Source organism: Budorcas taxicolor, chromosome 17 (assembly GCF_023091745.1).
Source record: "Budorcas taxicolor isolate Tak-1 chromosome 17, Takin1.1, whole genome shotgun sequence".
In the NCBI taxonomy this organism is placed as follows: domain Eukaryota; kingdom Metazoa; phylum Chordata; class Mammalia; order Artiodactyla; family Bovidae; genus Budorcas; species Budorcas taxicolor.
The window spans coordinates 67,465,537-68,610,581 of record NC_068926.1 but is presented as its reverse complement, the minus strand read 5'-3'; the positions used below and the strand labels follow the sequence as shown (position 1 = coordinate 68,610,581).

General features: G+C 44.5%; 14 protein-coding genes and 3 non-coding genes across 27 annotated transcripts; 9 read left to right on the top strand and 8 right to left on the bottom strand.

The window, feature by feature from the left end:
- The first annotated feature begins 7,439 nt into the window (after positions 1-7,439).
- On the top strand, positions 7,440-9,416 carry RASL10A (RAS like family 10 member A). Its single transcript, XM_052655016.1, has 3 exons — positions 7,440-7,658; positions 8,723-8,847; positions 9,149-9,416. Exons 1-3 carry the CDS (start codon positions 7,440-7,442, stop codon positions 9,414-9,416), a joined length of 612 nt encoding a protein of 203 aa, XP_052510976.1.
- Positions 9,417-10,098: 682 nt separating this feature from the next.
- GAS2L1 (growth arrest specific 2 like 1) lies at positions 10,099-15,514 on the bottom strand. The gene is made up of 6 exons (XM_052654794.1): positions 15,380-15,514; positions 13,820-14,471; positions 12,371-12,478; positions 12,186-12,282; positions 11,930-12,101; positions 10,099-11,415 (listed from the first exon to the last, which is right to left on the bottom strand). The coding sequence occupies exons 2-6, from the start codon at positions 14,450-14,452 to the stop codon at positions 10,386-10,388; spliced, it is 2,040 nt and encodes a 679-aa protein (XP_052510754.1). The 5' UTR covers positions 14,453-14,471; positions 15,380-15,514; the 3' UTR covers positions 10,099-10,385.
- A 4,073-nt stretch (positions 15,515-19,587) lies between these two features.
- On the bottom strand, positions 19,588-46,221 carry EWSR1 (EWS RNA binding protein 1). Of its 4 annotated transcripts, none has more exons than XM_052654555.1 (17): positions 45,979-46,221; positions 41,628-41,664; positions 41,437-41,488; positions 40,056-40,182; positions 35,283-35,469; positions 33,273-33,440; positions 30,945-31,156; positions 29,873-30,053; positions 27,093-27,130; positions 26,520-26,552; positions 26,106-26,224; positions 22,713-22,842; positions 21,827-21,949; positions 21,317-21,479; positions 20,851-20,948; positions 20,128-20,380; positions 19,588-19,978 (listed from the first exon to the last, which is right to left on the bottom strand). In XM_052654555.1, the coding sequence occupies exons 1-17, from the start codon at positions 45,989-45,991 to the stop codon at positions 19,939-19,941; spliced, it is 1,974 nt and encodes a 657-aa protein (XP_052510515.1). In that variant the 5' UTR covers positions 45,992-46,221; the 3' UTR covers positions 19,588-19,938. The 4 variants fall into 4 exon arrangements, with proteins under 4 accessions (XP_052510515.1, XP_052510517.1, XP_052510516.1 ...); XM_052654557.1 differs by having other exon boundaries at positions 27,093-27,127; positions 45,979-46,220; XM_052654556.1 differs by having other exon boundaries at positions 40,056-40,179; positions 45,979-46,216.
- A 207-nt stretch (positions 46,222-46,428) lies between these two features.
- Positions 46,429-51,576, top strand: RHBDD3 (rhomboid domain containing 3). 5 transcript variants are annotated; one of them, XM_052654706.1, is made up of 8 exons: positions 46,429-46,525; positions 46,774-46,928; positions 47,884-47,974; positions 48,553-48,732; positions 49,366-49,749; positions 50,621-50,783; positions 50,872-51,159; positions 51,250-51,576. In XM_052654706.1, exons 4-8 carry the CDS (start codon positions 48,585-48,587, stop codon positions 51,425-51,427), a joined length of 1,161 nt encoding a protein of 386 aa, XP_052510666.1. In that variant the 5' UTR covers positions 46,429-46,525; positions 46,774-46,928; positions 47,884-47,974; positions 48,553-48,584; the 3' UTR covers positions 51,428-51,576. The 5 variants fall into 5 exon arrangements, with proteins under 5 accessions (XP_052510666.1, XP_052510667.1, XP_052510665.1 ...); XM_052654707.1 differs by having other exon boundaries at positions 46,435-46,585; positions 47,884-47,968; XM_052654705.1 differs by having other exon boundaries at positions 46,435-46,585.
- A 915-nt stretch (positions 51,577-52,491) lies between these two features.
- Positions 52,492-92,583, bottom strand: EMID1 (EMI domain containing 1). The gene is made up of 17 exons (XM_052654890.1): positions 92,483-92,583; positions 86,368-86,481; positions 85,807-85,910; positions 78,337-78,420; positions 77,264-77,325; positions 75,577-75,697; positions 75,290-75,340; positions 75,121-75,210; positions 74,195-74,341; positions 72,998-73,087; positions 72,813-72,865; positions 72,253-72,315; positions 72,107-72,151; positions 61,804-61,848; positions 60,192-60,269; positions 56,674-56,758; positions 52,492-52,613 (listed from the first exon to the last, which is right to left on the bottom strand). Exons 1-17 carry the CDS (start codon positions 92,581-92,583, stop codon positions 52,492-52,494), a joined length of 1,455 nt encoding a protein of 484 aa, XP_052510850.1.
- A 37,365-nt stretch (positions 92,584-129,948) lies between these two features.
- On the bottom strand, positions 129,949-184,347 carry KREMEN1 (kringle containing transmembrane protein 1). Its single transcript, XM_052654633.1, has 9 exons — positions 184,251-184,347; positions 166,424-166,586; positions 161,981-162,072; positions 145,998-146,122; positions 139,557-139,710; positions 137,702-138,034; positions 136,767-136,925; positions 135,562-135,646; positions 129,949-133,707 (listed from the first exon to the last, which is right to left on the bottom strand). Exons 1-9 carry the CDS (start codon positions 184,345-184,347, stop codon positions 133,539-133,541), a joined length of 1,377 nt encoding a protein of 458 aa, XP_052510593.1. The 3' UTR covers positions 129,949-133,538.
- Positions 184,348-192,091: 7,744 nt separating this feature from the next.
- C17H22orf31 (chromosome 17 C22orf31 homolog) lies at positions 192,092-195,325 on the top strand. The gene is made up of 3 exons (XM_052654473.1): positions 192,092-192,160; positions 193,127-193,576; positions 194,897-195,325. Exons 1-3 carry the CDS (start codon positions 192,092-192,094, stop codon positions 195,323-195,325), a joined length of 948 nt encoding a protein of 315 aa, XP_052510433.1.
- A 3,888-nt stretch (positions 195,326-199,213) lies between these two features.
- ZNRF3 (zinc and ring finger 3) lies at positions 199,214-341,070 on the bottom strand. 2 transcript variants are annotated; one of them, XM_052654892.1, is made up of 9 exons: positions 340,771-341,070; positions 256,294-256,419; positions 208,174-208,248; positions 207,641-207,772; positions 206,188-206,298; positions 205,077-205,244; positions 202,888-202,990; positions 200,483-202,252; positions 199,214-199,449 (listed from the first exon to the last, which is right to left on the bottom strand). In XM_052654892.1, the coding sequence occupies exons 1-9, from the start codon at positions 341,068-341,070 to the stop codon at positions 199,406-199,408; spliced, it is 2,829 nt and encodes a 942-aa protein (XP_052510852.1). In that variant the 3' UTR covers positions 199,214-199,405. The 2 variants fall into 2 exon arrangements, with proteins under 2 accessions (XP_052510852.1, XP_052510853.1); XM_052654893.1 differs by lacking the exon at positions 340,771-341,070 and adding an exon at positions 280,360-280,466.
- Positions 341,071-382,408: 41,338 nt separating this feature from the next.
- XBP1 (X-box binding protein 1) lies at positions 382,409-387,417 on the top strand. The gene is given in 6 exon segments (XM_052654628.1): positions 382,409-382,642; positions 383,704-383,800; positions 384,588-384,716; positions 385,832-385,891; positions 385,894-385,977; positions 386,280-387,417. Coding segments are annotated over 6 exon segments (1,155 nt in total). The 5' UTR covers positions 382,409-382,415; the 3' UTR covers positions 386,838-387,417.
- Positions 387,418-390,017: 2,600 nt separating this feature from the next.
- On the bottom strand, positions 390,018-400,682 carry CCDC117 (coiled-coil domain containing 117). Its single transcript, XM_052654591.1, has 5 exons — positions 400,501-400,682; positions 399,747-399,803; positions 395,674-395,898; positions 395,091-395,228; positions 390,018-392,874 (listed from the first exon to the last, which is right to left on the bottom strand). The coding sequence occupies exons 1-5, from the start codon at positions 400,680-400,682 to the stop codon at positions 392,637-392,639; spliced, it is 840 nt and encodes a 279-aa protein (XP_052510551.1). The 3' UTR covers positions 390,018-392,636.
- A 1,403-nt stretch (positions 400,683-402,085) lies between these two features.
- On the top strand, positions 402,086-402,157 carry TRNAC-GCA (transfer RNA cysteine (anticodon GCA)). Its single transcript has one exon. It is a non-coding gene; the product is annotated as a tRNA-Cys (tRNA).
- Positions 402,158-415,208: 13,051 nt separating this feature from the next.
- Positions 415,209-424,651, bottom strand: HSCB (HscB mitochondrial iron-sulfur cluster cochaperone). Its single transcript, XM_052654906.1, has 6 exons — positions 424,397-424,651; positions 422,262-422,358; positions 421,664-421,753; positions 420,949-421,093; positions 416,749-416,796; positions 415,209-415,347 (listed from the first exon to the last, which is right to left on the bottom strand). The coding sequence occupies exons 1-6, from the start codon at positions 424,630-424,632 to the stop codon at positions 415,256-415,258; spliced, it is 708 nt and encodes a 235-aa protein (XP_052510866.1). The 5' UTR covers positions 424,633-424,651; the 3' UTR covers positions 415,209-415,255.
- Positions 424,652-426,059: 1,408 nt separating this feature from the next.
- CHEK2 (checkpoint kinase 2) lies at positions 426,060-458,977 on the top strand. Its single transcript, XM_052654845.1, has 15 exons — positions 426,060-426,185; positions 427,288-427,585; positions 432,146-432,270; positions 432,389-432,536; positions 434,957-435,047; positions 438,925-439,033; positions 440,819-440,872; positions 446,224-446,285; positions 448,182-448,281; positions 450,645-450,731; positions 451,652-451,815; positions 452,041-452,156; positions 453,480-453,565; positions 457,699-457,779; positions 458,868-458,977. The coding sequence occupies exons 2-15, from the start codon at positions 427,294-427,296 to the stop codon at positions 458,955-458,957; spliced, it is 1,605 nt and encodes a 534-aa protein (XP_052510805.1). The 5' UTR covers positions 426,060-426,185; positions 427,288-427,293; the 3' UTR covers positions 458,958-458,977.
- Positions 458,978-463,094: 4,117 nt separating this feature from the next.
- Positions 463,095-1,020,438, top strand: TTC28 (tetratricopeptide repeat domain 28). Of its 3 annotated transcripts, XM_052654608.1 has the most exons (23): positions 463,095-463,201; positions 483,827-484,105; positions 745,492-745,639; positions 753,997-754,269; positions 755,173-755,303; positions 866,445-866,952; positions 924,587-925,928; positions 927,184-927,707; positions 931,182-931,291; positions 932,959-933,088; positions 935,126-935,344; positions 937,293-937,458; positions 989,407-989,547; positions 1,000,084-1,000,228; positions 1,005,316-1,005,495; positions 1,007,066-1,007,786; positions 1,009,299-1,009,423; positions 1,011,928-1,012,159; positions 1,012,640-1,012,716; positions 1,013,956-1,013,979; positions 1,014,387-1,014,516; positions 1,016,926-1,017,033; positions 1,017,989-1,020,438. In XM_052654608.1, exons 1-23 carry the CDS (start codon positions 463,100-463,102, stop codon positions 1,019,602-1,019,604), a joined length of 7,431 nt encoding a protein of 2,476 aa, XP_052510568.1. In that variant the 5' UTR covers positions 463,095-463,099; the 3' UTR covers positions 1,019,605-1,020,438. The 3 variants fall into 3 exon arrangements, with proteins under 3 accessions (XP_052510568.1, XP_052510569.1, XP_052510571.1); XM_052654609.1 differs by lacking the exon at positions 1,013,956-1,013,979; XM_052654611.1 differs by lacking the exons at positions 463,095-463,201; positions 483,827-484,105 and adding an exon at positions 610,671-610,749.
- Positions 595,536-595,607, bottom strand: TRNAY-GUA (transfer RNA tyrosine (anticodon GUA)). The gene has a single exon. It is a non-coding gene; the product is annotated as a tRNA-Tyr (tRNA).
- Positions 784,292-784,363, top strand: TRNAC-ACA (transfer RNA cysteine (anticodon ACA)). The gene has a single exon. It is a non-coding gene; the product is annotated as a tRNA-Cys (tRNA).
- A 58,527-nt stretch (positions 1,020,439-1,078,965) lies between the features above and the next one.
- On the top strand, positions 1,078,966-1,140,871 carry PITPNB (phosphatidylinositol transfer protein beta). The gene is made up of 12 exons (XM_052654746.1): positions 1,078,966-1,079,046; positions 1,083,882-1,083,912; positions 1,086,682-1,086,827; positions 1,097,673-1,097,764; positions 1,098,674-1,098,681; positions 1,099,196-1,099,270; positions 1,100,866-1,100,949; positions 1,120,942-1,121,019; positions 1,133,990-1,134,100; positions 1,135,789-1,135,911; positions 1,139,200-1,139,285; positions 1,140,453-1,140,871. Exons 1-11 carry the CDS (start codon positions 1,079,027-1,079,029, stop codon positions 1,139,245-1,139,247), a joined length of 816 nt encoding a protein of 271 aa, XP_052510706.1. The 5' UTR covers positions 1,078,966-1,079,026; the 3' UTR covers positions 1,139,248-1,139,285; positions 1,140,453-1,140,871.
- Positions 1,140,872-1,145,045: the final 4,174 nt, after the last annotated feature.

The window sequence follows — 1,145,045 nt, the reverse complement described above, 5'->3', positions numbered from 1 at the left end:
CGGCTGCCCCAGCCACCCCCAGGGATACCCCACATGTCCCCTGTCCTGGCAGTGGCCTGGCTACCGAGGGTGCTGGGGGGGACCCTGGGTAGGACTCCCTGGGCAGAGCCCCCAGTGGGTTCTCAGTGCCGTGTGGCTGCTGGGCCTTCGGCTCTCAGCAGCTCCCTGCCCACGCCAGACACACTGCTGTCCCAGCTGCCGGGGCATTAGCAGGGGTGCCTGGCCCTCCACTGCCCCACCTCTGACCCCTGGGGTGTCACCATCATGCCCGGGGACCCCAGAGTCTAGAACCAGCCACAACCCTTGACTGGACAACCCCAGTTCTCTCACCCAAAAGTCCCCGGCTCAATAGGCGCCACACGCACCCCGTCCTGCCCTGTCACCCACCACCCCTGACCCGCTGAGGCCCAGCTCCCACCAAGCTTGGGAGCACACCGCTGTCCCCGGGGCGGGCAAAGATGAGGCCCAGGACCCAGACCGAGGTGAGAAGTGCTGCTGAGACCTGGCTGGCCTGGCCAGACAGAGGCCCGTGGACCATCATCGAACACCTGAGGCTTGTGTGCTCGGGCCTCGGGCGGTTATGGGAGGAAACTCCCCGTGATCTCGGCCCCCTCCTCCTTCCCTGTCCCTCCCTCACCCCAGTGACACCCCTCACATGCACCCCTGGTCTGCATGTGCTAAGGCCTCCGTATTCCCAGGTCTCGATGTTCCTCGGGGCTGAGGGAGAGGGGAATGTGGCATCTTGCAGAAGACTCTCCAGGGCGCTGAGCCTTCGTGACCAGCTGGGGAATTCAGCACAGCAACCAGTTATTCAGGAGGGTCTAGCAAGCACCCCGGGGGCTGACAGGTTCTCTGAGTGCCTGACACCCTGTGCAGGCATGCGACGTGACCTCATGTACTTTTTTTTTTTTAATCTTCACAAGTGTTTTGTTTCATAGAGAGTGATTCTGAACCAAGGTAAGTTCAGTCACACAGAGGATAAAGTTCTCCCTTCCACACTGCCTCTGTTCTTTTCCTCCCTAGAGGCAAAGTTCATTGCCACATTTTGGTCTTCCAGGAATAATTCTGTGCCTTTATAAAGCAAATCCTGGGAGGTATTGACTAAGTAAATAGCACACCCTGGACACTACCACCACTTGGCTCTATTTACCTGTCAGTACAAACACAGCCACCTTGGAATTCCTTGTGCAGAGGAGGGCTGTTCTCTGGCTGTTTCCATCTTCTGCGAGGCCAAGCAAAGGTGCAGTGAATATCTTCCTACAGACATCCTTGCCCCTAGACCCAAGTGCAGCTGTTGGATCTAGCCCCAGAATGGCTGGACCAGAGGGTATAAATATTTCACATCTTAAATTTTAGTTCTTGTTTTGAAAAGGTAATGTATTCACATGGTTCAAAATCCAAAAGGCAGACAGATACGAGTGATACAGTATATATATCAGGTATAGTCCTCCTCCTCATACCCCTCCCTGAAAGGACTAGTGTTACCCTCCAGAGAGACTCAGTGACACATAATACGATTTTCCCCCTTTTTATATGTGAAGGGTAGCGTGGAGTACACACATCCGACCTGTACCGTACTTGTATCTTGCAGACTTCTCCATTATTAGTTCCATTGTAGAGAGCAGCCTTGTGCCTTTTTATAGCAGCTGTGTGGTTTTGCATTGAACGGAGGCACCGTGATGAACCAGTCCTTGCTGTGAAGTCATCTGAGTTGTGTCTTTGGTGGTGGTAGCGCAAGTGATAACTGCAAAGAACATTCACTTTCATGTTGGTAAATTCCTCAGACAGAAATTGCTGGGTTGAAGGTAGGTGTGTTCATCATTTTGTTGGCTATTGCTAAAAGCGCTCTAGTTCACACCCCCACCAACCAGGAAGGAGCCGCCCGTCCCCCAGGCCCTCACACGCTGGGCATACGGCGGTGTGTTCAGGTGTCAGGTGAGAAATGGCGTCTTACTGTCTTAAACAGGCCTCCATGCCTGTGTTTTTGAGCCTTTGCATGTCCTTTTCTATGAGCTGTTCCGTCGTCTTTGCCCTCTTTGGTCCGGTTATTGGTGCGTTTCCTCCTGGTCTGCCATTACCCCTCCCCGTTCTGCTTCTGGTTTTGCTGCTGTCTTGACTTCTCCATGCTGGAATTGCTTTGCGGCGTCATCCTCCTTGCGTCTTTTTTCCGGTCCCTGTCTCGTCTTAGCTTTTGCATTCTGAGCCTGTTCCTTCTGGGCTTTATGTGAGGAATGAGGTAGGGATCCAACTTTCTCTTTTCCCAGATGGTTACCTAGTTTTTTCCACACCATTTCCTGAATAATTTGTCTTTTCCACACAGATCTGAAATGCCATTTCTGTCATGCACTAAATTTCCACATGTATATGAGTGCTTTTCTGGGCCCTGTTCCGTACCAGAGAATTTGTCTGTATGTTGGCCATTGTGGGTGTCTGTGTTTGTTTTGGGGTTTTTTGGGCCATGTTGTATGGCTTGTGGGATCTTCCCTGACCAGGGATTGAACCCAAGTCATGGCAATGAAAGCCCAGAATCCTAACCACTTGGCCACCAAGGAACTCTTGCCATTGTATTTTTTTTAATATATTGTTCCTTTATATTTTTATAATTTATAGCACCCTCTTATTCACCCTTTGGGGCCCATTTGATCTTTAGAACGAATCTTTTAAAAATTTTAATGATGTATTATTTTTATTTGGATCATATCAAATGTTTATATTAACTTACGGAGAACTGACGTCTATAATGATGTCAATAATATTAATCTTTATATTCAAATGTAGGAATAGATGCCTTTCCATTGGTTCATGCTTTCTTTTCATCTCCATAACATTTTAAGTTTTCTTCATTTAAATGCTCTTGCATGGCGAGTTCCATGGTGGTCCAGTGGTTGGGACTCAGCACTTTCACTGGCAGAGCCCAGGTCTGATCCCTGGCTGGGGAACTAAGATCCTGCAAACCACACAGCATGCAAAAAAAAAAAAAAAGTTCTTGCATGTACATTATCCTTGCATAGATTCATGAGTACTTTCTATTTTTGGTTCCTTTTGTGAATGGGATCTTTTCCATATGTATGTTTATGATGTAAATATATATTTGTTAATATATAAAACAGAATATCTATAGTGTAAATTACAGATTATGGAACATATACTTTAAAAACTGAACCCAGCCTTTATTCCGCTTTCTCTAGTTCTCCTACTCACGTCCTGGCTCTGTCCCTGGGCCCCACATTCCACGTGGTCGTCGCAGTCTCCGTGGGTCTGCGAGAGCTCCTCAGACTTTCTCTGTCATGACTTTAACTGTCCGAGGAGTGCTGGTCACCTATTTCATCGACTGTCCCTCAACTTGGGTTTGTCTGACGTTTTCCCCACGGTTAGCCTGGGGTCCTAGGCTTTCCAGACAAAGAGCAGGGAGGTGCCCTTCTGATCACATCATGTCAGGGGAGCTCGCCATCATCACAGCTTAGCGCCGCACGTCACCCTGCGTCACTTGGCCGAGGCAGTGTTTACAGCCATCTCCTCCATGAAGCTGCTTCCTCCCCTTTCCACACTCTGTTGGGAAGCAAGTCACGAAGGCAGCCTACACTGCATGGGGGCAGGGGACAGCTACAGAAAATACTTGGAATTCTTCTGTAGGAAAATGTGTTTCTTCTCCTGGATTTATGTATTCACTCAGTCATTTATACCAGTTTGGATTCATGGATATTTATTTCATAATTTGGGTTTAATCCAAAAGTGCATCATTTATTTTCTCACTTAAATTTTTTAAGCTGTGGCTATTGGGAGCCCTTTCAATTAGGCTCTGCGTCCCTTTGACGGCCCTATCCCTCGGTTTCTTCCTTTCTTTGGTTTTTAGCTTGTGGGATCTTAGTCCCCTGACCAGGGATCAAGCCCATGTCCCCTGCAGTGGACGCTCAGAGTCTAACTGCTAGACTGCCAGGGAGTTCCATCCTTTGGTCTCTTTCGGGCACGTCCTTCCTTTCTGACAGACGCTCCACCTCATCTTTTACTTGTCCTGCTCCAGCCCTAGCACCATGTCTCCAGGGAGCCTGGAGAACAGAATCAGAAACCAAGATCTGGGTGCTGGGTGTGCTTGTTGCTCGTAGGGTCACACGTCAAGGCCCTTAGAGCAGAGCTAGGAAACACCTGTCTACATACTTCGCTGTGCGTGCACACACACGCCTTTGTTAGCCAGTGGGTGTGTGGGTGCATGCTAAGTCACTTCAGTCATGTCTGACTGTTTGCGACCCTATGGACTGTAGCCTGCCCATCTCCTCTGTCCATGGGATTCTCTAGGCAAGAACAATGAGTGGGTTTCCGTTTCTTTCTCTATAACCAGTGGTTATTTGCATATAAACTGAGATCACTTTATATGTACAAACTTAGTCCCGCTAGCCTTCCTAGATTGTCTTGTTTTCCTCTTTGTATCATCTCATTTCATCCCACAACTACATGAGCTCAAGACCATTATTGAAGCCCTGTGCTGCCTCCTTGTGTCCTGGTGGTTGTAAAGCCCCAGGGCCTTCAGGCGGTTGACTGAATCAATGTGTGAGGTCTTACAATGGCCACCAAGGACCCAGGATGCATGAGGCATCAAGGGATAAGTGTTTCCCCAACTCAGGACTTGGGGAGGTGAGTTAAGCCGGAACAAGTGACAGACGGTGGGCAGGACAGACTGTGATTAATGGTCAGTGCACTGACCCAGATGGCTGGGCCGGAAGAGTCCACAGCAGACACCCTTGGAGCTGGACATGGTCCGTGGGGCTCAACCCCAGGGAGGGGCTGGAATCAGGCAGAATGGGGAGAAGCTGGGGTCAGGCAGCAGCTGACACGCAGCCCAAGCTCTCTGGCTTGCTAGTCTTTGGGGAGCCTGGCCCTGGGCTGCCCGCTCCTGTCTTAGCTCAGCTTTGCTCCCACAGGGCCGCAGGCACTGACTCACCTCCTCCTGAGGTGCTTCTGGGCCCTAACGAAGAAGGGCCTCTCAGAAGGTCAGCTTCAGTGGCTCAGGGTCCTGGGTTCCAGTCCTTGTACCACTGCTTTCCTGCCGGATCATTCTGAGCAAATCGTTTCATCCCTCTGGGCCTCAGCGAGCACACAGCACAGGGCTGGGCATATCACAGGTCGTCTTATTTATTTAGGCCACACTGCAGAGCTTGTGGGATCTTAGTTCCCTATCCAGGGATCGAACCTGGGCCCCCCTGAAGTGGAAGCGTGGAGTCCCAACCACTGGATGGCCAGGGAAGTGCCCACAGCTCCTTGATAAGTGGGAATGTGTCGCCCCTGTGGAGTCTGCACGACTTTGTGGGGACTTTTCCATACCATGTTTAGAGTTCCCCGGAAGAGGGCGCCCTGTAGGAGGTGAAGGGAAGAAGGTTTCTGAGGAAGGCCATCAGAGTGGGCTCCCATGTGTGGGCGAGAGGGTGCTCGAGGCAGGTGTGGTCCCTGAGGGAGACTGTCCTCAGGTCAGCGCCACACCCTGCTGGCGATCGGCTGGGCAGACGGGGCCTAGTTTATTTATTCCAAGCAACTGAGGCAGCTCACAAAACCCAGAGGCCTAAAAAGCGTCAGAGGGGGAGTCAGGTGAAGGGAAAAAACCCACAGTTGGAAAGGAAGATAAAGCCACTCACTGGGCCCGAAGAGCTGGCACACTGGGCAGATGTAGCCACAGCCCTGGCTCTGAGCTCCCTTAGTGGCCGAGAAGAGTGAGAGCTGACCCAGGCCCCTGAACCAGGTGCCATCGCCTGCTCCCCAGGGTGAACCCCCTTCCCCACTTCAAGACCCAGCTTCTCGGCCCTTCCCCACGTCCCCCAGGCTGAGGTGAGCAAGTTGTCTGTGCTCTTTTTCTTTAAAAAAACCTGTCTCAGCATCTTGGGAAGCAGTTGAGATTGGGGCTGTTTGTTGCAGAGACAGACAAACGAAATGCTTGGTCAGTGCAGAAACAGTGATGTCTGTGCATGTCACGCAGTACCTGGGCATCAGGGATGGTCAGAGATGTGGGAGACCCACCCCCACCACCACTGCAGGGGCGGGATGGGCAAGCAGAGGACCGGGCTGGTAAACCCAGACTTCTCAAGCCCTGATGGGGAAGGAAGGAGCGTCCTGCCGGCTCCAGGAGTGGGGATTTGGGCTCTGGGAACCTAACGTGGAGGTTATGGGGTGTGAGGGAAAGCTACAGGTGGAGACTTGAGCAGAAAACTTGGCCTTAACAGTGAGGGAGGTGGTATGGACCAATTTCTGCCTCTTTCAGCCTTGTTGGGACAGGGATCTGGGGCTGAGCTGCTGGGACCTGGTGCACACCAGGTTCAGCACCCTCTGTCCCATGCCCCCCTCGCTGATACCCTTATTTAGTGTTGGCCCCTGTGGGCAGGAGGGACAGGGGAGGGCTCCTCACAGGAGACCACAGGGGAAGGTTTGGGGACCACCTGCTGACCTGCAACCCTGGACAGCAGCCCCCAGGGAAATCTGGGGACCCTGCCACCGGACCAGCCCTCACCGATGAGGGCGGTCAGGGAAAATGACAGCCCTCCGGCCTCAGTTTTCTTCTCTCAGAGACACCAAGTTGAGGCTTCAAGGATCGTGTAGGTGATAGCTTAGTGTGGGGCCTGGCGCGTAGTAGGCGCTCAAGAAACGGTGTGTGCGGAGCAGAGCCGGCGCAGTGCAGCGACTCGCCCAAGGTCACACAGCCGGGCCGCAGCCGACCCGGGCGGCCTGACTCCAGCGGGCGGGTTTGCGAGGAGCCAGCTTGGGGGAGCGGTGTTTGGAGGAGCGGGCGCGGACGTGGGCGGGAAGGGAGTTCTATTTCGGAGCGGGTGACAACGCGGAACGCAGCGGGGGCTGGGTCCCTCCCTGGGCTCCCCGAGTCCCAGTCACCTTCCCGCGACCCTTCCCGGGAGGGGCGTCCCGGGCGGGTAGGAGGGAGCGGGAGGGGCGGGCAGGCGGTTACCTCATCGCCGCCTCCGGGAGGCTCCACTCGCTGCTCGCTGCTCGCTCGCGCGGCCGGCTTGGGCGGCGACTCCGGGCGCCGGAGCGAGAAAAGGACGGAGGGACCGAGGCGCCGAGGCAGCGCCGCCCCCTGCATCCTGCTCTGCCGTGGGGCCCGTGAGGCGAGGAGGTCCGACCTCGGTGCCCCGTGCTGTCGCCGGCGCCTCCAGTGGCGCTGCGGGGCCGAGGCCGTGTCTGCGCGCGGCGCGCTCGGTCAGTTCTCTCCTGAGCTTGGCACTCACCCGAGCTGCTCGTGCGTCCGCCGTCCGCCTGCTCGGCTGTCTGTCTGCCCTCTACCACCAGCTCCGACCTCCAGCCTGGCCTCCCCGGGCCCCCGGTGCTCCAAGGGGCGATGAGGAGCGCGGCGGGGCTGGGGCGCACAGTGCAGGGCGCGCCGGGCGCACAGAGCGGCGCCGGCCCATGAGGCTTCCCAGAGCGGGGCGCAGCAGCACGCGCGGGCCATGGGGGGCAGCCTGCGGGTGGCGGTGCTGGGTGCTCCGGGCGTGGGCAAGACGGCCATCATCCGCCAGTTCCTGTTCGGTGACTACCCCGAGCGCCACAGGCCCACGGACGGGCCGCGCCTCTACCGGCCCGCGGTGCTGCTCGACGGCGCCGTCTACGACCTGAGCATTCGCGATGGCGACGGTGCTGGCCCCGGTCAGAGCCCCGGGCGGCAAGAGGTAGTGGACTGAGGGGTGGGTAGGGGCGTGTGGCAGGCAGCATGTGGGTGGATGCTCGGTACACACGTGCGTGTCCGCGTGGACGGCCCAGGGGTACCCGACTGTGTTCATGGACTGAAGGATTGATGTGTGTCCTGGCATTTGTGCTTTTCACCTCTTCTGCCGGCATGCAGTTGCCCCAACTTAGGCCTAAGACCGGGCGACTTTGCAGAGTGGCTTTTTCTCTCTTGCTTAAATTGCTATTTCTCTGCCTTCGCTGGTGGGTGGGGATTAGTGCACGGGGGAGCATGGTTCTGCCTCCCTAAGAGTGAGTGTTCCGTGTCTGAAGCCACGAGCAGAGCCGCAGTGGGAGAGGTTGAAGCCAGACAACGGGGCGTCCGTTCTGAGGGCATCATTCTCTGCTCCCTCATTCCTGTGACCTGCAGCCAAGACTTGTTTAATAATTTTGCAAAGTCCAGGGCAGACTTTGAATCCTTGGGAGTTGATGCCTTCAAGAAGCGAAGAGGAAAGAGCAAGCAAGATTAAGGAGCGCTTCCTGGTGAGGGTGGCATTTGGGCTGAACCGGGACGGATGAGTGAAATTCTGATTAGAGAAAGCGGCGGAAGCATTTCCAGGTGGAAGGAGCAGCGTGTGCTGCGGCCGGAAGCCTAAGTATGTAGAGCTGCCGTTAATCGGTGGTCTCCGCAGGCTCAGGAACACGCGCCCAGGCTGGGAGGTAGGAAGTGCTCCTGAGGGCGCCCGGGGAGGGGGCGGGGCCTGGCCTGAAAGAAGGGAACCATGGGAAACAGAGGAAGGGGCGAGGAAGGAGACAGGCCTCAGGGGAGAGGAGACCCAGAGAGAAGGGCTGGACGCTGGCTGGCTTCAGGCACGGTTTTAAAAGGTATACCCCAGTGGTCATAAGGACTGTAAGGCCCGGGAGCTTGCGGGAGAGGGCCACAGACTAGGAGGAGAAGGGCCGAAGCCTGAGCGTGAACTGTGTGGGTTTCGCGTCAAGGCTCATTGCAGAAGGTCTGGATGCGACAGAGCAAGACGGCTTCGGCAAACTCTGGCCTCCCGCCCCCCAGGAGTGGCCGGACTCTAAAGACTGGAGCTTGCAGGACACGGACGCCTTCGTGCTTGTCTACGATATCTGCAGCCCGGACAGCTTCGACTATGTGAAGGCGCTGCGGCAGCGCATCGCGGAGACCAGGTAAGGTGCCCCGCCCGGGTTGCGTGTCAGACAGCGGGGAGTGTTTGTGGGTCTGGCTGGGCCTTTTTTCCCCCGAGGTGAGTGGGTGGGCTCTTCCGCCGTCCTGGGCCAGGTCTCAGGCCTTTTCGGGCCTGGCCTCTAGCCCTAAGCGGTCTTTGGTCCTGGTTCTTTGTGGGTCTGGTGTTTGCTGGGGGTCCTCTGGCTGCAGGAAAGTATGCTTCGTGTGTATATACTCACTGGAGGGATTCTCCGGCCATGGGGGTCCCAGGCACTGCGACCTTCATCCTCCTTTGGCCTCCAGGCCGGCGGGCGCACCTGAAGCACCCATTCTCGTGGTGGGCAACAAGCGGGACCGGCAGCGGCTGCGGTTCGGGCCTCGGCGTGCACTGGCTGCCCTAGTGCGCAGGGGCTGGCGCTGCGGATACCTCGAGTGCTCTGCCAAGTACAATTGGCACGTGCTGCGACTCTTCCGCGAGCTGCTGCGCTGTGCGCTCGTGCGCGCACGCCCTGCGCATCCGGCTCTGCGCCTGCAGGGGGCGCTGCACCCGGCGCGCTGCAGTCTCATGTGATCGAATTGGAAAAACGCCGTTTACGGGGGGAGGGGCCTTCTAGTTAACTGGAACAACTAGGGACCCGGATTGGACGAGATTGCCCAGCTTCTCTCGGATTGGACAGGACAGTCTCCTCCCTGATTGGCTGAGGAACGCTCCCGCCCAGTGTCCTGGGCGACAAGCTTTTCTTTGAACCTCATTAGGCCCACCAGGCCCCATTGGACAAATTAGTCCTTTCTGGGACCTCATTGGGTCACGGTCCCATTGGATGAAAAGGACTTGGCTATGAATATGATTGGACACGCTCAGGTTGCTCTTGGAGTTTCATTGGACCAACTGTTAAGTCACGCCTCTTGGGAGGAAACGGGAAGCAAGGTGCACCTGGCATTTCTGGGATAGCAAGATAATCTTGGGGAATGCCAAGCTTCCACTGCAGAGGGCATGAGTTCGATCCCTGGTTGGGGAACTAACATCTCTCATGCCTCACAAAGTGGTTAAAAAATAAATTTTGTGCTTCCCAGGTGGCGCTAGTGGTAAAGAACCTGTCTGCCCATGCAGAAGACATACACCTAAAGGTCAGGGCTGACAGGCATTGCCCCCTCGCAGTTGACTCCAGAATCCCAACCTGTAATGAGGGTTCTCAAATGGATGTGACGGCCCCAAGGCTGGGTCTCCAAGACGCAGACACAAGTAGCTGGAAGAAAACTTTACTGTCAGGCTCTGCGGGGCCGCGGGACCTCAGGAAGGGTCCTTACTGGGCTGGCCCAGCCTCCTCTAAGGCATTCAATAATATTAGTAATTAAATAGCAATGCTCATCCCCCAAGCGGAATGTACACCAGAAGTCCCATTGTGCCATGTGGTCCCGAGGGGTCTGGTCCCGTGAGGTCTGGTCCCCAAGAGGCAGGGGCATTCCCTGATGCAGAGGGGTTAAGGCCACAAAGGAAAAGGAGAAGGAACAGAGGACTGGGGGCAGCTGGGCTGGTCCATCACATCCAGGAATCCGGCTCGGTCTTCGGGCTGACTGAGCGCAGGGCATGCCAGGTCCCGGACCCCGTGGGTCCAGGTGGGCGGCGGGGGCCCCTTGGTGTGGGTATGCGTGAGGGTTTCCGGTCTGGCTGTGTGTCCATCCGGCCTCGTGCCCAGGTCCTCAGGGGCTCTGGGCCGGCCAGAGGACTCCCGGGTACATCTGGTGGGCCCCCTACACCGGGGCAGGGGCTGCCCTCATCGGAAGAGCTGGACAGGGCTGGGCCTCGGGGCCCGGGCAGCCCGTTGGCCATCCTGCCAGAGTCCCCGGGTTGGCCACACTTGCTACCCAGGACGCTGAGGGACGAAGAGGAGGAGCTGGACGAACAATAGGCTGAGTCAGGAGCTGGAGGGTCTGGGGCCCGAATTGGGTCAGGGGCTAGTCCACTGGGGGTCCCACCAGCAGCAGCAGCCTCAAGGGCTCGGGCGTTGGCTAGGAACTCCTCTTCCAGGCGCTGAAACAGTTGCTGTTCCTGCTTTGGGTCAAGCTGCAGGGGTGTGCGGAAGACACTGGCCGGGATTGTGCTCAACTCAGGACTGGGGCTGGGGACCCTGGGAGCTGCAGGGCTGTGGGCGCGGGGAGTGTGGGGGCTGCTTCTGCCCGAACCCCCACTGCCCCTGCCCCGCGGCACCCAGGAATGTTGCCCGTCTCGGCCCCGACGCACCAGCAGCACTGCCTGCTCTTCACGGCTCTGACTCCGGGCCCGCCGGACAGGGCTGGGCGCCGACAGCTGGCCTCCCCTGCCTCCTGGAGCCCCACGCGGCCGCCCCCGATCCAGCCGGTCCCGGGACTGGCTGCGCGGGGCGGGAGGCCGTCTCGGGGAGGCCGGGGTGCCCGTGGTCACCCGCCGGCTGGGACGCTCCCGCCGGGGGCCAGTGCCTGATTCTTCACTGCGGGCACCAAGGGGGCCGCTCTGGGCCGAGGAGGCTGAGGAATCGCTGTCCCCAGAGTAACGGCGGGAGCGGGGATGGGGGGGCAGCTGGTCCCGGGCCCTGGGGCAGGGGAACAAGAGAGAGAGGTGGGCCAAGGCAGAGAGACCCGGTGCACAGAAAGGGTGGGGAGGGGAAGGAACAGGCAGACTCATGGCTGCGGGCGAGACACCTGTGGTGGTGGCGGGGGTGCCAAGGGTTTCTGTCCCTTCTGGGGACTTCCAGGGAGAAGTGAGAGATTCTGCCACAGCTTCCTGCAGCCAGGGCCACCCTCCACCACCCCACCCCAAGGCAGCGGAAGAAGCAAGGCCCCAAACTCCCCGCTTCTCAAGCCTCCAGCTTCCTGGGCAGGCCAGAGGGAAGCTGGGTTGGATTGGCGGCCACCCAGCCCCCAGGGCCCGCCCAGCTGTGTTGTTCGTTTGCTTGAGTTGCCATGGAGATGGGAAGCCAGGCCCACCCCCACCCACGGGAACTTTTCCCAGGGTGTGAGTCACTGGAAGCAGCGTCATCCAGGCCAGGGCGGGCGCCCCCCACCCCCACCCCCTGGACCCCGGTCCCATGTCCTCTCTCCTCTCACCTGAGTGGGGTCTCAGGCCCCTCCTTCGAGCTGCGTAGGCCAATGGGTGTCACCTCTGGGCGGGAGCCTCGGCGCTCCCCCCCTGGGGCTGGGCTACCAGCTCGGGGACTGGGGCTGGGTGACACTCGCTGCGGGGAGAAGGTGCGGGTCCTGGGCTGGGGCGGGCGGTGGGCTGCAGGGAGAGGGCCGGGGCCGCGTGAGGGGCGGGGCCGCAGAGGTGCGCGCCCCCGCGCCCCCGCCCCGCCCGGACACTGACCCGCGGAGGAGCAGCGGCAGGGGTCGTGCTTGTCCAGGTAGTGCTCCAGCGTGTCCCAGCCGCCTCCCACACGTACCATCACGTGGCTCCTCAGCACCTGTGGGAGCCCGGCGAGCGCAGGTCACCCGCCGCGCGTCTCCCCCGCCTCCCGGGCTCTGCCTGCTCGGGGAGCCCCTCGCTCTCACCCGCACGAAGATGAGCAGACTGGAGTCTCCCACGCGGTACTTCCCCTCCGAGACCTTGATCATGGGAAACTGGTCTGGGCAGGTGCAGCGCCCTAAGATCTCCCTCACCTGAGAGGAGAGGCTGGAGGTCAGGGGTCAGGTCCCTCCTCCCTGGGCCTGATGTCAGCAGCTCCAGGGTCAGAAGGAAGTAAATCCTTCTGTATAGCAGAGGTTCCGATTGTGTTGCCCTGGACTTGAGTGCCGCCTCTGTACTTGACCTTTCACCAGAGCTCCTTCCCTTCTGACCACCGAGGAGGCAGGGAGCCGACCAGGACGAGGTGAGGGACTGCTTCAAGTCCCTGAGCCCTTGGAGTCCTCACTCACCCCCCCTCACCCGTTTCAGAGACGTGAATGTTGAGGCCCACAGAGAGGCAGGTTCGGGGAGGAGGCAGGTCTGAGTACAGAGGAGCAACGCCATACGGAGGCAGCAATGCCACAGACACGCAGGGCACACGCAGACGCCGCCATGCACACCAGGCCACCAGCCCGGCCAGCACACGTCTGCCCACACGCTCCCAGGCCAGGAGCTGCCAGGCTGGCTATGCGGGCGGCCCCACCCGCCTCCTCACCCACAGCAGAGCTGCTGAGAAAATGAGCAGGTGGAGCCTCGGGTGACCCTGGCCCGGGGTGGGGTGGCAGCCTCTGCCCACAGCCATCCGGCTGCCCGCCTCCAGGATGGGCACATCCCGTCCTAACCTCCTGATAAGAAGGAAACTCTTGGCCAGGCTGTGGGGGTGTCAGGGACACCTAGGTCGCGGGAAGAGGAGGAGGGAGCTGGAGTCATGGTCTAGCACCTTCTATATGCTCAGCATAGAGCTCATCCCACAGCTCTTGACAGGATGTCAGCTCCCATTAGCATGGCTACTCTGGGCTGGGCTTCCCAGATAAGTCCCGGGGAAGGAACAGGGACCCGAAGAGCCTCTGGGAGCTTTCCTGGGCACTCACATAGCGCCTACTGTGTGCCAGGCACCTTGCCCTGGACCGTGGGCCCCCTTCAACCTCGATCTCAGTGACAGCGTGAATGCGGCAGTCTAGCAGCCGAGTGCAGGGAGGTGTGCCAGAGGGGCTTAAGTCCCCAGAATGTAGAACACCCAGCGCTTACCTGGGGCACGGTTAGCACTGGGAGGAAGCAGGGGCATCATCGTGCCATGGGGCAGTGGAGGCCGAGTTTTCTCCCAGGCCACGCCAGGCCCTGTGACCTCACCCAGCACTCAGCCCTCTCTGCGCCTGCCTAACTCTTTGGGGCTGGGTATCCACTTGGTGCTCAACATATGCACCCTTTCCCCGGGGCAGGCTGTCCTGCAGCCATGAGGACAGGCCGCAGAAGGTTGCCGGCACCACCCTGCCTGCTGGTGCCTGGGTTGTGCTAGAATAAGCCCGGCCAGCGGGCATGCGCCCTCGCAGACTCACCAGCTCATCGAGGTTGCGCAGGTCGCTGGGCGTCATGCGCGGGCCACGGGCTGGAGCTCCCGAGGCGGCGGGGGTCTCGGTGGTGTCCTCCCCGGCACTGGGGGCGTTGGAGGCCGAGGGCGCGGCGCGCAGCTCGCGCTCAATCTCCTGTTCGAACTGCACGAGGCGAGGGGCCAGCAGGCCGAGGCGGGCCCCGCGCCGCGCCACCTCCAGCAGGCACAGCACCACGCTCTTCTCGTTCTTGCGCAGCACCAAGTCCTCCGTCTCGAACATGAGCACTTCGGGTACACCCAGCTCCGCGCGGCACCAGCCAATGAAGGTGGCCACGTTGTCTCGGGCCATGAAGGAGCCGGGCACCACGCTGTGGGCCTGGAAGGCCACCCCGCGGGCCGGCCGCGCGGCGGCCATGGCACGGGCGGCGTCAGTGACGGCGTTGGCATGCTGGCACAGGGTGGTGCCCGTGGCCAGCCCCGTCAGGAAGCCATCGCCACCGCTGGGCAGACCCAGGCCGTACAAGGCGTTGAGCCACTCAGCCAGGTCCTCCTTCATGGCCTCCACGTAGGCCTCGCTCGAGCGGAACGGCCGCACACTCTTGGCCGCGGAGCCGGCAATGCCCGCCACGGGGTCTGCCATGCCCGGGCCAGCAGAGTCACTGTGGGCAGGGACACGGGTCAGGATGGTTGTGGACCCAGCAAGTGCTCAGCACAGGCTAAGCCGCTGACCACCTGCACCTGCTTGTCGGTTCAGGCCAAATGCCTCAGTTTACCCGTCTGTGAAATGGATACAATAATAGAACCTTCCTCATAGGAACTAATGGGATGGATTTTTATAAATGACTTCAGTGTCCATAAGTGTTGGCTGCTCTGTTCTTTGGGGAAGAGGGATTGAGAAGACTTGGCTGAGTCCTCCTTACTGCCCAGGCAGAGAGGCCCCCATCGTTACTGCCCCTGTGAGAGGCGAAGAGCTATGCCCGAGAGAGAGTAATCTGCAGCCCTGGACTCAAGAGTAGGGACCCTGGACCCGACCTCAGAGAAGAGTTAGATCCGCTGCTCAGGCCTGGTGGCGATCCCACTTACTCCAGAAAGATCCCAGGTCCTCCCTCAACCCGTTTACCCTAAAGCCTGTGTCACTGTAACACCGACAGGACGGCAGCAGCAGTAAAGCAATGTGACCGTGGCCAGGGCTAAGCGCGCAATGATATTATCTCCATTTTACAGATGAGGAAACTGAGGCGCAGAGCTCGCTCAAGGTCGCGCAGCAGTGGGTAGCGGAGCTCGGCCCTCCAGCCCCGCGTGGCGGCTCCGGCGGCCGGCCCGGGCCAGGCCCCTCCTCCAGGGAGCCTCCCTAGCCCCAGACTGGTGCCTGTGAGCCGGGAGTCGGAATGGCTGTCGCCAGTCCTGGCCGTCGCCAGCCCTGGCCGTCCTCTGGGCTCCGGCCCAGAGAGGGTGCGGGGCTGCCCAAGGTCACACAGCCCCGGGAGACAGAGGCCCGCGGCTGCCGCCACTGGGCCTGCTTCCCTGAGTGCCGGGCAGGGGGTGCTGGGGGGGTCCCTGCGCTCACCTGGCTCATCCCGCGGCCTCGGGGAGCATCGCCCCGGCTGGGCTGGAGCCGGGCGGGCCGCCGAAGGGAGGCGCCGCCCGAGCCACAGCCGATCCCGGTCCCACCGCCGCGTCCTCCGCGCCCGCCGTCTCCGCCCCGCCTCCCTGGAATTCGGATCCGGCCCGGAGGGGGTGGGCGGGGCCGCGCGCCCTTAAAGGGGACGCGCTGTTCCTGGGCGGGGACGGGGCGGGCCCGGGACCCGGCCCAGCCCTGAGCAGAGGTGGGACCGGGGACCCCGGCGACCCTGCCGGGCCGGAGGTCCCATCCCCAGACCGGGTCCCTTCCCCCTCCTTGGTCTCCCGGGAAGGGGTTTGGGCGTTTTTGGCGGCACCCCCTCCGCAGATGGTGGCCTCCCCTGGTGAGCCGCATGGCCTATTCCCGAAAGGAACTCAGGAAGAGATAGGGGCCCGGGGCTGCGGAGTCACCTCCGGCCGGCGGGAGTGGACCTCCTTAGGTCCGATAAGTGAGGCTGTCCGGCCTTGGGTGGCGGCTTCCTGCCAGCCTCGCTGGCCTCGGGGATGGAGAGAATGGCTCTGTTTTACCCCCATTCAACCACTGGCCAGAGGAGCCTGGTAGGCTGCAGTCCATGGGGTCGCGAAGAGTCGGACACGACTGAGCGACTTCCCTTTCACTTTTCACTTTCATGCATTGGAGAAGGAAATGGCAACCCACCCCAGTGTTCTTGCCTGGAGATCCCAGGGACAGGGGAGCGTGCTGGGCTGCCGTCTATGGAGTCACACAGAGTCGGACACGACTGAAGTGACTTAGCAGCAGCAGCAACCACTGGCTCCTTATCAAATATTCTTTGTTAAACCCTGAAGTTTCTCAGATAAGAACCCTGAGGGGAGGGCAGGGAGGGGACTGGCTGAAGCCCCTGTGTCTGAGGCTTCGGCCCCTGCCCTGCCCTGGACCACCTCTGGCCGCCCTGGTTGGGCACAGAATAAAGGCTGAAGGAAGGTAGGCGGCAGCCTGGCTCCTGAGGGTTAAGCCTGGCTGGTTTCTTTTCAAACTGCAGAGGAGAGACCTGCCCCCCGGACCAACGGGAAAAATCCTGCCCCCTGCTGCGGCTGGGTGGGGACGCCAGGCCTGGCTGGGCAGTAGCCTTGTTGGCCAGGCGGGGCTGCTGGGGGGAAGCACCACCAACAGCAGCCAGTGCTCAGAGCTTTATTTAATAAAACCCCCACTGTGTGCCAGGCCTGCTGTGCTCTGTGGGGGACGCTCTTATGCCCAAACTTGGGCTCAAGTCTGGAGAGGCTGGTGGCACTGGGATTTGACTGATGGGATACCTTTTACAGGAATACCTTCTTTCAAGGATGGGGCATCCGTCGGGTACATACAGTGTGCTGGACCTCCCGGGGCCAGACTGCTCACGGGCACCACCTCACCGCGTCCTCGCGACCTTTCAGAAAGGGGGGCTCTCACCTCAACACCCAGATGGTGCAGGTCCCACGCCACCTTCCCAGCACCCCTTCCTCCCCACCGCCTAGTGAGGAAGGCCCGTGCCTAGACGTGATAAAGGCTGACACTTGCTGAGTGCCTACTGAGTGTCTTAACGGCGCTGCAAACCAGGAGCAAAAGGCAGAGAACGAAACAGCCAGCTGTGAGGCTTACAGTCTGGAGAGGTGGCCCTTGGGCTGCGGTAGGGACAAGGAGCCAGGGAGAAGGGGGCCGAGGGCCGGCAGAGGTGGGACGGGCTTGTCCTTTTGGATCAGGGAACTGGAAAGGTGAGGGAGGGGGCTGTGTGTGTGTCTGGAAGGGCCAGGGTGAAGGTCTAGGTGGGCCTGTGCCTGGTGGGTTGGAGAAAGGGGGAGGGGGCCTGTGAGACTGGAGAGGAGCGAGGTTGGGGCGGGGCCTGGGATACGGCTGTGTGGGCCAGGCAGCTTTGAAGAGAGGAGGGAGCAGGGGAGGGGTGTGGCCTGACTTCTCCCTGTGGCTACCGTGGTGGGCAGGGCAGGGGCCCAGGAGGGAACCAGGTGGTGCCAGTTGGTGAGAGGAGTTGAATTTTGAGGCTATATTTTGAGGGGAAAGCGGATAGAATGTGCTAGTGAATGAGGTATGGGGGTGAAGGCAGAGTCCCAGGTTTGGGGCCGCTGATACCTGGGGAGGACAGGATCTCTACAGACAGGGCCAGGTAAGATTAGGGTGTGGAAACGAATTCCCAAAGTATCCTGTGAGGTGTGACGCTGTTTGGTATTCTGCTTCTACAGTCTGGGGAGACAGAGGCGCAGAGAGCAGGGATGTGTGTGGTGAGCAGCTGTGCAGGATTTTGACCCCTGCTTCTATCTGCCTCATGACCTGCAGGGCCCTGGACGCGGGTGAGTTCAGACTGGACCCAGGCCCTGCTGTAGGTCACTGGGTGGAATGGTTAAGCTCCCCGAGCGGTGTTTGCACGGTCTGTAAAATGGGACAACAGCCATCACATCACGGAGTTGTGAGAATACCGTCACTCAGCCCAGTGCCCTCAGGGGATTCATCCACTGCTCGGCTGAGGACCAGGGCCCACTGCAGCCCCCCGACTCCAGTGTTCTGACTCTGGACACATGGCAGGTGTGGTGCCCACTGGTGTGGCCAGACCCACGGCCCGGGCCGTGGAGGGCTTTGGCTTTGACCCCCCTCTGTCCTAAGGTGACTTCTCCTCCAAGGGATGCATGGACGCTGCTGGAGGGAGGAGAGGTTTGGGCTGAGGTTGTCCAGAGCCCATCCCTGCAGACTCCACAGGCCACCTCCAAGTACAGAGTGCTGCGCTCCCACGCAGCTTGGGGAGAGGGCATGTGGCTGGATCTCCGGTCTGGGCTGCTGGGTGCTAGGGCGCAGCCTGCTGGCCTTGGTTGCAGCTAGAGGTTGGATGACTGCCTCGAGGCCCCACCCACCCACCCTTGGCGCTGGGGAGCTGGGGTCCTGGCAGGCTCTACCCGATACCTTCTGGGTTAGGCTGATGTGGGAGCACGGTCTGGGGTGAGTGGGTGTGACCCACCAGGGGCTCGAGGCTGCCCTGTCCACATGGGTCCAGCCGTGACAACTGCTCCTGCCCTGGCTGCGGGGTGAGTGACCCCAGCTCTCCTGAGCGGCCACCCTACGCCCGTGAGAGCAGCAGGCCCGCAAAGCCCGCTCTCGCCCCAGCCTCCCTGTGCTCACGGTCGTCCTGAGCCCGGCCTGGGCAGCTCCAGGGCCTGAGCTGGCCCTGGTGGGGCGGTGTCCAGCCGTCCCTGCCTTGGAGGTGAGCCCCTCCCTGTGAGCCTTTGTTCTCAACAACATTCGTCTCAACTGACCTTTCAACCTTCACCTGGACCTGCGGGGTGTGGCCGTGCGGGGCCACAAGCCTGCGCTGGAAGATTTGTTGTGTGTGTGACTGACGGGAGCTCCTGAGAGCAGGGAGTGGGGCCGCAGCCACGGGCTCCTGTGCGCAGCCTTGGGGTCAGGGCTGGGAAAGGGCGTCTGAGGGCAGTGCCACCCGAGGCCGAGGTGCGGCGGGCACCCAGGGCAGCTTCAGCCCCAAGACGGGTCACACTTGGTGGCTGTCCTGCAGCAGAGCTGGCTGCGGGCTGGGGAGGCGACGGGCACCGGCGTTTAGCTCCAGGATGTGTGTGCGTGAGCACAGGCTCTGAGGCCCAGGATGCGTGTGTGTGTGAGAGCACAGGCTCTGAGGCACCCCCTCAGCCCCGCAGGGCGCTGACCCACGGAGCTGGACGTGCTGGGGCAGCGCCTGGCAGAGTGCAGGAGCCCGGCGGCATCTTGGGTGTTTGGGCCTCGGGGGGGCATCCTGGCCTCTGGCAGGGACACGCTGGCCCACGTGGTGGGACCGCAGGGAGGCAGGCTGAGGGGGCAGCTCAGGTCCCAGGGGCCTCTCGGGGGGTCTCCGAGAACAGCCAAGGTGGCCTCGCTGGGTGAGGGGGGCAGCGAGAAGCCGGGACTGGGTCTTGGTGGAGATAGTCTGGGCTGAGGTCTGCGGGAAAGGAGTCCATGAGGACAGGGGGACGCTTCCCCTCTGAGAATGGGGTGGGGGAGGGAGCCGGGTGAGACCCCCAGGGAGGGGCTGGCACCTAGGGAGGGGGCTGGCACCTGGGGAGGGAGGTCAGGACACCTGAACAAGCAGAGACCCGGGCATCCCGAGTGTCGGGGGTCACGTCCAAGTAGGCATGTGGTGGATGTAGAACAGAGGCGGAGAAGGGTGACTGTTTATAAACATTTGTAATTTTATTTAAAAAAAAAAAATCACAACCATGAACATTGTTACAGTTAGAGGCCCTCTTGGTTCTCCACAATGATACTGAGCATGCTCACAAGGGGTTCCCATTGTTTAGTCTTAAACAACCATCTTTAAAATAAGAAAAAAAAACTCAGCACACTACCATTTAACTTGTTTTAATGTTTCTTCACAAATGGTGAAAAATACTAAAGTACAGACAAGGAATAATCATAATGTTGTGGCCAACATTATAAATATGGAATTATAAATTTAAAACATTTTCTGGCTTAAAAAATAAATCTGGTAGTCAATGCAGCTCTGCGGGTCTCTGCGTCTAGTAGGGCCGGTCTCTGCGCTCCTGACGGTGCTCGCCTCTGCCCAGCAGAAGGGAAGGTGGGTTAGGATGGGGTGGGAGAGGGGAAGGGGCGGCCACCCACCCTCGCCCGGGGCTGGGGCTGGTAAGACCTGTTCCGGAGGAAGGGGCTGACGGCCCAGGCCCCCCAGCGGGTTCACCCCCACGTACTTATCCATCTTTCCAGGTCCTCCTCGCCCGCCTCGTCGTCCTCCCATCTGTTCCATCAGTGGTCCAGGGGGTCCCCCAGGGCCACCTCGTCTTCCACCACCAAAGCCACCGCGGTCCATGCCCCGGCCGCCACGGAAGCCACCTCTGTCTCCACCACGGCCGCCTCTGAACATTCCACCGGGACCCCCGCGGTCCATGAGGCCACCTCTTCCTCCCCGCATGCCTCCAGGGCCACCTCTGCCGCGGTCACCGCCTGAGGGGACAGCGCAGGAGAGGACACTCAGTGCCAGGACAGAACGCTGAGCGCAGAGGCCTCGCTCGGAGAGCCGGGCCAGCGCTTCCCTTGCTGCACACCAGGTCACAGTTCAGAACTGACGCTGGGACCACAGGTGACCCTTTGACAAAGGTTTGAAATGCTCGGGGGCCCACTTACACACTGATTTTCCCCCACCGCAAAATATGAAGTACAGTACTACCCAACCTGCAGTCTGTAGCATCTGAGGATGTGGAACCACAAACACGGCAGTGGAGGGCGGATGGTGAAATTTAAGGGGACCTTTTTTAACTGCACAGAGGGTCAGTGCCCCTGTGTTGTTCAAAGGTCAAGTGCAGAACTGACAGCGCCCCAGGTCAGGGCTGCGCCTGCTGAAACCAACCTGACCCTGGTTACCAAGCCCATGGAGCTAATTAGCGGTTCAGTGCCAAGAAGCTGTGGGTACCTACCCGGGGGCGGGAAAGGTGGTGGGAGGAAGCCTTCAGGCTTTGGGGCCTTACACTGGTTGCACTCTGTTCTCCAGGCGAAGTTCTGGTTTCCACAGCCCCTGCATAAATAAAATTATATCACAACGGAATCACTTACCAAACAAGCCAGGCCTGAGCAGAAACCACCACAAACACCGAGTCCAGGTCCAACTCCACTCAGAGGATCTGACTACAGAAAACGGCTTTGCAGCCGCAGCCTCAGGCAGCACAGCACAGGACCAGGGTCTGATCCGGCCGAGTGTCTGGACAAGCACGTGCAGGTGGGCCTGAGTCCCATGGACTGTGTGGCCGTCTCCCGAAGGCACCAGGGCAGCTGGTAAGACTGATGGGGCCGCCCACCCCACAGCAGGGCCAGGGTCAGGCTGCTCTGGACAAAGGAAGCCCACAGGCAGGCCTCTCCAGGATGGGAGCAGGGGTGAGTACATACGGGTTGGGGCACTGCCAGTCTCCAGCTCGGTGCTGGACGTTTCCTCCTCCAGACGGGTTCCCCCGGGAACCGCGGGGCCCTCTTGGTGGGAAGCCGCCTCTGTCTCCTCCACGGCCTCCCATGCGCCCCATGGGTCCTCCAGGACCTCCTGGGCCCCCTGGACCTGTAGTAAAGAAACAGCAAACCACCTCTTTGGGCACAGCTCTGTGTCTCTGTGGTCTGTCCTTATAGCTGGAGGACAGGCCTCCTCACATGTGAAGGACCAAAGCAGGAGAAACAAAAGGCAGCCCAAGGGCCGACCCGCAGCAGCCTGGCTCCCAGGGCTCCCAGCCTCCGCCCCATCAGCCCCTCCCCCTCTGCTGTCAGTGCTCAATGCTAGCGTTGAGTCTACACGCCTTGTCCGTACTCCTAAGGGGTCTGCTCTCACTCTAGAGACCAAGCTCCTCACAGACAAGGGCACCGAGAACATTCAGAGTGGCAGAGCGGAGCCCAGAGCGCGCCAGTAAATACCTCCTCGGAGCGGCGGCGGCATCCCCCTGCCCTCGCGCGGCGGCATCCCGCCCCGCATGCTGTTCATGGGCGGCTTCTTCCGAGCAAGAGACACTTTAAGTTTGCTCCCTTGGAAATCTTTGCCTAGAAAAAGAGATGAGAACACTCCTCACTCCCAGCATCCAACTCCTGCTCCCCTTGAGGGGATCAGGTAAGGTTACACAACTCCTTTTTCACCAACTGCACCCCGTTATCTAACTCAACCATTCCCACTGCATCAGTGTCTTCCCACAATCTTCCCTGAGATTTTTACAGGCGAGGCCAGAAAAGCCTTAATAGGATGAGAAGGAGAGCAGGAAGTGGCTGAGAGGAGATAGAACTTGCTGACACTTTCAAGTTGGTTTTGTGAGAACTGAAATTCCAGGATCAACATCAAAGTCATTATATATATATACACACACACACACATAATAGCTGCAAATGTGCACAGCTGAGAGGTCTGTGGGGCTTTCTGCACCTCTCAACATCTGTTCTTAGAGAAGCAAGTGGATCTGAATGAGAATGACTGAAAATAAGGGATCTCTTAACCCCAGGTCAGCGCCTGGCCCTCGTGTGGCTGAGGGGAGCAGGCAAGCCGCCTCCTGGACACCCCCAGTGCTCCTCCAGAAGCAGAGAGGGCCTCCTTGCTCCTCCGACTCTTGAGTCCTCCTTCCTGCACACCCTGTGGCTGCACAGAGGGACAGCCTATCTGCCCCTGGCCCCTAGAGCCACATTAAGAGAAAATCATTCTAACACAAGGACATACTCGAGCACAAGGCCTTTACCTACAAGGTGACCCTCGCCACACTCGCTCCCAGAGCCTCCGTGTGCCCCGAGGAGGCAGAGCCAGGAGGGCCGGGGCTCCTACCATCAAACCACTCGACGGCAGTTTTGGCAGTTGGTGGGTCTTCATAAGACACTGTAGCATCGCCTTTGGGCTTTCCTGTTTCCTTGTCCAAGTAAATATGGATCATGGGTTGTCCAGTCCTCTTGTTCATCTAGGCATAAAAGAGCATAATTAAGCTATGACCAGAAATACTAGTTTTCAGAGGAATGGTGGGACTATCGGTGGTTCTTTCCAAAGTAGCTACCACAACTATGTACACTTAAATGACTTTAACATAAAACCAAAATAGGCCCACAGTTTTAAATCGTGTCCCATTTGTTCCCCAGCCTCCTCTTCCTATGGCCTGTACCTGCCCCAACACCCTAAGGGCCGTATCACGGGCGCCCAGTTAGCAGCCACCTCTTAGGGTGCAGTCAGGCCACCCGTGAGACACACCACACACACAGCAGGACTGTCCTTCAATCGTTAAACACAACACACAGGACTGTGAGTGTGCAGAGAGGACTCGACCACCTCAAGCTCAACCACAGCCGGTGTTCCCTCCAGAAACACAACAGAACTAGCTTCCCAGTTCAACACCAGATGCAGACAGGCTGAGTTCAGGAGCCACACTACACAAGAATATGGCTTCATGTATTTTTTCATTACATGTGCATATGCCCAAACTCTTTAGGATATACACATTTTGTATCTAGTGATACATGAAAATATATATAGAGCTTAAAAGAAGTAACTTATAATAATACAGGTACTGATACCTATGTTTTTATAAAGGGCATATAAAGACAGGAAATGTGACAAAATAGTGGTATGAATGATGGGTTATATAATTTTAAAATCTTTAATTTTACAAACTTGATAGTAAACACTACTTTCTTAACTAGGAATAAATCCTACATACCCAAATAGACAATATACTATATAATCCACAAGTAGGAAGTTTATGATTTACCAACTTTTTATATAGATGGATCACAAAATCCATTCCAAAACAGCCCATTAATGAAAAAAATTAATAAAAACCTGCAAAACTTTTAAGGAGCTAGGCTTCACCAAAGGCCTAATAGACAAATAGAGGGTTAATGGGGGATGGGAGGAAAGCCCTCAGTGTCTGTCATAAATATGTCAATTCTCCAATTCTTATAGATCCAGGAAACACCGTGTGTGTGTGTGTGGTCGCCGGCTGCACCACAAAGCACGCAGGATCTCAGTTCCTCGACCAGGGACCGTACCACTTTTGCCTCTGCAGAGAGCATGGAGTCCCTAACCACCCCAACTACCAGGGAAGGCCCCCAACTGGGGTTTTTAAGAAACTTCATAAATTGGTTCGAAAATGTATGGATAGGAGTGCAAGAAGTAAAAAGAATGAAACAAGAGTCTGCCTTACTAGAGATCAAGATTTAGCAAAGAGTAATTAGCAGAGCTGCTAGCACTGGATCACACAGATCAACAGAAAGTATATATGGAGCCAAGAAACAGAGCCAGGTAGGGGCCTCCTGAGTGACAGCACTATATGCCACCAGGGAAAAGGCAGGCCTTTCACAAAGATGTGGTGGAATGAAAGGCCTTGCAGGTAAAAAACATAAAGACACAACCCAGTAAGGTAATGACTGAAGACATTAAGAATTCCTATTCATCAAAAGAAAATGAGTAAAAAAGGTTGAGCCTCAGGAACTCCCTGGTGGTCCAGAGGTTAGGACTCTGCTTTCACTGCCAAGGGCGTAGGTTCAGCCCCTGGCCGGGGAACGAAGACCCTGCAAGCAGAGTGGTACGATCTCCCAGTCCGCCCTTTCAAAACTGAGCCACAGAGCAGAAGACTTGTATTCGCAACAAAGACAGAGATTAGCATTCAGACAATATAAAGAACCACATATAAACCAACAAGTGAGAGACAGCCCAGTGAAAAGTGCGTGTGAGACACAGACGGGCATTTCAAAGAAGACAGGATGCCATTGTAACATCATCAACCATCAAGGGAAAACAAACGGCATTTCCATCTTCCTCTACCAGATTACTAAAAGTTTAAAAAACCAAACACGTGCTTCCTGGTGAGGCTGTGGTGGATGTGCAGTGAAGAGTCTACACTGGTCGGCCAGATGGTACTTTGAGGTGAACCACCACACACACCTTAAGAACCAGCAGGTCTACACCTGGGTATAGTCAGTTCTCATTATTCGTGGATTCAAGTATTTGTCACTCCAAAATCAATACTCGTGGCACTTTCTTTGGTTATTTGTGGCAACGAACAGAAAGTGAAAAATGTGTGGCCAGATGCACATGTTCCCAGCAGAGGAAGACAATGCCCTTCCCTCCCGTTCCTGCTCGCCTAGAAGCGACCGGAGGCCGGACGCTGGGAGGTCGGGGGCGGCATTCTGTACAAGTTCTAGCTCTGGGACTAGTGGGACAAATCTGAACACCAACTCAGGCAAGTCACACTTCTGAACCTTTTTCTTTGTAAAACGAGTAGGATTTATCAGGATGAACTGTGAATTTGTGATTACAATCTACGTGAGATGTGTGTACACCTCTGGGGCGGTGGCTCGGCATTCACTAATCCAGTTGTCTGTAGCAACTTTATAGAACTTACCACCACAAACAAATACAGGACGCCCAAACTTTGAGATTCTGACCTAGGGACCCTCCTCAAAATTCCAGTTTCTCTTAGTTTTCCTCATCTAATTGGTAACCATCACAGTAGCTCAGACCAAACTTTCTAGCCACTCCAGCTTCTTCAAGCTTGCCAGGCAAGTTCCTGTCTCACTATTCCTGCTGTTATTCTGAAATTATTCCGCACTTGGACTGGCTCTGTTCCTCATTTTATCCCTTTCCTATCTTGCTGTATTTATTTTCATCCTTAAGAATTATGATCACTGAACACAGAACAACTATATTCTACTTTACAACATGTTCCACACTATACATAAACTTTAAGGGTTTGTATCTATTTATTCTTCAAAATTATGTGAAACAAAATATTATTGAGGTACATCTATAGAGAAAGGGAATGATAAAATTCAGCATTCAAGTGAGAAGGGAGAAAACTAGGAAAGGAAGACATATACCAGGCACCTCAAAGGTACTCATAGAGCCCTACTGCGGGATATGGACACACGTTATTTTAAAAACATTACAGTCTGTATTTCCTCCCCCCAAAAAGTTCATGTAAATATTCTTACAATTAACTTTATAAAAGTGACCCTGAGTTATCAAATATGCTTAAACCGTGTTTAGGATTTCTTTTCTACAGAACAGCATTTTTCACTTTCTGCTTTTTGTATTTTAAGGAGTAAACCATGTATGGACAGTCCAGAAGGAAAAAAATCAAGCCACTTCAGAAACTCTCCAAGTCAGTTCTCTCCAAAACGCCCTGTGGTTACAAGCTCTGCCAGTCCACGAGGTCGTGCTCTCACTCACCTTAACGACTCCACACTGCTTAAAGAAGTCGACCAGATCATCGAGAGTCACACTGTCACTCAGTCCTTGCACGTAAATGGCACTGTTGTCAGAGTCTTCATCTGGATCTACAGGTGGGCCTTCCGGAGAAAAGGAGAGGCAGTTACTGTCATGTATTCATAGGGGCTGATTGACCAACGCTCACTACTGCCTGCTAGCGTTCATCACAAAGCCAAGAGAACTACCAGCCTTACTAACAAGAGTGAGACGGAACTTTTGGTTTATTTTTGTTTACTCAAGATAAAGGAAGCCCCAAACTGCTCTTGACAGCGAGAGTATTCCACTCATCTACCTGGCTGCTGAACTCCAACACACACTTGCTTCTGGGCTATTCAATTACAAAGTACAACATAAACTCCAGGAATTCAAAATTACCTAAATCAAGATCTGGTCCTTCATCCATGGGTCCTGCCAACCAGGAAAGATCATACAAAATATTATTAGTGCACGTCTTGCAAGCTACAAACCTTACAAACACACATAGCTATCTACTATACCACCATTTGATGGGGCTTCATTAAATTCAAAATGACCCGCACTGCTAAAATGGAGCAGTGCCCCTTTAACGTCTGTGGCAGGTTTGCTAGGGTTTGCTTCTCCTTTGCTCGAGTTTGCTTTTAAACCATTAACCAAATACACTCTCAGTGCTTACGTGCCAAATTAGTGTTAAATTTAAGTCAATTTTTTTTTCCTCCAAATAAACCAAATTTTAAAAATGTACTCTCCCCCATATTACAGAAGCAGTTGCTCAATACTCCAAGTCACCCTTTGTTTTGTAACCGTAGGTTAACCTTATTACCCCTAAGACAGTGCCGGCAGTACCCATTAGTCTCTTTTGTAGAGATCATTTTTAAACCGCTTATCAAACTAATAAAAAATTATAGTTTTCTAAAAACTGACTGTATTTTTTTTTTTAAACACTATCCATGGTAATACTCAAAAACTTACCACCAGGCTTATTGAAGCCACCTCGCTCTCCAGCGCTGCTGGGGGGATAAACGAAGAAATGAAGGCCTTTCCCTTTAAAAGCCAGTACCGCTCTGAGCCTTGGGGGGGCTCGTGGGGAAGAAGGGCACTGGCTAAACACATCTCCAAACAATGCATCTCTCTCATCTTGTCACTATGCCTTTCTTCAGGGCAGCTTGCTCAAACTTCCTTTATATACAACCTTGCTTGTCTGATTGTACACACCAGTGTGGTTGATTCCTTTCATTTCAGGGGCTGGTATTAATAGTGCAATACTTGGCAAACTGGGGGAAAAATACATCCCAAACACCCACCCCATCAGGTGAAAAACAGGGAGAGCTTGTGTGGAGAGGAGCAGCAGGCCAGGTAACTGCTGTGATGAACCTTTTCATGTTCATAAAGGTGCACCCTCAACCTCTCCCAGGGGAGAGCCAAGTGAGGCCCTGGGCTTCTTAACAATCACAGTTTATAAAAAGCAGGAGACACCACAGTGGAGGCCTGTGACATACACCAGAGGACGCATCCAGCCGATCTTCAGCGTAAAGCCACACGCTTCAGGGCACTAGGGGGTTTAACAATCGCTGTGAAAGGAGAATTTACAACAAACACCAAGGCTCCACAGACTGGGGGTGCAACTTTATAAACGTATTAGTTGAGATCAATGACAACGGCAGCATAAATCACTGCCTTATGTATTCTGAAAGGGGAAGAGTAAGAATTGGGCCTTTTAGGTTTTTCTCTTAAATAAAAGGCAGCTCCTCAGTGGGAGGCCCTGAGCTTTTCTAACCAGTATTGCACCTTTAATACCTGAATACACAATTTCAAGCTGTTGCATGCAGCTTTGCTTCCTTTTTAAAAGTACACACCATAAAATGTTCTCTCTCTTTAAACACAAAAGTTTACACTTTAATGTTACACAATTCTAGAGTATTGTACCTCCTCTGGTTCATTACCAAACAACAAGTATGCAGTTACCAAAGTTACAGAAGGATTCCATTTATACAATGAATACATTTTGTTAAAAATATTCTATGTATATTTTTCCTCTCCATATGGACACCGTGTCTAGTCCCACTTTTCATTATGCTGCCGGCTGAGTACTGAGTACGGGTACTTTTTAAGTATTGAAGTGTATACAAGGCTCTCACTTTGTAACCTGTAGCATATAAATGCGACAAAGCATGTTAAAAAGTTTCCACGTTTAACAGCCAATGAAAATATCAAAATACTGAGGCAATGAGAAAGGGCATGTTAACAACATTGAGTGCCTTACCTGCAGAAGACACTGAAAACCATCACCACACCACAATAAAAAAAAAGAGGGGGGGCTCTTGTGTTGTCCCCACAGGGTCCCACGGACCGCGTCACAGTCTGCTGAGAAGCCTGTGGGGAGAGCCACGGTGTTTCCTATGGCTTCAGCAGAGACTTCTCAGAGAAAGAGGGAACACCCTCTACTAGCAAAATCTAGCAAAATTAGTAGAATGATTACTTCTGGAGAATTGAAATGAGTAAACTTAAAATTGGTTTTGCAATTGAAAAATACTAAGGAGTCTAAATGATTGGAGATGTGATGATAGTGATTTCAAGTGTCTACATCTATTTAAAACATCTGTAAAGAAGTGAAACCTTTATAATGGAATGATATTCTCCAAATCAGAAGATTGATTCTACTTTATACAAAATTACTCATAAATTTTTGCATCTTATAAAATGACTTTCTTCCAATAAAGATTTCACTAAAGACTTAAGTTATGCAGAATATGCAAAACAGTATTTTAAACCAGTATTTCAGCAGTAAACAGATTTGTTAATATAAAATTTAAAAATCAATTATATATTTAATCTTGAAGTACACTTCCAAAGAAATTATATTCAGTTTTTCCTTGAACCAACAGTGGCACCAAATCCAATTTATACTTATACCAACATTCTGCATAACTTTTTTTCACTAGTTTATACAGGGACAGAACACACACAGAACTAAGCCTTCTGGATTATGTTAACCAACATTTCACCTCACCTTCATCAAAGTAGAGACACCAGAAAGGGAAAAGGATGTGGGAGGAGGGAGGGGAAGGGCGGGGTAGCAGGTTCATGTTACTCTAGACAAAGTTTTCTAAACCAGGTCGTTCCATCCATCAAAATGGTCAAACCGATTTAGACTTCTCAAAATCTCCACTGGGGAGAGTGATTCCACAATTATATACATTACTCTGCACAAAGCTACTAGACTTCTCTGTACACCAGGTGCACCTCAGGCCATAGTTCAAGGGTTATGGGACCAAGATCTTCATCATTATGTTCAACAGTTCCAAGTATAAACAGAAGTTGGGGACAAACATTGTGGAAAACAGCTGCATTCCTTTTCTGCAGTATATACACCACGTATTTCAAGACAATCATTCAGAAGCAATTAGTCAAACACCTAGGGTTGTTAGAAGGGTTGTGTGTGTTCCATCCCAAATCTATTACCCAGGAGGCTTTTGACCTCTGGAAACCAGGAAGGGGACTGAAAGCTCTAGTTTCAAAACCATTCTTTGTTCTCCCCAACCCAACCAAGTCAACTGGCATTGAAAAAAGCAAACTGCCTCTATAGATATGCCACAGAGATGACATTTCCATGTTTGCAAGATGGCTTGGGCTCATCAGACTATCCATGGAAATGCAGAAATAAATTTCCTATGTCTTTCAGTCCCTTCTTTCCACTGAAAATCCTATGGATGAAACAAAATTAGGTAAAAGGAGAAAAGGTTTGCTCTTACCCCATTCCACCGCGTCCTCCTCCCCGCCCACCTCTGCTCATGCCTCCACGATCAAATCCCCCTCTTCCCCTGCCCCGGTTATCAGGGCCACTCATGCTCCGGTTCTCTCCTGGTCCGGAAAATCCTCCAGACTCCTGCCCATAAACACCCATGCTACTGGGGTGGTCCTGTCGGAATGAACCTGAGGAAAGAGTCACATCTGTAAGCCATGGATCAGCATTTACACCACTGCTGTTGTACTTTCTCCTGGAATCATAGAATTCTCAAGTGCAAGGCACTAACCGAGGTATCATCTTCTTTACATCTGATTAAGTCCCCCATCAGTAAGCTTTTCATAAAGTTCAACAAAAAAGGCTGAAGTAATCTCATATAGTTTGCCTAGGAAAAAACCACTCTCAAACAAAAACAGGACTCTGACCAACAGTTCACAGGGTTCTGTATCCCAAGATGCCTTAAAAAACTGGTCTTTAAGCCACACTCAAACAAAAATGGAGTCAGGTTTCTTGGGGGTTGCTAAGGGGTCGTCTCCATCAAGAAGCACGACTCACTGTCATAATGAGACATACTCATGGGTGCATTTTAAAGACAACAATCCAGGCAAAGACTAAATTGTGAAGACAACTTTTTGAATTTTTGGTTACTTTTCCACATAAATTAACTGTAAGCATTCCACAAAAATTTCTGTCTTATGAATGTGAACAAAAAAAATCAAAATACAGTATCTTTTAAACTATCAAAACTGCAAGAGTCTTCAATAGCTACCTGCTCACACTCTCTTAATGAGCTGGGGTGGGCAGGCCATAAGAAAAGCTGGCTTCACTCACTGCATATAACCTCCCCAGAGAGCAGGGCTGGCAGTCTGAAACTTTTTCTCTGGTCAGTTACAAACTCTCTTTTCTCCTAAGGCATACTAACAACAATTAAACTGGAGAAAAGCCCGGATTATTAGCCAGGATATGATACCCTCAAGATGCATCCTGGAGTTCAAAAGCACACAGCGGTGGAGTGTTTCCCCGTTTCAGAAACTCCAAACACAACCATTCTTATTTGGTTTTCTCTCTTAGCAACTCACTCTGCTGCCCGTAGCTGCTGCTCTGTTGACTATATTGACTTGGAGCCTGGCTGTAGGATCCAGTCTGGGGGGGGTAACTAGTGGGTGGCTGCTGCCCATAGCTGCTTTGCTGGCCATAGCTACTCTGCTGCCCGTAGCTGCTCGGCTGCCCGTAGGTGTTCTGCTGGGAGTAACTGCTCTGATCGTAACTAGTCGGCTGCGTAGAGGAGTAGCTGAGAAAAAACAAAACAAAACAGTTTGTTAGGAGAGGCTTGTTATTTTAGGTCCCCTAAATGTAGGAGACATTCCCAGCATGTGCCATAGAAACTCTTAAAACTCTGGTTACTTTTTACATATTAACACACTGAACTTAAAATGAGCAAAGTATTTTTGTATTTAGAGTCAAGTTCTGAATAGGAGAGGGTATTATACAACACACACACACACACACAAAACGAACCCGTCTATAAAATGTACAACCTTAATTAAGAGTCTCCCCCTTTACCACCCCCACCTTTACTGAAACAGGGCTTCCCAGGTGGCGTGGCAGTGGAGGGTTGGGAGGCTCCACCTGCCAATGCAGGAGACACAGGTTCGATCCCTGGGTCAGGAGGGTCCCCTGCAGAAGAGACGGCAAGCCGCTCTCGCACTCTTGCCTGGGAAATCCTACGGACAGAGGAGCCTGGCAGGGCCATGGGGTCGCAAAGAGTGGGACATGACTGAGCACACACACACACAGGCACACGCGCTCATCAGAACAATAGTTATTCTCAACCAAACTCAAGGCACGTTTGGGAGCCTAGATGCTTCCTGTATTAAGGGAAGACTGTGCTCCCAGGGAGGCTGACCCAGGAAACGGCACCGAGAGAAGTGAGGCAGCCCGGTATGGTGCTCAGTCCCCAGGCTGCCTGCCCACATCATCCCCTGGAGTGACGGCTCGTTTTCTGAAGGTACAAGGCCACCTGATGTGTGTTTGGGTGGCCACTTTTTTCCTGAGCGTAAGTTTCAAGTTGCTTTGGTGTGTATATAGTTCCTGACTTCCAGACATGCCTGATCGTCTATGAATCTGGGCATTAATAAGGAGAAGATGGACAAGGAAACATCAGACTCAAGGTACTGTATGAAAAATGAGTATCAGACTGATATTCACCTTCATATATGTCAACTAAAGGGAAGGGAAACTAACCAAAGATACTCTTACACAGAAATAAAGCTTGAAATATTAAACTTTAGATGAACCATGACAGTGAAAAACAACACAACGCATAATACAATTTTAATTCTAACTACAATGATTTTAAGTATCTGTACCTCCCTTACAACAGCCGTAAAACGTTATTTGCGCAAACGCGTCCAGCTCTCTGCAACCCCATGGACTGTAGCCCACCAGGCTTCTCTGTCCATGGGATTCTCCAGGCAAGAATACTGAAGTAGGCTGCCATTCCCTTCTTCAGGGGGATCTTCCAGACCCAGAGATCAAACCCGGGTCTCCTGCATTGCAGGCATATTCTTCACTGTTTGAGCCACCAGAGAAGCCCCTGGGAAGCTTTAAGGACTCAAAAGCCTCTCTTCACACCAAGTGCACCTATTCAACTTGCCAGATTCAGTGCTCTCAACGTGACAGGTGTGGGTGGGCCCTTGGGAGGAACTGCTCGAACCCTGCCCCCTTCTGCTCCAAGCTGTACAGAGACACTTACCAGTCAGCTGTGCTTGCTTATACATAAGCCAATGAAATGAATACAAAAAGGGGCAATGTTAATTCTATCAAAACCAAGTTAACACTAGAGGACACAATTCAGACAGTTCATTTGAAAATGCAACAAAAAAATAAATCTGAGACAACCTGTTTTTCCTCTACTTTAAAGAAACCAAAACTGGACACTGTAGTTGCTGGTGTGGCTAATTAAGACAAAAGGCAGAACAATAAACTCTTTAAGTCAAAAAGAAAGGCCTTGGCTTAGCCATAAAGACTGGTGTAAAAATGGATCTTTAAGTTAAACATAAAATGATTAAGGTAAACTTTCTTTTTGAAAAAATAATGCCCTGCAACTTGACCCATCTCAACTGCACCTGGAAAATGTGACTTCCATGTTCTCTTTATCTGCTTTCATGCCACTGTTTCTCATCTGAAGAAATTAAAAAAAAAAAAAAGTGGCAAAAATGTACTGATATTTAGAAGTGTTTTTGACTGAGGTTTTAATGTAGATTATGTGGTCAGGTTTATCCCTGGGAGTGAGGTAACACAGTTCACCTGAGGAAGCAAAAGCAAGCTGGTCAACAGCCTGAAAAAAATCTGCTCTCTTATTCCACTAGCTCACTGGCCACAAGAGCAAGCAAGAGAAGACTGACCTGGTAGGAGGATAGGATGGTGGTGCCGAGACTGGCTGCATGGGGTAGCTCCCAGGTACCTGGGGATAACTGTAGTTACTCTGTCCGTATCCTAGGCTGGGCTGGTTGTAACCCCCTGTGCTAGATTGAGGTTGACTAGTCTCAGCGGGTTTGTTACCATCCTGCGGTCTAAAAGGAGAAATAAAAAAGTGAGACTTTTCTCTTAACACCAAACTCTTGAGTAAGAACTCTATAATCTATGAGCAATAAACAATGTCAGGATTGAGCTTGGAAATAAATACAGTTGTAAAGTGAACTCCATCAAAACCCAATGCTGGTCCAACGGTCCCTGCTGGAAGAGAACACTAAGGATGGAAGAGTCTTAATCACATCCAAGGGAGAGACATCAGCACGCTCCTTTCGTCTCACTTCAGCAGCTACAGAAGCAATTACAATACTCTGTGGTGCCCATTTAACTGATCTGGGATGGGAGGTGGTTTGTTCAGGAAGAAAATGCCTTTTCTCAATAAGGACTATTAAAGACAAACAAGAAACTTTAACAATAATGCAAATTCTGGGTTAAACAACATTTACGTAAGTCTATGGCATCCTCTCATGCTCCAGATGAACTGGGAAATATCCTTGTGAAGTGATGAAAACCAATCTTAATCCCAAGGGGAAAAAAACCAAAGAGGTTTCTATTCTCCCTTAACCCCACAGTCTGTAACAGGGTTGTAGCAGAGTGGAGTGCCTGCTATTTTAGCAAAGCCCAAGAAGCAGCAGGCAGACCAGGGGGGATGTGCAAGTACTGCTTTCTCCAAAGAGCTGCGACAGTTCACAAGCCCTCTCTCTGAGGGAAAAGTGAGTAGCTATCACTGATCAGGAAACAGATTACTGTTATAAAGTGTGAGGGATTGAAAAATTAAGAAACCAAAAACGATGACTTATTCAAAGACTAACATATACCTGCCCACCCCACCCCCCACCCCACCCCACCATGGATTAGATACACTGTTGCCATGGAGCATCAAATGGGACCTCAAACACCTGAGAACATTCTAAGTCAACTGAATTGGGCCCCTAGGGGAACCGCTTAACACTAACCACTGAAGACTGTCTAAAAGATGTCAACTACTCAGTAGCTCTGATTACTCACTGTGCGTTTTAGAAGTACTCTCATGAGTGTTTGCCAGAGCTAATTTCTTACCTCTACAGCAGACAAAAAGTCTAGGTTACAAGTTGATCTCGTGTTTACTCCCTAAAGTCTTCTTTCAAACCAGAATTCAATGTTCCTTCAAGACTGTATGCAGAAGCCACCTAAGTGCACTGTCTAAAGCAAAGACCTGAAATCTTCTGTTAATAATTAATATTGTTTACTTATCAGTCATGGAGTACGAACTGTTTGCCCAAATATTCACCCTATAGCAGGGCGCCCAGTTAAGAATTCATACTTGCCTGTGGTACTTAGATTACCAAGCCAGTACACAATACAGAAATCCACGTCACCAGTGTCTGACTCTGGACATAGATACAGCCTTAACTGACAACTGGATCATGTGGCTGTTTCTTGAAATACATGATTCTACAACCAACCCACCCCCAACTGAGAACTACAGTCTTTTTCCCAAAGAGAAAGCTATGACCCATTTACAGGGTCAATAAAACCAAAGGTAAAAGCATCAGACTTTAAGTCTATCAGTTGTTCTGTTGTGAGGAAACTACCTTCTATTTTCATCTGGGTTTAGCAAAGTAAATACAATACCTCCCCATATCAAAATGCCCATTCTACTGAAACCAAACAACCCACTCAGTGACATTCCGTATTCTGGCCCCAGGATGGCACCACTCATCTACTTAAAGATGAGTAACATTTCTGGTGTGACTGTGCTGGGTGAAGAACAGCTGACACCCGAGCAGATCTGAGTGAGCTTTGCAAAGGAACCAAGTCAAGGGTGCTCTCAAAGGGGCGGGTGTGCTCTCATTTCTGAACGCCCAAGGCCCCAGCGCTAGAAGCAGGCGAGGGGGCCTTACCTTGCGGGCGCGGTGGCTGCTGGCTGCTGTCCATAAGCTGGGTAGGCAGGCTGAGTACCATATGCAGGCTGAGCTGCATAGGAGGCCTGGGTGGTCGTAACCGTGGCAGTGGTGGTGTCGTAAGCGCCAGTGCCGTACCCTTGGACAGGCTGACTGTATGCCTGGGGGGCAGCTGGAGTTGAATATCCTGGAACAAAGGAGAGCTACGTCAGATTTCTGGCTCCTCAGGGATCTGCCTGGACACTCATTAATAGAACAAATTATAAATCACTTTCAAATATTATGATATTTGGCCCCTTTAAATATCTCCCCTTCAGTAAAAGTAGCAACAAACCAATATTTAAAGCCTACGTTCTTTGATAACACTCAGTTTTCAGCAAAGCACTGTCTCTTTTGCTCTAAACCACACCAAACAGAAAGGAAGAGAGAGCAGGCCACAGAAAATGCTGATAAAGAAAAAAGGGCTCCCTTTGCCCCCACCTTTAAGGGATTCAATAGGGGACACCAATTCTATACTGGCTTTGCAAGCAGGCCTTCTTAAACAAGTTTTTCAACTAACTACTTGAGTATACCCCAAATCTCTACAAACAGGAATAAAATGCCCCAGGAAGGAAGGTAAAAGACATAAAGTAGCTGCAAAATAAGGATCCAGATACAAGTTTAGCATTAAAACCTATCATTTGGAATTATTTGCTTTCAGCTCCAAGCATCACGGGCAGTTCAAGTTTAAGGAAACTGGAAATTGTGGAGAAGATGTGTTTAATTTTCAGTGAGATGCTAACAACTGATTAAACACTCTTTAAGAAACACTAATTGTTTCAGGTAATAAACTACTAAGAAAATGCCAGTTACCAGCATTACATTAGTAATAAAGACATACTACAAACTATATTTGCTTACGTACGTATGACCAATAAAGGTTTTCCTCTTTCACTTTTTGATAAATTACCTTAATACTCCCAAAATACACACTGAAAATTAATGTTACATTTCACATAAACCATTTGAGATGCTAGTAGTCATCAAGTTATCCACACCATTTCTCTCTTATTTACCTACCATGAGCAAATGAGTGTTTTTCCTGCTAAGCAATACTGGAGGTGGACTTTGTAGCCTCCCTGCTATTTCCCTAACCAAGTGTTACACACCTGTCCTTGGAGGTGTGCAGAGACCAAGCTAGGGTCTCTCTCTAGTTCCTGCCTTTGCCACACCAGGTGGGGTCCTCATCCTTCCTCTTCCTTTTTGCTGCACTTTGCAGGCTGCAGGGTCCTTAGTTCCCCAACCAGGGAGTGAACCCAAGCCCCGGGAGTGAGAGCCCCAAGTCCTAACCACTGGACCACCAGGGAATTCCTGAGGTCCATGCCCTTCCGTCTGCAATTTGGGCTTGGAACATGACTACCCCCGAACCTGCAGTTTCTAACTTGAGTCCCTTTCCTAGAAGAGGTGTCATAATCTTTCCTGATGCTTGGCAATCCTTATTCCTATTCAACAAGCAGTCAGCCATGCAAAAGAGTCAAGTCTAGTACTCAGCATTTATGTCCATCGAAGAAAAATCCAAATCTCAATAAAGCAAAAAAGTTTCAGTACTCATAACAAACTTCAGTTATAACAGTGTCCTCACCCTACACAGAACTTACTAGCCAAAAAAAAAAAAAAAGAAAAAATCAATTTCCCTCTGTGCAATCTACAATGTCACCAATCTGTAGCACAGAATACTTTCTTCTCCACTTCAAACATTTCAGGGCAATTCTGAAATTAATTATATACAAAGACAGATACTGCCTTCTCAAATATGTTGGGTTGAAACATACATGAAAGCATATTTCACAAAACAGGAGTCCCAAGCACTAGAAGTTTTTTGAGTTGGCATGTTACTCATTTGAACTGTTTGTTTAATTTAAAATTTCTTTGCAGAATCCTAATGTCAACCATATAAAGCACTCCTTTATTTAAAATTTAACTGGAATCTAATTCCACCTACCCTATTACTCCTACACAGATTTTTCCCCTCTCCATGACAAGCAATTTTTAAGATTTATAAGGACAACAATTAAAAAACAACAAAAACCGTTAAGGGCAATAACTCATGTCACAAAAACATCCAGCAACAGACCCTTGTAGTGCTGAAAATTACAGTAATAGACACGAGATTAATAATCTAATTAACTTGTAATACCCACACAAGCAGCCAAGCAAAACGAGCAAAAATTAATAGAAAATGACAATAAAAATGACCAATATCAAAAAGACAACATATCTACCACGTGGTGATGAATTTAAGAAAAAAGAGAGTAAGAAACATCACACAAACCACCAGAATTTTTGTTCAACTTCAATACAATCTGAAGTCTAGTATTTCCACTTCAATTAATAAGCTGAGATTTATATAGCTCCTCCTCATGAAGTTTTCTTTTAAAATATTCTAGAAAAGAGTCTTTTTATATATTTCTTCCAGTAATTATCCAGTTTTTTGTGCTTTTATGTGCAAAGGCAGAATGAGGTGAGTGAAAGAGTGCCCAGCTTGCGTGAACATACCTACTACTGTTGGGATCCTATTTGGTTTGGTTCAGCCTCAATTTGCTCACCAGGTTTAATTTTAGTTCCTACACTCCAAAAGTTGATGGGTGAATTAGGGGAGATATGAAAGGTCTTCCATAAACTACGAAGTGAATACATAGCTCTACAGAACCTAGAAACTGTATTTCCTACAAATGACTTGATCATGTTCTTATAAAATGATTCAGAGACTCCAAAGGCTGTACTATTTAACTTCAAATGACACTTGCTTTTAAAATGAGTTAAAGGTAGCTAAAAACATCTAGTTGTAAAAAATCCGTCATGGGGAAGTAAAGTGCAGTATAGTGACCATAGCTGACAATACTGTATTATATACTTAGAAGCTGTGGAGAGAAGATCTTAAAAGTTCTCCTCAAAAGGATGGTGTGTGTGTGTGTTGCGGGGGGGTGGCGCTGGCGGGGAAGGATGACGTGTGGTGATTCATGCTAACTAGATTGCTACTGCTGCTACTGCTAAGTCGCTTCAGTCATGTCCGACTTTGTGCAACCCCATAGACGGCAGCCCACCAGGCTCCCCCTGTCCCTGGGATTCTCCAGGCAAGAACACTGGAGTGGGTTGCCATATCTTTCTCCAACGCGTGAAAGTGAAGTCGCTCAGTCAGGTCCGACTGTTAGCGACCCCATGGACTGCAGCCCACCAGGCTCCTCCATCCATGGGATTTTCCAGGCAAGAGTACTCGAGTGGGGTGCCATTGCCTTCTCCGGCTAACTAGACTGGTGGCGATCAATTCACAATACTCACAATGAGTCATTTTGTTGTACACTTGAAACTAATGTCATATATGTCAATTACATCTCATTAAAAATGTAATAGCTTGAATATGTAAAGTTCATCTCACAATTTCAAAATTCTGTGTTAAAAATACAAACTGCAAAATTTCAGTTCCAGGTTTTTCTATAGTTGCCAACACCCACGGAAAGTTTAAACACTTCCCATCCTATTCAATGATATGCATTAGGTAGACTAGGAAATACTTCCCATCAAATCCATAACACAGCCACACAATGAAATAAATCATAGGCGAGTTTCTCCCTATCAACTCTGGTAGACCATATATAACTTGGGGACTGAAGATAGTTTGAAAAGTAATATTCTCTTACAATAGTAATGACAGGAGTGGGTGGGTGGGGAAAAGGTAGGGCTCCTGAAATGTTACACAGTGTTAGACATTAAAAAGTTATTGTGCAGTTTTCACACACTCCACTTTCAACCCCAGTATTAGGATATAATTTATTCTAACTCTTAAAATAGTTCATTTTTTATTTTTTGCTCCCTGAAATGCTGTTACATATATATTTAAAACATACTATGGATTAAAATAATATCATTAATACTTAAAAGGAGAATAAAACATGTCTGGACTGGAAACCAACCAACAGACAAACATAATACATGCAGGATGGCAATCTGTTCCTCTAAATAAATCTAATCATGCAACCTATCCTTGAGGGAACAGGGGAAAATCAGCTGGGAAGTAGTCATCTGAAGTACCTCTGAGAAGGTGAACAACTATTATTAAGGCTTGACACAAAATAATGTAAAATAAAACAAAGCAAAATCTTTCCCAAAATCACATAAAGAAAAAGGACATGGATCTGCAAATGGGACCTGAAGCAATTTTCCATTAGCAACCTTGTTGTGTGTGATGTTAAAAAGTTTGAGGGTTAAACAAATGAAAACACCTAAAGGGTTAACATTACAGGGTTAGACAAGATGGAAAGCATTTCCCATGCAAGAATGAGCAGGATAGTCAAACCTGTACTGGTCCCTTCTACTGTGGAAAGCACAAAACAAAAAGTAGAGGGCACACTATCAGATGAAGCAAACAGATCTGAAAATCAGTGCGATTTTTAAGCAGCTCGGTTTAAGAAGGCTCATTCTTACCCAGTATTAGCATTAACACAATCTTTTATATATTCTCCATTTTGTTGTGAGATTATTTAATACACTGTACAAGATACATTCAAAAAAAAATTCTTTTTTCCTTTGGAATTTACCCCACCCACATTCTATTAGAGATCCTTCAAGGAGAATGTAAGGAAAAGGAAAAACAAAACAAAAAACCCAGCTCCTCCTAAGAATAAAGGATTCCCAGATGCCAAGGTATCAACTAGAATATATACCCAAGAGCACAACTAACAAGTTCCTTAGCAAACACCCTAGGTAACGTGGCCCCAAAGTCTCCTAGGGTCTTACCAGTGGGAGGCTGTCCATAAGAAGTTGCATAGGCGGTCTGCCCATAGGTTGCAGTGGTCTGAGCCTGGGTATAGCTGACATCAGTGGGCTGTCCATAGGTTCCATAACTTTGCTGCCCATATGCCTGCTCCAAGAAAAAGAATTCAAGAACTTCATATATGAATCTAGCATTTTAGCAATAAAATGGACTAACTTACTTCTAAGTTCCTAAATTGGAAAATCAAAATTTAAAAAATGCTTTTTAATAAAAAGATTTAAAAAAAAAAGACAAGAGATCACAATATCATGAATGCTTGTTTCCCCTTATCTAATCCACTTGTATTTTCCTAAACTATAAAAAAGTTCCTGAGTCAAACAGGTAAAAATCTCAATTTAATGATACAAGAAATTAACAAGATGCCCTCAAATGATGCATAATGAGGGAAAAGATGTATAATTGCTAGCACCCAGTGTAGCAGTTTTAACAAATAGAAACAAATGCTAGAAAAACAAAATGAAAAGAGAAAAAAAATGAAAATGGGGCTAAAACCTGTCAGACAATTTTGAAAACTGGATTTTCAGCATCGGACAAAGATTTACAAATTGTCACACCACTTCAAAGAAAATGAGGAATACTACATGTCTCCTTTAGATTAGTAAAGCATGAGTACTGAATTTTGAACTTGGACATCAGTAATACTTAAAACCTGGCAAGGTATGAGCTGTTCCTTCAGATATCAGTTAAGATCACATTCTAGATTTGAACGGCCAGTTATGTAAGATCTGCTAGAGACATCACATTCTGCCTGTCCTAGAATCTTTCCACAACAAAGCTATTAGTATTCTTTTATGCCACAGACCATTTCAGAATTTGAGGTGATCTTGAGAACACTAGGTGGCTAATTTCTAGTATCTTTTGGCCTAGATTTTAAAACAGGCTCATGTACTAGAAAGAGCCCAGAAGCTCTATAGTTAGGGAGCCATATAGAGCTGACCCATCATTTACTGAGCAACCACTGGCTAATGGTGTAACATCTATGCAATGCAATTTTTTATCTGCAAAATGCCATATTATCACCTTCCTCTGCAAAACTGCTGTACAATTAAGTTAAATAAACAAACACAAAATATGCAGAAGGAACAAGCATGGAGCAAAACACCGAACTTGAGAAATAATACTAGAAAGGAAAGGAGAACTAGCAACTCCCAGTTTGAGGATGGTTTCATTACAAAAGCACTCCCACTGTGAAAGTTTAAATATCTGTGCACTTTATGATTTCAAACACATTATACTTTTCCATTACTTAATTTTTGAAAAAGATTCATGCTAGCTATTGTTTTAATGGCTGATGGAAATAGTTTACTTGGGGATGCAGCCACATATAAATATCTTAAAAATTACCTGGGTAGTCTGTGCATATCCTTGAGTGGGCTGGGCGGTATAAGCGCTGTAGCTATAAGAGAAATTAAATGCAAGAACTGAATACAGAACATCCAAATTCCATTACTAAATTCTCTACAATTAGAGGAGGCTCTGTACTCTAAAAAAGCAACCAATCACACCCAAAGTACACTTGTAAAAATCTGACTTACCCCTGCTGGGCTGCAGCTTGGCTGTATGTACTATAATCTAGAGAAAACAAGAAGAGAAAATAGTGTGAAACCAGAATTTACAAAGAGGAAAGAAAAAGGAGGGAAGGAATTCAGGCAGCAGGAAGATGAATTTTTAAATACCGTACTGAGAAGACCTACAGGACAACACAGGTCCAAATGAGTATCTCTTCTCTCTCAACACCAAACCAAAAAATAAGTCTAAGCCAGTTAAATTCAGAAAATTTGAACAAAGTGCTAGCTAATGAGGTCAAGATCAGCTGATTTGGCAGATACTTTGCATGTTCCCATGACTACAAAGCCTCCCTTAACCCATTGGCTGTCATTTCAAATATATGATCATCATCCTAAAACCAACAGGAGACGAGATAAATGTAATAGGGCCCAAAATTTTACCTCAGGAGGCACACAACAATGTAACAATACTGGAAGACAACAGCAATTGCAATACTGGAATATAACACTACAATACTGGAATGGCTGTATCAGTAGCTACATCTCCTCAAAACCTAGTTAAAAAAAAAAATCACTCCCTCACTTGAACAAGTTAGACCGCCCACCCATAATTCCCTAGGAAGGCTGAACAGAAATGGCAGAAAATGATACATGTTATCCTGCAAACCAGGGTTCTAAAGGGTTTGCTGACCCTATGAGGGGTTATAGCTATAATTTAAAAACTACCCGCGTTACAAATCCCACTGAAGACCTATAACTGGCAGAGGAGAAAGCATTTAATCTTTTGGTTGAATAGCTTGGTTTTAGGTAAAACCATCTTTTAAAACTTGAGTGATTTCACCTTAAAAACACACTATTTTTCTACCCCTGTCCTAAGTAAACCTTCCTACAATTTTTCTTTTCATGAGAAATTTGTCCAGTGGTTAGGAATCTGCCTTTGGGAACATAGGACATGGGTTCGGTCCCTGGTCTGGGAACTAAGATCCCACATGCACAGGGTGGCTAAGCCTGTGCACCACAACCACAGAGAAGTTTGCATGCCATTATGAAGATTCAATGTGCCGCAACTAAGACCCAGCACAGCCAAATAAATATTCTTTTTTTGAAAAAAATTTACAAATGAACAAAAAGGGGACTTAAAAGAAAAAACCCCTCTGGTCCACTAAAGTGTCTAAAAATAGTGAAAATAGAAAATGAAATTGTTAAGAAGCTTTCATGGCACTACTGAAGTGAACATTCATATACTTTAAAAAAACCCTTCCCAATTCTCTGCTCCCCCTAAGAACTACTGTCTTATTCTATTAATACGTCAGAAGACAATACCGCCATTTAGGCAGACCAAAGGGCCCTTCCTTTCCAATCAGAAAGCAGTGCCTTATCTGAAAGCAAAAGCTGACAGCTCTTCACAGAGGGGGTTTCTAACCTCACTCCAACAGAAGCCTGCTTCACAGTTCACCTGGCCTGCCCCTAGAGCATTCTGCTGAATCCATCTCTTTAACTTGGCTCATTTTTCACCTCTACACATAACTTGACCACTTTCCTTCCTCTACACCCTTAACTCAGAACCCTGAATCATCAACATTATCAATCAACCACCAAAGGCTATGTATAATGAGTAAATCGATTTGTTCAAGACAGTCTCAGCTCTGTATGTGACATATAAAAATTCAAATCACCTCTTTCACGTTTTAGTTAAAAAATAAACATACCAATGAAACACCAAAAATCAAATATTTCAACCTATATTGTACTGAGGCTTCTGTGTGAGGAATGGTTCCATATCACTGACATGTAAGTTCGATGTTTGCAGGAGAACTTTTACACAACAACAGTTATGTAAAACATAAAATTGCCAAAGCTGACAAGGAACAACCAATGATCTCACATCAATGGGAAACCAGCTGATTTATTTAGCCCCACACTGTTGGGCTAGGGGAGGTAGTAAATGTGCTTCACGAGAACTTTTTTTTCTTCCTACAGCGTAAAAACCTTTATATGGCCTCAAAAATCTATAGTTACACACTGGTCAGATTATTTAGCAGTTATTTTTTGTTATAACTCCCAAACGTGTAGCTGAAGACTACACTAAAACACAGGACAAGTTGAGGAGAAAGGGGGCTATGGGTGGGGGCCTCCAGAGTGCTCTGCCAAGTCGCTTCAGTCGTGTTAGACTCTTTGCGCCCCTTTGGACTGTAGCCCACCAGGCTCCTCTGTCCATGGGATTCTCCAGGCAAGATTACTGCAGTGGGTTGCCATGTTCTCCTCTTGGGGATATTCCCAACCCAGAGTGCTAGCAATATTCTATTTCTTGGTCTGCATGGTGGTTACTTGGCAGTTTCTTTGCTAAAGTGGACATATACTTTAGGTACTTTTCTAAATATGCCAAATAAGGAGGAAGAAAAGCTAAGAATATTGCCCAATGTGATGGCTTTTAGAAACTTCAGGCAGTCACGATTGGAACTGTTGAGAGTTAGAGCTTCAGACTACATCATAAGTTAAAGAAAGTCACTTCAGGACAACGCCGTGAGAGCTGTAACATCAGAAACTAAGGGTTCAAAAAGCTCTTCAAACGTCTAGCCTAAGCCGGTCATCTTGAACGACAGGACACTGAAGCCCAGGTAAGTTAAGGATTCCCTCAGAGGACCCCCGTCAGACCTGCTGCACGTCTACATAAACCACAACTGCAATTCTAATACAGTATGCGGCGGTCACCAGTACACAGAGCTTGAGCAAAGGAGAACGAAAAACTGGCATGTCCACACACACACACACACACACACTCTAATACACACACGTGTACTCCCCAAACTTTCACGGCGAAGGGAGAGCAGCACTTCCCCTTGCAAATTCCTAACACTGCAGGGAAGAGGGAGGAGGAAAGGGCTCTGAGGAAACCATTCCCCACCAGAAGGTGTCTTGGACTGTGGTTGTTTCAGAGTCCTTTCCTCCAGGGGCACTCTGTACCCTGGCACTAACAGCCAGCATCTACCACCTGCTTGTGTACAGACCACAAAGCTGTCTTGCCCTTGCTTGATTCTGGACCCTTTTCGGATTAAAACTCGGAAGGACCCAAAGCTTTTCCCATCTTCCCTCTCCTCTAATTGCCTCCAAGGCCTGGAGTCAGGCTGCCTAAGAAGAACCCCAGAGGCAAAAATCTCCCCACCCGATCCACAACCGCAGTTAGTGCACGGACTGCAAACTGCAGCTCGCGTTTAGGCTACTCTCTCACACACCCCGGGGCGGTAAGGACCACCCTACCCACCAAATTCCAGATCCCACCCCGGGCTTTCTTTCAAAGTCCAGTCCGCGCCTCCTTCCGCTCTCTTCTGTCAGACCACGAAATAAACAAGCCTCTCGGCTTAACCTAAGCGAATAAACGTGCGAGACGATTACTTAAGCATAATTCAAACGCCGACCGAGGCCTTTTGTTTCTCCTAAATCAAAATGGCCAAGAAATATCTGTCGGTGGTGGATTCCTGGCCTTGCGAACCGGGTTGGCCTCATTATACAACAGGCCTCCCTCCGCGTTTGATGAAAAATGGCCCTGGGAAGCCGCTTAATTGCTTTTTGTGGCGGAAAGAAGGCCTAATAATGGTTTAAAAACACAACTTTAAGCAGCAGCTGACTGGGTAGTTGTAAAGCGGAGCGTGGGGCGGGGGCGCTCCGTTTAAAGCCCAGTCGGGCAGAAGTTCGGCGTGGGGGCTGGAACCCGCCGAGAGAAGCAATTCGGCTGCCCTGGACGACGTGCCAGCCGACCCGGCTTTAAGGACGACGGGGCTCCGGCTCACAGGTCGGCGCCCCTAGGCTCACAAGTCCGCGAAGCCTTTTTTTGTTTATTTGCTCCTCCCCCCCACCCCGGGCTTCCCGGAGAGGCAGAGTCGGCCTCGGGCCCAGGCTGCGGGCCTGGAAATGGAGTTGTGGTGAGCAGAGTCAGAAAGACGCGGGCCTGCCGCTTCTCGAGCCGCCGCCCGCCCCACCTCCAGTTTCGGGGTGCCGGGCCCGAGGCCTGGCCGAACTCTCCCCCCCACCCCACGCGGGGCCCCGAAGCCTCAGGCCCCGCCCACGTGGCGAGCGGCCCGGATCTCGGGGCCCGACCGCCGCCACACAATGGAGGCCAAGGCAGGCCCCGCGCGCCCCCGCCGCCTCCAGCCCCCCGCGCGCCGGGGGCGCCGGAAGGTTCCAGAGCCGGCCTGCCCGGTGGGGGGAGGGGAAGGAGCGGAGGGAGACGCCGGCCGTCGAGCTTCTCAGACCGCGGCGGGTACCTCACACCCTTCTCGGGAAAGCCCACTCAGTCGTCCCTGCCATCCCCAAGGACGAGCGGCCCCCAATCTGGGCGTCCCTGCCGTCGCCGGCGCGACCGCAGTCCCACCACACTCACCCGTGGACGCCATTTTCTCTCCTTCCTTCTCGTTCTCTCAACGTCCGTCTCCCTCTCGCTGGTCCTCTAGACGCCGCACTGCGCAGGCGCGGGACCCGCAACCTCAGGCGCTACCATCGGGCCCCGCCACGGGGGAGGGGGAAGGCGGAATGACCCGCCGCTTCCCGTCCTTCGCGCCCGCCTCGCTAGTCCTAATTCTCTCTAAAGAGCCCCGGATGTGCTGAGCGGCCCAAAAAACCACCGCGGGGGCGGGCGCGGCGGGTGAGCGGATCTCGGGGACGAGTCGGAGTGATTCTCCGGTCGACGCCGGGTCGTTTGGGGAATGGTTACGCCCGCTGGTTCTAGGGACCGTCTCTGAAGAGACTACCTTGGAGGAAAACGGAGGCCGGCGGGAACACTAGGGGGGAGGGACCCGGGCCTTAAACAACTGCTGACTAATCGGCGGGCGGCGGAGGAGGGGGTGGCGTGCCGACCGGTCGCCCGCGGTCACGCGCCGGAGGGCGAGCAGAATGAGCTCGGGGCGCTCGGGCCTCGGCGGGAAGCTAGGGTACCGACTGCCAGCCGAGGGCCCCACTCGGCCTTCGGGGGGCGGGGGGCGCGCTCCGCAGTGAGTACCCCGGACACGTGGCCCGGCCCGCGGGGGAGGGAGCCGAGACCGGTGGGCTGGATGGGAGGCCCTGAACCTAGCGCCCAGCCCGACAGGCCCGCCCCCGCCCCCGCCCCACCCCCGAGTAACGGTCGAGGTTGCGAAGACTCTTTTAATCAGCCCTCATCCAACACTCTTTGTTTTTACAGAAGGGGAAACTGAGGCCCAAGGAATTTGGGTACATCTCCTAAAGTCACAAAGCTGAGTCTCACCCTCACCCGGGACCCCCACCCAACTGTCCATGACCCGGAAGAATCATTCCCGTCCCTATCTTTCCATTCTGTCCTTCCGGTTTCCCGGAGAGGTAGGCGGGGTCTGAGGGTGCCCAGCTCCATTTTATAGAAAGAGATTGAGCTCTGCAGCATTCAGATCCCAGTTCAGTTTGTCCAAGGGCAAGCCTCTTACTCTTGTTAAAGTACCCCGGGGGGAGGGGGGTGATGGTGAGGGTGCAGGAGGATAGCAGTGCCGCAAGGCTGACACCAGCCTGACTTCTTGGACTCCACCCGATCTCCCCAGCCGGATGCCCAGGTCCAGCAAAGGGCAGGACTCATTCAAATCCTTGAGCGGGACCTGGAACAAAGCTAGTGTCTTTCTTTTCAACGAACACATAGAAAGCACGAGCTGTGTGCTAGGAGCACCCTGAGAAACGGCCGTGAGTGAGAGGAGCATCCCTCCTCCCCCAGTTCAGACCACCTGCCTAGAAAACTGGCCAAGCGCTACTCATTAGATAGGGTAGGCTCCATAATGATGGGGGCGAGGGGCGCTTTGAGCTGGGCTTCAAAGGATGAGTAGGAGTTTGCTGTTGGAGAGATGGAGCGAAAGACATTGCAGGCAGAGCAGTTTTCTATATTTTTTCTGCAAGAGAGTGGCAGGTGGGTTTTGATGCCAAGGATGCCCCTGACAAGGGAGCAGATGAGGCAGCCCTCTTATCTCTGGGATTTCCCTTCCTCTCCTGTGACATCGGCTCAGTTGGAGTCCTGAGACATGCTAGGGTACCAGAGTGGGGATTCCAGCAGGGCTTAGAAGACACGCTGGATGTGAGGAGGGAGAACATGGGAGGGAAAGCCTTGCTTCGTGGGCAGGGGATTGGCACGATTGAGGGCAGCTGGGCTGGAGCGACTGGTTCCGTGTTGAGGCCTCTCCCTTGGTGGGGACGGCCAGGGTGGCTGCCATTTATCCAGCAGGAACTGTGGGCCTGCCTAGTCTATTCCTTTTTCTTATCCTACAAGGAGTAAATTTGCTTAATCCCCAATTTACAGATGAGGAAGGAGAGGCTCTAAACTTGCTCAGAGAGGAGGAGACAACAGGAAGAAGCGGAGTGGATCCTGGAATCTTCCTGTGGAAGTGAGGGTAGGGCCAGAGGGGCTGCGATCAGGGCTCGAGGAGGGGGATGTCTCTGTCCGGTGTCACGGTGTGGACTCCAGCTGCACCTCCTCCAGCCCTCCAGCTCCACCTGCTCCCTAATCTGCCTGCCCTTTGGCTGGCCTCGCCCCCTCGGTCAAGGGCAGCTGAGGCCACCTGGAGCTCTTAAGTCAGTGGAGGGGAGCGGGAGGAAGGTGGCTGGTCTGTAGCCAGAGGGAATAGGGAGGCAGAAGATGGCCTTCAATTTGCCCTGGTGGGGCTGCACAAATCCCCCCCAAACTGGGGAGCCTGGCGTCCCCGTTCAACTTCCTGCTCCCCGTGCTCCGCAGTCTGGGCACCTTTTCAGGGCCCATCGGGGCCTGGCCTCTTCGCTCTGACACATAGACGGGACAGCGGTGGCTGAGCACAGGGCCAGGCTCTGAGCTCTAATGTGGCCAAGTTGCTGCATCGACCTCTCCAGCCTCGGTTTCTACTTCTGAAAAATGGTGCTGTTGCTATGGTAGCTGAAAGGAGGTCAGATAAAAGCTGCAATAGTAACTGTTGTCACTGTTTTCCTTTACCCCTAGCACACAGTCCCACGGCCACCTTCAGCCAAGTTATGCATGCCAGAGGCCCCCCTGGCCTACCGACCCCGGCACTGCCTCTCGCTTCCTCTGTCCTGATGCTGCTAATGAGCACCCTGTGGCTGCTGGGGGCCGGCCCCAGCCTCGTCCTGGCCCCAGAGCTGCTGCTGGACCCTAGGCAGGGTGAGGGCCGGCCGCATGAGCCTTGGAGGCAGGAGATTTGCTGTAGGGCCTGAGACCAGTTGGCAGGAGCACGTGCGTCCTGCAGCGGTCAGGCAGGCGTCGGACCCAGCGCCCCGGGGAAGGTCTGCCTTGGCCAGGAGCGTGCCCAGCTCAACCACAGCCGAGGAGGGAAGGCAGAGGGGCCAGCACAGGGGTGGGAGCCTGTGAGGAGGAGTTCTTTTCGGATGGCTCCCCTGTCTGGTGGCTTTCCCTTAAACTAAGGCTTTTAGCTAAGCCCAAAAATAGGGAGGAGGAGCTAGGGGTTTGAGGACTGGCGGGAGCTGGGCACCTGTTTCCCAAGAATTGGAGGAGCTCAAATGATGTTCACAGAAATGAAGTGAGTTTCCTATGGCTGGGTGCTCTAAGAAGACTGATGGTTGGGTCTGGCTTGTTCTACTTAAAGTAGCAGCGGGGAGGGTAGCCATAGTGTTTGGAAGCCCTTGATCCCCTCGACCAGGGGTGAAAGTGCTGGCCGTGGGCAGGCTCTGGCTCCCCGGGAGGGGAGACTGGCTTGGTGGACGGCCCCAGCACACCTGGGCCAGACTCGGGGGACACAGCCCCTAACCTGGCACATAAGCCCCTTCTCTCCCCCAGCACACCGGCTGCTCACACATGCTCTGGGCCACACGGCCCTCCCCAGCCTGCTGCTCAGCCTGCTGCTGCTGCCCACATCGGGCTGGCAGCAGGAGCGCCACCTGGGCACGCTGCGGTTCCTGCATGCCTCCAGCCTGCTCGCGCTGGCCTCCGGGCTGCTGGCCGTGCTGCTGGCTGGCCTCGGGGTGTCCGGTGCAGCCGGGGGCTGCGGGTACATGCCCGTCCACCTGGCCATGCTGGCGGGGCAGGGTTCTCGCCCTCGACGGCCCCGGGGGGCCCTGCCACCCTGGCTCCTGCCGTGGCTGCTGCTCGCCCTGACACCACTGCTCAGCTCCGAGCCACCCTTCCTGCAGCTCTTCTGCGGCCTCCTCGCTGGCCTGGCCTGTATCCTTTGCCGGGGCCCAGGGCTGCTGTGGATGTGTGGGCTCCGTGGCTGGGCCCCCCTGGGTGCCAGGGAAGGAACTGGCACGAGGAGTCAGGCCCCCCTCATTCACACGCATCCCACGGGGCATCTCTGAGTGTTCTCTCTCCGGCTCTGGGCTGGGGACTGGGGGCTCATGGCCACACAGAGGTGCCAATTACAGTTTAAAGGAGAGCCTGGGAGCTGAGGGGCCCTGGGAGGCGCCTAGCCTGGACATCCCAGTGGAGATGGCAGCTACACCGGGGCCGTGCAGGATGAGATGGTGGAAGAGGAGAGCACGGGCCTGCAGTCAGCGTAGAGGACGAAGGGCCAGGGTGAAAGTGAGCCTGGGGCTCTCCTGGCCCCAGAAGGGGGCCTGGTGCGGGTGTGTTAAACACAGGCTTAATGCCTTTCAGGGCGACACTGCAGTCAGAGGGAACGGTGGGCACAGGCTGGCCCCGGGGGTTGCTTAGGACTGAGGATGCCCGGCCGGATCCTGGAGAGGAGCGTGTTGCCCTCGCTGTGACAGTGCCCAGGGGTGGGCCTGGTGTCACAGACCTGAGCGGGCCCACAGGGCTCGGGGGATGGCAAGTGGGGGGCAGCCGAATTGGGGTGAGATGGGTTTAGGGATGAGGCACACCACTACCTCTTGCTGGCTGGGTAGCTGCAGGCGGGTCCCTTTTCCTCTCTGAGCCTCCGCCCTGATGAGGGTGATAACACCGCTCTGGCAGGGCCATGGTGAGGAGACAGGAGGGAATGCCTGTCACACAGCGGGCACGGGGCCTGGCATGTGGCCTGGGCTCCCCCGGCTGCATGTGGTTTTCCTTGACCAGCCGCCCTGCCCCGGGCAGACAGACGCTGCCGGGGCCTTCCGGTGGCTGGAGCTCTCAGAGCGGCGGCTGCAGGCGCTGCAGGAGGGTGTCCTGTGCCGGGCCCTGGCGGGGTGCTGGCCGCTCCGGCTCCTCCCCGCCCCAGGTGGCCCAGCTGAGCTGCCCGTCGCCCATCCTCCCGGAGCGAGGTGAGGGTGATGCCGAGGACACCGGCCCCGGTGGCGACAGCCGTGCCGGTGGCTGGCAGTCAGCCTTCTTCTGCTTCTGCCCCTCCAGGTCCCCCACCCCTGGACCTCCCCGCATGGCCTCCCCTAGCCTCTGGCCCCTCAGTGAAGGCTCAGCCTCTATCCCACCAGGCCTGAAGCCCGTGCAGCCTCTCTGGGAGGGCTCCTCAGAGGCTGGACTGGCCTGGTCTGGGCCTGGCTTCCCCCCGGGGACCCCGCTGTGGGCAGCCCTGGACCAGCAGATGCTGCAAGAGGGGATCGAGGCCTCGCTGCTTGAAGGCCCAGCCCAGGGCCCCGAGAGCCCACTCTGGTTGCCTAAGTCCTCCGTCTCCTCTCTGCGGTAAGGTGGGGTGGGTGGGGGGGGGAGTGCCCTGTTGTGGGGGCTGGAGGCAGCCCTGACCCTCCCTCCCCACCCCCTCCCCCGCCGCAGGCTGCAGCAGCTGGAGCGCATGGGCTTCCCCACGGAGCAGGCAGTGGTGGCTCTGGCAGCCACGGGCCGAGTGGAGGGGGCCGTTGCACTGCTGGTCGGTGGGGAGGTGGGCACCGAAGCGCTGGTGACTCAGGGGAGAGAAGGGCCCACCCACCCTGAGGGTCCTGGGCCCCCATAGCATAGACAGGCCCTCAGGTGAGAAGAAGCCCGGCCTGTGAGGGGGACGTTGGAGCCCCAGCCCTGTCTGCTAGAGTCAGGAGGGGGTCCAGGGTGGCCCCCCAGCACCCTGCCCCAGTACTGTTGAGAATAAAACCCAGTTTACTTTTCAGCCTGGATCTCGTGGGGCAGTGCTTGTCTGACTCTTACGTTGGCATCAGGGGGTTGAATGAATGAACGAGCAGTGAACAAATGGCCGGCTGCAGGAGGGCAGTGCTCTTGCTGGACGCCTGGCTGGGGGTGGGGATAGCCTGAGCCTCTGCTCTGCCCCCTACCCCGTCCCCCAGCTACCCAGGTGATGGCCAGGGAGCCCCGGCTCCACGGCCCTCGGGGACAGTGAAGGCCACTGAGGAGAGCTGCTGGCCTGCCGGCCGCTCCATCTAAGTGCACACAGACCAGGCCAGCGGGCAGTCAGGCGGGGCCTTTATTGGCTGATACGCATCTACCTGCTGGGGCTGTCACAAGCGGCTGTGGAAGCAGGCAGCCCCCCTCCCCCGGACCATGGAAGGGGCTGAGGGTACTGAGGGTCAGAACTGACACAAAGAGCCCCGAACATCCAGTCAGATCAGGTAGCTCGACCTCAGGGTCAGGAAGCCAGCACCAGAAAACGAGGAGGGGTACAGGTGGGCCCCCCAGGTTTAGCTGGGGAGCCGGGAGGCGAGACTGCCTGCCCTCGTCATGCGTGTGGAGGGCTGGGCAGTTGATGAGACAAGCTCCAAACCTGCTGCCTCCTGCAGACCTGCATCACCCCATTTCACAGAGGGAAACTGAGGCCCAGGGCCCTGAGCAAGGCCTCACCTCTCACCTGGGCCGCGCCTCCCTCTCAGGCCCCAGTCCCTGCTGAGCCTCATAGGAAGCAGACGTGCGCGGGGTGCCAGGACCAAGACCCCCACCCAAAGGCCTCGGTGGTGGAAGGGACCCTGAGGATATTAATAAATACAGGCAGGCAGACCCCAGAGGCAGCTGGCCCAGGCGAGGCTGGCAAGGGAAGCCTGGCTGGCCCTCCCCCAGGGGCCACCACAGCCCTCAGTCTCTCTCGTCTCGGCTCCTGGGGGCCACGATCCGGTAGCTGGCCGCATGTCCTCTCTTGCCCCGCAGGAGGCTGGGGGTGCCCGTGCCGGCGAGGCTTGCCCCCGACCCCTCTGGTTCTGCCGGAGGGAAGAGGAGAGGGAGGGACGGAGAGAGGCCAGGTTAGTGAGGTCTGTGTGAGGCACCCACCTGCCCTTGGCCTTCCAGGGGTGGGGCTCTGTCATCTGGAAGCAGAGCTGTGGGAAAGAAGGGGGTCTGCAAAGCTGCTTAGTGCCCGTCCCCCTGGGATTTACTAGCCCCTAACCCAACTAGAGCACTCAGGGCCTCTGCTTGATTTTCTGTGACAGGTGGGGATAAACCCACCATGTTTCTGAAATGCTTTGTATGTAGCGGATGCGCCATGAAAAAGTACTTTTTCATTAACATATTTTGGATGTGGAGGTGTGCCCTGAGTCATTCCCATTTCATAGCTGGGTAAACTATGGCCAGGCATCAGTCTTTCTCTCTCGTTGGGTTATACAACCCAAGTGGGGAAGGGTTTAGGAAGGCTAGGCTCTTGCCACTGACCTACTGTGTAGCTTCGGACCTCTGTCAGGGTCTCAGTTGTCTGATTGCTAAAACCTGGGGGATAGTCCAGATACAGAGGCCCTGGGCAACTCCAGTAATTGTTGAAGTCAGTTCTGATTTGGCTATGGTGAATTAGCTGGCCTCCAAAAGTAAAACTGAATAATTGGTGTTTTTCCCACCTGGAAAACTCCTACTCATCCTTCAGAACCCAGATCAGTACCTACCTCCTCCAGGAAGCCTTCTGTCACTATCACCTCAGTCCTTCTCAAATGAGGGGATAGGCAAGTTGGAAGGATGGACTGTTTTTCCAGAGGGAGAGTCCCAGGATGGAGGACTTGGCTGAGCCTCTAAAACCCTGTTCACAGAACCAACACTTGGACTCTGGTTGTGCATCAGCTGTGCACTGAAGGCCAAGCGGCTGTACCCTCATAGTCATAACTGTCCAGTGTCCTGGCCCTGTGTCCCGTGAACCTCTGGACTGAGATTTGGGGCAGACAGGTATCTGCAGTCACAGTCAAGGGACAGTTCATGCCCCAAACCAGGGAGCACGGGGGGAGGGAAGCCCAGAGCTCAGGTCCCAGCATCAGCTCAGGCCAAGTCCTGGCCCCACCGTATTCCAGTCATGCGGCCTTGAGCAAGTCCCAGAGGAACGTGGGGCTGACACTGCTGGAGTCACACTCCTGTGAAGTATTTAAGGTGACCAGGAGTGGAAAGTGATTTCACAGTAAATACTGGGTCTTGAGAGTCACAAGGCTGGGGTGTTTTCAACTCCTGCAGGTCTGGTCACTGTGAGTCAGTCCTGAGATGCTGTGCTGATATGACCAAATTCAGGGCCTTGGTTTTCCCTGGGCCCCCCTCAGTGCCTAGCAGAGCAGAGGGATCGGGGAACCTCTGCTGATGGAGCCCGAAGAGCTGGAGCTTTTGGCTAGACCTAGGGGACGCCGGGGGCTCACAACTCTCCGTGTCATTGTGGGAGTCACACGAGCCCTCTGAGCCTGTGTTTCTTCCTCTGTGAGGTGGGCATGGTACTGCCCACCTAGAACGCATGTTACAAGGACTGGGGATGCGGAATAGAAGTTCCCCGGCCCAGGTGGCCCAGGTGTGTGACAGCTGTTACTATTACCGTTCTCGATCACAGTCTAAGCGCGAGCCCATCTGTGCATGATGGATCAGTGGGGACGGCTCCATCCCCTCTGCTCCCCTGCTCCCCCAGCCCCCTTCCCGGCCACACTGAGTGGACAAGGGCCCTGCCAGGTGCCTGGCACTTCCTCTGTGGGCTGCTGAAGGAGGGCCAGGGCACAGAGTCAAGGCCACAGTGTGTCCCTTCTGGCTCCTGTCCCAGTCCTCCTCCTGAGAGGGGGTGTGGGGGCACCTGACAGAGAGCTGAGAGCCTGGGATTTGGTCCTTGGTCCTTCCTCTGGGAGAAGAGAAGGTCTGGGAGATGGTTGGATAAGTTTCTAGAAGTTGGGGAAGCCATGTGGCTCAGCAGCTCTGGAAGCAGACCCCGCACACCTTCCCACCCCCGGAGGGCGGGGCTCTGTGGGGGCTGCCCTCTCCCCTCCTCCTGGCACTCGGAGCCTTCCATGACTAATGCGAGAGTCCCATCTCGCAGGAAGGCTTCCCCTCACACACATCCTTTGGCGCACCTGTTCCCCGCGCCCCTCATCTCTACAGATGCTGAAGACCCCCTGCCACCAAGGCAGGTACCCTGAGATTGGCCTCTGCACCTGCCCAGACCCAGCACGCAGCTGGTGTGCCCTACACTTTTGCCAAATGAAGGAGACGGCTCTGACCTCAGCTCTCCTTCCTGCTGGGGGCCTCAGTTTCCCCATCTGTAGAACAGATATGAGGTTACGTGTGATGTCTTAGGCCATGTGCACTGAAGCGTTGAGAGATGGGGCGTCTGGGAGGAGAGTGGCTGTTGGGGCCTCTTTGCAGGTAGGAGAGGGTTAGCCCCAAGGGCAGTCAATCCCTGCCTCTCTCCAGGGCCGCCACAGACTCCAGTTTAACTCGGGGAGACCTCCTTAGCCCCACTGTGTCAGCCAGGTGGGGCTAACCTCTTTTCATGCCTGCATTCAAGGACCTTCTCCAACGGGGCCCTGCCAGATCGTCTACCCTCGGCTCTCACCCCTCAGCAAGCTCACGGAACGATCCTTCTGGGTTCTCCGGTCTCTTGGCTTTTAGCCATGCTATTCCTTTTGCCTGTTCACTTGCCCCCTATCCTTGCCTTTCAAGGCTCCACCTAGATGCCTCCTCCAGGAAGCCCTCCCGAGATGCCCTCTGCCATGCCCCAGCCTGCATCAGGAGCACTTCCGTGCTTTCCTGGTTGCCAGTACTCACCCCACTGTGGTATTCCTCATCCTGGGTTTAACACCCAGGTCCAGGGCTCCCCTCCCCACCCGCCGGCAGCAGCTCCCTAAGCTCCACGAGAGCAGGACTGTGTCTGTCTTATCTGTTGGAACCTGTCCGGCGAGGTACCTGGCACAGAGCAGGTGCTCGATCACTCAGGAACTAGTAACCAGAACCTTCTCTGTGCCAGACACCGTCTGCTGGCCGGATGGAAGGGCTGAAGAGGGGGTGGTGGCTGCTAGTCTGGATCCAGTGCTGGGAGGTGCCGTCTGTGTCCCCAGGCCCTTCCCAGGCCCTTCCTGGCAGGGGCTGCCCCTGCCTGCCCGCCCTGCCATTACCTGGCCAGATGATGGCTTCCAGCAGGGTGACCCGTCTGGCCAGGAGCTCCAGCTGAGCCTGCTGCTGCAGGAAGCTCTGTAAGCTAGGAGCCTGATGGGAGATTGAGAAGAGCAGACGGTGCGAGTCTGACCTCCGGGGGCAGGCTGGGCCGGGGAGTTGAGGGGAGGGGCAGGAACCTCTGTCAGGATCTAGGTCTCTCCTCAGGGGACGGGGCTCACCTGGCTCCTCCAGTGACCAGATGGGTGGAGAACTGGTGGCTGACTGCCTGGGGGAGGGTCTCTCAGCCCACTCATGGGGCACCCTGGGGCCAGGAGGGCCTGCTTAGTGAGCGCCTCTGGGGTCAGCGCTGGAGGGTGGTACATAGCCCAGAATCCCCTGGGACTCGAGCCTGGCTGCGTCACCCACAGTCCCCTGCCGTGCTGGAGTCTGGCCCTGTGACCTGCTGGCCCATGGACTTGCACACTGGCTCTGCCTAGAGTCTGGATCCGCTGCCCATAATCCTCCTGGTGGCCTGGGTTCTGATGTTATTACCCACAATCCCCTGTACTGTTGCAGTCTGGCTCTGTTACCCACAATCCTCTGCTGCCCTGGAGCTTGGCTCTGTTGCCCATCATTCCCTTCAGACTCAAAATCTGTCAGCCGTGGCATCCCTGCAGGCCTGGAAGCCACATTACCCACAGTTTCCGGAGCCCCAGGTCTGACCACAGGGGTGGGGGCCCGGGTTTCTGGGGCTCCTCTCTTCCCCTGTGGACTCATGGGACCAGTCATCGAGGGATGGGTGGTCTTGACCTTTCACGTCCCCACCTGGAGAAGGTCAGGTACCTTCTCCGGCCTCTTGACTGAGCCCAGGCAGCTCCACCCTGGAGGGCCTGGGGAAGGCTGGCGGGCGGGGGCTGGGCTGTCTGTCCGTCTGTCTCTACTCACCATAGAGCCCAATCATTGTTTCCAAGATTAAAACCCTCTCAGCTAAAATCTTCAAAGCCTCGCGCAGTTGGTGCAACCCCTCCCCCTGTGGAGGAAAGAGACAGATGCAGCCGCGAAGGGGGCAGGGGAGGGGGGCCCTGCAAAGCTTGTTGGAGGCCCATGCCCCACCCTGGACATGCACCCGCAGCCCCTCACCACCTGCCACAGCCCAGGGCCCACGGACAGCCGGAACAAGACTCGGAGAAGGCAGGAGGGGGTCAAGGCAGGCAGAAGCAACCCCCTTGGAAGGATCCCACCCAGCTGTCTGCTCTCTGCCCACAGCCTTGCACATCTTTGCTGCACTGGGGGCAGGGGGAGGCCAGTCTGCAGGGGCAGCCCTGCTGTCCCAGGGCCTGCCCTGAGGCTGCCCCAGAGCCCCAGCCGCTCTTCCATCTCTGCTGCCTGAAACCAGCTGCTATCACATCCGCAGGATTCCTGCCACATCCCTGGGCCACTTGCACTCTTGTTTACTTAGCAGTCTTTGAACTGACTCAGTTTTGCCTTCAATACTGTTTGTCTCAGCTAATTAACTCCACCAGTGGGATCAGGCTACTTTCCAATCGTCTTCCCACTCATGTCCAAATGAACATATCAGAGTAAAATCAGAAGATGTCTGAGTGGCATCACTGTTGGGAAGCTAGGCTTAAAATGCTGGCAAGGCTGAAGTCCAGGCCCAGGTGCCCGCTTCCCTAGTCCTTTTGGGCCCCTTCCTCACAAGGGCTCTGACGGCTCCAGGTCCATATGCTGCACACGTGGGAGGCAAGCCCTCGGCCCCGCCCTTTCGTCTCAGCTAAGTCTCCAGCACCCCTCAAACCCCTCCCCTGGACCTCCCTGCTCCGGGGTCTCCTGTCTCAAGTAGTGCTGACGCTGCCCAAGGCTCTGGTCAGGGACCGCCAGCTAGCCCTCACCTTCACTTCTTCCCAGTGTCTGTCTGTCTGTCCTTTCCTCCCCCTAGATAAGGCCCAGGGTCTTGTGAGAACTCCACACTCCCTCACTCCTTCCTTCCTCTTTCCTAGTCCAGACTAAAGACACTTCCGAGATGTAGAGATCTTAATTCTGACCGAGCGCCAGAACGGCGCGAACTATTCCAGCCCTGACACGTCTGGGAGCCTCTCTCAAGTCCTTTACTTAGTGCGGATTAAATGAAGGGATGAGGTATAATACGCATCTTGGTACAATTGCTACCTTCAAGGTAGCTCTTCCCACAAAAAACATCTAACCAGAGTCCTCGCGATGTGGCTGTTCTGAATGAGCCCCTGGCCATGCTAGGACTGCCCCTTATGATCTGGCTGTCCTGTCCACATCACATGGATGGGACTACTCTCAGGCCACTGCCTGGCCATGGAGCCAGGGGGTCACCCTGAAGTGACCCCTCTTCAAGTATTACATCCATCTAAAAGTAGATGACCTTCAGAAACCACATTAAGCCGCTGGAGCAGGGACAGTGGAGAAGCTGATGAGATGCAGGAAGAGGGCAGCACCTCCCCAGCTGGTGGAGGGCAGTTCACCCGCATCTCCCCCTGAGGGAACTATCAGGCAAATCCAGACGGAGGGGCAGTCTCCAAAAGACAAGCTCGAGAGAAGGAAGAGAAGGGCAGGGGGCCTGTTCGGGATTAGAAGAAACTAGCCACCTGACAACCAAATGCGATACACGAATCTTGATTTGATTTTGGATTTGTTTGAGTTTTTTTCTAAACCAGCTACAAAATGCATTTTGGAGATGACTGGTAAAATTTATAGTAGTGAAGCGAATTCGCTCCGTCGTGTCCGACTCTTTGTGACCCCATGGACTGTAGCCTACCAGGCTTCTCTGTCGATGGGATTCTCCAAGGCAAGGGTACTGGAGTGGGTTGCCATTTGCTTTATAGGTAAGCTGTATATTAAGTGGCTGAATTCATGTCAGCCTTTTTAGGGGTGAATGTGGTACTGTGGCGCTTTGGGAGAACGTCCATGCTCTTGCAAGACACACACTGATGTATTGGGGGAGATGTAGATGAGGTCTGCAACTTACTTTCCAATGGATTAGGAAAAAAAGGTCTGTAAGTATATAAAGAGCGAAAGAACAGACATGGCAAAATAGTAATAACTGGTCAGTCCAGAGGAAGGGCATAAGGATAGTCACTGAGCCAACTTTTCTCTATATTTGAACATTTTCAAAGTAAAAACCTGGGGGAAAAATGTAAAAAAAACCCAATATTCTGTGTAAGTGGCCTGCTATTTGCACCGATGATGCCCCAGTGCCCCCAAGCCTGGCCTGAGTGTCCAGAGCCTGCTGGACAGCCCCTTAGCTGTCACACAGACATTCCCCATGGAGAAAGCTTCCCCAGAAGAAAGCCAGCTGCTCCTGGCTGTCTTCTGTCCTTCTCTATTGTAAACATCTCCCTTAATTTCTCGCCCCCTCACCCCACAGCCAGACTGGCACCCACGTGTCTCTCAGCTCCACCGACATCTGTCCATCTTCACCGGCCCCCTCCCAATTCCGGCCCCCACAGCCTCTTGCCAGGATGACGAGGACAGCCTCCTGTCTAGTCTCTCTGCTCCCATGTTGCTCCCTTTTCCCATCCATTCTCCACATGGTAATCAGAGGGATCTTTTGCTAACAAAAATCTGACCACATCACTCCCCTACTTAACATTTCAATGCACTGCTCCCCACTGCCTACAGCACAAACTTCACATTCCTCAACATGGCCTCTTAAGTCCCCAAAGCCTCTTTGACTTGTGTCTCACTCCCTGCCTGTCAGCCTCTGTCGCTCCAAGTATTTGCAGCTCCTCAGACACCCCAAGCTTGCCCGTGCCCCAGGGCCTTTGCACATGATGTTTCCTCTCTGCCTGAATGCCCTTTGCCAGGCCTCAGCCTGAGTCTCCTCATCCAAGAAGATGCTGAATTGCCCCCCGTCACAGCTGAGCTCCCCTGTCCTGTCACTGCTAGTTACTGGTCTGTCCCCCCACCCCCACCCCTGCCGTGACCACTCTGAGGGTGGGGACTGTGTCCAGCTCACATCTGTGTCCACAGTGCCCAGTCTGTGGCCTGGCACCACCAAGGAGCTGCTTGGGGAAAGTTAGCTGGCTCCCCAAGCCCTGGGAAAAGCCTGGGCTTCAGTTCCAGCTCTGCCAACAATTCACTCTGTGGAGTTGGGCCTCAGTTTTTCCTATCTGAATAAGGGGTATGGGCTTTGGTCTGGACGGGCCAGTGCCTGCAGTGCATCCTCATGACCACTGGGTGTCACTGCTGAGCCACAGACAGGTCTATGGCTGCAAGCGCTTCACCAAGTGGGGACTAGCAGGTGGAGTGTGGGTACAGGAGCCCTTCCCCATGCGTACCTCATCCCCACCTGCCCCCAACACAGCTGGCCCCCCAGCCCCCAGAGCCTCATGCAGCCCCCAGCCCAGCAGGTTCCCTCCCAGGCAGGCGGCAAGCAGGGACAGGAGAGCAGGTGGGTGAGGGGAAGGCAGGTGGAAGGGCAGGGGCCCTGCTACCTCATGGCGGTGGGAGTCCCTCCCAAAGGTGGTTCTGAGCTTGAGGTCTGTTCTGAGAGAGCTCAGGCATCTGTTTTCCTGTTGGGCCCCCCATATAGGGATGGGGCTGCCCAGCCTAATTCAGCCTTCACCCCACCTCTCCCACCTCCCCCAGGCCTCTGAAGAAGCCAGTGAAGGAGCCAGAGGGCTGGGGTCTCCTGGGTCTAGCTGACCCCCAGCCCAGCTCATGCCCATGCTGACAGTGTGCTTAAGAGACTGGAGCCGCTAGCGGGTGGAAGGTGGGGAAGCGAGTAGGGTGGCAGTGAGGGGCTGGAAGAGGCTTGCTAGAGAGGTAGCAGGGCCCCACGAGTCATGGGAAGACACAGGGGACGGCTCGTGCATGGTGGGGGGCTCCCACGGCTGTATCCATCACTGACCCACAATCAGGAGCAGAGAGGGCAGGGCAGGAGCTGGGTGCTCCCCATGTCTTCATTAACTAGTGCCTGCCAGGAAGTAGGGCGTCCCAGCCAGACTGCACCAGGAGGAGGGTGGGGGAGGGAGGCGGGCACAATGCCAGCCTCCAGAAGAACACCCCAGTGGCCTCTCCTGTCTGCCCCCATCCCGTCCATTTTCCAAATGCCTCCTCTGGCGGTGGTGATTTCCGGGTCCCTGCATTGTGGGGCTTCTGGTGCTTCCTCCATGTTTCCTGGTGGGGGGGCGCGGATTTCTAGGCCCTGAAATTCATTCACTGCAACTCCCTCTTGTGACGGTGAAGGCTTCTGGGTCCCCGTTCCCATTTATTCTATGTCTTCTGTGCATGTCACAGTTTCTAGGCTTCCTTTGTGTACAGTGGTTTCTAGACCTTCTTATTTCATTTTCCGTGGTTCTCTGGTGCGTATGACAGTTTCTAGGCCTCTCCTTCCCCTCCTCGTGGGTCTCCTGTGTATGTGATGGTGTTGAGGATCTTATGTTAATTGTACGTCTTCTGGGTACAATGGATCTAGGTCCCTTGACTTCATTCACCATGTACACTGGGTCCATGATGGGTTTCCAGGCCTCCCTGCCTATGATTCACCATTTCCGACGTGTACCATTTGTACCACCATTTCCGGTGGTGTCCAGTGCCCCATCCCTTTTACCAAAGGGCTCCTGTGTGCTTCGGTGTTTCTGCACCTCCCTTCCTGTGCTTCATGGCTTTCCTAAGGCCAGTGGGCCAGGAGTGGCCCCCTCTTCTGTGTGGATATTGTTTTCCTGCTTCCCTTTCTTTTGCAGACAGGGGAGCAGAAGCCAAAGCCCTTGCTGGGAAGGGCTATGGGGGCAGGGCATGCAGTCTGGACTGGGTCAGCCCAAACCACCCAGGAGGAAGCGGCAGGGTCACCCTGGCCTGCAAAGGCCGCAGAGAGAAGACAGAGACAGTGACGAAGACAGAGTGTGTAGGTCTGCTTATAAGGCTGGCCCTGCCCACTGGGGAGGGACAGGGTGCTGGGAGTGGGCAGGGGCTGAGACCTGGCAAGGCTCTCCCCGGGGAGCTAGGTTGCAAACGGGATTTGGATGGGCTGCCCCACCCCCATATAATCTCCTGAGTGTCCAGGGCAGGGGGGCAGCGGGAGGTCAGTGCTGGGCTAGAGCTTACCCAGTGGCTCTTCTCACCAGGGTCTCCTTTGGGGCCAGGTTCTCCCTGCAAGGAGAGAGAGAGGTAGGAGCAGTGAGAGGGAAGGAGAGAGGGCTTGGGGGCTGTGGGGAGAGAGAGAGAGAGGCTGAGCGAGGCTGAGACAGAGAAAGAGTAGCTTGTTGGGACTAACACTAGATAAAAATGCAAAAAAAAAAAACACAAAAACTGTTTGAAGGCAACGGAAAGTGATAAAGAGTAGCCAGTAACTGAAGGATATCTGACCTTAGAAAGAAGGGAACCGCACTGGGTAACACCCATACTTTCCTGGCTTTTCCTCTGAGGGCTCATCCCAGCCCTCTCCGCCTGGCAAATGGCTCAAGCGGGAAGCTTTGGTCTTCCTGGGCTGAGGAGTCAGAGGTTGGGGTTGAGACCGCCCGAGGAGGAGGAAACTGAGGGGAAGATGCTGGAAAGCAGGGAGCCACAGTAGGGAAGCAAAGTCAGTAGAGGCACTCTTCTCTAATCCTTGGATGTTCTGCGAACTGCCCATCCTAAAGTCACAAAGCTGAGGGCTTGCCCTCAGCTAGAGCAAAAGTCAACGCTCATCAGAGGGCGATTATCTTCACTATGACATCTATATTGTCCCATATGCAATACAAAATTATTAGACATGTGAAGAAACTGGAAAATGTGACCCATCCTCAACAGAAAAATCAGTCCATAGAAACAGATCCATGGGCAACCCAGATATTTGAATTACTAGACATGGAGTTGGAAATATCTGTGACACAAACTGTTGGGTGTAAAACAGGCTTAAGAATGTATTGTAAAACACAGGGAATATAGCCAATATTTTGTAGTAACTATAAATGGAAAGTAACCTTTAAAAATGGTATTAAGTTTAAAATTTTTTGATAAAATAGAGTAAAATCATTTTTAAATTAAAAAAAACCCATGACAAATATGTTAAAGAATCTAGTGGAATGATATAATGGGTGATAAGATGGCAAATTTCTGAAGGGATGTGAAAATTATAAGAAAGAATCAAATGGAAATCCTGGAAATGAAAATAATATTAGAAATAATTCATTAGCTGGGATTAACTGAAGATGGGCCATAACAGAAAGAATCAATTAACTTGACAACGGGTCCATGCAATAATTCTAACTGAAGCACAAAGAGAGGAAAGATTTTTTTTTAAAAATTGACAGAACCTCAGTGACTCATGGGAGCCTCACTTAAGTGTAACTGGAGTCCCAGAGGAAAGAAGAGAGGGCTGAAACAGAAAAAACATTTGAAGGCACATCAACCAGTTGTTTTTTTTTTTTTTCCAAGTGTGATTGAAAATCAAAACAGATTTCTGGCTTCTGGTCCAGCATATAAAGACCTTAGAAGTCACCATTCTGTCCTCACAATAAGTAAGAAGTTGAACAAACTGAAAAATCAACAATTCTTTGAGCCATCAAAGATGTAAGGTCACTAGGCAAGCCATTGCCTCCAGCACCCCCCTGCCCCCACCGTCCCAAACTGCAGAGACAGACAGGTGGGTCACAAGTGAGTGCCGCAGGAGCCTTCCCGGGACCCCAGTGCCAGGGTGGTGAAGCCTAAAAGTAATTGCCGAAATGCTGGAGGCTCAGTGTGGACAAGTCCCAGAGCTGAAAATTCCCGGGGACCCAGTCTCTGGGTGGGGCTGATGGTGGAGTTGGGGGGCATGGCAGATCACTTCCATGAGTTTTACCTCCAGGAGTTCTAGCTGGCCCTAAAGTGAACCCTGAAGAAAAATCCCCTCCTGTTTTTTTTCCCGGGAAGAGGGGAGAAGAACCATCTTGAAACACCCCAGAGCATTCTGGTCTTCTTAACAAGGCCTTCCCACAGGAGAAACTACTTTGTCAGAGCCTGACTTGCTGGGGTCTTATCTGTGCCTAATTAACACGGGAGTTGGGAAATACCCAACTTTAGCTAATTTTAGCCTGTGACGTGGAAGAAGGGAAATACCCCAATTCCAGCCCCCTCTGACCATCTTGTTCCACTTAAAGGGGAGAAACCAAAATAAAATTGAGAAGCACTGGTGAGGTTCACCATCCAGGGGCACAGGCTCAACAAAACCCTGAGACCTAATGATCCAACTACAGAGCACTTGCTCCCAACGCCTCGCCACTGCCTTACTAAAGGCCTGCTCACTGCAGAGGCTTGCTGCTGCTGCTGTTTACTCGGTAAATTGTGTCTGACTCTTTTGTGACCCTATGGGCTATAGACCGCCAGGATCCTGTGTCCTGGAATTTCACGAGCAAGAGTACCGGAGTGGGTGGCCATTTCCCTTCTCCAGGGGATCCACCCGACCCAGGATCAAACCATGTCTCCTGCATTGCAGGTGGATTCTTTACCACTGAGCCACCTGGGAAAGTAAAAGTGAAGTCACTCAGTCGTGTCTGACTCTTTGCGACCCCGTGGACTGTAGCCCACCAGGCTCCTCCATCCATGGGATTCTCCAGGCAAGAATACTGGAGTGGGTTGCCATTTCCTTCTCCAGGGGATCTTCCTGACCCAGGGATCGAACCCAGGTCTCCTTCATTGCAGGCAGACGCTTTAAGCTCTAAGCCACCTGGGAAGCCCATATCACATCTACCTTTCAACAAAAAAATTACAAGACGTACTACAAGGCAAAAAACAGTTTTAAGAGGCTGAATAAATATCAGAACTGGAGTCAGATAGGCTATGTATATCGGAATTATCAGATAGTCTTTTTAAAAAAACACACAAATACACAGAAAGAAAACTGCTATGATTAATACCAAGGGCTTTCATGGGAAAAATAGACAACATTTAAGAACAGATGGCTAATATAAGCAGAGAGATGGAAATTCTAAAAGTCAAAGAGAAACACTAGAATTCAGCTGAAGGCCCTCTTTATAAGGTCAGTTAGCTCAGGACAATCACATTCTTCCCAGGCCTCTTAATAAATACCCCTACCCCAGCAAAGGCCCTTCTTCCTGGTATCAGAGACCAAGGTCCAGAAACACAAATCCAACAGAATTTCAGCCTTTAGTCTCCCAGATCACACCTTCCCTGAAGTCCTACCCAGAACAGGAAGAAAATCATGAGAACGCTGCCTCCAGTCACAGGCTCCTCGGTCTGCTGGCCAGGATTTCACGCTCCCTTAAAGGCTCTTTAAGGGAAGGAGAGAGTGACAGGGGAGGAGCACCAGGAAGAGTCAAAGGTGCTGACCAGTTCTGTTCCTTAAGCTTTTTGTGTTGGACACATGGCCTAAGATTTAATGTTAGTTAGATTTTTCATGTTGCAAATATTTTGGTACCGTGGATAAGAATCCGCCTGCCAATGCAGGTGACGCGTTCAGTCCCTTGTCCGGGAAGATCCCACATACCGTGGAGCAACTAAGTCCATGTAGTACAGCTGTTGAAACCAGTGTGTTCTAGAGACCAAGAACCACAGCCGCCGACGCCCGTGTGCCTGCAGCCTGTGCTGCACGGTGGGAGACGCCACTGCAGCGGGAAGCCACGCACTGCAGGGGAGAGCAGCCCCGCTCGCCGCAGCTAGAGAAAGCTCGCGCCCCCACGAAGGCCTAGCACAACCAAAAGCAAAATCAATTAATTGAAATATTTTTCATTCTTCTCAAGCTCACATGGAACATTCACCAAGGCAAACCACATTCTGGTCCATAAAATGTATCTCAACAAATTAAAAAGAGTAAACACCATACATCGGGCTTCCCTGATAGCCCAGTTGGTAAAGAATCCACCTATAATGCAGGAGACCCCAGTTTGATTCCTAGGTTGGGAAGATCCGCTGGAGAAGAGATAGGCTACCCACTCCAGTATTCTTAGGCTTCCCTGGTGGCTCAGCTGGTAAAGAATCCAGCCACAATGCGGGAGACCTGGGTTCAATCCTTGGGTTGGGAAGACCCCCTGGAAAAGGGAAAGGCTACCCACTCCAGTATTCTGGCCTGGAGAATTCCATGGACTGTATAGTCCATGGGGTTGCAAAGAGTCAGACACGACTGAGTGACTTTCACTTTCACACATCATACAATGTATGCCCAGAGACCATGCTGGAGTTAAACTGGAAATCCCTGACAAAAGATCACCGGAGGGACTCCCCTGGCACCTGGTGGTTAGGGGCTACAGAAGGCATGGGCTCCATCCCTGGTGAAACAAGACCCCACAGGCCACATGGCACAGCCAAAAAAAGAAAAAGATGATCAGAAACTCCCCAATACTTGGGGATTAAACAGATTTCTAGATGATACACAGGCCAAAGAATAAACCCCAAGAGAAATTTTAACATACTCTAAACTACATGAAAATAAAAATGCTACTTAGTAAAATTTGTGAGAGACTGTAAACAGTGCTCAAAAGGAAACTTAACTATAAAAGTACAGTAGGCAAGACAGTGTGGTATTGGCTACCGAACAGTTAAATAGGTCAATGGAACAGCATAAAATGGGCCAGAAACTGGACCCATATAAATACTGTCAACAGAGCTTTGACAAAGGAGCAAAGGCAACGCAATGGAACAAAGATAGGAACGTCCCTGGTGGTCCAGTGGCTACGACTCTGTACTCCCAATGCAGGGCCCAGCTTCAATCCCTGCTCAGGGAGCCAGATCTCACATGCTGTGACTCAGGGTCTGCATGCTGCAACTAAAGATCCTGCATGCTGCCACGAAGGTGGAAGAGCCATGGACCACAATTAAGACCAGTGTAATTAATTAACTAATTCTAAAAAACTGGCTGAAAAGTGCAAACACGTGGATCTAGACACAGATCTCACAGTCTTCACAAAAATCAACTCAAAATGTATCACAGACCTAAATGTAAAATGCAAAACTGTAAACTATAAAATTCCTAGAAGATAACATAAGAGAAAACCTAGTGACCCTGAGTTTGATGACGGCTTTTAAGTGCAATGCCAGAAGCACAATCTATGAAAGAAATCATCGATAAGCTGGACTTTGTTAAAATTACAAACTTCTATTCTGCAAAAGCGAGTGTCAAGGTAATTAGAAGACAAGTTACAGACTTGGAGAAAATACTTGCAAAAGATATACCTGATAAGGGCTTCCCAGGTGGTGCTAGTGGTAAAGAACCCGCCTGCCAATGCAAGAGACGAAAGAGATGTTGGTTTGCTTCCTGGGTAGGGAAGATCCTCCGGAGGAGGGCATGGCAACCCAATCCAGTATTCTTAACTGGAGAATCCCCAAGGACAGAGGAGCCTGGTCGGCTACAGTCCATGGGGTTGCAAAGAGTTGGACACGACTGAAGTGACTGAACACACAGGCATACCAGATAAAGGCATATAACGGTATATCTTTGTATATCCAAAAAATACAAAGAACTCTTAAAAATTCAACAGGAAGAAGACAACCTAATTTAAAAAGTTCTTGCACAGCAAAGGAAACCATCAACAAGATGAAAAGACAACCTATGAAATCAGAGAAAATACGTGCAAACGACATATCCAATAAGGAGTTAATATCTGAAACATATAAGGAACTTATACAACTCAATAGCAAAACCCCACATAAGCCAATTTAAAAATGGGCAAAGGACATGGATAGACAGTTTTGCAAAGAAGACATATAAATGGCCAACGGGTGAAAAGATGGTCAGCATCATTAGTCATCAGGAAATGCACCTGCTGGGACATCTGTTATCAAGAAGATGAGAGATAATGAATGCTGGTGAGGATGCGGAAAAGGGGGAGCCTTTGAATACTGCTAGTGGAAATGTAAACCGCTTCAACCATTATGGAAAACAGTATGGAGGTTCCTCAAGAAATTAACAATAGGGAGTCCACCCAAAGGAAGGGAAACCGCTGTCTTGAAGAGGGACATTCACTGCAGTATTATTCATGATGGCCAGGATACGGAAAGAGCCTGCATCCACTGATGGGTGGATGGATAAATGCAATGTGCAATATTTACACACACAATGGAAGATTATTCAGCCTTTAAAAGGGCGGGGGGGGGGGGGGGGGCGGATCCTGCTGTTTGTGACAACATGGATGAATGTGGAGGGCATTATGCTAAGCAAAATAAGCCAGACAGAGGAAGACAAATACCGTATGGTGTCACTTACATGTGGAATCTGAAAAACAACCAAAAATGGTGAAGCCAGACACACAGTGAACAGTGGTTGCCAGGGACTGGGTTTGGGGGAGGGAAGGAATGGAAAAAGGTTGGTAAAAGGATACAAACGTTCAGTTATAAGATGACTAAACTGCTTTTTTTTTTTCTTTTGGCTGAGCCATGGGGATTGAGGGCTCTTCTTCCCTCAGCTAGAGACCGAACCTGGGACATGGCAGTGATAGTGCTGAATCCTAATCGCTGGACTGCCAGGGAGCCCCCAGATGACTACATTCTAACCTAAGGATCTACTATATGGTATGCTGACCAGAATGAATTGAAATTTACTAGGAGTCTATCTCAAGTATTCTCAACACACACACATGGAGTGTTTCTTACACAAAACATTTCTCATAAAACTAAACTTACTTTTACCATATGATCCAGCAGTTGCATTCATTGATATTTAACCAAAGTAACTGAAAACTTACACCCACACAAAGACCTACACCTAAATGTTTCAGTTCAGTCAGTTCAGTCGCTCAGTCGTGTCTGACTCTTTGCGACCCCATGAATTGCAGCACGCCAGGCCTCCCTGTCCATCACCATCTCCCAGAGTTCATTCAGACTCACGTCCATCGAGTCCGTGATGCCATCCAGCCATCTCAGCCTCTGTTGTCCATCCCCTTCTCCTCCTGCCCCCAATCCCTCCCAGCATCAGAGTCTTTTCCAATGAGTCAAGTCTTCGCATGAGGTGGCCAAAGTACTGGAGTTTCAGCTTTAGCATCATTCCTTCCAAAGAAATCCCAGGGCTGATCTCCTTCAGAACGGACTGGTTGGATCTCCTTGCAGTCCAAGGGACTCTCAAGAGTCTTCTCCAACACCACAGTTCAAAAGCATCAATTCTTCTGTGCTCAGCTTTCTTCACAGTCCAACTCTCACATCCATACATGACCACAGGAAAAACCATAGTCTTGACTAGACAGACCTTAGTCGGCAAAGTAATGTCTCTGCTTTGGAATATGCTATCTAGGTTGGTCATAACTTTTCTTCCAAGGAGTAAGCGTCTTTTAATTTCATGGCTGCAGTCACCATCTGCAGTGATTTTGGAGTGCAAAAAAATAAAGTCTGCCACTGTTTCCACTGTTTCCCCATCTATTTCCCGTAAGTGATGGGACCAGATGCCATGATCTTCGTTTTCTGAATGTTGAGCTTTAAGCCAACTTTTTCACTCTCCTCTTTCACTTTCATCAAGAGGCTTTTTAGTTCCTCTTCACTTTCTGCCATAAGGGTGGTGTCATCTGCATATCTGAGGTTATTGATATTTCTCCCGGCAATCTTGATTCCAGCTTGTGTTTCTTCCAGTCCAGCGTTGCTCATGATGTACTCTGCATAGAAGTTCAATAAGCAGGGTGACAATATACAGCCTTGACGTACTCCTTTTCCTATTTGGAACCAGTCTGTTGTTCCATGTCCAGTTCTAACTGTTGCTTCCTGACCTGAATACAGATTTCTCAAGAGGTAGGTCACAGCAGCTTTATTCACTATTGCCAAAACTTGGAAGCAACCAAGATGTCCTTCGTAGGTGAATGGATAAATGAACTGCGGCACATACAATGTAATATTATTCAGATCAAAAGAATTAAAAAGAGCTAGCAATCCATGAAAAGACAAGCTAGAACCTGTAATGTGTATTACTAAGTGAAAGAGGCCAATCTGAAAAGGTTACATACTGCATGATTCCAGCTATATAACATTTTAGAAAAAGCAAAAACATACGAGACGGGTAAAGATTCGTGGTTTCCAGGTGTTATAGGGGAAAGGAGGGATAAATTTTAAGGGAGTAAAATATTCTATATGATACTACTATGGTGTATACACATCATGATACATCTAACAATATCTGTAGACTGTACCACACCAAGAATGAACCCTAATGTAAACTATGGGCTTTGGGTGATAGTGACATGCCAATCTGGGTTCATCAGCTGCATCGACTGACATGTGGGGACAGGGAGAATATGGGAACTCTCTGTACTTTCTACTCTCTTTTGCTGTGAACTCAAAAAATGCTGTGAAAAAGAATTGTATTCACTAAACAAAATAACCAACAAAAGCAAGGCCCAGAAACCTTACAGATCCAGGAATTTCAGCCAACCCAAAGCAGAATAAACAGACAAAAAAATCACACCCAACCACACCATGATCAATCTGATGAAAACTGAGGGTAAAGAGAAAAATCTTAAATGCCAAAGGAAAAAAAAAAAAAGACATATTATGCACTGGGGGAAAACAGTAAGAACAACAGCCAGTTTCTCATGAGAAATTATAATCGTCTATGTAAACCAGAAGACCATGGAACAATATCTTTGCAGTACTAAAGGGGGAGGAAACTGCCAACCTATTATTTTATAGCCAGTGAAAATAACTTTCAAAAGTTTAGGTTAAATAGAGACAGTTTTAGATAAACAAAAGCAGTGAGGATTTGTTGGCAGCAGACACACATTATAAGAAAGGCTAAAGGATATCCTTTAGGCTGAAGAGAGACGATACTGTATGAAAATCCAAATCTAAAGGAAGGTATGGAGAGCATCAGAGATGACCAACACATCATTAGATGTAAAAGAATTTTTTTTTCATTTTTTAAACTTTAAAAGTCAACCGGTTGTTTAAAGCAATAACGACAGTGAATTGAGGGTCTAAAACTAATACAGAAGTAAAATTCGTGACAGCAACGGCACAAGGACAGCAGGGGGTGAATTATACATTTGTAATCTTCTTACTTATGCACGAAAAGGTATAATAATTCAAGTAAATGGTGCTAAGTCAAGGATACATCTTGTTATCCTTAGACCAACCACAGAAGAGTAACACAAAGAGGTATAATAAGAAATATCATTGGTGGAGATAACACAGAATTGTAAACAATTCTCAATCCAAAAGAAGACAGGAAAAGAAGGGGAAAAAAAGAAGTCAAGGAGAGACTGGAGTAAACAGAACACAGACAGCAAGATGGCTGACTTATACCAAACTGTATCAGTAGTGATGAGGTGTGTGCTTAGCCACTCAGTCGTGTCCGACCCTTTGTGACCCCGTGGACTCTAGCCCACCAGGCTCCTCTGTCCATGGGGGTTCTCCAGGCAAGAGTACTGGAGTGGGCTGCCATGCCCTCCTCCAGGGGATCTTCCCGACCCAGGGACTGAACCCAGGTCTCCCGCATATCAGTAGGGATACATATCATTAAATGTATTGAACTCAATAGTCAGACTGTTTCAAAAAGTAAGACCCAAGCATATGTCTTTTTTATAAGATGTACTTTAAATAGAACACAAATAGGTTGAAAGTAAAAGGATTGGAAAACATATACCAGGCAAACAGCAGGCATAAAAAAAGCTTGAGTGGCTATTTTAATACTAAACAAACTAGAATTCAAGACAAGAAGTATTATCAGGGAGAAAGATATTCATTTCATAAAGATAAAACAACCGAGAAGACATTAAAATTTGACTGTGTATGCATCTAATAACAAAGCTTCAAAATACATGAAGCAAGGACTTCCCTGGTGGTCCGATGGCTAAGACTCCATGCTCCCAATGCAGGGGGCCTGGGTTCGATCCCAGGCAGGGGACTAGATCCCACGTGCCGCAACCGAGTCCAGGCACCGCCAAATAAATAAATTAAAAACAAAAACAAAACATGAAGCATAAATTGACCAGATTAAAGAGAGTGAAGTTGCTCAGTCCTGTCTGACTCTTTGCGACCCCGTGGATGGTAGCCTGCCAGGCTCCTTCGTCCATGGAATTTTCCAGGCAAGAATACTGGAGTGGGCTGCCATTTCCTTCTCCAGGGGATCTTCCCAACCCAGGGATCGAACTCGGGTCTTCTGCACTGCAGGCAGACTTTTTACCATATGAGCCACCAGGGAAGATAAACTGAAGGGAGAAATAGACAAACCCACAACCAGAGTTGGAGAGACAGAGAAAGAGAGAAATAGAGAGTCAGAGAGAAGGAGACACAAAGGGAAGACAGAGAAGGAGGTCCAGAGGCACAGAGCGAGGGAGATGGAGGTAGCCTGATCCTAAGGGGCTGATGGGACCCTGAGATGGGGGCAAGAATGGAGTGGAGCTCACCCTGGACCCTCCAGCCCAGGACGGTCAGGGGCTCGGCCCCAGGGGATGGAGCCATGGCAAGGGTCTGGGCCTGTGGGCACCTGGAGGGGTGCTGCTGGGTGACCAGAGTCACTTACCCGCTGCCCCATGGAGCCTTGGGGGCCGGGCTCCCCTCGCAGTCCCTGCAGGAGGGAGAAGAGGAATGGAGTGAGCTGTCAGAGGGTCTGATCCGGGGCTCCCAGGACTCCCCAGAATCCTCCACCCAGGCTGCCTCAATACTCACTCTCTCGCCCTTCTCTCCAGGGTGGCCGGAGATTCCTTTGGGTCCAGTGGGGCCTGGGGGTCCCTGAGCAACAAGACAGGGCCTCAGCCTTGTGCCAGGGCAGGGCAGAGTGGGCAGGAACTTGGGGTGCAGAGGGGCAGGGGAGGGTGCCCAGCTTGGCCTGGGCCTCTGGGCCCTTCACCACCCAGCCAATGGTCTGCCCAGAGTGGGAAGTTGACACCACTCAGTGTTCAGAGCTACGATGGAGTCAGGAAGTCCCCACTTTGATCTGGAAGCTGCCACGTGCTGGCCACAGCCCTAGGGCAAGCATCTCCACCTCCTTTCTTGTCCTTGGGCGATAACAACACTTGTTCCTTGCCATGTGGACTGAATAAGATTCATGGGAAGTAGTTTGCACATTAAGTGCTCCATAGATGCTCAAATGAATGAATGAAAGATGGAGAAATGGATGGTGGATGGATGGATGGCTGAGTGGGTGGGTGGATAGGTGAGTGAATGGGTGGGTTGGGTCATGGGTCATGGGACAGACAGATGAGTGGAGAACTTGGAGAAATACTGACCATATGTCCAGGACTCCCAGGAATCCCCATGGGACCAGGAAGTCCAGGAGGACCTGGAATCAGACAGCAAGTCCTCAGGTTCGAGACAGTACAGCGCCAGGAAGTTCCACCCTCAGCTCCCTCTGCACGGCCAGCCCTGCCAGCCCTCAACCCTGCCCCTAACCCCAGGCCTGGACTCAACTTACCCATGGGGCCTGGGGGCCCTGGGGGCCCAGCCGGTCCCTGGGGCCAGTGGCTGCTCGTCTCAGTGAAGGTGTTGGACAGAAACGGGTCCCCTGGGGAAGAAAGGATGTTGAGAAAGCAGGGCGGAGCTGCATGGGGCAGTATGAGGCAGACAGTTTCAACCTGTCTCTTCTGCCAAGCCAGCTTTGACTGCTGTGTCCCCTGTATGACAGCCCGTAGTTGTGGCTGGGGCCACCGGGCACCTGTGCCAAGGCGGGCTGGGGGGGAAGCGTCGGTTACACCAGACCAGGCTGCAGGGAGACCTGGGCTCTAACTCAGCCACAGTCTAGCTGATGACATCCAGCAAGACTCTACCTCGCTGAACCTAGACTGTCACAGGTCTGATGGGAACAATAACGAAAGCTACCATTAAAAAAAATTTTATTTGGCTGCACTGGGTCTTTGTTGCCATGTGTGAACTCTTAGCTGTGGTGGGATCTAGTTCCCTGACCAGGGATTGAAGCTGGGCCTCTGCACTCTGGGGGTGCAGAGTCTCAGCCACCTGGACCTCCAGGAGAGTCGAGGAAGCTACCATCTTTGACGCCGGCCTTGTACCCACCTTCTGTGCGTGGGTGTCATAGAGCCCTGGGACACCAGCACCATCACTGTCCTCACGGTACAGATGAGGAAACCGAGGCTCAGAGGGGGAGGACAAATGAGTGGCCTCGCAGCACGGGTATGACGCAGATGGGGTTGAACCTGGCACTCTAAACGCCGACCCCAGGAGCAGGCATGCCGGTCAGGCTTCGAAGGAGAAGGAGGCACAGCAGGGCCCAGCTGGGCGGAGGGGGCCGGGCCTCTCTGAGCACTGGGGCAGGGCTGTGGCCTTGGGAGTTCAGGGCTCACGTCCTGCTGCCAGGCCTTGAGCTTCCCGGAGCTCTGCGGGCTGGATCCTGGCCAGCTCCGAGGCTTGGTGGGAGGGCCTGACGCTGGTGGTTCCCAGCACAGGCTATGGAGGCTGCAAGGATCTGAAGCCAGCCTCTCGGGCCCTGGCTGTGTGATCTCCCCACTCTGGCCCTCGGTCTTCCTCCTCAGTGACAATGGTGCCCATTGGAGGAGTGGCCCAAGGGCAAGCCTGGTATATAGAAGGTGCCTAGCAGATGGTCATACCAGCCTCACCCCACCGCCAGATGGACCTGCTGTGACCCCGAGCGACTCACCATGCTGGGAGATCCGGGCGTAGGGTGGGCCAACAGGGGCTGGGGGCCCAGGAGGGCCAGGAGGGCCTGGGGGCCCCGGAGGTCCCCTCTCTCCAGGGATGCCCACAGCTCCGGCCTGGCCAGGGCTCCCTGGGGGGCCCTGCAGACCTGCAATGGAACCAGGGTTTGGTGGGTGTGCTGGAAGCAGGGAGGGTCGGGATGGCTGCAAGAGGGCGGGAGGGGGCCTCCTGGGGCAGTGGGTACAGAGGGTGCCGGGGCCACAAGCAGGGAGGCTCCTGTCTCTGACTCCCTGGCTGCCATGAGAACAGTGGACACTTGGCTCACAGTAGGTGCTGAGCAGATGCTGATTTCCAGAATGTCCTCTCTCTTCCAGGCTTTTGCAGGAACTGCTCCCTCTCTCAGTCCTCCCTTTGGGCTGCCTGGCGTGCATTTCAGGTCATCCTAGGCCTCACCTAAGGTGTCGCTCCCACTGGGAAGCCCTTCCCATCTCCCACCCCACCCATGAGGGTCTGGGCTTCCTTCCCTGGGGCTCCCCTATGAGCCATGGCCCCCACAAGAACCCTGGTCACGTGGAGGGGGGCACTGCTGTTCCTCCTCTGCCCAGGCCCACCCTCCCTGGCCTCCCTTGCCTGGGAGCCCCAGGAGGGCAGGGTCTGGTCCGACCCACCCCCACGCACCCGACGGGCTTCGAGCTCAGAGTAGGAGAGCAGGGAGATGGGCCGAGTGAATGCAAAAGTAGGCTGTAGGGGGCCCAGGCGTGAGGCAGGGGGCACCCCTGGAGCGGGTATAAGTCCTCTTACATACGGAGATGGGTGGGCAGAAGGGGCCCAGGCCACCTCTGCTACAGCAGGGTCGGGAAGCAGGCCCCAGTCCAGGCCCTCCTGCGAGGGGGCGCTGCTGGAAGGGGCAGCGCTGTGTGCACTCACCTGGTGGGCCTCTCATCCCCATTGGGCCCCGGCTGCCAGGGTCTCCCTTGGGGCCAGCAGGCCCAGGAAGCCCCCGGGCACCCGCTCGATCTGTGGGGAGAAAGCGCATCAGCTGGACAGCTCCGGCCTTGCTCAGCCCCGCCCCGGCCCCGCCCACACCAGCACCTACCATCTCGAGGGAGCAGAGGGGGCCTCTGGTTTTCTCTGGTTCCCGGCAGCCCTGGTTGGGGGGGCGGTTAGGCGGGGGTCAGTGTTACCCAGAGTTTCTGCCCCAGCTCCACCGGCTGCCGGGCCTCCCTGGACGCCAGTGCAGGGGCCCTTGGAGACCCACTGGCGAGCTGGGAAGACTGAGGCCCGCGTGGGGGTCAAGCTGGGAGCCAGGGGCAGCGCGGGCTGGAATCTCGCTCCCCCCAGCTCATTCCCACACCGGAGCGTGTTCCCCACCGACCCACTCACCTCGGAGGCCTCCATCCCCGGGGCTGCCCTGGACAGCTGGGGAACCCCAGAGCGGGGCGGGGTCCTCAGGGGCAGCTGGGGTCGGGGGCACTGCCCGCTCGGTGACAGTCAGCACCTCCACCTGTGGAGGAAGAGGACGATGGGGTGGGTACCAGCGTCTCACCGGGGGCAGGCCAGCTCGCCCCGTGGAGGCGGGGCCGGGAGGCCAGGCGGCCAGCAGAACCCCGGCTCGAGTGGAGACCAGACTCACAGGGGCCCAGAACTTCATCAGAAGTGCCTGCGGTTTTCCAGCTGCACAGTTCATCGCATTCATTGTAGGAAAGTCATCACACACTATCACAGCCACCCACGTTGGATTCTGAGACTGTCCCTGAGTTTGCTGGGCCGTGGGGTTTTTCCTGTGCTTACCTGCATGTGAGTATGTATATTTATATACATTTACATGCATATATAACATGACACTTCTCTTGGTCTCTTAAAACACCACAGGTTGGAAGGATTTTTACTAAATTTGAAGGGAAATTTGGGAGGGTCTGACATGAAGCAGAAATGCCAAGGTGTGTACAAAACCACTTTGGGGGACTTCCCTGGGGGTCCAGTGGTTAAGACTCTGTGCTTCCCCTGCAGGGGGTGCGGGTTCCAACCCAGGCTGGGGAGCTAAGATCCTACATGCTTCTTGGTGTGACCAGAAAGTAAAAAACAGAAACAAACAAAAACCCACTTTTTGGACTCAGTGCGGGAGGAGAGCCTGAAAGGTCAACAGTGTCCCCTGAGCCACTAACTGGGGGTTAAGAAAGGCCAGGATGCCTGCTGAGCAGAAGGTGCGGGGCCGTGTGCGCCTACCCAGAGGGAGGCTAACCTGGAACTGAGCTGTGCTGCCCCTTAAGCCAGCTTTCCCTGGGAGGGAGCTTGGGGAGCAGGGTGAGGTTCCTAGGGTGCTCATACCTCGTAACAGGGGTTCTAACCCATGTTGTTTAGAAACGTGGGCTTTCCACTTGATATTAATGCATCAGGGGCATCTCTCCATGTGAGAAAGTGTAGGCGCTGTTAGCGGCTGCCTAACGTTCCACTGAGCCATGTCTGCTCAGCCACCCCTTCTGTCATTTGGTTTGCAAATCTCCCTCTGAATAGTTAACACTTAGGTGAACATCTCCAAATCTAATCTCAAGATAAATTCCAGGAGGAGGCGATGGATACACAGACCAAGTTTAAAAGTCTCTACGAGTCTTTAGAAAATCTGGAAGAAAAGATGCTTCGATGTTGGCAGTCGCTCTCTTTGGGGGGCACAGGCAACCGAGGCCGATGGTTTTCTGGTGGGTTTATCGTGGTTCTGAGTTTTTCGTGTTTCTAAATTTAGGATGTCTTACTTTTTAATTGTTAAAACCTTTTTATCTTGAGATAACTTGAGACATGCAGTACATGTTGTTGCTTTTCGGAACTGGGAAGATAGCACTGTGGTGAGGGTAGGGGGTAAAGGATGAAGGTGTTGGGGCAATTACATTGGCAAAAAAGAGAGAGGGACATTTACAAGCTCTGGGGGGCGTCTAGGAGTCTCTGGGAGGGGCTAGGGCTGGGTGAGCTTCATGGGCCTCCTAGAGGGAGAGCAGCCAGGCTGTCTGAGCAGGCTTCCCAGGGCAGGCACTGGGGGGAGGGTGGTGCCTGCCTGGCAGGCAAGGTGCTCACCCACCTTGGCCTCTAGCACCTTCAGCCGCTCCGTCAGCTCCAACATTTTGCTGCAGTTGAGACAACCTGCGGAGAGGAAGCAGGCTGGGTTGGGGCTCCCAGGTTCCTGGGGGCAGGATGGAGGGAGGAGACAGATACCTGATGACTCCGATCCATAAGACAGCTCAGGGCAGGGACGGGGCTACGGAGTCACAGCCTGTCCAGAGTGGACCATGCTCTGTGGGTTTCCTTTGGCTCCCGAGCCTCCAAGGGGACTGTTTCTACCAGGGCAGGACCAGGGACCCAACTCCTCATCCAAAACAGGGTGGGATGGGGAGGGAAATGCCTGCTGCTCCCCACCCGGGCGGGGCTAGCTGTGGTGTGCTGGCTTTGGGGACCCCACATAGTCCAGACGGGGCTGGACTCCCATGCCACCCTTTGAGCCTTCCCCTAGAACCACCATCCAGCTCCCTGGCCTCCTCAGCGATACCCTGACGTTATTCACAACAGTGTTGGCAGCAGCGGAGCACGCTACACACGCGTCTCTCATCTTCACCTCGATCTCGTGTGCGAGGACAGGTATCACCCTGTGCACAGCTGGGGACACTGAGCTCAGAGCAAAGGGACCTGGGGTCTCCCCAAGCACAAAGCCTGGGGTCGAAGCCCAGAGCTGCCCCGCCCTGGCTGTGGGGTCCTGGGCAGGGCACATCCCCTCTCTGACCCCTCAGTGATGGTGATGCCGTCCTCGGGGGAGGTGTATACAAGGCGACCATGGAAAGCTCCTGGCATGGTGCCTCACACCCTGCAGTCGCTCAGACAAATGTTCTTTCAATGAAAAAAAGGAAACTGGGGGCTTGGACCCCTGTCTGCAAGACTCTGGGGGTCCTGGGTCTCAGGTGCCCGAGCCCAGGGCAGACTCCCCTTGGGGAGCCGCTCCTCACCCACCCCCAGTTTTCTCTCCAGCCTGCGGTGGACGGGAGCAGGGTGCTGTGCCTGACCCTCCACTGCCGGGCCGAGCTGGCTTGTAGGACAGTCACCACCAGCCCCTCCAGCCTCCCCTGGCCCAGGGGGACCCCAAGAAGCTGCCCCGGGACCCACCTGAGAAGCCTGTGGGCCGAAGTGCCATCCGCCGTGGGGTGCTGCCCGACCACCCGGGCTCCACGAAGCCAGGGGAGCCTGCAACTGAGGACAGCAAGGGTGAGGGCCTGCTGGCTGTGACGTTCTGTTCTGTCATCCGTCCCCCCCCCGCCACCGCCAACTACTGTTGCCACAGCGGGGATCCCTATTCCCCTTGGTGCAGAGCAAGATAGAGGCCCAGAGAGGCGGGACCAGAGTCACACAGCGTGAAGTGGGCGGAGCTGGGACAAGGCTGTCAACCTGATGGGGCTGGGGAGGGGCTGGTGATGGGTGAGGGGAAGGCCAGGCACTTCTCCAGCAAGCCCAGCAAGCTGCCTGGGCTCAGAGCTTGAGCCAAAAGACTCGAGCTCGGCTCCCAGCCCTGCCGCTCTCGGGCCTGTGTGGCTGGTCCTCCCTGGACCTGCCGATGTTCCCATCTGTAAAATGGGGTCATCAGGCCCTCTGTACACCTCCTGGACTGGCACGAGGCCTGAGGCCGGCCATGCATGCAAAGGGCCCACTGAGCACACACAGGGGCCTGGCATGCAGTAGGCAGTAAATAAACACAGCAACGTCACCATCCACCCTCTCCCTGCCCCACTTGGTAAGGAGACACCAAAGTGGATCCAGCTCCGGTTTTAAATGAAAACCAGAGGGCAGCTGGCTGCCTGGGAGGGCACAGGGGGCCCACTCCAGGAGCCCACCCCTGTGAGGGGCAGCCCATTCGGGCTGATCTGGCTCTGGGGGCCTGGTTTTCTCCACAGCTGGAGGGTTGGGCAGGCCAAGCCAGGGGAGCAGGGCGCAGCTGGAGGGGCTTTGGAGCCAGCAGTGGCAACTGCCCCCTCTCCCCACTACCCCCGGGCCTGCCTTTTAAGGCCACGCAGTGTCGCCTGGGGGGAGCTGAGACCCAAATAAGGCACGGGCCTGGCAGCTCAGAGCCAGGCTGCGGGTTGGTGCAGTGAGCGAGAGGCGCCGGGAATTCAAACCAGACGGGTCCCCCTGGCCACCCCCCAGCGGGGAGGCTGCCAGGCCCTCTCTGGGTCCCACCACGGGGCCCTCGTTCAGGCTGGGCCCAAATCCCCCACATACTCTCCCCAGGGCCTGCGATGTGCCCTCTCGCAGAGGGTAAATCTCACATGGGATGGAGGGCAGTGGGTTGGCAGCCCACATCTGGGGCAGCGCTTGGGGGCTTGTGGGGAATTAAGGGGGGTTACCACTGTGAGCCACGCCCACGGCTAAGAGCTTCACATAGCCCAGCTGGATCCTACAAGGTAGGAAATAATAGCAGCTAATGCTTGTTTAGCACTTAAGCTGGGCCCGGCATATCCTGAGCGCCTCTCATAGACCGTCCTAACTCGCTGTCCTCATGAAGCCCTGTGAGTGGACGCCAGTATCCTCTCCGCTTTACACATGGGAAAACTGAGGCACAGGACAGCTTGGTGTTACTACTCCTCGGTCCCCCAGGCTCCGATAAATGGATGAGCGAAAATGAATCTCTCCCTTTGCGGGGCAACAAGGCAGAGGCGGAAGTGACTGATCACCCGGCTGAGGGCTGAAGCCTGGACTGGAACCTGGGTTAGTGTGACTCCGGGACCCAGCCTCCTTTCTCCTGGGCCACCTGGCACCATGAGTCCAGGTGGGGAGAGGCGGGAGGCCCAGCGCCCATTAAGGAGGCTGGCTTCTGAGAAGAATGGCCTTGATCAAGCCCTCGTCATCCTCTTTGCTCCCAGGTGAAGCTGTAAAAGGCCACTGGCTGACTCTTCGCAGGATGTCAACCAAAAGAATTGGCTGTCCCCCCGACCCCAAGGAAGTGTGGGTTTTCTCTGGGATGAAGTTTGGCAGAGCATCTGCCCTGCCCGCCCTCCCCACCACCCTGCTATCGTCTTCCCTTTCTTCCACGGCACTTTCCACCTCAAAAATGTCATCTGCTTGCCAGCTCCCAGTCTGATCTCCTGCTGCCCCCCCGCCCCCCGGCCAGAATGTGAGCCCCACCAGGCAAGGACCTCATCCGTCTTGCGTGTGGCCGGGGAAAGTACCCAGCACGCAGTAGGGCCTCAGAAGCTTCACCAAACCTCTTACGGAGGAATGCATGAGTCACTGGCTGAAAATGGATGTAAAACAAGCAAACAAAAGGCAAAACAATGTGGACGGCAGACACAACTGTCTTGGAAACGAACGTAAGTGAACATCATGCTAGGGTATCCCTGAGTTATTAATCTATAAACGTGTGGTTGGAAATTCTTTTTCAATCTACTTGCTTTGGGCCATTTCACCAGGAGTCAGAGAGAACTAGAAAACCTGATGAAAATGTGGCCTGACCAGCAGTGGAGACGTAACTGGCTCAAAGAAACTGAGCTAAAATTTTAAAAAAAGAAAGAAAGTTTAAATAAACAACAAGAGCTGTGAAAGACACCAGAAGATACTGGCTCTGGTTTCAAGATTCACAAAAGATGATCCCCTAAACTCCCCCAAATTCTAATAAATGGACAGAAATACTTTAAGAGTTGAGCCAGGTTGTAAATGGTACTATGGTTTAGCTGCTACGTCGTGTCCGACTCTTTGCGACCCCATGGACTGTAGCCCGCCAGGCTCCTCTGTCCATGGAATTCTCCAGGGAAAAATACTGGAGAAGGAATACATTTCTTTCTCCAAGGGATCTCCCTGACCCAGGGATCGAACCCGAGTGTCCTTCATCGGCAGGCAAGTTCTTTACCACGAGCCTCCAGGGAAGCCCAAATCGCCCTACACCACACAGAATTCCAGTAGGGAAGAATCCTTGGGCTGGAAAGGTCTCCTGTCGGGCAGAAATGTCACATCCCTCCCACTGGTGTTGAGCCAGGACCCCTGGAGCGGGCCCCAGTGGGTTGAGAACCCCCTCACCCCAGCCTGGTGGTCCATCCTGAAGGGCCCCTCCCCAGCCCCAACTTTGCCCTCCAAAGAGCTCCAGGCTAGTTTCAGGACCGCATGCTCTGGCTCCACTCTGGGATCCTGACTGGACCACTTCCCTGGGACCACATCCGCCACCTGGGAGATGCTGGCCAGCCCTGCACGCGCACGCACACACGCACACACACGCACGCACACACTGCCTCCGCATTCCCACAGCTGCTGCTCCCATGTCTCCTCCTCCAGAAAGTCTTCCTGGACAGACCGGGGAACCCCCTAAAGCCCACTGCACCAAAGCTCTCATCTCTCCACGGGCGCCTCCACAGGGCCCGCGCCATCTGCGGGTTCTAGCCTTGCGGCCCCCCAGCAGCCGGCCCTCCACTGCCCAGTGTCTCGTGCTTGGTCTCAGTGGCTCCCCGTGAGAGCGCTGCGGCCCAGGGAGCAGAGGCTGCCTGGAGGGCAGGAGGGAGAAGGGGCCAGGGTGCCGGGTTTAAATCCCCCCCTCAGCGGGGATGGTATGAGAAGTTGGGGGTGTCCCTGAGCTCCACCTCTGACTTTCTGTCTGAGGGGCTTCTTCCTCCAGAACCCTCCCCCCAGGTCTGCTGCGTCCAGTGACCACAGACCTCCCCTGCCCAGCCCAGCTCCCCTCCTGGGAATTTACTCTGCAAATGTAAATATTTGCTACTATTGGCCTGAGCCAGGGTCCAGGGTCAGGGCTGGGGCTGGGAGCTCCAAGAACCCTCTGGGAGGCCCTGGTCTGTGTCAGTCCTGGGCCCCCCTGGGGGAACACGAGGTCCCCACTCACTTCCCGTGCACCCACTTAACACCAGACTTATGCTGGGAACTGGAGAGAGAGGATTAGTGATGGAAGGGTGGGGACTAACGGAGACAGGCGGGAGCGCCAAGGAGGTCGCAGGCAGAGAGGACAGCCACTGCCCAGGCTCTGGGGTGGGAGGAAGGCCGCAGTGGGCCCCGGGGTGAAAAGGAGGGAGGGTGAGGCTGGGGCGCCTGGCTGAGGCAGCTAGGAGGGCGGAGGGGGAGCCTCCCAACGGGGGGTGGAGGAGGTGCCCGCGGGAGTTGGAAGTGGGGGCCTTCGAGCCCCCCAGATGGGAGTGGAATGGACGGGCAGGAGTGGAGTGGAAGGCAGATCCGGGCAAATTCCAACAGCGTTTAACATGCGGGATTCTGAATCTGCGGAGTAAGACACAGGCTCCGCTCTGCACCCGGCATCTGGTCAGAGCGTGAAAGCTGTGCTCTGCAAGGGCCCAGCCCTGGGCAGGCAGAGGCCAAGCGGCCCAGAAGGTGCTTTCCTACCACATGACCTTGAGCAAACTTCTTCCCTTGCTGTTCCCCCACTGCGGGAGACAAGGGCTGCGGGGGTCCACGGACAGGGAAGGGGCAGGTGTGGGGGATAGGTGCAGTCAGCGAGGGGGCCAGTGGAGGCTCTGGGGGAGCCCACAAGGAGGGGCAGATGAGAAGCCTGGATTTTCTGTCTTTCTGTCTGGGAGGGGCTGAGGCTGGCTGCCTCACTCCCAGGTGTCTGAACGCGCCGAGTGAAGTCCCCAGCCAGCATCCCTGCAGAGGGAAGACCCAGCTCCGGTGGGACTGAAGGGCTTTGAATCCTGCTCTGACCACTCTCTCAGCCTCAGTTTCCACATCTGGACCTCCGGTGCCCTGACAAGAGGACACGACGCAGGTGAGGACCAGCCCTGGTGCCCGGCACAGGGGACAGTGGCAGCTCTCCTCCCGTTGCCGTGGTGACTGCAGGAGGGTCTGAAGCAGGGGCATGCTGCAGGCCTCAGGTCTGAGCCCTCGGGAGAATCCCGGCCACGGTGCTCACTTGCTGTGTAATACCCACAGTGATACCCACACCATCTCTGAGCCTCAGTTTCTCCATCTGTAAAAAGAGGCCTGTCCTAGCCCCTTCCTCCTCATTGTCAAGAACATCAAAGAGACCATCCTCAACCAAGACGGGAAACCCAGGGCTAAGAGCCAGGAAGTCTGCTGGCCTCACGAATATCAGAGACCAGAGGCCTGTTTGCCGAGCAGCTGTCTGAGAAGGGGGTGTGTCTCAGAGCTGGGAGGCAGCGCAGACCCCCCAGCACAGGGGCCAAGGGGGAAAGAAGACATGTATTAAGCAGCCAAGTTGGAGATGCGAGTCTCTGGCCCTCTCAATAAGGCACGAGACGGGCACCTCTCGATCCCGAGTGACTTCCAAACAGAGATGGGGTTCAGAGGGGTGAAATGACTTGCCCAAGGTCACACAGCAGAGCACAGCCAATCCAAGGCTGGACTCTGGAGTGATAGGTGTTTCCGTTCCCGCTGTGACGCACTCTGGGCCCCACTGCCCCTGGGGATGCAGCTCTTTGGCCTCAGGTCACGTCACAGCACTGGACAGACCACAGGGGCAGTTGTCAGCAGGGGAAACAGCTGGGGGCCCAGCCTGAAGCTGGCTGTCACAGGAAGGTCAGGGCCCACTGTGGGTCAGCAATGTCCTCATGCTTCCCCAACCCCCCCATCCCCAGAGCAGTTTTCTAGAACATGCAGGCCTGGGCCTCCCTTTACTCGGTCTGGTCTTGTGGGTGGGGAGAGGCCCTTCCCGACCCATTGGGTATTCCATGCTGCCCCCTCCATGGGCTGCCGCACCACCTTCACGTCCTTCCAACATCCTCGAGAGGCAGACTGCGTGATTTTGTCCATTTCACAGGTGAGGACACTGAGGCCCAGCGTAGGAGAGTGCCAGGTAAGAGCACAAGGTGGCCGATGCCCTTCAGAGAAGGTGCGCCACCCTCACCCCCTGCCCCCGAGTGGGCACAAGTGCCATCTCCCCCTCCCCCAGCTGGCCTAATGCCCTTGCACAACCACTTGCACATCGCAAGGGAGTCCCCAGCCCAAGGCCACACAGCTGGAGTGTGGCTGAGCGGGCCTGGCCCAGGAGGCCCTCTTCCGCAGGCTGGAACTCCAAGGTCCCGCAGAGGGAGGTGTCAGGGCCGACCCCACCACAGGCCTTGTCTCCTCCCCGCTCACCCTCCGCAGAGCCCCAGCCCTCAGCCGGGTCCTGGACGCATGGCCTCTGGCAGCTGGACTCGAGGACATGGGCGCTTGAGCCATGGGCGCTCCACACCTGCCTTTCAGCCCCACCTGCTCCGCGATGGCCCGACAGACCTGGGAGGGTCCGCCCTTGGGAGGGGAGCCGAGGACAGGGTAACCTGTGTCTGGGGAGGCCCTGCCTGGGCACAGGCACTCTGCACCCGGGGGGCCCCCCACACCCTGGGGGTTCGCCCTCTCCTCACCACCAGCGTCTCTGCGGCCTCCTTGGCAGCAGCCCCTCCTGGCTGGATGCCCTCCCGGCCCCGGGCCCTTCTGCCGTCCCCCCTCACCCCCAGCAGGTGGGGGAGGGCTCAGTTCCTGGCTCCCCTCCCTCCGCGCCCCTCCCACACCTGCCTGGGTGGCCACCCCTCCATACCAGTCCTGGGTCGCCCCCTCCCTCTGGCTGCCTGACTCCCCACTGCTGTGTTGGGGGATCTCCCACCCTACACGGAAACTGCCAGGCCCCTCCTGCTCTGCTCTGTGGGGAGTCTGGCCCCCACCCGTGTGACTTCACATTTCTGGGTCTCCATCGCCCCGTCTGTGAGCTGGGGCTGCCATGGGCCCCTGGGAGGTGAAGGGGGTATGTCTCTGAGCAGCACCTATGACAGTAGCGTCATGGTCCCTTGATTCTGGAACCAGGATGTGCTTTTGACTGATACGCACGTGAACGTGCTCCTGGGGGTCCCAGCGCCCCCTTCCATTAAGGGGCCTTAAGACCTAGTTCTCAGGCTGGCTCTGGGCCCATCCATCCTCCTTATGTCCATTCTTTGGAGCACAGCTCTGGGGGCCCCCAAATCTTCCACTCCCTGGGTTCAGCCAGACCATGAGGGTGGATGCAGTCTGGACTGCTCAGCATATGCAGACCGCCTGGAGGAGACAGTGCTCCCCAGTTCCCAGCTCTGGGGAGGTGCAGGCTGTCTCTTCTGCACCCCTGCTGGGTGTTCCATCCAGCCCCTGAGCTGCATGCAGGGAAGGGACTGTGGTAAGGGGGTGCCTCTGCCTGGGGCATGTTCCTCCCCAGGCTGCCCTGCTGGGTCCTCCCATCACTGAGGGCCTGGGGGAAGCCAGGGAGAATCCCACCACTGAGGACCTGCGTGCCTGTCACATATCCCAAGCTTTGGTCTCTGAACCTGCAGGATGGGGTGTAGCCATCCCCATCTTGCTGGCCCTCCCCTGCGTCGTCACCACCTCCCGTGGAAATGTCCCCAAGTTTGGAGGAAAGGCTTGGGATGTGCGACTTCAGATTATGAGCCACACATCACGCAGGAAACTCCTCCAGGGGTCCTGACAGGGTCTCATCAACACCTGTGGGACAGCAGATGCCCACTGTGGCTGAGCGACTGGCAGGCAGCTCTGTGCAGCAGCCCCCGATACGCGTGGTGCTCCAACCCTCAGCGCCTACCACCTGAAGGACGGCTTACGGCTCCTCCCTCGCACCTGAGGGGAGGCACCTGGCCTGGCCCCGGGCAGTCTTACCTTCCTCGCAGCTCGGCCCCGAGTGCCCGGGGCAGCACCTCCACTCGCGGGCTGTCACCATCTTGTACATCACCTTGTACGTGGGTCTCACCACCGTCCTGTAGCTGGAAGAGCGCCCGGGTAGCCCGGCTCAGACAGGTCCTCCCGCTCCCTCTCCCGCCCTCCGTGAGGACAAGCCCAGGGTCCTGGGATCCTCTGCCACTTCCAGGCTTCTCTGGAGCATCCCTCCTCTTGAATTCTGGGCCTCAGACCTTCCAGTCCCTCCCCAGCCCCTGGCCAGGGGTGGGAAATCAAGAAACTAACTAGACAGGAAGACGCTGTGAGCTGGGTTGGCCTGTCCTCCAGCTGTGAACGCTCACTGAGTGAAGGTATGTGGGTGAATGGGGGAACCCTCCCCCTGGAAGCTCTCCAGGGTGGCGCAAGAGCCAAAGGCGGGTGCCGGGAAATGGGCAGCAGGCCCTCTGTCCACCCACCCTTGGGGTCCCGGGCTTTCCCCCCAGCCCCAGCCCTTCGACTACAGCAGGAACGCCAGCAGCTCCTGCTCCACACGGTCTCGCTCACCTGTTCCCAGGGCAGCTCATCGGCCAGGGGCAATTCTGCAGCACCCTCTGCAGGTAGGTGCCATTCTGCACGTGGCACGAGACGGTGCGGGTCACCACGTAGGAGCACCAGTTCCTGAAACAGACCGGCAGACAGGAAGCTCAGGCTCGCCCCAGCATTCTCTCTCTCTCTCTCTCTCTCTCTCTCTCTCTCTCTCTCTCTCTCTCAGGGAGCCTCGAGGCTCCAGGCAGGGAGATCCCTGAGCCATCTGAGCCCTTGGGCCCTGGTGGGAGTCTCCCTGCTGCTGCGGTTGAGGAGTGCATTCTGGAGCCCTGGGTGGGGGCGGGGGTGGGTCAGACAATGGAAACTTGGCCACAGTGTCTCCACCCCCAGCCTGCCGCGTGCCCCTTACCTCCAGGCCTTTGCTGGGTCCGCTCCTGGAGCGCCCTCCCCCCGGTTCTCTCCTTGCACCTCCCACCCTCTGTGCCATCACCTCTCCCCAAGTCCTCGCCCACCTCCGCCCCTGTCTGAGCAGAGCGGTGGTTCTCCTGCTCTGTATTGCTGTCGCACTGAATTCAGCTGGGGAGTCATGTCCGCCCCTCCCTCTCCGAGGCATGTGGGAGACAGGCCCTGCCTCACTTATCCTCAGGTCCCCTCTGTGTGACAGCCGGGAGCAAGGTCACCATCCCAAGTGTGGAGGACTGGCTCCTTCAAATGCCACTGAATAATTATCCTGAGCTGCACATATTGAGTGCCGACTGTATACCAAAGGTATTTACATCAACTTTCCTGATGGTTTAGTGACTAAGACTCTGAGCTCCCAATGCAGGGGGCCCAGGTCCCACCTCTGATCAGGGAACAAGATCCCTCACACTGCAACTAAGACCTCAGTCAGTAAGTTCAGTCGCTCAGTTGTGTCTGACTCTTCGCGACCCCATGAACCACAGCACGCCAGGCCTCCCTGTCCATCACCAACTCCCGGAGTTCACCCAAACCCATGTCCATCGAGTCGGTGATGCCATCCAACCATCTCATCCTCTGTCATCCCCTTCTCCTCCTGCCCTCAATCTTTCCCAGCAGCAACTAAGACGTAGCAGAGTCAAATAAATAAATATTCAAAAAATAAATATGTTTACATCATCTTCCCACAGCCTGAACACCACCCCCCTCATTTAATAGAGGGGTAAACTGAAGCAAGATTGAGGGCAGGAGAAGGGGGCCATAGAGGATGAGATGGTTGGATGGCATCACCAACTCAATGGACATGAGTTTGAGCAAACCCCAGGAGATAGTGAAGGACAGGGGAGCCTGGCGTGCTAAAGTCCATGGGATTGCAAAGAGTCGGACATGGCTGAGCAACTGAACAATAACAAACTGAGGCTCAGTGAGGGGGAGATAACTGTTGATGTTACTGAGCTGGTGCGTGGAGGGTCTGGATTTGAACCCAGGAATATGGATGCTCAGCCCTCCCCCTGCCTCCCTCCCAGGGGCCTGGGCTCCGGTCTCCTCCCCATCTCCTGGGCCACGGACTGTGGCTCTGTGAAGCCCTCCACCTGGGAACGTGCTGACCCCGGGTCCAGTCCACAAAGGAAAGTCTGGAGGGGTGGGGGCTCGAGCTGAGAGGGTCACCTGAAGCGGTCATTCCTTTCCCAGCCCCAGGCCCATGACCCTGAGCAGGGCTGAGGGCCAGTGAGCACCTGGAATGTCCCGCCACCGCGGAGGTGTCCCCCGCCCTGGAAACCTAGCCCTGTGCCTGCCACCCCCACCCGGCCCACCTGGAGGAGGAAGTCTCTGGAGGGAACCAGTGGACAAACTCCCCATGGGACTCTGGGGACATCCCTTCACTGTTCTGAGTCCCTTGGAAATCAGTCCCAGAGGAGGAAACAGTCCTCTAAAGGCACAGGGGCGGGCGAGCCAGAGAAGGGGGCCTCTGAGCCACCCACCCCAATCCAGACGTCACCGGAGCTCTGCAGAGCCTGCAGCTGGTAACCCCTAGGGAGAGGTGCCCATTTTTTTCTTCCTCCTTAGTTGAAATCTCCCCTGTGTGACTTGCTGTCTGATTCCCTGGTTTACTGTTCATCAGTCCAATTCCCCTGCGTAGGGAACACCGAGCTGGTGACCGGCCAGCAGAGATTTTAGACAGGAGAGGACAGTCAGACCAGGTGGCATTCAAGGTCAGCTCCTTGTCCCCTTTATCTGGTATGGGGGGAGGTCACCAAAAACTTTCCCACCCCTCTCTGGCCTTGAAGACCCAGCTCTGCTGTGGCCAGGATAAAACCCGAGCTCCTCAGCAGGGTCCCAGCCTGGCCCCTCCGCCCACTTTCCAGGGGCGTTACCGGCCTGAAGTCCACATTCCCCCACACGGCCCATCACCCTGACCACTGGGATCCGCACACTTGAGCTGGCGCTCTTTCTCCTTCCTGCCCTCCCTCCTTCCTGCCCTCCCTCCATGAGTGCCCCTTCCCCACCCCCGATCCTTGCAGATGAGATTCCCTCTGCCTGCAAAGCCCTCTCCCTGCTTGGCAAACTCCTATCACCTTTTGAGCTTCCTGAGTCTCTGGGCACAGCTGGGCATCTGCAAGGTGCCCCTCCCCCATCCCAGCCACTCACAGCAGCTTTGAGCTTTTTCTCCCCAACGAAGGTGCTGGGGGAGGGTGCTGGCAGGGACCGAGCCAGGATGGGGCTCAGCTTTAAAGGTGCCCAGGGAGGTTTGCTGAATGACTGGAATGACTGAGGACAGACAATGGCCCTGGGTAGGGGAGCCTGGACCCGGGGGTTTCCCAGAAGTGGGCGTGGCCCCTGGAAGCCCCGCCTCCAGCCCCTGGGCGCTTCTTCCCTCCTCCCCGCACCTTCCGGCAAGCTTGGTGAGAAGCCACCTGAGACCCTGCCGCTGAGGCTGGGTTACGTCCTGTGGGACTGGGCGATAGCTGGGGCTGGGAGGAGACAGCACCCCTCTGCTGGGCCTGCCACTCCTGCCCACTCAGCACCTCCGCAGCCCCACAGGCTGCCGGGAGGAGAGAAAACAGGCCAGACCAGCTCGGCCTGGCACCAGCTGCCCCCACAAGGGCCGCCCCCCCCACCTGCCCTCCACCCCCTGCCACGAGGGGCCCAGGGGACTTTGTCTTCACAGGACCCAGGGCTGTGATCCGGAACAGTGATAGGGGCTAATTGCAGGAGGCAGCCAAGCGGGCTGGGGGCCAAGGGCCCTTATGAAAAGGAGAGGAAAGAAAGAAGACCCATGGGTGGGGGTGGGGTGGACGGATCCCGAACCCCACACCGGAGGCCAAGCTCCAACTCTGGCCCTGCTGCTCCCTAACCTGGTGACCTCCGATGAGCCCTGACCCGCTATGGGCCTCACTCTGTCCATCTGCACGTGGGGACGGCAGGACCTCCTCCAGCAGGGGGTGATTCACGCTAAGCCCCGAGCGCAGTGCTGACGTGCGTTTTGGTCCTTCTTGTTCCTGGACTGTGACATGGGGCCCACGCCAGGAGGCTGGGGTCCAGGGGCTTCCCTGAGGGACACAGGGTCGCCCCCCCGCCCCGCCCTGACTTTGAGATCGTGACTGTCAGGCTCTGCATTTTACAGAGGGGAAACTGAGGCTCCAAGAGAAGTCACCTACCCAGGTCACTCCTATGGGTGCAGCACTGGGATCTGAGCTCCCCGGGGAGAGGATGAGGAAGAAAGTTCTCCACTCTCCTTGACTCTGGGATTTGCCCAAAGGAAGCCAGAACTGTGCAAGGGAGGAGGATGGGCCAGGACGCCGGTGATGGCGTCAACTCCAGAGCCACAGTGCTGAGACACAGACGGGTCATTACAGGCTGGAAGTGTCCTCAGAGGGTCAGGAAGCTGCCCCAGCAGGGACTGGAGGGGCAGATGGGGCAAGACGAGCACAGGCAGCTCTGTGCAGACCGCAGGCACCCTGGTTCCAGGGGTCTCGAAGTCTCGCCACATTCTTGGGCCTGGGGGCGGCCCCTTGGACGCTGTCCCGGGCCTCCCCCTCCCCAGGCACAAAGCCTCTTTTCTGCCTCTGGTCCCTTGGCTGCCAAGGGGCGCCTGGGGCGCGGGGCTGGAAAGAAGGGTGATGGGCGCGACATCCCCATGCTGTCTCCAGCCAGGCCCAGCGAGGCTGGGCTGGGGCCACAAGGGGAGGTCCTGGCAGCCCAGAACCACAGATTCCTCTGGCGAGGGTCCCTCCCCGAACGTTGGTGTTAGCAGGTTGGGACCGTCCTCAGAACGGGCCTGTGAGCAGGGGCTGAGGGGAGAGGAGAGGGGAAGAGGGAGGAAACAGAGGGGAACTGAGCCCTGGAGCCACGAAGAGACCTGCCCGAGGTCACACACTGAGTGGGTGACAGAGCGGGAAGGAGCCCGTCATTGCTGACTGCGACTGCAAACCCTTCCCGGCTCCCCAGGCTGACACCCGTGCTCCCTCCTCCAGAGAGCTGCCACGGTGAAGAGAACACTGGATCTGGGGACTGACTGACTTAGACTGAGGTGCCGTTTCTTCTCTCGGCCTCAGTCTTTCTATCTGTAGAATGGGGGCAACAGCATGGCCTACAGGGCTTTTGTGATGCTCAGGCCACTCTGAGTCTTCTCTTACCGGGTGACAGCCCCCAGTGACCCCCAGACACCTGCCCGCAGCCACAGTCCTGCTCCCGCATAGGGAGCCCTACGGGGAAAAGAGCCCAGGCTGGGAGGCAGTAGACTGGCCAAAGGGCAGCACAGGCCTTACTCCCTCTCAACCGTCATCCTGAGCTTGACACTGGATATTCCATTCAGAGTCTTGGTCATTCTGGCACCTGGGACCCTGGGGGTTCACGTCCCTGCCCTCAGCAGGTCATATCCCCTCATCCCCTCTCTGAGCCTCAGCTTTGTCTTCTATGAAATGAGGACCATACAGATGTGTGCCTTCCTGGCAGTCGGAGAGGTTCTGGAGGGGGACAGGTGCAGGTGAAATGCAAGCCCAGGTCAGCATGCACGGTGGTGGCTGCGACAGCGGCCAGCATCAGTCCCCGTTTCAGACAACTGCACCTCTGGCCTCTGAAATCACAGCCACCTCTGCCCTCCAGCCCTGCCTGTGTCACCTGCTCTTGCTAGCCCAGTGGGGACATGCTGGCCCCTGACCACTGGGAAAGCGGAATTTCTGAAAAGAATTAAAGAATTGAGGCCATAGGGGGTGGGGGCCCGGCAGGCCTTTGAATGGGATGAAAAGGCCCGGAGAGGCCTGGCTACTCTGTATTGTTTGCCTCAGACAACAGCAGTGGCTGGCCCTTGAGAGGGGATCCCAGCTGGGGCATGGGGCTACCGTCAGGACCAGGGCCTGGGCAGGTTCAAGCAGTGTCACCAAGGCCAGAAAGACACAGATTTGAATCCCAGTTCTTCTGTCAATGCTCAGAGAGCCTAGAAGATTTTGTCAGTTCTCCAGGGCCTCGATTTGCTCACCTGCTAAATGGGGACAAGTCTTCCCTAACTCATTCAATCCTTGAACACTGCATGTAAAGGGGCCCCTGGCTGGTACTAGGGGATGCTCCATAAACACCACCAGATAGAATGTTCCCTGCTCTTGAGTGACGGGCAGGAAGACAGAGCACTCCCACAGCACTCGGTCTAAAATGCCAGGTCCCTGGGGGCCGACACTGACCCTAGGTCTGTGAAACTCCACCCCAGCCTTCTTCCTTCGAGGGAAATAAATAGCTGGGATACTAAAAAAAGCCAGGAGCAGAGTAAAGGGGGGGAGGGTCCCCCAAGTGTCAGCTAGAGGGTGATCTGGGCTTCTCCTACGTGCAGGGAGGGGGCTCTGCGGAGGGGACGGGGAATCTTGGGGTTTCCTCCGTCGTGTCCCTTCCCCCTCCCCTGGGGTCCGGAGTTGAAGTGATGGGGGCTGGAGAACGCTGTCGGGGGCTGCTGGCTCCGGATACGTGAAGCAGGGGAACCCTGCACGGCCCGGAGCTCCTGCCAGCTAATGAGGCCCACGGTCCCTGCCCCCACCGGGGCTGGCAATGAGGTGGGGAACCGGGTCCCTTTCCCAATCCTGGGCTTGCACGGAGGTTGGGGGCCGGGGTGTCCGGAGTCCCGATCCCCAACCCCGGGCTGGAAGAACAGTGAGGTGGTGCAGGGTGTTGGGGGGGCAGCCCTTACCTGCGCGCAGAGAACGGAGCTCCCCCGACGCTCCATGCGGCGCTCCCTCCTGGGAGCAGGAGCCCGAGGCAGAGCAGCGCCCAGGCCCGCGGGCCGCCCATGCTGCGCCCGGAGCCCTCCGCGCGCGGCCCCTCGCAATCGCCCCCAGCCTGGCGTGCCCGCTCGCCCGCCCGCCCGCGCCGCCAGCCGCCCCGGACGCGCGGATCCCAGTTCCCAGCGCAGCGGCGGGAGGGCGGGCGGGAGGCGGGCGCGGGGCGGGGGCGCGCGTTCCCGGCCTCGCCCGGCCCGTCCGCGCGGCCCCCCGCCCCTTGCGCCGCCGCTGCCAACCCGGAAGGAGCCCCAGGGGGCCGGGCGACCCCGCCAGGAAGCCCGCCAGGTGCCCACCTGAGCCTGGTGCCCTGCGCCGTGTGTCCCTTATGGGAGCGGGGTGCCAGTTCCTAGGTGCCCAACCACGTGTTGCAAACTGAGGCCGGGCCACGGTCTCTGACACAGCCAGGACCCAAAATCACCAAACCTGGGCTAATGATGCCAGGGGCCGCATCCCCTCTGGATATTTTTGAGGGACCCAGTCATCAAGGCAAGAGGGGCGGTCCACCTACACAACGAGAGCTGCCCAAGCGGTGCGCTCCACTGTGCGCGGGGCACCTCACCTGCGCTTCACGTTCCCTCTCAGTTTAATCTTAAGACCACTGTGGGCGAGGTGGGCACTGTGATCCCTATTTTAGAGAGAAAAAGAGGGAGGCCCAGGCACTGTAGTCCCCCCTGGGAGAAGAAGACCTGGGTTGACCCTGTAAGTCAGTGTCCACTTTTCTTGCTGTTTTACAGATGGAGAAACTGAGGCCAAGAGATGTCGTCTACCTGAAGCACTCCAGGAGCGGTCAGATCCAGGCCTCCTGACTTCAGAGAGGGTGTCAGCTCTTTAGCACAATCCAGGAAGAGTGCAGACAGCATTTGGTCTGGGCCTGGGTCTCCCCATCTGTGACACTGGACGGACAGGCTTAGGGTGGAGTTGCTTCATCTGGGGTGTATGGATGGGCTTCTGGGCAGAGGGCTGTGAAGTCCTCCAAAGTGTGTGCCAGGGTGGTATGTGTATATGACACATGTGTGTGCAAGTGTGATGGGGTGTGTGAAATGTGTGATGTCTGTGTGCATGTGTGTGATGTATGTGTCTGTGACAGGAGTGTGTGTTTATGTGGAGGGGCCATAGCTCTCATCAGAGGGCACCTGGAACCTTCCCAAACTCCAGAATAGTCTCTGACCTCCCCACTTCTGCCGCCGGGACTGACAGGTTCAATCTCTGGTGAGGGAGCTAGACCCCACATGCCTCAGCTAAGAGTCCGCAGGCCGCAAACTAGAGATCTTGCGTGCCTCAACGAAGATCGAAGGTCTGGCTCAGCCAAATAAATACACACATATATATTTCAAAAGCCAAACACCCCGGAGAGCACTTTGAAGGGCACGCAGCTCATCAGGAAGGGAAAGTGCTAGGCAGTGGCTTCTGTCCTGGGAGGGGCCTGGGAGGACCACGGAGGGAGGAGTACCTCCACACCTGTTAGCGATGTGTCTGCGGTGCTCCGTGATGAAGACATGGGCTCAGTGGCTCAGCCATGTCCCAGTCTTGGCAACCCCGTGGACTGTAGCCTGCCAGGCTCCTCTGTCCATGGAATTCTCCAGGCAAGAATACTGGAGCAGGTTGCCATTTCCTACTCCAGGCGGAGAAATATCAATAACCTCAGATAACGTAGATGACACCACCCCAGTGGCAGAAAGTGAAGAGGAACTAAAGAGCCTCTTGATGAAGGTAAAAGAGGGGAGTGAAAAATACCTGGTTTAAAACTCAACATTAAAAAAACTAAGAGCATGGGATCCGGTGCCATCATTTCATGGCAAATAGATGGGGAAACAATGGAAACAGTGGTGGACTTTACTTTCTTGGGCTCCAAAATCACTGAAGATGGTGACTGCAGCCATGGAATTAAGACATTTCCTCCTTGGAAGAAAAGCTATGAAAAACCTAGACAGCCCATTAAAAAGCATAGGCATCACTTTGAGAAAAAGGTCCATACACTTAAAGTTAACGGTTTTTCCAGTAGCCATGTGCAGATGTGAGAGTTAGACCATAAAGAAGGCTGAGCGCCAAATAATTCATGCTTTCGAACTATGGTTCTGAAGAAGACTTGGGAATCCCTTAGACAGCAAGGAGATCAAACCAGTCAGTCCTAAAGGAAATCAACCCTGAATATTTATTGGAAGGACTGATACTGAAACTGAAGCTCCAATACTTTGGCCACCTGATGCAAAGAACTGACTCACTGGAAAAGACCTTGATGCTGGAAAAGACTGAAGGCAGGAGGAGAAGGGAACAACAGAGGATGAGATGGTTGGATGGCATCATTGATTCAATGGACATCTCCTCCAGGAGATAGTGAAGGACAGGGAACCCTGGTGTGCTGCAGTCCGTGGGGTCACAAAGAGTCGGACACAGCTAAACACCAAAAAAACAGCTCCAGGGGGTCTTCCCAACTCAGGGACCAAACGCAAGTCTTCTGCACTGGCAGACGGGTTCTTTACCACTGAGCCACCAGGGAGGCCCAATGGACTGCATACATGCTCCTTTAGCACCAAACTTGTGGGAGCTCTGAGCCACTGTGGAATTTCTCCAGCAGTGGATACTCCAAGAAAAAGCTGTTATCAACACTGTGACATCAGAGGCTGGGGTCCCTTGGTCCAGGGTATTTATTTGAAACTATAGCTATGACTTAAAACTCAATATTCAGAAAACTAAGATCATGACATCTGGTCCCATCATTTCATGGCAAATAGATGGGGCAACAGTGGAAACAGGGACAGACTTTATTTTTGGGGGGCTCCAAAATCACTGCAGATGATGACTGCAGCCATGATATTAAATGATGCTTGCTCCTTGGAAGAAAAGCTATGACCAACATAGACAGCATATTAAAAAGCAGAGACATTACTTTGCCAACAAAGGCCCATCTCAGTCAAAGCTATGGTTTTTCCAGTAGTCACGTATGGATGTGAGAGTTGGATTATAAAGAAAGCTGAGGGCCGAAGAATGGATGCTTTTGAACTGTGGTGTTGGAGAAGACTCTTGAGAGTCCCTTGGATGGCAAGGAGATCCAACCAGTCAATCCTAAAGGAAATCAGTCCTGAATATTCATTGGAAGGACTGATGCTGAAGCTGAAACTCCAATACTTTGGCCATCTGATGGGAAGAACTGACTCATTTGAAAAGACCCTGATGCTGGGAAAGATTGAAGGCAGGAGGAGAAGGGGGCCACAGAGGATGAGATGGTTGGATGGCATTACTGACTCAGTGGACATGAGTTTAAGTAAGCTCTGGGAGTTGGTGATGGACAGGGAAGCCTGGCATGTTGCAGTTCATAGGGTCGCAAAGAGTCAGACATGACTGAGCGACTGAACTGAGGACTTCCCTGGTGAAACAGTGGCTAAGACTTCATGCCCCCAGTGCAGGGGACCTGGGTCTGATACCTGGCTGGGGAACTAGAGCCTGCATGTTGCAGCTAGAAGATCTTGTGTGCCTCAAATAAGACCCCATGCAGCCAAATAAAAATACATATTAAAAAAAAAAAAACAGATTTCCCTGGTGGCGCAGTGAATAAGAATCTGCCTACCAATTCAGGGGACACAGGTTCAATCCCTGCTCTGAGAAGACTCCACATGCCGCAGAGCAACTAAGCCTGTGCCCCACAGCTACCAAGCGTCCGTGCTCTAGAGCTCGCGTACCGCAACTGCTGAGCCTGTGTGCTGAAATTACTGAAGCCGGAGAACGTGGAGCCCGTGCTCCTTGACAAGAGAAGCCGCCACAGTGAGAAGCCCGAGCCGCAGCTAGAGAAAGCCCGCGCGAAGCGACGAAAGACCCAGCACAGCCGAGAAAACACCCTCTACAGCTAGAGCCCATGGCAGTGCGGTCCAGTGGTTAATGCAGGCTCAGTGCCCCTTTGGCCTAGATGTCAGTGAGCAACCACTTGGCACTGTGTGACCTGGGACAAGTCACCTCCCCTCTCCGAGCCTCGTTTCCTTACCTGGGGAAACAAGGCAGGTGTGTTTTTTTTCTCTTTACACGTTCATACATATTTGTAGAGCACTGTTAAGTGCTGGCTTTGCTTTGTCTCTAAGATGGCGTGAGCGTTTCTTCACGCCCTTCAATGTCCTTCTGAGATGTAGTGTTTTCATGTTATTAGTTATGCTGTATTTCCTGCTCCTTGTTGTGTAGATCTTAGTTCACCGACCAGGGCTTGAATCCATGCCCCCTGCATTGAGACTGCACAGGCTTAACAACCAGACTGCTAGGGAGGTCCCAAAGTGAGGCAGTTAAAGACAGGGAGGCAACCTGAGTGTCCCTCAACAGGTGAATGGGTCAGGAGAATGTGGTGTATATATATATACCTATATACACGATGATATCTCATGGTGCATATAGTGGAATATTACTCAGCCATAAAAAAGAAGGACATATTGCCATTTGCAGCAACGTGGATGGACCCAGAGATGATCATTCTAAGTGAAGGAAGTCAGAGAAAATCAAGTACCATATGATGCTGCTTATATGTAGAACCTTAAAAAATGATACAAATGAACTTATTTCCAAAACAGAAATAGAATCAGACAGAGAAAACACACTTACGGTTACCAAAGGGGAAAGGTGCGGGAGGGATAAATTAGGTATTTGGGATTAACAGATACACACTACTTTATATAAAATAGATAAACAAGGGGAACTATATTTAATATCTTGTAATAACCTATAATAGAAAATAATATGAAAAACTGAATGTATATAAATATATAAATGTGTTACTTTGCCATGTACCAGAAACTAACACAGCAGTGTAAATCAACTATGCTTCAATTAAACAAGCAAAAGACAAGGCAGTTGTAAAGCTTCGGGTCTCTGGGCAGTGGTCCTGGGCCACAATATGAGGCGCCCTTTCGAGCACACCCTCCTGGTGCATATCAGCCTAGTTTCTGGTCCTCTGTGCTCCCTGAGCAGGAAGGGCAGGAAATGCTGCGGGGACCTGGGTTTGGTCATTTGAGGTTTCAGTGTTTGCTGAGATGGGGAGGAGAGGGGCCTCCTCCCTGGGGGCCTGATCTTCTCGCTGCCAAGACTAGACCACAACCGCCAGTAATGACAGCAGCTTCCGGTCTGGTCTGAGCGCTGAGCGTGCGCCAGGTGCTGTGCTAAGCATTTTACTTGCGTTGTTGCCTGCTCTCTTCTCCCACACCTGGGAGGCCGCCAGATTACCCCCAGGTGTGGGGCTCAAGGCTGGTGAGTGATGGATGCCGGCCTGGGTGCTTACCCACCAGGCCACACTGCCACCCTCTGGCCCAGCTCTGCATGGGGGGCTTCTCTGGGTGAAAAGAGAGATCAGCTCAGATTTAGACTCCCATCCGGAGCTGAGGAGGTGAGAGGCAGCACACACACACACATACACACACACACACACACACACACACAAGTGTGTGAGCCACATGGGGACATGGACTCAGACACCGCCCGCCCCCACCCCAACCCCGAAGCAGGCCACGGGTCTGGGAAACACAACCCTGCTGGTGTGGATTCACTGACACATCCAGCAGCCTAGTCCAAACAGGAAATGCTGTTCTCTTAACAGCAAACAAACCTGGGTCACAGCCTTCCTTCCTGTTATCTCCCCCTGGAGCCTGCACTAAGGGACTCTCCTCTCCGCCTATGTCCCAAGGGTAGCCTCCCCGGCTGGGGGTGCCTATAAGATCAGCCCTGTCCACACACCAGCCCGGGTGCCCCTGGTGATCTTCACCCATATCCTGCCCATTCTGCAGGGCCAGGAGCAGCCCAAGAGGGCTGGGGGTACCCGAGTCCACGGCAGCAGTCTCCAGGGGCCCAGGCAGCACCAGAGGCCTTCAGAACCTCTGCTTAGACAAAGGGTAGGGCCAGAGGGCCGGCCTTCCAGGTTAGGGAACAATGCTTGCGTTCTGTGCCTTTGATCTGCAGGCCCGGGGCTGCGGCCCCTCGCTGGGCCAGGGCAGGGATGCTGGGGGACCCGAGGGCCTGTAGCTGCCCAGCCAAGTTAGTTATGCTCCATGGAGCTGCCCTTCTCAGCCAGTTCTTTCCTTCTGCGTGGGGCTGAAACTGGGGCTGGAAGGAAATGGTAGCAGGAAGGAAGCTGTCGGAAAATCATAAAGCAGGGGCCCAAGAAGGCCTTCCTGCCCTCCTCAGAAATCCTAGGAGAGGCTGGCACCTCTGGGGTTGCGGGGAGGATGACAGAATGGCTGGCAGGGCACTTGTGTTTGGAGTTAGGAGACCTGGATGTTTGCGTGATCCACAGTGAGACCCTTCTCTCTGGGTCTCGGTGTTCCCATCTGGACACCAGAGGAGGGAGGGATACAAGGCTTGGGGACTTTCCTGTGGCTGTGCTGTGTCGGCTGTGAAGAACTAGACAAATAAGTGGCTGCTTCTTAACAATGTTTGCCCCCATTGCCTTTCTCCGGGTTTCCCCCCAAATCCCCTCCTTTCTGCCCCCTGCTTCTGCCTTACCTCCCTTCTTTGGGGGTCCCTTTGCTTCTCTCTCCACAGCTCTCCTCTTGCAAAAACAAACTAGTGAAGTCTCCTTAAGGCAGCATCCCCCTAGCTAGAGGGGAGGGGCCGGGTAGAATAGGAAAAATCATTGGCCCATTTATGCTAGAGTGTTAATGACTGATATGTTGAACATTGTTAAATGTTGGGGCCCATTTAACAGGGATTCTTCCTCATTTAAACTCTAAATCACTGGTAGTGGAATTTGTCTGCTTAGTCACCAAGGGTCTAGGAAAAAGATATGCCAGGTGAAAAGGCCTTCTGTGTGGGGTAAGTGTCCATCTCCCCATCCCCTGCTGGATGCATCTGGAGTGGTAGCCACGAATCCATGCAGGTTAGTTGGATCTGGCAGGTGCAAAGGACAGGTGAGAGAAGTCACTCAGAGCAGAGAGCCCAGAGCTGCCTGCCAGCCCCGCCAGCCCCAGGAGGTGCCTGCCCGGCCAGCAGCATGTGGGCCTGCCCCACCTGACACCCACAGGGTGAATGGGTTCCACTCTGAGGAGGAAGAGGAGAGAGAAACTGAAAGAGCCAGCGAGAGACAGAGAGAGGCATTTGGAAAGACAGAGAGATGGACAAAGAGGCAGACGCAGAGAGAAGAGCTCCTGGGGAAAAGGATCCCAGGTCGTTGGTCTCCGCTCCAGCCGAGCGGAGGGGGTGGGACCAGGGTGCCAGCTCAGCAACGCCGTCTGCACCCACAGGCTCTGCCTCGCTCAGAGGCACGCCGCGCAGCCCTGAGAGTTGGGAGCTGGGCCTTCCTGCGTCTGCTGCCCATGCCTGGGCCTGGCCGACCAGTGAGCTCTGGTCTGCCTGTGCTGCTGGCGTGAGTTGTGCCACGGCAGCCCCGTCAGGCAGACGGATCCGCTGGCCTGGGAAGAAATGGGTTTCTAGCCTGCGGCTTGGCCTGGGAAGTCATAAATGGATGGGCAGCATATGGGTGTGCGCAGCCCTGGGGCACCTGGACTCCAGGCTCTCCCTGCCTCGCCCTCCGGTCCAGCCCTCTGGGGCCAAGCCTGGATCTTCTCCACCTGCCTGCTCTTCGGCTCTCGTCCCTTCCCGCCTTTCCACTCCCCATGGGATGTGGCCTCGCACGCGCCTCCTCGCTGACCCTTCCAGTCCTTCGGAACCTTCCCTAAGGCGAATGGAGGCATTTCTCCATGGGGGGATCCTGCAGTGTCTCTGCTGCCCTGAGGCAGGAATGGACTGTGGCCTGGCCTGCTCACCTTCCCACTGCCCCAGACCCTGAGATACCAGCGAGTCTCCGTTTCCCAGACGACCCTGTGCTCTCCAGCTGGACTACGGGGCTTCCCCTTTGCACCCCTTCTGCCTGCCAAAGCCTACACCCCTTCTGTCTCAGCTCAGACATGACTCCCTCCCTGCCTCCAGGAAGGTGTCCCACACACCAACCCTAGGTCTCTTGTCCACTGGGCTTCCCCACTCATAGAATTCTATGTAAGAGCCACCTTGATGGGTCATAGATAGTTGCTGGCCCCTTTCTATAATCTTCCTAACAGTACTAGGGAAGCTACATACCCCGGAAGCCATAAAGGATGCATTGGGTACTTAAAATTTTCTGCATAGAGAAAGAATAATATGATTAACCGTGGAAAAAAATGGCAACTTATCAGAAAAAAGACAACTAATTTCCTCCATATATAAAGAGCTCTTACAATCAGTAACATCAATGACCCAGTAGAGAAACAAACAAAAGTTATGAACAACTCAGAATGACAAGGCATTCAGCTTCACTCAAAGGAGAAAAACTGGAGATGAAAACCATAGTGAGAGCACCTTCGAAAACTGATGGCTAAGATTTTTGATAAAATGCTTTGGCAAGTCTGTGGGGGAAAACGTCACTTCATATATTCCCTCTTTGGAGCACAGTTGGTCATATGTAATAAAAGATAAAACTTGTACTACCTTGACCTGGTAATTCCACAATGAGGCAATTTCTTACACATACATTTGCAAAGAACAGAAGGAAATGAACTGCAGCACTATATGTAGTATCAAAAAACTGGAAACAACTTAATACCATTGCAGATTAGTATACTAAGGCACACCCGTCAGAGGAACGCTGCAGCGTCAATGGGGTATGTGAAATGTGGCACTGCCAGAGTGGAATATGAGCCATCACAAGGAGCACAGCACGGATCCACGCTACAGAACCTTGACAACATTATACTGAGTGAAAGAAGCCAGACACCAAAGGCTACATATTGTATTTATACGAAATGAACAGGCAAGTCCCGAGAGACAAAAAAGCAGGTTAGCGATTGCCAGGGACTGGGGACTGGGACGTGAATGCTACTGGGTCTGGGGTTTCTTTTCAGGGTGATGAAAATGTTCTAAAATTAGTGGCGATGATTACACGACTCTGAATATACTAGAAATCACTCAATTGTTCATACTAAAGGATGGGTTTTGCGGCATGGGAATTATATATACCAGTGAAGTGAAGTGAAGTCACTCAGTTGTGTCCGACTCTTTGCGACCCCAGGGACTGTAGCCTACCAGGCTCTTCCCTCCATGGGATTCTCCAGGCAAGAGTACTGGAGTGGGTTGTCATTTCCTTCTCCAATATATACCAATACATATTCCTAAAGATGAGGCTTATATATACATTTACCTATATAAAGATGGGGTAGATAATGGAACTTCTAAGATCAGTTAAGTGAAAAGAGTAACGGCAGCTTTGTGTAAAGGATGCTGCCACGTGTGGGAAATTGCACAAAAAGCCCCCCATAAGTACTCAGGTTACACACTCACTTTCTCTAGAAGAATTCACCAGAAACCGCTAACTGGCTGCCTTTGGGAAGATGGAATGAGGGACCGAAGGTGTTAGTTTTTACTGTGAATCGTTTTGCATGGTTCAGAGAAAAAAATTAATGTCAGAAAGTATACATACTATAGTCACCCTTTGCCCTAAGGATTAAGTACATGTGTGTGTGTGTGTGTGTGCACATATGAACCGGCGGCTCTTAGATTCCCAGCCCAGAAGCTGGAGGGCACCTGCAGCCTGGGAGGGCCCCTGAGTGCTGGGGTGAGGTTTCAAGACAGACCTCCACCTCTGGGCAGGCTGAGGCTCCACAGGGCTGGATTGGGAGCTGTGCCTCGGAACCAGCTGGACCCTGGGAGGCGGCCCCTCCCTTCCCTCCCGGGAAGGATCCCGAGCCGCTGTCCTCACCAGGCCTGGCCCGGGGCTTCCAGTCACTCATGACGCACCTGAGTGGAGGCTGTTTGGGGAGGCGGGCTCCCTGGCCAGAGGGAAGTCCTGGCAGAGAGCCGGGGCGGCCCTCATGCCCACACTGACCCATGAGAAACTGAAGTGTGCGGTGTTCTTCCCTGATCCCAGGGAGGGAAGAAGAGGAAGACGGGGGAGGGAAGACAGAGAAGAACAGGAGGAGAGGGCGCGGATGATAGAGACAGAGCCCGGGCGTCAGCAGGGAGGAGCTCGGCCTGAGGAGGACAGCGGGGCTGCCACGGGGCGGACAGGGATGTGCAGAGAGCAGGGAGACTGTGGGAGGACAGGGCGGTGGCGAGGGGCAGGCGGCGGCCAGAGGCGGGGGCGGCGAGGACCTGCCCCTCCCGAGCCAGCCCCGAGCATTCATCTGTGTGCCTGCAGACGGCACGCATTACCGTAGCCGCCCATGCAGAGGTATGTTGCCCAGGAAAGGGAGGCCAGGAGGCTAATAAGCTGCACAGCTAGTGACAGCAGAATGCCACTCAGCGTCTGGCTTGGAGCCCTGGAGCGGTGGTCAGGACAGTCCAGGCCCAGACTTGACCCTGGGACCCCGCACTGCGCCCAGCTCCCTCCAACGGGGACCCGGTGGCCCATCTGGGCTCCTTCTGTCCTGACGTGGTGCGACATTCCCAGGAGCAGAGCAGACCTGTCTGGACTCCAGCCTGCTGTCAGGAAGGGGCTGACACTGTAGCGCCAGCTTGGCCGGCAGGACGACGTTTCAATCCTGCCTGTATCCTCCTCACTGTGTGGCCCTGGCCAAGCTGCTTCCCCTCTCGGAGCCTCAGTGTGTTTGCCTGGAAAGTGGGGATAGCAGCGCTTGTCTCAGGGTAGGCTGCTTAACCGTGCAAACTAAGTTGCTTCAGTCGTGTACAACTCTCTGCTGCCTGCCAGGCTCCTCCGCCCATGGGATTTCCCAAGCAAGAATACTGGAGTGGATTTCCTTCTCCAGGGGATCTTGCCAAACCAGGGATCCAACCCATGTCTCTTATGTCACCGGCACCGGCAGGTGGGTTCTTTACCCCTGAGCCATAAGCTTAAGAGGAGCATTCAAATTCAAAAGAGGGGCTCCTTACACAGGGCTGCCACATTCTGCTCAGGAAAAAGTACCCACGTGAATCTGAGGCATCGGCTGTGCAGTCTGAAGAATGAGACATCTGGGCATCCGGGGAAACCTGACAGATGAAGAGCCAGTCTTCGGCAAAGAGAATATTGGGGGAGAATCGGGTTTTCTAAAGGTCCCTCGTTATGACATGCTTCTGTTGGCCAATCTCTCTGGCTAAAGCAAGGAAAATCCCTGTTGCAATTAAAAATTTTTGTTTATGTATTTACTCAAGACTAGACCGAATAGTTTAATTACTATCATCGTGGCTGGCTTTCTTTGCTGGCCCAGGGAACCAACCGGTTCTTCCCAGTTTCAGTCGTACTCTGCCTGCAATTAGGAAGCTCTGCCACTAGGTGGCGTCTTGGGTTTGCACCTGCAGGGAAGTGAGGTTTTTCTGGGGGGGGGTTTGGTCCCTCTGTTCCACTCCAAGAAGCTGCCTTTGGAGAACAGACAGGAATACAGAGACAGTCTCTAGACTGATGGAAAAGAGTGCTGTGATCACTTAACAATGCCTGCCCTGGATGAAGGAATAGAAAGCAGGGGCTTCTGTGCCCTCAGCCCTCTAGACTGTGCCTCTGAGTATGTGTTTCTATTTAATGCTACTTTTTTAGACGAAGTGGGAATCTGTGAAACACTTGAATGTAAATATTAGGGTTACTAATCATTGTTTAAGAAGGGATGCTTATACAAATAATTTTTGTAATAAAGAATATATAGTTTGGGGAAACATTTGCAGCAAAATATTAAAAAAAAAAAAAAAAAGCAAACATGATGGTTCAGCCTTTCTTACTGGACGGTTAAGAATTTCCATTTTTTCCCCCACAGTCATTTATGTTTTCTGTTGTGCCTCGAGGCATGTGGGATTTTAGTTCCCTGACCAGGGATGGAAGCTGTGCCCCATGCAGCAGAAGCATGGAGTCTTGACCACTGGATCCCCAGGAAGTCTCTCGCCACAGTCCTTTTAAAGAGAGACACCTCGAATGCCTTTTCTTACCTGCTCCTTCCTCAGTGCTCACAGGCAACTCTCATTCCTGGAGGTGGGATGTTCACAGCTTCCCTCAGGTCTGCGGCTATCGGCTCTCTCGGTCTCAGCCTCAGTGAGCCTGTTCTTGGAAGAAACTATAAAAGAACAGGAAAGGCCTTTTTGGCTGCCCTCTCCTTAAGAATTGCTGGGTTTTATGAAATCATTCTTTTTCATCAGTAATCCCTCAAAGCCTTCTTAGACTCTTTTTAGTGGTAAAACATTATGATAATATAATATCATTAAAGTTGTTTTTTCTTTTTAAGAAAATAAATCATTTGTAATCCATCCACCTTGATGTAGCGATTCCCCAGATCTTTGTTTGGGGTTTGGGCTTCCCTTCTTTTTCTAGTGCTTTTCTTTTTTTTTTTTTGCCAAAGAAGGAGAACTTCCAGTCCCATTGAAAATCTTTTCCCCACCTCCAGACAGCTGAAAATCCTCCTTCTTTCTTAGCTAAACTCTTGACTGCTTGTCCTTTGAAGTTAAAGCTGGTTTCTTTCTAATCTGCGCTGAATTGTTCTTTATCGATAGTCACACAGGAGATCAGAGGAAGCTGAATGCAAAGGCCAGGAGTTGTCACAGTTTCCACGTACACGGCCACCCATTCGGGATCCATATAAGTAAAAAGAGCAAAGGGATGTTTGAAGGGTTGGACACCAGATATTTTGTTCATGGGGATTACGGGTGTGCTTGCATTTTCTTGTTTCTAACTAGTTGGCGTGGTGCTGTCTCATGTTTCACATTTGTAATTTAAAATATAAATTGTTTTTAAGACTAATTGGTTATTCTTGGTTGCACTGGGCCTTCACTGCTGCGCACAGGCTTCCTCTAGTTGTGGGGAGCAGGGGCTACTCTTTGGCACGGCGCACAGGCTGCTCAGGTGGGGGCTTCTCTTGTGAAGCACGGGCTCTAGGCGCACGGGCCTCAGGAGCTGCAGCACATGGGCTCCACAGTTGTAAATCGAGGGCTCCCGAGCACAGGCTCAGTAGCTGTGGCTCACGGGCTTAGCTGCCCTGAGGCCTGTGGGATCTTCCCGGACCAGGGATTGAACCCATGCCGTCTGCACTGGCGGGAAGATTCTTAACCACTTGGCCCCCAGGTGGTTACATCTTCTGCAGATGTAATTAACTTAATGACTTTGAGATGAGATCATCCTGGATTACCCAGATGGGCCCTAAATCCAAGGGCAAATGTCCTGATAAAGGACTCTGGAGGGGAGACAGGAAGAAGGCCCTGTGAAGGCAGAGGCAGAGCTTCACGAGGGATGCAGTCACCAGCCAAGGAGCTTCTGGAGCCACCGGAAGCTGCTCAAGGCAGGGGAGGACCCCCCTCTAGACGCTCCAGAGGGAGCCCTGCTGACATCCTGACTTCATTTCGGCAGCTTTAAGCCGAGTTTGTGCTCCTTTGTTATGTCAGCCCCAGGACACTGGTATAGGAGGGCATGTGGGGATGATCTGGAGATGTTTGCATGCTAAGTCACTTCAGCCGTGTCTGACTCTTTGCGACCCCATGGACTGTAGCCTGCCAGGCTCTTCTGTCCATGGGATTCTGCAGACAAGAATACTGGAGTGGGTTGCCATGCCCTCCTCCAGGGGATCTTCCTGACCCAGGGACCAAACCCCCATCTCTTCAGTCTCCTACATTGGCAGGTGGGTTCTTTACCACTAGCGCCACCTGGGAAGGAGATATTTAGGAGGTAGAAAAAACCTTCCCCACACACTTCCTCTCCTGTCCGAATTCCCAGGCATTGCCTTTTACTCCAACTGTGATGATCTGAGTCTCATTCCTTTCACTGGGGGCTGCGAAATGGGTGATAGTCATCCTTAGAGGGTGCCTGGCACACGGTGAGCATTCAGTACAGGGCAACAACGGTTATAAATTCATAAAATCTTAACGAGTATGCAAAATGTCCTTTCACTTTGCAAACATCCCCAAACCTCAGAACCTTCCCCACTGGCCTCATGGAGGCCAAAGGCAGTAACTGTCGTGGGACAGAGCTGTCGTGGGTTAGATGGTGTCCCTCTAAAACATGCTGAAGTCCTAACCTTTGGGATGTGATGTTAGAAAGAGAGTCTTTGAAGATGCTCAAGTTGGGCTTTCCCAGTGGCTCAGTGGGAAAGAATATGCCTGCAATGCAGGAGATGCAGGTTCGATTCCTGGGTCAGGAAGATCCCCTGGAGGAGGACATGGCAACCCACTCCGGTATTCTTGCCTGGAGAGTCCCATGGACAGAGCAGCCTGGTGGGCTGCAGTCCATAGGATTGCTAAGAGTCAAACATGACTGCAGCGAATGAGCATGCAAATTAAGGTGAGGTCATTGAGGTGGACCCTCATCTGACATGGCTGTGTCCTTACGAAAGGGGAAATGAGGACACGTGGACAGATGGAGGGAAAATGGTGTGAAGACAGGGAGAGGGCTGCCACTGATACAAGGAGTGCCCGAGGCCACCAGAAGGTGCAGAGAGCGGTGGTATAGACGCCCCTTCAGGCCCCTGAAGGCACCTGCAGAGCCCTCAACCTCAGACTCCTGCCTTCTGAGCTGCGAGACCAGACGTGTGCTGTTCACGCCTCCTGTTTGTGGTACATGGTTACTAAAGCCCCAGGACTCTATACAGGTAGGAATGGGTGTCATGGTCTGGGGAAACTGGTCATTCCAGGGCCTGTGGGGGGGCCTTGGGCTGTTCCAAAACCCTGTCCCCCCAGCGGTCATTGTCTAGGCCTGCGGTAGGGCCCGGCTACTTCTCTCCCCGGCCCCACCAGCAGAAGTGCACGGGCACTTCCAGGGCAGAGGTCTGGGCTGCACTTGGAAGCCCTGGCAGGGGGTTTCCAATCTGGCCCCTTCCTGGTCAGCAGGGACCCATCATCTGGATGGCCTCTTGGCCGCTGCTGGCAGGGGAAGCGGGGCTGAGCTGTGGCAAGCGGTCAAGGAGGGGTGGCTCCCGTTATGGCCAGGGCCCCCGGCAGGAGACAGCAGGTCCCGCAGTAGGCCCTGGGCCAAGCCTTGGCCCTGCGCTTACTTTCTGGGTGACCTCAAGCCACTCATATCACCTTACTCACCTTGGTTTCCTTACCTATTAAATGAGGGGCAGAAGTAGAAATTACCTCCAAATACAGCTGCCAGGATTTGGTGGGAGAATGGGAATACCAGGATGCTTGATGAAGGAAAATTTTAGATACTTTTTTAACTTAAAAAAAATCAGGGTGGACTTCCCTGGTGGTGCAGCAGATAAGAACTGACAGGTTCGATCGCTGGTCCGGGGAGATTCCACATGCCTCAGAGCACCTTAGCCTGTAAACCACAACTACAGACGCCCTCTTGCTCAAGGGCCCTCAAGCTACAACTGCTGAAAGCCTCGAGCCTAGAGACTGTGCCCCACAACAAGAGACACCCCACACCACAACAAAGAATAGGCCCTGCTCGCCACAACTAGAGAAAGCCCACAGGCAGCAACAAAGACCCAGTGAAGCCAAAAATAAATTAATTAATTAAAAACCATTAGCAGCTCATCGATACAAAACAGATTATAAAAAATGGTGGTAAAACGCATATCACTTAAATTTACTATTTTAACCATTTTTGAAGTTCGGCGGTATTACGTCCATATTGTGCAACCACCATCTGTCTCCAGGACTCTTATCTCGCAAAACTGAAACCCTGTCCCCATTAAACACAATCTCTGCACCCCTTCCTTCCTACATCCCTGGCAACCACCATTCTGCTTTCTGCCTCTATGAATTTGGCAGCTCTAGCATGTCAAAAAGCAGAGACACTACTTTGCCAAACAAGGTTCGTCTAGTCAAGGCTATGGTTTTTCCAGTGGTCATGTTTGGATGTGAGAGTTGGACTCTGAAGAAAGTAGGGTGCTGAAGAATGGATGCTTTTGAGCTGTGGTGTTGGAGAAGACTCTTGAGAGTCCCTTGGACTGCAAGGAGATCCAACCAGTCCATCCTAAAGGAGATCAGTCCTGAATGTTCATTGGAAAGACTGATGTTGAAGCTGAAACTCCAATACTTTGGCCATCTGATGTGAAGAGCTGACTCATTTGAAAAGACCCTGATGCTGGGAAAGATTGAAAGTGGGAGGAGAAGGGGACGACAGAGATGAGATGGTTGGATGGCATCACCGACTCAATGGACAGGAGTTTGAGTGAACTCTGGGAGTTGGTGATGGACAGGGAGGCCTGGCGTGCTGTGGTCCACGGGGTTGCGAAGAGTTGGACACGACTGAGTGACTGAACTGAACTGAACTGAGGGACCTCATATGATGGATTCACACAGTGTGTGTCTTTTTGTGACTGGGAGGTTTCACTCAGGATCATGTCCTCAAGCTTCATCCATGTTGCCGCATACATCAGCATTTCCTTTATTTTATTTTAGTATTTATTTATTCAGCTGCACCAGGTCTTGGTTGCGGCATGTGAACTCGTATCTGCTGCATGTGGGATCTAGTTCCCTGACCAGGGATCAAACCCGGGCCCCCATGCATTGGGAGCACACAGTCTTAGCCACTGGACCACCAGGGAAGTCCCAGCATTTCCTTTAGGTTTTATTTTCCAAGAGAAGAATGTTGTGAAGGCTCCGTGTGGAGGTGAGCTCCAGCTGCCCTGGGAGGAGGCACTGAGCAGCCCCTCTGCCCTAGGTGGGCTCCAGGGGCCCCGAGGAAGGAGGCCTTGGGACTACAGCTGCTCTCAGGGGCCTGCCTGCCTCCCAACCTCTCACCTGGGGAGCTGGAAGAGGGCATTTTCTTAGAGAAGCTCCTGACCCACTCCCTTTTGAGTTTCTGAAGTTTCTAGAAGGAGATCATGGGTTCCAGGAACCTGCACTGGACTGTAGGGGTAGAGGGGCAGGCGGCGGGGCTGGGGTGCAGCGAGAAAGTGGCTGTGTGCACACAAGCTGTGCATATAAAAGGATTGGCTAAAATACTAGGGGTGGGGAGACCCAGGCTCACGCGTGGTGGCCCAGCCAGTGTCCGACCAGGTCTTGGAAAGCTCCCCCCAAAGGGTTACTTCTGAATTCAGCTTCTGCTGTGAGTGCAGCCACACTGGATGCTGAGAAGAGAACCCTGAGAGGACCCTGAGGTACCCAGACAGAGGATGGCACCCCTGGCCTCTGGGTCACCCTCAGCCTCACATGCTGTTGTGTCTCCATGGCTCCCGGTGGCCTCTGGGCTCCCCGGGGCCCAGTGGAGCCTCGCTCCCAGCATGTATGTGACCTCGGGTACCATGCTGAGATGGAATGGCTGTTGAATGGATGGTGGACTCAGAAGGCCTTGAGGTTATCCTTCTGCACAGCCATCTCCACTGTCTGGGGAGCAGAGCTGCAGTAGAAAACAGGACAGGTGTGGGATCTGGAGGTGAGACAGACTTGGCCCACCATGGGCTTGGGCCGGGGGCCCTCACCTCCCTTCGCCAGCCGCCGTTTCCTTGCCTGCCAGCTGCAGATGATAGCAGCTGTGGACACCTGACAGGGTGGGTGAGGGCTGGTGGGCTGAGGCCCAGTGTCCAGCCTGGGCCTGCTGCCCTGTGAGGACACGGCCCTGTTGCCACTGGCATAGAGGACAGCTGCTCACGCTGAATGTGTGTCAGGATGCCCCCCGAGTCGGTGTTTTTCCTTTCTGGATGTGTCAGCTTACTTTCCAGCCGCCAGCCTCCTCTAGAAGTTGCACACAGATAAAAGGTCCCCGTTAATGAGGATTCTAGCTAAAGTTTTAAAATTCACAGCAAGCCCGCTCTGCATAATAATGTATTAGAAACACAACAATCCTTTAATCTAGAAGGAATTAATTGCTGGGCCCAGAAATTCAGGGCACGTTGACAGAATCCTTAATTTCTTGAGTGGATGGTTTCAGAAAAGCGACTGATTTTAGACTGCTTCTCTCTCCGCCTAAGACTCCCACCACAGTTCCGACAAAGGGTGAGATTGTCTCAATGTCTCACTGGGTAAGAATCATGTATATGGGGTCTGAATTGACGTCAGCTCTGAGTTTTCCCTGCTGGGTGGAACATGGCCGACTTGAATCCCCAGGAGATTCAATGCCAGCTCTGTGGCCCGAGTGTCTTGGGCCCTGAATGGCTTCATTCGTCCCACTCACACACGTTTGCTGAGCGCCCTCTGGGAGCCTGAGCTCATGGTCAGTGCTGGACATGCAGAAGCAGATAAATTTTAAAAGCCTTGAGACTTCCCTGGTGGTCCAGTTGTTAAGAATCTGTCTTCTGGATGCAGGAGGTGTGGGTTTGATCCCTGGTCAGAGAACTAAGATCCCATGTGCCTTGCAGTACAGCAATAAATAAAAATAACAAATAAATCTTGGCCTAACCCAGGGTTGCAAAGGTTTTCTTTTCTTCTAGAAGTTTTAGTTTTACATATCAATTTTATGATCTGTTTATTTGTTTATTTATGCACTTATATTTTGGTCGAGCTGGGTCTTCATTGCCATGCGGGTCCTTCTCCAATGGCTGAGAGCGGGGCTGCTCCCTAGTTATGGTGAGCGGGCTTCCCGTTGCAGCAGCTTCTCTTGCCGCAGAGCACGGGTTCCCGAGCGTGCAGGTTGCAGGGGCCGCAGCACGTGGGCTCAGCAGCCATGGCGCGCGGGCTTAGTCGCTCCGGGTATGTGAGGTCTTCCTGGATCGGGGACTGAACCTGTGTCTCCTGCATTAGCACGAGGATTCTTCACCACTGAGCCACCAGGTTAGCCCCATGACCTGTTTTTGAGTGAATTTTCATGTACACTAAGGTGTGGGCCAAAATTCTTTTTTTTAAAAAATTGCATATGCATTTCTACACTAGTTTCTCGAGGATGCCACAACAAATTACCACATATTCGGTGGCTTAAAACAACAGAAGTTTATCCTCTAACCGTTCTGGAGGTCAGAAGACTGAAAGCAAGGTGCTGGCAGGGCCATGCTCCCTCAGGGGCCTGTATGAGAAAATCCCTTCTTCATATCTTGTAGCTGCTGGTGGCCACCTGGCATTCCTTGGTTACACCACTCCCATCTCTGTTTCTGACTTCGTAACACCTTTTCCTCATGTGTCTCTTATAAAAATACTCGTTATTGGATTTAGGGTTCACCCAGATAATCCAGGATGATCTTCTCACCTCACAACTCTTAATTATATCTGCAAAGACCACTTTGTTGTTGTTCCATTGCTAAGCTGTGTCCGACCCTTTGCAGCCCCGTGTACTGAAGCATACCAGGCTCCCCTGTCCTCCTCTATCTTCTGGAGTTTGCTCAAATTCATGTCCATTGCTCAAATTCATAACCATCTCATCCTCTGATGCCCCCTTCTCCTTTTGCTTTCAATCTTTTCCAGTATCCAGTATCAAGGTCTTTTCCAGTGAGTTAGCTGTTCACATCAGGTAGCCAAAATATTGGAGCTTCAGCATCAGTCCTTCCAATGAATATTCAGGGTTGATTTCCTTTCGGATTGACTGGTTTGATCTCCTTGCAGTCCAAGAGACTCTCAAGAATCTTCTCTAGCAGTACAGTTCAGGAGCATCAATTCGTCGGTTCTCAGCCTTCTCACATCCATACATGACTACTAGAAAAACCTTAGCTTTGACTGTATTGACCCTTGTGGGCAAAGCAATGTTTCTGCTTTCTAATATGTTGTCTAGCTTTGCATAGCTTTCCTTCATTTATCATAGCCTTGTCGTGGCAAAGGAACTTGCATAACTCAATGAAGCTCTGAGCCATGCCGAGCCACCCAAGACAGATGGGTCATAGTGAGGAGTTCTGACCAAATGTGGTCCACTGGAGGAGGGAACGGCAAACCACTCCACTATTCTTGCCTCGAGAACCCCATGAACAGTATGAAAAGGCAGAAAGATATGACACCGAAAGATGAACCCTCCCCAGGTTGGAAGGTGTCCAATATGCTACTAGGGAAGAGCGGGGCAATTTACTAATAGCTCCAGAAAGAATGAAGCTGCTGGGCCAAAATGGAAATTACACTCAGTTGTGGATATGTCTGGTGGTAAAAGTATAGTCCAAAGCTGAAAAGAACAGTATTGTATAGAAACCTGGAATGTTAGGTCCACGAATCAAGGTAAATTGGACATGGTCAAGCAGGAGATAGCAAGAGTAAATATCAACATCTTGGGAATCAGTGAACTAAATTGTATGGGAATGGGTGAATTTAACTCAGATGGCCATTATATCTACTATTGTAGGCAAGAATCCCTTAGAAGAAATGGAGTAACCCTCATAGACAACAAAAAGTCTGAAATGCAGTACTTGGGTGCAGCCTCAAAGACAACAGAATGATCCTGGCTCATTTCCAAGGCAAATCATTCAACATCACGGTAATCCAAGTCTATGCCCCAACCACTAATGCTGAAGAAGCTGAAGTTGACTGTTTCTTTGAAGACCTACAAGACCTTCTAGAACTAATACCGAAAAAAGATGTCCTTCTCAAGAGGGGATTGGAATGCAAAAGTAGGAAGTCAAGAGATGCCTGGAATAAAAGGCAATGAAGCAGGGCAAAGGCTGATAGAATTTTGTCAAGAGAACACACTGGTCATAGCAAACACCCTTTTCTAACAACACAAGAGACGACTCTACATATGTACATCACCAAATGGTCAATACTGAAATAAGATTGATCATATTCTTTGCAGACCAAGATGGAGCTCTACCCACTCAGCAAAGACCACTCCCCTCCTTTTCCTTCTCCTGCTCCTCTTGTTTTTGGCCGTTCTGGGTCTTCATTACAGTACATAGATTTAGTTGCCCCAAAGCATGCAGGATCTTAGTTCCCCAACCAGGAATCAAACCCACACCCTCTCATTGGAAGGCAGATTCTTGACCATCCGGCCAACCAGGAAGTCCCTCACCTTCTTCTTTTTCTTCATCTCTTTTAATTTCTGAAGGCAGAAGCTTATTCAAATCCTTTAAAATTCACTGAGGTCTGTTTTATAGCCCAGAATATGGTCTATCTTGGTAAATGTTTTGTGTACATCTGAAAAGAATGTGGATTCTGCAATTTGGGGGTAGGAAGCTGTATAAATGTCAATTAAGTTGAAAAGAATGTGGAGAAAGCCTGAGCCAGTCCAGACAGTGAAAGGAAGGTCAGGGGTTGCTGCGGAAACTGCAGGAGTATTTCTCAGTCATGGTGAAGGCTGAGGCTGTGCAGAGACGATCTGTCCAGGGCCTGTGGGCGAACACCCAGCTCTGGCAAGGAGAGGCCCAGGAGGGAGGTGCATGTTCAACGTCATCTTCGCCCTGGGCCCTGTGGCCCTCACGGCTGCCTCCCTAGCTATCTCCTTCCCAGGCCCCCTCTGCTGGGCTGGGCTGACGCCCAAGTTCCAATTTCTACTTTCCGGAAGGCCTCAGGCCTTGACGTGGCAATGGGCCTACCAGTGAAGCTCCGGCCAGACAGAGACCGCCCACTGGATTCTGTGCCACTTAGCTGGAGTACAGACACGGTATGTACTCCTGGCCCCTCGGCTTCCCAGAAAGATCTCTGTGGCAGGTGTGGAGTCCCATCCCAAGGCCACAGATGCCGGAACCAAGGTCACCCCAGGAGCTGACTGAGCCCCTTTGTGTTAGAAAGTGTTAGTCGCTCAGCCGTGTGACCCCATAGCTCCTCTGTGCATGGGATTCTCTGAGCCCCTTTGAAACCGTTGCCAAAAGCCCCCTTGATCATCACCCGCAAGCTTCTTGACCCTGTATTAGGCAAAAATGCCCACCTCAGTGCTCACCCTTAGCGCCCTAATCACCTAATGCCACCCTTCCAGCAGGAATTCTCTTTGTCTTGAAGCTATAAAAATGGCTTCTAAAATGGAGATGGAAATGGCAACCCACTCCAATACTCTTGCCTGGAAAATTTCATGGACCGAGGAGCCTGGTGGGCTACAGTCCATGGGGTCGCAAAGAGTCGGACACAACTGAGCGACTTCACTTAACCTGTGAAAGTGTTGGCTTTCCCTTAAGCTGGGCCACTGTTCTAACAGCAGCCTGTCAGATTTCTCTGGTCTGTCACAAAGTCAGCCTACTGAGCTCAGAGAGCCCACGCTATCTCTGCTCTTTTTTAATAAACTTCCTCCCTTCTGCAACACTCTGTCTGGAAATCCTTTTACAACCTGCGTTCGGATGGCCACGACAGCAGGCAGCCTCCCTCTCCTCCTCTGATCATGGGGCCTGTTCCCACACCCAGCTCCCTTGTGCTTCCCCCCGCTGCCTGCAGCCCCTTGGCTCAGAAAAAAACTAAGCTCTCAGGACCTGTGTAGGGCCGAATTGTGCCCACTCCCAAATTCATATGTGGATGTCCTAACCCCTGGTGTCTCAGGAAGTAACAACGTGTGGAAAGAGGAGATTAAGTTAAACCAAGGTCATTCGGGTGGACCCTCCTCTGATATGCCTGGAGAAGAGCAAATCTGGACACGCAGTGAGATACCAGGAGTGCACGTGCCCACGGGGAAGACCACGTGCAGAGTGGCGAGAGGGGGCCGTCTGCGAGCCGAGGACGGGCCTCAGGAGGAGCCATATCTGCTGGCACCCTGATCTTGGACTTCCAGCCTTCAGACTGTAAGAAAATAAGTTTCTGTTGCTTATGCCACCTAGTCTGTGTTCTACTTTAAAATATTTATTATTTTAAAGCAAAATGGTAAATATTTATTCAATTTTGTGGGACAAGTGTGTTGCCTTCCTGACCTGTGTCCCACCTCCCCACCCCAGCCTCCCCAAGCCCATCCTTCTGGAAGCAGCCGCAGAGGCTCTGAGCTCTGTGGGAAGAGGAGATGCAGGGGTTGCTCGTGTTTGAGACACTTCCTTGTATTCCTCTGATAAAAGAAAGGTCCAATGTATTGGGGTCCGGGGGAGTCATTCTGGCTTATACATGAGTTGACTTAAATTTTATGCTAACTAGTGTGGCCCATTTGTGACTTATTAAACATACATTGCATGTCTGCTTCGATTTAAAATAAAAAGGGATATTTGACCACATGTAAAGAATGACCATGATAAAAACACAGACTAAATGCCTCCCTTCCTGGGATGCCAATGCTTGCTTGTTCTCCCCTAGGAGTCTTGCTAAGACTCCCTTCCCAGGTGCCAAGGCCACGCTGACTCGCTGTGTCCAAGCTGATCTGTTCTTTTTTTAAAGTTGGAGGAACGTATCCCCGATGCATTTGATGTTCTTTGTTCTGACAAGACCTAAAACTGTGCTGAAAACCATGCTTCTACAGAGCAGTTTCTCAGAGTTGTCTGAGAACCTGTCTTCCTGGCTATTGTCCTCTTTTTGGCTCAAAGAAAACTCTTTGCTATTCCTGTTATAGATTGTTTGTGGATTATTTTCATCGACTGCTCCCTCCCCAGCCCTGCGGCTTCCAGGGAAACCCCGAGTTATGGAGCTGAGGGGAGAGTGGACAGTTCGGCCGACCTTGCCAAGTCCTGGGCCCTGGCTGAAAGATCTGGGCTGCAGGAGCCAGCTGGAGGCCCCTGGAAGGTCATTTGCATTCCTGCAATAATCACAGCAAACTTGAACGTGCACACGCCAGGCACCGTGCCTCACAAGCCTCCTCTCAGGACCCTCACAGCCCTGGGGGACAGGTGTTAGGAGGCCTGCTGTACTGAGGGGCCACAGGCCTGGTGCATGGCAGGACCTGCGTTCACACTCAGCTTGTTTGAACTCCAGGACCAGGGAGATGAGCGGAGGCGGTTCTGACAAACTTGGTCAGAATCTGGCTAGAAGGTAGCAGAAGGTCTAAAGAGAGAAGCTTTTAATTCCAGTGTGCACGAAGGTTTGTGTCTTAGGGTTAGTTTTGTTGGAGCTGTAATTGTCTATGGGGAGGGGATGGGCAGTGTCATATTGTCACCAGCGGCCTCTACAGGTCTCAGCTGGTGGAATCCAATGCCACTGTCCCGAACTGCTTCGCTGCCCCCACCCCACTGTCACCTCTGTCCTTCCCCCGACCCACCTCCTGCTAGGGCTGGGTTACCTCCAGCACCTTCCATGGCCCCCCAGCAAGGGGACTGCCAGCTTCTCTGGGCGGCAAAGGGGCATCAAGTCCAGAATCACTCAAAGGCCATCGTAACAAAGACCATTGAAATGGTTTCAAACTCCACACTGCAAGTAACCTTTGAGAAACTGCCACTTTTGCATTTTAGTTTATATCGAAGAAAAATAGCCATTGTTATCTGAAAACGCTTTGAAAAGGCTCCTCCTTTTTTTCCACCTTCCTATCTGTTGAGGCTGAATTTTCTTCATATTTTCAACCCAAACACTACGTCACAACAGACAGAATGCAGGCGCAGACATGGGAATCCAGCCATCATTCTGTGGAGCCAGACATAAAGACATTTGCAAAAGTATTTTTTTAAAGCCATCTTCACACTAATATTTTTTTAAAACATAGTTACTTTAAAATAAAAATATTCTTAGTATAACAAGAAATATACTCATTGTTATTTTTAAGCAAATTAATAGATCTTTTTAAAGTTCTCAATTTAAATTTCGAACAGGATGTATTCATTTCCTATGGCTGTTGTAACAGACTGCCACAAGCGTAGTGGCTTCAAACAACACAGATTCATTCTCTTATCATTCTAAAGGTCGGAAGTCAGAAATGGGTCTCACTGGCTCAAAATCAAGGTGTCAGCAGGGCAGTTTGGGGCATTTAAACAGTGCTTGGATCTTGGTGGGTGCTGTAAAGTGCTGGCAATCACCACTATCATCTTCTTTAAGTTAGTAAAGTTTGTTTTCAACTTTCTATTATTCAGTTAGGCTGCACTGGGTCTTCATTGCGGTGTGCGGGCCACCCTCTAGCTGAGGCTCTTGGGTTCTGGAGCACCGGCTCAGTAGTTGCGGCGCATGGGCCTAGCTGCTCCACGGCACGTGGGATTTTTCCAGACCAGGAATGGAACTCAAGCACCCTGCAAGGCATGCAGATTCTTAACCACTGACCCCCAGGGAAGTCCTTCTTGTCCTTCTCCTCCTCCTGCTTTTTTTGATAGACAAGAAAAGGATCTATTTAGAGAGAAACAGACTCCACAGACTGTGGGCCATCATGAGGCCGAGTGCCTCTCCTTCTTAATGAGGTTGGAGAGGTCAGCTGGGGACAGCTCATACAAGCCCTGTTATCCTAAAAGCACTGGGGTTCTCGGGGCTGGCGTCTGGCTGTGGAAAGGTCTAGGCAGGAAGAAGCTGGTCAGCTTTGGGTTCAGGAGGCCCCCCTGTGGGAGGGTGGAGAATGGACAGGAGTGGGGAGACCTCCAGGGAGACTACTGCTGTCTCCCAGCAAGGGCTGGTCATGGCTTGACCTCAGCATGGCAGGGAGATAAAGGGCCGTGGATGGGACTGAGAGAAAGGCTGGGACAAGGCCCACGTTTCTGGGCCAGCAAGAGTACCGGGGCTGGACAGGCGAGAGCTGTGTTGTCAAGCGCTGGAGCAGCTGCCCGCAGAGGCAGGGGCTTCTGGCCACAGGAAGGTGTGTGCAGGGGTGGAGGGCCACCTGCTGGGGATGCTGGAGGGGTGCGTGCCTCCACTGGGAGGGGGCCCGACAGGCAGACACTCTGGATTGTACCCTAAATCACTTGGTCCTGGCCTTTAGGAGGGTGTCTGTAACCAGAGGTAAATTAGGCAGGTCTGGTCCAAAGACGGGGTGGCCAGCCTCCCACAAAGTCTCGGCGTGCTGTCCGAGGGCCCCTGGGCTCTCTCACGTGTGCGTGTGGGCCCTCCCCGAGGGCGCACGCTTCACCTGTCTCACTCACTAACCTTGTTTTCTGCTGGGGGCCCAGGCCACCCACTGATGCTCGAAGTCGGTGGTTAAAGTCATGGTGGGACTATGGTCCTTGGGGCTGGTGTCCGGCTGGGAGATCCAGGGATGCCCAAATCCTCCTTCCCGTGAGGTTCCCCAGTGAAATATGTACACCAGGATGTTGACCAACAGGAAAACGATATGCAACTTGGTTCTGGGACATTCTCAGAGAAGCCTGCCCTGGGCCTGGAGACCATTGATGTCACTGAGTGACAAGGCCACCTCTGCCATTAAGCGACTGTAACCACTGACCCTGAGCAAGCCACACCTTTATGTGCTTGTACAGATCATAAAACATATTGCGACTTGAGCTGGAGTCCTTTGGGGTGTTCCTCCTTTCATCCTCCCCGGCTATTGTTGTTGTTTAGTCGCTTCCGTCACGTCTGACTCTTTTGTGACCCCATGGACTGTAGCCTGCCAGGCTCCTCTGTTCGTGGGCTTTTCCAGGCAAGAATGTTGGAATGGTTTGACATTTCCTCCTCCAGGGGATCTTCCTGACCCAGGGATCGAACCCAAGACTCCTGCATTGGCAGGTGGGTTCTTTACTGCTGAGCCACAGTGGAAAGCTGCTCCCTGGCTGACATCTTGACTATAACCTCGTGGGAGACCCTAAACCAAAGCCACTCAACTCAGCTGCTCCTGAATCCTGACCCAGGAAAACTGCTGATAATACATTTTCATTGTTATAAACTTCTCAATTACGGGATATGTCACACAGCCAAGTATAACTCACACAGGTGTGTAGTGCAGTGCCTGGTACTGTGTGTACTCAGCAAGTTATTAGTCATTCCCTTCTTTGGAGTCAAGCTCTGTATCGAGGTCGAGCTCACTGCACTAGATTCCTCTTCGCTTAAGGCTGTGGCCTGTTCTAGGTAACGCAGTAGAGGGCTGGTCCCATCAATTTGCCAGCTATGTCTGAAACTCTCTTTGACTTGACAGAGGATCCCCACCACCACCATCCACAGCCATTTCCCTTTTGGATTAGTTAACCTATTTCCTGCTTTTGCAATGTCACCAACATCAGCACTGGTTTTAAAAAACTGTACGGGTAGGCCTCCTTGAATGTCTCTTGTTATATGAAGGTGGAGACTCCTAAGATTGGGATGAACCTTGCTCTAATCCAATGCCCACATTTCCCCATTTGGGCACCTGGACTTCATCCATCGCCTGTCATCTTCAACATCACATTTCAGGACTTTTCTGGCAGTTCAGTGGTTAAGACTCTGTGCTTCTAATGTATGTGTGTGTGGGGTGGGGGCAGGTTCCATTCCTGGGTGGGGAACTAAGATCCTACGTGCCGTGTAGCCAAAATGAATAAATAAAATAAAATATGAGGATCTCCTTATTTAAACAAAAAAATCACATCTCTTACAGAGCTCATCGCTCTCAATTAAAAAAAATCTCTCACTGGCTAACATCTTTTCTTCCCAATCGGTAGAATCTGAAACCAGTCCCTCCTAAATGTTTATATCTCAGAATGTTAAGGAACAAGACACACCTGAGCTGATCACACCCCGCCCCCCTCCCCCCGAGCTGTCTCCAGTTCCATTTCTTGTTGCCTTGCTGTAGGATCAGGCTGGAAAGTAGCCTCTGTCAGCAGCACCTCGGCCCTGGAGGCAGGGTCATCACGCCCATACTGCTGGACATAGGGCTGGCTACACAATTTTGTGGGGCCCAATGCACAGTGAAACTGTGGGGCTCCTTTGAAAATTATTAGGAATTTCAGGATGGTGACAGCAGAGCGGAGCATAGGGCCCTTCTGAACGGATGGCCCTGTGTCCCTGCAGTGAGCCTTCATCGGAAGCGGGCCCTGCTGGCACCAGTCGCCATCGTCTCAGAACTCCCTCCCTGGCGCCCTGTGCTTGCTTCTCTCCTTTCCTCTCTTCCAGCTCCCCCTTGCATCCTCTTCTTTTCTGGAAAGCCGGCCAGGACTCTTGGCTGGTGGCGCCTCCTCTGAACATCTTCAGGGCTCTTGGGTTTCCCTTAACATTCATCTGGAAGATTCTGCCTCTCGCTCTGGCACCATCCTGTCCCTCTCCTGCTGTGGCTGGACTGATGTCAGGGACTTGAGCCACAAGGGCCTGATTGCAAATCAGGGTCCTCTCTCCTTCCTACTTTTCCGCTGGTGTTTCTCACGCTGGGCCTGCCCACTTCTCCAGTCTCACCCTCTGTTGTTCCTCCTACATGCTGAGCAGCACTCACTCTGGACCTCCCTCAGATCTTGAGGCATTTCAGGCCCTGATACGACTGTGGGATTTTTGAATAGTTGTGGCAGAAACAGTGCCTTTGACAGACCTATTTCATGTCCCACACTGCCTCTCCTGCAGGACTACATTTCCCAGAAGACCTTGCATCCAGCTGAGCCCATGTGACTAGTGATGGCCAATAGGATGTGGGAGGAAATGAAGTACAGTAAAGGACTACTTTCCTGGGTCTCACCCATAAAAAATTCTGGAGACCCTCTACCCACACTGGCTCCCAAACTGTTTGCTGACACCAAGGGTGCCTTGAATGCACATGATGCTGGAGCTAAAGATGGCAGCAGTCCATGGCCAACTCTGCATCAAGAAGGAAACACCCTTAGACTGGGTGACGCCCTCCACCTAGACCGATTGCTAAGTCGTTTCAGTCGTGTCCGAGTCTGTGCGACTCCATAGATGGCAGCCCACCAGGCTCCCCTGTCCCTGGGATTCTCCAGGCAAGAACACTGGAGTGGGTTGCCATTTCCTTCTCCAGTGCATGAGAGAGAAAAGTGAAAGTGAAGTCGCTCAGTCGTGTCTGACTCTCAGTGACCCCATGGACTGCAGCCTTCTAGGCTCCTCCATCCATGGGATTTTCCAGGCAAGAGTACTGGAGTGGGGTGCCATTGCCTTCTCCGACCCAGGCAATTTGGAAGATCAGCTTTTGCCCCATTTTCCCGTCCAGTGCTTGCCACCAGCTTCAGTCTTTTCAAGAAGCCCTATGGAGTTGTGTGAAGGGCATGGATTGTGGAGGCAAGGTCCTGGGGGCAACATGGGGGCATGAATTCTGCCCTCTGGGCTCCAGTTTCCCCAGTGGAGAGATGGAGGAGGCTGATCCTTTGAGATTCCCCCAGCCTCTCCTGAGAGGCTTCAGGACATGGGGGCTGACAGCTGGCCCTCCCACTCTCTCTGGGTACCTACCCCACAGGTGGCTTTTTGAGTTCAGTGTTGTTTGTAGGGATCTGAAAGGCGATACTGTCCTTTGTGTTAGTAAATCACAACCGCACAGGGATGGCCGGAGGTGACTTTGAAGTTGCAAAGCCCTGGGTTTCAATCCCAGCTCTGCCCTCCAGTCACCAGGTCTATGACCTCGGGCAAGACCTACCTTCTGTCTGAAGAGGAGGACCTAACTAGCTGGGATTAAATGAGACTGGGGAAAAAAAAGAAAAAAGCAGACTTGATTTCTCTGAGATTCAGTTTCCTCATCTGTGAAATGTGAATATAACCATATTCACCCTAGTGGGTGGCTGGGAGGCTCAAATGAAATAATACAAAGTGTGTTGAGTTTAGCAGGGAGCCTGGTCCTTGGACGTTTAATCAATGTCCACTGTTGACAGGACAAAGTACGTTATCTTCAGCAAATGTTAGCCTTGCTCCCCTGCCTCTGTGTACACACCCAACATCAGGGGTCTCGCCCCCAAGTGATTTGAGTGCTGTAGCTGCTCACAGCCGTTCACCTGGAGTGGGTGCTGCTGTGTTGGGTGCTTTCTCTCGGGGTGAGTCCCTAGTGCCTAATTCAGAGTTTTAAAGATGTAGCCAGCGTCCTTTCCAGGGAGTGTTCCAAGGCCTCAAAAGCCCATCAAAAGCAAATTTATAGCAGAGGCCCCCATCAGCCACCACCCCCCAACCTGCTACAGACTCATTGGCGGAAGATCAGACACCCCAACTGCTGAGGGTTAATTACAAACTTGGCGCCCATCTGCTTGGGAGAACTTGCAAGAGTCTTTTTTCTCTTTCCAAAGGCATAAACATTTGTACTGCAAGTAGCCCAGGGGGCCTGGAGATGTTTATTTTGTAGTTAACAAAGAGAAGGAACTTTTGGCTTGCAAGCCGAGTGTTCTGCTGGCCCCAGGGAGAAAGAGGCTTTGGGGAGGCCCCCTACAGGAGCAGGCGGCTCTGGGGGTGGCTCAGGTCAGGGTGGGGAAGGCTAGCAGCTGTCAGCCCAGCCTGGGGACCCCAGGTGACCTCCCCAGGTAGGAGATGTGCTGCTTCTCAGGGCTAACTCTGTCCCAGCATTTTCACTCTTCGACAGAAGAAAGAAGTACTTTCTTCCGAGTGGTGTGCCAGTGAGAGGCAAATGTTGCTCTTTGTGTTTTTTTTATACTTGCCATTTAAAAAACAATGTGTTTTTCCCCAAAAAAATTGCACATGTAATTCAAGAATATAAAAGATTCAAGATACATATAAATGCATCAAATAAAAATGTGTTGAATGCTGACGCAGCATTTCATAGTATGGAAGTAGAATAACTCATCTGCTCTCTTACCTGCTGATGTAACGTGTTCTTTGTATAAGAAGACAAAGAGGATGTTCTTAAGTAAAGATCTTTCTGTTGTTGGGTCCCGTGGGGTCAGGACTCAGAGGACTCGCCTTCTGGGTAGACAGTTTGAGAATCCAAGAGCTCCTAGGTGTCAGTGGTGAGACAGAGTGTCCTGGATTAGTCTTCAGGGTTAGGGCCCAGAGCTCTGTACGGAGGCTTTGGTTCAGCTGCAGCTCTCTAATCATACCACTTGGGGGCACTGCTGAGCAAGTCTGAACAGGGGCGGCTCTAGTCAAGAGAGCCAATGCGGAGGAGGCAGGGTCCGGACAGTGGGGAATGGGGAGCTGGGCTTCCGGGCTGGCCTGTCCGCTTGCCCTCATGGCAAGGGGCCATGAGGGAAATAAAAGGACATCCAAGTTCTGCATTTGTTCCTGACCTGAACATGGTGGTTTAGGAACTAAATTGTGTCCAACTCTTGTGACCCCATGGACGGTAGCCTGCCAGGCTCTTCTGTCCAGGCAAGGGATTTTCCAGGCAAGAATACTGGAGTGGGTTACCATTTCCTTCTCCAGGGGATCTTCTCAACCCAGGGATCGAACCCAGGGCTCCTGTGTTGCATGTGGATTCTTTACTGAATGAGCCACCAGGGAAGCTTCCTGACCTGAAGCAACAGATTAAGAAAAAAAAAATCCACTGCAGGCAGGAGGCCAGCAGAGAAGGGTATTTTCACCCAATAGATAATGTTGCTGAAAAGGTGATGGTCAGCTGATAGTTTTACAAAATAGGGCCACATATTGAACATTTTGGGGGGAAATTAGCTACTTAAAAGGAACTGAGTCAGGAGTTATTTTCTAAGGAGCGAACTACCCTTTCTTGGAGCATTGTGTGCTTGGAGTTTGATAAACAGGGTTTCAGTCCCAGAGGCAGGGCGCACCTGAGGTCCCCCTGCTCTCGGTGGTCCCTGGGAGGTCAGGCTGCAGAACCGTGTGAGTCGGCTCCCGTTTGCAGAGTCAGGACTGTGAACCAGGCCTTTGACATGCTGACTGTCTCGAGACCTGTGTGGTTAGAGTGTTGCCACCTTAGTTTACTGCCAGAGCTGAATACTTTACCTTTATTACGGTATATAACCTTCACAGCAACTCTCTGAGAAACTACTGTTAGACCTGTTTTACAAATGAGTCAACTGAGGTTAGAAAGGTAATTTGCCTGAGGTCTGGGAGCAGGTTCCATAGCAGACCCCGCATGGAACCTGGCCCCCAAAAGTCCAGAGCTCATGGTCTCCATGCTCCTCTGATGAGGAGTCACAGCCTCCCCCGTGAAGCCCCGTGGTTTGGCTAAGGTTACCTACATAGGTGTGGCAGCAAGCCCGTCTCTTCCCTGCACCCCTCAGGGGCTGCCTTCCTCAGGTTCAGCTTCCGGTCCCTGTCACCCCAAACAAGACAGAGGCCCCGAGTGTGTTTCTGGGGTGGAGGGCTCCCAACCCTTGGGCCCAAGTTGCAAATGACTCAGTGGGGACGGAGAAGTGGCGAAGGGCCAAGGGCCACCTGTGAAGTAAGTTTCCTGCCCTGAGAGCCAGCTGGGGAGGCATGGAGTTGGAGAAAGGGAAACAGATTCTTTGCTGAGACCCTTTGCTAAGAGATTTGATGGCTGAGCTCAGTCAAGCAAGGCCGCGTGCAAAAGGGCGGCCCTGGCTGCCTCGTGGGACTGAGAAGGCCAGTTTCTAAGAGACTGAGGCTCCCCATGTGTGAAAGAGAAGTGATTTTAGCCCAGCGGTTGGCCAGGAGTCTGGCTCATGGTTCCAACTGGTGGGTATTAGCAGAGGAGAACAAGGCCTTGCTGAGGGTGGCAAATTGGTTATAATTAAGAGAACCTGGGAGGGCAAAACAATGCAAGGGCCACCAGCTGTCCTGGATCTGGGAATTCTTTCTCTGGAGGAAACCAGTCGCTCCCCACCCACCCTGCAGGGTAGTCCATTCGAGCAAAGCGCCTCCCCCATCACCACCTTATGCTCCCAGGGACCTCTTTCTGCTCCCCACCAGCACCTTTTCCTTCCTGGACAATTTAAACTCACCCAGCTGGCTTGTCCTTCAGGAAAGCAAACAGGCTTGGGGATGGGTTCAAGTCCCGAGGCCTGTGCTTCCTGAGTGCGTTACATAAACTCTCCGAGCCTCAGTGTTCTCATCTGACAGATGCGGATGGCAAGAAGGCCTAACCCGTCCAGCCGTTTTATGTGTTCAACAGGATGGGTGAGAAGCGGCTGGCCTGGCACCTGGGGCTGGCCTGCGGAGCTGCTGCCTGCTCTCCTCTGGCCGACAAGCTAAGAACATGTTAATTGTTGGGGGAGAATCAAAAGGCGTGTGACAGTTATATAAAATCCAGGTTTCAGAGTCCATAAATGAAGTTGTATTGGCACATAACCTGCCATTTGTTTATACAGTGAGTCCCCTACTTATACGAATGAGTTTCGTTCTGAGACTGCGTTCGCACGTCCAACTAAGTTAGCCTAGGTACCCGGCTAAGACAACTGCTTATATAGTACTGTATGGTAATCGGTTTATAATACTTTCCACATAAATAATACATACATAAAAAACTCACAAAATAAAACATTAGAAAAAATGTGTTTTTTTGCTTATTTATGTTTGGCTGGGTCTTCACTGCTATGCAGGCTTTCGTTTAGTTGCAGAGTGGGGGCTTCTCACTGTGGCGGCTTCTCTTGTTGCAGGGCATGGGGTCTAGCGTGAGCGGGCTTCAGTAGCTGTGGCTCCCCAGTTCTAGAGCACAGACACAGTAGCTGTGGCTCACGGCCTTAGCTGCCCTGCGGCATGTGGGATCTTTCCGACCCAGGGATGGAACCCGTGTCTCCTGCATTGGCAGGCAAATTCTTTACCACTGAGCCACCAGGGAAGCTCAAGAAGACATTTTTTTATCTTACAGGACAGTACCTTGAAAATTGTCGTAGTATAAGTACCATAGTTGGCATACAGGGGCTGGCATGTACGTTTGCATCTTTGAAAGCTTGCAACTTGAAGGTTTGTGTGTAGGGGACTTTCTGTTTATTGTCTGTGGCTGTGAGGGGTGGGCCTTGGTGCCCGCCTCCCACTGCCAATTCCCCACCCCCTCACGGAGTCACCCAAGGCTTGAAGACTTGCAGTGCTGGGGGTCCTTGGGGTTCCCTGGGGATGGGGCCGTGGTCCTAGCCCGTGGGGGATGCTGCCCTCAACCACTGCAGGTAGAGGTGAGATGTGACAGAGATCAGAGACTGTAGGAGCCAGGAAAGGTAAAATAGTTACTATTTAGCAATGCGGGAGACCTGGTTTGATCTCTGGGTTGAGACGATCCCCTGGAGAAGGGAATGCCTACCCACTCCAGTATTCTTGCCTGGAGAACTTCACAGACAGAGGAGCCTGGCAGGCCCCAGTCATGGGGTCGCAAAGAATCAGACATGACTAAGCAACTTTCATTTAGCCCTTTGCAGAAAAACTTGGTCAACTCCTGGCATGAGCACCCAACACTGGATGAGTGATCAGTAAGATGTATCCATGGTTACCATTATTATTATTCTCCTGGTCTAGTTTTAACTTTCAGGTACCCCTTGCTTTTGGCTTCACAGACAGACTATGAACCTGAAGTCCTTGGAAGGGTTTTGGGGGTATCTCTGAATCTCCAGAGAATCTCTATTTTTCTGTAGGTGAGGTCTTTTGGGGAGGGGCTTCATGACATTCATCTGATTCCTGAAGGAGTCTGTGTTCTCAAACAGGTAAAGAAGCATAGGTTTGATGCCTTCCTTATTGCAGGCACTGATCTGTATTTTCTGGGCTGTTTGGAGGCAACATGGATGATATTTGGGGCAGATTTCGGAAGGCCGCAGGGCCTCCCTCAGATACCCATGCCCCTGCCCAGGTGGGAGGGGCTTGCAGAGCACCAGGAACCAAAAGCCTTGGCTTTGCAGCCAGCAGACAGGGGTTCAATCCTGGCCTTGCCCTCCACTGGCCCGTCTGTTTCTCCGAGCCTCGGTTCCCAGGCTGGGTTGGCCCCAGGAGGACTTGGAGGGCTGACCACAGTGTCTGGTGCACAGGGTACCACGAAAAGGGTACCTGCTCTTACTGTTATCACCATCAGCATCCCTGGACATTCAGAAGCTTCCCTCAGCTCACCTGGAGCCCAAGAAAAGCTGCCCCATGTCTGGCTAACAGGAGGTTTGAATTCCCTCTGCTCTTGATTTGACTTTATCTTTGGTACCAGCAACTAAAGTGAGTTCATGAGACATATTCATACCGTCAGTCTGCTAAATAGCAGGCCCCCAATTCTGCTTTTTTAGAAGTTCAGTGGCTTCATTTGAACAGGGACAATAATAGACATTTCCTGAGAGTGAAATAAGAGATTGGAAGTGTCTCTGTTGCAAGAAGCTTGGCTGTTTCAGATTCTCCTGTTTTTGTTTTTTTTCCCACCTGAGGAGTTACTCTGGACCTCGAGCTTGGATCTGTTTTCCCTCTAAAATGCTTCTCTCTGCAGCCTGGTTCCCTGGCCCAGTCATCCACAGCAGGCAGGTTCATTCCAGGGCCGGTGACCACCTCTGAGAAGGCTGAGGGAATCTTCGGCGACAGGCCTGTCCTGGAGACAGGCCTCCGCACACAGGCTGGTCCACGGCCAGGCCGGCCCGGTGCAGTCTGCAGCCAGTTGCCGGGCGTGGTCCCATTCAGCAGGGGCCCAGTGGCTCCAGACAACAGCTGGAGACCAGGAAGGGAGACTTGCAGCTACAAGCAAATGTTGCTGCTTCTTGAGGTTGAAATGTTCTATCCCCAAAGTGCCCCTTTCAGCCAAGCAAAAACAATCCCCCACGGGGACCCGACCCTGCCACAGAGGAACAAAGGCGCCCCAGTTCTCTGTGTTCCAGAGACCGTCTGCAGTTTCAGGCACGCACAGCCCAGTGGGGAGAGGGGATGGTCATGTGATCTTCAAGCTTGAAGACAAGGTTGTCCTTGTCCAGGCCTTTTGTCTCTGGAGGAAGGCCCTTGGTTGCCTGACAGAGGATGAGGCTGACGCTGCCCTGGCGCCAGCTCCCAGGCGGGCAGGTTTTAGTGTCCCATCCTGCAGGTTCAGAACAAGGAGACGAGGTCAAGGTCAGGGGTCCCCGGAGTCCATCCGGACGGGCCGGGAGGAGGGCGCCTCCTGGCCCTGCTTCAGGCCAGGTGCCTGCCTTCTGGCTGCATGTGTTCACTTTTCTGTTGCAGGCGGATCCGTCTCTAAGAAGTTCACCAGCAAGGCCGCTCCATCTGTTCTCCAACAGCCATTAAAAATATTAGTATTTTCTTCAGGGGCAGGCGAGAGCTTCTGGGGAAGAGAGAAGGAGAACTCAGAGAAGACCAATGCTCAAGTGACACCGGCCTCTGAGGTGCCAGCTGAGATTGGGGTGGGCGTGGTGGTGGTGAAACCACCACGTCAAGGCGGCACCTTCCGGAGAAGCGTCTGGAATGACTGCTGTGCCCTGCCCTCTCTGTCCCTCGATGAATCTCTGGAGCGATATGGCCTCTAAGTCGAGGAACCAGTACTCTGTGGACGGTGGAAGAAGTGGCCAGTGGAACTTAAGGCCGTTGTCTGTGAGTGGACAATTCATTTCAGAGGAGAAGGTGACTACTGACCAAACTTCTCAAACGAGGTAAAAGGGTGTTCAGATTTCAGTGAGCGCCAGCATCAGTCAGGGGCTTCCCGGGGATTCTAGGGGGTCTGCGGTGGGGCCCAGGAACCTGCATTTCGAACAAGCACACGAGGGGTCCTCAGGCCAGTGGTCCAGGCGGCAGTCCGAGAAGCACATCTGCATCTAAGGCGGCGGTGCCGGTGGCCTTGCCCGGCCAATCGCTTCCTGAGAATTTGGACCTGGGGGCTTACAGAGAGCCAGCGGCAGCCTGATCCAGGTGGGTCGGAAGCCTGGCTTCTGGGGCTGCCTGCTCTCCTGCCCGCTGGCCAGCCCCACTCCCAGCCCTGCCCCGGCTCCCCTCCACCTGCCTGAGTGTGTCCGTGACACTGTCCTCAGCTGCTCCTGCCCAGACACACCCTGGGATATCCGCTGTGCCTCTGCTTCCACGGGCGAAGCCCCCAGGCCTGACCCTCCCTGGGCCTCAGGCTGCCTGTCCAGGGTCTAACAGTGTGGCCTCCACGTCCCATGGGGACCTCCCTTGACTCAGCCCAACAGAGCTCAGCACGTTTCCTCTTTTCATGTCCTTTACCGCAGAGACTGGCCTCTCTCTCCTCAGCAGCCAGGTCAGGACACTTGGGCAGCACCATGTTCTTCACCTACCAGCTGGATTCCAGAACAAAAAGGAGCAGCTACCGCTTATTGAAAACATACCACAGGTAACAACTCACCACAGCCAGGTGGCCTGAGTACTGTAACTGCCCTCACCTGGCAGGTGAGGAAATAGGCACCGGAGGGGCCGCTCACCCAAGGTCATGTGGCAAGTGCGGGGACGGGGTGAGCCCTGTGGAGGCGGCCGGCTCTCTCAGCCCTCCCCTCCCACCACAGCGCCGCTCTGGGGGCCCGGATAGGCTCTCGGCCTCTCTGACTGCACCCTTGGTTTAACCTCACTCTGACCTGTTTCCCGAATGCAAGTGGGAAATGCTTCTCAACTGGGAACCTGACACCGCTCCTCCACGGAAATCCTTCACAGGCTCCCTGCTGTATACCCTCAGCTTCGCAGCTGGGTCCCACAGGCTGACGCTCGGCTCCCTCAGGACCTGCTGAAAGGGGCTTTGGGGCGCACAGCCCTCACAGGAGAGGGCAACTCACACCCACGCTTCTTCCCTGTTATTAAAAAGGAAGGGGTGGGTGGGGGGAAGGGGAGAGGAAGTGCCGGCTACTCGGAATGGCAGGAGGAACCGTGTGGATGAGAGTCAAGCAGATCGCCAGCCTCCTCCACCTCCTGAGCCGGGGGTGCTGTGCATCTTACGGGAGCAGGCACTGGACTGACCAGCCTGAGGCCGCCTCAGACCCGGGGTCTGGTGCCCTCGCCTGTGGCCGCCCTGTGGGTGTGGGATCCCAACTCTTCAGAGCTCACCAGTCGGAGATCGGCTGCGGGTCAGAGGCACAAACGAGAGCTGAGCAACTGGGAGGCAGTGACCAGGGATGAGCCCGCGGTCCCCTAGCACAGCAACGTCCCAGCCCACGGGCTTGGGAGCCTCCCATAAACACAACAACCCTGGGCCTGTCGCAGTTTCTACAACAATGAGAATATTTATTTTCTCCAGAGGGTAAAAATAACATTTTTCTCTCTTTTGTAAAAGTTAAGTACCATTACATTCCATTTTCTTAAATAACAAAATCCTAAAAATATATATTAAATTGTATACAGTGCATCACACTTCATCTTATATTTTAAAATACATGATGTTTCTATTTTATTCTCAAAGTTGCATATTAAGAGCATATTTACAGGTAAAGCCTTGTCATCCAGAGTCAGGAGCCCCTTGGGAAGGTGAGTCTGGGTGTGGGTGGTCCTGACACCGTGAGGACCCCGTGGCAGCAGCCCCCACCCCCACCTGTGCTCCTGGCGACACGTCCTTTCCAAAGCAGCGGACTGACCTGGACTTTCCCCTACACCCCACTGCTGCCTCACTGAGTGTGTTCAACTCGGCAAGACGGGAACCTAGGAGATGGGCCCCCGGGGTCTGCAGGCTGAGGGTGAGGCCCCGTCCCCCTGAGCTGGCCAGCCTGAGGGGAGGCAGCTGCTGCGGCTGGAAGAGAAACACCCCACACCAGGGCGGCTAAGCTGAGAGCCCCAGCCAGGAGGTAGAACAGTGAGGAAGGTAAACGAGACACCAGAGGAAACAATCAGAAGGTTAAACATTCCCAAGACGGCAGCAAAAGCAGACGTCAAACAGCAAGGGAGACTGGGAGCCAAGAGGCTGCGGGCCGGCCCGGCTCTATGGGAGGCCGGGTGCGGCCAGACCAGGGACTGACCTCAGAGGCCGCCCACCGGCAAGTGCTCGGGAAGATGAAGTGCCAGGACTCACAGGGGTGTGGCGACACTGGGGTCAGGACGACCTGGCTGGATACAGAGCAGGTCCGACCACTCCTGCCAGGGGCTGACAATGGGCAGGGCGGCGGGAGGCTGGGGGGGGCGCCCCCTCCCCCCGGGGTTTGGCAGAAGGGCCAGGACAGCTGCGCCTGCAAGTGCTCTGATCTCTGTGGGTTTCTGGCTGACTGGAGTCTTGAGCCAGAGCCCACACTTCAGAAGTTACAGCAACCTGGTTACCTCACGCCCAGAAAGGGGGGGCCTCAACCCTGTTCTGATGTGTGGGCACCTGGGTTTATTCCTCTTTCCTTCTCTGTTCTGTGTGCCCGTGGCCACTTGGGGAAGAACATGAGCCCCGTGAGCCTTCTCCAGGGGCCAAGAGGCCAGGCTCCCCAGCTGGCTGGAGTGGGGTGTGGGCTGAGGGGGGGCCTGGGTCCCAGCAGCACCCCATCACCCCAGGACAGGGATGCTTTGCTCCACCGGGGTCCTCGGAGCCTCTAAGCTTCCTCTTACCTAAGCCCATGTGATCTGTCGTGTGCTCTGCTCAGGGTAACCCTTTCCAGTCCCCTCCAACCCCTACTTTCTCGCCTCTGAAGGGGTTTCTTAGCAGATCAAGTGCTGCCCCTTGGGTGTTCCTAGGTGCAGACGCCTCCCCTCTTCTGGGACAACTTGTGTCTCAAGTGTTTACTTAGGTGCAGGGGGCCCCTCTGGGCAGGTGGCTGACAGGTTCCAGCCAAGGTCATGGCCAGGTCAGGCTTAGAGACTTTGGCCTGGGACAATTTATGGCCCTCTCCCCCTGTGCCACCCTAAGGCTAGTGTGGGTTTTCAGGGCTGCTCCTGGGATGGTAAGTGGATCCTGGGTCACTGGGCTGCACCTGGGGTGGCAGGATGGATAGCACTGGGGATCCAGCACCTTGGGGATCTCTGAGAAAGGGCTCCTCTGGCTGCTCAGATACACGGTGACCTGAAGTCACCAAGTGTGACGACAGCAGGTGGGCCCACGGGACGCACCAGGGCCAGTGATCAGAGGGAGCCCGCAGCTTTGAGCAACTGCTCCTGGTCGGGCAGAGCCCTCCCAGCCACGATCCCACATTCCCTCTGCGTTGCTCAGGGACCTAGTGACCACACACACCTGACACTTGTGTTTGAGAGGAGATTCCACAAAGGCCGGGAATAGCTTAGAGGGGAGACTGCACATGCCATACATCCCAGTGGTCCTTGCACGTGGCAGGCCTGTCTCCAGATCCCGGGGGCCGGCAGACAGCTGCTCCGGGGAACTGCCTTTCCAGATCAAAGCCTCCCCCAGGGCCTGGGGCAGTGCCCCCGCCCTCCTGTGAGCTTGCTGCGTCTCCCACTCTGACTCTCCCCCCATGCCAGCTCCCAGCGTCTCTCTGGCCACTGGGGTCACCTCCCTGCAGCCCCACGTGGCCTTCTGTCTTTCTGGGAGCCGGGTGCAGATGGCTGCCAGTGTGGCAGACCCCCAGGGAAGGCCAAACAAGGAGTAGCCCAGGGGCTGGGGGAGGGGGGCAAAGTGCCTAAACAGGGAGCGGTGAGGCCCAAGGCCTACGTGCCCATAGGACAGCCTCACTCTGAGAAAAGCCAGGCCCACCCGCGGGGGCTGGGCCCTCCTCCCAGCTGCTGTGAGGGATGGCACCAACTCTACCACCCACGGCCACTGCAGCTGCAGCTCTCCATCTCCGGAGGCCTCTCCTGGAGGGTCTCCGGTTCCCACGCCCTCCCTCCTCACTCTGCACACCACTCTCTGCGGCTCCCCTCTGGGTCGGGGCAGGGGGGTGGTGGGACCAGAGACAAGAGCCCTCTTCTTCCCCGCCAAGCCATTCCAAAGCCCACCCTCTCCCCATAAGAAGGGGCATGGAGACCACCGAATGCCTAGGCCATAGGGAATTTCTCGTCCTCTTTTAAAAGGAGGGATAATTAAAGGAGGGACTGCTGGCACCCGGGGTCACAAGATGCTGCCTGGATGCTCCGCCATATACACTGTTCTGAACAGAGAGGCAGCCTAGGAGTCACCAGACGGGGCTTGGCTTGGGCTCCACGGGACCTCAAGCTGCTCAGGGACGAGGCCAGCAAACCCAGTGAGGAGTTACTGAGCACCTAGAAAAGCTTTCGGTGAAGTCTGCTGCGTGAATAGACGGCTGGACATTTCTTATGACCATCCCTCAAACCTATCTGCTGGTCACCAAGCTGCACAAAGAAGCCATAGAAAGTAGCCGCGGGTGAAGGTGTCAGGTTTGACCTGACGGCCTTCCAGGCTGGAGGAGAACCATCCTTGCCCAGAGCCCAGAGCTAGCACAGAGCATGGGCCTACATCATGGGCAGGGCAGCTAACGCCCAGGAGTACCGGACCAGGCCACCCCTCGGAAGAGCCTCAGAACTCTCTCTGCCTGGCCTGTTCCAAAGCAGCAAGACCAGGAGAAAGCCATCTGTGCATGGACAAAACTGGGAAGAAGCACTACCTACCCACTACCTGACAGTCGTCTAGAATGTACCTGAGCCCCACGCCCGACGCAATCATCCCGTCACCTCAGGCCCCATTGTTCCAATCCCCCACTCCTAGATCAGAGTGAGACGCAGGGGGCACAGACCGGGGACCTTGAGTCTCTCTCCTGAGTGTGGTGATGAAGCAGGTTGAATCCAGGCCAAGCAGCCCACGTGTCAGGTGCCTGCCCAGTCGGAAGACTGCTGCCCCGGAGGAGGCCAAAGGCAAGGCAGGGAAGAGTCGGTGGAAGGAAACCATGGGAGAGGCAGTCCCCAGGGGCGTCGAGTACAGAGGGATGTCGTGTCCTGGGCATGGAGGGGGAGCTTTTAGTCACTCACAAGAGGATTACGGTCATCTGGTTGACTCTGACACTTGAGCTTCTTCTTAAAGATGGAAATCGAAGTAGAAGGCTCATAAAAAATGCTCCAAATTTCCCCCGACGTCCCTGGTTGATGACAATCCCTAAGGTCCCCCGAGGCAGGAACGCGATGGGATCTGTCCAACAAAAATATCTTAATTTTTCAAGTAGAACAGAACTAAGTATCCAAAGCAACCTACCATTTCATGAGATACCTGCACCTATAAAATGGGATACTCGGTGAGGAGGCCTGGGGAAACCTAATAGCTGCCTTTAGAGACTAGAGGGATCGCCAGGCTGACCCAAATCCCATGGCATGGCAGTGCAGTGGGGCAGGTCCCAGCTCAGAGTAACGAAGAACCTTCTAGCTGGTAGGATTATTCCAATCTGGAAAGGGCTGGCCTGAGAGATCATGAGTTTTCAAAAATCTCTTTTTAAGCAGATGAACTTTTTTCGAATGACACTTATTCACAAGCTCATCTACCTAAACAGGATGAAGGCAAACCTGCTCTGCTGAGAGTGGGCCCTGCTTTTCTCCCCACCTGCCCTCCCTGTGTCAGCCCCTCGGGCTGCTGGGTGGGGAAAGTGCAGAGGGACTGGGTGTCAGATGGAAGATGCACACGAGCTTTGGGGTCTCGGTGCATGGTGAGGTGCTGGGCCCCAGAGACCACCCCGTCCCCTCCCTGCCATCGGGGACACACAGATGGGACTACGCCTGAGAGGCTTCCCTGGAGTATGTGAACTGTGACTCAAAAAAAAGAAAGAAAAACATATATATATATATGCATCCAAAGCAACCTACCATTTCATGAGATACCTGCACCTATAAAATGGGATACTCGGTGAGGAGGCCTGGGGAAACCTAATAGAGCCTTTAGAGACTGGAGGGATCAGTAAACAATAATAAGGACATTGTTTTCCCTGAAAAATGTACAGTGCAGGGTGGCAAGGCCTATGAGTAGTGCCAAAGTGGCCAAGGGCAGCCTTTACAGGGCAATAGAGGAGCCAGCATTTAATGTATGAAAGTCTGTGGCAGCCTCAGGGCAACTAAGCCCACGCATCGCAACCACCGAGCCTGTGGGCTGGAGCCCTCGAGCTGCACAGCTGAGCCCACGTGCTGCAGGTACTGAAGCCCGCACACCTAGACCCTGTGCTCCGCAACGAGAGAAGCCACCGCAGTGAGAAGCCTGCACACTGCAGCAAAGAGTAGCCCCCACTCAAAAACGCAGGACAACTGAGTCAGAGCACAAGCCAGAAAGTTGGGAAAAAGGTAGCTTTTACACCAACGCTCCTCCTTGAAATGGAGGAGACTTTATGTCAATTATCTCAATAAAACTGGGGGGAAAAGAGAAACGGAGAGAGCCTGGACTGGGAACCACAGGAAAGACAGAGCAGAGGTCCCGGAAGACGAGCAAGCCCTTCTATAGGTGCACAGGCTCCCGTGCAGAACAACCGCCCCTTTCCTGAAAGGCAGAGCAGTTAAACCTGAAAAAGTGGAAGCAAGAGAAGGAATTTTTTTCCCAAATTGGTCAGAATTGAAGGGTGAAGCTATTATAAGCTTCCTAAATAACTGCTTTAAAATAATTATTAAACAATAGTTAATAAAATTTCTCTTCCTAAGACTGTCTCACAGATTCTAGACGGCATCAGTAAATATACCTGGTATTATCCTAGGAATCTTTGCTGTTACGTAAATCACAAATCAGCACAAATCAGAACAATGGAAATTGTCCTGTTTTATGCCTGGACAATTTCAGTCCTCGTGAAATGATATCCTCTAGACTGGGGAGCAAACACAATCCCTCAAACCTTAGTGAGATTTGTTCAGGTGGACAATTCACTCTACAGAGAATGAGGGATGTCTACGGCTGTACACTGCCCAGTGTTGAGCACTTTGGAATTGTGTTCTGATGTTACAAGTGTTTTCAGACAACTGAAACGAAGTAGGAAATTATCTTCCCTTCCTGGGGCCGGGCAGCTCCCGTACTCACCTGAACGTGATGTGCAGAAGTATCTTTGCTACAATGGCTGTGACCGTGAGGATGAGGAGTGTTGCCAGGCCATACACTGTCCATCCTGCAAGTGTAAAACACCGGGGTGAGTGTGCACAAGGGGTGAATTTCGGACTGCGTGTGAGTTCAGTTTTCAGGAGGAGGTCTGTGTGGAGCCCTGAGGGAGCCCTGGCAGCTTGGGGTCGGGGGGCAGGCTGGCTGAGGGGTTCCCGGCAGGTGGGCATGGCCACAGGATGCAGCTGGAGCAGGGCTGGCATGGAGACCCAGTCCTCTGAGCACCTCGCCTGGTTCCTGACTCCCCTGTGGAGAGAGGCAGGCAGTGTGGTTCAAAGCACACTCAACTCAGAGTCAAAAGGGGTGGTACACATTCCATCTCCACCGCTGGGACCACTGTGTGACTGCAGATGAGTTACATAACCTCTCTGGGCCTCGGTTTCCTCATCTGAGGAATGGGATGAGTCAACTGTGGAATGCTACAGATACGCAAAGGACAGGACACACAGGGAGGGGCTCTCCTGCCTGACTCCCTGATGCGAGTCCTGCAGGGGAAAACCTTTAGAGCGGGGAATCACTAATGGTATCTGCAGCTCTACCAGCTCCTAAAGACTGCAGTTTCCTCGGCAGAAGAGGGAGCGACAGTCTGTGTCCAATCAAGTCACCAAGCTTAGACCACAAGACTACTGCTCCCTCTCTACCCTGCTCCTGTGGGGGCTGCCTTCACAGCTCAGGTCACTATCTGACTTCTCATTTTGCTTCTTGTCTTTCTCCTCCCACTTACAAGTGGCAGGAGGGCAGGGATTTTGTGTGGTTCTCTGTACAGTCCAGCACCTACAACAGAGCCTAGCATCATTAAAGCATTTACAGATCTGTCCAATGACTGAGGAAAGAGCTCTGGCAACTGCCAATGCATTTAGCGAACTATAAGTTGGGGCTGTGGAAAACACTGGATAAGCTTATTACATATCGTGTCCTAAAGGAGGTGAGCACTTTGCCTAAGGACTAAGGAATCAAGCCAGAGAGAAGATGTCCCTCCAAGGCCAGGACAAAGAGAGTCATGGAGCCAGGACCCCCAAGCCGCCTCGGAAAGGGAAACACCCAAGAGCACCCTGTTTCTGTAACTGCCTAGGGTGCTGCTGCCAAGCTCTGTGGCTCCCACCCCTTTGATGGTGTCTGGGAACGGCTACCTGGCACAGTCTGGCGTGGGTGGCTGGGGCTGGTGGTGATGACGTAGAGGACTTTGGAGGACCGGGCAGCGCTCACACTGAAGTTGGCCTGCTCCGTGATCACCTCGGCCAGCATCTGGTTGTCAGTGGGCTTTTCCTGTGGTGGGTCTTCCTTGATGGCTGGAAGATCAAAAGGAATTAGCTGGGGGAAAGCAGGTGGAGATGCCAAAAAGGAGGTGGCACTGGTTACAAAGAGGGGGCCATTTTCTCTGGTTCAGTCCTGGGGGCAATTCTCTGCCCTGGCCCCAAAGCAGAACCTGCCAGGCTCTGGCTCTGAAGGAGCCATCTGATGTCTCTGTGTGGACTCCGGGACATGCTTTAGGGTGGTCCTTCCCTTGTGCCTCTGCAGCTACGGTCCCTCAGTGTGAAAGGCCCTCTTGTTTCCTATCTGTCTGCCCCAATCCTACATGTCCTTCCAGCCTGTCCCACCTGTACACGGGAGCCACACACTGACTGAACTCTTCTCTAGGCTCCTGACATCCAGGGCAGAGACTAGGTCACGGATGCCTTCTGTGTACCCAGCACACGTATCCACAGTACAGGAGCATAGCTCCATGTTAGGATGGTCTGAGGACAGTGAACCAGGCTTTGGTGATTGGCAAGGGTATTCAGAGACAGGAGGATGAACCAAATGACCTCTTTGGAACCTTCTGATTCTACCAATCTCAGCTCTTTTAGTTATTTTAGCCTTTCCATAAAAACTGTCACGAGAATGACTAAAACAGCAAAACTCACAGGTGGCATCTCTTCCCTGTATCATGCAGCATGTACAAGTTATAAAACAGGAAGTGGGAAAACCCGCAGGTTGATTGGGCAGCTCCTGACACGCAAGAACCACCTGAAGTCTGCACATCATAACGAGGTGCAAGGGGGGCCCGAGGAGGCCGGGGCCTTACCTTGGTATAAGACGGCAAATCCCTGGGCTTGATTGATGCGATCAGAGAAGAAATACAAAATGATGAAATCCAGAGAGATGTTAAAGGACGAAGGCGGGCGGTTTCTCCCATTGAAACGGACCAGGACGCGGTGGGTGTAGCCATCCAGCAGCTCCACCATGTCTGCAGAATCCCGGATGTCAAACAAGGTGAAGTTGAAGTGGATGTGCGCGGCTCCTGGGACCCGGATGGTCCAGTAGCAGACCCTCCCCGCGGCATAGGCATCAGGAAAGTCAGGGGAATACACCACAGAGGTCATGGCCGAGTAATTCCCACCACAGGCGCCAACCAGAGCTGCAGGAGACAAAAGGACACTAGCCCTCAATCGGGGGCTTGGCCATGGGGTTTGCTTTCCAAAGTGTTACAAACGAAACTTCTGAGCGGATGGGATCCAGTCTAGTATGTTGCTTTTTGTCTGCAAAACCAGACCATCTTATGTTTCAGGATCAAATCACAGAATGGGTAGCTTAAACCCTGAACAAATGACTGGAAGCTTTTTTTTCTCCCAGGAGACCTCAGAGTGAGCACACAGCGTGGCAGTACAGCCAGGCGGGGGCCGGGCTGGAGTCAGAGAGTCTGGGTTCGGGACCAGCTGGGCCGTGTGATCCCAGGGGCTCACTTCACATCCAGACCTCTCACTTCTCTCGGCTTTGAGGGTGGAGAGACCACCACCTGCTCCTGTATTATATGAATGTGTGAGGACAGATGAGACAAAGCACATGAAAACACAGGCCTCTCTGCAGGGGGCACTAAGTGAAGTGAGGGCCTCCCGGGTACCTTAGGGGTGCAAGGCTCATGGGAGGGGCCACACTTGTTTTTGAAGTGGGACACTGTGGCACAAGAAATGACCTGAAAACAGGAAGTTCCCTCATTACTCTGCACCAGCACATCTAATGTCTGGACCCCCGGTTCTGAGCGGCAGGTTCAGGGAAGGGGACACACCACTTCACAGTCTTATGTGGTGAGGTGAAGACAAGAGCCTAGAAATCAAAGTCCTCAAGAGGAAGGGCAGGCCCAGGATTTACAAAGCAGGCCAGGTTGTGGGGGGCACCCACTTCCCTTTAGGATGTAGAAAGCTGCTTCCATCCTAACACTGAGAAGAAGCTCAGAACTTTTTCTTCAACCCATCAGAAAGCTGAGGTCTCAAGACAACCAAGGGATTTTAATTCTAAAAAGAAGCTCCTCTGAGGAGAGTCAGGCCACACAAAGTGCTTCATCCTTGACAGAGCACAAGAAGGAGAGTGGGCCACCATGAAAGCAAGGAAGAAGAAAGCAGCTAAAATTTTAACTAATGTCTAAAGGCTGAATATGGACCAGCCTCTCAGTCCAGGATGCCCGGAAGCCCCGGACACAACAGTCTGCACTCACTTGTACGCACTTCTGTGCAGGCCTCCATCCAGTGCCCATGAGAAGGACCGGGGTGGGGCAGGAGACCAAAGGGTCCCCATTGGTGAGACCAGTGGGCAGGAGGTGTTGAGCTGCTGCTGGGGGACTGATACCCTGCTCTCTTCCAGAACCCTCCTGGAGCAAAAGCCTGAAGTTGAGAGGAAGGGGCCACACACCCTTCTGCTCCCAGGCCCCTGTCTGTCCCTGGGAGCTGCTGTTACTCTTGTCAGAGTAACCAGGAGAAGACTCATTGCCTTTGGAGGAATAGCAGAGGCAAAAGGCACCTGCCCCTGGCCTGCAGCAGGTGCTTAGTAAATACTGCAGGTGAATGACTGCACAGCAGGGAGGCGGGGGCAGACAATGGGCGGGCGAGCTTCCCTGGCCCAGGGTCCCCAAGCCTTGGACAGCGCAGGGCCCGGGGCATACTCACTGTCGAAGATGATGACCCTGCCATCACCCCCACAGGGCTGGGTGTGGTCCCCAAAGCAGACGCTGCTGCACTCAGTACTGGCTGCCTCCCCGTCCTTCCAGTAATCAGGGTCGTTTCCACAGAAGCAAGCGTAGCCCGACTCTATCCCGGCAAACTGCCATGACAGAGAAGCAGCACTTGGTAAGTGTCAGTTGGGGTGTCAGGCGGCCTGGCCGGGTCAGCCCCTCGGCAAGCAAGCACCTTGTCCTCCCAGCCCACCTTCCCTGGATCCTCTACCTTGGTCCTGCCCCACTCTCACCGCACTTCACTACATGCTGTCTTGTAACTGTAATTGTGTACCACCACGGGTGCTTCCCCTCCTGAGCATCTCTTACTTATGTTTGCAATTCTACTGTATTTAACTCAGTTAAAGGCAGGGATCCCATTAACTTGAAACATTAATAACAGCTAAACATTTTATTGAATGTTTACTATGTGACAGGTGGTAAATGCTTTGAAGTTAGTGCTTATTGCAAACTTATTGTAGGCCCTATGAAATACATTTTAAAATTAACTGATTTATTTATGGCTACCCCAGATCTTTGTTCCTGTGCACAGGTCTCTCTAGTTGCAGTAAGCAGACTTCTCATTGCAGTGGCTTTGGAACGCAGCCTCTAAAGTGCACGGGCTTAGTTGCCCTGTGGCATGTGTAACCTTCCCGGACTAGAGATCAAACCTCTGTTCCCTGCATTGGCAGGTGGATTTTTTCTTTTGTTTTTTTTTGTTTGTTTGTTTTTTACTTTTCTTTTGGCAGGTAGATTTTTAAACCACTGGACCACCAGGGAAATCCCCTATTTAACATTTTTATTTTTATATTACCATACAATACAACCATTTGTATGGTGTACAGGCCTAAGGATTTTAACCCATGAATAAATTCGTACAACTGCCACTACAAGCAGGACACGGAGCATGAGCAGTAATCTTTCTCGTACTGTTGCTCTATAGTTCTCTGTGAGCCCTCAGTTCAGTTGCTCAGTCGTGTCTGACTCCTTGTGACCCATGGACTGCAGCACACCAGGCTTCCCTGTCCATCACCAACTCCCAGAACTTGCTTATTAAACTCATGTACATTGAGCCAGTGATGCCATCAAACCATCTTATCCCCTGTCATCCCCTTCTCCTTCGGCCTTCAATCTTTCCCAGCATCAGGGTCTTTTCCAATGAGTCAGCTCTTCCCATCAGGTGGCCAAAGTCCTGGAGTTTCAGCTTTAGCATCAGTCCTTCCAATAAATATTTAGAACTGATTTCCTTTAGGATTGACTGGTTTGATATTCCTGCTGTCCAAGGGACCCTCAAGAGTCTTCTCCAATACCATAGTTCAAAAGCATCAATTCCTCGGTGCTCAGCTTTCTTTATGGTCCAACTCTCACATCTATACAGGACTACCGGAAAAAACCATAGCTTTAACTAGATGGACATTTGTCAGCAAAGTAATGTCTCTGCTTTTTCATATGCTGTCTAGGTTTGGCATAGTTTTTCTTCCACGGAGCAAGCATCTTTTAATTTCATGGCTGCAGTCACCATCTGCAGTGATTTTGGAGCCCAAGAAAATAAAGTCTCTTACTGTTTCGATTTTTTTCCCCATCTATTTGCCATGCAGTGATGGGAATGGATGCCATGATCTTCATTTTTTGAATGTTGAGTTTTAAGACAGCTTTTTCACTCTCCTCTCTCATTTTCATCAAGAGGTTCTTCAGTTCTTCTTCACTTTCTGCCATAAGGGCGGTGTCATCTGCATATCTGAGGTTGTTGCTATTTCACCCGGCAATCTTGATTCCAGGTTGTGCTTTATCCAGCCCTGCATTTCGCATGATGTACTCTGCACATAAGTTAAATAAACAGGGTGACAATATACAGCCTTGACTTACTCCTTTCCCAATGTGGAAGCAGTCCGTTGCTCCATGTACAGTTCTAACTGTTGCTTCTTGACCTGCATACAGATTTCTCAGGGGACAGGTAAGGTGGTCTGGTATTCCCATCTCTTTAAGAATTTTCCACAGTTTGTTGTGATCAACAGTTTAAAGGCTTTGGCATAGTCAATAAAGCACAAGTAGATGTTTTTCTGGAACTCTCTTACTTTCTCTAGGATCCAGTGATATTGGCAATTTGATCTCTGCTTCCTCTGCCTTTTCTAAATCCACCTTGAACATCTGAAAGTTCTTGGTTCCCATACTGTTGAAGGCTGGCTTGGAGAATTTTGAGCATTACTTTACTAGTGTGTGAGATGAGTGCAATTGTGCAGTAGTTTGAATTCTTTGGCATTGCCTTTCTTTGGGATTGGAATGAACACTGACCTTTTCCAGTCCTGTGGCCACTGCTGAGGTTTTCAAATTTGCTGGCATATTGAGTGCAGCACTTTCACAGCATCATCTCTCAGGATTTGAAATAGCTCTACTGGAATTCCATCACCTCCACTGGCTTTGTTCATAGTGATGCTTCCTAAGGCCCACTAGACTTTGCACTCCAGGATGTCTGGCTCTAGGTGAGTGATCATGCCATCGCGGGTATTCGGGTCATTAAGATCTTTTTGTATAGCTCTTCTGTGTATTCTTGGCACCTCTTGTTAACACCTCTGCTTCTGTTAGGGCCATACTGTCTCTGTCCTTTATTGTGCCCATCTTTGCATGACATGTTTCCTTGGCATATCCAATTTTCTGGACGAGGTCTCTAGTCTTTCCCATTCTATTGTTCTCTGCTATTTCTTTGCACTGGTCACTTAGGAAGGCTATCTTCTCTCTCCTTGGTGTTCTTTGGAACTCTGCATTCAGATGGGTATATCTTTCCTTTTCTCCTTTGCTTTTCGCTTGTCTTCTTTCCTCAGCTACTTGTAAGGCCTCCTCAGATAACCATTTTGCCATTTTGCATTTCTTTTTCTTGGGGATGATTTTGATCATAGCCTCCTGTACAATGTTACAAACCTCCATCCATAGTTCTTCAGGCACTCTGTCAGATCAAATCCCTTGAATCTATTTGTCACTTCCACTGTATAATCGTAAGGGATCTGATTGAGGTCATACACTAATTAGTTTTCATACTATAGTTTTAACTTTTTAAGACTGTCATATGCTAGAGACCAAATGTCCATGTCTGCCCCTCCCCTGCAAATTTATATGTTGAAAGCTAATTCCCAATGTGATGGTACCTAGTGGTGGAATCTTTGGGAAGTGATTCATGAGGGCATGTGCTCATGAATGGGATTAGAGCCTTTATAAAAGAGACCCCCTTTCCCCTTCTGCCATGTGAGGACACAGTGAGGAGACAGCCATCTATGAAGCAGGAAACAAGCCATCACCAGACACCAAATCTGCCAAAGCCTTGATCTTGGACTTCGCAGCCTTCAGGACTTTGAGAAATGAATTCTTGTTGTCTTTTATTTAATTGGAATATAGTTGGTTTACAATGTTGCGTTAGTGAATGCTTGGTTTAGACCAAGTACTTTGCATACCATTCAGAATAGACTCAGACACACTATACGCAGAATCGTATTCTGAGGCTGGCTCCTTTCCCTCAGCATAGTCTCTCTGAGGCTCCTCTGAACTGACCTAGAGTTTGCTGAGTGGCAGTTTATTGCATGAGTGTACCACAGGTTGCTAATCCATTGAGTTGTTTTGTTTTTCATGATTATAAAACAGAGCTGCTATAAACATTTGTGTATATTTCTGTGTGAACATAGGCTTTCCTTTCTCTAGGGTAAATATCTAGAAATAGGATTTCTGGGTTGTAATTTCTCTACCTTATTAACATTTGCTTTTGTCCTTAAAAAAAAAAAATCAGAGCCATCCTAGATTAATTATTGTATGAAATGGTATCTCATTGATTTTGATTTGCATTTCCCTAAGACTAGTAATACTGAGCATCTTTACTGCACGAAGTGTAAAAAAATTTTTTTGATTGACCAACCTAGATAGAATATTGAAAAGCAGACATTACTTTGCCAACAAAGGTCCATCTAGTCAAGGCTATGGTTTTTCCAGTGGTCAGGTATGGAAGTAGAGTTGGACTGTGAAGAAAGCTGAGTGCCGAAGAATTGATGCTTTTGAACTGTGGTGCTGGAGAAGACTCTTGAGAGTCCCTTGGACTGCAAGGAGATCCAACCAGTCCATCCTAAAGGAGATCAGTCCTGGGTGTTCATTGGAAGAACTGATGTTGAAGCTGAAAGCCCAATACTTTGGCCACCTGATGCGAAGAGCTGACTCATTGGAAAAGACTCTGATGCTGGGAGGGATTGGGGGCAGGAAGAGAAGGGGACGACAGAGGATGAGATGGCTGGATGGCATCTCCAACTCGACGGACATGAGTCTGAGTGAACTCCGCGAGATGGTGATGAACAGGGAGGCCTGGCGTGCTGCGATTCATGGGGTCGCAAAGAGTCGGATACGACTGAGCGACTGAACTGAACATAGGTAGAATGTTGAGCACATTTTCATGTGCTTATTGACCATTTGTACATCTTCTATGAAGAAACATGTATTCAATCCTTTGCTCATTTTTTAATTGGGCTGTTTATCTTTCTATTGTCACACTGTTAGAGTTCTTTATATATTTTGGGCATTAGATCTTTATTCAGATATGTGTTTTGCAAATATTTGCTCTATTCTGTGAGTTGCTGTTTCATTTTCTTAATAGTGTCCTTGATACACAGAGATTTTAAATTTTGATGAAGTCCAATTTATTTTTTCTTTGATTGTCTGTGCTTTTGGTATCCTAACTGAAAAAATCATTGCCTCATCCAAGGTCATGTAGATCTGTACTCATATTTCTTCCTAAACCTTTATAGTTTTAGCTGCTACATGTAGGTCTGTGATCCATTTTAAATTAATTTGCATATATGAGGTAGGGGTCCAGTTTCATTTTTTTCCATGTGGATATCCAGTTGTCCCAGCATTGTTTGCTGAAAACACTGTTTTTTTCCCTTTGAATGATATGGCACCCTTGACAAATATCAATCAGCCGTAAATAATACTATCAGTCAAGCGATTGGTTGCTTGCAAAAGATTGAGCATGTAAGTAAATCTATGGAGGATAATGGGAACCAGGTTTCTCACTATTAGAGAAGGGGCCCAGAGAAAACGGGAATGAAGCCTGCAGCGTTGGGCAGGGATTGACGTTACTAGTACAGTGCGTGGTTTCTGACATGTATAATAAATAACACATATTTATTATATACTATGTATACTACTACTATATATTTATATATAAAGATATATAATTATTGATTAATATAAATAATAATATGGCCATAAATAATGATGTCTGGACTCTAAATTCTATTTCCTTCAGCTTCTATGTCCATCTTTATGCCAGTACTGTAGCTCTTTTTTCAGTATGTCACTGTTCCCAGGCCCTCTTAGTGGAAAGAGCTGGGAAATCCATATGTATATACAAACACACATACACACACTTTCATATTTATGTTTCTTTCCTTTTTGTTTTCTTTTGCCGCATCATGTGGCATGTGGGATATTATGTCCCCAACCAGGGATGAAACCTGTGCCTCCTGCAGCGGAGGTGTGGAGTCTTAATCACTGGGAACTACCACAAGGCCTATATATTATTTCTGTATCTCTCTCTCTACATATATGTCAGGAACCATGCACTGTACTAATAATGTCAATCCCTGCCCAACTCTGCAGGCTTCACTCCCGTTTTCTCTGGGCCCCTTCTCTAATAGTGAGAAACCTGGTTCCCATTATCCTCCACAGATTTACCTAACATGCCCAATCTTTTGCAAGCAACCAATCACTTGCTCATGTTGGGCCAACTGCCTTGCTCAGCCCCTGCCTCAGACAGGCCTTGAGCACTGCCAGTCTATTCTCCTTGCTTGGGCCTGATTAATGGCCTTTTGATGAAATTATTAAGGAAGGAATGAAGGATGGAAGCAAAGGAGGGAGGAAAAGACTTCTTTTTTTGATAAAACAAACAAAAGCATTATTGAACCTTAATGACTGACGAATGACTTTAAGATAGAAGAATGGACAGAAAGGAAAGAAAATATTTTGGACTGGTATCCAGGCAAGGGCCCCTTAATGTATCAAAGTAGTAACCACTACCTTGGCTTATTCTCAGATCCACCCCCCTGGAGCCAGAGACGTCTCTGCTCATAACACACAGGGGTTGGAGGAAACACATGACTCTGCTGGAGGTCAAGCTGGATGCAGGTACTGGGGCGTTTCCTTTTTGCTCTCAGTCTGTGGACAGAGCGCTGCCTCACGCCGCAGAATCCCAAGCTCCACTCTTCCCCCAACTTCTCTTCGGCAGAAAAGTACAGTTGTAATGGCTTCACAGGTTGTTGTTGTGTTTAACAATTCAAATAATTTAAATACATTTTAAATGATATCTCAGCAGAATGCATTTAGACCTTCATCTTTTTCCATAGATATAAAGCCACAGAACCATTACCTTGAACCTTTGACTCCGACAAAAACTGATGCAGTTTTGTATGGTGAGTTTGTTAGACGTTTTACTGGTGCCAGTTAGAGGAGGTGGGTTTCCATGATCCTTGTAGCAGCCAAGGTTTCCAGGCACTGGAGAAAAAAGAAAAACAAAAGAATTTCACAACATCTGGCTGTGAAACACCAAGAAAGAAAAGCGTGTTGTGCCAGGTACTTTCATCTCAGCCCATATTTCCATTCCTAAAGTGCAAATAAATAGCAAGCAGCAAGTGTTAAAAATGGAAGTCTTGGTGCCCTCTGCTAACTGCTACATCTTTGTTTTATTTGGACAAGTATGTGAAGCCCATAAAACCGACCCTAAGATTTTTTTTACTTGTTGATAAATATTGATAGAATTTAGTATTGACAAGAACTAGGCATAGATTCTTAAAAACAGAGAAACTATAATATATAAATTATGTCTCAGAGTCACTGGAGGACAAAAAAAAAAAGCTCTTGGAAGCTACCATCCTATGCCTTGTGTCTCCCTTGTCCCCTCAAAAAGCCTCACAAGTTGGTTTTACCAGGTCATTTCGTGAATTTAATAGTTTCCTATTGCTACTGCAATAAATGACCACAAACCTAGTGGCTTAAAGTAGCATAAATTCATCATCTTACAGTTGCGGAGGTCAGACGTACTAAATGGGTCTAAGGGGACTAAAATCAAGGTGTCAGCAGAACTCTGGCTCCTCCTGAGGCTCCAGGGCACAGCCTGCCCCTTGCTGTCTCCTGAAGAAGCTGCCCCCCTTCCTCAGCTGTGGCTGCACCACTCCAGCCTCTGCATTCCCCCTCTGCTTCTGTCATCACAGCACCTTCTCTGCCTCTCATCCCCCTGCCTCTCTGTTACACGCCCTGTGTGATGACACTGGACCACCAGGTACTTCAGGATAATCTCCCCATGTCAAAATTCTCATCTGCATCACGTGTGCCACGTAAGGTAACATGTTTGAAGATTCTGGGGGTTACAACGTAGACTTTTGGGGGAGGGGGATTATTCTGTTTACCACAGTGGACATATTAGCGTTTCACAACTACAAAAGTCAGATGGTCTGGTCTAGTAGAAAAAGCTGCAACTGAGAATAAAGAAACCTAAATATATGTGACCCCACCTCCTGGTGTTTGTGCCCCTGTGTGATTCCCTCCCCTGGAGTGTGGGCTGGACAAGAGATTTGTTTTTGCCCAACAGAATGTGGTAGAGTTGAGGCGAGTTACTTCTGTGACTGGACTACAAGAGCTCTGACTTTGGTCTTGCCAGTAGACTCTCTACTGCCTTCTTGGCTTATATATTCTAATAGAGCAATGTATCACATCAGAGGTCATAAGAATGGCCTTCAGCCAATAGCCAGCAAGAAGCTGAGACTTCCAGTTTCTGCAGAGACTGAATCCCACCAAAAGCTATGCGTGCTTGAAGGAGATCCTCCCCAGCAGAACCTTCAGATGAGACCCTGGCCCTGGCAGATGCCTCACCGGAGACCTTGAGGCAGAGGACCCGGTCAACCACGTCCAGATCTCCTGACCTACACAAAGTGTGAGTGACAAATGTGTGTGCTCACTGAATTTTAGAGTGATCTGTTACAGCAGTAGATGACTAACACACCTATATAACATGCATCTAAATATATGCTCACTGAGTAAAGGAATGTATTTTGAGCCACAGACAATTATGGCTTCCTAGGTGGCTCAGCTATGCTCACTAAAGAATCAGCCTGCCAATGCAGGACACACAGTGTCAATCCCTGGGTCGGGAAGATCCCCTGGAGAAGGAAATGGCAATCCACTCCAGTATTCTCTCCTGGGAAATCCCATGGAGAGAGAAGCCTGGTGGGCTACACTCCATGGGGTCACAAAAAGTTGGACACGACTTAGCGACTAAACGACAATGGACAAACGGACCTCTCTGCCCCTTAGTTTTTCATCTGTGTTATTAATTTATGGAATCACTCCACCATCAGATGAAGCCCTTTCCCTATAGTCTCTATTTGGCTCCTTACAGTTCACATCACTCAAGATAAAAGACACGAATGAGGTCTGGTCCTAGAAGCACTTCTAAGCCAGTCAGAGTTACATATTATCCAATTCCAAAGTGAGACATATAGATTCTTAGAAAGCACTTTTTGTTTAAGACTGGAAAGCAGCATGGTCCAATTGAGTAAACTTTACACCCATACTAGTTTTTGGCACATAAGAATACACACACGTGCACACACACACATACACTTTTCAATTTCTGCCACCATCTACATCTAACCAGCTCGTTTTAAACTGGCAGGAAGCTAACCCAAAGAGTCACCCTCCCCACCTCTAAGCAAAGTGGTTACCCTTCTCCCTTGCGTCACACATGGGTCAAATATAACAAATGTGGCTCACCACACAAATGTTAAAATGCATCTTTCGGAAACAAACCAAATCTCTATAGTAGCAAATGTAAACAGAAAAGATCTAGGCAGTAGGAGTTCAGCATTCAGTGGGGGCCTGGCTTGGGAATGGCTGGGCTTTAGAGTTTAAACAAATGCAGTGAGCTAAGCATCTCTAGTTAGGGGTGTATCGGATAAGCTTGTTAAAGGGGCCTTACACATGGAAACCTGAAGCATGCGTTTAATGGTTTTTAATAAGAGCTACTTGATTGTGATCATCTTGGTCATTTACTCTGATTTCTGTCTCATTTATTCCATTCCATGCTCACAAATAGGCATGTTATTATGTATTTATTTATAGACAGCCCAAGGCACAGAATCATAAATGTTAACATTAGACATAAACAAGGTCATGGTTTGCGTGGATGCAGCTGGAACCTATCAGGTTTATTCACAACAATTCGGTAAGCAAATTCAGGGAGCTCATGTTCAGTTCCAGGAGGGCAGTGAGGCTCCAGAACACCCCAGGGAGACAGAACCTGGAAACCAGCCCACACCATGCTGCTGCTCCCTCCGTCTGGACAACAGTGGCCTTAGTATCGTCCTTGACAACATGTCAACTGCCTGCCAGACACTGTCCGTTCTATCTCCTAAAATACTTCAGACACCTGTCCACCTCTCTATCCAGGCTGCTATTTCCCTGGTTTAGGCCACTGTCCCCTCCCATCCGGGGCTTCCCAGGTGGTGCTAGTGGTTAAGAATCTGCCTGCCAATACAGGAGACACAAGAGATGTGGGTTCAATCCTAGGGCCAGGAAGATCCCCTAAATAGGAAGTGGCAACCTATTCCAGTATTCTTGCCTGGAAAATTCAATGGACAGAGGAACCTGGTGGGCTACAATCCTTGGGGTTGCAAAGAGTCAGACATGACTGAGAACATACACCTCTCCCACTCAGACTATTCTATCAGCCTCCTGTTCCATCTCCCTGTTTCTAGGCTCACCCTACTCTAATCTAGTTAGTACACTGCAACCAGAATAACCTTTACAGTACATTCCAGGCAGAAAGAAGGCCAAGGGCAAAGGCCTAAGGCAAGAATGACCCTGGTTTTTTTAGGAACACAAAGAAGTGAGTGTGACCAGTGAAAGAGAGACGGGAAGGCACCAGGAGCTAGGGAGGTATGCAGGGGCCCTGCCTGAAACCCTCAGAGCTCCCGGGTCGTCCTCTAGGATCAAGTCCAAACTCACACGTGGGACCCAAGGCCCTACCTGATCTATGCTGCTCCTCTATCCCACCCCCTCAGCATGACCCCTCTCTGTCCCTCGGCTCACGTTCTATATGAAACCCAAGATACATTATAGTGTATCTGCAAGTTGCCCACATGCACATGGCTCTCTGGCCTCTGGCCTTTCTTACAAGCTGTTCCTTCTGCTTTGAACACTCTTCTCTGCCTAGGATGGCAGCCTGAGCATCATTCCCCTCGGGAAGCCCCAAAGGCCTCCCGTCATCCTCCCATTCCACAGAGAAGGTTGCACGCCCCTGTGGTGTGCTCCTGTAGCAGCCTGCGCGAAACCTGATTCTAAACACCTGTTTACGTCTCATTCGTCGATTAACCATGAACTTAAGGGCCAGACTGTATCTTCTGCACACCATTGTATTCCCAGGGCCTGGTATGGTCCCAGTCATACAGTGGGTGCCCCGAATCTGGGTGCTCAATGAACAGATGTGTCCCACGTTGCCAGCTAAACTCATGGAGAGTGTGGGTTAAGGTACCTGTCAGGCAGCAGGGAGTCAAGAGTGCAGAGCAGAGTGAGAGGAGAGCTGACCTGCATCTTGACGTCCACTTAGGTTTTGACTTCTCACTGTCTTCTTTGGCTAGCTAGAAACACCTAACCAGGTTCTCCACTAGAGGTTAACTTTAAAAGGTAAAATTCTATCTTCATCATTTTGGATGAAACTTCTAAAATGCATTAGATAATTTAAAAAAACACAAACAACTTAGTTTAACCTACATACTTGGTTTCTGGGTGGCTTGAGGTCACCAGATGTATGTCACCAAATGGCCCCAGACTGTGTGCTTTCCTGTGTTCTTGTGTCTGACTGTAACAGTTAATCAGTCTCCATGGTTACAGCTGGGGCTGCTGAACCTTCAGAATATTAGCACTGGAAGGAGTCTTAGTGCCTACTTGCTACTGTCAGTGCCTGTGGTCTTGACTTAGCTTCTTAATTTGCTGCTTCTTAGGCTTAGGCTTATGAACTTCACTGGTGGCTCAGAAGGCAAAGGATCTGCCTGCAGTGCAGGAGACCCAGGTTTGATCCTGGGGTTCGATCCTCGGGAAGATCCCCTGGAGAAGGAAATGGCAACCCATTCCAGTATTCTTGTCTGGAGAGTTCTATGGACAGCAGAGCCTGGCAGGCTACAGTCCATGGGGTCGCAAAGAGTTGGACACAACTGAGCAATTAACACTAAAAACTAAGTAGACTTACAACAAAACTATCGAGCTTATTAGAACTGTGTGGAAAATAAGAATAGTTTCTGAAAGAGGGGAGGCCTCTACGTTTCCTTCTCGATTTCAGCTGTCCATACAGTAGCTCAGAGCTTTTGTTTGTTTGCCTACTTCCCAGTTCTTGGCAATGTTCTGAAGGGCGCTGGTGCTACCATCACCCGTCCAGAAGCAACCAGCGTTTTGCAACAATCACAGATGTGGGCTTTTGACAGACGGACCCCAGGGTGAACTTGGGTCCCTCTGCCATGGCCCTTCTAAGCTCGGGTTCATCCACAGTGGATGGTATGGGCCTCAAACGGTTCTTGTGAGAATTAAAATTAGATAATGTAAATAAAGTAAACACCACAAGGCCTGGCAATATAGTATGTGCTGAATAAACACTGTTTGCTATCATTACATACAAAAAGGCTTTCACCATTTCCCACACAAACCAGAATAACCTGCTGGGTTGACAGAAGAGTAAAGCAGCACTGAATTAAAAGATAAGATCAAAGGCAGTTACCTTGGAAAACTGGATTTGATTCCAGATATTAAAATGTTTACCTCTACATCTAGGTAGATCCAGTGCACTGCCAGGCAAGCCTTTCCCATGAAACCCAGAGCCCTTTCAGGAAGGCAGACAGGAGATGAGTTTCCTAGGTGACCGAGAAGAAGCCAGGCTAAGGGCCCTGAGTGGGGGATACATGAGAGGCTGTTCTCCCTGGAGAGCAGAGGTCAGCTCCAGAGTGCTCACGCCACGGCTTTTCCCTTGGCGTTCCTCTCCTGATAAGGCCAGTCTGGGAGCTAAACGAAAGTGACTCCTTAAGATGAAGGGCTAAGTCTGCAGACACGTTAGTCCCTTGGTGCTCTGTGCACCGCAAGGCCAGCCTTTGAGGGCTGTCGCTGCTGCTGACTATCACTGGAAAGTGTGGCTCCAAGTCTCGCCAGAGAAGACACGTCATTGTCGTCTTCAAAAGCATGACTGGTCAGCTGAGTGGATTTCCAGACCGTGTCCCACCCTGAGTTCTTCCCAGAAGCAGGGAGGGAAAGTCAATTTGTAAAAGGATATTTGTTCTCAAATTCCTTTTTTACTTTCAAGACCACTTTAAAGTCCTGTGGCTTGGTCATGCATTTTTTTTCTCTTACCAAAGAGGCTTCCACATTTTCAATTTTTAAAAATCATCTGAAAATATAAATGGACCCCTTGTTTACCACATTTGGTGCTTTAAAATGTGACAGTTAATTACCAACAACCTTTTCAGAGATTCAGGGTTCTTGACAGAGGTAAAAGTTTTAGAGGTAGCTGAGGGAAGATGGTTCTCTCTTCAGATTAACCCAGGAACTACTGTCTTCTCACTGCCACAAGCATGTTGGGAACCAACCATGCAGACTTGCTAAACAGCCTTTACAACTGGATATAACTGTGGTCTCACTTTGAAGGTGCACCTCACACCCCCACAGGGCCTCCATGGCCAACAGCCCGTCTCTGAGAACCATCGTCTTGGAGGACCTGCTGTTGGCTGGGGGCAGGCCTACGAGCCCCATCCTTGGCCACTGCTGATCCCCACTGGGGTCACCAGACTCCCTCTCCCAGGAAGTTGGAATTAGGATTCTAGGTATTGAACTGCAGGCACAGGACTTGTGGGATTCGGTCAAGCCTGTATTAAGGCAACAAGCCACGTCTGGGCCACGTGAGTGGATAAGTGAGCTGATTCTGTTGGTCCACAAAGAGGAAGAAGAATGGCCTCTATACTGAGAGAGAGGTGCAGAGAGTGAGACCGTGTGGCCCCACAGACAGACGGTAAGTGTGGGCACCTCCTTCCCAGGTTCTGGGACACAGGGATTGGATTCTGTGATATTCTCCCAACACCCTTCCAATAAATCTCTTGCGCTCAAGTTAGCTTGAGTGAGTTCTATTTCTTGCAGACAATTCCTGACAAAGAAGAAAGCCTGCCCTTTATTGTAAAAGTTCAATCTGAATAAAAATCTTCAGCTGGTAATTTGCATAAGAAGTCCTGATCCATCATTGTGTTGTCTACTGCCAAATCTGAGAGATCCGTTTAAGAAAGTGGAAGCAAAGTTTCTCTCTTGCATTTTAGAAAACTCTGCCCTGGCTCTGGGGAACATCTTTTACATTTTCTTACAAATAAAATCTGGCCCTTAGGAAACTATGCAGCGATTGCTTGTTTTACTTTTTTATACTAAAAAATAAAGATTTTTTATTAAGCACTGTAAGTTGCATTCAATAGCCTTCAGATACACCACACCACAACCCATCTACAATCAATCAAACCCAACAGCAGTTCATTCTCGCACAATCCATGAGTTAGGGTGAATCTTCCTTCAACTCACAGTCAGGTCCTACTCAGGTCTTGTGGGCAGGGACTGGGAAATTATATATCATTTCTGATCACTAATGTGTGATGAAATGCATCAGGAGAATTTTATGAAAATGAATAAATGATTCTGTTTTCAATGTACACTGTTTGAAAGTATTAACAAAACACCAAAATGATATATGTATACTGGCTTCTACTAACTCCTCGACGGGAAAGTTCCAAGAACAAGCAACAAGTTTCCTGCTACAGAAGGTGGGGTGGGGCGGGGCGGGGGGTGGGGCAGGTGAAGCTGATTATTATAAACATCATAATGTCATTCACTACCTTCTGCCTTCACACTGGTGTCTCAGGAGCTGAATTCTCTCTTCTGGAGGAGAAGGGAATAAGGAACTAAGCATACATGAGATGATGCCATTGATAGTCCTATCAGATGACCAGTCATTTCAAAGACTTCCCTCAGAGCATCAATAGGTTAGGTGTGGATTATTCCATACTCACAGCCCATGACCATGAGCACCCTGTATTCCATCCTGTCCAACTACAACTTCCTTTAAAAACCTGAGAGTTGCCAGCTTGGTCCAAGTCCTACCATAACATGGCCCCATTCTAACTCTGCAACTTTTCTTTTTTTGGCCATGCCATGCAACCTGCAGGATCTTAGTTCTCTGACCAGGGATCCAAACCAAGCCCCATGCAAGTGACAGCACGGAGTCATAACCACTGGAGCTCAAGGGAAGTCCCTCTACCTCTGTAACTTTATTTCTAAATATCAGTTCTCATTTTCAGTCACTCTGATTCTTCTACTCATGTCTGAGTCTCATAGCGACTCACCCAAATAAGTAAGTAAACAAGGCCTTGTCCTCCCCTATGAAATTTTACCATTGGGGAAGGCAGGAAAAGTTCCTAAGGGTTCTGACCCCCATAACGACCCTGATGTATCACAGAGACAGTTCTCCTCTGGCAGGAGTTCCTTCTTTGAAAGTGAATTTCTGGGGACAGAACATGGTAGACCATCTCCAAAGGAGGCTCTAATAATTTCCTCCCTTCTCATACGTGTGTGCGACTCCCCACTTTCAACTTGGAACCAATTTCCTCTCCTCTTGAATCAGTACTGACCTTGTGACTTCCTTTGTAGAATATGGTGGACTTCTGAGTTCATCTTCCTGAATGAGGAGGGCTTTCCCTGTATGTGAGCCTCAATCTAATCAGCCCTGGGTTTCAAGGTTCCCACTCAGTTCCTCTCTGTCCACTCCTTTCCTTGGGCACTGTAACTCCCACCGACATGCAAAGCAGTCCCGTGTCCCTCCTCTAGGTATCTGTCTGTTTGTTCCCTGACCTGTGAGGCCCTGACCCCTCCAGCCCCTCTGGCCTTTCTCCCTAAAGCCTCCAGCTCCCCAGCACTCACTGAGCCCTCTCAACTTCAAAAACTCACAGCTCTCTACCACATAACTCAATCTTATTTATATAATTGGTGGCTGGTCTCCAATTTTCTCCTGTGTTTATAGCTCAGATTCCTAATTATATCATAAGATTGAGGGTGGGACTATTCCTTATGTTCATGTGTATTTTTTACAGGCCAGTGCTGGTATAAAGATTATCAGTAAAATTGTCCTTACTGATCTGAATGATTTTCCCTTTTTAACCTACTAACATGCTTTAGAACATTTTTTAAATGCAACATATATAACTGTCGCTGAGGAAAATGTCCACTTGGTTCAGAAAGTCTCAATTTTTTAATGAGAAATTAAATAACATCCACTGCCAAAAACAATGAGTAATCAAGATATGCTTGTTCTGAAACCATAAAACTGTACTGTCAGAGGAATGCAGGGCATCCGGTGTTCCCTGAGCACAGGGTCACACTAGGCCCCAGGGGAACAGCCTCCAGGCAAGCAGTTGAGGCACACTCCAGGGCCCTGGGGCCAATCAGATAATACAGGACTGGACAGCAATAAAACAAAGGTTGGGAAGAACCTGTTTAGGAATTGGATATTAGGAACATGCCAGTGGTAGTCCACACCTTGGAGGCAGCACAGGCCACCACAGTCCCTGCCCATACTTTTCTGCCTACCTTCTGCTAGGTCCCTGGACTCAGAGACATGTGTATTTTACTCATTTAATCTTCAAAATGACCCTGGAAGGTAGAGATGAGGAGACCAAGGCTAACAGAGGAGTCATTTTGCCGCGAGCTATAAGCAAGTGATGATTCCAACCTGAGGTGAAGGACTTTGGAGGCCGAGTTCTTTCCACTGGATTGTGTTGTCTCTTCCTGGGAGAGATATGACAACCACATCAGCAAGCATATTTGGTGAGCATCTATTACAGCCTGCATCCAGTCCCATCACTTAATGGCAAACAGATGGGGAAACAATGGAAACAGTAATAGACTTTATTTTGGGGGGCTCCAAAATCACTGTAGATGGTGACTGCAGCCATGAAATTAAAAGATGCTTGCTCCTTAGAAGAAAAGCTATGACCAACCTAGAGAGCATATTCAAAAGCAGAGACATTACTTTGCCAACAGAGGTCTGCCTAATCAAAACTATGGTTTTTCTAGTAGTTATGTATGGATGTGAGAGTTGGACTACAAGGAAAGCTGAGCACCGAAGAACGGATGCTTTTGAACTGTGATATTACAGAAGACTCTTGAGAGTCCCTTGGTCAATCTTAAAGGAAATCAGTCCTGAATATTCATTGGAAGGACTGATACTTTGGCCACCTGATGTGAAGAACTGACTCATTGGAAAAGACCCTGATGCTAGGAAAGATTGAAGGCAGGAGGAGAAGGCAACGACAGAGGATGAGATGGTTGGATGGCATCACCAATTTGATGGACATGAGTTTGAGCAAGCTCCAGGAATTGGTGTTGGACAGAGAAGCCTGGTGTGCTGCAGTCTGTGGGGTCACAAAGAGTTGGATACGACTGAGCGACTGAACTATTAAAGCCTGCACTGTGCAAGGGGCTGTGGAAGACTGTTAAAATATATGGTTTGAGGCGGGAAAGCCCCCATAAATTCTATTAGCACCCCTCCATAAACAGACATACAGTCCAAATAAAATGAGAGCCCCACTGAGCAAATACAGGTTTCAAAGAAACCTCGGATCCCCACCACTTTAAGGTCTGTCCCTCACAGAGATTCTAGAACCTGTGCCTGTATTTGAACAGTTTAGTCCAGTTGGGAAAACAAACATAAAAAATAAATCATCAAAAAAGGATTCTGACCGCTAATTCTGGTAACCTAAAAGGGTTCATTCATTTAAAAGGTGAAAAATGAGACTGCATAAAGTACAGTATTAATGTTCATTTCAATTTCAATATTGCTTTGGCTATGGGCTACAGTTTGAGGTTTCATTATTTAGCTATAAAGTGTTAGTGACGTGCAGAGATGTGTCTTTTTCAAGGTGAAGTTCAGAGCAACAGGAACATGGTGTTGGGAGAGACCCTGAGGCTGGGACAAGGCCGCTGACGAATGGTTTCATGCCAAGGGTCCACCTGTGGGGAGCCCCTTCCCAGCTGAGAACAGCTGGGCCGAGAACACCCGTGGAGACGGGCCCAACGTGTCCAGAGTGGCTCTGCCTGCAGTGAATGCTTCCTGGATACTAACGCAGCCTGCTTACTCCTGGGGCCTGGGATTTCCCAAACTCAGAGGAGAAAGGAGATGGCTTGGGGCTAACAGCTTGAACTGCAGACCCTCTGTCGCCACTGAGTTAATCCTTTGGTTTCCCCAGTGTTGAAAAGCAATCCTAATAATTCAGCATACTATCAGAATTTCAAACACAAATTCCCAAACAATCCCCAAAGAAAAACTCTTAAGAATGACCTCAACTCTAGCCTGATTCCATCCCAAGCCCCCCACTTTTAAGGAAATAAAGGAAATGGGGCTGTTCACAAGTCCTGGGAGGGAAAGGGCACTGGTTGGTCTTGCCATGAAGAGTCCTAGACTCAAATCCTATTTGGCTCAGAGGGTAATCCTCATCAAATCACTTAACCACTCCAGCTTCATTTTCTCATCTGACCAAGGAGGGCAGGAGGGAGGGAACATACCACCTGCTTCACAGAATTGTTGAAAAGGTAATGTGAATATAAGTGCTTTACATATGAGGTACTCAATAATAATTGAAAAAAGCTAAAACATTAAAAAATTACTTCTGACATTAAAATGCAAAAAGTGCTGACAGAAGCAAAACATTTTCTGTAGTTGAGGGCCTGCCTTGACCATCACTGCCAAAGTGCCCTTGGCTTTTTACTCAAAGTCTGAAGTTTAGAAACTCTAGTGCTCGCTTTGGCAGCACATACACTAATATTGAACTTTAAAAACTCTTATTAGGGATCACAATTAGAAGCTTTCAAACGCTGCTCTTTTGGGTTGCATTTCTATAAGGAACAACAAATCTGTTTGAACAAAGTCAGGGTGTCATTTAATTAAAAGGAACTTAAGCCAGTGAGGTCACTGACCAAAGGTCCCAAGTGGCAGAGGTGCTGTTGCTGGCGTCCTCCTAGGGCAAGTCTGGGAGAATGATGCCACCAGGAGAGAACTTCTCCCGGATTAGGAGGGAGGAACAATGCCCCGAATCCCTGACACAGAGGCTTAGGAAGTAATGGAGAAGGGCTTCCTTCTGACCCTGGCACTCCCCCAGGCCTCATCACTGTCTTTCTGGGTCAGGTTTTGTACCCAGACCATGATCTGGCCCCGTCTAATTTTTCTCAGACCTCATTTCCTGACCTTTTTTTCTTAAAACCGATGTCTTAGCAACACTGATGTGCATGAGAATTCCAGTGTGTGTGTGTGCACGCATGCAAACTTTTCCCTCTGCCCCACCCTACCCTGGCTGCTTAAAGTGCAGTTCTGCAGTGCCAGTATCCCAGGGGCCTGTTAGAAACACAGAATCCCAGGTCTGTCCCAGAGCTACTGAATGAGAACCTGCATGTTAATAAGCAATAGTGATGGTAGGTACCGTAAAGTGGGAGAAGCCCTGCACTAAGGCCCTGCTTCTTCCAGAAGCCCTCTGGCAAAGCAGCCCTGCCACCCGCCTGTGCAGAGCAGACCCCCCCTCTTCAGTGCTCCTGTCCTTCTGTTCATCTCACGTATGCAGAGCATCTCACGTATGCTCATCTGTTTATGTACTGCCTTCAGTTCTAAACTAGGGGTTCCCCACTGGCTGCAGACCATCCCACCCCTGTGTCCCCTACTATATGGTTAGAGCTTAAATAATGTCATTTGTCACAGCTAATCACTTCTAAGGTCCTTGTGATTTTAAACTTTAATAACTAATTTTAAATAAATTTAATAACTAACAGTATTAAACTTATTAAAAGTTTAATAACTAACCCAAATACCTATGAACTATGTTTAAAAAGTACAGTTTAGGTGAGTCATGTTATACACTTGAATCTGGATACTTTGAATGTGTTTACACATTCAGTTTAAAATTCTTTAAACATTACAGATTTTTTCAGTATTACAAAAACTATTTTTTGTAATTGAAACTTTCAAGCATACACAAAATGTAGGAAAGAATATGAGCCCTTACCCAGCATCAACAAATAGCTGCTTTAGAAAAAATATTCTTATTTTATCTGTTTCCCTTGTACCCGTCCCACCCACTCACTCTTTGGAAGGCTAGATCACTTAAAACAAATCTCAGATATACTATAACTTCAGTGTGTATCTGTAATTTAAAAGGGCTCTCTCTATATGCATGCCATCACTGTAGCTATTACAGTTAACAGTGATTCCTTAATATAATCTAACACTGTCAGGAGTCAAATTTCCCTAATTCGAAGGGGAATTTTTATAGTTGAGTGTGTAGAAATCAGGTGAAAATTTTACTGCAAACCAAAAATAGCTCTTGGAGCCGACATGATAAATTTCTCATGCCTGTGGCCTCAGGCTCTAATCAGGGATGTGAAGAAAATCGTATTTGTCTTTAAATACCATTTGCAGGTTCTGTTCTCCCCCAACTAGACTACTTAGTTTCAAAAACTGTATGAAACTTTTATAAAGAATTTGCAGATAAGAGAGAACAAAACAAAAGCCATGCAGGGTATTATAGTGCCTGTCCCTCAAACGCAATGAAATAAACAGGAATAGGACTGGTGAGGCTGACTATTTAACAAGAGACAGACACGCAAAGGCTGGACATTAAGCCAAACGATTTCCTGTTCAGTAGTCAACAGGACTTAAGAGATTCAGGAGGCGGGACAAACAGGGATGGTAAACTTGATGTTGGGATTTCCTTTTAAAAATCTGTATTTCTTCTCTCTGTGACAAGAATGGGTTTTCTGAGAAACATATTGGCAGAAGCAGTTTGAAGAGCAAATCCAGTTTCCTGGGGGTTGTTCTCCTTTTAACAGTAAGTTCTGATCCGGGCTCCATAGGTCAAGAGCGTAGTTCAGATCTCTCTTTGCTCCCTTTTGAATCAGACTTGGTCTCTGCCTGCCTACTCGTTTTAGCTCTTTGCGTTAACAGAGATTCCGGTCTCCACACAATGGCCCACCATTCAACCACACTCGGCTTTGTCCCTAAACATTCATTCCCCCTGGCTCCTGCTGGGTCTGTTATATTCAGATATGAACTTTCCAGGAATCTGATCATGTCACAGGCCTTTTCCTGTATGACAAGTTCAACGCTGATCATGAATAGCAGGCTTCACACAGAGGGTTAGTATTATTCATGAAAATTATGACTCCACATCCAGAAATAGGGCAAAACTGGCCTAAAATAGGCAGGCTGGATCTCAGTTGAGTCTGTCAGGCAATTACCAAGGTCTCCTGCTGCAAACAGCTTAGGAGGTTTTCTCAACTCTGTTAATCTGACAAATTAAAAGCACAATGTCCTTGCAGACTCAAGGTCTGAGGCCCAGCTCGTGGGGACCCTGGTGAACAGAAGGGTTTTCCAAAGGACCAAAGCCAGATACGGCTCCCTCTTCCCACTGCCCTAAACCAAGGGCTCCCAGTTCTCATTCCCAACTTCTGTGTGTCTTCCCACCTTGACCATTTTAAGGCCAGCTTTAGAAGCTCTGAGAAGGTTATGAAAGTGCCTTTAAGAAAAATAATATTTAGTTTTTCTTTTCTGGAACAGTGAGACACATCTGACAAATTCGAGGGGACCTAGGTGGTTCGTACTATTTTGCTGGAATTCTCTACTCTGGAACTCGGTCTCAGTGACCACGTGAGTCTGCTTCCATTGGCCCAAATTATATTTTATAAATGAGAGTTGAGGATTATCTTTCCAAATAAAAGCACTCGGACTGAAACCCCCTCTTTGCCATTCCTAAGAGAATGACATAGGCTGGTACTAAAAGACCATCATTGTGCAAAACAAATGGACCGAGGAAAATCTGCTTTCCTCTCCCCCTGCCCCTTCCTTCTTCACAAAACTAGAGCCAAAAGAGATGTTTTTCATTTTAAAAATTTGATAAAGCAGCCTGGGCAAAAGCCTATTGTTCTGGTCTTTACAGTTTTCTCAATTTGGTGGAGCTGAATCAAGGTATACCAGGCTGGAAGGACAGGTAAGTGAGGGCCTAACTGCTGGGCAGTAGTGAGACATGCGAAAGTTTAGCTCACGAAAGTGAGCACTGGTCCCCCTGAGGCAGCACTGGTCCCCTTGAGGCAGCAGAATTCAGACTGCTGAGGTGGGCATGGGGAGAGAGGCCTGGGTCCCACTTGGACCTCCATACCCCTTCCTGACCTGAGGAGTGGGAGAGAAGGCAGGACAAACGGTAGATTTAAATCATGAGAGAAAAAGTCTGGGTAGGATTATTATGAAAGAGCAGTCCTTTCCTTCAGCTCTAAGAACTGAGAAACTCTATTCCTCTGGCATATTTAACAAGATATTATAAACACAGATTAGTAAACGCCTTATGGGTACCATGTTTAGTTTTGATTTCCATATGTTAAATCTTCCCACAACATTTTCAACCTTATTTTCAAGTATCTTTCTAAGTTCCCCTGACATATCACATATGCCCTGAGGATCAAGATACCTTTCTGCCTTTACATACATATAATAAACACTGAACAGGGAATGAAGGAATGAACAGATTAGAAGACAGATCTTGTACTAAAAGGCTGAAGAAAGTGGGTTTTCCAGTAGTAGGGAGTGACAAATTGTGAGCTATTGTAATATAACAATAGAACATCTTTATGCTAATGTGAGCAAAGGAGCAATTTGGTTTTGAAGGTATCTAATTAGACATTTACTGAACACCAGCTTTCAGGGGACACAGTACATCAAATCTAAACAGTAAGTAGAGTCACAACTTAGTTTTACTGTTGATAAAAGGCTCTTTGTTCATTCTTAAAAAAAAAAAAATTGGCCACACCCTGTGGGATCTTAGTTTCCCAACTAGGGATTGAACTCAGGCCCCAGCAGTGAGAGTGCTGAGTCCTAACCACTGGACTACCAGGGAATTCCCTCATTTTTGAAAATTAACTCCCCAAAGTGCAAGGTACTGTTTCTTTTTCTGGACTGCTACCAAGCTGGTGCATCTCTACCCATGAAAGAATCAGCGTGAGGAACGCCAGTGGAAGGTGAAGTTCTGGGCTTATCCATGGAGGGAAGGGGGTCCTGAGAGAACCTGAAGGTCTCCTTCCCAAAAAGCCTCCATGAGAGAAGTGAAAATCTTCAGCCCAGGTGGCTTTTCCTCCCATCTGCTCCAGGAAGCCCACCTGCCTGCCTGCACTATCTGCCCTCCCCCTGACCCCACGCTGGGGTACTGGCCTCCACTAGAAAGCCTAGTGCTCGGGGCCAAGGGGGAGTCAGGGCCTTACTCTGGCAGGTGGGGATCTCGCAGTACTTCCAGTAGACACCGTCCTCGTGCTCTGCCACGTAGCACCAGGGGCTCACGTCACCGTCTGGGTTTCTGGGGAGGGAAAAGGACACACCCGGTAACATTCCCTTTGTTTTAAGTCAACTGGCTCATTGCTTTTCAGTTTTACCAACCCCCACCCCCGACCAAAACCAAACCAAACAGACAAAAAATCTTCAGCTTCTGTGTTGTTTCTAATAATTCATATGTATCTTAATGGCACCTCTCATAAAGAAGAAAAAAGTGGTAATTACTACAAGAACAATGCAGTCCACTGCCACAGAAACTTCAGAGCTTGAGGGGGGGGGGGGGTGGGGGGTGAGCACAGGTGAAGTGTGTCTACACAAATTCACTGCAGTGTGACCGGGACAACTGACCACTGAATAGATGATTCCAAACAGCCCTGGCACCTTAACTGTGAACATGCGGATGCCATGACTGGGCCAGCACAGGTGCACATAGAACTGTGCATAAACAACGAATGGAGCAAACGGCCAAGATGGAGACTTGGAGGCTCAGAGTCAAAGGTTCTGCTGCTGCTGCTGCTAAGTCGCTTCAGTTGTGTTCGACTCTGTGCGACCCCATAGACGGCAGCCCAAGATACGCAAAACCCTCTTTACTGCACAATTTCTCTTTCAATGTTATATTTTAGGGAAATCTTTACTTGCAAAGATGTTCACCACAGCATTTTCACAATGCAAAAAAGTTAGAAACAACAATTAAAGGTTGGTTAAATAAATATGTCCATATAAGGGAAAGCTAGACAGCTGGTAAAAATGTGGTATAGAGACACATTTATTAACATGGAAAGATATTCACACGTCTTGTTAGGTTTTTTTTTTAAAGGCAGTTCTAAAACACAATGTATGACTGCTGCTGCTGCTAAGTCGCTTCAGTCGTGTCCGACTCTGTGCGACCCCATAGACGGGCGGCCCACGAGGCTCCCCTGTCCCTGGGATTCTCCAGGCAAGAACACTGGAGTGGGTTGCCATTTCCTTCTCCAATGCATGAAAGTGAAAAGTGAAAGTGAAGTCGCTCAGTCGTGTCCGACTCTTAGCAACCCCATGCACTGCGGCCCACCAGGCTCCTCCATCCATGGGATTTTTCCAGGCAAGAGTGCTGGAGTGGGACAATGTAAGACAACAATCCCATTTTTGAAAAGATATATTTAGGGACGGATATACAACAGATCCTTGAAAGTTTATCTCTAGATGATGGAACTATAGGTATTAATAATTCTAATGTTTTTCTTTTCTGATTCCCTTTATTTTCCTATGTCTTCTAGAGTGAGCACTGTGTGACTTTGAAACAATCAAATAAAATTCACATGTTCCAGACTCCACTGACAAGTTTTCAACAGGATCAGGCCAGTCAACTCACGTGTGATAGAAATGGGTCCTATTTTCACGTCAAAATACTAACTTCTCAGAAACTTCTAAAGAAAACTACACCAAAGAGTTTCAGTCAGAACATAGAGTCCTGTTACCCTGGTACCAACTTCTGACATGGCAGTAATAATCGCAAAAGACTTATTTCACATTTCTAAACAAGTAGCTTGGAATAAATGCCTTTAAGGTCTTTTCAATTCTGGGAGGCCACGACAATAATGGGCAGTGCTGCTGAAACACAGCAAAAGATGGCCGGGGTTACTGGACACAGAAAAGCCTTGCCTCTCTCCGTTTCTTTTCAAGCTCCCTTTATTGGACTCAGAAGGCTGGAAACCTGACACTCTGGTTAGGCCGGAAATGGGCATAAAGACCCTGCGGCCTAAGCTTTTGGAGCAGCCCCTATCAGGCCTGGGAGGGATCAGCCTATTGTGCGGCCCAGAAGATAAGCCACCCTGAAGCACAAAGGGTCCTTTTATTTTTTGTGCCCAAAGGCAGGTGCCAGCACCAGCCCTGCTGTCCTGGCCTCTCTGTCCTCCCACCCCCAACCCAGATACGCAGAGCCCAGAGAAGCTCATTCCCATCACTCGCCATCTCTCAGACATCGAGACTGGGATGGCATTGGAAACATCACGTAAGACAAACATGGTGTCGGGTGTCAGCTGAGAAATCAAAGTTGGAGAACTTGTACAAAGCCCTTCTTTAGACAGTATTTCACTGTCATTTTCCTCCCTCTATTCAGGGTTTGGCTTTGATGTAGGATTTGGTAAAGTCTTTCGAAAACAATTGTCTGTTATCAAAGTCAAAACCATTCTGAAAAGCATCAGAATAGGTTAAGAAAAAACAAGTAAATTCATCTTTGACTCTGCTTCAGTGCTAAAACAAAAGGTCCCGGGGCTCTCTAATGTGATAATAATCGACAATTTCAGTGTCCCTTTTTTGAAGCATAAACTGTTAGGTCAGGTCTGGTACATTTCACCAAATCAAAGGAGAGGCCTGCTGCCAGCCAAGGCTCGGGAGGAAGGTGGTGCTCCTGGCACTTAGTGTTTCCTTAATGGATATTTACTGGTGCATGTGGTGGCTCAGAGGGTAAAGCGTCAGTCTACAATGCAGGAGACCCGGGTTTGACCCCTGGGTCAGGAAGATCCCCTGGAGAAGGAAATGGCAATCCACTCCAGTACTATTGCCTGAAAAATCCCATGGACAGAGGAGCCTGGTAGGCTCCAGTCCATAGGGTTGCAGAGAGTCAGACACAACTGACATATGGAGTCTTTGGTGTGAGAGCCTAGTGGTGGAACTGGGTGCTAATCTATAAGAAAAACATTTTTTTTTCATGTAAATTAAACCTCATGGGAAATTTAAAATCGGATTTAAAAACAGGAGCACATCTGAGAAGACTTGCCTGATAAAAGGCAACAGAAGAATAGAATAAACCAACAGCCTAATACCAAGAGATAGTTTAGAACAAGAAGATAAAACAAAAAACAAACACTGGTTTCTCTTTCTAAGTACTCTTCTTAACCCAAGCCAACTATTCCCAATAGAAAAGCTAGGGGAAGGAAATAGCCAGAAGTAGAGTGGGGTTCATTTCTTTTAAATATGAAAGGAAAAAATTAATGATCATGTACAACTTTGAAAATAAAATGTAAAAGGATTATTTAATAAGCATGTGTAACATTAATGCTAAAATGCCAAAGACAGCAAACTGTGTAGTAGATAAACAAACTGTTACCTCTGGGAAGAAGGCCTTGCTGGAGAGGATTTGGGAGGGAAGAGGTAAAATGAGGACTTTATTTAAACTATATATATATATATATATATATATATATATATATATATATATCTGTGGTGTTTGAGAAATTTTTTAATAAACTTTTAATACTTCTATTACAAACAAAAAATAAAATGTAACATATAAAAAACAGCAATCAAATAGCAAACTAAAAACAGTGCCCTAGTGGCTCTGAGGGAGTGGCCAGTTGGCGTCCATTAGAATAGAGGTGAAGTAAAGAGATGAAGACAACATGGACTACAGGCCTGGAGACTCCAGACAAGCCCAAGGGTCCTAGATGTGGGCAAAGGCACCTGGGCGGGGTGGGGGTGGGGGGCGCGGAGAGGGTGGTGGGCAGCAGGTAAACACTGGGGCCTGTGCAGTATAGCTATATGTTGTCTCAGCTGGGTCAACAGTGCAAAGATCCCAACATTCTGCTAGAACTGGGGCCAGAGTGTGTGGCTCAGAGAGTAGCTCAGTGATTGTTTTCCCTGCCCCAGCGGCTCAAGAGGCTGCCTTTGTACCTGTCCTAATAATAATTAAATTCAGCACATGGCTGAACTATGAGTCACGTAACCAGGACCCTGGGTATAAATACCTAAGACGTAGCTATAACCAAAGGTGCTCTGGTCCCTACTGACCAATGTTTCTCAACCTGATTTGGATCACTGACAACTTTGAGAATCTGATCAAAGCCATAGATCATCTCCCCTGACAATCACAAGAACACACCTGAAGCACCATGGAGTTCAGCCCCATGAGGGTCAGACAGCAGGTGAAAGAGCAAAGAAACACCCGAGTATACTGAAAGGCAAGAAACGGCACAAATCTGCTGGCTACAGCTGCTCCCAGAGCAAGGTGTTCCTGGGCTGGCAGGATGTGGGACAACACAGGGCATCTTCCTTAGCTCAGAGGGAGGTTCAGGCTGCAGACAGTGCTCCGCTTGCCCATGACATCCACGGGCAAGAAGCCGAGTCTTCTGGTGGCAGCGCCAACAAAGGAAACCCTCCCAAAGAGACATGGAAGTGATCAGACAGGAAAGCAGAGCTCTGAAAACCAACATCAAAGAGCCCCGAGTTGAAAAGAGATTATGTGTTTGTGTGTGTGTGTTTGTGTGCACACGCGCACGCAGTTTTGTGAGAAACGTTTCTAAAATAGTAGCAAGAAAGGCTTTCTGAGTTGGCCAAAAGGAAGACAAAGCTTTGCCTAGTTGTGAGCAAGGCGGGAAGAGACTGGAGGAGGGTCTTACCTGCAGTAGTTATGCTCGCCCACGCCCCCCTCCCCGTTGGGGTACTTCAGAGTGTTGTAAGGATGCTGGAAAGTCTCGTTCCAGAACAGACATGGCTTCCCACCTTGCAGTGCCGTCCAGTTCTGCGTTCCCCTGTAATCTGCACCGTTGGCTGTGAAACATTCTAGGAAAAAGAAAAGACAGAGCAAACTAAATTTCTGGCAACGTCTACAGCTTCCTCCCTCTGAGCTTGATGTCTTGTTTTGTTTGGATAGAGCTGGAAATGGGTAGCGTCTTGCTGGATCCAAGACACAGCGGGCTGAACATTGGTAGGGCTGGGTACCCTCCAAAGGCCAGGCTCCTCTTGGCGCTTGCTTGTCTGCAGACACGAGGACATTTTCCCCGAAAGTATACAGATCCCAGCAAGGATATAAACAGGGAGCTGAAATGTATAGAAGCCCATGAAGTGAACCGGGAAAACCCCCAAATCTGGGAGCCGTCCGTGAGGAACTCTGGGTGCTCAGAGGGGGTCACTGCGCTGCCAGCGTCTCTGTGTGGTAACTGGAACCAGGGCACCAGCTCTAACTGAGCTCTCCTCTACGGTCTGAAAGGCTGCACTGACACTTGGATTTAATAAGACCATCGGATACAGCAACACTTTGGAATCCCAATCACACGGGTCTGGGAATGACTCACATTCCCTGGTAATGAAGAACAGTCCTCCCCATGCTGCTTGAGACGGAGGTGCCACAAAACAGACAGTCAACAGGAGGGAGCGGGTGCTGAGCTGGCATTTTCTTTCACCTCCTTCTGAAATTCCTTCCTACAGGACATGTTCAACATGGTCTGAGGTCCCTTTAATAAGAAGACAAAACCCTTGCAGGTGCAACAGCTGTGCTTCTAAAATCTGCCTTTCAGACTTTGTGGGGGGAGGGGGATGGGGGTTGGATGGGAACCTCGGCTGAGAGGATTTTCCCCCCACATATTGCATGCATTACATTCGCAGAGGTTCACGAGAAAGGCACAGTACAAAGAGCGATTTCCAAAAATTAGCTTAGTTGAAACTGACAGATAGAAGCACTTCAAACACTTCTTTAAGATGTATCCCTAGGAACCTGACAATCTGGGGGAGTTACGGTAACATTCTTGGCTCGCTTCCTTTCCCTCTGCCGGCATGTGCTGACCCACGACTTCCGGCATGAAGGACTCACACCTCCGGCTCCCAGTTGTGGGGCATGCTCCTCCTCCAGCCTCAGCATGTGCATAACACGGGCAGGTCTATACTCTGAAACGTATCTAAAATCTACCCGCAGATCATCTCTCTTCTGTACCCGCTTCCTCTCCCAATCTGGGCCCTGTGTTTTGCCCAGAATGGCACAGTTTTATGGACATCCAAAATAACCAGGAACCCCAGGCTGCACAGGACACCTCGCACTTCACCTACACGTTGTGAGAAGGGTGACTCGTCATGTTCTGAGTCAACCGAACCCTCCACCAAGAGTGTGCACGAATTTAAAAAGTTCAAAGGTAACTGAAGGAGGCAGCTCAGTATAGCTGAAAATCCACTGGTCCCAGACCTGATGCCAAACAGCTGTGTGACCTTGGATAAATCACTGCCATCCACAACACTGCTGACGTTTACACGGGGTTCTACTGAGTGCCAGGCTCTGCTCTAAGTGCTTTACATCAGCTCATCACCAGCCCGCACTCCCACTGTACAGATGAGGCAACTGAGGCTCACACCCTACGCTGCCTCTGACAGATCCCCTTGGCCTCGTCCGCGCTTTCCCACGCGCTCCCTCTCCCTGTTCCTCTCACAGGTGGGTTCTGTTGCCTTCTGTCAAACGAGTTCCCTGAAACTACCCTCTCCTCTCCGTCGGGTGCCGCCACCCTTGTCCCCTTCACCATGGGAGGACAATATGGTCTGATTCGGGTCCCACAGCATCCACTTTCGTGCTCCCAACAACCCATTCTCCACACAGGGCTCAAAACTCCCAGAGAGATGTGGGCACTGGGAACAAAACCCAGAGCCTTCATCCCTGTCTGCGAAGCCCACGAGACATGGCCCCAGGCCCTCTCTCCACCAACCGAGCTCTCCTCTGGTCATTTGCTGTGCTCCAGCCACATTCTTCTGCTTTTAACTCTATAAACACACCACGCTATTTCCTGCCTGAAAAGTTCTTCCCCTAATACTTCCCATCACAGACTAAACATTATCTCCTCAGAAAGCCCTTCCCCACCATCTCCACTCCTGTTTCTCTGCCCTTCATTTGTTTGCTTCGTAGCACTTACCATCACTAGGAATATATATGATCTGCTGGAGAGAGAGAGAGAGAGACTGTGTGTGTATGTGTGGGCTCATCACACCAGAGCCCTACCCAGTCTCAGGGTTAGAGCAGGACCTGGGAACCTATATTCCTAAAAATCTGCCCTGGTGATGATTCTAAGAACATCATGCCAATCTCTGCCAGTTACTAGAATCTTATTTCTATGTGTTAATACATCTTTTTCCCCTATCGAAAGTGACTGAGGAGGGGCTTGGGAGCCACAAATGTGGGCTGACCAACGGAAAGCCTTAGCAGTAGACAGCAATCTGCAGGGCAGTGGGTCAGCGTTCCCTGATGACTTGATCTGAAGAAGAACGTGGTGGCCATCCATACAAGGGCCAGCCCTCTGGAATGGGATGAAGTGGCATCTGAGAGATGGGATGGGTACGAGCAAGCCTGTTGGCTTTAGTCTGCTCCTCCCAGACCTAGTCTTGTTCTTAATTACACTAGGGAAACTGAGGCAGTGTTACCAGATTTGACAATTATTTTTTGAGCAGACTTGCCCAGTGCATGTCAATTGTGTGTGTGTGTTGGGGGCGGGGGATTAAGTTATATGTGCATCTTGATTTCATCAGAGTACCAGGGTGGGCACTAGGCAATGGGGACCCTGGCAACCTTGTTTCTTACCGCTGGGAAACTGACCCAAGCCTTGGCTAGACAAGCAAGGAGAGGCTTAAACCAATAAAAAATAAACTATCACATGGCTGGTTGTAATATTTATGCATTCAGTGAAAGAGAATGAGCAAAAGCAATAAATCTAATGTCCAGGATATTATTCATTAATTCATTCAACAAATATTTATTCAACACTTACTATGCGTCTGGCACTGTTCACAGCTCTGGGACCGTGTGGTGAACACTCTGCATTCACATGCTAACAGGGCTTCACGCTCGTAATACACCAGTCAAAGTCAACGCTAGCCAGTGCAGCGTGCAACAAGAGAAAATGGAGTAAGGAGATGAAGGTGGAACGGTGGGAGTTCTCTTTTAGGAAGGGCCTGGAAAGGAGATGTTTGTACAAAGATGTGGACAAGAAGAGGAAGCAAACAGTATATGACACAAGAAGGACTTTCTGGGTAGAGGGCATGGCAGGCACAAACCCGGAAAACTGCATAAACTCTTCAGGAAAGTGCGAGGCCGCTCCTCTGACCCAGCCAGAGTAGGGCGAGTATGCTGGGAAGGGTGGGTGGGACATGAAGAGGAAGGGCCAGGCAAGACCAGGATGTGTAAGGTCTTGAAGGCCATATAAGTTAGATTTTGGCTTTTGTTCTAAGAATGAGAGGAAGTCATTGGAGGGCTTTGAGCAGAGAAGTGATGTGATCAGATTTATCCTTTAGCGGAACTGTAGCCGCCGGGAAGAGGAGGCGCTGTGAAGAGCGTGCCAAGCACGTGGCAAGGGGACCCTAGGTGGCTGGTGCAGATGATGGGCTGGAAAGAAGGGTGACCTGGGCCAGGCTGGCAGCTGAAGGGTAGGAAGAAGTGGCTGGACTCTGGATGTATTTTGAAGGTAGAACCAAAGTATTTGCTGGGGAGCAGGGGTTTGATGAATATAGGGTCCCAAAGAAAGAGCATTTGGTGACAACACCGAGGAGGTAGGCCTGGGCAGCTGGGTGAATGGTGCTGCCATGTACTACGATGGAGTGGACCCAAGAGGCACAGTATCTTGTGGGTGGAATCAAGGCTTTGGTTTTGGACCGAAAAACTGGATGGAGAGAAGAGAGTAAGTAGATGGGCTAGATGAGCCCAGGGTTGAGGAAAGAAGCCAAGGCCAGATCCAGAAGCGTGGAGGTAACGGCGCCCGTGTGGAGAGAGAGGACATCTGGGCCGTGCCCTGGGGCCCTGCTGCATTTCAGGCCTGGAAGAAGGGCCCAGCCGTGATGGCTGACAGAGCGCAGTCTGGGAGGTGGGATCTTGGAGAGAGAAGGAGTTTTGAGAAGCAAGGGATGATAAGCTGTGAAAAGCACTGCTTTATTTCCTGCCTGTCTTCTCTAGCTGGAGCCCATTCCATTCATCTCTGTTGGACCTTTCCTCTCTATCAGAGAACCCCAAGTCTTTTGTTTTGGGGGACTGAGGAAAACAGCCCTTAAATCAGACACAAGCCTGAAGCACTTGGGATTAATTCTGCCTTTCTAAGTTAGCGACGCCTTATCTTTTTCTCCATCACCAAAATCCTTCAAAGTATGGCTTGTGGCATTTATTTTTTAAAAACTGGAGATGCACTTGTGGTCAGAGGAGGATGCTGACGGGCACGGGCCCGTCCTGCTCTGGCTCTGACCTGGTGGCTGTACCGCCTTCACAGCACATCCCTTCTGCAACTCAAGTTTCTTTATCTCTGAAACGAGGGCAGTCAGCAAGATCAGGAGTCCTAATCCTTTTACATACACAGAGACCTCTTGGAGAACAGGCTGAAAGACAGGGATCTGATTCCCCAGACAACCATCACATACACAACAGTTTAGTTTCAGAAGTGCTCATGGAGCCCCTGAAGCCCTTCTATGCAGCCCTGACCATCTGAACAAGTGACACCTAGAGAATAGATGTGCATGCACATGTAAACTTCCAGGACTGAATGTTTAGTCTCCAGGGTTATGAAACAGTTTAAGTCAAATACTTTTCTCACTTACTTTCTAGCAAGAAAAACTTCTAGCACGGAAAGAGCATGGTACCGGCTGGAGTTAGAGCTCAGCTCTGTGGTTTACAAGCTGCAGGCATGCAGGTGAACTCTGAGCCTCAGTTTCTTCACTGGTACAAAGGGGGATTTGATTATTAATAGCTTGGGACAACTGGAAGAATCAGAGGAGCTGCAAGTAAAGGGCCTAGTACACAATAGGTGCCCCATAAATCATTATTATGTAAATAAAGTGTATTACTATGTAACTAAACAGTGTGAAAAAATTAAACGTTATTATAACTTTGAAAGTACTGTAACAATCACGATCATGTAGTTTACCCCATAAAAATACATAGCTATAAAAGGCAATATGCCATGGATGGACAGGCACACCATTCTGCTATTTACAATTCTGTTGACAGTTGCCAGGCTACCATGCAGAGAGAAAAAAATATGTAACGCTGGAAAAGGAGGGGATATATGTACACGTATAGCTGATTCACTTTGCTGTAGAGCAGAAACTTTTCAACACTGTAAAGCAACTATACTCCAATAAAAATTAATTAAAAATAGATAAATAAAAGGAAAAAATATATATGATTTGAACCCTATGTTGAATCCCAGCATTCAGTGGATAAAAGGTAAGGCGAAAAACGTATATGCTTTTCTTAAAATTCCAACTGTGTGATGAAACATGTCTGTCTATATATGCTACTGAAATCACATAATTCAATATTTGTACTTATTATAAGTGAGGAAAATGCCAAGTTAAGAGTCTCAGGCAATTTAACCCTTGATGGGTTGTATATACACTGAATTTTTAAAGTTCATGTTTAAAACTGTAATGAGGTATTCTGTTAAAATAATTAAAACTTGACATATATGAGATAGTGGTGGGAAAGCAAAAGACATTCTACTCCTCAACAATATTTAATAAAGTTGAAGAGCAAGCTCTCAATGAAGCTCCAAGTCATTCCTAACGACACTATTTCCCTGAACCATTCCTAACCACACTATTGAGAAACAGAAATTTTTTCTCATACTGAGTCTTGAATTTTCCTAGTTTTCTGGTAGCTAATTACTAGTTAGATCTCTGTTTATGTGGTGTTTGTGAGAGTCACTGTTTTTAATCCATCAAAGTCGAGTTTCTGTTCCACATAGAACCATTCAGCATCTCTATCAATCCCATGTTGGAAGAATCTGGCTGGTTTTAGCCTAGTTTGAAATCAACAAATCAACAAGCATTAAACTGAATTATGGCATCTTAAAATAAGGCAGAAAATATTTTTCAGCAGGAATATCTTCTGTTCTTTTAAAAGATATCTATTAAGTTTGGCAGACAGGTAGATTATAGAAATACAAGGCTGAAGTGGAAAAAGCTCCTTTTAATACTTAGATGGTGACATAAGAGTGTCGTTAGATGTTTGCACAACACACCTGGTGCGTTTCCAATACAGACTGGTGTCTGGTGGGATCTTGTGTGTAGGTCCTCAATGCCTGCAGTCCCTGACAAAATCATCTTTTGCCCTCAGACACTCAAAGGCACTTCAGGAATGCTTATTTCAGTTACATGGAACCTGGCGGTCAAGAAGTGTGTGGCCCTGGGAAGGCAGCGGTTCTCAGCTTTTCTCACCCTAATGGGGCTTTAACACCGATGGCTCCCCAAGGGCAGGGACTCCCATGATTACAAGGAGGCAAGTGATGGTGATCTAGAGCTAGATCCCCAGAGAGAGGCTAGTCTGTGGGGAAGGAGGAGGCCTTCTATACACATGGTGCATAAAGAATCACTTGCAGAAAGAGGAAGCGGCGCTAGGTAAGTAGCTGACACTGCGAGGTTTAAAGAAATCACCTGGATTTGGGTCTCCACTTCCTCACTTGTGAAATGAGGGGACTGGAGCCAACGTCCCCTCACTCTAAACCCTAATCTCAGGATTCTAACAAAATAGGACAGAGATGCAAAAGTCCGAGGTAATGTGACAGGAAAGGTTTAATGACTAAAAATCTCTTCCAAGGTTACAATGCTGTAATTCTGTTTCTCTAATGGAAGCGACGATTCTTCAGGAAAAAAAAAAACAAAACAAAACTCGCCTCCCATGTGGGCCCTGCATCTGGAGAGGCTCTTAAGCACTCTTTTTTGCTTAGAAGAAGCTACATCTTCAACATATATATGTCAAAGAAAAAAGAAAAAAAGGGGAAACTTCTAGGTGAATAGAGACTTAGGTTAAGAGAGTCAGATCACCTAAATGCACCTCGTTTAGATCCTTGTTTGAACTATCAAAAACACCCATGAGACAATCAGGAATATGTAAATACTGATTAATGGACTGGCTATTTGACAATACTAAGAAATTATTGTTAAATTTTTTAGATGTGACAATGGTAGTGGTATTATGTTTTTGAAAAGGGTTCTTATTCTTTATAGATACATACTGAAATATTTACAGATGAGATGAGATGATATCTGAGATTTGTTACAAAATAATCCAGTTGTAGGAATCAAAGGGATACAAATGAAATAATACTGGCCTTGGTGGATAATCATGGAAGCTGGGAGATAGATACATAATGACTTCCTTACACTCTTCTATTTTTGTATATGTTCTAAATTTCCCATATTAAAATTTTTTGAAAGGACACCTTGAAAATACTAACATGTTGTTTTACAATTAATCTACCTTAGTTTCTTTTTCAAGAACTATGATCAAACTCAATCAACCATAAATTCACTCATCTAAAATCAAGACATTCACGTACCATGTTCTTGGACTATGTATTCACAGTCCAAATGACCACAGGAAAAAGGAGTTCTGTACTTTGCCCAAAGTAGAACTGCCACAAAATAATCACTGTAATTATTTAACTTATCAGTAGCGTTTCTATTAAAATATCTTTCAGATGCTCCTTTTCATTCATAGGAACAGTGTGCTTAAAAACAGCATCCCGTACCTCTCAAAGTTATTTTAACTAAAGAATGCATACTTTTAGAAGAGGACCTGAGGTCTTCTATTTGAATCTCCAGGTTATTCATACCAGATGAATAAGTTGCTCAGTTGCTCAGTCTTTGCAACCCCGTGGACTCTAGCCCACTAGGCTCCTCTGTCCATGAAAATTTCCAGGCAAGAATACTGGAGCAGGTTACCATTTCGCACTCCAGGGGATCTTCCCAACTCATTAACAGATAAAATACTTGATTAAAAGACTGTTCTAAGAAACACTGAACCTATACTAAGCAATGGACCACAGATTTAAATTCAGAAGACCCATGAAAAAACTTCAGAGAGGGGTCCTTATTACTTGTTATATAATAATCTGAAAAACAGATAACTGTCAAAGCAGAGCAGGCCCTGAATGCGGGGCTGCTCGGGCTCCAGCCCCCAGTCTGGGTCTCATCTGGAACATGCTCTCCTCTTACCCAGGGAGGACCCACTGGACAGCATGCGTGGCTGCCACGGTGAAGCATGTGTTTCTGCCAGGAAGAGTCGCCATGAACATGCGGCAGCGCTTGAGGAACTGACAGTCATTCTGTAGGATATTATAAACAAGTACGCTCACCAAATTGAAGACCAGTGGATAGCTTTTCAGAAAGAATGAGGGACTTCCCTGGTGGTCCACTGGTTAAGAATCTGCCTTGCAATACATGGAACTGGGATTTGGTCTCTGGTCAGGGAAGTAAGATCCCATATGCCTCTGGGCAATGTAACTTGCGTGCCACAACTAAGACCTGATGCAGCCCAAAAAAAAAAAAAAAAAAAAAAAAGAATGATCATTCACCCACCAACATATACAGAAAGATTAGGCCAAGCTTCAGTGAAAGCATGAACTCTCTCAGAAGTCACTAGCTCAGCAGAACTCTAAGGAAAACTTTTCATTAATTAACTGTGGACTTTTCTGCCAGTACCAGCAGGACATATTCTATCACAACATGGTGATGGCACCTCTCTCAGTAATGCCTGAGCATCAGTGGGTCTACTTAAATATTTACTTATGAATATCCTCTTCAATCTTGAAATAAAATTTCACACTAGAGTTTTCACGTAAGGAAATGGGAAGCATAATAAGATCTTTTCAAGCTCAAAGTCCACTTCTCTGATGGACAATAACTTAGTGCATCATAAGTCAACTCTCAAGGATCAGAACATAAGACAAATGCTGGAGAACTATTTGAAAGCTCAGGGTCCAGAGGAGACAGCCCTACACTCCTATGGAAACCACAGGCTCTAAAACAAGTCCCACAGCGCCTGTTGTCCCAACTCTTCTAAGACTTGATCATCTTGAACTGTAATTGCTCCAGAAGCACCTGGCCCTGCTTCCACTAGCCCGTAAGCTTCCTGAGTGGTTCACTCATCTCTGTACTCTCAGCAACTACAGACCACACAGAACGTGCCTGGCAAACATCTGCGGAGTGAGGGAAGCAGGTGTATGGAGGGCTGGGGGGGAACCCAAGATGGACATATTGAGAGAGCCCAGGTTTCCTTACCAGTTTGGGCCTCCACCCTGGCTGTCAGTGCCATACTGTGAAATGACCCGGGAGAAGTTCCAGGAAAGTTTATGTAAATCAAAGTATCTGAAAATCAAATGCCTGCTATTTAAACCAAGGGAATCTGCTGTTTAAATGGAATCCATGGTAGAATTGTTTGTAACAGGGAATGAGCAGCCCTCTTTGCAATGAATACACCTGTTTCTATTCTGAGTTTGCTTGCAACAGGAGACACCTGGATCGAATCTACACCTCGGCTAACCATCACAAGAGCAACACTTTCACACCTTCTGAAGTTCTCGATCAGACTGAAAAGGAGAACTGATGCAATCCAGCTTCTGGACAAGTTTCATGAGTATTGCCTGTGCCCGATTTTTAATTTCAGACAGTGAGAAAGTTCCCCAATAATGGAATCCTGGAGGGCAGCCAATGCTCCATGGAAGCCAGGCTCTGGGCTATTCAGCTTCCCTTGGTTGATATGGGGTGGGCAAATAAATACAACAGCCCTTGAATGAGGAACTAGCTGACTGCCAGGTAGACAGTGTATTTTAGGGGAGTGCGTGATCAGTCGTGTCCGACTCTTTGCGACCCCATGGACTGTAGCCCGCCAGGCTCAGTATTCCAGGCAAAAACACTGGAGTGGGTTGCCATTTCCTACTCCAGGGGATCTTTCTGACCCAGGATCGAACCCGCATCTCTTGAGTTTCCTGCACTGGCAGGCAGATTCTTTTACCACTGAGCCACCTGGGAAGCCCCAGTGTATTTTTAGAGCACATCTTTAAATTAAACCCAAAGCAACAAAGTTATCCTTTATGATTTGGCACAGGGACAAGTCCTAGTCAGAGATGCGGGGCATACAGTAGACATTTGATAACATTTGTTAGTCAGTTCCAAGATAAAGATATGACTCAAGAGACAAGTTTCAGAAATCCTGGCCATGGAGACAGCTTGAGGCAGAAGGAAAGTCTCAGTTCAGCGCTGACTACAAACAAGAACAGGCATCGTTGTCACCTCCAGTCGCTCAGAACAATGAGGACAGATGGTGGCCAACAGACTGATTTGTTGGTCAAAGGTTTAAAGTTTCAGGCAATGTTTCATGGATCAAGAATTTGGTCGCCAGATTTAGCAAATGGAAGTACAGAATGCCCAGTTAAACTGGAATTTCAGATAAACAACTAATGATTTTTTAAGATAAGTATTCCCAAATATTGCATGAGACAAACACATAAAAAATTACTGTTTATCTGAAATTCAAATTTAATTGACTGTCCTGTATTTAATCTGGCACTCTTACTCTAGAGAAACTGGAAAGATACGGTGACCCACAGACCTCCTTACTCCACTGAGATTTCTGAAGCCCTGTTCACAGAAATGCTTAAGGAGTTTAGATATGGATGAAGAATCTATTTTCTTAAGAGTGAAAAAAGATATTGATCAGAGTCGCCTACTCTGAGGCCACAGAGAAGGGCAAAAGAATTACATGATTAGGACAGAGTTTCTCAATCTCAGCATGAATGACATTTCAGGTTGGATAATCCTGTAGAGGGGAGCTGTCCTGTGCATTCCAGGATTGTCAGCAGCATCCCTGGCCTTTACCTGCTAGATGCCAGTAGTGCACCCCTCCCCACCGCAAAAATGTCTCCAGATATTGTCAAATGTCCCTTGGGGGCACAAATCTCCAGTTGAAACCACTGAATTAGAAGAAATGGTCAGATAATCAGAGAGTGTCATACCCATTAACCAGTGGTCACAGAACAAAAGATTCTTCTCAAGGGAGAAATTTTCAGCTCAGCCCGGGGGCCCTCTCAGGCCTGTAAGAAGGATGAGAGGACTAGTTATTTCAGCTAAGACAATCAGAAACCCTTCACTGGCCAGAAGCTTGGTGAGCCAAGCCGATGAAGTTGTGCATGGCAGTGCACACATCACAAAGCAGGGAGACGCACCCAGCCTTTGAAGATGCTCCTTTTAAGTTAACCTCCCTTCCAACTAAACTTTTTCCAAATCTCTTCCTGCCATTTGGAAGTTGAGTGATTCTCAGCTGAAAAGGCCTGTATATACGAGGTGCAGATGGCAGCAGTTATGGCCCTCACCAGATGCTGCAGTCTCTAATTTGATTGAAAGGATATAATTAGACAACAGAAACACTTTAATGAAAGAGCAAAACATGGAGGGAGGGAAGGATTGAAGGCCCTTAACTGATGCCAAAACACCCACCAGTAATAGAGGCTTTGAGTCTGGGGAAAAGGAAGGGGAAAGCCCCTTAAAAGGACAGTCCCCATCCTGTTTATTTCCCCATAGACATACGAATAGGGATTTTATTACTGTAGATTTCCACTGTATTTTATGTGGGAACAATCTGATTAAAACCAGAAGTCGTCTTCGGAAGAACATCAAAGAAAAACAAATATGGCTTCTGTGGTCATTATTAAAAATATTTTTACCAGTCCAATAATTTTCTTTGAAGATGAATTTTTATAGATTGAACAGCAGCAAGTAATTTACATACTATGATGACACTGGTTAACAATCCCTACTGTTCTAGAATAGAACTATTTGGCCGCCATATTTTCATCCAACGTCAGGACACCAAAGAACATGGACAGCCACTTAACATTTGTTTGGAAGATATCAAGAAACTGGGGAGAGTTAGTCCTGTAAGTCAACGCCACAATTGTTCTGAATCATCTTTAAAAGTTGCCTCTGCTGTTTTTATTATTTCCTAGCTTTCAAACTTTGAGTGTAAGTACACTGCTCTGGTTCTAACCAAGAATCTAACCAAACTGAAAGAAGTCCAGCCCTCAAAGTCTGAAGTTGCTAATGTGGTGTGACACTCTGGTTTGGAAACCTCCTTAGCCCACTAGCAGTGGGACCCCCGCCCTCGTGGAAAATTGAACAATAAAAGTTTAATGCTCTGGCTACTTGCCAGGGATTAAATCAGTGGTGAGAGAAACTAGAAGCTGGGCCCAGCAAAGGGGCAGCTCCGAGAGGGTACTGTTGTAAGTAGGAGGGAGATGCAGCCTTGTGTAGGAGGTGGCCTGAAATCTTTTGTCTATAAAGTTCTTCCTAGTCCCCAACCTCATTCCTCTTCAAACTGGTGCAAGTCCAGGCGAGGGAGGTGTTTACCTAGAAAGTGGTTTAAAGGCAGGTGGGGAGTGGGAAGATTTCCATAGAGAAGGAAAAGGTAGGTTTCTGTGGAGTGGCCATTTCTGAAGAGGGACAACCTTCTGACATTTCTACAAGGGCTTCTTTGCTTTCTCTGTTCAATCTCAATCCAGGATAAGGTCCCAGAGGTGAGGTCTGGGGAAGAAGCACTGCTATCTTGAGAGGAAGACACTGAAGACAACAGAGAAAGGGGTAAAAATACAGTGACCGTGGGCTCCTCTCCTAGACTCACGCTTCTGGGTTCCAGCTGGATTCTCAAGATCAAAATAACGTGGGAGAACGTCAGTCAGAGTTTTCACCCATTCACCAGGAGTCAGCCAGCAGCTAACCTGCCAGGTGACGACAGGGGGCTTGAGGAGACCTCACCTCAAACCCTGCACAGGTAGCTTGCTAAGAAACACATTCACTTCCTCCTCTGTTGTCCTTATTCAGGAGGCAAAAACCCAGACAAAAGCTGCAGATCCAAACTTCCGGCCTCTCACAAGTGTTTTGCATTAACTGTTCCACAGTACAAATACAATCAACTTGGTATGTTTGTTTCATTTTGTTTTTTTCAAAAATGTTTTAAAATAATCAGTCATGCTAAACACATTGTTGTTTTTCTAAAGGCCACTTTATAAAAATGACGATAGAACCATGGAAATAAAACTCAACTGTTTAGGAAAATGCTAGAAGTTTGTTTTCTCTTTTTTTTTTCCTGGCTTTTTTTTTTTATATATCTCAGGGCTGGTGCCACCTGCTGCCTGGGCTTTCCTCTGAGAAACAGATCTCTCAACAGTTTGATCCAAGCAACATCTGCATAGCTGAACAAACCCTGGACTGGTTCTGAGGCAGGCTCTATTTTCTTTATGTACTGCACACTGAACCACACTGAATTTCTTTTTAAAGCTTTTTTTTTTTTTTAAGTCTTAGTAAAGATCCAAATGTATGTTCCCTCCTGGACACATTATTTTTAATCGTGGTAAAATATACATAAAATTTACCTTTTCAACCATTTCTCAAAAGTCTTTTAAAGTCAGCTACCAGTAAAAGGTAAAAGGTTCTTTCATTCACCAAAATCATTTGCCTCCTTGTCACCTGTTCAGACCAGTGAACAGTGGGAAAAAACCATCAATACATATGGACCTAGAGCAGGACTTGGTCAAGTACAGCCTGTAAGCCAACTCTGGCCCACTGCCTGTTTTTGTATGTCCTATGAGCTAAAATATGCTTTTTAAACTTTTAAATGGTTGAAAAAACTAAAACTTGTGACACATAAAAATTACACGAAATTCGAATGTGGGTGTCCATGTGAGTTTTATTGGAAGACAGCCACTCTCATTCATTCACACTTTGTCTATGGCCTCTTTTGCCCTACAAAGCCAGAGTTGAGTAATTGCAGCAGACAGTACATGGCCCACAAAACCCCAATTATTTACTGTCTAGCCCTTTATAAAAAATGACTGCCGACACCTGATCTAGACCTCAGATGGCATTACAGGCTTGAAAATTCTACACTAAAGACGATATATTGCCCATCACACCAAATTCCTAATCTGTACACTGTGAAGCAATTGAAAGCAATATATTTTACCTTCATCACTGATTGCCTTTGATCCTAATAACCTAAATCATAAGTAAGCATATCAAGAATATCTCTATTAAATGTACCGACTTGCTGTTTCTTAGCAGTAAGCTTAAACTGAACTTCTTTTTGCTGTAAGATTTATAAAAGGTCTCATTACATATCTAAAACACTTAAATAGCTTTGTTGAGGAGTGAGAAGTTTTCACAAAAAGATGAGAGTTCTTTGATGCCCGGTCAGTTTTGACCGTTTCCCTGTCTCTTAAAATACTAAAAGCATAAAAGAAACTGGCATGCACATTGGTCCCCTTCATTCCTCTCAGCCCTTCTGTTCGTTCATGCTAAGTCCCTTCAATCATGTTCGATTCTTTGCCGCCCCATGTAGCCCGCCAAGCTCCTCTGTCCATGGGATTCTCCAGGCAAGAATACTGCAGTGGGGTGCCATCTCCTCTTCCAGGGGATCTTCCCGACCCAGGGATTGAACTCCTGTCTCCAGAATTGGGAGGCAGGTTTTTTGCAGGTAATCCTATTAACATTAATGGAGTCCCCACAAGGGGCAAAGCTCTGTACAGTATGAAGTTCTTACTGTTAACTGAACTCACAGGTTTTAGGGCAAGACACATTACTGTCTAATGGGGCAAATTCTAGATGAGGAGCTGAAGGAGAATGAGTATGAACTATAAAATTATGTTCACAGCAAACGTTACCAGAGTTGAGACACTGCTGACGCACACCCAGCAGGCCCTAAATGTGGAGAAACACTGATGGTGAAGGTGAAACACTGAAGGTATTTGCCTTCAGCGGAAAACTCAGAGCTAAAGTCCACCCAGCCTTCTCTTCCTACCTCTGGCTGTCCCCTGCAGGTTAGTAAATTCCAGATGGGAGTCCACGTCGGAGAGTCCATGGCCCTGGCTGCCTTTCTCCTTGAAGAGGGAGTCTAGATTCCACCACTAACTTCTACATCCTTCCTTATCAGTTATGAGGGAAAGGAGAGGATCTCAAAGGATGAAGAGAAGGGAGATTATTTGGGGTTGGCTATACATTGTAATTAGAAGTATCACTGATAGGGAATGAGCTAACTGTTTTCATAAAGTCAGCATTCAAAAATGCAAACCACCAGTAATTTAAATATTACAAAATTATGCAGAATGTAAGTACTGAAATAATTTTTTCCATCCACAAAATTTTAGAGAAAATTACAGTATCAAAAATATGAAATGGCAAGCCTGACATATCTTCAGAGTAAAACATGTTTTTTATTGGAAAGGATTTTTAAAAACTAGTGGGTAGGCTCTAGACAGGATGTGATGGTGAAGAAAGACCATGTGGTATGTCCCCCAAATTGCACTGGAACTAAAGAGGAAAAGTCACAAAGGCACTGATGTATTATATCAAGATGGTAGAGAGAAAAGCTGATAAGGCTCACTGAATTGGGAAGATGGGCGTTATCAGAAATCATTTCATAATGGTTATTTATTTGTCCCTACCCCAGACCCATTCTTCCCAGGTGGCTCAATGTAAAGAATCCACCTGCCAATGCAGGAGACTTAGGAGATTTGAGTTTGATCCCTGGGTCAGGAAGATCCCCTGGAGGAGGAAATGGCAACCCACTCCAGTATTCTTGTCTGAAAAATCCCATGGACAGAGAAGCCTGGTGGGCTATAGTCCATAGGGTTGCAGGACTTAAGGACTAAGCGAGCACACAGGCACACACAAACCCCATACCCTCCAGTAAAAGCATACCGAGGTCTGAGGTTCATGTGACATAAGGGCTGCTGCACTTGATCCTTTCTACTGAAGCAAAGGTGCCTGAGAAGGGTGCCACTTTCCAACGAGCATAAGCACGCAGCAGGCTCCCTGAACACTTTTCAGAGCTATGACTTTGCCCTTTCCAGGAGAGGAACCAGTTTATTTCCACTAGTACCTCTCTCCATAGAGGACATTAAATCCTGACCACAGAGATGGCAAAGTGGAGCTAAGGGGTTACTAGGTTACAGTTATGTTGACATATCCTGGCTCTCAGAAAGTTCCTCCGTCATTCCTCACATACGGTAAACAGTAAAAGTGATCAAACTTTTGCAGAAGTTTTTGTAGACATCCCCTTAAGAGGCCACTGATCACTCAGAAACCCCTTCCTGAGCCTAAGCTTTACAGCACTTGGAGAGCCCCCTTCTACCTCTCTCTCTAAAGCCAAGCTTTGCCTTTTACGGGGTTTAATCAGATTGGGAGCTCAGAGCATTCCCAGCGCAAAGGAGGTGTCCAGCACTTGGCAAACTGTGAAGCACTATAAAAAGAATTCTTAAATGTGTTCAGTGACTGCCTGCTGTATGTGGGTGTGTTACCTGTAGTATATCCTTTAATCTTCACACACCCAGCAAGGGAATTACCATCATCCCTCCTTTACAGATGAGGAAACTGAGGCTCAGAGAGGCACAGCCCAAAGTCACCCAGTAAGTGACAACATTAAACTTGATCTTTATCAGGAAACCAAGCTGGCAAGTAAACAAAGCAACCCAGAGTTTTCTTTCAGCAGCAAAATCCTGTCTCTCAAACATCACAGTCTGTGACTTTGGGTGGAGAACCCAGAGGCTTGAGTTTTCCCACTCAGGCAAATCTGTAATGGACTTTTCCCACCCCTTTCCCTCATGTCCAATTCTCCACACTTGAACAACCTGCTGAGGAAGGTCCCTGGGCCAGACAACGCCCTCTTGCCTGCTCTTCAACTTGGGAGAGTTCTGCTGCAAGGAAGGGTGTGAGGACAAGCTAAGCAAGTTCCAGCTTCCATCCTGGTCTAGGGCGCTATGTGGGGAAAACCTGGCCTTGACCTTGGCCTGGGGAGCGGGTGACCCTGTTTAAAGTGTGGAGATACCCACAGGAAACGGGGGCTCTGCCTTGCACTCGCACGACGAGCACACTAAACTCTCTAAGGGAGACGTTTGCCATCACCCCCTTCCTTTCTTCCTCTCCCCACGCTGGACCTGCACCTGAGTCCCCGGGAAGTTCAAAGCGGGCCCCGGGGGGCGGGGGGGGGGGTGGGGGGACGTGCAGGCAGGGCAGAGCCGGTCGTCTCGGGACCCAGATCCGCCTCTACTAGTAGGACAGGCAGCTCACCTCGACTCCTCACGAGGAGCAGATTAGAGCTGGGCTAGCGGGGCGCAGACCCGGGCAGAGGAGCCAGGCGCCCGCTCTCGTCGCCTCTCGGCACCCGCTCAGGAGCCGGGAGGCGCTGGGCCCGCGGACGTGGGAGGGAAAGGGACCGGGGGGCGTCGTTGTGGGGCTTGCGGAGGGCGTCCTGGCCCGGGGTGTCGCTGAGGGGCTTGGGGTGGGGGTGGGGCAGCGTCCCGAAGCGGGGCGAGTCGCCCCAAGGGACTTGAACTGGGCTGGGGGTGCGAGGCCCTGAGAGGGGAGACCTCCCGGCCGGGGCGGGCGTCGCTGAGGAGCCTGAGGCCGTCTCGGGTCCTGAGAGAGACCTCCCGGCCCGGGGGCGGGGGGGCGTCGCTGAGGAGCCTGAGGAAAGGGTCTGAGGTACTGAGGCAGAGAGGGCGCCGGCCAGGGGCGTCGCGGAGGGGCCTGAGGAGAAGGGCCGCCTAGTCCGAGGGGCGTCGCTGAGGGGCTGGAAAAGGAGCCCCACCAAGCAGGGGCGAGGAAGTTGGGGCCCTGGGCGGGCTCCGCGAGGGACAGGCGGCGGAGGGGGGCTCGTTCACTCACCGGGTCCGGGGCCAAGGCCGGGGCCGGGCGCGGGCCGGGCGGCCAGCGTGAGCGCGGCGGCGGAGAGCAGGGCGAGGCGGGCGGCGGGCGGCGCCATGGGCCGTCAGTGCGGGGCCCCGGGGCGCGGCCCGGGGGAGAGGGGGCAGCGCAGGGAGCCGGGGGCGGCCATGGGAGCGGGACGCCGGGCTTGAGCGTGGCCCCGCCCCGGCCGCCCGGCCGCCCCGCCCCGGCCCGCCCTCCCCAGCGCCGCCGCCGCCCCGGCCGCCCGGGGCCCGCCCGGCTCAGCCGCGAGGCCCGAGGGGCGGAGCCGACAGCGCCCGCTCGCGCCTGCCACTCACGCGCCAGGACCCGCCCACATCCCCCCGACTGCACCTGGCCCCGCCCACCGGCGGAGCACTCAGTTGGAAGATTCGAGGGGCGGGACCTACAGGTAAGAGGCGGGGCCTGAGGCACCGCCTCCGAGTCCCCGAGTGGAGGTGTGACCTGGCTGGACCGGGCCGGGCGCCCAATGACCCCTGCTCCACCCTCGCTCGGGTCGCGACCCACACGCGGGCTCAACCGCAGCCGTAAAAATCAAAACAGCACTTTGCAAACCAATTTTCTCTGCTTGGCTCATCGCAGCGGTTTTAAAAAGGTTGCTCTGGAGTCAGCCGGACCGGATTCATATCCCACTTGATCACCTGTAAGATCTTGAGAGTGAAAGTCTCAGTCGTGTCCGACTCTTTGCAACCCCATAGACAATACAGTCCATGGTATTCTCCAGGCCAGAATACTGGAAGTGGGTAGCCGTTCCCTTCTCCAGGGGATCTTCCCAACGCAAGGGATCGAACCCAGGTCTCCCGCATTGCAGGCGGATTCTTTACCAGCTGAGCTACCCGGGACAGGAGAAACAGCTCTCTTATTTCAACTTCTTCATCGGTTAAACGGGGGCGTTGATTACAATTACTCCCAAAGCGGTGGTACTAACGAGAAAATGCGTGGAAACTTTTACACACACATAGTAGGAGGTTAGAAAATGTTGAGTTCCTTTCACCATGCCGATTCTTGCAGGCACAAAAGAGGCAGCATACTGAGCCCTGGTTCCGAATCCTAAAACACATCTTTTGTCAGCTAGGGCAAGTTCCCTGCTCTTAGTCATCTGCAAAATAGAAATAATAAAAGGCCCTCACAAAATTAGGTTAGATTACATAGAAACAAGTGAAGCTCCTGACCCAGAAGTGGGTGAGGCGACGGTGCTTTCTCGGACACTTGGATCCGCGGGCGCAGAGAGAGCGTGGCGGCTCTCGGCCCCCGTGTGGCCGGCCCATTGCTCCTCACTCCCCAGCAAGGTCTTCCCCGCTCGCCCCAGGGTCTGTGGTAGGCCCTTCTCCTACCCTGCACTCCCCTAGGCAGAAATTTTCCTCCGGCTCCCGCCGAAAGCGCCGCGGCAACGCCCCGAAGGGCAGGTCCAGGCGATGCGCCGGGAGTTTTTAAGTCCCTGGTACCAGACTTGCAAGTGCAGGCCTGCGCCCGGCGCGGCGGCGGAAACCTCCGCCCTCTCATGCAGATTCGCAGCGCCCTGAGCGGAGCTGGGCTCTCGCCGGCCCGCAGGCTCCCCGGCCGGCTTTAGGGACACCGTCCTCTGCGCCCCCTAACCCCCCGGGGGCCGTCCCCTCGCCTGCCACTTCGCCCCCAACCATCCCCCCGACCCCGTCCCAGCTGCTTCCAGAGGCGCCCCAAAGGCGCACCTACCTCCCACGAGGCCTCTGGGCTCCCTCCTTCTCCACCCACACGACCCAGCGCCCTGGCAAGAGTCATCTTGTTCAGTCATTGTTTTCCTTGTGTCATTCCCGAGGTGGAGACTCCTCTGGGCTCCTTGGAGCAGGGGGCCGCCCCTCTCCCAGATTCCCGGAGACACTCCCTCCACATCCCAGCTGGTGTCTTGCACTTAACTTACCCTCTGCCTTCTGCACCATTTCCAGTCCTTCCCCACCTGCGAAATTGCCTCCTGTAACACAACCTGGGAATTCTTCACCTCTAAATGTGCACCCTCCCAAGCAGGAGTCGCTTGAAGGAGAATAAAATGGGGGAGATTCAGGTAGAATGATCAGCACAAAGTGAGTACTTAGAGAAGGGGATCCTTCCTCCCATCAACAAATGCTAAGTGAGGAGTCTGTCAAAAGCACCAAGATAAGAACTTACAGTCTGAACTGACACTCATACAGAGGGGAGAGGCTGGGAGAGAACCAACAGGAAAATAATGTGATTTTCAGAGAGCACCAAGTAGGACAAAGACAAGAAAATGATGATATTGACAGAGGATGCTCTGTGGACTGTTAAACAGTCCACTAGGGAACGGTTTTAGCAAAGCAGGACACAGCTGTCTATAGTTTATGAGGTCCTTTCACATCTCATCTAGTTTCAGAAGAGGAAATAAGAAGGGCAGACAGGGGTTTCAAAATCAGGTTTATTTGGCCAAATCTGGGGATTTGTGCCTCATGGTAGTAGCTCCCATCTGTCTTACTGTCCTGCAGAAAGGCACCCCTGCTGACTGGGTGTGCCAGTCTGCTCTCTTGGCCTTGTGTAACCAGAATGGGCTACAGTGAGAGATGAAAATGTGGGGTCCCTTTCTTCAAAATGAAGAACTTCCAGACAGCAACAATAGAACATTAAACCAAGCCTGGGGTCCTCCTAAGCTTGAAGGCCCGGTGTCACCAGCTACACACAGCCCTGGAACGTCACAAGCCCCAGAAAGCTGGCTGGTACAACAGAACTGAGAAATAACGTGCAAGCCCCTGCCCCCACTGGCTGCCATGAGAAACGTCCCTCTAGCTGTCCCCAGGCCTCCCTCCCCTCCTTTCCAGCGTAAAGCCCAGCACAGGTGATGGAAACAGCACACAGAGACTAAAAATACAGCCAAGCAGGTCTAGGTCAGGTCACGTAAGGGCTCAAGGTCTTTGCTCAATTATGTGGTCCGGGACCTGGCAAGGAGCTGCCTGAGATATTCATTTCAGTGCTTCACATGCCTCAGTCCTTAAGCAGCTTTATTTCATGGAAAGTGTGAGGACACTGATCGTAGCCCCTGGGCCTCCAGGAAGAGGCTGGTGTCTGTCTGTCTGCTGGCTCTGCAGTCAGGCCCTTGGATTCCTCCTGAGGGCAGCAGGATTTGCCAAAATCTGAGTGATCTCAGCTGGTGGAGTTTGGGGGATCCTGGTATCTTTGAAACTCCAGCTGGGATGATTTCTGCTCAAAGGGCAGTCATGCTGTGGAAAGAGCAGGAGATGAGAAGTCTGGTTATAATAACAAGAATAGCAGGCATTCACTGAGGATTTTACTGAGCTCTCGGCAGGGTGCAGGTTTTGTCATCATATTGCATGTATGGCAGTCACCTTACAAGGGAGGCACCCTTACCAGCCCCCTCATACACAGATGGCTAATGGCTAGCCCAAAGGTTGCCTAGTGGCGGAGCTGGGCTTTGACCCCAGTGGGGCTTCAAGACCACACACCTCATCACCCACCATGGTGAACTGCCTTCTTGTCTTTGTGGGGTTCTAGCAACCAATGCTCCCTGAGTGGTCCAGGGCTAGGATTAGGGTGAGGTGAATGAGGCATTGGCTTTAAGCACAAGATTTAAGGGGGCCCCCAAACCCAGGTGGTGCTATTGGTGAAGAACCTGCCTGCCAGTGCAGGAGACGTAAGAGACGCGGGTTCAGTCCCTGGGTCAGGAAGATCCCCTGGAGAAGGGCATGGCAATCCACTCCAGTATTCTTGCCTGGAGAATCCCATGGACAGAGAAGCCTGGTGGGCTACAATCTACTGGGTCACAAACAGACACAATTGAAGTGATTCAGCCCCAAACTCAGTAATCAAGATAAATATTTAATCAAGTTTAAAATATATTAAATATATTTAATGGACTGTGTTTTTGAAAATTATTTTATCTTTGGCCTTGCTGCATCTTTGTTGCTGCATAGACTTTCCTCTAGTTGTGGAGACTGCATAGACTTTCCTCTAGCTACTCTAACGGCGGTGTGTGGGCTGCTCATCGCTGAGGCTCCTCTTCTTGTGGAGGACGGGCTCTCGGGCTCTTGGGCTTCAGCTGTTGCAGTTCCTAGGCTCTAGAGCAAGGACTCAGTAGTTGCAGCACACAGGCTTTATTGCTCCTAGGCATGTGGGATCTTCCCAGATTAGGGAGTGAACACTTGTCTCCTGCTCTGGCAGGAGATTCTTTACCACTAAGCCACCAGGGAAGCCCTGGACTGTGTTTTTATGTACTTTTTAAATTAAAAAAAAAAATTTCTTGGCTGTGCCGTGTTGCATGTGGGATCCCCAACCAGGGATTGAACCTGTATCCCCTACATTGAAAGCACAGTCTTAACCAGTAGACTGCCAGGGAAGTCCCAGTGCATTACATTTAAATGCAATATTTTTTAAAACTCTCAATGAATGCCAAAAAACTCATGAACAGAATCTTAAATTTTTAAATAAAATCAGGATCTAGATTCCTGATTTTCCTTTAGTCTCGGGCTCATCTCAGCACAGTACTGTTACTGACCCTGTCTCCCAGGTTCTGAGTCAGGCGACTAGTGATGGAGAAGAGAAGCAGTAGTTTGTCTTTTCTGATGGAGGTGAAGGGAGAAAAAAAATTTGGTTTTGAACATAAGGAGTTAGAGATGTCTGTGGGGCATCGGGTGGCCACGTATGAGAACCCAGAGCCAGGTGAGAAGGGGTTGGCAGGACACCCTCATCTCACATACTTGGCCATGAGAGGTGTGTGTTCGGCACATGTGGTCTAAATCACTGGTCCTCTGAGTTTGCATCACGGCTCAGGAATCTACAAATTCTCTCATCCAGAGTTTCTCTCTTCTTTCCTAAAACTTCTGCATCACGAACCTCAGATGTGTTCCCATATGGGTGTGGAAGTTTACTTGCTTGGGTGTTAAAAAACATCTTTTGTGGAAATTAAAAACAACTAAATTCCATTAGAATTTGAGGATGGGGCATGAAGGAGGAAGAAGAGAATTCATATGAATTGGCTCAATTTCCTCTTTATTCACCAACCCTCCAGAAAGAGAATAGGAGCTAAGAAAAATGACAGAGAAGAAGAGGGGTAGTAAAGGAGAAAAAGAAAGAAGAAAGATTAATAGAGCTAAAGATACAGTGAGGAGAGCCTGGCTAAACATCAGAGAAGGGCAGATGTGTTTGCAAACAGAAGCGATGATTTAGATATGTCAGGAAGAAGAGCTCCAAAGGATGGATGGAAAGTAAAAGTTATGTAGACTCAGCTCAGCACAGTAAAAAAGGTTCATTGGCCAATCAAACTGAGGGACAGATCTTTCCGCAACACGGAAGCCCTACGGCCTCAACCCCAGGTTCTCTGGACCAAGTGTTGGCACCAACGATGGAAACTCTTGCCATGGTTTCAGGACCCTGGACCAAATGGAAATGGAGTCTTTCCATCCTGATTTCATACTTCTGAACAACCTTCAAGGGAACAACCTCTGTTAAAGACTAGTTACTTTGTTTAAAGTATCCTCATATACCCACTTCCCTGTCCACCTAACACAGCAGGGGACATTGGAGACAACTTCTAAAACCAGTGGGAGAGACTTCCCTGGTGGTCCAGTGGCTAAGACTCCCTGCTCCCAATGCAGGGGGCCTGGGTTCAATCCCTGGTCAGAGAACTAGATCCAACATGGTGCAACTAAAGACTGCATATGCCACAACGCAGACTGAAGATCCTGCGTGCAGCAACGAAGACCTTGGGCAGCCAAATAAATAAGTTTGTTGTTTTTTTTTTTAAAGAAGACTGTTGGTAGCGTTTTGTGAGATGATGTTGGTAAAGAGTCTAGAACCATGCTTTGGACTACAGTGAACATTCAATCAACACAGGTTTTACAGAAATAGGAGCAATCAGTTCAGTTCAGTTCAGTTCAGTCGCTCAGTCGTGTCCGACTCTTTGCAACCCCATGAGTCGCAGCACGCCGGGCCTCCCTGTCCATCACAAATTCCCGGAGTTCACCCAAACTCATGTCCATCAAGTCGGTGATGCCATCCAACCATCTCATCCTCTGTCGGCCCCTTCTCCTCCTGCCCCCAATCCCTCCCAGCATCAGGGTCTTTTCCAATGAGTCAGTTCTTCCCATCAGATGGCCAAAGTATTGGAGTTTCAGCTTCAACATCCGTCCTTCCAATGAACACCCAGGACTGATCTCCTTTAGAATGGACTGGTTGGATCTCCTTGCAGTCCAAGGGACTCTCAAGAGTCTTCTCCAACACCACAGTTCAAAAGCATCAATTCTTTGGCACTCAGCTTTCTTCACAGTCCAACTCTCACATCCATACATGACCACTGGAAAAACCATAGCCTTGACTAGACGGACCTTTGTTGGCAAAGTAATGTCTCTGCTTTTCAATATGCTATCTAGGTTGGTCATAACTTTCCTTCCAAAGAGTAAGCATCTTTTAATTTCATGGCTGCAGTCACCATCTGCAGTGATTTTGGAGCCCCAAAAATAAAGTCTGCCACTGTTTCCACTGTTTCCCCATGTATTTCCCATGAAGTGATGGGAACAGATGCCATGATCTTAGTTTTCTGAATGTTGAGCTTTAGGCTTTTTAGTTCTATAGCACACATCAAATTACTCTGAATTATTGGTAAAGAACATGAGGATTACTCCTGGGGCAGTGTCAACTGAAGAGAGTTACACGGAAGGGAGAGAAGACAGAATTTAAAGGAGCTTGAAGAGTATGTATCAGCTGCCATCTGTGTGAAGAGCTCTGTGCTAGAGATTCTGACTGCTCCGAGAGGCAGAGCAGTGTTGCTCAGTGATTGAGTCAAAGGCCCAGGAAAGTAAACACATTTGAGTGTTTGGAACGAGGGGGTAAGGAAAAGTCAACCGCAAGACAGGGAAGGAGCCGGAACGAGGTGGTAAGGAAAAGTCAACCGCAAGACGGGGAAGGAGCGAAGGGAAACAGAGGCGTGGTTCCCTGTGTCTTGCCCTTCTGTTCTAACAATGTGGAATAAAGGCAGACCATAGCCCCAGAGCAGGGGCGCACTTCTCCGGGGCTCACCAACTTTGAAAGGATGCCTGCCTGACCAACCTCCAGACGTTTGCAAACGCTTCCCAGAGACAAACCCTTTCCGATGCCCTGCTCTAAAACTGACCCACCTCTCGGGAGGTGAGGCCAAGGCTCTGCCACTGAGTGGGCCCCATTGTCCTCCTGAGCGTCTGTGGGTCCAGATGCTGGCAGCCTGGAGGCGGTTCCACGGCGACCTGCGGTGCGGTCTGCCTGCGACTTTGATTCACTCCAGGCACAAAAACAAAAACAAACAAACAAAAAAAATCAAACAGGCAACACATGTGATTCCAGGAACTCCTGCCAGACTCATGCTGTTTTTCCATCATTTCGCTCTCCTCCTCCCCTGGGGAGGGAGCCTCCTTTGGCATTCTGCACATGAAATGTCAAAACCACCAACGGGGCGAGCACCTGATAAGGAGCTCAGCATTGCCCAAGAGTTCCCAGGAAGAGGCGTCTTTGTTCTCGTTTCAAGCCCTTGACACTGCTAACAGCTCTAATTACTGCATTTGCCATGGGATGTAAAATAAAACCACATTCCAGAAACCATGTAGTCTCCCCGGGAGAGACACGCGGGCAGAGGTAGGTGCCCAGGACTGCAGGAACGTGTTCTTTCATTTCTGGTCCCTAACTTTGGCAGCCGTTCTGAGAACGTAACAGTACCTTCTTTATGTGCACGGAAAAGGGCCCTTGTGCACAGGTAAAGATACATCTCACTACCTGTACCCACAAACCTGGTCTGCATATTTGAGTATGCTGCGTGCAGAGGGTGCTTCTTAAGAATGTCAGGACCTTCAAAATTCACCCGAGCCATTTTTGGGAAGAAGAGGGCTAGAGAAGTTCCTGAGGCTGTAAGCACAAGAAAATAGAACTTCTTCCAACATAAATCAACTATAAAAATCTGATGATGTAACACCCACCCACACCCACATCACAAACCAAAGTGACATCACAAATACTAGAGATAATGGTTCAAAACTGCCTGCATGACAGCCAAAATCTAAACAAACAGCAGTTTGCCCATGCATGACTGAGGCAGAGAAAGACAGGTGATAGAAATATTAAAACAAAGCAAAACAAAACAGAAAAAGGGAAAAGAAAATACATATTTCTTCCCCCTACTAAGCTAGCTAAAATAAAGTTTAAGGCAACTGAAATATGGTAAGGTGATTTTATTTTATTATAGATGACATTTCTTAGAAAGCCAGGTCTCTTTTAAGTGTGTGATTCTAATCTCTCCAAATTGTTCTCTTGTTCTTGGCTGGTCCTGGGAAATGGGGGCCAGCATCATTTACCTTGTACTTTTGCCTTTATAGACCCCAGAGTATATTTCCCTGCTTAGCAGCTTTTCTTGGCTCATGGCAGTCTGGTTAGAAGCGATTTCAGGACTTGGCGAGATTTTTACCTGCTGTCATTTCTGGGTTGTAGCAGAGAACTGGCTACAGCTCTGTAGGCAGCTCAAGTGATCCTGTCTCCCGTTCCTCTCCCACTGTGGTTTCCCTTAGCTTTCCAGGAGACAGAAATTGCTTTCAATTCCTTATAAATGCTCCCCAACCCTCCCTCCACTTCCAGTGCAAGCATGCTATGCTCTTTGAGAACCTGACCATCACTGTGACGTTGTGACGTTACTATTGCTTTCCTACTTGGTACAAAATGCTTTGGTGAGCAGGAGAGAGGATATGTAGAAAGGTTTCTAAGAGTTTTTGCGGAAGGAATGATCTTTAAAAAGATGTTAGTACATGACCTCCAAAATAGACCTTCTAGTGTCAGCTTGAGAATTGGTCCCTTTTATTCCTCTCTCCCCCTTATGATTCTAGCATCCAATCTATGTGAGACGAGAGGCCAGCATCGCTGCCTATGGACTCCGACAGTCTATCTTACTGAACACCAGGCTCCAGGGCTGCTATGTGGACAGTCCCGCTCTCACCAACATCTGGACAACGAGAACGTGTACTGAGCCGAACACCACCGCCCCCACACCAGGTCCCACCTCTTCTTGGGAAGTTGTAAAGGACCCAGTCATTGCCAGTTCCTTCTCCCTGGTGAAATTGGTGCTCAGGCGACAGCTGAAGGAGACATGCTGCCCAGTGCCACTCAAGTTTGGAGACGCAAAACCCTCCAAGAGATTAAAGCCCAGGGACGATGCAACAGGGAAAACCACCCAGCGGGGCGGAACAAGAAACTCCATCAGTTCCAAGAGCAAGCAGCCAGCAGGGCAGCGGCCAGGCTCGCCCAGGCACAGGGGGCCTGCAGGAGGCGTCAGTGAGGTAGGAGAGGGCTGGTGGCGGAGGAAATGTGACAGAGGGGGAAGAGGGAAAGGTAAGCTAGGGATTCCCATGAAGAAGAGGAAATCCTGAAGTTAAAGATGGCATGAGGGGGTGGGAGGGAGTTAGGATGGGGGTGGGGGATGTGATATAGCAGAGAGAATACGAGATCTGGGGCATGCCTAGGTATCCTCTGCCCAGCTCAAGAGGAGGACAAAGTGGTTTTCAGAAGCAGAGACAAAAGGAGCTTGATGTGAAGGGAAAATGAAGATGAGAAAGGCTCAGAGACACACGCCTGAACCCCAGAGCTGAGCCTCAGATCTAGCAATAAATCTGAACGTGGAGAGCTTGGCGTCCAGAGGCCTGATCTGCGTCCAGCTGTTTCTCCTGGTGGCCAGCAGAGCTCAGGAAGCGCCACGTGGGAACCTGCTGCACAGCACAGGGGGCTCAGCTTGGTGTTCCATGATGACCTAGAGGGGTGGGACGGCAGCGGGGCGGGGGGGGCGGGGCGTGAGGTGAGAGGGAGGTCCAAGAGGGAGGGGACAAATGCATGCATATGTATCTCATCGACTTCATTGTACAGCAGAGACCAATACAACGTTGTAAAGCGATTATGAAGAAAGTGAAAGTGTAGTCACTCACTCATATCGGACCCTTTGCAACCCCTTGGACTGTAGCCCACCAGGCTCCCTGTCCTTGGGATTCTCCAGGCAAGAATACTGGAGTGGGTTGCCATTCCCTTCTCCAGGGTGTCTTCCTGACCCAGGGATCAAACCTGGGTCTCCTGCATTGCAGGCAGATTCTTCTACTGAGCCACCAGGAAAACGGGGTAATTATATTCCAATTAAAAAAAGAAAAAAAGAATGCCTCCTGGAGCTAGTCACTCAGGGTTCTGATCCCAACTTTGTAATTGGCCTTTGTCATCCATAAAACGGGGAGTGACAGCCCTTCCTTCATAGGGTTTCATGAGAATGAAAGGAGTTAGTACACACAAACGGTTTTCAAGCCGAGGCTGGCGCAGAGTAGATGCTTGGGGTCCTGTGTGGCACTCTGTAGGTGATAGCCATGGCCCACCCAATGGCTGTGTGGCCTTGGGCAAACCCATTCCCAGCTCCTTGCCTTTAGAGCCATCTCCCGCTGACCTTCCAGTGTTGTGGCAAATCGCTCACAGAGGCGTCCCTAAAGGAATTCAGTAAACTAGAACATGCTAGACAAATGTTGGTTGTGGCTGTAACCAAGACTCAGGGACACAAATCCCAGATAATTATTCTGAGCTCCCTTCTCAAGTTTTAGCTTTGACTTCTCTGCTTTCTTCCTGGCTAGAGTAAAGAGAGTTCAAAGGAGAAAAAAGCGACGGTCTGCCAAGATCTTGAGAGCAGATATGCTGAACATGTGGCTGCCACCCAAGCGCTATCCCGGGACATGGGGACAGCGTCCTGGAAGGGCCGAGCCTCACTTCCTGAAATCAGGAAGAGGCAGCAGTTGTCCGAGGATGCGTTAGTCATCCACGGCCTCCCCACTGAGAGCTACCAGGCTCTGTACCACGCTGTGGTAGAGCCCATGCTGTGGAATCCTTCCGGGACCCCCAAGAGGTACAGCCTGGAGCTGGGCAAGGCCATCAAACAAAAGCTCTGGGAGGCTCTGTGCAGACAGGCTGCCGCCCCTGAAGATGCTCAGAAGGACCCGCGGCCAGGCAGGAAGCGGCTGGAAGTCCACAAGGAGCCTGTTGAGGAGGCTGTGCCCAAGAAATAGCTCAAGAGGGAGAAATAGGAACTGGAGTTCACAGGATTAGGATGTTCTCTGCTGGATGTCTGAAAAATAAACACTGCTTTGCACCTTCCATGCTATCTCAGAGCGCTTTACAAATCAGTGACTACCTTCCCCAGGGCAGGGGGGAAGCAAGCACGGATGGGTAGGAGATTCACTTAAGATGCAGGGCCCCCTCTCCACCTTCAGGGTTTGGTCATTTCCAGGCTGGACACTTAAGCCTTTTCCCTACAAGTCCCTTTCCCTTAAAGAGGGGCTGGAGGCCCTCAGTCTTCCAAATAGGAAAAGGCCTGGCAGGTGAAATTGATGGTTACATCCAGCCTATGGTCCCTATTTTTAAAAAGTAGGCTCCTGGGATTCCCCCCTCCCCTGCCACACACACACATAGGGCTGAGCAGAAAACTTGCCACCACCACCAGGGACATAATCACAAATGCTCACCCGGGACGTCACCCGGATCCCCAGTTACCTGAATGCTGTTTACACAGAAGCCACCGTGGGTGACAGGCACTGCTTCACACACAGCTCTCCTCTGTGGCATCTGTAAGACCTTTACCAAACAGAGCAACGACAACATATAACACATACTTGATAAAATTGTATTTTTTTTTTACAGTCATTTGTACAGTTTGTTACAAAACCATAGAAGACTACAACTTGTTTTAAATCATTTTTGGTCGGCAAACATGTAAAATCTGTGTGCAATTATCATGTATTTACAGGGCTTCATGTTAGTCATTTTCAATGATTATTCCAACAATGTCACACTCTCAACATAAGACATGGCTTAAGATAAATATATTAGTAAATAAATATTCTGAGAACATATTTCCATAAATGAAATGTGCTGCTATACATATACAGAATATACATAAGTTGTTTTCTAGCCTTTAAAACATTTTTTTAAAATGGTAATGTTGGAGGAGGAGCCCTTAGACAACTTTATTACAAAATCTTTACAGCAAAAGTCTTTACAAAATATCTTTTAAGTGCTATGGGAGAAATATTTTTTTAAAAAAACATTTTAAAATAGTGCCTTGTTAGACCAATACAATAGAGTTTATATAAAGAATAGAAAAAGGCAGTTCTGTGTAAAAAATAATACTCTTGATTAGTAATTATTTTTTAGACCTCATTTTAAAAGCATTAGTCCTGCATGAGCTTTGAGTAGGGGCTAGCAGCACATTAGGGAGGGTGTGGGCAGTGGGCAGCAGAAGGAGCTTTATAAAACGGCGTGGGTTAGGGTCAGGGTCAAGGAAAGGGAGAGGCGAAGAGACGGAGAGTTAAGGCCAGCATCCCAGGGCTGTGGCCACAAAGAGGTACCTGGTGGACCAGAACTCCCCAACCCCCATTTTCCACTGGTTCCAGCACTTTTCAATCTACATGGCTGCCCTACACCCAAGGCTGGGCCATTGGACCATGCCCAACAGTCACATTCCTGCTCATGGGTGTGTGTGTGTGTAGGGGGTGGTTCTCAATGGAAGATTCGAGGCTTCCAGTTTCCACGTCTACATAACCCCCACACGCCACGGAGAGGCCACGGAGAGGCCACTGAGAAAAGATACTCATCATTATTGGAGTCTTACGACTTCAAAGAAGACAGTTCTTTTGACTTGAACAGTGAGGCAATATAGTTGGGTCATTATGCTTTGTGACCCAACACAGATTTAAGACAATGGTTAGAGATTTCAAAGTCTGAAAAATTCATTCTTCTGTTTCTACCACCCTATAAAACATGAAAATTAAATGCGTTTCTTTTGCCATCTGTAGTTACTGTTCTTTTCAAATGAAAATTGGACACATTTATTCTAATAAGCCCAGTTGAAGCCACATGTTCTCCTCGTCCATTTATTGCTTAAGGCTGTTGAGGAGCGGTTTTTTTCCCCAGTTGGGACTAAAGCAAGCCACTTTGGGGGGTCGGGTTTCAGACAAAGAGGAGAATATGCACTCGAAGGCATTAAAAACAAACAAAAAACACAAAACCACAAACAAACAGAATCTCAACAATGAGAAGCTGCTTTTTGTAGTCCGTGTTAGAAGCCCCCATCCGTTCCCTATGCAAGTTGCTGTCCTCTGCAGCTGCTACTTTCAGCCCCAGGAATAAAGGCGGCCCAGATTACACGTCACCCGCTCAGGCGCTGCCCACACCCTCACCAACAGGTGTGCCAGGCACAGGTGGGGCTGGGGGTGGGGGTGGCCTCAGAGGGATGTCCCACGGCAGAGACTAGGGGACAAATCTCACCACAGTGAGCCCCTTAATGGGCAGATGGCTCAATCGTTTGATGCTGAGATTTCTTTCTGACAAATCCTGGCCAGAAGTAAGTAGATGTCCTCACCACAGGCTGGGCTTTTTAAGAAAGGGATTCAATAAGATTCTCATTCAAAATGTTCTGGTGCAGAGCCTGGGCTGACCTCCCCTGGGGCAGACTGGAGAAGAGTCTTACAGTCCCCTGGCAGAGGTCTCCACTTCCCCACCTATGGGGGGCCAGGACTCAAGGTTCTATTCGGCAAATGAGCATTTCAGATGACAACAAACACCTGCTGAATAAATGAATAAGCAGAAATAACCAGAAGAGTTAGCAGACACAAGGGCTAAGGTGATTAGTTTCCTTTAAAAAAAAAAACAAACACTTCTCTTTTTTAAGGACAAGAAATACGTTGGACAAACAGGCTAATGATCCCTGATCTGAAACAGCTTTAAATAGATTCTCCCTTTTAAAATGGAAACATCTTTTTAAAAATGGTTTGGGTTTTTAAACTCTCCCTCCCTCTTAAAACGACAACAACAAAAGAAAACAACGAAAGGCTGGAACAATATACAAAAACCTACCCTTTGGGGCTAAACTATCTGATAGTCTCTTTCTGTCTCACGGAGAATCAATACATAATAGTGCATTAGGTAGAAAGGATAGTAGACATTTGCAGGCGAGATGAGCAATTTCAGCCATGAGGCAGAGGGCTGAACAACCCTGAAGCGATGGGATGGGAAACTTTCATACGGAGCTCAGACCCTATGGGGTCCCTGCCACTCGCCCCTAGGAAGATATCCCAAAGTCGGAACAGTCCGGGGGCGTGGCCGCGCCCGCTGGGACGCATGCGCACAAGCCCACTCTGCTCCAGGGTGCCCTCCATCCCTCCCCTCCCCCAACTTGGGTCAGACACCGAGGCTGCAAAACCATGTACATTCATTCCTCCTGGGTGTCTGTCCCCACACCCCACATCGAACCATCTCTGCAGCCAGTGGCGGGAAGCCCAAGATCAGGGCTCTGTCCTATCTAGGACGCAGACCAGAGGGGACAGGGGCGACAAGGGGACCGAAAGCCCCAGTCACCCCAGGGCTTACGTAGCAATGGCTTGTCCCGGCTCCCCAGTGCGGCAGGCCTTCCGCCCGACCCCCGGCTGTTGCCATCAACGGCCTGCAGGTGCGGGCTGGACAGGCCTGGCTTCCGAGGAGGCCTGACGCTTTGTACGTTGGGATTTGCCACGAGAAAGAAAGAGGCAGCATTGCATTGTTCCTCAGAGTTTGTACCCATATCAACTAGCTTTACTTCAAGTTTCTGGTTCATTTTCTAAGGCAGGTGTAGCCCTGAGCTTTTCAAAGGCCTGAGCTCCCTCCAGGGAGACAACAGTATCTACACATGATGTGGTTAATGCAGCAGTGATTTTCTTTTTCAGCAAAAGTTGGCAGTTAGGGTTCTTTAAAATATATATTTAAATAACTTTTTACATTTACATATAATATCTTAAAAAAAAATAAAAGCAGAGAAGTCAATCCCACACACCTCGGAACCCCAAGCACACACACTTTACAAAACAGAAGAGTAACATGTTATCAAAGAGGCTAAAGACTCAGAATTTTGTCTGTTGGTTTGTTAATGGTTGGGGGGGGGGCGGTTTGCCACAGGTGGCTCACATTTTGGGTTGAGAAGGAGGGCTCTCTTTATTACCACTTTTGTGTTTGTCAAAGCTAAAAAAAATTTTTTTTTTGTTTTCTTTTTTCTGTAGGAAGTCAGAGTTTGGAGTCTCCATACAGTTCCCATTTCCAAGGAAGAGTTCCTTCGGAGCTCAGGCTCCAGGGCTGCCGCTGTCCACCGGGCGAGATATCAGTCCTGGGAGAGAGAGAACCACCGTCAGGGGAGGGGGCCAGGCCCGCAGCCTTTGGGCACCACGTGCAGGGACCAGGCAAGGGACCCAGGGGCCCATCCCCTGGGGGAGCTTAAGCCGAGATCTGCAGGAGAGAAGCGGCAGAGGCACCTGGGGGCTGGGACCACCTGGCATGTTAGGGGAACAGGATGGGGGCACGGGGTGGATGACATCATGAACAAGGAGGGAAGCGGGAGGTGGTCAGAGGGGTTGGCAGGGCCTGATACAGCTGGGAGAGGGGTCTACATTTCTAAAATTCAGAGGGTAATGGCAAGTCAGTGAGGGGTTTTCTGGTGTAAAGACAGACTTAATGTTTAAAAAAAGACAACTGTGGCGCTGATGTGGAACAGAGGACAAGATCAGCCAGAGGAGACTAGTCAGAAGGCTACAACCCTCACCCTGGAGAGAGGGAATGGGCCTGGCTGCGTGGGGAGCAGCGGAGACCCTTGTGGGGTTTACTGTGGAGATGGAATGGTCCTGGAGCTACTCAAAGGTGCTAGGCTGCCCACCATTCACTCCTGAGACAACATGTTTGGAAACGTTATCGCAGTTTGACCATGTCTGCTCAACCTCATAATAAAAGATCTGGACTGGAATTCTGCCTGTCTTTAGCTAAGTTTCATTTTTCTGGGGATTCCTCTTTCTGGATGCGGGGCAAACCAGCACACAGGGTTCTCACAGACAGACCGTGGAGCCCAGGACCCTGAAGCAGAAGGGGCAGGGCAGGCTCAGGGCTGGGGCCTGGACATCCGGGTGGGGAGCCCTGGAGGAGAGGTTGCGGAGGGTCAGGTGATCTGCGTCCAGGGCATCTGGGGGAGAGGTGAGGGATAAACAAGGCCCACAGGTCTGGAGCACAGACAAAGGGGTAGGTGGGGGAGTACTACCTGGAAATCACCAAGTACTGGGGTTTAAAGCCAAGAGCACCAAGAAAGTCAACCAGGAAGTGACCATGGGGAGAGAAGACCCCAACCCGGGCCTGCTGTCACCGTCCACTCTCACCTGCAGCCTCGGGGGCTGTGGCGCTGGATTCCCGAGTGTCCCGGAGGGCTCTGGGGGAGCTGGCCCTGGGGGCCCCCACATCCTCCGGAGGGCAGCCAGGTGGCCGTGGTGTCCTGGCTGGGCAGCACAGAACTCGCTCTTCTTCTTGGGCTGCTCCCAGGCCCCTGTGGGGCCACAGGGCATCTGGACCGGGCAGTGCCCCACTCCAGGGGCTGAGGCCACGGGTCCCCTGGCAGTCAGAAGGCAAGCCCAAGTCGCCGTCCACATCCTCTGGAATGATGGGGACGCGCTGACTCAGGTCCCGGGCCCCGGGGTGACAGCCGGGCGGGGGCTCCTGGGCCAGCGTGTACTGCACGCGTACCGAGCAGTCCTCGGTGTAGCAGCCGCCGCCCCCGCGGCCGCGGGCCACCTGCTTCTCTTCATAGAAGCAGCAGGGCAGGCCCTCGTACTTCACCCCGTCCGTCCTGGGCAGATGGTCCGGGTGAAGGCCGTACAGGCCCTGGGAGCTTGCGGGCTGTGGCTCCCTGCCCGGGGGGCCGCACCCCTCACAGGGCGGGGGGCCCAGGTACAAGGCGCCGCCCCCGGCCGCCCCCGCGCCGGGCTCTGGGGCGGGGGCTGGGGGCTCGCAGCAGCAGGCGCACGACGGCCCCTCCCGGGCCCCCTTCCAGGTCCTCCTGAGGTCCGGGGCGGTGCCGGGAGAGGCCTCGAGCCCCCCTTGTGAGGTAGAGCTGTGGGACCCCCGGGGCTCCAGGGAGGAGCTGCTGCTGTAGTTCATCTCCAGGCTGCAGGTGGACAGCTGGTCCCCCGAGGCGGAGGCCGAGACTGAGACGGGCCCGGGCCAGGGCTCCCCTCGCGCGGCGCCGGGGCCCCGGCCTGAGGCCGGGAGCTCTTCGGGGGCCGGGGAGCCATCGAGGCGCACCACGGGGCCCCGGCCCGAGCCCCCCACATCGCCAGTGCGACAGGGGCTGCGGCTGCGGTAGACGAAGGGGTCGTAGTCGCTGCTGAGCGAGCTGCGGAAGGTGGAGCAGCTGCCGTACACGCCCTGGTTGCTGACCTCCGTGCAGTCCACCACCGAGTCGCTGGACGAGCAGCGGCACTGGCCCGAGCTGCCGCTGCTGCTGCTGCTGCTGCTGTCGCTGCCCGGGCCGTCGGCCAGGTAGCCGCTGCACACCGAGCGGTGGCCGTGGTAGCAGCTGAAGCTGGACGCGCTGCCGCTCTCCAGGGGCGAGGCCGGGGCCGCGGGCGCGAAGAGCAGGCTGCCGCCGCCGCCGCCGCCGCCACCCGGGGGGAAGGCTCGCGCCGGGCTCCTGGGGCCCAGGCTGGCAGGCGGCTGCCCCTCGGGCTCGGGGTAGCTGAGGCCCCGGAAGTAGTAGTGCTGGTACATGGTCTCGTACTGCGAGAAGCAAGCTGCCTTGGAGAAGCTGCGGCCGCTGAACTTGGGCCTGCGGAAGGGGGGCGCGGGCGAGTAGGGCCGGTGCTCCAGGCCACAGCGGTGTGCGGCCAGGCCGTGGTCCAGGTGGAGGGGCGGGTAGCCGCGGATGTAGGCGGGGGTCTGTGGCGGGAAGAGGCCTTGCTCCGCGCGCCGGTCCACGGTCAGCAGCGTGACCGGATTCCCGTGGGCATCCATGCTGGTCCTCGTGGGGTAGGCAGGCACGGCGCCGGCCCTGTGCACGCGGCCCGGGTAGTGCACCGGCAGGATCACCCTCTGCTGCCGCCCACGCGCCAGGCTGCTGGTCTCCACGCACACGGCGCTCGGGTTTCCCTTTTGTTCTGGGGAGAAGCGCAGGAAACAGGTCAGCGGGCGGAGCTAGCTAGAGGGGCAGACACTGGCAGACTGAAGCGGTTGGCACTGAGGGGTTTTGGCCCATTCTAAGCTCCCACCAAACCCGGTCACGCAGGCAGAGGCCTCCTGCTTCTCCACTCTCGGGGTGGTCACTCCTATTAGGGTCCATCTCCCACCTCCCAGCTGCTCTGAGTGACAAGAGCCTCCAGAGAGGAACCAAGAGAAGAGAGAAAAGGCCCTGACTCTCCTGGAAAAGCGGCTCCGGGGAGGGCGCCCTGCCTTCTGGGCCCTCAGCACCCCCACAGTGACACAGCATCACGACCCCGAGGTAGCAGGCAGGGCGCATGTCACCACTCTTGTCCCGCTTAAGAGACTGTGGGCCCAAGGCCTGGAGAGGCCGGGGGCCTGGTTCTAAGGCCAGGAACCCAGTTGTGTCAAAGCCAGAGCTCAGACCCAGGCTGACCCTCCAGCAGACCTCTGCAGGCCCCCCGGCGCCTCCAGGTCCTGGTGGCAGTGCCTCGGTGGTCTGCCGGCTCACCAGCCTGTGGTGCCCGTCCTGCTCCCACTAGGCACCCGGGAAAGACAGTGCCTCTTGGCAGGGACAGAGGCAGCGGAGCGTTACCTATGATGTTGTGTCGACAGTGGGGGCAGGTGTGGTGCTGCAGCAGCCAGGGGTCCACGCACTTTCTGTGAAAGCGGTGAGTGCAGGGGATGACCCGCAGTTCCTGGGGCAGGAGAGAGGACACAGAGCCTGAGCGTGGGCCAGGGCAGAGAGCGGTCCCCACATGCTTCTTTCTTCCCGCGGGGCCGGAGTGTGGACCAAGGAGCCCAGTGCACCGAGGCGGTGCCCAGAGGCTCCCCCACCCCCACCTTTGGCTCCAACCACAGTGCTTGGTGTCAAGGGAGGAAGTAGGCTCCCTTCTTGCCTCTGGAGGAGAGCACTCACATTCGGGCCACTCACACAGGCCTGCCAGAGCTGTGTGCTCGAACAGGGTGCTCAGCCCGGGGTGTGAGGGACAGCTAGGTGCGCTCCAAAACCTTTTGCATTTCTGGGATGGTGGCTGGCTCTGGATACCCAAAATGAGGTAGGTAGAAAGGACGATGCCTGGGATTCATGACTGACGGGTGGGACAGCAAAGGGGCAAAGTTGTCCCACCTTTCCCTTCACTGGACCCTCAACATTCACCTGAGGGCACATGGTCTGTAACAAAACTCCCAACATGGAGAGGAGGTGATGGGGTTCTGAGGCAGGCAGAAATGCCTCTAAAGTTCCTGCGCCCAGAGCACCCTCTGGACTTGCCACTTCTGATTTTCCATTCTGACCAGCTAAACGTAGTCACATTCCAACTAACCCCTAAGGCTGTGCCTGACCGTGCCAAGAGTCCTACCTAGATTTTCTCATGTGACCTTGGTGATTACTTGGAGTTCAGGCCAGTCTTGGGCTTGTGTCATAAGCAGAGGCACAGAGACTCACCCAAGATCACAGAGCTGGAACCCTCCTGGGCCCAGATGAGAGCTCAAGCAGTCTGCAGGTAGAGACTGTGTGAGACTGTTCATTTGAAGGCCTCTGTAAAACCTTGTTTTTCATCCAACAGTCTACACAGTGGCAGGACACTTTCATCAAAGGGGTGTCAAATGCCTGCAACTAACTCTGAAGTGGTCTGCCCCCTATTCCCTCAAATGTGTGTTTATGTGTGCCTCTGCCCGGAAGGAAATGAAGCAGATACAGGAAGTGACTCTCAGTGAATGATAACAGTATTCACTGTATGATTCTTGCAACTTTTCTGAAAGTTTGAAATTTTCAGAAAAAAAAGCTAGAAGGACAAAGGAGACATCACATCCTTTGTCCTTACTTTCTTTTTTTTTTTTTCTGTACCAACCTGGCTTGTGAGATCTTAAATCCCCAACCAGGGATCGAACCTGAGCCCCTGGCAGAAAAAGCGTGGAGTCGTAACCACTGGACCACCAGGGCAGTCCCCTCCTTTGTCTCTTTGTAAGTAAAAATGGGTGCAAGTGTTCCACACAGCGTTTGGGAGAGGACTGTATGAAGCTGAGTTCCAGAGTTTTCAGATGAGCAATGCGAAAATTAAGTGTTGCTGTGGTTCTGTTACTAAGTCATGTCTGACTCTTTCCTGTCTCTCAGAGTTTGCTCAAACTCATGTCCATTGAGTCGGTGATGCTGTCCAACCCTCTCCTGTGTCGCTCCCTTCTCCTCCTGCCCTCAATTTAATAAGTGTAAATTAATTAATTGAAATTTAATTAATTTAAGAAGCTCCCCGCTCCCCCCCCCCCCAACCTTGTGGCTCAGCAGTAAAGAATCTGCCTGCCAATGCAGGAGACCGGGGTTTGATCCCTAGGTCAGGAAGATCCCCCAGAGAAGGAAATGGCAACCCACTCTAATATTCTTGCCCGGGAAATCCCATGGACAGCAGAGGAGCCTGGTAGGCTACAGTCCATGGGATCACAAAGAGTCAGACACGACTGAGTGACTAACACTTTCACTTTCTTCAAATGTAAATTAACTGTAAATATTCCTAAAACCAGAGTTACATACATTACTGATCAACTTGTGTTCAGCCAGGTCTCCAGGTGAGAGTGTCTATGCATGTGGCCACCCCCTTCCGGGGGGGGGACAGCAGTTGGAAGGCCTCAGGATGCCCCCAGGCCACCTGGCAGGCTCAGCCCTCATCCCACAAGGCTGTGGGGAAGGCCCGCGGGGCCTGTCCTTCTGGGTCCCATGTGCCCTCTGCGGGCCAGTCCACCTCATCCTCGGATCGTCCCCACGCAGCTGGGCCCCGCCCCCGCCATTACCTCCCCGTCGATGTACTTCTCCAGGCAGATGGCACAGTCAGACGTGGAGCTGCTGCTGAGCGTGTCCAGGGCCCCGCAGCTCCCCTCCCGGCGCCCCTTGCTCTTGGAGTTGAACTTCCTGGTTTCCATCTTCTCCAGGGCCTGCACGGCCAGCCTGTTCATGGAATTCTGCGCAGCAGAATGTGGCCCGTGTGAGGGTCTGGGTTGTGTTAACAGCGGCGGTCATCCCCCGGGGGGCCACGGTCAGCCTAACGCTAGTCTCCATCCGGCCAGGACAGACTGCTGAGGAGTCACTAAACATGGAGAGACCACGGCCCTAGAGCACAGGTCTTCCAGACTCCCGAGAGTCCACCGCACTGGCCTAAGCAGCGGAGCCGGCAGAGGTCTGCTTGAGTTATTTGGCCAAGTCTGCTCTGGGCTAAGGGCTCCTCCCTTCACTGAAGAACGTCCCAAGGGCCAATGAATAACGCATGGGGGTGCTCAGCACTTGGCAGACTGGACATGCTCGACAGACACCAGCTGCTGCCCTGTCGCTGACAGCCCACCCGACCCTCGGCACTGTCTCTCTGGGGACATCACACTGCTACACCCCTGAGAGTCTGGACTCCTGAGTGTCCCTCCATTGCCCTCTGCCCCCAAACCCTTCCTTCCTGTAAGCACGCAGTGCTGTGTCAGCCGGGGCACTAGGGTGGCTCCTCTGTTCACTGGGAATCGCCTGGAGAGCCTGGTAGATGCAGATTCGGACGCAACAGGTCTGGGGTGGGGCCTGAGACTCTGTGCGTCTCCCACGCTCCCAGGTGATGCTGAGCCTGCCAGTCCCCTGATCATATCTGGGGAGCAGGACTCTCGGGCTCCATGTTAACATTCAAACATTTTTTTGGAAACACCCGTGGCTGGAAATGGCACCAGTGCTCGGCCCTTGTATTGAGAGGACTGGCCCTTCTGGAACAGAAACAACTCAGTGCTCTTGGCTCTGCTCTGCTTTTCTCCATCTTTGCTGGCTCTGGGCCAGCAGGGAAGAGGCTGCAGTATGGGGGCAGGACCCTGCCCTGGCCTGCACCGGCAGTGGGGCCTCAGGGATGAAGCTGACGGGCCATTCTGGGGCCATTACCTGACTGCGTCGCTGCTTCAGCTTGATTTTGACAAGGAGGATGAGGCAGACCAAGGAGACCACGACGAAGAAAGCCAGGAAAATCCCCATATCGAAGTACTCAGTGGGTTGCTGGAACAGAACAGACATAGTGAGTCACGGCGCTCTTCGGCCTGGGGATGAGCACACGCGCTGGGTCGGCTCTGGGCAGCGGAGGGATGGAGCCACTGGGCTGCGTTTCCCCTCCTTTGCGGGACACGCCAGGGCTTCTGCTAACAGGCGCCCGGTGCATTCTCTGGGCCCAGGGAGTGCCTGTGGTGCGGCTTGGGGAGGCCTGCCGGGGTCTTAGCCAGGCCTCCTAACAGCTGGGAGAACTCTGCTCACTGAGTCCGGCTCCCTGCGGAATAGCGCAGAGTCCGCCGAACCCGGTGGGAGAGGCCCTTCCAAATAAACACAAATATCACATTTATGGGACAAAGGAGTGACTGTCATGTTTTGAGGGAACAGTGATTACTAACCATATAATTAATGGTTTACGACAACTCAGAAAATTGTACGCTGCTTCCACAAATATCAGCTTCCACTATTGTGAGTCATATTTACCAAAGCACTCTTTTTTCCCTTTAAAAAGCAGCCAGCAAGTCAGTTCTTCTGCAGACTACCTCTAGTTTTAGTCCTTACCTTTCCCTCATGGCATACAGCCTCCTAAAACCTTACAACCACCTGATCTGGGACGTGCATTTGGCCCGTCAGAGTGGAGTTTTGCTCACTGAATGCTACGAGCATCTGGGTATTTTTTGCGAAAGGATCCTCCTTTATGTGAATATTCCAATATTTGGGAAGAGGAAATAAAGCATCTATGGAGCACCTGTCTCAGGTTCCTAGAGTCTTGAGCCTGAGGTTGTGCAGAGGATGCCAACAGCGTGGCTTTAACACAACTAAGAGAAGCCTAGAAGACAAAGCTGTTCATTAACCACCTGGAGGTTGTGAGCTCTGACCCCAGTTGAAAGCTTACATTTCCAGATTCTAGTACAGGTCAGGGAGTTTCGGTAAATACACTTGCCCCACAGGAAGGAGGAAGCACAGGCTTTATCCTCTTAGTGAAGACCCACAGGAGGAGGGAGACCCAGGAAAAGCAGCTGAGGGTAGGGCGCCCTTCCCTTCAGTCCTGAGTCAGCCTTTCACGGGAAGATGGGACAGAAAAGAAAAAAAGACAGGAAGTCACCCAGAGGGGACGCTGGGTGGAAGAGACACCTGGTCACAAGTCATCTATATCTGGAAACGCTTTTCAGATGCCCTCAAGTAAAACTGGTAATCTCTCCCTGGCCTCTGGGCTTACATCTGCTATAAACCTGCAGGTCCCTGGGGCGCATCAGCGTTTAGATGGGGAAAAAGCCGGAAGCAAAAAAAAAAAAAAAAAAGGCCGAAGCCAGAAGGGGCAGGTGGCGGGGTGGGGCAGGTGGCGGAGGCTCACTCGAGGGGGACGGTGTTGGATCCGCGCGCGCGCCACTTTCTGCTTGTTGACGATGTTCATCAGCTTGATCGCGTCTGCACCCTTCACATACACCACCGGCCTCTTGAGCGGGTCTTCTGAGCCCTGGTTCAGCTAAGCAAGGAGAGAAGGTGCTACTTAGAAGACGAAATTACTTTCAAGAAGCCAGAGAGAGAGAAAGAAAAGCTGGAGGAAAAGACCACGAAATTCCCTTTTGAAAATCCCCAAACACCAGCATCATAGGCTGGGGGCTCCCAGGCAGATGAAGCTGAGGATGCCCCCTGTTTTAGGATGAAAGGTCTTTGACAATGCCTCCCAGCCCCCAGCTCCCTGGCTCTTAACCCCTCTCAACACACTCGCTTTGGAGGACGACGTGCAAACATGGATCACTAATGAGGGCAGACAAGCACAAGGGCCCCGAAGACCCAGGTGACACGACCGTGAGAAGCCAGGCTGTGTAAGGGAGGTGCTTCTCTCAGGGGCCCTGCAGCCTTGGCCTGGCCCCAGGAGCCTACCTGGTCAATAGCTTCCGGGTTTTCAGACACATCGAAGATGACAGCAGTGGCTCCCCGCTGCACAGCTCGCTTGGCCTAGAAGAGTGAGAAAGAGCCTGTATGGACGTTCCCAAAAAGCTAGCTTTGGAAATCTGACCTGTATTCAAATGCAGAATGTGATGGTCATGAACTTACGTGACCGGGAGAGTTACCAACTTTCCTACGCCTCAACTTAAGTGAAAGTCGCTCAGTCGCATGCCACTCTTGGCGACCCCATAGGCTATACGGTCCATGGAATTCTCCAGGCCAGAATACTGGAGTGAGTAGCCTTTCCCTTTCCTTTACCAGTGGATCTTCCCGACCCAGGAATCAAACTGGGGTCTCCTGCCTTGCAGCGGATTTTTTACCAACTGAGCTATCAGGGAAGCCCAAGCCTCAACTTGCCTGTTTTTGTTTTTTTTTTTAAAGAAGGGTGTGGGGAGTGGGGTGGGGATGGAGGTGGGTAGGCAACAGCGCCTTGTTCAGTTGAACCTGAGAACTAGATGAGTTAGAAATGGTGAAAATAAATAACTGGGTACTCAATTAACCTCGGTCTCCCTCTTCAGCCTAAGCCTTAATGTCAGACTACAAACTGACAACCTGCCCCGTCAGCATAAAGGTACTGGTTTCAGTAATTTCTGCTGTGAACGCAGGGCCACTGGCAACAAAAGCACATGCCTTTGGTCCTTGTCTTGTGGTCCTCCTTCTTCCCCATGTCGTCCAGCCCTGCAGTTAGAAGAGCCTGTGACTATGTCCAAGGTAATCTCAAAATGGTCCGTTTTAATAATGGACATGAGCTGAAGACCTTTGGAGATGCTGTCGGGTTGGGGGAAAGGCTACGAGAAATAATTGTAAATGGGGATTTAGAGCTGTTGGCTGCCAAACCTGGCCGCACATCAAAAACCACTTGGGGAAGTTTGTCAAGCAGATTTCCTGGCTCAGACCACAGAGCCTGATTCAGCAGGGCTGGAGTGAGGCCCAGGAAACTGAGTTCTGAAAGTTTTCTGAGGATTCAACCATTTGGGGGAACTACTGATCAGACATGAAATGTTTTAGGAACAAATGAGAAGCGGTGGAATTCTGTTTTGGGGGGTGGAAAGGATTCCTTTCCATCCTGGTGAACCTTCTAGTTTCATGTCCAGCTAAGGGAACAACAGGGTAAAGCTGAGGAAGAATCAGACGTAATCCTTGCTTTTAAGAACCTGAATCTTGTTAGGGAAGCAAGACTCCTCCAAAGGTGAGGGGTGGGAGAAGGGACCAAAATGAAAACCCAGCCTTCTATAAGATGGATAAATGATGGCCAATACTCAGAGGTCAAGAAAGCCTCTATGGGCCAGACTGCTTGAGAAAGAACTAAAGCGGAATTCCTTCCGTAGAAATAATCACTACATGGATACAGCATGGGAAAACCACACTGAGCCTTAGGCTGGAATGTGGCTAGGGCAATGCTACATCAGCCCACCAGAGGGCAGGCTTGCCCCACAGCTGCTACAATAAGGCAGCTCCCTGTACTTGGTACAAGCAGGACAGTGAACCCTTCGGGATACAGTGAAGCCCTCCGCATGTTAATGAGCTCAGGCACCTGAGTGCTGTCCTTGTTCTGCTGAGGACCCCTTCCCGTTGGACTGAGATTCACTGTACTTGGTCTGCTCTGCTGCTTGCCGGTCTCAGCCTGGTTCCCCACTGGGCACGCCCCCATCAGGAGGAGCTCCTGGGTGCTGTCCCTGGCTCTTCCAGACAAGCTGCTGATGGGGGTTGGGTCACTAAGTCTCTTTCAGTCCCCAGCCTCAGTTTCCCCACCGGTGAAGGAGGACAGGACTGTGTCGTGAGGACTAGTCTCGGCCACGCAGAGGCGGCGGGCTGTCCAGAGGGCTGCAGAAAGAGCTGTGATGTCTGTCACCTGCCTCCGGCGAGAGGATGTGATGTCCCTGTGAGAAAGTTTGGAGCCAGATGGTGTCACTTTCCTCCATAAAGCTGTTTAGGGGCACAGACCCCTTTGCCCGAGGTCAGTAGGTCCTCGGGGGCCCCAGTAAGTGGGTGCCAGTCTTCTGCTCAGGGGGTGTGTGAGTCACCCAGTTGTGTCCACCTCTTTGCGACCCCATGGACTGTAGCCCACCAGGCTTCTCTGTCCATGGAATTCTCCAGGCAAGAATACTGGAGTGGGTTGCCATTCCCTTCTCCAGGGAGTCTTCCTGACCCAGGGATCAAACCCAGGTCTCCTGCATGGCAGGCAGATTCTTTAACAAGGAAAATCCTCCTGGCCTTGTTCATAAACTGGCTGCCAATGAGGAAATAAACAGGATCTCTCATTCCTTTACTGGCTTTCAGTCCCTGCACATCAGACAGCACCGGAGGGGACTGGGTATGCAGCTCTGTCTTGCTTGGGAACTTCAGTGGAGGGCGGGCCAGTCTCCTGGTTTCTCTCATGAAAACAGCAGGTCAAGAACATGGAGCTTAAATCCTGTTTATAGCTCGACTGCAGACACAACCAGGTTAATACACAGGGTCCAGGGCACCAATATTTTGTTTGAGAAAACAATCATTCTCACAGTTGGCTTACTTTAAAAATTAGGTTTAATGTAAGCTGCTGTTGAAGTAAGGCTGTATTTCCTGCACACAGGACTGGACACGAGGGGGGTCAGGATTACGTTCAGAACTCACTTGTCAGGAGCAGGCTTGGGATTTAAAATGTTGTTGTTGTTGGGTCTGACTCTTTGTGACCCCATGGACTGTAGCCCATCAGGCTCCTCTGTCCATGGGATTTCCCAGGCAATAGTACTGGAGTGGGTTGCCATTTCCTCCCCCAGGGATTGAACCTGTTTCTCCAGCTTCACAGGCCAATTCTTTACCACTGAGCCACCTGAAAAGCCTGGGTTTAAAAATAGGCCATGAATGATCCACATTTTGAAAATGACACATTGATCATACTATTCCCAAAGCAAATGAAAAAACGTACTTGGTCACACAGTTCCCCCTCCCCCCACATTTTCAGTTTAAACATGGCTGCGGCGTCCTTGAATGCTAGATCTTTCGTGTCTTCTGTAGTCAAACTTGGGCCGGAGAGTTATTTCAAAACCTCATCTTTATAAAGTCACACACCCAGTGTCCAAATTTCTCAAATTGAGGCTGTTTCAATGGATGTCTAGGGAAGACGCCTTCTGGTGGACGCTTCTAGTCAGTCATTGTAGCTGAGCTTAGCTGGAGAGGGCAGTTGCCCCTGATCTGTGCACAGACTAGATTAAGAAGAGCTTGAGAAGGGTGCGGGCAGCAGAAAGCAGGTGGGACCACCAGGCCAGGCCTCCCAGAAGCAGCCGGAGGCCTGGCTTACTGATCTCTGCGCACCCTTCCCTGTGCCCCACTCACACGGGTACGTTCCCACCCTCCGGCACGTTCCCACCCTCCATCACCGCCGCTGCTTCCACCAGGCCGGGACAGGTCGGCCCCAGCCAGCAGGTGACCACAAGCCCCACAGCAGGATGTGGACTAAAAGGTTGTCACGGTTCCTTATTTACCTTTCCAGGCCTGCTAGACCCGAGGCGACAACGTCTACAGCCACTGAGACATGTCACGAAAGCGCCAACATCTGCAGACTTTCGTCTTGCAGAGTACAAAACGTCAAGCTCTAGAAGACGGGACCTTACGTGACTGGCACTTACTGCAACACAGGACCCCTGTGGTTATTCAATAAACACTTATTCTGAATGAGAGCAAGTTTGCCTGGGACTGTGCTCTCGGGGGCCTGCTCCCTGAACGTGGACTGTCTTCCCCCCCAAGGAACTGCTTCTATCGATAGAGTCTTGAATTTCTGGATGCGTATTGTGCATTCTGCTAATAGTCCCACTACCACCTTGGAGGTGGAGAGACCCACAGCCTAGAGTCTGCTTGGGTTTCGATTAAATTCAGGAATTCCAACCAGGGATGGACCTGGCACTGATCCAAAGTGTGCAGTTACACCCAGACTGGGTTTGGGGCCTGGTCCTACACCACACCGGGGCTTCCCAGGTGGCTCAGTGGTAAGAATCCGCCTGCCAATGCAGGAGCCCCCGAAGATGTGGGTTTGATCCCCTGGATCAGGAAGATCCCCTGGAGGAGGGCATGGCAACCCACTCCAGTGCTCTTGCCTGGGACCATGCCATGGACAGAGGAACCTGGTGGGCTACAGTCCATGGGGTCAAAAAGAGTCAGACATGACTGAGCGCACACACAGATTCCCACCCCGTAGCTCCCCTGCAGAGCCCCTGGGAACAGACCGTTTCTTCTGTGGATGTGGGGTCCCCAGTGCTTAAACTTTATTGTATGAAAACTTTCGGTGGAATACCACCTGAATTGGACATAACCCAAAAGATGGCCCACAATCTCTCCTTTGTCCCTCACGCCTGGCCAGAGCATAAGCCAGGAAGCTGGACTGTTAGCATTGATACAAAGACTTGTGTCTTCAACCTCTTACGGGAAGTTCTGACATACGGGGGCTTCAAGCAGACTTTTTCTTTATTTGTCTCTATTGAATATAAGTCTGTGTTCTGGGTTTTTTTTTTTTTTTTTTTTGCACTTATCATAATCTTCCAACAAGTCATTTAAAATTTTTGTTAATATCTTTAAGGCTGTGATAGATCCCTTCAGATACCCTGCTCACTCATATCTTTTTGATATTTGGGCTATTTCAGTTTTTTTATTCTTATAGTTAATGCCATGTTGAATGAATCTTGGCTTACAGGTCCAATCCTCCTAGGATGGAGGCCTAGGGCCAAAGAAAATGAAGATTATTAAGAATCTTTATACAATCCACATAAGATTTTAATGCTCCTCCTTATAAACCCACTAACTCTTAATTTATCTGCAGCAAGGACAAGATAGGATGACAAGGACAATAAAAGACAAATTTGGGTCAACAGATTTAACTTCTGGATAAAGTAGCACATTGGGGAGCTGGCTAGGAAGAAGGCTGGTCTGAGAGATACTTCGCACGTGTAAAGACCTCCAGAGTGAACTATAATGAGTATTGAATCTTACCTAGCCTACTGATGCTTCAAGGTCAAGTTCATGTGCAAAGCCTCCCACGTAAGACTGGTAAATGCTTCTCTTCAGTCAGAAGTAGCTCTTACCCCTGAGTTCTAATACCTGTAAAGATTTCTCCTCTGCCACTTACCACTTTCTATGATGCATTTTCCTCTGCAAAGGTGACCATCTTTACTATTTTTGCAATTAATAAAAGTAACATGCTTGACATGAAAATTCAAACATAACTCAGAAGTTGAAAGCAAAAAATAACCGACTTAGTACCTCCTCAAATCCCAGCTTTATAACATAACAACAGTGTGGTTTATATCCTTCCATGTGTTTTTTTTTTTTTAATTCATGTATCAGCAGGCATAAAATACATACGTATATATACACTCACATATGAAAATATACTTAAAAATAAATTGGATGTATATAATCTGTTCTCAACTGTTTTCCCCCTTATCGCAACAATTTACTCAGCAACGTTATGTGCAGTGATGCAAAAAAGCGTTTTTCTTCTTACCAGCTACATATAGCCTTCCATTACTGGGTGGACCGCCTCTCTGCCGGGCATTCAGGGGCCCTCTGCATCTTCTCCATCAGGATCAGTGCTGTATGTACAGGCTTGTACTCACATTCTGGTGGCATCCATTCCTTACATCGCTACACGTGGTCCTGTGGAGTCAGATGGCGCTAACATCTCACATGTAATTGTCTTGGCTGGCTGCTAGGCTCACCCGCCCTGGGGTCTGTGGAGCCAGGACATACATCTGACCCGTGTCGCTGCCCAGAAAAGCCTAACAGAGCAGACCGCCCTGGGTGGGTGCAGCCCACACTCGACAAATTCACATAGTAGGCGGTGGCAGAGTTTAATTCTGTTTGTGGTGCCATTTATGACTTTATTCGTTCGATGGCAGTAATTAACCAGTTACTGTGGGTGCTAGGCCGGGAGGATGAACACAGTGAGCAGGACGGTGGCCGCCCCGTCCTCACGGAGCGTCCGTTTCACCAGCAGTGCTGGGGCAGGCCTCGCTGAAGAGCCTTGGGGGAGTTGTAACGAAAGGTCTGAGTGTTCTGTTCCGAGGGCCAATGAATTAGAAATAACCCACCTGGAGCCACCGATCCCACGTTCCTATAGTAGGTCTCAGGGGATGAGACACCGTCCTGATCAGCGTCCTTTGAGAAATATCACGTGTGCTAAGGCTCTCAGCTACCCAGCAGCCCCAGTTTTTTCGACACAGGACCCTTTCTGCAGCAACTTCTGTCCATACCTCTCCTTCCACGGGAGAAGCTTTGGGACCTAAGGCTCTGTGCAAACGGCTGGCTCAGGGGACAGGAGTCTCACTGCCTAACTACTCCCTGGCTCTTAACGCATGGTCGGAGGGGAGGGATGAGCCAGAATCTACATTTTGATCTGGAAGACAATGTCTAAGGAATATACCCACTGCAGCTTAAAGGAGGTGGTCCCTGGTGTGAAAACACTCAATTAACAGTTGACCCTCGAATAATGCGGGGGTCAGGGCGCTGACCCTCTGCACAACCGAAGGGAAATCACCATGGATCTTAGAGTCACCCTCTGTATACTTGGCTCCTCAATCTCCAAGGTTCCTCCACGCCCATGGTTCCGTGTTCACAGATTCAACCCCCTGGGTTATGCAGCGCTGTAGTATTGACCACTGAAAAAACCCATGTCTAAGTGGACCCATGTTCAAACCTGTGTTGCTCGAGGGTCAGCTGTATACAGTGCAATGTGACAACTACTTAAGAAAGCCAACTGTGTGCCAGGCACCCCAGGAAGGATCCAAGCCAGGACCTTCTAGAGGTGTCTGTCTCCACACACCTGCTGTTGTCCCAGGACGGGGAAGAGATCTCGGTTGGCAAGCAGCAGGGTAAGGGCACTGAGGTCTCTCCCTTTCTTACTCAAGAGTGTTCACGTGCAGCCCTCCTCCAACATGCACAGCAGTGTGACCCACAGTGGCAGAAACCACAGTCGTGGGGAATCAAGATGGCACCAGAGGCCCAGGGCTTAGTGCCCACGACCTGGCATTAGCTTCCTGCTTCAGCGGGGCCGAGTTCCTTCTGCAGCTGTTCCTGGGGCAGAGCTCACTGTTCCAGCTCAGGCTGATAGAGGTGTGTGTGCCTACCCTTTGCACGGTCCTGGCCTTCCTATAGCCAGGGCTCTCTCTGGAGAGAGGTGCCCCACGAGCGCCGTCCAGGGGCCAGGCTGAACCACACCCCTTTGCCCTCACCCCACTGCTCAGCTGCTCACCAAGTTTTGCTGAGTCCATCTTCCACATCCATTCGTTTTCCCAGCCCCACTGCTGCCACCCTGTACCGGACACTAGAGTTCTCACCTAAGTCACAACCATCACCCCCCAAGGGCTCCGTAGCCCACCCTGCCTGCCCCCACTGCCCCCCACCCCCCACAGGGTCTCCATGCAGCACAAGAGGGCATTCTCTGAATTGCAGACCTGCCCTGCCCCACTCTCCCGAATGACTCTGCGATGCTCTTCGTATAAGACGTGAGCTCTGTTTAAAAAATGGGTAACCACCAAGGTCCTACAGTACACCCAGGGAACTCTGTTCAATGTCACGCAGCAGCCTGGCTGGGAAGGGAGTTTGGGGGAGAACGGATACGCGTGTGTGTATGGCTGAGCTCCTCTGCTGCCCGCCTGGAAGTAGCACGACACCGCTAATCGGCTATCCTCCAAAAAACAGAATAGGATGTGACCACTCTGGCTTTCTGCGGGCTCAACCCACCAGCCCCAGAGCCTGATGAGGCGGGGCTTCTACAGTTCCTTGCCCACCTGCTGGGGAAACACTGCCTCTCGCCCACAGCCAGCCGGGCCTCCTCCAACTCTCACAGCCTCAGGTGTTCCTCTCCACACCCTGGCCCGCCTGCTCCCACTGGAACAGCTCTTGTGACATCACACTGTCACTGTTTACTTAAAGTGCCTCCCTCACTAGAGGGCAGCCAAGGCCTCAGACTTCTTTCCCGCTCCATTCCCAGAATCCAGCAAAGAGCCTGGCACAGGGTAAAATGGCCTAGAAACGTCTGTTGATTGACCTAAAAAGGATGAGCTTTCGCCCCAGGGGTTAGCATCAAACACGCCGATCCCTGCTGTTCCAAGCACGGGCTGCGGCTCGCTCCAGGCCACCTGGTCTCCTGTTTCCTCTGACTGTTTCTGAGTGGCGGAAGGTTCATTCTCTACCAGATCTTCTCGGAAGTCAGGATCCTCCGCTGGGCAGATGCTGGCGATTTGGTTTCTTATGAGCTGCGGCCGGCTCTTCTGCTGCAGCGCTTGCGTACGGGCCTTCCATTGGTGGTTGGTTCTAACTCAGGAATTATTCTCTCTGGGGAACCTCCATCCCAGTCCCTGAGAGTGGCTCTGTCTCACTGGGGATCTTCATGGGGTCGCAGGCCTCTTGTGAGCAGGTCTCTGATGTTAGGGCACTCGTCACATCTGCCCCTTCTACTCCCGGGAGGAACGTAAGCCTCCCTGACAACTCTCAGCAGAGGAGAGCTGAGCAAACCACCGCCTCCAGGTATATGCGCGGGCACAGACGGCAGGAGATGGACATTTTCACTGTCCTCGCATTGCTTAGGAAAACCTGCCCACCCACGCCCACCCACCCTGCTACCAAGATCCCAGAAATGGTGGCAGATTCCGAACCCCCAGACTCAAACGTGCCCTTGGGCAGAGCCACGAGAGACCAAAAGTGCAGGCTTGCGAGGCTCATCCACCTGAGGTCTGAACCTCCAGGCACAGTCCCTGCCAGGAACGCGGGGCCCCTAACAAGCCCTGCTCAGGCTGCCACTGGGACAGGGGCCTGTCCACACACAGAGACCACCAGCCAGACGCGGAGACACCCTGCCTGACGCTCACCAGTCTCTCTCGGCTGGTCCCACCCCAGCACAAACAAGCCAGAGCTCCCCAGGTCCCTGCGTGCCCCTCCCTCTAGACACCGCTAAGTGGATTCTAAAGCTGCCCTCCTCACTTTTTCCTTTCCTCCTCCTCCCCTGTGTTCTCGGCTGAGTGACCACCCAGGCACGGGGCTCTTGGGCTTTCTGGTCCGCCGCTGCGCCCTGAAGCATGAGTCACCGCACGACAGGGGACACTCTTTGCCAGCCGAGGGGGCTTGCAAGGCCTGTCTCACCAAGTGCCCTGTTTTCCTACAGAAACCTTTCATTCCATAGGAAATGAGGTCACACACCGGCGCCCATGGGTAACCGGTGAGAAAAGCCTGGTGCCAAGAAGGGGGTGGGCGTCAGAAGAAGTGGCCAGGAAAAAAAAAAAACGACCGTAACACTCTAACCGGGCAGGGGGCAGGGGAATCACCTGCTCTGGGGCGGCGGGTTCTGCAGGGGAGGGTTAGGAGGGAAAGAAGGTGGGGAGGGGCACAGAGCTTGAAAAAACAACCTGGTTTCGTTTACAGTATGCAGGACAGACAGGGTAGTTACTAAACAAAATTTGCAGGGCCATGTGTCTGGTTTACTGCCACGACTTAGAGCCCCTAATCCACTGCCTAAAGGGAAACCAACGCAAAACAGCTCCAACCCAGTGAGGGGGTGGGTGTAGGGAAGTGGGGGTGTCGGGCGGCCTGGCGGGCTCACCTTCCCGGGCGGGAGGAGGCAGATCGGGGAGGCGGGTGGGTGGCGCGGCCCGGCCCGCTCCACTGGCTCCTGGCTCCGGGGCTTGGCTGCAGCCCGGCCTGACCTTCCAGGTTTCCCTGGCCGGAGATCAAAGCGCCGAAGCCACAAACACCGCTCAGAACTCCGAGGCCCTGCGGCTTCCCCCTCCCCCCACGCCGCGGGGCCGTCTTCGGGGGGGGCGGGGGTTGTGGGGGGGCCCCCGGGCTCCCATCCGGCCTCCTCTGACCCCACCCCGCCGGCCGCGCCCCTCCCGCCGGGAGAAGGTATTTCTCGCCATAATTAAAGTCATTAAGCCCTCCCGGGGCTCGCGTCGGCTGCGGGTTCCGAGCTCCGGAACGAAGGTGATGCATTTTAAGTCCTAGTAAAGATTATGCCGATCTACTTAGGAGACATGTAGCAGCGAGAACTCAGCGGTTAAGTTAGTGGTTAAGGCTGCCTGCGTTTAGTGTTATTTATTCTCAAAATATGTAGCAGCCCCAGTTAATTTCTCCTAATTAAAGGAACCGGCAGGATAGGCTGGGGGCCGCGGCCGTGTCACGGCGCCATCACCGGGTTGGTACCCTTCACGAGCAGAAAAAGAACGGAAATGCGTTTCCCTAGATCTTAATCTTTCAGAGACATTTAGACCAGTTCCAAGAAACACAACGATCCTCTTTGTTTTAACACCTTGACGAGGAGCACCCAAACCGGGGAAGCTGTCCACGCCCTCCCGCGCCACTACGCTGCCTGGTCAAGAGGTGTTGCGGGGGTGGTGGTGGGGGCAACCTCCGAAGGTTGGGTTGTTCCTCGGGAGATGGCCGTGCCTGCGACAGAAACTTCTCGAAGGACTTGTTAGCTGCTGTGTTGGGTTGATAAGTTTCCAGAAGCCCCACTTCAGGCCAGATCTTATAAAGTCAGCAACTAGAAACTTCAAAAAGGACCACCCCCTTCTCTGCATACGGCTGCTAACGCTTGTTTAATATAAACAAGTGTTAATTAGGTGGCAGGATCAGGCTTAACAACAACAGTGCCTGCACAGTCTGAAGACCCGACAGGCTCCCTTCCACTAGGAGAGCAAAGGCCGGGCTCCTCGCAGAGAGAACTACCAAGTCTGGCTGACTTGCTTCTCAACCTTGGCAAGTCGTGGGGTGCAGGGCAGCCTGCAGGCCTGGGCCCCTGCCCTGGAGATGCCTGTTTCATCTGTTCAGAAGGGAGCCCCCCACTGCAGGATTTTTCTGATTTTCTCAGTCAGTTTTAAAATTCAGACAGGGCCAAGGTATCACTGAGTCATGAGCTGCACGAAGCCTCTGGGGTGCCTGTCAGAGGCATATTCCGAGGCCTCTCCTGGTTCAACTGGACTCAGATAGGTCCAGAAGCTAGGTAACCAGCATCCCAGGCAAAACTGCTGATGAGGCAGAGGAATTCCTAAATCAGGTGGCAAAATGAAAACAACAACAACAAAAAAAAACAACCCTAGGATAGTCTGATTATATGTTTTCTTATTTTTCTTAAGAGGAAGGGAATCTGGATGAAAGAATTTCTGCCTGCCCCAGGCAGGCTTGCTCTTCCCATCTGTGGGGCTTGGGGGGAAACTAACCTTTAAATAAAATAAATGCTACCATCTTGAGGGCCTCCCATGTGGCTCAGTGGTAAAGAAATCTGCCTGCCAATGCAGGAGACTTGGGTTCGATCCCTGGGTGGAAGACCCCTTGGAGGAGTAAGTGGCAACCCACTCCAGTATTCTTGTCTGGAGAACTCCATGGACAGAGGAGCCTGGCGGGCTGCAGTCCATGCAGAGCGTTCGAGGCGACTGAGCACACTCGCATCCATATCTTAACATATACACCTTCACAGAGACTTGAAAGGCCAGGTTCTGACTGAAATTTCTCCAACTCCTCGGAGTTCATTGTCGGAATGTTTTGGTGTGGAGAAAGCTGACCCCAGGCCCACCCTGCCTTTGGGGCGGGGGGTGTGTGTGGGGGGGGGCGAGCTTGTGCACATGCGAGGGGTCATCCCAGCCTCGAGGCCAAACTCCACCCACCCTCCTTGGGAAGAGGGCTGTGCTGCCAGGGTACCCTGCCCCAGGAGGAGGGTCCTGGAGGAGAGGACTGCAAGGTCCTGGAAGCCAGCACAGGGCCATCTTGGGAGAGATCTGGGATACTGGAAACAATTTAGAAGGGGGCTTCCTCTTGGATTGTCTTCGAGTGGCCAGAAGCTGTAGAAGCTGGGCCTCCCCCACCTGGTCTTGGGACATGACTGCCCCAGAGCATCAGAGAGGGAAAGTAACGTGTTATGTAAGGGCGAGGCAACGAGTGCTTTCAAACAGCACTCACCCTGCAACAGCATGTCAGCAGGTGAGGTGGGGCTCGCTCCTGGTTTAGAGCTGGATGGGCAGTGGTTACATGATACAGCCGTGGTATCGTGGGGAGCTGAGAACGTGACATCAGCCTCTCTCCGTAATCTGAGGCTAGAGAAATACTCATGACATCCTGCTGCTGCTGCTAAGTCACTTCAGTTGTGTCTGACTCTGTGCGACCCCATAGACGGCAGCCCACCAGACTCCTCCGTCCCTGGGATTCTCCACGCAAGAACACTGAAGTGGGTTGCCACTGCCTCCTCCAGGGGATCTTCCCAACCCAGGGATCAAACCTGCATCTCTTTGTGTCTCCTGCGTTGGTAGGCATGAGCTGTTGGGGAAGCCCCACCCACTAACACCTTATGTAAGTATTCTATTTCCCAACCCCACAATGAAGTTCCAGCTATCTCTTATCCTAACCCAGCTGGATTCCCCCCTCTTTAAAACTCCCTTTACAAACGCCATGTAGCTCACACAGTCGACATGAAGTGGGGTGGCAGGGTGGAACGTCCTGCTTATGTACAGGTTAGCTGCTTTGAAAGCTCATGACTGTCTCAGTCAGAAGCCGTTCATGCAGGAGGCAGGCCCACTGCTCTTTAGGCAGTGCAGGCTCACAAACGGTACACCCTCACTGTGTCGTTCTTAAGGCTCTTCGAGCTTGTTTCACATCGGTCCTCCCCTGTGTACCCTACTGTCGTGATTCCTTGTATCTGTGACTTGTATTAGAATATCGTTTCATCATCTCTTAACTTTACACTAAAGTCATTTACAGCAGCAACAGAACCACACCTCTCCCCCCACCCACCTTGGGTAGAGTTGCCAGGTGCCCCTCAGCCCAGAGAGGGGTTTCATGACACCCCCCCAACCACGGTGGCCCTGAGGAAGAACAGTAGCTAGAAGGTGACTTGGGAGTGGGTGGCTGACCTGGGTTCTTTTTAGCCCTGCTGGTGTCTTAAAAAAAAAAATCCAGCTCACCTCCCCATCTCTGACTGTGAGCACCTGCACAACGGGGATGATGCTAACAGATGAGACGAGAACGCGCCTGGCATGCGGTAAGCACTTCGGCACTCTCTCCATATCGATGCAGTAGGTATGCGAGGAGTGTCTCCTTGGGGCCCTTGGCCCTCCCCGTGACCGCCTGTGTGCAGGCTTCCTCTCCTCTCCAGGTCCCTCCTGCAGGTCCAGTTCCCACACAGAGCAGCAGGCACTCTGCTGGACTCACAGGGACTGTACCTGTGGAAGGTTCTGGAAGTCAGCGTGACTGTGCTGCACAGCGTGGACACACAGGCACAGAACCAGGAGAAGGTGGTCAGTAACCCATCTGAATGTTCTGGGAGCCTCTTAAAAACACAGGGTGGGGGCAGGCCCTCCCTGCAGACCGGGGGCCCAGGGTGGGAGGTAGACCCCCCCTCTGTAGGGCTGAAGGCTCCCTGGGTTGATCCTTGGGCACAGCTGAGAGCTGGACCACCAGACTGAGACCCTGAGGAGGTCAGAGGATGGGGCGGTGGGAGGGTGCTTCTCAGCCCTAGCTCACCCATCCCTTGTCCACAGCCAGCCCCCGAGCCCAGCCCCAGTCCCAGGACAGCCTGATTCCTCTCTTAGTTGGGCTGTTTGGTTTCTAGAAGCCCACTTAAGCTGCTGTAACTCAGACCTAAGGAAAGCGCTCAGAAAAATGTGCTTCAAGGCAATTGAGCTTCTTTCGATGTCTGGATGAGGAAATGATACGTGCTCCACTCCTCCACCAAGCGGGAGGCTGAGAGTCCAAGGTCAAAGGTCTGGGGGGCAGTCACTATCCCAGGCATCCTCCGGCAGGGTACCTGGGGCCCCGCAGGGAGCAAATGTGCCAAGGCCCTCATGCAGGGCCAGGGAAGGGGCTGTGAGCACAGAGCAACTCCCTACCCTGTAAGGGGCAAACTTTAGGGTTCACCGCAGAGGATCTCCAGGGGCCCAGGGGCCTGCACACCCTGACTGGACAGAGCAACAGAATGAGAATTCCAGAAGAGCCTTCTGTGATAAAAGGATGATGAAAATTCAAGATGAGAATCTCAAGGATTCCATTTCCGAAGTCCTGTTCTTCTTCACAAGACCCATGCTTTCTTGAACAAAGTCTTCAAGCACAACCTGAGCCTAGTTAGCCGAGTCACAGAACTGGGATCCCACCTGCCCACCTCAGATCCACTTCCTGCGGAAAGTCAGGACAGCTGTGCTGTTGGGAGCCCTGGTGGGAATGGGGACTGGGGGTGTGGAGGGGGACACTGGCGAGAGCAGCTGAGATAGTGGAGGCAAGCTAGAAAACATCATGGGAGCTCGTTCAGCCCAGAAAGGCCATATTCTAGTGTCTAATTCAAAGAACAAGCCTTATAAGCCCGTCTCTATAGACCAGCAAGCTGAAGGCCATGTGGAAAGTACATCTGTGTTTTTCCCCTCAATGCATTCCAGATCTGGCACTCAATAAACAGCCACCACAATGGTGGTGGTGATGGAAGGGGAGGGAGACAAGCTGAGCAGGCACTGAGCAGGCCTTCCTCAGGCTGAGAACAGACCCGAGCTAGAGGAGAAAGAGGTTCCTGTGCATCCCTACCCAGCATCAGGGTGGCAGCAGCAGTTACTTCCTGGGTCCACGGTCCCGCCCTGCCCACCGCCTGGGCTGCAAGGCAGTCGGGGGTGGTCACTCGCCTGTGCAGAGCTTGCAGTATCCTGACTAGAGAGAGGGAGCCGGACCAACAGGGGAAACAAGTGGATCGAGAGCCCAACCCTGTGGGACCACCACCTTGAGGGATGCTCCAAACAGATGCTCCACAGAGGAGCTGGCATGGGGGGTGGTATGTGCTGTGGGCTCGAGTGGCTGGGAAGGGCTTTGGCAGCCAAGCTGCCCAAATGAAAAGGAAGGGAAGGCTGGCTGGGAGCTGGACACGTGAGGTGCTGGCTGAGGCCGAAGACCTTGCAGACACCATCAAGTCATATGAAGGGAAGAGGCGATGCTCTGTAATGCGATGGTGGTTACACATCACGGTCCCCTCCCAAGGCCACCGTGGAAATACTGACTACTTCTTTGTCGCTGTCGTTTAGTCGCTCAGTCATGCCTGACTCTACAACCCCATGGACTGTAGCCGTCAGGCTCGTCTGTCCTTGGGATTTCCTAGGCAAGAATACTGGAGTGGGTTGCCATTTCCTCCTCCAGGGGATCTTCCCTACCCAGGGATCCAACCTGCATCTCCTGCACTGGCAGGTGGAGTCTTTCCCAGTGAGCACTGGGGAAGCTTGACTACTGCTGCTGCTGCTGCTGCTGCTAAGTCACTTCAGTTGTGTCCGACTCTGTGCGACCCCATGGACTGCAGCCTACCAGGCTCCTCCGTCCCTGGGATTTTCCAGGCAAGAGTCCTGGAGTGGGTTGCCATTGCCTTCTGCAGCTTGACTACTACTTACCAACTAACTCTCTTTTTCTCTCAGTAGCAGGCAGCAGGCCCACAGGTTAGTTTCCAGCACACAGCGTCCAAGAGCCTCGATGGTTTACTGACATTTCTGGATCACTAACTAAAATTGCACTTTTTTCTGGGAGGCGTGCCCTGACCCCTACACAAGGCTCAGTTTGCTTGCTTTGTGCTTACAGGCAAATGTGTAATTCTGACGGTCTTCCCCAGGAGTTATTTACAAAACACGTATTTCTCGAGTGCCTACCATGATGGTACAGTCATATGCTGAGCAGGACCAGTCCTAAAAGATTTAATCCCTTTTAGCTTGGAGGTGCAGCAGTCACACTGGGGGCCCTGTATGCACAGCAAGAAATACTCCTTGAATGAAGGAAAAACAGGAAAGAGGGGAAATAGGGGGAAGAAAGGTGCCTGCTGACAGGGCCCACGTGTCTCCACTTTACGTCAGACCTCAACTCATCATCCCGTGCAGGGCATACTGCCTCGGAACCCTCACTCAGCAAATACTAAAATATCTCTTCGGTGTGAACTCTCATAGCCAACAACAAATACACAGGCAATTATTGCTTCAAGAAGGCAGATTTTAAAGTGTAGTTTGATGGCCTTTCACTGTGCCAAAAATTGAAAAAAAAAAACCAAAACAGTTAATGACTTGAAAGTCGTTTATAATGAAAGAGACCAACGGGACTGTGAACCACAGAAAGGTGGGGTTGGGCTGGATCGCTTCCTTTGGTCAATAATGGGTCGATGACTGTGTCATTAAGCAGAGGACTTCTTGCAAAGGAACAGCTTAATCCCAGGAAAAGGAAAGAGTAAAAAGGTTACATTAAGGGAATCAGGGATAATCTCTATCAATTACCCAGAGCCTTTCCTGTTGGGGAAGTCTCAAAAGAAGAACAGGAAAAGAGCTGGGTCACGATCCAGGTGCTTACGCTTTGTTTCATGATCCGAGAGCTTGGCGGGCTGGCTTGTGGTAGGTAAGTGGAGAGGGCTGAAACAACCAGTGGGCGTGGGTGGGGGGTGCGGTGGGTGTATGTTCAGTCATGTCCCACTCTGCGACCCCATGGGCTCTTCTGATGGGATCCTCCGGGCAAGAACACTGGAGCGGGTTGCCATGCTCCCCTCCAGGGGATCTTCCCCACCAGGGATCGGGAACCTTTGTCTCCTACACTGGCAGGTGCTTTCTTTACCAGTGTGCCATCTGGGAAGCCCGTGTAACGCACCCACCCCCACCCCCAAGAAACAAGCAGGTGTCTGTAGAATATGCCAGGGCTGGCCAGGAGGCAGCCCACCATCAGGCAGGCAGTGGGGGGCTGGCTGGCCTCGTTTTGAAGCTAAACAAGTCAAACTGCGTTCCCCCACGGGAGGCTGGCTGTTTGGAAGGACCAGTGAGCCAGATCCAGAAGAGAAGGTGAGGCTGCTTCTCCCAGGCACCAACATGGCCCAGGTGAGGAGCTGCCACAGTCCTCACACAGAGGGACCAAGGGGGCCTCTGAGGCAACGCTGACCTCCTCGACTACGGTCCATCTGAATCGATCAAGTACCCCTCGGTCCTGGAACGGGATTAAAGAGCACCTAGCCCCACGTCCCAGACTTGCAGAGGATGCGGTGACTTCCCGAGGTCAGGGCACGCTGGCAGCGGGGGAGGGCGTTCAACTCACATCCTGTCGGCCCTGCCCCCTACTTCTCTGCAGTCCATTATGTCATGTCATGTCTGAGCTTTCCTTTTGGGAGACAATCAAAACTCAGGGGCATCCAATGGTAGTTTTCCAAAAATAGCTGAAAGATATATTTAACCGGTACCTATGCGTTAGAACATAAGTATTTTGCATATTATTTTAAGCAGTCGTTTACTAGAACATTCCTACACTAAGAGGTCTGAAACCAAACATTTAAGGAAAGAGCTGTTAAACTGATCTGTGAAAGGAAGACGGTGAACTGTAATGAACTCGACAGCAGACAGGTGGATGTTAGCTTTAAAGGAGATGGAGTCTTGAAAAGAAGTGTCAATTCAAATAATTTCAAGTGAATTGAGTTCATTATTTTAAAAAAAAATCCTAAAGTGAGTACTTTTGAAACAACACAGGGGTCCCCTCATTTCCGCCCCATATACTGAATTTGCTTCTACTGGGCATTTGCATAGCTCAAACTTAAAAATATAAAAGAGAGCTGACTGAAGTCCAAGCTTCTCTCAGAGCACCCAAAGCCTGCTCTTCTGCCAGCCACACCATCACAAAGCCCAGAGCCCCCTGTCATGAGAACACGAAGATGGGCTATGTTCAGATTCAACCGTGGGCAGGGATGAAGCAAGACTCACAAGTACTGGGTTCCCCAAGCCCCACAGCCTGACTTCAGTTTGAGCCCCCAAGGGAAAGGGTGCCCAGGATCAGGGTCTGACTGACAGTCAGGAGGAGCTTAGGTTTGGGGGTCGCGTTAACCGCTAACAGATGAGGTTATAGATTAACTCATTGCTGGCATTAGTTGGTTAATGTACAATTTGGTAGGTAACTTCAATAGTCCTGGGCCAAGTTCAGAGGGAAAAAAAAAAAGAGCAGTGTTCCCTTTTCTCATTTAAAATTTTAAAAAGAATAAGCTGCTGATACAATCAACATGGATGAATCTCAAAGTATGCTAATTATGCTGAGTGAAAGAAGTCAGATTAAAGAGTACATATTATATGATTTTATTCATATAAAGTCAAATTAATCTACAGAGGAGAAAGCAAATATTGGTTGTCTGGGGACTGGCAAGGGACAGAGAGAGAAGGGGCAGGGAAGGGTTTCAAAGAGGCAAAAGGGAACTTTTTGGAGCAATAGGAAGTCCATATCTTGACTCTGGTCCTAGTTTCACGGATGTGTAGGGTGGGGGGGCGGTGGTAAAACTTATCAAATTGTACACTTCAAATATGTACTGTCTATTATGTCTATTATACATCAACAGAGAACTTAGAAGTGGGGGGGGAGGGGAGAATCCGGAAACATTCCCCATTATTGGTCTCAACTGCTTAAAAGCAAAAATTTTATGACACAGATAGCTTTCATCATGTGAATGCTGTTAGCATTAGCTGATATAGGAAAATTCTAAAGCTGGTTTTAAAAATTATCCAGACTGAGGAAGATTAAGACCTCCTTCTGATACATCACATCTCAACATTCTAAAACCAATCCACTCTTGGTGAATCTGGATGAATGGGAAAGCTGGGCCAGCAGTCCCGAGCCCCCAGGACTCCTGGGTCAGTAGGCGGGAGAGAAGATCACATGTAGGGGGGATGATCAGGACTGGAGGGGATGGGGGGTGGCGAGTGTCCCTGCGCACTTGCTCCAGCTGCCCACAGTCCTGGGAGTCTAGTGGCCTGAATGATTCTTTAAAAATTGATAAGGCGGATAAGAATCCACTTGCCAGTGTAGGGGACAAAAGGTTCCCCAATGAGAAGCCCCCGCAGTGAGAAGCCCGACCACCACAGCGAAGAGTAGCCCCTGCTCACCGCAACTAGAGAATGCCTGCTCGGAGCAACAAGGACCCAAGCACAGCCGAAAATAAATTGTTATTTGTTTAAATTCCAGACTCTCTGACTTCCTAAATAGGTGCCCGTGAGTTCGTTGTTTCTATCTGACTCGCAGGCTTCCCGCTCGGGCAGCAGTGAGCCAGCGACAGGACTCTGTAAGGTTGTTCAGGGGATCAGACAGTTCATGGGTGCAGGGTGCGTGGCACGGTGTGGCACCCTGAAGGCACCAAGGAACAGCAGCTAGGATCTAGTCTCAAATGAGTCATGGTGCTAACAAGTGTTGATTGCTGCGAATCAGACAATGCTGCTTTGAGAGAAAGGAGTTTGAGTTTTGAACCGGGTATGTCCATGCGTTTAGGAGTCGCTTTAGCTTGCTGTCACGAAGACAAGTGGCACCGGCTTTGCCCTGTGCCACCTTTAGCCTTCGTCTGGAGCAGAACCGAAACAGTCTCCTCCACAGTTAGGTGAGTTGTCAGAATTTAAAGTGCTCCACCATGATTTCCCATCCTTCCTGGGTCGATTACGAGTTACACGGTTGACCCAAAACATCAAATAGCTCCTCTGATCAAGTGTTAACAAGAAATTCACACCTGTCAAGGGAGACAGAAAAGAAAATCTGGCCACAATACTTTGCGGCTCCTGCCATCAGGAGGTAAAGAGTTTAATTCTACAGCCCTTGGACTTGAGCTTGGTCCTATCGTTGTCTTTGGCCAATGGTTGGTTAGCACATATGATGCCTGCAGAGGCTTGCTAAGTACCTGTGCATTGGGCTCACTCTCTTCTGCTGCTGGGAACCCTGAGATGACCACGTGAAGGAACCTAGGCCAGCGTTCTGGCTGATGAAGACCACTTGTGGGGCAAAGCACGGCTCTCCTGGTTTACCTAGAATACAGGGACCAGACCGTCTTCTCTAGGCAACATTTCTCTCCCATTTCAAGTCTCTTGGATGAAAAAGGGTTGCAGAGGCAGCTTTGTGCACCACTGGGCATGCTCCTTAGAACAAGGGGAGCTTTGCCCAGAGGGACATTTCTCCAGCTGAAGTCACGTTGCTTGAGATACTGTACCCTGCCCACCCCCCATCCCACCCCTCACTGCTCCCCAACATAAGCCGCCTTCAGCCAGGTCAAGTTCTTTAAATCAGAATATGAAGAGTTTTATTTGAAACTCCTTGGTTAATCAGTAATCACTTAAATGCTAAGAGGTCACTCGCATAAAAGGAACAAATACACTTCTGTTTCCACCACCTCTAACAGGTAATTTGCAAAAATCCCTAAATTCAAGCTTTATCTCAAGTCTCATTAAATTAACCCTTGAATTTAAGTCCCTTAAATTAACCTTCATTGAACAAGTGAAAGGATGGCTTCGTTCAGGCTTTTCCTACTATAATTATTCAGTGTTAGCAAGACTTTACTTAATAGAACAAAGGAAGTGGGTTCTAGTGTAACCTTTTATTTGCTACAGCGCTCATCCCTTGCTCTGGCAAAGCCTTGCTTCTCATTCACTTTTTTTCTAAAGAGAAAGTTCTCTAGCTCATTACAGCCTGTGTCCACACTTTTATCTACCTTGGGTGGTCAGACACCACATCACCTTCACAAATGCACATCATCATGGGCTGAGGGGACGCAGGGTTGGTCTGGTTTCTGGATTTTCAGGCGACCGCGAGGTCAGTGCACCGGAAGCTCTGCCGTGAACTGTGGCCATGACTTTTGCCAGGATCACAGACATCATCTAGGGATGACCGGCTGACCTCTTGCAACATTATTTAATTCAGAGTAAAAGACACAGCTTTCACCAGCCAAGCCGGTTTTCACTGCAATAGCTTGGGGATGTTTTTTTCTTCTCCCCTTTCTTTCCTTCCCTCCCTTCTTCAAGCCACTGGGAGAAGGAAAGAAAAAGTCTGGAAGGAAGGATATTAACCCAAAGCAATACACTGAAACCTAAGCTTCAATTAAAGTTTTCGCTTGTTTTAATATTTATTTATTTAGCTGTGCTGGGTCTTAGTTGCAGCACGCGGTATCTAGTCCCCTGACCAGAGATCGAACCCAGGTCCCCTGCATTGGGAGCGCAGAGTCTTAGCCACTGGACCACCAGGGAAGTCCCTCCATTCAAGGTTTGGTTAAACTTTGGGTTTCTTAGGCTACAACTAGCCATTAAGGAAAAAAAAACCCACACAGTAAGTTTTAGGCAATTATTAGAATAAAGGTTTTACATACAGCACATCCTTTTACAGCACATCCTTTAACAGCACCCAACACATTTGATAACTTTTAGAGGATCTGAAAGAAGTTGTCACCAAATAATCAAGTATTAATAGATAATATTTAACAGGATACCTCAAATAAGTTGTTAACTTTCTGCAAGACTCAAGTGCTCTTGCTCTATTACTTGGCAGATGAACATATATGGAAGTGAAGTTACATTTGATGGTTAGAAAGTGACAGGAATCACAGGAATCAAGAGTGCAGCCCCCCCCCACAGCAGATGTTTCAAAGAGCAGGTGCTGGGTTGGGCCGGTGCAGAGGCGGGCGCGTGGGACATGGTGAGAGGTGTGGGAACCTTGACTCTGGCAGGCTCTCCGCTCAAGGCAGCCTATATGCAGAGACGCCCCAGCCAGCCTCCCACCCGTTTATTGGTCTCAAGATGCACATAACAGCTTGTTGTGTGTGTGTGTGTGTGTGTGTGTGTGTGTGTGTGTGTGTGTGTGTGTGTACTTGCCAGGGGTCTCTGCGCCCCTTCACTGCCCACCAGCCCCCTGTGGGCAGGGGACCTATCTATCCAAGTTACCACTGTATCGGCAGCGTTGAGCACAAGACTTGGGACATGGAATCTTCCCAATGGCTCAAGCAGGTAAAGAATCCGCTTGCCAGTGCAGGAGACACAGGAGATGTGGGTTAGACCCCTGGGTCCGGAAGATCCCCTGGAGGCGGAAATGGCACACTCCAGTATTCTTGCCTGGAGAATCCAACAGATGGAGGAGCCTGGCCGGCTACATACAGTCCGTAGGGTCGCAAAGGGTCAGACACGACTGAGCAACTAAGCATGCACGCACGCATGGGGGACACAGGAGCTACTTCATGAACAGAGGAATGAAATCCAAAGATGTAGTCGGTTCTTCTACACAAAAGGGAGCTGCTGTGGGTCGAGCTCGTTGCATCCTTTCCCCACTGCTGGGAGCCCTGGTACATCTTTGCCTCTGGTCAAATGCAGGGGTTGCAGTGAGATGGCCTGCAAGCTCTCGTCCCCACCCTGGCTTCTATGCAGTGAGCCGAACTGCCGGGGCTCGGGGATCCCACGGACACGAGATATCACATCGCCCAAGCCTGGCTGCCACACAGCTCAGGCAGCTCACAGGGTGACTGCTCTGGGGGAACTGGCTGAGGGCATGCAGAGCATTAACAAATGACTTCAGACGACGGAGGGCCATCAAAGATGCCACCACTATTAACTGCCTTGTTTAAAAAATTTAAAAAGCTGGGCGGGGGGGACATCAACCCTGAATATTCATTGGAAGGACTGATGCTGAAGTTGAAACTCCAATAATTTGGTCACCTGATATGAAGAGCTGACTCATTGGAAAAGACCTTGATGCTGGGAAAGCTTGAGGGCAGGAAAAGCAGCAGGTGACAGAGGATGAGATGATTGGATGGCATCACTAACTCAATGGACATGAGTGAGCAAACTCTGGGAGACAGAGATGGACAGGGAAGCCTGGAGTGCTGCAGTCCATGGGGGTTGCAAAGAGTCGGATATGACTGGGTAACTGAACAACAATAACACAAAGCAAGAAAAACAACAGGGGTAATTCCAGTGACATTTCTCATCTCTTCCTAGGGGCAAGATTTTGGCGAGGATCCTCAGGGTCAGCCCTTGGATGTCTGTGTGATTTCCCAGCAGCAACATGGAAATAACCAGGGCAAGAGGAAAAGTACAGGGGAAAGATATTTAGGGAACAATATTAAGACTATGAAGACTTCAGCACTGTTTGTTTTTTTTTTTTTCCCTTCAGAGCATGGAGATATTTTACCGTTATTAGCAATGCTAGGCTGGTCTGGAAAAAGACCGCCACCAGTATCTGTGACATCTGTGGTTGCTTATGTCAGAGGATGGTGCCGAACCCTGCCCCCAGTTCCTCACGCTAATGGAGTACAGCATCGCCGTTCTCTGTGTCACCGTGCTTACAGTCACACTGGCAATCAAAAATCTGTGATCGAATTTGGTTCTTAACACTTGGGCCCTCTTCCAAGCCCACTGTCATAACAAGTTTAGCAGGCAATGGTTTAAGCTGTTTATTAGGTACAAAAATAGTCACTTGGTCATGTCTGACTCTTTGCAACCTCATGGACTGTAGCCCACAAGCTTCCTCCATTTATGGAATTCTCCAGGTAAGAATATTGGAGTGGGTAGCAATTCCCTTCTCTGGGGGATCTTCCGACCCAGGGATCAAACCCAGGTCTCCTGCATTGCAGGTGGATTCATTACCATCTGAGCCATCGGGGACGCCCAGTTACAAGCCATTAGGTACAAGCTGACATGCAGATGACTGTATTCCCTCTTTTCAGTCTGATACAGCTTTCTTTAAGTTAGCCGTGAGTGTGTCACATGGTGAAGATTTTTTACAACAAGGGTCAAGTTGCTACCATGTTCTGTCACTTACGCACAACACTTATGAAAAGTGAAAACATAAATTGAGTGCACTGTGGGAAGGTTTCCTTTTGTCTTATCTTTTTATATATTTTTAAAGTTTTTTTTCCCAAAAATATTTATGTATTTATTGGCTGCCTCACATTGGAAGATCCCTCAGAGAAGCGATCAAACCCATGTCTCTCTAGTTGTAGCTCTCTCAGTTGTATGCTGATCCGAGGCCTGTGGGACTTTAGTTCCCTTAGTTCCAGACCAGGGATCAAATCCATGTCCCCCGCGTTGCAAGGTGGATTCTTAACCACTGGACCACCAGGCCAGTCTCTGTCTTATCTTTTTAAAAGGATCAACGGGACCTCTAGAAAGTTGGTTGTCTTTTCTGGGCTTCCCTGGTGGCTTAGCTGGTAAAGAATCCACCTGCAATGCAGGAGACCTGAGTTCAATCCTTGGGCTGGGAAGATCCTCTGGAGAAAGGAACGGCTACGCACTCCAGTATTCTAGCCTGGAGTCCATGGGGTCACAGAGAGTCAGACCCGACTGAGCGACATTCACTTCACTTTCATTTCGATCTGCCTGTTTCCCTGGGACTTCGAGTAGTTTCTAGAAGTCCTGTTGAAAATTAAAGCATGGATGCGAGGCTGGAACCAGGCCAGTAGCTGGTGCTGACGGGAAGCTCCTCACAGGCATGACCCGACCAGGTGGTAGACAAGCTGCATCGGCCTGACCACAGGCACCGCGTGAACAGACAGGCTCCCTGGGGCTCCCTGAAGCAGCACTTCAGACAGTCTGAGCGGGTTGAGGGCTTCTGGGAAACAGGCGCAGTGGACATGGCCCTCGGGCTCATGACAAGAGGAGTGGGTGGCAGCGGTGGGCTCCTCCCCAGTGGGGATGCAGACTGTTGGTTAGGGATCCATCTGCCCTGTTCAGTTCAGTCACTCAGTCGCGTCCGACTCTTTGCAACCCCATGGACTGCAACACGCCAGGCTTCCTTGTCCATCACCAACTCCTGGAGCTTACTCAAATTCATGTCCATTGAGTTAGTCATCCCACCATCTCATCCCCTTTTGTCTCCTCCTCCCACCTTCAATCTTGCCCAGCATCAGGGTCTTTTCTAGTGAGTCAGTTATTCGCATCAGGTGGCCAATGTATTGGAGTTTCAGGTTCAGCATCAGTCCTTCCAATGAATATTCTGGGCTGATTTCCTTTAGGATGGACTGGTTGGATCTCCTTGCAGTACAAGAGACTCTCAAGCATCTTTTCCAATACCACAGTTCAAAAGCATCAATTCTTCAGTGCCCAGCTTTCTTCATAGTCCAACTTTCACATCCATACCTGACCACTGGAAAAACCATAGCTTTGACTAGACCTTTGTTGGCAAAGTAATGTCTCTGCTTTTTAACATGCTGTCTAGGTTGGTCATCGGAGAAAGCAATGGCATCCCACTCCAGTACTCTTGCCTGGAAAATCCCATGGATGGAGGAGCCTGGTGGGCTGCAGTCCATGGGGCCGCTAAGAGTCGGACACGACTGAGCGACTTCACTTCACTTTCACTTCACTAGGTTGGTCATAACTTTTCTTTCAAGGAGCAAGTGTCTTTTAATTTCATGGCTGCAGTCACCATCTGCAGTGATTTTGGAGCCGCCCAAAATAAAGTTTGTCATTGTTTCCATTGTTTCCCCATCTATTTGCCACGAAGTGATGGGACCAGATGCCACGATCTTCGTTTCCTGAATGTTGGGTTTTGAGCCAACTTTTTCACTCTCCTCTTTCACTTTTATCAAGAGGTTTTTTATTTCTTTGCTTTCTGCCATAAGTGTGGTGTCATCTGCATATCTTAGGTTACTGACATTTCTCCTGGCAATCTTGATTCCAGCTTGTGCTTCATCCAGTCCAGCATTTCTCATGATATACTCTGCATATAGGTTAAATAAGCAGGGTGACAATATAGAGCCTTGATGTACTACTTTTCTGACTTGGAACCAGTCTGTTGTTCCATGTCTGGTTCTAACTGTTGTTTCTTGACCTGCATACAGATTTCTCAGGAGGCAGGTCAGGTGATCTGGTATTTCCATCTCTTGAATTTTCCACAGCTTGTTGTGATCCACACAGTCAAAGGCTTTGGCATAATCAATAAAACAGAAGTAGATGTTTTTCTGGAACTCTCTTGCTTTTTCAATGATCCAAAGGATGTTAGCAATTGGATCTCTGGTTCCTCTCCCTTTTCTAAATCCAGCTTGAGCATCTGAAAGTTCACGGTTCACATACTGTTGAAGCCTGACTTGGAGAATTTTGAGCATTACTTTGCTAGCGTGTGAAATGAGTGCAACTGCACAGTAGTTTGAGCATTCTTTGGCATTGCCTTTCTTTGGGATTGGAATGAAAACTGATCTTTTCCAGTCCTGTGGCTGGACTGTTACACATACACAAGTGGAAGAACCACCATCTGTAGGCTCAACTTCTAATGCAAAGGACAGAACTGATGGGCAAAGAGGAGTTGGGTGGCCTACGGCAGATCTGGAGTTACTTGGGGGCCTGGACAGAGCCAGGAGGTGGCTGCGGGCAACTGTCCTCCCCGAGACTCGGCATATTGATCTTAAAGGAGGTTGGGAGTTGTGACCATCAGAGGAGACTCTCCGGACCTAGTGTGGCCCAGGGCTCCGTGCACAGGGAACGGCAGCTCAGAAGAGGTGTCCTTCCTATATGCGACTCCAAAATGTGCCATTTTCCCTTAGGAACTTTTGAAGGCACTCATCGGGCACAAGCATCCAGTGACCCATCAGCCCTCAATTGTGCATAAAATGCTCAGGCACGTGGCTTCTTACGTGTCCCTCCCACGCCTCCCAACATGAGACGATGGACTCCTCAAAGAGCATCGAGGAAAGGTGCATCGCTCGTGCTCATCTTCAGCATCTAGAATCGTCCACAGTTTGTTCTGTCCTCTACCCACAGCCCGGTACTTTGGGCGCAGAGAACACTGCTCATTCGCCTTTTTTAGGACAAGAGAGATAAAAATGAGTGAGACCATCTGTGCTAGCCCCTGAGGGTCCTTGGGCAGATCGCCGATGTACACGAAACAGAACGAAACTGGTGTGGGAAGATTCTCCACACCTGCGATACTTCGGGATATTCAAGAACTAAGAGGTGAAAGTGTTAGCTGCTCAGCCATGTCCGACTCTTTGAGACCCATGGACTGTAGCCCACCAAGCTCCTCTCTCCATGGAATTCTCCTGGTAAAGATACCAAGAGGTGATGAGTCTGAAAAGGAGCACAGCCCCTCAGCCTCAGTGCGAGGCTGAAGACATCAGAGCGCCACGCCACCCGGTTCCAACTCCACCTTGGCCTCGGCACCTCAGAGGTGCAGCTCCCCTCCACTGGTTTGCATTTTGTTCGCGCTGTTCTCCTTCGGGACTTGAGGAACTGCTTGCAGTCTAAGCATGGATTTGAGCGGCTCAAGGGGTGAGGGGCGAGGGGGCTGGGGGCGGTGGTGGTGGCCTGGGATCCAACTTAGCCATCAGCTTCAAACGACCTGGTCAGTCCAGGTGACCCCGCTCTCGGCCCAGCCCGAGCTCTTTGTTTGGGGGTGAGGCCGGTGGCGGGCTGCCCCCCCCGGCTGCGGTGGTGGGCCCGCATTGTCAGCTTGTTGCTTCTTTCCCCAAAGAGGATCTGGTTACAAAGAGGAGCTGGAAATGTCTTTGCACACAAGCAGAGGCATGGCGGCCCTGCAAAGGCCCCAGGGTAAGGATTAAAGAAAAACAAAATAGAAACCCTTCCATCTCTAATTAGGGTCTTCATTTGCCAAAGTGCCATTCCCCAGCAGGAGAATTTACATTCAGGCCGTTGCTTGGAGTTACTTGGAAAACGTCTCCCAGCAGGTTGGTTCCTCGGCTCGGGCGCCTTTGAGCCAACAGTTTCTGGTTACTTGGAGGGGAGCTGCCTGCATATTGTTTTAACTGGCCTGGCTTCAGCAGCCAGCTTAGCTGTGTGAACAATCTCCCATTCAGAATCCAAAGATAAAAGCACAGTTTGGTTGAAAAATCTTTTCCCCTCCCGCTTTTTTTTTTTTTTTTTAACTTGGGAATTATAGGTTTTGGAACTGGCACTATTTCTCTCATACACAAGCGTGTTTTCCCCTCCGCCTTGGTTCCCCGCCAGCAGAGGCTACATCCTGGAGTGCTGCCAGCCGCCAGCCCCCACTTCCTCGCCATTCACACCGTGGGGCCGGTGGCAGCTGGCCACGGAGGCCAACAGGAGCTCCCCGTTTGCGAGAGGTCGACCGCAGAATAGTGCGGCCAGCCTGCTGGACCCCTGCGGCCGGCCTCTGAACGGCCTCGGAACTTTCTGTGTGGTTCCATATCATTCTTTGCATCCACAACAGCGCATCTTCCAACACAGGGAGTCGAGAGCCCGGCCTGGGAAGCAAAACGTTCTCTTCCTTTCTGGAACTCTCAGGACAACAGTGAATTCTAAACTGAGACCAAGGAGTAGGATGTGTTTGCATAACTTTTTAGGTGTAAGAAAAAATGTTCGCGGGCGATGAATTAAGGAGCAAGTGCAAAAGAGAGAAGAGACATCAAAAGCCCAAGGCCACAAACAGAAAAAGAAAAGAGAGAATCTGGATCTCAACTCAGTTAAAAAATGGGCAAAGGACTTGAACAGTCCTTATCCAAAGCAGATATACAAATAGCCAGTAAGTACAAGAAAAGGTGCGCGACATCACTAATCACCATGTTGTGTGCGTGAGTGCTAGGTCATTTGGGTTGTGTCCAACTCTGTGCGACTCCATGGACTGTCGCCCACCAGGCTCCTCTGTCCATGGCATTCCCCAGGCAAGAATACTGGAGTGGGTTGCCATGCATTCCTCTAGGAGATCTTCCTGAGCCAGGGATCAAACTTGTGTCTCCTACATCTCCCGCATTGGCATGCAGGTTCTTTACCACTTGGGGAGCCCTCACTAATCATTAGGAAAATGCAAATCAAAAGCACAATGAAAAAAATCACCTCACACCCCTAAAGATGACTATGAGAAAACAAAACACAAGAAGCGTTGACAGGATGTGGAGAAAACTTGAACCCCTGTTCATTACTGGTGGGAATGCTAAATGGGGCAACTGTTGGGGAGAATGGTGTGGTGATCCCTCAAAGAGTTAGGCACAGAATTACCACGTGGTCCAGCATTTCTGTTTTTGGGTATAGACCCAAAAGAACTGAAAGTAGGGTCTCGCAGAGACATTTGTATATCTGTGTTCATAGTAACATTATTCACAGCAGCTGAAAGATGGAAACACCCCAGTCATCCATTGAGCGATGAATGCGTAAACAAACGTGTACACACAAAGATACTACTCAACCGTAAAAAGGAAAGAAATTCTGATACGTGCTCCAACATGGATGCACCTTGAAGACTTTATGCTGAGTAAAAAGCATATGAAAGGACAAACATTACTTGACCCAACTGACATGAGGCACCTGGAGTCATCAAATTCACAGAGACAGAAAGGAGAGTGGTAGCTGCCAGGGAGGGGCTAGGGAGAGGGGTGGATGGGGAGCTGGTGTTTAAAGGGTCCAGAGTCTCAGCTGGAGAAAAGGAGAAAGTTCTGAGATGGACGGTGGGGATGGTGGCACAAACCATGAAAATACTTCATGCCACAGAACTGTACACTTGAAAATGCTTAAAACGGTAACAGTGTTAGTCGCTCAGCCGTGTCCGACCCTCTGTGACCATAAGGACTGTAGGCCACCAGGCTTCTCTGTCCACGGCATTCTCCAGGGAAGAATACCAGAGTGGGTAGCCTTTCCCTTCTCCAGGGGATCGTCCCAAATCAGGGATTGAACCGGGGTCACCTGCATTGCAGGCAGATTGTTTACCGTCTGAGCCACCAGGGAAACTCCATATATACATACAGAACCACAAAGTAGAGAAAAGATTCAGGGTAAAAAGAATAAACGCCACAGGGGAAGGGAAATTAGAGCCCCTGTTTGTGTTCGTGTTGGCCGGGCAGGTTCTACCAAGTACCACTTTAGTTCAGTCATGTAAAAATCCTCTTGGAGTCTACATTTTAAGACCTCTTTGAGTTTATTCCTCTGTTTTACTTAAAGTGCCTCAGAACAGCAATTTACAGCAACATCTTAGAAATGTCCAAACTGGGATTCTGTGTCTAGGCCTGAGCACTCCCAGTTCCCTCCACCGTGTGTTCCTCTTCTGCACACCTCTTGACGTGCTCCCTGGAAATGCCCTCCCTACCAAAGGCCTCTTCTGTCCACTAAAACCACGAGGTCCAGTCCAGTCACTCTTTCTGGCCACCCCGTCCCGGGACACAGCAAGGGCTTTGCTATTCCTGCCAGCCCCACTCCTGGAGTTTCCCTCCCTCCTGGACTTTCTTACCCCAAACCCAACCATCCTTGAGAGTTCAGTGTCCCCTCTTCTGAAAGCCTTTGCTTGCTAACACACCACCAGTCCAGAAAGACTTTTAAGAGAAAGTGATGTATGAGCAAAGACCTGAAGGAGTCAGTCCTGAGGCTCTCTGTGTGCTGGCCTCGCAGGGCCCAGAGGGTGGCTGGAGCCTTGAGGACATCCTGAAAGCTGCCTGTTAAAGGTTGAGGGACCAGGGCAACCAAGGCAAAGGAGTGGGTGGGAAGCTGTAGTTCTGAGACTTCAGGTAAAATTTACATCCCTGTACACATCCACACCTTCAGTCACAAATCCTGGCCCAATAACTGAACAGACCTCCTTGGTAACAAAAAAGATTAACTGGCTCTCTAGATTATTGCAGCCACAGAATGCAGACAAACCACAGAACTGGAACTGGAGAATCAGTTTCGAGTGGTGAGAGACATTTAAGTTTCCCAGTCCTTCTATGAAAGCTGCCAAGAAGGATAGTCACTGGCATTTTTTGTCGTGTCCGATTCTTTGTGACCCCATGGACTGTAGCACGTCAGGCTTCCCTGTCCTTCACCATCTCCCAGAGCTTGCTCAAACTCATGTTCAACAAGTCAGTGATGCCACCCAATGACTTCATCCTCTGTCACCCCAAGGGGTGAAAACCCAATCACATTCTTCTGAAGAATGTCTAAATTCAAGGCAAGAGCCATCGCCTGTGTGGTCTCCACCCACCACCCCACGCCCGTCTCACTGAGTTCTGTCCTGAGAACACAGAGAAAGAAAACAGTCCTCATTCGTTCAGCCCTGTAGTGCTACGTCCAAGTCAGACAGGCCAGGCTCTGGGGAGGAAGGTGAGGCAGAAAACCCAACAGGTTCAAGTGAATCAAGACTCCTCTCTTTCCTAGTTTCTTCAAATCACGAGACCGACAACCTGCTGCTGCTGCTGCTGCTGCTGCTAAGTCGCTTCAGTCGTGTCCGACTCCGTGCAACCCCATAGACGGCAGCCCACTAGGCTCCTCTGTCCCTGGGATTCTCCAGGCAAGAATACTGGAGTGGGTTGCCATTTCCTTCTCCAATGCATGAAAGTGAAAAGTGAAAGTGAAGTTGCTCAGTCGTGCCCGACTCTTGGCGAGCCCATGGACTGCAGCCTATCAGGCTCCTCCATCCACGGGATTTTCCAGGCAAGAGTACTGGAGTGGGGTGCCATTGCCTTCACGACCTAACAGGGCCAAAGTAAATCATCACACCACACTAACTTCTGCATGTTGAGGTGGATCAAGACTCGAGAGAGAAAGTCAGCTGAGACCCTGGATCACCCCGCAGCACACGTGGGTGATCCGCAACCCCCAGACCCCACAGCCAGACCCTGAACAGCTCATGATCTCCTGCTCCTACTGGTAAGAATACGGTTTGGAGCACGTATTCTGCCCCCCAGACAGGATGTGGTGAGGATGACATTCTTGAATATAGAGAGCTTGTGCCACCATCGTATGTTCCAGACTCATCATCTGAGCATGCAAATGAGAGAGTGACTGTTTCGGGTAGCTTTGTAAAAAGGAACAAAATTGAGTTTTCATAGAAAGGGCAAACGAGCAAGAGAAAAAAGAGGAAGTGTGATCAAAATGTTATAAAAGGCAGGTGACTTAGTGGTAAAGAATCTGCCTGCCAATGCAGGAGACACAGGAGATGCAGGTTGGATCTCTGGGTCGGGAAGATCCCCTGGAAGAGGAAATGGCAACCCATTCCAGTGTTCTTGCCTGGAGAATCCCGTAGACAGAGGTGCCTGGTGGGCAACAGTCATGGGGTCACAAAGAGTCGGACACGACAGTGTGACTAAGCACCCATGCATGCAGAGCTAGGTAGCAAATTAACAGCTGGAGAAACATCCAGTTTCCCACAAGCCTCTAGTTCAGGAAGCCCAAGGCAGAAATTAACACTTGGGCTCCGAGGGAAGGGGGCAGGCTTGATATCTGAAAGGTGAGTTCTCAGGGGACATTTCATCTTTTAGTTCTGGCAACACCGTCCAGCAGCCCTCCCAGATCACTGACACTGCCTCTGTCTCTAAAAATCATGTGAGAGGCTCCATTCCTCTGCGTTATTCAACAAAGAGCGAAGACAAAAGTCAAGCTGGGAGGCGGGGTGGGATGACTGCTCCGCCATCTGTGGTCCTGGAGGAGTGAACAGGTACCACCCGGGCCACCCTGGCTCCTGGGACACGAAGCAGGGCCATCTACACTGATTCCATTCTCTGCTGACCCTAAAGACACAGTCTAGCAGAGGAAGTCACCCCCGACCTGCCAGGCCCACGACCTTCCTCAAAGCAGCCTCCTCTCCCTTGCCCTCTCCTGCCACTCTTTTCCAATTGTAAGGGGCTCGGGCTTGGTTCTTTCCTTCAGTTTCAGAAAGGCTCCCAAACTCTCACCAACCTGTGATCTCTACATCCCATCCAAGCCCACCGGGGCATGCGAGACCGGCGCACGCTTACATACACCCAGGCGGCAGAGCCGCACTGGGCGGAGGGGAGGCTTCCCTCCGGGCAGGCAGTGAGGGTCAGAGGCCTGGCTCGGAGGAGCCACTCATTGTGTGGCCGCCTGGGGCAGGCAGCGCGAGCGCCCGGAGGGGAAAGGTTCCCTTTGAAGCACATGGCGCTGAGCGCTTCCCAGTGACCATGGAAACAGGCGCAGTGGGTTCCCAGCCTGAGAACCAGCGAGAGCAGCCTCGATTCAAACGTCAAACACGCACCGGGGTCTGAAAGGCGGAGGCGGGAGGGGCAGGCGGCCCGCGGGGGCTGGCAGGAACTGAGCGGCTCCCTGGTAGGAGAATCTGGCCAGTGAAGCCCAGCAGGTTCACAGGGTTTCCTTTTCATTCCCGAGGCTTTCTTCTCGCTCCCGTCACTGCCCCTCGGGTCCCATTCAGCACCTCATCAGATCAGTAGAGCCGGCCCTTTGGCTGGCCTGCTGGCGGCGGGGCCTGCAACCCGAGGGAGATGATCAAAGGACCCGCCCCGTGCTCCCACCTCCCTCCTGCCGCCCTCCTCCTCGGATGAGGCCCTGCCAAGGTGATCCAGTGGAAGCCGCCGGGGTGGGGGGTGCGGGGCAAGGAAGAGAGGCAGCTTTCACGTCTGCTGTTCTCTTCTCAGAAGAGACACAGGCATGGTTTGAACGGAGAAGACACACCACTGGCAGGTCAGAGTTACCTCCTTCAAGGATGTCTCTGCTCTTAAACCAGGAGACCCAGAATCCACCTAGAGTGATGTGCTCTGGGTGCACCTGGATGCCACCCCCGGATCCTCGCCCCCCTGAGACTTGCTGCTTCCGGGTCCTCTCATAGTTGTCCACCTCCCAACCCTCGAGATAGAGGAAGTTACACTGAACAAGTTATCTGCGATGCTATGCCCCATCTCTTCAGGGTTCCAATTTAAATGGGGGGTCGGGGAGGTGGGGGCAGGGGAGGGGGAAAATCTATCTGTGATTTTTTTTTTCCCAGCATGGAAGAGGAAGTGATGTGATTAGAGTCTGTTGAAGAGGAAAGATCTTGCCCTGACTGATGAGAATCTTTTCTCTCGGGTGGGACTGAATCAAAGTTCAACAGCATCCTGCTGGGCACAGGGCCAGGGCCAGTGAGAGAAGTGAGCCCACTTCTCAGCCTGGCCTCATGGCTGCCACTGAGCAGGGCAGGCTTTGGCCCTGACCAGCAGCTCCTGGGGAAGGTGGTGTTTGGACAGGCCTGTAATTTGAAAGGCCCATTAGGTACCTTCTCCCTTTCTTACCTTTGTTGGGCTGCCAAAACATTTACTTGACTTCTTAACTCTAAATCTCTGAAACACACCTGCATTGCCTAAAACAGGCAATTTTCTTAGTTTCTCTCATTCGGAGAAGAAAGCCCAAGCTAAGCAGAGATGACAATAGCACAGAGGGATAAAGAGGGTGGGGGCCTGGGAAGAGATGAGGCTTTATATAACACCGGCTTCCTGATAGAATGTGGTGCTTCAGAGACGGGTGCCTACTGCATTTGTTATTTATTTATTTATTTATTTTTGGTGGGGGTGGGTTAGTTTGCAGGGCAGTGAGCATAGCTGAAAACAATCCTACAAAACGTAATCCTTTTGCAAAACAAACTGATTCTATTTTGACCTTTAGGGGAAGAGTCCATTTCCATGTCAGGTAAACATTCTGTGTGGTAGCCTACTGCATCCAGTCATCCGTCCAGCCATCTAACATACTTGTGATAGAAAAGTCAACTGCACTGTAATACAAGCAGAGGAACTGGAGGCTGTGTAACAGGAAAAAGGGGTGCATAAACGACAAATAGCATTTTCAGGGTCTTAGGTGAATTTCAGATGCCATAAACGACGCGTGCATGTGTGCTCAGTGAGGTCCAACTCATGGACCGTCGTTCACCAGGCTCCTCTGTCCATGGGGCTTCTCCAGGCAAGAATACTGGAGTGGGCTGCCATTTCCTTCTCCAGGGGATCTTTCCAACCCAGGGATTGAACCCTTGTCTCCTACATTGGCAAGCAGGTTCTTTACCACTGGGAGCCACCAGGCAAGCCCTGTAAATGACACAAATTACTGCAAAGAGTTTTTTTCCCCCCCTTTTCTCAGTGCTTCCGACCTCATGAAAAGAACCTCACATCTAGCAAGTGAGACGCCTCTGCACCACTGGCTCCCACTGCCACCTGGGTCTGTCTATCAGCCCTGGTTTCGGCCGGGGACTTTCTGAAGCACATGCTTGCCGAGGCTGAGTGGTGTGAGGTGAGGCCTTGCAGGCCGGCGGTGGTTACAGCCAGAACTCAGAGGAAGGCCCCCCGCACTGCCCGTGCTCTTGAGAGGACATCATCCCGGTCAGTGACTCTCGACCCCAAAGACACCTACACCCTCTCCGTAGAACAAGTGTGCAGCCAACAGTTAGGGAGTTCTTTTCACAGAGCCGGTGCTCATCGGCAAAACCTTTTAAGAGAAAAATTATTTTGGAAAGATTTTTCAAGATCCTGAATGTTCTAAAATGGCTCTTGTGAGCTGCTGTCTTCTCCAAGGCACTAACAGCACAATGGAGGTGGGCGCCTTGCTGACAGCTGTCACTCGCCTACATCCTTCCTGTAGCACTTCAAAACTGGCTCTTCCTTTCCCTTTGTTTTGGTAGACTGTCTTGTCTTCTCTACTTAAGCCTGACAGAATATAACCTTAAGCCTGAGAAATCAGGTCCCTGAGCCTGGTCACCAGGGGCACCCACATTCATAGGCATCTGCTGGGATTCTGGGAAGTGGCGGGCCAGTGTTTCCTGGCCCTCTGTTAGCTTTAAGCTTCTTGAGGGGGAAAGAGGGTAAATTCTTAATTACAAACCCCAGAAGGGCCTTAAATATATGACCAATAAGGACAACTAGTGGGTCTCAGTGAAAGAGAGAGCTTTCCTTCTAGTGATAAACTATAATGGAAAAGAATGTGAAGAGGAATATATAAGTGTGTAACTCATCACTTGGCTATACAGCAGAAATGAACACAACATTGTAAATCAACTATACTCGATAAAATTTAAAAGAAAAAAATGAGCTTTCCAATGATTTCTTTGGCATAATATTAAAAGAAAAAATCAACTGGACTCTGCTGAAATTTAAGCTTTTCTGCTCCAAAGGACACTATCAACAAAGTGAAAGAAAACCCCCAGTATAGGAGAAACTATTTGCAAATCGTATATCTGATAAGGGACAGGTATCAAGGATATACGAAGAACTCTTAGGATCTGAATAGCCATTCATATTTCTTCATAGAAGATATGCAAACTTTCAATAAGCACATAGAAAAGATGCTCAATATCATTATCCAACAGGAAAATGCAAAGCAAAACCACAGTGAGATACCACTTCATACCCAGTAGGACGGCTGTAATCAAAAAGACAGATAATAACAAGTGCTGGCTAGGATTTGGAGGAATCTTACACTGTGTGCAGCCCCTTGGGAAAACAGTTTGGTAGTTCCTCAAAAGCTAAACAGTTATCATATGACCCAGCAATTCCGCTCTTAGTTGCCTACCCAAGATAGATGAAAACCGATAGCTACACCAGGTCATGCACACAAATGTTCATAGGAGCATCACTCTAGTAATCCAAAAGCAGAAACAATCTAAATGTTTTTATCCGTGCATCGATGGATAAACAAGCAATAAACACACAATGAACTATCATTTGGCAATAAAGAGAAATGATGTGCTGACAGCTTACTCCCACGTGGAGGAAGCTTGAAGACATCACGCTAAGCAAAAAAGAAACAGATACAGAAGTTCATGTTCTGCATGATTCCATGTGTACGGAATGCCTGGGATGGAGGGCAGATGATGGCTCAGTGGTACATGGTTTCTTTCTGGGTTGATGAAAACACTCAGACATCTGATAAGGGACTTCTATCCATAATATATAAAGAATATGAAAATACTAAGATTGATAGTGGGTGATGGTGGCCCAATTCTGTGAAGATACTGAAGTCCACTGTGTGTACACGTGTGTGCTCAGTCGTGTCCGACTCTTTGTGGCCCCATGGACTGCAGCCTGCCAGGCTCCTCTGTCCATGGGATTTCCCAGGTGAGAATACTGGAGTGGGCTACCATTTCCTTCTTCAGGGGATCTGCCTGACCCAGAGATTGAACCCATGTCTCTTGCATCTCCTGCACTGGCAGGTGGACACTTTACCACTGAGCCACCTGAGAAGCCCCCCAAAACCACTCTATACTTAGATAAAAAGAAGCCTTTGTGTGGGAACAACCTGATCAGTCATTTCTTTTCTATTTCTGTGTAGATTCCAATCATCTGAAAACTTATTTCTTGAACAGAAATGGGTAGAAAGTTTTTGATAGGGAAAAGATCTTGGGCATTTCAAAGCTGAAATAGGCTTGACTGGCAGTTGGTTTTAACCACAGTATACATCTCCTAGTAAAACTTATGTGTGTGTGCTGAAATGGAGTGAAACTTGGATATGATGATGAATAGATTCTGAAAGCAGCTCCCCATGCTGACAGAGTTGGGGCAGGGCTATGATATACTTAAGGGTTTCCTGGTGGCTCAGATGGTAAAGAATCTGCCTGCAACGCAGGAGACCTGCGTTCAGTCCCAGGGTCAGGAAGATCCCCTGGAGGAGGGAATGGCAACCCACTCCGCACTGACTGGAGAATTCCATGGACAGAGGAGCCTGGCGGGCTTACAGTTCAAAGGGTTGCAAAGAGTCGGTTACGACTGAGTGACTGACACTTTCATACTTTCATGATATACTTACTGAGTGGGAGAGAATGAGGTTTAATTAGAATTCCCTGGTCTAAAGAATAGCAACAGCAGGCATTTGCTTTGTTGATCTACCAATGGATTAATCCTGTTAAATGTGTTTGTAAGCAGGACTCCCCAGCAGTCCAGTGGTTAGTACTCTGCACTTCCCCTAAAGAGGGAGTGAGTTCAATCCCTGCTTCACTAATTCCATAAGCTGCACAGCGTGGCCGAAATTAAGTAACTAAATTTGCCGTTAAAAAAAAAAGTGTTTGCAAACAAGCATATTTTACTTAACTCGAGGACTATGTTCTGAAACAACAAAAATTAAAACAGTGTGTTACTGGCCTTAAAAGGGATACAGAATCTGACAGTAGATAATACTGTCTGCTATAGGTTTCAGTAGCTCAGAATATGTTATCTTTTTAAAGGAGGAGGATACATAAAACGAAGGAAATGACAACTTTGAGAAAGGCAGAGACTCTAATTAGCCATTCCCTGATGTTACACATCAAAATAAATTGGAGTGATTTAGAGATGTAATATATTAAAAGAAAAACAATGATAACAGAAACAGTAAAAAAGGCAAAATGATTCTAAGCTTGCAAGGGAGGGGAGAAAATAATTAACTTTAAAAGCAATAGGAGAAATCATGAAGGAGTGATGCCTATGTAAAAACTTTAAACTTCTGCATGCCGAGAAAGCTAAAACAACAGACAGAATTAGTAAACACAAGGGCCAGTTTAAAACATTCCAAACAAGGAATTCATATGTTGCTATTAAAAAAAAAAAAAAAAAACACTACATTAAGATCTACCCATAAATGAGCAAGGGGCCAGAATAGACAATTCACAAGAGAGGAAATCTAATTAGTAGATGGAAAGATGCTTGGCGCTTAATGCTTGCTGATAATCAAAGAAATGCAAAGGAAACAATGAAGTACTATTTTTATCTTTCTAATCAGTAAAGAAACATAGTAACTGTGACAGTCAATGTTAGCTGTTTGCTTCTGTGGGAAATGGTTCACGCTTACTTCACTAGTGGCAAGGTAAACTGAGGGAACTTTCCTGAAAAGCAATTTGCAACTGTTTGCAGCAAGAGTCATTAAAAAATGTTTATGTCCTTTGATCTATAATCTGCTCCGGGAATATTACCATGAGAGAATAGTTCAAAGAGATAAAACAAAAACCAAAAAACCTGAAAGTCCATCTTACATGAAGAAAGCTTTCAGTGTGGCTTCTTTGTAAGGATTAAAAATAAAACAGAAGCCGCCTAATTCCTGAACCCTGGGGGTCAGCTACATCATCGCATGCTCTGCTGTCATGTCATGCAGCCAATGAAAGGGCAGGTTACAAAAATAAGAGCAAACTGGTCAGATGACTAGCATGTGTTATTAAGTTTAAAAAGGCAGAACAGAGATGCATACCTTCATAATAATTACATTAAAAATCAGACTTGGGTTCCCTGGAAGACTGGAAGGGAATAAAGCAAGACTGACAGTACTTGAATTAAAGGAGTAAAATTAAAGTTGGATTTTCCCCTTTGGCTTTTAAATAATCCATAATTAATTGTTTCATGCAGCAAATATCTACCAAGTGCCCAATATAGGTACTAGGCACTGTTCTTGGCACTAGGAATATAGGACTGTGTAAAATTATTATATTGCTTTAAAAAAAAAAAAAGGAAAGGGACCAGAAAATTATTAGTTATAGAAAGAGTAAAATAAGTTAATGCTATAAATTTTGGGTATATCTTTAAAATTAGGGATTATAAAATGTTAAGATTCTATTAATTGAAACTCTAAGAAAAGGGAAAACATTACAAAAAAAACTCATCTGAAAAAAAGAAAATCTAGGGACTTCGCTGGTGGCCCAGTGGTTAAGACTCAGAGCTTCGACTGCAAGGGCAGGGCACACGGGACCCCTTCACCCAACCCCTTAATCCAACTTTATGGCCAAAAGCAAACCAAAAACAAACAATTTACAAACAGATTAAAGAAAAAAAAAAAAAGATTTTGAAGCTAACTGCTTTAAAATCTGATTTCTAAAGACTGAGCCAAAATAACAAAGGTTCCAAGCAAATATCATATTCTTTCCTCTGAGGTTCATTTAAGAGTTGATACTTGTGAAATGGGCTTCCCAGGTGGCACTAGTGGGTAAAGAACCTGCCTGCCAATGCAGGAGATGTAAGAGACGCGGGTTCGGTCCCTGGGTTGGGAAGATCCCCCTGGAGAAGGGCATGGCAATCCACTCCAGTATTCTTGCCTGGAGAATCCCTTGGACAGAGGAGCTTGGTGGGCTACAGTCTGTAGGGTCACACAGAGTCGGACACGACTAAAAAGCGACTTAGCATGCAGCACGCTTGTGAAAATCCATCAGCAATGGGGTAAAGTGTAATAGGGACAGCTGTGTGCTTTATGAGCTTCCCTGGTGGCTCGGACAGTAAAGAATCTGCCTGCAGTGCGGGAGACCCAGGTTCATATCCCTGGGTCGAGAAAGGGATGGCTACTCACTCTAGTATTCTTGTCTGGAGAATTCCATGGGCAGAGGAGGAAATATAGCCCAAGATCATCAGGCAGACTAGAAATTTAGTTTATCCAGCAGTGCTTAGAACTACTGGAACGTGTTGGTACTCTTTAGTATTTTTATAACTAGCAAAAATGAGGCAGGATTTAAAGGGTTTCAGTATCCCAATTGTTAAGACTGTCTCAAACTTAAAACAGCACAGAACGTATTAGACTACAGGGCCTGAAGTCTGATTTGGAAAGTAAGATCACCAAAGCAGAATGCTACCTTTTATCAGATGAAATACGGTGCTTTCTGTACGGGGAACAAACTCGAAAGACAATGAGGTGGAGAAATGGCTTCTGTCCACAGTTAGCAGACAAATCTGGCCAGCATCCCTGCTCCTCTGCGTCTGCACCCAGTGGGACTCTGGGTGCCCAGCTTGGGCAGAGAGGAGATGAGAACGGAGAGTAAGTGGATGGAGCCTTGGGGCTGATCTCCAGGTATGAGAGATGCAGGTCACCTGACTTGGGACTGTTTCTACACACATTACCACGACTTACTCTGCTAGGTTCTAACTTCATTTATAATTCAGAATGGCCTCTCAAAAGTAGACAAGGTCATCAGCTACTTAAAATTTTATTTGTTTATTTATTTTTGGCAGCACTGGGTCTTCACTGCTGCGTGAGGGCTCTAGACCTTGGGCTCAGTGGTTGCCCCAAGACAGGTGGGATCTTCCCGGACCAGGCATCGAACCAGTGTCCCCTGCATTGGCAGGCGGATTCTTTACCGCTGGACCACCGGGGAAGCCCCATTAGTTACTTCTGATGGTCTTTTCTGCTGGCCTGTCACACCAGCCCCAGTTTCCTAGGACAGTCTCGTTTGTGGCTTCTGCTCTATTGAGAGCCTGGTTCACTTGGAGCGGACAGTGGCTAGAGGAGTGGTGTGAGCCGGGCTTCCCCCGGTCCAGGGAGGTGGCCAGCAGCCTCAGACTGCCAGAAACATTATTTTGCTTTATTCACTCGCTCTACTGTCAAAACTGCCTAAAGCCTTTCAGGGGATTTCAAAGAAAAGTTTCGGTTAGCCTTTTATAGCTGAAAATGTCTCAGATCTAGCTTAAAAAAAAAAAACAACTCTTGTGCTTAATATAGCCTGTTAACCAAGAGGTTCCTGGAAGATTTAGGTGAAGAAGAAAAGCATCCCATTAAAAGTTTGTGACTTTCAAACCAGACACAGGACGTGAGAAGCAAAGTGGTATTCCCTGAGATTTTCCTTTTTCCATTCATATCATGCCAATCTTTTCTTCCTGATCTGATTTCTTTTACTAAGTTCCTTTCTTGCTTTCCTTTTTAACCAAATATGGGAGGTATGTACCCAAGTGCTCCTTAAAATAAATCTGAGGAGTCTTCCAAACTTCCTCTCCAGCCAGAAACCCACCTCATCTCAGGAGTATGTTTAGAGTGGGGAGGAAACTGATATTTGCCAAGCATTCACACCCTCTGAGACTGACGGACGTCATTTTTTAAAATCATCACAATGCTCTTTACAGTGTGGAGAAATGAAGACAGAGGGAGGTGGACCGGCCCAGGGTGAGGCGCACAGAGGAGTGCAGGGGGCCTGGGTGGTGACAGCACAGCGCATCCGCGCAAATCCTGCTCCCCGCACTCCTCACGTGGAAACAAACGTGCCCTGACACAGATCACGCACTTCAGCCAACACGCCACCAGACACCACGGACCTGCCTTCGTACCAGAGGCCAGTGGGCACAGAAGCAAAGGAAGAAGTGGGAGTTAAGGGTCTGCTCAGGGAGACAGCACAGGTCCCAGAGAGACGGGACTTCTCACCGGTGACACTAGTTAACGTCTGGGCCGGAGTGTGCTTTGCTGCTAGGGAGGCCTGGCCTGTGCACTGAGGGGTGCTGAGCAGCAAAGCCGCATCCCTGACTTCCACTTGCTTGATGCCAGCAGCAGCCCCACCCCACCCCCACCCTGTCCTGGATATTTCAGTCTGAAAACCAAACAGGTCTCCTGATACCGCCAGATGACCTTAGGGAGGGGTGTGTATGCACAGGCGTTTTCGCGCCCCCCACCCCCAACACCCCAGCTGAGAATCGCTGCAATAAGAGGACCCAGTGGACGTGCTCTGGGAAGGTGTGGCACAAGTAAGCGTCCCAAACACAGGTGCTCCTGGGGATACCATGGCAAACTGCTCAGTCACAGTGCCCTGAGCTCAGGTATGTGGCAAACTTCACACTTACTTCCCAGCAGTGCCTGTGATGGGGGGCAGCTGCTCTGAGACCCTGCTCCAGTCAGCCAGTACATCCCTTTGGCTCTTGAGACGCAGCCGGGGATCTCATTCCCAGGGGCGCTAGGCTGGGCTTGGCCTAGGAGTCAGGGTCCCCAGGGTTGCAGAGGATACCCACCTGTGACCGAACCCTGGATGAGGAGAGCACGATGACCCCCACTCCCGTCCACCACCCACCATTCATCTCCCCAACTCTTCCACCTCCTCTCTGAAACCCTGGCCCCGTTAAACACTAATTCCTCATCCTCTCCTCCCTGCAGCCCTGGCAACCAGCACTCTACTTCTGTCTCTAAGGATTTGACTACTTAAGTAAGGGCACTGTGAGTGCTGAAAGCAACCAGAGGATAATAAGGGAAGAGGGGAGGGAGAAAGGAAGGGAACTTGGGCACCAAGAGCCGCTGGTTGATTTGTGTCTCTGGCCGTGCATGAACCTGACATACACTCGCCCCCTGAGGTCCCTCCTGTCTCCGGAAGGTGGAATCGGGCAGAGGGGTTTGGTGACCATCCCAGGCCACATGGATCTGGGGGCTGGAACTGGGCTTTAAATTCAGGTTAGTTTGGTGACTAAACCCAAATCTTAACTGTTAGGTGTTCCCGCTCCCCCCAACCATCTTGAAAACAGTGAATTCCTTTGATCCTGTTTTCTGTCTTGCAGTCACTTTGGGCACCAAGGGATTTGTTCTCTAGAACAAGTTAACAAGAAACACTCCAAGGGCTGGACGTGGGGTTCCATTCTGCACCGACCCCTCACCCCTGGGTTTCCCGCAGCTCAGTCTCACAGGACGGTGGTTCCCAGCAGTCTCTGCCCGCTGTGCTCGGCCAGGAGGCCGCCACAGGTGGAAGCAGAAGAGGCTGGGTGGAGAGCCGGGAGATCTGAGAGCGAACGCGAGGTCAACATCGTCGGCTAGAGCCCCATCAGAGCTCCCAAAGCCTTGGTGACTGGGCCCGTTCAGCTCCAGAAACACCCGCCAGCACGGTAACCTGACTGACCCTCTCCCTAGACCTAGACACCACTGCCAAGCAAACTCCCCAGCAAACTTTCAGTGGCTCCCAGCTTCCCGGGGTATGGAGATGAAACCCTGTCATCTCAAAGCCTCTTCCTGCCCCAGCAGCTTTCAATACCCGCCGAGGAACCTGCTCCCGCTCTCCCCGCCTGCCTCACCCCCTCGCACAGCCCCTCCAGCCACTCGCTCCCAGGGACGGGCCCTTGGTTCAGGACAAGAGGAAGCAGCTCCTCCGGGCACAGGAACCAGAGCAGGGGCGGCTTGTGACCGTACATGTGACCTAGTGCCGGCAGGGGCTGCTGAGGCACAGTAGCCCAGAGCTGGCCCTCACCAGCTTCCTTCTGGAAAGTGCATCTTCCACCCCACCTTCCCTGCAAGACACACACACAGAGCTGGGCAGTTCCAGCATGTTCCCAGACCCAGATCACAGCTGACAGACCAAAGGGAGCACCTGATCCAAGATGCATTGGATCAAGGGATATTGGGGTGCTGTTTCCCCCCAGGAGATAGTGAGCGGGGGTGAAATGAAGCAGACACCCAGAAGACTCGAGGAGGGGCCCCGGCACTGAGCCCCGTGGTCGGCAGCTGCAGAGGGGCACAGCACCCCCACCCCGGGCTCCCTGACGACACTCGGAACCTCAGGAGCGGATCCCCCTCTGGGCTCAACACAGCTCAAGCGGGGTTTCTACTCAATAGAACCAACACTGCTCACGCGGCCAGTAAGCACTGACACGCACCCAATTCTTAAATCCACAGAAACCGGCAAAGACGACAGAAGGCAAGAGGAAGAGGCGGCGGGACAGGCCTCACCTCAGGTTTTGGCTCAGCCCCTGGGGAGCCGTCTGACCTCAGGAGACGTTGAGATGTCCTCAGCACAGGATGGGGACCTAGACATGGCAGCAGGGTTGGCTTGACGATGGGAGGAGACGCTGCGCGGGGCGCTCTCGGCGAGTGCCCAGCACACGAGGGCTGCTGTCACACCCTCTCAGGGCGTCCACCGAGGGCAGGGCGCTGTGCTCGGGGCTCCCCGCAGAACTCCCGCCACAATGACTGGGGCGGCACGAGCCCTGGTGAGAACAGGCCCCAGAAACTGAAGGGACCTTTCCAAGGCCACTCAGCCAAAGCTGGGTTCTCTTTGACTTAAGCCGCCTGCTTTTCTTGTCTTTCTGCTAACTTCCTGCTGTCCTCCTGAGGACTGGTGAGAACCAAGTTCAAGTCTGTTGACCATCCTGTGCTTCAGAACCCTAAGAGCCCCCTCCAGCGTGGGCTGTGGGGTACGGAGCTCTGCCCTGCTTCCATGTTTGGTGACTCCGGGCCAAGCAGGCTGTGTTGGATCTGAGCAAGTCTGATGTGCTCCCTGCCACGAGGCTGTCCATGCGGTCGCCGGACGATGTCTTACCTATCCCATGGGATGTTTATCCAATAAATACTGCTTGAATTGAAGGGCTGAAATGCCTGGGGCCTAAACACAGACTCTTACAACTTTGGAGATGGTTGAAGACCCTTGCTTTCAAAAGCAAGCTGCTCAGAAATGTCTACTTTATTCTGTTTTAATTTCTGAGGACTTAGATCGTGGCGGGAAACACAGCCAATCTTTTAGTGTTGCAACTAGAAGTCTCTGAAAGGTAGAACCTCAAGGGAAGCTTTTTAATATGACACAGAAGTTCCACGTATCAGACGAGCAAGGAACCCAGGACAGCCTCGTCACATGATGTGGAAGGGAGAGGCCCAGGAAGTGGAAGCGACTTGCCCGGGGTCTGGCCTGGAACCCTGGCCTGCTTCATTCTGCGGGGCAGGGGTGGGGTGGGGGCGGCTTACCCCCATCCCAACTCTGCAACCCCCCCAGTCCCTGAGCTGATCCAACTGTCTGCCTTTACCTCCTCCAGAATCAGAAAGATTATAAAGAGGGGATCGTAAATCACTTTTCTCTCTTGAGTTTACAGTGTTACCTTTTCTTGAGGAGTTCAAAAGCACTCAGTAATAAACCCAGGTGATGAGTTTATGTCTTTCACTCTTAAAATGAAACTTTATTTGAACTCCTGGAGAGGCGTTTAAGGTTGTTTTAATTTAGGACGTTCCTCTGGTATTTCAGCGTTTTGCCCCATGGCATTTTCTGTGGGCGGGTAGGTGAAGGGCGTGGGTGATGGGGCAGGGAGAGGGGTCTGTGTCTCCCTCTCCCCGAACAGGCCCTTCCAGATGCTGGCGGACCCTCCCTTCTATGGTTTTCAACAAGTCTCAACATCCACGGGAGGAGGAGGGGGCCCACCCGCACCCCCACGGGGACTTGGCTGCCCACCTCCTTCTTGCCCTCGCCGCTGAGAGCAGGGGGAAACACGCCTGAGTACAGAAAACTACGCTGAGCGTCCGCGGTGGGGTGGACCACCCTGCTCATCCAGCGATACCCTCTTGCCACTGTGCTTGCTTGGGGGCTCGGGAAGAAAGAAAGGGCAGCCGGCAAAGTAAATAAAACTGAAGCCGGAAAAAAAAAAAACGACACTGAAGAAGAAGGTGAGAGGGCAGAAGAGAGGGAGGGAGGGAGCAAGGTGAGGAAGGAGACAGGGAGAAAGGCCTGACTCCGGGTACCTCCTCAATCAACCCAGGTTTTAGGCAAATGTGAAACTGCCCTGCTGTGTCTGGCCCTGGCGGTTTTGCTCAAGATTTTATGCGGGTGTTAAGCCAAATTTCAGTCACTAACCACGTGTGAATACTGCCTGGCCACCACACAGCCCCTCCAAACAGAACCATGGCGGCGGGAACAAGGGGTCAGGGGCGGCCTGTTGCTTGCAAGCAGGCGGAATCTTGTGCTGAGGTCCTGCATTCAATAAATACTTGCTAAAGGAATGAACATGACGGATACTCAACGGTGCAGTATACGTCAAGGGTTTCTATTCCTCCTGGCTTCACGGGCGGGCAGGCCAAGCCATACACAGCGCAAGTCACACCCACTCCATGGCTGTCCCAGGTAGAGGAGCAGCAGCTGGGTTCTTGGAGTGACTTCAACGCCACTCGGGCCCCAGGGGACCATGGTGGGCGGGGCCTGGGGGGGGGGTCCCTGTTCCAGCCCATTTACAGACGCACGGGTGGAGGCCCACCAGACTGCAGCCGAGCCGCTGAGCCCTGCGGAGCAGCAGCTTCAGTACAAAGGAAAATATCCTATTGGGGAGTGTTAGCTACAAGGAGAGCACTGTGCCCAAGCTTTGGATGTGGCTGGCATTCCTCCTAGGAAAACACTAACGTTTTCTCGAGGGGGTTGCTGCTCTCTGAGCGTCATTAGGCAGCACGGCCACCTATTTAAATGATGAAGGATGGAGCCTGGGCCACCTGAAACACATCGAATCGACTACATGAACTGGAAACCAAACAGGCAATAGTCCCTGTGGGTTTTTTTTTCTGTTTTTCCTTCTTCTTCTATAAAAGGGTGGTTGAGGGGGTGGGGCGAGGGGAGGGTGTTGCCTGGTGGCTCAGTGGTAAACAATCCCCCTGCCAATGCAGGAGACACGGGTCCAATCCCTGATCTGGGAGGAGCCCACAGGTCTCAGGGCAACGAAGCCCACACACCCTAGGGCTCGCGCTTCCAAACAGGAGAAGCTACCGTAATGAGAAGCCCGCGACTGCAACTAGAGAAGAGCCCTTGCAGCAATGAAGACTCAGCACAGCCAAAGTCAAATAATTGAAGAAGAAGGCAGGGGAGCTTGACAAGTGGTCGGAAGCTACCCAGGAGACAGGTGGGACAGAAACATCACAGGTCCATAAGGGCTTTCTGGGCCAAAAGTCTGCAAGGAGACACTCACCGGGACATTTTCTTTCTCTCTTTCTTTTTCGTATTTAGCTATTTATTTGGCTGTGCCGGGTCTTGAGTTCCGGCATGCGGGATCTTTAGCGGCACCATGCAAACTCTTAGTTGTGGCATGTGGGATCTAGTTTCCTGACCAGGGATTGAACCCAGGCCTGCTGCATTGGGAGCATGGGGTCTTAGCCACTGGACCACCAGGCAAGTCCCCTGGGACATTTTCAAGTGTTGGACAAGGCTCTCTCTCAAGTGCCCTGTATCAGAACCACTTTGCTCTGGACTGAATCTCCTCAGGAGGTCAGAACCAGGACTGTTTTCCCCCACCCCCTCCAGTTCTCTCCCCATGATGCCTAGAACAGCTGTTTCTGAGAAGATTAAAAAAAAAAAATCCAAGCGATAACACTTTTCCTTAGGCTGTACTACCGTTCCTCCAACCAAAATCCTAGTAGCTTTCTCCAAATCTTTCTCTTTACCAAAACGATCCAGTTTAAAACAAGATGTCATCTGTTATATTTTAACATTACTGACATATGGTTTTCCAAAATAAATGGACCTCTATCTTTTATCTCATACCACAACCAGAGGTAATGCTGACGCTAAAAGAGTTGTTTTTGAAGAACGAAACAGTCAATGGCAGCAGACATTTCTGGAACACTCTCTGCTACACGTTCTGTCTCTCATCTCACCTCCTGACCGTCCTGTGAGGTAAGTTCTAAGACAGGACCATAATTGCTGTCTGCCATTCTGAAACCAAAAAAGCTCCACAACCCCCAGGTTTTTCCATAACTCAGCTGGCAGCAAAACATCAGGGCCCTGAACTAACGCCAGGCTATTTAGATTCCAGTTGTTCCACTAGATGTGAATATCCATGCAGGCGGCTACCCAGCTCTGCGTGTGTTTGGTTACTGAGGGCAAACCCATGTCTCCTTAATACAAAATATGTGTATCTGAGCACCTTTCTAACCCCCCAAAATCTCAGAATTCTGAAATATCTGGCCCCAGGGGTGTAAGATAAGGACTGTGAATCTCTATGATCAATCCAGTTTACAGATAAGGAACTGGGAATCCCTGAGGGCGAGAGACCTGCCCGAGGCCACATGGAGGACAAGGGTGGAGGCCACTCTGAGGCTGCAGCTGCCAGCAGTGTCCAAGCCGCTGACCACCCTGGGGCAGGGGTGCTGCCCCAACACACGACTTCAGCCAGGAAAGAGCGCTGTGCCAACGGGGGCTCTTCTCCGTACCTGGCTGTTTGAGGACGTGGATGACACCAGTCAGAACCGGGGCGGGTGGTGGGGAGGGCCTGGGGCTCACCTTTCCGAGGACAGTGAGGCATGGCTTCGGGTCCAGCTCCGGCTGTTCCAGTTTCACCACTCCGACCCAGCCGTATTCATACAGGTCCTCTTCATCATTGTTGTTACACAGGCCCAGTGGGTGCATCTGGGAAACAAGTGGGGAGAAAGCTTCAGTGGGCAGGCTACAGGCCTGCAGAGCTCCTGCGGTGCCTGTCTCAGGCGCCGCCACCGTCAAGAGCAACCTCGAAACCAAAAAGCATATGGGGTGGGGGGGAATGCGGTTTTCAACCCTCGGGGGATTCTATTTCAGCATAATGAGCCGAACCCTGGGGAGAACACGGTAGGACCACTACAAATAGACTGAATGGACGCTGTCTCACTGCTCTGTAGGAAGCAGGCACCCAAGGCGGAGGCACCCAAACCTTCCTGATGGGAAGCAGGAAAAGAGAAACAGCTTAACTCCCACGTAAGGGCCAATCTAAATCACTGTGAAATGCCATGATGTTCAGCGGCAGCATCACAGACTATTTGGCTTCCAGACCTGAACAACACATCTACTTCAGCTGATGCAAGAGGACCTGGAAAAGTGAGGAATTTATGGAGAGACCACTAGCCATGGGGCGACATTGGCGGTAAAATGAACAAGCCGTTTAAAGGCCACTCCTGGTTACTGAGAGACAGGCGACATTCTTTTGAAGTTTTTTTTCCAAATTTGGCAAAGCACAGAATCAGAGATAGGTAGAAGAGCTGGTCAAATTTTTACCAGGAAAAGTGACATCGGTGACATCACAAAATGATGCTGCCGTTTGCACTCACAGTTCTCAGTGTTGAGTCTGGTATCAGAGGGAAGAATCCCTGATAACCATCCAAGAGGAGGAGGTCCTCGAAGATAAACCTAACCTACCACGACGGTGCTAAGCTCTTTAAATAACCAGAAGGAATATGTCTTTAGGTTCGTGGAGTGTTAAGAGATGCAAGAGACCGAGGAACGCACTCTGTAGCCAGAAGAGATCAATGTCCTAATCTACAGAGCCTGGGAATACGTTATCTTAAAAGACACAAGAGACTTAGAGATGTGATGAACTTTGATGTCCTGGATTGCCTGGGTAAGCCCAATGTAATCACAAGGGTCCTCACAAGGAAAAGGGGAAATCGTGGAAATAGGGGAGACATGACCGGGGAAGCAGAGGTTGGAGTGATTTGCTTTGAAGATGGAGGTGGGAGCCAGGAGCCAAGGAAAGCAGGTGGTCGGCTCCCAGAAGCTAGAAAAGGCAAGGAAAAGGATTCTCTCGCAAGCCTCCAGAGCGAATGCAGCCCTGCCAACCCATTTTTTTCACTTCTGACCTCTAGAAATTTGTGAGAGTGAGTCTGTGTTGCTTTAACCCATTCGGTTTGATGTTACTTGTTACAGCAGCAAATAGGAAACAAAAACATTCTCCTAACCCCCCCACTCATTTTATGGATAAAAATGTTTTGGCATCAGACGATAGTAATGGATATGCGAACACTGTGAATGGACGAAACACCTCTGAACTGTATACTTCATACTTTTTTAAAGAGGATTCATAAGTTGTGCTTTATTCAGATTTTGAATCTTACACAGCAGTTTAAAGAAATGAGGCTGATCTATAGACCAGTACAGACACATCAAATCACAATGACATACAAAATGAAAAGTATATACAGTTTGACACAAACAAAATTTTAAATGTCTCTTTTACCGATATATTTATGAGTATAAATTCTCAAAAAAGATTCAGAAAGGCTACATGCCAAATTCCTATCTAATTTTCTTCTTGGGGAAGGAATTTTGGTATTTATGAGCATTCAGAGGGGCTTTGAATTGTATACTTTAAAATGGCTTAAGTGGTAAATTTGATGTCAATTATACTGAAATAAAAAAGCTTTTGGGGGGGACTTCCCTGGTGGTCCAGTGGCTAAGACTCTGAGCTCCCGGTGCGGGGGCCCAGGGTTCAATCCCTGGTCAGGGTACTAGATCCTGCATGCCACAACTAAGACTTGGTGCAGTCAAATAATGAAATAAATGATTTTTTTTTTAATGTCCCAAGAGTTTACTCAGAAACTACTGTCCTCAGTCAACACGGAGATCCACAGCGTAAGACAACAGTGATTTCCACTCCTCCAGAGTCTAAGCCAGCCCGGTGTCCCTCAGGAGACCCTGTCCTCACAGTCCTAGCCCCGCCCCATGACGGACAGTTCCGCGCAAGCAAGAAGGCGGAGCAACGGGGCTTGCGAATTCAGGATCTACATCTGGAGATGAAAGCTCTGCAGGGGCCTGAGGTTTAAAGAAGACTCTTTAACCTTTGCTGAAACCAGCACTCCCTACCCTTTGACAGTCACCCATGCTGTGCTTACGATGCTCATGGGGCACATCCTGAGAGATGCTGGGTCAGGGACAGCACAGGTACACGTGTGAAGAAGAAACGAACCTAAAGTAGACGTGACTCAAGCCTGACGCTGACACGCCTGATGCCAACAGCAAGGGCTTTGACGCGGAGGAGATGGGGGAGGAGATGGAGGGACAGCGGGAGGAAGAGGGGGCCTGGGAGGGCGGTACCAGGAAACCAGAGCAGCAGCAGCGGGAGGAAAAACCGGGGCCCTTTGGCAGACGGGGCAGAGGCCCGAGCTATGGAGCGGGACACGCAGGCATGGGAGGGGCAGCAAGGGGGTACCCTGAGCTCACAGAAACCCCCACTGCACACGCCTCACACACACTGAGGTCCCCCTGGAGCCCTGGCCTGCGTCCCCCCGGCGGGCCCTCCCCTTCTCGGCGGCCACGCCCTCCCACTCCCCGCCCCCAACCCCCAGACTCCCTTTCAGACCATCACCGGGGTGACTGTGAGCAGCTCCAAGTGTCAGCCCTGTCAAGGGTGTTGACTTCTGAACAGGGATCAAAGACTTAAAAACAAAAAGGAATTTCTGTAAAGCGCCGGCGGGTGTCATAGGTTGGTGTGGGTGGTTTGTTTTCCCCGGGGAGGGTGAAAGGGCCCCCAAGATCACATCTCAGCGCATCCAAAACCGACCTCGCGGTCTCCACTGACTTCCCAGTTCCTCTCCGGAGTTCCTTCTCTGCCGAGTTCCTTAGAGTTCCTTACTCTAGTTCGTATCTCCAGAGGCCTGAACTGGCCAGCCTGAGAACGCAATTTCAGCCACGTCTCAGGTGTAACTGGTCTCTTCCATCCCCCTGCCAGATACTGTTCAGTTGGGTCTTTCTCAACTCAGCCCTGATGACATCAGCTTCCAGAAGTGCCTGCCGCCCTAGGTCTCCAAACATTCACATCCTGGGGTCCTCTTTTTCCAAGGGCTCCACTCTATGGCCTCTGTAACATCTTATGGAAAACCCAAACCAACTTTCTGGCCAACCCAAAGCTAACGAAAGCATAAAGGAAAAAAAAAAAAAGATAGACTCAGCAACCTAGAACAGAGCTTGACAAAAATTCACTGGAGACAGAATACTTAAAGAGGGGAACAGCAGCCTGAAATGATAAGATCAGGAAAACTCCTGGGCGGGTCCACAGAAGAACAACGCCAATAATTCACAAGCTACCCTAAATTGTGAGGATTTAACAGAAGATCTGTCTTGTGTTGTAACTCTGGTCTTGCACTCTCAGAATAACTTTGTGATGTCAACATTCTTGCTTAAGTTAACTGAAGGCAAATTCCCAGCTGGTCCTCTATAGTGAGGCTTGACATTAAGAAGCTGTGTCTAGAGACTTTCCAGGTGGTCCAGTGGCTAAGACTCTGCACTCCCAACAGAGGGGGCCTAGGCTGAATCCCTGGTCAGGGAACTAGATCCCACAGGCCACAACAAAGATTGAAGATCCCGAGTGCCACAACTAAGACCCGGTACAGATGAATAATAGAATTTTTTTTAAAAAAAGAAGTTGTGCCTCTTGCTAGTTTCCTCCTGATTTTGTTCTGAGGGGTGTTTGGGGGTTGGAGAGGATGAGAGCTTTGGAATCATGTAGCCATGTTTTAAAACCTGCCTCTTACGAGGCACATCTCCTTGGGCAGACGACTCAATTTCTATAAATCTCTACTTTCTCATCTGTAAAATGGGAACAGCAGCATCTGCCTCAACAGGGTGCTGTGAGGATTCAATGAGATAGAACACATCATCATAGTTGCGCAGCAGACGCTCCATCAGTGGGAAAGTCCTCTCCTTCTTCACTTTCTCTAGACATGTCACGCTTGCTTGCAAGTCACACTTCTGCCTAGAATCCTCTGTCCTTCAAGACCAGTTTCAAGGTCAGCCCTTCCATGGAGCTTTCTTAAATGCACCAGTACAGCTAGCGGCTTGCACCCCTGTGTTTCCAAACACTTTACATGGTCCTTGCCACAGTTCCTTCACCGTCTCCTCAGGGACAGGCAGCTGCTTCTAGAAGTCTTCTCAGAGGTCCCCTTTCACCCCACCCACAGCCTTGCACCCAAAAGGTGCTCAGTAAATGACCACTGCTACCACACCTCAGCTCTGCTTGGAAATCATTTGGGCCTCTGTTTGCCTAGGGCTTCCCTGGTGGCTCAGAGGTTAAAGCGTTTGCCTGCAATGTGGGAGACCTGGGTTCAATCCCTGGGTTGGGAAGATTCCCTGGAGAAGGCAATGGCAACCCACTCCAACATTCTTGCCTGGAGAATCCCATGGATGGAGAAACCTGGTAGGCTGCAGTCCATGGGGTCACAGAGAGTTGGACACGACTGAGCGACTTCACTCACTTGCCTAGGTGAGGGGCCAGGACAAAACAGGTCAGAATTTCAGCAAACCACTGCATGAACTTTAGTAGAGGTGGCTCTTAACAGCCATTGATCCCCAAGTCACTAACACATTCCTAGGACTTTACTGGCGACCTCAGGACTTCCCGGCCACAGCACAGGAGCAAAGGCTGCTCCTTCTTGGTCACCACAGCCGGGCTGGCAGGGGTGGACAGCGCTCTCGGAAGTGCAGGGAACACCATGCCGCCTCCCTTCCCTGGGGCAGGCCCAGGACAGGGCTTTATCACGGTGGTGGAGGGGGACGAGGAATAGAGGATAAATTTCAAATTCTCCCACCCCAGTCTGACCTCAGAAGTTGCTGTCACCTCCGATAAGACGAAGGAATAAAGCGAGGAAGAGGCAGGCATTGGATCGAGAGCACAGGGAACCCAACAGAGAAGAAAAATAGAGGGAAATCCCAGGATGACAGCTATGCCACCGGCCGGCCGGGCGAGCAGCCCAGATGGGGCCAGAAGGACGAGCACTGCAGAGAGCAGCAGATAATAAGCAAACAGCAGCAGCAGCCTGGGTCATCACCCGGGGGTCTGGCAGTACTGGGCAGAGTGTCATAGTTCTGAGCAGGAGAACGAAATGTGATAATTATACAGCAAACTAAGGCAATGGAGGCAAAGGGGACAGTTATTAACTCCGGAAAAAAAACAAAACGTCAACGCCAGAATTGTAAACCACAGCAGGGCATGGCACGCAGGACCTGCTTGGGAATAGTGACGGCCATAAAATGTAAATCCCGACCTAGGCATTAATTATCATGTGACTACACTGGGAAAATGCAGAGATGGGAAATGTGGGGGGCGAGGTGCGGGGGGCGGGGAGGCAGAAAGGTTGGGGCCAGGGAAGGGATGAGGCGGGTAAGAGAACAAAATGTCCCCCTTCCATAGGAGGAAGTCAAAAAACCTATAAATGGGCTAAAATATGAGGCAGTATAAGCACACTATTTAGAAATTATTGCCAGAAACTTAGAAATATTTCTAGAGGTGAACAGTAGAAGAAACCACTAAATAACTGAAAATAGTTCCCTCTGAGAAGAGCAATTGGGAATGGCCACGGGTGCCCCAGAGGAAGCCTCTTTTTATTAAAAGCCATGAAGTGCCCTTTGCCTGTTATAAACGTACATGTGCTTCAGACTGGCTAAGATCTTTGCAGGCACTGCTGGACAGAACACCTTCCTCCAGGTGTTCCAGCAGATTCTCTGGGTGCTGCAGGGAAGTGTTCCATCGGGTCAAAGAGAGACCCCACAGGCAACCTGCACAGGACCGTGGCCTTGGAGGAGGGCCGTCTGGGACGGCTCTAGGGGCCCCCAGGCCCAGGGCTGGCGATGGCGGGAAGACGGCACACAGGACTCAAGGAGAACGGTGCAGAGAGGACCCCCAGCCCATGCCACCCCCACAGCCCAAAATAACTTCCGGGTGGCACCAGGGTGTGACGAGGACTTGAGTGTTGCAGGGGTGGCAGACACAACAAGCCGGTCGGTTGTTCTAAGGTTTTCTCCCAGACACAGACAGATCCTATAACCTCCAGGAGGGGCGCTGAACGACTGACCTGCACTTCCCCACAAGGAGCTGCTCGGGGCCAAATGGCTAACAATGAGCAGACCAGAGTCCTGGCCACCGGTGGTGCCGGGAATCGAGCGTCTGGCTTCATGCTGAAATATGAAGATGGACCTTCTTCAAATTTCTTGGAGCCTGATGGGGTTGGCTATCAGGGTTTCACTGTTTTCTTAATGGACAAAGACTAGAGGGAACTTGAAAGCCAAAAGGCTATGTCAGACAAGGTTAAATAACTGGAGAAAACAGAACCATGCTCCCTTGGGGACAGGACATCAAGCCAGGCTTTGAAACCAAGTCCCGCTCTTTAAGAAGCTCTCAGTACAAAATCCTTCAGATATACCGGGGCACTTTCCACACGTCTGAAAGGGCAAAACTGAAACCGGGGCTGGTGGAGCTCTTATCCAAGGTTACAATATCTCCACACTCTGCTGCAAGTTTAAAATAACTTCAAAAGGGCCGCCTGCTTCTAAGTGGGTTACTGTTACACTGGAGCCAAACACGGAACGAATAGGAGGAGAGACATTTCGGTCTGTAATATTATCTCATCAAAAAATTCCTGGGGATTTAAAAGGGAAACTTCCTTCCTTTTGTCCTTTCGCCGCCCGTCGACTAGGGTAGGGTGTCAGTGTGGTACAGGGTTTCACAGCCCTGGACCTTTTCCTAAAAGGTGTGGTGGCTGCAGTCAAGACTTATAATTCATGTGAAAGAGTGGAAAAGGACCGCTCCACCCGCTTCTCTCTTGAATCATAAGGATTTTTTTTTTTTCTCTTCTATGTACAAAGAAACAGCTCTCTTTTGCTCTTTGAACAAACATCCTGAACCTCCTTCTGGAGCTAGAATCCAGAGGGCCCCGAACACAGTTTTTCTCCCCCGGTTGTCATAGCAATGGGAACAGAAAGTACCACAGACAGACACAGAAAAGGAGCTGGCTATTGCTGCTGTTTGCTGGAAACTTCGAAGTGGGAATTGTCTGAGGATTAAAACCAGTGTTTCTTTTGCCGAGAACTCTGGTTTTCTGAACACGGTCTTCTGCCATGGGCATCACTTTTTAGAGAAAAACCAAGAACCGCGTCTACCCTGTTTGCTTCCTCTTGGTACCAGAGAACCACTGAGAAGCTGCCTGTCGGAAGCTGTGCAAAGCAGCAAGCATTTCAAATCCACCTTTTCACCTGAACATCTCCAGGCACTGAATTTGGTCGGATGATTATGTTGAAACTTAGATATAGCCCTGTGTCTATCCCAGGTCTGACTTTAAAAACCTTCACTTAGAACTTCCAATTCTGACTCCAAGTGGGTGAGGATATATTTCATAAGTTAAATTTTATTTTCTAAAAAAGAAAAAAGTATCCAACAGCCTATAGAAAACCACCTGAAAATGTTCTGTTCTAAAAATGACTCAAAGTGACTCATACCACTACCTGATGACAAGAACTGAGCTCCACACAGAAATCCACAGACACAGTTTTATTTTAAATTGCAAGATGTAATAAAGGACACTTGATTGTTCCCACTACAAAAAAGGTAAGGGTTTGGTGCCTGTACACAGCACAGAGTTACTAAATCAAGAAGAAACATGTTGGAGGGGAAAGCATAAAGTGCGCTTCTCATTCTCCCAGTTTTACAAACAACACTATAAAACCACAAAATCAACAAAACTACGTGGTGCCAGTCTTAAACTGGAAAAATGGAACAAGTGGAAAAGGAATTCCAAAAACACATTTAAGTTGTTATAAGGTCTTAATATGACGTAAACCAGAGCAATGTAAGAATGGAGAAAGGACTCACTCGATACACTGTTGGAACAGGTGTATAGCAATGCATAGAAAAGCTCAGTCTGGCTGTCCGTAAGCTATTCTGAGAATCGATGAGGCAACTTGAGTTAAGGGAAGCCCTGTAGGGAAGCTCGAGAACAACAAAAGGAGGCAGAAAGAACAAGATATTCTTAAAACGTCTCCATGTTATATCAGTAGCAGAAAGGAATGAAATGATGGTTATAGGACAGACATCAATAGGTTATAGTAGGAAAACTGAAAGACCATCAGCCTTACCGTGGATTAATGCACAGTAAAATCCCCGATGAAAACCAATGCTAACCACAGGGGAGGGCTGCTGGGTACATGTGGACTTGGGTGGAATCTGTCTAGCAACAGGCAACAAACCTGAGATCCTATGACTTCCTTTCCCCCATAATTCCATTTTTAGAGAAGATCCTGAGGAATTAATCTAAAACAAATAAGTCAAAAACAAACTAAATAAACAAAAGAAGAAACACAATCCTAAAGGAAATCAACCCTGAATATTCACTGGAAGGACTGATGCTGAAGCTGAAGCTCCAATAGTTTGGTCACCTGATGCAAAGAGGCAACTCACTGGAAAAGACCTTGATGCTGGGCAAGAGGAGAAGAGGGCAGCAGAGGATGAGACGGTTGGATGGCATCACTGACTCAATGGACACAATTTGAGCAAACTCTGAGAGATAGTGAAGGACAAGGAAGCCTGGTGTGCTGCAGTTTATGGGGTCACAAAGGGTCAGACATGACTTAGTGACTGAACAGTAACAACTTTACATGATAAAATCTTCAAGCAGTCCCCCTCCAAACTATGAAAATGTAGAAAGAAAAAAGATTTCCCCAAGAGTATATAATCAAACAAAACAATGTACCTAATTTATGGGATATTGTACAACCCTAGGAAGATAATGATGAAGATAACAGGGTATAAAAAGCACCATGTATGAAATCGTAAGAAAAGTGTATTCATAAGGCAACACCTATTCAAAAATACCATCTGCAGATGGGCAAAGAATGCAAGGAGACAATGAATTTTAAAAGTTGACGGGTTTAGGGTGTAACAGTAGCTGGAAGCTTCCCTGTCGTGGATTTTAGTATTCACCCAAACCAATGTTTGCTGAGCGCTGACCCGGTGCTGGACACTGCACAAGAGAAGGTAATTAAGACCTACTGTTGGGACTTCCCTGGTGGTCCAATGGTAAGACTTCGCTTGCCAATGCAGAGGGTGTGGGTTTGATCCCTGGTCCAGGAGCTAAGACCCCACATGCAGCCTGGCACTGGGAACAAGTGCTGGTCAAACAGCACAGGCTGCGTGCAAGGGCTCAGCAAAGAAAACACAGGAGGAAATTATTATACACCAGCACCCAGTGAGGAATCAACCATGAACACTATCCTAACCAATGATGACAGCAGCTCAGCTCCAGCCATTCTGACATGACGAACTTGCTCGCCGGGCCACCTGATCACAGAAACACTTTACCAAGTTACACAGCGATTTGACTTTCTTCCTCTGAAACACACAAGACAGATGGACAAAAACACCTGAAACAAAAATAAAGCTAAAAATTCTTTCACCTAGAAAATACACTGTGTGCACGCTAAGTTGCTCAGTCGTGTCTGACTCTTTGCGACCCCTTTGTGGACTGTAGCCTGCCAGGCTCCTCTGTCCATGGGATTCTCCAAGCAAGAATACTGGAGTGGGTTGCCCTGCTCTCCTCCAGGGGAACTTCTCGACTCAGGGATCAGAGCCCCATCTCTTATGTCTCCTGCATTGGCAGGTGGGTTCTTTACCACTATCGCCACCTAGAAAGCCCCAGAAAATACACTTCTTCACCCCAAATATGACAATAAAGGGCAAGTCAGGGGTTCCTTATAAAATAAAGACAACTCCTGAGATTTGAGGAGTTTCTTACAAGGAATACCCAGTGAGAGAATGCAGGCTTGCTGTAACTTTGAGTCATTTTCTGAATGCAAAGAAAGTCTGGCCTTGGGGAGGTAGATTCATTACATTACCTCCCAGTCATGATTCTAATTCATTTTCAATCAGAATGTCTCCTTAATTAGTAAAATGTAGAAAGTAAGAGGAATGAGCCAACAGTTGCCAAGTGACCATTCTGGACGCGGAGGGACTCAGCACCATGTTGGGAGCGGGCACTCTGGTGTCCAGCCTGGGGGCAGAGCCTGTCCTTTCCGCTGACCCCGTGGCGCTGCCCTGACGTGTTGGATGTGGCTGTGAGCCGCTGGCCAGGGTGGCTCCCGGCACCGCCGCTTAACTTCTGGCCGCCTGGGAAGAGCCATGCAACCTCAGAGCTTGCTTCCCGTCTGAGGGAGGTGCTGATCCTGACTACGTGCATCTATTCCTGAGGTTAGACCTGCAGTGGGCCCGTGTCCCGGCAGGTGGCCAGTGGGGCAACACACCTGATACCAGAAGCACAAGCAACCAGAGGAAAAAACAGATCAGCTGGACTAGTGACAAATGGAAAGGACACCCTCCAGAGTGTGCAGAGACGACCCAGAGGATGGAAGAAAATGCAGACCCGTCATGTATCTGATAATGGACTAAAATGTGGGGAAATCCTTACCACTCAGCAACAAAAGGACAAATTATCTAATTAAATAATGGGCAAGGGATCGAAATAGACATTTCTCCAAAAAAAAAAAAAGAAAAAGCAAATGCAAATAAGCACATGAAAAGTTGCTCAACGTCATTAGCCATCAAGGAAATGCAAATCAAAACCACAACGAGCTACCACTTCATACCCTTGGTGCTGTGCTGTGCTTAGCCACTCGGTCCCGTCTGACTCTTTGCCACCCCATGGACTGTAGCCCACCAGGCTCCTCTGTCCATGGGGACTCTCCAGGCAAGAATACTGGAGTGGGGAGCCGTTCCCTCCTCCAGCGGATCTTCCCAACCCATGGATCAAACCCCGGTATCCTGCATTACAGGTGGATTCTTTACTGTCTGAGCCACTAGGGAAGCCCCCATACCCTCTAAGACACCTGTACTCAGAAAGAAAATAACAAGTGTTGCCTACCAGGTGGAAAAATTAGAACCTCCATTCACTGCTCTGGGAACTGCGGAGACAGCACAATAATTTTGCAAACAAAGAGAGTTCCCATCTGACCTGGCAATTCCACTCCTAGCTATATAACCAGCAGATATGAAAACATATATCCACACAAACACTTGCACCTGAAAGTTTATGGTAACATTATTCGTTATTCCACCAAAAAGGTGCAAACAACCCAAATGCCCATCAGTAGGTGAATGGGTAAACAAAGCATGGCACATTCACACAAGGGCACATCATTTGGCTATACAAAGGAACAGAATCCTGATACATGCTACAACACGGGGGAACCTTGAAAACATTAAGCTGAGTCAACAGAAACCAGTCACAAGAGTCCACATCTTATATTGCTCTATTCATACGAAAGTCCGGCACAGGGAATTCTATAAATACAGAAAAGAGATTTGTGGCTGCGTAAGGCTGGAGGGTTGAGGAATGAGAGGCTGGGGAAGTAGGACCTAAAAGGTACAAGGTTTCTTTTTTGATATGATTTGAATGTTCTAATATGGGTTGTGGTGACACTCCACAGCTCTGCGAATATGCTAAAAACCACTGAACCCTATACTTTAAACAGTGCACTGTATGGTGTGTAAATTATATCTCGACAAAGCTGTTATGAAAGAGCTATGCAAATAAAGGGAAAGTTAAAAGAGAAAAAAAATAGGGCAGGACTCTAATTAAGAGCAATTGTATGGCGTGTTGAAGAGAATGCAGTCCTGGAGGTCCATTTCCTCGGGTGTGAAGTAGGGACAGGGCCTGCATCTCCTGAGCACTCGGTAAATGAGGATCTCGGGGCTGCGGGTGAGGGGTGTGTATTGAGGCACAGAGTCTAAGAGGGTGGGGTCTCTAGGAAGAGGGACAACAGGAGAGTGGGGCGGAAGTACAACCACCCCCGTTCGCCATGCCCAAGACCACGGACCCAAGCGAGAAACTTGTCACAGGAAAGCAGGACCCCAGGGGTGGATCCAGAACAGGGGTGGGGGGTGTGGGCGGGGGGCAAGAGCCTGCAGGGAGGGGAAGGGTGCCTCGGGGCCCTCAAGGACTCACTAGCTCCACGCACAGGCCCCGGGTTCACCCCATCCCGTCCTGCCTCTCTGGAATTGCACTGGTGAGTTTCCAGACTAGAGCCTTCAGAAAGGGACACTGGATGAAAACCGCCTGATTAAAACTGTTCTGTGTTAGTCTGTTAATAACAGGGGCGGGAGGATAGGGAGGAGAGCAGACCACAACAATAAAGGCAATAAATTATACGCTGCGCTTTCCCACCCTGGACAACCCTGGGCGAGTGGCATAAGGGCTCCGTTCGCTCCCGAGAGCGAGAGGAACACCTGCCCCCTGCTCACCCCACAGGGGTTTGGGGAGGATTAATGAGATGATGTCTGAGCTCTGCTCCAGGCCCCCTGCAGACACCACTAGGTCTCAGGCATTATTAGCACAAGCTAGGACAGCCCTCTGCCCTTTCCTCACCTCATTATGACACCTAAGCTTTATTACATCTGCTATTAAAGTTCTCACTCTAAGAGTGCACCATGGAGATCACAACCCAGGCTGGGTCAGCACTGCCTGGCCAGCCTTGTTAACGCCAGGCCTTAAACCCTGCTCTTCAACAACAGGGCACCTTGAACCTTCACACACAGCGCGCCCAGCATTTGATGCCAGAGACAGATGGTTTAAAAGGCCCTCTAGGATCTCCCTAGTGGCTCAGTGGAAAAGAATCCACCTGCCAATGCAGGAGACACAGGTTCGATCCCCGCTCTGGGAAGAGTCCACGTGCCAGTGGAGCAGCTAAGCCCGTGGGCCACAACTACGGAGCTGGCGTACCTAGAGCCTGTGCTCGGCAACGAGAGAAGCCACCTCACTGAGAAGCCCGTGCACCACGACAAAGAGTAGCCCCCGCTCGCTGCAGCCAGAGGAAGCCCGAGTGCAGTAAAGAAGACCCAGCATAGCCAAAAATAAATAAAACCGACAAATAATTAAATAAAGGGCCCCTGCATTTGGGGGTTTTGAGATCCCTTGCTTCATGTTACCACCCTTACCCCTCAACATTTAGGACCTGAGGGAAGTGACCGCCAGGCTGGGGAGGGGCGTGGGGACAAGCTCCTGGAGTCTTCAAGGACTCTCTTCCTGGGTATCGGACTCATGGACCGGTTTTTGCAGGGTTTAACTTCAAGGCTACCAAACCCAGGAGACCAGTATTTCAAAGCAAAGGCAAAGCCACGTTGTGTGTGTGTAAAACCGATGCAAAAGTCTGTATGTGGGTCTCTATCTTCAAGGGTCTTTATTCAGCTGGGTGAACTAACATTATTAGTTTGTTGTGAAGATCAGAGATAACACACGTTAAACTTCCAGAGTGGTGGATTATAACAGCTGCCAACACTTATCATGGGCTTGCTGTGTTCTAGGCACTGGTTTTCCAGTTTTCCAGGTAATAATTCACTTGATCCTAACAACCTTGAGTTAGGTATTCTTAGTATTCCTGTTTTTTAGATAAGGAAATCGAGACAGAGGGGTTCAGTGATTCGTTCAAGGTCACACCCAAGTCAGTGGTAGAGCTGAGATTTAAACCCAGGTAGCCTTTACTCCCCTGCCACAGTAGACAGAAAATACAACCCCATTCATATTACCTTCTTGGTGCTGAAAAGAAAATGAACATATTTTCTCCAACCCAAGTGCTAAGAATGGTTCCTATCCTGATACTGTCTTAATTATTTGGTTGACCTTGAATTTAAACAAACAGAGAAAGGAGAGGGTCGACAGGGGTGTGGATGACAAGGGACTCTAGAAGTGAGGCATCATCCACTCTAAGGGGTGGCGGCGGAGAAGCAAATAGGATCCCCAGTGAAGAAGGCTTCATGACCCTCTGCCTCCACAAACCAAAGTTCCAAATCTGGGAATATGCAATCATCCAGCTGAACACCAGACCCATTTAAGACAGAAGCAGCCACGGAAATAAAAATGCCAAATTCATGATGGGGGCCACATTATCCAATATACTGTTTTACATCTCAATCCCTTTATTTCTTGAGAAAGTGTAAGTGGGTGAGGTTGGAGGGAGGTCCAAGAGGGAGGGGATATATGTATACATATATAGCTGATTCATTTCACTGTACAGTAGAAACCAACAATTATACGCCAATTGAAAAAAAAAAAAAAGAAAGCATAAACTGGATGACTTTGTTACATAAATCTACTCACCGCACCCCCATATCAAGCACAGTCGACTCACTCCATAAATCAGTAATCTTCCTAGTATGTCTCCTGTCTACTTTCAGATACTTTTCCCAATGTTCTGACTGGCAAAAACCTAATTCCTACCTCTGCAAAGCTGTCCTTGTCTAAACGACGGGGGGAAATGTAAAAATAAATTAAACCTCTGAAATTCAACCGGTACCAAAAAATACCTAGGCAGGAAGACAACTACCAATCTATACCAATTTTTCTAACCTGAAGAAAAAAGTAACACACAATAGCAAATCATAAATGTACCAGCTAGGTCCAGAAACATGTTAATAAAGAAACAAGTCATTTTTTAAATTGGGAGGTGGCCAAAGAAGCAGGAACGCAGCAGGACTTCAGCCTGTGTGTTAGCACAGGAGGAGAACCAGCCCGTCTTCCCATCACCTTCCCCAGGATGCAGCTGACCCAGAGCCAGAAGCTGGAGGACCACTCTCAGCGCTGGCGAGAAAGACCACCCACCATGATAGAGCCCATTGAGAGAACCTGGCTTGGTTCTAGCACCAAACAACTCCAGATCACCCGGAAAGCCTGTTTATCTGACTTCCCACCCTGAGGAGAGGTGGACAGAGCACAGACTCCGGGCAGCAGCCTCACCTCGCTCTCCTCAGCCGTGGCCTTGAACAGGTCATTGTCATTCAGCCCCTCAGGTCTTCGAGATTCTGCGTCTATAAAACATGGCAAGAAACACCCTGGCTCGTACATCTTCGGATGTGGTGGGTAGCAGGGGGCGGCCTGCAGACGGTGATTGCAGCCAGCCATGAAATTAAAAGATGCTTGCTCCTTGGAAGAAAAGCTGTGACAAACTAGACAGCGTATTAAAAAGCAGAGATGTTACTTTGCCAACAAATGTCCATCTAGTCAAAGCTATAGCTTTTTTTCCAGTTGTCATGTATGGATATGAGAGTTGGACCATAAACAAGGCTGAGCGCTGAAGAATTGATGCTTTCGAACTGTGGTGTTGGAGAAGATACTTGAGAGTCCCTGGGACTGCAGGGAGATCAAATCAGTCCATTCTAAAGGAAATCAGTCCTGAATATTCATTGCAAGGACTGATGCTGAAGCTGAAACTCCAATACTTTGGCCACCTGACGTGAGGAGCTGAGTCACTGAAAAAGACCCTGATGCTGGAAAAGATTGAAAGCAGGAGAAGAAGGGGATGACAGAGGACGAGATGGTTGGATGGCATCACCGACTCAATGGACATGAGTTTGAGTAAGCTCCGGGAGATGGTGAACGACAGGGAAGCCTGGTGGGCTGCAGTCCACGGGGTCCCAAAGAGTCGGACACGACTGAGCGACTGAACAAAAACAAGGTGGCTACTCAGATGCAGGTCCCCTTAACGCTCAGCGAGACAAAATCTTTGGCTGCCTAAGGACTTAAGCAGTAACCTCCTGCGTTAGCACTTAGGATCAAGGCTTGAGATGGAGTAGAATGTCTGCAGAAAAAGCACCACCTTAAAACTGCCACTCCTGGGACTGGATTTCCCTGGAGGGCCAGTGGTTAAGATTCCAAGCTTCCAATCAGGGGACGTGAGTTCGATCCCTGCTTGGCTTGAGGAACTAATATCCCATATGCCACACTGCGCAGCCAAATAAATAAATAAAGTAAAATAAAAACGTAGTTTTTAAAACAAAAACCAATCAAACAAACAAAAACTGCCACTCCTTCATAGGTTAGCAGTCTTCTCTCTTTTGGTAGTTTGGGAGATTGTTGCTTTATGCCTACATTGGGCTATTGTACTGCAGCATGTCCAGGTGTGGACTTGTGGGTTTATTTTAATTCACCTGGTTAAAGCAAAGCACTGGGTGTGTTTCATGCTGAAAACCTGTATCTTGTTTTGCCTCTGGAAAATTCTCAGGCTTTGTCTCTGAATAGTGCTTGTCGGCCACTGGTCTGTCTCTCTGCCTCAAGGGCATCTATCAGATCTGGCTGAGGCTCAGGTCTTCCCTACATGTGACCCAACTACTCTATCGAAACATTTTCACTCCTCCTCTTCGGCATTCTGTGTATTTTCCAATTCACTAATCCTATCTGTATGTTTGTCCAGTATGGGGCTTCATCCATTAAGATTTAAATTTCGTTCTCCTTTTTCATTCCTGGCATTTGCACCTCTTTTTTCATACCTACCTATTAATACTTCCTTTCTGCCTATTGTGTTTCCTGTTTGCTTATAGCTGTGATTTCTTCCGTCTCTGATAATTCTAAACATGCATTTTACAGCCAGTATTGGACTGCTCTATTTTCATGTGTAACCCTGAACAAATTAATCTCTCAGTGCTGGCTATCTTTAGTACTTCAGATGTTCTGGAACTTTGGTTTGCAAGTCCACAGGGTCAGAGTTAGTCAGCAGGAGGTGGAGTGGAGCAAGGTGGGAGTGGGTCTCTTCTGCACCACCCCTCTCCCACAGTTTTGTGGTCACTTCTCCCAGGATCCCCCTCCTGCTGACAGGTCAGGACCCCTAGCACACAGTCAGGCAGGCAAACTTCAGTCACGCCTCCAGGTGATGCTGGCCCACGAGTGGGCCGCAGGCTTGAGTCTGCTTCTTCCCGGTGCCCTAGACTTCACCCTGAGTAGTAATTGTCTTGGATGTTTTTAGCTTCCTTCCACAGCCAGAGCGGCCAGCCCAGACCTTGTTTTCAGCAGTGAGTCTGGCTCATGGGCTACTTTTAGTTCCCTCTGCCCCAGCAGAGCAGGGCTCCCAGCTACACAGCCTACTTCCAGACTCCCAGTGGAGTGGGGCTGTGGCTTCAGCATAAAAAGTCTCATGCTTTTTATTTGGTTGTATGTTTTTCAGATATGTCTGTCTTGTTTTTGAGCATAACTGCATCTTTAATTTTCTTTTTATATTTGGTGTTTGGAACTAGGGGCGGGGCGGGGGAGGGGGGAGGAAAGCGACTCCAAATTAAACAAACACTGACCAGAAGGTGAATATTTAAACAAAGACTTCAAGGAGGTAAGGGTGAGAGTCATGCCTGGAGGAAGAAAATTATCCCAGAAAAGAGGGAACGACTGCAAGTGCAAGAAGCCTGAGGCAGGTCTGCAGTGTCTGAAGAACAGAGTGAGCGAGGGCGATGGGAAATTCTCAGCAGAGCAGCAAGAGGCTGGGCTTGGGTTTGGACAGGGTTGCTCTGGCTGCCACCTTTGGGGAAAGATGGGTGGGGAGAGTGGCAGCAAGTGGGAGCGTAGATGAAGGGACACCAGCTAGGAGGCTCCTCTGAGAACCCAGAGGAGAAATGACGGTGGGCGAGAACAGGGCAGACGTGGTGAAAGCAGTTGGGTTCTGAATATAATTTGAAGGTAGAGCAGCAGAAATCGTCGATGGATTGGACGTGGGTGGGGGAGAGAGACAGTAGTCAAGAAGGGCCCCAAGGATAGAAACACGATTGCCTGAGATGAAAAAGAATGACGGAACAGGTTTGTTTTGGAAGTTCAGTTCTGAACACTAAAATGAAAGCTGGGCCTTGTCTTACTACAAAGGTACAAAAATGACTGTAAGACTCAAAAGAAGACTGAGGACTATTATCCGGAATATATAAAGAACTCTTAAAACTCCATAATAGAAACACAAACAATCCAATTAAAAACGGGGAGAGGATTTGAATAAAGACTCCACAAAGGAAGAGACAAGGGTGTCAAATAAGCGCACGAAAAGATGCTCAGCATCGGTAGCCATCAGAGAAATGTAACATCAACACAAGATACGCTGCTACACACCCAGCAGAAGGGCTGAAATGAAAAGACTGATAACATGAAGGGATGGTGATGATGTAGAGCAATGGGAACTCTCATGCACTGCTTTCCGGAAGGCAAAGTGGCACAGTCACTGTGGAAAAGCAGTTTGGCAGCTTCTTATAAAGTGAGACACAGACCTACCAGGTGACCCAGCCATTCTACTCCTGGGTATTTACACAAGAGAAATAAAAACATTTGTTCACACAAATCTTGTACTCAAATAGTCATAGCAGCTTTGCTTGCAAAAGCCAGAAAGTGGAAACAACCCAGTGTCCATCAACAAAGTAAATGAATAAATAAGATCTGGTATATCCACACAATGGAATATTACCCAGCCATAAAGAGCTACAAAACACGGATGCATGCTACAAGACAGATGAACTTCAAAATCAACACACCGAAAAAAGCAACCCAGCCTTCCTCCCCTCCCCCGAGAAAGGGCACACCATGCTTGTTTCCATTAATGCAAAATTCTAGAAAATAGAAGCTTATCTGTAGTGACAGAAAGCAGACCAGGGATTCTCTGGGGCTGGGCCAGAGGAAGGGATGGGCGGCCAAGGGACAAGAAATTTTCAGGGGTAATGAAAACATTGGTTGTGGTGTTGGTTTCACAATGTCTACCATCTATCAAAACTTCCTACATTTTACCTTTAAATGGTTACTTTATGGTATATAAATACTTTAATTAAAAGTTTGTTTGCTTGTTTGTTTTTAAGGAAATTGCTGAATTCAGGGCAAAAAACAAAGACAACATTCTAAAAAGAGTCAGCAACTCCACCATGGAGCTCTCCACCCCAACCAAACGTCACGAGCCTCTCAGTGCTGACACTCAGTTATGTAAATAGGCTGTTCATTCATAAACATGTGATGACCTGGGAGAAGGGGAAGAAAACTTTCCTTCTCTGATTCAGCTCTAGCTTAGAACCGGACCAGGAAAACCAATACGAAACGATGTCTTTTTTAGATCACGAGTGTGGATTTGGCACTTTGGGCTTTGTAAACCCTAATCTTGGTGGAACAGAGCCTGAAGCCGAGAGCGGGGCCCTTTGGGTGTCTTTTTTTAGATCACGAGTGTGGATTTGGCGCTTCGGGCTTTGTAAACCCTAATCTTGGTGGAATAGAGCCTAAAGCCGAGAGCGGGGGCCTTTGGGTGTCTCACCATCCCATCAGAGGCAGTGTACACCCTGAGCCACACGAGCCCTCTCTGCTTCGCTCTTCCGAAAGGACATTCCCGCTACCAGCCAGTGTGCATAGAATAACTTTACATCTGACGCCCAGGAACTAAGAGCAGTCCCTTACCTGTAACTCTGCATTCAGGCTTTTATTCTTGCAAACCCAAACAATGCACAAACCAAATTCCAGTCAGAGACCGGTAACACTGAAATTCTTAAGGGTAGGGGGGCAGCAATGTGGCAGCTCGTTCACCCCACCACACCTCTCCCAACACAGGCTATGCCTTCACACGTATGCGTTCGTCCATGCACACACAACTGTGTCATTACGCACCAGTAACAGCACATGTAGTGTGACCACGTGTAAACACGGGGCAGAAGAGAATACAGTCGTCCATCAGTATCCACGGCAACTGGTTCCAGAATGCTACCCCCCACCCGCTATTCTCCTGCATACCAAAATCCAAGGACGCTCAAGTCCCTTATACAAAATGGTGCCTATTTGCATATCATCTACACTGGCGGCACTAGTGGTAAAGAACCCGCCTGCCCATGCCGGAGATGAAAGAGACATGGGTGTGATCGCTAGGTCGGGAAGATCGTCTGGAGGAGAGCATGGGAACCCACACCAGTATTCTTGCCTGGGAAATCTCGTGGACAGAGGAGCCTGGAGGGCTGCAGTCCAAAGGGGTACAAAGAGTCAGACACGACTGAAGTGAGTGAGCACAGCACATACACTCATCCTCTGTTCACTTTGTATCATTTCTAGATTACTTATACTATTCAACACAATGCCAACAGTTGTAAACACAATGTAAATGCTAAAAAGTCACCGGCATGAGGCAAATCCAGTGTCTGCCTTTGGGGACTTTCTGGAATTTTACTCCCCTACCGAACACTTTCCATCTGCGGCTGGCTGGATCCAAGGCCGACGGATGCTGGTTCTGGATTCTGTTGTGGGAGGCTGCCGGACTGGAGGAGCACTGGTAACATTTCAGTACAATGACTAGAGACAGAGGTCGTCCCTCTCTGGGAAAAACGAGCGACCGCTTGTGTCTTTAGGGAGCTGAACCAGAGACTGTTCGAAGGTGGCCTGAACATGTGTCAGTGACACAACTACATCACACCCTCTGCATCCTGAGCCTTCTGTGTAAGGTCAGAGGTCACGGAAGTCCCTCAGAGGAGGCTGCGGCTTTAGGCCAGGGCCGTCTGGCAGTGCCTTCCGCGGTGATGGGGACGCTCTGTTTCTGCACGGACACTGCGGGAGCCATGAGTCGCATGAGGCCGTGGAAACTGGGAGCTGCACTTTACATTTTACTTAATCTTAACGAATTCAAATTTAAGGAGCCACACCTGGCTAGTGACTGTCATGTTAACTTTAGACTCTGAAATTTAATATTTCCCTATGATCTCAAGAGAGCAGGAAAAAAACGTCTAGAGATACTCTTTACCCTGTCCTCCTCAAATTATCTTAAAAGTTAGGATTGGCTCAAATCTAGAAGATAAAGAAATGAGTTGGATGCCGCAGGCTTACAGGGGAAGTGCTGCGGTTAAGAGATTTTGTTTGGGCAGCACCATGCAGTGCAGAATAACACAAAACGCCACAGGAAACCAGCAGCAAAGGTGTTCTGGGGTCAGAGACCAGTGGGAGGTCAGGTGACACAGGAAACGGGAGCAAAAGGCAGCGCTCAGGCTGCCAGTGATCTCCCTGGGTAGTCTCGGGCAAAAAAATCATTTTTTTCTTTCTGGACCTCAATTTCTCAACAATACATAGGATTTAACCACCTGCCCCATCTAATTCACTGAGCTGTAAGAAAGGTAAAGTAATGAGCACCTAAGAGTACCAGGGGCTTCCCTGGGGGCTCAGATGGTAAAGAATCTGCCTGAATGCAGGAGACCCGGGTTTAATCTCTGGATCAGGAAGATCGTCTAGAGAAGGAGATGGCAACCCACTCCAGTATTCTTGCCTGGAGGATTCCACGGATAGAGAAGCCTGGCAGGCTACAGTCCTTGGGGTCACAAAGAGTTGGATACAACTGAGCCATGAAGGGGCTGGAGCCCACAAGAGCCTGGCAGGCGAGGGGCACTGCTGTGGTCTGAATGCTTGTGTCCCCGCAGAATTCCTCTGTTGCAGTCTTAGCCCCCAAAGGTGATGGTATTAAGTGGGTGGGGCCTCTAGGGGGTGCCAACGTCAGGTATGGCATCAGTGTCTTGTGAACAAGGCTCCACGGAACTCTCTGGCCTCTTCTGCCATGTGAGGATGCAGTGAGAAGTCTGAAGCCCAGGAGAGGTCCCTTACCAACTATGCTGGCACCCAGATCTCAGAATTGCAGTCTCCAGAAAAGTGAGAAATAAATTTCTGCTCCTTATAAGCTGCCCCGTCCATGGTATTTTGTTGAAACAGGCCCAGAGATCTAAAAGTCTGAACAACAATGGAGACTCCACATCTGGAACTGAAAACACCCTGATTTCAGAAGGGAGCAGCAAGGCAGACCCACAGGCAGCTTGTAATTCCTAAGAAAGTTGCCCAAAACAGGTCTTTTAAAAATACAGTCCCTGTCAGACTTCCCTGGTGGTCTAGTGGTTGAGAATCTGCCTGCCGATACAGGGGACGTGGGTTCAGTCCCGGGTCAGGGAAGATCCCAAACGCTGCAGAGCAATTAAACCCACGCGCCGCATCTGCCAGAGCCCGTGCTCCGCAACAAGAGAAGCCACCCGACGAAATGCCTGCGCACTGCAGCGAAACACAGCACCTGCTGAGCCCTGCAGCCAGGGAGCACCCGCACAGCAGGGAAGACACAGCAGAGCCGCACACACATACACACACACACACACACACAAGATACACACACACACAGACACACACACAAACACACCCACACACAGACAGACACAAACACACCCACACACAGACAGACACAGACACACACACACACATACACACACAGACACACAGACACACACACACACAGACACAGACACACACAGACGCGCACAGACACAGACACACAGACACACACACACGCACAGACACGCACAGACACACACAGAGACACAGACACACACAGAGACACAGACACACACACAGACACAGACACACACAGACGCACACAGACGCGCACAGACACACACAGACACACACACAGACACACAGACAGACACACACAGAGACACAGACACACACAGACACACACAGACACAGACACACACAGACACACACAGACACAGAGACACAGACACACACAGACACACACACACACAGACTCGCACAGACAGACACACAGAGACACAGACACACACACACACAGACACACACACACAGAGACACACAGACACACACAGACACAGAGACACACACACAGACACACAGACACAGACACACACAGACACACACACACAGACACACACACAGACACAGACACAGACAGACACACACACACACACACACAGACGTGCACAGACACACAGACACACACACACACAGACACACACAGACACAGACAGACACACACACAGACAGACAGACACAGACACACACAGACACACACAGACACACACAGACACACACAGAGACACACAGACACACACACACACAGAGACACACAGACACACAGACACAGACACACAGACACAGACACACACACACACAGACACACACACAGACACAGACACACACAGACACGCACAGACACACACAGAGACACACACACAGACACAGACACACACAGACACACACAGACACAGGCACACACACACAGACGCGCACAGACACACAGACACACACACACACACAGACGCGCACAGATGCAGACACACACACACACACATAGACACGCACAGACACAGACACACACACACACACATAGACACGCAGACACACACAGACAGAGACACACACACACACAGACACAGACACACACAGACACAGAGACACACAGATGCACACAGACGCGCACAGACACACACAGACACACACACACACAGACACACACACAGACACACACACATACTTAAGATTTATACATCTCATTCCATGCAGATTTTAACCACAAAGAAGGGACTGTAAACACACAAAAAATGCAAAGTCCAACCATACACATAACCCCAATCAGAATCTCCAGGACTGGGACACAGACTTAGGGATTTTAACATGCTGATGGAGGTGAACTTCTGAGTCAGCTTTGACAATTACTTGCCTACGCCAAAGAAAACAGGTCAAGGGTAGACAAGTAGGATAATTCGACTTAGGCTTCTCACTTTCTATCTGAAACTGACTACATGACAGGAATCATAACTCGATGCTCCCAAGAAGTAGTGGGAAGAACAATATAACAATGGCCACTATTTGACAATTATTGTTATTTACAAAAGTCGCAATTGTATATGGTAATAGGATGCCATTACTTCTAGATGCAAACCTGTGCCCTGGCGAATGGGCACCTTTTTATCCATAGAAGAGCATAACCTTAATTTACAAGAAGTCCATTGGGAACGGAGGTTTATCTCCATCGTGAACTGTGCTGCTCCCCTGGGTGGGGTGGCAGCCAGGGGGTGTGGCAGTCCAATGGCGAGTGCCCACCAAGATGCTTGGTTCCGAGGCTTGGGGGTCACTTTCCATGTGGGAGTCAGAGAGCTGCTGGGCCAGAGGCTTGTGTAAACTGAGCCTGCTTCTTCCTCCAGGAAGACCAGCCTGTATTTTCTTGTTTCTGAGGTCTAACTATTTTCAACAAAACTGGGATTCTCACCCCTGTGGTCTTAAGACGAGCTTCAGAAGCAACTCAGCTTCCCTTGGGAAGGATGGAACGGTGAGGTCCAAAAGGTAACCTTCTGGAGCGCTTGTGACGGTGAGGACTTCTGGACCAGAAAGGGCACCCTCCTCCAGGGCCTGGCCTTCCCACAAGGCTGTGTGCTTCCCTGCTGATGACCCCGGTTCTGTTTAGTCCTTGCTATAAGATGCGAGGACAAAATGTACCAGATGCAAGTCATTCGGTTTTGAACAGAGTCAACTTGTTTACCTAGAGCTGAGAGAGAAGCCAAACTGGGAAACGGGCCAAATGAAGGAAACTGGAGGAGTCAGCACCCACGGAGGGCAGGAGGACCAAATACAGCTGGTCCCCAGCCTGAGGCTCCTGGAGTCTCTGGGGCCACCAGGGCCACTCTCTCATCCTCTGCCCCTGTGGGTAGCAGCCACTACCGGGTACACGGTCTTTATACACTTTAGTGCAGGTCATATCCGCTCCTTCACTGTTGATTTACGGTCCTATGCAAGAGGAGGGGCCTGTGCTTAGGAGGTGATATGTCCAAAGAGACAGAGGGGCTGCTGGACCCATGGGCAAACCAGCCACTCTGAGCCCCCTCCACCAACAAGGCCCCTGAGTCCCTGGGTCATATACCTTCCCCAACAGGAAAAAATACATGACTTTTCAGTTGTTTTCTGGATCTGAGGGAGACAAAGGTAAAATCGACTTTTATCCATCTCCAAATCAATCAATGACTGATCTACTGGCCTGCCTAGTAAGCACTCAGACAGTTGCTGGTAGGTGACTAGTAACCTCAGCTCTTATTAATAACTGGACAGAAGCATCACTTGCTTTTTGAAGCATCCTTCTTCTCCCTCAAAGTTCTCCACATTTCCATATGGAGAACAAACTTGTTCCCACCTCTTGAATGGGTGCAATCTCAGGTAGGTAGTATATTGATAATGTTACTAGATGCAACGCAATGAACAAGGTCTCAGAAACACTGAGCTAGTTGTTATCCCATCAGAAAGCAATTTGTAAGTTTATAAACCTGGTCAATAAATTTACTGAGCATCCTCTGGGGTCAGACACTGTGACAGGTGCTGGGAGTGGTACGGTGAAGAGTCACATCAAGGAGGGGCTCTGGATGACGATCCTCGGCTTGCAGTCCTGTGACTGAGCCTTATCCGGTGCCACCAGACAGGATCCCGGCTCTGCAAAGCCCCTCAACAGAGATGGAATTTGGAAAGCACTCCTCTGGCTCCAAACCACAGTGATGTCGTACACCAAGTGTCCTAAACCAAAGACACTGGGCTTTCCCAGTGGTCCAGTGGTTAAGAATCCGCCTTGCAAGGCAAGGGACACTGGTCGATCCGTGGTCCAGGAAGATCCCACATGCCTCAGAGCAACTAAGCCTGTGTGGCACAACTACTGAAGCCTGAGCGCCTAGAGCCGGTGCTCCACATCAAGAGAAGCCGCCGCAGTGGGAAATCCACGCACCGCGACTGGACAGCAGTCCCCGATCGCCACGACTAGCGAAAGCCTGAGTGCAGCAACAAAGACCCAGCACAGCCAAAAAATGATAAATCTTAAAAAAAGAAAAGACACTAACATAAATCTACACTCCTCTACAATTCTCTTCCAAATGCAGACAGCCTTGAACAAAATGCCTTGTGGTCTGTCCAGTATTACCTTTCTCGATCTGATTCAAATTTTCCTTCTTAACAAATCAAGATGTGCTGGGAGCGGGAGGTGCCCCTCAGGACTCTCTGTGCCGCTGGACCCCACTTAGCGGCTGAGCCCTCTGAGGGCTAAAGACATTTTGGAGTGAAATGCAGTAGTGGCTCTTAGGCCCAATTTTTCCTCCAGAACTGCCCCGGCCTGATTCCAAAGCCCTCTGGGGACTATTTATCCCCCAGCTCTGAAGGGATGGAGACCGCCCTTCCCTCCACACCACTACATGAGGCCTTCAACGCCCAGGGGTCTAAGAAGCAGGCATGCCCCTAAGAAGGCATGACTCTAAGAAAAGGCTTTCTCAGCTCTCTGGCAGATAAAGTTAAGGCAGGAATGCGTGAAGCCCTCCACACGCACCTCACGTACTGCTTTGGGCAATTAAGTGATTTTTTTTTTTTCTTTTTGCTCAGCTCGAGGCTCAAAGCTAGTGGGGAAACTGTCTCAGCAGAGCGGGTGACTTCAAAGGACTGAGAGGCAGGCCCTGGCTCTGCAGACACGCCTCTCTTCATGAAGGAGAAAAGACAGAACCGGCTTCCCCAAATTCCCCAAGCTCCTGCTCCTTGCTTGCCAGCCCCAGAGAAGGGAAGGAACGAAGAGTCGGGAGATCCCTTTGTTTCTAGGAAGCTCGGGATTTCTTCCCGTGAAAGACACTGCTGCTAAAAAAAGAAAGAAAATCAAGGAAACAGAAATGAAAGGCTGCTGAGAAAATCGAAAATATGTCATCAGACACTTCGCATAATAGGAAGACCAACAGGTGCTGGCAGGAACAACCCATCACCCCGCCCTACCTTACCTGTTCTACACACCTGACTGGTCCCTTGTATTTCAGGGCAGGCCTCGCACAGCACTTGACCAGCCCACTTCCGTCCCAGGAAGCAGCCTGTGAAGAACACGCCCACTACTTGAAGGCACTGCTTGGCAAGCCAGACATCCCTGCCTCTGACCATCTCTGTGGTATTCGATGTGCTCCAATGACGGGCAGAGCCACCGACCATCACCCAGGTGGGCCAACTGGTCCACCAGGTGGGCGTCCCTGTCTCAGAGACAGAGAGACCCCTTCGCACCCCACCCTGCCCAGCGGATAGGACCTCGGTGGGCCATCGGGGGGCCAAACGGGAGAATGGCTTGCTGTCGGTTTCCCAGCCATGTTTAGTACTGGGAGTCCTATCAATAGGCCCTAAAGTAAAGCCACAGAGGATTCAAGGCGGTACACAGGCGGACTTCTGAAAACAATGCACATATGTTCATTTCAGCATGAGTTAGATAAGCTAATTAGCACAAATTCTTGATATAAATCTCCTTTCAAAAATATTGTTTTTCACCAAAGCTCAGATACCGTCAACCAAATGTGGCAAGGAAAAAATTAAGCTAGGACACACCATGGGTTCTGAGACATTCCAATGTCAGAGATGATATGATACCAAAAAGGAAAGCCTCTAAAAATCAACAAGGTAAGTTATTTCAGTTTTTAGAATTACAGTCACTTTAAAGAAAATTTTCAAATAAATAACCGTGGCTTGCAGGTATGGGAGGAACTGTGAAGGTGTTATGAGAAGAACCACGTCATACAAGGGTGCACAGAGCAAGCCACGAGCCACGCCTGCTCCAGGGGCTTTACAGAACTGAACATATTTCATCTAGAAAACAACTTCACGGGCTTCCCTGGTGGTCCAGTGGTTGAGAATCCATGCACCAATACAGGGGACATGGGTTTGATTCCTAGTCTAAGAAGATACCACCTGAGCAACCAAGCCCGTGAGCCATGACTCCTGAGCCCACAACGCTCTAGAGTCTGCTCCTCAGCATGAGAAGCCACCACAATGAGAAGCCCGAAAACCACAACTGGAGAGTAGTCCCTGCTCAACACAACTAGAGCAAAAGCCCATGTGGCAATGAAGACCCAACACAGCCAAAAATAAATAAATCTTTCAAAAAAAAATTTTTTTAATAGTTTAAAAAAACCACGACAAGGTATCACATCATGCCTGTTAGAGCAGTGAACTGCAGTACGAGAGGGCTGGTGATCTGCCCAATGTCACTCTCTCTCTCACACACACACACACACACACACACACACACACACACACACACACACACAGTGCAGAGTCCAGCCCAGCACAAGGCATGTGGATCCCAGCTCCCTGCTCTTCTGAGCCTCCCCAGAGAACGCTGGGTAGGACCATGGGAAATCGTGGATATGCAACCATTTCTGACTTACAAAAATGGCAAGTTCAAAGGATTCAACCTAAGAGCTGCACGAGCCATTTGTTAAATGTCTGATTAACAGCTGGCACGTGACTGACTGGAGCCAATTCCTTTCAGGACAGAGTGGAACCTCAGTCTTGGGCAGCGCGTCCCTAACCTCAATCCAAAACCCTGAAACTTTTGAAATATTCTAGAATGTTTACCTAAAGCCCTCTTTGTCTTCTTCAAACTCCGTCTTGAGACTCGGATTTCAGTCTCCAGAATCCACTGGAGCACATGAAGGGATATTGGAGGAGAAACGTATAAAAAGGAGAAATGCAAGTACGTTCCTTTCCTCAACTGCAGGACTGGCCCGCAAGCAGGTTCAAAGCAACCTGGAGAGACGACTGATGATTCTCCAGGTTGATCTTTCACGGGCTGTGGCCTCACCCCCGTCAAGCTGTGGCTAAGCTCATGGCAGGAGGGCAAGAGCCATAAGTCAGGGTTGGCCAAATATTTCTCCAGATGAATGATTTGGCTCATCAAGGGCACAGAGTATCAGGGTTTATGCCCGTTTCTAAATGTGATTATGTAATACATGACCCCCAGAGCAGGGACCCCCACCCGCCCTGCCTTTCCTGTCGGCACCTGCACACGCGGCCCGGCTCCAGCCAGCACCCTTCACACGCTGGTCTCATCTGCTCTCAGATGAATGGGGCCCCTGGGGTTGTGCAACATGCTGGCCCTTCCTGCATGTATAGAGAGAAGGGAGCTCGGGTTTCTAATAACTCTGGGCAGATGCCCAGAGAAGATCTGAAGTGAAGCAGAAACCTGACACACAAAACTGTGATCATCACGGAGGAAGGCAAGGGGAAACCTGGATCTTATTTTAGGAAAATGCTTTATTCTGACATTTAACTCAAAATACCTTAATGGTCAGGGATTCTGAGCAGGTTAAAGACTCCTCATTCTAAGAACAGCATGGTCCCCTGACATTAGGAACCTCTTTTATTTTTATTTCTTTGTAACTTGCAGAGCTCATTCTCATTATTGATATACCTCCACGGACTCCTAATCCCAGAGAAGTTTTAAATACGCACGTTCTCAAATATGTTCTTTTTTTTTTTCCTAAATCGTCAACAGCACCAGAAAAAATTAACTCGAGCCCCAGAAGATTATCTTCATAAACATTATATTCTTAATAGAAGTAAACTGCTCTTTTCCCTTAAGCATAATAGGACATTATGCAGCGCCTTTTGTGCTCAGCTTTCAAAAACGTGAATGGGAACACTTTCCCAAAGTCACGAATATACAAAAGGACCAAACAAAAATAGCAAAAAAAAAAAAAAAAAAGAAAACACATGGAAATAAAAAACTTCTCTCTGCTGAAAGGAACTGCTCTTTGTTGATAAAAGGGAGGTTCAAACATATTTTAAATATTTTTAAACAAAGGCCTAGCTGATGGCCCTTAATCCATCCATCCAGTTCAACTTTCGGAGCAGGCAGCTGCTGCAGAGGAGTGCCCTTCCAGAAGGGAGGGCCCGGAGGCATTTCCTCAGCGTCCCACATTCCTGGGGGACACGGGACTTAGCCAACTTAACAGCGATTTGCAACCTCCAATGCGAGCACGACAACATCTTCATAAAAGTTTTACAAGGACATCCTGCCAAGAACCAAGCCACCACGAAAGGGCAGAGTTGCGGGCCTGGAGCACCCCCAGCAGCTTGCTCTTCTTGGCCACCGCTCCTCCCAGTGTGGCGCACACAGGCGGCCAGCGGCTGGGAACCCACGGGAAGGTCCCGGGGAGGAAGCACTTGGAGCAAAGACGATACCCACTCCAGCTCGGCAAGACAGGCAGCAAGAGGAGGCCGGGCAGGGGAAGGGATGAAGGCGGACGCCTGGAGTTGCCTGCCTCGGCGTGCAGTCCCGGCCCCCTCCATCCTTCTGGGGGACCTCACCAGCGGGAGCGCTCAGGGAGCCTTGGCTCTGAGCATGACCCTCACGTGGGGGCGACACAGAGAGACTGCCCGTGGTGTGACCTGTGGCGCAAAGGCCCAAGGTGAACAACAGAACCACGGGGCCGTGAGACAGCACGGTCAGCCTCGCAGCCAGTCTTGGGGTCCTGGGGCTGCCCCGACAAACGCCGCGACCCAGCGGCCTCAACACCCACGCACTGTCCCGCTGTCCCGGAGGGCAGCGGTCAGAGAGTGAGGTGTCTGAGGGTGAACTGTCCCCGCCTCTCCCCTGGCTTGCGGGGGCGCTGCTGGCGGCCTCTGGCACTCTGTGGTTTGCAGGGTCACCGGCCGGCACGGCTTCCCATCCCCGTGTTCTCCCTCTGTTTGCGTCTGTGTCCAGATCTCTCCGTATTATAAGGATACCAGTCATATTTGATCAGGGCCCACCCGAACAATCTCCTTTTAACTTGATTACCCCTGTAAGGAATCCATCTCCCCAGAAGGTCACAGTCTGAGGTACTGGGGGTTAAAAGCTGGACATGTGATTTTTGGGGTGGGGGAACGTAATTCCACCCATAAGAAGACCCATGGAGAACCACGGGTACGTGAGAAAGAAAGGGCCCTATAAGAAATAAGCATTTTCTTTTCTTTAGCATCTCTTTCACAATAAGTAACTACAGAACCCACAAGTCTGTATCACAGTGCAGGACTAAATTAAATGGATAACTTTTTTTTTTAAGTGGGTGGAAAGATGTGGGAGAGAAACACAGGCAAGGTGCCATCACAGGGGGAAACAGGAAAAAATGAGGTGTAAAATGATACATTCACAGACTGTTTTGGCAGAGGCCTGTTGCCAGTAGCTATACAGTAGACTCTCCAAGTTTGGCAAGATATAAAAGAGGACAAGGCCCAAAATACATTAATGGCCTAGCTATGGCTTTAGATCGAGTCATAATTGGCTGGGAAATGGGGCTCACCTTACAATTCCGTGAACTGCTAAGTTTGAGCCTCCTGCCATTCAGGGAGGATTTACGTGGCGAGGATCAGGTCACTGCCAGCCACTGGCCCGGGCTTGAGCTAGACACCCACCTGGGGTCTTCAGAGGAAGGAGTGTCCTGAGAAACAAGCCACATGGAAGGAGGCCCTAAGGGGACCCTGCTTTCTCAAACTCAGAGCATGAAATGAGGAAACACTACATTTGGCAAAGACAGGCACTGAAGAGGGTCGTTTACTTGGAAGAAAGAATAAAGGTGGAAGGCATATTATTTTTAAAGGGCCCTCAGCGGTAACGGCTTTGTGACTGAATATTGCTGATGACTGGGAAGAATGTCCAGCTACAAGGTGCATGATACACGCGCAAACACACAGTCACCATCATCGGCAAGTGTGTGCTAACCTGTGACGCCAGAGAGGCACAACCATCAGAGAAGAAAGCAGCAACAGACACTCACACTCTGTCGTGTCCGACTGTGACCTCATGGACTGTAGCTCACCAGGCTCCTCTGTCCATGGAATTTTCCAGGCAAGAATACTAGAGTGGGTTGCCATTTCCTCCTCCAGGGGATACCTTCCCAACCCAGGGATCAAACCTGTGTCTCCTGCATCTTCTGCATTGGCAGGCAGATTCTTTACCAGTGAGCTGCCTGGGAAGCCTCACCAGAGAGCCAAGTGCCTTCAAAACAATTTAATCCCAATTTCCATTAAATGCCATCTAGCCCATGAGTTCTGAAAGTCCAGTCTACAAGCTTCTGGCGGGGGTAGTAGAGGGGCAGGGTTTATGTTGGTTGCTTGGTATTGTCCAACTCTTTCCAACCCTGTCGACTGTAGTTCGCCAGGCTCTTCTTTCCATGGAATGCTCCAGGCAAGAATACTGGAGTGGATTGTCATTGCCTTCTCCAGAGAATCTCCCCAACCCAGGGATGGAACCTGGGTCTCCTGCGTTGGCACACAGATTCTTTACCATCTGAGCCACCAGGGAAGCCCAAAAGGGGTGATGGTTGCAGGAGTAACGGGTTCTTAAACCTTTTCAGAGAGCCTGTGAGTGCAAAACTATTTCTGTAATGACACTAAGGCAACACTTGCCTTTTACACTGTGCAGCACACGCACTGATGGTGTGAATCCAACAGCGGGAAAAGGCTGTCATGGGAATCAAGGCAGTGGTGCCAGCCTGCGCTCCTGATTACTATGCACTTGCAGTTGGAAAAAAAAAAAAGTTTCCTTAAGAATGTTGATGAAGCAGGAATTCCCGGGCAGTGCAGTGGTTAGGACTCTGCATTTCCAATGCAGGGGCAGAGGTTTGATCCCTGGTTTGGGAACTAAGATCCCTCATGCCACGTGGCACAACCAAAATTTAAAAACAAAGAAATAAAGAAGAACGTTAATGAAGCAATACTGATTAAAAACACTGATGAATAAAAGCTGGTTTTATTTAACTTAAAAAATTTTTTATTAGTGTTCAACTCCCAGTGAAGTGAAAGTTGCTCGGTCATGTCCGACTCTTTGCGACCCCACGAACTATGGAATTCTCCAAGCAAGAATACTGGAGTGGGTTGCTATTTCCTCCTCCAGGGGAATCTTCCCAAGCCAGGGATTGAGCCCAGGTCTTCTGCACTGCAGGATTCTTTACCAGCTGAGCCACCAGGGAAGCCCTCAACTCCTAAGTACATACTTTTTAATATTCTACGTGAAAAAATGAGAAGTTTGCACAAAGCACGTCTGTTGCATACCAAAGCACATGGTTGCCTCATGATAAAGTCATATAATACCATGTGACTGTGACTTGCAAGCTGAACTAGCCACTTCTTAATGGGACAGCATTTTTACTTAAAACATACAGTTATACAGACAGGTATAGGGCAGACATTTTCTCAGAAATGAATGAAATGAGCCTGCCATTTCAAGAAAAACAACTGATAGTATTTGTTGCCAATGATAAAATTTGAGCTTCCAAGCAAAATCAGAAGTTGGGGAAATTTGTATCTACCACCATGAGCTTGACAGAATCCCAGAACTACTTAAAGGCTGTCCTACTGAGAAGAAGGAGGACAGTAACAAATGTGATTTTCTAAATACTGTATGATGAAATGTGTCCGCATTTGAAAGAGCTGCGTGACTCAGTGAATCAGTATTTTCTAAATGACAGTGCATGAAAATACAAAATCATTCATTAGTAACAGATCCCTTCAAAGAACAAGCGAGACCAATGGATTTCAACAGAGCAGAGCAGTAAGAGTTCATCGATATGGTTTCAGGTTCCACTTTATACCTAACCTGCAAGAAACTATCTCTTCCTTTGATGCTGTATCAATATACAGTATCAAAGAATATCCACAATTACCTTGAGAAGCTAAGAAAATACTCCTCTGTTTTCCAACTACATATCTGAGTAAGGCCAGATTTTCTTCATATACTTCAATCAAAGCATATCGAAACAGACTGGGTACAGAAGTAGGTGTGAGAATCCAACTATCAGATAGTATGAAGCCAAACACTAAAGAGATTCACGAAAATACAAAACCAGACCATTCTTCTCACTGTACCTCCAAAATATAATAACTGCTTCATAAAAAATGTTAGTTACGTTAACATGTAATGGGCTTGTTACTATTTTAAAGTATATTTTTAGAGTTTCTGTTTTAATTTCTTATCTGGCAAATATCAGTAGGTTTAAAAAATGCTCAGAGGAAGACATGACAAAACTAGGCAGTGTGCTAAACAGCAGAGACATCACTTCACTGACAAAGGTCTGTCTAGTCAAAGCTATGGCTTTTTTTCCAGTAGTCATGTACGGATATGTGAGTTGGACCGTAAAGAAGGCTGAGCACCAAAGAATTGATGCTTTCAAACTGTAGCATCATAGAACTTTCGATGCTAAAGAAGATTCTTGAGAGTCCCTTGGACAGCAAGGAGATCAAACCAGTCAATCCTAAAGAAAATCAACCCTCAATATTCACTGGAAGGACTGATGCTGAAGCTGAAGCTCCAGTACTTTGGCCACCTGATGCGAGGAGCCAACTCACAGGAGAAGACCCTGATGCTGGGAAAGACTGAGGGCAAAAGAAGGGGCAGCAGAGGATGAGATGGTTAGACGGCATCACCGACTCAATAGTCAAAAATTTGAGCAAACCCTGGGAGACAGTGGAAGACAGAGGAGCCTGGCATGCTAGAGACCATGGGGTCACAAAAAGTTGGACATAACTAAGCGACTGAACAACAGCAATACAACTCTCATAAAGAGAATCTCTTTGTGTTCCTTAATACTTAGCATTAAGGAGTCTTAAAATAAGAACATACCTACTAGGAAGACTATAACCAAAAGAACAAAACAGACAATAACTGTTGATGAGGACAGAGAAATTGGAACCCTCGTGCACTGCTGATAAGAATGTAAACGGTACAACCATTTGGAAAATAGTCTGGGAGTTCCTGAAAACATGAAACAGAGTTACCACATGACCTAGCGATACCACTGCCAGGCTTACACCCAAGAGAAGAGCAAACAGGTTCACACAGAGACTTGGACATGTTCACAGCAGCATTGTTTATGATAACCAGAGAGTGGAAACCCAAATGATCACCAACTGATGAATGGATAAACAAAATGTGGTGTTCATACAATGCAACATGACTCAGTAATATACGGTTAAAAACAGGATACTAATTAAAACTCCGTCTAGACACCTGTAGATTCCACATGTACCTATTTAAAGGATGCAAAATAGAAGGGAGTGTTAAAAAACTAAGCCCTTTTAGGAGAGCCAACCCTCGCACAAATGAACCCAACAGAAGCCAGTTTTATTCATATTCCAGCATTCTAGCCTTGACTCTCAATGCCTTCTCAAAAAATGACTGTCCTCTTTCTCTTCCTCCCAGCTTTATGAGTTTCCCAAGTAACTGGTGACAGTGACGGCTGAAGAAGTATAAGGCTCGTAGCATAGCTATGATGAGTAAACCAACCTCATAGTCAAGTTCACCTCAATAGACCGAACAGACCTTGCTACCTTCAGCCACCATCATCTGCTACTGCCAAACACAAATGAAACTCACCTTAAAGTCCTCAAACCCTCTCCCGCCACTCTGATTTCCCTAAATAACCTGCTCATAAAACCATCACCTGCGAACACTTCTCCTTCCTCCCTCCAAATCACAAACATTTTCTAATAAAGGTAGAGTCTGTAACTAGTGCTTTCAACCACTAACAGAAAAGGCCCCCAAAGCACACTGTCATTCATACACCTCTAGCAAATGGACAGTCTACCTGGACTCTGCCAAAAAAAACCATTCCAAACACCAATGCCCATAAATTAGCAAGTCACTTTGAAGTCAGGCGTCGTTGCATGATTACAAAAGATGATATATTACCTTATTGAATTCCTGCTAAGGGACAGAACTTCCTTTTGGGTAAAACTGCAACTTCTTAAAGCTGCAAAGCCATTTCTCTCACACAGAGAATGATGGTGATGTTAATTAAAAGAAAAAAAAACTCACAAGCACATTCTAATGACAACAACAACAAAAGAACAGATGCATTATCCTGGCTTATGTATTTGAAAAATACTTAGCTTTAGAAAGTATGTGAAAGTGTGTGTTAGTTGCTCAGTGGTGTCCAACTCTGAGATCCCATGGACTGTAGGCCGCCAGGCTCCACTGTCCATGGGATTTCCCAGGCAAGAATACTGGAGTGGGTTGCCGTTTCCTCCTCCAGGGGATCTTCCCGACCCAGGGATCGAACTCGTGTCTCCTGCATTGGCAGGTGGATTCTTTACTACTGAGCCACCTGGGAAGCCCACTGTGTTATTATATTCTGCTGTTTTTCACTTATGAGCATTTTCCCTCAACATTAAATACTCTCAAGCAACTTTAAGGTATGCATGGAACTCGACTGTATGAACAAAAGTACTATCACTGACCTAGCTCTTAACTGTTACATATTCTCGTTATTGGCAGTTTTTATCCTAAGTAACATACTAGTGAACATCCTCACACCAAAATCTGGTTAGGCACCTCTGATTTTTCTTTTTAGGATAAATTCCTAGAATAAAAACTGCTGAGTCAAGGAGTCAGAATATTTGTAAGCCTCTAGATACACGTGCTGCTGCTACAAACCACCCTCCTACCAGCAGAGCATAAAAACAGCTATTTTCTTATACCTTTTACTAAAACGGGTTCTACTATTATATTGGTCTTTGCCATTCAGGTACATTAAAAATAAATAAATAAATAAGGCCAGTTTTTGGTTTAATCCAGGGTTCTTTTGGAATCCTTGCTGTTCCACAACGGCCTTGTTCCCTCCACGGCGCGGCCACAGGGCTCAACGGACACATGCACAGCATGTCAGGGGCTGTCCACGCCGGGCAAGGGCCACGTGTGAGGGGATTCTAAGCCTTTAAAGAAAGAGGAGACTTGACGCTTCGGGGGGAAAACACGAGTGTTCAAGCGTGTGGAGATGCAGGCACTCTGGTGATGCCCAGAGCTCAGATTGTATCAGGAGGCAGGTTTAGTGCCAATACACAAACACTGACGGGAAGCGGGGTGGGAGGAGAATGAGCGCCCTCCCCTCCCACGCGGGCTAATCTCACTATGATAAAAATGAAAAGGAAACCCAATAACTTCAGTAAGGAACTGTTGCGGTGTCTATTTCCAAATTATCTCACCACCAGGGCAATCCCACACACTCGAAAGTGTGTTCGGTTCAGCACCAATGTCCCCTCCCCTCCCCAGCCCACCCCCAGACCTCATATTCTGGAAAGAGAAAGCACAGGCTGAGGGACGCTGGGAGCCCTGAAAGAAATGTGCTAACAACAGGCCCCTACCCCCAGCCTGGTAAATCTCTCATCTATAATCCAACACAAGAGACAACAGGCAAACAGCAAGAGGTCATCTTCAAAGAGCCGGTTGCTACGGGAAGCGGGTATAGAGGCACCAAGCATGTCCCCATCAAAGTCCGGCAGCTGCGGAAGAACCACAAAGGTACGGCGCGCCCCTCGGAGCAGAGCACGGGTGGGGGAGGGGCGTCCGGGGGAGGGGGCACAGGAGGAGGAGGAAGGAGAGAGAAAACATCAGACCAGTAGCAGGTGCCCAGTGGAACATAAAACCTGGCAGTTCTGTGTGGCTCAACAAGGGGGAAAGGAGGGAAAGAAGAAACACGGCAAACAGCACTTCCTGAACTTGCCTTTTTAAGCGCTAGTCAGAGCTGTGGGCCTACTGGAGAGACGGCCAGAGAAAACCCACGGCTGTGGAAAGAAAAACACAGCCGTGAGTGATAAAATGGCAAGGACCGGCCTAAGGGGCTTCCCTGATGGCTCAGTGGTAAAGAACCCGCCTGCCAGTGCAGCAGATGCAGCTTCAGTCCCTGGGTCGGGAAGATCTCCTGGAGAAGGAAATGGCAACTCACTCCAGTATTCTTTCCTGGGAAACCCCATGGATAGAGGAGCCTGGTGGGCTGCAGTCCATGGGGTTGCAAAAGTCGGACACGACTTAGGGACTAAACAACAACAACCAGCTTTAAGCAACATCTCAGTACAAAAGTGATCACCTCCTGGTAGAAAGATCTCTAAAACCCTAGTCCCAAACGCCTCTTTCCCAGCAGAGCAACTCCAGCCACAAAGAAGAGTGGACCTATCTGTTGTTTACAGAATCTAATCTAAACAGGGGAATCTGAGTGTGCCCCTTAATTTGGGTAGAAGCTGTAAGAGGCACGGGAGTCAGCAGGCTCCACAGGCTCTAAGAGGACATCTCAGAGAGTCCCTTTCACACCTGCGCTCTCCAGCCCCAGAAATCACATGGAACTTGGGGGAAGAGACAGTAGGAGATCAAGCCCCATTCCTGCAGGCTGAAGGAAGACAGGCTTTGGGACGGGCCCCTGGCTCATCTGGAGGCCGGTCTCCCAGCCCCCAGGCTGAAGGCCTTTCCACTCACAGGTGAAGTGAAGGTCTGGGGACAAGGAGGGGGTGAGAGGCTTGGTCCTCGTCGCCGGCAGCTATTGAATGGCTTGATGTGCTCTACAGAAGTTCTGAGAAAAAACGCTGGTTTCAGTGGGTATTCACGGACATCAGGCCCCCAGGCAGGTGGACACGTGTGTGTGCTCGGCCCGCTCCCCATGTCTGTCTCATGTGATTTCGCTGAGAAAGTGCTCAGACCCTCAGAGAAGGTATCGTTCCGCTCAAAGTGATTTCCTGAAACAGGTGAGAGGTTTGTGGGGCTAGACGTACAAACACAAGAGGGGTCAGGTCCAAAAGTTTATCAGGGAACCCTATCCTGCGAAACTCTGTCTCGGAACCATATCCTATGTGAAAGGGCAAAGTTGAAGAGGCACGGGTGATCTCTTCCAGGGTAAACACTCGCAAGTCAAAGACTTTCGCAATCTGCTTTTATCAATGGCTCTGTCTTCACCACGTTTTGCGGATATAAAATGTGCTGTGCTAAAAAACAAAAGGACAAGATTTAAATGGCCTTTTCAATAGGCCAAGACTTTTATCTGGGTTTGTCCTCAGCCAAGTGGAAAAGAGTCAACACGAAATGAAAAGAAAAAAAATAAAAATTTCAAAAACTCCTCTGAATTCAAATCAACAGACATAAATCTGCAATTCTCCAGACACCTTCTGTGGCCACCCAGCTGGTGAGCAAGCGACCGCTCCTAATCGGCGTGCCAGGGCCTTGCCACTTTGTTCCTCCGCCACCAACACTGCCGCCATCGCAGCACTTCTGACAACCCTGCTTCTATTCTTGCGGGCTTTTTTCATTCTCAAGAAAATGAGAGAAGTATGAGGAGAGATGCAGGCACTAATTTACACGAAGAAAGACTTCTCAAGGCCCTTCCACTGTCACTGAACACATCAGAGAACTGAAGACAGAAAAAGATAAGGGGGGAAAAAAAAAGAAGGAATTCGTGAGGGTGATTCAAGTGCCTGAAAAGGAACAACTGTCCATAAAATGAACAACCCCAGTTAAACACATTTCTGTTATGTTGGATCATTTTCATATATATATATATATATATATATATATTTGGCTGAAGCCATTAGAAGCTTCTGGCTGCAGTGGTAATGATAAAGGAGAGTTGGTCTCTGATGCCGCCTCTCCCTTAGAGTTCACGACTGGAGATTAAGAGGCAAAACCCAACCCCCTAAGCCAGAGAATCAGACTTGCTCCTGGCCTCTCAGCCTTCCGAAGGCCCAGAGGAAGACCTCCGTGGCCCCAGGTCAGGCGCTGGCAGCCTCTGAAGGGGAGGGCGAGGGCCTCTGAATGACCAGATTAAGTCTGAATGGAAGAAGAACCTGTGATTAAGTTTCCTGAATAGTTGGCTCTCTTAGGAGGAGCAAACTTCTTTTAAAAAAAAGGGGGGGCCAGAAATGTAGCATGGCTGTCGCTGCCTGTCAGAAATGGGAATCCCGCTCTTTGAATCCAGAAAAGTGGATTTTCACATACTCATGTCAAGCCCACTTTCCAACCAATATGTGGGGGTTTGGCCGATTTTCCAGGGAAAGGAGGAAAAACAAAAACAAAAATAACACTGCCTTGTTTCTTCTCAAGATGACTGTTTGGGTGGTTCAGGTCGACATGGAATGTGTTTTAACCACCAGTCCCCCAGGAGAACTCAGAACGTTCTCCAAGCTATTACACAGCAAAGAAGCTAGTCTTTCCTTTAGCTCACTTCACTGCAGCTTCAACCAAAATTTTACGATATTATTCCAGCTTGACTGGTCCAGAATCTTGGCTAGAGGCTTCTCTACCCCAGGCACACATAGGAAAGGAAAAGGGCAAACTGCGTTTTATCTACCCTGTGGTGGCCTGGTCAGAACTGTCCTGGCTATGCGAGATGCCTGAGGTTCTGTCCAGCTTTCCTAAGGGGGTGGGGTATCAACATAAATCTTTCTTCCCGGTGAAAGAGCCAAGGATTAAGTTAACTCATGACAAAGACTACTCATATATCAAGATAAGAGTTCATTAAAAAACTCTTGCTGAGGGACTTCTCTGGAGACCAGTCAAGTGGTCAAGCCTCCACCCTTCCAATGCAGGGGGTGTGCGTTCTATCCCTGGTCAGGAAACTAAGATCCCACGTGTTGCACAGTGCAGCCAAAAACATTTAAAAAAATAAAATGAAATGAAAAATCTTGCTGAACAAAATGTGCAGTAAACCATCCTTGTTAAAAATTCAAGTTTGGGTGTAAAAGGCTAACGTCTGGGAAACTCTTCCAAGACCATCCATCGTGTGTAAGCTTGACCACCTTGGCGACGAGAGCACGCGCCCCTCCTTTATAGCACCTGGTTCTGCGACTGGTATTCAGTGTGTTTCCATTTAACCGCAGGGGACGCAAGAATGAAAGGCAGAGAGTCTGCAATCGCATGGGGCAGAGAAGGCACGCATGGGATAACAGCACACGTGGGAGTGAGGTGTCAGTGCCAACAGCGAGGACCATTGTGAGAAGGCAGAACTTGGACTCCTCCGGTGGCCTAGTGGTTAAGACCCAGCCTTCCAAGGCAGGGTTCAACTCCTGGTTGGGGAACTAAGAGCCCACGTGCCGGGGGATGACTAAGCCCGAGCACCTCAACTAAACAGCCTGCATGCCGCAACTGGACAGAAGGCCGTGCGCCACAACAAAGGCCTGATGCAGCCAAAAGTAAACAAATAACAATATTTTTTTTTTTTTTTAAAGAAGGCAAAATTGGGCATGAGGCATCCCGGGAGACCTTCAGGATTTGGTCTTAAGAGATAAAAGAAGACTGTGAGATGTGGTTCCTCCCTTATTTCCTGTCTGGAACGTTCCAAGGATTTTTCAGTGCAAGTTTCCACTCAGCAACTGATGTGGCAGAGATTACACGCTTATATTTATGAGGCCCACTATGTACAGAAAAAAATACTTAATACGTATTTATGTATTTATTGAGCATAACAACAGCGAGCTCTTACCATGCATCTATTTAATCTTACAACAACCATAAGAAGGTACGCATGGCAAAGACTCAGAGAGGTCAAGTGCCTCGCCTTGGGTCACTCAGCTGATTGTCACTTGTCTGATTGCCAAGCCTGAAGCTCCACTCGCCTCTGCACCTCTGTCCTGCAACAGTTCCAGGCACACGTCCCCTCCTCTGGTGGAATTTTTGTTAAGGCGTCAAAACCCCATCAGTAACTTAAAACTTCTGATGTAGTTCTTTGTTTATCTGCACGGCTTCCCAAATAGCCCGAGTCCCTAAAGGACATCCTTCACCTTCATATTCGAGCACTGGGTGTGGCCCACAGGGGAGCTGAACAAACACATCATGGTCACACTAAGCGGAGAGGCTCGTGGCACTCAAAACGCCAGGGAGACTTCCCTGGTGGTCCAGTGGTTAAGAAGCAGCCTGCCGATGAAGGGGACATGGGTTCGATTCCTGGACCACGTGCCACAGAGCAACTAAGCCCTTGCACCAGAACTGTACTGAGCCCTCTCTCCAGAGCTCCTGAGCTGCAACTACTGAAGCCAGCACGCCTAGAACCTGCGCTCTGCAACAAGAGACGCCACCACGAGAAGCCCACGCACCACAACTAGAGAAAACCCGCAGCAGCAACGAAGCCCAACGCAAGCAAAAATGAACGAACCTTTAAAAAGGGCGGGGGGGGGGGGGGGGGCATTTAAAGAAAAGAAAGGGCAGAGAGCATGCTGCAACTAGAAACTCATCAAAGGGTTTTGCTCACTTCACCTTCCTGACCCTCAGTCTCCTCATCTGTTAATAAGGATAATAATGATACCTGTTTCGTAAGGTTGTTTTGATAAGTGCGTGAGATAATGTATGCTAAAGGTGAAGGCCTGGCAGTGACTGGAACCTGCTAAGTACTCCACAGAGGCGGGCAAATAATGTCTCACCTCCAGTGTAAGATAAAAGGGAGGCGTGCCAAACCTCACCTTTTATCCACTAGATTTAGAATCTGGAAACTGATGAGATATTATTAGGTTTAAAAAGAGGACCAAACAATGTGTGCTATCCATCAAAACACAATGGGACAGATCTAGATACAGCGACAGACAGAAAAATGCTCAAGACACATTAGATGAAAAGAGCATGTCCGAAACTAAGGGGTGTGTATGTGTGTCTATGTCTGTGTGCGAGTGATAACATGAGTACATAAGTGCACAGAAAAATACTCTGACATATACAGGTAATGAGATGGGGGAGTGAAGAGGCCTTTTAACTTCTGTCACTATACAGTTTTCTGATATTTGAATCTTAAGGGGAAAAAAATATTAAGAGGAATATCTTCATTAAAAGCAAAAACAGTGTGGAGTTTATTTACGTAACTGCAGTGTACCGGTGTTGGTCTCTTAGTTGTGACCATAAGAAGATAAGTTATTAACAATAAGAGATACTGGGTGCAGAATACGGGAACTATCTATTCCATCTTTGCAGCTTATCTGCAAGTCTGAAACTATTCTAAAATTAGAAGCTGGCTTCTTTCAAAAGCGATAACCTCTACAGCCCAGAAGCATCTTTGCTTTTAAAAATCTGTCCATGTAAATACGCCTGCGCATATTCACTACATCTCAGAAGTTAACAGCGGTTCTGAGTGGTCAGATTGAAGACGGTGCTCATCTCCTTGTCCCTGTGAGATCCGTGGTTCTCAAAGGGGAGTTGTCAGATCAGTAGCAGCAGCATCTGGAAACTTGTTATAAATGCAGTTCTCAGCTTCCCCCAGGGCCACTGATTCAGACTCTGAGGTGGGGCCAGGTGATTTTGATGCACACAGAAGTTCAAGAACGCCGTTCTAGATGACGGAAACTGGCTTTGTCACGAGTGTCACTGTTATAGTCAAAACAACAGAACAGGCAGACTTGAAAAGGAGCTTGGAAGTGCACCCAAAGCAAAGAACCTGGAATAGACAGGTGAACCCACCGCCCTGGTGGGGCACCCAAAACCCAGGCCACAGGAGAGCCGTGCCAAGGTTGGGGCTGAGTGACTTGAAACCTGAAGACGGTGGGGCTTTTTCGCCCGTGACACCAAAGTGGGCTGCCTCTGAGGGCCCCTGCAGAGCTGCCTCTGGGGACAAAGGACGGGAACAGGGACAGGTCTGTGTGCTTGTGTCTGAGGTCAGAGGAATTGAGATATCCCGAAATTTCACCCTGGAAACGCCACAGCAGGAGAACGACACTGAGAGGATCAAGAATCGTGACAGGGGCTTCCCTGGTAGTCCAGTGGCTAAGAGTCCACTTTGCCATGCAGGGGATGTGGGTTCGATCCCTGACTGGGGAACTAGGATCCCACAGGCCGTGAAGCAACTAAGCCTGCACGAGCCACCAACTACTGACCCAGAGGGCTGCAACTAGAGAAACTGTGCGCGGAAATGAGGGGTCCTACATGACACAACGAGGATCCAACGCGACGCGATTGAGACCCCGGCGCAGCCAAATAAATAAAGACTTTAAAAAAAATAATAAAGAATCGTAAAAGCCATACTCAGAAAGGGGGGCAACATCTGAAGCATACAGAGATGTGACACCCCAGAGCTTCAGGTCAGCACCGCTGCCCCACAAACGCCTGCGAGCACATCCTGCTTCACCCGACCTGCGTCACACTCCATGCTAGGGCTTGGCTGCGGTGCCCCGGTACCCCCATTCTACTCAGAGGAGCCCTGGGTCAGCACGTCTAGCAACAGAGCTAGCAGATAACAGACAAACCGCAGGAGAGAAAAACTAGCCACCCAGCTAGTGACGGCAGCATTTGCAGGAAGAAGAAGGGGGGTACGAAGGCTACTCCTTTCTTAATCTGTATACTTTTTCACTGATGAGACTGTAATGTTTGCTTGAATTACAGGAGCTATGCCTTAAAGCAATTTATGGGGGTCTTTTTTTTTTTTTGGCCACACCGGGTGGCATGTGGGATCTTGGTTCCCAGACCAGGGGTTGAACCCACACCCCCTGCATTGACAGCATGGAGTCTTAACCACTGGACTGCCAGGGAAGCCCAAAAGCAATTTTTAAAAACAGAATTTAAGGCCAAAAAATCCAGGAGCACTGGGCGATGGTGATCAATGAACGGCCTTTGATGCCAACTCTCAATGCACCTCATCAGCTCTTTTTCCAGCAGGGTATTTGAGAATAAATGAGAGGCGGAGAGAAATGGCCACTCCAGACCACTCTATATAGAAACAGGCTGAAATTTTATGGGGCCCTCTGGGCTGAGAAGCTATTAGACGCCACGGCTCCAAAGCAGCGAGGTGGCAGGGAAAGCACTCCACAGGGGCTATTCAGGAGCCTCCAGCATCTTCCCATTTGTGAGTTTGAAAGTACTTTTGTTCTTCTCCGGGTTTAAGTTTCTGGGTCACCCGGCCTTTTGTTCATAACGCAGGGAATGCATCCTCAGTAGGGCAGGACCCCCAGATACAAGCGGCCTCAGGGCATCAGTGCCTCACCAGAGCACTCGCTGCGTTTACCTGCACCTTGCCGTCACTGTCTCCACGAAGCAGTTTGAATGGGTGGCCCTAAAGGGGGCTTCCCAGGTGGCTCAGTGGTAAAGAATCTACCTGCCAGTGCAAGAGATGTGGGTTTGATCCCTGGGCCAGGAAGATCCCCTGGAGAAGGAAATGGCAACCCTACTCCAGTATTCTTGCCTGGAAAAGTCCATGGACAGAGGAGCTTGGCGGGCTACAGTCCATGGGGTCGCAAGAAGAGCCTTCAGACACCACTCAGTGACCAAACAATGAAACCGAAACAGGAAAAGAGGTACTGTTCATCTTCATACAGTGAAATACTTACTATAGACCTCTCCCCCGGATCCAGATAACTCTGTGTGTGTATTAGGGGAGCAGGAGGTGTTGACAGGAGATCACAGAATGTTAAGACGGCAAACTCTATGTACCCACAACGCCAGTGTTTGGCTGGATATAATCAAGAATCTTCCTTTGTTGCAGCCTAATGTCTAGTCTCATCCTGTTTTAGCATCTCCTCGGAGGAAAAACAAAGCTCCCACTGCCAGAAAATGTTCCCGAGTAATTGTTGATAACAGATAACGGCAGAGGAAGCCCTCTGGTTAATGTTTAAACACGGGCAGGGGTAACATTTAACTCCTTAGCAGTTAGGACGCCCACCAGAAGACTCCAACGTGTGCTTCCGGGGCCCCTGGCTCATGAGGAACGCTGACTGCTCCGTTCAAGTTCAGGAATGTCCCATCAAAAAAAGAAAATCAGAATAACGCCTGAAACGCCTTCTAATTACCACACTCCTCAGACTTGAACTGATCCGTTTTTTGAACAACTGTAATGTGCAATCCCCCAGTTTTAACAAGTAGATTCCAATAATTTCTAGAGACATTAAGCAGAAGAAAGGGAAGATCGTGGTGGAATCAGGGTATAATTGAGAAGAATGCATTTGTTCTTGAGTTGAGATGATATTTTAAAAACCACAGCTATTAAAATACGGCTTTGCCATGAAAAGAAAGTCTCTATTCTAAAATGTCAGATGACGTGCTGTGGAAGATTTGGCTGTTATTATAGGTGGACTACACACACACACACACAGACACACAACACTTCTAATGAACTTTGGCAGTCTTTGTCTCCATATAATTAGAAGTTTGGCTTTCTGTCTTTCAGGCAGAGGGAGGGAGAGGCAGGGGGGTGGGGGAGAGGGAAGGGCCCGGCTCAGAGAGGACCCACACCAAAGATCTGCAGCTGGTAAAAAGAAGGCAGACATGGGGTAAACCTTCTGGGGCGGGGGATAGGGAGGAGGAGGAAGGCTACTGGGGAGGCGGGTGGCTGACCACAGCCAGCAACACCCAAGACAAGGCCTAAAGGAACGGGGGTCAGCCCTGCCCCCAGGCTTCAGGGCTCCAGTTGCAGAAGGCACCACTCTGCGGGGTCTTGCCTCTCAGCTCAGCTCACTGTGGAGCGCAGTGGCCTGGGGGCAGTCGGTGAGGACCCCCTGCTGCCGCACAGCTCCCACAGCCTCACACCACCCAAGCTTCTGACCGACAGCAGGCCCCTGGTCTTCCACAGACAGACAGTTTGCATTCACGCCAAAGGTAGCGGGAGCCAGGAAAAGCCAGGTTCCCTCCACTCAAGCGGATCCCTGATCAAAGATCAAAGAGGCAAGTGGTTACATTCTTACTCAACAATGTTGAGCTGCTGCAGGGTTGTTGTTTGTTTTTTTTTTTTGTAAATTCAAAGCAGTAGAGACCTTTGAGATGCAGGCTTCGTTTTACAGGTGAGGAAACCAAGCCCAGGAGAGGGCCAGGCCTCCCCCAGCTCAGATAAGCATCAGCTCCACCACCTCCCATTGCCCCAGGCACACCTCCCTTTGCTAGGCTTTCATCTTTGATTTCAAATAGGCGCTCCGGGATGCGCAGGGGCGGGTGGGGCTGAGCTGGTCCTCTCTGCGCTGGAGCAGGGTAAGGCCATCACCTGAGCCCCAGTTACAAGGAGCCACACACAACCCGGCCCTTCCACAGCCTCTGCTTCAAACGGGCCCTGGGCCTGGCGTGCAGCCTGCACTTGTCACCAAGTTTGGGTCCCCCAGGCTCTCCATGGCGAAGCCTCACCACACTCAGTGCGTCCCCATCACACCTTGGAAACCTCACCTATGTTTTGCCAGGTGACCAAAGCTTAGCTGTTTCTGGATCACACATTCACTGCACGTCCAGCCCCGGGGAACTGGGCAGGAGGGGGGGCCCTCTGTTTTCAGCATGACTGCAGTGGTATGACAGTTCCCCGGTATGATTTTGGGTCCGAGTCTTTTCCACTGAGGTGTTCCTAGAGCCTGGCATGGATGGATGGGCTTCCTTAACCAAGTGCAGCCTCCTGGATGTTTCCCCTTCTGTCAATTCGCATGTCAGAAGACCAGTGCTAGCTTCAGGGCAGAATCTGTGCTGCACTAATAACAATTTGCATTAATAACTCCAGGGGTTCCCTAATGCTAATTGCAACACAATTGTGCTATTCTTCAAGCTACAAATGTGCTCACAAAACAACCTCTTCACTTACTGGGGAGATTCTAGCTTCCCAAGGTGGGAGGAGGAGGAGGAGGAGGAAGGTTACAAAAAGAGTGACTGGATGGACTCAGTTTTTCTGATTGGTGACATTCCACAACAAAAGGTCCTGCAACGTCTGAACATCAGCATGGGATTTATCTAACCATTCAAGAAGCAGCACAAGACTCTGCTGACAGCTCTAACACTGGTCAGCCCGGTGATGAAAGAAGGAAAGCGGCATCCTGGCAAAAATACATGTACTTTCTTACTGTCCAGAATACCCTAGAATGTTGCACTGAAATGATGACTTCTTTTCCTCCAGGACGGTGCAGGCTGACTCTGCAGGCATGTCAAACCACAGGTGCAGGACCAGGGATGAGGACCCAGACCCTCCAGCCAAGCCCCCATGTCCCCGACTCCTGCCCCCTCACCCCACCTGCAGCCTGCACTCATCACTGAGAAGCCAGTATCTCCACTCAAGCAAGACCTATGGCAACAACAGAGCCACGCCACCTGGGTTTGCCAATAGGAGTCGAGAGCGGTTTCCCCAGTTATGGGTACGGACGTGCTAGAGAACAGTCTCGAGAGTCCCTTGGACAGCAAAGAGATCAAACCAGTCAATCCTAAAGGAAATCAACACTGAATAGTCATTGGAAGGACCGATGCTGAAGCTGAAGCGCCAATACTTTGGCCACTTAACGCCAAGAGCGACTCACTGGAAAAGACCCTGACACTGGGAAAGATTGACGGCAGGAGGAAAAGGGGGCGACAGAGGATGAGATGGTTGGATGGCATCACTGATTCAATGGACTTGAGTTTGAGCAAACTCTGGGAGATAATGAAAGACAGGTAAGCCTGGCGTGTTGCCATTCATGGGGTCACAAACAGTTGGACATGACTTGGCAACTGAACAACACTAACGAACAATGGGTATGAACACTGACTGAACAGTCATTTCTGCTCCCTATTCTGGCCCAAAGCGCTCAGTGTGATGGTTCTGGTGTCCTGCGGTCAGAGAGCAAGAAGCAACCAACACACCCTCAGAAGAGCAATCCATTCGCAGACTCGGCAAGAGCTGACTCACTAATAACACACCAGGGGCCCCAGGGCACATTTGCAAAGGTCTGTCCGGCGTGTCCCTTAGGTGACCTGCCTGGAACCTACAGGATGACCGGCATGGTGGTTAAGACCAGGGTTACCAATCACTCCAACCTGGCAGATGAGCAACCAGAAGGTTGCAGTCCCTAAGGTAAGCTTGGGGTCTCTTGCTCCCAGGTTTTCCAACTCCTGAGGCGGCCCACACTTAGGAAAGGGCGCTGCCTTCATCTGGAGTCACTCCACTACTTTGGAAAAGAGCAGGAGCCATCCACAGGATTGCCCAATACGCCACTGGCTGGTACCCACTGCAGACGCCTGGCCAGGAAACCATCCCCCATTAGCAAGATTGTATGTGTTTACAGATCTGTTTGTCCTTACTCTGTCTGATACAAGTTTATAACAAAACTAAATCTTAAATGTTACCAAAACATTGAGTTTTAGTCTAGGAAAACTAAGTCAAAAACTGTGGAAAGAAAGATTGAATGAAGGCAAGTAACTTTAAAAATGGTTGAGAACTACGTGCAACTTTTGAAGACTAGATGAAAAGTGGTAGGGGGGAAGGCCATTTCTAGAAGCTTTGTATCAGAATTTCTGATAGCTTTGCATGTGTTTGTAAGTTTTCCCTTTGCTTAGAAAAAAAGCCCAGAACTGTGAATTTTAACTGCTAGATCAAGAGGAAGGCTAAAATAAGGCTTTGAGGAATACAAATCAGTGGTCCCATTCACAAAAGCCTGAGTCTGAATGTCTGCTTTTAAACTTTTTAAATCATTCCCTGCTTCAAGTGAACTGACCTTGTTCAATCACCCAGCCATCTACAGGTCCCAACAGTATCAGCTTATCACAAAAGGCATACAATCTGTTGTCATCTGCCAACTGATTTCGGTCCCCGGCCGGTGACATCTTAGGAATTTCTGGGCTCTCACACAGGGAGAGGGCTTAACATAGTTTAATTCTCATGGCTATAGGAAATATCCCTCCACAGAAATTCATCAGTAGCCCGGTCAACCTCAACTCAATAATTAACCCTAAAATGTTTCTAAAACAATGGTTCTTAGCTACAAGCAGTTTTGTGCTATTCTCCCTGCTCCCCACACATACACACACATCTGGAGACATTTCTAATTGTCTTAACTGAGAGGAAAGCTTGTTACTAGCATCCAGAGGGTGGGGAGGGGTAGCTGAGATGCTGCTCAATGTCGTTTGATGCATGGGACAGCCCCCCGCCACCCCCGGCCGACTAAGAATGATCCAGCTTGAAATGCCCACGGTGCCGGGATTTAAGAAGTCACCTTGGAGAAAGGAGTTCCCAGACCTGTGGATTCTGTTTACATCCTCAGAAAAGCCAGCCTCTGGACAAACCAAAGGAAGAGGCGATTTCTTCCCTCTTGACTCAAACAGGACTCAAAGGCCACCGGCTTCCTGGTATTCCTGATAAAACTCCCAATCTCTTGGCAGGAATTTTCAAAGACCACAATTTTCGTGTACGTGGTGAAACAGCACAAGAATGCTGGTCAGTTCTCTTTTTTCTTTCACATTCCATGATACCTCCAATTATCTCGTGGATGGTGATGAAAATGAACTGAAAAGTTTGTCCAGAGCTTCGTTTTGAAAGACTATAAGCAGATGGGAAGGTGAAATTGGTTTGGCTTATTGTGACAGTAGGCCTGTGGAAGAAGCTTTCCTTTTATATCACTTTCCCATTAGCATTCTAGTATCTGAGCATCTACAAAATATAACCACTTGAAGGTTGGCTACTACAGTACGAAAGAAGCCTGAGTGCATCCTGTATTTTTTAAAGCCAGTTATTACAGCCATGTTGAGACACTTAGAGAAATTTAAATGTGTCAAGTTCATGGGTGTGATGATGACACAGTGGTTGGCAGCACGTCCTTAGTCTTCACTGGATGTATGCCGGAGTACTGAGGGGGGAAAAGTCAAGGCACTGGCGTCTTTTGAAAGGCCGAAGCAGAAAAAAACGTTCACACACCACAATGTGTTAGAGTATAAAGTAACCAACTATTAACATTTTGCCACACTCAACTATTCATTCAACTTTTCCATGTGTTTAAATACTTTAAAATAAGAGTTGGGCAAAAGAAAATTAAAGACCAAGATAGGGATTAGGGAGACAATCAAATCACAAGTATTGCTGGATCATGGGTCCAGACCAAAGAAAGGTCTCCAAATAGAATCAAACTGGAGATGGTGCGCTTGGCATCATTATTAAAAAGACTGCATAGCTGCCTTCTACCATTACAGCAAAATTTAACAGGTATAACCCTGGAGCAAAAGGCACATTCTGCAGATTCACAACACAACTCATGTCACAGACCTCTCAGCATCCTGGAGGCACCATAGAGACCACGGCAAAGTCAGGTCATCTGGACACACACACATACCTAAAACTGAAATCTCTCTGAGCCCAACCCCAGGGAAACCAAGACTGAAATGAAAATTTGTTCCCCACACACAAAGGGAAGAGCCTACCCATTCTCTGAAGAAGAATCAGGTAAGCCTGAAGACCTGGTCCATTTCCTGTTTATAACAGTGAAAGCAAGCACTTCACCTCTAAAAGACTTTGCACACACCGGAAATCCCATTGGCTTGTTCTGGAGGAGACTCAAAGCCAAGCGAAGCAAAGAGAAAGCAGGAGGCCGGTTTAAGTGCAGCAATCCATGGTTCACTTCAACTTTGCAAAGCTTTTTACATGTAGGTTTTTACACAGAAGTCAAAATAGCTTAGGTTTCCAGGATCCTTCAAGCAGGTTTATAAGCAAGAGCGAAGGAAGGCCTTTCAACTGAAAGGGTTATACAATAAGCTGACTTGGTCAATTCCTGTGAGATTTCCTTCCAAAGCACAGGTTCATACTAATATTCCAAGAAGCATGACTTGTTTTACTTACTTAAAAACAAACAATAAATAAAAAGACAATACTGTTCAAACTAGAGAGCCTTAAAACCAATTTCTTTAAAACCTACCAGACATTCCACCCAGCTGGCTAACTGTACACTCTACAGAGGCGTCCTTTGTGGTAGGAAAATGTATCGTCTCTGAGCCTTGCAGCACCCCCAGGCCACATCAGCAGGCAGCAAAGGTCAGGACAAGACTGAGGAAGAGCAAAGGGCTCTGGAAGCAGGAGGGAACAAGTCATTCAAACACAACAGGTCCCCAAAGCAGACTCTACCGCCCAGGTGCAACCTTCTGGGTTCTCCTTTGAGTGACTAAATAAACAAGCAAGATCCCTGGGTCTGCTCCAGCTTGAGAGAGAGACACAGACAGATACCTGGATCTGAAAGTTGTGAAAACAGAATAAAAAGGGAACCTCAAAAAACCCTGTCACATCCATTAAAACATCTGAGCACCTACCAAATACATGTGCACAGGTTTCAAATATTTAACACACATCACATGAACAGATGGACAGATATGTGATACAGCAAGCATAGTAAAACGTTAACAGTAGATTGTGGGTATACAGTCATTCATTAAACAATGCTTTTTCTTTTCCTCTATGTCTGAAATTTTTCGCAATAAAATATTGGGGGGGGCTTTCGTAGAAGATGGGAGAAATCGGATTTATAGTTTAAAAAAAGGATAAAAACCTCCCAGTCGTGCTGTCAAAGAGCTTACAATTTGACTTGCATGGACGGAGGCCTCTTTGGGGCCAGAAGAGAAAAGACAGACTAGAAAGATGGCAGGATTTGAGCTTGAGTTACAAGCAAGGACACAAGGGAAATGGATTTGGGAACAGAAGAGAAATCTGCTTTTTACATGTGCTGGCTTAAAGTGCCTGTAAGATGCCAAGGTGGGTGTCGGTCACCATGAACTCGGCCTGGCTGAGCGCCTCAGACCCCAGTGATCCCAACCTCTGATGCGGGAGAGATCCCGGGAAGGAGCTCAAGGTCCAGCAAGCTGGCCCACTGTGGAGGGCTGCTTTATGTGTGCGGCTCTGTCTGTAAGACGATGGAGCACAGCTATGACTCCACGCATGGAGGTACGCGTGGCACAGGCTTTTGCCAATGTGTGTGCTGAACAAACTGCTACAGGCAGACACACCGGCTTAAGCTGGGAACATTCAGATCAGCCACATGTCTGTGGTTCTTATAAAGACTTGGGGGGCATTCAGGCTGGGGGTGCTGGGGATCCTGGCATTCTACCACATTGTTGGGGGACCACCTCCCCAGCAGAAAGCCCTGTCCACCAGCCTCAGGCAAACCTCTCACATCCACGGCGGAGGGGACAGGTGAGCAGGAACAAGCGGAGAAAGGGCCCCAGACCCTCCTGCCTACTTCTGGTTTATCTCCCACCTGGTTCACCAGGTGCGCTCCCAAGGCTGACTCACCCACCAGAGGATGCTGCTTTCAAAATCTCAGGAAGGCCACTTGGGAACAAACCCGACCCCCCTCAAGAAAGGGACAGAATATCAGCTGCTCCTAACAGAAACAGTTTGTCTTCTCCGGAAAACTCCGGCAAGTCCAGTTAAGAAAACTCTCCATGCTTGGCGCATTCCTGCCCTACCCGCTCCCCACCGCCCCTCCACCAGGCTTGGAGCCCTCCAGATGCTGGGTGCCCTCCGCGGCACACGCTTCACCTCTCTAAACAAACAAGGGGTGTCTTTGTTTAAATTAAAAAAAAAAAAAAAGAACCTGTCTCACAGGCTGCGATTACATCAGCAGAGTCTCTTTCTCTGCATCAATCCCGGCTGCTGGGCGGCTTTGAAGCGCCGAGCGCGCGGCGCCCTTTGATCTTGAGGTTCCCGCCCCGGGGCCAAGCCGATACCGTCGCGCGCCCACGCGGGGAACCGAGGTCCACACGGGGACCGCCGATCACAACCCAGCCCGAAGACTCGGCTGCCAGGGTCGGGACGCTGGAGATGGCTTACCAAGAGGAGCGGGGAGGGGCACTGTCCCTGTCGGGGAGGGGAGGACACACCACTGATTCTGAGATAACCTCTTGTGGGAATAGCACTGAGGTTATGTTTTCACAAACCCACTATCTTTTAGGGAATATTTACAGATTTTTCAATATTTCCAGATTAAAGAACGATACGGGCTGGCTCTGCTTGAAAAGAACGGGAGGAGTGGGGGGGGGCACGTGGAAACAGGAGGGGCGGGGAGCTGACGGCTTCTAAAGCAGCTCATGGCGGGTGGCTGGGCCAGGGGGGACAGCGAAGGCACATGGCGTACAGGACACCTTCTGTCTACTTGCGAACACAAGTAGAAGATTGTCTACGATAAGAACTTGAAAAAGAAACGATCCTCTTGACGCTTTGCTATTTTAAAAGGTTATTCCTCATAGACTTTTTATTTTAGGAAAGAGAACAGAGGTCTGACACGGGGATGGGGTGAGGGTGGAACGCATCAGACTTTCCAACTCTGCCCCCAGGGCAGTCGCTGGAGCGACCAGGGCACACGTGGCTCGGGGGGCCAGCTTCCCCAGTGCCATCCCTGCAGCAAGAGGTGTGCAAGGGCACCCCTGCCAGGAGCTCCCCATCAGTTTAAGGGCCTCAGCCTTCTTTAAGAGAAAGATGAGAACCCATCTCTCCCCCCAAAAAAACACACCCACAAATGCAGGACAACCTGGAGGAAATACCGACCGCCCCCCCTCCAAATCCATTACTTACAGAAATCGGATCAAAAGCAGCCCTTGGAGTGAGTACTCCAGGTTGCTCTGTTTGGACCACTCCCTCCCTCAAAGGGCTACGGGTTCGTGTCTAGTCACTGGCCTCCCAACACCACCATGGGGGTCAGGGGTGCACGGCACATCTCTGGGTTGCCTTGCAAGGCCAACCCTGCTCTATTCTAGTGCTGCAGCCTTGGGTAAGCTGCCTAGCCTCTCCTAGCCAGTCCCTGCATTCTGTCTATGGAGAGTTATTAATGACGACCCTCTTCTATTATAGGCTTAACTGGGGTGTAACAAATGGGGGGGGGGCAAAATGCCAAGAAGGAAAATGTTATGTGGGGACGCAAACATGATTCTACTGGCTACTGCAGCTGAACGAGCCACACGCAGACTGGGCATGGAAGAGTTAACTTGGAAACACAGGGTCCAGGACTGTTAGGTGTGTTCAAGGCCAGAATTTCATACACAAACAGGCCAGAAGGCAGAGGAAAGGGCTGGGAAGGAGTGGACACGGGGAAATAAACCCTCTCCATACAGGTGGATCCACCTTTGGGAGTTCAGACCGGAAACTCCAGTGAAGACCATCAACCCACCTGCACCCCCCAGAATCCAGGGCACAACAACCAAAAACTTCAGAAGGGGTCAAGGAAACAAGATATAGTATCATAATAGTTGAGAAGATTAGGGATATTTTTAAGAGAAGAATACAACTGGAACAGTGTGAGCAGAGATCCAAGAAGTGAGTTCGGGGGGAGAAGTTATCAGAATCCTGAAGTCAGAGACTGAAAATAAAAGGGCAACCAACCAGGGGGAGCAAAACTTCAACAGCAGATTAAAACTGCACACACTTGTTAGCTTTCATCCTGAAGGGGCCTAACTCCAAAAACCCCACTCTAGACAGGTTCCCAGTAAAATCACACACATTTTAAAATGTGCAAAAATTCCCCCACTCACTCAAGAGTTTCTGATTTAAAAGCATATTGATTCTGGCATAGCAAGATCTCAAGATCTCTCTGGCACAAAAATCTCTCTGTTAATTATTTTGGAAACTCATTGATCAAGTCTTTCACTCCTATTGACAGAAAAAATGTTAAGACTGCAGTCCCAGATCCTATGTGGCATCCAACTAAGACCCTGCAGAGTGCTGGTACAACTCAGAAGGCCTGCCTCTGACCTCAGTCGGCTTGCAATCTAGTGAAGAGGCAGACACCCCTCCACCCCTACACACACACACACAAAACCTATTATGAAGTGACAGATGCATGACCAGACCAAGCTTTTTCAAGTTCAGGGGTAGCAGAGATGGTTGGGTGCAGCCATGATCCAGGAGAGCTTTCTGGAGGTGGCAGGCTTGAAAGATGGGCAGAAAATAAGCAAAGAGGCAAAGTCTGATTGGAGGAGGTGAGTGATTCTACAGTAGGGTATCAAACTGCAAAGACAGATGGGGAGCAAAATGCCAAGGGCCTTAGAATATTAGGTGACACAGGGTTTAGACTCCATCCTACAGAGAGTAAAAAAGCTCCTAAAGACTCGTGAAGAGGAACATGACATCTGGCAGGCGAGTAGCAGAGTTGAGGAGGGGATACAGGGCCCTAGCTGAAGCAGGCCACTGGAGGGTGGCGGGGCTTCCTGCTAAAAGAGAAGTGACTGTCCCTCAATGAACCAAAGAGAACCATGTGTTCAGGCTGCCAGTGTGGCTTTGCTGGGGTGGGGGGGCTGGTGTTTAAACAAAGGGGTGAAGATCAAAAGAAACTGTTTGCAAATGAGAGCCCTCCTACCCCTCTGACTTGTCATTTCTAGTCCTTTCATCTACTCTCCTGTTTGAAATTCGGGTGAAAAGGAAAAGCATGTGGCCAGTGGCCTGCTGGCCTGGACCTGGGTCTGGCCCCACATGCAACTGGGGGTAAATCACTCAAGTTTTCCCAACCGTCTCCCTCCTTCACTGAGGAAGGTCAAGGATGGGATCTCAGGCCTTGAAGTAAGTGCCAAGTCTGGATCTAGGCTGGGGTAAGACCAAAAGTTTACAGCGAAGATTCCTAGAGGTTCATCAATGCCCAACACCAAGACCTTCAGCTGCAGGATAAGCCACCATTACACATCCCTGCAAGCATCTTCCTTCCTTCCCAATGATAGAGAAAACAGCATTTATGTCATGAACACAACACAAAGAACTAGAAAAGTTCCTTTTCAAAAACCACAAGTGGGGGAAAAAAACATTTAACTCAAATACAACCGATGAGCAAGAATCAACAGATGAGCGTAACCATCAGGAGGAATGAAGTTCACTGTTCTGCGTCTTTCCCTAAAAGCAGTTTCGGACCAGGCTTGGGGCACTGCATTAAATTTCAACCTTTGTCACTTAGTGTAACTTAGAGCAATGAAGAGAAAAGGGTTTAAAATCATCTCGGCTGGGTCTGCATTTCCATATTTGTATCAGGAGGGACTAAGACCTTGGACGAGTCATTTCACTTCTTTAAAGCCTGTTTCCTCATCTATAAAATGGGAACAAGGGCACTTAACAGCACAGAGCTATTATGTGAAATAAATACGGTCATCTGTGTTGGGTGCTTAACGTCATACGGGCATATTGTGATCACATCCCAAGGCAGTGATAAATGTTAGCCCTGTGATATTTTAAATCTGTGGCCCTCACCCCTTGTCTAAAGGAGACAGGAAGTAGTGTCATGAGAAGTAAGGAATCCATATGATAAGGACACCTCCCAGCAAAAAAATGGACTGCAAACCCCACTTCAGAAAGAACTTGTGTGGCCCCATTTGTGGGGAGAAACAGGTTGGCATTCTTCCCCTAGAATCTAACAGCTGCCTCTCCTCTCATCTCACCCCGACCCCTCCTCGGCTGCAAATACTCAAGGATTAAGAAGACATTCAAGCTTTGTTCCGTCTCATTTCTGCTCTGGCATTCTCTTTTGCCCTAAATGCCGTTTCTGCTTCACAGCAGCGGGCCCTGCACTTCAGAAGGGTCTTGCACTTTCAGGATGCCCTCGAACCTTGATTTCCACAGATGCTTACAACACTGACATCCTCGTGGCAGGAGCCGCCAGCCCCACTTTTCGGACAGGGACCCCCAAGGTTAAGAGGGGCAGGGCATCATGCTGGCTCTCAGCAAGAAGTCCCAAGTGTCGGAATCAGAACCTCCCGCCCTGAGCCCGAGGGTCTTCCGGGCTGCACTGCTGGGATCTGAATCACAGGCGGGATCTGTGATGGCTGTCCCACCCCCGCGGCGGGGCAAGGAGCTGGGCTCTCCTAGAGGACTCGGTGGAAACACCCAGGTTTCCCAGAAACCCGGACGCCACCCCCACTGGAGCAGCCCCCGGGAGCTGTGTGGTCAGAGGGGCTCCTGCCTGCGCCAGGAGCTGCAGTATAGCCATCTCTCTTGGGGACAAACTCTTTTTGCAGAAACTTTAAACACAAACACACGCGTGCGCGCGCGCGCGCGCACACACACACACACGGAGGAAAGCCAGCCGCATCCCCCGCAAGCTGTGAAATGTGTGAGGAGGCTCGACCCGCCGGTGGGTCACCAGGAAGGCTGGGGGCTCGGTCTCTCCCCCGCAGACTCCCCGGGAGAGACGTGCGGGCAACAGGCCCCGCTCCGGGTTCGGTTCTCCACCAGGTTTTACCCTCCGCCGCTTCTCCCCACACTTCAAAGGAAGTATTTTTGTACAGCCCGGGGAGGAGTGTAAACTAGCCAGCTGCTTCCAAAGCAGAGCCGTTAACCCTGAGAGGGCCGTGGGGGCCTGGCGGAGTCGCGGGGAGCCGTCTCAGCCCGCACCCAGGCCGGCTCCCCACCCCTCCAGCAAGGCGGCGTGCCTTCCAGAGGCAGGGCTAAATGGAAACTCCCGCTAACAGACCAGGCCTCTCTCTCAGTCCCTCCCTGAGCTACACGAGGGGCTCAAGGGCTCAAAAGCTAGCGCCAAGTCTGACCCCTTGAGGCCTGGAGGCCTGGGGAGAGCCCGCCCACCCTTGGCGGCATCCCAGCGGCTGAGCCCCTTCTAAGCACGTGGGGCAGGGCCCTGAGGGGGCCGCCCCTTCCCCAGGACTCCCAAGGGCCGCCTGGAAGGCCTTCCAAAGGGGCAGGGGAGGGAAGATTAAGACCCCAGACCCAGTCAGCTCTCCATTCTCTCCGGATTCTTCACCCTCCAGAGACTGTGTGGACCCAGGGCCAGAACCAGCGTCCTCAGTGCCCGCGTTGGAATCCGAGGCTTCCTTCCAGGAAAGAAGACCTGGGCAGTGCGCTGGGCATGCTCCTGCTCACCAGGGGCCTAGCCAAGCGGGCCTCTCGGCACAGACCACCCGAGACACAATTACCTGGGGGCTGCAGGTAGAGCAGCGAGGGCTTCTCTTGTCTACATACCTCGGCCTCGCTCCTGTTTTCACCCCCACCCACACTATCTCCAAGGATTTACTAGAAACCCCAGGGTGTCCCTGGAGGCCCCAACCGCACCCAGGTGGGCCTCCGCTCCTGCCACCTGGCTACCAGCTTCTGGGCAGCCCTAGAGTGGCGGGCAGGTGGGTGTTTGTCCCGACCCACTGGCAAGAGCATCCTGTAATTTCCTGACACTGAAAAGGATGCTATAAATAGTTGGTGTTTTTAATGTCATCGGGCCTCCAGAACAGAGGGGGCCCAACAGCTGTGTGGGGCCAAGGTTCTGGGCATCTCAGAGCCGCAATTTGGAAACCCTGGGTGGTGCAGTCAAAGGGTCTTCAAAGAAAGGAACTCCAAGAGTGTTGAGCTCCATCTGAAGAGGCTACAGTGGAGGGAGAAGGTCAGAACCATCCCTCAGGATTTACAAACCACTGCTGAGCAGAAGAGTGAATGGCCTCTTGGTGGAAAGATGCATAGTGCAGTGGCCAAAGAGGAAGCAGCCGGAATAACCTCCGAACTCCAAGCTGCCATTTCTGCTACATTTGGGCCTCTGAGACACACCAGGACACTCCCGATCAAATAAGCACAAGATGATTCAGAGGCTTCGTTTAGTCATTCAACAAACTTTAAACTTCGCTCTGCCACATGCTGAAGATACAAAGAACAAAACAGATAGGCTTTTTGACACTTAACTTCTGGTGGAGAAGGTGTGGACAGTAAGAAGCAAAACAGTCTCCACAAGTGAAGAGGATACCTTATAATCTTAACTCTAATTACACTAGAACTCGGCATAAGAGCATGTACCTAAAAGGAGTTATAGTCAAGTAACTGAGTTACTTCGAGGCTCTCCAGACAGCAATTACACTTCAAAAGAATAAACACATCTCTCCATTTATTTGCTCCTTTGAAATAACTATCCCCACTGGTTTTCCTAAAACTGAAGTATAACGAAGGACAAGAGTGGAGAATAAGATTGGACCCTGAGTACTGAACTCTCAACATCGATGCCTGAGTCAGAAGGAGACTTATGGTCAGCACTGCTGTCGTGAGGCAGTGTGTGTGTGCGCGTGTGTGTACATTTGTCAACGGCCAGACCAATTCAGGCAAGATTAAAGATAAATATAGTAAAGTTGCTACTGAAACTTAGATCTAATTTTAGCCTTTAAATTTCTCCCAAAAAAATAATCAAAAACTATTTGCTGGAGGAGATATTAGAATTAATTCCATCTAGAATATAGCAAGCAGTCCAGGGTACTTGACGTTGTATCTTCCTAACTGAAGCAAGTCTAGAAGACTCCCAAGATGGTCAAGGATCTCAAAACCATCTCATGTGAAGAATAATGGAAAGAACTGGGGTGCTCAGCAAGGAGAAAACCAGTGTTATCGGTTCCATCGGCAGTGGCGCATGGCAGGTGGCAGGATGACCACCTTCAAAGATCGGAAGGGCCATCATGTCTTAGTGGCTCTGGGTGTTACGGTTGAATTGTATCTCCCCCAAATCTCCATACTGAAGTCCAAACCCCCAGGACCTCAGAGTGTGACCTTGAAAGGGGTGATAGGTTAAAGGTGAGCTCTAATCCAGTACGACTGGTGTCATTTTAAGAAGGGAAAATCTGGACAGAGCTGATCACAGAGGGAAGGCCATGTGAGCACGCAGGAAGAAGGCAGTGGGCTGTCTGTGAGGCAAAGAGAAAGGCCTCTGAAGAAATCAGCCCTGCCGCCACCTTGATCTTGGACATGGAGCCTCCAGAACCATGAGAAGACAGATTTCTGCCGCATGAGCCACCTAGTCTGTGGTGCTTCGTTCCGGGAGGCCGAGGACACTAACATACTCTAGAAACCAGAACCAAGGCATGGAGTCTGGGTCCGTATAAGGAAGAACCTTCTGACTTCAGCACCCCTGCAAAAGGACACTGCTTCCTTGAGGGGCATGTGTGTGTTGGGGGCAGGGAGCTGAAGAGAGGCTGAGTCCCACCCTCAGGGCCATAGCAGAGGCTGGGACCTCATCAGAAGCCACTGAGGCAAAGGGAGGGATGCCCCTGGCTAGGGAGAGCTCAACTGCTGACAGTCTCCATCAGGAGGGTCAACTCCACTTGAAAAAGTTAAAAAAAGAGAGAAAAAAAAAGCCCTAAGTCAACACTGTGAAATGTGACACACTGTTGGAGAAGAGTTTAAACTCATCGGGAGTCTCCTCTTCACACTCACGGGGAGAGCGGCTCGGCCCTGCTCACGTTACATTCTTCCTACAGGCAACCAGAGCCAGGAGAGCGTATGTAATCTTCCCGTGCATTAACCAAGGTAGACAGCCCTGAAAGATGCACGTCCATCCTGCTCAGCCCAGCGCCTCCGAGGAGGCTGGGCCCCAAAACCCAGCCACCAGACTCACAACCCGAGGGTCAGGAGTTGGGGAGGGTGGCCAACCCCAAATCCAGGATGTGAACCCAGCCCAGGAGCCGAGAGAGTGCTCCTTCCAGAGGCTCCTTCCAACGCGCATTGCATCCAACTCTGACACGCCAACCACAGGCCAGTCGAGGGGCTGCTCCATGTGAACGTGGGTCAAATGCAGGGCAGAGTCCAGCAGCGAGTCATTCAGGACGTCTCAGTTGCCAGGCCGCTCCACTGTCTTATCTCCCACAGCTCACTCGGTTGCAACACTCTCGCTCCTTCCTGCCCCTGACAAACGCCCAGAGGACAGGCTGTCTGGACCTGGTGCTGGGCTTGATCTGGTATCGCCTCCTATCCGCTTGGAAGGTATCACTGCTTAACTCTCTCACGCGTCTTCCCATGCTGGTAGCAATTAAAAGTCTTCAAAGACAGGTGCTGTCTCTTGGTTCTTTATACACTCTGACCCCAAACCCATCCATCACCCAAGTCCAGAGAAGACCGCAAACCTGCTAAGGCCGGATGGAAGAAAAGGGCCCATCACAGCTGAGAGGCGTTCGGACCGCTCTTGGGGGGATGACTGTCCCAGGGCCCTGCGGGAAGTTGGAAACCAACACAGTCTCGGCCTCCCATGCTCGTAATCTGACAGGAGACTGACAGGATGAACGTGGTCCCTGAACAAACCTAATGCCAGCCAGCTGGAGTGGAGTTTCCCCAGCACCTGGGGGCCTTTGAAAAAAGAGAGCTGTAGGATCAAGGACACTCATGAAATGCCAGCTTGAACAGAGCTCACTCCCTCTGCAGGGGGGTTTTGCTGGGCCATGAACTCACTACTGAGCAGTCTAGGTCTCCAAGATGGAGCGGTGATAAGCGGCATTCTCAAAGTGAGCTCACCGTGGGATCCTTTCCAGAGCATTCTGTAGGACTGAGTATCTTTCGGAAGGTGCCTTGAGAAAGGCTCATATTTGAGGCCTAATCCAGAGAAATCTGCGCTGGACTTTAGAAAGGGTACCTCTGCTTTTTAATACAGGCCCTAAACTCTCACAACATTCCCAAACCAAAATAAACCACGTCAGCCAGTAAAGACCCAGATCAACAAACACAAGACAGCCTCAGTCTTCCTCCCCAGGAGCGTGTGCTCTGCACCTGCCATCTTTCCTAGGGACAGAGAAGCAGTAATTGAGTGCTTTGGTGAGGAGGAGGGCTCCCTGATCCCCAGATGTGCTCCAGCATAGCTGAGAGATAAGGATCAAGCTTTTTTTAAGTGACTTAACCAGAAAGGAATAAAGGTCACAAAAGAGCTGAAACTATGAGAGGCAGGGAAAGATGAAAACAGAAAATTAAACATTCTAGAGAGAATGCCGCCCGGACTGGCCCCGGTTCATTCGGCACCTCTTGCCCTAAATTAAAAAGCTGACACGTGCTTTGGTCCTGGCTAGAGCAAGCAACAGCTCCTGGAACAGGCTTCACCTTGGTTACACATTTCTACTTTAAACATTCCAGAGCCACCGACGGCCTCCCAGGAACAGATGCTCCTGCTTCTCAGGAGGGAGTTAGTTCCTGTGGAAAGTGTTTGTTTAGTTTGATTACAACTTTGAAGAGGGGCTAGGAATTCTGGCCCAAAAGAATTTAATGGTCAGGCCCTCCGCTTACATAATTTGTAAACAAACAGAGTTTATACTAGTGTGGCTCATTTGGCTCAGTGGCTGGATTTAGAAAAATATATTCCTCATTCATGTGGGAGAAGCCACAGTCAGGCCTGTCAATAACCAGAAATATGTCCAAACCCAGCCTGTCTGTCACTTGATTGCCTAATCCTAACGGACGTTGGAGTTGCTCTTCGGAAACCCAGGACTGTCAACAGATGGAGCCCCAGCTGAAGGGTTATGGGCAGAACCTGAGAGGCCTCTGATGAATCGCTCCCCAAGAAGTTTCTATGCACTCGTGGTATATTAAAAAAAGAAAGAAAGAAAGAAAGCTCTCAGAAAAAAAGGGCCACAACAGCAAATTTCCCAAGGGTGTCATGAATGGTTGAGAGTATGGGTGGAGAGCAATTTGTTACTAATAACAGTTAAAGGCCAAAGTTGGCATGTAATTTATTTATCTTTAATAAAATGAATTCAAGGTTTTCACTCGAATGTCACTTACTCCCTTACATTCCAGGCTGTTCTCCTAGGGAGAGGAGAGCACAGCCCCCAACTGAGCCTCTGGGCGGCTGTGATTACAAACCCTACTGCTGGCTAGGGAGCCTGGAACGGGGGGAGGTCATGTTATCAAAAATCCAGCCATGCACAAGGACCTCCCAACCACATGGACCTGTGACGCACATCAGCAAAAAGAGTCAAACACCTTCGCTGGCATTCAAACCACCAGCCCCCACCCCACCCTCTCCAGCCCCGATCCATCCCTTGCTTGCCCTCTAAAATTCATTTCCTCTCTGGTTCTCCAGCTTGGGTGGCTCTCCCCTTTCCTGTTCCCGTCCCACCCCTCGGCACACAGATCTGAGCCCCCGAGAATCTCACCTGGCCCCCATGCCCAGTTCACGGATGTGGGCGCTGAGGCTCAGAGGGGCTGGCTCCCCTGGGGTCTCACTCATGTGACAGGTGGGGAGGAGGTCAGGAGTCTTGTCACCAAGCAGTGCCTCAACTTGCTACCAGCACGCTCCACATGCCACAGGGCTTCCTGGTCTACTTGTGACTCCCACAAGCTTGGAAAACCCTTGTCGGAGGCCAACCTGGCCCTGGGTCTCAGCAAGGAATGCCCCCCACCCAACCCCTGAGATCTAAGCGCTGGCCTTCTTTAAGAACCCAGCTGGAGGCGAGCCCCCAGGAGCTTCGCAGCAATGCTGGGCACTTTCCCCCAGCCCTGGGCATGCAGTACTCAGTCCAGCCCTGTCACCATCTTGGGGGCACAGTCTGGCTTTCCCACTGGCCCAGAAGCACCCCCTCACCCCTGCCCCGGTCACTCAGGAGGAGGCCTGCAGTGGTTCTGTGCACACTACCTGGAAGACGTCAGGCCCACATCCATCAGACCGCTCCAGGAAAGAGGGCACAAGCACGGCGGGACACACCCTTAAACACCCGAGGCTTCCTCACACGCCATGCCCAAGAACACAGAACACAGCCTGCGGTGAAGAGACTGGGGCCGCCCGAACCCAGAGAAGACAGCGCTGTGTCACCTCACCTCTCTTCTCACTCCATTTCAGACCCGGGGTCTAACAGAGAAACTGAGGCTCCCGGGCACAAACCAGATTTCATCAAACTCGTTGCGTAAATGAGGAAGAGACATGGGCCAGAAGGAGTCCCTTTCTTCTTTGCACTGAACATTTCCAGGAACACGAGCCTATGGACCTGATTTGCAGAACCGTCCCCTACCAGCAAGAGCAAATTTTAGTTTATTTTCTAAGAAAATCAGTACAAGTGAACACCGTCCTGGACAGGAGGCAGAGTCCACAGCAGGGCGGTGAGCGAAGCCAACAGGAAGCCCCTAGGACGGCTGGGCCACGCTAGAGGCTGCCAGCTCCTAGGGGTTGCCCATCCCCAGGGTGCAAGAGACTTAAGACCGGGCAGGGCTCTGGAGTTCTGGAAAGTGGTTTGAAACCAAAAGAGCTCCTGTAGGCAAGTAGGCCTGACAAGCCCAACGGAGACGCTAGGCCTGGCCTGAGAACCCGCAGTCCCTGCTGGGCCATCACCTTCCTCTCTGCTCCCCACCCAGACAGCTCTAATCCCCAATTACACACACCCAGACTGCAAGCACAGGCCCTGTCACTGTGTTATCAGTGTGGACTTTCCCTTCAGAGCGAAACCACACAGCATTTTACTGACCACACAGTCAGGCCAGCTGAGCCAGAGGAAGGGGTGCAACGCGCAGTGGGTTTTGGTCCTCGTTTCAACAGCCAGAGTGGGGGCAAGACACGCCCCACAGGGCAGGGGGCAAGTGGATGGTCCATGAGTATCACTAGAAAACATCAACACGGCCACGTTCAGGCCGCAGGGGCACTAATTCAACCTCCCTGCACTTCCTTCTGTCCAGGTTTGCCAGTGATGCCCACTTCTCTCCAGAATAACCTTGCACGCTCCCCAATGCTACTGGGAGGCGTGCTTTCAGACACTGCTGCTTCATCCTTGTCTGTTGCTGACGAGCACCCGGGCCCAAGGACAGAAGGACGCCACCGAGATGCCAGAGGGAAGGTAAGGGAGCAGGGGTTCTTTGGAGAGAACCTGGGCTTCGCTCAATTCTCATGGACCAGCAGCACTTTTCAGTCGGATGCCGCCTCCTCTCACTCACCCTTCTTCCAAACTCTCCTTTCAACCGGTTGCTGACTTAGCTGCGTGGAAGCTACTTTGATGGGAAGCTCGTCTACTATTTAAAGAAAGCAGGGCCCCCTGCCATGCTGAGCAGAGTGACCCACCCTGGTGGGTATCTTCAAATGGAGCCAAGTAGAAAATTAATACTATTTTCATGGTCTGCCGGTATATTTACAAAACACCCGCCTCCCACTGAAAGCTTGCTAACTCAACGAAAAAGGCACCAAAATGACCCGAAATCTGTTTTAGGAAAGAGGCTTAATTTGGGTTCTTCAAGTATACAGAAGAGAATAGCAAACCTCCTTTCAGCTGTATCATTTGTTCGATTATGCTTTTTTTGTTAAAAATATGTAACATATCTTATTAAACATGTTATCAATCAACTCAAAAAATGAAAGCTATGAACCACCCACTCTGGACCACGCAAAAGTTCTCCCGCTCCACCATCCTTGCTGCTGGCAGAAGGGCGGGGAGGTGAAGAATGGGACTTGTGTTTACAGAGACAATGACATGGAGCAGAGAAAAGAGTTACAGAGTGCCAGTAATCAAATCTGAATATGGCGCTGGGTTGGAAAACCAAATCAAAGCAAACCCTTATCAACAAATCCCCACGGAACCAGACCATGAGAAGGCACGGCTACCATCTGGGCCTCCGTGAGGAACAAAAGGATCACCACCTGCTCCCTCGGCGAGTCACCGGTACATTCTCAAGGACGGTGCAGTTCTCGTGTGTGAGAGACCAGGAAAATTAGGGAGAGAATTAGATGAGGTTAAAATGACAGCTGACGGATAACACAGAGCCATAGGAGATAAACTGTCAAATGGCCCCGTTTGGCACTTTGGGGTTTCATGTGAAAATGACTTCAGGAAACCTTTCTCCAGGTGGCAATTAACATTTTAACTCAAGCTCCCCCAAGGGAAAGGGAAATTTCAGGAAGGGGAGGGGATGCTTCCCTAGCACAGGGCACTCAATCCGCAGGTGCTGAGTGAGAGAAGGCAGAAACCCACGCCCACGACTCCATCCTGAGTGCCTCCTGAGCCACTAGGACATCTCTGCTGCGTCCACCACAGTCACCTGCTTTGCCCGACTGTCTTTCCAGCAGGACTGTGGACTCCAGCAGCAAAGCCAGGGTGCTGACGTGTATTAAGCACTTACTGTATGCTTTACATGAATTAGCTCACAATCCTCTGCAGGTACGAGCTATCCTGTCCCGGGTGAGAGACGGGGAGGGAGAAGTTCAGGGAGGCTGATGACCTGGCCAAGGTCACGGCCTGGCAGTGGCAGAGCCGGGATGCACATGCCGGCCCGACTCCTGGGCCGTGCTTGGCACCACAGCGCCCCTTCTGCGGCAAGAGCCTGGTCAGCTCTAAACTCTTGGCATGCAGCTGGCGGCCATCGTTACCTGTAAGAGGCGAGCAGACCACCGTAGGGTTTGCTGGCCTCAAACCACTTTACGGCGAGGCTGGAAACACAGTCCTGCACTGCGGGCCAGCTTTTCCAGTCACCAGTTGCGTTAAACCTCCCTGCGCCTTGGTGTCACCCGGGGACACAGGGATGGAACCTCTTACCGCTCGGAAGCATCCTGAGGATCCAGTGGGACCAACAGTGTAAAGCCCCAAGGGCAGTCTCTAATGTGGTATTCTTTCATTCATTCAAATATTTCACCAACCACCTATGTGACCTTCAGCCCCCAAAGCCTCCTATGCAGGAGAGGGCAGAGCCAGGGGTGGTGGAGCCAGCCACGCAAGGTTCCAGGCCAGGTTAAGTGACAGCGGCCGAGAGGTAATCACTTGGGTAGTTTCACAAGCAGAATGTTTACCCAGAGTCCAGCCTGGGAGAAACCACTGTCCTCTGTCTTGTCATTGGATTTGACTGGTACCAAGTTTCCTTTTCCTTTTCCTTAATGGTTTAACAAATCTCCATCGCAGCTCTGTTTTTCCCATTCCTGAGCCTGAGGTCTAAAGGTTCTCTATTACTTTCGGCCAGGAAGTCCAGCAAAGCCAAATGGAGCAGGCCTGCAGAGATCAGGACAGGGTTCTGTCTCTCTGTGTTTCCTGCCCCAGCTACGATGGTCCTTGCCAGAGTTACATCATAAATCAGAACGTGCTGGGGCCCAGTCAAGATGCACAGGCGGAGCCTGGTCATCCATAAAGAGACACCTCCACACACATTGCCCAGGTCTCCGCGCGGATCTGAAAGCCCTCAGGTCAGCCAGAGAGCAGATTCCTGAGCCAAATCAAGGTTAAAAAAAAAAAAAAATCTCAGCTTCTAGAAAGTCCAGGGACAGCAGAAAAGTGCCCTAGGCAATGTCAAGCGGGCACGATGATACAGAGAGGTGGTCTTTACCAAAGAAGCAAAAGGAAGGGTCAAGCCCGTGTGTGTGTGTGAATGCACCCAGAGAGCCTTCGCTAAAGCTGCAAAGGAAACAAAAATAAACCAACAGGATAAAAGGAAGGCTGTTGCATGAGGGAGAACTTTTGCTCCAGTTTTTTTTTTTTTTTTTTTAAAAGAGAGAGAGAGAAGAAAAGAAAAAGAAAGCACACACTGAAATGATCTAAAGCTGCCTATAAATATTTGGAAACATCAAAGGCGGTCCTGTTAAATTAAAAATGCTGTCACACAGATAGGAACTAGCCTCCAGCGCTCTGCCAGCTTCAACATGTGAGCCTGTGATCTGAGGAGCGAGGGCTCAGCTCCTCGAGAAATCTGATTCACTAAAGAAAAAAGTGAACGAGCAGTTGAGTTTTAATAAGGGCATTAAATACCTTAGGAATGAGCTAATTAGAGTTTAACTCTTTCAAGATTGTCCGAGCTCTTAAGAATGCTGTAAAGTGAGCTCCCTCCAGAATCTAGTTAAATCGGTCTCGAAACCTGCAGTGTAAAAGAAAAGTATTAAAATAGCACCTTAGGACTTCAAAGCTGGTAAATCCCACCAGGTCCCCAGCAGAGGCCGAGGGAAAGGAAGGGAGGAGGCTGGCTCAGAATGGTTTTCAAGGTGAGGTTAGGTTGCTTGCTTATTTAGAGCCTGTTTTCCCCCACCCTACCCCCCGACCCCTGACCAGGTAAGGACGAGTTCACCTCCTAATACCAAATGCGTTCTTCCTGCCCTGTGAGCGGGCCCTTCACCTAAGTCCTTCTTCGTGTCCTGACCCCACTCTCATGCCTTGCGAGAAATGACGGCCGAGCCCCCCAGTCACCCAGCAATTTCCCAACACACATTCAGAGTCAGGATCCTAAAGAATTCCCCATTAGTGAAGTCCCCATCAGGACAGCAGGTCCTTTCAGGAGCAAGATTCTCTGGACTTGAAGTAGAAAGAAGCAGTACCTCTTGGAGAATGCAGAGAGAAAACACACCTGCACGGAAGAGAAAGGGGCATCTTTCCATCACCCTGTCTCAGGAATGTGGGAGAAGGGGGCAGGCTGAGGTGGAGACTACCGTCTCCATTCAAGGAGAGGAATGCACTGCCCGGTCTTGGCAAAGGGGATGGGGGGAGTTATTTTAAAAAAAAACAAAAACCCACAATGCACTCTGGTCATTCCCATTTTTAGAAAAAAGTCCAAGTGCCTAACTTGGGGGCTTAAGATTAGTAAAGTATTTGCTTTGGCATAATCGCACACCGGACCAAAACAAGCGTGGAAGTCACTTGTGCCTGCCGCAGGTCCCACGTAATAGGCCTCGAGAGCATGGCCTGAGCGCATCACAACATCCCACGGGCCCTGGCTGGATCCAGAGCAGCCACCACCCCGCTTCCCTGCGGAGCAGCCGTGCCTGCAGGCATGTCAAGTGGCCTCAGGGACAAGGGGCAGGCTGGTCTAGAAGCCTCGCTTCCTGTGCACTGGACTTGAAATTCACATGTACGCAGGCCTGTGGGTGTGTGTGTGTGAACACAGGCCCAAGTGACTGAGCTCGGAGCCTGGATGGTGACCGAGCTGTGGGGCCGAGCCTTGAGCAGATGGAACTGCAGCAGAGCTTCCCCATCCCCCAGGACACAGCGCTGAAAGAGGGCCCCGGGTATCCTCGAGGCATTGAACACCCCGGCCCCTCGCAGACTCTCCCAGGACAGAAGAGCCACCGGTGCAAGCGGTCAGGCACTGAGTGTGTTGGGAAATTATTCCTATGGTATGGTCGCATCTCCGGTCGATGACTAGCATCTCTGGATTCTTTAACCTTGATCAACGATGACTTCAAAGTAAAAAGTTTCAACCACTTGGGGAAGACACCGTGAGTGTTAGTATATGTGAGGAGCATTATGCAAGTATGCACATTACTTTCTTCATCGTCGTTCTTTCATCACTAGAGCAAAGCGCATGTTGTAACTCAACTCCATTTTACAGGTGAGGAAGCTGAGACCCAGAGAGGCACGGTCACCTTTCTACAGCAGGTAACTGGCAGGGTCGGGTGCCAAGCCTGGGCAGTCTGCTCTGCTGCCTCTCATATCAGCAAAGGAAATCCAGAACCACCAACATCTGCATACGTTTTAAGGAAGCCGCTAAGTCCTGCGTAGCAAAGGTGCAGACTAAGGCTAACAGTCACACCAATGCCCCAAGACCCAGAGGAGCCGTCCCAACTCCTGAAATATGGCTGGCTCAAGGTTATAACACAGAACCGAAGAGAACTCATACCCAAATCAGGTGATAGGCCGAAAGGTAATTTTTAAGTTGGTTCCTAGGAAAGCATGTGTATCTTATCCCATAAAATGGGGTGCCATTTCTGCTCCACGGAAGGCCTCTCCGTTTAACTGGAACACACCCAAGGCCTGAGGACCCCACTCCAGGCAGCCCAAAGCAAAACAGCAGACAAAGCAGATGTTAAAAATCCCTGTACTAAACTCCTGACTCACTTTGGGATCTTGTTTCCTAACTTTACACTCAATTCTGACAAACATGGCTCCCTGGTTTTCTAGGAATGGACTTCAGAAAGCAGGGGGGCGCAAATCGCATTTGCTGAGAGAGAAGCCTTGTGGGGGAGGAGGGCGCGAATTTACAGACAGGGGCCTCACGACTGCACAACTCCAGGGGGCGCTGTCCACTCCTGGAGTCATGCTGGATCCACGTTAGGGCAAAGAGATGCCAGGTATCTTGAGGAAGGGGCAGCTTTCCCTCATTCATACAAAGGGACACTGTGAATCAGAGTGGGTAAATGTCAAAAGGTCAAGCCCCCAGCCCTGCCCTGAAGACAAGAGCAATCCACTGGAGAGTCATACCGGCGACCCTGAGTCAGCAAGCGACGATGACACATGTGGTCACATCCCCTTTTGCAGCAGTACGTCTCCATTCAGAGGGGTGGGGGCGGGCCCTCTAACCACGAGGCCACCTGAGCTGTTGACGCTGCCGCAGCCCAGCCTCCAGGGACTCGGGTCTCCTTCTGCAGAGCGGCGCTAGTTCCGAGGACGCTGCCCTGGCGTCCCATCCCATCCTAACCATCGGGACCTCCCATCGAGCTTACTGGGCCTGATCAATCCCCTTCCCAATGTTTCACTGAACAACACCAAGCACCACAGAATTAATTCCACATCATTTGCAAAGGGGCAGACAGCATCCCAGGGCTGGGTGGCAGAGACCACTCCTCTCCCTGGCCCAGCTCTGAACGCCCAACCTTGAGAGCTGGACATCCTGAGATCCCACTTCTGGGCAGGGGGGTGGCACCTGCCACCATGGTCTCTGCTGAATATACAGGATCAGAGAAGGGAGAGGATAAGCCTTCCTGAAATGGGGAGCAGGGAGGAATGAGGATGAGGAGCTCGGGGACGGGGAGTCCCTTATCCATCCCGCCTCATGTTCTTTCCCTTTCCCTCCCCCCATCACCCCCATTGGATCAGAGATACCAGAGGGCAAAGGATGTTGGCAGGAGGTGGGAGGGAGGGATCTGTAAATTTTAAGAGACTGAAGAGTCCCTATTTACCCTGCAGCAAGTAGGGGAGACGGGCTTCCCAGGTGGCTCAGACAGTAAAGAATCTGCTTGCCACAGCAGGAGAAACGGGTTCGATCCCTGGGTCGAGAAGATCCCCTGGAGAAGGGAATGGCAACCCACTCCAGTATTCTTGCCTGGAGAATCCCACAGGCAGAGGAGCCTGGTGGGCTACAGTCCATGGAGTCACCAAGAGTCGGACACGACTGAGCATACAAATACACATGTGTGCGCACACACATACACAAGTAGGGAAGACACATACCTGAACTTTGACAAGTTTGCAAGAGGGCAATTAAAACAGCCTTGCATAATTAAGAAAATTAACTACTGTTACCTGAGCATGTAGTAAGAACTCTAGGGTTTTCTACATCTTCTCGTAGGAGCACATAACAGGGAATCATTTCACTTGGAATATTCGAAACTATTCTTACCCCCCATCCCATTGCTGTTTCAGAGCCTCCCCCTTCCAAAAACAAGGTTGGCATGGCAACCAGAGCACCAGTCACTGTGGTCCCTAACCACATCCGCCAGGGCCTGGCGTGCTGAGGCGTGTGCCAGCTCTGTTGTCTGAAGGGCACTCCTGGCCACAGCACGCAGCGAGCTATAATCAAGTCAGAAACCGCCGCATTCGTATAGAACTCGGCTCCACATAAATATTCATTAAATGTGAAAACCTATGGTGATGCAATGTTGAGACTGCAAATTTAAACACAAGAGTCAGGAAATGCAAAAATTACCACTGCCACTGGAACCTGAATCACCCAGACGGCACATTTAATGCCAAGCAAGTTTGTGTGTGTCCTAGAGATTTAAACCCAGTAACACCAAAGCTTCAGAACTACACGTTGGCCGCTCACTTAACTCCCTGGGTGAGGCTGACGCTTACCTGAGGGGCCTCGGAACATTTCTGGAGTGGACATGCCATGAAAAGGCGTGACTAGCCTCCAGTACAAGTGAAAGATAACATATCACAGATAGACTCTGAACTATTTCTGAAGGTCCCAGCACCCATATAATAGCCACTGTTCCACAAAAAAACAATAACCGAAAAACCTCAACATGCCAACGTGTACACAACAAGCAATAACTTAATAATTCCCAAATGTGTACAGTGGGCTGCTTAAAGACTAGAAAATCATGTTCTTTGAACTGAAACTCTAATTCCTTCCACTCGTAGTCTGCTGGCCTCTCTGACATTTATTATTTGGCTGTGCTGGGTCTTGGTTGCAGCACTCAGGACCTTTGATCTTCACTGCGGCATGTGAACTCTTAATTGCAGCATGTGGGATCCAGCTCCCTGACCAGGGATTGAACCCGGGCCCCCTGCACTGGGAGCATGCAGTCTTAGCCAGGGGACCACCAGGGGAAGCAGTCCCTGCCGGTCTCTTTAGAGCACTACTGTCGTCCTCTAAAGCTGCTTCCCGGACTTCCCTGCTGGGGCAGTGGATTAGAGTCCCCCTGCCAATGCAGGGGCCATGGGTTCGATCCCTGGTCTGGGAAGAGTCCACAAGCCACAGAGCAACTAAGCCTGTGGGCCACCACCACTGAGCCTGCATTCCAGAGCCCAGGCTCCGCAACGACAGAAGCCAGAGCAGGGGTCTCCCTGGTGGCTCAGCGGTAAAGAGCCCGCCTGCCAATGCAAGAGACACAGGTTTGAGCCCTGGTCCAGAAAGATCCCACGTGGCTCAGAGCAGCTGAGCCCATGGGCCACGGCTACTGAGTCTGTGCTCTAGCGCCCGGGAGCTGCCACTACTGCAGCCTCCATGCTCTAGAGTCTGTGCTCCACAGCAAGAGAGGCCGCCGCAAGGAGAAGCCCAAGCACTGAGACTGGAGAGGAGGCCCCACTCCCCGCAACCAGGGAAAGGCCCATGCAGTGATGAGACCCAGCACAGCCCAAGTGGATCAATAAATAAAGAAAATATTTTTTAAGAAAAGAAGCCACAGCGATGAGAAGTGTGCACACCGCAAGTAGAGAGTAGGCCCCGCTCACCCCAACTGGAGAAAGCCCGTGTACAGCGACAAAGACACAGTGCAAACAAAAATTAATAAATAAATTTTGAAAAGTGAAATAAAGCTGCTTTCCATCCAGCATCTAAACACAGCCTCAGCCAGAACTTCCAAGGCCAGAGGGGGGGCAGTGCGCGGGGAGCAGGGAGTTGACAACACAGAGCAAATGTGAGTTAAGAACGGGTCCTTCTGGGGCTACATGTAACTTTCACTATCTCCCCAAACACGAGCTTTCTAAGTGACACCAAAATATTGCACGTTTTTTAAAAGAAACATACTCCCTAAAAGTCTAGGCTGAGCTGTCTCTTGTTCAGCATGCTCCGAACACTGCACCCAGGCAGCCTCGCCAGCCGGGAAGGAGCTAGATGGTGCTACGGCCTTACCCCTCATCCTTTTTCCAGGCCCAGAGAACAGAAGCAAGGGGAAATTACTTTGAGAATCTGGTCCACCCCAACTACTTGGAATAGCCCTAGGACACACCCACGTCTTGTGAACGGTTTCTCCAATCACAGAAAGCTCTCCCTCAAAAAGCCAAGTCTTGTTTTTGGTGGTGGGGGGGCGGGGGCTCCACTAACATCTCCACCTCTACCATATCCCTAAGTATCATGATCTAGAATTTCAGTTCAGTAAATATTTAAGAGCTTTACTGCAGGGCAACAGGGGGGGGATGAGGAAGTCACAAGCCTTCTCTGCTGGGAGCCGTGACTTTGTGGGGGAAAAAGAAATAGTACGGTATGGAAGATCAGCTGAGGAGTGAAAAATGGAATGCTCGGGTAGAAGGAACCCACCAGCAGAATTTTGGAATGCCTGATGGGAATGGCTGGAAGTCTGACCACATGTGAAAGCAGTGGGGAGAAGGGAAAGTGGAGTAGGGGGCAAAGGTGGGGGTTGGGAATGTACAAGCCGCAGGTCACAGAGTGCCAGAAGCCCAGGACCTATTCGGGAAATAAAAGCAGGAACACCCAGGACACAGGCCCGCATCCCAGGCCAGCTCTGCGCTCAGCAAACAAAGGGATAGTGCTGAAAGATTCTGATGGAGGCAAGGACAAGCTCAGCGGTTACTTGGGAAAGATGAGGCGGAGGGGAAGAGCTGCTGGGGGAGGCAGACCAAGGCAGGGAGATGCTGAGGCGGCATCTGATGACGCGAAGGGGCAAGGTCAGCAGGGAGGGAGCAAGGGCACCATTTCCTCTGACTTGGCTACAAGCTACCTCGATTTACATTTTGCAAACAGCTTTGCAAGTCACGCTTGCAACATTCTTTACATGCCATCAGCCACCTGCCTACCACCTACTCCAAGACTGAGGCACTTTCTGAAATGATGCCAAGCCTCCGGGTACCTAGTGGTGGTTCCAAAAATCGCATAAAGGTGCTGAACACACCAATGTCGAAGGCACTTAAGTAAAATTAGGTATAAAGAAATGCCTTCGACATCAAGTGTGGGACAAGCCTTGGCAGCTGGGACAACCTGAATGGCAGATGGCCCTCTGAGGAGAATCCAGGGAAGGCGCTCTGAGCTGGGAGGACAAAACCAGGAATACGGGCGAAAGTTCAAGGTGGGGGGCGTACCCTAAAAGCGCGTGGAAAGTTTGCTGGAACCCGAGCATCAGAGAAGGATGCTGCTCCAGGGAGACCAGCAGCTGGATCAATGAGACTTGAGTTCTAACCCCAGCTCCTCCTGCCACCAAAGGCTCGAGGCCCTTGCCCACAGCACCCTCGTTGTAAAAGATCGGGGCCATGGCATTCCAGGGTGCCCTCTGGTTCAAACAGGAGCTCTCATAGTCAAAAGAAACCAAGGAGCAGAAAGAGAGAAAGGACAAAGATGGTGATGAAGGTGTGCGCCAAAGGCTCCAGGGAACAGAAGCACCTTGTCAACGGAGAACACCACTCTGGTCAGGGGGGGACATCCCTCGTGGTCCAGTGGCCAAGACTCTGTGCTCCAATGCAGGGGGTGCAGGTTCAACCCCTGGTCAGGGAACTAAGATCCCTCATGCCACGTGGGGCAGCCAAAAAGAGCAGCAACAAACAAGAACGCTCTGGTCACGCCAGGGCCACCACGGCCCTCCCCGGGAGCACAACCTGAGGCTCACAGGGTGCAGTGAAGTGTCATAAGTCACTAACGGCCCGGCTGTCTGACACACAGATGGCAGGGGAAAGACAACGGAGACTTGCCAAGCGTAGCTTAAAAGCTTTCAGCTCCAGAACTTCCAGCGAGAGAAAGGATGGCAAACACCACTGCCCACGGGGGCCCCGGGCGCTGGTAGGCGCGGGATCATTACCCGTGAGCACGGCAAGCCGCCGCAATGCCTGGGAAGCTTGTAAACCGGGGCCTGAACCCCATCTGAAGAAGGCAGCTGCTGTCTCACTGGAGCAGGCTGTCGCCACGTGGGAATGTGGACCCGACACTGCCAGATCTTTTCGTTTTTCGAGAAGAGCCAAAGCTCCAGATTTTTATGTACAACCTCTAGATTTTTAACAGGGATCAAACGAAACAGCAGGAAGCCGTTTTCCGCCCGTGGGCCTGCTGTTTAGGGGCGCCCTGACAGTCTGGAGCTCGGCTCTAACGCACCTCTGCCTACCACACACTGACAGCAGCGCAGCTCTGAATGAGGGGACAGAGAGGGGGCGGGGCAGAGTGCATCCCAGGCATCAGCACCCTCCTGGGCCGCAACCTGCTGCCACCAGGTGTGCCCACCACGAGGCAGTCCCTTCCGTGAGGTCTTCTCTCGGCCTGCGCGTGGCCATCTGCCCGGCCAGACGCTGCGTCCCTGCCCAGAGCCCTAGGGCGCCTGCTCCCAGATCGGGCTCAGACACACCCGCCGGGGAGGGACCCACATACCACGCCAGGCACCTTCCCTTCGATGCTGACAGTCGCATCTCAGATCCTCCTGGCAGAGGGGGATAGCCAGTATTTTACTACTTACTAAGTGACAGGAATACACAGGGCTTCCCTGGGGCTCACGTGGTAAAGAATCTGCCTGCAATGCAGGAGAACTGGGTTCGATTCCTGGGTGGGGAAGATCCCCTGGAGAAGGAAATGGCAACCCACTCCAGTATTCTTGCCTGGAGAATCCCATGGACAGAGGAGCCTGGTGGGCTACACTCCACGGGATCGCAGAGTCTGACACAACTGAGTGACCAACACACATACAGGAACACACAGGCTTTCACTTTTGTGAAGTTGTTTTCCAATGGGTTGTTGTTCAGTTGCTCAGTCATGTCCGACTCTTCACGACCCCATGGACTGCAACATGCCAGGCTTCCCTGTCCTTCGCCATCTCCCGGAGCTTGCTCAAACTCACGTCCATTGAGTTGGTGATGCCATCCAACCATCCCATCCTCTGTAGTCCCCTTCTCCCCCTGCCTTCAGTGGGTATGTTTGTTTTTAAGAAACTACCCGCTGTGAGCAGGGGTGCGTGGAAACATGAATGCCAATCTGGCTGGGGAATATAAACTAGCCCCGCTCTTTTGCAGGGGGAACTGGCCACACACGACAGGATCAGGGGAAGTGTTGATACCTCTCCACACAGGGGTCCCAATCCTAGAACTTGAGTCTGCGAAGATGACCAAAGGATTGAGAAAAAAAGCTCCCCATAGCATCACTTATAATAACGGAAAACAGACACTAGAAGTGTTTTGGAATATTTATTAGTAACAGGGAAATACTTAAGGTACACAGGTCATTAACACTATATAGTGTTTTTTCCAATTTTCTTAAAAATCTAAGTGCATGGGGGGAAAAAAAAGGAAAGGAAAGCTATCCCAAATCACAAAAGGTTAACAGAGTTTACGTGGAGGCAGTGGGACTGATTTTCTTTTTCATACTTTTCTTTATTTTCCAAGTATTCTACAATAAACATGTATGATTTTTATACTTAAAAAATAAATTACAGATGATCTGGTTTTTTAAAGGGAAATGCTGGCCCTGACGAGAGGTAATGTAAAATGAATCTATCCTAGCCTTTTTGCTGAAACCGTATCTAAGTACACCCAGGCCCTCAAGCAAGCGGGTCTCGAGGTTTGTCTTCAAGTGACCCAAGTTCAGGCCCAGCTCTGTGGCCCTGAGAAGCTTACTTACACTCTCAGCCCCGCTCTCCTCTGTGAAGTGCAGATAACTCAACGGCCCACTGTGCATGGAGAGATCACGAGAATGGCGTACGGCGGGCGCACAGAGCTGCTGCCTCTCTAGGCTGCGTCCACAGCAGGAACTCAAGAAACATCTGCTGACAAGCTAGTGCACTCGGTTTAAGTAAAAAAAAAAAAAAATCAAGTTTAAACTCTTACAGCACTGAAGGGTTACATGCACCTGATCGAGCACCACTCTTAACTCTCTCACTTTAAAAACGCAGCAGCTTCTGCACCAGGAGACCAGAAGCTCCCATTCCAACATACATTTCCCTGTGAAACTTCTAGAATCATCAGAGTCTGTCTTCACCAAATCGACTCTACACACTGAATTTCTAAACAATCATATCACACTGGCTGCTGGGGCGAGAAGGGGGTTAATGTCAAGTCTTACCACACATCTGAAGGGTAATAAAAATAAAATGCTCTCCCTTGAACCACAACAGGCCGGCTGATCTCATTCTCTTCACACTATCGTGAGTCAACAGAGCCGCTCAAAGTCAGAATTTCAAACATCTCATTCAAGCGGCAGATGGAACAAAGACCCTCTACTCTTTACAGCCTCCCCGTCCTGTTTGGCAGGTATAAAGGCACCTCTCTGCAGAGGGGTTATCAGCTTTTAAACTCAAAGGTAAGTAAAAACAAAACAAACAAAAAACTGAGCAGGAAAGGGCCAAAAGGCACAAATCCACATACTGTGTCATTACGCAGACGTGCGTCTTCAGAATGGGCTGCCCAGGCCTACTTGTCACCCCTGGGCCAGGTGCACCACTGGTTTTGCACAGCTGGGTCCCACCGGAGAGGGCCTGTGGTCAGCACGCCGGCCGCCTGCGGGCAGGGCCCGTGCCTCCCTCGTGCCCACCTGCTGCCTCGCCCCGCACAGGGTCAGGGGCACAAAGCAGCGGTGAACGCCGGCCCACTGCAGGAATGCAGACCCACGGGAGGTTTTAACCGCCAGGAGGACGGGATGAGCGGAGGGAAGCCACAGCTTCAGGTTCTGACCATCTTTGAAATCAAATTTCAGATCACAGGGAATGCGCAGACTGTGTAAATAAAGGAAGAAAGGGGATGAACACGGGACAGGGCCTCTTTGGGGAAAGCCACACAGGCTGTGAAAGGGCTCTGAAAAGCCAGCTACAGGAAGGAGGTGTGTCTCACTTCAGAGATCTCTTTAAATGCCAGAGCGCCACAGCCATTCCAACTTCCCCGAAGCCAGAAAACAGCGGACATGCCATCAAGCGACAGCGGCGCACTTCAAGCCACTGGTCCCTCTTCCCAAGCTTGGCGGATCAGCTCTTCATGGAAACAAACAAGGTGGAATGAGACTGTGTGATTGAAAAAAGAAAGAGAAAAGGGGAAGGAAGGAAGAAGGAGAGAAATCTCTAAGGTCAGAGGGTTTTCTCACTTGAAGTTACCGGCTCCTCTCTTGGTCCATCAGTCTGGGTTTATACTGACTCTAAATTCCACCATCAGTTCCCATAATCTCATCCCAAGCAGAAGCAAGTGCCAAGTGAAGCAGGCTTGTGAAAACAGAAATGGCTGGGAATCACACAGAGCTGGGTTTTCATCTGAGCCCTGCAACTGACCTGCTCAGCATCTTCCACGTGTGACCTTAGCTCCCTGGGCTTAGTTTCCTCATCTGAAAACCTGGGCCACCCCATTTCCCTCGTCCACTGAGTCTACGCTCAGGTGCTGTACCCAGTGTCTGGCATGCAAGAAACACAGGACCACAACCACCTATTTTTAAGAGCTCTGACAGAGGAAGACTGAGTGAAAACTTTAAATTAACGGAGAAAAGCAGCCACTTACACCCAGGGCGCAGCTTTACGAGATCTGGCTTTCCCCCGTCAGACGCCTGATCACTAAGGTCGCTTCCGAGTCGGCTCTCCCTGGCACACTCGGCCGAGGTACAGCTGAGGACGACAGAAAGGCCCAAACCCGGGAGCCAGGAGACCCAAAAAGTTCTCCAGGGTTATCCCAACCTCACCATGTGGTGCTGGCCCTTCACTTCTCTGGACCTCGGCCTCCTCATCTAACACATTAAAGGGCTGAGTCTGGGTTTTCAGATTATTGAAATGGATTTAAACGTCCTTTTTGTCATGAACTGCGAATCCGCATTCTCCAGACTTGTGCAACGCCATCAAAAAGCAAAGTTTTCATATGACATAATATTCAGGGTAATGATAATCCTGAATACCAAACTTTTACAGTTAAGCCCAGGGACACTGGGGCCTGGCCATGAACTGTTCCTCATGTGTCTGTCCATCCCTAACAGCTGTCCACATTAGGCCTCGCTCAATAATCGTGTTTTATCATGAAAAGAATGTCTTCAGACCTTCATGACGCCAGATGCCCTACCCCTGAACACACACGCACACACACGTGTGTCACGTCACACAGCCTGGGACGGCAACAGCAGTGGTTCCAACCAGAACCATCCTTCCCATCTAATCGAGCAAGTTTCTGTAAACAACCACCAACAAGGAAAGCTGATCCCAGAATGTATTAGCCAAAGCATATGAAGTGGTTCTCATCAATTCTCATAAAGATCCACCGCCTGCCTGGCGTCCACCCTGAATCCATCATTCATTCACTGAATACTGAGTGTCTGATAAGCAGCAGGTACTGGGGACCAGGGATGAACAAAAACAAACAGGCCTGTGCCCAGGTCCACGGAGAAGCAAGCAGTGAGGGGCTGCTTTCAAGGCGTTTCAACATTGACGGGTGCTCCATTTCATTTCCTAGTGAATACTGAAAAGACACACACACCAGCAGTCCACACTCCCACACTCTGCATTCAGAGCCTCATCTTCCTGCCTTTCACCATCTAAAGGCAGAAAATTCTTTTTTTAATTGAAGTATAATTGACCAAAAACATTATGTTAGTTCCAGGTATACAACATACTGATTTGATATTAAATGCAGAAAATTCTTGGAGTAACTATCTTTTCATTTCTCCCAAGGATAATGCATTTCACTACTACAGATAGATGAACTGGAGAGAAATTAATCCATTAGAGATAAAGGATGCCTTCAGAACTAAGGGCTCCACTGTGTGCGGAGACCCAGTCAGGAAGAATTATCATTTATCCACACAGATCTAAAGGAACAGCAATACAGTATCTGGTACAGAACAGGGCTTGAGTAGAAATCCATCAAGTGAACACGCTCGACAGAGACACATAAACCTGTAGACTTCTCAACGACTCTTGCTAGCCTGAGCCGCACATCACTGCCTTCAAATCCCCAGGGATGGATGACTTGACGAGTACTGGAGGACTGCTTCCCTTTTTCCTCTTGGAGAGGAGGGGCATCAGAGAACCCACCTTGGGGAAAAATTACACATCTTCTCAGGAAAATAAAAGTGCACATGCACGGGATTGTATGCATAATTTCAGGGGTTCACAGGCCATCTCTGGAAGTCTGTGACCCTCAGGTTAAGAACCCCTATTCTAGACTGTTAAAAATTAGACTTGAACAAACGTCAGTACCTAACCATCCAACTCCTATTTATTTAATGGTAATAGGAACAAAGGGGCCAGAGAGACCTGGGTTTCAACCCAAGTTTTATCATTTGCTAGCTATGTGAGGTTGCAGAAGTCAAATAGTCTTTCTCAGCCTCAGTTTCCTCATCTGTCAAATGGGTCAACAACAGTTGTTGATTCCATGTTAAAGACGTAGATGAGCAAACACATGACGAGCTTGGCATAGTGCCCTATACAAAATAAATGCTCCTAAAGAGAAGCCAGCATCACCCTCTCCAGTCCACAGGCTGCACACTTATCCTCACTCCCATCTTCATCTCCATTCAGAACTGTATTAGTAACTCCCATGGCATCTCAGGGAACGAGATAGAAAGTAAGAGCCCTAAAGAATTCACGAGGTCACAAAACACAGCCCTGATGTCTTCCCCTAAATCAAATGCTTGGTTTTAACCTATGAAGGCCCTTCTGACAAGACAGTCAGCAATCCCTTTTTGTGTAAATCCAGGTCAGCTGTCAGCACGCAATTGTTCTATTAGGTCAAGTCAATTTTTAGAGAGGCAGGCCTGTTAAGTTAACTTAAAATGGAGATGAAAAGAAAGTGTTTGATCAAATGCTAAACTGCAGAAACACACTGACAGGGAGACAAGGCAGAGGAATTAGTTTCCTAAAATTATTCTCTCTGATACCCTTAGTTAACATTGGCTATTTAAGGACCTCACTCAAGCCTTTCTGACCCACCACTCAGCTCTCCTCCCAGCCCTCGTGGCTAAAGGCACTGGCTTAGTTCTTAAATGTTCTCAGCAAGCTCTGTTTTCAAGACCATTCAACACTTAATCCAGGATACAGAGGCCGATTTTAAAGTTACACAAAACCTACCATTCAGATTTCTCCTACAAATGAATTTCTCAAGTGTTTCTAAATATTTGACTTCAAGGGTTGGGGGGAGAATACATTTCCATTTAAAACAATCTTTCACCTCTAGCTATGCAAATTTTCTTTGTTTGCTTAACCAATTCACATACCACTAGCCAGCGTTTAATTGGGTCTTTATTTAACATCACTAACCATGTGAGCTGAACAACCAAAGTCTGAAAGTTTCAGATAATGATCTCATTAATAGCAACAAATTGGTTCAAAGATGAAATATGTATCAATACATCTAAGAACCCTTTAAAGTTCCACACTTCAGAACTAAAGGAGAAGTGTAATTACTTCCTCCAGCGTTCACACTGTATGCTTGACACTTACAAACAGACGGGCTGTAATGCTGCATGAATAAATAAGATACTAAAAGTAGTGAACAACACTTCACAGCCACATATTGTTTCCACAACTTTCACAGACGAAGATGTCAAAAAAAAAAAAGAAAAAGGATCTCTCTTCTTTCAGTGCACAGTGATGACCTTGGGAAAGTTATTTAAGCCTAAAATGCACAAAGAGAGAATCAACACTCTTAGTGACTAATCCCAAGATTGTGGGTCTTTCTCACACTCCTCTCTCTTCCGCGCACACACACACTCACTCTCCTCTCTCTTTTACACACACACACACACACACACACACACACACACACACACACACACCCCTTCTTTACCAGGCCTCCTCCTACCCCAACCCATGCAGATGAATGAACAGGTATTCTAATTAGAGGTATCTGGGCAAACCAGACTGTGATAAGGTATCTACTCTATAAACAGACACAGACACATACTTTCATTGGATACAATACAGAGGGGGAAAAAAAATCAGTGATATAAACCAATTTCCTATCTTAGAATTCTTAAAGGAAAGAGTCTCTCAGACAGGTTCTTTTCTCCCCTAAAGCATGAAAAACAGTGCTACAGAATCCCCCGGCAACAAAACTAGTGCTGTAAGTGCTATGATTTAGGTTTAGTTAAAGGAAAATAAACTCCACTCCGAAGACCATAAAATATTAAATAGCAAATTATGCAAGAGTTTTTTTTTAAGACAGTAAATAGAAGGAGGCTTGAAAAGTTCAACAAGGGCACTTAGAAAATCTGATTAATCTGAAGCTGAAGAAACAACCAAGTTGTTTCTTCTACATTCTCATTTCTCACGCAAGATGTGACATTCTCTCTCTCGGCAGTCCTAAAACATCAGCGTCCCTTACAAAAACCTTCTTCGGGGCTGACAGGGGCCACATTAGTTCCTCCACTCAGGAGTATTCCAAGAACTAATAAAAGCATGCCAGCCTCTGTACACACACAGCCCTGGAAGCCACGCTGAGCTCCTTCTGGGCACACAGGTTCAGCAAGTAGGCCTCACAATAAAGTTATCAAAGATGTGGAGAACACTAAGAAATGACTACTCAGACAGCTCAGACAAACTCACCAGTGTTAATGCAGTTATAAGGGAATTAGGATACTTATTAGTGATTGCTTAACAGGTAAACTTATTAAATACCATTTAAGTCATTTTTCTTTACTTAGCAGTTGTTGACTTTTTTTTTGGCAAGGCTAATGGACTACAAAGGAGTTTGATAAGCACTTCAAAAACTTTCAAAAGAGAATAGATTCCTTCTGCCAAATTCACACAGTATCTCCCCACTCGCAAGGATAAAATAGTTACAAATGGTGTGTTTAAACTGCTAATTTTGTATTAAATGGCGAACCCAAGATTATCTCCAAAGCACTGCACTACTCATAATGGACAGCTTGCCAGACAACCTACCAGGGAGAAAGAGTACAAGTTAAAACACTGCAGATAAAAATCGCAAACTTCAAAAGTCTCCTTCAAAAAGTGAAGTGCCACGATTAAAACATCTTTTCTCTTAGAAAGCTGTAAATCAAACATTTTCTACAGGCATCAGGCCACAGTGAAAGCCTCAAAGAGAAACAAGAAGTCACAAGGAGCAGGCATTAAGATTCAAACTGTGCTTGAAGGCTGCAACTGAAAGAAAGGCTGCAGGAATCTTCAGCAGACCTTGGTCTCTAAAGCTTATAAATTAAAGACTATAATTATAACATTATCCCCCTAAAAAGTCCAAAAGCTTTTAACATATGTGTAGTCACAGAACTCAGACAACCTGTATTCCCCCCTTCTATCTGCCCTGCAGAAGTCTGAGACGGCGACCTAAGGAGGGACACACCTCTAAGGGCCAAGCCGCACCGCCCCCTGCCCTAACCCTGCAGAGTTTTCAGTCTGCACCAGGGGAGGGGAAATGAAAGGCTGCTTGCAGTTAATTCCATTCAGTCCCCCGCTCCTCATTCATAACTCATCCAAGAGTAAAGCGCACAAGGCCTCAAAGCTTGGAGCCCCTGCAGCCATCCCCTCACCCGCAAAAGGTTCAAAGACAAGCCAACCACTTCAAATCACTCCCATCCCAAGCACGCATATTCACCGCGTAAGTGCGCTGGCTGTCTACTAAGTCGATAAAATCACAGCCAAGGAAGCAGAAAGGCATCTACCCAGCTCACCATCTGCAGAGGCTTGGGCTCAGAGTCCCTCCTCCACAGAGCGGGGGTCTGCTGAAAGCTCGCTCTCCACCTCCCCTCCCCGCCGCCCCACTCCGCCAGCTTCCTTTGGAATGCACACCCCTTTCATTCGTAGCAAGGTGGAGGCCCTGTCAGCGAGCGACCCTTCTCCCGAGGTGCAGGCCCTCTGCACCAGTCCTTGGCCGAGGAGCGGGCAGGCTGCCTCCCTCCCACCCTCTCTGTAATCTGAGGCACGCAGCGAGGGCTGCTGCTCCGGCCACTCCGGGGCACCCGCGATCCCCACTCCGCCAGCTCCCGCTGCCTCTCCTCCTGCGGCTGCTGGTCCCGCGCCCCCGCGGGAGGGTGGGCGCCCAGGTGAGGCTGGCGGCAGGTTCCGGGGGAGCCCCTCGAACAAGCCTGGCTGCTCCCTCAAAGAACCTGCACGGGTGGGAAAGCACAGCCTGCGACCTGGAACCAGCCACCTCATCCTTCATCACTTGTCTCGCCGAAGTTGGCATTCAACAGGTAGTTCCCGGGACTTCCACCTGAGGTAAAAGCGAGCGCCCCGACAGCCTGAGGGGGCTGCCTCAGCGGGGGCGCCCGGACCCGGGGTCTCCCCTCCCGCGACCCACGGGAGGCCGAGCCCCCACGTGCGCTCGACCCCCACCCACGGCGGCGCCCTGGAGGCCGGCGTCCCGCCCGCCCGCCCGCCCGCCCGAGAGGGATGCCGCCGGCCTCCTCACCGCCCCTCCCGCCCGCCCGCCCGCCAGCCCGCGGCGGGGTCGGCGGGCGCAGCCCCCGGAGCCATCTTGTGGCGGCGGCGGCGCGGGGCCCGGGCGGCGGGCAGCTACCTGCACGATTTCGCCCTCCGCGCTGAGCGTGGCCCCGGCCCGCGAGAAGCGGCCCGTGAGGCCGGTGGTGTAGGTGGTGTAGTCGCCGCTCGGGCTCGACTCGAACAGCACCACCTCCACGAACGCCGTCTCCTTGGCCCGCGCCGTGCCGGGCCCCGCGGCCGCGAGCAACAGCCCGAGCAGCAGCGGCAGCGGCGGCGGCGGCGGCAGGCGGCGGCCGCGGGGGCCGCGGGGGCGGCGGCGGAGGCGGCGGCGGCGGCGGCCCGGGGCCCCTGGGCGCCCGCCCGAGCGCGGCCTCATGGTCCTGCGGCGGGAGGGCGCGGAGGGCGGGCGCGGCCGGGCATAGTCGCGGGCCGGTGGAGGACCGAGCGCGGGGGACGCCTCACAGCCCCATCGCGGCGGCGGCGGCGGCTTTGTGGGTCGCAGGCTCCGCTGGGCTCCCACGGCCGTCGCGCCGCGGCCCTTTCATCTGCTCCACGTGAGGGGTTATCCCCGCCCCGGCAACGTCGTGACCCGCTCTCCCCTCCCTCCCCGCGCTCGACCGCCGCGGCTGCCGCGGGGGCGGGGGAGCGGGTAGGCGGGACGGGCGCGCCTGCGGCGGGGGTGGAGCCGGACGGTGGGCTACGCCCCCACGATCGCCCCGCCCCTGTGTCCGCCCCGCCCCCTCGCCCGCTGTCTGCGCTCCTCCCCTTGCTGTCGCTCCGCCCATCGCCTACCGTCTTGCCCCGCCCCTTCGTTCTCGCTCCGCCCCCAGGCTCTAGCTCCGCCCCTTCTGTCGCGCTCCGCCCCCGCCGCGCCCCTCCCTCGGCGGCAGACATTTCTCCTCGCGGTTCCTTAAGTTCGGCGGGAGTGGAGACCGCATCCTGCTCCAGGGCAATGCGCGTTCTCTCTGGAGGCCCCGCGCCTGCTGGTCTCATGCAGAAGTCAGGTTCCTGTCCTTCCTTCCCGGCTCCCCGCGTCAATTCACAGTTCCTGGGAGCGGAGCCCCCGCACCCGGCTCTCAACCCGCACCCCCACCTCCAGGATCGAAAGGGAAAGGCTCTGGCGGTCTGGGGCAGTTTGCTGCTGGGCCATTCCGGGGCGTGTCGGGTTCTTGCACTGGTGTCGCTTAGACAGTTGTGTGTGTAAGGGAGGGAGGGGGCGGGGGTGAGAAAGCCATTAAGTCATTTGGACTCTGATGGAGATAATCTTTCTACAGCCCCCGAGGCTGTAACTGAAACATCCCCCTCGATGGAAGTTCTGAAACTTCGATTCTTTCCTGAGCAGAAGTCCAGAAGATTCCAACGCCATCACACTTTGTGCGCGGAGGATAGCTACCATATTAACGTACCTAAGACATGAGCTCCAGGACTCAGGGGTTCTCAGTCACCCAGAAAAGAAACTTTGGATTTTCTTTGGAACATGCCTTTTTCTTCCTCATCTATTCCTCTGAGAATCGAACCTTCCTTCGAAATCCAGATTCAATTCCCACTTCCTCCGTGGGAAGTTATTTTCTATCTCCCCTCACTGCCCAGCAGATTTTGGTGAAGTTTCATTACTCACTGAACACTTCATTTCTAGACAGGTTTACTGCTGAGAGGTGAATCTTCTTCCTCTCTGACCAGAATGGCTTTGTTCAGATAGTGGCAAATATTTGATTGGGATGAGCTGCTGCTTCTACTTGCTACCACACCCAAAATATTAAAAAGGAAACTCATTGAGAATTGTCTTGGATAAATAATTTACCAAGTTTACAATTTAAAGTAGGGGAAAAAAGAAACCCTTCAAAACATGGAGTAGCAAATACACTTGAAAAAAAACCCCACAGGTCTGTGTTGCTGAATTTGGACCACCCAGAGCCACTGCTCAGGAGAGGGACAGGTGGGAAAGCAGGGTTCTGAAAATGGTGGCATTTTAGTTTCTTCAGAACCAAGCTTCACCGGTGCTTACTGGACTGGGCAACATCAGGCCTGACAGTGGTCTCCCTCCAGTCCTTAACGGGGTGGTCAGTCACTGCAGCCCATCAGTTGATGAATGGATGAACAAATGTGATATATCTATACAGTGGCATATTAGCCTTCAAGGGATGAAGTACTGATGCGTGCTACAAGACAGATGAACCTTGGAAATAAGGTTTTCAGCTCTAAGGGAAAGAAGCCGGACACAAAGGACTGGATGAACCTTGGAAACAAGGTTTTCAGCCCTGAGTGAAAGAAGCCGGACACAAAGGACCACATGGTACGTGATCCTGTTTATGTGAAATGTCCAGAATTGGCAAAATCTACAGAGACAGAAAGTAGCTTAGTGGTTTCCAGGAACTAGAGGGTAGATGGAAATGGGTAGCAATGGCTAATGGGTTTATTTTGGGGGTGATGAAAATGTTCTGGGATTAGATACTTTTGTGATGGTTGCACAACTCTGTAAATGTATTGAAAGCTACTGAATTGCACACTTTTTTTTTAATTGCATGCTTTAAAAGGGTGAATTTAATGGTATGTGCAGTATATCTCAGTACAGTTGTAAAATAAATATTACAAAATCATCAGTGGGTTTTTTTTTTTCAGGCAAACATACATATAACACACAGGATACTGTGTAAGACTATTTTGTGTTCTTTGAAGTCTAAGTTCAAATCTCACACCCTCAGCAACACTTACTCAGGACACTGTTTAAAACAGCAGAGTGCTCCCGTCCCCCTCTCCCAATCTCCTTTGGTCTGCCCACCCCACCCCCACCCTTAGCACTTATCACCTCCTAACATACTAAATAATTTGCTGATTTATTTTTGTCTCTCCTTCATGCCCCATAAACACACATGCCAGAGAGCAAACTCTATAATGGCTAGGATCTTGTCTTATTCACTGACTTAGGCTGAGGCTGCCTGGCCCAGAGTCGGCACTCAATATAAATATTTCTTGCATGAATTAATGACTAAATGAATGAGTGATAAGCTCACTGTTGTGTATCCCTCTCAGTTTGCAGATATGTGGGGCAGCTTGTTAACAGCTGTTTAGGAGCACTGGGCTTCATGGGACCAAAATAAATTCTGAACATGGAAAAGAGTAACAGTCGTTCCCTCAGGGACTGTGATTAAGATCCTGTCAAGGGTCAAAAAAGAAACCAGTTTAGATTTTATTTTAAATCTTCTTTTTAAAAGGTGTGGTTAATAAGACACAGGTCAGCAACACAAAGGGGTGTGTGTGTGAGCGTGCGCGTGCCAACTCACTTCAGTAGCGTCCAGCCCTGCAGCCCTATGGACTGTAGCCTGCCAGGCTCCTCTGTCCATGGGATTCTCCAGGCAAGAATACAGGAGTGGGTTGCCATTTCCTTCTCCAGGGCATCTTCCCGACCCAGAGATCGAACCCGCATCTCTCGTGTCTCCTGCATTGCCAATTGAGTTCTTTACCACTAGCACCATCTGGGAAGTAACATGATTCACCTCTCAGCAGTAAACCTGTCTAGAAATGAAGTGTTCAGTGAGTAATGAAACTTCACCAAAATCTGCTGGGCAGTGAGGGGAGATAGAAAATAACTTCAAATAAGAAGGAAGACTTAAAGGCCAGGAACAAGGGCTGATAGGAGGGAAATGAAGCAATGCACATTCACTATCCAAGACTCTCAGTCACCCCGAGCTTAACTCATCTTGGTCGTCTCTTTCAGACACAGCTCAGACGAAAGCAGGGGAGCACGGGAGTGTCAGCATCAGCTAGAGCTCCCAGACCCTGAGCGAACCTCACTAACTCAGGCCAGAAACCACACAAAGCTTCAGGAAGCTTTCTGCCATCCGTGTTCTATTCACATGATCAAATAGTGGAGTTCACCGATGTGAGACCAGTAAAACCTATGCTTTAGTACCTAAAGGCACTGTTATCTGTGCTAAATCAAAATAGACATGGATATTCACAGCCATATTGTTCTTGGTAACAAAAGACAGCAAAGAGTCTATATGCCTAAAAGGGGATTCATTAAACATTATTTTATGATACCTCTATATAATATATAATGGAACACATAGAAATAGTCATTAAAAAGAATGCAATAAAGACTTCCCTGGTGGTCCAGTGGTCAAGAATCTGCCTTGCAGTGCAGGGGATGTGGGTTTGATCCCTGGTCAGGGAAGTAAGATCCCACATACCAGCGGAACAACTAAGCCTGCGCCCCACAACTACCGAAGCCTGCAAGCTCCAGAGCCCACGAGCCACAACCAGGGGGCCTGCGCACCTCAGCATAAGGTCCTGCATGACACAACAAGGACCCCACGTCCACAACTAAGACCCACGGCAGCCAAAAGAATAAATAAGGCCTCAAGCAAAGGAGTGGAAAAGGAAAAAAAAAAAAAAAAGAATGAAGCAGCACTCTATGAACTTATGAACTTACACAGAATGATCTCCAACGCACACCAGTCAGTGAGAAAGATGTACAGATGGCATTCTACAATGGAGGGGAGTGACGAGGAGGGGACAGATCTGTGAAGGCTTGCAGACATGAACAGTGTGTGGAAGGAGCTACAAGAGATGAATGGTGGCCTCTGGGTGACTGGGAGGCAGGGAAAGGAGGGAGGTGTACCCTTACCTGTATACCTTTTGTGTGTATTGAATTTGTTCCTGAGTGACTGATATTATTATTATCTGACCTGTTAAAGGTGCTTCCTAGGTGGCGCTAGTGGTAAAGAACCCACCTGCCAATGCAGGAGAGCTAAGAGACATGGGTTCAATCCCTGGGTCCTGAAGATCCCCTGGAGGAGGAGGGCAGGGCAACCCACTCCAGCGTTCTTGCTTGGAGAATCCCACGGACAGAGGAGCCTGGCGGGCTACAGTCCATGGGGTAGCAAAGAGTTGGACACGACTGAAGCAACTTAGCACAACAACACAAGCACGACGAAGGGATAGTTGTGGAGCAGGAAACAGCACCCACTCCAGTGTTCTTGCCTGGAGAATGCAGGGAAGGGAGCCTGGTGGGCTGCCGCCTATGGGGTCGCACAGAGTCGGATACGACTGATGTAACTTAGCAGCAGCAGCATGCAAGAATTATTTCCTTTTAGTAACCTGTGCGGCAATCATAGTATTATTTAAGTTGCTAAAAGTATCTCTGGTAGTTCCTAGCACCCTTCTGAATGAATAGATGAAACTCCGTAAGTGACCATTCAGCAATACAGGTTAATATTTGGAAACTTATATTATGAAACACTTTCACAAGAAAATTTTAAGTGGCATCCAAAAATCGACAACAAACTGGCACTCGTGATGGACTTGAGACACGGCCACTGACAGTAGAACTGTTTTCTTCTCCTTTTGTTGTATGCCTGCTTTAGGACAGAGTTTGAGCGCAATAAGTTCACAGGTTAAATCTTCCATTACTTGGGCTCTAATTCAAAGTACAATAAATTTTTCCTAAAATGTCAAAAAAAAAAAGGGGGGGGAGAGTTAGAGAAGTCTCACAAGATTACAATCAAGTCTACTTTCCTTCACCAGGTAAACTTAAGAGTTTGAATTTCATCTTGTTTCTTTAAGGAGATTCAAACTGAAGACGTGCTAGCGTTCTTCCACAGCCTTTATGTCTATTTCTGGAAACTTTTAATTTATTGTATTTAAAGATCATATAATTCTCTTGAAAGGTACAATAGATGTTACACAGACAAGTAGCGGCAGTTCTTTCAAAACTCTTAGAAGTGTCTCTTCTGCCTTTGAAGTGCACCATCAATCTCCATCTACTTTGAGCCTCGAGGCGGAAGGCCAGGCTGGCCCCGATTCATCAGTGGTTGAAACCCTGCTTCAACCCGTCCCTGATGTGCAGTGGCCACCCAACCAGGAGTCACAAACTCAAACAACGCTCCAGGGGCCAGGGAGGGAATGTCACTGAGTGAGGTGGGCCAGGTGTGAGCAAAAATAACCAGCAAGTAAGAAGGTAAATGGGCTTCCCTGGTGGCTCAGACAGTAAAGAATCTGCCTGCAATGCGGGAGACATAGGTTCAATCCCTGGGTGAGGAAGATCCCCTAGAGGAGGGCATGGCAACCCACTCCAGTATTCTTGCCCGGAGAATCCCCACGGACAGAGGAGCCTTGGTGGGCTGCAGTCCATCGGGTTGCAAAGAGTCAGACACGACTGAGTGGCTAAGCACACAAGAATGTAAATGGCAGAGGGGCCTCAAACAGGAACACCCTTGGGAGCGGTGGCCTAGGAACACACGGTAGGTCCGGGCCACTCCCGAGCATCATCGCTCTGGGGTACGTGGGCCCAGGGTTCACAGATCTTCTGAGTTGTAAGAAAGAAACAAAATTCCAAATGTGTCTGTAGTGTCTGTTGGTTTTAAAATGTTTACAATAGATTTAAAATATTTATATTGCTGTGTGAGGCCAAATAAATACACCTCCAGGTCCCAAAATAAATACATTTTGGGCCCAAAAGACAACGGAGAGAAGAGTGACAAAGCAAATGTTGATTGGACCAGGTTGTAAAACTCTTGCTTCTCTCTATTGAGATAGAGAAAGAAGAAGAAACGCAGAATCTGAGAAGTGTAGATGCTGCACTGTATAGTGATAGCTGAGCTTCCCTGGTGGCTCAGACAGTAAAGAGTCTGCCTGCAACACAGGAAGCCGGGTTTTGATCCCTGGGTTGAGAAGATTCTCTGGAGGCAGGCATGGCAACTCACCCCAGTATTCTTGCCTGGAGAATCCCATGCACAGAGGAGCCTGGCAGCTACAGTCCATACAGTCGCAAAGAGCCAGACACAACTAAGTCACTATCATACACACACATACACACACACAGATAGCTGTATGTGTGGGCTGCACCTTGGACCACAAGAGGAACCTCTTTTCAGGATGCCATATCTCATTGAGGTGGAGATGTAATCATATACCTACTTGACCAAGAAAGACTGATAATGGATAAGGGGGTCATTAGAGCATCGAAAGACAGACGAGTGGACTTATGGTCAGATAGTCCTTTTTTTTTTTGTAAAACAAACATATATACTCCAGGAATGTACAGAAGAAACTGTTATCCAGATTCGTTTGAATAAAGGAAAAAATTTTAAGCCTGAGATGGGAGACAGGCATATTGAATCCTTTTTCTTATGATACCAGAAATCCAACTCAAACTGCCTTAAGATTAAACAAAAAGTTGGGGGGTGGGGTAGGGGTTAATGATTCACACAATCGCAAGGACCAGAAATAACTTTGATTTCAGACCCAGCTGGGTCCAGCGGCTCAAAGGATGTTATCAGGTGCCTTCTCTCTCCTGCTCTCAGCTCTGCTTTCTTCTATGACATCATTTTCCCTGGTTTCTCCAGGCTCACATCACCCACTTTGCCAACACTCCAAGTGGAGACAGAGCTTCTTTAGTCTAGGTTCCAACACTAATCATGGGTTGACTCTCATTGGCCAGAGCTAGTTTACATGCACCTCAGTGAACCAATCACTATGCCCAGGGGGATGGACTACACGGATTGACTAGGTCTGGTTCAAGGTGTTCTTCTCTGGACCTGGAGATGAGGGTCAGTCCCTTCCAACCACATAGACTGAGATTGGTTGACGACTGGAAGAGGAAGGAATGCTGGGCAGACAAGACTCACAAAAGCAAAACTAGATGCTATAGTCACCTCCTCCTTCCCCTGCTCCCTACATTGTGTGGACAGGTGTTTTCCTGGTACTTAAAGCAGAATGAAGGACAGAAATGGTACGGACCTAACAGAAGCAGAAGATATTAAGAAGAGGTGGCAAGAATACACAGAAGAACTGTACAAAAAAGATCTTCACAACCAAGATAATCCCGACATGTGATCACTCATTTAGAGCCAGACATCCTGGAATGTGAAGTCAAGTGGGCCTTAGGAAGCATCACTATGAACAAAGCTAGTGGAGGTGATGGAATTCCAGTTGAGCTATTTCAAATCCTGGAAGATGATGCTGTCAAAGTGCTGCACTCAATATGCCAGCAAATTTGGAAAACTCAGCAGTGGCCACAGGACTGGAAAAGGTCAGTTTTCATTCCAATCTCAAAGAAAGGCAATGCCAAAGAATCCTCAAACTACCGCACAATTGCACTCATCTCACACACTAGTAAAGTAATGCTCAAAATCCTCCAAGCCAGGCTTCAGCAATATGTGAACCATGAACTTCCAAATGTTCAAGCTAGTTTTAGAAAAGGCAGAGGAACCAGAGATCAAATTGCCAACATCCGCTGGATCGTCCAAAAAGCAAGAGTTCCAGAAAAACATCTATTTCTGCTTCATTGACTATGCCAAAGCCTTTGACTGTGTGGATCACAATAAACTGTGGAAAATTCTGAATGAGATGGAATACCAGACCACCCGACCTGCCTCTTGAGAAACCTGTGTGCAGGTAAGGAAGCAACAGTTAGAACTGGACATGGAACAAGACTGGTTCCACATAGGAAAAGAAGTACGTCAAGGCTGTATATTGTCACCCTGCTTATTTAACTTCTATGCAGAGTACATCATGAGAAACACTGGGCTGGAGGAAGCACAAGCTGGAGTCAAGATTGCCGGAAGAAACATCAATAACCTCAGATATGCAGATGACACCACTCTTATGGCAGAAAGTGAAGAGGAACTAAAGAGCCTCTTGATGAAGGTGAAAGTGGAGAGTGAAAAAGTTGGCTTAAAGCTCAACATTCAGAAAATGAAGATCATGGCATCTGGTCCCATCACTTCATGGGAAATAGATGGGGAAACAGTGTCAGACTTTATTTTTTGGGGCTCCAAAATCACTGCAGATGGTGACTGCAGCCATGAAATTAAAAAACGCTTACTCCTTGGAAGGAAAGTTATGACCAACTTAGACAGCATATTAAAAAGCAGAGATATTACTTTGTCAACAAAGGTCTGTCTAGTCAAGGCTATGGTTTTTTCAGTGGTCATGTATGGATGTGAGAGTTGGATTATAAAGAAAGCTGAGTGCCGAAGAATTGATGCTTTTGAACTGTGGTTGGAGAAGACGATTGAGAGTCCCTTGGACTGCAAGGCGATCCAACCAGTCCATTCTGAAGGAGATCAACCCTGGGTGTTCACTGGAAGGTCTGATGTTGAAGCTGAAACTCCAATACTTTGGCCAACTGATGTGAAGAGCTGACTTATTTGAAAAGACCCTGATGCTGGGAAAGATTGAGGGCAGGAGGAGAAGGGGATGACAGAGGATGAGATGGCTGGATGGCATCACCGACTCAATGGACATGAGTTTGGCTAAACTCCAGGAGTTGGTGATGGATGGGGAGGCCTGGCGTGCTGCAGTCCATGGGGTCGCAAAGAGTTGGACACGACTGAGCGACCGAACTGAACTGAAAGCAGATCCCTTTAGAGTTTCCATCACATTGACAACATTCGTCCATTTCCTCCTACTGTTCCCTTCTACTGGACCGTTTGACTCCTTGAGGACAACGACTACACCTTTCACTTAGCCGGTGATTCCTGCCAAAATGCTTTATGTACAGTTGACGCATGATAAAGATTTGCTAAAATGAATGAATGGCTCTTCATTCTATGCCAATATTAAGTCTTGACATTCAGATCATCCTTCCTGCCTCTCCTGCACGTTCCACAGCCTATCGGTCAGCATCCACCTGTAAGCTACTGGCATCCAGCCAGCCAGCTACTCTCTTGTGCAGGTTGGCCTCCATCTACACTCAAAGCATTCATCATGGAAGAGTCTGGAAAGGTTGATCACCCAGTTTTCTGATCACAAGACCTTTCAGTTGAAATGTCTGTCACAGAAACCTTGTGCCTAGGCTGCTCAGCTTCTCATCTCCGCTCACTTGAGACTGTGTTTGAACAAAACCACCCTCTCTTGTGGGCTTCCCTGGTGACTCACTCAGTGAAGAATCCACCTGCAATGCAGGAGACCACCTGCAGTGCAGGAGACCCAAGTTCAATGCCTGGGTTGGGAAGATCCCCTGGAGGAGGGCATGGCAACCCATTCCAGTATTCTTGCCTGGAGAATTCCATCTACATAGGACTGGCAGGCTACAGTCCATGGGGTCACAAAAGACCTGGACACGACTTGGTGACTAAACCATCATCACCACCCTCCCTTGTAATAGTTGGTTCCCTGGCTGAAGTCAGGACAAGGTGTTAGTGAGCTCACGGGCAGTGTTGGATCTGGGAGGGCTGGGGAGACTGCTTCCTACCATGTGAGATGGTAACAACATCTTCTGTTTGCTAAGCATTTGTTACGTGCCAGGCTTTGTGCCAAGGACTTTGCACGTGTTATCACCTTTGATCGCTCCGTGGGAACCACAGCATCCCCACTTAGCGGCGAGGGAGTGGCGTGCCTGCCTGAGGTCGCAGAGGTAATAAACGGTGAAACCAGGACTGGACCCAACTCTGATGCCCTCACTCTTGCTCTTAACCCCCAAATAGAGGGAGGAATAACATTAATACTCAATTAGAAATACAGTTGGGAGATTATGTAATCTCGGAAAAAGAGAGAGAAGAGGACAGTGGCTTCCTAAAGGCTTTGCTGGTCACGGCTCCTGTCTGTTAAGAGGCCCAGCTCTGCTTACTGTTCTTAGGCTCCTAAACATACCCTGAACCTGAATTCATTCCCCTTTTGGCTAGAGCCAGCTGTTTCCCCATCACTGACAAGCTGTGTGGCCAGGCCAAGTTCTCTCCCTCTCTGGACTTGGGTCTCCTGGTCTGCGGGATGTGGGTGGGCTCACTGCCTCAGAGAGTCGGCGTGAGCGTTAGATGAGAACATGATGACTCGCGGAGGGCCCTGTGGTGGCGCGTGGGCACACGCCTGTGGTGGCTGTGCGCGGAGGGCCCTGTGGTGGCGCGTGGGCGCCCGTGGTGGCCGTGAGCAGAGGGCCCCGTGGTGGGCCATGGGCGCCCGTGGTGGCCGTGAGCGGAGGGCCCCGTGGTGGGCCATGGGTGCCCTCGGTGGCCGTGAGCGGAGGGCCCTGTGATGCGCGTGCCCGCAGTGGCCGTGAGCTCTGGCGCCCCAGCTCTGAGCCGACGGCCAGCTGACTGTCCGTGCCTCAGTCCACACAGCACCCGCTCTGGGTCTCCTTGGTGGAGAAGATGCTCAGCCAACGCTCGCAACAGGCTGTGGGACCCTTGAGTGGCAGACTCCCCTGATAAGCGGGACGTCTTCATGTCCAGGCGACTCTAGGGTGGCTGACACCCCTGTTTGTTTCTTCAGTGAGTTAATGATTTACCTCCAGTGTTTAGTTCTGTTTAAACAGACATGACCCTGTCGGTGCCCTAGGCTCTGTTTCCACCCAAGTGGCCCAGGGATCAAAGAAGCTCAGAGACACAGGAAGCCACCCACTGTCCCCGTCCTGGAACTGCCCTTTAGCCTGCGGGCATGCACCCCTGCACCGCTGCAGGGCTGGGGTTACACCTTACCCATCCTGCTGTTGGCCACACACTGCTTAGCCCTTAGTCTCTCTTTGAGACCCGTCTGAGGCTCTCCAGCTGCTGCCGTGGCTCAGATATCCACTGCCTCACTGCTCGGGGCTCCCTGGGCCTCCCAGGGATCCCTGCTGCCTCTCTCCTTTGTAGATGAGGTATCGCAAGGGGTCTGGAGTGGATTCATCCATTTTATTGGGAGTCAAGGGTCCTTTCACCGTGGCCCTGTCGCTTACGCCCTCTCTATGGTCATCATCCCCCTTCCTAGACATGAGGGAGTGGACTTGCCTCCTGGTTGGGAGTTTCAGACAGGCTGCATCCCACTGCCCACCTCTCCAGTCCCCCAGTCTGGGCTCCCCGTCCATCAGCTTCTCTGGTTCTCCCTAAGTCCAGCTTCCCATCCGTATGAATCTCCTAGGGCTGCCTGAACAAATTTCCACATACTCAGGGGGCTCATCACAAAAGAAATATAGTCTCTCCTGGTTCTGGAGGTCAGACGTCTGAAACTGACGTGTTCCCAGGACCACGTGCCCTCCAAAGACTCTCGGGGAAGTATGCTTCCCCAGCTCACCAGGCTCTGGTGTCTGCCCAAGTTCCCTGGCTTGTGGCCGCTTCACTCCGGCCCTGTTTCCGTTTTCACATCGCCTTCCTCTCTGTCTTTTCATCTTCTGTCTCTTAGAAGGAATCTGCCATTAGATTTAGGGTCCCGCAGGTAATCCTGGTGGCTCAGACAGCAAAGAATCTACCTGAAATGCAGGAGACCCAGGTTCAATCCCTGGATCAGGAAAATCCCCTGAAGAAGGGAATGGCTTACCCATTCCAGTATTCTTACCTGGAAAATTCCAGGGACAGCAGAGCCTGTGGGCTACAGTCCATGGAGGTGAAAAGAGTTGGACACAATTGAGCGACTGATACTTCACTTCAGATAATTCAGAATGACCTCATCTTGAGATCTTTAATTATACTCCCAAAGACCCTTTTTCCAAACAAGACCATACTTACAGATCCTGGGTAGATGTACTTTTTGGGGGAGAGTACCATCCAACCTACTACAACTAGTATTAACTGAGACCAGAAGAATATGGACTTGCTGGGTAGTAAGAACAAAACCAGTGAATGTCCAAAGTAATCCAGAGCCTGCTCCATGTCCTGGAGCACAGAATGCTGAGAGGCAAGGGCAGGAACTTTGAGGCAGAGCTCATGAATGACCTTGCAGACTCAAACAAGGAATCTGGGGCCTCTTCTCGTGGCGTGGACAGTTATGGAGGGTTTTAAGTAGGGGAATGACATTAGCTGATTGTCATTGATTATTGAACATCTGGTGAACAGACAACCTGTTATCCAGAGAGAAAAGAGGGGAGGAAATCCCTGTACCACCATGTCCCCCCAAATCCATCTCAAGGAGATTAAATTGCTCAACTTGAAAAGCAAAACTTCAAAAGGCAAACATTGTTTTGACTTTGGAGTAGGGAAAGATATCTTAAACAAGTCACACCATAAAGGAAAAGAGAGACAAATTAAACTTTAATCTTCTGTTCAACAAAAGACACTATTAAAAAAGGAAGACACGAACCACAGATGGGAAGATTTTCACAACATGTCATCAATAAAGATCAGCATCGGGAAGACCTAAAGAGCATCTATGAACAAACAGGATAAAGATAAGCATCCAATAAGGGCTTTCCTGGTGGTCCAGTGGTAAGACTGTGTGCTTCCGCCACAGGGGGCTCAGGTAGGTCAGGGACCCTCAATCACATGCCTACATGTATATATTTGCAAAAAAAGTCTTGCTTATGCATACAAGGAGGTGAGTCCAAATGTTCAGAGAGCAATTGTTTGTAATAGCAAAAAAAAAAAAAATTGGGGAGAAAATGACTATGATGAGAAGAATGGATAGATATTGTTCATTTACCATGAAACAGCATAGAGCAGGGGAAGTGAATGAACTAAGCTACATGCCTCAACTTGGTTGTTTTATAAATGCTAAGTAAAAAGGTAACGACACACTGCATGATTTCTTTTAAATAAGTTGTACAAACATGCAGAACAGTACTACTTTTTGGTAGGGCATACATATAGATGCAATGTAAAGAAATCCAGAGGAAGAATAGACATCAGGTTTGGGATAGGGTTCATGTGTGGGAGAGCTCACAGAGGGGATATTGTGTTTGGGGGAGATTTTATTTCTGGAGCCACTAACGTGTGGAATCTAAAAACTACAACAAACTAGTGAATATGAAAAAAAAAAAGCAGACTCACAGATACAGGGAAAAAAAGCTAGAGAGGGGAGGGAAGCAGAGAGGGGCAGTATATGGGTGGGGGAGGGGGAGACAGATACAAACTACTGGATGGAAGACAGATTATAAGGTGGTATTGTACAACAGAAGGAATATAGTCAAAATTTTATAATAAATGTAAATGGAAAGTAACCTTTAAATACTGTATACAAATTTTTTAAATGTTGTTAAAGTACAAAGAAGAACATAAAATAAATATGTTCTCAGAAGGTCCCTGCAAAAATCCGTATCATGTTCCCTTGGAGTTGTATGGAGTATTTGCCCTTTGCAATGTATTTTTAGGTATGTGACCTGTCTGGTATGACCTTCATAATAGGTAAAGCAGGTCTAATAATCCCCATTGTACTGGGGGGAGACTGAGGTTCTGAGATGTTTAGTCACTCGGTTAACAAAGGGTAGGGCCAGGAACAGAACTCAGGTCTCCTGACTTCTAGTCCAGTAACACTAACAGGACACGCTGACTTGAGCCCATTTTTAAATGGATGGTGGCTACATCACACAATGGACCTATCTTTCAGGAATGAAGCCCGAATTCATCCCAGATTCCCTTAGAGGAACCTTATCTCTGTGCCTAAATGTAGTCACACTGTGTGCATGCGTGCGTGCTCAGTCGTTTCAGTCATGTCTGACTCTTTGCCACCCTATGGGCCGTAGTCCGCCAGGGTGCTCTGTCCACAGTATTCTCCAGGCAAGAACACTGGAGTGGGTTGCCTCCTCTAGGGGATTTTCCAGACCCAAGGATCAAACCTGCAGCTCCTGCATTGCAGGCAGATTCTTTACCACTGAGCCACAGGGGAAGCCCTACATTGTGTACCTGGATGTGAAAATTCCAAGCAAAGTTCTGAAAGTCAAGGGCAAAGTTGAGTACACACTTTCCTACCTCTGAATGGCTTTGGAGCATGCTGACCATTGGAAGAGCTGGGCCTTCATCGTGGGTCTCCTTGCATTCAGGCCCTGGCTCTCCTTCTGTATGCATGGCCCCCATGGACCTTCCCATCACATGCTGGTCTCATTGTGATATCACAGCGAGACGGTGCTGCCAAACTGTTTTCTCTTCCAAACGAAATCTCAGTCTACATCTCAGTGCTCCTTCTTCTGGTGGTCCGTTAGTCATTGACAGGGCCTTTATCACCCACCTGCCTTCCCTCCAACCACATGCAGGATTCACGAGAGAGAGAACAGTGATGGATCCAAGATTCACGGGCAGTTTTGCCCTGTTCCCCTTCACGGAGGTCTGAGTCTCTAGCCAGCCTGGTAGAAGATTCGGGTTTGGGGGTTTAAGGTTTCAGAAGAGGTGGGGGAACTAAAGCAGAAAACGATCATCTTTCTGCATCAACCCCTACATCTAACAGCCGGAATTATGATAGCAAAATGCGTTCCAATGTTCTGATCGCCCCCTAGTGCTAGAAACAAGAACAGCACACTACGGGGTCGTTGATTCAATCAAAACCCTTCACGTTCTAATAAAGACCCTAAATCCTATTGGATTAGAGAGGAAGTTGAGGAAGCGAAGGTCTACGGAGGGAAAGGGAATCGTCAGGACATACGGCAACTTCATGGTGAAGGCAGGACTAGAGCCAGGTCCTAAACGTGGACCCCTGTATTCAGCACACATACCACGAACCGATAATCTAAGAAATAACTTTTCTCAAAAAAAACAATGACCCAATATAGTACATGCTACAAAACATAGACAAATTCATACAAGTTTTTTTCTTTTTTTTAGAATGCAAATTATATGAAGGCAGAGACTTGGCTGACGTACCCCAAGCGTTAATTAAGGGTGATGACAACGATGGTAACCTTACTACCTACTGCGCTATGCGCCAGACGCTGAGCTTAGTAGCACTAGGCTGGTGACCACAGCCTTACCTTCCTTCTTTCGTTCACACAATGTAGATGAGGAGCTGGGTTGACATACAGTAGAAAGATGTGGAGAGCTTTCTGCGGGCCTTCAGAGGAGGAAGCAATTTCTGGGCGGAAGGAAAATCAGAGTGGAACCTTGTAGGAGACAGGAGGTTGAAGAGGGGAACGTGGGGAGGGCATCAGAGTCTGATGGAACAAGATTTCTTTACCTGCTTCTGGGACAGAAAGCTTGAAGTTGGCCTCTTGACTCTCTGTCAGCCTTCTCAAAATTGATCTACAGCTTCTGAAACCAAGAGCTAATGATGTATTCTTGGGGCTCCCGGAGCGGTCTCTGATGATTTTCCTTCTAAATCTCAAGTCACAGAAAAGTGTCAAGAAGCGTCTACACAGCTTTCATTTAGAATTGAAATTGTTAACCTTCGGCTCTATCATTGTTTCACTTTTGCTGAACTATTTGAAAATACGTTGTAGATGTGAAAACATTTTACTCCTCTACACTTCAAAATATATCTCCTAAGGACAAGGACATTTTCTTACATAATCACAATATTTTGTTTATGGCCTTTTTTCCCCCCACACTTAGCCATGGCTATTTTCTTTTTTTTGGCCACATAGCAAGCGGCATCTTAGTTCCCTAGTCAGGGATCGAAACTGTGCCCCCTGCATTGGAAGCGTGGAGTCTTAACCAGTGCATTGCCAGGGAAGTCCATGTTTATGTCCACTTTACTATTCTGTTATAATAATATAAACTTAAAATAAACAACTGAAGCGACTTAGCAGCAAAATAAACATATTCTGTATCATCCAGATGATCTCTTTCCATTACAGTAATACCAATAGGTTACATTATGCTACAGTAACAAACAGCCCCTAAACCTCAGTGTCTTATAACAGAGTTATCTTGATTACTGTTTTGCTACATACTCATTACATATTGGCTGGTGCTTTGCTCCATGTCACCTCCCTTCAAAAGTGAAGCATAATACCAAAGTAGCCCCAGATTTGAATATTGCTGGTTGTCATTACAGAGTGGAATAGAGCTCTGAAAACTCTAGAATCAACAATGAAATATTCTAGCCCAGTTTGCCACTCACGGCTCCATAGGTGGCAGAAGTCAAAGAGGCAGAACTGAGCCACTGCAGCCAGCACCATCTCTTTGTTTTGAGTGGTAATATAGTTCCAGCAAAACGACATCATCTGCAACTTTCCCTGGCCGTCCGATGGTTAAGACTGCACACTTCAAGAGGGCATGGGTTCAATCCCTGGTTGGGTAACTAAGATCCTGCATACCCTGTGGCCATTAAAAAAAAAAAAAGAAAGAAAAACAACATCATCTGTCACATTAGATTGTTGACAACTGTAATTTTTATTTGCAAATGTGGTTTTATAGTTCTATAAGGTGCTTATACCTAATGTTATATCTCTACATTATAATAAAGGCACTTAGTGACTACTGTGGCAAGGAGAGGGTCAGGAAGAAGTGTTTTCCTTTTTTAAAAAAAGTCCATTTATACATTATCCAGGTTTAAGGAACAAAAGCCTCCAGGATAAAGCCCAAATCCCTAGGCAAGACTTCAAAGGCCCTTTGTGATCCCGTCCCTGAACATGTCTCCAGCCTCGTCATCTCTACAGCCCCCCTTTCTTGAGTCCCCCGAACCACTTGGAGCTCCCCAGCTTAACATATCTTGCTCTCTCAGGCCTTGAATAAACTAGGAATCAGTTTGGCTCCATATAACAGAAAGCTCAGCTTACAATGGCTTAGCCAAATAGAGGTCTTATTCTTCTCGCGTAACTGGAAGTCCGGAGCTGGGCAGCCGTGTACTTGTCTCACGGCTCCACCATGCCAACGGAAACCTCCTTTACTGAAGGACGGTTGGTTTACAATGTTGTGTTAATTTCAGGTGTACAGCAAAGCGATACCTACATTCCTTCACAGATTCTTTTTAAAACTTTGTACGGATGTTTATTTCTGGCTGTGCTAGGTTTTCGTTGCTTCTTGGGCTTTTCTCCAGTTGTGGCAAGTGGGGTCTAGCCTCTAGTTGTGATGTGCAGGCTTATCATTGCTGTGAATTTTCTTGTTGTAGAGCAGGGCTCTGGGGCCCATGGGCTCCAGTCGCTGTGGTTCCCCAGGGCACAGGCTCAGTAACTGCGGCACCTGGGCTTAGTGGCTCCACGGTGTGTGGAATCTTCCCAGATCAGGGATAAAACCTATGTCTCCTATATTGGCAGGCAGATTCTTTACCACTGAGCCATCAGGGAAGCCCTTCTTTTTCAGATTCTTTTTTGTAATAGATTATTACGAGATATTGAATATAGTTCCTTGTGCCATACAGCAGGTCCTTGTTGTTTACCGTAGTGAGTTTCTGTTAATCCCAAACTCCTAATTTATCCCTCTCCCCTTTCCCCTTTGTAATTGTAAGTTTGTTTCCTATGTCTGTGAGTCTGTTTCTGTTTTGTAAATAAATTCATTTGTATTTAATTTTTAAGATTCCACACATAATTGATATCATGTGATATTTGTCTTTCTCTGACTTATTTTACGTAGTATGATAATCTCTAGGTGCGTTCCTGCAGCTGCAAATGGCAATATATCGTTCTTTTTTTACAGCTGAGTAATATTCCATTGTGTATATGGAACACATCTTCTTTACCCATTCATCTGTCCATGGATACTTCAATTGTTTCCATGTCTTGGCTATTGTAAACAGTGCTGCACTGAACGTTGGGGTGCATGTGTCCTTTTGAATTAGAGTTTTCACCTTTTCCAGATAGATGCCCAGGAGTGGGATTTCTGGATTTTATGGTAACTCTATTTATAGTTTTCTGAGGAAACTTCATATTGGTTTTCATAGTGGCTGCACCAACTTACATTCCCACCAACAGTATAGGAGGGTTCCCTTTTCTCACACCCTCTCCAGCATTTAATTAATCAGTTACTTTCAGCTGCACTGGGTCTTTGTTGCAGCACAAAGCTGTAGATCAATTTCGGGAAGGCTGACAGAGTCAAGAGGGCAACTTCAAGCTTTCTGTTTGGGAAGCAAGGAAAGAAGTTCTGTTCCATCAGACTCTGATGCCCTCCCCACATTGCCCGCCTCACCCTCCCATCACCTGCAAGCTTCCACTAATGTTACTTTTGCCCAGAAATTGTTTCCTCCTCTGAATGCCCTCTGAAAGCCAACGGGCTTCCTCTAGTTGCGGCCGACAGAGGCTACTCTCCTGTTGCGGAGCATAGGCTCTAGATGGGGTTTCTCCGCATTTCTGACTCCCCAGTAGTAAGTCAGAAACGGTCACAGTCATTTTTCCCTTTATCATGGGATTTGTCACGCAGATGCTTTTAATCTTGATACAGTCAGACTTAACCATCTTTTCCTTAATGGTCTGCAGTTTTTGCATCTTCTTTAAGAGATCCATTTCCGTTCTGATGTCCCAAATATGTTTGTTAAAATTCCTGCTAAAATTGTAAGGTTTCACGTTCCACAGTGGGAGCTTTGATGCATCTGAAATTCGTTCATGGTCTGATGGGACAGAATGAGCTGATCCTGTTTCCTTTCCATACAAAGAGTCTGTTGTCCCAACACCATCTCTTCCCTGCCGACCTGCTGGTCTGGTTTCCGGGCTGAGTCAAAGTGGGCCAGTTCCTCAGCCGCAGGGCAGCCCTGGAGGGGCAGTGCCCTCTTGGGCATACAACTTGCAGCCAATGCTTTAGAAGCTGCATCGATGAAGGAGACCCCCCCTTTAGGGTTTGTAGAAAAGTTGCTGTTCAAAACTTTAGAAAGTATGGGCAGAGAGTGAAGAGGAGTCCAAGGTCATAGTTACAAATCCAGGCTTTAGAGTCAGACAGACCTAACCTAAGATTCCACTTCCCCTCTCAGGTGTGTTATCTCCTCCTTCTTTATGGCTGCCCCTCCCGGGGACCCCCTGATCCAACCACAACATCACCCCCCAGCTCTTCCCTGGCTGCCTAACTCTGCACCCCGCTCCACCCACCAATCACAGACAGCTCAGGTGGGTGCTGGACAAAGAGAGCCCACTCAGAGACTGGGATAGCCAGAGATTCTAGCGCAAGAGATTTATTGAGGAAGGACCCTAGGGAGGAACACTGGGAGGAACTGAAAGAAGCAGGACAGAGCCAGAGAGGAAACTAAGCAGAGGCGTGCTTTCAGGAGAGGTCTAACCGCAGCCCCATCCCATAGGGAGCTGGGGGGTATTTATTACACTGCAGAGTCTGTCCTGCCCTGAGGCCAGGGAGCCGGACTTTAAACCCCACCCTGTTAGTCAGCCATTGGCCAAGGGCCACCCGGGCCGTGTGTGTAACCTCCCAGGCATCTCCTGGCAGGGCAGCTCCCGTTAGCTAAGAGAATCCTCCAGAGAAGGATGGAGCCATGAGCTTTTAGCAGCCAACACCCAGAACAGCTGGGAAGTGGGTGTACCAGTGGGCAGGGCACCAATAGTGTCCAGCCAAGAGACCAAATCTCCCTACTTGCTGCAGTTCATCGTAAATTAGAAAGAAATAGTTGAAACAGAGTCTGAGGATGTGATGATGGGAAAGGTCTAGAGAAAAATATGTTCTTGGACATGTCTTCACAAAGCTTCGTCAAAGAACGATCTATTTCACTATTTGATGACTGTTATGTAATGTTAGTTTAAATTGCTCTCTGGCTTTATTTTCTTTCTAGTGACAAAATAAATCTAGGTTCATGGTAAATTATTCCTATGCTAAAGTAATTTTATCTTAGCAAGTAATGTCAGATGGAGAAGGAAATGGCAATCCACTCCAGTATTCTTGCCTGGACAGAGGAGCCTGGCGGGCTGCAGTCTATGGGGTCACAACGAGTCTAATGTGACTTATCGACTAAACAACAAGTAATGTCATACATCCTAAAGGAATCAACCTTGAATATTCATTGAAAGCACTGATGCTAAAGCTCCAATACTTTGGCCACCTGATGCAAAGAGCTGACTCATTGGAAAACACCTTGATGCTGGAAAAGATTGAAGGCAGGAGGAGAAGGCACTAAAGAAAATGAGATGGTTGGATGGCATCACTGACTCAGTGGACGTGAGTTTGAGCAAACTCTGGGAGATGGTGGAGGACGGGGAAGCCTGGTGTGCTGCAGTCCGCGGGGTCACAAAGAGTTGGACAACGACTTAGTGACTGAACAAGAACAATGTCATACAACCTCTCCCCACACACCCATCCTGAGAGAACCACGGGTAAGAGAAGTATATTATCTCAGCTCGTATCTATATGAGTCATCTTCTGGAAAGGTCTAGAAAGCAGAAGACGTCTCATTAAATCTGGCGCACTGGAAACCTTTAGCAGATATACTTAACGGTAACTTTGAAAGCTTTCTTTCTGAGATGGAGAATGAGATGACAGTGTCTGCTCTCATCACAAATATTTACCGCAGTTCTTTAGGCCATTCGAGAGGCAATATTTAAACCATATGGTATGGATACACTGAAGTAAAACTACCAGTATGCAGTAGTCCCCTGATTGTGCGTGCAGAAAGCCCAAATGAATGAAACATTCCAAACTGTAAAATAAAGAAGTTAGCAAGTTTGCTAGATACAAGGTTGATATAATAGCTGGATTTCTACACAAAAACAGTTTTAAAGTGAAATGTGAAAAAACACCATGTATAATGGCATCAAAATTAAAATATGTAGCTCAGTTCAGTTCAGTCGCTCCGTCATGTCTGACTCTTTGTGACCCCATGGACTGCAGCACACCAGGCTTCCCTGTCCATCACCAGTTCCCAGAGCTTGCTCAAACTCATGTCCCTCAAGTCGGTGATGCCATCCAACCATCTCATCCTCTGTTGTCCCTTCTCCTCCTGCCTTCAATCTTTCCTAGAACTGGGGTCTTTTCCAATGAGTCAGTTCTTCACATCAGGTTCTACACAGTGCCTTTACAAAGACAAAGAATTAACATATATGCACTACTATATATAAGATAATGGAGAAGGCAATGGCACCCCACTCCAGTACTCTTGCCTGGAAAATCCTATGGATGGAGGAGCCTGGTGGGCTGCTGTCTATGGGGTCGCACAGAGTCAGGCACGACTGAAGCGACTTAGTAGTAGTAGTAGTATATATAAGATAAACAAGAGGCTACTATATAGCTAGGGATGTCTACTCAATACTCTGTAATAACCTATATGGGAAAAAGAATCTGCAAAAAGAATGGACATATGTATATGTATAACTGAATCACTCCACTGTATACCTGAAACTAATACACTGTAAATCAACTACACCCCAATATAATTTTTTTTTTTAAATTTAAGTTAAACACACACACACAGGGCTTCCTTGGTGGCTCAGTGGTAAAGAATCCACCCTGATCCGGGAAGATCTCACATGCCACAGAGCAACTCAGCCCACGTGCCACGACTATGGAGCCTGTGCTCCAGAGCCAGGAGGCGCAACTGCTGAGTGCGTGCGCCAAAACCACGGAAGCCTGCGCCCCCCAGAGCCTGTGCTCCGCAGCAAGAGAAGCCGCCGCAGTGAGCCCACACACCACAACTAGAGTAGCCCCTGCTCGCCGAGAAAAGCCTGAGCAGCAGTGAAGGCCCAGCACAGCCAAATACATATAGATACAAGAGAAAAAATGTTTATATATAGGAAAAACAGAAAAACAACCCACACCACTATGAAACATTACTGAGAGAAAGTGAAGGATTTCTGAGACAATGCTTGAGTTCCTCATAGTGAACCTTTTCCTTGAGCCTGTTGGGTGGGTTTGTGGCCCACCTGGGTGATGCTGTCTTTCTATAAGCACTGAACAAATTAATAGCAAAGGCTTACTTGTCAGAAACAGTGGCAAAGACGTGACATGCACACTTTCCTGGGTCTTGAGAACAGTCCTGTCCACTGTTATCTCCACTGTGCAAGAGGGCACTGAGAGTCAGAGAGTTCCAGTAACTTGCTCAACGTCACAGACAGCAAACTCTCACCCAAGCCTGTCTGACCTGAGTAACAGTGCTCCGAATCGCCACTGAAATGCTAGAAACTCAGTCTTAAGATTTGTACCGAGGCAATAATTTTATGTGCAAGGTTGTAGGAACATTTGTAACGTGAGATTTCAGAAATTCCACAAAATGACCAAGATTGATTTTTATGCCAGAAACCCTGGGTGGGAGTCAACCATTGGAATAGTTGTCACTTGCACATGCAGTACTGACAAATGGCCACTAGATGGCCCTCCAGCTCGTTACGGTGTCCGTGCCCTTTACCTCAGCCTCTTTGTTCCTGGTGGCCAAACCACAGAAAAAGCAGAGAAATGAGAAAACTATGCAGAATGTGGGGGCATTTTTTTTCAAAAAGCTCAGTGTACTAAATTTAAAAGGCCATCCTCTACTCTGAGATCATGCCCTTCTTACTTTGGGGAATGGTAATAGATGGTTACCCTTTCCTTAGCAAATATTCTTTCTTGGGAAAATTGACCTATCATGGGATAACTTTAAAAAAAAAATTTGACACTTCCCTGGTGAACTAGTGGTTAGGACTCCTCGCATCCACCACAGGGGCCTCGGGTTTGATCCCCGGTCAGGGAACTAAGATCCCACATGCTGCACAGCAAATCCATTACGACCAGCTGACCTAAAAAAAAAAAACAAACTTACTAAATTGTGCATTCAGAAAGTGTGGGATCAGTAAAGTACTAGCTTCTCAGGAAAAATGGATCCAGGTCAAACGTCCTAATGTCGTATTAAGGTTATCAGCCCTCCAGGCAGCGGCCTTTGAAAAAAGCTACAGTATCTAAGAAAGTTACAGACACAAACACCACACTTAGAAGCTTTTTTAAAAATAGTGAAATGAAAAGTTGGTAAAAGAATCATCAAGTCAAGAAAGTGCAGAGTCAGTAAGAATTTCCCAAGGGAAATAGTGACTCAGTTGTTAAAACAGCTGGAGTATCAGGAAGGTAGAAAGATGTGAGGAGATGGCCCGGGAGAGAGATAGTAAGGCAAGAAATCTTTTTTTTTTTTAAGTTTATTTACTTGGCTGTGCAAGGTTTTAGTGCAGCATATGGGATCTATTAATAGTTCCCCAATCAGGAACTGAACCCGTGCCCCGGGCTTTGGGAGCACAGAGTCTTAACCACTGAACCACCAGGGACGTCCCCAAAGGAAGTCTTGTATAGAGTTGCAGGTCAAGGCCCAACTAAGGGATCAACAAGAACCTGCCTAGGCCTGGGCATGTTCTGCAACGGGAGGAGAGGGAACTGGGCAGGCTTTTGCTTTGCACTTAAAGATGATGAGTCTCAGGGTGTGGCCAAAAGGCATCAGAGCCACAGGGATGAGTGTGGAGGCCCATCCAGTTATGGACACAGCTGTCGTTCTCTACGTTTTTCCCTTTTTTCATAAGAACTGTTAAAATGTGAGCCCCTCACTCAGCCTGGCCTTGCTTCCAGATGTCTGAACTGCCTCCTGCTGCCCACCCTCGCCAAGTCAGTCTGCTGCTGTCTTTTGGCATTTTCTTCAGGGTTTCTTTGGCCAATAATTTCTGGTGGGAGGGAGGCTCAAGAGAGAAGGAGATATATGCGTACTCACAGCTGATTCATGTTGTTGTACAGTAGAAACCAAAACAACACTGTAAAGCAATCATCCTCCAATTAAGAATAAAAATCAGTTATTTTCATAGGCCCACTCTGTGTGGTCACGGTTCTAATCACTGTAGACCCTGAATCTTCACCACACGCATAATCCCTTCCTAGCTACCGGTGAGGAATCTGAGGCTACAGACAGCTGTTGGGGATTATCCCAAGGTGGCCTTCCCTCTTGGTCATGCAGGCAGATCCTAGGTTCCTCCTGGGCGAGTCCTGTGGGGCGGGGCCGGGCGCAGGTAATCTGAAGCTTTGGGGTGTGTGGAGGAATTGGAGTCTGAGCTCCACATGGAGAGAAACAGGGAAAGTCCCCAGGTGTCATGTTTAGGGAAGCAGGAGTTGAGTAAGGTTCAGCTGGGAAGCCAAGAGGAGCATCTGAGCACAAGCCAGCCGGACCAGTGAGTCTGGGAAGCCGTGCTGCGAAGAGCCCCACAGACCAGGGCAGTGACGGCTAAGAACGTTCTAGGGTTGTGGGGAGGAGGACTGTACAACACCTGGAATCTATAACCACAGAGGGCGAAGGGCAGCAAGAAAAGAGGCTGGTCCCAGGAGTTAGACACAGCTGGAGGTGGAGGAGACTGTCCCTGCCTAGGACCCAATCTCCTGTCTTGGTGTTCTGAGCTCTTTTTTCCTTCTAATTAAAAAAACAATTGGGGGGGAGGGGCAGGCATGCTCCACGGCATGAGGGATCCTAGTTTCCCAACTAGCGATTAAACCTGTGTCCCCTGCATTGCAAGGCGGACTCCCAACCACTGGATCCCCAGGGAAGTAAGTCTCTGGCTGATTCATTTTTTCGTGAGAGTTATCTTCCTGGCTTGCCAATGGCTGCCTTCTCACTGTGTCTTTACAGGGCAAGGAGAGAAGAGAGAGGAGCTTGCTGGTGTCTCTTCTTATAAGGACACTAACTGTATTGGATCAGGGCTCCACTCACCTGACCTCGGTCAGTCAGGTCAGTCGCTCAGTCGTGTCCGACTCTTTGTGACCCCATGGACTGCAGTACACCAGGCTTCCCCGTCCATCACCAACTCCAGGAGCTTGCTCAAACTCATGTCCCTTGAGTCAGTGATGCCATCCAACCATCTCATCCTCTGTGGTCCCCTTCTCCTCCTGCCTTCAATCTTTCCCAGAACTGGGGTCTTTTCCAGTGAGTCAGTTCTTCAAATCAGGCAGCCAATGTACTGGAGCTTCAGCATCAATCCTTCCAAAGAATATTCAGGACTGATTTCCTTTAGGATGGACTGGTTTGATCTCCTTGCTGTCCAAGGGACTCTCAAGAGTCTTCTCCAACAATTCAAAAACATCAGTTCTTTTGTGTTAAGCTTTCTTTATGGTCCAACTCTCACATCTATACATGACTACTGGGAAAACCATAGCCTTGACTAGATGGACGTTTGTTGGCAAAATAATGTCTCTGCTTTTTAATATGCTGTGTAAGTTGATCATAGCCTTTCTTCTTCTCTTCCTCCTTTTAATTTTATGGCTGCAGTCACCATCTGCAGTGATTTTGGAGCCCAAGAAAATAAAGTCTGTCACTGTTTCCATTGTTTCCCCATCTATTTGCCAAGAAGTGATGGAATTGGATGCCATGATCTTCATTTTATGAATGTTGAGCTTTAAGCCAGTTTTTTCACTCCCCTCTTTCACTTTCATTAAGAGGCTGTTTAGTTCCTCTTCGCTTTCTGCCATAAGGGTAGTGTCATCTGCATATCTGAGGTTATTGCTATTTCTCTCAGCAATCTTGATTCCAGCTTGTGCTTTATCAAGCCTGGTACTTCCCATGATGCGCTCTGCACATAAGTTAAATAAGCAGGGTGACAATACACAGCCTTGACATACTCCTTTCCCAATTTGGAAACAGTCCGTTGTTCCATGTCCGGTTGTAACTGTTGCTTCTTGACCTGCATACAGATTTCTCAGGAGGCAGGCAAGTAAGGTAGTCTGGTAGTCCCATCTCTTTAAGAATCTTCCACAATTTGTTGTGATCCACACAGTCAAATACTTTAGCATAGACAATGAAGCAGATATTTTTCTGGAATTCTCATCTGACCTCATTTAACCTTAATTACTTCTTCCAAATACAGGTTAGGGCTTCAGTGTGTGAATTTGGGGGATGGAGGGGTAAATACATTTGATGCATAACAATGATATACTAAAAATCATTTGCTCTTTATTCGAAATTCAAATGTAACTGCATGTCCTACACTGTATCTGATGATCCGACTCACACAGCTGTGGTTGCCGATGCCCTTCCGTGTCCGGGGCTCTGGGATCAGCCAGCTCAGTACTTGCGACAGTGCTGCTGGGGGTGGGGTGGGGCGGTTATCATCCCTGCTTTCACCCTAGGAGGAAATCATGCCTCAAGAAGTTAAGCAACTTGCCCAGCGTCACACAGCTACCAACTGGCCCGGGCAGATAGATGAGGCAAGAGTCAATCCCGCTGAGGCAGGGTCCAACCCAGAGCACCTGACTGCAAAGCGAGGCTGGTGACCACCTTGTCAAAGCTCCTCTCCAGAGAGGGCTACTGTGGTGCTCAGGACCAGGCTCCATTAGCTCAAAGCACATAAAGTTCTCCAAAGTGAAACTGTGTATGCGTACAAGCCACATGCCCCAAACTGAGTAAGAATGCAGCCTCCTCCCCTCCAAAAACTGTATTCATAAAACAAGCAGTGGAGCACCAGCAAGCAGCTCTTCCAGGCAACACCTTTAAAAACGGATGACCTGACTCCAGGAAAGAGTGTCAAATCTGTCAAAGCAAATAATGCTGGAGTCGGGGCAGGGTTACTTCCGTGGTGTTCCAGTGGCTAAGACACTGCACTCCCAATGCAAGGGGCCTGGGGTTCGATCCCTGATCAGGGAACTAGATCTCATATGCTGCAACTAAGACCTGATGCAGCCAGATAAATAAATAGATAGATATTAAAAAAAAAAAAATACTGCTGTGTCCTCTGCTTTTTTTTTTTTTTTTGGCCCCATCACTAAGCTTTCACAATCTTAGTTCCTCGACCAGAGATTGAACTCTTGGACCCTCACCAGTGAAAGTTCGGAGTCCTAACCACTAGACAACCTGGGAATTCTCCACCTTTCCTTTTTTTAATTAACTTTTTTTGAAATTTTAAATGAGATATATTAACATCATTAAGTGCACAGATCTTAGTGTACAATTCATTACTTTTGGACAGTTGTATATTTTCTGTAACAACTGCCCCAAAACAAGATGTAGACAATTTCCATCATTCCAGAAAGTTCCCTTGTGCGTCTTTCCAAACTTTTCCTCCCCGCACATGACCCGTGTTCTGATTCCTGTCACCACAGATGAGCCGGTACCTGAGCATCAGATGAACTGATTCATACAGATCATGTGCCTTTTTATCTGGCTTTTTAACCTTTTGTCTCATTTTTGAGTGGGGTGAAGTTCACATAACATAAAAAGCATCATTTTAAAGTGTGAGATTCGATGGCATGTAGGACGTTCACCGCCTCTCTCAAGTTCTAAACCATTTTCATTACCCCACCCCCAAAGCAGGGGGCTGCACCCTCCGGGATCTAATGCCTGATAATCTGAGGTGGAGCTGATGTAATACTGATAGAAATAAAGTGCACAATAAATGTCATGCACTTAAAATCCTGAAACCATCCCCTGCCCAGACTGTGGAAAAATGGTCTTCCACGAAACTGGTCCCTGGTGCCGAAAAGGTCAGGAACCGCCGCGCCCCCAAGGAGACCCCGCCCCCAACAAGCTCGCACTCTCCAGGCCTTTGCCACCCCAGCACCTGGCAACTGATCACCTGCTGTCTGTCTGACCTTTATTTTTTATGGCTCATCAATCCTCAACCATCTTGTAAAAATCCCACAAGTAGAGAGGGATTACTAAAAAGAGCGTCAAGGAAGAGAAAGCAGAAGGACAGAAGATCAAGCCAGACAATCTACTCATGAAGAAGGGCGGCATTCCAGATGGTCAAGCCTTGAAGAGGGACAACATTCCTAACCGGGAAGAGAAAGACTATTCTTCCTCTTGAGGGAAGGCTTCTGCTCCAACCAGTCTCAAAGTCTGCTCCAGCGCTATCTTGGCAAGCGGTGATTTATATTCTTATCAACAAAGCACAGTCCAGGGGCAATGTTGAAACACGAAAAGCTCCACAGCTGGCTCTCTGTACAAAAGGCATTGACATAAAAACCAAAGTAAATGTTAGCATCCTGGAAACAGCAGCAGGTGTTTTAAATACGAGAATAGCAGCCGGTTTGGGAGAATTGTGACCACCTGCTAAGCAGTATCTACTCAGAATTCATCTAAAATGGTCATCATGGGGATGGTTTCTGACTTCTGGGAGTGCTCTGCCGTTGATCTTCTTGCTCAGTCTTTCTTTGCAGGGGATTTCTGGATAATTTCCATGTTTTCTAACCAGATTCTTGTTCACCATCATGTGCTTAGCACCTAAAGCCTAAGATGGTGCTTGTCACAGTGTTAGTTGCTCAGTCGTGTCCAGCGGTACGTGGGCTCTTCCCGGACCAGGGATCTAACCTGCATCCCCTGCACTGGCAGGCTGATTCTTAACCACTAGACTGCTGTTACTTCTGTGTCATAGACATTTGTGTGTGTCTCCTCTTGGACAGAAAAGGTCCACGTGTTAATATCCATGTATCATCCAGAGAACTAGTAAAGCGCCTTTTCAGGTTCCAAGCATTCACTGAATATTTGCAGAATTAAGGAATCACTAATAATTCCCAACTAGATACCAGCACTGAATTAAGCTTGAACTCTAAGAGGTTAACTCTCTTGTAAGTTTGTTAACTTTTCCTTCAATTGAATCTCAATGTCCCTAACAACAGCAACAAAAAGTCAAAGGAAAGGACTCTCATGGCCATGGTGGAATATTCTAGAATCCTACTGTGCCTTCTGACTGTGATTCCTTGAAGACCCTTGTGAGATGGGTCCTATAATTATTCTCGGATGAGTAATGGGAAAACAGAGGCTCTGAAAAGTTAAAGACTTGTCTGGGGGTCACAGAGTGTGTGAGTGGTGAAGTTCACACTTGAACCCAGGCAGCTCGATTTGACCCTCTGCAGGTCTGCCCCCAGCAAACTGACCCCTGCAGCCAGACCCCCGTGTCACGTGTTGATCTCCTCCACTTCCAGGTGAGGAGCAGAGACGTACACGAGTCAGCACTAGGACCAGTGCTCCGGGCTCCCGGCTCCCAGCCCGCAGGCACCTTCTCCTGTTTGCCTCTCAAAGGGAGGCCTCACCAGGGACCTTGGGTGCCCTGCCTCAAGGCCTCCAGGTGCTATTTACTCAGCTAGGTGTGGGCTCTGCCTGGCTCCCAGGCTGCTGTTTGCACAGTAAATGTCACCCAATCTGTACCCCCACCAGTGGACGGGAACAGCGACTGAAAGAAACCTTCTTTTGCTGGTTTCGGACACCTTGACTTGAGTTTTCAGTTTCTGTGTCATGCCATGCAAATTACTGAAGGCGGGGGTCGCCTCAGAGGCATCTTGTCCTAAAAGCAGTGGGCCTGGCCTGGGTCCTCTCTACGCCTGTGCAACCTCCAGAAAGCTGGACAACCTCTGAAGTCACAGGGATGCAGGTTTGAATCCCAGGTCAACCTCATGACCTTCGGCTTACCCTCTCAGAGCCTGATCGTCCTCCTCTGAGAAACAGAGCTGATTCCTACCTTGCAAAGAGACCAGAGGCTAGGGAGTTATGCACCATGCCTGGCTCACATCCTGTGACTGTTCGCTCATGTTCTAGTAGTGACTTATTTCACACATCCTCATGCTGGTTTCTTTGAAAATAAAGGGAGCTTTGCGACTTAGGAGGGCCCAAACGAGGTTTCTTGTTCTTTGTGACCCTGATTTCCCACTACCTGGCTTCTTCTGGGAAGAGGGTTCCAAGAAAACTTTCAGAAGTAGAGAGCAAACAAACAGGGAAGATTTTAACCAGTTAAAAGAGACAGCAGATTCTGCCTTTCTGGGGAAGGCCGCTGCCTACGGCTCACTCAGCCACTCATTCAGTAACTTTACCTCCCTGATCGATTTCCAGCCAGCGGTTCCTGTTTTCCAACCAGGATATGCAAACAAGAGCACTTACTGGAAGGGAGGTCTCGGGGCCTCTGGATTTCATCAGCTGCCCACTCTCCCAGGAGAGCAGGTGGGACCAGTCGAGCCAGAGGCCAAGGCCAGGAGGCAGGTTGAACATTTCAAGGTCTGTGGGGCCTCTTCCTCTTGAGTTTTTAATTTCAATGGGATGCACATAAGAAATGCCAAGGAGGAAGCAGGTGATTTGTGGTTGCCAAGCCAAGGAGGGTATAGAGGGAAACCAAGATGAAATGGAAAAGGTCAACGACCTCATTGTGCAAAGTGAGGAAAGCTGGGGGGTTGGGGGAGGGCGGTGGGAGGGGGCACAGACACAGATTCCAGAACGCCAGGCTCCCACCTGGCTCCTGACCCCAAGGGAAAACTCCTCCAAGGGACTCAGGAGAGGGACAGCACCCCCTGAACTCAGATACCCCAAAGTCCCTCCTGTCTCCTTTAAGGAGAGAAGCACGCTAAGGAACTGGGGAGGGAGCGAGTGAGCAGAATTGAAAGCCAAACAAGGGAAGGGTGGGGAGGATGGGAAAGTATCTTGTCTCTCTCTCTTTCTTTCCTGTCTCCATTTCTAAAGAAAAGTTGTTGGTTAAAACAAAAATATCAAGGAAATCTTGAAGGAGGCTAAGGATGAGGGTAAGAAAGGGACAAAGGATGTCTCAGGAGAGTTGGAATAAAGTATACCGAAATCCGGAAGGGTCTTCTTATCCACTCAGCCTCAGGAACGGTAGCAGGTGTCAAAGGTTGAATATATGTTGTGGTAGTTTCAGGTCTTTTTTAGCCCCGAGTGAACAATTACTGCTTTCTTGAGATTCTAGCTCAGGGGCCAGGTGGCATCTAGCTTCTCTAGCAGGGAGAAGGAGCAAGGGGAAAAGTAAAGCTAAATCCTACACAAGCTCCTGCTCATCCTTCAAGGCCTCATGAATATTACCTCCTCTTGGAAGCCTTCCGTGATGGCCCTGCAGAGTTAGGCCTTTGCTTCTCAGTCCTGCTCCTAAGGGTTGCTTACAGTTATACAACGTTAGTCACTTATTATCTCTCTCCTTTTCTAGATTCTGCTCCCACTGAGAAGATAAAGGCAGCACAGCGCTCAGGATGAATGACTGACTCCAAGTCAACTGTTTTCTGGCTGTGGTTCTAATCATAGTGTTGGAAATATCAGTTCATTGCACATGGAACAGAAATTAAAAAAAAGAAAACTATTGAATGCAAATAGTTGAGCACAGGTGAAGGATGGAAATTTTCAGGAGAACCTTAAGTCAGTACAAACTGTTCTCCTCCTTGTCCTGGTCCCTGGAGGAGTAGGGGTACATTTGCTGATCAAGATTAGGAGTGTCCCTTTAGAAAACTGTTTTCAATTTCTGCCCCCCAAATGTTTAAAGTTACATGTAGACAACACACTTCCTGCAAGCCTGAACAAAGTTGATTTTTCAAGACACTGATGAAACACATCAATTGAGAAATTTTATTTTCCTCCAAAGCTGTGCCCAGGGTGGCTATCTTCTCTATCCCTTTCTCTGTTCTGGAAAATAAAGTCAGATTCAGAGGCCCTTTGACTTGTAAAGTCACCTGGTCACCTGGAAGGTGAATCTAAAGGATCCCTGGCATGTGGCTTTGGGATGTCCGAGAACCTGCATTCATTCCTTCTGTGGCAGTGCCTGTTCCTGGTCAGCACTGCCCTGGGTGGGAGTCTGAGGCTGGCGGGTGGACACTCGAGTCACCAGCGTCCTGTTATCTAGTGCCGAGGAGGCTGTTTGTGGGCGTGAAGAGCTCAAACGGGGTTATCTCTGCTGATGTCAGTTTCCTTCAGATTCCAAGACAGGGCCGCCCCGGTGAAGTGAAGGGGCTCAGGCTGGACTGCCTTTGCTTCAGAGTCTGGACCTGAATACAACAAGCTCCTTCCTGACTGCCTTTGCTTCGGAGCCTGGACCTGAATGCAACAAGCTCCTTCCTGTGTTCCAGGCACTCAGGCACTGTTAGGTTGCTTTCATGCACATGCCTGCCTGTCTTTTCTAGTAAAAACAGACAACAACAGGGCTTCCCAGGGGGCCCAGTGGTAAAGAGTTCACCTGCCAATGCAGGAGATGCAAGTTGGGATCCCTGATCTGAAAAGATCCCACGTGCTGCGGAGCTCATAAGCCCGGGTGTCACAGCTGCTGAGCCTGTGCTCCAGAGCCCGGAGCTGCAACTGCCGAGTCCACGTGCCACAATGGGAAGCCCGTACACCACCACTAGAGAATATAGCCCCTGAGATCATTCTGAAACTAGAGGAAAGCCCGCACAACAATGAAGACTCAGGACAGCCAAAAATAAACAAATAATTTAAAACAGAAACAGACAACAACAATGAAAAAAAGGCTCTTGAAGAGATCCATGGTGTATTCCTGGTCCCCCAGCAGAGCCAAGCACTGACCCCCACCCTGTGCTGTTCAAGTTTAGCGGTGGGTCCCCCACCTCTGGCTCCCATGCAGGCAAGACCGTGACAAGGGCTTTTAGGAAACATGTTGTGGGTCCTAAAGATTGTAATAAACTGTATAATTCTGGAACTCTAGGTTGGAAAACACAACTCATTTTCAAACACAAAATGATTCTTTTTAGTACAAAACAACAGGGTCCCCCACTTTTTTTTCTGGCTGCGCCTTGTGACCTGTGAGATCCTAGTTCTCCGACCAGGGATTGAACCCAGGCCCTCCGCAGTAAAAGCTCGGAGCTAACCACTGGACCGCCAGGAAGGTGCCAACAGGGTCCCTTTTTAAAAAACTGGAGATCCCAACCTCTTCCTCCCCAGATCCTGCAGCCTTGCTCAGCTGTTCTGTGCAGAGCAACTCCCACGAGCCCCCCAGGCCCAGGTATGGCATCATCCAGGCTCCACCCCGGAATCTCACTGGAGGTCACAGGTCTGTGTACCGAGGCAATGTTGGCAGTTCTCTGCTGGGAATGTTGACATAGGTCACACAGACAGAACCGGTTGTCGGCAGCCTGTGGCCAGGTCCAGCCCACCCCAGGGAAACGTGGGCCTTTTGTCCTCTTGTTGGGGGAGGGCAAAGCTGGGGAAAAGTCACCCAGTGTCCATCCCAATGACGCCTCTCCTACATGTCATCCATCACTATGGTCCACCTTCATGGGCACTTTTCTGCATGTAATCAGTGATCAAATTTTATATTCAGACATTTTAAAGACTTGGACCCACCATTGCTCTACTTGGCCTTCTGGGACCTGTCAAAACTCCTGGCTACCAGATATGAAAAGATAGAAGGAAGGATGAGAATTGTGTGAAGCTAGAAAGAGTGTGGAATGACACATGGTATGAAGGTGGATGACCCTGGGTGAGAGTAATACCTAACATAAATTGTGATGCTTTCTCTGCGTCACGAGCTGTGTTTAACATATTATCTTGGTTGACGCTTAATTCTCATTTCCCTAACAGGGAAATTGAAGCTCAGAGAGGTCAAGTAACTTGTCCAATGTTACCTAACTAGTATGTGTTAGAGCTGAAAACCTGCCCGATGTCCATTTGTCTATGTTGCTAGCCCAGGCCTCCAGCCCGCAGGTTGCAAGGACTGTCCTTACAGGGTCTGGAAATGGAAGATGTATGGTCTCTGTTCTAATATTCTTGAAGGCAATCGTAATTCTCGTCCTCCGCTTCCAAAGCTTTTCTCTTTTCGTATTTCCTTTATTCACCAAACCAGAGTTTGGTCTATATTCTACCCAGCTGATTCTTGGAGCTGCATAAATCCTGGATGTTTTCATGAAAAAAAGTTTATGAGAAAACAGAAAATGTACAGCTCGCTGTCTTTCCCCACAGGAATATTAGATGTACAAAGTCAGCTATAAATAAAAGACAGGAGGATTTTTTTTTTTTAATATTGAAAGTCCCTGGGCCATTCTCAAGAAATCTTGTCTCCTTTGAGCTGGGTCAGGATAAAACTCACAGCATCACCTAAAGGCAAGGCCATCTCACCAAAGACGGAGGGATTCAGTTGCTATTATTTTAGAGTCAGAGCCTCATGGTATGTATGTGTCTGGGAAGGCTGAGTTTGGTTGAATCCAGCACTGCAGATAAATATCACTAACTGAAATTACTCATGAAACATTTTACAAAAACAGATATACCATATGAAAGCTAAGCAATCAAAACCAAGGCAGGATCCTAGAACAGAAAACAGAAAGTAAGGGAGAAACTGTTGAAATCCAAATAAGGTCTAGAGTTTAGTTAATAGCACCGTGTCAGTACTGGTTTCTGAATTTTGACAAATGTAACAATGGTAGTGTAGGCTCAACACATTGTATGTGTGCGCTCAGTAGTGTCCAGCTGTTTGTAACCCCATGGACTGTAGCCTGCCAGACTCCTTTGTCCATAGAATTTTTCAGGCAAGAATACAGGAGTGGGTTGCCATTTCCTACTCCAGGGGCTCTTCCCAACCCAGGGACTGAACCCGCATCTCTTGTGTCTCCTGTTTTGGAGGAGGATTCTTTTTCACTCTGCCACCTAAAAAGGCTGATAACATTACGGGAAACTAGAACTGTTTGTGTAGGGGAGTAGGGTGGGAGGGTGGCATAAGCGAATTCTATTGGCCTTGTAACTTTTCTGTCGATCTAAAATTATACCCAAAAAAAGTCTATTAAAAAAAAAATTTCACAACCAGCACATTGATATTTATTTTCTTAGGACTAATGAAGGGCACCTGCCCCACTGAAACTTCTTTCAAGTAAGATAAAACTTGCTCCTCCTACTGCCTTTGAACCTTGGTGGCAATAAAGGTACTGACAATGGAGAGTCTGTACTTTCTTCAAAAAATACAAAAACAAACGTTGAGCCATTTACTGCTCTGGGTCAATGCCAACTGTAAAAGAGAGCCATGTAATATCTTTTCCCTTTTCAAACAAAACTTTTCCTTTTGTTACTGTCTGCGCCCTTTCAGGCTCTGTTTAATTTACTGAGCAAATGAACGGCAGGGTTTTGCAGAAGCCGAAGGAGTATTGAATTTCTTAGAGGCCTAATACACACAAATGAACTTCAGGAAGTGTTGCAACTCTTCTCCAGAAAGGGGTGGGCAGCCTGCAGGATTGAAGGAAGCATCCGCCAGCACCACCAGGAGGACTTCCTGCCCACATGTTGGTGTCCTGTTACTCAAATGGTTCAAAAATGTCTGCCTTTAAACACATACTCATGAAATTAAAAGCATTAGAATCACTAGTCCTAGCAAACCAAACGACTTCATCCATTTCTCATGAGTAATGAATCCCTGCGCTTTCAGGTCAGTTTCTTAGCTGTGACAAATGGACCACAGTCATGTAAAAGGACAATTTTAGGGGGAAGGGGAACTGGAAGAGGGGTGTACATAGCACTTTCTGACTAAAATACAAGTTTGATTCCATTAAGGAAACAAAAATAGTATATATAGACTTTGGCTTTTCACTCTTTCCCTTATCATTTAAGAATTTTTCATTTCTCTTTGTGAGACCATAAAAAGTTGTCTTACAATTTTTTGCTCTCCTTTACCATCCAATTGGTGTTTATAACAATAAGCCATGTAGCACTTTTCTGCTAGAATCTGTCTCTTGACTACAGCATGAGTGCCTATAAAGTAAGATATGAAGCAAAGGCATAGGACACAGGCATCTTTAACAGTGAGTGTCAAAATCATGGTATCAAGGAGCCAGGATTCCTGAAATCTATTACCATTATTGTCCTGGACCATTTTAATATCTGTTTTGTCAATGAACAGGGAGATTACAAAGATGAGTCAGATGTAGTCCCCGCCTTCAGGGAGCTTACAGTTTAACATGGAGATCTAGGTAGGTAGGCAGTACTGCCGATGATCGTAGGCAGTGTTGCTGGAAGTCTATGCAGGTGCACAGTGGGGTGATTTTTGACACAAGTTTAGAGCAGTGGATCTTAACGGTGGGCAGGGGGGAGGTCTCAGCTCCCAGGGGCACTGATCACATCCAGAGACAATTTTGGTTGTCCTAATGGGCAAGAGTGGGGGTGGGGTGCTACTGGCCTCTAGTGAATAGAGACCCGGAATGCTGGTAAGATTTCACAATGCACAGGATAGCGCGTCACCCACAGCAAAGGGTTGTTCAGCCCCAAATTAATTAATGATGAGGCTGGGAAAACATGGTTTAAACAGAGAGAGGAAAGGGACATTCCAGAAGAATGATGGGACTGAAGTATGGGACAGACAGATAAGCTGGAAAAGTGTAGCTTTAAGATGATTATTTTGCCCCTTAGAACTTACAGGGTTTTTTCTTTTTTTTTTTTTTCTGGCCACAAAATAGTGATGCTATAATGCTAAGTGACTCATCTCTTTTCCTGGTATTGGAAGGAAACGGATAAAAACTTTGTCTCAGGGATCCACCTACTTCCTGTCACTCTACTTCAGCATGCTTCTTCCTCAGCAGTACTAGCAGCCCATTCACAAGCACAACAAAGACAGTGTTTGGAAAATCTGACTTAGGGCAGCGTGTAAGTAAGTGCCTGTAAAAGCGAGGATTGTGTTGTATGGCAGATAATAAAAACCCAGCCACCATGATAATTCTACTTGTCACATGTAACTTGGGATCTGTAAGCGGGCAGTCTAGAACTAGGTCAGGGCTAGATGACCACTCTGACGGCATCAGGAACCCAGACTCCTTCTGTCTTTACTCTCTGACATCCTTAGTTTGTGGCTTCTTCCCTCATGTTTGCAGGGTGGCTGATGAACTGTCTCAATCTTTCCACTGCTATCAGCATCGCAGACAAGCAGCATTGCCTGGGGGAAAGGGGCAACAGTCAAAAGGTGTAAGGCCTCCCAGCAGAGTCTTCATTTAACAAGCTTTCCCGGAATCCTCTCTGCCTACTACTTCCACTTATACACTGGCCTGAACTTCATTCCACATCTACTCAGAGTTTCCAGGGAATTGGGAAGCTAAATGTTTTCAGTTAGGCAACCTGTGCAAAACTAGTTATTATTAGTTTTAATAAGGAAGAAAAACAGAATAGATGCTGCGTAAATAACTAGGAATATTGCCTTAGTGCCTTAAAAGGAGCACATTCTAGGCTTTAGTAATGAGTCCAAGACAGACCAGCTTTGTCTTGAATTCTGCTTTCAAGAAAATGGTATTATGTAGCAATCTGCCAGAGTAATTTAAAAGATGTTCTGTCTTTTAAAGCATATTGCAGACAACCTAACAGTATAATAACCATTTAAAAATATATTTATTGAATGTCTAATGTGTACTCAGCACTATACTAAACACAAAGAAGTGTAACACATGCTTCTGTTTCTAATGAGCTTTTTGAAATCCGGTTGGAAAAACATAACAATGTGTACACAAATGGAAAGCCAGGTAACAATGAAAGAGTTAAATAACAGTCTGTACTAGCAGTCTAAGAAAGCCTTGTGGGACTTCCCTGGTGGTTAGGGTTAGTCAGTTGAAGAATCCACCTAGGAATGCAGGGGACACGGGTTTAATCCCTGGCCCAAAAAGACCCCACATGCCACTGGGGCAACTAAGCTTAGGCACCACAACTACTGAGCCCATCTGCCCTAACGCTCGTGTTCCAACACAAGAGGAGCCACCACAATGAGAGGCCCAGACACTGAGACCAGCACACAGCCAACGAAGGCCCAGCGCAGTCAGGAATAAAGCTTTTTTTAAAAAAAAAAGAAAGGAAATCACTGTGGTAACAATTAATTTAAGGAAGAATGATATATGGATCCTAGAACTGTGAGTGAAAATCTAATGAGGAACAGGATAGCTAGAAATCTTAAAATATCTTTCTATAAGTATCCTTCTTATTAAGTACCAGGACTAATTAACTTCAGGGGGTACTATGGTAACCAATTGGTAAGAATTAACATCACTAGTTATGGGACAAATGGTCATCTTGTGCCTCCTGATAAGATGCACTGAGAACACAGCATCACTCTGTGTATTCCTGCCCATTCTACTTTCCTTACAGGATTTATCTCAACGCAACATAGTTTTATGCTTAAAAGTCTATTGTTGATTACCTAATAAGGCTACCTTGGACAAAAAATACATATAAGTATTTAAAAGCTTTTTTCAAACCATAAAAAATTATTCTGCATGGAGCTATTGTAACAATTTAAATCCTGACAAATTTTATAAACCTTATCAAAACAACATACTCCAAATTTTGGTAATTATTAAACACAGAATAAAATACATTGGAAATGTATCTTTCCATCATGTATCAGTGGATTAATAGTACTTATTGCTAGAGTGAGGTAGGATTCAGCATTAACTTTATTCTTTTTTTTTTTTCATTAAAAAGAGTGCCCCCACACTTTGTATACCTAAATGGATAGGTAAGGAAGGCATATTTAGTTATAACAATGCCCTTCAATTGTCTGAACATCTTTCGAGTTAGAAGCCAATGATAATGATTTATCATTAAAAATTATGGTATTGAAGTCTCTGCTGACAACTCACTTTTGTCTATAACAAAGGAGTAGAACCAATGGAATTGGAAAGGGATTTGATACTCAGTGATGAAAGTCATTTCCTTTTCCAGCCTCATCACTAGTAGCTTGATAGGTCTGTTTGTTCCGAGCCCCAGAGATTTTTCTACCTCAGGGCAGTACACCTTGGGAAGCTTAAGCATGAGTGTAGAGTGTTACAATGGAGACCGTGAAAAAGAGAGGTGGGAAAAAGAATAAATAGGCAGGAACTTCCCTGGTGGTCCAGTGGCTAAGACTCAGTGCTCCTAATTCAGGGGGCCTGGGTTTGTTCCCTGGTTAGGAAACTAGATCCTACATGATGCAACTAAGAGTTTGCATGCCACAACTATGACTCTAGGATTAGGCTTAAGACCTGGTGCAGCCAAATAAATAAAGATTAAAAAAAAAAGAATCGATTGCCACCTGTGGTCAGTGGTTCCCGTAGTAGATAGAGCAGTTCTTGAATTTTAGCTTCAGATTGCTTCTGAGTTGTTTTGGTGTAGTTTTTTTTTTTTTTTACATGGACATTTATTTAGACTTAACGTTCTAAATTAAGAGGAGAAAGGGATGAAGGAAGATGAGATGGTTGGACAGCATCACCGACTCGATGGACGTAAGTTTGAGCAAGCTCCGGGAGTTGGTGATGGACAGGGAAGCCTGGCGTGCTGCAGTCCATGGGGTTACAAAGAGTCAGACACGACTGAGCTACTGAACTGAATGTTCTACTCTTTCTTGCATTTCACAAAGACTAAGAACTTTGTATTTTGTAAATTTTAGAGCTCTTAAAACAAGTGCCTTGTTTTAAAATATTAATGGCATCTGATGCAAGAATTATTAATCTTACAGAAAGGATATAAAACTGTTCAAAGGTTTGGACAAGAGTGTTCATGATTCCATGGACTGCAATCAGCACTGGGTCCAGTGACTGGTTTTGAGTATGATTTAATGTGTTTATCAAAAAGATTTTTTTAAAAGGGCCTTGAAAACAAAGCTGGGAGAGTTAGTTTCAACATTCTATTTCTACCTCATTCTATTTCTACCCCATTGACCAAGACTAAAATGCAATCCTCCTTTCCTCCTCTGCCCCAGCTCTTGTACCTTTTCCATATGGTTACTTATTTACACCATGCTGGACTAATAAAATCCTTATGCATTTTAAGTCTAAATGATTTAAATTTCTTTTAGTTGCCTTGAGATTTCTTACACAGTGCCAGACATTCTTTTGGTCTTCACAAATATTAAAAGTCTTCATGACATTTACATGGCTTTTCTCAGAACCTCTTATGGCTTTTCAAGGTCCTTTAACAGGAACATGTATGTCTCCACCAGAAAGCATTGCAAAGAATTTTCCCCAAATGTTCCAGGGCCAGGAGTGAGTCCTACCCCTGCATGCACTTTAGGACCCAGTTAGCTCAAGGCTGATGAGTTTAAAAGGGAGGCTGGCTGCTTTGTCCTATTCTCTGATGAGCTCCCATCTCCTTTCCACTCAAAGGAAGCAGCCTGTGCTCAGGACACTCTGAGGTGGGCCGACTCAGTTTAAATAAAGTCACTGATTTTACTCCTCCGGTTTGGAGGAAGAAAATACTAGGAGACTCACAGTCCAGCCCTGGGGATAACCGAAACCATGCCTTAAAGGGGCCTGTATACTGAGAGATTGAATTTTCATTCATTCCTTCTTCCCAACTTGTTTTCTCACCACCAAAAGATAACTGAAAAGCTAGTCTGACTTAATAACACCGAAGAATTACCTGGAAGCATTCTTTCCCTCTTTGCCTATCTTCCAACCACCAGAGATTCACTCACTTCTGGGTCCCTTAAGGGCTTTCTCTGGTGGCTCAGTGGTAAGGAATCCACCTGCCAATGCAGGATATCTAGGTTCCACCCTTAGGTTGGGAAGATCTCCTGAAGGAAATGCCGACCCACTCCAATTATTCTTGCCTGGGAAATCCCATGGACAGAGGAGCCTGGCAGATTACAGTCCATGGGGTCACGAAAGAGTGGACCAACATCCCTAAGAACCTAAAACAGTGCTAAGCACAGAGGAAGCAACAATGTAAAGAAAGGGTTGCTTCGTGATTCCAGGGAACTTAACATTTTATAATTTTCTTCAAAAACGTGAAAATGCCTGTGAGGGTGTTTCCTCAGGTTTCTCCATTTTAATATTCCTGTGTCTAAACTGGTCCCCAGCTACAATTCAGAGGCCCCTCTTTCACAAGTACCCCACCCCCACTCCCTTTGCGCCATAACAGGCAGGCAGGAGCCCTGAATCTCATCTTTTATACACATTTTTTTTTCTTTTCTTAAATAAATACACGCTCATAGCTTAAAGTTTAGAGAGGCAAAGAGAAACGAAATTACAGGCACTCCTGCCATTCTGAGAGAGCATCACCTATGGTTTATTAAACCTTCTCTATGAGGTAAATCTAGTTTTAAAAAGGGGGACTCACTTCCTAAGGACTTATTTCGCGGAATTTCTCTGCAGGCTATTTTTTCCTAACCCAAGGCCCGATTCGCGCTACCCTTTGGATTTTCCACTCAGCTCCGGGCCCGAAGTGGCGCACAAGATACAATTCTCTCAGGCGGGGATAAAAATCTCAGTCAAAATTCCTCATTCTGGAAACCTCACGGTTTCGAATTAAACCTCCGTCAGCATAGGGGGGGAAACCCATTTATTGAGGAAACTCTGCCTGGTTCTGGACCTTTCCTCAAGAGCCCGGGCCCCACCCACCACCCTGCTCTCAGGGGCCCCGCACCTGTTCTGAGACTTCTGCCTGTGGCCCCGGCGCAAAAGGCTCGGGCGCCCCCTGCGCACGACCGCGGTGGCCAAGCTGGACGCCCTGGCCCCGCCCCCTCCGGATCCGCAGGGCCAATGGGCGCAGAGGTAGGCTTGCGTCACGAGGCCCTGGCCAATCGAGAAGGGCCACGATCGTAGAAAGGCTGGGCCCGGCGGGGCCGGCCCACTGGGCAGCGGCGGCGCGCACGGGCGTAGAGACGCTCCGGCCATGGTGGTGGTTGCACCCGCGCAGAGCCCGGCCGCTGGGGCCCCTAAAGTACTGCTGCTGTCCGGCCAGCCCGCTGCTGCCGCCGGAGCCCCGGCTGGCCGGGCTCTGCCGGTCATGGTGCCGGGCCAGCAAGGAGCCAGCCCGGAGGGGGCGAGCGGGGGTCCGCCTCAGGCGCGCAAGCGACAGCGCCTCACGCACCTGAGCCCCGAAGAGAAGGCGCTGCGGAGGTGGGCGAGGGTCGGGGCTTTGGGGGCCGAAATCGAAGGCGGGACAGGGGCCTGGGGCCGCGCTGACCGCCTGCAGCGTTCGGGCGCCGGTGTCTGGCCGGTCCGGTGCCAGCGTGGCGCGGCGCAGGGCGGGGCGGGGCAGGGCAGGAAGTCTGGACAGGCCGATCCATTGCGCTAGGTGGAGTCCAGGGCAGCGCAGGCCTTTTTTTTTTTTTTCGTTTCTGTCTCGTTAGAGATGACCAGAGCAGGGTACGCTGGCACCTGGGTTCCAGGCCCTCTAGCTGTGTGACCACAGACAGACCCCTGGGTTCAGCTTTTCTGAACTTCGGCTGTGACGTGGAGCCATGGGTTTACCTGCCTTTTTGGAGGCTCACGGAGCTGAAATGCCAGCTGTTGAAGGGGCTGTAAGCACTATGAGGCTCCTCAGTCAGTCTCTGCGTCCCTAAAAGTGGTTTATCTACTTCCCGAGGTCGCTGGGGCGGTGGAGAAATGCCTAGTACTTAGTCCTTCGTAAATGTTAATTCTTTTATGATCAGTGTACTTTTTGTGATTTATGAAGTGCCCCCTGGAGCAGACATGGGCCTAGGCTTTCAGCACCAGGAGGAAAGTCGCATCAGCCTCTCTCTCTTTGGAGTTAGGTGGTTGTTACGTTATCTGCAGCAGTAGCGCGATTGCAGGCTTCGCTAGGTTTAATCAGTCCTGGTTGTATCCTTTTTGAGGGGACTGTAATCAGGAAGCAACGGGAAACAGAAAGGGGAGGAGAAAATATCTTATGATGCAAAATGAATAATATTTGTGTCCAGCCTGTGCTGTGGCGGGGATGAGGCTGAGGTGGGTGACGCAATACCGGGGGAGGATGAGTAGGTCTGCTAGCTAGATCCACAGAAGGCTGATTTTTTTTTTTTTTTTTTTTGGTTTTGTTTTATTGAGGGGAGGAGCCTGAAGTGTATTTTACCCTTACTCTATACTGTAAATTAAAGTGAAAGTACCAGCTGGCCAAGTTTTCAAATATAAATAAGGTTTGAGATGATTTAGTGTGGTATGTCTCTTTGTGTTCTCAGGAAACTGAAAAACAGGGTAGCGGCTCAGACTGCCAGAGACCGAAAGAAAGCTCGAATGAGTGAGCTGGAGCAGCAAGTGGTAGATTTGGAAGAAGAGGTAAACATACTCAAGGCCAAACACTTTATCTTACATCCATTGTGTAGCTTTCCCTGGTGAATGGTTGTCTCATCTCCTTTAGAATACAATTGGATGTATTGGTAAAAGTTAAGCGAATCTAAGTTAGGGTAGATAGGTAGTTAAGTGGTGAAGCTTGATGAGAACAGAAGTGATTGACCCTCTGGTGTTTGGTGCTAGATCAATCTAAATCGATTGTTGGTGAATTGCAGCATTAGAACAATGTTTTATCAGTTAGTACTAAGAAATTAGTAAAAGCTGATAGGAAATCATTGCTTAAATTTTCCTGATTTAGTCCACCAACGGTTCCCTTCCCTTTCTTGGGCCCACTTGTTACCTAAACTTAAATTGTTGCTGGTTATACATCTTGAATACATAAAGAGTATTTGTGTTGTTCTTTTTTTTAAAACGTGTTAATTTTACAGCTCACCACTACCACTTTTATTATTACCTGCCAGTTCAAGATAGGATTTTTTTAAACCATCACATCTAAATTAAAGCCACTAGTCACTCTTTGCTGAGGTCTCTATTAACAGTTGGGGGCATTTTGTTATATGTGACCCTCATGTAATGGCACTTCTTAAATAACTTATTTTTTATATTTATGACCTTGCCTTCTAATACGTATTATGAACAACTGTGTGAGCATAGAGTTTTCCAAAAGATCCAGGAGAAGGAAAGAAAACCTGCTGTAGTGAAACTCTGTCAGGTGTGTTCTTAAAGTGAAAGAATGAGATGTTTTAATAGCCTCTTCTGAACTTTCTTCCAGAACCAAAAACTTTTGTTAGAAAATCAGCTTTTACGAGAGAAAACTCATGGCCTTGTAGTTGAGAATCAGGAGTTAAGACAGCGGTTGGGGATGGATGCCCTAGTGACTGAAGAGGAAGCAGAGACCAAGGTGAGTTATGTCCTTTATTTGGTGCCATATGTAAGAACTGGTTTTAAGTGACATGACCTCTATCTTTAAGGATATTCATTTTTCAAGGGTGTAGTGAATAGTCCTAAGTCCTAATAACTGGAATAAGTTACACGACTCTCTAAGAGCAAGTACTAACAAATGCTGGTAGCTGACGCGTCTGCAATGCCAGCATTGAGGAGAACCAGGATAAGAGTGGCAGTCAAACCTGACTTTGAATGCTACTAAAATTAAAATAGCTCTTTGATGAATATGAATAAGAGAAGGGATTCGTTGTGATAGACACACCTTTCTGATGGAAGTGTGATATGTGGGTTTTAATTTATGAATCATAGCAAATCCAGTGATAACAGATAAGTGGTCTAAGGTTGACTGGCAGTTCTGCTCTAAAAGTAATGTTCAGAACAAACTTTAAAAATAATAACATGGGTTCGACCCCTGGGTTGGGAAGATTCCCTGGAGCAGGAAATGGCTTTCCACTCCAGTATTCTTGCCTGGAAAATTTCATGGATAGAAGAGCCTGCTGGCTACAGTCCATGCGGTTGTAAAAGGTTGGACACGACTGAGTGTCTGAGTACAGTACTATCCAAAAAGATTCTGGGCCTCAATTCACTACAGAACTTTATTACTAGGGACGTTACTCTTATTGAGAATATAAATAAGATAATAATAAATTAAGAATAACAGTCCTCCCTGAATCTTAGTTTGGGGAAGAAAAACATTTCATTGTACAGAAAATAAAAAAGAAGTTAGCCTTACCTCCCTTTTCTTTTCCTCAAGGAAGACTCAAAAAAATGGAAACAACAGATGTGTAAGGGAAAGATTTCAGCTCTAAAAAATACTTTTCTAGGGACTTCCCTGGTGGTCCAGTGGCCAAGACTCTGTGCTCCCAATGCAGGGGCCCAGGTTTGATCCTGGTCAAGGAACTGGATCCCACATGCTTTCAACTCAGACCTGGCACAGCCAAAATAAATGAATTTTTTTAAAAAAAGGTTTTTTAGCTTTCTTAAAAGTTGAGAATCAGAGCCTCCTGGCAAGCATTTCCCTGGGGGGCACCCAGCTGTTGGAGCTGTTCACTGACTGACCTTTCCTTCCAGGGGAATGGAGTGGGGCCGGTGGCCGGGTCTGCTGAGTCCGCAGCACTCAGACTACGTGCACCTCTGCAGCAGGTGCAGGCCCAGTTGTCACCCCTCCAGAACATCTCCCCATGGACTCTGATGGTGTTGACTCTTCAGACTCTGAGGTAGGGCTTACTCAGATTTTACTAAAGAGCTGTTTACTCGGTTCCGTCTGTGTGATGCCTGACACCCCTAATCAGACAGATGAGGGCAGTGCAGTTTTGGTTGCGTTGGGGCTGAACACTGACTACCTTCCTGTTTCCAGGTGGTCTAGGACAATGCAGTGAAGGGTACATGAGTGGGTCTGGTGGGTCCCAGAGATCATCCTATAGCGTAAGGATTAGTTTACATTATGGAACCTAGCACTAAGGTCAGTTCTTAGTGTACTCTTTAACAGCTGAATGCCATTTAATTTTTCCTTTTCTAGTCTGATATCCTGTTGGGCATTCTGTTCAACTTGGACCCAGTCATGTTCCTCAGATGTCCTTCCCCAGAGTCTGCCAGCCTGGAGCAGCTCCCAGAAGTGGACCCAGAAGGACCCAGTTCCTTACCGGCCTCCGCTTCTCCATCCCTGGGGACGTCATCAGCCAAGCTGGAAGCCATTAATGAACTGATTCGTTTTGACCACGTATATACAAAGCCCCTAGTCTTAGAGATGCCCTCTGAGACAGAGAGCGAAGCCAGTGTGGTAGTGAAAATTGAGGAAGCACCTTTCAGCCCCTCAGAGAAAGATCACCCTGCATTCACTGTCTCAGTGAAAGAAGAACTTGTAGAAGATGACTTCATTCCAGAGCTGGGTATCTCAGATCTGCTTTCAACCAGCAACTGCCTGAAGCCATCTTCCTGCCTGCTGGATGCTTACAGTGACTGTAGCTATGAGGGTTCTCCTTCTCCCTTGAGCGACATGTCCTCCCTGCTTGATGCAGACCATTCTTGGGAGGACCCTTTTGCCAGTGAACTCTTTCCCCAGCTGATTAGTGTCTAAGGAGTGATCCAGTACTGATGCTCTTTTCTTGACTGTGACACTGCCTGGAGGACAGCACAAAGGCCTGTGCTTCATCCAAAAAGCCAAAGTAGAGGGGTGTGGTCCTAGAGAATTCCTCTAAAGTATTTGTTCAAGCCTCCTAGGTCACCCCAAGTATTATCTTTTGACCTTTATGGTCCAGGGTACGTAGATACATGACTATGATCCAGAATTACAGCTTCTGAGGGTGTACCTTTATCTTAAGGACGGTGGTTTGCCCTGAGGTACTTACACAAGGGTCACGCGATAAGTGTTTCAGACATGGAGGTAACGAATGGTCCTTTATCAATTTCTCTTTTCCCTTCTCAGCATCCCAGGCTTGCCTCTGATTTTAGGTCCTTTAGTTTGCTTCTGCAAGCAGAACACCTACCTGAGGGGGCTCCTTTTCCCTCATGTACAGTTCAAGTAAAGATCAGGAATCTTTTGTAAAATTACAGAAAACTACTGTGTAAATGCTTGATGAAATCTTTCCGTGCTGGTGTAACTTTTGGAAGGTGCTTTCTCCATTTATTTAAAACTACCTGTGCAATTAAAAAGTACAATGCAGTGTCTTTGTTCTTGGAATGTTTCTTGAACTTTTCAGGTCTTATTGTTCTTTCCGGGTGTTTCACTGCCATGGTTGTGATTTATCCAACTTCACTGAGCCACTTTTTACAGTAAAGGAAGGCCTTTCCCCCTTAATTACCGCTTCAGTTCCTGGCTGCCCTAAGTAATACACTCTGACCAGTAACTACTTGAGACAGTTTCTTCAGCCTAACTGACCAATATTACAGCTAATAAATGGTAGAGCTAGAACACTTAACAACTGTTTTGCCATAACATCTTGTTACAGAAGGACATGCTATTAAGTATCAATACGGCTACTGACAGTACAGAGATTAAGAGCATTTTTTAAGACTCAGACTCCCTGAGTTCAACTCTGCCACCCATTTAGCTGGGTGATCTTGGGCATAAAATACCACTTATTTCCTCATCTCAAAATACCTTATTTGCCCACCTCAAAGGGGTATGATAGTATCTCTAAAGGCTACTAGAGGATTCAAATAAATGATGCATTATAAGCACCTAGTACAAAGCCAGGCACCATCCCAAAAGTTGATGGTTATCTCCTATTCCACTTTGGAAGGGTTTTAATCTTGTAAAGAGTTATATACACTATAGGACGTTTCACAAAAGAATGAACCTGTTCAAGAAAATATCCTAGAGAAAATATGACCTTCAAATTACAGACTTAATAACCTCATCATGCTGCCTCTTTTCCTCGGGAAACCACTTTAGATGAGTTCCCTAGTTCATAAAAATTATTTCACCCATGCCAGCATTCTATGCTAGTATTTACTGACTGACTACCTCTGGGGAGGTCAGTGAAAGCAGACCAAATGAGATGGGGTTCAAAGAATCCCAAGTGGCAAGGCACAGCAGGCTATGGTTTCAACCAAGTAGAATACAAGGGAATGCCTTTGGTGTGACTGGGAGCATGCCCAGAAGCACACTAGTAGGCAAGACAATCGATGGTCACTGAAGCCAGAGTTCAGTCCTAGTGCCTAGCAGTGCAAAGTTTAAACTCTGAGTTTCTGTTTTGTAAATATAAGAAAGCGTGCTTCCAGCTGCCCCCACAATTAAAAACCTGATCACCTGATTTTCTAGAACTGAAAACTTAAGTGCTAAGAATCTATTTAGGGATTGTTTAAGTAAATGTGGGTTTCCCAGGTGTGTCTGTAGTAAAGAATCTGCCTGCCAAGCAGGAAATGTGGGTTTGATCCTGGCTTGGGAAGACCCCCTGGAGAAGGAAATAGGAATCCATTCCAGTATTCTTGCCTGGGAAATCCCATGGACAGAGGGGCCTGGCAGGCTACAGTCCATGGGGTCATAAAGAGTTGGACACAACTGAGTGACTCAACAACAACATAGGCAAAGGTACAGATATGTTTTAGCTTTCAAAATTATAGAACAAGCATCTGAAGATTGGGGTTCAGGTAATTTACATTCAGTGACATCACATGAAAGAAACAGCTGTATTAACAGGAATAACACACAAGAGTATAGATTACTTGTTTTCATTTCCTGCACAGATGGGTGAAAATGACTAAACACTGTGCTCAGACCTGAGAAAACACCTGATACTCAAGGGTATCTTCATATTGAAACACTAAATTGAATAGTTAAAAAATGAAAATCAGGATCTTTCTCCACAAAACCAAAGCAAGATTCCTATTAAAAGCAAAAGGTTGTACATAGTTCTGATTATAAAAGAAATAGGTGACAGATGGCTAGACACCAATTCCTGGAACCTTCAAACACCAATGTGTGCCTGCCTTCCCGCTTTTCTAGCAGGTGTGCTGCAGGTACAGGCAACGTAGGAACAGACATGTAGGCAGAGGCAATTCCTACACCAGGAATACTTTATGGCATCAAATTCTCATCTTCAAAGACATTCAGTCGATCCCGTGACTTCTAAAGTTAACGAAGGGACAGGAAGACTGGCTTGTTTACCTGCTAACCGGTTTTTAAAGACAACATCCTGTCTTCTGGAGCTGTACCCTAACACCATATTCTACCTGCATGAAGTTCATCTTTCAGATGCCACTGGTAAGAGTATTTGAACCAAACAGATTCATGTACAACTATGTTCCCTCAAGGTGTTTAAAGTTACATTGCCTGAACTACACCTGACTGTAGTTTATTTCAATGAAATCTAAACATGTTGGGTATTGCTGTCAAGAAACTGTATGTAAAACCACTGGTCAAGAAGAGCCCTGGACCTGGTGAACTGATTATACTAAATTGTCACTATCTTCTTAGGCTGAGTTTTCAAATCTATAAAAATAAATTAGGTAACTTTTAGCTGTGATTTTCAATTCCGGTAAAAAAAGTAACTGCATCAAAAACTCTGCCCACCCACAAATAGGGATCCACGTTTATCCAATAATGGTTGTAAACATGCAGGCAATACTGCCACCCAGTGACCTGTCAACTCAAGAAAGGAACGACCATGTTGCTGAACATTAAGGACTTTTCCTACTTCCTGGACTTTCGCAAACTTGCTGATTTCAATTTACTTAAATGCAGAAATACAAATACCTCAAAAAGTCCAAAACACTTAAGTTTTATTGAAAACAATAAAATACAGAAACACCAGATTCTCATTTTAAAGTAAAACTGACAGCATCTTCCAGAACTTTCCTAGTATTCCACCATTCTTATCATTATTTAAAAAACAAAGCCAAGTTCCAGATCCAAAATAATCAATGAACCTGCTGGTAAACATTCTTCTCATGGTTAGAGCTACCACCCTTTTTTTTTTTTAATTGGACATTTGCACCTTTTCAAGAATGAGTAGCAATTTTTGATTAATATCTGTGAGAACTGGACTTACTTTCTTCATATTAATTAAAAACAAAACCACACACACCCTAATCAAACTCAGAGGAAATATACATTTGTTCATTAAAGCTCACCTGCTTTAGATAACCTTTTCTCATCACACATTAGCACAGTAAGCCAATGTTTGATCCATGCTGTAAAAGTTTTACAAAATTAAAAGACCTGTTAATTCCCGAGGGAAACCTTAAGGCAAAAACAAAAGCCTTACCCTACAAAAAGGGAAACAAAGCAAGCCATGGGGCCTGTGGAGACGGCTCAGATGAGTAAGCACCACAAGGATGAAGAAAATTTTTGTACAAACGAATGCGGGTTTAAAAAGGTGCACTGAACATCCATGTTTCCCGCAGAAATGATGATCGTGTCAGATAAAGTAACTCCTGAAACAAGTTCTGCCTGGATCTCAATTAATAGAATCCTGCTAGTTCTCTCCTACGTAAAGCCTTGGTATCAGAGCCTTGTTCAGAGAGCTCTTTCCTACTGTTCACTGTACAGACCTGGACCCCAGGCCTGTCCAACCCCCCTACAGAGGACAGTGTGTGTGTGTCCTTTGGAAAACTGTCATCTCTTCTTCACCTCAACACTGGGACTAACTCCAAATTCCAGGCAGTCACTTCCTCTTTATGAGCTGTAGCAGAACTAACTTTTTATCTGGAGACTTCAAGGCTACAAATGTTACAAGTTGGTCCCATTAAACAATGACCTAGAGGCAGCTGACATGGCGTGAATCAAACACGTGCACGTTTCAACAGAACACAGTTTACATTCATCTCTGTATCTGAGATTAAGAAACTAGTAGCTGGTTTCCAACTGGTTTCAATACTGGTTTGAAGTCTGAATAATTTTACTGTGTAGACATTAAATATTTTGTTTAAATATTAAACATTATATCTCTTCCTGACTATCCAGACAGAAATAGAAAAAGCAGGAACTACAGGCAGAAGAAACAGTCCAGTTAACAGACTTGTGACTTCTACGCCATCTGTAACAAGGGGAGGGACTTCGGCATGGGTTTCAAAATTGCCTGGGAGCTGCCTCCTAAAGTCACCTCTACTTGGCATAAACCATTTTTTCTATACAAGGTATGTGATTCCTACTAAAGAAAAGAAACCCAGAAAACAAAAAGAACTGGGGTGGTCTGCTGTCTGATAAAAAGGGCCAGTATTACACTCATTTAATAAGTTATAGTGGGTATTCTGTAGCACTAAAGGGACGGTCACTTTACTTTGTACTACTGAGTCCTTGCCAACGCAGAAGAGCTGTTCCTGAGAAAAAAAATACTTCAATCCTGGTTACTCTCAAGAGGACACCTTGAGCCTGGGTAGGGTCCTCCGGATGATTTCTGGCAGGCAGGAAGCTATTCTCTAGTTAACTTCTAGGCTTACTGCACAAAGAGTTGAAGCACCAGGCAAACTGGCTATTTCAGTAAATCTCAATGTCACTTGCATGTGCTCAGTTAATTATTCAGTCAACGTTTCCTAAATTAACATTAAAAAAACCCAAAAAACAACTTGCTTCTACAGGCACATTTCTATAACTACTGAAATAATATGCTGGGCTGAGCTGATACGGCACTTCCTCAGGATTATCTAAGGATGCTTCTCCCAGAGCCAGTTCACACACTGGTTACCTCGCAATCTTCTAAACTATCAAAGTTAATTAGGCTGTAAACATCGCTGAAGAGCTGGGTTTACTGATTATGCGGGGGAAACTGAGGAGCCACAGCAGCACAGGGTAAAAAGCCTCGGAAGAAAACATTTTGTTTTGTTTCCCACTGCACTGCCACAGGCGAGGAGGGGAGCCACAGCACTACTGGCTACTGGCTATTTAATCAATAAAGCTACACTGAACTGACAACTAATACACAAGTTTCAGAGCCTCTTAAATTCCCCAGCAATAGGCCTAAGCTACTGTCACCTTCCTCCTCCCCAGTAATATCTAGTCACCATTATAAACAGAGCTCATTTATCTGAAGTTGTGGCTCAACTGTCAGGGCACAGTTGTAGCAGGGAGAGCACTCTTTTTTTTTTTAAATGCATCTTTTTCAACTCAAGTGTCTGAATATTCTCCAAGTATCTGAATGACTTAGACAATGTGACAGATGACTTAAAAGTCACATACGGCTTCTACACTTGACTCTGCAGAATGTACTCTCACATTCCTTTAATAAGCCCCCTAGAAAACTGCTTTTCCCTTGAGACAAGTTTCCTTGGCAAGAAGTTGAAGAAATGGCTACCCAAAATCAGAGTCCCACCCCAAATCACAGGTGGAGATATTACACCCGTTTCCAAACTTTGAAATCCCTATATTGTACAAGCAGGCTCATGACTGAACACATAAGCCTCTGCAACGTGACAACTTTAGTGTAGAAACTGGTTTCTAGAGTTCCATCTCCTCTTCTGTGCAAGCAGCTGTCTCCAAACTATTGTAAACAGGCAACCCTGTTGGCCGAGGTTCCAAGAACAGTTCAGTTCTTTGAGGAAAGGCAGTGCCAGCAGCTGCATGCTTAGTTTGGCTCTCTCCTGTGTAGTTTTTAGCATTAGATGACGGCTTTGGCTTATCAGAAAGGAGTTCAGGGAGAGGTTTCCAGAGCACAAGCTCCATGGAAGGACGGCTCCTAAGACAGGAAATATATATTTGTATCAACAACTTTACAAAGCAGAAATAAAAGACATAGGGTGAAAAATTAATGTTTGCTACCTAGTATATAAAAATTGATGGGAGGACTTCCCTGGTGGGCCAGAGGCTCCACATTGGGAAGACACTCCCAATGCAGGGGCCCAGGTTCCACTCCTGTTCACCGAATTAGATCCTACATGCTGCAACTAAGAGTTCACATGCTGCAACTAAAAGATGCTGCGTGCCGCAACTAAGATCTGGGCAGCCAAAAAAATAAAATAAGAAACAAAACCGGATGCGATGTGATAAAAATAGGAGAATTATGACAATCCAAACTTATCTTTACAAAGGCCACTCAAGTACATAAAATTTTAGAGTTCTACACGCATTGTAAGCAAAGCAACTGGCTGCACTGAATGCTGTGATTAGAATATAAATGTTCAATATGAAAAACAGAGGCCCTTGATTTAACATTATAGTTCTTCTTAAATTGTGGTTAGTATTAGCAGATGTCAGTTATTATCTTGTACTAAACCATTATAAATAAAAACAAACACTGGCTAAACACACTAAAAATACCTCAGCAAGCCTTTTGCTTATTAGTACAGCTATGAAGTATATAATGCTTTGTGCAATAAGCCACTATCTGTGTCTACCACACCCCAACCTATTTCATCTAGTGGTGGTTTGATGGTTTCTGGGACCCAAGTGCAAGGCAAAATAAAACACAATGAAGAACACCCCACAAAGGTTAGCTTCTGGAAAACTACCAAGAGCAGCAAGTGCCAATGCTTTACACTGGAGGGCAATGTGACCTGCTTACTCGTGGCTAAACTATTTACCCACCCTCAGGGCTGGGTAGTTAATTATAAGCTCAAGCTAGGAGGCTAATGCAAAACCCCCATGAGCTAACATCCAGCAGTAGGAGAAACCACAGTGTCTAAAGACAATCATCTACCTAGTACCAGTAGGACTGGTAGCCTAAGAGAAGTTTTCAGATATCTGACACTTACTCTCACAGTACCAAGTCTATTGAAAGTCTTTTCTAGGAAAACACCTACAGGGCACTTTATATCTTGCCTACTACAGTTGGCCCTCCATATCTACGGAGTTTTGATTTGGACCATTTTATATAAGAGACGCAAGCATCCCAGGATTTTAGTATCTGTAGGGGTCCTAGAAGCAATCCCCCATGGATATTGAGAGACAACTGTATTTTACAGAGTAAGGGCCACTTGAGCCCACCGAAGTCATTCTCATTAATTACAGGCTACCGTCACTTTTATGTTGATGGGCCCAGGCTGCGTTGCTTTCAGGGTCTCATGCTCGCTTCCACTTCCCCTACTGTCCTTACACTGTGCAGTCACTGCTCACCAGCCATGAGTTTATTCTGCTCTCACTTGCTGTCTGTTTTCTACTCTGATGGCAGAGGAAACCAGGTAAGTGAGCTCATCAAATGGTCTAAATGAAGAGCAAAATGGCTCTTAGAGCTAAAGGCCTGAGGGGCCACACACTGTGAGATACAAGTATGAGCTCTAGACTGTGGCCTTTGTGATAACTTTTTTGACTGCTGGTAAACTTTTCAGTTTTTTCCAAGGTCTTACTGGTGGTCCAAGATAACAGAGAGCCACGTAAACAGGCAGTTTTCAAGTGTGGTTCCTACAACCTATCACAGTAATCTGAGAGAATGGGTTCTTTCTTGCTAATCCTCCCATCCCCAAGTATTAGACTATAAGTGAATTTCCAGACTTCAAAACAACCCAGGGGTAAATAGCAAGGCAGCCACTCCTGTGAACTTCAATTCCCACTTGCACAGCATTCCACTCACCCCAATGAACTAAGAAAAGGTCTCCAACCTGGGCTAAACATAAAACCTACTGAGCTTTCACTCGGTTGGTGATCAGGAAGTGTTTAGAGACAATGAGTCTTCCTTTTAAGATCATACTGGGGACTTCCCTAGTGGTCCGGGGTAAAAAATCTGACTGGAGCAGTATTTCACAAGCTGAGGGTCAAGCCATGCAACACAGCCACTGAAGCCTGTGCACCCTAGAGCCCGTGCTCTGCAACAAGAAAGCATCACAGCTGGAGAGCAGCCCCAGCTGCTGCAACTAGAGAAAGCTTGTGCACAACGAAAACCTAGCACAGCCAAAAAGAAATTTAAAAGAACTTTTAAAAAAGATCAGAGTTGAATGGAAACCAGAAACCAAAACTTACATGGACTCAATCATTTTTTTTGTAAATATTTCATCAAATTCCCTCTTCAAACCTGTTTTCATGGTATCAGAAAGGACAAGGCTGGGGAGACGGTTAATATTTCTGTCAGCTTCAACTTCTTCATCTTCGTCAATTATTCTAAACAAAGGCAGACACAAAGAAAAAAATTATTTGGTTAAACTTATATATTCTATTAACTGGACAAAATTTTTAAAATAAAAAGGATAAACTCAACAGGTGCTACAGCAGAAGGTCAAGTAAAGTATTAAACTCTACTTTGGAGAGAAGTAAGTATATACACAAGAGCTGGTCAACATTTGACAAAAAAGATATCAAATTTGAAGGCTAAAACCCTCATAAACCAAAAAATTAATATTCAGACATAGTAAATGAAAATATTTAGTACAATTCTATGAAAAATGCTTACTTTAACATTTAAAGTGCATACTTTAAGCTTCTTGATTTTTATAGTTTGACAGGCTGAGGATTAAGGAATCACCAAATGATGAATTAGACCAACTTGAAAGAGAGGAGATGTTACATAGGAACAACAAGAAGCCAGCCGGATATGCGGCCCATTTACCTGTCCTCAATTTCCTGAAGCCTCCTTCGGACAACTTCACACTGTGGTTCCCCCGTTGTCTGATCCATCTCTTCACAAATAACATCTAACATGCCAGGTGCAGAAAGGCCACTAGTGCACGGATTTACTCCATGACCCTCTATATCCTGATGTGCACAAAGAATCCAGTCATTAGGACCAGCACAGAGCCCTGCTTCAGTTAGCCTTTTCTTTCTTACTGGACAACTGAAAAAAAAAAAAAAAAAAATCAATGAAAATCCTGACTAATACAAATGAAACATATATCACCGCCATTGCTAATAAAATTCTGCTATGAAAAACCTCTTCTGACAGTATGTGATTACAAGATGAAAATCACACATTTTCTTTTCTGTCACTCTCACAGCCACCCTGAGATGTTTCCCTTAACATCTGTCAAATTAGGTTGCACCTGCCAAGATTTTGCCTTTCCAGATTAGAAGTGTTTGATATGGGAACTTAAAGTCATTCTTACTTACTCAGCTCTGGAAAGGTCAAGTGGGAAGTAAAGAAACCAAGAATCACAAAGTAGCAATTCAGGGCCAGCCGTACTTTTTCATACTGCTGCAGCTCCATTACACTGGGCATATGAGAAGGTGGTCTGCAGGCATCCTATATTCCCTTAGGGCAAAAATACATGCTTCATCAGGTCTGCAGCAAGTACTACAGGTGGAGATGACATTGCTAATTTCTTGGTTCTCACCAAAAATGGTAGAGGCTGTCATTTGCTGTATGGGTCCCTGCCTAATGGGGTGCACTTTTCTCCCAGCTTGCAACATAAACTATCTTCACTTTCTAGAAAATTTTACATTTCACTGAGACCATAGGAGTTCAATTCAGATTGCTTTACACATGTGGAAACAAGAATGGAGAAAACTAAAGTGCCCCCTCTAAAGTGTTACATAAGGTGAGTTGTATTTTGGGTATCAAATCCCAGAGACAGATGCTGTATCCTCTATGCTTTTCATAGAGGATTCTCACTAAAACCTCCTGCCTGTTAGGGAAGTTCAACTGCTCAAGCTCTTAACACAAACTAGTATTTGTAAGCACTACAACATGCCCAACATTTAGTTGTTGTTTAGTCACTAAGTCATGTCCAACTCTTTTGCGACCTTATGGACTGTAGCCCGCCAGGCTCCTTTGCCCATGGGCTTTTCCAGGCAAATAACTGAAGTGGGTTGCCATTTCCCTCTCTGGGGAGCTTCCTGACCCAGGGATCGAACCTGTCTCCTGCACTGCAGGCCAATTCTTTACTACTGAGGGGTGTCCTGAACAGACAACCAGCCCTGCTCTGAGTATTTAGACCAAAAGTATGTTATTGCCTGGGTATTACCAAGCACAATCTCAATCATATGTTTAGCTTATAATTAGTTTTAACTCATAAGTAAGTATTAAGAATGTCTCTCCATAAATTAAACACTTCTGTAATATTTGGATAGTTCTAAGGTATGCGATGTTTTGGAAAACAGAAGAAAAAGTTATACACATAGGAAATCATCTAAGAAGGAGCAGAACAACTTTATAGAGATCAATGATGATTAAGTCCCAGAGAAAATGGGACATAAAAGACTTTAAAGTTCTGATGAGAGAGAACCAGTAAAGTGGCAAGCAGGCAACAAACTTCTGGGCATTCGACATCCAACTCTCCAGTCCCTTATCCTCCCAGGGCCTCAATCTCTCCATCTGCAAATTAAAGATGGTTAACTTTTAAAGTCAATGGTTTTTACACTTCAAATTTTTTATTTATGACATTAGAATTATTTAATAATCTCCTGGGAAACATCCCTGGTGGCTCAGACAGTAAAGAATCTGCCTGCGATTCAGGAGACTTCAGTTTCATCCCTAGGTCAGGAAGATCTTCTGGAGAAGGGAATGGCCCACTCCAATATTCTTGCCTGGAGAATTCCGTGGACAGAGGAGAGTCTTGGGCTACAGTCCGTGGGGTCGCAGAGTTGGACGTGACTAAACAACAAACACTTCCACACTTTCAAAAGATAAAAGCAAAGAGGTCCTTGTGCATCCACAGCAATCCTAAAGCTATAAAGAACGTAAATATTGTCTGGTCTAGAGGATTTTTATTTTAAATTTTTTGGCCATGCCACGTGACATCCAGGATTTTAGTTCCCCAATCAGGAATCAAACCCCCGCCCCCTACAGTGGAAGCATGGAGTCCTAACCACAGGACCACCAGAGAAGTCTCAGATGTTTTTTTAAACTGAGGCAACTTTCAAATCTACTGTCTTGTAGGTCTATGTATCAACCTGGTGAGAAAATTAAAAGTTTCTGTTGGCAAAAAAAAAATAATAAATCACACAAAAGCTGAAAGACAACAAATCTGGGGAAAACACAACATACATAAAAAAGACCAATAAGTCAATAAAAGATCTGTAGAAACATGAAGAATTCACCCAAAATGAAACACAAATGGCTTAAAGGAAAAGATGGCTTAATGAAAAAGATGTTCAAAATCGCATATAATTTACAAAACATAAATTAAAAGTGATCTAATTTCTTTAATTATAAAAGGCTCGTACTCATAAAAATACATGTAATAATTATAAAACAAAAATCCATGAAAGTAATATTCAAGATACAGAATGCCATCAGCATCCCTAAATGGTACTCTATTCCCTCCTCCCTGTAGGTACACACTGTCTTTTACAACCATTTCATTTAAAAAAAATACACATTATCATGCATATAAATATGCAATATTAAAAGCTTTTAGTTCTGCCTGGTTTTGACCCTTATATAAGGAATTATACTGAATATGTATACATTCGTGCTATGTTTCTTTTGTTCCTACTACGCTTATAAGACATATCTGGGTTGGTACGTGTGGTTCAGTGTTTCTTTTTTGCTGAACTAAACTCAGCAAAAATTTATTATGTCCAGATACTGCTAATTTTGACCCATCATGAACAAGGATGCCATAAACTTTCTTGTACATGTCTTCTGATGAGCATGCATAGTCAAAAAAAGAACTGCTGGGTAAATGGGTATGTGTGCCTTCAACTCATTCAAAACTGTTTCCCAAAGTGTTGTAGCAATTTACATTCTTATCCAGTAGTGTCTGTGAGTTCCTGGTGTTACAGAACCCTCCAATATCTGGTAGTGGAGTAGTTTCTCACTGTGCTTTTAATATGCATTTCCCTAAAGACTGATGAGGTCGAGGTCGAATATCTTTTCATTTGTTTGGTCATTTTGATACCCTCTTTGGGGAAGTCTTTTACTCATTTTCTTTTTTAGACTGCCTGCCTATAACATGCAGTATTTTCCCTATCAGTTAAGAGGTGATCAAAAAGTTTGAAAATACAATTCTGATGAGAAGATGGAGAAACACACATTCCCTAAGTTTAAAGGAGTATAAACTGCCAACAACTCTTGTTTAAAATTCAAAATGCATACATTTAAAGATTGAGCAATTTCCCATCTAGGAATCTATTTATCTAATTACAAACACAAAGAACTTAAGAACAGTCACTTTAGATTTGTTAGTATTAAACTCCATCACCGGGAGACTGGTTAATTACCTATTCCTAGCCTTACAACAGAATTCCACTCAACTGTTGAAAAACAAATGAGATAGAACTCTATGTGTCCATATGTAACAAGCTACAGGAGAGTAAAATGAAAACACCAGTGTTGCAGTGTTAACAGTATGTTACTATTAAATGTAAAACCCCATAATTATACAGTTATAAACTTGCACATTTTTACATTATCTTCCTTAAAGGGAAACAGGCAATAAGGATAACCCTCTGGGGAAAACTGGGAGCATAAGATTTTGCCTTCTGGGAATTTTTTTAAATTTTGTGCATGTAATAATACTCGTATGCCTCAAAGTTCAAACATGACAATCGCTTATGCAGTAACAAGCTTCCCTCTGACCTGCCCAGCTCACTTCTCTAAAAGGCAACGCGTGTTGTCAGTTCCTTGGGCCTCCTTTCAGAGACACCTCATGTTCCACCTTTTCACTCAAAAACAAAGTTACGCATATAAAATAGGTTAAATTAAGTGACCATTAAGTGACTAAAAAAGCACTTGAAACTTACTCATCCTCCTCCTCCTCCTCCTCTCGCTTGTGTTTCTTTCTACAGTGAGTTGAAATACTGTTAAAACAAACAAACAAACAAACTCAGTCAGTTGAGAAATTTACTGAGCTGGTACATTCAGCATCCACTTTCAGGCTCCGATAATCTTGCCCACCCCACTATCAGCTCTCCCCTCCCTTGCCCTGTGGGATGGATTTACAGGTCACACGGTCAGTCAGGTAAAAGTGTTGGCTGGTCCTGACAAAAATCACACTGAAAGCTAAATTCATTCGGTCAAGGCCGGGGGAGATAAACTGGGGCGACCAGCGTCGGGAAAACGTATGGGGCAGGCACCATGCTGAGCACTTCAGTTTATGATCCCACTAGAAGGACCCATTTCTCTCCCAAGTTGCGGATGAGGAAACTCAAGAGTCCGAGAGTCGCTGAAAGTTACCAACAACAGCTGCCGGGCCGCGGTCTGGAGGGAGCGAGGCGTGTGCGCGCCCAGGGCAGCTCCAGGCCCGGGTCGGTCCGGCTCCCATCCCCGCACGCCCCGGGTGAGCAGACCTCTCCTCACTTCTCCCGGCGCAAGCGCGCCGAGGTCGGAACTGGACCCCCGCGCTGTGCGACCTCCGCGATTTACGGCAACCGCCTGTGGGGTTCAGTCTCCTCATCCGCAACTTGAGGCTCAAGAGCCCCCATCAGGGTCGCGAAAAGGGTCAACCAGCCCGCGCCGGAGCCTACACCCGCCCCCGCCGTCCGCCGGTCTCCTCACCGTCCGCGCGCCGCGCTCCCGCCGGAGCTGCTCGGGGTGGCGCGAAGTCCCGGCCGCGGGGCCAGCTCGGCGCCCTCCGTCCCCGGCGGGAAGGCCCGACCGGCGAAGGCCGGCGGCGGCTGCAGGAAGTCCGAGCCACCGCTCAGGGGAAGGCCGCTAAACGGCCGGCCGAGCGCCGCCATGGCCGGGGAGACGAGGAGGCTGCGCCCACGGCCCCGGCCGTCCGCGTCCCCGGGCCCGGCAGCAGCGGCCACAGCGATTGCCGAGAGGTACCCGCCTCTGAGCCCGCTTCCCGACCCCACGTCACGCCTTCTAGAACCCTCCACCCCAAGCCGCCCGGAGCACGCCGGGATTTGTTGTGTGTGGCGAACTGCTGGCGCGAGGGCTGCCGGGAGCTGAAGTCCTTGAGGACCACAAACAAGATGGCTGCCCGGCCGAGTCTTCGGGGCGGGAGGATGGCCCTACCTACCAGAGGTCTTAGGTCCAAATCCTCACTCGTCAAGTAACCTCTGTACCTCAGTTTTCTCAGTAGTAAAACCTGAAAACAGTAGTACGTATGTTCTTATGATTGATAGGAGAAGTAAATGAATTAAAACCTCTAGAGCCCTTAGAAGTTCTAAGTTAAAACACTTCTTGGCACATAGTGTTAGTCGCTCAGTCGTGCCCGACTCCTTGCGACCTCATGGACTGCAGCCCGCCAGGCTCCTCTGTTCATGGACTTTTCCAGGCAAGAATAATACTGGAGTGGGTTGCCATTTCCTTCTCCAGTCTTCGGTGTTTTAATGTAAATGAAGTTGGTGACACTTTAGAGGAAACAGCATGGAAGATCAGGAAAAGCCTCAAAGTTCTGAGCGGTACTGGCAAGCCTTCCAGCCTCCCTCTGGGAGCATCCAGAGACAACTGCTTGCTAAAGGGCTAGCAGAGTTGGCCAGCCCAACCACTGATCACGACCATATTTCCCGTCTCGGGAAATGGCACCGTCGTCTAGTCTGAGTTGCTTATACCAAAGTCAATGCCCTTCAGTCAAAGACCACCAAGAACTCATACTTGTGTTGCATGTGGACACATAGAGTTCTACTTCATTTCCTTTTCAAGTGTTGAGTGGAATTCTGTTGTAAGGTTGTGTGTGCTTAGTAGCTCAGTCGTGTCCTATTCTTTGTGACCCCATGGAACTATAGTCTGCCAGGCCTCTGTGTTCATGGTGATTCTCCAGACAGGAATATTGGAGTGGGTTGCCATGCCCTCCTCCTGGAGATCTTCCCAATCTAGGGATCAAACCCAGTCTCCTGCATTGTAGGTGGATACATACCGTCTGAGCCACCCGGAAAGCCCCATTGTAAGGCTGAGTGTAGACAAATATAAGTTTTTTGTATATATTTGGAAGTAGGTAAATGGATTCCTAGGTGGAAAATTGCTGACAGTGTTTTTAAAATAAACATGTTCAATACAATGAGATGGAATACACTGAATGTTTGTGTCCATTGCACCTCATTGTATATTAACCCAGATAGAGTAGAACATGAGGTTAAAAACAAGAAGTTGAAAGAAGCAAACATCAGCAACGAGCATTTATTGAGCACTTACTTCCCTGGTGGCTCAGACGGTAAAGCGTCTGCCTGCAGTGCAGGAGACCCAGGTTCAATCCCTGGGTTGGGAAGATCCCCTGGAGAAGGAAATGGCAACCCACTCCAGTACTCTTGCCTGGAAAATTCCATGGACTGAGGAGCCTGGTAAGCTACAGTCCCATGGGGTGGCAAAGAGTCAGACACAACTGAACGACTGCACTTTCACTTTCTTTCACTATGCTAGGCACTGCTTCTCATTAACTCCACCGCAACTCTGTACTTCCCTGGTGGTTCAGACAGTAAAGAATCTGCCCATAATGCAGGAGACCCAGGTTTGATCCTTGGGTCGGGAAGATCCTCTGGAGGAGGAAATGGCAACCCACTCCAGTATTCTTGCCTAGAGAATCCCACGGACAGAGGAACTCGGTGGTCTATAGTCCACGGGGTCACGAAGAATCTGACGAAACTGAGCAACTAACATACACGTGTGCTAGGGTACTGCTTCTCATCATCACCACTTTGCAGAATAAGAGGCTAAGATTCAGAGAGGTGAAGGACCAATCTCAAGGTCTCACAATTATAATGGTGGTTCTGGAAATGTTTGATTGCTTCTGAAACTAGTTATATCATCACCACTTTCTACAAGGAAATAGAAACTTTTTTTCCCCTGCTGAGCATCCTCCAAATGCATATTCGAGGAAAGATCCTTGCATTAGTCAGGGTTCTGCAGAGAAATAGAAACTACAGGATGTGTGTATATATATATATAAAAGAGGAGATCTATTATTGGAACTGACTCACTTGGTTACGGAAGCCAAGAAGTCCCACCATCTGCCCTCTATAACTAGAGAACCAGAAAGCCAATGATGTAATTTAGTCTGAGTCTGAAGGCCTGCCAATCAGGGCGCTGCAAATGTGAGTCCATATCTGAGTGTGAAAGCCTGAGCGCAAGGGCAGAAAATGGATGTCTCAGCTCAAGCAGAAGGAGGGAGCCGGTTTGCCCTTTCTCCTTCTTTTTGTTCTATTAGAGCCCCCATGGCTCAGTCGGTAAAGAATCAGCCTGCAATGCAGGAGACTGCCTGCCATTCGATCCCTGGGTCAGGAAGATCCACTGGAGGAGAAAATGGCAACCCACTCCAGTATTCTTGCCTGGGAAATCCCATGGACAGAAAAGCCTGGCGGACTACAGTCCCTGGGGTTGCAAGAGTCCGACATGACTTAGCCACTAAACCACCGCCACAACCCCCAGTGGATTGGAGGATGCTCCCCACATCAAAGAGCCATTTGTATTACTCAGTTTGCCAATTCAAATTCCAATCTCTTCCAGAAACATCCTTAGAGGCACACCCAGAAATAATATTTCACCAGCTATCAGAAAATCACTTAGCCTAGTCAAGCTGACACATAAAATTAACCATCATAATCCCTAAAAAAATTGATGTTCCTGCTTTAACAAAAATACAACAACTTCTATAGGACAGAGAAAAACCTATATGTTCAGGGCTTGCCAATGACATTCCAAATGGAGGACCCCCTTCTCAAAAGCAGCATCTGGGGGCCTCCCTGATGGCTAAGTGGTAAAGAGTCCATCTCTCAGTGCAGGAGACACAGATTCAGTCCCTACTCCAGGAAGATCCCAAATGCTGTGGAGCAACTAAGCCCGTGAGCCACAACTAGCACAGCCAGAAACGAATAAATAAAGTTATTAAAAAAAAAAAGAAGGAAGAGTAAACAAAATACAAAGCAAGCAGAAGGGAGGAAGTGATAAAGATTAAAGCTGAAATAAATAAAAAATAGAAAAGGGACTTCCCTGGCAGTTCAGTGGTTAAGACTCCACAGTTCCAAGGCAGAGGGCATGGGTTTCATCCCTGGTTGGGGAACTAAGATCCTACATGCTGCAACTGAGACCTGGTGCAGCCAAATAAATAGTTTTTTAAAAATCAAGAGAAATGAATGAAACGGAAACTTGATTCTTTGAAAAAGCTAATGCAATGTGACAAACATTTAGCTGGACAGATCAAGAAACAGAAAGCAAAGACTCAAATTATTAAAATCAGGAATGAACAAGGTAATTATAAGGGAAAACCACAAATAACTATATGCCAACAAATGAGACAATTTAGATGAAATGGATAAATTCATGAACAAATTAATAAAACTGATTCAAGAAGAAACAGAAACTTTGAATAGGCCTATGATAAGAGACTGAATTAGTAATAAACAATCTTCCTACAAAGAAAAGACCAGGTCCACATGGCTTCACCAGTGAAGTCTACTGAATATTTAAAGAAAAATGGACACCAATCCTTCACAAATCCTTCCAGAAAATAGAAGAGGATGGAAAAATTCCCAATCCATTATACAAGGCCAGTATTACTTTGATGATTAAATTAGATGCTAACTAAAGAATGTCACTCATCATCTGGCTTTAAAAGGATTAGGTCATTAGCCACTGCACTAGCTGACTTTCTGCCCTGAAAGGACGTCAGGGCAGAGATTAGGGATGAGGCATTCTGCTCCGAGAAATCTGGCAGAACAGGTCTGCAGATAGATAGTTTCAGGAAAGAATTTTATGAACCCAAACTCTTGCATCAAAGCACTAAAATCATTAACTAAGATATCTGTTTCTACTTTAAAATAGTACAATATTTAAATTTAAAAATCAACTGTATTTCTATACACTAGCATAAATCAGAGAAGGCAATGGCAACCCACACCAGTACTCTTGCCTGGCAAATCCCATGGACGGAGGAGCCTGGTGGGCTGCAGTCCGTGGGGTCATTAAGAGTTGGACAAGACTGAGCAACTTCACTTTCACTTTTCACTTTCATGCATTGGAGAAGGAAATGGCAACCCACTCCATGTTCTTGCCTGGAGAATCCCAGGGACTGGGGAGCCTGGTGGGCTGCCATCTCTGGGGTCACACAGAGTTGGACACAACTGAAGTGACTTAGCAGCAGCAGCAATAAACAATCTTGAAAATGGAATTAAGAAAATAATTTTGTTTACAGGAGCATCAGAAAGAGTAAAATACTTAGGAATAACTCTTAACAAAATAGCATGTGACTTTTACACTGAAATTATAAAACATTTGAAAGAAATTAAAGACAATCTAAATAAATAGGCAGACAATCTGCCTATGTTCATGGATCAAAACACTTAATATTGTTTAATAGTGTTTAAATTGAAAAATTTTTTTTCTTGCTGCACCTGAGACATGTGGGATGTTAGTTCTCTGATCAGGGATTGAACACGCCTCCTGCATTGGTAGGTAGAGCCCTAACCACTGAACCGCTGGGGAAGTCCAATATTGTTTTAATACTGAATACTCCCCACATTGATCTGCAGATTCGATGCAATCCTTATAAAAATTTTAGCTTTTTTTTTGCAGATATTGACAAAATGATTTTAAAACTCGTACAGAAATGCAACTGTTGTGTAACAAAGATTTTGGCCTTTATCTCTGGTTCTGGAGGGTGTTTCTGTATCCTGAGAATTACCTGACTGATAGGTGTGTGTGTATTATGAGCTCTATGGGTTATTCCTGAGTTTATGCTAATGAATGAGGTGATCCCAGATGGGGGCTGGTCATCAAAAAGACCAGCTATGTGATTAGAGGGTTAGGGCTTTGAGCCAGCCCAGCACCCAGGGAGAAAAAAAGAGACTGAAGATTGAATCCAACCACATGGCCAATGATTCAGTCAGCAATATTTACACAGTAGTTCAGTCAGTCAAGTCTGACTCTTTGCGACCCCATGGACTGCAGCATACCAGGCTTCCCTGTCCACCACCAACTCTCGGAATATACTCAAACTCATGTCCATCGAGTCAGTGATGCCATCCAACCATCTCACCCTTTGTTGTGCCCTTCTCCTCCTGCCTTCAATCTTTCCCAGCATTAGGATCTTTTCCAATGAGTCATTTCTTCACATCAGGTGGCCAAAGTATTGGAGTTTCAGCTTCAACCTCAGTCGTTCCAATGAATATTCAGGGCTGATTTCCTTTAGGATGGACTGGTTGGATCTCCTTGCAGTCCAAGGGACTCCCAAGAGTCTTCTCCAGCACCACAGTTCAAAAGCATTAATTCTTCGGCGCTCAGCTTTCTTTATAGTCCAACTCTCACATCCGTACATGACTACTGGAAAAACCATAGCTTTAACTAGACGGACCTCTGTTGGCAAAGTAATATCTCTGCTTTTTAATATGCTGTCTAGGCTGGTTTTACACAGTAAAACCCCAGTAAAAACTGGATGCCAGAGCTCATTGGAGGTTTCTGATGATGAACACATAGATATGCTGGAGGATGAAGCACTCTGAACACATGGGGAGAGGGCATGGAAACTCTGCACTCAGGAACACCCCTCCTCCCCACTACATCTTATACTAGACATAAGATGTATCCTTTCGTTTGTACCCCTACAACGCAGCTGTAATCAAAATGTAACTTCCCCTCAATTCTGGGAATCATTTGTTGAACCTAAGAGGTGTCATGGGAACCTCCTGGATTTGTAGCTGGTCTGTCATAAGCATAGGTGACCCACTTGACGCTGGCATCTGAAATAAGGGAAATCTTGTTTGACCCAGTCCTGTGCCCTTAAACCTGGTGAGTCTGATGTAGATGGTTAGTGTCAGAATTACACTGCAGTACTGTGCTCCTGTCAGAACAGCAAGGGACCCGGAAAGCCAAACAATCTTATAAAAGAACAGTTAGTGAACTCGGCCTCTCTTCTATGATGAGAAAAACACACGGAGTTCTGAGTTGCTGCCCAGACATTTTACAGGGTGATAACCCTGCTCACACCCAGAGTCTGAACATCTAGATAAGGACATGAGTTTGGGGTGCTTGCTGCTCAGTTCCCACTTTGCTTTTCCCAGGGCACCTTTTAAAGTAACCACTTAAGAGTTAAGCGGTTAAGTAAAAAATTAGTGATCTCCACCCCAATTACCTTATAAGTAATAAGTGCTTGCTTCCCTGCTCTCTGAGGCTTCCAAGGTGGCTCAGTGGTAAAGAATCTGCCTCCAATTAGGAGACACGGGTTCTATTCCTGGGTCAGGAAGATCCCCTGGAGGAGGACATGGCAGTCCACTCCAGTGTTCTTGCCTGGAGAATCCCATGGACAGAGGAGCCTGGCGGGCTACAGTTCATGGGGTCACAAAGAGTCGGACATGACTGAGCAACTGAGCGCACACCCTGCTCTCTATCTCCAGCTCACGCCTGAGGTGAGACTGAGGGCTGCCCTTCCCCCACTCATTATAAACCACCCCAACCCCCATCTGGGATCTATAAGTAAAAATTCTTGTAACTTACTTCCTTTGTGTGGGCATATTGAAACTTTGCCTTCAATCAAAATCACCCCATGGGTTTCACTTCCCCAAAGTGGGAACTCAGATGCTGAGGGAACTACCTTGGTACCCCACGTGGTGTTCTGCGTCCCGTTATTCAGCAGGTCATAATCTGCATATTCTTAATTCAATACACCATCTCCTCAGCACACGTTCCAATTTCAAAACAGCTACTCTGCTCTTCAAAGCCTTAATTTCTCCGTCCATGAAATGGGGATGACAGTTCCTGCCTGAAAGGGCCCATTGGAGGATTCAGGGAGAAGGGGAGTATAACGTGCTTATTAAATGTCTGTCCACCAGATCTCTTTGCCCTGCCCAGACATTCTTCCTCAGCTGCTGGCGTCCTCCAGTTGCCTACTGAACATCTACAGGAAGTTCCAAGGACACAAACCCAACCTGTCCAAACGGAGCTCAGTCCCTCCCTCAGCCCCTACCCCAAGCTGCAGCTCCTCTTCCTGGGTCAAGGCTTCTCCATCCCCCCAGTGCTCACACCAGGCACTTGAGGTCCCCTTATTCAGCCCTCACCATAGCCAATTACCTGCCAAGTCCTAATGGTCCCACTTCCTAGAATGCTCTTGGATCTACTTACTGTCCCCTCACCACCATGTTGCCTTCAATCAGAAACCAAGAGCTGTCAGCTCTACCCAAGTCTCCGGATGTGTCTCTTTCTCTAGTTGTCTATGCCCTCCTGATCTGGCTGCCTCCTTCTCAACAGCATCCCTACCCCTTCCTTGCTCCTGCTGTCACCTCCTTGCAGTAAGAGTCTTCTTCACTTGCGTGCATGCCATTTCTCCTGCTAATCTACCAGAAAATGCAAATGCCTTCTAACCTTCAAGATTCAGCTTACCATGAGGCACCACCTCCAGGAAGCCTCTGTTATTCCACCTCTAACCCTTGCTCAAAGTTAGGGGCTGCTCCTCTCTGCTCCCACGTCATTCTGTGCTTCCCATGAATATTTGCTGAGTGCATCGCCAGGCCTTGTGCTGAGCACTTCGTATGCATTATTTTATATCCTCTTCACTCTTGATGTCATATCTGTACTTGGTCATGATTAAGGCTGGTGCTATGGTTTTGCTTGTCTTACAGATGAAAAAAATGTACTTAACTGCTCGAGGTTACATGGTACGTAAGAGGAACTTTCAGATGCAAAACCCAGTTCTGTCTGAATCTCTGAAATCTGCTGTATCACATGTATAATTTGTAACCTAACTTCCTTCCTCAGTCCACCGGATAAGCTGTCTCATTTTGTAAAAAACCATTGAACTTTATAATTTTTTTACTTAAAAATTGTTTTGGCCATACCACTTGGTATGTGGGATCTTAGTTCCCTGATCAGGGACTGAACTCATGACGTCCTGCGTTGGCAGCACAGTCTTAACCACTGGATCACCAGGAAGTCCCTGAACTGTCTTATTTTTTACCTTACTGCTCTCACATCACCCTCCTCTGCAAAAGCCTTTCTCACTTCTCTCCTTTGGCCAGCTGACTTAGCTCTTACTGCTTGTCTGTTTCCATGGGCAGCCCCAGGGAAATTTCCTGTTAAAACCCAGTTTCAGCTTCTCTTAAAAACAATCCAGAGATGGTCAACACAGCTTCTGAATCTCAGCATGGCAGCAAGGACCAGGGTCAAGTAGCATCTCCCCTTTCACCCCGCAGCTTTGGGATGGTTCATGTTCTAATTCCTCCAAGATCTCACCCCTCTCTGATGGCAGCCCCTTCCACTGCCAACGTTCGGTGTGTTTTCTGCCTGGAGCCCTCACCCCTCTCAACTCTCCTGACTTTCTCTTGCCTTCCGACTGCAGACCTTAGAAAGGAAAAGATGGTGTCGTCTCTTTCTTTTTTCATCTGGCCCCATCTGATATAACCAACATGTTATAAAATGTGACAGAACCGAAAGAATTCTTTGCCAAAGCAAAGCTTTAGTCTGCTGCAGCTGTTTGTCACTTGTCATTGAACACACTAGGTGGTCACTCAGCAGCATCGTTCTTTTTGCCTGCTGCCGCTGCTGCTGCTACGTCGCTTCAGTCGTGTCTGACTCTGTGTGACCCCATAGATGGCAGCCCACCAGGCTCCCCAGTCCCTGGGATTCTCCAGGCAAGAACACTGGAGTGGATTGCCATTTCCTTCGCCAGTGCATGAAAGTGAAACGTGAAAGTGAAGTCGTTCAGTCATGTGCGACTCTTCGCGACCCCATGGGCTGCAGCCTACCAGGCTCCTCCATCCATGGGATTTTCTAGGCAAGAGTACTGGAGTGGGATGCCATCACCTTCTCCGTTCTTTTTGTCTGATGGTGGTCAAATAGGAAAAAGCCCTTTAGCAATTATAGATTACTGGTCATATAACTCCCTCAACTGTGACAGGACTGCCCCGTGGCTTCTGTGGAGAAGACAGTTAACTCAGCTGCCCTGAGATTGAGTGAAGCTATAGTGAAGCTGCTCAGTCATGTCCGACTCTTTGCAACCCCATGGACTGTAACCTGCCAGGCTCCTCAATCCATGGGATTTTCTAGGCATAAGTACTGGAGTGGGTTGCCATTTCCTTCTCTAGGGGAATCTTCCTGACCCAGGGATTGAACCCAGGTCTCCCACATTGCAGGCAGATGCTTTACCATCTGAGCCACCAGGGAATCCTGAGATCGAACATCCTTAGAAAGTCCTGCTCACAAGGCTGGCCCTTGGTTGGTGCCTGGGAACTTGGATTTGGGGAGTTTCCCTGGTGACTCAGATGGTAAAGAATCTGCTTGCAATGCAGAAGACCCGGGTTTGATCCCTGAGTCAGGAAGATCCTCCCGCAGGAGGAAATGGCAACCCACTCCAGTATGCTTGCCTGGAGAATTGTATGGACAGAGGAGCCTGGAGGGCTACAGTCAAAAAGAGTCGGACATGACTGAACAACTCTTTCCCTATTTCCAGAACTGATAAGAGTGGCTCACTCTTCCTAAGTTATTTGTACAACAATGTTGTTGTTGTTCAGTCGCTCAGTTGTGTCCTACTCTTTGTGACCCCATGGACTGCAGCACGCCAGCCTTCCTTGTCCTTCACTGACTCCTAGGGTTTGCTCAAACTCATGTCCTTTGAGTCAATGATGCCATCCAACCATCTTGTCCTCTGTTGTCCCCTTCTCCTCCTGCCTTCAATCTTTCCCAGCATCAGGGTCTTTTCCAATGAGTCGGCTCTTTGCATCGGGTGGCCAAAGTATTGGAGCTTCAGGTTCATCATCAGTATTTCCAATGAGTATTCAAGAGTTGATTTCCTTTAGGGTTGACTGGTTTGATCTTGCAGTCCAAGGGGCTCTCAAGAGTCTTCTACAGCATCACAGTTTGAAAGCATCAATTCTTCAGTGCTAAGCCTTCTTTATGGTCCAGTTCTCACATCTGTACATGACTACTGGACCTCTGACTATATGGATCTTTGTTGGCAAAGTAACGTCTCCGCTTTTTAATATGCTGTCTAGGTTTGTCATAACTTTCCTTCCAAGGAACAAACTTCTTTTAATTTCATTGCTGCAATCACCATCTGCAGTGATTTTGGAGCCCAAGAAAATAAAGTCTGTCACTATTTCCATTTTCTCCCCCCATCTATTTGCCATGAAAAGATGGGACTGGATGCCATGATCTTAATTTATGCTGTTCATGCAAACCATGTAGTTTATGCTGAATACCTGTTTTCTTTCTGGAAGTTGAATTTTGGCACATGCTAAACAAAGAGTGCTTACATAATCAGCACTCACGAAAAACTCTAGGTACTGCGTCTCTAACAAGCCTCCCCTGCAGACAGCAGTTTCACACTTCCATGGTCACAGCTTGTTGCTGGGGGAAGTTAGTGTGTTTTCTGTGACTTCCCTAGGAGAGGAACCTTGGATGCCTGTGCCTTGTTCTGGTGGGACTTCATCCCATGTGCTTTTTCTCTGTGTTGACTTTAGCTTTGTATCCTTTAGCTGTGATAAACTGTAGCCATGAACAGGACTATATACCAAGTCCCGTAGGTTCTCCCACTGAGTCCGTGAAGCTGAGGGTGGTCTCGGGGACACCCGACACAGGTTTTCTCTGCTTGTCTGGACCCCACTTCCCTGAAGCCTTCTTCCCTGGTTCCCACAATGGGGAGGATCATCCTCTAGGTTCAGTGAAGCTGTATGAGCAGACTTTGGAAACGGGGCCTTGGATCAAATCCTGCCTCGGCTGGCATGGTACAGGCCCTGGTACATGGCCCCTCTTGTAAATATTGGTCAGTACCCATGGCTGGTACTTAATCATGGCTGGTTCAACCTCCCTAAGAGCACAGGCTTTGCAGGCAGACCTGGGTTTGAATCCCTGCTCTTAATTCTCTTAACTTTCTGTGATCTTGTTTCTTCATCTGTAAAATGGGTGGAATTGGGTTTAATTTGATGGAATCATGCAAAGTACTGCCCATAGTGCCTGGCACACAGTCACTGCACAGTAAATGGGAACTTTTATCATTGTTTTGGTTGTCGGTGTTGAAAGTCCTCTCCCCAAATAGACAGAAAGCATCTCACTGTTTTTTGTTACTTTCTCAGGTTCCAGCATTCTCTTACACAAACTAGGTGCTTGAAACTCTGTTGAAAGGATAATATTTTACTCTGTAGCGAAAAGCATGAGTTTGTTGCAAAATAAAAACCAAGGAAGTCATTATCATTTAAAAAATCACATTTGAGTGATTATGTGCGGTGCGCTGTCCTAAACAGTTTGCATAGACAATTTATTCCATTTACTCTTTACAACAACCGTGTGACTGTGGTGCTAATATCTTTATCACCTTTATTGTTTTGGCCGTTGCACTAGGCATTAGAAGAAAGCCAATAGGAAGGCCAGCCACTCATACTCTTGTGGGCTTTCACATCTACCGGGAGTTCTAAAGGAACGTACTGAATTACTGTGTAGGTGTGATTTTGTTCGTTTTTTGGCCACACCGTGGCATGTGGGATCCTGGTTCCTCGACCAGGGATCAAAACCGCACCCCCCACCCCTGCATTGAAAGCACAGTCTCAACCACTGGACCACCAGGGAAGCCCCTATCATCACTGTTTTGAAGATGAGGAAATGAAGCTTAGCACAACTGTGGACTCATGCAAATTAGTGGCAGAGCTGGAATTCAAAACCAGGCATATTATTAATAATCTACTCAGGCTGCTGTAACGAAATACCACAGACTGGGTGTCTTAAGCAACAGAAGTTAATTTTCTCACGGTCTGGAGGCTGGAAGCCCAAGATCAAGGTTGCCATCAGGGCCAGTTTCAGTAGGTTTATAGACAGTGGGCGTCTCCCTGGCTTTCTGTCGGGGCCTTTCCCTGGGCATGACTGTGAAAAGACTGAGCAAGGGAGCTCTCTGGTGTCTTTTCTTGTAAGAACACTCATCCTGTCAGATCAGGGCTTCACCTTTACAACCTCATCTATCCTTAATTACTTCCCTAGAGGCACCATCTCCAAATACAGCCACAGGGCAAGTAGGGCTTCAACATACAGCTTTTGGGGAGCCACGTTCTGTCCATAACACCAGGTTCATCTGACACCAGGGCAAACGGTCACAAATTACTCAACCCCTTGGCTTGTTCTATCATTATATTAGGAGCCATGTGGGGCTGGGTGGTAGGTGCTTGATTTCCTTCCCTCGGTCAGAAACGTTAACCCAAGTAGGACTGCTAAGCTTTCAGAGGTCTAGAAGGATCCCTCTAGAGGGCTTTGTCAGGGAACACTTGAACGGGCTTCTGGATTGAGAAGTTTGGCTATACTTGGAGTTTAGACTAAAAGGGAAAGAATTTGGAAGAGAGGGGAAACCATGTCTCAGAAATAAAGTCTTTTCTTTTTTAAAAAATTGCTTGCCTGGCTGCACCCAGGTCTTAGTTGCAGCATGCAGAATATTTGGTTGTGCTATGCAAACTTGTGGTTTCGGCATGCGGGATGGTTTCCTAACTGGAAACCGAGCTCGGGCCGCCTGCATTGGAGGCACAGAGTCTTGGCCCCTGGACCACCAAGGAAATCCCAGAAATATTCTTTTCTATCTATTCCCCTGATCAGAAATGGTTTGCTGGGAGGCCTTTCTAGCCAATGGCAATAGGTAAGGGGAAGTTTCTTTGAAGTGCTGCCAAAAATATCATTCGAAGCAAATTCGTTGATCTGATTTCTTTTTGTGGTCGGATAGTTTCAGTCTTGATCTTTGTTCTGAGGAAGGACGGAAAATTGTCTACAGGCATATTTCGAATATTCCTTTCATTTCCTTCTTAGCAGAAGCACCCAATCTAATCAGGACTTTGCTTGCTTTGTAATTATTTACTTAAAGGACTTCCTGTGTATGTTCAGACAAGTAACCCATTCTTCTTGTAAATTATGGGGGCTTGGAGATTGTACTGATATTCCTAAATACCATTAAGCCAGACAGCTGCTGTGGTTCATTTGCCTTTAGAAAGATCCATAAATCCTGAAACGTTAACTGAGTATAACTGGATTCACAAGATATAAATTCTTAAGACAGTGATGAGGGAAGATGCAAAAGAATGCGTTTTTCTTAAAAAAATATTTTTTAAAAATTTATTTATTTGGCTGTGCCAAATAGTACCCTGCAGGATCTTTAGTTGCAGCATATGGGATCAGTTCCCCGACTGGGGCTTGATCCCGTGACTCCTGCCTTGGGAGTGCAGAGTCTTAGCCACTGGACCACTAGGAAACGCCTAGGAGCTGCAGTTTTAAGCTCTAGGAGTAATATTTAAACCTTGGTTCAGAACCCTGAATTTTTTTCATTTATAAACAAGCAGTTCTAAGAGTTTGAATGCTGTTTCTCAGAATTTTCTATTTTAATCTTCCTTGATCCAGAGACTTAAAAAAAATTTTTTTTTCTTCTGGAAATGAATCAAGAACTTTAAACTGAATTTCCAAAGATCGAAAAGGGGAAAGAAGCTGCTTCGGGTGACAGGAGAGCAACTGTCCAGGAATAGATTAAAAACGCTCTGCTCCACCAAGGTGGAACTGAAAATGTGCTTGGTGTTTCATACCAGACTAATTCTTGGTAAAATTATCTATATTTCACGTAGATAAAATACATTTATTTAAGTGTGGACCAAAGAGACCCTTAGGCAGTTTGCATGGTTCCAAAATGGAATTCCCTGAAAGACATACTAACAAGACTATTTGTGAAGGTCATGCCTTGGGAAGGAAGATGTGGTTCTAGAGCAGAGGGTAGTAAACCCCTTTCCAATCTAACCCACTGCCTGCTTAGTAAATAATATGCTGTAAGGGCTTCCCAGGTGGCGCTGGTGGTTAAGAACCCGCCTGCCAATACAGGAGATGTAAGAGACGTGGGTTCGATCCCTGGGTCGGGAAGATCCTCTGGAGGAGGGCATGGCAACCCACTTCACTATTCTTGCCTGGAGAATCCCCATGGACAGAGGAGCCTGGCGGGCTACAGCCCATAGGGTCGCAAAGAGTCGGACACGCCTGAAGTAGCTTAGTACGCGTGTAGCATGCACATGCCAGAAGGGCAGAGTCGAGTAGCTGCAACAGAGGAGGCGGCCCACAAAATCGAAAATATTTACTACTGGTCTTTTCAGGAAAAAGTCCCGTCCTCTCAAGGACCTCAAGTTGGCCCTGTTTCCATCTCTTCATCCACCAGCCTAGCTGGGGCACATGGTATATCAAGTACCCCATGAAGAGCCAACCACTCAAACCCTGGCTAGGCTGTGCTTCCGCTGACACGACAAACTCTGCCGCCCGCTAGTGCCTGAGCCACAGGTTAGTTAAGAAGGTCAAAGTGGTTGAAGCACCTCTGTTCTCAGTCAGCAGAGGCCAGAAGAGAAATCAGTAAGAACTTTATTTTTTAAAACTTTAAAACTAGCAACCATTAAAGGGGAATCTTCTTTAACTTAATCTTTTCTTCAACGTTTGAAAAGTATCTCATCTTTGTTAAGAGTTCCTTGGCTTTTTCAAAATTGTCTGAAATAAAGAGAAAGATTAATGTGAGAGGCTTCATTTCAAGCACGAATAAAATCACTCTACCACCCAAGGCAGCTGGATCAAAGCTGAGGGCTGGGCTCTGGAAGGTTGGTCAGTTACTCAGTAGATCTGAGAAAGGGAGATGTTTTAACACCTGGATTGCTCTTGGGGACAGAGGACTTACAACCCAAGGGAGCAAAAGCATTCTTGTTCACAGGACTCAGACTTTAAATAAGAAGCTGATTCTTTTTCAGGATGATACCCAGTATAACTAAGTTGGTTTTTTTTTTTAAATTAAATTTTGGCTGTGCTGGTCTTTGTTGCTGCATGGGCCTTACTTTAGTTGTGGCGAGTGGGGGCTACTCTCTAGCTGTGTTGCTTGGCCATTTCATTGCTGTGGCTCCTCCTGTTGCGGAGCAGGGGCTCTAGGGCATAGGCTCAGTAGCTGTGGTGCATGGATGCTCCGTGGGCTGTGGGATCTTCCTGGACCAGGGATCGAACCTGTGTCCCCTGCGTTGGCAGGCAGATTCTTTGCCACTGGGCCACCAGGGAAGTTCCTAAGTTGTGTTTCAAGAGTCCTCCCCCCGTCATATATGGTGGTCGAAGCCTGATAAGGAATGTGGAAGCACCCGGTGCAGGGAGAGAAGGAGGAGTGGACCGCCAGGCCGCCACATTCAGGACCGCAGTCTTGGTTCCAGACTGCTTCTACTTTCCAGGTCCTGCTCTACAACAGCTCTCATCATACTGGACAGACTCATCTCTGGGACTTTGGATTCTGAGAGGTGGCCCTTATTCCTTAGAATAACCTCCTTTTATCTGGGTTAGTATGAGATGCTTTCTCCTTCCTGCAGTAGAATGATCCCTAGGCCAAGGGCTATTATTGTCTTATTTAAGGGGTGGCACAAGACAGGGATGGAGGGAATGGGCTGTTCTTGCTTAAAAATAGCTAGAAACAGATCTAGTCTCTTCAGCCTGAGAGCCAGGAGCAGTGAGGACTCCATATTTACAATTTAGCACAGTTGGGCCATGCGCTTCTCCTTCTGGGCTCTGCAGAAGATGGGGCTTTGCCAAATGTTGACTGTGCAGCCTTGCCCTCAGGTCAGTCTGGGTTGGCTTCAGCCCACATTCCTCACCTTATCTTCTCCTACGTGCCAAAGGGGAATGGGAGCATTTTCTCTCATCTAATCTTCAGTGGACATTTACTGGCTTGGCACACACCTGGATTCTCTAGCAAGACTGTGAATCCTTGAAGGCAGAAATGTAGGCTCATCTCTATTCTATTGCTCCCCACATACCTGTCATAGGATGGGCATATAATAGCTACTTATTGAACGAATGGTTACACCTCAGTGCTTAGAATTTCTTTCCATATTTAAGAAAGTCATGAAATGAAGGGAGTACCTCTTTCAAAAGCTCTGCTCACATCGTCAGTCAGTTCTTTCTGTTTAGCTGAAAAAGAAAACCAAGATATTAATTTTTCTAGAAGACAACCCTCTGTCATCTTGTGAATACAGCACAGCAGGGAGCTTGGATTCAAGGGTGAGGCCTCATGACCTCTGTCTCTACATGTTCACAGTGGCAGCTCCTGTTTCGTGCAGCTCTGGCTGACCCTAATCACACTGTTTTCCTACCCATGCAAGGTCTGAGGGGCAATCACCAAAGTTCATAAAATGGCTACAGAAGAATGAAAAAAGAAGAAAGGACAAGGAAATATCTTATCTCCACCAAGCACTCTGAGTTTTCCAGGTTTCAGCTAGGAGAAAAATCAACAAGCTGGGGCAAGGTGTTATAGAATCAGGCAACCACTAGCAAATCATACAGCCTCTCCTTCCCAGGTAGCGCTAGTGGTAACTCTCCCGCCAGTGCAGGAGATGTAAGAGACACGGGTTCAATTCCTGGGTCGGGAAGATCCCCTGGAGAGGGAAATGGTAACCCATGCCAGTATTCTTGCCTGGAGAATCCCATGGACAGAGGAGCCTTGTGGGCAATGGTTCATGGGGTCGCAGACAGTTGGACACTGAAGTGACTTAGCACTTAGAACGTACCTGAAGAGAGAAGATGCCAGATGAAGTAAAGGAGCAGCTCTCTCACGCTTGCATTGTTTCCTCATTAGGAAATGAGGAATTTCATAAGTGCATTTCCCAGATACAGACAGTATTAATCATTTATGGGGGTACTTGCTTTCAAAGCACTTTTAAATATATTATATCCCCATCATAGGCAATGACAGGTATTGAGAAAATGTATTGTGGTTACAGAACTGGAGAGTTGAAGAACTCAGAACAGACCCCAAGTCACCTGACTCCTAGTTCAGTGGCTAGAAACTCACGTTTCTGGTAGCAACGTGGTGTCGACAAAAAAGAACACTGGATTAGGAGTCTGGAGGCTCTGAAGTCCTGACCCGCAAACCATCTAGCTCATGCCCTTGAACGTTCACTTTAACTGGGCCTTAGCAGGTAAGGGAGGAAATTTAGGAATTACTTTAAATGAAGGTCAGTGATCTGCTTAAAGCCAGACATTAACTATAGAGCTAAAATAACCCCCACCACTGAGTAAGCACTTATCATGAGCCAGGCTCTCTATCAAGTGTTTTACACACTTTGTTGTCCAGTTGCTAAGCTGTGTCTGACTCTGCGACCTTATGGACTGCAGCATGCCAAGCTTCCCTGTCCTTCACTATCTCTTGGAGTTTGCTCAAATTCATGTCCAATGAGTCGGTGATGCCATCAAACCATCTTATCCTCTGTTGCCCCGTTCTCCTCCTGCCCTCAATCATTCCCAGCATCAGGGTGTTTTTAACTACTTATTTAATCCTTGCAACAATGGGTACTAATATTGTCTCCATTTTACAGATGAGGAAACTGAGGCTCAGAGGGGGTGAAGGCACTTTGCTCAAGGTCACATGAAAAGTCAGTGGCAGTGTTGGGACTGAACCCAAGTCCACCTCACCCAGAGCTTCATGATCTGCCAGCCAAAGCTATGCAGCTGGGCCTTCTGACTACAAATGCCGAGATTCTCTTTCTCCAACACCACACAGCTCTAGTGCTGATATACCCCCACTGGACTGCTCCCCCACCAGAACTTCTATTTTACTGCTTTTAACTTGTTATTTATTCACTCACTTGATAAATATTTATTGAGTCCTCATTACACTCCAAGTACTGTTACGTGTGCTGAGGATGTGAGTGAAGCAAAAAGCAGACACAATTTCTGCTTCCGCAGAACTTCTGGTCTAATGGGGGAGGCTGATGTGGGGCCAATAATCTCACATAGAACAATAAGGTTTTAACTATTATTAGTCCGACAAAATAGGGGTACTCTTGGCTAAAAGACATAGACAGAGGACCTCTGAGGACTTCCTGAGGAAGTGGGGACTGCCCCCCGATCTGAAGGAGGAAGAGTTAATAGATGGGGTGGAAGAGAAGGGGATTTTGGGCAGGAGCAACAGTACCTACAAATGCCCTGGGCAGGAAGGTGCAAAGTACAGATGAAGAACTGGAAGCAGCCTGCATGGCTGGAATGGAAGGAGCAAACAGGAGGAAGCAGAGGCCCAGTTATCCAGGTCTCTTTAACCTGAAAGTGATGGGGAACCAAGGGAGCCACTTCCAAGTTTTTAAGCAAGGCCAAGGGTGCTATGATTAGATTTGGGTTTCAGAAAGATAACACACGTGATAGTGTAGGAATATATCAGATTGAAGGTAGAGATGGACTGGTCTGTAGATACTCCAGTCGTCCAGGTGGGAGAGAATGGCAGCTTGGGACAGGGTGGTGGCAGTGAAAATGGATGGATGGATTTGAGACACAGTAAGAAAGTCAGTTTTTCAAGACTTGGTGATCGACTGTCTATGGCGGGGAGGGGGAGTAAGTTGTCAAGAATGCCTACTCAGTGTTTTGGACTTGAGCAACTGCAGAGCGTCATCCACTTAGAAAGGGAATATCTTCAGAGGAATAGGTTGGTTTTGGGGGATGGAGGATGGACACTCATGGCTTCCGTGTGGGACACACTGAATTGGAATATAAAATCTCCTTGAAGGCCCAGGTCATGTCCTTCTGTTCACTGCTGGGTTCTCAGTGTCCTGCACAGTGCCTGATACATAGTAGGCACACCATAAACATTTGTGAAAGTTTGTACATGCATACAATCTGAGTGAGGAACCTGGAGCCTTTTCTACTTGGCATGGTTAATTTTATGTGCCAACTTGTTTAGGCTGCAGTGACCAGTTGTCTGGTCAAACACTAGCCTAGATGCTGCTGTGGAGGTTTTCTGTAGACGTGATTAACATTTACAGTCAGCTGACCTTAAGGAGACTATCTTTTATAACACAGGTGGGCCTCATCTTATCAGTCGGAGACAGTAAGCAAAAACTGAGTTTTCCTGAAGAGGGAATTTTCCCTCATGACTAGCATAGAAGTTCTGCCTGAGTTTCCAGCCTGCTGGTCTATCTGACATAGTTTGCATTTGCTAGCTCCTACAATCACATGAGCCGTTCCTTAAAATAAGTTTCTCTCTCCACACACACACACACACACACACACACTATTGATTCTGTTTCTCTGGAGAACCCTGACTGACACTCTATGGAATAAAGTGAAAGTAAAGCAATATGGGATCATAAGAGCAAGGTTTCATTCCTTGCTCTGCTATATCTGCTGAGTGACTTTGGGTATTCCCATGGACTTCTGAGGCCTGTTTTTCTTGGCAGAGATAAGAATATCATCCAAATGATGTCATGGGTGGGAAAGAGCACTGTGGTCTACAAAGCACTATCACATTCTTAGTTTAAGCCGGCTTTCCAGAGAATTAGGGATTTTGCAGGTCTAACAAAATGGGTTTCAGTATGATCAAGAAAAAAAAAATTCCCTGAATCACTATGAAGACCAATGTGTCCTCTTTATATCCATTTTCCACTTAATGTCTACATATACAGGGTTTTCCCTGGTGGTCCAGTGGTTAAGAATCTGCCTTTGGGCTTCCCTGGTGGCTCAGATGGTAAAATATATGCCTGTAATGTGGGAGACCTGGGTTCTATCCCTGAATAGGGAAGCTCCCCTGGAGGAGGAAATGGTATTAGTATTTCCTGGTATTCTTGCCTGGAAAATCCCGTGGATGGAGGAGCCTGGTGGGCTATACAGTCCATCGGGTCGCAAAGAGTTGGACACAACTGAGTGACTTAGACTCTGCTGCTGCTACTGCTAAGTCGCTTCAGTCGTGTCCAACTCTGTGCGACCCCAGAGACGGCAGCCCACTAGGCTCCCCTGTCCCTGGGATTCTCCAGGCAAGAACACTGGAGTGGGTTGCCATTGCCTTCTCCAATGCGTGCAAGTGAAGTCACTCAGTCGTGTCCGACTGTTAGCGACCCCATGGACTGCAACCCACCAGGCTCCCCCGTCCCTGGGATTCTCCAGGCAAGAACACTGGAGTGGGTTGCCATTGCCTTCTCCAATGCATGAAAGTGAAAAGTGAAAGTGAAGTTGCTCAGTCGTGTCTGACTCCTAGCGACCCCATGGACTGCAGCCTACCAGGCTACTCTGTCCGTGGGATTTTCTTACGTGTACTCAAAATAGCAATATAATATATTTGGTACTATTTTCATCTTTTACCTCTGACAATAGATTCAATCTCTTTCATGGCAGTTTCATCTTGAGCTTCTGCAAGTTTTTCATTGATTTCCATTATTTCTGTGAGGAATTGACTATCCATCTCATAGTCTGTCCCTTCAGGAATCTCTATTCCACGGAGCTTTAGCTATTGGGGCATAAAGCAGGGAAAATTAAGTTTAATTCAAGAAATTATAGCTAGAGTCATAAATCCTACTCACCATAAATCCTTCTCACCCTTTAGAACAAAATGTCACTCACACAGAAAACTTTAAGCATCCCAGTGATGAAACTGGGACTGAGACAGGAGTATTGGAACTCTCCTAACTGGAACTATGTGACCCTAGGGGAATCATTCTTCCACTGGGGAGGTTGAACCATGTATCTGTAAAGATTCTATTAAATCCTAAAACTCTAAGATGCTCACTTCTCTACTAGCAACAAAACAAAACAAAAATTACTCTTTCCTAAAAGCCAGTAGTACCGTCTAATTCTTTAAATTTATAGCAAATGGTTAAAAAAAAAAAAAGGCAACTGGGCAAGTAAAGTTTATAGAGATACTCAGAAAACTACATGCATGAAGCATTTTTGAGGTTAATTATGGGTCCCTAGACTAGCTAAGATCTTAAGCACTCTTCTGTTGAATACAGGGGAACAGCTGTCCCCCAGAGCAATGGGATCAGGCAGTCATGATAGAAGGGTTGGAAAATCACCTTACAAGGTATAGTCCCCTGCTCAGGGGGGCCAGAAGGGTCTTATAGGCCTCATTGACAAGGGTCGAATGCTTCTCTGAGAAGTCCTTTTCATTCTGTAAGTGGAAATGAAGATAGTCATATTGCCATGCAAATCAGCCATCTTACATTCACAAACTGTTTCATAAAACACTGATGGGCAGGCACATAAGGAAGGAGAACTGGTGTGGGATAAGCTGTTTTAATTTTCAGACGATGGGTTTTAATTCTGCTAGGAAGTAAGGTAAAAGCTCTGAGTGTGGGACTGATCCAGGGCCTGGTTGGTTGTAATCAGGCTGCCCCAGGGCAAAGCTGGTTGTCCAGTTTTGTCCCTGGTAATCGGTAATCTCATAAACACAGGCCACTGCACCCAGGGTGCATATGTGTTTGGATATGATTGTGCTATGTCTGTTGTGCTAAGTCGCTTCAGTCATGTCCAACTCTTTACGACCCTATGGACTGTTGCTCACCAGGCTCCTCTGTCCCTGGGATTTTCTAGGGAAGAATACTGGACTGGGTTGCCATGGCCTCCTAGAGGGGAGCTTCCTCATCCAGGGAATGATTAGGGATGGCCAATAGGCTTACCTGAGACCTCTGGCTGAAGAAATCTGGGTGGACAAGGCGCTGTAGTTGCTGGTATCTATGCTGGAGCTTCACAGTGTCAACTCTGAAGGAGCGGTTGCTGGAAGGAAATCAGGAGATGAAACTCATGCATCAGATATTTATAGATCTGTATACCACGGGCCTGGTTCCTCTTTTTAGGGGGGACACAACAAACACGTAGACAAGAGCTATTCCAGAAAGTGGTAGGTACTGTAAAGGAAAACAGAATAGGGTCAGAGAACGGTAGATGTAGTGGACAAAGAGATGACATTTGAGCTAAGACCTAAATGATGATGAGGAGTAATCAGAGATCAGAGCAAAGACACATTCAGGCACAGGGAACACGCAGAGACCTTGAAGTTAGAAAAAGATTGGCATGCTTGAACAACTTACAGGGTAGTGTTACTGCGACCCTTCATACGTGCTCAGTGACTGGTGGGGCCAGAGCCCAGAGTTAAGGGGCATTCCAGAATCACACTCTATTTTTCTAAGGCCCAGGTCCCTTCATGTCTGCCTCTTACTTTATTTTAAACAAATCCCCTTCGCTTTTTATTCCCAGAGCCTGCACTATCTCTTTAGCTTTGCCCAAATTTGTCACCTCTCCAAACTCCTCGACCTTCCTCGGTAAACAGGAAAAACACTTATTTCTCAGACCCTCCAGTTCTCACTTTTCCCTTAGATTCTGCCCACAGCCTTAAGTTTTTCCATGCTCTTACTCTTGTATTTTGGATACCACTTCTGTACTTCTTTCTTAAAAATCTCAAGCCAACTTTAAACATTCTGAACGTCAAGCTTCTATGCTCCAAAGTGAAAGTGAAAGTTGCTCTGCTGCTGCTGCTGCTAAGTCTCTACATTCGTGTCCGACTCTGTGCGACCCCATACGACGGCAGCCCACCAGGCTCCCCCCTTCCTTGGGATTCTCCAGACAAGAACACTGGAGTGGGCTGCCACTGCTTTCTCCAATGCATGAAAGTGAAAAGTGAAAGTGAAGTCGCTCAGTCGTGTCCGACTCTTAGCGACCCCAAGGACTGCAGCCCACCAGGCTCCTCCGTCTATGGGATTTTCCAGGCAAGAGTGCTGGAGTGGGGTGGGGTGCCATTGCCTTCTCCGGAAAGTTGCTCAGTCGTGTCCAACTATTGCGACCCCATGGACTACACAGTCTATGGCATTCTCTAGGCCAGAATACTGGAGTGAGTAGCTTTTCCCTTCCCCAGCGGATCTTCCTAGCCCAGGGATCCAACTCAGGTCTCCCGCATTGCAGGATTCTTTACTAGCTGAGCCACAAGGGAAGCCTGTAATTAATGGATCTTCCCAAACCAGGGGTAGAACCTAGGTCTTCTGTATTGCAGGCGGATTCTTTACCAGCTGAGCCACCAGGGAAACCCAAGTATACCGGAGTGGGTAGCTTATCCCATCTCCAGCAGATCTTTTCGACCCAGGAATCGAACCGGAGTCTCCTGAATTGCAGGCAGATTCTTTACCCTGAGCTATCGCTATCAGGGAAGCCCTGAAGTGAAATGAAGTGAAGTGAACTCGCTCAGTCGTGTCCGACTCTTTGCGACCCTGTGGACTGTAGCCCACCAGGCTCCTCTGTCCATGGGATTTTCCAGGCAAGAGTGCTGGAGTGGATTCTCCAGGCAAGAATACTGGAGTGGGTTGCCATTTCCTTCTCCAGGGGATCTTCCTGACCCAGGGATCGAACCCAGGTCTCCTGCATTGCAGGCAGACGCTTTACCCTCTGAGCCACCAGGGAAGCCCCAGGGAAGCCCTAGGGCCGCGCAAGTACCCTCCCCTCAAAGCCCCGCCTCTCAACTTGGCCTTCTCTCAGAACCCGCCCCTCCATGGCTGCCTTCAAACTTCAGTTTCCCCTAACCACTCCCCGCCTATCTACTCCAAGACTCTCGTCTTCACCCCCTTAAAGCGTCCTCGCTCAGGCCAGCCCCTTAATTTCCTCCCCAGCCACATCCCACGCACCCTTCTCGACCAGGCTCCACCCCCAGCCCGGTCCTCCAGGGCTCCGCCAACCAGTGTGACTGGTCCAGCCTTCCTCCTTCCCTAGCCCGACCCGCCCTCCACTCTCGCACGTCCCGACTCGTTTCAGGAAACGGCCTCCATACCAGTCCATGAGGCTGAAGTAATCTCGAGTCGGGTCAGGTGGCTGCAGCGCGCGGCACTGAGGACAGAAGAACCGGTCCCCCCGCGGTGGGCCCCCTGCGCCGCCGCAGTTCCAACATCGTGGGGAGCTGCTTCCTGCCAGGGACGCAGCATTGTAGTTTAGCAGTCTTCTCCCGAGCACCCCTGTCGGCCACCACCCCGACGGCCGGAGGAAGGTCCCGGTCCTTCCGCCCCACATCGGGCCGGCAGCCTGCCTTGTCGAGGTCACCTGAAACTGACCAGACTCGTGCTAGTGATTGGCTGGGGAACTGGGCGGGGGCGGGACGACCCGGGGGAAACCTGGGTTCTGAGTCCCACTCTGCAGCTTAAACTACAACTCCCAGAAAGCATTGAAGCTGCGGGGCGGCCACATCCGCTGCTTCTCATTGGTCCAGCGGGAGCGGAGGGGTGTTTTGATTGGTGGAGGGTGGAGTTTGTATCTGCAGGTTTAGCGCCACTCCGCTGGCTGCGGCTGCTCTGGGTTGTACTCTTCCAGAGGGGCTCACGCGGTGAGTCATAGTGGGGAGCTTCTTTTGGGTATTTAGGGGTTCGAATCCTGTCCTCAGGGTCTTATTGCGAGCTGAATCTCCCGAGCCTTCATCTTGTCCTGTGTATGAGCTCGGGAAGGCGCGAGGGAGAGGAATGCGTGGGCGACTCTCTTCCTCCTTTGTAGACAAACCTCGAGGTGAATTTCACTTCCCTTGTTACTTACAAGCAGAAACTGGCCCAGAAGTACGGGATAAGAAAGAACAAAGTTGTGCTCTTCAGAATCAGAGCCAAGCTGCTCTGCAGAAAGTTTTAAAGGTGTTAGTAATTATTATCATGAAAGCGAAAGTGAAGTCGCTCAGTCGTGTCCGACTCTTTGCGACCCCATTGTAGCCTATCAGGCTCCTCCGTCCATGGGATTTTCCAGGCAAGAGTGCTGGAGTGGATTGCCATATCTTTCTCCAGGGGATCTTCCCGACCCAGGGATCGAACCCGGGTCTTCCTCATTGCAGGCAGACGCTTTACCGTCTGAGCCACCAGGGAAGCCCAATTATTGTCATAGTTTGGTTCAATCTGAAAAATGCCTGTTGAGCTCAATAGGCTCTGCTGGAACTGGCAGCAGCACACTGACTTGTGTAAGAAGATGCTTCGCGAGTGTCCGTAAGGAAGTGTGGGGGATTGGGTGGCAAAGGGAGGGGAGGGGAGGGGGGCCACCAGTTTTCCTTGGGACTCAGTTTCTCTATTTGAGGACAAATAAATTGTGTTGCACTTGTAAGGCCTTTCCCTGCTTTCAGATTCTTTGGGCCTGAAAGTCCGATTATAAAGCTTTACTGAGGGGGTGAGGTTGAAAGAACGTTGCTGCAGCATCTCATTTGATTTTCTGTCTACTTTTTGGGTTCAGAGTGGTTGTGATCTACCTAAAGGTCATGCGGAGGACTGACTTAGCTGACTCCAAATGTGTTTGCTTATAAGCTCTCCACTGTACGTGGGGGAGGCCCATGTAGTCCTGGTGTGGTGGACCCTTCTTATCAGGTGTGATGATAGCAGCTAGCTCTTGACACACTGTCTTTTGCCACTTTTCAGGGCGGAGAAGTTTTGCTCCAAAGACACAGGAGGTCACACCTCAGCTGAGGTGGTATCAGAGCATCAGGTCCTAAAGTCGAAGCTCTGGCAGCACCTCCCTGGTGCACTTTCAGGAAACCTCATCGGACTTTTGCATCTGGAAGGACGTTTGTGTCTGGAAGGCCTGTGTAAATGCAATAATCTGTGTCAGTCATGTTTACTATATTTTCCTTGAGGGGTAGCCTGAGTGTGGAATTCTGGAGAGAAAGCACTTAAAAATAAATCAGATTAGGGATTTAAAGTTAGGGTTTGAAAGTTACTTTGACTTTACTGTAGGTTCTGTTATTGGGGTTTAACTGTGAAATCTACAACAAGGGTGGGAACCTCTGTGTCTGAATAGTTCCTTCTGTCGTGCTGGGAGGTCATTTGGGATGCTGAAAAGATAAGCCACATGGCTAATTAGCATCACAAAGGGCTAGGTGGGATTGTTTAGAGCTGTCTTAGTGTTTTGCTTCATTAAGTGGCCCAGCTCTTAGTTTGGAGTCTAGAAATCTAGAATGAACTTGGGTCCTATCCTCCAGGAGCTGGTTTGGGTAAGGGGCATCAGTGACATTTTATGTAAATATCACCCCCTGGGGTGATGCAGCCAATTTCTGTAGAGTTTTTCTTTGCCCATCATCTATGCCAAACTACCCAACCTTTCTCCTTCTTTGCTTTCCGAAAATACATATGAAGTTTAAGTGCAGTGTTGATTGTATTAATGAATACATTTTAGGTTCCATTTCTTTTTTCTTAAAAAATATTTATTTATTTATTTGGCTGCGCTGGGTCTTAGTGACAGCCTGTGGAATCTTTTTAGTTGTGGCATGAGGGATCTAATTCCCTGACCAGGGATTGAACCCAAGCCCTCTGCATTGGAAGCACAGAGTCTTAGCCACTGGACCACCAGGGACCGCCATTTCTAATTTTTTGAATGAGTGTAAGCTGTTACGATTCTCTCCCCCTCCCCAATTCAGTATCTTGTTTTTTTCACTTGTTTATAGCCTTCAAATTATTTCTTTGTTTCTTTCCCCTGTGGTATGTGGCTGTCACACAAAAAACTTATCAGGTGAAAATGATCTGAAGAAAAACTGAGCTCAGAAGAGTAATGGCTGTAGACTGTTGGAATTTTAATTTTTGCAGAGCATGCTTGTCCTGGATCTTCTTTTTTGTGTTGTTTGGCTGTTGTAATGTGCCCATCCTTCATCGTTGACCTGTAAGTCTTGTTCCTTGAAACTCATCTGGTTGTGGGACACTTATTTTTGAGGTGGTGATGTCTCGGGAGACGAATGTGGAGTCTCAGCAGCCCCGCGGCAGCGCCTCCCCGCAGTTCCAAGGCGGCTTCTCGCAGTCCCAAGGTCCCTCCTCGCAGCTACACAGCTCTTCTTCACAGTCCCAGGGCACATCCAGCCAGTCCTCTCACTCCAGCTCTGGCACGCTGAGCTCCTTAGACACAGTGTCCACGCAGGAACTCTATTCTATTCCGGAGGACCAAGAACCGGAGGAGCCTGTCCCTGCCCCTTGGGCTCGATTATGGGCCCTTCAGGATGGATTCTCCAATCTTGGTAAGATCTTTTGTTGTGCAGTGCAATATTTTGCTCAGAAAAACAGTTAGAGATAGTTGTTGCAACAGATAACCCACGACACTCCTGGAATGATTTTGGAGTTTGGAGGTGGTGAAAGACAGAACCAAGAAAGCAGTTTTGGGTAGTGTACTGGCTCTTACTTGCTGTGGATCCCCTTCATTTATTCTTTCTCCAGAATTTGATTTGGCCTCTGCCATGTGTTGTCCATCTGAGGAGGGTTGTGGATCTTTTCCCTAGAAAAATGCTGATTCATGCAAACTTGCAAACATTTGTTGTCTAATCACAGAAATGTCATCACTTCACTCCTGCTCTGGTGCAGCAGTTTTAGAGCATCCGTGTTACAGTCTCAGGATGGGGAAGGTTATTTGTTGACTGCCTGTTATTTGTTTTTATCTCAAAATAGCCAACCTTGCTGTTTAAATGTACTCATCTACTCTGACAGCTGATTCCAACAGTGAGACTTTGCTTTCAGTATGTTTTATGTAGTATTTTTCCTCTGTCTTGAATTAAAATGACCTCTTCATTAAAAAGATGGCTCAGCTGGTAAAGAATCAGCCTGCCAATGGGGAGACACAGGAAACGTGTGTTCTATCCCTGGGGCAGAAAGATCCCCTGGAGAAAGAAGAGGCAACCCACTCCAGTATTCTTGCCTGAAAAATCCCATGGACAGAGGAGCCTGGAGGGCTACAGTCCAATAGGTTACAAAGTCAGACACAACTGAACGACTGAAATACGCACAATACACTTCATTTAAAAAAATGAACTTGATGTTAATGGAATAAAAAATAATAATATAAGGAAATGAATGACTAATATACCTTGTCAGTCATCTTTCCTTTTATATCATGTGCAACTTGGTGACTTGAAAAAACAGTAAAAAGTGGAGAAATAATATAACAATATTCATATGTATAATTTTAAATTTAGAAGTAAACATTTGAAGCTATTTTTTACTCATTTAAGCCATATTTTTAAGATAGGCTTAAGGCTGATGTATGGTGAATGGGACACAGAAGTGTTAAGAGTGAAGTGGGATGTATCTCCTTTTAAAATTAAAAAAAATTAATTTGTTTATTTTAATTGGAGGCTAGTTACTTTACAGTATTGTAGTGGGTTTTGCCATACATTGACACGAATCAGCCATGGGTGTACATGTGTTCCCCATCCTGAACCCCCCTACCCCCTCCCTCCCCATCCCATCCCTCAGGGTTATCCCAGTGCACCAGCCCTGAGCACCCTGTCTCATGCATCGAACCTGGACTGGTGATCTGTTTCACATATGATAATACACATGTTTCAGTGCTATTCTCTCAAATCATCCCACCCTCGCCTTCTCCCACAGAGTCCAAAAGACTGTTCTTTACTTACATCTGTGTCTGGATGTATCTCCTTTAAAAGGGAGAGCTTGATATATAAGATTTGAGAGTCCCTTGGACTACAAGGAAAGCAAACTGTCAACCTTAAAGAAAATCAATTCTGAATACTCATTGGAAGCACTGATGAAGCTGAAGCTCCAATACTTTGACCATATGATGCCAAGAGCCAACTCATTGGAAAAGACCCTGATGCTGGGAAAGATTGAAGGCAATAGGAGAAGGGGGTGACAGAGGATCAGATGGTTAGGTAGCATCACCAACTCAGTGGACATGAATTTGCGCAAACTCCAGGAGATACTGGAGGACAGAGGATCCTGGCGTGCTACAGTCCATGGGGTCACACAGAGTTGGACATGACTTAACAACTGAATAACAATAAAGTAATTGCTGAATAAAGACAAGCAACTTTATTGTTATTGATTCAAACCCTATCTTCTAAATACTTTACAGTTTTCGCTCTTACACTGATCCCTGAGTGATTTTTGTACTTGGTATGAGGGATTGTCCAAGTTCATCCTTTGTCATGGCAATGCCCAGTTGTCCAAGAGCTATTTCTTTGAAGAGACTTTTTGAATGTTCTTGATACCTTCATCAGAGATCATTTTGAAGCCATTTGGTGGCCTTTTGAGGGGGAGGGAGGCTCCAAAGAGCTCCTGGTGCCATAGTCCTTTATGTCTCAGCACAGAAAGAATTCAGTGAGAGGCAAAGTGATAGATAAAGTGACTTATTAGAATAGGGCACTTCTTAGGTTTACCAGTGGGGTGGGTGAGAGATGCTGCACTGAGAACTTACTAGTCTGTAGCTTTATGTTAGAAAAAAAAGGTGGGCGAGGGGAGAAGACCGTGTTTGTTTTTCTTGAGCAGATGTCATGCTTCCATCATCGGCGGCTCCTGCAGGTTTAGCAGGGGAGTTTTCTTGTCCCTTCATGGTCAAGCTAGGTCCACAAATTATTTTTATGTGAGCAGAGAGCATGTCCCAGGGATCATTAACTTACTGAGCTGACTGGCCAGGATGTGGGGCTCACACCACCATTGTTTTATTGTTTAGGGGCATGTCTCGTGGTTTTGTTACATGGTTTTGTTGCTAAGCAAGCTTGCTTGGTTTTGTGGTTGAGCAAACCTGCTTTCTTGAGTAATCATTAACTTATAGGGGTCTCCCATATTTTTTCTACTTATCCTCTAGCATGACTATTTAATCACCTACTTTATCCCTTTACTTTGTCCTTATCAGTTTGAGCATAAATGTCAGGGTTTAATTCTGGACTTCCAGTCCACTGATCTATGTGGACATCCTTAGGCCAGCACCACAAAGTCTCAATTACTGTAGCTTTGTAGTAAGTTTTGAAATCCAGAGTGAGTTCTGATTTGTTCTCTTTCAAGATTGTTTTGACTACTATGGTTCTTTACTTTTTCATAGGAATTTTAGGATACGTTTGTCACTTCCAGCAAAGAAGGCCTCTGGGGTTATATCTGTAGATCAGTTTGGATACTGTTCCCATTGTAACTGTATTAAGTCTTCCAGTCTGTGAACACGAGATATCCTTCATTTATTTAGGTCTCTTTTCTTTCAACAATGTTTTGTAGTTTTCAGGATACAAATTTTACACTTTAAAAACTATATACTTTAGTATTTCTTTTTCTTTTTTTTAATTCATTTATTTTTGGTTGTGCTGGGTCTTCATTGCTGCATGCAGGCTTTCTCTGGTTGTGACTAGAGGGGCTTATTCTTGGTTGGGGTGCGTGGACTTCTCACGGCGGTGGCTTCCCTTGTTGCAGAACAGAGGCTGTAGGCACACAGGCTTCAGTAGTTGCAACTCAGGGGCTCAGTAACTGTGGCTCATGGGCTTTAGAACACTGGTTCAGTAGTTGTGACACTCAGTGCTTAGTTGATCTACAGCATTTGAGAAGCTCCCAGACCAGGGATTGAACCCTTGACCCCCTGCATTGGCAAGCAGATTCTCAACCTCTAAAAAAATTTTTTTTAATGTTTTCTTCTTTTCATTGTGATAAAATATATATAACATAAAAATTTGCCATTTTAACCATTAAGTATGCAGTTCATTGGGCTTCCTTGGTGTCTCAGTGGTATAGAATCTGATGCTTGCTAATTCAGGAGACAGGGGTTTAATTTCTGGGTTGGAAATAACCCCTGGAGAAGGAAATGGCAACCCACTCCAGTATGCTTGCCTGGGAAATCCCACGGACATAGGAGCCTGAGGGTCGGACTTGACTTAGCAATTAAACAACAGTAACAAATACAGCTCATTGGCATCAGTACTTCCACAGTGTCCTGCAACCATCACCATTATCTAGTTCCAAAATTTTTTCCTTTGGTAATTTCTCCTTTCCTGTTCCTAGCTTTACTGAAACATATGTAACTAACATATGTAACATTGAATAAATTTAAGATGTACAATTTGATACGTGATATATATTGCAAAATGATCCTCACCATGGCCTTAGTTAACACCTTCATCACATCACATAATGACCATTTGTTTTCTTGTAGCTTTACACTTTCATTTCTATTTAAGTCCTTAATCTATTTCAAGTTAATTTTTTGTGAGTGGTGTAAGATAGGGGTCCAGTTTCATTCTTCTGCATGTGATTATTCAGTTTTCCTAGCACCATTCATTGAAGAGATTGTCTATTCCCCATTGAGTTTTTCTGTTAATTTTTAACCTATTTTCTGTGTCTTTTGAGTTTACCTATTCTAGATATTTCATATAAGTGAAATCATAATTGTCCTTCTGTGTCTGGCTTCTTTCACTTAGCATAATGTTTTCAAAGTTCATTCATGTTGTGTCATGATTTTCTGAGCAGTCTTTTTTTAACTGGAGGATAATTGCTTTACAATGTTGTATTGGTTTCTACCATACAACAATGTGAATCAGCCATAAGTATATGGCTGAAGTATATTCATAAGTATATGAATCAGCCATAGGTATTCCCTCCTTCTTGAACCTCCCTCATACCCACTGCCCCATCCCACCCCTCTAGATTGTCCCAGAGCGCCTGTTGAGCTCCCTGCGCTAAGCAGCACTTTCCCACTAGCTATCTTATTTTACTCATGGTAATGTGTGTTTCAATGTTTATAAGCAGTTTTAAAAGGTGTTTGAGACATGAAATTCAACAGCCCTCTGATGTGTGCTTTTGTGTTGCAGATTGTATTAATGACAGCTACTGGTTTGGGAGGGATAGAAACTGTGAATACTGCTTCGATGAACCCCTGCTGAAAAGCACCGATAAATACCGGACGTACAGCAAGAAACACTTTCGGATCTTCAGAGTAGGTGTCAAATACCCATACATTTGGGAAAACTGGTCATCTAGACATCACGCTCAGCTGTCTCCCGACTCTAACACCCCACCATTAAAACTTTGAAATAAAATGTTCTCTATTTTAGGAAATGGGTCCTAAAAACTCTTACATCGCATACATAGAAGATCACAGTGGGAATGGAACCTTTGTAAATAGAGAGCTTGTAGGGAAAGGAAGACGCCTTCCTTTGAGTAACAATTCTGAAATTGCACTTTCAGTATGGAGTAATAAAGGTAATATTATTATCTTCTGGTTACTGGCACTTTCTCCTCCCGTGTAAAAGGAAAGATGACACTGTGTCCTTTGCAGAGTATGGTTTAGGTAAATAAAGTAAGTAGGTTAGCATTCGAGATTCATCTCAATCTTGGCTGCATTTTTTTTAATTGTGAAAAGTTCTTTCAAGACAGATTTTCTAAGGTTGGATTGGTTTGATTAATTTTGTTTAAAGCCATGTGCTTTAAATAATCATATTGCTTAATTTATCATTCATTAATTGATCCATTTTATCACGTCAACCTTAGATATCAATAAATTATTTTAGGCCGTTAGCTCATTTCCCTCCCCACCCTTTTCTCTCCCTCATTCTTCCTTTTCTTTGTTCCTTTTAGACATTTATTTCTGTATATATTTATTGAGCTATTATGTATAGCCCGGCATTAGGCTATGGGTTTCCCTGTAAGAGTCTCAGTTTAGACCTTCCACCTTAAATATAACATGGTTATCCTCTGAAAGTGGAGATGTTCATCATCACCATCGGGTAGCATTTTATACACAGCTGTTTCTAAAACTTCATGACTATCACATCTGAAATGAACAGTTGTCATTCAGTGGGGATGAAAAAAACAACCTACAGAATTAAACATAGCTCACAGTGATTGTAAAACCTTGGACAAGAGCAATACTCTTGTTTCTTTGAAAAAAACCTCACAGATCTTCCCAAAACTTGAGGGTTGAGTGATGTGAAATAGTATCTGTTTGTGTGGGTGACACCTTAAAAATACAGATTCCCAGAGGCACTGTCCCACAGAGCCTGATCCACTAGTTCCAGGCGTGTTAAGAATCCTTCCCAGGTGGTTCTCCTGTAGCCAGTCTTCAGACCAATATCTTGGGATTATGGCTATTCTTGCCAGCCTGGTGTACATTTTATGATTGCCTTAGTTTTCTCTGTTCTTTCTACTTTGTTTCCTATCTGATAATTACAGTCGGGGCAGCTGCACAGGTTTTTGCTGTTTTGAAAGCGCCCAGTCGAGAGGGCAAGTGGGCACTGAAATGTGGCCTGTCCTCTACTTGACAAGTGGTGTGCCATCCTTTCATAATTGTTCTACCTAAAGGGCACCTTTTTAAATTTGAACCGAGGTGTCTTGTAGTCTGAAGCTGGCCACGATTGAAATGATCAAACTGATACTCTGCAGACTGCATTTGGCCTATTGATATTTTATGAGGCCTTGGTTGATGTGTGTGCTTTAATGTGAAAATCCAGATGTCTTTGAAAAGATGGGATATCTGGCCACACTTGAGCCTATCGTCCATTAATTCGAGGATCTGCAGGTGCTAAGTAGAGGCTGTCTCCTTTAGAAGGGTGATGTGTTTTTCTGTTCAAGTCCCCACTCACTGCTCTACATCCTACACTCACCTCAGCCTTACCTATTTCCATGACCTTCTGGCTTCTGTAGGCAACTGAGTTTGCAGCCTTTGAAGCAGACCTCCCAAGTAGACATGGGAAAAATACATCTCAGAGCCCCTCAGATCCAATGATCTCAGGTGTCATTATAACATCTAGGTTCATAAATATCCACAGAGAGGAATGGTTGTATCCTCGGTGGCCAGCAGGTCTCATTCATTAGGCAGGTGTCTGCCTCCTGGGACCAGCCTGGATTGAAACGTACTGAGCTGGTTCAGATTTCTGCCTGACACTGGTTCTCTAGGTTACTCCAGAGTGGTTAAGACCTGTCAGTTGAAATCTGAGAAACTCAAGGGTCTTCACAAATTTCAGTCTTTTCCTGATATTATAGGCTGTTGCAAATGTACCATTTTGTAGAACTGAAGTGTTTAATAACTGACTGCAGGTTTGGACCAATGGATGGTTAAATTATGAAATGAGCAGTTTTTTTGGTATTCTTTCTCAGATATAGGCCGAATAGTAAATAAATAAAGGAGGTTTGGGGGAAAAGTGTTATTTACTTTTACAAGTAAGTTCAGGATGGTTTGCGCTATAAAATACCAGCTAGGTAAAGGTAGAAATGACTGAGAGATGATAATATTAGTGATGGTGACCTCTGGCTTTATTTTTATCTGGATATTTACTTGCCTTGAATATATTTTCTAGATTTAAACTATTTGGCATTTGGTTCTGGGCCCAGCTGATAACTCTTCTGAGGTCAGTGAATAAGCACAGTATTTACATATGAGTTTCTTGCCGTGTAGTGAGAATGATACTGTGTGTTTCCATCGTGGGAATGAAACTTGCTGCCATCACTTTTCAAGGGTTTCATGGTATCTGTTAGCCTAGCTAATGATTTCTTTGGGGTTAGATGTTAAATGGAACTAAGCATGATTGTCTTATATTCCATATGTTTACTAAGTTATAGGACCATTTATCTTCTCTCTATCAAATGGATTAATGAGACCTGTCTCTGCCATTTTTCCCCCTTAGTTTTTGTATTTTTTGATCTGACTGTAGATGATCAGTCAGTGTATCCTAAGGAATTAAGAGACGAATACATCATGTCAAAAACTCTTGGAAGGTAACTTTTTTGTTTTCTTATGGAATTTGCACTTAATTTCTTTCTAGACATTTGTCACTGGTTAGCTTTTTGTTCCTGATTTTATAGCATTTGTTATGTATAGAAAATATTTTAGGGTACCTGTTTGTGATAGGTATGTTACTGATTTATTTGATCATTTTCAGTTGAACAGTTTTTCTTTTTAAAAGCAATTTTATTAAGATAATTTTTATATCATATAATTCACCCATTTAAAAGTGTACAATTCAATGGTTTTTCGTATATTCACAGTACTGTGAAGCCTTTACTACAGTCAATTTTAGAACATTTTCATTACCTTCCATAAACAAACATTTATTGCATTTCTGCATTCTTCAGAATTGTGACATCTTGGAAAGAGAAATGAAGCTGACCATTCAATAGGGCAAAGTTCTCAAAAACCTTTTGGTCTCAGGACCCCTTACACTCCTAAAAATTACTGAAGACATCAAAGAGCTTTTGTTCGTGTGACTTAGGTCTTGAAATTTACTGTGTTAGAAATTGAAATTGTTGCTGTCGTTTAGTCATGTCTGACTCTTTGCAACCCCACAGACCGTAGCCCAACAGGTTCCTCTGTCCGTGAGATTTCCCAGGGAAGAATACTGGAGTGGGTTGCCATTTCCTTCTCCAGGGGATCTTCCCAACCCAGGCATGTCTCCTGCATTGGCAGGCGGATTCTTTACCACTGAGCCACCAGTGAAGTCCAGAAATTAAAATGGAGACACGTTACTAATATTTGTTAATTCATTAAAAAATAGTCACTTATGTTAAGATAAATAACATTTTTTTAAAATGAAAAATAATTATTTTAGAAAAGATTAGTGAGAAGAGAGGGAAAGCTTCACATTTTTACAGATCTGTTTCATACCTGGCTTACTAGATAGTGGCTGGAGCCTGATATTTGCTTTTTCACTTGTTTTTCTTTTTTGTGATACTGCATACCATGTAGCCTCTGGAAAACTGTACACTGGTGAGAAAATGAGAGAGAAAAAGGCAAATAATGTCTTCGTGTCATTCCCTAGCTAGTACTGACTTTGTGGGCATTCTGAATGGATCTTAGGGCCCTTTGGGGGTTGCCCATCAAGAACCACTTCCTTAGGGAAGGTGTTCAGGACACCTTTACCATGGCATCCAATGTCCTTCACCCTCCCAGTCCTCCCCTGCCCCCAACAGACTTTCTATTTATTGATATTTTCAGAAACATGAAAGTAGAAAATAGGAGAAGGTGATAATCACTCACGTTCCTGCCACAGAGAATTAAGCACAGTGTACTCTTTATGATCATCTGCGAGAGATATTTTAGTTTATGAACATTAAATTCAGTAGCTCATTGTGTTTCCATATTTGGCATTGGCTGCTTGGAAGCTTGCAGCCAAATTTGTGTCAACCCTAAAGAAATGTCTGGGACTCTTGTTTTTTCCTAAGGGAGGATTCAACACAAATTCTCTAGCTTTTAGCAAGGGACAGAAATGAGCCAGGTAACAAAAGAAATTTACTGGCTCTTATAACTGGGGAATACAGGGGCACAGTTGACTTCTGGTATGACTGGACCAGGAGGCCTTTAGGGCTTTATTTCACTCTTGAGTTTTAATTATCTATTTGGCTTTATGTGGGTTCCTGAAGTGTTACCAGGGCTTTTTCTCCATCTCTTGATTCCCCTATTCTATGTTGTTCTCCCATAGAATTACTTTCTCTGGGTGTCAGGAAAAATGCCTTCCAAAAGTCTCATATTCATATTTTCTTTCTTCTAGAAACTACAGCATAGAGAATTGTTTCTCTCCCAACATCAGTATTTGATTCCAAAGAAATCCCTAATTGGCTCAATTTTGTGTGTACATCCACCCCATAGTCCCCGGAGTGGGTGTTGTACTACTATAGGTGCTCTGCTAGACTCAACAAAGACTTCTCAGGCAAAAGGTGACTGTTATCATAGCAGAAGGGGAATTAGAAAGTGTTTTGAGTAGATTTTAAAAAATCACAGTTACATGGAACTTTATCTCATACCATATACGAAAGTTAACTCAAAATGAAACAAAAACTAAATGTAAGAGGTTTACCTATACGACTGTAAAAGGAAAACATGGAGACAACTCTTTATGATCATCGAGTTGGCAGTGGTTTCTCAAATGGCACCAAAAATGCAAGCAGCAAGAGGAAAAATAGAAAAAACAGACTTTGTCAAATTTTAAAACTTTTGCATGTCAGAAGACACTGTCAGGAGAGTGAAACCCATATGAAATGAGAAAAAATTTCCAAATGATATATCTGATAAGGAGCTAATATCCAGAATAGGTAAAGAACTCTTACAATTCAACAACAAAAAGAGAAGCCAATTTAAAATGGGCAAGATATATAAATAGGCATTTCTCCAAAAGAATATATAGAAGTGACCAAAAATCACTTGAGAAGATAGCATCATTAGGCAAGTGTAAATCAAAAGCACAGTGAGATGCTACTTCAAACCCACTAGGATGACCATAGTAAAGAAACAGAAAATGACAAGCATTTGTGAGGATGCAGAGAAATTAGAACCCTTATGCACTGCTGTTGGGAATGTACAATGGTACAGCCACTGTGGGAAATAGTTTGATGTTGTCTCAAAAACTTAAACATAGAATTACCGTATGACCCAGCAGTTCCCCTTGTAGGTATATACCCCCCAGATTGGAAACAGATGTTCAACAAAAACTCATGCATGAATGTTCCATTGCAGCTCTGTTCACAGTAGCGAAAAGGTGGAAATGACCTAAGTGTCCATCAACAAGAGAATGGATAAACAAAGGGTGATGTATCCATAGAACAGGCTACTATTTAGCTATAAAAAGGAATGAAATACTAATACATGCACGGATGAACATGCTGATGAGCAGACTGATATTGCATGGATGAACTTTCAAAACATTCTAAGTAAAAGAAGCCGGAAAAAAGACCACATACTGTATGAATCTACTGGTGGGAGATATTCTGAGCAGGCAAATCTTTACAGAGAGAAATAGAAGTTGCCAGGGGCTAGGGGCAGGAAAAATGGAGAGGGAACACTGAGTGGGTATGGGGTTTCCATTTGTGCTGCTGAGAAAGTTCTGGAACTTGATAGAGATGATGGTTGTACAACATTGGATGTACTTAATGCCACTGAATTGTACACTTTAAAATGATTACAATGGCAAATTTTGCCCCCTTACCCCATCCCCAAACCCACAATGGTTATAAAAATCTACTTCAGGTAGGTAATGAGGGCTTGATACTTGAATAACTAACTGTACTGAGTGCCATCCTGAGTAGCAGTCCTGCCTTTTAGCATCAGTATCCCAGTTAATTGCGAATCTTCAGGAGCTTGCTGCAAGCAGTTTCCCGGTATACTGTTGGTTTCTTAGTGATTTTATTTACAGTGCAATTCATGGCATCAACTGCTTATGCATTTCCTTTGAAGACAGAGAATAAGAAAGAGAAATGGATGAGTGGAAGTAATTTATTTGCAGATGCTGTTTAATATTCCTTGTTGCAGGCATTCATTTTAAACTAGGACTTGGTTATATATTTGATCTTTCTCTGGCCTCTGGGAGAAGTCATTTCTCTCTGATTTATTTTTAGTGTCTTTTTGAGCATTTCACAATCTAGAGGGACAGTAAGATTTAAGTCTATGTCGCTAGGCTCAAAAAGTGGAATTTGGAGCTGACTCAGTGTTGCTGGATGGTCCCTGTTCCTTTATGCCCTTAACATCTTACCATGGTGGGGTTTCTGAAAACAGAGACAATGGACTGTCTTTAACTTGAAATAGCCCAGGCCAGTTCAAGAGTGGTGGGTCTCAGGATTTAAAACACTGTGACAGTCAATCACTTTTTACATTTTTCCCTATTAGCGGTGCCTGTGGTGAGGTGAAGCTAGCTTTCGAGAGGAAGACATGTAAGAAAGTGGCCATAAAGATCATTAGCAAGAGGAAGTTTGCTATCGGCTCTGAGAGAGAGGCAGTAAGTACCTGTGTTGGTGGCTGCTTGGCCCCATCATAAAGAATTTACTGCTCAGAAGAACTTTGGAAAATTTTGGGTATACTGAACTAACCTAAACACAGATAATTTGTTTCCAAAAATATTTGGTTGTACATAATAATACACATAGCAGGAACTTTTTTTTTTTCCTTCCAAGTTGTTACAAGACTGTTTTTACAATAAATGAAAGGAAATTAGGGGAAAAAAAAATCCCGCTGTATCCCCGCCGCTGGAACCCCACAGCTGTTTTCAGTTTTCCCTTTCCTTCTAGTCTTTGTTCCTGTGAATTCATGTTTCTAGATGGCTGAGATCGTATTGTATACAGTTTTGTATTCTGCTTTTTCATATAAGCATTAATGCGTAAACTTTTCCCTACTATATCCTTTTGGATGACTGAGTCTCTGTTTCATCAACTTTATCACTTTATCCATTTCTCTGCTTGATCATTTAGGTCATTTAGATAATTTCTAATTCTTTATTCTTCCTGATAATGTGGCAATGAATACCTCCATGTTTATAGATTTTTAAAAGATCTTAATTAAATTATATGGTCTGTTTATATGGTAACCATTCACTTTTTACATTTCCTGTAATACATACTTACTGCATTGGTGGAGTGGCCAAATGTATTGGTTTTTCAACGTATGACCCTACAAAGTAATATAAAATGTGTCCTCTAGTCACGTTTTCCTTTGTGGCCAGCTGTTTCTGGCTATTATGCTTTACATTCCTTAAAGATCGATTTTTTTTCTTTTTGTCCCTAGACAATGCCATTCTCGCATAGCAAGAGGAATTTCCTTTCAGTGTTCACTTTGTTATAGATCTTTCCCCTGTGATTCTGGGTTTGTTTTCCATTTGGGGGGGAAGAAAATAACCTACCAGATTCTTAATGACTTGGAACACAACTTTATGTTTTAATTTCATCTTTCAAATCCTATCATATTCTTTAGAGCTCTCTATCATCAGAGTATACCCGGCCTTGGTAATGAGTTTACCGGCTTACAGGAAGAGGCTGGCTTTTAAAATTAAACATCTGGCTTTCTTCGCTGAAGTCCATTTTACATAAATATGTAATTCTATATCCTCTTTGCTTGTAGAGGGTGTAGCCCATGAGGTTGAGTAACTCGAGTCATTCTTCTGGAATTGTAACGGAGAGCAACTTTTCTACCCTGAAGCTTCCTCTTCCCTTTAGAGTCTCAGTAAATATCTCAGCTTGCATTTGAAATTGGACCCTGGCTCTGCTAAATTATGAGAAATGTGACTCTATGTTTTCTTTACACAGTTTAATTGAATACCTTTTCGTTTATGGTTTTTGCTTGTTGTATTATTTTTACAAATGTAAACAGTTCCTCAGTTTGATGAGACAAGCAGAGCTTACCAGGTCAATGTAAGAACAGTGGGAACACATTTGTTTCTGGCTGTGGGAACTGCAGCAAGTGGCTTCCTTTCTCTGAGCTTTGTTCCATCTGTAAAATGGGAATACTTTTAGAGCCCAGTTCACTTGGATTATGGGGCTTACATGAGATGACCCTTTTAGATAAAGAGCTTGGCATAGAGCCTAGTCACTTACTGAATGGCTTATTGTTTACCAACTATTTTGCAAAGTGATTTTAGGTGAGTTTTTGTGTAATTCATCCTTGATTTCTCTGTAAGAACAGTGCTGAGTCTGGAACTCAGGCAGCTTTTACTCAACTAAGTTTTAACTGTAAACATTTTCTGCATACTGGCTATTATTATCATTAATAAACTAATGTTATTTTATTAAAGGATCCGGCACTCAATGTTGAAACAGAAATAGAAATTTTGAAGAAACTAAATCATGTAAGTACTACTGTAAAAAAATGACCCATACTTAAATTCTTTTATCTCAAAAAATGGGGAGAGTGCAAAGCACTTCAGTGTAATAAAACTAGTATTAACCTGGGTTCCTTAATTGTGTGTGTATACGTGTGTGTATGCATACATGCATGGTTTTAGCTGTTAAGCTGGGAAGAGCTTTACCCTAAAATTTTGAAAGGAAAATATTGTGAAAAGATTTTATTATTAATTATGTTATTTTTCCGCTGAGTTAGTTCTGGACCAAAAGCCATAGTAAATCTGCTAAATACTATTGTAGGGGTTTGATCAACTGATTATATTTGGGGAGACAGTGCTCTTTTGGTACATTAATTATACCTGAATCTTATACCTCTTAAGTACCTTTAGGAGGTGCTGATTTCCATTCACCTTGGTTGGAATAAATCAGATATATCCAAGAATACCCAATAAGTATGACAACATCCTGGGTGTTTGAATGGTGTCTCTGGCCCCACTGAGTATCAGAGGTCCTATCTTTTTTGTGCAATCATGACCTTGTCTCAGTGGAAAGAGTCTAAAGATGTGAGAAGAGAAAGTTAGACCAGTGGGACTCCTCCCATCTTCCTTTTCCTTCTTTCTGTTTTTCTTCATTAATTCGTGGGCCCCCATGTAGTCGTGAGCTACATGAGTTAAACTTGAAATAAGACCTCCAGTCTTCCAGCTGAGAATTATCCCAGTGGTTCTCAGCCTTTTTGGCGCCAGGAACTAGTCTCACGAAAGACGATTTTTCCTCGGACCCGGGGTGAGTGGAGGGTGGTTTCAGGATGATTCAAGTGCATTGCATTTACTGTGTACTTTATATTTCTATTATTATTACACTGTGATATATAATGAAATCATGATACAGTTCACCATAATACAGAACCAGTGGGCGGTCATTCGATTGATGGGGAGCAGCTGTAAGTACAAGTGAAACTGCTCCTTTGCCCACTACTCAGCTCTTGCTGTGTGGCCCAGTTCCCATGGGTTGGGGACCCCTGGATCGTCTGATTCTGGTTCTTAACCTCTGAACTACAAAAGGTTTATTCTCCCTTCTCTGACCTGGTCAGATCCTCCTAACAACAAATAGAAACTAAGAACATCATATGGACACAATAATTCAGTAGGTTCCTTTAGAATCTGTGGTGGATCTGAAGACCCATGAGAATGTGAGTGGCCGAACTTCCTGCTTGGCTTTCTTCTAATGCCTTGCAACTTCTATCTCTTCTTTGCCTTTGCCTCTTTTTTCCATGGGATCTGGAATCTCGTTAAAGAGAGGAGCCCTCTAATTTTTCAGGGTGGGGTTGCTTCAAACATCCCCCAAAGATAAACACTTAGAATCCTCAGAGAATTTTCTCTGATGTCAGAAGATCCCCAAGCATAACATTTATACAAATCCGATGTCTGCTGCACAGGAGAGGAATTGAAAACTCTAAAAAAGATCCTTGGAGATTTTTGTTGGCAATTTACAAGGGCACTTGGGAGTCCTTGGGAAGTAGAGATGGGCACATGAGAGCATTTGGATGTTTGGGGACAGTGAGTAGAGCCTGGTATAAAGTCCAGTAGACCCTGGCCTTTAGAGTCAGGCACTGATTTATCAATTGTCGAATGTTTACAGTGCCAACCTGTTTTCTAGGCCCCAGGCAGTCAGCACAGATAGACCTGGCCACCTCTCGTCTTACATGGCTTTAGTCTAGTGGGGAGGCAGACCTGGGTTCCCATCCCTTGTTCTGAGCAGGTCGTTTCACTTTGCCTAGCTTCTGCTCCCTTGTCTGTTTCTAGAGACTGTAGGATACTTGCCTCAAAGGTCAATGAGACTTGAATATGTGCTTCTAAAGCTTTCAGGGCTTCCCAGGTGGCTCAGTGGTGAAGAATCTGCCTGCAGTGCAGGACACGCTGGAGAGCCAGGTTTAACCCGTGGGTCGGGAAGATCCCCTGGAGAAGGGAAATGGCCACCCACTCCAGTATTCTTGCCTGGAGAATCCCGTGGACAGAGGAGTCTGGTGAGCTAGAGTCCATAGAGATGCAAAGAGTCGGACACGACTGAGCAACCGAGCATGCACACAAAGCTCTCCGCACAGGAAACACGCCTGGGGCATGACAGTGATCTGCAGTTCCCTACCCTTTGCCCTGTAGGACCTGAGTGGAGGGCCTGGGTTGGTGGCCTCTGGCTTCTGAGATGCTTCAGCTGTGGCAACTGCAGCCTGTGGCTCTAGAGCTGGTGGGGCCTGGAGACAGTCCATGCCGGCTTCGTCTAGTGGTGGCTTTGCGTGCTCTGTCAGTGGCTGGCCGCCCCCACCCCGTTCCCAGAGTGGCACTGGCCAAACAGACCGAGCAGTTCCCAGTCCTTCCTCTCATTCCTTTTCCATGTGTGTGTCTTTTCTTCTGCCTTCCCTTTCATTTTATTTTATTATTATTATTTTTTTAAATTTTATTTTTACTTTATTTTACTTTACAATACTGTATTGGTTTTGCCATACATTGACGTGAATCCACCACGGGTGTATACGAGCTCCCAATCCTGAATCCCCCTTCCACCTCCCATCCCATATCATCTCTCTGCTTCCCTTTCATTTTATTACGGATTTCCCTGGTGGTACAGTGGTTAAGACACTGCACTTCCACTGCAGGGGATGAGGGTTCCATCTCTGGTCAGGGAACTGAGATCCCGTGTGCCTCGTGGCCAAAAGAAAAAGATGTCACAGGTGTATATTCTAGAGTCAGATGGTGCTAAAAGGTTTATAAACAGCAGCTTTACTTCTTTCCTAATCGCCTTCCCTGCATTTAAAGTTTTTTCAGCTTTTTTAAAGAATTTACCTCCATTATTTCTACGTGATTTATTAATGCATAAACTGCTGTCTCTTGGCTTATCAATAATAATAGCTTGTTGTCTTTCTGTTATAAGAGAATTTTAGCTCTCCTGTTTCTTTTTATTTATTTTTTATCAGTGGCATGTAAGATCTTAGTTCCCTAGCCAAGGATCAAACCCTCACCCCTGAAGCATGAACTCTTAACCACTGGACCGCCAGGAAAGTCCCTCAGCTCTCTTTTCTGTTCCTCTTAATGTAATACTACAGTGCATATTTAGTGTTTCCATTATCGTGACAATAACAGGTTGCCCTGCAGAGCCAAGTATACAGTGATCACAGGTAAGGAGAGGTGGAAATGGTTTGCTGTCAGCCTGACCCCATGGCTGTAGAATCCATGACCAAAATGTGGCCAGCAGGACCCACCCTCAGTGGGTGGGTGTGTCTGTTATTGGTGTTGATGGTATTAAACTGGACAGCGTATGAGTGTCCCCCATGTGCCAGCTGCTCTGTTGAATGTTGGTCCTAGGAAGATAAAAATAAGACTGGCTCATTGACTTAGCCCATGCAGTACCTGGTGAGAGACTTTTGTCGGGCGTCAGTTTCTTTGTGGGGCCACACAGATTAGTACGACTGCAGGAAGTGTGGATCCAAACTCTGGAAGTGGGGGGACTTCCCTGGTGGTCCCGTGTTTAAGAATCTGCCATCCAGCGGACACAGGTTTGGTTTCTGGTTGGGGAACTAAGACCCACATGCTACAGAATGTGGTGTGCAAAAAACAAAAAAAAATTTAAAGGGGCTTGATACCTGAGGCCCAAGTGTGGCCAGAAGGCTGGATCACCAGGCTGGAGGGTAGTGTGAGCAAAGATGTGACATGGGGAGAGAAAAGGGAGTTTTGTGGCCTGGAGAGGAGGAGAGGAGGATATTTGGGATGGGCAGAAGGAGGTGAGGCTGGGTCTGGAAGGGCTTGGTAACCCCTGCTGAGAAGTTGAATTGCAGCCTGTCAGCTGCAAGGTGCTGAAGGATTTTTATTTTCTTCCTTCCTTCCCTCCTCTCACTCTTCTCCCTTTCTGCCTTAAAATAATTTAAGATTATATAATATTTGACACATGTAAAGTAAAATGTAAGTGGTAAAGCGAACTGGTAGGATGAACACCTTTGAACTTGCCATGAGTTTAAGAACGAAGAAATCTGATCATACTGTCGAATCTACCTCATACTCAAAAGTGTTTCAAGACTTGCCCTTTCCACTTGGCATTGTGTTTCCAAGATCCACTGTGCTGGGGGAGGTGGTGGGGTGTCCATTCACCGCTAACAGTTCATTGTGGGGAGGTATCACTTGGAGGATTTTAATCAGCAATGGAAGGGATGAAATGTGCTTTGCAGGAAAATCACTTTGGTGGGTGTTTGCTTTTTTTAATTGAAAATTGAAAAATCTAAAGTGAATAGATATACCAATAAAAATCGAGGTTTTGATGAAAAAATAAATACAGTCTAAAAATCATACCACTCTCTTCCTTTTAATTGACACAGCCAGAATCCTTTTCCCTGGTGGGTAGGAGTGTATGTCCTTGATACTCACCACTTCTTGTATCTACCCTGACCACTAGCTTTAGCGTCGATCCTTTGTACTAGAAAAAACAATAGGGGTGTTATATGCATTGAATGTACTATACGATTCTCCCTGGTTCTTTAGCAAATGCACCCAGCATTGATCAGAGGTCACAGACCATCAGGCACAGGTGTGTGTGTGTGTGTCTCTCCTCTACCACACATACGTGCTTTTGAGTTCTTCTGAAACTGGAATTGCCCTCTTCCTTAGAAAATGCCCTCTTGTCTCATGGGTTGCCCTGTGGTGCCAGTTGCCTCAGTTGAATAGCCCTGCTGTGTGGCAGCATGGCTGGGCCTCCCACCTGGGCTTCCTTTCCTTGCGCTCCTTGTCAGGGTCCTAGGTGTCTTAGATGTCCTTGAGTCCCTGCGCTCTGGGACAGGGAGGAGGAAGGCTGGGAAGAGACTGGCCTTCCACCCTTGGTGCCAGCGTTAAATGTGAAGCATGAGCTGCTCCCTTGTCAGTTTGGTGGGGTAGAGAGTTTATTGTGTGTACTCATGAAGGAGCCAGCTAAGTTAGGGTTCTGTCTCCTCCCCTGTGGGCTTCTCAGGTGGCGCTAGTGTTAAAGAACCCACCTGCCAATGCAGGAGACTTTAGAGACGCAGCTTCGATCCCTGGATCAGGAAGATCCCCTGGAGGAGGGCATGGCAACCCACTCCAGTGTTCTTGCCTGGAGAGTCCCATGGACAGAGGAGCCTGGTGGGCTATAGTCCATGGGGTTGGAGAGAGTCAGACTCGACTGAAGTGGCTGAGCACACATGCATGCTCCTCCCCTGCATGAACTGCAGAGAGTCCTGAGGCAAGGACTGGATGCCTGGTCTTGGCCTCCTTGACACCTTGGGTGGGTGTCCTGAGTTCTGCTCTTGTACTTTTCCTCTTGGAGAGCTTCTTAACTATTTTTTCTCTTTTCCCCCTTTTAGCCTTGTATCATCAAGATTAAAGACTTTTTTGATGCCGAAGATTATTATATTGTTTTGGAATTGTAAGTAGCAAACTTTTTTGTTTCCATTTAAATGCTTATAAAGCACCAAAGGGTCTAATGCTGGCCTGCATTTCTCATCCTGGGGACCCTCAGCGTATGTATGTGGGGGGTGGCCCGTAAAACGAGCACATGGGGTTAGTATAAATTTTAAAAATGATTCTAGTGTTTCCAAAGGCAGATGGATCTGAGGCCTGGGTTTGAAGCCCACTTTGCTGGTGACTAGCTGTCTACCCATGGGTTAGTTGACTTCACCTGTCTGAGTCTCATATTCCTAGTGTTAAGTAATAATGATAGCTCCCTGCGCAGTCATAAGGATCAAATGCTCTGAGGGCTGGAAGGCCTCCAGCAGAGCATGTGGCCTGCGTGTTGCTCCAGCACAGGTGCATGTCATTACTCTGAAATATCCTGGGTGGCCATTGTTGCTCAGGATCATTGCACCAGGGTGACACCTGAGTATCTTTCATGGGCTGGTGTACTTGCAGCTTTACTTGGTATGATTAAAATCATTTACTGTCTCATTCCTGAAAGAGGCCTGCCTTGGTGTCCATTCTGCAGAAGTGTGCAGTGTTTCTGGGACTGGCCATCATGGCAGACAGGCTGGGCCTTACTCCTGAGTGGCCAACAGTGGCCGTGCTGGCTGACCATAAAGATTATAGAGTAAACAGCAGGCCAGTCATAGCCCTAGGAGAGACTGGACGGCCCCTGGAGTGCTTAAGAGAATATCTGTTGCTATGAAATAGGAGATTTATTATTTGACTGGATCTCAAAACAGTTTGGGACTTCCCCGGTAGTCCAGATTCCACATGTTGCAATGAAGATTGAAGATCCTGTGTGCTGCAACTACGACCTGGCTCAGTCAGATAAATTTAAAGAAATTGTTTAATAATAGTAGTAATAATACAATAGCAGTAACTGATACTAATGAAACACTTAATATGAGCCAAATCCTGCTGTAAGCACTTCACTGGGATTGACTCATGTAACCTGCATAACTGTTATCCAGGTTATATACAAGTTAGTGGTGAGTTGTAGTAGTGAAGTTGCTCAGTCGTGTCCGACTCTTTGCGACCCCATGGACTGGGGCCTACCAGTCTCCTCTGTCCTTGGGGTTTTCCAGGCAAGAATACTGGAATGGGTTGCCGTTTCCTTCCTGGAAGATCTTCCTGGAAGATCCCAGGGGATCTTCCCGACCCAGGGATCAAACCTGAGTCTCCCACATTGTAGGCAGACACTTTTACCATCTGAGCCACCAGGGCAGTCACATAAGTGAAGTGGTGAGTTAGTTATTGTCTTGAGCTCCACTTTACAGAAATGGGAACTGAATTGCAGAGGGATTGAATAATCTGGCCAAGCATCTCCACTGTGCCGGGTGCTTTACCTATAGCAGTTAATCTCTTAATTTTTACAGCAGCCATCAGGGTAGGTGGGGTTTTATCCCCATTTGTTGAAGGGGTTTAGAAACAAGCTCAGAGAGGTTGCATAAGTCGCCCCAAGTCCCACAGCTGGGAGGTGGTGGAGCTGAAATTCAGACCCAGTTGTCAGGTCCTAGGCTCCTGCTTTCTCCCCTACACCAGTCTCAGAACCACCTGGGTGCACAGTAAAAATGCAGACCCCTGGGGTCTGCTTCCGATCTACTGCATCAGATTTTCTGAAAGCTCCCCAAGCGTGTCCAATGCCCACCACTCTCTTTCTCTATCTTTCCTTGCTCCTCAGTTTCCAACGGACACGTCTTTATTGTGTATGTGGCTAATCACCTCATTGCCTTGACAGATGGGAGCCGAGAGTAGATAAACCACTTTGCTTGTCTTGATGAGTTTGTTCTGTTTGTGTTGTTATCTTCCCTCCAAGTGAGTTTCCCTCTAGGAATGAACCCCCTGCTTCGCCTGTGTGTTTCAGGATGGAAGGAGGAGAGCTGTTCGACAGGGTGGTGGGGCATAAACGCCTGAAAGAAGCCACATGCAAGCTCTATTTTTACCAGATGCTCCTGGCCGTGCAGGTAAGAGAAGCCCTCGGTGCTTTTGACAACTTTCTTTTAGGTGAGTTACTCTCTGAGTTGGCAGAAAATGAGGGACCAGGGATAAAAACCCAGAGAGCAGAGTCTGTGTTTGGGTTGTTCTGTTCTTGGCAAAAACACCCCACCCCTTTGACTCAGATGAGAAAGTTCTTGCTGTGAAGTTTAAGAGGAAAAAAAGAAATAAGGAAGTTAAAGAAATAAACACACGGTCCCACATGGCTTCTCTTTAGCTAGGGGGTTTTTATGGGGGGCAGGGATCTCTGTTGTGCCTGGTCCTTGTAGAAATCCCCCTTACCTCTGGGGCAGGGGTGAGGAGGCAACTGGGCAGGTGTGAGGATGGATCACTCCCCCGTGGCACAGTGCTAGGAGTTTCCTTCTTCTGTAGCATCTTGGTTTTTTTTTTTTCCTCCCATTTATTTATTTTTAATTGGAGGATAATTGCTTTACAATGTTGTATTGGTTTATTATACATCAACATGAATTAGCCATAGGTATACACATGTCCCCTCCCTCTTGAATCTCCCTCCCACCTGATATAGGTTGTCCCAGAGCACCAGGCTGACCCCCGCTATGCTATACAGCAACTTTCCATTAGCTATCTGTATCCAACCAGTCCATCCTAAAGGAAATCAGTCCTGAATATTCATTGAAAGGTCTGATGCTGAAGCTGAAACTCCAATACTTTGGCCACCTGATGCAAAGTGCTGACTCATTTGAAAAGACCCTGGTGCTGGGAAAGATTGAAGGCTGGAGGGGCAGGGGACAACAGAGGATGAGATGGTTGGATGGCATCACCGACTTGATGGACTTGAGTTTGAGTAAACTCCAGGAGTTGGTGATGGACAGGGAGGCCTGGTGTGCAGTCCATGGGGTCGCAAAGAGTTGGACACAACTGAGCGACTGAACTGAGTTGAACGTACACATGGTGATGTGTGTATTTCAGTGCTGCAGCAGGCACACGGGCAGGCACGTGTACTGCCTCCTCTTCAGTGTTCGGGGCAGGTGTTGGGGTGAATGGCTGGTGGCACCCTGCATGCTTCAAAGAACATCACCCTTTCTCAACCCAGATGTTGTGGGGATTCCCGCCAAGGTCTCTTCCCTTGAGAATGTTCCTCTGTGCAAGAAACACAGGGATTGGGAGCAGCTGTTGCACTGAAGCTGGAAGGAGATTTTCCAGGGGCTGATCTACCTGGGCGCCCAGCCTGGGGGCTTCACCAGGTCACTTTCCCAGTGAAAGTGTTTTGGAGGTATTTTGCTGTAGGCCAGAGGGATATCCAGAGAAACCTAAAGCCCATAAACACCTAACCAGTGATTTTTATGTTTTTAATTTTTTTAAATTTAGTTTTTAATTGAAGGATAATTGCTTTATAGAATTGTGTTGGTTTCGGCCAAACATCACTTCTCGGCCTTTTGGTTAAGATCACATGTAACCTGTAGTATCTGCTCTTATCAGTCTAACCACTGTTTCACTCTCTTCATGGTTTGTGGTGGTGGTTTAGTTGCTAAGTTGTGTCCAACTTCTGCGGCCCCATGGACTGTAGCCCGTCAGGGTCCTCTGTCTATGGAATTTCCCAGGCAAGAATACTGAAGTGGGGTGCCATTTCCTTCTCCAGGGGATCTTCCTGACCCAGGGATTGAACCCGGGTCTCCTGCATTGCAGGCAGGTTCTTTACCAACTGAGTCACCAGAGAAGGCCCTTAAAGTTGGGTTTGCTCCCAACTTTATGCCAAGAATATTAAGGTGAATTGAGTACTCAGTGGACGTGGGAAATTCTTTTTTTCCTAAAGAAATATGACTTGGTATATAAAAATGAGTACACAGAGAAACATCATTCTATTTATGATGTTTAGAAACCATTCTATTTCAGTCATCAAGTTTTCAAAGACTGATCTTGCATCAAGGAATATGTTAACTCTAGGTGTTCAGATAATTTACACATGTGTACTTTATAGAGTCCCTTTAAAAATATTCTCAGAAGTGGAATCAACAAATACACTATTTTGGTAGAATTTTTAGAGTTTAAATAGTCCCCAAATGTTTTATGTCACCTGTTGCATTTTTATTATTGAAACTGATACCTTCTATTTCTGCTAACATGAAGGAATAGTTATTGTCTTGAAGAGTGAAATAAAATACTGTTATAAGTGGCCTCTTTCATTTTTCTATTTTTTAAAGATTTTCTTGCAAGAAAATTTGTAAATAGTAGTGCACTTATCCAGTGGTTTTCTGATTTGGGAGAGAATGTGGCCGTAACATGAGTTATACTTTCATCCAGCTGTAAGATGTGTGTGTGTCTGTCTCACGCGCCTGCTCCATAAATCTAAGGGTCAGTCCTCTCTGTGTAGTACCTTCATGAAAATGGCATTATACATCGGGACTTAAAGCCAGAGAATGTTCTACTGTCATCTCCAAAGGAGGACTGCCTTATAAAGGTAAGAAATTTATGCTCTGTATGGGGCCACTCCAGTAGATTTCTGTTCAGAAACTGTTTTCGAATTCATCAAGTAAAAAGTGGGAGCATAAAAAGGGAGGGGATTTGACCTTTCCATTCTTAGCAGTTCTTTTAGCGGCCAGGTAGTATTGCTCCAGTGAAGATGCAAATGAGCACTTATTCAGCTCCATGTGTACAAGCCACTTTCATCTTCAGAGAGAGGAAGGAAGAGTCTAGATGGGAGAAACACATCCCCTGCCTTCCTCTGTTTAAGATAGTACTCCCCAAGCCTGGCTTCATTTGAGAATCCGCTGTTGATTTAGAAAAAAGAAAAAAAAAAACAACCACGACAGCAAGCCTGCACCTTAGAATTGCTGTAGGTGGCACCCAGGTGATGTATTTTTCCCCAGCTCCTCAGTATTTCCGTTTACAGCCAACATTGAAAAACTGGGGTCTAAGAAAAATCAGGAATAACTAGATTTCTAGAGTCTCTGTTAAGGGTTATAAGCCTTTTGTAAGGTTACAGAGAATACAGATCTAAGTTGGGAGAAAACCTGAGCCTTAAAATTCCTTGGCTCGGGAATTTTTATTTAAGCAAAATTTAATAACTTGGAGGATTTAAAATTACCTTACAGGGCTTTCCTGGGGTCCAGTGGCTAAGACTCTTCTCCCAATGCAGGGGGCCCGGGGTTTGATCCCTGGTCAGGGAACTAGACGCCACAGCTAAAACTCAGAACAGCCAAATAAATAAAAATATTTTTAAAAAATTACCTTACAAAGACAAGAATGTGTAGACTCCTGATTAACAGTGGCATGAATCAGGCTAGGAACTATTGTAACCTTCATGTCTTTTTTGAATTGGCAGACTATGTTACTTTTTATTTCATGACATTAAAAGATGCCCTTTTGTCCTTACTTTAGATTACTGATTTTGGGCAGTCCAAGATTTTGGGGGAGACGTCTCTGATGAGAACCTTATGTGGTACCCCCACCTATCTGGCTCCGGAGGTTCTCAATTCCTTTGGAACTGCTGGATATAACCGTGCTGTGGACTGCTGGAGTTTAGGAGTTATTCTTTTCATTTGGTAAGAAAAAGTTTTTATCGCTTCAGACTGTGGTTGGTGGTATTAAGGTGAAATAAAAAATGTGTCCAGTTAGAGAGTTTGTGTTTAATTTAGGTCACCTTTTTTTGGACCATTGATTTAAAGCAATACCTGATTTTTCATTATGCTGAAAAAAAATTGATACATCTGAATGCCACTGACAATGCCACTTGATTTCTTTTCCTTTCTGTCTCTACCAATATGAAGCCTTAGTGGGTATCCACCTTTCTCTGAGCATAAGACTCAAGTGTCATTGAAGGATCAGATCACCAGTGGAAAATACAACTTCATTCCTGAAGTCTGGGCAGAGGTCTCAGAGAAGGGTATGGATATGAAAGAGTTCAGAATTTGTGGTTTGCTAAATGTATGTGTGCTGCAATGGGAGTTTATTTTCAAATTCTGTGATGTTTTCTCCTGTCAATCCTGTTCTTATTTTCTGTTAGTTTTTGTACCATTTTAGAGGCAAAGGAAGTTATTGGGAACTTGGGCTCTAGAGCCAGGCTGATGTAGGCTTGTGTCCTGGGGCTGGTACTTCTTACCTTGTGACCTTAGGCAAGTTACTTAACCTCTCTGGGTCTTCTTTTTGTTTATTCGTAAAAGAGGGCACAATACACCTCTATTTTAAGGAGGTTTTGTGAGGGTTAAGTGTAATATCGGAGAAGGCAATGGCACCCCACTCCAGTACTCTTGCCTGGCAAATCCCATGGACGGAGGAGCCTGGTGGGCTGCAGTCCACGGGGTCGTGAAGAATCGGACACGACTGTGCGACTTCACTTTTCACTTTCCTGCATTGGAGAAGGACATGGCAACCCACTCCATGTTCTTGCCTGGAGAATCCCAGGGACGGGGGAGCCTGGTGGGCTGCCGTCTATGGGGTCGCACAGAGTCGGACACGACTGAGGCGACTTACCAGCAGCAGCAGCAAGTGTAATATACTCACTGTGCCTGGTATCTATTTAAATGTGCAAAATAATGGGTAACTTTTTAGTCACAAGGTCTCCTTTGAAGTAGTAAGCACAGCAAAAGCTAAATGTAACTTGTTATTCTGTGTTTTAGAATTTAAAAGGGTAACTTTGTAATTCTCAAAAGGAAAAGTAGAAAGCCGAAACTAACTGTCAAACAATGTAACGCAGATGGTTGTGCTAAGTGTCAACATCTGATGAATAATACTGTTGCAATATCCAGCCAGCCTCCACTTGTTGCTGGCCAGTCCAGCTTTGTTTCTGCCAAGCCTGCGATTCCTAGGAGAGAGCTCTCCCTGGCTGAGGAACTCTCTCCATCACTCCATGGGTCTCAGAGAGAGTTGGCTGAACATCCTGAGTGTTTTAGAACTGGGGAAGTTCAGCTTTAATTAGTTTGAACTTGAGTCCAGTAAGGGGAGCAGGAAAAGAGAGTTAAGTTGTGATATCTGAGCAGGGAGCCATGGGGACCATCATGGCATTCCTGGTGTTCTAAAGTCTTCGGACAAACACCGAGAGTGGGGAGGCCTAGGGGGCCCTGCCCGCTCTGTCTGCTGACTCACTGTGACCTCAGCCCCTCTCTTCTCTTTCTGGATGTTGGCCTGTGATTCTGGCACACTCTCATTTTGTTGATTTAATGTTTTTATCCTTCTCACTGTGATTTGCCAAATTATCTTACTGCTTTAGCTCTGGATCTTGTCAAGAAGTTGTTGATAGTGGATCCAAAGGCGCGTTTTACGACAGAAGAGGCTTTAAGACACCCGTGGCTTCAGGTGTGTATGGGGCAGTGGCTGTCCGCCTGAAATACCCAGGCAACCCTGAACTGTGTCCCTGAGATGGGGAAGAGGATGAAAACATACGTTTGCTTGGTTGGGTCTAATGCCATTTTTCAAGACTGAGCTTTAGGTGGGTGGAGGTGCATATTTATGTCTGTGGGTGTGAGTGTGGGCATGTCTTGCATTTGTGTGCAGCCTTTACAGCTTGACTTGGATGAACAAGCTCTCCTTATGGCCTGTCCTGGTTCCGTGTGGCTTCTCCGAGTCTGCAGTTCAGTTGTGTTCCTTTGAGAGGTGGTTGTAGCTCCAAACCTCCACCCCAGCTGCGTCTTTCTCTTCTCTCAAACCCCTTACTCAGACATATGGGATGAGCTGCGTTCTTGCCATCTTCAACCTTAGATCAGGGAAACGGGTGGGAGGAGGGGAGCAGCCTCCCGTGGGGAGAACCTGGCTATTTCTTAAGCCCAAGTGATTGGGTATGAGGGGGTCCTACTTCCTGTTCATGGTGAGCAAGCATGCTCTTAGCAGATTGTCACCTGCGCCTTTCAAGTCTGCATTACCTCTGTGTCCCTGCTAGGGGTTGTGGCTCCCATTAGATTATGCATTGACTTCATTCAAGCTACTGGAGTTGGAAGTCCTTTGTGCCTTTGCTGGGCTAGTCTTTGGTTTTAGAATTCACTACAACCTTGGGCAGGCTCTCTGATGGATGCCAGGTCTGCGAAGTGGAGTTCCTTTCAGCACAGCCAGCCATACTCCTTTCTGTTAACTTGCAGTTGGTCTCTGTTACTTGCGGGGATGGATGGGGGACTTAACCAGGTTGCTTAAGCTGGATGCTCAGATACTCTGGGAATTTCTAGTCCAGGAACTCCTGGGGCCATCCAGTCTCAGCACTGTGCTTTTGGGGCTCTGGGAAGACTGTCCTTATTTTTTCTGTCTTCCAACCCTCAGCTCAGGCCAGCTCAGGTTGAGAACAAGAAATCCCTACCAAAAAAAAAAAAAGTAGATGTATATGTTTGGGATGTTGCCCTGGAAACAGCAGTCCCCCCTGACCCCCCACCCTGCCTCCCCCACCCAGCAAAAAAAAAAAAACAAAAAAAAACCTGTCAGATGATTTAGCACTTAATAGACCACACAGATTTGAAACTGCAGGACCCTGGAGAAAAGGAATTTGGGAACAAAGGGGGCCTTTGCATGTGGGGACTTAATTTTGATGAAAAAGAAAAACATTCCTCTTGGCTCTTTTCATATGCCTTAATAGGGAAACTCCTGGGGGCCAGATATGGAGGCGGAGGAGCTGTTAGTCTTGAAAAAAACAGAGCTTGCCAGTCAGGCCTGGGAATAGGATTTACATCCACCCAAAATGTACAAACAAGTGTAGCCCATTTTTCTTTAACTTTCTGTCTCAAAAGAAAATTGTTGTTAATGGCCAAGGAAAAGGTGAAGTTCAGCCCTGCCACAGGGGTCTCACTTGAATACTCTTTTGTCCATGTTTTATTTTTCCAGCAAAAGGTGGAGTGAACGTTCAGTGATGACAAGGATGCCGACTGCCCACATAAATCACCTGTTAGTGACAGTTAAGGTTTTATTTTGGGAAATTCAACATTTTTGAAGAAACTAAATGGTTTTGTGGATCTGGCACTGGACTGTTTGTCCAAAGAATATGACTCTTGTCATTCTTTCTTGTCATCAACAGTGTCCAATTTAGGGATGCCTGTAGCTTTTTGAATTACATGTGTGTGCACAGTCACTCAGTTGTGTCCGACTGTTTGTGGCCCCATGGACTACAGCCTGCCAGACTCCTCTGCCCATGGAATTTCCCAGGCAAGAATACTGGAGCCGGTTGCGATTTCCTACTCCAGGGAAACTTCCCGACCCAGGGATCGAACCCAAGTCTCTTACGTCTCCCACATTGGCAGGCGGATTCTTGAATTCTACAGATATATGCCCAGGAGTGGGAATGTTGCAGCATATAGCAACTATTTTTAGTTTTCTGAGGAACTTGCACACTATTTTCCATAGTGGCTGCTCCAGTTTATATTCCTGCCAACAATTTTGGAGGGTTCCCTTTTCTGCACACCCTCTCCAGCATTTCTTATTTATAGACTTTTTAATGATGGGTATTCTAACCTGTGTGAGGTGGTACCACATTGTAGTTTTGATTTGCATTTCTCTAATAATTAGCCATATGGAGCATCTTTTGATGTGCCTGTTGGCCATCTGTATGTCTTCTTTGGAATATATATATGTGTTTTGCTCATTTTTTGACTGAGTTTTTTTTTTTGTTGTTGTTGTTGTTGTTATTGAATTGTATGAGCTGTTCGTATGTGTTGGAAATTAAGCCCTTGTCGCATCATTTGCAAATATTTTCTCCCAGTTCATAGGTTGTCCTTCAATTCTGTTCATGGTTTCCTTTGCTGTACAGAAGCTTGTAAGTTTGATAAGGTCACGTTCATTTATTTTTGCTTTAATTTCTATTGCTTTGGGAGACTGACCTAAGAAAACATCAGTACGATTTATGTCAGAGAGTGTTTTGCCCATATTCTCTTCTAGGAGTTGTATGGTGTCATGTCTTATATTTAAGCTAAAACCCATTTTAACTTAATTATCTGTGCAAAGGCCCTATCTCCAAATAGTCACAATACTGGGGGTTGGGCTTCAACATGTAAGTGGGGAAAGGGGGAGGGGACACAATTCAGCCATAACAATCACAATTCAGTTGCCATAACGACAGGCGAATAGCATTTTCGACATTGATTGAGCCCCTCTGATACAGAGGCCCCTGTGCTTATTACGGTGCCTGGCACCCAAGGGTCCTCGTAACTGTTCACTGGGTGAAAGAGGGAGGTGGGTGAGGTGGGTGGGCAGGAAGGCACAGAGGGCATTCCCGGTGGAGGCTGTGAGCAGGTATAGGAGGAAATAAGGGGTGGACCTTTGAGGGTGGCCTTGCCTGAGAAGTGAGATCCTAGAGGAGAGTGTGGATGAACTTGGTGCTTGGACAGTGGGGAGCTACACTGAGTAGCTCAATAAACACAGTGATGGAAGCAGGTGATTCTAGCTGCTAAATGTAGAGGATGAGATGATTGGATGGCGTCACCGACTCAATGGACATGAGTTTGAGTAAACTCCTGGAGTTGGTGATGGACAGGGAGGCCTGGCCTGCTGCAGTCCATGGGGTCCCAAAGAGTTGGACACGACTGACCGACTAAACTGAACTGACATGTAGAACAGGTAAACTGATCCTTGTGCACTAAGTTTTCTGCAGTCAAATTACTGAATGTTGAAGGCCTTCCCTCCTTGGTTCTTCCTCGCCCCCATCCCCCATGGTGCACTGTGTATGCCAATACATAGTGGGAGAGGTGGGGGCGGGCTGGGATGGGAAGGTACATGGGGATTTGGAAACGAGCTGCTCTGGGACTCTATTCTGCACGTGCTACTTGCAGTGGCTGAGCTCAGCTTCCAGCTGGCCCCAGAGTCCACATTCCTAATCATGTGGCATTTCACCTTTCTGAAGGGGGAAGCTACACCAGGCCACCTCTCCTGGTTGGCAAATCCTTAAGTCCTGCAGAAGTGAGCATCTTGGGAGGTGGGCAGGGGAGTCTACATGCCCTGCCCCACCCCTCATTTCCATCTCTAGCAGCAGGAAGCACCTGTTCACCTTTTCCTCTCATTAACTCTGGGGTATTGTGGGTTTGCCGTCAGAGTTAATTCGTACAGTGCTTGCTTGCTGAATTTTCTAGGGTGCAGGGTTGCTTTGTTAGGGTGGCCCTGGTAACAGGCTTCATTGTTGGCAGTGGGAGGGGGCACCTATTGGAAAGATGTGTGGAGCAGCATGGAGCCAACCCCAGTATCTGGCTTTCTGATTGCCATCTCTCAGGATCTGGGATGCTCGTTCTAAAAGTATTTGACCACTGGGGTCTGTGGTTCTCTCTGACCCACCTGGAGCGCTTAGGGTGTGTGGATTTGGTTGAGCCCATGTTGACTGAGTGTTGACTGCTGATTAGACTGTTCCTTTTTCTCCTCTTCACCCCATCTTAGCCCACTTCTCTGTTTCTGGGAGCATCCTGGCCCTGCCTTTCAGGAGCTTTCTTTCCCACATTCACAGCCTACTTAGGTTTTCCATTTCTTCACAGGACGAGGACATGAAGAGAAAATTTAACAACTTGCTTTCTGAAGAAGATAAGTTGATGGCTCTGCCCCAGGTCTCTGCCCAGGTATTCTGGATGATGGTCATTAAATGTAGGCTAAGTTTAAGGAGCCCATGAGTAGAGGATGAAGAGCTTGAATAGTCTTTTCAGCTCCAATTGCTTAACATTTTTTTGTAAGGAGTAATGTCGTAGATACTTTGTTTCAGCTTGATCTGCTCTGATACATTTAGAAGATTTACTAATGAAGAATATGTTTTATGAATTAGAGAAGCAGAGATGGGGGTCATTATTCAAAAAGTCTCTTGTAAGGCAAGATTGTGTGTGTGCTCAGTTGCTAAGTCTCGTCCGACTCTTTGTGATCCTGTGGACTGTAGCCCACCAGACTCCTCTGCCCATGGGATATTTTCAGCAAGAATACTGGAGTGGGTTGCCATTTCCCCCTCCAGTTGATCATCCCGACCCAGGGATCCAACCAGTGTTCCCTGTGTTGCTGGTGGATTCTTTACCACTGAGCCACATTGGAAGACTGTATTAGAGGCTCAGATTTACATTTGTTGAAAATTTAAAAATTTGGAGGAGTGATTGATGACTTACTGATTATAATCTTATTCCTCTGAAGTTCTTTGTATATATGTTAATATCTGTTCATTTTCTGTCCTACCTTCTTTCGGTAACATTCATTTTCCCGTCGGTCCCTCACAATTCTGTAAATGGGAAAACACACGAAAGGGTCAGGAGAAGACAACCAAGAGGAGGCTGGTTATGCTGCTTGTTTCCTTGTTTTCTTTTTTTCACTGCACCACATGGCATGTAGGATCTTAGTTCTCCAACCAGGGATTGAACCTGTGCCCTCTGCAGTGGAAGCACGGATGCTTAACCACTGGACCCCCAGGGGAAGTCCCTGCAGCTTACTTTCAATACGCATCGTTGAGTGGTTGGAGGCCCCAAGGGAGAGAAATGTCAGTCCGGTAAACCTGTGTGAGTCGGGGAGGGGTGTGGTAGGGGTTCAGAGCCGATGAGGACAACCAGTATTCTTGGTCCTAGAAGGTTCACATGAAGTGCTCCAAGATTACTGGAAGCATATTGGGAAACTGATAATTGTGACGAAGCCGGAGGTTTTCTTTGAACATCTCTTCCCTTTCCTTTACTTGCAGCCTTCCACAAGTCGAAAGAGGCTTCTTGAAGGGGAAGCAGAGAATGCCGACCCCACGAAGCGCCTGGCTGTGTGCGCGGCTGTCTCGTGAACACTGGTGGACCACGAAAGAAGTGTACCTTCTTGAACCCCTCTGCTGCCATTTTCTTTAAATATGTTTTGTACAGTTTGTATTTCATTATGGGAACAGCTGCTTTTCCACAACCACTGATACACAATTCAAAATGTGATGGAACCTGGGCTTTGTGCTTCTGCGTGTTGGTCAGCTCTTAGCTACATGCCTTTAGTGTGTATGTATTTGATACGTATACTTCTGGTGCTTCTACTTTGGCTGTAACTAGACGTGTTTCTGAGGATACGTCCCTGGGTGAGCTGCGTACAAGTTCTAAAGACCCCTTAGAAAGTTACAGGGGGAGGGGCACAGCAAATCAGGGTGGGGTTTGTTGAAAATGGCTGGTTGCCAGAGTCTTTACCAGACAGTTGGTACTTTGGTGCCCATAGCATGGCCCACTTTTGTGATTTTTATTTTAATTTTTTTAATTCAATTTTTATTTTTTTGGCTGCACAGCTTTCGGGATCTTAGTTCCATGAACAGCGATCAAACCTGTGCCCCTCTGCAGTTGAATCATGACATCCTAACCTCCGGACCACCAGGGAATTCCCCCATGGTTTTAGAGTCCCATTCTCACCCTCATGGTCCCTAAAACCACAGACCCAGATAAGTTGTGAAAATCAAAAACTTCCTGATTATAGGAAAAAGACCAGAAACACTGACTGTGTTTGAAATGTAAAAAAGGCATGTGTGCTTGTCGTATTGACCCAATGATGACCAAGAAGACCCTAGGTAAAGTGCCTGCCTTGGTTGGTCTTGTCTAGTGATTCAATGTGCTAGGTCCTCTGATTACCATCATGTTATAAGTGGGGAACCCAGACCGAAGAAGTGAGGTGACTTACTCAGTGTCACACAGCTAGGAAGTGGCAGAACTGGGACCCAGCCCAGGGCTTCCTGACTCAAATCTTGTTCCCTATCTCCTCTGTCCCTTGTTGGATGTAGACTCACAGACAAAACTCATGTGAGGCTGGTGTCTAAATCTTGAATACTGGTATGTTCAGTCATGATGGATGGATACAACCCCATAATCTGTGGAAGTTGAGACATCTTGGGGACAAGGAACAGAAGCCCATTCAAATTACTTCATGGAAAAGGAGATTTGTATCAGCCCTACAGAGGGCTGGGCCTGGGAGGCCATCAGGAGCCTGGGCAGTTCTAATGGCTGGCTCCTCTTTGTCTCTTTCCGACCCACTGAATTTGCCTCTCTGGTCACTTTGGCTGACTGATGCTAGGCCACATTGTAGTTTGCTGACCATGCCATGAGTTGAGTGCCTTGGTTCGGATGCTGCTGTTGAGCCAGCCAGGGGAGGGTGAGGGGCACACAGCTGTTGCCCCAGGCAGTGAGGGTGATGGTTGGCAATGGAAATTAAAAGGGTGTGTAGGCATTCTGAGGATTGGCTGGCCTGTTGCTGAGGGCTAGATGGGGATTTAGGTGGTTTGTGTATTTAAAGGAATGAGGCAGAGATTGCCAAGTTAGATGGGTTTCAGCTCATTTGAATACTTAATGTGAAGGCTGTGGTTTCTTAGGGCATCTTTCCCTCTTGGGGTAGTCAACCAGCCCGTCTCTGTTTTCAGTGCACTCTCTGATTACACCTACCATGGGTAATGGCCTCCAAAGATGTTCTTATCCTAATCCGCAGAATTTATGAATATGTTCCTTTTTCATGGCAAAAGAGATTTTGCAGGTGTGATTAAGTGAAGGATCTTGAGATGGGAAGGTTATCCTGTTTTATCAAACTGGGCCCGTGTTGTCACAGTGTTCCTTTTAAGAGGGACACGGAGAGTCAAGAGTCAGAAGAGAGGGAGTGGTATTCTTTGAAAACAGGAAGAGGCCACAAGCCATGGACTACAGGCAGTCACTAGCAGCTGACCAAAAGCAATGGATTCTCTCCTCAGAACCCCCTGAAGGAACCACTGCTTTTACTTTACACCTTGACTTTAGTCACATGAAACTGATTTTAGACTTCTGACTTCCACACTTAACAGAATAAATATGTACTGTTTTAAACCACCGAGATTGTGGTAGTTTGCTACAGCAGCCAGAGGAAACATATACTCACTAATGAGACATCAGCTGCTGATCTGGGGATACCAAGCATCCACTTCCACTTCTTGACCTCATACTCCACTTTTCTTTAGGGGGGGATTCTTTTCCCCTATCCCATGAGTTCATAGCGGGAGGGGGAGATGGTACCTAAGAAGCCAAAGGGGTCCCTAGAGGCCTCTCCCCTGGTAGAGTTCCTCCCACTGACCACCCAGCTGGAGGTGGGCACAGGACTGAAACATGAGCAAATGGAGCTGGGATGGCAGCATTAGTAGGAGCAATCAGAAGGGAGAGGGGGGGTCCCTTTTTCCACCTGCCCCACCCCCCCATGTCCTGGCAGGGCTGACCCCACTCCCTTCCTAGAGGGGCTCCATATGGTCCATTCTGGCCAGTCTTGCTGTGATAGGCTCAGGCAGATACATGTGACTCAAAGGGGCCCTAAAGAAAGAAAACCCAAGCCTTTGGCTGGAACTTCTGGGAAACAGTTCCTGCTGTGAATAGGTAAAGTCACATTCATAAATTATGGGAAGTTAGGATGAGAACACCTTTGGAGGCCATTATTCACCCTACCCTGGTAGAGGTGTGAGCTGGGAAGTGCCTGGGACACTGGGGAGAACTGTATGAGAATGAAGTCATCACAGACAGAAGCAGAGCTGAGATGTAGAATGACTGAGCTTATTGTATGAGTACCTGAATCCAACTATCCCTTTAGTGAGGTACCAACCAGGAATTTGATTTGTTCCCATAGTTGATTTACTTCAGGTTGAGTTTTTTAAATTAAAAAAAACAAATTATTTTAATTTTTTTCATTGTTTGGTCACTTGTGTCTGGAAAAGGCCAGACTAATAAATCCAACCATTTGCAAACTCTAAGAGACCCTTGGACACTCTTTTTAAATAGGGAAAACTAAACAACTACTGTTGTTTTTGTGCCAACTTCAGGGTTTTTGGAGAGGTTTGGGGCAAAGAATGGAAAGTGAAGATGTGGGAACTAAGAATCCCTCCAGCCTCAAGGTTGAGAGAACCCCCTCCCAGCTAATTATACCACAGGGTTTGGGAGCAGAGCCCCCTTCATTAAACTTTTAGGAATCTTGAAAGGACAGGGCTGGAATTATACCACTGAAGCTTGGAGAGCTTGCTGTGTGCCAGGCATTGTGCTCAGACACACGTGTGCCTCCTCAGAAAGCTCACCTCAGACCTGTGAGGCGTTAGTGCCCCTCCTCCCTTTACGGGTTTAGAGATTTCCCAGTTGGCAAGAAGTGGAGGCAAGACTTGAACGGAAATTTCCCTTTTGAAGAGACCTTGGGTTTTGATCATAAAATTACTTGAGGTTTTTGTCACCAGTTTACCACTTGGTAAAAGTACTAGGCGCGGTATTGATATTTTATCTGGATTACTTCAAGTCCTCTGACTCACCTTAGTTGTTAGACCTTCCCCGTTAAGGAAAAACAGGCATCTGGAGACCTGACCTTAATCAGGCAAAGGTTAGTGGGGATGCGAGACTCGAACTCAAGTTTCTCCACTGAGTGTGGCTTTTCCAGTGACACAGACATCCAGTTGTGCCGCTTAGGCTCACGCGCGTGCTCACCGACCGCCGCGATGGGGATCTCGATCACCTTAGCGGTGTCCTTCCCCTCACACTTCTTGGGGGTAATTCCCTCTTGGGGTAGACCACCGCTTCAAGTCCAAGCAGGTGAAGCTTTTAAAAGGGGTAATGCTACAAGGGGTCTGGTCTGGCGTCGTCCGCAGTGCGGCAGGCGGCTGAGCCCAGCCCAGAACAGCGAGCGCTTGGGCCTGGCCGGACGGGTGCGGAGGGGGTGGGCGCAAGGCTGGGAAGAGCGGGGCCGGGGCCGGAGGGCGTCAGGCTTCGGGGGGCGGGGGCGCGGCGAGTGCGCGCGTGCGCGGTCGGGGGCACGCGCGGAGGCGCGCGGGGAGCGTGCGCGGCGCGTGCGCGGCGGGGGGTAGTGAGACGCCGCGGCGGCGCGCGGCACGGCGGGAACATGGCGCGCGGGGCCGGCGCGCGCGCCTAGCTGGCGGGACCGTTAGCTCGAGGCGGACGCGGCCCGTGCCCCGCGGGGATGGAGCAGTCGCCGCTGCCCGCTCCTGAGCCCACCCCGGGGTCGACCCCAGCACGGAGTCGTAGACGGCGGGAGCCCGAGTCGCCGCCGGCGCCGGCTCCGGTGAGTGCTTGAGGGGCGCGGGCCGGGAGACTTTCTTTGTGAAACTCCGTCGGTGCGAGCCGGGCCGGGCCTCTGAGGCTGACGAGCGCCCGCGAGGCGGAACCCGCCCGGCCGTCCAGGTTCGAGCCCGGCCTCGCCTCGCTCGGCGTCGGGGCCGGGTCTGTCGCCTGCCCACCTCAGTTTCCGCGGGAGTGTTTGTGTGTGCGCGCCATCGGGGAGGGGAGCGGTATACAGTCGGCGCCTAATGCGCGCGGTGCCACTACTTGCCTCCGGCCCCTCGAGGCGGCGACTGCCCGCGGTTCGGGCCCACGGGAGAGGGAGACCGCAGCCTCTGGGAGACAGGTGTCGGTGCAGCTCCGGGGTGCTCAGGTGCAGACAGCCCCAGGTGGAATCTGAGGGAGTGAGCTGTCCGTCCTCGGAAGGAAGCAAGTCTGTCAGAGTGTCAGCACGGAGGGTGTTTTGGAATGCTTTACATTTATCTCAGCTGGTTGTGTGGTTGGGGTATTTATTCGTTTGAGTGCCGGAAGCTGAGTGAAATGGACTGAAACCGAGTGAAATGGAGGTGTGGCTCCCACTGGGAGGGATGGGATGCCCCAGAGCACCCTGCCCCCAGACAAGCCAGGGTTTGGGAATAAACTGGAGCGCTTGATAAAAATACAGGCATCACGACTCACCCCAGGCCCAGGCACTGCAAGGCAGAGGAGCACATTTGAATTTTTAACAAACTCAAGTTACTATGTTCAGAGCTCACCATGGCATCCTGGTATCACTCGCGGTGCTTGGCTCATGGTAGATGGTCAGTAAATATTTGTAGGAAGACTGACTTAGGGAGCTTCCAAAATAGGAGTTCTTGAGGTATTTTCAGGAGCTTTTTGATGTTAAGATCTCTGTCAGATATACTGTATGTGATTTTCCTCAGGTCCCAACTTAACTTTTATGACTTTATAAATTCCTTGTTTTCAGTATGTTTTAGGCAAAAGCAGGGTATATACATTGCTTAGTATAAGCCATCAACTATGTATACCCTAGCTAGATAGAAATTAATTTCTGAAACTGAATTCTGAATTTAAAAATGCATATTTTTTTCTCTTCATCACATGGGAACGCTAGGCTTATAGGATTTTGTTCTTTTGAGGCAGGTAAATATTTACATTTTCAACAAAGCAAATCTGAATTAGTTTATTCAGAAAGTTGGCAATTTGCTTAAACCTCTGAGTGTTTGTTAATCTTTATGTGATATTTTGAAATTGAGATTTATGTTTAGTTCAGAATCAATGCTGAGTAGAATTGTTTGAAAGTTATTTGAAATTTCAGGGGCTGTTTTTTTCATGTGTTTTGAATTTCAGTAGTTGATCTAATTTTAGTAGTTCTTGTTGATGGAATACGAATGTATAGGAAGACAAAATTGTAGGAATTGAGATTGCATCTGAAGAAGAAAAGTTGAAAATCAGGTGCTCTTTTTCTCCCACTGTTTCATTTTTGTAGTTCATGCAGTGTCTTTTAAGGAATTCCTTCTTTTGAGATATAATTGACATATAATATTAGTTACAGGTGTACAATATAATGGCTTGATTAGTTACAGGTGTATAACATGATTTGAAATTTATATATTGCAAAATGATCACAATAAGTTATATTGTTACAGTTTTTTCTTGTGATAAGAGGTTTAAAGATCTGCTCTTTTAACAACTGTCAATTATGCAATACATTGTTATTAACTATAGTCACCATGCTGTACATTATATTCCCATGACTTTTTTTTTAAGTATCTTAAAGAAACAACCCAGCTTTTTAGAGATAGAATTATCTTACAATACAAAGTCTTTTGTGACTGGTTTCTTTCGCTTACCACAGTGTTTTTGAGGTTTATCCATGTTGCATGTGTATCATTTATTTATTGCTGAGTAATATTGAACAGATATACCACATTTTATCTTTTGATGCATTGATAGACATGAGTTCCCCCCCTCCCCCACATTTTGGTTATAATAAATAATACTGCTATGGACATTTGTATACAGTTTCAGTGTGGATGTAATGTTTTGATTTTTCTTGGGCATACCCCATTTGCTGGGTTATATGATAACTCTGTATTAATGTTTTGAAGAGTTGAAAATCTGTTTCCTAAGGCATTGCATCCTTTTTCATTCCCACCAGCAGTGTATGAGAGTTTTACAATCTTGCCAGTACTTGTTATGGTTTGTCTTTTTAACTTAGCCATCTTAGTCGGTGTTAAGTGGTATCTCATTGCAATTTTGATTTGGATTTCCTTGATGACTAATGATATTGAGTGTGTGTGTCTGTGTGTGCACGCGTGCGTGGCCTTACTGCCCATTTGTATATATTTGGAGAAATGTCTGTTCAAATCCTTTGTCCATTTCAGGTGTCCAGTTTTTCATTGGCTTATTTGTCTTTTTATTATTGAGTTGCAAGAGTTTAAAATTTTTTGGTAAGTCACATATATGATTTGCAAATGTTTTCTCCCACTCTGTAGGTTTTGTTTTCAGTTTTTTGACAATGTCCCTTTTTGCAAAGTGATGAAGTGATGAAGTCCAAATTATCTGTTTTTGCTTTTGTTGCTCATGCTTTTGTTGCTGTATCTAAGAATTCATTGCCAAATTCAAGGTTTACCCCTATGCTTTCTTCTAAGAGTTTTATGTTTTTAGTCCTTATATTTAGGTTGTCAATCAATTCTAAATTGATTTTTGTGTATGGTGTAAAGCAGTGGCCCAAATTCATTCTTTTGCATATGGTGATCCAGTTGTCTCAGCACTATGTATTGAAACATACATATTCTTGTTCCATTGAATGTTCTTTGTACCCTTATTGAAAATCAGCTGACTGTTGGATTTTATTTCTGGATTCTCAATTTTATTCTATTGTCTGTCCTTATGCCAGTACTATACTATTTGGTTACAGTAGATTTGCATTGATAATAAGCTTGTAATAGGTTTTGAAAGTAAGTGTAAGTCTTATAACTTCATTCTTTTTCAAGACTTTTTTGACTTTTCTGGGTCCCTTGCACATGGATTTTGGGATCAGCTTGTCAATTTCTGCCCAAGAGTAGCTGGAATTTTTATAAAGATTGTGTTTAATCTGTTCTCTCAATAATGTTTTGTAGTTTTTAGGCCCAGGTCTTAAACTTCTTCCAAAAATTTATTCCTTAGTGTTTATTTTGTTGTATTGGTTGCTGTTGTACCTGGAACTGTTATCAACATTTCATTTCACGTCATTGTTCATCACTAGTTCATTGTTAGTGTATAGTAGAAATACAGTTGCGTTTTGGATATATCTTTTTAAATATTTATTTTTAATTGGAGGATAATTGTTTTACAATGTTGTGTTAGTTTCTGCTGTACAACATGAGTCAGCTGTTTCTGGTGTACAGCACTGTGAATTAGCTGTAAGCACACATATATCCCCTCCCTTTTGAGCCTCTCTCTCACCCCACCTCTTAGATGTTATCTTTCGACCTCATCATTTAATGGTAGTCTCTTAAAGTTTTCTGTTTCAGATCTTTCCTTGAAAATGGTAAGGAAGAAAGGTCTTTGAAAGCTCAAGTATGGATGCAGATGTAGGTTCATATCTCCAGATTTTGGCTCTGCTACCTACTAGTTGAGTTTTTGACAAATCTTAACTGTTACTACATCTCAGTGTTCTTATATACTCAATGGGACAGTGATATCCACCTCAAAGAATTACTAAGAGAGAGTGTAGGTAGATATTTAGAACAATGCCTTGTGTGTGTTGGGGATTTGGTACTTGTTGTTTATCTTCTTTTGCTAATTAACTATTTAAAAGCAAGCCCCAAAGCAAACAAAACTGCCAAACCAAAAAAACAAAACAAAACAAAACAAAACCCCTCTTTCCCCCAAAATAAACAAACACAACCCCCCACAAATAAACAAACCTAAAACACAGACAAGACAAGAAAAACAAAAAAACGGAACAACCAAACCACAAAAACCCACAAAGAAAAAACCACAGACAAAAACCTCAAACCTCTTCCTGTCTCCATCACTTTTCTGTGACCCAAGAAATCCCTGTGAGTGCTTGAGGAACAGTGAAGGACAAAGTCTCCCACACCACACAGTTGTATTATAGAAGGCTGCTAAAGCTGGGCTGTGTGTATGATACTTGATAGTGTATTTGTATGTATTATTAAAAATAAAAGTGTAACTGAAAGCTGATTTTATTCCACAGTTCTTATTAATGTGCTGTTGTTTTACTACTAATTTTTCCTAAAATCAGAAGCAGTGCTTTTTCATTAAGTTTGATGGTTACAATAGTTACTTCTTTAGAGTGGTTGCTATTTTAGAAAAACTCAACCTGATGTTTAAACTTAAATTTAATAGTACTTTTATTTTGAGGTTTCTTTAGTAGCTAGAGTAGATTGCTATTTTCTGTAGGAGGAAATCAGAAGTAACAATATTAAGGCAGATATGGTGCTTGGAACAAATCATGTTCACTGAATGTGTATTCACTATGAACCAAAGAAAATAATTGTTTATATTGTAAGTATTATTTAAACAAAAGCTTATCTTCAAGATCACAATTAAATTTATAGCCCCCACATCCTCAGACTGATAACTCATAGATATTTCTATAAAAAATTTAAATCATAGTGTCTTTATTTAAAAAAAAAACTTTGGACTTTCCTAGGGATCAGTGGCTGAGTCTGCACTTACACTGCAGGGGACAGAGGTTCAACCCCTGGTCAGGGAAGATCCTGCATGTGCTGTGGTACAACCAAAACAAAATTAAACCCTTTTATTATTACAAAAACTATGTTTGCATTGTATGAAATTAGAAAATATAAGACAAGCAAAAATACCACCCTCATAACGTTGCCAATATAGTGATTACTATGAATACTTTAATGCATAACTTTCTGGAATTTTTTCTGTACATCTTTTTTTTTTTTTTTTTGACTGCGAGACTTATGGGATATTGAAATTAGAGACTAGTCCATTTTATTGGAAATCAAAGTAGTACTGGCAGATTGGAGCTTCCCTAGTGGCTCAGATGATAAAGAATCTGCCTGCAATGTGGGAGACCTGAGTTCAGTCCTTGTGTTAGGAAGATCCCTTGGAGGAGGGCATGGCAACCCACTCCAGTATTCTTGCCTGGAGAATCCCCATGGACAGAAGAGCCTGGTGGGCTACAGTCCACAGGGTCGCAAAGAGTTGGACACAACTGAGCGACTAAGCGTGTGCAGATACAGACATACACACACACAGACACAGACACACACACACAGACTGAGAAAGCAGTAAGAGTAACCAGAGAGTAGAACCGTAAAAGTGGGGAGGCAGGCATAAGGTGCCCTTACTGCGACCACTACCAAAAACTTTTCATCTCCAGACTATATTACGTCTAGGAGAGGAAATTTCAGTCTGGAGAATATGCAGTATTTAATAATAGTGTGACGTTAACTTGCAGTATTCTGAAATGTGAGTTGTTGAGATTCTAGTTGACAAATAATGATTCGTAATGGGGATGTGGTACTATGCTGTGGGTAAAGAACAGATTGCTAAGAAATAGCAGGTGGTCTCCATAACACAGGAAACCTGACTCTGTTGTGGTTTTGCAAGAGTAAAAAAAAGTTTAGCTGTGACTGTTAGATATGGGAAGGAATCTTACTGTATACAGTTTCCCTTTTCATGATTATATATATGACATTTCCATGCTCTGACTGCATAAGTTTGCCATAGTGGAAGTTAAAAAATTGCCATAGTAGTGTTTCTATTAATGTGGACTGAATTTCAGAAAATGTTAGGAAATTTTAAATATCAGTATTCTTTTCACTTGCAGAAATGGATAAAAAATGTCACTTTGATGAAGGTGTAACTTCCTAAGATGATTATTTCCCTCTGTCATCATAAAAGGAAAATCAGAAAACTTGATGCTTATATTTTGCAAAATCATGCATTGGTATCCATTTTTAGATAATAGGCACAAGAAAAAGTTTTTGAAGATGAGAAGAAAGTAAGAATAGGTTAGAAGAGAAGATATATTGGAAAAGAATCAACCAAATAAACAAAGTAGAAGCAAGCAGAGGTGAGAGAAGAGGGTAATTATTAGATTTAAAGGACAATATTCTAAAAATTGTGAAAGTCGCTCAGTTGTGTCCAACTCTTTGTGACCCCATGAATATACAGTCCATGGAATTCTCCAGGCCAGAATACTGGAGTTGGGTAGCCGTTCCCTTCTCCAAAGGACCTTCCCACCCAGGGATCGAACCTAGGTCTCCCACATTGCAGGGGGTTTCTTTACCAGCTAAGCCACCAGGGAAGCCCAAGAGTACTGGAGTGGGTAGCCTTTCCCTTCTCTAGTGAATCTTCGCTACCCAGGAATCAAACTAGGATCTCCTGCATTGCAGGCAGATTCTTTACCAGCTGAGCTAAAAAAAAAAAAAAAAAAAAAAATTGATATCCCTGGTGGCTTAGTTGGTAAAGAATCTGCCTGCAATGTGGGAGACCTGGGTTCGATCCCTGGGTCCGGAAGATCCCCCGGAGAGGGAAATGGCAACCCATTCTAGTATTCTTGCCTGAAGAATTCCATGGATAGAGGAGCCTGGTGGGCTACTGTCCATGAGGTCACAAAGAGTTGGACATGACTGAGTGACTAACTTTCACTTTTCATTCCAAAAATTACTGGGATCTCTGTTTGAGGCTTACAGGACTTTAGTTCCCAGACCAGGGATTCAACCCATGCCACCTGCAATGGAGATGGAATCCTAGCCACTGGATTGCCAGGGAGTTCCCAAGACAGTCTTGAAAAAGAACAAACTTAGAGGTCTCACTCTTCCCAGTTTCAAAATCTGTAAAGTGAGAGTAATCAAGACAGTGTATTACTTGCATAAGAATAACTTAAGTCTATGGAATTGAGAGTCTGGAAATAAATCCTCACATGTATGGTCAACTGATTCTCAACAGTAATGTGAAGACCATTCAAAGTGGGCAGAATAGTCTTTTCAGTGAAAGTTGTTGGACAGCAGACAACTGGATATCCCCATACAAAAGGTTGAATTTGGACCCCTGTCTCACACCATACACAAAAATTAACTCAAAACCTAAATGTAAGAGCAAAAACAATAAAATTCTTATCAGAAAGCACAGGTCTATAAGTGACATTTTAAATGCAAGCATGGTAACCTTTATATATTTATGAGATTATTATGCCAAGTTATAGAGCAGAGGAAGCCATCAACTTTGTAAGACTTACCCTGTGACCTTCGTCTTTTAAGAGCTTGCTGCTGCTGCTGCTAAGTCGCTTCAGTCATGTCTGACTCTGCGACCCAAGAGATGGCAGCCCACCAGGCTCCTCTGTCACTGGGATTCTCCAGGCAAGAATACTGGAGTGGGTTGCCATTGCCTTCTCCTCTAAGAGCTTAGTTTCCTGAAATTTTGTTAGTATAGTTTGATACTGAAGAGTATATATTTAATAAGGCTAAGCACTTAGGTTGAAACAGTATTTTTAATTTTGGAGTGAATTTGTTGTTGTTGCTAAGTTGTGCCCAACTCTTTGTGACCCCATGGACTGTAGCTTGTATCTCCTGGAGTTTGCTCAAATTCATGTCCATTGAGTTGGTGATGGTATCCAACCATCTCATCCTCTTGTTGGCTCGTTCTTCTCCTCCCTTCAATCTTTCCCAGCATAAGGGTCTTTTCCAACGAGTTGGCTCTTCGCATTATGTGCCCAAAGTATTGGAGCGTCAATATCAGTCCTTCTAATGAGTATTCAGTGTTGATTTCCTTTAGGATTGACTGGTTTGATTTGGTCATTCTCATTTCCCTCTCAGAAATTTTCATGTTACTAATATGATTTTGGAATTCAGGCACCTTTATTGGACATTTGACCTTGTGTATAGTTTCTTGTCCTTGGGAAAAATGTATTATGGGGATTGCACAATTTCCTGAGAGAGTACTAAAAATAGTCACAAATGCTTTTGTTCTGTATGTAATATTTTTGTGTAGAGTGCTGTCTTAAATCTTTTAGGTTATGAAGAAATGGGATTTTTGAAAGTTGCTCCACTGTCAAATAATACTCTTATTAAATTACTTCCTAATCTCTATGAAGATTTATGAGAACTATTCATAAAAATTTTTCTGGAAATTGGTCATAAATTCAAAATATATTTTATAAAAAGTAAAATTTTCTTTAGGTATATTTGGAAGAATCATGTAAATTATAAAATACTGTATGTTGGCAGTGTTCTTTCCATAAAGTATAGGGTCTGTTGATTTCAGATTTTAATCACTAACATTTTGTGTTTACTGTGTTTTAGGTACTGTTCTAAGTCCTTTACATAAGTTAACTCATTTAATTCTCACAACTATCTTTCTTATGAGATAGTAACCTTGCCATACCTCAGTTTTCTTTTGTGTAATAAGGGGTAACAATAGTAACTAAGTAGTATCCTGCTCAAGTTCCACAGTTAGGAAGCTGAGTTGCCCTGGATTCTAAGTTAGTAGTTAGGCTCTGGAGTTTACTTTCTTAGCCATTGCACTGGACTGTCTTTGATTTGAATGATCATTAAGCAAATAATAATCCATTATAACTATCTTTTACTATGGGATATTAGACTTACTGCCAGACAGTAATATAGGAATGCCCCTGGATATTTTTAAAGATCTAGTTTTCATTTTGGGGTTTAAGGTTATGTTGGCACAGCATTCTGAAATTTGAGTCTTTATAATGATAGAGCAAAAGGATGAGTACTTGAAACTGAGTTTATTCTTTCATTTTGTTATCTCACAACTTTATTAATCAAAATATAAACCTAACTGCAGGGTAAGCAGTTTATTTTTAAGTATTTAAAGTTATGAAACTGTTATTAAACTAATACTTAATGCAGTATCTGACATAAATGTTTCTTGAATGAATACTGGGAATTAAACCAGATAATGAAGAAAAGTATCAAAATGAGGCTACATAAAAATAATAGTTTTTAAGATAGTAAAGGAATGATTGTAATTTCATATGCATCTCTGAAATGAAAGAATTGTAAAATCATTGCTTATATCTTCCATTCTTATTAATGAAGGGAATCAGTCTTTATAATACAAATTAAAAGTCGTTAACTAAAAACAAAAGATAACTAACACTATAAGGAATTTATTGATTCAGAATTTTAGCCCAAGGACAGATTTGAAAAATAAAACTACAGTTTTAGTTTCCTGAAAGAAGTTTTTGGTTGTTTCTACTTAATAAATATTAATTTTTGAGCTTATTCCTTTTTCTTGAATTAAAGAGTTGAAATAATTAAATGTCTCAGTTTTATACTGCTCTCTCTCTCTGCATACCTATATATATATATATATTTGACTGCACCATGCAACTTATGGGATGTTATTTCCCTGATGCAAGAATGGAACCCAGGGCCTCAGCAGCAAGAGTATAGAGTCCTAACCACTGGACCACCAGGGAATTCCCTACTCTTCTGCTTTAGAGTACATATTTATTTCTAGTTTAAGTTGAAGTTGGAGGAGTTAGATTTAGTTTGTGTTTAATACTAGCTGAATGTTTTTCAAAATGTAGTTGGTTTGCCACGATTGGCATAGCATTAAAAAAAAGCATTATTTGTTTGGTTGCGCTGGGTCTTAGCTGTGGCATGTGGGATCTAGTTTCCTGGCCAGGGAATGAACTCAGGCCCTCTGCGTTTGGAGCACAATCTTAGCCACTGGACTACCAGGGAAGTCTCTGTCAACATTTTGATTGATCAGAGGAAGTTGTGACAGTGAGTTTGTATCAGTTTGGCTCAAACATTAAAAAAAAAAAGTCTTGTTTCTTCTTGTATAGTATTTTATCACATTTTGTATATAGTTACTTTAAATGCAGCAGTATTTTAACATTAACTTTGAAAAATACTCTCCTGGAGGTGTCTATTCCTTTAGATGAAATCTCCAGGTTTCAAGATGTGATGCTTAAGTACTTTGTCTCCTGAGAGTGCACTGTGAAAAGATAGCTGTACCAAAGCATGACTATTTTTAATAGAAGCAATTCAGTTCAGTTCAGTCGCTCAGTTGTGTCCGACTCTTTGCGACCCCATGAATCGCAGCACGCCAGGCCTCCCTGTCCATCACCAACTCCCGGAGTTCACTCACGTCCATCGAGTCAGTGATGCCATCCAGCCATCTCATCCTCTGTCATCCCCTTCTCCTCCTGCCCCCAATCCCTCCCAGCATCAGAGTCTTTTCCAGTGAGTCAACTCTTCGCATGAGGTGGCCAAAGTACTGGAGTTTCAGCTTTAGCATCATACCTTCCAAAGAAATCCCAGGGTTGATCTCCTTCAGAATGGACTGGTTGGATCTCCTTGCAGTCCAAGGGACTCTCAAGAGTCTTCTCCAATACCACAGTTCAAAAGCGTCAATTCTTCAGTGCTCAGCCTTCTTCACAGTCCAACTCTCACATCCATACATGACCACAGGAAAAACCATAGCCTTGACTAGACGGACCTTAGTTGGCAAAGTAATGTCTCTGCTTTTGAATGTACTATCTAGGTTGGTCATAACTTTCCTTCCAAGGAGTAAGCGTCTTTTAATTTCATGGCTGCAATCACCATCTGCAGTGATTTTGGAGCCCCCAAAAATAAAGTCCGCCACTGTTTCCACTGTTTCCCCAACTATTTCCCATGAAGTGATGGGACCGGATGTCATGATCTTCGTTTTCTGAATGTTGAGCTTTAAGCCAACTTTTTCACTCTCCTCTTTCACTTTCATCAAGAGGCTTTTTAGCTCCCCTTCACTTTCTGCCATAAGGGTGGTGTCATCTGCATATCTGAGGTTATTGATATTTCTCCTGGCAATCTTGATTCCAGCTTGTGTTTCTTCCAGTCAAGCATTTCTCATGATGTACTCTGCATATAAGTTAAATAAGCAGGGTCACAATATACAGCCTTGACATACTCCTTTTCCTATTTGGAACCAGTCTGTTGTTCCATGTCCACTTCTAACTGTTGCTTCCTGACCTGCATATAGGTTTCTCAAGAGGCAGGTCAGGTGGTCTGGTAGTCCCATCTCTTTCAGAATTTTCCACAGTGTATTGTGATCCACACAGTCAAAGGCTTTGGCATAGTCAATCAAGCAGAAATAGATGTTTTTCTGGCACTCTCTTGCTTTTTCCATGATCCAGAGGATGTTGGCAATTTGATCTCTGGTCCTCTGCCTTTTCTAAAACCAGCTTGAACATCAGGGAGTTCACGGTTCATGTATTGCTGAAGCCTGGCTTGGAGAATTTTGAGCATTACTTTACTAGTGTGTGAGATGAGTGTAATTGTGCGGTAGTTTGAGCATTCTTTGGCATTGCCTTTCTTTGAGATTGGAATGAAAACTGACCTTTTCCAGTCCTGTGGCCACTGCTGAGTTTTCCAAATTTGCTGGCATATTGAGTGCAGCACTTTCACAGCATCATCTTTCAGGATTTGAAAGAGCTCAACTGGGATTCCATCACCTCCGCTAGCTTTGTTTGTAGTGATGCCTTCTAAGGCCCACTTGACTTCACTTTCTAAGATGTCTGGCTCTAGATTAGTGATCACATCATCATGATTATCTGGGTCATGAAGATCTTTTTTGTACAGTTCTTCTGTGTATTCTTGCCACCTCTTCTTAATATCTTCTGCTTCTGTTAGGTCCAGACCATTTCTGTCCTTTATTGAGCCCATCCTTGCATGAAATGTTCCCTTGGTATCTCTAATTTACTTAAGGAGATCTCTAGTCTTTCCCATTCTGTTGTTTTCCTCTATTTCTTTGCATTGATCACTGAAGAAGGCTTTCTTATCTCTCCTTGCTATTCTTTGGAACTCTGCATTCAGATGCTTATATCTTTCCTTTTCTCCTTTGCTTTTCGCCTCTCTTCTTTTCACAGCTATTTGTAAGGCCTCCCTAGACAGCCATTTTGCTTTTTTGCGTTTCTTTTCCATGGGGATGGTCTTGATCCCTGTCTCCTGTACAATGTCATGAACCTCATTCCATAATTCATCAGGACTCTATCAGATCTAGACCCTTAAATCTATTTCTCACTTCCACTGTATAATCATAAGGGATTTGATTTAGGTCATACCTGAATGGTCTAGCGGTTTTCCCTACTTTCTTCAATTTAAGTCTGAATTTGGTAATAAGGAGTTCATGATCTGAGAAGCAATTAGACCTTTGCAGTATTGGAATATCTTTCCTTTTTATTAGTTGTGCATCAAAAAAACCAGGACCAAGTGCATCAGGCATCCTATGACTGTTTCAAAGGGTGAAAGTTTGTCAATTCCGAAAGGGGTGGGTCTGAGACTTAGAAGGACCAATGGCAATGCTTTTGGTCAAGGTATTTGGAGAGCCTCTACAAATTTTTCCAGTCTTAATGCCATTTGAGCATTTGACTAAACCGGAGGATTGAGGGTGGTAAACACAGTGAAAGTATTGTAAAACCGGCCAAACTACTCAGGCTTGTCAAAGGAAGTGGCCATAGAATGTGTTCTTGATCACTGTGAAGTTTGAGAAGCATTCTTTCGGTAGGGATAATTTTTTTCCTAAAGGACTTTTTAGCCACAAAGGAGGCAGTAGCCTGTCTGCAAGGGAAGGCTTCCATCCAGTGTGATAACATACAAACCATGACTAAAACATATTTATATTCATGAGACAGAAGAAGTTGTATGATGTGCATTTTGCCAGACCTCAAATGGCCCATTGGGCAGTTTAAAATGTCCGAGAGCAGTACTAACAGGCTTCCCTGGGTTGTGCTTAGATAAATGAGACAAGTGAGGTAGGCACTTTTTGTGGCCTTGTTATTGTTTTCTCACCAATATTGATTCATGAAGGCTATCATTTTGTTGGTAGACCAGTGGCTTATTGCATGTACGATGGTGAGGACTGAGAATTTGAGAGTCTCTGGTAGGATGGGGTTGTTATTTGGTCCAAACCACAACTTTCTCTTTTTATCAAGTCAACAATTGTTGAGTTTCCAATCCTGTTTTTGTTTTTCCTGAGGCCATCGTTGGGCTTCTCTAGCCGGTTTTCCTAAGTTATCATTTAGGGAAATAACCCTTTTGACCATGACAGAGGTTTGGCGATTGTTGGTTCCTTTAATGGTAGCATTACTTGCAGAGATGTCAGCAAGGTGATTTCCCTTAGCTTCCAGAGGGTCAAGTTTAGAATGCCCTGGAATTTTAATAGCTATCTTGGAATGTGAAGTCAAGTGGGCCTTAGAAAGCATCACTACAAAGAAAGCTAGTGGAGGTGATGGAATTCCAGTTGAGCTCTTTCAAATCCTGAAAGATGATGCTGTGAAAGTGCTGCACTCAATATGCCAGCAAATTTGGAAAACTCAGCAGTGGCCACAGGACTGGAAAAGGTCAGTTTTCATTCCAATCTCAAAGAAAGGCAATGCCAAAGAATGCTCAAACTACCGCACAATTGCACTCATCTCACACACTAGTAAAGTAATGCTCAAAATTCTCCAAGCCAGGCTTCAGCAGTATGTGAACCATGAACTTCCAGATGTTCAAGCTGGTTTTAGAAAAGGCAGAGGACCAGAGGTCAAATTGCCAGCATCCACTGGGTCATGGAAAAAGCAAGAGAGTTCCAGAAAAACACCTACTTCTGCTTGATTGACTATGCCAAAGCCTTTGACTGTGTGGATCACAATAAACTGTGGAAAATTCTGAAAGAGATGGGACTACCAGACCACCTGACCTGCCTCTTGAGAAACCTATATGCAGGTCAGGAAGCAACAGTTAGAAGTGGACATGGAACAACAGACTGGTTCCAAATAGGAAAAGGAGTATGTCAAGGCTGTATGTTGTGACCCTGCTTATTTAACTTATATGCAGAGCACATCATGAGAAATGCTGGGCTGGAAGAAACACAAGCTGGAATCAAGATTGCTGGGAGAAATATCAGTAACCTCAGATATGCAGATGACACCACCCTTATGGTAGAAAATGAATAGGAACTAAAAAGCCTCTTGATGAAAGTGAAAGAGGAGAGTGAACAAGTTGGCTTAAAGCTCAACATTCAGAAAACAGTCATGGCATCTGGTCCCATCACTTCATGGGAAATCGATGGGGAAACAGTGGTGGACTTTATTTTTTGGGGCTCCAAAATCACTGCAGATGGTGACTGCAGCCATGAAATTAAAAGACGCTTACTCCTTGGAAGGAAAGTTATGACCAACCTAGATAGCATATTAAAAAGCAGATACATTACTTTGCCAGCAAAGGTCAGTCAAGTCAAGGCTATGGTTTTTCCTGTGGTCATGTATGGATGTGAGAGTTGGACTGTGAAGAAAGCTGAGCGCCGAAGAATTGATGCTTTTGAACTGTGATGTTGGAGAAGACTCTTGAGAGTCCCTTGGACTGCAAGGAGATCCAACCAGTCCATTCTGAAGGAGATCAGCCCTGGGATTTCTTTGGAGGGAATGATTTTGAAGCTGAAACTCCAGTACTTTGGCCACTGATGCTGGGAGGGATTGGGGGCAGGAGGAGAAGGGGACGACCGAGGATGAGCTGGCTGGATGGCATCACTGACTCGATGGATGTGGGTTTGGGTGAACTCTGGGAGTTGGTGATGGACAGGGAGGCCTGGCATGCTGCGATTCATGGGGTCGCAAAGAGTCAGACACGACTGAGTGACTGAACTGAACTGAAAGTAGCAGGTAAAAGTATTGCATCCAATAATTCCTGAACATAGGGGCCATTTTAAGTTTAATTTGCACTAAAAGTTAGAAAGCCATGTTCCTCCCACAGCATTTCAAAATCATGAGCTATCTAAAGCATATCTACTTTTAATATAAATATTGGCAGTTTTGTCATTGGCTAAAATATTCAGTTCAGTCGCTCAGTCATGTCCGACTTTGCGACCTCATGGACTACAGCACACCAGGCCTCCCTGTCCATCCTCAACTCCCAGAGCTTACCCAAATTCTTGTCCATACAGTCAGTGATGCCATCCAACCATCTCATTCTCTGTCATCCCCTTCTCCTCCTCCCTTCAATCTTTCCCTGCATCAGGGTCTTTTCCAATGAGTCAGCTCTTCGCATCACGTGACCAAAGTATTGTAGTTTCAGCTTCAACATCAGTCCTTCCAATGAACACCCAGGACTGATCTCCTTTAGAATGAACTGGTTGGATCTCGTTGCAGTCCAAGGGACTCTCAAGAGTCTTCTCCAACACCAAGGTTCAAAAGCATCAATTGTTTGGCACTCAGCTTTCTTTGTAGTGCATACATCCGTACATGACTACTGGAAAAACCATAGGTTTGACCTTTTTCGGCAAAGTGATGTCTCTGCTTTTTAATATGCTGTCTAGGTTGGTCATAGCTTTTCTTCCAAGGAGCAAGCTAACATATTGGCATGCTTCATTTTACTGTGCTTCGCTTTACTGCACTTTGCAGATGCTGCTTTTTTTTTTTCTTTTTTTTTTTTTTACAAATGGAAGGTTTGTGGCAACTTGCTTTGAGCAAGTTTATTGCTGGCATTTTTTCCTCCCTAATAGTGTTTACTCACTTCATATCTCTATGTCACATTTTGGTAATCCTCACAATATTTCAAAAAATTTTTATTTGTTATGGTTATCTGTGATGCTAGTATTGTGGTTGTTTTGGGGCACAGTTAATTGCACCCATATAAGATGCCAGACTTAATTGGTAAATGTTGTATGTGTCCTGAGTGCAATGTAGGTGGTCTCTGGGTCAGGAAGATCCCCTGGAGAAGGAGGTGGCTACCCACTTCAGAATTCTTGCCTTGAGAATCCCATGGACAGAGGAGCCTGGCGGCTTGTGGTCTATGGAGTTACAAAAAATCAGACACGACTGAGTGCTAACCCTGCACCATCATTGGATGAATGGATTTTTTATAATTCTAGCTGTTGTGTTTTGTGGACCTGTTATTTTTGTTTTTCTGTGAGGCACATACATTGGATGCGAAAGGTAAAGGAGAATCTGCTGCTTCTGTCACTCCCTTTATAGCCATCACTGTCTTGTTTCTTGTAACTCAAGTTAGGTTTTGGTCTCTTGTTCCATTGCAAAAAACAAGCCTGAAGAGATGGGGCAGGAGGAAAGCCCCTACAGACAGATCTGCTGGGTTTTGAGGAGTGATTTTCTTTCTTCCCCTTGAAGGGGAGAAACCTTTTTTCACTGGTACTTTTAAAGCTCTTCAACTATAAAGAATCACCAATTTTGGACAAGTGTGACACAGAATGCTCAGAGTACCTGAGCTTTTAAGCTTTGGAGGTCTAAATTTTATTGTTGGCCACTGCTAAGTCTGTCTGGTATTTCGAAGGAATACTGAGCACTGCAAATAGGCACTGAAGGGGTAAATTTATTAAACCTGCGGGGGAGAAGAGTGCTACTGTAATGAACATGCAAAGATAAGGAAGTGAAACAGCCTCATTACTGACATGGAGAAAGTTGTAGGGGTCTGGATAGAAGATCAAACCAGCTACAACATTCCTTTAAGCCAAAGCCTAATCTGCAGTAAGGCCCTAATTCTCTTTACTACTGTGAAGGCTGAGAGAGGCGAGGAAGCTGCAGAGGAAAAAACTGAAGTTAGTAGAGGTTGGTTTATGAGGTTTAAGGAAAGAAGCTGTTTCTATAACAGGAAAGTGGAATATGAGACAGCAAGTGCTGACATAGAAGCCAGTTAACCAGAAGACCTCACTAAGGTAATTAATGAAGATGGCTACACTAGACAACAGAGTTTCAGTGTAGATGAAACAGCCTTCTGTTGGAAGAAGATGCCATCTAGGACTTTCATAGCTACAGAGAAGTCAGTGCCTGACTTTGAAGCTTCAAAGGACAGGCTGACTCTTATTAAGGGCTAATGCAGCTAGTCACTTTAAGTTGAAGCCAATGCTATTCACTATTCAAGAAATCCTAGGGTACTTAGGAATTATGCTAAATCTGCCTACCTGGATGACAGTACATCTGTTGACAGCATGGTTTACTGACTGTTTTAAGCCCACTGTTGAAATCTATTGCTCAGAAAAAAAGATTTGTTTCAAAATAGTACTGCTCATTGACAATGCATCTGTTCACCCAAGAGCTCTGCTCATACAAATGATGCTATTATGAATATCCTGGTATATATAGCTTTGTTTACATAGGTTAATGTATCTGAAGTCTAATTTACTAGAAGTAGGAAAAGCTTCTAGAATTTGAAGGGTGTGTATCTTTTACATTTTTTTTTTTTAGATATTCCTAAATTGTTCTATGATTACACCAGCGTGCACTTCAACCAGCAATGTATGGGTGGGACTTTTTCTTTATCCTCTTACCATTAAAATGTATTTTTTTCCCCCCATTAGTAGGAGAGGTGAAAAGTGATATTTCACAGGTTGATTTTCTTTTAAAATAATTGAAGCCACACATTAAAAAATATGATTAAAAGCCATATGAATTTCCTTTCTCATGATCTGCCTGTGCATATTCTTATCTTTTTCCGCTGGATTTTTTAAAAAATTTATTTGTAGATTTTTAAATAGTAAGGGCTTCCCTTGTGGCTCAGCTGTTAAAGAATCTGCCTGCAATGCGGAAGACCTGGTTTGATCCCTGGGTTGGGAAGATCCCCTGGAGAAGGGAAAGGCTACCCCACTACAGTCCATAGGGTTGCAAAGAGTCAGACACGGCTGAACGACTTTTACTTTTCTTTCACTATATAGTAAGCAGATTAGCTTTTTATCGTGTATTACAAATATATTTTTTTAACCTACTTGTGACTCATCTTTTTACTTTTTTAAAAATAATTTTTTCCATGCAGATATTTAAAACTGATAAGCATTTTTTATATCATTTGAATAGTCAAAATTTATAGCAGGACTGGAGCTATGTTAAGTAATTGTATGTGGCTGAATAGGTCTGAGTCAATTTGGTCCATATGTTATTGACGCTACTGTCCTTTTAAGATGAGTCTATCAGAGGGTCAGAAGAAAACATCAACAATGTTAACGGATGTTGACATTCATAAACTATACCTAATGAAATATGTGAGGAAAGAATATCAGAGGAATTAAGTGGTATTTCAAAACTTTGGTTTTTTTTGGTCTTCTTGAGTAGTACTGTATATTCACCCTAGTAGTCTATGAATTTTATATGGCCATTTATTCCAGGTACTATATAATCTGAGAAATACATGCAAAGCTTTAAAAAAAAACTCTCTGTATTGCCAAATTTATCAATTGCAGAGAAGATAGAGAAGGACAAGGGAAATTATATCTCTTTTAAAAAATCATACACAAAAATTGCCTTTTCTTAGCATTCTAAGGACCATATTGTAACCAGCTGAGTAGACTCAGGCATATTTTGACAAATTAGATGCTTCTGTGGACATTTACTAGAGTGTGTTTTTCTCTTACATTTGAGGGCATTTGGTGGTGAAGATGGTGTTGGAGTTCTCTAGTATTTATAATCTTTCTGCAGTAGCACTAACTTTTTCATGATGTTTTTCTTTGCTCTCAGAGGCATTATCTAATAGTTTACATCAGTATTTCGACCATTTTCTCGTCCAGCTAGGTACTCCACTGAAAAGATACTTTGATCTTATTATGTGTGGTAGCTATCTCCTCTATCAGATTTACAATGTGTGAAATAACTCTTAGCAGGCTTCCCTGATAGCTCAGGTGGTAAAGAATCTGCCTCCAATGCAGGAGACCCCAGTTTCATTCCTGGGTAGGGAAGATCTGCTGGAGAAGTGACAGCCTACCTACTTCAGTATTCTTGGGCTTCCCTTGTGCGGGAGACCTGGGTTTGATCCCTGGGTTGGACAGATCCCCTGGAGAAGGGAAAGGCTACCCACCCCAGTGTTTTGGCCTGGAGGACTCCATGGACTGTTGAAGTGTCTTCCACTAAAGAAGAAACTTAATTTAACTTTGTTCATCCCAGTCTCCTGAGGACCTAGGGGTTCCTTAGAACATGTTTTGGAAAATGTTACTTTGTATTACTGTATATGGAGATAATAGAATGCAGACTCTTTTTTAAATTTGATTCTTATCTATTTTGAAGTAGAACCAAATTACCCTGAGAAGCAAGGAATGCTGTAATAGTAGGATTATGTCTTTTTCACTTTTAGGCCACATGTGAACCTAACGAATTTTACTTCTGTTACTGTTACTGCTCTTTTTATGTTGTACCCCTGAATTTTCAAATGTTGAATTTGTTCTATAATTTATGGATAGTACTGCCCTTAAGCAGAGTCATGATGATGACTGTTTCCCAAAATGAAATGTCTTATACATTGTTAAATGTCTTATATTAATCCATTAGGTTGGTGTGGCTGAAATCATTAAAAATTAATCAAGACTCTTCAGGAAAATCCTGGTCATTTGCTCAATGTTCCATAGTTCATTCACTTTCAAGCAATATGTTTCATGATCATAATTTAAAAAACAGAAACAGAACCCTAACCAGAGTATACATTATTGGCCATTTCTGTATTCGTACGAGGAATTTGAGGGATATAATTTGGGTGCTGATATTTGAAATTTCTAGGAAATTTTAAATTGTCCTAGAAAGCTAGGATATGATAGCCCTTTGAGTAGAGGAAAAAATCTGCTTCCCTCTGTGGGAGATTGGCTTTGTCTTCTTCCTCTTTGTGGAGTCTGTTCTTTTTTAATGCAACTACTTCTGTGAGGTGTCTGTTACTTTTGTACCTGTTGTGTCTGTTGCCTGTTAGGTCTGTCCACTTCTGAATGGAGGGACTAGACTGAGTCTTAAAGGAAGACGTGAGGAAGGAAATTAAATTTTTTGTTTTAATTTCACTTAGGGCAAGCCTACTTGAAATTGCAAACTGTTTGTCTTGATACTGCTGTCTTAAGCATCTATCCTTGGGATTCTAATGCAGTTTCTAATTTTCCTTTTTTAAAAATGAATAACATTTGACTCATTTATTCCTTTTCGTTTTAAGGTCACTGCTATAAAGTCATAGAAAACTTAGTGATTTGGAAAAATCAACGTCAGAGACAGGGCTTAAATTGCCAAGATACAATTTACAGCAGATTTTTTTTCTTTTTGATGATCTCCAAAAATGTGGTGGTAGGCAAATTATAGTTACCAAATTTGCCAGTCTAAAAAGATTCCTTGGTACATGAAAATTTATTTTTTAAAAGGTTATTATTTTTTTAAATTTAAGACTTACATGTGCTCATTACATCACATTGGGTTAAAAGAAAATTTTAAGAAAATAACTCATAATCTTGTATCCAAAGATATCTTAGCATAGTTGATATTTTGATCTTGTTCCTTTTGTTAATTTCCTAAATGCAGCCATCTTAACATAATTGAGATCATATTGTCTGCATTGGTTTGCATTTTGTTTTTTTCTTAGTATAACTTTAAATTGCCAAGGAAAAGCCTGATTATTTTTTGCATTTATTTGTTTATTCATTCTCTCAAACAAAAAATATATGCATATATAAATATGTATTTTTGTAACTATATGTGTATATAGGAGAACAGATACATATATACATATGTATTTAAGGTACTATGTTTGCTGCTTCTTGGAAAGTGTGTTGTCTTTCTGGGCATAAAAGTTAACTGTAGTATAAAGCAGACTATGAAGAATGTCCATATTCTTTTGAAATTTCAACAAGGAACCTCTCTGGATTAACTGAACTTTATCTCACAAAGTGTTTTTGTTTGTAGATTCCTCTCTTTGGTGCTAAGACTATTGGCCGGAGAAGTCCTGATGGACCAGTGCTGAGCAAAGCTGAATTTGTTGAGAAAGTTCGTCAGAGTAATCAGGCCTGTCATGATGGAGATTTCCACACAGCTATTGTTCTGTACAATGAAGCCCTGGCTGTTGACCCTCAGAACTGTATCTTATACAGCAATAGATCTGCAGCCTATATGAAAATCCAGCAGTATGACAAGGCACTGGATGATGCAATCAAAGCTCGACTTCTCAATCCCAAGTGGCCAAAGGTAGAAATTTCCTTTACTTTCACAGAACTTTTTGTGCTTTCTTATTTTAATGTAACATTTTATTGGCTGAGTACAGTTATTAATATTTTAATAGTCTGTACTTCAGCAAGATGTGGAATTGGCTTCATTGAGCCGGTACACTAGTGTATGCCTTCCTTTTTTATACTTTGGAAGTATGCTTTCTGTGTCTAATTCTTTTCCTTTGTGTTTGAGATACACATTTTTTTTTACTCCAACTTAGCTTCTTGATAGGATGCATTCTAGTTATTTATCTAAGTTTTGGATATCTCTTTTTTTGCACTGATATTTCAGATGGAGTATTATGATTGTGTTTCTTCAATTTAAAATAATTTTATTCTGTATCAACAACTGCTTGTTTTCAGAATGGTAGTTGATCAGAGAAGCTTTTTTTTCCCTAATAAATCAGTATAATTATCTGTATTCCCTTGAATAGTTTAAGGCTTGAGTTGTTATCTTTATTTGGTATATACTTTATTTTCATTGTGCCTGTTCACCTTCTAACACCCAGTTTTAGAAATGCTTTCTCAAGATACGAGCAAAGTGTTTGAGATTTTTTAAAAATTGAACTACAAACCCATTTCATTCTATATTTGGCTTTCTGTTGGACTAACAAATGTTAGTGGAAATTTCCCAGAAATTTAAAAATGATTCTTACTGTCTTATTAGTGATATGTCATAGTCATGTTGCTTTCTGCTTTAATTCTGGTAGGTATTTTTGGCTTCAGTCAGTGGAATTTCTGGTAATGCTGCTACCTTATAAGTTGTTTAGGATTCTGTAATTCCCTAAAGGATTTCTTTTACAACTATAATCACTGTAAATGAAACAAGATCTGTTTTAAAAAAAAATGTTACATGACACTGTTTGGGAGTTAGATTGCTGTTTTCAAAGGACAGACCTAGGTTCAAATTCCTTCACTTCTATTAATGACAATATGGCTTTAGATAAGTCTCTTAACATCTCTGGGGTTAAGATAAATGGAATGATAATACCTATCTTTAAGGTTATTTAAGAGTTAGAGATAATTTTTTACTTGTACATATTTGGTATTTTGTGTGTAACAGCTGTGATTGTGCATTTTTATTGAATGTTCAAATTAGTAAGTTATTTTAGCAAACCTTGGTCTGTATCCTCTCTTTTTCTTTCTTTTTTAAAACCTGTGATGATACAATGAGCCCAATAAATATAGAGTGCTTAAATTTAGATCAAGTGTCTTCATTCCTTCTTTATTGAGGTCTACTTATTTTATGTTATTATTTGTGAATAGCTTCAAACTTTTATCTTTTCCCTTTTTCTGTGTCATTTCCACTTTCTCATGTCCATTTCTTATGATTTTTGCACAGAAAATGGCTGGAAGGTGCACTTTTATGATTATAGATGAGAGATCAACTTTTAAGATAATTTCTCTCAATTTCAGTCTCTGATTTTTTTCCCTTATGATAAGTACGTTTATTGTATATTTACAATTTTCATTAGTACTTCAACTCCATATTTGGCTTTAAGAAACAAGATTTAGAATTATGTAAAATATAAATTAGGGTTTGTTACTGAAGTCATGAAAGGGTCTTTCTATATAATATGATTCAGAATAAAATTAACTTATAAAGAAATTTCTACTGCATAAAAGTTTCCTTTGATAAAAACTTGCTTTTATACTTTTCTAGGAATATACTCATTAATAAAAGAAGATTCATTTCTACTCCCTTGTAAAGATATGTCTGGTAAATTTTTATCAATTCCTTTTCTTTTTGACTTTTTTGATGGGCTTTTTCATTATAATCCATTCTGAAATCTTTCTCCAACTGTCATTGTTGTCTAGTTTGATGTGGTAAAACATACCTTCCAATTTCTCTTTCTCTCTCTGTAAAAGTTAAGTTTTTATGTTAAGATCCAAGGGTTCCAGAGATTGGATGGAGAGTTTTTTATTCTCATTTATTTTGTCTGAAAGAAATAGTGATTTTGGTGTGATATGGACTTCAAAAGAAGTATGGATGAAAACACTATAAGATCCCCTCAGAAAACAAACCCAATCTCATTCTGAAACCTTTATCTCTAGCTGCCTCTTAGCTGTTGTCTGTGCATATAGTCATTCTTTCTGTGTCTGGTTTAAGAAATATTTGTCTTACTGAAAGTTGTAAAGTTTTTCTTTTCCTCTAGAATTTTTGTAGTTTTACCTTTAGGTCTGTGATTCATTTCAAATTAATTTTAGGGACTGAATGAGGTAAGGATCAAGGTTTCTTTATTTATTTTCCATATAGATAACCATGTTCCAGGTACATTTGTTGAAAAGACTATGTTTTCATCATTGAATTATCTATATCACCTTTTCCACAGACCATTTGACGGTAAAAGTGCGAGGATATTACTGCACTGTTTTGTTCCATTAATGTATTATTTATCCTTATCAAAATCATTGTTTTGATTACTATAGTTTTGTAAGTTTTGACATTAGATACTGTGAATCTTCTAACTTTATTCCTTTTCTAGGTTTTTGCTATTCTCTGTCTTTGCATTTTTATACAAGTGTAGAATCAACATCAATTTCTTAAAAAAATCTACTAGGAAACTAATGGGATTGCATTGAATTCTTAGAGTAATTTGGAGAGAATTGCTGTCTTAACATTCCAGTCCATGAATATGGTATATCTCTCTGTTTATTTAGTTTTTATCTTATTTCTCTTTGCAACTTTCTGTCACTTTCAGTGTTCAGGTCTTTCACATCTTTTATTAAATTTATTTCTAAGTATTTTGTTTTTTGATGCTATTACAAATGTATTTAAAATTTTTCATTTAGCAATTTTAATTGCTAGTGTATAGGAAAAAGTGTGTCATGTGACCCTGTTGAATTTTCTTTTAAGTTCTAGTAGGGCTTTTTGGATTCTCTCTGTGGATGATCTTATTGTCTGCAGGTAATGACAATTTTGCTGCTTCCTTTTTTTTTTGGCCTTTGCCTTTTATTTCTTTCCCTTGCGCCATTGTACCAGTTAGGATGTCCAGTACAATTATGAATAGAAAAGATGAGAGCAAACTTCCTCTACTCATTCCTGATCTTAGTGCAAAGGTATGAGCTTTGTATTGTTGATGATGATGCCCTTAATCGGGTGGAGGATATTCCATTCAATTTCTATTATGATTGAGTGTTGAATTTTGTCACATGTTTTCTTCATCTGTTGAAATGATATTTTTTCTCACTTACTTTGGAATGTTAAGTCAGCCTTGCAGTCATGGGATAAATACCACTTTGTCATTATATATACCATTTTTATATATTGTTAGGTACAGTTAGCTATAATTTTGTCAAGAGTTTTTGCATCTGTGTTTATGAGGAATTTTGATTTGTGTTTTCTTTTCTCGTGAAGTCTTTGCTGGTTTTGGTATCAGAATGTTATTGGCCTCATATGATGAGTTTTGAAGTGTTCCCTCTTCCTGTGTTTTCTGGAAAAAGGCTGTTTCGTCCTTAAGTATTTGGTAGAATTGACCAGTCTATTCTAGAGTCTGGTAGAATTGACCATCTTTTCATTAACTTTTCTTTGTGGGAAGGTTTTAATTATGGATTAAATTTCTTTGATATGAGGCCGTTTAAATTTTCTAATTCTTATTGGATTAGTTTTGGTATTTTGTTTCTTTCAGCTAATTTTTACATTTAATCCAGGTTGCAAATTTATCAGTATGAAATTGTTAATAACATTCTTTTATTATTGTTTTCATTTCTGTAGGATCTATAATGATATCCTTTCTTTCATTCCTACTGTTGTTAATTTGTATCTTCTCTTTTGTTTCATTAGTCTGCCTAGATATTTATCAATTTTGTTCATCTTTCTGTTCAATCAGTTGTTAGGTGTATTGATTTTGAGTATTGTACATTTTCTCTTTCATCAATTTCTGTTCTGTATTATTTTCTTCTTTCTAAGTATTTTTCATTTAATTTGCTGTCTTTTTCATTTCCTAAGACGGGAGGTTAGGCCATTGATTTTATTAAAAATTTTTTTCTGTGTTTCTTTTTGGCTGTGCTGGGTGTGTGTTGCTTTGCACGGGCTTGGGCTTTTCTCTACTTGTGGCAAGTGGGGGCTACTCTCTAGTTGCGGTGCATGGGCCTCATTGTGGTGGTTTCTCTTGTTGTGGAGCACAGCCTCTAGGCACGTGGCCTTCAGTAGTTGTAGCACACAGGCTCAGTAGTTGAGGTGTGTGGGCTTTAAGGGGTGCAGACTTTTGTAGTTGTGGCAGGAGGGTTCTAGAGCATGGGCTCAGTAGCTGTGGTACATGGGCTTAGTTGCTCGGTAGTATGTGGAATCTTCCCAGACCAGGGATGGAACCTGTGTCCCCTGCACTGACAGTGCAGTGTCCCACTGCCCTCCAGGGAAGACCTAGGCTATTGATCATAAATCTTTCTTCTTTTTTAATATAATCATTTAAACCTAAAATGTTCTCTCCAATCACTGCTTTTGCTGTATCCCACAAATTTTGACATGTTTTCATTATAATGATAATGTTAAGAATGTCTTCTAATCCTCCTTATGGTTACTTCTTTGATCCATGAGTTATTTAATGAAGTTTGTACTTCAGTTCCTAATATTTGGGTTTTTAAAAGTTATCTTATTATTGATATCTAATCTATTTCCATTGTTATTAAAGGACATACTTGGAATGATATTATTGCTTTTCAATTTACTGAGGCTTGTTTCATGGTCAGCATATGATTTATCTTGGTTAACCTACTCTGAGCAGTTGAAAAGAATGAGTATTTTGCAGTAGTGAGGTATAGCTCTATGGATATCAACTAGGTCAAGGTAGTTGATGTGAAGTGAAGTTGCTCAGTCGTGTCCGACTCTTTGCTCCCCCATGGACTGTAGCCTACCAGGCTCCTCCCTCCATGGGATTCTCCAGGCAAGAGTACTGGAGTGGGTTGCCATTGATAGTGTTGTTCATATCTTCTTTCTCTTTGCTGACTTATTTAGGTCTAGTTATTCCATCAATTGCTGGAATAAAGTTAAAATCTCCTATTAAGATTTTGAAATTGGAGATTTTCCTCTTTAATATTGATTGTCAAATTTTGCTTCATGTGTTTTGAAGCTCTGTTATTAACATAAACACTTTTATTAATATTATGTCTTTTTGAGGAATTGATCCTTTTATTATTATGCAAGGTTTCTCTTTATTTCTAGTATACTAATTTTGGTCCTAAAATCTATTTTGTTTGATATTAATATAGCCACTCTAGCTGTCTTCTGCTTACTTTTTGCTTTATGTATATTTTTCTATTTATATATTTTCAATCTCTCTCGGCTTTTACATTTAAACTTCATCTCTTTTGAATAGCATATAATTGTGTCTTGCTTTTTAAGTCAGTTTTGGCAGTCTTTGTCTCTTAAGTGGATCTTTGTCCACTAACATTTAATGTGATCATCAATGCTATTGATTTTGCCTTTACCATTTTATTTCTGTTTTTGTCTCTGTTACTCTTTTCCTGCTATTTATTGGTTTATTTGAAATCTTTTTGAGTTGATTTTTTTTTCTTGTAAGTTTGCCATTGTTTTCAGTGGTTGTTGATGATATTGTTTGGCTAGTAATTTTCTTGATTAGAATAAAACTACATTATTTCTTGAATTGAAGCTTCAGCTTCAATACAGATATTGTCTTTAGTTGAATTGCTTTGAACTTGCTTCATACATGTTAACTCAAGAGTTATCCAGAGATGTTGGAAGGAAGAATTTGTGTATTCCTTTTCTGCCTCTTTTCCTTCTGAGATCCCCTTCTTCCTTGGCTAAAGACTATGACTTTTTTGTGCTTCGGTAGTCTGATTCCACAGACTACCAAGAGACAGCACTCTTGTCCTGCTCACTTGCCATCAGCACTTCATCTCTGTACCCTGAAAATGGAAACTCATTTCACAGCTTTCTTCCTCCAGGATCCACCGCTTCTCATTACTCTCCAGTGCTTTCAGTTGTCACATTTCTCCATTTATTTCTTGCTATTCTGCTGACAGACCTGTTCTTGTTGATCCACTCATTTCCCTTTTCTTTTTGTTTATGCCAAGCTTTATGCCTGGGGTTTTTGTCCCTGCTGCCATGGGGTCTCAAAGAGTGGGACTAGACTGAAGCAACTTAGCATGCACCTACTATTATTGGGCTACATAAGTGAAAGTTGCTCAGTCGTGTCTGACTCTTTGTGACCCCATGGACTGTATGGAATTCTCCAGGCCAGAATACTGGAGTGAGTAGCCGATTCCTTCTCCAGGGGATCTTCCCAATCCAGGGATCGAACCCAGGTCTCCCACATTGCAGGCAGATTCTTTACCAGCTGAGCCACCAAGGAACCCCAATGGGCTACATAGAATAGGTCCAACTCAACTCTTATTTTAAAAAATTCAGTGCAGTTCAGTTTCTCAGTTGTGTTTGACTCTTTGCAACCTTCCCTGTCTGTTGCCAACTTGCAGAGTTTACTCAAACTCATGTCCATTAAGTCAGTGTTGCCATCCAGCCATCAGCCATACTTCAGCCAGTACATAGCTTTGACTAGATGGACCTTTGTTGGCAAAGTAATGTGTCTGCTTTTCAATATGCTCTCTAGGTTGGTCACAACTTTTCTTCTAAGGAGTATGCGTCTTTTAATTTCATGGCTGCAGTCACCATCTGCAGTGATTTTGAAACCCCCCAAAATTAAGTCTGTCACTGCTTTAGGAAAACAAAAGGTAGTCAAGGCTATGGTTTTTCCAGTAGTCATGTATGAATGTGAGAGTTGGACTGTGAAGAAGGCTGAGCGCTGAAGAATTGATGCTTTTGAACTGTGTTGTTGGAGAAGACTCTTGAGAGTCCCTTGGACTGCAAGGAGATCCAACCAGCCCTGGGATTTCTTTGGAAGGAATGATGCTAAAGCTGAAATTCCAGTACTTTGGCCACCTCATGTGAAGAGTTGACTCACTGGAAAAGACCCTGATGCTGAGAAAGACTGAAGGCAGGAGGAGAAGGGGACGACAGAGGATGAGATGGCTGGATGGCATCATTGACTCGATGGACGCGAATCTGAGTGAACTCTGGGAGTTGGTGATGGACAGGGAGGCCTGGCATGCTGCGATTCATGGGGTCGCAGAGTTGGATGCAACTGAGCGACTGAGCTGAACTGAGGTCTAATTAGTTTATAGTATTGTTCAAGTCTTCTGTGGTCCTGTTCATTATTGGAAGTTTTGACGTCCCTAACTATCATTGTTGAATTTTCTTTTTCTCCCTTTACTTCTGTTAGTTTTGTTTCATGTATTTTGGGGGCTCTGTTGTATGGTGTTAATACTTATATGATTTTATGTCTTTCTGAAAGATTGATCATTTTGTCATAAAATATCCTTGGTCTGTAGTAACAATTTTTGCTGTAAATCTATTTTGTCTGATATTAATATAGCACCATTTCTATTTTGGTTGTTGCTTACATGATAGATCTTTCCCCATACTTTTCCTTTCAACTTGTTACTTTGAGACTAACATGAGTGTCTTGTAGATAGTCTATGACTATATCATGGTTTTGTCTTTTAGTAACAATCCATTCTGCCAATCCCTCTCCTTTGATTGTAGTGTCTAATTCATTTATATTTAATGTAACTGCTGAATAGGTAGGGTTTATACCTTTTTTTAATATGTTTTCTATATGACTTTTTAAATGTCTTATTTGTTTTTTGTGTGTCTTTTTTTCTGTTCTCTTCCTGCATGACTTCCTTTTTTATGTTAAATGTTTTCTTATGTACCATTTCTATTTCCTTGGTGTTTTTTTTTACTATATATATTTTTATATTTATATGTTTTTACTATATATATATTTAGTTATTTTCCTGGTGGTTGCCCTAGGAGTTATAATTAACATCTTTATTTAAAACAATATAGTTTGAATTTATATAAATTTAGTTTCAAAAATATATGAAACTTTGCTATGATATAGCTTCATTCCTCTCTCCTTCCTTTATGCTATTTGTTGTCCTACAAATGACATCTCTATATAAGTCTTTCAGCATAATCTTATAATTATTATTTTATGCTATTGTCTTTTAAATGAAACAATTTCTACTTCTTAATCGGTATTCTGTTTTTGGTGAGACAATTTGCTCAGGCTTTCCTTTAATTTTTTTTTCTTTAATTCCTTAGACATGGTTTTCTTTAGTACTTTGAATATGTTTATAGTGCTGGCTGAAAGTTTTTGTCTCCTAAGTCCAATATCTGGGTTTCCTCAGGGACAGATTCTATTGCCTGCTTTTTTTTTTGGCAGTGTATGGGCCATACCTGCCTGTTTCTTTATGTATCTCATAATTTTTTTGTTGAAAAATATACTTTTTAATTAGTGATATATTGTAGCTAGGGCCTTCCTAGGTGGCGCTAGTGGTAAAGAATCCACCTGCCAATGCAGAAAACAATCCCTAGGTCGGGAGATCCCCCCTCCCCCCGAGGAGGAAATGGCAACCCACTCCATTATGCTTGCCTGGAGAATTCCGTGGACAGAAGAGCCTGGCGGGCTACAGTCCATAGGGTCTCAAAGAGTCCTACGCAGCTGAAGTGACCTAGCACACATACATATTGTAGCAACTTTGAAAACCATAGTATTCCTTGTCCACCCCGGCCTGGGCTTATTGAGTGTTGTTGTTGCCTTTTGTGAGTTAGTGACTTTCTTGGACTAATTTTTTAAAGTCATGTGTAGCCACTGAAGTTTCTGCCTGGCTAGCTGTTGATTGCATAGAAGTTCCTTAAATGCCTTGAACCAATAATTCTCCCAGCCTATGAAGAGTTCTATCTGTGTGTGAGGCATATTTTGAACATTCTGGCAACTTGCAGCTCTGTCTTAGCCTTCACTTCCTGCTTGTGTAAAACCTCAAGTTCAGCCAGAGGTAAGAGATTAGAATCATTCTCAGGTCTTTCTTGGGCATTCACATTCCTAGATTTCTAAGAATATTTTGGAGCTTTTCAGGGCCTCCTATGAACATCTAGTTTTCCAGATGTTTCTTTATCTTGTTTATGCAGTTGTATTTCTTCTTCAGGCAGCTGTGATGTTAAGCTATTGTCACTGATTTTGTTTGACACATGCCCTGAGGGGAGGGCTGTTTGTACTGAGTTATCTCTGAGTCTGGTCAAATAAAGTATAAGACTGTAGGTTTCTTAAGAAGCTGCCAAACAAGTCAGATAGTGGTAGGGATAGGGTGCTTGGAAAACTCCAAACCGTTTTTACCCCCACCATTGGTTCCTAAGCTTCTGGTTTTCACAAGTATTGTGTTTGAGACACTGCTTGGTTTTCACATCTACCATATAGTTGGGAGAAGAGGATAAAAATAGTGTAGGGTAAAACCTCACAAACTTGTTCTTTGAGACTCAGCTGTTTTTCTTGAAGAAACACTTCTTGGGCTGCTGCAAGTTGTTGGTTTATTTCCAGAGTTCAAAGAAGTTGATTTTGAAAAGTTTTGCTAATGTTCTTGCTGTTTTTATGGAAAAGCAGAATTTTGGAAGTCTTATGATGCCATTTTGGAAGAGCTTCTTCATAATTTCTTTATGGAAAAATGTAAAAGACCATTGTGAGAGAAATGGAAAGTAGGAGAGTGAAAGCAGAAGCAGGCAGACCGATGATACTGCTAATTTGGACTAGACTACTGGTGTTGAATGGAAAGAAACTGAGGGGCATGACATAAGCTTTGTAAAAACTCGCTGATTGTCATAATTCTAAAGCTCTGCCTGATCCTTATAACAACCACCTGTTATAGGTGGTAAACTTAAGTTCAGAAAGATTTAAGTAGTTTGCCTACAGTCAGAGTAAGGAAAAAAATCAGAATTAGAAATGCTATTTACCTGACTCCAGTTTTTTCCATATCTGTGCATTCTGTCTCATGACATTAAAATCAAAGTTATGAGTCAAATATTAAGTTCAGAATAAATATTTACAATAAAATAGACTGTCTTCCTTACTTAATTTCTTTGCGTAATTTCATTCCTGCTTTTAAGAAAGTGAGACTTTAGTTATTTGAAGTTTTTGGTGGACAGTTGGAATGATAATCAGGAAAGAGGAAGAATGTGACACTTGCCTTAAAGTTAAGTGGTCTCTATATTTACTAGAAGTGAAATCCAGCACAGTCAACTATTTCTTCTTTTAATGCTGTTGATTACCAGAACAAATGTTGTTACCAATTTATCATGGTTTCTTGTTATTAATATAAGCTATTATTTCATATGTCTTTCCCCCCCGCCCCCCCCGTGTGCAAGATGTTTATTAGGGAGTAGCCCAGGAGCAACCTTACGCTCCTGGAAGGGAAGAGGGGACGAGGCAGGATGGCAGAGAGAAGACAAGCTGTGCTGAAGCCTAAACTCATATGTCTTAAAACATGATTTTATGACAGGCTTATTATTTGTATGCCATTGAAGCTATATTTCAGGTATTATAGGTTAATCTGTAAGTTGTATGTTCATACATACATATTTTTCTTATTACAAAAGTAACTCAAAATTATTTTTGGAAAAATCTCAGACAATAAAAATTATATTCCTCTCATTCCATTCCTTATCCTCCATTCCAGTTCTAGAGTTAACCGTTTTTATTCAATTTCAATATTTTGAGATATTTTATGATATATGTACAACTATACACACATACATGAATCCAGTTTAGTATTTTTGACTTTTTATTTAAGAAGAAGATAAAAGTCTCTAGTAAGAGATGAGGTAGAGTGGTTGAGGGCTTTTGTGTTTTCTTGGGTACATGTGAAAAGGCACAAAGTAGTCTTTGTTTCTTTGTTCTAGAAAAGACTAGAGATGATGGACAAAAGTATATTTTCTAGTTGCTGCCATTTACTTGGTAGCTTTTTATATTTGTTGCTGAAGTGAGTTTTAAGCTCACCGGTCATTTACTTATGTTTACATTAAGTTTTTATTTTATTCTTGTTGATTTGAGATGAAAATTACAGTTTTTTACTGAGAGGAATTTTTCTCATAAATGTGAGCCTGAGGTAATGCAGAGTACACACCATCTCCTTGGAAACCAGACTTTCGTGGGATAGAACCAAGTACTTTTAAGATGGGTACTTTATCCTTAGGAAATGATTCAGGAAGTCTGGCAAGAAGGGAAGTCTTGCTGTAAAGGAAATTCAGGAAATGGGAACTTAGTTATTAAAATCTCTGGTTTGTTTGTCATAATTCATTTCAAGAATGTTCAATGACCACGCTATAAACATATGGTAAGTAACAATTTCACTTCCAGTTCCTAGATGGTACGAATTTATCAGTAAGGAAAGGGAATGCATTGTTTTAAATGAAGTGAAAATTTTACTGTCGTTTATACTTGACAGTTGATTGAACTGTAGATGTATGCTTTGGGGGAGATAGTATTCAAAATGTATTAGGACACTCAACTTTTCTGTTTCTCTTGTTCCGTAATAAAGGGTTGGTAGCATTTTTTATGTTAATGAAAAGAGAAAAACTAACTTAGGGGTTTCCACAGCCATTTCAGAAAAATATTTTTCAGTAGTCTCAAAGAAACATTTCCGATTAAAAGTTATGAAAGCAACTCAAACAATGGCAAGGAAGTGTTTTTCCAAAACCTTTTTTTAAATGATAAGATTGTTAGATGACCAATATGTGTAAAAAAAAAAAAAAAGAATCTTTTTTTTGAAATTGAGGTATTACTACTACCAGAATTGGAAAATTCTTATATTTGTGTTACTTTTTAGCAACACTGGAAGTCACTGAGTAAAGCTAGTCATTGATTAAATTTACTGATTTCCCCCCTTCCCCCCTTATAAGAGGTTATACTGTTTCAGTTTTGAAGAGTACTACTAAAAGCATTATTTATTATATTTTAAAAGATAAAAAATATTTTACCTTCAGATGGCTTTCTAGAATGTTGACACTATTACCTTCATTTGAATTCTTTGGAACGAGTATGTTCTCATTAATTTGAGGGAAGTGTTTTTTCATGTTAATTGAAATTCAGTGAGGCTTTTAAGAATTGCTTCATGTGTTTATTAACATAGATTTTTTTGAGATGTAATATACTCTTTTGTCAAAGAATCTCATTTACTTTCATTTTTATTTTGAAATATTTTCATGTTTATTAATTTAGATATTTCTCTTATACTATATCAAAGCATTTATAAATTTTATTTTCTTACTTAGTTTTATATTTTTAATTTTGAAATAATGGGAAACATGCAGAGAAGTTGTGATATTAGTTCAAAGAACTCCTGTATATCTCTCATCTGGATCCCCCAGTTGCTAACATTTTTCCATATTTGGTTTATAATTCTCTTTTCCTATAACTGTTACTGTTGTTTTCTGAACCGTTTGAGAATGAATTGTGGACATGATGTCCCATTACCCCTAAACCCTTCAACAAGTACTGAATACAATACTGCTATCCAATCCGCAGACCCTATTCAGATTTCACAGATGCTCTGGTAGTATTTTTTATAAATACCTTTCCCTCTCTGGTCCAGAATTAAGTACCTAGAAAGAAGTATATTAGGAATCTAGATCAGATAGATGGACTGTAGTATCCAAGCCTGTACCATGCGCTTACATTACAAGTAACTTATTTAATTGACTGGATTCTGGGTTCTAATTGTTATTCCCTTGGTTTGTTCCCTGACTTTTGATGATTAAAATAATACATTTTTTATCCTTTGTTCTGGATTGTCAGGCTTTGCTCATACTACCTAGCCTGGTTTGGACTTTTTGCCTGACTCTTGATCCTAGCAGTCAGTTTCATCTGTCTTTTTTTGTTTCATTCACATAATAATGGAGCTTACCTCATAGCTGAGTTGGTAAAGAACCCGCCTGCAATGCAGGAAACCCCGGTTAGATTCCTGGGTCGGGAAGATCCTCTGGAGAAGGGATAGGCTACCCACTCCAGTATTCTTGGCTTCCCTTGTGGCTCAGCTGTTAAAGAATCCACTTGCAATGTGGGAGACCTGAGTTCGATTCCTGAGTTGGGAAGAACCCCTGAGAAGGTAAAGGCTACCCACTCCAGTATTCTGGCCTGGAGAATTCCATGGACTGTATAGTCCATGGGGTCACAAAGAGTTGGACACGACTGAGCGACCTTCACTTTCACATAATGATATGTATGGGATAAATAATATTCAAGTCTCTTCTGTGTAGGAAGTAGGCAACATATGAAACTACTGGCATTCAGGGTAATTTCATGTGTCACAGCCTGTATTAGGACAATATAAAGCTGAACAGAGTTGCATGCCTAGAACTGTGTATGTGTGTAGAATATGATCTGCTGTGAATCTTAGGGTAGGCAGAACATGCTTGGCAGTTATTTTGGATTATGTACCTTCATGTAGGCTCTGTAATCTTAGTCTGTTTTATTCACATAGAGACACTTCTTATATGGTAGCTTATTTAGTGAGTGAGTGAACTAAAGAAATCATACTCTATTACTTAGAATCGATTCACAGCCAATTTTGGAATAGAATGTTATAGAAAGAATACTAACTACCTGAGAATTAAATAGCTGATACTAGTATGATACAGATTTGCATCAGTTTCTAAAAGTTGGAGGTTTATTTCCTATAGATAAGTTTATTATGATTCTAGTCATTAAATGGAGAAGCTTTTAAGTTAGTTGAAAACAGGCATTATAAGAGATGGCTAGCTTCTAAATGGTAGATTTTCCAAGGAGAAAGTTAGATTATGAAGTGGCATAAACTTCTGATTAACAATCATGCTTTCACATAAATGTAAAGCCAGACACTGTAAAACTGTCAGAGGAAAACATAGGCGGAATTCTCTTTGACAAATTGCAGTGACATCTTTTTTGACCCACCTCTTAAAATAATGAAAGTAAAAACAAAAATGAGCAAATGGGACCTAATTCAAAGCTTTTGTCCAACAAAGGGGACCATAAAAAGACAACCTTCAGAATGGGAGAAGATATTTGCAAATGAATAGAGTGACAAGGGATTAATTTCCAAAATATACAGTGCAGCTCAATATTAAAAAATAACTGAATCAAAAAATGGGTGGAAGACCTAAGTAGACATTTCTCCAAAGAAGATATACAGATGGCCAACACACACATGAAAAGGTGCTCAACATCACTAATTATTAGAGAAATGCAAATCAAAACTACAATAAGATATCACCTCATACTGATCAGAATGGCTATCATCAAAAAATCTACAGAAAATAAATGCTGGAGAGGGTGTGAAGAAAAGGGAAGCCCCTTACACTGTCAGTGGGAATGTAAATTGGTACAGCCACTGTGGAGAACGGTGTGGGGTTGCTTAAACTGAAAATAGAAGCACATGTGACCCCGCAGTCCCACACCTGGGCATATAACTGGAGAAAAGCATAGTTCCAGAGGACGCATGCACTCCAGAGTTCATCACAGCACGATTGAAAATAACCAGGATGTGGAAGCATGTCTGTCAGCAGAAGAATGGATAAAGAAGTTGGAGCACATACATACACAATGGCATATTACTCAGCCATAAAAAGGAATAAAATTGTGCTGTTTGTAGAGATATGGTTGTCTCTAAAGACTGTTATACACAATGAAGTAAGTCAGAAAAAAGACATTGTATATTAATGCATATATGTGAAATCTAGAAGAATGGTTTAGATATTCTTATCTGCAAAGCAGAAATAAAGGCACAGATGTAGAGAACAACTGTATGGGTTCCATAGGGGAAAGGGAGAGGGCTGAGTTCAATTGGGAGATTGGCATATGTACATTGTGTGTATGTGTGTACTAGTCGCTCAGTCATATCCGACTTGGCAGTCCCATAGACTGTAGCCAGGCTCCTCTGTCCTTGAAATTCTCCAGGGAAGAATACTGGAGTAGGCAGTTATTCTCTTCTAAAGGGGATCTTCCTGTCCCAGGGATCAAACCTGGGTCTCCTGTACTGCAGGCGGATTCTTTACTGTCTGCGTCACCAGGGAAGACACCACTACTGTGTGTAGAATACTAAATAACTAATAAGAACTTACTGTGTAGGGAACTCTTCTCAGTGCTCTGTGGTGACCTAAAGGGGAAGGAAATCCAAAACAGAGCGGATGTATAGGTATATGTATGGCTGATTTATTTCACTGGACAGTAGAGGCTGACACAGCAGTGTAAAGCAACTATACCTTGGAAAAAAGTCATACTTTCTCATAGTGATAAGATATTAAATGTAAGTTTAAAGTCTATTTGGATAGGAGTTTGTGTTATCAAGAGATGCAGTGATTTGATTTCTCAAAAGTATATTGAGAAAGGGGAATATTTTCATTGCAATTGGCCTCAACTACATGCATGAAGAATCCTTTGAAAATCCATGTCACTGTTTTAAGAGCTGCAGATGGTTGAGCAGAATGCAACTTGTGTTCAGTTTTATGAATTTACCAGTCTTGTGCGCCCTCTTGTGTTTATAGTTAAGACTGTTCTGCCTTTCAGTAGTTTGATGCAGTGTTTTGAACAGATTAAGTTTTCAAGTATAATGATAACTATTCAATACATATTATCGAATCTCATTATTAGAAGAGGAAAGAATGTTAAGTGTTTCCTTGGTTCTGTCCCCAACATTTACTTTCACATCAGTTCAGTTCAGTTGCTCAGTCGTGTCCGACTCTGCGACCCCATGAATTGCAGCACGCCAGGCCTCCCTGTCCATCACCAACTCCCAGAGTTCATTCCAACTCATGTCCATTGAGTTGGTGATGCCATCCAGCCATTCATCCTCTGTCGTCCCCTTCTCCTCCTGCCCCCAATCCCTCCCAGCATCAGAGTCTTTTCCAATGAGTCAACTCTTCGCGTGAGGTGGCCAAAGTATTGGAGTTTCAGCTTTAGCATCATTCCTTCCAAAGAACACCCAGGACTGATCTCCTTTAGAATGGACTGGTTAGATCTTCTTGCAGTCCAGGGACTCTCAAGAGTCTTCTCCAACACCACAGTTCAAAAGCATCAATTCTTCGGCGCTCAGCTTTCTTCACAGTCTCTCTCACATCCATACATGACTACCAGAAAAACCATAGCCTTGACTAGACAGACCCTTGTTGGCAAAGTAATGTCTCTGGTTTTGAATATGCTATCTAGGTTGGTCATAACTTTCCTTCCAAGGAGTAAGCGTCTTTTAATTTCATGGCTGCAATCACCATCTGCAGTGATTTTGGAGCCCAAAAAGATAAAGTCTGACATTGTTTCCACTGTTTCCCCATCTATTTCCCGTGAAGTGACGGGACTAGATGCCATGATCTTAGTTTTCTAAATGTTGAGCTTTAAGCCATCTTTTTCACTCTCCTCTTTCACTTTCATCAAGAGGCTCTTTAGTTCTTTTTCGTTTTCTGCCTTAAGGGTGGTGTCATCTGCACATCTGAGGTTATTGATATTTCTCCCAGTAATCTTGATTCCAGCTTGTGCTTCTTCCAACCCAGCGTTTCTCATGATGTACTCTGCATGTAAGTTAAATAAGCAGGGTGACAGTACACAGCCTTGACATACTCCTTTTCCTATTTGGAACCAGTCTGTTGTTCCATGTCCACTTCTAACTGTTGCTTCCTGACCTGCATACAGGTTTCTCAAGAGGCAGGTCAGGTGGTCTGGTATTCCCATCTCTCTCAGAATTTTCCACAGTTTATTGTGATCCACATAGTCAAAGGCTTTGGCATAGTCAATCAAGCAGAAATAGATGTTTTTCTGGAACTCTCTTGCTTTTTCCATGATCCAGTGGATGTTGGCAATTTGATCTCTGGTCCTCTGCCTTTTCTAAAACCAGCTTGAACATCTGGAAGTTCATGGTTCACATATTGCTGAAGCCTGGCTTGGAGAATTTTGAGCATTACTTTGCTAGCATGTGAGATGAGTGCAACTGTGCAGTAGTTTGAGCATTCTTTGGCATTGCCTTTCTTTGAGATTGGAATGAAAACTGACCTTTTCCAGTCCTGTGGCCACTGCTGAGTTTTCTGAATTTGCTGGCATATTGAGTGTAGCACTTTCACAGCATCATCTTTCAGGATTTGAAATAGCTCAACTGGAATTCCATCACCTCTGCTGGCTTTCTTTGTAGTGATTCTTTCTAAGGCCCACTTGACTTCACATTCCAGGATGTCTGGCTTTAGATGAGTGATCACATTATCGTGATTATCTGGGTCATGAAGATCCTTTTTGTACAGTTCTTCTGTGTATTCTTGCCACCTCTTCTTCTTATCTTTTGCTTCTGTTAGGTCCATACCATTTCTGTCCTTTATTGAGCCCATCTTTGCATGAAATGTTCCCTTGCTATCTGTAATTTTCTTGAAGAGATCTCTAGTCTTTCCTATTCTGTTGGTTTCCTCTATTTCTTTGCATTGATTGCTGAGGAAGGCTTTCTTATCTCTTCTTGCTATTCTTTGGAACTCTCCATTCAGAGTTTTTCTTTCCGTTTCTCCTTTGCTTTTCGCTTCTCTTCTTTTCACAGCTATTTGTAATGCCTCCCCAGACAAAGAATGCTCGAACTACTGCACAGTTGCACTCATCTCACATGCTAGTAAAGTAATGCTCAAAATTCTCCAAGCCAGGCTTCAGCAATACGTGAACCGTGAACTTCCTGATGTTCAAGCTGGTTTTAGAAAAGGCAGAGGAACCAGAGATCAAATTGCCAACATCCACTGGATCATGGAAAAAGCAAGAGAGTTCCAGAAAAACATCTATTTCTGCTTGATTGACTATGCCAAAGCCTTTGACTATGTGGATCACAATAAACTGTGGAAAATTCTGAGAGAGATGGGAATACCAGACCACCTGATGTACCTCTTGAGAAACCTGTATGCAGGTCAGGAAGCAACAGTTAGAAGTGGACATGGAACAACAGACTGGTTCCAAATAGGAAAAGGAGTATGTCAAGGCTGTATATTGTCACCCTGCTTATTTAACTTACATGCAGAGTACATCATGAGAAATGCTGGGTTGGAAGAAGCACAGGCTGGAATCAAGATTACTGGGAGAAATATCAATAACCTCAGATGTGCAGATGACACCACCCTTATGGCAGAAAGTGAAGAAGAACTAAAGAGCCTCTTGATGAAAGTGAAAGAGGAAAGGAAAAAGTTGGCTCAAAACCCAACATTCCGAAAAGTAACATCATGGCATCCGGTCCCATCACTTCATGGCAAATAGATGGGGAAACAGTGGAAACAGTGGCTGACTATTTTTGGGGGCTCCAAGATCACTGCAGATGGTGACTGCAGCCATGAAATTAAAAGACGCTTACTCCTTGGAAGGAGAGTTATGACCAACCTAGATAGCATATTCAAAGGTCCGTCTAGTCAAAGTTTGATTTTTCTGGTAGTCATGTATGAATGTGAGCGTTGAACTATAAAGAAAGCTGAGCACCAAAGAAATGATGGTTTTGAACTGTGGTGTTGGAGAAGATGCTTGAGAGTCCCTTGGATGGATCCAACCAGTCCATCCTAAAGGAGATCAGTCCTGGGTGTTCATTGGAAGGACTGATGTTGAAGCTGAAACTCCAATACTTTAGCCACCTGGTGCGAAGAGCTGACTCATCTGAAAAGGCCCTGATGCTGGGAAAGATGCTGAGGGCAGGAGGAGCAGGCGACGACAGAGAATGAGATGGTTGGATGGCATCACCGACTCAATGGACATGGCTTTGGATAGACTCTGGCAGTTGGTGATGGACAGGGAGGCCTGGCATGCTGCGGTTCATGGGGTGGCAAAGAGTCGGACATGACTGAGCGACTGAACTGAGCTGAACTGAACATCTAATTTTATTGTATTTAGTTAATGCATTTATCAAAGTATATATAAGTTATTTTTAAAAGATTTAGAAAGTTTAATTATGCCATTATTTTTATATGAAGTTTCTATGGCTGTTATATAGACTCTATTGGGTGATCATAATAATAAGAGTTTGGAACATTGTGGTCCTTCAATAAATATTTGTTAAAAGGAAAAATGAAGTATCATAATTAATAGTTTTCTTTTATTGATTGAAAGATTTGAAATTAGTTGGATAATTGCACCTTGCCGTATTTTGAAGGACAGCTTGTTGCTCTGGTTGCAAAGAAACCTGGAGAGTAAGTGACTTTTAATCTGGGTTGATATTTAATTGAAGTAGGACCTTTCTATTAATACCTATGGTACTTACAACCACATTGAAATCTCACCATAGCCTTTTTCTAATTGACATGAAACTAGAACTCTTCCCCTCCCCCTAGACCCCAGTTATCTGAACTCTTCATGGACTGAATTATTGTGATTCATTTTATGGATCCCATTAGAATCCTTCGGTGCGGCTTTATGTTTTGTGCCAAACTGATGATAGAAGCTTACCAAATAGTGTCATAAGCAAAGGATTCCTTTCAAAAGGGGGAGGAATTTAAAAGGTGATTATACAGGGTGGGCTATCAGAGGTTCAGAATTTGAGAATGCCTTGACTGCCTACTGTTTCCAAATTGGGAAAGGAGCATGTCAAGGCTGTAAATTGTCACCCTGTTTATTTAACTTATATGCAGAGTACATCATGTGAAATGCTGGGCTGGATGAAGCACAAGTGGAATCAAGAATGATGGGAGAAATATCAATAACCTCAGATGTGCAGATGACACCACCCTTATGGTAGAAAACGAAGAGGAACTTAATAGCTTCTTGATGAAAGTGAAAGAGGAGAGTAAAAAAGACGGCTTAAAATTCAACATTCAAAAAATGAAGGTCATGTTATTCAGTCCCATCACTTCATGGCAGATAGGTGGGGAAACAATGGAAACAGTGGCACACTTTATTTTCTTGGGCTCCAAAATCACTGCGGATGGTGACTGCAGCCATGAAGTTAAAAGACACTTGCTCTTGGAAGAAAAGCTGTGACCAACCTAGAGAGCATATTAAAAAGCAGACACATTACTTTGCCAACAAAGGTCTGTCTAGTCAAAGCTATGATTTTTCCAGTAGTTTGTGTACGGATGTGAGAGTTGGACCATAAAGAAAGTTGAGTGTTGAAGAATTGATACTTCTGAGAGTCCCTTGGACTGCAAGGATATCAAACCAGTCAGTCCTAAAAGATATCAGTCCTAAATGTTCATTAGAAGGACGGATGCTGAACCTAAAGCTCCAATACTTTGGCCACCTGATGAAGAACTGACTAATTGGAAAAGACACTGATGCTGGGAAAGATTGAAGGCAGGAGAAGGGGACGACAGATGGTTGGGTGGCATCACCGACTTGATGGGCATGAGTTTGAGTAAGGATACCTATGGGGTCCATGGGGTCACAAAGAGTTGGACACCAGTAAGCAACTGAACTTGACTGCCTGCTTACTAAATAATAAAACCCTCTTACTTTTGATTTGTGTAGGCAGTTATAGGATAATTTGTACAATTCAGGGATGGAAATAAATATGGCTTTATATGACTTTCTTGATCATATTCTCAATACAGCTTTTTAAAGAATGAGATACAAGATTCTTCATGTAAATTCCACATAGTTCTGTAACTATATAATGTCACAGAGAAGTGGTTTTGTTCTTGATTTTAGTGTTAATTTGTCCTATACAGAATCTTGCCTGTGCTTGTGCCTTTGTAATTTTCGTGGAGCAGGTATTACTGATGTGGTAAGTTGCAGTCATGTCCGACTCTGCGACCCTGTGGAGTATAGCACAATAGCCCGCCAGGTTCCTCTGTCCATGGGATTTTCCAGGTAAGAATCCTGGAGTGGGTTGCCATTTCTTCCTCCGAGAATCTTCCCGACCCAGAGATTGAACCCATGACTGTTACATCTCCTGCATTGGCATGCATGCTCTTTATCACTAGTGCTACTTGGGAGGCAGTTTACCAAGTCACCAATTCAAAAAGAAAGTACTTTTGGAAAAAGTTACTTACATATAGTATATTTTTTTAAAGACTCTCTGCTCTGTATCATGAGTAATCACACCTGTATTCCTGCTCCTTTGGTTCTTGTTGTATGTAGTCTGTAGATTTGTATTTTGATTTTCTTTTAGTTTTGACCTGACCATTAGCAGATTTGAGAGAATTCTTTTTTTTTTTGGCACCAAGTGGGTAGAGGAAATTTTGCTGTCTCTTCATATTCAGGATAACCTATAAATTATTTGACAAATAATAAATATAAATAATAATAAATAAATAATAAATTTAGCACCATGTTGACTATTTCTTGGTTAAAAGTGATACCTTTTTTGGATTTATCTTCAGACAATTTATATACATGCAGAAGTATCAACTTTCAAATTGTTTGCATTTATTATTTCATTTTTTACTCTGTATCATCCTTATGAGGTCAGCATGGTAAGCATTTTTATCTGTTAGAGAAGAAGGAAGCATCTGGAGGGATTGTGATTTAACTTAATGAATTATTATATGCAGAAGTTCTTGATAAAATATAAAAATAAAAATTTTATTATTGTCTACTGGACTATTCTCAAACTTAAGTCTTTTGAAGTCTATGATTAATTTTTCCTATATACTATGTATTTTTCCATATAACTAGATTGTATCATATTGACTCCTTGGCATACTACTAGTGGCTAATAGCTTTCTTCCCTATAATAATTTTGTTAATATTCATGGTGGATTGAAAATAGCATAGTATGTATTACAGTGTAATTCCAGGTCACTTCTGTATTCTTGCCTACGTATTGGAGGTAATTTTTAGCCCCTTCTACTATCTATATTTTGGTTTAGGAAACAGGGATAAAATTGTGTGTTTAAACAAAAATAAACCAACTAAATTACCAAATCAAAATCTTGTATACATAGTTACTTTTGTAGGAACTTGTGTACTATTACAGTGTAATATTATCAGTAAAAAACAGAACAGGGAGTGATATAGAAACACAGAGTGGAATGGTGGTTGCCAGGAGTTGGGGGAAAGGGAAATAGGCAGTGTGGTTCAGTGGGTATAGATTTCGCAAGATAAAAAAGTTCTGGAAATCTGATGCATAACAATGTGAATACGCTTAATAGTACTGAACTGTACACTTAAATATAGCTAAGATGGTAATTTTGTTACCTTTTTTTACCATAAAAATAAAAAAAACCTTAAATAGGTAGATAATACACAAAGTTCAAATGTCAGGAACCAGCTACCTAGAATGTGCAAATGATAATATTTTTTGTGCATTGACTATTTGTGAGGTTAAATTTAACTGAATCTTGGTGGTGTAGCTTGGAACTGGCCTTGAGGCCTTCATAGCACCGTTGTCATCACAGGGGAAATTTAAATCTGCACTTGATTTTTAGGTGATTGCTGTATTTTGTTCAGTTAATATGGTGAGAAGTGTTCTCACTTCTAAATGGATACTTTTTCTTTCTGATTTCTCTGGTAAGAGGAAGAGATTTATTATATTTAATGATACTTCCATGCTTTCACTCAGGAACCTCCTCTCCAGATGCCCGTCTGGCACTCATCATGAGCTATTTGGAGATATCTTAGGCTTTGCAAAATTAATAAGTGATTAGCATAAGATCCTAGTACTGTCATTTATAATGTACAGTGGTTTATGCAGGAGCCCTTCCGTTTCTTCCAATAAGAGACTGTCAAAATCTCATTATTCTAACTTCTATTAAAATGTTAGTAGACACTGCTGTTTTATCCTTTAGTCTGAAGATTTAATTATAAAATAACTTTTCACTGAAAACTAATCTATTAAAATAGAAAGGCTCCCTAACGAATAGCATAGTAATTTTCCTTTCTCAGAATTAATTTTCCTTTTAATGCTACCGGCCATACAAATACAGCAATTCAGATTGGCAAATACATGTTAAGCGAGTGAGTGAAGTCGCTCAGTCGTGTCCAACTCTTTGCGACCCCATAGACTGTAACCTACCAGGTTCCTCTGTCCATGGGATTTTCCAGGCAATAGTACTGGAGTGGATTGCCATTTCCTTCTCCAAGGGATCTTCCCGACCCAGGGATCGAACCTGGGTCTCCCACATTGTAGACAGACGCTTTACCATCTGAGCCACCAGGGAAGTCCAAATACATGTTATGAAGTCATAAAGAATTTTCCATTTCATTCAGAGTGAAATTCTTATCATGACCCAAGAACGCCCTGCCCACCTCTCTGATTTCATATTTTATCACTCATTCATTGGCCCACTGCTCTTATCACAGTTTTCATTTTTCTTTTTTCCCTCCTGTACCTTGAATGTTTCCATTTCTTGCCGACTTTTGGCATTTGCCCCCTGGAATTGTCTTTTCCTCATATATTAATAGTTATAGCTGGTTATTTTTTGTGTTCAGATACCAGCTTGAATATCACTGCCTAATCTAATGTAACTACATAGCCATCTGTAGTCACACTGCCCTGCTTTTGTTTTCTCTATAGCTCTTCTTACTACTTGATTTTTTTTTTTTGTCATCCACCTTTGCCTCCTAGATTGTATGTTCCATGAGACTAGCGAACTTGGCTTTCTTTTTCACCACTGTATCCAGAATAGCCCCTGCTTGTAGCAGGTCCTTAATACTTGGAAGATGCCTGAATGGTTCTTTGCCATGTCTTGCTGTGTGCTAGACACTGTACAAAGCCCTGTGGGGGATACACAGCAATTGATATGCCAATTTGATAACCATAATACAGAAGTAGTAAGTCTTTTAATAGAGGGATCTAGAAAATGTTATGGGACCACAGTTTAAGAGAGTAGTTAGTTTCTCCTAGAGATGGGTCATAGGGTATTAGAAATGAATAACTGTATTAATGCTTCATATTTTACATTAAACCATTCTGTGGCACTTTGCTGATTATGACTAGTCTTTTTATTTCTAATACTTCACTTAACTTTGCTGTTTGCTTTCCTGTAAAAAAAATGGTTGTGATATTGACCTCAAGAATGTTCTAAAGATTAATCGCCTAATGTTGGCTAAGTGTTTTGTAAATGCAAAATGCTGTATAAGCCCTGATGTTCTTAATCATATTAACAACCACTTTCTATAATTAAGTTGTATTATGTACTTTGTTCCCAATTATTCAGACAGAAATAAATATGACAGTTAAAAATAGAGATTATTTAGGAAAGGTATTTGACATGGAGCTTTTGTATTGTGTTTTTAGTAGAAAATAATTTCTGTGTTTTCTGTTTATGCCAGTTTTCTCAAAGGAGTAGTAATGTGCTGTAACCCCCGGGAGGCAGTAGTATACCAAGAAGATAGTGTGCTTGGGCAAGCTCAACAGCAGTGCAGGGCTGTGAGTGATTAGCGACTTGATTTAACATGCAGACTTCCCTTCTTATTGATCAGATAGTGAAGGCTGCAACAGATATTTTGACTTTCATTTTCCCATATTTTTGTGATACCTTGTGTTTAAGCATTCTTCCTTCCTAAAGAGAGGATCCTATCTATTTCAATAGTTGAAGTGTAATGATATCTAGGGATTGTTATACATACAGGGGTACCCCACTTTATAATATACTATGCTATGCTATATTATAGATTTTCTCTAAAAGTTATGAATAGATTAGAGTTCTAATAAATTGAATCTTACTTTAAATTTATTTTGGCTGTGAGTTTCAACCTTTGTTTCTACCCTAAAGTACGAAGGGATAAGATATACTTAAAGCTCTAACAGTGGCTTGCTGCTTCATTGATTTTCAGCTTATGGCAGTTTTTTTTCCATATCTTAGAGGGCTTCATGTTTCATTATATAATTAGAGTCCTACTTCAGAGAATTAGGGTTATTCATCTTCACCAAATAAGGGTTGGCAGTCATCAAAAAGAATATTACTTTAAATATTTTACCCTTGTATCACATTTGTCCTTATTAAACACCAGCAACAGTGTTTTATAAAATATGGAAATTTAAAAATCATGAAGCATTTGGGCATTAATGGGTTCTTCTTGGGGATACCTCTGTGTGCTCCCGTAATGCTCTGTCCTTATCACAGCCATCAGTAGTGACCATTCACACTGTATTATAGCTGACTGTTATCCTTCTCTGTATGCCTAGACTGTGAATTTCTTTTTTAAAAAATAATTTTGTTTATTTGTGTTTTATTTATTTATGGTTGTGCTGGGTCTTTGTTGCTGTGGGCTTTACTCTGGTTGTGGCAAGTGGAGGCTACTCTAGTTGCTGTGTGGGGGCTTCTCATTGTGGTGGCTTCTCTTGTCGTGGGGCATGAGCTCCAGGGCGCACAGGCTTCAGTAGTTGTAGCACATGGGCTCAGTATTTTGCAGTTCCTGGACTCTAGAGTGCATGGGCTTAGTTGCTTTGCAACATGTAGCATCTTCCTGGACCAGGGATTTAACCTGCATCTCCTATGTTGGCAGGTGGATTCTTTACCATTGAGCCACCAGAGAACCCTCGACTGAATTTCTTGAGTGTGGGAACTTTGTCTTATTCATTTACGTGCTCCAGGTCCATACTGCCTAGTACATAATAAAGGCTCAGCAAATACTGTAAATGAATGCTGAATTTGTGTAAACTGGAAATATTTTAAATAAAGATACTTACTGCAGAATCAGAAAGATGCCATTTACAAAGGTCTTTTGCTGTAGAAGATATTTGGGAGTTGTTCTACACAATGCCTTCTATCAGTGAAATTTTAGGAAGTTATGCTGGAAATACTGGTTTCAGAACTTTCTGAAAGCACTAATGGATACTTAAAACTGGTTTTTCTCTGTGACAAAGATATGGATGCTGAAAGGTTAGGTAATGGTTTCTGAAGGTGGTTTGGCACATTGTTGCATTGATTACTAATTTTTGGAAATTACATGGAGTTAATGAGAACTAGCATTTTAACTAATTTCAAAATAGGGGTAAGGCTTGATTTTAATGTTTAGTATTAACTGTAAAATGTGAAATGCCTTGTAAAACACATTCTGCAGTCTGTATGGAGATATGAAGATATGAAACCCCTACTCTTCCTCCTGTGGTATTCTACCCTTACACCAATACATATATTTTCCTGATAGTGATTTTAGAGTCAACACATAAGTGGTTGAGGCCATGCTCTCAGCTCAGGTAGCTTTAACAGATCAGTAACATAAGGTATGTTCTATTTAGTTCTTGAAGTATATACCCTTTGGCCAATGCTTGATTGTACTTTCACCTGCCTACAGGTATGATAATTATGCTGTCATTACTGTCATCTGTAACTTGGAAGCAAAGTTATCACCAACCTAGACAGCATATTAAAAAGCAAAGACATTACTTTGCCAACAAAGGTCTGTCTAGTCAAGACTATGGTTTTTCCAGTAGTCATGTATGGATGTGAGAGTTGGACTATAAAGAAAGCTGAGGGCCGAAGAATTGATGGTTTTGCACTGTGGTGTTGGAGAAGACTCTTGAGAGTTGCTTGGACTGCAAGGAGATCCAACCAGTCCATCCTAAAGGACATCAGTCCTGGGTGTTCATTGGAAGGATTGATGTTGAAGCTGAAACTCCAATACTTTGGCCACCTGATGCAAAGAGCTGACTTATTTGAAAAGACCCTGATGCTGGGGAAGATTGAGGGCAGGAGGAGAAGGGGACGACAGAGGATGAGACGGATGGATGGCATCACCGACTCAATGGACATGGGTTTGGGTAGACTCTGGCAGTCGGTGATGGACAGGGAGGCCTGGCGTGCTGTGGTTCACAGGGTCGCGAGGAGTCGGACACGACTGAGTGACTGAACTGAACTGTCTGTCATCTGTACTGAAAACTGCACAGCTTTACTGTTTTTTTGTTCTCTTTGTTTTCTGAAGTCCAGAACATGGGAAAATGCTCTGAAAAATACCTGAAGCTCTAGAATAAGACTTCTCACTACAGTGATTAACTGAGTTGTTTGGGGGCTCATTGACAGATGAGTGCAAAGAACATTTTTTCCCCCATTGTGGTTTATATAAGAATTGAGAAATAATTCAAAACACCCCTGTTCTCTTTTAAAAACCATATAGAAACTCTGAATTATCTGGGAAAGAGATGCTAACAGTTGGTAATGGCTCTGGTACTGGATGTTAAAGAAAATATTTTAATGCTTCAGTTTACTAGATTCCCCAGAGTGTTTATTTTAAGTAAAAGATCTAGTACATTTTAGTAATTTATGTAATCCCTGATTAAAATTCTCAATTTATTGAAATTCCCAAATTATACTTCTGACTAGTCTCCTGCTTTCAGAGTTTATTAAATGTTGGAATTATCAATCTCATAATAAGGTCAAAAAGCTGCAATTCCCCTTGGCAATGAGAGATAAGATTAGCTTATTAATAATTAAACAATACTGCAGACTAAATGTTCTCTGAAGCTCATATTGTCTCTAAAGTTTTAGGTATAGCATAGATATCTCTCATCACAACTTCCATACTTTATCTGTGCCTTAACTGTAGCGCTGGGGACTTCTTATTGTTGTCTTTGTATCTTTCAAGTGCAGTTGTTAAATATACTAGTGAATGAATGAGAAAACTTCTTCCAAGCTCAAGAAGCTTTGACCAGTAGCCTACAACTGATCTTTCTGCTATGAGTACAAAACCTAATTCCTGAGAAGTCATTCTTCCTCTCTCTACTCCACTAGTCCTTCCAGCTCAGAGATTTGAACAGTAAAACTAGTAAATGACCATGTGTCCGTGGGGCCCTCAGGGGACTATTAGATTATGTGGGTATGTAACTTTTAAATAACTACTTCAGTTTTGAATAGGTGACAGATGCTTATAGTATGATATTTAAGAAGGTACAAAAGGTTATACAGTAAAAAATAAGTTTTCCTTTCATTCCTTTCTTTTAGACATCCAATTTCCCTCTTCAAAGGCATCTGCTGCTACTAGCTGTTTTGTATCCTTCCCAGGTATTTGATGGATATATAAATCTCTCTGTATATACACATGCATAGACATACACCAAAAAGTAAAATTAAAAAAAAATTATTTAATTTTGGTTATGCTGGGGCTTTGTTGCAGTGCACAGGCTTTTCATTGCTGTGATTTCTCTTGTGGAGCATGGGCTCTTGGGTGCATGGGCTTAAGTAGTTGTAACTCCTCGGCTTTAGAGCATATGCTCAATGGTTGTGGTGCACAGGCTTATTTCCTCCGTAGCATGTGCGATCCTCCCAGATCAAGGATTGAACCCATGTCTCCTGCATTGGCAGGTAACTTCTGTTAACCTCAGTTACCCCAACAGTTAAATGGAGTTGGTGATAACACATCTCTTGGGATTGTTGTGAGGATCGATTAAGGGTTTTTCTGAAAAACAATTTGTAGGTGGCAGAGCTCTATGTGAAACTTACTTAAAATTGTATACTTTTAATTATTAAGAATACCTTTACCTATTAAGGGTCATCTTGGGTTTGTTTTGTGTTTTTTGGCCATGATGTGTGGCTTGTGAAGTCTCAGTTCCCCAACCAGGGTTTGAACCTGGGCCCTAGCAATGAGAACACTGAGTCCTAAGCACTGGGCTGCTAGGAAATTACTTGTTTTTGTTTTTTTAATAGACCATTTCACAAATTCAAAGTCACTTTGAAGTTTTGAACTTTAATTCTACTTTCTAAAGTTATGGCAGAGTGATGAAAGTGAAAGAGGAGAGTGAAGAAGTTGGCTTAAAGCTCAACATTCAGAAAACGAAGATCATGGCATCTGGTCCCATCACTTCATGGGAAATAGATGGGGAAACAGTGTCAGACTTTATTTTTTTGGGCTCCAAAATCACTGCAGATGGTGACTGCAGCCATGAAATTAAGAGACACTTACTCCTTGGAAGAAAAGTTATGACCAACCTAGATAGCATATTCAAAAGCAGAGACATTACTTTGCCAACAAAGGTCCATCTATTCAAGGCTATGGTTTTTCCTGTAGTCATGTATGGATGCAAGAGTTGGACTGTGAAGAAAGCTGAGCTTTTCATCAAAAGAATTGATGCTTTTGAACTGTGGTGTTGGAGAAGACTCTTGAGAGTCCCTGGACTGCAAGGAGATCCAACCAGTCCCTTCTGAAGGAGATCAGCCCTGGGATTTCTTTGGAGAGAATGATGCTGAAGCTGAAACTCCAATACTTTGGCCACCTCATGTGAAGAATTGACTCACTGGAAAAGACTGATGCTGGGAGGGACTGGGGGCAGGAGGAGAAGGGGACGACCGAGGATGAGATGGCTGGATGGCATCACTGACTCGATGGACGTGAGTCTGAGTGAACTCTGGGAGTTGGTGATGGACAGGGAGGCCTGGCATGCTGCGATTCATGGGGTCGCAAAAAGGCGGACACGACTGAGCGACTGAACTGAATTGAAGTGACTGAACGTTATAATTCTCCCAAACTTGATTTTACCTGCAAGCAATGAGTTTGCTGTCAATACTATGTATAGACCAAAAATCTGCAGTGAATAGTGTCCCTTTTGGATTAAGTTCATGTTTCTATGGTTTTAGGAACAATGTGGACACATAATTTGCAAGACTTGTCATTATTTGTAGGACCAGTAGGTTTATAATCTATTTGTTAGGCTAGATTGAACAAAAAGAATAGGGCTTCATGGCTCTTAGTAGTTGTGGTTTTTTGTCATTCTTAGTCACTAACAGGCCACTGGCTTATGAGTTTTGGTTTTTTCACCCAGCAGATATTAATTGGATATCTCTTATGTGCTGGATAATGTTGTAGGAACTTGGGATACATCGATGAATCAAAAGAAAAAATTTTCATCAGCTGAGATGGAGCTATCTGGGGACAGGAGAGAAATAATAATAAAAATCAATATATGGTACATTAGAAATGGTAAGTGCTGTCAGGGGGGGGAAAAGCAAAGTAAAGGTAGCACTGTTAGGACGGTGAGAGTGAGGGTAGGTTTTATGCAAAAAATAATAATTGAGCAAGCAGTTTAAGGAGGTGTGGAAGTTACCCATGAAATTATGTGGAAAAAGAGCGCTCTAAGCAGAGGGAATATCTAAAGCAAAACTCCTTAGGCAGGAAGGTACCTGGTGCATCTGAAGAAGGACTTTCATATGGTTGGAGAGGAATGAGCAGGGAGGAAGGTAAGAGGAACTGGATCATCTGGGTGATCATAGACTGCTATAAGAACTCTAGCTTTTTAAATGAAATGTGAGCAACGGAGTAATAATCTAACTTACCATTTAAGAGGATTACTCTGGCTGCTGTGTTGAGACTAGACTGTGGAATATAGGATAAGAGACCCATTAGGAAGCTGTTGCAGTAATCTGTGTCAGAAATGAGGGTGTCAGTATGGAGGTAGTGAGAAGTAGTTAGGTTCCGGATATATTTTGAAGTAGTGCCAACAATATTTTTTGACAATATGGAAGAAGTCTAAGATAATTCCAAGCCATTTTGCCTGAGTAACTGAAAGGATAGATTTTCTGTCAACTGAGATGTAGAAGTTTATGGTTGGAGTTGGATTGAGAAGAAGATCAAAAGCTCAGTTTTGGACATGTTGAATCTGAAATACCTCAAAGACATCCATGTGAAAAGTTGAGTAGGCAGTTAAATATATGAATCTCAGATTTTAGAGAGATGAGCTAGATGTATAAATTTGTATTTACAGCCATGATGCTGGATAGAATTACTGAAGGGAGATAGAAAAGAGGAGATAAGATGTCTTAAGGACTGAGTTTGGAGGTATTCTACCATTCAGAGATCAGGGAGAAGATGGACAACAATCAAAAGGAGGTTGAAGAGGAGATGAGCAATGAAGAAATTAACGAGAGTGTGGCATCTTGGAAGTCATAATATAACTCATTATTGGGTCAGCTGTCATTGAACATGGTCAAGATACAGAAAATGTACGATATAAAAAGATGCTTTGTGAATATCATTCCTGGAATTAGTCGAGTGGGTTTAAGTGGATGTGGAAGTTGCTTATAGCATTCTATAAATGTCCTTTAATTGAAAAATTTCAAAAGGTCACAGTTTCTGTAATTGTTTAGCAAAGGTTCATCAATCCTGCTCATTTATTGCATAAACAGATATTTTACATCATTGCTGGAGATTCGGGGAGTTCTTGCAGATTTGTTCTAAATTTTCCATGGAGAAGATTACTGAGGCCTTCTGGAAGGCTTATTGCTGTTATTTTTCAGTTGCTAAGTCATGTCCAACTCTTTATGACTCCATTGACTGCAGCATGCTAGGCTTCCCTGTCCTTTACTGTCTCCTGGAGTTTGCTCAAACTCATGTCCATTGAGTCGGTGATGCCATCCAGCCGTCTCATCCTCTGTCGCCCCCTTCTCCTCCTGCCTTCAGTCTTTCCCAGCATCAGGGTCTTTTCAAGTGAGTCAGCTCTTCACATCAGGTGGCCAAAGTATTGGAGTTTCAGCTTCAACATCAGTCCTTCCAATGAACACCCAGGACTGATGTCCTTTAGGATGGACTGGTTGAATCTTCTTGCAGTCCAAGGGACTCTCAGGAGTCTTCTCCAACACCACAGTGCAAAAGCATCAATTCTTCGGCCCTCAGCTTTCTTTATGGTCCAACTCTCACATCCATACATGACTACTGGAAAAACCATAGTGTTGACTAGACAGACCTCTGTTGGCAAAGTAATGTCTCTGCTTTTTAATATGCTGTCTAGGTTGGTCATAACTTTCCTTCCAAGGAGTAAGTGTCTTTTAATTTCATGGCTGCAGTCACCGTCTGCAGTGATTTTGGAACCTCCCCCCCCCCCCCCCGCCCCGCCCCGCCAAAATAAAGTCAGCCACTGTTTCCTCTGTTTCCCCATCTATATGCCATGAAATGATGGGACTGGATGCCATGATCTTAGTTTTCTGAATGTTCAGTTTTAAGCCATCTTTTTCACTCTCTCCTTTCACTTTCATCAAGAGGCTCTTTAGTTCTTCTTTGCTTTCTGCCATAAGAGTGGTGTCATCTGCACATCTGAGGTTATTGATATTTCTCCCATCAATCTTGTTTCCAACTTGTGCTTCATCCAGCCCAGCATTTCTCATGATGTACTCTGCATATAAGTTAATAAACAGAATGACAATATACAGCCTTGACGTACTCCTTTCCCAATTTTGTACCATCTGTTGTTGCATGTCCAGTTTTAACTGTTGCTTCTTGACCTGCGTATAGATTTCTCAGGAGGCAGGTCAGGTGGTCTGGTATTCCCATCTCTTCCAGAATTTTCCATAGTTTGTTGTGATCCACACAGTAAAAGGTTTTGGCGTGGTCAGTAAAGTAGAAGTAGATGTTTTTCTGGAACTCTCTTGCTTTTTTCTGTGATCCAACAGACGTTGGCAATTCGATCTCTGGTTCCTAGTGCTTCCTAAGGCCGTCTTAGTATGCTTCCCAGGTGGCCTCAGCAGAAGAGAATCTGCCTTCCAGTGCAGTACATGCAAGCTTTATCTCTGGATCGAGAAGATCTCCTGCTGGAGGAAATGGCAACCCATTGCAGTATTCTTGCTGGAAGAATCTCATGGACAGAGGAGCCTAGTGGGCTATAGTCCACGGGGTTGCAAAGAGTTGGACAGGACTGAATGTTGAGCACAAGCCCGCAAGGTCCACTTGACTTTATACTCCAGGATGTCTGGCTCTAGGTGAATGACCACACCATCGTGGTTATCTGGGTAATTAAGACCTTTTTTGTATAGTTCTTCTGTGTATTCTTGCCACCTCTCCTTAATCTCTTCTGTTTCTTTTAGGTCCTTGCCTAAGAGAAGTTTCTATCCTTTATTGTGTCCATCTTTACATGAAATGTTCCTTTGGTATCTTCAATATTCTTGAAGAGATTTCTAGTCTTTACCGTTCTATTGTCTTCCTCTGTTTCTTTGCATTATTCACTTAAGACTTTATCTCTCCTTGCTATTCTCTGGAACTCTGCATTCAGTTGGGTATGTCTTTCCCTTTCTTCTTTGCCTTTTGCTTCTCTCTTTTTTTTTTTTAATGTTATAAGCATTCATTTTACAATATTTAAAATATGTTTTTAATATATTTTGTTTTATAAAGGAAAAAATGATAAACATATCTGTATTCATACCCAGTTCAAATGATAAAACATTTCAGGTATGGTTAGAGCTCTCCTACCTAATCACAGGGCTCCTCCCCATCAAAGGCCCTCCTCAGACCACTACTTTCCCCTCTTGCACATCTTTTTCTTTGAAATAGAAATTGGAATATGCCAGTGAAATCAAATAAAAAGTTATAGGAATCTGGTCAAGATCTTGTTATTTTTATAATTCAAATAGTAGTAATTGCAGGAAGTTATTGGAAGCCCCATAGATGTTATAAAACTGAATTTTAGTACAATAGTTCCTTTCAGGGAAAGTGTCACTGAAAATATACAACAAGATTATTTAGATAAACTATAGGTTAGAAGATGAGGGACTGGAGGTTTATCTTTTAGGACTTAGAAATGCCTAAGATAAGAATTGGAGGGACTTACTTAGAATATCTCAGTGCTACTATGTTTTCCTTAAGTGGTAAAAGAGAAATGGGAGTTAAGAAGACTTGAGCATAAGTATATACATAAGTTAAGGATGACAGTGAAAGATGCATAGTTTTTTTTTTTCCCCTCTAGGATCTGAAAACATGAGTTAGATTGTATAAATATATCTCAAATTATTTTTGAGATGTTACTTTAAAAAATCCTTTACTTAGGGATTCTGGTCTTTGGGGGAGAATAATTAACCAAAAGGCAGTTTCAAAATATGAATGAACAGATTTTCAAGAATGGTTTATATTTGCAGTCTCTCTTTCCAGTGAGGTTTACAACCCTGCTACTCTACTGTAACTTCTCTATTTAAAACTAGCAGTGATCTCCTACTTGCCAAATCCAATGAGCATCTTTCAGACCTTCAACATTTGCTTTTTGTTCCCAACCCTCCAAATCATACTCCCTTAAAGCAGCCAGAAAAAGCTTTCTGCAATGTAAATTCAGTCATTTAGTAGCTTTCCATCATTTGCAGGATAAAGTTAGTCATTTTTGGTAGGGAAAAAAGAACTCTTGTTCTAGATCTGTACTAATGTGATAGATTGCTAGTCATATGTGGATATGTAAAATTCAATTTGATTTAATTAGGTCCAGATCAAGATCGCAGAGTAAGAAGATCCCAAACTTATTTCCTCCCACAAATACCCCAAAACAACAACTACATGAACAACTATCTCTGAAAATGAACAGATTTTCTATAAGCAAAGATATAAAGAAAAGGCCACGTTGAGATGAATAGGAGGGCTAGAGACATAGCGGTCGCAAAGAGTCGGACACGACTGAGCGACTGAACTGAACTGAGACATAGTCTAGTCAGAAACCACACGATTGGTGTGGTGACCCATAAGAAGCAGGGATATCACAACAATAGAAGTGCTCTCTGCAAAGCAGGGGCCCAGAACCCCATGTCAGGCTCCCCAGCCTAGGGATCCTGCACTGGGAAGACAAGTCCCTCTAACATCTGGCTTTGAAAACCAGTGGGACTTGCATCCAGGAGAACTGGAGGCTGTGGGAAACCGAGACTTTTACTTGCTCTGAGTTCTATCTAGCACAGAAGCAGCAGCTTGTAAAGTGTCTGGGTTCTGTAAGGAGATTCATTGACTAATTTAGCGTGAATGCCAGAGAGGCAGGAATCTAGTGGAATTTTCTCTTGTGATCGAAAATGACATGTTAATTGAAACGTTAATTACAATAATCAAGATATGGAAGCAACTCAGTGTCTATTGATGAATGGATAATGAAGATGTGGTATATGTATATGCAATGGAACATTACTCAGTCATAAAGAGAATGAAATCTTGCCATGTGGGACAACACAGATGGACCTAGAGAGCATTATGCTAAGTGAAATAAGTCAGACAAAGACAAAGACTAAGACTGTATGATTTCACTTATACATGGAATCTAAAAAAGCAAACGAACAAATAAAATGAAACAGAAACAGACTCGTAGACACAGAGAAAAAACTGGTGATCACCAGAGGAAGGGGCCTGCAGTGTTGGGCAAAATAGGTGAAGAAGGTCAAGAGGTACAAACTTGCAGTTATAAAATAAATGTCATGGAGCTGTAATGTAGAATATAGAGAATATAGTTGGGAATATTGACTTTGTGTGGTGGCAGATAGTAGCTGGACTTATTGGGTGATCAATTTGTATTAAATGTCAAATCACAATGTTGTACACTTGAGACTAATGTAATATTGTACGTCAACTTTAATAAAAAAGAAAATTCAAGTTAATAGCAGCTGAAATATAAAAAGTTAATTCTTCTGTTTCATTAGCTATATTTCAAGTGTTAAATAGCCACATGTGACTAATAGCTACCATATTATTAGCTCAGATACATTCTCATTATTGCATAAAATTCTGTTGGACATGCTGATTTAGGTTCAAGATATTTTTAAAAAGGGAGCAAATTGGCATTATAACCAGACCTAGCTGGGTTGAGCAAAGGAAGCAGAGATGGTGATGCCAGAGAGCTCATATTGTTGCTGGGAAGAGTTAAGGCTCCATGGGAGAAGTTGGAGCTGCCTTGCAATGAGGAATACTTTGTTTGTTTATTTTAATTTTCATTGGAGTATATCTGATTTACAATTTGTATTAGTTTCAGATGTACCACAGAGTGAATCTGTTATATATATGTATAGCAACTTTTATTTTATTTTTTAAATTCTTTTCCCATATAGGCCATTACTAAGTATGGAGTAGAGTTCTCTGTGGTATATAGACAGTTCATATTACCTAATTTGTATATAGTATATATATGGCAGTCCCAGTCTTTCAGTTTTTCCTTCCCCCGCCCCCCTTTGTAACCACAAGTTTGTTTTCTATATTCATGATTCTAAGTTCATTTTTACCCTTTTATTTTAGATTCCACATATAAATGATACCGTATGATATTTGTCTTTCTGTGTCTGATTTACTTCACTCAGTATAACAATCTCTAAGTCCAACCATGTTATTTTATTCTTTTTTATGGCCGAGTAATACTCCTTTGTGGGCTTCCCTGCAATGCAGGAGACCTGGGTTCAATCCCTGGGTTGGGAAGATACCCTGGCGGAGAGCATGCAACCCCCTCCAGTATTCTTTCCTGGAGAATCCCATGGGCGAGAAGCACAGCACGGACCATGTTCCCTTGCATAGATGTGTGCCACAGCTTCTTCCTCTGTCCCTCTGCTGATGGATGTGTAGCTGCGTCCATGTCTTGGCTATTGTAAGCAGCACTGCAGTGAACATTGGGGTGCATATATCTTTTCGAATTATGGTTTTCTCCAGGCATATGCCCAGGAGTGACATTGCAGGGTGATATGATAGTTCTAAGTTTTTTAAGTAACCTCCATACTATTTCCATCCCCACTAAGAGTGTAAGAGGGTTTCTTCACACCTTCTCCAGCATGTATTGTTTGTAGGTTTCTTGATGGTGGCCATTCTGACCAATGTGAGGTGATACTTCATTTTAGTTTTGATTAGCATTTGAAATAAGGAATACTTTGAAAGCTAACCATGAGTGATGTTGGTATCAGGAGAGGCAGGAGCTACTTTTATCATTATCTTGGACTGCAGAAGAAAAATAAAAGGAGTCTCATTAAGTGAGAGAAAGAAATGGAAAATTACTGGAAGTTAGGCTTTTTGTATTGGGTTAAACATTTATGTCAGAAGAAAAAAATGGTGTTTACTTGTATTATTAAGAGAAAAGAGTAAGTGGTTGGGAAAAATTTTCTTGGGATTTTTAACCTTTTGGTAAATAATACCTTAAACCTGCTATTAACCTTTATCTGCTTTTTTGGCTTAAAGGAATTTCTCTGTGTGTGTGTGTGGGATTTTTCAAGCATAAATATGTTTGCTGAGTCTGAAGAGATCTTTTCATCCTTATATTCTGTAAATAGTTATCTCCAGTCTTTAGATTTATTTTCTGTTCATCTTTAGTCAAGAATGCTGTGTGTTTTTCCCCCATCTGAATAAGTTATTAATACTGTGATTTTCAGCTTCTGGGTATTAATGTTTTAAATTCTGAACTTCCGCAAGTCAGGGTCCATACTGAGGAGGCAGCTGTGAAACGCAGACGCTGACAAGCAGGAAACAGAGAGATTTTCCACAAGGAGTTGTGGGTGCTTAATGTAACTCTGTAGTTCACAGTTAAATAAAGCTGTGTTGTTTTCATAGTACTACATTCTACAACCTTCTGCTGTATTGCTTAGTTAATTTTTAGGAAGAAAGATTTGTTATTTGCTTTCTATCTTGCATTTTAACTTTCAATTCTCAGAAGATAGGAATTCTACTGTACCAGCATAGTTTAATCTGGTTAAAGTAATTTTGTATACGTTTGTAACTTTTTATTAATTATTGATAATGAAACTTCAGCTGTTACTTTATCATGCTTATGAAAGTGAAAATGAATCTCAGACTACAAGTGAAACTGACTTTATTTATACTTTCTCTATTTTCTCATTATGTCCTTTTAAATAATGATTTTGTAAAATGAGAATACTGAAATGATAAAGATGAGGAAGAAAGGGAGAAGAAGTGGTTGCATTGTGTGGGTGGATGAAGGAGCAGGCACTGAAATCACTAGGCAACAGGCTGTGAGAAATGTAGCGTTTCTCATTTGTGTTGTCATGTAACTGGGAGAACCACCCTCAAGCCTAACCTGGTATTTCTTTTTAATCAAGTCCAGCTGTTGGTCATGTGAACACAGTATTTCCTCCAAGTATTAAGGGTGTGTTTTCTCTTTTCCTATGGTATCTTAAATGGCTACTTATGTATTACCTAGAATATACTTACATGCTCTAGGAACCCCTGTTATACTGGACATTTTTCTTTATGAATCAGTAGAATGCTCACCTCTAGTTGCATAAAAACTTTTCAACCTAAGAATGTGACTTGACCACATAAGTTTTTAAACTTTTTTTTTATTTTTATGAATAGAGCTCTTGTTTTTAATCTGATGAGCAGGGAACTTTCCAACTCTAACCCTCTCTTTACAATCTGTCTTTAATTTGTGAAAAAGATACATTCCAATTTTTTAGACTTAAAACTTTTTAATGGAGTTTTTTTGGATTTGCTAGTTCTCAAGCTATGATGGGTTATTCGGCATATACTGTTTCATGGGTTTCAATCTCCTTTTCTCATTTGCACATTTACATTTATTACTTTGATAGTAAAAAGTCTCACCTTAGTCCTCCTTAAATAATACACAGTTGCAGCTGTTAGATTGTTCTTACAGTGTTGTTACTAACCTGGTCTTCCTTGAAAGAAGTATGATAGCATTTTCAACATCTTGGATCATTCAGTTCAGTTTACTTATCCTCTGTGAGGCATAATCTATGTGTATTTTTTAAAGCTGCTCTGTACTTAAGTGTGGAACTTTTTTATTCTACATCTTTTTGGTGCCATAAAGAAACAGTTGTTTCTTTCCTCTGTTTTTTGGGATCTTCTCCTCATTGCTCTTTAATGTTGTAGCAAATATTTATAACGTTTTAAGTCATAGCACTGGACAGAGTTCGGCCCAGTAATCATCCTGATGTATTCAGATAAATCTAAAAGCCTATATAGTAATCATCTATTCTTCTTACCTAAGAAAAATGGGTAGTAATTATAGATATGAGCATTTGCTTTATAGACCACAAAATTATTTCAAAAATATTACTTTGTTTTAAGAAAAAGAAACTACTTAATATTATTTTGAGATAAAAACATTGTGCTTGCCAAAGCATTCTAAATAATACACTCTTTCAAAAAATTTATGAAGCCCTTTACTCTGTTTTAGGCTGTATATCAGTTACTTGAGATATCACATACACCAGTGGGTTGATTATGGTGTACGATCTACTAATAAAATGATGCCAGCTAACATAGATACATAGGAAAATAGCCACGTGACAAAAGGGAGTGTTCTTACAGTGATGTCTATAGATAAAAATCACTGAATTCTATTTGTTAATGGTGTCCTGCTCCTACCTGTTGAAATTGCAAGTTGTGTGTGCATATGTTTGATAACTGCTAATGATTATTAGTTTCCTTAAATACTTTGAATAATTTTAAGACTTTTCTCCACTAAATCACAACATATTATGTATTTATTCCTTGAAATTTACTGCTGTTACTTAATTCACTCTTATATTCCTACTTTGTAACATTCTAGGGTATATTAGGGTATATCTCAAGGGATGATATAAAGTTATTAAAATAAGATTTATTTTATATAACTGTATTTTTCTTAATTATTTTTGAGGAAGAGTGCTATTGCAAAATCAGACAATGATATAATTAGAAAGTTTATTTAAATAAATGCTAATTTTAATTTATTCCAAGAGGGTACAGTTTGAGGCCTCTGGGACTTTAGCTCCCTAAGACAATCTTTGCAATGCTTTTAGAATGACTTCGATAATTGAAACCTGAAGACCCAAAATGTCATATTTTATAAATTACTTTAGAAATGAATGGCAGATTTGTCAAAGAAAAGTAATAGGTAAAAATAATTGCAATTCATGTTCAGTAGGAGGAATTTTTAATTTTAGATTTTATACAGTGTTCAGTACATTACTGGTATTTGGTAAATATTATTTTTATAATGTCTCTAGTAAATGCTTAATTAAACCTAACTATGTTTGATATTTGTGTAAAAATATCATTATTTCTGAGCAGACAGGTAAATTCTTGGGGTTCCTGAAAAAAGTAAATTGAATAAAGCATAAAGGGCCTCTGAAAAGGTCATTCACAGCTGAATCATTTCTGTGATTATATGTACTGTGATTATGTATACTGGTGTACTGTGATTACATTTCCTTTCTTGTAAAACTTTTTCTCTTGAGTTAATGATAATTGTTTCTCCATTTTTTTCTATGTATTTGTCACTAGTTCATTTCCAGATATCCCCTAGTTCTCTGAATCTCCTCTCATTGCACTTAAGCCACACTGAATGTTCAGTCCCCTTCTTAATGTTTGAATAGACCATTAAATTTTGGACCAGTCTTTGAAGTGGCATCTTGAAGGTTCTTCAACATTAAGTTCAACTTTAGGTTTTGTTAAAATAATTATTTTGAACAATTTACACTTAAAAAATGGAAGTGAAATTAACACTATATAAAATTAACAATTTTAAAGTGAACAATTCAGGAGGATTTAATATATTTGAAATATTATGCATCCACCACCTCCATCTATCTTATTTGTTCCAAACTATTTTCACCTCAAAGGAAAACCCTGTACCTATAAATGGTTGCTCCTTACTTCTCTCTCCCTGTAGCCTATGTTACCACTCTACATTCTGTCTTTATGGATTAACCAGTTCTTGATATCATATACAGCCATCTCTCAGTATGTGCAGGGGATTGGTTCTAGAAGCTGATGCAGTACTAAAATTCAAGGCAAGACTAGAAGTGGGGGAGTAAAATGTTATTGTACCTACCCAGAAGAGAAATGATAGTGTCTTAGACTAAGGTGGTGGAATTGGGAAGGAGAGTTATAGACAAATTCAGGAGGCAGAATTAATAGACTTGATAATTGGGTATGGAGTGACTGTTATGAGTCTTAGATAGCAATATTTGAAAAGATTGAATTTTAAACACTAAAAGTATTTAAACAAGGAAAAAACAAAAAACTAAATTTATTGCAGCTGGCATACTTTTGGATACATTAGAGGCTGAGGCTTTTAGTGTTATTTGAACTGATCAAATTATGCAAGTTTGGCTAAGTCAAATTTTTAATGAAATTTTCACCAATATTTTGGATTAAGGGTACATTGATATTTGTGGAAAAAGTATTTCTAAGCATGTGAATAAGATAAAGATCTCTATGGACATGAGTAACTCATGTAAACGATTTCAAGCAGTCAATTTGGAGGAGGCCCTCTATATGTAGTTCCTCTTTTCAGGGATACTATGTACTTGGCAACTTAGGAATTCCTGTTTTTCCAGGTTTGCAATATTTCTGACATGTTGTATCCTCGTTACAAGTTAATGTCCACATTAATGAGTACCACATTAATTCAGTGCTATATGATTAAAATATCCCAAGGTTTTTGGCTTCTTGATGGCTTACATCTTACTATCATGCAGATGAACTCTAAATGATGAATTATTTAAGATAAATATTGAAATGAGTTCATGATAGTTTCTCTGAAATTATTTATTATGTAAAAGATGAGTGGATCAGTAAAGGCCTTGGGGACTTTCACTTCTGAAAGAATGATGTAAAAGTTAAGTTAGAGGGATCTTTCACTGCAAACCATTGGCTCTTGCATTGTTAGATTTGCAAATATTAAAGGAAGTCTTATAACACCCGTCAAATGCAAAGCAAAACAAAATAACAACAACAAAGTCTCAACTAAAGATGTGAACTAAAACAGGAACAATAAAAGATAAGCACACATAAAAGGTTCCCTGAAAGTAAATGCCCATATCATTACAGCAGTGGAGAGTCTATGCCTTGGGCCAGTAACAGGGTGAGAAAGCCGAATATGAGATTACAGCTTTAAGCCAAGGACCATAGAAGGGAGCTAAAGTGAGACAGACAGAGCTCCATGGTTCTTGGCAGAAGAAAATACAAATTCTTTATGAAGGAAAACATTCTTAAGTCCCCTAGGATTCTCTCAGTTATGGTCAACCAGATATGAAGGTCACAATCAAAGATCACCAATCATATAAGTCATTGTTAAGGAGTTGGTTGAAAAACAATGTATTTAGACTCTCATGGACTTAAGATATTGGAAGGATCTGATATAGAATATTGAGTAACTATGCATAAAATATTTAAAGAAATAAGAGATGGGTTCACAAAATGAACAAGCAACAAGAGATTATCAAAGATGACCAAGAAAATTTGAAAAATAACCAGATAGAATGTCCAGAAGTGAAAAGTGCTGTTGAAATCTCAATAGCTTGATTAAAGAGCAAATTAGACATGACTAAAGGCATCCGGTCCCATCACTTCATGGGAAATAGATGGGGAAACAGTGGAAACAGTGTCAGACTTTATTTTTTTGGGCTCCAAAATCACTGCAGATGGTGACTGCAGCCATGAAATTAAAAGACGCTTACTCCTTGGAAGAAAAGTTATGACCAACCTAGATAGTATATTGAAAAGCAGAGACATTACTTTGCCAACTAAGGTCCGTCTAGTCAAGGCTATGGTTTTTCCTGTGGTCATGTATGGATGTGAGAGTTGGACTGTGAAGAAAGCTGAGCACCGAAGAATTGATGCTTTTGCACTGTGATGTTGGAGAAGACTCTTGAGAGTCTCTTGGACTGCAAGGAGATCCAACCAGTCCATTCTGAAGGAGATCAGCCCTGGTATTTCTTTGGAAGGAATGATGCTAGAGCTGAAACTCCAGTACTTTGGCCACCTCATGCGAAGAGTTGACTCTCTGGAAAAGACTCTGATGCTGGGAGGGACTGGGGGCAGGAGGAGAAGGGGACGACTGAGGATGAGATGGCTGGATGGCATCACGGACTCGATGGACGTGAGTCTGAGTGAACTCTGGGAGATGGTGATGGACAGGGAGGCCTGCGTGCTGCGATTCATGGGGTCGCAAAGAGTCGGACACGACTGAGCGACTGAACTGAAAAGAGAGAATTAATAAATTGTAGGATTGATTTGAAGAAATCACACAGAATGTGCACGGGGCTGAGGGGGAGTGGAGATAAACTAGCTTAGCCTAGTCTACCTGAAATGTGCTCAGAACACTTACACTAGCCTACAGGTTGGGCAGAATCATCTAACACAGAGCCTGTTTTATAATAAAGTAGGATGAGATGATTGGATGGCATCACTGACTTGATGGACCTGAGTTTGGGCAAGCTGCAGGAGTTGGTGATGGACAGGGAAGGTGGCATGCTGCAGTCCATGGGGTCACAAATAATTGGACATGACTGAGCAACTGAACTGAACTGAATTGATTGAATGTTTCATGTAATTTATTGAATACTGCATTGAAAGTGAAGAACAGAATGTATGGGTACAGAATAGTTAAAAGTGTATTGGTTGTTTACCCTTGTGATCATGTGGCTGACTGGAAAGTGTGGCTTGCTGCCACTACTTAATATCTTGAGAGAATATCATATCAGGTACTGCTAGCCTGGGAAAAGATAAAAATTCAAAATTGGAGGTATATTTTCTCTTGAATGTGTATCACTTTTGCACCAATGTAAAGTCAAAAAATTGTAAGTTGAACCATCATAAATTGGAGACATTGTCTACAAAGCAGAATAATGATGCTGCTGTCAACAACCAGCATCAATATGTGAGACATATAAGTGAGCTACCTTGGAAGTAGATCCTCCAGCCTTGGTCAGTCCTTCATATGATTGTTTTTTAACTGAAATTTCCCAAGATTATTGTATCAGGTTTTAACATTGGTGAAATGCAGGCTGTGATATGTAAGCTACAGTTACCATTTTATCTCTACTTAGGTAGCATAGGTATTCATATCTTCCCATATTTCACCAGCAGCTTATGTAGCCATGGTATTCTGTATTAGCATATCATGGCTCCACTTGGTCGGTAGAAATGTAGAATAGCCAATCTATTTTAAGTGAATGACTACTGAATACACCTAGGGTTGTTCTTTGAAATACCTTAAAATATCTCCATTATGATGTTTTTTTTTTTCCTTTTGGTCTATCAAGGATTTATTCTGAGTAAATTCTTTGAAGATGGCTTGATCTTTTCTTGTTGCCTTTTGGTTACTCTTCCCTTGTTTTATGGTAATGGTACTGGGAATGGAATGATTTAGCATAACATAGAATGAAGACTGAATCTGGCAAGATTCAATCTCATTTTGCCTCTGATTTGTTATATGGGTTTTTAGACAGTCAGACTATTCAGATATTCGTTTCTTCCACTGTAGAATGAAGGAAGCATATTAGAATGATGACCTAAGATCTAAAACCTTATTCAGTTGAAAAATTCTGTGATTCTTTGTCTTTGTCTATAAATGTCACTGCAGGTTGAATTCTAAGCTCTGAAACCAGTTAAGCATTGTTTAAAAATGAAGACTCTGTGTTCTGGCTCTTGCAAAGTTTATTTCTTATTTGATCTAGTTAAGTAATAAACCAAAGAGGAAAACAGTATTAGAGTATTAGATTTTATAGTACAAAGGGCATTTATTCATAACTATTGCACATCCTAATAGTATCTTATGCAAATAGATGGTAAAGTACTATTATAATACTTGGGTTTGCATATCATCTCACTTAGAGATAACTTCCTGGTAGGAGAGGATGTCATTTAGAAATAACTCCTTGCAAGGAGAGGTACAACTGAATATGTGGATATTAAGTTCTTAATCTGTATTAAAAATTCTTGCCCAAGTCCTTTAAATATTAACTATTTTGATTATGTAAAATGTGTGTAATTGAAATATGAAAGGTACTAACAGGAATTTATAGAAATATAAATTTATGTCCTTGTCACCCCATCCCAACCTTCAGCAATCTAGTTTCCCTCTCTAGAACTGTTCCCTATGCAGGTAGGATATCCCACGCATATAAAGGCATACCTATCTGTATTAAAATTATATAAATACACACACACACTGAGTAGCATACTGTGTACATTGTTCTGTTCTATGCTTTTTCCTCTTTTTGTATTAAAAAATTTTCCATCTCTGTTTATAGAAAACTGTTTATTAGTCTATCAGCTGCCTTATATTGAACCAATAATAATGGATTATTTTCAAGCTTTTGCTGTTATATTCAGTGATAAAATAAGTATAGTTACGTGTAATTTTTATATTTACCTTAAATTGTTATTTGTCTTTTGGCTTTGTTTATGCTGCGTATTTTAACCTTGCATACAATTTCAATTTTTATGTATTTTGATCTGTTAGTTTTTTCTTTTATCTTTCTGGGTCTTTCAACCATTATTTGAAAGAACTTCCCTACTCTTAAGGTTTTAACAGTGCTCATTTTTGTATTTAAACTTTTGATCAACCTGCAGTTTATTTTGGTGTCGTTTCCATGGTGGCTAGCCCCTTCATCTTTTTCTCACTGTTAAACAATTTCATCTTTCTCATTTTCTAAATTTTCATATATACTTGGGTTGTTTCTAGATTCTTTTATTTTTCATTAATGTGTCTGCCTATTGTTACATCATGACCATGCTTGTAATTATTTTAGTATTATAATGTAAAATATATAACCGTAGTTCAGTATCTGAGTTGGGCTAGTATTCCTCATTACTTCTTTTTAAAAATATCTTTCCAGTTTTACTTGCACGTTTGTTTTTTGTTTAAGATCAAGGTGTCTAATGTAAAATTTTAATTGCTAATTTTTTGGACTGCATTGCATTTATAAAACATTAAAATTGTATATCAAAAATTGATGCCTTAATAGCATTGTCTAAGATAGGATAGGTAGTTACATTTAGTCAGTATTTCTCAGTAGTTTTAAAGAATTTTATCATGTAGATTTTGTACTTTTCTTGATAAACTTGATTCTTAGGTCAGTCATCTTTTTTTGTTCCTATTGTGCTGTGTAGTGCTATGAATGAAAAAATTTATTCTTTTGTATCATCTTTTATATCATTTATATCATCCAAAATAGTTGTTGCTTATATATGTGAAGGTCATTTTTTAATTTATTAATTTTATTGCTTAAAAAAAAGTTTTTCTAGGAATACATCCATATTATTTGCAAATATAACTTTAACTTCCCATTTTTTGAGCTTTTATTCTCTTATCCAACTGCATGAACTGTTACTTTTAGAACAATGTTAAGTAGTCATGGTTATAGTGGATATGTTTTTGGCTTTCTCCTGGCTTTGGTAGGAATACTTCTAAAGCTTTCCTTATTAAACATGATGCTGGTTTTTAGGGTGAGATCTATATAAATACATGTATCTATTTTATTATGTTAAGAAAGTAGCTATGTTCTTTAAATTGAGATTTTAAAAAATTTCAAGTTTCTACCATTTTGTGTTGATTTCATGTTATTGGTGTTTTTATTTATGTATTTCCTTGCTTATTGATTTATTTCAGTTTCATTTCCATGCATACTTTAGACACGTGTTCAAACTATTTAAAGTGGTCTGTTTGAAAAATGAAACAAAAAAAAAACAAAGCATAATTGGTATTACAGAGATTGCATAGCAAATGAAATTTGTTTCCACTGGAAATTGATAGATTTGCAAAATCACTAGTATAGTGTGAATCATAATATTTCTGCTCATGTTAACTATTACAGAATTGTGCTATATGAACTTTAAATATTTCATTTTGATTCCCACATTGACTTTTCAGCTAACTTCTTTGCACTTTTTAATATGCTAGTCTAGGAATTACAATATGTATTCTCAAACGTTTGCAATAAGATAGTTCTGTTTATCACCTCCCTATCCTTTGTGACATTGTTGTCGTATATATTGTATTATATGCTGTAAGCCCCACAATACAGTGTTTTAATTTTTGCTTTAAACTGTCATATGTTGATTGGAGGAGACTTAAGGAGGTATTCCAGTTGTATGGAAAGTGAGGTCTTAGATTGAATCCTGAAACAGAAAATGGTCTATCACTTACTCAACAGTATTGCACCAATGCTAATTTCCTAATTTTGATAATTATGCTATAGTTACATAAAATGTTTAGGAGGTTTGAATAAAGGATCCATAGGAAATCTCAGTACTCTTTTTGCAACATTTAAGTCTGAAGTTACTTCAAAATAAAAATTTAAAGACTAAAAGAAAGCAAAAGCTATTATAAAATCATGTGTCTTATAAGAAATCAAGAGAAGATAAGGTGTATTTTTTGTATTTACTCACAAATCTATCACTTCCTGTGCTCTTCATTCTTTCCCAAAGATCTCAGTTTTCATCTGGCATCAGTTCTGTTCAGTTTGAAAAACCTGTTTTAGAATTTTCATAGGGAAGGCTTGTAGAGGATAAATGCTCTCAGTTTTAATTTTTCTGAACATGACTTTATTTTCTCTTAATTTTTGAAGAATGATTTCACTTTCAGCATTTAAAGATATTCCAGTTTCTTCTGGTCTCACTGTTTCTCATATGAAAATTTTCCTATTTCAAGTTTCAGTTGAAAAACCCATTCTTAATCAGTATCTAAACTCCACATGAGAAACTCGGTGAGACTATACATTCAACTGCTGTCGCAATTCAGCAGCCTGTACAATTAAGTCTTGGGTTTGATTTTTAGCAAGATCTTCTCTCTGTCTGCTGCTGCTGCTAAGTCGCTTCAGTTGTGTCCAACCCTGTGCGACCCCATAGACAGCAGCCCACCAGGCTCCTCTATCCCTGGGATTCTCCAGGCAAAAATACTGGAATGGGTTGCCATTTCCTGCTCCAGTGCATGAAAGTGAAAAGTGAAAGTGAAGTCGCTCAGTCATGTCCGACTCTTCACGACCCCATGGGCTGCAGCCTACCAGGCTCCTCCGCCCATGGGATTTTCCAGGCAAGAGTACTGGAGTAGGGTGCCATTGCCTTCTCCATCCCTCTGTCTACATGAAATAAAAGATTTTTAGGGCTCTCATGGAAACTATGAATCGCACACCACGATTTGGGCTGAGAGTCAACAGACTTGAATTTGTTATTTTTATTTTTGTTAGCACTGAAATGCAGTCAAAAGGATTCATCCCATAATAGAGTCCTTATAGTTGTCATTATCATAATTTGTGAAGTATATCAGTCACTTGAGTCACTTAAGCACTTGCTTTACTTGCACTTCATTACAAACAGCCACAGGTGATGTTTTGATTATGTGTGATTCCACTGTATACTATGGGTTTTTAATATCCTATTTTCCATTGACAAGGAGCATATAACTTCCCTAAAACCCCTGAGCCCAATAAGACCAATCCAAAAATCTCTTCTTTAGGAGTCTGTTTCCAGGGACCACACCCTATAATAATTCTATATCATTTTGGTTCCAATCAGGAGGCAGTAATTTAAATAGGAAAATTTAGTATAAAGAATTATTAATCTATGATAGAAGTGTATCTATAAGATTTAAGAGAATTCTCTAGAGTACCTAAAGTTTAGGGAGAATATCCAAGAAAGGGCAAACTAGGAAGGGTGTCCCTTCCCCCAAGGCTAGTGTCCTTATCAGAGAAGATGTAGTTGTAGCCCACTGAATGGCAGTTTCCAGTTTGCCTGGGCCAGAACTGGTCTGGAGTTTCTAGGTAAACATGAAGCAGCTCTTGGGCACAGGCAGGCCTTACACTGGTCACCAGTCAGATGGGAATCTAGAGGAATCAGGGGTACCAGTACAATCAGACCTAGTGTACGGAAGTCCATGTGGGTAGAACTGTGGCATTTGAGATGGTCGTAGGAAACAAACCACCCGGGGAAGGAGCAAGCAGAGGGAGTTGAGACTCCAGTGTGTGGGCAGGAGACCTGGGACAAGGCAGTGTCTGTGTCTAGAGGCTGCAGGAGAGGAATCACCAGGCCGAGCTGAGGACTGTGAATCTGCTAAGTGACTCCATGTTCTTAGCACTTGGCTGGGGCAGAGTGTAACATGATGTCCTCATACTTGACACCATTGACTCCCTGTGTGCAACCGGGAGTAAATCGGAGCTCCTTCCTCTTGCAGTGGTCCTCTAGTGCCCTCTACTGAAAAAGCTCAGTGTGTTGACTAAAGGAGATTGCCATTCATTGTTGTGGAGCAGGTATTGAAGGGTGAATTTGGAGCCTAGAGACAACTGCATTCTCAAACTCCTCAGGCCAGTAAGACTGGCTTTCTGTTTGAGTTCTAGCTGCCCTGCACTGTGTGGAATGCGATGTTCTCAGACGAAAAGCTGTATACAAACAATTCTTGTCAACTGCGGTTCTCTTTCAAAGGTTGACTCCTCTCAGTCTTCTTTCCGAGTTCACTTGTCATCTTCCTTTTTAACAGTTATTTTGTATATTTTGTTAATAGTTTAAAATATTTATGTTGAGATGGTCCATATAAGCTGCTCTACCATTACTGGTAGTGGAACCTGCATTTTTATTGTACAAAGAAAAATTTAAAGCTGTGAAAGGTATTGTTAGAATAATTATATTTAACATATGTTGAACATCTACCATATATCAAATGAGATATGTTACTTTATTTCAGCCTAATGCTAGTTATTATCTCTAGTTTTTCATATCAAGGATATTGAAGCTTAGAGAGGGTCTTACTTTGCTGAGATCATATGGTAGAGATAGTATTTGAATGCACATGTCCTGTTCCACAGTGCGTGTCCCATTATTAAAGATAGAGGCATAAACACAGCTTTGGTCATAATGTTAGTACAGGAAGGAAAAATAAAGTTCTGTAATTGATGTTTTGACTTGTTCATTATAATTCTAGTCTCTTAAGTGCAAAATGGTATGCTGTCTCATTTTTGTGAATTCTTATAGGATGTGGAGCATACTAGATTGTCAGTTGGTGTTTACTACATTGGACTTCCTTTAATTCAATTCAATCCAAAGCCATACAAATATTTGTAAGTACTGTATTATTTTAGGTGTGTAATAGGTTGATTAATTCTTCTTAAATATGTAAATATTTTGTTGGTTTTCAGATTTATTGTCAATATTCCCTTGGGGTTTTAGTTAATATTAAGATATGAGAATGAATTCTTATATTCCTGGCACCTGCACAGACTCCATTTGTAGTATTTATATTCTCTGTATTGGAAACCTCATGGAATATAGATAATCAGACTATTTAACCAAACAAAATTATTTATAAAAGAAAAAATGGGTTCTGTTGTCTAAGCTTAAATGTTTTCCCCTTTCCTCAGAGTGATCCTAATTTTAATAATCCTTTAAAAAAGATGTGAATGTGTTTTGCCTAAACGATCTATACAGAATAACTAATTTTAAAAAACCTCTTTGGATTAAAGATTTTTTAATACAGCACATTTTAGTTGTAGATCATTTTAAAGATACATTACAAATAATTTAACCCCTAGCAGTCAGTCCAATAAACATTTTTTCCATCTGATATGTCCTGAGTACTTTTTCATGGCTATAGAATTTTTGGAAAATGTGACTGAGAATAATTAAATGCATTTCATTATATGCAGATATTATAATTTTATTATTTAACTATTTTTCTATTTGGGGACATGCAGATTGCTTCCAGTTTTTCCACATTAAAATAATACTTGCATGAATCTTTGCCTATATTCCTTAGTATGAATTTCCAGAATTAGAATTACATGGTTCAGTAGTGTTACAATTTTTGTGGCCAACAATATGTAATTCCAAATTGTCCTTTGAAAAAGGTTATACTAATTTATATTTTCATCAGCAGCACATGAGAGTGCTTATTTCACCATTGCTTTGCTAATGCTGGAGGTTATAATTTTTTAAAAAACTTCATATTTTTGTGAGGTAAAGAATGATTTCGATTTGCATTTCTTTGATTTCTAGTGAGGGTAACATTTTGCATATATTTACTGGCTACTATTAATTTTTTGAGAGTAAATTACTTACTCATGTTCATTCATCACCCTCTGAAAATGACTTAAAAATTCAAAGACATTCTATTAAAAATACTTTTAAATAAATGTAAATATTGATGAAATTGTGAATTATTCAGAATCTGTTTTTTCATACTCTTCCTCCTAGGTTTTTCTACTAAGTACTGTTTTGCCTTTATGTATGTTAAGAAAGTAGGGGAAAAGAAGGAAAAGGAGGGAATAAGATAATGTAAAGTTATTTGAAGTTAAGTACTTTTCAAAAGTTACTGGTATTGCCACTGCTATTATTATTACCATAAAACACTTGTTTTTCTGTTGACTCTCTTTAGGTCCTACTGTTTAAGATTTTAGCTATTGGGGTCCTAAAGTCAACCAGATCTGGCTTCATATCACTGCTTTACTAGATAGATGGATAAATGTGACTTTGAACAAGTAACCAAATCTCTTTGAAAGTGAAAGAAAATGTTAATTGTTCAGTTGTGTCCAACTCTTTGCGACCTCGTGGACTGTAGCCGAGCAGGCTCTTCTGTCCGTGGAATTTTCCAGGCCAGAATACTGGAGTGGGTGGCTTTTCCCTTCTCCAGGGGATCTTCCCAACCCAGGAATCAAACCCAGGTCTCCTGCATTGCAGGTGGATTCTTTACCAGCTGAGCCACCAGGGAAGCCTTCAGTTTTTACCTCCCTGAAATGGAAATAGTATTTATCTCATAAGTTTCTTATGAGGGTAAATTTGAAAATGAATGTAATATTTAGTTCAGTGCCAGCACATAGTAAGTGAGTAATGTTTTTATTTGAAAAGTTATTCTTGGATCTTTACAAGGTCTCACCAATTATATATTTTCTTACTAAAATGGTCTCTCTGAAAATCATGCTTGTATCAAAGTAACTTGTGGTGTGGGATTTCAGACCGTGTGGCAGGTGATAGGGGAAAGTTTTTTGGGTAAAGAAACACGTTTGGTGGTGAGGAGGAAGCCTAAGGGAAGCAATTATATTTTTTAAAAGAAGATACACTAAAACAGAGAAAAATTTTGTATTAAAGTTCAGCTGTTATTAAGCTTGACACTCTCATCTTCATAGCTGCCACTGTTGTGGTGCATTTTGAATGGTAAAAATGTGCTCAACAATGACTGCCTAGATGGATAGTAGAGGAAAAAAATTATTAAATAATGGCATCATTCAGTTCAGTTCAGTTCAGTTGCTGAGTCGTGTCCGACTCTTTGCGACCCCATGAATCGCAGCACACCAGGCCTCCCTGTCTATCACCAACTCCCGGAGTTCACTCAGACCCATGTCCATCGAGTCAGTGATGCCATTCAGCCATCTCTTCCTCTGTCGGCCCCTTCTCCTCCTGCCCCCAATCCCTCCCAGCATCAGGGTCTTTTTCAATGAGTCAACTCTTCACAAGAGGTGGCCAAAGTACTGGAGTTTCAGCTCTAGCATCATTCCTTCCAAAGAAATCCCAGGGCTGATCTCCTTCAGAATGGACTGGTTGGATCTGCTTGCAGTCCAGGGGACTCTCAAGAGTCTTCTCCAACACCACAGTTCAAAAGCATCAATTCTTCAGTGCTCAGCCTTCTTCACAGTCCAACTCTCACATCCATACATGACTACTGGAAAAACCATAGCCTTGACTACCTTTTGTTTTTCTAAAGCAGATCCTTTAGGGAAGTGACTTACTAATGAAGCTAGAAAGGTTGATTTATCTTAATCTAGCTCCTGATAGAGTGTTGTGTTTAGTCTCTATAGTTCCCTGTCATACAGTGTTGCAGGCTTAAAAGTTTTTATTGATAGTAAATTTCCAAAAGACACAGGGAGACTGCCATATAAATAATGTTTGGCTAGTTAATTCTCTTTCTTCTGAAGCTCAACAGACGTTGGACTTTGTTCAGTTATAAGGAAAGATTGAAGGCGGGAGGAGAAGGGGACGACAGAGGATGAGATGGTAGGATGGCATCACCAATACGATGGACGTGAGGTTGAGTAAGCTCTGGGAGATGGACAGGGAAGCCTGGCATGCTGCAGTCCATGGGGTCACAAAGAGTCTGACATAACTGAGCAACTGAACTGAAGGAACTAAACCAAATGAATAATGGAGGGTCAGGATCATCATCTCATTCCTTGTTAAATAATTATTAATATGATCTGTGTAATTTTTGTCTAGTGGCTTTCACTTAAAGGCAACTTGTCCAATTCTTTGTGATTTTGTTTGGCTTAAAAGCTTATACTTTTTAAAAATCTTGTTCCTGAGATTTCCAATTTGCTGTTTTTATCAGCCAACTTTTAAAATTTTCTATTTTTATGAGAAAATTGTAAAAAATTCAAAACTATTGTTCTTTTTTTTTTTTTAACCTAAATTGGCTTAATGTAGGATAAATCGCCTAAATGCTTCTTAAATTGTTCTATGAAAGTGTCCCTAAAGATAGAGTTTATTACTTAGGAGGTTTTACCAGAGCTGGCTGCTGTGACTGGGTGATAGCATGGACTTTGGAAATAGCATTGAAGATGGAAAGAAGTGTTGGTATAGGAGATAAATTTTGGAGATGGCATTGCCCTGACTTGCTAATGAAATGTGGTATAAAGAAAAGAAGGCAGGGCTTCCTTGGTGGTCCAGTAGTTTAGAATCTGCTGCAGTGCAAAGAACACTGGTTAGATCCCTGGTCTGGGAAAGTCACACATGCTGTGGAGCTACTAAACCCGTGTGCCACAGCTACTGAGCCCGTGTGCTGCAACTGCTGAAGCCTGTGTGCCCCAGAGCATGTGGGCTCTGCAACAACAGAGGCCACCCCAGTGAGAAGCTGGCATGCTGCAACAAAGAGAAGCCCCTGCTCACCACACTAGAGAAAGTCTGTGCACAGCAAGGAAGACCCACCAAATAAATAAAACCCAGCCAAATAAATAAATACCTCTTAAGGCAATGATGACTTACTTACTATTGGGGAGGAACAGACTTGGGAAGGAGAGAGATGAAATCAAATGTTCGGTTTAGGACATGTCTGAGATATTTCTAGTAGACTCAAGGGGAAATATCAAATAGGCAGTCATATATTTGAATCTGGAGCTCAGAGTAAAGGTCAGGACTGAAGATAGGAATCTAATAAATTGCATTTAAAGCCATGGGATAGGATGAGATCATTATGGATTATGTGTAGTTTAAGTAAGGAAAGAGGACTTGGTACTGAATCCTAACACCTGCATTTAGAGATTTGAAGAGCCAGCAAAGGAGACTGAGCGGAAGCTGCCAGTGCAGTAGGAGCAAAAGCAGGAGAACATAGTCATCAGAACTGAGGAAGACTGTTGTTTCAGTAAAGGGTGACAGGTGTGTCAGAGGCAAGAGAAAGCTTGAATCAGATGATTTCAGAGAAGTGACCATTACATTTGGTAATACAGAGGTATTGTTGGCTTTGTAAGTGATTTCAGTGGAATGGTGCTGCCAGATGCTATATTTGCATGAGAGAAGAGTGAAGGGGAAGTGGGGTTTGAGAAAGTTGGGGGCTAACCAAGTTGGGGGACAATATTTTGGGGGAAGTATAACTTTGAAGAGAAGCAGAAAAATGAGGTGATACTTAGTACTTTATATGACTAAGGATTGTAAATGACTTCACCCCAAACCTGTGAAGGAGGCATTGAAGGTCACACTTTTTAAAGCTAAACTTCAGTTTATAATTTCCCTGGTAGCTCAGCTGATAAAGAATCTGCCTGCAATGCAAGAGACCCTGGTTCAATTCCTGGGTCAGGAAGATCCCCTGGAGAAGGGATAGGCTACCCATTCCAGTATTCTTGGGCTTCCCTCGTGGCTCAGCTGGTAAAGAAAATCCCACAGTACAGGAGATCTGGGTTCTATTCCTGGGTTGGGAAGATCCCCTGGAGAAGGGAACGGCTACCGACTCTGGCCTGGAGAATGCCATGGACTGTATAATTCATGGGGTCGCAAAGAGTCAGATGCTGAGTGACTTTCACTTTCATATATAGGACTTGTACTTAAGGTTTAGCCTTGTTTACCAGAATATGATGGTAATGCCTTTTGCTGCAATCTTTTCTGTTCAAATGATTCCAATTTTATTATTAACCAAGGAGATATTTATTATACCAATTTGTTATAATAAAACCTAGCTGGATATTCAGTTCCTCTATGTTCTTGTAGATTTCCTGTCCGCTTGCTCTATCAGCCATTAAAAGAAGTATATAAAATTTTTCACAGTAATTGTGGATTTGTCCACTTTACTGTTTTACTTTTGTCCATTTTTTTTTGCACTATATAGTTTGGTATAGTATTATGTTATATTAGTTATATATATTACATAGTTGTTATGTATATATATTAGCATAACGACCTCAGGAACCTCTTTCTGTGGCATATACCAATAAATATCTGATTTTTCTCATGGGTCTGTGTTTGACTGGGTAGTTTGCTTCAGGCTGCAGACTGAGTTTAGTTCTACCTTATGTGGTATTGTTTGGCAGCTCCTGCTAATGGGGAAAGGTTATCTGGGTCATTCTCTTCTTACAGTAGATCAGTGAGCACAAGACTCAATCCAGAATGTGCAGATACATTTAAAGGCCTTTGTTCACGTCATGCTCACTGACAGTCTACTGGCTGATGGAAGTAATCTGGCCAGGCCTAACATTAAAGAGAGTGGGGAGAATACCTTCAGTGAGATGTAGAGGGGTAAGTATATTTGCTGAATAACAACTCATTTTATCATATGGATATACATAGATTTAGCATTGTGATATTTTCTTGATGGATTAACTTTTAAAATTATTACTGTGAAATGTCTTTATCTTGAATAATATTACTTTTGTTAAAGTCCGATGCTCGTGTAGCTTTATCAGCTTTTTGGCTTGTGTTTACATGTTACATATTTTTCTATCCTTGTACTTTTGATCTTTCTGTATCTTTTATTCAAAGTGTGTCTGTTATAAGTCATATATTGAGTTTTATTCCATTTTTTCAATAACTCTCTTGAGATGTAATTCACATGCCATTATATCCTTTTTAAATTCAGTGATTTTTAGTATATTTGTATAGTTTTGCATGGATTGTCACTATCTAAATCTAGAACATTTTTATCATTCCAAAAATAAATCCTATACCCATTAGCAGTCACTCTCTATTTTCCCTACCTGCCTCAACCTCCCAGACTCTGGTGGCTACTGATATACTTTCTAGCTCTGTGGTTTTGTCTATTCTGCATATTTCATATAAATAGAATCATACAATATTTGGTCTTTTTTTGTGCATGACTTCTTTCTCCTAGATTGTGTTTTATGCTCATCTATATCATGGCATGTATTAGTACTTCATTCTTTTTATAGTGTTTTTTTTTCTTTGTCTGTTTCAGTTTATTTTCTGTTGGCTGGCTTTCTAGTTCATCAGTAATCTACTGTTAAACTCATCTATTGAATTCTAATTTTAGTAGTTTTTCAGTTCTACTGTTTCCATTTTATATTTTTAATATTTTAATTCTCTGCTGAAATTCTCAGCTTGTTTCTCAATATTTTCCGTCTGTTTCTTCATTTTCTTCAATATATTAGTTATGGTACTTTAAAAGTTCTTATTTGCTAACTCTGCTTTCTAAATTGTCTGTGTTTCTGTTTTTTTCTCTTGATTGTCAGCTTTGTCTTTCTTGGCATATCTGGTAATTTTGATAGAAAGGTGGCCATTGTGTATAAAAATTGGAGAGTGTTCAGAGAATGTTTTCTTTTGGAGAAGTTCTTTCTTTCTTCTGGTAGGCACATAGAGTGGGGCTGATCACCTTAATCTACTGAGATACTGAGTTGAGGCTAGCCTTCGAGAACTTTCTACGAAGAGCTCTGTGTGTTCAATAAAGCTTCTTGCATCATAGGTTCTGAGCTTTAATTCTTGTCTCCTCAGCTTCTGAGATTGCTGAAAACTTACCTCTTACTTTTTGAAGGCTTTCTGCTTAGGCTCTTGTCCTGCATTATTTAGCAGATGTCTTGAGGAGAAAGCTGGCTCTATGTCAGACTTAGTTCTCTACCTCTCTTTTTTCTCTGGGATCTTGGCCCCTCAAGTTTCTAATTTTGCTTTACTAGTCCCAGGAGATAAGCAAAAACTCTGTATGTTTCTGTGTTTTCCAGAAGCAACCTTCCTTCTTGAGAGGAAAGCTAGGATGGATTCTCAGCCTCTTGACCTTTACCCAGAATTAGCAATGCCCATGGGAAAGAGAGGCAGTAGAATATCAGCTCACCTCAGCTCCTTTCTGCTCCCTGGAATCTTGGCTTCTCTAGAGCCAGTTGCTTTATCTGCTCTTTCTGATGCCTTTAAACAGATAGCTTAAAAATATATATTATCTCAGGCAGTAAAGAGTCTACCTGTAGAGTGGGAGACCGGGTTCAATCCCTGGGTTGGAAAGATCCCCTGGAGAAGGAAACGGCAACCCACTCCAGTATTCTTGCCTGGAAAATCCCATGGGTGGAGGAACCTGGCAGGCTATAGTTCATGGGGTTTCAGAGTCAGACACGACTGAGTGAACATGTCCATCTGTCCATTATGTAGATATTTTGGAGTATTTCTGATGGGAGAGTTGGTCTGTCACAAAGTACTCCATCATACTTTAATCAGTAGTTTGACCTAACTGGATAATATCTCTACTTCGGTTTATGAGTGAGTCAAAGCAGTGTTGGTCAGAGAAATACACTAACTTTTATTTTATAATTACCTTTATAGTTTATTCATATTTATGCAGTTGTCTTGCAGTTATTCTCTGTAAGAAGGCAAAACTTTATAAGAATTACTCCAGACCTTGGAGATGGAGATTCATAAGTTGTGTATGTGAGACACTTGTTTGTGAAAGGTTTTTATAGAATTGCACAACACTTTCAAAGATTTAAATTCATTTGATCCTTTCAGCTTTCTAAGTATTATTATTTTCTTCTTCATTTTCCGATTAAGAGTTGAGCTTGAAAAGACTATGACTTGTCTTCTTTCATGTGCTGCTTTTGGGTAGAATTAGGTCTCAAAACCAGATCATATGACCCCCAAATCTGATATTTTTCCCCACATACATCCATTTGGAACTCTAGAAACTGTTTCTTGTGTAAATCAATTTGTCTTACTTCCTAATAGGGTTATTAGAACTGTAAAGTAGTGTCTAACCTCCAGATATACTCAGAGGATGCATTTTCTTTATTTTTTCTAAGTGAAACATAAGCTAACAAAGAGTTTTGTGTTTGAATTGTTAATACTTGAAATAAATTTTATTTCTGTCTTGTCTGTTTTTCATCATCTAGTTCAGTAAAATGACCAAAGCAAAATTGAAGTGCCAAAATAAAGACCCTTGAATAATCTATATCTTGAAGAGCTGTTTTCTTTTATTCCTAACAGACTCCTATTATTGTTAGGGTTCCTGGGTCTGATTGTTAAATTATTTGTCACCTGCCAGTTATGCCATGATCAATGATTTGCTTCTTGTTACACCTCCTCCTTCTCTCTGTAATTGACTATTTTTGATCTGTTTTTGCTCGAAAACTAGATAACCAAGAGTGTTAAAAATGTCTTTAAAAAGAAGAATACCATCTTAGTACTTAAGAGGGTAGCTAGAGTTGCTTTTCTATATTTTATGCATAATGAAATTAAGGTCCAGAGAAATTAATTGCTTTGGCCAAGACACACAGCAATTAGTTAACGCAGGAGAAGAGCTAAATGTTTTCTGTGGACTGTACTATGGTCTTCAGTTTTTCCACCATTTTTCTTTTTTAGGGCCTGAATAACTCTAATGAATAAAGCACATCTTTCTTGAATATTTAGAGATCTTTTTCCTTCCTAATTGGTAGATGGATTCTGCCAGACATGTTACTTCAGCAGAAGTTTGGTTTGTTTGTGTATATATGTGTTTATACTTAATATTATATACTAATTCTTAACATAAATTTGTCATCTGTGATCTTAGATCAGGTATCTGTTATTATAAATAAACATCTCAATTGACTTAAGCCCAGGCAGCTGAAACCCTATAGCAGTCTTCGTTTTCATAAATCTAAAATTTCCATGCTGAAGCCAGAAAAAGCCATTGACAGGAATATTTGAAGATTTCTTCTGAAAATTGCTGAGCATAATATAGCTAATATTTATAGTAGAGATATCATAGATGCTTAATAAATGTTTGAAAAATGCTCTTTCTGAAAACTTCAGAAAAGAGAAAAATTGCTTAATAGTCACTTTGAGTGAGTTCACATTTGATATATTAGTAAGTGTTGAAGTAATGTTGAGGAAGTAGAGTTGAAAGCATTTTCTTACTACAGTCCTAATTACAATAGTCAGAACATTGCTTTAATACATATTTAACCATTATTTTAAAGGAATTTAAATGACTTTATGAAATGTTCATAATGAATGTTTCAGGATGAACTGTGGGACTTTAGGTTAACCTGGCTATTGGGAAGTCTGATGATTGAAATGTTCTGTAGTTTAGGAGCTTACAAACGTTTCCTTATCACAAAGATAGAGCCTTGCCATTGGCTTGTATGCCAAACCCAAGTGAGAGTTCACTGGCTATGATTCTGTACCCCTAGGCTCTGCCTCCAGTTCTCTATCTGTATTTCTTTTTGAGGTGGATAAGAGGGTGGGTACTTGAGTATCTTCTGTGGAAATCCTTTTTTCTCTTTAGATTTCTAGTTTTGTTGGGTATACCGAATCTTTGGGCTTCCTGAGTGGCTCAGTGGTAAAGAATCCGGCAGGCAGATGCTGGAAACTCGGGTTTGTTCCCTTGGGTGGGAAGATCCCCTGGAAGAGGAAATGGCATTAGTGACTGAGCATGCACGCACACATACATCTTTAATGATGCTCTACTTTATGTTGGGCAAAAACTGATGGGAAGAAATGCTTTAATCCCTAATTTACACTAGATTGTTTTAATATTTAGGACCCATCAGTTTTTATTTTTGGGAAGGCAGTGTTATCTCTTGGTTTTAGGGAACTGTTTTCCTCAAACACTGGCCAGCAAATAGAATGACAGAATTTTAGAAACGGGATATATATCAAGGAATCCAGTAAATATTGAGAGTTCGGGACTAGTTTGCTTAGTGTTTTGACCTACATATATTTTAATCAAATAGAATGTGTCTTTCATCTTACTTAATAGATTTATCTTTACTTTTGGCTGTCAAAAAATGCTGGAAAATTTCTGCTTTTATCCTGTTTACTCTCATATGGAAATGAAAGCTCTCATTCCAATCTTCTTGGGTAACTAGTCTTTAGAGAATTTTAGCTTTATACTTTTATATTAAGTCTCTTTAAATGTGGTCAGTTTCATATAGAGAAAAGCTGGGAAGCTTAATAGTAACACTTGGTTTGATATCCTAGCTCTGCTTCTTACTCACTCTGCAACCCTGGGCAAGAGAGTAATTGTCTCAGAGCCCAGCTTCCTCAACTATAAAATAGGTTGCAGTGAGTATTACCTACTTGCTATCGAGGAGTGAGTTGTAATGAGTATTCAAGTTAAGTCGCTCAGTCATGTCTGACTCTTTGCGACCCCATGGACTGCAGCACGTAAGGCTTCCCTGTCCATCACCAACTCAAGATATGACCAACTCAAGATATGAAAACTATTCTATTATTCTGGAACATGGCATGTATTTTACAATTTAGTCATTGATTTTTGAAAATTATTCTTGGGTCATACATTTCTAAATAGGTTTTGGTTTTGAGATGCTTACGTTGTTCTTAAGTATCATAATATCTAGTAGGAATGTTCATACCTCAGAAAATTCCTAGCATTGCTGCAACAGATTACTGTTTACATTAAAACATGGATAATAAAATCATATCTGTTGCAAATCACATGAATTCATTGGAATTTTCTTTTAAATGGAAATATGTTACTATCCAAGTTTATTAAAAAGATATAATAATTTTGTTGTGTAATACCTGACTTATATTATAATTTACAGAATTTCAGACCCCATTTGTAGTTTCTAGCCTGTAACAATCTGAGAAAGGCCAGCTCAAGGAGAGATGCTGAGGCCTTTCAAAAAAGAGTACTCTGTTGCATTGCTCAGAGATTAGGTTTCTTGATATTTGCTTTAAAGCCCTGAATAGTTTGTGTTAAGAGCTCTGCTATTTGCTAAACTACCTCAGTAACCAGCATGCTGTGAAGCAAGACAACCACCTGAAATCGTTCAGCAGTATCTTTTTACTTTAGTTTTCCTATACTTACACGTGTGGTTATATATCATAGACCATTGGAAAAAATTTTATATGAGTAATGTTGCTTTTTCTCTAATTTTTTCCACTGGTTTGAAAAATAATTAAGCAAAGTCTTTAATATCTCTTTGAAAATTATTATTGAGGTTTTTGTAACTGTTTTGAAAGATCATGAGTCCATTATATAGTCTTTTAAAAATCTTTTAAGTGGGATGTTTAAATTAAAAAAATCAGATTATTGAAAGCTTTCCATTGATAGAAAAGCTGCTTTGATTTTTGTTTCATGATCATTAATTAAAAATATCAGTTACACAAATTATGATTTACAGCTCACAGAGTAATTTTCATCTATCTTCATAATAAAAATTCACTCATCTCTTGCATAAAAAGACAGTAAACACCACCTGCCAGAGCACTGTGGCAATAAGAGCCGTCAAGTGTGCATTCACTTCACTGCGCAAAGCAACAGCGAAAGAGTTAATAAAAGCTGAGTACATTACAAGATTACAAAGGTTTTTATTTATTAGGGGATAGGGAGGGTATGGAGTATATGGGATGAAACATTAATAACCTCTCCATTCTGCAGGACTGACCTGTTGCTTTGGAACTACTCGCTTAGCCCCGCAGGGACTGTGAAGCTGTGTTTTGGTGGTCTATAGGAGAGGTTAAATTTGGCAAATGTGGTAGTGAATGATGTCATTGAATGCATACCATATGTACTGAGAGTCAGCGAATGCTATTCTTACTGCCGTGCACAGGCATATGTAAGTGTTGGAATGGAAAAATCATTTTTATGAAAATACAGAGAAGTAAAACAAGAATGTTCTGTCCCGAGCCTGATCAAATCACCAGTAGCTGCCAAGTACGAATACTCCCTGTAAGGTTTTCTCTTCTTAATTCCCTAGCTTCCGGCCTTTTGTTAGCTCTCAAAGTAGTCCATTCGGAAGGCCTTATTCAGCATGTTCTTTCTATTGATATGATATGAACGCCAAATGAAAGTTCCATTTTCTCCATTAAGTAAAGCTGGGAGAGTATTTTAGTGTGTATGGTTTGTAGCAGATGGAAATGATTAATTGATTTAGCTAACTTGCCAGATTGTTCTCTTTTTTTCCAGTAGAACAGGGTTATCGGGGAGATTCGTACTGGTAGTCATTGTTCCACTTCTTTATATATCAGAAAGGATATAGTTGTTGTGTTTTAATTATTCTCATTACTGTTATTTAAGACATTATGCTCTAATAGTATATGGCTATGTCAGTAATGGATATGTCAAGTGAGTAATGCAATTGATTTCTATTAGGAATTTACAACCTATAAGAATAGAAGAATTCATGGAGATAAAAAAATTTTATGTACCCAGTTATTTTATTCATAAAATTTTGTTCCAAGTCACAATGTCCTTAGTAAAAATCCAGTGTTGTTTTTCTTAACCTTGAATATATGCCATCTTAAAATCTTAAACTGCTTTGTATTGTGTACAGAGACCACTTCATAAACAGATAATATAATTTCAGGAGTACATAAAAAGAAGGGTGGGAGGAGGGGGAATAAGATGAAGACAGTTAGAAGTTGCAAACTTCCAGTGGTAAGATAAATAAGTACTAGGGAACTAATACACAACATGATAAATATAATTAACACTGCTATATGTTATATATGAAAGTTGTTGAGAGTAAATCCTCAGTTCTCATTTTAAGGAAGAAAGATTTTTTTTCCTGTTTCTTTAATATTGTATCTATATGAGATGATGAATGTTCAGTGAACTTTATCTTTGTTGGCAAAGTAATGCCTCTGCTTTTTAATATGCTGTCTAGGTTGGTCATAACTTTTCTTCCAAGGAGCATTTCTCATGATGTACTCTGCATATAAGTTAAATAAGCAGGATGACAATATACAGCCTTGATGTACTCCTTTTCCTATTTGGAACCAGTCTGTTGTTCCATGTCCACTTCTAACTGTTGCTTCCTGACCCATAGAGGTTTCTCAAGAGGCAAGTCAAGTGGTCTGGTATTCCCATCTCTTTCAGAATTTTCCACAGTTTATTGTGATCCACACAGTCAAAGGCTTTGGCATAGTCAATCAAGCAGAAATAGATGTTTTTCTGGAACTCTCTTGCTTTTTCCATGATCCAGCAGATGTTGGCAATTTGATCTCTGGTCCTCTGCCTTTTCTAAAACCAGCTTGAACATCAGGAAGTTCACGGTTCATGTATTGCTGAAACCTGGCTTGAAGAATTTTGAACATTACTAACATGTGAGATGAGTGCAATTGTGTGGTAGTTTGAGCATTCTTTGGCATTGCCTTTCTTTGGGATTGGAATGAAAACTGACCTTTTCCAGTCCCGTGGCCACTGCTGAGTTTTCCAAATTTGCTGGCATATTGAGTGCAGCACTTTCACAGCATCATCTTCCAGGATTTGAAATAGCTCAACTGGAATTCCATGACCTCCACTAGCTTTGTTCGTAGTGATGCTTTCTAAGGCCCACTTGACTTCACATTCCAGGATGTCTGGCTCTAGGTGAGTGATCACACCATTGTGATTATCTTGGTCGTGAATATCTTTTTTGTACAGTTCTTCTGTGTATTCTTGCCACCTCTTCTTAATATCTTCTGCTTCTGTTAGGTCCATACCATTTCTGTCCTTTATCGAGCCCATCTTTGCATGAAATGTTTCCTAGGTATCTCTAATTTTCTTGAAGAGATCTCTTTCCCATTCTATTGTTTTTCTCTATTTCTTTGCATTGATCACTGAGGAAGGCTTTCTTATCTCTCCTTGCTATTCTTTGGAACTCTGCATTCAGATGGGTATATCTTTCCTTTTCTCCTTTGCCTCTTGCTTCTCTTCTTTTCTCAGCTATTTGTAAGGCCTCCTCAGGCAACCATTTTGCCTTTTTGCATTTCTTTTTCTTGGGGATGGGCTTGATCACTGCCTCCTGTACAGTGTCACTAACCTTGTCCATAGTTCTTCAGGCACTCTGTCTATCATATCTAATCCCTTGAATCTATTTGTTACTTCCACTGTATAATCATAAGGGATTTGATTTCATACCTGAATGGTCTAGTGGTTTTCCCTAGTAAGTCTGAATTTGGCAATGAGTATTTCATGATCTGAGCCACAGTCAGCTCCCAGTCTTTTTGCTGATTGTATAGACCGTCTTCATCTTTGGCTGCAGAGAATGTAATCAGTCTGATTTTGGTGTTGACGATCTGGTGATGTCCATGTGTAGAGTTGTCTCTTGTGTTGTTGGAAGAAGGTGTTTGCTATGACTAGTACATTCTCTTGGCAAAACTGTATTAGCCTTTGCCCTGCTTCATTCTGTACTCTGAGGCCAAATCTGCCTGCTACTCCAGGTATCTCTTGACTTCCTACTTTTGCATTCTAGTCCTCTATAATGAAGAGGACATCTTTTTTGGGTGTTACTTCTAGATCTTGTAGGTCTTCATAGAATAGTTCAGCTTCTTCAGCATTACTGGTTATGGTGTGTAGACTTGGATTACTGTGATATTGAATGGTTTGCCCTGGAAACGAACAGAGATCATTCTGTCATTTTTGAGATTGCATCCAAGTACTGCATTAGAACATATAGTAAATATAAATAATAAAGTATATGTTATCATATATAAAAATTCTGTTAATATTTCACATATTTCATTCTAGTTTTTTTTCTGTGTATGTACACATGAATAAATGCATGAACTTATCTGTGTGTTTAGATATGGATATGTATTTTTATTTTTGTAATGTTTGGAAGCCGTTTGAAATGAACATTTCCTTGGCAATTTTTACTTTATATAGCATAAGATTTTCTCATGTCATTAAAATGTTTTTAGAAATCTCATTTTTAATGAGAATTGAGACTCTGGTTTCTTTTCAGATTGTATAAATCTTTCACACACACCCCCTTTTTTTGTAATGAAAATTGAGTTTTTATCTTTAAAAGGAAATGCTACCTTTTGGAAAAAGTCATTAGACCTTTCCATTAAAATTATTTTTTCTTTTTTAGATAGCTTGTCTTGGCTTATCTGGCTGTCTCTCAGCTCCTAAAATTTGAACTGGAGAAGCAGTGGGTAGGATTAAATAAGAAGGTAGTTGAAGCTATCAGTTGACACATTAACTCTCACTTTGGCTGTTTTCATTCTGTATCAGCATGACTGTTGTAGAGAAAAAGCAAGAACGAATATCTTGCTGACTGCTACAGAAATTCAAAGTGTGGACTGGTTAATAACCGCTACTTACTGTATTGTCTTAAGTATGAGTATTAATCAAGTGAAGATATTCAAAGAAGCATGGTATGTAAAATTCATATGGAAAAATTACTGTTTTTTAGTTAAATTTCATAAAGGAAATTTTCAAACATACAAAGGTAGAGCAAATTATATAATGAATCAATATTAAAAATTCATAAATTATCAGCTCATAGACAATTTTATTTCACCTTTGTATCATCCTTCCCCCCTCGCACTGGATTTTCTTGAAGAAAACAATAAGACGTTATTATCAGGAAAGTGTTTTTTTATTAAAAGCATGTTTTCCTTCAGAGCTGGGAATGGACAGCCTCAGAAGCTCACTGTGAATCAGGTGTCAGAAAAATATTATGATAGAAAGGATAATATCCATTTAGCAAACATTCACTGAATGTTTGTTATGTTGAAACACTTTACTACAGGATAATACAGATTTAAAAAACATTGACCCTGCCTTTAAAGAGGTAATTTTCTAGGAGAGGATACAGATAAATACTACATAATTATAACAGTAGAGCAAGGGTTGAGATTTCATATATGTATACGTACATGTATATATAGCACGTGTGTGTGTATGTGTGGTGAATATTTGAATGTATACATATATATTAATACATACACATGTATAGGATACTGTAGGAATACCTAGGAAAAGTATATAACCTAGGATGTAAAATTACTTATGCTTTGTAATTGCCCTTTGTGTATCTAGCTTTTAGTTGTTGTTTACATACATTTTAAAGTCTTTTCATGAGGACAGTTACCAGAGATAGCTGAAAGAGGTTAATGGACAATTTGGTTTGTAGTTATTACTCAGATGAGAGGGAAAATAGTTTTTTTCCTTCACCATATTCATGCTCAGATCACTGTAGAACACAGGAAAAGAAATGTGTGTTGTTTTATTGCCAGGTTTATATTAAAGATCAAGTCTGTAAATGTAGTAAATATAACAAATTATTGATTTACATGAGTCTGTTGACTCCAGCATAGTTGTGAGTGAATTGGAAAAGCTCATCTTTTCACTATTGATCCATGCTTTAACTGGTGTATTTGTTCGTCTGAGGCTGACTCCATAGGATATGCTTCTCTCTGAGGCATGAATTACAGTGGGTCTGCCAGCTTTCATGTGAGGTGGACAATCATTATGAAACTGGCAATCGTTAGATCAGTGCTTGGAATCTGTCACAGGCTGCTACTGACTGGCACTAATGATCACTTATTAATTTTTGTCAGATAGTTCCATTATTTATTAGCATCTTGATAATGTGTAAGATTTTTTGAAGACCTTAGCTAAGATTATTAAGATATAGCTAAAGACAATATTAACTATAGTGTGGATTATCCTTGCTGAGAATAATAAGATTTTTATACAATATTTTAAAGTTTAGAGTTCACCATAAATCCTAACAACTCAATAAGGTAACCTTTTCATTATCATCGTTTCATAGATATAAAAGCTGAAGCTTAATGGTATTAAGTGATATTTTCAAATTTACCTAGTAGGTTTATAGCTAGGGTTCAAACTCATTTATTTATCAATAATCAGTTATTTTGAGTCTACTTATTAAAGGCACTGGGATAAAGTTGTGAAAACTCATGGCACTTATATCCCCAGGGAGAGCCAGATATTAAACTAATCAATCATGGGATAATTATTTAATTACAATTGTGATTATTGGTGTGAAAGAGTACAATGCAAAATGAGATCAAACAGGAAGACCCGACCTCATCTGGAATTCCCTGGAAACATACTTCATCTGAGTTCTGAAGAAAGGGGAGGAGGTAGGAGGAACGGGGGAAGAATCTGAAATTATAGGTGTGTTTGAAGCACAAAAAATGAGTGAAAAAGATGTCTGGTGATGTAGTTAGGGGTCAGGGCTCAAATCTTACGTTTTTTCACAGAAAAACTCAACAAATTTAGTTCCTACTACCTTATACGAGGCGATGTTTGATGCTATATGAAAGAATTTGTTGTTCAGTTGCTAAGTCGAGTCTGATTCTTTGTGACCCCATGGACTGCAGCACGCCAGGCTCCTCTGAAAGAATACAAATGTCCAATCTAAATTAGAAAATGCAAAAATTAAAATGCTGCCCAGAGCCAGCCCTGGACTTTTATGGGTATTGTGGTATTATATGGTCAATTTTTATTAACAAAATATATAGCCCAAGCTAGGATATGCTTGCTTTTTATCCTTGTTTTGAAGGATCAATTCCTTCCTCTGACTTTTATAAAAATTGGGAAGATCTTCATTATGCAAGATTTCTATGTTGACAGCCTAATTGTCAGAATCTTGTGGAAAGCTTTTTAGAAGGACTTTTGGGTGCTACTTTCACATTTTCCTTTATAATTTAGAAGGGGGTTTGCATGGTTCTTAATGTGTTGCCAGTCACTAAGTGATATTGATATCAGTAGATGAATATTTTCCAAGCTGCAACTCTCCTCAGACTCAGGGATAACGGAGGTTAGGCTATAATAGACAGATATTGCTGCTTCAGGGTAGAAACAGCAATTATCTCTTAACTGGTTGTTACCATATAATTTTTAAGGCTTTAGTTATAGTCCATCACCAAAAATCATAATGCTGTTCTGTTCCACTTGGGAAATGTGTATGAGAATACTGTTTTAACTATGTAAATCTTTAAAGATTTGGTGTAAAAACATAATGCTTTTATAGATACTAGAGAAAGCTTTTAGAACCAATCAACTCTTTAACTTAAAGCATCAGAATACCCTGTGAAACCCAGAACTTAGTGGCAGTTAAAAAATTCATTGCCTCTAAAGAAGACTGGTTATAAAAAAGTGAATAGGTATGTGATGATTTTTAAAAAATATATTTTCCAACATTGCATAAATTGTATAAAAAAACAAAAGAGTAGCATAACAGATGGAGAAGGCGATGGCACCCCACTCCAGTACTCTTGCCTGGAAAATCCCATGGACAGAGGAGCCTGGTAGGCTGCAGTCCATGGGGTCGTGAAGAGTCAGACGCAACTGAGCGACTTCCTTTTCACTTTTCACTTTCATGCATTGGAGAAGGAAATGGCAACCCACTCCAGTGTTCTTGCCTGGAGAATCCCAGGGACGGGAGAGCCTGGTGGGCTGCCGTCTGCGGGGTCACACAGAGTTGGACACGACTGAAGTGACTTAGCAGCAGCAGCAGCAGCATAACAGAAAGACTCCTGGCCCCTCTGTTTGCATTATTGTGAAAATATGAAGTTTTGAAATGAAGAACTGCTCAGTAAGATTCTAATTCAGTTTTTAAAAATCTGGATCAATAGGATTTCTTCACACATATATAAAAGTTGTTCTTAGAGGAGATCTTGTTAAGTAGAATAGGAATAAATATATATTTCAAACTGACTTTTATCAGATCTCTAGTACAGACATTCTGAGATTCAAAATGTGAAACTTCTTTCTACATGGGAATGTGAAATATAAGCTATTTGTGATTTGAAGTAATGTCCTGCTCTTACGTTTATTTTGTATCCCTTATTACATCCGTTGTATCTTTTGCAATTAAAAAAATTCCATCTTCTCCTGTCCATTCTCACTGCCACTGCCCTCGTTCTGACCCACATTAACTTTGAAAAAGCTCCATTTTATTTCCATATAATATACATACAGAAAAGTATAAATCATGTGTGAATCAAGTGATGAACATACTCTTAAAAACCACCACTCATAGTGAAGAAATGGGATATTACCAACACTTTTGCTTCCCTGGTGGCTCAGAGCTTAAAGCGTCCGCCTCCAATGCGGGAGACCCGGGTTTGATCCCTGGGTCGGGAAGATCCCCTGGAGAAGGGAACGGCTACCCACTCCAGCATTCTGGCCTGGAGGATCCCATGGACTATAACGTCCATGGGGTCGCAAAGAGTCGGACACAGCTGACCTACTTTAACTTCATTACATGTATCTGACATCAGTTTTGAATTCTTCCTACTTTGTGAGGAAGTTTGATAAGGCCATATGGACATAATTAAATGTCTTAAACACACTGACAGTGAAATTCTAACAGCAGAACATGCAAATAGATGATATTAAGCACTTGCTACGGATGGCAGACAGCTCATGGTAGTCTTAGGTTTAGGTGGTGAGGGTTCCTTCTTGGAGACTTCTCTCGCTTTTTTTATAGGCTCTCCAAAGGGTTTACACATTAACACATCAATTGAACAAGTATTTATTCAATACATACTATTTGTATTGTATTTCGAAAGGTATTAGAATAAAGGTATGTTATTACTTTCTCAGCTTCATCAAGATAAAATTGAAAAAAATTGTAGGATATTTAAAGTGTACATGTGATGATTTGACATATGTGTACACTGTGAAAGAACTCTTCCCACTTAGTTAATTAATATATCCATCACCTCACATATTTATCTATTTTTGGTGAAAACACTCCAATTCTACTCTTTTAGCAAATTTTGATTATATAGTACAGTTTTGACTATAGTCAGTATATTTTACCTTAGCTCTTCAGACCTCATTTATCTTATAGTTGAAAGTTTGTATCCTTTTACTAACTTCTACCTATTTCACCGAGCCCTGCCAACCACCTTTTTACTGTTACTTTGAGTTTCACTCCCCCTCCCCCATTCCACATATATGTAAGTGATACCCTGTAGTATTTCTGTTTGTCTGGCTTATTTCACTTAGCATGATGCCCTCACAGTTCATCCATGTTGTCTTTCGGCTGTATTCTCTATGTATGTACATATATACACATGTACAGATGTGTGTTTGTGTATGTGTTTCCCCTTCTTTCTGCTAACTTTGGGCTTACTTTGTTCTTTTTCTAGTTCCTTGAGGTGTAAAGCTAGGTTGTTTATTTGATACCTTTTTTTTCTTAATGTAGATATATTTTGCTTTAATTTCCCTCCTAGACTGCTTTGCAGCATCCCATAGGTTTGGTATGTTGTGTTTCCATTTTCTTTTGTTTCAAGATATTTTTTTTATTTCCCTTTTGATTTTTTCTTTGGCCTGATTTGCTAATAAACCAAGTTAATATAAGGATTTAAGATTGGCTATTGAATTCAGCAACATGGAGCTTACTAATTACCTTGACAGGAGCAGATTTCAGTGGCGTGATGGTGGTGAAACACCTGTTTGGTATGGGCTTAAGAAATGATGGGAAGAGAAAATTGGAGATAATAAGTATATATTATGAATTAAATCCCCCTCCAATCTCCTTGGTTGTGTGAACCATGTTAATTTGTTTAGACACATGAGACATTCTAACAGTTTCATATGTTTGAAGAAGTCTCTCTAGAGCCTTTTGATCTGCTCCAGTTTGATCTAGTTGCTCTACAGCTATTTTATTTTGATAGTCATTTGTAATCAGCCAAAGAACACTTCTAGCCTCTTATATTTGATTCATTATTTTTTGGATCCCATGTCATCTTCCTGTCATTATTTTGGAGGCACACATGCATGAGCTGTTTTGTGAGAAGTGAAACATGCTTGAGTGGCATGCATTGCTGAAAATGTCTTTACTGTCACAGGAGAGGAATAGTTTGGTTGTAGTATTCTAGGTTGCAAATTATTTTACCCTCTAAATGTTGAAGAAATTGATTTTTAGCCATTGTCCTCTTTTCTTTTTGTTGAAATTTAAAAACTTGCTTGTTTATATGGAAACTTTCTTAGTCAGGAAGGTTCAGGAACAAGAGAGATGGAAAATGACAGAGAAAAATATCAGAAGATTAGCTAATGAGATTTGATATCCAAATAAAAGTAGTTCAAGAAAATGAGAACAGAGAAAACCATAAAAATGAAATCATTAACAAAATCACTCAAGGAAATTTCCCCAAATTAAAGTAAATACATCAGTTCAATTCAGTTCAGTCGCTCAGTTGTGTCCAACTCTTTAAGGTGACCCCATGGACTGCAGCACGCCAGGCTTCCCTGTCCATCACCAACTCCCAGAGCTTACTCAAACTCATGTCCACCGTGTCAGTGATGCCATTCAACCATCTCTCCTCATTGTTGTCTAGGGAGGATTTTTTTTCATCAACAATGCAGGGCACTTGATGGATAACTCCTAATCTAAAAGCCTATGTGAGAGTTGGACTATAAAGAAAAGCTGAGTGCCGAAAAATTGATGCTTTGAACTGTGATGTGGAGAAGACTCTTGAGAGTCCCTTGGACTGCAAGAAGATCCAACCAGTCCATCCTAAAGGAAATCGGTCCTGAATATTCATTGGAAGGACTGATGCTGAAGCTGAAACTCAATACTTTGGCCACCTGATGCAAAGAACTGACGCATTGGGAAAGACCCTGATGCTGGGGAAGATTGAAGGCAGGAGGAGAAGGGGACAACAGAGGAGGAGATGGTTGAATGTCGTCGCTGACTCGATGGACACGAGTTTGAGTAAGCTCTGGGAGTTGGCGATGGACAGGGAAGCCTGGCGTGCTGCAGTCCATGGGGTCGCAAAGAGTTGGACACAACTGAGCGACTGAACTGAATTGAACTGATGTATTTACTTTAATTTGGGGAAATTTCCTTGCGTGATTTTGTTAATGACTTCATTTTTACGGTTTTCTCTGTTCTCATTTTCTTGAACTACTTTTATTTGGATATCAAATCTCATTAGCTAATCTTCTGATATTTTTCTCTGTCATTTTCCATCTCTCTTGTTCCTTAATTTGTTTTCTCCAGTATTTCTTAAATTTTATCATCAAATCCTTCTGTTTAGTTTTTTCTCTTCTATCTTATTTTTAATAACTTTAGTCTTTTTTTGGCATTCTATTCTTGTTTCATAAATGCAATATTTCTTCATCTCTCAAAGGGTAGTTTTGAAATTTTATTCTTCGCTTTGTTTCTTCCAAGTCATCTCCACAGGGTGAGTGGCTGGGCTGTTTCCTTGGGAGGAACTCCTGATGACAGTCTCTTTAGGTCTCTTTTCTTGGGCATGTGAGATTCTGTAATGAAGACTGTTTCAATTTCTGGCCCAAAGGGATATTTTTCTGATTGCCAGTGCTGTTGAAGTCTAGTAGGAGAAGGAGGTTAGAGAAGAATCTCAACATTCATCATGTAAACTTGCAAGTAATTCTCATTTCATGCAGTATCCTACACTTAAGTGTTCCTGATGTCCTTTACATCAGAGACCCAGTGTTTTAACCTCTCCAGAGGATGAAGTGAAAGTGTTAGTTGCTCAGTAGTGTTTGATTCTTTACTATCCCATGGACTGTAGCCCACCAGGCTCCTCTGTCCATGACGTTCTCCAGATAGGAATATTGGAGTGGTTTGCCATTTCCTTATCCAGGGGATATTCCCAACCCAGGGATCAAACCTGGGTCTCCCGCATTGCAAGCAGATTCTTTACCATCTGAAACACCAAGGAATACCCTCCAGAAGGTAAATCTGTGCCATCTTCTACTGGACATAGTTTGAAAATAAAGTATCTGGGTGGGGATTATCTAATTGCTTTTTAAACTTTTCATTATGAAAATCTCAAGCATGTACAAGAAGAGAAATGACAGTTTGCATGTGTAGTTACTAACTTGTGTCCATTTTTATGTTATTTTGAAGCAGCTCTGCACATAATTATTTAATTCATAAATATTTCTAAATGTATCTCTAAAGGAAAAAGACATTTTTAAAAAACAAGGAGCATAATCACAATACCATCATCATACCTAAATATAACAGTCATTTCTCTTCACAGATAGTTTAATTTTCACATTTCCCTCATTGTTTCAATAATGTCTCCTGTATCCCCCCCACAGTGTGTTTGTTTGACTCAAGATCTAAATTAATATCCATGTATTGCTCTTAAGTCTCTTAACCTCCCTCTCTCTTCCCCTCCCCTTCCCTCTCTCTCCCTCTCTTTTTTTTTATCTTATATATGCTCTTGCCCTCAGTCTCTCTCTTGCTTTCTTGTTTTCCTTTCTCTTTGAAGATACTTGTTGAAGAAACAGAGTCAGTTGTCATGCAGTTTTTCAGTCTGGACTTTGCTGATTGCATCCTTGTGGTGTTTTTACGTGTTACGGTTCTCTTCTGTTTCCAGAAACTGAAAGTTGGATTTAGATGCTTTGTCAGACTCACTACTGCAGTTTTGGAGGGTGGGGAGATTACCTCACAAGTGTTGCATACTTCTGTCATGAGGTATTAATACCTTGTTTCTCTTTTTGTGTTGTTAGCAGCCACTGATGATCATTGCCTAGATCCTTAAATTAATTTGGGGTTGCAAAATGAAGATACTCTGAATAATATCATTCCATCTGTATTTATTAGCTAGAAAACTTCTATAAAGCAGTCTTCCACTTAAATAGCTGTTTGATTACCTGTAATGTGGTTCCTATAGAAAGGCAAGATGAATGTTTCTTTCTCTTATTTTCCTATTTTCACACTTATAAATTGATTTCTTCATGTCTTCCAAAGGAGATCAGTGAATTTTTTTCTAAAGCATCATAATGAACCCTTGGACTAAATGGACTTGATGGGTGTCAGTGTGTTGTCATTATTATCCTTGTCAGTATCCAGTCTCTGGTCCTTGAAGCCTCTTCAAGTTGACTTCTGTGTGTTTTGACATGACTCCAGTGATCTTTGAAAGCTATCTCACCTTTTGGAATGACAAAATGTTTTGAGCACAGTCTTTTTTTTTTTTTTTTTAATCTTTTCTGCCTAAGAGATGGAATCAGCCATTTTCTAGGGAATTCTGTTCTTTTTGGAGATGTGATATTTAGGGACCACAGTCTATATTCTTAAACAGATATATATATATATATATTTTTACCAGTCCTTCTATTTTTAGATCAATTTTTACCAATTTTTTTTTTCGAGAAGCACTTGGTGTTATTGCTTCCCAAGTCTGGAGAGAGTCATAGTTATAAATAGGTTATTTCAGTACTGTTGGCTTCACTGTCTTAGATCCGCTTAGTCTGTTAGAACTAGTTCGTTGACTTCACAGCTTCCAAAATTTTGTTGCTCTTTTTTTCTTTCTGTTCTAGGTTGGGTTTTTTGTTGTTGTTGTTGTTGTTTTTCCTCCTTGCAGATTTATGATAAGCTCTTTCCTTTTAGTTTTAGTCATTTTTTTGTGCTAACTACTTATATATAATCTATTATCTTTAACTAGAAGCCACCCATTAATTTCTTATGAGCAACAGTTTGACTGTCCTCACTTTACCCTCTTCAAAGTACCTACAGAGTAGGATAGTTTCTTAAATCAAAGTAATGCTCATTTTAAGGGAAACTGTTAAAAATATCTTTTATCACTTACCTTCAATAAGGAGAAAAAGAGAGATAAAGAGATAGAAGCAAGGGGGACAGGAAGAAATGAAATGACAAGGCTGAGAATTTATAGATTATTCTTAAGTTTATAGTTTGATAGCTTTATTGCCCATGTCTTAAAAAAAGAAACAAATCTTCTTGACTAAAAGCAGGTTAAACTATTGTATGATTGACCTATATTTTAGGTAAAAAGGCATTGCTAGTGATATCAGAGATATTTCTTTCAAGTACACAGCATATAATGGTGATTTTTATTTGACTTCTGTCTGTTGTGGTATGTCAACAATTTTCTCCTCTGATTAGAGAAACATTAAGTTAGAGAGTTAAATTAGTTGGAGGAGTAGAGCCCTGGATAACTGCTCGGTTTACTCAATTTATAAGGGAGTCTAGTGTCTTGAAACAATGAATGCCTGAAGCTGTTGTCAAACCCACATTTCTCTGAGGCCATCTTGTGGTTCTCCATTAAAAGTGAGCAGTGGAATTTATTACATAAACTTTCAATTGCATCCAGCTCAGCATTTTTTAATTTATGTTGCTAATGTAGATGCCATTTGAAGAGTTAAAATAACTGTATGTGGTGTTGCTTAGTGCTAGTCATTAGTAATCCTGGTTCTTCTCATTCTAGGCACATGGTAGGCTGGTACTTACTTCCCTACCCCTTGAACTTAGATACAATCATACAACTTGCTCTGACCAAGTAAATGTCACAAGATCAGCTCACAATTTGCCATATGCCATGTTCACTTCTGTCTTGTGATCTGTCTTGTTCCACACAGTAGAAGCTCTTGCAGCTTGTATTTCTGTGTGAGGACTGTAAAGAGCAGAGCAGTGGACATGCAGGGAGAGCAGGAAAAAAACCCTGCTTACTTAAAGCCTCAGTGATTGGAGATTGTGTTGCTGTGCTGTAATTTAGCATTTCTTTACTAACCACACCATAATACAGACTTAGTTACTAAAAACAAAACAACAATAACCAGAAAACCAAGGCATTATTGTTTCCCTTGATCCCTGCTTAAACAGTTAAGAACAAAAAAAGATGACTTAAAAAAAAATTTAATGACTGTTTTAAAATCAAGCTTCAGTTTATGAAGGATGAAATTTCAGGGTGAGATTTTGGAGAAATATATTCTTCACATCTTTGCTAATTATGGTTGTATCATTGTTGTTGTTCAGTCACTAAGTCTTGTCTGATTCTTTGTGAACTCATGGACTGCAGCATGCCAGGCTTCCCTGTCCTTCACTCTCTTCTGGAGTTTGTTCACACTCATGTCTATTAAGTCAGTGATGGCATCCAACCATCTCTGTCACCCTTTTTCCCTCCTGTCCTTCATCTTTCAGCTTCAGGGTCTTTTTCAGTGAGTTGGCTCTTCACATCAGATGGCTTCAGTATCAGTCCTTAAGTGGATATTCAGGGTTGATTTCCCTTAGGATTGACTGGTTTGATCCCCTTGCTGTCCAAGGGACTCTCAAGAGTCTTCTCCGGCACCACAGTTCAGAAGCGTCAATTCTTTGGTGCCCAGCCTTCTTTATGGTCCAACTCTCATATCCATACATGACTACTGGAAAAGCCATAGCTTTGACTGTAAGGACCTTTGTTGGCAAAGTGGTGTCTCTGCTTTTTAATATACTGTCATAGCTTTTCTTCCAAGGAGCAAGCCTGTTTTAATTTCATGGCTGCAATCACCATCTGCAGTGATTTTGGAGCTCAAGAAAATAAAATCTGTCACTGTTTCCACTTTTCCCCCATCTGTTTGCCATGAAGTGATGGGACTGGATGCCATGATCTTAGTTTTTTGAATGTTGAGTTTCAAGGCAGCTTTTTCACTCTCCTCTTTCACCCTCATCAAGAGGTTCTTTAGTTCCTCTTGGCTTTCTGCCACTAGAGTGGTATCATCTGCATATCTGAGGTTGTTGCTGTTTCTCCTGGCAATCTTGATTCCAGCTTGTGATTCATCCAGCCTGAGATTTCACATGAAGTACTCTGCATTGAAGTTAAATTAGCAGGGTGACAATATACAGCTTTGACATACTCCTTTCCCAGTTTTGAACTGGTCCATTGTTCTGCGTCCAGTTCTAACAGTTGCTTCTTGACCCGAATACAGGTTTCTCCTGAGACAGGAAAGGTAGTTTGGTGTACCTATCTCTTGAATTTTACACAGTTTGTTGTGATCCACAGAGTCAAAGGCTTTGCTATAGTCGATGAAGCAGATGTTTTTCTGGAATTCCCTTGCTTTCCTTATGATCCAACGGATGGTGGCAATTTGATCTCTGGTCTTCTACCATTTCTAAACCCAGCTTGGACATCTGGAATTTTTCAGTTCACATACTGCTGAAGCAAAGGTTGAAGGATTTTGGGCATAACCCTGCTGGCATCTGCAGTGAGGATACTTGTACAGTAGTTTGCATCATAGGGCACAGAAATAAAACATTTAAATTCTGACCTTGTGGAAGCATCAATGTCTTTTAATGTATTGATAAATTATAGCTTTCTTTTAGGAAAAAAAAAAACTTGGAAGTTTAAATTTGCATGTTGTTTTTACTCTCATTCATGGTGGCTTAGTTCCCTGAATGGTTCAGTGATTTTTAAAAACTAACTCTTTAGTGCATATTTGAACTTAATCTGTGAGAATCCTGAGGGCCTAAATTGGGGATTATTTATTTCAGGGAAAGTTAGCATTTATAGAATTCTGTCTGATGCCAACAGTTCTATGGACCTGGGACCAGTTTAGCATAATTCAAGAGTCTGGGCTGGGGACTTCCTGGTTGTCCAGTGGTTAAGACTTTCCCATGCAGAGGATGCAGGTTTGATCCCTGGTCTAGGAGCTAATATCCCACATGCTTTGTGGGATAATAAACCAAAACATAAATCAAAACATAATGGCCAATAAACCAAAACATAAATCAGAAGCGATGTCGTGACAAGTAATAAAGACATTTAAAATGGTCCAAAACAAGAGAATCTTAAAAAAAAAAAGTCTAGGCTGAATTTTGAGGTGGGAAATTCTCATTCTGTTCATCCAGGTTTAGTTCCTCTGTGCTCCCTATTCTATTTCAACGCCTTCCTTTCTCTCTCTTAGAGTTTTCCATTACTCGCTTGCAAACCCAGAAGTACATGAAAATTTGTTTTTCATAATAAAATTATTTTTTCATAATATATACTGATATAATTGTAGGATAGAGAAAGAGTCTTATTTGCTGTGGAACCAAAAAGACCTAGAAAAGTCATTCTTAAGAATATTGAGAAGCAGCACATATACTTGGTAATGTTCATTCATAACATACTATATTCCATTGATAATAGTAATATGTTCCATTAATATAATCCAGGTTTACCAAGAGTTTTCACATCCCATTATGTTTAATCTCCATAGCAACAAAGTATAAAAACCTTAAAAATGAAAGTAGGTATGCTTGTTAAAGCTAGTCATTTCTGAGAATGAGGAATTGGTTTTATAAATCATGATCAGGAAGGATATTTTGATATTAGTTCTTATGACAAAGTATCTCATTTATTGTATTAATTTTTTTCATGGAGCAACATAGAACATGCTTACAATGGATATAGAGATAATATAAAATTTTCTTTTATGATTATGTCAGTTACTTATTTGTATGGGCAAGCCTTAGAAATGGATGTGACAAAAACATGATTTAAGGTGTTGGGATTGTGGAAATTTTTTTATATTTTTGGTGTTATTCTTATGATTTTGTACTATTAATAAGAAATCCAGGGAATTCCCTGGCAGTCCAGTGGTTAAGACTTTCTGCTTCCATTGCAGGGGCCCCAGTTTGTTCCCTGGTTGGGGAGGTAAGACCCTGCAAGTGGTGTGCTGTGTGCTGTGGTTAGTTGCTCAGTTGTGTCTGACTCTTTGCGACTCCATGGACTGTAGCCCGCCAGGCTCCTCTCTGTCCATGGGATTCTCCAGGCAAGAATATCAGAGTGGGTTGCCATGCCCTCCTCCAGGGGAACTTCCCAACCCAGGGATCGAAGCCAGGTCTCCCACGTTGCAGGCAGATTCTTTACCGTCTGAGCCACCAGGGAAGCCCGCAAGTGGTGTGGTGTGGTGAAAAGCAAAGAAAAACAGACATCCAGGAGTTATTCAAACTTATATGTACGTTTATGGGCTTCCCTAGTGGCTCAGTGATAGAGAGTCTGCCTGCCCGTACAGGAGACGGGGTTCAATCCCTTGGTAGGGACAATCCCCTGGAGATGGAAATGGCAACCCACTCCAGTATTCCTGCCTGGGAAATCCCATGGATGAGAAGCCTGATGGGCTACAGTCCATGACGTTGCAAAAGAGTCGGACATGAGTTAGCGACTAAACAACAGTCACAACATACGTATATTTATACAGAGAAAGAGGTCTAGGATGGGGATGTGTGTATGTGTTTATTTAATGGTCAGAATCTTAATCACTTATTTCTAGGTGTTAAGATTTCAAAAATTTATTCTTTATGGTATTTTTATAATATCTAGTTTTAAATAATCAGGACAGTTATTTTTTAATGATAAAAATGATAAAGCTATTTTCATTTTGGAAAAAAAATGTCCCTGTGTTAGTCAAAGCTAGGCTTAGGTTTAAAACTTTATTGTAGTGGGGCTGAGGTAGGGGGGAAGCTTATGTCTAAGGAAGTGAAGTGAAGTCACTCAGTTGTGTCTGACTCTTTTATAGCAAATCTTTCCATGAGTTTTATCTCTGTATGAAAATACATAAAAATTGAAGATTAAATTTCTCAACTAAATGTTAGAGTGAGAGTCGTTTGTCTTCAGAACATCACACAGTACTTAAAAACTTGATCATTTAACAATATATCTCAATGTTTAAATATTTACCTGACTTGTATACTTTAATAGAGAAATTAACGTTTATTAAGGAAAGTGCTAGATGCTTTGTGATATTTAAATCACAGTCATCTTTAATTTCACAACATTCCTGCAGTGCTGATATATCCTTCATTTAGTACATTTTTGAAAATTGAGACTCGGGAGATTAAGTAAATGAGACAGTCATTTAACTAGGAAGTGAAAAAGTTAGAATTTAAACCCAGTTCTGAAGGATTTGAAAGGCTCGGTCCACCCTGGCCTCCCATGAAGAGCAGACCCTTCCTGGTATTTATCTTATTTGCTTTTGCTTTGTTTTTAATCCATTTCCATTTGGTACTTGGTTATTTCAACAAAGGAAGATATTGAAAAATCCATGTAAAAAGTTGATTAGTTGTGATTCTCATAAGATTTGAAGGATTTCCCCAACCCCCACCTTTGGCAGTCTGCAAATGGTTAAACTTGATGAAATACTAATGAAGAATTACAGAGTTATTTGTTTGACTTTGCCACTTGGGACACTTGGCAAATGAGACAATTCATCTCAGTGTGCAGCTAGTCTCATTTCTTAAAGAAAATTAATTAATGCAGTTTGTCTTCCTCCCATATCTCTGATTATAGTCCTTTTATTATACCTTCACTTTCCTGCTTTACTTTTCTTTCCTGGAAATATCTATTTTTCCAAGGCTTCCTTGTTTCTTTAAACCTGATAAGTAAAAGCAATTTTCCTTGGTGTGTGTATTTGTAATTTTAGTGCACGTTAGACAAGACAAAGACATTTGTACAATATTCCATAGGAAGAAAATTCCATAGTAAAGAATTTCAAAAGCATCAGCCCCTCTTTTCAAGGTGATTTAATCAATTTTCTTTTATACTTGTCTTTATTACTCTTTGTCTTTCTTTTTCGGCAAGATGAGTTAGTATTTTGTGTATATCTTACCGCAGTTGTCTTCTAGTATAACAGCTCATTACTTAAATTTATTAATAATGTGATTTTGCTCTTAGCATCTTTATATTTAAAAAATAATACTTACAATTTTGGAGTCATATTTTAGTGGTTTTTGAAGAACAGAAAGTTGCTTTCTATAATTTAACAATCACAAATGTAATTTCTTTTCAGGAAATGGCTTGAGCAGTGTGTTACTCAGTCTCTTTGAATATATTTTCCTCTATTTTCACAGTATGGGCTTCTCATTTTAAAGGTAGAATGACTAAATGCTCATTTTCTTTTTTGATATTCATCTGAAAAGGTAGGATTTCAGAAAAGCAGCTTTTAAATAACTTTTAACATTGTTCCCACCCCACAGACCCAGCAAGAAATCAGTTTGAAAAAAATAAGATTATCAATCATCTCCCATACCAATATTGTATAAATTTTTTTTAATCATGCTGGTGAGACTTGGGGAATTGACATCAGTATTTTTAAAGCTGACCAAATGAGAAAAGCTATGGGAAAGAAAGGATGGAAGTGAAGTTAATTAGGAATTAAGCAGATACGTCGTGTTCAGACAGCAGTTTATATTTTAATATGAAAATTAAATAAAGGCAGTGTTAAAGTCACTGTTATAAATTATTCTGGTTTTCACTGTTATAAATTATTCTGGTTTTCAGATTATTCTTTAATATATGTATGATATTGACTTCCATATAACTAAAAATGTAATGAAATGGCTTCATTCAGTCCTGATATGGTACTAGTTTACCAATGGAAGGATTCTATTTTTCCTCAGACTTGGTAGTCTTTTCTTATTTTCTCATCAGACTGGGTTTTCAAATTGTTGGATCATTTCACTCACTCACTACCTTTTAAAAAATGTTGACTCTATGTAGATTACAGAAATACTGTTCCTTTATTTGCTCCTGTGATAGCTGATATCTGGCAGTTGAAGGAATGGTAACCTTTAAAATGAAATAGCCCTGTCATAATATCATGACAGAAAACTGACAGGACAGTAAAAATAAACTGGACTTTGAGGAGCATTCTAGGGGGAGCAGTTTACGGATATTTTTATTAGGGAGATTTATAGATGCTGTGCTATTCAGTGTACTTAGTGTCAAGCTGAGGAGACAGATCAGACACATAAATCATGTTGGAGGATTCTAAGATAACCCAGAAGAGTCTTCAGATTTCAGAGAATAGTTGTGAGGTCTGTCTGCTGTTGTTTTCTCTTTACCTTTTGCTTACTTACTCCTCTTACTATATACTTTCATTGAATTATTTCAATACAGATCTATATAATTTTGTCATTTGAGGCTCTTTTGGGCTTGGGGTTATGGAGAGTTTTCCTTTTCGGCCCCAGTCTATCAAGAGTTTAACGTCCATGGCAGAGATCTTTGGTAGAGGACCTAGGGAGCAGGGGAAGAGAATAACTGTAGAGTGAGATGTAGGGCCTGTGTATCAGGAACACTGTTGAGGTTGTCTACCCCTTAGCCTTCCTGGCTAGAATCAGAGGAGTTCCAAATATTAAAAATGGTGAACTACAGGGTTTGCTTGTTTTTATAAGAAGTTTGATATTCTGAAGTTATGGAATCATCACACTTTTGATGAGACTTTGAGGATAATGGGTCATGAATATAGCAGAGGTTTTGAAGAGCAAGGCCAAAAGGATATTGCTTATCAGTCTTCACAGAGTTGAATTATATATTATGAAAAAACATAACCTCATATTCAGTTCAGTTCAGTCACTCAGTTGTGTCCGACTCTTTGTGACCCCATGAATCGCAGCACGCCAGGCCTCCCTGTCCATCACCAACTCCCGGAGTTCACTAAAACTCACGTCCATCGAGTCAGTGATGCTATCCAGCCATCTCCTCCTCTGTCGTCCCCTTCTCCTGCCCCCAATCCCTCCCAGCATCAGAGTCTTTTCCAATGAGTCAACTCTTTGCATGCGGTGGCCAAAGTACTGGAGCTTCAACTTCAGCATCATTCCCTCCAAAGAACACCCAGGGCTGATCTCCTTCAGAATGGACTGGTTGGATCTCTGTGCACTCCAAGGGATTCTCAGGAGTCTTCTCCAACACCACAGTTCAAAAGCATCAATTCTTTGGCATTCAGCTTTCTTCACAGTCCAACTCTCACATCCATACATGACCACTGGAAAAACCATAGCCTTGACTAGACAGACTTTTGTTGGCAAAGTAATGTCTGTGCTTTTCAATATGCTGTCTAGGTTGGTCATAACTTTTCTTCCAAGTAGTAAGTGTCTTTTAATTTCATGGCTGCAGTCACCATCTGCAGTGATTTTGGAGCCCCAAAAAATTAAGTCTGACACTGTTTCCACTGTTTCCCCATCTATTTCCCATGAAGTGATGGGACCAGATGCCATGATCTTCGTTTTCTGAATGCTGAGCTTTAAGCCAACTTTTTCGCTCTCCTCTTTCACTTTCATCAAGAGGCTCCTTAGTTCTTCTTCACTTTCTGCCATAAGGGTGGTGTCATCTGCATATCTGAGGTTATTGATATTTCTCCCAGCAATCTTGATTCCAGCTTGTGCTTCTTCCATCCCAGTGTGTCTCATGATGTACTCTGATGTAAGTTAAATAAGCAGGGTGACAATATACAGCCTTGATGTACTCCTTTTCCTATTTGGAACCTCATATTAACTATTCACAAATCCTATTGTGAAGTAGTATATTTCATATTACTTTTTGTATATTAGCCAAATATTTAAGAATTTTTATACTTCTTCAGTATGCTGTTGAATTTTATATTGAATCATAAACTTAACTGTTAATGTTTAGTTGTTAAGTCATTTCCGACTCTCTGACCCCATGGACTGTAGTCGGCCAGGCTCCTCTGTCCGTTGGATTTTCCAGGCAAGAATACTGGAGTCAGTTGCCATTTCCTTCTCCAGGGAATATTCCCAACTCAGGGATCAAACCCGCATCTCTTGCTTGGCAGGTAGATTCTTTACCTCTGAGCCACCTAAGCTATAAACCCAATTTCTCCCTCCAGTGATTATGGATTAAGTTTATGCCTTACAGTTTTTTCATTGCTCAAAAATCCTTTTGGCATTGCTTTGGACCTCAGAGCAGAGAAAACTATTCTGGAAGGTTACCTTGTTCTAATATGAAATAATGATTGTGTCACAGCTATGACCTAAATAAACTTTTGGCTTACTTAAATTTAGAAGAACTTCAAATTTTCTGAAAAGTTATGAGTTCAAACAGATAAAATGGCAGGCTTTTTCTGAATCCTCAATTAGCTGATACTAATGCTTGTCTTGGGGAGAAATGTCTAAGTTCAGATTTCAGCTCTGCTACTTAATTAGTAGTTGTGTTACATTGGGCAAGTTACTTAAGCTCTTTATGTTTAGATCCTACATCTCTGTAAAATGTGAATAATATTTTTTATCTCATGGAGTTGTTAGGCTTATCAAATTAAATAATCCATAAAGCATTTAGAGTAAGACCTGGGACATACTAAATGCTCAATAAATATTAATATAGGTATATATAATTAAGTATATTTTGGACACTTTAGAATAAAGTTTCCTTCATTAATTTTAATCATTTTCTGAGCACCTACAATAATACAAGGTGCTATAGAAGCTCTCTGGAGACAGAGATAGTGATAGTGCTCTAAAGAAATAAATTATATGAGTGTTAGTGATTTGGTCTCAAATGTAACCTGTGGAGGTAATATTTAAACTGAGACCTTAATAATGAGTTATATGAAGATTTGGGGACAAGGTTTCCTGGTAGGGGAAAACCACAAACACAAAGACCCTGAGACAGAAATGAACTTGTTATACTTGAGGTCCAGAGGAGCAGTGTGCTGGAGCAAGAGAGTGAAGAGTTGTAATGAGAAGTGATGTCAGGGAGCGTGGTAAGAGACCAGGTCATGAGGTTTTGTAGTAGGACATGGCAAGATTTTATTGAAGTGCAGTGAGAATACATTGAGTTTGAAGCCTGCAAGTGCCATTATCTGATCAGTGACTTGGAAATATCACTGTGGCTAATGTGTGGTTTATAGGGGATCAGGAGAGGAGAACAGGTAGGAGGTGATTCTTGTTGCATAGTTTAAGAAAGTGATGGCAATGACTTGAACTAAGAAGTAGCAGTAGAGGACAAGAGGCAAGGATGGAGTCTAGGGACTTCACTGGTGGTCAAATGGTTAAGACTTTGCACTTCCGCTGCAGGGGGCGTGGGTTTGATACCTCATACGGGAACTAAGATCCTTCATGCCCAGTGTATTTGTCCCACATTTGGGATTTAATACTTTATATGAGTTATTCATAATTTCTGGTTAGAGTCTTACAGGAAATTAATGGTTTGAAATAACTACAGAGTCCTTACATTCCACAACTAATGATTACCTCTAACTGTAATGGTATCAGAAATGTAGATTTGTTGCCACAGGTCATTACTGATGATCAACAAAATTCACTAGGTGGATTCGTTTTGTGTTGTACAGAATAAATAGCAAGGATCTTTATATAAAGTTACTAGCCTGAATTAACGTTCAGGAAAAAATCACAAAGGGAACATTATTCAAGCCAAAAAGATGAAAGTACTTTGGAGAAATGTAATATAAGAAATAATGTTTCATAAAAATAATATTTCGCTGACTATTGATGTATTCTAAAAATATTTAATGATTTCATTTCATGTTGGTTACATATCAGAGAGGGTTTTTCTGACTGCCCTATATAAAATAGTACTCTCCCATAACTCTGTACCCTACTCTGCATAACTTTTTCATACTACTTACCACCATCTGACATGACACTTACATGTGTATATTTTTACAAATAGGCCCAATATAACAATATTAGTGATTAACTTGTTTATTTTTTTCTCACTGGAATGTAAACTTCATGAGATCAGGGACTTTATCTGGTACATGGTTGGTGCTCAGAATCGCTTGCTTGGCTGTGGTAAACGGCTCGGTAGTTTTTAAGAAAGTTAAACATAGAATTACCGTAAAAGAAAAGTGAAGTGAAAGTGTTAGAGACTTTTTGTGACCCCATGGACTGTAGCCCACCAGGCTCCTCTGTCCATGGATTTTTCTAGGTAAGAATACTGGAGTGGGTAGCCATTCCCATCTCCAGGGGATTTTCTCTACCCAGGGATCAAACCCAGGTCTCCTATGTTGCAGGTAGAGTCTTATCATCTGAGCCACCAGGAAAGCTGCATAGAATTACGATATGATCTTGCAATTTCATTGCTAGGTATATAGCCCAAAGGAATGTAAAACAAGCACTCAAACACAGGTACGCACATGTTCATAGCAGCACTATTCATATTAGCTAATAGGTGAAAATGTCTTATCAATGAGTGAATGGATAAACAAATTGTGGTATATACCTACAATGAAATATTCAGTCATAAAAAATTTAAATCTGATATGTATACAACATGGATGAACCTTAAAAGCATATGCTAAGTGAAAAAAGCTAGATGCAAAATGTCACATATTGGATGATTCCTCTTATGTGAAATGTCCAGAATAGATAAATCCATGGAGACAGAATACAGACTAAAGGTTTCTAGGGGTTGAAGGAAGAAGGGAAGTGGGGGGAAACTGGTTAATGAGATTGGAGTTTCACTTTGGAGTGATAGAAATGTTTTGGAGCAGTGGTTGCACACCATTGTGAATGTACTAAAGGCCACTGAATTGTTCACTTTAAATGGTTAATTTTATGTTATGTGAATTTCACCTCAATATTTTAAAAAATGTATTTTAAAATGAGATATTTGAAATTATTTTTAAAATGCTTTTTAAAAAAAATGCCTGTTTGCTGAATGATGAAAGTGGTCAGTTTGTTTTGAGTGCCTGCTGTGGGTACTGTGAATAACACTGCCAATTACTAGCTTTGTGATCTGAGCAAAATGGGAGAGGGGGAACAAGCAGCGATTAGACTAAAAATCTACAGAAGTTTTTGGTTTGTGTGGGAGAAGAAATATCCTTGATTGACATGGAGCACACCTAGAAATAGTTCCTCAAACCTGATTTGTAGTATAACAGACAGAGCAGAATAAGATTGCTGGTGCATATAGAGTCTCTGTGACTGTGACGTTCACTTGTCAAGTTCAGAAATAGTAATTCTTTGGCTCTTTCCTTCCCGTGAGACTGCCTGCCTGCCTGTGTGATAGAGCTCATTTTACCTACTCTTCCTTACTTTATCCTTATTGTGGCTCCTATATTACAGCTGAAATCTTTCCAGCTTGGAGGTATAGCCCAAACCCATCCTTTAATTGAGTGGAAGTATCATTGCTGAGTGACATAATCTTTTTTCCTAGGGAAATGAAGGAAAACAGCACCAAAAAATTATTCCAAATTATGTCTCAACAGTTGAATTCAGTCATTCTACCCCAGCAGTTAGAAAATCTTGCCCTTCTTCTAAACAACAAATTTCCTATTCTCATCTTTTCACCTGGTTTCATTCTTTAGCTTTGCTGGGCTCCACAGTGATTGTCACATGCACATGTCTGTGTTTTGCTAATCAGAATCTAAATAAATTTGGATTATTGTAAATTATAACAAAGTATCCAGACTTGGTGTTTTCCATACTAAAATACAGCCTTTTATGTATGTTCTATAATCCTAAAGTGTTTTTTTGCCTTTATTCACCTTCCCTTTTTTGTTTTATATTCCCATGTGTTTAATTATTAGCAATGGTTTCTGTATTACAGGCATCTATCAAAATGGGAAACTAAGCAATAAGCCTAAGGTTATTCTCAAATGCAGATTATAACTGCTTCTCTTTGGAAGTTAATAATGAACAACCAAAATTTCTGCAGCATGTCACCTGTTAGATAAGTGACAGAAATAAAAGTTAAAGAGAAACATTTCATTCTTGTAAAAGTACCTGTCTTGATATAGCTAGATTTTATGTTGAGTATATTTTATAGATGTAATGGAATGTATTTATAACAGAGAATAAAGTAAGAGTAGCATAGTAGCTGGAGAAGGCAATGGCACCCCACTCCAGCACTCTTGCCTGGAAAATCCCATGAACGGAGGAGCCTGGTAGGCTGCAGTCCATGGGGTCACGAAGAGTCGGACACGACTGAGCGACTTCACTTTCACTTTTCACTTTCATGCACTGGAGAAAGAAATGGCAACCCACTCCAGTATTCTTGCCTGGAGAATCCCAGGGACGGAGGAGCCTGGTGGGCTGCTGTCTATGGGGTTGCACAGAGTCGTACACGACTGACGCGACTTAGCAGCAGTAGCAGCAGCATAGTAGCTAAAGGTGTAGGATTTTAGAATCAAACCCGAACATTCATCCCTTCTCTGCTATTTGCTTGCTGTGCGACCTTGGAGAAACCATTTAACCTTAATAATAATCATTTATCCATTTATAGAATGAGGATGATCAAGCTGTCTCTTTGGTGAAGTGAAGTTGCTCAGTCGTGTCCGACCCTTTGCGACCCCATGGACTGTAGGCTACCAGGCTCCTCAGTCCATGGGATTTCCAGGCAAGAGTATTGGAGTGGGTTGCCATTTCCTTCTCCAGGGGATCTTCCCAACCCAGGGAATGAACCTGGGTCTTCCACATTGTAGGCAGACGCTTTACTGTCTGAGCTACCAGGGAAGGTGGTAGCTTTCCTTCCTTTGGTAGCCCTTTTAAAAAATAGAATCTGACATGTAGTCAGAGGTGATTGTTCTTTTAAATGATTGATTTTGAAAAACACGATAAGAAAATTTGCAAGGTAACTTCTCTCTTTTTGAGGCTGTGAACACTTGACTGCATTTTCTTGTTTTTGGTTTGCTTCCTTTACTGTTGTCTCATGTGATAGGAAATAGTCTTAAAATCATAAAGAAGCATTAAAAGAATATGTATAAAATGCCTTTTCCTCCTCTAGAACCTCAGTTTTGACTTGGCTCTTCTGTATGTATGCAAATGAAACCCTGAAGAACTGTAGAAAGGACCTAAATAAAACATTGGTTTACTAGTCATCAGATTGTTAGAGAAATGTGCCAGACTGCATTTGACAGAACCAGAATGAAAGACTTTTTAAACAGCATGCCAAATACTAATTAATTTTCTGAACATATCAAGATTTCTACTGAGTGTATATTTCTTTCTTCTGTAGAGTCCGTGACCTGATATTACTGCCAGAAAGTTGATGGTGAGGTCACAAGTGTAAAACTTTAGTTTTATGGCAAGATTGTTGGCATAAAACCTTAGGATCTATGTATAGCTTAGTTATAAGAGAAACAAGTATCTGAAAAACAAGAGAAAGAAAATTGTTGGATATGTTTGCAAAAATTTTCCCAACCCATTAAACAAATGCTTTTAGAATGAATGCTTGTAGCAGCACTCTTGTTTCTCATATATAGCCTTTGTGAGATTACTGTGGTAATCATTGTGACTGACAGTTCACATCTGGAGACTTGTAAAATCTGCATATTGATAACCCCCATTTGGCTTTGCCACATCTTCTGTAATGTGAGCTTACTGCTTTCCTTTTTCTCTCCCTCAGGAAGGAGAGCCTCAATTTGATAGGTAAAAGCAATATATTTTTATAGTTTTACTTTTCATTTCTTGTGTATTATTTAATAAATATTAAAAAAAATGTGAATGAGTTCATTTCAGTGGAAGCTTGGAGGGGAAGAAAGTGGGGATAAGACAAGGAATTGAAATGAGTGTGGAGGAAGAAAGAAAGGGAATGGAAGAGAGAAACTGAGAATGGGTGGCAGAATGGCAAAGATGAAGAGACTGGGGTATTGGATAACAGGGGTAGGGGAAAATGGGGAGGGAGACCAAAGATAGTTATTTTGAGGTTAGTATCAGTGAGAATTTACACAGTTCTCATTTTAAGCTTTGAGGTTCTGATTATCATCTGTTATCTGTTGTCCTTTGAAAATGTTTGTTAATTAAATATGATTCATCACCTCTAATACTTAAGTCATTAGAGGTTTCCTGCTTCCCTGGTGGCTCAGAGGTTAAAGCGTTTGCCTGCAAGGCGGGAGACCCGGGTTCAGTCCCTGGGTCAGGAAGATCCCCTGGAGAAGGAAATGGCAACCCACTCCAGTATTCTTGCCTGGAAAATCCCATGGACGGAGGAGCCTGGTAGGTTACAGTCCACGGGGTCGCAAAGAGTCGGACACGACTGAGCGACTTCACTTTCTTTCTTTTCTATATGGGTAAATCAGAGCAGTTCACTAGAATGAAAATTCTCTTAGGTGCAACTGCAGTGGCTAGTGTAAGATCATATTAAGGTCAGATTTGTCATTGTCTTGTGATTAGATAGGTTTTATGGTCCCAAAGAAAAGAAATACTTATTACCTTTTGAATGAGAATTTATTGTGAAGATACATGTGCATAGTACTGAATGTCACCCTAATGGGATTCTCACCCTGATGCTAACAGTGGAAAATCGAGGGTTGTTCTGGAGAGACCAGCCTGGTAGTAGTTAACAACCTAAAATAAGTGGTTCTCCTCATTCTGTGTACCGTTTGTACATTTTCAAGACAGTTTGATTGGGTCAGCTAGAGGGGTACTCTGCACTGAATAGCCCTCTTGGTTGTGGTTCTGTGAGGATACCTGAGAAGTGTGTCTTCTCCCTTGTACTTAGTCTGTCTTCATTGCCTTGACTTCTGCATTTGCAGCTTGGTTCAGTCAGCTGTGGTTTGGTTTGTTTGTTTATTATTTGAGTACCTACAATGAGCCAGATGTGCTGTAGAGGCTAGAAAATCAGAATTGAGCAGGATAGGCCTTCCTACCCTACCCCACACTCATATTATCTTCCAGACATCATATTACTGAAGAATATTTCAATGTGTATCTAAAACTCTTTTAAACAATATGGCCAGAATGACTAGAAAAAAATTAACAATAAATTCCTTAATGTAAGTTAGTGTTGAACTTACAGTTGTCTGAAAATGCTTTATCAGTTTTCTTTTGTCGCAATTGTGCAGTATACCAAACAACCACAAAACCTTGGAAGTTCAAAGACAAAGAGCAAGTGTAGAGTCTGTGGATCAGCTGAGTGGTTCTGCTGCTCTAAGCTGGGCTTGGAGGGACTCAGTCATGTATCTGTAGTTAGCTATGGATAATGTAGGTGATTTTTGTTGATTTTGGTTGGGCTTGTTCACATATTTAGGGCTGAATGGACCGACTAGATCCTGCTCCATGTGTTTTTTCTTCCAGTAAGCAATCTTGGGCATGTTTTCATGGTGAAAACAGAAAAGCAAGAGCAAAATCGAATTGTGCAAGAGAGCAGGTGAGATGCATGAGTGCTTTTCAAGCTTCTGCTTGCCTCACCTTTGCTACCATCCCCTTGGTCAAAGCAAGACCGAGTGGGAGGGGACTACAAAGATTCAGGACAAAATGGAGAGAATTCAGGAAAGTCATTCATTGAATTTATTGATGCAACCAATCTAACACAAATGCTATAAATGACTTCCTCTTGAATTTTGTTTGAGTTAGAATACAAATAAAATTCATACATTATGATTAGTTACTGTACTAGATTCTTCCTCCTGCACTTTTTTACCTTGTATTTTATTTTTTAAAATAGATTTGGGAATTTCTAATCAATATTGAGAAGACTAAAGTGACTGGAATGTAGTAGTGAGGGACTGAATGATAGACAAGGTTTGGAGGGTTGATCAGTTCAGTTCAGTTGCTTAGTCGTGTCCGACTCTTTATACCCCATGGACTGCAGCATGCCAGGCTCCCCTGTCTATCACCAACTCCTGGAGTTCACTCAAACTCATGTCCATTGAGTCAGTGATGCTATTCAACCATCTCATTCTCTGTTGTCCCCTTTTCCTCCTGCCTTCAGTCTTTCCGCGCATCAGGGTCTTTTCCAGTGAGTCAGTTCATTGCATCAGGTGGCCAAAGTATTGGAGTTTCAGCTTCAACATCAGTCCTTCCAATGAATATTCAGGACTGATTTCCTTTAGGATGGACTGGTTGGATCTTCTTGCAGCCCAAGGGACTCTCAAGCGTCTTCTCCAACACCACAGTTCAAAAGCAACAATTCTTTGGTGCTCAGCTTTCTTTATAGTCCAACTCTCACATCCATACATGACTACTGGAAAAACCATAGCCTTGACTAGATGGACCTTTGTTGGCAAAATAATGTGTCTGCTTTTTAATATGCTGTCTAGGTTGGTCATAGCTTTTCTTCCAAGAAACAAGTATCTTTTAATTTCATGGCTGCATTCACCACCTGCAGTGATTTTGGAGCCCCCCAGAATAAAGTCTGTTACTGTTTCCACTGTTTCCACATCTATTTGCCATGAAGTGATGGGACCGGATGCTATGATCTTCATTTTCTGAATGGTGAGATTTAAGCCAACTTTTTTCACTGTCGTCTTTCACTTTCATCAAGAGGCTTTTTAGTTCTTCACTTTCTGCCATAAGGATGGTATCATCAGCATATCTGAGGTTATTGATATTTCTCCCGGCAATCTTGATTCCAGCTTGTGCTTCATCCAGCCCAGTGTTTCTCATGATGTACTCTGTATATAAGTTAAATAAGCAGGGTGACAATATACAGCCTTGAAGTACTCCTTTCCCTGTTTGGAACCAGTCTGTTGTACCATGTCCACTTCTAACTGTTGCTTCCTGACCTGCATACAGGTTTCTCAAGAGGCAGGTCAGGTGGTCTGGTATTCCCATCTCTCGAAGAATTTTCCACAGTTTGTTGTGATCCAGACAGTCAAAGGCTTTGGCGTAGTCAATAAAGCAGAAATAGATGTTTTTCTGGAACTCTTGCTTTTTGATGATCCAGCGGATGTTGGCAATTTAATCTCTGGTTCCTCTGCCTTTTCTAAATCTAGCTTTTTTGGAGAATGGTCTTGATCACTGCCTCCTATACAATTTCATGAATCTCCATCCATAGTTCTTCAGGCACTCTGTCTATCAGATCTAATCCCTTGTATCTATTTGTCACTTCCACTGTATAATCATAAGGGATTTGATTTAGGTCATACCTGAATGGTCTAGTGGTTTTCCCTAGTTTCTTCAATTTAAGTCTGAATTTGGCAATAGGGAGTTCATGATCTGAGCTGCAGTCAGCTCCCAGTCTTGTTTTTGCTGACTGTATAGAGCTTTTCCACCTTTGGCTGCAAAGAGTATAATCAATCTGATTTCGGTATTGACCATCTGGTAATGTCCAAGCAAGAGAGTTCCAGAAAAACATCTATTTCTGCTTTATTGACTATGCCAAAGCCTTTGACTGTGTGGATCACAATAAACTGTGGAAAATTCTTCAAGAGGTGGGAATACCAGACCACCTGACCTGCCCCTTGAGAAACCTATATGCAGGTCAGGAAGCAACAGTTAGAACTGGACATGGAACAACAGACTGGTTCCAGATAGGAAAAGGAGTACGTCAAGGCTGTATATTGTTACCCTGCTTATTTAATTTATATGCAGAGTACATCATGAGAAATGCTGGGCTGGAAGAAGCACAAGCTGGAATCAAGATTGCCGGGAGAAATATCAATAACCTCGGATATGCAGATGATACCACCCTTATGGCATAAAGTGAAGAGGAACTAAAAAGCCTCTTGATGAAAGTGAAAGAGGAGAGTGAAAAGTTGGCGTAAAGCTCAACATTCAGAAAACTAAGATCATGGCATCTGGTCCCCTCAGTTCATGGGAAATAGATGTGGAAACAGTGTCAGACTTTATTTTCTTGGGCTCCAAAATCACTGCAGATGGTGATTGCAGCCATGAAATTAAAAGATGCTTACTCCTTGGAAGGAAAGTTATGACCAACCTAGATAGCATCTTAAAAAGCAGAGACATTGCTTTGCCAACAAAGGTCTGTCTAGTCAAGGCTCTGGTTTTTCCAATGGTCATGTATAGATGTGAGAGTTGGACTGTGAAGTAAGCTGAGCACCAAAGAATTGTTGCTTTTGAACTGTGGTGTTGGAGAAGACTCTTGAGAGTCCCTTGGACTGCAAGGAGATCCAACCAGTCCATTCTAAAGGAGATCAGTCCTGGGTGTTCTTTGGAAGGAATGATGCAAAAGCTGAAACTCTAGTACTTTGGCCACCTCATGCGAAGAGTTGACTCATTGGAAAAGACTCTGATGCTGGGAGGGACTGGGGGCAGGAGGAGAAGGGGACGACAGAGGATGAGATGGCTGGATGGCATCACAGACTCGATGGACGTGAGTTTGAGTGAACTCCGGGAGTTGGTGATGGACAGAGAGGCCTGGCGTGCTGCAGTTCATGGGGTTGCAAAGAGTCGGACACGACTGAGTGACTGAACTGAACTGAACTGAATGTCCATGTGTAGAGTCTTCTTTTGTGTTGTTGGAAGAGGGTGTTTGCTATGACCAGTGCGTTCTCTTGGCAAAACTCTATTATCCTTTGCCCTGCTTCATCCTGTACTCCGAGGCCTAATTTGCCTGTTACACCAGGTATCTCTTGACTTCCTACTTTTGCATTCCAGTCCCCTATAAAGAAAAGGACATCTTTTTAGGGTGTTAATTCTAAAAGGTCTTGTAGGTCTTCATAGAGCCATTCAATTTCAGCTTCTTCAGCATTACTGGTCGAAGCATAGACTTGGATTAATCTGATATTGAATGGTTTTCCTTGGAAACGAACAGAGATCATTCTGTCATTTTTGAGACTGCATCTAAGTACTGCATTTTGGACTCTTTTGTTGACTATGATGGCTACTCCATTCCTTCTAAGGGATTCTTGCCCACAGTAGTAGATATAATGGTCATGTGAGTTAAATTCACTCATTCCAGTCCATCTTAGTTCACTGATTCCTAAAGTGTCGATGTCCACTCTTGATGTCTCCTGTCAGACCACTTCCAATTTGCCTTGATTCGTGGACCTAACATTCCAGGTTCCTATGCAATATTGCTGTTTACAGCATCGGACTTTACTTCTATCACCAGTCACATCCACAATTGGGTGTTGTTTTTGCTTTGGCTCTGTCTCTTCATTCTTTTTGTAGTTATTTCTCCACTGATCTCCAGTAGCATATTGTGCACCTACCGACCTGGGACGTTCATCTTTCAGTGTCCTATCTTTTTGCCTTTTCATACTGTTCATGGGGTTCTGAAGGCAAGAATACTGAAGTGGTTTGCCATTCTCTTCTCCCTTTTCTTGGAGGGTGTAGGCTAATTCATTCAGTGCCTTGTGAATCATGGGAAGGACTTTGGGTGTTTTCCTAAGAGTGACTGGACAGCCAGCCATATTGGGTTTGGAGCTGGAGAATGACTTGAGCAATTTATGTTCTGTTTCTTTTTTCTTGGTTAAGTCCAGGGTATCAAACATTTCCATTACTGCAATAAGTGTCCCCTTGCCTCTTTGCAGTCAGGCTCTTTTCCATTCTGATGACCCCTAATCTGATTTTATCATCATAGATTAGTTGTAACTATTCCAGGACTTCGTATCAATGGAGCCATACTAATGTACGCTTTTGTATCTGTCTCCTTTCACTCAGCATAATGTCTGTACTGTGCAATCATCTGTGTTGTTTCAGGCATTAGTGAATTCATTTATTTTTATTGCTTTATCGTGGTTTGACTATACAACAGTTTATTTATTTACCTGTTGATAGACATTTGGATTGTTTCCAGCTTTCTGATTATTATGAATAAAGTTGCTATGAACATTTGTTTACAAACAAGTCTTTTTGTAAATATGTTTTCATTTTTCTTGAGCAAATACTTAAAAGTGAAGTTGCTAAATCATATGGTTTAGTGTATTTTAATTTTATAAGAAATTGTCAAACTGCTTTTCAACATTGTACCACCTCATTACAATCAAAGAAGGGCAAATTAAGACTGCAGTGAGATACTATGTTCACATACTAGATTTATAGAAGTGCCATTTAACACGGTTTTGCAGGCAGTGATTATCACTAGGAACTGTTATACCTTGTTAGTAGGAATGTTAACTGTTAACTGGTATAACTGATTTTGAAAACAGTTTGGCAATATATTGAAACGACTCCTATGTAGAGAAACTCCTGTGCAAGTGTATTAGAAACTGTGCATTAAAATTTGGAGAATAACACTGTTTATAATAACAAAAGGACCAGAAACTACCTAAGTGTCCATTGATAGGATAAAGGATAAATTGTGCATATTCACACATTACAATATTATATATTAGGGAAAATGAATGAACTATTATTTGCAACATTGATAAAGTTAATAAGCAAAACTAAATAATATGTTGTTCAGACATAATGTGATAAGACTATGTCAAAAAAGGCAAGAAGATGATAAATACAACAGTAAGAATATTTCCTTAGGCGGGAGGTTAGGGCAGGTTGATGGAGTTGTAGGTAGATGCAAATTAATGGTAATGTTCTGGTCCTGAGTTGCTTTATAACTAAAATATAATCATCAGTATAGCTCTTGGTATATCAAATATTTAAATGAGCATACAAATTAAACAACTCCTCTGGCTTTTGTATAGAGGAGTGGATTATAATGAGACAAATAAATAACTGATTTCATTCAAAGCAAAATTTGTTCCAGCTGTTACAGGGAAAAGCTAGTTCTTACCTGTTACTTGGAAGGGGGTACTGTATTTGACAGAAGTGCACAGGCTTGGCAACCCATCCTGTCCGTACACCATAGTTCTTAGGTTAGTGATTCCCCATTCATACTTCAGTGTGTAGGTCCAAATTTCCATTAAATGGGCACTTAAAAGTGTGGAAACATTTATTTAAGTACATTTGCAGCATTAATTCGTAATTTATTCATTCATTGTCTGACTGGCATCTCCTCAATTATAGTATTTATGTTATCACTTGGAATATAAATAAAAATACACTTTTACTGATGGATTGATTAAGCCTGATTCTTCACATAAAGAGCCAACCCCCTAAAGTAGTATTTCACTTTGCAATTTAAGCCTCTCTCTCTGCTCTCTCCTCCGTTTCTTACTTTATCTCTGCTGTATAGCTGTTACCAAAGGATTTCACTTTATCATCATTTGGAGAGTACATTTGCTTCATACCTTTTTGAATCTTCTTTTTCCTGGATCTCACATCTTCATTTCTTTTGGTTTATTCTCTCATTCTGGTAGAGCATGCTCCTTAGTACCTTGCTGATAAGAAAGGGAGAAAAGAGATATGTTTTACTCTAACAATTAATTTAATTCTACTTTAGAAATTATTTTCCCTCCAAATTCTTAAGGCATTGGTCCTGTGTTGTCTTGTTTTAATTGTTGCAGCTTAAAAGTCTGGTGCTATTCTCATTCCTGATTCTTTGTATGAAAGCTGGGTTTTCTTTTTTCCCTCTCTTTAGAAGCTTATAAGATCTTTTTTATCCCCAACATTCTGCAGTTTTACAACAAAATGCCTTAATGTAGATCTGTTTTGATTGTATGTTCAGGTAAATTTTTACAGAACTTACAGATAGGTAGTTTGACAGTTTATCTCTCTACTTTATTCTGTCTTCCTAGAATTTCTATTACCAGGATTTTGAACCTCATGAGGCTGCCATTTAATTTTCTTACCTTTTCTTTTTCTCCTGATTTCATTGTTGTTTCATTTTGCTTTACTTTCTGGTGCATCTCTTCTACCTTATCTTTCAGATCTTATATTGAGGGTATTTTGTTTCTTCTATCATATTTTAATATCAAAAATTCCTTTTAAAAAATGAGACATTATTCACTAGGTTGTACAACCATTGTCACTTTCTAATTTCAGAACATTTTCATTATTCCAAAAGAAACCCCTATTCATGAGTCATTCTCTATTCCCCTTACTCACCAGCCCCTGACATCACTAATCTACTTTTTGCTTCTGTGGATTTGCCTGTTTTGGACATACCATGTAAGTGGAATCATACAATATGTGAATTTTTATTTCTTGTATCTTTCTCTTAACATAATGTTTTCAGGCTCAATTCATGTTATAGTGTGTGTATATGTCCTTTTTCTCCTGAATGTTCTTTTTTAGTAAATCCTGTTCTTACTTCATTGAAGCAATATTTTTTCTTATCTGTCAGATCTTTTTGAAAATTTTATCTTTGTACATATTCTTTAATTTCCCCAAGTAACTTTTTTTCTGTGATTTGGTGTCTGCTTTTTATATAAGATGTTTTTCTCAAAAATGTCTACCATCCTTATTTTTTTCCTTAGATTTCAGACTGAGGTACAATAAAACTTAATGGAAGTTCTCTAAGCATGGGTGAGACTGATTGTGCATTTCATCACATGGTGATCTGGCTGGGTAGAATGCCTTTGGGTCTTTTTTCCCCTTCTTGTGTGCAGTCAGATTCTCTAGCACCAATTCTTCCATTTTTCTATCTGAGGATTTATGTTTGGCTCCCTGACAGTGTTCTGAGAGCCAAACATACAAGCTTATAGTTCAGCCACATTTTTTCAGTATGGAACCCTCCAACTATGCCTTTTATCTCCCAACCAGAGATCTCTGTTTTCCTTTATCCAGGCTTCTGCCAGAAGAGAGAGTAGCAGTCATCTGGATATGTAACTGCTTCTTAAACAGACTTTTAACCTATGTTTAGCTTTCTAGTCTATCTTCATCTCAGCTTCCAGAGGTACATAGTGCTGCCACTTCCTGAGCCTGATAGAAATTCTGCAATATAAATAGACTTTTCTTGGTGGCTTAAGTTTTGGTTCTGCTAAGTCAGTTACCACTTGCCCATCTGCTTTCTAGCCTTTAGAACTTTGCTGTTTTTGCCTCATCTTCTAATCTTTTGTTTATATTGTGAGTTTATGCCATTTATAAAATCCTTTTAATGTCTTTTAGGTGGAATTTTAGAAGAGAGGAGATGCAAATCTTGTGTTTAATCTACCATGTTTAGTAACAATTATTTTAGCAGAGTATTAGAAATACTAGCTTGCTAGGGCTGCCATATGAAGTATCATAGACTGAGTGGCTTAAACAACAGGCATTTATTTTCTTGAGGTTCTGGAGGTTAGAAATCCAATATTAAGATGTCAGTAGGATTAAGATGTCAGAAATCCAACATTAAGATGATTTTTTCTGAGACCTCTCTCTGTGGCTTGTAAATGGTTGTTTTCTCATTCTATCTTCATGGACTTTCCTTTGTGGGTGTCTGTTATCTGTTATAATCTCCTCTTATAAGAACACTAGTCATACTGGATTAGGGCCCATCCCTGTGACCTCGTTTTATCTTAACTACCTCTTTAAAGATTGTGTTTCCAGATATAGTCACATTCTGAAGTACTGGGTGGGAATTAGGACTTCAGTAATCTGAATTCAGTCTATAATAAGAATATTTGTGACATTTATTAAGTGAATTGATTTTAATACTTTCAGCCTATATACCTTTTCATTTTTATTTCATAATGCAAAGAAATCTTTCATGTTTATAAGAATAATTATGGATGACTTTCTCTTTTTATTTTCTGAGTTATGCTTTCCCCAAGCTCAGTGAGCTTAGTAATGTTTAGCTGAGGTTCTTTTTCCATGCTTCTACAAAGATTAGACACTCACCCAAACTTGCTTAAACAGGGTGTTTCTGTCAAGAAGTCTGAAGTCATTCTGATCCCAAGTCTAAAGTCATTCTGATCCCAAATCCTTTCTTCATGTCTCTTTAATATCTTCGTTTCCCTTGAAGCTTATAAGATACTAAATGTTCTAAAATTTCTGATGTGATGCCTTGATGTGGGTGAAATTTTCATCCATGGCATTGGATATTTGGTGAGCTTTTTCAATCTTGAAGTTAATATCCTTTGGAATTTTTCTTGAATCATTTCTTTGATGATTTCTTCCCCCTGTTTTCTTTATTCTCCTTTGCTGGAAGGTTATGCAGATATTGGCACTCCTGGACTGGTAGTTTTTGCTCTTAGCTTTTCTCTTTTTCACATTTTTTTTGCTTTTCATTATACTTCTGGAGAAACTTTCCTAGGTTTTATCATATTACTATCCTCATAGTGAACCCTTCATTTTTATTATGTATTTAACTTCGGGAGTTCTTGATTCTCTGTAGTGCATGTGTGTTTTATTAACCTGTCCTTATTTCATGGTTGCAGTTTCTCTTTTTATATATCTGTTGATGCACACACACATTTTCTTTTTGTTAAAATGTAACTGTCTACAAAGTATGCAAAATTAGATGTATAATTTATCACTAAGCAAACACCTGTGAAACAAACCACCCAAGATCAGTCATAGAATGGGGGTTTTTCTATCTGCTTTTTACCTCCCATCCCCTGTAAGAATTATTTCTTCACTGCTTGAGGCTCAAAATCTCCACTAGTAAAAGAATAAACTATACAAGCCGTTCTATGTAAAGAGACTAGCGGCCATTTAGCCTATGAAATGTCGTTGTACTTAGGAAAAAAATAAAGTGATAGGGACATCAGAAAGAAGATAATCCAGGGTGGAGAATTGGAACATGAATGGTAGATACTATGTTTAATGTCAATTAATAAAAGAATGATATAAATATTTCTTAGTTGGTTTCAGTATGGTGTTGTTTTGGGGAGCTTTAATTAGCTAAATAAGAAAAGCAGAATCTTTGAAGAAAGGTTTTCGATATTAACTTGTTCATTTATCAGTCAGCCTTACATCAGTTATTAAGCATTGAAGATTCAAAGATGCTTTGAGCATAGTCACTGCCCTCTAGAGAGTCAAAGATGCTCTCTAACCTCAAATGGATCTTTCTCTAAAAGGTAGATCCTAATAAAGGTCAGAACACAAAGCATTAAGTTTTTACTCCAGTAAAAGAGATGTATCTGAGATTGGCCTGGCAAGAGATTGGAATATTGTGTTAATGATCCCAGTGTTCTTTCTGAGAACACAGGAATCACACTTCACTAATTCCAAGGTTCAGTGGATTAGAGGAAAAATCTTAAACCCAGGAAGATTAATTCAAATCCCGTATTAACCTATTTGATCATTTCACAGTATTACTAGATAATTTGTAATTAGTGACAAGCACTTAGAGTTCACGAATAATCCTGCTTGGGTGATTGCTCCTCTGTTCTGACCTTCATGCCTCCCTGTTGTTTCCAAGAGATAAAATGAGCACTTTAATTACCTATTGTTCAGGAATTCTGCTTTTTCTTCACCAAATGATGCAATATCTTCCTAACTTATGTTAAGCATGTTTTTCCTCCCCCAGATCTTTTCTTTTGTTAGAGAATCCTTTCTAGGTAAGTGTATCTTTATTTCCCATGATTTTTAGCTGTAGCATTTCAACCTGGATTAGTTCTCTGTTATGTTAGGATTTTGTTTTTCTGCATCACTAATCAAACAGTTTCTAATGACATCTTGTCTTTTCATGTGAATTGAAGATTGAGTACTAGGAATTTCCGCACTACAATGAACCTATCCCACAAAAGTACTACAAGGAAAGATAACACTTTTTTGGAAAAAGAGCTATTCACACCTACCATTAAAAAGGTAAATAACAGACTGATAGACTAATAATTATTCACAGAAGTACAACTTGCCAAGCTTTCAAAGATAAAAGGATTATTTCTCGTTGAAAATGGAAAAGGACTTCTCTCATCCTGTTGAAATTTAGTGATTCATGTTGGGATAGTGTAATTTCTGTACTGAGCTTTTAAAATAGGTTTGATTTTTGAAACACTTTGATTTCTCTGTTGATCTGTAAGCCTTAGGCTGAAATGTGGGGAAAATCTGCTTATCCATCTCTAGGTTTGCATCTAACACTTCTCTTATGTTGTTCTCTACCTGTCGAAACCTTTTCCATTGCTAATGTGTAAGCTTTTCTCACAGCAAACCACTTCTCTGATTGTCCAGACACTAAATGAGGGTCCTACAGTCGATTTAATTTCTGGACTAATATGTAGAGTTAGTGCAGATCGCACAGGTTAATGGGCTCAGTTTCAGAAAACTGCCTCACCTCAGACACCACTTGCGAGTCCTGGTTTGCCACCTGTACTTGTGACCAACTGACTATAAATTAGGGGTTCCATGACCCTTCCTGGAGGAGGAAATGGCAACCCACTCTAGTATTCTTGCCTGAGAAATCCCCTGGACAGAGAAGCCTGGTGGGCTATGGTCCATGGGGTCGCAAAGAGACACGACTTAGCAACTCAACAACAACAACATGACCCTTCCTCAAGTTTGATAATGTGCTCTTACTGCTCACACAATGCAGGGAAATAATTTGTAGAAGAAGTGCATCGGGCAGGATATGGGGGCGTGGCACAGAACTTCCATGTCCTCTCTGGGTGTGCCACCCTTCCAGTACTTCCGTGTATTCATCAACCCAGATGCTCTCAGAGCCTTGTCATTTAGGTGGTCGTGTCATTTCATGGTGGTTTCATTATGTAGGCACGATTGATTAAATCATCAGTCCTTGGTGATTAACTCAACCTCCCGTGCCCTTTCCCTCCCTGGAGGTCAGAAGGTGGGCCTGAATATTCCAACCTTCTAGACACACCTTGGTCTCTCTGGAGTCCAACCTCCACTGAAGTGTCTAGCTTGCAAAAGACACTCTTCGGGAGGCACTGAAGGTTCATTGTTAAGAATTCTCACCTCCCAAAAGAAGCTTTCACCACTGCAGAGATACCAAGGGTTTTAGGAACTGTGTGTCAGGGACCGAAGACAGAGGCCAAATATATATTTCTTATTGTAACACCTCCACCTTACTAAATTTTGCCCTTTTACATGCTGTTTTAGTTTCCAGCCTCTTAAAAGTTCCTTCTTGCCAATGTACCTTTTCTTTGCCCTATTTCTTTAGGGCCAAATATAAACTTTGTTAACATTATTTTTTTGGCAAATCCATATTGATGTGTTCAGTTGATGCAATTATATTGGGGAATTCCACTTTCAGGTAAAAGAGTTTCATTTTAAAGCAAGGGCTTTTAGAGATGACACTTAAAGCTGCAGGGTGACTACCGGGGTAGAGATTCGGTGCATTGCTTTCCACCTTGGGGCATTTTCATCTGGAGACCATACATTATGGTTCTTTTCAAATTACACTGCATAGCTTCTTGTACTTTTACTTAACTGGCCCTCTTTACATCTTAGCTCAGCCTCTGGTTGGCCTAAGCAAAATGTTGTTTTATTGTAGTGAAACACTGGTGTCTTGTGGAACCTAATGGCAAGATGTGCCAGCTAGGCCATGTGAAGGAATGGAATAGAAAGCAGTTAGAACTCAGGCAGCCATTTTCAAAGCCTCTTTCTGTAGGGCCACATGGTCTCTGAATTAATTTCTTGTTGCGGCTGTAACAAATTACCACACACTTAGTGGCTTAAACAATAAATTTATTCTCTTTAAAAGTGTGGAGGCCCAGAAGTCTGAAAACAATTTCACTGGGCTCCAATCAAGGTGTTGTCAGGGCTGTGTTCCCTCTTGAGACTTAAGGGAGAATCTGTTTCCTTGCCTTTTCCATCTCCTAGAGTTATATTTCTCGTTTTTCTGATTCACGTGCCTTTCTCCATCTTTTCAAAGCAGCGTGACTTTGTGTTTTCTTTCCAGTTGCCACATGGCCTTCTCCTGTGGTAAAGTCTCCCTCTGCCTCTCTCTTATTAGGAGCGCTTACAGTTATATTTAGGGCCTACCTGGGTAAACCAGGACACTCTCTGCAGCTCAAGATCCTTAACTTGATGACATCTGCAAAGTACTGTTTGGGTGTATAACATTATTTTCACGAATTTCATGGATTAGGCCCTGGATATCTTTGGGAGCTATTATTTAGTGTACCAATCTCTAATCATTCCTTCTCTCTCTGCAGCTGTTCATGTTTTTTCTGAAGACCACCTTTCTCTGTTTTGGTATACAAGTACCAAGCATATCTAACCCACAATGGCAGTCTTACGTCTTGGATTCACAAGAGAATAGTTCAGATTAATAGGATAGTAGATAATAGAATTGAATATTGATTCCAGATTCCTACAAAGCAGTTTGAAGCCCTAACTTGGTCAGATCTCCAACCCTGGTGCAGCTTCCTGTGGCCAAGAGGCAGATTCATGCCTAATAAGCACAGCTTCAGACTCCCTTGGAGAAGGAAATGGCAACCCACTCCAGTACTCTTGCCTGGAAAATCCCATAGACTGAGGAGCCTGGTAGGCTATAATCCACTGGGTTGTAAAGAGTCGGACATGACTGAGCGACTTCACTTTCACTTTCAGATTCCCTATCCTATTGATGGGGTGCAGTTCTCACAGAAAGAAGGATAAGTAGGCTACCTAAACTGAAGTTGCTGATTTAGTTATAACTAGAGACAGAATAATTGCATGTTCTCGAAAATCGTAATTGGAGTGCTTTGATTGTACCAAAATGGATGAATTCTAATAAGAAATGATAGTTTCATAATGATTTTTATCCCTTTGCTCTTAAACCAAATGAGAGACAATCCTGCAAGTGTGATCCCCTCACACAGCATCGTAAGGAGTAAACTCTTACATGTGTAAAAGAGGTAGAGGAAGAAAGAAATGGTCGTCTAAAATTAGAGGGGAGATAGGACCCATAGACAGAGATTTTGATAGCTCTGTGTCTTTACTCAAAGGCAATGGCACCCCACTCCAGTACTCTTGCCTGGAAAATCTCATGGACGGAGGAGCCTGGAAGGCTGCAGTCCATGGGGTCGCTGAGGGTCAGACACGACTGAGCGACTTCACTATTTATATTTCCCTGATATTGCTGATTTAAATAGCTTTTGCCATGATTCAAATAGGTTAATCCGGTGGGTGTTGCGATTGCACCCTGGGCCTCTCCTAGTTGCGTTGTGAACCTTAAGATACCTGCCCCCACCCCAGCCGCACCCACTGTTTCTAGAGCACCTGCAGGTTTAGTAAGGGGGTTCAGCTTCTTCTCAGAGAATTGTGTCTGTAGTCCTCCTAGTCATCCCCGCATCTTCAAAGATGTCTTTCTTTTGAACACACCATCGTATTTTCGTAGCATTCTTACTTTGTACCCTATGTCTCTAAAGTAAACAGGTCTTTTCTGAGCTCTTTGAGATTACTTTCTTTTTAGGTTATGACCCAAATCCTAAGCTTGTGAATGCTTCAGGGGTATCTTTATTTTATATCTGCTTGTCATGTATAGTTCCTAACATGACAGTTCTGTACTGAAGACTAATTGATGGTCCGTTAATTGATGGCACTTGAGATAGAAGAAAATGACCATATTGAACAGTATATTATTTGCCTAGAATCAAATTGCTACCACAGCTGCCTTACTGAATAGGCTCACATGATGTGTCTGGTTGGAGCAAGATGCCAACAGATCAGTAAGTGTAGAGTTATTATAATAATTGAAAATCAGTATTAAAATTTCACAAATAAAAGCTTTGGTTTGGGAATTTTTATTGGATATTTGAGAATATCAGTTATTGGTGTGAATTTTTCTTTAAAAGATGGAATAGGATTTATGCTAGTAAAATATGTAATTCCTATTTTTGGTAGGGGGGTGTTAATTTTTCACAAAATAAAATCCCCATTTTCAAAACTGTCTTTCTGATGTGTTCTAAGTGAAAGTGACAGTTGTCTCTTCATGTCCTCCTAATATATTGCTTAGCAACATTACAGCAGATGTTGGCATAAGTGAATATTGGATGTGAGAATGCTGATTATGGGAAGTGGGGAAAATTAAGAATAAAGGGGTTATGTTAGGAAACTGCTGAAGGGTAAGGGGTGTGTCCTGTCAAAGTCTGGGCACCCATCAAGTATAGAAGATGTGGGTGCTGACCCACGAGTATATGCAGAGTGCTAGTCTCTAAAACCATCTGGCTTAATGCATTTATATGAGCAAATTAGAGATGTAAATGTGGCCATGAGGATTAATCACACACTGTGCTGCTCTGTGCGAGTCTTAGTGCCAAATCACATTTCACATTCTTGGTGCTCTGTATGCTTTCTTTAGATTTATTACTTTTGCTTGGTATGCCATTTTTTATACATCACTGATGCTTTACAGTGGAATTTTTTGATGCCTGTACCTGCAACACGGAGGAAAGATCTCAAGGGGAAGGAAAAAACAGATCAGATCAGCATTGTTTTATATCCTTCTCTCGTTCAAATGCTGTCTAACATCTTTGGGAAATTTACTGCCGCCTCTAAGAATCTCTTGGCTTTCTCAGTATAGCCCTGTATTTTCAGCCTTTTTTCTCCTCCTGCCCAGCTTTATTGAGGTATAATTGACATATAACGTTGTATAAAAACATATACTGCAAAATGATAACCACCATAGGTCATGTGACTACCATTTTTTTCTTGTGATGACCACATTTAAGATTTACTGTCTTAGCAACCTTCATTTATATAATACAGTATTATTAACTATAATGACCTGCTGTACTTTAGATCCTAGAATGTATTCATACTCTAACTTTAAAGTTTGTATGCTTTACATTTTTCTAGTTGATATTCTTCATGCCAGAAACTGGGAAACTTTTGATTGAGAAAATGTAAATTGACTTGCCTGAGGTGGCAAGCTAAGTCCTGGTGTTCAGATACAACAAAACGCGATCATCACTGAGGCAGAAATTGCTAGCTCTTCCCCAGTATTTACTTCCTTTTTTTTCCTGTGCAGTGTGCTCTGCAGTTATTAACTGGACCTTTTGCCACCTCGAATAAAGACTACCCAGACTCATAGCTAGGGTGTATTCATAAAACTAAATTCTGGTCCGTGGGGTGTAATCCGAAGTGTCTAGTACAGTTCCTAGGACACCTTTATAGGGAGAGATGTGCTTTCTTCCTGTCTTATTCTCCTTCCTGTTGGATGGAATGTAGATACTGGCTGGTGGTTAAGTAGCTATTTGAACTGAACTGTACTGAAAGTATGTATTAAAGATGAGAGAAGGCCAGAGAGGGAATGGATTCTTGAGGATAGGGAACATAATGTCAGCCTTGAACTTATAATCTCTGCACTTTGTTTATATAGGAGAAAGTTAAATTTCTGTCTTAGATAAGCCACTGTTATTTTGAGTTATCTAGTCCCTGAAGCTAAAGCTAACCCTGGCTAACATAAGCATCCTCAAATAAGACTTACTTTGTACCTATTATAAGCTTGGTTAATTGACCACTTCTAGCATTTAGATATATGCTTTTAAAAATTAAAAGTTAGCTTCTGGTTTTCTTCTCACTATTTATATCTGACCTGATGTATTCCTGCGATTTTCTTACGTATAGAGTTTACTCTAGTGATTGTGTTTCAGTAAGACAGCTGAAGAAGAATTTTTTCTCCCGAATGAGAGAAACCAAAGTTTGTAAACCTAAGTCAGTAACCAGAAATGTAAATCTATGATGTTTTATGGTTCGGCTGATTATATATGATCATTGGACACAGAGGCACACAACAACAGTAAGAAATTTGGGGGAGTCTATAAAATGGAAAGCATCTGGTGTGAAGTCTATAAAAGACCACACTATCAAGTCATTTCAGATTCTTTTGTGAGTTGAAATTTGGCTTAATATAAATGGCTTCCAAGTAGTATTTCTTCCTTCTGTTCTCAAAGAGGATATTAAAGCACTGAAGAATGCTGTAGTTTAGTTAGGTAGATGTAAAAATCCTGGGAGGATCAACATCGGGTAAATATCATCTCTTCCAGTGTTGAAAATGAAATGATAATAGGGTAGCTTAGAGATAGTAATAGAAAAAGTAAAGATGAAATTCAAGTTCTGATACTGAGAGAGAAGAAGGGTATTTCATTTTAAATTATGTTCTAAGGAAGATAAAAGCGTGAGGATTTTTTTTTCTCTCTTTTGAAGTGAGCAAATGAAGGCCAACAAAATCTTACCATACACTAATTTAGTCTTTTTCATAGATAGGGAAAATCTTTCCTAAACTAAATTGAAAAGTAAGCATCATCAAGAGACTGTAAAAGATAGACACATAATCAGGAAAATGAAGATGCTGATATGATAAATTAGCATCTGGCTCCCTTAACCACCTTTGGAGCTACAAGCATGATATGGCTTTGTTTTCCTGTAATCACTTCCCTAACCATGTTCTGTGAAACCCCTCTTTTTGAGCAGATTCTCAGTTCCATAACTTTGTGTATACTTTAGAATATTTAAAAAATTCCAGTTTAAAACTCCAATAGTATATCCAGTTTAAAGTTCTTCCCGTCCCCTTTGTCCAAAGCCAGTGGCTCAGGCTTCATCATGAAAAAAATTTTCCAATTAAAATAAATAAATTTATTAAAACGAAAAATTTCTCTACCTCTTCTGGATCTCTAGCTCTCCCAGTGAGTTAGAAGGAAGGAAGTGTAAAGAGTTTAATGTCTCACTTAACTGGTCCAGTTGTAGCTCACTCAGTGTTGATTGTTGCAGTTTCTCTGGTGTCCATTGGCAGGTGTCCAAATGCTAGTTCTCTTATGGAGGCACATGTATGATTATTTTGAAGGGCCCTTTAGGAACGTCTCCATTGCAGTTTCTTAATATGAGAAACTAAGTTCCAGTTCTGTCTCTTCCAGCCTCTCTGAGGGTCCACCTCTAGTGATACACTCTAAAGCCCCCTGCTACTGGAATCCTCTTGCCTCCAGGCAGTCTTCCTGGGTAAGGTACCAGCAAGATATCCCAAGTCACCTTCTATGATAACTGAATTTGGAAGTTCTTATATCTTTGCCATGCCAGTTGACGGGAGTTTAACCTATTCCACTGTTGTCTCTTTCTGCTTGTTTTCTCAAATTATCAGAGCAGATCAACTATTCATTGCCTAGTAATTCTTAAAGTGTAGTCTTTAGACAGGAGCAGCATCACCTCGAAATTTGTGAGAGATATAAATTCTTCAGCCTTATGGGGCCCGTTTGTATGTATTCTAATGTGCTTGAACAGCTGGTGGGATATCCAAATGGTGAATGAGTTTCTCTTACTACAGATACTCTCAATGATTAATTATTGTATTTTGAATATAATGTCAGTCAGTCAGTTAAGTCGCTCAGTTGTGTCCGACTCTTTGCGACCCTGTGAATCACAGCACACCAGGCGTCCCTGTCCATCACCAACTCCTGGAGTTCACTCAGACTCACGTCCATTGAGTCAGTGATGCCATCCAGCCATCTCATCCTCTGTCGTCCCCTTCTCCTCCTGCCTCCAATCCCAGCATCAGAGTCTTTTCCAGTGAGTCAGCTCTTTGCATGAGGTGGCCAAAGTACTAGAGTTTCAGCTTCAGCATCATTCCCTCCAAAGAAATCCCAGGGCTGATCTCCTTCAGAATGGACTGGTTGGATCTCCTTGCAGTCCAAGAGACTGTAGCCATTATAAATTAGTGGAGGTAGCGCATGACATGTCATAGATCTTCTTTCGGCTGAAGAAACAAGTTACAAGTCCATATGTAAAGTGTTACCATGTGAGTTGAAAAAAATGTTTGAATATGCATGGAACAGTTCAGGCAGTAATGGGAAGGAGAAGTTAAATTTTTTATTTTGTAGTCTTCTATCTTCACATTTTACCATAATATATTTTAACTTTATAATTACAACTAGTTTAACAAAAAAGTATCTCACCATAATCAACCTTTACCTGTGACCTTATCTCTGGACTTAAACATCCTAAATCTAAAACCTTCATGTTAATATAGTTCAACTCTGACCTGGCTTCTTTCATTTATTCAGCTTTTATCCTGATAATCTTATTTGTATTTCTTTTTAGGGGTCTCATCAGAGAGCTATTATTTTCCCATATAGTCTGAGGTTCACTTCTGTATTTGTTTTGTTTTATTTTCAAATTTTTTAAATTGTGGTAAAACTTAATTTTTTTAATTCTTTTAACCACATAAGAAAATTTGTTTGTTATTTAATGTCTTTTTTCAATGAACATATTCCTCCGCTTCCGTATTCCTCCTCCATAGGACAAGGAACATTTCCTGAAAGGACAACCTTGAAATTAATAGCTACAACCAAGTCTGGGCTGTTTGAGAGCAGAGGACAGTCCAGAACAGAAGATACACCCAGCAGATCAGAGTCAGACAATATATAGGTCAGGTATCAAGTTGTTCATGAGGGCAAGAGCCAGGCTTTGGGTGAGATTTCTGAGTAGTCAGAGACAGGGAAGAAAAAACCTGGATAAGGAGTAGGTACCAAGTGATTGGATAAGGAGATTGAGGATTAAACATAAGATAATTGATTACGTTGCTAATACGGAACAACAATAGTAACAAGAAATGAGCTTGCTAATATATATTTTCTGCAAAAAACAGAAACTGATCTTGGAGTATGAGTGGACTTGACCTGACCTGGAAGAGGTAAGTAGGTGGCACTTTGAGAGAAAGGTTGGAGGGCAAGGCAGTTTGTGTCAGGTTCCACTTACTTTCTTTAGATTCTGTGTTAGAAAAAAAGAGTAAGATTTGGAGTAGGAATATAAAAACTCCCAAGCTAAACCGCTTACCACTTCCACCTCCCTCTGTCAAAACACACACACACATGTAGGAGATCTTTGTGGCTTTTAATAATCTTTTACTGGGATACATGATGCATTAATGACCTGGTGAAATAAGACTACCCTTTTATTAATGGGGTGAATATTTCAGTATTACCTTTCAGAAACTGACCTTTAAAAAAGATTAAAGCCTCTTATTTAGTAACATATCTTTTGATGTTTCTGTCTTTACCAAATCCTGGTTTGTATTAGAACTTCTATTTCTGGGGAGATTATTGAGAAAGTTATTGAAAAATAGTCACAGAGATGTTATGGGGAGGGAGGTGGGAGGGGGGTTCATGTTTGGGAACACATGTAAGAATTAAAGATTTTAAAGTTAAAAAAATAAACTATACAAAAAAAAAAGAATAAAAAAAAATAGTCTTAGATATATCTGGAATTTTTCAAATTGTCTCACCCATTTCAGTAGTTTTTACATATAAGTTTAAATGAAGTCCATACTATCTTCAAGCTAAAATCTCCTAGGTTTTGCTTTTTGGATGAATTTATTATCTTTCTTCCTTTCCTTTCATCCTTTCATCCTCCCTCTGTTTCTCAGTCCTCAGACCCAGGTCCCTTATCCATTTAAATGCATTTTTATTATTATTTAGAATTTTACTCTAAGCTTTTTGAGGTAAAACTTTAAGCAAGATTTTATATAAAATTAAGGCAAAATATTTTATATGTAGAAACATTTATATATAAATTTATATATAAATATAACATTTATATGTTATATATGTAGAAACATTTTATATGTAGAAAGTCTAAGTAAGTTGACTAAGATATAGAATAAGTGAGAGTACAATAAAATAAGTAGCATTACACTTGGCAGGTGTGAAAATTGTGACTGTTACTTGTCATTAAGATCTGACTACTTCAGGAAGCAGAGGGTTTTTTTTTTAAGATTTCTTTTTCTTCAGTTGGAACTGATTCTGACACGGAATAGTCACTGTGTTTTAGGATTGGAATTTAAAAATCTTATCTTTGAGTTAGTGATGCTAAAGTTGGTGAGAATTATAGGAAACAACCTTTCCATCTATTTTTTGGAGGCAGTCAGAAAAGTTTGTGTACAGGTTATTTTTTTTTTTTAAGAGTTTGTAGTCACAGATGAACCATATTAGGCTAGCATATATTGTTATAAAGGTTAGTTTCATCTTTATTTGGCCTTTTCAGCTTTGTTCTGTTTCATTTGCTCTAATGTGTCTAAACAAGATACCATATAGAGCCATGGTGTTCTTAGTAGAATAATGTGAAATATTGACATATTTTATCTTTTAGATACTCTATAGATGATAATTATAGAAAATGGTTACAATAAATTAATATCATCAGCACATGTCCATGAATAAAATAACTCATTCAACCGAGAATGTTGTTGATCTGTTCTCTCAACTTTCCATGCTGATGTCAGTCTGATGAATTTTTATTTTTGTTGTCTGATGCTAGAAGGAGAATGATAGCTCATGCCAAAGAGTTAAAAATTTATGAGAGGAAGAGTTTTAAATAAAGAGAATTATATATTAACTTAAATTTTCTGTGATTGCTGGGAGAAATATAAATAACCTCAGATATGCAGATGACACCACCCTTATGGCAGAAAGTGAAGAAGAACTAAGGAGCCTCTTGATGAAAGTGAAAGAGGAGAGTGAAAAAGTTGGCTTAAAGCTCAGCATTCAGAAAACGAAGATCATGGCATCTGGTCCCATCACTTCATGGCAAATAGATGGGGAAACAGTGGACTTTGTCTTTTGGGCTCCAAAATCACTGCAGATAGTGATTGCAGCCATGAAATTAAAAGACGCTTACTCCTTGGAAGGAAAGTTATGACCAACCTAGACCGCATTTTGAAAAGCAGAGACATTACTTTGTCAACAAAGGTCCATCTAGTCAAGGCTATGGTTTCTCCAGTGGTCATGTATGGATGTGAGAGTTGGACTGTGAAGCAAGCTGAGCGCCAAAGAACTGATGGTTTTGAACTGTGGTGTTGGAGAAGACTCTTGAGAGTCCCTTGGACAGCAAGGAGATTCAACCAGTCTATCCTAAAGGAGATCAGTCCTAGTTGTTCTTGGGAAGAACTGATGCTGAAGCTAAAACTCCAATACTTTGGCCACCTCATGCAAAGAGGTGAAAAGACCTCTTCTCATTTGAAAAGACCCTGATGCTGGGAAGGATTGAGGGCAGGAGAAGGGGACGACAGAGGATGAGATGGTTGGATGGCATCATCGACTCAATGGACATGGGTTTGGGTGGATTCCAGGAGCTGGTGATGGACAGGGTGGCCTGGCGTGCTGCGGTTCATGGGGTTGCAAAGAGTCTGACACAACTGAGCAACTGAACTGAAATTTTCTGTGAATTGGGGAAAACTGATCACTTTTTTAAAAAATAAGGCTTTATTGTGATACTTTTTACATACCATAAGTGAAAGTGAAGTGAAGTTGCTCAGTCGTGTCCAACTCTTTGCGACCCCATGGACTGTAGCCCACCAGGCTTCTCCATCCATGGAATTTTCCAGGCATGAGTACTGGAGTGGGTTGCCATTTTCTTTCTTCTCCAGGGGATCTTCCCAACCCAGGGATTGAACCTGGGTCTCCCGCATTACAGGCAGACGCTTTACCATCTGAGCCACCAGGGAATAACTACATACCATAAAGTTTCTAATTCCCTGATCAGGGATCGAAGCCGGGCCCCCTGCAGTGGGAACACAGAGTTTTAGCCACTGGACCACCTGGGAAGTCCCTACATACCATAAAGTTTACCCTTTTAAGGGTGTATAATTTAGTGGTTTTTCTTTTATTCAGTAAGTTGTGTAACCACTATACAATTCTAAATCATTTCCATCTATCTCCAAAGAAATACCCATTAGCAGCCATTCTTCCTGTCTCCTAACCGCTCCCCAACTCCCCCTTCCCTCTCCAGCCCCCCACTCCCCACCCCTCCCCCGCCCAACCCTGGCAACCACTCACCAGTTGACTTTCTGTCTCTACAAATTTGCCTGTTCTGGACATTTTGCATAAATGGAACCATACAGTATGTGTCACCTTCTTTTTTAGCAGCAGAACATCTGAATCTAAGTCTGGAAACATTAGCATTCTTACCAAAGCAAATTTGAACAAAACTTCAGTAATATTTCTAGACTGGATTTGTGTAGCATCCCAGGAAGTGGGTTTTGATTTGATGATAGATTTGATTTGATTTGCTAATAGATTTGAGGATGATAGATTCATAAGCCCAGTGAACGGAGCATTTCAAGGAGGTGCTCTTTTGTTTAGAATTGTTAGTGTTGTAAGAGAGAGGACTACTGAGTAGAAAGGTGAACCTGAAAACACTTTAAGATACTAAATGAAAAAGGAAAATAATTTAAAATATTGTTGGTACATTTTGGTTTAACCTTTTAACTTACTTTGGTAGTTATTTGCTGTTCAACCTTTGCCATTTACAATGTATAGCTAATCCCAGCTACTAACGTGGACAGTCATCTTTTGTACTGTGTCCTGTGTGCAGAACACTACCAGTAATTGTGTTAGATGATAAGAGTGTTTCTGTGGGAGGTGGATCTTCTGAAATACCTTTCATGCAAGTTAGTTTTTGTCTTATATGTGCATTCAGAATAAACAGAAAATTCTTTACGATCTTAACTGCTGTTCCTTAATTTGGTAATCAGTGTCCACTATCTGGCCCATTCATGTACTCTTGAAGTTGGAAGAAAAAGCCCTGTCTTGTTTTTATATCAATGGCCAGATAGACAGCACTTTAAAAAATTAGCATATGAATGTTTTGACTATCTCACTTAAGACAGCCTGTCAGTTTGGCAGCTCTGAGCCTGTTATTTCTGTGTCTTCTCTTTTCTCATTTTCATGTTTTGACAAATAAGATTGTACTTTTGACAAGTGATTTGTACTTCATCTAAGGTTTTCAAAGTGTTTTTAATTTATTTATTAAACTATCTAAAGATCGTTTTATCCACCCATTTTTAGGTAACAAAAAATTCTCTTTAATACAAATGAAAATAGAAATTGATAGTACTGAAGTTCTTGCACTAAAAAACATTATTGGACAATAATTATATTTCAGAAGCTTATATTTTTTCACTTAAGCATTTTCAGACTTAGGCCAGAGCGTAGTACTGATTTAAGGGGAAAAGCTCCTTCTGGCATTACTTGGGAGAGTGTATCTTTCAGATCTGAAGGTATTTCCAAGTGTTGTTCAGTCGCTTAGTCGTGTCTGACTCTTAGTGACCCCATGGACTGCAGCACGCCAGGCTTCCCTGTTCTTCACCATCTCCTGAAGCTTGCTCAAATCCTTTAGTAAATGAGTAAATGCTGTGCTGAAAATTTTATTGCTAAAGGAAATTCTGTCTATTTAATCTTATTTTATGGCTAGCATTAAATTCAGTGATTCATTGAATGAATATTTAATGAGTACTTAATATGTTGGGACCTGTTTGAAGTACTGGACTTAGAGTGGTGAGCGATACAGATATCACTCTCTAGACCTTAGAATCTGTTGGGTGACATAGTGATCAAATGAGTAAATAATTCATTTTCAAACCATAATATGTGGATGTGGCTTGAAGAAAACAAGAGAATATATAGTGAATTTGGAGTGGGGAGTTGATTTTGTTCAGGAGTACTCCTTGAGGACTTGCTATTTATATTTGAAAAGAGACTCAAAATATTGAGAAGGAATACCTACTCTGGAGGAAGAGATTTCCAGGCAGACATAACTGTAACCACTGAGGTCATGAAGGAAGCATAAGAAGGCAGGTCTGGCCACAGTTAAAGAAAAGTATGGTAAGAGATGAGGGTGAAAAGTAGAGGCTAGATGATGTATGGCCTTGCAGGACGTGGTAGAGGCTTTGTATTTTTATACTTTTTGCAAAGTAAAAGTGAAGTTGCTCAGTCGTGTCTGACTCTTTGTGACCCCATGGACAGTAGCCTATCAGGCTCCACCGTCCATGGGATTTTCCAGGCAAGAATACTGGAGTGGGCTGCCATTTCCTTCTCCAGGGGATCTTCCCAACCCAAGGATTGAACCCGGGTCTCCTGCATTGCAGACAGACGCTTTACCATCTGAACCACCAGGGAAGCGCTTTGTGCAGAGGGAAGCCTTAAGCAGTTTTCAAATGGGGAACTGCATGATCTAATTTATATTATTTAAAAATCATTCTGGCTTCCCTGGTAGCTCAGCTGGTAAAGAATCCACCTGCAATGCAGGAGACCCTGGTTCGATTCCTGGGTCGGGAAGATCCACTGGAGAATGGATGGGTGACCCACTCCAGTGTTCTTGGGCTTCCCCTGTGGCTCAGCTGGTAAGGAATGCACCTGCAATGCGGGAGACCCGAGTTAGATCCTTGGGTTGGGAAGATCCGCTGGAGAAGCGAATGGCTACCCACTCCAGTATTCTGACCATAGTCCATGGAGTCACAAAGAGTTGGACATGACTGAGTGACATTCACTTTCACAGAGAGAGTGGATCACAGGAGGCAGAGTGAAGCTCATGTTGTCATCCAGTTGATATCCATGACTACTGTGGCTAAAGAGGAAGGGGTAGAGGTGATGCGAAGTGGCAGAATATGAGTTAGAATTTGTAGGTAGAAAGTTGAGGACTTGCTAATGGGTTAGATGTTGAGGGCAAGCATAGGAGTGGAATCCAAAGTAACTGTTTTAATTTTTTGGCCTGAGCTGCTAGAGGAATAGAGATGCCATTAACTGAGATAAAATAAAGAATGAAGAATGACCAGATTACTGAGGGGAAACCAAGAGTTTTGTTGAGATGTCTGAGATGTTCTGTTAGATGTCTTAGTGAAGATGTTGAGTAGGCAGCTATTCATATAAGTCTGGAGCTCAGACAGGTAGGAATTTGATGTATAAATATGAATGTCGTCAATTAAGAGGTGATATTTAGAGACTTGGGGCTAGCTGAAATCTGAGGGAGTATTTATAGGCAGAAGACTCTGCCTTGGAGCTCTCCAGCATACATACATATCTATTCATTCCTATATGTTCATGCAAGAAAAACTTGTGTTCCCATATAAACAAAATCAAACCTGTTTATGTGAGTCAAGCACAGTTCTTGGTTGCAAGTGAAAGTCGTTCAGTTGTGTCTGACTCTTTGCAACCCCATGGACTATACAGTCCATGGATTTCTCCAAGCCAGAATGCTGGAGTGGGTAGCCATTCCCTTCTCCTGGGGATCTTTCCAAACCCAGGGATTGAACCCAGGTCTCCCGCATTGCAGGCAGGTTCTTTGCCAATTGAGTGACCAGGGAAGCCCAAGAATACTGGAGAGGGTAGCCTATCCCGTCTCCAGCAGATTTTCCTGATCCACAAATTGAACTGGGGTCTCCTGCACTGCAGGTGATTCTTTACCAGCTGAGCTACCAGGGAAGCCCTTGGTTGCAAGTTTAACAGAAAATAATTGTGACTGTTTTAATCCAAAGGTACATGGAATTCAGCCATAATGGGCCCGCAGCACACTGCTTTATCCTGGAGCTGGATGTTGTAGGTCATGATGAGCTCCCTGGTACCGATGATCACAGTAGCTAGCTGCTGCTGTGGGTCCTGCCAGAGTAAATTCTCTGTCTTACTATTCTTGCCAGGGAGTTCAACAACTACCATACATAGGTGTCCATTTTGTGAGTGTCACCTATTTGGTTGTTTCTTAATTACAGAGTAGCAACAAGTCAGCGCTTTCAAATGGACTTCAAGAGTCATATTTTCTTCTATTGACTTTCTTCTCTAATAGCCTTTATCCTGCCATAGCATGGAAACGAGATCTACTTTCCCTGTGTTCCTTTTAACCATAACCAGAGAAATTGTAGTCATTTTTGCTTAAAAACACACAAGTAAATAAGCCCCCTGTTCAAGCTTCTTTACTATGTTAAATTTAGCATAATAAAACACTGCCCCTGCACATTCAGGTTTCCTTTAAGAAGGTTGATAAACCCAAAGCTGTATGTTCTGCTCAAATAACTGACCACTGAACTGACTTGAGATAAATCCTATGAATTCTAAGTAAAGATAACATATGCTGAAATTTTTCCCAGGTTGATAAATTATATAGCACCAATTATGCATGCTCTATAGCTATGGCTACCTGGTAGAGAGAAATAACAAAATTGTAGCCCAGAATATTGTAGTCCATTGATCTGATCTATATGAGAAAATTGTAACACAGTCATGGAGTCATGGTATTCTTAACATAGATGATTCATTATTTACCAAAGAGATAAAGTATTTCCAGTTTACTACCCATGTCCTTTAATTGAATGCTGGACTTTTTCATTGAGTGGTAGATTTTGTTGTCTTCCTTCAAAGAGTATTGAACTTTGTTCTGCCGAATAGTTAAGTTACTTGTAGATTCAATGTGCTTTTTTCAAGACTGGTTTTTAAACTTTGTCGGGGTAGGTTTACAGTATACTTTAGTGTCATTAACCTCTTCTATTGAGAAATGACTCTTCTGAGGTCTCTACTGAATGCTCCAGGTAGTCCCTCCACTCTAGCTACTGGAACTTAAAAGACTTACAGCCCTAGAGAGTTCTGACAGTTATTCATCTTACAGCTTTCCTTCACTTAGCCTCATGGAGTTTTACCCTATTTTGGGCAACTTTGTATTCATCCAAAACTCAAGAAGACCGTCTGTTGATTTCTAGAGAAGCATGTCCACATTTTCTTCATTTCTCTGCCCTGAATGTTCCAGCTTCCTTGGCATCCTCAGACTCTGACTCCTCAAGACCATTGTGCTCTGCTTGGGATCCCTTTCCTCCTCTGGGGTCCGGAAAGTGCCTCCAGGCAGAAATCCAGGGTGATCACAGGGGTTACCTCATTTGTTTTGCTTCTCTCAAGGTTCATGGACTATGTGCATATTGTTGTCTGAAATAGTACAAAAAACAGGGTTTTTCCTGTATTTTATCCAGTTTTCTAGATATGCTAGGAGAGTACGCCTGATCCCAGTTGCTGTGTCATGAACAGAAGCAGAAGTCTCATTAGAAAAATGATTTTACCACTGAAATACATGAAAATTAGAACCTGACAGGTGTGGCCCTTAATATATAATCAATACAAAATCCTTGGTGTGATAAAGAGAGAAAAAAAATCAAGTCAGTGTTAGCATAGTAAAACAACAACAGTAACACAAACAGTAAACATACATACAGGATATATTATATATGTGTATGTGTGTGTATAATTACATATATAATTAAAAACTCCCAACAACCATACTTTGCTATTATTATCTCTATTTTACAAAGTTGGGAATTGAAGTACAGAAAAATGAAGTAACCCAAGGTCAGATAGCTAGTTGGTGGATCTAGAGTTTGAACCAGGCATAATTAGCCAACTTAAAAATGCTGCCTCAGGAAACTGGGCAGGTGTCCCACCCATCCCAACTGAGCAGTGAATTATATTGTATTTTTTCTTTTTTCACCAAAGCTTTATACATGTCATCATTATGTAAATGAACTACAAATCTCTTAATAGCTATAGCTGTAGATACAGATATATATCCTTAGCTCCAGGCAGTACCTCCACCTGCCTAGTTTACATTCTTGTGAATCTCTCATGACTACCTTAGACCCAGAAGTCCCAAACTGAATTTAATACCTACCTGTTCTTTCTGTGACCGATACCTTAGTTAATGGGTTATCTCTTTTTCTAAAAGATGGTGAAAAATTTAGGGATCATCTTTAAATCCTTCCTTCTCTGTCTCTTTCATGTAACAACTTCCCTTTTGGTGTTGTATGTGTGTTAGTCACTCAGTTGTGTCTGACTCTTGGTGACCTCACTGTAGCCTGCCAGGCTCCTCTGTCCATGGAATTCTTCAGGTAAGAATACTGGAATGGGTAGCCATTCTCTTCTCTAGGAGATCTTCCCAACCCAGGGATCGAACATGGGTCTCCTGCATTGTAGGGAGATTCTTTACCATCTGAACCACCCTGGAAGCCTAGGCCATGTTTTACTTGTGAAATGTCTCTCAAGAAGGGCCTTTCTCTGTTTCTGCTGCCCTAATTCAAGACCTCTTCATCCCTTCCTGAGCTATTGCAACAGAAACTTCTTTGGCTTTTCTGTCTTTATTATTCTCATATGCTCTTCTGTCCTTCACAGTATACTTTCAGAGTTAGCATGAAACTCAAATAGATTTGCTGATGCCTTAATTAAGAACCTATGCTGCTCACCCTTGTAAGTCAGGAGTTAAGAACGAGACTTGAGAATCTGACTCCAGTTTCCTTTCTTCTAGCCATGATTCTTTGGGAATTCTTTGGCGGTTAACCCATTAGTCTTAAGTTCCTCTTCTGTAAAATGGGCATAATGATAGTTCCTCCTCATAAAGGTATTAAGAATCAACAAATAAAAACATATACATATAAAAGGCTTCTGTGCTTGGTACATACTCAATAAATGATAGTTATTATTGTTAAGGCAATAGCATTCACAGCCCTCTAACCTTCAGTACACTATGCCTTGCCTTGTGTTATGTGTCTCAGGTCAATAAGGTGACTTACTGATGTGGTCCATGTTTTCATGCCTCCGTGTTTTGGCTCACGCTGTGTTCCTTCAGTCTGGCACATTCCTTCTCCAACCTCTTCTCTGCTTGCTGAAAGGATACTGTGCCACCTCTCCACTAAACCCTTTCTTAGTTACAACAGTCAGAATTAATTACTCTTTAGGGCTCTCATAGTCTTAATGAGGGTGTTTGCTATGACCAGTTTTCGTTCTCTTGGCAAAACTCTATTAGCCTTTGCCCTGCTTCATTCCGTATTCCAAGGTCAAATTTGCCTGTTAAAGTAATGCTCAAAATTCTCCAAGCCAGGCTTTAGCAATACGTGAACCGTGAACTTCCAAATGTTCAAGCAGGTTTTAGAAAGGGCAGAGGAACCAGAGATCAAATTGCCAACATCCGCTGGATCATGGAAAAAGCAAGAAAGTTCCAGAAAAACATCTATTTCTGCTTGATTGACTATGCCAAAGCCTTTGACTGTGTGGATCACAGTAAACTGGAAAATTCTGAGAGAGATGGGAATACCAGACCACCTGACCTGCCCCTTGAGAAACCTATATGCAGGTCAGGAAGCAACAGTTAGAACTGGACATGGAACAACAGACTGGTTCCAAATAGGAAAAGGAGTTCATCAAGGTTGTATATTGTTACCCTGCTTATTTAACTTATAAGCAGAGTACATCATGAGAAATGCTGGGCTGGAAGAAGCACAAGCTGGAATCAAAATTGCTGGGAGAAATATCAAGAACCCCATTTATGCAGATGACACCATCCTTATGGAAGAAAGTGAAGAGGAACTAAAAAGCCTCTTGATGAAAGTGAAAGAGGAGAGTGAAAAGTTGGCGTAAAGCTCAACATTCAGAAAACGAAGATCATGGCATCTAGTCCCATCACTTCCTGGCAAATAGATGGGAAACAGTGTCAGACTTCATTTTTCTGGGCTCCAAAATCACTGCAGATGGTGACTGCAGCCATGAAATTAAAAGACGCTTACTCCTTGGAAGGAAAGTTATGACCAATCTAGACAGCATATTAAAAAGCAGAGACATTACTTTGCCAACAAAGGTCCATCTAGTCAAGGCTATGGTTTTTCCTGTGGTCATGTATGGATGTGAGAGTTGGACTGTGAAGAAAGCTGAGCGCTGAAGAATTGATGCTTTTGAACTGTGATGTTGGAGAAGACTCTTGAGAGTCCCTTGGACTGCAAGGAGATCCAACCAGTCCATTCTAAAGGAGATCAGTCCTAGGTGTTCTTGGGAAGGACTGATGCTGAAGCTAAAACTCCAATACTTTGGCCACCTCATGCGGAGTGTTGACTCATTGGGAAAGACTCTGATGCTGGGAGGGATTGGGGGCAGGAGGAGAAGGGGATGACAGAGGATGAGATGGCTGGACGGCATCACCGACTCGATAGACATGAGTTTGAGTGAACTCCGGGAGTTGGTGATGGACAGGGAGGCCTGGCGTGCTGCAGTTCATGGGGTCGCAAAGAGTCGGACACAACAGAGCGACTGAACTGAACTGAGTCTTAATGAGAGAATATGCCCTTAATTATTTCGTCTTCTAGCACTTAGCTTGCTCTAAGAGCTTGGAGTCTTAAAGTCAGATGAATGGCAACGTCAGTAAGGGTTAGCTGCTATTGTTATTGTTGTTTTTGTTAGTAGTGTACTTGTCTTCTCCTTCAACCTCCACCAGACTGCTCTGTCTTCAAGGGCAAAAATCATCTGATTTATTTTTGTCTCCTTTCACAGTACCTAGTAGAGTCCCTTGTATAGAATGACTACTCAGTCTGATCTTGGTGAGGCAGCAGTGAGCCATGGCGTGAAGTGAGCTCTAGTTCCCTACCCAGGAATTGAACCTGGATAGTCTGGATGAGAACCAGGAATCCTAGCCACCAGACCAGCAAAGGGCTGGAGGCTAGAAACTATTTTTCCATGGATTTTTACCCCCAGTGAAAAATGCATTTATCACGGAGGCAGAAACTGTAAATGCAGGTACAAAGCTTATTACTAGAGGCACAGCACAGCAACAGGTCGGAGAGCACATAGAGAAAAGGTGTGTTGAATTAAGGCAGAAGCGAGGCGGAGATGCACACCCGGAGAGGAAGGGTGTAGGTGTCCCCCCAGTGAGGGGGAGCGAAGTAACGATATGGTGAGTCGTTTACATAGGTCAGCTCTTCCGGGTCTTTGTCTTCTTTCAGGCCAATTATCTGGTTTCTTTCTCTACACCTGACGTATGCTGGGACCCTCCCCTAGATGGGCACACATCCCTGAGCCAAGATGGATCTCAACGTGAAGGCTTCTGGGAGAACCACAGCTCATTATGGCCTGGCGTTATCCCTTGAGTTTTGACCCATAGGGAGCCTTTCTGTGTATATGTAGTGTTTCCCTTGTCCCCAGAGAGTGGGTAACAGAGATCCTTTAATCAAACAGGGTTTTACTCTTCTTTGTCCTTGCTGTGACTGTTACCTTGACTATTGCATGACTCTTACCTTAAAGTGTTTGCAAGAGACAAATACTGGCTATTTACCCTGTTTCTGTTGTTCGAAGAGTAAATAGGAGGCTGATTGTAAATGCTTTAACTGGAGCCCACCATCTCTTGTCTCAGAAAATGCTAATAGTTTGTATCCAGCCTGAAGCCCACTTCTTTGTGCCCCATGAAATGCAAACAGGAGGCCAGTTGTAAATGTCTAACCTGGAGCCCATCTATCTCCTACATCAGTATGTGTTGAATTTACAGGATTGTGCTTCAGCTTCTCTGACACTGTCTGACATAGTGGAAGGAAGCAAGGTGGCTAAGGTGATTAGAGGTGATTCTCCCTGGAGGTTGTAGAGAAGTTTACTTCCAAGGAATGGGAACATGGTTCTACATCTGCTTGGTTGTGTGGCAGAATTCTTACCATAACAGATTAAGTTCTCTCTCTTTCTTTTCTTTCTTTCTTTTTATTTTTTTTAAAGCAAAGCAAGGAGTTTAATATTCTGAAAGCACCCAGTGGTGTGAAATGTTACTAGTGATTGGCTTCCCAGGTGGTGCAGTGGTAAAGAATCTGCCTGCCAGTGCAGGAGATGCAAGAGATGTGGGTTCAATCTCTGGGTTGGGAAAATCCCCTCAAGTAGGCAATGGTAACCCGCACCAGTATTCTTGCCTGGAAAATTCTGTGGAGTCGGATAGGCTCCATGGAGTTGCCGAGAGTTAGACACAACTGAGTGACCGAGCACACACGCATCACTAAGGAGGCCACATTTTTTGGTCTCAAATCTACTTCTACCTTTATCCCTTTACTTTCCTAATGTCTCTTTAGATACTTGAAAATGATTTAGAGGTCTTTGGAAAAATTAATGTATTTTCCAAATACTGTTTCACATTGAGTGTATTACTCTAAAACACAATAAATGTAAATAACTATGAGACTGGCTTTTCCAGGCATTTACCCTGTGATCAGTGTCAGACATATCACTCCTTAGGAAATCTTGAAGAAATTCACAACAATGAAAAAAGGTGTGTTTTCTCCATTCATTTCCTCTTTCTTGCTTTTGTTCAGATTTGAATAGACAAGTAGTTATTGAGGAAAACACTATTTTAATAGACTGTTTTACAGTATCTGCTTTTAGGTAAGTGATTTGCAAAGTGCTGTGTTAAAAAATGGAGTTGTACAGATGCCTTTTAGTAGCTGCGTATCTGAGAAATTGTGTTCTTACTGTCTGACACTGGATCTTTCAAACAGTAAGCTACACTGAGTCGTGTTATCTTGGTAGCTCTATATAAGTAATTTTCAAAGGAGAAGGTATACTGGTATGATAGTAATTCTATAAATATTTCAGGTATAATTACTAAGTCAGTTTGGATTAAGCAAAATAAATAAAGGCACAAAGAAGAACAGCAAGATGATTTAAGAGTGTTTTCATATTTACTGGCTTATAGCTGATGGTCCTCTGTTGAATGCTGTGCTGTGGTAAGTCGCTTCAGTTGCGTCTGACTCTGCAACCTTATGGACTGTGTAGCCTGCCAGGCTCCTCTGTCCACGGGCTTCTTCTGTCAGTTGGCACCTATTAAATGAAAGCCGAAACACTCACCAGTCAGTGGGGGAAGAAATACCTTACAGATAAGTAACCCAAAGGAAGCATACCTAAAAAATTGAAAACCAACTGAAACCTTGTATCACCTTGAAGTTTTAGACTGATTATGTCTTTTTATCAAAACATAAATATCTCTGTTGACTTTCCTGTTACAATCCACTGTTCTCAGAGCCCCCCTCTGCCAATTTAAATAACTGTCTTAATTTACTAAGTCCAGTAATATCTGAGCATGGGACAGCATCTGAGCTCCTCAGTCCACAGACCATGTGTGGTATCCATATGGATTTACAGATGCCCTCAGAAAATCACCCCATAGATTAGGGACCGTGAAGGTCTCTTAATTTACATATGGGAAAGTGAAACCTTGAGTAGTTAAATCCACAGTCACAAATTATGACTTGCAGATGGAATTTAGACCTACAGGCATGTTTTGTTTGGCCTGTTAGGATGCTTTAAAACTTTTGAGCAAACAGTTAAAATCAGGAAAATTTTAGCTTCTCATGAAAATTTAGAGCATCTGGCACCATTGGACTGATACTCCTCTATGACATCAATTGACTAGTGTTATGTTGTAACTCCTTCTTTTTCATGATTTATCTTTCTCTGAATTTATAATCCTTACAATTTTCTCTTATGTTACACCTGTTTCATTTATTCATGTCACCTGCCTTGCCCTTCTGAAAATTTTTGTTGTGTAGCAAGTCAGGGGCAGAGTGAAAAATAGAAACTTTTATTCTGACTCCTAACCAACTGTAGGTTCCTGCCTCCATCACTCAGGTGTTGGTTTATATGCCCTGGATTCTGATCCTTCCATTACCATTGACTTGCCCCGTGGCATTGAAAAGGTCAGTTAACTCCTGTGATTTCAGTTTTGATATCTGTCGAATGATCATTATAGACATTTTAGCTATGCACATAATTTAAAAACCTAAAGGTTTATGTACAAAGCAGCCTCATAAAGTCATGGTTAATATTTTGTTAGATTGCTTAAAAATGTTGCTTCAGTGTGCCTCTTGACCACTGTTAATACGTTTAATGCCCTGCCTCCTACAGGATAAAGTCCAAATTTCTTTGCCTTACATTCTTCCCTGCCATTTGGTTCCAATGTACCTTGCCAAAGTATCTTTTACTTTATATGGAATGGAATGGAATTTCATTCATTCATCATTCAATCTCTACGCTCCCTCCATTCTTTCGTCCCATAAATATTGAGCACCTCTACTGTGCCAGGCACTATGCTGGCCCCTGAGGATTACAGAGCTGAACAAGAAACATTCTGCCTCTAACATTCTCATATTTAAGCTTTAATTTTAGGCAGATTGGTATATTTTGTATCTTGACTACATCTTACATAGGCTTGCCTCCTTTGCTCACACTATTTATCCTTTTCTTTCGTTATTTCATTCAACAAATATTTATTGACTATTGCATCAGGCACTGTTCACTGGGTGTTGATTTTATGACAAAGCTCCTGCTCCATTGTAACTTACATTCTTGGGGATGTAAGAAATTAAATTCATAAACTCTTAATATATGCCATGAGGCCTGTGGAGTAACTGTAGCAGCCCGAGGAAGAGAGACAGCAACAGCGCGTGGGTCACAGTGCTGTGGCTTAGGCGGGACCGTGAGAGAGCTTCTCCAATATGATATGGCACTGAAGGGACTGAGGGCGAGATCCAAGAAGGTGTTGGGGGAAGAGTGGTTCTGGAAGAGGGACAGTGAGGTGGCCAGTAGGGCAGGGTCTGAGAAAGTCAGGGGCAGAGTGGGTGGGAGGTGAGTTCTGCAATTCTGAAGAGCATTACTGCGTGTGATAAGGACCTTGGCTTTTGGCTCTAGAGTGAGTTGTATCTCCTTTGAGTTTTGTTTCAGATTCCTTTGTCACACCGTCCTTGGCCATCCCTGTTTACAGTGGTTTCTTCTTCTGTCTCTTGGAATGCTATTAAACACGTAACTCGTTTGTTTAACTGACCAAGGCAAATGTCTGGTTGTCTTCTTATAGGTCTTCAGCTCTGTCCTAACTTCTTTTAACTTCTTCTAGTGTTGAGACTTGGTTTTATATCTTTCTATCCTATATGATGTTTTGCACCCAGTTGAGACTTAATATATGTTTGTTTTGTGAGGCTCTGACCTCAGATATCAGTTGCAGGAATTTGAAAGCAATGTCTAAGAAAGAAGGGAAAGGACTTGGTGATAGATTAGACATAGGAATGATGTTAATTAAAGTTTTAGTTTGTGATCCTAGAAGAATAACAGTGCTATGGACAGATATAGGAAAGTTGGGAAGAGAAACTGATTTTGGGGAAGATTAATGAATTTGGTTTGGAGTTTATTGAACTTCCGTGTTACTAAGCTATCCATGTTAAGCTGTGAAAAATGATTTGGATGTTAGAACATACACAGAGTATTGGTGTTATTTGTGACTCCAGCCTGCAGTATGTAATTTTAAGAGCAGGGACAGCCTCTTACTCATATTTCTAGTGTCTGGAACAGGGGCTGGCAAATAACAGGTGCTTACATCATAGGCACTTAGTAGTTTTATTGAGCAGAGCAGTAAGGCTGATGTGTACCTATGATGTAGATTATGGCTTAAGAACTAGTGCTTATTCCTTTAGCTATAATTGCTAATATTATTTTTTTTAAAGATAATGATTTCATAATCAGATTTCAGACTCAGGCTTAGAAAAAAAGACTCAAAAATAATTTGTTTTAGTTAACTGTTTTGGGTATTTTAATGACATTTGTATCTGATATTGTTAGTATCCTATCTGCTTATAATCATCCCCATCAGTCAGTCCTGCCAATGCATTATATTATAGAACTTTGAGAGTAATATGTTAAACGTGGTTGGAACAATGGAGTGATGGTACATCAGCCGTTTTTATTATGTACATCAGTTAGTATTCTAGTAGCTTACACTACCCATTAATTCCCATCTATCAAAGTAGCCTCATGGTGATAAGAATTACTAGACATGTTGGATGACAAATAATAGAATTACATTGTATTTTGTGTTTGGAGATGTAGCTCCTTAAGTAGGATGGAATCATTTTACAGATGCTGCATGAAACTTAATCTTGATAGCAATAATAAAATCAGTGCTAAATTTAGAGAAGCAGAGTCTACTTTTGATTAAAATTTTAATCTTGTCAGATACCTTAAATCTTTTTCCTTCAAGTCAGACTTTTAGATTATATAGCCCTTTGGTCTATTGATATAACTCACAAATCAAGATCTTTTGAAATGGTCTCCTGCTTCTGTAGATCTCTTCTGGCTCTGATTCCTTGGGACCTGTGAGGTGCCTCTGAAACTGTGTGCTTTACTTTTTGCTTTGAAGCAGATGTCGTGGCACTAAGACCCAGAAACCATTTGCTCTGTGTGGCTGGAGCTGGGCAGGCTGTGCTCGCACTGAAGGGAAGGAAGTCATTAGTGCAGACTGAGCTGTGGAGTTGGGTTCTTGCAGGATTTCCTTCCAGCCTTTCCCCACTAAGGTTCTTGGGAATTAAAAAAAAAAAAAAATCTAAACACACAAACCAAGTTTTCCTATTTACAGTGTTAAGGGAAGGTAGACATTTCGGGAAGGGTAGATCCTTTCCCCAAGTTATCCAAGAAGGAAGAGAAAACAGCGCAAAGAAGCTCTGATTACAGATCTTTGGAATTTTCTTTGCTAAATTTTACAAACGAGAAATACACTCAGAATTTTGGGAATTGCTCCAGGCTGCGCGTGAGGGTTTGATTGCTTGTCTAATCTTTTTTTGAGAAGAGGAGAATTCGTCAAAAGGGGTTTGGATGGCAGGAACCCGACTGGGTTTCTGCAGCAGCTTGCGTTCTCCGGCTCTTCTCTGAGGGAGGGTCTCTGCGCCGGCTTGGAGACCCCCTGCCGCAGGCTCCTTTTGCGGGCACTGGCCCGAGGGGAAAATGCTCCGCTCTGGCTGGAGTACGCTGGTTGCCGCTGGGACTTCCTAGCCCCGTGGGGAGCGTGTTCCTGGTTTGGGGATACTTCGCTGAACTGAAGGCGAAAAGACTGGACTCTCCTGGGCTCTTTCCCTTCGCGGTGAATATGGGAAAGAATTAGGGGGTGGGAGGGAGGCAGCATGACTTGGAGTCGCCGCTGCCCTGCATCTGCCCCCAGCCCCCAGCCAGCATCTTGATGTTCCACATATCGGCTGTACAAATATGATGAAATGGCAGCCCCGGAAGAAGGTAAGTGTCCCGGAGTGGGGACGGGGCCCTGATGCCCGACCCAGGGAGGGGTGACAGGGGGCGGCTGCCCTCGGGTCCCTCCACCCCTTCCATAGTTAGCTGGATGGGCAGGCCCAAATAGCTCTGTCCCTTTGGGACTTAGGCCAGTTCCTTAGGGACGAGTTACCAAGTCTGATCTGCGTCCACTGCCCTCTTAAGTTTTTCCTTCTTGGTATGCCCGGACTCTCAGGGGTGACAGCTCAGAAACATCCCTTTGCTTTAGAAACCCGGTGGAGCTAGCAACACGATTAGCTTTGCCGGAGCCAGCCAAGAGCTGCCGGGGTCTAAGAACTCGGTGGCGCCTCGTCTGCGGGGAGCCATTTGGGGTTGTGTTCCGACACACTCCAATGTCCTCGCAGGTGGGTGTTGTAGCACCTACTTCCCCCAGGGGTTAATAGGCTCTGAGCCGCTGGCAGCCGCTTCCCCAGGGCCCCGCTGGGGGGCGAGCATCCCCAGCTCAACCGCCCAGCAGCTGGTTCCCGGGCAGCGGGGCCGCGGGGCCTCCAGCCTAAGCGCCTGGGGCCGGCCGGCTGGGCCTTCTGCCCGCGGGGCTCCAGACGGCCGCGTGGGCCAGCGCGAGTGAACATGCCAGCCATTGTCACGGGCGTGTGTCTGTGCGTGGCAACCTGCACGGGTGTGTGTGCATCGATCGTGGGGAAGAGGGGGAGGGGGCACTTTGCTTTTTGCGAGATTATTTCCTAATATGGCTCCTTTGTTGAGAACTCACGAAAAAAAAAAATCCAGTGGTTCTATCAAAATAAATTGCTATTGGCCCCAGAAATAACGTTTCTAAATGTGGGACTGGTCGCTACCCCAGGACGTTCAGGGAGAAAGACAGCTTTCTTCAAGTTGTTGGCGGCTGTAGCTTTGGCTAGGGCTCGCTTTTGCTAACTTGTCTGACTGGTGCTGTTAGGTGAACAGTGGTTCACTGCATAGCAGGACTCCTCCCCTCGCCCCCCCAAATACCTAATTTGGCCTGGTTTTTATTGACATTCTTCTGAGGGAAAACATAGTGAACTGAATGTGCTGTGCGCCTCCCCAGCCATGACCTGTCTCTGTTAGCAGCTGCCTGGTGTTTTACTTGAACTAGCTAAACTGACTCTTTCTTTGTGGCATGATGTGTGATACCATGTTTTACATCAGAGCTGAAATAGAAATTGTGTGAAATGCATGAGAAGATATTGTGCATTTGTTTTATTGCTAGAAAATCTAACAAACACTGCTTCAATATAGCCTGGTGAATTGAAAGGTTTTCTTTGCTATCTAATTTGCTATCTGAAACAAAGTCATTTCTACCTCATCCTGAGGTCAGAATCTCTCATGTATTAGTTCTTATCATAGAGCTTCTTTCAGTGAGATTGGTTTCATGTATTTTAGATAAGAGATCCATGCATTCCCCGCCCCCCCCGCCCCGACCTATAAAAATCAGTTAGGGTGAGGAAAACCCGTAGAAGATCAAGCAATTTAAACAGATGCTGTGTATTCCTAGAGCCCTCCCCTCAATTTCTTCTGTATTTGTAAATTGTATATTTATGAGTACTTTTAAGACGTCTGCAAAATATACATTCATAAATGTCTGTTTTTTCTATTTTACCCAGTACGCAGTAACTCATGCGGTTATGTCTGTGGAAACCCCTCTGGGTACTGGTATTGCTTGAACCACGGAAGTATTATTCTTGGCAGTCAGGTGGATTTCTGGACTCTGGAAGATTCTGTTTCAAGTGTTAGGATTCACTCTGAAGTATTTACTCACTCTGTGATACTTAAATTGCTATACCAGAAGGTTGTGTTTATTCACTGCATTCATAATCCCAAATCATCATGTTACAAGGATCCAGATAAAATTCTACGGAGTTCATGGAAGATTAAAAATAAGCTGAGCTATCAAATACTGTGTGATTATTTGGAGGTGGCTGGAGAACAGTTCTTATTGCTTCTTCTACATTGGAAATGGTAGCTTCCTTGAAAGAATATTCAACTCCTAGAGGGCACAAATAAGTCTTTACAAAGATTATGTTTATTTTTTACACTTGTAAGAATAGTCACAGATCCAGTCATTGCCGTGGTCTCTGGCTGGGTGTGCTAACACATTTGTGGTGGTGCAGTCACGTGCCATGTGTTTTGTCAAACTGTTTCATAAAAACCATTTAGGCTACAAATGAAAAGTGATACTACATTGATGTGATTCAGCTAAGCTAGGAAGATCATCAGTAGAATACTGATCCAAGCAGCATTGGGTGTAGCTGGGCCTCCTGGCTAGGATTGGTTGGTAACTTGCTGTCCTGGTGCCCTGTCAGCCACTGCCAGTGCTGGCTTTTGTAAATTCTGGGCTCACCGTAATACCATGACCATAGGTTCTAGGTTTCTTTGTTTCTAACTGAGCATGCAGCTGGGGTATATGATTGAAAGGGAGCTCTTTACTCTTCTTTCCTCTGCTTATTTGCTGGGTTTAAGTAAATACTAAAATTCAAGATGTGGGCTTTGGAGTATTCAATTAGAGTCTGCTACCTTTTTTTCACAAAGAAGCCGCCAGAACACGATTAATCATGTTCCGCCCTCAGGATCAGTGAGGAGCTCAGTTAGCTGTAGCTTTGCTCCCTCACTTCTGGATACTACCACCAAGATGCTCTTTCCTCCCCTTCTTGAAGAAACAGTGATTTTATCTACTTCTGAATTCCTGGAGCATTTAAAATCTAGATTGTGCTTTACTGATAGTAAGCCACCCCTCCCCCCACCTTTTTTAAAATCAGCCTCTCAATTATGCTTCAAGCTCCTTGAGTTTAGAAACAATACTTCACACCTCTCTTTTTGGTGCCAAGGATAATATAGTTTGTTCAGTAGATATTTATTTGATGTAAAAGTAAATGAGAAATATTGCTTTGTAAAACTTGTATCTGTTTTTAGGGTGGTATGATCTTTAAATGTAAAAAAGTTCAAAATATTTCATTTGGCTCATAGGTATTAGACTGTAATGGATTATTAAAGAAAACAACAGTATTTTGACACTCACTTCTGATCTTTTGTAGACAATATCGGGGAGGGGACAGCTATACTTTCCACATGGGTTCCATAGTAGTCATTGTTAAGACACACTATCAGGCTCTGTGGGCTAGGATCGGATCCAGGGACACGATTCTTTTATTAACATAACCCTATGGGCCTGGCAGAATCTGTTTTCCCCTTAAGAGGCGATCATGTAGCACATTATTTTTATATTGTATTTACAGAAATGATAGTAATTAAAATGATCATCTCATAGGAACATGTTTGTTTACAATTCTGAAGTGATTTTTGCTCTTTAAAATCCAAGGATTAGTATCAGATAACACTGTGTAAATAAGACTGCAGTCAAAACCTTCAGGAAAGCTGCTACTGATTGGATTTTTTCATTGCTTATCTGATGTTATTTTACTGTTCATACATAATAAAAGATCATTAATAGGAATATGTCACATAAGCTACATTAATTATGTCATTTGAGAATCATATGATGTATTTATCTTATTATACTTTTCACATTAATATAATGTGACTCTGGCTTCTTAAATGACTTCTCTGGTAGGGCTTCATTTAAAAAGCTTATTTCAAAGCTCACTTATAAGGATTGCATCCTATAAATTTGTGTCTGGAAAGAGCTTATTACTTTTACCAAAAAAAGCGTATTTCAAATCCCTGCACTTTTTCTATGATAAAGTATTTTGTTTTTAGATTAGAAAGCTCAACTTCAAATTTTAATACAATTATACTGAATTTTACTTAGTTACCTGCCTAAATGTTGTGCTAGTTGATATTTTCATGTTCATTTTGGACCACAGTTTGTTTATAGTATAAAATTAAACTTAAAAATAAGCATTGTGACCAAAGCAGTTTTAAAGAGAAGTCTTAGAAATTTCATGATAAAGGTCTTTCTGCAGATCTATTCTATACATCATTCCTGGATCAGTGCAACCTAGAGACCTAGGTTTTGGTTCTGGCAGTTCCCATGACTTGTGTCCTTGGGCGTGTCATTTAATCTTTCACATCTGACTCCTCACTGTTAGAGTCAAATGCCTCATTGTCACTTGCTGGATATATTGCAAATGACATCCTAATGATTTTTCTTTTTCTTGTCTCTTTTTTCCTCTGACTTTCCCTTCTTTCTTCTTCTAGAGTAATTATTTAAAGAAACACATGTATTATTCTCCTTTTTAACATTCTGCGATGTCTCTCTTTTGTCTAGTTATTGTTGTTCAGTTGCTCAGTTGTGTGCGACTCTTTGGAACCCCATGGACTGCAGCATGCCAGGCTTCCCTATCCTATACTGTCTCCTGGAATTTGCTCAAACTCATTTCCATTGAGTTGTGATGATATGTAACCATCTCATCCTCTGTCGCCCCCTTCTCCTCCTGGCCTCAGTCTTTCATGGCATTAGGGTCTTTTCCAATGAGATAGATGGCTCTTCACATCAGGTGGCCAAAGTATTGGAGCTTTGGCTTCAGCATCAGTCCGTCCAATGAATATTCAGGACCGATTTCCTTCAGGATGGACTGGTTTGATCTCCTTGCTGTCCAAGGAACTCTCAAGTCTTCTCCAGCACCACAGTTCGAAAGCATCAATTGTTCAGTGCTCTTAATGGTCCAACTCTCACATCTGTATATGACTACTGGAAAAACTATAGGGACTTTGACCATAGGGACCTTTGTTGGCAAAGTGATGTCTCTACTTTTTAATATGCTCTCTAGGTTGGTCATAGCTTTTCTTCCAAGGAGCAAGCGTCTTTGAATTTCATGGCTGCAATCATCTGCAGTGATTTTGGAGCCCAAGAAAATAAAACTTGCCACAGTTTCCATTTTTTTCCCATCTATTTGCCATGAAATGATGGGACAGATGCCATGATCTTGTTTTTTTAAATGATGAGTTTTAAGCCAGCTTTTTCATTTTTCTCTTTCACTTTCATCAAGAGACTCTTTAGTTCCTCTTTGCTTTCTGCCATAACGGTAGTATCATCTGCATATCTGGCAATCTTGATTCCAACTTGTGAGTTGTCCAGCCTGGTATTTCCTATGATGTACTCTGCATAGCAGTTAAATAAGCAGGGTGACAATATATAGCCTTGACATATTCCTTTCCCAATTTTGAACCAGTCTGTTGTTCTATGACAGATTCTAACTGTCGCTTCTTGACCCACATATAGGTTTCTCAGAAGGTAACTGAGGTGGTCTGGTATTCCCATCTGTTTAGGAATTTTCCATAGTTTGTTGTGATCCACACAGTCAGATGCTTAGTGTAGTCAATGAGGCAGAAGTAGATGTTTTTTGGAATTCCTGTGATTCTTCTATGATCCATTGAATTTGGCAATTTGATCTCTGGTTCCTCTGCCTTTTCTAAATCTAGCCCTTACGTCTGGAAGTTCTTGGTTCACGTACTGTTGAAGCTTAGCTTGAAGAATTTTGAACATGACCTTGCTAGCATCTGAAATGAGCTCAGTTGTGCGGTAGTTTGAACATTCTCTGGCATTGCCTTTCTTTGGGATTGGAATAAAAACTGACCTTTTCCAGTCCTGTGGCCACTGCCAAGCTTTCCAAATTTGCTGACATATTGAATGCAGCACTTTCATAGCATCATCCTTTACGATTTGAAATAGCTCAGCTGAATTCCATTACCTCTACTAGCTTTGTTCGTAGTGATGCTTTCTAAGGCCCACTTGACTTCACATTTCAGGATGTCTGGCTCTAGGTGAGTGACCACACCATTGTGGTTATCTGGGTCATTAAGACCTTTTTTGTTTAATTCTCCTGTGTATTCTTGCCACCTCTTCTTAATCTCTTCTACTCTATTAGGTCCTTGCCATTTCTGTCCTTTACTGTGCCCATTTTTGCATGAAATTACAACATCTTACAACTGGGTCGCAAGATACCCAGTGGAGCAACACCATGGTTGTAAACTACCAGAGTAAATCTTTATTCCCTTCAGCCTGAAATGTTTTTGATCTTATAAAACTGGTGGGAAAATGGTCATCAATAGAAAACTACTTCCAGGGACATTGGAGTAGCTAGAAATAGCTGATAGACTTGATAAGAAGTGAAGGAAGTCAGTGATGAGGAAATCTGATTTGGCACCTTTACTGTTTAGGAGCTAGCCAGTAAACATTGCTAGTGTGAGAGGCTACAGAGTTTAATTGGCCCAACTTCAAGAAAAGGCTCCAGCAGCCACCTTCATTTTGCTAGTCAGTCACAGTGATGACATGCTGTGGAAAACACAGCAGAAGCAAGAGAAAACCTGAAATCCTGGCTGGTCTTGTCAGCCTTAGCTTCTGCAGTGAATTCATTATGTCATTAATAACAATGTATGTCTCAGCTTTAAAACTTTGCTTTTATTGATGTGCTAAAACCATGTAGTTTTATTGAAAGCTATAAAAATTATATCATTTAACTGTCATTTTTGGGATATATATGAATCTTTTGTCCTGAAGTTTCTTATTAGTCTCCCTTTTTAGATTTTTGTAGCTAAGGGGAATATTCTCACATGATCAAGCCCTTTAACTATATTCCTTTTTCAACACAGTTTGTTATTCATTCTGTTTTTGAATATTCTATTCTTTCAGCATGTATTGTTAGGAAAAACATAAAATTGTATCCTTTGGTTTATACCTTCTCTGTAATAAACTTAGCATTTCTGAAGAAAGTACCTGAGTACCTGAAATAAATGATGTCAGTTGTCAGCTGCACATAAGCTTTCTGCTGGTAGATATCTCTCAGTTTGGACTATGAAAGGCTGAAATTTCTATAGCTTATGTCTGGCTGTGTAAGCTAATGTCCATTCATGGATACCCATATTTCCAGCATTACTTACTTTGGGGGAGGTAATATTTTGGATTTATAGCACATTGAGAGACTAAGGCTTGTGAAAACACAGATTTTGAGGTAATTTTGAGGTAGAGAGCAGTTACCATTTGGAATAGGGACAAAGTGGAGTTGGGAACTAGCAGGTCATTGTGGGAACTCTTTGTGTTTGGATACATACTCTTCTAAACACAGAGATATATGTAGACTTAAACCTTGAAAGATAGTAGTGGGGGTAGGGAAGGAAGAAAGCTATAAGAAAATTTTGTTGTGCACTCTGGGATAACATATCCTATAATGGCATAACAACATTTATTAGATTAGAGATTGGGTTTTTCAAAGTTGATAAGTGATTTCTTATTTTGACTGGTCCAGTGAATAAATAGATGTTCCTTGTTTTATGGAAAATCAAAATAACAATATTTGAACCTAAAAACAGATTGAGTGCCAACTTGTTTTACATAACTAAAAACCTTGAGTAACTATTATATATATCTGGTTCATTACTTCATTGCTCTGACAATTGTTAAGCATGTTTTATATTTTAAATATTTATAAATCAACATATGAAAATCCACATACTCATTTTTAGGATTATGTTAAATCACGATTATCTGTGAAAAACTGAAATGCTTAAGCCCAGATCTATCAGGTAGTTTTGGAAATAAATTTGTTTTTAAGGAGTGGAAAGAGAATGTCATAGTGAGTGGTAGTGGACTCACGATCATTTTGGTGGACTTTGCGACTTTATTATTTAATAATTCATTTTTTCCAACAGAGGGTGGGCTGGAGAAATAAAAGATAAATGCAGCCTACTATATTGTTATTAATTTTGGTGAATATATTAGGTTGAAGCATGTGAAATTGCTGATGTTTCACCACCTTTTACCTATAATACTACAAATTTACTTTGATTCAGTTAGTATTTGGTAGGTTAGGAATGGTGGTGATAAATACTGAAATTAAGACTAAAATAAGTTTGAGGGATTAATTATGAATTTTAATATTCTGTAGTCACCATAGTTTCCATGAAAAATCACTATGCTATTATTTAACTGTGGGGTTCTTGTGAATTTCTTGTTAGCTCAAACTTAATTCATTAACTGCCAGCCCTTGTTAAATTTCAACCATTCTTTAATATGAAATTTTCTAAAATATATAATACATTTTCCACCTTCTTAAACAGAAGGTACTAAGCTTCTCCAGATTACTCAGGATTATTATCACAAGCATGAATTATTCTACTTTGGCATAATGTAGCACTACTATAGGATAGCTTTTAAGGAATATGGAATTATTTGTTCCTATACTGAATGACCCCAGACTGCTTTTCTATTTCTCTTAAAATACTTTTATTTTGTCTTTGTGCGATTTTTACCTCTTTCCATGTTGCCCAGAGTGATGCTGCTGTCATGTGCCTGCCTCTTGCAGTTTTGTTTTATGCATTTGTTTCCTGTCTGTGGTGAGTGAGAAATGCAGCTAACTGAGCCTTAACTTGTGACTGAAATTAAAGTAAGTAGCCTCTGAATGAGGGTTTCTCTTATGAGTATTGAACTTGAGAGTATAAACTGTGATTTTCTGTTTTGGCTACTTAGAGGTTGTTTTTTAAAAAATAATTTCTGGTTTTAGGCAGTATTTGAGATATTTAAGGTGATTAATAAATGACCTTTTGGTAAGTGAGAATTTGTTATTCTGTTGAACACTGAGTTAGATACTTTTGAGGATGCTTGATCACAGGGACTGAAAAACATTTTGAATGATTTGATAAATGCCATGCTATTCAAAAGCAGAGACATTACTTTGCCAACAAAGGTCTGTCTAGTCAAGGCTATGGTTTTCCCAGTGGTCATGTATGGATGTGAGAGTTGGACTGTGAAGAAAGCTGAGCGCCGAAGAATTGATGCTTTTGAACTGTGGTGTTGGAGAGGACTCTTGAGAGTCCCTTGGACTGCAAGGAGATCCAACCAGACCATTCTAAAGGAGATCAGTCCTGGGTGTTCTTTGGAAGGACTGATGCTGAAGCTGAAACTCCAATACTTTGGCCACCTCATGCGAAGAGTTGACTCATTGGAAAAGACCGTGATGCTGGGACAGATTGGGGGCGGGAGGAGAAGGGGACGACAGAGGATGAGCTGGCTGGATGGCATCACTGACTCGATGGACGTGAGTCCGAGTGAACTCTGGGAATTGGTGATGGACAGGGAGGCCTGGCATGCTGCAATTCCTGGTCACTGAAAGGCCTGTTTTGAGGTGGAGTATGGGGTCACTTCGGAGACGGCAATGGCACCCCACTCCAGTACTCTTGCCTGGAAAATCCCATGGACGGAGGAGCCTGGTAGGCTGCAGTTCATGGGGTCACTAAGAGTCAGGCACGACTGAGCGACTTCACCTTCACTTTTCACTTTCATGCATTGGAGAAGGAAATGGCAACCCACTCCAGTATTCTTGCCTGGAGAATCCCAGGGACAGAGGAGCCTAGTGGACTGCCGTCTATGGGGTCGCACAGAGTCAGACATGACTGAAGCGACTTAGCAGTATGGGGTCACTTTGAGGAGATCCTGAGTGAAAAAGAAGTAGCGTTAAGAGGGTAGCATCCAGGGAGAACAGGAGAAAAAGATGCTGAGAGTGGAAATGGAGAGAGGTTGTTGACCACAAACTCCATGTACTTTGTAACTTTAAGGTTATGACCAGCTCTAGGTGAGAGTAGATGACACAGAGGACCAAGGATAAGGGAAGAAAAATTAACGATCACTATCAATAAAGACAGAATAACTTATTTGGAAAGTAAAACACTTTATGTAGGTTTCCACAAATTTGAAATAGACCTTGTTAATAATAAATCATATCAGAATATTCTTGTCACTGTTCTAATTATTTCTGATGATAGCTGTGGTTCTCAAGAAATTTTAATGAACCACACAAATGTTTTACCATTTATAGTGGTTATGAAACAAACAATTTAGAAGAATTGGACTATTATGGAACCAGTGTTTCTAGTATAAATATAACTGTGAGTAAACTATCTGTATTAATTTGAACAGAATTCTGTGACAATTTTTAAAAGTGAATTCATAATATGGATATACATTGCACTCTGTCATTCTGGATTAAGGATGAATGAGAATGTAAAATCCCTAGAGCTAATTTTTAAATTATTATAAACGTATAGAATACACTGCTGATATTGAGAAGTTGATTAAAATAGTGTAAAATGTGGAGAAAGTGAGTAGATTTCCTTATTTTTTTTGGTTTAAAATTTAAATGTAAAAATTCTTACTTTAACAGATTGACTGGCCTCAGGAAGGATCTTAAATGATAAGTTATTGAAAGTGAAAGTCGCTCAGTCGTGTCTGACTCTTTGTGACCGTATGGATTTTACAGTCCATGGCATTCTCCAGGCCAGAATACTGGAGTGGGTTTGCCTTTCCCTTCTCTAAGGGATCTTTCCAACCCAGGGATCAACCTGGGTTGATCCTGCATTGTAGGCGGATTCTTTACCAACTGAGCTATTATGTGTATTTATGTATGCAAATATAATTAGTTTTTATACTGACTAAATATGGGCTTCCCAGGGAGTGCTAGTGGTGGAGCACCCGCTTGCCAGTGCAGGAGATGGAAGAGACGTGGGTTCAATCCTGGGTTGGGAAGATCTCCTGGAGTAGGAAATGGCAACACACTCCAGTATTCTTGCCAGGAGAACCTCATGGACACAGGAGCCTGGTGAGCTACAGTCCATAGTGTCACAAAGAGTCAGATACTACTGCAGTGACTTAGCATGCACACACTGACCAAATACACTAGGGAAGATTGATAGACACAGAGATTATAATATTACTGTGGATGAATTTTAAACACTGATTATACACATGTACAATTTTTGATTAAATAAAACCAGATATTATTTCAGAGTTTAAAAAAGTATGTTTTCTTAATGGACTCTGTAGCTCTTTCTGTAAAGAATTGGCCTGTCAGTTCAGGAGATGTGGATTCGATCCCTGGGTCAGGAAGATCCTCCAGAGAAGGAAATGGCAACCCACTCCAATATTCTTGCCTGGGAAATCCCATGGACAGAGGGCTGCTGGGCTCAGTCCATGGGGGGGGTCACAAAAAAGTCGGATATGACTTAGTAACTAAACAACAGCAACAACAAAACCCTTCTAGAGGTAATTTCAATAATAATATTAAAAATAAAATTTCTTTTAAACGATCAAATTAGTAAGCATTTATTAAAGCTATTTGAGATACAAATATGAATGAAATACATTTCCTCTAGAAGGGAGGATAAGACATGTGCACAAATGTCTGAAATGTGAAGTGGCAGATGTTAAGCATCACCAGAGAAAGTAACTAAAAGGCGAGGACACAGCTGAGTTGGTGAGAAGGGGAAGGGTTTGAAGTTTGGGGAAGGCATTAGTCAGTCAAGAGGGTTTGCATGGTGGGGTTGCAGTTAGACTTGGTGGGCTTGACAGAGGAAGACGAGGAGACAATTCCAGGCAACAAGAATAATGAAGGGAGAGGCAAGCTCTCAGGATGTTTTTACAGCATGGTAAGCCATCCCAGTTTGGCTGGAGAATAGATTTCAAATGCCAGCTGAAATCCAGACAGTAATTGGCCCCAAAGATGGGGAATTAGGTTTTCACATGCTGCTTCTCCTCATAATGCTCGATGAGTAACTGCTTTTTCTCACCCTTTCTTATTAAAGGGAAATGAACAACTGAGTAGGTTGTAAATGATGGGATTTTATTTGGCTCTGCAAGGATTTTTATAAATACTGCAGCAACGGTTTACATGTTTTTCATGATTGCCCTATCTATGTATATCAGAATGATTCTCCTCTTTGTTTCATGCATAAGTCTGCATTTGACTCAAGTTTATCTTTGAACGTTTGCCATTCTCATTTTGTTTGTAATCCTTTGGGTAGTATAAGTTACCTGATGATAGGAATATCATAAATTTGGAATTCCAAGTCTTTCCAACTTCAGAATGTCATCTCTTCACTACATATGTTATGTAGAACTGTTAAACAATCAGTTTGAGGTCTGTAGTGCAATTCATAAGACAACAATCTCTCCTGTATTTCCAAATAAAGTATTTGAAGGGAATGATATTTGCAGAATGTGCTATAGTGGTAAATTTAGAGAGTACAAGATAATTACTTGTAATTATGGCAATTTCTGTAAGGGAAATCATCTTAATTTATTCCTACCAAGAAATAGAATTGCTCTACTCATAGTATTTGAATCTTTTTAGGAGATTAATACTGTGTGCCTTCATTAGTTTGAATGGACATTACAGCTTTTCACTACATCTGAAATTACCCCTTTAATTCACATTTCTGTTTGAATTTCTGTTAAGCAGTCTTAAAAAAAAATTGTATTCCAGAGCTCTTGTTGGAAAGAACATATATATCCACCCTAAGTAAATTGTGAAAGAATAATACAATTCTACCAGGAGAATAAGCTTCCAAAGTCATAGTCTGGAAGGTGCATTCTCCTGTCAGTGGCACCCCACTCCAGTACTCTTGCCTGGAAAATCCCATGGACGGAGGAGCCTGGTGGGCTGCAGCCCATGGGGTCGCGAAGAGTTGGACACGACTGAGCGACTTCACTTTCCCTTTTCACTTTCATGCATTGGAGAAGGAAATGGCAACCCACTCCAGTGTTCTTGCCTGGAGAATCCCAGGGATGAGGGAGCCTGGTGGGCTGCCGTCTATGGGGTCACACAGAGTTGGACACGACTGAAGTGACTTAGCAGCAGCAGCAGCAACCTGTCATGCTGTTCCCTGAAGATGTTAAGCTTTAGATGGTGTTTAGGTTGATGTGTAATTGCTGTAGCTTTAAAGGAATGCTATATCTCTGGGCAGTTTTATGAAGACAGAATTCTGATTACTTTTTAATGTATTTAATTATACCATATGGGAAAGATAACGTGTGTGTAGTTAAGACAGAGAAAACTGGAGTGGGAAGAATGGGCTTATACTAGAATATAATTAATTGGAAAGAATATTGAAAAAGAAATGATGGACTTATGTCTGCGTAGGTGACAAAGGTGCTCAGTATAGGAAGTTAACTCCTTGTCAGGCTGTGATTGTCTACAAAAAAAAAGAATGATTTCAGTCTTTAGAGCTGTTGGGGTGGCTTTATAAACTTCTGAGCTTTTCAGGTAGCACCTGTTTCTTTACCTCTTGTAGGAATTGCTTTTGGCTGCAGTGGGTTGAGATGGTGCCTTAGTGCTGAAATGTCTGTCTCTCCTGCTGCCATGTGCAGCGCTCGGCAGCAGTCAGAAGTCAGGCTTTAGGTATCCTGTCCCCTGCACTAAGGCCTAAACTTGTAGTCAAAACTTGGGGTCAGCTGATTGAATAATGATTTCAATATGCACTTATTGAGGGCCTAGTCTGTACCACATGCTGGCTCTTTATATCATGGAGAGGAAAAATGAGTAATACTTAATGGTGACTCCATTATTCCAAAATTTCAGATATTCAGTTAATCCTTATGAATGTTCGCTAAGTAAGGTAGTAATTATTGAATTTGAGAGAATCAATTAATTTACTAACTATAAACACTCTAGTAATTTATGAAGTGTTAGATTCAGATATAACATAAACCCCATTCTCAAGGAGCTTACAGTCTAGACAGGAAGTTAGATGAGAAAATAAATTACTTCAATACAATATGATAACAGTGGTACCATATATAGAGTGCTGTGGGAACACTGAGCAGCAGGAAAAAGAGGGAAGAGGAGGTGGGAGGAGCTAAGCACTGACCTACGTGTGGAAGTTGTCCAGGTTAATAACCACCACGTGTTTTCTGTAGTACAGACTTTCTTATCACCTACCCTTTCATTTTTACTAAACTGACTTAAAGGTAACTAAACTAATTGTAAAGGAGTTCCCCATTTGTATTTCATTTATTACTCTAATGTTGTCATATTGTTGTTCCTAGCTTGATTTCCTCTTAAATACTTCTGGAAGATTAATGCATTTTGTACATATTCACCTCTAAGTAGACTAGTTTTTGCAGTTGGATTCTTAATGAGTGCTGTCTCAGTCCGCCCCCCCCCCCCCACCCGCCAGCTTTTGACCTTATGGCATAATGTCCTCTTTTTAAAAAAAAAAATTAGTATACATATGTTGTAGGAAGGGGGAGGCCCCTCTACAGGGCCCCAAGAGCAGACACTTGTCTAACACTTGGAAAAGAATTGTCCAAGGAGACACGTGCTGACAAAGCAAGAGATTTTATTGGGAAGGGCACCCGGGTGGAGAGTGGTAGGGTAAGGGAACTCAGGAGAAAGAGACCTCGGCCCCAATTCCCAAAAAGTATCTTGAGTATGAAGTCTCTCAGGGGGGTGTTGTTAGGAGAAGCACACTGATTAAAACCGCCCACCCTGGCCAGGCACCATAGTAACCATTCACATGAGTTGTTTTATGACAGGAGATCCTGGTAAAGAATACAGAACTAATAAGCCACCACCAACCAAAAGAGTTCAGGTCGGAAAGGAGACACTGCATGTCCATCCACTTCCCAGAATCCCTCTCACTAGCATCCATCTTGGCTGAGCGATGCGTGTGCCACCAGGAAAGACTCTGAATTAAAATGATTGGACAAAGACCACCCGGAAACTAATCCCATCACCATAAAACCCGAGACTGCAAGCCACCGGGCAGAGCTGTTTTCCTGGGTTCCCTTACCCTACTGCTCTCCACCCGGGTGCTCTTCCCAGTAAAATCTCTTGCTTTGTCAGCACGTGTCTCCTCAGAAAATTCTTTTCCGAGTGTTAGACAAGAGCCCGCTCTTGGGGGCCTGTAGGGGGGCCTCCTTCTTCCTACAACACATACACCTTTTGAATGTATTATGCCTATATTAAGTTTTTTCCTTTCTTTTTAAATTTAGGAAAACAGTTCTTAAAGTGCACTTCACTGGATTCACTGAAGAGGAAAAAATTCTGTGGTTAAACAAATTTAAAAGAGGTATACCCACACTATCTCATTTGGCATATTGTGAGGGTTCTGAGAAGTCCTATAATTAGAAAAGAAAGAATGAAGGGGAGAAGAGAGACTTCTTTACCTTTATTCAATCAGTTATTTCCCACATATGGCCTCTTTTTAAAATAACATGAAAATATATGTGTTGGGAACTGCTTTATTAACATCTTTATTTTGGATTAGATATAAAAATTCATATAGTCAATATGGAAATATTTTTTTCTTATGGCTGAAAATAATTAGAAGGAAATAGAAGAAGGCAAGAGAAGGAAATAAAATGAGAAGATTATAGGGATAGAGAAAAGTGAGGGAAAAATACTGGTAGCAGCCAGAAGGTAAAAACAAAAACTTATCTTGTAAGTTATAAAATGTTATTAAAATGTGACGTAGTAAAGTCTACTTATCAGGTTCCTGGATTTAACATTTCCCTGGAGATATGAACATATTGCTAAGTGCCAAGCTATTTTTCTCACATTCAATTTTTTACAGCACGTAAAACATTTCCCTACTGTTTTTCCTGAAAAACATTATGAGGGTTTCACTTTGTTATTAAAGGACTAAAAATTTTAACAATACAAAGTTAGATAAGAGGGTGCAGTTCCCTTGGTCAGTTTCACAATTGGGAAAACATTTTCTCTTCTTGACTTTTTAAGGGGCCATAAGTTTGAGGTGATAGGAAAAGAGTCGCTAAGTGTGATGCTGCCTACAATAGTGTGAACTGTAGTAGCCTATCTTTAAGTCATGAATGAGGATATGAATTGCTCAATTATTTGAACTTCTTTTGATGGAGTGCTGTCATTCTTTTGAAGCTGGCCATTCCTGAGCTTGATTAAGGGGAGGTCAAGGAGAGTCATTGAGTCTGTTCACCTTAGTCTTACCAGGTTGCATAGAACAGGGCTCTTAACAGTGGGCATGTGCCCTAAACCTTGTCAAAATATTCTGGTTAGCTCCTGTGTGGTGCATCCCCAAGTGATCCCTTTACATCAAAGTAGCCTTAGGATGTAGAAGAAAAGAAACTTGGGAAGCTGTAAGGACGCTTTGGGGTTAGAATGTAGCTAGTTTAGGAATTAGAATGACCTGATACAACTGGGGCAAGCCACCTAACTATGTGAAGGTAGCTTTAGAATGTTGACTGTGTGAGTCAGTCAATTTAATTGAATTAGTCAAATAATTAATTAATAATATTCTGTGCTTAGTTTTTTTAACCTTGGCATTTTGAGTCTTTTTGAGAATGTCGTTAGCTGCAACTGAAGAGACAAAAGGAAGATTTTGTTACTGTTTTCCTCTGCTTCCACCAGTTGGGTCTTTTGTCGAACAGTTGTTTACCAAGTGCCTATTGAAGTTAGGGAACGCAACACATGTCTTGGTGCCAGTGAGATGGTGATGGCCACTATTGACATGAACAGACCCCAGGGGAAAGTGAAACCGAGGAGATATTGTTAGACTCTGTTGTTTCAGTGAGGAAGTTTCCCTTGCTCTGTTGCATCTCAGCTTGCCCAAATGGAACTTGTTCTTCAAAACTTTCTTCAAGCCTTTCTCTCCAAGAGGCTCCCCAAGACCCCCATTTCACTGGTTTAACCATTATTAGAGCAATTTTTGCTATTTGATCAGTTGATCAGTGAATTGACTGATTAGTATATTTTGTTCAACATGTGTTTGTTACACACAGTGTGTCAGCCATACAACATATCAGGAAGGAACTGATGAGCTATCTTTGATCAAATCTTCAGTGAGCTAACTCTTCATTGCTTATTGCTTGTTTATATCTGTTTCTCTCACTAGACTTACACCTCCTAAAGAGCACTGATGCCTCTTATTCATTTTCTCTCATGTGCCCAACATAGTGCTTGACTGTCCAAGGCTTTCAGCAAGTGCCCTTGAATATATTGAATTTGTTTTCATTTCTGACACACAGACTGAAGATTCATGAATATTGCTTCATTAGAGTTGAAACTTACATATAGACGTATATTGGAGGAAACCAGAGATCTGACAGCTTATATTGTGACATCCAGCTGTATGTAGTCAGTCAGTTACAGATGAATTCATATTCTGATACTTTTTATGTTAGCTTACAAGTCACTGAACTATTGTGCCTTACTTTATAGCCTATTTTATATAAACTAAATAACTGAAGAAGTATGTTTTAGAAATATAATTGGTAATAGAAACAAAGGGTTGAATCTTTGTTTATATGCACAGTGATTTAGTAAGCAATAGAGTCAGATGTCAAAAGGTTTTTAGGTCACTGGTTGAGTAGCATTGTGGTTTATTATTTACCTCTTGCCTACCACAAATGTTCTTCTAATCCAAGAACCCAGAGTAAATGTTTGCTGAGAGTCTCTGCAATGCCTAAACAATGAAATATTCACATGCTTTAGTGGTAGCAAAATTGAACGACATACAGCTGCCAGCAGCCATTCCTTACTGATTTAATCCAGGAGGTTTGTGAAGGGGGAACATATGGATAGGAGCTAACTGGAAATTAGCAAAGATCTAAATGTTTGACTAAACGTGGTTATAGTTTGGTATGGTAAAGCCCAGAGGTGAGAAATCACCTCCTCTCAAAGCCAAGTGGTAAGAAAGAACTTTACTAGAAACAGCTAAGACACAAACACAGAATTAGATATGAGATGCTTTTACCTGGGACTATGTTAAAAGGAAATTGTTATCAGACTTATACTGTGGCCTGGATAAAGAGATAATTTTCAAAACAGCCTAAAAATGGCACTATATTTACCAGAGTATAGTTGAGAGGCATATATTAATATTAGTTATAGTACAGTGTTCTGAGTATTCTGATGAAGTGTGTACTATGGATCATGGATTGGCTAAGAAAGGAGTGTGAGGGAAATAGAGATGGTTTCCCACACTTGAAGGGAGGTGAGACAGTTTCATTTTGGGCAGGCCGTCACCGTAGGCAAAGGCAGGAAGATGTTAAACAGTAAGACACATTTATTTATTTGTGTATTGTGGGAATGTAAAGTGTGTGGTGCAGATAATTATTCAGAGCCTAATTTCCTTGTGAAAGGACAATCTTTTATTGCATCTTTTTATGTGCAGTTATTAGATATCTTTTTCAAGTTATTTCATAGGGTTACTTATACTTAAGTATGCCAAAGCACCTGTCATTTCCAGATTTAATTTCAAGAGTTAAATTGTTCTAGAGATCCCAAAGAGTGATATAGAAATTTGTGATCTTGATAAAGCATGCACTGCTCGTGTGCCACCTGTGAGTTGCTTAGCTAGTGAGTGAGTATAGCTGGCTACCCAGCAACCTTGTATTCAACCATTTGGTAAATATACCCACATTTTGGTTACTGTTAGTGTAAACTGACTTTTCCCTGCTATGCACCATCCTTCACCACCACCATACTTCTCTTTATCATGACGGTCTGTGTGCTGTATAGTGGCCATCATCAGCCCTTGGAAGCACTATTTTTAAAAAAATTTTTTTACATTTAAAATTTTTAATTTTTAAAATTAAATTTATTTTTAATTGAAAGATAATTGCTTTACTGTATTGTGTTGGTTTCTTAATTTATTTTTAATTTAAGGATAATTGTTTTGCAGTGTTGTGTTGGTTTCTGCTGTACAACAGTGTGAATCAGCCATAAGTATAACACATCCCCTCCTTCCTGAGCCTCCCTCCCAACCGCCCCCCACCCCCACACCTCTAGGCTGTCACAGAGCATTGGGCTGAACCCTCTGTGTTTTACAGCAGCTTCCCACTAGCGGTCTGTTTTATACATAGTAATGTCTACATTTCAGTGCTACTTTCTCAGCTGGCCCCACCCTCTTCTTCCCCTGCTGTGTGCACAAGTCCGTTCTCTACGTCTGTATCTCTATTCCTGTCCTGCAGATAGGTTCATCAGTACCATTTTCCTAGATCCCATATATGTGCGTTAATATATGATATTTGTTTTTCTCTTTCTGACTTACTGCACTCAGTATAACAGGCACTCAGTTCATCCACTTTAGTTCAGCTGACTCAAATTTGTTCCTTTTTACAGCTGAGTAATATTCCATTGTATATATGTATCACAGCTTCTTTATCCATTCATCTGTTGATGGACATCTTGGTTGGAAAGTGCTATTCTTGTTTTGTACACACAGATAAGGTTAATGTAGCTACTATAATGATGTAACTTAATGGACTTTAGAGTTTGTTTGCATGGAAGGACTTATTTTATTGGCATCATAAATTACTTTAGTTCATTATTTATAGAATCAAGAGTCTGAAAGGGGTCACCTAAAATTTTCAGTCATGTTTTATTGAATTTTGTGGAGGAAGCTATATGCTGTAGTATCTTTTGCAAATTGGAGGAATTAGAATGATCCAAAGATCTTTAGGAATGTCAGGGACATGTAGTGGTTTTTAAGTTCTTGACTACTAATCTAGAATATTTTTCTTATCAGATACATGGTTTGTAATACCTGTATTTCTTCATGAAAAATACTGAACTGTGCGGTCAGTATTTTGAGTGAAGAGGTAGGTGACTGGAAATAAGAAAATGGCAATTTGTATTATCCATTGATGGGAATTATTGATAACATTATCAATGTATGTAAAAATATGTATAATTGATTTTAAAAATAAAAATTAGACTTTTAGTGTTTAGGGAATAAGGGCTTTCTCTTCTGGGTTTCAAAATGCTTTTAAGCTTCTTATTGAGGCCTGAATAAAATTAAACTTATGTAATATTATTGAATGGCAAAAGGTGCAGACTACATAGAACTTAGATATATTCAAAGTTTTAAATCACAAGTGAAAAGATGTGATCATAGTTTGTGGGGTCCATTGTGCTGTGCTGTGTTAATCACTCAGTCGTGTCTGACTCTGCAACACCATGGACTGTAGCCCTCCAGGCTCCTCTGTCCATGGGGATTCTCTAAGCAAGAATACTTGAGTGGGTTGTCAGGCCCTCCTCCAGGGTATCTTCCCAACCCAGGGATCAAACCCAGGTCTCCCACATTACAGGCAGATTCTTTCCTATCTGAGCCATCAGGGAGTCTCAAGAATACTAGAGTGGAAAGCCTATCCCTCTCCAGGGGAACTCCCCGACCCAGAAATTAAACCCGGGTCTCCTGCATTGCAGGTGGATTCTTTACCAGCTGAGCTACCAGGGAAGCATGGTTCAAAAAAAAAAAACAAAAAAAAAGAAGCTTTTGACCACTGAAATCCATCCACACATTTGCCCATTTATATATAGAACCAGTTATTGCTCATCAGAATCATTTAGCAGGGACATCATTCAAGTATGAAGTGAGAGCTATACAGCCTGCTTTTCACGTTTTTGAGCATTGTATTATTACTGTTACAGTGTTGAGTATAACATTTACTGCTTTGTTGACTTAACAGAGATACTTCATTTACTCCTTTCCTCCTAAAAATAGTCATTTAAAAATTTAAAGAGAAATACAACTGAAGACCATAACATCTATGTCAAATGTTTAGAATTTATATTAGACAATGTGTCTTGCTTTTTTTCCCCCGACTAGGCATTTTTGTAACTCTTCTTGATTTAAAATAGCAACTATAGGCATTTTGATAAATGCTTTAAAGAATTATATAATTGTATCATTTCTTGTATGTTATTTTTTATGCAGATAATCAGCCATAAATTAATAATTACTGCTAGTATATATGGAAAAACATTCCAACCAAGAAATACAGTGAAATACAGAGAAATACAGTGCAGGTTTTTTTGGAGGGGGAGATTGCCCTCTTTTCTTTTGATATTGTGCTTATTTGTAACTTTCTTCAAAGAGTCAGTAAATTACCATGTAAAGTAGAATCAAAACAATTCTTTTTGAAGATCTCATTCTATTACTTATATCTTCCTTGCTTGAGACAAATTAGTTTTCTAGTGTTGAAATTTTATGTGTTTAATTTTGAAAGACGACATACATTGAGAATGCTTTGGGATGTTGTATGTAAGAATGGAACAGGATAGGATGTGCCCGTTCCTTTTCTATACTTAGTGGATGCAGGACAAAAGGAACAAAGAAAGTAAAAAAGAAATGCTTTGAAAATACATGGGAGCACAGTTTGAGGCCATAGAGTATCTTTATAGACTGATTTGTCAGGTAAACCAGGAATGTTGTGGCTCCTTCCTGAACATCTGGTTTCAGTTCAGTTCAGTCGTGTCCAGCTCTGCAACCCCGTGGACTGCAGCACGCCAGGCCTCCCTGTCCATCACCAACTCCCGAGTTTACTCAAACTCATGTCCATTGAGTCAGTTGGTGATGCCATTCAACTGTCTCATGCTCTGTCGTCCCCTTCTTCTCCTGCCTTCAATCTTTCCCAGCATCAGGGTCTTTCCAAATGAGTTAGCTCTTTGCATCAGATGGCCAAAGTATTGGAGTTTCAGCTTCAACATCAGTCCTTCCAATGAAAACTCAGGACTGATCTCCTTTAGGATGGACTGGTTCGATTTCCTTGCAGTCCAAGGGACTCTCAAGCATCTTCTCCAACACCACAGTTCAAAATCATCAATTATTCGGTGCTCAGTTTTTTTTATAGTCCAATTCTCACATCCATGCATGACTACTGGAAAAACCATAGCCTTGCCTAGAAGGACCTTTTGTTGGCAAAGTAATGTCTCTTCTCTTTAATATTCTGTCTATGCTGGTCATAACTTTTCTGCCAAGGAGCAAGCGTGTTTTAATTTCATGGCTGCATTCACCATCTGCAGTGATTTTGGAGCCCCCCAAAATAAAGTCAGCCACTGTTTCCACTGTTTCCCCATCTATTTGCCATGAAGTGATGGGCCCGGATGCCATGATGTTAGTTTTCTGAATGTTGAGTTTGAAGCCAGCTTTTTCACTCTCCACTTTCACTTTCATCAAGAGGCTCTTTAGTTCTTCTTCAGTTTCTGCCATAAGGGTGGTGTCATATGCCTGTCTAAGGTTATTGATATTTCTCCCGGCAATCTTGATTCCAGCTTATGCTTCTTTCAACCCAGCGTTTCTCATGATGTACTCTGCATGTAAGTTAAATAAGCATGGTGACAATATACAGCCTTAATGTACTCCTTTTCCTATTTGGAACCAGTCTGTTGTTCCATGTCCAGTTCTAACTGTTGCTTCCTGACCTGCATACAGATTTCTCAGGAGGCAGGTCAGGTGGTCTGGTATTTTCATCTCTTTCAGCATTTTCCACAGTTTATTGTGATCCACACAGTCAAAGGCTTTGGCATAGTCAATCAAGCAGAAATAGATGTTTTTCTGGAACTCTCTTGCTTTTTCCATGATCCAGCGGATGTTGGCAATTTGATCTCTGGTTCCTCTGCCCTTTCTGAAACCATCTTGAACATCTGGAAGTTCATGGTTCACGTATTGCTGAAGGCCGGCTTGGAGAATTTTGAGCATTACTTTACTAGCATGTGAGATGACTGCAATTGTGTGGTAGTTTGAGCATTCTTTGGCGTTGCCTTTCTTTGGGATTGGAATGAAAACTGACCTTTTCCAGTCCTGTGGCCACTGCAGAGTTTTCCAAATTTGCTGGCATATTGAGTCCAGCACTTTGACAGCATCATCTTTCAGGATTTGAAATAGCTCAACTGGAATTTCATCACCTCCACTAGCTTTGTTCGTAGTGATGCTTTCTAAGGCCCACTTGACTTCACATTCCAGGATGTCTGGCTCTAGGTGAGTGATCACACCATCGTGATTATCTGAGTCATGAAGATCTTTTTTGTACTGTTGAACATCTGGTCTATTGGTCAGTAATAGCACTAGCTTCTGCAGGTCATACACAGCTATATAGCAGAGTAAGGTCTCTCTGTACTTACATCATATTAGTGGCAAATAATTTTTTTATTTGGTCAGTCATAAATTTGATACATAGTTTTTGGATAAAATGTGGCATTATAGATTTGAGTGTATATTGGTTAATATAAAATATAGCCAAAAGAGGGCCAAAAGTAGACGTGTACTTTCTTTTCCAGGTGTATCTCAGCTAAAATTGTTGAAAATGTTGAGTTTTTTGGTTTTTGATTATAAAAACAGAATGAAATTGTTTTCTTTCAAGTGCTTAGGGAGAAAATTTCAGAGTTAAGGCATGTACATGTTCTCCTTCTCAGTCTCTATATTTTTAAGAGTAGTTTTGAGAATTATTGCAGCTGCAGAGAAGAGAAACTACCAGGAAAATACTTAAGTTTCACTTGGTGTTTGTATTTAGTAATTCCTTACTGATGCTGGGAGGGATTGGGGGCAGGAGGAGAAGGGGATGACAGAGGATGAGATGGCTGGATGGCATCACTGACTCGATGGACGTGAGTCTGAGTGAACTCCGGGAGTTGGTGATGGACAGGGAGGCCTGGCGTGCTGCGATTCATGGGGTCCCAAAGAGTCGGGCACGACTGAGCGACTGAACTGAACTGAACTGGTATCAAGGTTAGAAAAAGAAACCTGTTTTTTCAAAGAGATGTACTTGAACTTTTGTGTTATACTCTTTCTCTTTTTTTTTTTTTTAAATTATTGCAGTACTACTTAATTAGTTAATCGTGAATTGAAAATAGTTATTTAATATGGAGGGAGAGAAAGAGGCATGTTTATTACTCAAGATGAGCAGTTAGTCATCTAGCCAAAAGGTTTCATCTGTCATCTTTTACAATTAAAACAAAAATCAGTTAGTCCTGTCAGTCAGCAGTCGTCTGGGGGTGATGACAAGGGCTGTACAAATACCAGTAGCAGCTGCCAAAGAATCCAACTTGCCTAACATGATAAGATTGGTAACTCAAATTACCTAACTTCTTATAAATCTTAAATTAATGTCCCATAATAGGGATTTGGGGACATTTACTTATAATCATCTGTAGCTTCTTTTCTTGAAAATATACTGGGTCTCAGTCTTATTTAGAGCTGTATTTGGGAAAATAGAATTCTAAGCTATTTGGATAGTTCTAATACTTGGAAGAAATGAAACAGAAACTGTATAATCTTACATTTAGAGTATAACTCTGAGATTTTATTTTAAGTGAAATAAGCAATTTCTTTGTCATGGTCAGTTTGCTTATAAGTCAGTGCTTTGGTTTAACCAGAATGCTGACATACCATGCCTAGAGGTGGTGGTTTTCTTATTTAGATTGTTGATTTGCTGTTTTAACATCATGTTTTAAACAAGAGTCTTGAATCATCAGTGTTTCTTAATAATGCCCCCCCCCCCAGAAAGAAAAGACAAATTCTGTTCTGGTTTATAAGTTTAGTTCAATTAAATAAATATGTATAGAACATCTGCATTGAGCAAGAAATTAGATGCTGGAATAGATACAGAGATTCAGTTGGTAAGGTTCCATGTGTCACAGAGATTAATTTTTTGCTAGGGTGACCAGTAAACAGCCTTTTGTAATACAGGCAGAATATAAGAAGTGTAAAGTGCTATGGAATATAGGGGAGGGAGCAGTTACTGCTGAGGGATCAGCAACGGCTTATTGGACGAATTTGCATTTTGATTTGTCATGAACAATGGGTCGAATTTCAAGAAGCAGATAAAGGAAAGTATTTTAAAACAGTGATGTTCTTTTTCTTTTTTCAGGTAATAAGTTTGAAAGAAGAAAATGGTGATTCAGTGAGCAATTATGGCTTCAGATAGTTACATAGAATTTTTGGTTCTGATCCTATATTTAATAGGGGATTCTTACACCTGGCCAATCATTATAATTGTCTAGGCTTAGGATTCTTAAAAACTGTATGTTTCTGGACTTTACTCTCAGTCTGTCTCAGTAGGTGTTGGCTAGGGTTCAAGATTCTAAGTTCCTTGTGATTCTGCCTTGCCAGGTTTGGAAGATAACATTCCCTATGAGCTTTAATTGCTCGCTGAAAATACAGTTCTCCTCCTTTCATTCCTGTGTTCCCCAATCAAAACAAAACAAATGGGCATGTTTCAGCCTATGCCTAGTTATTTGATCCTTGAAATTTCAACGTTTAAGTGGAATTGGAGTTTATTGTTGGTTATAGGCATGTCTCTGTGGTGCAATCTGTTAGCGTGTCTGGGTGTTAACTGAAAGGCTGGTGATTTGAGCCCACCCAGGGATGCCCTCCTCTGCTATCTCGGGCTTCCCTGGTAGCTCAGCTGGTAAAGAATCCACCTGCAATGCAGGAGACCCTGGTTTGATTCCTGGGTTGGGAAAATCGCTGGAGAAGGGATAGGCTACCCACTCTAGTATTCTTCGACTTCCCTGGTGGCTCAGCTGGTATAGAATCTGCCTGCAGTGTGGGAGACCTGGGTCTGATCCCTGGATTGGGAATATTATTATTGGGCTTCCCTGATAGCTTAGCTGGTAAAGAATCCACCTGCAATGCAGGAGACGCAGTTTGATTCCTGCATTGGGAATATCCCCTGGAGAAGGGATAGGCTTCCCACTCCAGTATTCTTGGGCTTCCCTGGTGGCTAAGGTGGTAAAGAATCCGCCCACAATGTGGGAGACCTGGGTTCAATCCCTGGGTTAGGAAGATCCCCTGAAGGAGGGCCTGACAACGCACTCTTGTATTCTTGCCTGGAGAATCACCTGGGACATAGGAACCTGGTGGGCTACAGTCCATGGGGTCACAAAGAGTCAGACATGACTGAGTGACTAAGCACATAGGCACATAGTTTCTCAAAAAATTTTTGTTGAGTAGATGTTGTACCAGATATTTGAATATTTGTTGAATAGATGAATTACTGAAAAGTCTTAATGGAGAGTACCTCCATTAAATTCAAGACTCATCCCTTCTTCCCTATTTTGGTCTGTTCTTCCTTTGTTTGACCACAGTGTATCATGTTCTTAGGTTTTTGGAAAAGCCCCATAGGTTCCTTGTGGCCCCTGCTTTGAGCATCACTGATAGTTATGTTCCTGTAACATTATGAAGGGCAGCTAGGTAAAGCAGGTCATATTGCTGAGAATTTCTATAATTTATTTATAGAATAAATAAAGCATGTATTTTTGCTTTTTTACTCAACCAAGATCTGTATTCTGGAGATTCTGAAAAGGGAATGTATGTTGATGAGTATTTTGAAGTTCTAAGCAGTTCAACTGCTGTCATTAGAGGTTGAACTGTGCAGTATATTTGATTTGTTATAGCTTCTTTATTCTACTCGCTCAGCATTTTCCTGGCAGTTAATTACATAGTGGCTTTAGGGTGCATTCCATAAGATGCTGAAGACACAGCTTCGCTGAAGTCTGACACACTTTCCTCCTTGGTTACATAGCTAATGGCCACTCTGGGATAATTAGTAAGAAGAGACTCCAATGGCCCAATTACTGTCTTCTCAAGGTTTTCCCTTTTAATTCTTCTTTGCTCAAGTCTTGAGAGATTGCCTCCATTGTAGATTATGCTTGTGTGCTGTTTAAAACTTGTTTTTCTTAGTTACTGTCAGACAAAAGCTAAAAGATGTCTCTGTATTTTAGTGTATTGGGATTATTCTAAGAAGTTGATCATATTTTAGAGAAACCATGGCATAGTACCATTCAGAGCAAGAGATAGCTAATGTTTTAAAAGCCACATTAATTCCTGGGTTAAGACTCATACCAACCATCTGCATCTTTGTAGTGAGAAGGCTTGAGGTTTTAGGCTCAGAGCTACTGTTTTCCATAGCTTGGCCTGATATGTAGATTAGTAATCACATGTCGTGCCATCTTTCTGTCAGGGAGCTTGGCTTGGGGTATTGTAACTTACTGATGTAATGAAAATGCATGTGCATATGCCTTGGTAATGAAATAATGTGAACACGTCTACCACAGTTTTTGGTAGGTAGGCAGAATCTAAATCTTGTAAATTCCTGAGTCATCTAAGTCAGCCATATGTTGTCTGCCTTTTTAGAATTTCTTTCCAACATAGAACACAGCGATTTCATTCTTTTTCCTAAGGTTCATGTCAACATAAGGTAGTCCTCATTGGAATTGTGCAAGTAAATGTTTTTTCCTTAATTTTTTCCAAACTGAGGAAAAAATGACTATGTTAAAAGAAACTCCTTTGAAAAATTTCTTTATGGGAAGTTATTAATAATATGCCTGTGGTATGGATGTGCCATTTTCTATGAATGTGTTCTTTATATAGAGAGAAGGTGCCCAGTGAATATTTGTTGATTGAATGAAGTTTTGAAGTTTTATCATAGGAGTTCTAAATCTTTCCTTTCACTACAGTCTTCCTGTTGGTTCAGATGTTCCCAGCTCTCTTTGCAAAGCGTATTACTATCTTTTTTGTTTCGGTGTTGTGTGCTGTGCTTTCCCACATGGCTCGTGAGCATAGGTAGGGGTAACTGAAAACCTTGGAGGGATGAGACTGACCCAAGCCATTCTGGAGCTCACTGTAACTTGTCATGTTTTATTGAAGCAGTGAGATTGGTGGACATAAGAAAAGACTATTCTAGGAGTATAACAACGACAGCACAAGTTCCATTTTACAACCTGGCAAATTTTCCTCTGGTTTATTTGCAGTAAAGCAAAAGTTCTTTGGGTGTGGAGGTTGTGAGGAGTTGTATTCAGTATGTAATGACCACATGATGTTCCAGATCCATCACTTCAGACTGATACATGGAAGGGTAGTGCCTGCTGAGACTGTGTAGAATTATTCGGAAACTGCCTGTACCAGTATGATATTTTCCTCTAGTATACTCTCAATAAATATTTTTGCTAAGACCAGATCTTTCAAAGGGCAGAGGAAAAACAATCAATCTATAGAATATTGTGATCTAATACACTGAAATTAATGGAACCTGAGGTGGAGAATATATTCTTTATAACAATTGATACTGGCTTCTCTGGTGTGTTTTTTCAAGTTCTGTATACTTGCATAAGAAAAATAGGCAGTTTTTAGAGCATTTTCTTTCATAGGTAGGTGTTCAGGAAAATTCAACTTTTAACCTTGAATGTTAGAACTCTTCAACATTCTTAAACTTTTTTGAAGGTTGTAAAGTGTAGAAAACCTATATATTTGGTATTTAAATATTTTTTAAAAATTATTTTGGCCCTTTTAATAAGTCAGATCATTATTTGGATTTTGCCCAGGTTAGAGGCTGAAGTGCTTGATAAAGCACTGAAGGAAGATTTACAGTTGCAGTAGCAGAAGCTTTTCTTCCAGTGATGTGATCCTTTTCTTTTATTGAAACAGAAGTCAGCAAATTGAGGTTTGCTGGCATTTCTTCTGTGTCCTAGCTGTATGATCATAGGCGCATTATGTATCCATTCAGAGCCTCGGGCTTCTTATCTGCACAATTGGATAAGGAACCTTGCCTGTCTCAGAGGCTGTTATGAGGGTTTCACAGGATAATATATGTGAAAGCATTTAGGAAACTGGAAAGCAATACGTTATTATCATTTTTACAAAAGGGAGTTTCAAATTATATTTACTTTTTGGTCGCTATAGTCTATTGTAAGCAAATTTTTATTTAAACTTCTTTTTAATTTCCAAATGTGATTTCACCATAGTTTTTGAGTCACACTGAACATATGTTTCAATTCTGATTCAGTAAAATGATGGATTTTCGCCTTAAATCTGTACCATGTATTATTTTTTTCTAATAAAAATTATAATTGCTTATTGCATGCCTCCAAAGAATAGTCTCCACTTTTCTATAATTGTTCCTTCATTTAAAATTTCTCTTATTTACCTCAAGGGAATTTCATTTATCTGATATTATTTTATTTTTCTCTTGTCATTTAAGGAATGTGTTAATTAAACTCAGATGCAGTACCAACCCTGGCGCTTGCAGCAGACTCTCCTCCCATTTGACATATTTTCCTTTATCATTTTCCTATGTGATCTCACAGCCACTTGTCAATCCATCTGGCAGTGCTCATATTAGGCCAATTTTAATTAAACTTGTGAATTAGACTCTGAGACCCTGTCTCAGATATTTTACTAGATTACAGTTTTAGATCATTGGTTTTGCCATAATTCAACAAATTATGCAGTTAAAATATTAAAAGAAACCTGATCAAGTCTGTGCAACCTGATTAAATGATTTTTAAAAGTTGCAAATACTGTACTGATTATTGCTTATTAATCTTGTTTATTTCAAAGGGAAATATTTCTTGAAGTTTCTATAGAAAATTAAACATTGAACTATACGGGTTGTGAATTTACTAGGCAATTAACAGAATTTAGCTCCATTTTTTGTGCTTAGATCATTGCATAGTCACTTTCTCTCCCTCAGGGACTGGCTTACACATCCCTGTCCTGCCTGTCCTTCTCTCTTCAATTTTCCCCTTCTCCACCCACTAATATAAATGTTTGGACAGATTGCCTTGGGTTTTGAGACACTTGTTCCTGTTGCATCATGATGTCTACATTGCTCTTAAATCTCTGAAGCACAGACCTCTGGATGGTTTGTCTCCAGTGAAAATGCTTTTCCCACCACAGGCCAACTCTGCTACAGTTTTCAACTCAGAACCGTCTTCTCAATATCTTCCGATATCTTAGTCTGACAAGAACCAGCTCCTGAGAACATAACACACTGGGCTCTCCTCACCCTCTCTGTCACCTTACATTATTTTAGAGGGTTGTAGTTACCATCCCAGATGTTTCAAATAGTCCTTCCTCCAGGCACTCCCCAGTTTACAGCCTGATCAACTTCAGATTTACTGCTGCTCTCTAGAGAGCTGTGCTGCATCTGTGCCGGGTGTTTGTTTCTGAAAGGTCATTTCCTGGTGTGAATTCCAGCCACAGGAGATTGAGCCAGAGTACAGCCTTTTTTCTCTTGTGTACTCATTGTACATGGAAGAGAAATTTAAGTTCCATTCAGATGTACTGCATAGCAAACAAAATTAGATGATGATGTAGTATATTAATGATTGACAGAAATAGTTGAAAATAAGAATATTTAAGATCATCAAAGCTTTGACATGTTTCTAGGTTTCCTAATGAATTAGAGAATTGTTTCTGAGTTTGAAATAGTCAGTAGTTTATATTTTTCCTCATTATTCGTAATATCACCTCAAAGCTTAAATATAACAGCTTTCCACAAAACTCTGTTGGCTTTATGTCATTTGGTTGTCATTGCACTTTGCTTTTGAACAACCCAAAGCAAATAGTCCACCTTCATTTATTCTGCTGGCACTATTATAAGTGATATAGACCACAACTCATGGGAATGGTGGGGAGAAGTTGCCTAGTTTTTTAAACCCTCAATCTTAATTAAAAAATTCTAAAAACATCACCAAGAGTCAGACATGACTGAGTGACTGAACAGCAACAACAAAAAATGTATTTGTTTCTTTAGGATTTTAAATAATTTTGACAAGATATTTTGAAATATAAAGTGTTCCTCCTGAATTATGCATTTAAAATAAGTTTTTCTGTTTCAAAATTGATTCTCTTTTAACCCCTGTGGCTGGCCTCCAGGCTGCTTCTGGTGTCACTATAAGTTGTTCAGTTGCTAAATTGTGCTCAACTCTTTGTGACCCCGAGGACTGCTGCATGCCAGGCTTCCCTGTCCTTCACTATTTCCCAGAGTTTGCTCAAACTGGTGTCCAGTTAGTCAGTGATGCTATACAGCCATCTCATCCTTTGTCACCCCCTTCTCCTCCTGATCTCAGTCTTTCCCAGCATCAGGGTCTTTCCCGGCATCAGGGTCTTTCCCAGTAAGTCAGCTCTTGGCATCAGGTGGCCAGAGCATTGGAGCTTTAGCTTCAGCAACAGTCCTTCCAATAAACAAGGTTGATTTCCTTTAGGATTGACTCATTTGATCTCCTTGCTGTCCAAGGGACAAAGTTCCTCTTTGCTTTCTGCCATTTAGACTAGTATCATCTGTGTATCTGAGGTTGTAGGTATTTCTCCAGGCAGTCTTGATTCCAGCTTGTGAGTCATCCAGCTCTGCATTTCGCATGATGTACTCTGCATCGATGTTAAATAAGCAAGGTGACAGTACACAGCCTTGTCATACTCCTTTCCCAATTTTGAACCAGTCTGTTGTCCCATATCCAGTTCTGTTGCTTCTTGACCTGCATACAGGTTTCTCAGGAGACAGGTAAGGTGGTCTGGTATTCACATCTCTTTAAGAATTTTTTCCACAGTTTGTTGTGATCCACATGATCAACGGCTTTAGTGTAGTCAATAAAGCAGATGTTTTTCTAGAATTCCCTTGCTTTTTCTATGATCCAGTGAATATTGGCTGTTTGATCTCTGGTTTCTCTACCTTTTCTAAATCCAACTTGTACATCTGGAAATTCTCGGTTCACGTACTGTTGAAGCCTAGTTTGAAGGATTTTGAGCATTACCTTGCTAGCCATATGAAATGAACTCAGTTGTGCGGTAGTTTTGGAAAACTTGGCAGTGGCCACAGGACTGGAAAAGGTCAGTTTTCATTCCAATCCCAAAGAAGGGCAATGCCAAAGAATGTTCAAACTACCGCACAGCTAAGCTCTTTAACAGCATCATCTTTTAGGGTTTTAAATAGCTCAACCAGAATTCCATCATCTCCACCAGCTTTGTTCATAGTGATGCTTCCTAAAGCTTACTTGACTTCACACTCCAGGATGTCCAGCTCTAGATGAGTGACCACACCATCGTGGTTATCAGGGTCATAAAGAATTTTTTATATAGTTCTTTTGTGTATTCTTGCCACCTCTTCTTAATATCTTCTTTTCTGTTAGGTCCTTCCAGTTTCTGTCCTTTATTGTGCCCATCTTTGCATGAAATGTTCTCTTGGTATCTCCACTTTTCGTGAAGAGGTCTCTTGTCTTTCCCATTCTATTGTTTTCCTCTATTTCTTTGCATTGTTCCGTTAAGAAGGCTTTGTTACCTTTCCTTGCTGTTCTCTGGAACTCTGCATTCAGTTGGGTATGTCTTTCCCTTTGTCCTTTGCCTTTCACTTTTCTTTTCTCAGCTATTTGTGAGGCCTCTTCAGATGACCATTTTGCCCTTTTGCATTTCTTTTTCTTTGCAGTGGTTTTGGTCACTGCCTCCTGTACAATGTTAAGAACCTCTGTCCATAGTTCTTTAGGCACTCTGTCTACCAGATCTAATCCCTTGACTCTATTCATCACCTCCACTGTAAAATCCTAAGGGATTTGATTTAGGTCATTCCTTTATGGTCTAGTGGTTTTCCCTACTTTCTTCAATTTAAGCCTGAATTCTGCAATAAGGAGCTAATGACCTGAGCCACAGTCAGCTCCAGGTCTTCTTTTTTTCTGACTGTATAGAGCTTCTCCATCTTTAGCTGCAAAGAAATATAATCAGTTTGGTTTTGGTATTGACCATCTGATGATGTCCATATGTAGAGTTGACTCTTGTGTTGTTTTACCAGAGTTCACTGTAGCATTTAAAGTACCAGAGTTCACTGTAGCATTGAAGCATTTATCTCTCAATATTTCATGAAAATAAAATCTAATTCACATTGTTTTTTCAGTATTACATCAGGTTCTTAGATATGGTCTGATCTTAAAGGAGTCATTAAGCCCAAATTCTTTATGAAAGCCTATGTGAATGTGCTCTCAGGCATTAGTGATCTAAGTAATGCAGCAAGTGGGGTGCCTTTTTAAAGAGCTGGCAACCAAGGGTTTAGATAAAATAGTTTAAATGGAGAAAGTTTGCCTGTAAGTATTTTGCATTCCTATCTGCTTTCAGCCCACCTCTTTGTTTCCTGCACGTTCTATCTCTAAGCATCACCATTCCTAAAAACAGAAGAAGTATTACAGAAAAACACAGTACATGCGAAACCTGTGAGATGAACATAACAGTAGAGTAAGACACTTTTAACTCTGAGAGCAGAGTTGACGCAAAAAATGGAGTATAATTTTGTCAGGTTGGGGAGGGATGGGGGAAGGGTGTTCTGGCACAGAATTGTGAAAACACCTGGCAAACCTGGCAGGTGGAGAAGATCGCCGTGGCAGGGCCTTCATGAGTCTGATGGGAAGGCATAACGAAGCCAGGCATGACAGAGAGCCTGAGTCACATTGTGAAGGCTTGTATTCCAAGAAAAGGAATTTCAGTTTTGTTTAGGGGCCAGTGAACATCCAAGAAATATTTTTCACGTTTGGTAGAGAACCATGATCATCTTTTCTCTCTCTCTCTTTATGACCGTGTGGTAGAAGATGAACTGGGAAGAAGCAGCTATGGAGGAAAGGGGTAAGACCTGCTATCTACTGAGGCACTAATAGTTCTAATCAGGGGGTAACAAAGCTGGACTAAGGTACTGAATTTGACCATCTGGCACAGTCTTCGTTCATCTTCTATGTGACAGGTTTTCAGATGTCTGAAAGAGGGAGCTTGTATTCTTTATCAAGGCATGTATTTGGGGAACTTTTGAAGTCCTAGCTTTGCTCTCCAAGTGGGATAAGGTTTAACAATGACTTGTCAACCTGCTTATAGAACTTGGCTTCACTATTCTCAGAAGTTATGTTACTGTACTATTCTTATTGTTTTGAAATAACTATGCTTTGAAGTATTTGATTATTTTGAAATAATATTGAGTGGGGTCTTTATATTAGGAAACCCCAGCAGGGTCTAGAATTTCTGGAGAGAATTCTGGAGACCTGTGTGTTATGGTTCTGTTTGCCAGATCTCAGACTGACAACTTTAGTTTTGATTGTTTCCCATGTCTCTTGTGAGAAAAACTTAAATGATTCTGGTGTTAAGTTTGTTTCTGCTTGTATACTGCTACCTACACAAGCAGAAGCAAATTCAGCAACACTGAATTTTTGTAGCAGTATACTTCTGCTACAGCTAGTAGTTGGATTTCCTATAGTGGTTAGAACTACTCTTTTTTTTTAAGGTACTTCTTTCACTGCCTTTGGTACTGAGAAGGTCATCAATAGTGTGCAGGCCATTAAACTGACATTATAAGTGTTCTTGTGAAAGTCATGTTTTCTTGCAGGCATCATTTAATCCTGTGCCTTTTTGGGAAGGTTGTAGTTCTCATTTAGTTGTCAAGATACATGGTGGTATCTTATAAGCACTGATTTCTGATGAATTCTTGCAGAAAGGATAGTTGGTTGGTTTTTGTTTTTGTTTTGCAGAACCACTTTTTGAGGTTCTGCAGATGGAGAAGAATGATCACTTGAACCAAAAATCTTTTCCAAGACTATGTTTTTGTAATGGACTCTTGGAAGAAGTTTGCTTTTAGATTACTAAATATGATAAACATGGTTGAACAGTGGTGAGAATGCCTTCTGTAACAAGTTGAATAACTCTGTAGTTGCTTTTCCTGGCTCCACATAGCTAGGATCTGCAAGTGTGGCTGTCTTTGACCCTGCAGCTGGACTTGAAGTTTTTAAGGGTGACAAAACATCATAAAAATGTAGCACTTTTAATTTAAAATCAGAAGAGTTTGATCTGGAGTTTTGCTGCATCTGTTAAAAACAACAACGTGTTCTGAACAGGTTTTCATTAGAGTATTAAAACCAGAGAATTTAGTCCATCACTTTTTGAGAATATAGTCCATCACTTTTTAAAAACCAAACTTGAAAATAAAGAAATTGAGTGAAAATAAACTCTTATCCATAACATAGCCAAATTACTGTTTTAGAACAGTTGTTTGGGTTTTCTTTGTTTTAATTCCATCCAAGGTGAGCAGAATTATTAATGAAAAAGTTGTATATCAAAGTTTACATCATTAAAGATAGAATTATTTTCTTTTGGAAAGATTGAAAAAGAATTCTACTGTATATATTAACTTTATTTGCTAGTTCACTAAATTTCCATTTTCCTCTGTTTCTAGTCATTTTATTGTTTTATCCTCACAGATGTATCCTAAGCTCTTCATTTAAATGTGTTCTTGTTTGTTTCTCACTAAATACTATTTTTGTTATCCTTAGCACAGTGAGGTCTCCTCCCAACCTACTAGGCTTTTCTCTGTCTTTCAGTGAACCCTTTCTTTCTGGATCTCAGAAAAATCTGTTAATTAGTTTGCCTCTTCCCTCTCACAGTAATACAATTATTCCATGATGCTTCTCACAATGAAATGTTTTCTACAGTTCTATAATTTATTTTTTATTTGCTATTTAGCATGTTTATGATAAGGCAGATGTACCTTAAGATGAAGATAAGCTATAGTATGCCCAGTGTAGCCTCCATCGCTGAGACTGGATGACAGTATGGCTTTTCAGTAGTTTCAGATGAAGAATGATCGAAGGAAATGTGTATCTTTAGTATTAAGAGGCATATAATATTGTTCTTAAGTATTTGAAGGATTATGATGTGGAAGAGAAATTAGCCATATTCCACATTACTTAAAAGCTGTTTGAGGGGTAAATTTTATGGTATAGGAATCATATCTTAAAAAATAGTGCAACGACTAGTTTGTAGAAAAGATGGGGCCGTGTTTTGGTTTGTTTGTTTAATGCAAAGCAGAGCTTTCAGATAGAATGGTCTCAGGATTTGCTGCTCTCTGTCTGAAAGCCTTGAGTTTTCTGTTAGTGGAGGTGCTGTGGGGCTGCTCCTGATACAATTTAGGCATTTGAGAGAAGGTTGAGTTAAATGACCTCTATGCTGGATTTCTTTGATTATGAAAGATACACTTTTCTCAGCTCTTTAATAACACAGGAGTCAGTAGACATAGGTATGATTATGAGAGTGACCTCTTTTTTAGTTTTAAGTTTACAACCATATTATTTAACAATTGTTATTTTTCTTCCTATGATTATCACCAATTTTTCACAGCAGGAGAAGGGTGGAGTGAAACTCCCACTTCTTGAAGCGGATATTGTAGAACATTGCAAGGAGGACAAGGAAGCAAGGATAAGAGTCATAAATTGCAGCTGGAAGCTTGGAACTGATTCCTTTACTCTGCGGTAGCTCGGAAAGGATTCAACTCCAAGTTTAATGAATAATGAAACATGATCTGAAGGAATTCTATGCAAGAAATACTCTGTTGCCTGGTTCTTAAGTGACTAGTAACTGTACCTTCTGCTCTACAGGAGCAACAATTCTCTTTGTTCACCTCTTTCAGGAATTTGAGGTGATAGTTCAGGATTCCCTTGAAAAGCTCATTTTAATTGTAGGTTAATTTCTAACACATGTTGGTAGTCCTATGGTCATGGCAAAGCAGATGAAGAAAATTACTGGCTTTAAGACTGAGCTTTTAAAATAAAAGTTGGAACTTCTTCCTCAAAGTGTTTGCTGATTATGTGTATTATGAAATAAACAATACTTTTGAGAAACATGGACTCTTCTAGGTGGAAGGGACCTTAGAGGAAACCTGATCCAAACTCCTTGTTCTTCCTGAGGAACTAAAACAATTCAGTGGAACTGGAAAGTTGTGTATTTGCCACATGCAGTGCTGATGTTTTAGAAACTTCCTTTATTGTTATTTTCTTCCATTCTTTGCAACTTTTAGGAAGTCTGCTTCCTAGGCATCTTATTAAGTCTACCCTATAAAAATGTGTTTACCAAGCAGGAAAAACAGAAACTATAGCCAGGTTTACAGTAATTCTTCCATAATATAACCGAATTATAAAAGAAAATATTAAAATATAAGTGGGATTACTAAGACTTCATAAACATCTTTTCTGGAATACAGTTAGTAAACAGCATCAGCTGTACCTCCACTTACCATTTTAAGAGTTAATTGATGCCTTGGGGCTTTAACTTTTCTATCCAACTCTCATCCCTTAGAGAAGATGTTGACTCTGAAGCATTCATTTCCTTATGAACTTGGCAGTGTGCCAGATCCAATAGACTGGTCCTTTGGTCATTAAGCACCAATAAAAGTGTTGGCTATGAGAGAACTAGAAAAATAAAGGAGAAAAGGTGTTTGTTAGCAGGGTGATTCAGTCCTTATATTCATTATATGTGTAAATCACAATGCATATTAGACCACAAAAATACCGAGACCAAAAATGTTATTGTATCTGGTAACAACTGTAAGTTTTTTCTATCTTGTAAAATTAGATTAGAACCCTGAAAAAATTAATCAGTGAAGCAGTTAAATGGATTATAAGCCATACCTACCTTGCCCCTCAGCCTTATAATCAAAAGACCTTCTGTCTTGTCCAAACAGCAAAACCTTCTATAAAACAGTGTGTGTGTGTGTGTGTGTGTGTGTGTATGTTATGAAACGTAACAATTGTTTCATATTCCCAAACCTTGGAGCCCAGGGAGCCCAGGCATGCCAGGCAGAAAAACCTTTGTTCATCATACCCTTGGAGAAATAGCAGGTACAGATTACCACAGACCTTGGAAATAAGTATTATTATGCTTGTGTTTGCTTTTCTCGCTCTTACTTTCTCCAGGTCTAGGAAAAGACGAGACTGGCTGGAAGAGAACTCTATTACTTTTCTTCCTACTTAGGCCACAAAATAAGAGCAAAGGAAATCAGTATGCCATTTTTTGACATATTTGCTTTCAATAGACAGGTAGAGACTTACCTGTTAAGTACCATGAAGGATAGTACTTATGTAACTGCTAAAAGATAAAATATATTTCTTTTCAGTTGTTGCATTTTAACACATTTCAATCTTGTTTCAGGCAGGCCACATACATATCTCTTGAACACAGAATTTCTAGGGCATGTACCTTCTCAGATGGCCCTGGAAATATTTTTTTAAATTTGTTAATAGCCTTTTCAAAGGTTTGAAGCATTTCTGTGAATTAATAATAAACTGAAAACAACCCCATTTCCAACAGGATGTGAAGCATAGACTAGAACTCCATTATGCTTCCTGTTTCTTGTCTGAGTGAGAAGGATCTGGTAGAGGTAGAGCGCACCCTCAGCCAGGTTAGCCACAAGTCTGGGGTTAGACCTTGGGCTCTGATGTTCTTATTGGGTGTTCTGAGGCTTTGAAATTTAGAGACTTGTTTCTGAGATGAAGCATTTCTTCATTATTAGATGTGTGCTAGTGTCACTTTTGAACTTTTAGTGTAACAGATGTTACCAAAGTTTCTGATTGTTTTTCTGGGTGTCTCTAGGATTGTTGTGTTAAATCCCAGTGGAAAATGTGTTTCTAGGCCCACAAGGCTGTTCCTCTGCTACACAGCAGGGACAGGCTCTTCCCCATCTGTTTCAATCATAGATTTCCCTCTGAAATTCAGCGAAACGTTTGCCGTGTTAAGTCATTAACAACTGTTTCAAAACAGTCTGATTTCAAACGGTTGGTGCATGTGGAGATACCTAATTAAAATAATTCCAGTCTCGTTAATAAGATAAGTGTGTTTTCTAGTTGCTATGGGATTATTGCTATCAAATACAAAGGGCTTGAGGCTTAGTCAAGTGAATTATGCTTGTATTCCAGTCCCTTTGAGTTTAAATCCTTATGTTCTTTCTAATATTTTCATTTCAGTGAATGGGAGAGGTAACTTGGGGAAATTTTATAGATAAGAATACTGACATCAGACATAGAACCCGTAGATTCCACAGGAGATTTGGCTACTGGAGGTCACAGAAATTGATGTGGTAATACATGATGAAATGGCCTCTTGTCTAAACTGTCCCACTCCCTCATCTTTTCCATGAGTCCTTCAACTGAAATTGATCTCTTCCTTCTCTGAACTCCTGGAGTGCTTTATCTATATACTTCTTACAATGTTTTCTACTTTCTGCTGTTTATATCCACATGTTTTACAAATGCTGCTTCTTAAAGGCAGGCTTAGTGACAGACCACTGTCTTGTCTTCCAAGGAGCCTAAGGCAGTGGTTTGCACGTTGTGGTTTACTCAGAAACATTTGTTGAGTGAATGATCAATAGAAAGAAATATTTTATCATTGACTTTAATCTATATAATCATACTCCAGGTCTTCAGAAGGGACTTAGAACCTCTTCTTAAGTATGTAAGAATATTTTTATTTTTAAATTTTGAAAATATTAAATTAGAATCATTAAGAAACTTTTGTATGCTGAATTTTATATAAGAAACTGACATATGATCCTCTTAGCAGAATCAACAAAACCTTGCTGACTAAATACCAAGAATGTATACACACACACACACACACACACACACACACACACGAGCCTTCTTCAAAACAGAATTCATTAATTGTACAGAGCTCAGAGGTCTCAGTAAGTCTCCTGTCCTAACAACACACACTATTAAATGGTAAACTAATGGGCAAACAGAAAAAACTCACCATGTATCTGAGGAGGTATGATAAAGTGGAATATTTGTTCAGGTGCTGCTTCCAGCAGTCATTGGTCATTCCCAGTTCTGTAGGCCTCTGAAAACAAGTTTCCACCACTGATACTTTTCTGTCCCTTCGTGGTGATCATTATCATCTCATTCCCCAGACCTTATCATTATTAAAGCTCTGCCCTCCTAGATAATTCTCATAAAACAAACATTAGGATTTTGACAGCTAATGATAATGCCTTTGTTAAGCCTCCTAGTATGAAGTCGTATAGGGACACCTGAGAAGATAGAAGGAAATCAAAGGTGGGTGGGAAAGAGGTGATAGAAAGACTGGAGAGGGGAGGAACCTGAGGCTGGGTGCTGGCAGGCAGGCTGGGAGTAAGAAGCAGCAGAGGTCAACACAGGATGGGCTGACAGGCAGGCCAGTGCCTAGGAGGAGATAACAAGTATGTGTAGGAGAGCAGTGGCTCACATCTGTCAATGTCGTTCCTTTTTGTGTGTGTATCTTAAAAACAAAGTGTATATTCAAGTTTTTCTCCATCTTATTAGTATTCAGGATGCCTTTTTGTTAGTGGTTTTGTGTCCTTTGCTTCTAGAGCTTGTCATTTTAGAAGCAGAGATCAAAAGCCAAGCCACAGTCCCATGAAGATGGAAACTTATTACTTCAGGTTTTGGGGCAGATGTTTCTTTGCTTAAAAAAAAAAGATGTGTCTGTCTCTCCAGCTGTGGCTGACCCCCTCAGACTTACAGTGTGAATGGCTGCAGAGATTGTTTTTGTGACAAAAGGAGATCCATCACTGCTTTGAACCACCCAAAACTGTTCACCTCTGCTGGCAAGAAGCCAAGCCAAACCTATCTGAGGCTCTCTGGTAGCTGTTCACACTCTTTTATATGTGAAGCAGAAGAAATGGGGCATTTGTGAGATAGGATGTTATTTACAGTCAAGAGACAGCTTGGATTGACTGCCAGGTATGTTGGGAGTCAGAGACCTCAATTTAATGCTTCTCCTGAAGCATTTGGTATGGTAGCTGGAGGCAAGGTAAAATCAGCTTTTATGGAGCCTACTGACTTGAGATAGTGTTTGTACAAAGGGCCTAAACAGGAGGTAACATGAGCAAATGTTAGCCAGGCTTTGACTTTAGACCCCAAATCATATTTAACACATGACCAGGGCAGTTGTCTACTTAATGAGTTGAATTTTGGAATCCATCCGCCCATTCATTTCCATTCACTAAAATCTCCCTTTAGACCTTAGTGAAAGTGAAAGTTGCTGATTCGTGTCTGACTCTTTGTGACCCCATGGACTGTAGCGTGCCAGGGTCCTCTGTCCATGGGATTCTACAGGCCAGAATATTGAAATAGGTTGCCATTCCCTTCTCCAGGGGATCTTCCCAACCCAGGGATCGAACCCAGTTCTCCTGCATTGCAGGCAGATTCTTTACCATCTGAGCCACCGTATCTCTAAGTAACAAGAGTCTCTAATATTATAGGGAGGGAGCGTCTTTGTTCATAATCTAACGGTCTGTGGCTAAAACAACGTGTTTGGGGCCAGTTTTCTTCCATGTGTCAGCCGTGTAGTAGTCATGTTGGGGATCTAGCCCCAGTAACAATGGGAGACTGGCGGTAGCAAAAATCAGTGATTGTTTTCCATGTTACCTGCAGTAAATTTGGCAAGAGCCTGTTAGTGAAATTTGGTGTATGTCTCTTGGTTTGCTTAGTGAACAGATTGATGGACAGTTAAAAGATCTAAAAGGACAATATCTGTAATGTTTGACTGCTTCCGTAGGTTAAATTGCCTTCTGGAGACTGGGAGACTGTATAGAATTTGTATTGGTTTCTTATTAGCCTGTGACCATAGGATAGACTTACACTTAAAAGAAAATCTGCAAATCTTGGTTGTAAGAGCATAATTTGAGATAAAACTTTTGAAATTACTTTCCAATTTCACAGATGGAAATAAAACAGAGGTATAGACCAACTGGAGAAAAGTTGTCAATGCTAATACTAATAATACCTACCACTTGCTGCGAGCCTCTTGTGAATTAGGCACAGTGCTGACATCATTACCTCCTTCACATCCTAACAATACTGAAGGAAGGTTTTAGAATGACTGTTTTACAGGGGAGAAGACTGAGTCTAAGACAAGGTCAGTAACTTGCTGATGACCACAAAATTAGTAACTAGTGATCTGGGATTCGAACTTGGATCTGTCTGACACAGGTGTCCTGCCCAGTTTCTATAGTTGCGTGCTTTAAGATGAAAAAAAAAAAATAACAATAATACAGACAGGCCTGCAGAGAAGTAGTGCCAAAACTTCTAAGGCACTGTAGCCAAAAGCAGAGCTTTCAACACATTATCAAAGATCACAAACTAACAACATGTGATGATCAGAATGAATTAGAGTGTGAGTTACTTAACTAACACTCTCGGGTAATTTCAGGTGAAGGGAAGGATTAATAGCTCTTATTTTTGCATGTGCCACCACAGGATTTTTAAGGAACTGATTTTCTATGCTTTAAAAATGACAGTGTTTGTGAGCCCTGTGTCTTCTGTCACTGTGTTAGGCATTATTCAGTGCAGACACCAGGAACTTATTTTTCTCCATCCATCTACTGCTGCTACTGGAAACAGATGTTCTCTAAGCCTACCATGCCAGTGCTTCCTCTGACAAGCTTGCATAAAGTGATGGTATTGTGTTTGCCTTCCTTACCATTTCAAGAGTTAAACAGAGAACTATAGTCTCCAGTGCACCAGCCTTTATAGATGGACATACTCTTTGGGATCCCATATTTAAGTGAAATTAGTTCTGAAGTCAGACTTTAAATTTGAACTAAGAATAGGGGAACTTTACCAGTAAGTAGATGATGGAAGATCTTGGATTTTATCTTAAAAAAAAAAAAGGGAGAGGGTGTCAATTAAAAAATCCCATGTCTGAAATATAGCAGCTGTGAATTAAATGCATAAATCTTCTTCATCAAGTTGATATTTACGTTTGGCATCATGGATCTCTAAATTAGTTGATGGTGTCTATGTTAGGCTGTGAGTCTAGTGGTTTAATTTGATGATGGATGGCTTTGAACTTCATTTGGAGACTTAAGCCCATTGAGAGTATTGTTTGATCTGGCTAAAGTGATAAGTTGTTGTCAGTGTTGGTTTGTCATCCTTTTCTTCCTGTTCTTCCTCTTGCTCATCTTCCTCCTCCTCCCTACTTTTTCTTATCCTCCCTCTCCTTTTCTTGTTCCTCTTAAGAACATTTTATGATTTAAAAATCCTATTGATAGGCTAGTAAAGAGACAACATTAATCTGAGAATAATTATCTTGACATTAGGGATGTGTGATACGTGCATGTTTATTGCTCAACATAGTGCTTTCAGCAAACACTTGGGAATGAATGAAGGCATACAGATGTATTTCTGAATCTGACTTCTCTGAATTTCTTTTAAGCACGTTTAAAAGCTTTGGATTTTATTTTGGTTTTGGATAATCACTTAGTGAGCAGGAACCCTGTTACTGCTAATCTGTGGAGGTACCTCTAATGGAAAGGCCAGTTCAGCCATTATATATTTTCTTCTCTCTCACTGGTTTCTTGACTGGCTGTAATAGGCCTTTGAGTTTTCCTTTTGTTTGCCTTTCTTTCTGGCCCTCTAGCAACATTCTTTCTGCTTCATTTTTAAACTGTAAAGTATCCTGTATTATCTTTCTTATCACACCTCCCTGACCCCCCCTTTTCCTGCCCTTACTACTCCTGTCTTCTCTTTCAACCCAAATATAAATGAGAATTAAGAAAGCTGAAACATTTACTTAAAATAAGAATAAAACTTAATGCCTTTTCACTGTTTGATGAGTATGTATTTGTATTTTTAAAAATGTTTCAGTCTAGTACTTGAAAAAATAAAATTAGATCTTGTTGGATTTCTTATGTACACACACTTGTTTAGAATATAGAAAGCTAAAAGAATAATACTAGAAGCATATTAGTAAGTGGCCTGAGGAGTTGGCACTACTGCTGTTACCATCTGGTCTAGCCTAAGTATTTTAGCCAATATTTATGTATTAAGTCACAGATTCATTTAGATCTTGATCAGTCTGGATAATATGGCCTCTAACTTGAAGTTTCTATTTTTTTCCAGACTGAGTATAAGGTGCTTACTAACTCAAAGATTTTGCATGGCATTAAGTTTTTTATGTGGATGATAAGGAAATGCTTCCAAGTGCAAGGTGGTAGTATTGCTGCTGCTGCTGCTATTACTACTGTATACAACTGTACACATGATGGGATTAGAGTTGGAACACTTTGGAAATATTGAACGAAGAACTTGAGCTGTGTAGATCTGCAAAGGGAAGAAGGCAGGTCATAGCAGGCTTGGAAGAAATAACTTTGAATTTGTTGTGATGATTCTAGGTGTGACACAAAATTAAACCACCTCAGGTCTCCTGGGATATCTGAATTTGGCTTAGATACTAGATAAGATGAAAACGTATTGAAATGGGAAAGCAAAGGCTTTAAAAAACAGGATGCAGAAGCATGTGTAGAATATAATGTTCAGTTCAGTTCAGTCACTCAGTCGTGTCCGACTCTTTGCGACCCCGTGAATCGCAGCACGCCAGGCCTCCCTGTCCATCACCATCTCCCAGAGTTCACTTGGACTCACGTCCATCGAGTCCGTGATGCCATCCAGCCATCTCATCCTTGGTCGTCCCCTTCTCTTCCTGCCCCCAATCCCTCCCAGCATCAGAGTCTTTTCCAATGAGTCAACTCTTCACATGAGGTGGCCAAAGTACTGGAGCTTCAGCTTTAGCATCATTCCTTCCAAAGAAATCCCAGGGTTGATCTCCTTCAGAATGGACCGGTTGGATCTCCTTGCAGTCCAAGGGACTCTCAAGAGTCTTCTCCAACACCACAGTTCAAAAGCATCAATTCGTCAACGCTCAGCCTTCTTCACAGCCCAACTCTCACGTCCATACATGACCACAGGAAAAACCATAGCCTTGACTAAACGGACCTTAGTTGGCAAAGTAATGTCTCTGCTTTTGAATATACTATCTAGGTTGGTCATAACTTTTCTTCCAAGGAGTAAGTGTCTTTTAATTTCATGGCTGCAATCACCATCTGCAGTGATTTTGGAGCCCCCAAAAATAAAGTCTGCCACTGTTTCCACTGTTTCCCCATCTATTTCCCATGAAGTGATGGGACCGGATGCCATGATCTTTGTTTTCTGAATGTTGAGCTTTAAGCCAACTTTTTCACTCTCCTCTTTCGCTTTCATCAAGAGGCTTTTTAGCTCCTTTTCACTTTCTGCCATAAGGGTGGTATCATCTGCATATCTGAGGTTATTGATATTTCTCCCGGCAATCTTGATTCCAGCTTGTGTTTCTTCCAGTCCAGCGTTTCTCATGATGTACTCTGCATAGAAGTTAAATAAGCAGGGTGACAATATACAGCCTTGATGTACTCCTTTTCCTATTTGGAACCAGTCTGTTGTTCCATGTCCACTTCTAACTGTTGCTTCCTGGCCTGCATACAGATTTCTCAAGAGGCAGGTTAGGTGGTCTGGTATCCCATCTCTTTCAGAATTTTCCACAGTTTATTGTGATCCACATAGTCAAAGGCTTTGGCATAGTCAATCAAGCAGAAATAGATGTTTTTCTGGAACTCTCTTGTTTTTTCCGTGATCCAGCGGATGTTGGCAATTTGATGTCTGGTTCCTCTGCCTTTTCTAAAACCAGCTTGAACATCAGGGATTTCACGGTTCACGTATTGCTGAAGCCTGGCTTGGAGAATTTTGAGCATTACTTTACTAGCATGTGAGATGAGGGCAGTTGTGTGGTAGTCTGAGCATTCTTTGGCATTGCCTTTCTTTGGGATTGGAATGAAAACTGACCTTTTCCAGTCCTGTGGCCACTGCTGAGTTTTCCAAATTTGCTGGCATATTGAGTGCAGCACTTTGACAGCATCATCTTTCAGGATTTGAAACAGCTCAACTGGAATTCCATGACCTCCACTAGCTTTGTTATAATGTTATTTTGGTGAAAATGTGTATGGAATGTGTGTATATGGGGCAAGGGGAAAGACCTCAGCTCAATTCAGTTGCTCAGTCATGTCTGACTCTTTGTGACCCCATGGACTGCAGCACACCAGGCTCCCCTGTCCATTAGCAACTCCTGGAGTTTGCTCAAACTCATGTCCATCAAGTCAGTGATGCCATCCAACCATCTCGTCCTCTGTTAATCTCCTTCTCCTCCTGCCTTCAATCTTTCCCAGCATCAAGGTCTTTTCCAGTGAGTCAGTTCGTCTCATCAGGTGGACAAAGTATTGGAGTTTCACCTTCAGCATCAGCCTTCCAGTGAATATTCAGGGCTGATTTCCTTGAGGATTGACTAGTTGGATCTCCTTGGAGTCCAAGGGACTCTCAAGAGTCTTCTCGAGCACCACAGTTCAAAAGCATTAATTCTTCAGCACTCAGCTTTCTTTATAGTCCAACTCTCACATCCATAACTGACTACTGCAAAAACCATAGCCTTGACTAGACGGACCTTTGTTGGCAAAGTAATGTCTCTGCTTTTGAACATGCTGGCTAGGTTGATCCTAGCTTATCTTCCAAGGAGAAAGCGTCTTTAAATTTCATGGCTGCACTCACCATCTGCAGTGATTTTGGAGCCCAAGGAAATAAAGTTTGTCACTGTATCCAGTTTCCCCATCTATTTCCCATGAAGTGATGGGACTGAATGCCATGATCTTAGTTTTTTGAATGTTGAGTTTTAAGCCAACTTTTTCACTCTCCTCTTTCACTTTCATCAAGAGGTCTTTAGTTCCTCTTCGCTTTTTTGCCTTTAGGGGGGTATCATCTGCGTACCTGAGGTTATTGATATTTCTCCCGGCAATCTTGATTCCAGCTTGTGATTCATCAAGCCTGTCATTTTGCATGATGTACACTGCATATAAGTTAAATAAGCAAGGTGACAATATACAGGCTTGATGTACTCCTTTCCCAATTTGGAACCAGCCCATTGTTGCATGTTCAGTTCTAACTGTTGCTTCTTGACCTGCATACAGGTTTCTCAGGAATCAGGTAAGGTGGTCTAGTATTCCCATCTCTTGAAGAATTTTCCTCAGTTTGTTGTGATCCACACAGTCAAAGGCTTTGGCATAGTCAATCAAGCAGAAATAGATGTTTTTCTGGAACTCTTTTGCTTTTTCCATGATCCAGCGGATGTTGACAATTTGATCTCTGGTTTCTCTACCTTTTCTAAATCCAGCTTGAACATCTGGAAGTTCTCAGTTCACGTACTGTTGAAGCCTGCTGCTGCTGCAGCTGCCAAGTCGTTTCACTCATGTCCGACTCTTCACGACCCCATGGACTGCAGCCTACACCATTGTGATTATCTGTGTCATGAAGATTTTTTTTGTACAGTTCTGTGTATTCTTGCCACTTCTTCTTAATATCTTCTGCTTCTCTTAGGTTCATACCACTTCTGTCTTTATTGTGCTCATTTTTGCATGAAATGTTCCGTTGGTATCTCCAGTTTTCTTGAAGAGATCACTAGTCTTCCCCATTCTATGGTTTTCCTCTATTTCTTTGCATTGATCATTGAAGAAGACTTTCTTCTCTCTCCTTTCTGTCTTTGGAAATCTGCATTCAAATGGGTATATCTTTCCTTTTCTCCTTTGCCTTTAGCTTCTCTTCTTTTCTCAGCTATTTGTAAGGCCTCCTCAGACAACCATTTTGCCTTTCTTTTTCTTCGGATGGTCTTGATCCCTGCCTCCTGTAGTGTCACAAACCTTTTCATAGTTCTTCAGGTACTCTGTCTATCAGATCTAATCCCTTGTATCTATTTGTCACTTCCACTGGATAATCATAAGGGATTTGATTTAGGTCATACCTGAATGGTCTAGTGGTTTTCCCTGCTTTCTTCAATTTAAGTCTGAATTTGGCAATAAGGAGTTCATGATCTGAGCCACAGTCAGCTCCCGGTCTTGTTTTTGCTGATTGCATAGAGCTTCTCCATCTTTGGCTGGGAAGAATATAATCAGTCTGATTTCGGTATTGACCATCTGGTGATGTCCATGTGTAGAGTCATCTCTTGTGTTGTTGGAAGCGGGTATTTGCTATGACCAGTGTGTTCGCTTGGCAAAACTCAGCCTTTGCCCTGCTTTATTCTGTTGCCTGTTACTCCAAGAATCTCTTGACTTTCTACTTTTTCATTCCAGTCCCCTATGATGAAACGGACATCTTTTTGGGGTGTTAGTTCTCGAAGTTCTTGTAGGTCTTCATAAAGCGTTCAACTTCAGCTTTTTTGGCATTAGTGGTCAGGGCATAGACTTAAATTGCTGTGATATTGAATGGTTTGCCTTGGAAACAAACAGAGATCATTCTCTTTGGAGAGACCTAACAGGCCATAAATCAACATGTTGAAAGGTCTAATCTCTGAATGCTGGAAATGTGGAATGTTTATTTAGAAACACTTTCCTCATCTGTGTTTTCTATGTATTACTAATGCACGTGCTTTTACTATTATAATAAGAGATTGTCTTCAAAAGTGGCTATTGAAGAGGACTGTGTTATAGAGTCAGCTTTTGGTGATAGATGAGGATGAATGTTGGTGTGGGGCCAGGCTAGGCGAGACAAGGGACTGAGTACCTTGAAGGCTTAAGTAGAGTGACTTTGATAATACAAAGTATCAAGAATAAAAAACTTATCTTTTAACTGTTAGTTTTTAAGATAAGTTTATCAACTTGTCTGATTATGAGAAATTTACCTTCCTAATTATGTTTCACAGTGATAATAAAATTAGTTTCTCTTCTCAGATTATACACAGCTTGTAGTAAAAAGAGTTCAGAAATGAGCTAGGTGACTGGGGAAGCCAGTCTGGGATTTAAATTTTATAGAGATAATGCAGAGTTCATGGTCTTAAGAGTTTGGCAGAAATCCCCAGGAGTTAAGAATTTCAAACAAAGGCTGACAGGAGACAGTTGGCTGGAAAATGAAGAAGTCTGGTAGAGTTGAAGTGCATCGTATATTAGGATCATCAGCAATGCAATGAATTTTCATTGCTGAATAACTAAAGTTAGAAATAATAAAAACTGATTTGGTTTCTTTAGTCCATATTTAAGCTTTAAGAATCACATTCTATTTGAACCAGCTACTGGAGTCCTATTTTTCTAGATTGGGGTTGGAAGAAGGATATAGAAATACTAAACTAGAAATTAGAAAAAGGAATAATAGCAAAAAGCTGGAGATACTCAGATGGTAGGGAAATCATGTTTGCCTTGAGAAAAGTAATCTGAAGCTCAGTTCAGTTCAGTCGCTCTTGTTGTGTCTGACTGTTTGTGACCCCATGAATCACAGCACGCCAGGCCTTCCTGTCTATCACCAACTCCTGGAGTTTACTCAAACTAATGTCCATCGAGTCAGTGATGCCATCCAGCCATCTCATCCTCTGTCATCCTCTTCTCATCCTGCCCCCAATCCTCCCAGCATCAGGGTCTTTTCCAATAAGTCAATTCTTTGCATGAGGTGGCCAAAGTATTGGAGTTTCAGCTTCAGCATCAGTCCTTCCAATGAACATCCAGGACTGATCTCCTTTAGGATGGACTGGTTGGATCTCCTTGCAGTCCATGAGACTCTCAAGAGTCTTCTCCAACACCACGGTTCAAAAGCATCAATTCTTCAGTGCTCAGCTTTCTTCACAGTCCAACTCTCACATCCATACATGACCCCTGGAAAAACCATAGCCTTGACTAGACGGACCTTTGTTGGCAGAGTCTTGTCTCTGCTTTTGAATATGCTATCTAGGTTGGTCATAACTTTCCTTCCAAGGGCTTCCCTGGTGGCTCAGAGGTTAAAGCGTCTGCCTGCAATGCGGGAGACCTGGGTTCGATCCCTGGGTCGGAAAGATCCCCTGGAGAAGGAAATGATACCCATCCCAGTATTCTTGCCTGGAGAATCCCATGGAGGAGCTGGTGGGCTACAGTCCACTTGGTTGCAAAGAGTCGGACACAACTGAGCGACTTCACTTTTTGTTTTTTTCCTTCCAAAGAGTAAGTGTCTTTTAATTTCATGGCTGCACTCACCATCTACAGTGATTTTTGCAGCCCCCAAAAATAAAGTCCGCCGCTGTTGCCACTGTTTCCCCATCTATTTTCCATGAAGTGATGGGACCAGATGCCATGATCTTAGCTTTCTGAATGTTGAGCTTTAAGTCAACTTCTTCACTCTCCTCTTTCACTTTCATCAAGAGGCTTTTTAGTTCCTCTTCACTTTCTGCCATAGGGTGGTGTCATTTGCATATCTGAGGTTATTGATATTTCTCCTGGCAATCTGGATTCCAGCTTGTGTTTCTTCCAGCCCAGCGTTTCTCATGATGTACTCTGCATAGAAGTTAAATAAGCAGGGGGACAATGTACAGCCTTGATGTACTCCTTTTCCTATTTGGAACCAGTCTGTTGTTCCATGTCCAGTTCTAACTGTTGCTTCCTGATCTGCATACAGCTTTCTTAAGAGGCAGGTCAGGTGGTTTGGTATTCCCATCTGTTTCAAAATTTTCCATAGTTTATTGTGATCCACACAGTCAAAGGCTTTGGCATAGTCAATAAAGCAGAAATAGATGTTTTTCTGGAACTCTCTTGCTTTTTCCATGATCCAGTGCATGTTGGCAATTTGATCTCTGGTTCCTCTGCCTTTTCTAAAACCAGCTTGAACATCTGGAAGTTCACAGTTCACGTATTGTTGAACCCTGGCTCGGAGAATTTTGAGCATTACTAGTGTGTGAGATGAGTGTAATTGTGTGGTAGTTTGTGCATTCTTTGACATTGCCTTTCTTTGGATTGGAATGAAAACTGACTTTTTCCAGTCCTGTGGCCACTGCTGAGTTTTCCGAATTTGCTGGCATATTGAGTGGAGCACTTTCACAGCATCATCTTTCAGGATTTGAAGTAGCTCCACTGGAATTCCATCACCTCCACTAACTTTGTTCGTAGTGATGCTTTCTAAGGCACACTTGACTTCACATTCCAGGATGTCTGGCTCTAGGTGAGTGATCACACCATCGTGGTTATGTGGGTCGTGAAGATCTTTTTTGTACAGTTCTTCTGTGTATTCTTGCCACCTCTCCTTAATATCTTCTGCTTCTGTTTGGTCCATGTCATTTCTGTCCTTTATCAAGGCCATCTTTGCATGAAATTTTCCCTTAGTATCTCTAATTTTCTTGAAGAGATCTCTAGTCTTTCCCATTCTGTTGTTTTCCTCTATTTTTTTTCCATTGATCACTGAAGAAGCCTTTCTTATCTCTCCTTGCCATTCTTTGGAACTCTGCATTCAAATGGGTATATCTTTTCTTTTCTCCTTTGCTTTTTGCCTCTCTTCTTTTCACAGCTATTTGTAAGGCCTCCTTAGATAGCCATTTTGCTTTTTTGTATTTCTTTTCCATTGGGAGGGTCTTGATCCCTGTCTCCTGTATAATGTCACGAACCTCCAGCCATAGTTCATCAGGCACTCTGTCTATCAGATCTAGTCCCTTAAATCTATTTCTCACTTCCACTGTATAATCATAAGAGGTTTGATTTAGTTCATACCTGAATGGTCTAGTGGTTTTCCCTGCTTTCTTCAATTTAAGTCTGAATTTGGCAATAAGGAGTTCATGATCCGAGCCACTGTCAGCTAGCTCCTGGTCTTGTTTTTGTTGACTGTATAGAGCTTCTCCATCTTTGGCTGCAAAGATTATAATCAATTTGATTTTGGTTTTGATCATTTGGTGATATCCATGTGTAGAGTCTTCTCTTGTGTTGTTGGAAGAGGGTGTTTGCTATGACCAGTGCGTTTTCTTGGCAAAACTCTATTAGCCTTTGCCCTGCTTCATTTCGTACTCCAAGGCCAAATTTGCCTGTTACTCCAGGTCTTTCTTGACTTCCTACTTTTACATTCCAGTCCCCTATAATGAGAAGGACAGCTTTTTTGGGTGTTAGTTCTAAAAGGTCTTGTAGGTCTTCATAGAACCATTCAGACTACCTACCTACATATTACTTGGGCCGTAGGTTCCAGAGTTAAGACCTCAAGTGAAAAATGAAATAATGAAAATAGACTGGTTGCACATAGGAAAAGGAGTACGTCAAGGCTGTATATTGTCACCCTGCTTATTTAACTTATATGCAGAGTACATCATGAGAAACCCTGGGCTGGAAGAAGCAGAAGCTGGAATCAAGATTGCTGGGAGAAAAATCAATAACTTCAGATATGCAGATGACACCACCCTTATGGCAGAAAGTAAAAAGGAGCTAAAAAGCCTCTTGATGAAAGTGAAAGAGGAGAGTGAAAAAGTTGGCCTAAAGCTCAACATTCAGAAACCTAAGATCATGGCATATGGTCCCATCACTTCATGGGAAACAGATGGGGAAACAGTGGCGACAGCGGCGGACTTTATTTTGAGGGGCTCCAAAATCACTGCGGATGGTGAGTGCAGCCATGAAATTAAAAGACGCTTACTCCTTGGAAAGAAAGTTATGACCGACCTAGATAGCATATTCAAAAGCAGAGACATTACTTTGCCAACAATGGTCCGTCTAGTCAAGGCTATGGTTTTTCCTGTGGTCATGTATGGATGTGAGAGTTGGACTGTGAAGAAAGCTGAGCACTGAAGAATTGATGCTTTTGAACCGTGGTGTTGGAGAAGACTCCTGAGAGTCTCATGGACTGCATGGAGACCTAGCCCGTCCATCCTAAAGGAGATCAGTCCTGGGTGTTCATTGGAAGGACTGATGCTGAAGCTGAAACTCCAATACTTTGGCCACCTCATGCAAAGAATTGACTTATTGGAAAAGATCCTGATGCTGGGAGGGATTGGGAGCAGAAGGAGAAGGGATGACAGAAGATGAGATGGCTGGATGGCATCACCGACTCGATGGACGCGAGTTTGAGTAAACTCCAGCAGTTGGTGATGGTCAGGGAGGCCTTGTGTGCTGCGATTCATGGGGTTGCAAAGAGTCAGACACGAATGAGCGACTGAACTGACTGACTGACTGACCTTGAAAAAATTATCTCTAAAAATTTCATGTTAGAGGTTAATAACATTAATACAGCAGATTTTTTGAGCCCCAGTTACACTTGGCTTCTGTTTATGGGCCGTGATGTTTAGGGAGGAGACATGCTTACACACTAAGCCACCCTCAGCATGGCCAAGGGTCCACACTATGAGAGGCTGACTAAGGGGCAGCGCATTGATAACATCCATTCCTTGTTTATTCCCACAGTTCGAGTTCTTGTTCCCACATTTTCCTTCCCCCTCTCCCATTTTTCTCTCTTTTTACCCTGTTTCGCCATCTCTTCTGAGCACTCACAGGGGTCCCCTGTAGCCACTCAGCTCCATAGTTCTCAGGTGGCCATTTTATGTAAATACCAGATCATCTTTGGTTTGGAATTGGTTGGGGTCCTGTGTGCTGGCCTGACAAGATTTACACTGTTCCTGACAGTACTTATGTTTTTGGAGCCATTTAGTCTTGGGGCCCGTGGGTCTGAACTGGGCTTGCAGGGTGTCCAGCCTGGTCTAGGTGCCTTTAAGTTGTTAAGACTTGATATATCCAAATAAAACTATAATTTAAAAAGATAACATACACCCCTGTGTTCATAGCAGCACTATTCACAGTAGCCGGGACAGGGAAACAATGTAACTATCCATCAATAGATGAATGGATGAAGAAGATATGGTGCATAATATACAATGGAATGTTACTCAGCCATAAAAATAGAATGAAATATTGTCATTTGCAGCAACATGGATAGAAGAAGAGATTATCATACTAAGTGAGATAAGACAGACAGAGAAAGACAAATACCATATGATATAACTTATATGTGGAGTATAAACTATGGCACAAATGAACCTGTCAACAAAACAGAAATAGACTTATAGGCATACAGAACAGACTTATGGTTGCCAATGGGGTAGGGGAGAGGCTGAGGGAAGAGTCGGATATTTGAGGTTAGTAGATGCAAACTATTACATTTAGAATGGGTAAACAACAAAGTCCCACTGTAGAGCACAGGGAACAACAGCCATAAATAAAGCATAATGGAAAAGAATATGAAAAAGAATGTATATGTGTGTATTACTGAGTCACTTTGCTATATAGTAGAAATTAAGATAATATTGTAAATCAGCTATGCATATGCATCAAAAAAAAAAAAAAGATGTTACATCCTGGTTTACAAATTCTGGGGGTGTGTGGGACCCAGGGATCAATTTTGAGGCTACCTGAAACGTGGGATTTATGCAGGAGTCCTGGACTGAAAGCCCTCTGGATTATTAAAGGAGTCTTTTCCAAAGGGAAATTTGTGTGATCTGGACTTCCTTGTACAGTCTGAGAGGCTATATTTTATAGTGGAAAGAGCAGTGAATGAGAGATCAAAATCTCTGTTTTATACCACTGCTTATTTCCTCTGTGTTTTTTAGTCAGTGTTTGTCAGCTTTTTATATTTGTGGCAGATTTAAAAATATATATAGATTTGTGGCAAATTTTTAAAATGGCATTTTGGTGACATAATTGAAGAGACTAAAATCTCAAAACAGCATTAAACAAGTCAGCAGCAGTTCAGCAGAGTTAGAATTAGAGCATCACATGGTCCTGGCACCTGTAAAAAATGTCTTTGGTTGGTATAGTACTGAAGTCGTCACTCTGTCAGCGCTGTTCTGCTCCTGGAGCTCTTCACTGCCAGGCTGAGCTCCCTCATATGACCATGATGCAACAGTGTCTGTGGTTTCATTAAATACACTGTTTCTTTGGCACTAGCTTTGAGCTTTGTTATTCCTCTTGCCTTTTATTCATAGCAGTTCTCTACTCTGTATTTGTACTTTCATCTGTAAAGAGGAGTAGTTAGAACTGTCTTACCTCCCTCAGGACTGTTGCGGGGATCAGTGAACTCTGAAAGATGCAAACATTTTATAAAAAATGCAAAAATTTTATAAAGTTATCAAGGGTTATATAACTGTAAGTAGTTTTTGTTAGATTTTTGTCTGCCCACTTATCTCTTTGCCGTATTAGTAAGATTATTGGAACCAGGGACTGGATATTCTTCCTTTACTTTGTTCCCAGCATATAACTCAATGTTTGATATATTAAAGATAGTCAATAAATATTCATTAAATTGAAATTTAAAATTATTTTTATTCTTAACATTGGATTGGTTTGCTGCATAACCAGCCACATCCTTTGTGCAAAGTGGTATCGATAATGCAGAGACCTAGCTGTCTGCTGGTAGATCTCTTCCTGTGTACAGGAACAAGGTGGGTGCTGGGTGCTTCTGGTGGGTTTGGATGGGGAGCAGGGACAAAAAGGCAACCAGATTTAGGTTCCCTCTTTTGAGAGGAAACCTATGCATTCTTCCTAAATGTAGTCAGCTGGATTATTGCATGGCTGCTGTGTGCAAGTAGAATGCAGCATTTTGTTTAGTCTGGTTCGAGATGTTCTAAGTGGTTTTTATTATGATAGTATGTCTATTGGAGGCTCTTCCACAGCCTTATAAATTTCATTTTCTTTAATTGGGATGGGGAGGGAGAGAGAGAACAGCATTTACTTGGCATTCTTGCCTTTTAGAGCTGTGGGTTATTGATTCAGGGGCCTAGAATAGTAATGCTTGGAAGTAAAGTTTCCCTTGGGAGCACCAGTGTTAAAGGGCAAAGGGAAAATGATTAGAATTTAAATCTCCAGGCTCCACTGAATTTGTGGCTTCATTAAAAAAGGGGGGGAGGAGGAAATGATCTGGGCGGCCACAGTAGGCTTTGTTTAGCACTTGAATCCACAAACTGATAACTCAGAGTTAACAGTCCTATGAGTTAAGCTCTGTGGCCAAGTGAGAACAGCCAGACAGTGGACTGCTTTTACTGTCTGCTGGACCTCAGTTTTGGCCATGTTCAGTTAGGAATAATCAATACTAGCAAAATCTCTCTTATTTTCTAAGAAATAATGTAACTTTGACCTTCTTTGAACTAGTAAAATCTCTTCTGTCTATTTGTGGAACATGTAATCACCAAATTACATACATACTTTTTCTTTGATGTGTCACTCTTTAGAAATTCCACTTCCCCAAAGTCAAGTTTTCCCTTTAGACTCTTTATCTGATAGGTAGTTATCGCTACTTTAAATAGTACTTTCTCTAGCTTGTCTGTTAGCAGAAGAGAACAATGAGGAATAATACTAGACTGTAATGACAAATAGTTTCTACCACCAAAAACTGTGTGACCTTGGACAAATCACTTAACCTCTTTGAATGTCAGTTTCTTTGTGTTTAAAATGAAAGACTTGGACTAGTGACTTATGGGTTTTTTTGAGCTTGAAAATTTTATCTTTCTATGAGATATTATAGTCTAGTTAATATTTCAACTTCCAGCTAATCAAGAAATTATTTTCTTTTTGAAATGTATGATTTCCTTTTAGAGAGGCCCTGTGGTATAGTGGTTAAGAGCATGGACTCAGAAGCTAGAACACCTGTTTTGGAGTTTACTGATTGATAGTCAATCCTGGGTATTTTATCTCTGTGCTTTAGTTTCTTCGTCTTTAAAAGCATAATATTAATAATGCCCACATCCTAGGGTTGATAAGGCCTAAGTTAGGTAATGAATGTAAAGCACTTATTATAGTGTCTGGTACTTAACTGCTTACTCTTACTATTAATTTGTTGTTTTCTCAGTGAATTTGCCTCACTAGTGATTCTACTTAAATAAATATTTAATGTAGCATATATTTTTTGAGCACATCCCAATAGATGGAAAAGGCTGCCAAAATTGTTTGGAGTTGCAGGGGAATGTCATCTGGTGTTAACAAATACGAAACAATTTATAAGAAGAAAATAGACAGTTGACTAAGCGCTGGTGCTAAATTAGCATATATATTTTAGAAGCCTGCAAAACGTTTCTGTCAATAACATTTTCAGTTTACTTCAAAATATGTTTTAAAATAACCTGTATATAGAAAACTATAAAACACTGGTGAAAGAAATCAAAGAGGATGCTAATAGATGGAGAAATATACCATGTTCATGGATCAGAAGAATCAATATAGTGAAAATGAGTATACTACCCAAAGCAATCTATAGATTCAATGAAATCCCTATCAAGCTACCAATGGTATTTTTCACAGAGCTAGAACAAATAATTTCACAATTTGTATGGAAATACAAAAAACCTCGACTAGCCAAAGCAATCTTGAGAAAGAAGAATGGAACTGGAGGAATCAACCTGCCTGATTTCAGGCTCTACTACAAAGCCACAGTCATCAGGACAGTATGGTAGTGGCACAAAGACAGAAATATAGATCAGTGGAACAAAATAGAAAGCCCAGAGGTAACTCCACGTACCTATGGGCACATTATCTTTGACAAAGGAGTCAAGAATATACAATGGAGAAAAGACAATCTCTTTAACAAGTGGTGCTGGGAAAACTGGTCAACCACTTGTAAAAGAATGAAACTAGAACACTTTCTAACACCATACACAAAAATAAACTCAAAGTGGGTTAAAGATCTAAATGTAAGACCGGAAACTATAAAACTCCTAGAGGAGAACATAGGCAAAACACTCTGCGACATAAATCACAGCAGAATCCTCTGTGACCCACCTCCCAGAATATTGGAAATAAAAGCAAAAATAAATAAATGGGACCTAATTAAAATTAAAAGCTTCTGCACAACAAAGGAATCTATAACCAAGGTGAAAAGGCAGCCTTCAGAATGGGAGAAAATAATAGCAAATGAAGCAACTGACAAAGAACTAATCTCAAAAATATACAAGCAACTCCTGCAGCTCAATTCCAAAAAAATAAACGACCCAATCAAAAAATGGGCCAAAGAACTAAACAGACATTTCTCCAAAGAAGACATACAGATGGCTAACAAACACATGAAAAGATGCTCAACATCACTCATTATCAGAGAAATGCAAATCAAAACCACAATGAGGTACCTTTTCACACCAGTCAGAATGGCTGCTATCCAAAAGTCTACAAGCAATAAATGCTGGAGAGGGTGTGGAGAAAAGGGAACCCTCTTACACTGTTGGTGGCAATGCAAACTAGTACAGCCACTATGGAGAACAGTGTGGAGATTCCTTAAAAAATTGCAAATAGAACTGCCTTATGACCCAGCAATCCCACTGCTGGGCATACACACTGAGGAAACTAGAATTGAAAGAGACATGTGTACCCCAATGTTCATCGCAGCACTGTTTATAATAGCCAGGACATGGAAGCAACCTAGATGTCCATCAGCAGATGAATGGATAAGAAAGCTGTGATACATATACACAATGGAGTATTACTCAGCCATTAAAAAGAATACATTTGAATCAGTTCTAATGAGGTGGATGAAACTGGAGCCGATTATACAGAATGAAGTAAGCCAGAAAGAAAAACACCAATACAGTATACTAACACATATATATGGAATTTAGAAAGATGGTAACGATAACCCTGTATGCAAGACAGCAAAAGAGACACAGATGTATAGAACAGTCTTTTGGACTCTGTGGGAGAAGGAGAGGGTGGGATGATTTGGGAGAATGGCATTGAAACATGTATAATATCATATAAGAAATGAATCTCCAGTCCAGGTTCGATGCAGGATACAGGATGCTTGGGGCTGGTGCACTGGGATGACCCAGAGAGATGGTACAGGGAGGAAAGGGGAGGGGGTTCAGGATGGGGAACACGTGTACACTCGTGGCAGATTCATGTTGATGAATGGCAAACCTAGTACAGTATTGTAAAGTAATTAGCCTCCAATTAAAATAAATAAATTTAAATTTAAAAAGTTAAAAACAAAATATGTTTTAAAATAATTGTTTTAAACTGTGAAAAGAGGCATTAATGGTGCTCAAGAATCAGTGCACAATTCTGGCATTGTGGCTTTATACTGCTCACTTCCTCACTATAAGATTTAATTTTCTCATGTGAAAATGAGGTGGTTGGAATATCTGATCTTTAAAGTACCTTCAAGCTGATATTTTAGAATTTTAGAATTTAGGGCCTAAGGTCATAACTTGAAAGTGATTTCTTATTTGTCAGTATTAGCCATAATTTGTGAATATTTTTCAGATTCTAAGAAATATGACATTTATCAGTGCCTTTTCTGATTTTTCCTGCTTTGATGAAAGATAAGCCACAGTTCACATCCAAATGGTGGTTAGGCCTTGGTTGCATGGTGTTTAAAAATGTTGCTTTTGTTTGAATATATCTTGTAATGTAAATAATTTGGTTGAGCATCATATGTCAGGGATGAAATAGCCCTACAAGGACATGGGGATTGTTTACACAGGGTTTATATAAATACACAATAACAGTGAACATTTGGATTGTTGCTGTTTTACATAGGAAAATGTTTTCTGGCACCACACCCACCTCCCTAAGAAGAAAGAGGAAAGGAGTGAGGAAGGAAGGAGGGAAGATTGATTTCTTCTCTCTGCTTGAATTATGTGTGGAAGACATTCATGCGTGTTGGAAACAAATCATGTTGCTGTATATGTGAAAGTATGCACATATATGTGCACATCCCTAAACCGGTTTAAAGGAGTGTCATCAGGCCTGGTTGGGGATATAATACAATATACTACTCATCTCCAAGTATTTTAATTGAAACTCATGTCCCAAAGATCCAGGTGTGGAGACTTCCACTTAAAATGATCAGTTGGTTATTCATCTTGTTGACAGTAAGTAGACTGTTTAAGCTGATTCAGTAGAAGTCATAGTTACTGTTATAGCTTCAATGTGTTTCTGACTATTCTGAGGAGAAACGCAAAATATCAAGCAATTGGGGACAATATAATATCCTAAAGGCTGCATATTGAAATGCTATGTGTTCTATATGCTCTTGGTTTCATAAAAACAAAGCAAGAGACCACCCTCATTATGGAGATTGGGCAGTAGCCCAAGCAGCTGTGAAAGTGAATAGAAAACAGCCTGTTTGTCTCTGCTTTTCCATTCATTGTGTCTAGAAGTTTAGCATCACCAAGCAGAGAGGTCACATCATTTATTGGGGTCTGAGAGTCATACTGATGATATTGCAGGTTAGATCTTTTTACAACAGTAAGTTGAATGTTATATTAGCAGAAGTGGTTTAGTTTAAATAGTGATTTTGGTGTGATGATAGATACCTTAGCAGGGAATGAAGGACTCCTTGTGGGGCTGAAGGGTTTTAGGAACCCCAGAAAGTGGATTTTAGATTTAAGATCATGTGAACAATGGCAAAATACAGATGTTTTCAGAATTAAATGCAATAACCTATAAGTTTTATAGTCAAGGTAATGTGTTAATGACCTTGGATAATCATGCATTTTACTATGACATAGTATCTATGCATATGTGTGTGTATGTATCTGTATAAAATAATAGAGATTATGGGAAAAAAATAGGGCTAGATGTAGATTACTCAAAATCTATGGGCTTCCCAGGTGGCTTAGCAGTATAGAACCTGCCTGCAATGCAGGAGATGCAAGAGACGCCAGACTGACTCCTGGGTCTGGTCCACTGGAGGAGGAAATGGCAACCCACTCCAGTATTCTTGCCAGGAAAATCCCATGGACAGAGGAGTCTGATGAGCTGCAGTCCTTTAGCGTCACAAAGAGTTGGACACGACTGAGTGACTACACACACACACACACACACGCCACTTTGAACCATGGAACCAATAAAACATTAGGTTGGACAGCCCAGACAGATAGCTCAGTATGGGTGGAAGTTGCCATAGATATTAAAAATGCACTAAAAAAGAGTAAAAAATGCTGACTTGCAGAAATGTGAGATAATGCATTTGAAAGTGGAGCCCTGAGCCAGTGGGGTTGCCATTAAGGAGCACAGAAGGAAGTAAGACCTGCCCTGAGAAGAGAATCAGGAATTACACCTCTCATATCTATGCAGGCATTCACTTTTCATTTTCCTTAAGTAGAGCAAAGGGCCTTGTCAGTATAGCAGACTTGCTGAAGCCGTTTTACCTTTCCTTCTGAAGGCTGTAATTCTGTTCTACTATTCCAGCTCTTCTTGCCTAAGAAAAAAATCACATATGATTTCACACTCTATCGACATGAGCTCTGTGATATTGTGGAAATGTGTTGTAGCAGGAAAGACTGTAAAAGTGCAAGATATGAACTCTACTTCTTTGGAGTTGATCATCTAATTGAGAATATGAGAGTTAAAGTTCAGTGATGAAAGATTTAAAAATGGCTCAAGGAAATACTGCAATAGTAACAAAATGCAGGATATGATTATCAGGTGAGTAATGTGAATGTAATTGTTCTAGGAACTTAGAGATGGGGAAAGCGTACTTCAGAAAGAGATTCAGGGGCAAGTTGATTTTAGTTTCTTATTTTAACTCTCTGACTTTCTGGGTAAAGTTAAATAAAAACATTTAACCTCATTCTTCTGAGAAGTTATACAATTTTTAAGATTCCATAGCTCTTAGATATTTAGTGTTCTCCTTCCCCGTACTTATTCCCTTCTTCCTTTTCACCCCAAGGCATTTTCTTAAAAGTTCTCAAAGTAGAAGTCTTTGTAGAATCCTAGTATAGAATGAATACTTACATTTGACCAAGTACTCATTTGAAGATGAATATTCTAGGGATGGATCCCTAGTTTTCTCCTCTAATGTTAAGTAACTTGTGATTTTGTAGTCGATATGTTTGATTCAATCCAACAGATTTTTCTGAATGCTGAGTATTGCACAGCACTGTGCTAATTACTGAATAAAATGTGGTCCCTGCTCATCAGGAGAGAATGGGAAAAGGGGCATAAACAAAGTAACATGAACATATCGGAGAAAGAGAAATAAACACCAACTGGTAAAGCTGTGGATATCTTCTTATAAAAAATGGAATTTGAGCCAGGCTTAGAAAGATCGCAAGATTTTGGCAGACATACTGGAAGAGAAAAGTATTTTTGGCAGAGGTGGGGCAAAGAATAGACATAGGAAAATGCTGAATGTGATCACAAATAGCGAGTAGAGTTGTGGGTGGAGTAGAATTTGTGTGGGGGCTAGTAGATAGGTGTATTAAATAAAAGATAAAGTTGGAAAACTAGGCTGGAGCCAAGTTGTGGAAGTCTTTGGATACCATACTGAAAATTTTGATTTATCTGTATATAGTGGTAAGCCTTGTGGCTCAGATGGTAAAGAATCCACCTGCAATGCAGGAGACCTGGATTTGATCCCTGGATCGGGAAGATCCCCTGGAGAAAGGCATGGCAATCCACCCTAGTATTCTTGCCTGGAGAATCCTGTGGACAGAGAAGCCTGGTGGGCTACAGTCCATGGGGTCGCATAGAGTTGGACACGACTGAGTGACTAACACACAGTGGTAAGCCAGTTAAAATTTTGAACCAGGGAATATATGATCAGTTTGGAAAGGAAAAAAATCCTTGTAATAGTTGAGTGTCTGCTATGTACATTGCGACCATCATTGCATGCTTTGTATTCTTATTTTTTTTTAATCACTGTAGTCCTGAAAAGTAGGTATTATATATGAGCAGAAGTTCATATATATAAGCTATGGAGTTCATATGGAGTATGTGGAAACTCTCTGTACCTTCTGCTCAGTTTTGCTGTGAACTTAACACTGTTTTAAAAAATAAAGTCTGTAAAATTTTTTAAAGTAGGTTTTATTAATTCTATTTACAAATGAACAAACTGAAACCCTGAAAATTTCACATGATTTGTTCAAAGTCACATAGCTGGTAATTGACTGCTCAAGGAAAGTCTGTATCTGTCTAATTTTTAAAGTCCACTTATTAAGTGCATTAGACATCTTTCCACTTATTAAGTGCATTAGACAAGAGATTGGATACAGAAAGAGTACTGGTGAGCCTGTTGCAGAAGATATATGATGGGGGCTGAACTCGTGGAAATGGAGAGATGTGAAGAATATGTAATGGATGCACATTTGAAAGAACTTAGATACTAATGGGATGAGGGTAATAATAAGGGAGAGAAAATGCTGAAGATATTTAATTGAGAGAATATCTTCATATGGATGCACTATCCAATTGTCAGATGAGTTTCTTAAGAAGTGATGTATGAACAAAGACCTGGAAGAAGTAAAGGGAAAAGCCATGTGGTTTCGGGGAATAAAAAAAAGAGAAGTCCAGGCAAGGGGACTATCAGGGTTAAAGACCCATGGCAGGAATTGTTCTTGCTGTATGCACAGAAGAGGAAGGAGAACAGTTTGGCTGGGGGGAATGAATGCCGTAATGATCGAATTTCTGGTGTGGTCAAAGAGGTTGTTGAAGGGAGGGCTGATCATGTAAGGTTTGAAGGCCAGGGTAAGGAATTAGGATTTCACTATAATGGAAGAAAATCAGAGGATTTTGAGCAAAGTAGAGACAGGTTCACACTAGTGCTCAAAAGGATCATTCTAACTGCTATATGGAGAACAGGCTCTATGGGCTTCAGGACAATGAGACCAATAGGGAGGCTTGGACCAAGGTGATAGTGATGGAATGGTAAGTAATGGTTGGGTTCTGGATCTTTTTTTGAAAATAGAACTAACTGAACTTCCTGAAAGATTGGATATGGGGCTATGAGAGAGAGAATGGAGCTAAGTTATTTGGCTTGAGCCATTTATTGAAAAAGGGGAAGGGAGGTTGGAATTAAGATTGCAGATTTGATGCCTATTAGACATCTAAGTGGTGATTTGAATACACATTTGGAATTTACTGTAGTTATAAACTTGAGATTTTCAGGTTTTAACAATGGTCAGTTCAGTTCAGTTCAGTCGCTCAGTCGTGTCCGACTCTTTGCGACCCCATGAATCGCAGCACTCCAGGCCTCCCTGTCCATCACCATCTCCCGGAGTTCACTCAGACTCACGTCCATCGAGTCCGTGAGGCCATCCAGCCATCTCATCCTGGGTTGTCCCCTTCTCCTCCTGCCCCCAATCCCTCCCAGCATCAAAGTCTTTTCCAATGAGTCAACTCTTTGCATGAGGTGGCCAAAGTACTGGAGTTTCAGCTTTAGCATCATTCCCTCCAAAGAAACCCCAGGGTTGATCTCCTTCAGAATGGACTGGTTGGATCTCCTTGCAGTCCAAGGGACTCTCAAGAGTCTTCTCCAGCACCACAGTTCAAAAGCATCAATTTTTCGGAGCTCAGCTTTTTTCCCAGTCCAACTCTCACATCCATACATGACTACTGGAAAAACCACAGCCTTGACTAGACGGATCTTTGTCGGCAAAGTAATGTGTCTGCTTTTGAATATGCTATCTAGGTGGGTCATAACTTTTCTTCCAAGGAGTAAGCGTCTTTTAATTTCATGGCTGCAGTCACCATCTGCAGTGATTTTGGAGCCCCCCCAAAATAAAGTCTGCCACTGTTTCCACTGTTTCCCCATCTATTTCCCATGAAGTGATGGGACCGGATGCCATGATCTTCGTTTTCTGAATGTTGAACTTTAAGCCAACTTTTTCACTCTCCTCTTTCACTTTCATCAGGAGGCTTTTGAGTTCCTCTTAATTCTGAAAGAGATGGGAATACCAGACCACCTAACCTGCCTCTTGAGAAATCTGTATGCAGGTCAGGAAGCAACAGTTAGAACTGGACATGGAACAACAGACTGGTTCCAAATAGGAAAAGGAGTACATCAAGGCTGTATATTGTCACCCTGCTTATTTAACTTATATGCAGAGTACATCATGAGAAACACTGGACTGGAAGAAGCACAAGCTGGAATCAAGAGTGCCGGGAGAAATATCAATAACCTCAGATACGCAGATGACACCACCCTTATGGCAGAAAGTGAAAAGGAGCTAAAAAGCCTCTTGATGAAAGTGAAAGAGGACAGTGAAAAAGTTGGCTTAAAACTCAACATTCAGAAAACGAAGATCATGGCATCCGGTCCCATCACTTCATGGGAAATAGATGGGGAAACAGTAGAAACAGTGTCAGACTTTATTTTTTCGGGCTCCAAAATCACTGCAGATGGTGACTGCAGCCATGAAATTAAAAGACACTTACTCCTTGGAAGAAAAGTTATGACCGACCTAGATAGTATATTCAAAAGCAGACATTACTTTGCCAACTAAGATCCGTCTAGTCAAGGCTATGGTTTTTCCTGTGGTCATGTATGGATGTGAGAGTTGGACTGTGAAGAAGGCTGAGCGTTGAAGAATTGATGCTTTTGAACTGTGGTGCTGGAGAAGACTCTTGAGAGTCCCTTGGACTGCAAGGAGATCCAACCGGTCCATTCTGAAGGAGATCAACCCTGGGATTTCTTTGGAAGGAATGGTGCTAAGCTGAAGCTCCAGTACTTTGGACACTTCATGCAAAGAGTTGACTCATTGGAAAAGACTCTATTGCTGGGAGGGATTGGGGGCAGGAGGAGAAGGGGATGACCCAGCATGAGATGGCATCATGGACTTGATGGACGTGAGTCTGAGTGAACTCCGGGGGGTGGTGATGGACAGGGAGGCCTGGCGTGCTGTGATTCATGGGGTCACAAAGAGTCGGACACGACTGAGCGACTGGACTGAACTGAACTCACTTTCTGCCATAAGGGTGGTGTCACCTGCATATCTGAGGTTATTGATATTTCTCCCAGCAATCTTAATTCCAGCTTGTGTTTCTTCCAGTCCAGCGTTTGTCATGATGTAATCTGCGTAGAAGTTAAATAAGCAGGGTGACAATATACAGCCTTGACTCCTTTTCCTATTTGGAACCAGTCTGTTGTTCCATGTCCAGTTCTAACTGTTGCTTCCTGACCTGCATACAGATCTCTCAAGAGGCAGGTTAGGTGGTCTGTATTCCCATCTCTCTCAGAATTTTCCACAGTTTATTGTGATCCACACAGTCAAAGGCTTTGGCATAGTCAATCGAGCAGAAATAGATGTTTTTCTGGAACTCTCTTGCTTTTTCCATGATCCAGTGGATGTTGGCAGTTTGATCTCTGATTCCTCGGCCTTTTCTAAAACCAACTTGAACATCAGGAAGTTCACGGTTCACGTATTGCTGAAGCCTGGCTTGGAGAATTTTGAGCATTACTTTACTAGCATGTGAGATGAGTGCAATTGTGCGGTAGTTTAAGCATTCTTTGGCATTGCCTTTCTTTGGGATTGGAGATGAAAACTGACCTTTTCTAGTCCTGTGGCCACTGCTGAGTTTTCCAAATTTGCTGGCATATTGAGTGCAGCACTTTGACAGCATCATCTTTCGGGATTTGAAATAGCTCAACTGCAATGCCATCACCTCCACTAGCTTTATTCGTAGTGATGCTTTCTAAGGCCCACTTGACTTCACATTCCAGGATGTCTGACTCTAGATGAGTGATCACACCATCGTGATTATCCGGGTCTTGAAGATCTTTTTTGTACCGTTCTTCTGTGTATTCTTGCCATCTCTTCTTAATATCTTCTGCTTCTGTTAGGTCCATACCATTTCTGTCCTTTATCGAGCCTATCTTTGCATGAAATATTCCCTTGGTATCTCTAATTTTCTGGAAGAGATCTCTAGTCTTTCCCATTCTGTTGTTTTCCTCTATTTCTTTGCATTTATCACTGAAGAAGGCTTTCTTATCTCTTCTTGCTATTCTTTGGAACTCTGCATTCAGATGCTTATATCTTTACTTTTCTGCTTTGCTTTCTGCTTCTCTTCTTTTCACAGCTATTTGTAAGGCCTCCTTAGACAGCCATTTTGCTTTTTTTCGTTTATTTTCCATGGGGATGGTCTTGATCCCTGTCTCCTGTACAATGTCATAAACCTCATTCCATAGTTCATCAGGCACTCTATCTATCAGATCTAGGCCCTTAAATCTATTTCTCACTTCCACTGTATAATCATAAGGGATTTGATTTAGGTCGTACCTGAATGGTCTAGCGGTTTTCCCTACTTTCTTCAATTTAAGTCTGAGTTTGGCAATAAGGAGTTCATGATCTGAGCCACTGTCAGCTAGCTCCTGGTCTTGTTTTTGTTGACTGTATAGAGCTTCTCCATCTTTGGCTGCAAAGAATATAATCCATCTGATTTCGGTGTTGACCATCTGGTGATGTCATGTGTAGAATCTTCTCTTATGTTGTTGGAAGAGGGTATTTGCTATGACCAGTGCATTTTCTTGGCAAAACTCTATTAGTCTTTGCCCTGCTTCATTCTGCATTCCAAGACCAAATTTGCCTGTTACTCCAGGTCTTTCTTGACTTCCTACTTTAACATTCCAGTCCCCTATAATGAGAAGGACATCTTTTTTGGGTGTTAGTTCTAAAAGGTCTTGTAGGTCTTCATAGAACTGTTCAACTTCAGCTTCTTCAGCGTTACTGGTTGGGGCATAGACTTGGATTACCGTGATATTGAATGGTTTGCCTTGGAGACGAACAAACGTCATTCTGTCATTTTTGAGACTGCATCCAAGTACTGCATTTCAGACTCTTTTGTTGACCATGATGGCTACTCCATTTCTTCTGAGAAACAATGGTCAGTTACGCTAAAACCACATACTGTAAATGGAGTTAGATAAGGGGGTGTGGACAATTTAGCATAAACAGATCACTACTGTGAGCAAAGGAAAGTATTTCAAATTAAACAATGTCATTTTCATCAAAGAAAGTGTATAAGTGAATTAATAGGCATAATAGAGAAGAAGTCAAAACCAGGTACATATTGGGGTAAATATTGGTAGAAGATTTAGAAAAGCACAATCAGAAACCAGGAAAGGAAACCAAGGGAAAAAGGTCAAATGAATGATTCCAACTGTTGTTTCTGTATCCAGTCTTTTGCCTAATGCACTTCTTAATTGAAAAGATGGTAGATTTTAGAAGAATGGAGAGAAAATGGAGTCCTTCAGTCCAAAGGGAAAAATGTTTCAAGGATGAGGAAGTGGTAGGTCAAGTAAGATGAAATGAGAATTGATCAATGGATTTGACAGTATGGATGTCACTGGTGATCTTGCTTAGGGACATTTTCGTAGAGAGGATTCAGGAAAGTGGGAGATGAAGTAGTGACAGAAAGGTAGTTTCCTGAATTTTGAAGTTCTGTTAGTTGGGTGCATACACATTGCAGTAATGTCTTTCTGATGAATTTTCCCTTTTGTAATTATGAAATGTTCCTTTTATCTCTTTGTTTTCAAGTCTACTTTATCTGATATTAATATAGTCATTTGCTATGGCCACTTGTGTATCTGGTCTAGGTTAGCTCTCATATTCCTTTGATAATTAAGATTTTAAGTTGGAGGTATTTGCACAATAATATGGGTTTGGTCTAAAAGTCATGCATTCCAGCTCTCCTGTTCATTTGCTCATTTACTTATTGGTTAGCTGATGAACTTAGAAACAGTTACCAAAGGTCAGGCGCATAGATAATCCTGTCAAAGAATCAAATCTACTCTGTTCTGTTATCTGTACTTTGAGGATGGCACAAAATGAATATCATATTTGCTGTGCCTCATTTCTGTCAGAAACAGTTTTGGGGTTCAGGGAATACTCAACTGATGATGAAAGCAGCTCAGAGATCTAGCCAAGTCTAGTAGAGAGTAATAAAATGCCTTGGTATAGTTGTCATAATTGCTACTCTGTTACTGTGGATTAGGATATTCATATTTGTGTCTTGAGGGAAATTGCAGAGAATTTACTTTAATCTGACATTTGGTTGGTTTGGATGATGGTTTACTTTATTCCTTTTGATAGGTTGGATTGTACCAGCAGCCACGTTGCTTTATCACTACTGTGCCTGTCCCTTAATAAAGCTCATCTTGCTGGTTATAATAAAGTAATTAAGTTCTTGTTGGGTCTGGGCTGCTTCTAATGCTTACCTTTCAGCTGTGAATCCGAATGTCAGGCTGGCTATCTACGGTGTCTATTTTATTCTTTATTCAAATAATAAATAGGCCCTTTCTCTTCTCCAGTGCCTCCTGCCAGTGCACATCAAATGTACCTTAGAGTAACGTGGAGACCGAAGGGATACTTTGTTTTTAGTCTACTCTGTTAAGGTATCAGAGAAATACATGTTTTGAGATATAAATATAATTTTTAAAGGAAAAAATAGTCTTTGAATCCTGAAGTTTTCTTTGGCAGAAGAACAGTCTTAACATCTGGTTACCAAACTGTGGGTACCCTTAAGAGAATTGGAAGTGGTCCAATTTCCAATAAAATATTGGATTAAGTGACTTCACTTGAGTTTTTATTATTTTTAAGTACATTTTTAAACCTCTGTTCTCTCTGTAATTTTCAGTTTGCATTTACTTGCAAGCAGTGATTTTAGTTTACATGATGAATCACCCTCTATACCAACATTTGTAGGATACCACAAAAAAAATATCATCAGAGTGAAAATGCCAGGTTACTAAAATGCAGCAGACAAGAAGGCACCGTCTACTAACAAGGCAGCTCCATCCTTGAATCCTTGTGTTGGAACGGAGGGAACCAATAGTGCTGGATGCTGATCTTGTACCAGGAGCTTTACATATTTTGTCTCTTTTAGGTTTATAATAAGCCTCTAAAATAGGCTCATTCATTCCTCACAGTATGTTGAATCAAAAAGGTCAGCTACTTTCTATTGCACTGGTTTTGAGTCTTAGATAAAGAGAGGTTTATGAGTTTTTGTGAGCCTAAGACCACAGAGCCAATCAGTGGTGGAGTTGGGACCAGATCCCAAATTCTTCATCCCTAGTCTATTCCTTTCTCTAATGCTTTTTCTTTGAAGAATATGATAGCAGAACTGTAGGAAACTCTAGTGGTTCTTTTTCTAGTTAGTTCAGCCTTCTCACGTAACAGTCGCTCTTTTCAGCAGCTGCAAACCTGTGCACGTATATGCCTAATACCAAGGTCACGACTGTCCTACGTTGTAGGAATTCAGAGTAGGAGAGATATGTAAGGCAGGTACGAAACAAATGCTAGCAGTGACATTTAACTGTGTTAGTCTTTGTGGGTCCAGAGATGTTGTGATTCAAATAAGCTTTCCCAGTGACATAGTAGAAAAGCCAGCACTGGATCACCCATCTGTTAAAATGGGGATAATAGTACCTTTTCGTTAGGCTTATTGTGAGGATTTAATGGATTATCAGATAATCCATGCAATACCTGGCACAGAATAAGGTGAAGTCGCTCAGTGCCCGACTCTTTGGGACCGCATAGATTGTAGCTGACCAGGCTCCTCCGTCCATGGGATTTTCCAGGCAAGAGTACTGGAGTGGGTTGCCATTTCCTTCTCCAGAGGATCTTCCCAACCCAGGGATCGAACCCGGGTCTCCCACATTGTAGGCAGATGCTTTACCATCTGAGCCACCAGGGAAGCCTTATACCAGTTTCAGTTTCATGCTGTTTCTGCTCCATAAAACTGCTTCTCCAGATTGCTGTGGATAAGAAGGTTGAGAATTAAATTTGTGGATCTCTTGGACAGGAACAGTGGAGGGAAAACATGCAGTCTTCTTATGGAAATTTAACTAAGAAATTATTATTCTTTATCTTAAGGGATTGATTATAATTGATTGGATTTCAGAACTGCACAAACCAGTCCTTTAATCCTCTTTTCTTTCTCTTGGCTCCTCCTACATTTCTTTTGTACCTACATCCCCATATTTGTTGGGTTAATTCTGGGATATTGTCACATGTATCACAACTTTGGTAAGGTGGCATTATTATTGTGAAGTGTAGACCGTGATTTTTATGCTGTTTCAACAATACTTGATGACCTTATTCTCCTCTATATTTCTGTTTAAACTGAAAAAGGCAAAACAAAACTGCTTCTCTCTCTTCCAGGTTAGATCTAAAATGTGCTCACTTGGGACTTCAGTCACCTATGTTAACAGGGGAACTTTAACTCTTGTCACAAGTGTTATGCTAACCATGCTTTCTTCTTCTTCTTTTTTTTTTTTTTAAATATTTTTCTTCTAAAACAATTTTAGACTTACAGAAAAGTTGCAAAAACAGAACAGAGAATTCTTATATGCCCTTCACATAGTTTCCTTTAATGTTAACATTTTGAATAAACAGTGTAATTATCAAAACTAGTAAATTAAAACAAGTACAATACTATTAATTAAACTACCACCCATACAGTTTTTACCAGTTTTTCCCTAATCCCCTTGTTTGCTCTAGGATATAATCCAGGATCCCACATTGCATTGCACTTAACTGAGCAATCTCAAGTGGCCTCTGATATATGACTTGTCTTCCTTGTCCTTATCAGTCTTTCCTCTAGCTTTTTTTTTTTGTTTGTAATGCAGCTGTCAATTAATTCTTTCAGCTTAAAAAAGGCTTTTTTAAATTGTAAAAATATACATAAAAATTTTGATATCAATTTTAAGTGTTTAGTTCTGTAGTGTTTTACGTGCTTTCACACTGTCATGCAAAACTGAAATGCTATAGCAATTAAACAGCTCTTCATTCCTGCCTCCCCTATTCCCTGCTGACCACCAGTCTACTTTCTGTCTCTAAATTTGACTGCTCTAGGTTCCTCATATAAATAGAATCATACTGTATTTGTCTTTTTGTAACAGGTTTATTTCATTTAGCAGGATGTCCTCACAGTTTATCTTTTGTTGTAGCCTGAACCTGTGTATCTGTGTAGCAGAGTTTCTTTTAAGGCAAATAATGTTCCATTGTTTGTATATATCATATTATGTTTATCCATTTGTTTGTTGATAGAAACGTAGGTTGCTTACATCTTTTGGCTATTGTGAATAAAGCTGCTATGAATATTAGTGTACAAATATATCTGTTTGAGTCACTACTTTTCAGTTTATTTTGGTATATACCCGGGAGTGGAATTGCTAGTGCAGGTGTGTTAAATTGCTTCAGTCATGTCTGACTTTTGGTGACTGTATGGATGGTAGCCCACCAGGAGCCTCTATCCATGGGATTCTCCAGGCAAGGATACTGAAGTGAGTTGCCATGCCCTCCTCCAGGGGATCTTCCCAACCCAGGGATTGAACCCACATCTCTCGTATCTCCTGCATTGGCAGGTGAGTTCTTTACCACTAGCACCACCAATTGCTAGATGCTATGGTTATTCTATTTCTAATTTTTTGAGGAGCCACCGTACTGTTCTCCATTTCAGCTTTTATATGTCTAAGATTGTTTTGTGCTGTGCTCTTTGAAAGATATTTTCACTAAGTCTGGAGATTTCTTTCACAGATGTAACAGTGTTGCTTCCTTGTCTCTCTCCTGCTATTTCCAGTGAGAAATTCACTGTCATTCTTAGCTTTGTTCCTGTATCAAATCTTTATATTCTTTGAATGCTTTTAAGACTTTTTCTTTATTAATATGCTTAGGAAAATTGATTATGATGTGCCTTGTACTTTTTATTTAATAGTTTTTATTTTTTAAATAATAATCTTTACTAAACCTGGACATATTTCAGTTCTTATTTCCATGAATAAGATTTTTTTTCTGCCTTTCTCTCTCTCTCTTTTCCTTTGGAGACTTCCATTACACATACATTAGGCTGCTTGAACTTGTACACAGCTCACTATGTTCTGTTAAAACACTATCTGTTTCATTTTTAGTTGTTTCATTTGGTGTATTTCAAATATACTAATCTTTTCTTAATTTCTAGTTTACTGTTAGTCACATTTTCTGCATTTTAAAATTTGAGACATTATGGTTTTATCTCTACAGCTCTGATATGTATGTCTTAAAAAATGTCTTCGAGGTCTTAACATGATCATGTTTTCCTCTATTTTCTTGAACGTATAGAATATTATTATAATAGCTTTTAAAATTTTTGTATACTTATCTGTGTCATTTCTTGTTTGGTTTCTACTGAATTATTCTCTTCATAATGGATTTTATCTTCCTGCTTATTTGCTTGCCTGGTAATTTTTGATTGGATGTCAGACATGTTGGATTTTACTTCGTTGAATGCTAGGTATTCTTGTGTTTACAGAAGATTTTTTTTTACTTTGTTATGGTGCTTTGTTGCTGTTAAATTATTTGGAAATTGCTTGATCTTTTTGAGGCTCACTTTTAACATTTATTAGGGGGGACCAGAGCAGCCTATAGTCTAGGCAAATTTTAGCCCCACTATTGAGATAGTGTCCTTTAGAATACTTCATGTCCTATGTATTGTGAGGCTTTTCCACTCTGGCTTGTGAAAAGCCTTCTCCTGGCCCTGTGTGGGTTTTGAGGGTACTCCACCTGCATCTTTCTGGTGGTTCTGTTCCAGCCTTGGATGGTTTCCTCATATGGGCGCCCTCCTCCATCCTCAGATGAAGACTTGGGGCAGGGCTTGGGAGGGCCCTGAAGGTCTCTGCAGTTTTCTCTCAGTGTAGCTCCTCCTCTCCAGTCTTCTGCACCATGATTCTACCCAACATAGCTTCTTTGAGCTCCCCACTCTGTCTTCTCAACTAAGGGAAATTTCTGGGCTTTTCTTGGGTTCCCCTGCAGCTTAGTAAAACTTTCTATGCAGTGAGCTTGGCCATTTATAAGTATATCTCTTTCTTTATTCTTTCTCAGGGATCGTTGTCCTTTGCTGTCTCTTGTCCAGTGTCTGAAAAGTGTTACTTCTTGTATATTTCTCTACAGATTTTTAGTTGTTTAAGTAATTAGGTAAATAAGTCTTGTCCCTGTTACTCTGTCTTGCCTGGAGGCAGAATTTGAGCCAAGTTATTTAATCTCCTTATGTTCTAGTTTACTCATCTATAAAATGAAGATAATATTTATGGATTCGTGAGGATTGAATAAGATAATACACATAAAGCTCTTAGAAGAGTTCCTGGCACATACTAAGCACTCAATAAATGTTACTTGTTATTATTACTGGCACCAAAAAAAAGGGAGAGAATGGCTTGCACTAGTCTGGGAAACTAAGATCATGAGCCAGTCCTTTTTGTTCTGACTCACTTTCTCTGACTTACAAACCAGAGTATTAAAAAGCAAGAGCTATTAGTAAAAGTGTTTCCCTTCCTCCCTTCCTGTTTCCTCCTCTATTTATTTATTTTACCAGGTCTAAAACATCATTGTTAGTACTCTGATCCTGATAGAAGGTAGTAAGTTTATCTGCAATAATTTTTTTTTCCCCAAAGTCAGAATGGTATAGTGTTAGGAGCACAGACTGTAGAGGCAGACTTGAATTGAATTCCTTGTTGTTCTTTTCACTAATTCACAGCAGACTTATTTGCCTATCTAATCCATTTGTAAAATGGGGCAATATTGCATATTTCATATGGTTGTTGAGAGAATTAATTAAGTTAATGTATATAAAGCCCTTTAGCACAGTGCTTGCCACAGAGTTAGGACTTAATCAGTTCAGTTCAGTTGCTCAGTCTTGTCTGGCTCTTTGTGACCCCATGAATCGCAGAACACCAGGCCTCCCTGTCCATTACCAACTCCCGGAGTTTACCCAAACTCATGTCCATTGACTCAGTGATGCCATCTAACCATCTCATCCTCTGTCATCACCTTCTCCTCCCGTCTTCAATCTTTCCCAACATCAAGGTCTTTTCAAATGAGTCAGCTCTTTGCATCAGGGGGCCGAAATATTGGCTTCAACATCAGTCCTTCCAATGAACGCCCAGGACTGATTTCCTTTAGGATGGACTGGTTGGATCTCCTTGCAGTCCAAGGGACTCTCTCGAGTCTTCTCCAACACCACAGTTCAAAAGCATCAATTTTTGGCGCTCAGCTTTCTTTATAGTCCAGCTCTCACATCCATACATGACTACTGGAAAAACCATAGACTTGACTAGATGGACCTTTGTTGGCAAAGTAATCTCTCTGCTTTTTAATATGCTGTCTAGGTTGGTCATAACTTTCCTTCCAAGGAGTAAGCGTCTTTTAATTTCATGGCTGCAATCACCATCTGCAGTGATTTTGGAGCCCCCCAAAATAAAATCAGCCACTGTTTTCCCAACTATTTGCCATGAAGTGATGGGACTGGATGCCATGATCTTAGTTTTCTGAATGTTGAGCTTTAAGCCAGCTTTTCACTCTCCTCTTTCGCTTTCATCAAGAGGCTTTTGAGTTCTTCACTTTCTGCCATAAGGGTGGTGTCATCTGCATATCTGAGGTTATTGACATTTCTCCCGGCAATCTGGATTCAAGCTTGTGCTTCTTCCAGCCCGTGCTTCTTCCAGCCCAGCGTTTCTCATGTTGTACTCTGCATATAAGTTAAATAAGCAGGGTGACAATATACAGCCTTGACGTACTCCTTTTCCTATTTGGAACCAGTCTGTTGTTCCATGTCCAGTTCTAACTGTTGCTTCCTGACCTGCATACAGGTTTCTCAAGAGGCAGGTCAGATGGTCTGGTATTCCCATCTGTTTCAGAATTTTCCACAGTTTATTGTGATCCACACAGTCAAAGGCTTTGGCATAGTCAATCAAGCAGAAATAGATGTTTTTCTGGAACTCTCTTGCTTTTCCCATAATCCAGCGGATGTTAGCCATTTGATCTCTGGTCCTCTGCCTTTTCTAAAACCAGCTTGAACATCTGGAAGTTCATGGTTAGCCTATTGCTGAAGCCTGGCTTGGAGAATTTTGAGCATTACTTTACTAGCGTGTGAGATGAGTACAATTGTGCAGTAGTTTGAGCATTCTTTGGCATTGCCTTTTTTTGGGATTGGAAATGAAAACTGACCTTTTCCAGTCCTGTGGCCACTGTGGAGTTTTCCAAATTTGCTGGCATATTGAGTGCAGCACTTTCACAGCATCATCTTTCAGGATTTGAAGTAGCTCAACTGGAATTCCATCACCTCCACTAGCTTTGTTTGTAGTGATGCTTTCTAAGGCCCACTTGACTTCACATTCTAGGATGTCTGGCTCTAGATGAGTGGTCACACCATTGTGATTATCTGGGTCATGAAGATCTTTTTTGTATAGTTCTTCTGTGTATTCTTGCCACCTCTTGTTAATATCTTCTGCTTCTGTTAGGTCCATACCATTTCTGTCCTTTACTGAGCCCATCTTTGCATGAAATATTCCCTTGGTATCTCTAATTTTCTTGAAGAGATCTCTAGTCTTTCCCATTCTGTTGTTTTCCTCTATTTCTTTGCATTGATCACTGAGGAAGGCTTTCTTATCTTTCTTTGCTATTCTTTGGAACTCTGCATTCAAATGGGTATATCTTTTCTTTTCTCCTTTGCTTTTCACTTCTCTTCTCTTTACAGCTATTTATAAGGCTCCTCTGACAGCCATTTTGCTTTTTTGCATTTCTTTTTCTTGGGGTTGGTCTTGATCCCTGTCTCCTGTACAATGTCATGAACTTAATAAATGGTTACTATTAACTTTACTGGTAGTTGAGTCTTCCCTGGTGGCTCAGACGGTCAAGTGTCTGCCTGCAGTGTGGGAGACCTGGGTTTGATCCCTGGGTTGGGAAGATCCCCTGGAGAAGGAAATGGCAACCCACTCAAGTACTCTTGCCTGGAAAATCCCATGGACAGAGTAGCCTTGTAGGTGATGGTCCACGGGGTCGCAAAGAGTCAGACACGACTGAGCGACTTCACTTTCACGTTTACCCCAGAGATATAAAGCCCCAAACTGAAATAACCATACCTAACTGCAACTTTCTAGGCTTCTTTTCAGTGAACTACTCTTTTTAATATACAACTTGGTAATATGTGTATATAGTCTTATAATTAACAAAATGTATTCATGTCCATTAACTTATTTGGTGCTTGAATCTTTGTCTCTGTTTCCCAAGGAAGAAACCGAGACTCAGAGAAGATAAGCGGTGAACAACATCTAGTGAATGACAGAATCAGAACTATAACAGTGATTGAAGAACAACTGTTTAAGTGTTTTTTGCACTGTTCATGTTGCTTTGTTGTTGTTCAGTGGCTAAATTGTGTACGACTCTTTGTGACCCCATGGACTGCAGCACGCCAGGCTTCCCTGTCTTTCACTCACATCCATGGAGTTGGTGATGCCGTCTAGCCATCTCATCCTCTGTCATCCCCTTCTCCTGCTTTCAATCTTTCCCACCTCAGTGTCTTTTCCAATGAGTTGGCTCTTCATATCAGGTGGCCAAAGTATTGGAACTTCAGCATCAGTCCTTCCAATGAATATTCAGGATTGATTTCCTTTAGGATTGACTAGTTTGATCCCCTTGCTGTGCAAGAGACACTCAAGAGTTTTCTCCAGCACCACAATTCGAAAGCATCAATTCTTTGGCACTCAGTCTTCTTTATGGTCCAACTCTCACATCTGTACATGACTATTGGAAAAACCATAGCTTTGACTACGCAGACCTTTGTCAGCCAAGTCTCTACTTTTTAAATACACTGTCTAGGTTTGTCGTAGCTTTTCTTCCAAGGAGCAAGCATTTTTTAATTTCATGGTTGCAGTCATCATCCACAGTGATTTTGGAGCCCAAGAATATAAAATCTGCCACTGTTTCTGCTTTTTATTCATCTATTTGCCATGAAGTGATGGAACCAGATGCCATGATCTTAGTTTTTTAAATGCTGAGTTTTAATCCAGCTTTTTCACTCTCCTCTTTCACCCTCATCAAGGGAATATTTAGTTCCTCTTCACTTTCTGCCATTAGAGTGGTATCATCTGCACATCTGAGGTTCTTAATATTTCCCCTAGCAATCTGGATTCCAGCTTATGATTCATCCAGCCTGGCCTTTCACATCATGATGTGCTCTGCATCAACATTAAATAAGCAGGATGACAATATACAGCCTTGACGTACTCCTTCCCTGATTTTGAACCAGTCTGTTGTTCCATGTCTGGTTCTAACTGTTGCTTCCTGACCTGCATACAGGTTTCTCAGGAGACAGGTAAAGTGGTCTGGTATTCCCATCTCTATAAGAATTTTCCATCATTTGTTGTGATCGACACAGTCAAATGCTTTAGCTGAGTCAGTGAAGGAGAAGAAGATATTTTTCTGGAATTCCTGCCTTGCTTTTTCTGTGAATGGATATTGGCAATTTGATCTCTGGTTCCTCTGCCTTTTCTAAATTCATCTTTTACATCTGGAAATTCTGTGTTCACATACTGTTGAAGCCTAGTTTGAAGGATTTTGAGCATTACCTTGGTAGCATGTGAAATGAATACAATTGTATGGTAGTTTGAACATTCTTTGGCATTGTCCTTCTTTGGGATTGGAATGAAAACTGACCTTTTCCAGTCCTGTGGCCATTATGGAGTTTTCCAAATTTCTTACATACTGAGTACAGCACTTGAACAGCATCATCTTTTAGGATTTTAAATAGCTCTGCTGAAATTCTGTCATGTCCACTAGCGTTGTTTGTAGTGATGCTTCCTGAGGCCCACTTGACTTTGCACTCCAGGATGTCTGGCTCTAGATGAGTGACCACACCATCATGGTTATCCAAGTCATTAAGAGCTTTTTTGTATAGTTCTATGTATTCTTGCCACCTCTTCTTAATCTCCTCTGCTTCTGTTAGGTCCCTGTTGTTTCTGTCCTTTATTATATGCCCATCTTTGCATGAAATGTTCCCTTGGTGTCTTGAATTTTCTTGAAGAGATCGCTGGTCTTTCCCATTCTTTTGTTTTCCTCTATTTCTTTGCATTGTTCACTTAAAAAGGCTTTGTTATCTCTCCTTGCTGTTCTCTGGAACTCTGCATTCAGTTAGATATGTCTTTCCCTTTCTCCTTTGCCTTTTGCTACCTAGTGACACATTTTAGTTGTGTCTAGATTTATATACTCTGTCAACAATGTATTTTATATTCTTTCAAGGCAAGGATTCTGAACAGTCTTTTTGCTTAGTGGCTAGCATTCAGTCTGTAGATATTTGCATGATATCTATGAAAAGAGAAACATCTTTTTTTTTTTTTAACCATTTGCTTCCCCAAAAGAAGAATGACTATTGAGTAATCCATATCTGTGTAGGACCCTGTTAAATGGTAATTCTTTCTTTGAAATGTATTATAGATGTATAACTATATTCTTGACAGATTTTAACTTTAAAAATATCTTCTATACAGGTAAAGTTACTGCATTTTCTTTTCAGAATAATGCTTTTCTAGAATCACATCAAACAGAGATGCTATTTGCCAGTTTCATGGAAGTTATAATAATTCCTTTAGTAGATACCATTTATAGAGCAAATGTCTATGACTAAATATAATTCAGTTCAGTTCAGTTGCTCAGTTGTGTCCGACTCTTTGCGACCCCATGAATCACAGAACGCCATGTCTCCCTGTCCATCACCAGCTCCCAGATTTCACCCAAACTCATGTCCATCAAGTCAGTAATGCCATCCAGCCATCTCATCCTCTGTGGTCCCCTTCTCCTCCTGCCCCCAATCCCTCCCAGCATCAGAGTCTTTTCCACTCAGTCCACTCTTCGCATGAGGTGGCCAAAGTACTGGAGTTTCAGCTTTAGCATCATTCTTTCCTATGAACACCCAGCACTGATCTCCTTTAGGTTGGACTGGTTGGATCTCCTTGCAGTCCAAGGGACTCTCAAGAGTCTTCTCCAACACCACAGTTCAAAAGCATCAATTCTTTGGCGCTCAGGTTTCTTCATAGTCCAACTCTCACATCCATACCTGACCACTGGAAAAACCATAGCCTTGACTAGATGGACCTTTGTTGGCAAAGTAATGTTTCTGCTTTTGAATGTGCTATCCAGGTTGGTCATAACTTTCCTTCCAAGGAGTAAGCGTCTTTTAATTTCATGGCTGCAGTCACCATCTGCAGTGATTTTGGAGCCCCCCAAAATAAAGTCTGACACTGTTTCCACTGTTTCCCCATCTATTTCCCATGAAGTGATGGGACCAGATGCCATGATCTCCGTTTTCTGAATGTTGAGCTTTAAGCCAACTTTTTCACTTTCCTCTTTCACTTTCATCAAGAGGCTTTTTAGCTCCTCTTCACTTTCTGCCATAAGGGTGGTGTCATCTGCATATCTGAGGTTATTGACATTTCTCCCAGCAATCTGGATTCCAGCTTGTGCTTCTTCCAGCCCAGCATTTCTCATGATGTACTCTGCATCAGACTTCAGTAATTGTGATGCACAGGCTCAGGTGCCTTGAGGCTGTGGAATCTTCCTGGACCAGGGATCGAACCCACATTCCTTGCATTGCCAGGCAGATTCTTAACTTCTGGACCAACAAGGAAATTCATTGTAATTGATTTTTAACCCCATTTACTTCCTTCTTATTAGAATAGTTGAATTTTTTCCCCCAAGAACCTATTTTGACCAGTTTCTGTTCTGTTACCTATATTGCTTAGAGATTTAGGCAGAAGATTACTGTCATTTTCAGAAGGTAGTTTTGTGTCATTCTGTAAACTTAGTAGAGTTATTTGGTGGTAGTTTTATTTCTTTAGCTACTATTTATATTCTTAATAATTACTTATTTAAAAAAACCAAGCACATTACTCTAGAGTAATTCATTGAGTGCAGATGTTAAATAGAGGTAGTTTTGAAAATGTGATTGGAATCTGTGGATTTGAACGTTCTTTATCATCTCTTCTCCAGTGGAAGGATGTGGTTGATAGCCCTATGATGCCCTAGGATGCTAAGCATTATTATATAAGTAAAGCAGCCTGAGCACTAGGGATCCTCTTAATTTGTTCATCGTTTTTTTTTGCTTTTTGGCGGGGGTTTGGAGGGGATGTTTGTTATTTTCGTAAATGAGAGGATTAGTGAATAATGTGAAGGTGCTCCCAGAGTATGAAGTACTTTTAGTGGTGAGCTCACCAGTGTCCAGTGTTCTCATATTCTCTTTCTCTTGCTCTTGTGGTATTCTTCACCACTCAGTCCTTTGTTATATATGAGAAGAAAAGAGGGGTTCAGCTAAATGCAAATTTCATCTAGAAACAGAGTGTTTGCTCTGGAAAGGACTTAACTAACCCACATTTCACAGAACGAGGCATTCCTAGGCTTGGAAATGGTGTGTTCAAGGTCATTTGGTCAGTCAGTGTGTGGTCTGTAGCTCTGTTCTCCTGACCTCAGTGTTTGCTCCCCTTTAGCACAGATCTTTGTTGCTTTCTCCACTTCAGATGTTGGCTAGCTAGGACATGTTGACAGGGTCAAGGGTCACTGAGATTGACTGGGAGGGAGAAGGGAAGAGGAAAGAGAAGGAAAAGGTGACCATCAGAATCAAGAGTTCACATCCTGGCCCTTCTGTTAGGAACAGTTATTATTTCTACTCAGTGCATAGCACAAAGAGCATATTCTTTTTTTTTTTTTTTTTTAATTTTTAATTTTACTTTATTTTACTCTACAATACTGTATTGTTTTGCCCTACATTGACATGAATCTGCCACGGGTGTACATGAGTTCCCAATCCTGAACCCCCCTCCCACCTCCCACCCCATATCATCTCTCTGGATCATCCCCGTGCACCAGCCCCAAGCATTCTGCATCCTGTATCGAACATAGACTGGCGATTCGTTTCTTACATGATAGTATACATGTTTCAGTGCCATTCTCCCAGATCATCCCACCCTCTCCCTCTCCCACAGAGTCCAAAAGACTGTTCTATACATCTGTGTCTCTTTTGCTGTCTCGCATACAGGGTTATCGTTACCATCTTTCTAAATTCCATATATATGTGTTAGTATACTGTAATGGTGATTTTCTTTCTGGCTTACTTCACTCTGTATAATCGGCTCCAGTTTCATCCACCTCATTAGAACTGATTCAGATGTATTTTGAGTAATACTCCATTGTGTATATGTACCACAGCTTTCTTATCCATTCATCTGCTGATGGACATCTAGGTTGTTTCCATGTCCTGGCTATTATAAACAGTGCTGCGATGAACATTGGGGTACATGTGTCTCTTTCAATTCTGGTTTCCTCAGTGTGTATGCCCAGCAGTGGGATTGCTGGGTCATAAGGCAGTTCTATTTGCAATTTTTTAAGGAATCTCCACACTGTTCTCCATAAAAGAGCATATTCTTGAGAAAAAGTAGATATCAGTGTCTAATACTTATTTTCTTCTCCTTTAAAAGATGATAAATAGGATAAGCCATAAACAATAGGGAAGTGGAGAGAGAAAGGAGCAGCTGGCAGAGGTTCAGGGAATATGACTGGGACTGTAGGAAGAGAAAAACATTGCCATGTGGGTGAGTGAAATACTGGAGTTTCAAAGCGGCAGTAATTTTGCACTGAAAATCCTGTAATTACGTGCTTGGCTGTTTAATAAAAATATCGGGTAGTGAAATTACTATATATTTACTCTTTATCTGAAGTGCAGAATATCTTAAATGTATGTGTCATCATGGGATGGGTGCTACATCTTAAATTTTTCAAAAACAGAAATGAAATGTTTTTAATAGTGGCTGCTCAGAAATTTCCCAATTATGAGTGGTTGTTTCAGAGGTATCTGATTAAACCTGTCATTTGTCAGTCTTAAAGATTTCCTGTTTTCTGAACACTTGAAAGGAAATCTCTGTGGAAACAAAAGGTTGTATTATTAACTTTGCACATAGTGTCAACCATTTCACTCCTTTAATGACAGTTAAAAATGACCTTGAGTAAATAGAAATAACTTTTGTAGCCCCTGAATTACTTGGGGATAGTCTTAAAAATATAGATTCTGATTTAGTGCATCTGGGACAAGACCTGAGTTCCTGCCTTCTAACAAATTCTCAGGTGGTGCTAAAACTTGGTGAGGACAGCATTGTCTAACGAAGGGGTTTCTAGTGTGGCTTTGCTATCTTACTCTCCTCCTTTTCTCTTTTCCCGTGTATTTTCTGATCTGTGTGTCTCTCCATTGCTATCTGTCTCTCTCTCTACTTCTGTTTGTCACTGTTTCTGTTTCACCTTTCCTGGTGGTTCAGCAGCAAAGTATCCACCTGTAATGCTGGAGACCTGGGTTTGATCCATGGGTTGGGAAGATCCACTGGAGGAGGGAATGGTTACCCAGTATTCTTGCCTGGAGAATCCTATGGACAGAGGAGCCTGGTGAGCTACAGTCCATGGGGTTGCAAAGAGTCAGACATGACTGAGCGACTAACATGTCTCTGCATCTCTGCCTTTCTGTCTCTTTCTCTTGTCTCTTTGTTTTCTCCTTTGCTTTCCCTTTTTCTCTCTGCTCTCTGATATCTTGCTTCTCTGCGTATCTTCTCTTTTAACCTACCCCTTCTTTCACTGTTTCTCTCTCTCTCACACACACTCTACTCACAGAGTTACAATATAGGGAACAGAGATTCTCAATGAAGAATATTGAATGGTATTTAATGATGTTGATGATGTATTTCCCACTTAAAGTTTAAGCCAAAACCTTTCTCCCTGTTATCAGAGATAAGGAACAATGCCAAGGGTGAAGGGGGAGTCTGAATTTTGACACATCACCGAGATTCTGGACTCTGAGACATCCTTCTGTGGGTGATCGTGGTTCCCTTAAAAGTATTAGAAAAGCATGTAAATTCCCCCAGCTAGCTTGATCATTACAGAATTTCTTCCCCTAATTTAGGCACTCCCCATCAAGAAGTCATACTTCTTTCAACCATACTTCTTGCCCATCAGATTTAGCCCTGATAGGATTCAGAGCAACTAAGAATTTATAGCAACTTACTTAAACCTTGGGCATTAAGTTCCTCATCTGTAAAATAAGAGAGTTTAAATGATGGTCTTCAAGGCTCTGTTTAGCTATGACATTCTGTGATTTTTAAAAAATCAATTGGTAAAGAACATTTCACATGTTGGCTGTTAGTTTCTTTAAATTCTTAATTGGATCACTTCTGCATCATAATATAAATTTCTTTTTCTGTAGAGTGGGGCTAGACTTGATATGTTGTGTGTTTAATTTGAAGGTTAATATATTGCATTCATCTCTCATTGATCTACTAATGTAGCTAAGGGGTAATGTAAACAAATATTTTTATTTACTTAAAAACACATTATCTAATTTCAACAGAAACCTACGAACAGTAGATTTGCTTGGGCTAACATATTGGATATAGTTTGTATTTTCGAGGGGCTTCCCTCATAGCTCAGCTGGTAAAGAATCTGCCTGCAATGCAGGAGACCCTGAGTTCGATTCCAGGAAGATCCCCTGGAGAAGGAAATGGCAAGCTGTCAATATGTAGATGTAATATTTAACACTAGTTAATGTAAAGCCAAAAAAGCCCCGCGGAGTGCCTTTACTTTTCAGTGCTCTGGATACTGTATACTTCTTGTCACTGGACAGAAGTAGAATTAACAGCTGTCTTAGAAGATATCCTGGATTTTGGAAACATCCTTCGTATTTTTTTTTTTTTTTTTTTTGGGTGGAGAAGAAAGGATGCCGGGTGGAATGAGTAGGGCCTTGAACAGCTGGGTTCCTTATGTATCGGAGTTTTTCTTCTGTAAATGGTCCCTATACTTACTAGATGCAGCACTCATATACTCATACTAGTTTGAATGATCCTGGGATTCAACATCTCAAATTTTCACATATGATGTTTTCTGTCAAATTACCTAATTACCAAGAAACTATAGATGATTATCTTTTGAGATAAGATATTTGATCCCCCCCCCCCCCCCCCGCCCCGGAAACCTCTGGATTAACATATGATTGTAAATGTAATGGTGCAGATTGATGTGTGCAGTCTCTGGTATCACAGTGATGCTTCAGATAGACGGGGAATGTGAGATTGGCCAACATGTGTAATAGCAGTCTTCATGTAAAATGTTCATTTATCTCTCAAAACAGGACTATTTTGCTTTAAAGACATGCAGTATGTAGAAAGTCAGGGTTTGACTGAAGAGAATTTAATGAGGGCACTGTTTACAGAGGTTCGGGCAGGGTTAAGGAAACTAGAAAATGATAGTGAGGTATCTGGGATCACTGTGTCTCCTCATCCAGGAGAGAACAGTGCAGTAAAGCTTAATGAACGCTGCTGCTGTTGAAGAAGAGCCACGAGGTAGGAGTTAGAGCTGCAGAGGAACGAAGCCACTGCAACACCTGCAGTGAGCAGAGTGAGGGACTGAGGGGTCTTGGGAGAGGGCTCAGGAGTCAGTTCTCTGATGCCTCTCTTCTCTTGCATTCTCATCACTTGCTGGTGCCTCCCATTGGTTCAGCCCAACCTGAAGCCAGGGTGGTGAAGAAACCGTACGTTTCTGCAGAGGTTGGCCTCCTGGTGCAGAGGGAGCAGACACGGGCAGGTATGGATAAGTGGGAGGACAAACAGAATAGCCACCACAGAAGGGATATATTTTGATTTACAAATAAAATTCAGATTTAATGTAAAAAGAAACACATCTATGATTTCTTCTTATGCTTACTATATATTTCTGTTAATCTGTTGCATCTGTTCTTTAAACTCTTTACAAATATTAATTTTCACTATCCCTTATAACTTCAAGAAGAGGGTGTTCTATATAAGCCATAAAAGCCAAAATCAGCTTGTTCTGTAGATTCTATTTCTGTAAATCTTTATTATACTCAAGAAGAGAATACATCTAGTTGGTCATGTTGACTTTTTTTTTTGAAGCTGGTGAAAGATAACTTTAAGCATGAGTCTCTGAACAGCCTTTTTGTGCATGGACTGTACAAAGAAAGGGTTCTTTTTATCTTAGTGTCCAATCTTTTGAGTAATTTGTTTAGTGCTTGTTACAACTGACCACACAGTGGATATTTTTCATATATTTCTGTAGTTGACATGCCTTCATGATACAACTTAGATCTTCCTATAACCTATTATCTGTCTAGAAGTTTACAAGCCCGGTTTTATTTGTGGCCCATCAGAGTTGCATACAGTGCTATGAGACCTTATCCCTCCAATGAGACAGTTCTGTGTTAAAAACAAACAACAAAAACAACAAAACCCAACAACTTTTTAGTATATTTACAAGTGAGCTTCAGTCTGATGCCCTTCCATGTAGCCCTTTTGTGTTCAAGATATGAGAGTTCTCTAACCTGGTGAAGTTCTCTTGCACTGTTCACTCAGAGAAAGCTACCCCTAAGAACTAACGCCTCTGCCCCTGGTAATGGGGCCAGATGCCCTGCCAGTCAGCCTGGTTCATTTCTAGTCCCTGATCATCACACTCATTAGAATATGCTACTACTCTAGTACTAGCTTTTCAAATCTGAACTTTTAAGAAAAGAGCTGGATGGTTTTTGTTTTTGTTATTCTTAAAGTGTTTTAGGACAGACAAAAAACAGTGGATACTCTTAAGTAGTGACTCCTCGAAAAGCCAGACATCCTTTTAAGTCCTTGATTCAGATCTAAAGTACACCCGTGGTGGATTCATGTCAATGTATGGCAAAACCAATACAGTATTGTAAAGTAAAATAAAGTAAAAATAAAAATAAAAAAAATAATAATAAAAAGTAAAAAAAAGAAAAAAAAGTACATTGGCTTACCATTGTAGTTTGAGAAAGTAACTTCAAGTGTATGCACTGTAGCCAGGACATGACCTCATTCTGGACTGTTGGATTTCTTTTCCTTCTAGAATAGTTTAATACTTAATCTTTTTTGGAACATTTTTTTAGGGCACGTAGAGGAGAAAGCCAGAGTACTGAATGGTATTTATTTTGTGGTATATTTTTATAAACTCTTGAGATGGGTGTTGTTAAAAATGTTTAAGTCTTCTCGCTCTTTTAGATGTTTTTGCATATTCTGAGAGCACCATCTGAAAGCACCATCCACTGTTCTATTAAACACTTGTCTTACTAGGCAGAGTATTTACATGTTGTAGTATATGCACTCACATGTGATTTCACAGTAATATTGCAGCATCCTGTTAGCCTGATGGGTTGGAAACATTCTTTGTAGTTTTTCATCATTATAATAAAAAAATTAAAGACTGCTGTATATTAAATTTTTTTTGCAGTCATGGGAAAAATAAGGAACCAAATACATTATTTGGGTAGTTTAAGGGGAAACAAAATAAAGAAGAGCAGCTACTTTATACATACCAGATTTCTTGTGGAGATGCCTCAAAAGTTTGGTCTTTACCAACTTGTGTATTCTATACTTGTCTACTTATTCATCTTAACATATGTAACTTGGTCACAAATATGGGAAACTACTGGAAAACACAAACCTTAGATAGTGCCTTTGTTGTGTTATCTCACATATTCGGTTCTCTTGCAAAGAAAGTATAAAAGTAGGGTAGAAGTAAAATGATTGTTAATGATTGAATAGACTCCTTTAATGCTTTAAAAAAAACAGCTTTATTGAGATGTAATTGACATTAAATAAATTGCACATATATGAAGTGTACAATTTGATCAGTTTGACATGTGTATCCGTCCTTGAAACCATCATCCCAATCAAGATAGTGAACATACTATTCCTAGAAGTTTCCTTGTGTGTGCTCTTTGTAGTTCTTCCCAGCAATGTGGTCCCCAGGCAGCAACCAACCACTGTCTTTTCTGTAAATTACTTGGCATTTTCTAGATTTTTATGTAAATAGAATCATGAAGTATGTAGTCTTTTGTATCTAGCTTCTGCCACTTAGCATAATTATGCATAATAATTTTGAATTTTATCCATGTTGTTTCTATATCACCAGTTCATTACTTTTTCTTGTGGAGCAGTGTTCCATTGTATGGATAAACCATGGTGTATTAATTATTCACATTAATGTGAATTTGGATTGTTTCCAATTTTTGACTGTTATACATAAGGCTGCTATAAGCATTCATGTGCAAATCTTTGTATGAATATATATTTTATTTTCTCTTGAGTAAATATCCAAGAATGGGGTCACTGATTTATATGGTAGGTGTATGTTTAATTTTTCAAGAAACTGCTGATCTTTTTTCAAAATAGTTGTATCATTTTACATTCCCTCTGTCAGTTTACGAGAATTGTTTGCTCTTCATCCTTGTTAACGCTTGGTGTGTATGGTCAATCTCTTTAATTTTAGCCATTTTAATAGATGTGTAGTGGTATCTCATTATGGTTTTAATTTGAATTTCCATAATAACTAGTGATGTTGAACATCTTTTCATGTCCTTATTTGCCATTCATAAATCTTCTTTGGTCAGGTGTCTAAAGGGCTTCCTTGGTGGCTCAGATGGTAAAGAATCTACCTGCAATGTGGGAGACTTGGGTTCAATCCCTGGGTCGGAAAGATCCCCTGGAGAAGGGAATGGCAGTCTACTCCAGTATTCTCGCCTAGAGAATTCTGTGGACAGAGGAGCCTGGCAGGCTACAGTCCATGGGGTCACAGAGAATCAGACATGACTGAGCGACTAACGCAGGTGTCTAAATCTTTTGCCATTTCCCCTCCGTTGGATTGTTTGTTTTCTGATTGTTGAATTTTGAGAGCTCTTCTTGCCCTGAACATAAGTCCTTTATCAAAAAGATTTTTCTCTGTCTCTGGCTTATCTTCTTCTCCTAATCGTCTTTTGAGGAGCAATATTTTTAATTTTGGTGAAATGCATTTAAAAGTTTTTATTGTATACATTGTGCTTTTGGTGTCGTATGTAAGAAATCTTTGCTTACTCCCAAGTCGTAAAGATTTCTCCTATGTTTTCTTCTGGATGTTTTTTAGTTTTAGGTGTTGTATTTCAGTCTATGGTTGATTTTTAGTTGATTGTTATATACAAAGTGAGGTGTGGATCCACATTCTTTTTTTTGTTTTTTTTCCATATGTATATTCAGTTGTTCCAGCACCCTTTGTTGAAAGGCAATCTTTTCTCCACTGCATTATCTTTGTGCCTTTGCCTAAAAACCAGTGGATTGTGCCCTTCTGCTTTTCGGCTGTTTTTCAGCACTCTGAAAACAAAAGGAGAACAGACAAAGACCAAACTCTTTGGAAAATAAACACGACTTTAAATAATCTTGCCCCAGTTTAACTCTCCTTGTTCATCTCCTACCAAAGCTAGTCTCTTCCCAGCTCCCCCAGTTTTCTGTGTGAAACTGCTCCTTGACTGTGTCATTGGCTTTCAGGTCTCTGTGCTTTTTCACAAGCTCTTCCCTCTGCCTGAATTATCATTTGCCCAGTTAAGCATCTACTTCTTTGTTCAGTTCATCCAGATGTCACCTCTGAGAAACCTCTTATTGCCTAAGTTAACTGCTCCCTCTTTTGCATCACCAAAACAATGTAGATAGACCTCTGTTGAGTTCTCCTGTGATTGTCTGCGTGCATTTCTGTCTTTGCTAACAGACTGTGGGCTCCTGAGACGACAGGAACCAACGTTATTACTACTTCACCTTTGTATCCCAGTAAATAGAACTCACAACAAGAAAATGTTTAAAGAATGGGTGATTGAGAGAGGAGAGAGGAAATCAGGAGGGGAATATTTTAACAGAAAGAACTCATTGAGAAGAAATTACATCGTGTTTAGATTTTATTTGCCTCTGTGGGGCAGAATGTCAAATGGGCTATAGGAATTCTTAGAACTGCATGTTTTCCATAGATTTCTTTATTGACAACCTTCTTGGTTGAAGTTTGGCATTGTTTTTTTACTTAATTGAATGTAGTTTGTAAGTGACAGAAGATAGTCATCAGGAAAGGTATATTGAGAATGGTATTTTCAACATATATATGTGTAAAGGAAGAGGAAGGAAGTTGTTAAAACAATAGCCACTTGAATTGGGCACATGCCTTTTGGGTTCAGTTTTGTATGTTATTTAGCACTTAACCATATGTAAAGTGAAAAGTGAAAGTCACGCAGTCGTGTCTGACTCTTTGTGATCCCATTGACTGTAGCCTGCCCGGCTCCTCTGTCCATGGAACTCTCCGGGCCAGAGTACTGAAGTGAGTTCCCATTTCCTTCTCCAGGGGATCTTCCTGACCTGGGGATTGAACCTGGATATCCTGCTTCGCAGGCAGATTCTTTACTAACCGAGTGACTAGGGAAGCCCATTAACCATATGTAAATTGGTGTTTAACAAATATATGATTGATATGTGGCATGTTTTATATTACTACCTTTAAGCTGGGCTTCCTAGGTAACCCTCCTGCTAATGCAGGAGATGCAAGAGAGATGGATTCAATTCCTGGGTGAGGAAGATCCCCTGGAGAAGGGCACGGCAACCCACTCCAGTATTCATGCCTGGAGAATCCCATGGGCAGAGGAGCCTGTTGGGCTATAGTGTCCATAGGGTCGCAGAGTCAGACATGACTGAATGCACATACCTTTAAGCCACCTGTGGTGAATGACTTTCAATGCTACTACCTTTTTACACATAGTTTTTAAAAATTCTTAATCCTGATGAAAGGGATTTAGTTAGAAATGTCCATAGGATCTTATTTTGGTGCTGTTTTTACATTGTATTACTCAGTAATGTTTGGCAGGATTTTTAATGACTAATAAATTCAAGTGAAAGGGAAAAGTGATTAGAAGTAATACATAGACAAATACTCATGTGAACATGTGTCAATATCAACACATAGATTTCATTTTTTTCTTGTATATGAGATTGGACTTCACCAAAAAGAACAAGATTTGTGTTGTTCTAGCATTTGCAGAAAAAGCCTCTAAACAGAGGCCCTGAGCCCATTAGCACTAATGAAAAGAGTTACTCAAGAGAATAAGATGGATGCCTTGTGTTTGCATATGATAATAATCATGTATGTTTTCTGCTAAAGTTTCCCAAAGCTTGCTTCTGTGTTTTCAGGTTCATGTGCCTTTTTCCTGGTAACTTTTTGGAATGATACTTCTGTTACGTTACTGTCAATTAGCTTCCTTGGTAGCTCAGCTGGTTAAGAATCCGCCTGCAATGCAGGAGACCCCAGTTCAATTCCTGGGTCAGGAAGATCCCCTGGAGAAAGGAATGGCTACCACTCCAGTATTCTTGCCTGGAGAATTCCATGGACAGAGGAGCTTGGCAGGCTACAGTCCATGGGGTCACAAAGAGTTGGACATGACTGAGTGACTTTTACTTCACTTTGCCATCAATTATCTCATGACATTTCTTAATTTAAAATATCACCTAAATAAATCTATTATATCAGATAGTTGTTCATGTGTGCTGATGGTGTTGAAAAAAATTAATGTTTCTTAGTTTCAGATTTAATATCAATGTCCTAGTGAGAAGAGGACTTTTGTATCCAGCTTTGAGAATGCTGAACTTTGTTTTAAAACACGCAAAAAAATGGGTGCAGGTCAGAGGATTTTTACTGTAGTGAAACTATTCTGTATGCTATTATAATGATGGATACATGTCATTGTACATTTGTCCAAATCCTAGAATGTTTAACGCCAAGTGTTAGTCACTGTCGTGTCTGACTCTTGGCGACCCCATAGGCTATGGCCTCCAGTCTTCTTCTGTTCATGGAATTCTCCAGGCAAGAATACTGGAGTGGGTAGCCATTCCCTTCTCCAGAGGATCTTCCCAACCCAGGGATCAAACCTGGGTCTCCTGCACTGCGGGTGGATTCCTTACCTTTGGAGTCACCAGGGAAGCCCAATATCACCCAAGAATAAACCCTAACAGAAATTATGGCCTTCGGGTGATAATGAAAAATTTAGAGGAACCAGGGTAATTCTCAGGTAGGATCTCATCCTGTTTTACTTAGAGAGCTGAAGACAGGAGATGTGAAGGCCACATAGAAAAGAGGACAGCAGGATGGTAGAAAGGAGAGTCAAGAATAAGAACCCACTGGGAAGTGAAGAGAAGCCAGAAGAGAGGAGTCAGTGTTCTTGACTCTCTGCCTGCAGCTCCTCTGTTACAGGCCAGTGGGAGCTTGTGTATATCAGGCTGGAGGCAGACAGTTACTTCAAAATAATAAGTTCCTTGGCGTGAAATGTTTCATCTACTGAGTAGGAGAATGAGTTTTATGATATATGAGGATATTATTGGCTTAGGACAAGGCTTTCTTTCCTAATTGGAGGTGCTTTGTGGGCTCACTATTAGCATACCAGCTGATCCCGCTAGTGTTGCACTGCAAATTGCTGATTAACTGCTTTTATGTATGCAGAGCTGACAAGTTGCCTCATTTAGAAACAAACAGTAGTGCTCTAAGGAACTAGTCAGAAGTTCAAACTGACATTTAGAAATTGTAAACCCATAGACTTCATGACAAGTAATGCTGTCAGTTTAAATTATAGCTTTCCTACCTAGAGATAGGATAAAAAGAGCTAGTAATATAGCCTGTGACCAGTGTATTAGAGAGAGATTCTGCTCTAGTGAGCTGAGAGATTGTGCTGTTTGGATCTAACATTCAATTGCACTTCTTTTTCCTTCAATATTTTCTGGGTGATCAGCCAGTGTGAAGGGTTGACACTGTGAATGGTTGTAACAAATGCATATTAGTTCAACCACAAAAAAATGCTCTCTTATTGCTTTTAGGGAAGAATTTTGAGTAACTGAATTAGGAAACAAATGAGTTGAGAGTTCAAGTCTGAAAATAAAGTCCTTTATTTTAACATGAGGACGTTTAGCAACAATATCACCATCTGGAAAGACTGAGTTCTATAACATATGTGTAAAGTAGGTAAGGAAGAGTCAGATTGAAGAAACTAGCTCCCTTCTTGATACTGCTGTCTCCTAGCTACCTTCTTCCCTGTCATCTCTGTTGTTGCTGTCTGGCATTTTGATGAATTTTCTCCAAACGAAATCAAGGAATTGGCTCTCCTATAGTTGAAGTACATTGTATCTCAGAGTAGCTTGGTCTCAAGGTGCATACTGGATGGGGTACATTGGGAAAAAAATCTAACTTTACACCTGTTGCTTTTACATTTTTTAGACCATATATTTTATATAAAGACATTGAATTCGACAACATAGAAGATCAAGTTTTTAAAAACTGGAATTGACAGAAGTTTGGCAGAAATGCTTTCCACCTAATGACTAGGCCAGTGGCTCATGTACAGAAGTGGTTGCTGTTCTAGTCCCCTCCCATCTGCCCTTTGCTTAGGAAACGTGTTGCACTGGAAAGAATCCTGGACTTGGAGTCAGGAGCTGGGTTTCACACCTGCTCTTCCGTGCCTTGGGCAATGCACTTCACCTTTCTGAGTCACTTTTTCATCTGTAAAATGAGGATCTCTATATATAGGTTTATTGTAGGATTAAAATTACATTGGAACTATTTGTGGACTATGATGTTTTATGCAGCTGTAAGGTGGCATTATTATGATTATTACATGGTGTAGCGAGGACTGGGGTTTGCCATCAATGTAGTTGCATAAAATCTCATTCTCAGAAGGGAGTCCTGTGCTTAAAATTTAATGCTATGTGGTTATCATCTTGACATTGTGCATACTTCTAGTTTTGAAATTGTATTTTGTGAGTGAAGTCAGATAGAACAGTGGTGCCTGTGCTGGGGCATGGAGCTTCTGCGATCTAGCCTTTTCCTACTTCTTAACCATTTCCCTGGGACAGACTTGGCTGCCTGCTTCCCTGTTCCTCTCAGAGATTGCTGCCACTCTTCAGCCTTGGCAGGGCCTTGAGCAGGGGCATGCGAGGAATGGGGTTTGGTGTGTGCCCTATACACGAAGTCTTGGGTGTTGCCTGGGTGCCTGTGAGGATCTGGATTTGTCCTACAGACATCTTCATGCCCTAGGGAGCACAGTATCAAGTAGCAAATAGAAAACATCACAACTTGTATATAGAGAGAACACAATTGGCAAAATAAGGAAACAGCCCTCTTTCCTGCTTTTAAACAAGAGCCTCACATTTTCTCTCAGTACTAGCCTCTACAAATTATGTAACTGCCCCCACAAAATATGTAACAAGACCCAAGTTTAGTAATTTTCAAACTCTGCTCTTCAGAACACTCAGAGATTTCTCTGGGCACCTTCAAATCTGCCATGGTTTAGGTAAGAGTGACTTTGACAGGACTGGTTTAGTAGGGGTTGGAGGGGACCCAGATAGGAGGATATGAAGGAGTGAGTCAAAGGTGAGGGTGTTGATGGCGTTTGAACCAGAAACACAGTGTTTTGAAAGACTTGCTTTGTAGGGAAAAGAGTGTTAGCTGGGGTGGGAGATAAAATAGAAGGGTTCTTTGTGTTTTGTTTTGTAAAGAGAACTGAGAATATTTGTGTTAATAAGATGAAGTAAGCCCAGAGGGAAAAGTTAATATAATATATAATCATTTCCAAAATATCTGGTAAAAATTTATTGTATGGTTTCTGCTGCACTTATTTGAATTTCAGAAGTTTTCACGTTCCAAAGCAAAAGAAGGTGCCTTAGAGTCTATTCTTGTAGGGGAGGTTAGTGTGAGCCCCCTTAACGTGGATCAGGGCTGTCCCTGTTTGGTTGTCGTTTCAGCTGTTGGGCTGATGCTGGAGCAGAAGGCCACACAATCCATTCTTGGACTCAGTGGTGCAGGGGGGTGATCCTCTGCCCTTGCACACTGTGTTTGGGTGTGAGATCTGTTGGGCTTTGGGACACTCAGTCATGCAGCGTGCTGGGGCAGCTGTCACGTTGGCTCCTTTGGGTATCTGTGGTAGCTTTTGGCAGTGACCACTATTCTTTGACTCCCAAGGGAACTGGAATTAATTGGCTCCTACTTGAATAAAATATTTATCATAATTGGAAAGTAGCGAATAGGAGTATTTTGGATTAGTGTATTTTTGTTTTCCCTACCTGTAAAATGGAAGTAGTAATCCCTACCTCCCAAGTTGCTGAGAGGATTAAATGAGATATGTAAAATGCTTAGTACAGTCTCTGGTGCCTGATTTGATGCTTGACAAACTAGTTTCTTTTTTTCTCTTTTCTCTTTTTTTCTTTTTAAATATCATGTAGCTATACCTTTCTTGATGCAGTAAAGATGGTTGCATATATTATGTGCAAAATCAATTAAGAATTTTTGATTATGCTGCATGAAATTTATATTAAAAGAAAACTTTCAGTGATAATTCCTTTTCCACAAAAGCGGGAATACTTTTGCAAAGAAAATAACTTGTTTATTTTTAAAAACATTTGCATAGTGACAGATTGTAACTTCTTATGATTCCTTTCTCTTATCTGTAAAGTCATGATAATAATATCTATATATATATATATATATATATGTTCTATTGTATGTGTTACAATGTTCTTGCAAGAATGGTGGCTAGCACATTGTAAGTGCTCAGTAAATATGAACAATAATTATTTTCTTCAACTGCATATTATTTTGAGATAAAAAGCAGAGACATTACTTTGCTGACTAAGGTCCATCTAGTCAAGGCTATGGTTTTTCCTGTGGTCATGTATGGATGTGAGAGTTGGACTGTGAAGAAGGCTGAGCGCTGAAGAATTGATGCTTTTGAACTGTGGTATTGGAGAAGACTCTTGAGAGTCCCTTGGACTGCAAGGAGATCTAACCAGTCCATTCTGAAGGAGATCAGCCCTGGGATTTCTTTGGAAGGAATGATGCTAAAGCTGAAACTCCAGTACTTTGGCCACCTCATGTGAAGAGTTGATTCACTGGAGAAGACTCTGATGCTGGGAGGGATTGGGGGCAGGAGGAGAAGGGGACGACCGAGGATGAGATGGCTGGATGGCATCACTGACTCAATGGACGTGAGTCTGAGTGAACTCTGGGAGATGGTGATGGACAGGGAGGCCTGGCGTGCTGCGATTCATGGGGTCGCAAAGAGTCGGACACGACTGAGTGACTGGACTGAACTGAACTGAAGGATCCTGTATTTTTAAATACTTGTACCCACATTTGTGATCCCATGGACTATACAGTCCATGGAATTCTCTAGGCCAGATACTAGAGTGGTTAGACGTTCCCTTCTCCAGGGGATCTTCCCAACCCAGGGATCGAACCCAGGTCTCCCACATTGCATGAGGATTCTTTACCAGCTGAGCCACCAGGGAGGCTGAGAATACTGGAGTGGGTAGCCTATGCTTTCTCCACTGGATCTTCCTGACCCAGAAATCGAACCAGGGTCTCCTGCATTACAGGCAGATTCTTTACCAGCTGAGCTACTAGGAAATCCTGTAATTATTTTTTTCAGCTGCATAATATTTCGAGATTATCTAAGGATCCTATGATGTTGAAGCTGAAACTCCAATACTTTGGCCACCTGATGTGAAGAACTGACTCATTTGAAAAGACCCTGATGCTGGGAAAGATTGAGGGCAGGAGGAGAAGGGGACGACAGAGGATGAGATGGTTGGATGGCATCAGTGACTCAATGGACATGAGTTTGGGTAAACTCCGGCAGTTGATAATAGACAGGGAGGCCTGGCGTGCTGCCGTTCATGGTGTCGTAGAGAGTCGGACACGACTGAGCAACTGAACTGAAGGATCTTATATTTTTTAATACTTGTACCCGTATTTGTGATAGTAAAGGAGTATTTATTCTTAAAGATGTTTAAGATATGTTAGTATATTTCAATAACATTAGGAAAAGATATTCTGTAAGTCACATGCCATTTCCATTTATTTGTTGCAGTGAAATATACATGTCAGAAAATTTATCATTTTAACCATTTTAATGTGTATAATTTAATGGCCTTAAGTACATTCACAGTTGTGCAAACAGCACCACTCTTCAGTTTCAGAACTTTTTCATCAACCCAAACAGAAACAGTACTGTTTAAATACAAACCCCCATTCCTCCTTGGTTATCCCCAGTCTGCGGTAACCTCTGTTTTGTTTTCTGTGTTTATGAATTTGCCTATTCCAGATACATCATTAAGTGAAATCTTAAATGATTTTTTCTTTTGCATCTGACTTATCTCATTCAGCATATTTTCATGGTTCAACCGTGATGTAGGATGTATCAGAATCTTGTTCCTCTGTGTGACTGAATAATATCCTATTGTATGTATATGCCACATTTTGTTTATCCATTCATCTGTTGATGGACACTTGGTTGTTTCTACCTGTTGAATATTGAAAATAATGCTTCTATGAATGTTGATATACAAGTATCTGTTTGAGTCTCTGCTTTACAGTTTTTTGGGGTATATATTAGTTTGGCCTAAAAGTTTGTTCAAGGTTTTCTGTAAGATTAACAAAATCTGAGGAGGCTCAAGTCCTTTATATGATGGTGTAGTATTTGCATATAACTTACACACATCCTTCCATATACTTTAAATTTGTCTCTAGATTGCTTATAATTATAAATGCAATGAAATTGCTATGTAAATAGTTGCCAGTGTATGACACATTCAAATTTTGATTTTTGGAACTCTCTGGAATTTAAAAAAAATACATATTTTCCATTTGTGGTTGAATCTGCAGATACGAAACCTGTGGATATAGAGGGCTGACTGTACTTTTTTAAAGATCATACTCCCAAGTATACAGTGAGACTGTGATGTAATTAAATTGATCTTTGAATGTAAATTTTAGGGATGCCTTATTATTTTAAAGTTATATCACTATAGAAGCATTGTTATATAGTGATTAAGGAGTATGCCTTTTGGATATTTGGGCTTCCCTGGTGGATCAGATGGTAAAGAATCTGCCTGCAGTGTAGGAGACCTGGGTTCGATCCCTGGCTTGGGAAGATACCCTAGAGAAGGGAATGGCAACCCACTCTAGTATTCTTGCCTGAGAATTCCATGGACAGAGGAGCCTGGCAGGCTACAGTCTGTAAAGTTGCAAAGAGTCTGACATGACTGAGTAATTAACACTTTCACTTTCTTTTGCATATATGCCCCCCATTGTTCACAGCAATACTATTTAAAAAAACCAAGATATGGAAGCAACCTAAGTGTCCATCAACAGATGAATGGGTAAAGAAGATGTGGTACATTTATACAGTGGAATATTACTCAGCCATAAAAAAGTAATGCAGTTTGCACCAACATGGATGGACCTGGAGGTTGTCACGCTAAGTGAACTCAGAAAGAGAAAGACACCATGTGATATCACTTACATGTGGAACCTAAAATTTGATATAAATGAGCTTAGTTAACAAAATGGAAACAGACACACAAATACAGAAAGCAGACTTATGGTTACCCAAGGGCAAGGCTGTGGAGGAAGGATAAATTAGGAGTTTGGGATTAGCAGACAAAAAAATACTGTATTTAAAACAGATAAAACAGCAAGGTCCTACTGTATAGCACAGGAAACTGTGCTATCCTGTATCATTATTATTACTGTATCATTATTGTTATAGTAATATTGATATTACTATATCAATATCCTGTAATAAACCATAATGGAAAAGAATATCAAAAACATATGTGTATTAGAATATATAGAGAGCTCTCCTGGTGGCTCATTGATAAATAATCTACCTGCAATGCAGGAGACATGGGTTCTGTCCTTGGGTCGGGAAGATCCCCTGGAGAAGGAAATGGCAGCACCCACTCCAGTATTCTTGCCTGGGAAATCCCATGGATGGAAGAGTTGGACATGACTTAGTGACTAAACCACAACCACTAAGAAAATACATACACACACACACACACCTGAATTATTTTGCTGTACACCAGAAACTAACACAGCATTATCAATCCACTATACTGAAAGGCTGAAGGCGGGAGGAGAAGGGGATGACAGAGGATGAGATGGTTGGATGGCATCACTGACTCAATGGACATGAGTTTGAGTAAGCTCTGGGAGTTGGTGATGGACAGGGAGACCTGGCATGCTGCAGTCCATGGGGTTGCAAAGAGTCGGATGTGACTGAGCGACTGAACTGATACTTCCATTAGAAAAAAAGAGTATGCTTTTTGGAACCAGACACACCTTTGCTTGAATGCTGGCTCTGCCACTCATCACTTATATGACTTTGGGAAAGTTACTTCTGTTTAAGTATCAGTTTTCTTGTCTGTAAAATGAAAGTAATATAGTTGTTTGGAAAATCAGTGGTAGTAACATACAAGGATTTTAGCACTGTGTCATATACATTTAAATAAAATATCCAAATAGTATAATAACTAAAAGAAATTTCAGGTTGGTGTTTGTTTTTTAAGTGAGTTTCTCCGTTTGGAAAGATGTTTAATAATGTAAGAGTGATCAGCTAGTGGCCCGTGTGCTGTCCCTTTTCCTTTAACTTGCAAGCTGTGTGACTGAAGACAGTTCTGGGCTGAGATTTTCTCATTTGTAAAATCAGGTCTGTTCTAGATAGTACTCTTCAATTATGTCTTTCTCTCCTTTTTCTCCTGCTTCTCTTCTGGAATCCTTGTTAGTATAGACTGAACCATCTTATTCTATCTTCTTTATCTCAAGCTCTTTTTCCTGTGTTTATCTCCTTGTCTGTCTTGAATTTTGGATGATTTCCCTGAGTTAATAGTCCTAGTTTCTATCAGCTGTGTATTGCTCAGGCCACCTTTGAATTCTTACACCCCCTAAATGAGGTTACCTTCTCTCTTATTTCTAGAGTTTCTATTTGATTCTTTTTCATATTATCCTCTGGTCATTTTTTGTACTGTCCTTTTTCTTTTTTTCCTAAACCTTGTTACTTTTCTTTGTATCTTTATCTCCTTTAACATTTTAAACATAGTTCTTTTAAAGTTTCTTTTAGTCTGTTGAATTATGCCTGACTCTTGTGGTACAGATTGTTCCACCTACATCACCATTCTGGGTGATAGGTAAAGTTTTTTCCTTGTCTGTTTCATGTGTAGACCTTGGTGATTCTTAATTTTATTCAGGTAGTTCATGTCCACCGAGGAGTACATGAAGCTGTAGCCTGGGCACCTCTCGCTGAGGTGGTATCAGGGTGCCCCTTCAGTGACTTGAATTCATTACTTTTCCTGGGAATTTTATTGGCTTTACCCCCTGCTCATCACTGTGTCTGTATTTCCTCTCTGTTTCTAGCAGTTGAGGGATTTCCCTTCCTTTGATGTGAGCTCAGTCATGTAACCTAAAATTATTTTCATATATACCCATTGTGTGTTTTCAGATCAAGAACTGTCTGTTTTTGCAGAGGCCAGGCTGCAGCCCATGGGGTCGCTAAGAGTCGGGCACAACTGAGCGACTTCACTTTCACTTTTCACTTTCACGCATTGGAGAAGGAAATGGCAACCCACTCCAGTGTTCTTGCCTAGAGGATCCCAGGGATGGGGGAGCCTGGTGGGCTGCTGTTTATGGGGTCACACAGAGTCGGACACGACTGAAGCGACTCAGCAGCAGCAGCGGTACACCATTGACACTGTACTGACTGGAAGCCTCCACAGGTATCTAGACATGTACATGTATATTCCCCTGTTTAATAAATCTTTAGATTTTGTTAAACATCTCATCTCTTTCTGGCCCTGGCATAATATTTTGTACCGAGGTAGTATTCAGTAACTAGCTGTTGAATGAGAGAATGAATGAATGAGATCTAAGGAAGGCATTGCTTTCCAGTTTTGAAGTTTCATACCATTGGTGAAACTTTAAACTTTATTGTTGCTTAATTTTTCAGTTTTCTTCTCCCTTATTCTCTTTTTAATTAAAGTGAACAGAGTTAGAAGTGGGCCATAGAGGAGAGAATACCCAGAAACTAAATTGCGGTAGAGTTCAAAATTGCATCAAGAATTAGTGATCCAAAGAGGGAGGTAAATATCAATAAACCACTAAAAGATAGCCTTAGACAGAGTCGTCGAAAAGTCCTCAGGGACGCTTCTGAAAGGAGAAAGCAGTGTTATCAGCTCCCCCTGTATCCACCATTTGTGTTTTCTCATGAAATTCACCTCCTTATCTTTATAAGCAGACTTTGATAAAAGATTGCCGACTAAGTAGTGTGTTTTTTCTTGACTTTCAAAGCTGCTTTAATTTTCTCATAAATAGCAAGATAATCTCACTTAAGCTAAGTGCCTTCTTCCATCTCAGACAGAGCCTATTTTTCTGCTTTTCAGCTTGAGGAGGGTTAATATTGGCTCTGAATGAACATCTGCTGGCCCCATATTGACACAGGAATAAATTATTCAGCATGTAGTATTTGGGAATTTAAAAGCTCCGTGATGAATTCTACAAAACTATATTATGTCTCTGACATTCTAGGGTTTCATTATTTTGTCTTCAATTATTCAGAAAGGCTTTTCACCTCTCAAAGCATATATGGAATTCTTCAGATCAAGTGAGCCCCAAGGCTGAAATGATGGAAGACTATATTAAGACATGGTGTTCTCCTTTCTGTTTTGGTAGTATTTTTCTTTTTAAGTGGACTAAGCAATGCTTTCTCTACAAATGTAAAGTGGAGATCTGTTTGTTGTGAGAGTGAGCTCTTTTGTTTGCAGAACACAGGTTGTTAGGAGACACTCTCTTTGTGCAGTGTTGCCAGTTCTGTCCTGACAGCTCTGGAAAATATTTCTGGAGGATTTTAACAGTAATTCTCAACCTTTATGTATCATAATAAATTATCTGTGTGTAGACTGGTGCATCATATATAAAATTGAGCAAGAGGGGGTCTCCTAAATACTCCCTGAGTCATTTTCTGTTTCTGCACTATCAGTGCCTTAACTCCAGTCCTCTTTGTTTCTGATTGCATTGTTGTGTTGATTTACCACTAACTCAGACATCCATAGAAGTGTGTGTGTGTGTCTGTGTCTGTGTGTTGGATTGCCTTAGCAATCTGGTAGAACCTGTGATAATAAAAGAGAATGATTGTAGAAATACTGTTCCATCCATGGAGTCCTGTACAGCTCAAAGTGTGAAGTATTTTCTGCTGCTGCTGCTGCTGCTAAGTCGCTTCAGTTGTGTCCGACTCTGTGCGACCCCATAGATGGCAGCTCACCAGGCTCCCCCATCCCCGGGATTCTCCAGGCAAGAACACTGGAGTAGGTTGCCATTTCCTTCTCCAGTGTGTGAAAGTGAAGTCGCTCAGTCGTGTCCGACTCTTAGCGACCCCATGAACTGCAGCCTACCAGGCTCCTCCGTTCATGGGATTTTCCAGGCAAGAGTACCGGAGTGGGGTGCCATTGCCTTCCCCCTAACCCTAACCCTAAGCATGAAAAAGAAAAAACCTTTTTTTCTTCTTTTGATGAACAGATATCTAAAAACTATTATTACTTTAAAAAGACTGGAAACTGAAATATAGATCCAGATTTTAACAATATTAATAATACACATAATGCATTTGAGTCCAAAAATTGCAAGTAAATCTGCTAGATACACAGAATGTGTAATAGGAAAATAAGTTACTATTACTATGAGAAAATTGTACTTTATCTGGAATGCCATTAATATATAAACTTGCCACTTTAGTACTTCTCTTAGTCTGCTTTAGTTGCTATTTTATATACAATGTGTGTAGGAAGGGACAAAGAAAGGTGAGAGATAATGGATCGGTTTCTCTCCAGTGCTTATGTCACTCTCTGCTAATGAGTTAGATATGAAAAGAAGTACATTTATTTGCTCTTTTACCCTCCTATGAACATACTAGATAGGTATGTCTATGTTTTGTACATGTAGACTATGGCCTCATCTTCATTGTAACGTAAGTGTTGGACACTCTGAGGGTTTAATAGTAATGCACTGAGAATGTGTCATTCATCCCTTTTTTTGTTTTTAACCAACTGGTTAGTGGAAAGTTAATTTAGATCTTTTGTGGGCTATCGTAAGTAATGATTTGTTTTCCTATTTTGCCCCAAATACATAATGGCATAAATTCTAATGATTGTTTACATTTGTATCTGCAGAATATTTTTACTTATTTTATTTTATCTTCATAGTAACTTGTGACACTAGTATGTCAGGGATTATTTTTCTGTTTCACAGAGAGGGAAACTGAGGCCCAGAGGGGTTGTGACTTGCCTAAGGTCAGAGTGAGTAAATGGCAGAGCTGAGACTGGAACTGGGGCTTCTTGGCTCTTTTGCAGTGCTCTTTTCTGTGACTCCAGTTAGAGAGGGTCTGTCTTTGCTTTCTCTGTAGTATCCTTTTGTACTGCTCAGGCAGATGGATGAGCTTTTGTTCAGTCTTGATAATGGACATGGCTTATATCCCCAATGGGTTGGTATATACTCAGTGAATATACTGAACAATGTCCATTTAAAATATTCAATTGCATCAAAACTTATGACATTTAAAGTGCATTTACAATTTAGTTAAGATAACAATTTCATCTGTTTCTATGTAATTACGGAGCTTTTCAGTCACTTTAATTTAGCAGACTGGAAAAATATGACCTCTGGCTACATGGCCTTTTCATTTCATGTGCGCACATGTGTGTGTGTGTGTGTGTAAGTGATGAACTTGAGGAGGTTTCATTACTTTCTGCTCTGCTTTTCCAAGGGCTCTAATTGTCTCTACTGCAACCCCCAAGTCTCCTCCTCCTTTTTGCTGACAGCAGTCAGGATTTCCATGTGACACAGAGCAGCAGATTATTGATTTTGTTTTTTGTGTCAGAGCACTGTGTGTGTCACTTGAGGTGGTCATGTGGGCATTTAGTTCATCAGTGATTATGCACAGGCCCCACTTTAGCTTAAGCGAGGCAGGAAATGTCAAACAGGAAAGGACTGGGACAATTTAAGAGTGAACACCAGGGAATTTATACTAGAAACACTGAGCTGTCACTTCTCCTTCAGCGTTTCACTTTGATTTCCAGTTGGCATGTTTAAAGAACCTGACATTTCGTTTCTCCGTGTTCACTTGAGCAGGGAGTATGGGATCAGAAGCCATCGATTGGTTAGAAGTAGTCTATAACTTTTAAGCAGCCTTCAGTCATGAAAGAAGCCCCACATATTTGGAAGTCAGCTCCCAAACAACTAAGTGTATCTGCTGCCTGTGAAGGTCTGTCTGTTCTGATTCCAGCATGGAGAAGTTGCTCTAGCTCCACTAGGCTTCAGGGAAGCCTCTTTTCCTCTCAAGTGAGAGCTAATTCCGAGGCTTTTAGGGAATCTCTGTGCTCTCTTTTGAGCTCAGGTAACTCTGGAGGCCTGATAGGCTAGACGGACACCCGGTACCCTCTGGGAGCCCCAGTGAGTGCTGAATATCATCTCTTTCCCTTGATCATCCATCTACATTCTACCTTTCAAACACCAGAAGCAGATGAGAGGGCTTGAGCCTGCTGTGGATGTGGGGAAGGGCTAGAGGTTCATCTGTTGCTTTTAGCTTTTTTTTTTTGGGACGACCTGGGACCACATCTGTGAGTTCTGCAGTTGTTTCTAGTATCTAACAGAGTTATGGTTGTTTTCTTCTAAAGATTTTACCCCAGGGGTGAATCTTTTTCCATCATAGCTCCCAAGCACTAGTTGGACTGGCTAAAATTGAGGTACAAATTCTAGACTGACTTGGAATTGTGGAAAGGCATATGCCTGACTCTCCCTGCTTGCTTCAGACTCAAGTGGCAAGCCTGCTTTTGGTTTTGATTGGTTGAGGCAAATCTGATAGTTCTAAAGGAAGATGTAAAAATCCCATTGCTTTAAGTCTCTCTCTCAAAATATGTGAGATTGCATAGAAGCTGTTCTTCCCGCTGCCCTTCTTGGTGGGCCTCACCTGCCCCAAATGGGTTAGGAGTAAATTTGATGATCTGGAGGCATTAGGTATTTTATGTGTGTATATTGTTGCTGAGTAATGTATTGGTCATTGCTACTCAAGCTATCTAAGATGAGACTCTATTAACAAAACTAAGAATGGAGTATGAAATTGAATGGAGTGCAGTGTAAATGGAGAAGAGTGTAAGTAGAAGGAGTTTGCTGAGGAGAAAAGTGACTTTTCAAGAGGTTTTCCTTTAAAAATCTTTAGATTGTTTCTACCCAGATCACATCACTGAATAGTTTTTGAATTTTTTGCTTGCTCGTTTTCTGACTTTTGGTTTCGCTTTTGTGTTTTATTCTTTTTGATTTAAGTTGTTTTCTTTGTTGCTGTGCTGTGAAGCATGCTTGTCCAGTGCTCTCCCCAGTTCCTGCCCCATCTTCTGGAACAGTGAGACCGGGATCTTGTTACCCTGTTCTCTGCCTGCTCCCCTTTCTCTATGTTCTCTGTATTACCTGAATGTGAAAAGTCCTGTATGTTACAGAGACTGGTGATCTCTGAAATGTATACCAAGGAAAGCTGTGTTAAGCAGTTTTCATGGATATTTCTGTCCACAGTTTCCACTCCTTATCACTTGCAAGGGCTATTGTCAGCCACTGCCCTAACAGGTGGCAGTTTTGGGCTTTCTCATAATCTGTGGCCCATTTTCAGCCAGTTTGAATCTCTTGTTCTTAAACTCTGGTGAGAGTTTGGAGCTGGTGTGGCTCTCCTGGCTTTTAGAAGTTTCCAGTGATTATAAAGTAGACGCAGTGTTTCAAATAAGAGCTGTTGGCCAGCACTTGTCTCCATCCCTAGCTTTCAAGTTACTGTCCCTGATCCAGGCTGTCTCATTTCACCCTGATAATGAAGGCACTGTACAACCAGTTTGACAAGATTGGTAATATCTGGCCTAAAGGTGATGAACTATGAGCTGCTGCTGCTGCTAAGTCACGTCAGTCGTGTCCGACTCTGTGCGACCCCATAGACGTCAGCCCACCAGGCAAGATTCTCCAGGCAAGAACACTGGAGTGGGTTGCCATTTCCTTCTCCAATGAATGAAAGTGAAAAGTGAAAGTGAAGTCACTCAGTCGTGTCCGACTCTTAGCGACCCCATGGACCACAGCCTACCAGGCTCCTCCATCCATGGGATTTTCCAGGCAAGAGTACTGGTGTGGGTTGCCATTGCCATCTCTGACTATTAGCTGACAAGAGGATAGTTAGGCAAACCTGAATTAATGTCCCAAATCTGCCATCTGTTAATCTTCTGGCCTTTGGCATTTTATTTACCCTTCTGAACTTTAATACCTGCTAGTAAAATGAGTTCATAGTACCTGTTTCACAGACCATTGTAGAGATTAAATAAAAGCTTTCAGGGCAGTGCCTGACATGTAATGATTGTTTTCTTTTCTTTCATACAAACCGTCCCTACCACCAACTCCCACCCTGAAGATTTAAAAAGTTTTTTTAAAATAAACTCCTCACAATTTTATAAGGGAAAATGAGTGTTTCATGTTATATGAAATAATTTCTTGCCTGTGAATGCTTTTTTTTCTGAGAGAAGGTTTTAACATTGAATGAATTCCCAATTATTTAAAATGCTTCAATAAGTTTTGTTTGAAGTGAAGATGATGGTCTGTGTAACTGTGCAAGATCCCTTCAAGCCCTGTAATTTTATAATTCATTGTTATTTTGGAAAAACTAATGTAATATGCCTAGCTCAGCTGGTAGAGAATTCGCCTGCAACACAGGAAACCCCGGTTCGATTCCTGGGTTGGGAGGATCTGCTAGAGAAGGGATAGGCTACCCACTCCAATATTCTTGGGCATCCCTGGTGGCTCAGCTGGTAAGTCAGTCCCTGGGTTGGGAAGATCCCCTGGAGAAGGGAACAGCTACCCACTTCAGTATTATTATGGCCTGGAGAATTCTATGGACTGTGCATGGGGTTGCAAAGAGTCGGACATGACTGAGCGACTTTCACTTTCTTTCTGGGTTTTAAGTTCTGATATTTATGCAGTAAAAGTCTTTGGAAAAAAGAGTGAGCTTCATAACAAATTTTTCTTGTTTATGTACCCAGAGCATTAATATTTTTGTGATGATGCATTCTCTTAAAAATAAAAACAACTGAAAATGAGTTTCTTTGCCAGAAAAAGTTGCTTTGCCTTGGGCTCTGTGAGCAAAGTCAGGCAGGCAGATCCATAAAAGGTCATTGCAGGCACCTAATTTGGTGACCTTTGCTCTCTCAGAAGAGTGAGGCTGAGGGAAATGAGAGGGCAGGAGGCCTGGGAAAGAAGATGGTTCTGGGCTTGAAGACTCAATCGTCCCATGTGTTATGTTAAGGATCTTTAGGGGATGATTATTTGCATTTTGGAAGCAGTTATTTTTTTTTTTCTTCTTATGAGTTTTTATTTTGGGGGTCTAACTTTGGAATTTTTGTTAACCAGCACTTTATTGACTGTAACATAGCATGTTCCTTTGTGGTTCCAGATATTTGTGGCTGTTGTGATTTTTTTTCTTCTTAATTTCAGTTCCTGTAATATTAAGACCAGCTGGTTAAAGTTATTTATTTTGATAGAGAAAGGTATTATGACTAAACTTTGCTGAGTAAAACTTCAGTGAGGGCACCAGCATACTTCCATGGAAAGAGCAGAGCCTTTGAAGTTAGATCTGAGTTTGACTCCCAACTCAACTGCTTGAGTGTGTGTGACATGGGGGTAACTGCTCCGCCTCTCAGAGGCTCCTCGCCCTCACTGGAAAAAATGACTTAGTAATTCTCATGGTTTAGGGTGGTTAAGACAATTTGATTTATGTCACGTGTCCTGTATATAAAGACATCCCCATGTTCTTCTCCTTCCACTCCTTATTCATAAAAGAATTCAACCCCTGGTTTCACATTGGGCCAGCGCCTTACCATCTCCTTTAGAGATGAAAGGAGAGGAAAAAACCTTTCTTTCTCCTCCTAATTAAGGTCAGAGTGACTCATTTTTCCACCCCTCTGGGAAACTTCCCTAATCCCAATAGGCTATATCTTATTTCATGCAGATTATAGAATTAGGATGATTATAAAATAAGTTTGAGAATGGGGCATAAAAGGAGTGCCTCTGTGGTTGTTAACTGTAATAATTCTCATCCCTGATAATACTGATCAAAGAATGAATTTATTATTTTCAGTTATATTTTCTTTAAGTCTTCCAAATCTTTTAGCATGTTAGAGACTCAGTGCTACAGTTTCTTTAATGCTTTCAGATTATTTGGTTTGGCAGGTGGTATCCTGATTAAATACTGACAAGGTATTTGTCGCATGTTAACTGTTAAGCCTTTTTCAAAAAGATCTTAATATCTGATTTTTTTAATTGAGAAGGAAAGCTGAAGAAATTTTGAGTTGAGATTATTTCAAAGGAAGCATGGTTGAATTTGAACTACCTTTTCTTGGTAATGTTGCCTCAGGTAGTAATGTGTTTCATTATTCTCTCTGGTAGTGACTCTCCTTTAAGGCTCAGCCTAAAGGTACTTGTTTTGAATATAGTCTGACTTCTCAGTTGTGTTGCAAGACACCACACTAGATTTAAGGACCAGTGATCCCAGGATTGGTATATGTGTGCTGAGCGCATCTTTTTCATGGACATAGAGCAGACACCAAATGACTAGTAGAATGACTAAGGCTGTTTTAAAATAGTAAATGCTCTTTTTTCCCTACTGAAATTCATAATACTGCTAAAGAGTAATCAGGGATATATGCATATGTGGTTATGGCCATGTACAAGCAATGGCATATGCTTAATGCTGAAATAAAAAATCCTTTTCTTGTCCTTTCTGTATATTCTTCCCAAGGAAATGAAAAATACTAGAACACTAGGTTAATCCAAGTTTTTACTGTTCCTGTAATTTTTTCAGTAGGTAGAAGCTAGTTTTTTAAAATCAGCATTCAAAAGCTATAGAGCTTTCTTTTCTGGTGAGCAGAACACATGTGTGTGTGCTCAGTCACTCAGTCCTGTCCGACTCTTTGTGACCCATGGCTGGTAGCCCACCAGGCTCCTCTGTCCATGGGATTCTCCAGGCAAGAATGCTGGAATAGGTTGCCATTTCCTCCTCCAGCAGAACACATAACTCAGGGAAAATATTGCTGCAAACAGATGGGCTCCAATAGATGTTTATAGATGGTTGCACATGTTAATTTCAAGTTAAATTATATTCATCTCCATGCCATATTCTATAAATCTCATAAAAAGGACTTCCTTGTGCTTCATAAAAGTAATGCTTTGGAATTCTTGAATTAGATTAGGACAGTGTTACTCCTCTGTATCAGAAACACACATAATTATCCCATCCAAGATTTTTTAAATGTGGACCATTTTAAAAGTCTTTATTTAATTTGTTACAATCTTGTTTCTATTTTATGTTTTGGTTTTTTGGCTGAGCACAGCACATAAGTTAAAATGAAAGTGATGATCTCTGGGTAATGAGATTAAAGGATGAGCTAAATTTTTGTTTTGTTTTTTATTTTTCCCCAAATTTCTAGAATGAACATATATTATTTAATTAGAATAATATAAATCTTTAAAATAAGATAAATGTAGAGAAGGCAATGGGACTCCACTCCAGTACTCTTGCCTGGAAAATCCCATGGGTGGCGGAGCCTGGTAGGCTGCAGTCCATGGGGTCATTAAGAGTTGGACACGGCTGACCGACTTCACTTTCACTTTTCACTTTCATGCATTGGAGAAGGAAATGGCAACCCACTCCAATACTCTTGCCTGGAGAATCCCAGGGACAGGGGAGCCTGGTTGGCTTCCATCTGTGGGATCGTACAGAGTCGGACACGACTGAAGTGACTTAGCAGCAGTAGCAGTAGCAAATGTAGAGAATTTCTTGGAAGTCCAGTGGTTACGACTCCATGCTTTCACTGCCAGGGGTGTGGGTTCAGTCCCTTGTCAGGGAACTAAGATCCCACAAGCTGCCTGCCCAAGCCCCAAAAATAAACAAATAAGATAAAATGTTCATTGCTCAGCCCTGTCTTAGTCTTTGGGACCCCATGGATTATAACCTAGCAGGCTCCTCTGTCCATGGAATTCTTGTGGCAAGAATACTGGAGTGGCTAGCCATTCCCTTATCCAGGGGATTTTCCTGATCCAGGGATGAAACCCAGGCCTCCTGCATTGCAGACAGATTGTAAATTTATTTATGTGACCTGTTAATTGAGAATTTTGTTTTTATTTGATTAATAATTGATAAATTTATTAGCCCCTTCGTGGATCACAGCCTTGTCATGGCAAAAGGGCTTGTGTAACTCAATGAAGCTATGAGCCATGCCATGCAGGGCCACCCAAGGCAGACGGGTCACAGAGGAGAGTTCGACAAAACATGGTCCAGTGAAGGAGAGAACGGGAAACTACTCCGATATTCTTGCCATGAGAACCCCAGGAACAGTATGAAAAGGCAAGGTCTGACACCAAAATATGAGCCTCCTAGGTCTGAAGATGTTCCAGTATGCTACTGCGGAAGAGTGGAGGGCAATTACTAATAGCTCCAGAAAGAATGAAGCAGCTGGGCCAAAGCGAAAACAACACTCAGTTGTAGATGTGTCGGTGGAGAAAGTAAAGTCTGAGGCTGTAAAGAAGGATATTGCAGAGGAACCTGAAATGTTAGGGCTATGAATCAAGGTAAATTGGATATGGTCAAGCAGGAGATGGCAAGAGTGAACACTGACATTTTAGGAATCAGTGAACTGAAGTGGACAATAATGGGTGAATTTAATTCAGGTGACCATTATATCTACTACTGAGAGCATGAATCCCTTAGAGGAAATGAAGCAGCCCTCATAGTCAATAAAAAGAGTCTGAAAGGCAGTGCTTGGGTGTAGTCTCAAAAATGACAGAATGGTCTCAGTTTGTTTCCAAGGCAAACCATTCAGCATCACAGTAATCCAAGTCTGTGCCAACCACTGATGCTGAAAAGGCTGAAGTTGACTGGTTCTGTGACAATCTACAAGACCTTTTAGAACTAATACCAAAAAAAGATGTCCTTTTCATCACAGGGGATTGGAATGCAAAAGCAGGAAGTCAAAAGATACCCGGAATAATAGCCATGTTTGGCTCTGGAGTACAAAATGAAGCAGAGCAAAGCCTAACAGTTTTGTCAAAAGAACACACTGATCATATCAAACACCCTTTTCCAACAACACAAGAGACAACTCTATACATGGACATCACAAAATGTTCAATACCAAAATCAGGTTAATTATGTTTTTTGAAGCCAAGAATGGAGATGCTTTTTAGTCGGCAAAAATAATACCTGGAGCTGACTGTGACTAATCATGAGCTCCTTATTGCAAAATTCAGGGTTAAATTGAAGAAAGTAGGGAAAACCTCTAGGCCATTAAGGTATGACCTAAATCAAATCATTTGTGATTATACAGTAGAAGTGACAAATAGATTCAAGGGATTAGATCTTGTAGATAGAGTGCCTGAAGAACTATGGATGGAGGTTCTTAACACTGTACAAGAGGCAGTGGCTAAAACCATCCCAAAGCAAAAGAAATGCAAGAAGGCAAAGTGATTGTCTGAGGAGGCCTTACAAATATGAGGAAAGACGTGAAACGAAAGGCAAGGGAGAAAGAGGAAGATACACCCAACTGAATGTAGAGTTCCAGAGAATAGCAAGGAGAGATAAGAAAGCCTTATTAAATAAATAATGCAAAGAAATAGAGGGAAACAATAAAATGGGAACGACTAGAGATCTCTTCAAGAAAATTGGAGATATTAAGGGAACAGTTCATGCAAAGATGGGCACAAAAAAGGACAGAAATGGTAAGGACCTAACAGAGCAGAAGAGATTAAGAAGAGGTGGCAAGAGTACAGAGAAGAACTATACAAAAAAGGTCTTAATGACCTGAATAACCATGATGTTGTGGTCACTCCTCTAGAGCCAGACATCCTAGAGTGTGAGGTCAAGTGGGCCTTAGGAAGTATTACTAGAAACAAAGCTAATGGAAGTGATGGAATTCCAGCTGAGCTATTTAAAAATCCTAAAAAACAATGCTGTGAAAGTGCTGCACTCAATATGCCAGCAAATTTGGAAAACTCAGCAGTGGCCACAGGACTGAAAAAGGTCAGTTTTCATTCCAGTCCCAAAGAAGGGCAATTCCAAAGAATGTCCAAACTATAGCGCTCATTTCACATGCTAACAAGGTTATGCTTAAAATCTTCCAAGCTAGGCTCCAGCAGTATGGGAACCAAGAACTGCCAGATGTACAAGCTGGGCTTTGAGGAGGCAGAGGAACCAGAGATCAAATTGCCAACATTCGTTGGATCACGAGGAAAGCAAAAGAATTCCAGAAAAACATCTACTTTTGCTTCATTGACTGTGCTAAAGCCTCCGACTGTGTGGATCACAACAAATTGTGGAAAATTCTTAATAAGATGGGAGTACCAAACGACCTTACCTGTCTCCTGAGAAACCTGTATGCAGGTGAAGAAGCAAAGAATTGTTGCTTTCGAATTATGGTGCTGGAGAAGACTCTTCAGAGTCCCTTGGACAGCAAGGAGATCAAATCAGTCAGTCCTAAAGGAAATCATCTCTGAATATTCATTGCAAGGACTGATGCTGAAGCTCTAATACTTGGGTCAGCTGATGTGAAGAGCCAACTGATTGGAAAAGACCCTGCTGCTGGGAAAGATTGAAGGCAAAAGGAGAAGGGAGGCAGCAGAGGGTGAGATGGTTAGATAGCATCACCGACTCTGGACATGAATTGTAGCAGACTCTGGAAGCAGTGAAGGACAGGGGAGACTGCAGTGCTGGAAAGAGTGCTGAGTGACTGAACAGCAACAACAAGATATATTAGCTTCAGAATTTGAGTTTAACTTGTGAAATTAACTGTAAAATAATTTTTTAGTTATATTAACTTTTGATTTCACCATCACATTAGCATTTTTGGCTCAGATGATAAAGAATCTGCCTGCAATGCGCGAGACCTGGGTTTGATTTTTGGTTCCGGGAAATCCCCTGGAGACAGTGGAACACAGTCCATGGGTTCGCAGAGTTGGACATGACTGAGCGACTGACGCTATGCTCTGAGAACATTGTTCTGCAACCTAGACCATATGTAGCACTTAGGGAATTTAACACACACACAGAACAATTTTTGCTTTTATAAATCAAAGATCGGTAGCTTTTTTTTCCCCCCAGTTGCATGCTTGGTTTGTAGGATCTTAGTTCCCCAACCAGGGATCACAGTTGTGTGTCCTGCAGTGGACATGCACATTCCTAACCACTGTACTGTCAAGGAATTCCCGTGATCAGTAGCTTTTCATTACAGAGTTTTGAACTATGTTCAGAGTACAAATACATACCAAAATTTGCTAACATTACAATGTATTTATATCATCTGAGCTAGTTCAAAAATTGCAAAAATCTGTTAAGAAAAGAATTAGGAAATCTGATGAATTACAAGAGAAACATAAAATTTACTCATGTTGTTCGGGCTTTGCAATTAGTTGAGCAGCTTTTTCCCTCTATTGTTTTGATGTATTGGCCTCCAAAGGCCTTCAATATTTGTTTGCATTTATCTTCAGTGCATCTTAATTAGGGAGTTGAACAAAGGCAGTACTCTTTTGACTTAAGAGTTAGATGCTTCTTGGGATCCTCGCAGCATTACTCATAATTAGGGTTGTTTTAGCCTCTTAAAGATGCTACAGGTTGTACTCTTTGGAGACTTTAAAGTACTTTCTTCCTAGTCATCTTGTTTAATTCAGTGTTTCAGGGTATATTTAAATGCCAGAAAGAGACATCCGAACAATAAAAAATGTGATATTTTCAGAACATTCGTTAAACCGGTAAAATGTTATTTTCTCTACTCCAGTCATTTTATAGAGGACCTTGATTGTAGACCCTGATTATTGGAAACTCCTGAATACATAAATCAATTTTGACATTTTCTTTGGTCTAATGATAATGTGACTTAATAATTACTCTAATAACTTCCAATTAATGAGAATTGTGACTTCATATTAGATTCCTTCTAATTAGTACTTTGTCATTTTATATCATCAGAAAACTGTGTTTACTGGTCTGGAATTAAGGAAAGACTACCATTTGGCAATAGGTGGTTCATTAACACATGGAAAGAAATAGACTGGCTGACACCCTTCTTGACAATTGCGAGTGTGTTTTGTTAAAAGAGAAAGCTTGGGGGAGGAATGGTGGGGGTAGATATTTTATCTAGGACTCTTGTGTTAGGTTTTCTTTTAGGTAAAATATGTTTGAAAAAGGAGACATTGAAATGAAACCAAGTATGATAGTCACAAGTTTCCAAATGATAGTGAATGTGGGAGTATTAAGGAGAGATTTATTAATAGGATACCTCAGCAGTTAGCCAGTCTATAAATATTTAAAGAAGATCACATTTCATTGAATAGGATTTTAGGATGTTACATGGTTCTAAAGAGCCTTAAGAGGTCATTTAACCCAACCTCTCGTTTTAGAAATGATAGAATTGAGGCTGGGAAAGTTAATTGAAATGAATGTAACTGGTTAGTTACAAGGCTAATACCAGCCCAAGGTTTTTTTTACTACCTGCCTAGTGTTCTAGTTCACTACTATATATTATTACTCTCTGAATTACTGTGCTATCGGGAAGATTAATATAGTCTAAATATTTTGTGAGAAGTGTGATTATGATTGAACTAGAGGCTGGAAAGTATAGTGATTTGTTTTCTTTAGGTTTGTCAGAAGTTTGGTATAAAATCAGACCAGAGAACTTTAATTTCTTTCACCATAATTGACAAAGTAAATGATGAATAAGTATAAGGACATTTTAAATTTGGCATGTAAATGCTTTCTAAATTAAATGTCATAAGAATAAGGAACCCAAATGTGTAATTTAAGAGGTTTTCCTGTTAAGTGTAACTACTATAGAAGTATGGAGAGAGGCACAGAATAATCAGGTCAGAATTGAAAGCTGGCAGAACAATGACATAACCTAGTTCTTTTTTGTATGGAAGTCAGCTCCTGGTATAGGATGAAGGGACATTCTTATCTCATCTTTTGAAGTGCTTTCTCTGCTGTTGCAGTGTGAGACAAACAGCTGAAAAGATCAGGTTTTGTGTGGATACTGATGTCTCCAAACTATTTTATTTCAAGTATACTGATATCGGATATCTGTATACTAAGTTGTATCTATTTATGTTGAAATCTAGAAGCCTTCACTCTTAGGGGAGGAGGATGAGTGAGACAGGAGGAAGAGATCAACTTTCTAAGCCTCCCTTTTTGTTTTTGTTACAAGGTGTTTGTACAGTTGTTACTTTTGTCTAGTTTTAAAAAAATTATTCACGTTGTTTGAAATAAGCAAAAGAAAATTTGAATGATTTTCAAATAGACTACCTTGATCTCTTGTAATTTAAAATTGTTTATTTTTGCTTGCATTGGCTCTACTTATTGCATTTAAATATTTCTTCTGGGAGGACTTCTGATCTGTGGTCTCACTGGCGAATGAAATCAGTGTAAGCGCTTGAATTTGAAATGCGTGTTTTTTACATTTAAATTGCTGTTCTCTGCTCTAGGAAGAACTCATGAAAACCATCTATAGTTCATAAGGCTGGACTCTTGCAGTGAAATTAGAGGCCATTAGAACTATTGGTCTTATTTGCAACTGAATTAGTTAACTGCCTGTTAAGGTTCAGAGCTTATTGACCAATAGGCATTTATTACCCTGGCCATAATGACACAATGATTTCCATTAAATTCCTGGGTTTATGGAAATAAAAAAGAGATCTTGCAAAGAAAATGGTTAGTGGATGCATTTAATTATTAGGATTAATTAGGCATTTAAATGTGGGTATAAAGTATGTTTTAAAAACAAGTATTTCTGTTTCATTACTCTGAGCCAATTGTGCTGAAGGGAATGATGATTTTGTTGTTGTTCTTTCTTGAAAGTACTTCTGGTTCTCTTGTTTCACAAAGTGTATATACTGAAATTGCTGAGCCATGTCTTCAGAGATAATGTATCAATAGTACAAGATATTTGGTAGTTTAACATTTGCTGTTAATAATAGTCAGGATAATTTTGAAAATAACATGGTTGGTATAGGATATTAAATGTACTCATCTGGCAGCTTAAGAAAATGATTTGTCTTTTTTTCCAAGGACTTTTAATTTAAGAAATTCAGAACCTGTATTTCTGTCACTCCTGTATTTAATTATAGTCACAATTTTATAATTAATAAGGATTCTATACATAAGATATCAATTAAATTAGGGGCTTGGTGCATCATTTTTGAACTTGTAGTGGTTAAAAATGTATCTTAGAAGATAGTTAAAAGAACTTACTAAAAAATTAATGTATCCTGAAAGAAGGTAGAGAGAATGACAGATTATGAAGTGGAACCTAGTTTTTAAGCTTTTGGGATTCTATCCGTTTCATTAAGAATTGATGTGGGATCTGAATATTCATCTTTAAGATCATATGAAACGATAAGCTGTAGAATCAGAGCTCCTTCTCTGTAGAAGATTCATTTGCAAGTGTCAGCCAACATTGCTTTCGAACAACTTGAAATGGGTTTCTTAATTTGCTTAAACAGTATAGTTTCAGAAACTTGATGCAACTAAAGTTCATTTGCATTTCTTCTGGCAAGATAAATCCACTTCATTGATACTGGTTTGGATAATTTCTCCCCAAGGGGCAGTGCATCTTTTTCAAACTCGGAGATCCAAGAGCATTATGGGAAAAGCTTCCTAGGTTAAATTCATATCTATCTTGGCTAGGGAGCTTGCTGAGCCCGTAAAAAATGTAAATATGGATTTAGTCTTCTGGATTTCATTGTCTAAGGAAAGGAAGGAGGAGAGAACTGAGATTTTGAAAGACATTGAGTTCAAGGAGTGAATTTGGAAGTGGTCAGGATTGCAAATTCAGGAAAAGCAGAATGGGAGGAGGTGTGCTAGCAAGATGGAATTCTTTACTAGAAATATTTATTGATGGATAGATTATATGTCTGTGGTAGGCTGTAGGTATTTACATATGAATAAAAAAATGACCCTTTCCTTCAAAGAACTCATTTTCTGTTTGTTCATTCATTCAGTAATCATAGGTTACCTACTCTGTGTCAGATACTGCCTTGGAGATACAAAGATGAAAAGGTATTGTTTTTGCACTTCAGGAGCTTCAGGGTTGTGAAATTTATTTCTGACATTCCCATTTGAAACACTGAGAAAATGTTCCCTTATAAATGCTGTCTTAAGGGAAAGCTACATGTTGCAGGAGTGGAGTCCTGACTTTAGAGCCAGACAGTTCTGGGTTTGGATCTGTTCTGTCATTTTTAAGCTATTACTATGGGCAAGTTCCTCAACCTTTATCAGCTCAAGGTCCTTATCTTTTAAGGAAGACATAATAATCTACCTTGCAGGATTAGTAAGGCTAAATAACATTACTTGTATGATAGTGCTCATCACATACTAATATCAGTTCCATTTCTTTTCCATTCCATAATATTGTCAATCCAGTGGCATCTTATATGCAGTAGGTCACTGTGAATTGGCTGGATAAAATAACTACCATTTACAGTATAATTTTTTAATGGAAAAATGCTTAAAACATTCTGAATAGCTGGCTTGAAAATGAACTTTTGAAAAACAATTGCTTTGTAAGTTGGGAAGGATTCATATTCAGTTTCATAGGCACTTGTTCATATGTTGCTTTGAAACAGTTCTTTATTTAATGTGCAGCTTTTATATACCTTCCTAAGTTGATTATATGCTTTCTGAAAGTTGACATTAATTATCTCTTCTTATATACTTCTGAGGAGCTGAATACATTATACATGGTAGACAGAGAACCAGTGACAGATGAAAGGTGAAAGTTACAGAAAAAGGCCAAAGATGAATTCCTTTACAAATGCAGAATTGTTTTGACCCTGCAGCTTAAAACTTGTTAACAGGTAGTACTAGAAAAGAGTGTTTCATTTACAAGTTTTATAGAAAGAGAGCTTAAATGATAGGGGGAACAGTGTTAGCAATTTGTGATCTTGGGAAGAGATGCGTAAACACACCATTGCTGCACCAAAGGTACCAATCAAATAATACACCAGAATTATGTGCAGGAGAATCTAACAGGTCAACACCAGTCATAATCTGAAATTCTTTAGCCATTGGAGGCATCAGGAGTCTGTAAATGTTACTTTTTGTGTATGATTGCTGACACTTAGATTTATTAATAAAGTTATGCAGTTGTACAGATAAAGCCAGTGAACAGGTAATTTTTAGCATGTTGATATTATACCTCAATAAAATTTCTGAATATTTCTCAATCAAATATTAAGTTTCTAGTTATGTAGGCACCGCTATGCTATTCTGATGGTTCTTTTGAAAGATAATTCATTTCCCCTATTTCTGCTGTTTCTTTTTAGGAATTGCTGCCATAATTTCATAGCAATGCCTCACTCCTAGGACTATTACACTGATGAATGGAAGCATCCTGTGCTTGTTGGCAGGCACTAAGTAGGCTCTAAGCAAACTAAAATTCATTGAATCTTAGCAGGGCTATTAAGAAAATAAGTGCAAATTGTCAGAAGAGAAATTTGTTACTTAATATCATCACTTGACTCTTGGGTAAGAAATGTTAGGCAAGAAAGAGACTGTTCCAATTTGTCATCCTCCTGAGACCTGAAGATGTTATCTGGAGTGCTGAAATAAGCCATTCCTTTCTATAAGCAGAGAAAATGAGAAAATGGTTTATGCCCAGATTGGTCCATTTAGTTACGAGGACAGTCACATAAATAACTACCTAAGAAAACAAAAACAGAAAGAAATTGGGAAACCTGAGTCCCTGACATAGACCCCTTCATGATTAAAGTCTCTGTAAATACCATGTGCAAAACAACTACCCAAGTAGGGTAACTGTGATGTGCTAAGAGGATAATGTTGTGAACTTTAACCTCTCTTTATCTTAGTTTTTCTCTGTATAAGAATAGAAGTCATTTTCTTTTCGTATATCATAGGGGAAAGCTAGATTAGCTCATGATTGAGAGAAAGCACTGGCATCAAGGGCTTACAGAGATGTAATAAGGATAATAATGTAATTACTGAACATGTGTCAGCAGTAGGATGTGACTATTTAGAAGTGCATAAGGTCCCAGGATGTACAGGGAAACAACATATATCAGCTGGTTGGCATCAAGTCCTGTTTATTATGTTTCTCTTACTTAGTTAGTTTTTCTTTAAGGTATATAAATGTATACACCTTAGTGAGACAGGGAAATCTTTGGGGGTGAGTCATAGGGTAGCAGGAAGAAAGTGGGAGGCAGCATGACGTAAGTGAAAGAATATGGACTTTGGCATCATTTCATCCTGATTGAATTTTTGCCCACTAGATGTGCACCTTGAGCAAGTCTCTTTACTTCTCTGAACTCTTCAAGTCCTTCGTTTAAAAAATAGGGATGATAATGCCAAAGTTGTTAAAGGAACTGAATAACTCATCTCAGGCCATTCTTTCCCACTGAGGTGGGCCTTTTTAGAGCATACTGCCCTCTTTCTGCTCTCAGGCCTTTGCGCTCCTCCCTGCATTGCTCTTTCCTGGGTTGGCTTCTTACCATCCTTAGCTCTCAGTTTAAATGGTACCTCTTCTGGGTATATTTTAAAATAAGGGATGTCTCCCCCACCAGTTATTCTATATTACTATGCATGCTTTGTTTATTGTACTTTCACAACTTACATTTTATAATTTTTTTCACTATGTACTTGTTTACTCCTGCAGTAGATGAAAGCTTTAGAAGTGCAGAGACGGTGTCTGTGTTCTCTCTCTTGGAGTGCCTAGCATAGAGCTAATCATACAAGTATTTGTTTAAAGAACGAATGAATGAATGTAAACCACATGAAAGAGTGTTGGTAAATTAAGAGGCACTTAACGAACAGTAGTTGTTATCGCGTTGTTAGTAATTGTACCTCTGCGTATGATGTAGGTAACCATTCTTTCTCTGCTTCCCGCCTTAGGGCTCCAGGAGAGGGCAGTGGACAGTAGAGCACTTGCATATTTGCCACTTCAGTTCAGTTCAGTTCAGTTGCTCAGTCGTGTCCGACTTCTTGCGACCTCATGAATCGCACCACGCCAGGCCTCCCTGTCCATCACCAACTCCTGGAGTTCACTCAGACGCACGTCCATCGAGACAGCGATGCCAACCAGCCATCTCATCCTATGTCGTCCCCTTCTCCTCCTGCCCCCAATCCCTCCCAGCATCAGAGTCTTTTCCAATGAGTCAGCTCTTCGCATGAGGTGGCCAAAGTACTAGAGTTTCAGCTTCAGCATCATTCGCTCCAAAGAAATCCCAGGGCTGATCTCCTTCAGAATGGATTGGTTGGATCTCAGGGGACTCTCAAGAGTCTTCTCCAACACCACAGTTCAAAAGCATCAATTCCTCAGCACTCAGCCTTCTTCACAGTCCAACTCTCACATTCATACATGACCACTGGAAAAACCATAGCCTTGACTAGACGGACCTTTGTTGGCAAAATAATGTCTCTGCTTTTCAATATGCTATCTAGGTTGGTCATAACTTTTCTTCCAAGGAGTAAGCATCTTTTAATTTCATGGCTGGCAGTCACCATCTGCAGTGATTTTGGAGCCCCCTAAAATAAAGTCTGACACTATTTCCACTGTTTCCCCATCTATTTCCCATGAAGTGATGGGATCAGATGCCATGATCTTCGTTTTCTAATTGTTGAGCTTTAGGCCAACCTTTTCACTCTCCTCTTTCACTTTCGTCGAGAGGCTCTTTAGTTCCGCTTCACTTTCTGCCATAAGGGTGGTGTCATCTGCATATCTGAGGTGATTGATATTTCTCCTGGCAATCTTGATTCCAGCTTGTGTTTCTTCCAGCCCAGCGTTTCTCATGATGTACTCTGCATGGAAATTAAATAAGCAAAGTGACAATATACAGCCTTGATGTACTCCTTTTCCTATTTGGAACCAGTCTGTTGTTCCATGTCCAGTTCCAACTGTTGCTTCCTGACCTGCATACAGATTTCTCAAGAGGCAGGTCAGGTGGTCTGGTATTCCCATCTCTTTCAGAATTTTCCACAGTTTACTGTGATCCACACAGTCAAAGGCTTTGGCATAGTCAATCAAGCAGAAATAGGTGTTTTTCTGGAACTCTCTTGCTTTTTCCATGATCCAGCAGATGTTGGCAATTTGCCGCTTCACTGGATGTCAAAGCCAAGAGGGAAATGGTTTCCTTTTCCTCTAATTAAAATGTAGCAATCAGTTCTGGTTACAAGGTGGTTATATTCTGTGTCAGCAAATACTGAACCATTGCTCCTAGGGGAAATACAGAGTTAGGTTCCTGCAGGTCTCTGGGCACAATGTGTTTGTCAGACAATCTACACGTAACCTTGTTTTATGTGTGCTTCTGTTTAAATATGCCTGAGTTTAATATATATTGTGGATTCATTAACATTGAACTCATGGCCAGAAGCACTGTAAATCATTCCTGAGCAAGGCTTATCTAAGACATGTATTTTCTCTGTAGGGAATATAATAGACTTGTACCTAGAAACACTCTAGAACTACACTTGGGGGCCAGTTAAAACAGGGAAATCACCAATGAAAAGGATATTTGTTTACTTTTGACAGCTGAAATAAGAAGACAACGTTTCAGCTTGTTTTAGGAACATACAGATTGGGTAGCTCAAATTTTCTCTACTCTGCACATATCTTGTAATGAACATGAAAGCACAGTAGTATTGATTTTTAGGGTTACAAATAAATTTTAGTAAGTAGTTGAATTCACAAATATAGAATCTGTGAATAATGAGATTAATTATACATATTTCTATCCATTTTTTAACCTCACAATTTCATATTTTGGGCTTTACTTTAAATAATAGTTTATATAAATATAGTTGTGTAAGTGTTATAAAGTAGTTTTGTTGTTCATTTTATACAAAGTGCATTTCATTTTTAACTGTTCTTTTTGTTTCACAGTTGAGTTTGCAGTGTGTATTGTTTGTGTGTGCTTTTCGCTGAGATGTCCAAGCAGCATTTTACTTTTAAAAATACCTTTAAATTTTTTAAATCATCCCCATAACTCACAACCCTGAATTTGATCTTCACAGATTTATCCCTTGACATTATTTGGGTTCTGCTTTGACTCTGTTTGAAATAGTTGGCAAATGGGTGAACTACTAGTAATAAAAAAATCAAACCTGAAAAGAAGAGTTATCTATTCACCTGTGAAGGGCATTTGGATTGTTCTCAGTTGGGGAAATTCTGTATACAGCAGTGGTAAACGTTCATGTACAGGTTTTGTGTGACCATCTGTTATTTTTCTAGGAAAAACACCTAAAAAGTAGGATTGCTGGATTATATAGTTAAATTTTCCTTGGAAGAAAAACTATGACAAACCCAGATGGCATATTAAAAAGCAGAGACATCGGTGTGTTGACAAAGGTCCATATAGTCAAAGCTATGGTTTTTCCAGTAGTCATGTATGGATGTGAGAGTTGGGCTATAGAGAAGGCTGAGGTCTGAAGAACTGATGCTTTCAAATTGTGGTGCTGGAGAAGACTCTTGAGAGTCCCTTGGACTGCAAGGAGATCAAACCAGTCAATCCTAAAGGAAATCAACCCTGAATATTCATTAGAAGGACTGATGCTGAAGCTGAAGCTCCAATACTTTGGCCACTGATGTAAAGAGCTGACTCGTTGGAAAAGACCCTGATGCTGGGAAAGATTGAGGGCAGGAGGAGACGGGAGTGACAGAGGATGAGATGGTTGGATGGCATCATTGACTCAATGGACCTGAGTTTGAGCAAGCTCTGGCATATGGTGAAGGACAGGGAAGCCTGGTGTGCTGCAGTCCATGGGGTTGCAAAGAGTGGAACGCAACTTAGAGACTGAACAACAAAATAGTTAATCTGTATTTTATTTTATAAGAAACTGAAAAAACTGTTTTCCAGGTATTGCATACAGTGCTGGTGCAATGCAAATATCTGGAAAATAGTTTTTCGGTTTCTTATAAAATAAAATACAGATTAACTATTTTGTTGTTCAGTCTCCAAGTTGTGTTCCACTCTTTGCAACCCCATGGACTGCAGCACACCAGGTTTCACTGTCCTTCACATGCCAGAGTGCACCTGCACGGTATGCAGAGAAGGCGATGGCACCCCACTCCAGCACTGTTGCCTGGAGAATCCCATGGATGGAGGAGCCTGGTGGGCTGCAGTCCATGAGGTCATCAAGAGTTGGACACAACCGAGCGACTTCACTTTGACTTTTCAGTTTCATGCATTGGAGGAAGAAATGGCAACCCACTCCAGTGTTCTTGCCTGGAGAATCCCAGGGATGGGGGAGCCTGGTGGGCTGCCATCTGTGGGGTCGCACAGAGTCAGACATGACTGAAGCGACTTAGCAGCAGCGGCAGCACTGTATGAGTGTTCTTCTAGTTGCTTTGTGTCTTCACCATCACTTAGCTATTGACACTGTTTTTTCGTTTTGTTTGTTTGATATTCAAATGGGTATATAGTGGTTTACTTTGCATTTTCTTGACTAATGTTGGCTGTTAACTAAAAGATGTTGAACATCTTTTCATGTGCTTATTTGCCATCTCAGTAACCTCTCTGTTGAAGTGTCTGTTCAAATCTACTGCCTAATTTTTATTGGGTTCTTTGTTTTTGTAACTCAAGTTTTCATAGTCCTTTTATTTGGTGTTTGGATCTGAGAGAGCTAAACTACAGGACAGACTACCATCTGGTTCTCTCTCTTGAAGGATGTTTTCCTGAAGGTTTATAGAATTTCAGGTTTATATTTCTTTTCTTTCAGCCGTTTAAAAATGTCTTTCCTCTGCTTTCTGGCCTTGATGGTTTTTCATGAAAAATCTGCAGTCATTGGAAATGTAGTTTTCCTGCAAATAATATGGCATTTTTCTTGGATTGCTTTCAAGATGTTTTTCTTTGTTTTTAGTTTTCAGTATGTCAATGCAGGAGACATGGGTTTGATCCCTGGGTCGAGCAAGTCCCCTGCAGAATGAAATGGCAACCCACTCCAGTATTCTTGCCTAGGAAATCCTATGAACAGAGGAGTCTGGGGGGCTGTAGTCCATGGGGTCACTTAAAGTTAAACACACAACAACAAATGCTGATTATGATGCTTCTAGACATGGATTTATTTGGGCTAACTCTATTTGGGTTTTGCTGACCTTGAATCTGTAGGTTTATGTCCTTCACAAAATGTGGAACATTTTCAGTTACTTCAAATTTCCCCCCTGCTTCACATTCCTTACTGTCTTATACTGGGATACCTACCAATGACATGCATATTAAAGCTTTTGTTATTGCCCAGTGTATCCCTGAGGCTCTGAATATCTTTGGTTTTCTATTATCTTTCTCTCCGTTGTTCAGATGGGTAATTTCTTTTGGTCTGTCTTTAAATTTACTGATTCTTTTCTCTGTAATCAAAGTTCTGCTCTTGAACCCCTTCCGAAATATTTCAGTATAATTATTTTATATTTAATTTTTTATTTGGTTTTTCTCTATATCTTTTATTTCTTTGCTGGGGATGTCATCTTTTTTGCAAGACTATTTGCCTACCTCGCAACATGAATATAATAGTTGTCTGATCATGTTAACTTCTGTGTCATTTTAGAGTTGGTGTGTGAGATTTTTTTTAGTTCTTCAGAGGTGAAGTTATTTTGCTTATATCCCAAATGCTTTGATATTGTTCATTGCATCTTGTTTACAATTTAAGAAGAATAAATTTGTTTATTTTAATAAACTATTCACCTGATTAGGTGTAGGCTGTAAGTCTCAGCCCATATTTTGTGGACTTTGGTTCCAAAGTTGGTTAAGTTTTCGGAGTTTTTGTAGTTGTACTGGGACCTTGCCTTTCTATGCACCACTCAGTGGCCACTTTGAGAACCAGATGGTAGTCTGTTCTGTAGTTTAGCTCTCAAAGCCTTGGTATGCTATTTAAGGTCAGATCCAAACACCTCTTTATGGAATCTCTCGTGAGCTCCCTCCTACATCTTTTAAAAAATTCCCCAATGCTTTCCAGCTCTCTGGCTGCCCTCTTCCCTTCTCATCCACTAGCCAAAACTAGGGCTTTAGTTTCTCTGCTCTGCCATGCATATCCTATAATTATGTCTTTAATGAGGCATCAAGTAGTGAAAGGCCAGAGAGAAAGAGAGAGAGAGAGAAAAAAAAAAGGTTTGGAACTCATCCTGAACTCTGGGAACCACAGGCCCTATGATCAGGGCTCTCTTCCTCACAATTTTATATGCCTGCCCAGAAGCCACTGCAGTCACTCTCCCTGGCACTGTTGGTTTGCCTGAGGTGTCGACTGAGAAAGAATGGAAAGAGGATTTTAAAAATGGGTTTTTTCTACTCTTTCTGACCCTTGGGAGTTCTCTTTCTTGCTTCTGTGACTGGAATAGGACTTTTCTTGGAGAGCTTCTGTCTGCACCGTTGTTTCCTCATTTTGAGCTGCCTTTGAATCCAAGGTGGGTGATAGCAGATGGGAAGAATACAGAACACAAGAGGAAGCCCATTGCTGCTTTGGTACTACTTTGAATTCCGGTCTCTTTCCTCAGTTCATCTACTGTGTTTACTGTTCAGAGATCTGTTCCACGAAGTTTCCAGATGTGATGGTATTCAGTGGAAAGACTGGATACTTGCTCTATCTTGCCTAGAAATGGAACCCTTCCTCTTTTGAAAAGATTGAAAGTATATCGTTATGTTTTTGTGGTGGTAGATACTGAGGGGTAGACATTTTTCTTTTTCTTGGGTTTCATTGTGATGTGTAGCACCTTAACACACATGTGACAACGTAGAAAGATTACCTGATATAGGAAGGAGAAAGACATAGTCTATGAAATTCATTGTTTAGAAAAGCACGCATGAAATATTTGCATAAGTTTTTCTAAGGTATATTCTTGGCTTTCAGCTCTGTCCTTACCACTTGCTCATGTCAGCCTGTCTTGTCCCTCTTCTCAGTGCGCTTTCTTTTCTGGGCACTCTGTGTGTGAGCTGGCAGTTCACGACGATGAAGCCATCAGTGTTTTCTGGCAGCGCTTTTCCAACTTTGCTTCCCCAGTACCTGAGGAGTCAGAAGAGAGGACTGTCCGAGGGACTGGGGCTATAGCTGGACTGTAGATGGGTATTTATTTGTGTTTCTTAAAAATTGTGTGAACTCTTTTATTTTCTTCTGTAATTTTTCTATCAAAATAATTCTCCATTGATTTTTTTTTTTTTTTAGTGTACCACAGTGGTGCAGGAAGTTCTGCATGTGTCAGAACAGTGGTTGTATGGCAGTTGCTATAGTTTATTAATTAAAAAGTTTCTCTTCCAGAAAGTTCAAATAGATTGGACGTTTCAGGAGACATGTTATGTTATCATATAGTTTTGACCTCCATGGTATAATGCCATGGACTCACATTTGAATTATACTTTGATGAGAAAAGCAAGAATTATCAAACTATCAGCTGTTAGATCAGAAAGATCAGAGAATGAACAACTAATGGTGGGATTTCATCTGCTCAAGGACGCCTTGTATAGAATGCCTGTATCCTGATGTATAGTGCTTCTGGCAGTAATTTCTTATAGACTGCTTTCTGGAGGGAGTGGATTCCTGTTAGTCTGGTATGGTTTGGGTGTAGCTGCATTATGGTAGGTGAAATACCAAGTGCTTTTTTCAATAGTTAGTGAATCCTATAATTCCCATATGTTGGCTTCAGTGTTTTTCCTAATTCCCTTGTTCACCATCATTTTTTCCCATTTTGCCCCTGGTTTCAAACTCTCCCCAGGATCATCTGTATGTGTGAAGGCACAGGTGCTCAGTGTTCTGGAGCAGAGGAGGGTTGGTGGGGCAGGCGCACAGAACTTACGCTGAAGCCAGATGATTACTTGGAGAATGTTCAGAAAATTCCCTGGTGTTGTTTTTGGCATGTCTTTAACACTCCTCCTGTGCATACCCATAGAGTGACGGCACAGGGTATGGACAATTCAGAACCGTTACTCTAGGGGACTTCAGACTTCTTTCATTGTTTACTTCCAAAGTTTACAAGGGAAACTCCAGATGATGGCACGCAGATTTTATAATCTGACATGAACTTCAGCGTTAGGAATTCCTCCAGTGCTAGAAAACGACACCTACTTAGTTATTTAACTCCTGGTTGTCTTTAACTGCTTATCAGATTTATCAGATAAATTATCACATTTCTAGTTTCTTTTCAAAATATGATTTTCCCATAAACTGTTACTTTAAGAAGTTTGATATAATTGGTTTAAAATTAATTTAGGGTTAAGAAATAGCTGATATGGTATGAAACAATCATGATTGAGAGCAGATTTCTTTTAGAAATTGATATTGAATGTACCAAAGCAATGTTGAAGAGAAAAACACTTCACAGCTACAGATTTGGTTAGAACATTATGTTTAGGCCATTTGGGCCTTTGACTCTGGGTTACACACTGAATAATGGTGTTTTCTAAAATAGCCTTCAATCTCTTGCATGTGCTTTCAGCATACAATAAGACAGACTAGTGAAAAAATATAAGCATAGCTTTCTGGAGAGATAGGAATGATTACTCCCAGCTGAGCAGGTAAAACATTGCTACATGAAGAATGTGTTCTTTGCCGATACTCAAGGTTTTATTTATTTTTATTTTTAATACAAAATGTCAGCATATAGAAGCAAAAGAAACTCCACTTGAAAATCTCAGAAAATTAAAGAAGCACAGCAAATTGTATTGCAGGTAGAAATCCATTTTTAGCCAGCAAACAAATAAGCATTGGCTGAGAAGCTTGCTGATGGCTTCCTTTGTTTCTCTTTGATTTAAAGCCTCATGCCTGTAATCTAATTAACATCGAACTGAGTTGCAAGTACAGTGGCCTGTTTGGTTCAATAATAATACATTTATATAAAAGGTTAATGAAATGAATTTTCCCTCCATCTAATTCATTAAAAATTGTTCCACAATCAACGATTGCTAATGGAATAGAGATTAAATATTCATGTTCATAAATTTTCTTTGTCATTTCTGATTTTCCTTCATTTCTGCCTCCATAGGTTGAATTTTGCCAGTAGAAGAATTCCCAAACAAAAAGCTTGATTTAGAGGTTAATTGCACACTATTAATTTTTTTATCAAAGAGGTAGTGTGGAATAGTAGAGTTTTTGGCAGCAGGGTGAGTTTCATAACCACCTCTTTTGTGCAGTAGTTGTTGTAAGAACTTCTTGCAGAATATCGTGAGTGTGAGTGAAGAGCTATGGAAAACAACCAGCACTGTGTGGGGCACAGAATAGTGGTTCAATAAATGATAACGAGAAGGGATTTTGGGAAATAAAGCATCTCTGCACTAACAGTTATGGTTTTATAATGGCGAGACTGATACGGTAAGGCTGGGCGCTTGTTAATTCTAAGGTAGGTGTTCAGGCTTGGACCTCAGAACATCTTGTTGTAATTCTCATCATCAGTATATCAGGATAGAGTCTCTGATAGAAAGGGCTTTTTCATATTTCTACAGATATATTTTTGTGTGTCATCTATTTTTTTGCCACCTCTTTCTTCTTTTCCACCTAGGCTAAGGGACTTGATTTAAACTGCATATGTTTTTCCCAGGTAACAAATTTACTAGATAATTGAAGCCTACCCAATCAAGTGCCAAAAGTGTAAAGATTTTTAAAAGCAGTTTTGATTTAAAAATTTCCGTTAAACAGTATACCTATTTATAGGCTTCTGAAATGGAAGATGCCAAACATAAATTAACTATTCTGTTAATGACCAAAGGTGATCATTGAGATCATCAGTTTTTGTTTTGTGCTTACTTTTTGGCTGTTCGTCACCCACTTTACCACAAGTAATTTCTATTGTGTGAACTGGTAAAGCAGATGAGCCACCTGATTAAATAGCAAATGCCAAGTTGAGACTCAATAGTGAGAAATTCACTCTTCAGTTTTTAAAAATGTACCCACTCTTTGTTGCATATACCATATGTGATATCAATTAGCATTCTTTGTTGAGGTCATTATTATCATCCTCTCTGTAAGTGGACGGAGAAGGTGATAGCACTCCACTCCAGTACTCTTGCCTGGAAAATCCCATGGACAGAGGAGCCTGGTAGGCTGTGGTCCATGGGGTCGTGAAGAGTCAGACACGACTGAGCGACTTCCCTTTCACTTTTCACTTTCATGCATTGGAGAAGGAAATGGCAACCTACTCCAGTGTTCTTGCCTGGAGAATCCCAGGGACAGGGGAGCCTGGTGGGCTGCCGTCTGTGGGGTCACACAGAGTCAGACACGACTGAAGTGACTTAGCAGCTCTAAGTGGAAATGGAACATGAAGTTGGGAGAAGTGCCTTGGCTAAAGGCACACAGCTGAAAAGCAACTGGGATAGGATTCTAGTGTCAGCCTAATGAGTTTTTTCTGCAGCAGCTGCCCTGGAAGTAAATCACGTAGCTTCAGTTCCCAGCTTTTGTAGTAGTTATTTTTATTTGTTGAGTGTATACCCTTTCACTTTGTGTTTGGAGGTTTGTTGTTAAAGGAAGACCCAAACTCTAGAGCTGTACTGTCTTAATACAGTAGCTACTAGCCAGTTGTGACTGTTTAAACTTAAAGTAATTAAAATGAAAGGAAATTTAACATTTAGTTTCTTAGTCACATGGTCCACATTTCACATGGTCAGTGGCCACAGGTGGCTGGCCAGAGGGTATTGTTATTAGACAGTATAGAGAACAGTTTCATCATTGTAGAAAGTTCTGTTAATTTCTCCCTTGTCCTAAATGAGCATACATAACAAAATATGTTACAAAAATACTTTGTGCTTATGTATCCATCTGGGTCCCTATTTGATGAGAGACTGTGGAAACTTGTTGAGGACATGGGGCCTATCCCTTCATTTTTATGTGTCATATTTTAATGTGACATACAATTTATAATGTGTAATAAATTTTATAGTGGGCATTATGTATACATTTACATTTTTCTTGTATGATGGATATGTTTTAAGGAGTACAGTCTTTTATTTTCTCATATAATGCCTTCCTAAAAAAGTATATGAAAGTCAAATATGTGAGATGTCAAATATGCGAATATTAATCAAGAGATTGACAAATTCAGTGAGTAAGGAGCGTTAATTCCTAGAGAACTGAAAAATAAAATCTCAAATCATGGCTTTCCTTTTAAGATTCATTAAAAAGTATATATTCTCTAATCTTATCCTTTTCCATCAAGACTGAGCATAGTTAGTTCTGTGTGATGTTAAAAATTTTCTACTTTTGGCACCTTGTAATCATTTGCACTTTTGACCCAGTCATGGTTAAATTATAGTTTAATGCTGGTGCTTTTAAAAACTAGAATCAGTATTTCTATTGCAATCTCTCCTCCTCATTTTTAAATGAAATAGCAAGGGAAAAGTCAGTGAAATAGTTCTGTGATTTACCAGTATTGTTGACAAGATGGTGATGTTATGGTAGCAGGTGGTATGATGGGCTAGCAAATGTACTACCATGTTATAGAGATATTTATTCTTCAGAAGATGTTTAAAAAAAAGTTCAAATTCAAACAGTGAAAAACAGGTTAGGAACATTAAAGTACACCATTTAAAAGTACACATTAAATTGAAAGCAGAGTGTTTGGGAGCACTTGTACTAAGTAATAGATTATATTGTACATGTAAGCAAACACTTAATTTTGTGTATCATTACATATTATATACATTTATTTTTTTGTTATAAATGTACATATGTACCTATGAGCATAATTTATCTTATTACTGATTTGAGCCATGGAAGAGGAGGAAGTTTATGTTATTATTGAGTTCAGTGATGTTTTAGAATTGTGAATAGAATTTTGAAAGAAAAGACTTAAAGGTCCTTCATTGCTTCCAGGGGTACTTGAAGGGTGAATAGCTTACTGTTTCACATGTTTAGTCTTTGAGTGTTTTTAGTTTAACCCTATCTTAGTCTGTTTGGACTGAAATAACAAAATACTGTAGACTGGGTGGCTTAACTCACATTTACTTTTCACAGTTCTGGAGGCTGGAAAGTCCAGGATCAAGGTAATGGCATATTTTGTATCTGGTAAGGGCTGATTTCCTGCCTGTCTTCTTGCTGTGCCTAGTCTCATGTGGTAGAAGGGAAGAGGGAGCACTCTGGAGTCACTTTTATAAGGATACTAATCCCACCCTTGAGGGGTACACTCTCATTGCCTAATCACCTCCCCAAAGCCCCACCTCCAAATACCATCACACTGGTCGATTAGGTTTCAGCTTATTAATTTTGGAGTGACATACACACTCAGTCTAGCAAACTCTCTGAGATGAGAAGAATGTATACTCACTAAGGACAAAATACTAACAATTTTAACCAAAGGATGTAAGCACTTTGGTCATTAGTTACATTTTTATTACTGCTAAAATGTTACAAACCCTTCCTATTATAAACAGTTATTGTAGGTAGCCATGATTTTTGTTTTCTGAATGTTGAGCTTTAAGCCAACTTTTTCACTCTCTACTTTCACTTTCATCAAGAGGTCTTGAGTTCCTCTTCACTTTTTGCCATAAGGGTAGTATCATCTGCATATCTGAGATTATTGATATTTCTCCTGGCAATCTTGATTCCAGCGTGTGTTTCTTCCAGCCCAGCGTTTCTCATGAGGTACTCTGCACATAAGTTAAATAAGCAGGGTGAAAATATACAGCCTTGAAGTACTCTTTTTCCTATTTGGAACCAGTCTGTTGTTCCATGTCCAGTTCTAACTGTTGCTTCTTGACTTGCATATAGGTTTCTCAAGAGGCAGGTCAGGTGGTCTGGTATTCCCATCTGTTTCAGAATTTTCCACAGTTTATTGTGATCCACACAGTCAAAGGCTTTGGCATAGTCAATAAAGCAGAAATAGATGTTTCTCTGGAACTCTCTTGCTTTTTCCATGATCCAGCAGATGTTGGCAATTTGATCTCTGGTTCCTCTGCCTTTTCTAAAACCAGCTTGAACATCTGGAAGTTCGTGGTTCGTGTATTGCTGAAGCCTGGCTTGGAGAATTTTGAGCATTACTTTACTAGCGTGTGAGATGAGTACAATTGTGCAGTAGTTTGAGCATTCTTTGGCGTTGCCTTTCTTTGGGATTGGAATGAAAACTGACCTTTTCCAGTCCTGTGGCCACTGCTGAGTTTTCCAAATGTGCTGGCATATTGAGTGGAGCACTTAGCTCAGCAGGTATTCCATGACCTCCACTAGCTTTGTTCGTAGTGATGCTTTCTAAGGCCCACTTGACTTCACATTCCAAGATGTCTGGCTCTAGCTTTGTTCGTAGTGATGCTTTCTAAGGCCCACTTGACTTCACATTCCAAGATGTCTGGCTCTAGGTGAGTGATCACACCATCGTGATTATGTGGGTCGTGAAGATCTTTTTTGTACAGTTCTTCTGTGTATTCTTGCCACCTCTTCTTGGGAAATAGATGGGGAAACAGTGGAAACAGTGTCAGACTTTATATTTTGGGGCTCCAAAATAACTGCAGATGGTGATTGCAGCCATGAAATTAAAAGACGCTTACTCTTTGGAAGAAAAGTTATGACCAACCTAGATAGCATATTCAAAAGCAGAGACATTACTTTGCTAACAAAGGTCCATCTAGTCAAGGCTATGGTTTTTCCAGTGGTCATGTGTGGATGCAAGAGTTGGACTGTGAAGAAAGCTGAGCACCGAGAATTGATGCTTTTGAACTGTGGTGTTGGAGAAGACTCTTGAGAGTCCCTTGGACTGCAAGGAGATCCAACCAGTCCAACCTAAAGGAGATCAGCCCTGGGTGTTCTTTGGAAGGAATGATGCTGAAGCTAAAACTCCAGTACTTTGGCCACCTCATGCGAAGAGTAGACTCATTGGAAAAGACTCTGATGCTGGGAGGGATTGGGGGCAGGAGGAAAAGGGGACGACAGAGGATGAGATGGCTGGATGGCATCACCGACTCAATGGATGTGAGTTTGAGTGAACTCCGGGAGATGGCGATAGACAGGGAGGCCTGGCGTGCTGCGATTCACAGGGTCACAAAGAGTCGGATGCAACTGAACTGAACTGATTATAGGTAGCAGTCAAGAAATTTTATATTCTTTCCTTCTAGACCGCAAGCACCTTGAGTCCAAGTCCTATCTTTATTTTTTTTTATTTGTGATACATATCACAGTACCTGGTTCTGTGGATTTTTAGAGAATGTTAATTGAAGTAGTATGGAAGGAATGAAAACATACTTGTAACCTACTTGTATTTCTATTATTTGTGAGATTACTTGTAGCATGTGTGGAATAATCACTGAAGATTCTTTGTGGTAAACAACAACAAATATATAAACAACTCTACAACACTTTAAAATCTAGCTATTCCCCTTGTGGTCCAGTGTATTAACTAGCTCCTTGCAAGTCTGTCTTCTTGGCTAAAGCTTCAGGTTAAAACCATTGTTCTCAGGGCATAGGGGCTCTCAAAGTCAGTCCATATTGCCTTCCCTTCTCTGTTGCATAACAGTGACCAGAATGTGGATATATACATGAGAAGTGCAGAGACAGGGAGTATATTATCTGAGGTTGGCCGGGCTCAATCCTAAGTGACCCAGATTTGTTCCTTTCCCAGATGCTGCTGCTTCCTATGAAACCTATGATAGTAAGAGAAAAATTAGGTCACATCAGTTTTCTTTAAGTTTAGTAAACAGCGGTAAAACTCAGCACTTCTTGATCTTTCCTTTGGGAGAGACTGACAGAAAATCCTATGGGGGCGCGGGGAATGTGGGTTGCTACATCTCCCAAGACCTGTTAGTACCAATTTCTTTTAGTCGGGTGGTTCAGATTTTGTCTGGGAGCCTTAGACCAGTGAGTTTCCCAGTTGCTAATAGTCTTACGTGGAGCAAGAGGGAGGAGTGAATAAAGCAGTGACAGAAATTGAATGCTTTATATTGAATAATGAAATGTTTGAAATATTTATTGGGCTCTCCTTATGTTCTGTTAGTCTGTAATTATGTGTTCTTGTTTTCCTCATTAATTAATAACCAAAATAGCTTACTTTATTAAGTATTTAGTCTATATCAGGCACTGTGCTGCCAACTCTAAGCTTTTAATAGAAAATATTGTGACATTGGGTTGGGGATTCTGGAACGACATTAGGAAGGATCAAGGGAGATCTTTGAGCCTTCTCAAAATCTTCAAAGGAAGGGAAGCTGAGACTCTGGGCAGCATGATCCAGTCATACCTTTCCTCATCTAATTTCTGAGTGTCCTAAGAAAGCAAAACATGTATGTGCTGTGCTGTGCTTAGCGGCCTGGTCGTGTCCGACTCTTTGCGACCCCCTGGACTGTGGCCCACCAGGCTCGTCTGTCCATGGGAATTCTCCAGGCAAGAATACTGGAGTGGATTGCAATGTATTCCTCCAGGGGATCTTCCCAACCCAGGGATCCAACTCAGGTCTCCTGCATTGTAGGCAGTTCTTTACCGTCTGAGTCACCAGGGAAGCCCAAGAGTCCTGGAGTGGGTAGCGTATCCGTTCTCCGGGGGCCTTCCAGAGCCAGGAATTGAATCAGGGTCTGTTGCCTTGCAGGTGGATTCTTTACCAGCTGAGCTCCCAGGGAAGCAACTCCTTTGTTTATTTGATGTCATAACTTTCCATTAACATTGAACCCACTAAGGAGTATATACATCATACTTTTCTGAGACTTCATTTGGGAGATAGGAAAATCAGTTATTTTCTCAGTGAAATAATGAATGATATGCTTTGATTTAAACAGATAAAAAATTATCAAAATTCATTGAGACTAATTAAATTTTTAATGTCTTTTCTCCAGTTTTATTGAGATTTAATTGACTTATAGCAGTATGTTAATAGTTTAAGGTACATAGCATAATGACTTGACTTACATATATTGTGAAATGATTATCACAATAGATTTTTGTGTTTCTTAAAATATATACCTGAAATCATTAACCACAGACTTATTTGGTCTTTCTTCATAAATAATAGTTTATAAATATTTCATGTATATATTTATATATACATGTGTGCTGTGCTGTGCTAAGTTGCTTCAGTTCTGTGTGACCTCATGGACTGTAGCCTGCCAGGCTCCTCTGTCCATGGGATTCTCCAGGCAAGAACACGGGAGTGGGTTGTGATGCCCTCCTCCAGGGGATCTTCATGACCTAGGGATCGAATCCCTATCTCTTTCATCTCCTGCATTGGCAGGCAGGTTCTTTACCACTAGCGCCGCCTAGGAAGCCCATGTATACATGCACGCATATATAAATTTTTAAATTTAGCTTTAATGTAGCATTTCTAGAATTATATAAAACACTATAGTTATTTTTAGTTGGAATGTGGTACATGTTGCCTCTTGGATTATAGAAATTACCTAAAATATTAGATGAAAAGGGTAGTAAAAAATGTGTATAAACACATTAAAGATTAAAAAGTGACTGAGTCCACTGAAAGGAAGTGATCTTATGAATTAGTGATGAAAGTGCATTTGCAGGTTATTGTCTTACTGGAGTCTGAGTTTTAACAGCTGCTGGTAGTTTAAACTAATAGAAGTCTGAATAGACCATAATAATTTGAGTATTCATTCTGTTTATGGATTGTTTCTTAATAGAAACACTGAATGGTATTGCTTATCTTAAATTACCTCAAAGCATAGTTGTAAAAATGAAATAAGGTAAGTAATTATGTTTTGTAAACATGAAAGGTGCTCTCTCATAGTGTGTGTACATAATATAAAATTATAAAATTATGTATTACACTTGAAGAGTAGTTTTATTTATTTATTTTATTTTATTTTTAATTTTAATTTTTACTTTATTTTACTTTACAATACTGTATTGGTTTTGCCATACATTGACCTGAATCCACCACGGTTTTAGAAGTTGTTTGAAACTTCATTTAGAGCCCATAAATACAGTTTGTTGCAATTGAAAAAGATATTGGATGAAAAAGTTATATTTGTGTTACAAGCATAGAGTATTGTAAAAGTATTTAAATAGGCCAAATATTTTAGAAGCAGATGTCATATAAACAATGAATGCATTAATAATATGTCAGTTTTATGTGCTATATAATCAGGTTCAAAGTCCTTTGCTGGTTATATACTTGTAACATTTTGATCATTTACTTGATTTTACTCTGTGTTCGAAATAAACTTAGAAGTTCTTACGATCATTATGAAGTTTAAATATTTTATTAATTTTCTGGCCCTTTCTGTAATTAGCTGGAAGGAGGAATGTTTTCTTTTATTTATACTTGATAAAGCCAGTTTTTAAACTAATCCAATTAAACGATGCAAACAACAGCAATCTTATTTTGTTTCTAAGCAAAGCACATGTATTTAAAATAATGGTTTTAAAATACTACGTATGAAACACCGCATTAAATGTAGCCATGTTGTGTTACTCATCATTACAATTATCTTAATACTAATCACATGCTGATATATTCCTTTAATTAATGAGGAGAAAACAAAATAAGTGAAATTGGAGTGTCTCTCATTTGTCTTGCACTGTACCAGATACTTTGGTGAGATGTAAAGAAATCTCCAAACCCCTGTTCTTGAGGAGCTTATGCTATTAAATTGGGGTAAAAGGTTTTTAAAATCATCAAAAAATGGTAAAATATTACATACTATGTGAATAAGTACCAAAGAATGTGATAAAATTAATATGTTCTAGAAGTGAAAAGAATGAAAGTTTTAAATAAAATGTTCCTGAAAGAAGTATGCTTACATTTTATGATGTTCAGAGAAGTCAAATTTGATTACAAACTCTTCACTAGGTTTCTGAACTGAGATCACATCAATCTTAGTTCTGCCGACCTGTTGTTCTAGTTAAGAATCCTCCTCAGCCTGGTGGAGCCTAGTGTATAAGTAATACATGCATTATCTTTTGTTTATTTCCAGGCATACTTCCGACAGGGTGTTGCCCTCCAGTACCTCGGACGTCATGCCGATGCCCTGGCAGCCTTTGCATCTGGGTTGGCTCAGGACCCCAAGAGTCTCCAGCTTCTGGTGGGGATGGTAGAAGCAGCCATGAAATCTCCCATGAGAGGTAAATATGATAAAAGTATTTGTTCCAACACTAATTTAAGTCAGAACATTTCTAATCTTTGAAGATTTTTGACTCAGGCATTGAGAATTGATAGGTTATCATATTAGCTAAGGTTGGATATTTTAGACAGAGGAAAATTGGAAATCACTATCAATAGCTGACATTAATGAGGCACGGTGGGATGGTGGTAAGGCCACTTGTCTGGAACTTTGTGGACCTAGATTATATTTTGAATTTTTCATTAACTAACTATACAACCTCTCTGGATTTTAGGGTTATGTAAAGAATCCTTATGTTTTTTGTAGTTGTCAGATTCTCTACCTCTAAAACAAAACACCTCTAGTAGTAAATTGATCTGCTCAGCTGGACCAGTATGCCATCTAGAAATAAACAAATGAGAGAATACATTAGACATTTCTTAAGAGGAAATATGGATCTAACTGTAGGCTATGTCCAACATTTTTCAGAAGAACATTAAAAGATTATGTTGAATTAAAAGGAAAGAGAAAAATAAGTAGATATGTGGTTTTTACCTGTATTACTTCTGTGTTATACCAATTGGTGTTCTGGAACAATAGATTGAAAATAGTACTGTGAAGGTTGGAGGTGTTCTAATGCTCAGATCAGATTGACTTCTGTTTGAGGAACATAGATTTTTGTGGAAAGAATTCTTGGGAGGATTGGGCTAAAAGTGTATACCTGTGTATATCTTTGTGGAATGATGGAGACACTAAGGCAGGTTGATGCTGATGATGTCCCATACTAACTACATGATGTCAAGCAGAACTCTGTTTTCGCCTCTGACATGGTGTGTTTTTGAGTGAACCTAAAAACCTGGATGGCAGTATCATTAGGTAATTTATTTAGTTTTGAAAATATTTGCAGCATTAGATAATTTTAATATACTAGCTAGTTTGATACTTGGCTCAAAATATTTATGTGCTAAGTAAAAGTTTGATGAACTACATGGTACTCATATGGTTTCTGAGCAATTCATAGCTATAAAAAATACTTTCCTGAAAGCGAAGATTTCATGTTTTAGAAAAAAAGTGGTAAGGAAACCTCTCTTCTTGCAATTTTATAACCCCATACAAAGCTGAGTCTTTGCTGCAGGAACCTAATGGCTTCTCCCACTGGGGGACCTGCTGTTAATAAACTCTGACTTAGAGCAGACGCACTTTGGAGTGCCAGGAGTGGGAAGGGAGGGAGGGGAGATGGACAGCAACAACGAAAATCAATCTCTTTCTCTCCTTTCTGTTTTTCTAGTATTTTCTCATTCTCTCCCTGTATCCCTCTGCAAGTAATTTACATAGATCATTTTTTATTTAGTTCATGATATCCCTTTATTCTGAAGTATTTCTGTGGCTGCCTTTAGAACACTGGAGTGAATGTGTTGAGGTCAGCAGAATCATACTTACCAGTTTGCCTTTGAAGCAACTTATTTAGGTAAATGTAAACAAATCTCTGCACTGCAAGAAATAGCTCAGTGCTGCTGTCCCCCTTAGGGTTTTCTGTGCCATGTTCTTTCGCATCTTACAGAGTGACCTAAGGGCGACCCTAGAGAAAGCTGCATCTTACAGGTGCCTGGAGCACTTCAGTATTTTCTTCTTTATCCTTAAAAAGACTTATGTCATTTATTTTTGGCATTGCCTTTACCGCTGTATCTATTCCAGGTGGGCTTTTCTTATCAACATTGTATAGAAAGACTGTTGCTTTACACAGTATTGTTCTGTTTATCATTGCACGTCTTAATGACCTCTCTTTTTGTCATACGATTATAATTCACAAATCTGTCATTATTTGCTGCCCATTTTTTGCCCACTGTTTATTTTAATCTCCTTCAGTGTTCTCAGTTTCTGCCATTGTTGAGTAGCTGTGTGGTCCAGGATGCTTTACGTGTAGGTCTGATCTGTGTGTCCATTGTTTTTATTTTGAAATGCAACATGGAGACTCCCTTGTCCAAGTGCTTCTGTAAGCAAACAAAGCTCCCCCTTTGTGCATAGCATTCTTGTCATTTGGCCTTTGGGGGAAGTTTCAAGTTTGTTGTTGTTTTTTTTTTAAAGGATAGGGATAATATACCCTTGTTCCCAAATAACTACGTTCTATTAATCCACATTGAAACTTCCTTGATTTTTTAAAAATGTTGTTCCCTATTTTGATAATTGCATTGTCTTTTTTACTTTATTTTTATGGTTTCATTCATGCTCACCAACCAGATATCAGATTATCTATTTTTCTTGTAAATATATTTACATCACTGTGTATGTAATGTATTTCCCTTAAATCATTTATGAAAATACACAAATATAAGTATTAATATAAAGTGAGACTTTTTCATGACTCTCAAATTGTCCTTTTACTATTTTCCATTTTTCTTTTTTAGGTTGTCTTGCAGCAATTTCAGTTCATTATATCTTATAAATGTTTGTGCAGATTTGGATGGTGTTGCATAGTCCTGCTGCCAACCACAGATTTAATAATACAGTTACAAAGTGAGATGGAGTTTACCTTTATTTGTTCCTCTAAAGACGGCAGGGCTGCTTCTTGCTGAGGGTTCTCTTGTGTATATTTTCTCCCCTCTTGTTAATTTGGTAATCTAAACACTATTACATTTATGGGCTATCACCTGTCGTGGTGTTTCTTTCAGCTTCAAAGGATCCAGGAAGCTGATTTTTATGATGTACTGGTGGAAAATGGCTTGAATGTGTATAAACTTTTCTCTCATAGTCAAATTGGGGCTCACCTTTTATTTACCTGATTGTCCACCCTTGATAACTCTTTTTGTCTGATTTTTTTTTAGAAGGCAGTCACTTTTCACAGATGGCCTGTTTCTGAAATGTTGAAAACAAAACAGAACTGACTTTTCCTGAAAAGACTGGGACTCTGATCCCAGCACTGCCATCTGTTCTCCTATTGACTGGGCAAGGTTCTTCCTTTCTTTGCCCCTTGGTTGGTATCTGTAAAAGGGGCATGAGAACGAGTAGCTTGTACTGTTGTTTTGAGAATCAAGCCCTGGCACGTAAAGGCAGGCCCCTTTAGGACACCTACCCCCCAGTGTGGTGCGTCTCCTCCTGGAGAGAGAAGTCGCGGTGGTGAGAAGCTTGCTCTTGTCTTTGCGCTGTGGCTGGGGAACAAACACTGCACAGCACACACGATCCTCTTGCTAAGCACTCGGTTCCTGGAAAAACTGCCTTTTGCCTCAGTGTTAGTGTATTTTATTTAAAAGGTCTGGGAAAGCCTAAAGTGATCCTTGATTCTTCTGCTTTGTCCTCTGTGAAGCAGTAGAACCCAGTGTCCTGACTACCTTAAAGAAGTGTGCCAGGACTTAACAGTCTTTAAGATGAATTTTCCTTACTCCACTTTCCACTCACTCTGACTACCATGTCTTCTGCCTTATTTCTTTAGAAGGTCTTTGAATCCTTTTGGAATGAAGTAGGATATAAATAAATTCATAAATGAACCCAGAAAAATATGAAGAGACTTAGAGAGCTAAACGTGCCAGTTTTTCTTTTCTTTTTGATCAGGGTTAAGTTTTCCTTTTAGTATGAACCAAAGCTCTTTTTTTTTTTTTTTCAATTGTGGTAAAATATGCATAACATCTAATTGACCATTTTTAGTTGTGCAGTTGTGTGGTGTTAAGTATACTCACAAGGTTGTGCAGCCAGCCCTTCATCTGTCTCCAGATTTTCATCCTCTCAGATTGACACTTTGTACCTGTTTAAACAATAACTCCTCCTCCCTCCTCACCCTACCCCAGCTCCTGGTGACTCCCAAAGTGCCTCCCGTAAGTGGAATCACACAGTATTTGTCCTTTTTGTGACATGCCCGGTGATCTTTAACTTAGTTTCCTCTATAGGGAATTTGCTTAAGAAAAGATAGAAATTAAAATTAAGTTAATATTATGAACCTTACCTCTAAACTTTGTTTACGGGCAGTACTTTACTCTCATTACACTTTGCTTGCCTTCTTATGTGTTAGCAGTTGCTGTTCTCTCTGGATCCCTGTTCTGGAGATTCATTCCAATATTGTTTTTCCCCCCCGTCTTCTGAATTTGCAGTTCAGTGTTACATTGTATCCAATAGTAATTGGTAGTGATATCACCAGGTTTTTAGGAAAGTTGAAGCCTTCTTAGTCATTTATGGTAATGAAATGTTATAAAGATAAAATGGAAGGCTCCAGAATGTCTTCTTAGTACCTGGGATAGATTGAAGTCTGTACAATTTCAGTTACCTTAAGAATGATTCATAGGAGACAGTCAGTAGAATATCATCACTTTGGAATAAGGCATTGTACCTGTTAACACATTTATTCCTCAATTCTGTAGATTTTTAAAATTCTAAATATGTCTTAAATTTATCTCTTATTTTCCATCTGCTTTGTCATTGCAAATATAGGACTTTTCCTCCAACTGACTTTCCAGGCTTCTTTCCAGTCCCTGCTTTTACTTTCCTTCCAGAATGAATTTTCTACAATGTAAATGTGATCTGTCATTCTCTTATTCATAATTCTACATTTTCCCTTTTGCCTGCAGGATAAAGGCCAACTGCTTTAGTATAAAAGATCTTATCTCTTTTAGTCTCATCACTAAGATACTCCCAGCTAAAACTACGTGCAGTTCCTGGGAAACACTGGTTTCTCATAGCTCCAGTTTCTGTTCAGATATCACTACCTCCAGAAAGCATTCTCAGACCTACCTGGGACCTGCCTACCTTCTCCTCAGGGGTCCCATAGCATATCCTACCAGTTCTGAGAAATCTGGATTGAAAGTTGTATCATTATTTTACATATCATTAAGAAAATCAACTCCAGATGGCTCAGACAGTAAAGTATCTGCTTGCAGTGTGGGAGACCTGGGTTCGATCCCTTCATCAGGAAGATCCCCTGGAGAATGGCATGGCAACCCACTCCAGTATTATTGCCTGGAGAATCCCGTGAACAGAGGAGCCTGGTGGACTATAGTCCATGATCGCAGAGTCAGACACAGCTGAGCGACTAACACTTCACTTTTAGACATAGAATTGGACTTCCCTGGTGGCTCAAATGTAAAGAATCTGCCTGCAATGCAGGAGACCTGGGTTCGATCCCTGGGTTGGGAAGATCCCCTGGAGGCAGGCATGGCAACCCACTCTATTATTCTTGCCTGGAGAATCCCCATGGACAGAGGAACCTGGTGGGCTACAGTTCATGGCGTCACAAAAAGTCGAACAGACTGACCAACTAAGCACAGCACAGATATAGAAATAACCAACCATTGTAAGGCGCCATTGAGTTCATGGATTGTTGCTGTTGTTTAGTTGTTTCAGTCGTGTCTGACTCTTCGTAACCCTGTGAACTGTAGCCTGCCAGTCTCCTCTGTCCATGGGATTTCCCAGGCAAGAATATTGGAGTAGATAACTATTTCCTTCTCCAGGGGATCTTCTCTACCCAAGGACTGAACCCACATCTCCTGCATTGACAGGCAGATTCTATACCATTGAGCCACTAAGGAAGTGGGAGTTCATGGATAATAAATCTCAAAATCACAGATGTTAATAGGTGAATAAATATGCAGTACTGATGAAATAAATATAGCATATCTTTTAACTGAGTATGATTATTTGCCTGTTACTAGCTTTTATTGAATACTACATTCCTTCAAGTTTTTCAAGTGTGAGGAAATAAAACTTTGTTTATCTTAAATTCTTAAAGCCTTTACATTTTGAAAGCACATAACTAGTGTTCAGTGATTGTTGCAAAGTACTTTTACATTCTTATGGAGTTGTTTTGACATTGGATATTTTATGTATTATGCATAATTTCTGTAAAGAAAAATATCTTTACAGGCTGCCAAATCTCTGTTCCATCTAGCCTGAGAAAATCACACAATTAGTCCTTTTGCTAACAGCCTAAGTTTATTGTAGGATACGAATTAGAATTGTAGAATAGTAGAGTTGGGATGAAACCTTATAAGTCACCTAATCCAGCCTATACAGTTTTTTTTTTTTAATCTTAAGTGAATTTGTTATATCATTGCTTTTGTTTTATGTTTTGGTTTTTTGGCTGCAAGGCATTTGGAATCTTAGCTCCCTGACCAGGGATTGAACCCACATCCCCTTCCCAGTAGCCTCTTGGTACCTTTCTTCTCCACTTAAAATCAGCTCTAATTGATTTCTTGTATGGACAACTAAGAATGTTGTGTGGTATGGTATCAGAGAGCCTGAACTTAAAATCCTGCAATGGGCTCTTGTTGTGGCTCTGTCCCAAGCTGTCTGCCCTTGCATGAATTACTTAAATACTCAGATTCTTCATTTCTAATTAAAGGGTGGTTTCAAGTTCTTTTCAGCTCTAAAGTTGTTATTTTTGCTCCAGCTGATTGGCCAGTGGTGTGCTAATATGCTCATCACTGGCTGCTGAGTCCAGTGGGTACCACCAAAATTCTGCTCCCAGTTGTTTGAGTATGGCATTGTTCTTTTCCTGTTCCAGCAATTCCTGGATTCTTTGCCTGTGTTTAACCCTATTGGTTAGCCAGGGTTTACTGGTTTTGTGCACTGCTTGCCTCTTGACAGGTGTAAAAATGTTCTTTGTTCTCTGTTTAGTGATCTGATTGAAGGGAAAAAAATGCTCTAGGCACCAGTAGGTTTCGAGGTTTCCGTGGTAATGTTGATTCAGAGGAGAGCTCCATAGTGAGTGGAGATTTGAAGTCATAAATTGTAAAAATTACATTTTAATGCAGTACTGTTGGCTGAGAGATTCACAATTTAAAGAGACCAACCTTTTAATAGTTTTTTTTTTTTTTTCTTTTAACATAGGCACAGTGGAACAACTAATGTGAAACAGTCTTTCAGGGAAGCTAACAACAAAAGTGTTGTAAGTGCTACCTCACTGTAGGGTTATAGTCATTAGCTCTGCGATTGTCTTTGGAAAAAAGAGGAGAAGAGGAAGAAGGAGCTTAAAGGTCATCCACTTTGAAACCTAGCTTCAGATGGAAAGAATCTCCTTGTGGCTTCCTGACCCCTAATCTATGTCCTTTCCACCACATGAAAATAAAACAAGCTACACATTAATTTTGTTTTTCATCTTACCTTAGTAAACTCAGATGATTTCTTTATGGTTTCATTTGTCACCACAATAGAAATTGATAGTACTTTTTTATGTGGTCATGCTAGTCTCAGGAACAGCAGGGTACACTGGGTTGCCAGTGAGGATGATGGCTATTTGTTGAGAGAGCTGCTTTTATATCTTCTAGGGAAAAAAGGTGGACAGAGTTTATTAATCAGTCGTTCAGATTCAGGTTTAACAAACATTTCATTCATTGAATGCCAGATGTGTTAGGAGCTTTCACCTATATAGAAATGGTTTATAATAAAGTATTAAACAGTCCTATAGTGGTCTTCAGATTTAGCTTGGAAAATATTTTAAAAATTAACACACGTGAAACATCTCTAAAAAGATTAAGGGCCAAACTGCAATACTAACTGTAAAAATAAATCAGAAGTTTAGATACAAAAATTAATGTGGGCTGGAGGACCTGGGGATAATACAGGCATACCTCATATTAGTGCATTTCACTTTATTGTGCTTCACAGATATTGTTTCTTTTTTTTTTTTTTAACAAATGGAAGGTCTGCGTCAACCCTGCATTGAGTGAGTCTATTGGTGCCATTTTTCTAACAGCATTTGCTCACTTCATGTCTCTGTGTCACACTTTGACAATTCTTGCAATATTTCAAACTTTTTCATTATTGTTGTATTTGTTCTGGTGGTCTGTGATCTGTTAATTTTGATGTTGCTACTGCATCACTGAAGGCTCAAATAATGGTTAGTGTTTTTTAGCAATAAAGTATTTTTAATTAATGGGATTTTTCAGACACAATGCCATTGCTCACCTAATAGACTACAGTATAGTGTAGACATAACTTTGATATGCGTGGAAGCCAAACATTGCATGCGATTTGCTTTATTGTGACATTCGCTCTGTTGCAATGGTCTGGAGGCAGACCCACAGCATCTCTGAGGTCTGCTTGGATATGGTAGCGGTGGGACTTGAGTGATGTACCTGTGGTACTTTGAGAGGTCAGAAGGTCAGAGAAGAGAGAACTATTCAGGGAAAGTGATGGGTCCTAATCAAAGAAAGACCAGAAGAGAGGATGAGTGTGGCGTACGCCTGTGAGATTGAAGTAAGGAAATTGCTGGACTGATGGTGTTGTCCAGTCATGTGAATGAGTGGACAGTGAGGCTGTAGCTGGATGAAAAGCTTGAAGGGTTTGTACCTGAAATGGACCATAGAAAGTTTGAGAAACCGTTGTTTCTAGAGCGTATTAGAAAGGGTTGTTTTGTGTATTCTCCTACATTCTCTGTTTTCTTTTGTTTTTCTTCAGACTCCCTCGAGCCCACTTATCAGCAGCTTCAGAAAATGAAACTGGACAAGAGCCCCTTTGTGGTTGTCTCTGTGGTTGGGCAGGAGCTCCTGACAGCTGGCCATCACGGGGCCTCTGTGGTTGTCTTAGAAGCCGCTCTGAAGATTGGCACCTGCAGCCTCAAGCTGAGAGGCTCCGTTTTCTCCGCACTGAGCAGTGCTTACTGGTCTCTCGGGAACACAGAGAAGAGCACTGGATACATGCAGCAGGACTTGGATGTAGCCAAGACCTTAGGTAGAGTATGTTTTTCTCCTTTATTTGAGTGCAGAAAGGAAATGAAGAAAACAGATTAACCTGACGTGAATGGGATTGAAATGTGCAATGAAAGCATGTGCAGTGAAAAGTGATTCTACCTCTAGAACATTCCGTGTTTGAGAGTACTCAAGTCTTTAGGACTTTTCATTTAACAAGGTATCAAGGTTCCAAAAGGACAAATGATATGGATGAACATACACATTGCCTTCTCAGAGATACGGGCTCACTGATATAATATCTCAGATGGTAGTATTTGTGGGATCTTTCACTTAAATTTACATTTTTGCCTACAAGAATGTGCCATCATTTTGTTGGAGTAGACAGTGCAGAGCAGTGGTTTGGAGTGTGGACTGAGGAACCAGACTGCTGAGTTTAGAATCTTGACTCTGCTACTTACTGGCTTGTGTGACTTTTGGCAAGTTGCCCAACCTCTCTCTGCTGCCATTTCCTCATTAAAAAAAAAAAAAAAAAAAGGTTGTTTATGATAATCATCACATTGATTATTTAAGGACTTGGAAGATTGCAGTAAGAGAAGAGATGTGGTGAGTCTTCCATTGGCATACTTGTAAAGAAGCAACATATAATAGGCTTGGAGTCAACCAACAAGATGATGGTTGTTCAGAACCAAAGCAGTGACCTCTCATTTCCAGGAAACTTGTGTCCCTGACTGCAGTTATATGTTATAACATCAATAACGATTGTCCAGAGGTTTAACTTCTAGGATCATAACTTCCCACATGGAGTCTTTTAGAGGAAGAAAAAAAAGACAGATGAAATTTTAACTAGTAAACCTGTGGCTCTCAAGTTAAGATGGCCTTTATATATTATAAATAATGCTGTAACTTAGAGAATATTCTCTCTTTTTTTTTAAACCCAATTCAGGTGACCAGACAGGAGAATGCCGAGCTCATGGGAACCTGGGCTCTGCATTCTTCTCCAAAGGAAATTACCGAGAGGCTCTCACTAACCACAGGCATCAGTTGGTGCTTGCCATGAAACTCAAGGATCGAGAGGTAGGAAGTTTACATGCAGACCAAAACCAGTTTGTTTGAAACATGGGATATTTTTCTTTTTTGATGCTCAAAATGTTTTAATCATCTTAATATATTACTTTCAGAAGTTGATAATCATTGCTTCTAGCTTTCATCAACAAAGAGGTGTTGGACACCTGCCACATACAGGGCTTGGGGATATAAAGATAAATGAGACTTGGCTTCTGACCTCAGGATCTAATAGCTTGTCAGATGCAGTGTTCTTACGCTCTTCACATGTGCTGTGGATATGTGTAAAACTAGCCAAAAGCTGTATCAGTATGGTATGTCCATTAAATTAAGGAAGCACACATTAGGCTTTGTCAGAGATGGAGTATTATTGCTGCAAATCCTTCACGCCGTTTCTTTGGTGGATTTTTACTCTGGTGATAGAGACATATTCAGTCTCATCAAGAGAGCTGAATTATAATGACAGAGAAATATCACCTTAGTCTTTTCTAGATAAATGAAATGTAAAATTCTTAGAGACTTGTTGTCTAGTAGATGCTCATGATGGTCCCTGCAGAGTGGAAAGAGGGTGGGGTTTGGCGGGAGACAGACCCAGATTTGAATGCCTGCTCCAATTCATCCTGGCTTGGGGATTTTGGGGAAGTTATTGTTTAACTTCTCTTTGCCTCTTATTTCTTATTCAGAAAATGCTGATTCCATTCATTCTGTACACAGTTGTGATAGGATTATAAATAATGTATGTAAAGTACCTAACATGGTACCTGGAATTCCATAAATGGTAATAGTAATATAATATTATAAATGAGAAAGAGAAGGTTAATAGCTGAGGCAACAGTAAATTTATGAATTAATCTATATGGTGGGAAATAAGTTTAGTTACATTTGTATCTTAGAATTTCACTGTAGGACATTATGGAGATTAACTATATTATTTAAATGACCCAGGATCTTCATTTCTCTAGAACACAGTCAGGTATTAGCAAGGAATGGTGAAGAAAAAAAGTCTTTACTTCAGTGGCATGCTGGAATCTCCCCTTGGGAATGCTGGACTTCTACAAAGTCTCTCTCATCCATGAGTATCAGATAAAAGCCTTGGAAAGCTACCAAGGGCCATGACATTTTGGCAGTTTTATTCTCAAGAGAGTTGCCTACACACTTTTCTCTTTGCCTATTTACTCTTAGTTTACAAGCAATCCTTATAAGCCAGATGATATGATTTCTTGATGTTAAAAGGATGAAAAACAGGGCTCAGCTTTCTAGAGACAAATACACTGATAGCATTAAGAAGTTAAGGCAGGTTTAAAAACTAAAATAGTATAGGTATCTAGATAGGGCCATTTAGTGTAGGGACAGATAGCTGTAAGTATGTCAAGAGCTGGGTTTATACCCTGTTTTCCTAACCTTTGAGATGTATATATTAGCCCAATTATTGGATAGATTAGAAAGACTTAATTAGGGGCAGAGGATTGTGATAGGTATTAAAAAAGGAAAGCATCCTAATTCACTACCAAGATTCTGTCCTTCCCAAGGAGGCAGAAAGTGATATAGACTTGAGGAAGCTCTGTGAAACAGGCAGAACTCAAGCTGGCCTCGGAGAGAGATGTAGAAATTGGCATATGAGGTCTAAAACAGATATTTTCAACCATTCTATTATATACATATCATGTATATAGTCACAGATTCTTGGTTTTTTAAAAATGTGATATATATTAGTTGTATCTAATTACATAAATATTATACATGAAAACATTTTCCTCTTAATTTTAAACATTTCTTCATTTTATTAAATGGTCTTCATTTTATTAAATGAAGGTCTTTTATCATCATGTATTTAATCTATCTCCCTAGTGTTATACAGGCTTCCCAGGTGGTACTAGTGGTAAAGAACCCACCTGCCAATGCAGGAGACGTAAAAGACACGGGTTCAAGCCCTGGGTCGGGAAGATTCCCTGGAGGGCATGGCACCCCCCTCCCGTATGCTCCCATGGACAGAGGAGCCTGGTGGGCTCCAGTACAGTCCATCAGATTGCACAGAGTCAGACATGACTCAAGTGACGGCACACATGCGCTGTTACATGTTTAGTTTGTTTCAGATTGTTTGGTTGTAAAATCCAGAAAAACATGTTTGTAGATCAATCTTTGAACATATCTTCGTTATTTCCTTTGCTTAAATGGGCTTACTTAGAACATTAAGACTTCTGATATGTATTGCTAAATTGCTCTCAGAAGGGCTGTATCTATTTCAGTTCTACAGTGGATAAAAGCTAACAGTAGGCATTATTGTTAAAACTAAAAGGTCAGCTTCGTATTTAAAAGTGGTATGTTATTTTTTGATTTATATTTCTCTGCTTGCTATTGGGTTGACTATTTAAAAATTTTTCTTTTATAAAGATTTTTAATTTTCAAACTATTTTCTATTGCAATATTGGTTATTTTATATTGATGTGATTTTCGACATTGCTATATCATTCTGCTGAGCTATTGGGCAATTTGTGTTCTAGTTTTATTTACTGTGGCTCTATATTTTTCATATACTACAAATCCCATATCATCATTATTATTCTTAATGTCTAGGATATTCTTGTCTCTCCATCTCCCCCCAAATGAATTTTAAAATCATTTTGTCAAATTTTGGAGACTCTCCTATTGTGGTATTTACTGAAACTATTAAATTTACATGTTAGTTATGGATAAATTGATGTAGTTTTAATGGTTGATCTTCTATTTAAGAGCCTGGTCTGTTCTTTCATTTACTCTTTTATACCGCTCACTGATCTACATTTTTGGGGAGTGTAGATATTTAATATATACTGTTGGAAATGGGATATGTTTTCATTGTGTCTTTCCTAAAATTAGTTACTAATGGCATATAGAAAAGCTGTTTACTTTGCAGATTTTATAATTGACCATGCAAAAATTCTCTCATCATACCTCATGGTTTTTTTGTTGATTTCCTTAGATTTTCTTGTAATGCAGACTTTTTGCAAATAATGATAGTTTTGTGCATTTCTATCCTTATGTTATACCCCTACTTTTTCTTTTCTTTTAATTATTGCACTGGTTAGAACTTTGAGAACTCTTACCCCCAAAGCAATCATACCCTTTGAGTATAAAAAGTTTGGGGGATGTACTTTTTAATGATTATCCTCCTGTTACATTGTGTCTGTGACCTTGAATTATATCCTGGGCTTCCTTTTGCATTGTTTTGATATTGAAATAAAGTACGGGAAGCTGCCTTTTGAAGCAGAGATTAACCACTTAAATACTATGACTGGTGAGAAAACCAAGCTGCATCTTTCTGCCTCTTACATCTTTGCTATAATGCATTTTAAGGTTTTACCAAGTAACAAGAAGCAGCCTGAAACCACTGTCCACTTACCTTAAAGAGCAGTATGTTTTTCTTTTGTACAACTATTCTCAGATATTCAATAGGAGAGAGCAGGCACTTTCATTCTAACTAGCCTTCTATCTGTGTTAGCAGTTGCAAAATAAATTTCAGGTAGCCACAGAGACCTTCCTGTGAGCTAATATTAATTGTCAGAAGAGTGCATGAGTTACATTGTTTTAGAAATGTTATTCTTTATTCAGGAAATCTGATATACACATATGCTGATGACTTGGAAGTTTTTGTTTTATTTTTTATCAGTCTGATTTCTCTCCTGGGCTTCATATTTCTTTATCCAAATACATCCTGGACACCCGTTTTCAGTTTAATATGCCTGACTTAGCCCTCGATCAGTGCTGACTTCTGCTGTCACCATTTGTCCTCCTGCTCAAGCCACCTCACTTGCATGTTTGATTTGTTACTGGGTTCTCTTCTTTCTATAAAAGAACACGTGTACACCCGTGGAGGGTTCATGTTGATATATGGCAAAACCAATACAGTATTGTAAAGTAAAATAAAGTAAAATAAAAAAAGAAAGAAAAGAAATCTCTTTTCTGGTGCCTTCCTTCTGCCATATCATCTTGTTTGGACTGTTGCAGTAGCCTCCTCTCAGAACTTTCTGTACTTTTTAACAGGTGCTCTCCTCCAAGCAAAGAAGAGAGGGTGTCTACTACCTGAATCTGTGATTGTAGCCTGAAGCTACTGCCATAAGAATTTAACTTTTTTCAAGTATGGTGTAGTGGCCAAGAGTGTGAACTTAGTTATTAGACAGACTTGGGACTGAATGTTGGCTTGGCCACTTATTAGTATGTCCCTAAAACTTACATAACTCTTCTAAGTGTGATGGACATGTGAGTTGTTTCCCATTTTTGGCTGTTATGGAAAAGTTACTATAAACATATATCTTTAGGAAAACATTAGCACTTAACATCGGTTAAATGTTTGGTCATGCATGTGTTCAGATTTATTATGATTTTTACCAGTTTTCCAAAGTAGTTGTACCAAGTTTTATCATCAGCAATATAAGGGATTGTTGTGTTAGTCACTCAGTCGTGTCCAACTCTTTGTGATCCCATAGACTGTAGCCTGTCAGGCTCCTCTGTCCATGAAATTTTCCATGCAAGTATACTGGAGTGGGTTGCCATTTCCTTACTGAGCCATAGTAAGGATTCAAAAAAAGCATTATTATGGGCATTATCATTGTCATTATCATTTAAATAATTCATATGAATGTTGCATATCCTGTATAAGATCAGTTTTTATTGTAGTGTAAAATTGTTTTCCCCCAGATAGTCAGGTGAACTGGACACTCTTAGAAAAAGTACTGTTAGGAGCTCTGCACACCTCTTGTCGCACTGGACTATCTAAGTATTCTAATTTGTGAAATCTGTTTTAGCTCCCCTGATACTAGTTTCTTCTTTTTCTGAACCATCATTGACAGAGCTCTTTAAGTTACCCTTCTAAAATTCGTTTCAGATCATGTAATTTTCCTGCTTAAAAAGCCTTTGACAACTTTTTGTTGCCTTTAAGATAAAGTCCAGATTCCTCCATAATCTTCTTCTATAACTTTTCTTCAACTGCTCTGTGTGTCAGACACCTTGTAATCTGTTCATATAAGTCCATTTGTCACACTTAGTTAAAAGTGCCTTATACTTTAGCCTCTGTGTCTTTACTTATTATGGTCCCTCTGCATAGATCTTTTCCTTGACACCTCAGCAATGTTTTCTGTCATCCAGGTTTGTTTGAATTGTCTCTGCTCACTAAAGCTCTTTCTCAGTTTCTGTTCTTATCTATCCAATATTATACAAATATTGGTGAAAGCCAGTTTACCAATCCTTTTTTTTTTTTAATGGTTAGTGCCTTTTGTGTCCTGTTTAAGAAAATGTTTGTGTATCCCAAGGTCGTGAGGCTTTATTGTCTTACCTTTACATTTTGCTCTGCTGCCACCTGGAGTTTACTTTTGTGTTTGGGTTGGCGCAGGTATCAAACTTCAGTTCCCCCAATATGAATACCCAGTTGACCCAGCACCGTGTATTCACAGGATTGCGCTGTGTGCCACTTTTGTCAGAGACAAGGTACTGTGCGCTATTGATCTGTTAGTCTATCTTTATGACAGTAGCATATTACTTAATTACTATAGCTTGTTATTAACTCTAGAAATTCTTACAGCTTTGTTCCTCAAAATTATTTTGGCCATTCCAGGTTCTTTACATTCATATATATGTCAAGTGGCTCAAGGGTAAAGAATCTGCCTGCAAGTATAGGAGACACAGGAGATGCAGGTTCAATCCCTGGGTCAGGAAGATCCCCTGGAGGAGGAAATGGCAACCCACTCCAGTATTTTTTCCTGGAAAATGTCATGGACAGAGGAGCCTGGTGGGCTACAGTCCATGGGGCCTCAAAGAGTCCAACATGACTGCATGACTAAGCATACAGCACATAAATATATAAAACATATATATGTCTTAGAATCAGCTTATAGTCCCCCCTCCCTTCACTCAAACATCCTGCTGAAATTTTGATTGGGATAGCATTGAATCTATAAATATATTTGAATTTCATAGTCCATGGACATGGTATGTTTCTTCATTTATTAGGTCTTATAAAATCTCTTCCAGCAATGTTTTATAGTTTTCAATATAGAACTATTGTATATCTTTCTTTAGTTTTAGCCTTAGGTTTTGTGTGTGTGTGTATATGTATGCATGCACACACCTGGGTGTGTTATTATAAATGATATTGTTACATTTTATTTTTCCCTGGTCCCCCCTTTTCTAGCTGGATGTTCATTAACCCTTGGAATAGGTATGTTTGTTCAGCCACCCATTTTCCCATACTGCTTGGTTTTTTGCTATTGTGTTTTTACCATTACATAAGTAATATATGAGTTAGTTATTGATGTAAAAGATTAAAACACAATCCATTCCAGAAGTGATCACTGTTACCAGTTTGAAGTGTAGCATTTAGACCTATGCCATCTGCTTTGGTAGCCACTGATACCTGTGGCTGTTGAGCATTTAAAATGTGTGTGCTTTCAACTGAGATGTGCCATAAATGCAAAATACGCACTGGACTTTGAAGGCTTAGAATGAAAAAAGAATGTTGAGTATTTCATTACTAAGTTTGCATATTGATGGCAATATAGTGATAATACTTTAGATACACTGAGTTAAATAAAATGTTATTAAAGTTAATTTTCTTTTTCTTTTATCTTTTTCTGTGGTTGCTAGAAAGTTTAAATTATTATGCTTGTATTATACACCATGGCTCTAGCTATTTTCTATTACAGCTTTGTTTTTCTGGATGGGAATATGATACTGTTTTCCAAATGATTTTTTCACTTAATAGTCTTGAACCTCTTTTCATGTTAGAACATACAGATCAACCGTGTTCTTTTGAACTTCTTTGTAGTATATGTATTATGAATATGCCATTCATCTGCTGGTGGAATGTTCAGGGAGGTTTGTTTTTCCTTTTACAAACATGGCTGCAGGAGAAAAGACCTTTTACAAGTCTTTTTATATACATTTAGGATGAGAGTAGTGTGTGACAAGTGGGATTGCTGGATCAACAGGTATTAATACATACTTTAAGTTAAAAGAGTTTCCCCAATGATCACTGCAGGGGATATTTTAAACCCATTAGCACGTCACATTAATTTTTAGATTTTTTTCAAATTGTTTGGCAGACGGTAGCCCTTAGTGATACCTCAGTTATGGTGTTTATTGATTATTTGTTTGTAATACGGTCTTCTGACATTATTAACTGGCAGCTTCTGGGGGGAAAGGATAACTTACTTATATTGATTATCTCATTTATTAATTAATTCATTCAAAGCATGCTTACCAGGTGATTACTGGGTGCCCAGTGCTATAATACCTTTGGGTGTAAAGCTGAATCTGCTATTACTCCTGCCCTCAAGGAGTGCAAATCTGGCAGACCTCCTGCAGTGTTCCAGCCCTGTACTGGTGAATGCTTGTCGCCTGAAGGAAGAGCACTGAGGCTGTGCAGTGGGTACAGTGTGTTCTCTCCTTGGCTCTTGTAAATGCTGGTCTTTGTTCACTCAGATCTGGAGAGGGAACTTTATGAAGCCCAGGAGATTACTGGGTTTAGGAATATTGATACCTAATATTGATACCTTTACTCATTTTTTTTCTTTGCTGTCAGTAACTAAAATCTGAAATATACATTTAATGAGGATACTTTTTATATTTTCATAATGCCTCCCACATTAAAGATCTTTTAGAATGAAATTTCACTGTTTGTGATTTTGAAGATTAAAGGTAAATTGTAATCCTTATCAGCTTATGACACCTGTGGGTTCACAGGAACAGTTAGTGTCTCCCCAAAGAGGCCACTTGACTTTGTGAGAAGATTGAGCCTTCTGGATTTCTTTCAGGATGTAACTACAGGAAATTAATTAGAAGATTTTTTATGACATCATCCTGAACAGCACTTTCTCTGAAAACAATGCTGTTTTTCTTGGACCTTTTTGCAGACATTTTCTACACTGTGTATATTAGTATATTAGTAGCCCTAGTGTGAGATCCATGCAAAGGTTTGTGGGGCGGGGGGTGGCATGTGTTTGAGAGAGACAGACAAAGAAGGAATGCAGAGAGGTAATAATTTTACTTTCAGTAGTACAGGAGAGTGGGTTAAAAGGTGAAAAGCATTCCATTTTAGCAGAGAGCCATATCCTCAGAGGGAATATTAAGTTCAGGAGGCGAATACTTGGCAACCTTGCCAGTGATGTGTGTATCTTACAGGCTTTTGAGAAACAAATAAGAGCATTAAGCTGTAACTCAGCAAATCACTGAAGACTGTAGGACTTGGAAAGTAGACGTTTGGTGGAGAATGGAGATAAGACATCAATTTCTTGATTGTGCTCTTTGTGTAAATTGGCTAAGTCAGACCTTTTGGGCCTGTAATGAGTTATTAAAAGCTCTTTTTCTCCTCCTGGCAAAATAGTTATTACATCAAAAGAAATCGGCACACCCAGTGAATATGTGTGTATGTATATGTAACGTATGATGTGTTTGCAAATCTTTGTGCCCTCAGCTTTTCCATTTTTTCTGGCTATAATTTTTTCAAGTTTGATTTATCATCACTCATCCATTATATTTTTGGTTGTCCTCTTCCAGCTATAACACTTTGCATTCTCTTTCTCTTCAGGGTAGCAGGAGTTTCAGACTAGAATTGGGAGATCTCAGTTTGAGTCCTGGTTTTGCCACCAGCAGCTATGTATCATGGACAGACCTCTTCTGGAAACTCTTGGTTGCTGGTTCACCGTCTGTAAACAGAAAGATCAGATCAGATGACTTTTAGAGTCATATTGCCCAAGGCAGTAGCCATTAGCCACATATGGTTATTTTAGATTAAGGAAAACTAAATAAAGTAGAAGGATCTTTGGTCTGAGTGGAAGGAGGGAGTGGTGGTATCATCCTGCATCAGTGAGGTTGGGCGTGCTCACCTTGACTGCATGGCCAGTGGCCTCTTCTTGCAGCACTGTCTATGGGGAGCCACCTCTTCCTCTGTCGCAAAAGGAGATAGAATAGGGCAGGGACTAAGATATAGGCCCCACGAAAAAAGTACTTTATATCATTTACTAAAAATCACCAGATCTAGTCCTCTCTTTTATCTTAAGGAATAGGAAGCCTATAGAAATGAAGTGACTTGGCCTAAGATCAACAGTAAATTGCTTAAAGCTGTTATATTTAGGAATAGTTTTTTTTTTTTTGGTCATTGTGTGGCAGTTTACTTCTAAGGGTCCTAAATTTGTCAAGTATCTTCTGTATAATGATACAATTTGTAGAATGTTAACTGAGTCCTAGTTATTTGAAATGATTATCAATGATAACTAATTATTATATATATATGTGATTAATGTTTACTATTTCCAAATACATTTCTTGTTGCCTTATATAGTATTTTCTTGTCACAAAACCCCAGAGCATGTTTTTAGGTTTCCAGAATGGATTTTTGTATTGCTTGATATAGTTGAGTAAGTTCACAGAGAGACAGGCTCCCTGGGCTATACCAAAAGCCTTTTGCTTGGTTATGCATATACTGCATATACTTCCCATGAGAGCTGAGAGATGCAAGCATAAAGAGTCAAAGGACTCAGAGACAGGTAGACTCTGACATAGAGGAGACTGCAGTGCCATGTGAGGGCTGAGAGGAGTGTGAGTGCTGTGGTTCCTGAAGGTACTCTGACAGTGTGTGGCGCTGAGATGCTGTCTTTCCAGGATGATGGTGAACTATCCTGACAGGATAGCTGCCAGATTAACTTGCACTTACTTGATTTTTACCTTTGGATTTATCTGTTCTAGGGACCATGGAAACTTTAGGAAGTGAAGCAAGTTACTGATCCTATTTCTCTTTTATAGATGAGAAAATGAACACTTAAAGAGTATGAATGATTTTTCTTTAGGCCACACAGACAATTAAGTGTTAGAATCACAGCCTTGGAATACAACATGAAGGGTGTTCTGCTAGGACACATTGGAATAGAATTTTGGTACAAATCATTCATTAATCCTGGCTGAGATGAATTTTTATCCTGTGTGTCCAGTTTTTAAAAAGGTAATTTCCAAAACAAAAACAACAACAAAAACTGTAATTTCCTGCAGTCCATTTTAATTTTGTAAGGACATCACTGAGATTTGTTTAATTTTATGTTATTGTGGGTTAGAACAATTAAAATCTGATGAAAATAGATTGTAATACAATACCCTTCCCCTCCACTGGTACAGATGATCCAAATTAGGAATCCTTTCTTATTTTCAACTTTAGTTCACTATTGGGAGAAAAAAACATCAGTTCTCAAAGCAGTAATCAGAATCTTTTATTCCCCCTGAATAAAAGCACTTTTCTCTAATTATCATAAAACACATGAATCTCAAAGTTCTCCATTTCTACAGAGAAATCACTCCCAAAGAAATCACCATTGAATTACTTGCTGCTTTTATTCCTTAATCTACATTCTCTTGCAGACTCACTAGCCAGGTGTCTGCTGGTTTCTGGAGGTATATTACAGCATGTCGTTGGGCCTTTCCTGAAGGATAAGAGGTTGAGAGTCCTAAGAATCTTTTTTTTTTTTTTTTTTTTTACCATTTTGGTCTCCTACAGCACTTCACTAATTAACCATTTGATTCAACTGATTCTATTTAGAATTTGTGGTAATTAGTTAAGCCTCAATTTTTACTTTAACTATATCTTTTAGGAGGTTTTACTAGACAAACCTGGAGAAGGAAATGGCAACCCACTCCAGTACTCTTGCCTGGGTAATCCCACGGGCGGAGGAGCCTGGCGAGCTACAGTCCATGGAATCGCAATGAGTCGGACACGACGGAGCAACTTCACTTTCACTAGACAAATTGTGGGCAATAATGGTTACAGGATGAATAACTCCTTAAGACAATAAGCATTCCCAAATTCTCCAAAGATGTTCAGCACAGAAGGAATTGACTATGCTGATCAAAATTATGAGCAGAATCTGATTAAGACTGAATGTCTGTTCAGTTGGGTTCTCACTCTGACATTTACCTGGTTATATGACGTTGAGTACATTACTTACATTTCTTTAAGCTTCAGTATCCCAAAGCCTAAAATAGGGATAATACACAATAAAACGTTTATCACAGTTTTTAGCATACAGCATGTGGTCAGTTGGTAAGCTGCAGGAGTTGCCACCACCATCCTCATCATCTTCATCCTCCTCCTCTAGCCACAAAAGCTGTTAGAGAAGTTCTGGTTACTGTGTATACTTGATGGTATCCTCGCTTTGCCTATTTATCCAGTGAAATCTTATTACCAGTTAAGATCTCTCTCTTTCCTGAATCCAAATCAGTGAATTACTTATTTTTCCTTTGATACTTTATAGCTTGATCCCAGTGGCTTAGGCTAACCAAGATTTGCGTGCTGATACATTTGAAGTGTTCCTGTAATAAAAGCACTCTGTATTTTGTTAATTTCTTAGCCATCAATGAAACCGTCCTCTGAAACCTGTTACTTTCTGAGTATCAGCTTCTTTGCTTTGCTGCAGTCCAGTGCTGCTTCAGCTAGAGGATCTGAAGCACATGGCCAGCCTTTCCAGACCAAATTTTCTGGCTCCCACCTTATACCCCATCTATTTAATGTTTTCACCATCTCAGTATTATAAGAGAGTAGAGTGGTAGACAGTCTAATTTGAAAAAAAAAATTTATTTTTAAGTTTCCTGTTCACCCCCAATAGATTAAAAACCTGTTACCTTTTGCTCTAGTGCAGAATACCTCTGTGCATGCTGTACTCAGTCGCTTCAGTCGTGTCTGACTCCTGGTGACTGTAGCCTGCTAGGCCCCTCTGTCTGTGGGATTCTCCAGGCAGGAATACTGGAGTGAGTTGCCATTTCCTCCTCCAGGGGATCTTTCTGACCCAGGGACTGAACCTGCATCTCTTATGTCTCCTGCATTGGCGGGTTCTTTAACCACTAGGCCACCTGGGACGTACCTTTACTGTCTCTAAAAAGCAGCTGGAGTGCTTTCTTTCATAGAGAAGAAGAAAAGGGCATTTTCATATAAGAACAATTATAAGGTCAAGTATGAATATTTCTAGCAGTGACTCTTTCCCAAAGCTTAGCAGAGTCTGATAAGGGTTTCCTTTACTAAATTATTGGAATGGAAGAATATTCAGTACCTGTAAAGCCTGTATTGGGTTTCTGGTTTCTAACATTGTTCAGTTATAAAGCCACTTTTACTGCATTTGAGGTCTTGTAAGAAAATGATTAGGAAAAAAGAACTGCCAAATCAGTAAGACTGCTTTATTAACAGTCTGTATCACAAACCACGTACTGATTTTATTGCTTTAGGCAAACTTACTGTGGTGGTGGGAATTTATTAATATTTTAAGGGCCCTCTCTTTGTTCCAAGTGAAATATAACATGAGGTGGGGAAGGCCTTTGCCAAAGCTTTTACACCAGATTGATGGATTCTCTGTAAGTTCGTCTAGAAATGTAGAATTTCTTATACAAATACATAATGTATCCTAAATAGTCTACCCTGTTTTACAGTTCTTGTTCTCCTAGTGATTGATAAGTGTTCACATGTATCACAAATGGATCCCTTACTGTGAAGTTTAAGATACTATGTTTTCTTGAACTGTTGTAGCCACATGTTCCGGGAAACAAACTCACTCAGAAGGACAATGCAGATAGTGGAGCGCAGTTTATTACACTGGTGGGGCCAAGGCAGAGTCTCCTCTTAGCCAAGGAACCAGACCAGTTTTTGTGAAAACCTTATATACCCAAAGTGTACTTGCTCAAACCCACCTCCCCAGATTCCTTGAAACTAGTCTGGACAAGGTAAAAAAGAGATACGATCAAAGTTAACCCATGATTCGTGTGTCACAAGACTAGATAAACAGTGGACATTTATCAATAGGACTGTAGTCGTATCCCGATAAACATAATGGAATTTACGACTTTGTTCTGTTACAGAGATAATTAGCATATTCTTTTAGGCAACGGAGAGTCCAGGTCCAAGTCCTGAGGCTCTTTTATTGGGGGGTCTGGTTTTCCATTGGTATGCCATTTCTATAGACACCGGGCACAAAGTTCAGAGTCCATTGGGAGGGTGACCGTGCGTGTAGCCTAATGTTCACAGCCTGGCCTAAGACGGAGTCCAGCCCCGTCTGTTTCTTCCTTCAGAACCATCTTATCAAGTTACTCATTTCCTAATGCTCCTTACTAGCCTCTTCTGCGCTCCATTCTCTCTCTCTCATTACTCTTAATAAACAATTCTTCCCCTCTTTAAATACTTTTTGTTTTGCTTATGTTTAAAATTCGTTCCTTATCGAAGCAGATATTTTTTTTGTGATCAAATTCCCAGCCTGGCCGTGAATACCTTAGTTACTTCATAAGCTATCAGTTCAGTTCAGTCACTCAGTCATGTCCGACTCTTTGCGACCCAGTGAACCACAACACACCAGGCCTCCAACTCCTGGAGTCTACCCAAACCCATATCCATTGAGTTGGTGATGCCATCCAACCATCTCATCCTCTGTTGTCCCCTTCTCCTCCTGCCCTCAATCTTTCCCAGCATCAGGGTCTTTTCAAATGAGTCAGCTCTTCGCATCAGGTGGCCAGAGTATTGGAGTTTCAGCTTCAGCATCAGTCCTTCCAATGAACACCCAGGATTGATCTCCTTTAGAATGGACTGGTTGGATCTCCTTGCAGTCCAAGGGACTCTCTATAAACTGAAGCTTCTATTTTTAAGACTGTGTCATTCTTGAGAGTCTTTGAACCCCTCAAATGGGGTAATTTGAAGATATATTAAGCAGTGAGTAAAAAGGAGGACCCTGGAGGAAGAAATAGAAACCCACTGCAGTATTCTTGCCTGGAAAATTCCATGGACAGAGGAGTCTGGCGGTCTGCCGTCCATGGAGTTGCCAAGAGTTGGACACGACTGAGCACACGTGCACTCATCTCACACGCTAGTAAAGTAATGCTCAAAATTCTCCAAGCCCGGCTTCAGCAATACATGAACCGTGAACTTCCTGATGTTCAAGCTGGTTTTAGAAAAGGCAGAGGAACCAGAGATCAAATTGCCAACATCCGCTGGATCATGGAAAAAGCAAGAGAGTTCCAGAAAAACATCTATTTCTGCTTTATTGACTATGCCAAAGCCTTTGACTGTGTGGATCACAATACACTGTGGAAAATTCTGAAAGAGATGGGAATACCAGACCACCTGACCTGCCTCTTGAGAAATCTGTATGCAGGTCAGGAAGCAACAGTTAGAAGTGGACATGGAACAACAGACTGGTTCCAAATAGGAAAAGGAGTGCGTCAAGGCTGTATATTGTCACCCTGCTTGTTTAACTTCTATGCAGAGTACATCATGAGAAACGCTGGACTAGAAGAAGCACAAGCTGGAATCCAGATTGCCGGGAGAAATATCAATAACCTCAGATATGCAGATGACACCACCCTTATGGCAGAAAGTGAAAAGGAACTCAAAAACCTCTTGATGAAAGTGAAAGTAGAGAGTGAAAAAGTTGGCTTAAAGCTCAACATTCAGAAAACAAAGATCATGGCATCTGATCCCATCACTTCATGGGAAATAGATGGGGAAACAGTGTCAGACTTTCTTTTTTGGGCTCCAAAATCACTGCAGATGGTGACTGCAGCCATGAAATTAAAAGATGCTTACTCCTTTTAAGAAAAGTTATGACCAACCTAGATAGTATATTCAAAAGCAGAGACATTACTTTGCCGACTAAGGTCCGTCTAGTCAAGGCTATGGTTTTTCCAGTGGTCATGTATGGATGTGAGAGTTGGACTGTGAAGAAGGCTGAGTGCCGAAGAATTGATGCTTTTGAACTGTGGTGTTGGAGAAGACTCTTGAGAGTCCCTTGGACTGCAAGGAGATCCAACCAGTCCATTCTGAAAGAGATCAGCCCTGGGATTTCTTTGGAAGGAATGATGCTAAAGCTGAAACTCCAGTACTTTGGCCACCTCATGCAAAGAGTTGACTCATTGGAAAAGACTGTGATGCTGGGAGTGATTGGGGGCAGGTGGAGAAGGGGACGACTGAGGATGAGATGGCTGGATGGCATCACTGACTCAATGGATGTGAGTCTGAGTGAACTCCGGGAGTTGGTGATGGACAGGGAGGCCTGGCGTGCTGCAATTCATGGGGTTGCAAAGAGTCGGACACGACTGAGTGACTGAACTGAACTGAACTGAACTGAGCACACATGCAAAAAAATAAAACGGAAGAAAGTTGTATATGAAATCATTGTGAAATGAACTTGCAGTTTAAAGACTGCTGTTATCCATTCATGTGTTACTTAATAAACTTCTTTGAAATATAGCATGCACACAGAAAAGTTCACAAATCATTTTTAAAATGAATTTTCACAAAGTAAACAAATGAGAAACTAGAATGTTATCAACAACCCAGTCTCATCTCCTTCTAGTATTAACCACCTCCAAAGGATAACCACTATCCTGACTTAATAGTGTAGGTTAAGTCACATAATAGTGTAGGTTAGTTTCTCTTGTTTTTGAACTTTATAAAATGGATTCACAAAATATATTCTTTGTGCTTAGCTTCTATTGCTGAATATGGTATTTTTTAGATTCATTATTGTTGATACCTATAGCAGTAATATATATTCTCATTTCTACATAGTATTCTATTATGTGAATATATGCACTGTTCATCTTGTTTACTTCCATTCTTTCTATTGAAAAGTCTATCTCAGTGTTACTGTTGATCCTTTGAAGACGTCTTTTTTCCTCCCTCTTCTTGCTTTTTCCTTTTGTCTTTGACTGTTAGCACTTTTACTATTACATTGCCTAGATGTGATTTGCTTTTTAGTTATCCTGTATGAAGTTTATAGGGCTGCTTAAATTTGTGGCTTGATGCTTTCATCAGTGTTGGAATAGTCTCGGCTATCATCCCTTCAAATATTTCTTCCACTCCATTTTTTTCTGTCTTCCTGCTAGGAGTTCAGTTGTATATAACTTATACCTTTTCATAATGTTCCATTTGTCTCTAATTCTTTATACTGCATTTTCTATCTTTGGGAAATTTTTATCTCTGTGTGTTTCAGCCTAGATATTTTTTACTATGCTCTATTCATGATCACAAATATCTTCTCTTTAGCTCTGACTTGCTGTTAAGCCTACATATTACATTTGTAATTTCAGTTATTTTTTTAAATGACTTTAAATGTTTTTTTAAATCCATTTTTTCCTAGTTGTTCTTGACAAGTGAACTCTTTAGCTACAAATTGGTCTGTCATGACTGGAAGTAGTTTATTATGTACTCTTTACTAGTGAATATTTAGATTACTGATGTTTGTTTATTTAGAATCACAACTTTTGGATCAAACAAAAATGTTAAAGAGTAACTTGTCTTCATTTTATAGCTGAAATGGTGAGGGCCCTGAGACAGAAAGACCTATCAAAGGACACACAGCCCATATAAGAAGCCCTGTTCTTATATCAGGGACTCCCTACTTATAGTCCATTGAATTTTACACTGCATCACTGGTAGGTAATACAGTATTTGTGTCTTTTACTCACTTCCTGAGGTCATAAACCATGTCTAACAAGCATTCTATAAAATCAACTCAACCTTGGCCTGGTTGAGTGATGATTGTGCTTCATATTATGAGAAAAGAGCTTACATTTTGAAGTTGTAATAATATTGTCAAATTGCAGGCACATCCATGAAGCCCTATCTGGGCTACTCAAACCACCCACATTTAAACCTCTAAAGTTCTTTTACCCCTTTTGTTATACTCTACATGTAAAATGAATTTTTTTCCAATCTAGAGTGGATAATTCATAAAGAACATTACCAGATCATGCCCATCTATCATGCTATAAGGAGTATTTATTAACTATGATAGCTCGAGGTTATGCCAGAGAAGAATAGGTATATATGACTGTGGAACATATAATCAATGGGTGGTAAACCAAAGTATTGTTTTGGACTTTTGCAGTTTGCTTCTAGAACATTCTAAAAGATTTGAATAATCTTAATCTTATTTATCAGTCAAGTTAATAGCTACTCTTACAGAAGATAAACTTACTTGTAAATTCAGAGGATACGCTGGAGAATGGATGGATCTGACTGGCTGAAGTTTGATCTAGTTTATGGGTCCCACAGTGGAGCTGTTGACAGTGGCTTTACAATAACAAAGTTTGATCACCTGCCCTACAAGGATGTGTTAAGGTAGCATCTGGGTTGCATATCTGTTTGCCTTTTTAGTTTTTGTGTTAGGAAATGAAACACAGGTGATGGAAATAGGTAAATAGAAAAGGACATTAATGGGAAATAAATTCTGCTTAGTGTTTGACCTCTGTACATATGAAAGCTACTTTAGAGTCTTTTGTTTTTAATGACAAAGTGTAATCTGTAATTGATGACAGTCTGAGACAGAATTCTAGTGTCACTTTGAGCTTTTACCTTCTTCATTGTTGTTGTTGTTGAATCTCCCAGTCATATCTGACTCTTTGAAAGCCCGTGGACTGCAGCACGCCAGGCCTCCCTGTCCCTTACCATTTCTTGGAGTTTGCCCAAGTTCATGTTCATTGCATCTGTGATGCCATCCAGCCATCTCATCCTCTGTTGCCCTCTTCTCCTTCTGCCCTTGATCTTTCCCAGCATCAGGGACTTTTCTAGTGAGTTGTCTGTTCGCATCAGATGACCAAAATACTGGAGCTTCAGGTTCAGTGTCAGTCCTTCCAGTGAATATTCAGGGTTGATTTCCTTTAGGATTGACTGGTTTGATTTCCTTGCTGTCCAAGGGACTTTGAGAAGTCTTCTCTAGCACTGCAGTTCAAAGGCATCAATTCTTTGGTATTCTGCCTTCTTTATGTTCCAGCTCTCACAACCCTACATGGCCTCTGGGAAGACCATAGCCTTGACTATACGAGCCTTTGTTGGCAGAGTAATGTCTCTGCTTTTCAACACACTGTCTAGGTTTGTCATAGCTTTCCTGCCAAGAAGCAATCGTCTTCTGATTTCCTGACTGCAGTCACCATCCATAGTGACTTTAGAGCCCAAGAAGAGGAAATCTGTCACTGCTTCCACCTTTTCCCCTTCTGTTTGCCATGCAATAATGGGGCTGGATGCCATGATCTTAGGTTTTTTAATATTTAGTCTTAAGCCGGTTCTTACTCTCTCCTTCACCCTCATCAAGAGGTTTTTTAGTTCCTCTTCACCTTCTGCCATTAGAGTATTATCATCCACATATATAAGGTTGATGATGTTTTTCCTGACTGTCGTGATTCCAGCTTGTAACTCATCCAGCCTGGCATTTCTCATCATGTACTCAGTGTATAGGTTAAACAAACAGGGTGACAACAGATAGCCCTGTCGTACTCCTTTCTCCATCTTGAACCAATCAGTTGTTCCATACAAGGTTCTAACTATTGCTTCTTGACCCACATACAGGTTTCTCAGGAGACAGGTAAGATGGTCTGGTATTCCCATCTCTCTAAGAGCTTTCCACAATTTGTCATGATCTACATGATCTATGCTTTAGTGTAGTCAGTGAAACAGAGTTAGATGTTTTCTTAAAGTTCTCTTGCTTTTTCTATAATCCAGTGAATGTTGGCAATTTGATCTCTAGTTCCTCTTTTCTAAATCCAGCTTGGACATCTGGAAGTTCTTGATTCGCATGATGCTGAAGCTTGGCATGAAAGATTTTAAACATGACCGTATTAGCATGCAAGATGAGTGCAGTTGTGCGATGGTTAGCACATTCTTTGGCATTACCCTTCTTGGGAATTGGGATGAGGATTGATGTTTTCCAGTTTGTGGCCACTGCTGGGTCTTCCAGATTTGCTGACATAATGAATGCAGAACCTTGATGGCACCCTCCTTTAGGGATTTGGCTGGTTCTGCTGACATTTTGTCACATCCACTGGCTTTATTAACAGCAGTGCTTCTTAAGGCCCACTTGACTTCGCACTCTAGAATGTCTGGCTCTGGGTGTAGTAATCTGGTTCATTAAGATCTTTTTTTAATACAGTTCTTCTATGTATTCTTTCCATCTCTTCTTGATCTCTTCAGCATCTGCTAGGTCTCTACCATTTTTCTGCTTTATTGTACCCATCTTTGGGTGGAATGCTCCCTTGATATTTCCAGTTTTCCTCAAGAGATCTCTAATATTTCCCCTTTTGTTGTTTTCTTCCATTATGGAACACTGTTCATTGAAGAAGTCCTTCTTATCTCTTCTAGGTATTCTTTGAAACTCTGCGTTTAATTGGATGTACCTTTCCCTCTCTCCCTTGCTTTTCACTTCTCTTCATTCTTTCACTGTTCGTAAAGCCTCCTCAGATAACCACTTTGCCTTCTTGCTTTTCTTTTTCTTTGGGATGGTTTTGTTCATCACCTCCTGTGCAATATTATGGATCTCTGTCCGAGGAATTATAGTGTCACTTTGGGCTTTTACCTTCTTCATACAAAGTATATTTGCTAGGCAGTGTCCGCTCCAAAGATTCATACTGTTTAATAGTATTGCTAGAACCATACTTTTATGTGCTTATGACTTTTCTCATCTTTCTCTATTTTGTTTTGAAGTAAATGTAACCCTGGGTTGTCTCTGGGGCAGATTAGAAGTAGATTTGGACTAGTCTGCAACCCCTCTGACTCACAACTCACTGTTCTTGTCATTGATTGGTCCTTACTCTTCCACCTGTATTTTTTTCTAGCTTAAAGTCATGGTGCTTTGGTATTTATAAATGTGCAACTTGGGCTGTATCTTGAACTTTTCCCCCTTATTTTTGATAATGGTGCAGTTTGGGCCTAGGGCATTTAATTATCACTTTCCTATGTGAGACCTCTGCTTATCTTAGTTATTAAAAGTATGTTTCTAAGAAAAACACATGGTTTTCCTCCTACCATTTCATAAATGTCTTTCTTTTTCCCAATAAACCATCCTTGAAATCCATTCTACTTCTTCACATTTTTTTCTAATTAGCATAAATTCAGAGCCAGTCTTTCTGAATGCTTGCATCCCAAAGTTACATATAGACAGACAAGAAGTAAATTTGGTATTTCTTCATGCAAGGTCTTGCATACATCATTTGCTGTTTTATTGGGTTACAGAAATCACTACTGGTACATTATGCAAAATGTCAAAAACTCATTCCCCAAGACAGGGTTGTCAAATGTAGCTAAATAGGTCTGGCTAGAATGAGCAACGTGCAAAAATAACTTTAAAAGAGCAAAACCGAGGAGAGTGTTGAGAGACCACAAGGACTTGAAAGCAGAAATTAAAAGGAAAATTCAGTGAGCGAAGCAATGTGTTTCTTGTTGGGCAGAGTTCCTGTGAGGGACCCTGTGTTCAAAGACTCTTTGGCATTGCGTTTGAGTCCTTAGCTTCCAAAGGCCACTGATACCACAGAGGCCCAACACTGTGTAATGGTTCCTTCATCTCCTGAGCCTCTGGCTGCCTCCTGTTACAGCCCCATGTTTAAAAATAGCAGGGAAATAAGGGAAAATCATAAACTAGCTATAATAAAATTAGTGCTTGCGTGAAAGACTATTGCCAGAGAACAGCTTTTAGAAGGCCCTGTGCTGCCAGAAGGCCGCTGGGTGTTGGCAGTATTCAGGCATTCACTGGCCAGCATGTTGAGACCTGAATTAGGCGTTTTATTAAAGATAGAATGTCTCTTCTTCATGATCGTGTTAACCTTTTTTTTTTTTAATAGAAAATGGATCAGAAAAATAAATTGTCATAATAAATGTGTTACTTTTTTATCAAAATAGAGATGAAATTAGATAACTGAAGAAGAAATATTATTGCTTTTCTCAAAGAAACTGATTAAATGAAGAAGAGTATCTAAGAGCTAACATCTAAGAAACTAGATGGTCTAGATAAGGAACACCACCACCACCAACAGAAAGCTAATTCTTCATTAATTTGTAAAGGAGAAAAAAGTAATCCATAAAGGGTAATTAGACATGAAAGGTATAGTGAGGATCATTGCATTTCCCATTAAATGCATATTTGTAGAAGATCTGGAATTCTCATTACAACTTGAAAGGAAAACTGATTCTTTCTTAGAATCAAGTATTTTCAAACTAGTATGTCACAGAGCCTGCTGTGGTTCACTGGTTCTTGCTACTAAATATGCATTACCGTGGCAATTGGCTTTCGTTCCCACATATATCATTAACATAGATGAGTCTTGAAGTCATTCTGCCTTCAAAGATGTGTTTCAGTGACCTGGATGAAAAGATTTTCCCAGCCTCGTGAATCAGTGTTTTAAAAGGACTCCTGTTGGCAGATGCACCCCTCCCTGACCTGCTCTGCTGTTGAACTTGCAGAGCTCGTTCCCTGTACCCACTGCAGGCAGTGCCCTGGATCAGGTTTTCCTGCAGTGTTCTTGTTTCTAGCAGCCTTGGAAAGAAGGAGCTGGAGGGTTTCAGTACTAATACTGTTATGGGGCCATTTAAGTGAGAATCTTGGTTATATCTAAAAACTCGCTTCTGTACCCAAAGCTTTCATCTTAAGTAAACTCTGCGCTAGGACCTCAGGGACCAGACCATTAATCTGGTTCATAAACTCCATTTGCTTTTAATCTCCTGAGTGTACCAGAGTATGCATCTCCAGTGTAAATGACCAAAAAAGAAGCTGTTAGCTCGTTCTTGATGGCACAGAAGGCTTCAACATGCCCTTTAGGTTTAAATACAGTGTCTGATATTAAACTTTTTAAAGGTCAGTAAAAGGATTTCACTGCAGCTGACCAGCTCTAGTCTCACAGGACTTGATCTCTGTCCCATACTGTTACTTAGAAATGTGGGAAATGAATCATTTCAAAAAGATTCTGAAAACATTGACTGAAATCTTGAGCAAAGACATTTGAATTTAGGAAAACTCTAATTCATGTTATTGACTTTATTATGTTTAGAGAATTTTCACTTTTTAAAATTTATTTTTAATTGAAGGATAATTGCTTTACAATGTTGTGTTCGTTTCCGCCACACAACAATGTGAATTAGTCCCTTGGACTGCAAGGAGATCCAACCAGTCCATTCTGAAGGAGATTAGCCCTGGGATTTCTTTGGAAGGAATGATGCTAAAGCTGAAACTCCAGTACTTTGGCCACCTCATGTGAAGGGTTGACTCCTTGGAAAAGACTCTGATGCTGGGAGGGATTGGGGGCAGGAGAAGAAGGGGACGACAGAGGATGAGATGGCTGGATGGCATCACTGACTCGATGGACGTGAGTCTGAGTGAACTCCGGGAGTTGGTGATGGACAGGGAGGCCTGGTGTGCTGCAGTTCATGGGGTTGCAGAGAGTCAGACACGACTGAGCGACTGAACTGAACTGAACTGAACTGATATATATATCCCCTCCATCTTGAACTTCCCTTCTACCCCTACTTATCCCGCCCCTACTTAATCCCGCCCCTCTAGGTCATCACAGAGCTCGAGCAGAGCTCTCTGTGTTATACAGCAGCGCCCTCCAGCTCTCTGCCTTACACAGTGCTGCTCGCTCAGTTCGTCCCACTCTCTCTTAACTGTGCCCTCAGGTCTGTTTTCTACCTCTGTGTGTCTATTCCTGCCCTGCAAATAAGCTCATTGGTTCCATTTTTCTAGATTCCATATTTGTGCATTAACATATATATATATATATATTTTTTTTTTTTTTTTTAGAGAATGTCCTTTTTTGATTAGGTTCTGCAGGTTAAATTCCTGTTGTTAGCTGATTGGACAATAGAATTAATAGTACTAGGTTAATTACTATGATAAGCTTCCTCTGAAGAACTCAAAATATTTTGTCTTAGCACATTCATTATTATGACTCTCAGACTTTTATATTTTCTTCTTGTTCTTTATTTCTCTTGATTACGGAAGGAATTGGACTTAGGTAAAGGATCACGAGAAAGCAGTGACTTGGGCCCTTCTCCCACTGAAGTTTAGAAACAGATCTTTTGGCTTGCCTTATTCCTGTTTGCTAAGTTTCATTTGTCCTGGCACCTGGCTGTTTCAGTGTCCCGTGTGGCTATTAAAAGCAGTGGATTTCCCGGCTTATAGAGTTTCTCCTAGATTGATATGCGAAGATTAGATTCTCAAATACTGGAGAAGACTTTCCAGGCAATAGAAATAGAAATCCAGCTGCTTTTTCTTCTCACGGGAAACTAATATTTCTGTATAGTTAGAAAACAGGATTCTCTATCAAGGTATCGAATGAGAAATCACAGAAATTGGAAATAGGAAAGATACTGTAGGCATTTAGCCCAGGGTTTAGTATGGTATCGTGCTACTCCCCTGCATGCACCTAGGAAGTCAGCCATTACACAAAATAATTTTTCCAAATGGATATGACCTAGGCAGCTCAGTTTCCTTGATGCCTTCTGATTTTGAGCTTAAAACTAGTATAATAGGAAAGGTCCCATGCTTGATGCATCTCTTTATTAAAATCTGATTAGAAACACCCAAAGAAAAGTGATTACCCAAACCCTGTTCAAACGCACACAACTCGGTCATAGTTGAGATACTGTCATGTAGTCATTCTGGTGGAGTCTGGGCTTTATAGTGAGTAAACAATTTTCACATGCTTAATAATCATGTATATCAGCATTCTGTTGCTACAGTAATGCCTTATGACAAACCAGCCACAAAACCTCAGTGGTTTAAAACAATACACATTTATTTTTGTGTACATATCTCCGATCAGAGCTGGGCTCAGCAGGGCTAACGTGTGTCTGCCATCAGCTGAAGTCAGCTGGACGCTGGCGAGGCAGCTTCCCTGACCTTGCCTTGCCTCCCTCATGTGTCTGAGAAATCCCTTGGGACAGCCGTGCAGAGCAGGCTCTGTTCCGTGTGTCTCATTCTCCAGCGGGTCACCCTGGGCATGCTGTTATGATGAAAGCCGAGCAGCAAGTTCTTGTCAAGCTTCTGCTTGAATCACACTTGCACATTTTATTGGCCTAATAAGCAAGTGGACTTGACTGAGCCTCGAGCCGTTACTGCATCCTCGGTGAGAGGGGTGAAAATTTGGAACTATCAGTGCAATCACTCTACCTCAGTGTGGTGGCATAATTATATGAAAATGATATACCCAGGTTACAAATTACTTAGCATGAATTATTTTCAGTATGATTTCTGTTAACTTACTGTCCATGTCTTAAGAAGGAAGAACAGGACAAATGGTGAATCAGTTTATCCAGCCCTTTCATATTTTTTCCCATTTTATCTGTACAAAAGCCTACAAGAAGCACCCTTTTAATAACTCTAATAATTTTTGCTATCCTTGAATAATTTGGGCTTTCTGACTCCTATCTGGATGCTGTCGAAGGAACATCAATAACTTTCAAAGGACATTTTCTACCATAAGATATTTATGATTCAGTGTTTATTGCTTGGTTTTTCTGAGTTTGTCTCATTTACTATTATTATCTTGGGCAAATGACTGACTTTTTAACATCACTCTCTCTAATATTTGTCTTGTCCCAAGAATTTTAAGTGTGTAAGTAGTTAGCATGGGTCACCCAGAAGCAGCCTAACATAGGGGATGATTTTTGAGTAGAACTGCTAATGTGTGTGGATCACAACAAACTGTGGAAAATTCTTAAAGAGATGGGAATACCAGACCGCCTTACTTGCCTCCTGAGAAATCTGTATGCAAGTCAAGAAGCAACAGTTAGAACAGGAGATGGAACAGTGGACTGGTTCCAGATTGGGAAAGGCATATGTCAAGGCTGTATATTGTCACCCTGCTAATTTAACTCATATGCAGAGTATGTCATGTGAAATGCTGGGCTTGATGAAGCACAAGCTGGAATCAAGATTGTTGGGAGAAATATCAATAACCTCAGATACGCAAATGACACCACCTTTATGGCAGAAAGGGAAGAGGAGCTAAAGAGCTTCTTGATGAAAGGGAAAGAGGGGAGTGAAAAAGCTGGCTTAAAATTCAACATTCTAAAAATGAAGATCATGGCATCCAGTCCCATCACTTCATGGCAAATAAGATGGGAAAACAATGGAAACAGTGAGAGACTTTATTTGGGGGGCTCCAAAATCACTGCAGAAGGTGACTGCAGCCATGAAATTAAAAAGATGCTTGCTCCTTGGAGGAAAAGTTATGACAAACCTAGACAGCATATTAAAAAGCAGAGACATTACTTTGCAGACAAACGTCTGTCTAGTCAAAGCTATGGTTTTTCCAGTAGTCATGTATGGATGTGAGAGTTGGACCATAAAGAAAGTTGAGCACCGAAAAATTGATAATTTTGAATCATGGTGTTGGAGAAGACTTTTGAGAGCCCCCTGGACTCAAGGAGATCAGTCCTGAATATTCGTTGGAAGGACGGATACTGAAGCTGAAACCCCAATACTTTGGCCACCTGATGCGAAGAACTGACTCATTGGAAAAGACCTTGATGCTGGGAAAGACTGAAGGCATCACCGACCCGATGGACATGAGTTTGAGCAAGCTCTGGGAGTTGATGATGACAGGGAAGCCTGGCGTGCTGCAGTCCATGGAATCGCAAAGTCAGACACAATGGAGCGACTGAACTGAACTGAGTGACTCAGACAATAAAGAATCTGCCTCCAGTGCAGGACACCCAGGTTCGATCCCTGGGTTGGGAGGATTCCCTGAAGAAGGGAATGGCTACCCACTCCAGTATTCTTGCCTGGAGAATTCCTTGGGATATGTCATTTAGCAAACCTGTAATACTATAACAACAGCTACCATTTGCTGATTATTTCTTGTGTCCCACAGGGTACAGGCAGTGTCTCCTCTAATCCTTAAAATAAGCCACACAATTACAGAGTATCATCTTTGTTCTACGTATTTGTAAACTGAGGTACCTTCCTTGAGAAAGTATTTCAGCAGGTGATCTGATACACACCTCTTCTCATTCCTTCTCTCTGTAAAGACTGACTGGGAGGGAGTAAGTGAGCACTGATAAACCATTTGAACACTATACACAGCACTGAGACTTCCCTGGTGGTCTGGTGGTTTAGAGTCTGCCTTCTAATTCAGGGGACAAGGTTTGATCCCTGGTCTGGGAACCAAGACACCACATGCCACGTGGCAACTAAGCCCATGCACCACAACTAGAGAGAAGCCTTCGTGCCACAACTAAGACCTGATGCAGTCATAAATAAGAGATAAATAAATGAAGAATTTAAAAAGAATACACAGCATTACATTCTTTTGTCTGCGTTGCTTCACATGTATATCAGAATTGACACAGGTGAATAGTGTAGATATAGGGAAGTAGAATGATTATAGGAAATGAAAGGCAGATTGCATGTTGTGAAGTTGTCCCGGTTCAGAATTGAATGTTTATTACTAAAGAAAAAATAATTTATGCCTTGCTAATTTGGGGGGTTGCTATTCATTTTTGTGCCGCTAGGCATGAGATGCTTATTTTAGACTACTGCATGTAATGTGACATGTGAAGGACAGATGTAGTAGAGTTTCATGATTTAAGAATTTATTGAGGTACACTTGACATGTCAGTTTCAGGTGTACAACATAATGATTTGATATTTCTGCACATTGAGAAATCGCCGCAGTAACTCTGGAGACTGTTCTTCATTGCAGTGCGTGGGCTGCTGCTTATGGTGGTTTCTCTTGTTGTGAAGCACAGGCTCTAGGTACATGGTCTCAGTAGTTGTGGTGCGTGGCCTTAGTTGCTCTGTGGCATGTGGGGCCTTCCCAGATCAGCGATCAAACTCATGTCCCCTGCATTGGCAGGCAGATTCTTAACCACTGGACCACTAGGGAAGTCCCTGATGATAACTTCTAAAACTTATTCTGTCAACAATTTTCAAATATGCAATACAGTATTCAGTTCAGTTCAGTCGCTCAGTCGTGTCCGACTCTTTGCGACCCCATGAATCGCAGCATGCAAGGCCTCCCTGTCCATCACCATCTCCCGGAGTTCACTCAGACTCACATCCATCGAGTCAGTGATGCCATCCAGCCATCTCATCCTCCGTCGTCCCCTCCTCCTCCTGCCCCCAATCCCTCCCAGCATCAGAGTCTTTTCCAGTGAGTCAACTCTTCGCATGAGGTGGCCAAAGTACTGGAGTTTCAGCTTTAGCATCAGTCCTTCCAAAGAAATCCCAGGGTTGATCTCCTTCAGAATGGACTGGTTGGATCTCCTTGCAGTCCAAGCGACTCTCAAGAGTCTTCTCCAACACCACAGTTCAAAAGCATCAATTCTTCGGCACTCAGCCTTCTTCACAGTCCAACTCTCACATCCATACACAACCACAGGAAAAACCATAGCCTTGACTAGACGGATTGCCATGCTATACATTATATCCCCATGACTTACTTATTGTATAACTGGCAGTTTGAACCATTTGCCCATCCCCCTGCCACTACTCCTGGCAGGCACCAGATTCTGTTATCTGAATCTGTGAGCTCAGGTGTTTGTTTGTTTTGGTTTAGCTTTTTTCTTTTTCTCAAGATTCCACATAAAAGTGAGATAAAAGGGTATTTGCTTTTCTTTTTCTGACTTATTTCACTTAGCTTAATGCCCTTAAGGTGTATTCATGTTTTTGCAGGTAACAAGATTTCATTCTTTTTTAATGGCAGAGAATATTTTATTGTGTGTGTGTATGTACATATGTACATACATACATACATACATATCAGGGCTTCCCTGGTGGCTCAGGGGTAAAGAATCTGCCTGCAGTGCAGGAGACACAGGTTCAATCCCTGGGTTGGGAAGATCCCCTGGAGAAGGAAGTGGCAACCCACTCCAGGATTCTTGCCTGGGAAATCTCATGAACAGAGGAGCCTGGCGGGCTATAGTCCATGGAGTTGCAAAAGAGCCAGACACAACTTAGTGACTAAACAGCAACAGATAATGTATACATGCCACACATTCCTTATCCATTCGTCCACTGATGACATTTGGGTTGCTTCCATGTCTTGGCTATTGTAAGTAATGCTGCAGTGAACAGGCTGGTGTGTGTCTGTTTTTGGCAAGTGTTTTTGCTTTCTTTGGTAAATTCCCAGAAGTGGGATTGCTGGATCCTGAGGGCTGTTTTGGGTCTTTTGAGGAACCTCCGTGCTGTTTCCCACAATAGCTGTGCCCACTTGCATTCCCACCAGCGGTGCTCAAGGGTTCCCTTTTATCCGTATCCTCCCAGCATTTGTTGTTTCTTGACTTTCTGATAATAGCTACCCTAACAAGTGTGAAGTGATGTACCGTTGAGGTTTTGACTTATATTTCCGTGATGATTAGAGATGTTGAGCATCTTTTCATGTACCTGTTGGGCATCTGTATATCTTCTCTGGGAAAATGTCTATCTGAATGGACATTTCTGCCCAGTTTTGAATTAGATCGTTTAGCTTTCTTTGCTGTTGAGTTGTATGAGTAGAGTCACATTATTTTTTAAAAACACTCAAGTTAGCTGTGCAACCTCTCTCAACATTTGTTTACTTATCTGTAGAATGAGGGTAAAAACAGAAAATATTCATGGGGCTGTTAAAGAGATTAAAAATGCACATAACACACTAACATCATGCATAGTGAAAGCACATAGTAAAGATGTAATAGATGTTAGCCATTATTGTTATTTTTGTTTATCTTTTGATGCCAGAAACTGTCTCATTTATCTCTTATTCAACATCCAACATAAAGCTTCACCGTGAAAACCCATCCTGTGGCTTCCTTAGAAACCACTTTGTGTATCTTAACCTTTATTCTGGAACTCTTCCAGACCACCTTGTCTGCTTGTCTGCCCTTGTCTTCCTTGTCTTTGCCAGGCCTAATTCCTGATCTACCTTTGCCTCTTACCCCTTATTAAGGTTCTGTAGCTTGGCTCCCACCCTGCATCTAATATGCTTACTTGTCAACCATATTGCACCTCTTGTGGTCTCATGAGGAACTGACTTCTGGTAGTCATTGTCTGGTCTTATGAGCTACCCTTCCCCATGAGGAAAGCCATGATATCTTCTTTATTGCCAGTTGGGGCTTGTGGGATAACATATTTCTCATCTTTGCTTGCCCTTTGGAGAGAAAAGTTAGACCTCTTGGGCTAATATTTGGCCAGTCCCTGCCTTAGACCTTAACTGGATTATCTGTGTATAATACAGCATATAATAACACTCTCTTATAGAGATGGGATTCCTTGGTGGCTCAGATGGTAAAGTGTCTGCCTACAATGCAGGAGACCCAGGTTCAATCCCTGGGTTGGGAAGATCCCCTGGAGAAGGAAATGGCAACCCACTCCAGTACTCTTGCCTGAAAAATTCCATGGACTGAGGAGCCTGGTAGGCTCCAGTCCATGGGGTCACAAAGAGTCAGACATGACTGAGTGACTTCACTTCACTTCACTTCATAGAGATGGGAATACCAGAATATCTTACCTGTCTCCTGAGAAACCTGTATGTGGGTCAAGAAGCAATAGTTAGAACCCTGTATGGAACAACTGATTGGTTCAAGATTGAGAAAGGAGTATGACAGGGCTATCTGTTGTCACCCTGCTTGTTTAACTTATATACTGAGCATATCATGAGAAATGACAGGCTGGATGAGTTACAAGCTGGAATCAAGATAGGCAGGAGAAACATGAAACTTCAGATAGGCAGATGATACCACTCTTAATGGCAGAAAGCAATGAGGAACTAAAACACCTCTTGATGAGGGTGAAGGAGGAGAGTGAAAAACCCAGCTTAAGATTAAATATTAAAAAAACTAAGATCATGGCATCCAGCCCCTTTACTTCATGGCAAATAGTAGGGGAAAAGGTGGAAGTAGTAACAGATTTCCTCTTTGTGGGCTCCAAAATCACTGAGGATGGTGACTGCAGTCATGAAATCAGAAGACGATTGCTTCTTGGCAGGAAAGCTATGACAAACGTAGACAGTGTGTTGAAAAGCAGAGACATTGCTGTGCCGACAAAGGTCCATATAGTCAAGGCTGTTGTCTTCCAGTGGTCATGTGATATGGTTGTGAGAGCTGGACCATAAAGAAGGCAGGACGCTGAAGAACTGATGCCTTTGAACTGTAGTGCTAGAGAAGACTCTTGAGAGTTCCTTGGACAGCCAGGGGATCAAACCAGTGAATCTTAAAGGAAATCAACCCTACATACTCATTGGAAGGACTGCTGCTGAAGCTGAAGCTCCAGTATTTTGGTCACCTGATGTGAGCAGCTGACTTATTGAAAGAGTCCCTGATGCTGGGAAAGATCAAGGGCAGAAGGAGAAGAGGGTATCAGAGGATGAGATGGCTGGATGGCATTACTGACGCAATGGACATGATCTTGGGCAAACTCCGGGAGATGGTGAGGGACAGAGAGGCCTGTGTGCTACAGTCCATGGGGTTGCAAAGAGCTGGGCGGGACTGGGTGACTGCACAACAATACAGTCTAACCGAGGTATCTATGTATAATAAGGAATCGTGTGTATGATGCGTGACTTCTTGGGATCCTTACAGATAGAAATCTGTAGACCTGTCATTTATATATACAGCTCGTAGTTAATTGTGTCAGAGATGAAGCTATAGAAATAGGTTGTTCATTTATATTAGATTTTAGTGACTGAGTGATATTGTGGTTGCATGAAGCATTTGAGATACTTTGATGTAAGAGATGATTAAAGAAAGAAATTGTGTAATGAATATATTGCTTTGAAAAATGTAACTTTAATTTAGCCATGCTGCAGTGTGGAAAACTATTTTTCTAGTTTAGTGGCTCAGAACTATTGTTTGCATAAAGTCTAATTTACAAAGTCGGTAGCTGAGATAAACATTTGTGTCAGATATAAATGGCTGCAGGGTTGTGTTAGTTGTAATAGTTCAAGCTGTAAAGCTACTCTTATGTGGCAGACAAGAGCCACTGAGGGGTCTCTGCTTGAACTGATGACTTCAGCTTTGATTTTGCTTAGTATCACAGTGTGTCAAAGCCCTAATTTTGCTTCCAAGTATTCATGATTCCCTTCTCTTTGTTATTATTTCCCTGTAGCAAGAGAGAGGAAAAGCACTGTCATCTAAAGCCTGAAGTTATTTCATCTGTTTTTCATGAGCAATTTTGTTGATGTTATGTAATATCAGTTTAGTTAGGCTTGTATTAAAATGTTTCTGATTACAAAATCTTAGATTATTATATCTCAAAGGACCTTAAAAATTGTCTAGTTCAGTGTTTCCTAAACTGGGTTCTGAACTGTTTTTTGTAAGATGTTTGATAATCAAAGGATTCTATGGGCCTAGTAGGCATGTGATATCAAAGGTTAAAAAATAACCTTAGTAGAAGTCTTTCTGCATGAACTCTCAGAGCTTTAAATGTGTTAAGATACTGTGTTAATCATAAAGCTACTAATTAGAGAGGGCTAATTAATTAGGGAACCTGACTTGAATTTTTTTATTTCTTTTTATGTGGGACACCTACTAATTTCCATCAGAAATATCCAGTTAAAAAATAGTAAGACAAAGTATGCATCTCTGGTACTCAAAACCAATGAAATAAGTTCCTATCTAACACTGAATAAAAGCCAAGATTCTTCGAGTGGCTTCCCGAACTCTGACCGCCTGTTCCTCTCTAACTTCATCTCTTGGTTCTCCCTGCCTTCTCCAGGCACAGCAAACCTCCCAATGAGGCTCCCTTAGACCATCCTGTCCAATGCAGGTATTCCCTACCCACTCCCCTTCCTGCTCTGTTTTTTCTCCATAGCACATAATGTCTTCTACTGTACTAACTACGTCATGGCCTTATATAATTTTGTTATCTGTTTCCTCCTTGTTGTTGTTGTTCAGTTGCTAAGTCATGTCTGCACACCAGGCTTCCTGTCCTTCACTATCTCCTGGCGCTTGCTCAAATTCACATCCATTGAGTTGGTCATGCTATCTAACCATCTCATCCTCTGCCACCCCCTTATCCTTCTGACTTCAAACTTTTCCAGCATCAGGGTCTTTTCCAGTGAGTTGGCTCTTTGTATCAGGTGGCCAAAGTATTGGAGCTTCAGCTTCAGTATCAGTCCTTGCAACGAGTATTCAGGGTTGATATTCTTTAGGATTGACTGCTTTGACTTCTTTGCAGTCCAAGGGACTCTCAAGAGTCTTCTCCAGTACCTCAGTTTGAAAGCATCAATTCTTTGGCGCTCAGCCTTCCTTATGGTCCAACTCTCACATCCGTACATGACTGCTGGAAAGACCATAGCTTTGACTATATGAACCTTTGTCAGCAAAGTGATGTCTCTGCTTTTTAATATGCTGTCTAGATTTGTCATAGCTTGCCTTCCAAGGAGCAAGTGTCTTTTAATTTCATGGTTGCAGTCATTGTCTGCAGTGATTTTGGAGCCCAAGAAAGTAAAATCTGTCACTGTTTGCACTTTTCTCCCATCTATTTGCCATGAAGTGATGGGACCAGATGCCATGATCTTCGTTTTTTGAATGTTGAGTTTTAAGCCAGCTTTTTCACTGTCCTCTTTCACCTTCATCAAGAGTCTTTTTAGTTCCTGTTTGCTTTCTGCCATTAGAGTGGTATCATCTGCATGTATGAGGTTGTTGATATTTTCCCCAGAAATCTTGATTCCAGCTTGTGCTTCATCCAGCCCATTTTCTCATAATATACTTTGCATATAAGATAAATAAGCAGATTGACAATATATAGCTTTGTCATACTCCTTTCCCAATTTTGAACCAGTCAGTTGTTCCACGTCCAATTTAATTGTTGCATTTTGACCAACATACAGTTTTTTTCAGGAGTCAGGTAAAGTGGTCTGGTATTCTCTTCTTTTTCACAGTTTGTTAATGATCTACACAGTCGAAGGCTTTAGTGTAGTCAGTGAAGCATAAGTAGGTGTTTTTCTGGAATTCCCTTGCTTTCTCCATGATCCACTGATTGTTGGCAATTTGATCTCTGGTTCTTCTAAATCTAGCTTGTATGCCTGAAAGTTCTCAGTTCAGGTACTGCTGAAGACTCGCTTGAAGGATTTTGAGTATAACCTTTGGTAGCATGTGAAATGAACATAATTCTATAGTATTTTGAACATTCTTTGGCATTGTCCTTCTTTGAGATTGGAATGAAAACTCACCTTTTCCAGTCCTGTGGTCACTGCTGAGTTTTCCAAATTTGCTAATATATTGAGTGCCTTACTTTAACAGCAGCATCTTTTAGGATTTAAATAACTCAGCTAGAATTCCATAGCTTCCACTCGCTTTGTGCATATAATAGTAATGCTTCGTAGGGCTCACTTGACTTAATACTACAGGATTTCCAGCTTTAGGTGAGTGATCACACCATCATGGTTATCCAGGTCATTACGACTTTTCTTATATAGTTCTTCTGTGTATTCTTGTTACCTCTTCTTAATCTCCTCTGCTTCTGTTAGGTCCTTACTGTTTCTGTCCTTTATCATGCCCATCCTTGCATGAAATGTTTCCTTGATATCTCCAGTTTTCTTGAAGAGGTCTCTAGTCTTTCCCATTCTATTGTTTTCCTCTGTTTCTTTGCATTGTTCATTTAAGAAGGCTATTTTATCTCTCCTTGCTATTCTCTGGAATTCTGTTCTTTTGGGTATATCTTTCCCTTTCTTCCTTGCCTTTCACTTCATTCCTTTTCTTAGCTATTTGTAAAACCTCCTCAGACGACCACTTTGCCTTCTTGCATTTCTTTTTCTTTGGGATGGTTTTGGTCACTGCCTCCTGGACAGTGTTACAAACTTCTGTCCATAGTTATTCAGGCACTCTGTCTACCAGATCTAATCCCTTGAATCTATTCATCACCTCCACTGTGTAATCATAAGGAATTTGATTTAGGTCATATCTGAATGGCCTAGTGGTTTTCCCTCCTTTTTTCAATTTAAGCCTGAATTTTGCATAAGGAGCTCACTATCTGAGCCATAGTCAGCTTCAGATCTTGTTTGCACTGACTGTAAACTGCAAAGAATATAATCAGTCTGATTTTGGTATTGATCATCTGGTGATGTCCACGTGTGGAGTCGGCCCTTGTGTTGTTGGAAGAGGGTGTTTGCTATGACCACTGTGTTCTCTTGAGAAAATTCTATTAGCCTTTGTCCTGCTTCATTTTTTACTCCAAGGCCAAACTTACATGTTACTCCAGGTTATCTCTTGACTTCCTACTTTTATATTCCTATCCACTATGATGAAAAGGGCATCTTTTTTGGTGTTAATTCTAGAAGGTTTTGTAGGTCTTCATAGAAACCAGTTAACTTCAGCTTCTTTGGCATTAGTGGCTGGGGCATTAACTTAGATTATTACTGTTATGTTGAATGATTTACCTTGGAAATGATCCGAGATCATTCTGTCGTTTTTGAGATTGCACCCAAGTACTGCATTTTGGATTGTTTTATAGATTATAATGGCTGCTTCATTTTTTCTAAGGGATTCTTGCCCCCAGTAGTAGATATAATGGTCATCTGAATTAAATTTGCCCATTCCTGTTCATTTTGTGGCTTCCCAGGTAGCTCAGTTGTAAAGAAACTGCCTGCCAACGCAGAAGACTCATGAGACGCAGATTCAATACCTGGGTTGGGAAGATCCCCTAGAGTAGGAAATAGCAACCCACTCCAGTATTCTTGTCTGGAAAATTCCATAGATACAAGAGCCTGGTGGGCTACGGTCCACAGGGTCACAAAGAGGCAGACATGACTGAGCACACACGCACTCTTAATTCCTGTCCAGTTTAATTCACTGATTCCTGAGACGCACGTGTTTAGTGTTGCCATCTCCTGCTTCACCGTGTCCAATTTACCTTGATTCATGGACCTAACATTCCAGCGTTCTGTGCAGTATTGTTCCTTACAGCATCAGACTTTACCATCATCACCAGACACATCCACAACTGAACGTCATTTCTGCTTTGGCCAAGCTTCTTCATTCTTTCTGGTTCAGTTCAGTTCAGTCGCTCAGTCATATCCAACTCTTTGCGACCCCATGGACTGTAGCATGCCAGGCCTCGCTGTCTATCCCCAACTCCTGGAGCCCACTCATACTCATGTCCATTGAATTGGTGATGCCATCCAACCATCTCATCCTCTGTTGTCCCCTTCTCCTCCCACCTTCAATCTTTCCCAGCATCAGGGTCTTTTCAAATGAATCAGTTCTTAGCATTAGGTGGCCAAAGTGCTAGAATTTCAGCTTCAGCATCAGTCCTTCCAATGAATATTCAGGACTGGTTTCCTTTAAAATGGACTGGTTGGATCTCCTTGCAGTCCAAGGGACTTTCAGGAGTCTTCTCGAACACCACAGTTCAAAAGTATCAATTCTTCAGCAATCAGCTTTCTTCACAGTCCAACTCTCACATCCATACATGACCACTGGAAAAACCATAGCTTTAATTAGATGGACCTTTGTTGGCAAAGTAATGTCTCTGCTTTTTAATATGCTCTCTAGGTTGGTCGTTCTTTCTGGAGCTATTAGTAATTGCCCTCTGTTCTTCCCCAGTAGCGTATCGGATACCTACTGACCTGGGACGGGGCTCATCTTCTGGTGTCACATGTGTTTGCTTTTTCATACTGTTTATGGAGTTCTCACAGTAAGAATTCTGGAGTGGTTCTCCAGCGGGCCACAGTTTGTCAGAACTCTCCATTATGACCCATCCGTCTTGGGTGGCCTTGCAAGGCATGATTTATAGCTTCATTGAGTTAGGGAAGCCCCTTTGCCGTAAAAAGGCTGTTATCCATGAAGTGGATTTCCTCCTACTAGAGTGGTGTTCCATGATGACAGTATTTGTGTGTGTGTTTTCCTCTTTTGTACCCCAGAGGTACAACAATTTTAGATGCTATACCCCAGCATCTAAAATACTGCTTCATAGGTAGTACTCAATAATTATTTTTTGAGTGAGCTAATTGTCCTTGGGAGAAATCAAGGATCTAGGTGAGGACAGTATTCCTGAGGCTTGGAAGAAATGTACAGATTTTTACCACTTCCATCCCAAACAGTCCAGGCAAAGGAGCAGAGGCATAAGCAGAGCAGAAGGACCCCCTCTACAGAGTCCTTGTATAAGGAGGTAAAGTCACATGTGAGTCATATTACGATGCTGTACCATGAATGTGGTCACAATATCCTGTTCAACACCAAGGATGAGAAGGGGAATAGGAGGAAACAGGAGTGATGTTCCTGAGACAGGAGGAGGGGATGGTGGTCGCCGTCGTGTGCCCGTTCTCCTGTAACTGCAGCCAGAGTCACTTGAAAGACCGAGAAGCCCTCTGGCACAGCGCGACAGCGAGTCCTGAGTCCAGCCTGCTTCTGACCCGTTCTGAGTCCGGGAAACACTGGCCTGTCATTCTTTACGCACATATTTGCAGGATGTGAAATCATGCCAAACAAGTTATGAAAAGAACAGGTTCATTTGGGGGATACGTTTTTTCCAATGACAGATTTTGTTGCTGTGTTGTTTTTACAAAGCTTGTTCATTTGGTTTCTGGATTTTGATAATTTCACCTTTTACTTCTCAAATTCATTATATTAAAAACGAATTCCTTTTTTTCTTTCAAAAAAATAATAAAAGGCTAAGTTTCAGATTTAGACTATAATGATAATTCTAGTTCTTGCTCCCAAGAAATAGAGATTTTGTTTTTTAGCTGTTGAGATTCCCTTTTGCTTTCATATATTTTTCAAAAAGATATAAAAGAAGAACTTTAAACCTCATTCTTCTCCAGATGGGTGGAATATACCACTTCTGTTTAATTAGCTAAAAGGAATGAATATAGTACTGTCCTTGAGAGTTAGTCTAAAATTTGTCCCCTTTAATGTTGTAGTGCAGAATCACAACTACTAGTTTTCCACTTCTGCTTCATGAAAAGAGAATTGTGTATAAGTACGTTTATGTCCCATGAGTTTTTGCCTTGGAACGGCTAAACAAAGTGCAAGCTCTACTAATTCCTAATAAATTATTACGTCTTCCACATCTGTTCCTGTCTTTTCTCTGAAGCGTTCATTCAAGAGAACACAGCGTTACCTGAACATACCAGTTTTGTGGGAAGACATTTTTCTGATAAATGCACTGATGGTTGATTCGTTGTCCTTGGGAGAAACCTCAGCTGTAGAGGGTCTGGGACTGAAAACTGACTTTCTGCCTCTGCTGCCAGATGGCGGTCTCCTTCTGCCCTCTTCCTCTTTCTCTGTGCTTTCCTCTAAGAGAAATCATGTGACCTTGTCACCACAGTTTTTGATGCCAAATATCTAAGTGTCTTTAAAATGCAGCACAACACTTTTAAAGGCAAATAGTGAAGCAGTTTCGTTTGACATTTCCATTATAGCTGCTCTTAGTGGATTCTAGACATCATACATAAAGGTGGCTAGCTGATTCATTTTTTTTAAAAAATATGATGTAAACCCATTGAGCTGTCTTTTCATATTTGATGCTCCATCCATTGAACATGCAGCACATTTTTCTTAGAAATGTGATTTGATCTGAGGATATCTACAACAGTCTGAACTAGATTTTTCTAGCATTTGTCTTATATCCTAGAACCATTTCTCATGGTTTTGTGATATACCTAAGTATTTCTGAACTAACATCAATTACTTTGTTATCTGTGGTACTCTGAGTCCAAACTGAAAAAAAAAGAAAAAGAAACCCAAAATGTTAAATTACCACTATTATTGCAGCTGCTGTCAAGTTGTTTTTTTATGTAGAAGTAAAAATTGTATTCTCAGACATTATATATACTGTTTTTGCACCTTAGAGGTTTTATTAAATCCATTTTTATTCACTCATTAAATATTTAACGAACACCTATTATATGCTAGGAACAGTGTGTGATGACTTCAGTACAGAGATGAATAAGATTCAGTCCCTGCCTTTGAAGAGCTCACAGTTCAGAGGAAAAGACAGATAGGTAAACAGAAAAATGACAACAATGACAGCAATAGTAAGTGGCTGCTAAAGAGCGATTGCCGCTCTGATGTGTGTGCATCCGTCACGTTTACCCACTTAGCCCCCAGGAATGGACTTCAGCTTCCCACCACCACAGCAGTGCTGCGAAGATCACCTGCAGGTTCATTCCCTTCTGGGTGTGGTGAGAATGTCTTTGGAATATATACTCAGCTGGAAGTGTGAGGCCATAGATTATACATGTACTAGATTTAACGAGAAACTGCCAGATTCTTCCCTGGAGTGGCTGTATCAGTCTTTATTTCCACAGATACATTCCTGTGTCCTACATCTCTGTCAGCACTTGGCCTTCTTTAGGATTCTAATTTTTGTTGGTCTAAACAGTATAACATGCTTCCTCATTGTTTTAATTGCATTTCTTTCATTACTAACAAATCGGAGCATTTGCTTATGTTCTTGTTTGCCCTTAAGTTCCTCTTCTATAAATCGTTAGACATCATGATGATGTTGTTGGGGTTGTTGTTTTTATTGGAGTTGCTGTCCTGTTGACTTGCAGGCATTCCTTCTGTGTTCTAGAGTTTAGGTCACTTGCCAGTTTTAGACATTACACATGTCTTCTCCTATTGCCATCTTTGGCAAACTCATTGTGAGTGAGTTTGTGTAATAATTTGTATGTTTTATTGCATATTGCCCTTATTTTATAAAAATGATTGGAAATTTAAATATAAAAGTGTTAATATTAACAAAAAGATATGTGGGTCTCATAAATTAATACATTTGAGATTAAGATGGAAAATTATTGGCCCTGCCCCAAATAATATATCTTTATCTTCAGTTTGACTTCCTTTGATATCTCCTAGTAAATTAAGGAAAAGATTAAAGTTTGAGACATATATAAAATGCTGAAAATATATCTTTGAAGCTCCTGCCTAGTAGGTTAGATGTAATTGTAGAATCAGAACTTCCATTATAACATGAAATTTCATTGTTTGACTAGGGCGCAGTGAGCTTTTGTTCATATTTTCAGCCTTTGTTCACATTTGGTGCAAATTATGCACCGAAAGTTGAGCATTCTGTCTTAAAAGACAAGGGCATTGATAAGTAACGTCCATCACTTAAGAGCACCGACAAATCCAACTATAGTGTGTTAATTTATAGTATGCTGGCTTCTGCTAAGGAAGGTAGAAAATGGGAGGACTAAAATAAGAGTATAGAGGGCAGTCACCAACTCAGTGGACATGAATCTGAGCAATCTCCTGGAGATGGTGAAGGACAGAGGAGCCTGGCCAGCTGCATCCATGGGATCGCAAAGAGCTGGACACAACTTAGTGCCTGAACAACAACAGTAGAGGCCAATTATTTTATTTTACGGAGAAAATTTTGGGGCTATCTTTTTCACAGGTTTTTAATTGTTATAAAGAAAGGAAATAGGATTTCTGTGAGGACAGTGGTGGTAAAAATCAGCTAAGACTTCTTATCTGATTTGCTTAGCGAGCTTAGATGAAGTGATAAACAATATGTAGTTCTTTTTGTCTGTCTTTAACCCTATGTTAACCTCTTTCTCTTTATCATTAATCTTATGAATATCTTCAGGTCTCTCCTATTTTAGAAAAAGTAGTTCCCTTGCCCTATGTTCCTTTTTTTAGCTACTATGCTATTTCTTTACCACCAAAGCAAGACACATTTCTCAAAAACATAACCTACACTTGTTAGTCACAGTTCCTGACTTTTTAGTCACTCTTCCATTAAAAAAAAATCTGTTTGATCACGCTAAAAATGTGTTTTATTAGTTTTTCTAAATTATTTTCATTTTCGACAGTACAGGCTAGGTTATCCTACAATAACAACCAACCAAAAAATCTCAGTGGTTTAGAACAACTAAGGTGCATATTTTGTTTATTCTGTATGTTCTTTGCAGGTTGTTAGAGAGAGTCTCTGATCATTAGAGCCACTCAGAGACCCAGACCGAGAGATGAGCCACCATCTTGAACATTGCTTGTTGTCACATCAGAGTGGTGACAGGAGGGTCTCACACTGGAAGTGACGCGTGCTGCTTACCTACAAGCTGGCCACAAGGTGCAGGCATACACGCCCTGGAGGCAAAGGGTTGGATATTTTTGGCGACAACCACAGTTATGTTATGTCACTTTTTAGGGGTGCTACTTCTCAATTTATTGTGTCTTGTGACCCCCTCTTGGTAAATGGGTTTTTTGTGTGGTCCGTGCTGTTCTCAAATGGCAAGATCGTCTTTATGATTGTAGCAGAGTTCCTACAGATGGCTTTGCGTTTGCTTCTGCTGAAGAAACTCAGGGGTTTCCATGGTCTAGGACTTGTTCTCAATGTTGATTTCTTATTTTGAGATTCTACACAACTTGTGAGATTTAAATTCAAGACTCCACAGCTCTGTCTTGCACAGGCCTGGGGTTTTAATTTCTTAGTGGATACAGTGTTTCTGTATAGAAGACAGATGACTAGGTTCCTGTGTCTTCCGAGGATGTTTTTTTAGTCCCAGTTTCATTGAAGGGAGAAGGCCTTTTCAGAGTCTTTGCTTTGTGCAAGAGTGTCAGTTCTGGTTCTCTGCCTTCTGTGAACCTAAGACCAGGTGTCCTCATCAGATGGATCCTGGTCCACAGCTGTATTTGCTCCCATACTTGTTTGGTTTTGTGTTTGTTTCTGTTTCTAGCACCCGGAGGACTTTAGCATGTTATCATATCTGACATTTCTGTGTGTTCTAATGGGAGAGGGTCCCTACCAGGCTTCAGTCTTTTCTTCAGCCATTGTAGTATATCTTCTTTCTCTCTTACACACTCAACCTTTTTTTCAGTGGTTTCTGATTGACTTCCATTTTATGAAATCTCAGGATACTTTTCAGCCTCTTGTCTTATAGACTTTCTCTGCACATTTAGTATTCCTGAATAAGCACTCTTTTTGAAATGTTCTTCTTAGACTTTTCTGAGTCTTTTGGTACTTGCTGGTATTTCTTCACTGTCTCAGTCTCTTCCCACTCACCAGATTTTGATGTTCAAGTTTATTTTCCACTGTGTTCCTCTCTATCCTCTTTTTGTATGATCCTATATATTTTCATGATTATGACTATTACCAAACTGTGTTTCTAACCTTACCCTTTCCTTTCCTTGTATGTTCAGTGTCTCACTGAATATGTGCATTTAAGTGCCCCCAAACTAAGCTTATCTAAGTGTTAGTCACTCAGTTGTGTTTGACTCTTTGTGACCCCATGGACTGTTAGCACACCAGGCTCCTCTGTCCATGGAATTCTGCAGACAAGAGTACTGGAGTGGGTTGCCATTTCCTTTTCCAGGGGATCTTCCCCACCCAGGGATTGAACCTGGGTCTCCTGCATTGTAGGCTGCCTCTTTACTGACTGAGCCAGGGAAGTAAGCATATCTAAACCTGGACTCATTACTTTCGTCTCCAAACTAATTTTCTCCATGAATTCCTCATGCCACTTAATGACACCCCCTTTTCCCTGGTCATTCAAACAGGAAGTCAGGCCTCCTCTCCTTCAACTGCTGTCTAGTTAGATAACCGGGAATTGCTCTTTGAGCTCCTAAATGTTTTAAAAATTAGTATTCTCTCTATCCCTACTACCATACATGGTTAAGGTCCTTATTATTCATCCATTTATTCATAAAATAAGTATTTATTGTATACCTACCATGTGCCAGGTACTGTGTGCTAGGTACTGAAATCACAGTGGTGACTAAGATAGCAGAGTCCCTGCCCCAAAGAGCTTTTCTTCACATGTGAGAGATAGTGAACAAGTAAACATATAACATGTAGCATGATGTTAGACAGCAGAAAGTCATTGCACTGCAGTGACAGTATTTTGTTACTTAGTGGTGATTTAGGTAGTTTGCAGGTTTAGGTTTTGGAATGTGAATAAAAATCTCTCTTGAAGATTCAATCTACAATGAAAATAAGTGCCAGAAAATGCCATATTATAGCTATTTCTCTGAATTTTAAGTATGTGAAACATAAATTTACTTAAAATTGTTTGGAAGTCCAACCAATTATTTCCTTTACGTTTTTCAAATATCTTCTTTTAAATAATCATTTGGTTATACGGTATGTTATTTTTATGTGGTGGCTTTTTCTTTAAACTATATTTAGAGAATTTCCCAGAACTGGAAATATATACTCCCTCTCAAGAGTACTCATAATTTTTTTTTCAGGATTTGGTTTTTTAGTCCACTCTCTGAAATAGCAATGTTAATTTTTTATAGGGATCTTTAAAGTGTTGTGACATTTTAAGGAAAAAACAAGAGCAAGTAAACACTGGAGTACTCAAATCCTGTCTCAGCATTTAACAGGAAGGGTGTATATTTGAGTATCTTTATGTCCATATTGATTGGGGAAGGAAATGGCAATCCACTCCAGTACTCTTGCCTGGAAAATCCCATGGACAGAGGAGCGTGGTGGGCTACAGTCCACGGGGTCGCAAAGAGTCGGACACGACTGAGCGACTTCACTTTTTCACTTTTTTTTTTCATGTCCATATTACACTGTTTTTCTGCTTGCTACAGCTGATGAATCAGTCAATGTGTTTTTAAAGTCAGTAGCCAAATCATGTTCACTGATAACTCCAGTTTGGGTAAGGGCAGAGGGACAGAACATTGATCTTGGCTTGCTGGCTGAGTTAACTGCCCACATACCTGTCCCCATAGTCAGGTTCTGCCAGAGGATGGTGCCAGGTCTTTTGTGGCCCTTGAACACAAACCTGAGTCTTTCCCCTAATGTCCACATCTTGAAGAATTTCAGCAGTGCTAATGAAGATGAACCTGGTAGTGTGAAATGAGAAAAGATCCAACATCCTACATATTGCAAACCAGCTTCTCTCTGGTTTCAGTTGTTTCACTTAGATAAATGCTGATAGGAGTATGAGACAGCACCATTTGCATATGGGGGTTTAGTCATGACTGTTACAGCTTAACTGTCTGGCTTCAGTTTTGTCAAAATATATACCATCATTCACCTCTGCCCCTCTCTTACTTTTGCAGCCATTCTCAGGTCAGTACGTTTCAGTCATTGAACCACAGAATAGCAGGTGGGGCAGTTTAAAAATGATGATGGGATACTTTATCATCTCATTTTTTACAGTGAATACTGGAGCTCTGTTTTGGTAGGGAGTTGTCGCTGGTGTTAACCAATGACTGTCGCTACTCCTGGATGATGGGACAGGAGTTCTTGAAAATCTGTTGAAATTGCCCTATCAAATGAGTTGGAGCAAAATCTAGAATCAAAATGACTCCATATTAGCCCAAGGCTGTTCTGGAAACAGAGAGGAAACATGTTACCATGTAACTGTCTCTTGTGTTATGATACTATATTGTTTTGTAGCTATTTCTGAATTGTGTCCTTGCTGAATATAATGCAGTTTAATTTCTTCTTCTGAAAAAAAAAAAAATTAGTCACTGAGTGAAGAACAGCTAGCTGATGTTACTAAGAAGCAGTGGTGTTGGGGATCTAGGATAAATGCTTGTGGCCTTGGTGTGTGTTCTGCTTTTATTAACGTGGAAGATGGAATACTGAAAGAGATTGAGTTGGATCCAGGGTACCTTTTTTTAATGGAGAGTGGAATGGGACTACCCTATTGCAAAGCCCTTCTAATGTTTCAAAGTCTGTATTTTCTCATGTTTTTTATCATTGGTTAGGATAAATGCCACTGTTCCTTACATTAGGCTGTGAAACATAGCTAAAAATAGGTTAAATAAGGTAGTTAAGATTGCTCAGTTAATTACTAATCATATGCCACCATATATTTGTGAATCACTTACATTTTATTAGTAATTCATACATACTGTATTTTTGTTTCTCTACAAAGTAGGAGTTAGGTATGGAGTCCAACTCTCTCATTTCCAGTTCTGTGGCTATTCTAAACCTGAAGTTGGCAAACTTTTTTTATAAAGGGCCAAATGGTAAATACTTCAGAGTTTTTTTTGCCAGATCATTGCAACACATTGTGGCTTGAAACCAGCTATAGAGAGTAACTGAATGGGTATGGCTGTGTTCCGATAAAACTTTATTTAGAAAAATATGTGGTGCGTGGAATTTTGCCAGTCTTTTTTCTAAACTGGTAGCTTCCAAACTTCTCCTTACTAAAGGGTCTTATATGTTCCCCATCTGTGACTCCTCCTAGTCCCCCATATTTTAAAAGTTAGACTTTTAAACAAACTCAATATTACATAATAATGAGTTCATGCTCTCGTTTTAAAATTAATGCCAAATAAAACCTGTCATGGCATGTTTCTTAAAAGCTGTGACCCTTGAGTCAAATATTGTCTTGTGATACCCAGAGTCTATTTTCCTGTCAAGGGCACAGCCTTCTAGATGAGGATTTGAAAATTAGATAATGAAATAACTCAAGCCTTGGGCCTGGAGTGCGTGACTATCTCCCTTTTTAGCTTCTGTAACGTGTTAACATGCCAGCTGCAAAAAGGGGCCCACCTTCCCACTGGGTTATGAGAATAATTCCCTGATACCTGTGTCTGTAAACTTGCAGCCCAGCCAATCTCTCAGTGGCTGTGCAGCTAACTTAACCCCCAGATTGCTTCCCAGAATAGCTCTCAGTCTTATTGCAGATGGCATAATCATTTCCTTAGTGTGTAAGCATCTTTCAGAATTATATGTTGAAATATAGAGATGATTCAAACCCCAGGGTTAGTATTTTTGTTTTTAGCAATATGTACTTTTAAGTTTAAGAGAATTTGGTCTATTAGATCAATGGATCAGCCTTGTGTTCTTAATATTTTTAATTGAATACTTGATTAGACTTGTGATTTTGAGTTAGAACTCTAAGTTTATAAATCATACTGAAATATTTTAGACAGCCCAAGAATTTTCATATTTGAACATGTTTATAAGAGTTACCTATACTCTTTGAAAGCGCTTGTCAGGTAACTAGAGAACTTAGAACTGAATATATTAAATTTGTAAATGTAATTTAATGCACTGAGGTGAGTTTAAGTTAATATTAGTCTCTCTTTAAAAGTGATGGTACAGAAAGCAAAGAAAAACAAAAAAGAATTCTTAAAAAGTGTTGGTATAGAGTAATAATAAGAAAATTAAACTTGAAATCTTAAGAGTGACATAGAGTTTAAAATTTGGAAATACAGCAAAAGGATAGATAAACCAAAGAATGCCTGAATAGATAGTCTTTTCTGTTTATGTCCTCTGGGACACTGAAAGCGAAAACCTCACACTGAAGTGATCACTGTGAGTCACACTGTGACTGTGCTGATTGTGTGCTAGGCACAGCAAGGAAACATGACATTTCAGATTGCAGTTTACAGTTTCCTAGAGGCTTTGAAATACTGAAAATGCTTTATGAATCTGCACAACTGTCTTCCAGGACCTTGATTTGTCAGTTACTTGCATTAGATACCTCTCTTAGGTGTAGAATTAGCTTCTTAGTTGAGTGTTAATTGAAATGTTTTATTTAAGTGGTTGAGAGTCCTCATTTTAATCACAACAAGAAGAGTGAAACTTCAGAGATGCTGCTTGGAGGCACAGTGAATTGGTCTCAACATGAAATAGCAAGTGAGTGGCTGGTCTTCAGGCCTGACCTCTGAGGTAATGTCTCAGAACTGAGTTTTCAATAAAATAGATAAAGAATTTTTATTAAGTTTCCTGAGCTGGAAACACATCCATCCTCTCATTTTGCTGGACAATGTGTTTACCATTAAGGGCCTGCCCATCTCAGTGAAAGGCGGCCAGGAGGGCACGCAGCCCTGCCATAGGGGATGTGAAGCTTGGCTGAGTCCCTGTCGTATTACAAGTCCTGGTGGAGGTGCTGCCCTTTGCCCTTGTCCTTGGGAAATTCATCAGTTCCTAGAGCTACTAGAGATTGCAAGACATTATCTCATCCAGCCCTCTGACTCCAAGTAGGAATTCACTTAAATTATCTCTGGCAAAGGAGAATGTTTTCATGTACTTCTTATATAATGCAAAATTAATTTTAAAGCTGTGTTTAAAAAAATAAAAGTACCTGTGGGAGATTTTATTCTACCTGCTCTGAAGATCTGCAGGGATTCTGAGTCACTTTGCTACCCTTTGAGAAGTAACAATGATAAAGATAATTAGACCTTACATATACTGAGCATTTTCTGTGTGCCAGATACTGAAGTAAAAATGTTCTATACATTCACTTATTTAATCCTCACAGCTGCCCACTGGGGCAGATACTGTTCTTGTCCTCATATTACAAATGAGAACACTCAGGGTTAGAGTTCCCAAGTGGAGGACTTGGGATTTGAAACCTGGGTTTGTCTCATTTCAGAGACTGTATTCTCAACCTCTGTGTTATTCTGCCTTCACCAGTTATGGTGTTTAGTTTGCCTTCTTTTTTTTTTTCCTCTGGAAATAAATTATCAGGCTCTATGAAAAATTATATAACAATGCAAATTGACAAATTGGGGGAATTAAAGAATTAATGTTATTTCTATGAGTTCTACCCATTAATTAACATGTATATTATTTATGTTGGAAGGACATATTTACTCACATGGTAAAGCTGGTATAAAAGCAAACTGTTTTTGAAGTTTTGCATTTTCTCCCTTTGCTGAATACCCCATACTGCTGTAAGTTTTAGTTTGTCTTATTATGGAGAAAAGTTAGAGAAGCTAGACTAGTGACTTATGAAACCCTCATGAAGCAGAAAGCAAACCTGCAAGAAAATTTTGATTTGAAGTCAGAGTATGTACCTTTATTCTTGGCAGCATGGGTTAGAAGCCCCTGTACGTTTATAGGATACTTCAGGTAGGATCCCTTCTCTTTGCACAAGTAAACATCAGTGGAGGACAAACTCTAGTGTGGCTTCGGTGGGTGTGTGCTATGAAGGACAGAGCTGCAGCCAGAAAAGTGGGATCGCATTCCAAGTCTTTCCTCTTACTAACTGTTGAACTAAAAACAACCCTCTGTATTTGGGTAGTGCATGCAGTAAGGTATGTTTTGGTTATTTTCACAGTATTTTGATGGTTGAGTGTTGAGAACTATGTTCTGCTTTAAATTTTAATGCTCTCCTTAATTAAAGAGCACCTCTGAAATTAACTCTTCATTTTCCCATGGCAAATAAGCCTGGGAAAGTCGTGGAGATTAGAGTAAATTCAACCCCCCAGCCTGGCCCCTGTTTTCCAGGCTGGCTACAGTGAGAACTGTCAGGGAGATAGATGGGGGCTCCAAGGTTTCCTGGAGTTTTCAGCCATGTGTGGGCACCACATGTGGTGTGTTCAGTGAATACAAATACAAGAACACATGCTGTTTCCATTAGGGACACTTCAGACCCTTCTCTGTCCCCAGCCTTGCTGCAGAATAGAATGGGTCATTTATCATAGGCCACTTACTGATACTGACTGGCACTCAGGCCCTGCTACAAGTAAGCAGCAAACAATATGACTTAGTTCTTTTAGAAGGTTTATCATATAAGGGTATTATGAGAAATTCATCTATAAAGAAGCATTTTACTAGCTGTTTCTAGAGGAGATGATATTTAAGACGCAGATCTGATCATGTGTCTACCTTGCTTAAATCTTCAGTGACTCAGTCAGAATTGTTCAAAACTGGATTTTGCCTTCTCCGCAGCCTCATCCCCTTCCATTGCCTATAGAAGGCAGAACTGCTGTTAGCTCTCCACATATACTGTACAATTTTTGGTCCTCCCTTGACCTCTGCTTCTTTTTTCCCCTCTTGAGAAGGTCTTTCTCTGCTTTCTTCATCAAGGTGAAGCCCTCTCTATAAGACTTGAGTCAGTTATCAGCTCCCCTAGCAAGCCCTCCCTGCTTTCCTTGCCGCAGTCTGGGTTTGCTCCCGTTCTGTGTGCTCGAGAATGGTGAGATGCCATCTGCCATGGGTATTTCCTACCTTGTGGTGTTGAGATAATGTTCTTCTCTCTGTCTCATGGTGCGGGCAGCCCGGAGGCTGGCTAGTACTTGTTCTCTCGTCCACCCTCAGGTGCCCGTCCTGTGCCTTAAGAAGTGTAGAGGCAGCCACTAGTGATTCGTGAACTGACTTGAACTGCCTTAGAAGCAACTCTGAGCTTCACTCGGGCACAGTCACATATGATTTTCATTATCCTCCTTATTCAGTGCCTTACACACCCACACGATGAGAAGGTTCACATTGAAGAACTGGCCGGCAGTGCGACTCTCTCAATTTTCCATGACTGAGGAGCCCAGATATGCAAACTGTACAATCTATTTTCCTTCGTGAGTGTTGTCATTAGAGACACTATTTATTGAGTGTTGTCTCTGGCGGTCCTAGCAGGCACCTAGCAGTCACCTTGTTTACACTTAGGAGCAAAGTAGTATCTTAGAAAGAGTGCCTTCTATCCTGACGCTCTTAACTGTTTTCCCACCTTTTATTCCACCCTATCTTTTTACTACTTTGCTATATTTGGTCTTCCTTCTACTTGTCAGTTTTGCAAGAGGCCGCAAGCACAATGGACATAACAGGAGTTTTGAAGTCCAGGACTTGGGGTGAAAGCAGCATTCCACCACTTAGTAGAGTGTGATTGGCTTATGACTTCTGTGAGCCTTAGTTTTTGCATTTGAAAATGGGGGTAGTTTCTGTGTGAGGTTAGTGTGAGGATTCAGCAAGATAATGTATGCATATAGAACACTGAGTACACGATCACTGTGATCATTACTATATGAGGCTGGCTAGGGTCCTTGAAGGATAAAAAACACTGTCACACAGAACAAGTTCAGTATAAAATGTTATACATGAATATAAGCTTAGCTCCTCAAAGAATCACAGAATGTTAAAGACTGGAAAAGAGTCTTAGGGACTATCTAGTCTAATTCCCCCCCTAAAAACCAGAGGTGAAGTTTTGACTTTTTTGCATGTACTAACTGTCACCTCAGATTCAGCTTCCTTATCTATAAAACAGGGAAAATCATTAATTGTGCCCTTTAACTTTGAAAGAGTAAACTAAGGATGAAATGGAGTCATTACTGAGTACTAGCAAAACATGGTATTGATATTGCTGTTCATAATAGAAGCTACATAATCTTTCTACTGCATTTTGGTTTTGTATTAACTGTAGCTGGAAGTCTATGATTTTTTCCTGTCATGAAGCTGGGAAAGCTGTTAAAATATTCAGTTCTCATGCTTCTGTTAAAGAAAATTTCTACTCCTAAATGTTATTAAAACCCCAAAGGGAAGCTACTGTTCCTTGGCATTTGTGAATATAAGCATGACTTCTGAAAAACAACTTTCCGCAGTGTGAAAATGAAAGGTCTGGCTTGCTTTCTCTCTCTGCATTCTGTTCTAGCGAGCTCTAAGGGCATCTGAATGATAAGTGCTTTCTCTCTTAATACATAATGTCTCCACTTGAACTTATCTTGCTTGTAGGCACGACACAAGCAACATCAAGGCTGGGCGCTCTCAGTAGACCTCCTCCTAGGTGTATGTGGATGGCCAGCTAGATCACTTTCACTTCACTGAGCTGTGAAATTGACACCAAATTGTGCCATTAGCTTATTTCTGAAGGGTATGTTGTGCTGGGTGTTCTCTTCTTGCTTGCACGGTCCATGAAAAAAGATGACAAGATAAAAATGTCCCATAAATGAACATGAGTGAGGAAATTTAGATGCAATTTGTCGTGAATTAAAAACATTGAATAATGTATCAAGAGCTCCTGGAAGCAGAGGTGTTGAGAATTCAGAGCATGTATTTAGTACTTGGGAAAAGAAAACGTGGTGCTTTGGGTTTCTCTTTTGAAGCTCTTTCAGATTTTTCATTTGCCTTCTTTATACCCTACTAGCAAGAGAACAAGAGGACAGTCTGGCAATCAGTTAAGTCATTCAGTAACATTCATTCGTTCACTGACTTAGGTGTAGTAATGTGTTTACACAAGTTTTTTCCTCTCCATTGCTAAATCATTCTTTGCCTACTTTTTGGTTAGAAAACCAAGATAAGCTATTTCTCAGTTAAATCTCTCCCCTATAGTTGAACAGAGGTGAAAAGTAACTGCGGACAAGGTGGCTGGAACAGATTTCTCTGAGTGGAACCCATGTGGTCCTTGCGATAGCTCTCCACCTGGTGAAGCAGGGGCTGGTCTCCATCTCGCTTCTGTGCTTTCCCTTTGCTCTTCTCCCAGGTCTCCACTTAGGTCACTCTTTCAACTTCCTCCATGTTTTTATTCAGACCTACTCCAATCCTGCCTATCCACCTGCCTGCTTTATTTTTCCCTCAGAACTTAGCGCTATCTAACTTACTGCCATATTTGTTGCTTATGTATTATATTCCACATTTTAACATCTCTGAAATCTTAACCCTGGAATATAAGCTCCATGGAGGTAAAGATGCCTGTTTCTGTTTGTGTCATCTGTTCTGTATTTCCAGCGCCTCTAGCAGTGCCTATTACATAATGCTGCTGCTGCTGCTGCTAAGTCACTTCAGTCGTGTCCGATTCTGTGCGACCCCAAGACGGCAGCCCACCAGGCTCCCCTGTCCCTGGGAGTCTGTTACATAATAGGTGCTCAATAAATATTTGTTGAATGAATTGAATGAACTCCCTGGGTTCAAGGGATTTGGGGGAAAGGTGTTCTACATTTACTCCCCGATCCTTGTCTCACTTCCCTGTTCCTCTTCACCTTTATCTTCACTTGCTTGCCTTTGCCAGCGTGTGTGTGCTAAGTTGCTTCACTTACGTCTGGCTATTTGCGACCCTATGGACTGTAGCCCGCTAGGCTCCTCTGTCCATGGGATTCTCCAGGCAAGCATACTGAAGTGGGTTACCATGCCCTTCTCCAGCAGATCTTCCCAACCCAAGGACTGAACCCATGTCTCCTGCAGCTCCTGCATTGCAGGCAAATTCTTTACTGCTGAGCTCCCAGGGAAGCCCTGGCGCCAGAGGACACTCTCATTTTACCTGGCTTCCTTCTCACCCGATGTAGCTTGTGAGGTTACTAAAGCAGTGAACTGCATGTTCAGCGGATATCTGTTCCCCATTCCCTATAGCTCAAGCCTACAACTCTAAGAATTTTCTTGCTGGCTCAGATCTTTCTTTATCTAGCTCTGTAGTCTTGACAGGCGCCAAAAAGCTCATGCTGTATTAGGGCAGTACTTTTCAAACTCTGTGGGTAAGGATCAGTCTTAAATTTCTAACCCATCACAAATTGACATATTTGGAGACTACTTCCCCCCTCCAAAAACCCAGAAAAAATGAAATAAAATTTAAAAAATGATGTGAGCCCCAATTTTTAAGTTATTAGATTAAATAGACTTAAAATTACTCTGTCAAATTGATAACCATTTCTAAATACTACCCTCAGTTTCTGTACATGTGTCCTTGCAAACCAGTAACAGTTTGCAGATCAGGACTGATGTAGAGACCACAGTTTGAGAAGCACTGTGTTAGGACATGGTTGCTCAATCTGATGTCTGTTCAACTTTAGCATGTTTTCTAAAATGAATCTGTTTATTATTACTTCTGCCTTTTATAGGCTATCCGTTGTAGATGATAAAGTTGAAACTTACCGAACCCAGTTAGGACTAGTAATTAGTTGATTAATGTAAAAAGCCATATAGGATAGAACTCATAACAAGGATACATGTATATCCAGACATACTACTTTTCAACTAACAAACTAAGAAGTCTCAAAATAAACTGATCTGCAAATAAGTGATGCAAATGATAGAATTAACAGACAAGTACTTTAAAACTGGTGTTATAAATATGTTCAAGGATTTAAAAGAAAATATTTGGTATAATGAAGAGAGAAGTGGAAACAATCAGAAAGAACCAAATGAAACTTCTATTAATAAGTTGGAAAAAATATAATACTGAGAATGAAAAATTACTGATAGGCTTAATAACAGATTAGACAGAGCTGAAGAAAAGATTAAAAAAAAAAAACAACCTTAAGGATGAAACAATAGAATCCATCCACACTGAAGAAAAGGAAAAATGACCAGGGAAAACGAATAGCACTTTCAGTGGTCCACTGGACATGTTAAGTGGTCTATCATATGTGTAACTGAATTCCCAAAATAAGATGTACAAATGTGGAAGAAATAATGACCAAGGAATTTCCTAATAGTGTCAAAATTATACAAAGAGGCTCAATAAACCCCATGCATACAGAATAAACATAAAGTAAACTGCACCAAGGTACACCATAATCAGACTCTTGAAAACAAACGGTAAAGAGAATGTCTGAAGAGCAGCCAGAGAAAAAAGACATTACATACAGAGGAACAGAGATGAGTGCTTGCTGACTTCCCATCAGAAAGACCACAAGCCAAAAAAGCAATACAATGACATCTTTAAAGTCTTAAAAGAAAAAAACAGTCACCCTAGAATTCTATATGTAGCAATAACACACTTCAAAAACGAAGATGAAATAAAGACATCTTCAGACAAAAGCTGAGAAAAATTGTTGCCAGCAGACTTGTACTAGAGAAGTGTTAAAGGAAGCTTTTCAGGTGGAAGGAAAATGATACCAGAGAGAAACGCAGGTTTACACAAAGGAAAGACGAGAGCTTAACATGCAAATATGCAGATAAATAGAAATGACTCTTCCCCTCCTTTTTTCATTTACTTAACAGATAATTGACTGTATAAAGCAGAAATAATAGCAGTTATTGTGGGGCTTATGGCATGTTGAAGTAAAATGTATTATAACAGCTCAAAGGACAAGAGCAGGAAATGAAGGTATATTGTTATAAAATTCTCACATCTTACATGAAGTGTAATATTTAAAGGTAGACTGTGATAAGTTAAAGATGTATATGTATACTGTAAACCCTAGCATCCTTTCTCAACTGGAGTTCCCTGTTTCAACCTCAGAATACAGAAAATTATTTGAGTGACTACTGTCCCAGTTCTCCTAAGGATGAGATGTAAATACTACCATCCTAAGGTGGATAGAAGAGTAAAATGATTACATACAGTGGATTCCTTAGGGCATCTGGACTTAAATCTGCTATAGAATTCCAGTCAAAGAGGGCCTTGAAAGCAGCCACTGAGAGAGGAGTTGGGGAAGAAAAAGACTAGTTATTGGCCTAGAACAGTTGTTGTCAACTGGAGGCAGTTTTGCCCCCAAGGGGACATTTGACCTTGTCTGAAGACATTTTTGATTGTCACAACTTGGGGTGTGGGCTAGTGGAATTCAGTGAATAGAAACCAGGCATGCTGCTAAGCATCCTGTAGTGCATAGGACATTACTATCCAACAAATGTCCGTAGTCCCATGACTGAGAAACCCTAGTCTAGAAACAGTGAGATCTGACGGAGTTGGGGTCTGGTTTCAAGAAGATTAGCATCTTCTGCAGGGCTTCACTTGCTTCAGGAGAAGTTCATTTTAGGTTATCAGGGAAGGAAAGACTAACCCTTGGAATTTGAGGTCCTCAGTTTCATCAGAATATGCCTATATGTCGTCATTCTTTTTTTTTTTTTCAAGGTCCCATTCCTTCTAAGTCTATGTCATAATTTAGTTTTAGAAATCTTAAACCTGACTTTAGAAAATTAGGACTTCTTTCAGGGCAGTCATGGAAGCTTTCTTACCCTGACCTTGGGCTGGATGTTTATAGTGCTGAGCTCATAATTTTGTTCCTTCAAGCTCTCTACAATCCTTAGAAGCAACCAAACCTACAGTCTTTATACTCTGTTTCTACCAGTGTCTACCATGGCAGCAGCTTCTTGGTCACCCAGAGTTTTGCCCTTTGTTGGCACTTACCTTCAGGCAACTCCAGGTAACACCTTTATAATCCATTTTGCCTCTGTGTGCTGTATACTCAGTATCCCATTTAAAACCAGCGAAAAGGTTTTGGGTACTAATGCCTTTGAGTATAATTAGATCAGAGAACTATTTCTAGATTCCCTTTCATTCTGTTATCTTGGAATTCCACTTCTAAGACTGATAGTTATAATAGTAATACGTCAGTCATATAAGCAAATCCATGATGAGTGTTCGGGAATTAGAACTACACAAATGTGGGAGTAGCTAAGGAAATGAAGGTCAAGAAGGGAGCTGGAGGATGAGAGGAAAAACGTCACTCCACTCCAGAAGCACTGGCACAGGTGGGCAGGTTGGAGCTTGTGGAGGAGTGTAAGAAGTGAGTGTGCCCAGCTACAGACGTTGAATTGTGGAGGGGGTAGTTGATGGTTGCCTCTGTCTTCTGCCAAGACTCTGGGGGTGGACCTGGGACTGCAGATGGTCAACACAACCAGCATTTAGGAAGACAGCCTGGGTGTGGAGCAGAGGAGTAAGTCAGGCCGAAATACACCAGGTGCCTCTCTGTCTGTTCACCGTCATGTTAGACCATGATGTCTCTCAGACAGTAGTAGCTGTGGCTTGCTTCCACCTTCCAGGTTTCTCACGGGCTCCTCTTTCGGCCTCCTCTGCCCTGAAACCACAGAAGGAGCGGCAATCTAGGAAACGTGGTGCTGGACTCAGAATAGAACAGTCATATGGTTTCAGTTTTCACATTGTTTTTATTTGTGATCCATTTTGAGTTTATTCTTGTCTATGCTCTGAGGTTTCAGTTCAGTCACTCAGTCGTGTCCGACTGTTTGCGACCCCATGGACTGCAGCACACCAGGCTTCCCTGTCCATCACCAACTCCCCGACTTTACTCAAACTCATGATGCCATCCAACCATCTCATCCTCTGTCGTCCCCTTTTCCACCCGCCTTCAGTCTTTCCCAGCATCAGGGTCTTTTCCAGTGAGTCAGTTCTTTGCATCAGGTAGCCAGAGTATTAGAGTTTTAGCTTCAGCATCAGTCCTTTCATTGAATATTCAGGACTGATTTCCTTTAGGATTTATGGATTTCAGTTTATCATTTCCCAAGATTATTCAGTTTTCCCCATCAACATTCGTTGAAAAGTCTATCTCTGCTTTGCTGTCTTGAGATGCTACCATTTTCATACTCTGCTTCCTTATGCACTTGATTTGTTCTGGACTTTGCTCTGCAGTTCATTTTGTCTGTTCAGACACCAAAACACGTTGTTTTTTCCCTGGAGACTTGTAGTATGTTTTCATATCTGCTAGGGCTAGTCTTCCATTGTAAGTTTGAAAGTCCGTATTTAAATACCACTCTTTCTTTAGGTAGACTCTCACTTAGATCTGTGTTTCACCTTTAATATTTGGATTGGTTAATGGAAAGGACAGATTTGAGATTTAGAGTCCAATTAGCTTTGCCAGTGGTTACTGTGGAATTTCAGCTGGGGTGAAGCTTCTTTAATATTTAGAGCCGAGTGAAAACCAGATACCAAATGCTAGGACAAATGTCAGTTCCTTCCCTGATCTCTTGGTCTTGCCTATTTTAGAATGGGGGAAGAAAACCCCAAACAGTAAAAAGCAGACAAACAATGAGTATATTATGAGAATGACTGGAGGAGCAGTAAAGTCTGGATGAAGAGAAAGTAATGTGGAGGTTGGTAGTAGCTTTGACTCTGGGAAAGTTGTTTCATCTCTTTGGGCTTTGATTTCCCATCTGCCGTATGAGTGGGCTAGATTAAACACTTCAAACAGTCTTTCCTTTTCTAACATTGTATGACTAAACCTTATAATACTGTGTATCAGAAAAGCCTCAGAGAAGAGGCACTTGTAATATAAGAGCCCCTTCCTTGGAAATAATGTAAAAGATCATGACTCAAGTTGGAGATAAACATTGGCAGATTGTCTGTCAGTGAGTATATTTTAAGGGCTTATTACATGTAAGTTCACAACCCCACAGGAACAATTCACCATTGTAATTCTAATTTAGAAGTAAATTATATATTTTTAGTGTTTTCTTAGCATGTCTCTTAGAGTTTAAGGGTTTTATTCACCCTGTTGTTTCACTATATATGAATAAACACTTTAAGGGATCTCAGCCTCTAATTCTGTATAGTCTTTAGATCAGAAGATGAGGCTAACGTGATAGAAATGGAGTTTGAGATCCTAGTGAATTCCCTTTTCCCTAACAATTTTAGCAGATTCTTTTATTGTCATTTGGTCAGTGATGTATTATGTTGTAGAATGCACGTTAGTTATGGTGCCTTGTGCTCTTGTAACAAGTGACACACGTGACTTTGAGTGGTGTGATGTATTGCTGGTGAATTTTTAATGTCTGAGTGATACTTGGAATATATATGTTCAACAAGGGAATTAACCCCTGGGTTTTTTGTTATTTTATTTTCTACTATTTTACTAGTTATATAATGGACAAATAGTCTTGCATTTAATAATATGGCAATATTTCAGAAGAGTGTATAAATAAGATATTAATAAAAAATGTGTGCATTTTGTGAGGTGTAGAGAAATCTTTTAATGAGGGAAAAGTAAATTAATTGAAACATGAGCATAATTATGTGATACATATTGTAATTTAAAAGTAGTAAAGTATGAGAAAAATGGTCTAAAATTCAAATATAAATTGATGAGGAGCACTTTCAACTGTTCTTTCTACCAGTGTACTTTATTTTCTCCAAAATATCACTGAAAAAAATCCAGAATTTAAATTTTATAATAAATATAAAGCAATAAAGGAAATACAAATCAAAATTAAAATGGAAAATTTTAAAAGCTAAATAAATGATGTAATGTCATTAAAGGAACCTTAAGTAAAAGAAAAAAAGCCATAAGTGTGCAAAATATGTCAGTCACATTATTTTATCTGTTTATACTACTTTGCTCTCTTGAGCCACTCACAGGAATCCGTCCTAGCTCTACCACGCAACCAATAACTTAATTTATTAAATCTCAGTTTCTTCATTTGTAAAGTGAAGATTGTACTTGATTCTTTTGGTTTTAAGAAGCAGAAATTTGTGAAAAATACATTAAATGAAAGGAAATTTATTGTGAGGATACATTTTACCCTGGAATGAAAACGCAAGTTAGGACCACCAGCTTTCTCTGTCTGTTGGATCGATTAATGTCTGTCTGTGTGTGTCACTCTAGACCTTTACTGCTCTCTGAGAATCTGCCATCGTTTAGCCGTGCCAGGAGCACCCATTCCCCCAGGCTGCCTCATGTGGCTTCTTTTTATGCGTTGCCTCAATTTTAGTTTCACTTTTAACTGCCTAATTCTCTTAATATTTATCAGTTTGATTTCCTGAAAGTGAACTGATCCAATTGGCTGATGCTGTCTTTCATTCCAGACCACAAAACAGGTCACTGGTTATCCAGCTGATTGGCTGTCTTTCAGTCAAAATTTCCACACCTGATTGAATCAGTTATGACAGGGTGGTTGAGATACTGTGGTGCTCACCCTGGCCAGCTGTGGCACTCAGCCAGGGCTGGGATGAAGAAGCAGTTTCAAGGGGCTTATGGGCTTGCATTCCCTGTGTGATATAAGAAGACCAATACCTGACCTACATGGTTATCGGTTAATATTACTTTAAAAAAGAATCCATGGCCCATGATTGTCTACTGGATGCTTTCTCAGATATTACGAACTGCCGTGGCTCCTAGATGTGTAAGTCTGGAAGAAGTATTTAAGCCTTGTATTCAATCAGAGAGAAAACGTCCTTGAGTTTTCAAGGCATTGATTGATACTTTTAAGTTTCATGAAATCATTTTCCATTGTTACCTAGCCATTATCAATGCTGGAATTAATTTATGATTATAGCAGTAAATGACCTGATGGTTGACATTTTTGAATCTTTGAAACAACAAATATTTTCTTTCCAGACATTTTATTTTCACAGACTTTCCTTATGGCCTGGCCCGGTCTGTTAGAGCTGAGCTCCTGGTGGCTCTTGCACAGCCTCTCCCCATCAGCCATGTGTAAACTGCTAAACATTCCATGACCCCCCCGATAGGACTTATAAAACAAACAGAACCTGGAGCTGTTCCCAGCTGTGATCTGCAGATACCAGCCTCTCTTGTAGTGGGTTTATCTTGTGATTCTAGGACGGTTAGAAGAGTTAGATACAAGTTGTGTGTTTTAGAATTAAAATTTAGAAATGGGACTCAAGGCCCATTGTCCTGTCTCATGCTAAAAACCCAGACTCAGATTTTATGATCTTCTCTTTGAGTTTCCTTAGCTTCTGTATTAAAGCACTTATATAGCCATTTGTTTTATATATCTATCTCCTTCTATAAACTGCTGGTTCCTCAAGTGCAGATACCAAGTTTAATTCATCTGCTCACTCTCCTCTTCACCCCTCACCCTTTGGCCTCTGTCTCTAGTGCAGTAATATATGTGCTTAGGCAGCATTTGTGGCATGAACAGGTTGTTGAAAGAAAAGGTAGAGATCTTAACTTTAGAATATACCTAAATATGTACAAGGATCACCAATGTTAATGTTTATTATAATTCACACCTTTAAAATACTTGATGCATTTTTACCAGTACATGCTTCCCATGCAGGCACACATGTCTTTCTTACTTAAGCATTTTTGTCTAAAACTCACACAAAGAATTGCATAATGCAGTTAGACTTCCCATTAGGTCACTCCTCTTGGCTAAGGAGGAGTGGAATCCTGGGACTGGAATGAATGAGAGCTCAGTAGTTTGCAGTTATGAAAAGCTTCTCCTGACCATAAAGAAAAAATTTTGGTTCAACTCACACTTGACTTAATGTTCAGATCATTCCCAGCTGGCACAGTATAGGGTATACTTCCAAGGGAAAATATCCTGTTTTTGCTGGACCCCTTCTCACCTCTCCCTGTAATACAATAAAAGCTTGTGCGTGAAACTGTCATGGCATGTGAAGGAAAGGCTGTGGAAGAATCTCCTTGGACGAATCTCCTGTGGTATCCAGGTATCACTTGAGAATAAGAGGGTTGTTTTCTGGCAATGCAGAGACAAACAGCATCCCCCTGAAGTGAAGGGGCAGTCTTATGTTGCAGTCACCTGTGAATGGATTGTAAGAAGTCTTGTCTGGATCTCTCAAGTTAGATTTAATAACCTGCAGAATGCTTCAGCAGGATCAATAAGCCTTTTACAGCCAACAGAGCTCTATGCGTACTGCTGCCTATCCACATGAAATTTTGTCTCAGCTTAGTTGGAAGGGGCCTTTCCATGACTATGGATATTTGCTTTCATTCTTTGACTCTTGTGCATCATACTGTCAACTTGGGTTGATGTGACCATTGCAAGTAGAAAATGAGCCTGCATTTTTCTCTGTCAAGTTCTTTTACCTTTCACAGTAGAAGTGAGGCCAGTTTGCTGTTGCCGGATACAGGCTACTACCACAGTGGCTTTTTCCATTCTTTCTTTTCAATTGGTGTTTGTCAGCTGGTGACCAGACTAGAGAGCGGTTCCTGCTAGTTGAATATTTCGTCTGGAGCCCAGACACACTGCATGTGTCATCCTTTTTATTACCACATCGTGAGACCGCCATTAGGAATAGAATTTTTTATTTATACTTAAAAAAAAAAATTTAAGCATTTCAAAATGTTTTATGGAACTGTAATTTTCAAAATCTTCTCATTGAGAAGGGAAAACACCTCTGTCTACCTGTGTTAGAAGAGGACATTTCTGAGACATTAGACTGTGTCTAATCCAGAGAACTCAGAATGAGTCTTTAGTTATTGCTGTCCACCCTGGATGATCAGTCTTAACCCCTGATTTATATGGTTGTGGATTGAAGGGATTGGTAGAGAATAAACTTTTATGACTAGCATTTTTTGGGAACCTGCTTATTGCCTAACCACCCTGCTAACCTATAGCGTTATTCTGAGGACTGCTTTACTTTTAATTATACAATCATGAATAAATGGTTAGGAGAAAATTAAAATAGTAAAATTAGTTGAGTCTGGAGTATTTAAATAAGGTAATAAGTTCCATATCTTATATGTCTATATGACAATAGGGCCACCAGGTTGAATTTAATATTTTTGAAGTTGGTCTTTGCTATTTACAGTTGATAGTAGTTCATTATGATAGCCATTAAAAGTTAATTATCTTCTTGATCCACTTGGTCCCTCTCTTGTTTTAATTAGCTTGACTTAAATTTTTTGTTTGTATTTTAAAGCCAAATGGAGAACTTATTTGTTCTCTGTGTAATTTTCAAAGGCAGTAGATATTCTGTTCAAAAGATACAAGATTGGCTATCTTTTCATTTGAAACTAACTTTTTTATCTTTTTGAGGGGGTTGTTTTTATTTTTAAACAATCTGGAAAATATCTATATTTCATTTATTGATTTAAATAAGAGTTTTAAAATGATTTCTACCAATAAAGGGGATCTTCACTATCTTGGGTGACTCTCCTTAGATCTGGAGTGTAATCTGAGCATGTGTACTTTTTAATTTTTATTTTATATTGTGGTAAAACATAAAACTTACTAATTTAACTTTTTTTAAATTTAAATTTATTTATTTTAATTGGAGGCTAATTACTTTACAATATTGTGTTGGTTTTGCCATACATCAACATGAATCTGCCACAGGTGTACACGTGTTCCCAATCCTGAACCCCTCTCCCACCTCCCTCCCCAGATCCCCTGGAGAAGGGAAAGGCTACCCACTCCAGTGTTCTGGCCTGGAGAGTTTCATGGGCTTTGTAGTCCATGGGGTCACAAAGAGTCAGAAACCACTGAGTGACTTTCACTTTTCACTTACAGTGGTGTTAAGTTTATTCTCATTGTTGTGCAGCCATCACCACTATCCATCTCCAGAACTTTTAAATCTTCCTCATTTAAACTCTACCCTTAAAACTCTAACTCTCCATTCCCTTCTCCACCACATCTCCAGCCCCTGGCGACCACTATTATACTTTCTTTCTCTATGAATGTGACTGTTCTCAATATCTCTTATAAGGGAATCATATAATATTTGTACTTTTGTGTCCGGCTTGTTTCACATAGTGTACTCTCATCAGGATTAATCTACATAGTAGTATGTATCAGAATTTCCGTCCTTAAGTCTGAACAACTTTTCATTGTATGTGTATACCATATTTTGTTTATCCATTCATCTGTGATGAATGCTCGGGTTGCTTCTGCCCTTTGGCTGTTGTAAACAATGTTGCTATGAACATGACTATACAAATACCTGTTCAAGTCCTTGCTTTCAGTTCTTTTGACTGTATGCCTAGAAGTGGAATTGCTAGATAATATGGTAATTTTTTGAAGAACTGCCAGGCTGGTTTCCACAGCAACCACACTGTTTACATTCCCACCAGCATACACAAGGGTTCTAATTTCATCACATCTTCACCAACACTTATTTCCTTCTTCCTTCCTTCCTCCTTTTCTCCCTCCTGCCTTTCCTTTCTTAGGTGTTCATTTCAGTTACTCAGTAGTGTCCGACTCTTTTCGACCCCATGGACTGCAGCACGCCAGGCTTCCCTGTCCCTCACCAGCTCCTGCAGCTTGCTCAAACTCATGTCCATCGAGTTGGTGATGCCATCCAAACATCTCATCCTCTGTCATCCCATCCGTGTTATAATACCCTAACAAAACTGAAGTGGTATCTCATCATGATTTTCATTTGTGCTTCCCTAATGGCTAGTGTTGTTGAGCATCTTTTCATGTTCTAGTTGACCATTTGTCTATTCAGGTCCTTTAGGTATTTTTGAATTGGGTTCTTTATTTTTTGTTGTTGACTTAGTTACAGGAATTCTTTATATCTTCTGATATCAAGTTCTCATCAAGTATATGACTTGCAAATATCTTCTCTCATTCTGGGCATTGTCTTTTCACTCTGTTGATAGTGTTCTCTGCACAAGGGTTTTAAATTTTGATGAAGTTCAGTTTCTCTATTTTTTTCTGTTATTGCTTATGCTTTTGATGTTATACTTAAAAAACTACTGCCAAATCTAGGGTTTGGCAGATTTCCAAACCCTGAAGATTTTCCCATGTGTTTTCTTCTAAGAGTTTTATAGTTTTAGCTCTTACATTTAGGTCTTTGATCCATTTTGACTGAATTTTTATATATAGTGTAATGTAAGGGTCCAGATCATTCTTTTACATGTAGATATCCAGTTTCCCAGTGATATTTGTTGAAAAGACTGTCATTTCTCCCATTGAATGGTTTTGGCACTCTGATGGAAAATCAAGTCACCATTTATATGAGAATTCATCTGGGGGCTCTCTGTCTTTAGGCCAGTACTACAATATTTTGATTATTGTATCTTTCTTGGAAGTTTCTAAATTAGGAAATGTGTATCCTCTAACTTGATTTTTATTTTTCAAAATTATTTTGGCTATTTAGGTCCCCTGAGATTCCTTAAGAATTTTAGGATGAATTTTTCTCCTTTTTGCAAAAAAGTGCCATTAAGGTTTTGATAGGAATTACATTGGACCTGCAGATCACTTTGGGTAGTACTGACATGTTAACAATATGTCTTCTAACCTATGAACATAGCTGTCATTCCATTTATTTATTTATGTCTTCTTTAATTTCCTTCAGTAATATCTTAAAGTTTTCAATGTATAATATCTTTTGTCACTTGGTTAAATTTATGTATTTATTCAATTTATATTTACTATTTTAAAAGTTATTTTTATTCTTTTTGATGTTATTGTAAGTGAAATTATTTTCTTGATTTCCCTTTTGGGTTGTTCATTATTAATATCTATAAATGCAGCTGGTTTGAACATGTATATTTTTGAAAAGCTTTAGGGAGCTCTGATGCCTGTCTTTAGTTAGGCACTATGCTCCTAGGCCTTCCGAAACTTCCCAGTAGTATTTGGGGCTAGAAAATAGCTTAAATCTCAACTTCACCACTTATCCACTTTCCAGTTTTTGACCTTGGATATTTCTTCAGAATTGAGATTGGAAATACACTATTGATCATTACAGAGTTGTTGTTAGGTCTAAATATGTGTGTTATCTGGAATTTAGTACCTCTCAACAAATGTTAACATTCATTCTGTTTAGTTTTAAAATTTTTATCTCACTGTTATTTCTAGATAGGTAGTGATTGAAATGATTTTGAAAGCCAAGTGAAAGGCAAAGGAAGAGTGTTACGGCAGAAATAGTGTGGAAGCACGAAAAGGGTTGCCCTTTTGGGTTACTACATAGTGATTAAGAACTTGTGCTTTGGAATTTGGTAGATTTGGATTCAAATTCTAGCTGCTCTGCTGCTTTGCTTCATGTCCCTGGGGTCAGTCATTTATCCTGTCTGACATATGAGCCAAAAAAAAAAAAAAAGATTTCAAAATGGAAATTATTAAGTACTTTGAACTGAATGAAAACACAACATATCAAAGTTTGTAGGATGCTGCTAAAGCAGCACTTTCAGGAGACATTCATGGCATTAGTGGCTATATTATCAAAAGGAAAACGGTCTCAAATCAATGACTCTAGCTTTTAACTTAAGAAACTAGAAAAAGAAGAGCAAATTAACTGAAAGTTAGCAGAAGAAAGGAAATAATAAAGATCAGAAATCAATGAAATAGGAAAAAAAAAGGAAAAATACAGAAAATCAATAAACCTCAAAGCTGGTGCTTTGAGAAAATCAGTAAGATTGATACTCAAGCCAGACTAATTAGGGAAAAAAGACACAAATTACAGGTATCAGGAATGAAAGAGCAAGTATCACTACAAATATTAAAAAGTTAAAGGGATTTTATGATTATACAAATTTATCCCAATAACTCTGACAACTTAGATGGAATGGACAAATTTCTTGAAAGATAAAAACTAAAAGAACACTTTATAAATAGATGACCTGGATAGCCCTGTATTTTCTAAAGAGATAGAATTGATAAATTGAACTTTATAACATAACTGCTCTTTGAAAGACTTTGTTGAGAGAATAAAAAGAAACAAAAAATTGGCAAGAATTGAATAGACACTTGATCAAATAATGACATTGAATAGCAAAAACAGCATAAAAAGATGTTCAACATGAATAGTTTTTAGAGTAATGTACATTAACACATTAGAATGGCTACAATTAAAAAGACTGACTATGCCAAGTTTTGGTGAGGATGTGGAAGAACTGAAACTCATATATGCTGCTGCTGAGAATTTCAAATTTACTACCACTTGGAGAAGACTCTTGAGAGTCCCTTGGACTGCAAGGAGATCCAACCAGTCCATTCTAAAGGAGATCAGTCCTGGGTGTTCTTTGGAAGGAATGATGCTAAAGCTGAAGCTCCAGTACTTTGGCCACCTCGTGCGAAGAGTTGACTCATTGGAAAAGACTCTGATGCTGGGAGGGATTGGGGGCAGGAGGAGAAGGGGATGACAGAGGATGAGATGGCTGGATGGCATCACGAACTCGATGGACGTGAGTTTGAGTGAACTCCAGGAGTTGGTGATGGACAGAGAGGCCTGGCGTGCTGCAATTCATGGGGTCACAAAAGAGTTAGAGACGACTGAGCAACTGAACTGAACCACTTTCAAATGGACTTTTACCACTTACCAGTGGACATGGGTTTGGGTGGACTCCGGGAGTTGGTGATGGACAGGGAAGCCTGGCATGCTGCGGTTCATGGGGTTGCAAAGAGTCGGACATGACTGAGCAACTGAACTGAACCACTTTCAAAAACAGTTTGGCAGTTCTAAAAAGTTAAACACATACCTACTGTATGACCCAGCAATTTAACTCTGAGGTATTCCCTCTGGAGGCTTCCCTGATAGCTCAGTTGGTAAAGAAACTGCCTGCATTGCAGGAGACCTCAGTTCGATACCTGGGTCGGGAAGAGCCGCTACAGAAGGGATAGGTTACTCACTCCAGTATTGCGGCCTGGAGAATTCCATGGACTGTATAGAGAAAAGAAAAGCAGCATATTCACACAATGTCTTACACATGAATGTTCACAGCAGCTTTATCTGTAATAGCCAAAAAAACCTGGAAGCAACCCAGATGCCCGTTATCACGTGAATGGATCAACAAATTGTGGTTGTGTTGAAACAATGGAATGCTTCTCACTAATGAAAAGGAACAAACTGTTTATACATAAAACAACATGGATGGGTCTCAATAATTACGGTGAATGAAAGAACCTCCCTCTATGGTTTCACTTATATAAAACTCTAGAAAATACAAACTAATCTTTAGCTGTAGAAAGCAAATCAGTTGACTGCCTGGGAGTGGGGGCCAGTGGAGAGGGGCAAAAGAGCAGGGATTACCAAGGGGCAAGAGGAAGCTTTGGGGATGATGGGGTATGTTCACCATATTGTCTATATTGATGGTTTCACAGGTGTTGATGTCAGAGCTTAGCAGGTTCTACCTCAAATATATACTGTTTATTTTATGTCAATTACCTAAGTAAACAGATTGCATTTTATTTTGAATTATCTGTGCAGTTTTTATATCTGTGCAACTCTTAGATTTGCCTCTCTTCAGGCATTCTCTCCTGCCCGCCCTCCTTCTTCCTCTCCTTCTTTCCTTCCCTCATTCAGAACCTTCTGTGTCTCTGTGCACATGGACCAGACACCCAGCTATCCTGAAACCTCACTCTGGCTTAGTGTCTGGTTCCCAGAATTGATTGCTAGCTCCTAGTTTTCAGCAGAAACTCTCCAGAGCCCCTGAGACCTGATAAATTCTAAGGTCATAGGACAGGCTCAGCTGGTTTCTAGGGTCTGTTGAAGTATAGGAACCATTGCTGGGAGAGTGGAGTCATGAAGACCACTCACTATGGGCTTTGGAAACAGGTTCTTGAGAAGGGCTGCACAAGATAGGCACGTTGAACACTGCATGTGAGCTGCAGAGCCTTTGGTACTCAATGGACCAGCCACGTCCACATCACCTGGAGCAGAGAGTAGTGCCGAACCTCACACCCTGCCCTGGACACTGCATTTTGACCTGACCTCACGTGAGGCACATTCACTCTACAGCTCAAGACACACTGCCTAGAGCAGGATGTCTCCATCTCTGCCTTGACGTGGGGGCTGGGTCATTCTTTGTGGTGGGGAGCCTTCCTGTGCCTGGTAGGATGTTTAGCAGCACCCTTAACCTCTGCCCACCCCTTTCCCAGTTGTGGCAACCAAACATGTTTCCACACATTGCCAGATGTGCCCCAGGGGTGGGGGGGATATTGCCCTGGTCGAGAACCATTACTTTAGAGTATTAAAAGAAATGAAGTATTTTATAAACTATAAATATTTGTATAAACATTAGTCAGTCTGATGGGATTTTCCCTCCAAAAGCCAAAGGCCATGAAAAGAGTAGATTTAATATCAGAATTTTAGTGAATTTTTATTTCTTCATAGTGTTAAGTTTTGTCACATTCTTATACACTGTGCTGCATTGATTTGGAAAGCCGTTTCTTTTCATTTTGCATTTTTTCTGATGTGGTAAAATGTTTACTCACATAGTTACCATGTACACATTAAATCCTGAATTTAGCACTTGTTTAATTGTATTTGTTTTCTATAAAATACCTCTTGTCATTTAACAGAGTCCTTTTCAAAGAAATCTCTTTGGGAAGTTCCACTGCTGTGACCAACTGTGGAGATGTAAAAACAGATCAAATCCAGTTCAAATAATTAGGTTCTAATGCCCAGATGTCTGAAGCTCATGGAAATGGATTATAATAGCCAGAATCATTTTAATAGTTTTCCTTAAACTTTTAACAATGAACAGTGGAAGTAAATATTTTTGCAATTTCAATTTCTTTTTTTGGAGAAGTAAGCCAAGTATGCTTTCCAAAGGGACTTTGTTGGCTTCACCTAATGTGGTTTAAAACTTCCTTTTTTTACATCTTTAATTTCTTACTAATGCTACTATATAAATTCTACTCTTGAAGGAGTCTACTGTAATAACATTGAGTAAGCTCAGCTGGTAGAGACTCTGCCTGCAATGCGGGAGACCTGGGTTCGATCCCTGGGTTGGGAAGATCCCCTAGAGAAGGGAAAGGCAACACACTCCAGTATTCTGGCCTGGAGAATTCCATGGACAGTCCATGGGGTTGCAAAGAGTCGGACACGACTGAGCGACTTTCACTTCATTTCACTTCAAGCTCTCAGCGAGCATTTGTGTAATGGAAAGAAAAGGACTGACGAGCACACAGAGGAGTCAGGATGGTACATGAGATGCTGGCGCAGCTGACGCTCTGTGTAGGACTCACCTGCTGTGTTCAGCATCTTGACAGAAGGGCCATCCAGTTCCTGGACACATTCTCTCCACAAGGCCAACTCTAAGGACATATTAAGCAAATTGGTTCTTTTTTTTTCTCAGCATATCTTATGCTTGTCCCTCATTAGGAATGGAATTTTTTATTGTCACGGGCCAAAGGGCCATTTTAAAACATGGATCTATGCATATTTTAAAATAAAATGATAAGATGTGTGCATAATTTGTCCCCATTTCCAGGGTTTAATGTCTATATTAAGAGGCCTAAAAGGGATCATGCAAATTAGCTGAGCTTGTTTCCAGCCACTCCCTGTTGGGGTCATCTTGAGCATTAACAATCAGACTTTAAAGATTCATCTCAACTTAAAATCTTTCAGCATAGGAAAGAATTGACTAATACTGTTGTGCACGTCTGGTGATGAGGAATAACCATTTTCTCTGTTGCCCAGTAGAAGGTAGACAGCTTCTGAACATCATTCAGTGCTGAATGCGAGAGCTGGCCGCAGAAGTAGCCATGGCTGTCTGTATCTGTGATCCAGCTTTGTGCTTGTGCATTAGGTTTAATCATTAAAGTCTCACATGCAAGGGCAGAAGGAAGCCATTCTCACATGCAGAATGAATTTTGAAGAGGAAATACTTTTACTGTAGCTTCAGACACTAAAGATACTAAGTGCCAAGGCTTGTTTTTCTTGTCAGCAGAGGGAGAGGGACTTCGAATCACCTTCGGGTCATGTGGACTTTCTGGGTTACCCACAGTGGCAGCCGTGAACTGCACTTGGGATTTACTCTCTTTTGAAAACATGTGGGTGTTTTGTTCTGCTTTGCCGCTCACATCTGGTGATCAGAGCCCAGGGCCAACAAGGGAAATGTCTGACTGTGCACACAGATTTGCAGTTTGTCCATAAAAGATTTAGTACTGTTTTTTCAGCCCTCTATGTCAAGCTTCAACTGCATTAATGCTCGTTAAAGAGCAGTGGATATGTGAGCCCAGACATATACACAGAGCTCCCATCAATATTGCAAGAAGTAGGTGTGTAGCAAGGGGATGGGTGGGGGGTGTCAGTGAGAGGGGGAAACAAAATTAGGCTCCTAAGGCAAGATCAATAAAGCGTGATTTAATTGCTTCCTGAATTTGTTGTTTCAGCAATTTTTATCCAGTAACAGTGAGATCCCCACCACTCTTCCAGGTGGGAAGGATACAAAGTTGAGTGGTTAGATGAGAAGCCATTTCCCTCTCATACCCATAGACTTATAGGATAGACTTGCCTGGTTAAGAATCCAACTCGCTAAGTGCTGCGAGGGTGGCCTGGACAGTGGGCACATTTTATGGAGAAAGTAACATTTAAACTGGGCTTCCCTTGGGGCTCATCTGGTAAAGAATCTGCCTGCAGTGCGGGAGACCTGGTTTCGATCCCTAGGTTGGGAAGATCCCCTGGAGAAGGGAAAGGCTACCCACTCTAGTATTCTGGGCTGGTGAGTTCCATGCATTGTATAGCCCTTGGGGTTGCAAAGAGTCGGACACGATTGAGCGACTTTCACTTTCACATCTGAACTAGGTCCTGAAAGGAAAGTAGGAATCTCCAGATGGAGATGACGGGGACAGGGCCCTCTAGGAATGGTGAACAGAGGAGGAGTCTCAGAGGCATGCAAGTTCTTGCCAGGTTCACAGCACGGTAGGCCGGTCCACTAGTTTCAGTCTAAGGAGCGTCAACATAGGTGGGCAGACAGGATAGATTATGAGGGCATTCATACTGTACCATGGATTCAGACCCCTGCCAGTGTTGTAAGTCATGAGTGTGTGCATGCTCAGTTGCTTCAGCCCTGTCCGACTCTTTGTGACCCCATGGACCATAGCCCACCAGGCTTCTCTGTCCATGGAATTTGCCTGGCAAGAATACTGGAGTGGGTTGTCATGCCCTCCTCCAAGGGGTCTTCCTGACCCAGGGATCAAACCCCCATCTCCTGCATCTCTTTTGGATTACAGGTGGATTCTTTACCACTGAGCCACTGAGGAATCCCATCCTAAGGGAGGGGGTAACCTTCAAAGCAAGTTCCTGTCTTCTCTCGCTAAGCTCCCAACACGATACCTTAAATTTCATCCTCCCTAGTCAATCCCCAAGTCAGTCTCTGGAGCTGAGATAGCTTTGGGTTGTTAGACAGTAGGATTAGAATTAGTCTTGCTGCCCTAAACTGTGCTGTGCCCTGGTGCTCCCTGAGCTCTGTGACTGGGCCTTTGCTGTGTTCTTGTTCACTTGGTCCTTGTGACTGTGCTTTTGCTTGGTTTCTTACTAAGCTCTCCAATTCCCAGAGCTAGAGCTTGCTTCATGCATCTGCCTCCTCAGCGAGAGCCAAGACTGAGTCTGTCTTGTCAGTCATCCTTCTCAAGCCTAGATTCTTTCCGTGTTCCACTTGCTCACTGGGATCCTGCTCCAACTGACACTTTCCCAGAGCCACACCATTGTCACCTGCTGATTGTGAGTGCCTGTCACACTTACAGTGGTGTCCAACTCACCAGCGTAGACCCCCTTGTGTATTAGGATCATCTCATCTTTTGTCTGGATATGTTGCATGTTGATAGTCCATCCTAAAGGAGATTGGTCCTGGGTGTTCATTGGAAGGACTGATGTTGAAGCTGAAACTCCCAATACTTTGGCCACCTGATGTGAAAAACTGACTCATTTGAAAAGACCCTGATGCTGGGAAAGATTGAGGGCAGGAGGAGAAGGGGATGACAGAGGATGAGATGGTTGGATGGCATCACCAACTCAAAGGACATGGGTTTGGGTAGACTCCAGGAGTTGGTGTTGGACAGGGAGGCCTGGCGTGCTGCAGTTTATGGGGTCGCAGAGTCGGACACGACTGAGCGACTGAACTGAAATAATGTATATAAATTTATATTGGTAATAAGCTTGTACTCCTCCTTTTCCGTAACTGTCAAATTCATTAAACTCATTAGTTCTTCTCACCCTAATCTTGGCTCTTCCCCACTTATTCTTATTCCTCACTAGCCATGTTGTATGCTCCAACATGTCTGTGGAGAACATACTCTTAAGATGGTCCCTATGATCCCTGTTTCCTGATAAACATGCTCTTGTAAGGTCCTTTCCCCTTGAGTGTGGGCAGGACCTGTGACTTGCTTCTAACCAATAGAATATGGCAGTGGTGCCAGAACATACATGATCATGTGTACATGGTTATGTTATATAAGATTGTAGCACCTGTCTTGCTGGAGTCTCTTTGTCGCTGGCTATGTGGAAACAAGTAGCCGTGTTGGGGAACTCCGTGTGGCAGAGAACTGCAGGTAGCTTGGGTCTCTGCTCCATACAGTCACATGAGGGGAGAGGGAGCAGATTCTTTCCTACCTGGCCTTGTAAGGAGAACCCAGGCCTTGTTGACTCCCTGTTTACAGCCCTGTAGAAGACCTAACTAGGCAATGTCTGGGACTCCTGACTCAAAGAACTGTGAAATAAGAAATGTGTGTTATTTTTAAGCTACTAAATCTGTGGTAATTTTGTTACACAGCAATAGATAACTAATACAGTGTCTCAGTGGAGCAAAACAAGATACAGCAATTAGAATATCTGTTCTAGTTAAATACTTGACATCTGGTAATTAGATGTGTAATTGTGCTTTATTAAGCATTTTTCTCTCTCCTACTAACATTCCTAAGGAAATGGGAAATTTTTATTTTCTACAAGGAAATGGTTCATCACCTTAATTGTCTCATTCCTGAAACAGGTGTCCTAGATAAAGAACACCAGATGGGATCCAGCAGCTGGGGTAGGAAAACTATAAAATCATAGAGATTATATTGAGTGTAACCTTGTGTGTAGCAGAGAACAAAGGAAAAAAATGAGTCCCTCAGAGATTTTCTGGAAAGTTGGGGGAGGTGTCTGTAGTGTCTAGAGCAGTGACGAGTGGTGCAGGGTGAGTACCATCGCTTGGAATTAGGGCAGTTCACCAGTGTTTACAAATAAAGTCAGCATTCGTCCACTGCATTTAAAAATCTCAGTTTCATAAAAATATTAGATTGATCTGTTATTTATGCATCATTCTCATAGTAATTTTTCTATTTATTTTAGTTCTGATCTTCAGTCATTTAACAACTTCTCTTTGCTTTTGCATATATTTGAAAATAGGCTAATCTCCATTTCATGTAGGGGAAAGAGTTAAAAAGAACATTTTGCAAACACCTACTGAGTAGTTTGCTACTTGTTTCACATCTCATATGATCTTCACTGCAGGTCTATAAAATGAGGTGTGTTTTTTTTTCCTTTCAATCTTCATTTTGTTAAGTGAGCAAACCAAGGCCAGATAAGTTGTGTGCACAAGAGCACAAAACTAGTAAGTCTGAGACGGAACTCTAATGCGCATGCCTTCTGAGCTGTCTTTCCTATACCCCAGCAGTTTTCAGGATTTGGTACATGGACCTCCTAGGGCCCCTGAAATCTTTTTAGGGACCCCATGAGGTCAAAATTATTTTCATATTAATACTAAGATGTTACTTTTGGGTGTCTTTTTTTTTTTTTTTTTAACTGCGTTGATTTTTTTTTATACCAGTAGTATGGCTGATTCTTGTTGATGTTTGACAGAAAACCACAAAATTCTGTAAAGTAACTAACCTTCAATTAAAAAAATAAAGTGGCAAAAAAAAAAAAAAAAGCCATGTGGAAAAACTGCTGGCATCTTAGCATGAATTTGGGCAGTAGCACCAAACTACTAGAAACCATTATATTCTTCATGCCATAAACTTGCAGTTAAAGGGAAAAAGCCAGTTTCACTTGAGTATACCCAGTGAAGCAATAAAAAAACATTAATTTTGTTGCATCTCAACCCTTGAGTCCATGTCTTTTTAACATTTTGTATGACCAGATCGGTGGTATGTTTACATCAGCTCTGCTGCCTACCAGCCAAAGTACTGTGGCTGACCCAGAGAAAAGCACTTGTGTTGTTTGATTTGTGGACCCAGTGGCTGATTTTTTCATGGAACACCCTTTTTACTTACATAGCTGACAAAAAACTGTGGTCATCTATATATAGATGACTATATAGAGAGGTTTGAATATATAAAGAGGTTTAATCAAAAATGAATGAGTGGGGAGGAAACCTGAATGAGCCTATTGCTAGAAGGAAAACAATATTTGTTGCCAATTCAAGGCTTCAAGGAAAAGTTAGAATCTTGGAAAACTTGTATTTGCTACTGTAATTGAGAGCTTGACAACTTCCTGAAGATTTTTCTGATGAGGCTGGTAGTGAGTGTTTGATGTTGTATAATGAAATGTGTCAACTTTTGGAAGATCTGAGAACCAAGTGAACAATATTTTCAAATCACCAATGCATGACAGTACAAAGTCATAAGTAGGTGAAAGATCCATTCAAAGTATAAGGTAGACCAATGTGTTTTAACAGAACGAGTACAAAAAGTTTGTTAATATAGCCTCAGATTCCACATTGTAGCTAACCTTTAAAAAATATCACTTGTCAAGTTTCAGTATAGTATTAAAGAATAATATCTGCAATTATCCCTTTTCCCGTTACCTATCTATATGAGGCTGGGTTTATTCATATACTTCCATCCAAACAGCATATTGCAACAGAATAAATACTGAAATGGATATGAAAATCCAGCTGTCTCCTATGAAGCATCCATTAAAGATCTTAAGAAATACATAACAATGCCATACTTTTCATTAATTTCTTTGTTTTAAAAGATCTAGTTGGTTTTCATAAAAAATGTGTGATTTATATTAAACCTATAATAGGTTTATACTTTCTTATGGTTAATAAATATTTAATTTTTTCCATAATTTTAATTTCTCATATAATAAATATTGAAATGTAAAATACACACACACAAAAAACTTTACTGTTGTAGTTGTTAAGAGTACAAAGGGGTCCTGAGACCAAAAAGTGCTTTTTGAAATGATGTTTTCTACTCTGTTTCTTGTATCTACATGTCTATTCTGAAAATAAAGGGAAATGTTATAAACATTTTAAAGATGCATAATCCTGTCACTAATGATGTTGAGCCTACTTCACCTTTATTCAAACTGTTCGCTTTGATTTTGCTGTTGAGAAAGAAATCTCTTGATAATATTGGGAGAGTATATACAATTACCACCTTCCTCTATCACCACAATTCCTTTTTATTGAATGGAATTCATAAATTAGACATGACTTGGCTGAACTGATATAAACAGGTATGTGGTAGAACTCATTTTATATTCATTTCTGAATTTATTGTTAGGTCATTTGTAGGTTTTTTTCTGGCAAGTCACACTCAGTTTTAATGGTGCAAAACTGTAGACTGTTTTACTGACTGGTTTATGTAGGTTGCAATCAAACTTGCCATTGAAATAATTCCTTAGCCTTGCAGTCTGAAAGCAATATAAATTGGGTTGTTAATTACTCCCTTCTGTCTTTCCTGTATTGTAGAGTGATTCTTGGGACCACAGCTTTAGGATGATGTATATCTGGGTAGTCATTAACAGTCAGCTATTAGGAGCAATGAGTTCTCCAACCTGGACCATTTAATGACATCTAATGAATATGCTAGGGCTTCCCTAGTGGCTCAATGGGTAAAGAATCCACTTGAGGTGCAGGAGACACAGGAGACGTGGGTTCGATCCCTGGGTGGTTAAGATCCCCTGGAGGGGGGCATGGCAGCCTACTCCAGTATTCTTGTCTGAAGAATCCCATGGACAGAGGAGCCTGCTGGGCTGCACAGGGTCGCAAAAGATACATGACTGAAGTGACTGAGCATGCAGGCACTCAGAATGCTAGAACTGACTACAGCAAGTCTCTTGCCTGTGTCTGAGGGTATTCAGTATTTTCTCCAAACCTGAGTTTTCATCACATAAGTTATCCTTAAAAATAACATTTGCTGTCCTTAACATCTTTAGTAGGCCTCGGGATCAGTAGCAACTGTCGTGTTGCTGGTCCTTAGTGGGAACTGCTAATATTCTTTCTTCCTCAGTGACTGCTTCTTGCTTTGTTTTTGTTGTTTTAACTTTGTAAACAAGGCCATGTAAGGCATATAAATTAAGCACAGTAGGACTGCACATAGCAAAGATGATAGAAACACCATCTATTCCTTACTGCACCCCACTTCACAACACACGATTCATGTGTCTCCCTCCAAACACCTGTGGCTCAAGGAAAGTTAAGCTGGTGAGTGAGTTGTATGTGGACGCTCAGTCCAAGCTCACCTCTTCTGCTGAGGCTTTTCTGACTTTCTCTCCAGTTCACCCCTGCTCAGTAAGCCTAGTCCATCCCGACTGATCACTCCCTCCTTCATGCGTGGACCACGTGGACTTCTTTCCATCAGCTATGATAATCACTAGGCTTGTTATGTGCCAGGTCTCCATACTGCACTCTCGGCTCCTCAGTGACTCCTTCCCTCTGCAAACGTCGAGTGCCTCTCTGTCTTAACTGCTGTGCAGGTAGTGAGGATACAGTAGTGATGCAGGCATGTGGTTCTCAGCCCCCAGGGTCTGCTGCATAGTGAGCACTAAGCAGAAAATGTCTATTGAATAGTGTAATACTTTTCATTCACCGTCTTTCCTGGTATTTAAGTTTTTAGCCGGTTAAATTTTAGTGAGCCTGCTCTCTGTGAGTCTGGCTTTTTCTCTCTGATTTCCAGGTACTTGTATATAAGAGTAAGGAAAGTTAATAAAAACACACCTCTTGTTTGCACTATGCCTAACAAATCTTTTCCCATACTTGTTTTATTTGACGCTTACAGTATGCCTAAGATAAGTAGAGAAGATGGTTTTATTCCCATTTTTCTCACTGTCACTAGGACCATAGACTTCTGATCCAACTCCCAGTATCCCTCTGCTCACAAACGCATCCTCACACACACAGATGTACATGCTTTAAGATCACTTCAGAGATTTGTCACCTTGAGACGGCCTTGCTTTTATTTCCTTAAGAGATAAACTCCATAGTGAGGCTGCTATCGTGGGGAAGAAAATTAACTGCCAAATTAGGACCAAGAAACAAAGAGGGCAGGGAAGGCATTATTTTTTACGGTAATCAAACCCCAGTTACTGTGACCCATCACTGGAAACGCTACCTTCCTGTGCAGTGTGGGAGAGGGCAGCACAGGGGTGGCTGTCCGGAGGGAGCGAGGTGCTGGGTTGCAGTGTTAGAAGGTACCACATGGACCATCTGATCCCATCTCCTTTTCTGTAGCTAAGCAGACAGCAGTACAAAGAAGTCTCTCAGCCAGTTAGTGGTAGCCAATCTCTAGATCCCTTGGCGTGAAAATAAAAAACTATGAGAGCCATGATCTCTTGGTGTGTGCTAAGTCTGTTTGAACAAGGCTGTGTGTCTGAGAAACCTTTTAACTCAACTGAGGTAAAGGTTTGAGTCAGTGGGTACAAAACACGTAATTTTCCTTGGCAGGTCCTAGATGATTTTAATGAGCAATTGCTCTTCTGAATGATTGGCGATTGACCCTCTGGAATGTAGAGCATAAGTATCTTCAATCTCAAATCCGAGCACACAATTTTCTGACAGACCTTTTCTCAGGGGCTGAAATTGGTTTCAGGTCTATCAAGTCTTCAAGTCAGTTCCAGGTATTGACTGCAGCCTTTTTGCATCTTTGAAGTGTGTGTGTGTTTTAGTGGTTAAAATATCATAGTTTAGAAGACTATGGATTGTTGTAACTAGAATTCGTAGGGTATTAGTTTATGTAGAAAAAGATAAATTACCTTTGTGTAAGTGTGAACTATAGTCATGCCTGGGGGATATCATGAAGGTCCTATGTGGGTGTGTGGCTGTTTTTATTCCCAGGTTTCCAGAATCTTTGAACTTCATTGTTTTCTGGCTATGGCATAAAACTGTTAGAAACTGTTCTGATTAAGTTAGAGCTAAGGCTTGAACCTAGTTCTTCTGATTCCTCTAGTGTGATGCCCTTTTCACCAAACCACCCTTGCAATTCTAGCATTTCTCCCATTTCTTTGTTTTAGTCACATTACTATGTGGATGAAGAACCAAATGTAGTATGGAGTTTTGTGGCCAGGGCTGGTGAAGGAAAATATATTCCCTAGTGGCTTAGAGGTAAAGTAGACCTGGGTTTGATTCCTGGGTCGGGAACATACCCTGGAGAAGGAAATGGCAACCAGCTCCAGTATTCTTGCCTGGAGAATCCCATGGACAGAGGAACCTGGTAGGCTGCAATCCATGGGGTGGCAAGAGTCGGACAAGACTTAGCAACTAAACTACCACCATAGAAAAGCACCTTTAGGCTTGGCTAATGCTAAGTTACCTTGTCTTTAGTTATTAAGAAGTTGGAATTCCTGGATATCAGTGAGTGCTTCTTGGGAAGTCCATGTGCCCTTCATTTATTTAAGCAACACTCTAGGCAGATTACAGAATGGAGGGAAGAGATTCCTTTCCACATCTGTCTGATTCAGAAGGTGGCATTTTGCCCTTTTCCGTGTACCATGCAGCCAAAGATAGTGTTTTGGGGTGACTGTTTTTGTGTTCCTCTAATGGAATGCTACAGTGATTTTTAGGGTGAATTAACCCAAAGTGATTATACTGTGTCACAGCATTAAAGATTTAGCTGCTCAGCCTCCACAAAATCAAGTGGCATCCTCTTCAAAGGGCTTAGTTACTTGTCATATTTGCACTCAGAATTTTCCCCTTAAGGGTACTGTATTAAACTGGTAGATAACTTCCAGTAATAGATAATCCCAACCTAGACAGTCTAAACATTTACATTTGGAGGAGTGTCCCATGTTTACTTTCCTAACATTTTATATTAATCCAGTGTTGAAATGTTAAAGTGAATTAGTCCTTTTCTTTGTTCTTCACATTTTATTGCCTTTGCCTCTCCCCCTCCTCTGCCCAGAGTAGAGACTTTTCCTCATTATCTGTAACAATGAGAGTCAGTTGCACTTAAATTATCTTTGAGTGGCTGTTTCTTGGGATAGTGCTGAGTAAAGTACTAATGAGGCTGGTAACTCGAATGTAGTGTGTCTCCCAGGGTAAACAGAGTTGTGTCAATTTTCTTGTTTCTGGCATTTAGTGACTTTTCAAACCCCTGATGAGAGGACCCATGTCTTTTGTTTATGAAGCCCTCGTGCTATTTAAGGCAAAATGCAACTCTCAGGTCTTAAATGATTTAACAGAGAAAGTACTAATCAGAGCTCATCTACTGCAAGGGATGTGTTAACTAGATTTGTGCTTCAGCAGAGTCAGCTAAATTTTCCTTTGTGGCCTAATGTCTGAGCAGTGTGATAGACTAGGTTCTCTTCACTAGCTCAGACGCTTTAACTGCTGCTTGGGCTAGCACAAACATTGTAATTAGCAGCTGATGGTATTAATGTTGAAAGATGATTGGAAAATGGACATACTTTGTTACTTCTCCAAAGAATTAAACAACAAAAGATCTGGAGTTGCTCTGTGGCCATAACTTGAGTCAGAGCCTAGGGTGAGCCAGTATTTAATGCAAGGAAATCCGAGGGGGTTAGGTTTCTCCTGTCTTCTGTAAATGCATGTTTATTTGTCATCACTTACCTCTCTGTGATGATGGGCCTTTGTATTTTAATTAACAGTTACTGTAGAGTATCTCAAAGCTGACCCAATGCATAATTAGAAAAATTGGGAGTAGATTTTGCAAGCTGGCTTTCAAGGGACATAGGTGGGATTTTAAGTATTTTGCTTCAGATTCTTATAATGTTCCCTCTTTTTTTTTGACATCTCATGGCTAGTTAGAGATTTGTGCAGACAGTCTATAGTAACCCTCTTCTACTCTTCAGATACTTAAACCTAAGCATAAATCAGTGTGTTGTGGGATGTGGGGGTGGAGGTGGAAATAAATCAATGTTATTTCATGAAAATCAATGTGCTACTTCTTCCAAGGGGTTATTTCTGTTTAAGCCTGATCTCTAATGGTGAAATAAATGATTTTGTGGCTTGTTAGAGGAATTCATGCATGAGGAAAGGAAGAGGATTTGGGCTTATGTGGGCTTCTTCCCTGATAGAGGAAATCATACTTTTATTTCAGTTCTCAGGTGTTTAATTTGAATATACTTATCCCATCAAATGTTTTATTCTGTTATTCATTTAACGTCTTCATCACTGAAAATTCTCATTTAATTGATACCCACCAAATAGGTGAATCATTCACTTGTCTGATATTTTCCTATGTTAATTTCAGTTACCTCAGTCCCTAGGAAACCACTAGATAGAAGTGTCATTTTATTAAAAATTTAATGTCCCCTTGACCTTGGAGTGGGGGGCAACTGGGCAGAATTACCGTCAGGTGTAAATTCTAGTCTGAGCTTCAAGATGCACAGGATCTTTTCTGGTCTTGTCACATATATTAATTACTGTGCTCTGTCACCTTGAACAGAGGTTCTGAGGAAAAAAAATGAGTCTTTGAAATTTGAGGACATTTATAAGGAAAGAATATCCAGATCTTCTGTGGAAAAATAGATGAGATTGAATACAGTCATTTCTTTCTCTCTCTCTCTGTGCAATTCTAGCATTAAAATAAAAGCGCATCCTTTCATCCTCACTGTATTTGTATAAAAGGTGTAAGCCCTTTTTATTCCCTGTTTCAGTCTAAGAAGGCGCAAAGAAACAGGAAAGCACAATCGGTAAATATTTCACAAGGACCCTTATGATAGAGATAAGGCTCATGGTGAGTTGATGGTATGCTTTCCAATAAGATCATATTTTACTGGAACACGTATTAGTTTGTGGCCTATTGTCTGAAATCCAAGAGAATAAATAATATATAATTTTAAGAGAAGGGGGGGGGAAATGCAAGTAATAAGTAGTGTTTACTGCTACTGGGAGTCATCATTTAGACACTTAATTTTCTTTGAATAAGAGTGAAGATACATAGCAGTGTTTTTCTAGTGTTCCCCATAGTGTCTAGCATTTATGAGTGTTTAATAAATTTTTATCATAATTAATATCCTGAATGGATTGGGATTTTCTCCAGGGGATGGAAGGACCAGAGGCTTAGGAATCTTGGGAAAGATTAAGTGTTTTTTATGAGTTACTGTTCAGCTGTGTCCGAGGGCATCCTGACTGACTTATTCGTTGTGTTCCTTGCCTCAAGCCCATTTGCGTATGGCAGGGTAGCTGCATTGCAGAGCCATAAGATTCATCCTGGTGTTTATTATATTGGACATTCAAAGTGGGAAGAACATGGACTTCAGAGTTAGACAGACCTGGATTTCAGTGATGGTTCTGCTGCAGTCTGAAAAATGGGTACAGCTCCACTTCTCTTGCAGGATTAATATGAGGATAGAATTAATGCATGTCAGGACCAGGCATGGCAGAGACTCTTAATTTTTAGCTATTACTAATAACCTTTAGGCAGAGATTGAGTCCATGTTGACATCAGAATCAGCAGGTTGGTCGGCACTCAGTGGTGGTAATGGTTGGCATATGGGCTGGTGTCCCATCATCACACTGTGCCAAGTCCTAATAGTTACTGAGTTCCAGTCAGTACCTTCTTAATCAGCTCTCTGACTCCTGTGAGAGAAGTGGGTTGGAGTCTTTCTCTGGGAAGCTTGCAGTTTAATTAGGGCAGCGTAGGGCTAACTACATGCTGATCTTTGTGCAACAGGTTGCAGGCTCTGGATTCAGAAGAGCAAGGGGGTGGGGGAGAGAGAGATTACCCCTTTGGGGCAGGGGGCAGTCAGGATGGCTTTTATGAAGGAGTTGGTAGTTGGGAGGAATCTCGAAGAATGGGTGAAGTTTTGACCAGCAGAAGTAGGTATGACAAGTTGGATTAAGGTATTAAAAACAAGACAATGAATAAACATATTTTTTCTTTTTTTAAATGGAACAGTAACATAATCAGAGCTTTTGAAGGCATAATATCAATCTTGTGACAAGTGAAGCTGAGATGATATAAACAGCAGTGTTTCTGCTGATGTCAGTCCTGAGTCCGTGTTTAGCATCTTTATTGAAAACAGAGATGAATGCTCATTAAATTTATGAATAACACAGAATTGTAGTGGGATGAATTTGTCCATGGGAGACATAAAAGGTCTGGGGCTGGCGGACAGGAGTAGGCTTTAAAAGACTTCTGCAAGTTGCACTCCTGATCTCAATCATACAGAATGGCGTTCAGTAGAGAGCAAAGAATGAGGAGTTTAATTCTGCCATTAAAGTAAACAAGCCAAGCCCAGCCAGATGGAGGCTACATAAAAACTCATGGAGACTTGACCTGGAAATTCTCGCACCTCCTGTTACCAAGCACAGTCAGACACTGGGGACCTCGGGGCCATTCAAGCCTTTGGATTCCCGAAGATATAAAGAACTTTTACAGTTTACAATAAAAACAGCTCCTGTTTATTGAGGGTATACTATTTTATTGTGGCAAATAATGGTTAACATTTATTGAACATTTGTTTGGTGCCAGGCTTAAAGATAGTTATTATCTTATACCTCCCTGTAGCCTTGGAAGGTAGCTCTTTATCGCCATTTCACATATCAGGAACCTGGAGCTCAGGACAGTTCAGTAACTCGCCTGAGAGCCTGCGTGAAAAAGCCATAGTGCCTCCCTGGCTCTTCCAGAGTCCATATTTGCCTCACTTTTCCATGCTGTCTTCTACCAGAAAATACAAATAATACAAATACATGTAGATGGTAAAACTATGGAATGATATGCCTAATATGTTACCATTTCTATAACATTTGAAACCATACAAAATGCTAACACCTGTTATGGATTCCTATAGTATCAAGTATGATACAGCGATGAACTTCAGACTCAGGAGAATGGATACTCTGGAAAGGGGGGGAGAGGTAAGCTGCATCTGCAACATTTATTTTCCATAAAAAAGAGAAGAAAAACCCAAGGCAAATACAGGAAACTGTTAAAGTTGAATCACAGGCACTCATTATATTCAAAATTTCAAAAAATTAAAAACAGAAGGAAAACTGGCCCTAAATTATGCCACAGAAAGCTTTTGGTGGCACTAGTGGAAGGCGGGAAGAGCTAGACAGCGCAGGCGCCTCGGAAGCCCCTTGAGAGACAGCCGTAAACCTCTGTGGTCCTCTGATGACCAAGGTCTCTGCTAGTTTGACATCTTTATAGCTGTATAAATCTAATAGAGAATGATGATGCAAAGAAAATTCTTCTTCCTATCCCTGTTTCTCTTGTCTTTAAACTATTGAATAAAAGCAGGATTTTGAAGTTTCTGAATCTATTCAGATGCAGTATGGTATTTGAAAAGAGCTGGGGTTCCATGGGGTTTCCCAGGTGGTGCAGTGGTAAAGAATCTGCCTGCCATTGCAGGAGACTGGTGTTCAATCCCTGGATCAGGAAGATTCCCCTGGAGTAGGTAATGGCAACCCATTCCAATATTCTTGCCTGGGAGCTTCTGTGGTCAGAGGAGCCTAGTGGGGTTCCATGAAGTCAGACTGACTAAGATCTGAATCCCAGCCCTGCCACTTGACAACCATGAGACTGAGGGCAAGTTATGAAACCTCTCTGAGCCTCTGCCTCTTCTGTGAAGTGAGGAAACCACTACCTCATAGGATTGTCATGGGCTAGAGGGGATATGTGTAAAGAGTTGAGCACGTAATAGGCTCAACTGAGTAGGTTATCTCATTTGGTCTCCGAAGTCTATACAAATACTTTTTTGTTGTTGTTCAGTCGCTAAGTTGTGACCGACTCTTTGCGACCCCTGGACTGTGGCACGCCAGGCTCCTCTGTCCTTCACTATCTCCTAGAGTTTGTTCAGATTCATGTCCATTGAGTTGGTGATGCTATCTAACCAGCTTATCCTCTGGTGCCTTCTTTCTCCTTTTACTTTCAATCCTTCCCATCATCAGGGTTTTCCCTCCACCCCCCACAGTGAGTTGTCTCTTCACATCAGGTGGCCAAGGTATTAGAGCTTTAGCTTCAGCATCAGTCCTTCCAATGAATATTCAAAGGTGATTTCCTTTAGGATTAACTGGTTGGATCTCCTTGCAGTCCAAGGGATTCTCAGGATCCTGTCTTCTCCAGTGCCACAGTTTAAAAGCAACAATTTTTTGGTACTTAGACTTCTTTATGGTCCAACTCTCACATCCATACATGACTACTGAAAAGACCATAGCTTTGACTATATGGGCCTTTGTTGGCAAAGTGATATCTCTGCTTTTTAAAACACTATTTAGATATGTTATGGAGAAGGCAATGGGAACTGACTCCAGTACTCTTGCCTGGAAAATCCCATGGACGGAGGAGCCTGGTGGGCTGCAGTCCATGGGGTCGCGAGGAGTCAGACATGACTGAGTGACTTCACTTTCGCTTTTCACTTTCATGCATTGGAGAAGCAAGTGGCAACCCACTCCAGTGTTCTTGCCTGGAGAATCCCAGGGATGGGGGAGCCTGGTGGGCTTCCATCGATGGGGTTGCACAGAGTCGGACACGACTGAAGCGATTTAGCAGCAGCAGCAGTAGATATGTTATAGCTCTCTTTCAAGGAAGAAGCGTCTTTTAATTTCATGGCTACAGTCACTGGTGGCAGTGATTTTGGAGCCTAAGGAAAAAAATCTGTCACTGTTTCTACTTTTTCCTCTTCTATTTGCTATGAAGTGATGGGACCAGATGCCATGATCTTAGTTCTTTGAATGACGAATTTTAAGCCAGTGTTTTCACTCTCCTTTTTCACTCTCATCGAGAGGCTTTCTTCCATTAGAGTGGTATCATTTGCATATTTGAAGTTGTTGCTATTTCTCCTGGCAATCTTGATTCCAAGTTGTAATTCATCCAGCCTGACATTTCACATGATGTAGTCTGAACTCCGGGAGTTGGTGATGGACAGGGAGGCCTGGCATGCTGCAATTCATGGGGTCACAAAGAGTCGGACATGACTGAGCGACTGAACTGAACTGAGTCTGCGTATAACAGGCTTCCCAGGAGCTCAGTGGTAAAGAATCTGCCTACCAATGCAGGAGACCCAGGTTCGATCCATGGGTCAGGAAAATCCCCTGGAGGAGGAAATGGAAAGCCACTCCAGTATTCTTGCCAGGAAAATCCCATGGATAGAGGAGCCTGGCGGGCTATATTCCACTGGGTTGCCAAGAGTCGGACACGACTGAGTGACTGAGCACACTGCATATGAGTTGACAGTATGCACCTTGTTGTACTCCTTCCCAATTTTGAACCAGTCAGTTGTTCCATGTCTGGTTCTAACTTGCTTCTTGACCCACATACAGGTTTCTCAGGAGTCAGTAAGGTGGTACTCCCATTTCTTTCAGAATTTTCCTCAGTGTGTTGTGATCCACACAATCAAGAGCTGTAGTGTAGTCAGTGAAGTAGATGTTCTTCTGAAACTTGCTTTCTCCATGAGTCAACGAATGCTGGTAGTTTGATCTCTGGTTCCTCTGCCTCTTCAAAACTTAGCTTGTACATCTGGAAGTTCTGGAAGTTCTCTCTTCATGTAATGCAGAAGCCTACCTTGAAGGATTTTGAGCATAACCTTGGTAGAAGGTGAAATCAGCACAATTGTATTGTAGTTTGAACATTCTTTGGCATTGCCGTTCTTTGGGATTGAAATGGAAGCTGACCTTTTCTAGTCCTGTGGCCACTGCTGAGTTTTCCAGATTTGCTGACATATTGAGTGCAGCACTCATATCCAACCAATTCTGTGTTTCCAGTATTCCTCGTGTCTGCTCACTTCTCTCAAATCCCAAGGCCATCAGCCCTGTTCTGGGTACATTCATCTCTCATCCAGACTTGATGAACAGCCACTTAACTGATAATCCTGTGTCCATGCCAGCTTCCATCCAAGTTCTTTGCTTCCTTGGAGACCCAAGTCAGACCACAGGCCTGCCTTGCTGCTTTCAGCCTGTTGGGTGTTCCTGGCTGTCCCTGCTGTCCTCACATCTTTCTCACTGATCTTGGCCACAGTGCAAGACTCACCCAATCTGAATTTTTTCAGGAACTTGAAAGTTTCATTTTCATGCTTTCTTTTGCCTCTTGTTTTTTGTCCTCCCTCTGCAACTTGCCCCACCTCACCTTTTTAATTCTCACACATCTTTCAGGCTTTTTTTCTCCCCCTTTAAAAATTGAGGTATAACTGACATATAATAATTATATGAGTTTTGGTGTACAATAGGATTTGATATTTGTGTACAATGTGAATGATCCTCACAGTAAGTCTAGTTGAGATCTGTCACCATACATAGAAAAATATTTTTCTTGTGATGCAAACTTTTACGATCACTCAGCAAACTTTCAAATATACAATACAGTATTAACTAATTGTTACTGTGTTGTATTCATTACATCCCTTTGACATAACTCATATTATACCTGGAAATTTGTGTCTTTTGAACCCCCTTTGCTTTTTTTGTCCCTGTCCCTGCACCTGCCCAGGCTTCTGGCAACTGCCAGTCTGTTCTCTGTATCTGTGAACTTGGTTTTGTTGTTTTGGGTTTAGATTCCATGTATAAGTGAGCTCATGCAATATTTGCCTTTCTGTGTCTGATTTATTTTACTTTAATGCTCCACAAAGTCCATCCATGTTGCTCCAGATGGCAAGAATATATATATGAATATTTGTGTCTGTCCTCTTTACCCAGTAATCTACTGATGGACAGTTAGGTTGCTTCTGTATCTTGGCTATGTGCTGCAGTGAACATGGGAGTACATGTATCTTTTCGAGTTAGTGTTCTCATTTGCTTCATATAAATACTCAGAATTGCTGGATCACATTGTAGTTCTATTTTTAATTTTTTGAGATGTCTCTATGCTGTTTTCCGTAGTGACTGCACCAAATTACGTTTCCACCAACAATGCACCAGTTTTCTCTTTTTTCCTTATCCTCGATGACACTTGTTTCTTGTCATTTTGATAAAAGCCATTCTAGCAGGTGTGGGTAGTGTCTCATTGCAGTTTTGAATTGTGTTTCCCTGGTAGTTGGTGTTGTTGCGCGTCTTTTCATACACTCATTGGCTCAGGCTTCATTTTAAACCTGTTTCTCTGGGAGGCCGCCAGTAATCTCTAGCCGAGGCTGAGTTCTGCTGTTTGACCTCATCTTCCACACTTCCTCAGCCTTCATCAAACCCTGTGTTGTGATTTCTTCTGTGAAGTCTGGCTCTACGGTAGCCCCACACTCTTCATGAAAGCAAAGGTTGTCATGGCCATTGTTATGTCCCCAGATGCAGATAATAGGTGCCCCAAAATATTGCTTTAAATGTTTGAGTGAATTGATTTTGAGATTGATCAAGTGCTGCTCCTCTACTTTACTTACCGTGTGCTCTTGGTTAAATGGCCTGTCTGACCCTCAGTTTTCCAACCTTTGAAGTGAGATAACAGCTTCCAACCCTAGAGTGTTTTGAGTTGCAAGTAAGCCAGCTTGTGTCAACTGCCTGGCACATAGCAGATGCCAAGTGAATACCATTTTTTTCCTTCATGAATAGTTAAGGGAGAAGATAGAGATTTTCCAGGCAATATAATGGTGCTTTTTCAAAATAAAAGCAACCAAAAATTATTTGCATAGTAGCACACAATATGACTTTCTATTTGTAAATCAAGTAGAGCAAGTCTCTGAGAATCTGTTATCAGCTGCTCATCTTAGCAGAGTTTGCAATCTTCTTCCTACTAGGCCATTTCTAGCCTTAACCAGTGGCTGTTTGTATTGCTCCCTAATTGCTAGTTGGAGATGGCGTGTTTGAGACTGCATCACACACACTTGTTTCTTCCCCATTCCGGGCCCATCCTTCCTGTGGTTCCTAAGCCCTCAGAGGGGCTGTGTTCCTTATCTTGCAATTCTAAGTGAAGTCACTCAGTTGTGTCCAACTCTTTGCGACCCCATGGACTGTAGCCTACCAGGCTCCTCTGTCCATGTAATTTTCCAGGCAAGAGTCCTGGAGTGGGTTGCCATTTCCTTCTCCAGGGAATCTTCCCTACCCAGGGATCGAACCTGGGTCTCCCATATTGCAGGCAGACGCTTTACCGTCTGAGCCACCAGGGAAGCTAAAGCAAGTTCTAAACAGTTCTTTCCTGACCCTGGTGTCCAATCTTGAAGGCTAGGTGTTTGAACTGCCTTGTGAAGAGGAACCAGATACCAACACTATCTCTGACCTCATTTGGTTCTAATTTATTCTTTGGAACCATTCTTTTCAATTCAGAGTTAATAAGACTAGGATTTTCAAAAAGCAAAACTTTTTTGAATTGTAAATTAGTGCGTGCTGCTGTAGCAAATTTAGAAAGCAATGATCAAAAAAGCAAACAAAAATGACACATCACCTCATTTCCCACGTGAAAGCACTATTAACATTTTTATATCTTTTCAGTCTTTGTTCTTTTCTTCAAAAATAAGGTTACTTTTATTAAAAAATTTAAGTCAGTATTTAAGATAAATGATACAACAAATGTCATCCAGTTTTATGACTCTAAGATAATTACTGTTAATATGTTTGTAAATTTTATTTCTGAAATTAAATAATAAAAGTACACGAATATACACAGACTCTCATGGTAGGTTTTAACAATATTACAGGTAAAATGAATGTACCTTTTATTCCCCCCCTCCACATCCTCCTAAAGTAACACTCTTGTCCATATGGTGTGTGCCCTTCCTAAAGGGTGGAGTGGGAGAGAGTTGTCACTGGCATTGAGGAGGTAGAGTCCGGATGCTGCTAAACCTCCTACAATGCACAGGAAAGCCCCCTCTACCCCCACCCCCAGCCCCACAGAAGGAATTATCCAGCCCAAAATATCAACAGTATTGCAGTTTGAAATTCTTGGTCTTGAGTCTAGAAGAAAAATTATTGTGTCAAAGAACACTTTAGGGTTTTCAATTTGTTCTGTCAGGTTGTTTTTCAGAGTGGCTTCACCAGTGTTCCCACCAACAGTGCCCTAAAGTCCCCCTCACTCCATTTTCACCAACACGATGAGTTTTTTTTAATTAAGTTTTTATTCTTTGCTCTTTGAAAGTGGAAGTTGAATCTTTTCTTTTGTGTTCCTTTACTAACTAATGAAAATTAATTTTTCATGGATTTTTTTTATATTGTATTGATAAATTATATCTTTTTTTCATCCCTTATTTGTGACAGATACATTTTCAGGATTTTTTTTTTTGCCATTTAAATTTTTTATGATGTTTCTGACATACATTTAAATTGTTTATACAGTCAAATCTTTTGATTTTATGATTTTGGATTTCAATTGCTTACGCCTTCCCATTCAGAGATTAATCACCTATATCATCTTCATTTTTTGGTTTGTTTTTTATTTCTTATGTTTAACCTTTTAATCTATCTGATATTTATTTTTGAAAGAACTATATATTTTAAACTAATTGTTCCATCTCCATTTATGTAATAATCCTTTATTTCTCCATTGTTCTCATAAGCCAGGATTTTTAAAGAAGCCTCTAGCATAATTTGAAAAAATAAACTTGCATTTGAATACTTCTTATGATTAAAAATTTAACACAAATATGGGCCATGGCCTGGAAGCAGGAAATGAGTTGGTTGTTTAGAGAACAACAAATATGCCAGGAGGTCTGGGTTGTAAGGAGGGTGATAATAGTAAAAAAGAAGATTGGAACTGCAATTGTGAAAAACCATTACTTGCCAAGCCTGGGGTTGGATTAGTATGCACTGGGAAGTCATCAAAGGTTTTTTAAGCAAAAGGATGGCATAGTCAGAGCTATGCTTTAGCAGAAATTAATGGAGTAGATGGAGGGGGTAGAGGCTGCATGACCTGTTAAGAGACTGTTAAAACAACACAGGTGAGAGATAAAGAGGCCCAGAGTGGGAAAGATCTGGCCAAAAAACAGGTCTCAAAAGTCAGATGCCCATAGGAGTCAGGCAGTACTACAAAAGAATGTGGAGTTTGATTTGGGGAGTGGTGGGGTCTGTGGAGAACTTGAAAACGCAGATATTCAGTACCTTATAGAGACAGACACTATTCAGTTAGGTGGTTTTTCATGTGTGAAAGAAACTATGGGTTGGTATTATCAGATCTGAGTTTTTCCCCCTAGGGAAATTGAAAACCTGGATTTTTATGTGAGATTTCCTAATTAAAACAAAAAACGCTGTTTGAACCAAATAAAGTATGTTTGCTAGCCACCATGTGCTATTTGACATGCATACCTCAATAGGATTTGCCCATTATTGGATCTAGGGAAAGAAGGAGATTCAGAGGAATCAAGATAACTGCAGAGAAAGTGATCTGGTCCAGTGGTGCATGAGGCAGCACCCTTAAGAGCACAGCTCTTAAGAATGAGCACAGCTCATGACTAGGCTTGAATCCTCAGTTCAGTTCAGTCGCTCAGTCATGTCCGACTCTTTGCGACCCCATGGACTGCAGCACGCCAGGCTTCCCTGTCCATCCCCAACTCCAAGTTTACTCAAACTCAGGTCCATTGAGTCAGTGATGCCATCCAACCATCTCATTCTCTGTTGTCCCCTTCTCCTCCCGCCTTCAATCATTCCCAGCATCAGGGTCTTTTCAAATGAGTCAGCTCTTCGCATCAGGTGGCCAGAGTATTGGAGTTTCAGCTTCAACATCAGTCCTTCCAATAAATATTCAGGACTGATTTCCTTTAGGATGGACTGGTTGGATCTCCTTGCTGTCCAGCGGACTCTCAAGAGTCTTCTCCAGCGCCACAGTTCAAAAGCGTCAATTCTTCAGTGCTCAACTTTCTTTATAGTCCAAGTCTCACATCCATACATGACCACTGGAAAAACCAAAGCTTTGACTAGACAGACCTTTGTTGTCAAAGTAATGTCTCTGCTTTTTAATATGCTGTCTAGGTTGATCATAACTTTTCTTCCAAGGAGCAAGCGCTTGAATCCTGCTGCTGCTAAGTTGCTGCAGTCGTGTCCAACTCTGTGCAACCCCACAGACGGCAGCCCACCAGGCTCCCCCGTCCCTGGGATTCTCCAGGCAAGAACACTGGAGTGGGTTGCCATTTCCTTCTCCAATGCATGAAAGTGAAAAGTCAAAGTGAAGTCACTCAGTCGTGTCCGACTCTTATCGACCCCATGGACTGTAGCCCACTAGGCTCCTCCGTCCATGCGATTTTCCAGGCAAGAGTACTGGAGTGGGGTGCCACTGCCTTCTCCCTGAATCCTAGCAGTTACTAATTAGGTATCCTTGGGCAATTCACTTCATCTCTCACCTGTGAAATGGGGATGATACTAGTATCTATCTCATAGGATTGTTCTGAAGATTAAATGTGTTAACACATGGAAAATATTTAGCCCAGTGCTGACACAGAGTACTCAGATAGGAAGTGATAATTCTTATTTCAGTAGTTATTAGAATGAAGCCCACAGTTAAGGGACTAGGTTATGGGGACAGCTGGCTTGGGTTTGACTCCTTTGACACTTCCCAGCTGTGTGACCATGGGTGCATTAACTTCTTCTCTCCATGCCTCACAGTGAAATGGGGGAACAGCAAGACCATCCCAATCCTGTCATTGAAAAGGGCCAGCATAGTGGTCTAGTAGTACTAGAATTGTTGAATCCCCTTGAAACTACTTAGGCATCTTAATGAGAAAAGCAATGCTTACTGCTCCGCCCAGTTAATTGATTATAGTGACGCTCCTTTTTTTTTTCCTTTAAAAATTCTTTTTGCCTTAATTCTTCATCAGCAAGACTGTAGTTAAGGATACAGATTGAGTTTATATCAGAAATTATACTCCCAGCTCTCCATTCTTTTAAATTGGTCTCATGTTGATCCCCACTGCTGTTGCTCTGGTTCAGGCCCTATAACTTCTTCCAGACTTGGTCACTCAACTCCTAACCTATCCTCCTTGCCTCCAGTCCTACCCCTGCCACAATCCATTCTTCACATTGCCCCAGTGATCTTTCTGTATTGTAAAATCAGAATTAATTACTACTATACTTTTTGTTGTTGCTTTGGTTTTGCTTGCTTTTCTGTGTATCGGTCACTACCATAAGGCTTTTCAACTGAACGAGAGAACTCCTTTCTAGAGTTCCAAACATATCAAATACTCTATATGTTTTCTTTTTTTCTGGAGAAATTCTTCTTGAAGGCCTTTCTGTGTTGCTCCAAACTTAACTCGTTGTTCTATAGGCCCCTGACAGCCCTCCCCTGTGACTCTTGAGAATTCACTTTGCCTCTTTCCTGTCTTGTAGCCATTTTTTCCTAGATTGCATCTTTTTTTGGGGGGTGGGGGTGGTTTATACTTACATGTTACTAGAGCACACCTTCAGAAAAGTTGGATGATAGGTAAAGTTTTTGAGACTTTAAACATCTCAAAATTCTTTAATTCACCGATAGTTTGTCTAGGAATAGAATTCTAGATTGAAATGATATTCTCCCAAAATTTTGACAGTACTCGTTGACTCATTGGAAATGACTGATGCTGAGAGGGATTGGGGGCGGGAGAAGGGGACGACAGAGGATGAGATGGCTGGATGGCATCACTGACTGGATGGACGTGAGTTTGAGTGAACTCTGGGAGTTGGTGATGGACAGGGAGGCCTGGCGTGCTGCGATTCATGGGGTCGCAAAGAGTCAAACACGACTGAGCGACTGAACTGAAATGAACTGAACTGAATGTCTTTTAGCTTTCAGTTGCTGTTGAGAAGCCCTATGTTACTCTGATTCTTAATTATTTATTAGCAGATTTTTTTTTCCTCTGGAATATTTTGGAATCTCTTCTTTATCCTGTTTCTAGTGGGCTTTTCCCCCCTTCTTTTTCATTGTCTGGGTTTCTAGTGTAAAATTTCTGGGAAAGTTTCTTTGAAAAAATTTTGACAGTTTATTCCTATAAGTTTTCCTTGTTCTCCACAGCTGGAGCTTTGCTAGTCAGATGTTAGGCTTCTTGGGTTGTTCCTCTGATTGGATTATCTGTCCTTCACCCTCTTTTCTATTTCTTTGTTATTGTTTCAGATCCTACTTCTTGTGATGTAATACTCTTCTTCAGTTTATTTTACTTCACAAGATATTTTTGTGCTGTCATTTGAAAATTTGAAGGCTTTTCTCTGAATGTTCCTTTGTGTGGCACCTTGTATTAATGGCTGCAGTATGTTATTTTATGTCCCAGCAGACTGTTTTTCAAAGTTGGTTTTCATCCTCTCATTGTATCTCTTCCCTATTAAGTTCTGTTGTTGGTTTGTTTTAGTCACTTCTTCATGTCAGAGATTTCCTCAGGTGTCTGATCATCTTTGGCCAACTCTCATGTTAGGAGTGAGGCACTAGAACTGATGAGAGCCTGTGTCTGGTTGGGTCTTATGAGCGAGAGATTTCAATGCAGGTTAAAAAGACAGAGAACTTTTTTTTCAGTTTGGGGAATCCCTTCATATTAATATGTGCACATCTTTCCTTTGGACCAGTTTCCCCAGAAACTTCCAGTCTGCTGCCAGAAGAGATCCATGAAGCTGCCAGCTTAGTAGGACCTGAGCAGAGCAGAGGGACTTGTAATGTGAAGAAGGGCGTGGGGTGAGGAGAATCATTCAGAATGCAGATTTTTACTGAGCTTACTGGTTTGTTTTTTCTTTTTTTTTTTCCCAGTATAGCATTTCATTTCTATCATCTCTAAGCATCTATAGAAAGTAGGCTTCCATCTTTGCCAGATTTGGGGAGCAGATCTAGGCTCTCATTGCTTCTTAAATTGTTTATATCCCATATATGTTTATATCAACATAAGTTTATATATGTTACATATCAGTATGAGTTTATATGCCCTTCTCTGTTTCAACCCTGTGTCCCTTCCCCTGAACTTCGGAAACCCTCGCGCCTCAGCTCCTGTTTCTTTCCAGCGTTCTGCAGCTGGACTTGGCGCCCTTCCTTGCAGGCAGTTTAGTTTTCATTTCCCTGTCTTACCAGATCAGTTACCATCCATCCATCTGCTTTCCCTCTTCCACAATTTGGTGGATATCTCTCATCTGCTGGTGTCTTTCTCAGTCTTCTTATTTATTTGAGCTTACAGCTTTAAAAAAAATTCTCCCACTGTTGTTTTTCTGAGCTGTCAGAAGTTGAGAAACTTGGGGTCTCCGTTTGCTCTAGTCACCCAGGGTTCTATTGCATCCACGTGTCCTGCTCTGTCTCCCAAGCTGCTAGGGACTTTGCAGCAGATACCTTGGCTCATTTGTCTTTATCTTCCCAGGGCCTGGGACATAGTGGCCTCTCTAATGTTTGTTGAATGAATGAGTAAAGAAATTTTATTACAATTTTAATAAACAAATTTGTTAGTTTTGCAAAATCCTAATTTTCTTGAAGTGTGCGTAAGTGCTTCCAGTGCCATTCTAAATTCTGCCATTGTGATGAGGCCAGTCTCCTTTGAATGCAGCTGGTATTCGCCGTATGCTCAAGTTACTTAGAATTCCCAGTGGACATTGTTAATGCGGAGGATTTTATTAAGTATCCAATGATGAATATATCTCCCAGACTCTTATTACCAACCCCCTGAAGCACATCCTTGATGCCCCCAGCTGACTTAATCACCACATTGCTCTCAAGTACCCAGCACATGTTTAATGCACTGCTCTGGTTTTGCCTCTGATGGCACCCATGAGAAGTGTGAGAACCACTATTTATCTTGTTAGAGAGAAGATGTTGGAAGAAACATCCCAGGGGGCAGTGTAGCTCACTTGGGCACATCTGGATGCTGCTGCGGAAGACTGCCAGATCCTTGACTGCAGCCTGGAGTGGTTGTGGATAGTGGCCTCTGCCTTTTATCACTGCTGCGGCAGGTTTAATTTTGTTCCACTAAAAATTAGGTTAAAAAAATCAAATTTCTGTCTTTTTGACAGCTCACTGAATGCAAATCAAGGCTTTGTGTTTCTTTTAAATTAAGTTCAAGTTGTCCCACTTTCACATTTATGCAAAACTATTTTTGGTAGATGAATGTTTTAGTACTGGCATTTCCCCACTTCTTTCCATTCTTAATTTTGTGTCTCTTATATAAAACAGGTTAATCTTTGCCCTTACTCTGACTGAATGACTCCCTCTCTTCAGCATTTCTATCTAGTTATCTTAGATTCCGGGCACTAACTAAGCACAGAATAAAGTTGCTACCAATTGAGTAACTGTAGAACTTGGGAAGTGAAACTTTATTTATCTTTCTGTTTTCTCCCTCATTTCCTCTGTCTTTCTTCTAAACTACAAAAAACTAGGTACAATAAGTTTTAGGTATAATCAGGTAGATGCAACATGTGCTTTATTGTGGGGAAAATGTGCTGCTACTTTCTTGGGCAGAAGCCAGAGCAGGAAAAGGCTGTGTTCCACCCCCATCTGGAAGGGGGGCATCAACAGAAGTGTCATCACTCACCACTTCATCTTCTCTCTCCCACAGCTTTTTCTCTTTAACAGTGACCGAATCATCACCTCCCTTTTCACTGTTCACTACGAGCAAGGTAAACCAATCCATTCCTAATCCCAGATTTTTTCAGAAAAAAGCTTCTGAGGTCTCCATAAAACTACACAACTTATAGCAGTCTGTATTTAATACCATAAACTTTGAATGGAACCTTCTGGAAATAGACCCTGCCATTCAAAAAGTTGGGCTAACTCTTTTCTTGTTGAGCTCCCAGCACACATGCGTTACTAAGGCACATTTGGGCAGTCCTGCCGAACTCATAGCCCAGTACCACTATTAAAAACCATCTCTGTCACTAGATGGAATAAGCTTAAACCTGACGCATAACACATCTCCTAAGTGAAAGTGAAAGTCACTCAGTTGTGTCCAACTGTTTGTGACCCCCATGGACTCCGTGGACTGTCCATGGAATTTTCCAGGCCAGAATACTGGAGTGGGTAGCCTTCCCTTCTCCAGGGGATTTTCCCAACCCAGGAATCGAACCAGGGTCTCCTGCATTGCAGGCGGATTCTTTACCAACTGAGCTATGAATGTCTGTAATTACAGGCAGCTGGGAGCAGCTTTCTGGGATTTTTCAGGCATGCCAAACACATTAACCAGTCCTAGACTTGGCACATTCCTAAACTTTTCACATTGTATTTCAGCATTTGTATATCATCCCAAGGATAATATTAATCAAATAAAATACATCTCTTTTGAAACTCAAAGGTAGGTTGGCAAACTTGAAGACACCCAGAAGTAATTTTTATATATAGGGGTTAGAGAGTAAAACATTATTTTACTCAGAAAACAACAAGGTAGGTTAATTATTGCAGATTTCTTTTTTGCATCCTGCTAAAACTCTGAGCCTGTATCTAGTTTGTGATACAGCTTGACAATAGCCATTTTTTGTTAAATATTGCAAATTAGAAACACCTGCCTGCTAAGCTATTCTAAGCACCTGATTGTGAACAGCAATAGTAAGTAGGCCCTTTCAGAGCAAGTGCTTGTTCTGTTTTCCTCATTTTCTATCTGAGATTTCTGGAAGTGGAAGTCCCGTATGAATGAAATACTCAGATATGCAGTCAGGTGGACCTAGGTTTAAACTCCAGTCTTAATCATTTATTAGCTATTTTGACTTCAGGCCAGTTGCTTAATGTCTTTTTCGTCATCTGTAAAGTAAAAGTAAAAATTTCTTACCTCCGAGAGGTCTGGTGTGGATTTGGGACAATGTAAATAAGACACCTAATGTATCATTTATCAACTCTAAAATGCACACTTATTTTCTTATTTTAGTGTCTCTCAAATCAGGATGTTTTAAAATAATTTTTAAATATTTATTGAGGTATAGTTGATTTACATTGTTGCATTAATTTCTTATATAGCAAAGTGACTCACTTATACATACATATAAATATAATCTTTTTCATATTTTTTTCCATTATGGTTTATCACAAGATATTGATTATAGTTTTCTATGCTATGCAGTATGTATGTGTTAGTCACTCAGTCGTGTCTGACTCTTTGCAACCCCATGGACTGTAGTCCACCAGGCTCCTCTGTCCATGGAGTTTTCTAGGCAAGAATGCTGGAGTGAGTTGTCATTCCCTTCTCCAGGGGATCTTCCCGACCCAGGGATTGAACCCGAGTCTCCTGCATTGCTGGCAGATACTTTACCATGTGAGCCACCAGGGAAGCTATACAGTAGGACTTTGTTGTTTATTCATGCTATATATAATATTAGTAATTTGCATCTGCTAATCCCAAATCCCAATCTTTCCACCACTCCCACCCCAGCAACCACAGTGTTTTCTGTGTATCTGTGAGTGTGTTTCTGTTTCATAGATGTGCTCATTTGTGTCCTATCCACATATAAGTGGATATCATATGGTATTTGTCTTTCTCTTTCTTAGTTTGCTTAGTACAATCATCTCTAGGATGATTTTTTTTCCCCCCTTGGCTCATGTTTTCTTTCCTTGATACACTGAATATGTTTTTCTTTCTTTTTGTTCCTTTTTTTTTTAAATAAAAAATTGTATTTAATAAGCTTGACAAATTTTATTTCCTTTCCCTCTTTAGTGGCCTAGTCTAGTTTCCGATCTATAAGACCATGATCCTTTCACTCATCTTACAGAAATTTTTACTCACGTCCCTCATAACTCAGTTGGTAAAGAATCTGCCTGCAATGCAGGAGACCCGGATTCGATTCCTGGGTTGGGAAGATCCTCTGGAGAAGGAAATGGCAGCCCACTCCAGTATTCTTGCCTGGAGAATCCCATGGACAGAGGAGCCTGGCGGGCTGTAGTCCACGGGATCGCAAGAATTGGACACGACTGAGCAACTAAAACCATGGGAATTTAGTTTTCCTTAACTTAAGGAGAAAAGGTGTGCCACTCTAGCTCCCGCAGCCTCACAACACTAGAGCTCTCTGTTTTGTTGCTTTTTTGAAATTTCAATATGTGTATTTCATATATATATTTATATGTTTTTATTATATATACACTATATATAAATACGTACATATATAGTATCACCTCATGCTTTTTGAGATCTGTCTCTATTTTCTTCTCTTTCTTACCTGAATTTCCCATTTCCTATGCTCTTACCTGAATTTCTCATTTCCTAAGCAGTTTTTACATCTACAGTGGCATTAAAATTAATATGCAGACAGAGGAGACAGTTTCAGGTACAATATTCATGGCAAATATTATTTGAGAAACTTGTCTTTATTTTTTGCTTTTTTTCCACAAGAAAGTTACGGGAATAAAGAGTGAAGTAAGGTTGAGAACACAAGCAGGCGGAAACACAGCACACTGAAGTTATATCAGTGCCCAGGGAGTAATGCAGACGCCTGGGATACAAATGTGATTTTTTAAAAAAATATTTATTTTCAGTTGGAGGATAATTGTTTTATAATATTGTGTTGGTTTCTGCCATACATCAACATGATTCAGCCATACATAGGTATACGTGTGTCCCCTCCTTCCTGAACCTTCCTCCCACCACATCCCACCTCTCTAGGTTGTCACAGAACGCTGGGTTTGAGCTCCTTGCATCACACAGCAAATTCCCACTGGCAGTCTGTTTTACATGAGGTAACGTTTATGTTTCAGTGCTACTCTCTCCGTTCCCGACTATGTCCACAAGTCCGTTCTGTACAGCTACATCTCCATTACTGCCCTGCAGATTGGTTCACCAGTACCATCTTTCTAGAGTCCATATATATGCATTAATATATATCTGTTTTTCTCTTCCTCATGTACTTCACTCTGTATAATAGGCTCTAGGTTCATGTAGCTCATTGCAACTGACTCAAATGCACTCCTTTTTGTGGCTGAGTAATATTCCATGTGCCATATATATGTATGGTATATATGTACCAAAACTTCTTTATCCGTTCATCAGTTGATAGACATCTAGGTTGCTTCCATGTAGGATGATTTTATAGTCAATAAGAAAGCATGTTCTCATTTTTAAATTGTAATATTTTGGTCCCTTTATTTGTGATACGTGTTGTAAAGTGGTTCTTAAATTGGTGGCAACTTTGATTTGAAGAAACGTGGTTTGCCTGGTTCTCAGTGGATAGTAGTCATACTTATTATATGGTATATTTTTTCTAAGGAAGATTTTCATGGTTCCCAGATTAAATTTCCTAGACTTTATTTGGGGGGGGGGTACCATTATAATCATTCTCAGGAAAAATAATACTATAATAAAAATAAGAATGGCTCCTGTGTAATCATTTCATGTCACATGTGAACAATGTAAAAGGAAGAAGATTTCATCAGACTTAGAAAGAAAGACTAAATGAGGAGCAGCAGGCAGAACAAGGACAGATATGGGGACTGTGAGTTCTGGGCATACAGACACCAAAGTGCAACTGAGAAACCCCTGTGTGTCTCTGGATCCCCGATTAGAGCTGTAGAAAAGTCTTAGTGCGTTTGAATTGTGCTTAAACAAAACTAGAGGTGAAGTATTGGTACTGCACATTGATTTTGGTATTCTTACTTTAGAGGGTTGGATTTTCTTCTATGCAGACTGAAATTTGGATTGTTCTTCAAGTGTTTGCCGAGTGCTTGCCGAGTGCCTGCTATGTGCCAGTTGTTACACTGGACTCTGAAGTTTCAGAGATGAGGACAACTCTTGGCTTCAAGAAAGCCTAGTCTGACCTTTCACATGCTGTGTTCCTCATCCTTCCACCCATATCCTATAGCTTATTGCTTTAAATAGAAACTATATGAATCACGTCTTTTTGTTTTAGAACATATTTCCTTTGACACTTTAGTACATTTTCTGATATTCACTTTTATCCAAAGGAAGCATACCACTGAGAACAAATTTGGTAACTAACAAGATGAAGAATTTGGTCACATTTGTACTTAGAAATTTTCTCTATCAGTGTAACCTATATTTAATGTCAGTTTGGATATTTTTATAACAAGTTAACATTTTAAAAAGTAGTTTCAGATCTTAATTAAAATTTTAGTTTTTCTTCAGTGAACTTCGGTTCAGTTCAGTTGCTTAGTTGTGTCCAACTCTTTGCGACCCCATGGACTGCAGCATGCCAGGCCTCCCTGTCCATCACCAACTCCCAGGGCTTACCCAAACTCATGTCCATTGAATCAGTGCCATCCAACCATCTTATCCTCTGTCATCCTCTTCTCCTCCTGCCCTCAATCTTCGCCAGCATCAGGGTCTTTTCAAATAAGTCAGCTCTTCGCATCAGGTGGCCAGAGTATTGGGAGTTTCAGCTTCAACATCAGTCCTTCCAATGAATATTCAGGACTGATTTCCTTTAGGATGGACTGGCTGTATCTCCCTGCAGTCCAAGGGACTCTCAAGAGTCTTCTCCAACACCACAGTTCAAAAGCATCAATTCTTCGGCACTCAGCTTTCTTTATAGTCCAAGTCTCACATCCGAACATGACTACTGGAAAAAACATAGCCTTGACTAGATGGACCTTTGTTGGCAAAGTAATGTCTCTGCTTTTTAATATGCTGTCTAGGTTGGTCATAACTTTTCTTCCAAGGAGTAAGCATCTTTTTATTTCATGGCTGCAGTCACCATCTGCAGTGATTTTGGAGCCCCAAAACTAAAGTCTGCCACTGTTTCCACTGTTTCTCCATCTTTTTGCCATGAAGTGATGGGACTGGATGCCATGATCTTTGTTTTCTGAATGTTGAGCTTTAAGCCAACTTTTTCGCTCTCCTCTTTCACTTTCATCAAGAGGCTTTTTAGTTCCTCTTTACTTTCTGCCATAAGGGTGGTGTCATCTGCATATCTGAGGTTATTGATATTTCTCCCAGCAGTCTTGATTCCAGCTTGTGCTTCCTCCAGCCCAGCGTTTCTCATGATGGACTCTGCATATAAGTTAAATAAGCAGGGTGACAATATACAGCCTTGACATACTCTTTTTCCTACTTGGAACCAGTCTGTGGTTCCATGTCCAGTTCTAACTGTTGCTTCCTGACTTGCATACAGATTTCTCAAGAGACAGATCAGGTGGTCTGGTATTCCCATCTCTTTCAGAATTTTCCACAGTTTATTGTGATCCACACAGTCAAAGGCTTTGGCATAGTCAATAAAGCGGAAATAGATGTTTTTCTGGCACTCTCTTGCTTTTTCGATGATCCAGCGGATGTTGGCAATTTGATCCCTGGTTCCTCTGCCTGTGAACTTACTGTGTTCCTTTTTTAGATCTTGGTGTGATGTCCTCTTTCTCTGGATATCCCCAGGAAGGAATGTTTATATGCTTGTATACCCAAATAATTTCTGTGCGAGAGGAATAGTGACACAGGGAATGCCAAATGCCACACAAGGGAAGTGAGATGTTCAGGTTTCAAAATTAATATAATGAGAAAGAGAAAGAGAGGCACTAATTTAGTACACTTAAATTTTGAATAAATATACAAAACAGATTAAATGAATATATGACTTTAAGATTACTTAATTTACTTGATTTTATTGGTGTTGAGCATCTGTAATAAACTCTAGCAGTAATTGAATACTTGTGATGTGCTGGATGCAGCTCTAAGTTCTTTAAGTGTATGCTTGTAACAATCCCGTGAGATAGATATCATTACCCCCACTTTGTAGATAAGGAGACAAGGACAGAGAGTCAGGAAGGTGGCCAGCAGAGACAGGATTTCAACCTAGACGGTTCTAATCGCTGTATTGCCCTGCATTGCTGAGTGCGTTATTATTCAGGAGACAGCATCAGTAGTTGTTAGAAAAATTGCTAAAGTTTGACTGAAGTTTTAAAGTTTGCCACTGAATTTGTCACTAAATAGCTGGCTTAGATTTTAGAAAGAGGAGTACTATGTATTTAAAATATATTGCAAACCTCATCTGTTAACATTGTCATATAACTTTAAAGGTAATATTTAGTATTTAAAATAAAATGGTCAGAAATTAATTCTGAATGGATATTTTGCATAAATAATTGGCATTAAAGTGAAGATTATTAAATAAAAGATAGTATAATTAAAACTTTACAAGTATGATAAATCTGGTCTGCTGTAGGTGCTAACTATGAGGACAAAAAGACAGGGAAAAGTCAATGATAACACTGAGCTTTTAACTAGTTGTTGAAAGAAATTGAGGTAATATTTACTTCTTTCATTAAGGCTTTGGAAAGGTGATGAGGCTTGAGTTTGAGGTGACTGTTAGATGTTGTGATGGAATGTGGGCAAAGCAGACTGGGGAGCTTACCAGTTGGGGGCCTAAAGATTTGGGCTCTAGTCCTGCTGTTGCTGGTCATTAGCAGGTTGACCTGCTGCCAAGGTACTTGACATGTCTTGGTCTTAGTTTCTCTATCTAAAGACATTGAGAAGTACTATTGCTAAGTGGTTTTTAAACCTTCAGGGTGCCATAGATTCTCAAGGGTGCTGGGGAGAAAAGTGCACTCTAGTCTAAGTAACCTAAACAACTACACTTTTAATCACATTTATCACACGTATTTTTAATTTGATTTTTTAAAAGTTTGAAAACTGATGGATCAGGCGATCTCTAAGGCCTCTTCCAGCTCTAAAATCCCCTGTCTCTTATTCTGCAATCTGAGTTTATAATCATCCAAAAGGGATAGAATTTGAATCTGCTAGAATGAGTGAAAGTACTGAGAGCTGAGATGGTGGGCCATTTATTCCTGAGCAGTTAGAAGTTGTGAATTTAAGAAGGTCTCAGCCTGCACTAGGGCCTGTTCTTCATAGTGGGAGGGCCATGACAATATTCCTTCATGGATGATAGCTGAAGTCCTCAGTTGTTTCTTAATTTCCTAACATCTTTCCAGGATCGTGGCTGACTCCTTTCCAGCTAATGAAAAGATTCCTTGTTTAAACTGTTTATCAGCCTATCCTTGTAAATAAGCTGTCCTTTTCTTGGGTTTTCTTCCTTCCAAGAAATGTCTCTTCTGTGTCTTGTATGTGCATTTGAACACATATGTGTTTTCCATCTTTTTTCCTCTCCACATTTCTCCATTACATCCTGCTCAGCCAAAGACAGCTTTTATGATTCAGTCTTCAAAGGGTGGTTGACTCCATTCCAGCTCCCTACGGAACAATGTTTTATAGTCCACTAAAATTCAGGTTGGCTGGCAAGTGTGGAATGGAGTAGTTTTGATTGGACTAAACCAGTATTGATGCATAAGAAACTTGAGTGAATTATGTCATAAAAAAGCTAATTTGAGACTAAGTTATCTGCCTATCACTCCCTCAAATAAAACTGAAGATATAGGTGAAACTGAGAATGGGAAAGAAGTTTCCAAAAGTCATCTTAACTGATTATTTTGAGTGAGTAAGAAAATCTATACCCGGTGAAACTCACTTCCCTGTAGGACTACAAGGACTGTAGGATTTTTCACTTGGTCATCATCTTGTGATCAAAGAGCTATGTAGAATGGAATTACTTATAAAAATCTTTCCGGAGGGATAGCATGTGGCTGCCATGGCAAGAGTTAAGATGTAAAGGAGGGAGGAGAATCCTTAGGTAACCTGGAAGAGATGTTAAGAAGGAACACTTCTTCTGTCTGACATTCAGCATCAACGTCACCATTTGCAGTCCTTCACGAGGAGGCAGCACACACACTCTTGCATTGGCTGCAACTTGGCAGTTATAGCACATAGCACAGATGCCTGATGTATTGAATCAAGTTTACGTGGAGCACCAAGTTTTAAAAAAAATGAATTCATTATAAATTCTGGCAGTTTTTATAGTATAATTAAAATGTCTAACAGGATACCTCTGGGAAACTAAATGCAGTTTTACTATTTATAGAGCCAGCAGAGGTAGTGTTTCTTGCCAACTTTCATATCTTATGACCTATAAATTGCTCTTAATAGCTAATCTGTCATCCAGTTTCTCAAACAAGAAAGCTTGTTTCCTTATTAATCTGTTAATTTGCATCTGCAAAGGACATTTACAAATTCTTGGTTTGAAAACATTGCTGTATTAATGCTGGGCATTATAAATAATTTATCACCTGTGATAGAAACTCTTAGGTCTAGGTAATAGATCTTTCTGACACTGTATTATTCTTCCAACCCTAATATAATTTTGATAAAAATAATTATTGTGAAAGCTCTTCTGGCCCTGTAACATTAGAAAAGGCTGACAGGTTGCTCTGGAGAAGTTATAACCATCACTAATGGCTCTCTAAGCTCATAGTAGTAGATTCAAACCAGCTATTCCAACTATGGTATTCAGTTCAGTTGCTCAGTCGTGTCCAGTTCTTTGCGACCCTATGGACTGCAGCACCGCAGGCCTCCCTGTCTATCACCAGCTCTCGGAGCTTGCTCAGACTCATGTCCATTGAATCTTTGATGCCATCCAATCATCTTATCATATGTCGTCACCTTCTCCTCCTGCCCTCAATCTTCCCCAGCATCAGGGTCTTTTCAAATGAGTCAGCTCTTCGCATCAGGTGGCCAAAGTACTGGAGTTTCAGCTTCAACATCAGTCCTTCCAATGAACACTCAGGACTGATTTCCTTTAGGATGGACTGGTTGGATCTCCTTGCAGTCTAAGGGACTCTCAAGAATCTTCTCCAACACCACAGTTCAAAAGCATCGATTCTTCGATGCTCAGCTTTCTTTATGGTCCATCTCTCACATCCATACATGACTACTGGAAAAACCATAGCTTTGACTAGACAGACCTTTGTTGGCAAGGTAATGTCTCTGCTTTTTAATATGCTGTCTAGAAGACTGCTAAAGATCGTCTAATTAAATTTTCCCCTATTTATGCGGTGTTTAAGTCTCTTCTTTAGGCTGTGGCTGTGAGTTCACAATTCTTAGCGATCCCATTTCAGGAAGCTTTCTCCCTACCAAGAGCCTTAATATTTAACTGTTTTTTGTTTGTGTTTTGCCGATTTGTTTTTTCTTTGTTGCAATCCAAGAAGGATTTGTGGAAGCAGGAAACAAAACATGAAAGGGAAGAAATCAGAGTAATGAGAAGATTAGGATCCTATCACATGCTGAAGCCAGGGCAGACTTGGTACCTATTACGGAATTCTATCTGGCTGTTGAAAGAAGGCTCTGTATTAAATCATAAGCTTCCTGGTGACTGAAACAAAGAGGTAAACATGACCACTTATAAGATTCACATTTTTCTTAAGATAAAACCGTAGCAGCTGCTTTGTAGAAGCATTGACTCTGAAGGAGACTTTTCCATTGATTCTTATGAAGATGACATCAGGTGGTATCATGGACAGTGTCCTCAACAACATAGATTATACACTTTTTTATTATTTTGTCTGGTTGGTTTTGTGTGACTATTGAGTAAGCCACTCTGGACATTAGTGATTATTGTAACTTTTTGTACAGAATTACTTCATCAGCTCAATTGCTGACCAAGGGTAGATTTTTCAGGCTATGGTACATTCATTATATGGAGAGTGGATGTCATTTAAGATTGTAGGGAGTGTATAGACCCTGCAGGACAGGACTCAGTCTTCACTTTCTACAGGTTTGTATTTGGTTGGCTATTAATTCCTCCTAAATTGATCTGCAGTGTGGATAAATAACTACCAAGTAGACCCTTGTTTTGGGGTCTACAGATTAATACAGATTTTTAAAGATTAGCTAAGTTTCTGTATTTAGTACCCAGTTCTCCTCAAATTTAGTTTTTCTAGAAAAATGACTAAAATTCCATCATGTAAAAACCTATGGTAATTCAAATAATTGAACCACTAGATAGATAGTGACTGGAGCATGAAAATGATTAATTTATGCTGAGTATTGTGGTCAGGGTAGACGAGGTTATGCTGCAATAATAGTCACTTCCCAAATCTTAGTGCCTGATTTCTTGTGCCCACTGTGTGTGTGTTATAAGTCTGCCAGGGCTCTGTTCCGCAATGCTGTGTTGTCATTTGAAGTTCAGTTTGGAAGGAGCAGTGTGTAGCAAGGAGAAGAGGAAATGTGGTGAAGCCTGCACTGGTTCTTAAAGCTTTACATGGATGTGAGCACATTTATTGGCCAAAAAAAAAGTCGTATTGCCACTCATACCTGACTTCTTGCAGGCAGGGAGGTGCAGTCTTACCTGCTTTGATGCAGAGATGCCAGCAAACTTGTGAATATCCCTAAAGCCTACCCTAATATCATGGAGGGGTTTAGTTGCTAAGTTGTGTCCGATCCTTGCAACCTCATAGACTGTGGCCCATCAGGCTCCTCTGTCTGTGAGATTTTCCAGGCTAGCATACTGGAGTGGGTTGGCATTTCCTTCTCCACCCTTATATCATTAGTGCCTAACATAGATCTTATTGTATTCTAATTAGTCATTATTTTAGTTAAACATGTTGTTGTTAGTACCAGTTAGTACCAGTCTCCCTCCTTTTCAGCTACTTCGTGGAAATATGTGAAAATATGAATCTAATCCTGTCAGTCTCCTGCTTAAATGTGTGGTGGTTATTGCCCCATGGGTGGATCATAAATTCTTCAGTAGAGGATAAGCTGCGTGTATGAGCATAGGAGCTGGAGTCTGATGTCTGTGGATGTGAACCTTGGCTTTGCTATTAGTTGTGTATTTTCAGGCATGTCATTTTATCTGAGTCTAGCGTTACCTCACAAATGGATTTAATAATAACACACTTAAGAGGGTTTTTATAATGATTAAATGAAATAACATGCATGGAATATATTTTAGATTTTACAAATTGATAGAATTTTTACAAATTGATAGAATTTATCCAAACTTACCTTTCAGACTTCTCTCCAGTACATCCCCTCTCCCAGGTCTAACTGGTTTTTTGGTCTCTAGTCACTATACTCTCTGTCATACTTCATGCCTTTGCTGGTGCTGTTTCCATTTCCTAGAATTGCCCACTCCCCCAGTGAGGAAAACTCCAATTTATTTATTAATTTTTTAACTAATAGACTTCATTTTAGAGCAATTGTAGATTTACAGAGAATTGCGCAGATAGTACAGAGAATTCTCACATTCTGTCTCTTTTCCCACTCAGTTGCCCCTCTTAGTAACATCTTACACTAATGTGGTACATTTGTTACAATTGACAAACCGATAGTTAATATATTATTATTAATTGAAGTTCATAGTTTATGCTAGGGTTCACTATTGATGTTACACAACCTGTGAGTTTTGACCAACATGTGATGCACTGTGTACATAATTATAATGTCATGCAGAATAGTCTCACGGCCCTAAACCCCCTGTGCTGTATCCTCTCCCCCCACTGAAACCACCGAGCCTTTTGCTTTCTCTGTAGTTTTGCCTTTTCCAGAGGATCATATAGGTGAGATTACATAGTGTGTAGTTTGTTAAGATTGGAATCTTTCATCAAGCAATATACAGTTAAGGTTTCCTTCATGTCTCTTTGTGGCTCGATAGATCATTTATTTTCAGTGCTGAATAATATTCCATTCTAAAGATATACCAAGTTTTATTTGTATGTTCACCTATTGAAAAACATCTTGGTTGCTTCCAGCTTGTAACCATTATGAACGAAGGTGTTGCAGACATACATGTGCATGTTTTTGGGTGGACATAAATATTCATTTCCTTAAGGTAAATACTTGGGAGCATGATTACTGGATCATATGCTATGAGTATGTTTGTAGGAAATGACCCAAATATTTTCCAAGGTGGCTATCCCATTTTGCATTCCCATTAGCAGTCAGTGAGAGTTCCTATTGCTCACATCCTCATCAGGATTTGACGTTGTCAGTTGTGTTGGATTTTCACTGTTCTGATAGGTGTGTAGTGGTATCTCGTTGTTTTAACTTGCAGTTCTCTGATGATACATGCTGCGGGCATCTTTTCATATGCTTCTTTGCCATATGTATATAGTCAGCCCTCCATATCCACAGGGTCTGCGTCTATAGATTCAACAAACCACAAGTTAAAAATATTTGGGAAAAAAAATCCAGAAAGTTCCAAACAGCAAAATTTGAACTTATTGTTCACCGGTTCTTTGGAAGGAATGATACTAAAGCTGAAACTCCAGTACTTTGGCCACCGCATGCGAAGAGTTGACTCATTGGAAAAGACTCTGATGCTGGGAGGGATTGGGGGCGGGAGGCAAAGGGAACGACAGAGGATGAATGGCTGGATGGCATCACCGACTCGACGGACGTGAGTTTGAGTGAACTCCGGGAGTTGGTGATGGACAGGGAGGCCTGGTGTGCTGCAATTCATGGGATCACAGAGTCAGACACGGCTGAGCGACTCAACTGAACTGAACTGAGTGACTATTTACCTTGTATTTACATTATGTATGCTGTTGTTAGTTGCTAAGTCATGTACAACTCTTTGCAACCCAACGGACTATAGCCCGCCAGGCTCCTCTGTCCATGGGGATTCTCCAGGCAAGAACACTGGAGTAGGTTGCCATGCCCTCCTCCAGGTGATATTCCCAACGCAGGGATTGAACCCAGGTCTCCTGCATTGCAGGTGTATTCTTTACTAACTGTGCCACCAGCGAAGCCGAATTTACATTATATTAGGCATTATAAGTCATCTACAGTTAATTTAAAGAATATGGGAAGATGTGCATAGGTTGTATGTACATGCCATACCATTTTACATGAGGGACTTGAGCATCCACAGGTGTTGGTACCTGCTACAGTCCTGGATCCAATGCCTTGTGGATACTGAAGATAACTGTATCTTCTTTGGTGAGGTGTATTTTCAGGTTTTTTGTCCATTTTAAAGTTGGATTGTTTTCTTGTTGTGTTTTAAGGGTTTTTGTTTATTTGTTTGAATGTTTGATATATTTTGGATACAGATACAAGTCCTTTGTCAGATAAATGTTTTGCAGATATCTTCTCCCAGTCTGTAGCTTGTCTCCTCAGTCTCCTAGCCATATTTTTCACTGAGCACAGTTGTTAATTTTAGTGAAATCCAACTTGGTAATTTTTTCTTTCATGGGTCATGCCTTTGGTGTTTTATCTATAAATTCATTGCCAGATTCCAGGTCCCCTAGAATTTCTCCTATCTCTAACGAGTTTTATAGTCCTGCACTTTACATGTACTGTGATCCACTTTGAGTCAGTTTGTATGCGAGGTATAAAGTCTGTGTCTAGATTTGCTTTCCTTGCATCTGGATGCCCAGTTGTTTCAGCACCATTTTTTGAAAAGACTGTCCTTTCACCTTTGAATTACTTTTGCTCATTTGTCAAAATTAGTTGATTCTGTTTGTGTAAGTCTAGAGAATTTTCTTGAGTATATGAGTGACTAAGGAAATGAACCACCCGACAGACCCCAGACACTCTAATCTTTGTCAGTTTTGACCACTTAAAGTGCTTTTACCAACATTTTGTATTTTTACCAACATTTTGTATTGTATATACCAATGATTCTAAAATGACCTGGAGTAAAGGGTGAATTTTCTTATTCCTACCTTAGCAGAAGAGTATTATGAGCAATATGCTTTAGCATATGAAGATAATAACCATTCCCGTCATCAGTGGGGCAAGCTTCTTGTGTCGTCTTTTTAGTTTTGGTAACATAACATCATGTTCTATTTTCTGGTCATCTGTCTTCTACCACGTCTTTGAAATGAGACTGCTGGGTTGGGAACATCCACAGGAGAAGGGAATGGCAACCCACTCCAATATTCTTGCCTGGAGAAACCCATGGACGGAGGAGCCTGGAGGGCTACAGTCCATGGGGTCACGAAGAGTCAGATATGACTGAGTGATTGACACTAAGTGAGTGTTGTCTTGGTTAGGGTAGGTAAATAAATGAAAGTTAAACATTTTGAGCATCTTCTGTGAGCCCTGAAAAGGGCTCTTTACAATTACTATCTTACGTTGTACTCATCAGAGCACTGCAAAATATTAATATTTCCATTTACATATAAAGAAACTGAGGCTCAGAGATGTGGCATAACTTGTGCAATATTATGTAGTTTTCCCTTTGAACCCGTACATGCCTGATTCCAGAGTCTGTCCCTCTTCTTCTCCATCCCTCTGCCTCTTGGGTTGCAGGTGGTTAACTCAATGCCTTGGGTTCATGGGCACTGAACTGGCAGGGGATACAAGGTGTGTGTGGATTGGGACAGTAAAGATGAAAAAGTGTATTTCTGGTACTAGTTGTGGGAGTATTTCCCCTATTCTTAAAACTATATGCAATTAATCAGCAATTATGTCAAATATTCTCTATATGTGTTTTTAATCATCCCACAAAGTATAACCCTTATGAAAATACATACAATAAGGGGAAAAACATTCTAGCTGTGAAGGGAAGCATGTTTAATTCTTCAAAATAATGTTTAACAGTAGTATCATCAATGTGGTTATAGTTGGGGTAGTTTTGTTGTTGTTCAGTTGCTAAGTTGTGTCCAGTTTTTTGCAACCCGGGTAGTTTTAGACTGTGTCTGTTTTATGTCCCAAACTGGAAGTCCTTAAATATGGTTTGAAAAAGTATGAGCCAGTTTCCTTGTCTAGCTTCATGTCCCATGAAAGGACTCATCAGGTGCAGTTCTTCTGCAAATACTCAGGTCACAGAGCAAGGGGTAATGACTCCTGTGTGTGAAGTCTGCAGCTGGAAATCATGCTTTGGCAAGAACATGAGTAATTTATCTTTTGTAAAAAGAGAAAAGTGTTATCTTATTCCAACCAGATAGTTTGTTAGCATAACTATTTGTGTGCATTTTGATATTCAAATACAGATGTTCCAAAATGTTTCCACTGTGGGAAGCAGCTGCTGCTATTCTAGCACAGAAATCTCAGTGAGATTAATATACAAAGGCAGTGTGAACCTTAGTGGCAAGTATAGCATCTGCTTGAGGTGGGGCTTGTGAGTCCCCTAGATAGTGGGTCTTCATATTCTCCTTAACAGCCTGAAACTATTGTTTCAGATCTAAGCTTGTTCTGAAGGAACAGGAACAAAGACAAGTGATTAATTTGTAATTCACTTAGCTGATAAATATCATCACATGTTATCTGCCCAGCGGCTGTAAAACACTGACCTTCATTTCCAGTGGCAACTGATAGAAATATAGATGTTTGGTCACAATGACTGATGTTTTCAGTACTGTTACTAGCTTCTGCTCTGGTAGCAGAGCTCAGCCCTGCCAGCTTACAGTCATAAAACATCCGTCCACACCTTAGTGATGCATTTACAGAGAACTTCAGTTTACTCAGGACACTCGCATGTACTGCTTCATCTGATCCCATCCTAACCCTGGGAAGTACACATGCTGTCATTATCAGAACAGTTTACATATAAAGAAAACACAGGTGAAGAAGTTGAATGACTTACCAGGGTGACACAGACAGGGCCTCTGACTCTAAATCCTGTTCCATTCCTACACTATGTCAAGCAGCCTTTCTCATTTCGGAGGCTGTGATGTGTGTTTCACAAACTATATTGTCCTGTCTGGAGCTGCCGGTTTCCAGGACACACGCATGAGGAGTCCCAGCCTGATGGTGCTGCCTGCGACTGGCAGGTGCCAGAGAAGAGCTAATGCAGTCATTCTTCCCTCTTTCCCTCACACCCCAGAAGGGAAATGCCCCAGTACTCCCTTTCCTTATGTTCAGGAGAGCTTGAGCAAATGAGCTCCTGTGTCTCTCTGGCATTTACAGAAATGAAGAACCAGAAGCAGAAGATCCCTGGGCTGTCATTTGGAGTTGCCATAAACCAGAAGTTTCTAAGAACAGTGATGCCTGGGGTGCTGTGCCTGCCCCAGGCCTTATAAATCTATTCCCTGCAGTGTTCAAGGGCTCATTGCCTCCAACCAGACCTACTGTTTGGAATTACCTAGTGAATTATTTATGGTTTACACATTTGACAGAGGCTCATGGCTAAGTTTGAAAACACTCAGTTCCTGGCTTACTGCTGGGTCCTAGAAACATCTGTCTGGAAAACCGAGGCTCAGAAAAGTGAAGTTTCTAAAGATCCCAGAACTCGGAAACAGCAGTACAGTTTTGAACCACGTGCATCTGATTCCAAGTTACACTAGCTCCAGAGTGAAAGAGCCATGTGTTTTACTTTGAGAGCAACAAAGATTTGCAGATGGGAGGGTTTGTTGACTGTGTTCTCTCTAGCCCCACTTGGGCACAGAAGGACCCCTGAGAGTAAGGAGGGGAGGGCCAGTTACAGAAGGAAGAGAGAGGGACTGAGCCCCTGGGCCTGCGGCAAGGAGGATAGAAGCTCATCGGGCGTGGGGTGGGGAGCTGTGAGCAGTAGAAAGGCCCATGTGCAATGTGCTGACATGAAGTCTTAACCTCTGATCCCAAAGAGGTTCCCAAAGTAGGAACCAGAGACCAGTTCACGTCCAAGTGGCATGCTCTTGGGTGACATCATTGCTGCTTCTGCCAGAATCACGTTGCTGTAGGATGGTGATGTTCACGGAATTGTTTCTGCTCTCCACCACTCAGAAAAAAATGCAAAAAAAGTACATTTCTAAGTGTTTATTTCCTCTCTGTTTTCCTCAGTCTTTTTGTTGGACCATCTGTGAAATGATAAAAGAAGCTTAAAGCTGTATGGAACCTTTGGCAAATAGACAATTTGCAAGCATCGTGAAGATGGTCAGTCTCAAGTCTCTATTTCAGAGGCAAAGAAATAAAGTAGCAAATCACTCACAGCTATAAAATATTAGTAAACACGTTCTGAAACACACAGACGTGGAGCACGTCTGATAAAGCAGTGCCCTGGCTCCAGGTGGGATGGCCTTCCCTAGCCTGGGGGCCCTCGTGAAGATTGCTTGCCCGTTTGTGACAGTTTATTTTACCATTTGTTCTGCCAGGATCACATGTTCATGGTAGAGGGAGGGAGCATCCCAAAGAAAGGGGGCTATGTGGCTCCAGCTATAGGTTTGGTGAGAAGGGAGGGGAGGACAGGCAAGTTGCTGAATGAAAAGAAGGGCAGGAAATGTGCAGTGTAACTTCCTTCTATGTCTCTGCAAAGGAATTAGAAACTAGAGGTGAGAATCTAAGACTGTCTGCACTGAGTAAGATTCTCAAACCCATGAACCCATGTAACATCTCCTTAGTTATATTTGTTTCCCTTTGGTTCACTATACCTTTAAGACAAAAAAGAGGCCATGTTCTTTTCTTTAGACAAAAACTGCTTGAGTGGCAAGCAGTGTGAGGCGACCAGGAAGATAGCATCTTTCTGCAAAGAGGCCGAGGCCAGGAAAGGCTAGAGACAAGAACAGCAAAAGCGGTGGGGAGGCCCCGTGGGGACCGCCCCATTCACAGCTGCAGTTGTGACTGTCGTTTTCCTCTGGTTCTCATCTCATCTAAGCCCTCCACCACAGACAGCACTGATGAAGTCACACTGAGGGGGCAAAGATAAGAGAACAGGACCCTCCAGTGGGTCCTGGGTCACAGAATTATCCGTCATCATTCTTGATATCTCCCTTGCTGTTAGTGTATCCATTTGGCTTGGGAGAAGACAAGGATTGAGAAATGCCCAGGAGTGCAAAGAGCCGTGCATGGAGTTCTCCTGTGAATGTCCTGTGTTACATTACATGTAATAATTACTTTTTATTTTCTTCAACATTTTCTTGTAACTGCAGAGGTTAATAGCTATTAACAGAGATATAATATCACAATATTAAACATGTCAAGTCTTTAAGATGAAAGTTACATGACACACAACCTGTTTCTGTGAGATTCGGTATTGGAAGTTACTGATTAAATTGCCATTGTCTTTTATTAGGAACTTGCTGAGTGGAAGCGCTGTTTTTCAGTTCTGCATAGGTCTGCAGACCTCTGATAGAGACACCATTGGAAATTGTATTGGATGGTTACAGGCAAACTCTCAAACATTTTATCTGCTGAAACAAACCAAAGCCATTTTCTGATGTGCTTTCTTTTCTCTGCCTTATCCTTTCTCTCCAGGCAGCTTCATCAGCCCTGAGCAGTCTGGGCCACGTGTACACAGCCATTGGAGATTACCCCAATGCACTGGCCAGTCACAAACAGTGTGTTCTTCTCGCCAAGCAATCCAAAGATGAGCTTTCTGAAGCCCGAGAACTCGGCAACATGGGAGCTGTGTATATTGCCATGGGTGACTTTGAGAATGCTGTGCAGTGCCATGAGCAGCATCTGAAGATAGCCAAGGACTTGGGGAACAAGCGAGAAGAAGCCCGGGCCTACAGCAATCTGGGCAGTGCCTATCACTACAGGAGGAACTTTGACAAGGCCATGTCTTACCACAATTACGTGTTGGAGCTGGCGCAGGAGCTGATGGAGAAGGCCATAGAGATGCGGGCCTACGCTGGCCTGGGCCACGCTGCCAGGTGCATGCAGGATTTGGAGAGGGCCAAACAGTACCACGAGCAGCAGCTGGGCATTGCTGAGGATCTCAAGGACCGGGCTGCAGAGGGGCGAGCATCTTCCAATCTGGGTAAGTACAGGCTTCCTTGCGGGACCAGGGTCAGGGCCATGGACTGGAAGTTGCTGGAGTGACCCGCTATCTTTGACAGGAATCTGTGTGTTTATTTCCAGTAGTCCTCATTGCTTGTGTTAGGTTTTCCTTCAGATATATTTCCTTGGAGCCTGCCTGCTCAAAATGACAGGATCTTTTCTGTCATCCCAGCGCTGTGAGCATTAGAATGCTGAAATACTGGAAAACAAAACACCCCAGCCTTTTAATCTGTCTAGAGAGAGGAGCGAGCAGATTTATCTAATTAGAGAGAAGGGGGATGAAATGCAGATATAAAGCTATGTTTGGTTTAAATGAAAGGGAAGCTGCTAGGAAGTCATCAATGGAAAGGAATTTGAGAGGATTTTTGTTTAGAGAGATTTCTTTACTTGGTGACTTTAACACGAAGGAAATGTATTTTTTCCTCTCAATGTGTGTATAGTCACAAATGATATTTATAGTATTAGTGTAAATGTATAATTATTATTATTTTTTTAAATTTTAAGAAAGCAGTGTGTTTTGATACACACACTGGGTTGGGCACAAGGTTTGTTTGGGTTTTTCCATAACATCTTTTGGAAAAACCTGAATGAATTTTTTGGCCACTCCAATGCTTGGTTACAGTTAAGATTTTTATATATTTGGATGAATTTATAAGGAATGGTAAGAGGTAATAAGTATTAGTGTCTGGCTACTTCTTAGAAGATATTGGTAGCTTTTCTCTATACCCAAGCAGATGTGGGTACATAATGAACCAAGAGAACAGATGTGTTCAGAGGTATAAGCTGCAGTCATCCTTGAGCCTGGAGCCTATGGTTTGTGCCACAGGAACTCAGGTGGGAGAGGACAAGGAGACAGTGAACTTGCTGGTACCAGCGTATGCTTAGCAGATAGCGGCAATGCAGTGTAAAACTCAGTCCCCTTTGCTTATGTGACCTACAAAACCGTACTTCTCTTCATATAATTTTAGCACTACTTCTTCCTCCCCTCTGCCTCCACTTACTGTAACCATACGTTTCATTAATACGGTTGTTAGAATAAGTCTGACAAATCCCTGAAGATGATACTGAAGATGAGATCAGAATGAGAACCTGGAGAGTCTGATAAAAACCGTAGAAATAAGTTCTTGGTATTACATATTCATTCAACAGATTTCAGGTATTTATTGAATCATTACTGTGTGCTGAATCCTGGAATAATTGCCTCAAGTGATAGAGAAGTTTGAAAAAAAAAAATCCTTGCCCTCAAAGAACTTATAATTTAGTTGCTAAAATAAGACTAATACCTAGGGCAACAGCAGACTCCCTACAAAGCAGAGTTAATGATGTTGTGTTGCCATGAAATTCCCAGAAGGGAATCCCTGAGGAGTGGGAATAGTCTGGAAGGCTTCTTGGAGGGCATGGCACCCAGGTGAACCTTGAAGGAGAGTTGAGATTTGGCCAGAAATGGGATGGCATTAATGGCAAGGGGTATGTGATACAAGGAGTTCGATATGATAGGTTGGCCTATCTGAGGGACGGTGGCATGATTAGCCTTCAGGAACGTGCTAGAGGATGGTAGAAGATTATAAGATTATTATGAAAAGTAGGCAAGGAACTGCTAGTGAACAGGAACTCCTGAAGATTTTGAAATGTAGGAGGGAGAACACTGACTAGATGTTTTAAGAGGACAAGTTGAGCAGTGGCATGTAGGAGAGGTTGGAGGGCTTGGAACCTGGAGTGTAGAAGGCTGTGCCTGTTGGACAGTTCATCTTGTGTCAGAAATCTATCATTTTGATTAGCTGTATTTTCCAAAGACTTTGTTCATATAAATTGTTGGATGTATTGGCATAAAGTTGTTTGTAATACTTCTGTGTTTTCCTTTTAATGCTGGCAGGATATGCCCTGTTTCATTTCTGTTATTGGTAGTTTGTATTCTATACCTGTACAACAGCCCCCTCATCCTTTTCTAGATGATTCTAACTAGAGATTTATCCATTTTCTTGATCTTTCTAAAGAACCAACTTTTGTTGTTAATTTTTTTTCTATTGCTCGTCTTATTTTTTAATTTCATTTTTTTGGTTTCATTTTTAGTATTTTCTTTCTGCCACTTTCTTTGGGTCCTCTTTGTAGCCTCTCAAGGTTGTAATTTAGGTCATTGATTTTAGACCTTTCTTATTTCTAATACAAGCATTAAAAAATATAAAATTTCCTCTAATCACTGATTTAGCTGCATCCAATAATTTTTGATATGTTTTTGCTTTCATTGGGTTTAAATTATTTTCCAAAATATTTTGTGATTTCCCTTTAAACCCTGTGTTGTTTAGAAGTGCTGTTTAATTTAAAACATTTGTGATTTGCCTAGATACTTTATTGTTATCAAATTCTAGTGTAATTCCATTGTAGTCAGAGAACATACTTTGTAGTATTGCAATGGGTGTCTCTTCAGGTGCTGTTTTGGTCAAGGTAGTTGATGGTTATATATTGTTAGCATCCACTGTCTGGCATGGCCAATGCCCTCAGGTAAACAAAGACTCTTAGACTGGGCAGTCTAGGGGCTTATAGAGTGCCTCTGAGAGCCACCGGTAAAGGCTGGACCTCTCTGGGCAAGGTTAATTCTTTACTGCGTAAGTGCATATTAAAATTTAGATATAATAATTTTTAGCTCTAGAATTTCCATTTGGTATTTTAATTAATATTTCAGTTTTCCTAAGATATATGTGTTTATTCATTACATGTATATTTTCTGTCCCATAGGCAGCGCTAGTTATTACAAAAGCTTATAAAATCTTGCTTCTAGTTCCATGTGGATCATCTCAGAGTTACACCCTTTTGATTGCCTGTTGTTGTCTTTATTTTTTAATAGCTTGATTGAGGTATAATTCACATAGCATACTATTTATCCCTTTAAGGTGTGTGATTCAGTGGTTTGTAGTGTAGTCACAGAGTTTTGCATTGATTGCCTTTTGTTTCGAGTTTTTAGTCACATTTTAATGTACTTTTTGATATGGAATTATATCCAACATTGTCAGTGATACTTTAGAAGGACTCTGGATTCTGATACAGTTTTCTTAACAGTATTGACTTTTGTTGTTGTTTTACCAGTTAACTTAATTCAAACTCCAGATTCTGTCTTCCCTGTGATTTCAGGCAGCTAAAATGCCTGTTCAGTCTTTCAGCTTTCATGGAGTTGCTTAGATCCCAGGTGCTCAGACAGTAAAGAATCTACCTGCAACGCTGGAGACCCGGGTTTGATCCCTGGGCCGGGAAGATCCCCTGAGAAGGGAATGGCAACACTCTAGTATTCTTGCCTGGAAAATTCCATGGACAGAGAAGTCTGGCGGGCCCGAGTCCATAGGGGTCACAGAGTCGGACATGACTGAGTGACTAACACACACACATACACACACATGCGTATTTCATGAGTTAAACAGATTTGTGTAGAATTTATACTCAGAATTCAAGGCTCCTCACTCACTGTGACTCTCTCTCTGGGATTTTGCCTGTATGTTTTCAAACCAGAAAGATGGTGCATACATACTTGAGTTTTAGCCTCACCACATAGCTCTAATGGGGCTTGCCCTCTGGTCCCTGCCACCACAAAATGCCCTCTGGCATTTCAAAAGTGGGAAACTCACCTAATGCCATTCCCTTCTGCGAAGAGTCAACTCCAACCTTGCTAACAGTTTCTCATTGCTTTTGGTTGCACACCAATGTTTTTAGGTAAGTTCCTTCCCCTTCCCTCTCCATACTAGCCCCCTGCCCCTTCCACACCAACCCTCCTGCCCCCTGTCAGACTCTTAACTGTTATCTGTAGGTGGGTGTGTCTGAGAGGAGCTGCTCCTCCATTACTGGAAGCGGAGCTCCTCCTATCTGTTTTGTTATTGTTCAGTGGCTCAGTCATGTCCGACTCTTTGCGACCCCATGGACTGCAGCACACTAGGCTTCCGTGTCCTTTACTATCTCCCAGAGTTTGCTGAAACTTTAATCCATTGAGTCAGTGATGCCATCTAACCATCTTATCCTCTGTCATCCCCTTCTCCTGCCCTCAGTTTTTCCCAGCGTCAGGGTCTTTTCCAATGAGTTGGCTCTTCCCATCAGGTGGCCAAAGTATTGGAGCTTCAGCTTCAGCATCAGTCCTTCCAGTGAATATTCAGGGTTGATTTCCTTTAGGATGGACTCATTTTTGGTGGTGGTTTAGTTGCTAAAGTCATGTCTGACTCCTGTGACTCCATGGACTGTCGCCTGCCAGACTCCTAACCCACTACAATTTGATATGTACCTTGTGTACCCTGAAAAAGATCAATGGTGATTTCCTGATGGCTCAGTTGAAAGATCTCTTGATCTCACCTCTAAATTTCCCTAATCAGTACACAACATTTGGCAGGCTTTACTCTTTCATAAAATTCTCTCCTCCTCCAGTTTCTGGGAAGCACCACTGTCCTGATTTTCTTCTTGGCTGCTCTTTCTGTACCATCTTCATTGGCTTTTTTTTAAGAGGGGGGAAAAAAAACCATTTTAAAAGTTACAAAAGTGGTACTTACTTTTGTAAAAAATTCTTACACTATGAAAAGGTATAAAGTAGAAAAAGGAGGTACACCCCCTTACTTTCTCTCTTCTGTTGAACTCTTCAGAGTTAACTACTGTTAGCAATTTTGTTAGACTCTTTCCAGACCTTTTTATTGTGCATGTAAACACACAGTAGTACAATCATATATGTAAATATACACGTGTGTACAGATTGTTCCTTTTTTAAAAACTTAGATCATAATGTATATCCTTTTCAGCCACCTGCTTTTTTTAGCCCACTTTCCCTCTTGGGCTTCCCTCTGTGTCATTATTCAGATTCCCTACTTTATTTTTAATGGTCCTTTTCCATTGTATTGCCATGTGTTAAATGTGGGAGTTCTTGTATTTTGTTCCTGATTCTTTCCCCTTTTTTCTTTGTATCTCGTTCTTTATCATTTGTGCCACCACATCTTCAGCTGCTGCTTCAGCACACATCATTTCTAAACTCGCTTCCACCAGGTCTGACCTGCTGCCTGAGATTGTTTTCACATCTTCAGCTGCCTAGTGGATGCTTCGTTTGATTTTCATGCTGATCTGACTAAGTTTGTGAGTCCAAGTGGGAAATATCTTTTTCCTAAATTAGCTGCTTCTCCTAGTCTTTTTATTCTGTTGATTACAGCCCCATTCTTCTAGTCATCTCTATTAATTTTTTATTGCTGTTGTAACACGTTGCCACAAGCTTAGTGGTTTCAGGCAACACAAATGGTTTCTCTTACAGTTCTGGAGATTGGGAGACTGAAATTAATTTCACCAGGCTGAGGTCAGCGTTCGCAAGCCTGGTTTCTTGGCTCTCGGGAAGAATCAGCTTCTGGTGGCTGCCTGTGTTTGCTGGCTGGTGGCCTCTTCCTCCAGTTCCAGGGTGTGCCACTCCAGTCTCTGCCTCTGAGTCATCATATTACCTTCTCTTCCCACCCAACTCCTCTTGTATCTCTCTTTAAAAAAGGCTATTGTGTTTACCTCAAGCCCACTTGAGTAATCCAGAATATTCTTTGCAAGATCCACAGTTTAATCATACCTCCAAAATCCCCTTTGTCATGTAAAGTAATATCCACAGCTTCCTGGGATTAGAATGCAGACATTAGGGAGGGAGGGGTTTGTCATTCACCTTGGTCATACCATCCTGACTTAGAAATCTAAAGTCATCATTGATTTCTTACCCCACCCCACCCCCTTTTTTTCAGTTGACACTCAGTCTAGTAGTTGTCAAATAAATATTCTCACTGAAGTTTTTTCTTTTTCTTGCTCCTTTCCTAGTTGCCCAGTCTGATGCAATAACCAACTAGTTGGGTTTTCCTCACTACCATCCCCTCCCTCCCATGTGTCCTCCATCTCACAAGTCAAGAGTAGACCAACCTTCCTAAACCGTACCTCAAAATGGGGCCTATCATGGTTTCCATTTTTAAATTCTGCTGCTCCCCTGTCCATACTCTTTACCTAAAACTGCTTTTCCATCTTCTCTAATCAAGCCCACCTGGCTCTCCTTTCTTGCTTTAATGTATTTTCTCAAGCTATTTCTTCCAGTTAGAACTTCTGTTCCTCTATTTTGCTTGTCTAAAGTTTGCCCGTCATTTTAGTATTATCCCAGACACCATTCATTTCTTGAAACCCTCTCTTGATAACAAGAAAAGTTATTTACCTTGTCTGAGTCCTGAGTCTACTTTAAGAAGTTCTCTTATTCTATTTCTATTCAATCATAAAATATGGTTATTTGTATACTTGTATAGTTACCTCCACTGGACTAAAACGCGATAGATGTGTGAACGAACAGCATTCAACTCCATGGTCCCTGTATCTCTGAGTATAACTGCTTAGACATAATGAGAACCCAGTAAGTGTTTATATGATTAGATTGAATGAGTCAAAGCTCATGCCAAGATGTTGTGCCTTGGTGATTGGAAGAATAGTGGTACCTTTGGAAAGAAACAGGAAAGCTGAGAGGAAAAACTTGCCAAAACCTGTTGCTTATCAAACGTGGTATGTTTGTTTTCGACATGCCCAGTATGTGTTTCTCTCGATGTGACATGAACAAATAGAAGTAGAAACAAGTATTAAGATGGCATCATCCTAATGACATCTATAAGGTAAGAGAAGAAAGCCAATCAGGGAGCCTGAGTCAGGATCGCAGAGGGTGGGGTGACCCAGGTAGAGCTCAGGGAGAGGAGAGCGACCGCATGGGGAAGGCATATCACTCGTATCAGAGAAGCCAAGGAGAGAGAGATTTGAGTCACTAAGAAGGTTTTCTGACCTTAGAGGCTTTCTGTGCATGTCTGAGGGAGAAGCCAATAGAACTTACGGAGATGGCGAAAAAGAGCAGGTGGAGATGACAAGAAATCTTTGGCCTTGGTGGTCAGTTCAGTTCAGTTCAGTCGCTCAGTCATGTCCGACTCTTTGCGACCCGAGGAATCGCAGCACTCCAGGCCTCCCTGTCCATCACCAACTCCTGGAGTTCACTCAGACTCACATCCATCGAGTCAGTGATGCCATCCAGCCATCTCATCCTCTGTCGTTCCCTTCTTCTCCTGCCCCCAATCCCTCCCAGCATCAGGGTCTTTTCCAATGAGTCAACTCTTCGCATGAGGTGGCCAAAGTACTGGAGTTTCAGCTTTAGCATCATTCCTTCCAAAGAAATCCCAGGACTGATCTCCTTTAGAATGGATTGGTTGGATCTCCTTGCAGTCCAAGGGACTCTCAAGAGTCTTCTCCAACACCACAGTTCAAAAGCATCAATTCTTCGGCGCTCAGCCTTCTTCACAGTCCAACTCTCACATCCCAACATGACCACAGGAAAAACCATAGCCTTGACTAGACGGACCTTAGTCGGCAAAGTAATATCTCTGCTTTTGAATATGCTGTCTAGGTTGGTCATAACTTTTCTTCCAAGGAGTAAGCGTCAGCATGTACCAATATTTACCATCCACCTTGTAGTTGATTTAAAATAAAGCAAATAGAAATGATTTAGACTCTTTAGGTTTCTTATGAACAACAAACAATCGCTTAGGTGTTTTCTAAGTATGTTTTAATTGTGAAAATAATGCTAATGTAAATTTTGCCTGAAAAAATGTTCATCTTGTCTTTTTTATGCTCAAAACAACGGTAGTTGCGTGATCTTATTTCTGTAGCGTTTGGTTTTTTGGTAACCTTCTTTATGGCTCTTATTTTGGTAGTGTGGAGTCAAATCTGTTAGGCTGCAAAGCATGTCACTTGAGTCAAGACTCAGTTCAAGTCTCTTTCTCTGATCATCCCAGGTCTTCGCACTCATGTGCAGGCAGGCAGCAATGCTTCTCATTTTACTTTGAGATAAGCTGCAGTTAGGGGAGTGAGAAGGGAGCGCATTAGAAAGATGGCTCCTCCTTCCCTTCCTTCCTTTTTTCTTTTTCTTCCTTTCCCTTTCTGGATGAAGGTGACCACTTCACTTGCCACTATGCCCCTGAAATACATACAAGAGTGAGTATATTTCAGAAACCACTTCCCATGTGCAACAGTGTCAGAGCTGGTTCTGTTTCTGGTATTGGGTCAGACATGAGAAATGAAAAGTATTTTTCAACCCGGCGTAGGGTGAAATATCTAATTATCTATGGAAAATAATTTAAAAATTTAAAATATCTGTGCCTTTTGAGTCAAAAAGATGTTTGATATCTGGAAAGTAGGTTATTTGGGAAAGAAAGGGAAATGGGACTTGTGGGGTTTTTTAAATTATTTTGTTTTATATTGGAATATAGTTGATTAACAATGTGTTGGTTTCACGTATACAGCAGAGTGATTCAGTTACATAAGTATATGCATCTATTCTTTTCCAAGTTCTTTTCCCATTTAGGTTATTATAAAATATTGAGCAGAGTTCCTTGTGCTATACAGTAGGACCTTGTTGGTTATCTACTTTAAATATAGCAGTGTGGGACTAACGTTCATTAATTCATTTGCTCACTTAATCATTTATTCTTTTGCACAACAAATATTTATTGAACATTAGTTATGTGACAGGCACTGTGGTATCTTTTATGAATAAAGCTGGCATAGTTCCTGTCCCCATAGAGCTTATGGTTTTTCATTTACCAAGCTTATATTGAGATCTGCTCTGTGTCACATATTTATATTCATTTTCATATTTAATCATCTCCACAAACCTATGAGGTCAAGAGTATTAATTAATTTTACATATGAGAAAATCACAGCCCAGGTAGATTTAAAGATTTTTTTATCTATTTGGTTTCAAGAGACCTGTAGCATAAAAGATTTAGTAAGATCTCATAAAATGATGTGGCTTCTTTTTTCCCCATGTTTTCAAACCAACGTGGGAGTCATGTGTTTTGGTAAAAGTTTGGTAGCTATCCTGGTGGGTATACGCACAGTACAGCAAAATAATAGTCACCAGAAGTGGGACTCACAGCTGTTCTAATTCTAGGATTTAAGAAATATCATCTGAATAACTTTTATAAAAATTATGTTTACAAACTCTGACAATTTGAATCAAAAAATTCTAAATTCCCATAGAAAGATGGAACAATATTACATGTTGTATACATGACAAACAGACATTGTACCTTAATTATATCGTATTCCTGATTACATTTTATGAATTAAATAATTACTGTAAACACATGTAAAACACAATATCCTGAAAAATCTTGTAATACGTCTTTTTGTAAGAGAAAAAATTTCTGTCATATGGCAGTCACTCTCTTTTACCTATTTTTCACATTTCAATTTTTATATGTTGGGTTTTCTTTAGGCAGAGAGAGGTCTAGCTTTATAAGTAAAATGTTAGTAATTGTAGATAGTAATTAATTTACACTCATTGGGTATTTATCTTTGAAAATCCACAGTATGATTTATGAGACTGCGTTCAAAATGGCCACTTAAGATACTGAAGGGTCCATAAGACCTCACAAAGAAGTTCTTGCTACAGCAATGTAATTCCATAAAATTTGTGTTTTATGAAGTAGATTGGTATTTATGAGGTATACTATGAGGTAAATTGTTATTATTCCTTTTCACTGATGAGGTTCCAGAGATTAATGAATGTCTGTAATTCACCAAAGGTTGTGCAGTAAGAGGCAGAGTTGAGTCTAGACTTCCAGTCTCTGATTCCTGGGTCCACTGATCCTTCTATGAGGGAGCATTCCCCCTGGAAGGGTGGGTGGATTCCAGAGGGCGCCATGCTGAGGTTACTTAGCCTAGGGCGAAAAGCCACACCCACCCTCCATCCAGAGAAAGATGAAAGAAGCACCACTGGAGGGCTCTCGGCCACCGTGAGCGGTGGTCCCAGCCTGTGCTCCCTGAGAAGGACAGGCACCGTCAGTGGGGAGCAGGCCTCTTTCCTCTTCCCCTGGAGGGTCTATTTTCTGTTGATTACTCGCACTGAACTAGATACTTTGTGTATGTTATTTCATGTCATCTTTACTACAGAGCCTTGTGGTAGGCATAGAAGTAAAGGTACTGGCCCAGGATTGTACGGTTTATAAGCAGCAGAGGCAAGATCCAAACCCAGGTTTACCTGCTGTCTTCTGCAACAGCTCACAGCCTCCTCTGAACCCCATGCACTTAACTGAACCGTTAGTTCTTACCTGAGACTCATAGACGAGACTACACAGATTGTCAAAGTCTAGTAAGATCCATGCTGTAGGAAGCCAAACCACACACCTCTGCTTTCCTTTCAGAGCAGTTCCTGTTCAGGTCGTGGAAAGGGGAAAAATGTGTCCCAGAGCCTGAAGCAGATTTTTCTAGACGTCTAAAAAAAAGTAACAAGAAAGTGCTTTCCCTGTTTGAAAGGAGAAATGAAAAATAGAGAGCGTCAACCAGAGCAGGAGATTTTTCTGATCAAGCACCAGAGGACTCACAGAAAATGATTCAGGCCCTCATTACGGTGGTGACACGCACATCTTGCGCTGCACCCACACCTATCAGTACCTAATAAATATTAATAATATTTATCCTCTCCTTTAGGTCAAGATTTGTCACCCTGCTTGTCTAGACATTGCCATTTAAAGGGAGCTGTGATTTGCTTACAGATACAGCGCGTCTGTAAACATGTGAGCGGCGACGGACAGGGCAGTAAATCTTGGTCAGCGCTGCACTTTGGAGGGTTGCAGCAGAGGCGGCAAAACTGTTGTTGGAATAATGAGGTGGATGCTTGCTGCCAGGTCCCAGGGTTCTGTCTCCAGCAGGCAGAGTCTAGCAGTAAATTAGCTTATGTTTCAGCTTGGCAGTTGGCACTTGGTTCATTTGTAGATGCTAATTGTAATCTGATGTTATCAGCAGCAGGTAATTGAAATGGTTTTGATGAATTACTTAATTTCTTTTAATAGCTGAGTCTTCAAGAACTGAATAAAGAAGATAAGGTGATCAGGAGGAAAATACAACAGCTCCATCTTTCTAATTAGTGCTTGGAGGTTTTTTCTTCTTTACACAAATGATTATGAACATGTGAAGCTGAATAGGTTTATGTGTCAAAAGCCCCCATGGGGGCATTTCCCATTAGGCAGCCTAGTCCTGAGCATTGATAACACTTCTGTTAGGACTTCAGAAGGGAACACTTGAGTGATCACTTTGGAGAACATTGATTTCTGAACACAATTTCATTTTCCCAGACTTAAGTGGGCACTGCCTCTGGGGGTATTGCCACTTTGGCATTCACTGAGCGTTCAGCCCTTCTTGCGTGGCTGTTTTGGGTGAGCAGTGCTGCCTGGCACTGTGCTGTGAGCAGGGGAGCCTCACCATGAGGTTTAGTTGCTGGCTTCTGCCAACCACACCTGGCGCTGGCACACCTGCCTGTCCCTGAGTCTTTCGATCTGCAGCGGCTCCTGTGTAGCCATTTGCTTTGCCAGCAATGGTGGGTGCAGATGTGACCCCAGGTCCTGCCATCTGTGTTGGACACTGCCTGCTGGACCTGTGCCGCATGACTGCAGTGGGCTTTGCAGGGTATTTCTTGTAGAAACATTTGGCTCTGTTTTAGTCGCATGTTCATTCCTTAAGGAATCCATCTGTTTTGAGGTCAGTCTGGAGGAATTTACTTTTTGATTAATTTTTTGAGAAAATAAAAATAACAGTGGAAAAAGTTGAACATTTGAACTGGGTCTCTTAGCTAGACATTCAGATCACGTCTGTGGTTCTTCATGGTGAATTCTATTTAAAGAGAGCTTATTGTTACAGGTGAAGATTCCAGGTCTCTAAGTCACCAATATGATATTGGCAGTAAATGCTTTTGATGGTTTAGACATTGCAGAGATACTGGTACTGTTCTACTTCTTGATCTGGGGTGGTAGTTACATGGCTGTGCTCACTTTTGAAAATTTGTTCAAATGTATGTTTAAAATTTCATACCTTTCTGACTGTATATTATACTTTAATTAAAGCTTTACTTTTAAAAACACATTGCTCTCTGTGGGTAGAGTAGAATTGGAATGTTATGCCCTTCTTGACCCTAATCCATGACCATGGCCTTCACCACCATACACCAAATCCCCAAACCCAGACCTCACTTCCATCTGAGACATCTGTCTATTCCTGCTCCTTCGACAGCTCCATCTGCCCCAAACAGCCCTCTCTCTGTCTGTGACTTCATGAGGCGACTCTGGGTGGGCTCCTGGATGGGAGCAGAAGAACCAGCCCATGATTAGAAGCTTGAAATGTGCAGCCCTGACCTCCCCATCCTCCAGAACTAGGGGAGGAACTAGAAATGGAGTTGTTAATAATAATTGATCATGCCTATATGAGAAATCCTACAAAATCCTAATAGTAATCTGATACACATCATGAGAAATGCTGGGCTGGAAGAAGCACAAGCTGGAATCAAGATTGCTGGGAGAAATATCAATAACCTCAGATATGCAGATGACACCACCCTTATGGCAGTAAATGAAGAGGAACTCAAAAGCCTCTTGATGAAAGTGAAAGAGGAGAGTGAAAAAGTTGGCTTAAAGCTCAACACTCAGAAAACGAAGATCATGGCATCTGGTCCCATCACTTCATGGGAAATAGATGGAAAACAGTGGCAGACTGTATTTTTTTGGGCTCCCAAATCACTGCAGATGGTGATTGCAGCCATGAAATTAAAAGATGCTTACTCCTTGGAAGGAAAGTTAGGACCAGCCTAGATAGCATATTGAAAAGCAGAGACATTACTTTGCCAACAAAGGTCCGTCTGGTCAAGGCTATGGTTTTTCCTGTGGTCATGTTGGGATGTGAGAGTTGGACTGTGAAGAAAGCTGAGCACTGAAGAATTGATGCTTTTGAACTGTGGTGTTGGAGAAGACTCTTGAGAGTCCCTTGGACTGCAAGGAGGTCCAACCAGTCCATCCTAAAGGAGATCAGTCCTTGGGTGTTCATTGGAAGGACTGATCCTAAAGCTGAAACTCCAGTACTTTGGCCACCTCATGCGAAGAGCTGACTCATTGGAAAAGACCCTGATGCTGGGAGGGATTGGGGGCAGGAGGAGAAGGGGAAGACAGAAGATGAGATGGCTGGATGGCATCACCGACTCAATGGACATGAATTTGAGTAAACTCGGGAGTTGGTGATGGACAGGGAGGCCTAGTGTGCTGTGTGATTCAAGGGGTCACAAAGAATCAGACACGACTGAGCAACTGAACTGAACTGAATCTAATATAGGAGGTTCAAAGAGCTTTCATGTTGGGGAACACACCCACACCAGAAGGGTGATGCATCCCAACTCCACGGAGACTCCTCTGGAGAAGCGCCTGCGCCCAGGACCCTCCCAAGCTTGGCCCTGTGTATCTCTTCATCTGTCTGTTCAGCTGTATCCTTTATCATGCCCTTTAATAAACTGGTGTTTGTGTTTCCCTGAGTTCTGTGAACTTCTCTAGCCAATAGTCAGCCCTGAGGAGGAGGTTGTAGGAACCTCCTGTGTATAGCCTGTTGGTCAGAAGCACAGAGGTTGAGACTGGTATCTGAAGTGGGAGTGGGGGTGGTCTTCTGAGACTGAGCCCCTACCTGTGGGATCTGATGCCAGCTTCAGCTGGTGTCTAAGACTCACTTGTTACCTGGGGACATCCCCTAACACCACGCTTGATGACCAGCAGTGTTGGAATGAAGTGTTCTGTGCAAGTGTACAGGAGACTCAGGGGAGAGAGAGACAGTGGGAAGAACTGTTTTTTTCCCAGACAGGAAGGAAAACACTGAGATTTTTTTCATTTACACCTAGCATATATATTTTTCAATAACCCTAAACGTTCAAAAAGTATTTCTTGAGCACCTGCTATGTGCCAGAAACTATTGGCAGTGGCTGTGTGGTAGATAAAACAGGCATTTTAAGTGCTTAAAGGAGGAGTACTGAGTGACTTCAGAAATTATATGGGGTGCAATTTTAATTGAGGTAGGGGGTGCCAGAGAACTCTACCCTAAGGAACTGGCCCCAGTTTGTGTTTCTAATGCTGTTTTCTGCCAACCTGCCCCTCGCTCACTCCTCCTCCAAACCTCTGCACGTGGTATTTCCTTCACGGTTTTCCTCACGTGATTTCTTCTGCCCTGAGTAGTCCTTCTCCTTCTGTCAAGCCTTTGAAGTCTTGCTTATTCATTCAGACTTCAGTCAAAGGCCATATTACCTTAAGCCTCTTAGACTCTTCCAGGAAATTTAGTGTTCATTTGTGATCTAACATTATATGGCCCTTGTTAAGCATAATTATTTACCAACCAAATCATAAATGCCAAGAATGGACGGGATATGTTTCTTAGCTTTTATTGTGGTCTTATTCCCTATTAGCTAGTAAGTGGCCACACCAGATATGTATCTTGAATAGATACGGATGACAAGCACTGTGGGAAATTCCGGGACCTAATTACTGAAGTCTGAGGGTCAAGTGCTTACTTACCTCTTTCACAGCGACTGTGTTCATCCATTGTGCCTTGCTGCTTTAAGTCAGGGTATAATTCCTACTGCTTCTGACCCCGTAGCGCAGGTGGACTAGTCCTGGAAGAGTGGCCGTTCCCATGCATTGTAGACTGGATCTTCAAATTCCCGTTGGTGTAAATGATCTCTGAAACTCTCTGCTACTTTAAAAAACAGAAATTCTTTTATTTTTTCCATGGAAAGACAGTGTATATGGAAGCTGGAACTTGATCCTAAGGCTTTTAAATGAACCAGAACTATAATCAGCTTGAGAAATAGTTGAACCAGCAGGTGGTGATTAGGTTTTATGATACCATTTTAATTTTACTCATTATAGTCAGTAGGAATACTGAATTGAGCAGGTATTTGTTTCTTTTACATAGTCTTTTGCCCTATGATAACTGAGATAGTCTGAGAAGCAGGCAAACTAATAGATTAACCTTTTCGGACTTTTATCCAAGTAGTTTACAAAGCATGGTTAAAATGAGGCCTTTTGTGCAGGTTTGAAGAGCCCTAATATTTATTACTTCTGAACAAGAAAATCACTAAGATATCATACTCTCTCTCCTTTTCAGTGTATAACTTTGCAGTTTATTCTCCTCTGCACTTATCATCTAGTCTTAGGAAACTAATACTAGTTTCACTTTTTAGGTATTCAAATAACAGGTTCCATAGAGAATGTATGAAAGGCCTTTGTGATCTTTTGAACACAACTGTGAAGTGGCTTAAAAGTCATGATACTAATAAGTCATTTCACTTTTGGAATGCCTCCAGTGTTGCTAACACTTTTCTTGGGGTAGCTTTCTCTGCAGATTCATTGTTTCATTTTAAAATTCAGAAAGATAGTGCTTATTATTCTCATTTAGAAGTAAAAAACCTGAAGAACAGAGAGGTTAATTTGTTAAAGGTCCCACAGCAACTGTGTGAGATTTGAGCCCAGAGCTCTCTGGATCTAAAGTCCATGGTCTTTATAGTACAGTGTCATGCGGCCTGCCTCTATAAAGAGAGTGGCTACAATTATTTAGGGAAAGGGAGAGCTCTTGCATTTTTAAGCGGCTAGGACGAGTTGACATTTTAACTGGAAAAAAACTGGAAATGAGCATTTTTTACAAAACCACAGCTTCTTTTCATTCTCATTCACTTATCCCCACTTCATGCCGGGCACACACAGGCACACCTTCAGACTGACACCAGGCATACGTGTGGCTACTCATAGACCACAACCTGAACTCACTTCTGTTTCCCAGCATGAAATCCACAAAAGGCTTAAGTGTTTAAGACTCTCTTCAGCATAATTAGTAATTTCACAGTGCCTTCAAAAAGTAGCTTTCATCGAGAACCATTTTCAGCATGTTGTTCCAGAAATTCTTCTTAAGGCTCAGTCTGACACAGCAGAAAATGCATTTGTTGAATTGGATTAAAGCCGAAATGCGACTTTTAGTTGGTATTGCTGACTCAGCCTGTCCCCATTTGACTTTCAAACAGCTTTGTTGGCTCCTGAATACAGGCTCTCAGTTTTCAAGGGATTTCAAAAAGTAGTATTTTCTGCCCTCCTTTGAAGAGTTAAGTTACTCTGGGAAGCGAACACTTTCATTTTCAAGTAAAAATTGCATTCGTGCCATTTAGAATGTTTCCAAGAGCAATTAAAAAGTGAAGTAAATGCTTTGTTGTTATCTGTCCAATGTGCTTGTAAAGCAAGCCCTCATCAGAACAGCCCCAGTGGCAAAAAAAAGTAACAGATTTGTGTTCCTGAGCCAGAATGTCAGAATTGGCCACTTATTTGAAACAACAGCAGTTCTCTGAGTTTCCCTGATTCAAAAGGAAGGTCCCATCAAATCCATTATTTAATACCGAATGAGACAGAGACAGCTTATACCATGGCCCAGCTGTTGGAGTGCTCTGAAGGGAGGGATAATATGCTCCGTGACTCAGTAAGCAGAAGGTAATGGACTCAAAGTTGTCAAGCCCTGCACAACAAGGGGAGATCTGGAGTTTAACCAGAAATTTCAGACTGTCAACCTTAACAAAACAGATGGTGTTCTTCAGTTCGTGGCACCATCCGGCGAGCTGGCATGTCTGCCTTGACAACTCCTGGTACTTCTTAAATGCCTGATGGAGAAAGACATTCTCTTTGTCATCAGTGAGGAACTCATACTACTTTGTGTGTGACAAAGGGAATAAGAAGCACCTATATGCTGAATCTTTCAGTGAACGCTTTTATGATCTTTCTCCCCTGCTCCCATTCTGACCTCCAGGGCTGTGGCACTCTGCATAGGAATCCTTTGGGACTGTTCTTTTGCTTTCTCCTGGTGATGTAGAAACCACTCAACTCATATGCTGGTTTCTCTCCATTTTAATCACTAAGAAGCCCCACTCACAAGTGGCTCCCCTTCTCTGCCAATGTGATGACTTTAACAGTGTTGTAAAGCTAGGGTGACCAGAATTTATCACCGAGCCAGTCTAGGATATAGGATATCCAGTCACCCTATGTCTGGCATACATGTAAAGAACCTGAGTGCTGAAATCATATGTCCTGGCATGGGATCCCAACTGTGCCACTTAATGACTTCGTGACCTTGGACAAGATGTTTAGTTGCCCTCTGCCTCAGTTTCTTCATCTGTGAAATGGGCATAATTTTAGCACCCATCTCCCAAGATGGCTATGAGGACTGAGTGAGTTAATATGTGTAAAACCTTTGGAACAGTGCCTAACACAAAATATTCAAAATTGTTTTTTGTTTTTTTTTCAAAATTGTTTTCATCATTGTCATCATCATAACTTTATATCACGTGTGGGAAGATGCTAAAAGAAAGATGAAAATGCTCCTGAAATACATAGTATTTCTTACCCTTCAGAATATTCTGATCTACTGAAAGTTGAAGGTGGTTTTCAGGGGCCAGCAATACATGTTGTTCTTTGATCTCTTCATCTCTTTTTTTTCCCCCCAACTTTTTGGAGATGTAACTGATATTTAACATTGTATAGGTTTAAGGTGGATTGTGTGATTATTTGATACATATATACATTGCAAAATATTTCACCACAGTAAGGTTCGTTAACATACCCTCCACCACACATAATTACCATTTTGTTGTTGTTGTGAAGTCGTTAAAGCCCTACTCTCATAGCAAGTTTCAAGTATACAATACAGTATTGTTAACTTTAGTCATCAAGCTGTACATTAGATCCCCTGAACTTACTCACCGTATAACTTAAAGCTTGTACCCTTGGACCTACATCTCTTCAGCCACTGGTAACCATCAGTGTACTGCTTCTAGAGTTTCATAGAAACCAGAACATTGACTGAGGAGAACTGGCCCCAGATTCTAACTCTGCTGCACTGTTTACTCATTTTTGGAGTAAAGTCATTCAGTTTTGGACACCAAGAAAGGAAACACACAAACCAGCCTGATAAGCTCATGTTCTGTGGCTCAGAGATTGACTGGACTGAGAGGGCCCCAAACTGAGCTCTGGGCCTCAACTTTGTTTGGCAAGTTGCTTTCCCTTCCTGAGCCTTAATTTTCTCACATGCAAAAAGAAAAAAGCACCATATAATATCTTTGGTCTTTACAAGATGGTTTCTAGGCTCAGAATGTGAATGTGAAAATGCTTTGATGAGTGTTAGCTCAGGTGGCTCAGTGGTAAAGAATCTGCCTGCAATGCAAGAGATACGAGTTCAGTCCCTGAATTGGAAAGATCCCCCTGGAGAAGGAAATGGCAACCCACTCCAGTATTCTTGCCTGGAGAATCCCATGGACAGAGGAGCTTGGCGGGCTACAGTCCACGGGGTCGCAAAGAGTTGAATATGACTGACGGACTGAGCACACAGTCACAGGTACTAAATAGGAGTCCCATCACGTGACTCGCCTCAGACCCTAGGAGTTAGTGTCGGGGTTTTGTCTAGTGTTACCCTGTAAGAAAAAGATCATCCTGTGGCAGGAGCTTTAAGGAACATATTTTCTTGTGAGGCCACAGCCAGAGGTGGACGGAGCATGGCTCTGAAGTGAGGTGAACCTGAGCTCAGCCCACCTCAAAGCTGTGCCCTTTTACATTACTTAAGCTTTCTGACCCTCCGGTTCCATCCTGAGGTGTTGTGAGGTGACTGTACTTGCAAGGTGGCTTCCAGGAGCCACACGGGTGCTCTGTGGCACCCTCGTGATGCCCTGTGCCCTACAGGCAGGGACTGCTCTGCGTGTTGGCTCCCTGCAGGCTGTGGGCCGCCCTCTGATGCATTTGTATTCCCAGGGCCTAGTACTAGCTTGTTGATCTTTGATGCTGCATGAATTAATGAGCAGTGCTTAGCACATAGCAAGCACTCAGTAAATGGTACTGCTGTTAGTATGCTCCAAAGAGATTTGTCTCTTTTAAAAATCAGCTTACAGATGTCTCCACTCATCTCAATTAGCTGCATGTTAAAATGCAGACTTGGGTAAGGAATGACCGTAGCACAGCAATTTTTGGCTTTCCAGAAGGTATTTACCAAAGAAAGACAACTGCCAGTTGTTTTGTAATGGTAAACCCAGATTTTCGAAACTCTGACCAGCACTCTCAGCTCATAGTCTTGAAAGAACTTGAAGGTATACCTGGTAGATTTCCAAACCATCTATTAAGCCTGGTAAAGCCATGGCTTTCTGGGATTCTCAGTGGGGAGGGAGGCTGGCAGTCAGGAGACAGAAAAACCTGAGCCTTCGTGTCAGACCAGACTGGGTTTGAATCGTAGCTCTGCCATTTATGAACTGTGTGGCTTTGGGAAAGTTATATAACCTCTTCAGACTTCAATTTCTTCATCTGAAATAAGGAGTTAAGAGTAGAGCCTGCAGGGTGGGGCCAGGGGTAGAGGCCTGCGAGGATTCAGTGAGCGAATGTGTGCGAAGCGCTGTGCACCGTGCCTGGCGCCCGGCGCAGGCTCAGATCGTGGCTGGTGTTGCACTGAGGGCACCTGCGCCTCGGGGCCCTGCTGGCGCCACTGGCTATGTTTCCCTTCCTTCTTCCCTACTCCTTTTCCCTCCTCCTCGGAGTGATGTCAAGGCTCTGGGGACATTTAAAGCAGTTCTTCTCCATAGAAGACTTGAAAATTCCTCACCTAGACAGATGATTGGAGCTAGTTTCTGTTGTGCTCTGGGATTTGCTAGAAGAAAAGTTTCCTCCTATCCTGGTGAAAAAATAGCTTTCTTCCCTTATATGGCTTTAAACTTGTGCTGAGCCCCTTTTTCCTGTTTTCACATTTTAGGCCTTCTATGTGATCTTGAAAAGCATTTTGTTTTCTTCTGACTATGTTTGTGATAATTGCAGAAGCAGCGCTGTGCTCAGAAAGCGCACGCCTGCCTTTCAGGCCGCCTCTGTGCTGGGGCTTCCGCCCCCCACTCTGTTCTCCTTCGTCCACGTGCACCTTGATGAAGGAGCTGCACTGAATGCTGCCAAGAGCGGTCCTGCCTAAGAAACGCTTGCCTGTGTTTGCTCTCGTGCTCATTACTCCTTGTGGGGTATACGCACATATACCTACATGTGTACACATACATACGTATGCCAGTGCTCTCAAGTTCTACTTGAGAAGAAAGAATTCTTAGAATCACATTGGGAATGGTTGCTAAGCATGATCCAGCTGACTTTCCAGTTCTTTATTTCTAAAGTATTTCAGTGCTATGTTCTTTTTGGCTTTTTCTCATTATGAACATTGACCCACAGAAGACGGTTTTTTATTTCATTCATTTTTCCGTTTACCCATCTATTCACCCATTCTTTCATCCATCTGTCCATGAAATAATTTTTGAACACCTCCCTGCCTAAGACACCATTCTGCAAGATGAAACCCAGTGGCTTGGGAGTGAAGAGATAGGGTTTTAGTTCCGGCTCTGCCATTAACTCAGTTTCCACAGAGAGAAGTAACATGGTAATTCAGAGAGCTCTTTCCCTCTGACATTTTCTAATATATCTCAAAAGAAAAGTCTACCACTGCCTGGGTGCTGTGATTGAAGGACATTTCACACCTCTTGCGAATCATGAAAAATGTACAGATGGCTCTGTTGTGCGTTTAGGCACTTTAATTTATGTCAATATTCAAGCTTTCTCCACAAAGCTCACTTTATTCTGGGGAGTCTCATGGTGGTCATGGTGTTTATAAACGACAGTATGCCCATCATATCATTTTTGGCTTGTCTGATGGTTTCCCGCATGTTACATTTTGATTTTGTAAAACCATTAACAATGGCGGACAAGGAATGTCAGAAAAGTCCAATCCTGATTTCCCTTCTTTGCCTTTCTTTTGTTCTGTTTTTATGGCTCCAGTAACAGGAATTTTATTACAGCAGTTTGTGTCCTCAGCTCTTTTGCTGAGGCTCTGCATAATTTATGATCTAGATTCCAAAATGTTAGTGAATTGCTCCACCAGAAATAATGGAATGTGACAGCAATGGATTCCACATTCTTGGCCCAAATATTTGTGTCTGTGGTTTACAAGTCATTTCAGACCACGATTGCTACACTGCTCAAGCTGTTACTGAGAATGAATTCTGACAAAAGAAGAGAATTGAGGCAATTATAAAAACACCAAATGGGTCTGTGCAGCAGTGTTGTGCTTACAAGTATCAGGAAGAAGCGCGTATCTCCCTCCCCCCATGGTTCACCCCTCGATTCTTGGCCCCACTGCTGAATATTAGATTTGTGATTTAGATCTCAGAGTATCTCTTATGTGGAAGTCATACATGATGGGTGAACCAACATTTATGGTACATTCATTCTGCCTCGATAAAGTGAGTGTGTGCTCTAATGATGTACCGTTGGAGGCATCTCTTCCTTTTTAAAGTTTTACCTTCCCAGGATGATGACCCCAGAGCTCCATAATCTCTTTAATTCCTTTCTGTTGAAATTATTTTTATTAGGTGTATCTTCCAGCTATTTCAGAAAGATCTGTAAAGAGAGCCTGTGTTAAATGTAAAATTATTTAAATGACCAAAAATTGCAGTTACTTTGGAAGTTCTGAAGAGACTCTTTGGGTATAATAAATGAATCCCTTGCTCCCATGTTGATGTGGCTTTTGTTGGTGAGTCAGGATAAGTTTAGTGGTTGTGGAATTGACTGTAAGAAGGATCTGGGAGGTTTGTTTGGTATTAAATTGTCCTTTGTATGGAAAAATAAGATAGAAATCATGTTAGCAGATTGGTGGACTCTTGATGTGTACTGATTCCTGTGACGAAGGACACAGGAGCGCTGGCACGGGTGTAAGGTGTCCTCTTCTCCTAGGACACAGAAGCTCTTTTCTTGTGGAGAGAGGTTGCTGAGTTGTGTCCACAGTCAACTGGAACCCTTACTCTGTGACCTTAGCACCCAGAGCGTAGACAGAACAGTGAAACCGACTGTGTACATACGGATGTATACACATGGCTGCTTTTTTACTATACCCTCCAGTGAGTTATGATGAAAAACACAAGCATTTAGGTTAGTTTGTTCTTTTTTTAATAGTTAGTGAGCACCACATCTCAGGTACTTTCTAGGCACTGGAGATGAAACAGTGAATACAACAACAACAACAAATCTCTGCTTAGCTTATATTCTAGTATAGGAGAAGTGGCTTTAGATAAATAGGTACTGTGAGGGAAATGAGCTGGGGAGGGGTGTAGAATGACAGCAAAAGGACGGAGAGGAAGGAGGGAGTCACGTGCCAGCCGGGGTGTTTTAGGTGGTGAGGTCAAAGAAGACTTCTATGAGGGGCTGACGTTTGCAGAGAAACCTGAGTGAAGCAGAGTGAACTTTAGAGTGAGCCAAACTTGGGTTTGAATTCCATCATTGTAACTTGCTCACTGTTAGCCCTTTCTTAAGTCAGTTCCTTCTTCTTGCTTGCATGAATGTATTTGGTGTTTATTGATTCTATTCTCCTTTTCGTCTTCTTTTGCACTTGAAAATTAAATACAGCTTTGTGTTCTCTGACCGTGAGGATTAACCCAGGATTTACAGTGTCTAGAGTAATCATCACTGGGCCTCCCCAGTGGCTCAGCAGTAAAGAATCTACCTGTAGACAAATGGATAAGGAAGTGATGGTACATATACACTGTGGAATATTACTCAGCCATAAAAAGGAACATGTTTGAGTCAGTTCTAATGAGATAGACGAAGCTGGAGACTATTATACAGAGTGAAGTAAGTTGGAGAAACAAATACTGTATATTAATATGCATATGTATGGAATTTAGAAAGGTGGTAATGACAACCCTATGTGCAAGGTAGCAAAAGAGACACAAATGTAAAGAACAGACTTTCGGACTCTTTGGGAGAAGGCGAGGGTGGGGTGATATGAGAGAATAACATTGAAACATGTACATTACTATGTAAAAGAGATGACCAGTGCAAGTTTGATGCATGAAGCAGGGCCCTCAAAGCTGGTGCTCTGGGAAAACCCAGAGGGAAGGGGTGGGGAGGGAGGTGGGAGGGTGGTTCAGGATAGGAGCACCCGTGACTGATTCGTGTCCATATATGGCAAAAGCGATCACAATATTGTAAAGTAATTATCCTCCAGTTAAAACACAAAAAAGAATCTGTCTGCAGTACAGGAAGCCTGGGTTTGATCCCTGGGTTGGGAAGATCCCCTGGAGGTGGGAAAGGCTACCCACTCCAGTATTCTTGCTTGGAGAAGCCCATGGACAGAGGAGCCTGGCGGGCTACAGTCCATGAGGTTGCAAAGAATTGGACACACACACGCGTGTGTAAAATTTTCCAATTTAAGAATCTGATCTGAAAAAATGTTTTCCTAATTTATTAATTTATATGAATAAATATCCAAAGGACTTGGAAAAATTAATTATAATTAATCACACTTTTAAGTGATCTTTGCCTTTATTGAGAAGAAGGAGATTATATGAAATTGGCCATCTCTGAAAAGTCCAGACCCATGGGTACATTACACTACATGCCTGCAGTCCCATGAAACTCTTCTGGGGGAGTTTTAATAGGATAGAGATCTTAACTTCTTAGAACTCTACATGGGACAGTGGGTGGCATTAATGTCGACCTAAGTGGGAAGTGACAGAAAAGTTCTCCAGTTAAAGTTTCTAATGTGGTGTGTTCCGGAGACTGTGATCCGAGTGGGATTGATGTGGATAGCATTACTGTCAGTTCACAGCAACATTTCAGGCTTCTTTAGAGAGGGAATCCGCTGAGACCTTATTAGTTCTAGAGCCACTAGCTGCTCTGGGGAGAGATACAGAGACACATCAGCCTCTAGGCTGTGTCTGTTTTGCATCAAGTTTCCTCTCAGGGAGCAAGAAAGCACACAACTCTGTCCTGGCAGGACTTCTGGCTGGAGGAGCCCCTGAATTCAGAGCATTTGGTGATCATGGTCCATTGCTGTAATACTCTGTATTTGTACAGTGCTTTATGAATTGCTTCATTTTGTTCCCATTAACAACCCTGCAGAGACTCAGGGCAGACCCTCTTGCCCTGGTTGGTGGAGAATTCACATGTCCAAGATCACCCAAGAAGCCAGGACTACACCCAGATTCAAGCTTATGGAAGCTTCCCCAGGGCCACCATGCAGGGGAGGACCACCCTCCTTGGCACGGCACCTGACCTATGGCAGGTCCTTCTAAGGAGTGAGTCCTCCGGGGTTATGTCTGTGTGGTGGTCGTGGGGCCGTGTGGGAGGTGAGCCAGGCGAGCAGAGAAAGGAGGTCTGGCTCAAGGCCTGAAAGCAGAGAACCCTGCAGGGGCGATGGCACCTGAGAGCGGAGCCCGCGTCCCTGGAGCACGAGGATCCCAGGTTTCCGAGCTGGAGAGGGACTGCATCATCCAGCCCCCTTAATGTCTAGAGAGGCAAAGCAGAGCAGAACCGCAGCTCAGGGGAGTGGAGGGCCCTAAATCGCAGGGCTGGTTTGAGGCCAAGCACTGTGAGAGCCTGGTTCTTCTGATGCCTGGGCGAACAGATTTCTTAGTATTTTCCTCCCTCATATCGGACTGCCTTGCCTTAATCCCTTTCTACAATGGAAAGCCCTTTAATTTTTGAGTTTCATATTTTAAGATTGTTCATCCAGTGCTCATGGTTCCTAAAAGTCCTGATGAAAATGTCTTTAATTGAAATGAGCACTGATTAAGGTCATCCTATCCTTGTTACTGTGGGTTTATCCTCCTTACCACCATCTCGATTCGTGAATGTGCCGCAGAAACAGAGGTGACTGGGGACTGGAGGCAGGTGCTCATCGCACAGAACCATGTTTCGTTTTCTGGTGCTTCTTGTGTCTCAGGGTGGTGTTCTTATTTCTTCTCGTGTCTCTCCTCCCCTCTAGGCTGTGAGCTCCTTGAAGGCCTGGTATCCAGCCTTTGGAGTCTGAGGATGCTGTGTATGTGACTCTCAGAAAGCATCACTGAGTGTGCTTATTCCGGTAGCAGGTTAACACTGCGTCTCCCTCAGTCCCCTCAACTCCCCCCGCTCAAACTCAGGATGAAGGCAGTGGTTTTGTAATCCTAATAGTTAACAGACAGGAAACACTGCAGCCTCATGATTCATGCTTATGTTTGTTTTCGTAAGCATTTGTATTTTCAGAAGTACTGGTCATTGTTATTCTTTGTTCATTTGAACTATCCTCTGTTTTTGTTTGTATCTGTGGGAGTTCAGTTCAATGATATTGATTTCCTCTTAATGAAATAGAAGCCACCTCAGATCTTTGTTGCATATTGAGTTATGTTTTGGTGTTTAGAAGAGAGAACGCCGCCTAATGATGAAGAGTTCAGGCTGTAGAGTTGGAGGGGCACAGGGTTGCTCATATCCTGCTTGTGAGGTTATCTCTGGGCAAGTTGTTAGGACTTGGTAAGTCTTGGGATTTTCCCAAACTGTTGAAGCCAAAGCTGTTTTGACAAAATCAGTGTCATCACAGTTGAGAAGAGCGGTGAGGCCTGGCTTGTTTCCTGTGATCACCATGCAGACACACAGCAGGGCTTCTGCCAGAGCGGGAGTCTTCGTGGGGACACTGGGCAGGAGGAGGATACAGACGAACAGACTTCCAGCTCTCTTATTTGATTGGTTATTAAAACTTCCCTCGTGCAAATACTTATAAACATTCTTTCAGTGTTTTTAAAAATCTGTGGCAGAAAGAGATTTATCAGAGCATTTGAAGGGTTTTGGATCTCATTTCCCAAGAGTCTAGCAGTACATCCCTTTACACTTTATTTATAAAAGCAGAGCGTTCTGACGGTTTTTGTCCATATCTTGAGATTCTAGTGATTTCTTTGTCAGATATTTGTTTGATCCAGACTCTGGCTGGTTCATACTGTAGTTTATTCCACAGACTGAGTTGGAAAGTGTTTAAGGAGAGTGGGGGTTTAAAACGTGTCCATAGCTTCACTGACACTTCTCCCTTCCAAAATAGAGCCTAAATCGCCTTCCCTGGAATGTGGACCAGGCTTAATAACCCTTCTGAAGAACAGGACGTGAGAGAAGTGATGCTATATGACTTCTGCGGCAAGGTTATAGAAAGAATACAGCGTCTGCTTGGCTCCTTCCTTCTTGCAGCACTCACTTGTTGGGGAAGTCAGCTGCCTCACCGTGAGGATGCTCATACTTAACCTCTCAGGGGACAGACATGGGTGTTCACCGTCCAGACCAAGAAGGGGCCTGCAGGAGAACTGCTCCTAGTGCTTGAGGTACCTGCAGGCATGGGAGTCGCATTCTGCAGACCCATATCTGACTAAATAGTGAACTTGCTGGTCTGCTCTCTGTACCTTCCTGAAAGGGAGAGGGGAAAGATGGAGACAGGGCCAGCAGTGGAGAGTGGCACTCCTGTGTTGGCAGGTCAGGCATGCACCAGTGTCCAGTGGCCCAGGGAGAGGGGAGGTGGGTGTGAGACAGCTCTCCAGAACCACTCCCAGGAGGGCTGCCAATGATGAGCAAACCCTAGCAGCACAAGGCTCTGGAGTGTGACTGTGGAGGGAATCCAAGGGAGGGTTCCCACATCAGGGAGCTGTGCAGTGGATAGATCTCCCCCCAGAGCTCCAGAGAACTTGTACAAAGTGAAAGTGAAGTCGCTCAGTCGTGTCCAACTCTTTACAACCCCGTGGACTGTAGCCTACCAGGCTCCTCGCTCCATGGGATTCTCCAGGCCAGAATGCTGGAATGGGTTGCCATTTCCTTGTATAAGACCCTTACAAATGAGGGCGGCAGTTGGATGCCTATGTACAGGTAACAGCAGTAGCCAGTCTTGGGCAAAAAGCCTGCAGTCATCAAGAGAATACTGGTTAAGCTTCCCTGGCGGCTCAAACAGTAAAGAATCCGCTTGCAGTGGGGGAGACACCGGTTTGATACCTGGGTCAGGATGTTTCCCTGGAGAAGGGAATGGCAACCCACTCCAGTATTCTTGCCTGGAGAATTCCATGGATAAAGGAGCCTGAGAGGCTGCAGTCCATGGGGTTGCAAAGAGTTGGACACAACTAAGCAACTAACACTTTAACTTGACACTAAGAGCCACCCATCCCTTCCCAAATCTCCTAGCTCAGTATACCGGGGAGAGAGAGGAAGGGAGAAGTACTTCTCTACCAGCTGGTTTCCAGCAGAACAACAGACTTTCCTCTGTGCTGCTTATGGTTAAAGTGGTGTGCTGAAGTTTCCCAGCTTCCTTGACACGGAAGTGTTACCGCTTCCAGCCAATAAAATGTGAGGCCATGGAAAGCGCTCATGCAGTTCTTCAGTGTCTGTTTTCCTGCTGCAGCCACTGGGGTGGTGGGTATGCAGAACGGAGCCTCCTGCTGACTCACCTTGGTATGCAGAGTGAGCAAGAAACACATGTGGTGAACCTCTGAGACCAGTGTGTGCTTTGTGACAGCATGACTTAGCCTACCCTGATTAATACAAGCAGGGGCACAGAAATGGAATGCCCTCATGTTAGACATTTCCCTGAACATCTGGAGCACGGTTGAGATGTCAGGCTTTGAATTTGAGGTCTGTGCAGCCTGAGTCCAGCTTTAGAGAGCCCTGCTGCTCTAAGCTGAGTCAGTGCCAGTCCATGAACTATCTATTCCACGTCCACAAGAAGATACGGAAAGAAAACAAGGGTAAGCATTTTGAAACTTTTATAGCAACTGGACCTTGCTGTGATATTTCATTGTCTTATAATAGTATTAGTTTGCAGTTGATCATAAAAAGCAAAGAATACCCAAACTGGCCCTTCACCAAGATAGTTTTAGAAGTACTACTTAATAGTATATCCAATCAGTTTTAGATATAGTGAAAGGAATAGCCAATCTTGGAATTCTTTTTTGGATTTATTCCATATGTCCATTCTGTTTTAAGTCTTCTTGATCTTTTTTTGGAAATGACTCTAATACAGTAACAATTCCAGCAGTGATATCAGGATGTAAATCTCCATAGTTCCTCCCCTTCAATTTCAAATTTGGATTCATCTTTTTATTCCTCTTCCTCTCAGGTTCTCCTTCCTTAACTCCATTTACTTATCAACCACTTTAGATCTGTCTTCTTCTTGCTCCCCCCGCCCCCCGCCTTTTAAATTTCTTTGGCTAAAGTCTCAGTGATTTTCTAAATGTCAGATCTATCAACCTCGCCTTGTTCTTCATTTATTTGAGCTCCCCTCCGTGTCTGCATCACTGACACCCTTTCTCGGATTCCTCCTTCACTTGGCTTCCAAAGCGCCTCTTAGCCTTGGGGTTTTATTTATCAACAACTCTGGTTAGCAAAAACTGGGCATAAATCATTAGAGTAAAATTTTTGAAATTTAGTTCATGAATGGATTTAATAAGCAACTGTGCTTATTTTGTAAAGAATTCTTTTGTAATGTGAATAAGAGTCATCTTAGTTTTAAATTGTAAGTTTTAAAAAATTAGTTTTTTTGTTTGGAAATCAAACACACACACACACATGCACACAGAGTAACATCACCTCTTTCACTCTTAATTTCTCTTCACTCCAAAGCATGAATGATACTGTGTCTTCATTTTAAAACATTTGAATTTCATTTGATTTACTTCAGCCATTGTTTTCTGAGTGCTTTCCATTGGTTAAAAAGGCACAGGCACATTAATTGGTTAAGCACAGGCACATTAATTCCTTATTCAGTTCAGTCGCTCAGTTGTGTACGACTCTTTGGGACCCCATGGACTGTATAATGCCAGGCTTCCCTGTCCATCAGCAACCCCCAGAGTTTACTCAAACTCATGTCCATTGAGTCAGTGATGCCATGCAGTCATCTCAGCCTCTGTCGTCCCTTTCTCCTCCTGCCCTCAATCTTTCCCAGCATCAGGGTCTTTTCCAATGAGTCAATTCTTAGCATCAGGTGGTCAAAATATTGGAGTTTCAGCTTCACTTTCAGTCCTTCCAATGAATATTCAGGACTGATTTCCTTTAGGATGAACTGGTTGGATTTTCTTGCAGTCCAAGGGACTCTCAAGCGTCTTCTCCAACATCACAGTTCAAAAGCATCAATTCTTCGGCACTCAGCTTTCTTTATAGTCCAACTCTCACATCCATACATGACTACTCGAAAAACCATAGCTTTGACTAGACGGACCTTTGTTGGCGAAGTAATGTCTCTGCTTTTTAGTATGCTGTCTAGGTTGGTCATAACTTTTCTTCCAAGGAGTAAGCATCTTTAAATTTCATGGCTGCAGTCACCATCTGCAGTGATTTTGGAGCCCCGCAAAGTAAAGTCTGCCTCTGTTTCCATTGTTTCCCCATCTATTTGCCATGAAGTGATGGGACCAGATGCCATAATCTTAGTTCGCTTTTTCACTCTCTTCTTTCACTTTCATCAAGAGGCTGTTTAGTTCTTCTTCGCTTTCTGCCATAAGGGTAGTGCCATCTGCATACCTGAGGTTATTGATATTTATCCCAGCAATCTTGAGTCCAGCTTGTGCTTTATCCAGTCCAGCGTTTCTCATGATGTACTCTGCATATAAGTTAAATAAGCAGGTTGACGATATACAGGCTTGATGTACTACTTTCCCAATTTGGAACCAATCTGTTGTTCCATTTCCAGTTCTAACTGTTGCTTCCTGACCTGCATACAGATTTCTCAAGAGGCAGGTCAGGTGGTCTGGTATTCCCATCTCTTTAAGAATTTTCCACAGTTTGTTGTGATTCACACAGTCAAAGGCTTTGGCATAGTCAATAAAGCAGATGTTTTTCTAGAACTCTGTTGCTTTTTCGATGAGCCAGCGGATGTTGGCAATTTGATCTCTGGTTCCTCCACCTTTTCTAAATCCAGCTTGAATATCTGGAAGTTCATGGTTCACATACAGTTGAAGCCTGGCTTTGAGAATTTTGAGCATTACTTTGCTAGCATGTGAGATGAGTGCAATTGTGTGGTAGTCTGAGCATTCTTTGACATTGCTTTTCTTTGGGATTGGAATGAAAACTGACCTTTTCCAGTCCTGTGGCCACTGCTGAGTTTTCCAAATTTGCTGGCATATTGAGTGCAGCACTTTCACAGCATCATCTTTTAAGATTTGAAATGGCTCAACTGGAATTCTGTCAACTCCACTAGCTTTGTTCATAGTGATGCTTCCTAAGGCCCACTTGACTTCACATTCCAGGATGCCTGGCTCTAGGTGAGTGATCACACATCGGGATTATCTAGGTCATGAAGATCTTTGTATAGTTCATCTGTGTATTCTAGCCACCTCTTCTTAATATCTTCTGCTTCTGTTAGGTCCATGCCATTTCTGTCCTTAAGTGTGCCCATCTTTGCATAAAATGTTCCCTTGGTATCTCTAATTTTCTTGAAGAGATCTCTAGTCTTTCCCATTCTGTTCTTTTCCTCTATGTCTTTGCATTAATCGCTGAAGAAGGCTTTCTTATCTCTTCTTGCTATTCTTTGGAACTCTGCATTCAGATGCTTATATCTTTCCTTTTCTCCTTTGCCTTTCGCTTCTCTTCTTTTCACAGCTATTTGTAAGGCCTTCTCAGACAACCATTTTGCCTTTTTGCATTTCTTTTTTCTTGGGGATGGCCTTGATCACTGCCTCCTGTACAGTGTCACGAACCTCTGTCCATAGTTCTTCAGGCACTCTGTCTATCAGATCTAATCCCTTGAATCTATTTCTCACTTCCACTGTATAATTGTAATGGATTTTATTTAGGTCATACCTGAATGGTCTAGTGGTTTTCCATACTTTCTTCAATTTAAGTCTGAATTTGGCAATAAGGAGTTCATGATCTGAGCCACAGTCAGCTCCCAGTCTTGTTCTTGCTGACTGTATAAAGCTTCTCCATCTTTGGCTGCAAAGAATATAATCAGTCTGATTTCGGTGTTGACCATCTGGTGATGTCCATGTGTAGAGTCTTCTCTTGTGTTGTTGGAAGAGGGTGTTTGCTATGACCAGTGCGTTCTCTGGGAAAAACTCTATTAGCCTTTGCCCTGCTTCATTCTGTACTCCAAGGCCAAATTTGCCTGTTACTCCAGGTATTTCTTGACTTCATGCTTTTGCATTCCAGTCCCCTATAACGAAAAGGACATCTTTTTTGGGTGTTAGTTCTAGAAGGTCTTGTAGCTTCTTCAGCATTACTGTTCGGGGCATAGACTTGGATTACTCTCATATTAAATAGTTTGCCCTGGAAATGAACAGAGATCATTCTGTCATTTTTGAGATTGCATCCAAGTACTGCATTTCAGACTCTTCTGTTGACTATGATGGCTACTCCATTTCTTCTAACGGATTCCTGCCCACAGTAGTAGATAGAATGGTAATCTGAGTTAAATTCATCCATTCCGGTCCATTTCAGTTAGCTGATTCCTAACGTGTTGATGTTCACTCTTGCCAGGTCCTGTTTGACCACTTCCAATTTGCCTTTATTCATGGACCTAACATTCCAGGTTCCTATGCAATATTGCTCTTTATAGCATCAGACTTGACTTCCATCACCAGTCACACCCACAACTGGGTGTTGTTTTTGCTTTGGCTCCGTCTCTTCATTCTTTCCACTGATCTCCAGTAGCATATTGGGCACCTACTGACATGGGGAGTTCATCTTTCAGTGTCCTATCTTTTTGCCTTTTCATACTGTTCATGGGGTTTTCAAGGCAAGAATACTGAAGTGGTTTGCCTTCCCTTCTCCAGTGGACCATGTTTTGTCAGAACTCTCCACCATGACCCGTCTGTCTTGTGGCCTTACATGGCATGGCTCATAGTTTCACTGAGTTAGACAAGGCCGTGGTCCATGTGATCAGATTGGTTGGTTTTCTGTGATTGTGGTTTTCAGTCTATCTGCCCTCTAATGGAGGATAAGATTCTTTGCTGGATAATAAGGATAGTTCCTTATTAGTGAGGTGAAATGGCTCGCTCAAGACTGCATCACCAACTTCTGCTTCTAGGGAATGGAATAGATATACTTTCCCAAAACTCTAAGCATTATGTATAAAACAAGCATAAGAATGCTCAGAAAGGTAGAAAAAACAAGGTAGACCAGTAGGGACCTCAGGACCAAAGAATGACAGGACAATGGTAGCTGCATGGTAGTGAGTTCCTTTAGAAGGCCAAGCGGAGAAAACTGGACTTCTCCCTGCATCTGGCAATGACAAGATGGTATCGTACCCTTCACCCACCAGAGGATGACCTGGTGATGTCAGAGGAGATATGCTAAAACCTAAGATTAAAATTAGGTCTAGAATCTTGTAATAATTAAAAAGACCAGGTTTCGGTTGGAACTCATTCATTAAGAACCAGGAAAATCTCACACTTAATGAGAAGAGATAAGAGACACTGACATCCTGATGGCACATTTGCTAGAATCATCTCGCAAAGATTTTTAAAGCAAATTTCCCAGAAGTGTTTCATTGAGCAATTATGAACATTCTTGAAACAAATGGAAAACAATGAAAAGCCTCAGCAAAGAAAGAGAAGGTATAAAGAAGAACCAAATGGAAATTTAGAACTGAAAAATACAGTAACTGAAATAAAAATCTTAACAGATGGACTCAGCAGCAGAATAGGGAAGACAAAGGAAAGAATCAATGAAGTTGAAGATACAACAGTAGAAATTATCCAGTCTGAGCAACATAGAGAAAATAGACTGGGGGAAGAAATGAACAGAATCTTAGAGACATGTGGGGCTATAACAAAAGATCCAGCATTTGTGTTGTTTGAGTCCTGGAACGAGGAGAGAGGGGCTGAAAAATGAATATGAAGAAATAAAAGCTGAAAATTTCTTGAAACTGACAAGAAATAAAAACATACAGATTTAAGAAGCTGAGCAGACTCCATAGGAAAAAATCCAGAAAGAAATCTATACCAAGACACATCCTAGTTAAACTTCACGAAACTAAAGACAAAGAAAAATCTCTTGAAAGCAACCAGACCATATATATCCTAGGCCATAAAATAAACCTCAGCAAATGTAAAACAATTGATATCACAGAATGTTCTCTGACCGTAATGGAACCAAACTAGAAATGAAAAACAGAAAGACAGGTAAAAAATAAAAAGTCTTCAAACAGTTGGAAACTAAACACTTTTAAATGATAAGTGGATTAAAGAAAAAGTCTTAAGGAAAATGAAAAAGTGCATTAAACTGAATGAAAATGCAACATATCATAATTTGTGCTGAGAGGGAAATTTATAGCACTAAATATTTAAGTTAGATAAGAGGAAAAATCTCAAGTCAATAATCTAAGCTCCTCCTGAAGAAACTGGGAAAACAAAGGCAAAATAAACCTAAAACAATCCAAAGGAAAGAAATAATAAATGTAAGAGCAGAAATCAATGAAATTGAAAACAGGAAAAACAGTAGAGAAAATCAGTAAAACTAAGAGCTGTTTCTTTGAAAAGATCAATAAAATTGCAAAACATGTAGCAACACTGACAAAGAAAAATAGAGAAGACACAGATGGCTGTTATTTTGAATAAAATGGGAGTATCATCATAGACCCAACAAACATCCAAAGGATAAGGAGATACTATGAGCAACTCCATGTCCATAATTTGACAACTTACTTAAAATGGACTAATTCCTTGAAAAGTACAAACCAGCACAGTTTACCCAATGTTTACTAGATAATTGAATAGTCCTATGAATATAACTACTAAGGAAATAGAATTTTTCATTAAAAACCACCCCTCAAAGAGGTCTCTAAACCTAGATGATTTCACTGCAGAAGTCTACCAAATATTTCAAGAAGAATTAACATGAATTCTGCAATCTCTTCCAGAAAATGGAAGAGGAGTGAACACTTCCTAACTCATTCTATGAAGCCACTATTATCCTGATTCCAAAACCAAGCAAAGACTTTTTTTTAAAGTATATGCATATATATATATATATATACATATAGGTAATGAATGCAGATGTGAAAGTCTTAACAAAGTATCAGCCATTAGAATTCAGCAACATGTAAAAAGAATTATACACCATGACCAGTGGAGTTTACACAGAGCATGCAAAACTGGTTCAATATTTGAAAATCGGTCCCTGTAAGCCATTGTATTAATATTAACAGGCTCATGAAGAAAAGTCACATGATGGTATCAGCCAGTGCAGAATGGGAAAAGTATAATTATTTCAAAGTAAAAACTATTCTAAAAACTTACAGTTAAAAGTCAGAACCAGGATTGAAAACAAGGCCTTTTTGCTCTTATCAAAAGCTTGATTATCATTCTGAACCCTCAAGAAATTTAACTGATTTTTTTGCTTTTACAATTTCAAGATGCCAAGTCTGGATGCCAGACCTGGTGAACTCTTCTAGTTCTTTAGCCTCCGTGACTTCCAGGCACTTGGAGCCATTTCCAAGAGCCACTGGTGTATTCTATAGTCTGCTATGTTTGTATTTGCTAAAGAGTTTGAGACATCTTTTGCCCTCGAGGCACATGGCTTGTGACCTGAATAAAGCTGTCAGTGGGGTGCTTCCAGACATTGCGAGAGTCATGTTAGAAAATCAGAATATTGGCGTACCCTACCATTAAAAGGATCCTAGAACTATGAGATGTTAGAACTGAAAAGCTTTTTTATAAAATGTTATTCAGTGTAATTCCTTAGCTTTATAAGAAAGTGAGTATTTTTCACTGATAAGAAAACTTGTATGTGGGGAGATTTATTGACTAACCTTAGATCACACAGCAAGGCTAAGCCAAGAGGAAAAAAAAAAACAGACAAAGCCCAGAATCCATAGCCCTGGAAGACACCCTGTAGAGGTGATCACTAGTTGAGGTTGATGAAATTCACTCGTGCAGAAAAATGGAAAATCCAGATTTTCCAAAAGACAAAATAGACTTTCAAAAATGGTTTTCAGAATTAACTTTCATAGAAATCTTAAATAGCCAGCTGTTTTTCTGCATCTAAAATATGATTTGATTCACTTATAAGTTTCTCTTGCTCAGTTGTTGAGGACATAGTTATATGTAAAGCTGGATACATGCATATAAAACAGATTCCATTATCATTCAGATAGAGCACATGCAGGACTAAGATTGTGACATTCAAATGAAGCTGCTCACATTGAGAAATACCACTGTCATTATGAAGATAAAGCCAGAGGAGTTTCTGAAACGTCAAAGAGTTTATTGTTATTTTCCCAAAGTAGTAGAAGAAACACAAAGTACCTTGGAGGTTGTAATGTATCTTCTCATTGTCCTCTGGAACAGACAAAGGGATAAATACCTTCAATTCTTGGGGAAGTGGAGGGTAAATGCGTTTTTCACACTTGCAATTCAGATGTATTTATTATGTTCAATCAGATGGTGACTAATGGAGGGAATAGAACTATAAGGTGAAAAATAATGAGCTTAAACCTGAAGTTTTTCTGTAGGATCTCTAACTGTACTGGTTACTTTATAGGTATTAAACTTGCTATAAAGTCTCTCAAAAGAAAAACATTTGAACATTCACGAGAGTAGGTAATATGATGATACTTCTGAAAAGTAAGCTAAGGAAGTACTAGTAGCATTTTATTTTGGTGAACAGTTTACCATATTCGAGGTACTCAAAGTGTGGCCCATGGATGAGCAGCATCTCATCTCCTGGGAGCTTATTAGGAGTACAGACTCTCAGCCCCACCTGAGACCTAGGAAATAAGCTTCTGTATATTAACAAGGGCCCCAGTGACTCATGCGCATTAAGGTTTGAGAAGCCTTGGTCTGCAGAGTTCTTTTATGTGCCTCGTCTGCTCTACCAGCATAGCGTGAACACAGGAGAAAGTGTCACTAACCTGACCACACGCAGGAGTCTTCTCCCTTGAGGTGAGTGAATAGTGACAATGATTGCAACCATGGTTCCTCAGGAACCCATTGCACACCAGTCACTCTGCATAGGTGATCATATTCATTTCATCTGCAGCACACTTTGTAAGGGGGGTATTATTAGCTCCATTTGACAGTAGAGGAAAATGCAGCTCCTGAGGGTAGGTAAATCCAAGATCACACAGTCAGGAAACGCTAGAGCCCAGATAGTTCCCTGATCTCAGGGCCTCTTCTTTTTCCAAGTGTTAAAAACATGCTAGAAGGAGCAGGCGGTTATCACAGCAGACTTCAGCCTTGGCTGATTTTAGAACTGCCTGAGGAACATCGCAAAGCCCTGATGCCCGCTGTTTTAGTGTGTTTGACCTGCTATAAGAGAATACACAGACTGTGGCTTTTCAGTTCAGTTCAGTCACTCAGTCATGTCTGACTCTTTGCGACCCCATGGACTGCAGCATGCCAGGATTCCCTGTCCATCACCAACTCCTGGAATTTACCCAAACTCATGTCCATTGAGTTGGTGATGCCATCCAACCATCTCATCCTCTGTTGTCCCCTTCTCTCCCTGCCCTCAATCCCTCCCAGCATCAGGGTCTTTTCAAATGAGTCAGCTCTTCACATCAGGTGGCCAAAGTACTGGAGTTTCAGCTTCAACATCAGTCCTTCCAATGAACACCCAGGACTGATCTCCTTTAGGATGGACTGGTTGGACCTCCTTGCAGTCCAAGGGACTCTCTCAAGAGTCTTCTCCAACACCACAGTTCAAAAGAATCAATTCTTTGGCACTCAGCTGTCTTCATAGTCCAACTCTCGCATCCATACATGACTACTGGAAAAACCATAGCCTTGACTAGACGGACCTTTCTTGGCAAAGTAACGTTTCTGCTTCTTAATATGCTGTCTAGGTTGGTCATAACTTTCCTTCCAAGGAGTAAGTGTCCTTTAATTTCATGGTGTGTGGCTTATAGACAGCAGGAATTTATTGCTCACAGTTCTGGAGGCTGGAAGTCTGAGGTGAGAGGGTCAGCATGTTTGGGTGAGGTTAGGTGACCGTCTTCTGGGTCATGGTAGAAGAAGCTAGATTTCTCTGGAGCTTCTTTCATAAGTGCACTAATCCCATTCATGAGGGTTTCACTTGCATGACCCAGTCCCCTCCTAAAGCCCCACCAACTCATACCATGACCTCGGAGGTTAGGAGTTCAAAATAGGAATTTTGGGGGGTTAGAAACATTCAGACCACAGCACCCCACTGTAGAGATTCTGATTTAATTGGCCTGAGGTCTGGGCTTGGCATTGGGATTTTTAAAAGCTCCCCCTATGAGTCTGACATGTACCCTAAGGATGAGATCCTCTCGTTTACAGACTGGCTGAATGTCTGTCTGTGTGGCGCTGTTGACAGGACTCCTGTTGGGAATAGTGTACCTGCCTTGCTTCACTTGTTGCCTGGGTAGACTTTCAGATTGCCGACACTGAGAATGCCAGAGTGGTAGTATAAATACCTAAAGCATTTGCTGTGTTGTTGCGTGCAGTAACCCCAGTGTGTTCAGGGAGAGAGAAATTGACTAGGGCCGTTTAAATCTCACTAAATGTCTAAAGGCAGAGTAGGCTTCTTTTCCAACCGATCCTTATGATGATCGCAGAATTCTCTTTTTTCACTCCTCACACAGCCTGGCCCTCATCACCAAGCACCACCTACTTAAAATCTTATGTTTAGATCTGCAGGTGGATCTCAGTATTAGCCACAGAAGTGTTCAGAATAGATACCAGAATTTGAATCCAGTCCATCGGTTGGCAACAGAGGTTGGCTGTTTGCTTTAGATGAGTATTTCATTGAATCCTCTCCTTACCCTGTTTCTCAGGTGAGCAAACTGCGGTTCAGAAGAAGTAAGCTATTTGTTGGAGCTGCAGTTCCAGTTAGATCAACAAAGACTTTTGGCAGCTCTGATGTGAGTCAAACACTGAACCCAGACCCGAGGCTCCAAAAATGATCAGTCATCTGCTTCACGGAGCTCACTGTCTTGAAGGGTAGACAAATGGGCCAGAGTAGCATTGTCCACTAGAAAGATGATGTGAGCCACATACATAATCTAAATTTTTCCAGTGGCCACATGATAAAAGATAAAAAAAAAAAGTGGAAATAAATTTAATAACATATTTTGCTTAACTCACTATATAAAACACGCTATCATTTCCACATGTAATCAATATGAAAATTAATGACATTAATCAGTGTGAAAATTGAAATCCTGGGTGTGTTTTATATTACATGCCTGCATGCTCAGTTGCTCAGTCATGTCCGACTCTTTGTGACCCCAATGGACTGAAGCCCACCAGGCTCTTTTGTCCATGGAATTTTTCAGGCAAGAACACTGCAGTGGGTTGCCATTTCCTCCTCCCGGGGATCTTCCCAACCCAGGAATCGAACCTGCATCTCCTGTATTGGCAGCACATCTCAGTTTGAACTGGTCAAGTTTCAAGTGCTCAGTAGCCACGTGTGGCCCCTGGCTACTGTATTGGACAGCACACCTCTAGAGAAACATTGAGGAAACACCCTTTTGTTAGTGGAGCAGGAGTTGGGAAAGAGAGAGAGAGAGAGACGAGCTGTCTTGTCCTTCACTGGCACCCGTGGCACCATGTAGTTAGGAGCTGTTGTCAGGATTGGATGTTCAGTGCTTTGGACTGAGTGGACAAGTTTCTCTCTCTCCAGCCTTCTCCAGGACCAGAGGATTCTCTCTTGTTTTGTATGTTGCTTTTTGCTTCCAGGGTACAGTGTCTTTCAAAGTGATAAACAGAATAGGACTTAGCTGCTTTCTAATTCCATTCCCTCAGTTCCTCTAAGGATTGTAGCTGGGTATGTGTGGTCTCTGAGCTCCCAGTGTGGCTGTTGTTTTCACCTAATTTATGCAGAGGACTCATAAGAGAAAACTTACCTTTTGTCTGTTACCCAGTTTTTTGTAATAAGCTGTGGCATGTTTTTGTAATTTAATGGATGGGTATGTTTAAAGCATGTGTGAATTAACTGTGATCATCTTTTTATGCTGAATAAATTTCATTAATCATTAAAAAATCATTGTTAAGCAAATTAACCTGTTTTATTAATAACTGGTGATAATCCTTTTTTTTCAAACAGACCTTTATGAACTATTGCAGATAAGCTTGTATAAAAAGAAACATGAATCCTCTTGCTGTAAAGCCTGCAGTATTGATCTGTACTGTTTCCTTTTCAAAAGTTCAAGGTGTAAAAGCATTCTTTTTGCCCCACATAGCAGAGCCTCTGGCGGCGCTGGTGGTCATTCAAGCAAGAACCTGGTGACTGGGGGGCTTCTGTGTTGCTTGCAGTGCCTCCGTTCCCACACCTGTTATCCTGCATAGTCATCAGGCCCCCCTGCCCCACCAGGTCGTGAGCAGGAATCCGTAGTCCTTATCTCTTATCCCTGATGCCCACTGCAGCGCTGCGGTAAATGTTCGCTGAAAGAGTGGTAATGGCATTTTAGCAAATTATATCTGAGCCAACAGAGATGAATAAATCAAGTCATTTTTCACTCTGGAGGGCTCCCAGGACCTGATCCTAAGGAGATGAGATAGGAGCCAGGTACATACTAACAGTAACCAGCTGTCTGACTTTGGTAGGTTGCTCCCCTTCTTTGTACTTCAATTTCTCCATCTGGAAAATGAATGATTAATAACTTTGCATCCCCCCTGAGTCGTGCTATAAAGATAAAGGGGAGAGAGAGATGAGAGCATGGTGAACTCTTTGGAGGCGAGACCAGTGTTACACTCTGTCACTGTAATTGCCACTATTACTGTTTCTTTGGGAGTGTGAGGTGTATTCAGTTTACTCCTTTGAAGAGCACAGAAGAGAGCAAGCTGGAGTAGAGGGTTTGGGCTAGTGAGATGTAGAAGATGAGGTTGGGTACGCAGTTCAGAATGCACCCAGTTTAAATTCCATCTTTTTAGTATTGGGGAACCTCTGGGACTTTGTCCTGAAGTTTACCCACTCCCCTCCATCCTTCCATCCCAAGCTGATCTAGTGAAAGCCTCAGGTGAGCAATCTAGACATGATTTAGAAGTTATCGAGCTTAGTTGTACCTCCCCAGATCCCACCTTATCCACCTGCATCTTCTTCACAGAAGCCTTGATTAATTGTTTATTGTCCAGATGCCATTAAATGGTACCAAATGTGCTGGCTAAACTCTTGAATTCTAGAATCAGATTGCCTGGTTCAAATCCCTGCCTGCCACTTTCTAGTCACATGACCATGGGTAAGTTCCTTAACCTCTCTGTGGGCTTGTCTAGAATGTGAGGATAATTATAGTACTTAAATCATATGCTCTTTTGAGAATCATATTGACATATGTAAATGTTTAAAATAGTGCCTGGCACATAATAAGTCCTCAATAATTTTAATTATTAAAATGGATATTATTATACACTGGGAATTGAGTGAGGCATTATATACATCATCATTCTGTCATCTCATGACAGATCTGAGACTGGGATTTAGCCAGAGCCCATGCAATGGAGGATTCGGTCAAATCCCACTGGACTACAAACACTGTACTTTATTTATGAGTAAATATTAGACACACCTTGCTTTATTTGGAGGTTAAACAAGAAAAAAATAGAGATAAATGAAAAAATGCTACAAAATGAGGGAGAGGCAACACTGATTGTCACAAGGTACACAGACCCTTAAATAATGTTTACTATGGGAACTAAGAGAAAAGCTTATATGAATTTGGTGCCCGTAGTAGGTGCAAAAAGACATGAGATGGGAGTAGAAAACTGGAAGAAGAAAGCAGAATGATATGAAAAAGAGGTCAGATGAAAAAGAAGATGAGCGATAGAAGAAGAACTGCAGAGAATCTAAACATGTAAAATCTGCCAATGAAAGTAGAACTGAGCAGTGTAAAGCTGAATCATTGGAGAGCGAACTCTGTTGGGATGTAGAAGAGAAGAACCTAGAAACAAAGACGCAAATTAGGAAGTGTTAGCCTTGAGCTGTATCTTCCACGTTTCCGTTGGCTGGTATATCGTGAAGTGGCTTCTATGAACCTGTTGTGTACATGTCAACTGCCCTTCTTTGGCTCCTGACCAACACCAGGAAATCTGTTTCTTTTGCCATATCCTTTACCCCCTATTTCAAATGAAATCTGTTGTCAAGTGTGAAACCCCCAAAGCCTGTGTACCTGATGTAGTTCTTTCCCAGCACTTCCTAAGAGTTGCTTGTTTTTACATTGTTAAAACACTATCAGAAGAATTGTTGGACTCAAAACAGGTTTTATTCAGCAGATCAGAGCTGTAGAGAGCAACATAATAACTGCTTTCATCACCCAGAAACTTGAGAAATGGCTGTCTGCATGCTGTAAATACATACTGGATGGTCTAAGTCAGAGCATAAACTTGATGGCAGGTATCCATCATCAACATTCCTTTATTATTACCTTCTCTTAAGAACCGAGTTTTGGTTTAGTTATGTTTAAAAATCAGTACATGTAATGTCTCAGTGATAGAAATAAAACAGTCTATACCAGCCCAAAAACAGATTAAACTATACTAAAGTGTCAGCAATAATTATCTCAGATAGTCATGGACTGAGGTAGGTAGGTGGGTAGATAAAGAGTTTTCCTGTGTTTCGTATTTTCTACATTGACTGTAGTGACAATAATCCTTGGCTAAGAAATCTGATTTACAATGGCTTAAACAAAGAAGGACTTATTTTTCTCACAAAACAGTGTGAGACATCTAATGTTGATTCAGAGGTTAAGGATATTTTCATGCTAGTTTCTTATACCTCATTGTAACACAGTGGCTGCTAAAGCTCCAGGCATCATGACTTGTTCAAATTGAGAGAAGCAGTTTTTATCAGAAAATCAAAAACTTTTCCTAAAATGCTGGCAGTCTTGTGCTTTTGTCTGTTGTCCACAGTAGTGTCACTTAACCAACCTTGACTGCAAAGGAAGCTGGGAAAGTGAATATTTACAGTTCCAACTCCATAGCCAGAGGCAGCATGGGAAGGGGAGGAAGAGAAAATGAGTGCTGGGTGAGCCAAACGTTGTGTCTGCTAGAAATATTTTTTAACATGTATTATTTTTAAAACTGGAAAATATTTTTGAGATTATTATGTTCAATTTGATATATTATCGTATCTCTATAACATAGAAATATGCATACCTAAAGGACAAAAAGAAGGAAAAGCATTGAAGTTGTCTGTTCTGGGTCTTGACAATTATAGTATTCTGCATTAACATTTCTTTGTGTGATAGAGGGGGAGAGGTTGGGTGGTTCCTTCATTTATATGTACATGCAAGAAGTGGTTGACTGGAGATAGGTGTGTAGATGGACAGGTGACTGGTCTGGCAAGATAGACAGACAGGGACCCACCTTGTCCTGATATAGCAGGGTTGAGGTGTGTCAAGAACTAACAGATGTTTTGGGAAGCCTAGTTTAGGTGATTTCTACAGATTTCTCTGATCCTCTGGGTCTACACCTTGAATAAAGGAGGTGAATGGGGTTTCAGATTTAAAGCGGTTCAAAAGAGGAATATACCTTTAAATATTCTGTGATGTGCATGAGTGAGCCCACCTCAGGAGCCTCTAATTTCCTAAGTAAATTTCTCTCAATTAAGCAGAAAGAGAATAAAAACTGAAAGCAGTAAATGGATTCACAATTTCAATCCCATTTTGCTCTCCATGTTTTTGAAGTTGCCCTAGCCAAAAGCCCATATACTAATAGAAAAATGAGCAGAATATGTGAATCACTTGTTTTGATAGCATTATGCTTAATCTAGCTAGAACACTTCACACAATCATAGAGTTTGAGTTTTCTATCCACTGTGAATTTTTAAAATGAAGCTTTTCAGACCCGATTGCCTTGGGAAAGCAGATTTCATAATTTGCTCTCCAGCCATGCTGGAAAATCCATCTGTCTTTGCAATTGAATTTGCAAAGTGAAATCATTTTGAAGAGCTGTTCTTTTGGCCAGCTCTTCTGCTCCTCCTCCCCTTCCCTGTTTGTTCCCAGGGCTCCCTGTTGCTCTGGGCAGACCCTGCCATCCTCTCGTCCTCTCTGGGTTGATGGAATGGTGCAGCCTCAGGAGGTGGGCTTTATCCTCACTGCAGACCTCACGGCTGAATTCTGTAGCAGTTGCTGTCTCAGACTCTCGAAGGGGTGAAGTAATCGAGGGGAAAAGTGTGGGGCTGGGAGGCTGTGGGCCTGAGTTCCAGTCCTAACTGTGTGACTTAGTGACTGTGTGGCCTTTGTGAGTGTCTTCAGAAGCCAGCCCAGCTACTCTGCCTTTGTCCTGGAGTCAAATAAGATAGTGAAGGCTGAAGACTTTAAAAACCAACAAGTGCCCTAAAATGTTAGATTTTCTGTTCAGTTATTCAATGAACATTTTTGGAAACAATTGAATTTTAGGTGTATCTGAAGTATATCCATTAGGCAATTAGATTTATGAGATTAATGTTTAGGGAAGAACTCTGAGCTGAAATTGCATATCTGGGAGTCACACAATTGTTTTGTGTTGTCATTAGTATTGAATGTGATCACAAAGAAGTATTTTGTATATTATTGTCATTATTACTGCTACTACTATTTTTATTACATAGGGAAAAGTTCCCCTCTTCTTTGTTAATTATTATAATGAAATTGGGAGGAAGCCTATATATGGTGTCTTTTAATTTATATTTTCTGAATTATATTTCACAGTAAGAAACTGATGAAAGGGATCAATCAGTCTCCTCTGTCCATGGAATTCCCCATCAAGAATACTGGAGTGGGTGGCTATTCTCTTCTCCAGGGGATCTTCCCAACCCAGGAATTTAACCTGGGTTTCCTGCACTGTAGGTGGTTTCTTTGCTGTCTGAGCCACGAGGGAAGCCCATACTAGATTTTAAAATTAGGGTTTTCAGTTTCTTAGTTTTTTGCTTAAATTATTGGATACCAGCCAAAAGACTTCCCAGTTAATTAGTTTTGTTATATAACAGTATGTAGAAGTGAAGTTGTATTTTTCAGATTATTAACTGGTTCCAGAGTATAAGATCACCTCAGCCCCAGTGCTTCTTAGTGTGGTCTCTTGAGGATTTGAGGATGTGGCAGTTTCCGCTTGCGCATATGATGCAAGCCCCGCCCATAGCCTGCCACTGCGGCCCCCAGATCACAGCCCAGATTGCCCCTCTGCATTTCCAGATGCCCTTGGCGGGGGGGGGGGGGGGGGGGGGGGGGGGGGCTCCTCTCCCACATGAGACTCTCAAGGAAATGGGCTCCATTGCTCTCATCACATACAGAAGTTGGCTATAGTATTCCTAGAGCCCTTGATTTTGCACTATCCTTAGATGATATGAACTGTTATCAAGCTCCCTGTGGTATACTCACTTTGGAAATACGATGGCATCTTAAGACAGTGAATTACACTCTATGGTAAAATAAAGTTAGAGTGAGTGGCATATTTTGATTTTGTTATTAGTAATATCGAGCACTTTGATAAATGAGCTGTTTGGAATAATACCGATGTACTAGAAAATGGACTATAAAACAGTGGTATCCAGTTTTATTTGATCTTCATAACAACCGTCTGAGATAGATGAAAACTTGAGGCCAAGAGAATTAGTAACTTTTCCTAAGAGTGTGAAACAGGGATGTGGTAGAACAGGAAACTTCTAATTCTGGTCACAGCGTCTTCCCATCATAAAGAGCCATCTCTAAGTAATGGGTGCTTCTGGGTTGTTTAAAGTTGGTAGAACAGGGTCAAAGAAACAAATTGAGGCAAAGCCAAGAAGTGACAGGCTAGGGTGGTGGGTAGGTTACCAAGGCAAGGTCAGCTGAGTGTACAACAGATGTGAAAAGGGGTTTTGATTGATTGCTTACTTATAACTTGTTTCATTCTATAAAGGATTTTACTTATCTAATGATGATACAGTAGAAATAGAAAATCAGTATCAGGGAAATACAAATAAAAGTAGGACACCAAAATTAAGGGAAAGAGCCTAAACATGAGCCCATGAAGGCTAAAATAGTTGTTAAACAGAGCTTCATATTCAAGTCAGAGCTTCCTGGTGGCCAAAGCAAAAAGAGAAAAGAACTATTCTCACCACCCAAAAGATAGGAGCAAGAGTTCCTCAGAGGAAGGAAAATTGAATTCTAAAAGACATTTCCCAAGAGGTTTTATATAACAGATTTTGTTGACAAAATTTATACTATCAAATTGTTTTTTACCAGCAAAGATTATAATAGATTTCATCGTGCTTTTTCTACTATCAAACTTGAATCAAAAACAAACCAGCTAACCTTAGGGCATTCAAGTAAAACCTCAATTCACTGCAGCCTATTCGGTGTGAGTCAAAGGTAATTTGGTTCAAGTTTATGGATTTTAGTGGTCTCACTTGATCCAGGGCTAGAATTTAGAACATCCAGAGGCATGGATGACCAAGAAAAAGAAATGCAAAAAAGCAAAATCCCATCATGAAATGTCTGTTAATAGGTAGCTCTCTTCTCACATAGACTTTTTAGGACAGTTTGAAATTGTAGATTATGACAAGTCTTGGAGTACTGATATTAAATGGCATATCCATCAGGATGTATTAGGGTCTGATGAGGAAACAACAGCCCACAAATCTTAGTGGCCCTAAAGCAACAAGGTGTTATGGTCGCACCCAGCCCACCACAGGCTCATGCAACCCTCAGGGGCAGGTCGCTGAGCCAGGCCAGCCGTGGCTCCATCTTCCTCCAGAGGCACCATCCGGGTGGAGCACAGTTTCCCCAGTCAGTGGGGCAGGGGAAGAGGGAATGGAATGTTGCAGTCCAGCCCTTCAGTGCTTCATCTGGCCGAATCACATCGCCTCTACTCGCATTTCATTGGGCAAAGCAACTCACTTGTCCATGCCTAACTTCCAGTGAGTAGGGCAATGGATGTAGAAGAGAACCAGAGAACAGGGAACATTAGTAGAGTCTGTCACAGAATGGGGAGAAAGACAAGGTGAGCCTTTCTCGGGAGTGGGCTGAGGAAGTCAGGCGTCCAGGGCAGCTGGGGGGGAGCGACTGGCGAGCGGGCGGCTTTGTGGCTGGCACAGCACAGGGGGCACGGGGCACGGGGCACAGACCGCTGGCCTGGGCCTGCATCCGGAGAGCTCGTAAATGCCATTGTAACCGGCCTCCTCTTTACACTCGAGGCCGGAGGAACCCTCAGAAGGTGCTGCTGGGAGGTGGGGCCGCTCCAGTGGAGGCTCCACTCAAGGGAGGAGCAGAAGTGGCTATCTCTGCGTTTCAAGAGTCCACCCCAGGGCTGGAAACAAAAGAAACGCTGGTTTCATATTGAAACAAGCTCCCTGTAACATTCTCTGCATTGTTCACTTGTGAGGGTGCCTCCCACCTCTTATTGTGAACCAGAATGAAAACCAGGCATGCTTTGCCTTCTCCAAGCAGTGACTAATGGCCAGGCTTGGCCAGGCAGGCCCAGCGTATTTTTCACTCTGCGCTGGGCTTTGCACCAAGTTCCCTCACAGCGGCCTGGTCACAGCCGCTAGGGATGACTGTGCCTAGCACTTCCTACCTCATCATCCATCTCCACAGCCCCCTCTGCAGCCACCTCCTTTTTAATAGGTTTAATTATTACTTCCCCTACTTCATGGCACAATTAATCTTCCCCACTGTGTCAGGATTTACAGCCGTACAGGCCCAGGGAATTACTGAGCTGTTCACCTGCAGTCCTGGTTTTTAACTATCCGAGGGAAGGTAGGAAGGGGGGCCGTGTATGAAGGCAGTGAAGTACTTGTGAGCTCAGTGGCTCTAGGCTGCCTTCTTATCATGTCACTCAGCCCCGGCCTTGGGGATGGTGGCAGAAGGGGATGCCAGAGGAGCTGCCTCTGTTCAGCCCCAGGGAAGCCTTGAGGGCGAGGGGTGGAGCAGTTAGGGCTATGGCTCTCTTCCCCTTCCTACTGCATTTTCTTAAGTTTGGTTGTAAGATGAGTAAGTTCTGGGGATGTAAGGTACAGAATGGTGAAAGTGAAAGTCTTAGTCATGCAGTTGTGTCTGACTCTTTGTGGCCCCATGGACTGTAGCCCACCAGGCCCTTTTGTCCAGGGGGTTTTCCAGGCAAAAATACCCGAGTGGATTGCTATTCCTTTCTCCAGGGGATCTTCCTGACCCAGGGATTGAACCTCGGTCTCCTGCTTTGCAGGCAGATTCCTTACCATCTGAGCCACCGGCATGGTTACTACAGTTAATAATACTGTATTGTAAGAAAGTAGGTCTTAAGCATTCTCACCACAAAAAGGTGAAGTAAACCAGAAAGGAAGATACCAATACCGTATACTAACGCATATATATGGAATTTAGAAAGATGGTAACAATAACCCTGTATGTGAGACAGCAAAAGAGACACAGATGTATAGAACAGTCTTTTGGACTCTGTGGGAGAGGGAGAGGGAGAGGGTGGGATGATTTGGGAGAATGGCATTGAAACATGCATATTATCACATGTGAAATGAATCGCCAGTCCAGGTTTGATGCATGATACAGGATGCTCGGGGCTGGTGCACTGGGGTGACCAAGAGGGATGGTACGGGGCGAGGGGCATGGGAGGGGGTTCAGGATGGGGAACACGTGTACACCCATGGTGGATTCATGTTGATGTATGGCAAAACCAAAACAATATTGTAAAGTAAAAAAAAGAAAAGGTGATGGATGTGTTAATTAACTTATATGTGTATCAAATCACATGGTACACGTTAAATGTATATGATTTTGTCAATTGTGCTTCAATAAAGCTGGAGATGAGTGGTAGGACAGCTAGTTTCCAGGGAGGCACGTTGTGGGAGGAGGAGGCGGCATGTGCAAGGGGTTCCTCGGCTGTACTGTAGCCACCGCCTCAGGGTTGGGACCGAAGGGCAGGGCAGTTGGGATCTAGAACCCCAGTGCTCTCAGTGTCACTGGAGACATCCCAGATGACTGCGGAAGCTAAAGAAGACAACAGGAGGCTCTTAAATTCACTTATCCTTTGGAGGAACAGAAAGAGCCTGGTGGGTTTGGTAGAAAAAGTAGACAGATGTGATTAAGATAGACGAGGGCAGGAGAGACGCATGATGGCTGCAGAGTTCTCCAGAGGTGATGCCCACACAGACGATTACATCTGCTGCCGCCTCCTACCTTCCTGAGTCTCTTAGGATTTTCTGGTCTGTCATGTATACCTGTCTGCTCTAGAAACAAAGTTAGCCAGACCATCAGTCTATTTTTACATAGCTGCCACAGGGTTGGTTTGCCGCAATAGCATACTAATGTTAATAAAGAAGAAATGAGTACAAAATCATGAGCACCTTTCACACCAGCTTCATTCCAGAAGGGGAGCAAGTGAAATAGCTTGGACTTCTGAGTCCAAAGAACCAGATTCCAGTATCATTCTTGCCACTTAGACCTACACAGGCCTGAATAAGTTCTTGAACCTTGTGGGTTTCTGAGACCACAGGATTGTCTTGACAAGTGAATGACATCATCAAGGCAGGAAACCAGGCACAGATTCTCAGGAAAAGCTTCCTACCCGGAAATGCTTGCAGCTGAAATCATATGATAAGTAATTTTGGACTGGTCTGCCATTTGAAAACATCTATGTCTTCGCTGTCTTCCACTGGTGAAAATAATGGAGACTTGTCTCTGGGAACATCGTCACCTGAAAATGAGCTAGTCAGGACAGCCAGTTGGTTGCATTTAAGATAAAGAGCATATGCTCCCATGCCTTTGATTGTAACCATTTGTTTACTGACCAGGTCTGTCCCTGCCTCCCCACCCCAGGCTCTGAGATATTTTAACTACACTGTAGAGGACTCTGTGTGGAAATTTGAGAGGGAGGGATAGGGTTCAGGGAACCTAGTGGTGTCTCAGTTCAGCCACTTATTCGTGTCCGACTCTTTGCGACCCGATGGATTGCAGCATGCCAGGCCTCCCTGTCCATCACCAGCTCCCAGAGTTTACTCAAACTCATGTCCATTGAGTCAGTGATGTCATCCAACCATCTCATCCTCTGTCATCCCTTTCTCCTCCTGCCCTCAATCTTTCCCAGCATCAGGGTCTTTTCCAAGGAGTCAGCTCTTCGCATCAGGTGGCCAAAGTATTGGAGTTTCAGCTTCACTTTCAGTCCTTCCAATGAATATTCAGGACTGATTTCCTTTAGGATGGATTGGTTGGATATCCTTACAGTCCAAGGGACTCTTAAGAGTCTTCTCCAACACCACAGTTCAAAAGCATCAATTCTTCGGCACTCAGCTTTCTTTATAGTCCAACTCTCACATCCATACATGACCACTGGACAAACCATAGCTTTGACTAGACAGACCTTTGTTGGCAAAGTAATGTCTCTGCTTTTTAATATGCTGTCTAAGTTTGTCGTAGTTTTTCTTCCAAGGAGCAAGCATCTTTTAATTTCATGGCTGCAGTCACCATCTGCCATGATTTTGGAGCCTAAAAAAGTAAAGTCAGCCACTGTTTCCACTTTTTCCCCATCTATTTGCCATGAAGTGATGGGACTACTAGATGCCATGATCTTAGTTTTCTGAATGTTGAGTTTTAAGCCAACTTTCTTACTCTTCTCTTTCACTTTCATCAAGAGGTTCCTTTGTTCTTCTTCGCTTTCTACCATAAGCGTGGTGTCATCTGCATATCTGAGGTTGTTGATATTTCTCCCAGCAATCTTGATTCCGGCTTGTACTTCATCCAGCCCAGTTCTCATGATTACTCTAGACTTGCCTGTGAGTGTCCAGGTGTCTCTGGTAGAGGCATGGGATGGGGGCACCATAGCAGTGTCTAGAGTTGTAATAATGAATCCCCAGAGAAAAACTGGGACCCTGTCTCCTGGGGAGGGTGAGGATTGGGAGAAGCACCTGAAATGCACAGTGCTGCAGAACATTCTTTGGAGCAGGTTTCCTCAGCTGTTCTTCCCGTTCCCTCCCACTTTGCTCTTTGATCAAGAAAGCATCACCCTATCCTTTATCCATGAAATATCATGATGTTAAATAAATCAGGGCAATAGGACAAAGCCCTGTGTTGTTCTCTCTGCACGTGTCCTCTCTGCCCAGCCTGGAGAAGGACGTGTATAGAGGCTGGTATACCTGTACCTGCTGGTGACCAGCTGCTTTCTTTTTTTCTACCGAGGTCCCACAAAGGAGATGTAAATTTAAACATCCATATTGGTCCTTAGCTGTGAGGACGTTTCCCGATCCACAAGGAGCTACAGACCTCTATGTTTGTCTGGATTATTTGATTTAACTTTGTATTATGAAACTTTCAAACATATACATACACACACAGAGAAAATAGTATAATAAATCCCCTTATATTCATTGCCCAGTTATTGACATTTTGCTAATATTATTTCATCTATTTTCCTAAATACACACATATACTTACTTTTCCCCTCTGATGGAATATTTTTAAAGCAAACAGTAGACACCATGTTATTTTATCTGTAAGTAATTCCATATGTACTTCTAGCAGATGAAAAGTTTTTAAAGTACAGATGCTGTCTCATGTCACTCCTAGTGAGACGAAATACAATTCCTTTATTTCTTCTGCTTATCTTGCAAGCAGATGGGCTGAGACAACTAAAGGTCTGTGGGTCGAGAGTCCTCTCCACTGTCACTAACTCACTTCCTCTCACTGGGCCAGGGCCACATCATTTATAAAGTTAGGAGGGCTCTTCTGTTTCCCAAATCTTGATAGTTTCTGAGAATAGTTAGTGATTTGGCTAGGATTTAGTCAAACTCAACCTGTTTGAAAGCAGTGGAAAAGAATAGATAGGCTCTTAAAGCCCCATTTGGATCATGCACTGTTAATAATCAGAATAGTAATATTTTCAGTAAATGAGAATACATCTATCATTTGTACGTTGAAGGTGATACATTGAAGTACACTGAGGCCCTCCTTTTAGAGAATTTGCAAGAGAAAAGGCTGCCAAAATTCACTGTTAAAACGCTGTTTTAGTTTCAGCAGAATTCTGTTAGTCTCATCCTGTTTCACATCTTTTTTCGTCTTTGCTGGTAATGGTTAGCAACAGAGGCAAAAATGTATTGAACATTTACTGGCTCCTAGGCACTTGTTCTAGCTTCTCATAAGCATGACTCCTTGGCCTTCACCACAGATCTTTGCAGTAGCTCTTGTTATTCCTGTGCAGGGACTGTTCCTAATGCATAGGTGGAGGCTTACTGTGAGGATATATAAATCCATGGAGTAGCCCTCATAGTCAACGAAAGAGTCCTAACTACAGTATTTAGATGTGAGTTCAAATTAAAAAAATACATATATGATCTCAGTTCATTTCCAAGGCAAACCATTCAGCATCACAGTAATCCAAGTCTATACTCTAGCCACTGATGCCAAAGCAGCTGGAGTCAACTGGTTCTATGAAAATCTACAACACCTAGAACTAACACCAAAAAAAAAGATGTCCTTTTCATCATAGAGGATTGGAATGCAAAAGCAGGAAGTCAAGAGATACTCTAAATAACAGACAAGTTTGACCTTGGACTAAAAAATGAATCAGAGCAAAGGTTAACAGAGTTTTGTCCAGAGAACATGGTGGTCAATAGCAAACACCCTTTTCCAACAACACAAGAGACAACTCTATACATGGACATCACCAGATGTACATATCAAAATCAGATTGATTATGTTCTTTGCAGCCAAATATGGAGAAGCTCCATATAGTTAGTAAAAACAAGATTTGGAGCTGACTGAGGCTCAGATCATGAGCTCCTTATTGCAAAATTCAGGCTTAAATTGGAAAAAGTACAGTAAACCACTGGGCCATTCAGATATGACCTAACTCAAATCCCTTATGATTATACAGTGGAGGTGATGAATTAGACTTGAGGGATTAGATCTTGTAGACAGAGTACCTGAATGACTATGGACGGAGGTTCATAACATTGTACAGGAGGCAGCGACCAAAGCCATCCCAAAGAAAAACAAATGCACGAAGGCAAAATGAGGAGGCTTTACAAACAGGTGAAGAAAGAAAGTTGAAAGGCAAGGGAGAAAGGGAAAGATACACCCAACTGAATGCAGAGTTTGAGAGAATGGCAAGGAGGGATGAAAAGGCTTTCTTAAATGAACAATGCAAAGAAATAGAGGAATACAATATAATGGGAAAGACTAGAGATCTCTTCAAGAAAATTGGAGATTTCAAGGGAACATTTCGTGTAAGGATGGGCATGTTAAAGGACAGAAATGGTAAGGACCTAACAGAAGCTAAAGAGATTAAGAAGAGGTCGCAGAAATACACAGAAGAAGTGTACAAAACAGGTCTTAACGACCCAAATAACCATGATGGTGTGATCACTCACCTAAAACTGGACATCCTGGAGTGTGAAGTCAAGTGGGCCTTAGGAAGCATCACTATGAACAAAGCTAGAAGAAGTGATGGAATTCAAGCTGAGCTATTTCAAAAATATCTTAAAAGATGATGCTGTGAAAGTGCTGCACTCAATATGTCAACAAATTTGGAAAACTCAGCAGTGGCCACAGGACTGGAAAAGGTAGTTTTCATTCCAGTACCAAAGAAAGGCAATGCCAGAGAATGTTCAAATTACTGAACAGTTGCGCTCATATCACATGCTAGCAAAGTTATACTCAAAATCCTTCAAGCTAGGCTTCTACAGTACATGAACTGAGAACTTCCAGATGTACAAGCTGGGTTTCAAAGAGGCAGAGGAACCAGAGATCAAATTGCCAAGATTCATTGGATCATGGAGAAAGCAAGAGAATTCCAGAAAAATATCTACTTCTGTTTCATTGACAGCACTAAAGTCTTTGACTGTGGGGATCATGACAAACTGTGGAAAATTCTTCAAGAGATGAGAATACCAGACCACCTTACCTGTCTCCTGAGAAACCTGTAAGCTGGTCAAGAAGCAACAGTTAGAACCAGACATGGAACAACTGACTGGTTCAAAGTTGAGAAAGGAGTATGACAAGGCTATATATTGTCACTCTGCTTATTTAATTTCTGTGCAGAGTACATCATGTGAAATGCTGGGCTGGATGAATCACAAGCTGGAATTAAAATTGCTGGGAGAAATATCAACCTCAGATATGCAGATGATACCAGTCTAATGGCAGAAAGTGAAGAGGAACAAAAGAGCCTTTTGATGAGGGTGAAAGAGGAGAGTGAAAAAAGCTGGCTTGAAACTCAACATTCAGAAAACTAAGGTCATGGCATCCGGTCCCATCACTTCATGGCAAATAGAAGGGGAAAAAGTGGAAGCAGTGACAGATTTTATTTTCTTGGGCTCCAGAATCACTGTGGATGGTAATTGCAGCCATGAAATTAAAAGACACTTTCTGCTTAGAAGGAAAGTATGACAAACTTAGCATATTAAAAAGCAGAGACATCGCTTTGTTGCCAAAGTCCATATAGTCAAAGCTACAGTTTTTCCAGTAGTCATGTACGGATGTGAGTTGGACCATAAAGACTTGAATCCCAAAGAAATGATGCTTTTGCGTTATGGTGCTGGAGAAGACTCTTGAGAGTCCCTTCGACAGCAAGGCGATCAGAGCAGTCAATCCTAAAGAAGCTCCAATACTTGGGCCACCTGGTGTGAAAAGCCAACTCCTTGAAAAAAGACCCTGCTGCTGGGAAAGATTGAAGGCAAAAGGAGAAAGGGGTGAAAGAGGATGAGACGGTTAGGTAGCATCACTGACTAAATGGACATGAATTTGAGCACACTCCGAGAGATAGTGGAGGACAGAGGAGCCTGGTGTGCTGCAGTCCATGGGGTCCGCAAAGAGTTGGACACGATTTAGTGAGTGAACAGCAGCAGTAAATCCATAACCACGTGTCCTTTCCCCACACGCCTTGTGAGAACTGGGCTTTGTGAGGCTCTTCTGCCCCACTAATCTTCATTTAATTCCCCTCCCTGCAGCACGTTGCCACCTAGTGCGCCCCGCTGACAGGCCCTCTGTAAGTCTTCATCTGAGTGACAGCCCTGGAAGATCAAGCTGTGGTCTCAAAAGGGAAGGAGGATCTGCAGATTATGTCCGCAGCATGTGCAGTCACTCTGCTGGCAGCTCTCAGGGCTGCTTTTATGTTGCCTCAACAAAGAGAAGGGCTGCCAAGAGTGTGTAATGTTCCGTTCAGAATGCTCCGGGCTGGCAGCGGCAGGGACAGGGCAGACACGGGCAGAAGAAAAATGCCCACCTCAGCCGGCCTGGCTCCTCTTACCCTTAGCTGTGTCTGGCAGTCTTTGAGAATCTTCCTGTGTTCTTTATAGACTCTTGGAGGTGTCAGCTGAGGAGAAAGGTGAAGGAAAGGGGAGTGTGGGCAAGCTGGCTGGAGGTCAGATCATTTTGCCATAACCAGCAGGCAGTTTCTTTCACAAATCATTGAGCCCTGGGTAGCCATTATCATCCCAACTGCTCCCTATTAACTAGCCAGACTCTTGAGGCCCTGAGAGTAAGAGAAATGGAATTCCTTTTCCTTTGAACTCTCACTCTCTGAATACTGCTCATAGCGTGTTTGCGTAGCATGCATCATTAGCAAAGCTTATTGATATACACTACTGTGTTTCTCATACTGTTTCCTTGAGATTACTGTAACCTGGCCTCGTTAATAAGAAAACAAAAAACACCGAGAAGTTTTCAGTTTTAAAAAAAAACAACAAAACAAAGGCTCAGAGACATAAGTTTACAGTCTCAAAGATATCAATTGAATGAGATGGGAGCCAGGCTTATAAGATGGGACTTCTGACTTAAAGTCCTGTGCCTTTTCCATTATAGCATGCTTTTCCAGATACTTAGCCAGCTTCCTATAGGATGGGGTACAGGTGGGGAGGCTGGGGTGCTAGGCAGGTGACCTGTTCTTTGGTGATAGGAGGCACACACAAAACCTGAGCTTCCTCCGTTGCCTTCTCTGAAGGCCCCATGCTGCTTGCTTCCTCTTACCATCATCTTAGCGACCAATTAGTGACCACATTGCCTTAAAAATCATTGCCCTGAAATCCAAAAGCTGTGGGGAAACAATCATTGCAAAGGCATCACTGTGAGGGGAAGTCTGAGAGGGTTAAGAGGACACTCTGCCACCCTCCCCAGCTCCGGCTCCGCACTCACAGCAGGGCAGGCATCCTGCTGCTTATTTCTCCTCATGCAAAGCTGAGGAGAGAAGGAGTAAATGGTGCATTTCTGCGAAGGATACCTGGAAAGTTGAAACCTTACAAGTTTCCTCTTTAGGTAAAAGCAGGTTAGGGATCCAGGCCACATTCAGGCCTTCAGAACTGAAATGTTTCTGTCACTAGGGTTTCAGGTGATTCTGAGGTAATGCGTTTTGGGCAGGTTAGAGTTTCTGACCTTGAAACAGTCTTTGAAAATCTGTTCCTTCCAGCTGGGATGCCAGTGACATCCCTGATCCAGGGGAGTGACCAGACCTAATCTTCTCCAATTGGAGCAGAGTTTCATAAATATTTGATTAATTTTTAAACCAAGGATTATGCACGCAGCATAGAAAAATCCTATAAAATACGCAAAATTCTACCACCCCAAAATTACTACTGTTAACATTTTTAAAAATATATACTGTATGTATAAATATAAACATATATCTATACACATACATGCTTGAACCCTATTAATGTTTTTGTAAAGGACACTATTTTACGCCCGTATAACCCCTTTGCTCAGTCACTTCAGTTGTGTCTACTCTTTGTGACGCTATGGACTGTAGCCCGCCAGGCTCCTCTGTCTATAGGATGCTCCAGGCAAGATTACTCAAGTGGGTTGCCTTGCCCTCCTCCTGGGGATCTTCCCAATCCAGGGATCAAACCCACATCTCCTGCATTACAGGAGGATTCTTTACTGCTGAGCCCTGGGGAAGCCCATATAACCCCTTAATACATTTTATTTTTTCCCATGTCAATATATAAACTTCTACTTCACCATTTTTAATGGTACCATGTTATTCCATCATATAGAGTACCATAATTTGCTTATTTTAAACTGAAATATTTAGCTCATACAAGGAAATACACAGAATTACCATAGTTTGTTTAATCTCTACCACCTTGAGAATTCCCTTCCCTGGAAGCATATAGTAATTTCAGTAACTAATATTTGAATTTCACTTTATAGTTTGCAGTGAGCTTGCACATACATCATTTCATTTGATCCTCACTACTATCCTAGTGGTACCAAGATTATCATTTTCCTCAAAGAGGCTAAATGGTTTATCCAGTGTCCCGAATCCAGTTAATGTCATACGGATGGCTGGATCCAGAGACAGGCACGACCCCTGGGGCAGGACAGACCTCCGCTTCAGGGAGTCAGGAGCAAAGGAGTGGCCCTGGCATGCTCCTCTCTCCCCCACGTCCTGCTCACTTCAGCTTGTATTGTGTATGTTGGCAATATTTTTTTCATGACTGTCTCCCTTATGACCCTTTGTGCTTTCTGAGGGCAGACTTGTGTCTTCCTTTCTCTCCCTGTGTGTTGCCTACCACAAGGCTTGATACACAATAAATGTTCAGTTAATATTTGCTGGGTCAGTGTGTAAGTGAGTGAATGAAGGAAGGAAGGAAAGAAAGGTATTGTAAAGATAAGCAAATTGCAGAGGCTGGATTTTGATAGCTTGCTTTCTCAATGCCTCTATTTTCAATTCAGACATTTCAGTGAGAAGCCATCTTGGTGTTTTTGAGTTTTTATACTTCTGCAGGTTTTGGTCACCAGTACAAAGTTCACACGTTGATGAATAGAAAAGCATATTCAAAACCAAGGGCAGAGAGAAACCTGTTTGCATACTAGATCCTTTTGCCTCTTCTGTATCTCCCATTCAGCCCCAACTGGAATGAACCAGCACCTTAAAGGTGCTTCCCAAGTTCCTTCTATGATATCCCTCATTTGCAACTGCTTTATATTTATGGTATTTATGATATATCTCATTTTGAACTGCTTGTAAAAACAACCGCTTAGCTTAGCAGCTATAACATAGTTTATGAGAGCTGTTTGAAGTGCTATTATTGTTGACTGTAAAAGCTGGATAGCAAAATTAGAAGAAATTTTGAAACAAAAATCATTCGAATCCCATCACCTAACAAGGCAACTGTTTTTATCTTTCCATAATCCCCTTGAGGTCTTGTCCACGTGCACACATTCATTTTCCTCATCATTGTTACAGGGAGCATGCAGCATTGTTCTTTGCTTTTTCCACTTAACATTATTGCAAGAACCCATTTTTCCTTGTTTTTCTGCATAGTCTTTGTAATGATCTTTTTAATGACTGCATAATCCCCTATTGAGTTGATGTACCAAAATGTACTTATACAACCCCCAGTGTTTGCCATTGAAGATGTTTCTGATCTTCCACTAATCCATAACCCTGCAGTGAAGACTGTCAGGCGTAGAACTTCTGAGGATTTCCTTAGAAGACACTCCCCTGAGCAGGACTGCAGGGCCTGAGCAGCACCGGAAGTGAGGCTCTCTCGCCGCTCCTCCAGAGGCTGTTCCCATTTATGTCCAGCAGTTGATGGGTTTACTAGTTTCAGGACCACCTCACTGGTACAGGGTATTGTTTAAATTTTTTGTTTGCTAATTTAATAGAAGTAAAATGGTACTTCAGAGTTGCTTTATTTTGCATTTCTTTGATTATTAAAAGAAATTAACATTTTCCCCTGTGGTTACTCTTTGTATTTCCTTGGTTGTGAGTTGTCTGCCTATTTCAGTAAATTAAGGTCTTGATTTTTTTTTAATCAAACCCAGTTAAATCTTTATACACAATAGCTATTGAATTTTTTGTATATGATTTATATATTTCCCAGTATTGTGTTTGCCTTTTAATTTTAGGCATCTATTTATAGTATAAAACTTACTATTTTTGTAACCAAATCTGTCAGTGTTTTTTGTGGGTTTTTTTTTTTTTTTTTTTTCCTGCTGCTTTGAAGCTTAGAAAGCTATTCCCCCTCTGGAGAGCTGATAAATATTTAATTCTACCTTCTGTTATTTTAAATTCTTTAATTCATCTGGATTGTGTTGGAGTATAAATCGAGTTGCAAATTACATTTTATTGCTAATCAGTCATTCCAACCCTTTTCTTTTGTGCTCTTTCTCAGGAATCATACACCAGATGAAAGGTGATTATGACACTGCACTGAAACTCCACAAGACCCACTTGTGCATCGCCCAGGAGCTGAGTGACTACGCCGCCCAGGGCCGCGCCTATGGAAACATGGGCAATGCCTACAATGCTCTGGGCATGTACGACCAGGCGGTCAAGTACCACCGGCAGGAGCTACAGATCTCCATGGAAGTGAACGACCGTGCCTCACAGGCATCCACGCACGGGAACCTCGCCGTGGCCTACCAGGCGCTGGGCGCCCACGACCGGGCCCTACAGCACTATCAGAACCACTTGAACATCGCCCGGGAGCTGCGAGACATCCAGAGCGAGGCGCGGGCTCTTAGCAACCTGGGCAACTTCCACTGCTCTCGAGGGGAGTACGTCCAGGCCGCCCCCTATTACGAACAGTACCTCCGGCTTGCTCCTGACCTTCAAGACATGGAGGGAGAAGGGAAGGTCTGCCACAACCTTGGCTATGCCCATTACTGCCTTGGAAATTACCAGGAGGCGGTAAAGTACTATGAGCAGGATCTGGCCCTGGCCAAAGACCTTCACGACAAATTGAGTCAAGCAAAAGCTTACTGCAACTTGGGCTTAGCGTTCAAGGCTCTGCTGAATTTCAGCAAAGCTGAAGAGTGTCAAAAGTACCTACTGTCCCTAGCCCAGTCCCTGAATAATTCCCAGGCTAAATTTAGAGCCCTGGGGAACCTGGGCGATATATTCATCTGTAAAAAAGATATCAATGGTGCAATAAAATTCTATGAGCAGCAGCTGGGCTTGGCTCACCACGTGAAGGACAGGAGACTGGAGGCCAGTGCGTATGCAGCCCTGGGCACTGCATACCGAATGATCCAGAAACACGACAAGGCCTTGGGTTATCACACACAGGAGCTGGAGGTATATCAGGAGCTGAGTGACCTGCTGGGAGAGTGCAGAGCCCATGGGCACCTGGCCGCAGTCTACATGGCCCTGGGGAAGTACACAATGGCTTTCAAGTGTTACGAAGAGCAGCTGGATCTAGGGCAGAAGCTGAAGGACCCAAGTCTCGAAGCCCAGGTCTATGGCAACATGGGCATCACAAAGATGAACATGAATGTGATGGAAGAAGCCATCGGCTACTTCGAGCAGCAGCTGGCCATGCTGCAGCAGCTGAGTGGGAACGAGTCTGTGCTCGACAGGGGCCGGGCCTACGGCAACCTGGGGGATTGCTACGAGGCCCTGGGCGACTACGAGGAAGCTATCAAGTACTATGAACAGTATTTATCTGTTGCCCAGAGTTTGAATCGCATGCAAGACCAAGCCAAGGCTTACCGAGGCCTGGGAAATGGACACAGGTAAAAATGACAGAGGACAAGTGTGATTAGTAAACCTGCCCCAGGGTCAGCTGTTATGTCCACATGGCAGCGCACTGACTGCAGAGCAGCTCCATCATACACCGCTCACTCGCTTCCTCCAGGGATTCCCTGGGTTTAGCAGGGGTATTTCTACCCTGTGTCATGGAGGAAGAAGCTAAGCCCAGAGTTTATGTCCAGGGTTACACAGCTTGAAAGGGACAGCTGAGAGTTTAACGCAGGACTCTCTGACTCCAAATGCAGTGCCTTTCTGACTGCATCATAATGAGCAGACTGAAAGAGAGACTAGGAAGGGGAAAGATGAATGAATCAATCTAATTTACCTTTTCTGATTGCCCCTCACATTATATGAATGTGTTCATTAATATAACATCTCTACCCACCAGTTACTTGGACCCCATATCGTTGCTTTTAGCGAAAGCCACCTCAAACGAGGGGGAGTGAATGAGCATATACTATCATCATGCTAGGCACCTTGTGTAGACATCCTGTTTAATATTTCTTGCAGTAGTGTACTAGTCTACATTTATCATTATTGGCTACCGAATGTGGGATTTATCAGCATCCAGAAACTGAAGCTCAGGGAAAGGGATCCACATGTCCTACACAGCTGGTTTGGTCTGCTGCCGGAGCCCACGCCCTTCTCCCTCTTATCGTGTCATCTCTTAGCAGCGCAACAAGACACACTGTCGGCCAAGGCACTGCTTTCCTCCTGGGCGTGCGGAACCCAAGAAGGTGTCTGTGTTTGCAGAATATATGGCCTCTCCAGACAGGCAGGGGATTAGGGCTCCCGGAGAGGAGGAAGGGCAAGGGTCAGACTAAATCATCACCCACAGAGTGCTCTGGGAAGCTCAGGGTGAAAGATTTATCGCCATTGTAAAGTGATTTCAAAAACATAGTCTGTGCAGTAGTGGAAATTGGGAGGCCCAAAGAACCAAACAGTTCACTTGCTATCATTGTGCCTATTAATATATTTTATGTTTCCTCTGGGGTGTATATCCCATTGAATCTCAGGCTCTTGGGAAGGTCACTAAGGGATGACTCTTGAATTGCTTTCCAGATTATGAAATTCCCCTGCATCTCACTCTAAGGGCACATGATAGATTTTAGCTAGAAGAGGAGTTAAGAGCTTCTATAGTAAGTGACAGTGACAAATGCTTTTCATTTTCTCAGGGGCTTTAGCATGTCTGCACCTGCACAAAATAATATCATTGCTTTTCTGTCTACATCCCCACAGGGCAATGGGGAGCCTGCAGCAAGCCCTGGTGTGCTTTGAAAAGAGGCTCGTGGTCGCCCATGAGCTCGGGGAGGCCTTTAATAAAGCCCAGGCCTATGGCGAGCTGGGAAGTCTGCACAGCCAATTAGGGAATTATGAACAAGCCATTTCCTGCCTTGAACGCCAGCTGAACATTGCTAGAGAGATGAAGGACCGAGCTCTGGAAAGTGACGCGGCCTGTGGCCTGGGGGGTGTGTACCAGCAGATGGGAGAGTACGATACAGCCCTGCAGTACCACCAGCTGGATCTGCAGATTGCCGAGGAGACCAACAACCCCACGTGCCAGGGCCGGGCCTATGGGAACCTGGGCCTGACCTATGAGTCCCTGGGCACCTTCGAGAGAGCCGTGGTCTATCAGGAACAGCACTTGAGCATCGCTGCCCAGATGAATGACTTGGTGGCCAAGACAGTGTCTTACAGCAGCCTTGGAAGGACGCATCATGCTCTGCAAAACTACTCCCAGGCAGTCATGTACTTGCAGGAAGGTAAGTGGAAAGGTCTGTGCAGCTTCTCGATCTACTCTGAGTCTGAGCTCACAGTCTGCCCAGGAGGAAATGCACTTGTGTGAGTGACCATCTCGACCTGGAGTGAGGATTCAGAGGCTACATCATCAGTTCAACTCCAAAACCACAGTGTTGCCCCTTGGGTGCTCCTTAAGAGTTCACAGTTCTTTCCTCTCTCCTGGATGCATTACCCAGCTTGTCTCACTCTGCTAGCCATCTGTCCAGGGAGCTGATACCCTCCTTGCCTTTCCGAGCCCTCCACTGAATGAAAAACACCTTCTCCACAAGATGAAGTTAGATTTTAAGGTGTACAGTTTAATGCTCTGCATCAGGAGATGCGCAGCGGTTCCGAGCCCGTTGTGCACTAGACAATACATGAGCTGCGTCAGCACTGTGTAGAAGTCCATTTCAGAGTGGTGCCAGGGTCTAATCCAGTAGCATCTGTCTTAAGGGTCGCTCAAGCTGTCAGCCAGGTTTCCCAGGATTGGTTACCCGCGGGGCTGGGCTGGCGCCACAGTGCGCTTGCTTCAGGCCGGCCCAGAAAGTGCCTGCTTCCCTCACTTCCCCTGGCCCTGTTCCCTCTCTGGCAGAGGCTCCATGCGGCTACCTGCATACAGGTGGTCCTGTGGTGCTTCCTCCCTCACCGTGCAGAAGCCCTGCGGCAGTGTGTTTGCCCTCCACTCCGAAAATTCTCCTGCAAAGTACTTCTTCTCACAGGACCTTGGAAGGGAGCACAGCAGACGCAGTGTTCTTGGCTCTTGAGTAAAAGGAAAGGGGTACTGATTTCCAGCAAAAACGCTCATGTGTGGTTTCCAAAAAACTTTCCATACATAGTTTATCTAATTGGATTTAATTCTCTTAGTAACCCTGAGAGGTGTATCTTTTCATTCCCACTGGCAGCTAAGTGACCTGAGGCTCAGAGTGCAGTGGCTTCATCCTGACTGCGTGGTCAGTCAGTGGTGGCATGGGGCTCAGCCCAGGTTTCTTGATCCCAGGAACTGCATGAGACCCCACACAGCCTCCTAGAACAGAGCCAGGCTGGCGCAGTCGCGTCCACGATCACTCCTGAGCCCCAGCTGGGAGCTGGGAGAGAGAGACAGCTCACGGAGTGGAGGACGAGCCAGCAGCCGATGGTCAGGGTGGTCCTCTGCGCAGACCAGGTCTTGCCCTGGCCTGCAGGCTGAGAGGTTACTGGGAGGCTGTAAGCCACTCCCCAGACATTGTTTGGCTCCCACTCAATGGGAGCTCTGCCTCAATGCATTAAATACGAGAGTTGGCTTTTGGTTTCCTGAAACTAGACTGTGGTAAAATTCTAACAGACTGGGGGCAGTTTTCAGTTGAATATGTAAAAACTATTAAATTCAGACCTAGCGAATGACAACCTTTCAGCTGTGTTCTTTGGTTTTTCCTGAAACATTATTTCCGTGAAGCAGCTGCTTTGCCTGAGATATTGTAACATAGTTCTAGATTTATGGAAAGCTTTTTTTTTTTATTGTTGTAATTTTAAGTCTTGCAGAGATCCAGATTCTTATTGTGGCATCTCCTCAGTGTCTTTTTAGTGGATGTGGTCTACCCCAGAGCCTGATGTTCCTCTTGGGCCCATCCAGACGCCTCTTCACATGAGTCGTTATAGGTGCAGGACCCCTATTGGATGCTTTCTGAGTGCTCTGAGTTGGGTTTTCAGCCTCTTGCAAAGAGGGAACAGTTCAGTTGGAAACCACTTTAGTTCTCTTTCCTGACTTTCAGAAGGGGCTGTGGACTAGCGTCACACCACCCATGTGCAATAGAATCTCATAGGTGGGCTTGGTCAGAGTCCTTTGAACAAGCTCTGTGGGTTGTATAGTTACCCTTGATTGAAACCACTGGTCTCATCCAGTTTTTTCTCTTTTTGCAAATAAAGCAAGGGAGCTAGAGCCAACTCGGCTCCAGGAGAGCCGGATGGCTGGGTCAGATCCTCAGAGCAGAAGCAGGTGGAAACTGGGATAGCACAGATGTCGTGTCTACCGTGTTTGCTCTTCACTGTTGAACTTGTGACCATGGGGTCAGGGAGGGTCCCCACTATGGGATCCAGCAGGGAGCATGGTCAAGTCCCTGCTTGCACAGAACATAGCTTCTGAGGGGCTGCCACAGTGAACTCCCAGCTTGGAGGCCCTGGCCTAACAAGGAGAGCAATCCTGAAGAGGGAATAGGGCTAGCTGGTTGAAGGTTAAAACAACCAGCCTCCTCCTGGTTTTCACACAAGAACCATTTCTTCTATTTCTGTTCCTACTCTACGAAGTATTTTAAAATGTGAATAATTTACAAGTACATATTGTTTTTGTTAACCCAGTGACATGATTCAAATGTAAAATGCTGTTACTAAGTTTTCTGAGTTATGTGCATTTTGAGATACATGATATTTTATGGAGCTTGAACCCGAGTCTCACTTTTATTAGCCTCTCAACTGACTTGATTCTTTTCCAGAAGTCTGAAACTGAGTGGGCCCAGCATGCTCAGATGCAGGTTCCCATTCACCCTGAATTAGATTAGAAAGAGGAAGTCCTTCCTTTGCGTGTACAGTTGTAGCACGGGGCCCTTCCTGCCATCTCGACACAAGCTGACTTCTCATTTCAGAGAGCAGGGTAACGAGGGCAGAGTGATGCTGAGAACTGCTTAGTGACCCACACAATAAAAGGTTGCCTTCAGATTTGACTCGCTCAAAGCCCTGGAGGTTGCCAGCATCCTGAAATCCAGAAGCTTGCTGTGAGTAAGTGACCCAAACTGCTGGTGCCTATCCAAAGGCCAGTAGAATGAGGACAGTCTGATCTAAAGCTTTTGACTCACAAAACCACTTGTTCTGCATCCCCACTGAGGCACATCGAAGTCTCAGCCTTAAAGGAAAAGCAGATGGGATGTGAAGTGTGTCAGTGGCATCAGTAACAGAAGGCAGGGTCAGGCAGTGCGAGCATTCTGCTTCCAGAAGGACATCCGATGTGTGTCCTGTCAGTGCTGATTGGATGCTGTGCACAGGGTGATAGGAGAGACCTGAGCTGGCTTCTGTGCTTGGCTGTGGAGCGTCAGAAACACTACTGCCAGCCAGAGAATTGGGTTCAATACGTTTATAGGCCTGGAGTTTTCATTTGCAAAGTTAGGGATTTCACAGTGGGGAGGGCAGCCAGTTGGGTTCTATTTGCTTCTGTGTTTCTGCCTGCCCTGCAAGCCTGTCTCCTGCTGATAGCCATTGCGTGAGCTCTTGCTGGGGCATCTTGGAGTGACCTGGAAAGGTCGCTACTAACACAGAATTTGATAAGAATGCTTACTCTGCCTTGGCTGAGTCTGCTGTTGTCCTGCATTTTATCTCGCTGGGTTGCTGACAATCTTTATATCCACCTGAGGCAGAATTACCCTTTAGAACTCCTTGACAGGGTGGAATTGTCTGTCTTCTATCGTCCTCAAAATTTCTCTCTCTGAATTCAGGTTTAAGGCTAGCAGAGCAGCTAGGCCGAAGAGAAGATGAAGCCAAAATTCGCCATGGTCTTGGCCTCTCCCTCTGGGCGAGCGGGAATCTGGAGGAGGCCCAACATCAGGTGAGCAGGAGAACCCTTTTCTGAGTAGATTTTGTTTCTAGAAACGTGGAAGATCTTGAGATTACTATCCTAGCAGTGATGACATTTGTCAGAAGGTGTTGACTTGTGCTCTTGGTTTGACATGCAAGATATCTAGCCTGTTTCAGCCTAGACATGTTGAACCATAGTAAAGACTTGTCCACTTGTTTGATTTCTCAATAATTTCTTTTGAATTCTTGTATTATGTGCTGCTGTTCCTCATAAAACCTTAATATGACATTACATACATTTTTTGACAGAAGTAATCCAAGAATTCATAATTATTGGATTTACTGTCTTTGTAGGTTTCTAATTATATCAGTAGATGCCTCTTTCCCTTCTCCCTCCCTCTCTCTCCTCTCTCTCTCCCTCTCCCTCTCCCCTACCCACCCCGCCCATCTCTCTCTCTCTCTCTTACACACACACACACACACACACACACACACAGAGTTCATGTTTCTGCATATGTTCAACCAACAGTTGAAGAGAAATCTCCTCTTAGGCTGGCTCTGGAAATTAGAAAGATCCTTGGAGTGGTCTCTAGTCAAAGATCCCTCTGTCGCGTTGCAGGAGTTGTGAGATGGCTTTGAAAATCAAGCGCTCAGCCACTGAGGCAGCCCTTACCGTGGAGGGTGCTGTGCTAGCAAAGGGGCCCAGGATTGGTGAATCCAGGCTCTCATCTGAGGTGCTCCTGGGATTGAGGACATGATGTGCCTGAACTCATGACATTTTACAATTTAAAGAATTAATCCTCTGGTTTTCTGGTTTCAGATATTAAAGTTTTTATTGATACAGTGATTTATAGTTTTCAAAGTACTTTCACTGACTGACTGTATTCCTCAAAAACCCTGTGAGCTAGAGTGATAACCATCCCTTTATAGAGAAGAAGCCGAGGCTCTGAGTCTTGCTGAAAGTCCCCCAGCAAATTCGTGGCAGGGTCGGGAGTATGTTCCTCTTTCCTGGTCTCAGTACCTTAGTCTTAGAATTCTATTCTTTACATTTGCATGAATTTAAACGTTGATACTGTTTCCGCCTGTAAGTATCAGAGAAAAGCCTCCTGGTCCCACTGACAGAAAAGCCAAGAGAGCAGAAGGACAGTGTCTCCTTAGGGGCGTTGTGTGTCTGGTGTTGGGGCATCCGTGTGCGTGGACACAGCTGTGCAGAGCAACATCTGCTTCAGAACAGCCTGCACAAAGCCCCCTCCTCCTCCTGAGAGCACAGCTGTCCTCATGGCTCACCCCCTCCCCACGCCCCTCCACCCCCCCCCCCACCCCCCCACCCCAGCCCTTCTGCACTGGGAGGTGTGGGGTGGTGAATTACAGTGGCTTGATGACAAGAGCAGAGGCTTTTTGTTTGTTTTAATCAAAATCAGGACTTGATTGCATTAATAGCTGATCTTTTTTTGCAACTTTCAGACTATGAGTCTATTACCCCTGTCTTTTAGATCCCCTTGTCTATCAAAAATTGATTATACAAACTGTAATTTACCAAGTATGATCCAACTGATGCCTTTTCAGGTCTGGAAATGGAGACTCTGAAAACAGCTTTCCCATGGTATACCAAGATGTGAGCAGCAGTGGTCTCTAGTCAGGGAACGGCTGGCCCGTAGTTTCTGGAAGATGGATAATGTTCTCTTTCCCCCCTTGCAGCTCTACCGGGCATCAGCCTTGTTTGAGACAATCCGACACGAGGCGCAGCTGAGCACGGACTACAAGCTCTCCCTCTTCGACCTGCAGACGTCCTCCTACCAGGCCTTGCAGCGAGTGCTCGTCAGCCTCGGTGAGAGCGAGCAGTGGGGTTCCTACCCTGAGCGTGCACCCCGTGTCTGAGTCACTTAGTGAGCACCGTGATGAAATACAACTTGTTGTCACGGCAGAACTGAAGCCACAACCACAACCTAGCCTTTGAAATTCATTCATACATCCAACAAATGTTGTGCTGCGTGCTGGTCAAGAAGGCCCAGCTCCTGACCTTTGGATGCTCTTAGTTCATCAGCAGATGGAAGTTGGGGGTCCAGGAGGGTCTGATTTGGTTGTGGAAACAAAGAGGCTTGGCAGGCAGACCCAGGAGCCAGAGGAGGTGTCCTGGAGACAGGGTGCCTGAGGCAGGTGTTCCCGCTGCCCATCGGTACATGGGGGCAGGCCCTGAGAAGTCACTGGCGTCTTCCCTGGTTCATTGCCACACATCCTTTAATGCTGCTGTCTAGTAAATATGTGTACTGTCTACCCCGTGGCCGCGACACTGTCAGTGACAACTCTCCCGGGCTGGTGTGCCACATTGCATTGGGGCAGCACCCCCTACCCTTACCTGGCTTAACTGTGGCAGTCACCTGATTCCAGCTCTGCTTCTCCTCAGGCCTGCCTATCTCTGCAGACCTTTTTCCGCAGCCCAGAAGTTGGGTTAAGTAGGTGTCCATTGGAATTAACAATGTCTTTGAAGTTGGTTGTTAAGGCCTCACCAATAACCTGTCCTTTGCTTTATATATATATGAATACTCAAACTTCCCCTTAAAAAATGTGTCTACTAACTGTGCTCATTGCCTGGGATTACAGTTTATTATCTGTTATAATCACAGTGTTCAGTCTGTCTAGCACTTTGGGGCCAATTTTCCAGTGTGTACAGAAATCGTCCCTGCTGTTCCAGTTAATAACTTAATAGAGTAAGAGGAGACATTTGCATGCACACATGCAAATCCCCGCTTATCTGCTGCTGCACGGACTGCAGGAAGCGGCGTCCTCGCAGTGCTGTTGGAGCTATGGCGTCTGGCCTCCAGCCTCTGCCCACTCTCTCTGTGGACCTTCGTTCTAGCAGCTCTTCTGTAGGTACATTTGCGATTGCAAGTAAACCCTCTGCATTGTGTTTCTTCTAACAATCTTCACTTGAAAGGATGTTGGTGCATCTTTCATGCTCTCATTTTTGTGCAGTAGCTTTTACACTAGATTACAGACTAGTTTTTTAGACAAAGTGGGTTTAGAGGTTGGATCAAAAGACTGAGGAAAAACTGGAAAGAGAGAAGCGATTTCAAAGAATTAGAGACCTCAGAGGTTTGAACCCTTTGCCTGTGGGAACTAGAAGAGATAAGAAGCAAGTGTATGGGACCCCAGAATGGAATAAGGTATAAACTCCCAGTGATTATAATGTCACTTATATATACACCATGCTTTGAATGCTGCCTACTAGCCATCTCCACGTGTAGGGGCTCATTTAGTCGTTGAGATAGGCAGGACAGCTGTCAGGAGCCCTTGTTTCAAGTGACGGAGGAAAAGGCACTCCAGCAGATGTGTAAGGACACAGAGGTATAATTTGGTGGGAGATGTGGAAACGGGGCTGGTCAGTGTGATGCACGGAGGAGCTGCATTGAGGAGAAACAGAAAGATGACCATGTCCAGAGGGATCAACTGTCACGACCAAATCGGAACCAAGCTGAGCAGGAAAGTGAGAGGGTAGCCAGAGAGCAGAACATCAGGTCCAGTGAGCCAGGGGACGGGGTCAGAAACCAGGAGGCCTGGAGCAACTTGGGGTGAGGAGGGAGAGTGGCAAGTGAGGATGGATGCCATAAGCAGCGCTCCTGAGGTGGCTGTCAGACAGGGACGCCCGGCAGCTTTGAGGAGTGCGGGATCTGAACCTGGGGCTTTGAGAAGAGTGGCCCCTGCATGCGGCCTCCAGGGCAGGGGCGCACCGACAGTCTGACTGAGAGTCTGCCGCGTGTTGGTGCAGAGGCCGTGGGGCTTCCGCCTGCCGGGCTCGCTGGACCCGGTGGCCCTCTCTGATAAGCACACACCCTGCGGACTCCCAGCCTATCCCTTTGTCTCCTAGGCCATCATGATGAAGCTCTGGCTGTGGCAGAAAGAGGACGGACAAGGGCGTTTGCAGATCTCCTGGTGGAACGGCAAACAGGGCAGCAGGACTCTGACCCCTACTCCCCGGTCACTATCGATCAGATCTTAGAGATGGTTAACGGCCAGAGGGGACTCGTGCTTTACTACTCCCTGGCGGCGGGCTACCTGTACAGCTGGCTGCTTGCTCCTGGGGCAGGTAAGACCTCTTTCCTTGGGAACAGGGCAATTAAGACAGCAGACTGAAAGTCTAATGAACAGAGGTGGGAGAGATGCGTTACCATAGATCAGATCCAGGAGCTAATGTTGGCTTTCAGTGAAACCTCAGCCTCAGTGGGTAGCTGGTGGTGGGGCATTCAATTAATAAGACAGCCCAGCTTTTTCATTCCCCCAAGAAATCAGAGCTCCTTGCTGGTGAATATGGAAGCATTTATCAAGGAAGACTAAGAACAGGAGGATTAATGTCACCAGCAGCCCTATTTTTAGGCAACTGTTGTTCATTAGCTAATAAAGCGATAACTGTAAGTCCTAACGAGTTCTTTCTAGATATGATTTAATAATTGTGACCCTTTGTTGTGGTCCAGTTAAAGAGACTGAAATGGTGATGGCAACTCTATCACAGTTTATCAATGAAGTCTCATGCTTGAAATGTCTGAGTTTAGCAAAACCCATTTTTAACCAGTTCATTTGTTAATCTGTTTCAGAAATAAAAATCCCCTTTGATTAAATCAGGATTAAATGTTCAGACTTTTAACAGCTTCACTAAGTACAGAACCACTAATTAGCTGTTAGGGCCATATTTTTTGCATAATAAAATGCTGATGGTTTTACCATGTTGGAGACACACCAGATCCAATTAGAGTTTATTGACTGGGGAAGTGGATCTTATAATTGGGAGTCTTGAAGAATGAGCTTCTTGGATCTGTAAGCCAATTTCAGAACGTTCAACTGCCAAGGCGAACTGACAAGCTTTTCTTGATTACCTCTCTGTCCCTTTAATTTAAAAAATGATTGCTGGATGACAGCTCTGAGGTGTTTCTTGGGTTCTAATTACATTCTGAGAATGCCGATACATTCCATGCTTCAGGATTACTCTTTGTAATTTCCCCCTTAATTCCACATTTCCATAGGCTTCCCATAAAGAACATTCTTGCCTCTGACCTTTATATGCTAACAGTTTTGAGTTGTGATGTCTGTGGTGACTTGGTGAGTGTCAGACACAGTGGGCTGAATCTCTGTATCCCAGCCCATGGAGGGCCCTGGTACTCAGGAGGATACAGCTGATGATGGAGGCATCGAGCACATTCTCTGTCTCCGTGGTGGTTATGTTGTGGGGACATGATTTGACAGGTGGCATATCCAAATCCCTGTAATAATGAGTCATGTATAATGAGGCTCCTATTGTTTCTCTTTCTGTTTCTCTTTGCTCTTAATTAGACTCTGAAGCTTTCACTGGGGCTTTAATCCAATCAGAGAGGACCAGCATTTTCTAGGGCTGACACACCTCATTACCATTTGAGAATATGTCCTCTGTTTATTGCCAGAAAATCACTGCAGACTGCCTTGGTTTCATACAGCCATCGTTTTTTGCTCCTTTAATCCATTAATGACCATTGACCAGTTGGTCTTACTTAAAGATGGTTTAAAATGTTTTTATCTGGCCTTAATGCTGTGTATTTATTTTGCTTTGCTTTTGTGAAACGAAAGGTCTATATTTGGCTAGTTACAGTTTTTGTCAGGAGTGCATCTCCTGGGAAGAATATACCTTTGGCATGCTCACGCACCATTTCTCAAAGGGAACTTTCCCTGGTTGCTGCTTCTGAGATGCATCTATTTTAAAATATGTGAACTGATGTGAACTAGTCATCAGCCCCGGAGCTTCTGAATATATATCATCAAAAGCAAAAGCCCTGTCTTGAATTCCCTGTTTTCATGCACCTGACAGTGAAAATTGTAAAAATGGTACTGACCAGAATTCTGAAAGACCTAGGATTTTAGGATTTCTTCCCATGGTTTGGAGGACAGCATGCTCGTCGTCTTTGACCTCTTGGTCACATAGCTTTGACCTTGTTGCCCCCTGCCCTCCACCTTCCCTTCCCCTTATACCCCAGGCAGGTATAACATTGGCTGTGCCTGTCTTATTTCAGGAATTCTGAAGTTTCATGAACACTACCTGGGAGACAACACAGTGGAAAACTCCAGTGACCTCCAGACGGGCAGCAGCACAGCCCTTCCAACAGCCACGAGCTCGGCCCTGGAGCAGCACATTGCCAGCGTGCGGGAGGCCCTGGGCGTGGAGTCCTACTACTCGAGGTAAGGAGTGCGGTGCTCCTGGGCCTGCCTTCAGATACCAGGGTTTTCGTTTGTTTCTTCTTTTATAAACATCCTACTTGAAGAAATCTTCTGAAATTCACACACTTGTGCTCAGTCTATTCACAGTTGCTGCAGCAGAAGCAAATATGTGTCTCTGGAGTACAAACCCCTTAGCAGAAAGAATGTCTTTATTCTTTTCAGTCTTTTCTTTTCAGACAGGGAAGGGCCTCATCAGACATGCCCATTTTCTAAGATGGGTTTGTAGAATGTTTAAACATAAACATGACTTTGAATTTAACATATTAGCTAATTAAAATTGAGATGCTTTTTGGGTTATAAACAGATTCATAATGAGTTTGTACTACAACTGAATGCCTGTTTGAGAATTTATCACTAGTGACAGGATCTGTGTGTTGGGGGGCTGAGGTGAAGAAACTGAACTTCCAATATCAAGGATAGGGAAGAAAAGTGCTGTTTTTTGCAAATATTGTAGAAGTTATATACTCGTGGAAATGTTTAATCATAATTGACTATTTTGTATATAGAAATATATATATATATAGTATATTTTATATATAGAAAGTAATTTCCACAAGGACCCTGTTTCTGGGAAGATGGAAGGAAGAGAGTCCCTGAGAGTTGGGTCATAGGCAGATTTCCCAGACGTCTCAGTCCTCCGTTCTGTGATTAACAAATGTTGAAAAGATCTGTGTTAGAGAATCTGCTGTGTGAGCTGGTGTCGGGTCCCAGGGACATCTGCTTTTCTCTTGAATGATTTCATTTGTAATCATGAAAATCCTAAGATGTGGCAGTGATTTCTTTAGAGATAGGTGCTTAACTCAGACTCCCGAGTGTATGGTAGTCATTGCCAGCAGCTGGGTTGGTCTTTGGGTGTTTATCAAGTCTGAGATGAGCTCTTAGACAGAAAGTAACCATTGGAAAATGGACTGTCAAGGCCGGAAGGGGCCCTGCTGGTCATCAAGGCCAACTCATTTACGGAAGCCGGCATGGAATGGGATTTGCTGACAGCGAGTTGGTGTCAGAGCTGGGATCAAAACGATCTCAATCTCAGCCATACTCCCAGGCCAGTACTGGTTCTGTTTTCAATTATCAAAATTAATATCATACTTGAGACAATAGCCGAAGCATGTAAGAATGTCATCTCTAGCTTCTGTGTGTGGGAAGCATGAGCAGGCATCAGCCATATGTGCTCCCTGCTGCTCTGTTTCTTCCCCGGCGGCCGAGCATCTTGGAGCATCCTTGTCCTTAACGCTGGCATGTGGGGTGGCGACCACAGCGGCTTCACAGAGTGGGAACCCCTCAAACTTGGATGTAAGGCTACTCCCCGAGATTCAACTATAAATGACCGTAAAATAGATTAGACCAGGGTACACAGAGCTGCTTTAGCAGACAGAAAGGTGCTTAGACCAATCTGATTAACCTGTAACCCAGTCAAAGGTATTGCCTATCCAAAGCAAGTATGAGGGGGGAAGGGCTGGTCAGCAGTAGAAACACAGGAAAGGGACCATAAGTAGGGCAGACTTCAGCCGTGCCCATTTCTGATCTTGTGCAAAGGGAGAGAGAATCTTGGCAAAAGGACTCCAGGTCCCACCGGAAGGCTGTTCTCATCATAGTGGACAGGCAGTCATTATGCACTCCTCCTCCCCACCCTTCCACACTTATTTGAGTGCCTACTACATGCTGCATCCACTGGAGATCCGGCAGAGTGGTCAAGGTGGCAGGCATAGCTCCTGCTCTGAGGGGAAATGAAAAAAAAAAAAAAAAAATAGAGCAGATATGGTCTTTTAATGAAAATTGCTGTAAGCACTTAAACAAAAGTGCAGGGGGTAGTGAAAATGTGTAAGCAGTGGGGAAACCCACACTGGGAGTTGCGGGGGGTGGGGGGTGGGGGCGCGGTCTTGAGGAAGGTGTGTTTGAGCTGAGCGCGGAAGGATGACGAGAAATAAACTAGATGAAGGCCACTGCAGGTAGGATGCACAGGGTCTGCAGTGACCCTCAGTGGAGAGACCTCTCAGGTGATGCTGCCTCCCTGATGCTTTTTGTCAGACTTTCTGATTATCATTTGGTTTCTCATGACATCTACTTGCAGATATAAAGTGTACATAACAAACTGGCATTCTGATTTGTACAACTCTATGACCTTGGTTGGTGGAAGTGAGCTCCATGAGGCCAAGATTCTTTGAGCACATTTATAACATGAGGTTTTCAAGCTTGTAGGACCACACTCCAGAGCTTGAACTGAGATGAGATCATGAGGGGACTTGGGTGTGCAGCACCTGCCATCTGAACCCCTACGCGTGCAGAGGTGGTTTCTGTGTGCACCGCCCTTGCCGCAGCCAGGACATCACAGTCCACACCAGCCACTGAGAGGACTCAGCCTGTGCAAACATACAGCCTTCTCTTGATCTCAGTTTTCCTGGACCTAGGTTGAAATTCATCCTGAGAAGGAGAGGATTACCCTTTGACTTCCCAGCACCCCCTTGTTGGACACCATAGTTTAACTCCAAACGCTTGTGCCTGAGCAGTTCTTTTACAAGATACTGGAGGGTGACTAAGTTTGCTTCCTGGTGCCTTTTGATTTAGAAAAATGACTTTGAGGTTGTAGGTCAGCCGTTTGTCAATGGCAGGGAGAGAGGAAAACACTGTGACTTGCTTCTGTTTCCTGCATTAACCTTTTCCCCTCTGCCTGGGGCAGAAAGCTCACAAATTAGGGTGCATCCTCAGGGGTCTCCAGGATGTGGGCTGGCTTGATGCTCAGCATTAATCTGGGGGGCTGCCCTCAATAGCTTCAATCCCAGTTTGAACACCCAGAAGTGAGGGTCTTTCCTGTTGCTTTGAACTAGTCTTATTAGAAATTCGTTCATCTTTTGTGACCTCAAACTCAGGTTCTTAATTATGATATTAAAATCGAATAGTTTGTTGGCATGGTTTGAATTTACTAAAATGGAGTTTTTGTGAGACTGGTTTCTGCCTCACAGTTTCAAGAAAGCATTTCAAGTGACAGATAAATTATTTCTCACCTATAAAGTGAGTAAATATTGTAAGCTGTGGATATAGTGGACAGTCTCATGCCCTAGGAATATAAATTGGTTTCGCTGTTCTAAAAATATTGGATTGGCCAAAAAGTTTGTCCTTCTACTTTTCCTGTAGGTAGTCTCATCTCCCTTTAGAGCCCTGTACATCTAACTCAGGTCTCTGCTATTCTGCATGGTCGCTACCAATTACACTTACTTCATTCTTCCTTGTTCCATAGTCACCTGCGTTGTGTCTTCCCAAGGAGATGGTGATGCCATGGAGAGCAGGTGTGGTGTTCTCTCTGAATTCTCACTAACACAGTGCCTGGCCCAGAGTGGGACATCGGTGAATTTGAAATTTAGTCACCAGAAGCTGTGCTGTGAGCAGACCCTCTGCTCATGCTGGGCTGGCTCACCAATTCCCTTTTTCCAGTGGATGTAAAGTACACAGTGTGCCCCTAGAAACTGAGTCTCCGTGCCTGGGGGAACACCTTCATTCAGTTACCCACAGTCTGGCCATGATATCCTTGTTATTCTGCAGACCATTTTTGTTCTCCTTAATGGCATCTTGCTGCTGAAAGGAAGTACATTGCTACAAAGGAGTTTCTGAAAATGGATTTAAAATAAAAGAACTGCTTTTATTAAGTGTTTAATAAGAACTTCCAGTCCCTTCCTCCCAGATCAAAAGAGGCGTAGATTGAAACCACTGTACCGAACATGAACCTCCCAAAAGGGAGATGTTATGAATTTCAAAGCACATCTTCAGTTTTTAATTCTGATATTTAGCTAGAGCCTTGCTGCTTCCTGGGCACCTGGGACAGTGAAGTGGCGCTTTGCGGGTGCTAAGCTGACAGGTTAGAATACTAGCAGGGCCATGTTCAGTGGGAGATCTGGTCTGGTCTTCTTCAGGGTCTTTAAATAAATTGCAGTTGTAGACTGCCCTTGTCATAGGGTAAATATTCCTTCATTACTGTAAATGAATATGAAATCTTGATACACTATAGCTGCTACTATTTTTTTCTTTTGGTGCTTTTCTATATTTCTGAATTTTCTATAGTGAAAGTTATTTTTATAATCAAATGTATTTTCTTATTTCAAAACACTGATTAATTTAGAGTGCACCAGTTCATAAATGCTGATACCTCTAGTTGATTCTAGCCTGATAACAAGGGACAAATGTTAACAAGACTGACAGTCCCAAGTGCTGGAGGAGATGTGGGTCCACAGGATATCTTATATGTGGCTTGGGGAAGTAGATTGGCATGACCACATCAGAAGATGGTTTGTCATCACTTTCTGAGCCAAGTAGTTGCTTACCTTTTGACCCAGGCACATAATATAATATATGTATAACGTCAAAGAGAGGATCTTGTACATGAACGGGAATCGTCAGAGTCACACTGCAAACAATAGCAAAATTCTGGAAGTACAGGCCATCGGTAAGAGAATGGATGAGTAAATAGTGCTGCAGTTAGTCCCCAAATGGAATATTGGGCAGCAAACAAAAGAGATGGGTCATAGTGAACCTCTTATTAAATAAGTTAAATAAATTGGAGCCCATATTATGCAAAAAAGTAGGTCCCCAAAATACTAACTATAGCATGACATCTTAATTGATAGAGTTAAAGCAACTGAAATCAAAATATGCTTTTAGGAATATAGCAGTCAATTCAGTTGCTCAGTCATGTCCGACTCTTTGTGAGCATGCCAGGCTTCCCTGTCCATCACCAACTCCCAGAGCTTGCTCAAACTTGGTGATGCCATGCAACCATCTCATCCTCTGTCGTCCCCTTCTCCTCGTGCCTTCAGTCTTTCTGAGCATCAGGGTCTTTTCCAGTGAGTCAGTTCTTCATGTCAGGTGGCCAGAGTATTGGAGTTTCAGATTTAGCATCAGTCCTTCCAATGAATATTCAGGACTGATTTCCTATAGGATAGACTGGTTGGATCTCCTTGCAGTCCAAGGGACTCTCAAGAGTCTTCTCCAACACCACAGTTCAAAAGCATCACTTCTTTGGTGCTCAGCCTTCTTTATGGTCCAGCTCTGACATCCATACATGACTGCCAGAAAAACAGCCATAGCTTTGACTAGATGGACCTTTGTCAGCAAAGTAATATCTCTGCTTTTTAATACACTGTCTAGGTTTGGCATAGCTTTTCTTCCAAGGAGCAAGCATCTTTTAATTTCATGGCTTCAGTCGCCATCTGCAGTGATTTTGGAACCCAAGAAAATAAAGTCTGTCACTGTTTCCATTATTCCCCATCTATTTGCCATGAAGTGATGGGACCAGATGCCATGATCTTCGTTTTTTGAATGTTGAGTTTTTTCACTCTCCTCTTTCACTTTCATCAAGAGGCTTTTTAGTTCCTCTTCACTTTCTGCCATAGGTGTGGTGTTATCTGCATATCTGAGGTTATTGATATTTTTCCCTGCAATCTTGAGTCCAGCTTGTGCTTCATCCAGCCTGGCATTTCACGGATGTACTCTGCATATAAGTTAAATAAGCAGGATGACCATATACAGCCTTGACCTGCTCCTTTCCCAGTTTGGAACCAGTCCGTTGTTCCATGTCTGGTTCTAACTATTGCTTCTTGACCTGCATACAGATTTCTCAGGAGGCAGGTAAGGTGGTGTGGCATTCTCATCTCTTGAAGAATTTTCCACAGTTTGTTGTGATCCACACAAAGGCTTTAGTGTAGTCACTGAAGCAGAAGTAAATGTTTTTCTGGAATTCTCTTGCTTTTTCTATGATCCAGCGGAATATAGGTAGAGGCAGTAAAACTTGTGTGGAGTGGACAGGCATGGAGTGATGGCCGTGGGCTTGGGGGTGGGACTTGCCTCAGACTGAGGGTGGGGGGGGGATGGGCTCTTTGGGAGGTAGCAGATGATTAGCTGTAAATTGCTCTCTAGCTGTTTGGGCTGGTGGGTTTATAAGTACTTATGATTTTATTAAAAATTACTGAATAAATATGTGAAAACAGGCTGCTCATGGATCAACAATGAACCAACGTTTATGATTAATTCAGTCCCAAAGAGATTCCCATCCCCCATCTCTGCTGAAAGAGGGGGAAAAAACCCAGAGCTTTTTAAACAAGCGGATTGCAAAAGCAAGATTGCAACTAGGACATATTTAACTGATGAAACGGATACTTGATAGACTGATTTAAACTACTTATATCTGTTCTTTTAAGCAAGTAACCATGCACTGGTCATTGCTTCATCATTGGCTTATTTTAAATTACAGTGAGCCTTTGAAAGTTTAGGGCTTCTCTTGTGGCTCACATGGTGAAGAGTCTGCCTGCAGTGTGGGAGACCTGGTTCGAGCCCTGAGTTGGGAAGATGCCCTGGAAAAGAGAAAGGCTACCCACTCCAGAGTTCTGGCCAGGAGAATTCCATGGACTCTATAGCCTCTTGATGAAAGTGAAAGAGGAGAGTGAAAAAGTTGGCTTAAAGCTCAGCATTCAGAAAACTAAGATCATGGTATCTGGTCCCATCACTTCATGGCAAATAGACGTGGAAACAGTGGCTGACTTTATTTGGGGGGGCTCCAAAATCACTGCAGATGGTGACTGCAGCCATGAAATTAAAAGACGCTTACCCCTTAGAAGGAAAGTTATGACCAACCTAGATAGCATATTAAAAAGCAGAGACATTACTTTGTTAACAAAGGTCCGTCTAGTCAAGGCTATGGTTTTTCCAGTGGTCATGTATGGATGTGAGAGTTGGGCCATAAAGAAAGCTGAGCGCAGAAGAATTGATGCTTATGAACAGTGGTGTTGGAGAAGACTCCTGAGACTCCATTGGACTGCAAGGAGATCCAGCTAGTCCATCCTAAAGGAGATGAATCCTGGGTGTTCATTGGAAGGACTGATGTTGAAGCTGAAGCTCCAATACTTTGGCCATCTGATGTGAAGAGCTGACTCATTTGAAAAGACCCTGATGCTGGGAAAGATTGAGGGCAGGAGGAGAAGGGGACGACAGAGGATGAGATGGTTGGATGGCATCACCGACTCAATGCACATGAGTTTGGGTAGGCACCAGGAGTTGGTGATGGACAGGGAGGCCTGGTATGCTGTGCTTCATGAGGTTGCAAAGAGTCGGACACGGCTGAGCGACTGAACTGAACTGATAGTCCATGGGGTTGCAAAGAGTCGGACATAACTGAGCGACTTTCACTTTGAAAGTTTAAAGCTGTCTTCATGATATTTTCTAATTCTGGAAAATTGCTAATTAAGGCTGACCTCCCAGTTAATCCAGACTAGTAAGGTTTTATTTTATGAATCAAATATTTTTTCTTATCCCAAATATTTTCCCAGAATTCTATGAAGTAAAAGTGGATATAATATTTGGGGACATTTATTTTATCCCGTAAAGAGTTTCCAATTTCATTCTAAATTAGGGCAGTGCCATTTTGAAAATATTTTATGAGCATGTAACCCAGTTTGTGCCAGAGCTGATCCTGAGCTTGGAAATGCATGCGTGAATAATAGCCAGAATTCTTGGCCTTACAGTAGCTGCCAGTGTGGAGCATGCAACAAATGTGTGAATTATTAATCCGCCATATGTGAAACGCTATGGTAAAGGTCTAAACCAGAAAAAGACCTTGCCTCATTTTGCCCCCCAGGGGTCAAGGCAGTGGTTCAGGAGGTTTCCTCAGAGGTGACATTTGAGCTAGGCCTGAAGCATCTCGGAGAAGGCAGTGGCAACCCACTCCAGTACTCTTGCCTGGAGAATCCCATGGACGGAGGAGCCTGGTAGGCTACAGTCCATGGTGTCGCTAAGAGTCGGACACGACTGAGCGACTTCACTTTCAATTTTCACTTTTATGCATTGGAGAAGGAAATGACAACCCACTGGAGAATCCCAGGGACAGAGGAGTCTGTTGGGCTTCCATCTATGGGGTCACAGAGAGTCGGACACGACTGACGCGACTTAGCAGCAGCAGCAGCACCAGCTGAAGCATGAGGCTGAGAGGTCACTTTTAGCAGAGGAAGTCCCTCACCCGCAGAGGAAGTCCCTCACCCGCGGGGCCTGGAGAAAGGGAAGGGCCCAGGCCTTCAGCTGGTGAGTGGTCATTGCAAGAGGAGGACCCCTGTCCTGTGTTGCAGGAAATGTCGTCCCTATGTCCCAGTGCTCAGCTGCTGCCTTCAGAGGCTCGCCTCTTTCCTGTAAGATCTGAAGTCAAGCTCCCTTTCTGATAGGGTGGGCTTACCTAGCTGAATCTCTTATGTCCTGTCTTCTCATGACAAGATTCATTCCAAAGGGCAGGCTTTATCTCTGAGGTGACTCACACAGGCTCAGCTACATCTGAAGAGGAAAAATAAAAACAACATGATGCCAGGTTAGGGATTAGAGCACTTGAAGAGACACAGCTGCAGAAATGAGTGGAACATGCTGTAGATTCTGGTCTTATGCCCCGGATTCCTGAATTTGGATTCCTTCCAGAAGGCTGAATACAAAATGAGTACAGAAGGCTCTGGTAAGCTTCTTAGCGTAAGTCAGCAGCTTAGCAAGAAGGATAAGTGTAGTTGGTCTTTTTGTATGACCTTTGAAATAGCCTAAATTGAATCCCCCCTTGTATTTCTCATGCAATTTTCTAAAAGCAGAATTCTTGAAATTGCTCAATATGGGTTTTCCCATTATTCATAGGAGGGATAATCTGGTGAATAGTAGAATCAGCCTAAGGACAAAAAAGCGACAGCAGTGATGCAAGGCACACCATTTGTGCCAGTCATTGTGCCAGTGTGGGGTCCCTGGGCCTGGAGCTGTGAAAGGCCTGGACTTCCCTGGACCAGGGGCCAACATGTCTGTACCGGGGCCACAGGGCAAGGGCGACTCTGATAGGTGTCCTGGGGCCCGGGCAGGGACAGTGCTGGACACCAGACACTTCTTTTTTGTCTCATCTCATCCTTTGTTCATGTTCCCAAAGCTTGGAGTGGCATTTCTGTTAGAACAAGGGCTAGAGGAGAGGGGCGAGGCAAATCCACTGACCAGTCCAGTCAGTGCTTCCCTCTCAGGCCCACCTCAGCCTTGGCTGGCTGTTGCCATAACCAATTTTGTAAAAATTCTTTGAACTAATCAAATCTCAATATCTCTGACTTTGTATATCCTGCCCTTTGCCCCAGTGAAATTCCCTGGTCTTTTCTTTCTGATTGATTCTGTGTAGCTTTATCTAACAATCAATATTTAAGACATTTAATGTATAACTCTTGACTTATCTTGCTTTGGGAAAAGAACCTCAATGTAGCCACCAAGTTCCTCTTTGGAATGGCTAAAATAGGTATTGTTTTCATCTCATTTGCACTTTACCGGTTTGAGCACAGTGGTAAGGAGGCCCTGAAGAGGTGCCGTCCTTAGAGGAGCACACTTGGCTGTCAGACCACAGCTCACACTGTGCTGGTGGGGTTTGCCTCTGATAATGCGTGGAGCACCTCAACATTTCAGAGACATGTACCACAGACATGTTCCTTACTCTGGGTCTGTGCCAGCCTATTGGGCTTAGGTGTCTGTGTCTCATTTTTTCTGTGACCAGACAGCACTCTTCTCAGAGCAGAAGCCAGGATCACAGGAGGCCAAGCAAAACCATCAGGCTCACCGCTTGCTCACATCTAAAGCAAGACATGTATGCAGTGGTACATGGACAGGACAGGAGTCTCTCCTGTGATCGTGTGCTGAACAGGAGCTCAGACTGCCACCCGCAGCGCCCCTGCAGATGGGCAGAGACATGATGATCTTTGTTCAGGCTTCCTGCTTCTGTTCCCTTCAGTATCTGACGTGGACCACTTTCTGCTTCTCTCTCTCCCCCTCAACGCAGCACATACCCGGGTGTGAGCCAAGCTCTGCAAGCCCTCCTCCATCTCCTCTGACGGCTTCTCATCTTCCTCTTGCTCTGAAACTACAGGCATTTCCCCGTGCTCACATCTGGTTATTGGACTTCCCCTTGGAAAGGTCGTCTTCCTCAGGAACACAGATGTGCATGCTTGCCCAGTGTCTCACTTGATTTCTAGGCTTGACCTTACCCCTGTATACAAGCAGGTCCCATGGAAATGACCTCAGGCTTCCCACATCCAAAGTCAAACCTCTTCTCACGTGGTACCCAATCAGGTTCACCTGTATTTCCGGTTTTCCCACCCTGGGCTGGCTGTTATAAGAATACATCTGGGTGACCAGCCTGGCCTCCCTGCCTCCTGCCTCCTTCTCCTGCTTCAGCTCCCTTGGCCCTCTGCTGCCTGAGGAGTTTCCCCAAAGCTCCACTGTCATCTGATGGCTCCCACACACATCATAACCCACAGAGAATGCTGGCAGCCGAGGAGCACCTGGAGTGACTGGGTCAGCAGGCCCCGTTGTTCATATGGCTTGTCTCACTCCAGCGCCTGGAGTCAATCCTCTGTTCCAGCAGGGGTCAGGTTCCCCCACCCCCTGCCACCACCGTCCCCTACCACCTCCAGATCGTGCACATTCTCCTGGGTTTGCATTTACTTTCTTCTTCTGCCAGCGTGGGATCCCCTGGAGTCCTAATCCCTGGGGCATTGCTTTTCCTGGAAGTCTTAAGCACACATTGAATGCAGGATTTGCTTACACAGGTGGATTGAAGTCAGAGTAGGGCAGAGGGTATTAAGGAGAGAGGACAAAGTAGGGGATACCTGCTGGGAGCTGACCACCCATGCTTTCCCCCCTTCTTTACCTACCATCAGGATTTAGAAAAGTGTGGGCATGTGATACATAGAAGTCTGATGTATACTCATTGGGCAGCTAAAATTAAATAGGACAGACTGGCTCAGTCCCAATAGTATTGTCCCTGAATGGCTGGACAGTGACCAGGTCTAGTGACTGTGTCTTATCTCTACAGTCCCAGCTCTTAACAGTGCCTGCTACCTAAGAGGCCCTCAGTGAGTGTTCACTGGATGAGTGGGTAAGGAAAAGAGGGAGAGAACTGCTGGGGGCTAGGAGGACTCCTTTTTTGACCATGACGTCAGTATGGCATCCTTGATGTGGCAAAGCATGACACAGGTGGGAACATGTTTCATAGTTATTTCCCATATTGCTCTGGTCTTTTCTTCCCACTTCCACCCCCAAGAAGTACCATGAAAGCACAATTTTCAACACTCAAAGAGGTGGACTTAAATCAGATAATTAGTGCAGACCTTGAACTTACATCCACATTACAAAACTTGGCCCCTAGGCCAGCACATGAAACTCCTCTGAGTGTTAGTAACACATTAAACTTGTTAAGGCTTCAAAAGTAACGAGATGTTCTTTCCTGGCTTTTGATGGCCTTATGCTAATACAGTGAGGAGTCAGCGCTAATAAGCAAGGAGAAGCAGAATGATTTAAGGATCTGTCACCTCCAAAAACACACTGTCTGATGGAGACAAAGGTATCATTGTAAACTGTCTCTTCCTTTATTCCTGTGTGTGCTGCTCATCCCCTGTTAGAGACATCAAGGAACAACACTTCATTCTGGCATCCCTTCTAAAAGCATCTTGCTTTTAGGAGGGATGGCATCCCTTCCCATCTCTGGAGTCAGCCGCATAGCTGTCCTGCCCTCGTCCCCTCCCTGCCTCCACTCCAGGGCCTCTTGTGAGCCTGCCGCTGATACTGGCTCCAGTGCCTTTTCTGTGTCCTCATCTCCAGCCTCACAGGTGGATCAAGCAACGGTGGATGTTTCCACCTAAAACTTGAAGTTGGATGGACACATGTCGTCCATGAAAGGATAGAACCATGGGGTGGAGATAACTTGCAGATCTGACTATAAGTTAATGTGCACATGTACTGGTTTAGACCGATGGGGCTGACAGTGCAGGCGCCACATATTGATTATCACCTCAGGATTGGAGACGGCCTCTCTTGAGAAGACTAAATGGAAAGACAGAGTGATACGCAACATTGACTTCCTTTCCTTAGACCAGCCACCCCAGACTTGGTGCCACATCCCTGCAGAGAACGAAGACGTCTCTTTGGGGTTTTTCCACAAAGCTATTTGTTAGGTCTAGGCTGTTTCAGTGTTGGGTTTTCATGTTTCCTTCTATCTCAGCACCTTGTATGTTTCACTTTTGGGTATTCTAATCATAGTATTGTTTATTGTATGGAGTTCATTTTGTAGTGTCTCTCTGTCTCACTGGACTAGAAGTCCATCGAGTGTGAGGATTGGGTCTGTGTGGTTTGCCATGAGTACAGTACCTGGAACATGGTTGACTCTCAGAAAATAGTCATTGAATGACTAAATGAAGGGGGCCTACCTTTCTTTCCCCAATACAAACATTGTCAGTTCATAGTTACATTCATGGGCTTCCCTTGTGGCTCAGCAGGTAAAGAATCCCTCTGCAATGTGGGAGAACTGGATTTGATCCCTGGGTTGGGAAGATCCCCTGGCAAGGGAAAGGCTACCCACTCCAGTTATGTTAAGTTTTGTTATTGCTGAAGCTAGGAAAGTTTCCCTTCAATGCTAGAGTTGATCTGGCTACATACAAGGAAAACAATTTCCAAAGAAGGACACAGATTGAGCAAACTGAATTAATACCAGAGTGAAATGGGGGTGTGGGTGGGGGGAAGATGGGAGGGAGTGTGTGTGTGTGTGTACAAACTTTCTTTCAGTTAAGCGTAAGCTAATGTATTGGAGAAGACTCTTGAGAGTCCCTTGGACTGCAAGGAGATCCAACCAGTCCATCCTAAAGGAGATCAGTCCTGGGTGTTCATTGGAAGGACTGATGCTGAAGTTGAAACTCCAATACTTTGGCCACCTGATGCAAAGAGTTGACTCATTGGAAAAGACCCTGATGCTGGGAGGCATTGAGGGCAGGAGGATAAGGGGACAACAGAGGATGAGATGGCTGGATGGCATCACCGACTTGATGGACATGAGTTTGGGTCAACTCCGGGAGTTGGTGATGGACAGGGAGGCCTGGCGTGCTGCGATTCATGGGATTGCAAAGAGTCAGACACGACTGAGCAACTGAGCTGAACTGAATGTGTTACTGTTTTTTTGTTTGTTTTTGTAAATCTGCTTCCTCCTACTTTAGTTCAGTGTTGACTTTTAAGTTCTGGAGAGAAAACTCACCAGAGCTTGTAGTGAATGAGGATTATGGTATTTTTGAATGATGGAAATGGCTAAGTTTAGAAGGATAGAGAATTAGAGATGGGAGAAAGTTACAAAGAGGAAAAAAGCTAGTTGTCTAACTTATCTTTGAAAATGAGTCAAATAGGCAAGAGAATCCAGGTTCTGTAAAATACAAAGCATTTCAGTTTCTCATGGCAGGTAGGATTTTTCAGTATATGTGTACAGCTTTGATTTCATCTTACACTACTGTATGGTATTAACAAACCAAGATAAGTAAAATGCCTTCCTGGGGGCTCTGTTTAACACTCATATTTTAACTCTGACTCCCTATTAGAACCTCTCAACTTGCTTCTTTCAGGGAAGAAGAGAGAAACGGCCTTCACGACCCTTACCTTGTGCTAGACACAGACGTTCATACTCACTCACTGTGATGTCCTCTGACGTGGTGATTGTAGTCCTATTTTACATAGCAGGAAGCCCAAAGAAACTCAGAGTTACTCAAGGAATTGTCAGGGGTTCACAGCTAGTTAAATGGTGGAAATGGATGTGGGCTTTAGAAAGCGTTTCTCAAAAGCAAAGAGTGCTATGCCTTCTGGGGCTCTAGAATTGCATTTTCAAATGATTTTGTTTGAGGATGAGAAAAAGACAGAAAATTACTCATTCAGTGCCTTTCCAGACTTTTGCTGTCCCTTTGGAGAATTTAGTACAGTTGTCTCCTCCCCTTCTGGCAACTTCCATTGAGTCTCCAAGAACTGGGTATTCTCCAGTCTCAGCAGTAAAATGAAGGAAAGAGCAGTGTAGGAAAATATACAAGATGAAAAAGTAGAGAAATATTCTGTCACAGGGCAATCTAACACAGCATTTAAACAGTCTTACTAAGGTGAATTTGAGAGCACGGATCATGGTTTCTCATTGAGAAATAAAAGTCCTTTGGCTTAAAGAATATCTTCAAAAAATAAATCCTTCATTACCCAGGGTATTTCTTGAAATGAAAAGAGTACATATCAAGCCATATCATGAAAGAAGTAATTCAGCAGTCCTTGAGAATTTACCTAGTTTCCATTCAAACATTAAAGTGATCGTTTAATCTTACATACAATTCCCTGAACTCTCCCTAAATAATTGCTTTGGTGATTTTAGCTCAACCTTGAAACAGAGTTGAATCTGTTGTATATTTGACTTCATTTGAAAGAAAGAAACAGTTATAAGGACATAGAGACTTCAGAGGTTTAAACCCTTTATCCACAGGGACTAGAGGAGAGAAGTAAGTGTGTGCAAGCCAAGAATGCAATGAGCTATCAGCTCTGACAATAATAATAATAATACCACCTGTTCTAAATGGGAACTTTATATAACGTCTACCAGGCATCTTCACATGTATTCATTCCTTAGTTAATCTTTATAGTAACCCTTGGAGATAGGTAAGACAACTGTTAGGATCCCTCTTTTTGAGACAAGGAAGTTGAGCCTCTAAAACTGACTTACCCAAGATCACACAGCTAAAGGATAAAGTTGGAACTTGGACCCAGGCCTCCAGGTTCCCATCTACTGCTCTTTCCAACGGAGCCATTTGTCTCTCTCAAGAGGCAAGTATTTACTGTGGATAAGCTTTTGTTAGATATGCCAAGGCTCATGCCAAGTCTCTCACTGTAGTAGAAATTTTCCTGTGTTTGAGACAGATGGGCATTGCCTGGGGCTGGTGTCAGTATTTATAGAGATGGAATTTGAGCTGTAATAATAAAGTTCTGAATTATTCTCTGTGTCACACTAAAGCCTTCAGATGAACTAAATTTCAGTCAGTAGTATATAAATAAACTGATCTACTTAATTTCTACACGGCTTGGGCATGTGGGTTCCAGAATAAATCTGAAGCTGCTTAAATCAGAGTGGAAAAAGAGACCGGCAGCAGGTTATTCCCTGGCAGTCTAATGATTATGACTCTGTATTTCCACTGCAAAGGGGCACAGGTTCGATCCCTGATCTGGGAACTAAGACCCTGCAAGCTATGTGGCGCTAAACTGAGAAAGTAATAAATAAATAGGATGTCACTTAGTGCAGTTCTACTCTAGTTAAAAGACTGGCTGTGAAGGGTTTGTAATATAGTATGGACGATGTTAGAAGCATTTTTCTGAGTAAGTTAGCCTTTCAAATAGAGTTTGAAATTTTTTAATTCTTTTATTCATTCAGCACCTATTTGCTTAATATCCCCATAAGGCCAGTTACTAAACTGGGCCCCAAGAAAAGACATGGTTCCTGTCGGACATGACTGAGCAACTTCACACTCTCCTGTCCTTAGGCATTCACAGGCCAGTAGGTATGTGGGTGTCATGAATAAAGACACTCAAAAGCACAGATGAAAGTTTCACAGAGGTCTAGCATTCATCTTACCTATCCCTACGTTTTCAGATCTTTTATTTTCTTCAAGTTGGAATTTTCAGTATTTCGTATTACAGCAGATAATGCAGTCACTCTCGTCTCTGAGAAGTCCAGTTACTGAGACATTTATTCAGCAAATATTTGTCACATGTGTACTGTGCATCTGGTTGTCTGCTGGGTACTGGGGTTGCAGAGATGAAACCAACAGCTTTCCTGTGGTAAGGAGCTCTCAGTCTAAAGGAGAAAGATAAAAAACAAATGCATTCTGTTTGGATTTGCTGCTTATAGCTGTATGACCTTTGGCAGACAGTTTAATCTCATGGGGTTTTTATAACACTAAAATGATAATACCTGAAAAACAGTTGGAGAGAGCTGGGCACATTAGAAGCCTTCATGCAGTTGCTGCTGTCACTGATGAGAAAAGTGGGGGAGGCTCACAGAGGCCGCGGGAGCATTTGTGCCTCCAAGAGGGTGTAGTCAGGAGAGGCTTCCTGGAGGAGGAGGTGCAGTGAGTTTTTGCCAGGCCTGCAAGGCAGGGTGAACCCCATTTGGAGTGTGCAGCACAAGCGGAGGCTCGGGCTGTGAGGCAACTGCCACCAGAGGGGAGAGGCAGGGAGGGCAGCACAGTTGGAATGTCAAGTATAAGGAGAACTTTGACCCAAACACCCCTAGAAACAGGCTGGAAAGGTGCGAAGGGACCAGACGCTGTCTGGCTGTGGCTGTGGTCCCCCCACAGCCAGGCCAGGAAGTTTGCATTTGAGAGACACACACCGTCCCACTTGTCCAAGGAGAACTCAAGATCATTTTGCCCTGTGCTCTCTGAGGCTCTTGGGTTAAATATTCTACATGGTCTGTTATTTTAGGAGTAAAGGGAACCGTTTAAAAACCTGCTGGACAGTTGTCATGTTGAACATCTGCCTTCAACCAAGAAATACTGTACATAGAAGGGAGGAGGCTCACTTTCTAGTTCTAGAGAAAACCAGAAAATTAATATTCTGATTTGCTCCAGCAGATGTTGTAAGAACAAGTCAAGTATAAAATATGTGCATTTCCTAGTAATGTCTTTGTGTTGGCAGAAAATTACCTAGCCGGGATAAACGTTCAGGGAACAAGCAAGGTTTTAGCTGTGCATAGTCCAAACCAAAATCTCTTCTCTCTAAACCCAAGGCCAGGGTCTGAGTCTGTGACAGCCTGCAGTATGAAATGGTACCGAATGCTCTTCTTACCCTATTCTTTATTAGAATTAAAATTGAATATTTTTGTCATGGTATCAGTAAAAATAAATAAAAAACAGTAGGAAGAAATAGTCTCCTTCTTCTGAAGGGCAGACGAGGCTGGGAGGCTTGAACTGTCTTTAAACACTGTAGCACAACTGTCAAAGGAGCTCACTGGCCCTCAGTTTAACCAGAGAAAACATGTTTTCTTAAATTATTTTGGCCTCATAGGGTGTTTTCTTAAATGAAAAATGATCACAGTTAGCATGCCTGACCCCTGTTGGCCTGATCATTTTATGAAGAATAATAATGTTATATGGCAGAGCAGTCTGGAAAGAATGTCAGCTCGCCTCGGTCACAGATTGTTAGTGACCTCGGAGCATACACTAAGTCAGTGGAAGGCTAAGTACGTAGATTGTGAGCTGCGGCAGAGGAACCAGTGCTTTCTTCAGCATCCACGGGTTTTCACTTCCTTCTTTGGAAGAATCTCGTCTTGGTGGGAAGCATAATTGCCCTTGCATATACCACTTTGGGAAGAGAACGTGTGTCCATAATCACTGAAAGGAAATACCCAGTGTGGTCAGAGTCCATCCTGGCTGGCCCCATGAGGTTTAGCAGCTGCTGCCAAGTCACTGCACGAGGGGGGTGGCCTGGCTGGAATACCAGAGGCGGTGTTGGTTTCTGGATGCAATAGACAAGGCCACACATTCCTGTGTATAATGTAGCAAAATGACGCATTGATAGCTCTCTTTAAACGCGTCTCCTATTCATCCACCATTTACATTCTTACTTTAGTTTTTCAGTCAGTAGTATTTGTAACTGGTATGAACTTCAGGGGTTCAGAGAGACAATGGTGAACAGTCTCTCTCCCATCTCTCTTTCTCACGACCTAATTCTCCTTGGAGTTGGCCGGTATTCCAGTTTCTCGGGTACGTTTCCAGAGAAAATCTCACCGTTTACTTTTGACACGTCTGCCTCTTGCTTGTTAAGGGCACTGAAGGTGCTTCACAATAGTTACAGGAAAACTACTTTACCACCTTCATTCTGAACATAGAGCTGATGTTGAGAGTATGAAGTTATTTGGGGCAGGGGTGTAATTAGGCCTGTTCAACAATAAAATATTAATTTTACATGATATAGCATTGAAATATTTTTATCCCATGTCTCATTTTACTCTTATTATAATCTAGAAAACAGCTAAGAGCAGGTATTATAGTATTATTATTTCCACTTTACAGTTCACAAAACTGAGGTGAAGAGAAAATCTGTGCCTTTCTTTGTCTTATTGCTGATCAGTGGCAGTTAGATGTGAGAGGATTCCCCTTGTGTCCAGGCTTCTGTCCAGTGTTGTAAGCCTGATTTTAGCGGAATTGATTTCCATTACTGTATATTCAGATTTGTAAGGGAATCTGGTATGATTTTAGAAATACTTTTGTCTCTTGCTTTCAATAAAATACTGGAACAAGCAATATTGTGAGGGCTTATTAAAGACCTATACTAAGAAAGCTGTCTCACTGTAACCAGTCTCTGAGCCCGCCTCTGTTTCAGCATTGTCCTTGGTGCTTTAGGTATGCCATTTAATGCCTGGTGTTCACCTATTTTACACTTGAGGAAACAGAGACACAGAGAGAAGGAGTAAATTGCCAGTGGATGTGCAACTTGAAAGTGGTAGAACTGGAATTCAAATTCAGTATGTGCCTATTTCTGCCAAGAAGTGCTGCCTCCCCAGATTGGATGGCCAGAGCATAAATGATTATTATTTTCATAACACAGATATTTTATGTATTTAAAATCCAGCAAATGCATATGGGTCTTGATTACTAGCAGTTATTAAAGGATGATAAAAATTCAACTGTCGAGCTCTATTTAAAATACCATAGAATATTAAAGATATAAAAGCTTGCTTCCTGCTTTCAGGATGTTACCATCAATATGAAGGCATCGAAGTAACACAAATGAACTTCAGAACATTACATGATCATAAAACCGCACTCGGAAACATGGAATCAGAGAGGTTTGAAGTTCGAGGGGCCCAGGAGGTTATTTAGAGACTCCATCCAAGCCTGAAGTCATCCTTTTCCCTCTGATTTGTGTGTCAGTGATACCATGAGCCTCCCAAGACACCAAACCCGCAGACATGGAGTTCGAGTACATTCCTTCCACTCCTTCATCTCCAGTCTTGTGAGGAGCAGCCTTGCAAACTACGTTTAAAGTGGCCTCAGTCCTGCACCCTTCTCTCATCCACAGGAAAAGTAGTAAGACCACATCAGTCCTTTATTTCCAGCCCTGCCAACTATGCTTCTCCTGGTTCATATCCTGTCAAATGTGTGCTGAAAATAGGACACCAAACCAGATTCCTGGACCCCAGTCTCTGTGCAGTCCAGGACAACAAGCTCCCTGCTGGCACAAGATCCCTCCTGAACCATGGCTGTCCTGCAGTTCCCTTGATGGAGGCTCAGTGCCCCATTCCTGTGTAGTCCCCACCCCAGTTGTTACTCAGCCTTCTCACAGCCCTGCTGGTCTTGTCTCCTCCTCCTCATGGACCAGGTTCACATCCAGAATGTGAAGGAATCTGTCCAGATGCCTCCCTACCACAGGGGCATGTGGTAGAAAGGGCCCTGGACGGTGTCGTTTGTGTGGATGGGGAATTGGAGTCACTGTGGAGGGATGGGGGGTGGTGCCACAGGCAGCAGCGGACACTGCACTCGCAGCAGTTCCGCTTCCGGTGCCAGAAATCAGCTTCTCACGCACAGCAGCTAAACTCATGGGGAAGAAAAAGACCAAGTACCCCACCGTACAGAGAGCGAACAGAGGAAACAGATTCTGGAGAGGAGTCACACCATGGAAGAAATGAATGGCATAGAGGGTGTGTCCCGTTTTTACAGCTTTTAGCCTAAGGTGGACTTCCCTGGTGGCTCAGACGGTAAAACGTCTATCTACAATGCGGGAGACTCGGGTTCCATCCCTGGGTCGGGAAGATCCCCTGGAGAAGGAAATGGCAATCCACTCCAGGACTGTTGCCTGGAAAATCCCATGGACAGAGGAATCTGGTAGGCTACAGTCCATGCAGTCGCAAAGAGTTGGACACGACTGAGCGACTTCATTAACTTCGCTAAGACTGCAGTCAGCAGCCATATTTGGCACTTAGAACTCCAACAAAACATGACAGCCTTCTGGTCTGAAGAACCAGATGACTGTGCTCAGGGTGGCCGCTGCCCGTGGATAAACTCTGCCACGTCTGTGGCTCACCTCTGAACTGCAGATGCACAGAACAGATTCTAGCTAAAGGTAAAATGGAACTGAGGTTTGAATTGCCTCTCAGACAAGAATTTCCATTTGAATCCAATCAAGTGAATTTCCTGCTTTAAAAAAAAAGGAAAGTCAATACTCTTCAGAGGAATGTAACAGAATTCACAGCATAACTTTCACAACACCCTGAATGCACTGAAAAAAACCAACGTTGATGTTGACATACAAAAAGAACCAGAAAAATATAATTCAGTTTTTAAGAGAAAAGTTAGTCAACTGATCTTAACCCTGAGCTAATTCAGATGTTGGAATTAACAAGGATTTCAAAGCATTTATAATGATGTTAAATTAAGTATGCTCACAATGAGAGAAAATAAAAGAATAACATTAAATTTAAATGTATAAAATATATAAAAATATATTGTCAAGTATATTTAAAATACACATATGAAGCAAAATAAAAAATATGAAAATACAATTTAGCAGCAGGTGAGAAAGGCAATGCCAAAGAATGCTCAAACTACCACACAATTGCACTCATCTCACACGCTAGTAAAGTAATGCTCAAAATTATCCAAGCCAGGCTTCAGCAATACGTGAACCGTGAACTTCCTGATGTGAACAGCTGGTTTTAGAAAAGGCAGAGGAACCAGACATCAAATTGCCAACATCCGCTGGATCATGGAAAAAGCAAGAGAGTTCCAGAAAAACATCTACTTATGCTTGATTGACTATGCCAAAGCCTTTGACTGTGTGGATCACAATAAACTGTGGAAACTTCTGAAAGAGATGGGAATACCAGACCACCTGACCTGCCTCTTGAGAAATCTGTATGCAGGTCAGGAAGCAGCAGTTAGAACTGGCCATGGAACAACAGACTGGTTCCAAATAGGAAAAGGAGTGCGTCAAGGCTGTATATTGTCACCCTGCTTATTGAACTTCTATGCAGAGTACATCATGAGAAACGCTGGGCTGGAAGAAACACAAGCTGGAATCAAGATTGCCGGAAGAAATATCAATAAGCTCAGATATGCAGATGACACCACCCTTAAGGCAGAAAGTGAAGAGGAACTAAAAAGCCTCTTGATGAAAGTGAAAGAGGAGAGTGAAAAAGGTGGCTTAAAGCTTAATCAGAAAACGAAGATCATGGCATCCGGTCCCGTCACTTCATGGGAAATAGATGGGGAAACAGTGGAAACGGTGTCAGACTTTATTTTTTTGGGCTCCCAAATCACTGCAGATGTTGATTGCAGCCATGAAGTTAAAAGATGCTTACTCCTCGGAAGAAAGGTTATGAGCAACCTAGATAGTATATTCAAAAGCAGAGACATTACCTTGCCAACTAAGCTCTGTCTAGTCAAGGCTATGGTTTTTCCAGTGGTCATGTATGGATGTGAGAGTTGGACTGTGAGGAAGGCTGAGCACAGAAGAATTGATGCTTTTGAACTGTGGTGTTGAAGAAGACTCTTGAGAGTCCCTTGGACTGCAAGGAGATCCAACCAGTCCATTCTGAAGGAGATCAGCCCTGGGATTTCTTTGGAAGGACTGATGCTGAAGCTGAAACTCCAGTACTTTGGCCACCTCATGCAAAGAGTTGACCCACTGGAAAAGACTGTGATGCTGGGAGGGAGTTGGGGCAGGAGAAGAAGGGGACGACAGAGGCTGAGATGGCTGGATGGCATCACTGACTCGATGGACATGAGTCTGAGTGAACTCCGGGAGTTGGTGATGTACAGGGAGGCCTGGCGTACTGCGGTTCATGGGGTCGCAAAGAGTTGGACACGACTGAGCGACTGAACTGAGCTGAACTGAGAAACTTTTTAAGTGCACACAGTGGAAATTCTAAAACTGAAAAATACAGTATCTAAAATTTAAAATTCACTTGATGGGCTTAATAACAGATTTGAGTTGACAAAAGAAAGATTAAACTTGTATATAGATCAATAGAAAGTATCTAATCTTAAGAAAAGAGAGATTAAAAGGATTGGAGAAAAAAAAAAGATCCTCCCAAATTTGTGGAATACCAAAAGATCTAACGTGTAATAAGGGTCCAAGAAAAAAAGGAGAGAGAGAATGAGGTAGAAAAAAATATTTGAAGAACATTCCCAAATTTGGTGAAAGACATAACATTTAAAATTTGAAGAATCTCTGAGATAACCCCAAGCAAAAATAAATAAGATATTTACTTTTGTAAATAAGATAGAGAAAGTTCTGAAAGCAGCTCAAATCAACACATTACATAGGAGGAAACAGTGGTTCGAGTGATGTGGATTTCTCATGCGAAAACATGAAGGTCAGAAGACACTGGGAATGATATCTTTAAAATGTTGACTGAAGAAATCATTGATCCAGAATATTAGGAACAGCAAAAATATATATATATATATATTTTTTAAGAATGAAGGCAAAATAAATATGTTTTCAGATTTTTTTCAGAAGTTGAATATTGATAATCAGAAGACCTTTACTACAGGAAGTACTAAAAGAAATACTTCCAGTTGAAAGATTAATGCTGGATGGAAACTTGGATCTTCAGGAAGAAAGAAGAATGTCAGAAATGGAAAATAATGGGTAAAAACAAGACCTAGTTTTCCCTTATTTTTTAAAAAGTGCGTAAGATTATATAAAACAAAAACCAGACTGTCCTATGATATTTATAATGGAGATAGCTGAGATACATATCACAATTATATAGTGAAAGTTGGAAGTGGTGTTAAATGGACTCTTAGTGTAATACTTTAAAAAATTAAGGATGTACATTCTAAGCCCCAGACAACCACTGTACACAACAAATATCCAGCCTAAAAAGCCAATATAAATTAAAATGGAATTCTAGAAAGCAGATAATCCCAAAGGAGGTAGGAAATGGGGAAAACCCCACAGGGGACAAACAAAATAATAAAACACTAGATTTTAATCCAGCATATTAGTACTTTCATTAAATATTAAGGAATTAACTCCAACTGAAGGACAGGCACTGTCAAAATAGATTTTTAGAAAAGCAGAACCAAAATATCTGCTGTTTATAAATAGGCTGAAAGTAAATGCATGGAAAAAGATACACCATGCAAAAGGTAAGCCTGAAGAAAGATGAAGTGCCTTCAATCAGGTAAAATAGACTTCAGCACAGAGTATTACCAAAGATAAAGAGGGACATTTCTTAATGATAAAAGGATCAATTGACCCAAAATACAGAAAAGTCAAATGTAATCATAATGACAAAGTTTCAAATTACATAAAGGAAAATTTAATAAAATTAAAGGGAGAAACACACATTTCTGCAATTGTATTTGGCAATTTTAACACCATTTTTTATTGATAAACTGTTAGAATTTGATAGAACAATTGGAGAAAAAAAACACAAAAAAACAAGAAACATAGATGATACAAAAACACAAATCATCTTGACCTAATTATATTTGTAGAACACTGCATCCCCAGGCCTCCCGGATGGCTAGGCAGGGAAAGAATCTGCCTGCAGTGCAGGAGACACAGGAGATGTAGGTTTGATCTCTGGGTCAGGAAGATCCCCTGGGGAAGGAAATGGCAATCCACTCCAGTATTCTTGCCTGAAAAAATCCCATGGACAGAGGAGCTTGGCAGGCTACAGTCCATGGGGTCACAAAGCATCGAACATGAATGAGTGACTAAGCGCGCACACACATACGTTCCCAAACTGAAGAAGATAGACATGTCTTATTTTATTACATTTTGCTTTATTGCACTTCAAAGATACTGTATTTTTTACAAATTGAAGATTTATGGCAACTCTGCATTGAACAAGTCTATTGGCATTATTTTTTCCAACAGCGTTTGCACACTTTGTGTCTCTGCGTCACATTTGGGTAATTCTCAGCAATTTTTTTATTATTATTTGTTGTATTAATCTGTGGTCAGAAGGCAGTGGCAACCCACTCCAGTACTCTTGCCTGGAAAATCCCATGGACGGAGGAGCCTGGTAGGCTGCGGTCTATGGGGTCGCTAAGGGTCGGACACGACTGAGTGACTTCACTTTCCCTTTTCACTTTCATGCCTTGGAGAAGGAAGTGGCAACCCACTCAAGTGTTCTTGCCTGAAGAATCCTAGGAATAGGGGAGCCTGGTGGCCTGCCATCTATGAGGTCGCACAGAGTTGGACACGACTGAAGCGACTTAGCAGCAGCAGCAGTGATCTTTGATGTCACTACTATAACTGTTTTGAAGCATTGCCTTATTTTAAGAAGTTGCCACAGTCATGGCAGTAACTACACTCTGAGCATTCAGCAGCCATCAACATCGAGGCAAGACCCTTTACCAGTGAAAAGATTACAACTCACTGAAGGCTCAGACAATGGTTAGTATTTTTTAGCAGTAAAATTTTTTTTTTGCAATAAATTATTTTTTAACTAAGTTATGAACATTGTTTAGATATGATGCTATTGCATACTTGATAGACTCCAGTATAGTATAAATGTAACTTTTTTATGCACTGGGAAACCAAAAAATATATCTGGGCCAGTTGACTGAGACAGTTGCTTTATTGTGTTGGTCTGGAGCTGAACCTACACTGTCTCCAAGGTCTGCCTGTACATATTCTTTTCAAGTGCCTATGACACATTCAACAAGGTAGACCATAAAATAAATCTCAGCAAACTAAAAATGGTTGAAATACTACATAGAGTATGTGTTCTGACCCCAGATAATTGGAAATTAAACACACTTCTAAATAATTTATAGGTCAAAGAAGAACACAAAAAGGAAATTTAAAAATATCTCTAATAAATAACAATGAAAATAAATACATCAGAGTTTACAATATGTAGCTAAACATACATGGAGGGAAATTTATAGCTTTAAATGTTTATATTGGAAAAAGAAATAAAATCAGTGACCTAAATTTACACCTAAAGAAGCTAGGGGAAAAAGAGCATAGTAGAAAGAAGGAAATAGCAAGGATAAAAGAAAGATCAATGAACGAGAAACGTGAAAATGTATACAAAACACACAAAACTAAAACTTGCTTGTTTGAGAAGAGCAAACAGTTGAGGAACCTCAAGTGAGACTGGCTAAGAAGAGCTAGAACATGGATTATGGATGTAAGAGCTGAAAGGAGCATTGTTGCTACAGATCCTATGGACACCGAAGGATAAGAGAATATTAGGAGCAACTTCATACCAATTAATTCAGCTACAATGAAATGGAAAAATTCCTTAAAAAATACATTTTATAGAAGCCAACAATAGATGAAACAAAATATGAATAGCCCTATATCTATTAGAGAAATTTACTTCAATAAAAAACTATTTAATAACAATAGCAAACTGACTTAAAGCCTGGATGGTTTCACTGACTAATTCTATTAAATACTTAAGAAAAAACTCACAATTTTACACACAAAAAGTTACATGAATGGCAATGTGCACATCAAAAGAATTCTTTTTTTTTTACTGTCATTAGTCATCAAGGAAAGGTGGTTTAACTCACAAAAGGATACCATTATATTCCCACCAAAATGGTTAAAATTAAAAGACTGGCAACACAGATGTTGGTTAGGATGTAGAGCAACAGGAATACTCATGTATTATTGGAGTGGCTGTAGCTAGATAATCACTCTGGGAAAAGTTCTAAAAGTTTTTATGAAACTAAACATATATCTACCCTGTGGGCCAGCAATTTCACTCTTAGGTATTTACCCAAGAGAAATGATAATATATGTTCATAAAAAGAATTCTACATAAATGTTATTAGCAGCTTTATTCATAATATTCTCAAACTAGAAACAGTTTCAGTGTCTAATCAATAGAAAGATTAAGCAAACTGTGCTATAGTTGTACGGAATGGTGAAGTGACGTCGCTCAGTCATGTCCGACTCTTTGTGACCCCATGGACTGTAGCCCACCAGGCTCCTCTGTCCATGGGATTTTCCAGGCAAGAGTACTAGAGTGGGTTGCCCTTTCCTTCTCCAGAGGATCTTCCTGACCCAGGGATCAAACCTGAGTCTCCCGCATTGTAGGCAGATGCTTTACCTTCTGAGCCACCAGGGACCCAACAATAAAAAGCAACAAACTGGGAGTACAAATAGCAGGACACATGAATCTCCGAAATACTCTGCTGAGTGAAAGGAGCCTTATGCAATAGAGTATATACTGTATGATTCCATTCATACAAAGTTCTAGAACAGGCTCACTTAACCCACAGTGGAAAAGAAATCAGAACAGCCACTGCCTCTGTGGTGGGAAGGGCAAAGATTGACTAGGAAGAATCATGAAGGAACTTTCTGGGTGAAAATAATGTTCTGTATCTTGATTGGGTTTTTGAATACAAGTGCATGCCTTTGTCAGAAGTCAGTGAATGCATAATGAAGGCTTGTGTAGTTCATTTCATGTAATTGTTTTTATTTTTGCTGTATATAAATTTCACATTAAAAACTGTAAACAAATAATTGTGCTAATAATTAGGCCTTCTGAAGTATTGAGGGGAACTTTAATAAAGTCTGTAAATTTATTTTGACTTGAATCCAAAATTCAAAATGAATTGATGAATGGAAAGAGAGAAAAATAGTTGAATAGTTGAAAAATAGTTGGATATGTGATAAAGCAAGTTTATTGAAATGTTAATGTTAGAATCTAGGCAGTAAGTATTTGCATATTCACTATAAAAATTCTTTCAACTTTTCTATATGTTTAATTCTTTCGTAATTACATTTTGGGAATATATACTAAGTGCAGCATGGACATATGGACCTTAAAACATTAGAGTGGAAAAATGAGAAAGAGGATGAAGTATATAAAATGATACTGTTCATATGATTTAAATACCTATATCCAGATTTGGAGGAAGAAGTTCAGGCAAAATGATATACAACAAACACATTAGAACAGTTGCCGATGGGAAAGGAAATGTGAGTGGGGTCTTCTAGGGATGATGGGATGTGTTGGGTAGGTAGGCTTTGCTCAGCAAGTGGCGATTGTGGGGAGAGAGGGAACGAGGGTGATGGGAGGGTGGTAGGCACTGTTGCTGTTTGGTCCCTAAGTTGTGTCCCACTCTTTGTGACCCCATGGACTGCAGTGTGCCAGGCTTGCCTGTCCTTGATGAGTCAGATCTTGACCTCATCAGTTGCTAACTGTGCCATTTTAGACAAGTTGTTTAACATTCTTCAGACTCACTTTTCCCATCTGTAAAATGGAGATTATGATGCCTACTTCACAGAGTTGTTGTAAGTTAAAACCAGATCGTATTCAGGAAGTTCCTAGCACACAGTCCCAAATCTATGGTAGACTAAAGTCTGTCATCCTTTCCTTCTCTTTCTGTTCATCTCAGTCCTGGATGTCCTTCAAGGCGTGTACCTTCTCTAAGTCTACAAAACCATGCCCCTTCTTCCTGTTTTCCAGGGACCATTGGCACTTACATGCCGTTCCTTTCTGTCTTACTTTGTCTCACATGTGTAGAGTTGTTCTGTGTCTGCCTGTCTTATCTCTTTGCTAATCATCCCATAGCTGCTTGAGGACTCGGAGCTCCGAGTGTCCCTCTGCTCAGTGGTCACCCAGTGCTGCTGTTGTGGAGTCACTTGTATGTCTCTCCTCTGGCCAGAAAGGCAGAGACCGTGTCTGTATTTCTCCCTATTTTGTCTTCTCATGGAAGGGGCTCAGCAGTTGCTTGCTGAATGAATGAAAGGATAGACCTTACCTTTTAGTCACTGCTCTTTTCACTCAGTGCTGTCTGGTCAACACACTGATTTATCTTTGCTCTTATTCACCTTCAGACTTGCTGAAATTATCCAAACACACCAATATGATTGTATGAGCCCAGCCAAGATGTGCTGCTGGATGTGGTTCCAGAACCCCACTGGACTCAAAGACAGGGACCGTAATAAAGACAAGGACTGTAGTAAGACCTCTTTACTGTGGCTGTTGTTTTCAGCTATTCTGTTAAACTGTGAATAACTTAGAGCTGGAAGTCCGCTTAGATTTTATATACTCAAACCTTTGAAATGCAGATGAAAGGATCTAAAGCCAGTGGGCTTAGTGGGAGTGCCTTCATTGGAGGAGGCAAATATTAGGCAGAGTTTATTGGTGGGGAGAGATGTGGGTTGTCTAAAGATAGGGTGGGACGTTCCAAGGGTGTAGAGTGGTGTGAGCTGGGAGCTGGTGATGGCTGCAGGTATGCGCTAGAGGGGAGCCCACCGTGGAACGTTGCTCCCACATCAGGATTGTCACGTGACTTAAAGGGGTCAAGATGGCTAGTCATCGAGTTGGAAGCCATTACCCTCTCTGCTCTGTCCTTTGCAACAGCCTTATCTCATCCTTGATTTGGTTCTGACCTCCTCTTCCTTTCATTCGGGCTGAAGACAGGCTCAAACCCTGATTTTAAAATGAAGTCCAAATAACCCATTTGGAACCCCATATTTCAGCCCAGAAGTGTTGGTTTTGCATTGTGTCTGGTGCAGATGGAAGCCAGCTGAAATGGTCCAGAACCCAGGCAGGAATTTAGCACAGCCTAATATTTCCTGTCTTCAAATCAGTCCAAGCTATTCATTGGGAGGCCTCATTTCAGCAAATGGTCTGCTGCCCACAGGACCATCCTGGGATCACCAGGGACTTCCCTTTGGTCCATCTCATCATTCCTTCTCCATTCCTGCCTTTGCCACATTTGTAGTGCCTGTAAGACAGCTGAGGAAACCAGCCTCTTTATTTTCTCTCTGGGAGGGCTGGATACCTAGCATATATGCCCCTGTCTTCTCCTAAATGGGTCCCTGTGCTATTTTCCTAACTCAGATTGTCCCCTTTAAGTGGAAAAAGTACTAAGGGTTTGTATAAGCCTTCCTCTGGGTAAGAAGCATCCAGTTAACATTTACGTTTAAAAGAATTATTTCTTTGTATTCTAAAAACCTTAAAAGCTGAACTGTCTACCAAGAGGCATTACTTTTTTCTCCAAAAGGTACCGGTAAGCACTATCTTCAGGCAAAAGCTGTCTCTCCCAGAAGACCTTGCCTCTTTTTCTCTTAGGGATTTTTTACCCATCCTTCCTTTTCTCATCACTAAAAAATAAAAGAATGTAGCTGCACCAGTCACTGCTTTCCCGGATTGCAGGGCCCCTGGAGTGTGTGCATTCTAGAGCAGGTGATCTGTGAAACACTTCAGGGCTAAGCAGGGAGAGACCATACTTCAGAGTCTCAGGAATTCCATTTAATGGGCAACAGCATTTCTCCATTTATTATTGCTTCATAATTTATGTAATAAAAATAGCTCTGGAGAAATCTCAGCTGTTATTATCCTATGTCTTTGAATTTGGATTTGCTGATATTCCATCCTGAGTCTTAATGATGGAGGCTATTGCATTTTGTTACTTCTCATGATACACATAGTAAACCTTAGATTTAGAGGTGGCAGTTCTCAACCCTATTCTGTCTTAAATGGAAACGACTTTCCTTATTTGGTTTCTCAGCAGCCACTAGCGAGTTACATGTCTTTAAGGTTTTGTTTTTGTTTTTTTTTAAAAAGCAGACCACCAGCAGAATAATTTGGATCTATGTAGCTTCTGTTCAGATGCCCAGTGGGAAAAGATAGACCCCCCGCACCCCGATCCAGAGGGGCAATGGATGAAGCCTCTGTCTCCCACAGCTAAGGCCCAAGCCCTGGTTCTCAAGCCTGACACAGCAGAAGCCATTTCATTCTTTGCATTTCTTTGTGACCAGCATGCCTATCCATTCTCTGCGCTCTGTAGATCGTCTTGCTAGCACCAGAAGCTTTTACTCCTGTTCCCACCCTGTTGTAAACCTGGAAACAAATATTTGACTGGCTGAGGAGTGCCGTCTGCATGAGTGCTCTCCCTCTGGGGGCTGCTGCACACAGCGCGCCTGCCTGGCCCTCTCATGCCGCACAGGACATATGACATATTTACGTCTCGCGTAACCATAGAAACCTGTTGTGTCAGAGAAGACTTTATGATTTTGCTGCTCTCCGGAAAGAGGCGAATAAAGCCGCAGGGCAACCTGCCACCTCTTATTTAGTTACTTTGTAATCATTTAGCAATTAAGACTGCAGAACATATTTACTGTAATTTTCACATCTGTAGACATTTTATAGAGTATTGAATATACATAAAGAAATAAAAACACTTGAGACATTATTTTAGAACCACTGTAGCCAACTCGGTTTTTTTTTTTTTTTGGTATTACACGATTTGTACTTCATTAATTATTCTAAAAATGGCTGGGTCCTTTTTTTTTTCCTGCTGTAATGTTTCCTTTAGAGAATTCCTGGCATAAGGACTTCTTACATTTTGTTATGCTGGCTATTCAAGAGGGCTATGGAAAGAACCCCAGTTTGGGACTTGGAAAGAATTGGATGTAGTGCCCAGTTTGAATCAGGGCTGTTCTACTTATTGGCTAGGCTTCCTGGGGCAAGTGACAGAATCTCACAGAGCTTTTAGGGGCTTTTGACAAAAACCTATGAAATGAGCATAATAATATCTACCTTGGTAGATGATCATGATGAAGGCAATAACAGGGAAAATAAAGGCATGTAATAAAGGGTCACTCTCTGGCACTGTTATCATTTCTCTTATTCCTAACTGTTGTGTCTTTTGATTTAATGTGAAATGTACCACAAGGACATTCTGAAGCTCACAAAAGCTTGTTTTGTTTAGCGCATATATGGTACTTCATACTTATCAAAGGCTTTACAAATATTTATTAATTATAAAACCCCCAAGGGAGCTGAGGAACACAAATTTCATCTCTTTCCCAATTAATTCTGCACCTTTCCATTTGGCAAATACATGTGTTTCAAGGCTTTTAATAGAGCAAGGAACCCCCTTGGCTCTTTTGTCTATGCCTTGGATTGCTTAAAGGAATTATCCACGGTGTCACGGAAGCTCGAGTTAGCTGCTAGATGGCTTGAGCGACCCCTGCTGGCTGGCTGCAAAATCAGAAGCGCCCAACCAGCCAAAGCTGCACCCTTTTGAGAATTGGCCATGGACTGTGTGGACTATGGGTGGTAGGGTATAATCATGGCTGTGAAGGCATGGAGTTTACTCTTATTGTTACTATTTTCTTTATTATTGTTATTTAAATGGAGGTATTAGAATGCAGGGGACGTTTCCCACCAGCTAATAACCATTTAAGTTGCATTTGGGGGCTTTCACAATTTGACAACAGCTTTTCAAAATCTCGAGCTGGTAAACCCCCTACCGGGTTAATGTGGCAGAAAAAGACGAGAACGACACCAGCCAGCGGCTTTTTGTACAGCACTATATCGCGGGCATCTGGATAGAGGAGGGGAAACAGATCCTTTTAGAAAATCCAATTAGACAGAAAAGGAAATACACTTTGCTTAGAGGGAAGGGTGGGGGGAACTGGTTCTCCCCTTGAGGTCAAAGACTTCGATATTAACAAAGGAAAATCCTGTATCATTTTAACTTGTTTCAGAAAACCAGTGTTTCTCCTCAGGAAACAAACACTGCAAGTGAACTGAAACTGTCCACCCAGAGTTCAGTTGAGACAGTACCAAGCATGCCTATGACATCAGAAATCATCACAGAAGTCACCTGACAGGTCCCCTCAACTTGTCTCGCTGTTTTCATTGAACAGTCTTGACAGAGGATCAAGGGAATAGGGGGTGATTGTAGAAGCGATTTTAGAAGCTTTTAGGGACTATGTACCACAAAGAACTCTCGTCCCGTGGCCTTTGCCCTGCAGTTAGCCATGCCTTGACCTTCTCTGTCCCGCATCTCGGTGCCCAGACCTGTTAAGTAGACTTGGTCTGGTAGCTTGTGGTGACATTCTTTGTATTCAGTTCCGTTCAGTTCAGTTCAGTCATGTCCGACTCTTTGTGACCCCATGAATTGCAGCACGCCAGGCCTCCCTGTCCATCAACAACTCCCGGAGTTCAGCCAGACTCACGTCCATCGAGTCCGTGATGCCATCCAGCCATCTCATCCTCTGTCGTCCCCTTCTCCTCCTGCCCCCAATCCCTCCCAGCATCAGAGTCCTTTCCAATGAGTCAACTCTTCGCATGTGGTGGCCAAAGTACTGGAGTTTCAGCTTTAGCATCAGTCCTTCCAAAGAAATCCCAGGGCTGATCTCCTTCAGAATGGACTGGTTGGATCTCCTTGCAGTCCAAGGGACTCTCAAGAGTCTTCTCCAGCACCACAGTTCAAAAGCATCAATTCTTCTGCGCTCAGCCTTCCTCACAGTCCAACTCTCACATCCATACATGACCACTGGAAAAACTATAGCCTTGACTAGACAGACTTAGTCGGCAAGGTAATGTCTCTGCTTTGGAATATGCTATCTAGGTTGGTCATAACTTTTCTTCCAAGGAGTAAGCATCTTTTAATGTCATGGCTGCAGTCACCATTTGCAGTGATTTTGGAGCCCCCAAAAATAAAGTCTGACACTGTTTCCCCATCTATTTCCAAAGAAGTGATGGGACCGGATGCCTTGATCTTTGTTTTCTGAATGTTAAGCTTTAAGCCAACTTCTTCACTCTCCACTTTCACTTTCATCAAGAGGCTTTTTAGTTCCTCTTCACTTTCTGCCATAAGGGTGGTGTCATCTGCATATCTGAGGTTATTGATATTTCTCCTGGCAATCTTGATTCCAGCTTGTGTTTCTTCCAGCCCAGCGTTTCTCATGATGTACTCTGCATAGAAGTTAAATAAGCAGGGTGACAACATACAGCCTTGATGAACTCCTTTTCCTATTTGGAACCAGTCTGTTGTTCCATGTCCACTTCTAACTGTTGCTTCCTGACCTGCATACAGATTTCTCAAGAGGCAGGTTAGGTGGTCTGGTATTCCCATCTCTTTCAGAATTTTCCACAGTTTATTGTGATCCACACAGTCAAAGGCTTTGGCATAGTCAATCAAGCAGAAATAGATGTTTTTCTGGAACTCTCTTGCTTTTTCCATGATCCAGTGGATGTTGGCAATTTGATGTCTGGTTCCTCTGCCTTTTCTAAAACCAGCTTGAACATCAGGAAGTTCACGGTTCACATATTGTTGAAGCCTGGCTTGGAGAATTTTGAGCATTACTTTACTAGCACGTGAGATGAGTGCAATTGTGTGGTAGTTTGAGCATTCTTTGGCATTGCCTTTCTTTGGGATTGGAATGAAAACTGACTTTTCCAGTCCTGTGGCCGCTGCTGAGTTTTCCAAATTTGCTGGCATATTGAGTGCAGCACTTTCACAGCATCATCTTTCAGGATTTGAAACAGCTCCACTGAAATTCCATCACCTCCACTAGCTTTGTTCGTAGTGATGCTTTCTAAGGCCCATTTGACTTCACATTTCAGGATGTCTGGTTCTAGATGAGTGATCACACCATCGTGATTATCCGGGTTGTGAAGATCTTTTTTGTACAGTTCTTCTGTGTATTCTTGTCACCTCTTCTTAATATCTTCTGCTTCTGTTAGTTAGGTCCATACCATTTCTGTCCTTTATTGAGCCCATCTTTGCATGACATGTTCCCTTGGTATCTCTAATTTTCTTGAAGAGATCTCTAGTCTTTCCCATTCTGTTGTTTTCCTCTATTTCTTTGCATTGATCGCTGAAGAAAGCTTTCTTATCTCTTCTTGCTATTCTTTGGAACTCTGCTTTCAGATGCTTATATATTTCCTTTTCTCCTTTGCTTTTCACTTCTCTTCTTATCACAGCTATTTGTAAAATTTCAAATGCATGCAGTTTACTTAGATTTTTATAAATGAAACTACCACACAGCCCCTCTGATTTTCCTCATTAAGGGGCCCGTGTTGTATTGAAGTATGCACTGTCATGGTGCCATATCAGGCCTGGGTGCCTTTGGCACAGTTCTGAGGGGCTCTTTCACAGCATCTCACGCAGGCTTAGATGCAGGGCTTCCTTTGCAAAAACAGACACCGTAGGAGCTTTGCTGTAATACTCTCATCATCCTAAACCTCATCTCCTTCCATTTGTTTAAGGATTCATTTGGCTGTGTAATATAATTTGTGTTAGTGCAGTTGTAGAGAACGAAAATCTTTAAAGACTGACTGGAGCAACTGCTGAAGGAATGCCCACACTCCACATCCACCTTCCTGCATCGGTCCCTCCATGCACACGTGCCCCTAGATGATATGCAGAACGCTCACCATGGGTGCAAATGTTCCCTCCACAGAACTTCTTGGCTTTTAGTGGACAAGGGTAATGGACCTCATGGGGATCTTCAAAAACCATTTTCGTTATAATAGCCTGTTCTCCACAAGGCATAGGATCAAATGAAGAGAAAAAAAAAAAACAAAGCCAGCATGCATGGTGTGTGGGAGGGGCTGCTGCGGAGAGGCTGAGGTCTGGAAGCACCTCTGTGGACTCTGAGCTTCGCACTCCCCACCTGCCTTTAGAAAGTGTCCCTGGATCAGGCAGCTTCTGAGCTCTTGGAGGCTGGGATGGGGGCGTGATGAGGCATAGACCTGAGTTTGCGCCCCCTGGCTCCTGAGTCCAGTTCTGCTGCTTAGGGCTGGTTGGACAGGTGCCTGCACTCCTCTGAGTTTCCCTCAGCATCGGCCTGGCACTCAGTTACTGCCTCCTGCTGTGGATGGTAACACATCCCAGCTCTGCTACCCTTTGGACTGGGAACTGGGGCCCCCTGTGGATGAGAATGGATACCCTATTTCAGATGCCTGGGGAAGGGCCAGAGCCACTCCCCTGATAAAACGCTTTGTCTGCACACACCCTCACAGCTACAGCTCTCTGATACACGTTCACCTTGCACAGTGAACACTCACTCCTTCCCTGGCCACCGCACTGTGGACCTCACCACCCTTACACACCACATGACCAAGTGGAGCAGGGCCATTGTGAGCCCTTAGACAGCCTCCAACCAGTGTGAGGCAAAGGATAGTCACCTGGGAGACAGGTGGTGACCAAGATCGGGAGTCTCCCTGGGTCTCCCTGATGTGGGCCTTTGGCTCTTTCTACTTCCCTGGTGACCCAGGGGGTAAAGAATCTGTCTGCAATGCAGAAGATATAAGAGACCCAGGTTTGGTCCCTGGGTCAGGAAGATCCCCTGGAGAAAGGAATGGCTACCCACTCCAGTGTTCTTGCCTGGAGAATTCCATGGTCAGAGGAGCCTAGTAGGTTACAGTCCTTTGGGTCACAAAGAGTCCGACACAACTGAGTGACTAACACTTTCACACACTGTAATACACGGTGTCCATGTTGGTTGAATGGGTCTTTATTGATGTGATGAAGCCAAATCGATAGTAGAGAGGGTTCCAGAGTCACATCGTTAGGAGAGCTCTCCACTGCCAACACTCTCTCAGCGGAGATTTCAAAAATGAGAGACCAAGTAACGGGTCCTTCCTGTCGATTACAGTCTTTTTGTCCTCGTGCACACAGGCTATTGAGCTAGTGGAAGTGAAACCTCCTCATTTGTTTGATCATTGTGTTTACTGAAGGAAGAAAAGCTAGGAAGAGACCCATGTTCCTCCTCCTAAGTAGAGACTAGATAATTCCAGGCTTTGAGATACTCAGGATTCCCAAGTGCTTCTGAGTTAAAACTGTGCAACTGTCTGGATGCAAAAGGCAAGAGGCTTTTTTTCAACAGTGAGACACTTATTTTAAGAATGCAACTCCAGGGTCGGTTAACAACCAGGGCACCTAACAGAACTTACTGATTTTGTGTGTGTCTTATGTGTAGATTCCTGGCAGTTGAATATAATCATTTGCCTTCAGACCAACAGATTTGTTCTGTAAATAATAACTGTTAGATAATAGTGTAGATTGCAATCTTGAGACAATACAAGGAGAAGTAATTTCTAGAGTGATATAGGGGCTTCCCTGGTGGGGCTCAGATGGTAAAGAATCCACCTGCAATGCGGGAGACCTAAGTTCAATCCCCGGGTCAGAAAGATTCCCCCGGAGAAGGGAAGGGCAACCCACTCTAGTATTCTTGCCTGGAGAATTCCATGGACAGTGGAGCCTGGGGGCCCCCCATCCATGGGGTCAAAAAAAGTCAGACACAACTGAGTGACTAACACTTTCACTTTCAGAGGGACGTAGGGGAGCAACAAATCAAACTTCGTTCCATCCTAATACAAGCATTTCCAGTGAGATGAGTTGGTGACGGTGCCTTTCTCTTTCTAATAAGAAGCAACAGTGCCCCGGGCAGTGTTGACAGTGTGTGCTGCTGCAGGGGTGGCAGGGGCCCCAGGAGTGTGGGTTTGGGCCCCTGGCTCTTCCCCCGGGTCTGCACTTGCTGTGCCTCTGGCTGTTCTGTACCTCTGCCGTACCTCCCTCACTGGGAAGGGCTGCTCATTCTCGTGGCCCTGCCCTCCTGGGTGATGCTGGCACATCTGTCTTTGGTGGCAGCTCACACTATTCCTTCCCCCTGAACTCTTGCTGGCCTCTCCTCTGTGCCCCACAACATGGAGTGATGCCCAGGCAACTGGAGCAGCTGTGGAACTGGCTCCCTGCACTAAGGTCACACAGGTCTTCAAGGACACCTCTCAACCCTCCTCCTCCCTTCCCCCCACAGCAGTCCTCTCAAAGGTTCACTTCAACCAAAAAGGGGCATTTATAATAAGGTCATGGGGTCAAAGGGGTCAAAGCGTCCCCTGAAACCTGAGACGAACTTAGAATGGGGAAGGAAAGCTGTGGGGAGCCCTGGGCTGCAGGGCAGCCTGGACCCGCCCCTGCTCAGCCACTCCCTTGTGTGCCTCCTGCCGCCGGCCCTCCCTCCGGTTTGCTCCTTCTCCTCGTCCGGAGTGGGAAGGGCCATCAGAAGCAGCTGCTGTGCTCACACATGGCCTGCAGAGCTGACAACAGCGAGTCACACTTCGCTCTCCCTGGATTTCTCGGCACGGATTCTGGGAAAGGAATCTGATTGGCCCGCCTAGAGCTGGCGTCCACCTCTGGTCCAGTCAGCAGTGGGGGTTGTCAGGTACACACTTGGCAGCAGCAACTCGCCCCTGTGGCCCTGTGGGTCAGGGAGACAGTTTCTACAAGTAGAATCATCATGACCAGGGCAGATGCCCTCAAGTCGTCTGCTGCACCACAGCTTTCTCCCCCGTTGCTTTAAAGCCTTGCCTCAGCGTCTCTGTTCCCCTGGCTCTTCTCCCTTACGAGATGCCACAGAGCAGGACGCTGCTTCTCCACTCCTTTCTTTGCTGTCCCTGAAAGGAAGCCCCAGGCTCTTTCCACCTGAAGTTTCACTTATAATCACGATGAAAAAACAGACAGGGACTAGCAAGTAATTCACATGGAAAAATTTCAGAGGTCTTAGAAGTCTTGAGTTCAGAGTCGCACGTCTTTGGTTTCAGAGACTCTTGCTAAGTGGCTTCTGGGATATGTGGGTCTTTTCAGCTGTTGGCTAACTAGCTGTGCAAAGCCCAGTGCCCACGGTACCTGCCCTCTGTGTACCTTTTCATATCTCCAAGACATTCTCTGGCACCCAGCTCTGGACTCCCATAATACAGAGTGCTGGCACAGTCAGACTGGCCTCGTCATCAGGAAACCCAGAATGAGTGTGTGCAGTGGCAGCAAATGAACTAACTCTTGCCTCAAGTTGTTTTTTTTTTTTTTTTTTTTTTTTTCAGTTATAAAGAGGTCTTGGGACTTCTCTAGTGGTCAGTGGTTAAAAATCCATGTGCCAATGCAGGGAACACAGGTTTGATCCCTGGTCTGGGAACTAAGATCCCACATACTGCAGAACAGCTAAGCCTGTGCACCACAGTTGCTCAGCCCGAGCTTTCGTGCTCTCGAGCTGCAGCTATGAAGCCCAAGTACCCTAGAGCCTGCGCTCCACAAGGGAGGCCACACAAAGAGCAGCCACACTCTGCAACTAGAGTAGCCCCTGCTCGTCACAACAAGAGAAGACGTGTGTGCAACAGTGAAGACCCTGTGCATCGCGATGAAGACTCATAGATAAATTTTTGTAAAAAATTTAAAAAGAAGTCTTTGTTTTGAAAGAAGGGACATTTCCTGCCCTTGAGCTGATTCCATCGGCTTGGGACTAGCAGTACCGGAGCTACCACAGCTACCGACCTGTGCTTCCTGCTGCACCAGGAACTGAATGGGGCTTCTCCCCATTGTTTCTAGCTTCAAGGTTGCCAGGGGTGGTCTTTGGAAAGTAACTGGTTATCAGTGCAGAAGAGGCCTAGAGATGGGGTAGGGGGATGAAGAAGGAATGAGTTAGCAGAGGGATGCTGAGACATGAATTAAAGTGTGCTTGTGTGGTGCTTCAGTCACAGCTGTCGGAGGGATGACAGAGAGCGTGTACTTGGAGAGATCGGGAGGCCGTGCTTGCAGATGAAAATCCTCTCTGGAGATCGTGGCCAAGCCCTGTCCCCCAGAACAGGACAGCTTGGGTGCCGCTCTGTGGCACCTGATTCATGGGCCATTTCCATCTCTGGGGAAAGCTGCATGTGAACAGCATTTTGGAGCCTGTTCTGTGACAGCATAACTTGTATTCCCCAGAGCAGAGGAAGGACCAGGCTGCTCAGCCACAGGAGCAGATGCTGGTAGGGCAGGTGAGGACTGTGGAGAAGCCGCCGCCCACCTACTGGGTCCCCCCGCTCACCCTTACCAGGACTGGCACCACCATCATGCACCTTAGCCCGCATATACTGGCTTTAGCCTTTGCCTTCACTGTTCTCCATAACCAAAATGATCTAAATCTCAACCTTCCACCCAGCCCCATGCAGGAGCCTGGGGCAAGGTCCAGCCAGAACTCTGGCTGCTGGGCAAATGCAAAGTCAGGGGCCTGGAACAAGAATGGAGAACGCTGCCTCCCTCGGAGGTCCAACAGTAGAAAGGGCCAGGGAGGCAAATCTGAGCCAGAATATCCTTAGGCCCAGGGAGCCACCGGGGCGGAGAGGTAGCCCAGGGGGCGGGACAGGCAGGCCGGCCAGGGATCCAGGGCTAGGCCCACTGGACTGGATGTGGGCAGAATAGGGAGAAAGGCATTGGCACGGCCCTGGCTTCCTCATTCTGGGCAGCCTCCCATCTCCTCTTCCCCGACCTTGCCACCTGGCCCACACCTTTTCTGTCCTTCCAGGCCTCTGGTCCCTCCTTTGCTGAACTGTGGCCACCAGTTTTGTCTGCCAAGCTGGCACTTCTCTGCTCTTCCTTCTGTTTGAGATCATGGCCATCAGAAGAGTGGCCAGAGATTGGCCGTGTGTCCAAGTGCTCCAGGGACTCTCTCTGCACAATCACGGGCTGTTTATCTGTTCATATGCTCATATTCAGCCTCGATCTCTTTCTCTCTCATCCCCAGTACTTCATTTAATCCCTATACAAATAGATACCACTATGTAATGATTTATTTTTGTGTTTCAGAGATTAGTTTGCCCACCTAGCACTTCCCTGAGCTTGTCAAGGATAGACGCCGACTTCGTTTGGAGTGATCCAAGCCCCAGCTAAGGGCCCGGCACACACTGGTTGCACAGTGAATTGTTTTGAGGGTTGGTGCGCCTGATGGCCAGATGGATAAATAAGTAGCATCGAGGTTTATCTTGCTTTTCTGAATTTCTTTCAGGATTTAGTAATAGCAGGATTTAATTTATGTTTTTTAATGAACATAAGATATGTTTCAGTCAGCATCAAAGCAAGAGCAAGAAATCACCCAGTAGTTTGAACAGGGATAGATAGATACTCTAACAGAGAAGTGAATGAAAAGGGATTGACTAGTAAGAATATTCTAAAGGATATAGGAAGAGCAGATGTAAGGAGCAGTCACTATCCTGAGGAGGAAGGCCCCACCTCACCCCACCCTCACTGAGGGCTGAGATCTGGGCTTTGTTGGAGAGGCACCGCCATGGCTCACAGCAGAGAAGATGCTGGAAATCCACCCTCAGAATTTGCTGGAACTGTGCTCTCTAGGGTGCTGTGGAAAGCTGTTCACAGGGGGCTGTCCTAGTCCACTACAGAACCACCCAGGGATGGATGCCAGGGGCAGTTGATGGCCACTGGAGGCTGCCAACTGCTGTGTGCTGCGAAAGTAGGCTTGTGGAGAAGGCACCAGAGCTGCAGGCACTGGGCCCTGGAGAAGGCACCCGCCCAACAGGAGCCCGCTGAACAAGCACACCAGAAACAGGAGGGCAGAACCCCTTCCTCCTGCCTGTCTCTCTAGTGCTGCCTACTGACAGTGCTGAGAACTGTGCCCACTGACAAAGGAATAACATTTAAAGGGCTGTGATCCGTTATCACAGGGCGGGCAAGGCAGAATGAATCCGGAGCATAGAAGCAGTGAATGGATAACTGGCACACTGTGCATTGTATTCTTTTGATGTCATTTCTATAAAATTAATACATGTAAAGATTTGTGTGACCACCACCATGACCAGGATACAAAATAGTTCTGCAACCCAGAAAACTCTGTGTTTTTATCATCATATCCTATACCTCCCTCTGCCACCATCCCCTAGCAACCACTTATCAGTTCTCTGTCAGTACAGTCTTTTCTTTTGAGAATGTTACATTAAAAGAATCACACAGTATATAACCTTTTAAAACTAGCTTCTGTCACTCAGCCTCAAGGTTTTGAGTCTTTCAAGTTGCTGACTGTATCAGTAGTCCATTCTTCTTTATTACTGAGTGTTCCATTGTATGGATGTACCATGGTTTGCTTATCCATTCATTTGCTGAAGGACTTCTGAGTTAGTTCTTGTTTGGGGTAGTTATGACTAGAACTGCTATAAATATTCATTGACAGTTTTTATGTCACATAAATTTCCATTTCCCTAGGGTAAATAGGATAAATACATTCTTTAGGAGTGGAATTTTTGGGTCATATGATAAATATATGTTTCATTTTATAGGAAACTGAAAAGTATTTTCTGTAATGACCATACCATTTTGTATCCACACCAGCGGTGTATGAGGGTTCCAGTTGATTTGTCTTGCTAGCACTTGATATTGTCAGCATTTTAAAATTTGAGCCGTTCATATAGATGTGTAGTAATATCTTGCCATTTCTCTAATGGCAAAATGACACTGAACATTTCTTCATATGCTTATTAGCCATCCTTTCGTTTTCTTTGGTGAGAAAGAAAACTGTTAGAAGATTATTCAGCTCTCTTGCTCACTTTTCAGATTAAGCTGTATGTTTTTTGTTGTTGAGTTTGAAAGTTCTTTATATATTCTAGATATAAGTCTTTTAACATATACATTGGTTTACAGATGTGTGCTTAGTCACTCAGTCGTGTCTGACTCTTTGCGACCCCATGAGCTGTAGCCTGCCAGGCTCCTCTGTCCATGGGGATTCTCTGGGCAAGAATACTCGAGTGGGTTGCCATGCCTTCCTCTAGGGGATCTTCCCAACCCTGATTGAACCTAGGTCTCCCCCCATTGCAGGTGGATTCTTTACCATCTGAGCCACCAGGGAAGCTGCGATATCTGGTTTACAGAGATCTTCTTGCAATCCGTAGCTTGTCTTTTTCTTCTCTTAACAGTGTCTTTCACAGAGCAGAAGTTTTTAACTTTTATGACATCAACTTTATCAGTTTTTTTCTTTCTAGATCATGCTGTTGGTGAAATGAATCTGAGAAATCTGATCACAAAAATTTTCTCCCTTATTTTCTTCTAACAGTCTTATAGTTTTATATTGTTATATTTAGATCTGTGATTCATTTTGTGACTTAGTTTTTCTATAAGGTGTATTATGTAGTCTGAGGTTTATTTTACAAGGTTCATTTCTTTGCATGTGGATGTCCAGTTGTTCCAAAGCCATTTATTGAGAAGACTTCTTCCTCTGTTAAGTCATCTTTGCAATTAACCTTTGTCTAAAGTTAATTGTCCATATTTGAATGGGTCTAGTATTAGACTCTATTCTATTTCATTGATATATGTTGTTTTTGTTGTTCAGTCACTTAGTTGTGTCCCTACTGTTTGCCACCCCATGGACTACAGCATGCCAGGCTTCCCTGTCCTTCACTATCTCTCGGAGTTTGCTCAGACTCATGTCCATTGCATCAGTGATGCCATCCAACCATCTCATCCTCTGTCACCCCCTTCTCCTCTTGACCTCAGTCTTTCCCGGCATCAGGGTCTTTTCCAATGGTCTCTATGTCTGTCCTTTTAAGAATACAACATTATCTTTGTTACTGTGGCTTTATAGCAGGTCTTAAAATCTGGCAGTGTCATTCCTCCAGCTTTATTCTGCTTCTTCAAAATTGCTTTACCTGCTCTAGTTCATTTGTCTTTTTATATAAATTTTAGAATTAACTTCTGTATAGCTATAAAAATGGCTTGATATTTTGATTAGACTTATGTTAAACTTAGAGATTACTTTGGGAATTAAGTCTTAGGATCTGTGAACATGGTTTAGATCTTCTTTATCCATTCATCTGTCAACAGACATTTAGGTTACTTTCATGTCTTGGCTATTGTAAATAATGCTGCTATGAACATTGGAGTGTGTATATCTTTTTTAATTAGAGTTTTCATCTTTTTTTGTATATATGCCCAAGAGTGGGGTTGTTGGATCGCATGGTAACTCTTTTGTTTTTTAAGGAATCTCCATACTTTTCTTCATAGTGGCTGCACTAATTTACATTCCCACCAGCAGTGAAGGAAGATTTCCTTTTCTCCAAACGCTCTTCAGCATTTATTCTTTGTAGACTTTTTGAGGCCTTCCCTGGTGGCTCAGAGGTTAAAGTGTCTGCCTGGAATGTGGGAGACTCAGGTTCGATCCCTGGGTCGAGAAGATCCCCTGGAGAAGGAAATGACAACCCACTCTAGTACTCTTGCCTGGAGAATCCCATGGAGGGAGGAGCCTGGTGGGCTACAGTCCACGGGGTCGCAAAGAGTCGGACACGACTGATGGTCATCCTGACCAGTATGAGGTGACCCTTCACTATAGTTTTGATTTGCATTTCTCTAATAATCAGTGACATTGAACATCTTTTTGTGTGCCTCTTGGCAATCTCGTATATCTTCTTTGGAGAAATGTCTTCTTAGCTCTCCTGCTCAGTTTTTGGTTGGGTTACTGTGTTATTTTTTTATATTGAGCTGTATGAACTGTTTGTTTATTTTAGAAATTAAGCCCTTGTTGGTCACATCATCTGTAAATATTTTCTCCCGGTCCATAGGTTGTTTTTTCATTTTATTTATGGTTTCCTTTCCTGTGCAAAAGCTTGTAAGTTTGATTATGTCCCATTTGTGTATTTTTGCTTTTATTTCTTTCACCTTGAGAGACTGACCTAAGAAAACATTGCTACAATTGTTGTTAGTGTTTTGCATATATTCTCTTCTAGAAGTTTAATGATGTCATGTTTTATATGTAAATCTCTAATCTATTTTGAGTTTATTTTTGTGTATGGTGTGAGGGAAAGTTCTAACTGTTTTGATTTACATGCAGTTGTCCAGCTTTCCCAATACTACTTCCTATCTTTTCTCCATTGTATATTTTTACCTCCTTTGTCTAAGATTAACTAACCATAAATGTACGGGTTTATTTCTGGGCTCTCAGTTCTGTTCCATTGATCCATATATCTGTTTTCGTGCCAATACCACACTGTTTTGAATTCTGTAGCTGTGCAGTATTGTCTGAAGTCCAAGAAGGTTTTGCCTCCACTTTTGTTCTTTTCCTTCAGGATTGCTTTAGCAATTCTGGGTCTTTTGCTATTCATATAAATTTTAAGATTATTTGTTCTAGTTCTGTGAAAAATGTCATGAGATAGTTTGATAGGGATCACATTAAATTTTTAAATTATTTTGGGTGGTATGGCCATTTTAACAATATTAATTCTTCCAGTCCTAGAGTGTGGGATATCTTTACATTTCTTTGAATCATCTTCAGTTCCTTTATCAGTGTCTCATAGTTCTCAGCATATATGTCTTTTATCTCCTTGGTCAGGTTTATTCCTAGGTGTGGTTTTTTTTTTTTGATACAATTTTAAAAGGGATTTTTTCTTTGTCTTTCTGATATTTCATCATTAGTGTAGAGAACTGCAACAGAGTTCTGTATGTTACTCTTGTGTCCTACTACCCTGCAGAATTTGTTTATCCGTTTTAGTAGTTGTTGTGTGGAGTCTTCAGGAGTTTCTATCTAGAGCACCACATCATCTGCATATGATGAGTTTTACCTCTTCCCTTCATTTTTATTTCTTTTTATTTCTTTTTACTTCCAATTTAAGGTTGAACGTAAGTGGTGAGAGTGGGCATCCTTGTCTCGTTCCAGATTTTAGTGGGAAGGTGTTCACTTTTCACTGTTTGCTGTTACATTGGCTGTTGGTTTGTCATAAATAGCTTTACTATGTTGAGATATATCTCCTCGTGGTCCTATGGTTTTTGTCTTTTATTGTTGTGGTAGTATATCACATTGATTTGCATATGTTGAATCATCCTTGTGACCTTGGAATGACCTAGCTTGATCGTGGTGTATGATCCTTTTATGTGTGGTTGTATTTGGTGTGCTAATATTGTGTTGAGGATTTTTGCATCAATATTCATCAAAGATACTGGCTTGTAATTTTCTTTTCTGGTAGTGTTGGTTTTAGTATCAGGGTGATTGTGGCTTCATAGAATGACTTTGGGAGTGTTCCCTCCTCTTCAGTCTTTTAGAAGAGTTTGAGAAAGATTGGTGTAAGTTATTTATATATTTAGTGGAATTCTCCTGTGAAACCATCCAGTCTTGGACTTTTGTTTGCAGTGAGATTTAAAAAAATTTTATTACAGATTCTATTTCACTAATAGGGATTGGTCCAGTCAGATGATCTATTTCTTGATTCACTTTTGGTAGGCTGTACATTCCTAGAAATTTGCCCATTCCTTTTAGATTGTCCAATTTGTTGGCATGTAATTCTTCATAGTATTCTCTTCTTTTTTTGTATTTCTGAAGTATCTGTTGTTATTTCTCCTCTTTCATTTTTTATTTCGCTTATTGGGTCCTTGCTCTTTTCTTCTTGGTGAGCCTGGCCAGAGGTTTGTCAATTTTGTCTATCCTTTCAAAAATCAGCTCTTGGTTTTATTGATTTTTTTAATTGTTATTTTGTCTCTTTTATTTCCTTTATGATTTTTATTATTTCTTTCCTTCTGCTGACTTTATGTTGTTTGTTCTTCTTTTTCTGTTTCTTTCAGGTGGAAGGTCAAGTTGTTTATCTGAGATTTTCTTGTTTCTGAGGAAGGCCTGTATTGCTGTGGACTTCCTTCTTACTCTGTTTCTATATCTTTCAGGTGGAAGGTTAAGTTGTTTATTTGAGATTTTCTTATTTCTGAGGAAGGCCTGTATTGCTGTGGACTTCCTTCTTATTCTGTTTCTCTCTCTTTCAGCTGGTAGGCTAGGTTTTTATCTGGGTTTTCCTTGCTCTGAGGAAGGCCTGTATTGCTGTGGACTTCCTTCTTAGAACTGCTTTTGCTGCATCACATAGGTTTTGTATGGTTATGTTTTTATTGTCATTGTCTTGAGGTGTTTTTTAATTTCCTCTTTGATTTCATTATTGACTGGTTTTTTAGTAACATGTTGTTTAGTTTCCATATGATGATTTTTTCTTACTTTTGTCTTTTCTTTCCATGTAGTTTCATGCTACAGAGGTCACAAAATAGTGTTGAAATAATTCTATCCTCTTAAATTTGTTGAAGCTTGTTTTGTGTCCCATTGTGTGGTCTACCATAGAAGATGTTCCAGGTATGCTTGAAAATAATGTGTATTCTGAGCTTTTGGATGTAATATCTGAATATATCAACTAAGTCTAACTATTCTGTTGTGTCATTTAGGATCTCTGTTGCCTTATTGGTTTTCTGTCTGGAAGATCTGTCCATTGATGTCAGTGAGGTGTTAAAGTCTCCTATTATTATTATATTCCCATTGCTTTCTCCCTTTGGGTCTGTTAGTATTTGTTTTATGCACTTAGGCACTCCTATTTTGGGAACATATATGTTAATGAGTGTAATATTCTCTTCTTGTATCAATCTTTTTATTGTATAGTGTCCTTTGTCTTTCCTTATAGCTTTTGTGTGACATGAGTACTGGTGCATCCACCTTCTTGTCATTTCAGCCCCCGCAGCACCTGTTATGAAAGTTTCAGCTGCATGACCTCTTTGCTGTGCATGTGGGCGTCTCTTATTGCGGAGCACAGGCTCTAGAGCACTTGGGCTTCTTTAGCCGCAACATGTGGCCTCTCTAATTGCAGCATGCAAGCTTAGTTGTCCCATGGCATGTGGGATCTTAATTTCCTGATGAGGGATCTTACTCACGCCCCCTGCATTGGAAGGTGAGTTCTTAACCACTGGACCACCAGGAAAGTTCTTTTTTAATATAAGCATTTAGGGCTATAAATGTATCTCTAAGTCTTTATTTATGTCTCACAAATTTTATGTTGTACTTAGAGTTGTGTTCAACTCAAAATATTTTCCTAATTTCACTTAAGACTTCTTGTATAACAGTTATTTAGAAGTGAGTTGTTCAGTTTCCAAGAGTTTGGAAACTTTCCTGTTGTTTTTTTACTTTCAAATCTAAATCCATGGTGGGTGAAGAGCTTGTTTCGCATGATTTCAATTTTTTAAAAACTATTAAGGTTTGTTTTATGACTGAGGTTATGGTCTATCTTGGGGAATACTTGCTGTGAATTTGACAAGAATATGTATTGAACTTTTGTTGAGTGGAGTTTTCTCTGAATGTCAGTGATATTCAGTCAGTTGATGGTATTGTTAAGTTCTTCTGTATCTTATTGATTTTCTGTGTACCAATTCTGTCAACTACTGAGAAAAGAGCATTGAAGTCTCAATTTATGCACTTCGCTTTTCAGTTCTGTCACTTTTTGCATCGTATTTTGAAGCTCTGTTGAAAGGTGAAAACACATTTGGAACCGTTGTGTGTTCCTGATGAATTGGCCCTTTTATCATTGTGTAACGTCCCTCTTTATCCCTGGTAATTTTCTTTGCTTTGAAGTCTACTTGTATACAAGTCTACTTGTTAACCACTCCAGCTTTGTTTTGGAATAATATTTGCATGGTCCATCTCTTTGCCTTTTACTTCACTCCTTCTAATATCATTATATTTGAGGAGACTTTCTTATAGAAGCATTTAATTAGATTATTTTTAAATTCCGTTCTGTCAGCTTCTATATTTAGACCATTTATGTTTAATATAATTATTGATATGTGTGGGTTTATGTATGTCATATCAATATTTGAATATTTGTTTTCTGTTGGCTCTTTGTTTTTTATTCCTCTATTTCCCCATTCCTGCCTTATTTTGGAGTTTTGAACTTTTTAAAAATTCATTTTCATTTATCTCTTATGTCTTTGACTATGTCTCTTTTGTAACTTTTAAAATAATTATTCTAGAGATCATAATACATATATACTTTTTATAGTTTGCAGTTTACTTGCTGTTGATACTTTATTAATTTGAATGAAATGTGAAAGTCTTATCACCATATGGGAACCTCTGCCACCACCCCCGCCCCCATCTTGCATTTGTCTTCATATATACTACATCTACTTATGTGAAAACTCCAGGAGACGGTGTGAGGAGGAGGATAGTCTATTATATTTACTCAGACATTTGATATTTATATTACTCTCCCTTCTTTCTTGATGTTCCTGATGCCTTCTTATGTCATTTTTCTTCTTCCATTAGTGATTATTTTAGAGTAGGTCAATTGACAGGATTGTTTGTGGCCTGGAACATGAGAACAGACATGAGAGAATAAGAAAATTGGGGGATTTTCTCTGGTCTCTCTGAGCTGGAAATAGAGAGCTTCTCCTGGAGCTCTCTGTTCATGCCGATGCCCACTTCTGCAGAGAAGTGGGGCTACAGAGAAGGGGGAGCTGCAGAGAGGCCTGTCTGATGGATTCTACAGAGACAAAGAATGTGAAGTTCAGTTGTGATTTGGTGCCATTTTGAATTCTGGTCTTCTTCCCACACTTGCCTGATATTAACTCTTCATGTTCCTCAGATATCCTATTCCGTGCGGTCCAGACAGAGTGTGTAGTTACATTCATTCAGCAAGATGGAGTGTTATGTGCTTACTCCATTTTACCTGGAACTAGAACCTGGCATAGCAGAATATTTATAACAAATATTTAATAATATTTATTGGGTAAATAAATGAATGAGCTATCAAAGAATTGGTCCCACGCTCTGTCTTCAGCACCAGACTTGAATTTCTAAGTCTCCAGCCCTTTTGGAATGAAGACCGTCTAAATAATAGTCAGTATCTGCACACTTGGCATCACCAGCACAGAGTCCTGTCTGCATGTTCAGCACGTCCAAACTAAACCCATTCCTCTGCCACTGAAGGCCACCTCCTAATTGCAGTTTCTTCATTTGCCACCACTGGCCCATCTGCTATAAATCAACGGCTAGTTGTCTTTTATCCTTTTCCTTCAGTGAGTTTCAGGCAAATAATATTTTCCTGATAGTTCTTACTTTCTTACTCTCCACCTTACCACCCTAGTTTACACATCTAGACTCATGAGTTAAGTTGGCCCAACCACAGGACAGGCAGAACCATTGTTGGTGACAGTAGAGAGCAAATCATGAGGAGGAACCAGGAACATGGGGTCACAGCCAGGAATGTCCATTTATAGGGAGACGGGATTCCGGGGAGGAGGGCGCTGCTACCCAGATCTCCAAGCCTGAGGGCTGTGGAAAGCTTGCCTCACTTGGCGTGTTGAGACCCAGGCACATTGATGTGTTAACACAATAGTGACTCCTGAGAATGGGGCTCCTAGTAGGTGTCAGGGGCCAACAGTCTCCTTCGGGCCTGGCCCTGGGGCCTTCAGGGCTGCTTCTGAGCAGTGCTGCTAAAAGCCACCTGACTTTCTCTCTCCTCGTGTAGTCCATGTTCTCCACTCTGGGCCAGTTGACTACCTCTCAGACAACTGCCCTGAGCCCACCAGAAGCCTGGACTGACAGCTCTCCACTGCCTTCCAGGTTCAAGGCCCTCGACCTCTCTCTCCTTCCTCTCTGCCACTCTTACCATCTCCTCCAGCTCGCCAGGGCTAGTTCCTGGGCCCCAGAGAGCCCCCCACTCTCTTACCTCCATGCCTTCTCATACCATTCCATCCCCTGATTCCCACACACCACCCCAGTCCCTTCCTGTCTAAGCTGTCCTTCCAGTGCCTCTCAGATGCTGCCGATTCCAGAGGGCTCTGGCACCCTCCCTTTCTTGACTCCAGGCTGACACCCTCCTGCCTCCTTAACCCACCTTAGCCAGTGGTCACTGGTCATACTGGATGTATTGTACCTTGAAGGCATGTTACTGTCTTCTGTTTGGCCTCTGTGGCTCTTGGATGTAGGTCTCGGTTAGTAACCCTTGTTGGATCAAAGTGAATGGAACCAGACCAGCTGCTGTGCCATCTCTAGAAAGTCTCTTAGAGAGATGAGAGGGCTGTGATTGTGATATGACAGCCGCTGATGGCAAGGCACTCGGGCTCCCTGCCGTAGGGATGAGGCTCGCTTTGTAAATGGGAGATTCCCTTATCTGTGACATCACCTGTTTGTTTTCCCCTTTGGTGTTAATACTCTGAAGGGTCAGGAGACAGGAAACAGCCGCATTAAGCATGAGATGCTGAGGGCTCCGTCCGCAGCCGACAGTGAGAGCAGAGCTGCAAGGTATAGAGGCTGATACCAGTTCAGCCAGTTCTTCTACCCTTTGCAAGCACCAAATGACAGGCAGATTTCTCAGCTCCAAGCAGGCCGTCATGTTCAGATGATAAATGTGTCCCTAGACAGAAGAGCTTGTTGAGTGATATTTACCAGGGTCTCCATGAGGGGCCCTGAGCTCCCAAGGGAGCATTTTCAGCCTTCAGCTGCTGGCCTGGTCGACTGACAACCGTGGGGTGGCAAGAGGAATAAAGCTTTGTTCCCTGCTCTCCAGCAGGGTGGAGGCACGGTGATTTGTTTAGGTGCTTGGAAGTTTCCTGGTTCCTCTTGTTTCCTGTCTTCATTCCCTCCCTCCCCTGTCAAATCCCAGCAGGGAGAGATGGACTGTGTGAGAGGCTTGGAACCTCAGAGGGGGAGGGGCGGGAGTCAGGCCTGGCTCCGCCGCTGAGTGCTCCTGGGCTAGCTCCTCAGCTTCTCCAGACCTAGAGGAGATGACGAGAGCTGCCTCACAGGCTTGCTGTACAGATGAAATCACACCTGGCTAGAAATACCCTGCATGTTGTAAGATGCTCCCCAGTGTTGGCATCATTTGGCTGTTCTTCCTTGTACACCTGCTGTGTGCCAGGCACTGCTGGGTTTGAAGGGCAGGTTCAGTTGTGGGCGCCAGGAAGAAGTTGGGCTAGTAATGCCTTGATCAGCCATTGGTGTGGTTCTGGGACGAAGGAGAGTAGCTGGCTCTGAGATCACACTTCTTTGTTGTCCCTGAAGGCTGTCCATCTCCCAGCACTTCTCTGGGGCTTAGCTCCTGGGATCCCCGCCCAGTGGTGGGGCATTGGTGTGATCTTCTCCAAGGAGCATGGCTGAGTAGGGCTCCGGTGCCTCGTGCCAGGCTCTCCAGAGAGACATTACCGACAGGGCATCATGCACACGGGCTTTGTTGTGGGGAATTGGCTCACACGGTTCTGAAGGCTGAGACGCCCCAGGTCTGTTGTTGGCAAGCCAGAGACGGAGAGCCGGTGGTGTAAGTTGTGGGGTGTCCACATCTGAGGTGGGAAGCACCACACCCCAGCTCCAGGGGAGTGGGCGGGGAGGCCTCTCTCACTCCCTCTTCTCCTCCGGTTCAGATGCTCAGTGGATTGGACAGGGCCCACCGGCCTGGGAAGGGCAGTTTGCTTTCCTCAGTCTAGATTCCAATGTTAATCTCACCCGGAAATGCCCTCACAGCCTCATTACCCAGAGTGACGCTGGGCCAGGCACCCCGGCCAGGCCCGCTCAAGTTGACACATAAAATGGACTGTCTCATCAGGGCTGACGCTCACGCAGAGCCTTCAGGTTTACTAAGTGGCGTCACGTGCTGCATCTCGGCCCCAGGACGACCCGGGAGGGGAGTCATCCATTCTCTGTCCTGTGGTCCTGACGCCAGGGGCTCACTGGCCTGGCTGTTCGAGGCAGGCCATGCTTAGCTTCAGCCTGAGTCTCGGTGTGCCGAGCCTCTTCTCTGGCAGCAGGTCTGTCCCTTCCCAGGTGCCACGTCTCCTGCACACGAGCAGCTTGCGTGGCTGGTCCGTGAGTCTGTCCTGTGCCTCCAGGGCTCTCTACCCCTCCACACGCTCCTTCGGCAGCAGGAGCTTTACACACAGTTGCCGTGCGGGCTGGGGGTCGCTTCTGCATTTCCAGAGTCTGGGAGCAATGGGCGCTGAAGGAAGGTGGGGCTCCACACATGGAGCGGCCTTTGCTGAGCCCCCAGCGCGGTGGCCAGAGTCGCGGTGGGGACCAGGGGCGGCCAGCACTCCCTCTGCATGTCTGCGGCTGCTTGAGCTGCCTCTTTTGGCCTCTCACACGTTTAATATGCCCTCTGTTATTTTAATCAGGCTGGTGAATCAAGGCACTCCTGAGTATTTCTGTTTATTTAAAACCCATTCTGAGATGTTGTTTCACAGTCTGTCATAGGGGAAATACGAATTTAGTAATTCAAAACTTATAACATCTTCATGCTGACCTTGGAATGGGCTTCAATCAGCCGCGTTTCTCAAGCCTACATTTCAAACAGTCCCCCTCTGCCTGGCCTTGCAGCCACTCTTGGGCATGTCTGTCTCCTCGTCTGGAAAAGTGCCTTTAGGGACTGTGCATCCCCCGCCTGGTATGGTGCCTGGCACAGGCAAGTGCTTAGTTACTGGTTCCAAGCTGGAATGGACCAGAGCTCCTGCCACTCTGCGCACTTGCCCAAGCCCTGTGCTGGCAGAGTGCCCGCCGGCCGGCAGGACACAGCAAGTGGTGCCATTCATTCAGCAAGGAGCGATTCTGCACCCTGTCCATGTGGGGCACACGCTGGACACAGGGAGTGCACCCCGGGCACTGGCACAACCCCTTCCTGAAGAGGGTTTGCAGCCAGGGACTAGTGCTGGACATGAGCAGGCGGACTGCCGGGAGCAGGAAGGGACTTGGGAGGAGCCGGGCCATGCTGGAGCCGATGGATGGGGCCTCGGAGCAGGCCTGCAGCACTCGGCACCTTTCTCTGCTGTTTTCCCGCAGGGGCTGTGCCAGCAGCGAGACTGAGAGTGAAGCCGGAGACATCATGGACCAGCAGTTCGAGGAGATGAACAACAGGCTCAACTCTGTCACTGACCCCACTGGCTTTCTTCGGATGGTTTGTCGCAACAACCTCTTTAACAGGTGCGTGTGGCCCTGCCGCCCGGGCAGTACAGCTTCCGTGACCTTCCAGCTGCATGGGCTCCGGTGGGATGGCGGTCTGCAGGGGCGAGCGCGGTGCTCTGGCCCTTGGGGTCACAGCAGCCCCTCCAGGTCGGGGGAGGGAGTGTGGCAGGCCCGATGTGACCGTCCACTGTGGCTGGGTGGGAGGCCCAGGGGGCAGTCGGCTGCTCCCTCCCGTGGCCTCGGTGCTGATCTCCCAGATGTCAGGAGAGGCCGCACAGGGCTGTGCCACACACTTTCCCCCTGGCCAGCTTTTGCCTATAGCTCACGGCCAGGCCCCTGTGCGGACCTCTCTGGCCTCAGGTTGAGGAGGCCAGGTGAGCAGATGCCAGCATTGCTGGGGAGGAGCCCGTCCACACCTGGGCCTGTCTCCACTACTTGACCATAGGCCTCAGTGGCACTGAGATGAGCCAAGGTTGAAATTGCCAACTGGTGTGCCCCTGCGTCTTTTCACCGGGGGTGCAAGCCGAGCTGTGTCCAGATGAACAGGGGAGGCGGTTGGGGTTAAGGAGCACTTCTCCCGCTGTCACTGGTTGGCAACACCTGGGAGTCACATTTGGAGAGACCTTTCCAGAAAGACGCTGGAGCTGAGGCCTCCACCTCTGAGGGTGGTAGGGGGAGCAGGCGCGCGGGAGGGAGTGGCTGTTGTGGGCGGGGCCCCCCCCCGCCCCCCCCCCGGGTGCTCCTGCTCCAGGCCCTGGTTTCCTCCCATTATTGTGCTGTCAGGGTGACAAACGTGTGTTTACTTTCCCAGGGGTGAGTCAGATGGGGTGGCAGCCAGGAGCCAGGGCTGAAGAGACTGGCATTTGGTTGTCAGGAGGCCAAAACCCCAGGCTGGTTCACTCCCAGTTTCCTCTGCGGCCCTGCCCCCTTCGCAGGTGTCCCTCGTGGCTCTAATTTCTTGGAAGGGACAGGACCACGCACGAGGAGGTGCCAGCCTCAGCTCCTCGGGCTCTGGGGCGGGCAATCTCGGCTCTGCCAGTGCTGCGATCCCTGGTTGTAAACTAGGGTGTGAAGAGCGCAGGGCTCGGGTCTGGCCTTGTCGCCTGTCAGCTATGGGACCTGCGGCAGGTGACTTCACCACTGTTAGCCTTTTCCTCGTCACTGAAGTGGAAACAAACTTCCTACTTTGCAGGGTTCCCTTAACATGGAATTACAGCAGCTAATGTATGATCAGCACACACTAGGCTTTGGAGTGTGCAGAAAGCTCATAGGTGTGCTGACTTTCTGCTGTATTGAGTGAAGTGGGAAGGACACTGGTAAACTTGGATTCTCCCGATAACGTGGGTGGATAAACTCTGGAAGGGATGAAATGTGGATGTACCTGTGTAGCAGCTATTGGCCGCCCCAGGTTGCGGCCTCACCCGCCCTTTCTCTTCCCGTCCTTCCTCGGGTCGTTTGTGTGAGAGCACACACGCCAGAGGCCGCTGTCAGGCATCCGCGGCCGACCTGATCTCAGGCATGCCTGCGGTCAGGAGCCTCTCCTCCAGGGCCTTGGGCACTAGGCAAGGAAGGGGTCAAAGCAGGTGTACCCAGGGTCCTAGCTCATCATCCCTGGATAAGAAGGGCTATGAATTTTGTATCATGGAGTTGCTTGTTTTGAGAAAACATTCGTTGTCACTCCGAGCAGCTCTGAGGTAGGTCCAGTGAGCCCAGGACCACGGGTTAGCTCACTAAACAATGGTTCATTAAACAATGCGGTCAGTGCCTGCGGCCACGCCAAGGACAGGCCAGCCTGAGGCTGGGAGGGGCCGCCAGGCCTGCAGTGCAGGAATCTGGCTTCACTGCCCGGCTGCTCTCTGCCCGGCTCCCTCGTCGGGCCTGACCTGCCTCAAGCCTCGAGCCTGCCATCAGGAAGACGCTGGCAATGGAAATCCTGCACCTCTCTGCACGCCTTTCCAGTCCTGACCTCCTAGAGGCTTCTGAGGGCAGTTCCGAAAAGAGGAAACAGTCTGTTCTTTCAGCTTTGGTGCCGCATGCCACAGGCCTCTGCTGCCAACCACAGGCCCAGGAAGTGGGGTGCTGGCCTCCGTCCGTCCTAGCGACCCACAGAAGTAGAGGTATCCTGGTTAGGATGGCGCGGGCCCTTGCTACCTTCTAGCCCAGCCATGGCTGTAGCAGATGAGGGGCACACAGGCCAGGAGGGTGGAGACCTGCCGCCCAGCAGGTGCAGGACTCTGTGTCCGGTCCCACCTCCCCACTGCCCTGACCTCGTGGGGTCCCCGCAGGCCTTTCTCTCTGCCCCTTCATGACCAGGAGGTGGGGCTGGTGTGTCACTGGCTGGGATGGCTGAGAAGTGGCTTTTCTGCAGACCCCAATACTGTGGGGGCTTGCAGAGTGCTGTCCCCGAGCCTAAGGTGGTGAGGTGGCAGCAGCCGTGTGTATAAGCAGCGCCAGGTCCCTGCTGCAGGGCCCTCCAGCTCTGTGATTCATGGGCTGCTGGCCCTGTTGTTCTGGGTGGTTTGCTGGACTGGTTGGGGATGAGGCTGCCACGGCAGACGCCAGTCAGCTGAGACTTGGCCTTAGAATTCTCCCCCTCCCCTCCACACACTGCACAGCTTGGTCTTTGTTCTTGAGGTCACCACAACCACTATTTTTCTTCTTGCCTCTGCACTTTGGCAGAAAACACAGTGGCGTGTTGAGCCCAGAGCAGGCACTGCTAGTGAGGAAAAGCAAGGAGTCTTCTCTCATTCAGTACCTGACCTTGGGGTGCCCCCCTGGGCAGAGCAGCAGCGCACAAAGGGGCCTCTGCCCCTCGTCTTGCAGAACGCTTGAGAAGTCATGCTGAAGGCTGGAACGCCAGTGCACATGTGTGTGTATGCATGTGTGAGTGTCTGAACCCAGGGGCAGTCAGCAGATCACTTTTACTGCGGAAAAGAGGAAGCGGAATGGGATATGCTGTCAGCTGCTCCGGGATTCTGGGTCTCAGGCCGTGCCCTGGCCTTGCAGGTGCACCCAGCCGGGACCCATTAGGGCCAAGATCCCAGAAGGGTTCTGACCACTGTTGCCACTGTCTTTGCTCTTTCCTCTTCTGGCAGTGTGTGTGATGGGAGGTAGGAAGAACTTTCTTATTGCTCAGATGTCAGTGGTTGGAACCCAAGCAGAGAGCAACAATGTGTCGAGGTTCTCCCTTCTAGAGAGGGGCCACATGGGGCCAGAGCCCTCCCTCAGCTCTGCAACCTCCAACTAACACCCCAACCACCCCCACAAAAGGGTGAATTGGCAAACAAGACTCCTCAGCCTGGTCAGGGTCCCCCAAGAGAGTCAGTGACAAAGACTGAGGGTCCTGCGGGAAGAGAGGGTAGCACCACCATCCTGGGGGACCAGCCTCCCATGACCAGACGGGAAAGAAGAGATTAAGAGAGGGCCCCCATGCGTGGTCCACACGCCCATGTCAGTGTGGCTCCAGCATGGACCTTCCCGATGGGCGGGTCACATGGGCCCAGTGACAAGGCCAGTGTTAGGATCCATGTCTGGCCAGCTCCAAAGACAGAGCTCCAGCCCCCAGATCCCCCCCATCTAAGGCTCCCTCCAAGTGGTCACAGCCTTTGCCTGAACTCCTCCAGTGAGCGAGAGCTCACCACTTCTGAGGCGGTGCCTTCTGTCCCTGTACAACACTAATTTGGCTCTGGGGGTTTTTTGTAAATGAGTGAGACTCCATGAAATTCCACAAGTTTGTGGGGGGACAGGTCCTGTGTGGGACAGGACCCACAGATCACCCATGGGTACAAGGCCCTTTGGAAAGGGTGTTTCTGTGTTAGCATCAGCTGGGCAGGCCACACACACAGTGACTTCTTCTCTCCATCCCTCAGTGCATGGTAAGCCCATCCCCCCAGCGCCCAGCTTGGGCCCCTAATGGGGTCAGCGGGAAAAGCCCGTGTGAGGCTGCCCTGGGCATCAGGTTTTCCTGGGTGACCGCCCCCCCGGCCCCTGACTGGGCTGTGGAGCGAAGAGCAGAGTGGGCCGCGCCGTGGTCCCCGCAGGAGGGCCGTCCCCAGCTCCTTGGTGGTGCGTGTGTCACAGCCCTTGACCAGCCTTCCCGGGAGAGCCCATGAGCAGGAGAAGAGGAGTCCTGCGTGGCCCAGGTTTGTCCCTGGGCTTGAGAGGAGTCACGTCCCTGGAAGGGCAGGGGTCTCTGCCTGAGCCCAGCCCCCGAGGAGGGAGCGGCCAGGGAGCTGGGCACTGGGTGACTGGGGAGGTGAGCAGGCAGACAGTGCCAACAGCTTATTGAATAAGTACTTAAAATGCAGCCTTTGACAGCCTTCACCTCCCTGAGGAGACAGCCTTCTCGTGAGGAAGTTCGTGGTGGAGACTCACTGGCTGCTTGAATATAATGGGTTCATCAATTAATCTTTGCGCTGGTACCTTAAAATCCAGGCGCTTGTTCAGATCTCAGGCCAGCCAGCTCCCATTCCCTCAGCGGACGCAGTTCAGAGCCCCGAGGGGAGTTTGGAGCCTCGGGTAGGGCCGAGGATGGGGAGGAGCTGCCCAGTGGGACACAGCAGCAGATGCCTGTGGAGCAGGCACTCGGCCCTGTCTGCCAGGGCCACTCCCAGCTCCTCGAATGTGGGGCAGGAGGCCCCCTGAGGAAGGCTGGGGCCTCTTGGGACTCAGGAGGAGCAGAAGCAGGAGCCCCAACCCAAGGCCTGGGACCCTGCTTCTGTGAGCGCAGACAGGAAGCCTCCTGAACTGGCCACTGGGATGTGAGAACCTGTGATAGAGACCTCAGGGCAGGAGAGGAGCTGCCTGAGCAAAGGTGGGCGGCACCTGGAAGGAGCTCAGCACTGTGGGGACCTCCACCTCCCCCCTCCACTGTCTCCCCTCCCCCCAACCCTCCTCCCCCTGGCATGCACACCCTGACCTGGGCACGTCCTTTGAGCAGACCGCACGGGGTGCCCCATGCAGCATCTCTCTGTCAAGCATTCCAGACAGTGCAAGGCCTGAGACTGTGGCAGTGCTGGGCCCTGGGCTCCCAGCTTCCTGATGCCTGACTGTTGAGAGCCGGTGGGGCCCTGCCCCTGCCCCGGGCCTCAGGGCCTCAGGCCTAGAGTCTCCGTTTACTCACCTGTGGCGGGGCGGGCTGGGGTCTGAGGCGAGACTTGGCTATGGGAGGCTTGCAGGGACAGGCGTGTGTGTGCCCCGCCAGGCCCACCCCAGCTGAGGCCCCTCCCTCCTGTGGCCCAAAAGACGGCAGGGCCCCTGGGAAGTGTTCCTGGCTCAGCTCCCATCTTGGCCCTGCGTGCACGGGGTCAGGTGGGAAGGACCTGAGTGCTGGCAGGGAATTGAGAGCAGCATGGAGGACCCCCGGGTGCAGGGGCACCCGCCCTGCGCCTCCTCAGCCAGCCCGCCCCTCCATGCTTTCATGAGTCGCCCCTTGGCCCCCTGTGCTCGCTGCTCCCCTGTGTCCTGCCGGGTCCCTGTCCCTCCTCAGAGGAGGGCGGCCTGTTCTCCTGGTGTAGAGGCCTCCGGGTGGCAGTGGGGCCCTGGTCCTTGCGAGTCTCGGATGCACCAAGCTTAGGTTTGGGTTCTTCCCTCCGAGCGAAGAGACGGGCGGGACAGACGGGACCTCAGGGCCAGGCTGGCCACTTCCGTCCCTGGGGTCTTCGGGCTTGGTGGGGCCCTTGCTTAGTCTCACCTGTGGAGGGCTGAGCCCTGCTCCTCCATTTCTGCTGCTCACCTAGCTGCCCATCTTGACTGAAAGCCTGAGAAATGTATGTGTGTGTGGCGGGTGCAGGGAGGGGGTGTGCCACCACCCCGGCTCTGCATGTGCCCTCAACTCCCCTCCTTCATGGGGTCCTGACTGGAAGCCAGGGCAGCTGGCCTGGTGCTGAGAGCGGCGCTTGGGGCCGAGACTTCCAAGTGTGCATCCCGCAGTGTCCCCAGCGTTCCCGGGCACCTGGTAGACCTCGGGTGGGGCCGCGTCAGCGTGTGAGCCTGAGCGAGTCCCAGCGCGCAGGGTCTTCTGCAGCCCTGCGTTATAAATCCCCTGCCTGGGGAATAGATCTCTTCATCCCCAGGGAGATTCACGAGCTGCGCGTGCTCCCCGGGCCGCCCGGCATTTGTCATCGTTTCAGAGACATAAACCACCCCGGCCTCTCCCTGCTCGGGGAGCCTCATTCCTCACCTCGCAGCTCTGCCCGCTGAGGGCGCCGAGCCCAGGTGGCTCCCCCAGCCTGTCAGCCTCCCGGCCCGGGTACCACTCAGTCCCTCTCCGATCCCGTTAGCCCACAGATGGCCACGCTGCAGAGAAAATTAGTATTTCTTCAGAAGCAGATTAATAAACATCACCTAAGGAAGGAGCTGATAAAGACCCCCGCGCGGAGTGAGAAAACCCTCTGTGCTGAGGCTGGGCTGTCAGTTAGCCCAGCTGGGTCCCTGGCAGCGAACGAGGCCTCGAGGACGGGGAGCCAGCGCCCCCTGCTGGTGCCACGTGGCGGCGCGGCAGCGAGTCCTGGGAGCCCAGCCCCCCTTCCTGTGCCCGCAGAGCCTGGGAGAGGCCGCCCGCCGCGGTCAGGTCACAGCAAAGCGGGTGGGGAGCAGAGGTGAGTGCAGGGGGCTCAGCATGTCCTCAGGGCAGGGAGGACACACAAAAAAAACGGCTCCCCGGGAGGTGGGAGCCCTGACCCTGCCCTGCCCGGCAGCCTCCTGGCCTCTCTGAAGCTGGGCTCTTCTTCCCTAGGGGAGGGGCCGCCCCGCCTCCTGAGCGGTGATGTGGGTGTGGTGGGCCTGGTTGGAGCCTGGTTGGGGCGCGGCCCCTCCCGCAGCTCACAAGCTTGTCACAGGGATGCGTCCACCCTGTCAGAGCACCATTTCCCCATCTGAGTCCAGATTGCGGAGGCAGAGAGAAGTCAGCCAGGCTGAGAGGTGCCACAGAAATCGCAGCAGTACAGTCAGTCACCGAGGCCCCAGCCCCTGGCCCAGCGCCTGCAGTGCGAGGGGGTCACTGGGGCATGGTGACATTGCCAGGAAGGAGGACAGCAGGGAGCAGACCATCCCACACACCCGCTCACACTTGTCGACCACTCCGGCCAGGGCTTGGAGCCAGGGGACCTTGGGACACACATCTACGAGGCCAACTCTCCCCCTGCCCCCGACACAGGCAGCTCAGCAAGGGCTCTGGGCCGTGGCTGTGTGCTGTTGGTCAGCAAGAGCTGCCCTCAGTCACTGTGAATGTCAAATGTCGTAGTAAAAACAGAAGTCACAGGCGAAAAGAAAAAAAAAAGGAAAACCCAGAAGCTGCACACACAGGGAGCTGGTTGACTGCAGTCTGTCCAGGCCAGCTCTCTGGAGGTGAGGAAACCACTGCTCCCAACTATGATCCCAGGCGGGAGGGGGAGCGGTTTCCTAGCCTGAGACCTGCCCCTGGAAGTGTGCAGATGCCCAGAGAGTGTCCTCCGAAACCCCCGCTGAAGTGCCATGGCCAGCCATGTGTTTACCAGCCCTGACCAGGGATATCAACCGGCTTCCCCCCTGAACTGGCCAGGGGTGGGGGCACCGTGTTTTGGCCTGGTCCCAGCTCTGGAGCCCCGCCAGAGGCCTACAGGGAAGGGGGAAGTCCGCGGGGCCTTTCTCTGATCAGCCTTGGAAGGAACTGGCCTGGTGGAGTTGTTTTCCTGTTCAGGCATGCCTGGTGCTGAAGGGTGTGGGCCAGAGGCCAATCCAGCCATCCTACTCACCCTGCAGCCCACCCCCATCCACTTCCCTCAGTGCTCTGCCCCTGGCTCCCCACCATCCCATTGCCAACAGTGCCAACCCCACTGTCCCAAGCACTGTCCCAGTGCTTCGCCCCGCATTGTTCCTGGCCTTAGAGTGGCCTTCCCTGCCTTGTCTCCAGGCGGGCTAGCCCTCAGCAAGCGGTCCTCCCCAACAGCCTGCCCTTGGCTCTGTGACCAGCAGAGAGTCTTGTGCCCTGGACCCCCTTCCCCACAGGCCAGTACAGGGACCCTCGGGTTGGCCCTCTGTGGGCCTGCACCTGGCACCCCGTGGGCATGATGCATGTTGAGAGGGTTAGCGTTGCTGGGCCCCGGTAGGTGCCTCTGGCACTTCCCGGGTTCAATAAAAAGGCCCCCAGCCCACTTGGCCTTCCTGCCCAGACCTCCCCCACTCACTGTCCCATCAGCGGAGACACCAGCACCTCCAGATTCTAGATGCTTCACTGTTGTCCTCCCCATCCTGCACCATTTGCCCTTTTTGCAAACTGTCTGTCCACCATGCAGCCCCCAACTTCCTCCTGCCTCCCCCTGACCCCCACCCCGTGCAGCTTAGTTATGCTGGTCTCCTGGCACCCAGGGAAGCTCAGGGTGCTGAGCTGGTCTCTCTCCAGTAGGAGCTGTTTAGTTCAGGGCCTTGGGGAGCACCTCATCAGTTCCCGTTAGGACCTGGGGACACAGCGTTGTCTGGGAACATGGCACTCCCCCGGATGTCTTTGGCCAGATTAATCAGACCAGGTGCCTGAATAGCGTAACCAGTCCACAGTCCAGGCAGACGCGTGTCTAGCGAGGGGCGTGCAGGGAGAGGGTGCTGCCGTCTGGCTGCTCCCTGCTCCACCCCCATGCTGTCCTGGGGGCAGCTCGGGCTCCCGAGGGTGTGAGTGCACACAGGCTATGTGCAGGAGCAGGCGCGCACGCCGCTGAGACAGACGCCACGTGTCGCGCCAGACTGTCTCCTCCGGGGGGCGGTTTGATGCTCGCTCTTTCAGGGGAGCAATGCTCTTTGTGGTGTATTCCAGGGAATCCAGTGAGCCTATGAGCGTCACTCCAGGGCTATCAGTGCTTCACTGGCTCTGATGGCAAAGACGTGTCCCGGCCCCTGTCGCTCATGAGTACATGTTTTCTGAGTGAGGGTGACGGACGGGCGCCGTGAGCGGGCTCCCAGGCCCTCGAGTCCTCTACCCTTCCTTCTCTTGTGGGAGCAGGTGGAGGCGGAGGGTGCTCTCAGCCTGGCATGGCACAGCCCTAGGGTTTAGAGTTGGGATGTTGCTGAGAACACCACAGGGTTGGGGGAAGGCCAGGGGATAGAGCCAGGTCTCAAAAATAAACCTTTCAATCATTTCTTTAGATGGTCAAGGACCCTGGCTTGGCCGGGGGGCTGGGCAGGGGCGTGTTCTGCTTTTCCCTTTGGTAACAACCACAGAGCCACCAGTCCTGCGTCCAGAGCCCTGACTTAGCTGAGTCTGGTGTGAGACCTGCTCTCTGTCTTAAGGTCCTAAAAGTGTAGCAGAAACTCCTGAACCGTGCACAGTGTCTGAATCAAGGTTGAGGGGCCACTGACTGTCTCCTAGTTCTGCGGAGCCTGTCACTGGAGGCTGTGCTGAGGCCACGCCGACCAGGCTGAACGGCCGGTTCAGCAAGACTTGAGGGGAAGCCTGCCCTTGCAGTGGAAATGGGCTTGTCTCCCTGCCCGCCGTCTCTCCTCCTTCTCACCTGCGTCCTTTGTCCTCTTTCAGTCCCCAGGCGTGCCTGCAGCAGTGCCTGGCAGGTGGCCAGAGCTCAGGAAGTGTTTGCTCAGTGAATCAGTGACGCAGCAAATGCTCTCACCCTGTGTTGGTGTTGCGGGAAGGGGGACCCCCTTCCAGGGCCCAAGGGTGGGCTCTTGTCTAACGCTCAGAAATGAATTCTCCAAGGAGACATACACGCTGACCAAGCAAGAGACTTTATTGGGAAGGGGCCCCCTGGGGGAGAGCAGGAGGAAAAGGGAACCCAGGAGGGCCTCTCCGCCACGCGGCTTGCAGACTCGGGTTTTATGGTGATGGGGCCAGTTTCTCGGTTCTCTGGCCAGTCTGACTCAGGGTTCTTCGTGCTGGTGCGTGCGTTGCTCAGCCAAGATGGATGCCAGCAAGAAGGATTCTGGGAGGTGGAAGGCCATGTGACATCTCCTTTTGACCTCTCCCGAATTCTTCCAGTTGGCGGTAGCTTGTTAGTTCTGCGTTCCTTACCGGGACCTCCTGTCATAAAATAACTCATGCAAATGTTTACTCTGGTGCCTGGCCAGGGTGAGTGGCTTCAGTCAGTGTGCTGCCCCTAACATCAGGAGTGTGAAAGTTGGGGCCTTGGGGTTGAAAATACCATCTGTACTGATAAAATTTTGCCTAGAAATAATGGACCATACATTAAAAACAAAACAGAACCCTGCAGCCACGCCTGAACCGACCTGCCTCTTGGGCTGTGCTGGGGCTCCAGCGGGGCCACCAGAAGCCTCGTGTCTGCGGCTCCCGCCCCGGACACTAACGTGTCTCGGGACACTGCCTTCCTGGCAGATTGGCGGCTGCCCCAATTCTCATGGTCCTCACGTTTGCCTGCCCAGTCGCTCCACATGAGGATGTAATTAAATGCTTTGAACAGTGTTTCAGGACATTTGATTATGCAGAAAAACTCCACAGCCCATGTAGGTGTTGTGTGCAGCTGGGCCGCCCGCGGTGCGTCTGTGCTTGTGGTGCTATGAATGTACCTGAGAGGGAGGGTGGCCTCCTGCCGGCTTCAACCCCTCTTCTCTCCCCAGGAGCTCCCAGAGCATGACCAGCCTGGTCGGCAACGCCACATCGCCCATCAAGGATGGGACCTCCTCTCTTCCCAGGAGGCAGAGCTCGTTCGCCAGGCCACCGCTCCGCGCCCTGTACGACCTGCTCGTGGCACCCATGGAAGGGGTAAGTGCCCGGCTGGCCATTGGTATCAGGATGCATCACTTCCTGCTCAGCAACCCCTGCCCCTGCCCCTACCCCTGCCCCCTGCCCCAGACACAGAACAGGCTCCTGAGACAGTGGGGATTTTCCAGACATGGGGCTTCTCAGTCAGCCTCCAGACGCCCACACTGTTCTCAGGGGGCCTCTGGGCTGCAGATGGGGTCCTGGGCGCCAAGGGGGCAGACATAGGTTCGGGTCCTAGCCAGTCTCCTTGCTGGCAGTCGGGTCGGCCTTGGCAGTCTCGGGTGCACGTGAGACGCTGCTCCTTCCCAGCTTGCTTCTCACCCCTGAGGAGGTCCAGGGGCCCAGGGCTGCGTGCATTCCCCCATCTCCTCCACAGTCAGGGTGGGAGGTGTGCCCACGTCAGCTCCCCTGCCCACCGTTCATCCGAGGGCCTTGCCTGAGCAGCTTCAAGCCAGGGGCTCCTTCCTGGCGAGAACAGACCCTTGGCCCCTGCCCTGGGAGGATGCACCCCACCTTGGGGTCCAGCGGAAGACTCATCCTTGTGCTTCCCAGAAGCTTCGGCGTGGCCTCGGGGTGGGGCTCTGTGGCCTTGGTCTCTGCACGTCCAGACGCGACTCTGTAACCGGGTCCGGAGCTGCTGAGGGGCTCAGGGAGCTTGTGAATCTGAACGGCCGTGCACAAGCCCACCAGATGCCATTGCCCACGACTGTGGGTTAGCTCTGGCTGCTGTAACAAAATGCCACCGGCTGGGTGACCTGGATTTCTCATGGTTCTGGGGCTGGAAGTCCCAGGTCAGGGAGCTTGGCATCGTCAGCTTCGTGGTGGAGGCCCACTTCCTGGCTTACGAACAGCTGCTTTCTCGTGTGTCCTCACGTGGTGGAGAGAGACAGAGTGAGCACACGCAGGCCTCTTATCCCTTCCATGGGGACCCTCTCGGAACTCCTGCCCTCATCTAAACCGAGTTACCTCCTAAAGGTCCCACCTCCAGATACCATCACTGAGCGGGTAGGCTTCAACGTATGAATTTGGGGAGACACAGACACCCAGTTCGTAACAGGCCCCTGGAAAGGCCAGGTGCCTGTGCCATTGGAGGCCGATTGAGGACGTGCCACCGAGCAGAGCCGTCTCCATGTCCCTGCGGCTGGCCCGGGGCCTGGCGTGTGCTGGCACTCAGTAAAACATCGGCGGTATGTGGTCCAGAGATGCATTTGGCTTTCGGGTCTAGCCTGGATGCAAAACAGAAGACCCAAGACCCAAGTCAGTGAGTGGGCTCTCTGTGACCTCTCTTGGACGGCAGCTGTGAGCTTTCCGAGAGGTTTGGGTGCAGATGTAAGCCACCGGGCCTGTAGGGCAGCTCTGAGGCTCAGCCTCTGACCCTGGCCCCCAGCCCCGTGCTGGGCCTGGCTCACATCTGGGCAGATCTCAAGTGCAGGGATGTGTCTCAAGGGATCGGCACCTGAGTGCCAGTTGTTTCACTGGAGGGTGTGCCCCTTTGGGCCCCAGGAGGCAGGGCTTGGAGGGGCTCTTCCCCGTATGGAAGGCAGAAGTCCTGGGGCGGGGGCCGTGGGGGGGGTGGCCCCTCCCTCTGTCCATCACAGCATCTCTGCGCAGTGGAGGGGCTGCTTCAACTGTGAGTTGTCCCTTATGGGTCCCCTTCTGAATCTGCCCTGTGACTTTTAGACAGTTTTTCTCTCTGAGGACTTTGCCCTGTGACTTAAAGAATAAAAAACTTGCCAGTGGAATTAGTGGTTGCTTGTGACTGGACCTCTGTGCTCCTCCAGGGGAGCCAGGAAGGGAAGATGTATAGACTTGAGCCCCAAACGCATTGGAACAGTGACTGAAGTCATGGCTTTGTACAATTGACAGGAAGGAAAGTCTGGTCCCCGATGTGTGTGCGCCCAGGAGCTGTGCGTGAGAATAGGTGTGACCCTCAGCAGTGCGGTCTTATCTTGAAGGAGGCATTTAGGGTGAAAACGTTCAGTTCCTGATGTTAAAAGTTTTCTCATTTGTGACTGAGGCGTTTGAATGCAGTGAAGGAGTCAGACAGCCTCTAAAGAGACGTGGAGTGAAACCTCTCAGGGGCCGTCAGCGGAAACGAGATGGGGGAGCCTCTCTCGGGACCCACTGTGGTCCGTGAGCCCACTTCCCTCAGGAGCTGGTCTCATCCCACGAGTGTTCACTGACATGCACCGGGCGCCGCTGGGTACACCCCACCCTGAACACGAGGGGGCATGGGGCAGGGGTCGGCCTGTGCTCCCGGACAGCCCTCCCCATCGGTGGGCTGGCCAGGGAGGGGGCGGATGGCCCTGCCCGGTCCCACTCTGCTCCGAGGCCACTAGAGGGCAACACCACCCGCTGCTCCCGCGCTGTCAGCTGCCAGATGGAGCCAGGCTTTCTCCCCATTTTCAATGAAAATACACATCAAAACCCAAAGTCCAAGATTATGAATCACTGACACTTCAAGACTAAAGCGATTAGCCTCTTCACATGCGGCTTATAATTATTTGAACAACTGCCTTTGTTTAGCCGCAGCCCTGTTGCTAGGGGACTAGGTCAGACGGTATGAAAAGTGGAACGGAATAATGTCTTCCCGCAGGCTTGCACCAGGACTTGATTGAATTTAGCTGAAGGGAAATACCGCCGTGGCTCTTTCCTGGAAGCCCGCCGTCCTTTGCTGTCAGGACGGGGCAAGTGTGTCCAGTTACGGTTGAGGAGGCCCCATTCCATCTGCTCACGAGCCATCAGCAAACATTAAGTCAAATCCTATCTCAGACGCAAAGGAAATGTGTGCCTGCTTAGTGTGAGAGGGACCAGACCCGGTGCACGTCCGTGGCATTCACCCTGGAGTGGAGGGGAGTGACTCACGCCCGAGCCTGGACTCGCCTCAGGAGCCCCTCGCAACCACAGGCTGCTCCGCATGAAGCCGTTCGTGCACGCAGGTCCCCGGCTGCCCCCTCCGTGAGCAGACCGGGCCTTGTCCAGTGCCAGGAGCTGCTAGCATCCAGGACCAGATTCAGAGGCAAAAACATTCCGTAGGATTTGTCAAGTCACTCTTTGTACATGATTTAGGAAGTCTCTGGGCTTGTTCTAGTTATGGTCTTTGTCCTTCTTATATTTATTTCCAAGTATTTAAATCCCGTTCCCTGTGTTTATGGTCATCAAAGCCAAGATAGTCGGACAAGTGGGAGGAATGAATGCTTCTGGGCAGAAAGAAAGGTCGTCCACGTCCTCCTCTGCTGTTGAGCAAAGACCACTCTTAGGCTAAGTGGAGTTATCGGGCTCAGGACTACAGACAGTGACTTCCAACTTGCCGGGCACGTCAGTTAGGTCAGTACACGGCCTCCCCAGGCACCAGAGTTCCGGGGTGGCCCAGGACCTACCCTCTGAAAACTCAAGGAGGGATCTGGCTCTGCCAGGGGCTTGGTCAGGAGAGGAGTGTGTCTTCCACCAGGTCATGACTGTAAAGATGAATCAAGTGGTGTGGTAACCCGACTTTTCCTCACGGGGAGATGACCTCCTGGTCACGGCTGGTCTGTAAGAAGACGGGGGCTTTGGAGGTTGTCAGGGGGCGCTCGTCCACAGAACAGTCGGCCCTCAATGCCCGAGTGTGGACGGGGCACCAGGCCCGTGGGGTGGGCACTGCGAGGCTGTCTGGTCTCTGCTGGGGACTCTGGAGTAACATTCCCACAAGGACCGACATTACCTGAGGACCGAGGCGTCTCCACAGCTGACAAGGAGCAGGAAGAATGGAGGCACTGGCCGGCCAGCTGTCTGGGCCACGGAAGCGGTGAGAACGCCAGCCCGCCTGCCGGGCAAGTGGCGTCCTCCCCGGGGTCAGGGCTTGTGGGTTGATTCAAGCTGTCGTTCGACCGCCCCCGTCTCAGCCGGACCCCAGCAGGTTTTGGGGGAGCCGAGGCCCACCTGCACCAAGGGTGTGCAGGCTCGTCGTCACCACCTTGGCCTCAGAGAGACCCCTGTGCGTGAGCAGTCCCCGGAGCTGATGTGGCTGAGAATGGACCCTAGGGGTCCGGGGGCCCCTCTGGCTCTGGCCGCCCTCTGGTCTTGCCTCTCCACGGCCAGAGTCTTCCGCTTCTCAGACTCCCCAGGGGAGCCAGTGGTCTGCTGCCTGTGGTTCAGAGAGTACAGTGGCGTGGGCTGAATTTGGACCTTTGCACTTCTGGTTGGATACAGTCCTGGTAGCTTTCAGTTGTGGTTGCTGAGCGTCCCCTGCACCCTCAGCCCAGCGCGCACCCGCCGGTGCGCGGCAGCTCGGGCAGCAGAGGGCCGAGGGCAGGGGCCCCCAGCTGTGACCCTCCCCCAGCCAGCACCCTGGGGCTCAGGGCCACGCGGCACCTGTTGCCTGCGGTCTGTGGGCCCCGCACCGTGCCCCGCAGGCGCCTGCGGCCACTTCGTCTTTATTCACACCCACCGTGGGTCCAGTCCAGTCTTCACAGCCGTCGCCTGCTTTTCTTTATCTGGTCATCCGGCCTTAGTCTCCAGCAGCAGCTCTGTGGGAGGATGAGGTGTCTGTCTGGTCTGCGTGCACCCTCCCCTCAGGTCCCGCCCGGCCTTCCAGGAATGATGACGGGGGTCTATCAGGGTCACGGTCCCCGCCAGTCACAGGGGACTGGGTGGGGCAGCCCTGCGGAGCCGGGGGAGGGACACAGAGGCCCCGAGGCGGCTCGAGGCCCTGCAGTCGAACCTCCTCCTCCAGGGATGTCGCCCTGGCCTCAGAGCCTCTGTCCACATGCTGGGTCTCGCTTCTCACCCGCGGACAGCGTGTCCCGCCCCGGCCGAGTGCTCAGTGCTGTGTGGCAGGCCGCTGCACACTGCTCCGGGGCCCCCTGGCGCTTTCGGGCAGCTGCCCTTGGCCTGAGCACCCGCCTCCTGGAGACACATCCAGATGACCTGCTGGGCCTTATCTTTGGGGACACCCCCTCTGTGACGGGGGGCCCGTCTCCCCCTGGCCATGCTCCTCTACCCCCCGCCTCGGGGCGGGTCCAGGGAGGCAGGTGGGCGCCCCCCATCCCCGAGTGCACCCTGGGGGGCAGGCATCCGCCGGCTGTCAGCTGCTTGCTCCCCCGCAGGGTCTGATGCACTCCAGCGGCCCTGTGGGCCGGCACCGGCAGCTGGTCCTGGTCCTGGAGGGGGACCTCTACCTCATCCCATTCGCCCTCCTGAAGGGAAGCTCCTCCAACGAGTACCTGTACGAGCGCTTCGCCCTCATCGCCGTCCCCTCCATCCGCTCCCTCAGTCCGCAGGCCAAGGTAAGTCAGGCTGCCCGGTGAGCTGGGCCACGGCCAGAGGCTGCGGGGACCTCAGAGCAGATCTGTCTAAAGGTGGGGACAGCCTTTGACCCGACAGTCCTCCGCTACCCAGGGGGTGCCCGGGAGACATTTCTGTCTCCGCTGCTTTGCTGTGACACCAGAATGGGAGCTCAGTCCTGGCACCAAGTTGGGCTGGAGGCGGGTCAGTGCCTATGGAGGCGGATCGCTCCCCCGAGGCCGCGCCCGCTGGCACGCTGACTGTGGAGTGGGCACTGCGTCCGCCCAGTGGAGGGGACACAGGCAGAGAGGGCAGACAGATGAGATCAGTGTCAAGTAGAGAAGAGCCCTACAGCGACGAGGAACCCACACGATGAGTGGCCTTGGGGGGAGAGGGGACCCCAGTCTTATTCGGTGAAAATCAGCACAGGGTGAACTCTGTGGACTCCATGGGGCAGCAGTGGGCCCCTGTGGATCAGGGCTAACCCCACTGCCGCCCCTGGCCCTGCCTGCCTGACTAGAGGGCCTTCAGAGCCAGTCCCGAACCCTCTTCCCATCTCTCAGCTCGCCCAGGCACCCTGAGACCCGGGTTCCCTCCTGCCCCGGCACTCCACCCCAGGCTTGGGCGCACGCCTGCGCCCTCATGGGACCCACCTCAGCCTCCGCTGCCTTGGCTGTTGGCAGGGTTCCGCCGAGCCAGTTTCTGCCCCATGGGCTTTGGAGATCTTAGTTTTGACTGTTTTTGTTACTGGATCATCCTTCACATGGGACAGATTCAGTTCAAGGAGAAAGAAATTATTTTCTCCAAGTTTTCCTCGTGCCCACGGTTGACTGAATCCCACTGATGAGCGAGCTTTGTGCATCTGGCCTGAGGGCTGCCCCGTCCCGATGCCAGGCGCCCAGGGGCAGAGGTGAGCAGGGACGGGGACAGCCCCGCCTCCGACAGGCTCCCCACAGGCCGTGCTCTCTCCCAGAGTTGAAGGCAGCACCAGGGGGAAGCGCCAGAAAATTATTTTTAAATAATTTTGACACTTGATGTGTCCCCTCCATGCATCAGAAGGCACTGTGGGGCGAAATCAGAACTTTGTTGGGCTTCTTTATGCTGACTTTAGAATTCGGGGATGTTTCTCTTTTGAGGGGGACTGTGATCATTTCAGTGGTATAGGACTTAATTTGGCCGTTTCCCCGGAGAGTGACTTGCTCTCTGCAGGTTTAGACAAAGCTGCCCCTGTGGCATCGGGTGTGGGCTCCCCCTTATTGAGGGGTTCACAGGGGCACCTGCGGGAGGGAGATGTGGGGCAGGCGACCTGGCACCCCTGCACACCCTGCCCCCGCTTGACAAACAGCATGGGGTCTTCCCGCCCCCTGTCTAGTCTGGTTTTTTCCAAGAGCTTGTCACAGCAGGTGTGATTCTCAGCCAGACGTGCACTGTGTCAAGAAGGTGTTGAAAAGTGGAGTGAGTGAGGTTCTTAGGAGGACAGGTGGGCCATGCTGGACGTGGCCCCACCTGCGCTGGCTTCCAGGTGCCGGGAGAAGCCCTGACGGGTGCTCACTGCCTTTCCTCCCCTCCTAGTCTCACCTGAGGAAGAGCCCGCCCACCTATTCCAGCTCCACGTCCATGGCGGCGGTGGTCGGCAACCCCAAGCTGCCATCGGCGGTGATGGACAGGTGGCTGTGGGGCCCGATGCCGTCAGCCGAGGAGGAAGCCTACATGGTCTCCGAGCTTCTGGGCTGCCAGCCGCTGGTGGGCAGCGTGGCTACCAAAGAGCGGGTCATGAGCGCTCTGACGCAGGCCGAGTGTGTCCACTTCGCCACCCACATCTCTTGGAAACTGTCGGCCTTGGTCCTCACACCCAGTGTGGACGGCGCCCCTGCGGGCGGCAAGAGCTCCTTCGGCCACCCCTACACCATCCCCGAGTCCCTGCGGGTGCAGGACGACGCCAGCGACGGTGAGAGCATCTCGGACTGCCCGCCGCTGCAGGAGCTGCTGCTCACGGCTGCCGACGTCCTGGACCTGCGCCTGCCCGTCAAGCTGGTGGTGCTCGGCTCTTCCCAGGAGTCCAGCAGCAGGATCACGGCCGACGGGGTGGTGGCGCTGACGCGGGCCTTCCTGGCGGCGGGCGCTCAGTGCGTCCTCGTGTCTCTGTGGCCCGTGCCTGTGGCCGCTTCCAAGATGTTCCTGCACGCCCTGTACTCGTCCCTGCTGAACGGCCTGAAGGCCAGCGCGGCGCTGGGCGAGGCCATGAAGGTGGTGCAGAGCAGCAAGGCCTTCTCACACCCCTCCAACTGGGCAGGTAGGGGCTCAGGAGCCGTCAGAGGGCCCGGGGCGAGGGGCAGGGGCTCGGGAGCTGTCAGGGGGCCTGGGGCGGGGGGGCAGGGGCTCGGGCGCCTGTCAGAAGGCTAGTGGGTTTTGGGGTGGGGTGTGAGGAAGGGAACCCTGAGGAAAGGACAGTGCAGAGGCTCCAGGAGAGTCCACCGGCTGAGACTCTGGCCTGCTGCCAAGTCAGCCCTGACTCGCCTGATAGGAAAGTGGTCTTTTGAGCAGGGAGCAGCAGGAGAGCTCGCTGCCTGTGTGTCGAGTGGGTGCTGGGGGCTCCATTTACAGCCTTCCTGTGACCCCCAGACTGTAGGAAGGAGCAGTCAGCGCCGTAGAAAGACCTGAGGTTTGGTCGTCAGGGGACTTGGGTTCAGTCCAGCTTTGTGTCAGGCTGTGTGACCTGAACTGCGTTGTAGCTGTGAAAGTTGCTCCATCGTATCTGACTCTTTGCAACCCCATGGACAATAGCGTCCATGGAAAATCCAGGCCAGAATACTGGAATGGGTAGCCTTTCCCTGCTCCAGGGGATCTTCTCGACCCAGGGATTGAACCCAGGTCTCCTGCATTGCAGGCGGATTCTTTATTAGCTGAGCCACAATCCTACCCATGCTGCAGTGACCCCTAAAACAGGAACACCAGAAACACTGTTCTCAAACATTTACACTTTATTGTTTTAACGGCAAAAAAATACACCATTCATTTATATGTTTAAAAATAGCCCCCCAAGGTCCCACAGGATGTATTATTGCAGGGTTTGTGGGGACCAGCCCTGTGCGTGGCCGCAGTCCTGACTGGACCCCTTCCCCAACTTGTCAGGGTGCTCGTGGAAGTGGTGTTCGGTCCCAGCTTAGTTTCAGTGACAGCAGAAAAGCCAACTATGTTTTGGGGGAAAGTGTTTAATGGTGCTGCCCTGTTAGCCTGGAGAACAGCCTCGGTGCATTCATTCTTAGAAGCCCGTCCCCCCGTGACTCGGGGCAGGAGCTAGAGCTCCTGGAGCTGCTCTGCGGTGCCTCCCCCAGGCCCAGGCCCCACTCACAGAAGTGGGTGCTGGGGAAGCAGCCGTGGGGCAGGAGGAAGGCAGACATGTGGCTCCCCCAAGCCAGGCTCCGTTTGCTTGTCTGGGGGAGAACTGCCTCCTGTCCCCTCCTCTGGTGACTTGAGGAGTCGAGCACACCGCTCCTCCATTCCAGCAGACACCAGTGAATTTCAGGGAAAAAGGGCAGATTATTCCTTGGGATGGGGGCTGAGCCAGCGGAGGGCCGCCTCCTGGCTTGCTCAGCACAGCAGGAGCACAGGGGCACCTTCCTGAGCAGCTTGCCCAGCAGACAGCGTTGCTTCTTAAAGTGGGGGTGGGGGTGTGTCAGGCTGCCCGTGCACAGCTGCCCTGGCCAGGCCCCTGGAGCAGCTGCCCTGGTCAGGCCCTGCTTGCTCTCTGCGTACGAGCTGGGGTGGGGAGGGACCGCTCTGAGGTGCTTCCATGTCCTCACAGGGTTCATGCTTATCGGCAGCGACGTGAAGCTCAACAGTCCCTCCTCGCTCATCGGACAGGCCCTCACCGAGATCCTCCAGCACCCGGAGCGCGCGCGGGATGCCCTGCGAGTGCTACTGCACCTGGTAAGGGGCACGGGACCCTCGGGGAGGCGGCTGCGATGCTCGAGCAGCAGTGAGGCTGGGGTCCCGCGGCCGTGGGGGCAGGGGACGAGCAGATGGAGGGGACTTTGTCCCCAGTGTCTGTGGGTCAAGTCACTTGGTCCGAGCGGTGGGCATGGTGGGTGGTCACCCATGGCTCACTGTCCTTGCCCAGACCCTGGAGGGGCAGCCAAGTGGGATTCTGGAGTAAGGCCTGACCACAGCCACTTCCAGCCATGTGGCTTTAGGCAAATGACCTTGCTCTCTGAGCCTTAGCTGCAAGTGGAAGGGGATAAAAATGTACCTTTTCAAGGTTACCTTGAGGGCTAGAGAAAAGATGAGTAGCTGGCACCCAACAGGGTCCCAGTAGCTGAGAGCTGGTATAATCAGAGGATACTGGCCTCTCCCTAAAGTCAGCTGGAAGAGTTCAAGCCTGGCCCTGCTCGTCTACAGAACTGAAAGGTTGTAAACCAAGCCAGGTGTGACATGAAACTTGTTCCACCTTTTCATCTTGATAACCTAGAGGCAGTTTCAAATATTTCAGAATTCTTAGCCTCCTTGAATTCTGCCAGAAAGACCAGGCGCTGTCCAGCGCACGGCAGCAACCCACCCTGCATCCGTTGTTGTCGTCGTCGCTGTCGCTCGGTTGGGTCTGACTCTTTGCGACCCCCATGGACTGTAGCCTCCCGGCTCCTCTGTCCATGGGGTTTCCCAGGCGTGGGTTGCTATTTCCTCCTCCAGGGGGTCGTCCCAACCCAGGGGTGGCAGGCGGATTCTTTACCACTGAGCCACCAGGGAAGTCCCCACCACATCCACGTTCTTTCCAAATCCAAGGCCCACACTCCCCCCGTGGCCACCTGGCAGCTCAGAGGAGCTGAGGAGGGAAGAGCTGGCGAAGGCTTCTCCTGGGGTCCCGGAGTGGACACGGCCTTGGCCAGGGGGCCGGGCAGGCTCCAGTGACGGGTCAGCCACAGCCGCTTCTTACTCAGGTCTGTCTGAAGGTTTCCTCAGACTTAAAAAAAGTCAGTATGTGGACAGCACTGCTGGAGCTGACCTCTGACAGCTCTCAGGCTGGACACAAGGAAGCACCCCCACCCCACTGGGTAGACGCACTCACGTACTTTGAGAATTTGGGGGAGACCTTCTCCAGAGGTCTCTTCTTTTAACCTGTGCCTGCAAGCTGAACGTAAAGTTGCTCAGCACCAGAACACTGGCAGGCGGTGCCTTCCTCCCTGCTGTAGGTGTTGGCACTGCCTCCCAGGGCTGGAATCCAGCCTCAGGGCCCCTCAAGTTCATCCAGGGTTCTCGCCTCACTCTCGGCTTCATCTTTGGGGATGAGTGTAGGGCCCATGGGTTGAATTCACCAGTCCTTCCCTACCTACCTAGCAGACAGTGTCCCCAGGGGCTGCCCAGCACGAGGGACAGCAGCTGGCTGCCCATCTGTCCTGCCCGGGAACTCATGTCTCCTCCTACCTGTGAAGTCAGCCCCCAGCGCCCCGGGGTCTCTCCTTTTGTGGCTGCACCTTGCGGCATGCGTCACTTTCCTGGTGAGGGACTGAACCCGTGCCCCTGCAGTAGGAGCGCAGAGCCCTGACTACAGGGGGTTCCCTACAGTCTGGACCTGGGAAACACAACGGTACAGGGTAAGTTCCTAAAAGTAGGCTCACCTGGCCAAGGGTTGTTTTTAAACCTTGAATACACTCAGAGTGCCTCCAGATGTGATGCTGTCTGTTTTTCTCTTACTTTCTGTTGAGCTGCACAGCTCGTGGGAGCCCAGTCCCCTCACAGGGGTTGAACCTGGGCCCAAGGCAGTGGGAGCACGGAGTCCTGACGACAGGGCAGCCGGGGAATGCCCCAGCGCCCGCGGGTTGTACTCTGGGGGCGTCCTGGACAGCGCTCTGTCCCTGCCAGGGGTGTGCAGGGCAGGGGATGTCTCAGGACCGACCGATGCTTCCCATGGAGTCAAGGGGCCGAGGGAAGGTGCATGACTGCTGCAGGCGCCGTGGAGGCTCCTGGAGAGCTGAGGGGCTGTTACCTGGCGGTCCCGGAATGTGCAGGACAGGGTCCAGAGGTCAGTGCCGCAGGCAGAGGAGTCGGAGGTCTGGGGGACACAGGCCCAGTGAGGGCACTGCCTCATGTGTGTGCGGGATCCTGAAGGCCTGAGGGTTCATCCTGGTGATGGGCAGTCAGCCTGCAGGGTTTGGGGCACGCCCTGGGCAGGAGATGGGTTTCCAGACAGATCTCCCACGTGCGTGGAGGTGCCCAGAGCCTGGAGCCACATTAGGGAAGGGCCGGGACTCTTCGGAGCCCCCAGCCCTCGCTGGCTCTGAGAGTGGCGGTCCCTCCCTTGCGGGGCGCTGGCTGCTGCTGTGTGGCCCGTCAGCCCCGCACCGCTCCCCACACTGGCTGTGTGTTCCCCAAAAGCCACCTGGAGAGAAACCAGAGTCCCCACGCCCGCCCAGAGCAGCGCCTCCCCCCCTCCCCCACAGGTGGAGAAGTCGCTGCAGCGCATCCAGAACGGGCAGCGCAACGCCATGTACACGTCCCAGCAGAGCGTGGAGAACAAAGTGGGCGGCATCCCCGGCTGGCAGGCCCTCCTCACCGCTGTGGGCTTCCGGCTGGACCCCCCGGCCAGTGGCCTGCCAGCGGCCGTCTTCTTCCCAACCTCCGACCCGGGCGACCGGCTCCAGCAGTGCAGCAGCACCATCCAGTCCCTGCTGGGTGAGCCTTGGCCGGCAGCACGTGCCGCGTGGGGGGCTGTGGTTCCCGCTGCTCTTGGACGGGGAGGAGCCGGGGTCTCTGGAGTCCCTGACGCAGACTTCTCCGGCCTGGTGCTTCCATCTGTGACCCCCAGCTCTACCCCTCGCAGGGCAGACAGCAGCGGCTCAAACGTTTTGTCAGCAGCTTCGGGCCCAACAGGGCCCTGTGGCTGAACCCGGGGTCATAGGGCTCCGCTTCTTGCATCGCTTGGCGGGGGGTAATGCTGCCTGAGCGACAAGTCAGGATCCTGGGGTGACCATGTGCAGCCTCTGGCTGCCCTTCTCAGAGAGCATCCAGGTGGGACTTGGACACACTGGCTGGCTGTGCTGAGCTTTTGAAAGTGGGAGCAAAGCTGAGCATTCGGAGTGCGTTCCCCTAGGAAGGTGCAGACTGTGGGTGCAGCATGCCCCTCCAGATGACGCCGCCTCCTCCTTGCCGTAGGTCTGCCCAACCCTGCCCTCCAAGCCCTCTGCAAGCTCATCACAGCCTCGGAGACGGGCGAGCAGCTCATCAGCCGGGTGAGTCCAGCAGGAAGCGGAGCCCAGGGGCTGGGCCGCATTAGGGGACAGAGCTCCGACCCTGACAGGAAGCTCAGCCCTCGGGATGAGGGAGAGGCGAGCGCTGGGGTAGGTCGGCCGGCACGGAGGAGCTGGTTCTCAGGCCCTCTCTGGGCGCTGAGTGCCAACAGCACCAGGGCCTCAGAGGACGCCCAAGGGACCCCAGTCCCCTGTGGTCTCAGGGCTCTTCCTGACCTCTGCATCCAGCGGCCTCCTGCACTGGGCACCCCTGACCACCACTGCCCCAAGCCAGCAGGTGTTCCCATACTTATCCTCAGGTCAGAGCGTGACCCCTGCCTGAAACAGCACCACCGCTGAGGCAGTGGGGAGCACAGTCACCTCATGGAAGATACTGCTTAGCAAGTTCTTCACGAAGTGCTTTCTTTTAGGGGAAGGTAGATCTGGTTTAGAGAACTGGAGGATTCTAGCCCTTGGCATCATGTAGGCTGTTCCTGAATTGGCCACCGAGCTTCAGATCTTCCTCTTGGCCTGTGCGGGTCTGGAACAAGCCCCTGGTGACAATGTAGTGACTCCTGAAGAGGACGGAGCGGTTTTCTGAAGTGTAATAATTTGACAAAGTAATATACATTATTAGTCTTTATCAGCAGATTTCCTTTTAGTGGAGCTGTTTATCTGTAGAAATAAGCTGCTCCGTCGAGGGTTCAGCCCTGGCGCCTCTCCCCCGATTCTGAGCGTAGCTCACTGATGGTGAGTTTCTGCTCGTTTCGTGATAAGCGTTAGGATCTGCTCGTTGGGGAGCATCAGGAAGACACTTCAGGGCTACAAGCCTGTGCTCTTCCAAGACAGAAGGCTAGAGGCACGTGTGTAGGGTGAGGCTGAGCACTGGAGCCAGCTGCTTGCTTTCTTGCTTTTGGTGGCACGGGGACCTCCACAGCCCCTGCCCCGGGACGGCAGGCACTTCTGAGCCACTCGAATTGGAGACTGCTTTGGAGTGGCCACAAGGGCCCGCAGTCCCGCCCCCTCCTGGAAGGAAGGGCAGGCGGCGACCTCTGGGGCGTCTGGCGGGGGTGGCTGCGCCTTCTCCTGTGTCCCTGCTGACTCTCGCTCCTCTCCGCTCCCCGCCGGGTCAGAGCCAGCCCGCTTCCTACAGCAGTGATCAGCGTGTGGTGCATAACAGCCTGTGCTTGAGTCTAAACTCTCTTCTCTCTCTCTCTCTCTCTCATACTCTGCTGGCCGAAGGCTGTTAGGAATGTGGTTGGAATGGTGAGTACCACTCTCAGTGGCACTGCTGTCCGGTGAGCCCCTCGACCCGCCCGCCCCGCCCCGTGCTGCTGGCCCAGGCGGCTGCCCCAGCCCTCGGCTCTGGCTCCCTTTCCGGCTCTGCCCGCTCTGCTCTGGATCTGACCTTTCAAGTTCCCTCAGAACGGCAGGCCAGCAGCCCCGGGGGGAGTGCTCACGCTCAGCAGGTGTCTGGGAGCCCCCTGCCCCTCCTCTCACCCCGAGCCCCCCCGCTCCCACGGAGAGGACAGAGGGCAGCAGGCACAGAGGCCCCGTGAAAAGAACTTGAGGTGCTGCGCACACAGGAAGCCGTTAGTCGTGCCCGTGCCCAGTGCGCGGGCAGCTTAGGGACGAGCCCCGGGCTGGCGCAGGCTGACGCTCTCCCTGCTCAGCTCCACCAGGTGCTGGTGCAGCTGCAGGCCGGCGAGAAGGAGCAGGACTTTGCCGCGGCGCCCATCCAGGTCTCCATCAGCGTTCAGCTGTGGCGGCTCCCCGGCTGCCACGAGTTCCTGGCGGCTCTAGGTAGGCCCGCGTCCGCGAAGGGGCTCCTTTCCTTCCACCTTTCTTTTTAACCTGTTTCTCTCCTGGTTTCTGTTGGGTGCCGTTGGTAGACTTTCGGGTCTTAAGTGTTGTTTCCGTGTTTATTACTCAGTGGCTAACATGAGGGCTGGTGCTTCAGCACAGCTCCCAGACGGCCTTCCGGCTGCCCCCCACCCCCTACACGGTTATTTCCTCCTCACACTCAGAGTCATCGTGTTAAGACGAATCTGCTGGGAGTCAAGCCATGACTACAGCCTAAAGAAAGCTGTCACGATTTCAACATTGGGCTCTATCACTGGCTACACAAACTTGGCAGAGAAAAAAATACAATTGAAACTGCCTTTGACCACAGAAACCTAGGACAGCCGGTTGCAAGATCCTCCTCCAGTCAGGACACTTCCTCCTCCAGCGCTGTGGGCCAGCTGAGGAAGCTCCAGCACCACTGCTGTCTCCTCCTCAGTCACCCCGAGAGGCTGTGCCGTCCTGCCGCGGTGGGGGGGGCAGCAGTGAGCACAGGACAGAAGGTCCTGCTCTTATTAGAGCTTTCATACCAGAGGGGCAGACAGACACACACACAGAAACACGCAATCTAAGGGGAGCAGCTCAGAAGTGAAGAACCCCGGCATGGACAGAAGCATCAGGGCCACAGAGATGGGCAGCAGCCCTGCAGGCCCAGAGCCTGTGGAGGAAAGAAAGATCCAGGCCGAGGGAAGAGCCTGAGGGGACAGGCAGGGGACACAGGCAGATCCTGGGATCGAGATGCTGGTGGGAGGCCCTTGGTTTTTAGTCTGAGGGAGTGGGGATCTGATGCCTTGTGGGAATGTTCCTCCTGCGTGGGAAGCCTGGGCACCTTTTCTAGCCCATTAAATGACCTTTCCCAGCCCATCTCAACTTGGGAGCTTCCACCTGTCTTTGGAGGCAAGGAGGGAACCCACACAACCCTACAGGGGTTCCAAATCCCCTGGCAGTAGGTACTCTGACATCCTTTACGATTATTATTATTTGCTTGTTTCTTGTGGGCTTAAAACATAGCCTTCTGGGCATAAACACAGTACATTTATATCTAGTAAGCACAGTCATGAGCAGGTGGAGCAGGGCTGAGGACTAGCTCCACACCCAGGATGGGTCTCACTTGTATGAGGCTGCAGGTGAGGCAAGGCCAGAGCCGAGGTCTTTCTGTGAGGAGGAGGAGCTCCTGTCCTCCCGGGGACAGGCTGTGTTGCTGGCACGCTCTCGGGTTGGGGTCCTGGCTGCTTTTTGTTGATGCTCCTCTACTTTCTGAATCCCACTGATACTCAAGGGCGAGTCGGGAGAACTACCCCCTCCAGCCCTCGGCAAGTCACAGGCTGTGACTTATTTAGAGAACTCAGTTCTGTTGGGACAACCAGTTCAAGTCCCCTTGATAGAGGATTCTAAACTAAAACGTTATTAGTCCTTCATTTTCTAAGTGCTGAGTTCTCGGATACCTTCCTGTTGGTTTCAGGGTCTCTTTATTTTTGAGTTCAGAGGGGGAAATGTCCAATAGCAACCAGAATGCTGAGTTCAAGGCACCTTTATTGAGTCCAGTTCCCAAGCCCAACACAGGAATTACAAGAATAAAAAAGACAGGTTTCTCATCTGGCGCTGGGGTCCGTGCTGTAGGAACACTGAGGTGAGGCAGGGAAGGGCCTGGGAGCGCTGGGCTGCTGCTGGCCCCAAGTGTCCACACTGTGTGAAGCAGAGCTCAGTGATCTGCTGGGAGGTTAAGGGAAGACGTTCTGAGCCGAGCCCCTTCGGCCCTAGGTCCTTACCTGCTGGCCGCCTCCGCCACGGCCCCAGTGAGTCCAAGTGCTGTGGCAACAGCTCGTTAGGCGGCCGCCCGGCCTTTGTTGTACCCGCGCTGGGTCTTATTAGACTCGGGGCTGTTCCCTGTGGGCTCCAGCCCAGAACAGATTCTGCAGCACTGGAGAAGCTCGTCTCAGAGCCTGTGGGGCAGACCATGCCCACACGCAGAGACACCGTCCTTGCAAAGCTCCCACCTTCTCCTGCACCAGCTTCAGATGTCCGGCCGAACAGAGGAGCCAGTGTTTGTCCTCGACAGTCTTTTTTAAGTGAACCGTTCTGCAAAGAATGGAGACAAGTGTCAAGGAGCCTCACTACTCCCAGCTCCTCTCTGGAGAGGGCAGGGCAGGGCGGCAGCCAGCGCTCTGTGGAAGGACAGCAGTCAGGGGAGCCCCTGCAGGTGTGAGGGGTGCCCGTGACTGAGTTCTTGTGACCGATGTGCAGGCAGGGCTTTCCGAGGGGTCTGCACAGGTTCCCCAGGACAGGGTGAGAAGCCCTATAGTGCACATCCTTTTCAGGCCCGCGAAGCTTCCCCAAGGAGGCAGGTGTTTATGGTCTTTGTTTCTCTAGGTTTTGATCTCTGTGAGGTCGGTCAGGAGGAAGTAATCCTGAAAACTGGGAAACAAGCCAACCGACGGACCATGCACTTTGCGCTCCAGGCCCTGCTCGCGCTCTTCGGTAAGAGCACCTTGCAGCTCCCAGGAGCTACGGGCACGGCCCTGGGTATGGTTTGGGAAGGGGAAGAATTAAGTAAGCGAATGTCTGCTGTATGTCAGGGAATGTCCAAAAAACAAGCTCCCTATACTGCTGGACCTCAGCTTATGGTGTGCACATGCACAGTATGTGTCAGATGAGGAAATTAAGGGACAAGGAAGTGCAGGTGGCATCGGAGGAGAGGTGCTGCGGGAGGGGCGGCACCCAGAGCTGGGAATGCAGGGCGGTTTTCAAACCCTGGGGCAAGCCTGCCCTCAAGGGGCAGAGTGAGGCTGAATGCTGGCGCTGTTGGTGTCAAGGCTTGATGGCAACCAGCAAAGCCCGCTGATGAACGTGCTCAGAGAGAGGGGTTAGAGATGACAGCTGCCAGCATGGGCTGCCTTTGCCGAGACGGTGAAGGTGCACGAGCACTGGGTCTGAGTTCCCTCTTGGACGCGGGCATAGGCAGCTGGTCAGACGAGTCCAGAGTGGAGACATTAACGTGCCCACAGGGCTCAGGCGAACAAGACTGTCCTGTGGGCCCTCCCGGGGTCAAGGTCACAGATGAGGCAGGGCCGGGGAAGGCTCACACCCCAAGGGTGTGATCTGTGCAGAAGCAGGCAGTGAATGCCAAGTTTGGTGGTGGCCACTGATGACCTTTACATGAGCTGGGGAGACAAAAGCCTGTCTGGAGCGGGTTCTGAGCAGGTGGGAGGGAGGGCGCTGCGACGTGGGGTGATGCGGCCACGGGGCCTTGGGCCTGCAGCGCTGGGGGCCTCTCCTGTTTCTGTCCCCAGCGTGAGACTTACCTTTTCCCACAGGACTGTTTTCCAGGCTTGAGACAAATTCAGATTGTGTTTAACTAGCTTCTATGCATATGAGGATGCTTGTGAAAGAAGTCAACACCAGATAGAATTCTAACTGTGCTCCTTTGTTGTAGATTCCACCGAGCTGCCCAAGCGCCTCAGCCTGGACAGCTCGTCCTCCCTGGAGTCGCTGGCCTCAGCCCAGTCTGTCTCCAACGCTCTGCCCCTGGGCTACCAGCACCCTCCTTTCTCCCCGACCGGGGCGGAGAGCATAGCCTCAGACGCCATCTCTGTGTACAGCCTGAGCTCCATCGCCTCCTCCATGAGCTTTGTCTCCAAGCCTGATGGGGGGTCAGAAGGCGCGGTCCCTCGGGGACGGCAGGACTACGAGCGGTCCAAGAACACCTGCCCGCCGCGCGCCACCCTGCCCCGCAGCCCGCTGTCCCCGCCTGCCCGCCCCGCAGGCGCCAAGGACGAGGAGGAGTACGAGGGGTTCTCCATCATTAGCACGGAGCCCTTGGCGTCCTCCCAGGAGGACACACCAACGGGCTTCTCACCCGACCACAAGCAGGCCCGCGTGGGGACAGCGGGCGGCATCAAAGTCTCGGGGAGCTCAAGCACTCCAAACTCTCCCGTTAAAATGACTCTGATTCCCAGCCCAAACTCACCCTTCCAGAAAGTTGGAAAACTAGCAAGTTCAGATACGGGAGAATCAGACCAGTCGAGCACAGAAACAGACAGTACCGTGAAGTCCCAAGAAGAAAGCAACTCAAAGCTTGACCCTCAAGAGCTGGCGCAGAAGATTCTCGAGGAGACGCAAAGCCATCTCATGGCAGTGGAGCGTCTTCAGAGGGGCGGCGGTCAGGGCGCCAGTTCTGAAGACGGCGTCTCCGTGCCCAACAGCGCTGCCGTCTTCCGAGCGTCAGAGACCAGCGCCTTCAGCAGGCCCGCCCTCTCCCACCAGAAGAGCCAGCCGTCGTCGTCGCCGGTCACCATCAAACCAAAGCCCCCAGCCAGGAGCTCCTCCCTCCCCAAGGTGAGCTCGGGGTACAGCAGCCCCACCGCCTCCGAGGCGTCCGCCAAAGACAGCCCGAGCCAGCACAGCGGCCGGCCGTCGCCTGGCTCCGACTCGCAGACCTCCCTGAGCGACCAGCCCCTCTTCAAGCTGAAGTACCCCAGCTCCCCCTACAGCGCTCATATCTCCAAATCTCCAAGGAACATGTCCCCCAGCTCAGGCCACCAGTCTCCCGCCGGAAGTGCACCGTCCCCGGCTCTCTCCTACTCCTCGGCAGGCTCCGCGCGGTCCAGCCCCGCCGACCACCCCGACCTCGACAAGCTGAAGATGGCGGCCATCGACGAGAAGGTGCAGGCCGTCCACAACCTGAAGATGTTCTGGCAGAGCACACCCCAGCACTCCACGGGACCAATGAAAATATTCCGGGGGGCCCCTGGAACCATGACTTCCAAGAGAGATGTCCTCAGCCTCTTAAATTTGTCACCTCGGCACAACAAGAAGGAGGAGGGCGCAGACAAGCTGGAACTCAAGGAGCTGTCTTTGCAGCGACGTGGAGAAACACCCCCCAAAGCCCCGCCCAATGGACACTGGCGCACGGAGACCACCTCGCTGAGCACGCTGCCGCTGCCCGCCCGCCCGCCTGCCCCGGCTCCCACGCGCCCTTTGAGACTTCCTTCTGGAAACGGCTACAAGTTTCTGTCCCCAGGAAGATTTTTTCCTTCCTCTAAATGCTAAAGCATCTTCTATGCCCACCGACAGCAACCCGGAGCGCAGCGGCCCAGCCGGGCTCTCCGCACTCACTCGGCTGCCCTGCGTGCGCCGCCCGCCCAGACGCCCCGCCCACTGGTGGCCCCCGGGGACTCTGGGCAGATTCACCAAAAGCCAGGACTTCTGTGGAGCTGGTACAGGACGCGCACGGAATTTTCTACACACGTCACCAAATGTTTACCTGTGAGCTCCCTCTTCTCATCTTTGATGCGATTCTTCAATAGGACTTTTGTACAAAAATGGTCAAGGTTCTGGGGCAGGGGAGGAGAGGGAGTACATATTTTGCTAAGAGGTATATATGCAGTACCTTTTATACACAGAATACAGAGCTTTTGTAAGGCTTTCAGATGCTGGTTGGGGTACATAAAATCTAAGTTGAATTCTACATGAAAGTGTTATAGTAGCCAAAAAAACAAGATACCGGTTTTAAAAATGCCAATGATTTGTAATTAAATTGTAGCAATTCTGGTCTCACGGTACTGTAACATCATAGAACCGATGCAATAATTCACCTGGAAATAGTGCTTCCGTCCTGAACTCTGCTCTCCTGAGCTCTACAAATGTCCTTAGAGCCCCATGGTCAACCAAACTTGAAATTTTACATAACTCCTATCCAGGCATTTTAGAACTATGCAATTGTGATTTAAAATGCAACTTTGTGCTTTTAAAACATTACTGACCTTTTTTGTACGTGGATAAACAACTTGGTTTTGTTATCAATAGTACTTTGCATTTATAGCTATTATTTTTAAAAGCTCAAAAAGTTTTTTAAAATGTCAACTTTTGAATAGTCATCAATAAGTAATTATCAAATTTTTTGGTGGGGGGGAGTTTGAAATTATTCAGTTTCCTTAGAAGAAAAAAGTAGCAAAAAAAAAAAAAAAATCCCATGGCTAACTAGACTTGACTTAACCAGAATCTAGCCTTCCAGCTCCTATCCCTTTACTTCCTGCTTACTTTTATTATCTTTTTTCCCAACTCCAGGCTTCTAACACCCCTCCTATCTACATCTGCTGCCAGGTTCCCACAGTCCCAGCACCTCCCGCCTGTGAGCTGCATGTGACTCCCATCTTGGTGTGACCGGTGCCCCAGCTCCTGTGGTCTGAGGACAGACCCTTACTGTCCACGGCCTCAGAAGCAGGGCCTCTGCTGGGATATATACTCTGAGTTACTGCTCAACAGGGAGAGAGAGAGTCTTAACCGTGTTGACATAGGGGGAAAAACAAAGAGGACTCTTTCTACAGCCATGATAGTTCCCTGATACTGCCGCCAGCCAGGACGAGACAGAAGAACAGTCTAGGCAGGGGTAACCATTAACTTATTTTATAAGGAAATGAAATGCTGAAAATCACGTTAGTGCCAAGTTTAGCTGGAGAACATGAGCCCCTTTTAGGTGATGCTCAAGTGGAACTCCTACCTCCTCCTGACTGTGAAGGTCCACCCAAAGAAGGCAGCAGCCTCTGGTCCCGGGACACCAGCCCCGGGGAGAGGACAGCGGGGCCTGGCAGCAGGCTCACTGACGACGACACCCGGGGGGTTAACCTCGGGGAGGCCTCACTTGACTCACACTGACCACCTGTCTATTATTCCTCACTGTACTCTGCAAAGAGGGAAAGATAATATATACTCAATCTGTCTTACTCTCCTGAGCTGCGTCATAGAAACTTTTTGTGTTTAACCCAACAGCCATGTTGACAAGAGCAAGGAAGTCCCTCTCATCCTAACCCTCATCCCAGCACTGGAAGAGAAATACTTTTATCAAGAAGCAAGCAACTATGAGGCTGTCTTTATGTCTTTTGTAAATGGTAATAAAAGTACCAATGTAGCAAATGAAAGCCAAGTTTATAGCACTGTGCATTTAGATAGCAAAATCAGGTTCTCAATAACAAGAAACAAACCTCAAAAGTGAATTTCTGAATCCGCATGCACATAGACAGTTAGGCTCGTCCTTTCTCAGCACCTCTCAGCCTCTTTCCCAAGTGCCAAGGAGCCCTGGAGGAAAGGCCGGTCTGTGCTCCGGCCCTGGGTGCCCACCTCCAGCACAGCCCCCTACCACCCAGACCGCTTCTCCTGGTTACCAAGCCAGCTAGGAGGACTCGTGGACCCTAACCTGGTTTTAGTTTAAGTACATTTGTTGTTGTAGGTTTCATGTTCAAAAGCCAAATGGAATATATGATTTTTTTTTTTTTTTTGGTCCTGGATATAAGCTTCAATGAAGGAAAGCAAAGATGATAAAATCAAGACCAACTGCCACTTCTTTCTGTTTACTGTCAGTCTTGGTGTTTTCTATTCAAGTGAGATGGATGTAAAATCAAAGTGAATGTTTTAGGCTTCCCTGAAGAAAGGACGCACTTAAAAATTATGTGAGATTGTGTGGCTTGCAGATTGCTTTGTACAGGCCAGGGGTTGGCAAATGACCTCCAGGCTAAATCTGGTCAGAGGCCTGGATTTTTACAGCCATGAGCTAGCAATGGGTTTTACATTTTAAAATATTTATATAAGTATCTACATAATATTGTGATTTTTACCTCTTGGTCCACAGAGCCTCTTATGAAAACGTTTTGCTGACTCCTGGTCCAGATGGCAGAAAACACACCCGGCTCATGTTCTGTTTCTAGGCTTGGAAAGCGGCCGTCGGGCTGTGGACGGACTGATGGGGTGGGTGGGAACCCGAGCCCTATGGAGGGGAGGGACCGGCCCTGGAGGAGTCCTTGGCTCCCCGCCCCACGTGGAAGGGGTCGCTGGGTTGCTGTATGCAGACAGCATCGGACAGGACTTCTTTTTCAGCTCAGGAAACTGGAACCCCTGCCCCTGCTCTGCTCCATCAGATGCAAATACGCAAGCAATAAAATCTCCCTCTCCTACAAACCCTGGTAGCAGATCTTACTTCTCACCAGTGGGCCACGCAGGCAACTCTTCACACTTCACTCATCTTAACAGAGTCCATTTACCAAGACACAGCGAGCCACTCAGGCTTGCGTTCTGATCGTTTGGTATTGGTGTGTAGAGAAACGAGAACGTTCTCGCCTCCACCCACTTCCAACAGTCCCCAGCCCACACGCCGCCGTACACGCGTCCGTATCTGCTCGGCTGTCCAGGGGAAGCCGGCAGGTGGTCACCGCCGCGGGTGCCCAGCAGTGCCATCCCGCCCCCCAGCCACCACAAGGAGAACCGTCACTTTGCTAGTTTCAATTCAGGCTGGAAAAACACCACCACACGATAATCGGGCTTGCTTTTAGTCAGTAGGCAGAATGTGAAAACTGTGTAATTTTCATCACATATTTTGTTCTTTTACCTAAAAGAGCCTGTACATGTGCTTTGTGAACTGGGCCAGGTCCTTCAGAGATGCCCCGTGGAAGGACACCTGTGGCCACGTCTCCCCTCCTCACATGCCTTCCCCACCTGGCACTCATGCCCCTGTATGCAGTGTTAGCCATCCTTGGCCTATGTGGACTTTTTTTTGTGTGTAAATGACAGTTTCCAGATGGCATTAAACTTTTTATATTATGAAATTTACCATGTAAAAAGAACTTGGTATTTTTATTGAGATTGCTAAGGCACTTGGCCTTCCTTTGTGATTTCTGTGTCTATTAAAGCATGAGTTCCCTTGGTTTTAAGTGCCGTATCTGAATCCCTTTCTTTGCATGCTCCACACTTTCTAGGCTTCTCGGCAGTACACACGGTACTGTGTCATTAATGAACACAGACTCCTGTCTGGAGTTTATCCTTATGAATATACTTCTGTCTGACGTTTGCCAGTGCACAGCAGAGGTGGCCTTCTGTATCCAAACAGAGGCCTCCGGTGCCCCCTTGGGAGTTTCTGTGGTTTACTTCTATTAATGACAGAGGGGTTTCTTATTTGTTCTGTTCAAGACTGGAAGTTTGCACAGCAGACCACAATCTTTTTCACCCGATAAAGTAAAATATACACTTATTTTTCGTTCTGCTTACATGCTACTTTCAGGGAATACATAAATTACTAATAGCTTAAAAATAAAATTGATTTAAAATTTCATGAAAATTAGTGGATGCAGTGAAAGTGGCATTTTTAGAGAAAAATTACAGACCTAAATATTTATTTTCAAGGTTAATTTTAAACATGTAACTGTTTAAAGCCCAGCCAGTGAGGCAGGATGCTCTGAACAGCCAGTGCTGTGGTACAAGTGTGCGCTGGCCTGCTGGGAAGGAAGGCGCCACTGAGCACGTGACTGACGTCAGCACAACAACAACAAACCCAGAGAGAACAGGGAGGGAATCACACAGAAACTCACAGAAGGCAGTACAGAAGACTAAGCAGAGTAAACTCTGCCAAAAAAGAAAAACATACCAATTTCTGAGAAGGCTGATCGTGTGTGTGTGAGATGCACGTGTATGTGTGAGATGCACGTGTGTGTGAGACAGAGAAGGAAAAGGGGGCAGAGCTAAAGCTGCAGCAGAAATTAACCAGAAAATACTGTGAATGCTTTTATGCCAAAATATGTGAAAATGCAAGATCACACCCGGTGTGTTTTAGGCATTCACATTTACACAGTTCAGGGGCCCCTGAATGCAGGGGGTGGGGGCCTCTGATGCAGCAGTGGTGAGCACGCGGCTTCAGAGCGCTGCAGTGTACAGCCCCTCATCCACACACACCAACTGTTTCATAAGGGATTTAAGAATGCATGAAAAGTGTTATCAGCAGCTACACTGCAAAAATTAGATTATATAAACTTTTAAAAAAAATACTAAAAACTCCGGTGCACAAAGGGAAAGAAAACTTGAAACCAGAACCCGTGACATTAAAACAGTGTCTGTAACTCCTTACCCTTTATCCAGCTCTCCAAGACATACAGACCCAGAAGGTTTTACACATATTTCACTAAACTTTCAGGGACTGGTGGTACTCTGTATTTTCAAATGGTTTAAGACAATATAAAAATAAGATATTAAAATCACTCCACGATGGTATTCTTAATTCTAAGATCAATAGATAGTATAAGAAATAGTATAGGCCCATTTAATATATGAATCTGGACATAAAAATCTGAAATAAAACAATGACCATTACATTCCTATGCCTTTAAAACTAGGAACACGTGAAGTCGCTCAGTCGTGTCTGACTCTTTGCAACCCCATGAACTGTATGGCCTGCCAGGCTCCTCTGTCCATGGGATTTCCCAGGTAAGAATACTGGAGTGGGTTGCCATTTCCTCGTCCATTAAAACCAGGAAAACGTAGATTGAACGTGCGTCCACGTGTTAGTCACTGGAGCTTGTGTCTACTGATGAACACACGCGGTATTGCCAAGGGCCAGAGCTCTGCCCCTAAGCGGTGTACCTGTGAACACACCCACATATGGAAAAGCGATCAGCACCGAACTACGGAGCACGTCCCACTCGGAGAACTGGGTGCCGCTGAGTCTAAGGTCCACCCTGTGATCACACAAGAAGACAGACCCGGGACACTCCAACTCTAGGGGCACTGACACAGGCCTGCCGGTGTGAGGGGGACTCCATGCAGTCCAGCCGTTTCTTAAGAAACTGCTCCTGTTAAAGCAGAGAGTGACTTTAATCATCTGCAGAGCAGATCGAAGGATGCAAGGGTAGCGCAGCGCCACGGAGGATCTTTGAGCACAGCTGTGTGGTCCTTGTTACCTTAGAAAACATGATTTACGTAATCTGTCAGAGGTGGAGAATCCGTGTGTCTGAAGTTTGAGGCTTCCCAGAAGGAGAGGCTGGCCCTTAGTGAGGCTCTGGTATGCATGTGCTGGGCCCTTACAGCCAGCCAGCGGGACTGCTCTTAGTTGCTGACGCTGTGCTGCACTGTGTGTGGGGTCTAGTTTCCCAACCAGGGGTCGAACCCGGGCCCCCTAAGGTGGGAGCACGGAGTCTTAACCACTAGGCCTCCAGGGAAAGTCCAACGGTGCTGCTTTGTAATATTAGTATTCTGATGTTTTATTTATAGTCACCTTTAAAAAGATTTTGAAAATATTTTGTTTGGCTGCTAGGCTGCGGCACGAGGTGTCTCCCCTGCAACGTGCAGGCTTTCTCCTTGAGGCGCAGGGACCCTGGAGCGGTGGCGCGTGGGCTTAGTTGCTCCCAGGCATGCGGATCTTAGTTCCTTTACTGGGAACCGAACCTATGTCCCTGCACCGCCTGGCAGATTCTTCTGCTTTTCTCCCTCATGTCCTGCCCTGCCCTCTCACCCTCTGTGTCCTGACTCTCGCCCTCCCGCCTTCTCTCTCTCTCTGGCCCTTCCTTTCTGCCTCTTTCTTCCCTTCTCTCTCTCTCTCTCTCTCTCTCTCTCTCTCTCTCTCTCTCGCCCTATCCTTCCCTCCCTCCCTCTCTCCCTCTCTTTCTCTCTCTCCTTTCCTCCCTCCCCCTCTCTCTCCCTCTTTCTTCCCTTCTCTCTCTCCCTCCCTCTCTCTCTCCTTTCCTCCCTCCCCCTCTCTCTCTTGCCTTGTCTCCCTCTCCTTTTCTTTCTCTGTCTCTCAATATGGCCCTGTCTCTTTCTCTCCTTCCCTCCTTCCTGTCCCTGCAAGGCAGATTCTTAACCTCTGGACCACCAGGGAAGTCCCTGTTTTGTTGTTTTTACCTGAGGAATTCTGGACAAGGGCCACAGCTTGGTGGTATCTTTTCCAATTTAAAGCCTTTCCTCAACTCTCCCAATGAGAGTGCAAGCTTACAGACTCTAACAATACTAAATAATGGCAAACAGCAGGGAACTTGACAGACTAATGCTGCATCCACTCCAGCAAATGAGGCCGAAACATCTGGATCCAAATACATTAAAGGGACGTGTTAGCATTAAGGAAACATTCTGCCTCCCAAATGAATTTGCATCCAATCTCAAGATATTTATTAGATTTGCAGCAATTGTGCATTTGGGCCTTAGGGAATAATACGTTCTTAAATATATAAATATCTTTGATATACATATACTAAATAAGAAGTAATGTATTATATTAATAATGTAACATATTATGTTAATAATGTAATATATTACATATATTACATTATTTAATATATTATATTAAATAAGAAGTTCTAAAATTTTAAAATAATTTTGAATCCCAGTAGCAGAGCTCAAAGTCTGCCTTTCTAGTTAACTGGACAGGTAAATGGGTTTGCACTCTGATCTGCCGGGCAGCATTCTATTAAGTTTGAATATTTTTCCCCCCATAAATGGAAGTTACAGAAGTTTTTTTTCTGAAGTGTAGCCATTCTCTTTTTGAACCCAAAATGCAAATATAAAATTGCTATGTAATTCAGAAAAAAGAGACAGTTCTTATCTAACATTTCAAAAGTCACTGACTCTACAAATACTTGCTGAGGGTTTGTTGTGACAAATAGACTACAGCCTCCCCTGCCCCCAAAAAGCAGGAAAGTTAAAACAGATATTAAAAGTCCATAAAATAAATTGTGTCCTCTCTCCTGTACTACCGCGCTCTCCTGCATTACGAACAGTCCAAACAGAGTGATGAATGAAAATGCCCATTATGGTTCCTCCCAGCCTCTGCCCTGCTAGAACAGCCCTGGCTCTGCCCGGGATGAGCCAGGGCAGAGGCACAGGGGCCCTGAGTGGAGGCTGCGGGTGACGAGGCCTGAGCAGGGCCTTTGCTGTGAATGCTGAACATGTGGTAAAAAAGAAGCAAGTCAGAAGAGCCAGCAAACTGAAGACGGACATGATAGCCAAGGAGTAAGATACACACATCAAATGGATGAACACCCAAGTCTAAGGCCATCCAGAGAGGGGCCTCTGTGATCCTGAGTGTAAATAAATAATGGAATCAATCAGAAGAGAAGCCCCAAGTCCCTTCCTACAGCTTAGGCTCAGCCCACCCTCCTGGTTTTTCAAGTAGTCGTGTATGGGATGTGAGAGTTGGACCATAAAGAAAGCTGAGCACCAAAGAATTGATGCTTTTGAACTGTGGTGTTAGAGAAGACTCTTGAGAGTCCCTTGGACTGCAAGGAGATTCAACCAATCCATCCTAAAGGAGATCAGTCCTGAATACTCATTGGCAGGACTGCAGCTGAAGCGGAAACTCCAGTACTTTGGCCTCCTGATGGGAAGAACTGACTCATTTGAAAAGACCCTGATCCTGGGAAAGATTGAGGGCAGGAGGAGACGGGGATGACAGAGAATGAGATGTCTGGATGGCATCACCGACTCAATGGACATGAGTTTGGGTGAACTCTGGGAGTTGGTGATGGACAGGGAGGCCTGGCGTGCTGCAGTTCATGGGGTCGCAAAGAGTCGGACACGACTGAGCGACTGAACTGAAGTGACCCTGCTATCACTGTGGGGGAGCCACCTGGAACCCCTCCATGGCCCCCACCTAAACTGCCAGACTGACTCTGGCTTGCTCGCTGAAGGACCCACACCGTCAGAGCTTTCCTCTCAGGGGAAGCCCCCCTCACACGCTGATGCGCTGTACTCTCTCCAGCGGCCCCACATCCCTGTCCTGCGAACCTGCCATTTCTCTGCTTCTTTCGGAACGAAGCTTTATACTCAGTGCAGCCCATGTCTCTCCTGAACCACCCTTCAGACCACGCTTCTGCCAGCGCGAGATCAGGCGCAGCACCGCAGTAAGCCCGGTGGCCGGTTCTTGCTCCTCGTGATGTGGTACAAAGCAGCCGGCACCGCCTGTGAGGGGATGTGAGATAAAGGTGTAACCTGCATTCAATCACACTTCTAAACACAGCCATGTAACTCTATTTACTGGGACAGAGACTGAGGAGGCAGCGAGGTAAGTCCCAAGGTGGGGTCACCCCTCCCTCCACGCAGTGCTTCTCAACACAGTGACGACGGCCTGTGCCTCCAACCCAGTGGCCACTAAGCACACGTGGTCTGAGCAGCCACAGCACGGCCAGAGTGACCAAGGATATGAAATGCACTCTGTCTGTACACACAGCGGTCTGCTCTCAAACACACCAATACTGCAGAGAAGCAAGAGGCTAGGAACTCCTCAACAGAGAATTTTAAGTAACCGACACCACAACCAAATGTAAATACAACTGTAGTTTTATATACTAGCAACAAACACTGGAAGACAAAATTAAAACCCATTCTGTTTACTATTATGTCAATAAATATAAACCGATTAAAACACATTGATCTCTATAGTCAAAATGGGTAAAGTTCATAACATGTAGATTATACCTCAATAAAGTTGATGAAAAAATACCTAGGGATAAATTTAACAAAAGGCAAGTAAGATTTCTACATTGAAAAAGACAAACCACTACTGAGAAAAATTAAAGACATAAATGGAGAAAGATACTACATTGACAGGTGGAACACTCAATATTGTTAAGATGTTAATTCTCCCCAGACTTATCTATAGCACCACAACTGTGATGAAAATACTGACATAAACAGGAAAAAGTCTTAGTCTTTTTATTAGAAACTGCCAAGATACATTTAAAATTTGGAAATGCAAAGAATCTAGAAGAATCAAAACAAACTTGAAGAAAGTTGCCTTCAAAATTTACTTTACAGCTATAGTAAGTAAGACTATGTAGTTTTGGAATATAAACAAGCAATGGACAGAGAAGAGTCCAGAAAAATATAGAGAAGAGAGCCCAGACATAGACGGTCAACCGATTTTCAACCAAGGGTACCAAAGAAACTCAACAGAGGGAAAGAACAGTATTTTCTACATATGGCAGTAAGACAACTATGTATCTTCAGAAAAATAAAACCTCAATGATTACCTTACGTCACACTCAAAAAGTAACTCAAGATGGATCATAAACCTAGACATAAAAGCTGAAATTACAGAGCTTCATTCACAGGAAAACACCTCTTGACCCTAAGTCAGGCAAAGATTTCATAAGACACAAAAAACACTAACCATCAGAGAAAACTAAATGGTGTTCTGTCAAAATGAAAACCTTTTGCTCTTCAGAAGATATCACTGAGAAAATAACTAGGCAAGCATAGCCTAGAAGAAAATATTCATGAAAATTTTTCATAGTAACTTTACCTGATGGCACAGCTGTATCTGGAATGAATGTATCTATTATCCCCTGCAACTCACCAGTAAGATATCAAACACTAAAGATGAAAGACTGAAGCAGAAACTTCACAAAGGAAGACACACGAATGGTCGATAAGCACATGAAAGTACGCTCAGAGCCATTAGTCACTGGGAATGCAAATTAAAATCACAGTAAAACAAAACACGTCCTACCTTTAGAAAGGCTAAATCAGACACTGGCCACACATACCAAGGGTTGGTGCGTATCCAGAACCGAAATGATACAACCATTTACTGAAAACTGTTTAGCAGTTTCTCATAAAACTTAATACACACCCACCCAATCCTATGTCTTGTGAGAAATGAAAACAGATGCCCACAGAGAGACTCCTACAGGAACGTCCACAGTTGCTTTGATCATGGGCGTCCCCAAATGGGAAACCCGAGTGGCAGGATAAAGGAGCTGTGGCAGACAGACAAGGGGCATGGTGCTAGAGAAAGAAGGAGCGAAGGGGCGGGCGGCAATGGGAGTGAGACTCAGACACACTGAGGTGAGTAAGGAAGTCAAACACAAGAGTTCACCCTTGATGATCCCATTCATATAAAGTCCTGCTAAGTCGCTTCAGTCGTGTCCACCTCTGTGTAACCCCATAGACGGCAGCCCACCAGGCTCCCCTGTCCCTGGGATTCTCCTGGCAAGAACACTGGAGTGGGTTGCCATTTCCTTCTCCAAAAGTGAAAGTGAAAAGTGAAAGTGAAGTCGCTCAGTCGTATCCGACTCTTTGCGACCCCATGGACTGCAGCCCACCAGGCTCCTCCGTCCATGGGATTTCCCAGGCAAGAGTACTGGGGTGGGGTGCCATTGCCTTCTCCTAGAATAGTCAAAACGAACTTATGGCGACAGAAATCGAAGAGGCTGCCTCTGGGAGGAAAAGGGGATTATGGGAAAGGGACAGGATGGACCGTCCTAGCGTGATGCAACAGTTCCTGTATCTCGACTGGAGTGCTGATTACATGAGTGGGTGTTTGTCAAAACTTATCAAATTGTACTCTCAAAGTTTACACATCTTACTGTGCGTAACTTACATAAAAGCCTCAGCTGACTTTTTTTTTGGGGGGGGGCTAGAAATTAACAAGGTGATTCTAAACTTTGTTTGGAAATGCAAAGGAGCCACGAATATCCTAGGCAGTCTAGCGGGGGGAAAAAGAGCTTGGTAAGTTCCATGGCCAGAAAAGAAGCTCCACTGTAAAGCTAAAATTAAGACACATAGCACTGCGCTTTGTCAGAAACCTTTCCCGTTTTATTCCCTGGTTAATAGAGGTTTTTACTTTCAAATACCACACACCGATATATACGGCATTCACATCCTAAATGCTCTAGTGTTTAGAAACTGTCGTGGTACTTGGATGAACAAGGGAATCACACAAAAACGAAAACAAAAATGGAACTTTGGCGGGGGAGCGGGGCGGTGCAGTTCTGTGCTTTCCAGCATCTTGCACAGTAAGCCCTGACTTGTCTTTTTACCCCCAAAATATGTCTTCAGTAGCTACTGAAGCTGCCACTGTCACAATGAGGTACCTCCACTTATTCCAAATAATCTCCTTTACTACAATCTGTATGCAAATTGTATAAGGTTTCTTATGCCCAAGCACGAAAGACCATTTTCCCAGCTGATGAGGTGGCTGCCTGTCCTAAAATCATGGCGCTGATTTCCATGGAGAGATCTTACCAGAACCCTCCGCTTAACTCTCTCTGTCCCAGCACTCTGACAGCTGCGATCGGGGCCCAGGGAGGTGGTGCCCTGGCCACAGAGTTGAGCAGAGAGTGAAGGGGGTGGCATGGGGCGGGGTGGTTCCCACCCTTGGTTACTGGGTGGGGGCCAGGTGCTGATGGCCCCCGCGTCTAGAGTGCAATGCCAAGTGACACCGAGCATACACAGCATCTGTTTGCGTGATGGTTTTTAGTTTTGTTTCTATTTGCACTTATGAAATCCATACACACAGAACTCTAAACCTCAAAAAAAATTAAGACAGTAGTATTGGTGCAAAGCTAGACAAACATGAATGAAACACAATAGGAAGTCTAGAAACAGACACATGATTTATGACAAAGATGACACTGTAGTACAGCGGAGAAAGAACAGACTTTTCAACAAATGCAGGTAGTTTGACTGGATATACATATTTTAAAGAATCAATCTTGACCTCCACAGGTCAAGTTTTGGTGGGCTATATGAAACTAAAAGGCAGAAAATCAACAGAAAATATTTAGAAGAAAACAGAAGACATCATCTCCATAACCTTAAGGTAAGAAAATGTTTCTTAAACAGGATATAAAAAGTCGACAAACTGGACGATCAACCACAGAACGACTAAACCAATGACTGTGTATCAGACAACGGAAAATGCTATGGGAACCACGTGCAACAGCAAAAATATTTGAAATAGAATGTGGAGCGAAAGAAGTCAGAATATATACCATGTTTCTGTTTACATACAGTTCAAAAACTAGCAGAACAAGCGGATGGGGTTAAAGCTAGGATACTGTCTATTCCTGGTGCGTGCACGTCTAGATGGGTTCACTCGGGAAGAAACCGTCACGCTGTGCAATCACAGTTGGTGTACTCTCCCGTGTGTGTGTCACACATCAGTATGCATAAAGTTAAAAAGACCCCCGACCCAGTTCTCCTCCCTAGTCGTCTTCCCTCTGAAGTCTCCTGCATCTCAGTAGAATGGCAGCTCTATCCCACCGTTCAGGACAAATACAGGGAGGCCGTGCCCACCACGCTCCTTTCTCTCACGCCTCACACAGTCCAGAGCAAACCTGCTGGATGTCTCACCGCTGCCAGCTGCTCACTGCCCACCAGGCCTCCTTCCTGGTCTTTCCTGCACCCACCCCCTCTCCCCGCACTCTGTTCTCCATAACGGCAGCCACAGCAACCACTGCTGAACATACAACCGCTCACCTTACAAGTTTGCTCCAAAGCCTTCTCAGCCCTCCTCCGGCCTGTGACTCTCTGTGCTCTGGCCCCGCCGCTGCCCCACTCCCTCCGCACAGCGGCCGGACACAGCAGCAGCTCGCGCCTCTGTAGGGCTGCCCTCCAGTGTCCTCCTGGCTCCCACACTTGCCCCACCCAGCGTCCGCTCTCTCACCCCTCAGAGGCCGGCCCTCTATCACTGCATTATCTGCAATCATGTCCTATACCCTTTACTCCACGTTAGTTCTCATCACAGTTCTTATATCAAATGGTAATACAATTAGTTTGCTGCAAGGTCCATATGTTCATCAGATCATGAACTCCTTACTGCAAAATTCAGACTTAAAGAAGGTAGGAAAAACCACGAGACCATTCAGGTATAACCTACATCAAACCCCTTGTGATTTTACGGTGTAAGTGACAAACAGATTCAAGGGACTAGAACTGATAGAGTGCCTGAAGAACCATGGACAGAGGTTCGTGACGATGTACAGGAGGCAATGATCAAGACCATCCCCAAGGAAAAAAAAATGCAAAAAGGCAAAAAGTTGTCTCAGGAGGCCTTACAAATAGCTGTGAAAAAAAGAGAAGCAAAAGGCAAAGGAGAAAAGGAAAGATACACCCATTTGAACGCAGAGTTCCAAAGAATAGCAAGGAGAGATAACAAAGGCTACCTACGTGATCAATGCAAAAAAAAAAAAAAAAGAAAAAAAAATAGAGGCAAACAATGGAATGGGAAAGACTACAGATCTCTCCAAGATAATCAGATACCAAGGGAACATTTCATGCAAAGATGGGCTTGATAAAGGACAGAAATGGTATGGACCTAACAGAAGCAGAAGATATTAAGAAAAGGTGGCAAGAACACACAGAAGAACTATACAAAAAATCTTCATGACCCAGATAACCATGATGGTGAGATCACTCACCTAGAGCCAGACACCCTGGAACACAAAGTCAAGTGGGCTTCAGGAAGCATCACCCTGAACAAAGCTAGTGGAGGTGATGGCATTCCAGTTGAGCTATTGCAAATCCTAAAAGATGATGCTATGAAAGTGCCGCATTCAACATGCCAGCAAATTTAGAAAACTCGGCAGTGGCCACAGGTCTGGAAAAGGTCAGTTTTCATTCCAATCCCAAAGAAGGGCAATGCCAAAGAATGTTCAAACTCCTGCACACTTGCACTCATTTCACATGCTAGCAAAGAGAAAAAGTGAACTCACTCAGTCGTGTCCGACTTTTTGGAAGCCCATGGACTGTAGCCTACCAGGCTCCTCCGTCCATGGAATTTTCCAGGCAAGAGTACTGGAATGGGTTGCCATTTCCTTCTCCAGAGGATCTTCCCGACCCAGGGATCAAACCCAGGTCTCCCACATTGCAGGCAGACGCTTTAACCTCCGAGCCACCAGGGAAGCCCTCAAACGCTAGCAAAGTAAGGCTCAAAATTCTCCAAACCAGGCTGCAACACTAGGTGAACCGTGAACTTCCAGATGTTCAAGTTGGATATAGAAAAGGCAGAGGAACCAGAGAACAAATTGCCAACATCCGTTGGATCACTGAAAGAGCAAGAGAATTCCAGAAAAACATCTACTTCTGCTTTACTGATTATGCCAAAGCCTTTGACTGTGTGCATCACAACAAACTGTGGAAAATTCTTCAAGCAATGGGAATAACAGACCACCTTACCTGCCTCCTGAAAAATCTGTATGCTGATCAAGAAGCAACAGTTATAACTGGATAAGAAACAAAAGACTGCTTCCAAACTGGGAAAGGAGTACATCAAGGCTGTATATTGTCACCCTGCTTATTTAACTTATATGCAGAGTACGTCATGCAAAATGCCAGGCAGGATGAAGCACAAGCTGGAATCAAGACTGCCAGGAGAAATATCAATAACCTCAGATACACAGATGATACCACCCTTATGGCAGAAAGCAAAAAAGAACTAAAGAGCCTCTTGATGAAAGTGAGAGAGGAGAGTGAAAAAGGTGGTTTAAAACTCAACATTCAGAAAACTAAGATCATGGCATCCAGTCCCATCACTTCATGGCAAACAGACGGGGAAGCAAAGGAAACAGTGAGATACTTTATTTTGGGGGGCTCCAAAATCATTGCAGATAGTGACTGGAGCCATAAAATTAAAAGTCTCTTGCTCCTTGGAAGAAAAGCTATGACCAACCTAGACAGCATATTAAAAAGCAGAGACATTACTTTACCAACAAAGGTCTGTCTAGTCAAAGCTATGGTTTTTCCAGTAGTCATGTATGGATGTGAGAGTTGGACTATAAAAGGAAAGCTGAGTGCCGAAGAATTGATGCTTTTGAACTGTGTTCAGAAGTGTTGGAGAAGACTCTTGAGAGTCCCTTGGACTGCAAGGAGATCCAAACAGTCAATCCTAAAGGAAATCAGTCCTGAATATTCACTGGAATGACTGATGCTGCAACTCCAGTATTTTGGCCATGTGATGTGAAGAACTGACTCATTGGGAAAGATTGAAGGCAGGAGGAGAAGTGGACAGAGGATGAGACGGTTGGATGGCATCACCGACTTGATAGACATGAGTTTGAGCAAGCTCCAGGAGTTGGTGATGGACAGGGAAGTCTGGTGTGCTGCCTTCAGTCCATGGAATCACAAAGAATCGGACACGACTGAGCAACTGAACGGATGGAAGGTCCATTAGACAGGTACTTTGCGTTTTGTTCACAAGTATGTATTCCCTCACCACCGAAATAGCATATATATATTTTTAAACTGAGTATTGTTTAATTACTAAATATAATGAGAGACACAAAACCTTCATGTAGAGGACATAAAGCTTTACTGAAACACATTAACAAGAAAGATGGATCATATTCATGGACAGGAAGCCCAAGTATCATGAAGGGTCAATTATCTCAAACTTAGTGTGAAAATCAGGTGTAACACCAACTAAAATCCTGTGTTTTTAACAAGATCATTGAAGAGTTCATATAGCAAAGGACTCGGGGTTCTGATAATGAAAGGGTGTGTGTACGGCGAAGCAAGGACTGTCCTACATGGAGAGAGGCCAGCAAGAACCTAGGCCAGAACGCCTGCAGGCAAGTCACACCCCTTCTCCCACACACAGGGCTGGCTGTCCAGGAGCTTAGTTCCCTGGACCCTGCCAGCAGGTTTCGGGTTAGATTCCCAGTGGAAGGCTCGCCTAAAACCAGAGGGCAGAGGAGAAGCTGTAGAGTATTTCTGCTCCTTTGTCTAGGAAGGGCAGACACGTGATTCTGCAGCAACCTTCAGGTGTTTTTTGGTAAATCACCAGCATCAGTGACAACTGATTAATTCCAGAGATCTTTAGTGGTTTCTGCACCTTCCTGACTCCCTAAAAGTTAGTGGCAAGCCTGAGAGGCAGCAGTCAGTCACTTCCTGCACTAGACAGTCAAGCCACTGTTTTGCTAAGGGCCCTGTTCTCCATACTAAACCCGTTCTTGTTTGAAATACTTAAGAGTGGTTTGGTTCTCCTGACTCGACCTTGGTTGAATGAAAAGTTACAGTAAGTAAGGCAGACTGGTGATGATTAGCACAGAAATAAACAACTAAAGAAAGAGAAAGCTCAGAATTAAACTCATGCATATACTGAAACTTGGTATTGACGGAAGTGAAAACGCAGGTCAGTTTCATGGACAGTTCATAGATCAACAGTAGCTTATAGATCAAAATATGAACTATTCAATAAGATTGTTGGGACCCATTTCATAAGAAATATCTATTTCAACAGAAAAAAAAAAACACAAAAAACCCTGGATCCCTACTTCTTACATACACAAAGCTCAATTCCAGGTGAATTATAGCCTTAAATGTGAAAAATAAGTTTCTATAAGCTAAACAGAAGAATATTCTTATCATTTCAAAGTAAGAAAAGATTTCTTAAAATAAGACACAAAGAAAATTAACTTCTGTGCACCAAAAAGCATCTTAAGGTCCATCAAGGTGTTACAACAGCAAAATGTTAAAATTTTTGTTTTTTAAAAAAATCAACTTAAATACCTATCAAGAAGACAACGACGAAATGTAGAGCAATGAAAAAGAGTGATAGCCTCTGGGATCTAACGCCTGATGATCTGAGGCAGAAGTGATGTGATAACAGAAATAAAGTGCACAATAAATTCAGTGCCCTTAAATCATCTGCAAACCATTCCCCCACAGCCCCACCATCCAATCCTACTCCAGTCTGTGGGGAAACTGTCTTCCACAAAACCAGTCCCTGGTGCCAAAAAGGCTGGGGACTTGTTAACCTAGAGTTACACACACACATAGGTAAATCCCATCAACAAAAATGAGTAAAATTAATCTGTTACAGATAAGCATGAGAATTGTAACTAGAGAAAATATAACCTGGGAGGAATATACCAGCAGTTTCAATTATATTTATCATGTTTTATTTACTAGGACAGATGGTAGACAAATAGGTTTTCATTATTATTCTAACTACCTTTAAGCCTGAAACTTTTAAAATAAATGTTACTATTTAAGTTGAAAAAATTTTGTCCAAACTGGTTAAAATAAAAATCATAACAGTTTTATTTTAGCACATCACCTGTTTTCTGGAGGTGAGGGGAAGCACTCATAAGGAAGTTCCACAAAGGTAACATCAGATGACAGTTTCCAGACATTTAGCTGATTCTGACACTGTAGGCAAGGCAATTGACTTCATGTAGAAACTGACCAAGTTGATAATTAGTCCAGATCCAAATAACTGACGAAGCTCTAATACATCTTAAAAGACTGGGTGGGGCTGGCCCTCAGGCAGGCACTGACTGGTAAGTGATATATATCCAACTCCATAAAAAGAAAAATTTGCTTACAACCATGAACTGTACTTTGAGTCATATGCACACATCAGGTGAGTGTGCAGGACAAAAGAACATTTTGGGAGCCTGACCTTTTCTACCAGAGGTTACAGGATAGAACTGTTTTTTCCCCTAGCCTTTGGTATGAATGGCTGCTTGGAAGTAAAAAGTTCCTTCAGGCTGGTGATGGAGGCCAAAGAATGGTTACTTTGATTTTATTAAAAAACAAAACAAAACAGTAAAAGTGGTTCTATGTACAGGGTTCTGAAGAGGCCAGTGACTTCAAAACTGACTGAGTCAATGCTGGATTGCTTTCTGAGCCCATCCCAACCCCAGCCCTCTGTCCCCCATTCCTACCCAGATCTTCACACACACACAACTGCATATGTGACTTTTCAAACTTTCAGAATGCACAGAAGGATGCTGAACTTTCTACAGAGGGGTATGTTTTTGATACACCTTCCTGGCCACAAAAGAGCTCTGGCAGTTTGCGTATTCTTTTTGAAGAATATGTTGCAAACAATGACTTTGTTTTAATTTGAAAAATTTGTAATCAAATAATTCTTTTGAAAGAAAACCCACATGCAGTAAGATTTGCATCATGCTTTCCATAAATCATGAAAAACCTATTTTTATATGTATGTCAATTTGGGTATTCCTTTTACAATAATGCATTGAGGAACACCTATATACAAATATACTCTTTTTTTAAACTTTATTTTATTTATTTATTATTTATTTTAAATTTTAAAATCTTTAATTCTTACATGAGTTCCCAAACATGAACCCCCCTCCCACCTCCCTCCCCATAACATCTCTCTGGGGCATCCCCATGCACCAGCCCCAAGCATGCTGTATCCTGCGTCAGACATAGACTGGCAATTCGATTCTTACATGATAGTATACATGTTAGAATGCCCTTCTCCCAAATCATCCCACCCTCTCCCTCTCCCTCTGAGTCCAAAAGTCCGTTATACACATCTGTGTCTTTTTTGCTGTCTTGCATACAGGGTCGTCATTGCCATCTTTCTAAATTCCATATATATGTGTTAGTATACTGTATTGGTGTTTTTCTTTCTGGCTTACTTCACTCTGTATAATCGGCTCCAGTTTCATCCATCTCATCAGAACTGATTCAAATGAATTCTTTTTAACGGCTGAGTAATACTCCATTGTGTATATGTACCACAGCTTTCTTATCCATTCATCTGCTGATGGACATCTAGGTTGTTTCCATGTCCTGGCTATTATAAACAGTGCTGCGATGAACATTGGGGTACATGTGTCTCTTTCAATTCTGGTTTCCTCGGTGTGTATGCCCAGCAGTGCGATTGCTGGGTCATAAGGTAGTTCTATTTGCAATTTTTTAAGGAATCTCCACACTGTTCTCCATAGTGGCTGTACTAGTTTGCATTGCCACCAACAGTGTAAGAGGGTTCCCTTTTCTCCACACCCTCTCCAGCATTTATTGCTTGCAGATTTTTGGATCACAGCCATTCTGACTGGTGTGAAGTGGTACCTCATTGTGGTTTTGATTTGCATTTCTCTAATAATGAGTGATGTTGAGCATCTTTTCATGTGTTTGTTAGCCATCCGTATGTCTTCTTTGGAGAAATGTCTATTTAGTTCTTTGGCCCATTTCTTGATTGGGTCGTTTATTTTTCTGGAATTGAGCTGCATAAGTTGCTTGTAATTTCCAAAAAAGGTTTCGAGAAGCTGCTCTAAATAAAAGCACAGAATCCATAGAAACAAAAATAAGAGTCATGGAATGAGGTAGGAAGAAGAAAGTAAGTAAATCACACACACTCAAGGGTTCTGCAGATTGTGGTCTGTGATCACTCACACAGCCTCCTCCGAAGGGCTCCTCCAAGTGCGAATGGCAAGTTCACAGTGGGAAGGATAGCAAAGCACTCTGTTTTTTAAATTGAAGTACAGTTGATGCACAATGTTAATTTCCACTGTGCAGCACAGTGATTCAGTTACACACACCTATACTCCTTCCCAGTATGGTTTATCTAGGAACCGACTACAGCTCCCTGAGCTACACAGCAGGACCTCGCTGTTTCTCCATCCTGGATGTCACCGTCTGCATCTGCTAACCCCAAACGCCCAGTCCTTCCCTCCTGCACACCCCTCCCCGTGTCGAGCACAAGTCTGTTCCATGAGGCTGTTGCTGTTCCACAGATCTGCGCGTCAGTCCTGCATTTTAGATGCCGCGTGTAAATACTGCCGCATGACGCGTCTTTTCCTCGTCGCTCAGTGCAATGGTCTCCAGGCCCACCATGCTGCTGCAGTGGCACTCTTCTCTTTTGAATCGAGGGGGTTGTCCTGTGCTCAGAGACAGTTTGCGTGCTGCCCCCTGCCCCCAGATGCCCAGGCATCCAGGAATGATCAAGTGACTCCTGCACGAACAGCCAGAGGCCTTACTGATGCTCTTACTTGCTTTCATCATCTTTTAATGACTAACACTTTGAGAAAGACTTTTTCATAAATCATGAAAAAGCTATTTTTATATGTATGTCAATTTGGGTATTCCTTTTACAATAATGCATTGAGGAACACCTATATACAAATATACTCTTCAACTTCCAGAAGACTTCCAGAAAACTTATCTGGGAGTCCCTGAATCCTTGAGACCACAGACTAGTTACTAAGCCGCTGAGAGGAAGTCTCACCACAGCCAAACTCTGCCGGTCCTGGCCGTGCCCTGAGCACAGGACATTCGTCATGACCGTGAGAAGCAAAAGGTTACCAACTGAACATTTCCTACTTACTACTGTCTGGATTTTCTGCTCTGGCTTTTTCCTCTCTCCCTTGCTGTGCTCTGAACTCCAGGCAGAGGATTTTATGTTTATTGTAGAATGAACTGATAAAGGGAAATGGTGGAAATGAGAAGGCTTTCTGTTGACGTGACTCATAAACTTTAATTGTGTAGTTCCCTGAAAGACATCCAATTACCACAACTCTAATAATCTTGCTAATCTTGTATTCGTTTTTTTTTTTAAGGGCAAAATGTCAATGAATAGTACCTGCACTTCCCATTTTCTGAAAATTAAGCTGAACCTTTAAATAATATTATGAAAGTAAATATTTTATCAGGATAAGAAAAATGGCTAATAGATAAACATTTCCCAACTTTTCCATTCCAAATAAGCTTAGAATTCCCCTCTCAGAGCATTATATCATAGAAGTTTGCCAACAAGAACATTCAGCATGACTAAAGAAAACATCCAGGATATTCTAAATTAAAAAAAAATCTTTTTAATTAGAGGAAAATTGCTTTATAATGTTGTGTTGGTTTCTGCCATCCAACAACGCAAATCAGTCTTAAGTATACAAACGTCCCTTCACTCTGGAGCCTCCCCCTCCCCCTCAACTGTGCCCCTCTCGGTCTTCACAGAGCGCCAGGCCAGGATCCCTGTGTTACACAGCAACGCATCAGCAGCAGTCTGTTTCACATATGATAGTGCACATATACATAAATCCTGATGCCACTTTCTCAACTTGAGAAGCACTTGACTCACTGGCCCAGTTTCCACAGTTCACATGAAGCACCAAAGTGGCTGCACCATTTTACACCAGCAGACGTACACGAGGGTTCCAATTTCCCCACATCTTCACCACCACTTGTTATTAACTATGTTATTAACTGTTATGACCATCCTAGTGGGTGTGAGGGCTCCCCTGGTAGTTTAGCCAGTAAAGAATCTGCTTGCAATGCAGGAGACCCCCGTTTGATTCCTGGGTTCAGGAAGATCCCTGGGAGAAGGGATAGGCTACCCTATCCTTGACATTTTAGGAAACAGTGAACTAAAATGGCCTGGAATGGGTGAATTTAAATCAGAAGACCATTATACCTACTACTGTGGGCAAGAACCCATTAGAAGAAGTGGAGTAGCCCTCATAATCAACAAGAGTCCAAAATGCAATAGTTGGGTGAAATCTCAAAAATGACAGAATGATCTCTGTTCATTTCCAAAGCAAGCCATTCAATATCACATTATCCAAGTCTATGCCCCAACCACTAATACCGAAGAAGCTGAAGTCGAATGGTTCTATGAAGACCTACAAGACCTTCTAGAACTAACACCAAAAAAAAAAAAAAAAAGATGTCCTTTTTGTCGTAGGGGATTAGAAAGCAAAAGTAAGAAGTCAAGAGATACCTGGAGTAACAGGTAAGTTTGGCCTTGGAGTACAAAATGAAGCAGGGCAAAGGCTAACAGAATTTTGCCAAGGGAATGCACTGTTCATAACAAATGTTCTCTTCAAAAAACACAAGAGAGGACTCTACACATGGACATCACCAGATGGTCAATACTGAAATCAGATGGATTATATTCTTTGCAGCCTTCTCCTATAGATGGAGAAGCTTTATACAGTCAGCAAAAACAAGACCGGGAGCTGACTGTCACTCAGATCACGAACTCCTTATTGCCAAATTCAGATTTAAACTGAAGAAAGTAGGGAAAACCACTAGACCATTCAAGTATGGTCTAAATCAAATCCCTTATGATTATACAGTGGAAGTGACAAATAGATTCCAGGGATTAGATCTGATAGAGTGCCTGAAGAACTATGGACAGAAGTTTGTGACATTGTATATGAGGTGGTGATCAAAACCCTTGTACAGGAGGCAGTGATCAAAACCATCCCCAAGAAAAAGAAATGCAAAAAGGGAAAAGGTTATCTGAGGAAGTCTTACAAATAGCTGAGAGAAGAGAAGTGAAAGGCAAAGGAGAAAAGGAAAGATATAACCATTTGAGTGCAGAGTGCCAAAGAACAGCAAGGAGAGATAAGAAAGCCTGCCTAAGTGATCAATGCAAAGAAATAGGGAAAACAATAGAACGGGAAAGATCTCTTTAAGAAACTTAGAGATACCAAGGGAACATTTCATGCAAAGATGGGCTCGATAAAGGACAGAAATGGTATGGACCTAACAGAAGCAAAAGATATTAAGAAGAGGTGACAAGACTACACAGAAGAACTATATAAAAAAGATCTTAATGACTGAGATAACCAGAATGGTGTGATCACTCACCTAGAGTCAGACATCTTGGAGTCTGAAGTCAAGCAGCCTTAGGAAGCATCACTACAAACAAAGCTAGTGGAGGTGACGGAATTCCAGCTGAGCTATTGCAGATCCTAAAAGATGCTGTGAAAGTGCTGCACTGAATATGCCAGCAAATCTGGAAAACTCAGCAGAGCCCACAGGCCTGGAAAAGGTCAGTTTTCATTCCAATCCCAAAGAAGGGCAATGTTCAAACAATGTTCAAACTACCGCACAACTGCACTTATCTCACACGCTAGCAAAGTAATGATGAAAATTCTCCAAGCCAGGCTTTAACAATATGTGAACCGAGAACTTCCAGATGTTCAAGCCAGATTTAGAAAAGGCAGAGAACCAGAGATCAAGTTGCCAACATCCACTGGAACATCAAAAAAGCAAGATAATTCCAGAAAAACATCTACTTCTGCTTTATTGACTACGCCAAAGCTTTTGACTGTGTGGATCACAACAAACTGTGGAAAATTCTTCAAGCGATGGGAATATCAGACCACCTTACCTGCCTCCTGAGAAATCTGTATTCAGGTCGAGAAGCAACAGAATCAGACATGGAACAATGGACTGGTTCCAAACTGGGAAAGGAGTATGCCAAGGCTATGCATTGTTACCCTGCTTATTTAACTTATATGTAGAGTACAATATGCAAAATGCCAGGCTGGATGAAGCACAAACTGGAATCAAGATTGCAGGAGAAATATCAATAACCTCAGATGTGTAGATGACACCACCCTTATGGCAGAAAGCAAAGACAAACTCAAGACTTTATTTTCTTGGGCTCCAAAATCACTGTGGACAGTGAATGTAGCCATGAAATTAAAAGACACTTGCTCCTTGGAAGAAAAATTATGACAAACCTAGATAGCATATTAAAAAGCAGAGATTATCACTTGCAGACAAAGGTCCGTATAGTCAAAGCTATAGTTTTTCCAGTAGTCATGTACGGATGTGAGAGATGGACCATAAAGAAGGCTGAGCACCAAAGAACTGACACTTTTGAACTGTGGTGCTAGAGAAGACTCATGAGAGTCCCTTGGACAACAAGGAGATCAAACCAGTCAATTCTAAAGAAAATCAAGGACTGAGGGTGAAACTCCAATATTCTGGCCACTTGATGTGAAGAGTCAACTTGTTAGAAAAGACCCTGATGCTGGCAAAGTCTGAGGGCAGGAAAAGGGGGCGACAGGGGATGGCATCACTGACTCAATGGACATGGGTTTAAGCAAACTCCGGGAGACAGTGAAGGACAGGGAAGCGGTGTGTATAGTCCATGCGGTTGCAGAGAGTCGAACTTGATTGAGAGACTAAACAACAACAACCCGTATTCTTGCCTGGGAAATCCCATGGACAGAGGAGCCTGGTGGGCTACCCTCCATGGGGTCGAAGTGTCGGCCAGAATTCAGCAACTAAACTACCACTAAACCACCACCACCACACACACACACACACACACACACACACTTATACATACATACATACAGACAGACAGACATATACATATCTCACAGTCGACATGCCTATCCTTTGGCCATTAATACACTCCTTGCTTTCTGCAGCTGTGTAATATGTTCTGAACACAGAATGAGTCTCCGTAAAATACCCATGAACTGTCTGTTTAAATGCACGCAGTTTGACCTAAGTAAGTGGTATGATAAGGAACAGAGGGAGATAACAGGAGTGGGAAATTAAAAGTTACATCACAGCATCAACCAACACTTACAGGTATTTATGACAAAAACCTTGGCTTCCTGACAACACAAGCAGGCTAGGCAGAGAAGTAAACTGATACTCAAAGGGAGACACATTGATAATCACGAAAAGCAACCCAGGGAACATAATTATGAATGCTTTTAAAGATGCTGTGAGACACTATTTTGATACAGTATTGATTGTATTTAGCTACTGCTGCTTTATTTCATTTTTATTTAATGTTATTTCGAGTATTTTAATCCTTCAAATGTAAAGCCCAAAATTCCAGTATTCAAAGTGTATGGTATGCTGTATGTGCTGCTTAGGAAGAAAATTCAAGCTCCTGTAATGTTAATTTATACATGTAAGACAAGTTTAATTTAAAAATCAGCTTCTGGTTAGTACTGAGATTTTAGAGAGCTTTATTACTGTTGTTCAACTATATAGGAAGACTTTCAAGTTCATTTGGAAATATAAAAGATAGGAAAACTCTGAGGGGGGAAAAACAATATATATATATATATTTAAAAACAAGTAGTGGGTTTAAGCCATACAAAATGGTGAAAGCCTCAGTAACTGTGGTTCACATGTAACAATGTCGTTAATGTCAAGTCTCTTCAGTCCTGTCTGACTCTTTGCGACACCATGGATACAGCCCGCCAGGCTCCTCTGTCCATGGGATTCTCCAGGCAAGAATACTAGAGTGGGTTGCCACTTGCTCCTCCAGGGGATCTTCCTGACCCAGGGAGGCCAATGAGGCAAAATAAACAGCAGAAATAGACTAAAACTTCAGAAGTTAGTATGTGGGAAAGGTGATATCTCCAGTTACTAAGAAGAAAACAGACTGTTCAGTAAACTGTTCGGATAATTCACTATTAAAAAAATAAGAATGCTATCCACTGGGATATATTCCATAAGAATCAAAGAGCTAAAGGTAAGAAAACAAGAAACAACACTAGAAGGAAACTAAAGTTCTTTAATAACTTTAGACTGAGAAAGCCCTTCTTTAACTGAACTCAAAATTCACAAACTGACAAAAATAAATGGAAAGACAGCCTGTGTTCATGGACTGGAAGAATCAGTATTGTAAAACGTCCATACTACACAAATCTAGATCCAATCCAATCCCTATCAAGATTCCAATGGCATGTTTTAAAGGAGTAGGAAAAAAAAAATCCTAAAATCTATATGGAGTCAAAGCAATCCTGAGAAAGAACAACAAAGCAGGGGGCCTCACGCTTTATGATTTTAAGCTATATTATGAAGCCATGGTAGTCAAAACAGTACAATATCAACATAAAAACAGTCACACAGACCAGGGAAGCAGAATCAAGAGACCAGAAAGCTGACCCTCACTGAGACAGCCAGCTAACACTTGACAAGGGAGCCAAGAAAACAACAGAGAAAAGAGTTTCTTCACTAAATGTGTCTGGGAAAACAGGTATTCACATGTGAAAGAATGAAACTAAACTCCTATCTTAAACACCACTCACAAAAATTCAAACTGGATGAAAGACTTAAATGTAAGACGTGAAACCATAAAAATCCTAGAAGAAATCATAGGAGAAAAGCTCCTTGACGTGAGTGTTAGCAATAATATTTTAGATGACACCTAAAGTATAAAGAACAAAATAAAAAATAAGTGGGACTAAAAAGCTTCTGCACAGCAAAAGAAATGATCAACAAAATGAAAAAACCTATGGAATGGGAGAAATATTTTCAAACCATGTATCTGATAGGGGGTTAATATCTAAAATACATAAAGAATTTCTACAACTTAATAGCAGAAAAACAGTCTGTGTTTTTGTTTTTTTTTTTCTGTCACACCTTGCAGCATCTTAATTCCCTGACCAGGGATCAAATCCGGGCACCAGCAGTTAGTTCTAACCACTGGACTGCCAGGGAATTTCCCAGGGCAAAGGACTTGAACAGACATTTTCCCAAAGAAGAGGTTCAAATGGCCAACCGGTTCATGAAAAAGTGCTCAACATCACAAGTCAGAATCACAATGAACTACTTCACAGCTGCAGAATGAGTATCAGCAAAAAGATTCGAGATCACAAGTCCTGATGAGAATGAAGGAAAAAGGAGCTCTTGTGTGCTGCTAAGTCACTTCAGTCGTGTCCAACTTTGTGCGACCCGAGACGGCAGCCCACCAGGCTCCCCCGTCCCTGGGATTCTCCAGGCAAGAACACTGGAGTGGGTTGCCATTTCCTTCTCCAATGCATGAAAGTGAAAAGTGAAAGTAAAGTTGCTCAGTCATGTCCAACTCTTAGCAACCCCATGGACTGCAGCCCAACAGGCTCCTCCGTCCATGGGCTTTGCCAGGCAAGAGCACTGGAGTGGGGTGCCATTGCCTTCTCCCTGTGTACTGCTGGTGGGAATGTAAATTAGTGTAGTCACTATGGAAAACAGTAAAGGGGTTCCTCAAAAAATTAAAACGAAAACTGCCACGTCACCCAGCAATTCCACCTCTGAGTATATATCCAAACTGCTATGTTGAAGGCATACCTGCAACCCTGTGCTTCCTGCAGCATTGTTTACAACAGCCAAGACATCGAAACAAAGTGTCCATTAACAGATGAATGGGTAAAGAACATGTGGGATAGATATATATACACAATGGAACTGCATTATTCAGCAAAAAAAAGGAAACCCTGCCATTTATGACAACATGGATGAACCTCCAGGGCATTAAGGAATGCGAAACATTCAGAGAAAGACAAATACCATATAATCTCACTTACATATGTAATCTAAACACAAAATAATCTCCCCGAACTCAAAAGCCAGACTTGTAGAAAAAGAGATCAGATTTGTGGTTCCTGGAAGTGAAGAGCAGGAGGTATGGGTATTGGATGAAGGTGGTCAAAAGGTACAAACTCCTAGTTACAAGATAACTATTGGGGGTGTAATGTATTACATGATAATATAATTGATCTTGCTGTATGATGTATCTGAAAGTTGGTAAAAGATCCTAAAAGTTTTCACTACAAAGAAAAGAAAAAAAATTGGGGGTGTCTTATATAAGATGATGAAAGCTAACTGTACTGTGGTCATCACTTTGCAATATATGTAAGTCATTATGCTGTGAATTTACACAGTGATATACGTAAATTATAACACAATAAAGCTAAAAAAATAAACTAGAAATAAATTTAATTACCAAATTTCTCCTTGGTGGGGGGTGGGGGGAGAACAGCATGCGGTCTCCAAAAAAAAAAATCACAAACTATGCAAGAAATTTCACATCATAAAAACAAAAAACTTCTATACAGAAAAAAAACACCCACCAAAAGCAAAGTCAAGAGCACAACTGACAAACTCAGGAAAATATTTGAAACTCACATCACAAAAGACTTAATCTAATACATAAGATAGGCAACTTAATAGCAAACCAACCAATGGATAAAACTAAAATATGACAATTTTGATAAAAAATCCAAAGACTTAGGAACAAATTCTGTTGGCAAGCTGAGGGGAAATAGTCTTTCTCATACATCAGTGGCACGATCCCTACTGATGGCAATTTGTTAATAAATACTCTTTCAAATTTAAACATGTACCCTTCCCTTTATGTACGTAAAGATCTCTGATATATCTTGTGAAGAAACTAAAGGAACAGTGTGTAAATGAGGCAGAAATCTGTCTGAAAGGGAGAAAATGTTCATTTCTACTTGTATGTATATCCATTAAATAACCACAATGGTGTGGTCACTCACCTAGAACCAGATATCTTGGAGTGTGAAGTCAAGTGGGCCTGAGGAAGCATTAGTACAAAAAAAGCTAGTGGAGCTGATGGAATTCTACCTGAGCTATTAGAAATATTAAAAGATGATGCTGGGAAAGTGCTGTACTCAATATGCCAGCAAATTTGGGAAACTCAGCAGTGGCCAAAGGACTGGAAAAAGCTGGTTTTTATTCCAATCTCAAAGAGGGCAATGCCAAAGAATCTTCAAACTACCACACAACTGCGCTCATTTCACATGCTAGCAAGGTAATACCAAAACCCTTCAAGCAAGGCTTCAGCAATACCTGAACCGAGAACTTCCAGATGTTCAAGTTGGACTTAGAAAAGGCAGAGGAATCGGAGATCACATTGCCAACATTCGTTGGATCATAAAAAAAGCAAGGGAATTCTAGAAAAACATCTGCTTCACTGACTAAACTAAAGCCTTTGACTGTGTGGATCACAACAAACTGGAAAATTCTTGAAATGCGAATACCAGACCACCTTACCTGCCTTGGGAGAAACCTGTATGCAGGTCAAGAAGCAATCGTTAGAACCGGTCATGGACAATGGCCTGGTTCAAAATCAGGAAAGGAGTATGTCAAGGCTTAGTGTTGTCACCCTGCTTATGTAACTTACATGCAGAGTACATCATATGAAATGACAGGCTGGATGAACCACAAGCTGGAATCAAGATTACCAGGAGAAATATCAATAACCTCAGATATGCAGGTTAAAGCACTCTAATAGCCTTCTATGCTCCTCTGTCCTTGGAATTCTGTAGGCAAGAATACTGGAGTGGGGTGCCATTTCCTACTCTGGGGGAAAAATATCAATAACCTCAGATATGCAGATAACAGTACCCCAGTGGCAGAAAGTGAAGAGAAACTGAAGAGCCTCTTGAAAGTGAAAGAGAAGAGTGAAAATGCTGGCTTAAAACTCAACATTCAAAAACTAACATCATGGCATCTGGTCCCATCACTTGAGAGCAAATAGATGGGGAAACAATGGAAACGGTGACAGACTTTATTTACTGGGCTCCAAAATCACTGCAGCCATGAAATTAAAAGATGCCTGCTCTTTGGAAGAAAAGCTATGACAACCTAGACAGCATATTAAAAAGCAGAGACATCACTTTGCTGACAAAGGTCCAAACAGTCAAAGTTATGGTTTTCCAGTAGTTATGTATGGATGTGAGAGCTGGACCATAAAGAAGGCTGAGCACCACACAATTGATGGTTTTGAACCTTGGAGCTGGAGAAGACTCTTTTTTGAGAGTCACCTGGACAGCAAGGAGATCAAACCAGTCAATCCTAAAGGAAATCAGTTCTGAATATTCATTGGAAGGACTGTTGCTGAAGCTCCAATACTTTGCCCACTTGATGTGAAGAGCCGGCTCATTGGAAAAGACCCTGATGCTGGGAAGGACTGAAGGAGGAAGGAGAAGGGGACAACAGAGGATGAGATGGTTGGATGGCATCACTGACTTGATGGACATGAGTTTGAGCCAGCTCCGGGAGATGGGAAAGGACAGGGAAGCCTGGTGTGCTGCAGCCCATGGGGTAGTAAAGAGTCGGCCACAACTGAGCGACTGAACACAACAAAATGATACCGTGATGTGCTTTTTATTTGATTGCTGTTAAATTCAGGTTTGTTGAGGCATAATTTACCCAAAATAACACCTACCCCCTTGGTTCAGTCTCCACCACAGTCAAAGTATAAGACACTTTTCACCGAACTGTTCCCTCATGTCCCATCCCACCACCCCTATCTCCCTGACCATTACCAATCTCATTTCTGTCCCGTCAAGTTTTGCCTTTTCCAGAATGTCCTATAAATGAAATCACAGTAGGAAGTCTTTGTGTGTGGCATCTTTCACACAGCCTAATTTTGGTACCTACAGTTTGCACCTCTTTATCGCTGGCTAGTACCTTCACTTTTTACATTATAGTGGTTTTAATTTGAATGTCACTTATTGTGAGTGGCTTTGAGCATCTTTAAATATGTTCAAAAGCCATTTGACACTCTTTCCTGTGAAATGAAAGTTTCTGCCCAGTGTTTGATTGGGTTTCTGACCTCTCTACTCATTTTTTTGAGAGCTCCCTGTACATTAATGAGATCAGCCTCTTGTGAAACAGTTTGCAAATATTATTTCCCAGTTTGCTACTAATTTGATAGTATTTTTGGTATTCAGATATACCATAATTTTTATGTACTGGTCAAGAGTTTGAAAGGCTTTTGACACTACCAAGTTATAAAGGAATTCTTCCATTTTTCCCCCTCCTAGATCTTAGATGGTTTTATTTCTTACATTACAGTTGACCCTTCAAAGTGGGGGTGGACAGTGAAGGTGGGGGTTAAGGGTGCAGCTGAAGACCTGCATGTAACTTTATAGCTCCCCTCCCGCCCCTGCCCACCGGTAGTTCCCCACCTGTGGATTCAACCAACTGCAATTCAAACCAATGCTGTTCAAGGGTCAACTGCTTATCTCTGACCCATCTCAATGTATTTTGGTGAGCAGTACGAGGTTTAGATCCAATATTTTTTTTCAAATTGCTATCCAATAATCGCAACACTACTTATTATAAAGTTCATTTTTTCCATAGTGATCTGAGATGGCGATATCCATACACTGTATCTCAGTAAGAGTTTTTGGAATTTCTATCCAACTGTCCAACAGCAGCAGACGGATTCTTTAACACTAGTGCTACATGGTTGCATAGAGTTGGACACAACTGAGCACGCACGCATGAAGCAGTGACCAGTAACAGAAGCGAAGACTTAGAATCCCAATGAAAAAATCACAACACGTGAAACAGTAAAAAACATGTCACACAAGTTCAATGTTCATACACAGAGCAGCAACAATTTTACTAGGTACCCATTTTTATAAGACATAACATGTTTCCATGTGCCATGATTGTATTATTAACAATAAAAAGATTACACAGATTTTTTTCCTCTTTTCTTCTTCCCTCACACTCTTTTGTATTTAACCATATATGTGTTCAATCAAAGTACTCTAGTAATTCAATAGACTCAATGATTGATTGCTTCCTAACCACTTGAATTCAGTGACAATCCTTTGTAATGACACTATTTCAAAATAGTATATATTCTAGAATCTCTCCCTTGCCACCACTTAGAAAAACCAGAAAACTTTATTTATTATGAAAGGCAAGGAGAGGAGAACTCTGAAGTCACTTTACTACTTGGGTTTAACAGAATATTCCCCCTAGCACCAAATCTTATCTCTAATAGATAGTATGTGAGAAGACTCTACACAAGTGAAAACAGAAAATGCAATTACATTTTATTGCAAGAAATTTGGAAAACGTATTTTTAACAAAGTTAGCTATTCAAAAGTGTTACCTTAGGCTGTCTCTTAATAGCTCCTTTTCACAAGTGTGAAATTTAATGAAGGCAGCAACATTTACAAGCAAGACCAAAATGGTATCTTAATTACTAGCTGCATTTTCTTAGGCAACAAGAAATTAAATGGAAAGAGAAATTAGTTTTACAAATGGCATCATACATCTTTATGTTACACCCCCCTCCATCAAGTCACAGATGGTTATATGTCTTGAACTCTCTAATATCGTAGGCAATTTTCTTTTCCTTGGACACACTCCAATCCATCACTACTCTAATTTATATCTTATTTTTGAATCATTTACAAGGACTGAAACTGTTTATCAGAGTGATTTAACATGCACTGACCACATGAAGTAGGCTTTTGCCTCACTGGGCTCTACAGATACATGAAACTTACAACTTGTTAAAACCACTGGCTGTATAAGGTGCAGTGTTCTCATTACATACAGTTTGGAAGAATACTTTGACCGGATTTCTTAAAGGAAATCAGTCCTTAATATTCAAAGGAAGGACTGATGCTGAAGCTGAAACTCTAATACTGTGGCCACCTGATGCAAAGTACTAAGTCACTGGAAAGGACCCTGATGCTGGGAAAGATTGAAGGCAGGAGGAGAAGGGGATGGATGGCATCACTGACTCGATGGACATGAGTTTGAGCAAGCTCTTGGAGTTGGTGATGGATTGGGTAGCCTGGCATGCTGTAGTCCATGGGGTTGCAAAGAGTTAGACACAACCGAGTGACTGAACTGACTGAATAAACTGATCTAATTAACTCTAATAAAGGACTCCTGGTTCAGTTACTACTACCAAATCTAACAGAAAAACTCTGCAGTGAAGTCATGGATAATGTTATGTCTGCTTGTCATGTAACTCATGTCTTAAAATAGGTACTCAGAAAGCTCAGGCAGGACTGCTCTCCCCAGAAGAGTATATATAGAGCTCATGCATTACAAAGAGCCCAGAGATTTTGCTTCTAATCATGAGTGAGTAACTATTGGAAAAACAATTCTACACATAAAAACCATGAATTCTGGACAAAAACAAAACAAAAATCCAACAACTCCCCTAAAAGTACTAGAGGGCAATCAGAAGCAGAAAGATTCTACAGTGGAGGGTTGAGCCCTGGGCTGAGTTTTCCATCCATTTCCTAGTTGGGCAGGACCCAAACCATGCCACGCCAAGAGGCTCATATCAAGAAATCTATAGTCTTACTTTCTTGTAAGATTGAAAGATTTCAGGGCAAATGGTAAGGAAGAAAATGCTACAATGGAGAGAGCAAAACAAGTATCCTGAAAGTATTTATAAACAGTGCACAAATCACTAGCTAATCCCTGAAGCACATATGTGAAGAGCAGGCACCATGTGGCCCTAAAAGGCTAAAAGAACTAAAGAAAAATTTCAGCTGCTGCCCACCTTGGAGATGAGTTTCTAGTTCCAGTTCAACCAACCTAATCGCTTGATTAAAAAAAAAAAAAGAATACTCTTAGGAGGAATGTGACAGAATCCAAAGCCTTTACAATAATATATCGTTCATAATGTCTAGCATGCAACCCAAGTGTCCGCCATGATTCAAAAATGGGAAACTGTGAACCCACTCAGATATTCACTCGGTGGAGACTGACTCTGAGGACTCCGTATGTTGAAATTTACATACAAGGAATTTAAAGCAGCTATGACAACTATGTTCAAAGACATCAAGGAGAATATGCTTATAAGGAATAAAAAGACAAAAAACTCATAAGATAAGTAGAAACAGAAAAGGAGTAAATTGGCCATTTTAGACCTAACAGAAGCAGAAGAGATTCAAAAGAAGTGGCAATACACAGAAAAACTATACAAAGAACGTCTTAATGACATAGATAACCATGATAGTGTGGTCATTTACCTAGAGCCAGACATCCTGGAATGTGAAGTCAAGTGAACTGCAGGAAGTATTACTACAAACAAAGCTAGTGGAGGTGACAGAATGCCAGCTGAGCTACTTCAAATCCTAAAAGAAGATGCTATTAAAGTTCAGTTTGGTTCAATCGCTCAGTCATGTCCAACTCTTTGCGACCCCATGGATTGCACCACACCAGGCTTCCCTATCCATCACCAACTCCTGGAGTCTACTCAAACTCATGTCCATCAAGTCAGTGATGCCATGCAACCATCTCATCTTCTGTCGTCCCCTTCTTCTCCCACCTTCAATCTTTCCCACCATCAGGGTCTTTTCCAATGACTCAGTTCTTTGCATCAGGTGGCCAAAGTACTGGAGTTTCAGCTTCAGCATCAGTCCTTTCAATGAATATTCAGGGCTGATTTCCTTTAGGATGGCCTGATTGGATCTCCCTGCAGTCCAGGGGACTCTCAAGAGTCTTCTCCAATACCACAGTTCAAAAGCAGCATTCTTCGGCACTCAGCTTTCCTTATAGCCCAACTCTCATGTCCACACATGACCACTGGAAAAACCACAGCTTTGACTAGACGGATCTTTGTTGGCAAAGTAATGTCTCTGCTTTTTAATATGCTGTCTAGGTTGGTCATAGCTTTTCTTCGAAGGAGCAAGTGACTTAATTTCATGGCTGCAGTCACTATCTGCAGTAATTTTAAGTTCAGTTGCTCAGTCGTGTCTGACTCTTTGCGACCCCATGAATCGCAGCACGCCAGGCCTCCCTGTCCATCACCAACTCCTGGAGTTCACTCAGATTCATGTCCATCGAGTCAGTGATGCCATCCAGCCATCTCAGCCTCTGTCGTTCCCTTCTCCTCCTGCCCCCAATCCCTCCCAGCATCAGAGTCTTTTCCAATGAGTCAACTCTTTGCATGAGGTGGCCAAAGTACTGGAGTTTCAGCTTTAGCATCATTTCTTCCAAAGAAATCCCAGGGCTGATCTCCTTCAAAATGGACTGGTTGGATCTCCTTGCAGTCCAAGGGACTCTCAAGAGTCTTCTCCAACACCACAGTTCAAAAGCATCAATTCTTCGGCACTCAGCTTTCTTCACAGTCCAACTCTCACATCCATACATGACTACTGGAAAAACCATACCCTTGACTAGACGGACCTTAGTCGGCAAAGTAATGTCTCTGCTTTTGAATATGCTATCTAGGTTGGTCATAACTTTTCTTCCAAGGAATAAGTGTCTTTTAATTTCATGGCTGCAGTCACCATCTGCAGTGATTTTGGAGCCCCCCAAAATAAAGTCTCTCACTGTTTCCTTTGTTTCCCTGTCTGTTTGCCATGAAGTGATGGGACCAGATGCCATGATCTTAGTTTTCTTAATGATGAGTGTTAAGCCAACTTTTTCACTCTCCTCTTTCACTTTCATCAAGAGGCTCTTTAGTTCTTTTTCGTTTTCCGCATATCTGAGGTTATTGATATTTCTCCTGGCAATCTTGATTCCAGCTTGTGTTTCATCCAGGCCAGCATTTCGCATGATGTACTCTGCAAAGTGCTGCACTCAATATGCCAGCAAATTTGAAAAACTCAGCAGTGGTCAGAGGACTGGAAAAGGTCAGTTTTCATTCCAATCCCAAAGAAAAGCAGTGCCAAAGAATGTTCAAATCACCATACAGTTACGCTCATTTCACATGAAAGTAAGGTAAAGCTCAAAGTCCTTCAAGTTAGGCTTCAACAGTACATGAACTGAGAACTTCGAGATGTACAAGCTGGGTTTAGAAAATGCAGAGGAACTAGAGGTCAAGTTGCCAACATTTGTTGGAACGTGGAAAAAGCAAGGGGATTCCAGAAAAACACTACTGCTTCATTAACTATGCTAAAGCCTCTGACTGTGTGGATCACAACAAACTGGAAAATCCTCAAAGAGATGGGAATACTAGACCATACTTGCCTCCTGAGAAACCTGTATACAGATCAACAATCAACAGTTCCAACAAGACACGGGAACAACGGACTGGTTCCAAACTGGGAAAGGGGCACGTCAAGGCTGTATACTGTCACCCTGCTTATGTAACTTACATGCAGAGTATATCATGCAAAATGCCGGGCTGGATGAAGCACAAGCTGAAATCAAGACTGCCAGAAGAAATATACACAACCCTGGATATGCAGATGATACCACTCTAATGGCAGAAAGGAAAGAGGAACTAAAGAGCTTCTTGATGAGGGTCAAAGAGGAGAGTGAAAAGTTGGCTTAAAACTCAATGTTCAAAAAACTAAGATCATGGCATCTAGTCCCATCACTTCATGGCAAATAGACGGAGTAGCAATGGAAACAAAGGCAGATTTTATTTTCTTGGGCTCCAAAATCACTGCAGACAACGACTGCAGCCATGAAATTAAAAGAGGCTTGCTCCTTGGAAGAAAAGCTATGACAAACCTAAACAGTGTATTAAAAAGCAGAGACATTACTTTGTTGACAAAGATCTGTATAGTCAAAGCTATGGTTTTTCTGGTAGTCATACAGATGTGAGAGCTGGACCATAAAGAAGTCTGAGCACCAAAGAGTTGATGCTCTCGAATTGTGGTGCTGGATAAAACTCTTGAGAGTCCCTTGGACTACAAGGTGATCAAACCAGTAAATCCTAAAGGAAATCAACCCTGAATATTCACTGGAAGGACTGATGCTGAAGCTGAAGCTCCAATACTTTGGCCACCTGATGCAAAGACCTGACTCACTGAAAAGAGCCTGGTGCTGGGAAGGATTGGGGGCAGGAGGAGACGGGGCAACGGAGGGTGAGATGGTTGGACAGCATCACTGACTCAGTGAAAATGAGTTTCAGCAAAGTCCAGGAGATGGTGAAAGACAGGGAAGCCTGGCGTGCTGCAGTCCATGGGGTCACAGACAGTTGGACATGACTAAACAATAGCAAAAAATATAAAAGGAATAAATTGGACATTTTGGATTTGGAATTACAATATCTGAAACAAAAAAGTTCACTGGATGAGCTAACAGCACATGGAGGGAATAGGAGGACATTTGAAATTAACAGAGATTAGACAATATTTCAGAGAAGGCAATGGCACCCCACTCCAGTACTCTTGCCTGGAAAACCCCATGGATGGAGGAGGCTGGTAGGCTGCAGTCCATGGGGTCGCTAAGAGTCGCACATGACTGAGAGACTTCACTTTCACTTTTCACTATCATGCATTGGAAAAGGAAATGGCAACCCACTCCAGTGTTCTTGCCAGGAGAATCCCAGGGACAGGGGAGCCTGGTGGGCTGCCGTCTCTGGGGTTGCACAGAGTCAGACACGACTGATACAACTTAGCAGCAGCAGCAGCAGCAAATATTTAGAAAGAGATTATATTTTTTTTAAAAAACTCCCAGAGCCTCAGGGACTTGTGGGAAAAGGTATAACGTGTATGTAACTGGATTCCTAGAAGGAGAGAAAATACAAAAGAAAAATACCTGGAGGAAGGAATACTGGCCAAAAACTGACTAAATATGCAAGATATAAACTTGCAACCTCAGCAAAGCCCAACAAACACAAAGAAAAATATGCCCAGTCACAGTCATAATAAAAATGATGAGAATTACCTTGAAGCAGCCAAAAGAAAAAAACACATTTCATGTACGGAATAATAAATGATTTAAAAGTCTGCTTACTTCTCACCAGAAACAACAAAAGCCAGAAGAAACACTGGATCAACAACTTTAAAATTCTAAAAGAATAAAAAATGATAAACCCAGAATTCTATACTTAGTAAAATATCCCAAGAATTAACATGAAATAGAGAGTCTTAGATAAAACAAAACTAAAACAATTCACTATCAGCAGATCTGAATTATAAGAAATGCAAGGAAGTTACTAGGCAGAAGGCAAAGGATACCAGGTGGAAACAGATCTTTACAAAGGAATGGAGTACATAAACCGAGATGGCTGATTCTTGTATCTTATGTGCTGCGGTACATAAATTTTAACTCTAAGTAGATTATGAAAAATGAGTTTATATATTTTAATTCCTAGATTAATAAATTTCTCTGTCTCTCTCTCTCTTTAGTTGTTAAGTCGTGTCTGACTCTTGTGACCCCATGGACTGTAGCCTGCCAAGCTCCTCTGTCCATGGGATTCTCCAGGCAATAATATTGGAGTGGGTTGCCATTTCCTTCTCCAGGGGATCTTCCCGACCCAAGAATCGAACCTGGGTCTCCTGCATTGCAGGCAGATTCTTTACTGACTGAGTTATGAGGAAGGCCTAATAACTTGATTAATTAATTTCTAATTCCTTTTAAAAATACAATGGGGAATAGTTAAAAAGCAGAAACAGAAGAAAAACAGAGGTGATAACAACCATAGCAATAATTAATTTTTAGCAGACTAAACATAAAATCCCTTGAGTCACTGCCTTGTTGTGGTAAAGGGGCTTGCATAACTCAATGATGCTACGAACCATGCCATGTAGGGCCACCAAAGATGGATAGGTCATAGTGGAGAGTTCTGACAAAATGCGATTCACTGGAGGAGGGAATGGCAAACCACCCCGGTATACTTGCCGTGAGGTGAGAACCCCACAAACTGTATAAAAAGACAAAAAGATATGATACCGACAGATGAGCCCCCCAGGTCAGAAGGGGTCCAATATGCTACTGGGGAAGAGTGGAGGACAACTAACAGCTCCAGAAAGAACGAAGCAGCTGGGCCAAAGCGGAAACGATGCTCAGCTGTAGATACGTCTGGTGATGAAAGTAAAATCTGACGCTGTAAAAACAGTACTGCACAGGAACATGGACTGTCAGGTCCATGAATCAAGGTAAACCAGACGTGGTCAAGCAGGAGACTCAGGAGTGAACATCAACATCTTAGGATCCGTGAACTAAAATGGCTGGGAATGGGTGAATTTAATTCAGATGATAAGTATATCTACTACTGTGGGCAAGAATCCCATACAAGAAATGGAGTAGCTTTCATAATCAACAAGTCTGAAATGCAGTACTTGGGTGCAACCTCAACAATGACAGAATGATCTCGGTTTATTTCTAAGGGAAACCATTCAACATCACCGTAATTCAAGACTATGCCCCACCACTGATGCCAAAGAAGCTGGTTGACTGGTTTTAGGAAAACCTAGAATACCACCTAGGACTAACACCAAAAAAAGATGTTCTATTCATCACCGGGGACTGCAGAAGTAGGAAGTCAAGAGATACCTGGAGTAACAGGCAAGTTTGGCCTTGGAGTATAAAATGAAGCAGGGCAAAGGCTAACAGAATTCTGCGAAGAGAATACACTGGTTATAGCAAACACCATTTTTCACCAACACAAGAGATGACTTTACAAATGGACATCACCAAATGGTCAATACCAAAATCAGACTGATTACATTATTTGTAGAAAGATGGAGAAGCTGTATACCGTCTGCAAAAACAAGACCTGGAGCTGACTATGGCTCAGATCATCAGTTTTCCATATCAAAATTGAGGCTTAAACGAAAGAAAGCTGGGAAAACCACTAGGTCAGCCAAGTATGACTTGAATCAAATTCCGTATACATATACGGTGAAGGTGACAAATAGATTCAAGGGATTAGATCTATTAAACAGTGTGCCTGAAGAACTATGGACAGAGGTCCATAATACTGTACAGGAGGCAATGAATGAATCCATTCTAAAGAAGAAGAAAAGCAAGAAGACACAGTGCTTCTCTGAGGAGTCTTTACAAATAGCTAAAGAAAGAAAAGCAGGAAAAAGCAAGGGAGAAAGGGAAAGGTTCAGTTCAGTCGCTCAGTCGTGTCCGACTCTTTGCGACCCCATGAATTGCAGCACGCCAGGCCTCCCTGTCCATCACCAACTCCCGGAGTTCACTCAGACTCACGTCCATTGAGTCGGTGATGCCATCCAGCCATCTCATCCTCTGTCGTCCCCTTTTCCTCCTGCCCCCAACCCCTCGAGCATCAGAGTCTTTTCCAATGAGTCAACTCTCCGCGTGAGATGGTTAAAGTATTGGAGTTTCAGTTTCAGCATCAGTCCTTCCAAAGAACACCCGTCTCCTTTAGGATGGACTGGTTGGATCTCCATGCAGTCCAAGGGACTCTCAGGATCTTCTCCAACACCACAGTTCAAAAGGATCAATTCCTCAGTGCTCAGCTTTCTTCACAGTCCAACTTTCGCATCCATACATGACCACTGGAAAAACCATAGCCTTGACTAGACGGACCTTTGTTGGCAAAGTAATGTCTCTGCTTTTGAATATGCTATCTAGGTAAAGGTACACTCAACTAAATGTAGTGTTTCAGAGAATAGGAGGGACAAAAAGGCCTTCCTCAATGAACAATGCAAAGAAATAGAGGAAAGCAACAGAAGGGGAAAGGCTAGAGATCTCTTCAAGAAAACTGGAAATATCAAAGGAACATTTCAGTCAAAGATGAGCACAATAAAGGACAGAAACAGTAAAGACCTAATAGAAGCAGAAGAGATGAAGAAGAGATGGAAAGAATACACAGAAGAACTGTACAAAAAAGATCTTACTGACCAGATAACCATGATGGTGTGACCATTCACCCAGAGCCAGACATTCTGGAGTGGGAAGTCAAATGAGACTTAGAAAGCACTGCTGTCAACAAAGCTAGAGGAGGTGATGGAATTCTAACAGAGCTATTTAAAATCCTAAAAGATGATGCTATCGAAGTGGTGCATTCAATAGGTCAGCAAATCCAGAAAACCCAGCAGTGGGCACAGGACTGGAAAAGGTCAATCCTCATTCAAATGCCCAAGAACGGCAGTACTAAAGAATGTTCAAACCACTGGACAACTGCACTCATCTCCCATGCTAGTAAGGTTAGGCTCAAAATCCTGCATTGTAGGCTTCAGCATTACATGAACTGAGAACTTCCAGATGTCCAAGGTGGGTTTAGAAAAGGCAGAAGAACCAGAGATCAAACTGCCAACATCTGGTACATCATAAAGAAAGTGGGGAATTCCAGAAAAACATCAACCTGTTTCACTGACTATGTGTGGACTGGATCATAACAAATTGTGGAAAACTTTTTTAAAGAGATGGGAGTATCAGCCCATCTTATCTGTCTCTTGAAAAACTTGTATGCGGGTCAAGAAGCAACAGTGAGAACCCTGTATGGAATAAGTGCCTGCTTCAGGATTGAGAAAGGAGTACAAGGCTGTCTGTTGTCACCGTTTATTTAACTTATAAGCAGAGCACATCATAAGAAATGCTGGACTGGATGGGTTACAGGCTGGAATTAAGACTGGACTGAGAAACATCAACCACCTCAGATATGTGGATGATACCGTTTTACTGGCAGAAAGCAAAGAGGAACTAAAGAACCTCTTGATGAGGGTGAAGGAGGAGAGTGAAAAAGCTGACTTAAAACTAAATACTAAAAAACTAAGATCATGGCATCCAGCCCCATCACTTCATGGCAAATAGAAGGGGAAACGGTGGAAGCAGTGAAGATTTCCTCTTAGGCTCTAAAATCACTGCGGATGGTGACTGCAGCCATGAAGTTAGAAGACAACTGCTTCTTGGCAGGAAAGCAATCAGAAACAGTGTGTTAAAAACCAAACACATCACTTTGCCGACAAAGGTCAGTATAGTCAATGCTACAGTCTTTCCAGTAGTCACATACAGTTGTGAGAAAAATGAAAGTCACACTTTTGTGTCCGACTCTTTGTGACCCCATAGACTATACGGTCCATGGAATTCTCCAGGTCAGAATACTGGAGTGGGTAGCTGTTCCCTTCTCCAGGGGATCTTCCCAACCCAGGGACTGAATTCAGGGCTCCTGTACTGAAAGTGGATTCTTTACCAGCTGAGCCACCAGGGAAGCCCAAGAATACTGGAGTGGTTAGCCTATCCTTTCTCCAGGGGATCTCCCTGACCTAGGAATCAAACTGGGGTCTCCTGCATGCAGGCGGATCCTTTTTCAGCTGAGCTACCAGGAACACCCTGGACCATAAAGAAGGCAGAGTGCTGAAGACTTGATGCTTTTGAACTGTGGTGCTGGAGAAGACTCTGAGAGTCACCTGGACAGCAAGGAGATCAAACCAGTCAATCCTAAAGGAGATCAACCCTGAATACTCATTGGAAGGACTGATGCTGAAGCTCCAATACTTTGGTCACCTGATGCAATTAGCCGACACATTGGAAAAGACCTTGATGCTGGGAAAGATTGAAAGCAAAAGGAGAAGGGAGCAACAGAGGATGAGATGGCTGGATAGCATCACCCATGCAATGAAAATGAACTTGGACAAACTCTGGGAGACAGCGAGGGACAAGAAGGCCTGGCGTGAGGCAGTCCATGGGGTTGTGAAGAGTCGGACACAACTGGGAGACCGAACAACAAACATAAAACGCTTAGAGATAAATTTAATAAAACATGTTTCTGACCTTTACGCCGAAAAGTATAAAACATTGCTTAGAGATACTAAGGAGAAGGCAATGGCACCCCACTCCAGTACTGCTGCCTGGAAAATCCCATGGACGGAGGAGCCTGGTGGGCTGCCGTCTATGGGGTCGCACAGAGTCGGACACAACTGAAGTGACTTAGCAGCAGCAGAGATACTAAAGAGGACCTAAAAAAACTGGAGAAAAGCTATGTTCATGGATTGGCAGCCTCCATACAGTTAAATAGCATGGGTGTGAATTATGTTATCCACTGGTACGTACATTTATTCTAACAGTAAATACATTACTACACAATACCCTGGTTGGTTGAATCGGTGGACGTAGAGCCACAGATACAGAGGGAATGCATAGTTGAAGGAGCCGTGTAGCAGGAGGGCCCAATATGTTATACATGGCGTGTCAACTATGCAGAGGACGGGGGCCCTGAACCCCTGCACTGTTCAGGGATCAACTGTACTGTTCAGATGTCAGTCCTCTCCAAACTGACTAACCAATCCAATCCCAGCAGGTCTGTGTTCATAGGAACTGGCAAACTCTTTCTAAAATCTATACAGAAATTGATGGCCAAAATAGTTTTGAAAAAGACAGAAGGTTGATATTAAGATTTACAACAAAATTATAATAATTAAAGCTGTTACTAAATAACATATCGATGAGATGAACAACTGAATATGCAACTGTATAACAAAATGAATGTCAACCCTTACCTCATACTACAGATGAAATTTACTTAAAGGGACGGAAGACCAAAGCTTCCAAGAAAAAAATGTAAGAGAAAAACCTATGCAACTTTGGGACAGGAAAAGATTTAAGACAGAACTCTAAAAGCATGAGCTCTAAGGCTTAATAAATTGCTACACTGAATTTATTTTAATTTTAAACTTTTTATTTCTTATTGGGGGATACAGCTGATTAACAAAGTTGTGATAGTTTTAGGTCTACAGCGAAGGGACTCAGCCATACATACCTGTATCCATTCTCTCCCAAACTCCACTCCCGTTCAGGCTGCCACAGAGCACTGAGCAGAGACCCATGTGCTGTACAGTAGGTCCTTGTTGGTTACGCATTTTAAATACAGTAGTGTGTACATGGCCATCTCCAGATACCTAACTATCCCTCCCCCACCAGCAACCATAAGTTCATTCTCTAAGTCTGTGAGTCTCTTTCTGTTTTTTAAGTTCATTTATATCATTTTTTGGGGTTCCACATATAAGGGGTGTCATTTAAAACATAAAATTTTGTTCCTTAAGATCCCACCATTTAGTAAACAATGCATTAAATAAATTAAATGTATCAAAGAACCCATAGCAGTTCAGTTGCTCAGTCGTGTCTGACTCTTTGCAACCCCAAGGACTGCAACACGCCAGGCTTCCCTGTCTGCCACCGCTCCTGGAGTTTACCCAAACTCGTGTCCATCGCATCAGTGATGCCATCCAACCATCTCATCCTCTGTCGTCCCCTTCTCCTCCTGCCTTCAGTCTTTTCCAGCATCAGGGTCTTTTCCAGCGAGTCAACTCTTCGCATGAGGTGGCCAAAGTATTGGAGTTTCAGCTTCAGCATCAGTCCTTCCAATGAATATTCAGAACTGATTTCCTTTGGGATGGACTGATTTGACCTCCATGCAGTCCAAGGGACTCTCAGGATCTTCTCCAACACCACAGTTCAGAAGCATCAATTCTTTGGCGCTCAGCTTTCTTTATAGTCCAACTCTTACATCCATACATGACTACTGGAAAAACCATAGCTTTGACTAAATAGACCTTACCAAAGTAATGTCTCTGAGTTTTAATATGCTGTCTAGGATGGTCATAGCTTCTCTTCCAAGGAGCAAGAGTCTCTCAACTTTATGGCTACAGTCACCATCTGCAGTGATTTTGTAGCCCAAGAAAATAAAGTTGGTCACTGTTTCCATTGTTTCCCCATCTATTTGCCATGAAGTGATGGGACTGGATGTCACGATCTTAGTTTTTTGAATGTTGAGTTTTAAGTCAGCTTTTTCACTCTCCTCTTTCACTTTTATCAAGAGACTCTTTAGTTCCTCTTCACTTTCTGCCATTAGGGTGGTATCATCTGCATATCTGAGGTTATTGATATTTTTCCCGGTAGTCTTGATTCCAGCTTGTTCTTCATTGCAGCCCAGCATTTCGCATGATGTACTCTGCACATAAGTTAAATAAGCAGAACCCATATACAGCATATATATAGAAAAAATATATATACTGTATATACCTATATACAGAAAATAAACCAAAGAACCCATTTACGGACTATGTGTTTAAAAAACACCTTACAACTCAAGACAAAAATTACCCAATTTAAAAAAAGGGAAAAATAATGGATTAAAACTTGAACACAAGATCTGGGAAACTTTAAAACTCACAGAGCAAAACATAGGTAGTAAGCTCCTTGACATGAGTCTTGGCAATAGCTTTTTGAGTTTGACACCAAAAGCAAAGGTATCAAGAGCAAAAATAAATAACGGAGGCTACATCAAACTTAAAGGCTTCTGCACAGCAAACAAAATCATGAAATTGAAAAGCCAATCTACTAAATGGGAGAAAATATTTCCAAATCATATATTTGATGAGGGGTTAATATTCAAAATATATGAACTCATATAACAGCAAAAAAAAAGCAACCCAGTTAAAAAATGGGCAAAAGATCTAAATAGATATTTTTCCAAAGAAGATATACAGATGGCCAACAGACCATGAAAAGGTGCTCAATATCATCAGGGAAATGAAAATCAAAAGCACAATGAGAGATCACCTCACACCTGTCAGAACGGCTGTCATCAAAAAAACAAGAAATAACGAGTGTTGGCAAGGATGTGACGAAAGGGAATTCTTGTGCACTGTTGATGGGAATATAAACTAGGGTAGCCACTGTGGGAAAAAGTATGCAAGTTCCTCAAAATGTTAAAAATAAAACTACCATGTCATCTAGCTATTCCTCTTCTATTTATCTGAAGAAAGTAAAAACACTCATTTGAAAAGATATATTCACCCCCTGTTCACTGCAGCACTGTTTAGACTAAGAGTCAAGACACGGATGAGTGGATGAAGAAAATGCTACATATATATTTAAATTTTAAAATGGAATATTATTCAGCCATGAAAACAAAGAAACCTGGCCATGTGTGACAATATGGATGGACCTTAAGGGCATTATACTAAGTAAAATAAGTCAAACAGAGAAAGCCAAATACTGTATAATCTCACTTATATGTGGAATCTTAAACAAACCAAGCTCATAAATACAGAGAACCAGCTGGGTGATCACCAGAAGCAGGGGTTGGAGGGGTGGTATAGGGCTGCACAAAATGGGTGAAGGGGATCAAAAGGTACAAACTTTCAGTTATAAAATAAATAAATCATGGGGATATAATTTACAGTGTGGTGACTATAGTTAATAATACTGGACTGCATATTTGGAGGGCTTCCCTGGTAGCTCAGACAGTAAAGCGTCTGCCTGCAATGTGGGAGACCTGGGTTTGATCCCCAGGTTGGGAAGATCTCCTGGAGAAGGAAATGGCAACCCACTCCAGTATTCTTGCCTGGAAAATTCCATTGTTGTAGGCTACCGTCCATGGGATCGCAAAGAATCAGACACGACCGAGCAACTTCACTGGCATATTTGGAAGTTTCTCAGGAAGCAAGTTAGAACTGGACATGGAACAACAGACTGGTTCCAAATAGGAAAAGGAGTACGTCAAGGCTGTATATTGTCACCCTGCTTATTTAACTTATATGCAGAATACATCAAGAGACATGCTGGGCTGGAAGAAGCACAAGCTGGAATCAAGATTGCTGGGAGAAATATCAATAATCTCAGATATGCAGATGACACCACCCTTATGGCAGAAAGTGAAGAGGAACTAAAAAGCCGCTTGATGAAAGTGAAAGTGGAGAGTGAAAAAGTTGGCTTAAAGCTCAACATTCAGAAAACGAAGATCATGGCATCTGGTCCCATCACTTCATGGGAAATAGATGGGAAAACAGTGGAAACAGTGTCAGACTTTACTTTTTTGGGCTCCAGAATCACAGCAGATGGTGACTGCAGCCATGAAATTAAAAGACGCTTACTCCTTGGAAGAAAAGTTATGACCAACCTAGACAGCATATTAAAAAGCAGAGACATTACTTTGCCAACAAAGGTCCATCTAGTCAAGGCTATGGTTTTCCCTGTGGTCATGTATGGATGTGAGAGTTGGACTGTGAAGAAGGCTGAGCGCCGAAGAATTGATGCTTTTGAACTGTGGTGTTGGAGAAGACTCTTGAGAGTCCCTTGGACTGCAAGGAGATCCAACCAGTCCATTCTGAAGGAGATCAACCCTGGGATTTCTTTGGAAGGAATGATGCTAAAGCTGAAACTCCAGTACTTTGGCCACCTCATGTGAAGAGTTGACTCATTGGAAAAGACTCTGATGCTGGGAGGGATTGGGGGCAGGAGGAGAAGGGAACGACAGAGGCTGAGATGGCTGGATGGCATCACTGACTCGATGGAAGTGAGTCTGAGTGAACTCCGGGAGTTGGTGATGGACAGGGAGGCCTGGCGTGCTGCGATTCATGGGGTCGCAAAGAGTCGGACACGACTGAGAGACTGAACTGAAGACAGTAAATCTTAAAAGTCCTCATCACAAGGAAAAGCTTTTTAATTACAGTGATGGATGTTAACTAGCCATATTGTGGTGATCATTCTGCAATATATACATATATCAAGTCATTATTTTACACCTGAAACTAATATGTTATATGTCAATTATATATCAAAAACTGGGTAAAAGATTTGAACAGATATTTAACAAATATATGACTGGCCAACAAGCACATTAGTCATCAGGGAAATTCAAATTAAAGCCACAGTAGATAACAGATACAATTAAAAAAACTGAACATAACAAAGATGATGAGTTTATGGAGCATTCAGAACAATTATGTATTTCTGGTGGGAGCATAAGACATAACCACTTCTGAACACTATTAGGCAGTTTCCTACTGCAAGAAATTTCCCATCTAAGTACATACACAATAGAAGTAAGGATAATGTTACTAAAAGACCAGTGTCACTATTCCTAACAGTCAACAACTGGAAACAACTCAAATGACTAGTATCAGTAAAGTGGCTAATGTATACTCCTATAATGGAATATTCTATGAGAACGGCCAAATTGTTACAGAAGAATTTCAAAGAGTGCTGAGGAAAAGTGGCCAGACACAAAAGAAAGCCTATTATTCCTTTTATATACAAGTTCAAAATAAGAAAAAACTATCATGATAAATGATGAAACAATAATTAGATGGTAAATACTGGAATGGGTTACAAGGGGAGACCTCTCTGGTTCTAGTAATGCTCCATTTATATTTTTGGGTGTAGTTATATGTTTTTATTACAGAAAATCCACCAAGCAATATCTTTATGATTTTTTGCACTTTTCTGTACGCATGCTATATTTTAGTAAAAATTTATCTTAAAAAGCTAGAGAGGAAAGACGTATCACCTATAAAGGGCCAGGAATTAGACGACTGATTTCTTTACTGCAAAAATGGGAGCTAGGAGACAGGACGATAGTATTCTAAATATATCCAGAAAAAACATATCTCAGCCTAGAATTCTATAACAAAGCGTTTTTTTATGAATGAAGACAAAATATAGACATTTTCAGACCAAGAAAACATCACTTACCACGAAATAGACCTTTATTCAGGTAAATTTTAGAAGACAAATTCCAGGCAAGAATAAAATTAGCTAAGATGGAAGGGCTGCAATGTGAACGGGAATGAGCAGATATACTGATAAAAATGTGGGCAAATCTAAATAAAATAGATTGTACAATACTGGTACAAAAATGTTTGATAAGAAAAAAACTGAATGGGACTAACACAAAATTCAGTATATTTTCGGTATATTAAAATTAAAGTTTCAAATTTGAACATGTTCAAAATTAGACTATTCAACATTCAGAAAATGAAAATCATGGCATCTGGTCCCATCAGTTTGTGGGAAGTAGATGGGGAAACAGTGGAACCAGTGTCAGACTTTATTTTGGGGGGCTCCAAAATCACTGCAGATGGTGACTGCAGCCATCAAATTAAAAGACACTACTCCTTGGAAGGAAAGTTATGACTAACCTAGATAGCATATTCAAAAGCAGAGACATTACTTTGCCAACAAAGGTCCGTCTATGCAAGGATATGGCTTTTCCAGTAGTCGTGCATGGATGTGAGAGTTGGACTGTGAAGAAAGCTGAGCGCCGAAGAATTGATGCTTTTGAACTGTGGTGTTGGAGAAGACTCTTGAGAGTCCCACAGACTGCAAGGAGATCCAACCAGTCCATTCTAAAGGAGATCAGTCCTGGGATTTCTTTGGAAGGAATGATGCTAAAGCTGAAACTCCAGTACTTGGCCACCTCATGCAAAGAGTTGACTCTCTGGAAAAGACTCTGATGCTGGGAGGGATTGGGGGCAGGAGAAGGGGACGACACAGGATGAGATGGCTGGATGGCATCACCGACTTGATGGACGTGAGTTTGAGTGAATTCTGGGAGCTGGTGATGGGCAGGGAGGCCTAGAGTGCTGCAATTCATGGCGTCACAAAGAGTCGGACACGACTGAGTGACTGAACTGAACTGAAGATCCCGACAGAGGATGAGATGGCTGGATGGCATCACCGACTCAATGGACATGAATTTGAGTGAACTCCGGGAGTTGGTGATAAACAGACAGGGAGGCCTGGCATGCTGTGATTCATGGGGTTGCAAAGAGTCGGACACGACTGAGCGACTGAACTGAACTTCCTTGTGTTATTCGTGAGGAAAGTAAAAATACCACTTATTTTTAAACCTTACATGTATGTTTTAAAAGCTAGAATAATAATTGAGAGACTAGACAAAGGCATATAAATTCCCCAAAAATACATGAACAAAATGGAGAAAAGTAGCAAAACTGAGCAAGAAAACCCTTCAACCCAAAAGGTGACAAGAAGGTATAAAAGGGATACAAACAGTAAGATGAACCTAAAATTGTAAAAATATACTCACAATGAATGAAATGGACAATTACACTGATATCAGAACTATAGAAAATCAGAATAAATGTTAAACAAACATAATCTGTTAACAAGAGTTACACTTATATACAAAGTAAAGTTGAAAGTCAGGAGATGGGAAAGGAAACAGTTAACACTTGTAGGAGAAATCATATGTCTAGGATTTGCTTTAAAATATCCCCCTCCAAAGAAATAAATTGGGGAGTGAGAATAAATGAGACAAGAACGCCAAATTGATAATTGTTAAAGATGGGTAATGGACATATTGGAATTTATTACACGCTTCCAACTCTGCATATGATAAAATTGCTTTCGAAATAACAAACAAGTTTAAAAAGACAGAAAGATATCCGGGGCAAGTACTAACACAAAGTGACTTGATTTAGCTAAATGAGTATCAGGTAAAAGCAATGCTAGAAAGACATTACACATAATAAATCAATTCACCTGAAAGAAAAAAAAATAAACTTCTCAAGCTACTGTTTTAAGTATCATTTGCCCCTCTTTGTAAAGTATTATCTAAATCTCAAGATACTACCAGTTATCTTGTTAAGCCACATTCTGCTATAAAGTATGAAATGGGAAAAATCAAACATCTATGTCAACAATAATGAATATTTCTTTCAATAAATGATGCTAAATTATTTATTATCCACATAGGGGGAAAAATTGGATCACAACACCTTACAGCATACAGAAAAGTTATGCCCAGGTAGATTAAAGACCCAAATGTGAAATTTAAAAATTTTAGAGTGTCTGTATCACCTCTAGGATTTTCACAGTTCAGTTTAGTCAGTCAGTCAGTCATGTCCAGCTCTTTGCAAGCCCAAGGACTGCAGCACACCAGGCTTCCCTGTCCATCACCAACTCCTGGAGCTTGCTCAAACTCACGTTCATTGAGTAGGTGATGCCATCCAGCCATCTCCTCCTGTTCTCCCCTTCTTCTGCCTTCAATCTTTCCCAGCATCAGGGTCTTTTCCAATGGGTCAGCTCTTCACATCAGGTGGCCAGAATACTGGAGTTTCAGCTTCAGCATCAGTCCTTCCAATGAACACTCAGGACTGATCTCCTTTGGGATGGACTGGTTGGATCTCCTTGCAGTCCAAGGGACTCTCAAGAGTGTTCTCCAACACCACAGTTCAAAAGCATCAATTCCTTGGCGCTCAGTTATCTTTATAGTCCAACTCTTACATCCATACAGGATTCTCATAAGTAGAGACCAAAAGTCGACGCCGGGCTTCAAAGGACAGGCTGACTCCCTTGTTAGGGGTTAACACACCTGGAGACTTGAAGTTGAAACCATTGCTCATTGACCATTTCAAAAATCCTAGGACTGTTAAAAATTATGCTAAATCAACTCTGCCTGTGCTCTACTAATGGAGCAACAACACCTGGATGACAGTACATCTGTTTACAATATGGTTTACTGAGACCTACTGCTCAAAAAAAAAAAAAAAGATTCCTTTCAAAGTACTATTGCTCATTGACAATGAACCCAAGAGCTCTGAAGATGTACAGCAAGATTAATGTTGCCTTCATGCCTACTAACATAACATCCACTCTACAGCCCATGGATCAAGGAATCAATTTTCAAGTATTACTATTTAAGAAATACATTAAAGTCTATACCTGCCTTAAGATTCACCATTCTAGATGCCACTAAGAATATCTGTGATTGAAGGAAAGAGGTCAAAACATCAATATTAACAGGGGCTTGGAAGAAGTTGATTCCAGACTTCATGGGTGATTTTTGAGGGGTTTGACTTCCATTGGAGGAAGTTACTGCAGAGGTGGCAGAAACAGTAAGAGAACTAGAAGTGGAGCCTGAAGATGTGATTGAATTGCTGCAATCTCATGACAAAACTCTGAGGAGGAGTTTCTTCTTATGGATGAACAAAGAAAGTAGTTTTTTGAGACAGAATTTACATATGGTAAAGATGTTGTGAAGACTACTGAGGAGACAACAAAAGATTTAGAACAGTACATAAATTTAATTGATAAAGCAGCAGCAGGGTTTGAGAAGATGTCTCCAATTTTGAAAGAAGTTCTCCTTTGGGTAAAATGCTACCAAACAGCATTGCCTGCTACCGAGAAATCATTTGTGAAAGGAAGAGTCAACTGATGTGTCAAACTTCATTGCTGTTTTAGGGTGCCACAAGCCACCCAAGCCTTCAGTAACCACCACCCTGATCGGTCAACAGTCATCAACATTGAAGCAAGATCCTCCACCAGCAAAAGGATTAAAACTTGAGACTTCCTTGGTGGTCCAATGGTTAAGAATCCATCCTGCAATACAGGGGGCTGGTCAGGGGACTAAGATTCCACAGGCCATGGGGCAACTAAACCTGCTCGCTGCAACCAACGATCCCGCATGTTGCAAGGAAGACATGACCCAGCCAAAAAAAAACTCAATGAAGGCTCAGAAGATTGCTAGCATTTTTTAGCAATAAAGTATTTTTAAAATAAGGTATGTACATGTTTTTAGACATAATGTTATTGCAAACTTAATAGACTACAATGTAGTATATAACTTTTAAATAGACTGGGAAACCAAAAAACTCACGACTTACTTTGACATTCACTTTATACTGTGGTGGTTGGGAACCAAATCTGCATTATCTCAGAGGTATGCCTGTATTCTCAACAGCCAAAAGGTGAAAGCAACCCACGTGTCCAGCAACAGATGAATGAACAAGGAAAACGTAGTATACACATACAATGAAATATCATTCAGCCTTAAAACAGGAAGGAAATTCTGACACAGGCTACAATATGCTAAGTGAAATAAGAAGCTAGTTACAAAAGACAAATACCGAATGATTCCACTTATATGATATTTATAGTAGTCAAAATCATATAGACAGAAAGTAGAATGGTGCTTGCCAGGGGCTGGGGAGAAGGGCAGTGGAGAGTTACTGCCTAATAGGTAGAAAGTTTTAGTTTTACAAAATAATAAGAGCTGTGAAGATGGACTTTGCCAATTACTTTGCCAACAAAGGTCTGTCTAGTCAAGGCTATGGTTTTTCCAGTGGTCATGCATGGATGTGAGAGTTGGACTGTGAAGAAAGCTGAGCGCCAAAGAATTGATGCTTTTGAACTGTGGTGTTGGAGAAGACTCTTGAGAGTCCCATGGACTGCAAGGAGATCAGCCCTGGGATTTCTTTGGAAAGAATGATGCTAAAGCTGAAACTCCAGTACTTTGGCCACCTCATGTGAAGAGTTGACTCATTGGAAAAGACTGATCCTGGGAGGGATTGGGGGCAGGAGGAGAAGGGGACAACAGAGGATGAGATGGCTGGATGGCATCACTGACTCGATGGACCTGAGTCTGAGTGAACTCCGGGAGTTGGTGATGGACAGGGGGGGCCTGGCGTGCTGCAATTCATGGGGTTGCAGAGAGTAGGACACGACTGAGCGACTGAACTGATGAAGATGGACTCAAAACATTATAGAATTAAAAATGGTTAAGATGATAAATTATGTACATTTCACAATAAAAAAGAAGGAAAAGACCTTATAATAAAATAAAGGATATTTTAAAAAGGAAAAGGATCAGACCTAAATGTAAAAAGGTAAAACTTCAAAACTTCTAGAAGAAAACAAAATAAGATCTCTGTGACTTTGAGGTAGGTAGAGATTTCTTGAAAGTGAAGTCGCTCAGTCGTGTCCGACTCTGCGACCCTGTGGACTGTAGCCCACCAGGCTCCTCCGTCCATGGGGTTCTCCAGGCAAGAATACTGGAGTGGGTTGCCATTTCCTTCTCCAGGGGATCTTCCTGACCCAGGGATCGAACCCAGGTCTCCCATGTTGCAGGCAGATGCTTTAACCTCTGAGCCACCAGGGAGATTTCTTAGGTAGGACACAGAAAGCACAAAACATTAAAGAAAAAAATCAGACTCCCTTGGGATTTAAAATTTCTGTTTGAAATATACCATCAAGAAAATGAAAAGCCAAGCTGCCGCAAGTATTCACAACAAATACCTCTGAGAAAGAGCTTGTATCTAGCACAAAGAACTGTTACGACTCAATAGTAAAATCAATTTTAAAATGGATAAAATATTGAAACAGTCACTTCACAAAAGATATACAAACGACTGATAAGTACAAGAAAAAGTACTCAACATCATTAGTCTTCAGAGGAATGCAAATTAAACTGCAATGAGATACCACAACACATCCACTAGAATGGCTAACAGGTGCTGAAAGGGCTGTGAAGTGACTGAACTCTTCGACATTGCTGGTAGGGATGCAAAACAGCAAGTGTGTTATTCACTCAATTGTGTCCGACCCTTTGCAACTGCATGGACTGTAGCTCGCCAGGCTCCTCTGTCCATGAAATTCTCCAGGCAAGAATACTGGAGTGGGTGGTCATTTCCTTCTTCAGGGGATCTTCTCAACCCAGGGATTGAACTTGGGTTTCCTGCATTGCAGGCAGATGTTTTACCGTCTGAGCACAAACACTTCGTAAATCTATTTGGCAGTTCGTCCCAGAGTTAAATGTCCACTTGCTTTACGATTCAAGGGAAAATTTCCCATGAGAAATGAAAACATATCTGCAGAAAGACTTTTGTAAAAATATTCATTGGAGCTTTATTTGTAATGGCCAAACCCTGGGAAGAACTCAAATGTTCACCAAGCACATGGTAAACAAAATCTGATATATCCACACAAAGGAATATCACTCAGCAATGAAAAGAACTGAACTACATCTAACATTAATGAATCTCAAAAACACTTGAGTGTAAAAAGCCAGAAGCAAATAAGGTTATAGCACAGTCATCCCTCAGTATCCATGGGGAACTGGTTCCAGGACCAGCTACGAGTAACAAAATCCAAGGACGCTCAAATCCCACCGATGGCCCTCCATATCTGAAGTTCCACATCTGTGTATTCAACCAAGGACTGTGCAGTACTGCATTCACTGAAAGAAATGTTTATAAATGGACCCAAAGATTAAACATGTGTTGTTCAAGGGTCAACTGTATATCAATGATATGAAAACTCTAGAAACACTTAGCACCTGGCATGTAATATAAACCTCAAAAATGTTACTGTGACAAAATTTTCTTAAAGACAAACAACTCTGCACACGAGTCACTATAAACCAGCGGCTCTCAACCAGGGGCAATTCTGCCCTGCAGGGGACATTGGGCAATGTTTGGATTGTCGTGACTGGAGGTGTGCTACTGGCCTCTAGTGGATAGAGGTCAGGGATGTTGTGGAACATGCTACAACGCACAGAAAAGTCACCACAACAAAACTAACAGGAAATGAGCAAAGAATAAGAACATGGCCAGTCAACATGAAAAGATCCTCTTCCTGTAGAAAAATGCAGTGACCAAGATAGCATTTTAAAACCAATAAAATGGTAAAAAATGAAAAACTGACAATACCAAATGCTGGTGCAACAGAGAACAGAAATTTATACTACTATTATAAACTGCAGGTGAAAAGGTACATTACAACCATACATCACTACATACATGAATTTTGTTGTTGTTGTTCAGTTGATAAGTTGTGTCTGACTCTTGTGTGACCCCATGGGCTGTAGCCCACCAGCCTTCTCTGTCCATGGGCTTCTCCAAACAAGAATACTGGAGTGGGTTGCCGTTTCCTCGTTTCTCCAGGGGATCTTCCTGACCCAGGGATTGAACCCGAATCTCCTGCATTGCAGGTAGATTCTTTGCTTATAGCCACCAGGAATGTACATACATACATACATATGCATTCCGATTCATGCATTAGGATGAACAGTGATTAATGATAGTAGTTACCCTAGGGATGGAGGGAGTGGGGAGGAACTTACTTATATCTTAAATTATGGACTTCCCTGGTGGTCCAGTGGTTAGGAAATCTGCCTGCCAATGCAAGGAGCACCAGTTACAACCCTGGTCCGGGAAGATCCCACGTTAAGGGGCTACTAAGCGCGTACACCACAACTGCTGAGACCGTGAGCCTGTGCTCCACAACAGAAGACACCACCACAATTAGAAGCCCATACACAGCAAGTAAGAGGAGCCCCCAGTCGCTGCAACAAAAGAAAGCCCCGGTGCAGCAAGGAAGATGCAGCACAGCCAAAAAAAAAAAAGTTCTAGAAAAAAGGTTCTTACCTTTAAAAAAAAAAAATTACTGTTCTTCTCTCTGAAAGCTGTAGGTTTTAAAATGATTTCTGGTGCTTCCCTGGTGGCTCAGGGGTGAAGACTTCGCCTGCCAATGCAGGAGACATGGGTTTGATCCCTGGTCCGGAAAGATCTCACACACCGTGGAGCAACTAAACCCGTGCGCCTCAACTACTGAGCCTGTGCTCCAACAGCAATGAGAGAAGCCTTTGCAACAAGGAGCCTGCGCACTGCAGCTAGTGAGGAGCTCCCACTCACGGCAACCAGAGAAAGCCCATGCAGAGCAACGAAGACCCTGCACAACCAAAAAATTAAAATGAAATGATTCCCATTCACTGAAACCCTATTACATATCAGGTAATGTGTAAGATACACTTTGTATCTGATACTCCTCGCAACAAATCTAGGTTGTAGGTATCAGTAGCTCCTTTTTTTTTTAAATAGATGAATAAACTGCATCCGAAATGAAATGATTTACTCAAGCTATCAATATAGTCAGCTAGTGGCAGAGCCAGGATTCAGGCCAAGGGCTTTCCACTGCAAGGCCCAATCCTGTCTCTCCCACAGCAGTACAATGTTACGACCTACATGCTGATGTTTGACAATATTAAAGCGTTCTTGGAAATAATTCTTTTCATAAAAATATTTCAATCAAGATAATTCTAGAATGGGGAGACGATAAAAGAGGATGGCAAAACGCAGAGTAAGAAAAGCAAATAGAAGCTATAGACGGCACCCCTAGAAAAATGTACACAGACATGAAATATATACAATCTCAGCAGTTCACAAATTTCCTGGGACCAATCACTAACAAGCCTTTGGAATCCAGGTTAAAAACTTCTCTTCAGGGCAAAAACAGACCATATTCATTGATAATATTTGAAGGCCCATCCAAATTTCTTTGACCCGAGTTGCACTTTATTAACTAGTGCATAAATGGTCCAAACATTGCTATAATCAGAAACCTTTTGGTTTGCCTCAGTAAAATCTACCACCATTCTAACTATAATGAGCTCTTTGTTCCAGAACATATACAAGAGAAGTAATGAGGCTGGTGGTTACAGGAGGCTTCCAGAATTAAATTCAGACATCTAATGTGTAAAGGTTACCTTTGTTGAAGAATCAAAGTTAGAATAAAGATCAAAAGACATTAGGCTTAAAGGAGGAGGACCTTTTATAGAACCAGAAATAATTACGAATAAGTTACATCCCACTGTAGGTTCATATTTGCAAAAATGTACCAGATGCAACATCTTTAGTTTTAAAACAAGAAAATGCCACAGAGCCCATCAGCTTACTTTTCCCCGTGTAAGTCTTTTCTTCACGTTTCCTTCCTTCTCATTTCAGGCGGTGGTTGTCTTTCCTGCTCCCTAGTCTTCTTCAACATTCCCTCATTCTGCCACTTTTATCTCTTGAGCAGATGCAATGTACAGATATTTAGTTACACAGATTTCATGTTTCCTATCAAACTAGTTACTTCTGGATTAGCATGTTTTGTTTCCCTCAATATATACATCTAAACTGGTTGATTTCCTCATCTTGTGGTTTTCAATTGAGTGTTTTACTATGACTCTTTCATTGTGGAAAGAGAAAGTGTCAATATTGTATACTAGTTCAGAGTTACGCTTCAGGCAGCAGGCAGTCTTTTATTTTACAACCATACAGTGTGGGGGAGGCAGAGTAATCAAGGGAAATACTCTCAGAAGGCAACAGTTGAGCCTAATGTTACAAACAGCCCAGCCTGTTTGAAGATGAGGGAGGAGTCCCAATTAGAGGAAAACAGACTATCAAGCTGAAATTCACTAAGAGTAGTTGCAAAATGCTATGAAAACCCCAATGAACCTTTTGACTGATCCAATATGATCTCCTTGGACCTTAAAATGCACCTCCTAGTGCTCTTGTTCAGCACTACAGTATTCAAATGGTAGACTATTCTCACCCTTAAGTATCACCTATAACTGAGAACAATGATTTGTCTTAAATATTGCCTACATGCCTCAACTTTTCATTTTTATTTAGAAAAAAGTCAGTGTACTGGAAAGAGCAGATTTTGAAGTTTTTAAAACCTAGATTTGAAACGGCTCTGTAAACAAGCTAGTTGAGTAACTTTTGCCCAAGTCACTTAACTTGGCTCGAGGAACACTTTTTTTTCCTTTTAAAAGCGTGCTAAAACACCTATCTCCTAATGTTGTTCTAAGGGTGAAATGAGACAAACATTTCCACTACCTAACACAGTACTTGGCATATAACAGAGGCCTGACCAGTAGAAGTGACTGCCACTTTCTAAGCTCCCCCAAAGTAACAGCATGTGTTTCCTTGAATCCTCATCATCACAACAACTAGCACAGTGCTTCACACATCACAGAAACCCAGGCAATCCCAGGGACTACCACAGGGGGCAGTTTCCAACTTTAGACAAATATTTCACTACTATTACTTTTCTTGGAGGCAGTCCTAACTTCACTGGGTGTATTTTATATAGGTTTATATATAAGTGTTTTATTACTCATTTAATATTGTTAATAACCTTTCAACAGCTTCCAATGGTTCTTGGAATACAACGCAAACTCTTCACCATCTATTTAGTCCCAGCTTCTTTCCCCTCCCCTTACTTAAGACGTTCTAGCCACACCTGGCCTCCACCTGCTCCTCAACTACTACCTCTAAGGAATTTCAGCCTCACGGTCTATTTTCCCCTAACTAGGACAGGATGCCTCCCCCAACTTCACAGTTCAGTTCAGTGGCTCAGTCACCTCCGACTTTTTGCGACCTCGTGGACTACAGCACCCCACGCCTCCCTTACAAACTCGTGGAGTTTACCCAAACTCACGTCTACTGAGTCCATGATGCCATCCAACATCTCATCCTCTGTCATCCCCTTCTCCTCCCACCTTCAATCTTTCCCAGCATCAGGGTCTTTTCCAATGAGTCAGTTCTTTGTATCAGGTGGCCAAAGTATTGGAGTTTCAGCTTCAACATCAGTCCTTCCAATGAATATTCAGGACTGGCTTTCTTTGGGATGGACTGGTTGGATCTCCTTGCTGGCCAAGGGACTCTCAAGAGTCTTCTCCAACACCACAGTTCAAAAGCATCAATTCTTCGGTGCTCAGCTTTCTTTATGGTCCAACTGTCACATTCATACATGACCACTGGAAAAACCATAGCCTTGACTAGACGGACCTTTGTTGGCAAAGTAATGTCCGCTTTTCAATATGCTGTCTAGGTTGGGCATAACTTTCCTTCCAAGGAGTAAGCGTCTTTTAATTTCATGGCTGCAGTCACCATCTGCAGTGATTTTGGAGCCCAAGAAAATAAAATCTAGGCTATTTATCACAACTGTGACCTCCTGAGAGCCCTTCTTCCCTTGATTAGTCTGCCTCCCCCACCAGTCTGTGTTATCTTATTTCTGGACTAGTACTTTCCACGACGCTCAATTCTCTTGTTTCCAAGCGAGGACAGGGATAGTATCTGTTTTGCTGGTTGCACCCAGGGCTTATACCTGTGCCTGGCACTGAGCATGCGACTGACCCAGCTACAACTCCTCCTACGGCCACCTCCTGGCTCCCGGCTGGAGCCCGAGTCGTGTGGGGGCTTCATCGGGACCCGCTAGCGTCTCCTCACAACCGGCCCCCTTCCCGGGTCCTAAGGACGCGCACTCCCTTTTCCCCCGGGGAGCTGGGCGGGACGGTGGGACGCCCCCGCGGTCGGGCCACAGCCACGGCCGGAATTCTGGACCCAAGAGTAAGGGATATGGACTTTGGGAACTCGTGCGGCCACAGCTGTCCCCAGCGCGCGCCTGGGTCTGTGGAACCGGCGCGCAAACCCCCCACCGGACCAACCCTTCTCGGACTCGAGTCTTTAACGCGGACTTCGCAACGGAGACGTCCGTCAAGAAGGCAACCTTCTCTCAAAGGCACTGAGAGAAAGTTTAGCTCTTCTCACCAGAAAACGACTTCAGGAAACCGACTCGGAAAACTCACCAGAGAACGCAGGCTGCACTGCCTCCCTCAACAGAACCTGACTGGAAACGCGAGCCGCTGCCAGGAGACAAGCGAGCGCGCGCTCAGCCTGCGCAGCCGCAGACGAACCTTCGCGCGCCCAGGGCGGGGCGCGGGACTGGGGCGGGGCCAGCTCGTCTCGCGCGCTGACGCGACGGGTCGCGGCGGAAGGGTGTGGACGCGCAGGCGCCACGGCGGCTGGGACGGCAGGGGGCGGAGCCGCGCAGGCGCTTTGAGAGGCGGTAGCGGCGGCGGCGGCGGTGGTGGTAGAGGTAGAGGCGGCGGCAGCTGTGAAGGGGTTCCGGAAAGATGGTGCTGATTAAAGAATTGTGAGTGGGACCGGTGGGCGTGAGCGAGGTTCCGGGGCGGCAGTGGTAGGGGATCCATTGACTGAGAAGTGGCGGAATATTCCTAAGAAGGAGCGAACCGCGGGGCCCGCCGCTCCCTGCGCGCGCCCCCTCCCGCCGGCACGCGCCCCCGGCCCGCCTGAGGGCCCTCAGCAGTGCATTGCCGGCTTCCCCCCAACCCTCAGCGCTGTTGCGTGGTAACAGCTCCCTCCCCACCCCCACCCCCACCCCAGGGGCGGAGGAGGCAGGGTCCCGGCCCCGAGCGCGTGGCTCCGGCGGGCGCGGCCGGGAGTTTCCGCTGGGACCCGCCTTCTCCCCAGCACCCCCCCACCCCAGTCTGAGACTGGGCCCACCCGCAGCCGAAGCCCAAGGGTGCGGGGGAGACGCGGTGGGTCTGTGATTTGTCGTCCCCGGGGTGGAGCTTGCCTGTAACCCGCGGAAGGTGGGCTTGCCAGCTAAAGGCTGCCCTGGTGGTCGAGGGCTCGAGGTGGGACGTAGGCGCCCCCAAGTTCCTGCAGGAGCTGGGAGTCGGGAAAAACCTGTCTTCGCTGGGAAGCGAAACTCCCGAGAGAGCCATCTCTCTCTGCTCTTGAGTCTCAGTTTCCACATCTTGAAGATGGGATGACACTCTGGGCTCCATGGACTTTCCCCGGGTTTAGGTCAGGCGTTAACATGTGGTCGGTCGGTCGTATGGAAGGGTTCCCAGGTGCATCAGACCGGCGAAGTGGTTTTGTTGAAAAGTTACGGCATTTCCTACCGGCAAGGACTGTGACTACTGATTGCAGGAAATCTGGTTGGCAGCGAGTGTTCCGCTGTCACAGCTGGTTCATGTCAGCCACTGTTTGGGCAACTGAGGATTTCTAGTGTGGCCCATTCTTGGGTGTTTCAAATGCTCTTTTCATTGTAAACTCTTGAAATGTTGGGCTTAATTTAGCTAACTCCAGACAGCTTATTTTTAGTGTTAGTTCAGATTTCTTTTTAAAAGTCACTCCTGTCGCTTCTCTGCTTAAAAATCTTCCGGACCCCCTTATCTCACTGAGAGTGAAAGCCAACGCCTTTAGAATAGATACCCTGGGAGGTTTTAACCACTATTTTGTTCTCTGATTTCAGTTACACCACTTCCCTTGCCCTTCCCAAGCTCACAAGGTTTCTTGCTTTTCCTACTCCAGGAAAATAAGCTCAGTTCAGGGCCTTTCTGCTTGCTCTTGCCTCTGGGTGAAGAGCTCTACCTTCATTTTACTAATTCACGCCTTTTCAGGTCTTTGGTTAAATATCACCTTCTTGGAATCTCTTTCTGAAGATCCATTTGCAACCCGCACGGTTTGGTGTTTGCTTTCCGGCTTCATTGTTCTTCATAGAGCTATCACCATCTGACTTGCTTCTCTGTTACTGGATGTATTCTCTCACTGTACATAAACTCCATGAATTTGTCTATTTTGCTCACTCTCGTATTCCCAATTCTTGAAGTCTCTGGCTCATAGTAAACGTTCAATAAATATTTGTTAAATGAATGAAACTAACTTCAGTCAGTTACAGCGATCCTGAGAAAAGACAAGTTTTTAGTTAAAATTTTACTAAAATTTTTAAAAATTGTCTTCCATTTCATTTGTATAATGTAGCATGAAAGTGTTAGCTCATTTATTACTCTGAAATTTTTGTAGTGTCTGTAGTTGGCAGGTGTTAAGACTTGTGGAGGAAGTAAGAGACAATTGACTTAGCCCAAGTCACACAGCAAGTAAGTTGCGGAACTAATTTTGGGTTCAGATCTAGTAATTTTTCTTTTATTAGAGTTACTTCCTCCTTTCTGTAATGTGAATTGTATTCAGTTGGTCCCTTTGACAGTTACGTGAATAGTGTCAGGCTAAATCATGGAAAGCAATTCTCATTGGGAATTTGCACATTATGCTTTTTGTGAATCATTACTTTATTTATAAAAATTTTAATGTGCCGATATAACCAATGTTGAAATATGCTCAAGGTGTAATACTTTTTTCTGACGGAATTCTCAGTTACGTTTCTTGATGTCCACTCCTCACCTGTGTCTCCCCTAGATTTTATTTCCCTCCTAAAGTCTTCTTTTTTTGTCTGCCCCATGTGGCTTGTGGGGTCTTAGTTTCCTAACCAGGGATTGAACCTGGGCCCTTGGCAGTGAACGCTCAGGGTCCTTACCACGGGGCTGCCAGGGAATTCCCGTTTTTCTCCTAGACTTTTTGAGGTCAGAGGCTATTTCTTATTCAAGTATTCCTGGTATCCAGCATGGCATCTAGTTTAGCGCACTGTAAGAACTCAGTGTTGTCTAATGAAAAAAATGATTCTTCCTACTCACCTGTCAGTTTTCTAAAATTGTTCTTGGTCAGGAGCAAGGTAGGTCATCCCTATGTAAGGATGTTGGTAAACTGTAATATACTTTAGCAAATGTTTGTTGTCTTTAAAAATGCCAGCTATTTTTGACATGAATTAAAAGGTTAGAAATAACTTTTCCAGGATGGGGAGTTACCTTCAAGTTGTTATTTAAGCAGTAGGTGAAATTGCCATTAGCATAAAATCCTGGTTTTAAAGAACTAGTAGGTTGTGTGATTTTGGAAAAGTATTTTCATAACAGTTTTCAGAGAAGTTTGAAAATTTTCAAAGTGCTGTAAAAGTTGAATATTGCTTTTAGAATAATAATGCAAAATTAAAGCCTTTCTGTTTCTTATCTCCTTTACTTTTTCTTAAATCTTGAAGAAGTTACTTGATTTGTCATTCATTCAGAATGTCATAATCAGTCACTTTGATTTTGTGAAGTAAGTTTTCCCTACTAGTAAAATTACTCAGCAGTGATTCTTGGTTTTGTGAAACTTCAGGGAAGTCTTTAACTGTTTCCTTTCTATTCCTTCCTTCGACTTCCTCTGCAGCCCAGTGTTCTCCTGTGTGAGTGTGTGAAAGTGTAAGAGTGTGAGTCATGGATCCATGGACTGCAGCCCAGCGTTCTCCTGTGTGTGAGTGTGAGAGTGTCAGTCGTGGACCCATGGACTGAGTGTGAGAGTGTCAGTCATGGACTGTAGCCCTCCAGGCTCCTCAGAGTTCTCCTGTGTGTGTCGGTGTGTCAGTGTGAGTCATGGATCCGCGGACAGCCCTCCAGGCTCCTCAGTACACAGAGCATCCTCCTCTGGGTCTTTGTTAATCCTTGCCCTGCCTCCCAGAAGATGGCTTTTTACCCCATCCTCCTGCTTCTCATTGTCTTTAAGTACCTAAGAGGACATGTTAGCTATAGCTATGTTGCTTAGTTTTGGGAACAACCTTCCAGAATTCTTTGTTGTTGAATAAATGTAATAGATTTCGTACCATTGTATTCCAGGCCCTGAAAGTATGCTCCCAACCTGTATCTTTGTCTTAATCTCCCAGAATAGGCTCCCAGCCTATATCATAGCCTTCCCCCCTGTCCACTGCACCTCTCCACCCCAGTTTTATTTTCTGTTACTGACACAGTGAGCACGTTCGTGTGTACCCCAAGAAGACAGCTGAAATAAATGATTAGTTATTGGAAGGATTTTGTATAACAAGTTTATTCTTGATGAGAAGAAATTAGCAACCGTTGTGACTCGGAGAACCTTCATTGTCTTTAGTCGATCATTATCAGAATGACAGAGTGATGAGTGACCCCCAGTAGTCGAGGAGGAGGGGGGAGTAACTCGAGATACCTGGTAGAGATTAAGGTGATGTGAGCACTCAAGCATCAGTGTTTGAGGAAGACTAAGGAGAGAACAACAGATAAAAACTGCAGCTGAAGAGAAGTTGGAGTGAAGAACACTATTGGGAATTTCCTGTAAAATGAAATTTTGAGGTGAACCCTGTGGTATTTTTTTTCCCTCTCCTTAGAGTTAAAATAAGATTTTTAGTGGCATTGCTATGGTAGTTAGATGGTAGGAGGGAACAGTCTTAAGAATGACCAGGTTGGGCGGGCAGGATGGGTGGGGTGGGGAGTTGCCCTCTTGGACCATGAGACATGTGATATTTGGGGATGGCCTTGGTTTTCAGAGCTTCTTGTGGAACTAAGTATGAGAGTACTTCCCTAAAAAATCTGGAGATAAAAATGCAATATCCTGATATAAAATAGTTCATCACAGAGTTCTTTTTTGGAATTCATCGCTAGGAGCATTATGTCTCTGTCCTAGTCCTCTTGTGTGTACAGGAACAGACTCTTGGACAAGGTCAAACACAGCAACCTCACGTTGAATCTGCCCTGGAAGGGGTTGTATTTCTCAGGTTCAAAATATTTTCCATGGTAAAGTTTTTTCTCACTAAGTCTATAGGATGTTTTACATGGTTTTTTTTTTCAATAAGACTGAGCAATAATTGGGTAGTAGAGAGCAGTTTTTGGAGGCATTTATCGTGAGATTCAAGACATGAATTCTGTGAGAAAGTACCATAAAAACAAAATGCATAGTGTATAGATGGAGAATGAAACCATATTAAAAATTTCTTGAGGGCACCCTGACCAGACAGTCTACAAATGATACATCGTGTACCCCACAATTTTCAGTGATGAGTTTCCTCTTGTTCCTTTACTCCTCACAAGAATCTCTACTACTGTGTTTTTGGGGTCTTGGTATAATGAGGGTGCTACATGCAAGTGATTGTTGAGAGTCAGCAGTGGGTAGTTTTATTTCCCCAGTTTAAAAACTCTTATCTGTAGTCATTGCAAGGACCCTCTTCCATAAATGACATCTTGTACTATGCTGTCATTGGATTTAAAGCAAAAGGTCTTTTAATCGTGGAGATCAGTTTTAAAGCCAACCACTTCGTGTGTAACATTTGTTATCCTTTTGTCTTTTTAGCCGTGTGGTTCTGCCATGTTCGGTTCAGGAGGTAAGTCTTGCTTGCATAGTTTATTTTGGTATGCTAATCTGAGGTAATATTATCATTTATCTTTGCTTTGCCGTATGTGACAGTGAATACTGATGTGTTAGAGATAATTAACGGTAAATGAATATCTGTTGTTACCCTGCCTGGTTTTGGAAGAGTCTGAGCACGCTGACCACCCTGTCCGGCGCAGGAATTCTGTTGGCAGCGTGTCAGAGAATGGAGGTTCCAGCTGCAACCTGGGCACTTTAGGGTTAAGTCACTGGCTGCTTGGAGAAACTACCTACTTTACTGTTGGACATTTTAAACATTTCTTGTTACTTTAAACCAAAAGCTGCTTTCCTGTAAAGTCTGCCTACTGTTTACAGTTCCTTCCACTTGAGCAGAAAGGGGAGGAAGGAAGCCTGTTCTCTCTTATCCATGGTGACCCTTCAGGGTAACTTCTGGCAGTTCTGTCTCCTCTCCGTGGCCCTTCGTCCCACCTCTTCTGCCTGCGGTCCCGAGGTTAAGCCTTCCCACACGTGCGTGTGGCCTGGTATAACAGCACCTCTGGGCCTCCTCACCGGCCCATCGCTGCTGCATGTGCTATGCTTGTTGCTCTCAGCCGAAAGCAGTGCTCTGCACGGGAGCGCAAGAGGCCATCATCTCCCTCGACCTGCACACAGTACAGAAGGGCATCACCTGTTCAGAAAGCTGCGTGTCTCGTGGACTCAGCTATCAGTAGTACAGCTAGGAATGAAGATAAGAGCAGAGACGGCTCCTGAGAAATCCAGGTCCACGGAGCAAAACCCACGAAGGCCTTAGGGTCCTCCTGCACCTTGCTCACAGCTTGTACTCCTCGGTTATCTGGGCCTCCTGGAGCCGAGACTCAACTGGAACCACTGGATTGGAAGTGGAACAAAACAAACTGATAAACCTAAGATGTGACAGCTGACAGAAGGCAGGCAGAAGGAAAAAAAAAATGCAGGAACTGAAAACGAGTAGCTGTCTGGCACTGTTTCGTGTAGACTTGAACACAGCCATAAGTACCTCAGTAGGGTCTGAGGCTTCAAATGTATTAGAACACTCAGATAAGCCAGGCACCCCATATCTTTACTTACACAATTGTTTGAACTTGAATGTGGAAATTGACATTTGTTTTTGTTTTTTTTCTTTTCGTTTCAGCTAGTTGGATCAACTTGTTGAAATCTTTCTGAGTCTTGTTATTGTCACCCAGAATAATCTCAGCTTTTTGTTACATTCAGACTTAATATGCCTCCTGTCATTGTTTAAGTTCTTCTTAAAAGTGAGAATGAAAGCCTAGTGTCATGTGACAAGTTATCATTCCATTAATAACATATTTTTGAACACTTGTTTCTGTGTAAATTTTTGTTACTCTGTTTCTAACCAAGATCAAGTTTATGCTCAGACTTAGAGACATTGTAATCCTGTCTTTAAAATATGACACTGTTGAAAAGTGCATTTTGAAGGACTTAAGGATTGTAGCATTCCTGGACTAACCCTGGTGGTCTGTCATAAAAACCGGAAGAAAGAAGACAGCCCTTGCTACAGTCTGAAATCTCTACAGAAACTGGTTTTTGACGTATTTAAGAAATCTGTTTGGTTCCAGCTTCCTAAACCTTTCCAGATTTGTGTGTGTGTGTGAATTAACCGTCAATATAGCATCACATTCCCATGGGCTTTTGTAGATAGGACTATTTGTTGAACTTACAACCACCCTGATTTTTTGTTCCTCAAAGTAAAATGTTAGTTTTGAATTACTAGTTTTTAGAGGTAGCCTTTCTTTGAAAATATGCTTAAAAAAAAGAGGAAAAAAAGAAAAACATTTCTTCAGGCTCTCATCATTAGAAGGAAGAAATTTAGCCAAATTTGAAGAGATTGGAGATGGTGCCATGATTGAGTTACTGAAACAAATTAGAGTACAGAACTTTGCTTTTTATCATTTGTTGGAACTGTTGGAAATTCCAGATGGGCATAGAATAATGGTGTCCACTCACAGGTTTTGGTGCAAGCCAGTGAGAATTCTTATCTCCTTTAAAGTGAAAGAGAAAGCACTATCAGCAATTTCTTGCCTTTTCATGGTAATACTTGTTTATTTATACTTTAAAACCAGTTTGCTTTTACTGGAGAACTGCACAGTTAACAACTGAGAGCCTAGATACCCAGTACTGTTTCTATTTAGGGGGACCAGAGCCAAATCAGGCATGCACATGCATAAGCATGCGAAACAGGACCCCAGAGGTCTGCCTCACTCTGCACTGTAGTGGCGCTTTGTATTTGCAGGCTTTTTTGGTCACTTTATAGCCCTCCTCATTATTGAGAACAGTATTCTGATTGCTCAGCTTTCTTTTTTGGCGAAGAAGTAACAGATATATTCCTGTCATACCTTCTTTAGGATTTTGTGAAATAAAGTGAGATGTCATAGATGTGAAGATGATTTGGAAAATATGAATGTATATTTATTATTCAAAAAAAAATGCATCTTGACATTGAAACAAGTGGATAGTATGTATTAAAGCACCAGAATATTTGTAACTAACAGTTTCCCTAAATAATGGAAATCTTGAAAACTGTTATAGTTTCCTGAAGCTGTATGATCATCTGGTGTTCATCTCTCCACACCTACTAATTTCTCATCTGAGTCATGTTTTCATGTGGAACATATGTGCTCAATGGTTGGGATGTGCTTTTCTGTATCTGCAGAAAGATTTTAGCACAGGAAGTTTTTGCAATTACTGCCGACTTACCGAAGTTCTGTACTCTTTGATATTTCAGTATCAGGTTGGGCAGCTTTACTCTGTGGCAGAAGCCAGTAAGAATGAGACTGGTGGTGGTGAAGGAATTGAAGTCTTAAAGAATGAACCTTATGAAAAGGATGGAGAAAAGGGACAGTATACACACAAAATTTATCACCTAAAGAGGTAAGCAGGGTGTTCACATCTGGTGCTTAGTCATTGTATTAAATAACCATGCTTTGACTATCCAGCCACGTATTAAGCATGTAACTACCTAATTGACTATTGAGTGTCATTTTCATTGTGATGATATGTTGCATTTTAATTTTTGAGAGCATTCCTCTCCTTTATTATTTTTAAATTATGAATTGATCTGTCTGCTTCTTAAATTCAAACAGAAGATGATAAGTTAAAAACCTAGTACCCACCTCATGTTATCACAAATCCATGTCCCTAGAGAGAAATTAGAAACAACTTAAAATTTGTCCCTGCAGATAATTTTCTACACATATTCAAAGCAATTTTTAAGAAACATAAAAATGTCACCTGTGTCATTGCTTGCTGTCCACAGCAAACAGGATCTACATCGCACGCACGGTTCTGCACTCTGCATTAATTTTTATGCAGTGATACATCATGAGCATCCTTCCTTATTGTTATTATTTAATGCCCTTTCCTTATTTTCAAAGCTGAGTAAAACGTCTTGGTGTGGCCAGAAGCACAGTTTGCTTAACCATTCTCTAAATGATAAGTCGATTTAGGTGTTTTAGGTATTTGCCTTCTTGTCTGTCGCAGGTAATATTTCTATGAAGGTGGCTGTGTGTGCATAAATCTTTATACCATAGGTTCCTGTTTCTCTGGAAGAAGTTCGTTACAGTAGGATTGCTGGAAGTCCATGCTCTTTTAAAGTTTTGGTGGTATTGCCAGATTGCCTTCCAAGAATTTGAGAGCATTTGTTTCCTCATAATTTTGTTTTTAATTTTCGCCAATTTGATGCACAGAAAATAGCCTCTTGTTTAAATTTGCATTTCTCTATCAGTGAAGTTAAATGTTCTTCGTATTAACTGGCCCTTTGAATTTATTGCGTGACTTGACCATTCAGATCCTTTGTTCATTGTTTTTATCTCTTAGTTTGCAGTTCTGCTAAGTTTGGCAGTTTGATCTCTGTTTTTTTGTATAAATATTTTAAAATAGAAAATGCACACTAATACTTAAGTAACGGCAGATCAGTGATGGTTTTACGAGTGTCTTGTCAGTAGTCTCCAGTTTATCAAAGGAGGAGGGAATCGCTCTGCACTTGGCTCTCTTCTCTTCATATTGATTCATGGTGGGGTTTTGTAGAGCCTTTTAAGGTTGTGGATGGGTTGTGATGATTCGTATTTTTCATAATTCTCTCAGTTTAAGGCAGTTGCTTTGTTTATAATGACACATGAATATAAAGTGGGTCGTCACTTTGTAGAACCTTCAGTTTTACTTGGATGCTATCTTAGAACGCAGCATTTCTTTGCTTCTGCTGCAGGTTTGAGTGAGGGCAATAACTTTGATTAATCTATTATCCAGAGACGGTGTTTTTCATGGTTTCTTTAATTCATTAGCACCTTCAGTTAGTTCAGTTGCTCAGTCGTATCCGACTCTTTGCGACCCCATGAATCGCAGCACGCCAGGCCTCCCTCTCCATCACCAACTCCCAGAGATCACTCAAACTCAAGTCCATCGAGTCATTGATGCCATCCAGCCATCTCATCCTCTGTTGTCCCCTTCTCCTCCTGCCCCCAGTCCCTCCCAGCATCAGAATATTTTCCAATGAGTCAGCTCATCACATGAGGTGGCCGAAGTATTGGAGTTTCAGCTTCAGCATCAGTCCTTCCAAAGAACACCCAGGACTGATCTGCTTTAGGATGGACTGGTTGGATCTCCTTGCAGTCCAAGGGACTCTCAAGAGTCTTCTCCAACACCACAGTTCAAAAGCATCAATTCTTCGGCGCTCGGCTTTCTTCACAGTCCAACTCTCACATCCACACATGACCACTGGAAAAACCATAGCCTTGACTAGACGGATCTTAGTTGGCAAAGTAATGTCTCTGCTTTTTAATATACTATCTAGGTTGGTCATAACTTTTCTTCCAAGGAGTAAGCGTCTTTTAATTTCATGGCTACAGTCACCATCTGCAGTGATTTTGGAGACCCCCAAAATAAAGTCTGACACTGTTTCCCCATCTATTTCCCATGAAGTGATGGGACCAGATGCCGTGATCTTTGTTTTCTGAATGTTGAGCTTTAAGCCAACTTTTTCACTCTCCACTTTAACTTTCATCAAGAGGCTTTTTAGTTCCTCTTCAGTTTCTGCCATAAGGGTGGTGTCATCCAGCAATCTTGATTCCAGCTTGTGGTTCTTCCAGCCCAGCGTTTCTCATGATGTACCCTGCGTATAAGTTAAATAAGCAGGGTGACAATATACAGCCTTGATGTACTCCTTTTCCTATTTGGAACCAGTCTGTTGTTCCATGTCCAGTTCTAACTGTTGCTTCCTGACCTGCATATAGGTTTCTCAAGAGGCAGGTCAGGTGTTCTGGTATTCCCATCTCTTTCAGAATTTTCCACAGTGTATTGTGATCCACACAGTCAAAGGCTTTGGCATAGTCAATAAAGCAGAAATAGATGTTTTTCTGGAACTCTCTTACTTTTTCCATAATCCGGCAGATGTTGGCAATTTGATCTCTGGTTCCTCTGCCTTTCCTAAAACCAACTTGAACATCTGGAAGTTCACAGTTCAAATATTGCTGAAGCCTGGCTTAGAGAATCTTGAACATTACTTTACTAGCGTGTGAGATGAGTGCAATTGTGCGGTAGTTTGAGCATTCTTTGGCATTGTCTTTCTTTGGGATTGGAATGAAAACTGACCTTTTCCAGTCCTGTGGCCACTGCTGAGTTTTCCAAATTTGCTGGCATATTGAGTGCAGCACTTTCACAGCATCATCTTTCAGGAATTGAAAGCTCAACTGGAATGCCATCACCTCCACTAGCTTTGTTCGAAGTGATGCTTTCTAAGGCCCACTTGACTTCACATTCCAGGATGTCTGGCTCTAGGTGAGTGATCACACCATCGTGATTATCTTGGTTGTGAACATCTTTTTTGTATAGTTCTTCTGTGTATTCTTGCCACCTCTTCGTAATATCTTCTGCTTCTGTTAGGTCCATACCATTTCTGTCCTTTTTCAAGCCCATCTTTGCATGAAATGTTGCCGGTATCTCTGGTTTTCTTGGAGAGATACCTAGTCTTTCCCATTCTGTTGTTTTCACCTTAAGTATATCTAAAAATGTGCCTTTTGAGAAAATTTAGCATTCTTCATGGTATAACCTATATAGTATTCATAGTATTGAATTTATTTAGGTTTACTCAGTTTTACTTTTCTAGCACTTGAAATTTACTCATTCACTGAATTTTACCAATACATTAAAAAAACCTCCCTTTATTATCACCAGTGAACTCTCTGGGGGCATCTGAAATAAGCCAGAAAGTTTGATACAGACCTTTGAGACAGGCCCTGGGTGGTGTGTCTGCTCCCTGCCCACCTCACCATGCTAGGCTTCTGTCCCTCTGTCCTTTCGCGGTCAGCCTTCACCTTACTGGAGGCCTCCGCCTGGCCCTTTGTTCATGCGGGTCCCTCTGCCCGCTCTGTGATCGCTGTCTCTGGATGAGGCTGGCTGCAGTTCATTGAGCCTCCTTCACCTCTTCTGAGTTCCTTTGCCTCACGTGCTGACTCGCCCATTGCCGTGTTCCTTAAGCTCATGGCACTTCAGGAACGCTGCTTCTCTCTGCCTTTTGCTGTCTGCTGACCTATTTTCCACTTCCCTCTTCGGAAGGTGAGCTCTCGGTAGGAATTGTCCTTGTTTGTACACGGTTATTTACATGGTCCCTGGCACAGTGGACAGTTAGTAAATACTTGAGTGGATCAAGGCACGAGGTCTCTATTGTACGTAAGGTGTATTTCAGTTGATTTTAAAGTGAAAGATTACTTACTCAAGAAGACGTAAACTTTCCATTGGGGAAAGTGCAGTTTGAAATGATTTGCCATGAAATGATTTGCCAAGGTATTATTTATCTCAGGAACAGGATTTTTTTTTTTTAAGTTGGCTCCTGCATCAGGAGAAGCTACGTGTACCCTGTGGTCCTTTATTACGTGTTATTATAAATCACGTGAGCCCTCTGTTCTCTTCTCCCGCTCTGACCAAGGCATCTTACTGCACAGTGCACAGGTTCACAGCCGTTAGCATATCGAGGTTAGATTTGATATTGATAACACAACTGATAAAACACTTCAGTTGAATTTTAACTTGGAGTTAAATATTCTTATTTTGTATTCAGAGATGGAGTGGGGGAAGGCTGTGCACAGGCAAAGAACGTTTGCACAACTGGCCATGATTCTATGGCTAACGCTTAAAACTCTGTGGTCGAGGTGTGTTTACCTTGAGGTAAACACTGTCACAAATATTGGTTTATTGTGAGAGGACATTTTTTGACTAGTTTGGAGTAGCAAGAGGATGAATGTCCTTTTTCGTTTGTTTTTGAATCTCTAGCTCTGTTTTGTTAATTTGGCTACTATTTGTCCGTTTCCTGAGACTAAGCTTCCAAAACAGAGTTTCCTGCATGTTGCTGAAGTGACTTCCTAAGTGACACTGAGGGGGAGAACAGGTATATACTTTTCTCTTGTGTATAAATGGCACCTTTGACTTGTCTTGTTAGAAATATATTGAAGTTGCCCTTGATGAAAATTATTCTTCTTTGAAATAGAATTGAAATTTTATTTTATTTATTCCATTTGTTCATTTCCCCTAAATGTAGTCAGCTCATGTTCTCATATTAAACATGAAAAGCCAGTAGATTTGAAACAAAACTAGTTCAAAGGTTTGCTCATTTTTTGGTTATAGTTGTTCAGTTGCCAAATTGTGTCCAGCTCTTTGCTCCTCTGTGGACTACAGCATGCCAGGCTCCCCTGTCCTTCACTTCTTCCGGAGTTTGCTCGTCATATTCATGTCCTTTGAGTCAGTGATGCTCTCTAATGATCTCATCCTCCAGTGCCCTCTTCTTTTGCCTTCAGTCTTTCCTAGCATCAGGGTCTTTTCCAGTGAGTCAGCTCTCCACATAGGTGGCCGAAGTATTGGAGCTTCAGCAACAGTCTTTGCAATGAATATTCAGGACTGATTTCCTTTAGGATGGACTGGTTGCATCTCCTTGCTGTCCAAGGGACTCTCAGGAGTCTTCTCTAGCACCACAGTTGAAAAGCATCAGTTCTTTGGCGCTCAGCTTTCTTTATAGTCTGGCCCTCACACCTGCACATGACTACTGGAAAAACCATAGCTTTGATTATACAGACCTTTGTCTGCAAAGTGATGTCTCTGCTTTTTAATATGCATTCTAGGTTTGTGATAGCTTTCCTTCCAAGGAGCAAGCATCTTTAATTTCATGGCTGTAGTCACTGACCGCGGTGATTTTTGGAACCCGAGAAAATACAATCTGCCTCTGTTTTCACTTTTCCCCCATCTGTTTGCTGTGAAGTGATTGGACCAGATGCCATGATCTCAGTTTTTTGAATATTGAGTTCCAAGCCAACTTTTTCACTGTCCACTTTCATACTCATCAAGAGGCTCTTTTAGTTCCCTCTTCACGTTCTGCCATTAAAGTGGTGTCATCTGCATATCTGAGGTGGTTATTTCTCCTGCTGTTGCTGCTGCTGCTAAGTCGCTTCAGTCTTGTCCGACTCTGTGCGACCCCATAGACGGCAGCCCACCAGGCTCTCCCATCCGGGGGATTCTCCAGGCAAGAACACTGGAGTGAGTTGCCATTTCCTTCTCCAATGCGTGAAAGTGAAGTCGCTCAGTCGTGTCCAACTCTTTGTGACCCGATTGACTGCAGCCTACCAGGCTCCTCCACCCATGGGATTTTCCAGGCAAGAGTATTGGAGTGGGTTGTCATTGCCTTCTCTGGATATTTCTCCTAGCAATCTTGATTCCACCTTGGGATTCATCCAGCCTGGCATTTCACATGGTGTACTCTGTATATAGGTTAAATAAGCAAGGTGACAATACGTATCCTTGACGTACTCCTTTCCCAATTTGAACCAGTCTCTTGTTCCATGTCTGGTTCTGACTGTTGCTTCTTCACCCATATATGGGTTTCTCAGGAGACAGTTAAGGTGGTCTAGTGTTCCCATCTCTTGATGAATGTTCCACAATTGTTGTGATCCACACATTCAAATGCTTTAATGTAGTCAGTGAAGCAGAAGTAGATGTTTTTCTGGAATTCCCTTGCTTCTCTATGATCCAATGAATGTTGGCAATTTGATCTTTGGTTCCTCTGCCATTTCTAAATCCAGCTTGAACATCTGGAAGTTCTTGGTTCACATACTGTTGAAACCTAGCTTGAAGGATTTTGAGCATTACATTGCTAACACTTGAAATGAGTGCACTTCTACAGTAGTTTGAACATTCTTTGGCATTGCCCTTCTTTGAGGTTGGAATGAAAACTGATCTTTTCCAGTCCTATGGCCATTGCCAAGTTTTCCAAATTTGGTAACATACTGAGTGCAGCACTTTAACAGCATCATCTTTTAGGAGTTGAAAGAGCTCAGCTGGAATTCCATCACCTCCACTGGCTTTGTTTGTAGTAATGCTTCCTGAGGCCCACTTGACTTCACACTCTAGGATGTCTGGCTCTAGGGGAGTGACCACACCACTGTGGTTATCTGGTCGTTAAGACCTTTCTGGTATGGTTCTTTTTGTGTTTTCTTGCTTCCTCTTTTTAGTCTCTTCTGCTTCTGTTAGATCCTTGCCGTTTCTGTCCTTTATTGTGCCCATCCTTGCATGAAACTAAGTCAAACATAAAATGAGTTGAAATACACATGGTAGAAAAAGCATCCTAGAATTAAAGTAATAGGCATTTGGAAGCACGATGAAGAAATACGAACATTTTTTTAGAAATTGGTCTTACGCTGACCTTCAGTAACTGATTGCCCATTTTCTTGTGTCAGCAAATTTTGAAACTTGTTGAATATTAAGGTTTTTAGAATATTGGGCACTATAGAAATAGAATAATTAAGAATATACTTGTGGTACACAGCTGTTTTTCTCCTGCCTTCTTCTAAGTTGACCAGGTGAACTGTTGATAATCTGTTTGTCATACCCACAGATAGCAAGTAATCTTGTAGCTTGTATTTTAAAAAATTCCCCACATAGATTACATTATACCCTGATTAGACCTCTTTAGCATTTAAAGCATTCTTGGTTCTAGTTTTTTACCAGTGCAAGAAATGGTTTGAAGTACTTAGATCTTCTTTGACTTTTAATGTGATACTACTTTGATGTATCCTGTCTTCATTTCCCTGAAGTTATACCCCTTTGTATGAACTTCCCAAGATTTCAAAAGTAGCACATGCTCAGAGCCCTCCTTCAATTAATATCTTTTAAGTTTACGCCCTTGTAATCATGGGCATACTGCATATATGATAGTAATACTTAAGCTTTTCCAATGATTTAAAGATTTAATTTGCCACAAACAGTAACCCGTAAAAGTCTGCCTTGTCAAAGTCTTTACTTCAGCCTCTAGAAAACTAGGTTTCTCTAAACCCTTCAACACTTCCCACTCCTACTTGCCCTGTCTATCCTACAGGGGGGTCCGCGGCACCCTAAGTGGGGTCCTATCCGTCCCGAAAACTCAACACTGGGGCGGAGGGGAGTGATTAGATCACTCCGGGGGGAGCTTTTGCTCCGAAGGACTTACCTTCGAATAGCCTGTTCCGGGCACCACTTGCCGGGGTCCAGCCCCGGTGGATCCAGGGTGATTCGAAGGTGGGGATGGAGTTGGCGTCTTTGGAAAAATACATATTTAATTACAGATACAGAGAGATTAGAAATGGATAGTGTAGTAGGAAGATTAGTGGAGAAAAAGAGGCTGAATAACTTGGATTACGTGGAATAGCATCCATGCTCCAGATGGGAATTCAGCCAGAAAAACGAGGGCAAGAAAGAAGCGACATGGGGGAATCAGTCTTTCCGGAAACTGATCCGATTTCTTTATTTTTGGGTTTGCTTATATACCTTTTGTTACACATAGGGATGAATACAGAGTCACGCGGGAGTCAGCAGTCCTGACCTTTATCAAAATCAGGTGCTTCACATAAATGTATAAAAAAGGTACATCATCTTCTGGCCATGAGTGAGACCTGCTGACATTTTATGATCCTTTCTTTCTGATAACCAAAAAACTTATTTCTTCCAAGGGTGTTTTTTCTTAAACCAGGCACCACCCTCCAAATAAAGTTACATTCCTATAGAGTGAGGGTGTAGTGAGTTACAATCAAGAAAGGAATTTATTTAACCCAAGGTTAACATGATTAATCTTAAAGGTTAATACTTATTTCTCCTATATGTTAGTTATATTCATTATAAGGGTAGGGAACATGGAGATTTAGCAGCAAACATCAGCCCAACAAATGAAAATCCTTTCACCAATGCTCCCCTTAAGATCCATTTAGTCTTAAGATATGATAAAGTTACATTTTTACATAGCAAGGACACAGTGATTTATAACAAAGTACAGCGATCTATTACAGAAGAGAAAATTCATTAACTCAAAAAGTCTAGTATTGCTAACATCAAAAACTACCATATTTCCTTTTCTATAGTGCAAATATATTGATTAATATATTCCCAAGTGCCTAAGGATATGGAGGCCTGGCGGCAATCATTGACTCAACAAGAAGAGAAAGCCCTATGCTAATTAAGACTCTCAAAATACTCCAAAACTCTCTGTGCTGTTTATGGTTGAGAGGTAGTAAACAATCATGTGGCAGGAGTATGGATAATCCTGTCACACAAGCTAGTCGGTCAGCAGAGAGGTTTGACCTGAGACATCCTTGTCCCACCCAGAGCAGGGATTAGCAGCAATTATTGACACAACAAATGAAAAACCCTTCACCAATATAATTCCTAACCAACCCATTATACTAATAATTTCTAACTCCCCAAAAGAATTTGCCTTTAGTAAGTCTAAAACATCTCATGCCTCTCAGGTTGGGAGGCTATAAACAATCACATGTGGCCAGACGAACCTATACAGGTGGGCTAGATAACCTTCAGAGGAGTCCGAAAGCTGAAACACTCTTGTCATGCCCAAGAATTTTTATTGCCTTGGAGCTGCACGTTTACTCCTTCTCCGAGAGAAACAGTTATGGGGGAGAGCCCCCCGTAAAGTCAGAGGTGTAGGTGAGAGCATAAAACAGACTCTGGTCTTGGGGTTAGATGCTCGGGAACAGGGGGTTTCCTGAGGCTTGATCACGCCTTTGCGTATGCCAAGCCTCGTTCCTCATGACCTTTGCCATGGGCGGAGTTCCTCACACTGGCTCCTGGCACCATAGCATTCTTTTTATTTGGCCATGCCATGTAGCTTGCTGGATCTTAGTTCCTTGAGCAGGAATCAAACCTAGGCCCCGGCAGTGAAAGCACCACGTCCTAAGTGCTGGACAGCCTGGGAATCCCTAAACGGCACCATCTCGTGTGCTGCAGAGGCAAGGAGATGGCTGTCCTGACTGCTGTTTGTAGTTACACCGCACTCTGGCTGGTGGAGGGCCCATTCCACCTTCCTTGCTTAGCTTCTGAAACTCAGCTTAGGAGTATTTCTGATCAACTGCTCAGTCTCACTGTGGGGCTGTTGTTCTTTCTTAGTTTAGGAAATTAAGATGTGCTTAAGTTTTCAGAAAGCAGCTCTGATGGAAAGAATATACATAGGGCTTCAAGTTGGAGGATGTCATTTTGACATTGTTATTTAGCTATTTAAATGCTGGTTGTATGAAATAATGAATTAATGGTTAACTCATAGTGTTATCGGGGGATTAAAGTGAAGAAAGGCATGTGAAAGCACCTAGTTACGTGTCAGCTTATAATTAAAAAGCACCCAGCTAGCTCAGTGGTATAACGAATCCGCCTGCCAATGCAGGAGACATAGGAGACATGGGTTCCATCCCTGGGTCAGGAAGATCCCCTGGAGGAGGAAATTAAAACCCAACTCCAGTATTCTTGCCTGGGAAATCCATGGACAGAGGAACCTGGAGGGTTCCAGGCCACAGGGTCGCAAAGAGTCGGACACGACTGAGCGACTAAACCACAGCAGCAAGTTACCATTTAGTCAGCTCTCATGGCAGTGTGCCCGGTGCTTAACACATTACAGGTCCTGTCTGATGGGATTCTCTCAGTAACTTTGCAGAGTGGATGATGTGGACTCCATTCAGCACAGGAGGGAGTTCAGAGAGCTCCTGATACAGTATGCTCCAGGTCACACAGCCTCAGGGCGATGCTGGGATTTGAATCTGATCTGTGGAAAGCCTGCGCATGTAAAAGTTTCTGTACCATAAGCACCAGTCAGGAGAATAGTCATTTCATTGGCACTGCTGTGAAGGCTGATGAGACTAATTTTCCAGTTGTGTGTTCCGTTAGTGGTGTGTCTGGCTGTGCTTTGCCCACTTACCTCATCATGTGTTAGTTACATGGTTGACCTGTCTGATCTGACCAGACTTGAGGCAGCAGTTGACATTCATTCTCCAGGTCGACACACTTCTATACTTAGGTATGTTTGCCTATCTTCCTCTCTACACGGACCCTTAATATTATCATTTTTGTTGAAGTTTATTCTGTAAAATGTGTTAAAAGGCTTTTATTCCAAGTCATTACCTTATTCTGGAGACTCTTTACTGTGTTAAGAAAGTGTGGTGTGGTCTAATTGCCAGAGACGACTTCCGTGTCACACACAGGTTGAACAGCTTCAGGTAACTCTTAGATCTCGTGTCACAGGAGTAGGTCAAAAGCCATAAGAAAGAATTACTTCTGTTTAAAAACACAATCTTCTATGTGGTTAAACACGATCATTTTGTTGTCTCTACGTTAATTTTATACTTGAGTACTCTCTGAAGCAGTCTGATGGAAGCCAACAAAGAGGCAGTGGTGCTGTTGAGAATATATCCAGTGTTTCTCTCCTCCCAGCAAAGTCCCCGCGTTCGTGAGGATGATCGCTCCTGAGGGCTCCTTGGTGTTTCACGAGAAAGCCTGGAACGCATACCCCTACTGTAGAACAAGTAAGTCTGGTTCCCAGAAACCGTCTCGCCCCTCTGCCCTGCACTCCCGGGGTCCACACCTTAGAGAAGGGTGACACCAGGTGGGGCCTTCTGTGGGGGTCGCTGCACGAGCTGTGGCAGAAAAGCAGCTACAGGGGTCCCTCCCCCAAGCCTTGGTGAGGGACACAGTTCCGTCCCAGATGACAGGCACCCTGAGATCTTTGTTGACCAAGCAGGCTCCACAGGCAGTGGATAAAAGGAATACAGAAATCTTGAAGGTTACCCTCGTGCGCAAGCATCGTTTGATGTAGTTTGAACAATATTTTGCTTCCATTGCCACGTGGTGGAACTGTCTCCTGTTGTTTGTTCCGTGAGCCTCATAAATGGTGTTTTGCTCTTGTGACATTATTCCTTTCACCATTGGTTTAAAATTACTGAAAATGATTAGATTGCAACGCCACAGTCTTAACATATCCCGTATTGTTGTTTGTTTATGCCTTCCCTGGTGGCTCAGACGGTAAAGCGTCTGCCTGCAATGCGGGAGACCCAGGTTCGATTCCTGGGTCGGGAAGATCCCCTGGAGAAGGAAATGGCAATCCACTCCAGTACTCTTGCCTGGAGAATTCCATGGACAGAGGAGCCTGATAGGCTACAGTCCATGGGGTTGCAAAGAGTCGGACACGACTGAGTATTCCTTTCACCATTGGTTTAAAATTACTTAAAATGATTAGATTGCAACGCCACAGTCTTAACATATCCCATATTGTCGTTTGTTTAGCAATTGTGTTTTGCACATCTAAACCAAATGTTCTGTGTTGGCAGGTAGTTTAATCTTTGTGACATTAAATGTTGTGGCAGACTATTTTGGCTCCAATTAATATTCTGAAAATTTTTCCTCCTTTGTTGCCTGCCTGTTCCGGTATGCCTCAGTTGTAACGGTGAGTAAAACTGTTTCTGTGTCACATAGTCTTCATCTTTAAACTTCGCCCTATGTAGTAATTGCTTTCAACTATCTGTTGCTTTGTTTTCCTAAAACTCCCCACTGCTGCATGGCCCTCCTCTCTTCTCCGGGCACCAGCTCACACTCCACCATGTACTCCACTATTAAGGGGCTCTTTGCAGCCTTACCTCAACATCTCCCTCTTGACTCCATTTTGCTTCTGCTACTTGCTTTGAATGTCACATCCGCTCAGCACACCTCACAGCTTCTTCAGTGTTAGCCCTGTGCGCTGCATGTCAAGCAGGGTTATGTACGTTATTTAAATGCATGCAGCAAGCAGTTGGTTGGCCTGAAAGTCTGTGAAAGTCGGTAGCTAATGATTCTTTGTCCCCTGAGGACCAGTCTTCTCGTAGAGTCAGAGCGTGGACGCTTGTGCCTGGGGAACGCTCCTGCAGACACAAGCCCGGGAACCGGCGAGAGGTCACTGTCTTTTGCTGTTGTGTTTTCTGCAGAACGAATATATGAAAGATGATTTCTTCATTAAAATTGAAACATGGCACAAACCAGACTTGGGAACGTTAGAAAATGTAAGTTTTTGACTCTGGGCTTTCAGTGTAGAAGGCCTCCGAAATGGGGATACCGTAGTCATTGTGTCACCGCCAGCGTGACGCCAACGGCTTTAGATGAGTGCCTGGCCATGCTGGCGTGTGTCAGACTGCTGCGGTGAGGCAGGCTTGCCGCCAGAAACCAGTGGGCCTTCCCTGTCAGTTCCCTTGCCTTGGTGTGTGAGTGGACTTGGTGAGGCCGCTGTTTTTATCAGCAACTCTCTTTATCTGGGATTGGGAGAGGGTAGGTAAACAAAACTCACAGAAATCCTTAAGCTAGTTTCAGCTGTTAAGTTTTTAAAAAAAAATTTTTTTTTATCTCTGTATTTGCCAGAGCTCCTGTGCATAGCAAAATTGATTGCTTTAATTTTCACCTCCATTCCATTTGGCCTGAATTATTGGTTGATTTCAGAGAAGTGCCCAAAAGGCAGGAAGAAAGAAGATACTTTGAATAATTTACAAAAATGTTGAAAAGCTCCTGACTTTTACAAATTGGTACACTTTTATCCCTCAAGTGAATTACCAGAAAGTCGGTTACGACTAGATGTAGCTTCTAACTTTCTGTAAGGTTTAGCAGGGAGCTTGGTAGGGTGTCTGTGTCTGCTGTAGGTTGATGCCCTGGCCCAGGGGTTCCCAGGCTCTTGGTCCCTGGACCAATAAGCAGCGGCATCCGGGAACTTGTTGGAAGTGCCGATGCTCAGGCCTCCGTGTGCACTGAATCATGAGTCTCTGGGGGCGGGGCCCTACAGTCTGTTTCCTGGTGGGCATTCCAGTTTGAGAACGACTGTCGCAACCTTTTGATATACTGTTACAGGAAAGTAAGTTTATGGGTAATGGTGGTAGAGTATGTTTTTCCTCTGCTTTTCTGGTACTGGTGCCAATCAAAGGAACTTTTGAACTATAATTTAGAGTATTTAACTTGAGTTTTTCTTCAAGATGATCACTCACTTGACTTGACTTTTTTTTTTTTCATAGTAAACTAAAATTTAGAGTCTGAATGAGGTATTTTGGTATGCTTTGGTCTAATGATTTAATTTGCCATCTTTAGCGTTCAAATGGGCCTGCCTTTGGCAATTTTTAAACAGCTCTTTATGGGTTCATTGATGGAATTTCAGAAGTAAATGATTGAATGACATGAGGTATAGAGGAATTGACATCCTACTGAAGCAGAATACCTTTAGGGTGAATCAAGTTCAGGAGAGGTTTTAGAGCTTACAGTGCAGCTTGTTAAAATCTAATTACAATGTCACCTTCTGTTTGTCTAGGACTTAGAGGTTTCAAGGACTTTGTCATGTATCAATTGGGTTAAACATAGGTGAGGTTTATTTTTTGTATTAGTCATCTCTAAGAGTTACCAGAAAATAATGATGAGCGATTTCTGTGAATGTGGCAGCATTCTCTTCCCTCCTTCCAGCCTTCAGACAGCTGATTTAATGAAATAGCAGCTTGGGTGGTTTTTAGTATGGCTTTTGATGTACTCTGAGAGACTCAAGATAAAGATTATGTATGGAAGCATACTAGTTTTGCCTAACAAGAAGAGTCTTAAGCTGGCCTTGTTTCCTTTCTGTCATTCATAGGTACACGGTCTAGATCCGAACACGTGGAAAACGGTCGAAATTGTCCACATAGACATTGCAGATCGAAGTCAAGTCGAGCCAGCGGTAAGTACTACGCACAGCTTGATAGCATTTTCACCTGTTAACCTCTCACCTCTACAAGTTCCTTTGTTTGACTCTGTGTGGCCTACTTTTCTACTCTGAAGTAAGTTTGGAGCTCAGCTCTGGGTCCAGAAAGAGATGAGAGCAGCACCAGAGGTGAGAGAGCAGGAGATGAGGGGGGGTTTCTCGTGTGGATGTCAGCGTTGCACAAGTGATCCCTTTAAGAAGTCTCAGTGTACCCGGGGTACATAGGGGTTTGCTTTCATTGAGAGGAAAAAAAAACCAAAACGTTATTTTACGAGAGTTCTCTTTAGTTTCTTTAGATACCATGGGTCCCTTATACATTTAAAGTCTGATTAAGAGAGCAGAATTTTAACTTAAACTTTCAGTGTCGGTTCAGTCTCTCAGTCTTGTCTGACTCTACGACCCCATGGACTGCAGCACGCCAGGCTTCCCTCTTCATCACCAACTCCTAGAGCTTGCTCAGACTCATGTCCATCCAGTTGGTGATGCCATCCAACCATCTTATCCTCTGTTGTCCCCTTCTCTTCCTGCCTTTAATCTTTCCCAGCGTCAGTGTCTTTTCGAAGGAGTCAGTTCTTCATTTCAGGTCGCCAAAGTATTGGAGCTTCAGCTTCAGTATCAGTCCCTCCAGTATTCAGGGTTGATTTCCTTTAGGATTGACTGCTTTGACCTCCTTGCACTCCAGGGGACTAGTCTTCTCCAGCAGCACAGTTCAAAAACATCAGTTCTTCAGTCCTCAGCTTGCTTTATTCTCCAACTCTCCCATCTATACGTGACTGCTGGAAATACCACAGCTTTGACTAGACAGACCTTTGTCAGCAAAGTAATGTCTCTGCTTTTTCATATGCTGTTTACGTTGGTTCATAGCTTTTCTTCCAAGGAGTGAACATTTTTTAATTTCATGGCTACAGTCACCATCTGCAGTGATTTTGGAGCCCAAGAAAATAAAAGACTGTCACTGTTTCCATTGTTTCCCCATCTATTTGCCATGAAGTGATGGGACCAGATGCCATGATCTTAGTTTTTTGAATGTTGGATTTTAAGCCAGCTTTTTCACTCTCCTCTTTCAGTAACTCAGGGCTAAAGTTGTCATTTGTGGAAAACAGGTGATGGTAGAATATCCCAGTTTAATAGTTGTGTTGAGTCTTACTGGATGTAGATACAAGTACTCTAGACTTTTGACTTAATTTTTTTAAAAATTGTTTTCACCTGCAAAGGACACTTTATTCCTCACCAGCCCCACCCCCCTACCACCAGTTAAGACCCTTGTTATTACTTTAACCCAGTAAATGTTAACTCAGTTCTTACAGTATGTGGGGCACAGCTGTGGCCTTTTTACGTGCTAAACTAGCCAGCAGCCGTCTCTGCCGCTGAAACTTTGCAGTAAGGGTGGCACCTCTCGGTTAGTTGTGTCAGCACAACATGTTCAGTTACGGTCCGTTTCCATTTCAGTTTTGGCGCTTATTCCCTGAACTTGAGCAGTGTTGTAAGATGAACCAAAAAAAAAAAAAAAAAACCTAAGGAATGTCTGGTTTTGCCATTGAAATTGAAAGGTAAGCTTTCAAAAACAAAGATTGGACCTCTGCTCAGCCAGGTCCTGTTCTATGTGCCCCCTCCCTTAAGAGCTGTGAGCACTGATAAGGGTCCCTTGTCATAGAGATTCTGAAGTTTTGGTTGTGCTGTCATTCGAAGTTATTTTAGTTTCAGAAGTACTTTCACCTCTGAAGTTATATCAGGCTATTTTTTATCCTTAGAAATGAAAGTATGTTCTCTCTTGAAAACCACATTCAGATGTCTGTCTGGCCCCTTATTGTTCCTGTATCTCTTCTCGCCACAAGCTCGTGTTTGTGGGAGGGTGGTGGCAGGGTGGCAGGAGACTGGGTGTGGGTGAGCTGATGGCTTGGTCGGGAGAGCTCAGACACGCGGAGCAGCAGTGCGCGCAGCCCACGGGGCTGGGTGCTCCCGGGGAGGCCTTCAGACCCTCCTGTGGGTGTCCCGCAAAGGCGTGCTGGCCCCACAGGTTTGCGTTGCACGTTGTTCTGCCGAGCGCAGGGCACCTCTGTCGCTTCCAGGGCCACCGGAGTGGTTTTTGGTTCCTGTCCTCGGGCCACGATGGGCTCCCAGTCAGTGTTTGCAGGCGAGAGCCCACCCCAGCGGCTCCGGGTGGAAGGCCCCGCGGTGCAGGGGTGCAGCAGGTGGCGGGCTCTCGGAAAGCCGTGTGGGTGGATGGACAGGGAGAGGCAGGGTGGGCCGGGGGAGGGGTCTCCGTTGTGAGTCCAGGGCAGTGGCCCTGAGGATGTGCAACCAGAAGTTCAATTGGCTTCAGATTCTGCGGTTGCTGCCTGCTGGCTCCTTGGTTGCTTAGCCTCTCTGTGCCTGTTTTATCTTGTGTAAAATGGGGCTAATCACCTCACAGGATTAAGCGTGAACACTTAGAGCAGTGCTCAGTGGAATAAATGTTCACCGTCGTGGTCATTATTCGTAGCAGGAGTTCTGAGAATCTGTGTACGAGCATGGTTTGGGGAGTGAATAAGTATGTATGTGCGGTTTTTCACATAAGTATGTGCAGCTTTTTCAGCGCCAAGTTACCCTTTAAAGGTTAGTAAGATAATTATTATTTTTTAGTTGCTCAGTCATGTCCAACTCTTTGTGACCCCATGAACTGGAGCCCTCCAGGCTCCTTTGTCCATGGAATTTCCAAGGCAAGAATGGAGTGGGTTGCCATTGCCCCTCCAGGGGATCTTCCTGACCCAGTGATTGAATCTGTATCTCCTGCATTGCTGGCGGATCTTTACCGCTTAGATACCAGGAAGTGAAAGTGTTACTCGCTCAGTCATGTCCTGTGTAGCCCATCTGGGTCCTCTGTCCATGGAGTTCTCCAGACAGAAATACTGGAGTGGGTTCCCATTCCCTTCTCCATAAACCCAGTAGAATAATAGCCTGTTTTAAAGTTTGCTGATTTTACAGTGCCTTTTTTTTTATTGTGAGAATATGCATATTAGCCACTTTTAAACGTGCAGTGGTGTGACGTGCATCTCCAGTGTTGCCTGTGCGTCACCGCCATCCGGCCCTAGAGCATGCTCATCTCTGCAGCAGGACACTCTGTCCGTCTCCCCACACTGCTCCCTCCCCCCAGCCTGTGTGCCACTGAGTGTTTTCTGCCCCATGGCCTTGTCTGTTGTGGCTGTTTCATATAGCCTTCTGTGTCTGGCTTTTGCTTCTGTGTAATCTTTCCAGGGTGCGTCTGCCACGTCATTGCTTTTCATGGGAGCAGACTAGTCCAGTGTGTGAATGCCACGTTTTGTTTATGCATCCTTCTCTTTGTGGACATTGGGGTTGTTTTCACCCTCTGGCAATTGTAAACAGCGCTGCTGTGAACTGTGTGTCATGCGTGGAAAATACAAGTGCAAATGATATCGTGGAAGGATTCTCAGACCTTTGGACATTTTTTAAAAAAGAGAAGAGACTCAACATGCATATTTTCTGCTATAAAGGGGAGAGGGGAAGGAAAGCTGTGTGGTGGGAGGTGCGGGTGCCCTCAACAGTTTGGCGTGTGTGAAGGCGGAGGTGGGTGAGGCTGGGGTAGTCGAGGGGCTCGAGCTCTGCTTTCCGAGAGCCTCTCGTGTGCCCTCTGCTGGCACGGATGGCTGTCCCACACTCTCCCTTCAGGCTCCATCTGATCTCTGGCCTCCTCTAGTTAATGTTTGCGTCAGAATTAGCTTCTGTGGCAAACACCTAGACCACCTAGCCATCCTTCCCTCTTGCCAGATCCCTTTTGGGTTTTCTGTTGAATTTATTTGTTCATTTGATTCTGCACTTTTATTATGTTCCTTGGAAATGAGAGCCCACGGTGTCAAAGGAGGCTTTGAGGACGTATTTGCATCTCTGAAAGGGCAGTGTTGTCATAGCAGTCAGTCCCTGTCGCAGGGCTCAGTCGGTGTGGCTGGCGCGCCCCCAGTAGCTCCTTGAGGTGGCTCCAGTGCCCTCCAGAGACTCACACTCTGGGTGAGACAGACCCAGCACAGTGAAGTGGTTGGTGCCTGGTGGAGTCTGGGGTCCTTCCTCTCGGGCAGTAGCCTGTGTGTCCTGCAGAGCTTGCTTTGGGGGATTTCACCTTTCTTCGCATCAGTCTTCCCCTCTTCTGAGTTTCAGCTCTTGTTTGTCTCATTGCTGTGTCTTGTTCTGTGTTCAGGAACCTATCTGCTCTTCACTGAGTGGCTGCGTGTGAATACGTGTCAAATGAGCTTAATGAGCTTGAGGGCAATGAAGAAACTGATGACTTGCACCTGGGTGGCTGGGGCGACCCATTGCACACTCCCGTATATCCCTGTGGGCTTGTAAGTCGCACAGCCTCTGTAAGCAGGATTGCAGATGTATGTCCCCTTAGCCCCAGCAAAATTCCACTTCTCAGAATTGGTCCTACTCAGTCTAAAGCAGTGTTGTTCAGTTGCTGAATCGTGTCCAACTCTCTGCAACGCCGTGGACTGCGCACAGCACACCAGGCTCCTCTGTCCTCTTCTGTCCTAGAGTTTGCTTAGATTCTTGTCCATTTAGTCAGTGATGCTGTCTAATCATCTCATCCTCTGTCACCCCCTTCTCCTCCTGCTCTCAGTCTTTCCCAGCATCAGGGTCTTTTCCAGTGAGTCAGCTCTTGCCATCAAAATATTGGTGGTCAAAATATTGGATCTTTAGCTTCAGCCGCAGTCCTTCCAATGAATATTCAGGGTTGATTGCCTTTAGAATTGACCGGTTTGATCTCCCTGCAGTCCAAGGGACTCTCAAGAGTCTTCTCCAGCACCACAGTTTGAAAGCATCAATTCTTTGGTGCTCAGCCTTCTTTATGATCCAGTTCTCAAATCCACACATGACTACTGGAAAAACCATAGCTTTGACTAGATGGACGTTTTGCTGGCAAAGTGATGTCTGCTTTTTTAATACGCTGTCTAGGTTTGTCATAGCTTTCCTTCCCATGAGCAAGCATCTTTTAATTTCTCAGCTGCAGTCATTGCCTGCAGTGAATTTGGAGCCCAAGAAAATAAAATCTGTTGCTTCAGTGTGAAGTACCAAATAGATAAACGTAAGAACTTTATAAGGAAACGATATGAAGTCTCAGATGTTTCTCCATAGGTGGGGAACTAATGTGAATGTGGTTCACCCGTATGGTGGAGTTCAGTGCAGCTTCCAGAAGGGAGTGAGCCTGTTTGTACTGATAGGGAATCCTTTCCAAGATAATGGGGAGGGAACAGGGTAATGTCTATTGCTTGCTTACGTATAGACAGTTGAGAAATAACGTATAAGATGGTGGTAATGGTGATTCTTCAGCAAACGTGGGTAGCTAGATTAGATGTGGGGGACGGGGTAGACGAGGCCGAGTCTGCAGAGGTGTGGACGGCATAGGGGGCCGACCTCTTCTCACTCAGTGTAGGGTTTTCTGTTTCTACATGACAGATCACCACAAATGGAGGGAAGGGTTGTATGATGTAACCTCAAGAATGACAGTCCATCACCTTTGCCTTAGTCGCTTGGCTGGAAGCAAGTCACGGGCTCCACCTGTTCTCAGGGGAGGTGATTACACAAGGTTATGACTCAGTGGAGAGAGAGAGGGGTCATCTTAGGATGTGACTGCCACACCAGCGATCACTTGTACCTAAAACTTGTTCTTTAAGGATAAACTGACGCTGGAGTTGGGAGCTTGGTTCCTATGAATAGGCCAAGGTGGATTTCCAGCAGGGAGGCCTGCAGGTGTGGAGATCCCTCCAAGCTCAGGCTGGTACCTGAACTCCTGGAAGGCTCCCCTGGTAGCTCAGCTGGTAAAGAATCCGCCTGCAATGCAGGAGACCCCAGTTCAATTCCTGTGTTGGGAAGACGCACTTGAGAAGGGATAGGCTACCCACTCCAGTATTCTTGGGCTTCCTTGGTGGCTCAGCTGGTAAAGAATCCACCTGTAGTGTGGGAGACCTGGGTTCGATCCCACTCCAGTATTCTGGCCTGGAGAATTGCATGGACTTTATAGTCCACAGGGTTGCAAGAGTCGGACACAACTGAATGACTTCACTTTAGTCTCAGTCCAACTTAATTCCTTGGTTTTCATTTTGTGTTTAATGATCCCTAGTTTTTCTTGAATGAGCTAATTTTTCTTAAATGGTTGAATTTCTGTCCTGCATATTACTTGCTTTAAAAGAAATGGAAACAGTAATTTTGAGAGGGTTTAGCCACGTCTCCCAAATCAGGATGAATATGAATTGGGTGGAAGTTAAGAAACCAGAAGTTGGGAGTGAAGCTTGAATCTTTTTACTCCACCTGGTGGGCGTTTTCCGTCACTGCAGGTGGATTTAACCCAAACACAGCCCTTAACGCCATTTTAGTTAAGAGCAACTGTTGATGACTTTGAGTATCTAATTCTCAATGCTGGTTTGCTGGTGTCAGACAGTTCTCATTGTACACTTGCTGGGTTTGGGTCACGCTAACATACCATATTTCACCGCGCACAGAAGGGGTGTGATTAGATCCACAGTGACTCTGAATGCTCAGGTTGGGGGCTTTGACGTCTTTACGTAATCGAAGGATGACATTGTCACAATGACTCTGAACTTCTGCCAGTGTGACGCAGTCACCGAGTAGTTTGCTACAGGAATCATACATACGTTTAAAGTGATGGGTTACTTGGTTTTTTCCCTTGATGCCTTAATGGGAAGTCTGCATAGGACTTCATGTGGCCAGTATTTTGTATAGTTTCTAGAAGATACGTCACTGCCTAATGAAAGAGCTGAGCAGTCTGTGACTTCGGTGTAAATGTCCCCACCCGGCCATCTTCTGGCCAAACAACAGATTTCTTGTTTTAGTGAAAAGAGGCATTAGAGTGAAATACTAGGATGTTATAGTCTTTAAGAAGGAAGGCGCCTTCTGCCACCAAGCACATGCCCCTGCCCGCACTCACCTCCTGTGTCCTGTCAGCCTCCCACCCAGCCCCCATTTCAGATATAACCCGGACGTCACTCCTCAAAAGACTTCCTCAGTAAACCGGGTTCCCCTTGTGGGCCTGGACTGGACTGATCACCTCTGTGTTTCTAGGACCCAGCAAGGTGCTCATTGCCTATGTCAAGAGCTTTTCAATAAAGGTTTGGTGGGAAGGTGCAGACTTTTACCCCTGTGCGGTATTAAAATTAGGGGATGGGGTGGGCAATAGTTTGGAGGAAATGAAGTTTTTATTGTTAGAGTATTAAGTGAGCAAATGCTGCTTCAGTTCCTTCTTCACTAATCCTAGACCATGATGTATATATGATGTACCTTCAGTTCTAAAAACTGTCCTTTCTACATGAGCAGACGCCTTTCTGTGAGATTAAAAAGTGTTTCAGTTAGATCAGATTGTAAGGAGGAGTCAAGGTGTCCAGCATATATTCCGGTGGAATATAAGCTTCAAAGTGTTTTTAATTTCTAAAGTTGTTCTTGATACTTAACCACAGTAAAAAGCTGAGAATCCTTTAAATGTCCTAATGAAACGCACATGCATATCTTCAGCTCATTTCCAGAATATACACAAATGAGTCAGCTGACATCTGCTTCTGCTTTTGTTTTTAAGGTATAAATTTGAATCTGGCCCCTTTTAATCATCTCCAGCACTTTGTCTAAGTAGCTTCCCATGATTTGTATACAAAAGTCACTTCCCAGGAGAGAGAGACTCTTTAAAGTGTGAGCTGAAGTGTACACACGATTAACATCAGAGAGACCTTTATTTTTGGAAGTAATTTGAAAGAAAATGAGCATGGTTTAAAAAAAGAAAAAAAATTGGAACCACATTTTTAGGTATTTGTGTGTAACCAGAAAGGATTGTATCAGCCTTCCTCTGTAGTCTATGCTTCCTCTAAAGTACATGTATGGGACTTGATTTTTACCATTTCCAGTTCTTTTTTCATAGAAAAAGTGTTCGATTCACATTTTTAAGGCTCACAGGTCTAAAAATGATACATAGCTTAACATCTGTTTTTTAGATGTCAATAATAAGCAAATATTGATGGCCTAAAAGTATTAAGTTGTTCGGTAGATGTAGTTTAAAACTATAGCTCCATTCCAAATGAAAATGCAGCAAGTTTAAAGAGAATGATTTTTGCCCCTCGTGTCAGCATCTTAGAGTGTATTGATTAAAGGTGAAAGATTTTTCCTAAATGAGGCATTTCAAAACCAAGAGTTGCCCAGTTTTGTAAACTTGGTGCTGGTTGTCTGAAGATGGTATTCCTAAAAGGAGGAGACAAGTTGGAAACTCACATGCTGTATTGATTCTGGGTCACAGACAGGATATGCACGGTGTGGTCTGATTGATCGAGTCCTTGGCGGAGACTTCCTCGGGGAGCTCGGGGGGGCCCTTTCACTGTGGGGGACCCAGTACGCTTGTACTTTTGAGATGAGGCTCAGATTTCATTCTTATCTCTTCCTTGTTCCGACCTTTTGAACCCCCCTTTGCCCAGTTTGTCGCTTGCAGGTTCTCATCCTTTCCTGCCCACGAGTATAACTGCCACGGTGGCCAGGTCGGCACCTCCGGGGCTCTGGACCCTGTCCTGCTCTCCAGGTGATCTCTGCTCACTCTTGAGAAGAGCTTTAGTGCCCTGTTCCCGGTGAACAGGGTAGGGGGAACTCTTCTAGGATTTTGGAAGCCCAGGAAATCTCAGTTGGAGGCCATGGTTGAGAACATCCACAGCAGTCATGAGTTGCACTGTTAAGGAGTTTGAGCCGAGCGAAGTGCTGTGACTTGCCATTACTGACGGAGGGCAGCCAGGACTCAAGAGCAGTGCTGCTGACTTACTTCTTCTAGAACATCTCTCTGCATGGCGTTTCTTCCTTAGCATGATGTTGATGAAGAGCATTCTCGACTGATGTAGAACAAGCAAGTGCCTGCTCTTCCGTCCATCTTCCTGTGCGTCCCCTGTTCTCCCCCACCCCATCGTAATAGCAGTTTTCATCGGTGGCCTTGGTTCCCTCCATCCGTAACCCCTAAACTCTGGCATGTTTGGAAATTTGCATGCATAGAGTAAAAGGATTAGAGACCCTGGGATGTCTTTTGATGTGGGTACTTAAAATAGAGAACATCACTCATATATTTTCATGTTCACTTAGCAAACATTTATTGGAACTAGCTATTTGCTCTCTGTTGGCATGGTAAATACTTTTCCAGATAAAGTAAGAATTGTGTCTGTCTGAAGAGTGTACAGGATTCTTAGTCAGTGAATGTGTTAAAGTGTTTCTGAGTGGCTTGGAGTGAGTTTGTTCTGATCATGTAATCTGGTGGTGTGTAGTGCCCTCCACCAAAGAGCTTTTTTTCTCACATCTGATAGAGACCAGCGCTGGACTCCAGGGTGCCGGCAAAGTCCGGGTCCGTAGGCTGACAAGACGGGAGATTTGGAGTTTATTACCTTACTAAATGAAGATGTGAAAGTGTTAGTCGCTCAGTTGTGTCTGACTCTCTGTGATCCCGTGAACTGTAGCCCTCCAGGCTCCTCTGTCCATGACATTCTCCAGGCAAGAATGCTGAAGTAGCTTGCCATTCCCTTCTCCAGGGGTCTTCCCAACCCAGGAATTGAGCCCGGATCTCCTCCATTGCACGCAGATTCTTTACCGTTTGAGCCACTAAATGAAGAGCCCCATCATTTAATTGCATATCCACAGACAGTAATGGGATTGGTGGGGTCATCCAAGCCGCTTGTAGGAAGTCCCGTGATGATGGCGATCTCCAGGAAGATGAGTTGGCTTCTGAAGTTTGTGCTTTTCGCTTGTTCTTTCCAGCACTGACTGTTTGTTCCCTGGTTATGATCTGTATGTTTGGTGAATATGTTTTGGTGGGCAGAGCAGCAGTTGACAGCAGAAGTATGCTCCTCTGAATCTGATTTTCTGAAGTCTCGGTTGCCTTTGGAAACGAGCGTATAAGACTTGCCTTTTCCACCCATTGAGGTGTTTTTCTCGGAGGAGGCAATGGCACCCCACTCCAGTACTCTTGCCTGGAAAATCCCATGGACAGAGAAGCCTGGAAGGCTGCAGTTCATGGGGTTGCTGAGGGTTGGACACGACTGAGCGACTTCACTTTCACTTTTCACTTTCATGCATTGGAGAAGGAAATGGCAACCCACTCCAGTGTTCTTGCCTGGAGAATCCCAGGGATGGGGGAGCCTGGTGGGCTGCCTTCTGTGGGGTCGCACAGAGTCAGACACGACTGAAGTGAGTTACCAGCAGCAGAAGCAGCTGTTTTTCACTTTGAGCACCATTCCATTATTTGAGTATTGAACAGTCTGGCACTTTATAAGTGTTTTAAACCTTGAGTATGTATTGTTTTAAAGTTACTGCTCTTTTCAAACATACTTTTTCCTAAATGTAAGCCATGGAAAGCTGTTGAAACATGGTATAATGTATTTAGGCGTGTAAATTTTGGTCAAACTTAAGCAGTGTTTGTTTCTTGTGCTCTAGGAAGGATTCAGGCATATCTTTTCTTTTGATCAGACGTTCTGTGAGACAGTGCCCAGATGTTACACATTTGAGCAGATAGTCTTGGCAATATGTGCTTTATTGCACTGCCTTCAGAAAAAAACTTCATAATTTTAAAGAAATGTAAGAATCAGAAAACATGCTTTCTAAATAATCTTTACAAGATTACATTTTTTTTCCTCTTTAAAATTAGAAACATGATGAAGTTCGACTGGAAAAAGTTAAATATTTGATCGGACCATATGAAATTGTTAATATTTGTCAGCTTTTGAGCTGCAAAAATGACACTTTGGGGGTCAACCTAATAGACTTCAGAAATAACCCTTGGTAGATGATAATGGTTAGGGCTGGTTGTCACTCCAGTTCGTTCTTGCTCACAGCTTTCTGGAAACACCTGCATCTTAGATGTTCCTTGTATCCCAGCTGCTGCTTCTCACTTCCTGAGAAGGGCGGTCTGCCTCCCAGAGCTGTGGCTATCCTGTTCTTTAGCCCTGAAAAGAGCTTTTGTTTATTAGAAGTCTGTGGCCAGCTTCCAGCAAGTGCGAGGAGCCTGAGGTTGCCCAGTGCTTCGAGTCTCCTTGGCATGAGCCCACACCGAGCCTAGTTGAGAACCTCTTCCTTCTGCCACTAGAATAAACCCAGATACTCATTTCTATCTCCAAAGGGTGCTGCTTATTCCTGGCCTGTGTTCAGGAGTTCCAAAAGCTCTTTATTAAAGTGTGTGCATAATAAAGAGGTGAGAACTGTGACTCAGTTCCTGACTTGGAGTCGTGGCCTCCTTCAGCTCCGGAAAAAAAGACAACAGAACAACTCAAGTTGCAGGTTTTGAGGCAGCAGTGGTCTTGCTTTTGCTTAAGAAATTTCGCTTGTTGGTGGCTTGTCTCATCCCCCTTTGCTATGCTGTGAAGCAAACCATTGTCAGGATCCTTTTTGTAGTGACTTTCAGAGGCATTTTGTTTTTTCCCACCGTTTCTCAAAGAAGATATAAATAAATGTAAGCATGGTTCTTATTAAAAAGAAATGTGAAAATGTTTCCCACTTGCTTCTGCTGCCTTACATGGTCAAGTACTCTGGAATACTTAGGTTTGCATCCAGGGGTGGACTTAGAGAATGTCCTGTGTGTTTGAAGGCATAGTTGGATGGCAGTGCCCTCTTGTGGGAAAAGAACACATTGCTTATCTCCTGCTAGCTTAAATCTTGGCAAGAATATAAAAATTCTCCCTGAAAACTCTGCGTATACCAGCTTATGTGGCAGAAGATACTTTTCCCACTAGAACCTGTTATTAGTGTTTACTTCTAAATCTTTTGCACGGCTTCAGAGTTTAAAAAAAAAAAGAGAGGGTGATGGAGGTGGTCAAGTGTGAAGTTTTCCTGGGTGGGGAGAAATGGTCTGGTAAGAGTTAGAAAACTTTTTTTTGCGGGTTTTCTTTTGTTTTTGAGCAGCTAATGACAGATATTTTTAAAGAAATCAGCATAAACAGCTCCGAATCAAGTTTCTAAAGTGTATTCCTTATGAAGGCCCAAAGCAGTGGAAGCCCTCAAGGAGAGGTTCTTTAGACTGATCTGGGAGTGAAGTGTTTGAGCCTTATCAGGTGATGAGTGTAAACCACATCGCATTTTTGCAGTGAAGTTTTCTGAGCCTGGCTGTCCACAGGACAGCATCTCTCTGCGTCCTAGCCCTGCTCAGCTGCTGTCAACTTGGTTGGGCAGGACCTTCACTTTCTCATCCCCAATTGCGATGGTAGTACCTTGTCCCAAGGTTGTGAGGAGGATTAAGTAGGAGGAGGTGTGTGCCCAGAACAAAAATAAGGTTTCCAAAAACAGCAGCAGGAATGATCCTGCTTATCAGATTTTGTATTATTGTTTGAAAAAAAGAGTTAAATTTTTTCTGCAATTATAAGATGATTGTTAAATATTATATATTTTGAAGTTAAAATGTATAATTTAAATTGTATGTTTATAATGTTTAATTAAATATTATATTTAATTATATACTTATAATTAAGCAACTGAGCTTAGTCGCTCAGTCATGTCCAACTCTCTGAGACCCTTTGGACGGTAGCCCGCTAGGCTCTTCAGTTCGTGGGATTTCCAGGCTAAAATACTGGAGGGGGTTGCCACTTCCTCCTCTGGGGATCTTCCCAACCCAGGGACTGAACCTGTCTCTCCTGTGTCTCCTGCATTATAGGCAGATTCTTCACTTGCTGAGGAATCAGGGAAGCCATATCCTATTGGTGTTTATTAAATTGGTGCTAATGTAATCAGTGGGGTCCTGAGCAGCTGTGCCTGAAGCCCAGGTCATGCACCAAAATGAACATTGTACTGGAGAGGGCTCACCTGTAAGTTCTCAAGAGGACATTCCCACTCTAAGGAATTTAATGTAGTACATTTTGCGGTCTACTGTCATTTAAGGAAATGCATTTTATGTTAAGAATAGGAATTCTTTACCATCTGAGCCATCAGGGAAGCTTCCTTGATAACTCAGCTGGTAAAGAATCTGTGTGCAATGCCAGGAGAGCTGGTTTGATTCCTGGGTTGGGAAGATCCCCTGGAGAAGGGGAAGGCTACCCACTCCAGTTTCTTGGACTTCCCTGGTGGCTCAGCTGGTAAAGAATCTGCCTGCAGTGCAGGAGACCTGGGTTCGATCCCTGGGTTGGGAAGATCCCCTGGAGGAGGGCATGGCCATCCACTCCAGTATTCTTGCCTGGGAAATTCCCACGGACAGAGGAGCCTGGCGGGCCATAGTCCATGGGGTCACAAAGAGTCAGACACAACTGAGTGACTAGGCACAGCACATATTAAATAAAACTTTCCTAAACTTACTATTTACATTTTAGGCGTATGCAGTTTAATTTTGAAATATATAATATTTAACAATCATCTTTAATAAAACTGACTTATTGGTGTGTTGGTACTTAATTTCATTGATGTGAAGAGTTTAAAATATATTTTTTAATGCTATAATATGTAAATACATAGTAATAAATATGTGGCAGTAACAAATACAGCATATATTTGTGCATGAAGTATGGGCTCCTCCAAACCAGTAGCCTGCTGACCCCTGTAGGGGAGACCTGGGGGATACCTACCAGCCCTGGCTCCCCGGGAAGCCCCTCTTCTGGTCCCCAGCTATTTGGTTTCCCTGCTGGGTTGTTGACATCAGGTTTTTGGTTGTAACTTCTTTTCATGGCTGAAATTCTGGTTTTTTTTTTTCTCTTTCTGTATTAATTTGTAACCTTCCAAAGGCTTTGAGAGGTCTGCCTTCATAAACATGACAGGGTTGGCAGACTCTGGCTGTGATTCGGACAAGATGAGAAAGAATGGAGGAGGCGATTGCCCTAGCTATGCTCTAGCCCAGCAGTGCCTGAGGCTGGGGCCACCTTTCAGCACAGGGTCCTGTTGACAGCCTCCGTCCCCCTCCCCTGTCCACCACGCTCGCCCACCCGAACTCTCACTGTGCGGGGTCTCTGTGAGGTTGAAAAGATTACAAGCAAGTGTTCTGCTTGGGTGTGTAGGTTTGACTGCATTTCTCAGTTCTCAGGGCAGTTGTTTAAAAATTCCGTTTTAAGGATTCATTGGTGAGAAGCCAGTAAGGATTAATGAGAGGGCTGAATTAGAGAATATTTTTTAATGCCACTCTGTTCCTTTGAGGTACATTCAGCAACAGAAACTAGGCCAACAAGTTATTGACAATTAGTGGTCCTTTGGGAATCTGCTTTAATGAATAGATAAGAATGATTTGTAATTAGCATAATAATTATATGCAAATGAATGCTTCTGAATTGCTCTAAAACACTTCTGAACTGTTTAAACAGCCCTCCTGAGATCTTGTTACTCTATTAATTTGTGTAGCAAATCTTTTTTTCATAGATCATGCAAAGATAAACTTCAGTCCGGCCCCTGTCCGAATTATTATAAATTCCAAGGTGGTAGGACCTGAATTAATAAGATTTACTTATACTATATTAATGGTACTCTGTGGGAACCTGAAAGGGTGAGGAGTCACTGGGGAGATGTAATTAAAAATCAGAAAGAAAGCTGCTTATTTGAAAATTTGAGTTTCTTAAACAAGTTAGTAAATGTTAATTTCTCTTTACACCTCTTGTTACTTGGCAAAATTTAATGCAAACTTTTTATTTTTTTTTTAATAGGCTTTCCCTTTGGAGTCACCTGAGTTTTCTCAGCTCCAGTGAGTTACACACTGGGGTTAGTGATGATAGTATCTGTGAACCCCTTTTTTCTAAGTGCCACAGTACTGAAAAATCCAGCGCAGTGCTAATAAATGATATTTGTTATTTATCTTCCTATTTAATTCAGCTCTCTCCCCATCCTGGTCTTTACTTTTAGGGTGTGATTAGAGGAAGTGAGCTCTGCTGAGTTGAGCAGCAGTATCTGCATTTTAAACTTGGTGATTATCTTTGAGCTATTTGAATAGACACCTAATTAATCATTGTATGCTAAAGGACAGCATTTTACAAGCAGGCTGCAGGATTCTAGTATCCCTCTCAAGTTTTTGTTTACCCTGTAGAGCTGTTTCTCTTTGCCAGGGAGGGCAGGTGTGGAGGACTTGCTCACATACGTGGTTCTGGCCAGCATTTCCTTTTCTCACTGTACAGGTAGCATCACCTGCGGTGACCCAGGCGTGGTTCTTTAAGCAGTTTCTGGTGTCTGGAGCTCTCGATTTTTCCACAAGCTGTTAAGAAGCTTCTACCAGCCTGCCCCCACCTCCTGCTCCCTTCCCCATTCATAATCATGAGTTCAGTCTGGGCTCGCTCAAGGACGTTCGGGTTGGCTCAGCACAGATTTTGTACTTGCGTTTGGGGTTGGGGGGGCAGCCACTATGCTAAAAGATTCATAAAACTAATATTCTTTGTCTTCAGAATGAATCTGGTTTCTGTTGAGAGTTTCTATCAAGAGCTGTAGTGAGTAACAGATGTACACCCAAGAGGTAGCACAACTTTTGTATTCCAGTGACAGAAAACAGTTATTTATAAGAATTTAATGAATGTATTCTGTGGCTCCAGCATGGAGACTCAGTAATCCACTTATTTACCATATTAGATTTTATTTGTTCTCCAAAGGGTGTCTTGACTTGCCTCCTTTTTTACTTAAACAGAGTTTTCGATTAAACAGAGTTGTGTTAACACTGATCCGCATCTGCCTTATGCTGAGACCATTGTTTTCCTGTTGTTCAGGCACCAGCATTGGTGGAGCGAGCAGTGTCTGGGGACACTACACCTAACTTGATAATGATGGTTTTACTAAGCCCTTATTCCTGGCCAGGCCTCTGGGCATTTTATACAGACAATTAAAATTTGATCATAAAAAAATTTTAAACACAATGCACCTTAGCAATAAGATTTTTCTACTTTTAAACATGATTTTAAAACTCATTTAAAAAATGCTTTTCCTTGGCCCAGTGAATCTGCTGTTTTTTTGTTTTCTTTTTTCTTTTTTTTTCCCAAGGATTACAGAAAGTACATAGCAAATTCAGCCTTCAGAATACCCAGGAGCTGAAGACTCAAGTAGGCTACAGCTGTCTTCACCCACAGTATTCTAAAAGAACTAATGAGATGAGAAGTCTGCAGCTGGTGGCAAGCACAATAAACCATGAGCCAAGGGCTTCTCTTCATCAGAGCCTCCCCTTTCCCCATGGGACCCCAAAGGAGACAGAATACTAACAAAGCCAGCAGGCTGTCTCATTCCACACTATTGCTCATTTGCAGCTATAATTGGTAGCTGAGGTTGCATTCTGTATGCTGAAACTGTCATACATGAAGGAATATATTTGTTCATTGTGATACGGATATAAATCAGCCAGTTGATTTCAGATATAGAAAGACAAAACTAGATACCCAACAATAAAATTGTAGCCAGAAAGATACTGTTTAAAAAATTTATATAAATACAAAAGTGAGGTTAATAAAACCACACTTGCTTGCTGCTTGTTAATACCTTGCTACTTAATTCAGCTGATTAAACATCTATGTATTCAAACTAACATTAAAAAGTGCAAAAATTCCTGGGTTTTGAGAAGATGCATTTTCCTCATCTGTCAAGGTTAAGGTGCTATTGTTAATAATTGGGTTTTGTTAACATTTCCAGTGTATCTTTAATGTTGCTGCTTTATATTCAAGGGAAAAGAGCAGAAAGGGGAGACTTAGCTTTGGGGGGGGGGTGTGTGTGTGATGTTTTATATGCACACACTCGTGCCTTCTGTGTGTGTGTGTGTGTGTGATGCTTTATATGCACACACTCGTGCCTTCTAGGAGGATCCACTTCAGTATCTATGGTGCTGCTGCTGCTTGCCATTTTTGAAATGTGTTTCGTTTGTGTGGCTTGTGTGGATGCCCTTCTGCCGTCTTCCTGTGTGATGGCCCAGAATGAGCCTCGGACAGAGGGAGGGTGAGGAGGCTGGTGTGCAAGTCCCCAGGTAGGCGGGCCGTACCACCTCCTTGTTGGACCGTGGTTTCCTCACGTGTGAAATGAGGCGGCTTGGGTGGTCTTCAGGGTGCAGTCCCTTCTAACATGTTGTGACTCCGTAGTTCAGAAAAGTTACCCAGTTGACAGCACTAATAATGAAGGCTCTGAAATAGCTTACTCCATATTTTTCAGTTAATTATGTCAAATAAGTATTGAAAAAATCCCCTAAGTTGTCTCCCTGGTGTGGTGCTGGATGGGGTTAGGACGGAGAAAGGAGTGTTGTCCAGAAGTCCATCTAATCAACTCGCCTAACATTTTCACATTCAGTGCTGCGGCCTTAATCCTGCGTCAGCCCTTCTCCTGGGGCACCCACCCCCTTAATTAGTTTACCTCTACATGACAATCATTTATGCTGATTACAATTTAGACCACGCTCACTTTTCTTAAATTAGTTCTGCCTTGGTTTGTCTACTGCCCTATTGTATACTGTCGGTCCTGCTAACACTTGTGTACACTGTATTTTGTGGACTTTGTCTTTCTTTCTGTCTTGGAGCTGGCAAGTTTAGACTCCACAGAGGTAGTTCTGCGGTCTCTGTTTCGTCAGTTCTAAGATCCCCTTCCTCATTTTTCTCCTCATATTTTAATATAGTCGAAGTCAGATTTGTCCTCCAGTTGTGGCATGTTTTATTGGCCTGGTGTTTTCCTTCTTAATGGTACATAAAATAATGGAGCATCCTGTAATTGGCAGTCTCTCAGAGTCAGGAAATGTGATTATTTACTGTTCAGCTCATGCAGGGCCCCATAATATCTTAGATTTTGTGAAAAAGCAAAAAACTTGGGCATCTTGGTCACAGTAAGGTCACACCCCGCTTAGTAAAAAAGCAAAAAAAAAAAAAAAAGGTGTTTTTCCCTCAAGTGGGATGAACTGTTAAGTGTTAAACACTGGCTAGGCCCCTGAACATTATACAGATAATTAAAATTTTATCATAAAAGATTTTAACACAATGCACTTTAGCAGAAAGACTTTTCTTCTTTTAAACATGATGTTAAAACTCATTTTGAAAACAGTTTTCCTCAGCTGGTGTTGATCGGCTTCCATTCTGACTGTAATTTCTTCTCTCCATTCCCTGCTGGCAGTGGGCATGTGATCCCTGCGGTTCCGGGTACCTTTTGTCTCTCTTGCTTTGATTCCGGCTAGACTGACTTCCCAGGATCTGGACCCAGGTGCTGGCTCTTCTGCTCTTGGACCCCAGACTACCTCTTAGCATCTTGTGCCCTGCTTGGTGCTTATGCAGTGCACCGTTCTCTGTGATGGCTGTTCAGTAAATAGACCTTGAATCGAGGGAGTTGATGTCAAAAGTGATTATTTGATAGGATGTTAAATGCTTTCAGTTTTGGAGGAAATTGAGTTCGTCTCTGAGTTTCCAAGGCTCTGACCTAAAAGAAAATGTTGCTTGGTTTGTTAGCAGGAGAGCTGGTGTCTCACTGTGAATCCAGGTCTAGGGGCCACCTGTGCAGTTGGTTCTTTTTTTTTTCCTCAGTCCACAGTGAAGTTGTTAATTTTAAGGTGTGGTTCTAAACTAGAATTTAAGAGTTCCTGTTAGCTGACAGTAATTGAACTCTCTGCTGATGTGCCCAGACACACCGTCTGGCTGCAGTTGTCCGACTCCTTGCAGTCGGCTCATCCCAGCTTGTCCTGGAAGGCGCTGGCTGACCTCCCCCCGTGTCTGCGCCGTGTTGCGTGTTTCAGCAGCAAGGCCCAGTGCGGCCAGTCAGGTTCGCCTCTGTAACCATTTAGATAGGCTTTGAGTTCAAGGTCACATATTTGCCCAGTTACCGCCCCTTAAAGAAGTTCTGTTATGTACCTGAACCTCACTTTTCTCCTTCCTCCTATGATTTATTTGTAACTTTCTCTTTAGAAGCTGCTAACATGCCATATGCATTTACTGACTGACTGTCGAGTCTTGATTTGCTGCTTCTCAGCCCGTTTTCTTTGATTTTGAAAGTCTGTATCGTGCTTTGGTGTGCGTTCAGTGCTTGCACTGACTTAATCTGTAAAACAGTGATATTTCTTCATATTGACTTGTCTGGGCATTTTTCTCAAAGTAGGTGGTCCTCCACAAATCCTGTGAAGGACCCCTGCTTTAGAAGGACCCCTGCCCAAGAAGAAATGGGCTGTCTTTTTGTAATATTTTCACCTGATCTCTGTTCACTGTTACTATTATAACTCAGTTCGTTTTTTAAATCTGGACGTTAACTATTCAAAAATAATTTTTAATTTCTGTATGTGGATTACGTGTGTGTACGTGCGAAATGACACAAGAACTTTCGTAAAGCAGACAGGATTAAAAGGATTTACTTCTCTTGTATTTTCCATTCTACCAGAAAGACTATATTAAGGGAAACAGAATTTATACACACAGGAACGTTGCATAAAACCTAGATTTTAGGGCTGTGCCCTGTGACATGCTTGTAACTGAGTCCCATATGGAGTTGTGAAGCCCTCCCTCACATCACTTGGCCATGCGGGACTGACCTGAGTGTGGTCCCTAAGGCGTTTGTACTGGTGACTCTCCATGGACAGGCTCCACCTCAGACCCAGACGTGGCAGCACTTGGGGTGCACAGAACCCACGGTTCTGATCTGTGTTTCCAGTCATGGTAGTTGCTCTCTAGCGTGTGTTAGAGTCTCATGAGCATTTCAAAACTGGTGTGGGTCTGCTTAATTTCTTGAGTGTGATGATAAGTATATCAAAATGCTGAAACTGTTGAGAAGTGTTTAAAATTTGTTCTTAGAGATACTAACAGCAATCCAGCAACCAGTTGTGGTGGACTTGTTGATCAAGACTTGTATTGCTTTTTATTATGTAGTTGTTTTGCCTTAAGGTAAAAGCTTAGAGCAAAGAGAACCCAACGGACAACTTAATGTCACATAGAAGCATTTCCCTGCATTTATGCAAAGCACAGTAAGCCAAGTCGGTTTCTGTCCTGTGTTTAGTAGCTGCAAAGGGCTATTCTGGCCGAGGTTAGAAAATTTTTCTCGGGTTTTCTTCTCCGCCTCTGACTTTGTTTTGCTTTGCAGGACTACAAAGCTGATGAAGACCCAGCATTATTCCAGTCTGTCAAGACCAAGAGAGGCCCTCTGGGACCCAACTGGAAGGTACTGGATGCTGACCTTTCTGACAGGCAGAGTCTTGGCAGCAGGACACTTGACAGGTCCTGAGTTTGGAGGAGCTGGCGACGTTTAAGTGAAAAATAGAAATGGCACAAAAACAGTTTTATTTGCGATAAGGACTCACAGCCAGTTGCAGTTGGCCAGCAAGTCTGTGCTGCATTAACAAACAGAACAGAGCCAGGCTGTCACTTTCAGCATAATGCTATTCTGATAACTCTTACAAGAGACAAGTGATTTAGTCTTTGGGGATTGTAATGTTCTCTTTTGAGACTTGAAGCAGTACAGAAGTCTATGTTAAATGAAGGTTGATAGTTTTAAATTTAGTCTTGGTAAAAACTGAACAAGTTCACCTTCCCCAGGCTCATGTTCCGGGCCTTTTAATAGTTATATTTTGGAAAGCAGGGCACCAGAGAGCAGTCTTGATGGCAAGTGCTCTAATAAAAAGCACATCCTTATTTTTATTTGTGGAAGTAAGGAAAGCAGTATCCAGGTAGTAATTTAAATCGCTATAGAAATATAATGGATTTTAAAGACACCCGCTAAACCAAACGACAACCCCTTAGAGAAGGCTTAATGTGTTGATGGCAAATTATTACAGCTAATTTGACAAGAGAAGAGGAGCATAAAAACCTAAACATGCCCAAAGCAGATTCTCTACCAATGGGATTTTACTTGGTAACCAATCTGTTCATGCTGAAGCCAGTCACAGGTCATTGATGAATGATGTCTAGGTGCTAGCTGTTGCTTGTAGATAGGGGATTACTATAACAGCCCCACAAGAACCCACTGAGTGGCTCTCCATGGGTGTTGGACTGTTTGGGACTGTCTTGCACATCAATTAAAATGAAGAATGAGTCTGACTTTCTTCTCTAAGAGACGATTCATAATTATCTTATTTTCATGCTTGTTCTCTTAGAGTTTGGTTCAAGATTCTACCAGTTTAATGGCCATGACTAGAGACTTCGAATACCCAGAAAGTGATATATGTCGCTTAGAAATTAAGGGACAAGTTCAGTACATGTGTTCTAAATTCACTCTAATGGATTTAAAAAAACAACACCCCTTTCAGGATTTCTCGCTGTGAACTTTAGAACTCACCCTGAGTCAGAGGAGAAGCCTTTTCTCTGAGATTTAACAGATTTAACACAGGCCTTGAGAGAGAGAGAGAGAGAGAGAACTGTGCTGGAGCGGACAGGAGGCTGCTTGCGAGGCTGCCGGGGGTCCTCACAGGCTGTCTGGTCCCAGTAATACCAGCTCCTCTTTTCAGGGAATAGTAGGGGGCCGTGAGCTTGAGACATGGAGGTGAATTAAATCTTGCATTTTCTTCACATTGTCAGTTTTTCAAGCATAAGCTTGAAAAGGTGGTGCTATATAATATGGTGGGCTATTTATGTTTGGGTGCCTATCTTTCCTGTAGGAACTCCTAGCCAGTTTTACAAAAGACAGCAAACATAGCTTGACAGTCTGATTTCTACCTGATTTCCAACCTTTGGGAACTTGGGATATGACATTTACTACTTTTTTATTTCTGCTTTTTACCTCTTCAACTAACATTGCTTTGTCTTTTTATTATCCATTAATGGTTACTTAAACTTCTAGAAGAGGTTTAAGTTTTAGAAATGTGAATTTTGCATTTTTTCGGGTTGCAATGTAATGAATTTTTACCTCCTGTGTGTGTGTGTGTGTGTGTGTGTCCGTGGCAGGGGGTTGAACAATAGCTGGGTTCTCAGGGAGAGTGTGGCTGATAGTGATACCATTCTATCCATTTGCCTGTCAGTTGTTAAACTCGAGCCAGATGATGGCAGGTGCAGCTACTCCATAAGTTGGGTTACTGTTTAACTGGATTTCAGTGAGTTATCATGATCTCAGAAATAACTCAGGTAGTCAAGAATAACTAAGGAACCCATCTCTTACTGCTGAGATAGATAATGAAAAGTAAGAAGGATTTACTATCTAGAAGGATTCCAGGGAAACAGCTGGAATCATAGGAGCCTCGGGACTGACTTGCCCTTGTCGACGTCTCCTGCCGCTGTTCAGCAGGCCCTACTTGCATGGCACCAGAGGGAGCCCCAGGGAAGGGTGACAGTGGAAAGTTTCTGTCCTTCTGAAATACAGGAATAGGGAAGAAGCGCACGGTGCTTGGGGCAGAGGGGAAGGAGAAACCCGTCATGGACCCGCTTCCCCAGGGCTGCATGGGACAGTGCTCCGGACCAAGTGGTGGTCCTGCTGCGCCCCAGAGGCGCTCCGTTTCCCTCCGCAGACTCGCCTTACCAGAACACATCCCAGAGTGCATCCTCTGCCCCGTGCACACCCCGTGATCTCTCTGAAACTTCCCTTCACTTATCCCACAGTGGTATTTTCCTTCTGAATTATTGCAGTATTTACTGCTTGTCTGCACCAAACTGGATAAGGGAAAAGAACCGTTTTCTTGGTACCAGGCGCAATATGAGGTCATATTTAATCTTCACAATTTTCCTATGGGGTAGATACAGTTGCTTCATTTTATAGATGAGAAACTTGGCCAGAGAAACGCGGATAATAGTCACAGAAGAAACGTCTGCTGCTTCTGTCATACCTGATTCAGTACTCATCCCGGAGATGCATAAGGCATGGAGACACAGCAGATTTTCTCTCCTCATCCAGAGACACCGCTCACCAATACATACCTTTTTGCCCTCCTGTATCATGGTAGGGGTGTGGCTCTCTTATTCATGGTATTTGCCAGAATTTGATACTTCTCTTAATACCAGTCATATTTCCAGTGGTCTGGGAAGCTGTTAGGAGACAGTGGCACTAGGGGAGACCCATTAAAAACCCACCATGAATCTTACAAGTTGTGACTTAAATAACTTAACTGAAGCGTGTTTCCACATCTCTAAATTGGGAGTGATACTAGTAACTGCCTCTGAAGGTTTGTGTGAGAACTAATGAGTGTTATATTCCCAGCAGAGAGGGAGTGTACAGTAAATGGTAGCTTCCTGTTGTCAAGCCTCTGTCATCTCCTGGGCGTAGTGAGATCAGTGAGTGTGCCGCCTTGTTGGGGACACAATCACTCCTTTTCTCTGTCTAGTGTCCAGGGGCTCCCATGGTTCTGGTGTTTGGGGATCGTCCATCGCATCCTGGTTCACCCGTCCTTACCCCTCGTGGTTATGAGTGTTTAGTGAGTGCTTGACCCAGGGTCAGCCGTAAAGCAGAGGCTGCACAGTTTTAGAGCCTTTGCTAGCAGGGGGTCATGGGGTTACCAGGGAATAATCGATTTTCATATATTCTGTATTTGTTAAGAGTACAGACTTCTTTAGTTTATGGTATGATACATAGCTTTTTAATTTTTTTTAAATTACAAACCTAGAGGTCCAGACTTTAGATGTATATATATTCATTTTCCCTCTAAAAAAAAGAATTTTTAAAATCTGAGCACATGAATTATATTTTGTTATTTAGGTCCCAACATTTGGTTGAGTCTGCATAATAATAGAGTATTTTATAACCTGATAAACATTTTTGCTTCAAGGCAAAGCCATGCATTTCTCATGGATGTAAGTGTGTTTCTTCTGAATAGCATTAGACATATATGTATGTGTAGATTGCACACATCCATATTGTGGTTCCTTTTGTGTTTCAGGGGTGTGATTACCAATAGCAGTGACTTATCCATTCACATGTGGATACCTTTAACTTTCCAGTTTGCTTTCTCTGATGGGTGAGGAGTTGTCATGTTAACCAACTGAAACAACACCTTTGAAGATTATAGCATGGTCTAATTTTTTTCTTCATTTAATCCAGATGCCTCATGAAGACATCAGCTGTTGTGCCTATAAACACACACACACACACACGTGTGTGTGTGTATGTGTGTATGATAGTTAATAATTAGGCCTGTAAAGGTCTTTGTCAGAGGCTTTGCTTGACATGTCTTGGAAGACTTGGTGTCTGAATACTAGGGTATTAGGGGATCGAGTTGAATAAAGAAGTTGATGCAGAAATTGTGGTGGGTTTTATATTCCCTTCTTACATATCTTTATATAAATAGACTCTTTCTGATCTTGAAGACACGGGCAGTTTATCTCCTGTGCCAGTTCCTTCTAGTCTGCACGGAAGCACCGGCAGCTGGAGCTTGACCTGGCCTAGCAGTTGCTGCGCCATTCACCCACGTGGGCACGCTTTAGGTTCCTTTTGGACTTAACCATGGGGGCTGTTCTGGATTCTCCAAGCCGGGGGAGGACAGCCGTCGGTGGGTCATGGGAATGCTGCTGTATTTTCTGCCGTGCTGCCAAGACGCCTTTTTCGTGTTCCCCTCACACCCGTGGAAAGAAGGCAGATGTAGTTGCTGGTGGCCTAACGTAAAGATACCAAAGGTTTCTGTGGACCGGGAATGGGGAGAATGAAAAACGGGGGGATGAGGGAGAATTTGAAACCCCGCTGTGGAAGCCTCATTGAGGTCGAGACTGGCAGGGAAGCAGCCCAGATGGTCCTTGAGAGGCTAATGAGCCCTGCCCCTCACTGAGCCACCTGAGGAGGAGGACTGGGGGATGCTCTCCTGAGTCCTCCCCTGGACCCGGCTCTGAGTCCGGGAGGGATGTGAAGGCATTTAAAACCTGCCCCTCGCCTGTGATCTCACATTGGAAGCCCCATGGGGGGTGGTATAAAGAGGCTTAATAATTAGTTTCTAGTTAGACCACATTATGGATTATCTTTGCAGACCCTAAAACATGGCACGCTCTCTCTTTTTTTTTAAGTATTTGGTTTGGCAACTGGGTTTTTAATTCAGTATAAAAAAATAGGCGTTTCACCCTTCAGTTCAGTTTAGTCGCTCAGTCATGTCCGACTCTTTGTGACCCCATGAACCGCAGCACGCCAGGCCTCCCTGTCCATCACCAACTCCCGGAGTTCACTCAAACGCATATCCATCGAGTCGGTGATGTCATCCAGCCATCTCAGCCTCTGTCGTCCCCTTCTCCTCCTGCCCCCAATCCCTCCCAGCATCAGGGTCTTTTCCAATGAGTTAACTCTTTGCATGAGGTGGCCAAAGTATTGGAGTTTCAGCTTCAGCATCAGTCCTTTCAATGAACACCCAGGACTGATCTCCTTTAGAATGGACTGGTTGGATCTCCTTGCAGTCCAAGAGACTCTCAAGAGTCTTCTCTAACACCACAGTTCAAAAGCATCAATTCTTCGGTGCTCAGCTTTCTTCACAGTCCAACTCTCACATCCATACATGACCACTGGAAAAACCATAGCCTTGACTAGACGGACCTTTGTTGGCCAAATAATGTCTTTGCTTTTGGATATGCTGTCTAGGTTGGTCATAACTTTCCTTCCAAGGAGTAAGCGTCTTTTAATTTCATGGCTGCAATCACCATCTACAGTGATTTTGGAGCCCCCCAAAATAAAGTCTGACACTGTTTCCCTATCTATTTCCCATGAAGTGATGGGACCAGATGCCATGATCTTAGTTTTCTGAATGTTGAGCTTTAAGCCAACTTTTTCACTCTCCTCTTTCACTTTCATCAAGAGGCTTTTTAGTTCCTCTTCACTTTCTGCCATAAGGGTGGTGTCATCTGCATATCTGAGGTTATTGATATTTCTCCTGGCAATCTTGATTCCAGCTTGTGCTTTTTCTAGCCCAGCGTTTCTCATGATGTATTCTGCATATAAGTTAAATAAGCAGGGTGACAATATACAGCCTTGACGTACTCCTTTTCCTATTTGGAACCAGTCTGTTGTTCCATGTCCAGTTCTAACTGTTGCTTCCTGACCTGCATACAGGTTTCTCAAGAGGCAGGTCAGGTGGTCTGGTATTCCCATCTCTTTCAGAATTTTCCACAGTTTATTGTGATCCACACAGTCAAAGGGTTTGGCATAGTTTTACCCTTAGTGTGTATTAATTATGCAACTCCTAAGAGGATACCAGAAGAGCCATTCTGTCTCTTCCAGAAGCTGAGCTCCCCAGGAGCAGCACATGATTAGTTCCAGCCTTATTTTGGGCCCTTGAATGCCTCTGTTCATGGACAGAGCCAGAGAACTGGGTGTGGACGGATGGGGTGTCCCGCTCGGGTGCATGGAGTACGTTGACAAGGTGGGCCTCTTGTGTCTTCCTGACACTGTCAGGGACAGAAACTTCTTGCGTTTCACTTGAAGGGTGAACTTGTGATTTCACTTGTACTTGGTGTCACTCCTGGAGTAATTGGACACAAGCATGAAGCATATGTCAGAGTTCTGATTAGTAAAATGGGTGTGAGCTACAAAAATATTAAGTATGGAGACATGGAAAGTGTGACCAATCATTCTCTCCCAGGCAATAAGCTTTGCTGTCTTTATTATTGTGAAACTTACTATGTAAGTTTAACCCTGGGTTAGTTTAATCTTTTGAACTTGATCCCTCGTTTACTTCTTCCATCTGACAGCCTTTGCCCAACCATAGAAGAATCTCCTGACTCTGAAACCGTCTGAGTATCAATATCAATGCCCTGCTCATGGCCCTTGGTGTGTCCCGCGTCAGGGACACAGTTCACAGGTTCACACTCCCTCCCTTAGCCCACCCACTTCATCCCCACCTTCGTCCCCACCCTCCAGACTCTCAGCCTGTAGGCCCTGTGTCCAGTGCACTTGATAGGTGCAGTGCCGAGCACAGGGGTCTGTCTGCTCAACATAGACACTTAGTAAGTATCCACCGAATTCAGGTTAGCCATCTTAAGTAAACATCAGTGTTAGACTCGCCATGTACTTGCAGAGAATGTAATGTCCAGTGTTGGCCTGTCCACATGGCTACCAAAATCGGAACAGATTGAGGGAATGGCTGGGAATGGTAGAATCGGGCTCTGCCTGAGATTTCGGCACGCATGCTTGACACACGTAGTGTGATCTTCTATTGATGTTTACTGATGGGTGCACTGGCAGCGGCCCCAGTAGTGCATTTATTCATAGCATTTCTTGAGTGAAATCTGGGCTGGAAACTTAACCTTACGAAATCAGCAGCTGAAATTGAGCATTCAAATTGTCTAAAATTGAAAAATTAAAATATGAAGGGGGTGTGAGCCTTATAGAAACTGCTGTGTCCTTGCAAAATGTTAACTGGTAAAATGTAGCATATATCTGTTCTGTCTTTATCCCGACACATTTTAAATAGGAAAGAGTATATGTGCAGTTGACGTGTAGGGTGACATTGAGGGCACGCTTTCAGAAAATGATTCTGCAGAATGCCTTTGGGGCTTCCCCACCCCCCTTTCACATTTGTGTGTGTTTGTCACAGATCCAGGAAACCAGTTCTTGTGGAGCGCATGGGCTGATTGCTCACCAGCCCGGTTAAACACGCTACGTTTTGTTTAATTACGTTGTGTGGCTTCAGTATACATTACTCTCCCTTAGGCCTTGTCCACATACCTCAGAGTAACCTAATATGTGTCGTTAAATTAAAAACATGATTTGAGTTTAGGGGTTTCGTTTATAGTTAGAAATGTGAAATGTAAGGAATTCAGTGAATACACAAACTATTTAAATACAATTTTGGAAACATTTCACAACTAGCTAGTACTACAGCTGAAACTTAAATCATGTGGAGATGAGTGATTTGGGGTTCTTCTGTTAGCCCATGACTTTATTTTTTATAGAACTTCTGATTCTTATATTTTGATAACCCACCATCCTTTACCTTTTATTTTCAGTTGCTCTTTTTAATTTTCATGCCGTAATCTGTATAAAACTTGTATTTTCATTAAATACAAGTTGAATAATTTTATTTACTCCTATATTAGGTTAGGAAGTGTTAGGGTTGGGCTGGATTGTAATTAGCTGTGAGTGATCCACATTTAGATTGTGGCTTTATTTGTTAGGGGATTTTTTTTTTTTTCCAACTGGTGGAAGAGGAAAGAATCAGAAAACATTTGTATTATTGAAGGCCAGAGAGCAGACTCTGCCCTGGGCCAGCATCACGTGAGTCTCCTGAAGGCTGGGCAGACCAGCCAAAACTCCTTCAGGTTATCTAGATTCTGGAACACTGCTCAGAATATGGGGGTCACAAATATTTTGTCCCATTTAGATTACCATTTAAAGGTTACATATCTTTTCATAAGAATACTTCTGGTAACTCTGAAGAGTTGATAATATTTTACTCTACGTTTATACTTCATTTTTGCTTTAGAAGTTTAAGATGAGGAAAAATTAAATATGGACTGGACCAAAGTTATATATTAAAGATCTTAATTCAACTTTTAGCTTTGATTTATGAACCATCAAAAATAGGCAGAAAAACATTTATTGTTGTAATCAAAGATGAATGAAGATTTAAAATAGATCCCAGATACTAATAATTTAAGGCAAAGTAAATTGTTGTCCTAAAATACTCAGCTGACAGCAAAAGCTTTTATTTTAGAGTCTTACTTTTTAAGTGTATTAGTTTTTTCCTGATTATAAAATGATACATATTTATGAAGTTTTGAAAAAAGTCAGTTGTAGCCTCACCATTCAATCATCGCTATTTGTTATATTCCCTAATTCACATAGTTTATTTTGTTATAGATGTTTATGCTTTACACAGATACCTACTTATACTCATGTTATGCTTTGTATTCCTTCATGTAACAGCCCATTGTTTGGAAGACCTGTGAGGTATTTCACCAGCTGTTTCAGTGGGTATGGCATTTACTAAGTCCAGGCTTATGCTGTTGTAAACATATCTGCAGTGTTGTTATTTTCTTACCTGATGAATTGTGATACATTACTGAAAGTAGAATTATCAGGTTGAAGTGTATACGGCATCTATATAAGATACAAGCAGCTTTAAGACTTTTTAATTACTTAGTGTCAGGATGCCCCCCCACCCCACCCGCTTTGCCCCAGAAAGATTATGCCAAAAGAATTCTTTTTTTTAACCACTTATAGTCAAGTTCATTATTGTCTGTCATTAAGTAATAGAGACTTTTCTTATTTTCTTTATTTTGTCACTAGTTTTAAGACCATAGCACAGATAAAGAGGTGAATTGCAAAAGTCATCTTTAGATTGGATGAGATCTCAGATAGGACAGATGTTAATAATGTAATATGATAATAATAATAATAATAATACAGTGTTAATAATAACTGAAAATATATAACTTCTGTGTTCTCATCTTTCTCCAAGGCTCTTTAAGATTATGTTTCTATATGTCACCTCGGTGCCTCCCGCTTTCTTGTTGATATTATGGAGAATTAGGCCAAGAAATAAAGACAGCAGGCTGTTTGTTTACTTGTTGATTTTGTAATTGATTTCCATATTCTTCCCTGAACTTTTTTTTTTTAATAATTGGATAGAAAACCAAAAGCAGATTGACTATACATTTTACATCCACGGAAGAGAGCTCAGAGAACTGGTTCCTTTTTGTCCTATCACTTACAGTTTCCAAACTAAATTCTGTAGACCAGTAGATTTCATCAGTTACCAGTAGTCGTTTTAATTGGCTTGAGCAGCCTGCCAAAGTCACTAGGAAGATGTGAGAAGCAAACTCGGGTGATTGTTGGAGTCACGTGTGTGTGCTCTGTTCTTGGAGGCCCGGCTTGGTGTAGGCATGTGTGTATTAAACTTAGCTTACTCTTTAATTAGAACCATGCTTCATCCTGCGGTTTTTCTAAAATGGGGGGAGGGGTGGGTGGATTCTGAAGAGCTGGTGTTCTAGAAACACCCAGGGTTCTCACTTAGCACCGGCTGTCCATCGACGTGGAGTTTGGAGAACGAATCTCTCAGTAGTGCGACGTGGAGTTTGAGAACGAAGCTTTCAGTAGCCCATAATTAATAGGGACCTTGGAATGTTCCATTCCTGGAAGGTGTCTTAGGGCTAATCAGTGGTGTATCAGAGGTTCTCCCCCGAGAGGACGTTTCAGCCAGAGTTGGTGGGCAGGGGGATATTTTGTTAAGCCTGGGCATATTATAGAATAAAATGCAAAACTATAGCAAGTTTTAAGACGAGCCATTGGACGTCAGGGACATGAGCCTAGCCCCTGCAGCCCTGGGCCAACCCCACCCCTCACACCCAGCTCACAACCCGGCTTTCAGTGGCACGTCAGTGGGGGATAAATAGGTCAAGTGGAGCCCATCGTTCACTTCTACTGGCCGGGGGAGGGAAAGAACCCCAACTACGTTACATAGGTTATTTTGCAACCCAAGCCCCTTACTCCTAGTCTAGCACTGCTGTTTGGCAGGTGTACCTCACTGTGTTAAATGCCTTATTTTGCGTACACCCCAATGTATTTCATGTGAGCATTGTCACTGACCGTCATTGGATTAGAGTGCACCTCCACACTGGCTCATTGCTTATTGAAAAAATGATCTGTAAACGACTAGCCTTGTCATTGACATTTCAACGAGGCTGGGCCCTGAGAAGCTCACTGCCCGCTGGGGAAGGCTGTGGACTGACTTGTAGACCCCAGCGCCCAGCTTAATTAAGTGCAGGGCCTGCAGGTCAGAGATGGGAGTCCAAGGCCGCAGCATCCACAGTAGGTGTCCCTTCTGGTAGAGATTGTTGGTACCGAGGGTAGTGGTTTCATCATTGTTTTTATACATAGTTACTTTCCTGTCTAACAGCCACGTGTGTCCTCTGATAACACCTAGCACAGATTGGGTTGTAAATGATGCCCAATTAATACTTGCTGAATTAAACTTGTTCACAAATTAAGGGTGTGTGTGTGTGTACCCATCCATGCTGAATGTTAACATTGTACTCTGTTTTATGGGAAGGAAATTGGAAAAATAGAGCTATAAGCTAGTCAGGTTCCTCTGTTGACCTAGAACTCACCGACGAAAGGACAGTTTGCTGTGTGTAATGTTTGTATTTAGATGCTTGTGGTGCTGCCTCACGGATTTAATCCAGGTACCAGGTCATCATTCAGAAGGTGGAATGTTGTTACCGAAGACGTTTGCTGAAGAAAGATGATCAGTCATGCAGGACTCTACAGAACTTTTGAGTCCTATTAATAATACCAAAGTAGAATCTTTTTCATGTATCATAGAATTCACTTGAAACTGGAACATTAGTGAGGGTTTGAAGGGGAAGGTGGGGGGAGTGAAATGTGGCCTGGTTGCTATAATTGCATAAATGAAGAAGAATCTTGAGGCTTTAGAATAAGACCCAGAAATTCATCATTTAACAACTGTATGTACCTGTGGCTGGCTGGAAACAATACTTGCTCACACACAGCGAAGTTGCTGCCAGTGGGGCGAGCGTGTGAGTGGAAGGCGGCAGCAAGTGGCAGCGGCTCCTGATATGGCTGCAGCCAGTGCCGAGGTGCCTTGAGTGCTGGGTGACACCGAGAGCAGTGAGGGAGAAGGGGAGGACCCTTGTAAAAGGCGCGCTACCGTCTCACTCCGTAGTTTAGTTTTTGTAGAAAGGGCCCCTGTAACTTTCTACTCTTTTGGGAAACTTTCTTGAAAAGCTGTTTTCCATATTCAAGTTGCTCTTTGAGCTCTATGTAAGAATAAAGGAGAAAGAGAACTAATGCATGCTCAGCTGAGTCCCACCAGCTAAGCACGGAGCACACATACCCTGCCTTATTTAGTCCTGACGACAGTCCTGAGATACGGCTCTGCTCTTGGAAGTACACCAGGACTGAGCCGGGAGTTTGCAGGACGGCCCTTTCCCTCCCCGCTGCCGCCAGCGGTCCCCACCTCTGCCACCTGGGAATCTTTGAGCCCGACCTACCTTCTGGGCTGGACTGGGAGCTCCAGGCGCGGGCCCGCGGCTGCCTTTGCTCACTGCTGTGGGCCTCTCCCAGGCTTTCTGCTCCAGCAGGCAAGGCAGTCCGTCTCCTGCACTCGCCCCCGTGGGAGAGCCCCGTGATGCAGTGGGTCCATGGTGAGGACACTGAAGTGTGCGGTGAGCTGGTTCACACACTCCCCCAGCTCACCCCTCTCCCCCAAGTAAACCTCGTGCATTGTGCCAGGACAGCCGCCTGCGCTGACTTGTACCACAGAGATCAGCAGCAGTACTGTGGGTTGCAGCGCCCACCCCCCACCAATTTTTATAATGAAAAATTTCAAAAGCAGTCAAGAAACCCAAACCAGAGAACTGTAAACGCCTCCACCTAGATTTGCCAGTTGTTGACACTGTCGTGTTTGTTTGTTTGTTCCCTCCTTTTCTGCCTCCTCTCACTCCTCCTCTCCACTCCAGTTTTTTATCTTATTTCTGAACCTAAAAATCCAGAGTAAGTTTTCATACTCTTAGACCTAGAGTAACGTGTTTTGAGAATCCAAATTCTAATTGCTTTTTTGTTTTCTGATGAAAGTAAATTATAAACATTTTGTTTTTCCAATCCAGATAGTTCTCCACCCTTTCTCCCTTGCTCCCCCCCCCCGCCCCATTATTTTCCCTTTTTTACCCTAACTCTCAACTACATTTAAACTATGAGATATAATTACTTGTGGAAATCAAAGTCCTGATTTCTGGAATTTGCTTCCAAATACTTGGTAATAATAGATGATTTTTGCTACTACATACCTTTTCAAGTCCCCTCATTTGGTTGGATAATACCTCAATTAACAGCAGTGCCCCTGTGCTTGCCAGAGCTAAAAGACAAGCTTCCTCATAGTGTTCTTACTGAGGCCCAGTTAAATGGATGAGGCCCCAGCACATCCACGGTGGGCGTGCGATAATGGCGTTATGAAAACCTCCACATATTAAGGCATGCTGTTGACACGATGTGAATAGAATTTGATACTTAATGTGAAATCCAAATAGTGTGATTTGAGGCAGAGCGCTGTGCCTATTAAATTGTAGAACCAGGAAGTAGCCTGCTCTGTGGAAGGAGGGTCGGCAGCAAGGGAATGCTGCTGCTTTTGCTAAAATGATTTCAGATTCCCAGGTACCCGAATTAAACACATACGATGTGATTTTCTTCATAGATGTCTGTGATGTTGTTACGCAGCAGTCAGTTTTAATCAAGACTTAAATATTCAAGTCACTATTTCCCATTTTTTATTTTCCTCATCCAGAAGGAGCTGGCAAACAACTCTGACTGTCCTCAGATGTGTGCCTATAAGCTGGTGACCATCAAATTCAAGTGGTGGGGCCTGCAGAGCAAGGTAGAAAACTTCATCCAGAAGGTAAAGCCTGTCCCAAACACGGTGACTAAGCGTGGGTTAAGACTGGAGGTAGCCGTTAGTGGGGTGTTGTCTCTCTCACCACCTTTTCCTTCTCATTTGGGTGAAATTCTTGTCCCAGTATAATGCCTCGCTGCCCTCCTTTTTCTCCCTACAAACAGCAAAATCAGATACCAGTGGAGGTTTTAAGGGGCTTTCTCTGGGGAAGAACAAAGCATTCTTTTTGAGCCAAGTGCTTTCCTGATGGTTTGCCCAGCTTTTCTATGGGGAGCCGTTTGCATGTCCCCAAGGGAACCTGGGTCCCGGCCCTGGCTGGAGGGGAGAGGCCAGGCCTTGCTGCTGAGGCTCCTCTGTTCCCGCTGGGCCTACGGCCTCCCTGCAGGTCTCTCTGGACAGTGCTCTCTCTGAACTTAGCACCTTCTGGTGGGATGTCCTCCTCGGAGGTCCTCACTGAGAATGGTTACACCGAACCTGTGGTGACATGATCTGAGGATCCCGGTTCTCATTACCTCTTTTTTATGTCTTCTTCATTCAAGAGATAGTAACACAAGTGTTTTGATCTAGACAGGGGAGAATTGCAGTTGCATAGGTACTTGTGATTATAATTTTGTAAGGAATATGAAAGTTTCTTTGGTATTTAATTTTCCTGTAGGGTGAAGAATTCATAGATGTCTGTGAATTGTCTCCATTGTCATTATTTAGAAGCCCCTGTGTTATCTTGGAACTTCCTACAACTAGTTGTATCTGAGTTTCACCATAACTTCTACTTTTAAACTGTAACTGCTGTAACTTTTTTTTTTCTTTTAAGGATCTTAAAGTGCTGGAAACTTATTATTCCTAAGCCTGCTTGCAGTCGGCCACAGTAGGCATTCTAAATACTGGCTCTCTTTCTTCCTCTTGGATCAGAATAATTGGTTAACAATCCAGTTCTGATAAAGAAATTACACATATAATTGATGAGGTCCCTTCTGTTCATGGAAAAAAAATTTTAAGTTGAAGATTGTCCAGAAGTATTAAAGTACTCACTGTTCATTGCACTTTTCTCTCTTTGGAAAGTGTAGTAAAACTTAAATAATCCAGCAGTGAAAGCCACGAATTACATACGTTAAAGTCACTAATTTTATGCATACACACACACACACACACACACATACATACATATATATACCTATTAATAGTAATACTAGAGCAGGAAAATTAATGGAGAGTATGTAGTGATTCTTAAGTTAATAAAACATCTTATTCTGAAGAACCCAAGACTCTTCTTTCAGTACATGTTGTATTCTGCCTCACAGTATTTCTTTGAATTGCAGGGGAAAATGACAATGTGTGGTTCTGTAGCAGAAGTCAAATTGACCTTAGGTCATTGACATTAGAAAAATGTAAAAATAAGTTGGGTCTGACAGGAGCTCGTGTTGGATCTGAACTCGTCCACCACGTTTTTTTCACTTTCTGACAAATCATTCTGCCTTTGCAAGAAGAATCCTTTCACATTTCTCAGGGAGATTTTTCTTTTTATTTTGTTTTACAAAATGTTAATGGGATGGAATTAAGATTTTCACTACTTGAAACAGTGGTCTTTTCAAGCCAAGAATATGTCATTTCATGGGTTAACTGGGGCATATAAAACAAAAAATGTTTTTAATGTTAGAGTTTTGCCATCTTACGATACTTTTCTTTTGTTTTAAAAGCAAGAAAAAAGGATATTTACAAACTTTCATCGCCAGCTTTTTTGTTGGATTGACAAGTGGATTGATCTGACAATGGAAGACATTAGGAGAATGGAAGACGAAACTCAGAAAGAACTAGAAACAGTAAGGCTTCATTCTGTGGAAATTCTCTGATTTCCCTTTTCTAAAACTGTGTCCGTGCTTAATAAGTTTAGATGTAAACTTAGGGAAAGTGTTATTGAAAGCCATTTCTTGCTGTCTGTATCCTTGTTAAACTCTGGTTTCTTAGACACTAATATCCTTCTATTCTGATTTCTCTTTTGTTGAGCATCTTTATGCAAGTAGCCTAGAACTCTGTTGATCTAGAATTTGTTACCCGTAAAATGTCCAGTGGTTTTGTATTCTCTTGCACGTGTTCTCTGTGCTGGTGCCTGGTTCACAGTCCTTTTAGGCATTCACTTAACTTAGGCCAAGTTGCCTCTGTCATTTTATTATCACAATAGGTTATTAACGTTAGCACAGTAAGTCCTAGCTCCCTCTTCTGTACCCAAGATAAGAAAGCTAGTGGTACTGTCATGGACTGCAGAAGCCTCCTCCCTCCCACGGCCAGTAGTGACTCCTTATTCCTTACAAGCTTGGGGCAGAAGTCCAGGTGATCCCTGGACTAGAGGCCTGCGGGCCGCATCTCAGAAAGTACAGCCCGCCCCAGCTCCTCCCCGCACCTGTGAGCCAGCCCTGCAGCTCGCGAGCACCCCCTTTCTCCCAGAGCGGATGGTTCTCCCCCCACCCACTCTTGCCTGTGTCTGGTTTTGCTTTTGCTCTGGGCTGCGCTTCTTCTCAGTTGAAAGTAAGGCCCTGCGGGGAAGACGAACGCGAGGAATGTCCAGCGAAGGCTCGTGGTTTCCGTGCAGTCATCCAGAGTGCTGCCAGCAGCCCCGGTTTGGGAAGCCCCTCAGGCAGGAGGGGAGTATTTGACGAGTGCCGGTGTGTGAGGCAGGAGCTCCGTTTAATCACAGGAGACCGGCAGCACATCGGGCTCTTGGGCACAGGAGGAAATCTATTTGCCTGGCACGTAGCATTGTAAAGAATCTGTGTTTAAAATTGCTTACTTTTGGTGATTACAGCAGATCTGCTTCTGATTAGCTTTAGACAAACCTTCTGAGAGGACCAGCACATATTTTCTCTATAAGGCAATAAAATGTTTTAACCTTATCTTATATGTAAAGTAAACTTTAAGCAGCCTCCAGCTTATGAATGGATTTTGTTCCAAAAGTTTTTAAGTTCAGTTTCTGAAATTTGGAACATGTTTCCCCCGTAGTAGCAACATAAATCAGGGTTTGGTTCGCAGGCCAGCCAGTAGAGGCCTCGCCAGCCTCAGTTCTTCACACGGCACGGCTCTGAGTTCTGGGTCTTGGGAGCGGGCTGATAGGCTGGCTGGTACAGAAGACCGTCCCTTGCCCATGTGTTTAGGCTGGCCCCAGGCAGGATGTTTAAGCAGGCAAGAGTAAGTCATGGGTGCTTGCTGTCTTCCCTGCGATGCCTCTGTTCCACAGCTGCCGCGCTGTTTCTCTTGAGTCAGACGCCCTTCTCTGAGCAGCGCCCCTCACCACCGCACCGTCTCGGCCCCTTTTGCCTGCCTTGCCTGGTTCCACTCCTTCCGGGTGCTCCAGGCTCCAGAGAGCCACCAGCTCTGCCTCCAGCCCCTGCGAGCCGCGGGTGTCAGCTGAACACAGAAGAGAAAGACCAGGGTTACACCCTTATCCTTAGTAAGCTTACGATACAGCCTTGGCATCTCCAAAAAGGGATTTGCCAGCACCAGTTAGAAAACCGAAAATGGACTTCTTGTACTAGTTTGAACTCTCAGGAAGGAGGCTTTCTTTTGATTTCTGTGCTGAGGCCCCACTCGTAGCACGAGGAAGAGTGGTGATGGCCAAAGGGTAGTGGGCGGAGCCCTCGGGCAGACGGCTGAGCCCACCTCTTCCCCGGGGTGTGCTCGCTTCCCTGTGAGCGCTTTAGTCTCAGACACCCAAGCGCAGGGCCGGCAGGAGGTGGTGACTGTCTCCCACCTGTGGCAGACCTGCAGGCCCAGCTGCGTCTCCAGGCACACCTGTCACTTGTGAGTTGGGAATTGCACTTGAAGGTGTAAGAGAGGTAGTCACACAGAAACCCAGCTTATCCGAAAGCATCATGATTGTACCCATGTGGCCTAAACTGACAAATTCCCTCATAAAGTGGGTAGTAATCTGTCTTTGGTTCAGGGTTGGGAGTCCATGGCAGTTTCTTTGTTGAAGTATTTCAAAAATACTTCAAGTGAGATTTCAGGGTGAAGTGCTAGTCATCTGAATGTTAAATGCCACATAGGTTATTTCGCTCTAGGTCACCAGGGACAGCTTTATTCCGCATCACGTCGCTGCTGCTCTGAGTCCTGATGGTTGGTTTGCGGGCATCTTCTCAGTCCGGGCAGCAGCATGCCTGCAGGCCAGAGTGCCTACCCAGAGTGCTTAACATTTCCACGTCCTCTTCACTATGGAGGCATTTACCCTTTCCTTGAGGTCTTGTTTCCCTGACACCTGATGGTAGAATTTGATGTGTTGTAATTCTTTTCTTAATTCTCAAATATTTTAAGAGTTGGATTTCTTTCAAATGGGTTTTGGCCCTGGAGAGAAGGCATAGCATCTCGAGAGGTCAGGCATGAGAGGAATGCCCATGCTGGTCATCCCACAGAGAAACACTGAGATTAGGCCCAGCAACTGAAGGAATACTTAGGGCAGCCTTAGGCTTGTTCTTCCTGGCCCTTCAGGGGAGGGTGGTGGGAGGAGTTGAGCTTCAGAAATGTGCTTATTGCGTGTGCTCCTTTCCCGTCCATCCTTTCCTTGATTTTCTCATCGAGTCGTCTGTAGGCTGGGGTGAAAGTCTGTCCTTTGTGATGCGTCCTTGTGTTCTTGTTTGTTCACTGGCCCTGTGCGCTCTTGTTCTTCTTTCGCCTCCCGCCCTTTAATAAACTTCCCGTGAAGAACTGGTCTCAGAAGCCAGAGGTGGCCACACCACACGGCTTCCTCCCTGGTCCAAGGACTGTGAAAAAGTGAACCAGACCATCAGGGCATTTTCTCACACTGTGTTGGTGAGCAGTTCGCTCACCCTGGCGATCTTTGATAATTTCACGTCATCAGTCTGCAGGCTTTTGTTTCCTATTTCCGAGAATAGATATTAACATGTTTTTTTGTGCTGTGTAAGAAGAAAAAGCCTTTTGTAAGATTTTCTTTAGATCAAGGTAACTAGAATGGCCTCAGAACTTCATTTTCGACGTGGATATCTGCTTGTAAACAGGCAGCGATCACTTCACAATCTCTTCAAGGTCTTTTTCTCCCTTTGCTTACTAACCCATTGTAGAGCCTGTGATTTCAGCAGCTCACGATTTTATTTTACATCTAGATGCGTAAGAAGGGTTCCGTCCGAGGCACGTCGGCTGCTGATGTCTAGATGAGTCCCCTGTAGGGTCAGAGACAATACCAAACTGTGTAAGTGAAGACCTGGGTGACAAGAATGCTTAAACACCAGAACCTTTTTGGTAATGGGTAGTTAACTTGCTGAATAGAGACAGTGTGTTAAATGTGGTTTAATTTTTAGAATTTAAGAGAATTTAATATATTCCAGACATTGACAGTGAATACGAGTTACTGTTGTATAAGAATTTCATCTGTGGAGCAGGTTGGATTTAGTAATCCCAAGTTAGTTCTTAGTGCTGCAGGTTAGAATCCAGCTGCCAAGTACACTCACTCACCATGCAGCTCATTTCCCATCGACAACCAGTTAACTGACCTGTTCCTCACTAGGACCTTTTGTGGTTAGTAAGGAAACATGTAAAAGCATTTAAAATCAGAGATCCTTCATCCCATGCCATGAGGGTCAGTCTCAGTAATCCATTGGATTTGAAATGTTTTTCTGAATACCAGGAAGCCTTCCTTCATGTTGACTCTTCAGGTATCTTTACATTTAGCTTTAATATGTGTAAATACACTGGTTTTGATTTCCAGTGTGAAATATTTGTGTGGTGTTACTTTGTTCATACACATTTACATGCCAGATAAGAGATTTTCTTATAGGGGAGAAAAGAGAACATCAGAATCTATCCCACATGTTGAGACCAGGATGGGTAAACAAAAACAGGCAGTATGCTGTTGCTGTTAGTGCTGAACTGCGGTGTCTGTTGAGAGAATGTCAGGCCAGGGCAGCCCTCTCACCTGCTGTTGCTCTGCGGCCCCCGACAAGTGCTGCTTGCTTCCCAGTTACTGAGCAAGCGGTGTTCAGGCCTGAAGGAACGCGGCACCAAGTCAGAGTGGAGGGCTCCTCCAAAAGCCCTTTGCTTAAAACTCAGTGCTCACTTAAAAGATTTTAAAAATGTATTGTAACTTTCATTAAGTTTTCCTGAGTTTCTGTCATTATTTCTGCTTCTAACTTATTTTCCCTCTGATGAAACAAAGTGTTATGCTCTTAGGAAGACCTGAATCAAGAGGGTAAATGTTAGAAATGTAGTAGTTGGGGTGTACTGTCTGCCAGAAGTCTTGCTACACTGAGGATTTTTCCCCTAGAGAATGTTTGCGACAAGCTGTGGTCTAATGTTTTTTGTGCGTCTTTGTGTGTTTTTGTATTTTAACACATTGCACTGTCTCTTGCTTTTCTTACAGTTACGTAATCAAGGTCAAGTAAGGGGAACCAGTGCAGCCAGTGATGAATGAAGAAGAATCTGACCATGTCTCGCAGTGTTGACGTTTCCCAGACGTGTGCTTGTGGGTCTGTGCCCAGAGGCACGGGTCCCAACTACGTGTGTATATATATTGGTGTGTGTCAATCTGTAGCTGTATATAAAACGCATGTAGAGCTACAGATCCCAGTACACACACTTGTGTATATATGTACATACAAACATACTGAAGGGATTAGTACAATTTCTCCAAAGTACTGTACCTATCTTCAGCAAGAGTGCAAAAGGAAGTATTTTCAGTATATATACCTGGGACAGATTTTAATAATTATCAGAGTAATGCCATTAATGGATGAATCGACTGCAATGTAATACTAGCTGGTATGTTTCGTAAATGGCAAGTTGTGGACCAAGATATATATATATATATATATATACACACATACATATATATATATAACCTTTTATTACTTTTTTGTTCTTTTAAATCAGTCTCTTACAAATTTTAATTTTAGTCCCATAATCAACAGAATCCCACAGGAAAGTTTATTAAAAATCTTTTGGTATTCCAAGGAATCTGGAATGAAACTCTGAATGTACTTAAAATCATTTTTCTGGATTTTCGTTATCATACAGCCAAATTGGACAATATCTATTAGTAAAGAGAGTTACAGGCCAGTTTTTACTTGTTTGCCCCTGAGGTAAAGCTCCTTTTAAAAAAATTCCATTTTTTATTGAATTTTTGTATTTTAAATTTCAAGTATTTTTCTACATCAAGTCTAGGAAAAATGGAAATGACGGTCTGTGATTTATTAAAAAAAAAAAAGAACACTATAATTTTTCAGGCTTCTGTTATGCAAAGACAGAAATTGATGAAGAAATTAATAGGATTTGTAGGCTGGAAGAAAAACTGGAAGTAGAGCACTTCCATGGAGTCTTGTTTCTAACATGACTGTTTTCTGACATTGCAGCTTGGAGGCTATGCAAATGATCTAGATCCCTCACAGTCTGACACGGTAGGACATAGATAGTGATGACGTTTTGCTCTTTTCGGGTTGAAATATATACTTGGAGGGGGAGATGCTGCGTATGAGACAGGAAGAGATTCAGAGGCAGTTGAAGGCCTGTCTGCACACGCTTAGGAGGCCCGCCCGCGGCCAGCGCCGCTGCACCCGCTGGGGTGTGCTCTCCCGGGACGCCATTGGAGCACACCCTGCACACGCATCCGGAGAACGCAGCCTAGAAGCTGCTGGCCGCCTCTTTTCCTTTTTTTTTTTTAAAGAAAAGAACAATAGCTAGGTGAGATTTTTACCATCTTTCTCTGCCCAAGTCTAGTTCCCCTGTCAGTCCTGGGCGCTCGAATAGAATGTTGTCGTTGAAGCCTTCAGGTCCCAGCCATCTTCTTTAACCTCCCACCCCTCCTGCCTCACGCCAGGCCCCGCGGTCATACCACATTCGTAAGCTGACTCGCTGACAAACCTGCCCTCCCTGCTCCCTGGTTTCCCGCGGAAGCCCTGTGTCCCCGCTGAAGTGATCAGAGTGGCCTGGACACGGCTGTCCAGGGTCACTCCTGTGTGGCAACACCCGGTCCCCTCAGCTGCAGACCCCACATCACACGTGTCCTCTGTGTACTCAGGATCAGAACCGACGTCTACTCTCTGGGCACTGCTGTAAGATGGGTTTTGTCAAGAGCATAATCATTGTCTGCAAAGTGTCTGATGCCAGGAAGATTATTGCTAATCTGGTGAAGTGGAGAGTCTCGCCTTCTCCTTTTAATGAACTTAACTCTAACTGGCGTCTGTAGCATCATTTGGGAGCTTGGGCGCACGTGGAAATGACGGCCCGGCGCATGGACTTTAATGTTTCTCTAACAACTGTGGAGATTCGAGGGAATGTGTGGTGAGTGTAAAGTCTCTAGTTTACTTGGCAGTCTCTTGTGTAAATTACAGGAAAACAAAGTAAATGAAATTTAAACAGAAAATAAATTTGATCACAAAATGCCACTTGTGTGCTTGAGTGGTGGTTCGCCTGATGCCACGTCTGGTTCAGAACACGGTGAACCGCCTCTCTGCTGTTTTTCAGGAATTCTGCGATGTGCAGCACTGTCGCTTTGGGGAAGCATCTTTTTTCTTGTTTTTATTGCAAGCCTCTGTTCTGCAGGCGTGCCTATGCCACCTCAAGTTGGTACATTTGATTTCTTAAATAATTTTGTCTCTAAAAGCTGAACAGTAAAAAAGGATTATATATTATTCTCAGAGGTTGTCTAAAAAATTATTTTTTAAGGGGAAAATTATGGAAAACCCATAGTATTGGTTTGTTTTTTTTTTAAAACCCATAGTATTTTTTAAAGTACTCAGGATTTTGCCATTTCAAGACCATGGCTTTTTGGTTTGCAGCCGGGTTTCACATCTCCTCTTTGGGGACTTCGTCACTTCCAGTCTTCTGGTTTTAGACACACAACTTTTCTCGTGGTGCCAGCTTAACATTCTAGAGCAGTTCAATCTTCAGAGAGGTGGCCGGCTATCTAGATGGATTTAGTGTAATGTTGTATTTCCAAGGTGTTCTTATGTGTGTGTTCCAAGGCGATTTCCTCGGCGTTTTACTTCAGAGGTGATGCTTGCATTCTGGTGCACTGCCCACCACCCGTGGGCTCAGCAGTGCACTTGCTTCCGCAGCTGGCCCTCAGGCCTCCTGGAGGTGCCCCAGTGAGCAGCAGAGCGGAGTCCAGTGTGGGAGACCGGCGTGTGAACAGGTAGGCGACGGCTCCATCGGACGAGTCGTCGTCTGACAGTAGAGAGTTGGTGGAAAGACACCTGAGACGTCATCCACGTCACACATAGGAGAAGGCTAAAGTCCAGGCTGAAGGCAGCTAGGTAGCGGGGTCCCTGGGAGCCCCTCTCCTGACCCCTCACCTTCCGTGTGGAAGGAGAATGTTCTGACTGTTCTTAGACTCAGACCTAATACCATTGAGAGCCACTGGATGTTAGGAGTTAGAGTTGAGTGGGTCCAAAATTGATTTTTTTCAAGTTGTCCTCATCGTCAGTTTTAGAGTTGGGGTCTTCACGCGATTGGAGGGAGGGAGGGAAGGTGCTCGAAGACAGGTTAAAGGTTGTCCTGATGACCCTGGAGCATCTACCGGGCGTGCTTCCTAGGATCCCTGCCAGGGTCACTTGGCGTTTTCTGACTTGGAAATGTTAAGCAACCACTATCTCTTCAAAACCAGTTATTAAACTAGATTGGATTAGGGAAAGTAGACAACTTTGAGTGTTCCGTTACACTGCTGAGCACTGGTTCAAAGCAGTTCAGCGCATGCAAACCAAAAGCTCTCAATCTTGGCTCCACTAAGACTCACACGGGAACCTTTAAAAATACCAGTTGCCCACCAGTTGCTTTTCTATGGCTTGTGTTCAGTGTGCCGTTTTCAAACGACAGGGGAAAAGCTTAGAGAACTTCCAGTCTCCTCCTGGAAGACAGTCGAGAAGACCACCTTCTCTCTAAGTCATCAGACTCCTGCTGGTTCTTCAGAGCCCAGTGCCCACTGTCCACACAGCCTTCATTTGCCTAGCATGACTGCCAGCGGCCCATTCCCCTCACTCAGCTCCTACAGGCTCTGCCGCCTCGGTTAATAATGCTCATTGCTTGTCATCTTCCGTGTGTCTGTACATTCCGCTTCCCACGTGAGCTGGGGAACTCCTCCCGGGCAGGGGTCACAGTGGCACCCCAGAACCGCCTCTCCTGGTGGAACGTCTGACTCTGAAGCTGCTCCTGCCCACAACGGACTCCTGCCTGTGCCGTGCAGGGCTGCTTCTGAATCCTGGGGTTAGAGGGGAGGGGAGCATAACCAAAAAAAAACCCCGTAAGATCAAATTTCTCCTCTCAGAGAATCAACCCGACTGCCAGCGGCCGCAGGAGGTAGCACTCCTGGTAGCTCAGCATACGAAGTACGTGGAGAGGACAGACGAGGGAGCTCCAGGTCTGCGTGTCATCCTCGCTTTCCAGATGCTAACAGGAGCTTTGGTGGACTCTTCAGGAGTCTAAAACCGAACTCTTTATAAAGTCTTTCCTCCTCCTCCCATCACTTAACTGCATGACTGGCTGTGCTGCCCAAGCCAGGAATCTTGGTTGATCACTCAGTCTTAAAAGTGTCCCCAAGTGCTTGTGAAATCCTGCTCCTCTTGAGGTATCCTGGTGCAAGCTGTGCTCCCGTGAGCCAGCCTCTCATCTGGGGCAGGGGGCCTGCAAACACAGTAAATGTTTTTGGCTTTATAGACCACGTGTTCTCTCCCAGCTATTCAGCTCTGCCCTTGCAAGGCAAAAACGGCCATAGACAATAGGTAAAGTAAGCGTGTCCTGATAAAACTTTATTTACACAAACAGCCAGTGGGCCGGATTTGGCTGTTGAGGCCATAGGTGCCAAGCGCTGGACTACACTTGTAAAGCCTTAATGTGGCTCTGCGAGAGGTGACTTTCTAGAATGGCTCCCGACGGTGCTGCACGCTTGCTTGAACACCTGCGTGGCTCCCCGGGGCCCCAGAGACCCGTGCAGCTGAGGCCTGTGAGCAGTGAGAGCTTCAAT

What these genes read in the sequence shown, in the direction of transcription:
- RASL10A (XM_052655016.1), top strand. Translation starts at nt 7,440, where the DNA reads ATGGGGGGCAGCCTGCGGGTGGCGGTGCTGGGTGCTCCGGGCGTGGGC. An exon ending in AGAGCCCCGGGCGGCAAGAG is followed by an intron (nt 7,659 to 8,722) that starts GTAGTGGACTGA and finishes CCCGCCCCCCAG; the next exon opens with GAGTGGCCGGACTCTAAAGA. An exon ending in CAGCGCATCGCGGAGACCAG is followed by an intron (nt 8,848 to 9,148) that starts GTAAGGTGCCCC and finishes TTTGGCCTCCAG; the next exon opens with GCCGGCGGGCGCACCTGAAG.
- GAS2L1 (XM_052654794.1), bottom strand. Translation starts at nt 14,452, where the DNA reads ATGGCAGACCCCGTGGCGGGCATTGCCGGCTCCGCGGCCAAGAGTGTG. An exon ending in TGCGCAACCTCGATGAGCTG is followed by an intron (nt 12,479 to 13,819) that starts GTGAGTCTGCGA and finishes CTCTCCTCTCAG; the next exon opens with GTGAGGGAGATCTTAGGGCG. An exon ending in CTGCCGCTGCTCCTCCGCGG is followed by an intron (nt 12,102 to 12,185) that starts GTCAGTGTCCGG and finishes CTCTCCCTGCAG; the next exon opens with CCCACCGCCCGCCCCAGCCC.
- EWSR1 (XM_052654555.1), bottom strand. An exon ending in GCAGCCACCGCGCCCGCAAG is followed by an intron (nt 33,441 to 35,282) that starts GTAAGGCCCCCT and finishes TTCTCCTTTTAG; the next exon opens with ACCGCAGGATGGTAACAAAC. An exon ending in GCCGCCGCCGCTCCGAGGAG is followed by an intron (nt 21,480 to 21,826) that starts GTATTTACTGGC and finishes TCTTTACTACAG; the next exon opens with GTCCAGGGGGCCCAGGAGGT.
- RHBDD3 (XM_052654706.1), top strand. Translation starts at nt 48,585, where the DNA reads ATGCATGCCAGAGGCCCCCCTGGCCTACCGACCCCGGCACTGCCTCTC. An exon ending in GCCCATCCTCCCGGAGCGAG is followed by an intron (nt 50,784 to 50,871) that starts GTGAGGGTGATG and finishes CTGCCCCTCCAG; the next exon opens with GTCCCCCACCCCTGGACCTC. An exon ending in TCCTCCGTCTCCTCTCTGCG is followed by an intron (nt 51,160 to 51,249) that starts GTAAGGTGGGGT and finishes CCCCCGCCGCAG; the next exon opens with GCTGCAGCAGCTGGAGCGCA.
- EMID1 (XM_052654890.1), bottom strand. Translation starts at nt 92,583, where the DNA reads ATGGGCGGCCCGCGGGCCTGGGCGCTGCTCTGCCTCGGGCTCCTGCTC. An exon ending in TGAAGGTGCTAGAGGCCAAG is followed by an intron (nt 75,698 to 77,263) that starts GTGGGTGAGCAC and finishes CTTCCTCCACAG; the next exon opens with GTGGAGGTGCTGACTGTCAC. An exon ending in CTGGGAGTCCTGGACATATG is followed by an intron (nt 72,316 to 72,812) that starts GTCAGTATTTCT and finishes CTTGTTGCTCAG; the next exon opens with GGACCCCCAGGCCCCACTGG.
- KREMEN1 (XM_052654633.1), bottom strand. Translation starts at nt 184,347, where the DNA reads ATGGCGCCGCCCGCCGCCCGCCTCGCCCTGCTCTCCGCCGCCGCGCTC. An exon ending in CGGCCTTGGCCCCGGACCCG is followed by an intron (nt 166,587 to 184,250) that starts GTGAGTGAACGA and finishes TCTTTTTCCTAG; the next exon opens with AATGTTTCACAGCCAACGGT. An exon ending in GTCGGAGTCAAAGGTTCAAG is followed by an intron (nt 139,711 to 145,997) that starts GTAATGGTTCTG and finishes CTGTCATGGCAG; the next exon opens with TTTGCCGGGATAGAGTCGGG.
- C17H22orf31 (XM_052654473.1), top strand. Translation starts at nt 192,092, where the DNA reads ATGTCAGGACCTTCAAAATTCACCCGAGCCATTTTTGGGAAGAAGAGG. An exon ending in CTAGAGAAGTTCCTGAGGCT is followed by an intron (nt 192,161 to 193,126) that starts GTAAGCACAAGA and finishes TTATGATTCTAG; the next exon opens with CATCCAATCTATGTGAGACG. An exon ending in CTGCAGGAGGCGTCAGTGAG is followed by an intron (nt 193,577 to 194,896) that starts GTAGGAGAGGGC and finishes CTTCCTGGCTAG; the next exon opens with AGTAAAGAGAGTTCAAAGGA.
- ZNRF3 (XM_052654892.1), bottom strand. Translation starts at nt 341,070, where the DNA reads ATGAGGCCGCGCTCGGGCGGGCGCCCAGGGGCCCCGGGCCGCCGCCGC. An exon ending in TCCAACACCGTCCCCCTCGA is followed by an intron (nt 206,299 to 207,640) that starts GTGAGCCTCCGC and finishes GTTCTGTTCCAG; the next exon opens with CAACCCACTGAGTACTTCGA. An exon ending in TGAAGCAGCGACGCAGTCAG is followed by an intron (nt 205,245 to 206,187) that starts GTAATGGCCCCA and finishes TCTGCTGCGCAG; the next exon opens with AATTCCATGAACAGGCTGGC.
- CCDC117 (XM_052654591.1), bottom strand. Translation starts at nt 400,682, where the DNA reads ATGGCGGCGCTCGGCCGGCCGTTTAGCGGCCTTCCCCTGAGCGGTGGC. An exon ending in CTTCAGGAAATTGAGGACAG is followed by an intron (nt 395,229 to 395,673) that starts GTAAATGGGCCG and finishes GCCTTTGTTTAG; the next exon opens with AATAATTGACGAAGATGAAG. An exon ending in AAAAAAATGATTGAGTCCAT is followed by an intron (nt 392,875 to 395,090) that starts GTAAGTTTTGGT and finishes TTCCTGTCTTAG; the next exon opens with GAGCCGTCCTTCCATGGAGC.
- HSCB (XM_052654906.1), bottom strand. Translation starts at nt 424,632, where the DNA reads ATGTGGGGCGGAAGGACCGGGACCTTCCTCCGGCCGTCGGGGTGGTGG. An exon ending in TACTTCAGCCTCATGGACTG is followed by an intron (nt 422,359 to 424,396) that starts GTATGGAGGCCG and finishes ATTTCCTTCCAG; the next exon opens with CAACCGCTCCTTCAGAGTTG. An exon ending in TCTTCAGCCAGAGGTCTCAG is followed by an intron (nt 421,754 to 422,261) that starts GTAAGCCTATTG and finishes TTCCACTTACAG; the next exon opens with AATGAAAAGGACTTCTCAGA.
- CHEK2 (XM_052654845.1), top strand. Translation starts at nt 427,294, where the DNA reads ATGTCTCGGGAGACGAATGTGGAGTCTCAGCAGCCCCGCGGCAGCGCC. An exon ending in TTCAGTATGGAGTAATAAAG is followed by an intron (nt 432,537 to 434,956) that starts GTAATATTATTA and finishes TTTCCCCCTTAG; the next exon opens with TTTTTGTATTTTTTGATCTG. An exon ending in TGCCCCAGGTCTCTGCCCAG is followed by an intron (nt 457,780 to 458,867) that starts GTATTCTGGATG and finishes CTTTACTTGCAG; the next exon opens with CCTTCCACAAGTCGAAAGAG.
- TTC28 (XM_052654608.1), top strand. Translation starts at nt 463,100, where the DNA reads ATGGAGCAGTCGCCGCTGCCCGCTCCTGAGCCCACCCCGGGGTCGACC. An exon ending in GTGGAGTCCTACTACTCGAG is followed by an intron (nt 937,459 to 989,406) that starts GTAAGGAGTGCG and finishes GTTTTCCCGCAG; the next exon opens with GGGCTGTGCCAGCAGCGAGA. An exon ending in GGCCCTGCTCGCGCTCTTCG is followed by an intron (nt 1,017,034 to 1,017,988) that starts GTAAGAGCACCT and finishes CCTTTGTTGTAG; the next exon opens with ATTCCACCGAGCTGCCCAAG.
- PITPNB (XM_052654746.1), top strand. Translation starts at nt 1,079,027, where the DNA reads ATGGTGCTGATTAAAGAATT. An exon ending in ATGGTGCTGATTAAAGAATT is followed by an intron (nt 1,079,047 to 1,083,881) that starts GTGAGTGGGACC and finishes TTGTCTTTTTAG; the next exon opens with CCGTGTGGTTCTGCCATGTT. An exon ending in ACTTGGGAACGTTAGAAAAT is followed by an intron (nt 1,099,271 to 1,100,865) that starts GTAAGTTTTTGA and finishes TGTCATTCATAG; the next exon opens with GTACACGGTCTAGATCCGAA.